The 1,025,837-nt window shown below is 35.7% G+C and overlaps 1 protein-coding gene across 4 annotated transcripts; it reads left to right on the plus strand.

Moving 5' to 3' along the window:
* The first annotated feature begins 357,646 nt into the window (after nucleotides 1-357,646).
* Nucleotides 357,647-966,662, plus strand: CNTN5 (contactin 5). 4 transcript variants are annotated; one of them, XM_088159402.1, is made up of 25 exons: nucleotides 357,647-357,910; nucleotides 542,239-542,378; nucleotides 648,527-648,657; nucleotides 727,032-727,250; nucleotides 735,172-735,295; nucleotides 740,347-740,522; nucleotides 778,741-778,836; nucleotides 799,912-800,115; nucleotides 814,907-815,009; nucleotides 829,993-830,174; nucleotides 836,952-837,088; nucleotides 838,604-838,733; nucleotides 840,859-841,009; nucleotides 893,577-893,704; nucleotides 894,649-894,824; nucleotides 918,217-918,337; nucleotides 932,206-932,364; nucleotides 932,788-932,937; nucleotides 941,721-941,791; nucleotides 942,287-942,521; nucleotides 953,232-953,341; nucleotides 959,863-960,049; nucleotides 960,489-960,601; nucleotides 961,998-962,166; nucleotides 963,771-966,662. In XM_088159402.1, the coding sequence occupies exons 3-25, from the start codon at nucleotides 648,603-648,605 to the stop codon at nucleotides 963,872-963,874; spliced, it is 3,300 nt and encodes a 1,099-aa protein (XP_088015528.1). In that variant the 5' UTR covers nucleotides 357,647-357,910; nucleotides 542,239-542,378; nucleotides 648,527-648,602; the 3' UTR covers nucleotides 963,875-966,662. The 4 variants fall into 4 exon arrangements, with proteins under 4 accessions (XP_088015528.1, XP_088015530.1, XP_088015531.1 ...); XM_088159403.1 differs by lacking the exon at nucleotides 357,647-357,910 and adding an exon at nucleotides 357,930-358,039; XM_088159404.1 differs by lacking the exon at nucleotides 542,239-542,378.
* Nucleotides 966,663-1,025,837: the final 59,175 nt, after the last annotated feature.

Genomic DNA, 1,025,837 nt, shown 5'->3' on the forward strand with positions numbered 1-1,025,837 from the left:
ATAACTTTACAAAAGGGTGAACTAATAACTCTGCCATACATTTAGATATCAAAGAAAACCTACTGCATCTATACCACTTCTCACTGTGAAGAAAAGAATATGAGTTTCATTGAAGAAAAGAAGATAAAATGATGCAATGTGAACTTGTACCAGTTTAATCACCCAGCAAGGAAGAGAGTGTTTACTTCCTAGAGTTTGTATGTTATGTTTAATAGGTCTCTTGACCATTTTGATACCACAATCATTCTGAGACACAAATCAAGGAGAGCTCAGGCTTTCTGGATAGATAACATGTGTTTTTTGATTATACCAGAGAAAAAACTGGATGTCTGTTCTACCTCTTCAATTAAAATAAACATTACTTTTCTTCAAACTGGTATTATTTATTTCATTTAACTTTAGGCAGCAAAAAAGGGGAGACTATCACAAATTGTATTCATAACATTATAGTAAAATCAAACATGATAAGATATTGTGGAAAGACAGTGAAATTGCCAGGAGCTCTGGTCATATAAAGAATGCTGAGCAGGAGCTGCATGCAGAGCATTTCCTTAGAGTACTTGTCAAGGATGAGGTAACTGTGCTCTTTCCCAGAAATCAAGAAATCCCAAAATATTTCCACTGAATACCACTTTTATTTTTTTTTTATTCCTGGATTGCCAAGATCAAGTGTCTTCCAACATGAGAAAAAAAGGCTTAACAAAGAGGAAATATTTCAACTCATTTCCTTATCCTTCCCCTGAAATTGATACTTATTTCCTTCAAAGCACACAGATGCAATGCTCAGATTTCTGGGACAGAATTTTCCTTTTTTGTGTGTGTTTGTTGACCATCTTGCATAGTAGGGAGTTAGTCAGTATTTTGGATCCTACAGCCTTAGTTCTTTACAAATTTTTCCACATAATTGGATGTCTATCCTTATTTCTTCCCCATATGACAACAACATTAAAAACATAATTTTTCTGGACCCTATAGATAAAGAAAACCAGAAATGACTGACAATTTGTCATAAAATACATCATACTGGAGGATGAAGATGTAAAAAAACATAGACCTTACCAAAGAGAAGTAATAATACAAAGCTTGAAAAAGCTTCATTTGGATTTTGTAATTGTATTTCTTTCCAGGAAATCTTCTGAAGGATGGCATAGAAGAGAAGAATGAAGTGAACAATAGAATCATTGACCATAATCTACAGCTGACTTTTCCAAGCATAATTTCCATAGCATTGTGTTGATATGAGGGAAAGCAAACACAGTTACCATCATTTTCTGTGTGTTTATTTGAAAGATGCAGAATTCTAAAGTAGTTACATGGCTCTCTCTTCAATGTGTAAATTTATCCCTTATGTCTTGGAAAGGCTAATGTTACTAAAGAATGATGAAACATAAAACCAATGTGTTCAAAACATTTGGTCTTTTACTAATTAGCAAGTACATATATTAAAAACCCTCCTTACCTAAATTAACAGCTTGTTTCATTAGCTGAAATTTTCATGTCTAACTTTTCCTGAGATCAAGAATATTATATGATAAAATCAGTTTTTTAAGTGATGCTCCCCTGTTGAGGGCAGTCTCTACATACATAAGTCGATTAAAAGCTTTAGTTAGTTACAGTGACATAGATATTATTTATGTATCTGGTCGAATTGACTGGGACATGACTGAATCTCCATTTTACTAGAAGACAAGTATGAAGACTCAAGATGTATAAGCTGGTTATTAAATTACCCACGACTATGCAACATTTAATTCAACAAGAAAAAAAGTCAAGATTCTTTTTTCTCTTTAAATACTACTTATATTTCTGATAATTCCATACTCAAGTTATAGACAAAAGAGAAATAATCTATGAAAACAAATTAGATAGACATCAGCAGGACAGAATTTTTTTTTTTACACAACAATATTTATGACTTGTTTAGTGTTTGGAAGCAAGTAATGATAAAGTATGTGTTGCCTGTGCATATATTAGGTGATGTTATACTGAAGCAGTCACACTGCTCCTATTTAGCTTGTCACATAAGTTAGGCAAAAGATATTCAATGGCAACTGACAAACAGGGAAATTTCTAACTAGCCTGTGGAATTCATTGCTGCCTCATTTTAGTCTTCCCAGTGAATTAGAAGGTTACACAGAAGAAAGTATAATGAGTCAGAGGTGCAATATCCTCATATTTCTGCGTATACAGAGTTTGCCTGAGCTTAAAAAAAATCATTTATTTTGAAATTATTATAGAAGTAATTCTTATATGAAAATCATAGGGGAACTTCCTGAAATTTCCAACACCTGACTACTGTCGCAAAATAGACTGTCTGAATCCTTAACTCTTCCATCACTGAAAAAGGATGTGGTGAAACCAGACTGAAGTGCTCAAGACAACTGCATGTCCATGGGCTGAAAGGACTTCACTGTAAAACATGAGCCAGATCAAACTCTAAAAACTGACCTTGCACAACATGAAGAAACTTTTCTTGACTCTGTCAACCAGAATAAACTACTACCATGATACAGATTTTTCTCAAAATTTATGGAATGTACAAAATTACCATTTTGTAACTTCATATCTTCATCCATCTGACATGGTTAAAAGGAAATTTCTTCCTCCCCTACATTATCAGCTGTTTTTTATTATATTTAGTCCCAATAGACTTCTTTTACACTAAAATATTATTCATCAAATATGACAATGTCTACCTGAAAGTGACTATCTGACTATTTCCCTCCCCTTGAAAAAGCTTTTGCAGGCCAGTGTTGAAGTATATATGTCAATGAATAAAGTAACTTCATCTTCAGTATCATCAATCTGATATCTTTCAGGAGTAATAAATCCACTCAGAATAATAATTTTAAAAAAAGTTATATTTTTGGTGACATCATAAAGATATCAAGGCTAATTCCTAAAATTGACATATTTCAGCAAAATGTTTATAATGTTTATATTGTTGAACATATTTTGCTTTCCTTCTCTGTACTTCTCTGGAAGGCAAGAATTTTAATGCAGTTGTACAGAAAACACAAATAAAATTACAAAGTCAGTAAGAAATAATTCAAAATTTATTTTTCTTGATAATTATAAGCACAGAAACAAAACAGAGGTACAGACACAATATTTAACTGGTCTTTATTTTTCAACAACAAATTATAGTTGATTTGCATTCATATATTTATTTTAAAAATTCTTTCTTATTTAATAAAAATTCTGTAACACAAGCTCAGTCACAATAAGTATACACACATATAAGAAGAGATTTTTAAAATAATTTTTGTACTTAATTGCCAATATTTTATATCTTCTCATGATTTCCATATCTGAAACATGAAATGATCTACTTAAAGTCGCAAGTTCTTAAACTAAAGTAAGTACTTAAAAATATCTAAAAATGACAGTTTATGGAAGTTTAGAAATAATTTTAAAGTTTGAGGATTAATGAACTCTATTTGTTTGAGCTTGCAGGTGTAGAAAATTGATTTTTAACCTAGTTAAATTGTGATCAGTGCCTCAAAGTTGTTACCATTTGAAGGCTCCTTGTTAGTTCGATTTAGGCCATCTGTTAAACACAGATTTCTACAGAAAAAAATTTCACATAAAGAAAATCAGGCCAGTGAAAAGAAACCTTATTTCTTCAACTGAAGCCATGGAATAAAATAGCATGAAGATCATTAAGGGATTGTTTACCTTGCTGAGATTAAATCTATCAAAGGAAAGGAAAAGTAAGATGGAGGAAAAGAGGGGGAAATATTCCACGAAACATAGTTTACAGCATCAGAAAGAAACCTTACCCAGAATAATTTTATCAATATAAGATTTGTAACCAAAACATATAGAAGAAAAGCTACAAATAAAGTATATTGAGATATCCTGATTTACTTAGCCCACTTAGATGTTTACTGGAATGTCTCCAGCACGCACAGTAGGTGAATTGCAGAGATGTCCTGGTTTTTGTTACTGATATTACAATGAAAAAGAAAGCTTATTCTCTTCTGGGATTTGAAAGCATTTCCACATGGACTTATCCTGAAAGACACCTGTGAGAAATATTCCATCCCTAGAACATTATCTCATAACAGAGTGAAAAAAGCAATGCCTTGCTACTTACCACACTATGAAGTGTTAATGAAAAGCCTGCAGAGCTCTCATGCTTAAGGCCAGTTCCAAATTACTCAGTGGTTTCCAACCAGCTTCCTGGTACTACTGTGATTAGATTTAGGATTATTGAATTAATGTTAGTGGAAAAAAATGTGTCTCTCTTGCTGATGTGTGCTTCATGCAGAACAGAGAGATCCTAGGGGCCACTAATGTCACAAGAGAGAAAGAGAGAAAGGAAGAAAAAAAGAGAGAAAGGAAGGAAGGAAGAAAGGAAGAAAGAGAGAGAAAAGAAGAAAGAAAGGAGGGAAGGAAGGAAGGAAGGAAGGAAGGAAGGAAGGAAGGAAGGAAGGAAGGAAGGAAGAAAGAAAGAAAGAAAGAAAGAAAGAAAGAAAGAAAGAAAGAAAGAAAGAAAGAAAGAAAGAAAGAAAGAAAGAAAGAAAGAAAGAAAGAAAGAAAGAAAGAAAGAAAGAAAGAAAGAAAGAAAGAAAGAAAGAAAGAAAGAAAGAAAGAAAGAAAGAGGAGCAAACTTTTTAAAACTTTTTTTCTTAGTGGAATGAAGGTAGGAGGATTTTCTATTCTATTCTGTACAAACTCTTAACAGAATTTGCAGTAATTCAAAGCTATTCACCAGCAAAACTTTCATCCTTCTAATTTCCTTCCTGTGAGTCCTGTTCCTTACCACAATTATTTCATCAAAATATAGGTTTGGCTTAACCCTCTTTTCTGTCCATTCTTGGTTTGTAAAAGAAGGGATGATGTATTTAATTATTATGCTCATTCAATCACACTTTTCTTCAGGTAGATATTATCCAGTGTTTGAATCAGAAACCGTTGCTGTCCTTATTCTAAAAATCCCCACTTTCTGTTATGGGCTCTCAAAGTCTTCATTTGATTATTTAAAATCTCTTCATAGAGCTGAAAAGAGGCAAAAATCTGAGAAATAAGTCTGGAGCATTTCCACATTGCAGTAAAATATTAGATACTGGAGAAGAAAAAGAAGAACCTCAACTTTGAGTCAGAAATTAAAATTACTGGCAACCTGTCTCCTTACAGATCTTTGGAAATAACAGAAGAAAAGAGTTAACAAATAAGATCCTGTATTCTTACTCACTTTCTGTGGTAGCTATTCTAAATTTGTGGTATCCATACTACATTTGTTGGTTTTATGGGATATAGCACAAAAGTTAACAAATTTCTGCAACAAAGATTAATTTCTAAAACTCATAAAATGTTCCTCTGCTGTTTTCTTTTTAATTTAGCATATTGGATCTAGGTGCTTTCAAAGTTACAGTTTACTTTTCTGAGTACAGAGGAATCTGATGAACAAATGGCTTAGGATTTCCTCTATGGAGTGACAGTGCATCCTTACTGAGAATCACAGTTCCACATAGATCAGTTTTGTTTAATTCATGATATTTTTCCAGCAGAGGCTCCAACAACACAGCCTCATTCTCAGCCAATTTATGTCTGGGTATTCTTTACATTCAGGTAACATTCACCTCTAATCAAGATCAGAATCCCTCTTCTCTGGAATCAAACTTTTGATTGAGCAACAATCAAAATTGCAGAGCTCTGCAATTGTTGACCTTGAATTACTGACACCAGCTAACAACATAATAAATCTACTTTTTCCATTTTCTTCATTTCAGTGGATCTACTGTTATCCCCATCTGAATCTTCATAGAAAAAAAAAAACAAAACCAAAAATGCCACACGATGCTTCTTCTCTCCTATCAAAATACAATGATTTCACTAGATTTTAATGATGTAATGTCAGGTAGCTATCAGTCCTGCTGTATACCCAAGAGACAGGTCCTTACACAACTGTTGCTAACATGTTATTGGCTAATGACTAGTTAATTTGGGGTTTTGTTGTTAAATGAATCCATTCAATAACTGTGCTTAACAACTGTTTTGAAAAAGGGCATGCTGCAAGAAAGAGGAATAAGTTCATTTCAGATTGGAGTCTTTACAGCACTTAACCTAAAATTTAGGTTTATTCAGACTCAGTAAAGAGCAGAGCACATGTTTGTTCTTGTTATCTAATCCAGGTGTGATCTTAATGTATGCTGCAGGTTTGAAGCCTGAAGCCCACAGCACTTTTTCTTGGACCTGTGTTGCAGGAAATAGAGTAAAGACAAAGTGATTTAGGAAGGCAGTCTTAATTGTGCTCTTGGTTTATATTTAAAGTCAATACAAATGAAACTAAGTAAATATCATTCCACTTATGCTAAACTTTCTGAGTTTCCAGTTTTGAACTATGGACATTCTGAATGAACCTTCCAGAACACAGACCAGATTCCAAAGCAGTTTGATAGCTATGGCTCATTTCTGGGAAAACCATGTTTACATTTATAGTAAGAATCCAACAGAAGAGAAAATTGAGCTTCAATCTCCTGCAAAGCCAGCAAATATCCTTAGCACCATGCTGTTACTCTCTGTGAGTGTAATAGATAATAGTGCCCCTAAAATGTGCACAGACAGCTATGTGAGCAAAAATCTGCTATTAAACTCTGACACCACCCCCAGAAATTCAGAAGTTCATTAAAATATTTCTAATAGACATTAGTTATCCCTCTCTAAGGGATACTAGCTTTCTTGCAGTGTAGAGATATTAAAGATAGAACTTCCACACCAGACAAGCAATTAGAGGTGTGCAGACAGATCGCCTACTGCTCATTTATTCTTTAATTGATTTGAGTTAAATAGATATTTTTAAAAGGACCCAGTAACTGAGAGAAGTAGTCTGAGCCTATAGAAGGACCTGCAATTTTATCTTGCTTCCTATGCTCTCATCCCACATGAGTAGAAACAGTAATGCACATAGTTTCCATCTTGTGCTTTAAGTCCATGCAGGCTTGTAGCTTTGCATCTAGAGATTAGTCCCATATACGTTATAAATTGGCAAACCACATGGTATAGAATGACCACAGGGAATAAAGTAAGAGTGTCCTATGTTGTCTACTTATCCAGCACATTTGGGGAATAAAAACAATAAGAAGTTGAAGAACACACTCTAATAAGGAATGAGTTTGACCTCATGATGATACTAAAAGGTAGCAATAGCTATTCTGAATCCATGCTAGTTATTTTGCATTTACATTTTCTTATATGCAGGTTCTCTTTTTTCATATCACTAGGGATTACTTTTTTCCAAATGCTGACCTGTCTTATCAAAGCAAGGATAATGCCATACAACATTATTTTAAAACAGAATACAGCCTTCTAATGTAGATTTTACAAAATGTTTAAAGTCAGCAGCCTTTGAAAATTTCATTGGCTTAAAGTTTCCCTTCCATATGGAGACAGCCATCTAACTGTGCCATCAAAAATTTATTGACAGCTAGATTTATGAAACTTTTAACCTTGATGAAAATTCCTTAAGTTTCACTGTAATATGAATTAACATAAATTCTGTAACTCATAAATTCAGTTTACCCAGACTGGTTTTCATATGGTACATGCATGGTGAAATTTGAGTTCAGAAAAAAAACTGTGGTAGTACTGTCATCCCTTTTCCTATCCATCAAAGAAATCTGAACATTTTCTTTCCTTTCAGCAAAGTTTTTCAAATTGAAGATATATGCCATAGTGAAAAGTTATGTCCACAAGAATTTATTACTATTTTCCAAGTAGTGATATTGTTCAGTCTTTTTCACAGATTTCCTTTAACAGATGGAATTCAAAATGGTTCCTATTACTCATCAGTGTGGATGGGCTCTTTCATCCACACATGGGTGCATTGAATATCTAAGTTGGACTCTGGCTCCTTAATTTACAGTACTGGTATATTTACCAACTAGAAGATGCATACGGAAGCGGAAACGTGTATGACATAAAAAGTAAAGCAAGTAATATTTTTTTTGTTTGTGCATGAAATTGGGTCTCATAGTCAGAAAAAAAACGGAAGGAAGGAAATTGTTTGGTAACATCCTTGCTTTCTGTGGTACTTTAACTAGGAATTCGTGGAGTAATGCCAGTGATTATTTAACATCGAATATTTGGGCAATACCTGAGGATGACTTGTCTGCAGTTGGCAATATAACACAGCACAACTGGACACTTATCTAAAGGGTGCAGTAAAACAAGCAAAATAAAAAAGGGCATTTTTAAGCTTCAGCACAAGGTATGTTTTATATACCCTTGCTCTGCTATGCAAGGATTGGTTTTGGAAGATATTTGGGGAATCTTTTTTTACTATAATTTCTGGGGTTTTTTTAATACCTTCAATCATAGTCATATAAAAAGAAAATGCTTCCTTACCGTTTGTGTTGGAATTCCAATGAGCTTCATGTCAGATATCCAAAAACTTGTAATTACTCACCATAAATTTACGTTCCTAAGTTGTTAAGCTTGTGACTAAAATAATCAAATACTGAATCACTTTAATAAGTTTTTTTCTAATTGCTCAGTGAAAAAACACACCATCTTAAATATGTGTCTCTTGAAAACAGTGTTATTTCTCATGAACTGGAGCAGTGCTATGTTCATAGACAGAATTAATTTACAAAATACCGTGAGTAAAGTGGGCTTAAGGTGAAATCAAGTTATCTCACAGGTAAAGAGATGTGTCCTCTGTTTTTTTGATAGTGTAATTATCCATATTGAGGACCTGTTCATCCTTGCTTAATTACCAGATTTCCTCGTATTGCTGCCATTTTGGTCTGGATTTACCAGGGAATGACTAGGGAAGCTATCATGGCTTAGATATAATGTGAGTGGCTACCCCAGCATCACATGCTGGGCTAGCTGATTAACAGAATCCAGCTATCCTGAATCCATAATACACTACATCCCTTATGGCCACAGTAGCCTTGATTGTCGACTCATAAGGATAATCTCTCTGAGAAGAATGTCTATAAACCTAGAGTATTCTCAAACAAAATATCTGAGCATACCTAAGGCCAGATTTTAGAAAAAGTGGCGGTATCTATACTAGTGAACTGAATAATTTTCTAAGTGGTACAAACCTGACATAAACCAGACAAGTCAGATTCTCCTAGAGAGCTGAACTATTGGTACAGTCACTTGTGTTGTTTAGGCCCACTCTTATTTGAAGAGGCCAGACACAACCTGGAGTCTGCAACGGGAAGTGTGAAGGCAAACATCTATTTTAGCTCTATGGGCACAGACTATATTGTACCAGGTAGCCTCAAGGTCAAGTAACAATTCTGGTTTTGTGTGCAGTAATAACCCCATCAGAGTGGCTATTTCTCATTTCCTTAATTCATATTTATACATCAATTTAATAGATATAAATTTTCACAAGAAATTATGTTTCTGTAGATTCTAGCTAAAGTTTGAATTATTTTCACTGATTTTCAGAAATAGATAAATAAGTTTAGGATGAACTGATCTGATACACAGTTACTAAACTGCTGAACTAAAGTGACCACCCACGTATAAACTCTTTGCCTTAAATAAATGTATCATAATTTGGATCAATTTTAGCCTCTGTTTTTGTGAGTTATGTTTTAAATTAATTTCTTTGTGTTTTTATTAAGCTAAGATTACAAATCCATATGGTGAAAAGGGATCTGCTGAGGAATCATTACTTTTCTTCATTGGAGGTCTCTTGAAAATATTTCTTAGTGATCTTTCTTTCAGTGTTATTCCAAAAGATTTTGCATTTGCTCTAACCGAGTCATCAGTTATTGGTGGTACTGTATGAGTCCAGTACAGGAATTTTTAGATTCATAAATAGGTTCCATTAGAAAATTCTGGTTGATTACATCTGTCTCTATTTGTTTTTATGGTAAAGAAGGGCAGAGAATGAGATAAAGTAGTAAAATTACTAATAACATAGCTTCTGTAGGGTGGAAATTATGTAGATTTTGCAGGAAAACCAAAAGTTTTACTGAGTCATATTCAGTCACGCTAAATTCAAGCATATTGAACATGATGAGAAATCAAAATTTCAATCAACAGAAGTCACCATTAATTACTTTTCTGATGTTTGAATTTTAAAAGGATATGTATGAACTGCTTTTCATAAGCCTGTGGTTTTTTTATAATCAGATAATAATAATTCTATAATAATTTCTTCTTATAAGGAAAGCTAACATAACTCTTAGTTTTGCACCTAACACTTTAAATTATCCTGGCTTTTCTTTCATTTTCTTTGCCCATGTGTGCTGCTTCCCATTCACTCAACAATCTCATTTTTAATATTTAATATTTATCTCCCATTTTCCACTTGTCTTGTTTCCATTCTTTATTATAATTGTTTTTCAAACTGGCCAGTACAATTAGAGAACAATTCTTTGTCCTCTAATAGTCCAGACTAAATACTGTGAGTCTACTGGTGTTCATGAGCATGAAAAACCAGCCACGAGTGAATGGAACTAGTAGATATGAAGACATATGCCACTATTTCCACTCAGAGTTCAACGAAATTTTTACAGCAGAACTACTGAGCATTGTAGTAAGGAATTTTTTTTATATATGCATGTTTCATATATATATACACACACACACATACACATGTGTGCACACATACTATAAATTTTAGCCTTTTCCAAAACAAATAAGAAAGCTGAAGATCAAGACAAGTGTACTAGTTTTCTTAGTGTAGGACTTCTGCTTCAAATTTGTTCACTTGTTTAAGCAATTTAATTTATGCTGATGTTCTCTCATGGGGTAGATATGCAGAGGCACATATTTTACTTCACTCACTGTTGTAGCTGGTTATGTCAATATTTTCCTTTGCTGCCCAACTTGTTCTGTGCTTCTGGTTTTACCAAGAAAAGATGTTAATTTTAGAACATGCTGACAGTTATTTGTAGTCTTGTAGTCACTGTTTAGAGCAACCCTTGACATACCCTTTTCTGGAAGCAGAGTATTGCAAGGAGGATAGTGTTTAAATGTAATGGGCTGGTTTTGGAATATGGACGTAATCAGTGGAATTAACAGCATATATAAATTGTCAGTACTTTTTTTCTATTTTATGATGCTGTGGAGTTCTGCTCACTTAGACCATTTAGAGAGAATTTTCAGCTCAGAAAGCTTCATGTCAGGTTCCCAGTTAAGGATGGTATAATAAATGGAAAATAAATCACTGGATGGAAAAATTTTATGTCAAAAATATATGTCTATACTAAAGTAACCATTATCCTTAGGGTAATATGAAGGGAAAATACAATGCTAGTTTTGCTTTTCCTTTTTCTTTCTTGAACTCCCTGTGTTCATAACATCCCATTTTGTTGTGACATGCATCAATCCTCCAACATTTCTATGCAGGCTACTTACATGATGACTATTTACCTATCTGAAAAAGGCACCATGCATTTAGTCTTATGGCATACCTCTGAATCAAAAGATGATAATATCCCTGTCTAAAAGAAATGTGTGTGGTGGTGGGGTAGGGGAAGTAAAGACAAGGAGATAACAGGTCTGTAAATAAATAGGATATAAACTCACAGTTACCTGATAAACCAAGGGGTCTTTCTTTTGTTACTCACAAATTAAAGTGATGCTTTATAACAATTTTGAATTGCATATCCCACAAAGAAACCACAGGGTGAAAAGGTGCAGTTAACTTAGTGGTTAAAAAAAAAAATGTAACTGCTGTGGTTATGACAGTGATATTACATTTATAGAACTCTATTATGCAATCAGTAGCTTGTAACACAGTCCTGTCCCCATGTATTTGTGCTCCAGTGTCTTAGGTGTGGGTGGCAAGGTTTTGGTAGCAGAGGGGATACAGGAGGGGCTTCTGTGAGGTGATCTGGAAGGTTCTCCTAAGTCTGACAGAGCCAATACCAGCCGGCTGCAAGGCAGACTCACCAGTGTCCAACACTGAACCCATCAGTGATGGTGGTAAGGGAGGGGTGGGTGGGAAGGTTTTTTCAGAATTGGTTTTATTTCTCATTATCCTATTTTGATTTGATTGGTTATATATCTGGCCAATTTCTCCAAGCTAAGACTGTTTTGCCCATGAGAGTAACTGGTGATCTCTTCCTTTCCGTGTCTCATCCTTGTGTGGGGGGCTGAAGCACGTGTCCCGTTAGGAGAGGCTGTGGGAGCTGGGCTTATTCAGCATGGAGCAGAGACGACTTCATGAGATCCTAACTGCTGCTCCCTGTGACCATAGGGAGGTTGAAGTTGCCCAGGTTGGAAGTGTTCAAGACTCGACTGCATAAAGCTCTGAGAAACCTGGTCTGACCCTATTGGTGACCCTGCTGTGAGCAAAATATTTTTTGGACTGGAGACATCCTGATGCCCCAAGTTACTCATTCTGATATAGTGGTTCCATTTTCTGAAAAACTTGAATGTACTAGAAATTTGATTGACTAGTGTTTGATGAATGTAAAATGAATTGACTTTTTCAGTTTAGAATGCAGATGCTTGGCATCACAAAGTGTTATATAACATACAATTGTATTTTATTTATTCAGCCTGAAAATGCCCTCAGTAAGTATAACAAAACCAAAGATTCATAGAACTTAAATAATGAATAATGAATAAGTGAAACAGACAGATCACAGTAATACACATAAATAAACTCCCATGAATGTTGTGGAAACTATCTAATAACAACTAAGTTTACAGAAATATGAATAAATTTGAAAATAATTTCCAACAAGCCTGATTAATTAGATGATTTATTAATGAGAATATTTGATTAGTCTTTCTATATACAAGTTGTGTATGGTAAACAGTTCAAGTTCACGTGTGCAAGTGAAATGTCATATTTCTGCTGTGGATGATTTGTATTCACCTGAAACTGCTTTAGAGCAGGAGCTGCTATGAAAAGAGATTGCTATGCCTTGTCGACTCTTATTGCATTTTTAATTGCTGCCTAAAGTTACAGAGTAACACTCATTTCTATTTTTCTACTAAATCTACATCATGTGACAGGACAAACTTGTCTAGCAATAGTTTAGATATTCCAGGAACACAAAAATCTTCCTTTTTGTCTTCCAAACTACTGATTGCTTGCTAATAGAAAAAAAGTTATCCAACACAATTTGTTTACTTTTCTTATAAGGCAGAATCATGTTGGATGCTCACACATTTTATTGTTCCAGCTTTTCTTATTGTAAAATAATGTCTATCAGTTCTTTTAACTGTTCCACATCAGAAAAGTAACCATCAGAATGTAACTCTTGGAGAAGTAATAACGAAAATAATTGTCTTTTTAATGATGAAAACCATGAGTCCAAAACCATAAGAACTAACAGAGAGAGATGATCCTCCAGTTCTTCATTCTCTAGCTATTTCTACTTAGACAAATGTTTTCTCTATTTGACATTACTCTAAAGCATTTAGAGTACACTGTCCTCTGCTTTTTCAGATAATGTTCTAAAATAATATCTAAAATATATCGAGTCACAACCTGAGCCTGTGAGTATCTTAATCAGCTTCTAATTCAGAAAATCTTTTCCTCTTTCCTAGTATCTGAAGTTTACATAGTTATTTATTTTTCTTTTCCTTTATTATTTGTTATTTGTTTGATTTTTAAAATTGATTTGACCTTTTTTCACTAGTGACATTCTGTAGGGCTCCATCTTAGACCCTGTGCTCTTCAATATCTTTGTAAATGACATTGATACAGTTTTGCAGCCCATATTTATCCTATTTTATTCAGTTTATTGTTATAATAGTTTGTTCCTATGTTCCCCTATATTTTCCCTAGTTGGTCTGTCCCCAAGTTATATCCACCCCGAGTTTACCTAATTTGGCATTCCCCGCCCCTTGTCCATCATTGTAACCCTGCCCCTTGTTCCAGCACTTTCCTTGTCCATCACTGTAACCCTGACCCTTGTTCCAGCACTTTCCTTGTCCATCACTGTAACCCTGCCCCTTGTTCCATCCTTTCCATGTCCATCATTGTAACCCTGCGCCTTTTTCCAGCACCTTCTGTGTCAGTTTTACCCTGGGCCAATCCCTAGTTGTTCCACCCCTTTGGAAATTCGACATCCCATTGGCCCATGTGACCTTTTCTCCTTCCCGGCTTCCCTCATTGCTGCAACCCTGCCAGGCCCTGCCCTCCACTCCTCCTCCAAGGACTCTTCACTGGTCCATTGTTTGTACCCACCCCCTGATCTGCCCCCAAATTTAATCCCGAGCATGCAAGTGTGCTGGGGGTTCTTTGTCTCTGAGTCCTCAGAGTGCAATAAATTGTCTGGGACCTGAGAAGCAGAGAACTTCCCTTGCCTCCTTTACCCAATCTTTGACATGGGCCACACCGAATAGCTGCTAGCTCTCCAGGTTCTGCTTCCAGGAAAACTCACCCTGGGGCAGTTCACCACACCTGGCAGGGCACAGGTGTGCCTCCGAAGAGCTAGCCTGGGCTCTGGCAACCTGTGTCAATACAAGACTTAAAAGGAACACTAAGTTTGCTGGTGATGCTAAATTATGAGGTGTTGTTGACTCCCTCAGAGGCTGAGAGGTCCTGCAGAGAGACCTTGAGAAGTTAGGGGGCTGAGCAGCCACCAACCATATGGAGTTCAACGAGAGAAAGTGCTGGATTCTGCACCTTGGATGGTTCAATCCTAGATGTAAGGACAGGCTGGGGAATGAGATGCTGGAGAGCAGTGCTGCACAAAGGGACCTGGGGGTCCTGGTCAATGGCAAGCTGGACATGAGCCAGCAGTGCCCTGGCAGCCCGGAGGGCCAACCCTGTGCTGGGGGCATCAGGCACAGCATGGCCAGCTGGGCAAGGGAGGGGATTGTCCTGCTCTGCTCTGAGCTGGGGCAGCCTCACCTCCAGTGCTGGGGGCAGTGCTGGGTGCCACAATATGAGAGGGATATGAAACTATTAGAGAGTGTCCAAAGGAGGGACATGAGGATGATGAGGGCCTTGAGGGGAAGCTGCATGAGGAGTGGCTGAGGTCACTTGCTCTGTTCAGCCTGGAGGAGACTGAGGGGAGACCCCACTGCAGTCTGCAGCTTCCTTGTGAGGGGAAGAGGAGGGGGATAGGCACTGACCTCTGTGGTGACAGTGACAGGACCTGAGGCAACAGCATGAAGCTGAGACAGAGGAGGTTTAGGTTAGACGTTAGGAAAAGGTTCTTCACGCAGAGGGTGTTTGGGCACTGGAACAGGCTCCCCAGGGCAGTGGTCACTGCACCAAAGCTGACAAGAGTTCCAGAAGCATTTGGACAATCCTCTGTTTGGAAAATGTCTTGTGCAGGGCTGAAAATTGAACTCAGCAATCATTGTGGGTTGCTTCCAAACCAGGATATTTTGTGATTCTGATGTAAAAATAATGAGATAATGACTCAGAAATCAACACAGCATTAGAAAGACCATTAATGAAAACTCTACTCGAGTCTATAAAATCCATAGTTTAAGCAAAACCCAAACAACCAGTAAATGCAGGCTATTTGAATTGACTCTTAACAGTCAAAACTGCCTGGAGAATGAAATGCTATTCACTATGGAAAAGTAAATGGAAACAGTAAAAGTGAGAATGCTAGAATAGTTCTTAACTGTTCTTGGGGATGGTTGATTGGTTTGGGGGTTTTGAGGACTTAGGGGAGGGTAGGGGATCTTTGTAGGTTTGTGGGGGTTTGGTAATTTTGTGGTTTAATTTTGTTTGTGAGCTTATTTTTCCATTCAGAATGAGATATGGCCAACAACATCAGACTTGTTCAAAACTTGAGGAATCCCTGTGTGTGATAAAGCTGTTTTAATACAAAAACTGAGTCAGCATAAAGTAAGGCAAATGCCAGTGGTCTGCTATCCAAGGAGATCTAAATCTCTTTTCAGGACACTGAGTCAATGGATGGGGAATATGAACTGAACAGGAACTCTGATTATTTCTGTTTGCACATCATGTAGCTCAAAGTTCTCATGACAAAAGCCTCTATCTTGAAGATATTCAGCATATCAGAAAATCTGAGATGTTTAGTTTTAAAAAAGCTGATATATTCAAGAGCAACTGAATGTAGGCACTTCTCAGAGACATAAAAGGATTAACTTTGCTTCTTTCAAAGATCTAGGGAGTTTTTTTAAAGACCAGACAGCTCTCTCAACATGTCTATGTCCTCTTCTGGCTTTTTGAAAGAAATTGGTATGTGAAAAAACATTTCGTGAAGATTGCAAACCTATAACGTCATTAAGATGTGGACAACACCTGGAAGATCAAAACCCTAAAGGAGGTAAAGGGTCAGATTGTGGAACCCCCATTAGTTCAGTTAGAGCTGAGATTACGTTTTGCCTGAGCTGTGACATTATTATGTTTTTGCTGGTTCCAGAGAACTCTAGAAATGTACGGAGGTTTATGTTATAAATGTTTATGGGGTGTGAAGTTTGTTATGATTTGACAGCACTTGCATAGCAGCTTTCACAGTCAGAAATTCACAGAGATTCTAAATAATTTGTACACTTTCCATCTTATTTTGTCAGAGAAACTTTTTTTTTGTTTGTTGTTTTTTTTTTTTTTTTTTTTTTTTTTTTTTTTTTTTAAACAAACACAATGCCCTAAATATGCAGAAAAGCCCAAAAATGTGCTGTGAGAACATGTCACCAATAGAGGCAAAAGAAGAGAACAGACAATATTCCAAGAAATATATCCAATAGGAAAGGTCAATCAAGGCCAATTTAACAATATACTAAAACCAGACCCTATTACTCTACAGTTTTTCAGTAACAAATGATCTGAAGATACACAAATGTTTAGTTTCACTGTAGTAGCACTTGATCCCAGGGCATCCCAGGACATTTAATAATAAGTTTATAGAAATATACGTTAAATCAATGCCCTATGATAATTCAATTATCCAGACACAGTCTACCAGAAAAAGAGTAAAATTTTCTATTATCAACCAGTAGGAAATGGAAACCATTTTTAAATAGGCTTTGGCTTACTTACTTTTTCCCCTCTATTTTTGCTCTGGGAAATAATGACAGGCTAAAGGCTACCAGGGTTCTGTCTTAGTAGGAAAATAAAATTGACTGCCAGCTTTCAAAAGAAGATTGTGAATATGTGTGAGGCGGTATTAATATTGGTAAATATGTTTCATAACTAATCAAACAGAAAATATTTTCTAGTGTCCATTGCGTTCATTAACAGAAAAGTCAAATTCTGCATATGTGCCTTCTCTTTCATTTCCAGAGCACCACAACTTTATGATCTCAGTGACTCTGGTCACCAAGCTGAGTGAATTTGATTTCCATTTAAGTTCACATACAACTGCATATTTGTTTAATTTGCTCCTAAATAGAACACGGGCACATTATGTTATTGTGCACCACTCACTGCTGTGAAAGTCATCTTCAAACTTATAACTGTTAAAACCACAGTATTAAGTGTAAGCACAATTTTACAAGCAGTTATCAAAGGAGAAATGTGCAAATTCATACCGTTTAGGAGGGGTTCATAATACATTAATGAATATTCTGCAATGAGAATCTTGTTTTGAAATTCTAGATTAGGGATGGCTTTCTACAAGCAGGAGCAACTTGTTCCACTTTTATGTGCAGAAAGAGGGATCATGGCAGCCTTTGGCATCTTCCCATTACAAATGATGCTCACTGTTCTGGTCAGTTTATGGTATGCCTATAAAATGTACTATAATAATCCCTGCTTGTCATAGGGGAAAATGAAGTAAAGGAGAGGGCAACAGTGCTTTCAGTTCTTGGAGGTCTGGAACTAAAGCTAAGGAAGGACAGAGGCCCTTCACCGTGTCTCATCAGGGGCTCTTAAGTCTTTCTCATTTGAAATCTATGACCCTGAGATAAATGTGCAGTCTCTCTCTGATACATTGCAAAATATTCACAGATCACAGCAAGCAGAGATTTTACAGGAGACAGCACACTGGCAGTTCATGAACATTACTAAACAACCCATCCAAACAAATGCTCAGATAGTTGGAATCATTTGTCTTCTCCACAGGCCTGCATTTCAATGGGGAAAGTAGTCCAATTTTATACTAGTAAAAATGGAATTACAGGAGTATTTTTTGGTATAAATCTAAAATTGTTTTTTAGCAGCTTTTAAAAAATCTGTTCCTCAACATCATCTTCCTTGAGAATAATATAATTCGCAGAACAAAATATCTGTACAGGAATAAACACACTTTTCATCAGTATACTACATGGTTTCTAATCTAAGATAAATTGCTCAGTGCAAAAGAACATTAAAACAGCATTTTCCTCTTTCCTATAACCTTGATAAGGAGAAATACTCATCAATGAATAAGTCAACAGCCCAAAGAAGGCCTATCCTAACACCAACCTATGGAGACAGTTTCATTGTGAATAGGCAATTGCCTCCAGGCTGTCTGCTAAAACTGTTCTGAAATTACCAGAGGGGAAAAAAACAAAACCAAAAACACTTGCAAAATCTCTCTCTTCTATTACTGCAGGAAATGTTTCTAGTATTATGCAATATTCATTCAAAAACATGGAAATCATATTTAGTCACTGAATCTTCACTAGAGTATGCAAGCTTCTTTTCACCATCTGTTACATTGTACCCACAACTATAATCTAAACCTATATTCATCATCATCATCATCAAAAATTAAAAATAAATGCATTTTGGATGGAAAGTAAATATTTTTAAAAGTGTCCAGAGTCCTCTTTTCCCAATTTAATGAGCATATTTCCACTTCGAGTTTTCCCAACCTGTCACAATACCTCAGCATCTCCTCTACCACTGTAATTTGTTCTACAGATTAACCATAAAAAATTTCCTCTGCTTGTTCCTTGCTCTTGAGTAATCTGATTGCTTTTTTTTGTTGTTGTTGTTTCTTATAGGAACATATCAAAGTGATAATTTTTCATGTATTTGTGTGATTTAATCTGACATGAAATGAATTTTTAAAAATTTTATTAAAGATTTAAATTCGAAGAGGACTCTTTTTGCCAGCTGTATATTGTGGTTTAAATGACAGATCCTCTGTCACTAATCTGATGTAATAAATGGCTGCTATGCCCACAAAGATCCTGTTACTTCTCAGGTTAAGAACAAGCAGTGGCCATGCTGAGATCTGAAACTCTAAAGGAGAAGAGATGTAATCTTTACCAGGAAGCAGGGGGGAAATCATGCCTAAAAAACAGGCAGGAAAAGATATTTTATACTACACCAAGTGGCATACGGGAAACAAGGCATGTTTTCTGACTCCTGACTTCTTTGGCTCTCTACTCTCTTCTTAATTATCATCATCCCATTGAATCAACATCATTGACTCAAGAATGAATCACATTCTTAAGCACAGTGTTTATGATTTTCTCCTGCATACCATATTTTATCACATTATAAGGATTTTCCAAACTCTTTCTGATTTTATTCTTCTGTGCAGAGATAACTGCCTCAAATAGCAATTCCCTTTCGGATTTACTGGAGTATTACTTGCAGTCATGAATGTTACAGAAGAAATCCAAATGCAGTCTTTGAAATGTAACAGAAACTACAGTCAGGATCCATTCCAGTTAAGCTCTTTCATTAATTTTATTGTATTTGTAGCCACTGTTACCTTTACTATTTTGCTTCAGCTTTTAGTCCTTGGAGGTTGATTTTTCTGTCTTTAAACTCTAATACTCTGAATTGTGAATTCACTTAGCTTTGAAATTGCAAATGTTTTTCACAGAAAATAATAAAGAATATCCAATTGTATAATTTTAATACTTACATTTCTAGATTTTCATCTGAGTTTCCTATATTTCCTATACTTTCCGGCACTGCAACAGTGAACTTTACCATCATGTGCTGATCACTGTAATATTTAAGACACTTGCATTCTCCTAGGAGCTTTTCTCTGCATTTGCTATGATGTGCTTCAAAGTTTGAAAGTTTTTACACTTAAATGAGCGTTTTCAATTCTCGTCCTGCCTTAGAAATAAATGCATTTATTATTGTCATTATTTTACCTTCATAAGTAAGTTAATTGCAATCATAGTTTGAAACCCCTAGCTTACTGTGTTTTTGTCATGAAGTTAATGCAAAAAAACCCTTCTGCTCACAAATCATTTGGAGGTGCTCATCCACCATAGATTTTTATAGTAGTAAACAATTTAAACAGAAATGTCAAAAAACCAGATAATTGGACTGATATCTGCACCTATGTGAAAAGTCATTTCCAGATGACACAAAATTAGGAAGAGTGTCTGTCACCAGATGCTCGTGTTGCCATTCAGTGGCACCACTACGGGATGGAAGATTTCACAGGGAGGGTTCTTGTGAAGTTCAAAAAAAGGGAAGTGTCAAGTACTGCACCTGGGGAGGAATAATCTCCATGCACCAGGAAGGACTGTGGGAGGCAGCTCTGCAGAAAAGGACCTGGGTGAACTGGTGTACAATCAAGCTGACTATAAGCCAGCAAAGTGTTCTTATGACAAAGCAGCCTCCTGGATTCCATTAAGAAAAGTTGACAGATGCCCAAGGGATGTGATCTCTGCCCTCTGCTCAGCCCTGGTGAGAAACATTTGGATTGCTGTGTCCAGTGCTGAAGCATAAAACCATTGAAAGGCTTGAAGCACTATTGCTATGAGCGAGGCTGAGAAAGAACAGATTGTTCAGTCTTGAGAGGAGAAGGCTTTCATTACTGAGAGGGTGCATCTCACTGGTGTGTGTAAATAGCTGATGGATATGGTAAAGAATATTATGCCAGAGGTGCCCAGTTCACGGGACAAGAGACAAGGGACACAAACTGAAATACAGAAAAACCCTGGAAAACACAATCATCAGAGACATGTGCCCAAGAGTCAGATCATGTGCCTGAGAGTATTATTCACCAAGATTTGAATGAACTTAGCCCCCTTAGGACCTGAATGGTGACTAAAATCAGGAATTGAGACACATTCTCAAAGAGTGAAGAATAGAGAAAAAGTCTTGTTAACATATAAAAGAAGCTTTTTGATCCAGACCCATTCCAATGAATACCCTGATAATTTTACAGTTGTTTTAAAAATACACAGATATTACACTTTATCAGGGACTGCAGTGACAGGACAAGAAGCAATGGCTTTAACCTGAAAGAGGGTAGATTTACATCAGATGTTAGGCAGAAAATTACTCAAAGGATAGCAAGACGCTGGAGCAAGCTGCCCACTGGGACAAGATGCCTCATCACTGAAAGTGTTCAAGGCTGGATGGGGCCCTGAAAAAACAGGTCTAGTGGCATCCCTGCCCATGTCAGGGGCTTTGGAACCAGATGATCTTTAAGTACCTTTTGAACCCAAACTCTTCCACGATTCTATGATTATATTATATTCAAAATACTATCTTCAGGATTATATTCAAACAAAATTGCAACCTTGAGTATGAGAGTGACGTTTGAAAGGAGAGCCTAGTAAAACAATTTATAAGTTGTTGAGAGAGAAATAGGTTGTTTAGGACCTGATCCATCTCATTTATTTCCAATGTTTACTTTAGCTAAAATACATATTTCTCACCACTGTAAAGTGAGACTCAATGACAAGCTTAGATACAGGTGTCAACATTGTAAATACCAGAAAAAATAACCATTAAAAAAAAATGTTCCCTCTTTTTGATATATTCATAATGTATACAGCACAGAATTAGGATCCTTAGTGAAACTTACAGAGAGAGAAGAACACTGCATACAGCAATCATTGCTTAAATGTTTCACTTAGGAGAAAAAAAATAATCTGGAAAACTTCCAAAATTATACATCTGTTCCTTTTAATATACTGCTCAGAGGAATGAGCACACCAAAACAAAAAAACAGGAGAAAATGAATGCATTTATTATTAATTGATGTTCTCTCTATCTAAAACATTTAAATGATCCTTTCTGATAGAGGAAACCTCTGGCTACACTTTTAGTGCTAGGAAATATGGTCAAAACACTGCATGCTTGAGCCAGAAAAACACTGACATAAATGGAAATTCTCCTAGTGCTTCTGAAGCATTAATTTGGAATTCTAGTGTGGATCCAATGTGGAAAAACAGGATTTGATTACACAGCAGACAAAATTAAATATGATTTATTCCAATTACTTCATTTTTGGCTGGTTTGGAATATTGTTTAGTAGTGAAATATATGAGAAAATAGGTGTGATCATTTCTTTTGGATCTGAAAAGGTAGAAAGGGAAAAAATACATCAACATAACTTTGTAAATAATGTTTTGACATAAGTATGATCTCAGGAAGCAAAAAGGCCATATGCTGCACCTATCATTTATTAGTGCACAGTGCAATAATAATAATGATAATAATAATCATAAATGAAGAAGAAAGAGAAGAAGAAGAATGAAGAGAAGAATAAGGAGAAGAATGTGAACAGTGCATTTACTGTAGGACTGACGATGATGCTAAACATGCCCAAAGATTTCATTGAAGCAACCTGCAGTGGTAAAGTTGATGAGGTTGATAAGGCTGCCACCAAAGAAATAAGACTGCTTTTCCTTGGGTGCAGTTTGTATTGCTATTGCTACTCTATCAAACAATGTAAGATTGTTTTGCTTCCTGAGCTGACTGTATTCTGGTGGTATTTCCTTATAAAATCTTGAGGTCCTTTGGAAATATGATGCCATTCATCATACAATCTGCATTGGTTAGAAGCTGTGTTTTTTTTCTTTTTGACTTTGGGGAATTAATTTAAAATTATGCCGTCACCACTCTGTATAAAAATTATCAGGCAAGACTTTTTTATTTTTTACACTGTTACAAGAAGACACTTCAGAATAATGCCCAATTTATTTTCAACATTTCAAGTCTGGTGTAGAATAAGGAGTTTGCTCAGTGTTCAGCTCCTAGCCCTTGAAGTATCCTTCCAATATCCAATAAGAGTCAAATTTCTTACAGTTCATTTCTTAAGATTGTTCTCTTCATTTGCTAGAATCAGTGTTTTTAACTTCTGTGTTGATAATCATCATTATTTAATTATTACCTTCCGTTGCTATATGTTCTTGTGCTTAATTCATCTGGGGCATTTCACAGATTGTAAATACTCATTCTTTTCATCAGATTATTTCTACTTAATGTAATTTATATGTAACTGTCATAAATAAATACTTAGGAATAGAAAGTTAATCAGGATGACAGGAGTGGGATATGCAGCCTCTTAAATGTATCTGATGTGGTTTTCTACCACAGCTCCCGTTTTGTAGAAAATGAATCATGTGTGGTCTTTTCAAAGAGCTGGTGTTATAACAGACACCAAGTCAGTCTCAGCTTGTTTAGTATTCAGTATAAGGTAATGAGGTTCCAGCTGGGATAAGGGAATTATTTGAACAGCCTGTGTTTGACTAAGGTAGCTGACTGTCAGTCTGAGTAGGAGTCACCCAAATATAACAACCTGTAAGTGCCCAATGCCTTCAGCCGAAGGGAAGACCAGCAAGGATAACTGCATCTAAAAATCAGGTCTGAAAGACAGAGGAAGTGGAGGGAAAGAAAAGAGCAAGAGCAAAGCTATGCCTCTTTCAAAAACAGAAGTTAAACACCAGAAAAACAAAAAAATCATTGAAAAGATAGATTGTTCCCAGAGGATAAGGTATTTAATTAAGTAAAATAAATCCCATTAGGCATAAATCTGGGGAAACTGCTAAAGGAGAGCTCCTAGCAAAGTGCTGGGGGTCTCAAGGCTGTGTAGGTTTTATGCTGCAGGGCCAACTGCAGAACTATGCTGCTGGTTACACAAATCAAGAGGCTTGTTTCCAGACTGTTTAACTAAAGGGGTACCAAGTTTTTGCCTGAGGACAGGACAGTATTGATTTGCAGGTTAGCCAGTCTTTACAGCTGTCTGATTGGAGCCCTGAGTTTAGGTGATGCTTAATAAATGTATTCTTCATCTTGAAGTCTGCCCCATCTTGAGAGGAGGAGGTGAACAGAGGATGCAACTCAGATACCAAAATAGCTTTCCCAGTAAAGTGTAAATGTTACAGGGGTGCACACACCTTTGAGGGAATAAATACCCCAAACATCTTTAAGGAGCCTGGGAAGTGAAGATTGCTTTCTGCCAAACCTCCAGGAGTGAGTGCTGTGCAATGCCAAGTTCAGATAAAGGATTCTCTGGCATCTACAGACCAATATTTTTTCTGCATTTTAAGAGAGTCAGTAGGCTTCTTATTGTTCTGAATAAACCTACAGCATCACACTATTTTCTTTTTCTCTCAGACTGAAGATCTTTAGCTGCAGTTAGGAAGTCATGGAAATATTTCCCATTTGTATCATAAAGAGAGCTATACTGTCATATTATGCAACTTGTTAAATAGAAAAAAAGATTTCACATTGTGTTATGAAGAGAAGGAAGAAATCTTTCCAGCAGTAAACTGTGCTATCATCAATGCGTTGTAGTACCCAGTGGGTATGGCAGATGTGAGAATGCATCTATTGACTCCCTGAACTTTTAACATGATGAAAGTTTGACCTTAGGATACCAAGTTTGAGAAACAAGTAAAGTTAGCACAGTAGAGCCTTTTGGAAATCTTCTATTCATATAAAATGCAGAAAATATTCATAATTGTTTAGATATTTTCCTGTTTATTTGCATTTTGTCTTTTTTAATGACATTCTTAATTTTGAGAAAGTAGATGCGAGTCATTCTTCGGTAGACACATGGTTTTTGTATGACATATGACAATGTTACATAACTGCTAATACAGTCAGTGTGAGAAGAACTTTTAAGATGCATATCACTTCTGATAGGGAGGATGAACTACTACTAATATCAGGAAAATAAAGATACTGGTAAATGACTTAGAAATAGTGCAGGCTTTAAAAGAAAAGAACAGCTAAAAGTCTTTTCCGATCCTTTACTTAGTTCTTATTCATAAAAATACCAAACTCCTAAGTAAAACTCAGCAGCAAATTAAATATTTTTTCTAGGTGAGAGAAGGTGCAGCAATGAAGTTAATTGATTAAATAAAAGTTTGATGTAATTAAAAATGGACATGTTCTATTTAAACAATGTCAGACATCTGATAGCAAATTAGTGAAAAGGAGGAGCATGTTTCGAAATGTTTTTTCCACTTACTGTGAACACCTATCTTTAAATTCTAGGAATACAAACAGTGGCTGAATTACAGTATGAAGTGAAATTAATTTTGTAGCATCAGCTGCATCTCAGAAAATAATGTATGACCCAAACCTTTATGATTTAATTCAACAAAACTGACAGGTCCCATTCACGAAGTCTTAAGCAGGAAACTCCCTTCAGTAAAGGTTATTTATTGGACATCAGAGTCAGAGAAAATTATAAAAATACAATTAGTTCCTTGACCTTTGTTAGCTCAAACACGTTCACCTTTCTATAAAATGATCATGCCTGCTGTGTGACTCAGTAATATCAGTACAACTTTTTGCCATGTAGAACAACTGAAGGTTCCCATTCCTCATGTCAGTGGATGCCAAATCCACTTACTGCTTACTTATTGCTTACTGCTACTGGCACAGAAAGTTAACAATTACATGGGACTCTGGGTCCCCATTGTACTATGACCCACAGAACTACATTCTTTTGTCTTTACACATGAGATTTCCTTGCCTTTGATGTTTTATCCATACATCTCTTGAGTCAAGACAGCTTTTAAACATAAAGTAAAAAGGGAAATCAACTAAACCGAGCTCTAGTTGATATCAATTAACCAGATTTATATTCTGAAATGTAAGAGTAGGTGGGTTTTCAGGTGTGCTCCAGAAGCAGTGCTTTCTGCACACATGAACCACTGAAAATAGCTCCAGATCTTCTTTAATTATGAAAGCTACATGACAATTAACAGAGTACATTAAGTGAGACTAGAACTGTATTGTGTCCCTAAGCCTCACAAATGTGCTATGGCAGATGAGCTCATGATACAGCTGTGGCAGCTCATGCTGGCAGACATGCTTTTATAGATTGCCAATGCATTCCCTTACCTAAAGTGCAGATAGAACAAAGACTTTCAATTTAAAGGAAAAAACACTTTTTTGAAAACTCCTGATCTCTTTAAGAGAAGGAAACTCAGAAGAAACAGTTTATTTCAGAGGCACCAGGAGGATTGTATCCCTAGAGCTTGTTTCTAGAAGCTGTTGACAAGCTCAGGGAAGCAATTACTTCCAACAGATATGTCAGTGTTTGTGAGACAAGAAAGCTTCTGCAGAAGAGAGCACAGGTGTAGTAATCAGAGACTGCAGTAAAGCCTTTTGATAAAGTTTATTCTTCTCGTGGTTCCTGCTCAAGACTTCCGTGTTTGGACATGTATTTAAATAATTGTAGGCAGTCAAACTCATACTACTGCCAAGTGAAGCACAGACTAAGAAACAAGAAGTACTGCACAGTCATTTCATCTCTTGACACTCTAGTTCTAGCTTTATAAAGGTGTATTTGACCACAGAAACCAGAAATTCCATTTTGATAAGACTACCATTAACCTTGAGAAAGTAAATGAAAAATCTGTCTCAATAGTGTTACGTTCAGAGTGGAGAAGATTCAGTAACATCTGAAAAACAAGAAAACACATAAACACTTATGTCAGATATAATTTAAAGATGGTTTAGAAGAGGGGAAGAAGATGCTTAAGATTACTTTCAGAGTCTGGTTTATTTGCTTCAAAAATTAGTTAAGGCCTTTACTCTTCCCATGGGGCATTTTGACACTATAGATGTTCACCTGTGTATCTCCCTCACTGAATAGTTTAAATTGTGCTCTGAATTACACCTTTATATCAGCTTTCCTTTTTTACTTCATTGTTGTTCACTTAAAAGGAGAATTTAATTCAATGTCTACATGAGGAAACAATGTGTCCAGTCCAACTGTTATGTTAAAAAAATTTTCCATGTTCAAATGAAAATAATTCTATCCTGTGAGGTTTTCATCGTTTGTCTGGCAAAGTCAAGGTTGATCTGACTAGTGTTGGTGGCAGCTGTGGCAGGTTGACCTTGACAGGCTGCCAGACCCCTTCTCAATTGTTCTCTCACTACACCTTCTCAACAGGAAAAGGGGAGAAATTAAGGTAGACAAACTCATGATACAAACTCATGATTTGTGGTAAATGTGATTTAATAAAAGAAACAAAAACTGTGAATGAAAAACAGAATATGAAAAATAATTTCTCCACCAATTCCTATGGGCAAGCAGATGTACAGACGCTTCCTAGGGAGCAGGGTCTCAGTATTTGTAATGACTACTTTGGAAGACAAATGTCATAATATGATGTCATATGGTCTGCAGTGTCCCCTTGATCAGTTTGGATCAGTGTCCCCTCCCAGTCTCACACACACTTCCAGCCAACTGGCTTTTGGGTGTGGAGAGGCAGCTGTGCAGCTGAGCAAGCAGCAAAACATGAGGTCTTACCAATACTCTTCTAGCAAATGTGCAAATGTAAAGCATGACACATTATGGGCCACTGTGATGCCAGGTAACTCCACAACAGCCAGACTCAGTGTACGAGTTTGTCTTTGAATTCACAGCTGGGCTAAATTACCTCCAGACGTCATTATTTCCATAATTCTAGCATTCTTTTCTTATATCCCAAACTCTCGTGCTATATGTGATCAAACTGTTTGTAGTGATTGACTTTTACCCTTTTATTACTGCATGAAGGTCATAAAATTACTGCATATTCTCCTCATGACATCAAAAATCTCTTATTCGTTGTTTCATTTACAGACTTGTGCAACTGCAAAGACTATAAGCTGAAATAATGAACATAAACTACACGGTAATAATTGTGAGTCACCTTCAAATATCAAAACCCATTTGACAGTATCCAGGTCAGCAGACAATTTTAACCAAAAGATAATCATACATTGACTGCTATCTTGCTTTGTAACCTGACAATACTTTGGCCTAAATTCCTGTCTCTATTTCTTCAACATGCCTTGGGGGACACTATCTCAGTTTTATCTTTGCAGAGGAAATGAGAAAACTGTCTTTATTTGTCTTATGGCTCATGGAATTAATAAAAAAGAAAAGAAAAAGAAAAGAATTGCTCATCCCCTGACTTGCAAGAAAATCTTTCCTTTTAGTTTAAGACAAATAGGCTTTTAGGAATTGTACACCATAATGCTCATGAAGGAAAAATAAATCTGAAAGACTTCTGAAGCTTTTTAAGTCATTACTGCCACATTGTCATCACCTTTTCGTTTTCTATTCAAGTCACTCCTTAGTTGGTGAAAAGCTAGAAATTGCATGACCCATTTCCAATACAATTGGAAAACCCAGTTAGTGTTTTCTTTCTTCAGATTCATTTCATTGAAGCTGTCTGAATTCTTCTAGACAATGAATGTCCCTGCAGTTAGATTTGCATCTAGGAAACCTAGGACATAAAAGGTCATTTGTGACAGAAATCCAAAGACATGTTTACTGATGGAAAAATAATATTTAAAGGTATTATGTGAAAATCATCACATTAAGTTTTGAAAAATAAAGTGCTTCAGTCATTTCCTGAAAATTGCTTTCCAAAATTACATGAGGTGTTTATTGCAACTCAAAAATTGTCTGTTTTCACCTTTTTTTCTGTCTTCTCAAATAATTCCTAGGTGAGTGGATCAGCAGAAGTTTTCCATTCATATGTCCCTGCAGGAGAACAGATTTCTCAACTCCTTTCAAGAGTGTAAGAGCCTCCTGAGCTATCGTGTGGCTGTATGTATTCATGATGTAGGAAGCCAAGGATGAAGACAGCTGTTTTCAACTTGTTTTCAGCTGTAATCTGATCTGTGAGGCAGAGATGGCCTGCTTGCTTGTTTCAATTCTAAACTTCATTGCGAGAAAAATGTAGGATTTTACCTCCCTTTCTACAGCACTGGAGAGTGAGTGTCGATGTGTGGAAGATACAAAAAGGATATAGATAGTTATTTCTTTTCCCTGCAAAGAAGAGAAGGTCAAGGACCCTTTGAGAGGGTCTTGGAGCAGAAATTGAATTTCACATTATTGTTTAATTTCTTAATGCAATACTTTTTTTTTTTACCAAATAACTAATATCAATTTTAACCAAGTTTAACAGTTGCAGAGCTCACAAGTGTTACTGAAATGAAATTTGGGTAAAGGACAGTGTGTTAACAACCAGAGAAAAGCAGCTTATTCAGTATAAAACATCAACTTCAAACTTAAGGTGTGAATTTACAAATAATGGTTTGGCTGACTTAGCTGCTCGTGCATGTATTTGTTTGTCTGTAAGAGATTCTTTCCTTTTGCATCTAGATTTTTTTCACATGTGGGTGGTTGTTTCTTTTTTTAAGTAACCATTATTACAAAACTCTTCTTAATCAGGGAAAAAACCTTGACTTCGGACTACAAAAAGTACTAAATAAAAAGGAAATATTATTTAATGAACTACAGTAACTTCCCCCAGGAAAAAAAAAAATGGCTGGAATTTAGTTCTGGGCAACAAAATTTGTCTGCAACTGAAGAGCCTAGAAGTATCCTTACTCCCTCTTTGAAGAGCTGGTCATGACAGTCAATTAAAAGTCTTGCTTATTATTGAATTTTTTTTTTTTCTTCCCTAAGTTATCTGAGAAAAAAATGCTCTTAGTGTGACATGATACTTGGTGACTAGATAATTCAATGACTGACACTACAAGTCAAGTTGGTCTCCACAGTAAATTTAAACATATTATATACCCATCAGAATGTAAATTTCCCAGTTACATGTGTAAGTATTTAATTTCTTCAGGATTCACTCCAAATAATCAAGTGCTATAATAGTTATCGCCTGCCAGATTTTTAATTTCATTTCCTAAATTCTGCTTCAGAGAGACAGACAGCTTATTCAGAGTAGATCTTGTATCTAGAGACTTTTTTTAAAAATGGCAAGTCAATCTTCATCTCCAGTAGGTTACATGAAGTTCTTCATCATGCCTGCTATTTGAAATAACAACTCCTTTTAGACTCCTACTTAAGCATGGCTTCAAACAGAGACTTTCCACAGACTGCAAGAATTTAGGAGTATACCATCTGTACCTTCATCTTCCTCATCCACTTCAAATTTACATGCTTTCTGTTGCAAACTGTGTTGGAAAATAGGCATACAGATGACTAAAACCCACTATTATTTTGTTTTTCTTTCCATTGCTCTCATGCTTCTTAAATCTTGGCTACACAATTAAATAATACTGAGGAGTCTAAGATGCTACTGAAAAAACTAGCAATTTCCCTGGTTCTGTGCTCCTGGTTCTGGGATCTTGGTATGGCACTGCACCTGAACTAATTGATGTTGTCTTTCCTCCAGGCTACCTGGTGTGACTCTGCTGCTTCCAGTCTGGCTGAGCTTCACATCAGCACAGGTTTGTGCATTGACAACTTATGCCCTGCACCACCTGTGGTAGACCTTGATGTATAAACCACCACCTTCCTGCTAAGTTTCCCCACTGTTACATTCCCCAGGTGAAAGTAAAGGATCTCCAGACCTTAGCCCATGTAGATGCCCAAGTGGATGTCCCCCACACTGCTCACACATATCCCATAATTAACAACTTGACAAATAATGCCCATAGACACCTACACTCTCAGTTCTCTAGGCACTAATATTGCCCTTCTTTTTGATAGGCAGAAAGGAAAAGAGGTTGGACTCTGCTGGTTTCAGGTGGGGTAGAGTTAATTTTTTTCATAATGGTTAATATCAGGCTGTGTTTTGGATTTGTGCTAAACACAGGGTTAGTATAGAGGTGTTTTTGTTATTGCTGAGCAGGGCTTGCACAGAGCCAAATCCTTTTCTGCTTTTTTTAGTGCCATGCTGGCAAGGAAGATAGAAGTGCATGGGGGGCCAGGAGGAGGTGCAGCCAGGATGGGTGACCCCAGCTGACCAGAGGGATATTCCAGACCACATGGCATCCTGCTCAGTATGTAAAGTGGGGGAAATAAGGAGGAAGGGGGCAATGTTTGGAGTGATGGTGTTTGTCTTCTCCAAGCCACCACTACATGTGAGGGGTTCCTGCTGTCCTGGAGATGGCTGAACACCTGCCTGCCCATGGGAAGATGTGAATGGATTCCTTGTTCTGCTTTGCTTGTGTGTGTGGCTTTTGCTTTCCCTATTAAACTGTATATATCTCAATGCAGAAGTTTTCTGGCTTTTACCCTTCTGATTCTCACCCTGATCCCACTGGTGGGGGAGTGAGTGAGCAACTTGTGGGGCTTGGCTGCTGGCTGGGGTTAAACCATGACATACTCAAGGAACTGAGTGAAATGTTTGGTTTTGGGAATAAAACAATAAGTCCACATTAAAAATATTCCCTGAGTGTATACCTAGTTATTTATGTATTTATGTATTTGTATTTATACCTCTATTTAGGAAACAAGCACTCTTTCCCATATTTCTCCTGTTCTGATTTATTTTTAGTCTCATTGTTCTGGTTCATTTGGTCAATTCTAAAACTGTTCTCAAATTCATTCTTCTTGCTTTTGCAGATATTCTTCCTAATTACTGAAAGCTTCCAGGTTGTTTACATCCTTCCCTCGATAGGTCTGAATGTTCCATTCTCTCTCTCAGTGCTTAAATATATTGTCTTAGCCTTTTTTTTTCTCTTCTCCATTCCCCCTACCACCTTTCTTTACTATCAGTTTTATTCTGTATTTTGAGCCCAGGAAAGATTTCCCCAGAGTAGCAGCAGGAATGGTATTATGAATATTCATAGATTGCTATGGAGTTTAAAAATAGAACTGACTATTGTCATAGCAATTCTTATCCTTCCTGTTATAAAATATTTAGTCTTGCCTATAGTTGATCTTCAATATCTAGGGCACTGGGCTTTTCTATTTTTTTTTCTTTAAAACACTTTTTCAAGTCTAACTTATTAATTACTACATATCATGCCAGGACATTGTAATTTAGCATTTTAATAGCCTTTTTCCTCTTTGAGCTAGATAATATTCTAGGGGAAAAAATATTGAAGTGATTTGGTCTGCTTGTGGGTGAAAATTGGAATGGTCATTTACTGCATAATCTACATTGGATTTTTTTGCCCAAAAAAGTTTTATTAGTCAGAGCCAGCTTCTTTGTAAACCTTTCTGTCTTTTGAAACTTTCATTTCGAAAATTCAATCTGGGGAAAATGCTCTATCTTGTTCCATAAATTCAAGTTCTAAAAGGAGAAAGCAACTTTCGTATGTGAAATAATGTATTAAGTTATAGAGGTCACATGTTGCTCCTTAAACAACCCTGAAAGCCAATTCCTCCTTTTTCTTCCTTCTTCCTCACTCATCACCTGTTATGAGTTATACAATATTAGTACTGGAACACCTTTTGTTAAAGAAAATTAATGTCTCTGTCCCAAAGAGATAACAGGAAGACAGACTGTAAATGAATAAACATATATCAAGTGAGCAAAATAACACTGAAATATTGTGCTTAATGTAACACAAAGCAATATGGCACAACTACTGTCTACAACAACTGCTGCTTTTACAGTTTGGCCTTCCTACAAGTTTTGGAAACTTTTTATTTAGAGTCCTCTCACAATGCTCTGCAAAGGACTCTCTTCCCCATACCTAAATATGAGTTCATTTACCTACTCATGTGCCATGTATTATTTGAAATTTCTTTTCTCTTCTTTAGATCTAGAACTCTAGCAATGTTACATTTACCATAGCAGACAACAAAATTCAGTTCAAGGAGAAACTCTGTCTTATAACACTTTGTTAGATGCAGCATTTATTTTGATTGGTTTCTCTAGAAAGTTTGGATTTGTTTAACAGTGACTTTTTTGCCTAAAATGTTTTTACCTGTATCTGTGACCAGTTTTGCTTCTGGGACTTTGATTTGTCTGTAAGTCATGCAGAGTGTAGTAACTTGCAGTTCAAATATGGCAAGTAAAGACACTTCAAGCACCTAATTTAGCAGATAGAAATATCTTTTCAATTTAAGTTGCACTAGGGGGAGAAGGACTGTCCTAGAAAACAAAGTAATGAGCTCAAGGTAGAAAGGGTTATTGAAGTCATTGGGATTAATAGTGTCTGCAAGAGAAAAGGAAGAATAAACACAGAGATCTATGATGCTAATAAATAAGCAACATGTAGAGTGTTATTTTATAACAGAAAACAATGCTGATATACAAAGATTAAACTTTTTCTGCTGCATTGTGGTCACACTAATCAACATGGACATACAGAATTCTTCTAGGAAGGATAGAGACAAATGCCAATGAAAGTTATAATATTTCTAAGCTGATAAATAGTAATTTGGACTGAAAATAATTTATAGCTACAGTTAGCAGATCTGCATGTTGGTGTTTTCAATCCCTGGTTACCACTTTGACATTGACCCATCAGCTGTAACTCTTTAGATGCAGCCTTGCCAACAAGTTGTTATTCAACTAACAGTCCACTTTTCAAACTTATATCTCTCCAATTCAAGGGCAAGAATGTTGTGGGGGACCATATCAAAAGCCAATCAGAAGTATAGAAATACAAGATATGTGGCTATCTTTATGTCCCGACTTTCATATGTTTTAACATTTCTTCCAGGATGATCTGTTCCATGATCTTACAGAGGTGAGACTGATTGGTCAGTAGTTCCCAGTGTTCATCCTATTTGCCTTTCTAAAAATAGACAGGTGTTTCAATTAGAGATTTCCATTTTCACTAGAGATTACCATGACTTTTGAGGTATGATGGAGAGCAGTTTGGTAACTGAATCAGTCAATTCCCTTAGGACCATGTGATATATCATATCAGGTCTCATGGACATACATATATTCAGGTTTCTTATGTGGTGTCTAACTTGTTCTTTACTTATGATAGAGAGGACTTGACTCCCTATTCCCTGACTTAAGATTTAGGTGCTTAAGAGATGTGAGAAGAGCAATTACCATTGAAAACCGAGGCAAAAGTGCTGTTGAGTATATCAGCCTTTTTCATATATGTTGTCACTGTTTCTCCTAGTGTTGTAAGGTAGTTAGGAAATACATTTTACTATACAAAGAATAAAATTTCAGATGTCATGGAAAATTACAAACATTGAATGTTCTTATTCATTGAATGTATCTGATTTAGAGTTTTTCTATATAACTTTTTATATAGTTGGGAGGAAAGGGTTAAAACATGGAGATTTGGTGGGGAGGAGGGAGTAGTTTCTCTCAAAATGACCTTGCAGCTGGGAATGGTAAAAATGTCTGAGAGAAAACTCCATTTATTATGCCTAGTATTGCTCATCCTTCACCTGTTTCAAGAAGTAGAATTCCTGTGAAGAGATAACACACTCTCAGACACATTTTGTTATAGTGAGGCAGGTGAACCCCTGCCCTTGCTGTCAGCTAGGATGAACTGAGCCAAACAGAGCCTGTGTGCCTGTGTGTTGTTTGTGAGGTAATAACATAAATCTACTCTTTGCATTTTGGCTGTGGTTTGATGGTTGCCCTTGGCTATCTGTATGTGTTGACTCATAACACATATGTACACAAAAAATGTTTTATTTTAACCTACAGACACTTTATTTGATAACCATTTACTCTTTTCATCAAAAAAGCACACTTATTTAAGGTGGTAGGTTACCTTTTTTTTTACTTTGTCTTACATTAATGTATCATAGAATCATAGAATCATAGAATCATAGAATCAATCATAGAATCATGGAATGACAGAATGGTTTGGGTTGGAAAGGACCTTCAAGATAATCTAGTTCCAGACTTCCCCCACCATGCAGGGGCACTTTTCATAGACTCTCTCAGCCTGTCTTCTTTGGAGAGGAGCTCCAGCCCTCTGATCATCTTTGTGGCCCTTCTCTGGACACACTCCAGCAGGTTCACATCTTTCTGGTGATGGGGACCCAAGGGCTGGGTGCAGCACTCCAGCTGGGGTCTCACAAGAGCTGAGTAGAAGGAGAGAATCACCTTTCTCGACCTCCTGGCCACGCTGCTATTCTTGCAGCCTGGATACAGCCAGGTTTCTGGGCTGCAAGCACACATTGCTAGGTCATGTTGAATTTCTTGTCAGCCAACACTCCCCAGTCTTTCTCCTTGGGGTGCTTTCAATCCATTCTCCACCCAGCCTGTATTTGTGCTTGGGATTGCCCTGCCCCAGGTGGAGGACCTTGCATTTGGCCTTGTTGAACATCATGAGGTTCACACAGTCACACGTCTCAAGCTTGTCAAGGTCCCTCTGAATCGCATCTGTTCCCTCCAGCCTGTCAATTGCACCACCCAGCTTGGTGTCATCAGGAAACTTGTACTTAACCCCACAGTCCATGTCTCTGACAAAAATGCTGAACAGCACTGATCTTAGTGCCAATCAGTCCCTGAGGAATTCCACTCATCACTGATCTCTCCTTGAACATCAAATCAGTGATCATAGATTTTTGAGTGTGGCCAAGCAGTCAATTCCTCATCCACCGAGTTGCCCATCTTACAAACCCAGGTCTTTCTAGTTTAGATACAAGGATGTCTTGCAGCACAATGTCAGATGCTTTGCACAAGTCTAGGTAGGTTATATCTGTTGCTCTTCCCTTAGCCAGCAATATCTTAATCCCTTTATATAAGGTCACTAAATTAATCATGCATGATTTGCCCTTGATGAAACTATGTCAGCTGTCACCAACCACCTCCTTATTTTCCATGTGCTTCAGCATAGTTTCCAGAAGGATCTCCTTCATGATCTTCCCAGGCAAAGAGATGAGACTGACTGGCCTGTTCCGGCCCTCAAACCTCTGTAACCCCCCAGATATGATTGCTGCAGGAATCTTTGAGATGTTGAAGATGCCACCCAACCAAGTAGGACGTGTTCCTCTCTCAGCTATTCTTACAGGGAATGTAAGAAGAAAGTTTGTGAGTGCTTCCAATTTGCTTGTAAATATTCCATTTAAACACCTTTATCGTGGTGGGCCCTAGGGCAATGGTGGAGTGCCATGACCTCCTGGAGAAGCATCCTTCAAGGACATCCCCAAGGCACTGGCATGCCCTCCGCCTCGCTCCTGGGCGGAGAGTGATTTAGCTCTTTTGTGAGCGCTCCACTTCAGCCAACCCAGGAGAGAAGAGATGGGAGCCAAGTGTGGGGTTCCAAGGTGAGATTTATTCCTCTTCCTCGAAGGGTTCCAGGGATGAACTGGCTCACAGGGTAGGAGTGAGCAGGGCAGATATAGGATAGCCAGAGGGGTGGGGTAGAGTAACAGCAAATGGTCTGAGGGCTCAGGGGTGGTACAAAAGAGGAAGGGCCAATGGGGTACAACAAATTAACATGTAACAGAAAGGCATGCTGGGAGCAAAATTATAGTTCACATAACAAGAGGGAGTGCCTCAGGGCTTACCCTTCAGGGGAGAGAGATAGGCTCAGTTGTTGTGGGCTTTCTACTTCCACACACCTTCACCCGTAACCAGAAACTTGGATGATTTCACACAGAAATGCATAAAACCCATACATTTATAATGCTGAACAATGACATTAGTAACTGCTAGTGATGGGGTAAATCATAAGAGACCAAGAGGTTTTTTTTTTTCTAAAGCTGTGGCAATCATTTCTGGAGAACTAACTGATTACAGTCTAGGTACCATCACAGCGGGTGCAATTGACTGTACTGTTGTCCTACATCCATTTCTACCACTTTGCATAAAAGGCTTCCATGTAAACAGATGTTAAGAAACATAAAATTAGATTAATTTGAGTGTCATGGTCTTTACTGGTATAAGCTGTCTTTCCTAATAATAATGCTGGTAAATTAATCCCAAAAGATGCTACAAGATTATGTCTCTAAACAACATTTAGGTGAAGAGGATCCTTTGAAAGTAAAACGTACGTTTATACAGAAAATATTCTAGAAGCTGCAGTCACAGCTGGAAGCTGTCTCAAGCATAAATATGAAAGGCTGTGGCTTAGTTTCTAGGTTTCAGTTTTTTATGGTTTGGGCTTTGGGATTTTTTTTGTTTTCATTGCATTTGTAGAGAGAATTATTCAATATTTTAATTGATTAACCAATTCTTATGGTTGTGTACATTTTGACACACCTTAGGCATAAAGAAAATCTCTGCTATGTACTGAAGACCAGTATTCTTGAATTTCTATCAGAAAGAACCTTATCAGTACCTTAGATTACATTCTTTGTTTTGCTAAAATGGAATTTTAATTAGGTAGAGATGAAAGCATGTAATTTGCTATGAGAAAGTCTTATCCATAAAACACCCTTTTTTAAGCTGAAATATTCACTTCCATACTAGCTGCTTAGCTGCTTATGACTCCGAAACATCAACTTCACATATACAGAACATCAAAATCCTTGCTTGCTTCAGGTGGATTTTTCTGTTATCACTGCTCCCAGAGTGGCCTGTTAAGCTGGATAAATATGCTATCTTTTTTCCAGAACATAATAGAGCTGTTAAAGGCGATACATAAAAATTGCTATCTACAAATCATCCATTTTTGCAAAGCACATGAAGAAGAAAAGACATCAACAGCATTTGCAAGTAATTAAAGTGGTTTGTGATTTTTATTTTTTTTTACTAAAATGCACTGTGTTTTCTGGTTGGTAACTATGCATCTGCAATGACAATGTACTGCTTACACATCTGTAACACTGTTTGCAATAATTCTCTTCTTGCTTATTCTTCTGCATCCAGTTAGTCAGGATTGTCAGAAAATGTTTAACATATATTCTTATAAAGTCCATCCCTTTTTATGAAAATGCCAAATTTATTTATTCTGTATACATACATTTCTTTCAATCTTCTTTTTGATCCATTACTTGGTCAAATAGCTGGTATTCACTGAAACAAATTCACCTTGGAATGAGTCTAAATATTTCATAAGCTTGATTTAATTGCTGTCGTTTTCAATAGCTTCTCTACTCGGGGGACATCCTTTTTATAGGAACCCTACTGGATTTTTTACTGTCAATAAATTTTTTTTTAGACATCATTAAGTTATATTTTAAGGGTGAATGAACCTCTAGAGTTTTTCTCCTGATGGCTGTTAATTTTAAATCTGCAATATTTATTTCTCTTTCAAATTTTGGATTCACTTCAGGCTTAATAAAACAAACAATGGTAAAGGAATATGTAAACCTTTAATAGATTTTATTAGTGTGTCAATCACTATTATGTTGATAATCTTCTATAATTATATTTTTCCAGGCATTTTTCAAACATGTGGAACTGAGAAAAAAATAACATTTTAAGAGATTCAGAACCTAATATTAAAAATCATGCCATAGTATCATTTGATTACTTCTTTCTCTCTATTATTTGGCTTAATTGTATTATAAACTATCAAAATGAAGTTTAAAAATACATTCACTTATTGTATATCATATTTGTGACATAAAATCTTGTAAGATTTTTCAGTCACAAAATAGAAAATGATATTAAGAGTTGCAATTAAGTCTGAGATTCTATACCTCCTTTGGAAATTATGAAATAATTTAAATGAAATATTACTTCTAATCTTTCCTTGTTTTCCCTGTGTATGTGCATCTGTGTTTCTGTGTTCAGAAAATACATTGAACCATAAATCCACGTAGTCATAAACTCACCTAGCCGCATGAAATTCTTGTTCACGTCCACAACAATACGGAGAACATACATGATTGCCAAAGAGTAAATATATGTACTAGCACTTTAGGAAGAGCACTAAACTTACTGTAGTTTAGAAAAAGGAAGAATGATGACAGGGGAAAGGAAAGGCAAAGGTAAGGAGCATATTTAAAGATCCCAGTTGCTATTCCTCTGAAACAGTTCTCTTTCAACATTGCAGAGGTAGCTCTAAACAGCATCACGTGTCTTATGAAAAAGCACAGCATTGTAACAAACATCAGGGGATGTGTTCATCAGGAGAATCAAAAGGATGCCTGATGGGTAATATAAGAATCTCATGATCTGAATGACTGAAGTTCCCTGTGGTTATATCCATGTTTTGTTGTGTGTGGCCCTTTCCTGACACAAGAAAAAAAACAAAACAAAACAAAACAAAAAAAAACCAACCCCCCTCCCCCCCCCAAAAAAACCAAAACAGATCAAATGTCTTTTTTTGTTAACATGGGTCTGAAAAATAATGGGCCAAAAACTTCTTAATGGGACAGCTTGCCATCATCTTATTTTGATATTCAATTCTGTGATAAGTTTAAAAAACAAATTGGGTTTGGGACATAAGTTTTCACTATCCTGGCTAGCTGATTCATTAGTATATAATTCCAATGTAATTTTCATTTTATGTGTCCAAAACAGAAGATCTTAAACCTACCCATCTAACTAACAACTCCTGACAATACTTCATCCTAACTCTGTTTGTTACTGGACCCAAAATAACAATTTTTATGACTCCAGGCAGAAAGAAATGAAATATTTCACTTAACAGAAATTTTGCAAAAATGCTGATTCAGGGCTGAAATGTGGTGATAGCCCTGTATTGGGTTTGCATTGCTAAGCTTTGGTAGTGGAGGGCTACAAGGGTGGTTTCTGTGAGAAGCTGCCAGAAGCTTCCTCAGTGTCTAGCAGAGCCAATCTCTGGAGGCTCCAAAGACAAATGTGACTCTGGTCAAGGCTGGCAAATTAGAAATTGTGGTAATACCTCTGTGATAACATGTTTAAGAAGAAGGAAGAAAAAGAAGTTACTGTGCATATATAACTGCAGCCAGAGAAGGGCAGGGTGAGAATATGTGAGAGGAACAGCCCTGCAGACACCAAGGCCAGTGGAGACGGAGTGAGAGGAAATGCTTCAGGTGCTGGAGCTGAGATTTCTCTGCAGCCAGTGATCCAAACGAAGGTGAAGCAGCTGTGCCCCTGCAGCCCATGGAGACCCACAGGGATGGAGAGATCCGCCTGCAGCCCCTGGAGGAAAGGCACCAGAATGGGTGGATGCCTGAGAGGAGGCTGTGAACTCATGGGAGGTCCATGGAGAGAGAAGCCCACACTGGAGCAGCCAGCCCTTGAAGAATTGCACCCCTTGAAGAGTGGCCCACGCTGCAGCAGTTTGGGGAGGACTGTTGCCTGTGGGATGGACTCCTCTTGTAGCAGTTCTGAGAGATCTGGTGCTCGTGAGATGGATTCATGTTGTAGAAGTTCATGGAGAGCTGTCTCCTGTGGGAAGGCCCTCATGGTGCAGAAGGGGAAGGACTCCTCTCCCTGAGCAGCAGGAGAAACAACGAGCAATGAACTGACCATAAACCCCATTCCCTGTCTCCTGGCACCTCTGGGGGAGAAGGCAGAGCTGGGAAGGAGGGAGAGGTGATGGGAAGGAGTTTTTACTTACTTTTCTTCTCATTGTCCAGCTCCGACCTTGTTAGCAATAAATTCAATTAATATTTCTAATTTGAGCCTGTTTTGCTCATCATATTTGGGCAGGGATCTCTCTCTCCTTACCTCAATTCATGAACCCTCAGTTATGTTTGCTCTCCTTTGTCCATCTGCAGAGAGGAGTGGGAGATTGGCTTTGACAGCTGCCTGTCATCCAGTGTCAACCCACTACAATTCCACATTCCCAGAGGTTTTTAAGTTCAACAGCACATCACACTGTGTTTTAGGAATGAGACAAGATTTCTTCCAATCACCCGTTTAGCCAGCATTATTCTGTCTCTAAGCTTCTCTATGGGAACAAACACAAATAATTAACTGTTCCTGTTTTCTGAAATCTGAGTTCTGAAAGCAAATACTACAAAACCAATCAAATCAATACCTTAATTGCTGTGAAAGTCTGTGAAATTATTTGTATAGTAAAGCTTATCTTGTTGTGTCTGTTAGTTTTGTGCGTTCATGTGCCGATTTTCCTATTTTCTCCATCACAAAAGTAATTTGTTGTTGGTTTTTTGGTATTGTTTCTTTGGTTTTTAATCTATTTTTATCATAAATCTGGCCAGGATTTTACTTCACAGCTTGATTATGGTTTTATTCAATCCTCACCCCTAGAATAACTACAGAAGTATTTACATTAAAGAAAAAGATATTTTATAAATTTAAGGGAGGACACATATCAGCAGAAGCATAGCGAAAGGACAGAAGACCCAGACTGAAGCGCTTGGACATTGAGGTTTATTCATACTTCTCTGTTTAAATTTATTGAATAAGACATTTTTGAGGAGGTATGAAATTCCCAAGAAGCTGACTTGTAGTTTCATTAGCAATACAGTCAATGATACGACAAAAAAGACAATTATAATTATGGGCCAAAATCCATACAGACAATAATTACCTTTAAAACATATACCATTCAGAGTCAGTGTTCAATGTGATTCGTATTTATGAGGGTATGAGGAGGCAGGTAAACAGATCCTGTATTAAATCAATTTATAAAATTGGAAAAAAAACCCAGATAACTTCCTAGGTTCCCGTGCTTGTAGTCTGCTTTGAAATAGAAACAGTGACATTTAAACAGACATAAACACTAGGATAGTTGCTCCAAGTGTAATATGCTGCTTTTCTACAGAACATTTGAGTAGAAGGGATGATAGGCAGCTGTAAGGCAGGGGATGACAGTAAAACAGATGACAGACAAGTTTATATACAAGAGGGAAGCAAACATAAACTGGCTCTGCTTGCAGTGCTGCTGGGTTGAGACAATAGACAAGTTCCTATATCCTGAGTCCCCGTGACTGAGGGTACTCAATAGATTTGTGCAGCTGGAAAGGAGCTTTAAGCTGTCCCTTAAGAATATGGATTGTGAGATCTTGGTAAGTAGTTGTCTTGTGAAAAAAATACCCACTTAGGCCTAGTTATTTGGTTTATGCTTTCTCATGGGCCTGTTTGAGCTCACTTTAGTGTATTGTAGTTGGTCAGCTTCACATATATAGGTGTCCCTGAAGAGATTCAATTTTGCTCTGAGGGGCTACCATTTGAAAAACCCTGAAAATGTGTTTCAAGGCATGAATAGCATTTCTTTACTAATTTTAGCCTTTGTTTTAGGTTATGGTGATATGTGATTACTAACAGTTTATTATCAGTGACATGTTTTGCTTTTTGTATTAAGTTCCCATATATTTCTTTTGGAGGTCATTCAAAGATACAATCTGGAAAATAGTTTGGTGGTGCAGTTTTCTTTTACTCAGATAGCTTGGTATATCAAGTAAATCTTTAATGGCCTGGCTGTATATCACAGACTTTTTTATGTGTTTTTCAGGTATGTACTGACTTTTCTGATCTGTGAGATATGTAGCAGTTTGTAGTAGCAACTTGTAGTTTATCATCTCATGCTGCCTCTGGTGTCTGAATTAATAGCAAGGAAGCTGCAGATGGGGTTGATGCAGGAGCATATCAGAACTGGGAGATGGAGAGACGGTAGATATGGAAATTGTGATAAAAATTGGTAAGTCAAGGTTAACACAGATGTTACTCTTGTCATTTATATATGTTAGCTACACTAAAATGTAGTTGTTTAGATTCAGTCCCTTTAAGTAGCTAATGAAACTGTACACATATTATGAAGTACTTATTTGCAGTAATTTGACAGTAGTAGCTGTGCACTCTGTTCAAAGAGTCATTTATTTAAGGTAATTTTTCCTGTGGATAAGAATATAGTAGATGTTGGATAGTGTCTCACTGTTCGAATTGGAATTCCAAGCACTTGTTCTTAGTTGGTGCTGTGTTACTCATGGGATGGACCAAGTTAGTAATCACACTAGTTTTTTCTACTCAAAGAAATGGGATATTTTACCACTCATGTAATAAAATTCTACTTTGACCTTTCATAAATTTCCAGTTCTCCATTTAATAATGTTCTGGCATGGGAACATTTCAAGCTATCAAGAACTGTGAATCCAATGTGGAAATTGTTTGCTTCTCTTTCACAATGCAGATCATTTCACCAAAACCAGAGTCATGAATAGTCTTCCCAAAGTTAAACGTGTACTTTGGCAGTCAGATCTGAGAACAATACAAAGGCTTAAAACATCACTAGCAGTAACAGGACTTTCCTGATTAATTCATAGAATAGAACAGAGTACTTGGGATAGTATTAATAAACTCCTTTACTTAGAGCCAACACTGCTCCTATTAAAGTGGACACCAATGTCTCAGAGTTTAGAAATCTCACATTTGCAGCCATAATAATGACAACTACATCTAAGGCCACTTCATTTCTCTCCTTCTATTAGTGAGTTCTATATCTGCTAGCTTGTACTCTTCACACATTTAGAGAAAAAATGTAATGAAGTAGGGGAATCATGATACAATTGTGAAAAATATTAGGGGAAAAAATAAATGAACTATATTTATTTATTTATGTATATCTCGGTGAGAGCAAAGCAGAATAATGTGTTTGTAGAACACCAACAGAGTGTAGATGACAAAGCATCTGCATGGATGTGCAATCACTATTCAGACTAAGAAAGGATGTCAAAAACACTATTAGTACTAATAGTTTTGTAACTGGCCATCAACAGAAAACTCTTTCACCTCCAGGCTGAAAGGGTCAAAGTAATTCTAGATCCCAGGCTGCAATAAACTGTCTATTTTACATCAACTAATATCTGTTCTGCATTAGGGACTGTTATACCACCGAAGGATTTGTCCTTTGAATAAAACATTAAATCAAAGTCTTTTCTGCTCTGTAGGCATTATGGATAACATGACATGACTAATAGGAGAGTAATAATGATTTGAAATCTCTAAAGACTACTGACTTGATGTTTATCAAATATACATAGTGGATAATGAAAGCAGTTTATAAAGACTTGAGGATCAAAAAGTAATACACAAAAAGACGCTGGGACTTCTTAGGGACAAGTATCCCAACCTGTTTCAAACACAAACCCAAATTATAGTGAAGATATGGGCTAAACCAGGAAATTTCTAAAGCAATTAATTTTTATATTCTCTGTGTTCTATTGACCGAAAAAATTATATTTAAGTATTTTTACCTAGCAGAAGGAGGTGAAAAAAAAATGTTCAAAACAGACAGATTTTAGAAACTCAAAGAGAGATTAAATGAGTCATTTTTCTTGCCAATCTAGCACATAAATAGAAGATGAATGATTTTCCTGTGTTCCCCTGTCATATGGAATGCTCTGTGTATTCATATACATTCAAAAGCTGTAGTTAATTAAACATATTTTCTTTTTTCAAAATTAAATATTAAAATTGCAAATGAAGTTAGGTGTATCTGCTATTAGGATTCTGTAAAATGCTGTGGAAATTTCAGGAGGGTTGTATATGCTTAAAAAAATGGACCCTACAAATAAAGTTGCTACTTACCAATTTTTAATGGGAAACTAATTTCAATCTTAAACCCTAATTTTCAGGCATAACAGAGTTTGTGACACAGCTTGAAGTAATCTACGTCAGTGGATCAGGGGACTACATCAGTTAAGTGGATCAACTAGCTGTTAAAACAGACTTCCTTGAGTTAATTAATAAAGATATTACCTTTCTGAAATAGCCAGACCAGAGGTTCTTGACCATCTAGTCCAGCCCTCTTCTGGGAGGGGAAGGGGAGGGGCAAGTCCGAGTGAATTTTGAATCTCTCCAGGGTTGGAGGCTGCACCACCTCACTGAGTAACCTGTTCTAGTGCTCCATTACCCTTACAGTAAAAAAGTGTTTCCTAATGGTCAGATAGAGCTTTCTGTGCTTCAGTTTGTGCCCATTGCCTCTGGTCCTGTCACTGGGCACCACGGAAAAGAGCCTGTCTCCGAGCATTTTGAAGACTTCTTTCAAGTGTTTATGTACAGTGATAAGATCCTCCATGAGCCTAATTTTCTCTAAGCTAAATAGTCCCAGTTCTTCCAGTCCTTCCTTACAGAAAGAAACCCCTTTCATCATCTTCATGGCCCTTTTAATTCTATCCATGTCTCTGGCACTGAGGAGCCCAGAGCTGGACTCAGTCCTTCAGCTGTGGCCTGCCTGGTGCTGAGCAGAGGGGAAGGATCACTTCCCTCTACATGCTGGCTGAGCTTTGCCTGGTGCTGCCCAGGACATCACTGTCTTTATTTGCAGCAGGGGCTTGTTGTTGGCTCGTGTCCAAATCAGTGTTGACCAGGAAATTCAGGCATTTTCTGCCAAACTTCCCAACTGGGTGGCAGCCAGCATATGTTGGTGCCTGGGGTTGTTCCTCTTCGTGCATTTCTCCTTGTTGAACTTCAAGTGGATCCTGTCATCCCATTTCTCCAGCCTGTTGAGGTCTCTCTGAGGTATCAACCACTCCTCCTGGTCATGTGTCATCTGCAAAGTTGCTGAGGGTACAGTCTGCCCCATCATACAAGTCATTAATGAAGGTATTGCACAGGACTGTACCCAGCACAGACTTCTGGAGCTACACTGCTATCTTCTGGCCTCTAGCTAGACTGTTAACCACCCTCTGGGCCTGGTCATTCAGACAGTTTTCAATATGCTTGTTCAAACTATATATATATACATAAGTATGTGAGAAATATTTTCTAGAAATAATCCTCTCTTCCCTGAAGTCTTTAAATTGGATGATTAAAAAAGACTTTGTAATTAGCAGGTCAGTAGAGAAAGAAATATATGATTGCCTGACAACTTTTGTGTATAGAATAATTAGAAAATTAAATGAGAACTTGTGGGAACAGAGATCTTCTACTGGTGTAATATTAGTATTTATCTAATGTAGTAAGAAGACGTGCTTCCTCCTTTCTGATAGATAAATGCATCTTTCAAAGAAAAAAAAAATAACAGAACAGTGAAAAAATAAAATTCTTTTAAATATACAGTTTTTTGCCAAGCTTGGTTGCATCATCTGCAGACTTTCCCACTGAATTTATTTAGTCATAACTGGTTTCAATACAAATCATTAGCAAGACAGATTTAGAAGCACTTATCTAAATACTAGTGCTAGACAGCATATTCTAGGCTTTTAAAGACAACAGCATGAATTCAAGACTGTGACTTTTCTAGGATGAACAGTGAGGAAGGGATGTCAGGACCAGTAAATGCTACATGACTATGGAGAGGATCTGCCACTGGTTGAAAACAATGAAAATGTACAGTGTAAGTCTCCCACAGAAATCTTGATATATCTGATATAACTGTGAAACAGAAAAGCAAGCAAATGCCTAACGAAAATATATAAAAACAATATAGGAAAACAAATAAAGGTTCAAAGCCCAGACCTTTAGGCTATGTGGTTTAACCCCAGCTTGCAAATAAGTGCCAAGCAGGTGCTCATTCACTCCTGGGAAGATATTTGGAAGGGTAAGAGCAATTAAATTTGTGGAGTGAGATAAAGACCGTTCCATAGATAAAGCAAAAGCTGTATGCACAAGCAAAGGAAAACAAGGAATTCACCATTTCCCATGGACAGACAAGTGTTCAGCCATCCCTAGGAAAGCAAGGCTCTGTCATGCATAATGGTGGCTTGGGAAGACAACCACCACCCCTTGGAACATCCTCCCATTTCTCCTTTCTGCCCCAGATTCATCTGCTGACCATGATGCCATATGGTATGGAATATCAGTTTGGACCAGCAGTCCCAGCTGTGTCCCTCACCAGCCTCTTGTGCCCTTTCAGCCTTCTCTTTGGTGGGGTGGTGTGTGGAGCAGAAAGACTCTGCAAGAACAGCTCAGCAGTAACTAAAACATCCCTGTGCTTTCAACATTGTTTCCAGCACAAATCCAAAACAGAACATCATACCAGCTACTGAGAAGGAAATTAACTCTGCCTTTATTAGAGATGGGAGTGTATTCACTGTACACCAAATTAGGTCTTACATTTTAATTTCCTCAGAAAATAATATAGTATGTACACAGTGAAACTGCTCTTCAGAATAAACCATCAAATGATAAATGACAATAATGTGTCTGCCTGCACCATTACTGTGCTGCAGACCTGAGTTAGTTTTTCACAGATTTTCTATCCAAGACTTATGAAGAACAAAAGCACAGAGTGGCATATGTCCTAAGCAATTACTTTAAAACAAGTGATATCAGATTTATTTTGAATTTTCTTCTTTCCTGTTTTCTATTTTTATCTTTTTTTTTCTCGCATTATAAAAAACCCTGTGAGCAGAATTGAAACTGTTACCCTATAATATATATTGGAACTAATAGTAGAGACTGACTTAAGAACGTATTTGATATCTTTATTTCTAATCATTCTTGCAATATGGCTTCTAGTAATGCAAGTTGTTCTTCTGCTTCTCATTTTCAAACAAATTCCTAGAAGCAAAGACACCTGGGATCTGTCAACATTTTTTGCATAACTAAAAGCAGTGTAATCTGATCTTGCACCAAATCTAAATTTGTACATTTCATCTTGCAAATATTAATGTCAGAAGGGTTTTGCATTCTACCAGCCCATATGTTTTCCTCAGTTTTTTATTAACCTTATTTTTTTCTTGCGGCCCTTATGTTTTGCTTCTGCTGATATTTTTTCTTCCCTCAGTGGCCATTTTCTTCACAGAGATTTTGCCATTTTTTTTCTCCAGATTCAGCAAGACTCATTTGAGACAATGATAATGTTCTCTGGATGAAATATAGTATTTCTTTTATTTTTCCAGGTCAAGTGTAGTTTTTTTCCATGAAGAAGAAAGAAAATTATGTTTTAGTGATTTAACCTGAACATATTTTATATATAATTTAAGAAAGATGGAGGCTTTTTTTAAGAATGGGACATTTTTTTTCAGACCAACAGACTACTGAGGCAGTGAAAACTGTATTTTAACTCCTGAAAAATCAAACTGATGCAGCAGATTATCACAAACACACAGTAACATATGTTATTTTATTTTAGGGATATATGTAGCTATATTTTATTATGATTCCAGTAAAAATTTGAAAGTACATAATCTAACATGAACTTGTCCCATCTTTTCCCGTTGTTCAAGACCTAATTTGATTGAGTCATAATGAATACTAAACAATCACAAGTAATGCAGCAGAAATAAAGGTTTTAAATCACATGTGCATTTTTGAAAATTGAGCACATTAACTAATATGAAAAGCAGAAAGCAAATTACAAGTTTTAAAGCAGGGATCATTATGCAATGTATCAAGTCTAATTATTAATTCTCAAGTTGTAAAGAAGAAAAATGAAAAAAATTATTGTATGTGGCAAATAGATTGTACAGTGTCACTGTTCTTCGTGTTTAAGTCAGAGAAACTCAAATGACAATTAAACCACAATTCAGAGTGACTAAGTATTGAAAGAAGCAGACAAAGATGGATTCAATGCAAAGGTTAGAAGCAAATAAAATACAAAGCTAGCATCAGTTTTATTTACCTGCTTCTATAATCTTATGGACTGTCTTTCATTTTAGATTTACTCTGAGTGATTGTTTCTGACATAATTGTTTATGGATTGTTTGCTAAGTTTGAAGCCAAATTTAAAATGCTAAAATTTTATAAGAATCCCTTATTTCAGCTTTTGAGTGTTCAAACTTAAAGGGGACTGTTAGTGATTGTAAACTGCTACTAATATAATTCAATTCATTTATGACAAGTAAAACTAAACTGTAATATCTCATCATAATGTAATCTATGATGAATGAAATGGAGAGGGATTACTATAGAATCACAGAATAATTTAGGTTGAAAAGGACCTCTAAGGTCATTGAGTCATTTATATTGACATAACAATATGTTACTGAAAATTGCGTACATGTTTAGCTTCATGAAATATTAACACATGGTTCTCTTTCAGGATGTAAAATTATTTAAATCATTGCAGAAATAATACCAATTATTCAGGAAGCAGCAGGACAGTAGAGCTCATCTACTTCTTTTCCAAATTAATCTAAAAATAATTCATCTGTTCTCAGTGAGATCTACTATGCAGAAGATCGTTTTGTTGCTTTGGCTTATTGGATTTTTTAAATTTGCTTGAGTCCTGCCCAGCCATCAGTTGGGGTTATACATTGAACAGTCACATTAGTGCTACATAATGCATATAGATCTTTCTGGTTGCCATTGCATTTCCCATGAGATTAGGTGGCTACAGTCCACTTCCTAGTCACCAGTGACTAATTCACAAAAGACATTTCCTTTTTTTTTTACTGAGAGAGAGAACCTTACTAAGACTTAAGGAAGGATTAAAGAACAACAGTAGAATTATTATTATTTTTTTATAATTACAAAGCACTAGCATCTTATTTTTCAATCCTACTTGGCATTTTCACTTGAGAGACCTTATAGTATCATTAAGCTGATAAACGACATATGAATACATTTCTTAATGTTCACAAAGGACTCCTAGACTGATTCCAACATTAATACTCTACACTGAAATAATTTGAATTTTGTTTTCTACCTACACACAGTTGCATTTTTGTTTTGGGTTCCAAAACTGATATGTGACTGTGGTTTGTGAAGTGTAACTAAGATTTTGTATTTATTTTTTCCCATGTTGCTCACTGCAACTGTTGCTATGTTTGAACTAAACCTTAGTTTTCATTTGTTTCTTTATAAGTGAAACTGAGACCAGTGTCCATTTTATGGATTATATTCATGTTGAAAAACCTACCAGAAGGGCTATACATAAATCAGCAGAAAGTCTATCTTTGTTTCTATGTGCAGCAAACAACTCTGAAAATTGAAGAGCTGCTGAATACTAATCTGAAGAATGAGGAGAAACAGAAGTACAAATCCAAAGGCTTTCTCCTCTTTATGTAACACACTAGAAGAGCAGTAAACATGTTTGCTGCCATAAATATACAATGTTGTTATTATGATCTTAGTACATAATAATTAAAGATAATCAGAAGACTCAGTACAATGCAAACAGGAATGAACACTGGGCTGAATAGAGATTGTCATTTTTGCGACCAAGTTATAAAGTGACATTTTCCAGTAGCAAAAAAGAAGTGTTGTATGCTGATTGTGACAGAATTTGAATAAAAGATGGATAAAATAGTATAGACAAGGTGAGAAGAAGTCTGGTGAGCTGCCTAAACTCTAACAAGATCCAACTGAACTAAAAAATTAACTTTTTCTAAACTAATAGGAAATCTAATATCAAATTATACTATCTGGTCTGTAAGTCCAGCCATCTTTTCCACTTGCCACTGTTAAACAGTATTTCGTCTGCCCAGAATAAGAATTAGTTTACAGAAACATCCAATTTTTCTCTCAGTCAGTGAAGCACTTGGCTAAATTACAATGGAGATAATGAGATGTCCACAACTTATTCAAGTGTCTAATGAATCAGGGCATGATTCACTTCATCTGACTTTAGATACCTACAAAGCATTTATTCATCTGACCTATTTTAGGCAAGTACTTTGAAAAGAGATAAACCCCTCCTTCGACATGTTCTTTTCACCAATTAAACTATAAAAGTTTATTTCCAATCAGACTATAAAGGACATCATTCACTCAGACATAGAAATTCATGTTAAAGACTTTGCATCTGGCCCTGTGATTCCCAGCCAGGTGCCTCATCCTGCTTTAGTTTATGGAATCCTTGAGTCTGCCAAATTACAAGCCAGTATTTGACCCAAGTGATCTGTTGCACAGAACCTAGAGAAAAAATATCTGTACTTTTGGGAAAAGTATTTTTGACTCACCTTGATTTAATGTTTCACCGCACCTATTATTACTGAAGAATTTAATTTTTCTGAATTCTGGTAAGAAGAGTATTGTGCAAGTATTGGCTTGATATGAGACAAATCTCATGGAATAGCAGGTTGTGAGCTGGGTGCCTCAGTGATTTAACATTAAAAAAAAAAAAGACTTATGAGGAAACTTGAGTAAACAATATAAAAATATGTAAATAAAATCTAAAAAATCCTCAACCAAACAAAACCCATTGAAGTGTCATGGATATTGTCTTGCGCTTGACTACAAAATCAGTTTTATTTTAACAGGTATTTCGTGATGATAAATAAATATCTGCTACTAAATATTCTGGACTCACTGAATGTGAGAAAACAAATTGCTGAAGCTACAGGCTCAGATTTAAAGACTCATGGAGAGTTAATTAGCAAAACATGGAAAGTCTGGAAGTGCAAGGCAATAGAGAAGAAATTTTCAGAACACAAATGGCACTGGGTCAGGATAAAACAGCTGAACTTCATTTCATGGGGACAACATGAGAAATGTGTGGGACTGTGTCTAGAGCTAAAGCTAGAGGAGAGCACATCCAGATGGTCTGTTTTGAAGGTGTGGATGTTATTTTGTGGTACCAGCCAGAATGCATGTTCCAGCTTAAGGCACTTTGCAAAGCAGAGTTGGAAAGGAGTATTGGAGCAGCCATAGTACAATTTTCTTTCCCTTCAGCTTGATAACAGGATTAATGTCTCTAATGAGGATTGATCACATTTCCCAGGACTTGTAAAATTGCAATTGCAATTGTCACAAGAGTTGGAGAAAGCTCATTTTCACTTGGCAGACTCCAAGTGAAGAAATGTCACTGCTTCCACTATATTTAAGTAAAGATTTTGTCTTCTCATTTTTCACGTTTCTACTTTTAAGCCACTTAGAGAAGAAATTCTTCATATTTTCTTCATATTTTTGTACATCAAGCATTGAAACTCTTCCTTTAAATGATTTACTGCCAAAATATTCAGTAACTTAGATTAGACTAGGAAGTCAAAAATCCAGGTTTTTTTCAGCATTTGAAAAAATACGTAAGAATGGCTAAAAAGAAACAGTTAAAAGGAAGGATTAAATGAGAAAGTGAATAAAAATTAATTACTTCTACCATAAGAGTGATATTAGTGTCACCAAACTTGATGTAGCATCAGACAGCAACATCATTCTCCACAAATCAATAAAAGAAGTAAAAATTTTATGGGATTAGATGAATTCTGATGATAAGAGACAGTTACTAAAACGACTGTTACAGACAGGACTGGGAGGAAACATAGAAAAATAATAATACTTACCTGTGCTAGGAAAGTTCTTTTTTTAATAGATGAATCCCACAAAAAGCCTGAGTTTTTTACTTTTTCATCAATATACAAAAATATCATACATACAACTTCATAAACCAAAAAGTTCAGGACTCTCTTATTTAGTATCTCTTTGAAAAAAATAAAAACACTTTTCTTCCCTCTTATTCTTCTATGTCCCTTGTGGTTTTCTCTGTTCTGTTCGTCTTTCTTTATCAGCCAGAAAAATCTTAGTTTGAGTAATATGTGACAGGCCACCCAAGGCAGCTTTTGCTCAAAACACAGCCATTGAACAGGTTCAGTGCTCATGAAACATGGACTTAATTCAGTTTTTGAGTGGTGACAGAGCAGGTTCTGAAAGAGGGGAAGAACAGGGAACTTGTTTGGCAGAGGTAAAATATTGGTCTGAAAAGAACAATGGAGTTTGAGGAACTACAAGGGTATAAGAAGCTGAGAGGGGTCTCTGAGGGGTCTGAAAAACTCAGCGGCAGTTTCAAAGGCTGGAAGGGATAGGGGCAGTAGTGAGAGAGCAACTGGGGGCAGTAAGGAAAAATTAGGAGGAGATAGGTGGAAGCTGATGATGATGATGATGTATATTTTTTTTCTGACTGTTAGAAAAAGTGTTAGTGCTTTGTTTTTATTTCTTAACTTTTCAATTGTAAGTATTTTTAGAATAGTTAAACTCTTTGGGTCAGAAACGATCCAGAAACATGCTTAGGGACACAAATTAGCTAGGCTCTTAGGCATATGAAGAACCTCGGCCATGTGTGAATATTCAAAGGCTTATGGTTTTATATTCTTGAGTCCAGTGATAGAACATATTTTAAGTAGTGTAAACAGAACTATTAATATATATTTTTATCCTCGAAAGAAACCTACTTTCTCTAGCTATAGCTCCAGACCAATTTAATTATGTCTCATAGGAAGCATGGTTTATTCTGATTGCTATAACGAGATCTCAAATCTCTCTCACATGTTTCAGTATCAGATGTGGAAGAAATTTGCCTTTCCCATATTTTGTTCTCAGGAAAAAGAATGGCATTTTCTGTGAATGTTAACAGCTAGAGACTACATCTCACTTTATTGACCTGTCCTGCAGAATGTGGAATGCCTCCCTACATATTTCCAGGTCTCTTTACTTAGGGGAGAGAATATTCCACACTGCATAGTACCTGTACGGCATTGTAAACCCACTGGGAAGTATAATCATGTTATTGTTATCACTATCACATTTTAACAGCTTCTGAAGCCTTCATTATTTTTCCATACATCTATATGCAGCCAGTCTCTGGTTCAGCTGCTTACTTGATAGTAAATCAGCTCTGAAAAAGCATGCTTTTGTGTTTCTGCCTTCAAAGGTGTTGCTTAAACATAGCACAGAGGCGGCTGCTGGGCTTAGCAAAGGTAGGAAGAATTAAAAACACCATCTGCACCCCTATCAGTGTGTTCCATAAACATGAAAATACATCATGAATGAAGGTGGGAGAGAGAATGTTCAGATCTTGTAAAAAGAAAAATAAATAGGTCATAGTTTAAATATACTCATCTGAGGGAGGAAATAACTCTAGAAATTTCAGCTAGCAGTAAAAGAATGCAGAGAAACAGGTAACACCTGTTCCATGGAAATTAATAACCATATTAAAAAAAACCCTCAAACAAGAAAAACAAAACAGCCCATACATGAAATAATTGCATATCCATGTAAAAATTTTAGACTCAAATATAAAATCTCTAAGGAGGAAAATAATGAATATGCTGCATAGGAACATGAATTCAAGAATTGAGTGGTTTGGGGTTTTTGAGTTTGGTTGGTTGGTTGATTTCATGGTGTTGTTTTGTTTTTTTTTTTGTTTTGGTGGGGTTTTTTTGCTTGTTTTGTTTTGTTTGTTTTGTGGTTTTGTTTTGTTTTTTTTGGTGGAGGGAGGGGTGTTGTTTTTTTATTTTCTTTTCAAGGAAGCAGGCTTGGTTAAAAATAGAGAAAATACCAAAGCCCCAAACCTATATCTAAATGCTTAAAAATATTGTTCTGTATTTCTAGCTATATTTAAACAGTTTTGAGAACTGAGTAACAATGATTATACCAGTTTAAAAGAAACAACAGGGACGCATTGGTAACATCTAAACCAATAAATTTAATTTTGTTATGTTATGAAAATCTGGAGGACTACTTTTAATGATCAGGAAAATATTTAGAATGGACACATTTTGATTAAGCTCTTCATTTCAGTTCTGAAGAAAATGGTAATCTTCTAATCTTATTTGAAATCTCTGAATTTACCATTGGATTTCCAACAGCGAAATCTGGAAAATGGAAGGGCTGGGAGGAGGCATTAGGTAAAAATTCTTCAAGAGTCAGGAATTTTTTTTTTTTTTTTTTTTTAATGCAGAGGTTCCTGTCTTATGCCAATTTTTCAGCTAATGGCAGCTTGGTTAAAAAATTGAAACTGCCAACTATTTCCTCTGCATAATGAAAGCACGCTTGCCTGAAACATAAGAAGGCAAAACAGTGAGGTTGAATTTGAACTTGTTTATTCAACTTTTCTCCCATAACTTAAATGATAAAAGTCTGTTAATTCTTCAAAGAGCAGAATGAAAGAATCCAGATATATTGAACTGCAAGCTACAAAACACATACTGCTTCATGATTTATCTCATATTCTTTGCAATTTACTTCTAAAATTTGAAGAACAATCCAAAGGGATTATTTATATACTTCAAGAATAAACACATATTTGCTTTACAAGGAGAGGGAGTAAGACGACTTTTAAGATTTATACTCATACTTCATTCAGAGCATTGTAAATTAAGCCTGGAAAGTAGTCAATGATATTGTTCAAATTCCATAAACTGAAAGTATGTTTATAAGTCTTTCCAGGATTATGAAAAGCTCTTACACTTATGTGCAAAGTTCTGAAAACAAACTTAATTGAGATTTTGATCATCTCATATCTGTATACCTTCAGACATCAGAGAATCATGGCACCATGAAGGTTGAAAGGGTCCTCCAGAGGTCATGTAGTCCAGTGACTGCTCAGAGCAGGTCTGCCTGAAGCAGCTTAGATCCTTCTCCTGAATAACTGTGAGGCTGGAGGCTCCTGTGGAACCTCTGTCAGTGACAAACTATACTCAAAACAAAACCATTCTTCCATATATGAAATCAATTTCCTAATTTTCAACTTGGATTCATTGCCATTCCTCCTACCATTGAGCACCACTTAGAAGAATCCTTCTCTACATCCTCTCATCAGGGCTTAAGAAAGGAGTAACCTCTTTCCCTTACTTTTCTCCATAAGGCTGAAGAAAATAATTTCTGTCAACCACTTCTTATATTTCACACTCTCCTAACAATCTTGGCAGCTCTCTGTAGTGGACTTGTTGGTCACTGCCTTGATAAGAGAAGTCAAATTGTTTAGCAAGGCCAGATAGGTGAGATATGGACTGGATAAGTGTATGACAAGGCAGGCAAGGTATTGGCCAGACAGCAGTTTATAGGGTGGCCATCAGCCATGTTGTTCTGCTGACAAACAGTGACTCATGGCATCACAGGAATGTGGTTTTCATGAAAACTGTCCCAGAAATGTGTTCTCATCTCTTTCTAGACATGCCACAGTTCTGCCTATGTAGAAACTTCCCTGGTGTTAGGAAGGAGGACTGCAGAGACAGATGGAGCTCTAGGTGTAAGATAAAGAGCCAGAAGTGTGCCTGGCTCAGGGCTGTGTTTCTCTGTACAGCAGAGATGGCCATTGACTCCTGGTGTTTGTAGAGAGGATGCAGTGGCTTTCTGCAATAAACAATAAGCAATGGATCACTAGTTTTGTGTGCAGAGAACAGTGTCTATGACAAAACAAGGATCACTCAAGGTCTCTGCCAGGTTTCCAGAACAGGGTTATCAGAGAAGCTGTGGAGTCTCTATCTCCTCTGAATCAGCAAGAGCCTCAGCAGCCTCTTCCAGCTGACACTCTTTTGCACAGAGGTGGTGTAATAAACCACCTTGGAGATCCCTTGTAACATCATCCATTCTCTAGTTCTGTAATTCTATGTGGTGACCTTGGATATATCTCCCTAACAGGGATTTGGAGGTTTTTTCATCCATGATGAATAAACTTCTAATACTTCAGTCATTTGTGTCATAGTGAAAGGCACATGTCTTGCACATATTTATTATACTAGAGCTACATAGAAATGGATTTCAGTGCAGGAATAAAGGCTTGAGGGAGCAACTAGAACCAGTGTGTGCTGGTGTCATGGAATTGACTAAGCCAAAAATTAAGCTCTTTCCGTTTAGAGAATAGTATTAAAAAAAATGGCTGTATGAGTGCCCAGCTTTGCCTGAAATAGTGATAATATTGCAGATATTTGATTCTATGTTATGATTATTGCACAGGTGAGAAAATAATAATGCAATCAATTTGATTCAGTTATAGGAAAGAATCAGTAATTATTTTACTGAGCATCACAGAAGTTTATTATAGAAACTTTAAAATGACTCTTTGACAGATTGTTTTCTGCACGCTGTGATACAAGAGGACTTCTGGCTATTTCAAAAATAGGACTAAAGTTCTGATTATGTGAAAAATGTGGACAGTTGTCATGGAGTTGTCAGAACTAAAGGAGGAGTGCTAATCAGACCAGAGTAAAAATATTAATGTGAAAAGATTATGATTGCCTGATACAAAAATAGAACCTTCATATGACCATGAAACTGAAAATGGTGAAAGGTTAATACCTCAAGAATATGCTAATTCCCTTCAGTTCTATAAATGATTACAGAACGGGCAGAACTTTAGTTTTCTATCCCCGTAGACTATGGTAAATCAGTACCATGCAAACATTAGGTCTAATTTATTACAGCTGTGCAACTGAAGACATTAGGTGCTAGCTAATAGTACTAAAAAATCAAGTCCTATTATATATTCAGAAATGCATAGATTTTGCTGAATGCAAGGCACTGCTAATAACTTTAACCTGATTATGTGATTAGGATACACACTGAGGAACTAGCCAATTAAAATAACCAGGCAGAAAAATTCATTATAAAGTATGTGAAAGGCAAATTCAATATATAAAAATAGCACCTTATAATTTTTATAATAGTAGGTTCTCTTTTTGCATTTTGGTTGTTGGATTTTCAGAGAGAAGGGGATACAGTTCACCATTTATAGGAAATACGGAGACATTTGATATTTTCAAAAATTAAAAGAAGCCCACTTGAAAAAGTCAAATATAGTTACCTAATGACAAATTCAATCCTGGAACAAGGCCCATGGCCACACCAGGACTTTCAGAGAATGACTGTTGATCAGTCAATACTATTATAAACTGGGAAACAATGACCCAGAGTTGACAACCCTGTGAAACCCACCAGTGACTGTAGAGAATATCTGCTTGGAGAAGGAAAATATATTATTTTCCTATATTACACCTACTGACAAGTACTGTTTAATCATTATTGAGGTGCCATTTCTAAATATCAAGTTACATTCCATTTATTTATTCTTCTTTGGGTATTTATTGACTTAGTCTATGCCTTAACTATCTATTGTGGATTTTTTTTTTGTTAACTAGGAATTTGGAAAAAATTGGTTTAAACATTTCAGCTATGAAATTATTGCCAGAAGTTGTTTAAACATTAAACATTCTGAAATGACAAAGAGTAGTTCTGTTAGCTGTGACTGTAATCAGAAAACTTCGTAATGAGAGTATTCATTAAAAAAAAAAGACCACCAAACATAATAATGTTAGTTCATAAAGATTCTTCTTGTCTAACAAAGATGTGTATCTAAACTATGTGATATCAAGAACAAGTAGTCAGAGCATTTAAAATTTGTAGAAATATAATGTTGCAATATTTTCCAAATACAACCAGAGTGCATGAATAGTCTCAGAGGATTATTAACATCTTGTTTAGAGGCAATGTACAAACCCAAGTGGTTCATCCTCTTCAATGAAGACCAAAAAAAAGAAAAAAAGGAAACTCTTGAACTCTTGCCTGTGCAGAGAGGCTAAGACCATATAAAGGTGTTTCATCCTGTTGATATGAAGGCAAATTTGAAGTGCTGAAAAACATACATGGATCAAGTTGACTATGTTAGAAATTAATCCCATATTTTCCCGAAGTTCAGATGAATGCCTAATAATTTTCTCTAGGGATCAGAGAAGAGATATTTGTTTATTATCATTGAATAGAAGTCAGTGAATAAGAAGTACAAGAAATAAATGCACAATGATTATCTACAATTTACCTGAAATACTGTATAGAATCAGAAAATCGTGTTATATAGAATATTAATTTCAGAGAGTCACATAACCCCAGAATCACAGAAAAGCTGAAATTGTAAAGGACCTCCAGAAGTCGCCTGGTGCAACTCCCCACTTTTGGCAGGGTCACCTGGAGCTGGTTGTCCAGAACCACATCCAGAAGCTTTTGAATGTCTCCAAAGAGAGAGACTCCACAACTTCTCTGGGACACCTGTGCCAGTGCTCAGTCACCCTCACAGTAAAAAAGGAGTTTTCAGATGATCAGAGAGAATCTCCTGTGTTTCAGGTGATGTCCATTACTTCTGGTCCAGTCACAGGGAACCACTAAAACAGCCTGGCTCCATCCTCCATAACCACGCCCCCCCATTTTCTTGAGAAATGAGCCCACGATTATTTGGGCTTCCTTTTGTCATCTCTATTCTTCTTTTTATATTTGACACCCCTTAACAGGTTCAGCTCAATTTGGACTTTAACATTTCTAACTTTATCTCTGAATTCAACCCTACTAATCCTAGACAGAGCTCCCATGCACTCCAGCTGCCCTCTCATATAAAGGGCAAATATCCTTCCTTGTATTCCTTTTCTGCCCTTATTAATGAGCCTGTATCCCTGCACTGAAGCACTCCAGTCATAGGAACCATCCTGCAAAGTCTCCAAGATCCCAACGTGATCAAAGCCCTGCTTTGTTTATTCTCCATACTGCCTGCATTAGTATACAGGCACTTCAGTGAACCATCCCACACTGAGCTCCTGGAAAGGATTGGGAGATCTCCCCAGAATGGTGCCTTTTAGGAACTTCCTTGCCGATTTGTAAGTGCTTTCTTGTCATGTCACCCCATGTCCTTTACCCATTCACCCTGTCCATAGGTGTCTTGCAGTGCCTCTAGTTGTTCTTGCCTTCTCTCGTCATTCTTAAGTTGTTAACTCTTTGTACCAAGCTGTATAAAGAAATCTCCATGCATAATATAGTTGCAAATAAGGAGGCAGAATATTTGTAGTTAGAATACTTGATAGTTGGATACTTGAAGAGATGAAATATTATTAATCTAATGTGAAAAAAGTGATGGTGTGATTTTTACAAACTTTCCTGTTACATATCATTATAGTTCCTGTAGCATATTTTAATTCAAATGAAGTAATTAAGACATATCTCAACCATTCCATTTGAATAACATAAGTAAATCCTTTCTCTGATATTATTTCAGTGATTATTTTCTGTAGATATGCTTCAGTTCTACAAGTTGTCTTTGAATCACGAAGCTGGGATCAAAACTAGTAAAACAGAACAATAATGAATCTGATGTTTTGTCTCAGTTAATTGTCAAACTTTCCAGGATCTGACAACACACAGACTGAGTGTGAGCTCATATCATTCCAGCCACTTGGCTAGACTTTCACTGGTCTTCAAGATAAAATCCACTTTATAACATACAACAATTTTAGGGATTTTAAGGACAGCTTAAAAAAAGGGGGGAGGGGGGAAAGAAAACAAACAACAAAAAAACCCAAAAACATATCTCTACCTTATTTAGGTCTTTATTTGGCTGCCACTTTCTAGTAAGTCCTAAGTACAAATCTCTATTAAATTCAGAACATATATAAGGCCTTCTGAACTCAACTGTCTGCCTGTCCTTCTTTAAAATATGACAGAATAATAGTTTACAGCAGTCTAGTTTGTTCAGAGGCTGGAGTAATTCCATTTCCAACAACCTTTTCAGGTCCTGAACCTTCCTCTAATTATTACTGAATTAATGACTAAAAGCATCTCCTACTAAATAAATTCAAAGTGTGTTCACCTCTACCTAGCCAAAATATCATGTAACAGCAAAAAAATATTGGAAAGAGAAGCAAAGACTCGCTTTTTACAGAAGAAAAGATTCTTGACGGATAATTAGTGTAGCTATCTTTAAATACTCTATTAATGATCTTTTCCCTTTTGCACACAGCTTGAAGATTATTTTCCAACCATATTGCCTAAAAAGGTGTGTTCTCATATAACTTTGTACACAGCTACTTACACCTTCTTCTTTCAGTGCTTACTTGTGGGACATCTTTGTTCCAAGTTCTCCAAGTCACCTAAATTGAACAGCATTTCAGCCCAAACTGTGTCTCAAACCAAGAGTTTTAACAGCTGGCCACTAATTCTATCCTGTTCAGGGCAGATGTTATAGTAAACATCATGGGAATCAAACAAGCACACAGCAGTAGAGCACTGATCATCCAGGCCATAATAGTTCTGTCATTCAACACCAGTAAAGCTTGAGAAATCCTGCAACACGTGAGCATTTAGACAAAATTAAGCTGTTTCCAAAAGTTCATATGTAATTCTGAAATGGTGCTGAGGGCCATTATCAGGGGTACATAAACACTGAATCTGACTAGCAAAGTCTCTGTAAAGCTCCTGGACCATGAGACCTTGCTATCTTTGAACCACTGTGACAATAGTCTCCCTTTCAATACTTCAACCCCACCTGGGAGTAAAGTACAACTCACACTCTGAGTAATTTAAAAAGTGTCCTAATTTCTCTGTCTCACCCTCAGATACAACCAGACAGAATTACCATACAAGGATAAAGAGTAGATTATCTAAGATAAAGAAACAGGAGAAAATGGTAATCACTTTAGTAGACTATATATTCAGACACACAGGTTTCTTCTTGCATTCTTTCCATTCTAGAATTGACCACACATACTTCTTGTTACAATTAGTGAATCTCAGCTTCTAAATACCCTACACTTTTTTCTCTCCTGTAGTATTGATGCATTCATTAGAGGAGTGTTATTCTGCTATAGAAGTTGCAAACTTTGTCTATCCAATATTTTATATCTTTTATTCTGCTAGAATATCTTTAAATTTAGAATGTCTAAAATCTATTCCTTAAAAGACCGTTCACTTTAAGTCCTTTGCTAGTAGATGAGTGTGTTCATTGCAATAGCTTTAAGAAGAACAGCTGTGGGGTTTTGCTATTGAACATGAGTGACCTTACCTTAAGAATAGGATAATGTATTGCAAGCAGGTTGAAGCATTCATATTTCAATGGCTAAAGGAACCAGATCCAAAATACAAAAGAAATTAAAAATAGCTTAGGATATATGTGTGCTGCTTCACTGCTGGTCACCTTTTGTATAAATATAATCTCCATATGATTAAATCAAATCCACACTGGTCTAAAATCTGCATAAATAGCTGTAAAAGAGAGTTACTGAAAAAGGCTATTTCCTTTAACACAGTTCTTTATTTCAGATTGGTTAAAACCATTGTAAGAAACAGTAATTAGATAATTTTTATTTGTAGGTAATTTATATATTCAACCTGTTAGAAATAAAACTTTTTGATGATGCCCTTTAAAATTGAATTAGTAACAGATAGCACTGCACTAATGTCTGTGATTTAAGGCACCTCCTTAATTGGATACTACTATAACAGCTGACATTCTGAAATCCCTAGAATTCAAATTACTTTAGCACAATTTCGATTCCATGAGCTTGTTATTTAGACTGTACACATAATCTGTATATTAATGTAAACCCAAAAGTCAAAGATCTTCTACTCTTAGAAATGCTTTTAAATAAATATACCTTATAATTTCTGTTTTTATTAAAAAAAAAATATGTTTTTATTAAAGAGATAGCTTTGTCATTTTAGGAATTCATATTGTCAACTTTAATACAATGAAAATGTCATCAAATTTCATTGTATCATGGATATAATTGATCATCACTCATGGATTATATTTCAGACTAAAATTACAGTTAATGCCAAATCATTTACATTTATTTGTATTTCAATTGCTCTCCCTAAATAATCTGTAAACAATTGCATTTGTGAATTTTTGATAGTTTGTGGGTAATTATTCACTCTCATGAGTAGGCAAAAACTAAAAAAAGAAGTTGAAACAAATTTTCTAACATATTTCTCTTGTTAATGCAGTTAATTTCTGCTATTATAGGTTAGGGGCTGAGACATCAATGAGTTTATAAAAATCTTGGTGAGAAATTGTGGACATAAAATTATGTTTGGTAAAATATACTGATGTTCTAATCAGCAACAATCACCAAGGAAGATGAAAATTACAAATGTAAATATTATCTTTTTCTGAAAAGTTGACCAATTCAAATATAAACCTACACAGCCCTGGCATCAAGATGGGTGGGGTCTTGGGTAATGGAATAATTTCTTCCCTATTGTTAACTTCCATGATGCCTCTTATCAAGACTTTGGTAGAGGTAGCAACAGATTACAGCCAAAATAAAAATATGCCAAAGGTTTAGATTTAGGCTCAAATGACACAAAAATGTAGTATGAAAAGTAAATCACAAGTAGAAAAGTTGAGAAACCTGTAAGGAAATCGGAAGCTATTAGTTGTGTTGCAAAAGTTTGGAGGATGAAGAATTGTGGTGGCCATATTAAGATGTAAAGCCTCTGGAAACAGCTCTTTATAAGCAGGGTTTAACTGAATGGAAAAATGAAGTGGATTGTACAATGAATTCTGATCATGAAATCATGGAATAATTTAGTTTGGAAAAGACCCCCAAGATCATTGGGTACATCTGTTAACTCAGCACCACCATGTTCACCCCTAGACCACGTCCTCAACTGCCACATTCACAAGTTATTTTTTTAATTTGCAGGGATGATGACTCCACCTCTTTGTTGGACAGACTGTTCCAGTGCTCAACCACCCTTTTCCAGTGAAAACCTTTTCCAAATATCCAATCTAATCTTCCCTAGCACAATTAAAGACTATTTTGTCTGGTCCTGTCACTTGCTACTGGGGAGAAGACACTGACCCTCAACTGGCTACACCCAAAGGGATCTATTAATAACAGCCTGGGTTACTCTTCCCTTCTAGGGCGGTTTGTAACAAATCCAAGTCCCCTTTTTAGAGGGGATAATAGTCTTCCCTTCAGTGTTTTTTTTTGTTTTTTTTTTTTTGTTACTATTCCTCTCTGACTTTGCAGAGTGTAGTTAATATTATTTTGTACCTCTACATACATCTCATTGTAGTAATTACATGGAACTGACATAGCTACAAACACATATTCTTAGAATTCACATTATCATCTCTTAGACCACTGCTCAGAATTCAGATGCCATTCCCCATGAATGATTAAAACAGATGAAAAGAGGCACGTTTTTAATCACTGTATCAAAAGATGTAGTATTGTTGATTCTTCAACCATATTGTCATGGGAAGTAATTTTAAAAAGAGGGAGGAAAAATCCCTTCTTCATTGTCACATGCTCAGTGGATGTAAATATCAAACTGTACTTCAAGAGGCATAAAGAAAAAAACGAAAATCACAACATGTTTATCATGTTTTTCAAGAATGGATTGAACAAGCATCCCAGGAGAAGTATTTTAGGATCTGTGAAAAATGATGGTCATGCTTTAAATGCCTGTGATGTTTGGGACCGATTTTCATTTATGAAATAGGTTTTTGTGTATGTTGAAATTGAGAGAGATGTGGGGTCCTTATGCCAATCCTAAAAGAGGAAAATAAAAGTGTCCCTTGTTATCCACATGCTGGGACAAAAAAAAAGGCATAACAAAAATAATTAAAGTAGTTCCTTTGGAAAATATTCCACTGTTAAGAAATTAAACCCTCTGTAATACCCAGGAAAGCGTGTAGTGAATAAAAGAGATAATTGCTTAATAAAGTTTTCATTAAAATTAATACAGGTGAAGCCCTATTATGCATGATGCAGACCTGTCGTCTGGCAATCATAGCTTAATAACTTGATATTTACACTATCTATGTTATCTATGTCTGGGCATTTGATCTGTGACAAACACAAGGAAACATAGCCAAAAGAAATATTGTAAGCTTGCCTTTTCTTGCCTTATGTATAGTAGTATACAGAAGTATACAGAAATGTAAAGTTTCTTTACCACGCTGATATGGTGATTTCAGTGTGAAGCTGAGTCTTAAAGCAAGGATTTTGCAAAATGTAGAACCTTCTTTGTGTTTTGAAATTTTGGGGTTTTACCCCATAACCAAAAATATAGACAAAATTACTCCCTCCCAATCCCACCTCCACTTCCATCCTCCCCACCCCATCCGCCCCATGAGTAATGGAAAGAGAGAGTTATCAGAAAGTGAAAGATGAAATATACTTGCAAAAAGGTCAGAAGTTAGTTCTCTTTCCTGACAATTGCAGCCTGAACTGACTTTCCCAGTCAGCTCTGAGAGACTTCATGCCCTGGTGTTGAATACTTTTTTCCTTGAGAGCTATCTGGTCACAGGTAAGTCGCTTGTTTTAGACCAAATAGGATTGGTTCCCCAGAGCTATGCATGCTTTTAAAGGCTCAAAATTCAAGTTTCCTCATTCACTGCATTAATGAGATTCAGGTTATTCCTATTGGGTTTAATTTCTTTCCTAAGGAAGTGATTTCTTCTATCTAAAAAGGAATATCTTTTTGAAGATGTTATCTCTTTGTACTTATATCATGATTGCTGAAATTGGTTCTCGTGTCCCCATAAGTTTCTTGTAGTAAGACCAGGAAACTGCTCAGATACTATGTATTATAGCTACAGAGTTCCAGTATTCCACTTAAACTGCTAGTTTAATTAATTGAAATGAATTTATTCTAATCTAAATTTCATCACAATTTGTGCTGAGAACATGTTTCCTACACCACATCTTGGAAGATCTGGATTCAAAAAAGCTATGTAATACCTTGAGGCTAGATCCACAGTAGGAATTCAGTTTTAAAATTCCAAAGCTTGAGTTTTAGACGTCCTGTTGCTTAAAGGTTTTCTTAACCCCAAATATTAGGCCTGGATCTCATAAGGAATGTAAGAATTTTAACATATCTTCGGGCAAGTGCTCCCCAGGGTATGCGTCAAATGCCTAAACTGAGCAATTAATTTGTTTTTGGTTTTTGTTTTTGTTTTTTTTGTTTGTTTGTTTGTTTTTTGTTTGTTTGTTTTTTGTTTGGTTTTTTTTTGTTTTGTTTGTTTTTTTTTTATTAATATTGTGTATGTTATACAGACAGAATCCAAGGAATGGCATTTACTCAGTATGATGCTTACAAGTTTTATCTAAGCTAACCTAAAAAAACCCCAAAGGTTGAAAATAAATATATCAGAGGAAAGTATGGTAGAAGTGGCATTTATATACAAATAATCACTAGAACGTGATAAGAAGGAGGAATTCACAGCTTTTAATAGAATGTGTTTCTTTGCACAGCTTTGCTTTGTTTATAAAACTTCATCTTGACCCATAAGTTTTCAGTTTTTATTCTTCCAACTCTCTTTACCACCCCACTAATGTGGAAAAAAGCAATCAACTTGATGGGTGCTTAACTTCTGTCCAGGGTGAACACACCACAGTGGTTCACTAAAATAGTACTCAATAAAAAAGAACTAAAGCATGTGTATATTCAATGTTAACTGCATATGAACAAGAAAAAAAACAAAGCAAAATGAAAAAAACTCCAGGTCTGCATAAGAAAACCCTGTCAAAATCACTGATAATGGCACATAAGCTATTACTGAAAATAAGATTATGTTAGGCAGCAGGTAACTTTTCCTGCAGGAAAGAAAAAGCCTTCTAAAGGATAGCATAATATCACATGCAAATTCCATTCGACTTTGAAGAGTTATGAGCAAGGACATGTTCTAAAAACAATGGACAAATCAACTTGTTTAATCATTTGAGAACTTTATTGATTAAGGCACAAAGACAAGTCAGATACCTCTGAAGAAAAGTGACCGATATATTTGTACAGGTCTGTCAGATGCAGGGCTCTTTGTTTGTATTTATCTCTTGCTGTTTCAGACTCATAAATGATTATCACCTGTGTACAGCCAAATCCGCTGGTCACGTACTTGGATTAACTAAACAAATACAATCTGAAAGAGATTTTTTCATTTATCTATTTGATGACATCAATAAATCCAAAGTACATGAGAATACTCTTAAGGTATTTAAATATCATGGTATTTTTCCTTTCTGAAGTTGTCTGTCTCCAGAGGGTAATTAATCTCATCTCAAAACGACCATGTAGAATAAGTGGATTAGAGAGCCCTCTAGAAATGTACATATTCCTCTTGTACATTCTCCTTTACAGAAGAGACTGTCAAAGGAGGAAAGTTGCTCCAGCAGGTAGAAGACTACTGCCTAGAAACCTACCTCTCAGCTTTGATTGTTTGAAAACCTTACAGTTATAACAGAGGTTTCTAAATTAGTTTCTTTGAACAGTCAGTTTGATTAATGCTTTGAATGTGACTCTTCTAACTTGCTCCCATACAGTCATAGAAATGCTTTTCTTACCACTCAGCTCCAATAGGAGCAACAGGAGGAAGAAAGACATTGTGGAGAAGGCCAAGTCTGAAGAAAAAAGGCTGATAAGGATATTCCAGCCAGCTTTCCTGAAGCGCTGCTGAAATGCTTTAGAAAGAATCTTTTAATACTTCCTATCACAGAGCTGCTTTAATCATTTCACCAAAAACACATATTATTTTTCACCTTGTGAATGCAGTTGTTCTGTGGCTCCCTCATTACTGCAAATAGAACAGGGAGATCTCAAAGTCTTCTTTTTCCTGCCTCTGGCCATATGAAGAAAAAGTTTCAGCCACTGGACTGTGAATTTCCTATTTGTTTTCCTACAGATTTAATAATGAACTAACAGATGTGTTTCAGAAAAAAAAAATAAAAAAATAAAAGGACCAATGCAGCCAAGTTATGCAGAGACAAGTTAAATCTTAAATGTGTTGCTGTCCACCTCCTCTCAGGCTTCTCTCTCCCTGTTTTGTCTCTTGTGTGTCTCTAAGATTAGTAGCTTTCTCATGCCGTGTTCACTTCCAATCTATGTCAATAAAACACAGCAAACTAAGGTCTTTTCTTCTGATGTAAATAACTCCTTCAGGAAACATTTGAAGATTTCCTAAAGGACCATCCTTCATCCAAGATTGCTGCTCCATCAGCACCAAAACTTCCTCAGGGAGTTTAGTTTTGCTGAAATATGGATTGAAATTTAAAAGAACATTAATTTTTTCAAAACCAACAAAGTTTCATTTCTTAACGGAAATGGAGCATTTTGACCTCTCGTTTCTTTATGACAAAAACCATGTCTTTTTCTTTCACATTATAAATTAGAGATTCGTAGAGTCACGATATAGTTCATGTTGGAAGAGACCTCAGGAGGTTTCTACAACAACCTTTTGCTCTGACCAGGGTCCCCAAGAGGTCTGACCAGATTTCTCATGGCTTCATATATAGCCAAGACCTTAAAACCTCCAGGGGTGGAGGTTTTAAAAAACATCTCTGGGTTACTGATACCAATGCTCATCTGCCCTCATGGGCAAAACGTTTCTCCAGTCTGTCCCTCTACTGCTTCTATTCCTACACATTGTCTCTTGTCCCTTGGTGCACTGCAGGGGAGAGCTCAGCTGCAGATCCTAGAGAGCTTCCCCTTGGTCATTGGGGGCTGCTGGGTCAGTGGGTCTGCAAAGGGATTTTACTCTTAGAAGTCAGGAATGTAACTTTGCCCAGTGGTGATATGCTCTGCTGATTCCTCATATTCCTCTTGTAATTTCCTCCCTAACAATGTTTACTTCCTTCTGAAGATAAAGGCTTTGGAGAGTTTTCTGAAACTGTGAAATCCTATTCCTTTGTCAGGAGCATTTCTTTTATAATAGATAAACTTTGTTTATCTATTGCTTCAAAACATACTTATTTCAGTTTCACTTGTTTGGGCTATATTTTCTATTTATTAGACCAGACACTTAAATTAATGTAAGTGCTTTTGTAGTTAGATTAATAGTTAATTTCTTCTTCAATTCCTGCCAATTCAACATTGTCTGGACAATCTTTCTTTCACTTTTAAGCTACTGATAAATATGCTGAAGGCTGGCAATGTTACATTTAGTAGAACCGAGTAAAGGAAAAGAAAGACAGGAAAAATTTTTCTTGCTGGAATTGCAAGTCACTAATTTCTCCCTGGGAAGAAAACTTTACAGGGATGATTTTTCTTCTTCTTTTCAGATTAAGCTGAGTGAAACTGTGTTTCTTAAATTTTTAAAAACTTTTGCCACCTGGAAAATAATAAGAAAATATTTACCTCTTAGTTATGCTTCATAGATTTCTGTAGAAAAGAGAAAAAAAATAGAGAAAAAGAAAAGGAAAAATAAAAAGAAAAAAAGGAAGAAAAATATTTCCATAAACTGTATGCAAAGCAATTAATGGTTTAGTTAACATAGGAAAATCTTGACCTCCAGAAAAGCCTGAAATCTTCTCATTAGTGGTCTAATCCTTTGTAAAATGAAATATGTGGATTTGACTCATTTTGAGCCTACAGAGGAGTTGAATTTATTTTTCTAGCTTTCTGTACAAGTGACACATAAAGATATCTTTGTAGATGTGACAGGACTTCACAATCTTTTAAAACTAAACAACGCATTTTTTTTGAGAAGGGGCTTAACCAAATGTCCTGTTTGGGACACCTAGGCTTCTTGGTTTCTTCTGAGTTACATCTGAGTCTAAAGGCTATATACAATTAAATAAAGGTGTGGAGTTTTAGAAACAACTTGTCTTCCATTGTATTCCCTGTGGAAACACATGTTAAATGACTCAGGCTCTACCTGATGGACCCCAGCACCTTAACAGTTGGGAGTAGATAATTACCAGGCTGACAAGAGTGATGGGTTAGAAACTTTTCCACCAGCTTCACAGAAAGGTACATCCACTAGGTAATGCTTTTATGGCTTTTTCTACAACTTCAGAGCTGCTTTATGTCAATGTGTGAGGCTGGAGCCTCAGAGCCCATGCCCATCCTGATGATGACTATTCATCATCATCTTAACATTAAGAAACATTAAGAAAGGTCCTACTCATATTTCATGGTGTTACTGCAAAGTATACTTGCTGAAATAACTGCAGTGATCCAGATATTCACAAAGATAAGCAAGACTGAGAGTGACTGCCATCTATCATTCTTGATGACCCCGTGTTGTTTTTAGATTATTTTGAGGATGTAAGCGCGACTAACACATTTAATGAATGTGAACAAGAGTTTTTTTGTGTTTTTTTCCCCCAGAAGTTAGCAGTTGTGCTTGAATTGCTTCCTGTTTTGGATATTCATTCTACTTTCTTTTTAGTATCTAATTCAGTGGTCCAATTAGGAAACTGCCTTCTCTGAACACCCTTTATTATCTATGGGAAAAAAAAGTAGATGCCTTATCCTGGATTAATTCCATGTAACTAGGGCAGGTTAATTGCTGGGTTTCCTGTCTTTTGAACAGAGAGAGTAGAAGCTAAGCTCTGCCTTCAGCAAGCTCTCTCCCTCTGGAGGTGTCAGCCTCCCTCTACTGAAGGACAAAAGAAGCCAGAGGGGACTGGCCTCTGAAAATAGGCACCTAAATTTGATTTCCCTTAATTTAGTTGATGTGATTAAATTTGATCATATGTGAGTTTTATCTTCATTTGGACTTTTAATACAACATTCCTTTATTCATTCTAAACTAGCTCATATGGAAAACATTTTGTGTTTTTGCTGTTTTGAATGCTATGCTTTCCTAAAGCATGTCTGCCAAGGACTCCACAAATTTACTTATGCCAATAACAGACGTTCAAGGAGAGGGGCCAGAGTGTCTCTGACTACAAAATCCTGGGAATGATATTCTGGACACTAACCCTGGCCACAGTCAAAAATTGAAATACAGCACAGAGCTAAGTGAGGAGGACTATGACTTCTCTGTCACTGCTGGAAATTGCTGGTCTTCACATAAATTGCCTTTGTCACAGAGTATTTTTGAAGTGCAATTGGAATGTACATACAATTGGATGCAATTACCTCAGAAGTCAGGTACTTAACAAATATCTCCCTCGAGAAAATACTCTGAGACTTGTCTGTTTACAATGAGAAGACAGACCCTAATTCTCTCCATCCTTACACACACACACTAAGATTTAGGTTAACACTCCAGTCCCTGTCATATCTATTCAAGGCCATTTTAACACTTTAGGCTGTTGATGCAACACTCTTTATAGTCCTAAAACTCAACACCCAGACTTGGCAGACTGGAGTTCCCCAAAATATATGAATTTTGGGACAAAGTCTTCGTTTTTGTTTGCAGCAAATACAAACCAAACAAATTCATCACTGTCATTATGGTGCATAGAAATGTATTCAGGAAAGAAGTCATGTGGCTATAAATTCCTGCTCTCATCAGATTCCCAGCAGTGGTTTCTGTATTGTGTTATGCTCGTGGGCAGCCTCCTTCCTTCAGCCTGCTGTGGCCACCCACCAAACTTATCCCAGCTCTCTTCCACTTTCAGGGACAAACACAGAATGAATGTTACGTGGATGTTGTAAGCAATGTCAACTTCCTTTATAATTGTGGAAACATTTCTCCTCAACTGTTCAATTCAAATATATTTCCTTCAAGATTAAGAAATGACCTTATGTTTGGGGCACAGAAGCATTTATCACTTCAAGAGCTGCATAGAAAGGGAGATGATTGTTCTGTCTTGAAAAAATATTTAGCATGTAATATTTTCCCTCCAACTCTGTCTTTCTGCCTCTGCCTCTGTTTCTATCTCTGCCTGTCTCTGGGTCTTTATGTCTTCATGTCTTTATTTCTCTCAAGAAACTATATAGAAATATATATGCATATTTACTAACTGGTAATTAAAAGAAGATTCTAGTTCAGCTGTTGTCATGTCACCAAAAATCTTTATTTTTTTTAAATTATGCTATGCATTTTGAAGCTAACATTTCTTTTTTTCATTTTCAAAACCTTTAAACAAGATATTTAAAGTTTTTGCTGTTAAGTTTTGAAGTTTTTGGTTTTCTTTCGCTAGAAATTTATGAAATCTATTCCCTTAAAAAATATTGCACTCAATTAAATTACATTTTTCAACCAGAAAAAATACTTTGCTTCAAAATATGACCAGCTGAATTTATTTCAAGAAAATGTTGCAGTAGGCCGTGTGAGGGTGGTTGTGGTGAATCCTGGAAAGTCTTCTAGAATTTCTGTGCAACTGCAAATGTGACAAGAATAGCAATTCTTACTTCACCAGTATCAGAGGAGCTGAGATTGCAACTCAGCTACTGACATTGAGGATGACACTTTTTGATCTGGGTCTTCTTTCTTGTATAAATAATAAGCTGTATTTTTGGGTTTTGTTGTTTGTTCACCAAGACAAGAGGCTGCTGCATCACTCTGTTGTTGGCAAACGGAAGGAAGCTCTTTTTCATATACATTCTGTAAACACATTAGAGTTATTTTTATAGAAGAAGAATATCATGTGACCACTTTCCCATTGCTGTAATTGCTTTATAAATATGATAATAAAGAATAGTTTTCGATCAAGTGAGGAAATTACCCCTCTTTTCTCTGCTTTCTGGTACAAACTGGAAGCAAGGAAGAAAATTACACTTTATTTGACAACTCTGGTCATAATGAGAACTGGCCTTGTAATACAAACACATCACTGGTATCTTGACTTAAATTTGATTTACAGTTTTCATAATGCTTTCCCTTACTTATGTCTTCCTTCCTTTCCTTCTTACCTCTTTTTCTTTTATTTTTTTTTTTCCTCTGGAGAGTTTCAGTTTTATATTGCAGTCTTGGACTCTGTCAGGGTCTTCCTAAGATTTATTGCAGACCTTCAGTTTTCCTTCCTTTAACTTTTACCTCTCTAAATACTTAGGAAAAGTTTTAGCTTGCTTGGTAATTTATCATACATAACATAAAGAAGCTGATCCAATCAGCACAAAGATCAAGTATCCCATGGGAGAGGACAATCTTTCTAAGAGAGGATCCACAGTCATGCAAACATAGATTGTGAAAGAAATATTTAAGGGGACAGCCAGAGGAAAAGATGTGTGCACCATTTCAAAGCTGCCCTGAGGAGTAGCTCTGCTGTGTGCACTGAACTCATGCTCTATGTCCAAGTTTTGGAAAAGGCAAAAAATGTGATTAAATCTATTGTGATTGGAGGTTTGAACTCCTTATCTGAACAGAAAGGAAAAAAGAAACACACTGAGTTCTTTTTTTATAGGAAGTGAACTGTTTTGCCTAAGCAATCAAGCTGAGAGCTGTGTGGTTCAAAGGCAATTTTAGTGGCTCATATGGAATTCCCTCCGCAGTGACTGAGGGATAGTGAAGAATGAACCTCTTAATATGTGGTCATGAGGAGCGAAATATACACAGGATAAAAATATTAAAGGTATCCAACTGATTAACAAATATATGTTTATTCAAATATAATCTCTTTGCTTGCTAAGTACTGATGTAAAGTGAGAGTAAGAGGAATGTAGAATCCTAAGTAACTTCTGGGCATTCAGACACTTTTTGATGATAAAAATATATTTTCTTCATGATAAAGACAAGGGGAGTAGCTTTTGTCTAATTTCTCCCATTGTATATCTTAGGTCATGGATCTTAGGTAAATGAAGTTGCACTGTTACAAAGATGGTAAAATCAAGAGAAGCTCTCTCCCTTGCATTTTCACCAAACACATTTATTAAAATCTAGATTTTATGATTTAAGTTTCAGAAGCAAGGTGCTTTATGAGTGTTGAATCTGATTTCATGTGCATTTTCACCTGTTTAAGTCCTAAAATGCTTATACTGTGCCTGGCATTTTCATCACCCAATGGATAAAAGGAAGAAAAGGAAAACCATATCTAAATAAGTCTGTATAGAGAGGAATAGGGATCCTGAAATAAGGACTAATTCTTAGCAATTTAAACCCAGAAATTTTGTATGGCTATTGCTTCTGCCAGAATATTCACATCTCTATAGTCTCATTTTAATTGATCAGGGTAGAGAAGAGGTGAATGTACCACATTTATTCATTTTACTGTTTAGATACAGAAAATCCTGAACTGTGTTTTGATTTTAAACTATTCTGATTAGTTTTTAAATTACTTTATACCTTCAACATGGTGCTCAATAACTATGATTCCAATTAAAGATTGAAGAAAATCCTAGAAATCAACCTCTTTTATTAGAAATACAGAATCATGATGTTAGGATGTATTTCAATCAGAAGTGAAGTCACAGCACAATATTTTTAGAAAAATGAAGCATTTTCTGTTACAAATAAATAATAAAATAAACTTTTCTATTTACCAGTGGAGCTTAATCTTGTAGATTGTAGGCATTGTTTTAAAAGGGAACTAGGATGTGGTCTAGTATCATGATATTGAATTGCCCACTTTTTCTTCTAGGCTAAGGAGCCTGAAGTGCCCCAACCATAAACCAGGGGTACTGAAATATGTTCAACTCTGGGGAGTACAACCCATTTTCAAATTACTACAGTTTAGTAATTTTTCATATATCAGGTTACAAGTACCTGTCCCTTTATGCACTATGGCAACTATGGCAAGTGCATAGTAATGCAGTTCACCTTCAGTCTTTTTCATTGATAGCTTGTCTAACTTGAATGACCTTTCTTTGCCATGGGCTGAGAGCGTGAGCAGTGTTAGAGCTGCCCCATAATGTGAAAAGCTGGGACGGATTTAATTATAAATTCAAGCTTCAGAATAGTGAACTGCAAATCTACCCATATTAGCTGGGAAAGGCATACATATCCATTAATATGTGTTCATAAAGAAACTACTATAGACATTCAAGTTGCACTTAGTACAACATTATCCTTTCAGGTTTTTACTAGGACATAAACAGAAGTACCAAAACATCAGAAAAAAAAAAAAAACTTTATACCTGAATTCCAGGTCTGATTTTCACATCTGTTTTAAAATTTTTAAACTCTCTATGCTGCTAAGAGTCCTGCCTTTCCTGTGGGATGATGAACAAAGTTCTGCAACTGCCTATTCCTGACAATAATGGAAGATAATAAGGATGCTATTAGAAGAGTCCCTGAAGTCATAAAAAGCAAAAAGCACAGAAGCCTGAAAAGATGGCAACATAAGCAATTGAAAACAGTATGTGGTGCGAACAGCCCACAAATGTCAGACTGTGCAACTTTGTGCTGAAGACAACAAAATTCAGACTAGGAGAAAGCACTCATTCTGCAGACACTACATTTAAAAAGACTAGTCAACATCAGAAAACAACAAAAAAAATTGCATTAAAGAGAAAAAAAATGCTTCTTTTATCTGCACTCTGAAGCACATCCATTTAGGTAGGTACATTTTATTGCAGTGATACTGACTTCTGTTGCAGGCATTAAGCTACTATGGCCAGGTGTGAATTCAACAAAAAATTAAATGGAGCCTTACTTCTTTTCAAAGTAACAGCACAAGTATTCAGGGAGCAGCAGTCATTGGGGTTGGTAATGCAAAGCCCAAGGGCACAGCCTAGCATAACATAACTCTCTATTTCACCAAAAAAAAGAAAAAAAGAATTAAAAACTTCATCCTGACATAGGAGATCGTTTATGTCTCTATCTATTCACCAGTTAAAGCTGAGACAGCAGTATAAGGAGATCATATACTACAAGAACCACAGAGATATTTTGTGATGAAACAGCATTTCATTAGAAAATACGAATTGGTGAAGTATAAAATATTTCACTGAAAACCTCCTGAGCTTTCAGCAAGCAAACCTATACTGAAAGCTCAGGAAAACTCACTATTACTCTGTCCAGATTCCTGGCATATTATTCCTCATGCAGCAGCTCTGGGACACCCAATGTGCTAAGCACACTTAACATTGTCTGCATTCTCAAAATTGGTGTCTCTGCCTGATACATTTGGGGGAACAAACCTGATTCTGACAATAAACCCAGTTCTTGTCATGGAACCTGTAAATGTCTAATTCACAGTTTTGAGTCAGCCTGCTTGCAGGTTTTCTTTCGAACTGTGGACAAGAAGAGTACCTCTGTACCCTGCATAATGTACAGGAAGCCTGGAAGCACAGGCTGGAGACAATTTTTAGGACAGGCGTCCTCTGCAAAAGACAGAAGCTCTGGGACTTGCAGTTCCACCCAGATCTCATTTCTGGCCCTGTGGCAAGGAAGCCCTGGAAAGACTGATGAAGCAACGTCGACCTGAAATGCAGTCCCCAAGAGCTCAGTATTTTATGACTAAGGTATTAACTTTGGCAGAGTGCGTGCATCCCATGTAACAGCTGTGTGAGAAAGAGGGCAGGCGTCTCTGGAGAGCTGTGCAGCTATTCCCTGGTGCTGATTTTGGCTGGGATAGAGTTAACTTTCCTCTCAGTAGCTTTTATGTGGCTGTGTTTTGGACTTGTACTGCAAACTGTGTTGCTAATGCAGAAATGTTTTCTGGCTGCTGAGCAGCTCCAACACGGCTTCAAGGCCTCTTCTGCTCCTCACCCCACTGTACCAGTGAGGATCCTGCAGAGGCACAAGGAGCTGGAAGGGAACACAGCTAGGACAGCTGACCCCAAGTCAGCTTATTCCAGACCCCAATGTATCATGATCAGCAGTAAAAAACTGGGGGAAGAGGGCAGAGAGAGGGACATTGCAATACAAGTAATTTCCTTCCTGAGTAACATGTGATGGAGCCCTGATTTCTGGATGGCTGAACACAACTGGGAAGTGGTGAATTTTTATTTTTTTTCCCTTTACCTATTAAACTCTATCTCAACCCAGGAGTTTTCTTACTTTTACTCTTTGGATTCTCTCTGCCATTCCATAGTGAGGCAGGGAGTAAGCAGGTGTCTGGGGCTGAGCTGATGGATATGGTTAAACCATGACTACTCCTCACACTCATATTTCTTTAACATCACATCTAGTTTCTCATCACCAACTGTATTCTTCAACAGAATAAGAAAATGTTTGAATTCCCTAGAAAAGAAAAATAAAGCAAGTGGTATTCCTGTCAACTGCACTTGTCACACATTTTCTGTAGGGTAATAAGTATTCTTACATCTCAGACTTCATCTAGCACTCCTTGAAATATTCTTCACAAAGGTATAATTCTTCTGTCAAACACAAGTTACAGGCACAGCTCAGTTTTTGTCTGTCTTTGTCTATTGCATGAGTACTGTGCTGAGGTTGATTAGTATAGAAACACATCAGGTTAAATCAACTCAATCCTACTATACTGAACCAAGCAGAGTTTTATTCTCCAAAACCAATCTATTACCTACTCTTTTTTTTTTTTCATTTTAAGTTTAATATTACCTAGCTTCTGCTATTGAAAATAATGAGGCAGATATAGTATAAACTTATATTCTATCATCTTATCTTATTATCTACAGGTTATATTACAAGCTTAGGCTAGGCAATTATTCTAAAAATCTTAAGCTTATCCTTAAGAACAGTCTTGTTCTCTTTGTTTTAAAATTTAATCTCTCATGGAATATGCATGAGTTCATTGGACAGTCAAGAAGCAAAGCAGTGGGCAGTACTAAGCAGAGGGGAACCATGTGGAGAACCGTGCTCCTGCTAAGCTCAGTCTAAGCCCTGATGTGTGGGCTGCTGGGGAGCTTCCTTGGTGTGTCATCTATGTTATTACTCTATCCAGGGCTGAAAACAGTTCCTGTAGAATTTTCTGCTGAACACACAGCTGGAAAGATGATGTTCATGCTGTATGAGTTTGTTTTTTGAAGGCATTTCATTAATTTTTCTGTTGTTTCCTACACTGTCACCTCCCTGCATCTTGTATCAATTATGGCAGCTCACAAGCAAAGCTCTGTGAAGTTTCAAGCAGTACATGCGCTTTTGCAGGAGATTGAAATGAGGGTTTCTGTGATATGCTGCAGTTCCCTGTTGACATCAATGAGATTCAAAGTTAGATAGAGTTATAGCAAGTGAATTATGAAAATTGAGTAGATTTGTTCAATAGCTTCCCTTTCATATCAAGGTATTAGTAATATTTACTTTTTTACTTGGGGTTCTGTTTCAACATAATTTCCTGTAAAGGAACATATTCTTCAGCAAATTGCATGACCTGGAAATCTGAATATCAGCAAGAATTAAACAATGTATGATAAGGATCCCTTTTGCCTTCATTTTAGGTGTTATGAAAAAGTATTTAAGGCATAATACAACAAGGCTCTTTATTTTCTTTATGGGTTCATTATGGAGGGCTACATTGCATGTCAATAATGGACATTCCAGAGAGCTATGCATGGCACACAATCACGTAATTACACATGATAAAATGAAATATTCTTTCAGGCTATTTATACAACATTTCCTTTATGTAATGGAAAGGGACTTCTAAGCTTTTCAAGAGTGGACAAATTATGTTTTTCTGGGATCAGGCAAAGCATCAGGAAACCTTGCAATCAATAATTCAATTTACCATTTCTCAGAATTAATCCTTTTCTTAATGACTTTTTCCTCCCTTGCATTGATATGGAGTCTAGATAGAACTGCAAGGCTGCAAAGTCAAAAACTATATTGTTTCCATTTTGGAAATGATAATGGTGAAAATAATTCAGACTGACTGAAGACAGAGACAATACCACAAACTAGGGCAGTCCATGGCTATTAACATTATTTTTAAATACTTGGTGTCAGAGGAGCACGGGAGAGTATACCAGCAGTCAAATTTCCATACGGTGATTTAGTGATCGTTTTGCAAGGCAGAAATGATGGATAAAGCAGATTTGTTGACTCTGCAGGAGATTATTCAAAATGCTTAGAGTTGAAGGTAAATCTATGAGCAGAGAAATTTATAATCACAATCTCAATCTTGGTAAGGCAGGGTAGGAACTGGGTGCTCTGCCACACTAGAACACTTCCAAGAAAAACTGTACATTGGGCAGGATTAGTCCTTCCTTCCTTGGAATCAACTTTTGGGATCTTCACAGCAGTGAGCACAGTGATAATGTGCTTTGTAACAAATATCTACAGATGGTGTCAAGCACTGGGTTGCTGTGTAAGCACAGGTTAAAGGGTTGTTGGTCTGTTGGATTCTGTGTAAGGATGTCATTGATCTAGAACACTGCTGCCAAGAGTAAAAAAGGAGTTATATGAAACAAAGAACTAAGCTCTCAGTTTCCTAACAAGGGAGTGCCATCTGGAAAAGCTCAGTGGAACAGAGAGAGACAGGGGAAAAAGAAAGAATTTTGTAGTTAATAGATATTTGTTATACTAGTAAAAAAGAACATAGAGTCCTGCTTCTATGAAGACTCCTTGTGCCATTTCCACCCAGATAGATGTATTTTTCAATTATTGGCAATTTGGTTCCCAAAATTAATTTTTAGTAATAGAAATTATTAGGATATTTATAAGAAAAAAAGGATTTTCAAAATTTTTAAATATACTGATCTTTTTAAAAAAATGTGGATTCAGACATGTAATTTTGGCATCTCTAATGTAATATTTTAAGGATTTTTTGAAATATATTTTTTAAGTTTTCAAATTGAAGGAAAATATTTCTCTATTTTAGAGACAAATTAATCAACTTCAGACTGATACAGCAGCAGTTTATTTTAGTTTATTTTATTTAATAAATATACAAATAAAATACATTCCCCCTCTCAAAATTATATATAAACTGGATATCATTATAAGGACAATCAATTCATTGTTTTTTGATATTTCAAATACTGGAGTTCTTAGGAATGTCTGCCTTGGCCCATGGTCCCATAACTTTTCAAAGTCCCAGACCTGCAAAAAATCGTAGTGAATTCCAGTGAAAAACAACCATCAGCTCAGCAGAACTTAGCTTAACTTAAAGTTCTTCTCAATTAACTATATTTGCCAAGCAAAACTCATTTCTCCACTTTTGGGATTACTCTTTGATACCAGTTGTTACAAGAGAGGGCTGCTTCTAAATTGCTCTTACTGTCAGCAAGGAAAAAAACAAATATAATCCTAGACTTAGGATTTAGAGAGTTGAAGTGTTACCTAAAAACACTCTTGCACCCTTTTTCTCTGTACTTTTTTATAGATACGATGGAGCAACCCATAGAAAGAACATTTCATGAATGAAAAATTATCATCACAGGACTTATTAATTAATTAAGTCTAGTGAACTCAATGATCCTGGCAGAAAATCTGGCTATTTTTCATTAAAAATGAAAAGTGGTCAATGTTCTTTGCATGCTGTAGCATCCAAAAAAGTAATTAAGCCTCAGTGGTACTTTTGTCAAGTTTTTCTCATTTATGGATCTGTTTATAGAAAAAGGAGTTGGTCTCACTTGAATTAGTGGACTTTTTGCCTTTTTATAAACTGTCTTTCCTCAATTATGCACCAATTCTGGTGAAGTAACGTGAATACTCCAGAAATGCAAACATATAATGGTGTAGATATTCATGAACTAAATTTCATTAGGTGCTAGATTTAACATCTGTTGCATTAGCTAGGTCATGCTAATTAGGTAAACATCTGCTGGCTATGAGGCACCTGGGAGTCTTGAACTTAAAGACTGAGACTCAAGAGATCTTGGCTTGGTTTCTATTTGTACCAAAGACTTTTTCTGTATGCCCGGTTTCCCCACTGCAACCTCTCTGACAGGTCTTGATTGACAGCAACAAGTTGATTCATATTTGAGGAGATGATTACAAAAACTCTTGAGAGAGTTATACTGAAATTCCTGGAGTTGTGGGAGATAATTTTTCACACTTATAAATGGGAATAAAGTTGTTTAAAAAACAATTTTATTTAAAGATGTAAAGAAAACTCTTACAACACAGATGAGCATGATCATTCTATGCAGTTAAGAATTATGTTTTAGAGCGTCTTCTCTAAAGAAAATCTTACACTTTATGCTAGACCTAATGCCACTTTTTGTCTTTTTACTCACTTCCAAAACTGTGCCTTGTGCTCACTGGTACTCCATAGACTGATTAAGGTGAGGTTGGCAGCTTTTCTGTAGTGCACCAGAAAAGCCTAAACAGTTTCTTCATAAAGGTTGCATACATTGCCCTCTTTCTTACTCTCTCTCCCAGCCTTTAGCCTTTGTGTTTTGATTGAGGAAGTAAAATACATTTTATCTTTCTCCTTTACTGCACCAGATGTCAACACAATGACCTTCACTTCCTGCAACTCATCCCCTCCCTGTTTTTTGGGTGAAGGCTTGTGGCAGTTTTACTTTCTCTTTCTGCCTCAATGTCAGCAGTGTATATGCTTTACTCAGGTGCCTGGTTTCATTCTGGATACTTTGGTTGCCAAAAAACAGCTCAATTTTGCACAAAGTTGTTTTTTCTTGTTCTTTGTGAGGGAAAACACAGTGCTTGAAGTTTTTTATATACAGGAAGAGGAGGATGAAGAGAACCAATGTGAGATGATATTACTCCTGAAGAGGTTTCATCCTTCCATACTTGGCTGTTTCTGAACTGTGGGATTGCTATGCATATTTCTCCTTGACTACCATGAAGGTACAGTCAGCTTAGAACAAAATCAGGTCTCTGCAGCTCTGAGCATTTTGCAAGACAGAAGCCACGGGGCAATGATCTGAGAGCACACCTCAAGTTGTCCTGTATCTCTCCTCAGGAAGGGCTTGACACCTTTATTCTTCATTTTCCTTCAAAATCAGAAAAATCATTACACCCTCAGGACCTGATTTCTCTGCACCTTTGTTCTTGGGGTTTCTTCCTGTTAGCTATTTGGGTAGTCTGGGTGGAGCATGATCCTCGCTATGACATGTACAGAACCCAGCATAACATTTTCATAATAGCCAAGGCTTCCATTGTTGCATTCCTTTTTATTGCCAACCCAATTTAATGTCAGTTTGACCCGTGCATATGTTATTTTGTTCTACATCCTCTTTCTGAAATTCATCCTATTTTCAGAAACATTCTGACTGCAACCCTTAGACCTTTTATTTTTCTTATTCTTACTGTTTTTTCAGGCTTAAGTGTTAAATATTTATGCTTTTCATATTTATGTATGATTCATAAGGATCTATCAGTATTTCTCCACATCCCAAATGTAAAATAAGTTTACAGAGGTAATATATTACACTGGCTAAGTCTAGAACTGTGACTCGATACCCAGTACAAGGATGGATAAATGAAAAGCTAATTATCTAAACCAGAACACCCCAGAAAAAAACAAAAAGAAACAACCCTCCCCCCCCAAACAAACAAATACAAAAAGAGCTTGCACCTTCATTTGAAGCAGATGATCACTGGCTGTATGAGAGGCCAGGAAAAAAAATGTTCAGCAAAACTTCAGGGAGTTTGTTGTTGTTTACTGTTGTTTATTGAAAGAAAACTTTTTTTGTGGGTTTGGGATATTCTTAAATCAGAAGTAAATTAGAATATTTTGTCTACAACTGGCTAACAGATATAATCAGTAGTTGAAATTTCTATGGACCTTGAAAGGTCCATTTTCAAGTTCTTGCTGCTTGCTAATCATAGGAACGCTCTGAATGTATTCAAACGACAGAAATAGAAAAATATTCTCAAACTTTGTTTTGCTAATAAGGAACCGTCTTTTCACACAGGAGGACTGAGCATCACATAGCAAATAAAACCTCCCAGTTCAAATCCCACAACAAAGTCAAAAGAACAAGAATTTAAATCTTATCCTCTTAATGCTAGGAGAAATCCTCAACTCTTGAAATAGTTCTACTTTTTGAAAATATACCTTTTACTTTTTAGAGAAAAAATGTATCTGGGACTGAAATTATTTATTCAACACAAGTTTTTTCTAAACAAACTGCTTTTGTATTGTCTTAATCCCCCCAAAACATTAATAAATCTCAAAGTACTATAAACAAGGAAAGAATTTCTGGTTTTATCAGCTCTCTGTCAGCTGCAGTGCATTTTGCAAACTAGCTGCAACTTGGCTATGTGGAAATAAAATATCACTGCCATACTGATTCAGGTCCCACTTCTGGGAGAACCGAAACCGTACATAGAAAACTTTTTCAGATAATTTCTTGCATTTCTCTTTACCATGCATGGTTGTACACACCTAAACTGCAGATTCTGAGGGTATGTCATCCTTTAAATATTTCATCTATTTCAGTAGCATCAGGTGAATTACTTTCAAAATAAGCAACTGACTCATATATATTAGCAGCTGCCATTTTTGTAATGTTCAAAACAGAATAAATTATTAGAAGGTAATAGTTTTTCCTTACTTTGAGGAACATTTCTGCCTAAAAAAATATATAAAAATAATATAAATAATAGGTACTAGATTGTCACCTAAAGTAAGTTAATTTATGTTATCCTGGCAATTTCAAAAGTGCATGTGTATGAAGTGGACTGATAGAATTTATTTTATATGGATTTTCATTTGTAGAGAAAGCTCTTGACACACCAAAAGGACAATTAAAGAAAGAAGGAAAATATAGGATTATAATGTACCAATGGCCTTATGATCACCAACAATAAAAAAAATCTCAAAAGCATGCCAGATTATGTCAACTAAAAGTTACTTTGTAGTACCTGAAGAACAAAAGTTATATTCTATGAAGATAAGAATTACATATAATAAGATCTATAACAATTTTCTTTGTTTGAAAATATAAATGGAATTTTGCCTTCCCTGCAGAAAGCAATTTTATTGAGCAGGAGAATTGAAGGAATAAAATCCTTAGAAATAGAGTTGTATAAAAATGAAATGTTTCTTCGGAAAGACATTATTTCATCCAAATCAGAATGGGTCAGAAACTTAATTGTATCAAGACAGAACTCTGAGCATTTTTACTTGGAAAATTAATTTTTTTTATAGAAGACAGAGTTGTACTTGGTTAATGTCTAAAATAATTTGTTCTGAACAAAAAATGTTTTTAAACGTTTTTATAGTAAAACATTACTCCATTGCAATAATATGTTATTTCCTAGTGATTAGGTTTCCAATCTTGACCCTCTCTTGAATTTTAGTAATTTAGTCTTCACAATATGAGTCTTATTTGCTATTTTTAATTGTCCTTCATAAAACAAGTCTTTACTCTCATAAGGCATGCTGCTTGTTATATGCATTTATAGGTATACCCCTTAAATAGGCAAACACAATTTTAATCATTGTAGATTTTATATTGTCTGTCAAGAGAACAAAATGTTATATTTGAGAAGTTCTAGGCCAAGACACAGTTTGATTCAAAAATATTTCTTTCTTAACAGAGGAAATATAAAGGCTTCTTTGTATAAAAGGTTTCTTTGTATGAATAATTCCTGTTACAGATCAGAAAGTGGCAGACATAAGATAAGAACACAATCTCTGTTCCAAAGAATTTAACATCAAAATAGTAGCTTAGTAACTAAATTACATAATAACAGCTTATCAAGTTGCACATCTTTGTCTACATATTCCTTTTTGCTTCCCTGAGTGGTCTAAACCAGGCTTCAATCCTACCATTTACCCACCTACCTGACTTTACCAGCTAATTCAAAGGATCTATTAAAATTCACAGAGTCAAGCAGCAGCTGTGGAAGTATTTGCAGGGTCAAGCCCTTGTAGTTTAAATCTTTACTACATGTGTATGCAGAACCTAGCAATGGGGGGCCTTGAAGGCTCATTTGCATCTCCTTGGCAGAAACCTGAGAGCAATTCCTTTGCAAGACTCCAAACTCCACCCTGGAAACCCTTTGAGGAAAAGGAAAAAAAGAGGAGTACAAGCCTTCCTGGAAAGAGAACATTTTTGCAGTCAAGCTACATGGAAAGGACATCAAAAGAGCTTTTCAAGTAGTAAGACTTTTACACTCTGTCATTCAAAATACATTTAGTTTGGTATTCATGGGAAAATTTTGGATTCTCTGAGTATATATTTTCTTTTAATTTATATGAACTAATTTAAGAATATATATATATTTTTCCTTTTACTTTTCACTGCGTATGTGTAAGCCCAATTAATTTTGCTAGCAGTAGACAGCATATTTGCATTTCATTAGTATTCATTTTCACTGTGTTTTACTAGAAAGTTACCTGCAGGATTGTAGGCTCTGCAGAAGCTCAGTAAACTCATAAAGATCCCTAAGAGTCTGTGTGAAGGTGTGGCTGAGAAAAGGCTGGGGTTAAATACCAGTTGTAGGGACTTGGTTCAGAAGAAAAATATAGTTTGGAAATGACTCAACTGTTATCCTTCAGGAATCTTTTTAGCCGTATTTTTTTAACAGATTTTTTTTAAACTAAGTTTCCTTTCTTATCATAGATAGGTAGATATTTACCTTTTATCCTCTGGCCTTTTAAACCTTAGTTATAGATAGAACTGAGAAATCAGGCATTTTTCTCCTTGTAGGAAACTTCTCGTCTGAACCGCAGATCAGGATTGAAATTTTAAGTCCTGACTGTTTCACTTAAATTTAGAAATTGACTCAGAAGTATACTGACTTTGTGTCTCCATTTCAGAGCTAAATAAATTTTCCCAAAATTTGAAATATTTCTTTAACTCTTCTGAGTCACAGTGAGGGCATCATCATCGTCATCATCATCGTCATCATCACCATTGGAGCAGGAACCTGTGCACCAGGGTGACGACCACAGCCACAGTCCTCAGGCCCCTCCATGGGGACAGGACATCAGCCCCTGGGTTGGCACCAAGAACAGCAGAACCATCATGAGCCCAGGCATGGCTGTGACAGGATGGGGACTTTGAAATGATGTGGTCTCTCCTATGTGCATCTCCACGGCCATGATCTCCCCAAAGCAGATGGAGAACCTCACATGTGGTTACCGTGGACTGCAGCAGATTTGTGCTACATCTCACCTAAGAAATTAATGTGGGGACATCCTTGCAGTTAAAAAAATTACTGTCTGTCCTCGTGGTTTGCTAGGCCATCCTCCAGCACATATTTGGTCCATTCAATCTGTCACTTTTTCTAACAATTTCCAGTCACCTGTGACAGGTAAAACACCTCAGGGATCATCTTTGGTAGGATAGTAGGCATGCAGCCTTCTTGGGGAGTGAAAGAATTTGCTATTACAGCCATGTGGACCTTTCTTTATTGGTCATCCTCAATGCCCAGGAACATTCTTGGTCGTAGTTCATTTTAATGGCATGCATGTGATCCCTGAAACTTATGTCTGCCATAAAAACCCCCACTGGATCAGTAGAACTTGGAAACGTGCATTGCATCAAGGGAAATGCAATCTCTATGAAGCTTTCTAGAATATGATGAAAGCACTGGCTATCCTACCATAAGGTAAGGCAGCAGTGGAGATGCCTAACATAATATTTTACTGAACTAATTCAATATGAATTATTTGTCATTATTAAAAAATAAGATATTGTACTTTGTATTGATTTTTACGCTATGTTGAATCCTGTTGTGGCTTGCAGTATGAACTTCAGAATTTACTAGTTACCTCTTATATCACTGTTCAGGCAATTCCAGTTTAAAACACATAGATCTTCCGTTACAGCTCTTTTATTCTGTTTTATTAACCTCTTTGTTTTAATATAGACTCATAGGCTGCGTTTAAGGTGCTCCAAATTCTCCTTAATAATCACCAAAGCCTAAGAGCCCCAACAGACACCGGTAAATATCATCACTCTTTACATTTTATAAGTCATGGTAGTCATGCCTTTCAGCAAGGCACAGTGTGGTATGCTTACATTTCTCTGCTTCTCATCTATATGTTAATAACTCTCAAATACTTTTATTCAGTATTTTCTAGTGAATTGAGGTAGGGCTACCTTGTCTGAGAATTGTACCTGTTATTTTCTTTTGGCCAATCCTATTAATGGTAATATTGTAATTAAGCACATTGCAAAAAAAAAAAAAAATAGTGATGCAGAACTTGTAGTTGTTGAAGGCACGTTATTGATCCAGAGGGAAATCAAAAGAGTATATTAGAAGAACTGAATTATCAAAATTGTAAAAAACTCTATGGTGTGCTGCAGTGCAGAATGTACGATTATCTACTTGGGATCAAATAATAATAATTTCTTCCATAAAAGATGATAACTGGAAATTAGAAAAGAAAAAAATGACATGTTGGACTTAACCATACATTGTATTCTTGAAAATGGTGCACACAAAACAGAAGATCTCACTTGTGACAGCCAGTAACAGTCAAGATTACTTAATTTGTTTGTTGCATAAAGCACCATCACCAAAATGTCATTTTCAGGATAGGTATAGTTCTGATCCCATTCACCATGCAGAAGATGAATCTAACTAGAGGTTATTAGGAGAAGACAATGGGGTGTCTCCATTATGAGACAGAATTCAAGTAATTTATTTGTTTTGCTAAACTGAATGTTAAATGTGGAGAGTATTGTCATTGCCCACCTAAGAAGGCAACTATGTGCCAAGAGAAGTAAGTAAAACCCCAGTATTTCCAATTTCTGTCTTCTTACAATATTACTGGAGCACTGTCTACTCTTTGACTGGACAAGTCTTCTGTGATGACAGTAAAGGAAATACTTGAGTTGTGTAAATTGCTTTGACACGTTAGGCAACTCTTACAAAAGTATTTAGATGTGGGAGAGGAAGGAGATATTTTGGAAAGGGAAATGAAGGTAAAAGAAGAACCTATTGAGAAATGAGCCAGGGTCACAGAGAGCATAGGACAGGTCTTTTGCTAGGGGTAAGTGTATGTGGTTGCATGTGAAGTGTGACCATATTTCAAATGTGCCTGTAATTAAACTGTGTGGCTTCTGCTGGGGAAATAAGAAAAAAAACCCAAAACAAACAACAACAAAACAAACAAAAAAAACCACACACACACACAAAAGTTAACTTATAAAACCTAGAAGATGCAATATTCAAAATAAAAAAATGGCCCATAAATTTAAGCTAAAAATTGAAAGAAAGTATCTGGCCTTTCTAGAAGTGAGATCCCAAACATCCATTCAGACATGCTTGGGAGACAATGTACTTTCAATAGAGATGTTTCAGTTTATAGGAGGTATTGTGTAACATGTTTATCCTCGAGCACAAATAATGTTACTGAGGCTTGGGTGTCCATTCCATTGTTCTCTTTTATATTTCTACAGGTCTTTATTCATCTTTCTGTCCATGCCAAAACAATAATAGGTGAATCTGAGTTTAAAATTTACTTGCTCTTTTGAAGCCTCAGAGTGCTGTGTTGCTAGGGGCAGACCACATATCACATCATCTAATTAATTCAATAATCTTTATACAAGTTCTACCATTAAAAACAAACAAACAATAATAGAAAAAAAAAAAAAAAAGAAAATACAAAGAAACACAAAATGGCTTGGAGGCACATAATGCAAAATTAAAGAAAAAAGATCAGCATTTCTACCCTAAAAGTTATATTGTTTAAGTTAAAAACATTCCATTATTCAAATAAGATTGCTTAAAGTTAACAAGTTCTGGTGGTTTCTGTGGAAACAGGGTCAGAAAGCTATAGGTAGTCAGTGTGCTGCCGTTAGCTGAGAAGGAGATCTCTCACTTGCAGATTTCAGGAGTTGCCTGCTTGCTGAGAAATGTATAAAAAGGCAGCTTCTAAAAGTAGTCTGCAGGGTTTCAGACTGGTAGAAAGGATGTAAGGTTTAAAAAAGGAGATAATAGTAAAAATAATATGAAAAATTGCATATATCTATGAAAAAAATCTATGTACAAAAATATTAGATAATATTAAAAAGTATAATAATTTTAATTTACAAAATATAAATATTTTTAGTTTGCTGTATTTAAAAAAATGGGGATTTCAGATAGTTTGGTACTTTTGGGAGAAATTTAATTGCAGTCATAGCAGTAGCTGCTAAGGAATCTACAGATAGCTATTCAAGCTGTAAACCAATCAGCTCTGGTGTTGGTAGTCAGAGGCAGGACAAAATAAGAGACAACCCATAGTGGTTATGGATATTGGAATTCATTTAAGAATCAATGAAAAGAGAGCTTTTTTCCTATTTGTCTCCCTCATGTACTCCCTGGCTCACTGTCCTTGGTGCTACGTTCACTAGATCTTAACTTCCCTTCTCAACAAGGTTGTCACTGCTGGTCTGGGAAGTTCAGTCAGAAATCATGTCAGCCCACATTCATAGTTCATTCCCAGGAGTATTTCTCATCATGGGCATCCCCTAGGGTTTGTCTCCCTGCATGTCCCACATCTCCAGGATGTTGCCACTTCTAGGATCTTCCCTCTAGCCAGGGTTTTCACCTTTTTCGTTCCTGGTCTCCTTTCTACTTCTAAGACCACTGCTTTGGGAACCCTTCTTTTCTACCACTCACCCCCAGTTTTTCTTACCTGTACAGTCTGTCTGCAGAAGCATGACATGGGATCAGATGCCTTGGTCTTTTGTCTCTTCATTAATTGGACGATAAATGAAGGAGGATTAATGATGGAGGATAGTGACAGCAATATTATTTTTGATACAATAAGGAAATGGAAAACATAAGGCAGTAGACAGAAGGATAATTTTGTGGAGGGTCAGGACATAGTAATTTGCTCTCAAAAAGAATCTACTCTGTTCCTGCCATGCAGCTTCTGGTTGAAGACTCATTGGAAATTCTCTAGGTATGTGAACCCAGTAATGGGCTCAAGAATATATGCATTGCCCTTTAGGAAAACATAAACCAGTTTCCTCTACTTTTTTTTTTTTTTTTTTTTTATCTCATTCTGAAGGAAAACCTGTTTGACTTTATTACAATACAATATTTTGACTTACCCAGGTTTGAAAAAACAACAATAATGAGCAACATCTTTGTAAAATGCTTTTTTTGCCTTCTTTATATGCTCCTTCCCTATCATTTGCTTTTCAAAGACCACTCTGATGCAGGAACTTGTCTGACTGATTGCTCCATACTGCTCTATTTAAACTCTCTTTCTTTTCCTGTGACCTTAATTCCCATGAGTGTTCTTAATGTTGCTCTCCTCTTAGTCCCAGCCTTCTTGATATTCATCTTGGATGCTACTATCACTGCAGCTTTGCTTTGGCCTTTTACATAGTGAAAGGGTGAATGAATCACAAGAGACCTCAAACAGATAGATGCTAAAAGGTGTGATAAGAGTGCAGAGAGCTGTCTTTTCATTTTTCACCCCTACTTATGTATTTTCTCTGTTCCTTGCAGGTTTTATGCAGGTGTATTTTTCAGGGTAGTCAGGCCTGCTGAGATGTAAAATGAAGCAGTGATAAAAGTAGACAGATGCATAAAAAATGAGATTGTGACATTCTGTTTAAGGTGCTTCTGTAGGAAACAAAAGGAAGGGGGAGAACTCTGTGAAGATTACTCTTTTAGCACTGTGTTTTCCCTACATGATTTGTTTTTCCTTAAATCTCTTAGAATTCTATAATAATTAGGGAATCTGAAGAGTCATTAAAAAGAGATACAGAAGAAGAATAATTTTCTCAACTCTATACTTGCAAAAAAGATAACTAAATATGACCTCCTCTAAAAGCTTAAAAATTGATTGCCTTTTGAAAAATATCTGGATTTCTTAGTCAATCTGTTTTGTAGATAGAATAAATTGATGATCATGAATAATGAAAAGTCTTCTCTTTTATCAGTGGAGAGCAAAGGGCATCTTTTTGTTGCATTGGAATTTCAAATGTCCATCTGGTCCAGGATTGCTGTTTTGTTGTTTTTTTTTTTACAGTACAAAATTTTATCTATCAGAAAAACAGTTTGTCAAGATGAAGTGTTTTTAAACTGATTTTTTTTTATTAAAGTATTCCGGTCCAGATACTATTCTCAACAAAATGGAGTAATAGGCTGTGAAAACGCATTTCTACTTTCAAATTGTTCAGAGAAGAGGTTTGGGTCAAGGGTTTCTTTTCCATGGTCAGAACTTTGCTACTTGTTTATTGATTTGTTCATATGGGGCTAATAAACTCTGAATGTTTGGGATTTCATTCTGATGAATACCACAACCCAGATATACAGTGTTCACAATGTCTTGGGGGATGAAACAGAAAAAGGAATAAGAAACTGTTGCTAAAGTAGTTTCTCCAATATCCAGCACAACATCCATGCTGTCTTCAAGAAGTTTCTTCTGCTCTGAGCTTGCAATGCTGCACCTGTATTAACCACTTCTATATGACAAGTGAAATTGCACAGGGCACAAAACATAGCCTTATTCCACTGTACAGTCTTTCACTTTGATTGCTTTGATTGTGGAAAATGTTATTTCTCACTGTTACAAAGATAGATTTACTGATTTCCTAACGATACTTTCAGAAAATATAATGTGAAATCCCAGTTAAGATCTAAATACCTACTTCAGTCTAAGATAACAATTAAATTTTCTCTTCTAATTTGTGCAATTTCATTGTCTGATCCAAAATTTCCATCACACTGCATTTTGCAGAAATCACATAGTAATCATGATGTCTCCAAAATATGTGTGTTACACTATATTTTGGAAGTGCCAGGTATATTAATGTCTTGATACTTACCTAAGTCAAAGCCTGGGAAATGCAAATTAAGTTTGATCTATGCCTATAGGCACACATATATGCCTATGCACACACAGATACACATATCTACATAGAATTCCATAAAGGCACACAGGTTGTTAGTACACTTAGGATTTCTGTCAACAATAAGGCTTCAGAATTCTAGCTTCAAATATTTTTTTTCAATTAATCGTTCCCAGTTGTTTTTGGTTTTTTGTTTTTTTTTTTTTTTTTTAATCCATGGGCCATTATTAATAATATTAAACCTGTGAGAAATTATTAATTACTTCCACTGAGCAATATCTAAACTACCTAATGTTTGGCCGAAATCAAAACAAGGGAAGCCACTAGCCCTCAATGAGGCCAAATGGAAATGGTAAACTGGCAGCTTAAGAACATAACATTCTTTTGGCTCCAAAACTGCCCTAGAGGTGATGAAAGATGAAAAGATGAGAAGAGCAACATTTGTTTTGTTACCTAAGGTGCTGTCAATTAACATAGATAGTTGGAAAGAGTTCTGACTAAAAAGACAATTTGGAGAATAAATCGACTTGTACACAAGCAGCTCCTTTGCAACTCCTGCTGAAGTTTATTGTTCACAGAGACCAGGGACTCATTCTGGCTCTCTGCAGTTTTCTCCCTCTCTGCACCTCTAAGTTTCCTTTTGATGGACAAACTATGTGTGAAAAGGCCATAAGCAGTTTTCAGACACAGCAGCAAAGAAATGCTCTCAATGTCCCAGCCAGCACACGTCCACATTGCTCAGAGAAACAGCCCTCTGGGGAAAGGGAAATGGGAAAAAAGAGAAAAGGGAAAAACAAAAAAGAGAAAAGCAGCAATAATATACCCTTTAAGATTCTGTAGAAAAAACTGAACAGGTGAGGAGAAGGGCTGTAAGTGACAAAAAAATTTTGTTCCATAGTTGGTACATTTCCTTATTTCTTTTTAGCTAACCCTGAGGCAAAGCTCAGCTAACAAAAGATAGCTACAAACTAATCTTAGCATTCACATATATCAGGACCAATTTCAAGACTAAAGACTATACTCACTACAATAATTTATTTTGTTTCTACTTAATCATTCCTTAAAACATGGAATGAGATCTGCCCATGTAAGATCATGTGTTGGATGAAGTGGAAAAGCTCACAGGGTGTGAAATAAAGCTAAAGTTGCTGGTTTTGTCTGCAGAAGGTCTGCCCTGATATGTTCTTTAAACTCTGAATGAATTTTGAGAAGAAAATGTACTCCATTAGGTATCAGAAAGTTCCTTACATTTCAGCTGAATTGAAACAAAAAGGCTAGTCAATATTTATCAGTTCCTAAATTTCATTACAGGGATTGATACTTGCACTTAAAGGTGATCTTTGATCTCAGATCAAAGACCTTTAGAAATGCTGCAGAGTTCATCTCTGAAATACCTCTGCAAAACAAACAAAACAAAACAAAACAAAACAAAACTAAACAAAAAAATTATCACCTAAAAAAAATCTACCAACCAACCCCACAAAAAACTCCAAAACACAAGCAAACATAAGCTGCAAAAAAAAAACAAACAAAAGAAAACCCCAAACCGAGCAAAATAATCCAAAACAAAACAACCAAAACCATTCACCAAAAAACAAAATGCAAAATACAAAACCCAAACAACCAAACCAAAAGCAAAAAATGCAATGAAGAAAGCCCCAAGCTTTTGCATATGAGACACATATCACAGATTGGGATCAGAACATAATGAGTTTCTTCCCTCGTTAGTTGTAGGCCAAATGTGTGAACTAATTTTTAATTCTTCTGCTCCATACAGAACTTTTCCAGTACTTCCTCAAAACTTGTCTGCTGTTATTCTAGCCACGTGCTTTAGTCAAATGCAACACCCTCCCTGGTTCTTGAACCTCACTGTGATCATATGCCTTTCTGTCCCTGGTTATAGCAACCATGAGATGGTGGAGTCCAGAATCCTAAGAGGGCAGAGAAGGGCAAAAAACAGGATCTCGGTGTTAGATTTCAGAACTGACTTTGTTTCCTTCAGAGATCTACTTGAAAAAATTTTATGACATAAGGCTCTGGAGGGAAAAGGGATACAAGGAAGCTGTTTGACATTCAAGGATCACCTCCTCCAACTAATGAACAATCCATCCCAACTACCAAGAAGTCAGACAAAAAAACCCACAGAAGACTGACAAAGACAAAAAAGGATTTTCTGGCAAAACTGAGACTAGAAGGTGGATGTAGGTAGAGGTAACTCGGAATATAGACATTGTCTGATAGCCCAGAGAGTTGAATGTCTCAGAAGATGTTGAAGGAAGAAAATACTTCTGTAAGGATATAAGTTACAAACTTAGACTAGGGAAAATGTTCCACTGTTGAATGAGCCAGCCAGCTTAAAATGACTGAACATGCTGAGGTGTGTTTTTCAGTTCAGTTTAGCAAGACCCACTTCCAGAATTCTGAGGCAGAGACCAGAGGAAAAGTCTGGAGTAAGGAATGTATACCCCTGGTTCAAAAGGATCACTCAAGTGAACTGTGCATGAATAAACCCAGAGGCCATGATGCAATGCACCTGTGAGTGCTGAGGGGTCTGGCAGCTGTATCATGTAAAAATTGCCTAACCACTATTAACAAACTTTCATTGACCATTGTCACTGGGACAAGTGCCTGAAGACTGGAGGAAAGAAAACACCACTCCTAAACCTCTGTGCCAAATTTTGAATAAATTACTGGCCTAGTAGATGAGCAGGAAGCAAGGATATTACCTACCCAGTCTCCAGGAAGGGAGACAGTGTCTCCTATAAGAGCATCATAAGCAAGCTTGTGATTTTTGGGCTGGATGAGAAGAGAGTGAGGTGAATTTAAAGCTGCCTGAACGGCCAGACCTGGAGAGTGGAGGTCAGCAGTGTGAAGTCTGGTTGGAGGTCAGTAACTGCACTTGTACCCCGGGGGTAAATACTAGCTCCAGTCCTGCTTAGCACCTTCATTAATGATTTGTATCATGACGTGCCTTCAGCAGATTTGCAGGTTGCACAAAATGAGGAGTCACTGATACACCAGAAATTCATGCTGTCATCCATAAAGACCTCAGCAGGAGCACAGAATCACAGAATGCTTGGGGATGAAAAGTACTCTTAAGAATCATTTCTTTCAACACTCTTGCAATGATCACAGAGAACCTTGACTAGATCACATTGCTCAAAACCTGCTCAGTCTGGCCTTTCCAGGGATGGGTCATCTACAGACTCAATGAACAGCTTTTACCAGGGTTTCACCACCTTCCTTGAACAATTTTATTCTTATTTCTAGTTTGAATCAACACTCCTTTATCACTTGTTCAAAATCTTATACCTTGTCCAATCACTACAGACTGTTAAATAGTCTGTCTCCACCTTTCTTATAAGCCCCCTTTAAATACCAAAAAGATTTTGGTATTTAAAGATAAGATAAGATTTTCCTGGAACCTTCTCTTCTCTAGGCAGAGTAATCCCAACTCTGTCAGCCTTTGCTCATAGGAGAGGTTCCATTCCTCTGATCATTTTTGATGTCTCCTCTGGAGCTCCTCCAAAAGTGTCCTGTGTCCTGCTCCTGTGTCTCTCCTGTACTGGGGACTCCAGAGCTGGAGACATGTCTCCTGTGAGGGAAGAGCTAAGGGAAAAGACTGAAAGAGCCTGGAGAAGAGAAGGCTCATCGAGGATCTTATCAATATCTGTAAATATCTTATGGGAGGGTGCAAAGGAGAGATGTAGAGTCTCTGTCCTTGGAGACCTTCAAAAGCTATCTGGACCTAGTCCTGGACAGCCAGCTCTAGGTGGTCTTGCTTGAGCATGGGTGTTAAGGACATGATGACCTCCAAAGTCCTCTTCCAACCTCAACCATTTTGTGATTCTTTGATTCTGTGGTATGGTTTGAGTGCCATGGCAGTAGCACTTCTTCTGCTGAAGCTTTAGATAGGGCAGAGCTGGAAGCCTATGATAACGTCCAGGAATCTGTGAAGAGTTTTTGGAACTTCATGATACATACTCTTCATAATTCTTCCCAATGCATTGAAATGCTCTGAAATGCTAAAATAAAAGGAACCTCATAAGGAAACTGCAGAAAAAAATATGTTAAATCTTCCAAATACATGCCCCTGCCAAGGAAATTCAGCAGCTGCTGAAATTTCAGCTGCTGCTGCAGGGATGCTGAGGGAAATAACAGGATTTAATGGTCCTGGCCATTGAGTACCTTGCTCACGGCATCAGGGCCCACATTTCAGTGTAGCCTTGTCTTGAGCCATGCTCTAGTTATCTCTGGTGCTGTCTACTACTGCACTTAGTGGGCTTCCTGGGTCCATCCTGACTCCACTTCCCTTTGATAGATAATTACAGGACAACTAGCACAACACATTGCCACACAAGCCTTCCTTTGCTGCTGTGTGACTGTGCCCCATCAGTGGGGCCACTGCCCATGCCAGGGTCACTAACAGCTCCTGGCTCTCCCTCACTCGTGGGGAAGTTCTGCTTCTCTGCTCCCAGGTAGCTGGAGAGCCTGTATGACTGCTCTACTTTCCCTGTTACTGCTGACACTCTCACTCTCTCAAGACAGATTTTTCCCCTAAACCTTTCTGTATCTTTGGATTTTTAACTAGTTTCCCCTTTAGGGAGTAGCTCATTTCCAAACTATTGCCATGTCTGATTGACATCCCAGCCAAGCCCTCATGAAATTTAGAGTACTATCTTGCCTTCAGAGTAAATTCTCTCTTAGGTGATACTCTTTAAAGAGCTTTTGATCTCCTACTGCAGAGTTCTAAAACCTTGCTGTTGACTTCTCCTTTCGCCCAGAATTAAAAATATAGCTGAAATGTTTAACATTTTTTTCCATTAGAAATGAGCAGAATAGTAAAAAGGATAAAGATGTGGAATGCATATGACATAAAAAGAAATTATACATGATGCATGTGTGTAACCCATGCATGTAATTACATTTTGACATGAAAAAATCTAAGGGTAAAGCAAGTACTGGTAAGAAAACCTAGATTCTGAGTCTACAGAGAGTGCAGTGTGAGGCATGTGAAGCCTGCCTAGGTTTTTCACGTTTAGTAATCATTGAGAATAATAGTAACAAAATAAAAAATATAGTCACTGCTTACCATGGAATTTTTCTCCCTCTTTATTAAGCTTCTGCCTTTTCGAAGTATGTATTCTAAGTACAAGACTAACTTTCAGAACTAGTGAGTGAGAAACATAAAATTCTGAAAAGCAAATATTTCAAGAAGATTGCATCCCACAACTATTTCTAGACAATACCAATATAGTGAACTATACCTAAACTTGATATATTTTAGAAGATAGTGAGAACATGAGCCATTTATGAATCTGATCACTTCATGCAGAAATATACAAATGAAGAGCCATTGTGACATAAATAATCATGGCCAGTAATACTTATTATTCCCCTTTGAGCAATTTATTTTCTATTTCCCAAGCCAGAACACTAATCATCTGCTATCTTAGCTTGAGGTTTTGAACATGTGCCATAGGACTAGTGGATTCCCCACAAGCTTCATAGAGAACATTTGCTTTCTTCCTAATTTTTGCCTATTTAATCTGGAATGCTTTTATTTTCATAAAGATTAAATGCATACATTTTCATTTAGATGAAAAGACATTTAAAAAAAATAAATTATCAAAAATAAAAGAGACACTTAAAATCAGATTATTAGAGGAGAATGTGACCTTGCCAAATATATAACAGGCTTTGTAATATTTTAACAGTGGAAACTGTTGTTTTGCCAGTTATTGATGATTGTGCTGCTCAGAAGAACAATTGCATTACCTTGTTCTTTAACTGATCAATAGCTTGCTTTTAACAAAATCCTAAAATTTCCATTGACAGCTTCTCATAAAGTGCTTGTGACCTTACAAGATGCCACCTATGAGAGTAACTGTGTGCTTTGCATATGTTAACAAATTATTTCAGTGGTGAAAAGCAGCAGTTTGGTATTACTCATGGCCAGTTGTTGCAGTGTTGCTTCTTTGCTACAGTTGTTAGCAGAATTCAATTCCCTGGTATCATATAGAAAAGCAACTCTTTCCTTTCCTGTGCTTCTAGATTCTAATCCAATAATTACCTCTGCAAGGAACTGCATCCATCAATTACAGCCATTATATTGCACATGCCTTGGCAGTGCTGGGGGCTTATAACTGCTGTGCACCCTTATATTCACCTTGGAACTCTTAGGCTATCCCTGGTCATCCAATAACATCTGTGTGTTGCACCTACTTTTTTTATACACATCTCAAAGCACAGGTTAAGTCTGTCCTGACAGATTGTGTGAAAAAGTCTGTAGAACTGAATAACTATGAAACTAACCCTTACCACAGGGCAGAGTTGTTTTTTTACTTCTTGAAAGAAATCTTTACTTAAACTGAAATGTAGAAACAAAAAATGGTAGGATAACAACCATAGAATTTTGAAAGTCATACTCTTCATGGATATTGCAAGAGTGATTTTTTTTTATAAACAGTGAAACTTCTTGTTATTTTCTACCTCTTTTATCTCTTGTAATATGGTAAGAAACTTTAAATGAATAGAGATATGAATAAATAGATGGTTGTAATGTGATTATAAACCCTCTTAGATCAGGACAGTAGATTAATAGATTTAACACCTGGTAGTATGTGTTTTCATTAAGGATCCTTGTTATCTGGGAATAGAGAAATAAGACTGTATTGCTATCTATACTGACTGCTGTATTGAACTGATTATTAAAGTTGATGTACTGTTATTACTGTTCTTTTAAACAATTGGTGAATGGTTCAATACAGTATTTTTTTTCATGCTCTGGAGACTAGTGAAACTAATTTTAGGTGCTAATACAGCTGGATTATGATTATCATGCTAATAAGCAAACCCCTAAAACAGAGTTTCAGGATGGTCATGGAAAGTAGATACATAATTTGGCTAAATAGTTTTTTCTTTATTGTTAAGATATTTAATGGTTTGAACATCATGTGGCACCAGTTTTAATACTGTAGAATTATTGGTTTAATGTCTGTGAAAAAACCAAATTGCTGTGCCACTTCTGTCAAGATGGCACTGAGAACCTTTCCCATAAATTATGCCTTAATAGGGGTGAAGATCCATGCTCTGAGTGCTGCTCAGCATCTCATCATCTCCTTTAAAATTCCAGTGTCAGAAACTCAACAAAAAGAGATCAATCTAATTCCCTAGCATCAACAGAGGACTGAACTTGCAATGTGCTTTCACTAGAGCTGCACTGAGTGTATCAAAACCATTTAATGTTATCTATCAATGAGCCTTTGTTTTCTTTGTTTGTTTGGGGTATTTTTGGATGTGGGTTTGTTGGGACTTTTTATGTATTTAGCGTACACTTTTCCTAGTAAGTTATTCTGTTTCCTCTGTTTGGTCTTTGCTTGATTTGCTTCCACTTTTGAGATTAAATGACATGTGCTATTATGGAATACAGGTGACACAAGCATACAAACAAACATAAATGTATAAAAACAGTGAACAAAAAATCTTTTAACAGATGCTTTAATTTGCACCACATAAATTAGGTACAGAGATCTAAAAGTTAATTAAAAATGTTGATTGGTGAAACTAAGAGTTATAATTAAGCTGTCTTTCCTGGGTGGCCTAGTTAAGAAATTTTACTGAAATAGTTCCTACTACTTTTTGTATAAGATGTATTGTAGCATGCAAATCACTTGAAACTAAATATTAGTGGACTGCAAAAATAAGGATTATGTAACCCTAATTTTATAACTTTAAAATTTATAAATACTATAGAAAAGCATGACAATTTATGTATTTAATCCACTAATATACAGTTCTAAACTGTTACTATAAAAAAACTGTTGTTATGGTGCTCTCAACATTTTAAGCAAGAGAATATCTGCATTCCATAGAACAAAGAGGCCAAATTCTATAATGTCCTATATCTTATCAAATGGTGATGAAATAAACACATTAATTGATAATATGACATCTGTCTTCAAAGTCTGTACTCTGCATTGCATACTCCAGAGCATAAGTTGCTCTTATTTATAGAAGCTTTTGCAACAAGGTAGACATGTAGACAAATATTTCCACTTTTGTTTTTTTTTTTTTTTTTTGTTTTGTTTTTTGTTTGTTTGTTTGTTTGTTTTTTGTTTTAATTTGGGGTCATCTCTAACGTTATATTTCTCATTAATTGTAGTTGTCAGCTTACTAACAGCTATCATGAACAACTGTGACACAAGTATGTGTGGAGACTGATTTTCCCAAAGATTATTTCTTTTCCTCCTTTTACTTTAAGTCTTTTCAGAATGATGTCTATTATCATCAAATTTTCAGATCAGGTCCATAAAGTGTTAAATAACCTGAGTGTTAGCATGCAACTTCTCTAAAGAAAACCATCTCTGTAAAAAAGTAATAATAAAATTAATCAAGACGAAGCATAGAAATCTTAAGCCAGCCAAATAATTACATAATGCATTAAAAAAGAAGGTTCTTATATAAAATTGTACTCTGTTTCATTGAAATGTTATGAGGTTGCAAGGTTTACTATGCATCTTAATTAATGGACTTTCAACCAAACCCCCTAGTCTTAACATTTTTGGAATTGGAAAAATACAGATTTCAGCCTGGTTGGACCCTAATGGTCCAGCTGTGCAGTTAAAAATTCTACATCATTTATCTGAGCATTTCTCCTTTTTAGAATGAAAAAAATGCAGGGATATATTCTAGTTTCTGCTCAGACAGAGTTAATTTTTTCAGTTTCCTTGATGGAGGTGGAGCCTGCAGCCATCTGGGTGCATTTAGATTGTTATTCTATACCAGGCACATCATCCCTGGGGGGGTATGGCTTCATGTGAAATTATAAAGGAATGTGCTGCAGAAGCATGGCTGGTTCTCCTCCTTTCTACCAGGGAGAAAAGCAATAAGAAGAACGGTGGGGTTGCATGTATGCAACCTTGGGAGGGTTTGTCTGTCATTGTTTTTCATTGGCTCAGACTCAGACAATAAAAATGCCAACCATGGCAGTGCCTGCCATTTTCTCCTTTGTCTTGGGAAGCTGCATATTACTGGCCATGATAACACTGGGTCAGTTGAACCTCTGTAAGATTTTTTTTTAATGTCATCACCCTCTATCACACACTGTTGTCATTAGTCTTGTTGCTGTTACTGTTTGTTTTCCTTATTGTTCTCTTTTTCCAGTGAGTTGTTACCTCAAGCCATAATCTTTGCCCTCTCTCTCTTTTTCACTGGGGAGGGAGAGGGGAAGTAGCTGCTTGGAGCTTAATTTCTACTGGTTTTAAACAAAAACAGAAATTTATTCCTTCTTTAGCCACCTTTTACTGATGTGTGCAATATTTCTCAAAAGCTTGCCTCCCCATTTGCCCTGGAGAAAGGGAACATTATCAAGTGTCATTCTTACAGGATTTGCTATGATGACAAATTACCCATGACCACCCTTGTGGAAAATATAAAGTTCTGTAAGTAAATCAGACTTACAGAAGGTTATATGCTCACCCTGCTAATCCTGTTTTGGCCCAACAGAATTACTTCGCATAATCCACTTCTGATGTAATTGTGCAAGCATGAATGAAATGCAGGTTCGGAAGAGTCTGAAAAAAAATGCAGCTCTGAACTTTTGTATCTTTGCCTCAGAAAGTGACAATGCCTCACTGTTAGGATAATATTATAATTTCACTTTTCTTTGCACTTTCTTTCTCCTTCAAGATCTTAAAAAAATATAACAATCTGCCCAAGAAGATCATTTGTTTAGGAGTAATTTGTAGGGGGAGAATAACATTGATAGGTTGTTATTTCTCCATGGCGTAGGAGTTAATTTGTTATTAGTACTATGCAGTGACAGATCCTGTTTAACTAGAGTATAAATGCAGGAATTTAGAGAACTAAAGCATCACTAAATTCCATCCTTATTCAAAGACATTAATTTGCTTGGGTAATTGTTACAGTATATAAGCAATCATTCATTGAATGAAATGTTTTGGCCTAAGAACAATGTGATTTACAAATGTGCTTATAATACAGTATTTAAATGGGAAAAGAAAAATTAAGCCAATAGGAGGCTAATTAAATCAAGTCTATTAAGAAGAGGTTTCAAAATATGCTCACTAAGTATCTGAAAGAGAACACGAAGAGATTATATTAAAGGGTATTTTTGTCCTTCTGCACAATCATCAAGTATCAGATTGTTAACTGATAGGACAACTCAGCCACTCTATTTCATGGCTTCATACAATACACAGATCAGTTACTTGAATTACAGAATCATAAGAACATAGCATGGCTTGGATTTGAGGGGATTTTTGAGATCCTCTTGTTCCAACACCCTGCCACAGGCAGGGACACCTTCCACTAGACCAGGCTGCTCAGAGCCCCATCCAACCTGGCCTTGAACATGTCCAGGGATTTGGTGCCACAGCTTCTCTGGGCACCCCCTGCCAGTGTCTCACCATCCTCACAGTAAAGAATTTCTCTGCTGGCCAAATCAGAGATAATGTGCCGGCAGACTTTGGTCCCCAAGTTTTGCTCAAGACCATCTGAAAGTAGAACTCTGAACAACCCAATTTTTCTCTCTTAGTCTGCTGTTTAACTTTTTAATATTTACAAAGCAATATCAAAATGATAGTCCACGAACCACAGACTAGTTGGCACAACCTAAAAGCTTTCTGAAGGTAAAAATAGAGAGAGTTAGTTTGTGGTCTTCTCCTACAATTTTATCTTTTTTTTTCCCCCCTTGAAATAATTAATAATAAACCACTACTTTCATAGAAGAACCCATTCAGTGTTTCGAGGCTTGCAAAAGTAAATCAGCTGTGAGCACTGACTGTGAGTTCAGCAGATATAGTTTGTCTCTTTGGTTTAGTCACTGTTAAAAACTTTGAATTGTATATGAATGAAACATGGCAAAGTGGTTGGATGTTCTGCATTCTTTTAATGGTCAAGCACTAGACTCACCTCTAGTACTAGTGATTTTAGATGATAAACACTGAGAATATAGTCCTATAGAAGTTTGAATTTAGTAAATAGTAAGAAAAAGGAACTATTTAGCAAATTATTGCATAGATTAAAAAAATTCTGTCATTGTAAGTGTTGTCTAATCTAAGAGTCCTGGCAACTATAAGGGAATTTTTTCTAAGGTTCACACTGGATGTCATATTTCAGTATGGTTTCCTTCTTGTTAAGAAAGGAAAGAAAGAGTAAGGACTGGAACTTGGAGTTCTCACATAGCTAAGACTAAATAACGCAGAATCAACACCATCTTATATAAAGAATACATAAATAAATAAGACATCTGGTCTTCTTTAAAAAACATACAGAATCAGTAAAGGGCTCAAGCAAAGGAATTTTCCCCCTTTGAAGTTCACATTTAATATATCCACTTTCCAAACTTGTGTATCCCTACTGTATTTAGTTATTTGATCTTGAAGAAAAAAATTCTATTTATCACACAGATATTAGTCATGCCACAGAATGCTTCACTAGAATTTGCTTGGATACTTCATTGAGTAGTGCACTATCCCAAGCTACACAGACTAGAATTAATTTTGATTTCCATAAACTATCAACAAGAGTGCTGTTTTCTCCAGAGTATTCATTGCATAGTGACTTCAATGAAAAAATACTTAGTCACAAAGCCATGTACTGGTTTAGCTGTAGATAACTGTTTTTTAGTTTTGCTGTCTACAGTGCAGTATCTTGCAGTGGACAGTTCAGAATATATGTTAAGACTTCATGGCACAGAGCAACAGTTTGCAGATAACCAAGTTGCAGGCTTGGAAAAAGTAAATTAGACAATTGGGTCAGGCTAACTTTACACATTTCCATACTAATTGACCCAGAGCTCCTGTGATCCTCTCCACATGTACAAAATACCTAGGTAAACCTAACTGTTACAGTGTATGGTAGTATTAATAATGCATTTGGAACTCCAAAGTTCATTCTGCTTTGGTAGTCCATACCACCATTGTGTCAAACTTTAGCTAGTCGTGAAGAACAATTTACTGTCATTTCTGAAATGTTCGTTTTGTTCTTTACATGAATTAATCGTCCTATTTTTCTGTTTTACAGAATTAAAGGCTGTATGATATTAAAGGCTTCTCTTTTAAAATTTGGAAGCTACAGTAAACTTTCACTTCACATAGAAGATATGACTTTTCTGATGATATGTTTTAAGAAGAATTCTTCCTCATGTGTATGCATGTAAACAGGTTTTAGTGTATTTATAACACAGGAGCACACACTATTAAGTGCATGATTACTTTTGCCTGAGGAAACTTCTAGAAACTTCTAGAAAATAAAAATCTGTGATAATAGATAGTGTGTAAATATATTGAAAGTGTGATGGCCAATTTGGTTTACCTAGAATGTGTAAGACAATCTCAGATGGAATAGTTAATAAATGATGCACTATGTAGTGGAGATCCAGTGCAATCAATTTTTAATCAAAACTGTGGCCTATATGCTTGTAATCAAAACCCTATTCATTGTTGAATGATTCTAATAGAGCTAAAACAAATGTAGTCATTAGGGAACATTTCACATTTTCTTAAAATTGCTTCTCTCAAAGGTAGTTAATTGAACTAATTAATAGAGTTATTTTCAGATTTAGTATTTGCTTTAAATCTGCCACTGTGAAATTTTTGTTAGTTTTGTTTTTCTTCATGTCCATTATCAATCCTCTCTAACATATATAACCTTGTAATGACTTTGAAGACTTTGTTATAATCTTCTATATCAAACCAGAATATTTTGGCTGTATAAAACTGTTAAATCCTATTTCTTTTTATATTAAAAATTTGTTTTCTGTTTGGTTTTTGTTTGTTTTTTTGTTTAGGTGTCATTTTTTACAAAAAATATGGCAGTTTTTAAAAAGAAATTCTGAAAAGTGGTACAGTCAGTAAGTGGGCAAAACCTCTGCTTCTTACTGTCCCATAGGAACTGCAATGTTTTCCATAATATTATAGACAGGGCAGTAGATTTTTGGCCTACACAACTGTAGTTAGTAAGAAAATGTATTCAAAACATCAAGCATGGAAATTTTCATTGTCTATTTAATGAACAAGAATGCCTGTTAAAAAAATTAATGTGGACTTTACACCAAACCTGATTTTTCTGATTGTCAGGATTTTCTACACTCTGAAAACGTGAACACAGAAATTTTTTTGTGTAGAAAAGCATCAGCATACTTTGGTCTCTCTGGTGCAGCTGGTCTTGATGCTTTCACCCATGAACTGCTTCAGTTAAGAGGCTGAGAATTCAAAGTGTCCCAAGGAAGTAACCACACATTTCCCCTGTAAAACCCAGAGCAAAATTTAGCCATCTGGGCAGGGCTGTACTAGGAATTTTATACTTTCAATTTTCCTTCTGTGCTTCATTGGTAAGCTAAAAAAGGAGTCTAGTCCCCAGCCAAATGACAGTTTTGATATAATGAAAATATATTTTTTGTGAGTACTGCTAGGTAATGTTTTAAATCCATTTGTCTAATGTAAGCAGTGATAGCTCAGAAAGCAGTTACCTAATTAAAAAATAAAAGGACATCAAATGCTCAGTTTCAGATAAGTGTAGATCATAACTTATTTGTAAACACTGTAATGTTAGCAGGTTTTTTACCGACTCCTCTTTGGTGTGAAGGAACAGCAAAACACTTTCATGCATCTGTTTTATGGCTGTCATGCAAGAGAGTGAAAAATATTTTATTAATACTATGTTGACATAGGATTCATCATAAAACCTTGAAATGCAGTAATTGGTTTAGTAAAAGTGAAATACGTAACTGCATAGATGAATCTTAATAAATCATGTTATATATTATATGCTGTGATGAGCTAAATGATTTCATGTTTTGTGACCTTTTAAAGTAAACTGAATTTCTTTTTTTTGCCGCAGTAGTGATGTTTATAGCATTTTCTTTTACAAAGAAGTGTCATCTTCAAATTTTCTTGTTCATCAAGTTTACTTTGAAGATATTTCCTCATAAAATCACATCAGACCCAGTCTAAAGATATTTTTTCATTTCTTTCCAAAGCATTTCAGTAGATTGCATTATTACTTTACATTTTATACATTTTTCACTAGAAAGTTTTCTTAAAAGAAAGATTTAAGAACTTTTTTGATCATGTTATTGCACTTTTTGGTGATGAATGAAATGTAAGGATTTCAATGTAGGCATAAAGTTTTATCATTGAGGTAAAAAACAATTAATATACTTATAAATATATATATATGTACAAAGTCCTAACACTCTGACTAGTACTAAAAATCTATTATTTACTGAGTTCAGCAGAAAACTTATTTTATACAAATATAAGCCAGGATTATAGCTGTTGGTACAAAAAAAAAAGTGTGAAATTAAAGTCTATAGCTCCTTATGGAAAGATGGCTGGGGGTAAAATTAGAGGCAACTGAGAAGTTATATTCACATCCTAACAGAAGTTATAACAGTATGGAAATTATAGGGTAAAATGCAGCTGCTACTCCCTGGATAGAATATGGCTGACATGCTCAAAACCTATTCCATGATGATTCCCTACATCCACAATCTGCAACCTCTCTGCCTGCTGAGAGGGATGGAGTGGAGGGTGGAGCAGAGTGCAGACACCACAGCCAGGCTCTGCTGGAATCCCTGCAGGGAAGGGAACTCGATGCACTTTTCAGCTGATAAACTGCATAACAGCTGTCAGCCAAGAGAGATAGGGGAAGATGTCCTGCTGCTGAGCCAGAAACCGTGGCAAAATTGCTCTCCTCAGATTGACGTGGTTCATTATAGCCTAATTGTAATATTAATGCACACCTCCATCCCAAAGGTAACCCCACACTGGGCATGCACTCTGTATTTTCTTTGACTGTGTCGGTAAAATGAGGTGAGAGAATTTAACACCAATCAGTAACAAAGGTATCCATGACAAGAATCACTCAAGCTCCACCTAAACTTAAAGAAATACTATAAAAGTAAGTTGAGAGTGGGGAAAAGCTAGGAAAGACTTCACCATAACTGCTGAGATGAGTTGAAGGGCTGAACTTTTCTCCCTGTTGGGTAAGAACCACTTTATTCATGCTGAAAACTTTTACTGGGGATTAGCGCTTGTCTGTGTATTGGTTTTAAATATGTTTTTATTTTTTAAATTCATTTTTATAAATGGAAGAGCATTGATGAGTCAGGCTGGAGGTCTAAGTTGTGCTGTCATCCCTGTTACTTTCTATCAGAGGTCTCAGATGATATCTGTCACTTACTTCTCCCTTCCAGGCTAGTTTGGATTGTCTATTTAAGTCATTTGACTCTTTAGGACAGGCAAAGGGTGAAAACAAATTGCATAACTCCAAGCCAAGCCATCTGAAATAGACAGATTGCTGACAGACACACTGTCATGTTTAAAGTTACGTGAATCTTTGCAGGCTAAGTCGGAAAGGACTGTGAGCTTCACAAATGGATCTAATCGGTCTGAGCATCCTGTTTCTCCATGTGGGATAGATGCCTACACTGTCCTAATATTGCCACATGGAGTTACCTATCTCAGCTCACACCTTAAAGCACTCTTTTGTGCCAACAAAAGAGTTAAAAGTTGGTAAAGCACCATACAACCGGGTAGAGGAATGTATAATATTCTGAGGAGACATTAGCTAAAGAGATGAACATTCTTTATGTTCTAGCTGTGAATAAATATAGCTGGGCTAGGTTAGGCGAAGAAAGAATGGGATTAAGGAGCACAATGGATGGTTGTAAAAATGTCTGAAGGAATAGTTATTTCACATGGGCTCAATAAAGAAGATATTTTTCTTCCCCTCTCTTGTGTATGTTTTATTTTCAGTTTTAGATGAAGTGAAAATACAAGTTCACTCGTTCCTTCATATAATTTGTATATTTATGGCTTCCTCATTCCATACAATATTTATATTCAATTATATAGCATAGCAAATTGTCTTTGTTGTTTGATGTCTGTTAACAGTGAAGTGTTTAATGTTTATGTTCAACTTCTTTTTTCCAGTAAGAAACTATTTGTGCGTTAGGCAGATAGATGGAATAAAATTGATAATTTTTTTCATGCAAGATGACCTGTTGGTTTGTTTCTTTGAATTTATGACCTGCAAAGCATTGAAATCACAGAGCTGTGACCTCTTCCAGAGACTTATTTTAAACATGGATATTATGTTTCCTTATGAACAGCTTGCATTTCTCATTACTGCTAATATCCTGTTCACATAAAAAGGTTTCTTCTTCCTACTGTTATTTATTGAAGCCTTCCACAATGCCTCCACAGATAATTTATAAAATTTAACCTTATGCTATCAGAGTTTGGGAAGAGGTAATTGACACACATATGATATTATGAAGTTTCAACTTATCTACCTCAACATAGCCAGGCTACAAGTATCTGCAAAACAATTTTTAAATACAGAGCTTTCAACTCAGAAGTCTGTAATCCAGGCTAAAATTCTGACTACACTACATCTATCAGTCATCTACCTACCTAAAATAAAACTATTTAAGCCAACCCACCTATTTATTTTCTCTGATATTTTCAGGTTTACATATCCCTCACTTTTATTCTTCTTACTTGGGGTTCCATAAATGAGTTGGTCCTGAAATTAGTAAACTATTTGAAATAACTAGTAGAATAGCCCTGACACTGAAAAGAAACCCAAAAATGTATACAGTGCAGGAGAACTTTGTTTCTGAAAATGAGGGTCATTCGAAAAACTGGTGTTTGAATAAACAGTATGAGACTTGCAATTCCCGTTGAATTCCTTTCAGTGATTGTAACTTTCGTATATATATAAAATATTCATATCATTCATTATTTATCGTGGTAAGGATCACACATGAAACTTGTAGTGACTCAAAGACTTCATGATACACCAGATCATCAGAATGTAACCCTATAAATTGCCCAACAGGCAGTGGCAATATCCAATTGAGGCATTCTGAAAAGTCACCGGCAGAAGTTGCTACTGATATTTGGAAAACTTTTTACTGACTCTGCTTCAGATTTTTTGCACAGCATTTTTGTGCTAAAAAACCCCTCTTCTTGAAAAGATATCTAATTATGATTTGTACACATAGAAGGCTGAAGGCAAAATAACTTAAAACCCATGAATAATGACATGAGCACTATTTTCGGTATGGCTCTGGCCAAGTGCCCTGGACATTACACCTACAACCCCATGGCAAGTGTGACAGGCTTTGTCACAGGATGCTGGCTGTACGTGTGGGTCAGACAACCAGAGCTGCAGCACTCAAGATGGTTTGTGTCAGAGCAAATATTCACTCATTCCTCATCTGGGAGCCTGATCACTTCAGAGAGTCAGAAAATGCCTTATTCTTCTTATTCCCTTATTCATCACCTTCCTTCATTCATGCATTTCCCTATGTCAATACATGTATGTGCAATTACCAAAGTTCAAAAGAATTTATAATGGTAAATAATTGTGCTACAAAAATTAAAACAATAAGGACAGACACCACTTTAATAAATGTTCTCACTAATACAAGTGGAAGTAGCACTGAATAACTAACCTCCACACAGTATTTATATTGTTAAAAATCTGTCATACCCTGCTAGCAATCCTAGACAGAGGGATGAATGATTTTAAGATTATCATTATTTTATTAATGCATGGGAGTGTGACAACCTGCACATCCATTTCTGGAAATCAAGAATGTTGTATAATGTTTCTTAAAGCACAAGTCTTATGAAGAGCAGCTGTGGGAACTGTGGTTGTTTAGCCTGAAGAAAAGGAGGCTGAGGGGAGACATTATTGCTCTCTATGACTGTCTAAAAGAAGGTTGTAGCCAGGTGGGGGTTGATGTTTTCTGCCAGGTAACAAACAATAGAACAAGAGGAATTGACTTCAAGTTGTGCCAGGGGAGGTTTAGTTGGGTATTAGGAAAAATTTGTTCATTGCAAATGTGGTCAAGCATAGGAACAGACTGCCCAGGGAAGTGTTGGAATTACTGTCCCTGCCACTGTTGAAAAGGAGTGTAGATGTGGTGCTTAGACACGGCTTACTGGGGGACCTGGCAGTGCTGGGTTAACAGTCAACTCAATCTTAAAGGTACTTTCCAAAGTAAATGATCCTGTTATTCTATGTCCATTCATTGGGTAAGTACCAAATCCATTGAACATGTTCTGCTACATATATTGAATATCTGTCAAGAATATCTAGCTATCAGACTCTAAATTGTAGTTGGCTGAGCACTTGTCAATAAGTAGCCTTAAGATAAATGTGGGAATGCTACTTTATGAATGGCATATTATGGTTAGGCAAATGCAGAAGCCTTCCCAGCACACTGCATTCAACTGTAGCAAGGCTTATTTCAAATGCTCTGAAAGTTTATGTCTCTGTTAGATAAAATTCCCTTTTCCTCAGCACTGTTGGAATCTTAACTTCCTCCAACCCCCTGGGCCATAAGGAATGAGATGAGGAAGCAGCTGCCTAAAAGAGACTGCCCCTCTTTAACCTGCTGCTTTCTGAATGTTTCAGTGTCTCAAAGCTGTTTCCCTACCCAGCCTTTTATTTGCCTGCATTGAACTTCTGGCCCCTCCGTATGAAAATCAATACTTATATCGGGAAAGTACAGAATAAAAAAATAGTCAGAAACATTCACTTTGCTTTGTTTTTTCTTGTTAGGGAACAATACAAATGTATGGACAGGTTTCAGTATATAAACAGTTTCAGATAAATAGTAGCTGATCTATTTATAAGCTTGTTGAACACTAGCTCTGCTTAACTGCACCTAGAAATACAAGATAAAAATATTGTGCTGCACATGCTAATTAGGACCAATTTACATTTGCATAAAGTATAGCATTATCACTTCTCAAATAGTGAGGCAGATGACTTAGAAAAAAAAAAAGGAATTCTAGTGGGCAGGTGTGAACATAAACAGCCAAGAATAAACAAATAAACAAACACACAAACACCAAAGGGATTTATCTTTTTATTTCTTTTCTTTTTTCTTTTTTTTTTTTTTTTAATAGCTGCCCTTGTTAGCACCTGCTAAGTCATACTGTAGAAAGTAAATGATTTTCTCATCCCTGGAGCTGAACTCTGAATAGAAGCTTGTTGTTTTAGGCACGAGATGACAATTTTCTTATCCCTTCTGGAGTTGCTAAAGATGTAAATTAAATTTTTTAGTAAAAGAAAAATGCCCCAAACTACTACACATGACTTATCTAAAGATTAGACTCCCATAACCTAATGCTGACAGGTTAATGATAAAATTCAAATTTCCTTGGAGCATTCAGATCCCTTGGAGCATTATAGCCCTTTTATCTATCCCATTGTTGTGAATGTCTGGATTTGTGAGCAAAGAGTTAAAATTTTGTCTTTAGCAGAAAAATAGTGTATTTTTTAATGTCTCTACACATCTGTTATTCCTCTGGCAAAGAAGAATATAAATAACTGAATCTATTGCAGTCTGAACATTAAATTGAATAGGGTTTTGTAGTTATGAGAGGAAACAGGCTTTTGTTAAACCTTATTGTGTGGATTTCTTAGGCAAAAAGAAAGTGCATTTTTATGTATTAATTATTAAGAAAAAGAAATCTTATTTTACATTTGAAATTTCCCAATAAACATAACGGGAATTCATTTCAGATTGCACTTTGTGGAGGCATTAGCCATTTGAGTGATGTTTCGAAAGCTCTAAAATTTGTTACATTGCCATGATAATAAAAAAGCTGTAAAAGCTTTTTTAGTATGATGAAATCTTCAGTGAAACACATCTCTTTCTTCCTCATCCTCTCCAAACACTCATTTGCTTTTTTCTGTCTTTATTTTCTTAACTCTGTTTTAACACTGAGTTGTCTGACAGTGCTTTTTAGTGTATACCAGCAAAAAAAAAAAAATGCAATTTTTGTTTCCACTTAAAATGCCCTTTTAAAAATTAATTTATGGACTTTTTAGCTTACCAGATAAAAAGTTGATTGAATAAAACAATACTAAATGAAAACACTGACCTAAAAATAAGCGTTCTCCTATGCCCAACTGAGAGGCAGTCCAATGGACTCCACAGGAGCAGGACAGTGGAAAAATCAGATGATGATTGCTGTAATTTTCTTAGCTTTGTCTACATTATGTTTACAAAAGCACAATAAAACCCTACATTAGAAAGAAAATTCAGTTTAATATGTGGTGTGATTCTCTTTCCAGTAGATTGGGTGGATGTTGATCTTTTCTCTCTAGTTGTCCATCCTTCATCATTTTATGAGGCCTTCTTAAAGATGATGTGAGGAAGATAAGCCTGAAGAGCAATTAGTGAGTTCCAAGCTAGAAGCCATACCAGCTTCTGAACTTTTCTGCTATTTCTATCTGTGTTAAAATAAAAAATATCTTTGGTTCCTGAGATGAAATGAAGAAATTTATATACAAGCTAAGAATTCCATGGGTTTGGACCAATATAATTTACATTAAGGATTCAGTTAAAAATTAAATCATCCTGTTTTAAAAGTCTATTTGTAGTTCATACACATGAGCTGGTTTTCTAAGCTCCCAGTATAGTCATTGATGATTAACCACTACAGGTAATTTGTGAATGAGCTTACCAGGCAGAAAGTGTGGAAATCATAATTGCCTAGCATTGTCCAAAGCATGCAAGCATATCAGGGATAAGTATCTATGATCTTGGAGAGTACCTTGGAGATCTGAATCCCAAATGAAAGCAGTTGGAGGCTGCTGACTATCCCCCATGGCTAGATATTTACATTTTGGAATATTGATCGCTTTCTTAGTCTTTCATTTAAGGTGAACTCTCAAGGTTCCACTGGTAGTACAGGCCAGGAATTAAATTCAGTTTCTTTATGCAAACATTTATTGTAATTTAAGGCAGATTTGTTTGACTTTCAACTACAATTTTAGAAGTGCACTCCTCTTCCCTAGGATCTGTGCTGAATCTTGTTGCTCCATGAGGAAGTCTTGGATATTTAGAGCTTATTTTTTTACCATATTTTAATACCATCCGCATGCTTTTTACACCAGGAAAACCATCTATAAAACTATATTAGCAAAGGTATTTGAGAAAGGCTATTAGCTGCTGAATAAATCTGGAACAGGAGGCTTAGAGAACACTTGTGGGGCATTTGCTACTGAACAGGGAAGGACAGATGTCACCTGATTTCTTTGATTTGTAGGTTTTATTGTAGAGGACTAGTGCAAGTGAGTGAAACATTCCCAATAAGGGAGAGCAAAGCACTTTCTTGTATTGCTACTACAAAACTTAAAATCACAGACTCCTATAGGAAGCACAAGGGGAAACACACTTTTAGTATCATAGAGACCTGTACAACCATTGTTAAGGAAATTTAAAAAATTAAAATACATGGCTGAGAAAGACAGAAACTTGAGCTACTTGCAGGAGAAATCACAATCTTAGAAGCTTCAATTTGCAGTTTTTGCAACATGTTGTGTACACTGAGACAGGGAAAATGTGTATCATGAGTTATAAAACATTCGATTTTTTTAATAGATCTATAAGTCTTATTAGCAGAATTGAAAAACAGAAACGGTACCTAAAACTCATTGACAGCCCTCTCTACTTATTCACTTTTCACCCTCACAAGCCTGGTGTACCCACAACACATGATGTAATTAAAGGATGGAGGGGTGAGACAGACATCAGTACCTGTTCTGTGGGATGAGGCCATCTGGTTCACATAATCATATTTCTGTGGCAAAATAGCAAAACATATGTGCTGTGAATTTGCCAGAGAAACTCCCAGACCAAAGGAATCACAGGAGCACCTGTGTGGAGTAGTAAGAGGCAAATACAGCAGCCAATGGAGTGCCCAGAGGAGTGAGCAGCAGGGTGGTCTAACAGGATTGTACTAAAACTGCAGTAGTTCTGAAAGGTCTCTTTCAGTGTCTGCATAGATAATTGTCTAATTTAAATCATTTCCCCCCTTACCACAGTATAACTTTCTTTGTTATGATAATCTTTCCTCTTTCTTAACAGATAAAATCCATCTGATCTGAAATGAGCTGTCTTTTTCAGAGGAAACAAGATTGGATTTCCTTGGTTGAATTTCAGTGTGGAATCTACCAAGAACATATTATTTTTATGAACAGTATATAATAATCTGTTATCTTGAAGAGTGTGTAGTTTTTTAATATGGAATATTACAATTTTAATTGCTTTTTAGCCTGACTTTCTTATACAGAAACAGGTAATCACTGTAATTCTGCTACTGAATCTTAATGGACTGTATAGTAAAAAGCCTTTTGGAAGACTGATATTGACACATCTGCTGAAAAAAGATTGGGTAGAGGTGGCCAATTTAGGGTCTGTGGGAGTCTAGGGTGCCTCTGAAGGTGGTAAAATGAAAATGTGTAAAATTCACCAGGGAATTTTCAGTGATCACTACAATGAGACAAATTCAAACCTAGCTCGCATGTGTAGTTGCTTTTCCATCTCCTTTCCTTGAAAATAAGATTCAGGATTTAGTGTTTTTGAATTAACTTTCAAGTACACCTTGAAGCCCAAGTGAAATAATATTATGTATACTGGCCATTTGTGTTTTGCCCTTTTCTTCTCTGTCTTTGTGAGGTTTTCTGTTGGGTTTTTTTTTTTTTTTTTGAGGTGTTGTTGTAGGGATTTTGTTGTTTTTTGGTTTTGTTTTGGTTTTTTTTTGTGATTTAGTTGGTTAGTGTTTGGTTTTTTTTACAGGGACTCGTTTTAATAAATGTTTCTCTTTCATAGGTAATTTGGAGACACCAGAAAAGGCCACTCCAAGTGATGGTGAACCTCATGCTAGAGCAGAGACAGAGCTGATAAGCTGGTACCTTACAAGTGGGCTGAGAAAACAGGGCATGAGAGCCAGCTGAAGAGCTTTCCTTAAGAGAACTCTGGGGACAAAAGCTGTCATTTAGACAGGGTTCCCATAGCATCTCATTGCTATCCCAATGAATGATTCAGGTTAATGAAAGACATAGACCAAAGAGCAAACTAAGATCTAGTAGCAAATGCTTACAAAAGATGTGTAATGCTGATGACTTGAAATGAAGGGATGACAGATTTTGAAGTCACATGAGCAAAAAACCCACTCCCTTTATGAAAAGGTTGAAGCTGGGAGGCCTGGAACACACCAACATAGGGACACTGGGATGCTTAATCCACCTATCCATGTGTTCCCTTACTGGAGAGGTAGATAACCTGCCCCACACCCATTCCAAACCCACTGTCTCAGACACAGGGTGAACCAGCTTTAGAGTCAGACTAGAGGGTTTGGTTTTGTGTCATGCTCCAGCTAGAACAGAGCTCGTGGTAGGCTCCCCCATACACCACCTGCACAGTATTTCCACTCCTAAGGGTCCATTTCCCCTTCTTGGAATTCCTTTCCACCATTCTTCTATCTACCCTTCACCTCCCGTTTTCCTTCAGATAAACACTTGAACGCATAATTTTATTCTCAGCTAGTATTAGTTTTGATAACAAACACATTATTTCTCATCCCATTTGCTCGGCAAACTTGGCATTATATGGTATTGCTGATGGTTACCTGAGAGCTGTTTGCCTTACAACACTGTACTCCCACAAACGTTCCCAATACTCCTCTCTAATTATCTGCAAAGTCTGGCACTTTTTCACATCTTCCCACTTAACCACCTGTGAGATTCAGGCACCTGTCACAACTTTAACTTTTGCTCGCTTCCTACACAGGTACTTGTTATGTTCAGCAGCTTCTGGTGTCCTGTCCAGCAGAGTTTCACTTCAAGCTCCATCATTTATTCTGAGCCAGGTCCTCCTCATCATCCTGAGAGCTCATTTGCAGTCTTGACAACATGCCCACAGTGACTGATGTGGGCTGTCCTGGTCCAGTCCATCTCCTATGGCTTGAAGAAGGCACGTAGTTATGATGAGCTGGGATGGTGTCTTGCTGAAATCCTCAGAATTTCCACTTCAGCCCCCACGTTAAGAATATATCCTTTCAAAGGGGTTGGTGGTGGGAAAAACATATCCTTAGTTTAGGGAAGCAAATTGTAGGACAACTCTTAATATCAGTGATCTTCTTAGTACTTGACTTCCCAGATGATTGGTTGTGATGGGTTTGTAACCTTCGTCTCTCTGGATCTCTCTTCATCTTCCCCTCACCTGCCTGTGATTGAGGCTCTGAATTTCTGCTGTTCCCTGCAGTCACACACATCTTAGAGGCAGAAAGGCCACAAACAATATCTTCCACATATTTATGATGAGGCTTTGTATATCACTGGAAACATACTCTCAGGCTGCATGGTGAACAAAACAGCAGATGAGTAAAATACAGTAAGTTTAGTTATATCCCTATTTTACAGCAGTAGGTAAAAAGGCAGAAGGTATGTATTTATGACCAATATCAGTGCAGTTACCAAAACAGGACAGATTTTTCTGAATTTAAGTATCCCCAGACACTGCCCACTCATTGCTTCTGCTTACACAGGCCTCCTGTGAGGCAGAAGTAAACAACACATCACTCAGGCCGATATTCTCAGGTGTGCACCTTTCAATAACTTGTGCACTCTTGAAACAAACTTTTCCTTAATACTATAGAAAACTGAGATAGCTGAGTAAACTATATGTACTCATTAACTATTAGACAAAGGCTATATAGAGAAATTAAGTGAGGTGACAAAAGCTATATTTAAAGGTGAAAGAGATCCTCCCATGGTATGGTCCTGTACTGCAGCAGTACTGGTAAGAAGTTGTGTGACAGGTCAATGATGTGGACATTCATACTGATTTACCTTTACTAACTCAGCTGTCTGATATATTGTCATAGGGTTTTTTTGGTCTCAAGAGTTTAATTTTTAAGGAATGATAGCTAAATGAACATTGCTGTGGAATGATGGCTAAATAAACATTGCTGTATCACTTATTCTGTCTTGTCACTTTTCAGCTTCTTTTAATGCACTCTTCTGTGCTTTAGAGAAATATTACAGCATTTCTTGTATCCTTGATGGATAAAATGTAAGCACTCAGTAAAGATATCTCTGAATCTCCAGAGTGTTCAAACATCTGGCACCAGGATAATTCATTCAAGGAGTGCTATATCCCTAAATCAAATCACGCAATCTGTCATTTTTGACATTAAGCAATTAAAGAGTGTTCAAAGGAGAGCCATGAGGATACTGAAGGCTCTGGAGGGGAAGCTGTGTGCGAAGAGACTGAGATCACTTGGTGTGTTCAGCCTGGAGAAGAGGAGACTGAGGGTTCTTCATTGTGGTTTTCAACATCCTCAGGAGGTGAAGCAGAGAGGCAGGTACAGATCTCTTCACCTTTGTGGTCAGTGACAGGACTCAAAGAAACTGCATGAAGCTGAGTCAGGGGAGGTTTAGGGTGGGTATCAGGAAAAGGTTCTTCACTCAGAGGATGTTTGGGCACTGGAACAGGCTCCCCAGGGCAGTGGTCACAGCTCCAAACCTGACAGAGTTCAAGGAGCATTTGGACAGAGCTCTTGGGCACATGGTGTGACCATTGGGGTGTCCTGTGCAGGGTCAGGAGCTGGACTTCACGACCCTGATGGGGTCCTTCCAACTCAGCATATTCTGTGATGGTATGATTCAATTAAAACGGCTCATGGTAATTGTGTGAGGAAAACTCCACCAGTTATGCCAAAATTGCCTAGCCCACAGATTTTCACAAAAAATAGTCATCTACCTGTCTCATCTGCTTTACAGTGAACTCCACAAAGAACATGAGACATGAAACCTCCCCTTGATCCCTGACAGAATACTCCACAGTCAAACTTTCTGGAAGGCTCACGACCTTATGGCTTGACTTAATCTTATATTTTCTTCTTCCCGGCTTATTATTATGTATTGACACACAGTTCCTTGAGAGCAGTCAGACAAATCTACTGTTTAAAACTCTGTATCCTTCTTAACCCTAAATACATCAGAAGAAGCGACATACAGAAATAAATAAATTGCTCCCTGTGCTCACTGAAGATAGGGCAAAAAAAGCAATAGGCTTATAATGCAGCAAAAGATACTTAGGGCTCTGACAGCTTGTGGCAGAAGATTAAAATCAGGCATCTAGTTTTCATTTAGCTTAATACATAAGACTGAATGCTGTGATAAGTCAGCAGGTGATGACTTGTGGTATCAGGGATCCCTGCATTAATGGACAGCACAAGAGACAAACACTTTAGTGCTTTAACAGCTTCATCTGCCTGATTTTGGCTGCCAAGAAAAATCTACCACAGCCCTTAGTTTAACCATTAAAGTAAGACTTAGCATTAAGTACAGCCAAACCCTGGAATAATTTCTGTAAGATATTTGCAGAAAATGCATATTAACTCTCTGTGAGAAACAGCTTAAGTAAGCACCAATTAGAAGACTTTGATCCTGCATGTGATACAGGTAGAAGAAGACAGGGTTTGACTCAGTGAACCCATGGACACCCTTTCCTTCTTCTCCCTCTGATTTTGTGAGCAAATAATGTAATTCTGACAAATATATTATCTAAGGCACCAGGGATCTGTAGCCCTTTTTGCACTTTGACTTCTTACTTTGAGTCATTCAGACTTGAGGCATACAGAAAACTGAAGTGAAGCATTCAAAATTATTGAATGACTTATTAAAAAATCCCTGTAAGTTTTTTGATGTTTCATTGATATACTCCAACTTGTTCACACTGATTTTTTTCTAGAAATACTGATTTTTTTTCTAGAGATCATCAGTCTCTGAAGTCAAGGTGTCTTTTAAATTTTTGAAACATTTATACAATTACATTTCAATTCCTTTTGTCGTTTTTTGATATCTTTGAGAGAAAAGGGTATTTTGTTTTGAATTTGATAAAAAATTGAGAATTAATGTTAAGAAGTGAAACAAGTGATGCAAAAGTAATTGAAACTTCTCTTTATATTTAAAATTTGAAGAGTTTATTCTTGATTCCAATTCTATATGTAGTTATTTTCTTATCTTATTATTTAATTTGGGGAGGGTAAAAATAATCCAAATTTTGTTCCAATTTCAGTTGTGAACAACTACATCTTCCATTTCTTCTTCTCTTTCCAAGATTCTTTCTATAAAATATGAAAATACTAATTCAAAAGTTTCTACCAAAATAATTGTAACAAAAGATAAGTTTATATTTTTATTGAGCTCCAGAAAAGACAAGATGTTTTTTCTAGTGTATCTAACCTTATCTAATAAAATTTTCAAATCCAGAACTTTGAAGTAGAAGCATTTAAAACTAATTTTAAGTTAAGCTTTTTTTAGGACTGTATTTTCTTTTCTGTATAAATAATTACATGACTTTTTCCATTAAAATTTTTGAATCAGAGAAAAGGAAAAAGACAGAAAAAATTGTTTAATTTTTCAGCCTAGAACTAATATACACGTATATCTTATTAATAACATAATAGTATTTTATTCAGTGTTATTCGAGGAGCCATATAAATAATGCCATTATTTCAATGGTTCCAAAAGCTAATCTAGAAGTAAAACAATTGGTGACCAGTGAGGTACCATAACAAGTGAAAAATGAACTCTCAAATTGAACAATCAATAACTACAGGAGTGAAAACTGCCACTTCAGACTGTTATTGTAGTATTGTTGTGTGTGAAATACATTTTACATAAAGTGAGGTTGGTTCACTATGCAGCATATGAAGCATCCGGCCAGGTTTATAAATGGTTTCGCTATTACCAGTTTAATTATCTGTATATCTAATGATGTAATTATGTTCATAATGACCTCACATCTAGCAGTAAACATGATTTTTTCAAAAGAAATATATTAATGGTTGTTGGCTTTTTTTTTGTTGTTTGTTTGGGCTTTTTTGTTTGATGTTTGTCACACTTTTATGTGTGTGTGTATGTGTGTGTGTGTATGTGCACATATCTATCTATATCTATCTATATCTATCTATATATATATCCATCTATATCTAATCTATCTATATCTATATCATTTATCTCTCTATATCTATATCTATCTATATCTATATCTATATCTATATCTATATCTATATCTATATCTATATCTATATCTATATCTAACTATCTATATCTATATCTATATCTAACTATCTATATCTATTTCTAGGTATACTGCACAAAATATATTTAGCTTCGTTTGTAGTCTTGTTTTGGAAAGTGCCAAGTTTTATTTTCATGGCTGTTTAAATGAATACTGTAGGCAGAAGATAAAGGGCTTGCCAAGCTCATGTGCTTCAAATCAGTGTTATTATTGCCAATGCTATTAGTGCAAATAGTGGAGCAAAAGCTAAAAGCAAAACATTAAAAGTAATCTCCACAGACATACCCAAATTCCGTGAAAATATCCCATAATTAATAATTATCTAAATGTACAATTTGGTTTGTGACTTATACAAAATAGTTCTTCCTGACATTTCAGTTTATTGCTTCAGCCTGGGTTTCTTTGCTGAAATTTGTGGTTGTATATTTCTATGGTAACCCTGGAGGAGGGAAGAGAAGGATGCCCAGGGAGAGGAAAGAAAGGATGCTGCAACATGAAACTGAGAAAGACAGTCAATGGGAAGAAAAAAAGAAAAAAAAAAAAAAAAGAAAAGGACTAATTGCACAACAGCTTTTAGAGGAGACTAGACCTTTACAAAAACCAGCTCCCCAAAAAAACCAAAAAAGCCCAAAACCAACAAAAAACCCCAAACCAAACCATAAACCAAAACAAAACAAATAAAGAAATCATTCTATGGCCAAATATGGAATAATTTTTCAAAAAATCATATTTTGAATGGAAGCTCTGAATGCCATTGTTCTGGCTCAGCCATGCTTTTTACAATCAATGCATATTTAGTCTGGGGACAGTAGAAGAAGAGGTAGTGAAAGATGCTAGGCTTAACAGGTAATTTTAAGTAACCTAAGGCAATATATATGCTCCCTGTGTAGTTTGTGGTGAATTGAAAGTTTTGTGTGAATTTAGACATCAAACTAAAGGGAGATACAATCATCTCCAAAAGGTGATTTCATCCCATCACATGTGTTCATTTCTCAACCCTGATTGTCAGAGGTGAAAAAAGAATAATATTTTTGGAGCCAATAACCAAGTTTTTGATTTTGAACAAGCTGTCCATTTGAGCACTTAAGTACTTAGGATAAATTGTAGACTCTCAGCTTGGTACCAGATATTTAAAACTCACTCGCTGCTTGGAAAGGAAGGAGTATCTCCACAAGAGCATGTTCTCTGTTTTCAATCCCCTTGCTAAATAGTGAATGTCATATAGGGGCTGAGTTTGACACACTGTGGAGTTAAATAAATTGTACACTTTCTTACATATGCCAACACAGCTCATCACCTCCATGTTATTTTACTGCTGTATGTTCATGAGGCATGAGAATAATAGAAGGCAAGTACTTGCGAATATCTTAAAAGAGAGAGTAAATAATTATTTAAAGAATTAATTATCTTGTATATGTTCTATTCTGGTTAATTTTACTCTTTTCTTCCCATGACTACTATAGCAATTTGGGTATTTATATTTTTTTGCTAGCTCTAGGAGATCATCAGGGGATGCTACATGTGGCTCTCAAGGATTGTAAATAGAAACACTCTCAAATGAGAGGAATTCTAACATTAATGTCACTGTCATAAATATCAGACAACTATTTCTCTTCCTCTACCTTTTCAGATTTTTCCCAATGAATAATTTAAATGAAGCTGGTTTTGCACTGCTAATTGGGTTGACTAGTGATGTTTTGCTTTTCGAAAGAATGAACTTCATGTTTTAAAAGCAGTGAAGTCTCTGGCAGAGTCCACTTTTTTCCTGATATCAAAGTCTGCTTATGTGAATAAATACTGTGTGAAAATGTGTGAAGAGGTGGAACCAGGTCTTAAGTCACTGTCATTCATGAACACTAGTGCCTGACTACTTGTCTTTTTACTATTTTGTGTATAAAATCTCAATGACATACAAGGTAGGGTGGGAGGGAGGAAGAGTGTGTTAAAGCATTCTCTATATTACCTATTTCAGGAAAAAAAAATAAGGTGGAAAACAGAGACAAAAGAGTTCTAAAATTATTTGGAAAGTGTTTCTCAATAAATAAATAAATATAATCCTTAATGTATGCATACTTTAAATGCTCATCTTAATTATCTTTTACTTCTTAATCAGACTCAAAAGGACAGATTCATATTTTCTGCTTGAAACACTTATTTTGTACTTCTAAAAATAAAAATAAAACAAGGAACAGAGTAAAACAAGGCTTTCAAGACAAAAAAAAATTTGCATATCTCCTTTAAGACAGATTTAAAAAATGTCTATTGTACATGAATAGAACTCACATCACCCACTACCCTACAAAATCAGTATGCATCATTCTGAACAAAAGTATTCAAATATGTTAAGAACACATGGTCACTAGAGTAAGACAATGTACAAAACCATAGATACTATCCTTTTTAATCAAGTCCTTAAGTAAAAAAAGTAATATGGCTGCTTGTGTTCTTTTCATAAGCTTCTGCAAGACAAAAACATATATAGAAAAGCTGGTTGCTCATCTATTATCAGCTGTAAAAGAAAAGAAAAAAACAAAAGCAGACATAATGAAATCTTCAGGTATCAAATTTCTGAAGTCATGTTTTATTAAAAAAAAAAAGTATCATAATCATGTCAGGAGCACAGCCTAGTTATCTGTCACATCCCCACCTCTGTGGAGCTGAAGTGCCGTGTGCTTTCATGTCCTCTTGCTCCCTTTCACACGTACACTTGACCTGCTGCCGCCCCCGCGTTCCGCAGTAATTGACACTGCAGCAAGAGGCAGGCAGGAGCACGAGCTGGAGTTTCCCAGCTGATGATGTGTCCCTCACTAATGGTTTGGCAGGTCAGGCAGATGGACTTTTGTACCGCTCAGCCCCAGCCTCAAAGGGAGCCGCTGGATGCTCCATTCCTCCTGCTGCTGCCCGGTGCCAGCAGCTCTGCACTTCATTTCTGCAGCGTGGTGCTTGATGCATTAGTGCCCACGACTCATCCAGAGAATGAGATGCAGGATGCACTGATAGAGATGGCAGCAGCTTCGGAGTATGTAGGCTTTTGATTCTCTCTGACTTTGTGGCTTACTAAGATACTGATGTGAAGGCTCAGAAAGGAATCTCTGTATGCAGATCAAAACCTCTTAAACTTTAAAATGGATATTTTTCTTTGTTGTGTTTTTTTTTTTTTCCTTTGTTTGGATTTTGAGGAGATTATTGGTTGGTTGGTTGTTTTTGACGCAGTTATGTGTCCATCATAAAAGATTAAAAAAAAAAGTCTAAGAAGATCAGAATCAACTCTTTATTTAAAATTAAAACATTGTTTTCATATTCACTTTGTAGATTGTCTTTTCATACAAATATCCTGAGTCATATCAGGTGCATCACTTTTCTGTTTTCTGTTGCTAAGAATTGCAACAAAGTACAAAGCACTAAGTACTTTTTTTTTCAAAAGAGAATATTTTTTGAATTCCCAATACCTATAAAGATGAAAAGCCTAGTAACAAAGTCTCTGTAGACTTTGTCTCTACTCAGCTATTTGTGTCATAAGCACTTTCATATGAGTTACTAGAACAGTTTTAATTAAAGTTCAGTGACAAATCCATGCATACTCCTTTTATACCTTCCTGCACTCTTTACACTTATGCTTTTTGAAGTGTACCCAATTCAAATGTTATGTTCCTGTCCCTCTAAAACAATTAGCTACTTTTAGATGCTTTCAGGTTCCAGAACTTCTTGTTTTCACTGATCAAAAACTTACATTTCTGGAGTGAAACAGAAGCACTCTGTTCAATACAGCATAAGCTTTGCTCCATCCTGCACCATACTACACATTACTCACTGGGGCACAACAACAGTGCACAGAAAATACAAGGCAGAAAGTGAAGGATGCAGTTCTGTTGATAACATTTTGATGGAATACCAGCACTCAAAATAAAATACAGACTCAGCTCAACAGTGAGTCATACATTTGAAAGTGAATAGGAAATTTGAGTAGGCAGAAAGTAATGATCAATGTGAGAATTTTACAGGAGGAAGGAATTTTACTTTTAAGTCCCGCTTAAAGTCTGAAAAGGCTTTGAAAAGTTGTGTGAATTATGAAGTAAATTATATTCTCCCACTTTTTCGTTAATAAACAGGAAGGGTAGTTATCATCCTGTTCCTTTTTTCTAGTTGCAGAAATTCACAATTTCACCAAGTAGCAAGATAGAAAATCTTAGCAGGAGAAATAGAAAATAAAATATTTATTCCCAGACTGTGGTCAATTTGTACAATGCTGATGGTCTGTGAAACCACACAAACAGATCACAGAGCACCCAGAATTCCACAATTAAAGAGGAACTTGCGGGTGGACCATTTTCACCATCTTCTTAAGCATAAATTCCTGGTAAATGTCTGTACTACCCCTGTATCCTGCATGAAATTTTGGCAAGGTTGGGTGGGGCTTTGAGCAACCTGGCCTAGGGAAAGGTGTCCTTGCCTGCTGCTGGGTGGTTGGACCTGGATGATCCTTAATGCCCTTTCCAGCCAACCCATTATATGATTCAAAAAACCACCCTCACCCAAACCCAAATCCAAGAAAACAAGAAACAAAAACAACCAAACCAAAAAACCCACAAAACAATGGAATTTCATAACACAGTTTTATAACACTAACATAAACCATTTCATAACACTAAAGATTCTGGATTTAGGATTCATATTTCAAGCTTTGATAAGAAAATGGATGTCTTTTGAAAATAGAATATATGGAAGTATGCTCCAAATGCAAATTAATATACAAGCAAAAAACTATTGCTGTTTGACTGTACTTTTGGTTGTCATTTTCTCTGATTTCAATGCACTGAACCATTTTCTAGCCTAATGGTAAATTAAGAGAAAAGGTGAAAAAAAAAAAAAAAGAAAAAGAAAAAAGGAAAAAAGCTATTTAAATGCACTTAGAGAAATTGAGCCCTTAGCTTTTTTTCCCCATCAGATAGAATCTACTTTAGAGAATAAAATATCCTTGTGTATTTTTCACTTTCACAGTTTTTTACTCACATACAAAAATTCAGAGGTTAGAGAAAGAACATGGTTTATTCAATGCAACTGGGTTTAGATCATGTCAAGCATAAAGGTAGTGTAACATAAAAGTAGAGGACCACTGGAAATATGACCCCTGGAAAAATAATATTCGAATTGGGAAAAGAGACAGTGAGACTGCATCTCTCTTCATTCTTTTATCCTGCCATGAAAATACAAAGGAGAAAGTAAAATAAAAGTGTTTCCAGAACAAATGTCTTCCATAATGTTTCCTGCATGTTTTAGTGGATAATTGTAGCCAGAGAATTCTAACTGGCAGTAGAATATCCACAAAGGCAGCAAGGAAAGGATAGAAGGGTTTGTTTGGTTCTTTATGTCTCATTGTGCAACACATTAAAGGTACAAAGAGAATTTTATTGTGTGTTCAATTGTATAAGTCCCTGAAATAGCAAAAGAATGATTTGTATTAAAAATCAAGATTTCCTTTGAAACAGAACATCTAAGACAAGGCAAAAGCCTATAATGGAGCCTGTTAATATAACTCCTAGAAATCAACCTCCCACTCAGAGTATGGACAACATCCAATCGATATTTCATTTCAAATTTAGATCACAGTGAAGTACAGAATATCTCTGACCTGTCTTCACAATTTGTTGCAGCCTTTGATTACTCTCATTGTCATTTTTTTTTCCTAAAATCTATTAATAATTTGCCTTGTTGTAGCTCATGTTCATAGCCTGTAATATCTTTATGGTTCACCTCTGAGAAGAATTTGGCTCTACCTTTTTTGCATTTTGCTCCTGAATGTTTGAAACCACCTTCCTTTCATTTTCTCTTTTCCATACTGACAAAGTCAGGTGCATTAGTATTTTCTTCCTTTTAGTTGAATGTCTTGTATTCCAGACCCCTAAACAGCTCAGTGGCCCTTCACTGACTAATTCCTTTATTCCAGTATTTCTTGAGTACTGGGGAAATCAAAATGGGAATGATATTTTGGATGCTGCACTCTTAGTGCCAGATGAATGCCAGAATAGACTCTGGCCTATTAGCTCCATAGAGCTTATATTCTTCATGTCTGCCAGGACACACTCTTAAGTAAGATTTCACTTGGCCACTGGGACACCTCAAACCTATTTTTAAAAACTAGTTACTAGCCAGTATGTCCCCAGCATTTGCAGGATGTTGCATTCAGCTTTGTTAAACTTCATAAAATCTCTGCCAGCTTCCCTCAGTTTGATACCTTCTGAATATGGTATTGCACTTCATCCCATTTTATGGCCAGCAATGAAGACATTAAATGACATCAGTCTCAATATCAGCCCTTGAAAATTACTAAGATTCATTTATTTTTCCCAAACTGAATGTTACCATACCCCACATATGAGATCAAGACATAATGCGGCTGTGGTGTTTCTTCAAGATGAAAATAAAGACACAGACTGTAAATATTATTTTATAAGAAATCATTGAATACATGCAGAGGATTTATTCATTTGGTCTCCAATGTGTCCCTCCTATACCAAATATAGATTTTCTCAGTACTGTTCAACATCCTTCTACCATTAAGAAATTACAACCAACTTTTTAATCCCTTGTGTCAGGAGTTTGATGTTTCAGTGTTCCATATGCCTTTTATTGACAAGGTTCGAGGACCTTAGTTAGTTGATATACTCAACCAAATGGAAGAATTATCCCTTCATGAGACTGCTTACTGTATGGGATATGGGAAGATAGTTATTCATATTGTATTCATATCCTAAGCATAAATAAGCATCCTGTAGCTTTCACTGGGGATGAAGAAAAAGTAGCAGAATGATAAGTCTGAGCTAATAAATATCAATTAATGGTGTCACAGGGATTTGGGGTATCTCAGTTTGAGGGCAAAGTACTTTTTTAAATGTTATGTATACATATGATTTATACAGTCAAGACTGATTAAACCAGAGTGTTCAATCACGGTTGATTTCCATTTTCATGTACTATGTTCTAGATAAGCCAAGACTTCAGGCACAGAAGTTCTAATTAGAATTAGCAACGCTTCTTCATGTGGGACATCACTGCAGTGTGTCAGAGAACACTCATGGCAAACTTATATTGCTGTTGGTAAAATAAAATGACTCCGCTGATGCAGCATAAACTACAAGTATGAAAACACACTGTGTTGATATGACTGAAATGTCTCTAGAAAATTCTGTCGAATTAACTGTGCTACTTGTAAGGAGCAGTGTAGGCTTGACCTTAGGGATGGATACGTTTTATCTTTACATACCCCCCTGGATTTTTGTGTGTGTGAGTTTGTGTGTGCATACATACGTATACCTGTGTGTGTATGCTTTATTCGGAGCAATATTGTATTGTTTAGTATAACTTTATTATTTGTAAATTACTACAAGATTTTGAAAACTGCATTGTCAAATTATTAAGTGCCTTCAGCATGATGTAGCGTAGTGATAACAGTTGCAAGTCCAGGTCAAGCATGGAAAACTCCCATGACTCCAGTATCTAACATGTTTATAAAGTGAAGAAATTTTTAAAATTCATTTTAACTGATGCTCAGCTAAGAAAGTATATTATAATTACAAAAGTATTGAGCCTTTTTTTTTTCTCCTTTGGTTCAGAAAACTTAGTTACATTTTGTGGCCTATTTCATTGCTATGTCTGGTTAATTCAGTCATGTTTCATTACTCTATTGACACAGCAGAACATAATCTTACAGGTACAACTGAATGTGTCAAGTCAAAATTATGGTACAACAGCCTGGGAAATTAAATAATTTCTTTTTCTTTCATGTTAAAAAAAGACAGAGATTTAATAAAGGTCTAAAAACATTCAGTTAAAATTATATTTAAAACATTAAATTTGTAATCTGTTATGGTTCATGTGCAAAACATTACATCTCCAGGCAAACCCAGAGTGAAAGTGCAGTTTCTGCTTTGTTGTTAATAAGGGAAATACACAGAAGTCTGGCAGGCTTCCCATGCTTGGGAATATGTGACTTAAATCTGATCCATTCAGCAAGTCCCTGTTCAACATCTACTGAAGTCATGCAGCTCCATGTGATTGCAAAGGGAAGAGAATTGCCACTTCACACAAAAATCTACCTCAGCTGCTCTCACTTCAAGGCAGATGTGCCGAACGAGCTGCATGCAAAATTTAAGAAAAATAAAGAAATTATATCACTGTAGGGATACAGTGATTTAAAGATAATGCCCAAAGTGGTACATTTTTACTGTTACCTATGTTGTGGAAGGCTCTTTGTCTTTTATCTTCAAGAAAAGTTGAAGAGTAGCAGAAACATGGGAGATGGTGAATTACTTTCTTGATGGCAGCACAACAAAGAATAAAACAAAAATTGATTTACAATATTTCAGTTTCATGGAAATTCACTTTTGGGAACTTTTTGCTTTTTCTTTCTGTCTGGCTATTGTTACACTTCTGAGAGACAAGTAAAAATTATGCTGATGGCAGAAACACTTAATGTAAATGTCCAAGAGGAATAATGTACCAAAAGGTGGCAGAGTCACAGTTACAACAATGTTGCATTTTCTTGTGTGACTGTAAAAAAATGACCTTATATATATGGGAGTCCATGTTGACATCAATGCTGAAAACCTTCTCTTTCTATTCTCTTTCTGGATAAATCTCTAAACTTAAATACTTTTGACTTCAAAAATGTGCCTCAGCAATGTTTTTACTGTATTTACTGACAGTAGCCTAATCAATCTTCTTAGCTAGCACTTTGGAATCTAGTGAAACAGTAGAAAATCAGGATTCTTTTCTCATTTAAATGCGACTTATTGTAGAGAGCTGATGTTTTGCTTTTTTCATAAAGACACTTTAGCACTTGCAATTTTCTCTCTGTCTGTTCTTTTTAAGAAAGCAACCAACAAAAGTTGAGTATTTTACCAAACAATGAACAAATTCATTTTTCTAGTGAATACTCTTCAATAAAAGTTGGCTTTCTTTAGCTTTGCTATATTAAAACCAGTGTTGGAGTTACAACCAACAGACTCCCCATGAACAAATCTTCCTGAGTTATTAATTTGCATTTCTCAGCAATCTTTCTGACCTCAAGACACCATCTTGCCTGGGATTCATCCTGTGGAGTTTATATTGTCAAAATTCTGTTTTAATATGGATGTCATAAAAAATTAAAATTTTGAAGAATGTTACTCTTTCATAAATGCCAAGGTAACTAGTTGAAAGTTATGGTCTCTATGATCTAATACCACTCTAGAAGATTTTTGTCTCAATAAGTTAACAGCATGAGCCAAAGGCTGCAAAGATAATGGGACAGTATATTCCAAAACGATAGTGAAAATGGACAGCAAAGGTGGTTATATAAGTTGCCCATACGATATTTTCAATAAAACTGTGAAACATGATCCAAGGTTCATACTAATTTTTTTGTGTCTCATGGACAGAGATACTAACTTCACTTTCCAAAAAGTGTGTTACTTGAGAATACAGCAGCCAAAAATATACAGTCACGCAATAAATGCTGGTGTATTAACTATAATAAGAAGTTCTGTTATAAAAATCACAAGGTTAATTGGATTTCAAGACCATTATTTTAATGTGATTTCTTTGTGCCAGGTTATCTATAATATATCTGTGTTGAGAAGGAGGAAAAAGGTAACTAGAATATAAAAAAAGGTGCTATATTAGCTAAGAAGTCAAATCTGGACTGTTATTTAGTAAGAATCTTCATGCTGTTTAAAATGTGTTATGAAGATACTGCTCAATAGGAAGATTATATGTCTGACTACCTGTATATGTCACTGCTTATGTTAAAAATTGAGATATAATAAACTTAAAAGATCCCAAGTAAACATACTATTCTAGAAAGTCACATAAGGACTGTGGAGCTTAAGTTGGTTTGTGGTAAGCATACAGAGGCAAAAAACCTTTCATGAAGTGACAATGCCCTGTTGTGACCAATGAACAATAAAGAAAAAATAAAGAAATATATCTTCAACTTCCACAAATACTGTGCACTCAACACATCTAGAAGTAGAATATTAAGAAGCAATGTATGGTACCTATGAAACGGGCTGAGCAAAGTGATGCAGGAATTCCAGAAGATAGAATAAGGGTAGGTAGCCTTGTGAAGTAGGTCTAGACCACAAAAACAATAACACCCTCTGACCATCTCTAGGGTCTCCTGCTCTTTTCCATAAAACTTCAATAACTAAACTGCTTTTTGAAGTGAAATTTAAAATATTGCTGGCTGAAGATGACATTTGGAAAGATTAGATCTAAATTAATTGTGGAACAAAATATTCTTTGATTTTGAATCTGACGGTTTTAATTTACATAAAACTTTTTTTAAAGTTCACCTTTTGGCACTCTTTTGATCTAAAAGATGCCTGTGCTCCAGTCCACCTAGAGACTGTGACTGTGACTCCAGCTGTAGTCCAGCTCAACCCACAGTGAATTCAGTTCTTATCTCAGTACTCTCCTTCCCCTCTAACGAATATAAAAAGTCCACATCAAATGTATATGGTGTAAATGTTAGATTAGAACACTTTTATTCCCTGTGATTTATAAGAAAGGATAACCTTCTGATGCTATGACCTGCTTCTGAAGGTGAGGGTAACTGAGGTACTTATTAATAGATCCCTTGGAGTGGATTAGAGTGAAACAACGTTGAATGAATGGTGTTTATTTCTATATAGCAAGTTTATTTCAGAATAAAATTTGCAATGGAAAGGAGGTGTGTAGCCGTTTTTGTTATTATATTGTTATATTGTATGGTTATTATATATTAAAGACATACAGAAATATAAAAGTATAAAAATATTGCTTAAGAAAACACATACGGAAAAGAAAGAGAAAGAAAGGATACGAGCATATAGTGGAGAGGAAAGATATTACCATCCATAGATCCAGGGACAAGACTTGATTGTTGCAATTTCAGTGTCTGTTGGTTGAGGTGATGGCCACAAGCTTGATCCATCAGGGTTGGGGTAAGACAACAAAACCCAAAGTTCAATGGGTTACACACGCTCAGGTACAGGTGGGAATGCCCAGCAACTTCCAACAGTGAGGGAAGTTTTACAGTGTCTGATGTAACACTGCAGATCGTCCACAGTCCTCTGGTGCAAGGCTCTAGAAATGAGTCTGGGGGCAGTTAGGGGTCTTTGATGGGTTATGAATCCTTCTAAGGCACAGCAGCTGCCTCTCATGTCACTGTAGCCAGTCATGCCCCATCAGAAGGGATGAACACCTTCAGGTCTTTGTGTGAATGTGAATGTCCTGATCCTTCCCCGGAGGGGGCACTTTTACACCTGAGGCAGTTGTGTAAGGGAAGACATTGACAAGATAAAAAAGTATTATCCTGCCTCTGCAGGATCCTTTTCTTACATTTTCCCTTACCGAGCTAAAACGCCAGCTTGTTGCTGAGCACAGGCTGGTTTGGCACAGTCATCCTCCGGTGGTGGGTGTGCATCCCCTCCTCACCTGGGCCCTCCCTATCAGATCAGAGCTCTCACCATCACACACAAAAAACTCTTCTACCCCCCTTGAGCTGGGGTGTGCAAACCTGGCCCCATCAAAGCACCCTCTGCTGTTGCAAATGGCCAATTTTTTGAGTCATTACACCTTTAACATTTCAATCTCTTAGACCTGACACACCTCAGAATAAATGATACCCACACCATTTCTGTAAGGTGATTGTAGCTGGATGTTTACTGTGGACAAGATATATCCTAGTCAGCCACCTTCTATTTTTTCACTAAAAAGAAGGAAGTGATACAGGATAAGGATAAACCATGCAATTACAGGAATGCTGTCCAAATCTTAGTAGCTACAAAATGTTATTTATAAACCATTTACCAAGGAACTTTGTCCCTCTACCATCTCTTAGATTAATTTTTCTACAAGTAATTGGCAGTTATTGCTTTATTATTTGAATTAATTTGTTTCATTATTCTTCAGTTAATTAGATGTCAATTTAAAATCAATTTGGCTGGAAACAAAATGCCTTAGAGTACAAAACATTAGATAATTTTTTATCTTGCATTAAAATGTTATAAAAGTTGACCCTTCCCATTACTGGCCAATAAAAATTTGATGGGCTGGGTTGTTTACAAGCTGTTCATACTCTTTCAAAGTTAGTTACAAATTAAAGCTTTGGTCAAGACAGCATTTTAAACAGATGAGAACAACCTTTGAAGATTGTCTATTTTTTTTTGCACCTTGCTCCTCAGCAAGTCTTCTTTCTGTACTCCTTTACTCCCTGTCAAAAAGCTTTTGAGAATTGACTGGTGACTGGAAAGATTATATAGGTAAAATTCTTCTTATATTTCACAATGATAAGGTCAAGTTAGGAGGTGGGAGCAGAATTCCTGTCTCCCATTCCCTCACGGGGTGCTGGAAGGAGTTACAGAAGATGTCCAGCCTCTACAGAACTTCATAGCACCTCCCTCCCTGTGAATGCCTCTGTCAGTTTTGAATAGGTGGCATGAGGCTGTGAATAAACAAAGCTTGACTTTTACATCCACATATTGGCTATTGTAAAGTATTTGTCAGATGCCCTTAGAGAAGAATTTCAGGGCTGTATATTATTTGCATTGTGATTTTGCTGATCAGTTCGATAAATTCTGATTTCCTGTGTGATCTGTTTTTGTCTCTTGACTCTTCTGACATAAACCGTGTATTTTAAGCTATTAAATACAAAAAATAGTAATACTCAAATTCTACTCTTCAGAGAAGTCTGCAAGAACAATCAGCTTTAAGAATGCTTAGGAAGAAGTCCTAAGTGCTGAAATATTCAGAGTTACACATCCTGACATTATTCCAAGATATTGTATATTACAACTCAGATCTTTTACTACCAGTAGTAGTTAGGTCTTATTTGCATAACTAAGGAAATTTAATTTTTTGTGACAAAATAAATTATAATATGAATGATTTCTGTACCATAGGGTTATTTCTTAGAAAAAAAAAAAAAAAAAAAGTAGGATGTTAGAGAAAGGCCAGCAATGGGATGAGAAAAAAAGATGCTGTACTGTCTAGCACTTAAAATGAAAAATTCCAAGTTCTTAATTTCTGAAGTACTAACTTTTTACCTAGGAGTAGATTTTGGCTTCTTAATATTGGAAGAGAAGGAACTTACAGTTGGGAAAAAATTACACAATTTTCAAGTTGTTTCAGATATTGCTTGATACTATTTCAGGAGTTGAAGACCTGCCAATGCAAAATTGTAGTACTAATACACCAGTCAAAATTGTATAAAACTATTGAGATCTTCAACAAAAGAAATACAATACATATTTTTTTCCTTGGGTTAAATGCACTGTGAAATTTATGAGGTATGCAAAATTTTGCATTACAGACATTATAATCCAACAAAGACATTTCATGTACAACTCTATTTGAAGTAGATAATAGCATCTGCCATGATATACACTGCTGAAGAGAAATGCATGCTTTTAAACATCAGGAAGAAAATTAATTTTCCTCTCTACAAGAGCTTTGGAGAAACATAAATGACACTTCATCATGTTTGGTTGTATTTTTTTTTTTTAATGAAATTCAAACATTTTAACAACTAAAAATCAGGTCTAGGGGTTTTTTAATGTACATTTTCTAAGGTGATTTTATTCCCATTAGAGATACCTAGCATTCACAAAAGAATGTTTACAGTTTAAATCCTTGTGAGAACATGCATTTAAATTTCAAAATAAAATCAAGATTCTCATACGATTTTTCTCTAAATATTACAGAGTATGATAACAATATTATAACAATTGAAAGTTTCAGAAGTCCAAAGGCAAATAGAGATCTCCAAAATTATTACTTTAATATCTATTTTCTGTTGATTACATTTCAGTTTACATTCTTTAGATTTCTGTAGCCTAAAACTTATGCTCTCATTATGTCATGGATGGCTGCAAAATAGACATCTAAACAGAATGTGATCTGCTGTTCATACAATCAAAAATAAATTTTAAATATTAACTGGGAGGATTTCCTCCTACTTGAATTTATCAAGCTCATGTACGGAATAAAGCGAGGAAACATCTGTTTTCTGTTTAGGGTCCAATTAATTTTTGATAGATGAAGTCTTCCCCTCAGAAACAGGTATGGAGTTAAATTCAATTAAGAGTATCCTGATGAAGACAAGGCCATTTCTAGTTTTAATATGAGTAACAAATCGTATTAAAAGCACCTGGAGGTTGTCAAACATATTATGTACTCTTGTATCGGATATAGTAACCATTTCTAATATTGAAACATACAGTCTGAGTTAAATCATCTAATGCCTTAGAGATAGATTCCATGTCAGGAACTTATTCCTCTTTCCTTGGACATTTTGACCTGATATCTTCTTGTGCTCTGATTGAGAAGACCGACTTTGCAAATTTTATTGTTTTAAAAAGTCCTTTCACTTTCTCTGTGGTAAAGAGATGAAGTGCACTGTAATGAAGAGAAAGCTGCAATCTTTCAGAGTTTCAGTCTGGCAATTGCAAAACAAAACAAAAAGTGATATTTCACAGGACTGGTTCTTCTATCATCTGTAAATGCATTGATTAACTTCTTTCCATTAACTTCTGACCTCAACATTAAGCATAAATAATGAAGTGACAGATGTTGACCACTGAAATGTGGTTCATTTTTCTTCCTTACCTTCCATTCTCCAAGTTGAAGCTTTCATAAAAGATTTGTAAAGGAAATGTACAGCGTAGTCTATATGCAAGTTTGCATGGAGTATGAATGAGGGTGTGTGTGCTTAAAAATATCAGAAGGAGTGTTACAGCAGGGTCTAGACAAGTGGTGAAGGTGCAACTTTCAGTCAAGAGACTGAAAGCAGCCACCCATGGATAGCAGCAAGGCATGGAGCCGAGTGTTGAAGATAAGCTACACAAGAGCTAAATCTGCAGCAGAGCTGTGGGGTAATCTCAAAGTGATACTGCTCAGCATGGCCCCGTGCCTTTGTCAAAAGCCTTAAAGGCTGCAAAGAGCAATGCCACTCAAGATGAGCCTAGAAGATATCAAAAGGGATCGAGGTGAATAATTTCTTGTCCTCCATTCCATCTTGTCTAATAATGATCAAAATATTAGAACATACATGTCTCATATTTTTGCAGTGAGTATGAAACTGAGTGCCAATTTGGTATTTCCTATGATAAAAATAATCTAATTCTTCTGTGTCATCTACTTTTAATTTTGTACATTATTTAAACATGCACACAGCATCAGGTTGATAAACCTGAAAAGCTGTCATATAAAAGGGATTTTTTTTTTTTTTGTCTTCATTGAGTTCTGTGTCACATCCTCAGAGGAATTTACTTATGCATTAACTGCACTTGCAAAATTAGTTCATTCAGTCCTTGCTTGTCTGGACTGGCAAGAGTGGAGAAAAATTCCATGACAGGAAGAGAATAATGTTTAAAATGCAGATACCCACACCAAGTATGAAGAGTTGTTAGAAGAGTGGAGCTTTTTTGCTTGCAGTTCCACTTCAACACAGAACTCTCATGCCCATGCACAGGGGCTAAATAAACTTTTTATAATTACTCTGAAATTCTTGAGTAATCCAGCATCAAAATATATGGATAAATATTAAATGTTTAAAGCTTTGTGAATTGAATTGTGTAGGAATGAAAATGAGTTAAATTTAAAAGCTGTTCATCACTTAAAGGCAACAGGACTTTTCTTTATAACATAACATTGCTCAATCAGCTGCTCCACAAAGAGTTTTAAGTGCTCTTTTTAAGCACCATCTGTAGATTACTGTCAAATAAAAAATACTTTATTATAAAGTATTAGAAAGATCACTGATCTGTCAGGTAAAATGATTGAGTTTCATCAATTCTTCCTGTCTCAGTGTTTGGTACTGGTTTTCCTCCTAGCAACAGAAAGATCAATGTTTCTCCTTTTAAAGTAAAGTAAAGTAAATTTTACTGTTTCTTACCCAGCAGTGATGCATCTTTCTGCCTATGGAAATAATTCTTTAAAATCATAAACTTACTCAACAATTATTAAACAAATCCAATAACTGATAGAGGACCCACAGGGAAAAATGAAATACCAAGGAACAATAAAACCCTGATGATATAAAGATGATCAAAAGCAGAAACATACATACTTATGAGTGTTCTTATCACTTCAATAGAAACTCATGGAGTGCTATGAATTACAGGATAAAAAAGCAGAGAAATCTCAGCTTACTGCCATGGATAATGCATTAGTAACAAAATCTTCTGAAGAAAGTACATAGTTTTGTTTTGTTTGCATTTCCGAAATTACCTGTGAAATTCTCACTCCTAAAAGAACATTTTTGACAAGTAAAAATGGTCTAGTCTACTTTAATAACACAGCAGCAAAGCCATTGGATCTGCATTCATGTAATAGAAGAAAGAATTTTGTCTAAATAGATACCTAAGATTTTGTACTTCTAAAAGTTGTGGAATCTTTTCTTACAAAAATTTGATAATAGTTATTATTTGATATTATTTGATAATGGTATTTATTTCTTTATATTTATTCTTTTCTATTTATTTCTTTATATTTATGGCAGTCATTTAAAAATGGACAAGAAAATGGTTTCAAGCATTGCTGCAGTGAAGCTTTCAATCACACGCCTGATAAATAGCTTTATAAATCTCTCAGCACACTTAAGGAAATAAAAGTTCTTGAGAGGCCTCTTCTTACATGCATTGCTGCCACATCTAGGAGAACAGCAATAGATGTTTGATGTGACTCAATAATATTTATATGACAGCTTCCAACAGGAAGTGCAAGAAAACAGTTTCTGTGAATGATGAAGGTGAAGGAGTTTAAAATATTGTCAGAGCAGCAAGATCAACATCCTTTTTCACAAAACTGCATAAGATCAAACCTTGCACAGTCAAAGTGGATCAGAACCTCTAGTGTATGATACATCTTGATTCAAAGGAATGATTCCAAGCTGGCAGTTTCATGAAATGAAGCAGGTATGAATAATGCAGACAGCAAATGAGTAATTAACATGCAGTTTATGTTTGTTAATCCCTCCTCTGACACATCATTAGGGACATTCTCGAGCTTTTGCCTTTTGATTTTACAAAGTCTTGTCAGAAAGTATGTTCCTTGGGAAGTTCTGTCTCGTCTAGAGAATCTGATTTGGAGCATCTACACAATCCAAAATACAAAATCAGCATCTCGTCCTCAGCAGCTTTACTCTGTACATTCTTCATAATTGGTGCTTTGGACCTTCTCATGTCATGCACCCTAAATCTTCCACTCAAGATTTCACTTTCTGCAGACTGATGCTTCTTCTTAAATAATCGTTTTATTCCCTGCCATTTCCTGCCTTAGACTACCTTCACTCCTACCTTTTAGCTCCAGCCTTTTATCCCAGCATTGGTTGTTTTTTTTTTAACAAGGTTTTTTGCCAGGCTTCTCATCTGTTCTCCCTTCTGAACTGCTCTCTGCTCACCAGCACACCCACAAAGGCACTGGACAGCCTTTGATCTGCCTGCTTTGCAAAATATAATTTTAACATTATTTGTATTTTAAACCCACAAACTGAGAGATTATGAAGTAACTATATTGATTGTAATGGTATTTCTGCTAGTTTTTTTTAGGACGCACTTCCTTCACAATGTTTAAAGTTCTCACTAAAAATCCTGCTGGAGTTATTAAAATAGTTTTTTTAAGAATTTGACCTCATTTGACTGTTCTTAAAGAAATTAAAAGGAAATACTGATCCTGAAGAAAATATTAAATATGTATCACATTCTTTATTGTTACACTTCTTTTTGTAAAAATATAAGCATATTGCTAGTTCATCTGAAGGTCATCAGCATCAGTAATCAAATACTTCACAGTTTTTATAAATCTCTAAGTTGCCAAGGTGCTGCTTCTGCAATACACAGAAACATTATTAACCCTCACAAGGCAAACACTTTGGCAATCAGTTTCAAGTCACAACCTGTAAATATTGCCAAATATGTATCTCATAATTATCAGAGTTTTAAGACTTAAAAAGTTATGCCCAAAGAATAGAGAAGAGCTGACCAGATAAAGTAGTTTGTGTCAGAACAGTAACGGAGGCCAGAAAAGTAAAGCTAAGAAATACACAAATGTTCATATGCATCATATTCTTTAACAGGCCAGTTCTGACATAACACTTTCAGTTCCTCTGGCCGAGTCACAGGGGTAGAAAGAGTAAAGCACAAAGAGATAGTGACTGGAGAGAAAACTGTGGATGCTAGAAGATGTGCCACAAGATTCACAAAGAGAAAACAATTAAAAGAAAGAGTCCCTCAGCCATAATATTGCACTGGGTTTTATGGTGTGTTCTGTGCCCTTGTCCTGCTCTCTGTCACAGCCCATAATCATCTCACTAAGATATTTGTTGCATTCAACACTAGAGGAGCATCTCTGATTTGGTAGACTCCTTGTTTTTCAAGGAGAGCACAATGTGACTCAAGGTGTCTTCAGCTTTCTATTTCCCCTCACAAGCATTAACTCCACACACCTCATATAAAATGAGTTGGTATTTGATATCCACTGTCACTGGAGCTACCTCTCCCTACATTAATATCAGGGTTTTTTTGCCTATCTTCTCTTTCAGTTATGATTCCTGTATCATTTTCCACCCCTCACACCTTTTATCAGCATCTTTAACAACTATTAGCAACCTGGTCTAGTGGAAGGTACCTTACCCATGGCAGTGGGGTTTGAAAGGGATTATTTTTAAGGTCCTTTCCAACCCAAGCTTTCTACAGTGCTATGATCTTCATTTCTGACAATTCCCCAGAAAACTGTTTTGCTGATTTCAGAAACAAAGAGCTCAGTTTTACCAAAACACGTAACTTTTGTTCAGATTGTTCAGATCATTACTCCAGAGTTCCGTCAGAGACCACTGTGTGCTTGTTCAGATTTCCTGCACTTTGTAAGATAACACTTTTTGATCTGGGCTTCTGAGATTGTCATTAAAATAATAATGCTTTATTGATCCCTTGATTTCGTTATTTATCTTGCTGTTTCCTGTTTTTAATTACAACAATTGAGAAACTGTCTGAAGTGTTTCATTTGTCAGACTAAATAACACCAGCTGTTTGGAATTAAAACATTCAGAACATAGGTGGACTAGACTGCACTTAGATAAAAAATGTAGCCTAGTGTTTTCCCATTAAATATTTTCAGTAGGTAAAGATTTTATATTGAAAATTGCTATTAAAAAAAAAAATCAACAAAACAAAAAAAACCCAAACAAAACCAAAGAAAATAAATACAAACTCCCTCGTCAAAACAAAAACAACAGAAATAACAAAAACAACAAAGCCATAAAACAACCAAAAATCCCAACCAGACCTCTAAATAATGATAATGAGTGTGTAAGTGCAATATAATTTAAAAGGAATCATTTTGGATTGAACCATATTTGCCAGTGCATAAGATACTTAGAAATGTTCCTTTTGTTGTCACCTTTCACTGTGGCCTCTTGACACTGCAGTTTCTCTTGTTACAGACTCATTTCATGCCAGTGCTTCTGGCATGGCCTTCTGCATTATAGGTGGTGGTGAGTACAGCAGCAATGGCACCTGAAAACGAGAAAGTAAACAAGAGGTTCCAGCAGGCACTGAATTAACTTTTTTTTTTTTTTTCCAGGCAAGACTTTTCTTGACAATGATAAATTATACACAAGAAATAATGATAAAACTGTCATCTCTTTTCCTTTCATTTCCCCCTTCTTTACAATGGCAGAAAACAGGGAGCTGCTTGAAACCTCAAGAGGATGCAGCTGGCAGATAGCTGAGCAAGATGTTTCTGAAGAGTTGCTTATTTTCTGAACAATAGCCTCAGGTCAACTGAAATTACTTAAATTAATCTAAAAAAAGAGACTCTTCAAAATTCTAAAATGAATATTTGAAAAATTCCAAATGAATTTGAATAATGAGCAATTTTTGCTATATTGTGTTCTGATAGTTCTCTTTTGAAATGTTCCCGAATTACTTTTGTAAGGGTGGTGAGGCAGGGAAGAAATCTTGATCTACATTAATTTTATTTATTTATTTAAACTGGAAGAATATGCCATTCTATTTGTTTGGGTACACTATAAACAAATAACTGAATGATATTTATTCACTATAATGGTTTGTGCAAACTCACATATGAGAGAGGCAAGAGTTGGCAGCAAGTTGCTCCAGAGCAAAGCCTACAGGCCACCTCATCACCAGGCAAGGAAAGGGCTGTAAGGAGCTTAGAGAGGGTTTAGCTACAGATATTCTGCTCCCTGTGCTTTTAAAACCATTTCATGTGACTTCATACAAATCGTTATGATGATAGTTTTCCAAAATTACTTAAGTGATTGAGTGAAATATTTGTCTCCAAAATATTTCTTAGTTATTGTATAGACAAATTGTTACCTTAGGTTGTGTTCTGTCTTGCTATATTTTCTGTACAATGAAGTCACATTCAAATATCTTGTTGGCCTGGCACTATCACCTTTAGTCATGGAAGAGCAACATGAGCCCCATTTCATGCTGAGTACTTTTGTATTGTCAACAAGTTATACGTTCCTCTTGCCCAATACCTTCCTTTTTCCTTAAAGTTATTCCCTCTTTCTACACTAAATTCCAGGTAGGTGACAGATGGCTTTATAGAAATGACCAAAATATTATTTTAACTCTCTGGAGAGTATCTTACTCACAGCCCTCACCTAACGACTACACTGAGCCCTCCTACAAAAATTGACCCCTGGTCATGGAATTCCTAAAGATGGACTAGGCTAAAGAGAAGTGCCAAAGACCATATGACTGATTCAGTAATCAGCATTTTCACTTAGATGGAAGAATCTGGGATTAGTTGGTTACTAATAGCTGTGTCTGAATATGGGAAACAGTTCTCGTAGTGAATATATCAACATTTCTTAGTGAAAAGAATAGAAATGGAGGTCTTTCTTTTTTTGGTGGGACATAAGAAACACTTGTTAATGTTCTAACTTAATTCCTGTTTACGTGATATTTTTAAAATCTCTCTCTGAGATACCTAACTCTCCCTGCTCACCTCATGAAGAGCATTGATGTGTCACCTGCTGGTTCATCCAGGCAGGTAGGCACCAAGAAACAGCTCTGAGCTGTGCTGGTGATCATGAAAATATTCCTTCTGTTTGTTCAACATGCTCTAGAACTTCACAGTGCTTTTATATATTCACCTCATTTAACTGTAGTTTCCACAAAATGACTAAGATCTACCGAATTACTACTGAAATAGATGCTCAAAAAGTGTTCCTCTCAAACCAGCTTCTTTTCTGAATCTATTATCTATTAAAACAAATGTAAAAGGCTTGAGGTTTGAAAGTCAGTTGGGACAGGGAAGAGAAAGCAGTATGCAAATAGCATATAACAAAACCAGGGTTTTTTCATATGTAATTATCTGAAATAGTTGAAATATAAGAAAACATTTCAATTAAGCTATGACGGATCTCTTCAACGTGATTGTATGGTGTTAATCACAGCACGGATCAGCACCAAAAACTTGAAATTTTTGTGCCTACATTTCATCCTTTATTACTTTTTGTGAAAGGTAGACTGGCACTAGACTCAACCCATTAAAGAAAATTATGCATGGATTTTCTCCATCCTTTTCAATCAACTAAGTGTGTTCACATCAGTGTTGAAAGAGAAAATTAGTTTTATAGTACAAGGGTAATGATATGATAATTGTTTCTTATGAGTAGATAACCTTGAAAGATATAATAGGGGAATCTCTGTGTTCTTGAAACCAATTTTTGTCAAGTTTTTCTTGGCAAACATTACTGTTATCCAATGTAACACAATACTTCTTTTGTTCAAACATGTTTTCACATACCATTAGACATAATTTCCTTATTTCCCATGAAGATTTTTGTTTTATTGCAAGCTTTAAATTTACAATTTCCTCTGAATATTCAACCAGTTTTTCCTGGAATGGTATAAGCAAACTTTATAAAAATATTTTCATGCTTTCTCTTATATCTTTCATGTCCTTTATTTAACTTATCTTTACATTTTAAAAAAGACACTGAATAGAAGTTCTTTAAGAGCAAAGATGAACATTTGAACAACTTATTTTTTTACATATATCCTTTTTTTCCTGACAGATCGGATTTATGTATTTTTATCAAATATTTATTAAGTTACACATCTATACAATTATTCTGAATCTTAGAAGATATATCTTGGATTTCCAGAAATAGGTAAATAAACATCTTTATCTTTTTCAAAGTATCAAGAGAAGAGTACCATTTTCAGAAGGAAGGGTGAAAAAATGCCTGAGAAATGGCACACAAAATTCACATGGGATTTTTTAAATTAAAAGAAAAAAATGTATTTTTTTAAATTTACAAAATTAATAGATTCACAGTGTTTGGTAGAATTACTATTCCTGCCTGTGAACAGAAGTGTAGTTTAAAGAGGTAAGTTCTAGTTGAGTCAGTCAGAATGAGCCAACATTAAAGTGCTATAATTTGCATCTGTTTACTTTAGAAATTAATAATCATAAAGATAAAAGCCAAAATTGTAGTTCAGAAATTGCAGTTGTCTGGTCTTCAAATCTTCACAGAGTCCTAGTTAATTAAATAACTGTGTCCTCTTATCTTTAGTAGGCTAGTAATTTAATACAATAATTTAGCAGAAAGTTAAGTGAGAGTACAAATATTTGGTGGAATTTAAATATCTATTTAACCTAAAATTGGCTGTTACAGGTAATCATACTAGGTGTTTTTCCTAGTCATATTCCTGCTGTGCTTAGGCATAAAAACTAGGGAACTTCTTTGTAAAATGGAGCTTATGAATTTTAACAATGTAGTATGTTGCAAAGAGACATGCCAGATTATTGGCATGAGAGAGATTAGGTTTATTCATATCGCCTCCTTTTTTAAATAGATCAGCCACAGCTGAATGAAATGCAGCTTACTGTCAACCTATGCTGTAATCATTGAAGGTATTGAAATGAGCTGAGACCACAGTCAGTTTCTTTTAAAGCAAGAATAAACTAATCCCTTCTGTCAAAAATAAGGATATTAATTACTTTGACCTCTCAGTATGAAGCAGGTAATGAAAGGAATGGAGGAATAAAAGAGGAGAAAAAAAATGACACATGAACAAAGCATAGAATTGTCACTGAATTTTGATTTAGGACTCAGGAAGCTCTGAGGTTTAATATTGGTGTACCTGCAGAACATAATCTGGTTCCCAAGCCATGCCCACTCTTTCCTGGGGCACTTAACACATTTGCACATGTGCAGCTTCATGTGACATCAAGAGAAAGGCCTGAACTCAGTGCAGCTCCCAAGTAAAGGTGGTCCATGGTCCATACCCTGACGTAAATTATCATCTGCCATTAAATCCTGATTTTCATCGTGTAGGAAGGTGATGTATTTTAACCTTACCAAAGTTATGGCATTCTGGCATTTTTCTAGCAGAACCTCTATTGTCTAAGCTCATCTTGAGGTATAAGATGCTCCTGAGGAAACATTCCATAACTCTCTTTGTATTGTGCTACAATAAATTTATCTTCCTTTGAAAATCACCAGTAACTATTTATTTATTCAAATCACAGTGTAACATCTAACTTTTAAACTTGTCTTCTATTTCATGTGCAACTAATTATTATAGATATTGTCATCTAAACTCTCATATTGTGCCTAAACAAAAAACAAAGGATGTTAAAAAATGTACCACTAAAATGGAGTTCAGAAGAGCTACAATAACGTCTTAGGGTCTTAAAGTCAGATCTCACAATTAACCTCTGCTTTCTGGGGTTATATATTATTATAACTTGCAATAGCTTCCTGCTGGACTACAGAATGAAAGGAAGCCAAATGGTTCTGCACTTTTTTATGTGCCACTAGAAAGACATTGTGTTAGGTTTGGAAACACTGAAAAAATTAAAATAATGATTACCTAACTTTAAAAATAACCCTCTTTGTTAAGATTCTAGAGAACAAACTTACTCTTCAAGGTGTAGGTCCAAAGGCAGCATTGTCAGTTGGGGATGAAAGAGAAGAAAATTAAGTATCAAAATGTATTTTCTCAGAAAGATTTTCAGTTTTACTTTAAATATGATTTACATTTTAAAAAATATATGAGCCCAGAAAGACATTTAGTCCTGAAAATAGAATTTCTTGCTTCTTTCTGTTGAGAAATATTTTATCCATGAAGTATACTGACATAAATTGAATACACAATAACTCTACCAAATACAGATTTTTATCAAATATAAACACAGTTCATCTATCAAATACAAAATATTGATACTAGTGGTTTTTTTTCTTTCACTTCTTTTCTCGGTTATTCTTGAAAATATAATTTATATTCCTGCGATTCAGTTAGCAGTGCCTCAACAGAAAAATATGTGTCAGTACAATTTAGAAGTAAAAGTCAATTAAATACTAAATACCTAGATACTCTGGATGAGTAACAGAAGGTGATTAGAGTGAGCTTGAAGAGAATCCAGGATGTAGATGACACTGGGAACAAATTTTTAATAACCTCATATTTCAACAGGACAACATATGCTTTCACGTGGATTTCAGGAAAATAAAAAGGGGGGTCCTATGCCATTATTGTATAGCAGCCTTGCATGGCAAGGTTTCTTTTTTGTAATCACACTTTATCTGGTAAATGTGTGATGCAGGGTTCACCTCAATTATTCCCTGACTCGGAGAAGGTAGGTGTACAAGGAGTTACTGCTTTAAAGGATTTGTGTGTACTCCATGAATGAATGGCCTGGAATGGCCTGAATCCAGTGAATTTATCCTGCTCTTTCAGCTTTGAGATGGTAGCTGACACATCATTAGAAATGATAGATAAGCAGGAATACTGTCACTAATCTAAACAATTATGCTAGCAGTTATGTATTACCAGTGAAAACCTATGTGTTCTTTTACACATATTTAACAAAATAGCTTCAACTTTAAGTCAAAATTGTTTTTCACATGTATGTTCTTTCCTCATTGAGCACTGCCTCATTATAAACTGTGATCATATTTTAAAATAACCTTTTATTATTCAAGATCTTATTAACATGGGAAATGATCACTGCACATGAAGACCACAGCTAGATATGTTCTAGCTTCAAAATGAAGAAGTGTGTAACTGCAAATGTTAAAGGTAGATGTGTGGACAGGTTTATTGGTTTAACCAGGCTCAAACCAAGAGATATCAGGTGCTTTATGTCAAATAAGTTTATATATAACGTCATTTTTTTTTATGCAGTGGCTAGTATTTCTAGTACTATTATAATAGTATGGTAGTATCTATGTCTCCAGATCAAAGATTTTCCAGAAAAAAAAATTAGTTCTTTCTCAAACACAAAATAAAATGAGATGCTAATAACATAAGCAAGAAGAACAGCTGATGCACATAGTCCCTATTACCAACCACTGACATGGAATATGGAATATTCCATGAATATGGAATATACATAAGTATATGGAATAACTTATTTTAAAAACTTAGAAGATTTAAGGGTAAAGAGAAAAACTGAACCCTTTCAAATATCCTGTCCTTGATGTGATTCTGTGGTCAAGACCTTGTAAATAGTTTACAATGGGACAGTCGAACAGCAGAGTGAACTTTGCATCTGAGCTTCAACAAATCCAGAAGGTGATTTGCTGTGAAGAATGAAATATGTAGTAGCAAAAAAATCCCCAACCAAAACCAAACCAAACCAAACCCCTAAAATACAAAAACTGCCCTGCAGTAGCCTTTTCAGATTAAAATTTCCATGACAGAGAAGTAGAAGTTATTTCAGAAATCAGTGAAGACTCATGAGAAAGTGAGATGTCTGCAGAATAATTAGCTACTCTAAAGTAGTAATTATTTTTTAAAGTCTTTCTTTACCATTCACTGGAGTTTTAAACAACTTGTTTTTCTTTTGTCCTGTTTGACAGAACTTGGATTCATTTTTTTTTGTGTTATGCTTCTTCATTTAATAGAAAAATATTTTTTACTGCTAAGTGTTCAACTGAGAAAAAAAAAGACTCAAATGTCTGGTGTTTTAGATTCTTTTTTCATTTGTAGCAAAGCACACAACATATTCAATATTTCTTACAAGAAGAATATGACTGTTTAGTGCACTGCAGGAATCTTGGTGAGAGTTGAAACACATTTACAGAGAAAATATGAAAATTATATTAATAATGACAACTAACAGTGTCATCTGCAAGTATTGATATTACCTACATAACATTTCAGTTTTGCTCTGCAAAAGTGCAAATACCAATTTAAACAGCCAGAAGGATTCACATGTGCCATCCTGTCTGCCTTTCTGATAGGTGAGGAACATAAAACTTGACCTGTATTCTAAATAGGGAGCAGGTCCATGAATTTAAAGGTATGAAAGAAAATATTATGTATTATATACTTTTTCTTTAAACATTTAATTATGTGTAATTAAATCCACATAAGCACATAAATGCACAAAAAATATGTGTTACTTTTCTTATTAAAATATGTGCAAAAGATTAAAAAACCCACTTTGCTAAGATTACAGTGATTTTGGTGAGTACATAAAACTTGAATACTATTTTAGGAAAAACATATCTTTTAAAGTTATCTATTTCTTGCCAAATTTGTTGTAAAGCAATTTTTAATATCTGCCCTCTCCCCTCTAAAAGGTTTTTAACTAAAACAAGGTATTACCATTAAAATACAGAGCACTGCTCTCTTAGTCTGGTGTTCGTTTCTTGTAAAGTCTCAAATCTGATGTAGCAAAGTGATAGAATATGCTCTTGCATTCCTGAGAATGTTAGTACAGAATTTTTCAGCAACTTATTATGTGTGCTAATATCACAACAATCAAAAAAGCATAATAAGGAATTCTTTGGCGACAATGTTGTATGGCTAATAAGGAGAGAAGACTAAAGGAAGCCAAATTTCCACATCCTCTACAGGCTTAGACGCACTGGATGAGGTTGAAAACTCCATTTATTACATTTCTGCTATACATTTGTGGTCTGATTGGTGGGAATTTTCAAACATCACTGGGGAGTAATTGATTTTGAAATGTAGATATTCCACTGTCCATCTTCCAATATAAAAAAAAAAAAAAGTTGCTGTAATAAATCAGAGTAACAATAACTGAAAAATAATCATTAATATAGTTAATATTACATTGTTAAATTATAGTTCTCTCTTTATTTAAAAATATGCGTTTAAAAAATCAAATAATTGGTAAATAATTTATTTTATTTAGAAAGTTAAAAGTTAATTTTCATAAATATACTGAAAGTAATAAAACACTGTAGATGTATTTATTATACAGAATACTCTAAGAAAATCTATTTATTCTACTGAGGGTACCTTGCTGCACCTTTTATCCTTTAGTTTAATTACTGATGCACTGATGCAAAGAAAATAAATCATGCCATTAAAAACTTGTATGCATCTTGATTATTTGCAGCACTATAAATCACTAACTAGTAATGCAATGTAATTTAAAAAACCTTAGGCCAGACTTTCAAAGGAATTTAAGTACTCAAGGTAGGTAGAATTCTACTGCAATTTTCAGGAATATAAGCATCAATTCCACAGAAGAGTCAGTGACATTTAGGATTCTACATGGTTTTGAAATACCGCTAGGCATTATTTTGCACATTTTGGTACCTAATGGTTTTAAAATATCTGAGGGTTTATCAATCCCTCTTTAAGCAGAGAAGAGTAGCTTGATTTTACAGCCATGGGTCTGCAAAAAAATTATTATAAAATATTGAAGATGGGCATACATGGTGTTGCAGCTATATAATGGAAAATACCAATGCATGACTTTTTGCTCACAGTCAAGAATGAGCTGGCTTGCTACAAGGTACATATGAACCACTCTGCACTCTACAGACATATGAATAGATGCTGAGAACTGCACAGGGTAGTAATTTGTGTTAATGATTTTTTATTGTAATACTGAGTAATGGGGGCATTGATTATGGAGTATGTTAAGAAACGCAGCAGTCAGCTTCATATATATAATAAACAGATTCAGACATTAAATGTAACTTAAATGAATGACAAACCTGTCTCATAAATAGCTTCAAGAACTCAAAAATAGTCCTTTTTACTCTATTGAGACAGAAAAACAGAAAGCCAAAGCACATACCTTCGCCCAAGTGTTCAATTTCTTCTTGTTAAACTTACTCTACCGATTTATCCTTTTTTGTTTCTGTCCTGTCTTTTCATAAATTTTGGCTGCACAGCATTCAAATCAAACTCTGTGTGGTCAGGCAAATGGGATTTTAAAGGTAGCCTCAGTCTCCTGCTCCTTGCCCATAAGAAAAATCTAGTCTTAAACTGCCACTGTTTCACTGCATTACAGATATCTTTTAAAACACAATGCAATTGTCCTTCTTCCATGAAGAGATGGATACTATGTGGAGAGTCAGATTGGAAAATAGACTCTCTGGTTAAAAAATCCTCTAGGCATCTTAAAATTCCTCTTTTCCCATAAGCTCAAAGTAATTTTTCTGCAGTGAAATACTCCTGAAGCTGCAGTGAAAATATTCTCTATGCTAGTGGCATTTTGAAGGGGTGATGGTGATGGTATGGAAATCAAAGCATAAACTGCAAAGGGAAACAACCATATTGTTTATTTCCAGGATAATGTTTGTACTGGGATGCTCTTTAAAAAAACCCCATTAATAAGTAACTCAATTTTCATATACAATGCTCTTATAATATAGACTATTTGCTTTTGTAAACATACCATGATGCTTTGGATGACAGGTAATTCACAGGTTCAATATCCTTCACTAATTGAACCTGGATGAAATAGGGAGAACACTAATCAGAACTGATTTCAAGTGCTGCTCACTTGAGGGAGTGAAAATGGTCTTTTCTCCCAAGAGGAAATGTTGAAACTGCATTAAAAAGACAAGCCCTGTGATATCCTGTGTCTCTCAGGAGAAACAGGAGTCTAATAAACTGCAAAGTATTTCCCTGTTGAGGTAGAACACCAGGAATAAGGAGCAAATTTTAATGAAACCACTTGACTGCAGATGTGCAGGATAATGGCTCTCTTCCCATAGCACTGAGTTCCATTCTCCCAGCCTTATTTCTGTTCTCACCACATGTTCTGGTTGCTCATCTTTACTCAATTTGATAAAGGCTGAATTAGGTGCTTTGAATCCAAGTCTGTGAAAACAAGTCTCCAACTTTATTTCAGAGATAATTTTTGAGATCAGATCTTTATTGTCAGACTGTCCACTTTATTTGTTAGAAAGCCGTGTCAGAGTGTCTAGGAAAACTTTATCAATCCGTAAGTATATAAAGCATAGATATTATTTCTAGGATGACTGGAAAGGTATATTTACCAAGGAAAAGAATGTATTTGAAAGAACAGAGAGTGATAGTCCAAAGAGAGATATAAGTGAAGACAGTAGCAAATTTTTGGAGGCAGATGTAATGCAGTGACAGTAAAGGTGAAGAACAAACCAGAGACTAGTCAAGCTGAGGAGGCAGCTTTGGGACTTCCGTTCGGAAGGCAGAGATGCATTCCACCTCCAAAAAGAGTGAAAACCCTTACAAAACAAAACAAGAAAAGAAATCTATAGTAACAATTGTAAAGCATGCTATTTTTTCATATATGATGATTAGGTAAGAGATGGAATGTGAAACTCTGAAAATTGTTCAGGAAGAAAAACCAAAAATAATGAACGAACAGAATTAAAATAAATATTTTTTTTTTTAGTTTTCTAGCTAAAGCAAAGTAATCTCTTTCAGATAATTAGGAGCAATTGAACATAAAGCAGCAGATAATAAAACAAAATTGGAACGGATACTTTAGAAATTTAAATTGAACTGGCATTCCATTCAAGATTAAGGTACTTAGATTTATTGTTAATTAAAAAAGGTTCAATTGTGACTAACATACATAAACTGCCATCACAGCCAATGGACATCAAAGGCAGATGCAGAGGTTATAATTTATTTTGCTTTCTAGGGTATCCAGAACATTTACATGGGGCTAGCACATAAGTGCAGAATAGGATGCTGGATCTTTGGAAGACTTGTACATTCTAGAATGTTAAATAGAGATCAGCTACCGAGCTCTTCCCTAATGGCACACTGTGATAGAATTTTTAGGGATAACTCAACTAATGGTCACATTTTCCACTTTTTTCGTCTACGTAGCAACAATATAATTCTTTTAAATGGAAAAAAAATTAGTATGAAATTATTTCATTCAAATTGAAATCTTCTTCAGTGGCAAAAAAAAAAAAAAGTGAATTATTATCTTGTAAAACAAAGTTTCAAGAAAATTGAAAAACCTTAAAATAAAATTTCTAATTACTCATACCTGCACTAGTTTAATTGACTTAATTAAAACATCCTGGCCTGTTCTGTACATATGTCTTACATCCCATTCCCCATTTATTTGTAAAGAGTGGGTTTGCTATATCTTGAATGCTTCACAGAATCACTTAGTCCATTATCGGTTTTTTTCAGAAATCTGACAGTTTAAAAAGAGGTCTAGCATTTCACTGTTCTCTGAACATTGTTATCAATAGTGACTCGTTTTCTTTTTACTTATTGTTATTAATAGATAGTGTTAAGGTCAATAACTACTAGTTATAACTTTGTGGTTCTTGGATACTTTTGACTTTAGACTAAACAAGGGACCTATTGTCCTAGGCTAGGTCATTTTCCACATAATTTACCTGAGTGACAAAATCTCAACAGTGACATTTTACAAAATAAATTTGAAGAAATGTCTTGGCTGAAAATGAACCAGAGAATAGATGCTAATTTCCTCAGAAATACAGCTCACCCAAAACTTTCAAGACCCATTTCAATGAAGTTTCTTTAATTTATTTGTGATTTCCTTCACATAATTATTTCAATCTCAAATCTTCTAATAGTTTTGATATAAGAAAACCTTTTTGTGTATTGAAAGGAAGAAACTATTATCTTAGGATGATTTTAAGACAATTTCCATTGCAATTGCTTCATAGATAAACTTTTTTTAAAAGTATTAATGAGAAATGATCCCAAATGCTACATTACGATCAAAGTAATGTACTCAAATAAGAAATCTGTTCTGAGGCAAAAGGGACACTATTCTGCTTTTTTTTTCTTTTTTTCTGAGCTGACCAAAGTAATTGCTTAGTAAAAAGTGAAATGAAAGCTTTCCTTTAGTTGTATAACTTTTAATTTTATTTATTAAAGAGACAGTTTTGTTTTTGACACTGAATTCATAGCATGAAAATAATTCTCTAATTGTTCTCTAATCTCTCAATTGAACGGTCAGTTATCGGAAGGCTTTGAAGTTACTTTAAAATAAAGTGACTTTTTGAGAAAAAAACAATCTTCATTCTTCCGAGAACTTATTTACCAATAGTTTTTTTTGTTTGGAAACAGATAGTGTAGTTTTTCCATTTTTGACAGATTCTGAGGAGGTTTGCAGTTTGAAACTTGCATAAATCTGGGACATCATTGCAGAATATAAACCAACATAATTTGTGATTTGTAATGTCCTTTTAATTCACATGTGTAGTTTAAAAGGTTCTGATCTATATGCTAGGTGTTTGCAGGGTAGCTGCAGTATTTATGCAATTCTTATCAACAACAGCACTAAAAATATACAAATGCCCTAAACCACACTCAAATGCTTCCATAGACATTTGGAAATGTACTTCTTAGAGAAACATAGAGATGAAGTTAGATAAATGTTAAATAAATTAATGGTTGTTCTTCCACGTGTAGAGTAAGTAGTGATGACTCATAATTGCTTCAGTTTCCCTTTCTAAAACCTATTTGTGTTATAAAGGTCTAGATGCTGTCTGGTGAAACAGGGTAGCAAAATGACGGTCCTGCTTAGGCAAGCTCTTGTAAGTAATAGTTTTTCTCAATCAATGGGGAGAATATCAGTGTCTGAGCTATGTCTTGAACATGATCTTTGACCCTTTGCTTGTTCTTATAGCCTGGCTATGTCTGTGTGTAAAATGATAACTGCAGTAAGAAATGAAAATTGCCAGTTTGTTATAGTCTTTGTTTGCTGCACCACACCCTGGTTCTACCAGCTACAGATTTTCTTCTATCCATTAAGTCTGCTTCACAGATAATCTTCCTAGACTTTGTTTGTATCATCCTCTACTGGTTCTCATATCTTTGCTGCATATGCAAGTTGTTTGTTGCATTGGTTGAGCATCACCAGCTGCATGTGGTTTGTAGATTCTGAGGACAGAGATTGACAGTGTTCCATTTCTGTGAAGTTCCTAACATGAGATGCTCTTATAAAACAAAAATTATTATTGCTTTTGATGTAATTTTAAAAGTTACTTTTTAAATGAAACTTCATAGAAGCTGTGTGCCTATCACATTCAGGGAAGACTTAATGATCTCAAAAGGATCTGGTGTGAGTCATCTATCCTCAGGATTGTTGGTTATCTGACGAAACCATCTCATTGACAAAATTGCTTCTCATCCTGTTCTGTTGCATTCTTGTGTGCTTTTTTTCCCCTGCATGTGAATAGCATATCTAACTGAACACCACCCCCTTCATTTTATTTTCCAGGTTTATCTCAGGTTTTATAAATCTGATCTCATTAACACAGAAGGAAATGTAAATAATTTTAAAGCGGCGTAAGTGAAAGTAAGAGTTCATCTTATTTAGATTAATTTCATGCTACTTCGAAGCTGGCATTCAGTATATTATATGATATTTTGGACTTTCTGTTGGGCTCATTGCTATTACTCTAATGATCCGTTTCTAAACCACGTTAATTAAAAAAAAAAAAAAATTGTTCCAAGCAGAGTAGATGAGAAATATTTGCACATCTGTCTTTGAGGCTATCATTAGAGGCTAGATTCAAACTTTATGTTCAACTTGTGCATCAAGTTGTGATGAAACAATGTGATGAAAAATATTCCAGAAGCAGTTCAGAAGTCACTGTAAGACAGAAGGAAAATATCTTCTGCAGCTTTTTGTTGATTTTCAGGTTGCTTGTTGGCAGAATAAATTAATTATGGCCTATTATAGCTTTAATTTTCTTAGGGTAAGACTTACCCTAAGAAAATTAAGTTTTTAAATAAAATTAAAATTAAAATTTAAAATTAATACTTTTTTTGCTCAGAAATGAAAAGCTCTTCACTTTATGAACAGTTTTGATGACACATATAGATCCAAGATATTAAAGGTTGTACAGTGGAGTGAATGTATTTCTTCCTGCTCCAAGAAGTAGAGGTGTATTTCAACTCAGGCTTCTGCCACTTATTTTAATTCTGATATGAATTCAATCTTTTTTTTTCCAGTTCTGGGTTTCATTTGAAAAGAAGTGTGTACTTTGTCATCATGAAGAGATCTGACCTTCATAAAGTGTAAACAATTGTGTGGCTCTCGCTTATATCAGTCAAATTTCTACTCTGGAATTCCTGCACACCAAATTCCTACACACCAAAGCCTAGACACAAGAAAAATGCAAAAGGCAGCATCAACTATATTGCGAGCTGATCATTTCAAGATAATACACTGTGCTGGAAATCACAGATAATACCATGACTTACCTTCCAAAGTGATACTTAAGAATGCTCACATTAATCTGTAATGAAGAAATAATTGAGCTTAAGCAGAAGTGTTTACATCTGAGGGGAATTTTTTCCTTTGTTGCCATCTTCCATCATTTTGCTACTATCTGATTTCACATGAGTCACTTTATCTTAATGGAATGAAATCCAAGAAGGAATATGCCTAATCTCAGTTAAAGTCTGCAAGATCCAGAGAGAGATTTCATATTTATTTTTAAAGCATTCATACAGGAGCAGAAATAACAGTTTGGAAAATTAAACCAAACCTCTCTGTCATTCATCCTCTTCAGTGGAGCAAGGGGAGAAGGGTGAAAAAAAACCACATGGGGCAAGAAAAGAACAGAGAGATCCCTCACCACTTACTACCATGGGTAAAATAGGCTTGACTTTGGAGAAATGTATTTACTATATTGCAAATTAATAACAGAGTAGGACAGTTATACATAAGAACAAAAGTAAAATCATCTTCTTTTCATCCCTTTTATTTTCTCAAGCTGAAATTCACTTATTATCCTTTTTCCCTGCCCCTCATGAAGGCATGCAGTCCTTCATGAACAGGCTGCTCCAGTGTAAGACCCTCTTGCCAGAAAATCTACTTTTGCATGAGCTCCTCTCCACAGGTTGCAAGGTCCTGTCCAGAGCTGACTTCTTTTGGAGCTCTTCATGAACCACAGCTCCCTTTGTGGGATCTCCATCTGCTCTGGTGTGGAGTTGTCCATGGGCTCGTGGGAGTGAGGAATCTCTGCTCTGGAGCCTGGTGCACCTCCTCCCTCCTTTTATTCCTCCAACCTTGGTGTTTGCAGAGTTTTCTCTCTCTCAGAGGTGTTGCTCAGTGATTTTTACATTTTCTTAAATAGGTTATCACGGAGGTGCCACTAAAGTTGTTGATGGGCTCAGCTTTGGGCAGTGGCAGGTCTGACAAGGAGCCTGCTGTGTTGGCTCTGTCAGACATGGGAGTAGCTCCTGGTGTCCTGCCAGAGGCCAACCCTACAACACACCCTGGCTACCTAGAGCTTGCATCATAAAACTGGCATGTGGTCTCACTTCCCTCTTCACTTTACTAATCTATCAATTTAAATAGAGAAGGGCTTTCAAATATGACATATTTTATTACTAGCAACAATTAAACAGATGAAATCAATAATTCTTGTCAACCACAGAACCAAACCTGTTTGGAAGAGTTGCCTAAGTTTCAGCCTCAATTAGATCTGTTACTCTGTCCTATGAATTCTATTCCTGGATTTCTATTCTTAGCTTTCTATTTCTGTATGAACTTGAACAATTCACTTGTCTTCTCTCTGCTTAGTACTTGACAGAAGTTCTTCTGAGGTTAAAATCATTATTTAATACATGCTAAGATCTCTAAGTGGAAGGTCACTGCACAAGAATTACAATAATTATTTTTCACCATGAATTTAAACATGTTTGCATTTTGAAATGAAATGGAATTAATTAATATTAAACAATACCATGCATATAAATATTACGTTATGCATGATTAAGAGAAAATTATCTTAGTGTGCTTAGCTGGTGGAGTAAAATTTGATGATGCATTTCAATTAAATATATAGATACACACACATTCTGGCACCTGTTTCACTGTTAAAGGAGAAGCTGCTGCTTGAGCATCCTCACACTATTCAAGGAGTCACACACACATCACCTGACACTTTAACTGCTAAGACCAGAGTCCCTTCACAGCAGGAGGCTCCAGGGAGCCAACTCCTTGCTCACATGCATACCACTCATGGACATGCTTCCTCCTTCTTTGGGCTTGACCTTAGGTTTCCCATAACAGAGTCTCAGGTAATGGATTTATAAATATAAATAATTCAATAGAGTGCAACAGCAGCAGATCATCTCAAACTGGGTGCCTTCAGAGAGGGACACAGGACAAAGAAATCCCCAGGTAATTATGCCCTTATGAATTCTGCACCCACCCCTCATGCAGTCTTCCCACGCCTTCCATGCTTTTCTTGTTCTAATAGTGATTTGAGACTAACTTCTTGGATTCTTTCAATTTGTCTGTGCAGGCAGTTTGTCCAGTATTACCATCTCATGGAGTTAGAGCTTCTGCTGGCAGTTCTAATGTCTTGGTTGCATCACTGCTGCACCTGCTCTCTGCTAGAACAGGGGAAACTAAAAGAGCCATGGATCTGGGCTAAACACTACTTATCCACATCCTAACCATCAGTGTGTTTCAATGTTTTTCTCATACTAAAGACAAAGTAAATCACTGTACTATATTCCTATATTCTATTATTCCTATAGTCTATTCCAGTCAAAATCATACCTAGGTGTAAGTTCACAGCTTGCAGTCCAAGGCTTCACCAAACCAAGTTACTCATGCTGAGGCAGACAGAATACTAAACATACAGTATTTTAATTGTGTAATTAATTCTATATAACATTTATTTAAGCTAAACAACTAATATCTCTCAATGTTCACTTGCTGATCATTGCACATTCCTCTTATTCACTTCTCAATTAGTACATTGCAGAAAACGGACAGATATCAACTGGCTTCAACAGAAATGGCTTTTTGTTGTTTTTCTACCTCATGTTTGTGGCATGCAGACCTACAGCATGTCATGGAATTTGCAGAGTTAGAAGGCTGGAACTCTCTGTCTACCTTCTCGGGTAGAGCAGGAACAGGAAAGATGTGATATAAAATCTTATATACCTTGATTATACCTTATAGATGTTACACCATTTGCCTTTTCTCAAAACCAAACCAACAACAAATCAAAACAAACAATCCAAAACAACAGAGAAACAAAACAAAACAAAACACATGAACCATAATATTGTCTACTTTGAATAACAAATTTTCTGAACAAACTGTCATTGTGCTGGTGAGAATTGCAAGAAAGCAATTTTTTGCATAAACACACTCAAGCAATGCTTATGAAGCACTTTGCATTTCAAAAGAGGAGTTAAGACCAAAGAGGCACAAGATAGCTCCCATTTTCTGGAATAACTTTGCAAATACTATGTTTGAAAAAGAATATTTCAGATTTACTACTTTTCACAGATCTGAGGGGGTTTTGTTTATTTGTCATTAATCCACTTTTACTCAGCCTTTACTTCTTAGAGATATGCTTCCTATTTTCTTGACTTCCCATTTTTTTTGTTTACATATTTTATCATTCTCCTATTGATAACAGAGCTGTTGCAAACTTAGTCACTGTCTTCAATGGACTTCTAGTCTGAAGATCATTGACCTCAGCGATCACATCAGAGCCTGAAACAGTTGCTCAGTTTTCTCATGCCTTTGAGAGTACAAAGATCTCCTACAAAATGCTGGATTTTGTTAGCAGAATGAAGAGATACACACCAAAGCCACATTCCCTGTGGTATTATACAGTTGATCATCTGGTTGCTGCTCTGCCCCAAATTTAGATTTAGACTGGTGATATTAGAGTTTGAAAAAATATATTATCAGAAAATGTATCCCCAAAGAGAGATATTTATATACAGGAGATTCCTACTATAAATTCTTTCTTGAGCTTGTATTGATTGCTGTTGGAAGTAAAAAATTGGCTGGATTTACCTTCTTACTGTATCATCTGATGGAAAACTATCTTTACCTGCACGGATGCTAAAGGGAATGAACAGGCAGATGACAGGCAGGAAGACAGTCATTGCACTCAAAATGCAGATAGAAGACAAACTCTATTGATGACAATACTGTAAGACAGTTGTTTACAAAAAGGAGAAAAATGAAAGTATGATTTTAAAAGGGTAATTCAAATGTGTGAGGACAGCTTACAATTACTCAAAAAAAACCTGATCAGGCATCATTAAAATTTATCAGCTTTTGAAAAAAATCCTTTGCTAATGAAGCTGTTGTTTAGGAACTTATTTTTTTATTACAAAGACTGTGGTAACTGTGGAGAAAACTGACCAGATTAAATCTTAACTTCACTTAGGATCTGGTCCTCTTCTGGGCCAGGATTTCAGCTGTGGTGCCCTTTACTTGGAAGTCTTTCATTCATGTACTAATCAGCTACTTCACCAGTGAGACCTAGTGTAAGTTGTATCTGTCCACTTCATTAAAGAAAAAAATCTAATGGTTTAATACTACCAGCAAAATTGTACAAGTCATCTTTTCTTTATCTATGGTATTCATGTGTCAATAAAATATTTTACTAACTTAGAATAAAAACAGGCGTTTTATGTACCCTGGATTGACAGGCAAAAAGCCAAAGTAATATATCATCATCCCAACTTTCTTACTGAATAAATAATGCATTGAAAAATAATTTTATATTAATTTAATTTAAAAGTCAATCTTCAATATTTCATTTGCAGTGATCAGTCTTTTCTACTAGTCCATTATGTTGGGGAGGTTCTAAGGCAATACTATCATGTGCAGATTTCAGTACCCTGAAACCAGAACAGAAGCAGCTTGTTCAATACTAAGAAGACTGTAACCCTGTGGAAAGACTAATGAAGGTGACATTTGTTTCCATGTCTAGTGAAGGTGATTTTTTTTTTCAGGTACAGGGAGCAGCTATTGAAAAGAAACAATGACTCCAGGAAATAAATATGTAAAACTTGCAGTCATCCAATCACTTACATGGCTCTAACTTCCAATACAGCAGCAGGATGACAGGTGTATATATTCGAGTTTCCTTCCTGAAGCAGTCCTCTGCCAAAATCTTTCTTTCCCAAATGTTAGTCTACACTTTTTTTTCTACTTTAAAAAAGTATAATTTTGGGAAGGGTTGCTGATTACATTTCGTGTAATTAGCTGTGTCATAAATATATTTATTAGAAAAGGAGAAATAGAAAATATTACATTAGTCTGGAGTCTTCAGTAGTTTGTAATTTGTGCTTATAATGTGTGATGTAAAATGGTTAGGGTTTTTAACCTCTCTTATAAGCATGGTTTTGAATTTTTGCAAGTGGATTAATCTATCTACATGACAAAGTGCTCAAGCATGTAAACACCTGTGACCTGAGCTGAATTAATCTACTGTGATTCAATACCAGAACTCAAGTGCAACTAATAAAGATTGATGGCAAAATGAAAGTTTCTGATCCACCTAATGAGCTTATTGGTGCATTTAGAACTATTCACATGGCAAATCTTTTAACGTTTACATTGGGATATTTCTATTTGCAAACAGCAACTCTGATGTTTACATTTTCAATTAAAAATGTTTTAGATATATCGGTTTTGTTCTGCAACTTCTGTTATTTGTTTGAAATGGTCTGATAGTTTTTCATGATGATTTTATTTTCTTTTTCCTAAAATGTTTGGTTTATTTAAAAAGGAGATGATAAGGGTAAAGCATATGTTTAATGACATAATTATTGGAAAAAAAAATTGTTCCACTAACTTTATGTGAATCATTTTAGTTGGTATTAATTACAGAGAAATTGAGATGCACACTTTTTATGTTTAACTAAAGAACAGAGCAGGAGTTGCATGCCTATTGCTTTCTTAAGTGTGATTGGAACTGAATTTGCTCAATTGCAGCAGAAATATTCCTGCATATTCTGAACCGCCAGATGTGGTAAAAATCTCTATCAAAGTGATGTGTGATAAAATGTCATGTATCTGGCAAAACCCACTTTTTTTTTTTTTTTTTTTTTTTTTTTTTCCTGAGCTGCTAATCACACAAGCATTTGGAGTGAAAAGTTTTTTAGCAAACCATTACTTCCAGGAGGACAGATGGAGGAGGAGGAACCACTTATGGAAATGATTGAAGATGGTAGGACTCTGAGGAAAAAGAAGTTGCATGGGGGAGAAGACATTTCAGGAGCCAGAAGTTAACATAAAGCAGTACAATAGGGATCAAAGCTCTGATTCCTGAAGCAGTAGCTGCCAACGTGCACATGTGCAACCTCCTGTTAAAGTCAATGGAGATAAGACAAGCAGTAGACCTTAATTCAGCTTACCACACGTACAGATTTAATTCCTGTTTTTAAAGGCAGGCAGCAGACAGTATTTCAGGTTTCCATCTGCACAGGGGTGGGTGCTGTGACTTTGGAAACTGGGGACAGCTGGGTCAAGCCTTTCAGGCTGGAAGCTGAAGGCCAGGCAGGTAAGGAAACCTGGGCACCTAAGCTGATCTGTATCTGTCCAATCCAAACCAATTTTTTCGTCCTGTTCCTTCTACACATTTAGGGCACAATGAACATTTAAAAGTTGTCCTTTTATGACAAAAAAGTCTGTGAAGTGGGGGACCTTATATAAGTGTAGTGCCCTTGTGAGTTGAACCTGGCTAGATGCCAGGTGTCCACCAGAGCTGCTCCATCACTTCCCTCCCCAGCTGGGCAGAGGAGAAAATAATATAACAAAACACTAGTCCTTTTCATTGCAGATTCAGCAACAGTATATGCAAAGCTGAGTATATTCTGTAGTTCTCAAAGCTGACAGAATTTAGAATATTATATTTTGTTTTGTTTTGCTTTTTCTGAGAAACTTGATCAGTGTTTCTTCTGTTTTGTTCGTGAATCACAGATCATTTTAGTATATACAGTTGCATATTTTGATCTTATGTGCCCAGATTATGATATAGATGTGAAAATAACTTGTGTGTATTGGTGCATTAGCTCAGTTGGTTAGTGCAGAGTGTTAATAATGCTAAGGTTGAGGGTTTGATCCACATATAAGCCATCCACTGAAGCGTTGGACTTGATCCATGTGAGTCCCTTCCAACTCATAATATTCTGTGATTCTGTGAAATTCCAAAGTCTTAGTCTCATCTCTTTCCTATATTTTTCCTGAGACTTAAACCTTGGAGGTTTCTCTTCCCCTTTATCCCACTGCTTTAAGAAATCTGTTCAGCATTTTACCTTATAGAATGAGAGTGAAGAGCCACGAGCCTGCAGCAATCAGCAGTGTGATTGCAGCCATGGTAAGCTAGATCAAAAATAGCTCAGGCACTAAGTACGGATTATATGGGCTAACCCCAAACCCAACTGCATTGGGGTTTTGCAGCCTGTAGGGACGGTGTGGCTCATGCAGGTGACCACAGCTGCCATGTGGAATGACCAAAGGTGGCTTGAGAGCTTGTACAGACATACAAAGATAACACAGACCAAAAGCTCTGCATGCCCCTTGGTTGGTTCTCTAATGCAGTGATGTGGAAACAGCAACAGGTCCTACATCAAAGACATTGATGCTGCTACTTCTTTCTACTGCTTTAGCTGAGAGGAGAACTTTTAAGAAAATATACTGTAATGTACGTGGTGTAGCTTGTCTGTTTACCTCACTCCTTTGTCTCAATAGATATTTGCATATAAATTGCTTGAAGAATATATTAACAACCAAGGATGGTGGAAAAAGAAATTTGAATGAATTGTAAATCCACCAGAGGTTTTTTTCCCAGACTTAGAAATTTATATATAAAATTAAATCTCTTCACAAAATGCAGTTCCTTAAAGTTGCCACTACTCCTGCATTGGAAAATTATATCGCTGTTGTAGAAATAAAATGCCACTGAAAGCAGTATAATTAATTAAACAGGGAAAAGTTCTTCTCATTCTGACTTGGTAGTTCAGTATTTATAAATGTAGTAGTCATTGAAGGGTAAAGAAGATTGCTGCCATATTGATTCAGTTAAAAAAAAAAAAATGAGTGGAAAAGCTGCGTGCAATAGCAAAATGTTGAGAAAAAAAGAAAAAAAAAACCTGGGTTCAGAGAGAATCTGAGGAGGAATCTAAACTGAGGTAGCATAGTCTGAGTGAAATACAATCCTGTCGAGGCAAAATATACAGAGGAAAAGCAGAGCTGTGCATGATCATGTATAATGACACACTTTTTCAAACAACTACTTCCAAACTTTTTCAGTTTTTTATGTATACCAGCAAAAATCAGATTTGTTAAAAGAGATGTTAGAAGACTTAATTAGAGTGAGATAGAGATAAACAATTCCACATAATTTCCATAGTCAGGCAATCAGTGAAGAAAGCAAAAGAAGAGATACATAGATAAACAGCAAATTAAAAAAAAAAATCATGATTTGCAAAAACAAGGTAGAAATACGAGGACATGTTTTATGAAGTGTTGATTTTTGTTTCATGTGCTACATGAAAGAATTGATAATTTTTTTCAATGACCAGTCTTAAAAATATATATCATATATATAAAATATATTGATAATAGATGCTTGTCATTTATTTGCAATAGATACTGCAATATATGTCCGTCTATATGAAAATAAATAAATTCTAAATTTCTTTGCTGCTTGTCTTTTTGCAGTTTTGGAATGCATCTGAAATTACATAGTTTGGTACTAGTCCATTGAAAGACCTGAACCCTTTTCTTTACATGAAATCCAAGAATCTCCACTAATTATACATGTCCAAGTGCCTAAATTTCGAATAGAAAACACCTCTTGTAATTGTAAAACGCTGAATGAAAAGTGAGAATACTGAGTGTGTTCTAGTTAATTAGAAAAAAACAACGATATGTTCCCTGAATAATTAAGAGTTTTGTTAGCCAGCATTAATCTGAGGTTAATGGCTGACTTGGACTAGACTACTAAAGAAAAAAAAGTTAAAAAAAACCCAAACAAACAAGAAAAAAAAACCCCAAACTACTAAACAAAGCCTCCCCAAAAATATATGAAATGCATTGTGACAAGCTAGATTTATCTACTATTTTCTTTTGCCTATTTTTTGAAAGATACTGAAGATCACCTGGAAAGCGTAAAAGTGTTTACACACTGTAGTGGGAACTGCAGGACACTGTTTGGTAACAAAAAATTTTGGTTATATTTTGTATGTTTAGAGTTGTACTTGTCATACACCAAAATTCATTTTGTAATCTGAAATCCCTAAGCAATAAGATCTCCAATCAGTTTTTTTCAAGGCCTGGTTGTATTTGCCTGACCATTTTTATAAATAAACTGGGAAAATCCCAGTACCTGTAGCAATATAAAGAATCATGCCCTAGTAAGGAATGCTCCCCAATATCTAATGGATAGGAAGAAAACACACGCCTCACTCTACCTCTTCTCTTCCAGAAGGCTGAGGAGGGACTTTTTATGAGGGCAGTAACAGGACAAGAGGAAATGGCTTTAAACTGAAAGAGGCTAATTTTAGATTAGCTATTAGAAAGAAATTCTTTACTATGAGGGTGGTGAGACACTGGCACAGGCTATCCAAAGAAGCTGTGGATGTTCCATCCCTGGAAATGTTCAAGGCCAGGTTGGATGGAAGTCTGAGCAACCTGGTCTAGTGGGAGATGTCCCTGCCCATGGCAGGGGTGCTTGGAAACAGATGTTCTTTAAGGTCCCTTCCAACCCAAACCAATCTATTATTTTGTGATTCGCTCCCTGGTCAGTACATTAGTGTCATCAAGGAAAGTAGGCACAAATTATTTTTGATCGGGGGCTTCTGTTGTAGAATATAATTTTTGATAATCTGATTATTGCAGGTATTAGCAGACTATATAAAAAATATAATCCTATTTTACTACAGAATTAAACAGACAAGATTCAGACATGATTGAGATGGCAAGCATACACACGCATTTATGAAAGTTTGAAAAATTACAGAGTAAGTGTGTATGTGTTGGGTAGATCGGACAAAGAAAATTTTGAGAAGGCAGCATTAAGCATGTTGAGATGTCTGTGAAGAGCAATAAATCAAAATATATCAAAATTCCCTTTAGAGGTTGAGGATTTATGTTATACTTTCTATCATTGTATCAAATAAGAATATGATAGTTCTGCTACTTAGATTCATTGTTCCTATTTGGCATGACAGTCAAAGAGAAAATGAGGGGGAAAAGGAAATACATAAGACATAGAAGGACATAGATGTTTAAGTTTATATCTTCAGACTATCAGGGCCCTGACAACAGGCTGGCAACATATTTTTCTTTTATACTTTGGTTCCTCCTTCATTTTCCTCAGTCTGAGATATTCTGGGCTTGTTTCTTGTTATAGAGAGACAGAATCCATCTATTCCTGTGTTGTTGATTAAACGGTCAGACTTTTTTTTTTTTTTTTGCTAGTGAAGAAGAAGCAGAAGAACAGAAAAGAATTCACAAGTGGAGCAAGGGCAAAGTAGATCCCTCAGGACTCTCAGCAGGACATCAATTAGTTCAAAACTACTCTGTGCTGCCCATTTTTAGTCCTGTTAGAGCATCAAACTGGTGGTCATGGAGATCTTTACATCATAAAGATAGAATCTGCAGAGAAATGCAGAAGCCTAATAATCTCCCTCTTTCAGAAGTATTTCCCAAAATTTTCTCCATGCTCTGACCACATCCAACTGCCCTTTTTTCGACTTGTTTAAGAGATAATGGATGAGACACGAGCCCCAAACTTCTATTATAGTTGTAAGTCTTTTGTGCCAGTTAATGAAGTCAGTTACTTTTCTTTTGCATCTTCTCTACATCACTGTGTTGTTGCATTGTTGTCACAGTGAACATTTTATATGACAAAATTCATAAGCTTTTGTTTAGCTTCTTCCTCTGTCCATGTCAAAATATTTTTTTGGCATAGGCTGTTAGCCTCCCTTAATAAAAGGCATTTATGTATTCTGTACAAGAATAATTCTCTGGCCCTGAGACTTACTCTTCATGTACCTTGCCAGCAGGAAGGAAAAGACTTTTTGTGCTGACATGCTGCATGATCTCTTACATAATGAAAATGCAGCAAACGTGCTCGAATTGAAAGGAAATGAAGAATGACAATAGGGGTCCTGTTATGTAAAATCCTCTTAGCTTTTGAAATGTCACTTTCAGTTGTCACGATGAAAGTCTGAATAAAGGAGGCAAACAAAAGACCTCTAATGAGGGCATACAGAAAGTGTTGCACATTGGGAGTGGGTTTCTGCAGTGTTGATGCCAAGGTCCAATATTAGGAGGGCAGTTGTATTACTGGGAGATGCTGTCCTTCAGATAAGATATTAAAATGATTTCCCATCTACTTATTTTTAAAATCATTTCGAGATGATAAAGATCTCATGATACTGTCTTGAGGGACATGTTGGTAGTGGTGTTAGAGAGGATAGAGAATAGGGAATAACTTTGCTTCCAGCTGGAAAAATCATCCTTTGTTAAATATATCATTACAAATTAATTGGCAGTGTAACAAACATTCATGACTATACAGCATGCAAGACATTATACAGAAGAGACTGGTGACCGTTCTGATCTGGGTAATAGAATGCACTAAAGCTGTTTAATTGTGAAGTTACCCATGAAAGTGAAAACAAACAGACAGAACTAGAAGTAGGATACTTTCCATAAAAAATATTTTTAATTCATTATTAAAAATTAATTTTAATGTATTCTGTTGGAGCTCAAGCAAGAATTGCAATTTAGTAGTAATTCTCTTTCTGATAAAGTTAACATCTTCACTTTTAGCTTACTGCTTCCAAGAAACCATAAAGTTAAAGAAAAGGTGTATTAAGCATGTCCAGAGAAGAGAAAGTTGCTTGTTCAACTGTAATATTTTATAAATTTTGATGATTAAAGCTAGGTTTTTAATCTTTGGTTTTGCATATTTGAGGTGAATCTTAGCAATCCTGCTATTATATATATGTGTGCTGCTTGGATACAGTATGACCATACACTTATACACTGTACAGTGAAAACAGTGAAAATTTAATTTTACAATTGACTAAGTATTTAAAAAAAAAAAGTGTTTTAAATTGTTTTCTATTATAATTTCAGGTTATTAAGTGCACTTACTACATTTTGGTTAGTGTTCACAGTTAAGTTAGTTAAGGTAAACACTTGAAGCAGATCTCCCACTAAACCCTAGCAAAACTGAATCAATATTTGTGAAAATGTATCAAATGAATGAAAGGGTTGATTCTGTCTTTAAATAGATTCTGAAATACTCAAAGTGATAATTACCAGCATATACATACAATTATAATCAAAAAAACAGAAGAAGTACAATTCTTCTGTACATGCACTAGCAGAATCTCTATTCAAAATGTCACTGTGAACCATGAAATATAAATAGCAGCTGAAATGTCAATCTATCCAAATACATGATCATGAAAGATTAGATTTGTAGGATCATGGAATATCCTGAGCTGGAAAGGACACAAGAGTTATCAAGTCCAATTCAAAATTCAACACAGGATATCTAAAAGTTAAATCATGTGTCTAAGGTTGTTGTCCAAATGCTTCTTGAACAGTGAGAGGGGCGATGGCCCCAGGGGCAATGACTACTTACCTGGGAGCTGTTTTTGATTGTTTATGCTTTCAGTGAAGAACTTTTTCTTAACGTCCTAATGAACTCTTCCTGACACAGTTTTCAGCCTTCCCCTTGCAGCCTATCACTAAGCACCACAAAGAACAGCACTTCCCACTGCACTCTATCAGCATCTTGATGTGATAGACAGCACAGAGGTGACCTCTCAGGCCCCTCTCCTCTGAGCTGAACAAACCTGTGTCCTCAGCCACCCCTCATAAGTCATGCCCTTGAGTAATTCCATCATCTTTGTTGCTCTTTTTAGGAGAGAACTATAACATAAAGTTTGTGAACTGAGAATTCAGGGTTTATGTGGGTTTTTTTCCTTAGGAATATTTATTTTCTTACACAATCTATCTCAGAACTCATCTTGAACAACTTAAGATAACACTTACTTAGATATGTACATATCAGCTCCCGAATCATTCACCTGTATTCTTTTTTCCTGATCAGTGAATAGGAGATGGCACTTTGAGGCAAAATTAATCTCACCAGAATTAATCTGAACTTCTGGTTCATGTTTTTTGTTTTTATCACTAGAAATACTTTTTTCTCTCTTCACTGATTAAAAAGAATATTCATTGTTTAGAAAAGGTGTGAATGTCTGTCCTATAGACATATATAGGAAGATAAATACCATCCTAATATTATGCTCCAAGCCTATAATTTAATCTCCATAAGATCATAAATACCAGTACCAAGGCAACTAAATATGAGTCCAAATTAATTGTGAATCTACCAGCTCAGCATTGTTGAGAAAATGAAGAGCATCACTAATAGGACAGAGAAGGACTTTATTCCCTTGCTATCCAGAAACATTTTAGTTCTGTTAATTACACAACTAGACTATTTTTGCAATTGATTGACTTCATAGAAGCTTCATGAGTTGAATGTCTAGCATGAACTTTTACAGTAAATCAAAAGTTAATTTAGCTAAATTAAATTGCAGGAATCACAGAATCTCATCCAGCAACTCCTGCATCTGGTTTGTGATTTATTTGAACCCTACACCTCTTGGAAACCCCATCCATATAATTTGCAAAATAGAGACATTTTCTTTTCACCAAATCACATTTCATTTTCAATTATGGTAGTGAAATATGCACCTAAATTCTCTTTTTAATATGTACAGGAAATTAAAAAAAAAGATTATGGCGCCAGACTCCACTCAATGCTACGCAATCTGTAGATGAGAAGAAAAAGCTATAAGCCGTGGAAATTTTCAGTTGGATATGAGAAGAAAAATTGTGGAGTAAATGGGTAGGGGCTGGAACAGGATGCTTAACAAGCCTGTAAGACCTTCACCCTCAGGGACTTTCAAATTTGAGTGTTTAAGGCCTTGCTCAAAGTGATCTTAATTTAAAGTTAGTACTGCTCTGAGCAGAAGAGCAGTCTGGGTAACCTCTAGAGGTCCCTTCCAATCTAAATGATCACATGTATCTATAATTTTAAGAGGTGATTCTTGTTTGTCTTCTGAATTCGCTGTTTTCCAGTCACTGGTCATTTTAATGTGTCAGATTTTTTTTTCCCCCACATACGAACTTGTAGACAACAACTTCATAATCTTATCTTGGGTGTATTATGCTAGTTTCCCAAATCTTGACCTTCTCCTGTAATTTTTCTCTATAATATTTTTTACATATCTATATCCCTTTAAAAGACAATCACCAAAAAAATGCATACAGGCATGGCAGCAAAAGTCTCTCAAGTGCTGTGCACAAATACAGCCTCTTCTATTTAATATTTTTCTAGTCATGCATTTAAAAACATGTTCGCCTAATTAACTGTAGTGTTGCTCAGGGAGCTCATACTCACTTAATTATTATTTCCTCTAAATCCATCAGTTTTGCTGAACACCAGGATGCCATTTCTCATCCTGCAAGTGTGAGCTACACACTTTGTTCCTTGCTGCATGCCCTTTCATTTGGCTTTGTCAAACATATGCTGTCCAAAGAAAAGTAATTTCCTTTAGCGATATAATTTAGTTGAGTTGGTCTTTGCCATTATTTCTTGCTCAGTAATTATCCATTATCAGCAAATTTTATCAGATAATTGATGAAGAGGTTGAAAAGCAAGAACTTACATTTCAGTCATCCTATTTTGCATCCTGTTGACACTGATTCTTCATTTGTAATTACTTTCTAAAACATCTTTCATAGCTGATATTTAAGCTTCATTGATTTTACATAGGAGTATATTCACCAGAAGGAAGAAAGACAAGGAAAACTTCTTTATAGAAGTATAACTGCATTATGTCAATCCAGTTATCTGCTGCAGTTATCAACCAAATCTATTGTGCAAAACAATCCCACATTTTTTTGACAAATATTTTACATGAGGCCATGTTGATTACCATTTTAATCTTTACAGACAAAATCCTTTGTCAAAGTGCCATCACTGTCAAAAACTCCAGCTTAATCATATTATTTGCACCCCCCCCCAAATATTGTTAAACCAGGCAATAAGCTTAAAAACAAAAAAATTCCCCACCTCAGTATCTCACAGGGACAGTTATCAAAGTAAATATGGAAACATTATTGTCATAAACGTGACCTTTCCTCACACACTTTTGATAATATGGATATTTTCAAATTATGAATGAGATGAACATTTTTGTATCTCCTAAAATGTAGTAGCTTAATAAACATATATCTATAATGATGATGCTACTTGGGGAGGAGTTTATGTTTTTAATGTTTTTGTCTCTTTTCCATTCATTCATTTATTCAATCATTGGGCATGATAACCAACATACAAAGAGCATAACTTTTTCTATTTTTTTAAAACATGCAGCAACATTGCTTTTATTATGGAAAATACAATTAACAGAGATTATTTAAGTGCCTAAAATATTTGCATAGTAAACTCAAAAATGCTTGAGATCATTATTCATTTCTAGATTACTGAGACAGAAATGAATGATTTCTTGATTCATGAGGATAAGAAGGACAGCCTATCCTTCCCTTGACCTATTAGTATAACATTTCCATACCTGCTAACATGTAAAATAAAAAAGAATATTGCTTCTGTGGGTGCAGGGTCTAGTATTTCTGCCTGGGATTATTTGGATCTGAGTTAAAATCATATTAGTCTAGTGGTACATGTTTGAATCCACTGCAGAGACTATGATTAGGTCACAACCCTCTTTTGGTCATGAAATAAAAAATGCATTTGCATGTGTCCAGCAGCCATTTGACTGTGGTGAAAAGCCTAAACAGTACTCTGAAAATTCCAGAAAAAAGGGGCAGACTCACAATAAAAAGGACAGATATGGCATGAATTTTCAGTTATTTAGGTTTACAATTTTTTTGAGTTCTTTCTTGTCTTAGGTACAAACTTGTTTTTGTTATTTAATATCTGGAGTCACAAACTGCAGATTTTACAAGATTGTCTAAACTCCCTTTATTCTATTTTTTGCGAGCACCTCTGCTAATTAATATTTATATATTGGAATAGAATGTTTATCAAAGATAAATAAGATATAAATGTACCAGTCAGCCTAACAACCAAGGTATGAATAAATTAAAAAAAAAAATAGATATATATTATAATGAATATTTTTATTAGGTTTTCAGCATTTTTAAAGACAGGCCTTAAAAGGTTATGGTGTCAAAAACAAATTAGGTACATAAAACGAAGTATTCTAATTAACTACATATAAATATGAACGTTAATTTACGTCTAATTATTCTATGCCTTTAAATTTTGTGTGGCTTTTAAGAAAGAAAAAAAAAAAGCTAAATTAACAGTGTATAATTTTATTGATGCCTTTTCCATAAAGGGATAATTTGAATGAATTGCTGAGCTGGTGTATTAAGACACAACTAAACTAGAAAGCAGCCAGCTGACATTCTGATAAGTTCATGTAATACTATACATTAAGCTAAAGCAGCTACCAGATATATTATCCCAAAGCCTCTTGAAGCTCTTAACACTGGGTCTACTGGGAATATGCAGCAGAAAATCAGACTAGGTATATTCAGGAATCTACTTGGAATTTCAATTGATATCTTGCTGAAATCTCCCTGATTCTTTATTTTTCTTTTAATTATTAGTTGACCACACCAGTAAATTGGTCTAATCTCACTGGATATATAATATTTAAGCATTCCAGCCAGCATAGTAATCAGCAAAAGGCAGTTGTTAACTAGTTAAACGGGTAAACCTGATGGCCAAGGGACAAATCTGAACACATTGTTAATTTGTTTTATGTGTATTCAGTGCTGCATAAAACATGGTTTTACTCCAGTGTTACTCGTAATCGGGACAGAGTAAAATGGTAATGAAATCCAATGCTTTGTTTCAAATTAGGGAATTTATTGGAGTGACTTCTGCGAATATGACTTATTTTAAACCAGCCAATAACTTAGGATCAGTGTCATGGTCTAATTCCAGTAGGCAGCTGTCCAGAATTTGGCTGGGAGTTAGATTTTTTTCCTGGTAGCTGGTACAGAGCCACGTTTTGGATTCAGTATGGGAATAATGATGATGACACACTGCTGTGCTGGTTGCTGCTGAGCAGTGATTGCCATACACCCAGGACTTTTCAGAACTCTGCCAGTGAGAGGGGGCACAGGAAGCTGGGAAGGGGCGTGGGCAGGACAGCTGATCCAAACAGGCCAGAGTAGTGTTGCACACCACAGAATGTCATGCTCACCTTATAAACTGGGGAAAGGGGGCCAGAAAGCATCGATTGCTGCTGGGCATGGATGGGGCATCAGCTGGCAGGTGGTGAGCTGTATTGTGCATCACTCAGTCTTCTTGTGCTTTACTTTCTTCTCTCTCTCCTTTTTGTTGCAAATATTGTTATTAGCAGTCTTGCTATTATACTATTTCACTTTGTTTTAATTATTAAACTGTTCGTTTCTCAACCCATGTTTTTTAATGTTTTTTTCCTAATTCTGATGCACCTCCCACCAGGGAGGGAAGTGAGTGAGCAGTTGCCTGGTACTTAGTTCCTGGCTGGGGTTAAAACATGACAGCAACTAATCCCTGCACAGACACTTACTTGCTCCCCCATAGCAAGATGGGGGTAGATTTGGAAGGGTATAAATGAGAAAATTTCTGGGTTGAGATCATAAAGACATTAATAATTAAAAAAAACCAAAACAAAACAAAACAAAAAAACTTCAATGAAAAAAGAAAGCAGAGAGGGGAAGGGAAGGAAACTATGGAAAATGAGTGATGCAAAAGAAAATAATTGCTCTGCACCAATCAACAGATGCTGAGCTAGTTCCAGAGCAATGCCAGCCCGACAGTCTCTTCTCCCCAGTTTTATTGCTGAGCATGGTGTCGTACATTATGGGGCATCCCTTGAGTCAGCTGGAGTTGCCTTTCCCAGCTGTGTCTCTCCCAATCCCTTGTGCACCCTCAGCCTCCGTGCTGGTGGGGTGGGGTGAGCAGCAGAAAAGGCTTTGACTCCGTGTAAGCCCTGCTCAGCAGTAATGAAAACATCCCTCTATTATCAACACTATGTTCAGCACAAATCATAGCCCCATATCAGCTACTATGAATATATTTGACTCTGTCCCAGTCAAAACCAGTACAGTCACTAAGTGCTTTAAGAGTAAAATATTATTTAAGTATTCAAATAAGGAAGAGCCATCACACTGAAGGTTTCCAGGAAAGGATCCCATTGAAAATGAGATAAGAAAGAAAAGCTGTACTAAAGTAAGATATTTTTCTTTTTCTGCAGAAAATAAACAAACATGGCTTGCCCAAGCAAGAGAAATTTTACCTTTCAATTTCTGATGTGCACACCAGGTTTGTGCTGCTCTAGTATTAAAATCCACTCAGCAATGCCTTTCTGCAGGAACTACACATTTATAATTAAAAGGAGATTAAGGTAATTTACTACCCTCTTGTCGGCTGCCCACCAATTTTCTTTCAAAAGGAATAGCAGCACACTTCAGGGATCCAAGCACACTAACCACTTGTATGAAATAAGGGCCCAGTAAATAGTATAAGTGAATGTTATCACATCTTTTCATACTAATCAAGTAATTGGATTGATCTGTTTCTTTCTAACAGTGACAAGGAAGCTAAAGCTTTCTGAGATTAGAGTTTCTCTGGGTTTTCTTTTCAATCAAGAACGAGATCTAGATTGCCAATGCCTTTATATTTTCAACAGGCACTTTTCATTTGTTTTTTAAAAATTCAGGGATTCATCTGACCATGTGTAAATCTGTATCTGAGCTGAGAACAAAGCTCCTCATACAGAAAAGAATAAGCATTTTAGCAGGCAGTTCACTACACACAGCAAAGTAATACGGATCATGGCCCAGTATTTTTTTGTCTTCTTTCTTCCATGAATAGTAAAACAGGATGACTAGGTCAAGTGCAGATATCTATACTGTGGTCCTCTAGATCAACATTCATAAGCTGATAGCTCTGTAATGTAATGTAAGGTGCCCTAGCACACCTAAGGCATTTACACAAGGCTCAAAAACATGATACAAGGTCTGTGGGAGATTCATGTTATTCTCTAGTGATGGATGAATGCTGTAGTGGGAAGTACCCTTGACTTTGTATAAAATCCTCAACTGTCTAAGTTAGGTAGTCAAGTTCCACCTTTAGACGTAGTGAATCCCATTCAAGTGACTGAATGTGTCATATTTTGAGCAATTATCTTCTCTCTTCAGTGTTTCATAGCTCCTGTTACTTGTTAAACCACACAGCTGAAAAACACTGATTCAATAACAGCACTATGTAAATACTATGGATTGTATGCTATAACATACTAACAGGATTATTGTTTCAATTTTCAAAAAATATAATTTCCCAATTGGAATAAACTGTTGAGCTTTGAAGTTTATTCACTGTGCATTTGTTCAAAACAGTGTGGCATTGCTACTATTTCTTCATTATGAATGGCATTTGTGTTTTGTGTGACACTGACAGAAACTGTGGGATAAATATTTTACTTTTCCATTGGGATTTATCAGCTACTTAACAACTGAAAAAACAGGAAGTAATCTACATTCCACGGTCCATGCTTATTGTTCAGCCTATTGGATAAATGAATGCATCTCTTGAAACCTGTTAAAAAATTAATCACTTTTAGGATGCACAAGACAATACTAGCTCCAGTAATTCACGCATTCCTTTGGCATGGATTACTGTATAATATTTAAAGACAGCTGTTTCTCCAAAAGCCAGAGATGGTAGGACAGATGGATAAGCAGAGGGGTGGCAAATTCCTCAGAGGGCTTTATCAACTGCTTGCCATATTCAAAAGGTAGAAGACATAATTTACGGTGTAGCAGAGCTTACATTATACAGTCAGTGTAAATAGTTTGACTTGTTAAGCTGATCAAGTTTTTTAATACTTGCATTAATACACTTGCTGTCCTCTTCTGTTGAGGGAACTCATTTCAACATACATGCTTTAACTCCTGAAAAATGCTATTTCAAGGACACCATTCTCCATCTCTATAATAAAAACAATCAAATAATCATTTTAAAAAGTCCACATGACAGTACAAGACCCTGTAAACAGCACAAGTTCATGTTATATCCTTTCATATCATTACTATTTTTGCTCACATGGCAAATCTTTTGCAATTTATCAGTTGCTATTTGTGTCATTATATGAATGGACCAGGCTTTTTGTGCCAAGATTTCTGTCACCAAAGACTGAGGTTTCAATATGAAATTATAGTTTATAAGCAAGAAAAGAAGCAAATGTGATACTCTGCAAAATTGCAGAGTATTTATTTGTGACATAAATTTATTATTGTGCAGCTATATACAAAATAGATACTTCTTTATTCAGTGTCTCCTTATCAAAGCAGCTCAGTGTGTTCTCCCTCTTACTTAAACTATGATTCACGAAGTCACCCTAGCTACTGCATAGAGATAAATAAATCTGTGCACAGAGGATATAAGCTACAAAACACACACAAGAATCCAAACAATAGAGTAGATGCACATTATGACACTAACACAGAGTCCCAGCACTCCATGCACTCATAAGTGTTTAAAATGACTGTGGCTTGCTTTAAAAAGAAAGCTATTTGAGGCTAAATATAGAGCATACATACATCTATAAATGGTGCCAATTCAGTTTCAAAAAATTGAAATAATTCAATTTTATTCCAGCTGTCCCTCAACATTTACACCTGAGAACAGATTTTTATTCCTTGAAATGTATATCTACCATATTTTTTAAATAAATCAGTTGCATTATTTCTTTAGAAATTGTGAGAGTTAGGAAATTTTTGCTTGTCAGTTATTGATTCAGTGTTCCAATCTTCCAGCCCATGTTCATAATGGGTGTATTTGTGGCAGGATTTCCACTATATCTCTTCAAAAAAAGGATCTGAAAATATGTTTTAAAATAAAAGAAGAATTCTTTTGCATTAGATTATTTCAGTGACTGAGGACTGAAAAAAATCCAAAATGTGACAAAAACTCCTTCTTTTTCAAGAGCTGTCAATATTGAGATAGGAAAATCTGTCCTCGGGGTAGAAAGAAGAAACCTACATGCATATTGCAGCAGAGGTGCAAGAACCAAGTATAGATGAAGAAACCCACCAGAAGGCTAAAAATAATTTATATTTTAAAGCCATTTCATACTTTTTGGAGGATGTGAAAAGGAATTCGGAGTTCTCCAGCACTGGCACTTGACAGTTGCAGAGTACAGCTGAAAGTTCCTAAATACCCTTTGAGACACAGAGCAGTTAATGTAGCCTGGAATGAGGACACAGGGAAAAAGAAACACTAAGAAAGAGGAAAGAAGAACAACAGATGGCATAGCTGAAGTATAGTCAGAAGCATAAACTGCAAGGGAAACAAACAAATCCCAAAGGCTGCGAGTAATAAATTTGCACAGTGGGGAACACATAGTTCTGGAGAAACTTCAGTCAGAAAATAAACTGTGCATCAATCCAAAGCTTTCTGTTTAGTGCTAGTTGTCCTAGTAGATTTTCAACAAGCTTTAGAAATTTTTCCCCCTACAAATCTGTTTTGAGATTGCAAGGACCTGCAGGAGGAAAAGACTTCTCTGGAGCCTGACTACCCTTGCTGAGCCATGTCAATGCCCTGCAGACTGAAGAAGAAAGACCCATGTGTAGGGATTTAAAACACACTGTTGCCTGTCCCAAACATTGTTTAGCCCACTTTGCCATGAAAAAAGCATAGGATGGAGCAACAGGATGGTGCTAACTCTGGGCTGGGCAGAGACAATATCTGGCCCGTACATTCTGGGTCCAGACAAAAATTCCCACTGTGGCAAAGAGTGTGAAGAAGCAATGGCTCATACACATATCACAGTCAAACAAAGATCACCTCTGGTTACGGGACAGATGGCACCTGTGGCCACTGAAGTTCCTTCAAATATGCCCCCATGGAACTTGCACTGTTCTAAGCCACGGCGACAGGAACTTGAGATAAGATAAAGATGGAACTATTGTCCAAGTGCTTACAAAGCTGGGGGAGAATGCATAACTGATAATGGACACAAAGAATGCAGAATTTATGGGCCACAAGGAAAATCAACTCAGAAACTATGTTGAAATCAACTCCCACTCAATAAAAGGTAATTCTGGCAGGGCAGAGTGCAACCACCAACCACAACCCATGGACTAAAGAAACTCACTGACTCAAAACAAGAGGAAAACTCATCATAGGACCAATTAGCATTTGAAATGAGGGAATCCTTTAACCAATAAAATAAGAGAAATGTGTAGCCAATGAGAATTAATTTCTTTGTTTGTTAAAATGTATAAATAACAACCTTGTGACCCCCACCTACAAGAATCACAGAAGCTCAGGACCACGGAATAAGCTGAGGTGGAAGAGATCCACAAGGACCATGAATTCCAGTTCCTGGCCCTGCATAGCCTCATCCCCAAGGATGACACCATGCCTGGGAGTATTCTTCAAATGCTTCTTGAACTCTGTCAAGCTTGGTGCTGTGGCTACTTCCCTGGGGAGCCTGTTCCAGTGCCCAAACACCCTGTGGGTGAAGATCCTTTTTCCTAATATCCAGCATAAACCTCTCCTGACACAGTATCAGGTCAATTTCCTCACATCCTGTCACTGGTCACCACAGAGAAGGGACCCATGCTTGCCCTTCCTCCTCCACTCATGAGGCCCTGGGTGAAGAAGAATCAGTGACAGACCACTGGATCCATGGGTATATTCTGCTTTATCTGTCTCTCTCTCCCTTTCTCTCTCCCCCCATTGTCTTCTTTCTTTCTTTCTTTCTTTCTTTCTTTCTTTCTTTCTTTCTTTCTTTCTTTCTTTCTTTCTTTCTTTCTTTCTTTCTTTCTTTCTTTCTTTCTTTCTTTCTTTCTTTCTTTCTTTCTTTCTTTCTTTCTTTCTTTCTTTCTTTCTTTCTTTCAGCCTGGAGAAAAGAAGGATATTACAGCATATTCCAGCATCTAACAAGGGACTTTTTACAAGGACATAGACAGGGGCTAATGTCTTTAAACTGAAGGAGACTAGGTAAGGATTACATATTTGGAAGAAATTCTTTGCTGTGAGGGTGGTGAGAAACTGGCAGAGGTTTCCCAGGGAAGCTGTGGAAGCCCTCTTCCTGAACATGTTCACGACTGGGCTGCATGGAGCTCTGAGCAATCTGGCCTAGGGGAAGATAACCCTATCTGTGGTGAGGGGATAGATAGAACTTGATGATTTTTAAGATCTCTTCCAACCTAAATAGTTCTATGATTCCATGATTTTCAAGAAATTTAGTAAGATGGAGACAATGTGTAGGTTCTGGCACAGCTGAGGATAGCTGTGCTTGGCAGCAAATGTCTGTCTTCTGCTAAGCTCTGAGGCAATGAACTGGTACCACATAAGTTCATACATGATCAGCCATGTTTGAAAAAGGAGTTACAGAGTTTAATCTAATTTCATGATGAGGAAATTCTCATGTGAAATTTGTTTTTCAATAGTGTGAGAAAAGACTCAGAGCAGGAATCTTACTATATTGGCATATTTATTTTCATTGTGGTAAGGTCATGTGTCCCCTGTTTGTAGTTTATACTTCAGGGCTAAGTAAAACACTCTAATGATGTAAAACTGCAGGTGACAGGGATATACTCAAAGACAAAATTTAGGCTGTGATTGTGGAGCTATTGAGTGAGGTGACTAAATCTCAGTCACCTCATGCTCATAGCATGATTAGGAAATGTGCCCCAGAAGTACAAGAACATTGTTGCTGTTGCTAGCATTATCTCAAGTTTCAGAGCTCACTTCTGAAGGTAACTAAGAATAAGCCTGGAGCAGGAAATATAGCTCAGGTAAAAAATAAACTGAAACCACTCAAAAATCCTACAGTAACTTGACTGCACTGACCAGATTAATATAAACAAAGACAAAAACGTATTAAAAGGAAGTAAAAATAGAATAATTGGCCAAGCCATTAAGTGACAGATCATAGACTTAGGCATTAGAAACAAAAAATTGAAATCACAACTAATTTTGATTGCACAAATTAGAGTCGGATTGATATGTTTTCTTCCAGAAAGAGAGTTCACAGAAGAATAGCTTCACTACATTCCAGTGAAGACAGAGTGCATTTGCTAGACTATTCAGCACAAGGGTGGCAGTTGGGACACAGGACTTGAATTCTTGGATCAGTTTCCAATGGTCAAACAAGATTCCCTAACGACCCTCAACTTGCACTCAATTAATCTTCTGAAGCAATCGATTTGAGCCCAAATATCTGCTCCAAGTTGAGCTGAGCATCTACCTCCAACCTTTGTCGTGTTAGATAAACTTGACCCCAGCTGATGGCTGCAATTCAGACTACTTCACATGCACACATCTGTGTATAGACATGTAGATCTCTCAACATGGAGCTAAAGCCAGCCCTGTAGGAGAGATCTGAGACAGACGAGAGTAGAACTATAATTCAGCTGTCTAAAACATCCATCTAGGGATCTACAGAGTAGTTGAGCCATTTGTAAGGTGCTGACCTATGACAAAGTAAAAGAGATTTTCACCATTCTGGACTGGCAGCTGGAGACCAGGTGAATACCTTGGAACACCCCAGTTGGTACTAAATACCTATTTAGAAAATTGAGTTGACTCTGAGGGTCTATGACATTGATACCTACATCTCACCTAATCTCGTGGATTGCTCTAGTGAACTGGCCTGACACTTCTCAAGTGAAGTTTATTCTTCTGAAGCAATGTCAAAATTACTCACTGGTCTAAATTGGTCACTGCTCTGGGCTATGAATTCTTATATCTTCCTACTGGCTATGAAGCAAATTAAGATGATTTAAGGTAAAAGTAGATATTGAAAAAGAGATTAGCTGAATTGCAAGTTTTAGCCCAGGCTACAAGGGAAGCACTGTTAAAGCTTAAGAAATTAGGTACTTAGGGTCCAGCTTCTGTGCTGTTGAAAACAGTAAGGTTTTGGAGACTTAATTTAATAGGAACAAAATTGGAGTTTTGTTTAAATCAATATGAAAACCTGATAGTTTTTTGGCAATTTTATTAGCCAAAATGGCAAATAGCAAAACTGTTTTATAAATGTAAGTATACATATATATTTAGAAGATTATAACAAATATGTTGAGGTTATATGCTTTTACTATCTTTGAAAAAACAGGATTGAACAGCAACATAGTGGTCTTTGAACTGGAATGATGACAGTTGTACAAGTTCACTAAGTGGCAGAAAAGACCCTTATGCCTGCAAATAGCTGTACTGCCATTATCTAGAGACAGAAAAGCCATGAGCACAGTGGGAAACTACACACCACTTGATTTAGCTCCAAAAATGTGGTAAACAACTTCAGTGTTCAAGAGGACTTGCAGAAAAACTACACAGAAAAACAAAATAAACAAGCTAATATAGTGACAGGACAAGAAGTGATGGCTTTAAACTGAAAGAGGGTAGGCTTAGATTAGATATTTGGAAGAAATTCTTTACCTTTGTGAGTGGTGAGGCACTGGAACAGATTTCCCAGAGAAGCTCTGAAGCCCCATTCCTGGACATGTTCTAGACTGGGCTAGATGGGGATTGGAGAAGTCTGATCTAATGGAAAATGTACAGGCTCATGGAGCAGGATTTGGAACTAGATTATCTTTAAGGTTATATAATATTCTAGGATTCCATGGGTTTAAAGTTTAAATTCAAGATCAACTAACCAAAATTTAAAAATGTATATAAAATATTTTAGAATAGATTTTATGTGCCATTCAGAGCTAGTCCATAGTTCTCTATCAAATCTTTTTTCACTGAAATTAGAGTATTGACTAAACCAAAACGATTTCTCAAAACTCTCTTTTTTCTTGAAAAACTTAGGAAAATAAAGTTTCCAAAAATGCAAGGTGGGATTCATCTCACTTAGCTTTAGAAGTTTATAGCATAAATGTGTTCATCTAAGCTAATTATCTTAACTTCCCTTTTAACAAATTTTAGACATCTACTGCAAAAGGAGATGAACTGCACCTCGGAAAACATGTTTTTCTCTATTATTCAATTAAAGGCAGCATATGGCAGGCTCAGATGCAGAATTAGACTCCTTATATATGCATCTGATAAAATTAATCCCATTCCAGGCTTCTAAAAGCACCTCAAAAACAGCAACAAAAGGATAGCCCTGAGACATTTTGTAGCTCAGGTGCATGTTCTCCACGCTTCTACGCCTGACACTCCCTTACTAGTTGTCCTGCTCATCTGTGTCTATGCAATCTCCAGATGGGCTGCTTCACCTTTCCAAAAGGGAGAACAGGACTCACAATTGGCAGTGCAAAGTGACTGTCTAATATCTCTACATTTTTTCCCTTGGGAGGAACATATTTTCTGTCTCAGTTTAACTGACCATCTTTCTGTTCAGAATAGTTCACTTTCTGTTTTGTTAGCATGATTGTGTATTTCTGTATAATTCCACTACTCAGTATGAGGAATGAAAAGAAAAAAGAAAAACGACCTGTAATTTCCTTCCTTGCATTCCTACAGTCAGAGGTATACCTATTGGAAACACCAGTTCTTGGAAACATTAATGCTGCTGTTGATTTGTTTGTAAACTCATAGAAGAATTTGACAAGAGAAAATGAGATCTTGAAAGACGAGCTGAAGGTAGAAACTCTCACTTAGTTATGAGAAGCAGAGATAGTTGTCTCTGAGAGACATATATTTAAACTTTTAAGGAAGTGTCAGAAATTACTTTTTCTTCAGTCTCTGTCATGCAGTCAAAAGAGGAAGTCAGTATAAGACTCAAACAAAGGAGAGCCAAACATATAAAGCAAATATACCTAACATTTACACTTCTGCTTTGAAGTCAAAATCTGGAGAAGCCTGCACAGCTTATTTCCATGAAATAGCATCACTGCTAGCTGCTTTCTTACCATTAAATGGAAAGTCTCACAGGAGAGACACAGTATTTCCAGGAATAAAATTTATGATCAGAAGTTACTTCATGAGCATGATTCCACCATGAGACTTCCATATATAAACAGCGGAGGAAAATAGCTCTCTAGCTCATCAAAAACACCTGTGCAGTCATGGTAAAAATAGAAGGAGTTTTTTTAGGCACGTACTGAAGACATTTGGATACTTTTCCAAATGCCCTTCAGGTTTTTGTGGTTTTTGTTGTTGGTTTTTTTTTTTTTTGTTTCGTTTTGGTTTTTGTTTTGTTTTGTTTTGTTTTTACAAATATGTATTTGAATGTGTTTCAAAATTTTGAAAGATACTCTCAATGAGTATTTCTCACAGGTGTTTTTAGTGTCACTCATTTCATGACCTGTAATCTCAAACTGTTCAAATGAAACTGTGTCGATCCACCTTTGGTAGTTGTGGATTGATGTTAAAAAGCAAGGACATCAGTACAGCTTAAGAATAACGATTTTAAGGTGGTATATAGGTGAGGTGTTATAGCAGTCAATAAAATTTTGCCAATGGTTCAAAACGATTAGAGGAAATAAGGTAATGGTCTTGCAACCTATTTACACTTACAACACCTACTAGTAGACTTAGAATAATATCATTTCAGTCTTATCTTTGTCAGCTTTGTGTGTGGCTAATTAGAATTAATTTCTGCCATTAAAGAAAAAAGTCAACACCTCCCCCCTCCCACTCCCCATCAATCAGCTATTGGATTTCATAGGAAGGAAAGCACCAAATAGAAGACATGGTTTGTTTTTACACTTCAGATGGAAGTAGTGATGTTTTACCACACTGTAGATTCTGACCTGACAAAAACATAAAACTGAGTTTGGATTAAAATTTCCTTTTCTTTTAAATTAAGCCTTCTGTGAGAGGTAGTCCCACAGCAAATAATTATTGGATAAATCAACGTGGCTTAGAGTTAACTATTATGAACAAGCTGACATGACTGTAATATATATATGATTTGTGACACTACTACTGTTTTCCATTCAAAACAATATCATTTTAAACATTGAAAGCCAAAATATTCCATCATACTTAAAATGCATCTTCATAGAAAAGGAATCTTTTCATAAGTTATCAAGAAGAAAAAAGCCAATAAATAACCTCTAACAACTGAAACTCCTGCCCGGAAACTGCAGAACTAGACTCAGGTTCTCTTAAAAGAACATACACGAAGATTGTAGTCACTTTATACTTCCTGTGCTGCTAAATCAAATAAATTATAACTTATTCATATATATAAAAGCCTCCAGCAAGATCTTTCTCTTACCATAATAACACCTTACAAGACTACATTTCTAATTTAGGCACCTTGTTTAAATTTTATTGGGATAAAATCAATGCTCAGGCAAGAGATTCTGCAGCAGATACTTTATGCTATGCAGCTTAAAGTTTGCTTTTCACTTCCATTTACCTATCTGGGTACATCACCCTTTTAGAGAACTGTCCATTTTTTACCTTTTATTGCAGTAAATTAGGGAACTAAAATTTATTGCGCAGATCATGCAAGTTGCTTATTTTTTTACATCAACAAATGCATTTTAACAATGCACCCTGCAGATATGACCATAGCTTGCACCACAAAAGTCTGTAATTCACACCATACGTGTCTGCTAATGTCAGTTAGCATATGCTCAGAAAAAAAAACAATTAATTAGTCACGTAATTTATGTGTCCATACCAGAAGAGAACCGGGTGCAAATGAGATTAAAAACTCTCTGAATGACCACATAAAATGGATTTATTTGAGACTGCTTTTCCAGTGCTCTTTTTCTCCCTATGAGAAATTCCAGCAAGTACAGTGGTAAAAAAAGAATAGTGGAATGAAGACCTGGGATTGCGACACTGAATGAACAATGACCTGTGATAGGTAACCAGAAGCTTAATATCTACTGCCTTTTTGTTGGTCTGTTACTTGGCTTTCTTTACTGTCTTCTGCAATGGAAAAAAAAAAAAAAAAAAAAGAAAAATGAATGTCCAAGCTAAGCTCTCTGAAGTTCTCTAAAAATTCAGATGTGGTTCTCCTGATAGGAATGTACCATGTGGCCAGTAGGTGTTCCCAGTAAGGCAGTCTGTCTCTGGGTGTAGGGAGAAGCAAGGCAGCAGTGTTGGGAGGCTGATGTCAATGGGCTATGAGGGAGCACTGCTCTGCAAAGGAGTAACAGGATGTCAGTTGGGTAATATGCAGACATTTCTTCTCAGCCTTTCTCAGTTGATGCCTTGAAACTCTTGCCCATGGGATGATTTTGTGGGGTGTTGTGGTCTTGCCACCCAAGAGCCTGAGATGAATGCAGGTTAGACAGAGTTCAAGCCTGGAGTGTGTCTGGCAGTCCACTTGGCTTGGCTGCACCAAATCACTGGAGTGCTAATTGGAGCATGTCTCTGTTAGTTATGCATGTATATCTGGGTGGGAAAGTATGAAAACCTTTTTCTGACATGGTCTACCCATCATTTGTTCATTTTGATAAACAAAACATTTACTGTCATGTTATTTGGTGCCCAATTCCCTCCATTGGATCATGCAACGTAATGTTAACCTAGAAAGAACTTGGATTTTTTTTCATTGAATGTTTTCCATTACACTCAGTGATCCAATCTGTAGTAAAAAGTGTATTCTAAACAACATCCTGAACATCTTATAAATAACAAATGGTAAATGCCTATGGCCATTTCATTTTCCATACTAAATTAAGAACACTGTTTTAACCCCCTACTTTTAAGAGATCAGTAAGGGCTTATTCACTATAAAAGCTCAAATGTGTAGAATTTCTGATCTTTTTGTCTTAGGTCTCACGAACTTTAAGATATCTGAAGATTGTGCCCATCCTAGACTCAGATGTTCAAATAGGGATGTTCAAATGTGTCAGATGTTCAAAGAAGTGGCTCTGAGTGTGGCTAAAGTCAATGCCTGGACATAAGGGGTTGGCTTTTTACTCTCAACATACCCTCTTAAATATTCCTACATCTAAAGGGATCACTCATGGAAACAGATTGTTTTTCTTTGCTGCTCCAAAGGTAATATGAAAGAGGAGAGTAAGAAGAATGAACCAGGATGACTATTTAAATCTTACATCTTTCCCATGGAGGAACTAGAAAGTTAGGATGAACTTAAGTGCCATAAATTAAAAAAAAAAAAAAAAAAAAAGAAGAGTGGACATTTCAAACTCTGTGATTGGTTGGTGCTCCTTTGAGGCAGAGTGGTGAGTACAGCAGTAGAAGAGGAATGAGGAGCTCTGGCTTCCCTACAAAAAAGGGCTTGTGCCTTCGAACATATAACTTTGGTTATAATAATACTTCAGTATTATTTTGACATAATGAACATAAAAATACTCCTTCACATTTTCCTAGCTGTTGTGTTCAGGCTAAAAAACAGAAGAAAAAGGTTAAATTTTGCCACAATTTGTATGAGTACCTGCAAGTCTTTATACATCTGTAAATGTGCTGTGTATTTTCAGAAAGAGTTTCTATTATAAAGTAGATAGTAACCCCTGTTAATAGATGACATAGTGAGACTAATGCAAAAAGAATGTAGGACAAAGCTTGTCAATTGCATCCCAAAGGTGGTAGCCAAAGTCAGAAATGAGTCCTGAAAGAATTTGGTTATCTGCCTTTCAGTATTTAAAGGCAAAGCACAGCCTCTAGGCTCAGATGTCTTAAAAACAGCATTTAAAATTATGAAAGATACCTAGATATCTTCTGCCACCTTGAATCTGACTTTTTAGTGCAGGAAATTCAATTAATATTTTAGTGTTTTGGTTTGCTATTCTGTGATTCTGCATCTTCTCTTTGTATTGAGATTGTATCACACATTCAAATACAGTTAATTTTCTGAAAAAATTCCTCATATATTTGGCTAGTTACGAATAGATTTGGCCTGTGCAGGTAATGAAGGCAAGAAAGCTTTCAAAGATATTTGCAAAAGTATATCAAGAAGAGCACATTTATTTGAGTTTTTAGATTATAGCTCACCTTCTTTTTCCCTTAAATTCAAATTAATCTTGATAGAAATAATTAATTTTCAGGTTCAAGATTTAATAATATATTGGGGTCAAATTACCATTGGATAATTACATTTCATATTTTGGAAATCTGTAAAGTAAGTTCCATGATTTGTTGTTTCTGACTCTTGAAGCACAGATACTCTGAGGCTATTCTTTACTTCCCGTTTGATGGTTGGCTAATTATTGTTTTACAAGTATATAGTCTGTTCATTCCAATGGAAGACCCATTTGGATAAAACAAAACCATTTCTTTTTCTCCCAGAGGTTTTACAAACTTTTCATTATGCAGTAATAAGGAAATGAGTTTCTGTCTTAAGGGAGGCTTGGGAAGTCTTCACCTGTAGCTATTATCAATATTACTGGAGTATGGCCAGAAAATACTGTAGTATTATTGTGGTAAAAGAGATGAGTAAGAAATTCAGAGTGTGTGATCTGTTAAAATACATTTCCCACCTGAGACACATCACCACGTGGACCCCATTCTGGGCAGAGTCGCACTAGCATTGACATTTCTCTGAGAGCAGTATAAAAATTCTGAGATATCTGATCATATCTGATCCCAGTCTAGATTTGTGGAAATACAAATCTGCATTTACCCCAGCTCCTCAGCTGCTGCAAACACTTCAGCAGCACCACTGTGCTCCCAGCATAGTCTTCCCATGGTGGAATCACAATGTCCTTAAGTAGCTGGGATGAGTAGCAGTGTAACTCTAAAGCAAATGTAGCTCTGTGTTTTGAATTAGGAAACCAGCCTTCATGGTATTGCAAGACAAACTCAGAGTGGCCTCAGCGGGAGTACTGAGTAGCAAAGGTAAACACTGCAGACAAATAATGCTGAAATGCTAGTAAATTCCTCACAGAAAGAAATACAGCAAAGCTGTAAAGTGGCTTTACTGATGCTCAGCGTCTTAGCATCTCTTCAGATTTTTTTTGTCTCATCACGTTCACAGTTCAGAGAAGGTGGAACCTTTTTAAGTGGTGTTTCTAGACAGGAACACATACTGCAGAGGTATACTGGGTAAAGCAGCTAAGCACATGAGTCTGGTAAATGCTGACCTTTATCTTTTATTAAATTTAATGCTATGCTGGTTTAAAATTTTCCTCTTAAAAGTTTAATTGGAGATTAAACGTTCACAGTTGGAAATGTTTCCTTATCCAGCAGAACATCAGTCATTATTTATTTACAATATATCTGACTGAGGCTGAAAAATCTTACCTTGAGTTTGGGGAGAATCAGTTATAGTCTTGCAAAGGCAAGGCTTGCTTCATCAGATTCTCTGGTCCTAAGGATTTTCTTTTCAGCTCTTTTGGTGTGCTGTACTCATGACTACTTAGACATCATTAAAGTTGTGTTTTGTATTAATCATTGAAATTAGGGTTATATCGCAAACACATTAAATGTTCGTTTTAACTTATTCCACATGACACCACGTGAGGAAAATGATACTGACCTAAAAAAACATTAAATATTGCTTACATGTTAAATGGCAATTTCCTGTAATTATTCAAAATTTTCTGGTGCATTGACATTATTTAGTTACTAAGGAGCCTTTAGTGCAGTAAGCCTGAAGCCTGAAGACTGTAGCTTAAACATATATAAAAAAATAACTAAGAGCTGGAGAAAAAAGCAGAAATGTGATAACAATGGTCAGCTTGATAGCACTGAATTTAGGTACTTATTTTAAATATAGATTCTTGCTGTGCTTTATAGATGAAAAGTAAGAGTGAGGCTACTTGCTCAGGACGATTCAAACTTTTAGTGAATGGGCAGCTTTCTGCACATCACTTTTTCTCTCCACTGTCAGTGCAATGAGCTGCAAGGACCAGATTCTGCCAGATGCTAAAGGTTAAGCATGTGGTGAATGGGGTTTAATGTCTGTCATTTGGGAGGGGAAGGGAAGAAGGTGATATGACAACTGAAGAAGTCCTCTTGCGCTTGTGTTTTCTCTTTTGTTTCAGTTGATTGCATAAAACAGTCTCATAAATGGATTTCACTTCATCTTAACAATAGCTAATATTCTGTATGCCTACTTATCTTAGCTGCCAGAAAGCTATTCTGGACCTTATTGCTGGCTGGAAAATCTGTCCTCATTTGGAGTCTAAACTCATTCAAGGATATTTAAACAAGCTTGTTCTTGTGCCAACATTGTCCTTTAGCTAAAACTGTTCTGATTTTTTTCCTTCTTTGGCATTTATCTCCCTCATATATTTATGGCAAGCAATCTTGATCTCTCTTGACCTCTGTTTGGTAGAACAAATAAACCCAATTCTTTTGGGGCTTACCCAGATCACAAACTGCAGTGCAGTGCAGATCCCTACACTTCCATCAAACCAAGTAGTTCTGGGCCAAAAGACACAGAGTATGGAACAATACCCAAGGCAATTATTCTGCTTCTTCCAGATCTGACTCAAAAGAATAAAATGCTACTGGAAACCACATAGGTTGTGTCATTTAGAAATGTCAGCTCGTGCTATTACAGCACTCAAGCACAGTGCTTCAAATTGATTCACTTTAATTTGTCATAAAATAAGGTCCCACTTGCCTTACTCATCTTAGTAGACCATCTCATGCTTGCTCTGCTGTGAACAGATCTGCATTGAACAAATACAATTTAAAGTTTTATATGTGGTTTGGGCATGATTAAAAGTTTGATGTCATGCGCATATGTACTATTGATCTAGAATTATAAGACAACCTAATGCTAAAATATTTTTCTCTTGAGAAAAATAAGAAATACAAAAAAAAAATTTGAAGGGCAATATCAGTTTTTGACTTTCTATTAAGAATTTTAATATCTGTACTAAGAAATGTCTTCCAGCACCCCTGATTCCTTTTATTTATGCAGCATCAGAAGTTTATTAAATTTATGGGGGTTTTTTTTCTGCCTCGGTTGCCCAAAAAGGTTTAGACTGGTTTATCTAGAATGTAAAAATGTCAAGAAGATTGCTCTAACTTTGCTGCATTTAGAAATATATATATATATATACATGTGTGTGTGTGTGTGTGTGTGTGTAGGTGGGTGTGGGTGTGTGTTTGTGCTCTTAAATATGTATATTCTTGCTCGTTATTATAGTATGCCTTCTCTACTCCAATGTATGGAAGCAACTGCTTGTGTGTAATACCAACACATGCAGGCACGCACGCATGCACATAACCCACCCAAACCAGTGATTTTCCCAAAGATATAAAAATGTACCCCAAACACATCAATAAAAAGACCATGGGAATATAAGCCCCTTAAAGTAACAAAGACTTAGAGGCAGGAAAATGACGCATTCTCAGCAGCAAGCACTGGTAACAATCTCAACCATAATGATTAAAATGTTTGATGTGAAAGAAGTGACCTCTTCCACTAGTCTCCAGAGGAAGATGATTCTCTCTAGTTAAATGAATTAAGAAAATTTGAATTTGAGAAAGAGTGCATTGTGCTCTGTGGCGTTCAAAGATAAATGATTTTCAAATTACAGAGACAGTATGTGATCTCTAAGCAGGAGAAGCGAAATTATAAGAAGCATATCTGGGTTACTAAATGAAAATAAGCCACACCGATTACACTGTATTTTCCACTGTCTGTTAAAAAGAATAGGTGGCTATTGAACTGCTTTGTCAAAGCATGGTTCCAGGGTTTTGTTTGTCCACAGACTTATTGATCTCAGCAACACAAGACTGTGCTGCACTGTCAGTGCCAGAACTGCAGCTCCCAGGCATGTTGTGTTCAGAAGTGCAAAGCAACCACTCAACCTTTCCCCAGCCTTTTAACAGTTCTCAAGTGGGACACTCCAGCCTGAAGTTGAAAATGTTATCTCAAATTCTTTGGGTTATGTTTTTAAATACTTTTGCAGTAAAATTGAGGCTGGGCTTGAAATGGTGATACCAGGTGACCCGCTCCTAAAATGTGTGCAAAGGGACACCTTCAGCATTTTTCAAGTATGTGTGTAGGGGCACAACCAAAACAGAGGAAATGCCAAGAATGCAGCTGGTTTTGTCCCTTCTTCTCTGGGACTTTCGCACCAAACTCTTATAGCTTTGTTGTCACAGAATTCAGCTAGGCACACAGTTTAATTCTGCATGGACACAAATAGATACAATGTGGCCTTCACATAAAGTAGATATACGATGATGCTTATGCTCTCAGAAAGAAATAGGCATGAAAAATTTTCTGTTATATATGATCTGTAACTCAAACAAAGCTGAATTGTAACCCTAGACTTGAGAATTTGAATGGCAGCCTAAAAATATTATAGCTAGCAGATGTGTGAGGAGCTTTAAAATACTGGTAAAGAGAAAATTCGGAAGGGCAAAATTTAAAAACAAGTATATAATCCAAATGGTTTCAACTAGATACTGGGAATAACCCCCAAAAATTTAAAAAGAAGAAAGGATGTTCTTGAACAAAAAGCCCTCCACTTGCTGTGTAGCTTCACTGGTTCATTGTGAGGTAACAATTCAGTAATGAGGGGCACAAGTTCAGAGCAGAGAAGCAGAGATGTCTGATACGCTGATACGTCACATGCAGCCATTTGGCACGAGCAAGAGGCCAACAGACAAGCTATTACCAAACCCTGCAGTGCTTCCCAGAGATAAAAGAAATGACACTTTAAATTTCAGACTTCTTGCTTCTTGCCTACTGATTGCCTCCTCATTAATAAAATTAATGTTTAAACACTATATAACTGTTTTAGTCTTTTCCAGTTTTCACCCCAAGAACTTTAAACTTAAATATCAAGGAAACAATTGTTTGTCAATGTGGCAATACTAATTTTTATTATTACATCTTGTTCTTGTATTTGCCTTATCTAAAGTACTTGCAAAAGTAATAGGTGTGCATTCAGCCAGTTAAATTCAATAATATAATTTCTCCTTGAAAACAATTTGACTTTTAAAGAGAACATCTTGTTAATGGCCTTCACCAGCACTATTTTGTGAGTGTCATTAAGTTTATTTGGCTAGTGACAATGTGTATTTTTGGCAATCAGGAGCATCTTTAAAACTATATTATCATTACAACGCATCTATGTTTCCTACTTTAATTTCATTCTGCCATAAGAACAAATTGACAATGCATTAATTTAAGTATCCAATTTAAACCAGCTGAAAATGAATGTATTCAAACTAGTAAAACAAAGACAACATCAGGCTAAAAGATTATGGAAATTGAAATACTATAAAGCAATCTGAATGAATTTGGTGGTACTGCAGCTCTTTCTAAATATTCTGATTGCAACAGTTGACTTATATTGTTATTATTAAAGTAGATAATTCCTGTTTTGTTGATCAGTAAACTTTTAAAGATGTAGTTTAAAAGTGTGTGTTTTCATCTTTTCACTTTTGAATAAATATTGTATGTGATTCCAATAGCACGGGAATACAATAATAAAACTAAAGATGTAAAAAGAATTTGAAAATGTCAAGTTTTAATCCTAATTGTGTACATATTTTTCCTGAAAGTAATTACCTAATAAAAATATTTCACTTAAATTTTAGGAACAATTGAGGCAGAACCACTAGAAAGTGTTTTTCACCAAAATTCTTTTTCCACATAAAAAACTTTAATTTTTTTCTTTTTTTTTTTTTTTTACTTCTTTTTAACTGCTTAACATGGGAAAAAAAGTAATGTAAATATCTCATATTTTTGTTGCTTTAATTAGGAAATAGATTTCTGAGAATTAAAACGGGAATTTAAAAAAAAAAAAATCAAACAAAAAACCCCCCCAAAAAACCCAAACAAACAAAAAAACCAAACCAACCAAAAACCCAATGACAAGTTCTACACAGGTTTTCCTGATCTCTTCAGATTTTCTAATAACAGAAGAAAACAGAACTTCTTTAAAACAAAATAATTACACTTGTTCAAATTTAACTTTTTAACATCAATTTTTATGAAAAAGAATCATAGAATTGATAAGCTTGAAGACCTTTAGGATCATCAAGTCCAACCATCAACGTGGCACCACCACCCTGTTCACCATTAAACCATGTCCTCACATGCCATGTCCACATGTTTTTTGAACACTTCCAGGGACCTTGGATCCACCTATTCCCTGGGGAGCCTGTTTCAATGCTTGAGAACTCTTTCGGTGAAGAATTTTTTTTCTTAATATGCAATGTAATCTCTATGCAATGTGATCTAAACCTCCCCATGTGAAAGTTGAGGCCATTTGTTCTTGTCCTGTCCCCACCCCTGGAGATATTTGGTTAACTGTTGGGCTCAAAGAGCTTTAGGGTCTTTTCTAACCAAGATGATTTTCTGGTTCTATGTGCAAAGCAAAGTTTATTAACCTGTCTTTGCCTCCTTTCATAAGACCTTCTGGAGCAAGGATTGCACAAGTCTTTCTTCAGTTACTGGTAACAGCCTCTCTGCTAACCAGACATTTATCTATCACTGCTTGCTAGTGATAGATAAAACCATCTACAAAAACCCTCCCAGCCACCCAATCTACCTGGCTCGAAATACTGAGCTAAGTGAAACAAGGTGCAGTTTCTGGGCCAAAACCTGTGATTCTCAACTATTGTTTGTTTTCAGGTGGGTTCATCTTGATAAAAGCAAGTATAAGTGGTAATGTTAACAAAAATCTGCCCTAACATTTACTTTCAATGTAATGATAAAAAATGGGTCAATGAGCACGTTCATAAGCAGTACCCTGATCCTCAGGTTGCAGTCCAAGGATTTGAGGAAGCCCATGCTCTAATATTTGCTTTTCATGATATTCTTCTAATTTCTCCAAAAGATTTTTCCTGAAACACACTGTAGCTCATTACTTCATCATCCATGTTCACTGATTTTTTTTTCTTTTAGAAGGCTTAAACAAGTGAAGGAAGGAACTAGAAGTGAAATTTTCTGCATGTTGGTCCCATCCTAACATGTGGCAGGGATTTTGGATCCACAATTTGGAGTTAGGTAGAACCCTAGGGCCACACGTTTTCCATGTATCCAGAGAAACCCTAAAAGAAAGCAACTTTTAAGTGATAGGAAAGTTAGATTTACTTTCCATTAAAATATAAAATCTTTTCATCTGCATTCAAGAATCATTTCTCTAATTCTTATCTCTTAATTGTGACTTTTTAGTTCAGAAGACAAAGTTATAAAAACAAGCTTAGAAAAGAGGAAAAACCTGACGTTTTACCCCCTACAGAGGGACAACCCATCAGCAATAATATCATAACAAGAAAAAAATCTCTGCTTATTTGTCTTGGAAGCATGTGTTGATTTGATAGGGTTATATGGTTTCATCCAGAATATTAATAAAGTTATTTATCAGTCTATAAAATTATTCAAGAAGGGCCAGGAGGAGAATTTCTCACAAATATGGAAATTGAAATGAAACAAGTGCACAGATAGAGAGATGGAGTGGAAGATCAAACTAGAAAAGAGCTGTGGTCACCTGGAGACTTGATGAATATGGATGAATTCAGGAACTTTGATAAGCACTGTGTGGTGCTTCAAGTGACAACCCTTACAGAAAATTCAGAAAATGCCAAAGATGCAGGGGGGATGGGGTGGGAGTTGGGAAGTGGATGAGAAATACCTAGAGTTCTCTGCTGGCACAAAAGAAATAAGCAGATGTGGAGACCAGCACACAATCAAGGGCAGGAAAAAAGCCACAAGCCTGCTGCCCAGCTTGTTTGTGCCAGAGTCCTGAAAATTTGGGGTTTCAGAGACTACAGCTAATGAGGCAAGAGCTGGGGCTCTGCAGCTGTCACTATGGCAGGCAATGGAGAGGCACAATGACATTCCATACTGTTATTTTAGCTTATTATCCTAGTTAATCTCTCTCTCGTGGCTAGGATAAAAATATTCTTTCCCTCTACACTTCTTAGGACATTTAGAGCCACCTATAATAGCCTTACCCTCAAAACATGGTGAAAAATTGATGTTTGCCCTACATTAGTGCATTTATGATAGTAACATTTCAAGGGGAGAAAATCCTAAACAAAACTAACAATTCTAATTTCTATTAAAATGCAACTAAAAAGCATTTGCATAAATTTTTGAGTAACAGTCCCTTTCTTTTGTACTCATCCTTCTTTTCTGTTTTTATAGAAGCTTGTCAAAACACAAAGTCCTTCACTGGGAGTAGTGTGATTTGAAGATGAAGGGTTCTTTCTCTTTGAGTGCTATTGGTGTTTTTCAAATTTTCAAATGATCTATTGTTAATGCTTCTTTTCTTATTATTCCACACAGTAAATTACCAGTAAACACTGCAATAACCTGCATAAGTTTTAGGGTAAAACTTTGCAATCACAAAAAACCACTAAAATAATACTTAAGAAGTCACATATTGATCACATCACAGGTAAAAAGCTTGCTATTTCAGAGTAGATAGCCTAAAATTAACTCAAGACCATACAGATCCAGACACGGATCAGCAGTTTCTGAGACATACTGTTAAATTAATTCAAAACCTCTGGCTTCCTGCTAAAATGATAACAACACGTTTTGCAGCTTTAAATGTTACATAAGATTAATTTATGTTTAGCAACAAAATAGTATTTAGAAATTTATGCAATTCATGAGCATGAAGAAATTTTCTCACTAAACCAAACTCAGAATGAACTAAAATTTCAGTAACATTATAGATAAATCTCTAAAATCAGATTTGTAACCACTGAAGATTTTACAATTATGATCATATTTTATTCAGAGGGAGATGAGTTCTCACAAGAGAATAAAACATTATTTATTCAACTGGATCATACCAGGGTTTGTTGTAAACCTGGGACAAAAATGAGAAAAATATATTCAAACCTACAGTTCCACTAAGTCATATAATTTTTCCATTTTCTTCAATCGATATAATTGTTCACTCACACTCATATGAACCAAGTCTATATTAAAAGGTAATAAATAGAAAAGATTTTCAGAAATGGGAAATTTAACAAGTGAAATAACATAGCCTGCTTAGTGGAAAGTACATTTTTTGAAAGATATGACTAGTTAAAGATAGTAAGAGTGATCTGTGGGAGTACTATGTGTGATTACCAGAAATAAAACTGATATTAAAGAGAGAAAAAATACTATATCTGAAGGAAACTACTTGGCAGTGATAGATTTAAATTTATTTAACAAATCTGCAAGGGAAATATTCAAACTCTGTCACTTGAGACATTCATAATGAGAAGAGGTAGCATGAGATATAGTGTAGGCAACAATCCTGCATTGGTCCCGAGGGTTTGAAGTACTTGAACTGAGATATCTTCTACATTTCATATTCTTTTGATCTATCGTCAGGGGAGAAGTAAAAGGTGAAAGAAACTCAGAAGACTGATATTTCTGATTTGGGTGAAAAATAAAGCTCTAATTACAAAATACTTTTATATGCATACACAAATGCACATATACATATTCATGTTAAATTACATGCATACATACTCCCACACACAAAATTTACGTTCTATCACATAGAAATTATTAGATGAGCCAAGATAGAAGCTCCAGGATTAGTGTATGCATGAAAGGTACAATATTAATCACAATATCCTAGTTAGTTCACATACACCTTGTTACTTAAAAAAGGAAAATAGAGTGACATGCATTAATGTATCTCATCTAAGGCTTGAATTAGATGTTTAATGACTTTTAAAAATGCATCTAAATTTAAGCATTGCCTATAATACTTATTCACATGTCCTGACTGGACACATTTTTAACTTACGACTTATTGACATACAGAATGAAAAAATGTAGCCACAATTGTGAAAAAAATATTGTATTTACATTAATATATAAGTGTATTGATAGCTACTTTAAGAGGAAATTACCAAAGATGTTGGACTTTGCTGAAACTAAGACCTGGAAATTCGATTTCTTAATGTTGTAGGAACATTGTGTATGTAGGACAGTTGTTTCTATGAAATGGAAGTGGTATTAGAAAAAAAAAATAAAAGGGCTATTACTTACATATGATTATCTGAGCATGACATCACTGACAAACCACTTTTGTGTCTTTTTTTAGAAATAAGGAACTAGACAATATTCAGTTTTCTCCTTAAATATAAATATAATTTTATTTTGTTTTTACTTACATATTTTATGGGGCATTTTATTTATTTTTATTGTCCGCTGAGATCAATCTATTATTCCCCTGTACTCAGCCCTGCTGTGGCTGCATCCTGAATCCTGTGTTTTGTATATATCTCCTGGAGAAAGACATGGAGGGGCTGGAGCGTGTCCAGAGAAGGGAACGGAGCTGGGGAGGGGTCTCTAGCACAAGTGCTGTGAGGAGCAGCTGAGACAGCAAAGGTTGTTGAGCCTGGAGAAAAGGAGGCTCAGGTGGGACCTTATTGCTCTCTACAACTGCCTGAAAGGAGGGGGTAGCCAGGTGGGGTCAGTCCTTTCTCCAAAGTCACAAGTGACAAGACAAGTGGAAATGGCCTCAAGTTGTGCTAGAGGAGGTTTAGGCTGGATATTAAGAATAATTTCTTCACTGAAAGGGTTGTCAAGCACCAGAACAGGCTGCCCAGGGAGGAGATGGAGTCACTGCCCCTGAAGGTGCTTAAGAAATGACTTGATGTGGCACCTATTGCTGGGGGTTATTTGATATGGTGATGTTCATTCAAATGTTAGGCTTGATGATCTTGGAGGTCTTTTCCAACACCTTAATGATTCCATGATGAAAGTCACTGTGTGTGACCAAACCCTAGAGCTTTTACTCAGCCATCCAAAAGTAAGTGTTCACAGTGTTCAGGCTGGACATACCCTGCAGGCATTCCTGCCAGGGGTGGATCCACATGGGAATACTGCCTACAATCTCAGGAGACCAGTCTTCCCCATTGGCCCTGTCTTTTGCAGCCTTTAATACCCTTTTGCAGACCAATGTGTACCAAAATCACCATCAATCATCACAGCTCACCATCTCTGGAATGTATTAATTACACATTTTCTTCATAATTAATATTTTTATATTCGGATCATTCTAACCTGGTGTTCTTATATTAGGACAAATCATGTTGCCCAACAGAGACACTTGAAAGGAAGACAGAGTGTGTGAGGGGAAGCACACTTGAACACCTAGGTATCTTTTGCTGAACATGGGTGAGACAGTAAGATTTATATTTGAAAACACAGCTGACACAATAAAGAAAGAAACCTTGCAGGTTTTTTATGATGTCTAGATCCTTTGAGAAATTAGGAAATAAATGGCTCATTGTAAGGTTTGTTTTTCTCACATTAGCCCCTGATTTGTTTCATAAATTTTATATGTATATTGGGTCTCTTGAGTGCACAGATGAATGTTTTTGAAAAAATAATTTCTGGTTTCTGGAAGGAGACAAAAGAATGTTTTTTCACGAAACCTCTGGAACCTGGAAATTCACATGTGGTTGTTGAAAAAGAGAATAAAAGCATGAACGCATATAAGTCTTAATAGACATCCAATATAATTGCAATTTATAACAATATTACAGGAAAGAGATTGCATCTTGATCTGGCAGTAACACATTCTTTAGCTATTAGAGAACATGAATAGCCTTATTGCCCAGGCAAAACCCATATCTATCTGATGGGAGGTCCTAATGTCTCTGCCAAGAAGTGGAGGAAATTGGATTTTGGACACATTCAGTTTGTGGCCCATAAGTTTTACTAGGAAATGTAGAAACCCTTTTACTGTGAAACATTGGTACTACTAGGTTTTATCACTTTGGAATGAGTGAATACTTAAAAGAATTTCAGTTCTTGCTTTAGTTTAATTATCCTCATAATATTTGATGTGACCAAGGAACTTGGTTGGCACTCAGAGGATTTCATGATTAGAGAGATTAATGAAAAGGAAAATCTTCTTGATGAATACTTGATGATTCTTAATTCAACTTGTTAATTAGGTCAGTAGTATTTGATTTCAGGGTACAATTTAATCCATTGCAGTTTTAATTTCCTGTATTTCTGAAATGCACTTCACATGCCAGAACACATTCTGCTGTTAAAAGTAGGCATTGAAAGAATCCCTTTCAATGTCTTCATGGTAGAGTGAACATAAAGAAATTAGAGGGCATGGTAAGTAAGCTTGTATTCTTTTCTTAGTGTATATATTTTTAGATATATTCATTGAGAGATAGATTACATAAAATCAGCAATTGCAATGCTTTCACTTCTCTTTCAATTATTTAAGATTAGTAACCAGGAGAAAAATGCAATCCACTTGTCTATCTATCAAATTTTCTTTCTACCTAGCATATTTTCTTATTCTCATACCTCCACTCTCCTGTGTTTGGTCAAAGATCACATTAATACAAATGTCATTGAAATGTTTACTAATATATATGTATGGGATTTAAGAGAGCTTTGTTGACTTATATCAACTTATGATGCACAAATTTTCTACTATTAAGTCAATCTTCTTCCTCTTCTAAAAACAAAGATTTGTAAATAAAAATCACAAATACAAATGCATGTTACTGCCCAAAACAAAATTACTGTGGCTTTGTGTAATGGCTGCTTATATTATCAAGTCACCTTCCTGATACAGAGAGGGTTCCCTGTAATACATTTTCAAGAACACAGTGTTCACCACTTCTTCTAAGATTTTTTTTTTCACAGTTTAATATTAGAGGAAGTCAGGCTGGACCCAACAGCCTGAGAGAGGTGAAGTGTCCCAGCTCCATGCCTTCAGGTCCAAAAAGCCATGCAGCTGAGCATGGGCATCCAGCTGGAGCAGCAGAGCCCAGCCAGCCTGGAGCAGAGCTGGCTTTAGGGGTGTCACCTCACCCCAGTGCCAACGGGGATGTCACTGAGGAGACAGTGAACCCTACACAGCTGTGCAGGGAGCCAGAGGGACAATGGGCACAAGTTGAATCCAGAGAGGTTCAGGCTGGATAAAAGGCTATGTTTTCTTGCCCCATAAGGATAGTAGGGCAGTGGTGGAAGTGGCCCTGACACTTTGGGCAGTATTCCTCTTTGGAGGTTTCCAAGTGCTGACCAAATGAAATGCTGAGCAATCTGCTATGGTCACTTGTGTGACCCTGCTGTGAGCAGTAGATTGGACTTGCCTCAAGTCCCCTGAGAACTCTTCCAAGAGAAATTATCCCATGATCCTAACATTTTCTGTTTAGTCAGGGCCTTGAATATTTACTCTGTTTCATTTTCTTTCTCATGTCCATGTCCCATGAAATTAATTTGGCTTAATTATAATACTAAATAAAAATAGACTAGGTCTTCCTACTTAAAAAAACAGGAATCTCTTAAAGTTCCAGAAATCTTAGCTGAGTCCACCAAAGAGGCCCATAACATACAATATTCTTTATCCTTCTATAAACTGAAAGACACAGGGCTTTCTGCATTTATCTGTGGTGGGTCAGAACAATCTATTTAACCTATGCCATATATACTGTCAGCAAAAGTGGAAATCCAGTAGTATGAGAATTTGTATGTACTTCCCAAAGCCTACTATCACCCTAATATCTGAAAGTTGTCCTGATTTAATTTTTTTTTTTTATGTATGACTAACAATTTTGACCCTATTACTGGAGGGTCAAAATTCTGATTCAGGTTTCTGATAACTGATGTCTTTGGGATAGCTCACAAGATAGCAGTTATGTAAAGGTGTTATCAAGCGAAATGTCTAAAGACACAGTGCTATCTCAATTAATGAAAATATTTGGATAATATGGGATTACTTTGTCAGAGCAAGAGAAGCATAATCAGGCTCCCTTCCAACACTGGACAAATGTGTTCCCAGTTGATTCAGATGTGCCAATGGAAGTGATTACTTCCAGCTCTTCATGATTTCCAGAACAGTAAGTCTCTTTCATTTGCTTCAGGCAAAAATCAGACAGGCTTCCCTAAACAGGGAATTTTGGTGGTTCCAGCTTGTCTGACTGTTCTTGCCTGAAGCACATTACAGGGTATACTTATGAACCAAGCTCCTGACAGACCAGTGATGGCAATAATTTCCAGCAGGGCATTGGGGGACAGCAGCTAGAATAGTGATTTATTACCATTGCTCGGTCTAGAAGAAACAACCCATGGACTGGTTGGATTTTAAGTTAATTAGTTAACAATTCCCTTTGCTGGAAATACCAAAAGGTGCTTTGTGGGGATTTTTTTCCTCCATAATCTTCTCCGAGTTATAAGGTAGGATTTGCTCGTTCTTCCATAGTTTGCTCTATTATTTCAAATGCTGTAGGAAAAGATTGTCAAATTCATTTTTATTTTAAAACTTCTGGAATTGTCCCACTTGTTTACAATTGCAAAAAGTGAAAAAAGACTAACTTCTAAAAAGCAACAGAAAACCCTCTTATATCTGCCTGGTTCACCTCACTTGACTCCTAAACCTCAAGTGTGTAACTATCAAGAAAAGTATTTTTTAAGCTGTAAATTGTCTTCTGATGTTATCACTTGTCTAAATTCCCATGCTGATATAACTGTATGAAAATCAATTCATCTGTGTCATCTTGGATTCCATTGTAATTTACTTTCTGAGATTAGATATTGCTTCCAAAATGTCTAATCCCAAAATTGTTTTAATGATTCTTTGCTTATCTATTTGTAACATGGGTGAACTTTGTCAAATGTTTTCTATCTCTCAGCTGAAATCTCTACCTCTTTTAGAAAAGGCAAATAGCAAAAGTTCCTGACAGATATACTCAAAACAGCCTCAGAGAAGGACCTCACCCTGTAGATTGGGCTGTTATTTTGTCACATACTCAATACAGGTATATGGCCAAAGGAGCTCTAGTCATTCTTCAAGACAATGTATTATGAAAGGATATGAGATCCTGGACGGTGGAATAAGACACCCAAAAGATTGTTTAAGTAAAGAGAAAAATCCACACTGAGAGAGGGGTGGTAAATGAACAACTGAGCATGGTGCTTATCTCTTCCTGTGACTGCTGAGCTTGCTTGGATCTGCAAAACAAAGTCTATTTTAAGTGCAGGTTAAATCACACTAGTCTGAGATGGTGGAACAATACTCCTGGCTGCACAGCAGTGTTAAGTATCATTACTAGTGGGAAGAGTTTCATGCACAGTCAGATCTTCAGGCAAAACTTTCATGCAGAATAAAATTTACTATGGATCTGGTTTTAGCTGTTTCAGTGAAAAATGTGACTTCTTGAAAATTCCTGTAGCATGCTGCAATAGATAAGTCAGAAAAAAACCTCAAAACAAAAATAGATGAGAAGGAAAAGGTAAAATTCTTCTTTTCAACATAGTGATTTTTTGTTTCCTCAATTAAAAATAAAAAGTGCCGTACCTTTGTTGCAACTGTACAATTGAAGAAAGTTTGCTGCACTAGAAAGAAATGTGTCTTTTTCTTTTTGCTATCATAATAACAAAAACAGTAAGTTTTGCTTATCACAAATATTTCCTTTTCACTAGTACTGTTAGACAAGGAATCAGCCAAATCAGTAACTGCACGGCTGTATGCTGGTTTACTTCAACTCCTGGAATTCCTTCTGCTTCATATAGTAAAGCACAGAGTAGAGCATGAAGTAATGATGCCCTGTGTGTCTCCATCTCCCAGCTATTGGGGACTGAGTTCATCATGAGATGAAAACTTCACAATAACTGTGTCTGGGAAAGGTGACCCAGAGAAAAGTAAACTTGAATCAGGCACCTAATTATTATCCAACATGGAAATGCAAGCTGTTTCTAAAAGGCCTTGTCAGTTGAGATAAAATATATAGCTGTGATTCAAAAGATAAGACAGCAATGCAGGGAGCTACAGGGCCATGGAATGATATGATCTGAGCACTGACAAAGGAAAATTATTTTAGTGACAGTTGCCAGATGAAGGTGAGGGCTGCAATAATAGAAACAAAAGGTTATAAAGTAAGTTGCTGCAGTAGCCAAGGTAACAAAATATGGCATGCCCAGCAATTTACTTATCATACTGAAGCATTGTATTTACCCATAGAAGAGGGGAAAAAAAAAAAAAAGAGAAAAGAAAAGAAAAAGATGTATGGTGGGGAAGAAAATAATAACCTAATCATTCATGGTAACCTTCAACCTGCGTGTGTCTGTTTAATTAGTGATAAAAGCTTTAGAGCTGATACAAACTTGGTCAGTCTTATAAAAAGCTTTTTATTCAGTGCTTGGTGAGCTATTTCTAAAAGTCAGAGTGCTATGAAAATTAATGATTCTTGAAAGAACTGGTTTGAATCTCATGTGATAGACAGAAAATCTATTCTGACTAGCATTTGAGTCCAAATAATCTTCTGTCACAGTTATTAGAGAATTGCCTTAACTCTCTCACATAAATACTTGTGCTATTCCTCAGCACTCTCCAGGCAGCTAACCAGAAGGATAGCCAGAATACCTTTCAAAATTAGTCCTCTTAATACCCTTTCTTAAGAATAATGAAAAAATTCACCCTCCTCCAGAAGAAAACTGTAAACCAAACATGGAAGTTAATTCAGTTAGATGAGACAGTTAATGTATTTTCCAATAACAACCTGCAGTGGGCACCTTCCTGATCAGTAGGATTTGATAAGTGTGGTGTGCAACTTTTAAATATTCACAGAAAAATGAGGTTTGAAGTAAGGCTATTGGTATCTTTTTAAACTGAGGAACAGGGCAAGCCCAGAACATGCTCGATGCACTGTGGCGTAGTTTTACCCTTTATTGTCCTGAGCTCGTTGATTGCCTAAAAAAGACCCTCAAGGGTCTTTAGATTTCAGGAACCCCCAATAAATTTCTGCAGAGTAATTTCAGAGTGATTTTAGCTAAGAAAAGAAGAAAAAAAAAAAAAAAGAAAAAAGTGTATGTTATTGGTATTATAATCATAGTTTCTATGACATTGACCAGCATGAGACACAGGCTGACATGAAAGAGTCTCAAACCTACTTTTAACTTCTAAAAACAGTTTTTAGAGGCTTTTATGTTTAAGAAGTTTGAATTCTTAAGAAAAAAAAATCTTGAATATGCATCAACATTACCTACTGATATTTCATTATTTCATATTTCAATATTCTGCTACCTCAGCTTACAAAAAGCCTCTCCTCTGTTGTTAGGCTTTTTTCAGTGCTGTATTTTCTTTCTACACTCACCACATATAGGTCCAATTCTCAGTACAATTCCCAACCTTCTCCTACATACCTACTGTGATTGTGCCCAAAGAGGATTCTTTGTTCTTACTACATACCTGCTAATGCAGATATATTCTGTATTGCCATATTCCCTATAACATGACTAAGGTGTAATTCCACTAACAAATTTGTGGTTTATTATTATTTTCCTGTTAAAGACATATGCAGAATTATCAGTTTTGCTTTGGTCACCATTCCTTTTCGTTTTTCTTCTTCTATTGTAGCTTTGATGAGTGTAGACAAAATTTGGATTGTAAATAAGATACTAAATCCTTCTGACCAGGAATTATTCATATCTGTACATAGATTTTTGTCTTGCCAACCCACTATCCCCTTATTCTCAGAGTAGATGCTTTGGCCTGCTACTTTTTTATATATTTATGCTTCTTTCTTTCTTTTCCATGTTTTTTTCTGATATCATCATTATTAAACTGTCCTTATGTCATTGTAAAAAAATTATAATTTATTTAAAATAATGAAAAAATACTCAAAAAAATTTGTATTAAGTATGGAAATATTCCCTGAGTAGTGCAATTGTAACTATCAAATTTAATATTCTACAGAAAAATTTGTCATCACAAATTTAATTAAAATATGTTTAGTGAATGCAATGATTGACATCATCAGGCACTTAGAGAAAATGTCTAGCAGCAAACAAATAGAATAAGAAAAAATATGCTGCATTTACATTAATAATTTTATTTTGTAAAATTGTATGGGTTAGAATTCTCTGTGAAAATACAGAAAATTTTCTGCATTAAGAAAGTTTCTGCAATTTTACCACTACTACATTTAAATACCCCATGAACTGAGAGTACTTTTGACTTAAAAATATGCAAGACATTAATATTATTTATAAGACAAAGAGGCATACCATTATCAAGAACACCAGTTTTAATCAACATGTCCAGCAAAACAATTAAAACCAACTTAACACAGAAGGAACAGTCACTAGAAACTTGTCCCCATTCACCATGACATAAGAAGTTCTGAAGCAGAGACCACGAATCTCTGCATGTACTGCACAGAAAATGAAACAAGACTAAACAGGAATCCTGCAGACCTGTTCACAGATGAGGAACCTTTGAAGTGCATCACTCCCCACATCTGAAGTAAAACACAAATTGTCCAGACATGTCACAGATCTTTAAGACTGTGAAAAACTATTCTTGGTGTGCAGTGGATACTACTTTGAAAAATCTTTAAATCACTGTAATAGGTTTCAGAGAGTAAGAATACTCTCTCTATGAATAGATATGTGATTTCTAGATCTGAAGCTTTGTATTTGAATTGCTTAGGAAATCAGTTTCTAGTGATTACATGGACAGCGATAGTTGTTCTTGAGTGATAATGCATTCAGATATAATTTCCACACTGAAATTCCCTACTTCAAGCTAGGTAAAATGTAATTTAGATGGACAAATAACAAGCTATTTAAAGAAATAGAATAGTTAAAAAAAAATCATCAATATATGCATTACCTAAAAGCAGAATTAGAATTAATTATCTGAATTCGGAATTAAAGGAGAATTTTATAACTTTTCCTCAAAATTTAGCACTAATTTATTACTCATCAAGCACTTGTGAAATACCCCAAAGTCAGCTTGCAATGGTGATCTAATTTCCTGAGGTGCTGGGCCAAGTCCATTACGTAGTGTGATCAGCATAGAGATGACATCTGGTATCTAGACTGTAAATGCCTCTGCAACTATCACTGCTGTAAAATGTGTGTGTGTGGAGAGGAGGGACAAAAACAAGAGGCCAAATGACTTACGATTTTTCATTTGCATGGTAAATCAGTTGAAGTTAATTTGATATTGTAAATGAAAATCTACTTCTTAGCAATTCTACCAGTCGCTAAACATCCAGTAATAGTTGATATAGAACATTTGGAGTCCAAAATTACTTTTTGGAAAAGCTGCAAAGATCATTCCTGTATTCATGTAGAACTAATAAGAGATGAATAAAGTCCAAACAACTCTTTTTATAAGTACCTGAGTTTTGATTTTTTTGCTCATTCTCCTGGTTCATGTTTAGCTGGAATAATGCTAGGCTTAAGAACCTATCATTTCAGCCAAGATGACAACCTCTGATATTGGGTTCTGTGAGCCCGTGTAAGTAAAGACTCCTGAGCAGTGAACAGACTAGATGGCATAAATGAAGCCTGGAAGTTTTGGAGAAAGACATTGAGAGATTGAGGGCTGTATAGCAGCTGGCTCTTAAGAATATGCATCTGAAGAGGAAGAAAATAAAATATACCAGATGGCAGTGGAGGCTCCACAGCAAGAGAGACAGAAAATGAATTTTGATGAGACTAGGGTTTATCATTACTCAGTTCTCTCTGTGACTGAAATAGAAACAATGTTTGTTTTCAGACAAATTCAAGATTCATAACTCAGCTTTTATGCAATCCGTAACTCCTTGCAGGAAACATTAGTTACTGCAGACCCATATTATTTCCACAGTAGCTGATACATATTAAGTACAGAGTAAGACCTATGACTCTAAAAGGAACATGCAAGTATATCTGATCTTTATCTCAATGATAGCCCCCCCAAACAGTATCAAGGATCTGAACCCAATTTCCTTAAGTCTCATTTTTGCAGAGCATGGTGTGGTGCTATGTTGGGTCCCAAAGCACACTGCAATCCTCTGCAAGACACACCTCTAATGAAGGCACATGAGGTAGGAAGCAGATTTAAGTTCCAAGTTCAGCAAAAAATCTACAAATATGCATATGATCACAAACATTAAAGAAGTTGAGAGAAAATCAAAGGGTAAAAAAGGAAGCAGACGATAAAAATCCTTAAGATTGTACCTATTTACACAAAATCACAGGACGACTAGGTTGGAAGAGACCTTCAAGATCATCAAGTCAAACACATGCCCTAACACCTCAATTAAACCGTGGCACCAAGTGCCATATCCAGTCTTTTTCTGAACATATCCAGTCTTTTTCTGAACACATCCAGGGATGGTGACTCCACTGCCTCCCTAGGCAGACAATTCAAACACTTTATCACTCTTTCTGTAACAACCCCCACCTGACTACAATCACCTTTCAGGAAGTTGTAGAGAGTGATAAGGTCACCTCTGAGCCTCCTTTTCTCCAGGCTGAACACCCCCAGCTCCCTCAGCTGTTCCTTGGTTTGTGTTCCAAGCCCCTCTCCAGCCTTGTTGCCTCCTCTGGACGCACCCAAGTGTCTCAAGGTCCTTCCTAAACTGAGGGGACAGAGCTGGACACAGCACTCAAGGTGTGGCCTCACCAGTGCTGAGTACAGGGGAAGAATGATCTCCCTGCTCCTGCTGGCCACACTATTCCTGATACAGGCCAGGTGCCATTGGCTTTCTTGGCCACCAGGGCACACTGCTGGCTCATGTTCAGTCGGCTGTGGACCAGCACCCCAGGTCCCTTTCTGCCTGGGCACTGTCCAGCCACACCAGCCCCAGCCTGTAACCTTGCAGGGAGTTATTGTGGCCAAAATTCAGGACTCAGTACTTGGACTTATTAAACCTCATCCTATTGGACTCTGCTCATCCATCCAACCATTCCAGGTCTCTTTGCAGAGCCCTCCTCCCTTCCAACAGATCGACACATGCTCCCAGCTTAGAGTCATCTGCAAATTTACTCATGAAAGACTCAATACCCTCATCCATGTCATCAATAAAATATTGAACAGGGATGCCCCAGCACAGACCCCTGAGGAGCACCACTGGTGCCTGATTCCCAGCTGCATGCAGCACCATTCCCCACCACTCTCTGGGCCCAGCCATCCAGCCAGTTCTTAACCCAGCACAGAGTGCTCCTGTCCAAGCCGAGGGCTGCCAGCTTTTCCAGGGAATGCTGTGGGACACAGTGTCAAAGGCCTTGCTGAAGTCCAGGTACACAACATCCACAGCCCTTCCTGCATCCACCAGGCGAGTCACCTGGTCATAAAAGGAGATCAGGTTGGTCAAACATGACCTACCCCTCCTTAACCCATGCTAGCTGGGTCTGATAACCCTGGCCAAGTGCTGTGTGATGACACTCAACATAAACTGTTCCATTACCTTACCATTTATTAAATAGGTAAGGTCATAAAACAATTTTGCTGCTTATGTTTTAGGCTGTATGTTGTGAAAAAGTAATCTTCAGGTGGTGGATTTCTGCGAAGACATCACAGAAGTACTCAGAGTTCTTGTCTGAATCATTTTGGTGGTAGTTGGACACATGACGATGAAATCTTGCCTCACTCTTACCACTAGCAAAGACCCTATTTCGCTTAAAAGAAACTACATTTCATCTTGAATGCAAGATACTCCCTTAATTATCCATAATTTTACTTGGTAATTCAGCCCCATGTTTCTAAACCAATCTAACATTTTTCAATGCACCTTTTCAGTTACTTAAGAACACTGTCAGCTGAATAATCAGCAGTTTTGTTCTTTACTTTTGCAATGAAAACAGGCCTTCTAAAAGTAAATGTGTTTTTCAGTCAGTAACAGACACAGACCTCATTTTATTGACAGCAACTGAAAAATGACAGTAACATACATGTAATCAAAAATTTTTCTTTCTCTTAATCTCCTAGAAGGTGTGCACTTATCACAGAAATGTCAAAACCACACTTGCAAAATGTAACCAGAACTCTAAGTCAATGGGATCAATTCAGTGCTTTTCTCATTCATAATACATCAGATAAAACCATGTTAAATGCTTTTGGGTCAAAACATTTAAAAACTGACAACATTCCTTGTTGTTATTATTGTTCTAATTCTTTTTTAAAGAGAGCTGGCTCAGTAAAAGATATTGTAAAAAAAGCCAGATCCATATGGTTGTGTTTTTTGAAGGCAGTTTATAAAAAATTATATTCAGCCTGTGCAAGCTGCTTTATGCATTTAGAAATATTTTAATTTTAAGAAATGTTGTATAACTCAGGGATAGTTCCAAATGTGGTAGATAAGCAAAGAAATTAATGTTTGGATCTGCATATTTTGTGTATTTACTCCAACTTTTGAAATATCAAGTGCCAGTACTAATCTTATTAACCATTTCAGAGTGCAAAATACACAGGCTTTGATATTTTTGCTTTTGATTCCTTTTTCCTTTTTATAGTATAAACCCATCTAAATCTTCTAATTATAAAAATGAACCAAATTAAGTTGCAAGGAACCTCCCAAACAGCAGTGAAAAAGACTTAATTTGGTTTATGAGACATTCACAGACCATCCCTGGAGTCAGGTTTCCCAAGTTAAGAAAACACCACTGAGCCTGGACAGCACTCATACAGCTGCAGAACTCACGTTGACAGAAGGGGTCATGGGGTCCTGTTTGCAGGTCAGCTTCTACCTGTGAGGTAGAATCCAACTCTCTATTTTTGCCAATGGCACGTCCAATATCATTAGGAGAGCTTTGTAAGAATACTGGGTGGCAGGGGAACAGTAACCAGCAGTTCTTTGGAAGAGTGACAAACAGGATCATGGAATCATGGAGCAGCTCACGTTGCAAAGGATAAATATATTGAAATATCTTCAATTCCAACCTTTAATGAAAAAGGAAGTCTAGATGAGATTATCTAGAACTCTGTCCCAAATAATGGGGACTGTACCACCCTCCTGTGAAGGCTGTTCCATTGAATTACTGTTCTCACTGTAAAATAAATTCTTTCTTATACTAAGATGAGCAAAGGGTATGGAAGAATATGTTAGGAAGGGATGACAAAATCAACAAAAAGTGTTTGAATTAGGTCACCTCTAGGCACAGTAAGGACAATAAAATAAACAGAAGTAGCCAGAATGGATGAAGTCATGCTTGACCACCTTAACAAACGTCTACACTGAAATGACTGGCTTGGTAGTTGAGGGAAGAGCAGTGGATATTGTGTGCCCAGAATTCGGGAAGGCCTTTGACACTGTCTCCTATGAGATCACCACAGATAAGCTGCTATATATGGCTTGCCTGAGAATACACTGTGGTAGATTGAAAACTGATTGCATGGTCCTACCCAGAGAGTGGTGACCAGCAGTGAAAAGTGTAGTTAGAGGCCACTAATTAGTGATGTAGCCCAGGGGTCTCTACTGAGCCTAGTCCTTTTCAAGATCTTTAATCATCTAGGTAATGGGGAAGTGTGTACTCTCAGCAAGACTTCATAATGCACCAAACTGAGAGGAGTGACTTTTAGGCCAGAGGGTCACGCTGGCATCCAAAGGGATCAATTTTCTATTAATTTGAGTGTAGGATGCTACTTCATTTCAGTTTGTAGTCATAGAAAAGTCTCTCCCTTTATTGCCTTATCCTAAAAATCCAAAGTTTGTGACTCTACACCAGATTAGACTAGCTGAGTATCCTCAGACTGGAAACCATCAGCTTAACATATCTGTGCTCACCAGACTTATTTTCCTAATAAATCTCAGTGCTTCCTTAGTGATTATCAGAGTTTCTTCCCAGTTTTAGGCCCTGTCCTTGTTAGAAATCTATGAAGTTGTCTGCTGGCACAGGGAAGCGTATAGATTCCAGGCATTAGAGGGAACATCTGTTGTTTCAGGACTAAAAATCTGTCTTGAAACAATATAATTTCTCTGAATCATATTTCACAGAACTTACTCCCTTGTTTCTGCTTTTATTTTTCTATATTTTAATTCACATTGGCAAATCAAAAGAGAAAACTTTTTTTCAGGAGTGGACATTCTTATTTCAATGTTCTGATCTTATCTGTGAATGCAACTGAAAAAAAAAAGATAAAATAAATTATTTGAAAGACATTCTATGAGAAGAAATCACTAAAATTCAGATTCTCTAAAGAACTTAAACCTGTTCTTACAACGGGAAGTTTGGAGTTGAATTATTTTTAAGGTTAAATCCTTCTGGGACCAGCATTAAGCCATACCAAGCCAGAAATAATCTATCTTTGTATACTTTAGCATGTTATTCTAAAGCAAAAAGTTTATATGATCACACTGCCTGTATCTGTCAATCCTCCTCTACTAGCACTGAAATCATCAACTAGCTTTCAAGTACATCGAAAATAGCAGATGAGATCTTACAGAGACAAATTTTTTTCAGGTTTCACGAATACCATTAATACTAAATTGTCATTTTTTCCATCAGCATTATCGGACAAAAGGAGAAAATCAGTTATAACTGCTTGTCTCACCTACTCCAAGAGCGAGCAGCCACCTGGCCAGTCTAAGAGAGTGCTCGTTGTGAACCTTTAAACCAGCCAGGGCAGGTGCTCTCCCTGACCCAGGAAAATAAACAGCACGTCGGAGAAAGCAACAGGTGCTTTGAGAATGAAGGCATAGAAGGGGACTGAGAATGGGGATGAACACTGTGGGGAACTGGACTAGTCCCAAGTTCCTAGAAATTGATCTGTAGACAACTAGAGGCTATTAATTCTAATTACTTCAGGATCAGCTTGATTGTGTGGGGTTTTTAACTGTCTGTAATTCTTAATTGTCATTAAATAATTGTGCACTATTTCATTGTTTTTCTCTGTGCTTATTTTAAAACATTTTTATGATTTAGTGACAAGTCAATGAGTTGCAAAGAATTTTCTGTAAATATTACTGTAACTATAATTATAACTATAACTAAACTATAGCTATAACTAACTAAAACTACAGAGTTTGGCAGGAGTAAAAACAGCAATTCATAGGTCTGTTTCTCTGCTCTTGTGTAGAAGATGAAAAGGAAGGAAAATAAAAAAAGATAAAAAGAAAATGCCCGATGTTTTTAAACAGATGTATCTCTAAATCACTTAATCTTATTGAGTGCCTTGTTATCCTCATTTTTTCCCCAAATAAAAATCAGTGTCATGGCACTCCTGGTGCAAACCAGCTCCAAATCAAAGACTAACTGCTGAGTTGTGAATGCTGGGCTTTCATGAACAAAGCAGGGCTCTGTTTTCTTTCCTTCTAAAGGGAAAAGGGATGAATAACATTAATTTTAGCTTCCTTTTACTCTTGGTTACCTCTGAGTTTACACTATGCATGGCACACCCAAGCAAAGGCTTCCAAGAGAGAACTAATAGATCTCAGTTGTGTGGTAGAAAACATTTTTACTGAATCTTGCATCTGAGGGGAGAAAACCTCAGTGTAAATGCGAGGGATCCTCTTGGGAAAAAAAAAAATCTGCATTATTACATAGGCAGAAATCCATGGCTGGAAGTCTGTGCCCTACATAGGATTTATATAATTAAAAGAATTTATTATTTCCTTCAGCAAGATGAGAGTTAAATCAATGCTAAGTCCACCAATTTTATATATTTCTCCATTTGGCTTTTAAGATCTCGTGTAATAGCCGACATTCACAGAAGATCTCTGTGCAGTGACTGCTCTTCCTGTCTGTGCCATAACTTTGTTTTGCTGTTTATCAATGTGTTGTATGCAGTCTTTACTGTAATAATAGCAAAGTCCTTAAAAGGTGACAAGGTCTAGTGGAAGGAAGTGCATCAAACATTGCATTGGCTAGTACAGTTTTATTGCTATTCTGTGCATCAGAGTGGTTTGTGCCCACCAAGCAAAATGGGCTGGTACACCCAACACACAGAGGATTACTTTTGAATCTGAATAGAAGAGTGGGTTGCTATTTCAAGATAATAATTTCAGATTAGTGGGAAAAGGAAATAATAGGGAAATATGTGTTGGAATTAATCTGTTTGCCATTCCAAGCTACAAAATGCTGAAAGATGTAAAAGTGTTCTTCTGCTCCTTTTCTTGAGCTGGAGAACCAAAAGGATCAATTATGAAAAGAAAATTTATCTAGTGGGCAAGTACTCTACCTCCATTTTCATCAAAATCTTGATGTGAACATATACAACTTCATTTTATTTCAAAATGTGGTTTGTCCAGCAACAACAAAATGTAGAACATCATGAGTTACTTTGCTGTTGTCAGGCCAGTCTCTTTCTCAATGGTTTTAGTGGAAGAAAGAATCAGTAGCAGTTTTTTCAACTCTACTTATTTGCCAGGCATTACTGTCTGTTTCTTACAAAAGGGAGACGAGGCAATTCCCACCTCAGAACTTTGTATTATTGCATTTAGTAAGGATCGAATATCAAGGGTTTTCTTCCTTGTGATATAAAGAATATCTGAGATTTTGCAGCATAACATTGTAGTGTGGTCCCAGTTCCAATTCTTTATTAGTTGTGCTTCCAGTAAATATGAAGGTTATAGTTATCAGACTACTTCAGCCTATCACTTGCTGTTTCTTTAATATTTTCAGTAAATTTTTTGTCCATAAGTACAGCAAGAGGAAAAAAATAATTCAGTGCACCCATCAGGCTTTTTCAAATAAACGTTAACTCGTATCTGTACACACTTATGGAGCTTGTGTCCTTACATCTCTTACAAGTGTAATGTTGAGTCAAACATTTTAAATTCTTTCGATTAGTGATAACAGATTGCAACCCAGTTATTATGAATATAGCCAATAATAATAATAACAACAGCAACAGCAGCAATAGCTAGGTTATTTAATTATTATTATTGAAATCCCAAGCTGTAAAGCTGCTTACTTTTGTACTTATGATCTATTCCAGCAACATTGCCACTTCAGTCACCAGTATTATACCAACACAAGGAGAAGGAAGAATAAGATTCAGTAGTGCATACTGAGTATGGCACATATCAGAAATTTACAGGATCATCTTGTGGGCTGGATCAACTACTAAGTGTCCCAGGTTATTAATATCTTAACACCTTTAGAGGCCTTTGATCTTAGCTGTTAGATCCTTGTGAACTCGTATGCATGAGTGGTTTCAGTCCTCTGGGTCCTACGCATGCATTTGGAAACCTTGGCTTCAAAGAACTTATTAAGAATCCATTGTGAGAAGAGCTGCCATGTCTGGCAATATTCCATAGACTGTGGCACGTCTTGCTGCTGGCTTTGGTGTTCTCATGGGGGTACTACTACGGTAGGCACAAGCAGTTCTCACTGTTACCTGTGGTTTGCTTGAAATTTAAATTAGTTTGATTTAGATCAATCTTTCCAAGGAACAAAGTACATATCTACATTGCTAAATGCATTTATGACACCCAGCAGTCTTTGGTCCTCAGTGGACACAAGCAGGGGCACACACAAACACTTCCTAGAGCCAGATGCCCCTGTGGCAGATGAGCCACAGCCATACAACACTTGGCCCCAGATCTGTGCCATGTGCAATGCCCCCACAATTTCTTTTTAGTCTGAGTGTGTCTCTGATAAAATAAGATATCTGTGTTTAGTGCCGGGGGAGAGGCCTTTACAGCATGACAATCATGATGTGCATTGCTTGCCCAAGGCAAGGAACATGAACTTGTGCTAATTGTGAAGAATCAGTACTCACCAGGTAGTGTTGGAGAATGTTGCAAAGTAGAAAAAAACTAATTGACTTCAGCCTTCATCCACTATCTTAATTAAAAACAATTTCTATGGAAAACTCACTCCTTAAGATCAGATGGATTTTGCATCATGGGGAACTGATTGATGGTACTCCAAAAGAGAGTTCAGTAACAAATTAACATTTATGCAGTGTTGAAGACCAAGGGATAGGGGTTTGGGCTTTAACTCAGCAGCTAGATTATTTGACAAGCCTGATAGATCTCAATTTTCCCACGAGCTACAACACTGATTTTCAGCCAGGTTCATTTGTCAGACCAATATGTGCTCTTCCCTGGATTTTGGATATTCACTCCAAAATTCACTAAATTCATACAAAGGGAAATTGAAAAATATTCTACTTTGGTCATTGCAAGTATTCTGTTTGCTCATGGAACATCTCTAGGAGAGTTTTTATGCTTCCTGGGATTTTTTTCTTTTACCACAATTCTTTCTTTATAAATATCTCTATTATCTGTGGATAAGAAGCAATGAAGGTATGTTAGCTATAATAACTCTCCACATGAAAGATGTCTGTAGGATTTATCTCTTCAGAAGAATACACTTTTGATGAGGTTTGTTTTTTTTGTTTATTGTTTTTGTGTATTGTTTTGTTGTTTTTGGTTTGTATTACTTAAGACATGAAATTACCTAGGGTGGAATAGTGGAAGGATGTGAGGGCAAGCCAATGTGAATATATTTTCCAGACAAATATATTTCAGAAAATCTTTAATCAGCTCAACAATGTTATCAATTAATGAAGAACATTGATTAGGTAAATCAATACAATTCTGGTTTAACAGTCCAAATTTTTTCTCTGGTTACCCCTGAGTACTACTGCTTTTACCAGGCTACTGATATTTGGTTTTCTTTCAGAATTTGCATTTTCTAAATTAAATGAAGAGGAACTATATGTTATCATTTTTAGTGACTTACATTCATATTTTTTGTTTCTGACTGATTCAGATAGAGAAAAATGCTAGTCTCAGTGTTTCTCTTAACCATCTTTTGCATAATTTGCTTAATTATAGATTAACATATTTATTAGATGCTTGAATAAGGTTGTCAGGTTTCTAGAGTGTAAGTTTTATTTCTGTTCTGCTGGATTTTAAGGACACAACTACAATCTTTACACCACAAACAACGACAGGTGTTCCTCTATATGTATGTGGAAATTATTTAATAACAACGAAATAAATAATGTTATTATAAGCTTTGTGTTATATAATATTTCAGATGTTCCCCATATAAACTACAAACATATTTTTAAATATTATCTTAGGATCTATCTGCCAGCTTTTTTGCAGGGTCTTCTCTTTTTCTATTCCTTCCTCTCCTCTCACACAGAATATAGGATTTTATTTTTGGGGATTTTTTCCATTCACACACTAATGAGAAAATATATTTTTCAAACTGAAGTTAATTTTATTTTTAGATGTCTGTTTTTATTGTTTGGAACAGGGATTTTTAGTGTATTTTCTGTCTTAAGTATTATTTGAAGCTTAAATATCAGATGAGACTTTCATCAATGTACCATTTTATTACACATCCTAGACTATCAAAGAGAGTAAGTTTTGTCTTTCACTTCAGAGAGGCCAAAGCTCCATGTAAATTTATTAATGAAAATGTTAAAATAGACCTCATCAAACAAGGACCATTCCTCATCAAAACTTGAAATACTGTTATTCCTGTTATTCATCATTACTATGTTTTACAGCCCTCCAGTTAGATCCTGTCAATATGAAAGAATAATTTTCTATTTGATTTTAATTCATGTTGAGAGCAAGATCATTTTCTATCTTTGTAATAACATCAAAAAGCAATCAGACTTGTCTGGCAAGATTTAGTGCTTAAAAACCTACAGAGAATCCTCAGTCCTCCATGTGACAGGGACAGGCACATTCCCCTTATTCACAGTCAGCAAACAAGGCTGATTCACCTGGCGTGTTATGTGCCTTTTCTGAAGGAGTAAAAGGCTTTCTGTGCTGGGTGAGCTCGGGAGGGAAGTGTTGAACACAAGTCTTCAAAGGGCTTTCAGCAGAGTAGCAGGGCCTTTCTTTGTGCCTCCAAAGAGGGGCAAATGAGATGGTAATGAAGCACTTTAAACCTAAACCACAAACTGCATCTCCACGCAGAATCACATCACCCTGCCATGAGATAGATAGAAAATCTCAGAGAACATTTAAAAATTGTTAGCAAGGTTAAAATACAGTAACTAATACAGACTTTTAAAAAGAGACGTGAAGCACACATTTCTAACAGGTGTTTTGAAAAAAAAACAGAAATAAGACATTTCTATAAGAAACTTCATTGGTTTAGTTAAAGGCAACGTGGTTGCAAGTGCTCATGGTTAATTTTTGTTTCCTATGTTCAACAAGATAGAGGCACAGGGCTAATTTTCAATTGCATTTAAAGCAACTAATTCCCATTATTTCAGTCAGAGCTAAGAATCCAAAAGCCTCTGAGGATCTGTGCTATAATACATTAAAAAGATTTATCTCCTAAGCCAAACACAGTCATGAACAAAACACAGTGGGAAGAAAAAAAACCAAGACCAACAAAGCTGATGGAAACCATGAACGATTGGTAAATGTTTAAAAGTTATTTATTAGGTTTTTACAATTATCAATTTTTTCAGTCACCTAAAGGGCTTCTATTAAAAAATCTGGGTCAAGGAAGCCAGTGAAAGTAGTAATTCTCCTCTCACACTCGCAATGGAAATGAATTACTTATTTTAAATAAATATTTTAAAAAAAGGTTATAAAGCACAGGCAACATAAAAGTATAGAAACTATATCCATGTAAAATCTCCAAGTCCTTCAACTGGGGAGGAACAAACCCACCACTAACCTCTGTTGGAGACCACTCAGCTGGAAAGCAGCTTGGCAAGAAAAGACCTGGGTGGACACAAAGTTAACATGACCCAACAACATGTCCTTGCCACAAAAAAACCTTATTGCATTGCACTAAGAAACTATTACCTAAAATTTGATAAAAGTGATCTGTCCCCTCAGCCCTGGTGAGGTCACGAGTGGAATTTTGAGTCCAGTTCTGAGCAACCTGGTTCAAGAAAGACATGGATATTAAGTATTTTTATGTAGAACACATTTGCATTATTTGAGGTAATTTCAATGCTGGAGAAGGAAAAAAAAAAAAAAAAAAAAAAAAAGAAGAAGCACAGTCTATACAAAAAGGTACAATGTATATCCAGGAAATGCAGGAAAATTCACTTAGATGGAAGAGAAACACTTCTATGGTGAAATTGGCCAAAGACTGGAACAGGTTGCATAGAAAGGTTGCAGAGTCTTTTTCCTTGGAGATATACAGAATCTAAGAGGAAATTGTTGCATTTGAACATGCTCTAGTTGGTGCTTCATTTTCTGAAGTTCCTTCCCCACCAGCTGTTCTTTTATTATGTGTTTTTGTGGCATGTTTACATGGTGACATCCATAGATTATGAAAGAAAATTGTGTACTTCTTGAATAGAGCTAAGACATGAATCTCAACTTTCATGTGGAAATTATGGTTTCGTTTTGTCCCTTGCATTGTGCAAATGATGCAAATGTTCATCCACCTCTAGGCTGGGCCTTTGTCTAAGCAATGGCATTAAATACTATTACAGATTGTGAAGAAATCATTAGTGCCATTTGATTAATAATAACTCCTTTGAAATCTTAAAATAGCAGTAACTGAGAGTTCTAAACACTGAGGATGGGATTATTATGAACAAATGAACAAGTCTGCTCTTCGTGAATTTCCTTTACAATTAACAGAAAAAAAAAATTAGGATATGACTCAGGCTATGAGTCCTCTGATGAATGTTACAAGTTTACTTTAGGACAGGATTAATTGCCTCTTATAAGTGCCTCAAGAAACTCCAAGAAGAAAACAATTTACATTTCAAAATCATCTTATTATCAACAGTACCAAGAGTCTTACTTCTCCCTCCACAAATCTGAGAAAACAAAAAATGCAGATGCTGATCTCCCAAAGTGTTTATCTTTCATGATCTAATGAATACACAGAATTAGCCAAATACTCAAATCACTAACCAATATGTAATTAAGATTTTAGATACCAGAACTAAGTCAAGTTCTTCAAATTATTGGAAGAAAGTTTTAAGAACACCTTGTTCTATTTAAGATACTTATATATATATAATATCTGTCAATTGTTTATTAGTGTGCATATTTGAATAAAATACTCCAATGGTAATAATTCAGCCCTCATTTTTGTACACAGACATCACATATAGCATTTTTTCTTTTTGACCTCCCAGAGTACCCTTTCCCTTTTACCTATAGGTAATAAGAGTTGTGTAAAAGGAAACCTAGTTCTCACAGTTTGGGTTTCTATTTTCTCTTTATGGGTGATGGGTTTTGTTTTGTTTCAGTTTTTTTTTTTCCTCTTTTTGTTGTTGTTGTTGTTGTTGTTGTTTGTTTGTTTGGGGTTTTTTTGTTTGGTTGGTTTGGTTTGGTTTGGTTTTTTGGTTTTTTTTGTTCTTTTTTCCTTCCATTACATTCCTTCAGTAAAAGTCATGGTATCCCTCACTATTCCAGTGATTTCTGACCTCCAGTCTTGGGTTTGTACTAGACCACCTCTCCTGAATTGTTTCTGCTACCAGAAGAGTTACCCTTTCTGCTACCAGAAGGAATAGGAATGCACTGAAGGATTCGGGTATTGCAATTCCTTACTCAATGGATCCTGAACTCCTGGGATGGAATTATGAACTAGGTGACTGAGGGCTGTTAAGGTAAAAAAAAAATTCATGAGAGCCGGTGCAATGAGTCGAAGGCATGAATCATCCAAATAATAAAGAATGCTGATGACAAAAATGTGTATTAGAGGCTAGATTTCCCTGAGTCTCAAAATCAAACTTCAGGCTATGGAAAGGCACCCGATATCTTTGATTGGAATTTTCATGTCCAAAAAAAAGCTGTATGATTAGAAATTTTAATATTTCTTTCAGAAATGGAAACAAGGATCATGCTTCTCTTTTAACACACTGGAATGGCCAGAGGAGGAAAACAGCTCTATGTTTTTAACTTAAGAGTATTTCCCTCATTGTAAACGTGAGAGACCTCAGTTCATTTCTCTGTGAGGGCTTTAACTCACCTTTCTTTCCGTATGCCAAGTAGCCAACTGCAATTAAAAGCTGTATGTATGTGTAATAGCAGCTTTAGAATTAAAGAGAGAATGCTTTTCTCTTTCTCCAACTGTAATATTTTGTAGGACATGTTAAAAGATTCCTAGGGCTCAAAAATAAAAAAGAACAAGCTTGACTTGATAAGTGCATGTCAAAAGGAAGGAAGAGGGGAAGAAAGTAGCAGAAAAATAGAACTGGATACCAACATCTCCTTTCAAAACTGCTTACTTATTTCATCAAATAAGTTAGTGAAACATTCAATCAATTCTTACAGGATTGTAAGGGAACCATGTACTGTAGCTAAGGTTAAATCTAACGGAGGTTATATATAATCATGCTTATCTGTAAAGATTATGCTGCTCCAGAAACAAAGAATAGAGAAAAATGAAAAAAAAAAAAAAAAAAAAAAAAAAAAAAAAAAAAAAAAAAAAAAAAAAAAAAAAACCAAAACCTCATCTTACAAAATACTTCCTCTCATTTTCAAAATAATAAATCTGTTTGCATCAAATCATCAAATTCAAGAAGCAGTATTTGACAGGGTGTCTCTTCTTGAACATCACTAAAAACCTGGAAATTTTGTGGAAAATGAGGTCTCTGAAGGCTTTTGCTCTACATGATTGATCCTCACAGTTCTCTCACCAAACTGATTGCATAATAATCCATTCTTAGAGTGACTGGTCTCTTTCTATGCCAGGGCTTCACATGCTGCCTCTCTTGAAATTTCTCTTTCCTTTTTCAAACTTCACAGTCTTTTGCAAACATCAAAATCACCCTCAACAACAAGAGTAAGAGGCCTCTCTCCTGAGCTTTTGGCACTACCTTAGCATGATACCTAGAGTGCAAAAAGCAATGAACAGCAACTAGGAGTTAGGCAGGAAAGACAGCTTAAACTATGGGCAAAAATAAGATGGAAAGAAGGCAAATTGCTCTAGGCAAAAATCTTCACAAAGACATGTGAAAAAAAGGAATTCCTAAAGTGCTACTTATGTTGTCAGCTGCTGGTGTTAATGAATAGCACAGTCATAAACAAAAAAGACTGATGGGCAAGAGGAGGTTGTCTGCTGTAGACTCAGATCAATATAATGCAAGCCAAACACAAGATGTATGTCCAGGAGATATACATCTGAGTCAAATAAAATTCAGTCTGTGAACTGAAAATTTCAACATATTTTCAGCTGGAGAACTGGCACCAGCACCCTGGAAACTTTACATAAATATCTTGGAAGAATTTGGCCTTTTATGAATAGAATCCACATTTGTAAGGAAGCCTGCTTGAAGGAAAGACTTTATCTCCTTTAGAAATGAATGTAATGTTTTATGCCTTGTGACAAGTGCAAAATCACATCCACTGCATACAGGCCACTTATTTAAATCAAAGATGTTAAAGTTAGTGCTGCATCGTTTAATGAAAAGTGTTAAACAAAAAGGTTAACTAATCCTGAGTAGGTCACAGAGTTAATAACCTGAGAATACTCATTGAATTAGCTTTCCAAATTTATCATGTCATCCCCTGAGTAAAATTTCAAAGTAAAGATAATGAGGCTGTGGGGAAGAATAACAGATGTGGAGTATTAGAAGCTAGTAAATTGTATTTCATGCGCTCATAAAGGGAATATACCATCACACTTAGTGACTTCCACATAGCTTCTTATACAGCAACAGCTTGAGCTAGACTAACAATCCTGAAATGTTTAAAAAAAAAAAATCTTACAGGATGCATGTGTTCTTGAAACAACTTAGATTATAAACAAGCTTACAAAGTGGTCAACATCAAGTAGAGACCTAATTTTCATTTTTCTCTCCTTAGAAATCAAGTCTTTCTCATAAAAAGTAGGTTAAAAATTCAGTGTTCCTATCTGCAAAGTTTTGAATTTCTGAGCTAATACCTATATACGGCCAAACTATATACAAAAATCCTGTTTCTGAATTCCATCCTACTCTGTGTTTCTTCTGCATATGTTCCTACAGATACTTATGGCTGAAAAACATCTGGTACTCTAAGCTTGCAACCAAGGGAGGCTCTTCTACAGTTTTGGAAACTGGCAAAGCTTTCATGACAATAAATGAAACTAGAAGATGTAAATGAATGTAGAACAGAATGAAAAATTCTAGCATTTATCATACCATGATTGCAAGATTATACCACATTGTCAAGATTGAAAACTTTAGGGAAAGATCTGGAAGAAGGAAATGTTTGATGAACATGAAACGTCAAGAGTGCAACCCCAAACATGAGCAATATTTTGGATGTCATTGTGGGTTGCCATATAATTCTGAACTCAGCATTAGAGATCTGGTCACAATTGTTGAGCTCATTTTACTCTTTTAATTTTAATGCCACCAAAATGGGGGAAAAATATTCATTCATTTAGGTCCCAGTGATAATCTTTGGCATGGAAGTCAAACACACTCTATCCATTAAGTGTTAAGGGAAATTTAAGAGCCATCAGTGAAAGCACAGTAAGTCACTGCATCCATTTTTAACCCACAGGAGATGCAAGGTCACTCACCACAGATCAACAGTTTCTGCTGTGAGCATAGCTGAGTGAATTACCTGGTATTTGCAAAAGATAAGAGCATACAAAAGGAGAAGCATGGCAGCTCATCAGCCAAGCAGTAAATTGACTGATTTACAGTAACTTGCCTGTCTTCTTTAAATTAGTGTATGCTTTGAATACAGACAGGTACTTTATGGCACTGAATTGCAAAGTGGGAAGGTGTGGAGACTAGAGTAAGAGAAGCACATGCCAAGTATCTCGGGACACAAAGAGATATAGCTAAGACATGCAGGTTCAAGAAGGCGCAGACAAATACTGCAGTTTGGACTTGATATGAAAAACAGGTGTCAGAGACAGAACAAGAGGAGCAGGTAAAAACCCATCCCCAGTGACAAAGGGGAAAGATGGTTACAAGTGGGTTGATGTTTTTAAAAAAAACAAAGTTTTGTTTGTCTCTTTTGTAAACTTTGTATCATGTGTTTTTTTAAATCTCTATTTGAAATCAACTTTAAACCTTTTTGTTTTCTTCTACTGCAGAAATATATTCCCTGAACTGCCATGTCAAAAGTATGATTTCTCTGAGAAAACATTCCAGGAATAAAACTGCAGCATGAAAAATAAAAATATCACATTTATCTTATTTGCAGATTTTTTTTTTTTTTTTTTTTTTTTTGCTGCTAGTAAATATCTTGCAGTTCTAGCAGTGCTTGAATTATGCTCTTTTTTATGTATCTCTGTCAAGGAAATTAAATCTTTACATTGATTTCTCTGAAATCTAAGATTATTTGAATACACTTCAATTCTTTTTTCAATATGAGTAGAACATACCTTGTAATCCTAAAAGCTTTAATTGAAGTTCCTGCTACTATATATATTCTGTCTCTACTCTGCTGTTTCAACATGTATCTGATTTCTGCTTTTTTACTACATACTAAAACCTGAGCCCTCTGTACAGCCCATTTCATTCAGAATGTTAAGAGGTGATTATCTCAGGCAGAATTATGCTTAGCAGTAAAAAAGTAGAATCTCAGGAAAATTTGTGAACTATACTGTTTAGTAATTTTCTCCTGTTCTGACTGGAAGATGGACATAAATTTCTATCTGTTTATTCCAAATTTTGAGCTACTAGGCTGAAAATGTTGATGCTGGAGATATTAAGAGAAGCCTGTCATAACTTCTAATTTACTCTAAAAATCCCATAGCTGGATTTTGCTCTAAGTTTTTCAGTAATTTTATAGTTTCTAAGATTATCCTTGACACTAAGATTCTCAAAAATTAAAAGTGGTGATAAACTGTGAGCAACAAATGGAATGGAAACCGTCATAAGCATAGGAATTAAAGTCATCAGTATTCAGCAGAGTGTCTCTGCCCCTAATATCTAGGCTGTTCTCCTAAAATATTTTCCTAACCTGTTCTGAAGCCTTAAATTCTAGATGTTGCAATCACTTTTCTGGTTGTCCCCTGTTATAACAATTAGAAATTTTTCCCTGGAGTCCAATATTAATTTTTTTAATATGTGATTTCACATTGTATTCACAGTGAAAAGAGTAGAATAAAAAATAACTCCTTTCATGTTTTCTGTGGATTTGAAGACTGCAGCTATATCTTTCTTCACTGCCTTCTGCCTAGATGAAATGCCCTTTATTTTTCAACCTTACTATATCTTCTAAACTGCTTAACATTCTTGCAAAGCTCTGGATTTTTTCTAACTTGTCCATGTCTTTCTTGGCATCCTAAAGAAATAACTAATTTTATGGGGAATTTGCATGGTATTTGGCCAACGTCTGAGAAAATAGTACCTTGCTATTCTTTCATTGAAACCATTGTAGTAGAAGTTACCAGGCATTCTAGGAGAAAGAACAAATGCTAGCTAGTCAAATAGGCTTTACAGACTGGACTACATACTGTCAGTAAGGAAATAGTTATTGGAAAGCTATAAAGCACACCAGAAAATTGACACAGACAACCAAAATCTGTATCACAACACAACACAAAATCCTGTATCAGTGGCACAAAGTCCAGATGAAGTCGGGTCACTAGTAGTGCAGCCCAGAGGTTAATGCTGCAGCTGATGCTGTTTAGCAGCTTCCTTGATGACCTGTAAAATGGGATGGAGTGCACCCTAGGCAAATTCATGGATAGAGCAAAACCGAGAGTCCTTATTTATAGACTAGGTGAGTGGAGCTGGAAAAGTGAGCAGAGAATTATCTCATGAAGTTTAGTGAAGGGAAATGCCAGTTTCAGCCTATGGGGGAAAAAAATAAAATCATAGACTGGTTTGGAAGGTACCTTTAAAGGACCTTTTTAGTGAGATCTCCAAGCAACTGGACAGGCAGGGCTTTACCAGCTGGAAAAGAGGCTGACAGAGAGGGATGAGGTGGAAAACAAGCAAAGCACCTGCCAGCAATGTGTTTTGTGACAAAGAATGCCAACAGCTCTCTGGGCTGCCTGGGCAGAATTGTCATCGGTTCAAGTGAGGGGACCCTCCCTCTCTGCTGAGTCCTGGTGGGACAGGTCAGAAGAGCTGTGTGCAGTGAGGGACTGTCCAGTATAAGCAGATATGGACCTATTGGAGCAAGTCCAGCATGTGATTACTAAGGGCTTGGAACACTTTCATGTGATGACAGATAAGAGACATAAGAGAGTTGAGAATGTTCAGTGTTGAGAAGAGATGGTTTAGGGATCTCATCCATGTGTTGAAGAATCTGATGGAAACAGTGTAAAAGAAAGACAGCAGCATCTACTCACAGGAGAATAGGCAGCAAGAGCACATTAAAAAAAAAAAAAAGAAATCCCGTCTGAACACTTGTTTTTTCGTATGAGGGTGGTTGGACGTTGACACAGGCGGCACAGGGAAACTGTGAAGTCTTTAATAATGAAATATTTAAAACTTGAACGGTCCTGACTAACCTGCTATGCGTGACCCTCATATAAAGAAATCTCAAGAAGCTCCTTGTAACATAATGATTCTGTGAATCTGTGATTCTGTGAGAAGAATAAACATATTCTTCTCCAAGAAGTCTGATAAAGAGAAAGCAGTCTAGTGAAGGAAACAAGAGAAGCATTATAAAAAGTAGCAATGGAGAAGGGTGGAAAGGGTAAATGAGCCCAAGAGCAAGACTGTTGCCCAGCAGAAGCTTCTTGGAGATTTAGATTTGGCTTGAGACAATTTATTTTTAGATCATCTACTCATACAATCTGTAATGGCCCAAAGTAGCAACTATCACCACTGACAATATTGCAAATAACAGTAACATAGAAGATAAATATAAGCTTGATGATTTTTTGCTGCTTACAGCACTTTGTCCTTTTCCCCTCCTCGATTATATCAGTAAGATTAGATTAAATGCCTCTAAATATTTTTTCAGGTCTTATCGATATTTTTAAACCAGAATATTTTTCTTTCCATTCAAGATTCAAAGTGAGACTGGTAAGACACACATATATATTCATATTTTTAAAGGAAATAGGAACAAAATTAGTAAGGTAAGCACATAATAAAATTTGCAATTTGAGAAAGAAGACACAATTGCAGAAGTAAATCATATCAAGCCCCATGTTGCCAGCTGTCCTCACTTTATTCTCTACAGCAAATGTAGTGTGAATGGAGAACAAACCTTTGGACAGTCACTACTGCATAAAAAAACTGATAAGCTTCTATGAAGTAAATGTCCCACAGCAGATTAGAAATGGATAATATGCACCTCAAATCTACGTGGTGAAAGAAAAAAAAAGAAAGAGAGAAGAAAGGAAAAAATACTGGAGAGAGCATTCACACTCATGAAATCTCTTTGAAACTGAACAAAAGGTTTAAGTGAACTGCTTGCATTTCTGATTTAAAAATGCAGGCATACTAACCCTTTACTGACAGTGATGAAAACCACACTTGATGTGGCCTAAAATACAATGAACCATACTTTAATTTTGTTTTGTTCACTCCTTATATTTTTCAGTTCCTTGCCTTTAAGTAATAATCCTGCAGTACCTTCTTTGAAATAGTAAAGTTGAAGAATGCTCCTCTGTTAGACACAGATTCACTTAAGAAATAAAAATTAAAGAATTAGTATTGGTGTTTGGATTTATTCTTCATAACCTGGCACAAATCCCCCCCTTCCCCTAGTTTCTAAATTAAACTCCTTAAATTGCCATTTTTATTATGCACATTGTTTGGCCTCTTGGAACCTAGACAGTCAAAACAATGAAATCCAATGTATAGCTCCAAATAATAAATGTGAATTGCTGCACATGTCATGTACACTGATAGATATATTTGAATAAATCTTGGCAAGGCAGTTTAAAATGTTGCTTTCCTTAGGTGTCCTCCTTTTACCTCTATCAAATACAAACACTGTCCTGAAGTGGAGCCACAACAGAAGGAAGGTGAGTGCTCTAATTAGTGATTAAATGCATTGCCTTCTGCCACCACTAATAAAAGGAACTTTCTTTGCCTGCTGAAAATTTCCTGGAACAAATCTGTTAGACTATCAGCCATTTAGTCAAACTCATGATTTGTATCCACACAGAAATCCAGTTTCACCCTTGTACCTTCATCACTGATCATAAGATTACCAAGCCAGGCTCTGTGTTGCTTAGAGTCTGTCAGAGACCAGGAGAAAAGCTCATGACTACTCAAGAATCATCTACAGAGAACACCAGACACATGAGACTACAAACAATTATCTTGTGGCTCTCTATTAAATATTGGGAGTGAAAGTCTAAGAAAGAAAACATATTACACAAATCCATGAAGAAAATAATTGCAAAGAAATATTCAAGCTTCTATTTGGAAACAAAACAATCTGTTGAACTTCTTGTAGTGGAGGTATACATGTGTATTGATAACAAAAACTGCTTGCACATGTTACTCTAGGAATCCCTGCAGTTACCTTGTTATCCCTCTAGCCATTCTGTCCAGAGATTTCAGGATCGAAAATAATGTGGCATGGTACATGGAGAACAAATGCTTGGAGTCTGTATATAAGCACAGATGGAAAAAAAATATTGCCAAGCCTGGAATTTTGTTTTGTTTTGTTTTTTAGTTAGTGAGGATATTTGCATTATTTATTCAAGATGGTTAATCATTATTTTTCTGTTAGAAATAACTAGATCAATTGAAACTCTAAAAGAAGGGAAGTATACTACAGTTCACATTGTGAACACCAGAAGACATTGGAAAGGAAATTTCCCAGAGTCTACCAGACATTATAGACACAGATGGAAAGAATTGCAAAGAATACAAGCAGGAGCCTGAGCACCATGGAGGGAGACCTAGAGATTACCTGAAAATGAGAGAGCAAGAGCCAGACCACCAGGGGAACAAAGTCCCAGCACTTCCTAAGGACCAGAGGTAACAGAGGAGATATTTCTGATACCTGGTAAATCCTGGGTAAATTGCAAGAAAAGGCCACAAGCAAATATTTGCATTCAGTAATATAGTAAGCAAAGGGAAAATTTCCAGTTACTTATTTTCAAGTATTTTTGGTTTATACTCAAAACCTGCTTCAGTATTGTTTTGAGGCGACTGTATTTAAAACACTTTCTGGTTTTTGGTGAATGAAGAGAAGGTCTAGAAACTTCTGTCTCAAAGCTATCCTACTGACTCAGAGTTCTATGAAAACATTTCCTCTACTCATAGCAATCTGGAAGATATTAATGATGGCATATGGCCCATTGTTCAGCACTATGACAGATTTTTTCCAGATTATGACTTTGCATCAAAGCATGACTTACATGCTGAGTATAGTACTTGTTATTAATTCATTAATTTGTATGGATCTGAAAGTATCTAGTGCTTTTTGTAGCTGTTTAGAAAATCCAGAAATGTAATAGCCTTGCATAAAACCATTTATTTCCCTTTATTCTGATTTCCAAAAGCACAAAAAAACAATTTCAATGTCTGACTCAAAAAAACAAAATCAATTTTGAGAAAAACATTATCCTTTATATCTTTTTTTCTTTTTCTTCCCCCGATTAGGTCTTGCATGAAAGATTTCATGACTCACCCTGGAATAACTCTGTTAAACATCTGAATTAATTGTCATTTCTGCAACACTCATCTGCACATGAGGAGAGACTAGAACTTGCGTCTCTGTCACTTCTATTTTTTCCACAAAATTTCTTATTCCAGCAATTTTGGAATTTTTGGGAAAAAAACACAGTAAGATTGACAGGTGAGAAAGTTTGAAGAAATGTCATAAAAAATATATCCCCAGTGAATGAGAGAAGTTTAAGAGAAATTTTATATCAGTGTTTCTGCAATTGTGAAAACAATCATGCAGAGTAACATATGTTTTTGCTTACAGGAGATACTAACAAGTATTCTAGGATTGGCAAAACATTATTATTTCATTTTACAGATTAAAAAAAATGGTTTTATCTCTTTTTTTTTTGTCTAATATCTGAGAATTTCCCTCTAGAAAGCCACTGAGTATCATACACTTATTTATGTCGGGGTTTCTTCTAGAAGACAGATATCCTAGTTCCATCTGCTTCACAGAAAAGTTGGAGACCAAATACAAAAGCCACCCAACTTCAATATATAATTGTATATGATAATTTTCATCGTTACAATTTTGACAAGTGTTTTTATTTTCATTTAGGCTTTCCACAAGGATAGAAATTAATGATGTGAACATTAAAGTGTTTGAAACAAATATGTCTGGAAACAGATGTATTACTGATGAATACAAATAAAACTATTTTTCATAGGATTTCCCATCTGGAGAAGACAATTATTGCATGTTCTATATTATATCAACATCTACCATAGGCAGAATTTGCAACAAGATAGAGACTTTATTAGCTCTCAACATTTCTTTGAATTTGAGTGCATTGTGATTTAAGAACCAGTTATGTCCCAATCCGGAAAATTGCTGCACTTATATTACAGCTGCAGAGAGTTACATTGAAATCTATGAACACCATAAAAATCACTCTCAAAACTGAGTCTTTAATTTCTATCTCTGGACTTGTGAATTCAAATAACAATTCAGAATATAAAGAAGCTGCATTTTCTAAATACCTGAGTAGTTTATCTTGTTCATGTCACTAAGCCACAACAGACTCAGTAAAAGCATTCTACTCTAACAGACAAAGCTGAGACCAAACTGAGGTACTGCAGAGGGTTGAACAGAGAAGGCTTACTCTTCCTTAGTTTCATGACCACTGGAAAGCAGACCAGTTATAAAGTCCTGTATTGCCAGGATTGGTAAATTGCTCTTCATTAAAATAACCTTTGGTTTGGTTTGAATTTTTTATTAATTTTTTTCTTTAAATTTCCTGGAAAGACACAGAAGAAAGATTTCTTATTATCTGAGCTACCTTCTTATGGAGATGTTGTCACACTGATGTCAAATTATAGGAGATGGACTGTTACACATTGCTGAATTATGTTTTCTAACTCAGATTAGTGGACCGGATACTCAGGTGATTTTAATCCATGTAGTTTTAGTAAAGCTAATGGCCCACGGCCTATTTGAAATAGTTAAGAATACTTCCTGAATTTTGTATCCTCCTTCCCTTGAAACCCACCATAAGCTTCCCCTTAGTCACCTCAGGATGTGGATCCATGTGTTTCCAGGATCTAAGGGACAGCTCTGATATAATGCCATTGCTTTGCCTCAGGTGCTGACAAGGTGTTTAACCCATGAGATAATGTGATGTGATAAATAAAGTCTGTAGAAAGATATATAATGTAAAATTACAGAGAGACAAAGGCATGCTGAGACAAGTATTGTTGGTAGCTCTGGATTTAAGATGGAAAACATCAACATGAAAAGGTTTAAAATCCTAAGAGAAAAAAAAGGATTAATGAGGATTTGTAGGACCATCATAAGAGTTGATGTTTCAGTGTTAATGGAGATGAGAAGATGGCTGAGAAATAAGTATAGAAACCTATGGAAGGGAACTGTTCTTTCCACAAGAAAGGCCAGCCAAAGTCTTTGGGATGGTGATCACATGGAGGTCATTAAATCCCAGTTACCATGCTTTTGTGTTAGGCAATATGTAGCTGCTATATGCATTTAAATGGAATACATCCCGAGAGCAGGTTCTCTTCGCACAAAGCTAGAGGTTTCAAAAAAAAATTCTCTTAGAAGAATAACAGCAAAAGATTTTAACATCTTAGGAAACTATTCAGCTCTGAGTAATTCTGGAACCAAGCTCCTTCCCTTCCCTTCCCTTCCCTTCCCTTCCCTTCCCTTCCCTTCCCTTCCCTTCCCTTCCCTTCCCTTCCCTTCCCTTCCCTTCCCTTCCCTTCCCTTCCCTTCCCTTCCCTTCCCTTCCCTTCCCTTCCCTTTCCTTTCCTTTCCTTTCCTTTCCTTTCCTTTCCTTTCCTTTCCTTTCCTTTCCTTTCCTTTCCTTTCCTTTCCTTTCCTTTCCTTTCCTTTCCTTTCCTTTCCTTTCCTTTCCTTTCCTTTCCTTTCCTTTCCTTTCCTTTCCTTTCCTTTCCTTTCCTTTCCTTTCCTTTCCTTTCCTTTCCTCCTTTACTGTTTCCTTCCTTTTCCTTCCTCCTCTTTCTTCCCTTCCTTTCTTTCTCTTTTTTTGTAGAACACCATATTATCAATGTGGTGTCAACTCTGATGTTATCTCAGTGGGATTACAAAGTAGTTATTGTATTTCAAAATACTTGTTTTGTGATTTTCCCCACATTTTATACATCCTTGATATCTTTTACTTCGTGGTCCCAACCTAAGGCTCTGCATCATTTACTTCATTGTTTGGTGTTTGGGTTAATATTGTGTGATGTCTCAGTCAATAGAAAATTATTTCCTATTTCCTTACCAATTAAGTGTTTTGGATGTGAAGTTTAGACTTTGCACCTTCAAATTCAGAATGCAGTCAGAGGCCAAGGTTACTCTGATTATTATAAAGCACATTGCTGCATTAATGGATTAACTCTCTTTTTTTGCTGTTGCTAAGACTCCAAAACTGAGATAGAATAAATCTTTATTTCTAGCAGAAATAAAGAACTAACCAAAAAAATCCTGATAAAGAAATAGCGGTGCTGTCTTAGAAAATGTCTTCTGGGCAATGTTATAACAATGAGCATATTGAAATGATACACTGAAAGATACAGGGTGAAAGAATGGTGGGCTCACTAATTTCTCTCAATATTTCCCAGTTTATAGTTTAACTCTGCATTTAATGAACCTGAAGAGTCACCATAAAGATTCCAATGAGACATGAGGGACAAATGTTACATGATTAGAAAACCTATCCTAAATTTTATTCACAGATCAGAAAGTGCAGATTTTTTAAAATTACATTTCTTTTTAAAATATAAAGAAGGACCTATTATAAGTAGTATTAATATTTATTAATATTAATATTTATTAATGTATTTATTAATATAAATATTAAATATAATAGAATCCATTATCTGTTCCACAGCCAGCAAAAAGCCATTCAATTAAAATAGGTGAGAAGATCATTAGAGGAGGAACATGATAGCTAACAAATGAGACTAACAAATTAAAAATCTCCTGAAACTGCCTGTTTCCTCACATTAGGAATTTTCTCTTTTATTTTATTTCATTTTATTGTATTTTATTTAATTTTATTTTATGAAGTCACAGCCTTTTCTCTCATGAAAGGAGTGGAATACATGCAGCTGGAGGGAAACTCATTTGGCTTTGGTTTCCTTTGCAGGTTGTATCCTCCTAGGTTACAGTGTCTGAGTTAAGACATAAATCAGAGAAAACACATCAGAAAATTTTACATATAACTTCAGGATGGCTTCTGTACCAACGATTTCTTCCTGAGATCTGTTCAATTTAGAAGGTACTTACTTTTTGGACTCTAGTTAAGGTGTGCTCGGATAACGATCTAACTGGTAAATTTGGAAATGAAGAACATTGAACCTAAATTTTCTAAACCTAAATGTTCTAAATTTTCTGTGGTAGTCTCACAATTTATTCAGACACGTTCCTTTCATTTTTTTGGACGTTTGTTCCTCTTCTCTGCCATTCCTTTGTCGTCTTCTCCAAGGCATGCAATGACCTTCTGATAAAGTCTACAAGCCTCCACTTTTGTCCATCAAGTTGGAATTTCACTATCACTTTTTAGGACTCATCTGCTTCCCTAGTTTTTTTCAACCACTCCCAAAATTTTCATTCCATCTCTTTTCTCTCCCACCGTAGATACTTCAGTAATGTGTTACTATTCCTGAACTCTGATTCTTTGCTGCCCCTCTGCTTAAACAAATAATGTCTCTCCTTCTTTCATGTTGCACGGGTTTGTGCCCAAGGTTGTCCTTAAACCATGTTTTGAACATCTAATGGAGAAATCATATTAACTCACCCATCGTGATTATGCTTGTCTGATACTTGTATCGGATGATCGTGTTTATCCATAAAGGGCAAAGTGTGTATGGCAGAATGTCAATTCGACAAATTGCCTCTATTCACTTCCACTCTGTCTCCTGCTACACCCCTGCTCTCAATTGATTTTCTGCTCACGGGTCAAATTCTTCACATGCTTCTTACATGCCAGTAGTTTTAAGCCACATCTCTCTGCCCAGAGTTCTCACTGCCTCATAGTCCTTCTTTCATATATAAAGACCTTCAAAAAAAAAAATGCAGAGACAAAACAATAGCTAAACAAGGCACAACAAGATCTGTTGGAACAAACTATCATAAGCAGGTAGTGAACTTTTAAATGTCATTCTAGCTGATGACCTAATTTCTTGGTTTTGGCTCATATACAGAATACTCCCATAACTAATACTTCCTCCAGAGTATAGAAAAGAACAGCAAACACTTCTGACTTGAAATAGGATGGATATTTTTCTGGAAGGAAGCAATATTATCAGCTTTTGAAAGAGAAAATGAGCATGTAGATAGCCAAACGAGTGTACTTGGATTTTCAGAAGTTTTAACAAGGCATTCACCCAGATCTTCACCAGAGGCTCCTAAAAAAACCACAAATGACTGAACGTAGATATTTTGTAGGTCAGTGAGTGGCTAAAAATATCAGAAATAAAGAATAGAAGTTTATGTCCAATTTTCACAGCAGGTGAAGGCTTCTGGTAGGATACCCTAGGCTCTGGAACATAAGGCATTTAACAGATATTATAGAATTCTCATCTGGAAATGGAGGCATATAATGATGTGATACATTTTACAGACTACATGCATTTAGGTATTTTTCTACTAACCATAGGGGAAATTTTTAGGAAGCATTTTCCACTATCATAAGTCGTTTTAATTTGGGTAAGCTGCAAAGAAGTTTACTGAGAAAATGAACCTGACAAGAACAGTCACTTCTTTGGATAAACATAAACTTCTTAACTTCTGTGGGTTTGAAGAACAAATTGTACCTGACACTGGTACAGTAAACTCCAAGATTAAGGAAAAATATGTTCTTCCCAGACTCTTTGCAAAAAAAATCACTTGAAAATGTACTGGAATTGCATTTCAAAAATGGTGTAATATCTCTCCCATCCTCCTTCGGTTTCAACTTTCTTTAAGACTCTTGTCATATTTTTTTCTTAAAAAATATTAAATTACTATGGTTTCTTACTATCCATAAATGCTAAAATGTACAACAAAAACCCATAGTTAGGCTTACTTTGTTAAAAAATGTCAAAGGCAGCTTTCTGTAGAGCTGTGCCTTGCCTAAACAGCTCTGCTCAGTTTCAATTGTTGTTCTCTGAATGCCTACACGTGAACTTTGTTACTGTGATTTGAGGAACCACAGAGCAGCGTTGCCATGTCTCACATAGCTGCCCATTTCAGCTGGCTCAAAGGCAAATCAAAAATTTCTCACATGGCACAACACTGTGCTAAATAAAAATGCTTCTAGAGTATTGCAGTCAAACTGAAGAATTAAATAGAAAATGACTGGGTATGACTGAAAACTGAATAATTAAGATCCTTGTGATTAGGTGGCAGTTAAAGTTTATTGTCTATATCATCCTCTGTTTTTTGGTGGTTTTTCATTCAATTAAATGGTACTAATGGAGATGAGGACTTCATTGATGTAAGGACTGAGTGCTGTCCCTCTGCCTGGGAGTGACATGAATGCAGAAAACACCAACTGGAGTGGCCCCCACCCTCCTCACTGGAAAGAAAGCTTTGTTAGGCTGACATTGGACACGGGACCAGATGGCAGGTCCTGAGCAGAAGATTACAGGTCCCTAAAATTGAGTGACAGGTTTTATTCCCAGTGCCACTGCAGCTGTAGAGAGTCTTCAAAGTTCAATAAGCAGAAGTCACATAACTTGTGACCTAATCTTGCCAATTAGGAAAGAAAACCTTTAAGAGTAGTAAATTTGGCCAGAAAAATACAGACTTCCAGGGCTAATGAGGATCGTATTGTATAAATTGACAGTATTGCCTTATTTTACTTCAAAAAGAATAAACATATGGTATGTTTTGTTCCCATTTTTTTATGAGACATTTCAGCAGTATAACATACCAGCTTATGATAACAGATGAAGGGAAAAGCAAAGTTTTAATTGAGCAGATAGTCTTCCTGGTGTCTGTCAATGCTGTAGAGCTGCAAAGTCACCCACAAAACCAATATTTCTATCACACAAAGCATTCTTTATACAATCAGAAAAAAAAATCAGAAGTGGCTACATTCTTTTTTATTAAAGACAACGAAAATCAGGTGTATACTGTTTTACTGACATATCAGTAGCATGTTAAAGGCCTGGAAGGGCAACTTCATACAGAGAAATCTATATAATTACTGATAAAAGAAATAATCAGAGTAACAATTAAAGTTTATATATATATGTTAGCTGTTTATTTTGAAGATTCATAATGTGTATTTAAAATAAGATGCTTGTTAAACATGAATGAATCTTTAACAAAAACTGAATTTCATGTCTGATATGAGAAAATATATATTGTCTTCAGAATTTGTACCATTAACTTTAAAGAAATATCTTTGTAATGTATGGCAAGATGTAATCAAAGTGACCTGAACCCCTGACTATTCTTCATAAATAAGTTGTTACCGTCCTCCAAGTTCAATGCAAATTTCAGAAATTTCCTGATAGCATGTCAGTGTTTATCTTAATTTAAATTATAGTTATCAATGAATAATAACATTGTCCTCAATCTTCTGTCCTCACTTTTAGTGATCCATAACACTTCCGATTTATTGATTTGGAAATAAAGCTATAATTCAAATTGCAGAAAAGGTGATAAAACCCAAATTAATAAGATAAAGACTCACATATGAAAAGTTTATTAAATTGACTCAACAAATGTATGATTTCATCATTTCAATAGATAAACAATATATTTGAAGGCAACAAAAAAATACCCTGGCAATCTCTAGGAGCAAAAAAAAAAAAAGGAAATCAATAAGCAGGCAAGACTAAATATCAAATAAAACATATAAGCGTTAGGAGGAAAACTGACAACTGACAAAGTTTTCTTGCATTATTGTACAATAATTATAAGAATAAATTTATTATACTACAGATAGCAAACCAAAAAAAAAAAAGAAAAGAGAAAGGGAAGTGAAAGGCAAGGCAGTAAAATGGTTCAGAGGCTAAGATTTTTCATACTTCACTTTAATGCAATGAAAAATTACTAAAACAAATGACTTGAATAGTTCAGGCTGTCACAAGATGGAAAAACCAGGCAGCAGCACAGATGCAGAAAACTGAGCACCAAATTGACATTGCAGAGGAATCAGTAAAATGCCAACAAGCCTTTCTTGGAATTTTACAGAAGAAAATGAGAAATGGCAATGCAGTGTGATATAGTCATTTTATCACCACTAGAGAAGTCTATTGTACAACCCAAATTCCAGAGAGCAGAGCATGTAAAACAAGAAGTATGTAAAATTAAGCCCCTGCTTTTGTCTAAAATTAGTGAATACAAGAATAATGGATCTATTATCTAGAACAAATATCCACAAGCAAAAGAACAGTACCTGGAGCAGGTGATTCACTTTTATTGAAGCCTGTAGAAAATTCTTGAGATTCCTTGGATATCAAAATATGTGGATTCTTTGCTCATACTAAATGAGTGAAAAAATAAAGGAATTCGCCCTGTGCAACATCTGCCTCATGAAGTGCTGCAATTATTACTCACATGCATGTTTAAACCCTTAGCTGCACTCACAGTTTTATTCCACCTGTTCTGTCAGGATTATTATTTCTCTTGTTAAATCTCACACTGAGAATTTTTATCGTTTGCTTATTATCCTTCTTTTTTTTCCCTTCTTTTTCCTACAAAAGACAAATAATTAGTCTACCCTTTCCACTATAATGATATATTTTATATATTGATATTGTTGCCATATCACAGTGTTTATTTTATTTGGATGTTTGTAGACTTCTCACAATTCCTTATTAGATTTTGCTTTTCTTTTCCTGGCCCTATAATCTGTCACAGTATTTTATTTTTAGAAGTATTTATCTATCTATCTCACTTTTCAGTAATAAGATCCCAGAGCTCACATCTATATGAAAAATAACAGGTATAATGACCTGAAATGTAGATTTAAAACACATTCTGCTCACTGAGGAATTCCTGCAGAAGAAAAGTCAGTATTTCTCTGTACCGTCAGCTTGGCTTTGTATTAGACAGAAGGAAATGTTATAACTTTTTAATAATAATTTCCCGACTCCTCAAATAAGAAGAAATCTATCTTTCTCTCTATTTTTTTTTGCCATTTTTTCAATTTGCACTAGATGCAATTGTTCACCATTATGATTTCTTTTTCTTCAAACACAGCAAGTTGCTGTCTAAGAGCTGTCTAAGACGTGGCCACTGCCAATACCCTTTATGTCAGCTTCTTCTGTCTCCACCCAAGTCTCCAGTTCCTTCTTGAAGCTGGTGAGAGATTGCTCCCAGGTATTCAAACTGAGTATAAGCATACATTCAAATCTGCTTGAAGACCAAATAGATTTTTCATATTTCTTGTTCTATCGTTATGAATTTTCAGCACAATTTTTCATGTTACTAACTCCATTTCTCTGACCGTCATTATAACTGCTCAGCTCTTTCAGTAATAAGTCAAATCAAGCTATTTCTCCCTCAGTTATATAACTAAACCCTGTAGATTACTATTTTTTTGCTTTAATCCTATATTGACGTCATAGACAGCAGAAATTTTACTCTGTGTTCATATTAGACTTTGTGAATACAAATACTGCATTCAGCCAGCACAAAGATTCAGAGGTACTTATAGCATAGAGATATTATACTGTAATGAACATTCATGTATCCTGTACATGCAAGCTATTTCCTAAAATCTGTAAAAACTTAAAGGTATAAGTGAAGCTTGTTTCACAATAAATGTATTATGTTACTGACCATTTTAACTAAAAAAGGTGATTTTTCTCTCATTATACTCTCATCATAAATGGCAATATTTATGTATTAAATATTGTATTTTATAGGTCGTAATAACATAGGAAATACCACATTGTCCATTATATTGTATTTTCCAAATGGTGTATGTGATTTTTGCATTTTGGTGTGTTGTTTTAATTCTCCATATGATGCAATTTTGTACAGTGTCTAAATTAATTGTTCATTCTTTACTAATTCACCACTACAATATTTCATGCTTTATTGCTTTGAGTTTGCTTCCTGAATCTTTTCAAAATTTGCATCTCCAGACATTTTATGTGGATGAAAATTGCATACTTGGACTATGGTACTTCCTGTCCATTTAATATCATACAATTTGAGAAAGGAAGGGAATGGGACTCTATGGAAAATAGAAGTCTTTAGAAAAGAGCAGCACATACTGAATTGAAGGCTACCTGATGAGTGGGAGAAAAAGAAACACAAATATGGTGGTGAAGAAGAAGGGGAAACACAAGAAACACCTCAGTCTTCACAGCTCCAGGAACTGCAGATGCAATGAGAGGGAGCAGAGTGGAGAGAGTAAGATTTTGCACTGGTTTCACAAACCTTCTGTAACTTTGGCAAAGAGTTTAATCAAACCAGCCTTGATTCCTTTATCCAGCTCAGTGCTACTCTGCTACCCCAGCAGTTTTAAAATTGCTATTTAAAGTTGCTATTTTTGCTTTTTATTCATTATCACATTGTTTTTTATCCTATTATAAAACTCACAGGATAACAATAACACTGCCTGGATACAGGTTTTCTGACAAGTCCAAAAGAAAAATTTCTTTAACAATGTTTTATTAAAGGCTGGGCTATACTTTTGATTTTATCATGCTTTTCACCACAGAATTATTAAAAGTTCTTAGCTTTTAAATGTTCAAATCACTTTACCAAAAATGTGACTATATGACCATTCCTATTTTTCCAAAATTTATTTGCTAGTTTTAAAACAATGTTATTTTTATATTTTTATCACCGAATCATCAGCTTTAAGAAGACACTTGGTTACTGTTCTTCAAATTCTCTAAACTGTGAGATCCAGCAGTCTGATAGCTTAACTTCCAAAGTCATGAAAGCTCACAGTTCATCTCATTACTCTCACATACTGTCCCTGCAGCATTGATTAAAAAATAGTAACAAGAAAGCAAATGAGAAGTGAAGTCATTGTTTGTTAATTCGTTGAACTCTTTGATTGAATAAAAACGTTGATGCAGTTGAAATGCATTAAAATCTTCTTTGGTTCTTGGTGCCAATTGTCCTCATGGTGTCTAAGAGAAAAAAAAAAAACAACTCACTAAAACATTGCCAAATAAAGAGAAATTAACTGACATAATAAGAGAGAAATGATATCTGATGCCAAAATTATAACTTGGCCCATGCTATGGGAAAAAATAAAGAAAGTACCTCCTCACATCTGGCACACCAGCAGGTTGGTGTAGTTTAAAAATCCTAGTAGGGAATAAAGCTGCAGGGAAAAAAAGCAGTGGCAGAGCATACTAGCAGACTCTCAGGTTTCAGTGTCAGTCTGGTGTATGGATGCAGGCACAGCATTGTCAGTGCTTTGGGACATCATGAGCACAACTCATTTCTCTGCTAAAACAGAGCCAGGAGACAAAGAGGAGATCCTATGAGTCTCTGACTGATGCAGGATCAGACAGGGTGTGCTGGCGGGTCACCCAAAAGTTGCAGGCTGACTCTTAGAAAATAAAGCTGTACATGCCATGCTCATATCTATGTGTTCTAAATAATAAAAAGCCTTATGAAACTTCTGTTCGTTTTTGCTGGTGCACTGCCACTGTGTGAAAAGCCTTGGAGACAGATAGAAATTACCCTAGCTGCTTCAACATGCTAGCTTCATCACCTGTCACTTTCAAATTATTAGGAATGGATAAAGATTCATAAATAATAGTGGGAAAGAGAAGACTTATGCATCTTCCTCAGAAAGGATAACAAGAAATTACTTTAGTCATGGTTGCCATTAGAAAAAAAAAAATGCCCATACAGAAAATAAGCATTTGCCATAGTGCTTGCATTTATAAAGTTTTATCAGCATGCCTGAATTCACAGAGCTGCTTTGGAGGACAGTGCCTTTAGAATGATACTGTGTACAATTCCAAAATGCCTTCATTAAATTTGCACTGCTACTGTTTTGATGTGCATACCAAGAAAAGGATGGAGATAAACATACTTGACTTGTCTAAACATAGCATAAAAATGGCAACTGCACAAAAAAGAGATCTTCAACCCAATGGTTGCATAGACCAAAAGACCTTCAGTCAACTCAGTTATATTCAGTTTTCAAAGAAGAGACCACAAAGGGCCAGAGAACAAATTAAGTAAAAATAAATTTCAGCTGCTTATATTCATCATCAGAGGAGAAGCCATACATGTCTCTCAAGAACACAGCAATAGCAACTGGAACTTTAAAAGCACCTAGAATAATGCCAAGAAAATAAAAAACCTTCTAAAAAAGCATTTTGAGGTACTTTATTTTAGCCAGAACATCAGCAGCTGCACGAATGTCATGGTTTAACCATGTTGGGCAGCTCAGGCCCACACAGCTGCTTACTCATTCCCCCACAGCTGGATAGGGGAGAGAATTGGATTAATAATAGTAAAAAGACTCATGGGCTGAGATAAAGGCAGTTTAATAGGTAAAATAAAAGCTGTGTACACAAGCGAAGAAAAACAAGGAATTCACTCTCCACTTCCCACAGGCAGGCACATATTCAGCTATCTACAGGAAAACAGGGCTTCATTAACAGTGAAAATAAAGGACATCACTTCAAATGTCCTAACTTTGCCTTTCTTCCGCCTACTTTTAATGCTGAGCATTATGTCATATGGTGTGGGACATTCCTGGAGTCAGATGGGCTCAGATGTTCTGGCTGTGCTCCCCCCCAAATCCCTGAACACCCCCAGCCTCCTCACTCAGGAGGTAAGAAGCAGAAAAGGCCTTGACTGTGCAAGCCCTGCTTTGCAGTAACTAAAACTTCCTTTTGCTATCAACACTCTTTCCAGCACAAATCTGAAATGCCAGCTACCATGAAGACAATTATCTATCCCAGAAAAAAACAGGTCAGTGGATGGGGATAAATATGAAAAGTCTGGTATGCCAATGTCATATTAAAGACAAAATGGAGACCACACAGCAAAGGATAATGAAGAGTCTGAGCATCATTTACAGATGTTTGTTGTTTGTTGAAACAAAGATTTTGTTTTAGAAAGCGCGGCTTATAGACTGTATTTATATGAACTACAATTCATATATATTCATGCAATCATTACAGAAAGAGAATATTGTGTTCCATCAAATATGATGCTGTTTGCTGGGATAATTACATCACTGATCCTTACTTTATATCTTTAAGAATTTCCATGTGTTTCACCCTGATAGGATAGATAGGAGAGCAATTTCATCATTTCTTATCTTATTACATCCTTCATAGCAACATCTGGATACTAACAGCCTTATTTAAGCTAGAACCCTTAACATCATATTGGAACTCGTGCTGTTTCTCTCTCTTCATTAAATATTTATATTCAGAGCACATTCAATGAGCCAAAAGAAATTAGTACAAAAATACAATTGCCATGTTTTTTTAGAAAATATAATAAGAGCACAAAAATGTTGTGATATGCTTTGATCGGGTGATAAAACAACTTGATAAAAGCAATTACACACTTCAAATAAATCAAAGTTTTTGACATGATGCTATATAATACCATATTCTGAGAAGGCATGCAGTGTATATAATCAGTTGGTCCTGTGTTTTAATTAATATTCAGAGGTAGAAAATGCAGATAAGTGTGAAAAAATCAATGCTAAAGTCCATGAGATTTGGGAGCACTGAGAATTCTGCAGGATCTGATACTACTCAATGCTTTAATCAGTAATGATGCTGTGTGTATCTGGATGACCAAGTAAGATCTTTGCTAGCATGTTGTACAGCTCAATGGAAGCATTAAACAACGAGAAGAGGATGCTTTCACACAGTGTTCCAGATCCCAGGTAAAAGGTCACAACTCAGCAAAATGCATTTCAGAACAGCATTGAGACTGTAAGTTGTTACATGTGGCAAGCACAGCAAGCTTCAGAAGCAGAATGAGAGACTACTTCCTGCAAAGCAGCAACTTAACAAAAAATGTTAGCAGAGAGAGCAGGTTCAGTGTGGGAGCTCAGTATAAAGCTCAGTAAACGTTATCACAGAATTTCTAAAAAAAGTATCAGGAAGGGAACCAGATAACATCTGTATGCAGAATTTGTATGAATTTGAAGATTTTTTTTTCATCCAGTTTGAAGTCTGCATTTCATGGAAGTTATGAATTTGATGAAGAGAATACAGAGGACTCAATAAATGACTCAGTTGTAGCTAAACTAATCCCTGAAGTGGGATGCTTATTTAATCCAATCTACTAGTTTATTGAAGAGAAAAGGAAGTCACTTGATCGTGCTACATATAGATTCAACCATAGAATTTATATTTGATAGGAAAATGTGTCAAAATCTTGCAGAAGAAGGCATAAGAAGAAGCAGTGCATGGGAACAAAAGTTAGACTTATTCAGCCTTGAAATAAGATGCAGTAAAATGCATTGGTGAAGATATTTAACTATTTGAACTTACCAGAAGCAGCCCATGGACTTACTGCTGTTTGGAGTCTTTAAAAACTGATTAGATAGTTCTCTGAGAAACATATTTTAATCCAGTTTCTGAAAGAAATTCTGCAGCTTATAGAGGCAGAGTATAGGGCCAGATGGTCCCTTCAAAAGGGAATGCTGGTCCCTTCTGTTCTCATTGTCCTTGAGCTAGAAAAATGTATCTTTTATTGCTGTCTTTTTCAGAGAAGCACTCCGAGTAAGCATTTCTAGGATTAGTGAGCTGGAGGATACTCCCATGGCAGAGCTGCATCTCCAGTCTCATGCAGTGTGTAACCAGCAGGCAATAAACTTTTCTGGTTGCTCCCAGAAGACCATGCTTTGCCTACAGAACCTACATTTTGGGGGATGATGAAAAAAAAAAAAGAAAAAGAAATACATGATTTTGTTGCTAAGTCAAACCTATGTTGGGAGAAAACCAAACAATTTCTACTTAAAAATATAAACCACAACCTTTTAGATTGGCAAATATTTTATTTAGAACACATCAAGTCTTTGCATTTTTCGAGTATAAATGTATTTTGATGTGTTATGTCTATGTGTTTCAATTTCTAGATAGTTGTACTTACAATTTATAGTATACCAAAGAAGGCTCCACAAATACAGAGGTTACAAAATTCAAGTAAGCAATGCTCCAACAGCCTATCGAGTATTCTTTCAATTATTAATTAATATTAATTGAGATATTTGATTTTCTGCTAAATGCTACATTCAAATTCCTTTTTTCTTTTTTTTTCTTTTCTTTTTTTTTTTTTTTTTAATATTGAATTGCCATGAGCTAAAAGGAACTCCTGCAGTGCTTCTTCCAGGACTGTGTGTGCTTTTTATCAGACTTCGTTCATCAGTACTGGCAGCATGTTAATTAACTCAGCTGTGAATGACCCCCTGCTATTTTACCGGGTTTTCTATTGTAAAATAAAAGAAGGACCCGAAGAACACAGAAAACACCGCTTTTGTAGCGAACAGGGAATGGGAAAGTTCTTCTCTCATGATATTCTTTTCAGTGGTGGCCTCTCTGTGGATAGTCCCCATACTGTAATTGTTTTTAAGTCAAGCAGTGGCATCGATTGAAAGAGGATAATATAAAGCAATATCATTTCATACAGACATAAAACTTCCTTGATATTGGAAAGCAACCCATTAGACTGTGATTACTTTCTTTTCTGTACTGCTCAAGTGAAAATTCCTCTCTGAAGAAGCCTGAGAAACAACTGTTAATGGAAATGTAGTAGAAACTCTGTTGCTATACACTCTAATCTTTCAATTATTATGATACTGCTGATTTTGCCCATGTTGCTACACTGACCCATTGTGCAAAATAGAATCAAAACCTTGTCATTGTGGACTAAGGATACACACAGAAAGACCTCCACCCTGGCAATATCTAGCACAAAACCAGCAACGAAAATCCAAGGAAGTTTTTTAGAAGATTTTAGAAATCACCTTCCACTCTGCAATGCACATCATCCTATGTTGTGAATTCTTTCACATGAAAGTGAATTCTAGTAACTATCATCATAATGTGTTACATTCTGTGATGCTACATTTATCTCATTATTCTACTGAAAACCCTCTTAAGATCGCCTCAGTGATCTTGTTTGTTTTTTGTGGGGTTTTGTTTTTATCTGTTTGTTTTGTTTGACTGATTGTTTGTTTCATTTTGTCTGTGCCTGTTTAGAAACATGGTCTTGGAACTCCCAACTGAAAACCTTGTAAATCCACATGTTTTTCATACTATGGCAAGCTAAAATATATATGATTCAAAGATACCAGTATAAGTTGATATAAAAAGGAACTAGAAACACTTTGTATTAATAGAAGCTGAATTTCTGTTTCTTAATTTTAGTATGAATTGATACTCTTGAAAGACCTTACAGTCCACAGGAAAAATTCCAGCACCATAGAGTTAATAGCCGTCCTCCCCTCCTGGTTTGAATCGCTTAAGAAAGAATTTCACCTGTAAACCTAATTCATCTCTCATTTACTCTACTTTTAAACTGATGCAGAAATGTTATTTGCAATGCTGTAAATTCATCCTAAAGGGACTTAAAGTAATTTTTTTAGGTTTTCCTCCCTCCTCCCTCCACAGTCTTGAGAAGAACCAAAGCAGTTCATCTCACTTGGTTTTCCATTCACAAGTCCTTCACACAGCAAAAAAATAGCAAAAAAAGCTGAATGTGAAAAGTAGCAACTAATTCTCACATAGCTATTCTGAAAACCTGCTAATTGCCTCACAAAGCTCAGTTGTCTCACTAGTTTTCAGTGAAGACGTGACAAAAGATAACAAGTTTCAGTAAAATAATTGTACTATATTAATTGGGATACTAAGGCTAATTAAACTCCGCTTTTGCATTGTTTTCAACAGTAAAATACAAAGCAATTCAGTATCATAGTTCATACATGGCAAACAGAGACAATGGACTATGTTTTTAATGTAATTATTTAGAGTCTATTGTACAATGAGAAGCTGTAAAGATTCAAAGAGCACAAATTCTCTAAACGCTATCAAAGAAGGACCTTCCCATAAGATAAGCCACCACAACAGAAACTTGGCATAAGTGCTGTAAGGCAAACAGGAAGGTGTCAATTCCAGGCCTAATGGAGGTGAAGGTTTGGAATTAACATACCAGACAAAAATTCCACAGCAAAGACTATGGGAAAGGAAACAACTGCTTACATCCATGTCAGCCCAAGTTGTGGGAACATCTGGGACCACCCTGTGGATACCCAAGACTTGGGCTGTATAAAGGTGGTACCTGCAGAAGAATGACTCTGGATCCCTCACCACTAAGAAGATCAGGGTGAAGAAGGACCAGCAGGATACTACAGGATCCACTGGGTGGTGACATCTTTCTACTTTATCTGTCTGTCTGTCTTTCTCTCTCTTTCTGCCCCCTTCTTCCCTGTTTCTTTCCATCTCTTTACCTCACATTTACTGTTAAATAAAAACCATACTAGTGACTTTGGTGTATGGCTTTGTTTGCATCCTAATTTGGGCAGAAGCATCTCTTGACAATCAGATCTAAACAGAAGCTTAAAGAGAACGTGATCCTCTCAAACCATTGCACAAATATGATAATGAATAGCCACATCACATATAGCTTCAGTGTCTTATAGGTAGTACTGTATGGTGACTAACATGAGGACTGGTCTTCTAACCCTAGCAATGTGACTTAGAGCTTGTCTATACAGCAACAAGAGAGACAGTGCCTTTGCTTGAAAAGGATTTAGAAATAAGACATAGCTCTTAACTAATAAACTATAATTGTTAGTCACAATCATGATGACCATTGGGCAGTGGGCTTTTCACAAATTTAAGATTTTTGTATAAACTACTTACATCAGTCACTTTTTTTTTTTCAGTGTCTCCTCACAGATAGCTGTCAAACTAGTGGGAAATTATTTAATGAAATAGGGACTGAAATTGTTTTTTTCCTGAACTATATTTTCAGCAATCAGAAAAAAGTCTAATTCCTTGAAATAAGACCTTCCTCCACTCCCCCCCACCAGGGTTTTGATTTATCTAAGATTTTGATTTGGCACTAAGAGTAGGACATACTTGATGAAGTTTTTTTCTTGTCTGTAATCTCACTTGCTGAGCCTGATGCAGTCAGTGTGCATTCAGACTGCCTCAGCCTATACAGAGCCAGAATGGTGTATGATCAGTTCATTCTCAAAGTATGGAGGGAGAAAAGACTCATCATCTCCCTGAGATTGTTTGAATTTCTTTCTAACAAAGGCTCATTTCTCATTTGCCTGAGACTATTTGAACTTCTTTGTAGTGAACAAACTTAAATTGCAGCTCTCTACGGCATTCTGCCATGGACTGATGAGATACCTCTTGATCCCTCCTGAAGCAGCCGATCAATTTCACATAAAAAGTTTCAGAATGCTTACTTCTGTGAGACTTGGGAAAGCCATCACTTAAGGCCTTCAGTTTCAAGGAATCAGAGAATAAATGTACCTTCCATCACCAGCTCAGAAAAATATAATACTGTCAAATGCAAAACAGAATTTCTTTCATGTTGAAGAGAGACTGAAGACTATCATGAGCTATGAATATCATGATAGTTAGGTTTCTAGTTTTGAAGAAATAAGTTTCAGTGTGCACAAATAAAGGAGAAATTTGAACAAAATTTTATCAGCCATTGAGTAAAATATTTTTTCCTACTACCTTTCCCCATTTTAAAATATTTTTTCTTTTAATCTCATAGAAGAAATATTGTTTTTTCTTTACTTCAGAATACTGAAGTTTATCTTTTGTCATTTATCTTACTGAGAGGGGGAAGCCTAGATCCACACTCTTAAGAAACTTTTTACAATTATCTCAGTGGAACTGAGTTTCCTGTAAACCCAACTCCTAAATTTTAACTGTGAGAAATCACTTTCCTTTTTCAAATTAAACTCTTGGCTTGTTCTAAACAGGAATATTGAACAGAGATAATTTCATAGCTTTTAGAGTAAGTGGGCTGCTGTGCATATATGAAACAATAACACTTCTGCTGATGGTTTCTTAAAAATGTGGAAAAACTAGGAGTTTTAGGGCAGCTAACATTAATTTTGCTAATTTTGCTTTAAGTCGAAGGTAGCTATTACAGGTGAAGTCTAAGCATGTCTTTCTGAGAAGAGTTTTGTGTGAGCTGACAACCAAAGGACATATTTCACATGCTGCAAAAAGAATTCCTGAGCTGAATCACATCCATATTGAACCATAACATTTTCAGAAGAATGTTTGAAGAAAGAACCTGATGTGCAAAATATCAGTGAGTTTGTAAGATGTATGTACATAGAGGAAAAGGCAAGAATCACCGATATATATGTGTGAGTATGTGTGTGTGTGTGTCTTTATTTCCATTTTATTCCTCTTTGACATGAAATAAGTAATTTTTAAAAATATTGATTGGTAGGTTTTTTTTCGCCATGGGAAAAAGGAAATATCAAAGGATAGGCAATCTATGATTCCCACTACTTTACAGTATTGAGAAACAGAGTATGCTGGCTGAGAGTATTACATATATCTAATAGCACTGTTGGTATTTCCATTTGGCATTTCTTTCAGAACCCATGGATGTATTTCATCCAACCCATATACATCCCAGTCCTTGTGTTTATTTGTTCACTCGCATCATATAGATGTGTGGCACAAACTTGCAGTAGAAATACTATAGAAGTTATGAGAACAATGAGAAAAAGCCCTATTTTTAGACCTGCAATAATTTTACTGTGGAACTGTGTGTCATATACTAAACTGGATGCAATTAATAACTGAAATTTATGTGGCACAGGGCTGTCACTAATTAGGTTAGTTGTCATGAAATACAAGGGTTTTAATTTTTTTTTTATATGTGCTTGCTTACTATATATAAATTTTAGGATAGGTTTTTTGTTACAATAAAAGTTTTGCTTCTAGGAAGATAATCTGAATAAAATTAGGCTTTAAAAAGGGATACTTTCTGCAATGAAACATGTAACTGGGAATCAATGATAAATAATCTATAGTAAAGTCCTGAAGAGAACACCGTCTTGATTCCTCCTGGGTTAATATTTTAATCAACAACTCAAAAGATATTAAATAGTCACTGATGAAGTTTTTAGAGGGCATCAAAACAGAAGGAAAAACAAGTAATAGAAAAGTCAGGTCTGAATCAATTCATAACACGTTGGATGCATGTTTTGTTACAGAGAAATACATATATGCACACCTGAGTAAGTAGGGCAAAGACATGAGACTTTGAGAAACAGGTGTCTAGGGAGTGGAGAAGGCACAGGGAGGGTTCTGAAGTATCACAGCTCTTAAATAACTGAACATGATATTCCAAGTGGATATTTTGAACAGCTGAATTAATACATCATTGGAATATGAAAAGAGCTAAACACTGAGTGTCTTTAAACATTACATTCCTTTCCTTATTTGATCATACTGTGACACTTCAGAAATCCATAGCCAGTTCTGATATATATTTTGAGAGGTTACTGAAAAATTGAAGGCTCAGAGGAGAACTAAAATACACGAAGGATTATAAAATACATTCCAATGAAACATTCAGGTAGTTCAGTCTCTTATCAGAGAAATGGTTGTGACTGTTATGGTCTATGAATGCTTACACTTGATAATAGAGAAAAAAAAGGCACTTGCTAATAAAAAGCCCTTAAATTTAGAACCTAATACATTGCAGTCATGGCGAAAAATTGCAGCTAACTTCAAAATGAAAGAAGTTGCTCATTTCTTTTAAAAGTTAACACACTTGACTACTTAAATACCTTATCAAGAATTGTAATGACTCTCTCTTTTCAAATCAGGAAAAGACTTTTTTTTTTTAAGGTAAATTAACCGCAGATTTTGAACTTCTGTCAGGATTTAACTCAGGGAATAGAGTATATTGGAAAACAGACTAGCATTAAAATCCATCCTTCATTACATTTTCCCAACTGGAAAGTTAAGCTTTAGCAATCAATGTATAGTTCTTCTTCATTCTAGAAACAGCTTCAGTCTCATGATCTCCAGATGTAATGCAATAGCCAATGCATTGTCATAGCTGATTCACAGAAATGTGGTTTCCTGATTGATTTGAACATTATAAGTTTGCTTAAGTCTAATAATATTCCACCCTGGTTTTAGAGTGTTGCACTCAAAAGTAAACTACACTACTAAAAAATGGATTGGTAATTTATATATATTATGTATCATGTTGTAGAATAAATATAAATATTTTTTTTAAAACCCTACAACCAGTAAATAGTATTACTTCCCAGAAGATTTCTGTCTTAACCAGGATAATTCAGCATGTGGTGTTAGAGCTAAATAAAAACTTTGAACCTCAGGGGATAAAATCCATCATTGTCCCTACTGGCAACTATTTTGTCTCAAAAAAATTTGGACACACTGTAAAGACATTCTCAGTTGAAAGTTTGCTCTTTTTAACATGCACTGATTCTGAAAACACAGGTTTTTATATGCTAATATTTTCTGTGTATCAGACAATAAGTTTTCTTCACATTTAACAAAAGTTTTTACAGTGTACCCACTCTCATCATATTTGAGGATTTTTCTTTTGGTGCTCATTCCCGTGGTATTGGAGCATTTTTGTTTTGTCATTTTTAGTTTCCTAAATACAAGCAATAAACTGTGATTAGAGGTATCTCTAAAGCTATTAGTGAAGATATTTTATGGGCAAATATAATACACTTTACTCAACTATACAGTCAAACTTTGAAAAGACTGAAAAGATTTTAATCTAATGTGTTTCAAAAAGATCTATTCAACACAAAATCATATTCCAATTTACCTGATTGTCTGTGATTTTGTTTCATTTTGTATCTATACAAAGAATCACATTGGTTTTATGCAAAATCATTCACCCATCTCAAAATTTCCCTTGGAGATATGTAAATGAGAAAAAGAAAATTGTTGTTTCAAGACAGCTGAAGAAAATACTTGATACCCTTCAATTTTTTTTGTTTCACATATTCTTTTCCTTCTCTACATTTTCAATTTATCTGCCTTGTTCTGTTTCAATACCTAAAAAAATCACACCCAACTGGACAATTCAATTCAGGAGCATTTGTTGTAGGTGTTATTTTTATTATAGCACCACCCTTTGCCTATTCTTTCGTGAAATTCAAACATATCCACTCATACTAAGTATCTGCATTCTTTCGCTAGCCATCTGTTAATTCACCATCAAACACCAAAAAACCCATCTCATTTGTTTTTTAAATTTTACATATTTTCATACTGCTTTGACTTTTTCAGAGAGCTGACAATCTTGAAAATAGCCTTGTATACTGGTGAAATTATCAGCGCAAGTTGTGTTTCTTAAAATATTGCAAGATTGTCAAAATTTTATAAGGACATAAAAAGTAGCTTTTTGTAGCAACTTCAAAGAATGATGGAGTTATACAAGGTTAGATTCACAGAAACATATTTAAAGGTCATCTAGTCCAACCACCATGGACAAGAATATTTTTCACTGCAACAGGTTGCTCAGTCTTGTCCAACCTCACTTTTTGAACACTTCCAAAGTTGAGACATCCACAAGCTATCTGGAAAATCTGATCCTGTGTCATCATAAGAGAAAAAAAAAATCTTTCTTATTTCCAACCTAAATATACTTTCTGTCAGTTTAAAACCATTGCTCTTTGCCCCATCATTGTAGGTGCTGATAAAAAAAGTTTCCTTCATATTTCTTATAAGTCCCCTTTAAGTATCATATGGTCACAATAAAGTCTCTTCAGAGCCTTCTCTAATCCAGGCTGAACAGAGCCAGGTCTCTCTCAGCTTGACTTCACAGGAGAGGTGTTTGCCCTTTGATCATTCCTGTAGCCCTCCTCTGGACCTACTCCATTGAGTCCATGTTTTTCTTGTGTTGGAACCTCAGAACAGGGTGCAGCATTTCAGGAGGGGTCTCCAAGGGTGATCTAGAGGGGGAGTATCACATCCCTCATCATGCTGAACACACCTCTCTCATGCAACCCAGGATATGGGTACAAGCACACATTGTCTGCTCGTGTGCAGCTTTTCACCACTGGTACCCTCAAGGCTCTTTGCAGGGCTGCTCCAGTCATCTCATCCCCCAGTCCGTACCAATACTGGAGGCTGCCCTGACCCATGTGCAGAACTTTGCTCTTGGCTTTGTTGAACTTAATGAGGCTCATGCGAGTTCACTCAAGCCTCTCAAGGTTGCTCTGAGTGACTCTCCATCCATCTAGCAAATCAGCCGCACTATTCATCTTGGTGTCATCTGCAAACTTGCTCAGGGTGCACTTGTTGCCACTGTCTGTGCCACCAATGAAGATATTAGTGTTGATTCCTGTACAGACCCTGGGTGGACAGCACTTGTTACTGATTTCCAGCTACATATGAGGTTGTTGTCTGCAACTCTTTGGATGTAGCCATGCAGACAATTCCTAGCCCAGTCAACAGTTCATACATGTTTTGGTTCAGCCAAAGCTGGCATTTAAGCCCCATGCAACCATGCACTGTCTCCTCCACCACTGGGATGAGGGAGACAGCTGGAACCATAAAAGTGAGAAAACTCGTAGGCTGAGGTAGAGACAGTTCAGTAGATAAAGCAAAAGCCATGCACACAAGGAAAGCAAAACAAGAAATTCATTCACCACATCCCATGGGCAGGCAGGTGTTCAGTCATCCCCAGTACATCAGGGCTCCATCACATACAGTGCTGACTTGGAAAGACAAACACTCCCACTCTGAACATCACCTCCTTCCTCCTCCTTCTCCATAGTTTTATGACTGAGCATGATGTCACATGGTTTGAAATATCTCTGTGGTCGTTTGGGATCACCTGTCCCAGCTGTCTCTCCTCCCAACGTTTTGAACATCCCAACCTCCTTGCTGATGGGGCAGTACGAGTAGAAAGGTCTGTGATGCTGCACAAGTGTTACTCAGCACTAACAAAATTATTTCAATATTATCAGCAGTGTTTTCAACCCAAATCCAAAACATTGATCCATACTAGCTGCTATGAAGAATAATCAACCAGCATATTCCATCAAAACCATAAGTCTCTAATTAAAAATAGATACGATGTGATGGACTGCATCAAAGTTCTTACAGAAATATAGATAGATGACATCCATAGCTGTTCCCCTCTCAAGGGAAGGAGTGATTCCATCACAGGCCTCTAGATTAGTCAGGAACAATTTGCCCTTGGTGAAGCCATTATGGCAGTTTCTAATCACCTCCCTGTCTAGTGTATGTTTTGACAGATCTCAGGGGGGATCTGTTCCTTGGTGTTACCAGTCAGTGAAGTATGGCTGACTGGTCACTAATTTTCTGGGTATCCCTTTTTACCCTTTTTAAGAATGGGGTCAATAGTCTGCCTTCTCCAGTCACTGGGGACTTTACTTGAATGCCATAGCTTTTGAAAGATGATGGAAAATGCTTCAGCAACTACATTATTCCATTTCCCTCAGGATCCTGGGATGTATCTCATCTAGACCCATGGACTTATTGATGTTCAGATCCCTTAGGTGATCTCAAACCTGACTTTCATTTATGATGGAAGGACCATTTCTAATGGCACATTAGGCTGGCATATAAAAATATGTTGTTAATATTATTGACTATTTTATTGTTTTCAGCAGAAAAATGTATTAATAATTATGTAAAATAATTTTAATAATTATTTTTATTTTCACCCCAATTGTTTAAGATGGTTGCATAAACAGAAAGAGTAAAAGTAGCCATTTCTGATAAACTCAACATTTAATAGATAATCTATTATCTATTATTTAGATTACCTGAGATAATCTAAAAATTTTAAATATTTTAACACATATGATTAAGAGTTTTGATGAAGTTTCATATTGCTTTAAACAAAAAAAAAAGAAAAACAAAAGAAAGATAAAACAAATACTTTGACTGTAAGTAAATTCTGAATACTACAAGACAAATGCAACTTAATACCAGAGAACATGACCAAGTTATCCTAAGTAAGAGCACACATTGACTAATCTGCAATAAATATCCATAATACATAAATAATAAATAAATATTTGTGCTCCTAGTTCATGACAAACACAGAATAATTCAATTCAGAGTATTCTTTTCCAGCAGTTACGTTAGCTTGAATTACATCATATTTGCTTTAGGCTGAATTGCATCTACCTAATAAGTTACCACAGATCAGCAGATGTATGTCAGCTTTCTACTCACCAACATGTGATTAATATTCAATGTCCTTCATGTGTTACTAGTTCTAGCAATTGAGCAGCTTTTAATTGAAATTGCAATTCTCACTGAAAACCAGTATCTTCAATATATTCATGCTTTTAGTAAGTATTGCTGTGCTTTGTGAGGTACAGTCAATATTTAATTTTATCTTTTTTCTTTTTTACCTTTCTACTACATACTGATTTATGTTTCAAAATTCCATCATGCTAATTTACTAATTATTTTCTGGGTGGTCCTCCACTACATAAATTGCCTGCTATGCTAATCAAACTTCAGGGAATATCTTTCTTTCTAGTCATTGCCAATGTCAAAGTATTCTAGAGGGGAGATGATTAGTGATGTAGCTTCATTGGATTTGAAATGTACTGAGGTCTGATCTCCCATTCAAGCACTAAACCTTTGAAATTTTGCTTCATGTCAGAACAGTGCACCTGCTCCTGCTCAGGGGCATGGATTGAATGAAGGATTTACAAACCCCCAGAGAAGTTCATCTACTTTATCAAGCAATCCTGTCAGTTTTTCTGCAGAGTCCAGTTTCTAGTTATACAATTCCTGCTTCATCCCTCTGGTTCACCAGTGGGTAAACTAATTTCCTACCTAATGGAAGGATTTGTGACAGCTTAAATGTGACATGAGGCTAATGAATTGAACTAGGCTGATTTCAAAACTCATTTCAACAAGAAAGGCTTTATGACCCACGAATTGTTTTCACAGCTACAATTCATTTTTAAAAGCGTATTTAGCTTAGCTCAGAAAAAGTATTTGAATTGCTATATCCAAGTCTGAATTGACTGTTTTTATTTTTTTATTCTCTCCCCATCCCTCCATCCTCACTCCCACTGATATCTGGACTGCCTTTCCCTGGTTTCCTTTCACACTTTGCAAATATTGTCTTCTGCTGTACTCCAGCTGGCAGGAATTCAACAGCTCTCAGTGTTCACATTTGGAATCCATCCTGAGATGATGAGGGATTGAAGGCAAAGAAAGGAGAATTGGACTATTTTCCCTACATGCTTCTGCAGCTGATCCCACACTTCTCAAACTAATTCAGTTACTGGTTTCTGAAAGTGTCATTGTTAGTGTTATGAGTATAGACATGCAAAGACAGACCATGTGAGCATGTTTCACAGTTCCAAGAGATGTCATGGAGGAAATGTTTGCATGGAGAAAAATAGCTGCTAGGAAGAACTTCGTATTTGCTCTTACCAAGGTGAAAGTTACTTTACTGAGCTTGAGGATAGTGCAATAAAACCTGACTGTGAAATTATAATTAGCTAATAAAAATAAAGGACTGTATTAAATATTTCTTGCCAGCTGCTCAGCTAAAGTCATGTTAGTGTATGCTTTTTCTGTAAAATCACATTCTGTTGAGAACAGACTAAAAAATATATAATCACTGCTCCTGATAGAAGTCAAACTAAGGATAGGATGAGAAATTGTCTAGATTCATGCAGCCAGATAGTTGTAGTCAGTGGCTCTATGTTGAAGTGGAGGCCAGTGATCAGTGGTGTCCTTCAGGGCTCTGTCTTGGAATCAGCGCTCTTAAATATTCCTTGATATATCCTTGATTAATGTCAATGTCACAGACAACTGGGTCAAGTATATAGTGATATTGAGTGCAGCCTTGCAAGTTTTCAGATGACACCAAGTTGAGCAGTGCAGCTGACACTCCTGAAGGATGGGATGCCATCCAGAGGAACCTGGATAAACTTGAGAAGTGGGTCCATGGTAGCCTCATGAAGTTCAACAAGGCCAGGTGCCAGGTCCTGCACATGGGCTGGGAAAATGCCAGAGGTAAGTACAGACTGGGTGATGAACTCACTGAGAAGAAGGACTTGAGAGTTCTGGTCAGCAAAAGGTTGGACATGAGCCAAGAGTGTGTACTCAGAGCCCAGAAAGTCAGCCCTATCGTGGGCTACATCAAAATAGGAGTGGCCAGTGAGGTGGAAGAGGTGATTCTCCTCTTTTCTGCCCTTCCACCTGGAACACAGTATCCAAGTCTGGGGTCCTCAGCAGAGGAAAGACAGACCTGTTGGAGTGGGTTCAGAGGAGGACCAAAAAGACAATCAGAGAGCTGAAGCTCACTGTGTGAGCTTCATGTGGAGACATGCTGGGAGTCACATCTCCCATGTGGAGACAGGCTGAGAGAGCTGAGGTTTAGCCTGGAGAAGAGAAGGTTCTGGGCACACCTCATTGCAGCCCTTCAGTACCTAAAGGGGCCATATAAAAAAGGTGGAAAGGAACGTTTTACACAGGCAGATGGGACAAGCAAGGATAGTTTTAAACTAGAGGAGACATTTAGATTGGATATTCAGATGATATTCTGTACTGTGATTGTGATGAGGCACTGGAACAAGTTGTGCAGGGAGGCTGTTGGATGCCCTATCCCTAGTAGTGTTCAGTGCTAAATTGGATGGGGCTCTGAGAAACCTCATCTAGTGTTATCTGTGGGTGTTATCTGTGCCCAAGGCAGGGTGGTTGGAGCTACATGATCTTTAAGGTCTCTTCCAACCCAAACCATTCTATGGCAAGAAGTCTCAAACTCTAGTGAGTTGACCCAGTCAGCAGCCAAGCACCCACACAGACTCTTCTTTGGTTCTCTCTTCTGAAAGACAGTGAGAAAATGGATCAAAGGCAAGAAAACTCATGGACTGAAATAAAGACAATTTAATAGGTGAAGAAAAGTTGTGTTCACAGTAAAGAAAAAAAAAAAAAAGTAATAAATTTAGTGCTTCACATCAACAGGCACATGTACAGCCATTTCCTGGCAAGTAGGACCTTGGCACAAATGGTAATGGTTGGGAAGGCAAACATCATAACCATAAATGTCCCCCATACCTCTTCCACCCCCAAATCACTTATTGCTGAGCTCAGTGTCACACCATATGGGATATTCCTTTGGCCAGCTCAGGTCAACTGTTTTGGCCATGCCTCCTTGAAATATTTTGCTCACTCCCAGCTGACCCATCAGGGAGAAGCAGGAGGAAGGTTGGAGCGAGGAATAAAAAAAGCCTTGATGCTGTGCAAGCAATACAACTTTAGCCAAAACACCGCTGAGTTCTCCACACTGTTTCAGTCATGAATTGAAAGCACAGGACAATTGAGGCTGCTATGCAGAAAGTTAACTTAATTCCAGCCAGATCCTGTACTCAAAATACATTTGTTAAGTACCAGATGGAAAAAAAATAATGCACTCTTCTGTTCTACTTAAATTCCTCTTGTGATATTAGAAAACTAATCCATTTATTACATACATTTCTGACAGGTGTAACTACATAAAACTCTGTCACACATTACAAGCTCAGTTCTACCCTTTTGGCTACAATCTGAAAAAAGCAAATACTTTACAGAAGATTAGCACATTCCCTCTGAAGTGAAATTCTGGCACAGTTCCCACTCAGTTTAGTATCTATGTCTGTATTATTTTTGTGTCAGGACTTGAACACTGTTCACTAAGGCCATGAGTGTGTCTTGGACAACACCTACACTATTAAAACCAAAGGCTACCTCAGATCTTGTGCATTCATATTGTGCACATTTTGACATGGAAGATACCTCATTCCTCACACTGTGAATGTACAACACCACAGGTGTAGGATTCAGGCCTAGGTTCAGAAATGTGAAGTAAAATATGCTTATGTGCTATGTGTCTTAGATCTCAGTACAGGCAGTAGAGATCCAGAGATTAATTAACTTGCCTAGTGTCATATTAGAGAAGTACATGTATCTGAAAGGTCCTAGTGGGACTCGGAACATATAAGACCTGCATCCTTTATGACAGGTAGATGGAAGTCAACATGAAACATCCAGAATGCTACTAGATGCTGTATTTAAGCCACTGAATCAAATCCCTGCCATCAATGGAGACAGGACAGCTATTCTGTGGTCTGGGAACTGAGTTATTTTCTAAACTTTTATAGCTGGAATGTTATTTTTGGTACTCTGGGGTATCTGAAATATCTGAAATAGACTGATACTTTTGACTTACAGATTGACAGATGCAGCAGATAGAATCAAATCTATGAGAAACACAGGTGCTTCTTCAAGTACCAAAGACCAGATAAAACACACAATCTCAGGCCATGGCAGACTGATGTGCCTACACAAGAACTAAATCTAAACCCTGCTGTTTGTTCATTGCATTTCAAAACCTTGTAATGTGAGAAAAGAAACATACATGATTGTTTATTCAATGTCAGGGAATACCTGCATGTGCCCAGGGTCATGGTCAAGGGCCTGGTGGCTCAGGTGTTTTTTAACTCAGTTGTGCTTGTGAGGGTAAAGGGCTTGAGATGGAGTAGATGGATTGTGTGGTCAACAACAGTAGTGAAACACGTATCAAATCCAAATATTTGGTTCTTGCAGTCACAGGACCTCCTTTGAAGACTGAGGGTTGCTAGGTAGCAGTAAGATTCTCTTGATCAGGAGAGACAAAATCTTCTTTACAAAGTGGGGAGATCAAATTGGTAAAAAGAACTTTAAAATTAAGACAGTAGAGGAGGGAGATTATTACATACAGTCAAGCGAGGAAGTGGTGACCCAAGTTGGAAAGCACAGGATATTGGGTGATGTGGACAGGAAAAAACTTGTAATCGTGAAATAAGACCCATTTCAAGCACATGCACAAATATAGAAATGCCAAAAAGCATGGTGATGTTGACTCTCATGGTTTTTGTTCCTAGAAATGTGCACACAACTGAGTATCTTTCTGAAATATGTGTGTGCTAACACACAGAGTGTGAGGACAGTCAGGAGGAATTAGATGTTGTGTACATGGAGTTGTGCTAGGGATGAATGCAGAGACAAAACAGATTTTATGGGTTAAGATTAGTGTAGCATGTCAACACTGTTGGTTTCCACTACAGTGCAATGATCAGGAAGAAGAATCAAATGACATTTTCTTCAGGCAAATGAAATAAATCCTAGGTTCACAGGGTCTGGGTTAAATGATCTCCAGAGGCCCATTCTAATGTCTACATTTCTGCGATTCTGTGATTCTATGAAGGCAAGAATTTATTGTTAATGTAGAAAAAGTCTTTACAACTAATCAAAATTTAAAAATCACTTACCATTATTCTAAATACTAAGAGTCATACTAATAGTCATACTAAGAGTCCTACTCTAGACTACTTAATTTAGGACTCAGAATAGGTGTGATGAAGAGTCACCAACACCCCGTCTTTTGCTAGAGGACTGACAATACTCATGGTAGGGTGTCTCTTCTTAGTTTATTTGGGAATATCTTTGTCATGCCATGAATAAAAAAGAATTATGTAGGAACCTCAACCAATCCTAGAATTCTTGGAATGTTATATATGCATGGGGTCTAAGATTAGTATGTGGACTACTGAGAAAAGAAATAAAATAAAGTGCATTTTTAATCTACATGAAAGAATCACAATTTTCCCAAGATATAGAAACATTCCAAATCATTTTTATTTTAGAATATTTCACCTCCCACATACAGCTACTCTTATCTCATTAGTTAAAAGTTTGCAATATGTTCTATTCCTCACTGTAGCAAAATGCTTCTACACCTAAATGTGCAAGCTCTTTAGCTTCCTTCAACATTAACTTGTAAATTTTTCTGTGAGCTACCTTACAAAGAAGCAGTCACCACACAGTATTTAATGTTGGCCTTAGTTCTATCCCCCAAGAGTCCTGTGATCCTATAAATTCCATAAAAACTTAGGGTATAATTTCTGACAACAATTTTACTGAAAGCTATCATCAGTCCTTTATTACCTCCAGAAATGATGTAACTAAACCTCATATTAGTCAAATACCTCACAGCTCCTGTTTTGGTTTTTGAGATTGTGGGGTTTGGTGTTTTTTCTTGATTTAGTTTGGTTTTTATCAGTTAGATTCTGCTTTGCTCCTATTCTGGCACAAGTCAAAAATACAAGGGCTGTGGTAACTGACTTTTACACAAAGAGGACCATTTCTTGCTCTATCAATATTTCAGTGTCTTGTTTTTCTGTTGTGGTAGAGTTGACATATTCTCCTTCAGAGGGGAAGTTAGGCCTTTGGATTCATGTGATGAAACTCTGGGTAATTGTTAAGGCATGTCACAGTGCAGATTAAACCTTCTGTTTGATAAAAGTCAATCTAAAGGTCTTGACTGCTTAGTTCACTTTGCTCATGATGCTTTACTTCATTTTATACTGCCAGGAGGGATGGATTATGCTTCCTGAACTAAGGTCTTGATCAAGGGACTCTTTATAGGGATCATGCAATCTTATAATTTATATCTTATAAATTCTTTGTGATCCTCTTTATTTACCTGATGTCCTTTAAGAATGAAAGATTTCAAGTTAAAGTATGAGGGAGGAAGGAAAATTCTGAGTGTATTTTGAAAGCTTCATTCCTGCATCAATTCACAGAAAAGACAACTGGAATAATGAAGAAGCAAACATAAATGCAGACACATAGTATTTCTTTAAAAAAACTCAATCCAACTGAAGCCCATTTGCCTTTGACTTTTCCAGTCTGGTTTCTGAAATATATTATTGTTTTATAAAATGAAAGATATGCCAATTTGTTTCTTTTATAAACATCGTTACTGTTGGCTGAACAAAACATAGCAGCTACACAGATTTTGAAGAACCATAGAAGGAGCATGCAGACAAAACAAGAATTGGATGAACAAGCACTAGTTTAATTGTACAGGAGTTTAATTCTCTCCAAGATCTACAAGAAGGTGCCATTTTTGCCCAGGTACCATGAAAGTCAATAATTTTATAAAAAATAATAACTGCAGCTAATGAATAGCCACCATAACTATACAGAACAATCATTCACAGTAATTATTCTCACTGCTGTAGCTAAACTAATAATAATGTGGTAAGCATTGTCAGAAGGCTTTAGGAAAATGAAATCCACAGAAGCAAATGGGAAGATCAAACACTGCTGAAATAAAAAGACAGAACACCATTGAGGGAAATTCTTTTAGGAGTCTTGTTAAATTTCTTTGTCAAACATCAATAAGCTGGTCACTGATCCTACATAACATTATTGTCTTAGAAACAAATTGATTACAATCCAAACTTCAGTATGATGTGGGACACAGTGAGGCCATAGAGACATCTGAAGAATCTCTATCTTGTCATCTCTCCATATCCTGTCCCACAAAAATCACCAAAAATCTGTCCAATGCAGAAATCTGTCCATCTTTTGAGATTGGGTGAAACAGATCACATTGCTTTGAAGACAACATTTGGAAAATTGTCATACTCTCATTATTAGTTAAGTATAAAATTTTGCTAATACACAGGAAGCTTAAAGCTTTTTTTCAAGAGGTTTCTCCAGTCTCCCATTTTGAGCTCATTTCTTATTCAGTTACTGCAGCTAATTACCATGAATTCCTTTGGTATTCATTATAATAGCACTAATTATAACTGAATTGTTTGGTATTCATTTTAATAGCACTGATCATAAAGAATTCATTTGACGTTTATAAGGATGTCACATGTATTCTCTCAGCATACAATCATAATTTAGCATCTGTAAAGTAAAACTTCCGCTACACTTTGGAGGAATTACATATGTTCCAACTACAACTGAAGAGATGGAGGACTCAATCTAGTTGTTTGGGATTTAAGTTTTTTCACAGTCAGCCATATTAAGAAAGAGAAAACAATTTTAATGAGTGTGTTGGTTTCTGGTAGAAGGTTTTAGTACAAAACTAAACAGATTTTCATTATTCCTTAGTGATCAACACTCTGTACTTGCACATAGAGCTGTATCTTTAGATGTATAAGTTTCACATATGAATTTTAATGAAGAGTCAGCTTTATGCTATTCACTAAGAATTCAGATTCAGGCAATGAAATAAGGCTTTCTAAATCTTTCCAGCTGAAAGGTAATTGTGTATACAATGATAAAACATTCACAGCTTTTATTTAACTAATATATAGTAGAAGTATAGTAGTATAGTAGTATAGTATAGTAGTTTCAGTGTAGATCTAATGCTTTCATCAGGTTGAAAATGTCATCACTGAAACTACCAGACTAATATCTCATCGCTTTTCCAGGGTGGTTAATTGGTGTACATCAGCTTAGTTATATTAATATCTATGGCAAAAATGTCAATACAAGGAAAATATCTAGTAATCAATATCATTATATGATATGATGTGATATGATACATTAACAGTGGAAATTGCACTTAAATATAAGAAAACCTTCTTGACTGTGAGAATAGTTAAACATCAGAACAAGTTTCCCAGAAATATGGTGATGTCTCCATCCTTAGTGACACTCAAAATCTCAGTGGACTTGGCCCTGAGCAGGCAGCTTCACTTGAAGAAATTTTGGACAGTCGGGTTGAACTAAGATTACTGGAATCCCTAGCAACCTCAATGATTTTCTCTTTTTTAATATGTAGGGAATTGGCACCTGCTCCTGCACAAAATCAATTTATTTTTGCATGAAAATCAGAAGAAACAGGCCATCTTCTAAACCAATCAGCTAAATGGAACATGCCTCATTTTAAGTAGTCAGTCACTATTTTCCCTTTCATGAAAGTTCCTGTTGCAAATTTAGAATCAAGCTGCTCAACCCCCCCAGTTTATTTACAGAAAGCAATATTTTGAAGAGTACACTTATAAACAGGTTGTAAGGCATGTTTTGGAGTGCTTAATTGATCTTGGAGTGTTTCAGAGGTACTCTACTAAGACTGAAGAGGGAAAGAGAATAACATATTAGCAAAGTGCTCACGTGAACACCCTCTAATCATTTCTTTATTTGATATCATAACCAAATGGAATACCAGTAATCAGTAGCTCTTAAGAGACCTCAATACAATATTTTTACATGTGTAAACAAGGAAATAGCTCAATACTGATGATATGCAGGAAACATACTACAATAACAATTTATAGAAAAACTGATAAGAAGATATTGACCTACTGGATGAACTGAATGTTAATCTAAATTTATTTTGAAAATGTGGGGATATTAATGAGTGCAATCACATGTCTGCTTAAAGAAAAAAGGGGGAAAAAAAGAATATTAAAGGAATCACTTTGTCTATGATATTTATCTACAAGAAAGGATGGAATCTATCTTGTATCCCTATTAACATCCCAAAAGGCCTGCTATACTAAATATCAAATAAAACTCCAAAATAAATTCTTCACCTGTTCTATATGCTGCTTTACCTTCCCCTAGGGTATAGAAACATCTGGATTTCCAAAATCACCTGCATCAAGCCTGACTCATTTAAAGCATTCAACTAGTCAATAGTGACTGTGGTGGGACTGTTATTAAATATCTGTTCTCTCTTAATAGTCAGCATATGATTACACATAGTGTGATATCCATGCTTTTTAATGAAACTATAAACAAGGATTTTCAATTCTGTCGTTTCAACATTCAGGTGCCCTACTGCTGTCCTAGGTGAATAATCAGGCTAAGCACAACTCCTGTTTATGAATTCTGAATGCCATAAACTCAAGCATAACCCATGATTCTCGGAAAAAATAGCATTGTCACACACATACTTGAACATTAGTTATAATTATTCTTTTTGCATGCATAAAGATCCTTGTGTTTCTAGAACATATGAAATCTATTATGTACATAAAGACCAGGTTTAAATATATAGAGGTTTTGTGAAAACACTAGATCATTCTTACATTTTCAGAAACATTTTCAGGTGTGTGTCAATATTGATATTACTGATGTATATGATGTGGCTTATAGTTTCAATAGCTCAACTATTACAATGGTCACAAGACTGGAAGGGAGCCACAGTATGTACAAATTTCAGTTCTTTTTAACTGACTGAGTTTTCTAATACCGAGTTTTCTTTCTTCTATATATTCTGTTCTTTCCATGTTTGTAGGTTGACTTAGTTGGACACTAGCATCCACCAAGCCACTCTATCACTCCTTTCCTTAGCAGGACAGGGAAGGGAGAAAATCAGATGAAAAAAACCCTCATGGGGCAAGATAAAGGCAGAGTAATAAACCAAAGAAAAAGGTCATACGTAAAAGCGAAGGAAAACAAAATATTTTATTTGCTACATCCAAACAGCAGGCAATGTTTGGCCACTTCTCAGCAAGCAGAATTTTAGGACATGTAGAAGTTGCTGTAAAAGACAATGTAATAACAAATACCCTGGCTTTCTCCTTTCTCATAGCTCTTGTTGCTGAGCAGACATCATATAGCATGGAATGTGTCTTTGGTCAGTTTGGGTCAGCTCTCTTGCTTATGTCCTTGCTCAACATCTTACCCACCCCCAGCCCCCAGCCTACTGATGAGGGAATGTTGGAGAGACAGCCCCAGAACTTTGCCAGCACTGCTCAGCAGGACCAAATCAGTGGGGTGTTATCAGCTCCTTTCAATGTAAAGCACTGTGGGGGTTGCTGTGGGGAAAATGAACTCCATCTCAGCCAGACCCAATACAATGCTCTCCGTTATTGATTTCCCCTAGTGTTTGTGAGAAAGTGAAATAATCAAAATATAGGGAAGCATAGTAGTCAGCTACATAATGCTAAAAACAGCACAGGGAAAACAGGGTGTAATTAAAACACAGAATTCCCCTTGCACTGGCAAGTGATTAAGATCTGTGTTGTGGAAAGAACAAAGATAAAGGTATTTCTAAGAAAGAGAGCAAAAGATGTTTCTGCTTATTACACTAGAGAATTTTTTATCCGTAAGTAAAAACTATCCTGCTAGTAATGCCATGCTGACAGGGTTGCCTGGATATTTTTAAGCAGTCTCTAGAAATGGATGTTAGATGTGTGAAAATATAAAAATATTGATCCACCTGTCCAAGTTTTTGTACTATAATTTCAAGGTGGTGTTATTTCCTTTTGGAAGGCTTCTGGATGGTGTCTTTAGTTGCAATGAAAGATGCAACCAGAAGTATGTATTCTATTACCATCTGTTAAAACCAAGTGGGGAAGTGTTCTTTATCTCTTTTATGACCCATCCCTCACAACTTGGGGGGAGTATCCTGTGTTAATAGGCCAGCTGTTAAAACCAGGTGGGGCAGTGTTCTTTATTTCTCCAGGACTCATCCTCCCTCCAGGAAGAGATCATCTGTTAATGGGCCATTGAGCCCCACTGCTTGACTGATAAAATTACATCATCCCATTGAGAGATGCTCCAGGCAGGAGGAGGAGCCAAACATTTCCTACCTAGATAAAAATGGAGATTTGGAACACCACAGTTAGCATTTTTCCACTAGATTCCCAGAAGACCAGACTTACCTACACCACCACTAGACCTTCAGAAGAAAACTGCACCCTTCTACAGAATCACTCTTTCAACAGAACCACATCTGTCACTCCAGGAGGACTGGAGCCACCATTTAATCAGACTGCTACCAACACCCTGACCGATGGGGTGTCAGGTTGTATTCAGTCTCTTTGTACTACTAGATTTTGGATGTTTTCTTTTTTTTATTTTAAATTTTCCTATCAAGTTGTAGGGGTTTTTTTATTTATACACATTAGTAAAGAATTGTTATTCCTCTTCTCATATCTTTGCCTAAGAGTCCCTTATTTTCAAAATTATAATAATTCAGAGGGAGGGTGTTTACATTTTCTATTCCAAGGAAAGCTCTTACCTTCCTTAGCAGACACCTGTCTTTCAAACCAAGACAGATGGCTAGTCAGAAATCAGCACCCTTAATTAAAAAGATATAGTTCTTCATTCAGGGTGTAATCATTGGGATTTGGTCTCAGTGCCTGAAATTCAAGTCAAATCTAAAGTTAGGTATTCAAATGCACTCAAATATTCTGATCTAATAATTGGTCAGCTGGTATAGAGCTCTCTCTTGGATTTTGCTAAGGTAAAATTCTAGCTTCAAGTCTCCCTTTATCCATTACCATACAATGGAGTCTGACTGAAAGAACTGCTAAGGTAATTGAGGTTTCTAATTATATTTGCCCAACATTGCTTTGATATAGAATGTTATCCACCTTCTATGTTTATGATCTTTACTAAATAAAAACCTAAAATTTATACCAGTTAATGAAATATCCTAATTTTTGCCACTAGCTCAACCTAAATTTCCCCACGATGTAGATCATAAGAAATAAACAAATCTCCACAGGAAAATTCAGGGACCCACAGTCAACATATCAGCTAATTCCTTTAAGTACAAAGATAAAACCAAATAAATACTTATATTGGACCATGGAGTATTTAACTTTAAAATCAGCACCTGAATTTGCAGTAGAAAACAAAATGGAAGCCACCATGTAACATGACCATGGGTGAAATCTACACTTCATCCTTAAATTCCACTAAGCCAGCACAAAGATAGCTACTGTGCATTTACTAAATAATGTTATGTGTTAATTGATATTATGTATATTTCAGGAGCACACTCTGAAGTTTCCAAAGGAGGGGATTGCTTTCATAAAGTCCACACTTTGAAGAAGGGTCACTTGGATTAGGTCACTGTTTCATTTGATGGTAGTTTTGAGGGTCTCAGCCTCATTTTTTATAGCTTTTTTAAATTCCTGTTGAACGGTCTGACATACTTTCTAAAACAGCCAACTTCCTAAATATGGAGTTGCAAAATAAAAATAAATCAAAATAATTGTAAAAAGGATAATAGGAAAGAAACAAAATGTTAAGAGAAGGCAATGCTTCTATTCAAAACATTATAAGCCTGTTATCTCTGAAAGAATAACTACTATTTTTCCTCACTGCCTTTTCTCCATCCAAAGCTTTTTCTCCAGTTGCAGTTTGATTACAGTCAGCTTTACTCCAGGGAAATAAAAACACTGCATCACAATTCTGGTGCACCTGCATGGTGCAATTTTAGGGTGTTCCTGCAGTGACTAAAAGCAGATCCTTCCAAGATCCTATTTTAAACTGGATTCACACATGGAAGCACTTGACAGAAGCATAAGACATTTGGCCTGAGTGCTGCAGCAGGCAATCAGAAAACCATACAGTATTGCCACCAGGTCCTTTCTTAGCATAAGAACAGGGTTAATTGCATGTGAGTTTGTGTGTTTAAACCACAAAACCCTCTAAACCATATAAACCTCTGTAATTTCAGTTTGAATTAACCTTGTAAAACCTGTCTCTTTAATCATTTTCCATTCAAAGAAAAAGGCTTCCAATATGGGTTAATTTCAGCTTTCTGGGACCTCTAGAACAGCCTGAACTGATACCCCCATGTCTTGAGATTTCAAAAAAACTACTCTTCCTTTATAATGCTGGTTTGAGACTAAAGATAATATAGTGATAATTATTGAGTTTTGTGAAAAAAAAAAAAAATTCATTGGCCTGTTCATTGTCTACAGATATAATGTGGAAAAAAATCTAATATCCTGTGTCCCTTGTTATGTTAAATATTTTTTCTTTTTGACTCAGTTGCCTAAACCTGAGAAGTTTAGTGCCCTTCACATGTATTTGGACTTAGATCTTTAATTTCTCTGACCAGTTCAAAAGGTTGTAGGTCTCCAGAAGATCTTCTGTGATAACTTCTATCCCCTTACTGATATTTCTGTTTAATCAAATATTTCAAATGCAATATGGGCTTAAATTTAAGTAAGTGAACATTACCCCACTAGCCAGCTCTGAATTCAAACTGAGAGTCTACAGATCTAATGCAAATTCTGTAACCTATTTATGTTCTGTTTTGAGAACCTTCTAAATAAATGTGAAGAATAAAAAAATCTCTTTTTTCAATCTTAGAGGATACATGAAAATTTAAAACTACATTACTGACTGTAAACTTCAGTGGCTAAAACACTGCAAACACCTAGGTAGGAATCTTTTGATGTCACAGACCAGATCCATAAAATAAATACATCATTGTCTTCACTCAAATTTACATCAAGCAGAGTATTTCACTCATATGAGTGTCATCAAAAATGGAATTGAAAACGCAAATCTTGTATTTATAACAGAATATAGAAAAGGTAAACCAGAAGGAATCACATTTCATTTAATACTGCAAGAAAATAAGACTCTTCATTAGTATTTGGAATTTTCAGTGGCTTTCTCTGATAGTTAATGTATAAGATATCATGGTCAGGTATTGTATTTGTGTGCTTTCGTGTCCATGTTTAACATCAGTGGAATATGCAGAGGGACATCAGGAGACTAATTAAGCTCATTCATTCCCAAAAGAGGGAACATACAATTAATAGCACTTGCTAACATTAAAACTACTGGGAAGGGCACTGAGGGAAATTAGGAAGGGAGATGATCATCATATTTACTATTGAAGGAAAAAGTGCAATCTTTGTGGCAAGGAAATACGAGAACTATTCTCAAAGAAAAATGGCACAGTTCCAGGTTCAGTGATATCTTCAGCTTCTGTCTGTGTCTTTTTGAGTATCCTTCCAAGTAACATGTCTGGCACCTGCATGTCTTGGAATGGTATCACATATTCCATTCCATTTGTAGAAAGAGTTTTATATTTGTAAAATGTCTCTAAAAATTAGTTTCTTCAGCCTTTTGGGTTTGAAACTCCTGGAAACTGCAAAGGGCATGAAAAGCAACACTCATGATGATTTAAATTTTTTTTCCCCTAAATAGTCTGCATTTCACTACTAGAAATAAATATTGAAATAATATCCCTAAAATCGGTATAAATCATGCAGGCATATTGTTTGAGCATTACATTTTATATTTCTTTAAAATAAATAAAGTATGTACTTTCTGTATATGATTTATTTTATTTCAATATCTGTAGTAAGATGAGCAGAATCTCACATACTCAACTTTGCACTGCCATAAGGTCCCTGATGGGAGCTCCAGACTGCTGGGACAACAGCTACACTCCACTTCTTTGCAGTTATTAGCTTACATTACCCTTGTCAATCTTTTGTTTTACCTGATTGTATCAGCTATTCTGGCTTTTCAGAAAAGAAAAACAACAGCAACAACAACAAAAAATACCAAAAAATATCATAAAGAGATTAAAAAATACACCATCCACAATACAAAGTCCTAAAATTAGCTGACTCTTTGATCCAAAAGACCTAACAGATTTGTGTGTGCCAAATAAAGAGATGAACACAGTGAAAATAACTTTATCAGGACAAAATAGCCATTAAAAGCAAAGCTGGAAAGCTTTTTATAATTGACTTCACAAGTATTCTTAATGAAGTCAGAGTCTTACAGGGAGCAGAATTAATAAAATGAATGTGCAAGAATGAACAATAAAGTTCCTTTAGCCATGAAGAATTTTTTAAAAAGATCCACTTCCTCATGCAGATTTTGAAAGGAATTATTTAAGGCTTCCGAATGTTAAATATTTCTGACAACCAGGTTATTTATTTAGGACGCTATTTAGAAATTACCTTTTGTACTGATTCAATTTTTAAACAGTTCCTCAAGCATTCATATTTGCTATAATTGTCATAGCATTTATAAATGACTCTGCTTTCTTCAACTCTGTGACTGATGCATTCCTCATAGGTAACAACAGCATCATCAAAATCTCTGATGTCTTCCATTTCTCTTCTCACATAGTAGTACAAGTGTGTGAAAATCCCAATGTATCTGTTTTCTGCTCATATTGTTGGTTAGACTTCCTTAAGGAGGTTAGAATTCAGAAATATATTTTCGTCTAGATGTAAATAAAGTAGTTTTGATTTTTCTTTGGAGGTGGCATTTTTTTCAAATGCTTTCCATAAAAATGAAAAATGTCGAAATATTATTTTTATTTTAAAAGTTAGACTTAGCTACAGAACAACTCCATAAAGGAGCACACCTAGGTTTTGTACTTCCTGTTGTAAATTTAATGTTCTTTCTGAAAGGAAGAGTCGCAGTAATCCAATCACAGGTTCCTTGTCCTCAAAACTTCAAACTTTCAGGTCTGCACTGTCACAAATGTACTTGAATGGAGCCTGGAATTTCACAGAAATCAGAAAGAATTTAAGCATTTCTGACAGCTATTTCCTTGGAGATGTTGTCCTACTGCAATTTCCTGTATATTGAAACTAGTACATACACAGAAAAATACATAAAAGATTTAGCAAATATCTATTTTCCAACTCACGATATTGTGGTTCCGTGATTCTGTGATCCAGACTTTATGCTGATGTTTTTCAATATCATGGGCAATGGCTCTGACCTTGCAATGAAATAATGAAAGCCTTACTAAGGAAAAAAATGCAGATTTTAAAATCTTAATCTGAATATTTGAAACATTTCTAAGATATCCTGGATTCTGAGATTTTCTTGAACACATTTGGCAGAAAAAATATAGTCACTTATACCACTTAAGATTCAAAGATTCAGTCTTAGTTTATATACCGACATCAGGGAAAGGGATGTTTCTAATAATACACTGATCTTAGAAAAAAACATAGAATTAAAATATTTTGGGTCCCATCATAGAATATACTTTTTTCTTACGCCTGAAAAAGTTATGCTTAATGATCTGGAGTCACATTACACTATCTACACAGACTACATTTATACAGCATAAAGAGAGGGTGGAAAAGCAAGACCTCTAAGAGTTGTTTCCCCTAGTATTCATATGCATATAGTATGAACCAGATTTTGAATTTTCTTTTAATTTAACAATCCAGGAAAAGCCATTAAATTTGACCTGATTATGCCAAACTTATACAAATAAAGAATTTACTATGTGGAAGCATTGTCTCTTGCTCTCTGTCTTGTAGAAACTAACAGTCATTTTCAAACTGACAACTAAGAATTATTTTTAATTTCCTTCATCTATAGCATAGGTCCATTATACACTATGGAAGCAAATTAACTAGATATCATTGAGGATAAGCCAAAATACCAGGTTTTTGTATTGTATATGAATATCATCCAGATCTGAATCATTCACTGCTGCAGATTGTTCAGTAGGATATTTTGAAGAATGGTGAACTTGAATTCAGTAAGAATATTTAATGTACCCATTCAACACAGGTTTTTAGCTTTAGATACTGCACTGACAGCCTCACCTTTTCCACAAATTGATCTTGCTAACCATTTTAAATGACATAAAATGTACTATGAAAATTTCTACAACAAGACTAAACAAAATGAACCCTTTCTCTTTTTTCTTTTTAATTCATGAACAGAGTCAATTCCTAGACTAATCATGTTTCCAGACCTGGTCTCTTTTTCTTCTGTTCCTTTTATTTTTTTTCACTTTGGAGTTTCTGTTTTTGAACAAGAACCATGGGAAGTTGTGTATAATAACTGAATTATTGTTTCTGAATTTCTTCAACTGATAACTGAAACAGTTATGCCAAATATTTTCTGAGGACTTCTGGGATAAATGAGTAATGTTACACAAAAGTAGCTACAGTGTGAAATCTTTCTGACTTCTCCTATTAATAAGGGCACTTTGCTATGACATTGTTACATACAAAACATATTTCTAAATAAATTTAATTTCAACTTTTTTTCTTTTTCTTGTAAACCAAGGTGTAAAAATTAATCACAGGACTGTTTATTCAAAGTTCTGAGTTTATTCAAACACTCTGGCTATTGTGAATGGCTGTTTTTGAAGTTTCAGAAGGCATTACAATTTCTGTTTTATGGATGGAACCGCCTCTCAAGGAAATGAAACTGCAGTCCAAAACAGAAAAAAGTTTGTGTTCTTTAAGTCGAAGAGTGTTTGGGGAAAAAAAGATATATGTTAGACCTCCTTAAAAATATGTAATTTATTTTAAAATAAACTATGATTGTTTAAAATTAGATCTCCTAAGTACTGGAATTTACTTTAAAATAAACTGTACATAATTGCTCTAAAAACCACAAATTTAACTTTAATAAAGAGATTTGGACAACTAATTTAAGTTGTTTGCCTTGAAGATGAGATTTCAACATTTTTAATGATGAATTTTACAGCTTTTTTCCTTTTGGGACTGTAAAAATGTCCTCTAATCCTAAATCTATAAGCTATAATAGCAGTAACATTGAATAAAATAACACATTATAAATTTGAACAAAACATATTGTAGATATAGCAAACTTGGTTAAGTGTTCCTATCAATCATTAAAAAGTAACTTTATTTTTTTCAAGGTCTTGTCAATAACAAAGGAATATTCTGAATATTTATGTCCTTACCAGAATAATGCAAGCAACAAAAATATTGGATAAAAGATTCTAATGTGACAGGCAGATAGCAAATTAATTTTGTATTCTTAAAAAATTTTACATCTGAATGTGATTGATAGGTGGTATTTGGTTTGGCGTTGGGTTTTTCTTCTTTTTCAAGTAAATCACAGTAATCATCTTCATGTCCATGGTTGAATGCAAGAAGCATCTAAAATTTCAGCTAGACAACCTCCAGCAACAGGCAGAGAATTTATCCTCTGAATCCTTTTCCATTCAAGCTCAGTTAGGTCTTAAATATCTGGGAATGTGTAGGCTGTACATGAAGCAAAGCTCCAAAGTTCAAATTTATATCAAGTTCTAAATCAATCTCTATTGATATTTGTAGGTTTTTTCCTGAGATCATTTGATGGAGAAAGCAATATATTTTCAGTGCAAGTGTAGAATTCCATACAAACTAGAAAGCTGTGTTTCACCCCTTTGCATAAGATGAAAACACAAGGGTGTAATATTAAGGTAAGAAATTGGCATGTCGTCTTCCTATCTGAAACAAAAAGAGGTACAGAAAAAAATCGTGACTTTCCCAGTACGGAGCCTGCAAATTTAACTCTAGCAAATATCTTTGAAGCAGGAATGTGAAAAAAGGTCACCTCAGACACCAAACTGATACACATGAAGGTTGGTACCATGTAAATTGAAGTTTCCTATGGATGTTCTCAATTGCCCTGTACATCATGAGGATATTTTCAGTTCTCTTCTGAAGACAGATGTTATACAAAATCTTTTCAGTTGGCATCTAATAGAGCTGTTGTTCTAACTGTTTATAAGTGCTACAAGTCACCTATTTTTAGAAGTGGCAGTATTTAACCTTCCTCTGATTGTTTATGGAGCCTGACAGCCACAGTGTTTGTATGTCTGCCCTAAGAAATTATTTTTATGCAAAAATATATACTGCCTGGCAATATTAAATTTTAAGAAACCACTTTGTTCTAATTTTTTTATGTTTCTACTTCAGCACAATTCATGCTTGAAAAAGAAAGAAACTAAACTCCAAAAGAAATAAAAAAAAAAAACCAAAACCACAACCCCCCAAAAGACCAACAACAAAATAACCCACAGCAACCACTAAACAATAACTAGGGGAAGCAGTGCATTAAGGAAGAACTTTTTGTGGATTTCTGTTCTTTATCTATCTGCCATGATATATATCAAAAAGAATATTGCTTTCCTAAAGTTATTTGCTTTCTAGCTTCCATTTCCTATAAAGGCCATTAAAGAAAGATAAATAATTTGTCTAAATAAAGAGTCCCAGTTCTATACTCTACAGGAATAGGAAGTCATAAGCCGTTTCAGGAATTACAAGAAAAGGTCAGAGCATTTTCTTGGAAACTCAGTCATAAAGAAGTGGTCTTAATAAGAGTTGCACATAAATTACTGCAGAATTATGCCAATGCTAAAATGTATTTGTAAAAGTGCATGCAATAAGTACTGCATATCTAATGAAATAAATGTTATTGCATGCAAGCTCTCTGCTTATGACAATATATTTATTACTCTGCTGAAGAAAGCTAAGTGTTCTGGGCATTGATTACTGCAGAACTTCATTGTCTTGAACAGCTTTCATTTAAAAACTATTCTGTTTTTTCAAATGTAAGCATCAATGACAAATGCTAAATGCATAAGTAGTCAATAACTGAGCAAGACAGCATTGAAGACTTGAGAGAGAAATGTTGGTGCAGCTTCTGACTTACCATTGCTAAGCATTAATAAATATCCTTTCAACACTGTTGGTGAAGAGTCTTGTGGAAAAAATTTCTGTGGCAAAACTAAGCTCACCTGGGAAAAGCATGTTCTCACTTGAGGAAAAAATTGTATTGAACATCAGTTGCATGCATATATTTTTACATCATAAATCTCATAAATATTCTTTTCTGTTTAACTTGTTTTATTAAAATCAATGTTGTTTTACACCTATGTCAGTGAATTTGAACAATTCCCAGAACAGGAGGCATGAACAATTTTCAGATGAAAACAGTAAAATCTAGGTTTATGGCCAAAAGGATTTAGTCAATATAATCACTGGTACCTCATTGGCTATTCAACTGACAACGTACCAGGAACAAAATTTAATTTCTTGTGAATAAGTTGAGTAGTGCCATGGTGTCTGGAAGATCTGCTCATGACTAGTAGATGCACTGCAGAAATTATACCTTATATATTAGGCATCTATGGTTAGGTAACTAAATTCTTTCCTGGAAAAAATCTTGATTCAACTGGCTAAAAACAACCTTTAGAGACATTTTAATTTCTGTGGGGCATCCTATCTGGTCTTCAGCTTGTAGTCTGGAATGGCACAGGACATTTCAAATTTCTTGTGTGTATTTAAAATTAAAAATACCTTTGCAAATTCTCCATACAGGCAAGAGACATGTATATTAACAAGTGGATATATTCCTAAGAATTTGCTTTACCACGAGTCAAATAATTTCACATCTCCATTCTAGCTCCAGCTCAGAATTAGCTTCTTCTTCACTGCCTACACAATGGGAACTTACACTCCTATTTAGATATGTTGACACTAATATAATATAATATATATGTATTTCTTAGTCTAGAAATAAGTCCCACTTGAAAAATAAAATATAATTTTAACCTGATCTCCTATTTTTCCTCTATTCTGTGATAATTTACAGTATGATAGGTATGCTAAGTTATTTATGATGCATACTCAAAATTCAATGAACTCCTATAATAGTCCATAAATAAGACTTGCATAAATTTAAATTGTCAGCTTTTTTTTTTTTTTTTTTTTTTTTTTTTTTTTTTTTTTGATGGTCTACATGAAATACAGAGAACCGTGAAGAATTTCACCCTGTCCAAAGGAATTGCTATATTTGGGACTTCAGTATGGCAACACATAATCACAAATGGTAAAATGATTGCCCAAAATCACTCTCTCTCCTTTTGTTGCCAGTTTATTTTGCTCTCAGGGTTGCTAGAACTCCCTCGGTTCAAATTAAGTCTTTTCCGTTAAAGAAAATTTATGAACTTCAGTAATTAGCACAAGCATAGCCCTCCTTTAAGTCCAAAATGATTAACACCTAATTTCAATCTTTCTGCAGTATGTTATGCTAGGTTGAAAAAATTGTTCACAAAGTTTTTTTTGAAAGAAGTGTGACTAATCGGAATGATTTAATGTCACTTGGGATGAAGAATGATCTTAAACATTGTTGGTTTTTGTTTTCACATTATAATGAAAATATAAAATTTGCTCAAAATGCTGCTCTTGCACATAATCAACTCTGTTCTTTCACAACTGGGTTAGTAATCTCTCTAATCAGAATCAATCACAAGGTTCCATGCTTAGAAGTAGTCATAAACATCCTGTTTTTCACATGTGCTGGAATTCCTGAGTTCAGTGGCTGAGTGTGTGACGTCTCTATGAATCAATCCTTGAAACACATACTTAAGTACCTAACGAAAGGTGACCTTACTCTCATAGCAGGCTGAGCACCCATATTGAAGCTAATGAAGCAGCAGTACTTGCTACATCTGAAAATTAGATTAAATTTAGCTGCATAACTTTAAACTTAAAAGCAAGCCAATTTCTGATTAACACAGAGAGAATTTTTATCTTCTTGCCCTGTCATTACTTTCCTAACTGTCATCTGTCAGCTTTTTTCTTTCCTGGGTGTGAATCACAAGGGAGGGCGTGTGTTGTCTGTGTCTGTATCTGTGTCTGTGTCTGTGTCTGTGTCTGTGTCTGTGTCTGTGTCTGTGTCTGTGTCTGTGTGTCTGTGTGGATTTTGCTTGCATGGGGCTTTTTTGTCTTTTAAACTTTTCCAACTGTCATAATTTTGTGATAGCTTGACTTTTAACCATATTTTTTGTTGAGTGATTTACAAAGGCAAGCATATTACTGGTTCCCTCAGATGACCTGGCAGTAGACTCAAAGTGAAAGTCAGATGGTATGTATCCCTCAGGTGAATGTCTTGTCAAACTCTCAGTTCAAAGTGGAATCATTCTAGAGTAGGCTACATGAAGCCCAGGTTTTGAGTGTCTGCAAGGATGGAGGATCCACAACCATTCTGGGCAAAGTCTTTCATTTTTCAATCCCTATCAAAGTATTTTTTTTTCTGCTTAAGTTTAAATTGAATTTCCTGTATTTCAGTTTGTGCCAACTGCCTCTTATTGTGTTACTATATATTTAATGCAAGTGTGCTTAAAGATCTGTAAATCTGTAAACCTCCAAGGGTTCCATGGAGTATGTTACACACTGGGTCAAGCAATAAAAGCAGGTAAAGAAACTCCTGGAAATATTTCTTAAACAAATGCTTCCAGACAGCCCATACAAAGGAAAAAGGTACATTTATTTTGGGTTGCTGCTGTGCCTGAATACATGAAGTTTCACACTGTATGGCAGTGTACAAGTTTAAAAAAAAATCTTTGATCCTTACCTATTAACGCATACTCCTTTTCCTTTTGATCCTTTCCTATGTGATGATCTTAAGAAATTGTATTTAAAACTCCACAGTTGTCAAAAAACAGTGTCTTACCTAAATCTGTAGCTAGATCTCCTTCATGCACTATAGATAGCTCACTGCTCTCTGGATGGAGCTTTCCATAAACATCTAACAGATTTCTGCAGACATTTGCTGTTCTGTTATATCCACAGTTTGTATTTTTAGTGTACTGGGACACTGTCAAGCACCTAGCATGTTGGAATCTAAAGACTCTTTTCACATGAGATAAAAGATAACTCTGACTTCATGCTGATATTCAATCTTAAGAAAATCCATTTCAGGGGAAAAAAATTTTCTTTCCCTGTAGCTGTGAAGTTTCCATTTGAAGCTGAAAAAAAGTGCAAGATTTCATATTTATTGTTCCAGGTTCCCCTTTTGAACATCAAAAGGACCATCAAATACTACTTCACCTTTTATAATTAAGAGTGTAATATAAAATAATGGCTTACTAGCAAAATGGTGCAGAAAATCTCAGTCTATTTATACAGAATCTGGCAATGAAACTCAGTGTTACAATTGATGTCACGATTTAAATGGAAATATATTGCAAAATGATGTCATACAGTGAAGTACTACATAGTGACTATAGAGAAACTAAATTATTTGTATGGTGATCCTGTGCAATTTTCATTTTGAATGGCACTTATCACAGGACTTTGGTCTAAGAACCTCTCTAGACAATCTCTACAAATTATTTGTGTAAGAACACACAAGTTGATTAAGTATGAAAATTGCTGACATTAGGATTTTTTTTCCTCTTCTATAATGCAGAAGAAATAAATTTCTGTTTGTTCTGTTATAAAGTCTTTGAGACAGAGCTCCTAAGGCACTGTTAGAGAGACAGGAAGAAAGGAAACAACCAACAAAAACACAAGTGAAAATAAAACCAAACAAAACCAAAAATAAACAAAAAATCCCAAACCGAAAACAAAAACTACCGAGGCAACAAAACTTCCCAAAACAAATAAACCCCAAACGATTTGTCTTCAAGCTCACGCTACCAAAATATTGCTGTATAACCCAATATATTCAATTTCTCATCTCTGTGAATCACATAATTAAGACTTATCATTATAATCCACACTTATTACACAATCATCACAATTTTCACAAACTTCACTCACATTAAAAAAACCAAACTCCCAGCCCAAAATCAAAACAGCATTATCACATTGATTGAAAGTGGAAAATTTACACACAATCCACTCCTTTCTTCACCACAATGACAACCAAAATTCCCCATCATCATTCCAATGCTCACTCGCTAGCTGTGTCCTGTCCATGTTCTACCCATTGGCTCTCCCAATTATTCTGCTTATCTCCAGCTCCTCATGCCCTGTACTTTGCACCATGAGGAGCTGTGCTGTGCTGACCTTGGCTAGACACCACGTCCCCATCAAGCTGCTCCACCAGCTTCCCCTCCTCAGCAGGAGAGAGGGGCAGAATATAAGGGGAAAAAAACCTTGTGGGTCGAGGTAAAGGCAGCTAAATAATGTAAAAGCAAAGGCTGTGCACAGTCTGGATGTTGACTGTAAAAGTAAAAAAAGCTCTGTTGCAATCCTTTTCTATGGAATATTGGAATTATTGTTTCAATTTAAATGCAGATACAACTTTTTAGCAATCTAAGTGCTTGGTTTCCCTAGGGCAAAGGGACTATACAAGTTTAAGACTACGAGAGCATCTGAACCAAATATGTTTATTTGGTGTATTTTATATCCAAACAAAATACTCATCTCTCGGCCTTGCTCATGTAGGCCTGAGAAAGTTCCCTGCAAATATATTTCTCTGAATGTACAATTATCTATTTTCAACTTCAGAGAATAATGAGTCTCATTTTAAATTATGCAAGTCTAAATTGCCAGGGGTATTAAAAGGTCATATCCTGTCCCTCAAGATAAGATAATTAACAATGTTCTGTACTTGTGGTACAGTCTAAGAAGCATGTTATGCCTCTATATTGTGATTCCACATTGGAGCATTTGCAAGGCAGTTTCCATATTGACCCATATGGCTTTTTCCAGCGTTGAATACATTGAAGACAAGTGTGATTTATATGATATCACAGCAGTTCAAGTTCTCTGAGCATATCTGGTTCAAGAATTGTTGGTTTTTTTTCTGGTGCAAAAGTCTGGCATCACTCACAAGCAAAAGTATTTTCAGCTTTTGCTGTTTTTATCATCCTTGGTGACAGTACTGGAATAGGTTTCCCAGAGATATTGTGGAGTCTAAATATTCAAAAGTTGCCTGGACACAGTTTAGGGCAGCCTACTGTAAGTTACACTGCTCAGTCAGTGGTGTTGGACTAAAGGATCTCCACAGGTCCATTCCAACATCAAACAGCTAATGGTACTGTGGTTCTCCACTACTATTGCATTCCACTTCTATTTGCTCATTCAGTCAAGGGCATTGAGGATATGGAGGGCATGCCCATCTGCTAGGTTTTGGGCTGAAATGTGAATATTTGCTCAGACATGGTCTTCCATGGGCTGAAAGACAACCTCATCACCACAGATTTCCCCACAGGCTACAGAAGAATTGCTGCTCTTGCACCCAGAGCACCTTCTCCTTTCCTTCTTCACAGACCTTGAGATCTACAGGACTGTTTTCCATAATTTTTCTTACTCCTTTCTCAGCTCCTGCACAGTATTTTTTATAATTTCTTAAATATGTTGTCACAGAGGGATCATCAGCATCACTGATGGTCTCAGCTTTGGCCAGCAGTGGGTCTGGTTTGGAGCTATCTGAAAGGTGGGGCACAGAGCAGTCCCAGGTCTTTTCTCACAGAAATCATCCCTGCACCCTCCTGGCTACCAAAACATCGTGACAAAAACCAAATAAGAGGGAATTGTTTTAAACCTACATATATTCTTCACGGTACAATCAGTGAGCTTATTTACCTGGACATCACAAAGACTATCCTGGTTTTTGGCCCCATTCTGGATATATTTAAGAATGTATAATGATGCTTTTCCCATCTGATTTCATCTCATGCTATCAGAAATGCATGTAGAGTGTCCTTGCCTTAGGTTACATAGATTTTATTCTTTTTGCTATTTAACCTTTAGTTTATGTGCTAAGTGAAAACTATTTTCTACTGGATGTCATTTGACCTTCAATTGTCTCTTTTCTTTGTTGTGGATCCTGGGGTAATAGGACTTTCATGCATTGGTGCAAAGCTTATCTGTTTCTTCAGTTTTGCTTTCATTGTGATGTCACTTAATTATTCTGTTTTCAAATCCCGTGTGTTTTTTTTTTTTTTTTTTTTTTTTTTTTACCCTAAGCAATTAGGCTCAATGGTAATTTGTTTCTCTTTTGCTTGATCCAGGTATTTTAAGTGAATACCTTGAAAGAATTTTTTGCACAATACATATATATTTGGAAAACATACAACACAAAAATGTAGAATTTTTTCATATAGAAGAGTTTTACTACATTTAAAATACAGCCATTAAAAGAATCTATATATAAAAATTTACATACTATTACACTAGTAAGAGGATAGAGAAAATAATTTTGGAAATCCTTTCCAAACATACTGAGGTCAAGAAGGTAGTTGGCCTGGATTTATAAAAGAGAAATGCAACCAACCTGACAGTCTTCTATAATAAAATGACCAGCTCAGTGGAGATCAATTACTTTAGTTATACTTCCATAACATTTTCACAGCCAAAATTATGAACTACAAACAAGATAAATGGACAGATAAGACCTGGAAGTGGATTGGGTGTCAAAGGGTAAAAAACTGTTCACTCTAAAGGTTGTGATCAAACACCAAGTCCAGCTGGGGGCCAGTTACTAATGTTTTGTCCCAAGGGTTAATATTGTAGCCAGCAGTGTTTAACACCTTCACTGATCACCTGGATGCTGGGACAGACTGCATTCTCAGCATGTTTGTAGATGATACAGAAGCATGAGGAGCATCTGATTTATCTGACATTCACTGTAACCTCCAGAGGTTACACACAGGAATCTCATTAAATTCAACAAAGGGAAATACATCAGAGGAAGAGCAATTCCAAGCACCAGGACAGGCTGGGGTCAATCAGCTGAAAAGCAGCTTGGCAGGGGAGGACCTGGAAGTCAGGACTGCCAGCAAACCGACCATGAGCCAGCAATGTGTCCTTGGAGCAAAGAGGACTGGAAGCCTCCAGAGCTGCATCAGGCTGAGTGTTGCCAGCAGGTTGAGGGAGACGAACTTCCTCTGCCCTGTTGCTTTGCTCTGCCCTGGTAAGAAACATCTGCAGAGAGAAACATCTGCACTGCTGCATCCAGTGCTGGATGTGGTCTGTGATTCAGTGAGGCACAGAATTCTGTGATTCTGTTCCTTACTGGAGCAAGCCTAGCACAACACCAAAAAGATGACTAAGATCTTGAAACACCTAACACACAAGGAGGGGCTGAGAAAGCTGGGAGTGTTCAGCATGGAGAAGGCTCAGGGGGATCTTAACAGTTTGTTCAAATACTTGAAGGCAGTGGGGAGTACAGAAGATGGAAACAGACATGTTTCATGATGCACAGTGACAAGAACAGAGACAACGAGCATAAACTAAAACACAGGAAATTGCATTTAAGCATGAGGAACAGCTTTTTATTTTTTTTTTATTGAGAGGCTGATTGAGTACTGGAGCAGGTTTTTCAGGGGGCTTGGTGTCTCCATCTTTGCAGACAATGAAAACTTGATTGGAGCTGGCCCCACCAACCTGCTGTAGGTGACCCTGATCGACCAAGGTGGTTGAACTAGATGATCTCCAGAGGTACCTGACAACCTCAACCACCCTGTGATTCTGCACACAAATACTTCTAGTTGCCTAATACTTAGGGTATTGACAACACTGTGATTGGAGGCATTTCCTGTTCACTTTAAAAAGTGGTAGTTTCCAATGTCTCTGATACAGGAGGACTGTTCTCTTTATACTATACTTTATCTATAGTTTATACTATTGCAAAACAAGCTTGCCTTACAGACCAATGATTTACTTGGAAGACTCACTTATGTACTGCTATTATGTTATAACTTCTTCAGGTTTTTTTTGTTAGCAAAAATGCCTAAAGAGTGTTATCTTTTCACTTAAGTCCCATGTAAGAGTTCATACTATGGAGCCAGTTGCTGCAACAGAAGAATCACTCATAAGTAAATAAGATGGAAGACAAAAAGAGAAATAATAATAATCAGACTCAAGGACAGACTTCACTAGGAAAAAAATATTTTTGAAGTTCTCATTTGGGTTGATTCTCTTGTGAAGCTCTTTATTAATCAAACTGAGCAACCAGTCACAGCTGATGTCGCTACTTTTTCTACAAATATCCAGTAATTTTATTATTATTCTTCTCAGCTCCTTGTTATTAATAATTTCACCCAACTACTTCAGGCCTAATATCTTCACCCTAATGCTGCAGATGTTGCCGATTCTCAGTCATCTTTCAAGTTTATCTACTTGTACAACTCATTTGCACAGAAGCAGCAAATTAGTAATGCTCCACTACAGTAGTTTATTGGAGTTTAATGTACTAGTTCCTCTACATTGGCTTAGTGAAACTATTTCAGATAATATTTAGCAATAGCTTTACTTTTGCAAGTATCACTTTGCATCTGTTGCACTGTTCTGTGTGGTGTTTCAATAGACGTTATTTACTGAAGTTTCATAGTGTTCTATTTAAAATGAAGTGACATTAATTTTCTTCTTTTTTTTTTCTTTTTTTAAACTGGGAGAATCAAAGTGCTAAAGTTGAGAGCAGCAGCAGTTGTGTTTTTTTCTTACAGATTGATAGAATTTCTGCTGATTAGTCCTGCACTAGAGCTCACAAGGAATGTTGTGATGCCTAATGGCTAGAGAAGGACTGTGAATCAAAATTAAATATATGGATTTAAACTGCTGAATATTCAGATAGCATTTTGTCTTGTCCTGCTTTTCGTTTACAAATAATTCAAATAATGAGAAACAACTTCATCTTGACTTAGGCTGAGATTAAACCATGACATCTTGATTACAATCATGAACTAATCGGCAATATTCCTTCAAATTCAGTTTTTCATGTCCATTTCTTTGAAAACACAACAAGCTTTTTCAGTCTTGCGTGCTGTCAGTGTTGCTTGTTAGGAAATATATCAAGGTCTGGATTAACCACATGAACATTAGAAATCTATCACAGAAACATCTTTATCTATGGTTTTCCCTCTAGGCTCTCTTTATAATCAATGGGAAAAGAGCAGCATTTTTCAGAGTATGACTCGTTTGACCTATTTTAGCTGTCTATTTTAGGTCAAGATGAATCATGATCTGGAAGTGCTTATTTCTCATCACTGACTAAACTGAAAATGGAGATATGGATGGGATCAAAGGAGTCCTTGCAATGTGCTTGATTTAAATTTACCTGAGATTACTTCACTGCATAAAGGCAGGGCAGTACAGATTAAAATATTTTTTAGGTAAATGGGGAAAATAGTTCAGTCTGGTCATACAACTCCATGCACAAAGTCTGTATAGAAATTTCAGTTGAATACTCAGGATGTACCAAAGTTCCAAATTTCATAGCTTTATTGTGTTAAACAAATGCATCTTGCATTTTAGGATGGTGGATGGTTATAGATCTAAGGAAAGCTATGAGTTTGATTTTCTAACCATGAACACTAGATTAAAAAGGTGAAATCTTTCTACTATATCAGGAAGATGTTATAAGCAGTAGATATTATCAAATTGCCAGATTCAAAACAAGGTAGAAGGAAGGAGAACATGGAGTTTTATTCAATATGAGAAACAGACTGAGAATAACATCAGAAAAATGCTGTGAAGAAATATGATATCTTTAAAAAATATCTTCATTAATTAAAATACTTTCAAGTATTCAATAATTTTTTCACACTTTTTTTCTGTTCTATATCTTTGTAAAACATACAGCTTCTTTTTATTTGAACAAAGTCTCTCCCCTCATAGTGTGTTATTTCTTGTTAATGATGTGTTTGGGTACAAGAGAACACACATTTGCCCTTCTACAAGATACAAAGAATTTTAAAAAGACTCTCCTATCTTTTTAATGTATAATTGAACTAGAATTTATTTTGCTTTCTTTTTCTGTCCTTTTCTTTGACAGTTCAACTGGCTGCCTGAAATAGTTTAGCTACATCCAAGCTAGTAATCCAGTGTTTTATAATTCAAATATCTTTGAATTCCTGGTATTTACAAAAATAGGTGTGCCTGCTTATCTGTCATATTTGTCCACATGCACACACATGGACACACATACAGCTGAACTGTCCCAAACAGGACTCTAGGAGCAATATTTTACTTTATTTGCTTTTCTGTGGAACCTGAACTTCCCACAAAAAATGCAATAAAAAATATTTGTCTGCAAAAAAATTCCACTTTGAAATAAAATAAAAAAGTATGAGATGTGTTAAGAAATAGAAAAAATTCTTCCTATTGAGGACATTTTATCAAGATTAAGATACATATTCAGTCCCTTTCCAGAAGAAAGAGAATTTTTAAAAAGTGTCTTGACTGTTGCAGTAGGGATATAATGACAAAGGTGATCCTTTTCCATTGCTATAGACACTGATCCACCTTAGTCCCAAAAATCTACTTAAATAATGAAATATTGATGAACATGTTGAAATATTGTCAAAAGGAATACAACTGTATAAAATCTTAAAGGGTGGGAATGCAATTTAGATTAAAAAACATTCCTAATGTCTGCAACGTAGAAAGGAGAACATTCTTGTAAAGGGGAAAAAGAAGAAAAGATTATCACAACTAATACAACTTAAGATTATCCCAATTCTTGTGGTTAGAGCAGTCATTGGGAAATTAAATGTTTGTGATCCTTTCTCGTACATCAGACATTTTAACAATGAATTTAAGAAAAGTAGGGTGCTTGGATAGGCATGTCAGAAGATGGCTTTTGAAACCAGAATTTGTGTGCTTTTCCTCACTAAACTTTCTGTTTCAAAACTTGATCTTCAGTTTGGTAACACACGTAGGTGCAGCCTTTCATTTAAGGTAAAAGTAAAATTTATCACAAGGACTTGGATAAGTTAGATAATGAAATTTTACTTTTTTTTTTTCTCAGAGACAATTTCCCTTCTCAGTCTACACTGTACAGTAGAAGATCTTTTTAAACTACATTAAACATTTTCTCTGTAATTAAATCTCATTCCTAATCCACTTGCTATTAGTAATATATTGTGCCTTTTCCTAATTGTTTTATGTAAGATCTTTAGCCTGCATTCATTGCTTTTTGAGAGCTTTTTGGCTTTTTTGTACAGGTCTTCTTTCCTCATACTCCTTTGATTTTTCCCGAGGAACAGATTGCTTCAGCTTTTCAGTATTCAAAAATTCATTTGTCTTTTACATTGGGTTCAATTCTTTTGTCACTTTTAGTTCACTCTGTGTGGCTATATCATTCTAAACAACAAGATTATATCCCAAAGTGTATGAAATTTGGATTATTTCATTTTAGTAGTTTCTACTCTCAGTACTCTTGTGTATTTTGAATTAGATATTACATGTATAATTAAAAAATCTCTTAGTACAAGTTGTAACTTCCTTACCGTGTTCTAAGTAAGTTTCAAGATCGAGGAAAGCAGAGAGTTTGGATCTTTCTGAGAGATATTCAAGTAATGTTTTCCCAGTGTCACAGGTGGAGTTATGCACTTCACTCCTAAGAGAGAAGAAAAAATATTGTCATGACAAAACTCAATATCAAATGCAATGGTGGTATAATGAGATTTGATGGCAAGTTACACAAGTATTTACTGCACAGAGGACAAGGTGAGAAAAAACTGTGAGATCCTCCTGTTGAGCCATGAGGTTCAGAAAGGATCCCTTTGCCTTCTAAACTCCTTCTCAAAGTGCAGCTGGATTCACTCCAAGTCCTGGACTTGCAGTGTTTTTTGTGTAAAGGATGATATATGCACAGTCTGTCCTTTACATCATTTAGCAAAGATTACAAAATTCCAGCTTGCTTATTCCCAATTCACTCACTGAGTATCTGCTGCAATAAGGAATCTATCACACTGGGGGAATAACCTTGAGAGTTGTCCCTGCTCCAGGGGAGATCCTGGCATGCAGCCCACAGCCATGAAGGAGAGTTAAACAGGCCCAGGGCCCCTACTATTTATGGAGTAAGATGATTGTCTAATATTTGCATACAAACTATATTTTAGTTAGCACATGTTCAAATTAGCCCTTGGCTGTTGTATTTCCACTCTCCCCCGAATCCACTTCAAGAAGGATGCATCCATTAGGACTGCTGCTGATAATTATCACTTGAACAGGGTTTTGGGAAATAAAGGTCTGGCTGGGGGACAGGGAGCACATCACCACACTCAACAGGTGCAGACTGCATGGTACAAAGTCTTTCCAGACTCTGGATCTGTGCACCAAACATGAGACCAGGACGTGCAAAGTAAGAATTGTTGAAGCCTATTTAATAATTACTGTAAGACTTTGGTTTACAGAATCTACTGTCACAGCGCAACTACTGAAGAAAAAAAAAAAAAGAAAAATTAATTTCACAAGTAATTTCAAAGAAAGAAGGAAGCATGATAATTTTACTAAGAGTCTGCACTTCTAAATGAAAGAAGATCTTTATATTACAAGGAAGGGAAAAAAATCTCAGCTTCTTCAGATCTAAAAGGCAAGTATTAAAGTAGGGAAAACAATACCATTTTTCCAACTAAAATAAATCTATAGCAGATGTTGAGTTAAATATGAAAACATTTTTTTCTGTAATACTCAACCCCCATAATTTTCTCATGGAGCTTTAATATTTCATGTAATACAGATGTATTTTTTTATATCATTGATGTCTTTATAAATTTTTTCACAAGAACAAAAAAAACCCCAACCAACCAAAGAAACCAAACCAAACAAAACCCTAAACCCCAAGGCAGAAAGAAACAATTTTCCTAAAAGTTTGCATCTTTCACATGGGATAAGGGCTGAAGAGAAACACAGAAATGGGAGAGAGAGGTCTATTGGTTTCTCCTCAGCCTTGAGCCTGGAAGCAAAGAGCATCATATCTTGATGATTCTAGTTTTGAACTACTGTGTTTTTTGTTTTATTTTTATCTTGAAATTCTCAGTCAGTTTTGAAGAAAGGGTTTGCTTTGTCTTCTTTTTAAATAGAAAGGTTTGCTTTCTCTTCTCTCTTTCTGGATCTAGACACACTGTCTCCATCTTCACCCAAAGACTCTATACATTATCTTTTATGCAGATTTAAGAATTCTTAAAAATGAGCTGCATTCTTTTTGTTTTTCTATTTTTATTCCTGGTATTTTGCCCTCCAATCTCCTCCAATACACCCACAGGAGCATAAAAGGGACCTAGAGAGCAATAGATTGGTCTAAAAAATCACTTTTCATAGCCTGTAAGTATCAGTTTTGGAGCCAAGACCAACTCATAAATAATCTTGATTTTAACATGTTGCTAGATTCTAACTGGAAATTATTTTCATGTTCCTGTTGAAATGAAGCTTTCAATTTTCACACTGAAGGGAGTTTAAAATCAGCAAGCCTATTTCTTTTAAGAACTCTGAAACCATGTATCAAGCAACACAGGAATGTAAATGAAAGGCAAATTAAAGACTAATTTCCTGATTTTTAAATTTAACTAGGAAAGCGCTTCAGCAAGAAAAAACTGGAGCTACATTAATAAAATATGAAGGAGGAAAGCAAGGCGGAAATATTAAAACTTTTTTCCTGATACAGGCTTAAAAAATAAGTGGTTTTAATGATCTTACAGTTTTGCAGTCATTCTGGGTGCATATTGCTGCAGAAGAATATACAGCAAAATTTACATGTAAACTCCAATCTTGAGTGTATTGAGTAGCCTCAAATATATGATAAATCTCAGCTCATTGTCATTGTTTCAGGGCTGCATTGGTAAAGCTCACATGAACTAATGACTGCTGTTAATGCAGGTAGAAATCTATTACAGTTTGAGAAAGGGGATTCTACTCAGGTACATGCTGTAAAACTGAAATCCTCAAAAAACTACTATCCTCATAAACCTAAAAATATGAAAAGCAGTGAGGAAGAAAGAAGGGATTTTTTTGCTAAATCTGACCAACCCATTCCTAATTAGTTGCAGTATATTTCTGGACTAATTAACCTATACATAATGTTCCAGGAGGGAATTAAAAAAAAAAAAAAAAAAAAAAAAAGAGATGTTAGTATGACATCTATGCATTTACTGATCTCAGAATAAGACACAGCAGGTTTTACGAGATTCCTGGAAACAGCATTCATCAAAGGCAATTAAGAATAAAGATGTCATTGCTAGTTCAGATAGCCCATAGTAGCATATTTCCTGGTGTTTGGGGAGGGAAGAAAAAGGACCACTTCTGTTTGCTTATCAACATAGTTTTCTCCAGGACATGTGTTAAGTGTTACTGGCAGATATTGGGCCAAGTGAACCTTTAATCTGACCTATTACAGCCATTCTTATGTTCTTATGTCTTCAGAAGCCTATTAGAAGAAGAAGACACCAGAGGCCAGGAAGGTGCTAATTGATATTTATAATTAAAGAGATTGTGAGAAGGGATGTAAAGAAGTGATAAAAACCTCAAAAGTGTCATGGTACAGCCCCAGATGATAATGCAATATTCCATTGCAAAGAAATAACACTTAGTAGGAAGCAATGGAGGGATGTTCTATATAGCAAAAATTAGAGCCTTTACTCAATCCCTTATCCAACATCAGAAGAAGGGGAAAGAAGGAGAAAAAACATCCATTAGAAAATAAAAGAGAAAGAGGGAAAAAAAGGGGAAAAGTGTTAATTTTAAGTTAGGACTGAAATACCTTCAAGGAGAATAAAAATACCTCTTTTGTAACTTTGCCCCAATGCTGAATAAGTTTTTTTAAATTTGTTGTAAGATAACAATATATTTAAATATAATGTAACAGTAAAACTAGCTCCTTGAATGATGATCTAGAGATTCAGCATTTATCTTCTACTGGTGTGATCAGTAAAATCAAACATACTGAGATGCTCTAGTGGGGCTATTTCCTGACTAATTTGACTAATTTCTATCTATGGTTCTGTATCAAAATTAGGGCCATGAGATCCTGAAAGGGACACAAAAAAGAGAGAAATGTTTTATTTGTACAGATAATAACTACATAACTTCCGTAGAATTAACCAAACAAATTTTGAAGGGTAAATCAGAGTGCAACATTCATGATGCTTCATGAAATGCTTCAGATGAGGTGAAAAGGGAAAACAAAACAAAGGGATGTTGATGGCAAAGAATATCACAACTAAGTTGCTTGTTTTTTCCTTTTTTCACTTAGTTCACTTTTGCAAGTTAAACTTCAAAATATAGTTTAAGGGCTTATTTACTTCTTTGTAGTATTGATTACTCTGACTTCATTGTTCCTAATTTTTTCCTTGGTTCATAAATGGAAGTTTAATTAAGTTCTGTGCTTGTTAAACCATTGTTGTTGACCATATTGCCATCTACTTAATTGTAAGGAAATGTGAAGAGACAGGTATACCAGAAGCTTTTATTAAGGTATCAAAAACCAGCAAGCTATCTGCACAAGCCAATTAAATGGCACTGCATGTCCCCAAAGTAGAAAGCACACAGTGTTACACCTAAGTTGATATTTTATTCAGCAAATAAATCAACCCTTACACAACACACTCCATAAAACTAATCAAGCACAATATACTCCGTATGGATTAGCAGTCCCTTCACCCCAGCTATATTAAAAAGCTTGTGGAGAGCTGCTTTAGCACTCTATAAGCTAACACTGAGAGATGTTCCTTGGTATTTCACAATCCAATAAACCGTGTGTGCACTAGTAATCCACCACTCACTGAAACTACAACATGTGTGACACATTTGAGCACTTCCTACTTTCCAGGCCTCCCTTGACCATGGCTTCGTGTGATTTCACAGAACACTTTACATCTGTGTGAATTGGTAAAGAAGTCCATGAATGTGTAAGAAACTCTGGTGGATCAAATACTTCAACTTTATAGAACACTGAAGAACGCACACGTATTCCATTTACATATAGAGCTGACAAAAAATACAGTTTCTGTTACACAGGATATAATTTTTAATTCAGTTTTTGCCGATGAAGTATCATTTTATATCCAGAATCCTGCTTGTGACCATAAACCAAAGCCAAATAGCTGTAGGGTGCCAGATGCACAGGCTCAGGTGAGTCATCAGGAGATCAGGCTGAGTCCTGCCCTGTCGTGGGCTTGGGAAAGCTCTTGAAACACAAAGTCCTTTGAACGATATAGATTGGATATAAAAAGATAGCATTTTCTTTATTGGACTGTGGCATTCAAGTATTTTGTCCTGTCTTATTATAACAAAAGTTATTTTGGATGCAACTCCAACTTCAGCTGTCTAAATAAGCACTCCACCATCACTCTGCAGCTGGAGAGAGGAGAAAACAGTTCTCACTGGGGCTTTTATATATTTATATTCTATATTAGACAAAGAGATGAAGGATTCTTCTGTATAAAGAGAAAAAGCAATGATTGCAATACAGTTTTGAAAAGTAAAAAGGACCAAGCAAAATATGTGCACACTAACTCTCAGAGCATTGTGATGATGTGATGTGTATTGTCAGCACTTTTCACATTATCATAAATAAAAAAAAAAAGGGGGTTCTATTGCCCCTTCAAACGAAGGCAGATGGATAAACAAACTATTTCTTCAGAGGCAGGATGGTGCAGACAGATGATAGTAAACACAAAGGCTTTAGCCCAGCTCGGAAATCTCTCTCCTTGTGGGATAAAACTGTCAGGATTCTGAGAGCACCAAGGACCCTGACTGTCCTACCCTGCCCTCTCACCACGCAGTCCACTTCAGCCCTGTCCCTGTCCCAGTCACAATGAGGAATGTTGGTCCCCAGCTCCTCCCAGCCCTGTTCTGTCTGGCCAGCCACAGGTCCCACCAAGCCCATCATCATGCCCAGGGAGATAGCTGATGCCCAAGGCTGTGGCTCCCTCTGGAACCCTTCTGGGTGCCCTGCTCTTGGATAGGCCAATGGAGCAAATCCTGGCTGCCAGGCCCTGCCATTATGGGGAGACCCTGACCCTTCCAGAGAGCCCCCAGCCCACAGGGAGTCACTGTCTCTCTCTTCTTCCTGTAAAATATACTATTCCTTACAAATGACCACAGTAACAGGTAAAAAATTCTCAGCAGACCATGACAATCCTCCAGTAGTGCCAGGCAGAGTTGATTTTCCAATGTCAGAATTATTATCACATGTTGGTGGCAATGAGAGGTGGCCAGTTTCCACGGAAGGAGTGTAACTTCTTCATTTGGATGTGCTGGCATCCCATGGAGGCATGAGGGTCAAGGAAACCAAGACTGCATGGAAGTATCAGCTCATGCAGAAGTTCTGGAGCACTGCTTGGCATTGCAAATTTGGGAAATAATATGATTGTATATTAATTATTCTGTTTCAGAAACCCTGGAGGTTTTGTCATATAAATTTATTTGATATACATCTTTGCATGCAATATCCTTTGATACTGCAGTGACCAGAGGGCCTTCTTTTGCAAAGGTCCACAGACCTCTTCCTGCTCCCTTAGCAGCAATGCAGTAGTTCAATGCATCTGACTGCTTCCATAAACACAAAAGTGAACCACAGCATGGGCTCGACAAGCCTCCTGCACTGGCAGGAGCTGAATATTGACTCTTTGCTAAGCGCACTTTGTTTTGTGAGACGTTAAGGAAGACAATTTGCCTGCCTATATCCTAGTATTAGGGTTTAAATACCAATAAGGTCAGTGCAGGCACAGGTCAGCCACACTTGGAAGGTCTAACAGGTAATTTTCATGCTGTGATTCGAAGGGCTGAACTCCAGAACTTAAAGCTCCTTAATGGTACAGAAAATTACTGCCCTCACGACATTTCACCAGCCAGATTGCTGCCTTTTACAGAACATCCTGCTGCAAGGCCAAGTACTTGTCAAATGCCCCAGCAGTGGAAACAAAACAGCTTCAGGATACCATTTCAGATACTGCCTTCGTATTTTTCCAGGACTTAGATCTTCCATGTTTTTTTGCACAGAAAACTATTTGAAAGAGAGACAGAATTAGATAAAGTCAATGTAACAGTCAATAAAAAGTTATGCTCTTGCATCTTTTTATTAGCTTCTCCTATGCTTTGTTTTCTCCTATTTTTCTAAGTAATACACTTGTAACCTCACCTGACTGAAGGAGGTGATCCATTAATGGTTGTATTCATTTATTTAAATGCGATGCCAAGAGGACGCAGAGCACACAAGGCAGCAGAAGGCTGGCAGCTTTTGCAAATCATTCTGTCTAGAGTAATAAACGGGCTTTGTTTTTTCCAGCCTTTAAAGATCGCAGCTTTTGACTTCACACAGAAAAAAATTTGGTCCTTCAGTTTGTGAATAACTACCATCCTTCCACAGAGAGCAGTCAGAACCTACTGGAACATGGAGTTTTACAGCAGGGTTTACTTGTGCACTTTGGCAATCACAGGAACACTAGAAAAGAGCTGCTGGGATTAAAGCTATGAATACAGAAGTAGCAGATGTGAAGAAAATAGCATGTAAATGTATGATGGGTCAAGATGTAAGAACATGCTGCCAGCAATGAAAAGATGCTGTAGGAGAAGAGAAATAGTTTACTCTCTGCATATATTACACAGACCGTGGTGAATTAATCATTCTGTGAGAGAAATGATGCTTAAGGAAACTTGCTTGGCTCTGAAATTTGGATTTCACTTTGGCACAGTAGTTTGATATGAATATTTGCAAGGTAATTCATATAGACAAGATTGAGTGACTTTCACTTAAAGAAAAAAAAGTAGCAACTGCTATATACAGGTTGTTACTGTCTGAAAACATGAATAGGAATCAAAAGAATGCAAAACTACATTTTTTTTCAGGTTGTAGCTAGTTAGGGTACCTCATATGTAGCTTGATAAACAAGCAACGGTCATGCTACTTTATTCACTGAAGGATAATTAACTTTGCTGAAGTGTGTGTGCTTCTGGGTTAATGATGTATTCAACATCATAGCTAAAGACAGCTCTTGCCCAGCTGCTTGGTGTTCAAAACACTCCAATGGCTGAACATGCTCAGTGTAATCTATTTCTAGTAGTTTGCAATCTGAGCTGAGCAGTACAAATGCTGAGCTTTCTTAAACTGCTCCTGGAAGAAAAATTGCTGTCCTCTTTACTCTCTGTGCCATCTCTTCCCCATCTTTAAAAAAGGGACAACTGTCCTGTAGCTAGGAATAAAAGTTAATATTTTATTATTAACAGAAATTAGCAGCATCTCTCGAGAAGTGAAATGCTTCTTGAAGCTATAGGGTCTATATTTTATTTTTCTATGGCTTGTCAGCATGGTCTTTCTTATACTGCTATATAAATGCTGCTTTAAAAGTTGTGAATGTAAGTGTTCCTTTAGCTTACCCAATCCAACACCCTTTTCAGGGTGAAATGACAATGCCATTAATGAATGGTTTGCAGCTCAGTGCTAATGCTTAACATGATACCTTTCTAGTTTTTATTAACTCTCTGAAGACTGTTTGAAAAAAAGAGTTGGTTTCACCAATAAAAATGCAAAAAAAACCCCAAAACATAGATATTCCTCTTAGCTGCATATATATATTTTAACTTCTCAAGTTAGAGGTCTGTCAGAACAATTTTTTTTTCCTAGAGCACAAAACAAAGTAATATAAAAATGTATAGGAATTAGATACAATTGCAAATATTTACACCTGAATTATTGAATACAAAGACCAGCAAAATGGCAGCATAGACCAAAGAAAGTTTCCAAAAATATGCCTTTGGAGAAATGAAAATTTGGATAGGGAAACAAGGAAAGTGATTGCGATCAAAAAGTGGACAAATACTAGCCACTTACTCCACCGATCTACCACTTATATTCTCCCCTGACCTGGAAGTTGCACTTTCTAAATCCACTGAGAAAACCATCTTCATCTGAGCTTAATGTCTGACATTTGCATTGTAGTAGAGTATTTGAAAGTCAATTATTAGTGTAACTTCTCCTGTTTGGTCTTGATGAACAAGGCATGTTAGCCTCTAAACAGTAGCACGTGCAAAGTGATATCTGCTGGGTGAAAAACTGAGGTCATTAAACACATTTTCTACTATGCAGACCTTGATCTCAGGTACTGTGAGCACTGTTTCTTCTGCCACCCACAGTTTTCCTGCAATATCACCATCAATTTAATTAGAGATTTCCAAATTTGCAACAGTGTGAGTGTGCAATAGTGTGAAATTCAATTAGAAGTGGAAGTTTATCACTAAATTAATGATATTTATTGAATTCATTAATTACCCTTGAGTTGATGCGCTACAAAGACTTTTTTTTTAAAATTACTTCCAAATCTACAGCTTTTATTGAATTGGCACTTGCACAGTTTTGAAACATCAAGGAGAGACTTCTGTAGTACAGATGGATTGAATGGATTGCAGCATGGTTTTCACATGTCCATCACCCATGACAAGAATAAAAGAAAAGGGCTTGTAGAATCCAGACCAATAATCCAAGGGAAACTGTTGAGGAAACAGATAAAATATCTATATATGATGGATCATACTGAGAAAACATGCTGTTTTCAAGAAAACAAGGCATAATAAGGCTCTCTGGGGGGAATAAAAACCAATAAACCAAACAAAATCAATAAAAACAACAAAAAATACCCACAAACACATGGATAGCTTAATTATGGGAGAGGGAGCAAGATCAAAGGTTTGTTTAAAATATACTGGATGAGACGAGTTGTCATAGAGGAAAAGGAGATCAAGCTTGGAATTTGAAAACAAAAGACAACTAAGAAAGGGAAAAGCACTTATACAATTTTTTTAAAAATAATCTTTTAGTAGCTGCACTATGTTCAACAATCATCACAAGTCCGTGTTTTTTGAGCTAGCTCTTAAAGAGGGGTTAAGCAGAAAGTCTTACTAAGTTTTCTGCCCAGAGCTTTCACATCTTCCTTATTGCAGAAGAGCATAGTGATTGATCAGCTGAAAATATTGTAGCTTACAGAGATCTGTGTTGTAGAGGCTTATGAGTGCAACAGTTCAGGTAAAGTGAAACACTCTTGTACATATGTAAAATTAGTTGCATTCAGATTAAGAGTTTCTACTCACATGACCATTTTGGTAACAGTAAGCTAATTTTATGTTGCCTTTATATGAATCACTTTTATATATTCTATATAAAATATAGAAAATATAATATGATATGTACATTCATATATATTTCTTTTAAACCTATTTATTTTATATTTATATTTGTGGAATAAAGAATGTTTTTTTTCCAGTTCAGGTTAATGTTTCTTTCAACTCGTACAGCATACAAATCCATACACCTATATGTTAACACTAGCAGTTACTCTAGCAGAAGCTATGTAGTGTTCATATCTTCTCAAAAGACTTGCTGTTTACTGTAGTTGCTTATTTATAAAAGAGATTTTATTGATGTATTTTTTTCATTGTCAAACTTAGTTCTGTTTGAAATACAGAACCTAAAGGAAAGGAGGAACAATTAATACCATTTTCTACAACCCCTGTTCTTTTCAAGTAGTGTTAAATAAATTATTATATACTCCAAGATTTAAAGCCCAGCAAGAATCCAAAGCCTTCTACGGTCCTTGTAATGTTGCAGTTTAAAGGCAAACAGCTCTGTCTCCATAGGCAACACTTTTGAAGCTTTTCATCTCAAAGAGAATTTAGCCTTTTAATTGAAAAGGCAAGTTTTATTAAAATATGTTTGATCAAACTGAAGTAAAAGCATGGCTTTACAAACTGGCCTCTTGTAAGTGGACACGTGTTTATGTGTCTGGTTATTCTTGATTAACTGGAAATAAAAAAGAAACAATTTTGTAAAAGTCAACCATTATATTTGAAGCATATAAACAAAAATCCTATGACATATGTTTTGAAGCTGTCCTGCAGGTTTTCTCTAATTGGGTAAATCTCTGACCGCTGCATCCACCATCCGAGTGTATCCACACATAAGTATTCAAAAAATTGTGTGGATGTTGGCACTTGGGGACATGGCTTTGTAGTAACACAGCAGTGCTGGGGTAGCAGTTAGATTTGATCTTGAAAGCCCTTAATGATTCTATGATTTTCTCTCCGTATCTGTCGTTTAAGGGGAAGTTTTCTCTGTTGCAGTTTGTAATATTTAGTTATAGTTATGATTCAGAAATGCCACTGGTTTCAGAGAACAAGCTTATCAAGCAACAAAGATTTAAATACGTCTTAGGTATTTTAAATGAATCATATTCTGAAGGAAATCTAAAGTAACTTTTGCATCAAAGAATAGTGCCTTAACCACAGATCTTTCTTGGCTTGGGTCAACATTAGAGATTACTGTATTTTCCAGAGGAAACTTTCAACTTTTGGCAAAAAAAGTTAACAGGAACTGATTTGATGGCAGTATGTCAGCTTTATTCAGTTTGGTACACAGTTGTAGAATGGCTGAGCTTTGGTAGGCACCACTGGATATTCAAGTCTAACCACCTTGTACAAGCAGAGTTACCCCCAGAAGTTTGTTCAGGGTTGTATCTGATCAGGTTTTACATTTCTTTATGTTTAGAGATTATGCAACCTCTCTGTGAAACCTCTTATAAAACTAAAAAATGTTTTTCTTATATTTAAATAAAATTACCTATTTTTCAGTTTGTGCCCACTACCTTCTGTTTTGTCATTGGGGACAAAACTGAGCGGAGTCTGGCTCCATCTTTTTTCCTTCTTTCATAAAGAATTCAAAAACATTTATAAGATCACTCTGAGCTTTCTCTTCTCCAGCTGAGTAGTCCCAGCTCTGTTGGCCTCTCCACATATAATGCTCCAAGCTCCTAATTGCCTTCATGTCCCTTGAGAGGACTCTTTCTGGTATGTCCATGTTTCTTTTTTACTGAGGACCCCAGATATGAACACAGTGCTTGAAATGTTTCTCACCAAAGCTGAGCAGGGGGTGAGAATAATCTCCTGTGGATCCATAAAATTGTCACCTAGGGTTTTTAAGAATCTTCTAGACCAGGTTGTACCAGCTGTATGATGTTCCCATGATCTTTAAGGTCTCTTCCAGCCAAAACATTCTATAATTCCTTTATAAAGTACAGCAAATGAAACTGCACTTAAAGTATAGAACTATTGCTTGTCCATTTTCTAAACCTGTGCCATGGGGCATTTATATAAATCTATGTGATTTAGGCAGGTTCTCCTTTCCTATTCTGTTTTAATTCACAAAACATCTTGGAAGTACTCATGGAAAGAAATAAATAGAAGAACAAATAGAAATAAATAATAAATAGAAAATAAATTAAGGACATAATCATAGATGATTGAAAGTCTAATAATGTAAAGGGGATTAATCTTTGAAAAGATCATTAATAGGGAGTAATAAGAATAGAAACAAAATCAGAGTTCAGTGCATGATCTTTAATATATACCTAAGTGAAATTCAGAATTTTATCTGAATTTTACATGTAAGAAGGAACATAGGGAATTACTACAGAAAAATCACTCACTTCCAGAGCAGCTGCAGATTTCTTCTTGCATTATTTATTAATCCCCAAAAATGTGTTTTTATGTTTTTTTTTTTGTTTCAGTGATTCTTTTCTCCACATGCTTCAGAAGTCAGTAAAAAAATTTCAATCTCTTCTTCTCCATGGGAGTGGCATCACTAGCTGCGTAAGATTCCCTGAGACTAGAAAAATTGTAAAGAAGGTTTGTCTCAATAATCTCTTTTTAACTCAGGTAGAACAGAGTCGAAATGGTTCCAAGAGAGCAATATGCATTTTTATTATCATACAAAATGGAGGCCTGGAATTGTCAGTGGGGAAAATGCGAGCAATATTGTGCACGGGAGTCAGTTTTTAAGGAGAGACAATTACTTGCAAAGTCGCTAATTCGATCTAAGAGTCTTCCTTCAATCCCAATTTAGGCAACCCTTTGACTCTAATGTATATTGGATGAAAATGCCCTTCCTGCAGTCCAGTGGCTCTGAGTACAATTATTTTGTGAGTACTTTTCTTTATAATTTCCAATATGTCTTTTTCTTCATGTCACTTTTGCGAGGATTTATGGAAAAGGATGTTATCGGAGAAGAATTTCTCCCTTCTCTGGATGCTTTCTTCTGTTTAAGAGTCTGTACCTGAGAAGTTCAGGGTTAATTCTGCTTTCTTGGAGTAGAATATAGAGTCAGATGGACAGATCTTTTGTGTTTCTGATAAGTGTAGAACATTATATGTGTTACGCAGGGCAACAAAGGAATGGAATTTATAATTTCCAAGTGTTCACCCAGGTCTTATGTCCTTACATGACCACAGCTTGATTACTGGCATACAGTTCTTAATTTAGAACTTCTCAAGTGAATCTTTTAATGATTCAAAATGAACTTTCTGAATTTCTCTGGGTGTAGTGTCTCAAGGCCCAATCAGTCTTATTTTGATACAGCTAAAAAAGAGCAGCATCCCAATCTTTTTTAATAATATATGTCTATCTCCATTTTGGTCCTTGATTCAGTTTATGTGGCAGCAGAGACTTACCATGAAATGCTGCAAAGATAACTCACTAACTCTCCAAAGATTCTAAGCATGTAAAAATCCAAACAAACAACATTTTATATGTACCTGTCGCCCTGGCAAGTTCTATTCAGCTCATCGACATTCTGTTTAGGCCACTTGCCTCTGGTGCTTCGTAACTTAATCCACTGCATTCTTATTGACACTTAGAGCAATATCAGATCCTTAACATCCTCTTTTATTCCAAACCTGAGTTTTCAGAACAATGAATTATGCCATAGAAGAGGCAGTTGGACAGTTTTGCCTCTCCCATGTTGATGGTCAAGTCTCTGGAGAGCCTTGCGTTTAACAGTTGGTCACATTCTCCCTTAAAAGGTTCACTCTGATTTAATTTTGAAAATCAATCATTTTAAAATGAAGCAATTTTGAAGTGCTTATAAAGGAAAGAAAATTGGGCAGGGGGAAGCAAAGAAGAGCTAGCTTCAGAAATTATAATATTTCAGCTTGGGGTACTAATGTTATGAGGACCTAGCACAGCTTTCTCTGTGAATGTGCCAGGTTTATGATATGTGAAATCTACTGCTTAACTACTAAACTGATGGATATTAACTCACAAATACCGATTACCTAATAGATATTAGAATTATTTATTTTCTAACTGTAGTATGGTGTTTTCAATGTGTATCTACAGATTCTAGTACAGTGAATAACAACTGTGATTGAAATCACAATTTTAATACTACTAATAATGATGCAGATGCATTTAATGGACTGTCAAATGGAGATGAGCCTCTTATTTCTGTGGGATGTTATTATCACATTAATGCCTACACCTGAAAAATTTTAATGGTATGTTAATCCTGCAGATCTTTTTCACTATTAAACACAGATCTAAAAATCCTAACTACAGTTCTAAATAATGAGCTTCATGAGATATAACTTCACTTTTATAAAGTGAGATCATTCTGGGTTCACTAACAATAGACAACTAACAGAGAGAATACAGAGAGTGTTGGAGTACTCCACTCCAGCACCTCACAAAATAAATCCTTGGCAATTTAATCTCAAGGAAGAGAGGAGGTTGCTGATAAGTTCAAAGGGGATCATTTTGACCTTATGAGAAATGGACCCATAATTTATGAAATAGATGGAAACTCTTTACTGCAAAATGTAGTGTGAATGAATTACTAGATCTAACCCATTTGCAGTCTTGCACCTCTGTACCTCTATGGAATACAATTCTGCCACCACAAATGGCTGTGAAAATGGAGCAGCCACACACTTAGTGCTTTATCACTGCATTTGTAATAATGTCAAGCAGTTTTTTAGTAGTAAAAAAGAAAATATGTGCATTATTAAGAATAATATGCTAAGATGAGAAGGCCTTTAAGTGCATAATTTCAAAATTATTTTTTTTTTTTTGGACATTCCTTTGCTTTTCCAGAAGACTTTCAGGTTTTGTTGCTGTGTTTCTGGAGGTTTTGTTTGTTTCTTTGGGGTTTTTTTTGTTTTATTTTTTTTTGTTTTGTTTTGATTTGGTTTGGTTTGGTTTTTGTTTTTGTTTTGTTCTGTTTTGTTTTTTGCTTTTTATTGTTTTGTTTTAATTTGTATTAAAATGTAGCTCCTTGGTAAAAAAAACCTCCAAGATTTTCTGAAAAAGCCACAATTCAAATTTTCAATAAACATTCTTATATTTGTGATGAGAATTTTAGATTTTTAAAAAAGTTTTCTATTGAAAAGGAAAAGAAAGTACGCAGAAATCATAAAAACATCTGAAAGTGGGAACAGAAAATGTACAGTTATCTTTTGATTATGATGGTAATAATACTCAATATAAATGTTTCCAAAAACAAGTGTAGTTAAAAATCATTGCATAGCTAAAATGACTCACTATGTTCTAACTCTCAGATACTTAATGGAATTCTTGGGAAGGCTAGACTCTGTGAGTTCTTGTCTTCTGCAGCCACTCAGTCCTCATCAGGGACACATTTGCTCCTGAGACAGAAATATATAACACAGGATGGTGTGATGTGCTGTCATATATAGTAACTTTCAGGTAAAAGGTTGTCATAGAGTAACTTGTGGCATAAATTGTTAGAAGCAGGAGACACGCATTCCTAATTTAACTGCATATGACTAGTGTGATAATCAATGATATTTTTATTTTGTGACAACCTAAAAAGAAAGACTTTAAAGGGCATTTTGGGGGTTTGTTGAGGTTTCTTTTTCTGACTGTTAACAAATCTGTCACTATTTCAAAACATGAACTATACAGTCATAAAATCGTTGAGGTTGGAAAAGGCCTCTGAGACCATTGAACCAAACCATTAGCCTAACACTGCCAAGTCATCACCGAACCACATCTCTAAGCACCACATCTACAAATCTTTTAAATACTTCCAGAGGCAGTGACTTCACCATTTCCCTGGGCAGCCTGTTCTAATGTTTGAAAACCCTTTTAGAGAAGAATTTTTTTCTAACGTACAATGTAAAATTCCCCCTGGTATAAATTGAGACCATTTCCTCTTGTCCTGTTGCTTGGTACATGGGAGAAGAGACTGACCCACACCTGACTGCAACCTCCTCTCAAATAGTTGTAGAGAGAGATAAGGCTCTCCCTAAGCCTCCTCTTCTCCAGGATGAACAACCTCAGCTCCCTCGGCTGCTCCTCATAAGACATGTGCTCCAGACCCTCTCCCAGCTTCATTGTTCTTTTCTGGACAGTTATGATCCCACTTCTTAAATAATGTTAGAGTCTGATTGTTGAAATATGCCTCTGTCTGAATTAGGTGCAAAGGAGGTCATGTGCCAAAGACATTAGTTATTTGGGATTTAATTTAAGTAAGGAGAGAGAGAGAAAACTAGGAAGAGATGAGGGGAAGAAAGAGAAGGTTAGAAAGAGAAAGAGATTATGGTCATCATCACATGGATTCCTGCAGCATCCATCTGACCCTTCTTCTTCTGGTCTGCTCAGTCATGAGGGTCTCCAGAGTGTTCTTCTGGAGGTATCACTTTTATACTGTCCAAGTCCTGTGTATCCAGAGACATGCATGCTGTTCCCACAACTTGGGATGGTATGTGTACAAAGACTTGCTTCCTTTCTTACAATTTCCCATGGTGGGAATTTTTTTCAGAATAGGTTACCCAGATCTGCCTCACCAGGCCTGGCATCTTCCTGTTGTTACCACCTGTTCTTTTCCCACCCTCTGCACATTGGTATTATGTCCAGTGTGCTTATTCCAAACCTTTCACCTTACTTAGGCCTGAAATCAGCACCTTCCTTTTTTCCATCTGTGCCTGTTGTGGTGGCTTATTTTACACAAAATTCCCTCTTCAACAGTGTTTCAGGACATTTTGATTGTGTTCTTTAAGTCTTGTCACACGCTCCAGCCCCTCAATGTCTCTCTTGCAGTGAGAGGCCCAGAACTGAACAGAGGATACAAGAGTGTGCCCTCACCTCATGCTGAGGTACAGGGATGTTCACTGCCCTGGTCCTGATGGTCACACTATTGCTGATCCAGTCCAGGATGTCACTGGCCTTCCATTCTGGCTGATATTCAGCCCCCATCAAACAGCAGCTCCAGGTCCTTTTCCACTGGGCAGCTTTCTAGCCACTCTTTTTCCAGCCCATAGCATTGCATGGGGCTCTTGTGACTGAAGAGGTGAACCCAACACTTTGTTCAACAACACACAGGTGGCCTCAGGTTGATCCAGCTTGTTCAGATCTCTCTGCAGAATCTTCCTGCCCTCCAACTGATCAACTCTCCTGCCCAGTTTGGTGCTGTCTGCAAACTGTCTGAAGGAACACTCAATCCCCTTGTGCAAATTATAGATAAAAATATTAGACAGGACTAGCCCAATACTGATCCTGGGGAACACTGCTATATATTCTATAACAAGTGAAGATATGCCCTACCTAGCCTTATGAGTGCATCATGTATCTCTTTTCTTCTGTCTGAGGAAGTAAAAATGTTCCTCTCCTTTCCTTTCAGCAGCAACCATCCAGCAATATTGGACCAGAGAAATCAAACTGGAGATCAACTATTTTTAGTTTTCCTACTGTGACATGCATATTTACTCAAGTCAATAATGCCCAAGTCCTGATCTGTTTCTTCTTTTACAAAGTAGAGTAACAGAACTGACAGAAGAACATGCCTTAAAAAGTTGTCGTATATTAGTCTGAGAGGTTTTTGGTTTGGTTTGGATTGGTTTTGAGATTTTTTGGTTTTATTTTTAAACATGAGTCTTCACATGGCATAGAGGTATTGTGCCAAACATGGACATTAATCTAACTCTGTCAACATAGCCATATTATAATAATGCACAGGAGTGGATATGTAAGTCTACCTTATAATTTAATTCTCAACAAATCATCAAGTAAGAAGAACATAAACTGGTTCAACTATAGCAAAGGAAGTATTGAAAGCTATTAGCAGAGATTTGTTTATTTACCAAGTGAAAAGCACGATGTAATGACTCTGCTTTTAAATGTCATTTTTATGTCTGAAAGGATATAAATAAATAAATATTGTTTGTCTTTTTTATTCTTTATATTAATTAATTTTTTTACCATTGGGTTATTGCAGTAATTTTTTACTCTTAGATTGCACTGAGTCCTTATGCTAGAACTGCTGAGAAAATATCTCCTGTACACTTATAATGAACAGGCTCAAATTGCCCTGCATTGTGACACATCATTGTTTCCCCTTTACCAGCTGAAAGTGGGAACATTAATACATTTAAGATAGGCTGAGGAGACCTACTGGCAACTCAAACGCCTTTAGATCAAACCCTTCCCCCACACTTCCCGACATCAAATATTACTGCAGCTGAGTAAAATAAAGAACTATTCTTGCTCTTATTACAGGGCTATCTAGTGGTATTGAGTTCTAGGCCCACTGTGCTACCCCTGTGAGATTTACAGACTAGGAAAGAAACACATCTCCAGAAACAGCGACTGAAGCTAGATCGATTCAAGCTGGAAATGATACATTTATTTTTAATCAAAAGCTATCAGAGAAGACAGACTTCATGTCTTGTAGTCTTCCAAGAAAGCTCAGGCCTTTTTTTGTAAGAGACTACTATTTATTCAAATGTCAATTATTAAGCTAAATTCAAGCATAATTAATTAATATTTTTGCATACAAAAATATCAGATATGTTGAGCTATTTGAGCCTCTGCACTTCAAATCTTTGGTTGGGAATTTCACTGTGTTGCTAGTGGGTGACAGGGTGAGATTATCATTCCTATTTTACAGATTAGGAAAACAGACTAAGGAGACAATGCACTACAGATTTGTATTTTAGTCCAAACTATTTTTTTTCCTACATAATATAATTTCAGTTCACCCTTTAAAAATACATATACAGAGAGAGTATTTGATGCATCCTCCTACAGATTTTTATCTCTTTGGTATTTGAACATGCAATACACCTGACATGTAATGTATAAGAAAGGATGTTGAATAGACATATCTGTGATTTAACCCTTACTCTTTTTCTTCCTAGATATCTTGATATCTTACTGTCACATCATTACTGTCTAACTTCTCCTTCCTGTAGTGACAGAATCTCATTTGTTTATGGATTTCACCTGCACTGTAGTCAGCAGACTCCTTGTGCTCATTCTTTTTTTAGACGAATTAGTGTCAACATTCTTCCCGAAAAGAGAAGCATAATATTCATGTATAATTGTTCCTGCTGTGTTGAAGATATGTGTGCAACATTTGTTGGAAGGTTCATCTTAGGAATTTAACAACCATATGTGTGAATTCTGGCCTAATCCCCACAGTCCCTGCCAATACAGCAGCTACAAGTCAGCATTTGCAGGCATACAGCTGTCCAGCAGATAAGATTATACCCTCTGGGTAGCTATTGCCACTAGGGATATTGCAAGTTGAAATCAGCATTTCCTCATAGGCCAGGAAGCTGAAGTCTTAGACTCATGCATGCATTTTTCTTCCCCTGTATTTTTAAAATTCATACAAAGACCCAAGGCAGTCCTTGTTTCTGCTACCATTATCTCTGCTGCTTCTCTGAATCATTTAGTATTTGGCTACCCCGACTCCCTGCAGGCATAAAACTGATCTACATTGACCCTAATTGGCTTAGAAAGTCTGCCAGGATCACAGCACAATATCACCTACCTATTTGCTTACACTATATTATTATATTAGATTGTAGCACAGAGCAAAAACTAATCAAGTGTAAGAATTTTGTCTTCAGGTGATGTAAAAAAATAAGGAAAAAAAAAGAGAGCAGCGATGCTAAATCTAATTTAAGAAAAAGTTCCCAGATGGATCCTGATTGACCCAATTAACTGAGGACCTAATTTGGGAGCCTGATTGCTGTAGGCACTGGCTGTTGTCAGAGGACAAAGACAAGCCTCTGTAGTGGGTTGAGACTGTCTTAATTCTGAATTTTTATCTCCACCTCTGTGGAGGTGCCTTTCTCTCTTCTTAGTTGTTAAGTATGCTTATATTTCCAACTAAAGTGCCTCTATTAGGTAGATAAACATAGGTGAGACTAATCAGGGCTTAAACAGAGGTGAAAAATTGAGTGGAAGTAATTGCCTATAGAACATGAACAACATCAATATGACTGGATTCTGTTTCATGTACAGCTGATGATGCCTACCAGAGACAAGAATCCCATCAACCTCTTCACTCTGTCCTCACTGAGCTTGATGTAATTATCCATGCTACTGACTTCCAAGTATTTCAGCAAAACTGAGTCTTCAGTTAAACAGAGATTTTTGAACAATTTGTTTTTTTCTTTTTTTTTTGTCAGAGAGTGTGAGAGAATGAGATGTTAAATGTTAACGACTCAAATAATCAGCCATTTGCAAAAACAACAGGGTACTTTGCTGAGGTCAGGTTTGCACCTCCCATGACTGAAGGGGATGAGGAGAATTTTTGGTTGTGTGATGACAAAACCTCTGATATGCATAAGAACAGCCCAGGTGAGGAGGGATGCTGTCCCACCACTGGAAAATTACCATGATAAACTGACCTTTACTTTGCAACAAGCTGGGTTTTGAGCCAGACAAGGGAAAAGAACAATAAGAAGTGCATCCTGTAAGGGGAGGTAATGCTTTTCATTGTGTTGATATCCTCTCAATAAGGTTCAGGTGCAAAATTCATCCCTGGAGGAAGTATTGGGATATTCACATGCAAGCCTGAAGGTGTTTATCTGTTTTGATGGGGCACAACTGGTTCCAATACACTGGCATAAGAGGCAGCTGCCATGTCTTAGAAGGACTCATAAACTACCAAAGACCACTCAAGTGTCCCCAGACTCACTTTTCTGGAACCTTCCTTTAGAGGGCTGTGGATAATCCACAGTGTTACATCAGACAGTGCAAAACTCCACTGCCATGGAAGGCGCCTGAGCATTCCCACCTGAACCTGAGCATGTGCAACCCATCAAACTTTGTATTTTGTGGTCTTCCTCCATCCCCGAAGGCATCATCTCAACCAACAGACATTGCAATTGCAACAATCAAATCTTGTCAGTGCATCCACAGATGGTGATTTCTTTCCACTATGTGCCCTTATCCTTTCTTTTTCCTTTTTTCTTTTCCTTATATTCTTAATATTTTATACTTTTATATTGTTATATTTCTATAGATAATAATAAAAATGACTGCATATCTCTTTTCAATTGCAACGGAATTGTTCTAAAATAAGCCTGCCATACATATATAGATGATATAGCTATATGTCTTGGTTTCACTGTTGTTTCACTTTAATCTGCCCCAATGGATCTATTAAAAAGAGCCTGAGTTACCCCATTTCTGGGGCAGATCATAACAGAGAATGTGCCTCCATGTACATCTGTTAGAACTGAAAATGCTGGGCTAAAGGTTAGTTTTGTTACATAGGTCTCTGGTTACCCACACTGAGAAAACACAGACTGGAATAGGTCTCAAATGTTCACTTATGTAGGTTTTCAGGCCTCAGAATTTGTGAGTGAGACAGAAGCGTCTGCATAAGTGCTTGCTTTGGTTTAGGAAATCAGACAGGATTTGAACCAGAGGCCACATCACACACTGGAAGCTTAGGTGTTAGCAGTGGTAACCCATGCAGAGACAATCTTCCACAGGGTATTAATCAAGGCACAGATTGATAAAGAAGCCAACCGAAGGTCCTACTTCGTTTGACCCCCCCCCCATTTGGGGTCAAAGAGGAATCCTGTTAAACAGGAAGGCAAGATATTAGATTCAAAGAAAAGAGAGTCAAGTTTCTAGGTGAGTGGGAAGACTGAAGCTATTTGAAGGGCAGATATCTGTCATGTCATATTGATTTTCCACTGGTTGCTTTACTAACCTGGCTTCCATACACTGTGCTCTCACATTAGATTCATAAATGGAGTAATTGTGTTAAGATGGCTTATGAGCCAGAGATGTGTTGCTTATGCTCCTGCCTGTGAAAACTACCTTCACTTAATTACAGACTTATGTTACTTAAACACTTTAATTTTAAGGTTGTTTGAGCACTTTGAGGATTGGTTTCACTTAACTGAAAATGACTTTGCACCTCTAGAAATTCAAATGGAATAAAAGACAGCATCTTAAAATGGCTGGAAATTGTTTCCTTGGAAAGCATATTTTCTTGATCTGTCAACTAACTAGTGAGAAGCTGGAGAAGTAACTTATTGTGAGCTACCATGCAAAGAGCTGTTTTATAGCTAAAAACATACTGGGGGAGAAAAGCCTTATTTTTAACTCAATACTGGGACAAGATCCAAGATACCTTTATCTCACATTCTTTCTCTGTGGAAGAAAACTCAGAGCCGTGGGGTAGACCAGAGGAAGTAGGATGCCTTTGAAAACCGCTACATAGATATTCTGACACTTTTTTCTGCGAGTCTTCCCTAACTATAGGGAGAACCTCATCACTGTGCTAGGTGCAAGATGATTCTGGATCTCTGCTCACTGAATGGACAGTGCTTAGAAGCAGCCACCTCAGAACATGTGATATGAGGAATGTGTCTGCATAGGTGTTGTAATCACCCAAAGTTTCGTAGTAGATGTAGATTCCTTTGACATCTCACATTGCAGTTTTCTTTTTTGAGGTTTCTATTTGCTGGGAAAGGTAGAAACTTTTTTTTTGAGAGCCTTTTGGCTGCTATTACCTATAGACATCATTTTATTTCACCCTGTTACAAGGAAACAAATATTTTTCTACAGTCTGCATGTGGTTTGTCAAGTCTATTTATCTGTCAGTCAAGAGCAGCTTCAAGAACACACTCAAGAGCAGAAGAGTATTATGAGACTGTGATCAGACACACCCAAATGATGCTCGTTTAGCAAATGAGGTTAAAAAGAAAAACAAAAACCAAACAGCTGCAACCAAACCAAACTCACAAAAACCCAAAACCCCTCCAACCCACAGAATTTCAGCACTACATAGTTTCCAGAATTGAAATATTTGACTTCACAACTTGAAAGTTCTTTACTGTGTTCATGTGTGTGTGGTAGGAAGGATGTTACATAAATATAGATTACTCTATAAACACACTGAATACACTAAAACAAATGCAAGTTTATGCAAAACTATCTTTAACAGAATGCTTTTGCAGTTCACACAAAACATAAAACCCTATATTTGGACACAAAGCATCTTCTGCTGCAAGTTACACTGTAATTTAGGAAGAACATAATTTTGTCATTTAGAATTGGGAAATCTATTATAGCCTCAAGTACTGAATCTCAAAAATAAATATTCAGCAATGAAATGCAAGTGATTTAATACCATTGATCATGTGGTACAAAATGCAATCAGTTGGCTTTTAATAGGCAAAAATATAATTAAAGGAAATTATATATAATCTTTCTGTTTAATTCATCTATACATGCACACACACAATAGGCAGTCTGATAACTCTAACTTATAGCTATCTCTAGAAAATTATGGCGCAAATAACTTCTTATTTTTCACATAATGAGAAAAGTTTGTGCTTATACAGTGATTTCAGTGCAAAACCTTTCTAAACTCTGCCAGGCAGTGCCTTTATTTTGTATCCTTTAGATGTCAAGGATTTTATAAGAGACAGAAAGTCTCAAGGTAAGAAGCAAGCAAATGCACACCCCAAAGTAATGTCAGAAGCTGTGACAGAGCCAAGGAGAAACAAAGTAGTGAAGACATCATCAAGGCACAGGGAGCATCAAACATCTGTCTAATCACATCCATCCACTGAACTTAAGAAAACCTATCCCCAGCACACAATAATCTAACTCACTCTTAAATGCCTCTAATGACAAAGACTCAACAAAGTCCCTAGAAAGCCTTCCTTGTGCTACCAATTAATTAATTATTCAATCTATTAATTATACTAGTACTGGTAGTCATTTTCTAATTGGTTTTACATTGTTGTTAATTATATTTGTTAATTTTACTGGAAAATTCTCCCGATCTGATGTTCTCCATCCGGCAGTGACTGAGTTCAGCTTTTCAAACTGTTTTGCACTCTCCATGTGACAATTTCCGCTGGGCTGTGTTTCTCTGGAATTTGTGTATGACAGTGCCAAATGGGACTGTGTGAAAATGCTTACTAACGTCAAGATATATCAAATCTTTAGCTTTTCCCTTGTCCACTAGGCAATTACCCTGCCACAAGAAGAACTTGGATTGATTTGATATGACTTTTCTTTTTTTCCTTGACAAATCCATGTCAGCTATTCCCTATCACCTTGCCCACAGGGTGCATCCAGACTAATTAACAAGTTGTTCCAGAATATTTCTGCTATCAAGGCTAAGCTGATGCACCTAGGTCCTACCACCTACCTGATTTTTAAAAATAGGTACAATGTCTGCCCTTCCTCATTCCTTAGGGAATTCACCTCATTTCATGTGTTTTTAATCACCAATGTCTCCTAGATTTTGTCTGCTTCTTTGCAGACATAATAATAATGAATATGAAATAATATTAATTAATCTAACTTACTTTAATATTGACTGATTTAAATCTATGCTTATAATTAGAATTTCCAAACCTAGATTTTAATAACAATCTGAGATTAGATTTAAAATTCCACTAGTAAATTTTTTGTATAACATTAACAGACAGAGCACATAGTATCTTTCATAAACTATTGAATTTATTGTATTTAAATTATGTTCCATTTTCTGATTGTTAAAGGAAGTTGAATTTGGAGGATTCCTTTCTTGTTTGTTTGCTCCTGCTCTCACACATTTGTGTGCCAGCACAAGGCTAAGTATGTACAGTAAAGATGCAGATACACAAACAATGCACAAAAGCACATTCATCCAGCCACACCAATCAACAGAGAGAGCAGTTCCTTTACTGGAAGCCATAAATGCACCAGCAGCTATCTCAGCACTGTCAACAGCATCTAGGGCTGACCCTGATGTTCAGGTGATATGGGCTGGAGCTTGATTGCAAACATACAGATGCCTTCACTTTCACAATTCATGGACATATTTGAGGGTCCCTTGGGCCCTGGCTCTGTGGGCATGTCCGGGAAAAATGCCTAGACACACATTGGAGAAGTTTCATAGAGGTGTCTTGTGTGAGGGACCATGGAGGAAGAGTGTGAGGAGTCCTTCCTCTGAGGAGGAAGGAGTGGCAGAGACAGCATGTGCTGAACTGACCACAACACTCATTCCATGTCTCCCTGTGCCACTGAAGGAAAGGAGGTAAAGAAATTGGGAATGAAGCTGAGCCTGGGAAGAAGGGAGGAGTGGGAGGAAAGTGTATTTCCCGTTATCTTACTCTGATTTTAGTGGTAGTAAAATAAGTTTATTTCCCCAAGTCGAGTCTGTTATGCCCATGACAGTAACTGCTGAGTGACCTCTCCCTGTCCTTTATCTCAACTCATGAGCCACTTTTGTTTTCTGTCCCCTGACCAGTGAGGAGGGAAACAACAGGGCAGCTTTTGTTGGCACCTGGTGCCAAGCCACGGTCAAACCACCACAACCAAATGGACATATGGGCCAAGATCCTGCTTTAATAAAACTGGCCTCTTATATCCTCTCCTTTCCATTATCCCACACCCTCTTTGGATAGGTTTTCCTATCCACCTTAATCTTTTCATTTCCCTACCTTTATCCCCTCCCCTAATCCTCACAAGGAAAGGTCCATGTTCTCAGTTCCCTCTGAATATTCCACGGTTTTTATCTTGCTTGTGATACCCCTGATGATCTTGTTTCCACAGTGTTTCCAGCCTCTAAGGCTATACTCCAGTGGTCAGTTTACTGATTTGTGAGCTCTGGGATTTGGTATTGTCTCTCTTATCTCCCATTTCTTAAAGTTTCTGCATCTAGGTATTTCACTTAGTATTTTTCTTCTCTCTGCTCAGGGAGTTTCTTTTTTTTATGATGGTTTCATGAATAAATTTCTTTCTACAAGGACATAATTAGCTCTAGCAATTAAAGCTTTTTATAACTTTAATGTGATTATATGAAATATTAAGGATCAGAAATAAATAAAAAACCTGTATTTGGAAGATTTGATATAAGATAACCCGTCTTTTTTATTAAATCTACCTAGCTACTTAATTTTCTTAATTTATTTACAGTTTTTTTTCTGAAGCTGTCAGAGGTAATTGGTTAGCTATTGCCTTTAAGAGTTTCAAAACATCTTGGTGAACTTGATATGGGTTACCATTTTATTTCCTTTCTATTTATTTCACACTGAGAGTAATATTGCTTCAGGAGATACCAGATCTCCATTTTGAGTAACTTTACCATAGAAACGCAAAATTTTCAAGCACATGAAATGAATAGAATAAATAGAGACAGCAACATGTCAGAGCCTATCTGTGAGAAATATGATTTCTCACTAGGATATGGTTTCTCAGACTAAAGGCACACTAATGATCAGCTGTTAAGTGTTTAACTTCAGCCATCACAGTCAACTAAACAGATTTGATGCATTTTTTCAGCACTCTGTCCTCTGACATATGTCAAAATGTGATTACATTATATTAGTTCTATTTGCAGCATATTTTTTTGGTAATAAAAGCATTTCATGAAGAAATTTTAGGGCCATATGAAACCCTGCATAGAAGGGAGGATGTGTATAGGAGAGTTTAGCACAGCTTTCTTCTCATAGATAGATTGGGTCTGCAGTTGAGATGCAGTCCACACTGAACAGACTTAATGAGGTGCCAGAGAAGGTTATAAATCCCTTCTTAGGCATCTTCTTTATTGTCTCAATAGCCATCTTCGACTCACCATCTCTGGAGGTATCCAAGGAAATGGATTAGTTTGGACTTGGCAGAGTTAGGTTAATGGTTGGACTCCATGAACTTACAGGTCTTTTCCAACCAAAATTTTTCTGTGATTCTATTCTTCCACTCAGTAAATCTTTTTGCACCATAACAGTTTTCTTTTAGATTAAAAATATTTTTTCTGTCAAAAACCTATAGGCAACGAGGATTCAGTATGAAGAAAACATTAATAGATTTGTGATTTCTGATGTCTACAATTGTTTTGATTCATTATATACTAAATGCATGAAAGCGCCTGAAATAAGAGTCTTATAAATACAGGAATATTTGGAAATTCTCATGTCATGTTAGCTACTCTTGATAAAATTACTCTAATTATTTTTATATGTCCATAGTGAGTGATTCACTCTTCTGATCCAACAGAACTCTCTGTTTAGAGTCAGTATGAAACCTCCACAGTCCCTTATAGCTCAAGACCCCTTGGGGATCTTAGGGCAGGATACAACTTACCTAACATTAGCCATTCAGACATCAGCTATCACACCTAAGAGATTTGTGCTGGCTTTCTCAATGGCCGAGTATGTCCTAAGGACGTCTTGTCCTGGGTATCTCAGACAGAATCTTAGCAGCTGATAAATTACTTTCTAGGGATGTCTCTCTCCCTGCACGGGCTACAGATGGAGTCTTGTCAACTAGCCCAGACAAGTAGCTTAACTTTCATAAGGTTAAATTTAAGGAAAATCAATCCAGTCTTTGTGACTAGAAATCCAACCTTTTTAATTTACTGAATTACTTAATTCATTGTGAGGTTTGAGGGAGCAGGATGGTTCATTTAAAAAAAAAAACAACCAACCAACCAAAAAAACAAAAAAAACCCCAAACAAACAAACAAAAAACCAACAAAAACAAAACAAAACAAACAAACAAAAAAAACAAGTAGCCAAGCAAATTATTTTGTTAGTCTTTTTATAGGAATATTATCCAGTTCAGATTTTGGAGATCTAATAATTACTTTTCTAATCTGACAGAATATAAATCTTTATTATGCAGAATCTCTTTTACTCCCATTTATGTTGTTTTCCAAGTTTGGGTACATCATGCTGTTAATATTAGTGGTGCTTCTGAAAGTGTAAATGAGAGCATAACTAATCGTAATTTCAGTGTCAGAGACATCCAAAATAATTTTGTTCTTACTCCTTATGCTGTCAGCTTTGACACCTATTTCCTTATCCTCACTCCTTCCCGTTCTTCAGGCTGTCATTCTCATTTGAAGAAACTTACAATTTTTCTATTACATCATGAAAAGAAGAGAAACAGAGAAGATTGATGGAAAAGAAGTTAATTGCTTTCTATTAAGATTTACTTGGTTATAGTAACTATCACCTCATATTCTTCTCTGTGACCTTCCTGATGGCAAACTTGCTTCAACCTGGCACTCTGGTGTTCCCATGTCATCAGCATTGGCATTTACAGAAGAAGCACCTGGCAGTCAAATGTTGCATTCCTCTGTCTGTGTGTGCTTGTTTAAAGTGAAAAAGGCATTGCCAATATTCATTTAATTTTAATCTCTTTTTTCAGCAATCATGAGTTGATTTAAACACACAGAAATGACAGATTGAAACACTTGTTAAAAAGTTTTGTTGTTTCATATCCTTGCAAATATTTGGTATAAGCATAAATTCCATGTGTCTATTATTTTAAGAAAAAATTCAGAATGAAATTGACAAGAATTGTATGAATTTACATGATCAAAAAACCCTAAGATATTACTAGATTATAAATTCATCTAATTTGATAACTCACTTGGGGTTAGATTTGGAAATGCTTCCCAACTATCATCCTTTTAAGAGTATCCTGTCTGCTACCATTGTCATTTTTCCACACAACTTTCCATTCTACATTATCTAAATTTGCAAATAATGATCCAAGTCATTTACACTGTAAATGAGAGCAGCTCCACTGAAGTAGAAACATCATTTATAATATTTAATAAGCATTCTCTTATCTCTCTTTAGAGAGTTTATGGACTTACAAGGCTGAAGTATAATCTTAGAGTTGACAAGGTGACTTTAAAAATCTGCTAGTTTTCTGTTTCAAGATGGTGCGATGCACGATTTTGATGTCATTAAATGATGTTGAAAGGCGATATTATGAATGGACAGTGGACACATCTATTGATGGGTACTGTGACATGACTCAGAACTAAACATTACAAATTTTTGAATATTTATTACGAAATGGTCCTTTGGGAATCTTTGTGGGGCTGTCTCACAGCAGTGGCTGCTCTCATCAAAATGAATTATTAATGATTCACCTGCTAGAAAACCTGCATGACTGATAGCCTTGTGAAGCTTTTCTTTGGAAAGAAGATCAGCCACAAATTACAGCCATAGGAAGAAGTACAGGAGATCCAAATCAAGAGGCGAAAAAAATCAACTCTGTACCTATTGAGTATCTTGCATAATAGCATACAATAAAGTGTTAAACTAGATGGCTATTTATTACTGCAGATGCTCAGAGGATGCTTACTCCTAAAAAACCAGCTCCTCACCTGACTGAATCATGGTAAGCCTGAGAAGTTCCAGATCTAATTCATGTTTTAGTCATGTCCCAGTTCATAATCTAAATTTCTGCCTATGTCACCAGCAGGGCTGTTTGCTTTCTCAGAGAATACTCAGCGTAGTTTGACTCCAGAAAAAAACAAAGCTAGGAACATCTTATCCCTTACTTGGTCAGCTTTTATTTAGAGATACATGGAAAAAGTGTGTGTTATGTGAGTTAGTTGCTCTGGTCCTGGAATACATGTATCCTGTGGAGGTGTGTTCCCTAATGGCCACACAGAGATGAAGTCTAGGGAAAGGAAGTGCTTTTGCCTTTTTACTTTTATTTTTTTTTTAATTTTCCCTTAAGCTCAAATCATTCCACTTTACATGGGATCGATGCACATTCATTTGGCACAGAAGACAGAATGAGTGTGATTATAATGTTTGATGGATTCATCTGGGAGAGAAAAATGACCAGGTGTTCCACTTTGAGAATACTTTTATATTCAGTATTGATTAGATTAATGAAGGGACTCCATCTCTGTTTTCCTTCCTAAGGACTTTAAATATCAGCCTCTAGAGTGAGGTTCAAGCTTCCAGTTTATAAGTGAAAAAAAAGAAAGCATATTAACCACATGGAATAAGATGACATCTGTTTCATCCTTCTAAAATCAAAAGTCTCGTGAATGACACATGCTGGTCCTCCAACTATTTTCAGCTAATTACTCATATACTGAATGAAATGAAGAATCTTTATTTTGTTTGTCTATTCTAAGGAATAAATATGATTTAAGTACATGAGAGAGCCCATAAATAAATGTGAATCCCAATTGAAGACAAAGTCCTGGTTGCAGACGAAGACATAGCACTTGCATTTGTAGGTGGGATTAAGGACGTGCTGCTGTTTCCAGTGCTAGCTGTGATCAAGGTGATGGACCAGTTGGCTTCCCCAGCATTCAGATGACTAACTCACAGTGAAAGCTCTCTCTGAGCTACAGAGGTAGCCAAAACACCTCAAACTATGCTGTCACTAGACACTTAGCTTTAAAATTAAGCACTGCAATAATCAGAATTGGCCTTTGGTAGATCCACTCCAATTTGAACTTTGTGAAAAGGGGAAAGGGTATCTTCTGTACTTGATAGCAAAATATTTTTTTCTCCTTTTTTAAAAATATTACAGAATTTAATTTATAGACAATCCCCTGAAGGCTGCTTTCTGATCATCCATCATGTTTTTAAAGTGTTCTTAGCTGAGACCTCAAGAAAAAGAGTCACAAAGAAAATATATCTGACATGATATGGAAATCCTTTCCTGGACAAGAATGAAGAAGTTATTCCACTAAAATAAATTTCTCAGATATAAATTTTGTCTTTAAAAGCTAGCAGATAGGTAAATGAATGGAAAAGGATAATATTCTTAAGTGTTTTGTTTATGCACAGAGAAACAATAATATTCAGCTTGAGCCCTGAAATAATTGTCTGTAACGATACAAAACAACCACAAGGTGGAGAGAGACAGATCAGAATTGCAAAGATGAGTCCTGATATAGAAGCAAATTTAAAATTATACAGCATTCCCACTGGACTTTTCTTCTGAAGGAGAAGGCATTGGCTTAGTCAACAATTGTTACATGATGGTTATTGATTTGAATGGATGATTTTGTCTTAAGGCCAACCTCTGTCAAAAACAAATGCATGGTCTGCTTAAAGAAACTGCTCCAAGCATGCAATGGCAGCTAGAAATATGCTAACAGGCAGATTTAGCTAAAGAAATGATTAATGGAGACTGCAAAGACCTTGTAAGAAAATAAGTTTTAGTTTTAGAATTACAACAGCTCTTCAAAGAACACATCAAGAGCCTCTCCTTTACTCTTCGCTGTATTTATTTTCTCTTTCTCATATTTTTCAGCACAGAAAATATGTCAAAGGTCTTTTATTATTGGAGAAAGACCAAGAGGTACAAACTGTGTAGCTGAATCTGGACAATCTAGGTCTTCCTTCATTCTGGGAGTCTCAAACTCTGTGTGAAAAATAGTCATCATTAACGTGCAAAGATGTTTTAATGCAAGTACACCAAAGGATTTTCTGTATTCAGTCTTAACAAAGAAACAAAAGTGCTGGGGAAATGTTTCAAATCCTCCAAAGAATATGCTTACATGTCGTATATTTGTATATCATTTTCAAGATTTCTGTTATGACAATTAATTTAATTTAATTTAATTAATTAGTTGGATATGTAGTTATGCGTACTTATTTTGCAGCATTCTGTGTATTCAGATGGTTGCCAAAATCCATGTATTATTTAGTCCATGAACAGCATGAATGCTCCAAGTAAAAGCAAAATCATATAATCTCTATTTTAACAAATTAGTTAGTAGACCCATAACCTACATGCATTTTAATTTCTAATACATATAAGCTTGTATCTTCCAGAGACAGTGGCTATCTCATTAAAAAAAAAAAGTATTTTGTGATTTTGATTCCTATGGGAATAAGGATCATATATGATCATGCTGTTTCAGTATGTGTAGGTGTTAAGTCTGTAAGTTCTCAGCAATTCTCAAGCTCATTGTTAATTTCAGATATGCCAACATTCAAACGTGTTAGTACCTACAAACCTCATGAAAATGGGTACCCAAATACACAAGTTTCCATGGAAAAAAAAAAAATCTGGCATGAGCATTTGCCATGCAAACCATTGGAGAATCAGTATGGGACAGCTCTACTACAAATGACCTAGCTTTAGTGAAAAATTTAGGTTAACCTCACGCTTTATTAAAAGAGAGAATCTATTCCTCCATGCTCTTCTGTCATGTGCAGTCTTCACTGTCAAAAAAACAAAAAAAAAAAAGAAAAAAAAAAAAAAAAGACAAAAAAAAGACTCCTATCTTTCAGCATTCCTGAAATTTTATAAAGCCGTTGCTTCCTTCCCTGTCTCACCATTTCCTGATGCCTAAGAATATGAGTGTTCCAGTGGAATCTTTCATTTCATTCATTTATAAATGGAGCCAGTCAGAAGATACAGTTTCATAGAACACAAGGCTTCCTTAGTTGATGAGAGAACTTTTTGTTAAGTGCATGAGTTTGGTTTTCAGTGCCTATCACTTTGTCAGGCTATTTCAGTAGCAGCTAACACCGAAGAAGAGTTTATCAAAACTATGGTGAAACTGTCATAGATTTTGCTAAAAGCAGTAAAAGCAGATAGAATCAGCAAAATGCAACAAGCAACTCACAGATCAGCTAAGAAGAGGATATTTCAAAGAGTATTTCAACATGGAAAAAAAGGCATATACAGAACATCCTAAACATAATCAAATTTTATCTTTACATGATCTGCAGAAGGACAGCCATACTGTATCTTGCAGTGACTTTGTTATCCTTCCCACTAAGAAACTCTTTCTCAGCCATTGTTAAAATAATAATTGCTTTCAATGTTTTTCATGCATCTAAAACTCAGAGGAATGATCTTTCAGTTAGATCCTTGGAAGGACCTAGATCTTAGATTATCTTTTCCCTAATAAGAAATTCACTTTCAATTACTTGCTTACTTCAAAAATAAGATCTTAAATGTTATTTATATTTGGCAGAAATCTTAAAGAAATTTTTAAAAATTATTCATGAACCCAGTTATTCTGAGACTAGGATATTCTTTGCATTTTTCTGGACAGTATTTATTATTTGGTGAGTGTTTTATAGGCTTCATTGAATTGTATATTTTAGAAATACAAAAAGGTTCTATCGCTTTTTCAGCTGACCCTATGACAAGTGAGTTATCAGTGAATTTCACTCACTCCCCTTCAGATCACTTTATATATTTCATGTTTATATGTTAGACTGTCTTTGATATGTAGTACAGTGTTCATTATTTCTAATTGCCAGTCCATTTAATATTCTTGGAATGTATTTCTCTGTCTAAGCACATGCTGCTTAGTATCTGTTTTTACCCAAAAGATTTATACAATAATTCTTTTAAAAATATAGTAATATTTGAGCAAGGGGGGAATAATGAGAAGCTCCAGCACAGATATTCTCATACGTTTCAGTCCCCCTCTCCTTTCTTTTCTCTGCTGATTTCCAGGACATTCCCATCATTCCTCTGACCTCTTTCCTCCCCTCTCCCATGTGTGCAAAGAACTTCTGGAAATATGTGCAAAGAAATTTCCTGCGACCTAAACTTTTAAGAGCTTGCCTTGTCCCAGAAAGTGAGCCTAGTCTCCCCCAGAGAGAGGAAATGCTGTTGTTATAGATGTTTCCCTACATCTACCTGAATTAGCTCTATACACCTTTTTGCAGGGTGGAACTCAAGGGAGAAGACAAGAAGCAAATTCCTCCCAAACATGAGGAGCAAGCACAAACCAGGTGGATAAACAGGCTTTCATACTGTCAAAAGAATTCTGGTCCTAACATTATTGTCAGAGAAAAAAGACAAAAGGGAGTAGACAGTCAAGAAAGAGAGAAAAATAAAAAGACAACGACTAATAATATTTTTCTGTGCTTTCTTTTCTGTAACAAAGTATCTCCCCTGGGCCCAGCACCAAACTAAATACTAAGATAGAACAAAATTTGCCAAGAAAAAGAGAGAACTAGTAATTCAGGAAAAATCCCAGTATTCTTGATCTATGCAAGTCTAGGCTTAGCCTTTTAGTTGTAGGGATTGACTCTTAAAAATGCTATGGACTTGTGAGATATTTCCTTATAAGCCAGATTTCTGCTTTTCATGTAAACCTTTTTCCTAAACAAATGCAAATAAACTTTAACGTCTACAGATGTGTTTTCATTCACTCTCCTTCCCAAGTCAAGTTTCAGATAAACATTCCTTCTTCCAAGACTTAAAAAAATAAAGAGTTACTACTGAAGTTCAATGTATTTCCAAGGTATATTTACGTTTAACCAGTCACATTTGGAGGTATTTATTGTGCCTTTTTACTTGTGTATTATATGTGTCCATCTCATTATACCCTTGGTGTCTGATCCACAGAAACTATAATCATGTTCTTCTCTACAAACAGAGCAAGAGGTTTTGTACCACAGAGGAGACATGGTGCAGAAAAACAATTGCATAAAATCACTTGCAGGTATATAAATGCATTACTATAGCATTTTTTATATATTCAGCACATTTTTGAAACTAGCTAGCTTGTGTCCTGGCAGCAAGGAGCTGCTTCAGCAAAAGCAGATCAAAGCAGGTTTGAAATTATTTCAAGAGGTAATACAGATTATTTCTCTCTAACCTTTCAATGGCTGCATTTGACTATCTAGTCCTATGATTCTGTAAATCTTCTTTGTGAATTCATTGTCCTTTACCCCATTTTAGATCACATATATTCAGGATTTAATGTGTGAGCCTGCCTAAAATGAAGCCTGTGAAAATTACAACAAAAATGAAATTGATTCGATTTTATTATTATAATTTTAATGGTTTGAGAATGAAAACAATCATGTGGGCTGCTTTTTTGCATTTCTTTCAACCATCATGAAAAAGTAAAATTGCAATAGCATTAAAGATAGGCTGTTGTAGATTCTATCTTTTTTAAAATGATTTTTAGATGTAAAGATAAACAATAGTTGAACTGACATTTCAAGAAGATGTTATTAAGGCATTTATTAATCCGAATAGCAGGAAAATTCAATTTTCAATGGCCTTTCTCTTGTGTAGCCTTTGCAGACGTTGCAGTCCATGAAGAAGAAATTATAGAGCAATTTGGGAATTCAGCAGCAATAGCCCAGCAGAACTGGATGATATTTACCAAAGAGATCAGAAGAAACGCAGTGAAACTGGCACTAAGACAAAACCTTATAGATCAGAAGTACTCCTAGCTGTAGAAAGGTCTTTCTGAGCTCTCTCTTTTCTAGGAAAGACAGTCCACTGAGGATGGAGAAGTCGAACCTGGGCATTTTAGTGTTGTATTTTCTAGTTTTCTTGTCTCTGTAGCTCCTATGGGTTGAGTTGCAGCTTGCATTTGGAAAAACCGTGTTCCAGCAGCTGTTCCAATCCATGTTCTTTAATGTTTTCTCTAAAGTCGAAGCAAAATTCAAAGTTAATCAGACACAATTAGACATTGAAGTGAGAAAGACAACACAGTAGTTCTCTTCCTGGGTCACGTATATGTAATTCTATAAAATTTGATAATTGGCTATGGAAGTGGAGGTCAGTGAATATGATGTATTTACTCCTTTGCTCTGAACAGATCGGGTGGTGTAGATCTATGAAAAACGTGTAACTGGTGTCCCAAGGGTATTTTGCAAAAAGTGGACAAATTTAAGGGTAAGTGCATGGCCACAGTAGCAGAAACAAACAGAAAGGCTATTCCACATTCCTGATTCACGGTTTATGGAGGTTTATCTGACTGTGCCTCTGGAAATGTTGGAGTATCCCAGAGTGGAGCAGGCCTAACCTGCTGTGGGTATATCATATCTGCCCCATGAAAAAGGCAGGATGCTCAGCATCACCAGGGAAAAGAGTTAGTTTGGGATTTGCATTTTTATCGACCTTTTCCAGTTTTCATATAATTTCAGTGGCAAATAGTTGGTAATATTGAATGAAGTTCTTCAAGTTGTACCAAATTTTGAAGGTTTTCAATGCACCTTCCTACAGTTTGTGAAGCAGTTCCACTCCTAACTAACATTATTGTTGGCACAACTCGTCAATGGCAAAGCCAGAGACAGAGAGATGGTTCGTACAGGAGACTGCTGTAACAGAACATTTATATAGATGCTTAATTTTAACCACCATAATTCTAACCCTATATATAAGTCAACACTTATGCAAGCAAAAATTTCCTGAATCAGAGAAAGATAACTAGTAGCCTGAAGAACCTAGAACACATAGAGATTTCAGAGGCTTCTCTCTCAAAAAAAGAACTATATTTACACCCTGATAAGCCATATACACTTGCAGAAAACCTTAAACATCTTGTCTATGATCTTTTTCTTTTAAATATTATTAGCAATTAGGAGGGGTATAGACCTTAACATCTTTGCTTTCTTGACTGTGATTGTCTCTGGCTTATTTTCTTAAAATTGGTATTCACATTCCAAAAAGCATCTGATTCATATTGCCACAAGTTTATGGAACTTGTAGAGCAAAGGGAATTTTTCTCTCCTTGCCATTTAGACCACACAGCATGGTACTGCTGCATTACATTTTATGGTTGCTACTGATCTACTCAGACATGACTGTGTCTGCCGTTGCTGTGTAAACTAAGGGCTGAATTGTATTTTCTGGTTGTTTATAATTTGTTTGCCCTGTCAAAGGTGAGATTTAAAAATGTAAATTTTTTTTGTTCTATTCAGTAAGTTCCTGTGCAAAAACATGTATTTTCTGAATAAAACTTTCAAAAAAAGTTTGATATTCAGAAGTCTAATATTAAAGTTATTCTACGACCTCTAAGCTCATCTAAATCCTATATTGTCTAGGAAGAAATATGTGTACAATTACAGCCACAATTTTAAACCTATTAAATCTAAACTGAAAATCTCATGCCAGGTAATTCTAATTCTTAACACTAAATTCTAGTTTAAATCTAATTCAGACTTTCCTTCTTCATCCATTCTGCCATAACCTCTAGAAAGTAAAGAAACAATAAACATTAGAGGATTAATATTGAAAGCCTATTAAGAGAGCTGGCTCACACTTAAAAAACAATTTAGTGTTTCATAACTGGAATTGGATTTAGTAATATTTGCCATTGGGAATGAGCTTTTGCTTCTACAAATCTAATTCAACATACAAAATATGCATCTCTTTTTATCTCAAATGCAAATAAATTGCACAATTTAAGTTCTGAATTTAATGAAAAAGATGTTTTGAAGTCTTAATCATAATTACATTCCAGAACTCCAAAAAGAGCTTTACGTGTGCAACTTTGTGCAGAACTTGACTCAGAGACTGATTCAGATTTGTTTCTGGTCATCAGCTGTTTTTTTCATGGGGGAGGATTTTTGTTTGATTGCTTGGTTGGCTTTTTGTTTGTTTTGCTGTAGTGTGAAAGTCAACCAAGATGTATTTGACGTTTGGTGTGGGATCAAGTCACTTGAAAACGACACTTCCTCTGGCTCCCTTCAAATCAGTCTCTCTCTTTCTGAGCTTGCTCTTCTTCCAGATGGAACAATTTTGGAAACAAAAGGCAGGTAGTGCTACAAATGCCTAGCTAGATACAGAGATTAGTAACCAGTTCACCACTTTTCAAAAACATTCTTGCTACCGTAACCCCATGACCTCACACATACACTTCATTCTCTGGGGCTTCTCAGCAGAGTCTGTATCAGTAAGGTTAAAGTTTTTTTCAGGCACCAAAGAGAGCCCTAGAAACGCAGTAGGAAAGCAACCAGGTAATAACTTTTCCTGGTAATTCTGTACAGAACTTTGTCTAAAAAAACAAATTCCTGGACATAAAATATTGCTTTTTATGGATCTTTTTGTTGATTTTATTTTATGGTTCTGTCTATTTTTATTTTTCTCTGATTCTATTAATTTGAAGCTAACTCTGCAGAATCATGCATGGGACTACTGATTTCTACCTGCGAACACTGGACACTAGGACTTTAGTGAGAGTTTCACTCATTCTTTATCATTTCTTTCCTACATGCTATGCACTATATTGGGCTCAAGACAAAGGAAAATTAGTCCTTGTGTGATTTATGCTTGTACAGGGACAGATTGTCCTCTGGTGTAGCTCTATGGTTACTGACAGAGAGATGCCAATTTAGCCTGCTGAGGATGCGACTTCCTGCAGTCAGCATGGAGGTAACTGTAAGCAAGATGACTTTCAGGAAGAATTGCAAGCATTCATCATTTAAGAATGTCGTTGTGAGATTAAAACAGGAAGAATGTATCATTTTAATGTTTATGTTTTCTTCAGTCTCTAATATCTGTACTTCTCAAGATTGTCTCTCTGCATATAAACACATATCCATGCATACATATCCAAATGCACTTATAAACAAATATCTTGTCTGTAGTGATCTAAAAATACTGACACGAGTGACAACCCCAGAGGGAAAATAACAAAGAGACTGAAGAAGTCTGTATCCTGAATCACTATATAATCTCATTATAGCAAAATAGAAAACACTGAAGGAGAATTCTCTCTGGAGAATAACGGCAGAGTAGGCAATGGGCAGGTTATACAGTAAGTTTTTCTCTTCTTTAATGTGCTACACTGTCTTAGCATCTACAAACTATTTTTCTTGTGTGTTTCCTCAAGCAAGTGGTTATTTAAAGAATGTATTTAAAAATAACAAATGTTGCAGATGATTATGGAATAGTAACAAAAAGCAACTCATAATTTTATGTTTCCTTTTACATATGTAAGAAAAAAAAAGATGACCTTAGAAACTTGTCTTTTTCCTAATTGTGGTGTTAGTTTTTCTTTTTTTTATGCAAACAATATGTACTATAGGTGGAGAGAAGCCAAAGCAATTAATCAGAGAACTGTCTGATGGCAAAAGAAAGATCAATCACTAGAGAAAGAAAGGTACAAAACCAGAAAGTGTTTGATGAAGAGAGGCCAAGTCTTCATCTTTTTTTTTTTTTTATTATTATTCTCAATATGAAACAGAAAAAGGAATAATTTTTGTTTAAGGTTTCAAGAAATCACTTAGCAACTAAAGGATATAATGATAGAAAGTCTTAAAGTAAATTATATTCATTATAAAGTGTTAAACAGTCACTCTCTTGCCTGGTAAGAAAAAAAAAATAATAATTCTTTGAGGCATATAGGCAAAATCCCATGCTCAAATTAAAACACAGGACCATGTGAAAAAGCACTCAATTGTTTTAAGCAAGTTTAGTAGGTATATATCCCTTTCACAAAAGGCACACTATAGCTGGCATCCCTTGGTGATTCCTGCTCTGCTAAGAACGAGAACAGATTGAATGCAGATGAAGATCAAACCAGCCTCACATCTCTAGAAGTGGTGGGTGAAGGTTAGAAAATGTAGACAGAGCAGTTCAGGAGAGCAACAAAGCTGTTGTACGTGCTGCCAGGCAAAGGTTTTATAAGCTCGGCGTGAGACTTATTGGTATTTACTTCACAAGCAGAGTTGTGAATTGCAAAACAAAGCATGCCCCAGAGAGGCTCTAGAGGAAAACTTTCAAACTTGAGTATGCCTGGAAAAGAAAAAGAAGAATGATTCAATAGGGAAAGCACTAAGTTTGATATATCTGATCACAGTTCTGTGCTCAGTTACAGGCTTTCTGCTTCATCAGGTCAAATATAAGGATTAGATTCTTGAGACAGACATGCAGGTACAAAAATATGGAGTCTGCATATAAAACTTGCAGTATCCATATTTCTCTTATTGGATGTGCATAATGCCACCTAAATCCTTAGAAGAAGTTCTACATGTCTTTGTAGCACCAAATTTCCAAAACTTTTGCCCGGTTGGCCTTCATATATATAAACACTGACAATTATCACAGCCACACTTCTTTACTTCTTCTTCCTCTACCTCCACCCACTCCAAAGCACCACCATAGGATGTGTTGCCTTCATTGTCTCCCTGGAGGTCAGAAATCCAATTTCATGCTTCTTCCCTCCACAAAAGGATGTTCTTCTGACTCTCAGCTGAGTACCTTAGCTAACAACCTTCTTTTTACACCAGTGACAAGCCAAGATTTATTATGCTGATGATTCTAGAAGTTAAAACACTTGTATTAAAAAGGACATGGAGGGAAGATATGCAATTCTGGATGTGAGACAGATAGACTTGGGGTTAGCCTTTCCTTTTGCCTGCTGACTCTTTTCCACATTTCACACACCTCCTTAGAATCAGATAAAACTTAAAATATATTACATTCATACACTGAGCCTAATCATCTCCGGAAGTATCACTTAGATCCCATCACGCTTGCAATTCAGTTTTATTACATTTTCACTCTGAGGGCCTTTAAACCTTATGTCTCCTATATATTTTTCCTTTGCTGTACCTAATAAAAATGTTGGTGTACAATCAAATATTTTTTGTGGGTTTTTTCGTGTTTTCTTTTTGTTTTTTTTTGTTTTTTTGTTTTTTTGTTTTTTTTTTTTTTTTGCCTTTCCTGTAGGTCTACTGCTGAGATCCATGAGAAAATACTTACTGCTATTTATTATATGAATTACTGGATTAACATCAGTTTCTCTCATTCACTTCCTGAAATTTCTGTGTATCCATCACCAAGAATTTTTGTGATCTCAATTGACAGTGATTATCTTGGTGAATTTCTGAAATCTTCAAAAGCAAGGAGCATTTTGAAATGACTGTGATATGGCAATATTATACATTAAATCTACACCTACCTCTGCATGGCTTTTGATTTTTCACAATACAAAAAAGTTTTGATGTTCTATTGTTGTATTTCTGTTTCATTTTTGTGCTGTTTTCCCAACCTCAGGATTTTGTTCAGTGTGTCAATCTATCAGTTCACATATAAAGATGTATTTTTTGAACCTGTAAAATTACAAACTAAACCTCTGAAATTTTTTGAGTAATTACAGGCACTGCCTCTTTTTTCTACTTTCTATTAAATCTGTTTTGGTTTTTATTTGACACTTTTTATTTCAGTATTAGGACCCATAAAGTTCCGACTTACATTCCAGATTTTACTCTGCAGTAATTCTGTGCATCAGTTTCCCTGTCACAAAAGCTTCAAGCATCCAAAGAGATGCAGTAATTTTCCAAAAACAGTATGCTTTACTAAAGGTTTTTATACAATGTGGAACTGCTTGAAATCTAGAGTATAGGATTTTCTATTCCTAAAAAATGTTTCTAAATTTGTTTGTTAGAAAAAGTACCATTTTTGGTAAGATATCTACAACCAGTTTCAGTCTAGGAAATTCTAGATAAAGTCTTCATTTTTAGCACATTTTGGAATTTACATGTGATGAGAAAAGATTCAGTGATAACTCTCAGAATATACTGGAATAACAGGATGATCTAGCCAGGGGAATATAACCATGTAAGCAACTAGCCAGGCTGATTGCAGATAAGCAGTTGCTCTTGACACTAAGTAGATTAAAATAATTATGGGATATGTTTATCTCAGTCAAATAATTTAATTCTGACTGTTTACAAAAATGTCTGTTGTAACTGCTTATATAGCAGTTTCACCTCTCCTTCAGTATCTGGATATACTTTGTGTTGTGTGATTCAAGAATTTTGTCTTGTTGCATTTGATCTGTGTCACAAACAGAAAGAGTGGTGCTTCTCAACTGGGAAAAACCTTCCCAGAAAAAAATACACCAAGAATTACTTGTTCTGGAATAGTTACTTGGGAGGGAACACCACAATGATCTTGCTATGACTGGAATCCAAATTCTCAAATGAAGATTCTTTGCAAAGAAAGGCAGAAAATGTTCTGTGAAGGAAGGACAGAGCACAGCTGGGTCTGCTGTGGTGCTTTTATGGCAGCATCCAACATGGGATGGATAGGACCCAGCTAGAAGTGTGGGATGGGGACATGAGTGCATGGTAACAGCATTATTCCAGCTTGTGAAGAACTGCACAAATAAAAATTTTCATGATAGATATTTCATGTTAAGGTTCATCTTATAAAATTTACTTAAAATTGAGATAAGCAGGACAAAGAAAACCTGCCAGTCTTTTCAGTTCTATGAGATATTTAATAACAGAAAGTTGTTTATTTCTTTTGGTAAATCTCTACTTCTCTTGTGCTGTCTCACAGGAAAATAGTTGATTTTCTCAGTCTTTGACCAGCTCTTGGATTTTTAAAATTTTCTTGTTTTACGGTGCTCAAATAATTCAACTCAGAATCATATTATCTAGAACCACCTGGGATTCTGGGAGGCAATTAATGAAAAATCAAGCAGTCTTGGGAGAGTCTTTAGTGAGTTTGGTGTCCAAAAACATTGGTCTCTTGTCCAAAGCTTTTGGATCCAAGATAACCTAGATTTTCCTATGCCAAAAGAAGAGATATTTTTACAAGGTTGGCAGTTCCAAAAATTTGATCCACTTAAGCTGTCACAAAGGGCTATTGTTCCGTAATAACATTTGCAGTAAATAGTGAAGGAATACTCCTTTATTTCCACTCATTGCTTTGTTTTGGTTTCTTTCATTCTTGTTTTCTTTCAATATTTGAGACATCAAAACATCTACTGTATTTCTGAACATAAATAGCAAGATTTCTATTTGAAAATAATTAATTGGGAAAATTTCTGCATAAGTCCCTATTTTGGAGCAATTATGTCTAGCAGATCACTCAGGAAAACAGGTGTAAACTTGTATTGGTAAGGGATATTTCAGAATTTTCTGTTAATGAAGCAAAAGACATGACACACATTCTAAAGGTTTTCATGATCCAAGAGGAAAACTGAGAGGCCATCTAAATTAGATGCAATTCTTCTCTTTTCGTGATTAATTAACAAAATAGTAACAGAACACAGATTTAATTGAGAGAAGTGTGTTGTTCTTTTTTTTTTATAAACAGAAACAAGCCAGTGAGACCTTAGAATATTTAGTCTTCTTGGAAGCTGTAACAGCATACAGTTACAGCAAGTTCAGGAGTTGTAAGGTTCACCAGCTAAGCTGAAAGCAAAATATGTTTGTTGGGCTCTAAAAATAGTGTCCTAATGACCAGCCCGGGTTTTAAAATACTTAAGATACTTACTTTTTAAGATATTTATCTTTTGGATGTCAAAGGTTTTAAAAGACGCAAAACACAACATTCTTGAAAACAATTTTCAGAAAGCACAAATCACTTTGTAGGCATACAATTGTATTTATGGCCACCTGTTAATAGACAAGCACTTCTTTAAATTTTCAGGTGTTTTAAAGGAGCTAATATTTGCTGTGCATGTTGGTAAATGCTTTGCAATGGTTTTGTGATTATTCTTCATCTGTTGTGCCTAGTGGCACCACTGTACCTTGTACTCTTAAGCAGCTGTCACGATAAGATCAGTTCAAACACTTCCCAGCTGCTCTGTACTCTGCCTGCCTGGACAGGAGCACAGCAGAGCTGAAATGAATTAGTCTGCATTAGTCTTGCATTAGCCTGACTTGACTACATCACAAAGCATGGCTCTCTTTATTTTTCTTTTTATGGGCAAAGGTAAAAAAATGTTGATTTTTGCTGCCACGTGGATATTAAAAAACCTTAAACACCATAGAAAAGTGTTTATTCTAAAATACTGCTTTCGATATAAATTTGTTGGCTGTTTGGATTATATTGGTTGTTGGGGGTTTCCTTTCATAAAGACAAGACTAGCTTTGGCAAGTATTTAAAAACACAGACAAAAGTAGTTGTCTCAAAAAACCAAGTTTGATGGGTTATTGAAGCTGCTAAACAGTAAATACACAATTTTCTTAGTGTTTTATTTCAAAAACGTGGAATTTATACTGTAGACTATTTCATGAACAAAAAAATAGATTAAATATACCGGTTTTGAAGAAGAAAAACATCTGTATACATATTGTCTGTCAAATTATTGTAATTGCCACTTTTTTTCCTTGCTACAAATTACCCATTGCAGAATATAAATAATGCCCTTGCACAGTTATTCTGACCATGGTAGCAATCTCCACACTGAATGCCAGATGAAGAGTAAGTCATTAGATTAATGTTAATGTAAAAATGATGCAACATGAAATTGAACTGTCAGTCCCATTGTTTACATTTCACACATTCATGAGGGTAAAAGAACCTTTCTTTTCTTACTAGGTCTGCCAAGTCTATCTCTTAGTGTGCTAAAAAGAAGTAAAAGAACAGCAATATATTGCTTTTTGAAATATAATATTATACCACAGGTTTGAAAGTCAGCTTTTCTGAGCAATAACAACAAAAATTACAAATACTGAGAATCTCAACACTCAAGTGTTTTCCATGAACTTAAATTTTGTTTACATCATTCCCTTTGATTTGTTTTGTGGGATAGCTTACAGTAAGCATGAAATCAAAAAATGAGGACTATATAACTTCAGAAAACACTAGATTATTAAAACAATATATTTCCTTCATGCATTATTACAGGTAAAACCATATTTTGTGAGACAATAACTGTCTTCAAGTCATAATAACTTCCAGTATACACCTAATTGCGATGCAAGGATCAAATGGAAAGCAAAATTAAGCCCATAGTGTACATATGTATGCTATTTCCACTTAAGAAGACAATATTGTCTTTCTTGAAGTTTCTATTTAATGAACTTTAAAGGGTGCCAACAGATAGCTATCCTTTTTGAAAATTATAATTGATTTTCAAACACACAGACCTTGATATGAAAAAAAATTCCGGAAATAGGTTGGAAAATTTTCAAGATATGACAAGAATTTTAAATCCTTGATTCCGCTGAAAGTAAATAGTATTTTAGGTTCTCTGGAGAGCACTGGCAATAACTTCAATCCTGTGTCTCCACTTTTTTATGTAGAAGAGTTTTTGAAGTGGCTTAGATGAGGACCAAGTGGATTATGGCAGAGATACAAATTAAATATATTAAACTTTGTTTTAAACAAACAAAGGACAAAAACAAAACAACCAAAGCAAGAACAATTTTTTAAAGAAATAAACTTTGGCCACAAGTTTGAGATTTTCCATTAAAGGTTCAGTGTTGGGTACCAGAGCAGGACAAACATTGATGAACTGGAGGGAGTTCAGAGGACACCATGGAGCACTTTTTGAGTGAGGAGAGGGTAAGGAAGCTGGGCTTTGTCATCCAGGAGCAGGGTGGCTTTAGACAACATAACAGCCCCAGTAACTTATTGTGAGTGACCAGGACATCAGACCCATGCCCTCTATAAAAGACAATGCATGTAAGTGTACACATGAGTAGCTCAGAGTGGCTATGCAGAGAAAATTGTTCCCCATGAGAAGTGCCAAGCCGCGGCACAGATTACCAAGGGAGGTAGTGCAGTGTCTCCATCATTTAAGATTTTCAGGATACAACTGAATTCCAGCTGGTCCAAGCCCATAGCAGACCCTGCTGGGAGCAGGACCAGAGACTTCCCGAGAATCCTTCCAGTCTCAGCTATACAGTGAGCATACTGAGCAAACAGGTATCTTTTCAAAGTATAAAGTACCCAGAAGTGCAGTAAAAATACTATAAATTAAATCAGTCAGGGCAATTCTTGCAACAAAATACAAACAAATTATGTAGGTATTTCCTGCCTTTCTTGATCAAGTTCACAGCCTCTGAAAGATTTTAATCTTAACAGATTTCAAAGCAAGGCGTGTTTCCATCTTCAGTAAGAAAGAAGAGGTGGCTCCTTTCAAAGGAGTATGCAATAGCCCTAGGCATGACCCTTACTTTATTCACATTAATAGCTCTCAGGAGCTATTCCTTTGCACAAGCATTTCCTACTCTCATTAACCATTACATCTGTGGAACTAATTGAACAAGAAGACTTATGGCCTTGTTCAAAACTAAATTTATTTTTTTTTCCTCACAATATGGTATGGTATCACATCGAGAATAATGTAATGTCACTTGGTTGATCTTTTCTGCAGAAGAAAGAATTATGTGGGAATCTAAGGAAGAAAAACCTCTCTCCTATTCTTATTCAATAAAGCTTGAAACGGAACCTGAGGATGAACAGATGAATTTATGCTGCTGTTATCTGAAAGAAATGATTTCTATTAAGCTTACCATGAATAACAGGTGTTATTTAGAAGAGGGAACAGGAGGTGAAGTTTGATACAAGAATGCTAATTACTCTCAACAGTGTTCAAATATAAACATTTTTAGCCTCTCTCTTTATTGTGAATAGAAAGGATTTGATAAATGTGTTAAATATGATACTCCAAAAAATTGTCTATTTAGACTCCAATCTCTCCATATTTTTTTCCCAGATGTAGAATCTGATATTTGTCCTTAATTCATGCCACTGAAAGTGCAGATATGCTCATATATAACCTCAAATATCTGTGTAAACACTTTGTAGTGCCATGTGTCAAAGAACTTTTTATCTGTTCCATCAAAAGCTTTTTTTTAAAAAACAGATCTCACCCAGCATCCTTTCCAACAGCTCACCCCACTGATTTTACTTTTCCCCATTTTACAGATCTAGCTTTTGTTCGCAGCTGAAAGACAAACAAAACATATAATAAGAAAGGAATAAGGTTAGGAAATTGTACCAAAAATATTGCATTTTTTAATACAAAAGAATGATACACGAGGATTGCCATTTTCTGTTATACCATTCTACTTCAAACAGAGGAATATGAGAAAAGCATTAGAGTGTCTGCAGGAAGGAGTCTTGGACTATTTTATTCAAGGAAGGTAAAAAATGCAGGAGGATATGATGCACATATGAAAAGCTACAGGTAGGCTAGCAAAAGTGATACAAATATTTCTAATTACTCTTTCAGATGATGAATAAAAAAAGAAACATTGCACTTAGTACAGCCCTCTGGGTTTTCCTTCCTCTCTTAATCTAGCTTATAATTAACAGGAATAATAGTTTCTGCCATGCAGAGATCTTTGTAGCAACAATAAAAAATAAAATCTTAATGTTTATAAATTATTTAAAAATCACAATTTCTAGCAGATACTGGTAGTGACAAGAATCAGGAAAAAATTAAATTTTCCAAATAAGATAACACCAGACATGATAAAATCTGTGGTTTTATGTTGTCCATTCGATTCCTATGCCACTAAACAATTTCAGAAAATCCCTGTTACAGATAATTAGAGGCTAATCAGCACTAGGAAGAGCTTCCTTTCTAACTCTTGTTTCATTTTAACTCCTGAAGAATTATGATTCTCTTCCTTTCAAAAGCATTAATTCCTGATAGCATTCTTCTGATTTACATGTATTCCCCACCTTTGATTTCCATCTATCCTTTGTCCTGTCTAAATCCTGTGGTAATGAGCTCCACAGGCATGTCTTAGTTCATTGAAAATACTTAGTTCTATTTGGATATTTTTTTCTATTTTATTGTCTGCCTCTTCATTTTTGATCTGTAGGATAAGACACCTTCCATTTCTTTGACAATATATTGCTTCACATATCTGCCTCACTTATTTGTGCTTGATCAACTAGCCTCAGAGAGCTAGTTATGAAAAGTCTTTAGATTTCAACTTTCAATCCTTATATTTCAACAGCTTTCATACCTGTGTACAATTTTACATTCTTCACAACCAATGGGGAAGGCAATTTTTATGGGATCATATATGTTTAAAGTTCCCAAACACTCTGAAAATATTAATTACTTGTTGGTATGATTGGTCTCAGATCTTCACACTGTTATATTAAAAATCTTAGAACATAATAAGATATTATAATCTATCACAACTTTGCTGTACTCTAATAGAAGGAATGAATAATTCTATTGTAAAAAAAGTGTGGCATTTTTCTTGTAAAATCTTCAAGAAACAGTAATGAAGAAAAACAAGCAAGGGAAGTATATGGGAAAATGTGATTGATATTGATATTGCTTATTTTTGCACACTGAACTGTAAAAAATGTTCAGGAACTGCTCCTCTTTGAAAAAAATATTACCTCCTGTAATACTGCCACAGTCAGATAGACCTTAGTGAACTTCTGAGCAAATAATCATCATGTGAGTTGAAAGTGCCCAAGGTCAGTTTTACCTGACGTACCAAATTTCTGTAGAATTTCAAGTGGGGTTAGGAGAATAAATTCAGAATACAAATACTGTAACTGACACTTCTCAGCTACTTCTTCTCTTTTGCTCCTTCCCCCCTCCTGCCCTTCTACCTTTCTCTGTATTCTTTTTCTTATTTCGAATATACGTATTTAGGTTGCATAGTGGCAGGCTTCCAGGCAAAGAAGAAACTCAAGGGGGAAAATTTATTCATCAATTAATTGCAGTAGGAATACCATATAGAACTCCTTCTTAAATTCAAAGGCAAGAAAGATGCTATCTTTGAAAAGAAAAAGTAAAAATATGCTGAGCATGCCTCTCCATGTTAATTATCTTGGTTACATCTACAACCTTGCACATTTGTATGCTCACCTTGTCATTCTGTAGAATCTGAACCCCTGATATTGAACAGCAGGTGCAGGGGGAAGGTGTAAAAGAAAGTTAAATCAAAGATAGAACTGAGGGTCTTGTAGTGATGGCACTAGGAAAACAGGAGATCTAAAGTCAGTTCTTGATTTCGCTGTGTGTGCACTGAAAAGCAAGTCTCATTTCCTTCTGCTACTCTATCTCCTTACCCATAAAACACTGATGATACTTTACTTTTTTCAATTTTTTTTTTTTTTAGTTAGTTTGTCATTTAGTCTTTGAACTTTTATGGGGAGAGATGTGTCTTACTGGAAGCTTATGTGGAACTGAGCACAAAGAGACTTGTCAGCTGAGAATTTTCAGCTCTAGCAGAATACTGAAAAGCAATAACAGGCAAAGCAGAATAAAGATGTTCTTACTTCAAGTATCAAGTACAGACAGGTATAATATCACTGAATTTAAATGGGCAACTGAAGGGAGAATAGTAATCAACACAACAGTAACCACTTATCTTTCAGAGAGCTTTAAAACAGAGAAAATTATAGATCTTACAGCTATTACATATTTCTGATTTTATTTCAAAAGTCTGAATGTCAGTGGTTAATGAATTGCATTTTGATTGTAGTTATGGGATATACTTCATATTTCCAAGTTTCTGGTTTTCCCTTTCCTATATGTATCAGTGCGTGTGTATATATATGTATACAAGCATGCAAATTCATATAATATATACATGGTGTATCTACATTCATATTTAACACTGAAGTATGTTTCTGTCTAGAACAAGAGGCATTTCCTTTTAATTTCTTAATGAGGACACATTAGATGTGATGGGATTAAAGTGGTTGATCTGAATAATCTGCCTGCAGTTGCTGAATGTGTTGAAAGGTCAGCAAATTCATAACTGCATTTGAGCTTTACTTTTGACATCTGTTAAATAATTTCAGTGGGACAAAGCTTTAGACTGACTCACTATGAAAAAAAGACAGGGTACATTAGGACTAGCCTGAAAAATTCCAAATGCTGGTTTCTTCTATAGCTAATAAAAGTTAAAAGACAGAAACAAATTATCCAGGCCTTCTAGAAAAGGAGAAAATATGGCAGCACAGTAGTGCTGCATGACAAATTGTTATTCAATAGGCAGCTTGATGAGGATATTTCATAGGCAGCATAGGGTTAATAAAGTTTAAGTTTTATATGGCTACAGCTGCCTTTAAATTTTGTACGGTGCCTTCGAGATAAATTCAACATAAAAATAAATATTATAAAAATTATCTGTTAAAAATTTAATTCCTTGTTAAAGTTACTGAGACAGAAATATGAAACTTTCATATGAAAAGAGCTTTTAAACTTCAATTTTTCTGTAATTCAATATTTGGTAGTAAAGGAATGACCCTATTAATAAGATTAATGCTGATTTGGCAGCTATTTTCTGATTGCCCGATTACTTGGCCTCTTTTTCTGCTTCTTTTTCTGGTTTTAGGAAGGTCAGGTGTATGTCCAAGGTAGACCCAAAACTGAGCACAGAGAAATCCCAATTACTTCTAATCAGTAGTCAGCTCTAGTACTGGGACTGAGCTTGCAGTTTCCAATTGTGAATTTTGATTAATTTTGGTTAGTCCCTTCAACGAGTGCAGCTGATAATACCCTCATGTTGTGAACAGTGGCCTAAGTGCTTAATGTGGTACACGAGAATTCCCATTCATGTCAAGTTCAGCCTCTTCAGATCTGTGTGAATAAACACATGAGTAGCACTTATAGGAGGAAAAAAATACAAATCATAAAGCATTGAAAAGTTAATTAATTTTTGCATTGTTTTGTCTAAAGTAAAAAATATATAGTACTCATTCTGCTAAAGCCTCTATTGGGATTTTAGCAGGGTTCACAGTTTTTGTGCTGTACCTTGTTGTCCTGAAGATTATACCCTGGGTATTTGAATTGCTGACAGAAAATGAACTGCATGACCCCAAAGGTCACCTGCCAATTGTTGTGTTGTTTTTTTAAAAAATCCTTCTCATTTTGGCCTCCATTTTTTGAGAAGATCTTGGGAAATCTCAGTGCAGACCTCTTTTAAGTACAATCCCCACTACTGGGTTGGGTATAATACCCTATCCTCTGCACAGACAGATCCATAAAATCATGCCTTGAGCAAGTAAATCATCTAGGTCAAACCAAAACAAAACATTCTATTTTTACTCTTCTTTTTTTTTTTTTTTGGTAGAAAATGAAGGACGAAATGAATCAATCTCTTTGATCTTTTGCAACTTTTTAATTTTTCAAGTTTTTGGTGGTTTCATCCCCCTAATTACATCAGTCCTGTAAATAGACATATTTGTAATGGAGTTGTTGACAAATCTGATTTTCACTAGAATTTTTCTTCATCTCCAAAACTCTTCTGTTTAGTTTACCAGGATGCAAAACTTTTCCTTAACCAACTTGAAATCATCATTCTCTTGAAATCATCTGCTTCTCTTCCCAGTTGCCTTAGTGAGTTTTTCTACTAAAACTTTATTAAATATACTTTATGATTATTATTTTAATGACAATATAAATATATTTATGCCCATAGTACTTTGATTTAAATACTATTCTCGAAAGCATCCATTTTACTGTTTAAAAACTGAAAGCTAGGCTCTCAGATTAAGTAGATTTTGCAGTCTAATAAAACAAAATTACAGTACCAACCCCAGATCAGGTGGTATTCTGGATTCTCCCATTTCATTTCCAGGTCCCAACCCCCAATAACACTTTCTCCTTTGCCCCCTGTCTCCTGAATTATGGGATTTCAGCTCCTGGAGACCCTGAAAGTACCTAGAAAGAATATTAGCTAACTTCAACAAGTAAATGAGACACATACAAGGATTGAAGAGAACTGATCTATTTAAAAAAAACTATGTAACAAACTTAGAGAATCAACACACTTGCTGGTGCAGAAGTTTTAATAAACTACAGAAACAGTCTCATCCCCTCCTGCAAGCTGGATAACACCTGGCAGAAAAGTTTCACAAGCAGAGAAATACTTGATGTGGGTCTATTCAGGTGTTGCCCAGAGATCTCTGGGACTGCAGAATTTGGCACTGTCAATGAGATTTTCAAATAGTGGACTTTGGCAAGGTTACAATTTGAGATCCTGCTATTACACAAATCAGTTTGCATTGTGCTCTAGAAAGCTTTTTCTTTTTCCAAAATTGTTGATCATCTCTTCCTGTCTCACACAGAGAGCATTGAGTTGAAAAAAGATGATAGAAAACCTAAACCGAGTATGACAGTTTAACAGAAGCTGTGAAAGGAAGTCACAGGATAATTTAATAGTTGTTTTCTTTAACAGGTTTTGTAGAAATATCTGATATTTTATTTATATTTTAAACACTGAGTGATCTTATTTTGCTGTCTTGAAGAGCTGTGTTTGAGAACTGCCAAGATTGGAATATTTTGAGGAGAAAAAGAATGCAGTTTATAATAAACCTCAAGACTCCAGTAGGTATCAGGGTTACTCAGTCTGGAAGATAAAACAAAGGTCCAAAAATTATAATCTGTTGAGCAGTTAAATCTGTTAATCCTAAAATAACCAGAGGAATAGCTTCTATAAAATTTTTGATGAAGAATTCACAGAATGGCTCTGTGAACTTCTTCAATCTTGCCTAACAGAAAAAAAGAAAAAAAAACCTAACAAAACAAGAAAATGGTACATTCTCAAAAATTTTGTCATGCAATCCATTTTAACATGCAGTGGCCACATGAGTAAGGTATAAAAAAATCTAGATGAGAACTAAATATGGTGTGTTTTTCCCTTCATCTGAAGAAGATGAAGAAGATATTTGGCCATTTTGCAATGGGAAACATGCTGGGTGGGGGGAGATAGGGAATTGCAGAAAGGTGAGGAGGGGAAAAGAAGGATGACACTGTCCTATGATCTAAGAATCATCTGTACCATGGGAGACACATGTGGCTTACTTCAGAACAGAGGTATCCACATCCTAACCTCATAGCTCAAGCACTCAAATGCCTGTAACTGTAAGGTCAGCTTGTCTTTTCCAAATGACCTCCAGTCTCTACACATTCTAAGACTTCAAGTGTGGAAATACTGTAAAAGAATGGTGATTGGGTTTTAGAGCGGGGGCGAGTTTCTTTCTTTTTAAATTTTATTTTTCAAAAATAGAGCAAAGCCACTTCTCTACCAAGAAGGAAAATAAGGAAACTCCAGAAAGCCCTAAGTTTAACTGCTTAGGGTAATTACAATGGGTAGAAATCACAGATACAGACAAGTTGTCTCAACTACAGACACACTTTATGCAGTACTGCTCCACTTAGGCACAACTGGTTTGTGCTGGGTTGAAAAGGGAGCTTTTGTCCCAGCTGTGGCACAACTGCAGAGGGGAGGGAACAGCAGAGAGATGCGAGAAGCAGGATTGAACTGAAGAGTGGAATGGTACAGAGCTAAGTGTGAGGTAGCAATTGGTAAACAAAACCCAAATATCTCGCTAAAGAGATATTTGCAATCAATTTAGGTACTTTCTGGAAATGGAAGGGGATGGGGACAGAGATGGAGGGAAGAAGGGAGGAATAAAGGAAAGAAAAAAGAAAGTCTTGATCTGTCTTTTCTGGGACCTTAGTGGAGTCCTTCCTTCAGTGAACACTACAGGGACATGACATTTACATACCAGATCAAGGATCAGTCCAACATCCTATGTAAGAAAAGAACCAATTCTAAATGCTCTGTAGAAAGACAACAGCACATTAGATTGTATCTCCAGAGGTCTCATTTACTCTCCACACATCTCTGTGGCAAAGCTATTTTCATCACTTGAAGCCAACATCTTCCCCCAAAAATAAAGAGGTTAGAAACAAAGAAGGTAAAATAAATTGGATTTTAATACTGAGACTACAACATACAATTGAACCCTTAGAAGACTTTTTTTAAAAGAAAGCTGCTAATTTTAAGAAAGAGTACAATTATGTGAACGGTGTCAAGAAAAATAAATCATTACAAAATTTTTAATATGACTGGTGACAGGACTGAATTTACAGAATATCATTCCAAAAAAAGAGACATATATTTCTTTGTGACACCCAGTCCTGTGAGCAAGTGAAGTGGTCAACAATGTCCATGTAAGATCATTCTTTTCAAACTTGCTTTAATTTTCCATCATCTTGTGGAGAGTTTACAATGATGTCGTGGATGCTGGCTGAGACCCAGTACTCTACTGCTTTCTACAAGCAGCATGTGAAGAATCTCTCCAAAGATCCATTGCTGTTTCTCATTATATGCTTTCGTCTGAATATGGTCTTATGTCTTTTAGAGTAAAAAACATGGGCATTATTATATTTAGAAAGCCAAAATCAGAGATGTAGTTCAAAAACCTGTCAATAAGAGCCCTTATCCATTCTGCAAGGATTCAAAATCTGCTGGGCATTTTGACAGCTAGAGGAATCCTGCTAAACCTCTGTTTAGGCTTTTGACTAATAAGTTTTCCAAGGAAAGGAGGCTCAGAGAAGCTCGTTGACATTAATGCAATACCTTTAGAACAGAGGTGCTACATCAGCATAAAGTATCACTATTAACGTTTAATATTCTTCAGCTTCAGTGATGGAAGTGTTCCTTTCAGAACAGAGGGTCTTTTGTACAATTATCCCCTGGATGATATTAATCACAGATGTCCTTTGGATATAGAGCACATGCTGAGAATAGCCATGCCTTTATCCATGAGCACACACCCTTAAGACCACACGTTGCACATTTTACTCATAGGTGCAGGTGACATCACGGCCTTGAAAACAACTCATAGGGGAAAGGATATTTCCATCTGATAAAAATGTTCCACTGCAGAAAAAAAGTACCATGAAAAAAAGCTGTAGGCCTATTTCCCAATTGTCTCCTAAGGCTAGCTTCTACATAAAGTTGGGAAAGAGAGTGATAATTCAGATTCTGAATATTTTAAATAGCTACTTTTTGATTTTCCTGTTCAGCTTTATCTGAGAACTTCTTAATAGCCATTATCAGTCTGGAAGAGAAACATGGGGAGAAAAGAAGGATATATTGATCATTTTTCCCAGAAATTTCATACTTTAAATAAGTATGTTGTTTCATAAGAAAATGTGAGGATTTTTTCTATTTTTTTTTTTGGGGGGGGTTACAATGCCATTTTCTCAGGTAAATTAAAATGCCCTGACTTTAATTCTCTAGATTCTCTGTTTTGACCATTGCATCAAGTTTGTAGCATCAAATTTCTAGTTTCAAGTATTCTCCAAGTCATAATGCATCTGATTCTACCCTATATCTTTGTATTTCTCCCTCTTTACTATATGTTAGAACCTCAAATTCTGCCCTAATTGGGAACTGGAACAGAGCAAATATTATTCAATATCTAATTTTAAACTCAGTTTGATATATAAATCAAACATTACAGATTACATTTGACTGGTTGAAAAACAAGTAGATTCACTGAGAATAGTCTTAGACTAATATTTTGTGCAACCATGAGGGTTCAGAAGCATTTTTTACCTGACCTTCCTTCAAATGAGAAGACCCACAGACTCCTGGCTTGGGCCTTGGACTGATCCACCTATCTGCAATCTCTTTTTTATTGATACACATTTTGAGATGTTTTGTGTGTATGCAACGTTGTCTTTTTAACAGAATAAATCAAAGTCAATCTTAATTAATGTCTGTCATTACTCACTTAGAGTACACACACATAGAGATGATAAAATGTCACATGTTCTGTTAATGCTGAGGGTGCTAAAGAAACTCTGACACTATCCTATCAAGTTAAACAGGAGTAGGTAAAGGTTTCCCATCCCCTGAAAAATTCTGAAATTTCAAATCCTTGAGTGGCATGAAGTGGAATGACCCACAGACTTCACAAAGTCATGAAAAATTAAAGCTCAGAATAAATCTATAAGTCCAGAATTTGGCTTGGCTGTATGTGCATAAGCATATGTTTTCGAAGGGATTCTACAGAACTGTTGAGGTGAAAGAGAAGAATCCTGGAACAACTGGTTTTTTTCAAATCCAATTTTGTTTGTTTGTCTTTGTGTTGAAAGTTGTCAGATTGAAACTAGCCAAAAATACTAACCAAATAAATAAAACCAAATTCAAATCCAAAATCAAATTAGGGCAAAAAGGGCTGCACTGAAAAGCAAGAAGATTTTCTTTGTTTAAAATCTGAGACACAAAATGTACTTTTAATGCTTTAAGCTTTCCTAACAAAAAAAGCCATGCTGTAAGAGAGTTGATTTAGAGCATAAATCTTTCTGAAAAAGGTTCCTATTGCAGGTGAAACAATTTTCTACCAATCCTTATTTTGAGGGCAAACTCTAGGTGACCTCTGGAGTCTTAGTCAGCACCAGGACACTCAACACAGCAAGGACAAGCCAGCACCTGCACTCCTCTCACTCAGTGCTCCCTTTGGCCACTTCCAAACTGACCTGCAGCTGTAGGCTGGAGACTTTTTTCTTTCCCAAAGCATAGAGGTACAAGATTTGATAAACACCTATCTGACCTATATGCCTGAATCTTCCTTTCTATGAAAATCATGTTATGGGAGGAAGGGAAAAGAGGGCAACTACTGATAGGGCATTCTTGAAGCCCTGATTTATTATGTACTGTTTCTGTACTCCTCAAAAAAACTATTTATATCTAGTGCCATAAATGCAGGCAGTGGGTGCACATACATACACACATAGACAAAAAAAGGATTTTTCTCCTGAATCAAATCTCGTACCTTTGGTTCAAAGGTCATTATTAAATTACTTTATTAAGTCTTTAACTTAGCAGGAATCATATAAGGAAAAAATATCCAAACAAAACAAAAGAGTAAACAGACCCTATATTACTGCAAGGGTATTCATACAACAGGAAAAATATCCAGAGATGCTGTGCGTAGCCTTCATCTTTGGACTTTTTCAAAACCTAGCTGGATACAGCCCTGGGCAGCCTTCACTAGAAGACCTGCTTTGCACAAAGGATTGGTATGCATCCATTACCTGGAGCAGATGCTTCAGGTACTCATTGTCTTGTAGGATTGGGCCTTCTGATCTTTATTTTACAGTTGTGTTTCTTAACATAAATGTAGAAAAAGGATAAACTAATTTTCTTCCTCTACTTTCTTTGCTGATCACAGTAACTTCTTAGAAAGAAGCTCTTCTGAGAAACCTGAATGGAAAATATATATGTTGGGCACAAGAAACTACTATCAGTAAATCAAACATATTTTTTGGCAGAAAGCAGGATAATTTGAGAACCAATAATGGTTTCCCTTGGTCAAGTAGGGGGAAAAAAGCAAAATGTCCTAACAGATGACTGACTAAAGGATTCTGATTCTAAGCCATCTTAGGAACCCATGACAGTCTTTCATAGAAGCAGAAGTCAAATAAGACAATGCAGTTAAATGACAGACTGACCAAAAGTGCATAATAAGGGGACCATTTAAAACTAACTCGACCTACCTGATTAGGATTAATTTAGCAGTCTTTGTGCTTGATTTCTTCCTTGGTTATTTGGGTATTTTTCTGCTCTGTTATTCTTTTACTCATTTAGATAGTGATCAGTCCTCCACCCAGAGATGAATGATCCTGAATGATGTTGCTGATTTTTCACCAAATATTTAATAAAACCAAACCAGAGAAAACAGAATGTGCCAAATGTACATTCTTCCTACAGTTTATTCCAGAGGAAGAGTGGTACTGACATGGGAACATCAAACTCCTCTCTGTAATCTACCTTCCAAGTTTTCCCAAGACATTGGGCACATGTACAAGTACCTACAGACACACTCTGTCTCTGCACTGTTTTCCTCATGTCATTTTAAAGAAGCACTTGCTTTCACTACATTTCAGATAATTCTTCACAAGATTAGTCTCTTCCACAGTTCTCTCTCTAATTTAGAACAGTGAAGGACTTGCTACCCCTTCAGTTTTCCAGATAATTCCTTAAAAACTGTATGAAGTGCCTTAATCTGAGAAGATGCAAAGTGATCCTAGTAATTATTGCATATTTTATCTCCTTGATAGGTATAATGGAGATGCCAGTGACCTTCAACCCTTTTCATATCTTTGATCATTGAGCAAATAGTAAGGTCTGTCTCTCTTTACCCCTGTAATGCTGGACATCTTACTGCTACTTGAATGAAACCTGAATTGAGTCCTAATATTTAAAACCTAATATTGAGTCCTGCAGAATGTTAGAGCTCTTCCCTGGAAGTGCTGTGGAAATTATTTTCTATTGAAATCAAGGGAAAAATAATAAAAACTATTCAAATATAGGTTTCCCAGATCTTTTTACTTGTTAACAAACAAGTGGGACAAATTCCTTGGCAGCAGCCACTGATGCTGAAATCAGCAGTCTTTCAGACAAATCATACAAAGAGTTCTGTAATGATTTAAAGACTTCAGATAAGTAGCAGGATCAGTTCCAGCTGAAACACAGACTTTTAGCTTGCCCACAGACTTGATTTAAAGTGTTTGGATATGTTGAGCCTGGAAAACAGTTTTTCTCAGTGGGGAAATTCTACGCTGAAGGATTTTGTCTTATTGGTGGGAAACAGAAGAGAGAAAGAACAAGACTCATCCCAGAAGTTTCCACTTGCTAGGATGACCTTTTAACTGGAAATAAAAGATGAATAGCTGAATTGTTCCTGCCTTTTCCAACCAAGTAACAGATACTTTCAGTGTTTCAGAGGAGATGAGAAAACCTAGAAAGTACCATTTCACAGGTTTAAAAAGTCTGATATCATACATGTTTTACAGTGTTGACAGATTGTGCATATCAACTTTATAAGAAGCTGCTTTTGTCTCAGAAAACAGTGGTGGATGATGTTCATAATCTCTCTGTACAATTACTGAAGAAAGAAAGAGGTGTCCAGGGCATTTTGCCAAAAGGTGCAATTTCTCATTACCTATCCAATATGTAGAGAGCTTAAGAAGATATAAGATTTAATTAAAACCACAAATTTGGACAACTGATCGAAATAGATACATATTTATATATACTCTGTGAGTAATCAATGACCAGGTGAAATATGGACACCAGTAAAGCTCTAAGGTGTGGGGTCACAGAATCACACATGCACAGAATAAGCTAAGTTGGATCATCCTCAAGGATCATCAAGCCAAATTCCTTGCCCTGCACAGCATCATCTCCAGAAGTCACACCATGTGCCTGAGAGAGTTGTCCAAATGCTTTTTGACCTCCATTGGGCTTCCCTGAGGAGCCTGTTCCAGTGCTCAACCACCCTCCAAGTGAAAAACCTTTTCCTAATATCCAACCTAAACCTCCCCTGACACAGCTCAGGCCATTGCCTCAGGTCCTGTCACTGTCACCACAGAGAAGAGATCAGTGCCTGCCCCTCCTCTTCCTCTCACAAGGAAGCTGCAGACTGCAGTGGGGTCTCCCCTGAGTCTCCTCCAGGCTGAACAGAGCAAGTGACCTCAGGTCTTCTCATCAGCTTCCTCTCAAGCCATTCATCATCTTCATAGCCCTCCTTTGGACACTCTCTAATAATTTAATGTCTTTTTTATATTGTGGCACCCAGCACTGCCCCCAGCACTGGAGGTGAGGCTGCCCCAGCTCAGAGCAGAGCAGGACAATCCCCTCCCTTGCCCAGCTGGCCATGCTGTGCCTGATGCACCCAAAGGGTTGGCCCTCCTGGCTGCCAGGGCACTGCAACTTGCCATCAACCAGGACCCCCAGGTCCCTTTCCATGGTGTTTCTTTCCAGCATCTCATTCCTCAGGCTGTATACCCTGGGTTGTCCCATCCTAGGTGCAGAAGCAGACACTCACGTCACCTTATCTTGCTTCCACTAGGCATACTCCTTCTTTTTTTTTTGCTTTATTTCCTAGAGAAGATTCCTGTTCAGTCAAGCTGGCCTTCTGCCTCACCTGCTTGACTTCCAGTATTTGGGAATTACCTGCTCCTGTGTCCTTAGGAGCTGATTAAGAAGTGACCAGCAGTGATGGATCCTGGTACCTGCAAAAACATTTTCCAAGGGGTCCTTACTCAATAATTCCCCAAGCAGGCTGAAATACATTATCCTCATGTCCAGAGGTGAGATTTTCCTGGCACTTCTGTCAACAGAGATTTTAAACTCCATTGCCTCACTGTCTCTGTGGCCAAGTCGGCCACCAATCTCCACTTTGCCCACAAGGTCCTCTCTGTAGACAAGCACCAGATCAAGGTGGACCTTTTTCTGAGTCAATTCCTTTAAGATCTGTTCCATAACGTTGTCATCCAGGTTTTTTTGGAATCTTCTGCCCCAGGTTGTGCCATCTGGGTGATGATCCTAGGTCATTTCTGGCAAGCGGAAGTCCCCCATAAGGACAAGGGCAATTAACCTGGAAGTGTCCCTTAACTCCTCAAAAAATCGTTTGTTAGAGTCATTGTCCTGGGTAGGAGGTCTGTAGAAGATTCCCATAGTGATATCCACACTATTTGTTTGCCCCTTGGTTCTTATCCAGAGACTCTCAACTGCACCATTACTGTATGTGAGGTCCATACATCCTAAGCCTTCTATTCCATACAGTGCCACCCCTCCACCTCTTCTGCCCTGCCTATCCCTCCTGAAAGTGCATAACTCTCCGACAGGGCACTCCAGTCACAAGGCTCATCCCACCAGGTTTCACTTATGCCAATGATGTCAGATCTCTGGGACTGGGCCACACCCTCGGGCACCTCTTGTTTGTTTGCCATGCTGCAGGCATTAGTGAAACATTTCAGATGTGCTACATTGTAGCCAACACCTCCTGAGACACATTGAGGAATCCCATTAGTGTTCCTTTCCTCAAGTTTGGACATGCTGTTCCCTTGTTCATCACTGGCCAGCCTGGTTTTGTCCCTTTCCCCCTTCCAAGCTGGTTTAAAACTCTGCTAACAAGTCCCACTAGCACACCTGTGCTACAGCTCCCCTCTGTGATAGGTGCAACCCATCAGGTGTCAGTAGCTGAGTAGATCATCCCATGGTCGACAACCCCAACATTTTCTGCTGACAACAGCCTGGCAGCCATGCATTGACCTGATTGATGGAGCTCCCTATTCCTACCAATATTACTTCTTGTTACTGGAAGAATCAAAAAAATCAATTCCTATGCTCTTGATCTCTCTACCAATCGTTCCAGGCCCCTGACGTGCCTTTTGGTTACCCTTGGACTTCTCTTTGTTATTTTGTCACTGCCAGCTTGGACAACCAATAGCGAATAGTAATCAGAGTCCTAAAGGACAGAAGAAAATCTTAAGCAAAACCAGGCCATTTCCAACAGCAAAACAGTGCCACAGCCACACCACCATATTTTTCCTACATGAGAACGAGTGGAACCAAGATGCTATGGGTAATAACAGGAAAACCTATCCATATGTTAGCTACCCAGTCAACTGGGTATTTTCAAGTGTTTCTGTCATTCTGAAGATTGCAATCTTACCAAATATACAGACATACAAAAACAAATTAAAAGCATTCACAGTAATTTCAAAGGGATAAGTAAATCTCTGTGATAGCTTTGTTTGAAAATTGATACCTTGCATGGTTTTGCAGAAATCTCTCAGTACATGTTGCCTCATGTCCATATATCAGATTTATTAGAAGAGTTAATCATCACATCCCCTACTGAAAGCCATAATCCTTCATTTGTGATTGCACAATTATTTAACATCGTAACAAATCATATTATTACAGTGTATTACAAATCTAAGTGAGAAATAAGTGGCAAGAAATGAGATTTCTTAAAGGAAGAAAACAGTCTTTAAAGACCAAAGGCAAGGAAGAAGAGGTATGAAGCAGGGCTGAGAGAATGTAGTTAGAATTGTCACCTTTTTTTCCCAAGTGTCACTGATTCATTTTTCTCTGTAATTTACTTGTTTGTCTTGTTCTTAATCTCACAAAAGGCTGAGAATCCTCCCAGTTTTCCAGTTTTACCTGTTTTCCACTGATCTGCAAGGGAGAGCAGCTAGTTTGATGGAAAAAATAAGCTCCTGCAGAACTGTTTGTTCAATGCTGTTTGTATAGGATTCATTATTTTGTGAATACTTTTTCTTCTGAGAGTACTAATAAACAGGTATCAAACACAAGTTCCACTAAGTAAAAGGTAAAACTCACTCTGACTTCAGTGAAGTCATGCCTTTCTTACTGTGGATTACATTCTTTCATCCATGCAGAAAGATTAGTCTGAGAGATCACCATGTGAGCATCAAACCTTGTCTTTCCCTATGTCAGAATCCAACCTATTGATGTGAGCAGAGGGGTGACCAATATCCTCTCAAACCTTTTTTGGTTGGGTGACTTAAAGAGCCAGAGGCTGTCCATCCATAAGTAGCAATTCTGCTGTGTGCAAATCTGAAGAATTTCTATCTATTTCATATGGGCCAGCACAGAGCTTTAAAATCATAATATCATATACAGAGGCCCTTGTATACATACTAATTTGATTAATTAATCAAATTTCAGGTGTTCCCACATAACATTCTGATGTCATTACTGCCTCATTAATACAAATCTAGAGGGCGAAGTAGATCCTCAATTTATTTGGTATATGACAAATATTTTTACCAGTTGGCATAAAGTCTCAGAGCTGAAAATTTAAAAAATTAACTGTAGAGATAAATGTACCAAAGAGAATGGTCCTATGTTAGGTACTTTACCTCATCTGGCCCTTTTTGTGTGTGTCTTTTCAATTGTGTGGTGGCTCACAGGCTCAATGTGAGGTCTTTGTTAAAGCAATTGCATTCTGCAGATCCATTATTCTCAGGGTTTTGTTTTGGTTTAGTTTTCATTTTATTTTATGAGAGCAAGACACTACCAAAAAGAATGCTTTTGAAAACTGCTAAGTGCAAGTTGTTTTGTGCACTGAATCAATAAACAACATTAAAAAAAAAAAAAAAGAAAGAAAGAAACCCCAAACAAAACAGAAGGACAAAAATCTGACAAGTCAAATCTAGAAGGGAGAAAAAAGGGAATCAACTCAGCACAACATCTGCTTGAGGATAAACCAGTAAAATTTAATTCATTTTCATATAGCTTCTTTCAAACAAACCTCACAAAACATTTTATAGTAAATGATACAATGACAAGACAACTTCTTACAGAAGCGGTTATTGCAACTCTCTCATGGACAGCAAATGAAGGAAACTGAGTGCAGCGATAGACTGGTTCAGGGAAAAAGAAAAGATGCATATTTAAAGGAGGGGAAAAGTATTATCCTTGTACAATATAATAGAAAAAAGAGATGAATAATATAAACGAAGATGACATTGAGCACTATGATGAGGATGGGGATGAAGACAAGGATAAGAAAGTTTCTTCTTGTATAAAAACTTGCGTCTATTATATTTATATAGTAACTAAATTTCATGCCTTGCAGAATAGGTAAATTCATTTTGCAAATGGAAAAACCTAGACTATAAAAATACTTTGATAGGAGTCTTCTAGGAACAGAGGCAGCTTCCTACTCACAGCAGCTGGAGGATGAGAAATGAGATTGCCAGTACATGCCAGGACAAGAATAAAAAAGCCTTCTCTGCTACTTTTGGCATATCCAGTACTTTCTCAATGTTTTGGTGTAACAGTGTATGGTACTTTTCAGCAAGTCCATAAGTGCTAGAACTCCAGTTTGAGTGCTTGAATTATTTATCGGAAGTTCAATAAAAATTGTAAAAGCATTGGTCTGTTATCTCTGATGATCACAAAACAAGTCAGCGTCAGGGACATGGATGTGACTCAGGAGCTGTCCCCAGTGCTGAGCTCCCGGGGCCTGGCAGATGACATCAGTTCAGAGAAGGAAGGGACAAGAAGAGGGTTTGGGAAAGCCAACTCCCATCCAATTTTGATCACACAATAGCATACAAGGACTGTTTAATGATTCGACAGTAGAAGATAGAAGTACTATCATAATCTCTGGGAATGAAAGCAAGGGAAAGGAATGCTGGTTTTAGAAGACTGTAATTTCACAGAGAAGGGAAACAAGAAGGAAATGAATGCAAAATGTTAAAGCATGATTCTTAAAAATTATTTACATGCTAAATAACCTTTGACAGACATACCCAATATCTGTGCAAGCAGACAAGAGATTAACATTGTGCTTATGTATTGTCTGAGTTTGGAAGACTAGGAGAGTACAAATTCTTCATTTTTAGTTAGTGTATATTCCCCGGCATTCAGCTTCCATGGTTTTACTCTATTTTTTTCCTCACACATTCATCTTGCTTTGTACCATAAATAATGCATACATGGCTTGCCATCTACCAATCTGTTGGCATCAGAGACATTCTTGCAGAAGTGTTAACTTCCACACATAGTTGTACATTTTGAAGAATATGGATATTTTCCTGTGATTGAGAAATATGGCAGTGCTGACAGGATATTCCCAGAACAGTGTATACATGGCAGGGTGCTTGGATCACACCTGCCAAGGAAGCAGGCTCAGTGCCAGCACACTGTATGCACTCCCAACTTACTGAACTAATATAAACCAGCATCCCCATCCTGCAGTTGGCAGCCCTGGGACAGTCTGATGCACCCAGTTACAACTCAGCTGCTTGCCCATATGCCACCTGTTGTGTGACAGACCTATGGTGGCAGGAATGAGACTGAAGAGAACAGAGATGCATTGACATCCAAATATTGTCTTCAAATATATTAATATATGAACACAAAAACATTGATTATAAAGAGTTCTTACTTTATATGTTCTCACTCTTTATTAATTGTGTTCTTACTTTTTAGTATATATACTTACTAGTAAACATAGATTATATAATAATTAGATTTATTATTTAATTTGTTTCATAGCTGTATTTAGTGTTCCTTTCATATTTAAAAATTCCCAATGGTAGATATTGTGAAATTTCACATCTTATTACCTCATAATGTTTTCGAATACCAGAACAGATTGCAGCTATGTAGAGCTCAAGGTAACATATTTTAGACTTTGTCATGTGAAGCCACTACTTTGCTTGTTAGAAATGTATCATTAATTATACATTTACATAATTATGCTTTAAAAGTAGTAAAAATATTTTAGTATTCTATTCTTTTTTTCTGTAGTTTCTACTTGTAAAGATACAATTACTTAATTTTAAAAGTTGTATTCATCTTCAGAAGGCATGTTTTAGACAGGCAGTAATAATTTTGGTCCCTTCTTTCCATAAAACAGTGATAGAATAATAAGGCTGTTTTTTTAATTTGCTGTGTTTGTTTTATTTTTCAATTAACTCCGAGGTGACTTTAAATACTCTGTTTAAACTTTCTTGTAGACTACAAGTTAGGGTCCATAATGCCTTATGATTTCCTAGCATTAGTATATTCAGTAGTAATTTAATTGAAATGTCCTCTAGAAATGCCCACTACACCACGTGGTTTGTGCTACTAATCTGAGGGGACAGTAATAAAATAAACTCTCAATGTCACTCTCAGTGCCAATGAGTGACAGTAAGCATCCCTCAACATGGTCTACAGGCCACTGACAGAAAGTATCACATTATCCCAAACCTCGGAATTATAGGCAATATCATGGCTAACACCCTCATTCCTCACAGAAGAATTAGGGAAAGGAAGCCTTGCTCCAAATACATTCATATTCTCTTAAAGAAGGAAAATTTCTGGAACAAAAAAATCTTCCAGACCTAGTTAGTATGTTTACTGGGCCTCATGATGCTCTGTGCAGTTTAATCTTTTTGGGTTGTCTGTAAAGGACAATTTCTGCTGTATTTTCTCATTTTCTCAGACACTCGTGACACACATTGTGCCTCAGTTGAAACTAAATATTCCTGCTTAAATTCCCAAGTTAATTTTCCTTTCCTGGATGTAGAAGTGAGGATTTTTGAACATTTGGGATTGCTTAGTCTGGAGAAAAGGAGGCTGAGGGGAGACCTTATCACTGTCTACAACTGCCTGACAGGGGGTGGCCAGTGTCTTCTCCCAAGTAACAAGAGACAAGGCAAGAGAAAACAACTTCTATTTGCACCAGGGAAGGTTCAGACTGGAAATTACGAGAAATTTCTTTCCTTAAAGAGCTGTTGTAAACTGGAACAATTTGCCCAGGGAAGTGGTGGAGCCACCATTCCTGGAGGAATTTAAAAGACGTGTAGGTATGGCACTTGGGAACACAGTTTAGTAGTGGACTAGGTAGAGCTGAGTTAATGCTTGAACTCAACCATCTTAAATGTCTTTCCCAAACTAAACCATTCTATGATTCTAGCCACTGGCCTCTAGGAAAGGAAATTAGCTCTTAAATGGAAGCCTGTGCCTAAGCCATTCTTCCCCAGCTAAAAGATTTTTGAAATGACATTGACTGGATGTCCATGGCATCCATTGAGAATAAGTCATAATGATGGCATGTGAAGATGTGAAAAAGGGAAATAACTGAAAGTCTGTACATCGCATATAAAACTTAGAGATAATTACCCATCCATTTCCACATTTTTCATCTTCTGTGCATTGTTTGAAGTTCAAATTCTTATTTCAGTTCCCTTCATGTTCTCTGTGTATCATCTTTTCTTCCATTCTCTGCAAGTTTTGTTGCGTGGCTGGAATCTTATGAGAGCTGGATGCCCCTGCAGAACATTTTTATAGCATATTATAGATAATATAGATATATAGCATATCTTCTTCAAGCCCTAGTATTGGCAGATGCTTCTCTAACCATAATCAACCTGTGTAACATTTAACTGTCCTAAGTGCATGCTTGTCAAGTTTCACCTTTTAAAATTAAACGTAAAGACTTGTCAGCATCTTTCATTGTCCTTCCAGAAGTACAACAGTCAGGCATATAAAGGCATACTGATAATATATAAATACCAGTAATTCAATATTAATTCTACTTTTCTCTTTGTGTTAGCACAGACCCTGCCTAACACTGACTTCAATCAGTCAACTTGCTCTATTAGTACAAGGTGACCATTCATGTAATGTAATGCCATGTTTAGCTTCCTTAATCACACACACCTAATTTTCCTGACATTGATTTTCACTACAATTTTATCCATAGAAGGATTCAAATAGCACATATATCTTACATCTTTCTGCCAAAGAGATGATAACAAATATAGTTTAACTTAATTGAAATAATAGCACACTATTTACATTAGTAAAAAAGAAGTATCCAAATTTCAAGGAGTCTCTTGGATTTGAGGTCTGAATTCAGGAATTGGCAGTCAGGCTTGTTAAATTGTAAATTCTCTCACATGGAGTCTAACGCTTCTGGGGAAACCTTTTAGCTCTTCTGTCATGACATTCCCCTCTGTAAATTTATTTACTGTATCTGTGAGACAGAAGTGTCAGGAGAATCAATCCTTGTAAAACTATGGCTGGGATTTACTAAAAGAGAAAGATTTGGAATTCCAAGGGTTTTGGTGTGATTGCACTGTACTCTGGCTGGACAGGACATTGGATTACACAATCTCCCAATGTACACCAGAACACCTTAGGAGCACTCACAACCACTGAAGCCCCTTGTTCCTTCCCCAGTACAGAAGGGGCAGAGTAGGGCTATAAAATTAAATTCATTTATTGTTGGCTTTATTTGATCTTCTGAAAAGCAAAAAGTGTTTTTCCCCTCTTGCCTATGCTCGCCATCATTTATAGCACCCCGACAAGACACTAAAATGATAAATTGTGCACAGTAATTCAAGTGGTGTATATGAAGGCAAAAAGGGATATCCCACACACACCCCCTCTCCTTTGGTGTCTCTGACAGACAATTTAATTTGTCCTAAGATAAGGATGCTGGGTGGGAATTGCAGGTGGAGTTGTCTGGATGCTCACACGATGAATAGATCCCAGAAGGGGGAGCTGTGAGGATTGCGATTGGGTCTCCAAAAGGGTCTTAAATGCTGCTGGGGGCTGGGCCAACGGGGTACACTGTTCTGCCAAGGTTACAGACAGTTCCCAGGTGGACCCATTGGCAGGGATGCTTGCAGAATATATCCAGCCTGAAGCCTGGGAGCACTCACTTCTGCACGGGTAAGTAAAATCGCTAAGGTTTGTTACATATGGAGGCAAAATCCTAAATTAGCAGCTGCACAGGTGCTGTTGCTTTGTCACCTTGCATCCTGCAAGGCCAAAAACTGTTAACTTGGACATTTTTACACTGACCTGCTTATATTATAACAATTTAGATGTGCTTATATTATGTACAACATTGGCAATATTTAGATACTGTATTAGCAATAAATCTAACATAATAATTCACAATATCAAAATAAAATTTCTGAGAAAATAGCTGAGAACATTTAGATGAGCATACACACTTACATAGCTGTCATTTAGTAGGAAAACAAAAGCTTCAAAAGCACCTGAGAAGTAGCAACATGCTGCTGTCAGGTCATGACTGCCACATGAAAATGCCTAATTCTATTGACAGTCATACGTAATTAAAAAGAAAATAAAATAGTGTCATGCCTATCAAGTCCTCAGTCATTAAATCTGTTTAGTGTTTCTAAAGTGGTGTTATATTGATTTAATGATGCTATTAGTAATATTAGCAGAGAATATATGAATATAAGCAATTACTCTTTGGGATATTCCTTCCTGGTAGAGAAAACACCTAATTTCACTAATTGCCTCTATTTCTGTTTCTGTTAACTGTACACTGTATACATGTTAATAATGTTATTATCAGTAGGTGTGAATTTTAATTAACTTTCATGTGTAGAAATTTAATTAAAACCAAACATATTCCAATAAGTTTTTTTTTTATTAAATCAATTGCATAGTTATTTCCAGAGTTAAAGCATTATTCCTGGGTATCAATTAACAAAGAGATCTGCAGCTCACTATGAAAGAAAGTTAAAAAACCTTTACATGAAACACACGTCTAGAGACTCTATCCCTAACTAATACCCAAAATCAGACTGTTACACTAAACGCTACTATGAATGCATAATGGGAATTCTTACTACATAGTCTTCCAGCTCAGAAAATATAGCTCTTCCCTGCCTAAAACCACAGAAATTAGAGGAGGTGTTTCATGGAATTTGGGGAATTCTAGCTATTCTGAGAATCTGCAGTTCTTCTTACTTGTTTTAATCCTCTCACCACCATGTGGATATGACTGATACAAAGATACTGATACAAAGATAAAATATAAAATGAATTATTCCTTTGACCATGCTGCAAGTATAAATGTTTGACAATATACCTGGATTTTACTAACTGATTTTTAGAAGATTAAACTTCTTTTGGGGGGGGGAGGGGGGTGTTTTTTGGTTTTGTTTTTGGTTTTTTTTGTTTGTTTTTGTTTGGTTTTTTTGTGTGTGTGTGTGATTGCTTTTGTTTTTGTTTTTTGTTTTTTGTTTTTTTGTTTTTTGTTTTTTTTTTTTTTTTTTTTTTTTTTTGTTTTTGTTTTTGTTTTTGTTTTTTGTTTTTCCAAAAGCTAATAAAATGAAGGTGAGTCTTTTTCGACTCTGAGGAAATTCTGAAAAGGTCCTTGATAAGTAGATCTGCCATGGCTGTGTACTTGACTAATTTCCATGATACCTTCCACAGTTTCAGAAACTTTTCAGAACTATGAATACTCTTCTTTTCAGGTTCTGGAGCAAATCAACAAAGTACTAGGTACTCTTCAAAGCCCAGTGTAAAAGCCTAAAATGAATTCTCTCCCAATTTTAATAATTAGTGATATTATATATATTTGAGACTACATTTCGTGTGATTCATTTTCACAACATAACCAAACTAGATTCAGCACCACCGTTTAAAAAAAGGACTACAAGTCTCAGGTGTGACTAATTTCTCACTGTCTAGCACGGGCTTGCTTTTATTGGCACCTTAGTAATCCTGATCAGCACCATTGAACTCCTGGCACCCACTCAGCAAACACAATTAACAATCCCGGAGGTTTCACTGCTCCGGCTGCAGATGTGCGGACACGCGTGCACATGTGGAAGCCTCACCCACTCTGGCACTCAGGAAGCTGCCATGAGCGCACATATGGAGACAATACGACTCTTCTTAAGGTACAAGGGATGACAGAAAGTGGCATGCTGCTATTAAACACACTTAACAGCCAAGACACACGCCTTTCAGTCACTGTCAGTGTTCCAAGTGGGCAATGGCAGCTCTCACACATCATCAAGGAAATTGTCAGTAATCCCTGGAGACCATCTTTGTCATAATTGGCACTGGTAGAGGAGAAGGATCTCAGGGAGAAAGATATTAACACACCATCCTGAGATGGCAATAGTGGCAGTTAACACTCCTTCAGACTTTCAAAACTCCTGTGGAAGTCATAGCATAAATATGAAGCACCAAGATGACATTTTTTACAGCTGCTTCTCATAGTATCATGACATTTAAAGTGCATACTAAAATCTATCAAGTATATTTAAAATATAATTATGCCGTAACACGCATTATATACCTAATATGAGCAGGATTAGTCTATCAGTGTTTTGAATTTGTAATGTGAAAAATAGAGTATAATGCTTTCAAAATGCTGTTTTTAAGTTTATTGTTCAATTAACATGTGTACTCTCCCTAAGAAAATAAAACACTTTGAGGGGCACAAAACATTTTTACTGCATGTGCAGAGCATGCAATTTAATCCTTAACAAATTGCTTCTGCCTTTAAATTATGTTATTAGTATGCTAAAAAAATTCTTACATGTTGTCATCGCTTTTTAAATTTCACTACAAGGTACTGGGCTATACATATGCCAAATGGTTCTGCCTTCAGTCTGTTCAATTAAAACCAGAAATATTTTTTCCCAGACCTTAATCCTATGCTAATATTCTATAGAAAAGATTTGAGTTAATTTTATAATACTATTTCCAATTTTTCCCATGTTAAAGGTGCTTCACACTAATTGGTTGATGTTTCAAAACAATAGCTGAAATCCTACTAAATACTTGAAACATTCTTTACCTAATCAGTCAAATGGAGTTCAGTATTGGGTAAGAGTATTTTTTTTTTTTTTAATTTTTGAATAGAACATTAAAGTAAAGCTCTGGGGGGCATCTGTATCCTCAGTTCCTTATGCACACTTTTAAGCTCAGAAGCTTTTTCTTAAAATGGAAATGGAAACTAGAAAACAGTCTTTTTAAAATACTGAAAATTAAGACCAAGATAAAAAAAAAAAAACAACCAAAAAAAAACAAAAACAAAAAAAAACCCCAACAACCCAGCAACCAAAATCTCCCCATTTCCTTTTATGTCCTTACAGAGTGCTGTGTTTTCAATAACAAATCCCAGGCTGGCTATAAAAACTGTTTCCTCTGTGCCTGAGCCCCTTTGTGACTTGCTCTCTACCACTGCAGTTTCCATGCTAGCTGTCTCTCTCTGTCCTTCCTTCTACTTTTGGTTTGGTGAGACAATCTAAACTTTTCACAATCTTCCCTTCTCTGGCATTTGGATAGCCCCTGGAGAGTGGCAGATCTCCCCTTCAGATGACCCCATCTAACTGAGCCTCTGGGGACAAGCAGCAAGGCAGACATCCATCTGGCTGGGTGGCCATTCCTGGTCAAAGGAATGTGTGCATGAAAAAATTAAATAGTTACCCAGCCTGTCACATCTTTTGCAAAGAAGACTAACAAAATACAGATATTTTAAAGCCCTTGCATTGCATCCTTTATATTAACACTTTGAAAGGAAAACAGACAGATGGTTAATATTCTCTTTCATTGCTAATAACATAGCTGATAACTTAATACAAAAAGATTTTATTACAGATGGAGCTCATAGTGCCTTTGGAATTACTCTTCCTTGATATTTCTTATTGGATGTTTCCAAGTGAAGCTATTTTTAACTTTGCCAAAATTGTACATTTGGATTCAAATTTTCTCTACCAGGTGTCTGTCAGGTAGAGGGATTATTTAATTTTTTACAAATATTTCTGCAAAAAAAAATATTCAGGCATTTCTGTACAAAGCTAACAGAAAAATGCTCTTTCATTGATGTTATACTGTAACAAATTCAGTAGTTACTTTATGAACATTTTAAAGCAAAATTTTGACCTTTTAGAAGAATTTGGTTTTAAGCCAGAGGTGTTTCTGATAACATCCCAGCAATAAAACTGCTTTTTCTCCATTCTGGAAACCACTGAAAAATATTCTTTCACAGCAGCTAGGAAAGTTCTAAAGATTTGACAGACACATTCGTCACGGTTTCTCTTCCAACTCACAACTTTGATTTGTCTGAACAAGAGTCACACCTGGAAAGTGACAGAGTATGGTCCAGAGCACAGTTACAAAGGTCCAGGAAGACTCTTCCTGAATTTCAATGCCACTTAATGTAGTCCATGGAATGTGAACTTGTGAACTAATTAATAACTTATTTTCCTAGAGCTATAGGTTATTTCTTCATTGCTTCTCAAGTGACATGGAAGCACAGGAAATATGAAAAAAAAAGCACCACAGCATCTGAGTCAAGGACAAAAAACAGATGGCAAGAGACAACTGTTGGGAGGAGCAGATTGGGACAAGGAACCTGAGGGAGTGTGAGAAGGTTGAGGATGGGGAAGAGAGTGTAATTAATAAACAAGGAAATGAACTCTGGGAAGAGGAACATAGGGAACACAGAAATTAGGGCTGTGAAAGGTACACAACTCATAAATTGTGACCAAAATACAAGAAGAGTATGAAAGAACAAAATGAGGAAACAAGGCCGGGAAGTAATACTGCAAAAGTAGGATTTGTACTGAAAATTATGGAGACTGAGAGGTCTCAAATGTGTAAGGATATAACTTAAACATTTGCAGTGACAGATTGTAATACTAGTAATAATACTGCTAGTCAATATTCAGAGAAGCAGATAGAATGGATTAAGTTCACATCCCCAACCAAGGCCTGGGGGAGAACCAGATGCTGAAAACACACTGCTGTACATGTTTAACGGAATTACACCTTTCTGGGGTACAATTTTATGCCTTCTGTCACCTATTATTGCTTCTATTAGGAGAGTTTGTGAAGCAGATTTAAAAATCTAGTCTGTATGATTCTCTATATTATGGAATTTCTGGGGATATTTGTTTCTTTGTTTGTTTTTTTGTTTGTTTGTTTGTTTGTTTGGGGTTTTTTTGTGCATGTGGGTTTCTTTATTCTTATTAAAGCTGGAAGTTCCACTTTGAAATATAGGTTAAAATGACAGAATTTTTATATCAAAACTTTGAAAAGTAAGTGATAGCAGAGGTGTTTCCTATATTAATTCAGTCCCCCCATTTTTGCTCCAAAGTTGAATTTTTACTTGTTTGGACACAAGAGGACATAAGAATTGGGAAGAAGCCACCAAGAACTTCTTGCTTTGACTTTCTAGCCACCACAATTGTGTTTAGGAAATTGTCTTTCAGCTCAGCTCATAACCCTGGAAAATCCCTTGAAGCAGATCAATTCACTTTAGTAGCATGTGTAAGCATATTGTGATAGCTGTGATCACAAATACTAGTAAGACATCAGCTGCTTTAAAACTCAATAGTTTTGGATGTTGCAGATGGCATCAAGACATTAACAAAGTAGGGTATGTTCCTTGGTATTGGTTATTGGTGCAGCTGTTAAGTTAATGAAGTCAGTATATATTCAGTTTTAATTGTACACACATTTTATTTGAGCTTTCATAGAACAGCTGTGAAATAAGTGCTATAATTAATGTTCTGTGTGTTACACTAAAACCTGTATATATGTATGTTATTAATTATATGTTATAACCTTGGTTCAATTTATTTAGTTTTTTGTTCCTAAGATGAAAGATCATCAGATTATTGCACTTTCTTCAGAAAACATTTAAAGATTTCAAAGTCATCTTCATTTGTGCTTTCACCTGCCAAGTCACCATCAATAAAATTTATTATTAGATTAAATCAATTTATTTTATTAAGATAGTGCCATCTTTAAAAATCTAGATTTATCACCTACTCAGCACATAAATAAGGGAGTCAAGCAGGCTATTTCCAGTAGTAATTGAAAAAATAAGGAAATAATTTGAGCTTTCTTTTGTACTATTTTAGTATAGGGTGCTCCAGATACACTATTCCTAGTAAACTGTCATATAAAAGATAAAATATCAAAAGCAAAGTCAAATGATTAATCCTTTTGGGGTGGTGGTGGGGGGAGTAAAGAGGGTTGCAGGTAGGGTAACTAAGTAAATTAGGGAATGTTGATTTGTGCTATTTTAATCATATCTACTAGAAACTCTCAATTTCAGACATTCCTGGTCAAATCCTTTCTTCTATGAGGAACACAGCAAAGTAGAATTGTCAGCCCTTCTGGGAGACTGACACTAACACTATAATCTGATATTTTCTCAGAGTTAAAGAAGTATATAAAATTTTACCTCTCTCCTGCCCTTTTTCTGTTTTCATTTGTAAAAAGGCTTGTTTGGTATGTTTGTTTTTTTTTTTTTTGTTTTCGGGTGAGTTCACGAATGCAGTTATACATGGTTCACCAAATAAAGACTTGATAATAGTGTCACTCAGGTCTCTTGGGGATGGGGTTATTCAGCTTTACTTATGCATTGCATTATTTATTGCATGGTCTTGTACATTGTGCAACAATCCACATTTCCCCATTTTCCTTTATGTCATTCTGAAATGCTCAAGTGACTATTCCAGGAAGCACTGAAGGTCTAAAAATGACAAGAACTTTTGTTCTTCCTAGTACTTCTTTCATAGAGTCACAGATCCTCTGGAACAAAAGATAATGCCATATACTGTTGGATACATAAGTTGCCTATGTCATAAATTCTAGATTTCCGTTACATTCCTCAACAAAATTCACTAGGACCGAAAGCTCATTTAAAAATAATGAAAACTTAATTCACTACCAATGTAGTTATAGCTGCACTATACTCCAGAGAAGATTTTCAGTGACAAGGATGCTTCCCACATTAAGTCTCTCTTCTAGTGTATTTTTATTGAACTTAGGATGGGAGGGAGAGAAAAAAACCAAATATTTGTTACTGCACACTCAGGGCCATGGGAATTCTGCTCCTCATTTCCTTCATTAATAGGATACCAAGAATAAATATTTTCTTTTTCAGCTCTATCCATCTTTGGAAGGCACAATGGCATCCAATTATTTTACAAAGTAAGCTGCAAACCTCTGGTCTATAAGGGCAGAATTCTGCGTACTATTGTTAGATACTTAAACAAAAAATTCTTTTTCTTTTTCTAAATAGCAACATAAATCAGAGGAATCTGGAACTATTCAACATTGAAAAAAAATCAGGCCATTTATATTTAGGTATTGAAATAGAAGTTAGGAAACTAAATTTAGTATCTACTCTTGTTCTGCATTCAGTGCTTATGGACACTGACTATTCTGTAATTCAGTGAAGGGCAGATTTTTCATCCTTTGTGCTCATGGCTCTTTGGAGATATGGGTTACAGAGATGGGGGTTTTATCTTTGTTGCTACTGAGTTTTCATTGCTACTGGAATATTCAACTATAATTATGGGGGGTTTGTTTTATTTTATTTTGGTTTGGTTTGGTTTTTGCTTGTTTGGTTGGTTTAGGTTTTGTTTGTTTGTTTGTTTGGGGGTATTTTTTTGCTTTTTTTTTGGTTTTTTTTGGGTTTTTTTTGTTTTTGTTTTTTTTTTTTTTGTTTGTTTGTTTTTTGGTTTTTTTGTTTGTTTTTTTTTTTTTTTTTTTTTTACTTCTATGGTGTTCAGAGAACATCTCATTTCACTTTTCTTTTTTCCTCTACTTTGAGTATTATTAATCAGAACATCCCCCAGCTAGTTCTCTATCACAACAGCTCACGTTACTATGGGATGCTACAGTGGTAAACAGATCTGTTCTTTCTCCACTCTTTAGTCCTTTGTGTATTTTGCTCCTATGTGCAGTAGGAACTTTGCTCCATCTTTCTAGAAGGTAAAATCGGTTTCCAGGGGACACTAGATCCTTCCTGTGCATATGTTGAAGATCAAGCTGGAAGGAATGAGGAAAAATATGGTTTTGCTTTTCCCAGCATATTAACCAGTAGCTGTATCACAGCATCAAAAGCAATGCAATGTATTTCATAGCAGCTTATCTAGGCATATCCTTCATAAGGTTAGGAAAGCCAGGAGAAAATAAGAATCTGCAAAACCCTTCTCATCTTTATTCTGACTCTGGAAATACAAAACTGTATTGCACTTGCACAGATCATGCACAGAAAAGAGGATGACCAGTACATCCTTGCTTCTGTCAGTAGCCAGGAGGCTGATTTTTAGAAACCTGTTCCTCTGGTTTAATTTTGAACCAGTTCCTTACAAAACCAGAAACACTCAGTGGAGCATCAGTGTATGTACGAATTTGATATAGGGTTAAGATCTTCACATCTGTTACTTCCCTATGTCTCTCCCACAGTCTGTGGCTTCTTCAGAGACAAGGGAGCGCTCAGTCTGTCCCCTCTTGTCAACAGTTGAATACCACAGCATTGCTATTTAGCTCTTTGATGATCATTATTTCAGTGGCAACATACTTCCCATACCTGGATATATCAAAATATATAGCACCAAGACCATTTTCTCTTCAACCAAGCAGGAGTGGAAATTTACACTGGTGTTTTTCACCAAGAAACAGAATGGCCTCATCATCCTTGAGGTGTTTGACCAACTGCAGTGCAGTTCTGTTATCCTCTCAAGCCATTGCTCAATGAAACAATGCATTCAGTTTACAAGTTTCTCTTACAAAATCAAAACGACCATTGTGGCATGCTATAAAGCTGTGATACAAAACATGCTTCATTCTGCTGCTTCTAAACTTTTTCAAATAGGTTAACCTTTATGTTGAAACAGATGTCATCTGTTTGCACTTCTGAAAATTTAAGATGATCAAATCCCCAGAGCTTGGGGTTTTATTTTTAATTTTATGCAGCAACTTCTTTCGATTGCTAACGTCTCCAGTTTGTTAATTATCTGCTATAACTGAAAGCTTTCATGATAGGCTCTGAATCTTCTGCTGTTTGCCGAAGGCCTGAAGAATTATGCGTCAAATTTACACACAATTCTGCTTATCCCTCTAGAAAATTTTCTTATAACTCTAATTATATAGCCATGAGAAGTCTATCCAGATGTTCTAGGGGAGGACAAAATATAGTGGTTGCCACTAAAATTATACAGCTGTGTACTAAAACAGGGCCAATGTACACCTTTCAAAAACTACTATTTTCAAATACTGTCCTCCAGGTACCTGAGAGAGATTCTCATAAATGGAAGGGGAAGAGCAAGAGAAGGTTTCATTATCTCTAAAGATACACCTCCAGTGCTCTTGCAGACACAGATGAGGGGGAGAAATTTGGGCAGCTAATTCTTTTCTTCAAAATTCACTCCCTATCTTATATTCTATGACTGGTCAAGAAAGAACAGTGAAATATCCCAAGAGTAATGTTACTTACAGATAGCTCTCCATGTGGGAAAGAAAAAATACACATAATGCTCTGCTTAAAAGAAGAGAGACTAAATGAAGTACAAAACAAATAAGAAAAGAGCTCAGAAATTATTCAGACTGAAGATGTGCTGCATCTCTTTGCTTGTCTGCTGCAGATGTTGAGATAGAGAGATTAAGGTGTTAATTGACAGATAGACAACTAGACCAGATATACAAAGTGCAGCTAGGTTGACTTAAAGTGTATAACAACAATAGTGCTGTAACACAATGCTGTTTATGCTGATTATAACTCGTTGGCCATGAACTAAACTCTGCATGTACATGCCATGAAACAGTTCACAATCTTAGAGTGGTGGAGTAGAGCAGGACCCGACCTTGCAAAGGATAACACAATCAAATGAAATTTTAACCTGTTTAAAAGCTGCATGCCACTTTTCTTTCAAAGAATGATAAAACTGGTACTCATACAAATCCACTTAATTCCTGATTATATTAAAGGAAAAGAGAAAAATACCTCCTTGTAGAAATATTGCTGATGTGAAGTTGAAAAGAAGAAAGCAATTATTAAAAGCTGCCATCCATAAGAAAGATGTACTTTGACAAGAACTTTGAGTACAAGTGAGCTAAAAGAAAAATAGTGCATAACCCAATGTATGTGGCATGGGTGCCATAAAACAGTTTTTCAAAGTAACCCTATAAACTTCACAAAGGATGATAAAGATGTAAAGTCTTTAGGACTTAAAAAAAAAAAAAAAAAAAAAAGAAAGGAAAAGAAATATGCATTTATTTTAATTCCATCTCTACCTGTAAAAAAGTAACCAATAAAAATCACCTCCTCACAAGTAATTCCTCACTATTGTCATAAATAGATATAGTATGCAGAAAAAAAAAATCAAAAATTCTTCTGGCTTTAACATTCACTTTGGACATATTGAGAAATGGAACCTCCTAAGTTATTCATAAGATCAGAATTAATGCAGTCAGTATTCCTGGCTTCTGATTAAATACTGTCTTGTAACCTGGTAACACTGGAAATAATGACCAGATGATAATTTTCTGTGAACTGAATCAATGAAGGGAAGCTTTGACATGTCAGGTTGTAACATGACTTGTCCAACAGAAGTATGTCTGAAGACCCATCCACAGCTGTGGAGACAATTGTCTTCTGTGTTTGTACAGGATAGTAAATGGACAAAGTCCATTTCTAATGATGGAGTCATTCTCACTCTTCCACTATGATAGTCAAGACAGCAGGAGATGGTGATGAAGGAACAGAAATTTGCAATCTTACAATAATAAAAAAAAGGGAATTTAAAGTGAGGGTTTTTTTTCAACTCATCCTCACTGGCAGTAGTGGACAGAATTGACTGAACGTGATGTTGAGCTGTAAATCCTCTGATAGACTTCCATATATTATACAGGACCACAAAAGTGTATAAAACTGTGTCACTCATCACTAGTATCTTATCTTGCTAGAGGCTTCAATATAAGAGACAAGCAAAAGACAGGGAGAAAAAACACATATTAGTATACTGCCAATTTAAGACCAGAGTTGTGTGAGAACCCCCAGAAAATTCCAGAATTAATCCAGAATCTTCATTCTCCTGAATCTAAACCACATAAAGATCAGTTTTTAAAAATTAGTAAAGAAAAAATGCTTGCACACACACACACACACATATTTGTACACCACAGAGATTCAAAAAGCATAAACCATTTAAATGGAATCGCTGAAGCAGAGAAAAATCTCAGAGAATAGGAACTGTACAATAATTACTCAATGTGTAAGTTAAAAAAAGAGTCTTAACTAGTTGTGGAAGGCAAAGTGGGGGGGAGGCAATGAAAGCAAAACATAGAAGGCCAGAAAAGTATTAAATTTTATAGCAGAAGTTGTCATTGCCAGAGGGGGGAAAACAAAACAAAACAAAACAAAACAAAAACAAAACAAAAAAAAAAAAGAAAGGAAGTATTAGAATCGGCTTAGCTCTTGAGAACAGCCATTAGGGAGAGGCAAAAGAGTGGGAACGCACTAGATGTATGTATGGATGCGATGGAAACCCGTCAGGACGCTGCTGTGGCGGAGCGGCGCCGGCAGCCTTGCCCCGGGGAGGGCGCGGGGCGCGGCGCGGGGCCGGGGCGGGGCGGGGCGCTGCCGGCTGCTCGGCGGGGATGCGGCTGAACGCGGCTGCCTGGTGGGGAAGGGAACAGGCACGGGAGCGGCTGCAGAGCCGCGGCCGCCTGGCTGCCGGCCGAGTGCTGGCTGCCACGGGTGTGCCTCCGGCCGGAGCAGCCGCGGTGTAAAGAAGGAGCGGGTGCGGGGCGGTGCGGTGCCGGCAGCAGCCGCGGTGTAAAGGAGCGGGTGCGGTGCTGAGCCAGGCAGTGCGGAGCGGTGCGGTGCGGGGCGGTGCAGGGTGGTGCGGTGCGGTGCGGTGCGGGGCGGTGCGGTGCGGGGCGGTGCGGGGCGGTGCGGTGCGGTGCGGTGCGGTGCGGACAGCAGTCGCGGCTCCCGGGTTCCCGGGCTCTCGGCTCCGGCTGCAGAGCGCGGGGGTAGGGAGGGTCATAACCGCTGGAGGGGAATAAAACGCATTAAAAAATAATAATAAAAAAAAATTAACAAAACAAATCCGCCTGGGAGGAGTGTGGGGAAGGGGATGAGGAGAGAGGAGAGGATGGAAGTGGTGGATGGAAGAAGCTGGTGTCTTGGGTTAGAGGAGCAGGAGATCAGAGAACAGCGCTCGCCAACTTGCCCTCTTGCCTTCCCGCTCCAGGGCAGAGGAGTGAAGAGGAGAAAATCGGGGAGGAACGCGGAGAGGAGCAGCAGGAGGAGGAGGAGGAGAGCGGGAGGAGGGGGGTCCTTGCGCTCCTAGGGGTAGGGGCGAGCGGCGGGCGGCGGTGCGAGATGGCACTCACATAAACACACATCCACATCATCTGTACATCCACACGCGTGCAGGCGGGGGCGGGCAGAGGCTCCACCGCCCCCCCGGGAGCAGCCGGGGGAGGCGCCTCGGTCCCCCCGCCGGGAGGGGGCACGGCGGGGCCGGGAGGGGCTCGCGGGAGCTGCCGGCGCGGATGCCTTCACCTGGGGCTTTCCATCACTGAGCGAGCCGAGCGGGAGAGGCGGTCGGCTCTGGAGAACTACCTCTGGATGGTCTAAAAAAAGAGAGAGAGAGAGAGAAAAAAGGGAAAAAACCCAACTCTGCAATCCTCTGCTCCCCCAGGCTCAGCACCATAAGGGACTGCTATATTTGAGGCTGTCAGGAGGATGGGAGAGAGAGACTGAGAGTCAGGGCGAGAGAGACGGTGCCACAGCAGCGGTAAGTGTCTTTGCCGTTCCCCCAGCCAGGCACTGATTTTCCTGGTTAGACTTTGGAGTGTGTGCAGATTATTTCTTGTAATATCCATCGCAGCATCTCTGTGAGCAGCCTACTGTGAAGCCGGCAACGGTGAGAGATCCCATTTTTGGGCTGCAGGTTTATGTGTTTTGCTTTTTTTTTTTGTTTTGAATCTTATGTTGAAATTGTCATAATTGAGTAGAAAAGTTGAAGCAGAAATTACTGTGATCTGTTATATGCTTCCTGTCATTTAACTAGGGAGCAAACTACTGCAGTGAATGAGTTGTGAAGAGAGATGTGAGGCTTTTAGTACAAATACATACTCCAGAGAAGGAATGCCTATTCAAATGTGCTAGTTTTTTATGTTTGGGAGAGCTACCATGCTAATGCTTGAGGGTGAATAAGGAAATAGCCCAGCGTATTGAGTTTATAGTGATGTACTGAAAGTTTTGTTGTTTTGGAGTTTTGAATGATACTTGGCTTTGGGATAAACAGTTATCTCTGGAATTAGAAAAGTACAGTGCCAGGACTCTTCTTATTTGCTGACAGGCAGAGATAGAATTACATAAAAATACACTGATTTTTCCTCTCTGATGTGAGCACAGTTAATAAGACCATGTGGAATGCCTGTGAACTGGCTAGAAGATGAACTGAGAGTTATTGTGACGTGGAGCATTAAATTGTCTTTTTAAGATTTTTAAATAGAATTAAAAAAAATATATCCATGACTGTATCTGTACTTCTTCAGGTGTTTAGCTGCATTTCTCTTAAGCTCAGAAACTTCATGTAACAGAAGTTAGACAAGATAGTGTAATGTGAGTACTTAGGACTTAAGTTTTCTATGTGTTGCAATATTTCAGAAATGTAGCTTCAAGTTTTTTCAAAGCTCTTTTTTTTTGTTTGTTTGTTTGTTTGTTTGTTTAAAAAGTAATGCTTCCTTGGAATGATACAATTTTAGTTGTTTTTGGTTGTTTTTTTTTTTATATGAAGGAACTGGTGCCAGTTTTTGGGGTTTTTTTTGAGGCGTTCCAACATTCCCTTAGACTTCAGTGAGCTGTTGATAAGACCTTGAAGTTTGAAACTAAAAATAAATTGCACACTCACTATTAGCCAAAAGCTAAGGGGGGATTCCTGATAATTAAAATTTGAGTGGCATTTTCCAATTAATAAAAGTGCCTTTAATTCTTGCTGAGTTATAGTTCCACTCCTTCAGAAGTACTTTATGGCAATCAATATTAGCTCAAGATCAGTTCATTCTGATTAATATTATTACAGGAGTTATTGAAAGAATTAGCAATAAGTGGGCCATTACTTAAAAAAGCTATCAAATGCCCTAGTAGAATTTCTAAAAATGTATTTAATAAATTGACTTCAGTTACTATAACACTTACCTACTAAGTTTCAAGTAAAACAAAGAGAAAAAAAAAAAACAAAAAACCCCAAACCCAACCTCTCCCCTGCAGCCCCTTCTCTATCTTGCTGTGCAGGAAAACAGAGGCTTGTTTACTATTTTGGGGTATGCTGAAAGGAACACAGAAAAATGAGATGTGAACTATTGTAACTAAGGAATGTTTTATGTACGGTGGCCTTCAGTAGAGATATACGGTTGATATACTTTGGGAACATTTAGAAGATGTTGCTAAGAAGACAAAGTTTTGGGAGCCAGTAAATATATTAAGGAGAGTGAAGTGTTAAGCACTCTTGAAGGTGAAAACAGCTAAGTAGTTTTATAAGTGGACTATTGAGCATGTGGCACTTCTGTTTCATACACTTACAAAGCAAATGCCCATGAAAAAAAAGTCAGAACTCGCAGAGCATGACATGAAAGTGTGAAGATAGTTATGGAGAGTTGGGAGATAAAAAGTGTAGGTTTTAGTTTTGTTCAATATGAAGCTGAAGGTCATATTTTGAAGTCTAGGTAAAAATATCAGGGGAAGGGATCTTAATTTCATTTTATGACGAGGGCAGATGTACTAAGAATGGAAAAAGAAAATAAAAATATCTCACTGGCTGAGTTCTATTTGAGAATTGAAAGAAAGCAGCTTTGAAAACATGTCTTGAGGAAAAATATAAGACCTAAGATAAAAGGTGCAATTACAAGCTCTGTGTTACAAAGTAATAAAGGGCAACTTTAAGAAATGCATAACTTGGAGGACTGCTAGCACAGATTCAATACAGGAAGATCACGACTGGCAAATTTGCTTGAGTCCCCTGAATAAGTTGCTGACATGGTGAACTATTGGGGAATCAGTGATATGATTTATGAGAGTTTCAGAAAATGTCCAGTTCTGTGCTCCACAAAATATTGATTTGGAGAGTAAATTTTTGAAGGAGTGCTGGAATGAATTCAAACCTGACTTAGACATAGGGACCAGAGGGTGTCAGTAAAGGTAAAGAGCTCTGTATGGAAAGAGGAGGTTAAAAGTATGATGCTTTAAGTGACAGTGTGAGATCCAGTTTTCCATCCTGCTTGTTACAAATTTGGTATGTTCAAAAAGGATAAATCCGATTTGCTAGAAAGACAGAAAAATCTGTTCCACTGAACAGATTCATCACACTGGAAGTTTTCTGGTTAGGTTAGTGATATAAATATTTTTTTAAAATAATAATCCATGTCTTTACAAAAGACATCATAGAAATCTATATGTTAAGAATATGCCTACTAAGGTATTGAGCCATCTGAGCTGATTGGTTCAGTGGCATCGAAAAAAAAAGTAGTTCTTCTGACTGGTATTGTCTTTCTGCTTGTAGGCTGAAACACAGATTTTAGTTCCTATGAATGGTACTGCATAATTTGCCACTGTTGGTCTGCTCCCTCCTTATGCTCCTGCTAAAGCTTCTGCATTGCACTTTCAATTTCAGAACAACCTCAATCTTTTGAACAATTTCTTGTACTCTGAAACGCTAAATAAAATCCACCACAGTTTATGCTGCATTTTTGATTCCCTGAGAATCAATGTGAAATAGACATTTGCTTGCTAATACTATATTGGTAGGTGCTTCACACTATAATTTCTACCTTATGTACATGGCTTCTCTGATGCTTTTTTCAGAATCACCAACTTCTTAGTGCTTTCCAAGGGAAAAATACTCTTTCTGGAAGTGATGGACTCCCTAGAGATTCTTATCTCCTGACCGATTTTGATCAATAACACTCTATTAAGGGATAGGTTTGCAAATTATGAAATTGATAGAACTTTATAAGATAAGTACATTCTTATTTTGCTTAAAGATTTCAAAGCCTCATAATGTGTGCGTATGTATGTATAGATGTGTTTATGCACACACACATATATACAGAAGAGCAATTATTCTGTGTCATTGCAAGCTGGAATAGCAGCAACAAGTAACATTTTCTAGTTAGTGGAAGGAAATGCAATTGGTTTGTTTTTATAATTAATTTCTTGGCTGATTTAGGAAAGTATGTGTGAACCAAAGTTTGTGAACCATAAGAAAATCTGATCTTTTCTTATGTGCTAGTTTCTAAAAGGAAGTTCAGGATGATTTCTCACTGTATTTCATAAAGGCAAATCAATGCTAAGGTATTGCAAGTGGATATGTAATAAGGGAAATAATAGTATGTCAGATTCTGTATGTTGTGCATGTAATAAAACATTAGAATTTCCATCCATGCTACAGCTGATGTTCTTGATCACAACATGCTCATACTTATTCTGTGTAGACTAGCTCCTAAGCTTACAGAGCCATGAGGTTATGTCAGAATGATGCATGCTGTCATGTACTAGTTACATCACCATAGCTCACCTCTTTACATCTCCTTCAGGACCAAACTTACACATCAGTCTTGGGGAAAATTGATAACTCGTCTCCATTCCCATACCTAGAAATAGAAAATACATCAAACTCTTTCCATCCATCAGAAACCTCTTTTGGGAATTTCCTTTTTCAGCATGCTCTTAAAGGTTTTCTTGTAAATGGTGTTAAAACGTGATGCTGTCTTTGGAGAGCCTTCAGCTGCTGAAAGCAGACAAACTTTGCAGGTAGTTCACTGCAGTTCCTGAGAGGGGTAAAGAGTGACAACTTTTCACTCAACATACAGGGCCTTTGGCTTCAGACTCTTTGTGAGTGAAAAATGTTCCGTTTTTAACAGTTAAAGATTTTTTATATATTCATCGGGACTCCTAGCCTTCAAATCATTTTGATCAAGGTTAAATATACAGCTTTGTAGTCGATATAGGCATAGTATCAGGCCAGTTTTTTGGGTGTCTTCCCTTACCAAATAGCATCACTTTGCAAGAATTCACAAATCTCACTTTATTTTTGTTGGGCTTATAGTCTTCATTGAGTACATGATGGATATTTCCCTGTAGCTGTGTCATTCCTGCTATAATTTGTAACCACTCTGCTATATATTTAACCAGGAGTAGTGGCTGCACAGATGGGCAGGTAAATGAAGATTGTTTGGTCATAGTAACAGAAGAAGCTGATCTAAAAGCATAATGCCCTTATAATAAAATTTTGAGAAGATTTTCAAGCTCTAAACTTGAAATGTTATAATTCTTGCTTAGCCATGAAGAGATATATTCAGAAGATAAGTTTGCTGCAATATTCTCTCCACAAATGTGCCCTCAAAACTAAATGGTAAATGGCAAGGATATTAACAGAAATTTACTTTTTGGGAAAAAGTGATTAATTATTAACTGTTTAAGAACACATATATCATATGTTCTGAAAGATGACCCATTGTCACTGTTAGCTTACTCCACAGACTTTCATATGACATTTATTCTTGGTATTCACAATCTCCACATAGACTTGAAGTGTAATGAGCAAAACCACACCAACATGAGTCAACAAAGTCACAGTATATGTTTTACTTCTTTGTCTGGGGTGATTCTCACAGTGAGCGTTCTCCAAAAGTTAAATATTATAGACGCTCCAAGAAATTACTCTGGACAGCTGGAACACTTGGGTAATATTCACCACTGTTGGTCTGATGAAGTCATTCAACTTCGTGATGTTCATATTACTGCGATGTAATCATTGTTATTATTTATCTTTATATTTATTCTTGTGATGGCTTGGATGAGGGGCAAGATATACAGAATGGATGAAATATAATATACTGACAACTTCAGGAACTGTCATGTTCCAATATAGGAATTTTAGTATGCCTAGAACAAAAATGCATTTGAAGTTTTAGACATAGAGATAAATTAAAATTCCATTCGATTTGTTTTTCTTATGCTTACTAATTTATTTCCTATACACATTCAATGGCTGGAGTATTGTACTACAGCCCTTTTTCTGGACCAAATCAATGATATTAAACTTTGTATGTATAGTGGCACTTTAAAAATTGAACTCCCTCCCAGGTATTTTCCTGTACCTACTATATAGGTCACTTTGATGTATAGTTCAACAATTGTATATATAAGTGTTAGATTTTTCTTTTTCACTTTAGCTTGTAGGTACATCTGTTCACATATATTTAAAAGAATGCAGATGCCACTTTAAAATGCAGTTGCCTCAACCATCTAGTTCACATCACAAGTCTGTACTAAATATTATTTAGATCAGAACTCTGATTGCCCTAGATTATTTTTTATTAGCAAGGTCCTTTATTCCATTATAAACCTTATCATCATAGTGGTAACTAGGCATGATAATCATAAATCAAGATTGTGTTGCACTGAGGGCTGTAAACAAAAAATGGTCCCTGAATCAAAGAACGAAAGAACGTATGGCTTAACTCAAAAACTTCCTTTTCTTTTTGCTGTTATTTCTGACCTTTGAAGAGCTTATAGCTAAGGGGAGACATCTGTGTTTCACAACCATGGTGCCATGATCATGTACAGATGTCTTCAAGATCACCTCCCACACCAGAAAAAAAGTCCAAGATACTATCTGCAACACTATGACATGTGTAATGATCACACATATATGCTACAAAATGTCTTGAAAATTAGTCTGAAGAATGTAGCAGCAGTCCACAATTGCTTCTCAAATGTGTACTTTTCAGACCCGTTTTCTAAATTGACTTATTCTTCAGGTTACCATAACTTCATGCAGATCAAACTTGTTAAAAGCAAGCATATGTATTTTCACATGACATTCTTTTAAAAGACAAGTTCTCCTTATTAAAACCTTTTAATTGTTTTGTCATTCCAAAAAGAATGAATTAAAGAAAATAAATAATTCATGATCTCATTCTTTGTTTGGCTTTTGACTTTTGCTCATCTGAGGTGATACAAGGTCCTGATTTCTCTGTCTCATGCTGTACAAGAGGCTCAAAATGTTCTTACTCCCCTGTAACATATGCAGTGTCATGTATTGTTGTTGCTTACATAAAATTCAGCTCGGGGAATCTGGGAATAAAGCCATGACTTCTCTGATATCATAAAGTCTCTCTGATGTGTCTGTGCACAGCTTTTCAACTCAAAACCAGTTGTATAGTATTTCCTCTGTCTGGACTTAGGAAGATATTTCTTGGACATTGAAAGAGCTTCAGACTGAGGAAGACTGACTGTGACAGGTTTGAGAAGAGGCATAATTGAAAATATATTCCAGATCAGATAACCAGGGAGGATTATTTATTAAGAGGGACATTGGAATATAAAGAAAATTTAGAAAACATGATATATAGCTGAAATATCTGCAGTTTTATTTTCCCCCTTGCATATCACAACTGACTGATTGCTAAGATCTAAGTATTTATTTGTCTTATCAATCACTTTGTGCCTGAGTCATTCACTGATGGGCATAATCCTCTGTTTGTGACTTCAAAAGGCATCTCTGGAGGAAATTTGAATGTCATCAGCAACGAATTGAGACATTACTGAAGGCATCAGGTAGGAGGAAGATGTTTGCACAAGGGGCATATTAATCAACAACTGGAAAAAAATAAGCAACACCAAAGCAGAGCAATTCAGCTGAATTTGGATTAAATTCTTGCATATTTTCTACAAAGTAGAAGGAAACAAGACAGACTGATTGATTCAAACCATGCAAAACCCAAAGTTCTTCCCTAGAAAATAAATACAGATTGAGAAAATCGGAGAGCACTGAGTGTATAGGAGCACTAAAGATTCTACTCTTGAAAGGTCATTACCTCATGTCTGGTATATCTGTAAATTTTCATTAAGGATCTATAAATTACTATCAAGATTCCTTCTCTGTCAATCTTTGCAAAATAGTTCCTTTAAATCAGCACGACTTTAATTGTAAAGGAATATAAAGGAATTTGCCAAGGATTTCTTTCAAAGCTTACAAAAATATGTTGAAATTATAGACAATATGTGCATGATTACATAGGATTATAGGATTTGTGAATGAGAATAATGTGTGAGAGAAAAAGGAGTTTATCATAGCTTTTTGTTATTTTGCTTCAACAGAAAATGATTAGTAGTTTTCATATGTCACATTCTTCATCAAGTAAAAGCTGGCATATGAGAAAATACAGTCGGTTGAACACTTTTAATGTTTATTGAAGATAATGCCAACATCAAAAACAGCATGCTAGTTTCAGGTATTATCTAAGATTAAAAAAAACAACAACAACAAAAAAAAAACTAGCAGACTTTTTCTGAGGATTGGTTTAAAGTCAAAGCAGTGTGGGTTATGAGAAACTTCTGAAATCTGTAATGGACACGCTTGCTCTTTGGAACATACAGTAGAGTACCAGAGAAGCTCAGGAGATCCCAAGAGTTTATCTAAAAACTACCTGTAGGTGGTATAATAAGATCTGGAATATTTTGCAGTGTCAAAAAATGGACTGTAAATAGCTATATGCAAGGCAGTGATTTTGGACTTTTTGTTATTATTTCTGGGTTTATTATAGAATTGCAGTAATGTAACAGCAAAGCAAATACAAAGGGTTTTTATTGAGACTAACCTTCTTTGAATTGGCTTCATCCATTAACTTGGAAATAAAAATTAAACAGAACAAAATCTGCTTCTAACATCAAGCACACTAAACATGGAGTTGTAACATAGAGTTGTTTTAATTCTTTACCATATAGGGCAGATGTTAAAGTAACTAAGAGATATAGGAAGAAATCCTTTTTCATTGTTTAAGGAAACAGACACTTTGTCAGATTATGGACAGAAGGTCCTATTGCAGGAGATTTTTATTACTTTATACTAATTTTTATTTTTCATTTATTAGTTACTAGTCTATAAAGATATTATAGGATTTGTGTCTTTATCTATAATTATTACTTCTCAGTGTAGTCTGTTTTATTCTGTTCCTCATCACCTGAGGTTTTCCCACATATTGGCTGGCATGAAATTAGTTTTCTTAATTTGTATGCTTGGTTTGCCTTTTCTGTAATTTGACAGAGAAGGAGATGAGGGAAGTATTGAGAACACAATCCTTCATCAGTTCCCATTGCCACATATAAAGACAGCAAATAAATGTATTCTGTTAATGCATGAAAGTCAGAGTCCTTGTGCCTTGAGATACATTAAAGAGACTCTCTAGCACTCCAAGAACTGCCAAATTAGATGATGCCAAGGGAAAAGAAAGAAAAAAGGAATAAGAAAAAAGGCACTTTCACATAAAATTCACACTGCATTTAACAAGCATAAGAGAAAAACACTTATCCAAAGCTGAAAGTGCAGGTCACTATAGCTTGAGTTTAAGAGCAAGGCTTTCCACTGAGTGGCTGCAAACACAGGCCAGGTAGAGCAGAAATTGTGAGAACCATGCAATGATGAATCCCCTGTTCTCTGCATGGTGCTAAGTGAGGGGAAGAAGGGGAAAGTCCACATAAATTATTCACCTTTTGTGTCACAGATCTGCACCTGCAAATGGATAATCTCTCTATTGGTGTTGTGGAGGGTGACACAACACACACACAAAATGCTGTTTTAGGTTATTGAGATTTATTTATGTACTGGGTAAAAGTTCTCACCTGAGCACCATTGGGAACCAGGTATCGTGCCTATCATGCTGCCAAGTTATATTTCTCTTAAAAATACTTTAGTTACCCATATGAAATGTTCTGGGTATAGAGTAGCTTTCTTAAGTATATTCCTTCTTACTCAAAGCATGCATTTAAAGAGTGTCTTTTTGAACGTAATGAAAGTGAGAAGTTAAAATCTATTGGCCACTAGCAGTTGCTGATTGCTGTTTTCATTAACAGTTTGTGCATCTCTTTAATGTGTCTTCTAGATCTCTTTCCTCATTGCCTCAATAGGGTCAGATTCTCACATTTTGCCTTGTAATTGTCATCAGGCTTTTGTGGCTAGTCTTTACTCAGAAGGACTCAAAACCATCAAGAGACAAATTCTCTGCTGTCTTAAGCAAGTGCAGCAATGTTAAATTTGGTGGAATCCTGGCTGCTCATTTTAGGACCGCTTCCCCACCTTGAATTCTCCTGAAATCCTCAACCACTGCTACTCTATGAAGCACATTTTGCCACTGGCAGTGACTGAGGAATTCTAGGCTGGATTTTAAATCTGTTACCAAATGTATTCTGGCTATGCTAGTGACAAGCAGAGCTGCACAGAAATTACACATTTTTTTTCTGTAAGTGTCCATCTGCAGCAATGATGATTTTCTGCCTAAATATTTTATTCTTCTATGAATGTGCAAAAATATGACTTTTTTTTCCCCCTCCTACTGGTTCTGCTGACGAGCAGAACTTTTTCATACAGCTCTATAATTAGGCTCCAGAGTCCTGTGGAGACACAGCAGAGTGGTAGGCTGTATATTCTGGAACACTCAAAAGTTGCAGTTCACAGACCTGTGTGCTGATATCTATCCCACCTCTTTGCAAGCTATACCTAGACTCTTCCATTCCCTTTGGATCTGTCCCCCTGTATCTAACAAAAATGAGAAATTTGAGTGTTTCTAGCCTAAACTGCAAATCAACACTCAACCACTGTGGGAAACTTTTGACAGAACGGAATGGAGTTTCAGGTCATGATGGAAAATACCAGCTGAGGAATCTAGCATTGCTTCAGGTAGTGCAATGCAACTATCAAAATTTATATAAAAACATATAACTCTAATTGTGTTTGCACACAAATCTTTTCAGCATGAATGTGATTTTTTGTTGTGGTTTCCATCACATTACAGTGTTCCTGATCACAAAACCCAATGATGATGTTCTTATAGCAAAAATATAGTTATAAAGAAATAGATCACTGGTAGAAGTTGCATATGGAATATTATATATTGCTATTGTATGGCCTTTGGGGAAACATTCCATTTTCCTTTAAGAAAACCTTCAAACATTTTAGTGTTGAAACATCCTACTTTAGAGAACATGAATCTTTGCTACTTCAGGACAAAGATAGCCACAAACACCAGTAAATTTGTAACATTACTTTTACCTGCTAAAGATGTTTAACATCTGAGATTTCACGATTACTAATCTTCTCTCCAAACCACTTAGAAATATGAACTGATATGATTTTTTTAACTTTGTATTGCTGCAGTTTGAAGAAAAAGGTTTTTCTGTTACAGCTAATCAGAGTTGCTGCTTAATCTTAGCACTGCGAACAGCAAGAACATTTCCTGTCCTTAGCTCATTTTTACAGGTTTAATTAATAATGTAGACAGTTGAGTCTGCCTGCTTGAACTAAAATAATTAGCAGAGAGTAAACAAACACTTTAGGTTTCACTTTATGAATGGTGTGGTGCCACTTTAAATATTTAACGTTTTGATCTGAGTGACCAGTCAATTCTTGAAAAGTGCCAGGTTAGCCTGATAATTCAAGCAAGAAAGCTGAGCTGTGAGAAAAGGTAGGTTCCTGTAACTACTTCTGACCAGCAAGGGCTGCAAAAAACGATGTGCTAAAATGAATGTTAAAAATGCAGGTATGAAAAGTTAGGAGCTGTCAAAAAAGGAATGGTAAAAAGTAGCCGTGGAAAGGGGTATTAACCCTTTAGGTGCAGCAGAAATAAAACACAAAGCTACATGGTTTTCTTTCATGATAAGAAAGAGAGACAAGTTTATTCAGAAACAAACTTTCTTAAATAGCATGACTTGCAACTCCAAGGGCAGAACAAAGGTGATTGGTTCAGAGAGAAGACACCCCATTCCCAGGGCCTGGTCACACATCACAACAGGTGTTCTATCTTTGTTATTAATTCCTTTTTTTTTTTGACCAAATTATCATCCTGGGAGAAATTCTCCCTAGCCTTGAGCTGGACCAGCTTATCGGCGGGGAACAGAGCTGAAAAGCTCCAGCCTGGAATATTTTTCAGGCTGTAATTTTCTAGCTCTCTCAAGTGTATGTGTCCACAGTAAAAAAATTAGAGAGGAGTGGGAGAGGATAGAAAGGTGTCTTACACAGCTCAATGACTAACTTATTAGTTAGATCTCCATTTGAGGTCCTACAGAACACAAGTGTCTCATGCACATTTAAATCTCAGGTAATGATTCATTCCTCTGTATATTCAGGGCAAGAAAAATGAAAAAAAAAGTCTCTCTTAGTGAAATTTATTGGCTTTTTATTCTAAATATTGATGGTCTGGGGAAGAGGAGACCCAGACCCTGACAGGAAAGCAGTCAGAGTTTATGTGTGGAGTGTGTTGAAACCAGTACTGATTGCAGCTTTTACCCAGGGAAAAGTGCACATGTTCCAAGAAACTTCATACACAATCTTAAACTAAGCCTGCACTTAACAAACCTTGACTGCATTTCAGTGAAGCAATCTTAGGTGTAGTCCTGAACAAGTACCTTGAAGAAAGGAATGCTAATTACTTAATCTTTACTACATGGCATGGAATAGTACTTTTGAATTATAACCATTTTATACTTCTATCAGAAAGATTCAAAAACATGCTCCTTAATCTTAAAAATGTCTTTATTTTTGTAGATTATGTCTTGTAAACCCCAATATCTCTTTTCTATCAGGTTTTATTTTTCTTATTATAAAAATCACAAAAGCATTGACTATCTGATAAATGCATCATAAAAATTTTAAACAATCTCTTTGATTCAGTCTAATGTAGTTAGTTCCCTTTCAATGGCATAAAATATTCAGAAAAACAAGTCTCCATTTGTTTTTTTCAGGAGACTAAATAAAGATTTAACCAGTGCCATGTGAGGCTAATGAATAATATTATCTTTGGCTGGTGTAAACTCAAAAAAATATCAACAAGATTCTTACTGTGCTCACTTTGATAAATTAACTCTATTACTGCAGTCCATGGATGAGGCTTCTGAGCTGTAACTCACAAGAGTTTTCCCTCCAAAGCTTTTTGTTGATCATGATCATACTTAGAAAGAGAGTTTATTGTTTTTCATATTTCACACTGGACTTGCAGGATTGACAGAAAAAACACAAAAATATTTGCTTACCTGTTGTGATTGGTACAAAAACCACTGCACAATGTTTAATATGACTCCTTGGTGTGCCGTTTGTGTATTACTTTCTAGAAAAAGATCAAGCTCTGGATATATTTTTTCAGTAGGGCAAGCTGCCTTCAACATTTTAAAGATGGTGCTGCAAGTCCCTTTCCATTTGAGCAGGAGAAGTTTCATGGAAGTGTTCTCTGGAGTTGGAGGAGGTTTTGATAGGGTTTGGATACAGCCTCTGTGGGAAACTGGCTCTATCTCATCCTTCTGCTGGGGTGGGAGATTTTCATCTCTCAATGACACTGATAAAACAGCACTGAAGCATTAGATGTCTGAATCACTGTCACTGTTTTTCCTCCCTTTGGAAACAATCAACAAATTATCACAGTCATTTAAGAAAAATGGGAGTCTTACAGGAGCTTCCATATGAAGTGATTCAATTTTTTATTTATTAATTTGTAATAATCTTTGATGACTGCATTTGGGTGCTTATTTGTTAATGAAAATCCAAAGATGGATGTGAAAAATGAACACTTTATTTTGTTCAAATATTTTGTCTTTTTCACATTGTTTTTTCTTTTCCAGATTAAAAATGTTCTTTATTGAAAACAAAATGCCATTCCTGACTGGGATTTTGCTGGTGATTGTCATAAAACTGAAAAATCTGTTTTTAATCCAGTTCATCTATTAACTACAACTGGTTTTGAGCAACTGAGGACCTCATTTTCATACTGTATCTATTCTCTCATCTGTAGAAACTGATGATGCAAGCATAAGGGAAGGAGTCAGTTAACTGTTCATCCTCTCTTCATGGCTTTTTCTGTGACACAGAAAACTCTAAAACTGGCAGCAAAAAGCAGTTAGATCACTTTGTTGCCAAGGTAATAAAATCCATGAGCTTTCAGAATAAGCAGATTTATTGTATGATATTTAATGTTCATAGCTGACTAAGAAAAAAAATGTAACAGCTTTTCATGGGAGATAAGGTGTACACCTTTTGGAATAGCAGTTTACAATTTTTGGGTAGTTTGCAGAGCCTGTACTAGATGAGGTGTGAACCAAGGAGAGGGGAAAGAGATCTTTAATTACCCAAGACTGCTAAGCCAAATGCCTCTGCATCCCAAGTCTTTATTTCAAATGCATGTATGCGTGAGTTCACAGGGAAAGGCAGTGTTCGGTTTTTTTCAGAATTGCAAGTAAAATTCAAAAAAAATTTGAATAGTCATTGTCACCTGTGATTTCTGAGACTTGACTGTCCTCAGCAGGGGAGAGTAACCAGCTAGGAAACAGTCAGTTTTCAAGCATTCAGTCTCAGCTGGGGTTGGGTTTGTCTTATTTATAACCTCTGCTACCAGTATCTAAAAATATGACTTGAACTTCTGATTAATATGTTTTTTACTGCACCATTAAGCTTGTCTAGTTTACTAGCAGTATGGGGAAATTCACAAATACTACATTTTTTTTCTACACTCCAAATACAAATAAACTACCTTGTGCAGGCATCCTCAAGGACCTGCGCCCTGAAATACATTTATAGAAGTTAATGTTCAGAGGATATTTATGGGAAAATTGAAGTAAATCATGTCAAGGCTCATATTACCAAGGTGCTGAATAGAAGGAAAGAATTTATTTTAGTGGAAATAAAATATCCCTCCAGCCAGAGAAAGAAGAGACACCAGAGCACTGGACTGAACACAGGTACCTTGTCATTGAAACCTCTGTGGTTTTCAGTCTGTCCACTGTGGCTCTGTGAGTGAGTGTTCCCCTTGGAACTGAAGTTTTAGGAGAGGAATTCACAGCACAGTAAATACTGATGATCTTTCTTAGCACTCATCTACCTCATTTGTCAATATGATGAATCTGTGTATGCTCAAGGTTTCAAAAGATAATGTGGCTTTCTATTGACTCTAATGGGGACTTTTTAAATTTTTTTTTAATAGCATGGGATGTTGCAGTTCAGAGTAATTTTATTTCAATATGCTCATTTTTCGTGTAAACAGTGGTCTGTTGCCATTTGGTCACATACATGCTGTTTTGCTACAGAAGCTGTTCATCAAAGTGTTGACATTTCATTTTAGTGCACATTTGGAAAACAGATATTTTTGTTGGTGGTGATTGTTGTTGTTTTGCTTTGACTTGGGAAATGCCATATAGTGTATGTGAGAGTTCTGTGCATTTCCAGAAGTTTGCTCCAAGACAAAAATTCCCAGACATTTTAGAAGGAAAATTAGCCACTTCACCCCCACCTCCTCTCACACCAAAGTGCAGCCTGCAGTAATACAGGCAGAGTTAAAACACATTAAAGGAAGCACTTCCTCACACAGCATGAAGTCAGCCTGAGGAGTAGAGTCACATAGTTCATAGACTTGATTTTTGAAAGGGCTGGATAATTTTATGACCAATAAAAATGTTTTTAGTTATGCATGCTAAGTGAGGTATAATTGGATTTCCTGCTTCATAGCATCAACTACAGGTCACTACATCACTACAGGGGCCAAGAAGGGATTTATTTACACACATCCACATATGTTCACACCCATGTACACTTATGCATGCAACAATGAATTTCAGTGATGTGTATCAGGGAATTCTCTGAATCTGAATTGTGCATAACCCAGTGACTCTGAATAGTTAAGGCCAGCATCTACATGAAAACAAGAGCCATACAGAGGAACTGCAGTAATTGCCATATATGTGGAGCATGTGAAAACTGTAGACACTTCGTCCATTTTTCAAATGGACAATGGCATGTCTGGACTCGGTCACAGGAGAAAAAGAATTTGTCTAAAGACCAGATTTTAATATTCAAAAGGCTTCTGGCAATATGAAAGCCTCAGTTGATACCAGAGTGCCAGATGTTGGCTGTAGACACAGTCACTAAAATAATTCAGTTTTATGACACATTAGCACATCCTTTGTTCTCCTACCATGGTCACTTCGGAAATCAACAGGAATAAAAAAATAGAGGAGCATATAATGGATGCAACTTCTAAAGTACTGCTTTTTTATTAATTCTCGAGGTAAAAATTAGAAATTGATTTGAAAATTCAGAAGATAGTTGCTGCAGTGAAAGTCCATGCTATGAGTATGACAAAGTAGCACATGAAGCCCCTTTTTATTTTACTATTTTTCCCAACATGGTCTATGTTATCTATACTGGCACATAAACCTATGAAAGAATAGCCTAATTAGTAAGGTTATTAAAGGTATCATATATCATCAGCGCTATTGGCCAGCAGAATAGGACCTTGAGACCTTTTCTACTGAGACTCACTGTAGAATAGGAGAAGGGTTAGACACGAGAAAGAAACCAATTAAAATCTGTATGTTCAGCATGCAGATGCCTAGAACATGACCAGAGGCAAAAGATGACGGCTGGGACAAGACCTATATCCTGCTGAGGTCATCACAGTTTGACCCAGTCATTAACAGTGCATGTCACTGAAGCTCATCTTTAGAGAGTTATGTATTTTAAATAAAAGTACAACATTCATTCTGTTGAAATGCAAGAGGATAAATTTCATTACTGGACCATCTGTAGTCTGAGCCATTTCCCAAGTCTGAGTCATGGGTTCAATTTTGTGAGGAGCCAGGGATGGGGCAAACACACAGGTATGCTGCCATAGCACGGTTAGTGGTCCCTGATTGTGCAGGAAGGAATTTGCTAGTTGCTGCTGAATGGAGACAGAGGAAGCTTCCAGCTCAGTGCTGGAGGAAGCTTCATTGCTCCTAAGAATTGAATCACTGAGAGTCAGTCCTCAGTTCTGCTTCCAGAAATGTATCTGCTAAATAGAAAATAATGAAACAGCCAACAGTAGATCTAAACACTTCAACAGGAACCTTAAGTTTCTATGGTCTCATAAGGTTTTATTCAGTTTATCTCCAATTCCTGTTTCATTCACTTCGGCTCTAACAAGGAAAGATGTGAACTGCAGTTCATACCTCCAACAAATTGGCCTCTTGCAGATCACCTCACCCCTAGCCAACCTGCCTACAGTGTATTGTAAAGAGTGATGGTAGGTAGCATGCTCATAACTGGAAAATTACAGCTAGAAGCAGCCCCTTTTACTTATAGTCTACCCCCCTTACACAAAGGGCAATTTGTTCAGATTTTTGCAATAAACTCTAACTATACCAAGGAAGGTCAAACTAATGAAGAGTATATGATCTTACATACCACAGAATGATAAAGTTGGAAGGGACCACAGTCGATAATCTGGTACAATCTCAAGCAAATATAAATTATGAACTGGATCATGCAGGTGATATTTAAATTATCTGAAGAGTGGTAGACAAGAAAAAGTCAGAACAAGTATAATTGCAAAAGAACCAAAGATAATTTTATGACTTCAATGATAGGCTTGATATCAATAATTATTTGACTATGATGAAAATATTAAAAGTATGTTAAACAGAAAGAAATAGGCCAGCATATTATTATAGCAAGGTGAGTCCAGAGGGCAGAGAGGAAAAAAAAGGAAAAAAAAAAAAAATCTGTTTAATTTTATCTGGGAAAATTTCTGACTAGTCACATTGAAAGTATTGGAGAGTCGAGGGGAAAACGTCTCCAGTTCTGTGAAAGGATAGGACAAAATAGGTCACTATATAGATATTTTTTCTCAAAGAGAACAATTCACCTCAAAGAACATCAAAAGAAGAAATACATCAGTAATAGGTAGAAAATTTAATTTATACAGAGATAGTAATTTTGCTTGCTTTATTGAATCCTTTTGTAGGATTCTGCATCAGGAAGAATATTGAGGAAAGCCATCACCATAGCCAAAAACCTAAACAGATTAGAATACATGTCAGGAGAACTGCTACTAAAAGACAAAAGGATTAGATGGCATTTTTTATGACAGAAGTACAAGGGAATTGTGTATGGTGTTTCAGACTACATGGTCTGAATTATGTTGAATTCTATTCTGTGTAATCCAGGACTCTCATTCTTCTTAAAAAAGTGGGCCTCCAAATTAAATGCTATGTTTTGCCTAATTGTTACTGAAGCCAAAGATAAAGCAGAGCATCTGGAATGGTATTATGCAGATTCAAACAAGCCCATGAGCTTTCAATTCTATTTTAATTCCTGAAAAGGCATCATTTAAAAAGGAAGGATGAGAGTGAAAAAGCAACACCATGGAAAAGGCAACAGAGTAAACTAATTACTTCATGTTCCTTCAATTATAAATATATACTATACTGTACCATCCAACATTTTCATTTAAGAGAGCTATCAACAGGGAAATGGGTTGTATGTGTGTTTCTACTGGGCGTCACTGTAGCAGTGTCATTTTCTCTCTACTGATGGTCCAGAAGATGATGGCAAATGTGTTATGGAAGGGCTCTGCAATTCATCCCAAATTAAAGAGGAACTGTGCTTCCTTTGCAGGCTTTCCTGAATGTTTATTTTCCTTCCTTCCTTGTTTTATTGTTTTAGCACTCTAAACTGAAAGTCATTTCCAGTAAAAAATATAAATTTGTCTTTTGTGTATGGAAAGCATAATCAAATTACTGATACTTTAAAAGATGGAGTTTAGATCCTGTTAAGCAGATTTTTATTTGTATTGATGAACTCATTTGACATCTTCTTACTACCTAAAATATTGCTGCTATCATCTAATGACCAGACATTCTGGCTCCATTCACTGGAAGTGTCATACAATAGCTGCTCTTTAGCACTAAATGTTGCATTACACAGAACAATGGAGTATTATGAATTTAATATATTTTAATTATTTTTCTAATGTCACGATTGAGTATTATGAAGCAGGTGTTCTAGTAAGAGTCAAACACAGTGCATTAGCTACAAAGCAATTTTATTAAAAATAGTTAGAAATGTTTGTATCTGAAGTGTCTGAAAGCTTTAAAATTCATGGAGGGATATTATCCCCTGCCCAGTCATTTCCTTTGAATACAAATGCATGCAAATTTTCATTTCCTTACACACAAGAATTTTTCATGGGAAGATGAGTGTTCCTTAGGTTTTTCCATTTAATTTGCAAACTCTCTACTTTAGCATTCTCTCTGCCATTTCTGAATGCTAAAAAAAATCCTGTAAATCAATGGAAACACTGCCAGGTGTTGGACCGGCATAAAACACCACATCTTGCTGGACACTACATTATTTTTATGAGGTGCTGTGTACATTCACTATGCACTGATTGCACAGTAAATGAATTGGACAGCAAATAAACTAGCAGTTTTGGATTAAGAAGAAAGGTGCTCAACAGGAATAACAGCAATAAATGACCCTTTAAATATGAGGTATACTATTTGAGTTACTCACTAAGTAATACTCTTTAATTTGGGAGATTTAGTCATTCTTTGCAGCAGTGTGAGAACATTTCTGTTGGACTTTTGCTCAGAAAAGACTGACATTATGCTTCAGTGAAGAAGGAGAGAAAATTACAACAGCCCTACCCTTGAATCAGGGTTAAAGGCTTTCTTATTTAATGTGCACAACCATAGTGAAATGTTGGGGTGGGAGGGAAGGAGGAACTTGGACTGGGCGGGAAAGTGGATGGTGATTCTCTGATAATGATGCTGTCAGAGAGCTGTGGGAAAAGGCAAGAGGCCTGAGGAGTGGCAGAAGGCTTGTTTGCATATGCCCTTGTGTTAGGTAGGTGGTATCAAAGATTTAGCTTCAGCATGGACATCACGAAATCTCTAGGCAGACCATGGGACATAGCGCCACACTTTGCACAATTATTGGGATGAAGAAAGGACAGCAAAAAAAGTAATAATATCCATTTGTTGTAAATCATATGGTAACATTAAAGCAAATTATATAAATTGCTGCAGGAAATCTGAAAAATTTAAGGGTCTTTGGTGAGAACACAGAGTTAGGCTCCAAAACCCAAATTCAGATACCAAATACAAGTGGCTTTCAGAAGGGGGAAGCTGCCAGTGGCTGTCTTTGTCCTCCTTCTGTGGCAGATGATGTCTTTCTGCTTTATGTTTTAAGTAGGTTAAGCTGACACAGCATAAAATAATACACTTCTGAAAATCTAACTTAATTTATTACATTTTTACTACAGTATTTTATTTGACCTACAGCATGAGAGGGGATGTTATGTCCCAGCATGAGTCCTTTAAATTTTATTTCTAAAAGTACAGGCGGGAAAGATACTGGAGGGAAGCTAATGGTCAATTACACTGGGGATGATTAGGGAAATATTTACTTACCCAAATGTAGGCAATTACTATGTCAGTTTTGATATTTCAGCACATCACCTATTGTAACTTTCAAAGGAATGCAGTCCATTCTAGATGTGCTGTTTTCACCTCCTTTCTGTTTGTGCATCCCTTTGAAACTTCACATACACCTAGAAACTCCCAGCATTTGTATGTACTTTGCAGCTGCCTCCATCAACCCACTTATTTGATCCTACCTTCAGAAAGATCGCATTCTTTCTGCTAATTATTAATTAATTAGGAGTGGAATTTATATTTGCATAGCAGATGCAGTAACTCCCAGCAGCCCTGGCTAGTATGAGTGAGTGGAGGCTAGCCAGTATGACACTCATCTACAAGAATGGCAGAAGGAGGATTTGAGGAACTACAGCCCTGTCAGTCTGACCTTGGTTCTGGGGAATAACACAGAGCAGATCATCTTAAATGCAATCACATAGAACGTGCAGGACAACCAGGGGATCAGGCTCAGCCAGCACAGGTTTATGAAAGGCAGGTCTTGCATGACCCATGTGATGTCCTTCTGTGACAAAGTGACCTGCTTGGTAGATGGAGGGAAAGCTCTGGTTATCGTCTACCTGAACTTTATAAAGCCTTTGTCACCATTTCCCACAGTGCTCTCCAAAAGAAACGGGCTGTGCATGGCTTGGATAGGAGCACCCTTTGTTGGGTAAAAAACCAGGCTGGACAGCCAGGCTCAGAGTTACTGGAGTTACATCCAGCTGGGGGCTGGTCACAGCTGGTGTTTCCCAGGGCTCAGTATTGGAGACAACCCTGTTTAATGTCTTTATCAACAACTCGAATGAGGAGATCGAGTGTACCCTCAGTTTTCAGATGACACCAAGTTGGGTGGAAGTGTTGATCCTCTGGAGGACAGGGAGCTTCTACTGAGGGATCTGGACAGGCTGCACTGATGGACCAAAGCCAATTGTGTGAGATTCAGGTGCTGGGTCCTGCACCTGGCTCACAACAATCCCAGGCAGTGCGACAGGATGGGGGCAGTGGCTGGAAAACTGCCTGGCAGAAAAGGACCTGGGGGTGCTGGCAAAGAGGAGCTGAACATGATCCAGGGTGTGCCCAGGTGGCCAAGAAGGCCAATGGCATCCTGGCCTGGCTCAGCAATGGTGTGGCCAGCAGGAGCAGGGCAGTGACCGTCCCCCTGTACTGGGCACTGCTGAGGCCACAGCTCCAATCCTGTGTTCAGTTCTGGGCCCCTCCCTGCAAGAAAGACATGGAGGGGCTGGAGCGTGTCCAGAGAAGGGAACGGAGCTGGGGAAGGGTCTGGAGCACAAGTGCTGTGAGGAGCAGCTGAGGCAGCTGGGGGTGTTTAGCCTGGAGAAAAGGAGGCTCAGATGTTCCCTATCTCTGCAACTGCCTGAAGGAACGTGTAGGCAGGTGAGGTTTGTCTCTTCTCCCAGGTAGAAAATGGTAGGACAAAGGTAAAAGGCCTCAAGTGGCACCAGGGCATATTTAGATTGGATATTAAGAAAAAATTTTCCCTAAAAGGATTATCAAACACTGAACCAGGCTGTCCAGGTAAGTGGCGGAATGATCATCCCTGGAGGTATTTAAAAGACTTGTGGATGTGGTTCTTAGGAACATTATTTAGTGATGGCCTTGGCAATGCTGAGATAATGGTTAGACTTAAGGACCTTAGGGTCTTTTCCAACCTAATCAATTTTATGATTCTCTGATCTGTGGAAAGTAATTGCACAGGTCTTTTTCACTATTTATCCTTGTATCCAAGGAAGTTTTGCTAACAAAGAAAAAGACATTAAATGCTTTGCTCTAAGGTCAGGATAAATACTTTCTAGGAATTCTGTGGCCATTCCTTGTATTCTCAAATAGAGAATTTTTAATTTTTTTTTTTTTTTTTTTTAGTTTTTCAAGGTTATAGCAGAAATGCTGTAGCATGGGAAGATGGAACACTACACCGATCAAGGAGAGATAGAGTCTACAAGGCAGTTGCTGTGGGAATTGTAAAGCCTCTGAGCCTTAGCCTCACTGTCTCTAAAACAGATATGATAGTTATCCATCTTTAAAATCTCCAGTGACTACAACTGGAGAGGAATGTTTGTATTTCTGAGCCTGAGCTGGTGATGTTTAAATGCAGGTAGAGTCACATCACCTGCTTTCTCTAACAAGCCTAGTGAGATGTACACTAAGATGGACACCATGGGCTCACTAAACTCAGTAGAAATACTCCCAATGTGTTAATTAGGATTTAATTCAAAATATTAGCATGTGTTGTGTTTTTAAAATTGGCAGTGACACTGCTTTCTATTCATGAATTCATGTGGAGTGTTGCTTTGTTTGTCAAGGCAGTGCAGTGTTTTGTTTACAGATCAATTTTCTCAAAAGCAGTAAAAAGTGTTTGACAAAATAAGAGAATGTTCTGGTTAAAGGTGGCAAACCTTTTTCAATATGTTGTTCACTGTATTTCTTTTGAAATTTTATTACATGAATTTCTGTGTTGACTCTAAAGTGTTGAAATCACTATTTGAAATGAAAATATGACTTTTTTTCTCTCCTGTTGTATTTGATTCTGTATTTTACATTTTTGAGTGATTACTTCAACAGTGTAAAAATTCCTAACAGAAATTTCGTATGTTCTGAGGTATTTGCAGATAATATACCCCTGCAAGCAAACAAAAGGCAAATGAAAGATTTCATGTCTTAATAAAGGAAGTGAAAACTTTTTTTACCTTAAAAATATTTTTAATTTTCATTAACCCAATGATTTATTACTTAAAAGTAAATTAAAATGTTTAGGAAAATGAAATAATCACCTTAAAATACTCAAATAGCAGGTGTTGATTCTCAATTCGCTTGTCATATGGAGCAGAAAGACATCCGCACTGGATTTAAAATTTCAGATTTAGATTTTTAAAAGGTGTATTTAGGAAGAAGTTCTGTACAGGTTTGAATTGTGTGTATATACATGCATAAATGCATAGTGATATAGTTTCCATATACATGTAAAAACCTACTCCTTACTTTTGCTTATTACAGGCTCATGAATGACACAGGAATGAACTGTCCTATCTATAATTCAGTAGCATAATAAAATCATGCATGTTAAGTCATTTCCAGAGTAACCCTTTTCAAGTCATTCATTTTGCCCAAAGCATTTTACAGTCAATGCACCATTACAGCTTGTACTTCCTAAGATGTCATAGTGTTTGTACTGGTTCAGAGACTGAACAGAACATGACCTAAACTACAAGAGGGACCAGATGCTGCAATGAGTTCTACATGTATGATTTCTATTGCAGTCATATGTAATCAGATCTATTAGCTAGATCTGGCTTTCAGAATCATGATTGTGGCTCTGATATTTGGCCAAAATCCTAATTCAGTATCTGAACCATCAGCTGGAGTAAATCTTCAACTAATGTTGAATTTTGCATAGTGCTGACCACCAAACATTTTTTTTTGCAACTTTATAACACCTTTTATTTCTTCAAATACCTCAATAAATCACGATTTCAATTACAATTTCTCAGATTTTGAACTGAGATATGAGTTATTGCATTTTTAAAATATTTTTCATTAAAGAAAAGGCTTTGAGTTTTAATATTTTGCTTCGTTGACTAAAGAAGTAAGCATCATATTTCTCAAACAGCAATACTAAAGCTTTGAAGTCTTTTAGTAGATCAACTTCTTTAATGAGAGAACATAAAGTTGCTCATGCTCAGGAACACCTTTTCCTTTGTTAAATAATAATCAGCTATTTTCAATACTTCCATAATGTACCAGTGCCTTTTTAGTTACTGAGAGTTTTAAGACTGCAGTACAATTTATCTTTTAGACTGTTCCATTTATATAGCACATTCATTATTTGCATTTAAGAAGAGGAGGAGAGATGACCACATAACTTACACCAAAAGATCAAAATAATCATGCTCAAAATATATAACAAAACTTACCTTAATAGATAAATATGTCTGAGGGTTCAGCAATACAGAATTCTAAAAGAGAAACAACATACACTCAGGAATTAATTAATCACTTTTTACTTGTAAAACTCTGTGAAATCTGTAGCTTAATTCAAATTTAGAGTAGCAGCTGAGAGAAGCAATTAAACAAATCTGTATGAAAATACATGTAAAGTATGCAAAAAACCTTCTGACTATATTAAACCCTTCTTCCATTACAAACTGTGCAACAAAATCACACTGACTTCAACTAAGGACCCAAATACTATAAAGGTTAATACTGCCAACAATTTTGAAGAATACTGAGAGTTTTGTCATTCAGAAGTCTGCACCTGTGTGCAGTGTTTTCCACTTGTGCTTCTCTTTCAGCATTGCAGCTATATACATACAAATGTATCAAATGAACACTACCAATCGTTCAATACTAGTAGCTTCCCTTTAAAAGCTCTAATACCTTTTCCTATAGTCTAGCTGTAGTATTTATGCATATTTAATCATGGCAAATGTTGATAAAAACAAACAACAAAGCAAATAACATTTGAAGAAGTCTCTTTTTTGCCTATGTTTAGGTTTTGTTGTTTAAAGTACCCTGTGCATCCTAGGCAATCATAGCCATCTTCAACTGAATTTTTTTTTTCTGTTTCAAATGTTTAGCCCCGTATTTCTGAACAGTCCCCATTATCCCTCTTCCTTTAAATCAGAGAAAATACTGCAAGCCTGAATGGTTCCCTTCCTAGAAGGATTTTCTTTCTCTGGTAGGTTGTTTGTGTTGCCTGTTTTGCTTACAACCAACATGGTAAGACTCCAAAGAACAAAAAGCACATCTTGACTTTTCTGAAGAATAAAGATACTCAATTTTTTCCTGTACTGAGAAGTAGCATTGATTAAATGTATGATAAAGGATATTTATTGATTGCTATGTTACAGAGCAGGCAATATCATTCAGTCTTATTTTCCCTTAAATGCTGAAGGCAGTGCTGAACAAATGGTATAAATTAAATCAGTAGGGAATGAAATCTACATTATATTAAAAATTAGACTGCTGGTGCTTAAAGCTCTTGTCCTCAACTTCTCTCATTTTGCCTTTTTCCTCATCAATTTCAGATAGCAAATACATTCCTTAAAGTCTTTTAAATGGCATGGTGATGAGCCTTTGCAGAAAGTGGCTTAGGTAATCTAAATGCTACCTTATATCTTACAGATATATGCTTATTGTAATTGCTTACTTTGTGTCCTGTACATGGAAAGACTGTGAATCTCAGAAATAAAGTACTGTGTAATGAATTAGCTCCAGTGATAACTACCCTTTTTATTGTGCAGCAGAGTAAACAGCTATTAATTTAAAACACGTAAATTGGAAATCTGAGAACCATATCACTCGCTGTAGTGGGATATATTTCTACAGAACGTGATTACTTCCATAATTCTTGAATATATAAGAATTGCTGTGAAGCAGAACAGTCAGACATTCCCATTAAGAGGCATCAACTGCTACCTCATTAAAGGACGAAAGACTTTCTGGTCATGGGAAGAATCTACAAGTCGTTCCATTTCTAAATTAAAACCTGAAATAGTTTGAGGATAATGAGAATAAAGATAAAGGTTTGAAAGCTTATTATTTCCTATGAAGAAATAGCATATTCAGCATATGTTTGAAAAGGTTGAAATATTATGACATACCCCTGTATAGCTAAAAAACTTTTGCAATTGGTCTCTGAAAAGTGGGCATGCTTTTAATTGAGGGTACTTCTTAGGAAAGGAAAGAAAGAAAGAAAGCACCAAAGAAATTGAAACGTGATTCAGTATGTCATAGAAGGATATATACATTGAAAGCTATTGTGAATTTAAAGAGAAACTAATTTTCCAGTTCTTTCGGGTTACTCCAGAACTTATGCTTTGGTTATCAGTAGCTACGAGTGGGTGTTCATGACATTAGATGCTACTTGGCTGAACACAGATGAATTGCAGGGAGCACGACTCTAACATCTCCTTTATTAAACTGTCCACTGTCGGGGTTGTGAGCTGCCCTCAGGAGACCTCTGGGGTGCTTCTTTCACTCAACTGCCTTATGAATGAATTTTAGGATCCTGATTTAGGAAGTCTAGATTCTGTGATGGGAAAGAAACATGTCCCTTTCATGTACCAGGACATCTAACTTAGGCAGTTTGTGTATGATCCTGAAAATCTTCATATATAGAGTTTTTTTTTTTTTAGAAAGTCAGAATACTTGCAAAGATTTATTAAGAATTTTTCCCTTTGAGAACTACACCTTTACAAAACTCTTTTCCATTTTACTGGTCAATATTTTATTTATTTTTTTCCTTTAAATTTATGAGCATAGATCACGACATAGTGATACTGGTAAGACAAAATAAAGAAAAAGAAGTTATATAGCTCATGTATCGTGCAAAGAAGGTCACCTTTGTTAAATTTTACTGTAGAGTTTTAAATATCCTGCAAAAATGATAATGCCATTTGATGAGACATAATGCACATTAGTCAAGCTCTTTGAGCAGTCAGTTTTGTTAATGTAACTTGATAGCTTGGATTTGCACACTGAAGGAGGCAGCTTCAGTCTTGGGCTATCTGTGATGCCTCTCCTGGTTTTTCTTTTACTCTACTCCTTTGGTATGCAATGCCATGCATTAATTTAAATTCAGTATTTTGTGATGGCCAGAACATAACAGAGGTTCAGTGAAGCTCATTATCAGAGACTCCGGGATGCACATAGTCCCCTGCTAACTCCTTACTTTTCCAGTCCCAAGTCCTGATGGGGGTGCCCTGAAGATCTTTCCATCCCAGCTCATTGTTAAGGCCTGTGCAATTCCTGCCCTAAAGCTCTCTCCTTTCAAATATACTGCAAGGGTCTGAATGGTTTTTGCCCTCGGGCTCTATTCTTTCAGGCTGATCATCAGAGTTTGAAGGAATGTTGCCTCTGGGTTGTCTCTTTTCAGTTGCAATTTCTGAATTGGATCTCTTGCTGCCCTCAGATTTCCACCTTTCAGCTTCAGTATGGGGTTTAAAGACCCAGTGGCTATAAAAGACTTTCCATTTTAATATTGTCTCGTGCCATGCTTCAGTTAGATGTAGTTGCATTGCTCTTATTGATGATCCCTTCCTTTTTCCATTTCCCAATGTTAAGCGAGTTGCTTTGCACAGGATTTTACTATTATCTCCACTTCTACTTTTATTCTGTGTTGTATCGTACTGCAAATCTTCACTGATTATTTATTTAAGATTTTTTTTAAGTCACTTCCAAGTTTTACTTGTATTTGAACATGAAAACTGTCATTAATTCATCTCTGCTATAAGCTAGTGTAAAAATTAATATGGACACATGCAGCCTTTCCAGACCTGTTTGTTTTCCTCCAGAAGCAATTTACATATCTGAATACTTAAAGCTCAAACTGCGAAGATATTTGTCTTTGCTCCACTTATCAAAGACTTGCAATTTAGGTTCTTGAATTCGGTATTTAACATCAGACCCTATTTAACTCAGACCCTGACACCTGTTACAAGAAGCTCACTGAATATGATAAATAAATTTCAGTGGGACAGGAGCTTCTGAGGGACTGATTTATCAAGTCAGTAAAAATGTTAATAGGATTCTAAATTGATTTATAGAAATACTAACTTATTATGTGCATAACTTTGTTTTCTTAAGCTGAGGTTCATTAGCTGTAAGGACTGCACGAGTCAGGATGCAAACAAGGTTCAGAGCATGAGTTTTGATTATTATTATTTAAGATGGATAAATTCATATTGTGTGTGCCAAACAAAAAACTTTTTTTTTTTTTTTTTTTTTTTTTTTAAATCTAATGATAATACCTTCCTACAGGAGGCAACCTCTGGGGTGTACTTAGCCATCTCCAGAACTCATTTCATTCCATTTCCTTCTACATGTTTGACATAGTGAAAAAACAAACTCTTTATATCTAGAACTACATTCGCATCTACCTTACAATAACAGAAGCATTGTTTCTTATGGGTTTAAGATCACTTGCAACAGCCCCTTGGGGTATTAATTGGAGTCTGATTGATTGGAGTCTGTTGCTTTTATTTCCCTTTATTGCAATCACTTTGTCATATTTCATTGAAGTGAGGAAGACCCAGGCTTTTAACTTCTTGATCTATTTTAAAAAAATAAACCTAGACTTGCTAAATTTATTATTTATATTTGTTAAATTTTACTGCAGGTAATTTAAAAGGGTCATGGGTTGTGGGCATTTAAGAATCTAAGACTTTTGACAAAGAAGTAGCTCCCAGACAATAAGTAGTTATTATAGATGATGTGTTTCACAGCAAGTTTCCATGGAAATATGATTTGTATTGCCCATTAAAAGTTCAGTGTCATTGCTCTTTTATCAAGGTAAGCTACATTACATTACCTCGCATATTGTATGGCATACTGTAGAAGAGGAAAGACACCCAGATAATAACATTGAGCAGCTGAAATGCAGTCATTTATTACCTTGAAATAATCTGAAAAAGTATTTTTAATTCTTAAAAATGGAATTTGGACTCTAAGTCGTGTATGTGTAGAAGAAAATCCCAATGTCTTGTTTATCCTTATTTTCAACAGAAGTGAATGTTGCAAGGCTATGGGGGAAAAAGCCAGCAAACTTGAAGTAATCCTAAAATAAATAAATAAATTAGGTGGTTTTTGCTGGTGTATATTAAGCATGATGTGACTTTCCTGATTGAGTACACAGCAAAATGCAAAATTATTTTTTCCAAATATATGCACTGTGAGACATCTTGTACAACGAGGTCGTATGAATCACTTCCTAATTAAAGTAAGACTTCTCTTTTAAACAACTATTAATTCCATTTAGAAGATCAAGTAGTGTGCATTCAGCAATAGTGTCACCAGTATATGAAAAGATAAATGTGAAAATATTTTTTCTATTTATTTTGTATGTAAGCTAATTTTACAAAAAAATGTTTGAAAAAGGAATGTGTCTGAAATGCTAATAGGTCTTTGAAAATTCTATTTGGTCTTGTTCAGGATCTAGGATTTGAGAACTCAATGTATTTAACTTTTATTCATTTTTTTCCCCACACCAGGGTGCTTGTTAGGTTTATGTATGTTGGACTAGGCTGTGTCTTTACAGACCTCTCTTTCTAATATTCTTTAACAATACCTAAATGACTGATACCTCCAGGCTTTGACCTCTCATTAAAACCTCAGAGCATTGTGCTTGTTTGTCATATTTTCTGTTTTGCAGGTTATTTTTTCCTGATGACCTCTATTTCTGTCTTTTTATCCGACCTTTTGAATTCAAACACCTTCTTTTATTTTTATTCAGTCATTGCTAATAAAAAGAAAACTATTTCAGAATGTTCTCTTGGACTCATTGTAAATTTTGAGCATCTGATATGGATTATCATGGAACCTGTGTTTATCTATTTGGCATAGTTAAAGAACGTTGTTCTCCAATTTAATACATCCACTAAAAAAGCTGCTTTACCTTCCTGCCCCCTCCAACTGGAGCCACAAAAGGCAAAGATTACAGGTCGAGATAAGAAAAATTTACTGGAAACAGCAATAAGGTAAGCAAACAAAGAGTAACAGCAACAATATTAATAATAAAATGCATAAGAAAAAAGAAACAATTTACATGGAAAGCTCCTGACAATAAGCAAACACCGGACTCCTCCACGTGCCAGTTTTTATCAGCTGGAAGGAATCCATCTCCTGGGAAGAGAGAGAGCGCCTGCCTCCCACCCCCGGCAATGGCATGAGGTGGTACAGAACAGCATCCAGGCCCTGGACATGCCCCCTCCTGGCTCCTGGGGAAAAATTAACCCTCTCCTGGCTGGAACCCGGACACTGTCACAGAGCAGATACAACTCACCAAGCTACTCTGACATAACATACATTTATTTATAAACAAGATCAGACTTTATTTTACTTGTCCCTGTTATACTAAGGGAATACTATGTTAGGACACCAGATTAAAAATTATTTTAAGTTACTTTCTCAAGATAAGTACTTCCTTGTGTTACAGTGCAACTGTCTCATTTTATGTGTGGGTCTTTTTTGATGAAAAACAACACAGTTCTACTGAAGACAATTAAAATACTTTTTTTAAACAGTTAGACAGCAAAATTTTCTACATCTGCTTTTCTTTAATGAATAAGAAAGAGCAGTTGGACAAAGGCATTAATGACGAAATTTATCATAGATTATACACAAAACCTGAATAATCAAATAAAAATAAAATGAAATTTACTTTGTAAATGTCCCTTACTACTGCTAAATCTATGGCTAAAATTTGTGCATATGAATACAGAGAGCTTGCATTACTTTGTATAGAAGCAATATATACAGCTTTTGACACACCAGATTATAATTAAGGCATACAATTATTATATTTTTTAATAGTCATAGCTACAGTAATTTAATCTTTAATATTTTATTGCTATTTAGATACAGTGTACTTAAGGGTATTCTCTTAGGAAATGGTATGAGATTCAATGAGTGGAGAAAAATGTGATGATATAACTTCAACTATATTCTAATATACATTAATACTTGAATATAGATACTCCTATAAGAATTCATCAAATAATTGTTTTCTTGGTGCATAAACTTACAAAGATGACAATCAAAGCCAGTCAATAGCAACAATGTGCTCTCTTGTAATCTATTATTTACTGTTAATTTGCACTTCTGAAAAATGATCCTTTTGATGCTTTTCATCAGTTAGTTTCATTCTTACAATAAAGTATAACAAATTTGAAAATGCTGCCTTTGTAGAGTTCTTTGAATCACATGGGTATGTTCATCCATCATGATGAATTACAAAGTCTCAAACAGACACATGGCTACACAAACTAGTAAAGATATGGGTGGGTATTTTATAAGTACGTCAGAAAGATGATTTGGTTTTTAAATTTTAAATATTCTTTTTAGGAGCGCCATATGATTTCACTCTACTTCATTCTTCTCAAATAGCTGAGGGTTTTCACTTTTAAATTTAATTTAAACTATAACAGAACACAACGTATTGCAGTTAGAAACAGGATAGTATGTTTACTTGTTTACTTCTGCACTGTGTCTAGGCAGAAACAGCAATTTTATTTTCCACAGAAGTGACCTTTCTTAAGGAATAGGCACTAGAACAAAACATTGACTCTTCTCTAGCAAAGGGATCTGTAGTTAAAAATGTTAGATTTTGGTTATACCAGAAATAATCACTGAGATATGGGAGTGAACTTCTGCATTTTAAGTAAGTGATATAAAAAATAAATACATTCTTTTCTCAATACCTAATAAGGAAGCAGCAGTCTTTCAAAGGTTTAGTGCAACACAACCCATGTTGCCTTATATTTTCAAATGCCACCTATGATGATAAAGTAATACAAAATTGAGGGCAAGACAAGTCCTGAACTAAAAGGCTAATTAATTCTGGCCCTTTATTGCCCGAGATCAAAATATAAAATTCATGTGATAAGCAGATGGACTCAAAACTCATTGGTCTACTTTGAAAGCAGTATTGATTTCTCTCCACAGCACTTCTGTTTTTTCCAACACCTGTAAGAAAGATAAGCTGTTTATTTTTGTCTTTTTGGAAATATCCAACAGCTTCCTTGCTATATGAATATCAAATATTTCTGTTATATAGCTATGCAGGTACAGAAGAAGGAGATCTAACAAAAGAAGATGTTCACTGTGGATGTCTTTGTCTAGAGTAGTTTCCCAAGACTTTTCTTACATATATTTCTAGAGCATAATCCATCTCACTTTAAGGCAGTTATTGAAGCCAAAATTAGACAGATTATGTTCTAAAAGTGACTGGTTTTCTTCTCTTCTTTAGAAAGGGAGCCTAGGGTTACCTGTAAGGATATAAATGAATAGAATTAGATGTGGGCAGTTAGGTCAAATTAATATCTGCCTTACTCGGGTGAAGTTCTTGTTAAAAGATTTTTTTTAGATATAAATACTCATTAATCTAAATTAGAATAACTCTACTGACCAGAATAAAGCAAGATGGTTGGTTATACAAGGAAGAGAAGCTATGATTTTTATCCAAAAAGACAGAAATTTTCACAATCTCAAGATGACCATAAACAATAAGTTTAAAAAATTGGGTAGTATGGCACATTTTATCATATACTCTTTTTAAGCAGAAATTTGAATTATTAGACTAAGAGTAGGAATGAACTGACACTGACCTAAGCTTTTGACCAGAACGTTCCCCTTTTGACCTCAGCAGGAGACTGTGGTAGGGAAGGAAAGGATTTCCATTGCGTCCCCTAGAACTGATCCTCTCATTTCTGTGCAGAGTGAATACTGCCATCCTCAGAGGGCAGACTTACAACACTTTGCATATTAAATACCACAGACAGGTTTCTCTCTTTTTAAAAAAGTGTTTAAAACTTTTTTCCACTGTCATGACTTTATCATCAGCAAAATACTTTTTTTGTCATTTGCCTCCTTCTACCACACTGTTTATGTTGTGATGCCTCTGAGAGAAGAGCTTTGCCTCCTTAATCTTACTGCACTGTAATTTCTCCTTTGAGGTGATGGTTCCTATAAAATTAAAACCTGTATTGAATTAGATTAAAAAAATGCTTATCCTCTGAAAATATTGAAGGTTAAAGAAACTTCTTGAGTGCAAACGCAAGATGATTAATCATAAAAACATAGATGAAGAAAAATAAAGTTACTTTAAGAATTCAGAATTTCAATACATTATATTTTTCATTCAAATTTAATAGGAAATACTATAGCTTAAACTTTTAGAATGTGCTTTAGTAAACATGGAGTTTGAAACCAAAAAAAAAAGCATTCTGAACCAAGAAAACAAAATATTATCAGAAAATTACAGAAATACTCTTCTGGGACAGTTAGGTTTTTTAAAATTAATTTTCCAAGGCCTTTTATTAATGCCTCATCACAAAGGTGGTTTTTTTTTTTTCATATTTTAAAAGTGTTTTTCATGAAACAAATACTTAAATGAAATTTTAAATGGCAAGAGTAATAAAATAGTTGACCATGATAGGATTACCTAGGATATCACTGGATATTGATATTAAAGTTAAACTGGCATAATGACTTTTTGTTACATCATTTTACCTATCTTACTATGAAGTCTCACCCCGTGATTTCCTTTCTATGCCTGTCTTCATGATCTTATATCTGTGAAAGTGACACAAGTACCACTTTCCCCCCTTATTCTAGACAAAGCTTTTCTCCATGAGAAACATTTCCAGATTCAAATATCATAGACAATATCATAGAAATATCATAGACAATTTACCATTCAAAATTATGATCGTTAGTAATGTCATTCTGAAATGTGCACACCCCAAAACTATCTGCTTTCAGTAGATATCCCTTCAGGTACTTGGAGTTAACTTCTGACAGCTCTGGATTATGAACAATTCACATGTTTATCAGCATCTCCAGTAACATATCTATAAACTGAAGAGATTTAACTCTCTCATAAACTTTTTTTTAAAATTCTTCTTTCTTTGTAGCAATTGAGCCATCTCTAAAATATGTGTATAGTTAATTTTTTAACTTACATTTATGCATATATATTTTTAATAAAGAGAAGAAAGTTATGGTCTTTACCAGATGGTGTAGCTTTTGCGAAGATATTTGTACAAAGTTCTTGAAATAATGTGCATATTTTAAAATGTTAATATGCATTCTTTACAGACCAGAAAAAAAAATCCATATTTAACTACCCATCTCCTCTGAAACAAGTTTTCAGTGAGTGATCTGCAAGTTTTCAATACCTGTTGATAAAACTGGATAGAAATACACAAAATTTTCATAGGGACACTTGAAGTCCTAATGAGTCGGGTAGTATAAAAACAACAAAATATTAATATCTGCCATGAGGAAAATAATGCTACCTTTTTTTTAATTTAACTAAACATAAACAAGCTTTTAAATATTTTATATACTTGCTGTAAATAAACCTAAAGCTTTTCCTTATTGCACACCTGTCTTGTTCAGACACCAGAAGAAACTGAGCAAATGCTCTCATCTCAGTGTGGCATAAGACAGATACACCTCACGGCTATTCCTAAAATCCCAGAATTGTTGGAATTCAGTCAGTTCACTGCTCCATCAGTTTCTGGTAGATGTTCTGTCATTGTCATGCCTTATCTCATCATGCTCAATGTTGTTGAGCTCGTAGACACATATTTCAGCAACAAATGATTCACCAAGCAGAGAGAAACATGAAAAGCTTTTATGTGCTCAGAACTGGGCATTAGATATGCAGGAAAGCTTTTTTTTTTTTTTTTTTTTTTTTCCCTGGTAGCATCTGAACTTGACTCCCCCTTTGTATTCAGCTCTCTTCCTGTGTATAAGTTGAGAGATAAAAAAACCTGACCATACCCTTACCTTCATTGCAAATCACTGCTAAGTTTTGTCTGGATTGTATACGTCCCAGAGGTAGAGGATGTGTCTACAGCAGCATTTTAATTCAAAAGAAAGAGTGCATGTTTTAACAGAATCTCCTTGTCATTCCCCTTAACTCTGCTTTGAGTAACACCCCAGGGCAGTCTTGGAGAATAGGAGCTGGGTTCCTGTTGGAGGAACTGCACTTGTGTTTCAGTAGCACCCTTAATGCAGTGTAGCAGTTCGTAGGCATTCATGAATACAAACTTTCTTACATAGATAGAAACCTAATTTGTGAGAAGCTCTTAGAATTTTTCTCAAGCTGTGATTTGTAATGCAGAGGGCCATGCAAGAGCTGCACCAATACTAGTAAGTGACACTGCTGCTGCCTACTCCTCCAGCTTTCTTTCCTTAGCCAATGTATTGGTTTCACTAAAAGCAAAAAAAGCTCTGAGAATTTCAGGTCTTTTCCAGGCTTAACAATTCAATTATTATGTTTCTTAAGATAAGCATCTTCACCAATTATTTTAAAGCCATTGGTATTTTGTTTTCTTTGGGTCCTAATCCTTCCTCATATGCTCATGCTTTCTGCATTGTTTGTAATCTCACTTATCAGTATCTTAAGATCATGCAAGTTCATTCAAGAATATCATGATGTTTTATTTTGTCAAATCATTTTGTCAAATCCTTTGCATTATTTTACATTTAAAATAATCACAGAAACCATGTTGTGAACTCAGTCACATAATAAATTTTATGGAAGCTCTACCAAGATTGGTGGTATTTGGAATTTTTATTTAATGGAAGAATGTGATGTTTTTATATGAGATTAAGTTCTTCACAGACTTTTCTGCAATTTGTTTCCAGTCTAGAACTTTTTTTTTTTTTTCTTTTCAATAAGGTAAATTACTCTGATTTGGTATCAGAACTACATTATAGTAGTGGTATGTAATCTGCATAATATTGTATATATATAGTTACAAACAAAAAGGTCAAACTTTGCTGTAAAGACTGAAATGCAACAAAACAATAAACATTAAATGTAATTGCTAACATACCAAAGTTGGTCTGTATTTGTTAAGGTGCGAATAGTGAGATGCTTTTGCTGGAATTAATGTGCAAATGAGATAATATGCCAAAGTTATTAATACAGATTTTATTTAACAATGAATCTCAGTGAGAGAGAAAGAAATATAAACGACGGCGGAGAGAAAGAGAGAAATCAAGCAGAAGACAGCCACAGTCCATGGATCCATCAGTGTCCTGTTGGTCTTTCTTCATCCTGGGCTTCTCAGTGGTGACAGTCCTGAGGTCATTCAAAATTTTTCCCTATTTATACATTTTAGCAAACAATGCTGATTTCAGCACAGCTGCTGAGTTACCTTTCCTTGTGGCTCTTAAATTCTGCTTTCTTTGTGTCCATAATCAGCAATAATTCTTCTCCCCCCATGTTTGTTACCTTCCCCCTAGCTCTGAGGTAACACCCAGACAATAATGCCAGGTTTATCTTATCTCTGGTGTGGGGACTTACCCACAGAGGCACACATACTGGGGGGACAGGTGGTTCGGTGATGGGTTGGTGGTCACAGGTGCCCTCTGTCCCATAACTTGGGGTGATTTTATTTTTCTGTGATATGTGTGTGAGCCATTGCTTCCCCGCACAGTTTGCCAGGGGGAATTTTTGTATGGATGTGTTACCAGGATGTGCCAGCCAGACCAGGCTTGGAGTTCACACCATCCTGTCACTCCATTCTGTGCTTATTACATGGCAGAGTCCTTCTGTGGTCAAATCAGTGTTTGAGACACAGACAGCTCTGCTCTGTAAGTCCTCACAGTACTTTAACAACAAAATAGAAAAGCTTAGATTATTCCTTTTAACTTTCCTCAGATTAAAATTTTATCCAGTCAAAATTAACCAGTTTCATTTTTAACAGACCTGATTTTTGGAACAAAGCTGTTTTGCCAAGGAATATTTCAACCAATTGTATTTGAGAGCAAAACTAGCAAGACTGAGAAAGTTTTTCTCTGATTGATGACATAGACTTGAATTAATTGATTTACCTGTATAAAATTCCTACATTTTTACCATAACCATGGAAATTCTACAAGATTTGTTACCTTGACTATTTCTTGATTCTAGAGTATATCAGCTATAACTTTATACATTATTATAGAATCACAAGGTACTGGGACAGTAAGCTCACAAAAGACACAAAGGAGCAATGTTTCTTCATCCTAATTTTTAAGAACTAATTTAGTTGTATTATCTTAATTACAGCTATCTGATAATAATACAGATATCTTATAAACTAAAACAAAGATCTGTTCTACATGCACAGTTGCAGTACAGCCAGCTGTGTATTTTAGAAGCTCAGGAAGACATTTATCCTCTGATAGAGTTCCTTACCCTTATAAACATTTATCTTTTGTGTATTTTGTAGTTGTACTTTCTCTGCATTCTCGGGAGAGAGCTATATCTTTTTAAATTATTTTCCTCTAGTTCACAAATTCAGTTATTTTTATTTTTTTACAGGTGTTGCAACTAAGAATTGAGTGATACCTCAACAATTACAGAGCTACTTGTAACTTGCTTTTGTTTCATACTCAGGAGACCTGAACATGAGTGTCAGTAGTTTTTATAATATGAAACTGAGAGCTGGACTTTGAGCTGCTTAGAACAGATGTTGGGTACCTAAAGGTATTTGTTAACGTTTTTAGAGAGACAAAGATAGAGATTTTGCCACAGCCTGCACTATTCTAAATCACATATTTGAAATTAACAAAGGGTATGGAATTTTAACAAAAGTATGAACTAAATCCCACAGAAGCTAGAAGGAGATTTGTAATTGATTTAATTGGAAACTGGAACAGTTCTTATCAGTCATCCGTAAGTAGGAGAATCGTACAAGCTTTTAGATAACAATGCTGATACATTTGATGCTGAGGTGTTCTGCATGTTAATGAAAATTTGCTGATGGTGCCATGTCTGTTGATTTTTTTTTTAGTACCTTTTTATTTACATAGAAGACTATGTTTCTGAAACTTCCAAACCCTCCATTTGTGCTGCCAGTCTGAAAAAATAAGACCCAGTCACCTTGTACAAATTCCTGCATTCATTGGGATTTACACAGTAACCTGTCCTGAGGATCTAGACTCCTACAAGAAGTGCATTTTGATTGCATAGACAGCAATCAAAATGATTGAAAGGAAATAATCCATTTCTGATAACACCTTGGCTCTGGTATCACATGGCACCAGTGCTGAGAGATTCAGTAGTAGTCCAGCATGCTCTTTGTTAAACTAGTTGTATGTGTACATGCAAAGACAAGACATTGGATTTTCCAGGTTCCAGGAAAATTAGAATCATCACTAAATAGAACTGTAGCTGTACAAAGAGCTAGAAGTTGCAACACCTGCACCACAAGCTGTTTAGAGCTTAATCCAGCCACTTGAGGACAAGATAAAGGAACTTCTGTAGCTGGAGCTCAAAGAAATAGCCTTTGAGCTCGATGGAGGAGGTAATACAAAGCTTCACCACATATGGATTTCATTTTTTTCCCCCCTATCACTGCTGCCTTAAGGATATTTGAAAAATTCACAATGAGAACATGATTTGGCTTTTCTTTCCATCACTTCCTCCTGGTGGCTGTGAAAATACAGTGACTATATTGAATATGTTTACTGGAGGGAAAGAGGTAGAATGAGAGAAAAGTATATAGACAGAAAACAGCACCAAATTTTGCCATGCCATTAACGACAAATACCAATGACTGAATCACAAATAGAAAAAGTATGATGTTACCTACTTTTTTTACTGCTTTGGTAATATTAATGAATGGACTTGAAACTTCTGCTATTCCTGTTGAATGGAAGAACACGAAAGCTATCCTGTCAAGAAAGTTAAAGAAAAGAAAACCTTCTTCAGACAACAATTTTATCCATCCCTTTCATGTTTTGTATGAAGGAAAACACTTCAGAATTAACTGTGAAATAGTAAACACACTGGTGTAAACTGATGGGAATCCTAGTTCAACAAAAGGGACTGCTATAACTAAGAGAATTTCTTCTTTCACTGCACAGATCTCAGAATATGTTGCTCTTCTCCTTAATAAATGAGAGAAAAATATCAAGGAAGGTGATGTGTTTTGAAGGAGTTTTATTGGTATTTTTTTGAGATAGCAGGTACAGTCCTATAAGGTACTGGGCATTTTTAGAAGTAAAAAAAAACAAAACAAAACTTTTTTTCGCCTTCAATTCCTATTTGGGAAATAGGAAAACAAATGTTGGCAGTGTGACACAGTATTTCTGCATGTCCTTATATTTAAAAAAAAAATTAAGATCATAAGAAGATGGGAAAGGACCTCAGGAGGTAATCTATTTCAACTTCTATGTATCTATATATATATATATATATATGTATATTTCAAGATTAAATTGCCACTCACACATTATCATCAGATTCTGTATAAGTAATATATAAAGTCTTATCTGTTGAGTCCTTATGTAAATCCTAAGAAGATCAGATATAGCCAGGATCACTTAATATATTTGTGGCTTGGAGTACACTATCACTTTTGGGTTTTGATGCTGCACTGAGAAGAAAAATACTTGAATATTTGTTTCAGATTTGGAATCAGAGAAAAATTAGAACATGACAGTGAATTGAAATAAACTGACCATATTTTCTTCCAGGTTTTCAAAATAAAACCAACCTAAAAAAAATGTATTTAAGAAAAGCCAAACAATTTGATGCAACTGTTCTCTATTAGAATCCTCTATTAGAAAACTCTACTCAAAAGAGAAGGAGGGTAAGGAAATAGAGATGAGGTAAAAATTCCAGATATACTCTAAAAGAACCATAGAATCATAAAAGGGTTTGATTTGGAAGAGATCTTGAAGATCACTTAGTTTCAACCCCACTGCCATGGGCAGAGATCCTTCCACTAAGCCAGGTTACTCAAAGTCCCATCCAGCCTGGCCTTGGACACTTCCAGGGATGGGGATATGGAACTGTTTACAGATTAGCAGTGATTATTATACTTCTCCTGGGTCAGGGATGTCTGTTTCAAAGGAAAGATGTTAGCAATCAAATGCAAGTAATTTGAGAATCCTTGCCATTTAGTGAAAATATATCTAGTTAAACTTAGTCAGTTTTCTCAATTTTCTCTCATTCCCCAGTGAACACAATTCCCTTCACTATTAAAAATTACATTGCTGTCATGGATTATGTCAATGTTAACCTTCATTATACATTTTCAGTCATGGGTTTTCATGAATGGAACCGAAAACAAAAGAGGGAGAAAATCTCTGAGCAAGTGTGATAAAAAACCTTCTTATTAAATTGTTCCTTCTCATTCTGGTGAAGTCCCACTTGATTGTATTTTTCTCTTTCCATTTTACACTCTATATCTGTACACTTTAATAGCATTTTACAGAAGACAGGCTTTTATTTCTAAAATTTTAGCTTGCACTGAAGGAATTTTAAATGCGACCTTCTATTTTTTTCTTCCTTTCTTTCTTTCTTTCCTCATGAGTATGTCTTCATGGTCATGATCTGAAATATTAAAGCTGTGTGACTGTAGGCTGTAGCACTACTGATATTTATCATGAATTTTCAAATAGGAATTGCAGGCGAAAAATGGCATTTTTTACATGCCAGTCCTTTTGACGTATGTCTTACAACCACAGATAAGTGCCTGTAAAATGTTCAGACAGAACTTCATGCATCTGGCACACCTGTGAGCATAAATCTTGCATCCTTAAGTTTTCATGGGCTAAAAAAGCTTTTAGTAATTGTGATGAATTAGAAATACAGGGCTTTTTAAATTTTGTTACAGATAGCTAATCTCTCTCTGATGACTGTTGACAATATACTCACATCTGATTTACTGATATCTTTCTTGGTTTACAAGAAAGATACTCAACTCTTTCTTGAGTTGAATTGTTTATTAAAATAGTTTTATTTATAGAGAAATGCAGTTATTTTTGAAAGGAGACAGAAAGTTCTGTCTATGAACTTTAGCAGTAAAAAGTATGCTGAAAGGAATTCAATATGTGTTTCGTTTTAGTTTTATTTCTCAGGTTACTTAAACTTTGAAATAGATGATCATAAATTAGTTATTTTGTTGTCCTGAAAATATAAAGTGGTTTTTTTTGTGATTATGTAAAAGAATTAGAATGAAAATAAAATATCACAGTGGTTCACTGAATTCATTGAATTTTTAACTCCAGAAAATCTGCTCTCAATTTCTGCCTTTCTCCATATCTGAAAATAATTCCAAGATTCACTCTTGATCTCCAGTATATAAGGAAAGGCCATCCTGTAATATCAGTGAATTAATTCTGCAGCTTAAGACAGCATCAGTCTAATTTTAAAAAATATTTTTAAAATAAGAATGACAGCAGGAAGTGTACTGAGGAATTTAATTACAAATCTGAGTATGCTAAATGTCACAAAATGGTGCTAAAAGAGAAGGACTTGCTACCTACCAAAAAAAACCCAAAAACCCTGAACCAACAAAACCCAGGAAAATAACGGAAACTAATGGCTGGAAACTGAAATTTATCTAAGTAAAATAAAACACATTTTTTTTTTCTGTATATTGTGTTTTCTCAGAGTCTGCCCCACGTTAGTAGTTCAAGACTGGTTTCAGAAGCAAGCAGCACCTTTCACCAGTCGCAGCTATTGCTGCTAGCATAAAACTGACTGTGATAATTACCTAATGTCCTCACTACAGCCATTCTGGAGAATTTTACTTTATAACACATGCAGTGCAGCCTGGGAGCTGCATCAGTACCTACCATTCTAAGCCTCCTCACCTCTAGCAAAAGCATCTGCTTGAAACAAATGTCTTTGGACAAGGAAAGTTCTTCAGCCTGTATAAAGCAAGAGGTCTGAAAACCAGAAATCTCATTCACATGAGCAGCTTGTGTGAATAAAAGTCAGACTACTCGGGGTGAGCTGCTGCCATGCTGAAGTGCTTGCAGGATCAAGACATAGATGATAATTGCCAAGAATAATGTCTTCACTGTAGCCAAAGATGTTTAAAATACTGTTCATCACCACTGTAATTATAATATCTATAAAGGGAAATGTCAGAAAAGCATGGAAAGATATATTTGAATCACCACTTGGTGAATTGGTTAAGAAAATCAGACTAATATGAAAATATTTTAAATATCTGCAGATATTAAGTAATTGTATAATCTCTTCCACTTTGAGATATCACCGTAAGATAAATCTCACTTTAATATCTCTACTAATTTTTAGGAGTGCACTTCAGGAATGTAATTACATTGACAGCCTACTATTGACATATAAATTTAAAATCCAGAGGTACAGGAGAACAATACAAGAACATCTTGGAAAGAGAATCACGACCAGCAGATAACTGATCAGAAATATGAATATATATTTTATTTTCACAGTTTGAAGAAGGTAGTTAAAATAGTGAATAGACTGGAATAGACTAGACTAGACTAGACTAGACTAGACTAGAATAAAATAGAATAGAATAGAATAGAATAGAATAGAATAGAATAGAATAGAATAGAATAGAATAGAATAGAATAGAATAGAAGTAGATAAGGAGCCTACACCAACCAACTACTTCAGCTGTTTACAGGACAAAAATAAGAAAACTATAAATTATAAGGACTAAGGAAAGATAATTTTGAGGATAAAAACATCAAAGACATAGAATGATTGCAATACTTGAATGCAAAATATACATCTATAAAATTTAAAACACAGATTGGAAGTCACACAATGGCATTTCCTTACTTTAGCAATAGTGATACTAGTAATAGTGTTACAAAAGATGTGCAAAGGAGTAGAGATTGATTTTATATTACCTTCCTGGTCTTCAGCTAAACACAACAAAATAAACATGTATTAAAAATTTCACTGGAAAAAATAAAAGCAAATTTTTATATCCACTGTGACAAATATAGCTACAAAAGACGAGTTGCAGAAAACACAGTGTGAGACTGGCTGGAGCAGAATTGTCAAAAATCTGAAGATTAAGAAATATTGTCAGAGTAGATATGGGATTTTCAGCAGGAAGGGAAGACAGCAGGATCCTGTTAGGCCATTGTGCAAAGCAAAAGAGGAGAACACATTGAAGACAACTGAGGAGGAGGTCAGAAAGAGGAAAGAATGGGTGATCATATTAAAGGTGAGGAAAGACAAATATTTCAGCCATGTAAAAACAAATATAGAAATTAAAAAAATATGTTAACAATGAATTATCCTTGTGTGGTCAAATGTAATCTGTGTGTCAATCAGAAAACCTGAGTATATGTGCTGAATGAGTAGTGTTTAAATACAGCTTTTATTTATCTAAATCCTCCAGGTGTTAAATAAAGTACTTTTTTTCCCCCTAAATCTTCCTCATTTCTTGCCCAGAAAGCTCTTGATATAATTTTGACTAGTCTAAACTGTTGCTTATAGAAGCCACATATATTCAGTGTTCCAGCTTTCATCTGAATCTGTGCAATATGGAAAGTGGGTGAGTTTCTTGCAGGCTTAGCTAGGAGACTGAGAGCAGAGAATCAAGCCAAAATTAGAGGTCTGGATCACTTGCCCTGTGAGGAGAGGCTTGGAGGAACCAGAATTTTTCAGCCTGGAGCATTGATAACTCAGGATAGACATAATAGTGCCTAAGCAAACATTGCTGATCATCAAGGAGATGAAGCTGGGCTCTTCTCAGCTGTGCAGACCAGGAGGATAAGAGACAATGGACATAAACAGAAGTGTGAGAGGCACACTGAGCCTGTAAGGAGAACCTTTTCCCCATGAGGAAAGCTGAGCAGCAGCACAGGTTGACCAGACAAGTAGTGGACCCTTTGTTCTTGCAGGTATTTCAAAACAAAGCCCAGTAAAGCCTCATCAGATCTCATGGGAGACCCTGTACTGAGCAAGAAGCCAGACTGGAGATCCTTTGGACCTGATTTATCTTGTATCATTAGTCTGGGATTTAGGAAACAACACACTCAGACTACTGCCAGCAGTAGCCAAGAAGCTGCTTGGAAAACTCCTTCCTCTCCTTCCACGTGAGCTGAACGATGCTTTTTACCTGCTTATTTTAATGGCCAATTTCAAGATATCTAACAATTCTACAATGAAAAGGGAACAAATATTAAATAATCTCTTTTCTTTTTGTTTTGTTTTTTTTTTTTTTTTGTAATTAAATATGTTACTTCTTTCCCATTCCACTCTTCAGTGCATGTTTTTGAGCACTATAAATATGACTGTTTTAACAAGTAAATATGGATTCATTAAAATGTCTTAAAGTCTTCTGAAAATAATATAACTTTAAAACATAAAACATCAGGGGACTTTTTTAACTTAAATATTTTGCTAAAAGGATTTCTTTAGATTTAAATTAACTTTCAGTGATTTTAATGTGAAATTATTTATTTCTGCATATGATATCTACTAGTTTATTTGAATATATCTGACTGAGAAACTAATAAAATGATAAAAATAATCTTGATAAAGATTGGAATGCATTGGTTTTGAAAAATAATTGGGACTGGATAAAAGCTATTGGAATTACCAAAAATATGCTGCTTTAAATAAAAATCTATTAATTTCCTTGCAAATATATTGTTTAAAATACAAATGGTCTTATTTCAGTAGCAGGGATATGTATCTAGTGATAGTATATGAAGTATCCATTTCAGGCAAAAATAATCCCCAAATATTTTGATTTTTAGTAAAAAGTTAACTAAAATGTTTAAACCTTAAAAATTTTACTACTTCAGTTGATTGAAATTCTACAGTTGAATAGTATTCAGTTTTAAAATACAGCTTATGAGAAATAAAAATGTTTTGTGTAAATGCATCACTTTAACAGAAAATCCAAAATTAAAAAAAAAATATTTCACTCATTGCAATTTTCTTGTTCATTTCCATTTGTTGCTCATTTGTATGCAGTTCTCCCTCACCCCCAAAAAAACAAAAAACAAAAAACCAGTATTCATAACATTCTGAATGTATATTTTGGTAGTTGCAAAATATTTACACAATAGCAAATAGATAAATAAAATAAATAGGAATAATAAAGTCAAAATAGAAGCTTTAGTTCCTTAAAGTAGTTGATTGTTTTCACATATATTCTGAATTCTTGTCATAGTAAATGAGGATTAAATTCTCTATAGACTGGATTTGAACAGGTATAAATGAGTATCAAACAAGATGGATTGATACCATTCCCAGAACAGATGATTCATAGACCAACTGACAAACCCTAGATCCTATAAACCAGATGTCTTTATTTTACTTCTCATTTTCTGGTAATACAAAGAAGTTCTCTGGGGATATGTGATGGATAACTTCAGATGGGAAAAGACAAAAGCTACTATACCTCCTATGGAGGAATTCTCAACGAATCTGGGGTATGGCAAAAAACAGAAATTCATTTTTTATTATGGGGACATGGTTACTCTTTAATGTACTCAGATTGTTCTAAAATATTCCAAAATTAGGCTATTCCACAAGTGAAACAAAATCTGAGTTGTTTCCTTCTTATGAGATGTTCTTCATGGAATCTGAGCAAACATCAGTGATTGAGGCCATGATATTTAAGATCTACAGATAATTCCAATAATTCAACTAGTTTTAAAGCACACAATGAAAGAAGATTCAGAGCACTGTTTGCAAAGAACTACTTCTGCTATAAAAAAGAAGCATTTATAATAAAAATTAGAAACAACATTTTTATTGCTCCATTCTCACAGTAGTATAATGACAGAAAAAGTTTATAGTTCTTAAACATAAAATGAGAGCAGGATATAATATAATGGTTGGAGTGGTGAAATGTGTCCTGCAACATCAGAAAATGAGATTGGAATATTTAGCTCTGTGGATGAAGTCAAGTGAAAACTGCTGGAAGAAAAGTGGGTAATACAGTATGAAAACACCAAGTCCAGAGTTTGCAGGAATGTTGACACTGCTGCAGTCAGCCAAATCCAGCTTGTAGGATACATTACCTTCAGATTGTCCTGGATATTGATCTGTGACTGCAGTTTGAAAACTTCAAATATACTGGTGTCATAGAATCATTGATTAGAATCAATAGAACAATTAGAACAATTTATGTTGGAAGACAATTTTTCAAAATATCTGGTTCAAATCCAGGTCGAAACTCAGACATCTCCCCATTGTGCTGTGAAAAAACTTGCTCCTCTTCTTTTTTTCCAGGGCTTTAAATCTACTCTGTCAATGCATAGCTGGAAAGTAGGGAAAGATCTTTTCCTTCTGTCCCAAACTTTCAAGCTTCTTTCTTTCTGCTTCCTGGCATCCTGTATCCTCTGCTGGTTCAGGGGCAGCTTCTACCTGTCGCTCCTTCCATACAATGCGGGGTTCAGGTTCTGCCAAAGGATCCGTCAATTCCATGCCCATCCCTTCTTGACGGTGCACAGTTTGCTCACCTCTTCCCACAGCTCCTTCAGCTGGCTGCTTGGTGTTTCAACCAGTGTCTCTCCCACAGGGAAGGTGGCATATGTCCCAGCCTCTGGGAGTTGCACCAGGCATTGGGGACTGGGAGGATGTGTCAGGACCTCTCCTTCAAACTGGCCCTGCAAATTTGTCCCTGCTGTGTCCCTCTCCTCTCACCAGCCATGGCAGTGCCACACACAGCCTGTGGGAATCAGACCTTCTCTTCTGATCCCATCTTGCCATCCCTGTTCGCTGTATTCTCTGGCTGTTGGCACTCCACATAATAAGGTGAAGAGTCAAAGATGAAAATACTGAAATGCGGTCAGAAAATACTGTTGGTCACAAAAAGATTGTATGCCCAAGGAACCACAGAGATGCAGAATACCAGTTCTGCAAAAGCAGGAGCTGCTGCTATTGATGTTTCAGACAGTGGTAAATCTACATCAGCCACCAAGGATGCTGGCACCTAAACAATTTTAAATAAAAAAGTTTGAAAAGCTGACAAATTACTAGAGATGGTAATTAAGTCTGTATGGAAGTGTCCCACATAAACCCAAGCTAGTGCCAGAAATACCAAATTCACATTCTCATTCATATATATCTATGGATAAATATATATATGTTTATATTTAGAACAGTAGACTGAACCAGAGATCAAATTATTTGACTAGCACACACACTTGTTTGAATAATTTAGCAATCAAAATCTCATATTGTGTATCTTACCCTTTCTGGTAAAAGGTGACCACGGGTTCAAGCCCATCAGTATTTCGGAATATGGAAACACGTTTGATTCAAAATTATTGCCTACAATAAATATGAACTCTGTATAAAACTTTTAAACATCTCATAAAAACAAACAAACAAACAAATAAACGAAAACAAGATTAAGGAGAGAGGGAGGACTTTCCTGTTTTGACAGGTCCTGAAAATTGTGAATATAGTATTCAAGAATAATTAAACTTGTGTGTTAAGATCAGCATTTTTCTCCTTTCTTTGATGTCAGGGTTCTTTTTTTTTCCAGCTACTGCTTAAAAAAAAATAAAAAATCAAGCATAAGGCATTGGTTTGTGTTTGATTTGTAACTCATTTTGGAGTTTCACTCTCTCCTTAGGGTAATGTTTTTGCTTACTAAATTTAATGCTTATTCTCCTTGAGAGAAATGGAAATTCTACTTTTTTTTAAACTCTTACCCTCAATATTAAACTACAGCATACAGAAGTTGACTTTTTTTCCATATTTTTTTAGTATTCGTGTCACTCTTTGCACAGAAACCAAATAACTATTTTGTTAATTAGCTCCCCAGCACTAACAATACATTCATCTACATTTTTCTTTTCTCAGCTCTTACAGGTACTTATTTTTCTATTGGACTTTCCCAAGAAAGTACTTGCAATGTCGTGTTCTGTGCTCTGTTCATATCTGCTAAAGTTGGTGTTCCAGTTTTTCTAGATCTAAGTGAGAGTAGGAGGAAAAGAAATGACAAGGGTTTTTTATGCTTTGTTATTTTCTATAAAGAAAGTTATACACGAGCCCCAAAGGTAAAAATTCTCTGCTAATGACATGCTAATAACATTGTTAAGTGGAGCATAGAATGATCTATAGGAACTTCTTCATGCAAATTTAACAGTGGATTTTATTATCTACTCTTCAAAGGAGATCCTAGCTGATGTCTCAACCACAATTTTAAGAAAGACACAGCAATTTTGACTAAAGGTACAGAAAAGATCCGGGAGTAGCACCCTCAGATCCAGAGCCATTATCTCTTCTAAATGCCTGGGTCTGAAGAAATGGCCTGCAGTGCAAGATAGGAGTAGAAACCCTAGGGAGAAAGCTCTTCTCTTAAAATGCAACACAGAAGACATAAAAGAACTCCAGAATCCCTGCAGTGATGGGGGAAAATGTAAAAGAGGAAATGCCCACTTTGATTTAAATTGAAAGAATGCCACAGATCAGTTTGAGTATTTTTGAAAACAAGCTTGAAACAGAGTAATAACTGCAAATATCTCAACAGAATTTCAGTAAGATATGGGTAGAACAGGCTGGTTTTAGTACCAGAGCACATAAAATGAAACTCCAAGTAATACATTTAATATTAATTGTGTTCCTCTAAAAATCTTTACATTTACTACTCCTTCTCAATCTATGTATCACACTGTATTAATCAAGTAATAGTAAGATCTGGCTTTTCCATGATTTCTTTTCTTTACTAAAATTTTATTTGGGTTTAAATTTTCTTGGCACCAGAAGGCCCCACAGTATAAGAAATGAGGATGGGGGAAAAAAACAACTACATGTCTGAAAGTTCTTTGTGAAGAAGTTTTTCTTCTATTTTCACAGGGGCAAGCAATGTGTAAGCCCCATTGGAGACTCTGAAACTCATATTTCCTCTCCCAGACTCCATCATTTTAGTTTCTGATTTGTCTCCAGTACCTTTTTCTCAAAGGTTGCTGTTTCTTTTACAGGATGAACCAGGGTGAGCTGTTGGCTTTGATTAAAACCTGTTAGGAAGACCACATAACACTGAACAACTCCTTTGAACCTCTGGGTCATGAACATGGAAACACAGAAATCTATTAAATGGTCAATAGAAACCAAACTTACTGAACACTGAGCTTTACCCAGATCTTGGCAGAGAGCAGAAGAGCATCACTTCAGTGGACTCAGTGATGGAACACACCAGCTGAAGTTGCTTACTGTGGCTTTCTGTGCTCATTTCTCAGTGACTGATCATTATGAAGAGACCAAAAAGTAAACCAGTGATGTTTTTAATAGATCAGCTCAAATATAGTCTTCCATCAGAAAGAAAATTACCTTGCTAATACACCAAAGTTGCTGCTTGTTTTTTGTTTTCTTTTCCTGTAAAGAGCCCTCCCACAAAATTTGCCGACAATTAAGTTAAAATCAGAATAAACACAATGATAATTGTTAAATTAGAACTTGAAAATCTTGTAAATCTCAAAACAGATGCTGCTAGCCTCAAATAGAACTTGAGCAAAGCTAATCCAAACTCATTTAAACACTTTTGGTGCTGCAGTCACTTTTTAAAAAGCTTAGATTTGGCTTGGGAAGAGCCTGGTGTTGTCTCATTACAGTCTGAACCTTTATCATGGTACTGTATCCTTCTAAAAGATCATGAAAAGGAAAGGAGAGGAAAATGCTATCCTTTCTGATTCAATTTCTTTCTATAGCTCTAACACAGGGACAGTTTTGGCCAAGTTTGGCTGTCAATGCTTTCTCTGTAAAGTATTCCCACAGTGAACAGAAATAACCCTTTCAGTCCTACATTTTAGGACAAAAAATGACCTTATCTGTGCTGATGCATATCAGCTGATTCTCATGGTCATCCTATATAAGAAAAATGTGATGCAATTCCTAAACTGTAGCTTAAGCATAACAGCAGTCACATTTTTGTCAAAATAAAAATCTTTAACTCACATTACTGTGATCACACTTCAGTCAAACGACATAATGGGCATGATGCAGGTTCATCCATCCCATATCTGTGCTTGACTGCTAATTTGAAATTTCTAATTGCATTCTTATGATCTTGCTTCCTGTCAGACTGACAGCTACATAACATGTAGGAGGAAAGCTAGATGAGAAGGCTAATTATGAACTAAGGCAGTCAGGAGGGTGAGAGAGAGAGGAGGATTATTTTATTTTTTAATCAATATTATATTTTCTCTTGCAACACCCCCAGTAGATTGTGTCTTAATGAGATTCAGTCCTAATCAATGTACATCTAGCCAAATTAAAGGTCAGATACTGCCTGTGTAGGGCATGTAAATCACAGAAAAGTCTTTGAGATGCCTTCCCGTCCTTTATTCCTTTTCTATAGAGTAGCAAAAGCCAGAAAAAGCATATGTTCCTCTACTAGAAAATAGGAAGGTGTATCTTTTTTTCTTATTTCCTGCAATACATGTAACTCAAAGCAGCAGAAAGAAGGCCAGCTGTTTTCCCTGTTCTGATTTTACTATGGTTTGCTGACTACCACTTTTTTCTTTTCTAAGGAACTATTCCATATGTTTCTGCTCTTAGACATGCTCGGTGCATTGATTTTCCAATGCAGTTAAACGCTACTCACACTGCACACATATTTTCACATATTTTTGCATAACCTCCTATCTTGCTCTAGGGCACAAAATACATATTTAGCATCATGCTATAGAAAAAATATTCTTGTGGGTCACAATTCATCCTTTGCTGTTTCTCAGACACTTTGAAAACATACGCATGAAAAAAACCCTGATGGTTAGTAGAACCATATGTGAGAAGCAGAGTTTACCCAGGTCAGGTTCTGTGCTGTGTAGATAGACCATCTGTTCTATAAATTCTATCCTTAAGAGAATAATACACATATTTTCCATGCAAACCGAATTAATCTAAGAAAGGTCCTAACGATATCTTACTTTAAATTCTATATCAACCACTCATAGTAATATTTCATGAGGACTTTATTTTTCCATTTTAAAATTTCAGGAATTTTGAGTTTACAAGCATAAAATAATTTAATTGCTAGTATATAGCATATTTCTGGAATTGAAATCTCTTGCTTTTTTTTTTTTTTTTTTTTTTTTTTTTTTTTTTTTTTTTTTATTGATCTGGTTTCTTCTCCTGATTTAAAATTGTACACCACAACCTGTTTATATCAGGTTCATCATACTAGAAAACTTTATGACTAGTCCTGATGATTATAAGCTAAAAGCAGAGGTGGTGATGTGGATTCACAGTCATGAGACAGAGAAATTTAAGAGATTTTCCAGGCTAAGAATCTGTGTAGAAATGTGATCAGAAGCAAGAGAGGTTTACAGAAGAAATCAAATTAAAACGGGAACAAGAAATCAGAAGCAGTCACAGCTAAGCATGCAAGAGAGAAAACCAAGGAAAAAGCCACAGTGGTACACCAAGAAGCTGATGATGATCTGTGCAAGGAGCTGTCACGAGCTGCTAAGGGACACTAACCATTCTTCCTGATCAATAGTTCAGCATTTCTGTTGGCTCTATCAGCACTTCAGCATGTCAGGTTAGCAGGACTCTGAGTAAGAGCAGGAGGTCCAATGCAGAGCTGCGTTACTGAACCTGCACGTAAAAAAGAACAATTGTTTCATTACTGACAGCAGTTATATACATTCAATGGTCTTTCATACTACACTTTTAAATCAGTAGTGGTACGTATCAATAAAAGTAAGTTCAGATCCCAAAACAACAAGCTAAATCTATAAGAATATAAATAAATTTGCTTAGTTTGGTCACTCAGAAAGTGGCTACATTTTTACATCAGAAAAGACAATCAAAATGAGCTACAGTGCAACTTTCTCTTCACAATATCTAATGGTGGGTAGAAAATGGAAAATAATTCCACTATCAGTAAAAATTAAGGATAGTGTAGATGTGGGTTTTCTTGAACTTTTACTAATGAGACAGCTAATGACTACTTCTAGAAAGTGTGCTGAGCTTGCTTACTGCAATTTTGCCTAAAATTAAGATCAGTTTCAGGTCTTGCTCAGGAAGAAGCATGTTAGCTGTGTAGTTCCCAGCATTGACTTCTATTTTTCTCTCCTGAGTTTAACACGTCCATTTGTTCACACTTTACTTATCTTCATCCACCTTCTCATCTCCTAAGAACATTCAGCATCACAGTTTTGGCGAGAGTACAGGGATCAAACACACCACAGAAATGAAAGAATGCTACTCCCCAGCCTGCTTTCTTGATTCTCAGTTGTCTCTGGTTTCACCTGCCAGATAGCCATCTGCCCAAACAGGAGAAAATGTACTGGGATCTGAAGTGAAAAACAACCATCATTATTTCAGATTTCTGTTTAGGAAATGCAACTACAATGATAAGGGAGTGTTACTCCAAACTGGGCAGTGTTACAGATCTCTTCTGAGCAGATGGGCTGCAAAACAGCAAACTTTGCATGGACCAGCTGCAGGCTTTCATAACAAATACAAGCTGCTGATAGCAGTCTAGACAGGCACAACAGCTAGAAAACACATTTCCATAATATAATAGCTTGTTGTAGAAATGAAGATTGCTCCTTGGCATTCCTACTTAAATTTATGTGCTTATTAATAGAGCTAGATTATTATATACTCACATACACTTCCCTACCAGCTTGTGCTAGTTAACACAAAATGGATGTAAAATGCTACCAAGATTACTAGCTAGGAATTGAATATCACAAACAGATTTTTTTTTTGCCTGTTTGTTTATCCAAAAGAAGCTGCAGTTGTCTCAAATTCAGATTGGTAATGAGGAAGAAAGTCCAAGAAAAATCAAAATGTCATGTGATGGTGAGTTAAGCCCAATAACATTTAATTTTTTAACTTGTGTAAAGTATTTAATTTTGGAAGAACAAACATTTTAAGACTGAATTTTCTTAGCAGTACTCTGCCTTATAAAAACTGTGAATCACTCATAGTTTTGGGGTGCTTTCAAATTTTTCTTTGTTGTTTTATTTTATTCCATATGGCCAGCAGAAATTCTATATCTCTCAGGAGCATGCTGTAGAACTCCTGCTGACAGAAATACGACTTCAATACCATTTCATGAGAAATACAACTCACTATGTATTAGAAAGATGAAAAGTAAGGATATCACAAACATTGGAAGAGAGATTTCTCTTAGCCATGTGGTACTGAAAATATAGCTTAATATTAAACCTGATTTTAAAGGAAACTTAGCTGGGCAGTTTCCTCATTTTTAACTCATAGGACTATGAAATGCTTAAAAGTATCATATTGAAATGTCTTTTGAAGCAAATTTATTCAGAATTACAATTTCAGGAGGGAAAAAAAGCCAAAAAACCAAAATATTAGAATTTTACAGAGTTGAGATGAAAATTAATGTTAAGATCTGGAGTCTCAGAGTTTCACAATCTTGCTACATCAGTCTGATATAGCAGATTTTTTTTACCCCCTGCAAATTTCTTATGATGTATAACTTATAGCTAAAGGGACAACATACAAGGATTTTGTAACTCTCTTACAAGTGACTTTTTATTCTGAGGAAAAGTCAGTGGAGCGAATTCCAGTCCTCAATACTCTCCAGATCTTCCAGCACAGAAAAGATATGTCATAGCTGAAAGAAATAATTCCATGGGTTAATTGCTGTGTAGGAACATGGTTTCTATTTTCTCTGACTCTATATATACTTTCAGGTAGCATGTGATATTTGGTGATATTTCAGTTAACTGAGTTAATTGTTGAAGTAATGTGGAATAAGTGAATCATGAATTCCACAGACTCCATGTTTCTTGCATGTAGAAACTTCTCTCACAGCTGCTTATACCTTTGACTTCGTGCAGTGTGGTGGCTGTGTCTTGTGTCCCCAAGTGCTCCTGATACTTTGCTGTGAGTGCCACCAGGCCAGGCATTTTGGCTGGCCCTCCACACCATCTCACACCATGTGCTCTTGTGTCCTGCCATCCATCAGAGAGCTACTAGAATGGTCCAGACCAAAAAGCATCTGCAGTGTCTAGACTTTCATCACGCTAACTTGCTATCTGTGTGTGCAAGACATGGCATTTTTTAATACAGTTGACCTTTAGTCTGAACACTATGAAGTAAATGAAAAATATAAGCCTTTAAATCAAGCTCTTAGTCCCTGTTTTTAAACTTCAGAGAATTAGCTATTAAGAGTTGAAAAGGTCAGTGAATATATATTTATGATAATATATTGTTGCAGTAATGAAGCAGTTAACTTTGCTGTTTGGAAGAGTTTTCAGTCAGGTTTCAGTGAGTAGTTTTAGCATGTTCAGTATTGAAGAACACATGATGATTTTTTGTCCATTAAATCAAGACAGGGAAATGATAAGAAAAGACATCACTAGAGTCTAGATTTCCTCCAGGTCCTATGATGCTGAGACTTAGGATATTTATAAAGTGATTTATACAAAAATATTCAAACTTTCTCTCCAGATGTCTTCTCAAACTAGAAGAGAGAAAAGACTGCTGAGAAAAATAGTGTGAAACACTGCTTTAATAACGCCAGATGAAAAGAATCATGTTCGGCAATCAAAATGATTTTGCAGTTTTGCAAAAAGAGGATAAAGGAATGTGACCAAACCCTCAAACTGCATTTAAAACAAACAGAAAAAAAACCCTATCATAAAGCAAAACCTCATAAATATATCAGTCCTTCACTCTCCTTTGTTCAGTACATGATAGTTCTAAACAATTCTGCTTTTAAGATTTTCTTTTTGAGTCTTTTTTGATATTGTTTTGCATATAATATTGAACAGATCTGTGACCTATTCTGTGGCTAACAGAGAGAAAATGAAAAAAAAATATTTTATTTAATAAAAACAAGAAGGGAAAAGTTGTATTCTTTGGAAAAAAAATATTGTTGCAAAATCACACAAACAGTTTCACATGTAAATAACACGTTAGTGTCCTAGGAAGGTTACATGAGCTTTCCTTGCTTTTCTGTTTTATTTTGTTTGAAGATATTCTTCTATTCAAACTGATGATTCAGACTAAAAATGATTTGCTGTACGAGCTCTGCAATATTTTTATTGAGTTTTCCTGTAACAAAGCACGCGTATTCTTCTGGTACTTTCTAGTTACTTAACCAGGGATGAAGAGTTAATTAGGATGTAAGTACTTACAATCATTCAGATTTGTATAAGCAAATCTAATAACTCAGTGTTATTAAATATGCTTCTGCGGTGTTCTTGAGCATCAATCACAGAGAAATAAAATGGGGGAATATTACTTATTTAAATTTTTCAGATTAGTATAAATAATGCAGTGAGAAGAGTGCAGATGGAAAGCATTACATGTTCCCTGCCTCTTCCCTCTCCCTCCTGTGTTGTTTTTCAATGCCTCAACAGAGGAAACTGCCACAAAGAGGAAGTTTCTTACTTGTTTGGAAGCTTGCTGAAGCCAAGGGGGAGACTCCACTGTGCCTCAGTGAGTCAGTTGCTCACATGCTATGAGACTGTTACTTGACTTGCAAGAGTTTTCATCAACGTACCTGTGAGAAAGGAAAAAAATATTGTAAAAGAAAGGAGAATGAAAACCTGAGCAGTGAATTTCCTACCACCAACGTGGGAGTTTCAAAGCATGACTTGAACTTTATAATTCTCTCGGTTGGATGTACTGTGATACTGCAGTCCTTTTCCTGTTTTAGATGAAACAACTTAGCAAAAGAGAAGAGGCAGCAGGATTCAGGGGAAATACGACTTTTTCCTATTCTGATCTCAGCTTCTGTGATAAAAACACAGGAATAACCACAGCTGGCTCTCCAGGAAGGACTTAAATGCCTTTGTTTCAAGGCATTCTGTATTTAAGTGCCCCATAGATGCCTTGCTATTATCAAAGCATGGAAAAATGCCTGGGAGTTATGTGACAAACACAGTTAACCTGCCTGAAGTAAATGATTCCTAAAACTCAGAGTAAAACAAAATGCTTTTTCAGTTGCTCTGTTTTCTAACAGATGCTGTTGTTTGAATTGTGTGTTTGACTCCACTCACGTTAATTAGGCATAACTCTGCGTGTGAGTCCCCCAGGTCAGCGTTTTATATCCAACATTTTTTCTGCCATATTGTTGGTTTTCAGCCACTGTTGTACCACAGTCAGTTTATTCACATGCGAGGCTTATTTGCCATAAGCAAGCAATTCAGTTTCATTAACAGACCTTGCCCCTGACAAACTAACAGCTGTGGCACTCCTAGTCCTCAGAGCACCTGTGACTGGGTTTCTACATGCCTGGAAATCACTGTGCACGTTTTTCCCATTTGGCACTATAAATACTGGCTGGCTGGCTATGAGAGTAGCAGCACTGACACATGCATGAATTCACTTGTGTTTAGGACAAATGCATATTCTAGGAATGTATTTCCTGGAAATACAGTTAAGTGACTGTGCATAACTATGTATCTTCCTACTCTGAAATATTGCCTGAGCACTTACAACTGAATATTAATTTATCAGTTTTGGTACCTAACAAGCAAAAAAACCCCTTTGGTATGCACAGTTTCCTGAGTGATTATGTGTGAGATCATTACAGAAATCATAGTATCATAGAATGGTTTGGGTTGGAAGGGACCTTAAAAATCATCTAGTTCCACCCTCTTTGCCACGGGCAGGGGCACCTTCCACTAGACCAGGTTCATGATCCTGGTCTTGAACACTTCCAGAAACGGGGAAGCTTCTCTGGGAAACCTCTGCCAGTGCCTCACTGCTGTCACAGTAAATATTTTTTTCCTAACATCTAATCTAAACTTATCTTTCAGTTTGAAGCCATTCTCCCTTCTCTTATCACTACATACTCTGTCAAAATTCCTTCTCCAGCCCTCTTGTAGTTCCCTTTAGGTACTGCAAGGTGCTATAAGGTCTCTCTGGAGCCTTCTCTTCTCCAGGCTGGACAAATAAGGTCTCACAAGAACAGTCACCTTCTTTGACCTGCTGGTCATGCTGCTTTTGATGCAGCTTCTTTTGATACAAACATTTGTGAGAGAGTGATAGCAGAGTAAATCAGAGGATATGAGTCAAGATGTTATGAGGATAGGAAGAGGTATCTCAGCATCCTGGTCCTTTGGGCCAGACTAGGTGTCTTCTTGAAAAGCTGGTAAGAAGGATAGTATGAGAAAAGGGAAGGAGATATCTGTGATTCAGGGAATGAAAAGTATTAACACTAGAAAGACTCTTGTCTCAGAAAATATGAAAGAGAAGAAGAGTAAGAGAAAAGTTTCTGGAAGTTGCCTAAGAAAAACAGAGATTTTGTGGGTTTTGTCTGATTTCATGTAACTTATATATTCAGATTTTAGATGAGCCAATTCAGGGTACTTAAAATGCAACTTTTGAGGTAGCAAATTATATTAGTGGGTTTGCTATAAGAAAAAGAAAAAGAAAAAGAAAAAGAAAAAGAAAAAGAAAAAGAAAAAGAAAAAGAAAAAGAAAAAGAAAAAGAAAAAGAACCTCAAACAAACAAAACTAACAAACAAACAAAAAGCAAAAAAATAAACAAACAAACAAAAAAAACAAACAAAAAAACCCCCACCAACAAAACCAATCTTGCACCCAGAAAGGATGTGAAGAGCTCAGTAACTATTGAACTGAGGCTATTCTGAGGTCTGTGGATACTAGTTTGTGATATATCTTAGTTAATAGCTTTGTAGTTTCTGATGCTTGTTTGATGTTTAGTTCTGGAAAGAAAAGTCAATATCTTTCACCAGTAATGGTGTGAGTCATACCCTTTATTGGAGGCATCAGTTCTGTGTGGGAGTGAGACCTAAATGAATGTTTATATGTGGAAAAACAATTTTGTTGTTCAAACCTAAAATATATGCTCTTTCAGAAGCCAGTTAGAGATGGCATTTTAAAGTATTTTTCTTTTCTATACAAATCTTTTATGAAACGACATTTATGTGTCAGAGATCATAAAATGGTACCATTTCATTGCAAACTTGTTTTTTTTCTTAACCATAAAATCAAAGATCTTTCAGATCAAAGCTTTTAAGAGACACTATGACAGATAACAGAGAACAATCTTTCTCCATAATGTTCTGTTTAAAGATACTCATTGTATCATTTCCTAGAAAGCTGAGATTTTTGGAGAAAACTAATTAACTTTATCTTGACTAGATTAGCTTCTAAAGTTTTAAAGTTGAGGTTATAAAGCTGTGTCATTTATGTAAACCACATGTATGCTGACAAAGTGGTCACCCTGTGCACTACCTTTCACTAACCAAATCCTACATATCAAGCTGCCTTGATCATGCAGGCACTGTTAGGATAACTATTGTGAACCATAAATTAAGGATCACTTCATGTTATTTAAAACCTTGTTGATTTTACCTTTCTTTTACTAGCAGCAAAGTGGGGTTTTGTACAATAGTTTTAAAAAGTAAAAGAAAACTTCTGAAATATTTATCTACGTAGTATAAGGGTTGTAATTACTATAGTTTGAATTTCAAAGTTATTTCTGTTTAAGAAGCATGAGAGTTCTTTGGTCTATTACTTGAAAAGCTAATTCTTTATGCAGATATACTTCTATACAAAGAATGGATGACTGAATTGAGACCCTTTAAGACAGGGCTGCATAAAGATCCCTTCTAGAGTCTGTCTGTCTATGGAATGAATTGTAGATGGTGCATATTTGACACTAGACTTTATAACACTGAAAAACTTTGAGGCTGGTGCTTGGCTGAGTGGTAGGGTTGGATCAGGAGATATCAGAGATGCCTTTCATATATGAATCTAAATTAAGGTCTAGGGTGTTAGGGACAACTTTCACTAGACATGTTGCCAGTCCTCTCACTTCTAGAGAGGATTTACTGTTACATTATCTGATTCTGCCAGCAAGCCACACCTGATTCCTCACTATTGTGACCAGCTGTGCAGAATTCCAGACTCTTAGCACCCAGGACAACCTCTGCTCAGGGCATCCTTTTCCATCCAAGGAATTTGAGTGTGAACCAGGGACTGGGGGAGCTGCTATCACAATCAGGTGAGCACTTCCAGGCACCTTTGGCCATGGCTCCTGACATCAGCCCTGGGAGTGTTCTGCTGTTTCATCTCCTGGATGGCATGAGCTGGGGTGCTGGGCAGCCACTGGGCAGGAGGCAGACAGAAAGGGCCACAGTTATTTACTGCACCAGCACCAGTCTGTGACTCCAGCTCACTAGTAAACAGTGATTGCCCTGATTCCAGAAGTCGTTGAAGATTATGTGTCCCTCTTTTGCACCGAAAATCTCTCTCCTTTACTTCTTCACTGAAATTATACACAGCCTCTCTCCTCCTCTGATAAGTTTTTCTGGTTATTGTCCAAAAAATATCTGTTTCTGCTTCAGTAATGAGCTGAAGTATATTAACAACCTGGTATCACTAACTTTACCTTACATACTGCATTTGCAATGAAGGACTCTTTATCTAGCAAACACTAGAATAAAATAATTGGTTTCTTTTACTTTTCAGCATGAGTTTCTGTCAGGAGGTCTGATTACTTGGGACTCATAGGAGATGTGAAATGGTAATTTATTTTTTTCTATTTTGAGTGTTGAATTTTCCAAGAAAAAACAAAAAAATCTTGTTGAAAAATAACGTGTGTTGTGTGTGTGTATGTATATATGTGTGTATATAATATATGCAATTTTTAGGCAGAAACCATTCTCTGACTTCCAGAGAGACTGCTTTTATAAAAATGTGAAGGCATCCTGTATCCTGAAAAGCTTCACATCAAACTGAGGTTTGGCTTTAGACAAAGGAATTTGTGTTGCAATATAGCTACAGCTGTATCCATCCATCTTTCTTTGGAATTCTGCTACTGCACAAGTTAAATAATGGACGAGGAGGAGAATTCTGTCTTGGCATTTTAGAGCTCATCAAAGAGTTAGTCTTAATTGTTCATGAGATTTACTCTGTCCTTGCAAAGCTAACCTTCCCTGGCATCTTCAAGGGTTAGCACAGAGAAAAGTGCCTATTTTGACATCCTCTAGAGGAGCTTCTCCTGTTGATTACAGTAAAAGCTTGAGGAGATTATCCAACCTTGGTTAAACACAGCCTTTACAAACGCCTCCATTTACATTCAAAAATTAAATTATTCACAGACATATCTCTAAAGAACAAAAAAGCCAACATGTTTTACAATCTCTTGTGACATTGAATTACATGGACTCTGCTAAGCATAAGGAGTTGGCCCATACATGTTTAGCACAGAATTTGCTTATGCATGAACTTGAGGATCTTGGCAAATGCTGGACATAGACTGGACTGGATTAAAGAAATGTTTATTTAGAAGATGTCCAGCAAGTGGCATCAGGTCCTTGATGGAGTCTGTGATGGTTAAATTCAATTCTCTGTCCCAGGCTTCCTGTGAAGGAATGGTGTGACACACAATATGAAGTTAGTTATCTATCATTCAGCTCTTATAGTACTGAACTACTTAGGCTCCTAAGACTTGCTTTCTTTGATGGCTCAGATACTTAGAACTTTATGTCTCGTTAAATCATTTTTTAATACAGTTTAAAGTGCTCTATAAAGTTTCAGGGCTATCAAAACACTAAAATTATCTGACAAAATCCTGAGAAGATTAGGCTTGCCCACTTAGTCATAGTATGAGGAAATTCCTATTTCTGTGATTAATGATGACTTATACTGTTAAGGACGACAGTCTAAATTAGAACAACTATATTAAGAAAAGAGAAAACTTCTGAGTTTATCAGGAAGAAATATTTGGCTGTTCAGTTCTGTACACAAACATCACAGTATTGAAAACTGCTTATGGTTCCTATGGGGAATGCTGTTTGCAGAATTAGGCTTATCCCTGGCTTATTGAGATGGAACTGACCTTAGCTATGAAGTTAATATAGTGCAATTAATAAAGCAAGAGAGAAAACTAACACAAGGAGAGGTAGGGAGGATCAGAGGCAATAAACAAGAAAAACAAGTTATAGAGTAGAAAGTAATAAGAGAGTTGGAGAGGAAGAAATGCCTGGCTTTGGAAGTGAGGAATCCTCCATTTCCTTGGTCATTGTATTTCCCTATAAAAACATTCAATTAACAGTGCAAACCTAAATCTTTCATTAATTTGTAACTAGCTATTTGTCGTGGTGGGGGGAGGCAACACAACATGGAAGTTCCTGCAGCAGAGAGAGCTTTAATGGCGTGCACAGCTCTTATATGGGTTATTGAAAACATTCCACTTTGATCCTGATTGGCTGTGATTTGGTTACCACCCAACTCAATGGCCAACAGCTACATGCCTATGTTCTCCTCAGGGATTGGCTAGCATCCCTCTCTGTAACCAAATCTCTCTTTGTCATAACTATTTTATGCTGAGAGCGTGCAGGGAGAAATTCAGACAATACATAATGGCAAATTAAAGTATCCACCTTCCAGTGACATTTCTCTTTCCTATTAAAACTGCTGTACACGTGTAACTGCTGGCAATAAAATGTCAAGAATGAGAGAGAAACTTGAAAGATCCTTGATACAATAGGAAAAAAGTTGATTTTTTTAAAAAAAGACAATGTTCTGCACTGTTACAAGTCCTAATTATGAACAAACCAACTTTTGACTGAAAGCTGAGACTTTCATCTCCTGTCTTCAGAAAGCATGAGACTACATTTGTTTTGAGAGATAATGAGTTTGACACAGAAAGCTCAACCTGGTTACCTTTGAGCTCAGCAGCATATGGTCTAAAACTCCACTAATGATATGAAAGCTTAAATTTCCCATGTTGTGAAAGTATGTGTTCCCCACATCGAAGAGGCTTGCTTATCCAGCTGTCCACAAACATCACTCAACACTGTTGCATATTTCATGCTATTAACAGAGTTGTAGAGTAAATAAGTTGAATTTTGAATAAAAGCCAACTGACTGTATATTGCCTGTATAGGAGAGATGTAAGCATTCAGGTATATAGGATTTGGCCTGAAAAACCAGTCTTGGTTTGCTAGTCTTCCACACATTCTAACTTAAATATCCATCCTTACATGTCTGCTTAAAAATCACTGACAAATGCAATGCTTAATGGACTCAAAAATTGTCAAATTCTGAATCTCAACAATTCTAATGGGAAAAAAAAGTTGTAATCAAGTATAAAGTTTGTGGTTATAAAATCACTTTTTTGATATTTTAAGATAGCACTTCATTAATGAGTAACAATAATGTTGTTATTCAATTACAATTATTGAGTAACAATAATTATACTATTCAACATAACAACAGCATTTCATGAAGAGAACCATGGGCTTTATCTATGAAATAGGATAATAAACGATCTTCTAGAGTAACATTATTGATTTAAATGGAAGTATAATGAAAAAAAGGATTAAAACTTGGCATAGTTTTATAGTTAATTTCAGTCCTTTGGAGTCTGCACAGGGACATTCCATGAGCTATACTAACTACAGTCTCATAGATTTCCAACATATGGTAGCAAATCCAAATCAAAAAATTCAAGATTACCTCATTATCCAGATAGAAGAGATTTAACAGTGATTGATTTCTGTCATAGTGGGATAATTAACCTTACCACTTACAATATGTAGTTATTCATTAAGAACATCTCACACCAATTGCCAGAATTTATTAAGCTAAATCTCATGATACTTGCAAAGAAAGAATAATTGTCCCCCCCTTTGCAGGTGGAAAAGCTGATTACATACAGATGCTCACAAATATCTTACACTCATGACATACAGACATCATTACACAAAAAGAGATAAGGATATATTTTCCTAATTGATTATCTAATATTTGGTATTGTATACATGCTGAAATGTATAGCTTAATTTTCTGAGGTGCTGAAAATCTTTTATCTCACAGTCCAGTGAATATGGAGACAAAGCTTAAAAGCAAATCAGGAACAAACTACATCCAAGCAGCTTCAGAAATTCAGGTTTGCTTTGAAAGCATGGAAGATGTATTAAAAAAACACACAAGAAAGTTCAACAGAACTCTGAATCAAATATTAGTCTTCTTTATTTGAATATTGTAGTCATGTGTATTAGTTTCTATATGTCAGAGATGTAGGTTAAGGCACTTTGATTGCACATAGATTGCAATGAGAGTACAACACTGCCTAGCTTTGAATTCTATCGCCTTTATCTTGATTTTTATTAATTTTAATTCATTAAAATATGGCAGTTTAATTCATTAAAGAAAACTCTTTGGTAGCTAATTTAACACCTGTTGATTTGTACAGGGCCAGAGTGATGCTTTACATTACCAGCATAAAGCAGAGAAGACATGGAAGTCATAGCTGTGTTCCAAATAGCAGTACTCTGTGTTCTCCAGATCCTGCTAGGGAGAGGGGAAAAACCATTACCAACCCAGAAAATCCATATCTATCTTAATAATAATGAACAGTTCTCCCTCAGTTTGCTAAATCTTTGTAAAGCCCTTGTGTTTGAAAAACATAATCACTCTTAGATAAGCTAAACTTGGCAGAGTTGTCTCACACGGAGTGCTACTCTTCTGGGTTATATAGATTTAGACAGGGAAAAGGCAGTGAAGCTGACTAAACCCAATCTTCATTGGCTCTACATTTTAATCAGCGTTTAATCCCCCAGTATTTGCAGGGATGCTTTTGTAAACTAAAGTAACAGACAAACAAAGAATAACCAGGGGAAAGTGAGTGAGTTAGGACAAGCATGCATATGAGGTTTCTTTCTAACAAAGAAAAGAAGAGGTTTCAATTAACTTTTCAATATTTTTCAATAATTTTCTTTTCAGCATTTTTTCTTCCATTAATTTTATTTATTCTCTCATCCAATTATTTGACTTAAAAAGGTACAGTGTACAAAGTATAGCTAGAAATGCTTCAATTATTAGGTGGGCTTAAGAGCTGAAGACAAGCAACTTGTGAAGAAAATATGTCTTGAGAAAACACCCATTAGAGAACAGTCTACCTGATTTAATGATTTGTCAAATAGGATAGAAACCTTATTGAGTCCCAGGGTTTAAGTGTTTTTTCAAGTTTTGTTTGACAGTGAGGTATAGTGTAAAAGCAAAATGCTCTGAAGGTGATAGACTATAAAACTGGTGATGTGAAGGAATGAAAATGGTCCAATACAGCCATCCTTGCTTTTGCTGAGTAAATAGGAGCTTACTTGTCCTGCTGGGATTATTTGCAGAGCACAGTTTGTGAGTAAATAGGTGTGAGAATCAGCTGTATTGTGAGTGAAAATTGTCCTGAATGTGTCTATGGAAACCAAAATGTATTTGTCTTGTCCAATCATTCCTTATAATCTACAAAGTTAGGAACTCTTATTTTATTTGGGGGCATCTTTGTAATACCTGATGCACAACAGGCACATCAGAATCACTGATTTCCTTCTCCATAAGGTAATTAACAAAACCATTAATAACCAAGCTGTCTGCTGTACCTGTAAGGCACAGGAAGTCAAAGGTGAGACCACATGGTCTCATGGCAGCTAATTGGTATCACACTCCCTGGCAGGACCCTGCTTCTTTTAGTGACCCCCTCCTGCCCCAGCAAAGGGGTGGCTAGGAGCAAGTGAGGACATTACCCTCTTCCTCTCTCACTGCTGGGTCTGAGTGCACAGAGGGCTGCAGCCAAGGCCAGCCCTGGTTAGCTTTGGACTGTCAGTGTCAGGTTCAGGAGCAGGACTGCAGCTCACCAGAACCTGGAAAGCAGGATGACTTCATGTTTGGATTCAGGCTTGACTCAGTACTTATTTTATCAATACTTGTTTGTTCCCATCCTGAAACATTAGCTCTTTCCCTGTGATTGCGATAAAGTCAGTGTTACCCTGGTGATTTCCGAGAGAAAGAGCAAAGCCATCAGAGCAGAGAAATGGTTTTGCTAATTGAGTCTGCTACCTCCTAGTTCTTGTGTCAATATGAATTCAGTGGTTTGCCAAATTTTTCTACGGAGATTAATGATTTTGGCTGCCTAATTTGGGAAACCTTTAAAGCTTCTTGGACTTTAGGAAGCGAAAGTTATGTTCCACTGAAGTGCTTAAGGCTGGCTATGTAAAAGCCAGATCTCTGAAGATGAGCCCTTCCAAATATATGCATATATATTTGTACATGTTCTTTGCTACAGTTGTGCATTTGGCAGAACATGAGCTTACTGCTTCCTCTTTTTGCTTTGCTAAAACTGACAGCCTGAATTGCTTGTAAAATGTATATTCGCTCACAGATTTTTTGATAGAAATTAACTAACTTCATATTTTCCCTGTGATAGAAAGATCCAAGAAAAGCTGCTCATGGTAAAACACATGAATCAATAATCTACCTCCATGATTTGATTTGGGAAACAAAAAATGCTGCAGTCCATATCAGCCCACATAATTTCACAGCTCTGGAAATTCATACCATTTTTAGAATTTTCCTTCCATGATAGTTTTCCATGCTAAGAAGAATTCAGTTTTGAGTTTTTTTACTTTCTCTGAAAGCTTTATCCTATTAAAAAAAAAAGTTTATCACCATTTTTATTAGGTTTTCCCCCAAAGATTTATAAAAAAGTTAAGGTGTTTTAATTAAAAGCTCATATGAGAAAATATGTATTCATAATTGTTTCCCAAAGCACTAAATACATTTCCTCCTAGATGTTTGTGTGCATAAGTTTCCGCAATGAAGTTTCCACAATGTATTCTTATAAGACTGAAAAATAAGTTCTGCACAATAATATATCATTATAACTAGAATTTTTATTATTGCCATGCTATTGGCAAATGGATGAGAAAGTCTTCAAAGTAATTCAAAATTACAGTTTGAATTTATTGAGTTGTTTGCAGATTACAAAAAAAAAAGAAAAAGACCATTTTTTGGGTCAAGTATTTTTAATTAAACTAATCTTAATTTAGATATTCCGCCTTCTTTTTTCTCCTAAATTAATGCCAAAGTAAAATTATTGTATTTTGATTCTGTGAACACTTCATGTTTAATTCTAGGTTTGTGTTAAGTCCAATTTATTGTGACAGAACTATTTATGTGATGTTATCTAAGCAGTGAAATAAATGCCAGCAAATCAGTTAGATAAATATATTAATTAGTGAGAAGACAGTCCATAAGAGAGAAAAATCAATACTGTGTGGAAGGTAACAAAGTATCAGCTTTCAGCCATATGACTGACTATGCAAGCTGAAATTTTTCACATCCAGAATTCGAACTTTGGACAGGAGCATTGTCTTTCTGTTAATATCTGTCCATAAACAAACATATAAATACCTGAATAGCAGTAGAACACAAATTCTAAATGGTAAAAACCCTGTAAAGTCAAACTACATTTTAAAATACTACATTTTAAACATACTTGCATGATTTTCCATATAGACTCTCAGTTCTAATTATTAGTGTCTGAGCTTGGTGTTGCCATGATGATAATATCCCGCTCACTGGGTTCAAGGAACTGACATAAAACAGAAACATAATTATGTCTGTAAGTCAGCGATTAGGCTTAGTTTTATGCAGAATGGGAATTCTGGGATAGATAAATGCACATTTTTTTCTAATCCTATGGTTCTTCTAATCTTATGTTCAAGTGTTTGTCTAAATGTTATTTGGTACTTTTTGAAGGATAACTTTTGAGACAGCAAGACTTTCAAGTTTTTTAACTCTTTCTCGATTAATTATCTATTATTTTAATACATTTCTTTTTCTCCTTCTCAACCTTATTTACTTCTTAACTGGCAATCACTAAAATTTCATGATTTACACTAATGCCACAATTTCTCCTTTCAAACTATTGGTCATATAATTCGTCTAACATTTCATCTGGCACGTGCTTTTAAGTTTGGACTGGAACTCAGAGTCAGCTCTCATCCATCAAGTTGCATAGTTTTTGACCTTTAATATAGAATAACCTCAAAAAGAATGAGAACATGCTGATGGGAACTTAACAGATCTTCAGGAACTTCAGAGATACAAGTTCTATAAGCAGAGAGGCTGAGATGATGATTGTTAGAATGTCCTACTTTTGAATGCCTACTTTAAGAAAAATTATATTTTTCCTGTGAAGACAAATTTATTCAGAAAATCCCCAAACTTTCTGTTAATACCACCTGTATCTGAGGCAAAAAATTATAAGTATTGGGGGAGGGATCAAAAGAAAACTAAACTTCATTTTTTCTGAAAACAAATGCTTTGTTCTTTGAAAACCATAGATAAAAATAATGAGAGCATCTGCTCTGCCTAGTTTTTCCACCTCTGTCTCCATCTTCGGCCTCCCAAATCTCTTTTTTTAAAAAAAATTCTATAACAAAATGGCTAAAGACAATGCTAATCTGAGTCTTGGTCTGTTTTAAACCTTTTGTCAAGGAAACTGTCCTAGATCCTTCTATTCATATATAGCTTGATTAATTTCTGTAACATGCTATGTTTTCTGCTTGGATGTCTCCATTGAGAGTGGGAATGACTGTCCTCCTGTCCTCCATCTCTGCTAAAGAAGGATTTTGCTTTCATCTTTCAGTGGCTTAGACACTCCTTGGCTTCTGGTACTTATATTTTGTTATGGAGACAGAGGATCGTGGGATGGCCCATATGGACGGGTGTTTGGGCAATGTTTATGTTATATTGTGTTAATGTGATAAAACAGATGTTTATACATATATATGCATATATTTATGTATATAGGTATGTATGCATATTAAGGATTGACAGACTTGATGAGTTCTGCTAAGAAAGGATCGAATATAGGAGCAGTATACAGACATCTGTTTGCAAACAAATGTCTAAATTGTAAAGAAATCTTAGAGTACCAGGATGAATGAATAATTTTAATTAAATAATTTCCTCAGTGATATAACACTGATTTAAAGGGTTTTTGCCCTAAATGTCTTGGAAATCAAGAAAATAGTTGCCCCAGAATTATCAAAAAAATTATAATTACTTTTCATGTTTTCAGTCAGTACTTTGTAGTATAATTCTTATATGGGTCATTTCAGCATTTGTTTAATTCTATGTATGAGCGCAAATCCAGTGGACTGTTCTGCTGAAGATGGCTGGATTTAAAACATGAATATGTGCCTTAGTACTTCATGAATTAATTCTGCTATCTTAGGAGATGCAAACTTCTCACGAATTCAAACAAATGTTAATTAAACTTTGCTGAAAATTCAAACCTGTTTAAGTAACTGGGGATCCAGACATCAGAAGTTGAACAAGACCTACCCAATCTGTTTTCCTTCAGACAGTGTTCAGCATAGATTTGCTGTCAAAACTGAATTCAACTCTTGCTATTTAGATCCTTGTTCAGTGAGAATTTTTTCTTATATCCTGCACACCAAATCTAGAAATTGCTTTTTTAAAAACTATTTTTAACTGTAAGTACCCTCTATACGAAAGCTGAAAGTAGAATTCAGAATGTCCATTAACTAAGTGACAGTTTCAGCATTGGACTTTGCTCATAATATAAACTTGCTTCTCAACAGAGTGGATATGATTACTTGTTACTTTTGTCCCATGTGCAAAATGTCGCTGAAAATGTAGCAGTGTAGAAGAAAGGGCAAATTTAAAATAGTTTGCAACTCAGCTGGAGAGTATCAGCCAAGAGAACCACTTGCTGTAGCCTAAGGGCCAGATTTAAGTATGCAGTTATTAGGCAACTTGGAACAAAAGAAAAAGATTGTATAGAATTCTAGTGGCTACAAAGTTTGCTTCTCATCTTTCTCCGCAATTACTGTAGCTTCAGCCTCTATTCCCACAGCAATTAACACATTAGCTCATTTTGACCATTTTTATTTGATTGCTTTTTTAAAGTCTTTGAAGCAATCTCAGCAGCCAAACTCGATTGACAGGTGGTTATACCTTTATGGGAACAGTACAGTTTGGCTTTCTGTCTCTGCAGGTTTTAACTCCTTAGTCATTCTTAGCTCTGTGTACATTTGGCTTCCTTTGTCTCCCATCTTTCATGTTCTACTGAGTTGGTGGCTCTGTGTAGATAATCCTTTGATCATATACCTCACAGAGCCAGTACACATACATTTCCACTGCTGATTCACTCTGAGCATGTCTGGTTTCATGCATTTTATGGTTATTTTATTCAGAAGACTGCAGAGATTATTGCCATGTTAATGTTCTCATCCAGATAGTAATACAGCAGGTGACTACTGGTAATTAATCATCAAACCCTTTATTCTTTTTATAACAGAGGAGCTTTTTAATACTGTGCAAGTCATAACCTGCACATCCATAAGTGTTGTGAGAATCTGTCAGAAATAGCCAAGCTCTTCTATTAAATAGTGTCAAATGTTGAAAGTCTTATCTTAAGAATTTATGGGGTCTGAGTGTCCCATCACAAGTTTTATAAATGTCATTTCCATTAGAAACACAGAAAATGTCATGTCAAAGCCCCCAGTCTAACAGTGGTGTATGCAACTTTTGATAACTGTTGTTCTCCCTTTCAGATAAATTACAGTCTTGCAGCTGTATAGATAGGTTTGCTGTTTAAAAAATGGTGTACAAGCAGCCTTTTTTTTTAATCTGCATCTGTGAAGGCCATTAATGCCCATTCATATCATATCACTTAATAAGAGTATTAATGACACACAGCTGACAGTAATATAAATCAGCCAATGTTTGGGCATTACTAATATTTGCCATTACACACTGTCCAGTACATTTACTATGACTGCAGCTAGGAGAATGAGCAGAGCATTGTCACGTTTACAATTTTATTTTAAACTTTATGTAGTACAAAAGATTTTTAAAATGGCATTATGTTAAGAGAAATGATGATGGCTGTGTATTAGAATCAATAGAGACATCTAGAGTAGCCCTTTTTGTGTCTTCCAATCATCATGCTAGTTGATTAATATGGGCAAAGGAGTCTCAAAGTCTACAGCATCTAAGGAGCTTCCAGAGAATCCAGCAACAGGAAAAGTGCAGGGTTGATGTTTGACTAAGCTATTCTCTTTTATGCCAGATGTGCTAAGGGAATGAGGTATTCCTCATACTGGAGAAGTAGTAGTGATGGTTATTTTCCTGGTAAGACTACAAGAGATTTCAGTCTTTAAAAACAAAACAAACAAATAAACAAACCAGCCCCCTCAACCAAGGTATTTTAATTGCTATCAAAACATGTTTGGGGCTGATTATATAACATGCATATGCTTCTATTCAAACAAGTACTGATATGGGCTTGCAAGGCAATTTTTTTATCATCTGAAGCACATTGTTTGGAATAAACAAAATAGTTATTTCTCAACTAAAATAGACAATTTTTTGTTTATTTGCATTTCTGTGGTATATCAGCAAATGTAAGTATGTTATCACATGAAATACATAATATTGCCTTTGTCCTACTTCTCACAGAATAGGTTAGTTTTAGGATTGGAAAGTTGCGGGCAAAGAAAAAAATTCTCAGGAAGCACATTTCTTAGTTTGTTTTAGAGAGGATTGTAATCAGAAAGAAATTTGATTTTTGGACAACCCTTTGATGCTAAAAGATGCTGAGCATCTTGTGATATGGCTAAGAATGGAAGTGCAGCTTTGGACTCTTGCATTTTCTTTGTGTGTGGGGTAAGATTTCTTTTTCTTTACTTTAGTTTTAAGGATAAGGAGCTTCATTTGACCTTTTATGAGAATATTTGCATGGGTAATTTCTATGGGAAAACTTGGTAGAAATATTTAAGTACCAAAAACTGCAGATAGACAGCTAGCGAGGTTTTCCAAAGTACCAAGGCTTCTAAATAGCTTGGAAAGTCGTACTATGATCCCTGACTACATTGTAAACTACTTTTATACTTTAAAACTAATTTTTAACATCCGTGTGTGAGATTAATCTCACCTAATTTGAAACATCCTTCCTTAATATGGATGTATTTGTCTGAGCTAGACAGCATGGTGAATTTTATAGTCAGAGAAGAGAAACAGTCACTTGTGGGACATGATTCATCTAATCGTGACTTAGAAATCTAAACCAGTTCAGATGAACTCTAAAAATGCCTATTTGTCTCCATGCTCTGTAGCAGAATCCAGGGGTGACAGTCTGTGATATCCTTGGCTGTATTACTGACATATAATGTCAGACAGCTAAATGTCTTAAGTACCTTGTTTTGGATCAATTTCTAATAGGCAAATAGCTTAAGCAAACTGTGTCCAAACCTACTGTCATGGCAAAAATTGGTATGAACCTCTTCCCTCTGTGCCTGTATTTTTCCCTCTGGAAAATGAGTAGATTAATTCCAGAATGAGAGTTTTATTTTAAAAAAAAAAAAAAAAAAAAAAAAAAAAAAAAAAAAAAAAAAAAAAAAAAAAAAAAAAAACAACACAAACCAAAGATGGCATTAGCAGCTAACTGATAGAAAGATAATAATTTTCAAAGTTTTGTGCAATATATAACAGTTGATTAATTTGAAAAAAACAAATTGTGAGTGGTATTTTTTTTGTTGCTGTTTTCTAGATAGGGCAGTTATTTTTGTATATTTTTATTGAGTTTTGTGAAACATTTTGCTGAAATCTTTGCCAAAAAGACTAGTGGTGAGTTGGTCAGTCCTACAAGACAGCCTGATCTTGGGCCATTTAGTACTAATGCAGTTGTCAGAAATAATCTGTTGCAAACTCTGATGTTTTTCCAAAAAGCTTTCCTGGCTAAAGAAGGAAAAATAGAGATGGTTACCAAAAGAATGACGTGAGGGCTGGAGGTTCAGGGAGTACATGAGGACACTGTATAACCAACAGCATAGAAAATAAGTGAGGTCTTAGAGCTGCAAAAATCTACTCTGTACCAAGACATTACCTTGAGTCAAATTCCATAGGCATTTCACTCTGTTCATTACCTTCCCTGAATATAAGCTGTGTGCTTTGTATTTGAAACTATTAAAGGCAAGGTTTTGTGGAAAAGTGGCTCTGCAATTTAATCTTGATTAATGGCATATAGAAAAAAAAAAAAGCACCAACTTTAATTTTTCAGTCTCTCACCCCTTCTGAACTCTTGATATATTGTTATATATATTTCCAAAGGCTTTTACTTTCAGCTCACTCCTTACCTACAGGCCATGTCACAGTGGTATGTGGCAACTAGAAACTGCTGCTTGTGCTACTTTCCTTGAAGAAACCATCTCCAACTTCCTTCATAATTAGGTCTGTATAAAACACAGATTTTGCTGGGCTACCTATCTTCCAGTAGCTCTGCCTGATGAGGAGTGTGGTGTCAGGTATAGTCAGCAACACCAATTCCTACTCTTTGCTGGGATGTCTTCTGGAATGCAGCAATCCGTTTAGGATATTAAAACCGTTGGAAGACCCCGGTCTGTGATAATGCCTGAACAAATTGCAGTATTGTCTTTGTCCTACATTATTTCAAATATACCTTCTCAACTGTTTCCTCTATTTTGAAGAGTCTTGCTCAATCAAACCTGTAAATTCTGGCCAAATTTCTAATCCTCTGTCTTATTTTTACTTCCTAGTCTTTCTGGGCCCATAAGTACTTTTGCCTCAATGCTCTGCTCTTCCCTGACTTTCATGAGATTGCCCTCCCTGGTTCTCCTTTCTTTCTTCGGGAAAGAACATCTTTATATCTCCTACCTTATTGATATTTCCTCAAAAAACTACTCTGTTATCTCTATTTTCCACATACAGTATTTCCACTCCCTTATTGCTAGGTTCTCAGTTTTATTTTTTTCAATTGTTTCTTTCTCATCTCCTGTTATCCAAACTGTGGTATTATTCTGATATTTTTTTCCTCTGAGTACCTTTCTATTCAGAACCATTTCACTTGTCTCAGCTCAAATCAGGTCAAGATTTGATTTGCGCAATCTGAGTCTTGCGAACTCTAAAATTTGATGACAAGTCTTGTACCATTTAATGTTTTACTCAAAGCTTCAGTTCCTAAAGGCAGCTGAGAACAAGAAACTCTAAGCTTTTATCAAAATTACTAAAACTTTAGCCTTCAGGATTACTCAAAAAGCCTGAATGCACAAAAGAGCATATTAAGGACTCATACAAAAAGGCAAATAAAAACCCAGGATATCTCTCTTTTAAGTTTTGCTACTATTTCCGTTAAAATGCCAACCAGCCTCACTTTTGAGAAAGTAAGAGAAATCCTTTCTCATTAATATTTCAAAATGAAAATTAGAGATATACTCACTAATCAAAATAAACACCAAACCAGAAAATAATAAAGGTTCACACTGATATGAGTAACTCTTTGCAAACACTGTCACTACAAACACAAACTACAATAAAATGAAGCTCTTTTCATATGGATTGGACAGCATAGTGAGCATGCAGTTTAATTCAAATTCAAATTAAGATCATTCTTTATTGAAGATGAGCATCTTTTTCACATGGGGCAATTTTAAAGAAGTGTGTGAAGATGCTCACAAAGCCACCTCTAACTCTACACAACAACCTGGGAAAATAACATGGCCAGTGTGAGGCACCGTGAAGTTAACAGTATTTCTGAAGATTTTTAAGAGCTGTGTAAACTGGAATCAATTTGTGTATTTACCTTTATTGATCCTACAAGCTTGTGAACACTGCTACATATTTTGTTCTGCCAGTAGATGGTGATATTTATATTAACTATTTAAGTAACGGGGAAAATACGAACAATTATTTATTTCAGTATACATTCCTTATATACCAGATATGTTTTAACAACACAAGCTAATTTGAAGTACTTTGGGTGTTTATAGTAAGTGTAAGGTATTGTGCAAATACATAATTGCATGGCTGGCTTTAATGACATTGTGCTAGCTTTGGGCTTTAAGGTCCAGACTTTTATCTTGTTTTGAGCCAGCAGCATTAAACTATATCTTTATATAAACTAGTTTATATCTTTGGATTGGCTGAATATTTCTCAGGACTGTGTGTGAAACTGAAAGGAGAGAGCAGGATTTTGAGAGGCCATTTTCTGTTCCACAGTGAGTTGCAAATGGAAGATAACTCTTCACATAGTCAGGAGAACTAGTCAGGTTTTCTCTCTTGCTACTGCCCCTGCCTGTTTACTGCTAATGAAATTCTAAAAGCATTCTTAAAATTGTTGCAGTTAGAGTTCAAGGATAATTTAGAGTGTATTAATGTATGCTTAAATTAAATTGCCCTTGGTCAGCTCTAGCACTATCCAAAGACAAACTATACATAATTCACTTCAATACTTGTAAGCCTATCACAGAATATTTCAAACTTAGGATGTCAGATTTTTTTCTCAGTTAACTACATCAGGATGGTTATAAGTTGATATAGTTGATAAAATATTAACATTTTTAATACACTAAAACACCCCTACATATAAATTACTTCATTTAATGAGATATTTTAGTACATATCTAAATTGCAGCATTTATTTCTCACTGAATTGAGGGGAAATGTCCACATGATAGCAGTTTAGCATATTCTTGTGTTTCTTGCTTGGCTATGATTTGTGCTCAACATTAAATTCAGTAGGTCTTATTTTTAAGGTTTTGTTCCTTGCTAGTTAGATGACAGTGGTAGACATAAAATTCTCCCAACTAAAATTGCAGTAATTTGAGTTTCCCAAGATGCATCTGTATTGAAGAAACTGAACCCTCCAGGGTTTTGACTAAAATTTAAGCCTGGAACTTTTTTTGAAAGTAAGAATAACAAAATTCAGAGCATGGGAAATAATTATCTTGGGTATCTGTTCCCTAAAAATGTGACAGGACCGAAAACAACAAAAAAACCCAACTTCCATTTCCATCTCAGTAGTCTGTATTTTACTTAAATATAGATAGGGAAATAACTATTCAGTTTCCTTGAACTTCTCTTTATTGTTGATGTGCATTTTGTTGAAATACAAGGTCTTAATGAAAAAATGCAATTAATAAAGCTTAGGTTTTTGCATAGTTACTTAAAGTCTAAATAAAAATACTGTTACTGCATTTATTTCCATGAAAGCAAGAAGTAAACACTATGGATTTACTTCAACATCAGATTTGAGTTTTTAAAAACATTTGTAATAGAACTAAATAAGTCTTCAATGGTTTGGCTTTGGATTTTTTCTGAAATTCTTTTTTTAAGAGGAATCCTTACACTGTCTTCAATCAACCTTATGAAGCTGGAACTGCATTGAAGCAAAAAGACATGTGTCCCTGTAGAAAAAAGAAAAAAAAATATGCAGATATGTTTAATCACACAATGAAGAATAAGTAGCCACAAATTATTAATTTAAATTATATAAATTCTGAAGGATTGAACTATTTTGTTTAGGCTAGTTTTCTTCCATCTAATAACCACCTCTGTTTTGTTTGTGGACTCACCAAGTTAAAAATATAAAACATCATGTTATTACAAAAACATATGATAAAATACAGTAGACAGATGTATCAAATTGCTTCCATATATATTTCTCTTTCCAAATGGGCTTCATTAAAAAATATTACTCATCTAAAAGGTATGTGTCAGATGCACAGCAATCATCTGTTGTAGAAGAGAGAGAGGGACTGCTGCTCTTTGACAACTGTTTTAAGATAGGAGCTCTTTATCTCCCCTCTGGTTACAAGTGCTGGAGTCACTCCCATCATCTCGGGGTGTGCTCAGGACAGCACTTGTAGGAGTGTCCTTACAGACTGAGCTTGGGATCTGCCCAACAGACAGTACTTGCACAGCAACTATAGTTTTGCACATGCAAAAAAATTATTATTATAGTACAGCGCAGAGTTTATTGATGCCAAATTTTTTTGGCTGATTTCACTTTGATGCCCTAAGTTGCCAATGACCCATAACTCCTACTAACTTCATATTGATTTGGGTTGTTACTTAGGGTAGTTCAGTAATTGTGAAAAGAGAGACTAATGCTGACTTGGAGACATAAGAAAAATAATAAGATAAGCTATCAAATAACAAGCCTTAGAAAGCAAATGTGTTGCATTGTCAAGCTTCCTGTTTAAGAGGAATGAGGAAATTGTGGAAAGGATCAGTAAAAAAAGCCAATGTGACCAGTTAGCCAAGAAGGGAACATCGATTCTGATATGGAAAAGCGAGCAGGATGGTCATGGGAAGAGTATTAGAAGAAAAGCAGAGCCTATTTTTTTACATTTGGGCAGCAAAATTTGCTCAGTATTCCCCTCAGATTGTTGCAAATTCTTTCTTAAAGAGCAGTAAGAAGAAATTTTAAGATCTATGAACAATCAGGAACTTTAAGTAACGTGCAGAAGTCAAACTATCTTAGATGCTCCTTCCAGATACAGAAGAAAGTCTTAATTTGGAGAAGGCCATAAATAGGCACTTGTCAAGCAGATCGAAGAAATAAGTGTACTTCAGGATAACCCAGACTGAATTAGTAAAGCTGTAGAGACAGGGGAGAACTCAAGACCCTGGGAAGTACAGGCAGCTTTTTCACTTGCTTTAAATCATAATTTTAAATGCAGACAGAAAAGTTCTGAATAAAAGTGAATGAGTTGATGGTCAGCTAAAGAGGGTTTGTTATACTCAATAAATCATCCAGTGAATTTAAACCCTAAAAACACACTAACCTGGTTTGGAACAAAGTTGGACAAATAAAGCAATCCTAACTCAGCAGGTTAGGGAATTAGGAAAACAAGGTAAAAGATACAGCTGAAGTATAATAAGCAAATATTCTGCATCCTAATACTTGTAGTATGTTATTCAATATTTTTAAGTTTGAGAAAAAATAAAGATATTTTGCAATTTTCTTTTTATAATCAAAGAGTTATAACAATATAGAAGTCTCCAATTGTACTTGAATCTTGTCTGAGACCTGTGAGAGCTCTGATTTTCTTACAGTGGTTGCTAGCTGTTATTGATCAGTGAGGTTTTGCTAAACATACAATAATGGGCACAGTAATGCTGATTTAGGATTTTGTGGCATATTATCTGCACTTAACAATTGTGATTACTCATATTTAGAGATGAGATAGTGATTTTACATTAAGGAATAAATGAAGAAAGCAGGTGATGTAAAATACATTCAATCCCAGTTACTGAGGTGATCATCTATTTGGAGACCAATGGTGAGAGAGGAGGGATACTTTAAGTGGCTGACTGAAACTTGATTTTCTTATGTAGTCCCAGCAAAGGACTGCAGCTTAGATTGACCATCTTATTGACTGGGACAAGGATAAAGTTCCTAGAAGTTACAAAGCTCTTAAAAGGCAGATGAAGACAAAGAATTTCACAAAGAAAATTATTTATTTATTTGTATTCTATAAGAAGCTTAGTATATGTTTTACATCATAAGTAGTATTGGTATTTTTTGCATCAGTAATATCTGTTAAAAGGTCATAAAGAACAACTTTCTCTACGGGGATAAGTGGAGAAATGCGAGGTTGTTTAAAAGAAGTGTAGTCATCAGAAAACACTTGGAAAACTTTTTCTTAATAGACATAAAGTATTCACATGATGTCTCTTTTTTTGCCTACAATATTACGTATACTGACATAGCATTGAGATATACTAGTGGAGGTCAGGATCCTCTTCTATCAGAATACTCACAAAGAATCAAAAATATTCCCTGCCCCTGGAGAATCTAAATTCCTATTAGTTAAGATAAATTCTAATGAGAATGCAAGGTAATAAGGTTATCTCTTTAAAGCACTGAGTAATTTTGGCCATGACTCACTGAATTTCTTTGGAGAACATTTGGTTCTCTTGCCTTCCAGTTGGATTTGCTGCTTAATGTACAGTCATATAACTACACAAAGAGAGGAAGTGAAAATATTGATTTTTTTGCTGAGAGGTCTAGTAAAAAGGGACAGTGCTACAATTTTAGTTTGTATTTCCATGCAAAAAAAAAAAAAAGCCACTTGGGAAGACTCAGTATGCCAAAGCTATTAAATAATAAAACTACTAGACAAGTAAATATTCCTCAGAGATTTTCACTACACAAAACAATTCCAGAAGTTGGATTTGCACATATTTTTCATCAGTGAGGCTCTTCTGTTTCAGAAGTGCAAGCATATTGTCTCTGCTTTGTATATATTAGTGGAAAAAGCAAACAATATTAATGTACTTGATTTTGAGTCTGAAGTTAAGCTAAATCATGTCACATGTTCTGTGTGGACAATGTCATCCACACATGAAAAATTTCTGCATTTGTGGCTTAATCAGAAAAATCTAGCTTAAGGCTGCCTTAATTTACACACAACAACTTTTATCAGCTGGTTTTATTTATAGTTATAATATCATAATGCAGAACCTTTCCCCAACATGTTAAAAGCAGTATCTGGCAGTCACTGTTTAAAAATTAACCTGAGTGAGGTGGAAGATGTATCAATTACATCCATGTTTGAATGCCTTCATCTGTCTTGTCTCTGCTTTATTTCTTCTTAAGTTAGAAATCCCTCTATGGGAAGATGTAAGAATGTCTTCCTGGCTCATCCTTTCCCCATCCCTAATGAGGACTTCAGACCACTGGCATTAGTCACTTATTTTTCATTCAAGATGTAGTGTCCATAAGATTTTGTATTATAGACATAGAAAAAGTGCATCTTAAACACTAAGGCAATGTTAATTTTGTCTGTGTAATTTATACAAAATAAATTGTACATGAAATCATGTCAGTAACATTACAGACATAACTGCCCAAATATTAATGTCAATATAACCAAAATTCTGATTTTAATATTATTAAGTATAATTTACACAAATTGTCTTTCTGTGTGTGCAAATGTTGAAATACTTTGTATAAAAACCCATATTATTTGGAAATCATACCTAAAATAAATAGTGAACAAAATTGTTTGAATTATTTGCAATTTTGTGGTTTACTTTTATGTAGTACAGCACACTGAGCAAGCCTAACTAGCAGTAATTTTTGAGATACAATTCAGTTTTAGTCCTGCCTTCTGTGGGATGCTACTACCATAAATGTCGAATGGCAGTGTGCGTATATAAATTAGCATGGACAAAGAAAAGCAGAAAGAGGATATTACTATCTCATTTCATAGAAAAATGAAGCAAAGTAAATTAGAATTAATCTCTTACCTCTTTATACTTATAATGTAGTTATCCATACCATGGTTAGCACGTATAATATTAGAATTAAAATATAAATTATATAAAAATATAAAAATACACTATTTTAAATATTGATAGAAACAAACAGACTGTAGAGATGTGAAAGTCATGATTCAAACTCATGTATTTTGACATGCTATATTAGAATGAGATTAACTTATTACTAAAAGTGCCTGTTAATGTTTATTAGCTGTAGCACAGGGCTAAAGGAAGGCTTTCTACACCTAGTCAGATGAAATCCATTATGAGAAAACTGGCAGATGTGGCGGATGTGAAAAAACACCCATGTCTTTTAATTTCTAGTCCAATATTCCTGCTGTTGGGACCTGCTTTTCCAAAAAAGAGATTACTAAATTCTGCTCCTCATGAATCAGAACACTTGTGCACTTGGATGCACAAGGCAATCTCAGCTAAACCACTGAGTACACAAGTCTAAGGTTTTGATCTCACAGGCAGGTCCCCTTGGCTTAGGCTGCCTTTCATATCCACTGCTCCTGTGGAAGGTAACAGGTCCTGGAAGAGCCCCACTGCATCCTGTGGCAAGGAATGTCTTGAAGAGAGGTAAAATAAGGTGAATGATTTACATATAAAACATGTCAATTGCCATGACCCCCAGGCAGGGGGGCTTTATAAATGTTTCCTTCAAAACACTTTTTTTTTTCCTTATTTTATCTATCGATTTCTCTGCCATGGTAACCACTATTGATTTTGAGCACGACTATATATTAATGGGTAGCTTTATCATCTCAAACTTTTTATAATCCACATCTATGTCATAGAGATAATAAAAATAAAGCATGCAAAAATATTCTTAGAACACATTGAAACATCTCCAGGCAGCAATTGACAAAACTAGAGGACACAGTCTCAAGCTGCACCAAGGGAGCTATAGATTGGATATTAGAAAGAATAATAAAGTATTGGAATGCTTTGCCTGGGGACTTGGTGGAGTTGCCATCTCTGGATGTGTTTAAAAAAAGGACTGGATGTGGCACTTGGTGCCATGGTCTAGTTGAGGTGTTAGGGCATGGGTTGGACTTGATGATCTTGAAGATGTCTTCCAAATTAGTTATTCTGTGATTCTGTGATTCTGTGATCTTACAGCTATCCAGACTTAACTCATTTTAGCATAATTGAATTTTCCATCACACAATGTAAATACATTCTGACTTTCCTGCTCTGTTTCTGTGATTCAGTGTTTCTCTTTTTGAAAATAAATGTGAGTGTACACATGCATATATGTATATGTGTACTGATATAATTTTACACATGTAGAGATTAAAATACAGTACTAATATAGATATACAGAAATATCTATTTCTGTATATAGGAGATGGACATTATGAAAGCTCTTGGAGATGACCAAAAAGAGGATCAATATGTTAACATAATTTAAATTTATATTTTGATATTAAGAACTTTTGTGACAGTAGTACAAATGTTTTGAATGCTTCTCAATTTCTTTTTTCTTCCTGATTTCATATCTGAAAGGTCACATGAAATAAAAGCTACCATTCTACCAGTATTTCTTGATGAATAAGAAACAGAAAGCATTAGAAGTATTTGCTAAAACCTTACCTACTTTCATTTTATGTTCATTCTTTTAAAATAAATATGTACATGTGAAATATGAGTAAGTTATTTAAATTATTTGCTGTGTTAATCCATTGAAATGTTCAGAATTTCCACTAATATATTCATCAGATAATGCTAGAAATTAGTATGTCAGATTCATTCAGAAAACATATTATCTCCAGTACACTTCCAGGTAGTGATATTATGTAGTGATAGATGTATTTACTTAGCATGTCTTAAAAAGGTACTGTTTTATTCTTTACCATCTATATTTCAAGATTTTTTGAAAGTCCCGACCATGTTACAATGCATATATTAGTACATTTTTCTCCTTTTGATATGCCAAAATTGCTTAACAAATTATTAAAATAGTTCAATGATGATACAAAAAACCAACCCCTGAATCTACATCCTTCAAATCTGACTTAGGTTCTAGTGCTAAAACTGCTAAATTAGTTAAATTAATTTCCTGTGCAATTTTTCATCACATCCCTATTAAAAGTGAAGTGGTTTCATTACATAATGATGGAAAATGTCAGGAAATGTGAGTAGAATTCTGACAGATATAGAAAATGTGAGAAGCATAGAAATGTGATGAAGCGAGCAGCACAAGATAAATATCTTTTCAGACTAAAACTGAACTAGAAAAGTGTTTTCATTATAATAATCATTAAGATGGAATAAGTTTCAATATAGACACTAGATTCTACCACACTACCCCATTTGCTGTAGGAAATTCTTTTCTTAGTATGTTACCCTCCATAAATGTATAGTTTAGAGCACTAATGGTGTAGCCTGCAGAGCATGTGGCACTGAGCAGAAGTACCATGACTCCACTGAACTTGAAGAAAAGATATTGGAGTATTCACAATATCATTTTAGGAGTAGGAGAAGAGAAACTGGAAGATAACATGATGTACTGTGAAATATTCTTAAGGCAACACCTGTAACATTGATTTCCAAGAACTTTAATATCTGTAATTCGTGAAAATATCAGAAGGATTTCAAGAGCATTACTAAATAAAAAGGGCCAGCCCTTGAAAGTGAAGTCTTTAATAGGCCCCAGTACCCTTTGGACACTGGAGGACAATGTTAAATAATCACTAGAAATCACTACAAGCACGCAGAATTTTCCATATCCAACCATTTCTTCTGGAGATAGCTGTGGTAACCTCACAAGTGAGGCATGGATGCACTACTGTAAAAAATGTTACTGCTGTGAATGAGATAGAAGCTTAAAAACGTTTGATTTAGGTCCTATGAGAAAACTGGAATCCACCAGGACTTTTGGGGGGATTCCTGTGTACTGTTTCATTATATACTTTCTCTCTTCATCGCCAGCATTTTATTCAAATTCATTTCCTGATGCAGTTCTTTCCTTTTTAGCAATATGTCTGTCTTTTATTTTTTGTCCTAGGACAAACAGAGAGATCTCCTGATTACATTTCAACTTCTTCCCTACTTTTTTTAACTCTAGCTTCATAGCAGTTTATTATTCTTAATGGAAATCCACATAAATATTTGTTATTATGTATTTAGTTGTTAATTTCAAGTCCTGGGGAAAGATTCATACTTGTTTTGCAAAGTATGCAAAACACACTCATTCATTTTTTCATTCTTAAAGACTTAAGATGAATGAAGTCTAGGACTAGAAAAAATTTCTAGAGAGTCATAGAAGTTTAGGGTAGGGGGTTTTGGTGGGTATATTTTGGGTGAGGTTTGAGATTTTCTTCTGGTAGGAAGCTCTCGTCCAGCAGAAAATGGGATGGCAATTATGAGCTACACATTCCCATTCCAGGTTGGCCTTCAACTGGCATCTACTACATCTGGCATGCTTTTAACCTTTCTGATCTTTGCTCTTTCTACATTTAAGACGTGAATTTCAATCACTTCCTTGTAGAAATACTATTGAAAATTTCAGAGAAAAATATTTAAAACAATATATTATTTTAAAAAGATTCACTTAGCTAAGCTGTTTTCAATTAATCTTGCATATAGTTTTTAATTTTTAGTTAGATATGTGAAAGTAAAGATCAAGACAGATTATTAAGCTTCACAGTTTACACACACACTCCCCTATCTGTATGTGAATTTTATAAACATTATGTTATATTTTTGGTATATTTAATCTTTCACCAAAGGGAAAGATTACTTAGTTATCATAATAATTCCACTGATACTGGTTTCTAGGTGTCATACCTTTTTCTATCCCAATGCCGTGATTCATGATAGTGATATAGTTTAAATTATTTATGCTGATTTGGAGTGTGTGTGAATATTCCTAATACAAAAATAAGGAGTAAGTAAAATGAAAATGAAAGAACCCATTGTTATTAATTTCCTAGAAGGTAAAAATTCATAGCAAATATTCATCCCAATACTCAAAGTATTTTCTGCTGTTTCACAAGTGAAAGCAAGAGTGCGAATCTATGGAAAGTGTAGAAGAAAACATAAAAATCCATAGAACATACCAATAGAAAAAGTAGATGTCAACACCATGTTTCAAATATTTTGACTTCAAGTAATAAGGCAAAAGTGACAGAACAACTTGTATGCTGGGGTTTTAAGCAACGTTTATCCTTCATACTGGAACACATTTCCAAGTAGCTCTGCATTGTAGTGTATCTTTTGAAAATTAAAAGGAACTCACTGGAAAAATGAACTCTAACACGACAGGACATCAGGACTAGAATAAGACAGTCTAGTCTGGTAGAAGAAATCAGTTTTGGGGTGAGTGAGAGGCTATCCTGAAGAGGAATCAAAGTGCCTGAACAGCCTGCATCAGTGGCAACACCGGTGCAAATCCTCAGGCTCACTAGTATTCAAGGGGAAATGTCACTGTAATGCCATTTATTTAAAAGCTGAACCAAACACAGTCATCAATTCATAGAACTATTAAAATAGCTACATAAAAATAAGTAAAAGTACCCCAAATGTGTCTATTATCTTCTCTGATACAACTGTAAAGGAAACAGCAGAATGTTAATTCGCTTGACATATTTTAACCATTCAGGGAAAATAAGCAGGTATAAGGACTGTCAACTCGAATATAAAAGAAGAGCTGAGAAGTGGTTGTTCGTATAAATTAGGGCAGTATTAAGCAAGTTTTTCCGATTAAGCCACAGATGCAGAACCTTGTTATGTGCAGGTAGCACTGTCCACACTGATCATGTGACATGGTTGAGCTAAACTTCAGACTCAAAATCAGGTATATTAATATTGTTTGCTTTCTCTGCTAATATATATAATGCAGAGACTGATGAAAGAAATGTGAAATCCAACTTCTGTTTTGTGTAGTGAAAATCTCTGAGGAATATTTACTTGTCTAGTAGTTTTATTATTTAATAGTCTTGGCATATTTAGTCTCCCCAAGTGGCCCTTTTTTCTGTATGGAAATATAAACTAAAATTGCAATACTCTCCCTTTTTAACAGACCTTTCAGCAAAAATCAATATTTTCACTTCCTCTATCCATTCCTGACAACCAAGAGGGTATTAAAATTTTGATGCTGACTTTTTATTTTAGTCTGAGTTACTCAGCATTTAGCTTTCGCTTCATTTTGGTACCCTCTTCAATGGATGAATGTCTGTAGATTACCTTGGAAACAACCAGGGATTTAGCAAGCAAACCAAGAACTGGAAGATCTGTGCAAAGTCACTCAAGGTTAGACTAATAAAATACAATTTTTAACAATTGTTTTGCATTCAAAAAGCTCTGTTGTGGTCTAATTCTTTATTTTCCAAGACTGGAACTTCTGTGTGTGTATTTCCTCTATTGTGAGGTTCCAAAATTTCTCTGTTTTGGCTGATACCCCCAGTCCCCCAGGCAATCTCCATAAAGCTGGTAGCTTCTCTGTGTTAAATACTAGTCTTTCCCAATTCCTGGCAGTACCTCAATTTGAAAATGTGAGTTTCTAAAGGAAAGTGGAGTCAGGTGTATCTTCCTCATTTCTTTAACCATATGATTATATTCTCACTGGAGTTCACTGAAATTTAAATCCCTACCCTTGTTTGAATCCAATCTCCCATGATAGTCTCTCAGCCACTGTCAAATATTCTGACTGTTTCAAGGCTGCAGAATTTAGTCCATTTCATTGACTGTATCTAGGCAATGGTGGTATTGTCTTCTCAGAAATGGGATTTCAATATATAATCAGTAAATGTCATTTCTTCATTAGCCACTCATGCTGACTAACATAATGACTTTTGTGAATCTCTCTCAGCTCTTAATTCTTAAAAAAATTCTCTAAAAGGACGTTTGGTATATAAGACTCAAATGTGACTTCTTCCAAATGAGCAAGACATGCATTTACCTTCACTTCATCTCTACATTGTCTTAATACTACAGTGGAATTAATGCTGCTCCCTAAGAGATATATTTAAGGTGATGAGGTTCTCAGACACTACAGTGGTGAAGCTATGTGTTTCTTAATTAGATAGTATGTTCTTTAGCCAATTAGAAATATATATGAATCAAGCAACTTCTTAAAATTAAGCCTGAATTGCACCCACAGCTGTTAAACATCACACTGGTTGTACCATTTAGCTCTTGTTTTGGCAGGGTACTTATCATGGACCTAAATTTAAGTCTTAATGAATTAGATTAAATCTCTTTGGTACTTAGGCACATTTTTGACTTCTTTGTTGAATAGAGACTTGAAACTGAACAACGAGGAAGCTAAGTACACCCAATAGAATCATTGGACTCTTGTTCCATAAGACTGGAAAGCTGACTTTGGCATGAAGACCTGTTTACTTAATTAAATCTCTTAATAAGTAGACCTCCTTTATGACTTTTACATAACTAACAAGCTTAAGTACTACAGATGATTTTTTCCCTCAATATTATTGAGTAATTAACATTTAATTCTAATTAAATCCTATCATTTCTTGTTATGGTTAGCACAGAGACCCTGTTCCAGAATGCTCAATGCAAACTGCCTTGCTTCACTAAACAGGTACTGCAGAGAAGTACTGCTGCCCCAGAAGACTTCTCTGTATATTCAATTAGAACACAAAGTTGCTGACTAATTTACACAGGTAGGTGTGTTTCAAATGGAATAAATGGGTTTGGTTTGGATTAGTACCTATTTCAACACTTGTATTAAAATATAGAAAGACTAAATCAAGCCAGGGATGGAATTGCTCTTCCTCCTCTTCCTTCACTGGCAGTTTAAAGTGAATCCAAAATGTAGTATTTAAACACAGCAAAACCTAAATCTGGCATAAAATATTACACACACAAAAATAAGCAGAATGTCAGTTTCGTTTTATGTGCAGACTTTCACATTAAAAATGCGGATAATTTTTGTAACCTAGATTTCTACAACTATTGCTGTGTAAAATATAACATGAACAGATCAGTTTTCACTGAAAGCAACACCTATTCTGCTTCATTTATAAGTGATTAGCTGAACTCTAAGTAACCTGAAATTAATGGATATTTTAAAGAATAAATATCCTAACTCAACAGGCATTGGGCAAGATCTTATTTTTCTTACATATTTGAATTTCTGTGCAAAATGGATGGTACTTTGATGTTTCTGATATGCTGACAAGTTTTTTGTGATCTTGGATAGATATAAAAAAGTCAAGTGTTCAATTAGAAGTTGATAGGATTTGTTAGAAAGATCTGGGTCCAGGATGCCTGTATGCTTTGGGCTTGCACAGTCAGAGAGTCTTCCTACTAAAAATGCTACCAGAATATTTAAATCCTAAACCTGGTCCTTCTTACAAATGTGCCTGAAGTATGAAAATGTGTCTGCAGTATTAATTTCCCAGGGCTGCTGTATAGCAGCTCCAGAGCAGGCAACTCTAGAGCATATTGCACTTCTTGACATGAAGAGATGAGCTTTGATGACATCATTAATAGAGGTTCAAAATAGATCCAAGTTCTTATTTCCACAGCAGGAAATCCAGGTGCTTTAAAGAAACTACAATCTTGGAGCTTCCACATTCATACAAGCAATTTCTGGCAGGAGCCACAGGGGTTTGTGTTTAGAGTCAGTTATCAGTGCAGAGCTGTTGGAAATCTTTGCCCCAGTGATTTTGGAGCTGCAATTAATGGTTGAAGAATTGAAACTAGTGGCAATAGCACAGCACAGCTGTGCTGTCTAGAAGCTGCATTTGATTTCAGAATATTCTCCTCTGTTATTTCGTGACTGGGCACAGGGAAAAGGTATGAGAGACATGGAGGTGCCCATCCACTCTGCTAGCCAAGGGAGCTGCTCATCACAGAATCTCACAGTGCAGCACAGCTCCCAGGTTAGACATGATTGCTTCTGCCTCAGCAAAGCTTTATGCAATAGTACTGGTAATACTCTACCAGAACTCATTAGCAAATATTTCTTTGCCTATCTGTCTTATGGTTTTTCTTTTCTATTTTTTATTTGTCTTTAAGATTACCCCATCAATTTTCTGTACAGTTGTTTTTCATACCTCTTTTAAATCTGTAGCAAATTCTTTGAGGCAGTCATTAGTCACTCTGCATGTTTTGTAAAGTGATGTGTACAGTCACAGTCCTCTCTAAGCAAAAAAGAAAAAACAACATCTTGAAAGATTCATTGAATAAGGCAATTTCTTCAAATGGGACAAAATAGTTAGCAGCAGAATTCTCATTTAATCTTACTAGATCATGGGATAATTCCCATAACTGCGAGATTACTGACACCACTGTGAATATTGCTGTTTTAATTGTTTGCTAATTAGTAGTTCATGGGGAAGACCAAATTGCTGCTTGGCATGCTTCATTGTGGCACAGTTTTGGCCTCCCTGTCTGCTTCACCCCATCTGTTCTTCCCCTTTCCACTTCCACTAACTGTGAGCTGGGGACTATGCTTGCTCATGGACTCAGATGAGAAAGAAAATTTCACCAAGAAGAAATATGATTTGGCTATTCTGGACATTTAAAACATAATTGAAAAAGGCTTTCCTCCCCTCTCTTCCCTAAAATAGTGTTATACTAAAATAATAAAACCCCTCTACTCCCAGCTTTCAAGGCTTTAGACCAGAGATAAAAGCAAAGAAGAAATAGCATGAGGGAAACAAAAATTAAAAAAAGAATAAAAATTCTGAATAATAGGTTTCAAACTAACAGAGTAGTTTTATTTGCTGTCTCTATAGCCACAAAGTGGTATGCACATGAGAAAATGAAAAATGGCAAAATGCAGGCAGCAACAACTTCTTTGAATAAATATGAAATATCACTGACATGAAACAGTTCCCTACTCCCATTTCATGTCATTTACATCATCATTTGAAATGCAAGAATTTTATTTTGAGCTCACAGATCCAACTGTTAGTCTCAAAAATCATCAAAAACCTGGCATAAATGTGTATACATTGTACCTTACACCTGACCTTTAGCCAGTATTTCTTTAAAAGCTGCAAATAACATGGTTTGTCAGAGATGAGTCTGTATAATGAATAAATTATAATGAAACATGTAAAAAGAAAAAAAACTGTCTGTCCCAGTTAAAACCAGGACAGCCTCTAATTCAAGGCAGTGGCCTTCACATTAGTCTGACAAGAATCTCCTGTTTTGTGAAGGATCATAGAGGAAAAGCTGTATAGAGACACTTGGCAGAGGCATTGCTTTTATGAGCCATGAGAACTTCAGGTGAGGCTCAAGACAAGGCAAGAAAATGTCTCAGGAAGGTAACAGAAAATTCTGAGTGTCTCTCTGGTGAACTGTTATATTCATTAGACATGATCTATTCATTAGATAGAATATGATTATTGAATGATTCTGGTGAAATATTATCAAAATTTTTTAAAGTTGCTTAATAGTTGCACTCTTGTCCTCTATTTACTCGTTATTATTCCATCACTTGGTTACAGGCATGAAGCAATGTAGCCAACACATATCAAAAGGATGAGCTTAGCATTTAGTTGTGGTGTTGACTTTGGGGGATTCATGCTTTGCATAAAATAAAATATACTTTAGAAAGTCAAGTGACTGGGACACCATCACTAATAATTTCAGACTGCTAGGTGAAAAATGCACAATTTGGGAAGATATGCTCTTCTTGTTAGGGGGCAGTGGGTTGTTTTGGTTTGAATTACAATTTTTTTGAGAATGCATTCCCTTGGTCAGGAAATTGAAAACAGATAAGCAGATACTGAACTTAAAAGATGTTTTAGTACATTCTAAGTGCTAGCACAGACATTCCACATTTACTGGAGCTGATGATTAGGTATTCTCTCTTTTATTCACTGGTCATACCTATGAGTCTTGACAATAGTTCCTACCTATCTCATGCAGCATTTGCTTTATGCCACTTCCCACATTCAGAAGTCTTATTACAGAGAGAGATTCTTCCTAAGAGATTATCTCTTCCTAGCCAAAGACAGAGCAAAGGCATTCATGCTGTTCCTTCTGTATTTATTCACTGTGTGTGACAATGTCTTCCATGGGGTACTGCAATATTACATCAACTATTAAGAAGGAATTGAAAGAACGGATCACCCAGGATTATACTCCTTTCTTTTAGATAAATCCCAGGTGTGACAATACTGTCAACAGCAGAAGTCAGTTTATCCCCTGGAGGTTCAAAAAGATAGAGGTTTTTTTTCTCTTCCTGGTTCAACATATGTGCTAAACTAGACAGCAGTATTATAAAATGCTACGGGCTTAAATGCTTGACTTATGCTGGCGATGCACAGCTGCACCTATTGTTTTATCAGGAAACAGAAAATTCTGCCATCCAGATTCTCATTGCCTGTAGAAATAAAGCACCAGCCAAATATTAGTGTCATAAACATAAGGAGGAGCTAAAGATAAAATGAATAGGAAGTTTCTGCAGTATCCATAGATGTAATGTCCCTCAAAGTAATGAATATTTTGCATTGGGTAACTATTGGAAAAAAAAAAAAAGGCGTTAGCAGTTGGATGAAAGATGACATTTGAGCACTTCTACCTCACAGGAAACACTAAGTGACACAGATGTGATATATAAAGAAACACTGAGCTTTTATTCTCCGCATTTTAGATCACTTAACTCTTTTGCTGAGGTGGAGAGGAATAGGAAAGCCAGACATATGCAAAATGTCATTATGATCAGAATTTTAATAATCTCCTCTCTAATTTGACCACTAACAGGATGGAATAATAATCAAACACCTCCCTCTGGGGTTTTACTTCAACCAGAGTGCTGATGTTTGGTGTTCAAAGTGATGGCAAAATCAGTAGACTTGGGTTGCTCCAAGTAACAGTAACTTTAAAAAGCGAACAAAATTTTTATATTTTGTATTTTATATCAAAGTTATTAAAATCCTATACAGTTGGAACCAGCAAATGTCCTAAACTCTACTTAGTATAGGTTGGCAGAATTATACAGGTAATTTTCACTAACACCTCGTTTACAGTGCTGAGAACTGGGTATGGATTTATTCAAACAGAAATCCAACAAAGGTCCTGCAGTTTCCTTCAGAGTATACAGACCTTTTATTCACATTAACCTTTTTATGTGAGAAGACAAACATGCTCCATGTAACTCAAATAAGACCTTTAGATAGATCAGAGAATTTAATTCTAACCATTTACCACAGATTAAGAATCGGATTAAGAATGTATTAGTGACAATACCCAGCTGGAAGGATATGCACGCAAAACTAGGTCATATCAACAGCTTTGGCCAGCGATTATGTAGATAAATGCAATAATCTAAACTGAATGCCAGAGTGTAGATCTTCCCCTAAAAGCCATATTTGGAATGATTTTAATATTGTTGCCTATTTAATCAACTATTGTAGCCGCCCTACTAACCCTCTGTCCTAAACACATGCTGGATATCTGGTGCTTGGATTACAGAATCTTTGAAGACTCCAGATTTTACTAGTCTGGAAATAATTTGGGTAGACGAAGGCTTTATTGGCAACTAAAAACTAGAAACTTGAATTTTCCTGGCTTTCTGAAGTTTGCAGTATCAGGCATGTACCCCAAAATAAAATGGTAATTCATTATGGGTTTGACTATATTATTGCTCACAGGAAAAAACAGTCCTGTCAAAAGCAACTGTTTTTTTGTCCCAAATAATCTACTATGTAACCAAAGTCTTTTAAATTCATTTGGAAGTGGTAATTTTTCTCTGTAATATTTTTTCTTTTTAATAACAAGCTTCTGATTGAAGATCAGCTTCTTCTGAATACTAAGAGATATAGATGTTAGTCCTGTCTCAAGACAAATTGGGTGGCTGAGCAGCTATCCAGAATACAGAAATATAGGGTAGTCTTCTCTGCCAGAGGTTTGAGTACAATGTAGGCAAGAGAGGCAAAATAATATCTTGATTTCATAAAATAAGTTCAGCTGCTGAATGCAGAAAGAAAAAGACACAATGAAAATTGCCAAGCAATATGTCAACCTGTATAATCCAGTAATAATGACCTGTTATCTGAAAGGGTTAAAAAATTATAACAGTAGTCATGGTTTTCGTAGAATCAGCCAAATAAAGTAGAAGAAAGAAAAGATTGGTGGTACCATAAGAAATGAAATATTGTTTCATAGGGAAAAATTTCTTCTAACAAATCAGTTTCAAGACATTTACTGTAAGTACTTATAATTCAGTCTTTTACAGAACCATTTAAAATGGTCTTTTCCATGTTTGTCTTATGGAATTCATTGTTAAACACAATCTGAAGAGTTTACCGACTTCACAGTGGAAGATAATGACTCAAAAATAAAATATTGGATTCCAAATGCAGTCAATTGTGAAGATGATTTAGAAAATAAAAAAATAAAAAGAACTATCATAATGGCTTATTCAAGGATTTTAAATACTTCATCAAGAGTTCTAGTTTTATTATCATAAATCAGAAGATAAATTCCAATGCAAATGAAGAAGAATCACTCATTTTCTGAAAGAGGAAAAGTAGAGTGGCAGAATAAAGGATGTCTTTAGTGATGATTAAATAGTCAGTGAATCAAGTTTCCTCATTTTGCTCATCTCTGCAGACTTTTCTTTAAACTTTCCTGAGTCTTTCCTGGTTCTAGTCAGGAAGGTTTCCTCACTTTCTTGCGAAGTGACTGTCTAAGTGTTTGTGTTATAAATTTCTTCACTCTTTGCTTCATAAAAAGACTTAACTGCCTGGCTACATTTTCAGTGCCATATGGAACAGACACACATAGGTTTGCAGCCCTCAGCTTTGCTTCCTGGATGTGGGAACGTAGGAGAACTCTTTCTGAGCTGGCCTTGCTACCATCAGAAGAGGATAAAACTCAGCTTCAGGTGGGCCATGGAGTGTTCCCAAGGACAGAATTTCTTTTTTTTTTTTAATATTATTTTCTTTTTATTGGTATTTCTTCTTTTTATCAGAGTATAAAAACCCAAGATTTCCTTCGTTTGGGGCCCCTCCTCAGAGGCACTAGCTTGAGCTGCTATTTTGTTATTTAGTCATTGCACCAAGATTAAGTTTTTTTAAGGATCAAGACATCTGAGATACTGCTATGGGAAATCTGGGGTGGAGATGGCAAAGAAACTTGGTCTAACTAAGCACAACTTGTTGATGTGGCTCCTGGATGGTCAGACAGGGAACTTTCCTAAACATGGAAATGGGTATGAATGGAATCAAAATCAAATCAGTTTTAGTTCTACCAAAAAGAAAATAAGAAAACCAGGAAGACTGTATAGTAAATCTGCAATTACCTGTCTGTGGGGCTCCTGATAGTTTCCTTTCTTTGGAAATGAGCAACAGAATCTTAATCACTCGGAAGTTATTGTCTTGTCCCTCTTTAAGGGGGACTAAATTAATCTGAAATCCATCCAGCCAACATAAGTACTTGAATTTCTTATCTTTGAGAATCTGGACAGAGTAGGATTATCTTACTCTCTTAGCAGACACAAACATATACATCTAATCTAGTCACAGAAGGTTTAACATCTATACCTGGTTTAAAAATTGATTGTTCCTCTTATAAGAAATAAGTATTTGTAGATCCCAACTCATTTCACAGAATCACAGAATATTCTGAGTTGGAAGGGGCCCACAGGAATCATTTTGTCCAACTCTTAAGTGAATGGTTCATATGGGGATCTCAGTCTGGAATAAGAAAAATTATATCCAAAAGGGATAATTTCCCTCTATTGACTATAAGAGGAACCCAGCTGAGTAACTCTGCTGTACACAACAAACCTGTGTATGTCTAGGATAAGCTGATATAAATTTGTCCTACAGCAATTGAAATAGGCCCAATATCTAATGCTAGTAGGAACTCTATCACCTTTCATAGTTATATTGTGGTGATTTAAAAAGGGAATGGAAACTCTGTGGTGAGAGAGCAACAGCTGAACAGGATGAAAAATGTGGGTATTTAGAAATATTTGGGGGTTAGAATTGACTACTCTGAATAAATCAGGAGAGAAAGTGATAGAGGAAATTAGTTAGAGGCTATGATGGAGAAGTGGTGGCCTTGTAGCCCAGACAACTGGGTAATCATTTATGGTACTCTTTATCATTTCTATTTAATCACAGAACCTGAAGCATAAAAGTAAATGTCAAAGGAAATTTTAAAAGTGTGTTAAATGCAGATGATTATGTGACCTGTCCCATCACACAGCCTGTGCAGCCAGCTAGAACAGTCATAAGTTTAATAGATACATTTACTTAAATGTCTCTGTTTAACATAACTCACTGAAAATAACACAAAAACACTAAAATTCCATATTTTTCATTTTACCTAACAAGGCCCTTGCTATCACTGACTTCTGTGCAATATTAACATGAGATACATTCAAGTTAACAGAATAAATGTATTCTATAAAAGATAGGACAGAGCCTTTCTGTATGCTACTGTTTACTTTTGATGGATAAGGCATTCAAGACAGTAGCCTTAATTTCCCTAATTTTCTGTTCAGGTGTTGAAATTCATAAGGGGGCACTTATTCAAACAGTTCTGTTGTTCATCACTGTTACATTCATTATACTTAAAGTAACTGCAACTGCAAAGATGGAAGTGGGAAGCAGAAGGGATAATTAAGTTCCTAATGTGGAAGCAGCTATACGAGGGATTGGCACAGAGAGAGGAAAACTCGTCTATATGATACAGGGCAGCATGCCAGCATTTTAGGTTGTCTGATAATCAACTCCAGACATTTAACACTCACAAATTCATATTCAAAACTAAATAGAGCTTGGCAATGATATTTTGTTCATTGAAATGTTGTGCCACAATGGAATCAGCTAGTGAAATAACTTGCTAACCAGTATCCCGAAGCAATAAACATGAAATTAAAAAATGTTCAATAGCCTACATCAATCATAGGCTAACATTTTGAAAAGAGCTATCCTGTAAACGAGTTTAATAACCATAGACTAGAACACCGATAGAAAGTGCAAATATGAGCAAAAAGTAACCTTTAAGAGACAAAACATGAAGGAATGAGACAAGAAAACTTGGGACCATACTTATAACACAGGATATCAAGTGAAAATCAGTGGCTTAAGTATTCAGGTCTGTTAAGCATACTAAAAACAGAAAAACATACAATGCCCTTCCAAAGGAATGACTTAAAAAAATATATTTTATATACTGAGACAGGAAAATGAGATATTAAAAGCAGGTCAAATTAGAAATGCTGAATGTGATTACCTACTCCATTATCCTTGGTGAGAAAGTTTCAGCATGCCTGTGCACACACCATGTGCGTGCTCACTCACCTTCTCACCAGCCATCATCTCAGCACAGTTATGTTGCCTACTAGGGATGTTCTGTATGTACTAATCCCGAATGAATCCAAGGTTTATAAGTCTCTTGCCCTCCAGTTCCAGAGAAAAGCTGCACAAGAGAGAGGGAATGAGTGCTAGGACTTTCTTTAGCTGTTTCCAGTTGTAGTGGTTTGACCCTGGCTGGGTCCCACCAAAACCTCTCTATCACTCCCCTCCCCTACTAGACAGGGGATAGAAAATATCCCCTGTCATGGGCTCATGAGTTGAGATAAGAACAGAGAGAGATCACTCACCAAATACCATCACAGGCAAAAAACCAGACTCAGATATAATAATTAAATTTGCTGGTAACAAAATCAAAGCAGAGTAATATGAAGTTTAGACAGACCTTAAAATCACCTTCCTTTCCCTGCTCCAGAGTGGAGTCCCACCTATGGGAGATAATTCTCCATGAACTGCTCCAACTTGAGTCCATCCCAGAGCAACAGTTTTCTATGAACTGCTGCAAAGTGGATCACTATTCCACAGGGAGCAGTCATTTAGTCACAGCCTGTTCCTGTATGGATCTCCCACAGGGTCAAGAGTCCTACCAGAAAACCTGTTCCAGTGAGGGCTCCTCTTTCCAGGGGTTTGCAGGTCCCTGCCAGGACCCTGCTCCAGCAGGGGCTTCCCATGGGTGCACAGCTTCCTCTTCAGTCATCCATCTGCTCTAGCGTGGGGTCCAGCTCCTCCAGGGGCTGCAGGTGGATCTCTGCATTCCTGTGAACCTGTGAAGTGCTGCAGGGGCACAGGTGCCTCACTGTGGTCTGCACAATGGTCTGCAGAGGAATCCCAGCTCCAGTGCCTGGAGCACCTTCTTGTCTCATTTTCCTCAGACCTTGGTGTCTGTAGGGCTGTTTCTCTCACGTATTCTTACTTCACTCTTCTCTGGTCACCATTACATCTGTGCAATAACCTTTTATTTTTCTTCTTCTACTTAAATCTGCTATCATAGAGTGTTACCACCATTTCTGGTTCACCCAACCCTGGTCAGGAGCGCATCCGTCTTGGATCTGGCTGGTTTTGACTCTGCTGGACATGGAAGAAGCTTCCAGCAGCTGCTCATGTTGGCCATACAAACCCAATATACCAATGTCCCAAAATCCATTTTATAATTACACATTCTGAGATTACTGAGTTGGCCCTAGTAAGTCCTTTTGCAATTTTTGTTTTCAATTTGATTTTTGTTATAAACAGATTCCTCACCCATAGTCTCACCTTTTTAATGGCAACATGAGTAAATTAGTATGTGGCTATCAGAAATGTGCTAGATCAGAGGTCAAGGTAGTAATCTCCCAGCTACTGGGAATGATCTCTGCTGGAAAAAATCACACTTCAGACGAAGGAAGTCTATCACATGATTAAAACTGTAGTAACTGTTGTGGTTATAAACCACAATTTATTTAGATTTTCGTTCTAAAACCACTTATGATCATAATATTAATTATGTCTGAAGTTCTTTGATTGTCTCAAGTGAGAACATCCCCTTTAATATCACTTAAACTAAAACAGTCTGTAAGTGACCCAACACAGAATAGGAGGAATACAGTGTAGTCACATATATGTCAAATAAATCTCTACCTAATATTTTTTGATGCCTTGAGTTCATTAACAGGTCTTAAACTATAGTATGAGTCTAACTTTCTTGCATCATTGACTTTAAGGCTTTTACCACTGAACTTGCTCATTAATAAATTATAGAGCTTCTTGGTAACATTCAACCTGTTCATAAAATAGTTGTAATATTAATAATTCATGACAAAAAATCATGTTTTTTATCTTTATTAATTCAGAAACCCATCACAAAGAATTTATTTTTCAATTAGTGAAAAACAAGACTACAAGCTGAATGAATTAATTTATGCCAAATATTGGGTCTCACAGCATAGGTGTATTACTTTTCCTTTTATAATTGAATCATACATTTTTAAAGGAAATAAGATTACTTTTAATTCTAAGATAACAGTGTTGGATTACTTTTTTTTCCAAAGGGCAACCCAACTTAAAGCAGATCTGCCACCTGAGAGATAACCTCTAAGGAGCTGCTATGTCTGTATGGAGAATCTTTTTTAATACAGTCGTGTCTTTTAGTTTATCTCACAGAGGATATTAAAAGGAAGAAAGAAAAATACTTTCTCATAACTATATTACAAAAAAAACTAACAAAAACCCCCAGACAGTAAGTTCTCTTTCTTTGCTTGATTCTCAAGGATTTATTAAAGTTTTATCCCCATCATTTCCAATATTAGTACACATGCTTAACTGTAGACAAGGCTTCCCTGTGGTAGGGTAATCAGGACAATATGAAAACAGCCCTCAGCAGTTTTCTTATTGTTAAGAAAATGTCCTTAGTAAACATATTTTTTTTTCATAGTGCTTTGCATTTAAATATTTTTTATATATATGTCAAAAAGTGATAGCTGGTTCTTCTCACAACTAAAAAGCAAAATAAGGCAAACAAAACTATATTGCTTTCCTTTTAGCTAGTTGCTTTCATCTACCCCAGAATGACAATGACATTCAGAATATGTGGAGACTCTGAAGAAGAATTTTCATTATTTATTTTTTTGAGAACAAAGGCCATAATAAATTTCACATTGCTATTTTTTTCAGAATGTTTTTTTTTGGATGATCATAGCTTTGCCTTCTGGCCTCAAAATATATGATATCTGAGTTTCCTCTTCATCCTCTGTCTCCTGGGGCTAGAGAGAGAACAGATAGCTTATAATGATATTGTGCTCTTTCAACTTTATTTCAATGCAGCCAAACACATCCTTCAAAGCCTCAGAAAAGAGCTTTCTGGTTGTTTATTTACTTTTTTTCTTAACAGAGGCAAAATTTGCTGTGTCTTCTATTCTTTATTTCCTCTTTCTTCAAATATTGGAAGACACTCCTATAGTATAAGGATTCAGAAAAGGATGAATGAGAATTTGATAGCCACAGAAAAGCATGCCTCTTAGATGCATGTTTACCAGAATATAGATATGTATTGCCTGCTCTGTTTAGGTTAAAAGTTTCCTAGGTTAAAAATCATCTAGGTTTATACAATTTAATCATCTCACTGCTTAAAACTTCTAAGTTGTTTTCATTTCTTTAGTCTTCATAAAGATGTATCAGTGTGAAAGATAAACACTGAATAAACTTGAGATCTCATCTCTCTGTTCTTAAAATCTTGGACATCCTTATCAGTTGGTCCTTTTGAAGGATAAGGAACAAAAACAAATGCAGTTTCAAACTTGTAAGATGTTCTAGAAGACTTTATTAAAGGAAATCTGAGTTAATGATACTTGAAAATAAAGACTAATATAAAGGTCTTGCAGAAGGCTTAGCTTTGCAAAGGAAGTGCAAAAGTACTCATTGCTTCTTATTTATTTTATTTTTAATAAATATTCAAATATACTGTGTTTACTATATTTTGTGCTCAGAACCATCAGTTTATTTAGGCACCAGGAAGTTTATGAGTATTGGAATGTCTCCTCCAGATACTCGTGAATTAGAAAAGTCAATGAGTGAGCTTTGTGGGATTAAACATGTAGGATGGGTGCAGACCAGGCCTCTAAAAACCTGGCATGGCACATATCTGGCTCTGAGGGTGTATGGTATATACACTTCCAGATCAAACTACAGTCAGCCATGCATCCATTATGCAGGAACATTTGTGCTTCACAGCACATATTGTCTATTTTAGCCAAAGAAGAAATGATTATATTATCCTTGCCAAAAGTATATTCTGTGTATGCTTTGCAATTGAGATTTCCTGAGCTGCCCAAAATGGAGGCAATGGCTTCAGCTTTAATGAAGATTGGAAAGAAAATGCATTTTAAATAAAAGTAAACAAAAAGAATCTCTTTTAAAAGTCCTTTTTTTTTTTTTTTTAATCACATCTAATGCTCTTGTGCTAGAATGAGTTGATGCCAGAATCTGAAAATACTACTGGTGACTAATAAACCTCAGTAAGAATGTGATCCCCATTATCACAGAGTTTTATAAGATGAATCATATTTATGTATAGTTAAAGTTTGGAAGCATGGAAGTGGTGGAATATTTGTGTAAAAGCATTTTGAGGTCTTTTGACAATAACCTGAGAAAACATATGGTCTAAATATTTCCTGGCTTTATTTCTTCTGCCCACTTCTGGCTGGCTGGCTGTAGGTTAGGGAATAAAGAAATCATTGGATATGTAAGACTGATTCTTCTTTTACGTAGCTGAATATAAGTTTCTTGGGGTTTGGAGTTTCTTTTAGCTATTTTTACTTATTATTCCTTGAATTGAAAGTAAATTTTAAAAAAAGATTACTAAAATGCAATTATGTATATGCAAACAGTCAGCTTTGTAGAATGCAATTTTACTTTTAAAAGTTATTGAAGAAAACATCTGCTTTTAATATTTGCATTAGCACACATGGTATTAATATTTTGTATCAGTTAAGTTACCTATATGATCAATGTCTGTCACAGCACTGTGCTTTACAATATGTATTTTTAAAAAATCATACTCTGGAAAGAAAATGCCCTTGATGCTATGAAATATGAAAAGGGGCAGTTTTGCTTATTGGCTCTTCCATCTACAGACAAACAGTACAGAATTTAGTTAAAGCCAATATTACTGCGCATCTGTTTTAAGCAGATGTATGGTTTTTGTCATCAGCACAAAAAAGCAAACACCAACACAAATGACCAAATCCATATGCTACTGGCACTTATCTTTGTCACTTGTGTAGTATAAATTATACTGAGTTAACAGAGTATTTTAAAAATGAATGGATTTTTGTACATATTTTTTTTCTCAGTGTTATTTTTTGTTTCATCTTCCACTAATGGGAGTTCATTGCTCTCAAGTGGCAACAGAATTGGAAAAGCATAGTAAGCTTTTAAAAATTGTGCACTCTTGCAGAAAGTTGCACTTCTATGTCCCTTTTAGGAGGCTTGGCTTGCAGGGTAGCAGATACCAGCCAATTATGTGCACAGCCTGGCCAGTCTGCCCACTCACTATGAGTCCTGTCTGTTGTAATGAGCTTGATCAGACTCTAAATTAGATTTTTCCATTTTTATGCTGATTAAATTATTCCCTTGTGTGTGATTAATGATATAGGAAAATCAGGACTGAGGTAAAAATGCCAATAATCAGTAACGTTTCTAAAGTACCAATTGCATTAAAAAAAATAGCATCAGAAGTTGCTGATAGCAATATTTCCTCCATTCTATGTCTCTGTTTTGCCTCACTTGGCTTTAGACAGTGTCATAGAGGCTGTTCCTGTAGGCATTGATACATACTCTGGTTTAAAAGCATGAGCACAAGATTAGCTTGCATAAGGAGCTTGAAGGATTCAGATTGGTGGAGGGCTTTAGGAACAGTTTAGATAAACTATTGACAGAAAGTGCACAACTAAAGTTAGTTATGCTGGTGGGAAAAAAAAGACAGCTACCTTCCAGTGCTAGTTTTCTCTGGTCCTGTGATTCTATGTTTTCTGGGTTGTTAGTAGAAACAAAGTTGTGGACGTCCAACAAATTCTTGCAGACCTCATAAACCTGACCATCCAGGGCCTAATTTTTCCTCCCTTTGCTTAATCAAAAATGAGGTTCCATAGCTTCCTTGGGTCACTGCTTTTAGCATTTAACTATCTACATAATTATACATATTTTCCTAATATCAACCCTACTTTTCCCTTTTAAGCACCTTTGTTCTTGTCCTGCCCCCAGTGAACATGGAAAATAATTGCTCACCAATGAAAGACTCCTTATACTCGCATAAGATGAAATAATTAAATACAATGACTAACAAAGTCCACCTGATGCCCTCAGAGGTCCTTCCAGTGGAATTTCCCTTGCAGAAGATTTCATATATCTAGAGAAATACTACTATTATTATCAGAGGCTGAAATTACTGTAGCGATTACCTTGAGTGGAATTAATCATCTTTCCTTGAGTGCAATTAGTCATCTTCTAGGGTTTTGAGGTTTTATTGCAATTTGCTTTTGCTCCCATAGAACTCATGTTAATAAGATGTAGGTATGTATCTTATATAGAGATGTATAAAAAATATATGTAATAATTTCCAGCTTTCTAAAACTTATCTGTTTATTTTTATCACGTCTTTGTGTATATTTCCTCTCTCACTGAAACAGGGAAAGAATGTGTATTTTCAAAACATATTCACATCTCAAAAATCTGTGAGAATTTTTGTAAGATATATATTAGTCCTATTAAAGCACCGAAGTCACTGTAGAATTTTCTCAAATCACATCAATTGCTAATCTTTACTTTTTTTACATAATTTGCTCACTACAGGCAAAATGGAAAATTCTTTTTATTATCCTTTCCTTGACAGTATTTCATAAGTTGGAATACAGTTTTTATAGTGATCCTTTTTGGGACTACCTAAAAACAGAGGCCAGACAAAATTAAGAGAATAAAAAGGGGTTATATTTATTAAAGGGCCTTCAGGTACATTTAAGGCAGATGAAGCCCCCCCCCCAGGAGCTACACCCAAAGTATGGACCAAATAAAGATCATTGTTTTTTATACTTTTATAAATTCGGCTCATTTGCATATTGGTGGTTAATTTTCCAATTACAGCTTCAGGAAATGAAGTAAGTTTACCCCAAGTTTGTTCCCCAACTCACTTTTGTTTACATCTCTCAGGGCCTGAGACTGTTAGATGTCCCTGATTCCCAGGCCTGGAGAGGAATTGTTTTGTCTGACCAAAATGGGAAAACAGTAGCTAGCAGAGAGTTAACATGGAGTTTAGAGTTATACTCTAAAGAATTGCAGAATTACAAATACATGAAAAATATAAAAGCTAAAAGCCCAAGGCATCAGTATCTTCTTGAATCTCTTCTTTAAAAAAAAAAAATCAGTTTCTTCAAGGTTTTCTAGTAGAAACATTGTCTAAGACTTGGCTTAACATATTTGTTTTTCTCTGTTCTTCTCTCCATTTTTTGCATCTATTTAAGCTCAGTGTCCCCAGAATCTAAAATACCCCTAAATTTGAAACCTCACAAGAATCAATGAGAATTGACATTATCTTCCTGTCTTGTTATATAAGATATTTCTGTTAGGCCAAACCAGATTGCATTGCTTTTATTTCTGCAACTGTGGGGCTTTACTGACTCATTCAATTAATGATCCATCACAACTGCCACATCCTTTTGTATCATATAACTGCTTCATTTTTTATCTGTGCATTTTTCATTCTTTCTTTGCATGTTTCCTTATTGAATTTTGTATTTTTGTTTTTGAGCTCTTTCTTCAATTTATCAAAGTGATGTTTAAATCTTCTGCTGTTCTACGGAGTGTTTATAAACTCTTATAGGTCATAAAATTTAAAAATGCTTTTAGTGTACTTCAGTCATTGCAGTCAATATTGTTTTTAACAGATGTGTAGAACAGACAGATAATATGGTTTCTTTATAGAACCTGGATAATAATTCTTTGAAAAAAAACAGCCTTCGAAGACAAGTTAATCTTTACGAATCTCAAAACAGGACTGACTGAATAATAGAATATCTGGTGTTATCAAAGCTGTCTGTATAAGACTTGTGAGGAATTGATGCTGTCATAGTTCCAGATTTCACCTGATTTCTAGTTACACCAGCTCACAATGAGAGCTGTAATGTTACACCATTGCCTACCAAGTCAGGAGATATTTCACTTTCTAAAGCATTTACTCCTCTGTGCTCTTGAAGGAGTCATTATACATGATGACTTCTATCTGATCTAGGACTGCAAAATCTAATACTGCTGCAGGATTATAGAGATCTAGACATAAAAATCCTTCTTTACATCAAACAAGTTTTTAGGGAGTTCTGTTTTTTTGCATTGGGTTTGTTTGTTGTGGGGTTTTTTTTTGTTTGTTTTGTTTTGGGGTTTGTTGGTTTTTTTTTATTTTTATTTTCAGACAGAGTTTATTTTGCTTGTAAATGGAGCAGAGCTGATTTGTATATCATGAAGGGACAAGGGTGGACTACTGAGATGCCTTTTCCTGGAGCTGGTTTTCACAGAAAATCTGGTTTTCAAAGCTTTTAGATATTTTGCTATTGGAGAACATAGATGGTTTTGGAAGGCAAAAGAGTAAAGCATGCCCAAAGTACATTAGCTAATGCACGTGTGTGCTGGAATTGTGTCAAGAGTAGTCATGTTGTGGAGGGAGAGAAAATCCCAAAACCACAGGCAACACAACTGCTCAATTAATTCCTGCAGGACATACATGTAACTCGGAATTCAAGAAGCAGCTCTTTCTCTTCTCAAGTAAATTTTCAATTTTTCAACTGCTAGTGTGCTCCTTTTTGCTTCATTTAAGGTGTTGCATGTAAAAGCTGCCCTCACATACCTGGCCATGTGAAAGTGGAAAGGGCAATCTCTTTTCAAGCCACAGAAATGGTCTGAGAAACTCTAATGAAAAAATTGCTTCTACCACTGAGTTTCATTTGGTTTTTTATGTGGTAAAAACATGAGGGAAGGGTGGAAACTCATTCCTTTTCAGCCCTTTGCCCATTCTAAAGGAACCTTATTGTGAAAATTGGAACAGGTGTCCTCAATTCAATTATACCAGCGATGACAGAAGCAGTTGGACTAGGAAGCACAGACCATGACTCCACTGTAGAGAACACATTGCAGAAAATATATTTTTTAGCTTTTACTTTAGTTTTGGTTAAGATCACACAACTCGTCAAGCTGCTGCACTATTTTCTGTAGACTTAGGAACAAAAAATTACTATCAAAATAGTCATTTAATTAGAAATGTAAATTTAATTTACCAATATATCAAACAAACAAAAGGTTATATAATGTTGCTAGTTAGGTCACCAGATTGTCACCTGTTGTGAATTACTGAGAAGTGTCAGGGTATATTTTCTGGCACCCAGTGTCTCACTAAAGTAATTGATTTTCTGTATGGAGCTGACTCATGGCCAGCACAAGAGACAAGCAGAACGATGGTGCCTTAGTGCAGGTGTAGTGTAATGAGTTTCATTAATAGCATCATTGCAGGTTGGCCACTGAAGCAACCTCCCTTTGTTAAACCCTTCTGATCACTGTGACCATCAATAATTGCAAATCAGCCAGATGAAGTATTCTGCACTATTTTATATTTTCCATAAAATGAGGACTGGTGACCTGGCAGTAATTCAGCCTCTCATGGCAAAATTAACCTGTAAAAGTTATATATAAAGAGATAGACACAAACAGTCTGTATAAAGTGGTCTTTGGAAAAGTGACAAAACTAGTATAACAGAAACTATCTGTACACACACCTCACAGTCATTCATAGCAGTAACTACCTGCACAGTGTATGCTGTCAAGCAAATTTGTCCAAAATGTGTAGACATTGAAGACTGGCTTGTATACATATTTTTTTCTTACCAAGTAAGCATGTATTTTAAAATATTTGTCATTAGCAAATTTCAAATCAGAGTAGGGATCAAAACATGCAAAAATGTATTGTTTTTCCCAAGAGTTCCAATATTTCCTCTACATATTGTGCTTGTATATCTATGATTCTGTTCCCCTCAGGCTTGAAATATGTCGTTAAATGATCAGTAGTTTTTAATTTAAAAGAAATTGCTTAAAACACTTTGAATCTTCAGAAGTGTTTCAGGTTTTGCATATAGAGAAATTATATTGAAATTATTTTAAATGTTTTTCTTATTCTCTGCAATCTCTGTATGGCCTATTCTTTCATGCTTGCCTTTTTTATTCTACTCAGTGTAGTAAGCTCATGCACAGATTTGGACAATCTGTACCTGGCATTCTGACTGGAAGCATGCTTAGACCTCCATCAAACCAGTTAAGAAAAAGCCAGCCCAGTGTAAACAACAACTTATTATGAGACATGCTTTTAGTTCAGATTGTTCTGAAAATCCTTTTAGAAATAGGCATAGGTCCCCACTTCTGGCAAAGTAAATTTTTGTAAATATCAAAATATTCTAGTGCAGCACATTTTTTTTACAATTTCAAAGAAACCAAGTGATTGAAGTGAACACAACAAGACACAATAGCAGTTGACTCATGTATTGTGAAACATTTGCCCCATATGAATCAATATAAGATTGTTAGTGCATTGTAGTAAAGATAATTCATTCTCATTCTCAAAGGATCAGCCATATATTAATTTTTTTCATGGATTTGAATCAACGACACACTTCAAACTTTTAGAGTGTGGTAAACGTAAGAATGCTTTGTTCACTTTGGAAAGATGTGTATTTTCTCCCATGGTGAAGGTGTACTTATTATTATTGGAGTCAGATCAATAAATAGCTATAAAACTCTAAAATTGATGTTGCCAAGAGAAGTAACATTCAGTTTCCCTTTTTTTTCCTTTATTTTTCTTCCCTACAATTCTATTCATGCAAGCATATGTCACAAGATTGATGTATTTCTGAATCTCATTGAAATAAGTGCCTGCCACAGTAGAATGCTTCAAAACTGAAAATATACAAGAACAAACTCTTATAAGGAGGAAGACATGGAAGAAAACCTCATGATCAGAACAAAACCCAACTTTCAGGGACTTGATCAATTCTACTCTGTTTTTATTATCAGTCATCTATTATTCTGACCTAGACCATTGTGGGATACATATTGAGAAAGTAAGAAAATTACAGCCTGAAAAATATTCCAGGCTGGAACTTTTCAGCTCTGTTCCCAGCCGATAAGCTGGTCCAGCTCAAGACTAGGGAGAATTTCTCCCAGGGTGATAATTTGGTCAAAATAAAAAGGAATTAATAACAAGATAGAACACCTGTTGTGGTATGTGACCAGGCCCTGGGAATGGGGTGTCTTCTCTCTGAACCAATCACCTTTTCTCTACTCTTGGAATTGCGAGTCATGCTATGAAACCAAGTGTGTTTCTGAATAAACTTGTCTCTTTCTTCCTGTCATGAAAGATGACCATGCAGCTGTGCATCTTATTTCCGCCGCACTTAAAGGGTTAAAACCCCTTTCCACTGCTACAGACCATAAGCACAAGTTCCTCAAAAGAACTTTGGCTCATTTGCATCGTACCTTCACAATAAAAACTTCAACTGAATTTGGAGAGATGAATTATATGTAAGAAGGACTCCATTCGTGATAAAGCTGTTGTCAAAAGAACATCAAATACATTGTATGCAAAAAAGAGCAAAGTGGAGATTAATGGAAGAATGAATTTGAAATTTAGGAAGGTCAGGCTGTATCACAAAAACATTTGATCTTAGAAGTCAAGAGTGGACATAATGTTCGTGTATTAGTGACTGAAACAAAAAAAGATTAGAAGTTTTGCTTTATTTTATCATCACATAGGAACATGACAATATTTTCAATTAAATTACAGTATTTGGTCATTGATGGTCCCTTGGCTAATTGGTGGTCTTTGAAACATTTGTGAATCATGTAAGTCTCAGAAACACTCTGCTATGGAGTATCATTGAGACCAAAATGAAGATGATTTGAAAGAGAAGCGAGGAATTGTATAAATATAAAAATATCTAGCAGAATAATCAGAATTATCTCAATTTGGGAAGGTATATTTAATTTTGTATTTCAAAGTTAAGGCAATCTCTTACAGAGGACAAGAAGTACCCACTAAGAAACTTTGTCATACTCTAATTGCTTTTGGTTATGGTCCTTCCTGCAGCTAATGTCAGATCCTAGATATTGGAATTTGCCAAATTGTGAATCTGGATATTTGCTTTCCTGTGAAACTAAAAATAATAATTTCACTTCTCTTTTTCTCATCTGAGAATCTCCCAAATCTTCGGAATATATAGCATTCCTGAGTGTTACTGGAAGTTCTATAAGTACATTTACATCTACACATATCTATTAATAAAAGCTATTGTGGAGACTTCAATTTTTGCATGTAAAAAGAGAATATTAGAACCCAAATATTGATTAGACTGAAGAAAAATTTCTAAATTACAGTAATTGCTTTTCGGGATGTATCCCAGATCTTGCCATATCTGGATATGGCATTTTCTATAGATCCATACTTGTGCATCTGGTACAATAATGTTTGAATTTGTTTAATTTTGCTTCAGAATACAAAGCCTGTTTAAATTTGCCATGTAACATAGGAGAGTATTTGAGGAATGTTCAACCTTTTTCTTGTCTAAAGAGTGCATTCTTTTATTTTAAACTGAGTTTTAAAATTACTGACCAGCAGTTAGTTATGTTTGCAGCTAGGTAGATGACTGACATAGCACAGTGTTTTTTAAGTGTGTTTAAGATGGATTTACTTGAATGGAATAATCACATAGTTTTCATTATCACTTTGCTTTTAAATTGTGCATCAAATTTTGCTAACTCCAGCATGCCTTAAGCATTAGAAATTCTGTTTTCAATAGTAGCTTAAAAACATTAAGAACTCCCCTTTTTCTTTTCAAGGACTTGAAGGGCAATTGCAGCAAAACAATGTCACTCAGGCATGAAAATGTTTTTATGAGTACTAAAGCTCTACCTCAATGTCTTGTAAGAGAGAGCTCATGGCTGACCAGGCAACTGTGTATTGTTTTTATCACGTAAGAAATCAGAATTTGAATTTGGTAGTCATTCAGTGAATATTGAGAGGAAATTACTTTTGATGCCCCAGGGCCAAGGTTGCTTTTTAAGCCAGTACTTGCTATGCCAATAATGTGAAATTCAGGGAGGAATACCAAGGCGTTTGAGTATTTCCAGAGGTGCAGGAGGTGTATTGCAGTGATACTCAAACGAAAGAGCTCTGAGGTGAAAGAAAAGCAGAAATCAGGGATTTATCTCACTTCATCTTAGACATGTGCAGTGTAGATATCAATGTCTGAGCCAAGTAGACATCGCTAATCAGATTGCCTTTATAGTCAAGGGAGAGAAACAGCTGCTTTTACAGCTGGATGCATTTGATGGAATTTGGATGTCTTGTTTAGGATGATATAATTCCCACCTAGAAGTGCATTTTTCTTTTCATTGATGACAAAGGAATACAAAAATGACTAGCTTAGATGCAGACATGTAGATAGCTGTGTTTGGCTAAATAAACACCACTTTGGAACACTGTTAATAGTGACAAGAGCAAATTGCTTTGCAGATCTATTTATGACTTTTTTTTTTTTTTAAATAGCAATCCAGTGTGATTGAAAATGTACAATAAGAATGTTAAAGTGTATCTGTAAATTCTATTAAAAACTAAAATTGGAAAAGATTATTTCTCTAATGTTTTGCTTTTAAAGAAGAAAATTTCAAAAAATAAATCACTAGTTGTCTGCTATGCAGTCTTTTACTGTCTGTTTTGAAAAATGCCAACAGATCAAAGGGGCTTCTTACATTCATCAACACAACAATGTTCTGATGTATAAAAGTAAGGAACAGCTCAGATGAGCCATAAAGAACAAATAAGCAGCATATTCAAAAGCTTGTCAGCAGCAGCTAAATCTGAAAGAGATAGTTTGCAGTCTGAAAAGAAAGGAGCACAAATCATTCAAAGAGGTCAGACAAGAAGCTGTGAAATTCCAGCTCTGCTTATATATGTATAAACATGAAGTGACTTGCACAAATTACATTTAATGTTGATAACAGTAATATGCACAGCTGTGTAATTCAAACAATGTAATATTTACATGCTATATTTTTTAATTGCAATGTGAGTTTAATTGCAATAACTCTATATTATCACAGTTCTTATCATATTGGTCCTTCTTCTTCTTCTGCAAGCACTTTATGTCTTCAGCTAGCCTCACTTTCACTCCCATGTTCCTCTCCTTCATCTTTAAGAGGGTCTTACTGCTACTTCTGTTAGCATCACCAAAGGAGTCTGCAGCACTGATTGGTACAGAGGTGTTAATATTTGCTCTGCATTGCTCATCATGATGTGGCTCTTGGTGATGGTCCTGTGCAGAGCCAGGAGCTGGACTTGATGATGCTTGTGGGTCACTTCCAGCTCAGCGTGTTCTGTGATCACCTTATTTATTTCCAGACTTCTTATTTATTTCCAAACATCTTATTTCAGTATCTTTTATTATTACTATTCATAATTTGCCGAGAGATCTTAACTGCCTTTTCTAAATTGATGCTGAGGTCAATATCTTCATTTAAGCATTTAGTCTGAAACATTTAGTTTGCCTCTTTGCCAATTTTGTGGAGATGTGAAATTGTTACCCACTCTCTCAAAAGCTAAATAATGCTGCCTCACTGCAAAAGTTTCCATCTTGGCTCTCATTTAAGTTAGTATAGATACAATCACTTAATGTACTCTTTCTCAGACTTTAAGATGAGTACGTTGACCTATATAGGTGGAAAAAAAAGGTTGTTCAGTCGTAAACTTTGAGATTAACTCAGACAGTCTTTGATCCACGATGATACCACCCATCTCCCAAGCTTAATTAGTTCATTAAGACTTTCTCAGAAAGATCTTGATGAAGACCACCTGAAAATATTTCTTCTCTATTCTTCCCTTTCCCCTTACACACACAGAAATGCAGCATTGAAATAAAACATTATAATACTGAAGAAAATATGTCAAGTTCAAGTTTTACTTCATAGTCACTAGAAATCATTCCTGCCTTGGAGTTTCCATCTTTGGAGACTGAATTAATGTTGATTGTTTTTAAACCTAATTCATAGTATTTTCTAGTTTTCTTGAAACTTCATCTAACTGGGTATCAATTTTTATGAGAAACTTTGACAATAGATAGAAAAATGTGGTGAAATAAGCAGACTCTGTTTACCAAAGTGGGATTTTTTTTCCCCTTTCAATTTTAGTTTCAAAAAATATTATCAGAGCATTCAGATTTGTTGAGGTAGCCTGCTTCAGGATTTTTGTCTAAATGTGTTGAATTTTTTTTTCACAATACATGTTGTTTAAATAGTTCCTACATCTGCAGGCATAAAACCAAAACTGTGTTTGAATTTAGATATAATAGAATATTTTAGAACTTTCTTTCAGGAAGACTTTTTGAAATCATGAAGTCTTCCTAATTGAAATATAATCAGACTTTGAAAGAATGAAATTCTTCTCAAAGGAGGATCACTGTATTTTGCAGTACATGAAAGCAATATAAAGTTCATTCTTGTTAAGTGACTGACTTGAAAATAACCTAAAATCTGTTTACTTGGAAAGAGGAACAGGAAAATTTTACTGGTGATGCCATATGGAATAATTTTAGTGACAACTCTCAAAAGAGTAAAGCACTAGGATCTGTTTTGTACAGTCAGAGCAGTAAATTAATACCCCAAGGATTAACTCACCAAAGTCTGAAGTAATCAGTAGCACAATAATTGTATCATAGACACTGAATTTGACTCAGCTGTGCTGTCACTGTCCTTCTGCCACACTGGATTGCTAATGGAAACGCTGTCTGCTGAGGAGGAGCTGGGCCAGGTCGAACATTTGATTGTGCCCCAAGCGACCACGGTGACACAGGTACCTGGCCATGAGATCAGGACAGCGTTTTGTACATTTATTTATTGCTTCGTATCAGTCTTTTTGTGGACCTGTTGATGAAAAGCCACACAATTCTGTGAATGCTTGGCAATAGGTAATTATAAAATGAGCTTGTTTGTCATGTAATAGTTTGCCATAAAAAACACTGGCATTTTTAACTATGTATTCAGTGTTTCATGGCAATTTCTGACAATATTCCCAGTAAGTCTGTGGAAACTACGACAAATTTGATAACCCTACATATGCTATATATACTTTGCAAGAGAGCATTGTAAATCCTCGTTTTCTCAGGGAGCAAAATGTGTTGAAACACATTTAAACAAGGACAGTGTTTTGCTCTGCTAAACAGAATAAAAATGAGTTTGTTTTAGTGAGTATGGCTAGTTATTTTATTTAATTTATTTGTAAAAAATAGAAATGGTATTTTTAAAGTGAGAATTATTTTAATTAGAGCTGAGAAAATGTTTTTAGCTAGTTAAGGAGATAGCTTTTTGAAATTTAATATGCTGTATAAAAATATATGTTTTATCAGGATATTTGACTTCAATTTTTAAAAGATTGAGTATCACAGACTATTTTAGTATGAAAGTAAACTTTCCATATGCACACAGAAATCTTGAACATCTACAAATAAATAGCAAACCTGGAGAGCCTGTACTCTTCAAATTATGCAGATGATTCACTTTCTTTATCTATTAAAAGTACATTTTCATGCTGTGTATTGAAGTGGTTGCAATAATCACTGTATTTACTTTTGCACCAACTAAGCTGTACTGCTTTCAAAGAAAGATATTTTTGTTTATAGAGACCTTAATTTTGATAATATATTAAATACAGTGAAATGAATACAGACATTCTGTCTGCTTTGTGATAAAGCTAAATTAATACCCAAAGGATTAACCTTCAGTGTGCAGTGTACTGATTACTATTTTAGAAATTACTATTAATTGGTTTTTAAAATGCAGTTCCACCAAAGATGTTGCCCGTGATGGGGGCAGGGGAAGGGGAGGGGGGTTACAGGAGAGGAGGAAAGCACTTCTAGTCCAGCATGAGTAAAATATTCAAACTCAGCATCTTTTTACTGCAGTTGTATCTGCTCTAATAATTTCATTTAAGTGCTTGGGTCTTTTTGATTGCTTATTTGTTGTTTTTATCCTCATTTTCTGAGAGGATTTAATTGCTATTCCGTAACATTTATATTCTTCATCAGTGCTATGTTAACAAAAGCAGAACTCCAGTTCTGGTGCCAACCGTATGCCAACAAAGTAGCCTTCTGCAAAGCATCTCGTTAACCTAAAAAATTACAATGCTTCAAAATAATCTTTAGTTAATTTAAGTTCTTTCTTCCTTGTGAATTTTCATAGGAGATAGTGTCTTCTGCTGTGGTTATGAGCCTCCTGAAGTCAAGGACATGACACTGGGTCGATGCCCTTGGTATATTTAAACAAGAAAGGACTATTGGATTCAAGTAATTTCCCTTGTAAACATATGGCATGCTATCTGAAGATAGGACCTAATTATACATAAAAGGTCTTGAGCAAATCACAGAACAGCCTCATGAACTGTGTTGCAGTTCTAGAAAGTGTTTTTTGATCCAGCATTGGAAAACAGTTGCTTAAAATATATGCAAACAATGGTTTTAGTGACAAATTGCTAACTGAACTCAAAAAACAAATATAAAAAAAAGTCCAATCACCTCTGTATTTACAGAGAAAAAATCATAATCATAAGCCTTCAAATGCACTGTTTATCACATATAGCAAAAATAATTAAATGTTGTATTCTCATTACTTAGAAAAGGGAATATTGCTAGATTTTTCATGCATCAGCAAAAAAGGCAAAGATGGCTATTTCCACCAAGGAATATTTTTAATGAGGTCTTGTATGCAGATTTGAAACACCTGTTTGAAGCCCTGTTATATACAATCTGACTCATATCAAGTACTTGACTTCCAAGTGAATATATAATAAACTCAGGAAAAAATTAAAATATATTTCCACACAGAAGATGAGAGGTTGATAATACTTTGTCTATTAAATTGAATTACACTTCAGAAAACTGAGAAATGCAATCTATAAGTTAGAGATCTTGCTCGTACTGAGGTATATTTGCCTTAGGCTTGTGGTGTCAAAAAAATCTGATGCCATTTCAACCTCTTATTTTGGCCAAATCTTTTTCACATCATGAAAAGACCTACCTATGTTTTAAACCCACCATATACTTTTATAATGATGACCTAAATTTAATGTAGCCTATCTTTTGTTTTGGTCTGTATTTTATTTAAGTATTTGTATGGAATGTTTTATGGAATGTTTTTTTCTTGGCTCCAATACTCAAATCCAGAATAATTTATGAGTTGTAGCTCCCGTTCTTTGAAAAATTTTGAACTTTAGAAAAAGCTTATATCCACTTCTTGATTAAGATCTTCTATAAGGAAAGGGTACTTTTGAAATTCAGGTTTGTTGTCTACATATAGCTCAGTATTTTAAATGATATTATGAACATTTTTCTCTCTTTGCAGAACATTTTAGTTGTACTAAGACATATTGTGGGACCATTGTGGGCAGAAGTATTTAGTTCTAATGTTGTAAATCATCATTAAAAAAATCTGATTATTCTTTTTTTTTTTCTTAATTTAGCAAATCATGCTGACTGTGATACTTCTGGCAGACAATCCAGTGCCTGGCCCCTCTGGGCACAGCCAGCCTGTGCCAGCCATGGAGCTGCTGGTGGCTCTGCTCTTTGCTCCCTTTTGCCTGCACAAAGTGACTATGCTTGCACCGAATAGATACGTTTGCCCTGACTCTCCTTAGAAGTAATTTTAAAATATATCTCAAAGGCAGTATATGCAGAAGATTTTGCATACGTGCAAAGCCAAACATGTGATTGCATTCTTTACTGGCTCAGTGCCAGAGCGCCGTATGAAATGTGGGCAAATTATGGACATAAAACTAGAAAGAAAATTACTTAATAAAGCTCACAATGCTGTGTAAGTATATAGTGATGGGATTGTTTTCCCAAAGTACAGAGATAAAGTAGGAATTATCTTTCTTTTCACTCCTTTCTCCTGAGAACATTTTTTTTTCTAAAGAGACAAAAATCTACATATTGTAGTCAAAGATTTTCAGAATAATGTGGGTTTTTTTAAAATCCCAGGGATAGAATAAATACCATGTAACTGTACCCAAACATTTGAGAAAACCTTTGTGCGAAAATTTTCTATACAAAACATGTAAATTATTTGCAAATTGAACTTGGTACATGGAGAATACAGTTATTTATATAATATGTACCCATCTTTTCCGTGTACACTGTTTGTGACTATTGCTAAGTATTTTCAGAGAATGAACTCATAATATGTTTATAGCCAAATGCCTTCTAATATATTTTAAAAAATATACTTTTTTATGCAGGTGGGAAATGTCAAAATGCAAATAAAGATCTTGAATGACAATAAATCATGAAGCCTTTTGGAAATGGTTTTACGTTAGTCCATTCCATCCTATTCACATACAGATTCTCTAAAATAGTCCCGATTTCTTGCTAATCACTGTTGTGAGTATGTAGAGCTTCTCACAGAAAAATAGAACCCACAAACACAGACTTGCCAGTGGTGATGGAGAGACAGACAGAAAACAGATCTGTCATGAATTTTGGGAATATAATTTGGATTTTCCCTCGTTTTTCAAACTTACTTGACCTGATGCATACTTGTATTTACATTAACTAATTTTTTATTAACTGGCATGCATTAAAACTGTAAAGAAACTTTATGAAAAAATAGTAACTTTCATTGAAAAGAAAACAAGAATGCCAATAAATGTTATCACAGAGGATGGTCACTTTTAAAAGAGGATAAAAAGAAAGATAGGAATGAAACTATGGCAGATGATTCAAACCCATAAGGTGATTATCTTCTATAACCTTTATAGTTGCACTGGATACATAAATAGATAATTAATAAATAATAAATAAATCACTAAAAATCAATAATATTCTAAAAGAAACTAGATGATAATTGCACATGATATTAGATCATCTTACTGTATCATACAAATTTATTTCTGTGTATTACCTCAAAATTATATGAAGGTTGAAAATTGCAGTGTTTGGGCATTAGGAAGTTGAACACAAAGGATCTTATAGGGAAAAACCCAATTTATCATATAATTAATTACTACCATAATGCTTAGCAGACAAGGATCCTATAAATCTCTTGGATAAAAGTAACATTCAAGAAATATTCTTCATACTTTTCTTCTCTCTGTAATTAGTATCTTAAATCTCTTTATACATATGCAGATCTACTGCTGGATGATTGTTACAGTGCACCCAAAACCCCCCAGAACTTTACAGTTTAAATGAACAGAGGCTTTTGTAACCTAAAAAAAAAAATTGAGATAGCTAAAACATTTGAGCTAGGTTTGGTCCTTAAACATTAAATAAGCTGAGTATTTGGAATGATTTGTGAAGAAATTGGATATTGATAAAGGTTTGAACAAGTGAAGTTATGGGTTGAAACTATGAAAATGAAAAAGAAAAAAATAATTTCCTACTTGAAAGATTTTCTGTCACATTGCTTATGAAGTTTAAAGGAGACCACACAATACTGAAATGATTTGTGGGACCTATTGAGGACCTACATAATTCCACCAAGTGTAAATGAATTGTAGCCTGTACATTTGGCTTTCAGACGTAAGCTGTTGGGAGCTTTAAAAAATATTCTAAAAGTTTTCTGGAAGAGTTGTGTCATTTGAAGTATGTAATTAAGGCACTTAACTACAGATGAGTAAATGTTTTTTTTTCCCTGCCAATTATGAGCAAAGCATAAAAATTTGGTGCAATGGATAGAAATCAAAGTGTACTGCCGTCACAGAAATGGTTACAATGTACTATAGATACACTCCGGCTTGCTCTGAGGTGATTATTTCAGGTGTTACAGCCAAGCCCCAAGGCCAGGACTGCAGCTTAGGCTCTAAAATCCACAGGTAAATTTGCCCACCAACAGCTCGGTCACTTCAGGGCTTCCTTACCCCACTGCAGTGCAAAAGGAGAGGCTGATGCTGAATCTGCTTTCTCTTGGGAGTCTCACAGGCATCAACGTGCTGCTCTTGGTGCTCAATCCTCTCTTGGACCTGACATCCATGCAGTGCCCAGTTACTGAGCTGAATTCTTTAGGACACACGCACACACTTTCCCGAGACCTAGAACAAAGGAATTTTTTGTGTCCTGTAGATGCTTCCATACAGGTGTTCCCAAATGATCAAGCAGATATGTCTGTACCCATTTGGTATTCAAAATTTCAGCTAAATGCCTATTTAAGAACCTTAATGTTTCCAGGCAACAAAAGAACTGATCAGGATCTCTACATTAATTTTGTTTTCATGTATTAGAATGTGCAAGTGATGTTCTATGATTTCTAAGTTTTCCATTAAACTTCATTTCCATAAAACCACAGTGGTGTTGGGTGGGATTTTTTATGTTGCATGAGAAATACGAAGATTTTAGTGAGATCATTCTCAGTAAATTTCTAGTTGTCTAAGAGAAAATTTAAAGCTTCTAAAATTAAAAATGCACATGGATGATCTAAAGAGACTGAAAAAACACTCTTTATCATCAAAATAAGTCCCGAGTGTGTGTTATAGTATAGTGATTATCTGGAGAGAAAATGGCCCAGGTGTAAGTGATTCTTGCTTTTGCTATTTTTCTATATGAGTTTGGACAAGAGGGAAATATTCCGATATTGCCTTATCTTCTTGTGAATGTATTTGTATTGAACACCCTGTATCAGTATCTGAGCAGTCAATCTATTATAGTTCCTACAACAAAAGGGAATTTTAAAATTTCTATGCCCAGTAAACAAAAGCAAACAGGATGAGTTGATGAAAACCTCTTTTGATTTTCTTGATAAATGAATTCCCCACTGCAGCAGAATGCTTTGCAATCAAAATTTTCCAGGTTATCTGTATTTTGAAGCTACTTCATCAGAATACTCTACAGTTCATTTGTAATATCTCATATATTCTGTGTAATGTTGTCAGCCTTTACAGTAGACTGTACATGCCTTTAAAACCTAATGTCAGGGGGTATGCTTTAGAATGTCTCTTATTATTTTATTTTGTCACTAAGAGTTATTAACCTGAATAAAAAATGGTTTTTGGAAAATAAACAGTAACCCATTTTTCTCTCAATGGTGCAGCTGCAATGATTCCAACAATTTTTCCTGATTTGCACAAATATTAAGTTAGGCAATAATTAAAACCTGTAGTAAATTAACTCAGTTGGTCAGACCATGGTGCTGACAACACCAAGGTTGTGGGTTCAATCCCTGCACAGGCCATTTATTCACTTTGGAGCTGGACTCGATGATTCTTGTGGGCCCCTTCCAACTCCATTGGGCAGAATAATCTGTGAATCTGTGAAATAAAAGGAAGGTGAAGGACGGCTCTGCTCTCTGGAAGAGCACATTGAGGTTTAAGAATGCAAAGATGTCAAAGAGGCACTGGAAGGACAGCAGCATTTATACCTCTCTAATGAATGTGTAATCTCCATGAAATACGGAGCTGAAACAAATTTGGATGTGGCAGACAGAAAGCTGCAAACAAAATTTACTATCTAGCACTAGTAATAGTAGGGGCTCTACTAAAACTTTATAACCTTCTTTTAAAGCTGAATAAAGACATTTTGCATTCTGCTTATTTATTAGATATTTGCATCAGTACAATGGTGAGTAGTTCAGTAGTTTGAAGGGTGATATGTAGGTGATTCAATAATTCATGGCTCTGAATGATAGAACTAATACAGCAACCTTCTGAAATGTCAGTATGCAGTGTGAAGCCTATTAGTAAAAGGTCCTCTTTTTCACAGAGAAGTTTAATAATTATTACTCAGAACAACTGAGTAAAAATCTAAACATTTAGAGACAGTCAAGAATTCCTGAAAGACTTTTCTCTTTGTACATTTTAGATAAATTCATATTTCCAGTGCTGCAACTGTTTATCTTTACTCCAGACAGTGAGGGGGTGAGATGTGAATCATGTCTTTTGTTTGTGTTGCCATGTGGAAACCAAAGAGAGTTGCTGATCATGGATTCTCCATTTCCACTTGGATTATTATCTGAGGCTTAGCAGACTTGGTTATGATCTCATACTTTCACTTATCCATGGGCAGACATGACAAAGCAAAGGTAATTCTAATGCCCATATGCTAGATACAGTTTTAAAGAACACATTGAATTTTGAAAGGATCACAAGCCAGAATATTCATATGCGCAATGTATACATTTTTGTTACAAAGAGACAAGCTAAACATCATTATTTAGACTTTTTTTGCAGGTGAAAGATGAAAGCAAGCAAGCAGTTGACTATAATTCCTTTAGAAACTAATAATGGCCATGTGTAGTATAATTATAATACTTGCAAAGTGAATAAGAGCAATCATGAAGCAGAGGAAGAAATAAGAAATACCAGAAAGGCATTTAAACCTGGTCTCTTGATTCATAGTCTTTCCGGAGGGCTTCAGTTGTGAAATGAGGGAAAAAAAAAATATTGGAAAAAAAAATGTACTTTATACCAAAAAATAAAATCCCAGGAAATGTTTAAATTTTTTTACAAATAAGTTTAAAAAGCAGAGACTCTAACCAGCAACAGCTTTTTACTCAAAAAGGTCAGATCCCTAGAATGTTCAGGTTAATGAATGCATATGTGTAGTTTATGGCTGCTTTGAGTCACCAAAGTAGTGCTTTGCAGTAAAAACACCTCAGTACTCCTTCCTTGATGCATGGGAAGTGCTTCTTATTCCACTCTTTTGCAACTTACATCAAATCATAGGCATTTTTTTCCCACATAGTCCATGCATCCATTTGGATCACAGCTGCTTTTAGCATACGGAATACCTTCAAATGTGCAATTATTCCAGGCTGGGTTCAACTGAATAATGTTATTCCTAAGCTTCCTGAGCGAATCTATTTTTCTTTTTTTTATCCTGATTTTCATACTTTTTTAACTTAAAATCTGTTGGTTCGGGTTTGATTTTTTTCCCCTACATAAACGACACTGCACTGCCTTTATATAATGGCCTTACCTCGCATCTCAAATTCGATTGTAACCCATATAAAACATCTGGATTTGAAGCAACAGGGTGTAATTCTGCAGATACACAACATAAGACTGTGTCAGGAGCACTTCTTAATAGCTGCTTAAGTGGTAGGAATACAGAAATTATGTAGGCAGAATAAGATACTTGATATTACTTGAAGCACAGTAATAATTCTTTAAATTGCTATCCATTAACTCCCTGCAAAGTCTAAATCATAATTTAATTGATTTCTCATAAAGCAGAAAAAATATTACTGTATGAAAACAATGCCAACTTCTTGAATTGGAAAACTGCAAGTAAATGAAAAATAAACAAGTATCAATGAAAAAAAAGTTACATAATTTTAAATGCAGAGGTTTTGTTAACTTTTTAGCATAATTTTATATTCTTCTCATGCAGTTCTCTGCAAATCCTGGATATGTTTGGAGGATACAAATAGCTGGATGCTCCTGCTCAAAGTACACTATAGGATAATGGATAAAATATTTATAAGTGATGGATTTTCCATTGTTAATATTTTCCAAGTAATTGTCAAAGCTATTGGATTATTTTCCTACCTCGAATTGGTAATTTCAGCCTTATTTTACAATTTCAGGTTTCACACTAATCAAAATTAACATTTTACTTCTACTCCCAAGGAGTTCTGGCTTATCCCTTGCCTAATAAATCTAGTAGCCAAGACTCATTGCCACTAACACCTCTGATGTAAATCTCCATCCCCCAGCACTGGTTAGCCTATCAAAAGTGGACCTTGGAACTGGGTTTTATGGCATAGAACACGAATTCTCACAGGCCAAAATTGTCTCAGGAGGGTGCTCAGAAACAGTACAAATGCAAGTCTGCAAGTGTGTAGCCCCAAGCTTATGTTTCAGTAGTACACACATCTATTCCATGTGGCTACTACAGTCATACTGAAGGGTGATATAAACACAAGTGTGTTATAAACACAACCTGTGTCTAGAAAATTGATAGATAAGTCAACATCACCAGCTGTAAGAGTGTGTTTGATAGGGGTTGAAGGTTATAACGTGGGTATCCATCCCTTCTGGCTCACTCAGTTTGATACTGTGGGCTTGACTAAAGATCTCCAGGACTACTCATGAAAATTAAGTAAAAAAGAAAAAATTATGCAGAAGATATGTAAGATACCATATTTTCCAGGATTTTTGCTGATCTCTGCCCTGAAGATCAGTCAAAGTGCTCTGAAGAGTAAATTCATCCTCTCAAAGGCTTCTAAAATGTTGACATGTGAACTGTCTGTGGAGACACAGACTCACATCCAGGAAGCCTGAAAAACATACTAGTGAGTTTTCCAACTTGGTTTTGAAAGTGATGATGCTGTCATTACCTTAACATTTTGAAGACCTGAAGACATTTTTAAATAGGATTACATAATATATAATATTCTGTCATCTAGGCATGTCTAAACTAGCAGATCTCCTCTAATGCTTGATGTGCATCATTTCTCATCTAATTTTAGACACTGAGAATGTAGAAATCTGCATATAGATTTTTTTTTGGTGTGAATTGAAGAAAATGATTGAGAGTAGCACTTGCAGGAGGCAACTCACCTGATTTCTTTTAGACTTCGAAATTATGATTAAATGTATCACTAGAGGAATAAAAACAAAAGAAATATAAAATTCAGTAAAGATATCAAGAATCTTAATTGATCATTGTACTTTGCCTATTCTGTGCTGATTAAAAAATATTCTCTCCTTGATAGAAATAAAAGGAAGAGGGAAGAGAAGGGAAGGGAAGGGAAGGGAAGGGAAGGGAAGGGAAGGGAAGGGAAGGGAAGGGACTGACATAATTATGAAGGAGATTTTGAATTATTTTTTTCAAGTTGAACTACTTCTCTATTCAGTCAAGAAGTTTTGACTGAATTGACATGTAATAATTGTGAAATCAATTTTCACAGAAAATCTCCATAAGGTAGAAAATGTTATATTTTTCCAAATGCTCTTTTGTGTGCTTAGAATTTTATTTGATACAATAAAAAATATTCTAATTTCTGATCAGAAAATTTTGATATTGCACTTGAGTCACTTTGACATAAAATAAGGCCAAGAGTATAGTTAAATCACGTAGTTTTACTTTGTAATATTATGGATTTGCAGTCTTGCTTTTGATAAAGTTTGATTAAATGGATTGTATATGAAGGAGAATTAGCCAAAGCCCAGTCTGACACTATGCATTCAAGCTGTTAAACAGTTGATGAGAATTCCTCAATTGCAGTGAATTATGATTTTTTTTCTGATTTCTAAACAAAATTTCTTCTAAATCATAAACAGAAATGATAATTAACACTAATGTTGCCATGGGGAAAAAAAAACCCTTAACAATACACTAATGATCTTGTAACATTGGCCTAATACATATACGAATTTTGCTTTTCTGGACTTACAAAATGAAAATTTCACTGCAAGACAATTTACATCTTAATTTATTCATTGCATTGAATTTTCCCAAAATGTCTGTGATGCACAATGTTTTGCAGCATACAGAATTTAGGAATTAATGGGTTTAGGCCAAGAAGTTCCTTAAACAGAGGTATTCTGTGACTCATAAATAAGAATAGTCAATACGGTTCTAATACTTTAGTCTATCTGATATTACTCAGTCTATAGTATGGGCCCAAAAAATCCTTTTCTTACAGTGCAAGCTCAACATTGATTTTAAGTAAGAGGGAGCAATATCTGTTATGTGTTTTTAACCACCAGAGCCACAAATCATTATTAATAACGTAATACCAACAGGAAACCTGAGAAAATTAAAATAGTTACAACTGCAAAGCTTCTGGGTTTCGTGGTTGGCAATTTTGTGGCTTCTTTGCTTGTTTGTTTGTTTTCCTTTACTGCTATTTATTTATTTAAAGCTTATTTTACAGAAAAAAAAACAAATTTTGTTTATCAGTTTATCATGGAGTAAAAAAACAAATTAACAATTTCATAAACTAACATCATAGGCAGTGCCTGATTGTAAGAGCAACTCATATTTCAGATAAAACTAATTGCAACAAAAGACAAGAGTAATTTAGCAGAAAAGACCTTAGGAAGTTTTTGGAAACACAAGAGCATTAAAACAAATGCATATATTTTTAAAGTAAGTTTCATCTCCTGAGTAGCTACATAAAAGGAACTAGTGTCATGGCTCTATATTTTTTCTTTAGAAAAGTAAAAACTTCTTATTTCACAATATTACAGAAAAGATACAATTTCATATGAAAATTACGTTCTTTTTGCCGTTTAGTCTTTTTTTTGCCATAAAGTTTTACTAAAATGAGCCTTTAGATTTTAACCTTGACTGCATGAGATAAAACATCTGAATTCTTCTCAAATATTGACTTGATATGGTTTAACATCTTCTGCCCAAATGATACTGAAAAAAATGCCACCCCATGGCTCCCTGCAGTGAAATCTGCCAGCTTTAATGATTAAGTATAAAAGATAGCTTGCAGTCAATATAACAGGTCTATACTTCAATCTTACTTTATAAAATTAATTATTTGTGACAAAAATGTAGGTATGTAAATGCCTCTGATGCAGGATGGTTATTTGTTATTTAAATCCACACCACTCAGACTGGGGAACTGCTCCTGAGTGGAATCACAGAGAGCAGTTGTTACTTTTGTTTTTATAACTACAGTTTGAGTATGAATCCTGTTTTAACCAGAATGAAGCAACACTGATCTAAGCTAGTAGCAGTCTTTAGAAGTAATGAAATTCATTGAACTCTGATTCCAAATCATATCTCTGTTTGAATTTAATGACATGGCTTTTTTTTTTTCCAGAGGTAGAAGCAGCAATCTGATAGGTGCAAATAAAAAATAAAGATACTGCAGTGTGTAATAGAGTTTGAGAAAGGAAGGGAATCTCCTCTGCTCAGGCTTTGTGTACTTTCCACCTAGGTGTACACAGTGAACAACACTGTTTTGGCATTGCCAGGTTCAAATATTATTAAAGAAGGAACAAGAAACTTCTAAATAATAGAAAAGGTTTAGATCATTCGTGACTTAGCTGATAAGCCAGTGTATAATGATCCTACCTATTCTCAAAAATAGAACATATATGTTTGTTATCTAGCCAATGCATCTCATTTTTGTAGCTATGATTATTTTAGAATTATTATGTCATAATGTTTTAAGCCAGTGTCTCTTCTAGTGCTCATTTTAGACATTCCAAAAGTTGGATGGGAGGGACCTGTGTAAATCCCAATTGTACAACTGCCAAACTTGGTACATAATGTGTGTCAAAGCCTAGTTTGTGACGTTAATGCAATGTTGAGTATTCAGTCAATAAAGTTATTTTTGAACTCACCCCAAGACAGTCTTGTAGAATACTATTTTCGTATTTAGCACGAAAGCAAACAGAGACCTGTTCTAAACTGCATCCATCACTGGTGTCCCCAGGCAAAGGCTGGCAAGGATTCAAGCTTCAGTAAGAAATCCTTGTGACATTATCCACCCAGTTTATTTCAGAAGTGCCACCACCATTAGCAGCAAGGAGTGTGCGTGGTGTCATGGGGTTATGACATGCTCTGTGACATCAGAGAGTGACACAGAAATGATGTTGCTTGTATTTCATGCAGGCACTATGCACTAGTAAGGCGTGGTAAAATGAGTGGTTTGTGTAAAGCACTGGAGCGTCTGTTTTGCAATTAATTGCATCAGAAGGTCACTCTCTCTTTCCTAAACTATTTCAGTGCCATTGAGAAAATCTCAAGTAGAAATACCAGGTAACTGTAAGGTTCTCCTTTCATTTAAAGAAGCTGGCACTTTGTCGAATAGGCACAGTCAACCACACAAACCTGTGGTTTTCCTGTCAATCACCGAGTCATACAAAGATGAAGAAATAAAACCAGGACTTTCTTTTAAATTATATTATTGCCTCTAGTAGGCAAGAGATGTTCATTGTCTTTTTTTCTGGACTACTGGGAAAACTCAGAGTCTATAATGACTAAAAAGCTGTTACAAACAAAAAAACCCACAGACTTTGCTTACTGTTTTTTCCAGACTCAAAATTTTACTACACAACAAATACCAGTGTTGCAAAATAATTGAAATGAAGGGAATTTTTAAGCATGCATTCAACAGAAATCTTTTCTGCACAAAATTTCATTATCTTGTATCCTGGTTATTCTGGACCTCACAAGAGAAGAATGAAAGCCTTTATGGATAGAGGACTAAGAAAAAGAAATAGATTTTTAAAATAATATAGCTTATGTGGCTTTTTGCAATTTTATTTCCCAAATACACATGGCTTCCCAATTGTCACTCATGACTGCATGTAGAATTCTGTGATTTTTAAAGGAATATTTGCTTTACATAGTATCAAAGAAAAAGAGGCTATTTCTGAAAATATAAGGGGCTGACAGACACTATTTACAGAGGTTACACAGGATTCTTCTTACTCAAATCACAACAACTGAGGAATAACTGTCCCCGGAATTGACTGACATTCATAAAGTTAAGAATGTGAAAGAGATAGAGAGAAACCAGCCATATCTAGGCAAAGAACTTTGTTGCATGTAGAATTAGTAAATCTTTTTATATGCTTGTTTAGTGATTCACAGAAATAATTGTAGGTGATGTTTGCTTCGACTGCTGCTATAAATGGTTTCTTTCCTGTTTCCTAGAGGAACTGGAAAACATCTATATGTGCCAAGTGAAAACTGAACATATGTAACACTAAGCAAAATCACAGTGCTTGCTTGCTTCCTGATCTATTTTGAAATTTTAGAAATTTCAAATAATAACTGTGGTGATAAAAGTAACAAAAATACTATTTCAGGGAAAAGTCTTTTTTATTTGAATAAAAAAATAACACATTGATCAAAGATTTTGTACAGACTGGTTTATTCCTGTAACATTCAAAGGAAGATAGGCAGATATCACTGTGCAGAATTTATTACATTAGGACTCAATATTGAATTTTTTTCCTAATAGAGCCAAAAATATTTTCTTTTATATATAAAAATTATTGATACTGCAAAACTGGGAAAAGCAGTGTTAATTGGAAATATTGGCATATATACTTGCTGATAAATTAGGCAGTGGTCACTTTACCTAAAAGAATTCTAATATAACGGTTGTTTCTTTCTTCTCAAAAAAAAATTAGGTGAACAGAAGGAAAATCAAAAGGTATACTAAACATGAATTTCTCCATTTTTCTTACCTTCTGATTTTGTACATGTTGAAGCTGAAACAGCAAGGAAACCAAATTAAAGCTGATGCAGCACTTTGTGGTGTATTGTCTCTGGTTGGATGCCAGGTGCCCACCAAAGCTGCTCTATCCCCCCCCACACCTCAGCTCGGCATAGGGGACAATATATAGTGGAAAGCTTATGGGTCAATTTTAGGAGAGGGAGACATCACTCACCCATTACCTTCATTGGCAAAACAGACTCACCTTGGGGAAATTAGTTTAATTTATTGCCAATGAAATCAGAGGAGAGGAATGAGAAATGAAAACAAATCTTAAATATACTTTCCCTCATCCCTCCCTTCTTCTCAGGCTCAACCACACTTCTGGTTTCTCAACATCCTCTCCCACAGTGGCACAGGGAGATAGGAAATGGGGGCTGCAGTCAGTTCATCACATGCTGTCTCTGCTGCTCCTTCCTCCTCACAGGCAGGCTTTATCACATCCTTCCCCTGTTCTAGTGGGTTCCCCCACGGGAGACAGGCTGCTCCAGTGTAGGACCCAGTGGAGTCACAAGTCCTACCAGCAAACCTGCTCCAGTGTGGGCTTCCTTTCTCCACGGGGCCACAGATCCTGCCAGGAGCTTGCTCTAGTGCAGGTTTCCCGTGGGATCACAGCCTCATTCATGTGTGCACCTGTTCTGGTGTGGGAGCTTCCACAGCCTGCAGGTGGATCTCTGCTCCACCATGGATCTCCATGGGCTGCACTGGGGGCTGCAGGGGAATCTCAGCTCTGGTGCCTGGAGCACCTCCTGCCCCTCCTACTGCACTAAAGTTATTGTCTTCAGATATGATCCTCTCAAATATTCTCACTTCTCTGTCTGGCAGCTTTTGTTCCAAAGAACATTTTTCCCCTCTCTTTAAATTTTTTATCCCAGACATGCCAACACTGTCACTAGAGGGTTTGGTCTTGTCCAGCAGTGGGTCTGTCTTGGAGCCAGCTGTCATTTTCTCCACTGGACATGGGAGAAGCTTTGGCAATTTCATACAGAAACCACCCTTGTAGCCCTGCCACTACCAAACCTCTGCCACAAAAACCCAAAACACACTTGAGCAATCCTTTGTTGTGACATGCTGGTTTTAGCAGATACCTAGATAAATATTTGTAGAATGAAGTAGTACTTTTACTATATAGAATTATTGAATCATAGAATTGTTTGGTATGGAAAACACCTTGAGGATCACCTAGTTCCAACCCCTTGCCATGGGCAGGGATATCTTCCACTATAGAGCTTGCTCAAAGCCCCACCCAACCTGGCATTAAAGACTTTTCCCTAACCTTTCTTTTTTCACTGACATACCTACAGAAGCATCTCTTGTTGCCCTTGACGTGTCTGGACAGATGTAATTCTATCAGGGCTTTAGCTTTCTTAAACTGATCCAAGAAAAGCATTTGGAGATGCACTTGAGACAGCTATCAAAGTTTATTTATGAAATAAAGAGTGAAGGGCCATTACAGACTGAGGTTATAGCTTTGTAGGTTAAATAGCTCTATGAACGTTATGTAGGAGGTCATCTTGCCACAGATGGCAACTGGACTGTGAAATGATGTAACATTAAAAAAAAAAACCTGAAGTGTCTTGAGTGGTATTAATGGAAGTTTAACTATCTAAGCAAAAAGTAGAAAATAAAAATGAAAGGAAATAAGACTGAGGGTATGTTTGCGGATGTGGCACACAATTGATTTTTAACTGAATATGTGCATCAGCTTAAAGGGAAGGAAATAATAATGGCTCTGGCATTAAGTAATTCTGTCAAAGACCTACAGTTAAATAAGCTTGTACTGCAAATGGATAAAGGTACAGAAATCCAAAGGGAAGTATATTTATTCCTAGATTTTGTAACTTGAAAGATAAGAAAATCATCAGAGTTTAATAAAAAACGGCAAAAATTCATTGTTCATATGAGTAAGTGTCAGCTGTTGGTAGAGAGACTCTAGGGACAAAGGGGAGGGAGGGAGGAACATTAGTGATACTTATCCCAAAATGCAATTTTTACAAAAAAAAATTCTTTAGAGTGGAAAACTTAAAAGCCCACAGCCTCTAGTCTGCTTGGGAAGTTATGGATTTGTGGGGGCAAAAGTCCCCTTTTGAGATTAACAGCTCAGCCTTGGTAAGTCTTCAAGTTTGTCATTCTCTTTCTCAGGTAACAAAAAGGTGAGTTCCCTTACTGCCAGCACCTTCTTTACCCTTTGCAAGAACTAGGGAAGGCCAATTACTGCAGTAATTTACATTGAGTGATTTGTATATTGACTGTCTTATATGTGTTAGTGTGCTTTATTTTGTTTTATTCAGAAAGGGGTGTCTGTGGGAAAAAAGGCAGCCTGCTACCAGGATCAAATGAAACCCAAATCCTTCCTGAAAACATATGGAAATTCCTAAGATGCTTGAGGGAAGTCTCAAGTGCAAGATGAGATGTGCAGGAAGAAGAAAATAGTACAATGAAAATTCAGAGTGAGCAGAGAGCTAGCCTAGGCAGTCACAGGTGAACTTAGAGAAGACCAGAGGGCAGATGCATGCTAAGGTCTTAGTGAGGAAGAAATAATCTAGGAATCTAGATTAATCCAATGGGGATATCTGTTTGTCCATCTTTTTATTTTGTCACTCTGTTGATCTCATTTTTTTCCCATTCAGGAACTTTGCACTTCAGTTGTGTCACCATTACTCAATGGTAATATACTGACACACCTCGATATTTTTTCAACTGAAATTCCTCTTGTAGAGCTCCTCATGGCATTTTAGAATGAGATTCTAAAGAGTATGGCACATTAATTGAGTCTCTGAGGTTGCATCAGAGGACTTTACTTGTGTCTACTCATCCAAAGGCTCCAAAATATTATTTGTCTAAAATATGTGATACAAAAGTCTATGGAGAGAACCTAGCCATGAGTTAATCAGAAGCTGAAAGTCCCTTCTTGGTCTGCCTATATTCCTGGTTCTATAAAGGCAACGTAAAACTTTTGTTTCTGTTCTAAAACTCTACTCTAGCTGACTATGGCAGATTGTACGATTTGTTGAAAATGAGCTCCTCAATGCAATGGACTACCCAAAAGTGACTAGCACTATTTTCTGACTTTTGACCTTAAAAATAGGCTGGATTCATACCTCTGCATAAATCATTAATGCCTCTGAGAAGAGTGCAGAGCCATCTTAATAAAAGATCCAAAAATATTTTTCTTTTTCTTCTACAGAAAGACCTTATTCATTCTTTTCTCATCCACTTGGAAGAATTGCACCAAGTATTTTATCTATTAAGTCCTAGATAATCAAATCAGGAATCAAATTAGGAATCAAATTAGGTGTACCTTAGTCCAAATTGATTCATAAAACTTTGAGGACCAATGTCAGCTTAGATGGCCTGTGACATCTGTGACACAGATATATATTTCTCTTTAATGTCTGATAACAACATTGCTGGTGAAAGCAACAAACACAGTCATGTAGCTATAAATTTATTCCAGCAATATACTTTCCCAACCAAAGCTAATCAGATTTCATACAGACTAAGGTTTAGACTTACAGGAAAGAATTGGAAGCAAAATGTGATGTTTATTTATTTAATATTTTTTTCCAATTTAGTCAATGACATGAGATCCACAGAAGGTTTGTGTAACTGAGATTCTATAGATCACCTATTTCTGCTTACTTACTTACTTGCTTACTTAAAGTTCTGCTGCTGTAGATATCCAAGAATCAGTCAACTTAGTTATTCTGCACATATTTCCTGTAAAGCTCATTCACAGATAGCTCAGGTTTTAAGTGCTTGTTTTTTATGCAGTTTTTTATGAGCCCTTTAAATAAAGGTCATTGACAATTTTTATATGCTTATCTCCCGATCATCTCTTATCACTATCTGATGCAGCATCGCCATAAGTTTTACTTAAAAATACGAGAAAAAGAGGAGACAAGGACTTTTAACTTTAAATCCAAAGACAAAAATCTTTAAACTACAAAGTAAGAGATTTGAGACTTCAGGGATTTTTTTAGTCTGAAAGGTAAAATAACTTCTGGAAGTTTACTACTCCTAGGCTTAAGCACCTACTTCATCTTTTCTTCAGTATGAACCTCTGTATGAGAGGAAACAGAAGAGCCTGGAGGACAAAAGGAGGACAAACAGCTGGAAACTTGACTCGCTAGCTAAGTGGCTAAGAGAGCCAGCTAGCAGACAGCAGACCAAAACACTGGTCTCAACATCAGCTTTTTTTACCCAGTAACCTAATAGAAAAACAGTCCAGGGAAGTGATGCCAGCCCTCAGGTTGACTTCTATCAGATGCAAACTCTATTTCATAGAGTCAGGAGCTATAAGCAGGCAGACAGCTCATCTGAGTTTTGGTGTTTCATTTTCATATGCTTCTTTGTCTGTTTAACGAGACACACAAGCAGTAGAGTAAACCACAGTCAGAAGACAGCATTGACAAAAACTCCATACTAACATGAGCTTCTACAGTCTGCAGCAAAATGAATTGTGAATTTCCCCCTTTCCAGTCTTGTATAGTATTAGTAAAATAAGAGCCTGCATGCATCAATACAGGATTTAAAAATCACAAAGAGACAATTCCAAATTGAGAGTGTTCTATGAAGTTCACTGAATGCAAACTAGTGCATATGACACTTATCTGTCAATTCTTACTAGCTTTACCAAAATTTTACAGACAATGTGGAAGTAATAGTTTGCTTTGAGCAATACAAAGCTTGGGTTTTCTGCTGTTCATGCCTACTGCCTAGGTAGTTGATCTGTCCTGCTTAGAGGTAAGACTCATATATCTGAAGCCTAAGGTTGAGGCTCAACGATATAAGTTTAAAAAAGATTACTGTCAAGAGTAAGACAAGAGAATTTTGGCCTTTGTATTGTAGCTATGTTAACTGTATGAAAGCAACACAAGATGTTTATTGGTGGGGTCTTGACAGAGCCCAGCAGAATGTTTATTTTTACTACTCATTTCTTCAATTTGGAGACACCCTATTTACAAGTAATATTAAGTTGTGGCATTTAGGATTTTAGAATTATTGATAAATGTTTTTCTCCAGGGTGAATACTTAGAAGTAAGAAATATTGCCTGTGGTATAATAAGTATGCTCTATTATTCTGAAGGAAGTCTGTGATAGTTTCACTGGCAAAATGGAAGCTTCAGACGAGGTTTATCAGGGAGACACTTCTATTGAGTCACAAAGTTCAGAAAGGACACCCTTGTTTTTGAATGTGCTTCTCAGAGAGGAATCTAGGAGTAGCTGCATCCAATCCCAATACCAGGCTTGGTCAGCAGTTTATGTCTAGAGGATTATATGGGTGTAGATGAGCCACTATATGACTTTGTCCTGCAGGATTATCAAGAGGAAATAAAACATATTCATATGAATCAAATAGAGTATTACTTTAAATTGATAATGACAATGATAATAGACTGAAGTACTTTAACTGGAATTACTTACTACACAGTATAGATAGTTATAACTACTAATACAGTGCACTATTTATTAAATCGATAATTTCAAAGCTAGCTTAGTAATTATTAAGTAGAGATTGATGATACTCACCCATAGCAACAACTGTGGGCAAGTCTCTTTCTCTAAGCCTTGAAGATTAACCCTGAGTGGTGTCTCCCATTCCTGGGAGGACTCTTCCTGCACACTCCTGGAAGGAGTGTGTTAGAAGTTCCTAGCTTTAAAAAGTGTGACTGGGTTTCATAGTACAAAGTGATTGACTGCCAGCTCTGTCAGCTCAGCAGCCTTTAGATCATTTAGCAGTACCATTGCTTCTTACTTCCTTTGTCAGAAACTTTGCCTGCTTCATACTCCCCAGTGCTAGATTCTTTCAGGAAATATTGTTCTTCACATCCTCAGAATATTTAACTTCGGGATTAATGAGTCAACCTGGTCTCAACATTCTTCAACACCAAAAGCAGCATGACCCACCTTCTCCAACCATCACTGCTAACTTTTTCAAATATTGTCAGATTTGAGATGCTTTACCTCTACTTAGGCAGAGCATCCTGCTACAAATAGCTCTATAAATGAAAAAAAGTTCATTATGTGGTATAAGAATATATTCAATCATGTGAGTGTATTGGTGTTATCAAGCATAAGCAAAACAAAAAACCCAAACTAGATCCTTTCAAACCCATGCTCTCTCTATTAGATTGGCTTTGGAAATAAGCATGCATGTTCATCTGGTATGACACACTAGGAGGATCAAACCTGCAAAGCCTGATGTTGGCTATGCTCTTCATAGATAAACTGTAATACAGCCAAAGTGATTGTGGACAACCTGGAGTGAAATGTTATTGAGGGGAGGATGAGGTATGCAACTCCATTCAGTTCTTCTTCCTATAACTGTATTCATTCTTCACATTCTAGTGTTCTTTATTATTTCATCCTACCCCTCCAGTTTTCATTTCACATCCCCTGTTTTCACATTACATTTCCTTTATTTCTTTATGTTCCTGCCTCCACATTCCAGATCCCATACTGCCACGTGCCCCACACTTACTATGTTCCATCTCTTCTCTTGCTTTCTTTTTCTTCTTCCTTGGGAGCAATTTTAACGGAGTAGGAATTCTGACAAATTTCTTCTTCTACTTCTAATCTGCAAGTTTTGCTGTTCTGTTTCAAGGACCTAGGTTAACTCATCCCCTGGGCCAGACCTAGGCTGCTGCTTGCCTAGATCCACTCTGCAGTCAGGTTGCATGAGTAGAACTTGGCTGAACGAGCAAAACAAGATTATTAGGTTTGGCACCCCAGGAATTGTAATTTCTACTTCTGCTTTTCACTGCAGCACTAAAGATTCAGCCCAACTTCTGTGCTATTCAAGCTAACACAAATTGCAGCTATTGTGGAATTCAAGCTAGCATTTTGGGGTGTGTTTGGGAGCCAGCTTAAGGACATTCTTGAGCAAAACTTTTACTTGAAACTGCAGAAAAGATAATTTGAAAGAGAACAAATAGATGGTAGAAAACAAAAGAAGTTACAAGTAAACAAGGAAAACTATTCACAGTTAATGACACCTTATTCATACAAAGATGTTGGGATATTTATTGGACTGTAAATAATCTCCCTGGCTTTAAAGTGAATTCTGTGTCATCATAAAATGAAATACTCCATTTCATAATGATATTTCAAATATGTTGGCTGAGATTTCTAAATCCAGTGTCCATAAGAGATATTGAAATAAATGAAGACTTTATACTGAGATAATTGTTCTTGTCCTTTTTCCTATGGCATGTAAGAATGTTGAGAGTTAATTAAATAAGGACCAGAGCAGTGCCTGACCGGTTTTGGAGTCTTAAACAGAGCCTGAATGGTGTTCAAGGTCATTAGTTGTAATGAGATCATCAACCCAATGCCCTCTGCAGAACTTGTTTTCTGTTTAGCAATCGTGTTTTACATGTAGTCTGTGCTGATCACCAATGTACAAATAATAAGCAATTTCTTTCTTTCATTAAATATGCCCTTCATGATGGCGATAATAGGGTCCAACAAGCCATTTTAATGTGATATTTTTGTCTCTAACTCAGGTGGGTAAAATATTTGTGCCATTTTCCTAATGTTTCTCATTATATAGCCCAGATACAAGGTTATTTTTTAAAAATCTGCTGCTTAATGTTTTGTTGTGCTCTTCTGAGGGCCAAGTAACCATGTTGGAATTAATAGGATTACTATTATTGACTTAAGTTAATTCTGGCTAGAAAGTCTTTATTTTTCTCCTTCTGGAAGGTCTGGAGACAGGAAACAATATGGAAGTAGTAGAGCAGAAGTAACAGATGACATTAATTGCACAGAAAGGTTTCGCTTCCTCAGGAACAGCTGTCTCAAGTTGTTCCTAAAGTTCTTACTACATTAGTATCTATTATTTTAATCCTAACCTGTGAAATAGTCTTCAACACTTATCTGCCTGATGGGAATATTTGTGGCTTTTTTCTGTCCTTGATTGTTCCTACACAATGTAAAGCACATTCTCAGCAGAAATCCCAATGGGGCATGGACTATTGTACATATAATTGCTAAATATTGCAATTACCCTCCAGCTATTGGTACCTTATCTAAATATTCACTACTATTCAGTCAAGCATATTTTCCTCATAGACAGGTTTGTCTATGGGGAAAGAATTATAATCAAATGAAATAAAGAAGAGTATAGGTGAAATGTCTATGCAAGCAGTAATGTACTGGCACAAAAAGTAATTATTCAATCAAATCAAACAAACCTTAATATTTTTAATCCAGTAATTTTTATCCTCACTAGGACTGAGTTACTGCAGTTGTTCTTCCAGCCAAAAGGCCATAGATTCAATTTTGGCTGATAATACTAAAAATTCCTGCTCATGCCAAAGAATGTGTTTACAGGACATGCATGTCACAATTTGAAATGTGGATACAATAACTCTTTTCTCATTGTGGCATATGATTAAGCCTGTTTATGCCAGCTTAATTGTGCACCACAATGCAATTCCAACAGATTTTATTGTAGAATTTCCTTCCTTAAAGGACCAGAGGTTTTAAGGAAAACTAAACAAATAAACAAACTAAACAAAACCAAACAAAACCATAACAAAATCCAAGAAAGAAACAAACAAACAAAAAACCAACCAACCAAACAAACAGGCTTGTCAGTAGACTTACTTTGGAGTATCCTATGTCTTGAGAGCTGACAGGTAAAAACTTTTACTAGAAGTTGTACAGGCACATTCTGGATGTGGAGATCCGTACAATTTATAAACAAATGCCAAATAAATTCAGGAAATTATCTAATTATGAGTTCTGAACACACCACCCTAAACCACTATTTTCTAACTGCATTAACCCAATTTGAACTATCCCCCACAGCCTGGTTATATCTTCAATTAAATTTTCATTTTAAAAACTATAGTGTAGTTTGAAACCTTTGGCCCAAGAAAGTCAAACCAACATCTGCAGCCCTGCAACTTAGCATAGATACTTGACTGCAAAGCTTGCAGATGTCTCCACGAAAGATAATCAGTTGTTACTCAAATCAAAAGGAAAAATGGCATTTCATAAATATTTTAGCTGGCCTTTTTCAAGTTAGAGATCTAGCACTAAGTGTTAAGCATGTACATTAAAACCCATATTGTTTTCCCATGGCTCAAGGCATCCGTTACCACTAATGCAAATACCCAGAAGTTGTGAATATAGGCTGCTTTCACTAAGACATTGCACTTTGAACATTGATTCTAGAAATATTTCAGCCAGAAGTAAAATAAATAAATAAAATCCGAGCAGTTTGCTAAATCATCAGATGTTAACATAGTAACTTGCCCAGGGCATATACGTAATCAACCGATTAAAAGCACATCATCATGTAAGCTAGCAAGCTATCAAACTCAGTGCTAATGATGGGGAAAATCATATGTTCTATGTTATCTGAGAAAAAGGAGAAACTATGTGAAATTATTGCTCGAACAGACAGCAGTGAGGTGAGCAGATAATGCTGCAGCTGATGTTGGAGGGAAAAAATACAGGGTTCAGGATTTTTGTTGGTAGATTGTTATTTTAATCTGAATATGCTATGCTTCAATGGTCTTTTCCTAACTGAAGATCTAGCCTCAGCAATTATACCCCACAAACTGGTTAATAAAGGCTGTATCTAGAGAAATGCAGTAAAGGATTCTTTTCTGGTACCAGTTAGTTATGACAGAAAATTCCACTGCTTGTCAGGAAACACTGAAAAATAAACCAAGTGTTTAGAAACAGAAAACTGAAAACCCCCAGGGTCTTCAAAAAATAGCCTCAAAAATGGTATGAGTGTCTCACTAGCTGAATTTCATGTAACACTCAAAAACTGATTTTTTCCCATGTCTAAAAGACTCAATCCATCAACTGTGATGGAACATCACTGTGGTTTTACTTAACCTCTAATCTAAATGTACTTTGGTTGATTCTACAGCCTCCCGTCTCAGAAAGGAAACTGATGATTTCTTCAGCCTTATTACACATGCTAATTGTTCTAGAAGCTTGATAGACATCAGTCAGTCATTCAATCATGACAAAATGATTGGTAAACTGGGGAACAGAACTCAGAAGACATAAATGAGAGGTGGCCTGCTCTAGACACTGCCACCATCAAGTGAAAATAGGCTTATTTTAAATAAGAATGTGTCTTCACTGCTGTGTCTATATTTGAAAAATACCCGTACAAGGCAAGACTGTGCACCAGTCTTTAGGGGGCTGAGCTGGAGAGAAAATCACACACACACACAGAGTTTGTGCAGAGGCCTGATAATCCTAAGCTGTTTGACAAGTAATACAACCTTCACAATTCCCGAGGTCCTAGAGATCTCTCCTATGAAACTCTTGACCGTGGTGATACCATCCATGCCATGATAGCACCTCTCTGGCTAGCTCTTCCTGATATGTCTGGATATGCATTTAAATGTGAGTTATTGAAATGGAAGCAGCAGTCAAATAAAAGCCTGAAATCTGGATCCTTAGCTACTATAATAAACCATGCTCTAGAATAAATGTAACACGATGCTAATTAAATGCAATGTCACAGAGCATTTATTGGCCAAACAGGTCCTCTTCCTTGTGCTCTAACTCCTGCTAATAAGTAGATGAAAAATGAAAAACAATGGAACTGTTCTTACCTGTATTGGTTCTGACAGGGACTCTTGCCCTTTCAAAAACAGCTGCAACTAGTGCATATGACATTGCTGCTTGCTTATTTCTTACTTTTAAAAGGAAGAGTGAGAGAGAAAAACTACTCAGAAAACCAGAACCCAGAACTGTCTGTACAACTGTGTTGCATAAGGCAGTGACAGGGAGAAACACATGAGCTTAAAGACCATGAACTGGATATTTCAAGTGCATTTCTGGAAAGTGAGGTAGCAATACACAAGGATTCTATTACCAATTTTGTATAACAGGAAACCAAGGGTTCCTTTCCTGGTAACTGTCTTGGTGACATCACTGAGGAAAAATGAGAGTGTTTATGCAACTGTTATGCAAAAACTTAAGAATTCCAAAATATTTTATTTTTCAGCCTAAGTACAAAATGCTATAGGAAGGAAGAAATTTTGTACAATTTTTAAGGAATGAGGAAATGTTGGAACATGGGTGGTTAATAATGTGAAAATAAGTACAGTTATGAAACATTTTGTTCTGAAGCAGCACTCAAATACAATTTTTATCTTTCAGAAAAATTATGATAAACATATTTTGCAAGATTATCAAAGTAGTGAGTGCTTTAAATAAAATTAAAGGATTTATTTGGTTGTTCAGTTTTTAATTTATAAAGAGATACCTATATATTCAAAACAATATTCTTCAAAAAGAAGAAATAAGTCGAAAAATATGGAAAACAGCTTCTTCAGTAATTTTTAGATCCTTTGTTGACATTTAGTTGAAATAGAGTTAGTTTTATGCAACATTTTAAGTTTAAATAATTCAGCATTGCAGTTAAAAATATTATCTTCTGTAGCATGATATGTGTGATACCTGCTCTTCAGCTCCTCTTTTTGTCCATTATGTAGAATATAGGGCAGAACATGGAGAGAGACAGAACACTGAGGGTGCTGCTGGAACAGGCATTCTGTTGTGTTTGTGCACTCCTGGGAAAAGCAATAAGGTACTAAAAACAGTTCAGTCCTGCATAAATCCTAAAATGCCATGTTTTCCAAAACAGCTCATGATCTGTGTACAGCAAATTATTCATAAAATCAGAAAATCTTTCAAAAGGTGCCATAGAACCTGCTTTCTTGCTATCAGCACCAAAGGTGCTGATAGAAAGAGAAATGTTTCATCCTGGCTGTTACACACTGCTTGGCAAAGTAACTGTCAAGTCATTAATTCAAAAGTAGGCTTCAGAGCTGGACCAGAATTTGACTAAATCTTCTTAGGGCATGGCAGGACATTCCTGCTGAAAATATACTACAGACTACTTTATATAATGACTTCTTCTGGGTTAAAACCCATGCCATGGCTATTATGATAAGTAACAAAGTATTTGACTCTCCATAAGAAAGTCAATAGCTCAATAGGTTCTATGCAGGAGTTAGTAAGCGTTTTGTGGATCACAGCCCCTCATAACACTGTGTTTTAGTAGCAGTTTTAACTTGTCCACCAATGGGACAAGTAGGCAACATGAGCTCTATTCTTACATCATATGCAGACACCTCTAGAAAGATTACAAGGTAATTATTTTTATTATTTTTAATATATTATTATTATTTGTAAATATAATTAAAACTTGTTTCAAAGCTTCTGATAAACAACTTTTATTTTCATAGCCTTAGTAAGAATTCAGTGGTGTATGCAAATTTAAAACTGATTTTGACAAGGAATTTCATAAGTTTAGAATTACCATACAGCATGAATACTGGATGAACTCCCATAGTTGTTACATTGCTATAACTTTTTGAACAGAACTGAGGTAAGCATGAAGCTTATTTTCTTGCAGGTTTTGGGAGTTTATTTAGTTGCTTATCTATCCATTTTATTTGCATTTTGCCTTTATATTTTTCCAGAAGTTTTTTTGTTGTTTCGAGTATAGAAGGGTTATGCCTTGTCCATAAATACCAGCATAATTTGAACAATTACCCACAGCTGTTGCAATCACTTAAAAAATTTCAGTAAATGTCATTTCTCTGTTGGAAATTCCAATACTTCAGAATCTGTAGATGGTGTATAGCAGAATAAAAAGCAAAAGCTTCAAGTCAACTATGAAACAAACAAAAATATCTTGTTAATCAAATTTCCCATTCAGTTTAAATAATTTGCCTATATTAAATACTTTATTTAGTAAGATCATAGAAAATGTTAAATGTAATAAAAACTTATATATATATGGTTGTTTTTATCCAAACTATAAATTTACACAATAATTTGGAAAAAAAAGTATTTTTAAGCAGAGAACTGTTTTGCTGGAAAACACTGAGCCAGTTATTGAGGATTGTAATTGCCATTGCATTATAAAGAAAAAAGAAGTCTCCTTAAATCAAAAAGGATCCTATTTTTGTACTAATTTTTCCATTACATTAAGAATAACTCACCAATTTTTGAAAATTATTCATCCATAGAGAAAACTTGCCATCATGCCACAAGTTGTAGACATTCACTGACATAAGAACTTCTGTAGGTGAAACATATGTGGACTGAACCAATGAACAATTAAAAATAATATTTAACCATAGGAACCTTCTGATCACTTAGTATGCTATTTAATTTGCACAAAAATGGCATATTTTAGAACAAGGATGGTGAAAATAATTTTTACTAAATCATTATTTTAGCAGCTGTTTAGCAGGAAGGTGTATAGATTTAGCGATGTTTTAGCCACTAGCAACAAGATGATAATATTGAAAGTTAATTTGGGACTCTGGATCTATTATTTGCTACTCTAATTACTTGCTTTAGTGAGCAAAGTGGCCTGAGGAAAATAAGGTGGAATAGCATCACATCAGAGGACTGAAATGATAGAACCTCCAGGCTAAGTGATCTGAGGTGTTGCCGCTTGCAGAAAGACATGGTATTTTTGGTCTTTTGCTTAAAGTGTATTTTCTCTTCTGAAGATTTTTTTTTTTTTTATACCAAAGTCTGTTTGATTTCATGACATCATTTTCAATAATTTCCTAGGAAGAAAGCTTTTTTCCGTCTCTTTGGCCTCCCTTATCACCTAGTGATTCAGATTTGAAGAGGTAATAAGAAAAAAGGAAAATTCCCTTTGAAAATATCATTTGAAATGCTTTAATAACTTCTTTGCCCCCGAGTGAATACTGAGTTGTGCTGCTGATAGGCAGGGAGAAGGCTTGCACCAATTAAATGGAACCTGTTGTTATTCTGCAGTGTCTCATTTTTGTGTAGTGATCTTCTAAAGAAATGGGCAAAGAGAGACTGTTTAGTACTAATGATGTTTTCTGAGGAAATAGGAGGATGCCCTTGTTCATACTATGTCACTGTAATAAATAAAGGATCATGCAGAGCATTCAGTTTTCTGCTAATTCAAAATAGAAGTATGTGCTGTAATAGATAAGGCCACTATCTGTGGTTTCATTTTGATATGTAGTATGATATAAAGTGTTAATATAGCTGAACTTTAATTTATTATTTGCTCCTAAAACCTTGTTTCCAATATACTCAGTAAATTCAAAGTAGCCTTTGTGTTCTCCTTGTCTTCCAGTGCCTTGCTTAAGCTACAGAATGGAATTTAATTAAAGCCCCTACTTACTTCAATAAGAGAAGCCTTGTCAGTTTAATTGATTTTTGGTCAAAGTAGTATTGATTGGATAAAAGCAAATCCATTTCTTTCCCAACAATTAAAACATTTAAATAGGCTCTGTCTCCCCTTTGATGAAAGGACATGAAACCACTGACATCTGTTCCTGTGGCTGATGTTGATCATTAGCAAATGAGTTAATGTGCATTTATATTACTACTCATCTTGTTTTATTATAATATTCTACTATATTAAGGTTTCTCATATCTATCTATTAAAACCTAGAGAGTCCTATAAAAAGCCTTTACTATATTCTGCTGTAAAAACTGTTTCAAGTAAGTGTTTTTATTCCTGGATCTGAGTCTGTACTGAGTGCTTTTAGTTCTCATAGAGAATATGAAACTGTTAAGGGTGTTGAGCACTTCAAAGTTACTACTTACTTAAACATTTTTTTAAATTATCTAAATACCATCTTCCAGAAATCAGATCTAATTTACTTGCAGATAAATATTTTAGCGGTTCTAAAGTCCAAAAATTTCTCTCCAGGCCTTCCTAACAGTGCATCCCAATGAAATTTGCATGGAAATTTCTACCTTTAACTTATCACTTCTGTTTGAAGCGTACTTTGTCTTGCTAAAACTTCTGAAAACATTGACTCACTGATCTCACTTTCCTTAGCAGAATAAGATAAAAGTGAACACTGTTTTACACCCAAGGTCCATGGAGGTCTTTATTCTGTCTCCAGCTCTAGCCAATGTTCAGAAGTGCAGTGTAAGAAATAGCACATGTAGAGTGATACTTGCCCCTGTGATATTTTCTCAGTGGTGTCTGACGTGGTCCTCCATGGGCTGCAGGGGCACAAGCTGCTTCCCCTTGGTCTTCTCCACAGGCTGCAGGGAATCTCTGTTCTGCTGCCTGGAGAGCCTCCTCCCCACTTTTCCTTGTGGTCTGCAGGGCTGTTTTGCTCACAGTTTCCCACTCATGCTTCACAGGTGCTGCACAGCGCTTTTCACCCTTTCTTAAGTGAGCTATCACAGAGGAACCATCGGTGTCACTGGTGGGATCAGTTCTGACCAGGGATGGGTCCATTGGAACCAGCTGTGTCTGACAGGGGCAACTCCTGGTGCCTTCTCATGGAGGCCACCCCTGCAACTTCTCCACTACCAAAACATTGCCATGTAAAGACAAGAAAAATAAATAACATCTGTAGTTTTGTAAAATCCACACATATTTGCAAAAGCCTTTCAAGGTAGTGGCACTGGAACCAGGATACTTCTGAAAATGCATCTAGTCCTGGGGCTTAATATCTCTGGACATGGAAACAAAAAGTACTTATAGCAAAGAACTAATTTGGGAGAAACAATATGAGAAGCTTCATAAAGTTTGAGTCTTGTTGGCAGCAGCTTCAGACCTGAGACTGGAAGCTCTGTCAGACTGGAGTCCTCTTTTTGCTATCAGCTATATATCCTTTAATTTGCTTCTACATCTGTCTGTAATGAAGTCAGTTTTTAAAACTATTCCAGGCAGACAGTGAAGTGAGAAAATATCCTAATAAGAAACAAAAAGTATTTCAATAAATTCTCTGTCATAGCTGAGAACTTGTGACATATTTTTTCCCTGCTGAAATACACTGCAGTAAGCATATTCAGGACTGCTGGAGAAAATGCATCTTTTTCATGCAGATTCTGTTATGGGGGAAAAAGGCTCCAAACTGAACATCTATATTTCCATGGAATTGTTTGCTTCAATCTGTGTTTATCCTCCTTCAGTCATGTACAATCACAGCAAAGTGACTGGTAATGGGCATAGCTGGGTGTAGTTACGTTTCTAGGCATAAGTTTTACACTGGCAATACTGTAGAAATTAATTCTAACTTTTCTGGTGGTGTTTACTTGTTGTTTTGTTTTGTGTACTATTTTCCATTTAGCATTATCTTAGGATGCTAAAATAGTTTGTCTTATTTCTGGTCATGTACCTGATTGCTGTTATATAATAGCACAATCATAGTTTTTTTGTGTAAAATAATGCTACAAGCTATGTAGGAAAGCATGGGCTTATACTTTTAAGTTTACTGTGTATGGTCTTGCTACAATTGGCAGGAGTAGAAAATATGCATTATGCTTTGATTAAAGGAATCAGGCACTTTTTTCAACGTTAACACTGGTATATTAAGTGTCCAAGCTTTTAAAAATTGAAACCTTTTCAGCTAGCAAATTATTTGCTCTCTCTAAGCATTTATCCCATCCTATTAGCCTGATTATATCTCCATTTAGAATTCTAGGAAAGAAGAAGCCTTGAGAGTAATGATTTTTTTTTTTTTTTACTGTTTCTGATCTGTACATTACTCAAGTTGATTATGGAAAGCAAAAAAAAAAAAATTGTTTTGGTTTTATTTCTCTTAGTGTTCTCGGCCTACAGCTGCTTTTATTTCAAATGCAGATATGTCCAGGTCCAGTAGAGAGCAATAAGAAGCCACTTTTCTCTGATAAGCAAGAAGTAGACACTGTGCTAACAAGCATGGTGGGAGACAGCTTTGTGACTTTTACCTACAAATATATCTGCTAATTCTTCCCCATGTGCATAGCAGCCTCTCTTTCTTTTCCTCGCAGGTATGAGTTGGCAGAGCAGCAGGTTGCAATACTGTATATAGTCATAATTGCCATTAAACTTAGAGTTTAATAAGGTTAGAATTTGTCTAAAGTACTCATTGAGATTTGTGGCATCATTTTTTAAAGCACTTAGCGGGGTGGGGGGGGAACGATCAAAAACATTTATTATCAGTTAATTAGATGTCTCCTTGCTACTTTGCCTGCAAATCATGCTTGCCTTTAAACCCCATCCTACCCCATAAAACCATTCTTCTCCATCCCAGGATTCTTGCTGAGGTAAACAGAATGATGTGACCTCAAGAGAGCTCCTTCAAGCATAACAAACTTTTTCCAGCCTTTAACCATGTGAAGATTTTTTAGGTGAGGGGCTCTCTTTGGTATCTGATAGCTTTATGCTTCCAGAGCATCTACAGTTGCTTTATACCAAATTGCCTACAGGAACAATAATTTTGCCAATGAGAAGTAGCTTCTTTCTCCTCCAGATATTCTTTCCCCTCCCTCATCCCAGCAGTGATATCTCCACAGCAGAAACATAATTGTCTCTGTTGTCACCATAAAGATAAGCCAATTTTTTTCTGATGAGATACAAGCGAGACCAAGATGACAATATTGTCACTGGAGTAGCAGAACTCTACCATTGATCTAAAAGAATCTTTTGAACACAATGAAGGCTTCAACCCAAATACCTGATCATTAACAACACTGATAGTACAAATGGATATTTAAAGCATGGAAAAGCAACATTATTTCTTTTCTATGTCACTGCTCCCCTGAGAGTTTATTTCTTATTTCCCATACAGTGTGAGGGGACTGGTGTGTATGGCTGTCTCCTGAGGCATCTGTGCATGTGTTTGTGACTGATACTGCTTTCTGGGAGCTCCAGGCACACAGCAGCCCGGGGTGATGTGAGAGGAGGTGGCAGGCTGCATTTCCTCAGTTTTTTGTTAGTGTCGGATTAAAGACAAGGATAAAAGGTTACAGCATGTTCTTTCTTTTCTTACCTTTTAAAACAGTATTAACCTTCTTACGGAGGAAATAAAAGCTGAGAAGTACCATTACAGTCTGACCTGCCCTTTTAAAATTAGACCTGACACCTCCTGGAAAATATCTAGAAGAGCTCTGTCTACTCAGTTTGCACTTTATAGTATATATTTGATTGCAGACACCTTCCTCAAAGGAGCTACTAGTTGAAGATTTAAGTTACTCCTTGTCTTTATTCCTTATTTTCTCTTCCTGTTGACATCAGTTGAACTTCAACTTTACTTGGCTTCAGATGTGACTAGAACCAGAACAGGGATTTGGTCAATGATCAAAAACCTAAACTGCTACCTTTAACTCTATTTCATACTTGCCTCGTGTTACAAATTATGCAAATCTAGAGCTTGACTGCCCACACAGATGTGTCTACTGTCATTTGACACACTCAGGCTGGATATCCCAGATATCCAGTGCAGACATCAGTGGGGCTGTCAGATCTGATGTGGAAGTTGCACCCACATGCCTGCTGGGAGAGCTGTCTGGAGGCCTGGTGGGACTCTCTGGAGAGTCTCAGATGAAACCAGGTGCCCAAGGGTGAGCAGCAAAAGCATTCTCCAGGCAACAAACTCAGTGCTTAGATGATGCTCAGGCGCTTGGCTGGCCAGTGCTGGAGCCTGTTTGCAGGGGAGCTAAACCACTTTCATTTTCATGCTTCCTGCTCACAGGCATCTACTAAACATGCATAAACTAAGCATGTATAAACACCTAAAGCTAGACCTGAATTGCACTGCCAGAGATGTAGAAAGCAGTATGTGTCAGCACAGTGGATGCGTTTTAGGCATGGTAGGAAATTCCAAACAGCTGTAGAAACTTTTGAGTATGGAACTGATACTGAAAATATCTAAGGCAAGAGCACTGCATGTGGGTGCTGTCTTACAGTGAGATTCCCTAGGTAGGAGCAGCACAGTGGAAAGGCACCCCTCTCTCTCTGTAAACCTACAAATAAGTGTAACACTGCACCATAAATGAATGGAAAAAGTGTATGCATTCATGCAATTGTGTAGTGGGAATCAACTGAGGAAAATTTCTGATAGATGTGTGTGACAAAATAACAGAGAGAAGACTCGTGATCATGAGAAGTATGACACTGATTATGTGTATGATTATGATTAGATTTATTGCTAATACAGCATCTAAGTATTTCCAATGCATCACATCTTGCCTATGACTGGAACATATTAATTACACAAGCATTCAGACAGTTCTTCCTGCAATGTCCACCTGGCATTCTTATCTTAGGACAAATTGCACTGCCTGTCAGAGGTATGGAGGTGTGGGGGGATGACTGACTTGACCAGACTATGTTTGGTGCTGAAGTCTAACCCCAGCCAGCAACTAAGCCCCACACAAATGCCTACTCATCCCTGTAGTAGAAGTCCAAAATCCAAAAAGATAGCCTCATGTGAGATACTATGAAGAAAGTTAACTCTATCCTGTTCAAAACCACCACAATCAGCAAAATTATATTATGCATATCTTGGTCTAAAATGCACGTTCAGTGTTTTACAGAGTGATTCATGGGTGGCTGTTCATAACAGAGAAATCAAACAGGATTTTGACCTTAAATTCAAAGTGTAATTCAAGCAGACACAGCTGAACTGGCAAAAAAATTTCAAGCATAATCAGACTTGTCTTTATATTAGAGATAAGACCTCAGAAATTATGCAGTCATTGGTGGTGCCTCCTGCTGCAGACCTAATAATTCAGTGAAGAATCGTTTTCTAAATCTTTCTGTCACAGTGGTTCCAATAATCTGGACCTTTTTAAGATAGAGCATTTTTGAAAATTCTCTGTGAATTTCAGTCTTATTTTTGCCTTTCTAAATCTGACAGTTATTCCTAAACACCCTTTTCAATATAGGCTGATTACTCCTGTTTACATTTCCTCATGTTTCTGGCACCCTGTCTCACAGTAATTAGGATGGTTGCAGCTGGCAGTAGGCATTTCTGCTACGAGCATCCCTAATTCCTGCCATCACCTAACATCTGCTCACTGATATCCTGCTCCTCAGCGTCTTAATCTCCAGCTCCATTTATCCTAGGGGTAAACATCTTCAAGAAGGTTTTTTCGTCTGCTCTGTTCATATCAGAAAACGGAATGCTTTTATTAACTATGATTTGATCTGACATATGCAACCAAATTCAACTGTTGTTCTGTGCAGCAGGCAGCACATTTCTTATTCAAGTGTGTTAATTCACTGTGGTGGTCTGTATTATTCCTTTATTGAAGACATTTTGATAATGTCATTATAAATTGTGTGTGTCTAATGAGTTTCATTCAAGGCAATAACTATATTAAAATAATACTTTTTAAAGTATAACACTTGTTTCTTATATGCAAATTTTTCAGGAAAAACAGAGCAGTGATGCTTCAGTTGGACTCTGCTGTGTTTTCTAATTTGGTGATTATCACTGAAATTATGCCAGTCCAGTGAAGCAACTAAAGTTTTACCAGTTGACTCTGAGCATACGCCCCTGACTTTTGATTGCAGTGTGTCATTGGGCCTTGCAGCAAAATTTAAAAGAAATGCATTTTGCCACCAAAAACTAAGGAATAGACAAAAAAAAAAAAAAAAAAAAAGGAGAATACAAAAACCTCCAGCAGATTTGTGTTTCTTCTGCTTTCAGAAGACTGAATGAGGGTTACTGAGATTTGTTAGTGTAAGAAATGCATTTTTTTAAAACAAAACTCCAGTAACGTCATAGCTACACCCTAATGATAATGATTGAGATACCTGAAAGCACTTTTTCCTTTGGGGACCCAGGTCAGATGATTACAGTTTGAACACTGAAACAGACTAAAATAAAAAACTGATCTGTAAAAAAAAAATAAATTTAAATGCCCCAAACAAAGAAAAGCTGAAGAGCAGCTTTTGTAACCTAATGCAAATCCTTACAGAAACCATAAAGACTAATCCAATCCTGAATCCTATACTTGGACAAATGAAAATTGTAGAGACAAAATTGACCTGTGCATCTGGAATAGAATCCTTCACAAGGGTGATTTGTTTTATTCTCACATAAGCTTCAATTACTGACAACAATTTTCTCAAAATTGTGCAAAGGCATTCTCTTGTGAAACTTGGCTATGAGGGATTGGGTCTATAAGCTTGGATGATACTGGATATTAAAAATGAAATTATACACCTATACATACACAGTTTGTAATTATTTTTTTCATTCAAAACCTAACTAAAATTTAATTATGACTTTTTAAATTCTAGTTTCACAGTTCAGCTGTGAAAATCAGTTTTGTCTGAGGAAAGTATGGGACATTTACGTAATCACTGAAATCCTTGCTTGCCATGTAAAATTTGCTCCCTTTCCTTCAAAAATTAGCAGCTCCAAAACAGCATAGATTTGGGCAGCCAAATAACTGTCTTAGCAGGTGTCCCCTCACAGATACAGGCCATCTGATCCTTTTAGCGCTCATGGATTTGCAAGAGAAGTATATCAGGACTATGGGATGATGGAGATGTAGCAGAAGTGATGGTCTACCTTTACAAATCAATATTATCCATGAGGCACAGACTGAAACCATATATTTCTTCTTATAACCTCTCCCTGAAATGTGCTTCACTGCCAAACTGTGTATTATGGCGATATAAAGCAGAAGTATTTTATTGTGGGGTCTGGGATTTTTTTCTTTTTGCTCCCCCATTTTTCTGATAGGTTATACTGTAGACATCTGACTTTGGCAAGCTGCCAGACCCCCACCCAGTCACTCTAACTTCTCCTCCTTAATGGGATAGCAGAAAGAAAGTATGATAAAAAATCTTGTGGAGTGATACAAAGACAGGGAAATCCCCTATCAAATACTATCAGGGGGAAAACAGTCTAGACTTGGAGAAAATTTAATTTACCGTCTGTTAAAATAGATTTATATTGTGAGAATCAAAGACAAATTAATACAACACTTCCCCCTATCTCCTTTCCCTTTCCCAGAGTTGAAGTCACTCCATCTCAGACTCCATCTCAGACTGCTCTGAGCAGTGTGGTGAGGATGATGGTGGAATGCAGTCAGACCATAACAGTTCCTTCTCCTTGCTCTATTCCCCTGCTCTTCCATGGGCTACAGTTTATTCAGTGAATATCCCACTGCTCCGGTGTGGAGTTCTCCACAGGCTGCACTGTGGGTATCTGCTCCACAAAAGCTGCAGGAGAATCTCTGCCCTGGTGCTTGGAGCACTTCCTCCTCCTCTTTCCCTCAACTTAATCTCTGCAGAAGTTTCTGACATGTTTTCTTTTCTCATTTCCCCCTCTCACTCCTCTGTGGGGTTTTGCCTTTTCTAAATCAAATTTTCCCAGAGGAGCTACTTGCTTGACTAAGGGGCTCGTCTGTGTCCAGTCAATTCATTGGAACCAGCTCCAAGCAGAGAAGGTGGCTCTGTTAGAACCTTTCCTCAAAAAGGCAGCCCCTGCATTCTCCCAATACCAGCACCTTGGAAGGGGCACACTTAAATCCAGTGGAAAAAGATAAAATTCAGATTAGTCTAGAGAGGAGAAAGTCTAGAGGAGAAAGGCAGAATAGCAGCCTTCAAATATAGGTTAGACAAACATTTCTCTGTGAGGGTTCACGTTGGATAATTTTGGCCCTGGGTGGAAGAATTGTGAGTGCAGAACTAAGTGTTGGTTTTGAATCACAACCATCACAGACACTCTGAAATTTACTTATGAAAGTATGATGTATATTAACCTAATTTCTATGAAGAGTTGTGATTTCTGTGGCTTTTTAGGTGAGTCATCAAATGCATATTTGGTATTGAGAAGTATACCCTCCAAGTCAGAACAGATCTGGTTTTATAACTTAAGGTTGTTTATATCGTTTTATAACTATGATTATGTGAAGTTGGTGAGGCATTGGAGCAGATTGCCCAGAGAGGTTGTGGATTCCCCATCCCTGGAGGTATTCTAAACCATGGGGCTCTGGGTAAACTGGTCTAATAGAACCATGCTTCTCATGGCAGGGGGAATGGAACTCGATGATCCAAATTTTTTTCCAGGGCAAGATGTCAGAGAACAGACTTCATGTTTTTTATTCAGGAGTCTTATTTTGACAGGATTTGCTGTCAAAATACTGTCTCAAGAGGCTTGTTGTAGAACTGAATGACATTATATCCTCCCTTTTCTGTCTCTATGATTTATCCTTTTCCAAGAATGCTGCCAGCTTCAGTAGGAAATAGTTCGTATACCATGTGATATAGAAAATCAAGACTATGTCAATTTGAAACAGTTATGGAAAATTTTTTAAGTTATAATGTTAAAGCCACCTTTTCCTTTTCATTCAAAATATGATTAACCCTGTCTAGAATCTGAAAGTATTTCAAATTACCTTCCTTTCTACCCATCTTTCCATCCCTATCTGCTTATTTATGAGATGTCATTGAGTTTTCAGTTTTGCTTTTCCCTATTATAGCAAATTATATGGCAAACTCTTCCCAAAGTTACCATCCTATTAGTTATAGCTATCATGTGCATCCATAGCAATAGTGATTACTTTTTCAAATACTGGCTAAGGAGGCCAAACAAAATAGCAAAAAAAGGCTTTTAATTTTTTTTTTTTTTTAATTTTCATCTTTGTAATAAACAGTACTACTTAAAAATGGAGATGCTTATCCAAGATGTCATTCTGCTCTAAAACAAAGCCATAAACTGTCAATTATAAAGCACTGTAGTAAGTCATGAACAGTCAGTAGGTGGCCAGGATCTCATCTACAATCTAAATTTCTCTTTCTTATTTGCATCTCTTCACTAGATACCTGTTCAGGTCTAAAAAGATGTGAACAACCTTAAAATTCGGTGGTAATTTAAATTTTCTGTAGTCTTCTGGGCTATTTCCCCCTAAGGAAGCTAAGACCCACGCTTTACAATATTGTTTATTTAGATTATTGGATACGTTTTTTTAATTTTTAATTTCTCAATATATTTTGACTGATGATAAAAACATTAGGTCTGCGTATGATACTCAAATTCGCATTTAAGAATTTGCAATGAAATAAACTACTTGTAAATATATGAAAAACCCGAATAGATGTGTCAGTGTTCTTATAATGATAGAAGTTTTATTTCTTGAATGAGACTTTTTTTTGTGGATATTAAAATTGCAGATTCATATTTTTTTACTATTTTGTTTCTGTCCATGTTTCTGTCACTTGCAAAAGTGGAAAAAGATCATAAGAAAATAAAACTTTTCAGTGGGAGTGGTTTAGGAATGGTGATCACCAACTCAGTGGCACCAATGAAACTCTCCAAACCACAAAGTGCTCCCTTGATCCACTGCTTTCCCCTCCCTTTTTCCCATGTGGGAGGATGGAGAGAAGAATTCCAGGCACAAAAGGCAAGGATCATAGGTTGAGATAAGAAGAATTTACTGGAAACAGCAGAGAGATAAGAAAACAAACAGAAATGGCAACAATTCTAATGACAGAAGCTACAAGAAATAGAAACAACTCACATGGAAAACTCCAAAAATGGACGATATCCCCTTTCCACATTTGCTGGACTAGAAGGAACCCCTTCTCCCTGGAAGGGAGTCCCTTAACCCCACCCCCAGCAATAATGTAGGTTGATATTCATTAACCTCAGTCTCCTGGCCATACCCTCTCCTGGCCACTGCAAAAAATTAATGCCATCCTGGCTGGAACCAGGACACACTGTAGTACGCCAGTGCACTAAAAAAGTTTGAAACCCACACATCTGCATTCTTGTCTCTACTTAATGTACTGCTTGATTTTTCTGCTTTTACTACCCCTACTGTGCAAGAGGAAGGGAAAGTGCATTCTCTTGTAGTTATTTCCATAAATATCATGCAGTTGCTGGTGTCACAGCAGAGCAGCTATTCTAAACCAGAAATGAATAATTACACAGCATAATTCCCAGAGTTATATGCAAACCTTCATGTGTGCAACAGAGATAATAGTCACCTATTGTGATTTATTTTTTCTTTGACTTTTCTTAAGCTCTTCAGAAATAAGCAATAACAGTGAGAAACACATGGATTTTCAATCCTTACTTTCACACAGAAATATTTTTGGTACTATTTTTTTCCCACTTTTGTTTGCTGTTACAGCCACCAGATCTGTCTTGTCTTGGACACTTTCCCTCTTCTCCTTCCTCAAAGTCCCAGAGGCACAAAGCATTTAGAATCACTGTGTTAATCTTATATAAATGATTAATTCTCGAATAGCCAATATTTTGCAGTGTCTACTTCAGATTCTAACAGCCTCAGGGTTTTGGGAGGGTTTTTTTTTCATACACACTGTATAGTAATTCAGTGATTCATATGATGGTCACCTCTCTAATCATCTCTCCCTTCTAATGATGAGTTTAATCTCTGTTTACCATCTACATTTCAATTGCCTACATCTTCAGAAATCTGATGTTCTCCAGGTTGACACAGGAGCTGCTTCTTTGACTGCTTTCTCTTTTGAGAAATTGAAATCACACAGGGCAGTCCATCACTGTTTCATTTTCATAGTTTCCATATGTTGTTTGTCTCCTCTAGGTCTCTACCTGGTATCTCAGCAGTTCTGCCAGAGATTTGGCTAGCTCTCCTCTTAACTATCTCTATAGTCTTTCTTCTTTCTCTTATATGTCTATTTTTCTTGAAAAAATAAATTATCTGAATTCAAAACTGTAAAAAAAAAAAAAGCCAACTAACATATTTAAAGCAAATTAATTTCTGTTATCAATCAAGAGAGTTGTATCTTGCATACTCTTTGATTCATTGGCACTGATAAGCATGGCCTGTCTGGAGACCAAGCTCTGTCAGCTTCAACATTTGAATTTGTACTGAGGAGTTTTGGGGTATTTTTTTTCTTTTTTTTCCCCTGCCTTCCCCAAATTGACAAGTTCTTTATATATTTTGGACTCTAATGTTCTGTGTTTAAAAAGGAAAATTAGAGAGAGAGATAGAATTCTTTGCCTATGAAGGTCAACTTTACCGTGTTCACTAATTTGTTAATTAGATAATAAAGTATGTGGGCTTAGAATAGCTGATCTTTAAAACTGAATAACTGAATATATATAAGCTGTACAGGTAGATAGTTAGATAGAGACCAATATAGTTCAGGCTAGACAAGAAAATTTGTTTTTTTAATTAAAAATAATGAAAATTTGTCTTTCTGTCTATGGTTCCTTCAGGATGAGGTTATCAAGACATCGTCAATCCTTATTGGCTGGATTCAACAGCCTAAAATTAAATACTTTTGCTTTACAGCCTGTTTCATGGACCAGCTAGAAAACCTTTTAAGTAATCTTTTAATAGGCTTTAAACCTTAAACCTTTTAATAGGCTTTTAAATTAGCTGGGGGTGAGGGGAAAAAATTGTAATTCCCAAAATAATTTTAGAGATGCTCAGGTTAACATTTTATTTTATTCTCTTCTGAAGCTGAGGCAGTTCAGCTGCTATTTACACATGGGGCTGATTTAAAATCTGCAAAAAACAATAAAATGTTGCATAAAGAGATTTATGTATTATTTTTCTATATGTTTACGTTGCAGGATCTTAATATATTAACTTCCTTCACAGAGAGAAAAGTGAGACATAGCCATATATATAACTACTAACACCCACTTGAGGTTTGCAATACATAAATCACAGAAAAGGACACTGTAAAGACTGGGGATATTTTCTCCTGCTTCTAAACACCCTGGTGAAAATAATCTAAAAACATAATCTTGGGTGCACAGAACTATTTTATCCAGCCCTTATTCTTTCCCTTCCATTCTTTATTCCTTATACTCTATAGGAACACAATGTTCTGGAAAGCTTCTATAGGCATAGAAAATTCTTGATAGTTCAGTTTTAATGATATTTTCAGACAGCAAGGAGTCAAACTCACTGTGAGCACAGACTAGTACAAGCTGTAGTGTATATAGCTCTGGCAGCTACCTTATTGAAGAAGAGTTTCTGGTGGTTAAAATTAGTCAAATATTGTCCTTGACAAGAAATTAATAAGCAGAATCCTTCAACTTGAAGTATTCAAGTGGATTTTGTACCAAGCCCTAAATAAAATGGTCCACAAGCTCTCTTTATGAGCAGGATCTAAGTGCAGGTCAAGAAGGAAGAAGTTGATCTCTGAGAAGAGCATTCATTACCATACTTAGGGTGTCTAATAACAGGGAGTGTGCCTGAATAACTAGCTACTATAATTTTTCAAATTCTTTTTATTGAAATAGGCACTTGGAAGCAGCCAGTAATGATCTGTAGCATCTCTTATGCAGAGAGGTTTTCCTTCACTCAAAGAATCAGTGCATGCACTCCTCCTTCAGTCTTGTCCTCAGAAGTAAGAGACTGAAGAGAAGCCTTGAACATCTGCAAGAATTGCTCTTTCAAAATTACTTTTCTGTCCTCTTCGTCTTTGTGCATTTATACTATTCACTATTCTTAATGTTTCCTTTTCATTTAACCAGAGTCTATCTTTTTTCTTGGTAAAAGCAAATGAATGTTTAGCAAATGCACAAGAGTCATTATAAGAAAAAGTGTATTAAAAAAATCCATCAATCCCTTTTTGCTTTATTTTAGAGACACTTAAACTAACAGCATACGTTCCCCAGTCATTTTCTAAGCATTGTATCTTGGATTATAATTTTCTTAAATTACTGGATTGAAAATGATCACATCCTAATATCTTTGTTGCTTTTGTTGCTTTTGTTTATTTACCATAAGCATATTTCAAATATACTATACAGCATACCTTCATCATTTGCCTTTTTCTGAAGGAATTTATTTGGCATGCTCCACAGGTTTGTTTGTTTTCTTTAATTAATAATATTTTTGTTTCTCCTTTAGTCATTTACTTGTTAACATTTGACATTAAGCTCTATTTGAGGAATATAAATTATTCAGTTTTTTTCTAAAGTCAGAAGACCAAAGTAAGAATTTCCACGGGGTTATTCAGAGAAGATCCAAAGAAGGTACACTTTTTGTAGGTGGCTACAAAATATTGATCATGGTATGACTAACCTTCTAAGTTATATCATATATATAACATTCTTCTCTCATAAATATTCTATTAAGATATATAAAAATAAAGAGTAATTTGAAATTCCTTTATAAAAGCATGGTTGGTGAAAATTTTACTTTTATATTTGAAATCCCACATTAGACATGACTTTTTATTTAAAGGTTTAACGCAAAGTTATACGGATGTTTGAAAAGTGCTTGGCTGAAAAGCTGAAGTGTGTTTTTGAGGGCACAGTGTGAAAGCATGGCATAGGATACAGTAAATGTTTACTTTCTTGTCTTCATTTCAACATTTCAAAAGCTGGGAAATAACTGAAAATAGAACAAAAATTATAACAAATAATGGAATGTAATGAGCAAATTTTATGGGCCTGTCCAGTGTTCAGCCTTATGTCTCTGAATCCTTCACAAATATTTTTATTTGAAAACCAACACTGCCATGATACAGTCATTTTAGATAAAGAGTAATCTTTTAAAAACTTCAGTCTGCAGTGAATCAGGCTCCATACCTATCCTTAACATCATGGTAACCATCAGTTTTCTACCACAAGAAATTAAAGAAGGTATAAAGGAACATTTCAAGAGTGTAGATCAATTCAAAGGAAATGTTCAGTGCAACATTATCAGCATGGAAATATTTTAAATTTATGTTGTCAAAGTGGTCCTCAAAGTTATACTCAGTGACAGAGCAGAACTATAAAATCTGTTTTACTCTTCCACATTCTTATGCATCAATTTTTCCAGTGAAGTGAAAATACATATGACTGATTGCTCTTATCTCCAGTTCTTTTTCCTTTCTTTCTTGCATATGTTTTGAATGTATTAATATCTGTGCTGTTGTCATCTTTTATTAGTGTGTACTAATATAAGAGAAAGCAAAGTTGGTGCTATTATTAGGTGTTAATTAGTTGAAAAAGCAAAGTTGAAAAACCATGTCTCTTTTTTAAAAGACATGTTGAAGTAAAGGACTACGAACAATAAGGAAATGCAATATTTTTTATGGACAAAGGACTGAAGAACTTATTTAGAACACTGTATTTTAACAGTTATGTTTAGCTGAACTGACCTGGGCCATGCTAAGATGGGGTACTCCTCCTCCCCAAATCTCTCATGATTTACTTCTATGTACCTTCCCTAAACACGTAACAAGCTTACTAAAAAAATGCCACTATTTTCCATTAAGTAACTGAAACCGGCTCTTCCTAATATCCCCTCCCCATTTAGCAGATAAAAACTTCAAATTGATAAAGTAACTCTGCACATATTGTTCAGTAGGCTATAGCGTGCAAAAGTTATGGGATGTAATAATTACAAAAGATTTATGTGTGAAATATCTACTTATTCATTGAAAAATGGAGCAAATTGCCAAAGCTTTAATTCTGGATATATGAAAGTATGTGTTTGTGCTTCAAAGCCCTGTAGTGATATTTGTGATAACAGAATTGAACATTTCTTTCATTTTTATATTTTCATGCTAAAAGTAAAGCTTTGAAGATATGATTTTGTGAATGTAAGTGTTCCTCCTAATTACAGTTCCAGATGAAGCTGAATAAATTCCTGATTGTTTGTGATAACTGAAATCTTAAGGAGTTGTGCTAAAACAAAGAAATTGAACAAAGTATTTCAATGTACATGCAACATGTCCAAACCCCTTGACCAGGACTTCAGATGGGTTAAATCAGAAAAAAAAAAAAAATTCTTACACTCATTGATGCTCTGCTAAATAATGACCCTTTACTGCTGACCCTTTGCTAAATAATGATCTTTTATGTTTTTTCATTCACTTGAACTTGCTAAAAAATACTTAAAGATAATATAGTCATATAGATTACCTCTGGTCTATTTTGAAACAGATCTGACTCCTCAGTCATTATCAATCACATTATGTAATTCTATTCCTGGTTAGAAGTCAAATCTTCAGTTTCATGAAAAATGATGAGCTTTTGTAAATTTTTTTAATATTTTTTCTGCATGGAACAAATCTTGTTGGTTTTTTAATGTTTTGGTTTGTTTTCTTCCAAAATGGGTTTAAGAATACTTGCTTATTGCTGTCTGGACTTTTAGGCAATGCTATAAATGATGGCAGTTGACATTCACCAAATTAGTCTCAGTATCTTAATCTCACATCTATCGACTCTCCTGAAGCACGAATCTTTATCTCTCATGAAAATACAATGACATGACACTGTAAAGCACACACAAGGCTAGTTAAACTCTTAGTTAATATCAAAACTAACCCCTTAATGAAACCATATTATATGTACAGCTTGGTTTCATCAGGAATCCTTATTTTAAAGAAATTAACTCAGGACATCTGTTTTTGCACTTTATTATTTGTTATCTAGATGGGTTTTTTGTCTGTGGCTGCCTAAGAGTTTTAAACATTTATCAAGAGAAAAAGCAAATAAAAATAAAAAGGGACTTGACACACATAAAAGGTTTCAAAATTGTGTTCCTTCCTATTTCAATTCAGTTTAATTTAACCAAACTGAAGTTAAATTCACTTATGCATGAGTAGGCTGTTTATTTCAGTGCAATTTTTGTGCTGTTAAATATAAAGTTCTCTTGTATTCCCACAAAGTTGAACAAAATCCCTTTTGTTGATGGATGAAAGTCCCCCTAAACACTATATATCCCTATCTGGAAAATTATTATGGTGTGTTTTGTGTGGCAAAATATTGTAGTTAATATTATTCATTGTTCTTGGTAAAAAAAATGTTATTATGTAGAACAAAGTAATATAATAAATTAAGTAATAAAAATAATTGCAAACTAATATCAAATAGCACTCATAAATTAAAGCAAAGCCTAGATTAACATTTTGTATATATTAAATCCATGTTTAAAAAAATACATTATGTGGTAAACTCAGATGAGAAATCCAATTTTTTATTACTGCTACAGTTGTTCTTTTGAGTTGTAAAATCTCTGTCCCTCTTTCAAAAGGATTGGAACATACTCATGAAAAGTCTTTTCAGAGATATTAATAGAGCATTGTTTAACAGTTAATTGATGCTGATATCTTAGTAAAAAAACTAATTTTCTATGTGCATTAGATATAAAACTTCTGATAAATTAAGTCATCCAAGGAAACACACACACACATTTATTTTGCACTTGCAGTGTTTTTTGCATTGGATAATACACCATCAGTATTGCATTTATTTAAGTCTTGGAGCTGTGGGCTGACTAAGAAAAGAGAAGAATTGCCATAGGAAGGATGACAAGGAATAAAAGATAGCAGCTTGGCCAGAAGATCAGAGCAGGCATAAGTTAGATAGAAGGACTTGAGGGAAGCATAAGCAAACTGCAAAGCAAAAGTTGTAATGGAAAAAAAACCTATCAAAAAAAGAAAATCTGTGATTACTAACATTTCCATTTCTTTTTCTTCAGTTGTATGTACTTTAACAAATTACATTTTTAATGAAATCCAAATGAATTTTAATGAAGTCCAATGATAAATTTTAATAGATGCAGAGAAAGTTATAAAAAATATTTTAAAATTTTCAGAGTCTTTGATTTAAAAAAAGCAAGACAAGAAATTATCAAAACCTTGCTTTCTCATCTATAGAAGTGTAAACCATCAAAGAAAAGGTAATCTATACAAGAAGAGACTGACATAAAGGAGAACACTTTTGTTAGTGTTTCTGAAATTTATTTCCATTAGGGCAGGACATTTATTTGTGGGGTGAAGAAGTGAATTGTGTTATACTAATTGAAATCATTACTTATCATTTTTGGATTTTTATCAAAATTTTTGTCAGTTATAAATTTTGTTAATGTGCATGCTAATCTTCCAGTGTTTTGATCTATTTCTTTTTTAATGTATGATGTCAGATACTTTTATTGGTAGTGGGTTCTTTCATGATACCTAGATAACATGCAGACTCTAGATATCCTGCTGATAGGGTAATGACTGAAAAGAGAAAAACCTCTTTTATCCTAGATTTCAAATACAAACGAGAACATGAAACATACAGCGCTGTTTGAAAGGTTTTTCCTCTTAGTTCTTTTCCCTATGCTGTTGCACAAATTTATCCCTAAGAACATAGCAGACATTTGATGGTACAAACAGAAATCTCAGTTTTTCTTTTCAGAAGCAGGTAAAACTCTCTGAAAGAATTCATGACAATAGAACTGCCAAAAAAACCCAAATCAACCCACCAACTGAGCGACCAATCAAAAAAAAAGAAATAACCCTTACAAACTAGAAAAAGTTCATTCCTGTTTTTCTTCTTCCATAAATATGTTATTTTTATATGCAGACCATTGCAAGCGCCAGATTTGTAGATTCCTTTTAGCTTTCTCCTATATCAGGGTTGTTCTTTCCTCATAAACTTTATTTGCGTTTTTTCAAAAATTGATAATTTATAAATTCTTTTTTTGAACCTATTTATCAAACCACGTATTTCATCAAGTGTGAAATTTCCCCTCTGCCTTCACCTCTTTTTAGTGAACTTTCTACATCAGACAGATGATAACAAATAGAGAAATATACTGAAACTTTTTTTCCACCTCCTTCTTAGCTAGCATGTCTTTTAAATAAGTTTCTTGAATCATTGTTTTGAATTGTATCTGTCATGTCCTCATCTTTATTTGGATTCAAAAGCTGAATAAGTTCCATGATTTTACATACAAAATAACCAAACTATTTGAAAAGATTGAGCTCATTGTCATGCTTTTGAATGCATTTTTATTTATGTGATAGAATGAAAAAAATTTTATGCAATGTATTCACATATATGGAAAAATAGTATTAATATAACTATTCAAAATATGAAAATTAAACAGCTTGTAGTACATAACATATATATTATATAATCGTATTCTACACATAACTAAAATGTAAAAGTGAAAAACAGGAAATGGACACATAGGAATGGATATAGAAAGAAGCAATGACAGGATATGGCTCAGAATAATAAACAATCTTTATATTCCATTTTCATTTTGTCTTCCGGATGGGATATTGCACTCCAGTATCTACTTCAGTGAACAGCATGTTCCAATTCAAAAAGTAATGATTTAATAAAAATAAAGTCAGCTGCTTTTGTATTATGGCTCTTGGACTGCTTGAAAAACACAAGTATTGATTGATTGAAAGTGCCAATAAAGACTTACAGTGAAACAAATGATAAAAACATTCTTATCAAAAAGTGTAAAGAACAATAACAAAAGCCTAAAGTAAAAACATGTATGTACTGCTGCCTCAGGTATTTTTTGCCAAATCTTTTCTTGGACCAGAGAGTGAACAGTCAGGAGCTATTTCTGTGACCTTGGTAGTAATTTTATGACTAGTTGGATGAAAGTGTTTGAATCTATTGGCTTTCTTCCTTCAATCAGCTGAACAAATCACTTCTGTTATTCACAGTCAGCTCAGAGTCTCTTAATCAAAATCTACCATCAATATTTCCTCTTTGTATGTAGTGCACAGAACTGCATGGTTGTTGATTTGGGCTAATTCTAAAATGTCTGGTTTGTAAACATGAAACCATTCCAGAGAGTGTTGTTTGGTTATGAATAATTCAGTACACCGTGGTTTAGCCTGCACATTATCTAGACATTTTCATAAAGAGAACTTCATAAATCCTAGTAGTCAGTAGTCATTTGTAGAGATGAGCAGCAGTTATTTTCTGAAAAACTTTATCTAGGATCAAACTCTAAAGCTGTTTAAATAGGATGATCAGTTTCAATATGTGTAGTTAGGTTATAAACCATTAGCAACAAAAAGAAGCATTTAAGCTAACTTTAATAAAAGCATATTTATTCATCTGAGTTCCACAATCAACAATTCTTTACTCTGCTGTACAACAATATAGTATGGCACATTTTTCTCCATCAGTATATTTTTCTCCAAGGTGAGTATGAGAGTTTAATCCAAACTCCTATAAGTGCAGGAAGTATGAGATACAGCCCTTATGCCACATATACCTATGTCAGAGTGAATCAGGAGCCATAATTTGCATCTTTGAGATACAAGTTTGGACTAGAATAGTGTGTTCTACATTGCAACTGCTTGTATGAGAACTAGGGGTGAGAGCACCAAAAGGAGATTCCTTGTGCAACAGCTGTAGTGCTCAGAACCTTCTCATTTCTATCTCAGTTTTTGCTGCCTTGAAAAGCAAAAAAAAAAAAAACAAAACCAAAAACAAATAAACAAACAACAACAACAACAAAAAAAGCCACTTTTGGTCTAGAATGTAGTGGCTAAAGTATAAAGCAGTTCAACTAGCACACCTAATGTTATCATAATTAGTGCTGTCTCCACATAACCAATCCCTAAGAATATAAATTCAGACCAGAAGTGAAAAGAAATCCCAAAGAAAGAGTAACAATCCTTTGAGGAGCAGAAGTCTATTTTTCATGGGTTTGCGTTCTGTACAAACTTAAACATATCTATAAAGGTGTGAACTGATACCAACACTTCTTGATGCTGATACTTTTGGAACACCTTTGCCCATGTTACAGTATTTGAAGGCCAGTCAAGACAATATATGTGACATGTTTCCTCCATGCGTTCTCTTGTTAGGTTCACTGACTAAGCCACTCTCTTCTTTTCACCTGAGGAATATAAATTTTGACAAAATTTATGAGTTCTTAGCAACACTGAGATTTTTACTTATCTGTTTTGGGAGATACTGACCATGGGATGGGTGGAAGAGGAAACAAGCATACAAATATGAACTAAAGAGAAACACACACTCATGAAAAATGATCATATCTCTGCAACTTTTAGTAAGAAAAGCATACTGAGAGTTTCCTCTCTATGATGCTCACTGTTAAAGTTAGGTTATACCTTGGTATAACACATCAGAAAATTAATCTGAAATTAGCTGAAACTTCCAATAAACAGCCTCTCTAGTTCTTCTCTTCTATGTGAATCTGACTATTTGAACTAAAATTCAGAATACTTTACACTTAAATTGTTTCAACTGCAGTATTTAGTTTGTGTGGCCAGGCTTTGGTAGTGGGGGGCCGCAGGGGTGGCTTCCAAGAGAACTTGCTGGAACCACATCCAGCAGAGCCAGTTCCAGGCAGATCCAGGATGGACAAGCCACTGGCAAAGGCTCAGCCTATCCAGAATGATAGGAACTCCTCTATGATAACATGTTTAAGAAGCAAAGAAGTTTATTGCATGGGTTAATTGCAGCCAGAGAAGACCAGGGCAAGAATATGTGAGAGAAACAGAGTGGGAGGGGCAGGAGGTGCTCCAGGCACCAGAGGTGAGATTTATTCCCCTGCAGCCCATGGTGCAGATAGTGGTGAAGCAGCAGCCCATGTAGATCCATGGGGTTGCAGAGATGTGCCTGCAGCACCTGGAGGAGACCCACACTGGAGCAGCTGAATTCCTGACAGGAGGGTGTGAGCCCATGGGAAGCCCCTACTGGAGCAGGATCCTGGCAGAGATCTGCAGACCCATGGAAAGAGGAGTCCACACTGGAGGAGGTTTCCTGGTAGGACCTGTGGGATCCAATGGGGAAGAGGCTGTGTCTCAATGACTGCTCCCTGTGGAAGAGGGACCCACATTGCAACAGTGAGATCTGTTGCTTGTGAGATGGATTCATGTTGCAGAAGCCCATGCAGAACTGTGTTCCATGGGAGAGACCCCACACTGGAGCACAGGGACTCCTCTCCCTGAGCAGCAGGAGAAACCACGGGTGATGAACAGACCTCAATGCCCATTCCCTGCCTCCCTGCACCACTGCGGGAGGAGGTACAGCTGAGAAGGAGGAGTGGAGGGAAGGTGGTTTTAAGGTTTGGGGTTACTTCTCATTATACTTCCCCTGTTTTGTTAGTGATAAATTCCATTAATATCCCCAAGCTGAGTCTGTTTTGAATGTGATGATATTTCGCAAGTGATCTCTGCCACTCCTTATCTCAACTCATGAACTTTTTGTTATATTTTCTCTCTCCTGTCCACTTATGGAGAGATGTGTTGGTTGTGGTAGGTGCCTGGCATTAACTAGAGTCAGCCCACTAGAACTACTAATTTAATCAATTTCTAAATAGAGATACTGACATAAAACTCATGTTCTGATGATGACAGAAATTATGGTTATCAAACACGTGTTGATGTTGATGCATACTCATTACAGTGTTTAAATTTCACTTAGAGCTTTTGAAACCAAATTTTCTTTTATTATTTTTAACCTGATCCCAATTTCTGCTCTGTAAATACTCATTTTTCATGTCCATAGAACTCCATCCCAAAATCTTCCATGCAGATAAAGGAAACTATTTGAATGGTTAGAAGAAGCAGATTTAATCTTTTGTCGTTTGTTATTTTTTCTTAAAACATAAGTATTGTTATATATGCAAATGAGCCAAGTACTTATGGGAAATTAAGTGGTCAGGTATCTGCAAGTAATTGTTCAGTGCTCATAAGCATTTCTTCAAGATTATACTATCATTTAACCACATTTATATTGTATTAAATGTCTTTGTGCAATTTAGCCAAGCACAGTCTTCAACATTTCCCTTAGTCATGCATTCATGGAGAGACAATAATGAATATCAAAAGACTTTTCAATTTAGCTAAGAAAAGTTAAATGTTAAAGTTAAAAAGTTAAAAAGGTAAAAAGTTAAAGTAATCAGAGAGAATATCTGGAATGTAAATTCAGTGTAATTCTAGTCACAAATTTGGCATAACAGTTTAATAACTGATCAGTTATTTGGAGTGATAGATTCTTCACTTCTTGGAAGAAAGTCTTGCTTCATAACAACACAAAGCCATTGCATTCAGTACTAGAGTAACTGGGTTAAATCAGAGTGCCTGCGTTATAGATGCGGCCGCACGTTATAATTTAATGGTCCTTAGTGGATTTGAGATGGAAACTTCTCTAACACACAGATATTTTTAAATGCTTTGAACTACAAAGTAATACAGTGGCATCATGTCTGTAGATAGAATAACTAACAACCACCCATTTAGTGTATTAATAAAAGATTTGTGTATGCTGTTTTGCTTAGATATTTTCCCCATCAATGTTTGCTCTGCATAGGAAATTCTTATCTCCTTTGTATGTTTTTGCCTCCTACAAGTGCATCAATGTCATTTCAGTTAGCAGGATAATAACATTGGCTCTGTGGAAGCACAGCGCCTCAGTCAGTGATTAATGCAACATTCTCATTAGGATTCTTTCTTTTTTTTCAGTTTGGGCTCTAGGACTGTCAAATCTCTCACTTTGATCTTCACTAAATTCACTTCAAAAGCTTTCTAAAAGTTCTATTAAAATACCTTTAACTTATAAGAAGGATTTTTTTTTCAGTAATGTCATTAATCTTAATAAGAATTTATTTACACTATTCACAATTTCAGAAATATGTCACTTGAAGAAAATGAAATAACCCCCATTTCATTATAATCTAGGTTGTGAGATACCAGAATAGCTAACGTTGTGAGAAACCTGAATAGCTAACCCTTAATGGGTGCGCTGGGTTTTAATAGAATATATTAATTAGCAAATCACAAAGCTGAAATGTTTGACCTCTGCACAAATTCACAATATATCAAATCCAAAAAGATCCTGAAAGGAAGCTATCCAAGTTTTTTATTCCTTTCACTTTAGGGCAAGTTAAGATAAGGATTCATGCCCAGACCTTTTTATTCATAGGCTATTCTTATGGTTTCTACATAAAAACTGTCTGTTAGTATTGTAGCAAAGTGTGTGTTGTCAGTATAAAACAAGGTCTGTACTGCTTTCCTAACAGGCTATGATTTCTGGATGATATTCAGCTGGTGATTTAGATGGGGTGTAGGAGAACTTAAATGCAAACAGAAATTTGATTCTAAATAAAAAATACATTCTGCAGGCTAGAGTCTTAATACAATCTGAAAGAAACAGCAATCATAAAAAAAGAATGGAGAGGCTGGAAATTAAAACTGACAGTTCAGGTATATTACAGATAAAGCAAAGAGTAGTATTCAAGTCTTTCCCTTTGTATCTTTGTATTATTAAGTTTTTATATCTACATTTTTATACAGTATGGATGGTTACAATGTGAGTGCTAGTAAGAAAATTTCGTGAAAAACGTTATTATTACTTAGATCAATGGTGAAGCTACACCATTTATATTATGTCTAGAAAGAAAGAATTGCAGAAAATACCTTCGTTCACTCTTGACTTTGTTATGCCAGTGAGAAGTTTTAACAATTGCAAGTCTGACAGCCTGAGCTGCAGCTGAACGTGTCCATAAGCAATCATACATGAGTAAGATCTTTGACTGATAGCCTCACTGCATTTCAGTAATGTTTCCTCTTCAAGATCTGGCTGCTTTACAATGCATCGTGTTCTCTGACCATAGGATATGATATTCTGTCTGTGTGATTTGTGTGTGCATAACCTTCAAAAAAGTGAACATAATCAGAACAAGCCATCTGTAATTAACTAAAGATTGCAATGAAAGGATCTAGTTCTATGGATTGAATAAATAGTTTTCTTTTTGGTTAATTGGTTAAATAATATGATCAGCAATTCTAACAGAATATGTTCCCAAAACATGGAAGTGTCGCTTTTCTTTAGCAAATATATGTGGCTTGAATGTGGTGTGCTTAGGCCACTGAGAATAACAGTGCCTTTTACTGGTAAGGTTTTGCCATCTGTTCTAATGATTTATTCATAATAAGAAAGAAGCAGGTGAAACTGCAGAATGAAACTAAATAGCAATGGATAGGCACTGAATTGGGCTGTGATTGTGCAAATGAGTTCAGTGTTAACACTAATGTTCAGCCAATTTCTATCATTCAAGTGACATCTTCATATGCTATTATGTGGTCTTGAGATGCAAAATATTAAAGATATAATGCAGATCAATTTATAGGAAACTAATTATTTCTATCCTGTATTCAGATATCCATCCCTTATATGAGTAATAATACTGATAAATAAAATAAATATTAAAAAAAAATGAATAAAATATTTATGCATTTTGGTCTTTCAAGCATAGCAAAAATTTAAGGAAATGTTTTGATGAAAGATCTCTGCATCAAAGATTTCTGGAAGATGTGAAGATTTTGCAAGATGTTTGCCCTGTTTCTGTTTTACTGAATAATTTTCCTCCAGCTTATGTGTCAACTCATATAATGCTTCCTTTATGGAGCTAAATATCCAAAACCCAAGAATCTGGGATTTTTACAAAAAAAATGGTGTAACCAACTTCATTAATTTTATTTGATTATGTAGAGGTTTAGGCTGGAATGGAGTTCATATGGGACTGTCTTTTGGATTTGTGCTGGAAACAGTGTTGGTAACACAGGCGTGTTTTCATCACTGCTGAGCAGAGCTCACACAGAGCCAAAGCCTTTTCTGCTCCTCACCCCACCCCACCAGAGAGGAGGCTGGGGGTGCACGAGGAGCTGGGACAGCTGATCCCAGCTGACCACAGGGATATTCCATGCCATAGGGTATCATGCTCAATGTATAAATCTGGGCAGAAGAAAAAAGCAGGGGGGCTGGAAGCATTCAGAGCAATGGCATTTGTCTTCCAAAGTCACTATTATACATGATGGACACTGCCTTTCTGGGAATGGCTAAACATCTGCCTGACCATGGGAAGCTGTGACTGAATCTCCTGTTTTCATGGACATGAGTGTCACCACATACACATAACAGAGGTTTTAACAAAAACAAAGCAAAACAAACAAACAAACAGATATGCAAAACAAATAATCCATCAGTAAATACTCAGGAAATGTAACACTCATTGAGACTTAAAACTTTCCATACTGATTTGATATTTAAAAACTTTCCATATTGATTCTATATCTCCAATTATAACATGTAAAAGGTTATGCTTATTTCTGTGATAAGGAAATCAAACTAGAGATTGATATGTTGCCTATACTTTTTCATAGGTGGCATGCTATTAAGATAGTCAGCTTTCTTGATAAGCTCTAGGAATCAGACTACATTTTAAAATAATATTTTTGTAAGTTCATGGTTTTTGCTTAGCCCTTGTGGGAGCTAGAAATATGTTATTTTAAATTTTGATAGACTTTGGTGGTCTCATGAGCTGTGGATTCAGATTTCTGTATATTGGTTTGACATGATGTAAAAATCAAATCTATGTCTTCACAGGAAATGTTACATTTTAGGAAATATATTGCAATCAAAACTTTAATACAGCTGGGAAGGGAACAATCCTTATACATATTGTTCAGCTATCTAAAATTGTAATGGCTAATAATACAGAAATTATTATTGTTTATTCCTTTGAAGTCATAAACACTTGTATTTAGCAGTATAGTTAAGATGAATTCATAGAAATTTCCTAGCACCTATTCCCTTTCTCTGGTATAACGTTCAACCTTCCTATTTTTCCCGCATTTTGACAGCTTCAGATTTCCTTAAAAAGGAACTTAAAACAGCACACCAGCATTTTGAGGTTCCAAGTAAAGGACTCTGATACTGATAAGAACATCTTCCTACACAGTGTCCAGTCCACCTAGATATTTTCCTTATTTCTTTTTCTTTTCTTGTTTTTGGTTTTTTTGTTTTTTGTTTTTTTTTTTTTTTTAATGTTCTTAAGACATGAATTGCTTGGCTTGATCTGCCTTCATTTATTTCCCTCTTAAGTATGGCTGTCTTCAGCCATTACCTACTGAAGCTATGTAATAGGCTTCCCCAGCACTGATTAACATCAGTGTAATTATATTTCCCTGGACTAAATGTTCATTATTCATTCACAACATGGGTTTGTTTTAGCTTTATGGCATGTAATCTTCACAATTAAAGAAATTGGACAATAATAACCTGACTACTTGAAAGTAGTTGCCATAGCTAATACATGGTAAAATGGGATTAGTCAAAATCAAAGACAGACAGCTCCAGACTGCCAAGTCAGTACAAAATCTGTGGACTTTTATTGGTTGCAGTGAAGTGGTATTTGATGGTATACAGATGATTTTTCTAATAAATAATCAACTATTTTGAAGACTAATTATTACCCACTACAAAAGTAATGGTGATTAAATCTGGTTTAGCTTTCCCAGGAATTTTCTTAAGTTGATCGTCACGTATTAATATCAAGCAGTATTCCCGAATGTGTTTATTACCATGTATTAGCTGATAAATTTGTAAATCTTCTAGTTTTCTTTCTGGCATTTGGAGCATTCAGAATGTCATGTTCAAAGTCACAAGAATAAGTATTTTATTTTTAGAGTTTTTGACTTCTTGAACCATAACTGTGTCATAATTATCCACAGTGCTTTGCACCCCTTCCTAGGCAAATGTAAATGATTCAAAGAAGCAGAATCTGTAACTTTCCAGTAGATGCTGATAATTTAATAATGGAGAATCTTTAATTTTTGGAAAAATGTCTTCTCTAATATTTAAGGTGCATTTTTCTTTTTGTAATTTCGTGTCTTCATCCTAGTTTTAGCTTCTCCCACAACATATCAAAGTATTTACTTCTGAACATTTATTATGAGTGGTTTTTATTAGTAGTATTTATGATCTACACATGAATTATAATTTAGCCACAATATATAAGTTGCATAACTTCTTTTTAATCTGTCACATGTTGTAAGTAATGAATGAGAGACAATAGGTTGTGAAAGAAAAATCAAGATTCAAATATTTCCAAATGTTTTCTCTCTAGTTATGGTCATTTTTTTTTATTTTTTTTTTTTTTTAACATTTGCATTGCATCTTCTTGCTTGATGCTGAAGTGACTTAATAATTTCTGACTGAAAATCAACATTTTACTTGTTCTTCTTTTTCATAACTAACAGAATGATAGAACAGGCAAAGAGGCAAACTTTTTGGGTAAAGAGAGAACTAGGTTGCTGAAAAAAAGTGAGAGCTGATAAAAAAAGTCACAGGCACCTGACTTACAAAGGGAGGTATCCTCTGGAAAACAGACAACTGACTAGCAAAGAAGTGGGCATTAGTGTCAAAGCAATAAAACTTTACCACTAATTTGAAAAATGTGCAAGATGACTGGAATGTAAAAGAGGAAAGTTAACTTTGGGTTTTAAACTTAAGATCGAAATAAGTTCTATCAAATGAAATCTATTTGGAACATAATCTGAATGTTCCTGATCATGTTTTTTTTCATACAGAAGAGAGGAAATAGAAGCTCAGGCTAGAATTTACTTCCCTGTTTCCTTTGCCTTATCTTAAAATTTGTATAGTCAGTAGAAGAAGGGGCAGGACATCATTCCATCCTTGATGCACTGTCTGCAGGTTTTTGAGCCAGGGCTGATCTTCAGTTTGCATAGTACATGCACTGGCAATGTCCAAGTGATCAAAATGGAGCCCTGGATGAGCATCCAAGGCCTGTGGCAGAGGAGGAACAAGGGAATGCAGTGCTGTTTAGGCCAGCACTTCTATTAAATAAATTGTTAATCAAGCACCATCCTTACTGGATTGAATAATGCTCAATATAATGAAGGTCTGATGGCTGTTTCGCCCTCCAGGTGCACCAGGCAAGATTAATATGTCTTAAAGGAGTAATATACATAGAACACAGGGAGAGAGGTAACTGAAGACCTTGAATTGACAGTCTCATGTAGGAAAGCAAGAAGTAAATTTCACTAGAAGATAATTGATTCTTCAGGGACCTTTACCTGTCAGATTCAATAGTAGGCTGGAAAATGCTGCTGCCTTTTTAAGGTGCAGCTGAAAGAAGCAGAGTGAAAGACAGATTCCTATAATTTGTCCTTTTATTATGCAATAGGGTTTTTTTCAGTAAGATTAAGCTGTGTTGAACCATATGTCCCAGTGGTATTTCAATACTCTGTGACTAAACTAAACCCCAAATAGCTGTTCATAACACATAGGACTGAGTTCCAGTATTCCAGAATGTGGCTTAATAAACAAAGCGTGTGCTAGACTAATCTAAAGAGTCAACAGCCATACATCTGTATTCTTGCACCTTGCCAGCATACTAAAAAAGTGGCATGATGAAAAATAGGCAAGCTAAAACTAACTCCAGTATGAAGTTGAAAGTGCAAAGAGGCTGCTTCTAAAGTAAAGGTTCCCTGTGGGGATCTCCTGGTGCCTTAAGTTTTAGCTTTCATATTTTCCAGATTCAATACTGCATTAGTATATAACTCTGAACTTCAGATAAAGCATTAGTAAGTTCTCTTCCCAATTTAGTTGGACAAAACAATCCTTTTCCAGCCCAAGAACCAAGGACACCATTGCAGCTTCAGGCCCAAAAAGTGTAAACAACAGTGAATTGAAGAGAGCAATCTGGGAGGATGGGACTTCATAACCTGAAGCTGTGATTGAACAATTAACCCCAATATGTAAATGGACCAAAACTTTTAAAAGTGTGAAAACTCATGACCAGTCATCCATGTTGGGTGGAGCCATGGCCAGGCTCTTGTACTGCCCAAGGTGTAACCTTTGAAGTCCTTTTAATAAATACCCACTTTAAATAAATACCTACTTTAACCCTTTAACTCTGTCCAGCCTCTGTTCCGGGCAGCCTCTCCTGGCATCACTCCCGGTATTGGTCACAGTCCACACTTGTGATTGGAGCATAACTTGGAAGAATTTTCTTCTACTGATTTCAGTCTGCATGTAGGGACTGACAGGACTATACAACATGTACTCTTCTACCCCTCTGGGCCTTAAATTCTGATGCTCTCTCTGTTTTGGTGTCTGCAGGAAAGGAGGGAAAATGCATCTCTCTTTTTTCTTCTGCTTCCATCTTTATCTCTTTTTTGGTGCAGAATTTTTCCTGTGTCATAGCAGGCCTCCAGAAAATATTATTTTCCATTAGATTATAGCAAAATTTATGCCTATTATTTTCAATTATTACAGTTGCAATAATAAAATATTACCTATATTAATAACTTTAAAATATCAGCAAAGTATTTCCAAGCCTTTAAAAAGTATAATTTATCACAGTATAAAGGAAATTAAACTGGAAGAAAATTGTTTACTGATGATCTTAAGTAATTCCTCTTAAACTATTGTAATGAAACACCTAAAAATACATTCCAAGTGAATGTAGATCTTAAGAGACATTTCTATTTTCTGTAAGGTTCTCTTTGGCCCACGGGGAAATTTTTTCCAAACTCTTTTTGAAGTGCTAAAGGTAAATTAAGAGCTCAGACCTTTCTAGGCTCTGTAAAATCTTTTGTTATTTACAAAAGGTTCAAAAATAGTAGTTTAAATTTCCCAGTGAGTAGGAGTAAATGACAGGGGTTTATTTGTTTAAAACTACAACTTTGGAGTGATACCTAACTTTTTCAATTTGAGGACAAGGCATTGCAAAATTGCTGAGAAAAATAAGAGTCTTCTTAAAAAATATCTTCTTTTTAAAAATTACATTATATTGGAATAAATATGTGGGAGGCAACCACCTTCACAGCAAAAACACCTTCATGTAGTTTAAGAAGAACAAGAGGGTTTTGCCCAGGCTGACAAAATGAGATATACTTTCTTAATGGAATGTAAAAATCCTTCTCCGGGATCAGTTTCAGCCATTTACGTTCTTTCAAACATGATTTTGATTTAGCATTCCTGAAAGTTCTTCCATATGACCACCACAAGTCCCAGATACCCACCTTGGAAGCTCTGTAGCAAGTCCTCCTACAGTGTCTAAGGTAATGGTGTTTTTGTGTTATTAATCTACCCCTACTGAAATCAATGAAAGAAAATTCTGTTTGTAAGCCAACAGCTCTAATGTCATTATTAATTTCTCTGCAGTACCCTATTTGAATCAATAAGGGCCAAGAGGTCGTGACAAGATGTATTTTTTCTAATATTGATTTTGATGACCAAGATAGTGGCCTCAAGGCTAACCATTGATTCTAAGAAACACAACTCTCAAGCTGGTGGCCAATTTTGTGCCATTAAACACATCAGAATTTGTAATTAAAGAAAATGTCGCCCTGTCATATTTTTCATCACTAGCAAAAGGAATCTTTCTACACACATTAATAGTATGAAGTGCAGAGATACACTAGAGATATGTATCCTGAATTTAATTATTGTTTTTTATAGACTATATTCAAATTTGAATCAAATTCACTAACATTCCACTATATAGGGAAGTTGATGTCCTTCTATTTTTCCTTCATTAGAAAGTTTAAGGAAGTATTGAATTGGGTTGTTTTTGCTTTCATTCCCTGATTTGATATAAATTAATTTTTTGGGAGTCTCAATCTGAATACATTTTTGAACAAAAACATTAATTTCAGCTGGCCTGTCTTTTATCAGTCAAGGACCAGTAATTGTTGATATTTCTCTATTCACTTCATTGTAAAGTCATATGAATCAAAACATGCAAAAGATGTTCAGACCTGTTGACTAAACATGAATATCTGAGAGAGCAAAGAGAATCAGTTACCTAAAATTCAAGAAAATGTTTTTTTTACATGTCTTGGAACATTACAGCATTTTTCCCCAACATGCAGAATGAATGTCTGGGTGCAAAGATATCTGCTGGCTTTAAGGAAGATCATAGCTACATGCAGCTTAAGGTATATTTAATATAGCTAACATAATTTTTAGGAAAAAGAAATATGACAGAAAGCTGATTTATAGTTATGTTCCAAAGACAAAAATAGATTTCTAGTTATTTGATAACATTATAGTGATGAAGCCTCCTGTGATTATGTGTGTTATGGAATTAGGCTATAAATTATTGCTGATGTATTATATACTCTAAGAAACCCACTAAAAGAGAGGTCTTGTCTCAGAACTTGTTGCTCAAATTAAGAGAGAAGAAAACACAAGCAGAGAGAAGATCCATAGGGATGTTGAGGAAAGACTCATATTAAACCTTAAGATTAAAGAGAGATCATCTCTGTCAATCTCCTGCTTAGATAAGGACTAACCAGCTTCTCAATGCTGTGCAGCGCCAATCTAAACATGAATAGAAATCATCAAGTGTTGATACAATAGGTCTTGAAGCCTGAAGGTGCTTATCTGCCAGCACCACACCCAAGTGCTGCACTTTGTAATTCAGTAGTGCAGCTGCAGATGACAGGCCCATGGATGTCAGCCCTGTCTTGATTTGCCTGAGGTCACACAGGTTCTCCTTGACAGAACAGGAAATTTAAGTAGTTCTTACCCCATAGGCTTTGTTTTCCAAAACTCATTATTTGCATTTCAAATTTCAACTTTACTTGGCCTAGCTTTCATAGGAGTTACACTGAAGTATCTTTGTGTCATAGATTAGTAGAATGCTTTCGTTTCAAGTATTTTTAAGTGTTATTTTCATTACACTGTTTTACAACACCATTATTCAGTTTATAAGAATATCTTCAAGCTTTTCGTCAGCAGCATTTGTCTGAAAACACATATTCTAGTAGAATTCTATATTTAAAAAATATTAAAAGGGATTCATTCATTAGCTAACTCCACAAAAATTTTACAGTATTTTCATTTTATTATGCAATAAATACTTGAGTCTATATGACAAAGAGAAAGAGGGAAAAAGAATAGGTATATGAATAGATAGATATCTATATAAAAATGTGCAAGAAATATACCTGGTTTGCTGTAAGGATTTACCACTGCTATAGAAATGCACTGGGACTGCTTTTAGGCTTTCACAGTTTCCAGTTTTAAACACTGCTACATTCTGCTTTTACTTGCATTTTCTTTGTCTTTGCAAAACTTTGCCTATGGCAGTTAATGTGCCAGTTTTTAGGTCAAATGAATTTGCAAAGTTTCAAGAAAGTTGAAGAAAATAAGCATTGTAAGTTATTAAGGTTTCACCTAACTGAAAAACTAAGCTTAGTTAAAGTTTCTATACTTTCCTGCAGCTCAGAAGTGGTTTTTTAAATTTTATGTTTTCCATGGACTTAAACCTCAACACTTACATTCCAGATAACTGATGGTATATATACATTGAGCCTGCTCTAATTAATTGCATATCCCTTTAGAGACTAAAAATGATCATACTATCAGTTTTTTTGGTGGTCATAGCCTGTCAGGGCTGTCACCATCTCTAAATGTGAATTAATTTCTTAAACCTCACATAAAAATAATAAATTCTGTTTCTTTGGGATATCTGGAAAATTAATTTTTGAAGGCTTACCTCTTTTTTTTCCTGAAATGTTTTGAGATTTCACTGAAAAAGCATGTTGCACATATTACAAACCATGCAATATAGCTTGGCTAATGACAGAAAAGAGGAATTCAGGGTTAACCATGATTGACTGTGACTGAGAGATCAAAATTTAGGAGATTTTTGTTTATTATTGTCTAGATTTGCCTTTAAAAAGTAAAAATGTATAAAAAGTAGCAACCTGGATGCAATGCTAAAAACTATTGTCTAAATATACAAGACTTTTTATTCAAAATATATGGCCATGTAAAATTTCATCTAATATTTTTAGTATTCTGTCATTAATTATAAAAACTATCTAAAATCAAATAATCTGAATACATTCTGAAAGAGAAAAGAACCACAATATTGGATGCAAGGTGCATATTTCAAATCTAAAGCAAGTGATTTTATGCTACTATAGGTATTTAACATCTCTCCCCACAGTGAATCTAAGGAAGAAGAAATGCTACAAATTCATAGAATCTCAAATGGCAATTGACAGAGTGAAAGGTAGTGAATATATGTCACAAGACAAAACAAGTCTGCTTTCAGATTGGAAACAGCTTTGTCAAAACAAGATCCATACTTCAAATCTCGTTTCAAATCTTCGATTCACTGTTACATATCCAATGCTGAAAATAAATGATATTTTAATTAATTAGTTCTATTTATACAGATACGTATAATGCTACCTCTACAGTAAGTAGAGAAAAAATAAATTCTTCAAACATTAAAAAGGTCACAGTAATCTTAATATAGATATATGGAGGTAATTTTTAGCAAGTCATGTTTTCATCCATTTGGGTTATAATCTACCCAAAGACCATCCTTACACTGCTTCAGCTTCAGTCTAGTTAAAAGGTCTTGATTCAGGCAGGATTAATAGAAGAGAACAGTACAAAATTTCGATTGCTTTTTAAGGAATACCATAACCACTTTTTTGTTTGGAATATATTAGAAATTATCTGTTTCCATTTAATTTCCTGTATGCAAGTGCTGTTATTTGCTAAAATCCTTAACTTACATTTTCTCTTAAGACAAGAAAAAGATCACATCTTTGTGAGCACAAGATCATTCTTTGAGTCCTCTCCCAGCAGTTGTTAGCTACCTTGGAACCCGTGTGGTACTGTGGTTTATGGACCAGTTGTTGCAATACTGAGAATTCTTATAATACCATGGGGGGATTTTGTGATGATAAATAGCATATTTATTTAAACAATAGTGATTTTAGAGTAATACTCATTAATACAAAGAGTCATGACTTCATTTGCCTAGATGAAGAATGTTCACAAAATCAGGTTCATTTTTTCTGGCGATTAAGGGTCATTCAGGAATTATAGAGACCTGCAATTGATTTTTTTTTTCTTTTTTTCTTTTCTATTACTAATTTTTACTTGAAAAACAGATATAAGATTTGTTTTTTAGTTTTGTACCAGCTTGAACATACACCTAAACAAACTTCTATATCTGCTCCCATTGTAACTGATATGTTGTCTACTTAAATTCAAACTATCTTAATTTTTCATGAAAAATTGTTTTCTATTTATAGGGGAGAAAAAGAGATATGAGATCATTCTATGCAACAATGAGACATTAATATATTTTTTAAATTTAGGACAAGTATGCATATATGGAACAGTAATTTTCTAAGGTGGCTTCAAATTACTTTGTCTAAGGACAGATGCATTACTGGTTTTTATGCTGAAATTAATATATGGCAAATATTTATATTACTTGCATAAATGTTTTAATTGTTGCATCTTTGAAAGCACATTCACAAAATTGTTTTTTCTTTCTGTAGTATTTTCTTTAATATTCTTGTGACAAACTTAAGTAAAAAAATTCCCCAACAATAATCAAATACATCAAAAGTTATTTTCCCCACCCTCAAACAAATAAAAAAAAAAATCTGTCTTATTTCTCCATTTACCTTCCTTATCAAAGTCAAAATAAGCATTTTGAAATGTTTGTGTTTCTGTATCTAGAGTAAGAGGATGACATTTTTAAAAGCCAGTTAATCTGTGGTTACTGCGCTGCAAAGAGGGAGAAAGGACAGCAACACACACGGACTTCTTTAGGGAAAAAGGCCAACTTTATTGTACAGATAACCCCTATTTAAAGTGTGTTACGTGCAGCTAGGACAGGACAGTAGCTCATTGGACAATTGGGAAAAACATCCTTGGGACAGTACCTCGGGATGTATCCCACGGGAAAGACACCAGGTGTTAATGTTTATTATGAATTCCACTCTGTTTTTCACCATGTTATCACCCTGGGAGACTGCCTCCCTAACTGAAGCTGTAGTCAGCTTGTCAGCCTGGGAATGGACCTGAGGGTCAGGAGAGATCCAGGCCTGAAAAGGATTTCCAAACTGTAATTCCCTAGCTCTCTAAATGTGTGTGTCCACATCCATCTGTCATTCAAAAGGGGAAACTGGTTAAAGAGACAAGTCCTTTCAAGAGGGATGTAACTTGAATTTTGAGCAGATGACCTGCTGCTGCTGCTTTAATTCTTTTAATGAATACATTCACTTTTCACTCCTGGCTGCTAATGCGACTCAACTTGTTGTATAAGAAAGTGTTGTAAATATTGATGATAATTGTCAAACCTTATACAGTGTTCCATTGATAGCAGCTCAGCTACACGGGAGATAATTCTCTTTTTTGGAAAATGTCAAGCAGTTATGAGACATTTCCTGTTTAGGAGAGGAAAAGGGAAGATTAAAGGGAAAAGTGGGCTCATTATACTGTGTTATTTTGTTGGGATAGAATAAATTTCTTCATTTTAGCCAGTGTTGAGCTGTGTTTTGCACCTGTGGTGAAAATAGTGTTGATAACACAGGTTTTAGTTATTGCTGAGCAGAGCTAACACAGTCAAAGATTTTTCTATTTCTTGTACTGTCTTTGCAGTGAGGGCAGTGGGCATGCACCAAGTCTTGGTAGGGGACACATCCAGGAGAGCCGACAGCAATTGACACAAAGGATATTCCATGTCATATGGCATCCTGCTCAGTATGTAAAGCTGGGGGAAGAAGGAGGGAGGAGGGATTCAGAGTGATGAAGTTTGTCTTCCTGAGTCACTGTTAAGCACAGTGGAACTCTGCCTCTCCTGGAGATGGCTGACCACGGGTTCATGAGATGTTATGGTTTTTGTTTTTTTTTTTTTTTTTTTTTGGTTTTTGGTTTTTGGTTTGTTTTTTTTTTTTTTTTTTTTTTATTATTATTTTTTTTTTTTTTTTTTTAAACCTATTAAACTGTCTTTATCTCAACACATGATTTTTCTCAGTTTTACTCTTTGGACTGTTTATTTAGGGTTTGAGAAAAAAAGCCTGAATACAGTAAAGAATGGTAAACATAACAACAACAATAATAATTATTTTGAACTGGATTTTTGTATCTATATCACACATTTGTTCCATGCATGAAAGTGCAAACACAGTATAATTTTATGTTTCATTTGCTAATGTAGCAATGTAAACCAAGTTAAAAACAGACAGGACACACAACTGACAAGGAATGCTACTACAGCTCATTTATCAAACAGGTTAAGCTTATGGATGCAGTTTTACATTGAATATTCATAGTTTTACCTCTGTTAGATTTTAAATGCCACAAGTGTCTGGTGATTGCAGTATGATTTCACAATCAGTGTTTTCTTTCTCCAAAATAAGATCAGCTTATTTTGATATGTGGGTTTGTGGCCAGTTCTGGCCCTGAAATCCTTTTTCAGGCACAAATGGGCCAAAAAATATGCCTATGTGCTTTGTCTTGTAACTCAGGTAAATTGCTGGTGCATACCACAGTATACTAGCAGCAAAAAGGATCATGAAATGTGCTTTTTTGCACTCACTTCTTGAGTAGGATATACACTGCTACAATTTTTTTCTTCATATTGTTTTCAACTTATCTGGTAATTATTAAAGAGATTTATTATTCCAGGCCTTTTCAAGGGATGCTAGGAGTAACAGTGCAAAAATTCTGTGCAAATTCCAAAAAGAAGTCACAAGCAATTTGAAAGTAGTATTGTTTCTGGTGTATGGTAGTTTTCTTTGTTTAAAAGAAAAAAATATTATTCCTTCAGAATAAAGAAATATTCACTTATTTCTGAAAATAATCTTATATGCATCTTCGTGAAGAGGAGTTTGAGAGGAGACTTCACCACAATCTGCAGCTTCCTCAAGAGGGGAAGTGGAGAAGCAGGCACTGATGTGTTCTCTGGTGTTCAGTGATATGACCCAAAGTAACAGCATGAAATTCTGTCAGGGGAGGTTTAGGTTGGATATTAGAAAAAGTTTATTCACCCAGAGAGTGGTTGGGCACTAGAGATGGTTCCCCAGGGAGGTGGTCATATCACCAAGACTGCCAGAGATCAAAATGTGTTTGGACAATGCTCTCAGGCACATGCTCTGATTCTTGGGGTATACTGTGCAGGGCCCAGAATTGGATTTCAATGGTCTTCGTGGGTCCCTCCCAATTCAGGATATTCTATGACTCTCTGGTATAACAGCCAGTCCTCCTGTGTAATTTGCAAACTTGATGAGAGTATCACCAAACAGTCATTAACTGAAGCATTAAAATGGACTGGACACAGTACTGACCCCTGTAGTACACCACCAGTCTCTGGCCTCCCATTAAATATTGCACCACTGATCACCACCACAGTGGTTCTGGCCATTCTGTCAGTTTTCATTTCATCTCAACATCTTTTCATCCAGCCCATACATCAGCAGCTTATCTATGAGGCTGTGAGTGTGTTACAGAAGTACAGGCAGAAAATAACCACTGCTCTCCTCACTTCTGCAAGGTCAGTCATTTCGTTGTACGAGTTTATCAAGCTGGTCAAGCATGACCTCCCTTTCAGGAAGCTATGCTGACTATTTCTGATGATTTTCTTGTCCTTCATGTGCCTAGAAATAGTATCCAGCATTAGCTGATCCATAACCTTCCCAGAGACTGAGGTAAGGCTAAATGGTCTGTAGTTCCCTGAGTAGGCTGTATGTTATTAGAAGATTAATATTAGAAATATTGTTAGGACTTGAGTCACAAGACAAGCTGGAGAGATCTTAACTTGATAATATTTCTCCATGCACCAATAACATGATGACTTTTTCAATAACATATCAAAGCAACTCTGAATATTTAAGATCTCCAACACTAAGAGGAAGAGCAATATTGATTTGGAAACCAGTGAGAGAAAAAAGAAAAAGGGTAAAGCATGAGAAGCACATAGAGATGTTTGTATGTGATTAGCTAACCCAGGCACCTTCATCTGAATCTATAATTTTTTCCAGATGTAGCCATGTCCTCCTTTCCCCATTTTACTTTAGCCTCTAATATAGATTAACTTCTAAGGTTGATGGAGAGAAGCAAGTGAAAGGGGAAATGGAGGAAGAGAAGAAGGGTAAAAAGAGAGGTGTACAGAACGCGAGGAATGAGGAGAAACAAAGATCTAGTGTGTTCTCTGGGACAGAGTGTTGCACTAGCTGCAAACTAACTGGGATTTGAGGCACAGAGTGATGTGAGACAGAGAAAGAGGACAATTGTGGGCACTTAATAGAGCTGGGGTGATGGAGAGGGCTTCAGTCTTTAGCCCAGTCAGCTGGGATCGTATTATGGAAACAATGAAAGCAATATTGGCATGAGGACATTTATGTGTGTTGGAATAACAGTTTTAGTAAAAATTAGCGCCTTTAGTATTCATCCCTTATAGTTCTAGATCTGGCATCTGCTCCAAATCACACTTTTTCTATCACAATTTCAACATGGTTTTAACTAAACTGATATATTTAGAAAGAAATTTTCCTATGTTTAAAACATTCAAAGTATGTGTCTGCCCCCTGATCATCCACTTAGTAAACAGAGAAATGTACTCTGCTGATCTTCATTAAATTCTTGTATGGCTAAAACTAAAATGTATCTCTGATTTTCATTTCATTTGCTCCATCTATATCTAATTTGCACAAAATTGTGGCATAGTGGCATCTGTGTGTGGTTTCCCAGTGTAACCTACTTTCACCATGGCTTGGGCAGAAAATTCTCTGAATGGCATGGCAAAGCCACTGAGGCCACTGTTCAGCCACTGAGACTTCCTCATTGAGCAGTTATCATGGTGCTGCCTCTCAGTACCTTGTCTTCATCAGAGAATAGTTCAGTCATCTTTTGTCCTTAGTGTTTTTTAGTTACAGGCACTGCACATTGTCTGAACTTTACTCCTGCATTACCTATTCTCTTATACTGATTTATTAAGTAATGCTATTTTCCTTGCTGCTTTAATAGACTACTCTCTTCTAATTGAAGGAGAATGTGAGAATAGGAAGCAGCATGTTTCCAAAGTAAAGTGACAGGCAGGAGACTTAATTTCTTTTACTGTTTAGACAGTGGCTTGCTGTTTGACTTTGTGAAAATCACTTAGAAGGTCCAAATTTGAAAGCAGCTGCACAAAGTTTAGATGTCTTCCTTTTGTTACCTACCACAGAGTTTTGTTCTGAGAAGTGCTCAACAGAGAGAACAGCAGTTAAAGGTGATGAGACATGCAGGTTCTTGACATATTCAACAATTAGGACAGTATTAGAGCATTTCAAAGTCAACATCTTAAAATCCCAGGTGATTTCAAGCTTTTTTTGTTGTTTGGTTTTTTTTTTTTTGTTTTTTTTTTTTTTCATTTTTAAATTCTGACTGGAAAAGTATTGTTCTTGATTTTCCTGTGTGTAAATAGCAAGTAATAGCCTTCACAAGGCCTATTGACTGAAAATGTTTATAAAACTTTTCGGGATTGCTTGTGTTATATAATAAGAGATTTTCTCAACCATGTTAGCATTATTAGGTTACACATACTGGAGGAATTACGAACAAGACCAGAGGGAAACTTAGACTCATTTTGCTAGACTGTGGCTATTCATCAGGTCTTCTGAAAAACAAGACTTGAGTCAGTCTTCGCTGCACACTGATCCACATTATTGTGTGCATTATGAGACAAAAAGAAGAGAAACACAATTAGTCACAATTCTGTTGTCCTCCTAGAGAGTGATATATATCTAACATATATCCAAGAAAAGTCATCTGTGGCTACAAAGTTGAAAGAAACCATCCTGATAGTTAGATTTGAAAATAAGCATTTTTCCACAATTAAAAAGAGACTGAGCAAACAGATGCAACAGAAGTTGAGCTCAGAGGAGTTCACCATGAGACGAGTACTTTCACTGCAACCAGCAAAGAGAGTGAGCTTATTCCCAAAGGGTATTTATTATTTTACTAAAAATAATGCAGCAGTGCAGAAACGTCATGTCTGGTAGAAAGGTGGCCCTATACGTGATCATGAAGATCCCGTTGGAGTGGAGATGGAAAACAGGTTTGGGCAAGGAGGTCTCTCACAGTTTCCTTCTCCTTCATCAATATACTTATGTTTCACTGAGTTGGAACAAGCTTAGTTGCATGACAGAACCCTTGGAAGAGACTGCACTATGACAAGACAATATGCATGAAGAAGAGGTGAGATTACACTCAATAGCAAAGTGTCAAGATCTGTGTCACCCAGGGTTATGCAGTTTGTACATGCACAGAAATTGCTGCAGGGTGGTTGTAGGATTGTGTAATACACGAGGAGATGGATGCTTTTTATTCCTTAAAATTTCTCTTCAATATTACAGGGTATCAAAAAATACTACAAAAATCAACACAATCGAGAATCCTGCAACAGACATCATCACTAGCAAATATAAAGAGGATCAATAAAGTGAATATGTATAGGAATTAAAAATTACTATCAGCAATAAATATTACATTAATTACATTATTACATTAATAGTATGGTAACAGTCAATAACATCAGCAATCAATCATATAGCAACAATCAATATTAAAAAAACAATAATTAGTATAGGTTACTGTGAGTTTTTCGTTAGTGAAGCAACTTCTCATCAATATAACAGAAGACACACTTAAAATACATTACTTATATGGGTGTAAAATACCAGTTTTGAGTTAATTAGATCTCAGAATAGGCCAAGTCATGCTGAAGTGTAGGACAAACCAGCCACCAAGAGAGACCCAGCCATCCCAGAGCTGTTAAGGACATACTCAAACTACTCCAAAAGTGGACCCAAAGCAGGCACCAACAAGGCAACAGTCTGATTTCAAAAATGATTGACATCATGGAGTCTGGATATAGCCAGGTGTCCCCAAGGAGAGTCTAAGATTGTAGAAAGTTTGTGTAGATTTAAACTTGTTTAGAAAAGTAAAAACTTGTGCAGCAGAGGAAGTTATCCAGGAGACAGAAACTCTGTTTCAGATAAAAATTAAGTTCTTTTTATATAGTGGAGATATACAAGGGAATAGGACACACTGTTTTGAGCAGCCAGTAGATGCTGTTAATGTCTATTTTTTCACCCAGACCTTCAAGAAAGTGGTGATGTTTCTGCTGTTTCAGGTCAATTTTATTTTCCAGGACTGCTTCCACTTTTTCAGAGAGTCTGTTGCAGTTTCTTGACTTTTGCATTTACTGATGGTGTCTCAGGAGATCACCACTTTCTAGGCTCCTTGCTGGTACTTTTAAAGAGGCCAGCTGCACTTTTTCAGTATGTTTCTTGTTCCAGGACCCAGTTCCCAGGCTCATGGCTTCCATACCAGAAGGAATTTTCTTATTTAGTGCCTTTCCTCTTTCTAAACTTTTTGGCTGCTTGCATCACAAAGTTATAGTATTAGTTATGACTCAGAGTAAAATACAAAAGTAAACCATGCAGTGCAGTGTTGTTCACCTTCTACATCTCCTGATGTTAGAGAAACAGGAAACAGAAGTCAAATATTTTGCCACTTACAAACATTTGCAAATTATCTTCTTTTGGAGCTGTGTGTCCTCAAAATTTCATCTATTCAGCTAAGAATTGGCTCCTGCCATATAATTTTGTTCTTTCAAAATCTGCATCTAAGCAATTGAATTCTTCCAATACTGAACACCATAGTCTACTGGAAATGATCATTAAAAACCCTCATATTTATTGGCATCAACTGTTGGTGACCTTTGACTTACTAATTTGTGTCTCGGTGCTTTTCTTTCTGAAAAATGGACATTTACATCTATTTTGAAAGAATCATGATGCACTGTAGACAGCACCGGTTCTGGGTGTTACAGATATTACACACACCATTATTATTGTTATTATAATGCAAGTGGGAGAAGAAGGACTGTTCTGGGATCATGTCTTGCTGTTTATGAAGTTTGTAGATGGAAGGTATATGTAAGTAGGCAGTACAAAATTACTTGTGAATATCAATATATCATTTACATGTAAAGATGCTCGTGTCGCTACATATTTAAGAACTTGAATGACAATCTCGACTTCTGTCTAACAGATTGAAAATGTATTCTGAAATTATTGGTTTGAAATTATTGAGCTCCAGACTATGTGCCTATATTTAAAATAAATTCCTAGATTCACAAGCTTTCTGAAAATTTCCTACTGGAAAAGTCTCTGAAAGACAGGGCCGAGGACATGACACTCACTGTGTGGTAGGTCTCATTCTCTTGTAAGAGTAAATAATTTCTCATCACTTCCGGATTTGACTTTTGTTTTCTAAGTGTAATATTTTTTTTTCTAAATTTAAGTTCAGAATTAGACACAGCTTACCTTGGGCTGATCAGTCTGTTGAGCATCACACAAGGACAGAAATACTTTCACACTTCCAAATAAACCAGTAGAAATTCTTTCCTGTGTTATGTTTGATTTCTCTACGGGTAAATTCAAAGAAGACATTAAAGAATAATGTGAGATGAGATAAATAACTAACTCATTGAAGAGTTTTATGTGATTAAGCTCTATTTTAAATTGTATTTTAAAAAGGCTTGGGCTGAAATATGACCAATAATGGCCAGTACACTTGATAAGGAGTCTGAGGAAGAATTTCTTGCCATTGAGATATCTTGATTTATCTACACTCTCTATAATCTTCACCTGTCAAGACTATACAAGACTGTACAGTATCAGAAATAGATTGAAGAAAAAAAGAAGAAGAAAAATACTCTAAATGGAAAACATTGCACTAAGAATTCAAAAGCAGGATTGAAACCCAAATGTGTAGTAGAAATACTTGTGGTTTTTTTTATAGCAAGCTTATTCTTCAGTGTAACCTACAGTACAAGGCCTCCCAGAGGACATTTAGGAACACAGTAGTCTTTGATCTTAATGGAAACTGTGTTTGCTGAGGATGATGCTGTCTGCCTTGCAGTCACCAGGTAGTCTGGTTGCACAGCAGGAACCTCTTGCCTGTAATACAGACACAGATAGTGAAAACTGCTTCTTCTGTCTGAGGGAGCCTGGAGTTTCCTCCAGTTCAATGTGGGAGGTATATTGCGTTTCTTAGAAAAGCTTTTCTTCCACGAGCCCATGTGACACGTTTCCAAAGCAGCTAGGGACTGTGGGCCCATTTGACACCGCAGGAAAGAGGCTAAACAAAGTGGAAGAAAGATCTGATTTGGCCACTTCAAGAAAAAAGGTGGAATTATCGAACAGAAAGGTGAGAAGAAGGTAACTATTTTTCTGGACCATGCTACATCAGAAATAGTAAATTTGTTTAATAAATGCTGAAGGGCAAGTCAATGGACAGGATATTTTAATGAATAATAAAGGATTTACCCTTCAACACAGAATGAAATTTTAAAAGGGCATAACTTTCCTGTGTGAGGTCAAAAGCAGGAGAAAGATCTACATAACTCTTAAGCTTTTTTTTTTTTTTCCAACTACAGCAGGTCTCAATCAAATTTCTTGCCAAATCTATTACCTCTCTATTTGCCTCTCCTACCTTGACCTTCCACAACATTTAATAGCTTTATAACTGCTTCTCCTTTCTAACATAAAAATCCACTGATTCTTAAATGGTCATTAATGAGAATGTAATCTGTCTTGTCTGAAGATCACTGGCAGACAGCATAGTCCTACAGTGAGCTATCCTTCATATCCCTCCTGCACAGCCTTTCTGAGGATTCTGATTTTACACCTGTCTCCACTCTAATTTCCTGTTCATTCTGCAGTATAGCATCTATTAGTCACAGAAAGTTGGAAAGTTAAGGACTCTGAAGCTGGAGTACTCTGAGACTTGCAAATAGAAAGGTTTTAGACCTTTGTGTGTAATGGACTGTAAAAGTAAAAGCTGTGATTTATTGTTTCTTCCAGTTACTGAAACCTATTGGCTAACCCACCTTCTGTAGAATTCAGTGATCTGCAGATGTTTATATCTAATAAAATGTTAGAATAAATTGTGATTCTTTTCCTTTTAATGCATCATGCTTCCATGTTACTGGGCAACATTTCTTTCGCAATTTTATTTTTAACACTCACTTCAAAGCTGAAAGTAATACAAATTTACATTTATTTTCATAACAAAATAAGTTTTAAAAAATGAAATATGTGAGCATTAGTAGTAAAAAATCAGATTAATTATTACTGTTAATTCAAAGTAAATCAGTCTAAAAATTTAAAAAAAATTGGCTTATGGATATGGATGAACACAAAATGATAGCTTATTTTATGCACACACATTCAAACAGGTCATGGGTATATACTTCTGTAACTTATGGGAGAGATAGAAACTCAAGGAAATATAAAAGTTAATTTTGAACTGTACTAAGAGGAGTGATTTGTCATTATTATTGTCAAAAGGCAATTTGTATGCTTGCTTCTAATTTCCATTAAAAAATTTAAAAAATATAAAATGAAACACCATGGAATGACATGATTCTTAAGAGCAATGTCCTTCTTTTCCCAGGTATAACCATAAGCTCTGCAGGCAAATGATTGATCATCTTAATAATATCTAGGAATTAGTTTCAAAATGTGCTGTGATAAAGCAGAATTTTTATGGCCAAAAAAGAAACACATCTTTTATGTAGATTCAATAGTTTATTGCTAGTGTAATTTAAATCCTAACTGTCTCTTGAAGATTTCTTTTTAGTTCAGTACCTATTATAACAGGAAACTTAAAAAGAAAAAAAAAAAGAAATTGAAAATAGCAAAAATTATATCATCACAGAAGAACCTGAAATTTCCATACACACAATCTTGATAGCACTTTTCTCCTGTTAAGTTTGGTTTCCCAACACGTGGATCTAAATATCCGCTTCAGCATGGAGAGAGGCTGCAGCTGTTTAATGTATCCTTAGTCCTTCATGGGTGGTCATGTGGGTTTTTTCTTCCTCACCTTAGACTCACATAAGGACTTTTTCTATGTTTGCCCACTTTCTCACAATTTGCTATTGGTCACTATTTTTCAATGCTTCTTCTGTAATTACTAATTATGACATACTTTAAATATGTTAGATACCTGTTCTTTGTTCTCTTTGCTGCCTTTTAAATGTGTTCTTGCCCTGTCTGTACTGCCTTAGCTGGTCATTAGTAGGGTGCTTATAGCCATTGGGTCTGGAACATCAGCTTGTATCCTATTTCTTATGATAATGTGTTTTCCCCTCTCATCACTGCATCCTGTGTCCCATCATTCAAGGTCTGTCTTGTCATACCACAACCATATTCCTCTATGCTATGTTGCTATGTTAGTCATAAATATTAGATTCTATACAGAAAAACTACTTGTTACTACCGCATAAGTGAAAATTTTATCATAAAAAGATAAGCAAAAGCAAAATGAAATAGACCCAGTTTCTTGGTAATTTGAAAGTTTGTACAAAGTTCATGACATGTTGGTAGCTGTAGCAATATCTTATTCACTGGGCTACAGGATCCATTCCATTCAGAGAAGTATCTAAGGCTTTTTCTAACCTTTAGGTAAATGCTTCAGGGCTGAGGTCTTCAATATTCAGGTACTGATTGGTGTAGCAAAACAAAAAAACAAGCGTGATTGTGTGAAAGTGCTTCTGTCAGAGATGAGAATTGAGCCTGCACCTTCCAAGGATGAGTAAAGTTTCATTCATTTTAGCACGTCTCTAAATAGTTGCTAACAAATAGGTGTTTAAAAGACAGGAGGGAGGGATGAGATTAGTTACTAAAAGTGCCAAAGTTGTGCTATGAAATGTAGCTTTGAAGGTTTATTAGAACATGTGCTTTTACTGCTTGGTAAACAAATAGACCAGAGAAAAGTGTATTTGTACTGTACTTGGTAGTCACATGGGTGTTTGCTTACACTAAGTATTATTACAATTAGCAATTAAAAACCATACAAATATTGTAAAGGAAGGGAAAGATCTATTTCTCTCTCTTCCTGTATGGTGGCTTCATTACTAGATCTCTTTGATCTTCATAATCTCTATAAAATTTCACTGTTTTCTGCAAAGTGAACCAACTCTAATAGAAGGATGAGCAGATTGCCTTCCTCTGCTTCACAGATCTAAATGGTTGCTGGACTGCAAATGCAGCTTTGAATCATTCAAGCAGTACAGGGCAGAGCAGTAATATCACTTAGGTAAATTCTTATCCTATAGTTTGGGCTTCAAAATATTGATAAGAGAAGCAGCAGATTTTCTCCCTTACACTGTTTGTTTGTTTGAAAATATGCACTATAAGTCAAAGGTACTCTCCAGTCCCTGAATTCTGAGCCTTTCCAAAGCCAAAGTCTATGTAAAATTTTTAATTTGAACCCCAAGGCTAATAGAGTGAGGGAAGATTTTTCATCATTCTCAAGTGAGTTAGCTATGAAACTGGTAATAATTTCTACCACAGTGCTTTGGTAGAAGAAATTTGGACATCTAATACATTTCCTGCCAGTCACATAAACAGGTATGACTAGGACAGTTAGTTGGCTTTTATTTATTTGTTTGGTTTGGTTTAAGTAGGGCCAAAATTATTTAATAGATGTACTTCCAGCTGCTGCTGGTTTCCCAGGACAACAGGTGAAGTAGATAGTAAATTAGAACATGCAGACATTCCCCATGAGTCCTTTAGTCAGGATGAACTAATGAAAAAGTTAAGAGAGGAAGGATTTAAAAACTTAAAAAAAACTTACTCAGGTTGAGTACAAGAAAATGAAAAAAGGGAAAACTTTAAAATTATATGACTTTGTTAATTCTTTAGTTAATAAACACTTTTTCACAAAATAGACTGGTTTTTAGCCCTTATGTGAAAATTAATCTAAATGCCCATATAACATCACAGCACTGTTTGCTTGTTTGTTTTTGTTTGGGTTTTGGGGTTTTGGTTTTTTTTTTGGTTTTTTGGGGTTTTTTTGTTTTGGTTTTTTTGGGGTTTTTTTGTTTTTGTTTTTGAGGTTTTTTGTGTAGTTGCTTTTTGGTGGGGAAAGGTTAAGGGTTTTTTGTGCTTTCCTAATTGAGATTGCTAACAAAAAATTTTCAAATTTATTAAAAGTGTTGTGATTTCTCTGCTATCAATTTAACTTAGTGATTGAATAGTTCAAACAATAATTATTTTAAGGAAGTCATGCTCTATTTTTTTAGGATAATAAGCTAATGGAGACACATGCCTCTAGCGTAATTTCAAATGAGTACTTTGAAAATTAAATAATCATCAAAGTTGTAATTGCATGTTGTCTGGAAAAGGTCACTCTAAAAAAATTCCTGAGAGAAAGCATCTTTACAAAAATGCTCATGAGCTGGTTTAAATTCAAACAACAGAAATTATTTTATATGCCTTCCAATATAGATGAGTATACATGAACATGAGGCTAATAATGTATACCTGTACATTTTCCATTCTTCCCAACACTATCCTTTTTTAAAGGGTAGCAGATAAAAAAGGAACTCTTAATTGCTCTAAATTATCTTAATTTCTTGTTCTTGCTGTAAAAAAAAAGATTTTTTTTTTCCCAGCAAACAGCATAAAACAAACATTTTTGAATACTGTATCCCCTGAAGCAAGACAGGTATCTCAGACTAAATTCATACAGCCAACCAACACTGTCATGTAACATGCAAGGAATGAAACATAAGGAGCCAAATGACCATATGTCCACATAGAAGAAGGTTTGAGACATCTACCACTTCAAATAAAGCTCTTCACAAACATGTAACTTTCTTTCCCCACAGATTACAAAAAGGGAGTCCTAATACAATTGGATCCAGTGTAGCTCCTGAGCATCATTGGCTTTCACTCATACAAGACCTAATCTGTGGAGATCCTTTCTGCTTTGAAGAACAACTTCTTTACAGCCAATTGGAAAGTTGAGGTACTGGATATTTAGAAAAAAACTGCTTTTGGGATATGTTTATTGTCTTTATTTTTTGCCTTTATTAGTTTATAAAGTTCGAATCAAACACAGTTTCTCTCATGAGCAATTTAAACTGAATAAGGTTACAAATGGAACAGAGTTTAAAAAAAAAAAAAGTTTTATGGAAGATATTGCTATATTTATCACAATGGGTTTGTAGAAGGTTCTGTTTTGAAAGTGTTTATCACTCATTGTAAGCGTTTTAAAACAGTCACTGTAGTACTCTTAACCTGAATGCACTGAATAGGTTTTTGAAATCTATTCTTTGTGTCATGTTTAGTAGCATATAATTGATTCTGGAAATCTTTGTAGACAAGTCACAAAGTCTATACTGCATGTGTAACCTCTCAGGTATTTCAGTGTGGCCTGGTCTAGGTCTAGAATATGGTTGGTTTGCTGCAGGACTCTGAAATGACAAGTGAGTTCCACGAAGGTCAACCTCATGAAGGTTAAGGATTATGCTCCTTTTAGGAGTTACATTTTTTTCCAACTCATGTTAAGTGGTATGTGCAACTTAGGGCCTATCTTGCTAGAGTATGGAATAAATACAGATCTGTATTAATGAAGCAGGTGAATATGGAAAGTGCTTTGTTCAAGAGCCTGTTGTGATACAAACCGTTGTGATACAGCAGCTGTAGATTTGAGTCATTTGAATCTGATATTCACTATACAGATGAACGATGGTTATTCACTTTCAATTTATCATGAGTACAGCCACAGATTGAAATGAGATGGAGTAAATGTCTGCGGTTATCTGTTAACTGGTGTGCTTTGTCATTTCACAGCTGAATGACTCATGATCATGTAGTTCAGAACACCTCTAATTAATTTTTGAGTTGAGTCTTTATTCTTAACCTCAGACTATGGTTTATTAATGGGTTAAGGTAAAGAGCTTGCTAAAGTGTGATGTGTGGCTGTGCAAACATATTTGGAAGCACATAGTTCACTGATGTTTTACCTGCCTACCCAACTAATTGAGAATCATATCAGAGAACCAGAAAGCCATTGTAATGAATGAGAGAGACAGTGACCTCCAAAAGACATGACTGAATTAGAACTTATGAACTTAATTTGAGTAGATTCACACTGTCATTTTAAATATAACACAGTTTAACTAATTTTCTTGCCCTTGGAAATGTATTGCACTAAAAGCATAGGAAAGATTGGCAGGTGAATTTTAACTTGTTGGCTTTTTGGGTTTTCTTCTACAAGTGTTATAAGAGTAGAGGATTTATTGAAGGATATTTGTTTTATAAAAATATTTTGGTTTTGAATGCATGCAAATCAGACGTTCTGGAATCTAAGACGTGTCGTTAATAGTTTTGAGCAGCAAAAAGTGACAGTGGAAAAGAAGAGGGAAGAGTTTTTTCCCCAAGAGATCAATGAAAAAAATAATTCTTTTATCTTTCTTGCTAAAGAACAGAAAAGTTTAAGACATAATTGTTTAGGATATGTTTAAGACAACTTCCTACAGATTTTTGTTTCTTAAAATAATAACTTCTTATAGGCTAAATAATTGTGTATACTATTCCAGAATTCTGTTAGTCTTTAGACTGGAGGTTTATGGTAGTCAAATTTTGACAAATATGTCAGGATAATTTATGTAGATATTCTTTCTACATTTATCTATAATATCAGGTGACAGAACCAACTTCTGGTCTGCCAGCCTTTGTGTGAGATATTAAATTCATCCTCTGTTGCAACAGAGCAGAACTGAGTCTTGTGTCTGTTTCTTAAATCCATGAGGTTCATTTGTCATAAATGATGAAGTGCTCAAATATAGAAATTCCTATTGAAAAAAACCACATAAATTTCCAGTGAAACACAAATTGTGCTGTATTTTGTTACACTTCCATAAAGAAGAAAGATTTGTCATAATTTTATGCCTAAGCAGGAGCTGAATATTTACTGGTGAAGAATATGCTGTCAAAACCATGTATTTGGTAGTCCATGTCCTCACCCTCTCAGTAGGTACACAGTGTGAAATAAAACAGATTTAGAGAAAACACTGAGCTTCCCTGCTTACAGTCCCTTGAATATTTTTCTCAACTTTGAGGTCAAGGCATACGTTCATCACTCCTTTCCCAAAATGCAAAAGATTTTTTTGTTTTGCTTTGTTTTGTTTTGTTTTGTTTGCTTTTGGTTTTGGGGTTTTTTTTGCCTAAGATTCGCTGATTCCCGTTTATTTTCTTTCATTGCTGTGGATTTATCTTTAGCTGGATTTCTCAGGAATAAGGTTTGCATACAAAACTGTTACATCAGAATAGCTGATGCATGTCAAGTTGTATTCTTCATTTTACATTAACCACTCAAATAAATGGAGAACAACAACAAAGTTTATATAAAAAATAGAAATATCTGTGATGCATGCTTTGGAATAGGCTATGTGATTCTCTTTGTGGTATCTATCTTGAACATGTGGATCTTGACACAGTGATTAGCTTTAATAGATCTGTTAAGAATTGCTCTTTCAAGTTCTGCTGGAAAAAAATTATAATGGTTAGGAAAAACAGTTGCTAAAATGGGCTATATAGGGGGGTTGTGTATTGTTATTTTGGATTAGTGAAATTCTGACAGTTCTAACAATGATGGTCAGGAACAAAAGTAGTAGTGATTTTTAAAACACAAGTCTGCAATGTCTTCCCAATGTGAAGATTTCAATAGACTCACACACCAAGAGAGAGGAAGGACCTGACAGAAAATAAAAATTTTCTGTATGTGTAGAGTTTAACAGTCCTTAAATGGCTCGTGCTGGGTGAAAGAGAAACAGAAAAATGACCTTTATCTTTGTCATCACTGCAAATCTTGCTGTTCTACTGTTCCAGTGATGCATAGAGGTGGAAATAAAGGAGATGAGTACAATAGACTTTTCCATAGACTGAGTTTTCCAGGTCATTTAATTCTCTCTAGTGTGTTCGGAACCTTTCCAACAGAGCTAATGATAACAGATTGCCACATTATCCTACTTGTGGTGACCTGTTTGGGTACCTGCCAGAAATTCGACTCACTCAAAACTATGGGTGAAAAAAAAAGTGTTTACTGAATTCACTTCTAATGATTATTATAATTTATTCAGGGAAAAAAAATATATTGTATTATTGAGTATTTCGTGTGTTAAATAATGACTCAATTATTTTGAAAATTAATACTTTAGGTTGTTGCTCTGCTGCAACTGATTTTGAATTTTACTTATTGACTCTGGACTTCTGCCAGCATATGTTCCATGGGGACAGTTCTCCCTAATAAACAAGGCTGTTTTTTCAACTTATAGCCAGCTAAAGCTACCCACAAGAACTCTCTCCTTGTTAAAAAAGAAACAGCTGTGACTCTGAAAGGGATAAACTTAGCATTTTTCTGGGATTTTTTTTCTTTTTTTGTGATTATTTTTAGGCTGCACAAACTTAAGGAGTGCTAAGGAGAAAGTCTTATTACCAGTGAATATTATGGTGTTCAGGAGCTTGATAATTTCATGATTTTATTATTATTTTTTTGAGCATAAAATTGACCATTCTAAATTTTATCCTTATTGTTTTAATTTCTATCTCTAACATATTTTTTTGAGAACCAAAAAGCTTTAAATCACCTACACTATGTGATTTTTACCATGAAAAAAAGAGCCTGCATTTAAATATTAATTAAATAAATTTTGACTACTTGAGCATGTATTGTTTCACCAATCCAATTGGAGAAAAAAAACTTTTAAAAAGAGATTTTGCCTGGGAGTCTTGCTTTTGAGATAACTTGCTCTTGCACCTTACCTATTTAACTTTGAAGGGCTAAAGGGATCTAAGATTTAAAATTTGACTATTCACGCTGATTCCTAACCTAGTGCATGAAAAGGATTTTTGAGCTTATATCTAATACTTTGAGTTTTTTAAATTACATTTAAGTTCCTATAGAAATCATACTTTTTCCATATCAATGCAGAGATCATGTTAAGAGTAATACTAAACTTTACTTACTGTGCACCAGTGACTTAATTAGGCTTTCCATGTGTGGCTATTGGTTCTCTGCCTTAGGGCCATTCAAGCCTGCATAGGGCGTGTAAGTCACCTGAGGAGCTCTCCCTTGATAATAGAATTAAAAATACCAGGGGTAGAAAATGCCATCAAATCTATTTTAGATGTCATTATTCTCATGAGAAAAGGTTTCCTTTGGAGTCTATTTCATACATTAAGTGTTCTAATTTCAGTCTTACAGAAAATGTTTTGCCTGTTGGATGCAAAGTATTACAGTTTGGCACCTACTTTGTTAGCAGCTGAAATCATCTCACATGAGTAACAACTTTCTTTTCAAGGTGGGCAGAGCAATATAGACTTGAGAATCACAGGTAGAAGTGTTAATAGAAACACACGAGTTTAAAAATAGGGTTTAGAGGTTTGGGGCTCATATGACTGATATCTTGTTGACAACAAGCATGCCTGTGTTCTGAGAAAATTCTTGTTTTTATGGCCAGAAATGAGTATGATTCTCCCCTTTCCTACTTACGTGTCTTCAATAAAAATAACTAGAATATTCAAGGCTTTTGATCTTGAACCCATTTACTTTGAATTCGATTTTATGTTCTTCCAGATTGCTTTATTTTAATTTCGTAATGAAATCTTATATATTGCTGCTCTGTAAATTTGCAAAGGTTAAAGCACTTCAAAATTAAGACTTTATGTTAGTATAATTTTTAAAAAGTCTTCTGAGTAGTGTCTGAAGTCCTATTAGACTATAGTTCTGAATTATTCAGATATTAGCATAGTTTTCAATAACACTTAGTACATAATTTGATGGATTAAATTGTGATATATATGTTTACAGCTTACTCCAGGCTAATGAGAATCTAAAATGTAACATATTAATAGTGGTTCATTGCCTTCTGTTGACGCACAATAGAGAAAATAGAAGTACTATTCTAACAAATTGCATATATACAGGTTTCAGGTCTCCTATAAATCTGTCTCCATACAAGAAACCTTTTATACATTCCAATGTGATCTAAAGAAGAAAAAATTTTTTCCTGAGATAGTTACTTACGCTCAGTCTGGAATTACAGTGAAGCCTTACCAATGACAAATCACTGCAAAAAATGTGGTTCAGTTCTCTCCTTGCAGCCCTCTCTTCCCTGTAGCATATCTACAGATCGTATATTCAATGCTTAATTGGTTGATACAGTGGGAAAGATTCTGTTTTGGTTTGTTTCGTTCCATTCTGTTTTGGGGCTAAACCAATACACTCGAGGTAAGGGGAAATTCAAGGCAGTAAGGCTTCTACTTTCCAAGGCAGTTTGCTATCAGACTGGCTTTGCAATCACAGTAAACCACAAAGCATGTTTAAATTTTCGAAACAAGTGAATTCTTGAGCTGACACAGCATCAGAAATCCCAGTGAGGACAGGAGTGAACTACACACAGAGCCACTCCACTGAGGGTGCCACCTCCTGCTGCTGAAGGATTAACTAATATGAAACTAAGTGTGGTAGGGCTCATCCCCACTTCTGGTTTAATCTGGGGAGGCACCATGCTTTTCATGAAAGCAGCAATGAGTAAAGCCTGTCAAGCCATTAAGGTCCAAGCAGTGTTCATTGTTGGTTATAAACAGCTCTAAAATTTCTATCAAGACCAAAATATGTTTACTTTCCACATAGTGAGGATGGAAGTCCAGTCACAAACTTGGCTGTTTGAAAGTGTGCCCATTGCACTGCTGTCTCCCAGCAGCCTGAGATTAGCTATAAGGCAGCCATTCATTCACAATGGAGATGGAATTTGGGGCAGATACTACACAGAGACCCATCCTTTCCAAAGAAATGACCAGGAGAAAGTCTTATATTTTTAGCCACACATACTTTGTGAGTAGTGAATACAAATGTCCAAAGTGACAAGCACTGAATCTTGAAGATTGACAGCTCATTGACCATGCCTTTCCAGATATAATGTAGCTATCACCATCTCATGTGGAATTCCTGTATTTGGGTTGTAGCCAGATGCAGCAATCCCTGACCTGAAGGTAATTTTGGAAGACACACATATTTTTTGTGGTGGTTTTTTTTGTGTTTTTTTTTTTGTTTGTTTGTTTGTTTGTTCGATTGGTTGGTTGGGTTTTTTTGGTTGTTTATTTTTTTGTTTTTGTTTTGTTTTGTTTTGTTTGTTTTGGGGTTTTTTTTGGGTACAGAAAACTCAGAAAACTGATGATTTAAAATTGATAATGAAAAACCATTTAGAGAGCTTAAGTCTTGAAAGTCTTGTGTAAAAATTTCATTATACAGTTTATAAAGGCACAACGTTTCATATACCATCCATTTTTCTCATTTTGTATTACATTCACTTACATTTCAAGTTTTCAGAAGTATTTGCAAAACATATGTTTATAAATGTTTTATCTTCCTAGACTTGCAAACACCCTTAGTAAAGTGCCATAAAGATGCTTATATCATGCTGCCTTACATGACTAGAAGAAAAGAGGTTGTCAACAGATCTTGATCTTGTCTCGTGTGTTCAAACCTGAATCTAAATTCGTATCTCTAGTGTTGCAGAGACATGTAGAGAAGAGGTCTTAGCAAATGAGGTAAATTCTGATTTGCAATACTTCTAAAAATAGTAGAAAATCCACAGTCTCAATCACAGACACAAAAATTGAAGCTCTACATACTGTTACAGAGACACTGATAATAAGCATTAGCATCCCTAATATGAAGCACAATTCCTTTATTAGCAGTTTTGTAATGAAAAATAATTACTTCTGCTTTGACAGGATGAGAAGAACCAAAGCTCAGTATTATATATTGTCATTATAAAAATTATTGTTATTTGTTTATTAAAGCAGGAGTATTTTTCCTATTTAAAGTCCTCAAAATGAAAGCTATTTTTATCCTTTTTTTCACATATGCAATGGGTTTTCTAAAGAAGATTTCTAATTAATTCTTTCAAATTCATATGAACATTATTATTGTCCTAATCTGATATTTCATACTGATAGAAATGAACTGCCATCTATTTAATGACATTCTGCAAGTACTGTCTTATCAAGTTTGTCATTGCCACCTGACACAAGTAATTTTAGAAGTGAACAGTCTCATTAGTCAATGTTAATGAATTTGGCAGACACACATAATTGGCTTTTGCCTTGGTTTCCATGTATTTTTATGGGATTCCACGGGGGTTTTTGAGAGTATAGACTTCATATTTATTGGTTGTACAACTTTAAAATAATTTATTGTAACTGATGTCTGCCTGGATTTTCTATCACATGAAATTAACTAGATAACTACCAAATCTGGTAAGATGAAATAGCTCTGTGCAAACTGAAAATTTCATACAATCATATTGTTCAGATAGAGAATGGGCCTTGGACAGTCTCCAGTCCAATCTTCTGCTCATGACAGATGAGCTCCAAGGAGGTCAGGCCAGGCTGCTTAGGTCTTCATTTAGCTGGGTCATGGAATAATCCAAGGATGGAAAGTGAACAACCTCTCTCAACTTCTGCCTTCTGTCTTTATGGTGGAAAAATTCTCCTTATATTCAGATGAGCCTCTCTTATTTCAATTTATACTTCTTGTGTCTCATCTTTCCAGCTTGCATTGCTTAGCAGAGCCTGGCTATGTCTCCTCAGTGATTTCCCCATAGCACTAGGGTATGCTGGTAGATCTCTCCAGTGCCAGCTTTATTCCAAACTGAACAAACTGAGTTACCAACTCCCTCAGGCTCTTGTTAAGGAGCAAGTGCTTCAGCCCCATCATCTCAGTGACCTGCCTGTATTCTCTTCAGTTGGTCACTGTCTTTTTTTTATGGAGTGGCCCAAAATTGGATGCAGTATTCTAGATATGAAGGTTCTTGGAAAAGTGGGAAATTAGACAGTCTTTATCTTCATAAGACAATATTTAGAAACATGTTTGAATTGGTACTTTTTTTTTTTGAGACCAACTTTAATTTACAGGAACATGAATCAGACTCTTGCTGATATACCAAAAGCAGAATTTGATCTTCAGACATATGCATCCAAAGGGATGCAAATTTTTTCTTGAAAGAGGATATTATGCAACTACTCTTAAAATTCCTAATGTCAGAAACAGCAGAGCAAGATAAAAGTTAAGGTAAGAATAATATTGTTATAATTTATTTCCATAGTAGAATTCTCTGGTTGCTTTTTTTGCTGATGTTTCCATAGTTACAGTTTTGTGTAGATATTGCATTCTCTATTAGAGTGAAAGAGGAAAAAGAAACAAATTTTAACTGATGCAAAAGACATCCATGCTTACTTGCTTTAAAATTAGTCTGAACTGTCCCAGCTCATGCTCCAAAATGAAATAGTGGAATGGGATTGTTCCACATATGCTGGTTGACACCAGGTTCTCAGTACACCTGTGCTTTCTCAGGAAACCAAACTGAGAACATGACGGTCATCAAACCAGCAGCTTTCAAGGCAGGGAACATACTGAAGAACTCCTTAAGAATTTGATAGAAATTAACCTATCAGTGATTTGGCAAAAGGAAGACATAACTTTACACATCACTTCCAAGTTTATTATCCTTTATTTTCATTTTATACCTTCTGGTTTCATCCCTCTTGTCTCTTATGAGACAATTATTAGTGCATAATCAATTTTTGTTGTTGTTGCACAATGTGTCCTGTTAGTTCGTGGTGGGGATGGTCTCTCCTGGTTTGAAATTCCAAAACTGATAGAAGTGTGAGCTGCTCACTGTGCTCCTTCTAGAGACAAGAATGAAAAGGTTGTCTATTCAGAAGAAAAAATGTATATCATCCTAATGCAAATATCTGAGAAGGGAAAATATTTATAGGGTGATTTCTCTCAGGTTTATTTCTAGCCAGAAAGGGAGAAGAGTGTTACTATATGAGACACAAGAGTTGCAGTCAATAGATCTCGTGAATAAGTGGCTGCACTATATTTTTTTTTAATTTAAGGAGCTTTAAAAGCTTGAACTGTCTCTTTTATGTTAAAAACATATTGTGCAGTCTTTGTGATTTACAGTTGAAAGTTGCATTACAATATTTTAAATGAAAATTGTATGTCACCATTTATTGTACAACAAAAGAGGAAAAATACAGCTTCTTTAGTGCTTCTTTTCTTTTACTCCAAGTTATTTTCAATTAAATCTTAATGCAAAATGAAAGAGGGCCACAGCTTTCTTAAAATACCACTAAATATTCTGGAGTTTAAGTTCTTGTTACACAAAAATTAAAATTTAATTTTAATCCTACTATGTCAATTGTATTGTAATTGAATATTCATTTAAATATCATCCTAGTTCAGATGCTGCATTTAGAGATTTATTTATTTGTAAATGGCAAGTGAAATTTTAAGTCTACATTTATTTAAGAAAAAAACAAGTTAATTAGTTATTACTCAAAATAATCTGCAACAATTATGTAATAAAGAACTCACACCTATGTGGATGAAAAAAATTCCTTTGACCACAATATCGCAATATTACTGGTGAAAAAAATAACTAATTTAATTGCAAAATAGTAAAATTTGGAAGGAAACACATCTATTGATAAATAGCCTAGGTGGAAATGTTACCTGATAGGTTAAACATGTTCTGGATTTCAAGGAAGAGTTTCTGCAATTGCATGCAATAACGAAAGTGGTATTTTTTAATACTGTTAAACAAGGCTTTTGATATTCTATTCCCATTTTTGACAGACTTTGAAAGCCTCTCTTTCAAGAAAAATCCTTCATGAATGGAAAATTAAAATAAACATCAGCATAACTTTTTCATACAGTAAGTGAATAAAAGTGATATGTTAACTTATTTAAAGTGCAAGGAATCTTTTACAGAATTGATGCTTGAATTGTTTATGAGGACTAGGCAGTATAAAAACGAATTTAGGTAAGCAACTATTTCTAGCAAGCAAAATGCAACATCTACATTTTGTAACAATAATCCTAGTTAGTGTTTCAGATGTTTTATGCGGCAAAATTCCACTTCCAAAATTTGATACTGAAAATCCTTCAAACCAGATTAGTTTAAACTGAAGTCTTTGGTTTGCAGAAACACATAGGGTTTCAAGGAATCCTAAGAACAGGTAGAAGGGAAACAGAAAGACACTGGCAAGTGTCAGCCATTCCATAGCAAAACTCATTTCAAACAGAGAAAACTTTGTTTAGCTTGCCACAGTGAATATGAGGTGAATACTTGTTTCATTTTTTCAAAGACAAATAATTGTTTTAAAAAAATTTTCAAATTTAGGATAAGAAAGACAGTGGGATATCACAGTTCCTGTATACAAGCTGGATGTGTTTTTAATAACATGATTGGCTGGACTCTGCAGCATAGGAAAATAAATTATTTTCATCCAAACTCCCTTACCTACTTCCCCATAGAGATAATATCCTTTAGTGAAGGAGTTGCTAAGGATATAAATGTGATAGATAGAGCTCTTTCTTCTTTAGGTAAAGCTTCCATTTTTGCTGGTAGTTATTCTGGAGTTTCAGCAAAGGTGACATTGGCTATGCAAACTTGTGCAAGTGGTGTCTGAGCTCACATTCAAGGCTACCCTCTGAACACGGTGTATCTGCACTACTCTGATGTGTCCATACTGGTCCCACCCATCAAGAATTCATATATTTCTATACAAAGTCATTTACAAAATCAATTACTGCTCTCTTTTTCTTTTAATATATCACATGTTTTTTATAACTAACTTGTGCTTAAAGAGATGTGTACAATTTCCAAAGTATACTAATCCAGATCTTACTTAAATATTTTTGTTATTTTCAGGCAGTGCTTTCTCCTATTATCCAAAGATTAGCAAAAAAAATAATTGCTTTCTTGAGTTCAAAATTGAAAAATAAGTTGATATATGGTGTAGAGAAACTTCATTGCTGTTTATTTGATTCAGTTTGCCCCCCCCGAACATTGCCATTTTTACTATAGCAGGAATTGTTTATTTCACAGACTTAATGAAAACTAATTAATAGTATTTATTAAGATAAATGCAAGAAATGATAAAATAAAAATGAAACTGGTTTTAGTTCATTAAAAATCTCTTTTACTCTGTAAATCTTACACTAATGAAAATTAGATAACTTTGAGGAGAGGTGGGAAAGGAACTCTCTTGGATGAGGACAATAAGCTGTGTATAGAAACTATGGAAGTACAAAAGCTATTCTCTGTAATGTAGGGACTCAGAAACATTTCCAGCTGGGTTCAAGTCCCAGGCAGCACATGCAGTTGTATGAAAATCTGTTTGCTATATCCCATGAGTAATACTGTTTGCAGGAAATACATAGCTACTGCTGAGAAGGAACTCAAGAGATTGCAAGTAATATAGTAATGTAGCAGTGTGCTTTTCTCATTATAGTGTAGCTACAAACCACAGTCTTCTAATTTCTTTGTTTCTCTTTCTGTTGATAAATCAACTGATCTAACTCTCCCATTTCAATGACCCATCTAATAAAAATACTTATGAAGAATATGAAATATTTTACAGGCTAATCATATAATTATTTGTAGAAGCAGAATCTTTGATCCAAATTGTTAGAATAAGAGGAAAGGTGGAACAACAGGCAATTTAGCTGAAAATCTGAATTACTAGTTTTCATGTTATAAAAGACCTTGAAAGTACAAAGTCAATAAAACCACCAACTGAAAACCTAGTTCAAATTCCACTGTAGTTAATAGCAAAGCTTTCAGTAGTGCCAAGGGTTGCATATGTCCATAACATGTATAGAAATTTGAAGAACAGCATACAGTCTGTCTGAGAAGTAGAATCTTATAAAAATTCTATATGTGTATTCTTTTCAAAGACAAAATGTCTATTACTACCACAGGGAATTTGGAGTGAGCACACTAACTTTCAGTAAAAAATGCAAAAATTACTTCAAAGTTAATTTGAACTGAGTAGAGATATGGATTAAAGAAAAGCCAAAAAATGTGAGATAGCATGGAAATAGAAGGTACAGAGTATCCCTTCTTGCGTTTCTGTAAAAAATATACTACAAAAAAAAACCCCAATCCAACCAAACCCAATCCCAAACCCAAACCCAAACCCAAACCCAAACCCAAACCCAATCCCAAACCCAAACCCAAACCCAAATAAACCAAAAAACAAGCACAACAAATGAGTGAGTTAAACTCTTTACAGCTCTAGAGTCACTAATCAGTTTGCTAGCGCTTGGGGAATTTTCATGGCATGCCTTGAGGTAAATTAAACACATTTATGGTCAAATAAATATATAGTAAAAAAAAATAAACAATGCAGTGTGCTGAGTCCTGCTACAATATGCAACTCTACATGGAGTCTGCAAACATACATCACAAGCAGAATCCTTTGCACCAGCAGCAGTTCCAAGAACAGTGGTGCAAGGCACTCCAGGCCATCCTTGGGTCCATCCTCCAGTCCACATCTGCTGTGAAACATGGCTTCTAAGTGCTCTCATCCCAGGATGGCTACAGGATAATGCTGAGGCTGTTCCTTATCTCAGCCCACAGAAATGCTTCACTCCCTTGCAAAGTAGCTTTCTGTCTCTGGCATTCCTACTTTCAGACAGCTTAACCCCTTTTTGTAGTTGAGCCTTCTTGCCCTCCATGAGAACTCATTCATCAGTCAAAAATTACCACTGCAATTGGTATTTTCCCTTGATAGCTAAAATCCATTTTAGGATCTGGGAGTAGAGTAGGAAAGGAAGGGTGGTAGAAAACCCTCAGAAAATGATGTAATTAAAGCAGTATTTATGTTGATAAATGAACATTCATTATCTGTACAGAAATGCAAGAGAGCTCAGAGAATGACTGAGAACATCCTGTTAACAGGGAAACAAGTGACTCACTATAAATTGTGAAAATAAACTGAAAAAATATGCACAGTGGTACCAGTCAAATAATCTCCCAAACCATTGAGCAAATAGAAGTCATGCCACACATTGCAACCTTTTAACTCACTAGAATGATGTGGGGACCAGAGCACAAAAGATAAACAGAAATAGGACAAACAAATATGCTAATTTCTCAAAATTTCCTTTACGTATATATATATGTATTAAACAACCCACAAAACCACAACAAAATAGTACACATAGCTGAACATCTCCAAACAACATTGTCCACTTTTATTTTAAGAGTTAAGTAAAATCCATAGCATAGAGATGATTGTAGTGTAACTGCTGACCAAATAACCATCTATGTGATACATAGATAGGAAATCTAAGGGATTGTGTGAGAAGTATATTGTATTGTTAGGAACTAGACTTGAACTGCCACTTCTGCCTTTGTTCTTCCTATGAAATATATATTTTAAATAGTAGAAGAATAAGAGATTTCTGAACATAGGTTTTATTTCTGATTTTTACTTTTTCCTTTTGTAAAAATAAAAATGAGCATGTACTATTATCCTACTGAGTTTATGCCAAGTCATCAGCATTATTAAAACTCCCATATGTAGATCATAATTTGTACAAGAAGCTTGTTTGTGAACACAGCAAAAGAGTAATAATTCAACTGAGGATGAAGAATTGCTTCATTTTAAACCCAAATGTTTGTCTTTAATATTTTTGTACTTGTATGAAATCTATCAGTATATATTCTTTTTGTCTGTATAGATTTTCATGATAAAAACAAATTAAATATTAATAATTCTTAAGACCTCAGTATATGTAACTATAAAATTACCCTATTTTAAAACATGGTAATTGTCATACATAAGTAATCAGTCATGTTGCTAAATTTAAAAATAATTTGGCATATATAGAAGAAATGTGTGTTTTTCTTGCATAGTGCATTCATTATCCATAACAAATTAGTGCCCAGATAAATTCAGTCTTCTAGACAAATGGCTGTTCAGCTACATGAGAATCTGGAATTTGTACTTTAGAATAAATGCAACTGTACTGATCTTAGAAATGGAATTAACAGATTCATATGCAGTAGTGTCTATTTACCTGATAACATATACATTTTACATGGTATAAAAATACACTTTTCATAAAAAATGAGTTTACATTTTTCAAATCCAGTTGTACAAGGTTAGACATTCATGCATGAATTAGAGAGCATGATTTATTTATTTTTAACTTTGCTTATAAAACTTATCATTTGTGAAACAACCAGTCCAAGATACTAATTTTTTAAAAGAAAATCTCAAAAAAGAAGTCCTTCTTCCATACACTTCACTGCATGCCTAAGGCATTTGGCTTTGAGCCTCATCACAGAGTCTCTGTTTATAATGAATAAAAAGAAATAGCAGAAGTTAATTCAGTTCAACCAACATCTAAATCATCCTCAGGGTATCTGTCAATAAAAGGAACCTGGAATTCCTAGTTGGGGTGAATTAGCCAAGTATTACACATTAAACTTCATTTGACAACACTACAGTGTCATGTTGTAGAAGTCATGCTAAGGTTTTGCAAAACAGGGTATTGCAGAGAATGTATAACAGTATTTCATGTTATAACTCTGTCAAACTTAATAAATATAGCCTGCGTTTAGTGTGAAATAGTTATATTTAGAGTATGTGATGTTTATATTATGCATTTAACCCTTATCATGTAAATCTTTTAATATGATGTACTGAAGAAATTGCACCCTTATACTTAGCAAAACAGAGCTTCACAGTTCTCATTATAAGCACATTTTGTCATCACTTGGATTTTTTCCAAAGAGCAATTACTCCAAACTGACATACCTCAATTAACTGGTGAAATTTGAGTCCTGTTTAACTGTTCGAGCTTTCACCACCTACCATACCTATATAGTCAAGGCTGTAGTCACCTTCTGACCAAGCCACATTATATATCTATCAATACATTGTTATATTTGTCATTTCTATTGCATTATTCTGATTTCATCAACCTTAACTCTCTTGCCACAGTTCAGTCCACTATTGAAAGCTTCTGTTTAACATTGGGTTATAAAATGTTCCCCCTCTTCTGACTCCTGAAGGTTCCTTCTCTGCTATAGGTTTAGAGCTTGTTCAAAGAAACATTTTTTGAGCATGAAGTCAATAACAATGTTGGACATAAAAACTGCTCAGCTCAGAGTGCTTTATATCAAATTTGATTCCAAGCGGTTTATTGAATTATTAATGACTTGTAATTAACCAACAATCAATGGACCATATATTCGGGATCAATATCCACAATATGGAAGTTAAACCACAATGCTGGATATATATAAAATTGTAAGAAACTCCTTCAAATTTCTGAACAGCCTTTTATAACTAATTCCCTGAATTGGGAATTTAGCACATTGAGATGGTTGCCTGCATGCTCTGGCTTTGCCCACACCCATATCAGCCCATCCACTGGTGACACAGCTGCCACGGATGCACACGAGGTGTGGGTCCTGTGTAGCAGTCTGTATCACCAGTGCCCTGACTGCATCCTGTGGCCCCAATGTTGAGGATGCTCAGCCAGCCCTAGACAGAGATTATAGTGGTGGCAGGGTGATTCTGGAATTATAAAACTGCCATGGTCTTTTTATCCTTCTTTTCAAGCTCGCCTCCTTGGTAATTCCCTTGTTTACAATCTAATATAACAGTTGCTGGCATCTTCCCCTCTAGGGCTGTCAGAGTTTGGACAAACAGGCTCTCAGACTGTGCTGGGTAATCCTCATGACATTCAGTCCCATTGCCACTTTCCCAGCTACTGCTTTGTCTGCTAAGTGAGCACCCGACCGGGAGCAATCCCACTTGCCTGTTGTTCCCTTCTGCTGCTCTCTACTGAATTTTAGTGTCTAACCTGCAAGGGACAGAAGAGCCTAGAAAGTCAGTGAGCTGGAGAGTGTAGGTAGTTTTTTTGGAGGACTCGGAACCTGCTGGAAGCGAGTGTGGGGGCAACTGCATCATTGTAGACAAGAAAGAAGAAGCAGTGCATAATGATTTGGGTGTTACAGACTCTCTCAGGGTCTCGCAGTAGAAGTTTGAAAGTCTGTTCTGTAAATGTTTTGACTTAAAGTCAGTCTTAAGCATCTATGTGATCTATTCACTGGTTTAAGATCAGAGTAGAGTGATGGGGATAATGTTGCTTACACAGGATAGAGAATTCATTAGAGTCTATTTACCTTGTGATAACCAATTTGCATCTGTTTATCTTTCTTCTAATTTCTGTGTTCTTTATGCAATTCAGCTAGAGTGATTACCAATATGTGAATAAATGGCAGACTTACTGCATCTTGCAAAACAAATAATTCCTTTAAGTCATTGGGCTAATGAGATATATTTACTCTGGAATGGAATTGATATTTAATGTCATTTGTGTTTTGAGATGTGAGAAAGCATTTATTTATTTATTGTTTCTTTGTTAGCAATTTTTTTTCCTGCCAAATACTGAAACATGCCATACATCGTAAATGTAATTGGATTTGTCTCGAGAATAGAATAATAAATATTTATCCAATGTTTTCTGTAATAATAATAATAATAATAATAATAATAATAATAATAGTTTCTGACTTCAGTTTAGTGCATTCTTTCTTTAATAAAAGTGAATAGCTTGTTTGACAAGAATTTTGTAGATTTGAACCCAACAAGAAATGAAATAGAGCTACTGACATACGATTTAAAACTTTATGTTTTCAAAGGAAGACTTTAATTTCTTTAAAAAAAACAACACCAAAGAAAAGAAGCAAAACAACAGACAACAGATAGTCAACCCAAACGACTGCACTAAATTGATGTACATTTACACAATTTTCAGGTTCTGAAACGTATTGTTGTTTTTTTTTTTTTAATTTAGCAGTCACAGGCTTACAGCACCTTTAAAACACTGAAGACTACTTTAATTAGTTACTGCATGTAAGTAATATCAGACTCCTTATGTCTAAAAGGGCCTTTTAAAAATGAATTAAATATTAATTATGTTAATCTAATCTAATTCTGTTTTGAAATGCAAATTAAAATTGTAATAGTTTAATGTCACTAAGAGCACTGAAGAGCAAGTCATGTGTCCAGATTTTTCTATATTAGTAGAGTTATGTAAGAGCTTTTAATTTGACAGCTTTTGAAAAAGCAAATGCTTATAAACTTTACTAGTATTAACAGTCTTTTCCTTTTAAGAAATTTTGAGTCTTCTTGGACTTGTGAAAAGCATCTTCATTTCATCTCACTCTAGTGATATACTCCCTTAGATATATCAGAATAAAACAATAGCAATGCAAATGAAATAATGGCAAGTCACATTTATAAAACAACATTAGATTAGGTTGAACAAGCCTGGTTCCCTCAGCCTGCCTTCACAGGAGAGGTGCCTCAGCCCTCCTCTGGACTCACTATAACAGGTGCACATCTTGTCTATGCTCAGGGTCCCAGAGAGGACACAGTACATCAGGTGGGCCTCACTAGAGCAGAGCAGAATGTCAGAACCATCTCCCCTGATCTGCTGGCCACTCTGCTTTGGATGCAGCCCAAGATGTGGTTTCTCATCCACCACCCTCAAGTATTTCTTCATAGGGCTGTTCTCTCTTCAGTTCTCTTTTCCATTTCCACTTAATCATGGAGCTAATTTCACTTGGTTTATTTATCTAACTTTTTTTTGAGTGTGTCTTTTTTTTCTTTGCCTAGCATTCTAATTTTAGACAAACACACCACTGTTGCTTCACTCCTCTACAGCTCAAAACCCATGCAGAATTTGGAAGTTGTCCAACAGGGAAGATAAATTTAGAACAGTGATAACAAGAGTTATGCTCTGATGTAATGCAGTTGTACCTCTTTTAAGACTCTAATATTAGGGGCAAAATTTGGCATTTATATAGGCTATTTGAATGCCTTATCTATTAAAAAAGAGCTAATTCTTTTTACCATGATTGCATTAGTTAAAGCAATCCTTAAAGAGCCTTGGTTTTGGCCAGAAACTGCTATAGATGTGGCTGTTTTCTTCTTATGTAATACACAAAAGTTCCTGACTTCAGAGCTTTAACACTATGAAAAGTCTGGATAAGTTTCACACATTTAAGTTACACTGATTGCTTCTTTAGTGCAAAAACCAAAATATATTCCTGAGTTCATGAGAGGTTGCTCTTGGGAATTGTTCCTGAAGTCCCTTTCTCTTCCTAAAGTAATCTATGGCCTTATTTCACCTCCAAATAATATGCACCTTGATTTATAATTCATCTTAGAAGAGTTTAAAAGGGAGAACTTACCAGGTGTCAATTTGTGGAGGGGGAAAATGGAATTCACTGTCTTACATTAGTTCTGGTTGATAGGTTTCCTTTTACTATATTACTATCTGTGCTGAACAGCTTCGTAACCCCTGCAACAAGAGATTGTCTACCCTGGAATTCGTGATCACTATCGATTATACTGGGTGAGAAATAAAATTTTTCTGTATGTCTTGGCATTTGTCACTGCAGTTGAGTGAGAGATGCAATAGGCATTTCTTCTAGAAGCCTTCTTTTTAATAAAACTAATTAAAAATCATGAATAATGATACTTTTATTTAAGACATTCTAGTACCTTTGAGGCATTTGTTAGAAGTTTAAATTGAAAGAAGCCTATATGATACAGCTTTCCAATTGATTAGCATTGGGAAAATAGCTTAAGATTTTAATAATGTAATGACTGTTTGTTTGGGTTTTTTAATGAAATATCTTGTGACTCAGTTGAGTTGCTTGTTTTCAAAGATTAGAAAAATCAATGCAATGCTTTTACACTCAAAAACCAGAAATAGTGTTGTGAGATAATAAAATTGTAAGCAGTTATTTTCACTGCTGTTTGCACCATTCATGGTGCTGTTTGTTCATAACTACTACAGTTTGTGTGAATGTTGGCAAAGGTTTTCTTTCATATATGCCTCAGATATATGTCGTATAGTAATCAGTGTTTGTGAAATCTTTCTAGTACTAGGAGACTCCCTGGACTGATTTCGTTCTATGATTATTACCAAATTCTGATCATCCAGGTCAGCAATGAAAAGGTTGAGAAGCCCTAGGGCAATCAAAATAATTTTATGGCACTGGTTGAAGAGACAGGAGCACAGGTGGTGTTTTCTTCAATCACTTCATTTGGAAGAATACCAAGGAGGAGAACCTACCTGATCAACACATGTCTTAAAGACAGGTCTTTCGGTGGAACTTTGGCTTTTTGAATTATGAGGATGTTCACATGGCACCAGGCTGGCTGGAGACAGACAGGATTCACCTATTTAAAAGGTAGAAAAGAACTCTAGCCCATGAGTTTGCAGGGATGATTGAGAGGGCTGTAAATTAGGTTTGAAGGGGAAAGGGATTAAGGTCAGGTTGGCTAGACATGAGCCATGAGCAACAGGCCAGTGTTGGGAGAGAAATCAATAGCCAAGCAGAAGCTCATCTACACACAGCGTGGGTAATAAAGAAGAGGAGCTGGAAGACATTGTGCAGCAGGAAAACTATGAAATAGTCACCATCACACAAACATGGTGGAATGACTCCTGTGCCTGGAGTGCTGCTATGGATGGCTACAAGCTCTTCACACAGGACAGATGAGGAAGGAGAGGCAGTGGGGTGGCTCTGTGCACTAGGCTGTGGATGGTGTCTACCTGGACCTCATTGAAGCCTTTGACACTGTCTCCCACAGCATTCTCCTGGAAAAGCTGGCAGGCCATGGCTTGGACAAGTCTACTCTTCACTGGGTTCAAAACTGGCTGGGTGGCTGGGCATGGAGAATGGTGATGAATGGTGCTACATCCTGTCAGTAGCAGGTCAACAGTGGGGTTCCCCACTGTATTGCTGCCAGTTGTGTTTAATATCTTTATTGATGACCTGGACAAAAGGATTGAGTGCCCCCTCAAGCAGTCCCAGCTGACAATAAACTGAGTGGGAGTGCTGATCTGCTCAACCACTCTAGAGGTGACTGTTCAGCAAGGACACACACCCACAATGCAGAATGTCAAATCTTGCTTTGCCTAAGGAATGGTCAGTGGAAGGAATGTAATAAAACTGCAGAATACCAATTAAAAAAACCCAAACAAAACACAATCCTTGGATTACATGCAGTTGTCCCCAATATACAAGTTAGCAGCAGTAACCAAACTGCTTTTCCATGGCACTTAAATATATAATGTTCCATTATACAGTGAGTCTTATATCCATCTGAAAAATGAGGTTTATATGATGTCAGACATTTCAGAGTATTTATGTATATATATATTTATTTAAAAAAAAAAAAAAACAAACACAAAAAACCAGGTATTTCTGCATCATGAAATGGGCTTTTTTGAGTGCCATTTCCAAAGACATCATCAACTGTGAAAGCTTCAATTTTTTTTGTGTATTTAGTTTGATTTTCTTTTTGGAGCAAGAATATTTAGATAGAGATTGGAATCACAGGGATAAAAAATGTGATTCTTCAATAGACATTTGATTTTCCCCCACTTTTTCTTTCAAGGTTATGCCTCCATAGCCTTTGGAATAGGTTTTCCCAAGGATCATTAAGACTATGTTCAAGTCCTTCAGGGATTCTGTTACTGCCATAGATTTTTCAGCAAAAGTATATCTTAATTTTTGTGATGTACAGGAAATTGTACTGTTCAGTGAAAAAAAAAAAAAAAAATAGAAAAAAACACAAGAAAACAACAAAACAAGAACACAAAACTCTACAATCTATTAAAAATTATTATTAGCTTGGAGTTTAGATACAGTTGGAAAAAAAAACCCAAAACCCAAACAAATGTATGCTAGAATCAGTATAGAAACTTTAATATTATTACTTTGGTGAAAAACTCATTTTGGCCCTTTTTTATGAAAAAAAAAGCTTAAAAAATTTCAAAAAACACTGATGCTTTTGAGTTTTGAAAGCAAAGTATTCTGTACACATGTGCATACTCTAGAATAAAGTGTTAATATCTCATGCCTTCCTTGAGAAAAGTCTCTAAAGATGACCATCTCCTAGGGAGTTTCCAATTGGACACAAGAAAAATGTTTTTTAAAAATAAGAACAGAAGAACAGTAAGCTGTTCCTAGGAAAGTGATGGATTCCCCAGTACTGGAAAATGTTAAGATTCAGCTGGACAGAGTGCCAGGACATCTTATCTAGACCATGATTTTTCCAAGAAAGGTTGGACTAGATGAGCCTTGAGGTCTATTCCAACAGGTATTCTATGATTCTTGCATTCTATGAAAATATTGTAAACCATAAGTCACTTAAATATATTTCATATCTGTGCTGAGTTCATCAATAACTTAGAGATCCTACAATAATTTCATCTCTGGATTTCTTAATTACAAAGTCTTGAAATTACCAAGAATGCTTATTGAACAATTATGTCAAGAGCAAAAAAGTTCTTGTTGCTGTAGCTATCTTGATAGCTGTAAATAATTCCTAATAAGATGTAAAATAAACCTCTAGCTTAGACTCATACAAGTATTTTCTATTACTTTCAGAAAATTAATGAGACTTTATGTAAAGTAAAACTAATCAGGGGGATTTTATTTATCTCTTTTTCTGATTTATGCTAATATGGGCTTCATCGTTAGTCTGAATTAGACTCTCTAATGCTGTTTTGGCCAAGATTAGAATTTCTCTGAGGCTTTACATTCTCACATGGTTGCCACTTCCATTCTGGTATTTCCCCACTGGTAGTTTTAGCCTGGATGTTAACACTAATTGCAGAACACTAAATCGTTCATTTTAATCTTTAATAAGTTTACATCTATTCAAATTAATTCTTGGAGTGTGAAATCTCTGTTGTCATTGCAGTTTAATGTCTTAGCATCTCAGAATAGGAATATGCAATGAAGTTTTCTCCATTGTTTTAGATGATTCAGCAGCTATTAATATCAGAAAGCATAATGCAATTTCCTTGACTTTAAACACAATTAACGTTCATAATTTTAAATTCCCTTTATCAGTGTATATCAGTGCTGACACTGACTGATTTTGGCAAAGACCGAGAGGAGACAAAGTCCAATGTAGTTTTGTAAATGTCGATGTATGACATCACCACGGGGAGTTGGTGTCTTTCTGCACCGACAGAACAGAGGCTGTAATTAGAAATGAATGACAAGGTGCTTTTCATCTTCGATGAGAAAAGATTTTTGTGTCAAAATATCTCAGTGCAGGAAGAATTTTTCTCCAAGCATTTCTTGTCCTGCACATATTTTGCATAATAATGAAGGGGGGAGCAGAGAGGGCAAAATTATTGCATAATGTTGTTGCTAAGTGACAAAATAACAGATGTTCTGTATTTGCAGATAACAAAATGTTTGAAAGCTATCATATTGTGATATTTACAGATACCATTCCTTAGGAGATAATATATTCAATACTTGAAAAAAAAATGTTCAAAATCAAAGGTATTAAAGTTATATGCAGAGAGCATTTTAAAATTTACTTGACAAAACTAAAACATTAAGTTCAGAAATGTGTTTTAAGGATTTAATCCCAGGATATAGAACAATTTAGGAAGACAAGTGACTTATCCTGTTCTTTTAAATATCCTGACCTGCCTAGTCTGTCAGGGGAAGTGGTATTAGATGTGATTTGAATTAATAATGTTTAATATTTCTGCCTGTAAATGGATTTATAGTGTTTACGTTAAAATTCGTATCTAAAGAAATGTCTTTATTTTTTTTGCATTATTCTGAGTTAAATATGATCTTCGAAGCACTATAGAAACACTTCAAATGGTGTATGATGCTTTCAGAAAAGTATATAACTTCCAGTGTGGCATGATCTGAAATTATGACATGTCGGAAAGTAAGCTTAACTTTGATAGATTATGAATTCCTTAAATCTATATTAAGTCCTGCAGATTTGCAAGACAACTTGATTGGTTTCCCAAAGCTTAGAAAACACTTTCGCTCTTCTTAGCAAATACATGTGTTGAAAATTGTATAACATACAGGATAAAACTTGAGCTTTCAGGGTTGTAGTTGTTTGTCCTGATATTTACATAAAATTTGCAATTAGATGAATGCACAGACAATAGATACTTTTACTAGTCTTGTCCTCTCTATTTCAATTCTTCACAAATCCTAAAAATATGAAAACAAACTCCAGTTCCAGGTATAACCTCTGCAATTAAAATAATTTCTCTTCATATTTAGAAGTATCCAAATTTAACACTCAAATTGACTTAAAAATTAAAAACAACAACAACAACAACAACAACAAAAAAAAAACTACGGGCAAATTAAGTCAATGGCTACCTGCAAATATTTTGGATTGTTTAGAGGGTAAGACTGACTTGAATATGTGTGCAAATAAGTGTATAATTTGGTAGAAGAAGAAATAATTGGTTCCTCCCCATGCCTTGAAAGTTTAGTGTGCTGCCACCACGATGTTTGATGCTGTCTTGAATGAAAAAAGTGTGAATTTGCAACGTGAAAAAAAATTTCCAGATGATTGTCACCTAACTTCTCTTTTTGTATAAAGCGAACATTTTTTTGCCTTTTCTCTGAAATGGCTAAAATTTCAGAAAAATGTGTGGCAGCTAATGGAACTGCATCAAAATATAGCTGATGTAAATGCAGTTTGAAATTAGGGTATCTCCTGCATAGATGCTTTCTGAAGAGATAATTCTTTCACTGTTGAAATTTAAATAGATAGCCTTTAATTTGTCCTTATAAAGAGTAAGTAGGTTAATGCAATGAGTTTAGAATTCTTAGACACTTTTCAAAGTTTTTATTACCTTGGTACAAAGATGGAGTACATCGTTATGCTCTATAAAAATTTAAAATCTGAACTATCATTTAAGAATCCTGCAAATGACTTTAAAATCTGTGATAAGCTTTCAGCTGAAATGAATAAATGAAATTTATTGGCATTGTTTGAGCAAATATTTGAACTGGTTTTGACTGCATAAGCAATATCTGCCTGGAAGCTGCAGGGAGGTTGTTGATCAGCTGTTATTACCATTCTGCCCACTTTAACAGATGGTAGGAATGACCAAGCTACAGATAGAGAAGAGTGAGAAAAGGAGAGACAGAAAATCAAAGGGAGGTCACTCCATAGCATGGAGTCTTTCTGTCTCTGTTGCCAGATGAAGAAATATACCTGCTCTGTAAATTCACTTTACTTCTCCATTATAAAGCTTGCCAAAATCTTTACAGAATTTGTTCTAACTCATTCTCCCTCCCTCTACTACATTTGTAGGTGCTTTTGGAAGTGCCAAAAGTCAGATAGGTTTCTTTAGGATCATGAAATTATTTTATCTTCCTTGTTGGGCCCAAACTGCCAGACGACTGGAGGAACTTTTTGCCATTTTTTAATCTATCTTAGACCATTAAATAGTTAAAATTAATTTGAGAAGAAGTTGAACGATGGATGTTAATGTTCAGGAGTGTAAGGAAATTTTTAGCTTATTTGAAGTTAGTGTTGCCCTTCCTATGCATAGACAAAGATAAATAAATGTATGTTATGGTTTATAGAATAGACACCCTGCAGACCTTGCATTAGATCTACCAGGAAAAAAAAAAATTATACTGTGGTTTATCTTTTCAAATCTGTCTGATGGCTGTTCTACTGCCTATTCTAAACAAAACTAGAGAAGATTTCTCTTTGTATGTATTTGCATAGAACTCCTTTGCAGAAATTGCACTGAAAAAAGGTCTTTAACACCTCTAGAATTCTTGCTGGCTTTGTTGTAAAATTGGATGATTTATTTTGTATTTAGAGCTCAGATAAGTTGAAAACAATTCTCATTTCCCCAGAAACAAAACACAGACATTTGAATTTCATATTAGTGTCAACGAATGACTGTGCTTGTGCAAGATGAGAAATACAAGGATTGTACTGGAACGATTTTATCTCTGTATCTGAGCTATTTATTGGTACTGACAGAAAAATTTGGTACATTGATTTTTTAATTTCCAAGTTAAAACTTACTGATGTAGTCCCAAAGGCAAAAAGTAATGTCTATTATAGATAGTGCCACATTGGCAAACAACACTCCAGAAGACTGACTTGGCTCAGACTACAAGGATGATAAGGCAGTAGATCAGCATGGCAGAGAAAGAACCTCTGGGTCCAATTGATAATACAGGATGGAAATGTTTGTGGTGTGGAAGCAGGGATATGCATACTAAGAAGAAAATAGCAAAACTGCCTGAAAGTGTAGGGATGGGATTGGGAAAGCTATGGCAGAGCTGGAAATAAATTGAGAGAAGTGAGGAATAGTAAGAAGACAATCTGCAGCTACATACGTCAGAAAATGAAAAGAAAAATTGTACCTCCTCAACAAATGGGACAACGTATCAGATGACAAGTGATATGGAGAAGACTGAGGTGCTTCACTTTTTTTTTCCACAGCAATTGTTCTTCCCCACTCTCCTGAGTTCCTGAATCTAAAGGCAGGGAATGGAGAATCTCCTCCCTTGACCTGCTTGCCATGCTTCATTTGAATGAATGGGCTTTCTGGGCTGCAAGCACACATTGTTGGCTCCTGTCCAGTTTTATACCCACCAGTATCCCCAAGTTCTTCTCCAAAGACTTAGCATCAATTTGTTCATTACTCAATCTGTATTGATCCTGTGGACTGCTCCAGTCAAGGTGCAGGACCTTACGCATAGCCTTGTGGAGCTCCATGGAGCTCACATGGATCCACTTCTCAAGCCTGCCAAGGCCTCTCTGGATGCCACCCCTTCCCTGGAGGGTGTCAGCTGCACCATTCACTTTTGTGTCACTTGGAAACCTGCTGAGGGTGCACCCAGTCCAAGGTCTAGGTTGTTAATACAGATGGGGAAAAATACCTGTCCCAGTATGGGAAGTGGAAGGTGTCCCTGTCCACAACAAGGGTATTGGACTAGAGGATCTTTAAAGATCTTTAAAGATGATCATATCTTCCAGCACACACAATTCTACAATTCTATATTTCTATTAAATTTTTGTCAAGTACTTCAACAGTCAATATTATATCTATGGAGAAAAATTCCTGCTGTGAGGGGCATATGCTTAGCACTAAAAGCATGGTAACTATGTATCATAAACAGAAAGCAGAAAATTAAATTGCTTTTATCTCTGTCCAGAATGATTGCCTGCAGTATTTTCTACATGATGCTGAAATAGAGCCATTAAACATTTTGTGGCTTGTTCGTTTATTTAAATTATTATTATTTACTTTCATTATTTATGGCGTCTTATCTTAACCTACCTGTTCTATACCTGTCCTATCTAGTCCTGCCTGTTCTATAGCAAGAAAACCTTTAGCAAATAAAGAATTGTTTTCATAAGAGTTTGACTCTGGAGCCTTCATTCTGTTGTATTTTCCCTCTTCTAGGCTGTCAGCAAATCACTACAATGGTTTTCTGAGATTATGTTGTATCTCCACTTTACTGGGGAAATTGGTCACGTATGTTAGGCAAAAGTGCTGACCAGTTTTTATGTCTGATGTAAGAAGCTAAGATGACCTTTTTTTCCCAGTTTTCTTAAGACTTTCCCAGAATTCAAAGCAAAGCTCCCACTGATTTCAGTTTTGACTATCTAAACTTTGGAGCGCTGCAAATTGAACTTTAGCCATCTGAAATGTATAATCCTGTCTTTTTACAGTATACAGTACCTAAATGAGGTAGGGATCTTGTGGGAAATACTATGTGATTATGTAGTAAAAACTGTCTCTGAACAACTACATATGCCAGGGTGATTTAAGGTTGCATATTGTCTATATTGTCTTGTCTGGTACATTGCATCTTTTCTCTTTTCTTTTTTTTTTTCCCCACCCTTTACACCCTATTATACTTGTGATGTATTTTTGTTTGATTAAGTGTGGGCAGAGTCTGAAGTAACATGGAGGGTGCTGTTATTGTTTGGAGATTTTTCTTTGATTTTTTTTACAGTAATTGCCTGTTATCTGTTAATTTTGTGGTCATCTTTTGAGTGGGATTTTCAAAAATACTTAAGCAAGAAATGCAGGTAAGTGATAGACACTGTAAAGCAGTCATTTGTTTGCTGCCTCCTCCTAGGAAAGCCTTCTAATTCACTCTGCTTTCCAGGAGAGTGCAACGGGCTTAAAGACACATTTTATTTTTCTTCTTTTTGCTGTTCATATTTGCTACTTTGCTTTATCCTCAGGAGTGAGGGTTTCTTCTGTCTTTTTCTTGTCCTTTCCATATTTCAGAAAATTGTTTGTTTTTTCCTTTCCTTTCCATTTTCATTTCCTTTCCTTTCCTTTCCATATTTGTTTCATGCAAAGTTCCTTGATCATACTTTGCCCTGGAAGAAGCATTTGGAGAAAAAATATCTTGCTTTCTCCACAAAGACAATATTCAATAAGAGTCGTGGATATAGGCTGTGCTAAGTGAAAATGCTGAATCCCCAGAGTATTGCCTGATGATAGCTAACATATCTGACTATGTGTGAACTTAAAAAGAATTTTATAAAAGGCAGAGTTTATAGATGCTTTCAGAAGAATGAGCATGAAGTACATATGCTATCTGGACATCACACTTGGCAAAAATGAAGTCTAAAACATATGAGATAGATGTGTTAATACTTCTTATTTTTATGACTGCAACAGTTTGAGCTTCAGCACAAGCAGAACAAGCCTTTCTTTAATTTCAACAACAATGCCTCCTAAGTTACTTGAGGTAAAATTAAAAAAAAAACCAAAAACATAACAACACCACAAATATAAAACTGTAGAGAGAATGGTCACTATGAGCAACTGCAACAAAGGAGTGTTTATTCAAAGTAATCTAACATTTTAATAGGAAGTGGCACATGAGATATCTATACTGTAATTCCAATTCTCATAAGAGAAAATAGTTTCTTCTGAATAGAATTGTATTCATTAGAAAATTTTTTTCCATACAAAAATAACATTTTGGAAATCAGTAGGATTTGCTTTTTGTCTTTCAATGACTCAGTCAATAGAGATGTCAAGTTTAATTTATCTCATAATTCATGTGCCACCTGGGGTTAGCAGAATTCAATCAACAAAAGTGGAAGAGTTGGTGAAGGTGAAGGTTGTTCTACGATATCAAATAAACAAAAACTGTTATACTTCAGAGACATGATGTGAAATCATTAATTTATTTTTTTTCTTTTTATGAAACCATAGAGACACAGAGAGGGTCTGCACAGATGTTTCATTAGGATTGGTCTGAAGTAGTCTAGAAATTGATCATCACCTCAGTGGTAAAGGATTGTTCTGGAAGAGATATTCTGTGCATTTTGGAGGACTAAATCACTGAGGTTTATTTCCTGCAGAGTCAAAGAGCCTTGTATTGATCGTCTTGGACTACCATTGCTGCTATAAGAAAATAAAAATAAAGTCTTTTGTATAAATCAAATTGGCATTGATATTGAATTACACTTACATTTTTAATGTGTTACAGAATAACCAACACTGGTGCTAAGATAATGCTGGCTTGACCATTTGGAAATTACATAGCTTTGAAGAGACCTGGATATATTGTGAAGGAAATATTGGGAAGGAGTATTTTCTCTATTCTCTGATCATTAATAGAGGAAGTGAGTGTATTTAAGCAAATACTGATTCACCTGTGCTTGTATAAATTCAAAACCCGTTATTTTCTTCTGATTAAAAAATACCAGGCAAAACATTTGCAAATTGGCTAAATTAAGAACCAGGAGAAATCATTAGTCTTTAGATTTCAGATAGGATTCATTTTGATGCTCTTAGATGGAAGCTAGAGTCTAGTTAGGGCAAAATATTTTCTCCATGTGTAAGTTCCAGAGACAGAACAAAATAAAGCTACATTATCCAACCATCATGCTACTCCTTAGTACTTGGAACATTTAATTTAAACGAAAAAATTTAATTTGAAGTTAATATATTATTTTTTCCCAAGTGAAATAATAAAAAAAATAACAACACTTTTTTGCCTGATTTTTGTCCAAAATGACTCTTGTTTTAGGAGAAAAAAAGTCAGAATTATTTTTTTGGGAATTAGAACTTCAGAGTTTAGTCCAAAAAACATACAAACATATAAACAGCATTCAGATTTTAAACAGATTTGTAGTTAATAATAATTAGATTGAGTACAAGAAATACTAAAAGGCTTATAATTCATAACTTCAATATACCTCAGAATTTTCCAAGGTGATAGGAAAGAGCATTTTTTCTTCCCAGTCTAAAATACCTATATCTGTAATTCCAAAACACTATTATTGGCCTCAAATTATCTCATCTCATCTTATCTCATCTCATCTGACATGAGGCCTTGAAAAGTTATATTCCACCACATTTCATTAGCATGTTGTTTCTTTTTTCATCCCACAGAATTATGTGCACTCATGTCACCAAGCCAATGATCTCAATTAACTAAGTGAAAATATGATATAAATATGGTTCAATGTAAAGTAATTACTTTACAGCATTATGAATAAGTGTACCTATTTTGTGAAATTGAAAATACAGATTTCCAGAGATGATCCTGCAGTGCAGGTAAGAATGGATAGAAAGAAATTTGATGATCAGGGGCAAGATATGCTGGTCCTTAAAATATTATGAAAGTAGAAATCAGGTCAAGAAGTTGCAGCCTGCTGTGAAAGTTCCTGTAGCTTTCTCTTAAGACATATTAAAAAATGATCTTGAACTGCTCCATACAATTTTAACCATAATTTCTTAGTGTAACTGACAATTTAACGTTTCCTTTAAGAAACTCTGGCAATTCAAACACTCCAAATAGGAGCCTGCAGCGTTTTATTTCCATGTTAGTGATTTTGGAGATGACAAACATATATCATTGATCAGATCCTAAAATATATGTCTGATTGAAGTGACTATGTTCCTGGAACAGCAGAACAAAGCTTAGTGCTGCCTGTACATTGAATGACTGGAATGCATTGGCCATATACAATGTGTTGCTAAACATAATAATTTCTTGGATCTTTGTATTCTCTCAATAATTATGTTCTCAAGCATCCATACTATTGAAAAAAATGCAGATTACATTCCAACATGTGTATAGTGCACACTTTTTTTGAACTTGGATTTTTTAAAAAGGGAAAAAGTGATAAAGGGCTCTTAAGAGATTGCAATTTCTTAAACTTGCACTTCTTCCTGATACTTAAGGATCAGCAGCTGTAACAAAACCTAAAGGCAGTCAGTTGTGGACTTTCCTTAACATATTTTATTACAGGTAGACAGAATTGATAAGGCTTTTTCATTGTCTTAGTGCAACAAATGATAAGAACAGATGAAATTTTGATAAGAAGGTAAACTGAAAACAGAATTAATGTTACTTGCAGATAAGTGGTTCTGTTTAGCCCCCAAAAATACTAGTATTCCATATTATAGAATATGTCTTTTATGTGCATCTTTCACCATTTCAGAGAAATTATCAATAACAATGGTATTTAAATAATAGAGTGATCTCGTACTCTTAATTAACACCAAAGAAACTATTGTAATTACGTGGTTTGATCTCTCTAAACTGGGGAGTAGATATTATGAAATCTCTGTAAATGCAGCAAATATTAAAGGACAAAAAAAATCAAGTTTTAAAACATGTTTGTTGACATAGATACTGCAAAAGATTGCCATAAGGTTGATCCTGTGCCTAATCTCTTAGTTTATTAAATGTGTACATATTTCGGCCGAAAAATTCATTAGTTATGTGTTTGGGACATCATGCTCTTAATAGACAAGACGGTCCCATTGCTACTTTGTATTCTACATGTAGTTTACTCCTATCCAAACCAACTTTAATGCTTCCATTAGTATAAAGACTTGAATTTTTCACTGGAAGCTGTCATTTCCACACTTTTAAATCAATAAGAATGTTTCTCTGAACTGCCTCCAGCACCTTGACAACCTCTATGAATCATAAACACAATATTTGAGTAGGAGTTCTGTAAAAGAACTGATATGTACACGCAATATTTATTATTCAAAAGACAGAGTTTTTTATTATTACTTGTGACATTGGCTTGTAGCTTGTAGTAGATTTTGAAGTTATTCAGATAATTTCATTCAAAAATATGGTCCATAGTTTTGATACTTAGAAACACTATTTTGACTTTAGTGACTTTGAAAAGCAAACTGTGGGGGTCAGGTGGTGTGGCATTTTCTTCTGATTCCTCAGGTAATCCAGGATTAGTGGTCTGATAATTGTGTCATTTAAATAGCCTGTTTCCTACGACTAGAATTTTTTTAGGGTCTCTTTTAGATAATGTGAAATAGGTATTTGGCATGACTAAAGATCGGGGACCCAAATAGATAACCATCAGAGTAATACACAATCCTTATTCTTAATCAATTAACCACTCTTCCATTGATTTCAGTGTTCACAATGCATTTTGAAAAAGAAATGAAAGCTATTTAATTTTAATAGTGTTGCCTTTTTAAAACTTTACTATACTGTGTCAGTATTATTGTTTTCATCAACCAATCTTATGAATGCATTAAAAGATATATCCTTTTAAGATATCTAAGTTAAGATCTGCTTTCCATAATTCCATGCTGATTTGGATTCATTTCCTTCCTTTAATTATTAAGTACACTATCAGCACTTTTGTATAATTCATGCCAGTTAACATGGCCTCATCTTTTAGTACTTGAGTCCTACCTGATATTTTTCAAAAGATAGACATGTGGTTGATCGATTCGTAGTTACTTGCTTGAAACTTTTAGTTTTCATTGACACATCACCAACTTTGTTCCACGGCCCTTGAATTCCTAGTACTTCAAGGCTTGAAGCAGGACATCAGCAGACCCGACTTTGACATGGATAATTTTTTGAAACCGGCTGATTTAAAATTGTGCATCATGATTACTTTTGCTTATCGGTCTCAGTTTATATCTTCTATGGAAAATATTTCTTCATAATCTAAGAAAAGTGAAATTTGCATCTATCTTCTGGGACTTAAGTTAAATTGATTTATATCTTTCAAGTTTCTGACATCACAATTATTTTAATGACATTTGTATTCCTGAGCAATCTGTACAAAATCTCTCCATAGATAACTTTTGCTGTCTGGAATGCCTTCCATGACTCCCTCCTAGGATTTTCTTTTAGTATTATGTAGTTGTAACTGGAAATGTACTTCCGTTTTTTTCTCTAGACATTATTCTCTGATATCTTGGTAACCAACATGAAAATTAAGCTTGATCCAGGTAAAAATTTTGGAAAACTTACTTCAAAATGTACAGTTAAAAGCTCCCTGTTCATTAGGCTGAAATATTTTATTTCCTGATTCCTGTCTGTTGGTTTTTATGGGTTTTCTTTTGCCAGCCTGGGTTTGTCTGCATATTGCCCTTGCAACTTAATGTTATTCATACAAATAGTATGAATAACATTATATGTACTCACGTTCTCAATTCAAAAATAATAATCCACTTATAAGATTATGAAAGAACAGAACTCAGCATAGTGTCATTGTGCATGACTTCTTAGATGTAGAGGACTGTGAAGAGTCACGGGAGAGCCTACAGAAATCAAATTAACAATCTGCAAGGTAATGACAATGTTCCTACTCTGCACACTGCTGACTACAATGTAAGGCAACACAAAGATCCTGCTCAAAAAATTGTAACATACTTATGTCATCTTCCTCTGAAATAGAATCTGAAAAGTAAAAAGCTTACATGCAGCTTTCTGGCTGGGTGTATCCTTATTCTGTCACCACTGGTGTGGCACTTAATGGAATTTTTTTTCACAGAAAACCTTCCTTTAAAGATTTCAGCCTCTGCTGCCAAGGGGGGTGAATTTTATTTTCTGAATTTGCTCTTGAACAGGACTGTCAGGCAGTTTGGAAGGTGATCTGACCTCTCCCTCTACTTCTTCCATGACTTCCTCTCAAATAGAAACATCTTCAGCAGCATCTCTTGACAGATCATTTCCAGAGCCTTAAGAGAGTATTCAGTGGAACATTTTCCAAAAGCTAAGCTGTTCCTATGGAAGCCTGCTTAAATTACTGTGCTCATGAATTGCAAGTTCAGTCCAATAAGTTAGAAATGCTCTGACCATTTCTTTTTTTTTTTTTTTTTTAGGTATTTCTTAAATATTAATGGAATTGTGAGGCTACAAAACCAAGAAAAAGTGTTCATTCTTGAAATGATGATGTTTCTTAACGATATAAATTAATTGGATCATATAGTCCATTTCTAAACCTGGCTCATGTCAAAGTGACTGTCAATGCATCAATGGCAATGAAATAATTATAGAGAAGTACAGTTACCCCAGCCAGGAAATCACTGAACATAAGTCTTTCTTAAAGAAAAAAAGTCTTTAAGAGCACTGTGTTTAATGCTGCACACTTGTGAAACAGTATTTTCTTCAAACATTATTTTAATTCTCTTTAAATGTTCAAATGTTTAAGTCAGGTGGTTTAAAAGCACTAATTTTATTCAGGCAGGGTTTTTGAAGAATTTCTTGGCTTCAAGGCTGTATCTCCAGGGGTGATATATATGATTCTGGAGACACTGGAGACTGGCCTAAGTAACATACTTCCCAAATGCTGGTGCTGACCTTTTATCATATATGTTAATTCCTTACATTAAAAAGTGAAATACTTAAATTAAATCTTCAGGGAACTATTTTAAAAGAACAAGGGAGAACTCGGATTTTTTTTTTTTTTTTTTTTTTTTAGCAAATTAATAAGATATTGCTGGATCAATGTTCCAGTCATTCTTTCAGTTCCCATGGCTGAAAAAAAAATATATATATAGAGAGAGATTAAATTGATACAATCTGTCCTCCTACTCCTTCTTGGAACAATTTTGTTTTCTTTCTTTTTTATTTTGACATTGTTAGACAAAATTAAGGTGGAGATAATTCATGCTGAGGCTGAAACAATTCAGAGCACAGTGTTGTAACCTACACTGTTAAATTCTGGCTGAATTTAGAACCGGGATGTAGAGAAACGTGTTCTGCCTCCCAATAGCAACTTCAGTTTGAAGCATTTCAGGAAGAGTTAAAGAGAGAGTAGCCAAGTGTTATAGATCTGATTGGCATGCAGCTTTCTTAAGAGGCAAGTATTTTTTGTGTGTTCACCTATTTTGGAACTGTTGAAAATCAAAAAAAAAAAGAGCTTTGAGTGGGAGTAAGGAAGGCTGCATTACTAGAGAATGACACTTCAAATCATACCATTGTTGGTATCACCTTGACCTAGACATTCACAGAAATTGCAGAAAATGGAAGATGAGTTTAGCTCCTTGAACATAGCCAGGACTTCAATCAAACATCAAAGCATCCCTGAAGTTAGGGGTGGGCTATTTAGGGATAAATCTGAAAAGGTGTTTAAACACTCATTTATGCACAGATGAAAGTCTTAAGAAGAACTTGAGAGTCATAACCTTGAATTTAAGTGGTAAAGAGAAAAATATCCCATAATAATGTCTTTAATGTGTTGGGGGGTTTTTTGTTTGTTTGTTTTTGTTTTTTTCCTTTTTTTGTGTGTTTTTTGGTTTTTTGTTTTGGGGTTTCTTGTGGATGTTTCTTGCTGTTGTTGTTTGTTTTGGGGTTTTTTGTGTGTATGTGGTGGTGGCTTTGAGGTTTGTTTTTTTTTGTGGTTTTATTTTGTCTGTTTGTCTGTTTGTTTGTTTTTTGGTTTTTTGCTTGTTTGATTTGGGTTTTTTATTATTATTTTTGTGTTTCAGTTTGTTTTGTTTCTTTTTCCTGTGGAATATTGGTTTGCTTTATCATTTGGACATAAATTGAATGACATTAGGTGAAGAGCTGGCCATGCTTGTATGGCATGGTGATAGGTGTTTGTCCACTCCCAGTGTTTGTAGAATAGCTAGTAGAAACTAAAGGCTGTTTTGCTGACACTATGTCTTCAAACTTGTGATAAGTTTGGAATGAGAAAAATGAAAATCCATAACTAAGTACTGGCATTTTAATGTTTTTTCATTGCATTAACATTCTCTTTACACTCCAGGATTATCTATCTTTGCTCCTCATTTTTATGCTGATGAGTTTAGGCTAGCCGGTACCAGTTCACCTCTAAGTATGAGAATAGTATTTTTTTTTTAAACCAGGAAGACTTAAGAATCATAGAAATGCAAGACTGAAAAAGATTAACACAAGGTCACCACAACAAACTGAAAGCTTAGTTTGGCAGATCTACGGAAAAATTAATGATTCATTCATTCATAAATAGTAATGGAGTAAATATAAAGTTGTATCAAGACCATGTTTTATGTACTAGCAGAAAAATTGTATAGAGTTATATGTTGCATCCCTGTGAAGGCAATGAAAGTGGTCTCAAAAAATCCAACATATAATGCTCACAGAAATATTTCAATTTAATTTTTGGGTTTCTGCCTGAGTAGTGGAGCCAACATAACCAGGAATTTATCAGCCATACATGGGTCAGAATACATAAGGAAGTAAGCTGAGAAAAGCAATGTTTTGAGATCTTGCCAGCCTTAAACTGAAATTAGTAGGTTTTATCCTTGCCAGTCTTTCCTAATTTGAAATTCACAGCTATATCCTTTGCTTACTGCCTTTTTTGATAGTATTGCTCAGTGAAAACAAATAAAAATTGTGCACATCCATGACTACTTCTTTGTGTAAATTCTATCTTCTTTTTCCTTTTGTAAGAACCATAACTGTTTTTATGGAACACTTGAAAATATCTGCAGGAAAAAATTATCTCTGTGTCAATCATATAAGGATAGGGTATATAATCACCTGCTTATGAAAAAGAACAATATGTTTTCAAATCACTTGTAATTCATTATGTATTTAATGAAAAAAATTCAGCTAAAAGAGATTCTCAAAACAAAAAGATAAAAGTTATTTGTTTAAACTTTTTGTTAAGTATAGTAGCATTTTTGGTAACTCTATTGTTGATATAGATTAAATAATATTTCTAAAGAACTGCACATCCTCATATAATTTTCAATAGTCACATACATGTGTACAATAATCCTATAAGAACCTAGGTAAGTTTGGTAGACCTATATGGGAATTTCCCTAACCTTCATTGCTTATTTTCTGCCTACAATCATAAAAATTTGTTGAATTATGTATCCAATTTAATGTCAACTTTGGCTAATCCCTTAAAAAAGCTCAAATACTTCAGAAAGATACATTTAGCAATATTAATTATTAAACAGGACCATCCTTCATTAATTGAAATTAAATTAATATTCTCCAGGAAAGATCTGAAAAATAAGAAACAACATATTTTAAAAGAAGCTTGCAGAAATGGAATGTTCTCCAACGATGTTAAAATGCAAGAAAATATAAATCGCAAACTGCATTTTGCCCCTAGGAATTTTAAAAGATTATAATTAGAAACTGCAATGACTTTTCCCACTCAGGGTTCCATTTGGCAACTCTTTCATGATTGCTTAATTAATAAAATCACATTTATAAGAATAGTGCAACTCCTTAATCCAGTCCAAATGTCTGATTACTTTTGAAATCAAATTGCAGTTTAATTTCAGAAATGGTTGGTATAAGGCTGCTTAACCCCTACTGAGTCAAGTTCAATTGATTATTTTTAATTTCAAAAGGCCTCTGAGCAAAGCTCTCTCTCAATAATTTAGCAAGTCCTGCAGCCAGTAATGGCAAGGATATATGAAAATCATGAGAAAAGGCAAGTAGCAATTTCGACACGTTCTGACAATTTTTTTTACAAAATAAGAATCTTTATAATTATAAATTTTCATTATACTTGCAAAAGCTTGAATCTACTCTCAAGGCTTGACCTGAGCTAACACCCATTAATAAAAATTTCAGTACAATGCTTTATTTAACTTTTGTCAGGGTACATTTTGAGCACTGTATAAATCTCAAAAAGTGGTGGCTGTTTTTAGGCTCGTGATTGCATTTGGCTAGGTGTTGAATAGTCCACCAAACTGCTTAAAACTAGACTTTCCCAGCAAATCTTTCAAAACTAGCACATTATGAGAGTTGTTTTTTTCCAGTACTGGAGAGTTCACATGAAGAGACGGTGATAAATTGATTTTTCACAGGATCTCAACATTCTTTGAATTTGCAGGAATAAAACAAAATCCATAGAATTCTCAAAAAGCTAAGCTAGTTATTTTCCTGCAGGTCTTTTTGAGTTGTAATTTGTGCTTTACAATGTGTAATAAAGACAGAAGATTTGTACCTAGTAAAAAATGGCTGAAATTTTTCACAACTGTATGGTCACTGGGTGTAAACTCTCAGTGCACTATAAAATAAAGAAATGGGAAAAGCAATTCTGTGACCAGTTTTTCTTAGTTATGGTTACCTTTCAGTAAGGTAGCCAGAAATTATTTCCTTTCACACACATTTTACCACATACCTAAAATCTATCATTGATGTGTTTGTTTTTCTTTCATTTTTGTTGGTCTACTGCATAATCTTTTCCTAAAGATGCTTCTTAAGCTGGGAATGTCACATTTCAAAGTAAGAAGCAGATCACTGAGTGATTCTATAGGTTTAAGTTTTGAACACATTCTGATGACAGTTAGATGATATAAGAAGTTGTTTGCATTAGTTCTGTCTGAGCCAGCTTTTACACTGAAAGAAAGGATTTTAGATCATTCCTTATAGATTAATAATTTCAATTGAGAAGTTATTTCTGTAGCATGGGGTCTAAATGGAACATTTTTTTTTTTTTTTTTTTTTACTTCACTGGAAAGGACTGGTGTCAATAAAGAGCTAGCAAAAAGAGCTGAAAATGTTTAAAATTATCTAAAATGACATTTTCAATATCTTAAGAAATATTTTTTTTAAATTTTCCAATTTCTAACATCTCATTAATTCTTATAATATTTTATTAATTTTTAATTACTTGTTTTAGTTATAATTTTTAGTTCTGAAGAAAATAAGTAGATGGAGAATAAGTACTACCTTGGGGTGATTTTGGTTTGGTTGTGAATTTGCATTTTATTTAATTTGGATTCCTTTAATTGCACATATTCAACTGGCCCTGGAAATAGAGGGATTTAATTTCTTTTTTTATTTGGTTATTTTCTTCATAAGTTCTTATAGAAAAATATTTTTAAGAGCGTTGAGTTGTTAGGCATCTTATTTCCCAGAATGAGCATTACCCACCTATGAACACACAAAGATCTAGAATATGTAAAGAAACCTAAATTATAATAGAAAGATTTTTTAAAAAATTGTAATACAAAAAATGAGAAACTGATTATACAATAATTGATGATATTTTTTGGAAATTTGGATATTTTTTGCCATGGAATGTATAAAAACCCAAAACCATCTTTCAAGATGTACATCCTGAAGATTAGAGCACCTTTCAAATAGTTTTTCTTTTCAGAATAATGTCTTGTAACAGCATCGGTTAGGCTTCTTTGTCTATTATTCTTCCCCTTTTTCCTCTTGATTTTAATTGCCTTTCCTCTCTTCCATCTCTACAATTTGTTAAAAAACTTAAAAACTTCTCTTTATTTTTATTTATTCAGCTTAAGAATACAGGCAATTTCCCCCTCATTTCACTTAGGGGTGACAGTTCCTATAAAATTCAAAATCATGAAAGTGTAGACTGGTGATGCCTTGTAGTCAAACAGTTCAGACATCATATTTATTCAGCCATCTTAATTTCTGAAATATTCAAAGATTATAATGGACAGAAACCTGCCCCAAGTGCTCTGTGCCTTTGGGCTAGAATGTTGCAATGAGTTCTCTGTCTTTAGCATTGTCCTTGAAAACCCTCAAAGATTTTGCCTGGTGAGGAGTGATGAGGCACAACTCCTCGAGGGCACATCACTAAAGGAGCTGGAGACATCCATAATCCTCAGGCTTTGTTTGTTGTTCAGAATGACTAAACTTCAATGAAAGTAAGAGAAGTAAGCAGTTTGTCTTATGGAACTTGGAATTAAGTATTCTGGTTCTGATTCGGCTTTGGTTTTTAATTTTGTAAAAAATTATACTATGAACTTTTTTTAATGATAGTGAAAGATTTTCTTTGCATCAATGATCAGAATTCTGCACTGTGTTGAAAATTCAGGCTTTTATTTATTTATTTTCTCCATATTGGTGTGAGGGATAACATTGTTTTCATTCTGACAGAAAATGTTGTAAGATCATTAATTTCTGAATCTAGCTACTGCACAATACAAACAACTATAGCAACACAGCGCCCTGTGAAAATCTTCACATTTTTCTAAGATGTTATATGTGGTTCTGCCCAAAAAAGGGAAAGTTATATTTTCATAATTACTAAAGTCTATTATTTGTTTTGCAGTGATTTGATAGCAGTTAAATCCTTCTATACCAGAGAGAATAAGAGAAGGTCTCTACCCTGAGGGGCCTTAATATAGAAAACTGAAGTGATGAAATGAAGTAGGGCAGCAGATTAGTAGAGCAGTATCAGGGAGGCCAAAGGCCAAGGTTGCAGAGAGAAGTTCAGCTATCCTCTGTCTCCATATTCTTTAACGCTGGGGTTTCATTTTGGTTTAGTTTGATTTCTCTTGGTGAGGCAGTAGCAGGTCATGTACCAGGACTCCACTATACCAGCTACTTCACAAGTGAAGGAAAACACTGGTTTTGTAGTTGTTCTTTACAATTCTCAAGTCATTCTTACAAAAGGTTGAAAAGAAGGAAAGATTGTTCCTATTCTCTGGTGTAATGAGCAATATCAGTAAGAAAATATTGTAATTGTCATGAAGACTCTAAAAGAGTGTTTCATTTCTCCCATGTTTAAATATATAGGATGATATTGAAGGGATATATAGGATGACTTTTGCAATCCTGCACAATAAGACTGTGGTTGTTTTGAGACTGCTAAAGGTAATTGTCATAAATGCTTAATTAAGGTGCTTCTATGTTTAGGATAAAAAATTATTATAAGGATATATGGATGGTATAAAGGTATGTGGAGACCTAAAATGAAAGGACATCTGAGTTGTGATGATATCTGTTAGTGACAATTCAGCTTAAATGCAATGCTATGAATCATGAGAAGTAAAGAGTTAAACATTTACATACAAAAACCTAAGTGATGTGGAAGTTACAGAAACACTACCATAGAACAAGAGCTCACAGAACACAGAAAGGATCACCAGAGCATAGCCTTGGAGAGATTTACCCAGAGCTTTATAATAAAAAAAAAAATGGAGGAAACATGATCAGCATGGGTCTCAAGGGTAAGAGCAAATTTATGATGGGATATTTAAGAGGTTTGTCAGATAGGTAACTCTAGAATGTTTTAAGGAGGTTGTAAAGAGGGGGATGAACAGGTTTGGCAAACTCAAGAGGAGTGGAGTAAAACTGGCCAGTCCAGTGTAAACCTACTGCTGGACCTTACTCTGACTATGCCAGGAGAAGTCCTTTTGGGTTGAAGTCCTCCACATATTCTCTGGATATATATATCACTTAAATGTTTCACTTAACAGGGATCTCCCTTTTCTCTCTCATCCTAATGCATTCCTATTTATGATAAACAGCCTTAGTGCAGATAGAGGGTATTTGCTTTCTTCTCTTTGTTTTCTCTCTAATAGGAAGAGAAACAGTCTCATATTTTTCATCCCAAAATTAATTGAAGAGTGGGAACTACATATATAGCTCATTATAGGGTGAAAAGGTATGATAGTAATATAGAATACGTAGGACAATATGTAGAAAGACAAAATGAATGTTGAGTTTTGACAGTATTATTTAGAGAATTTCAACAGGACATAAGGATTATGCAATTTAGGCATTTGTCTGTGAGGAAATTATTTCTCTCCCACACCAGTAATAGTAGAACTCATTAGCCAACTGAAGAGAACACTGAAGGAATACTCAGTGTTGCTGCTCAACAAAATTTAGTGAAAAATCTAAGCAGAGAAAAAAGATATCTCCAAATGCTTTACTGGGATAAATTTAGGTAGAACGTGGATGTTCTACATTCTGTTCAGTACATCTGGTGAGCAAACTACTATGCAGAGTGATAAATTGAGCACAGAATACACTTTCTCTTAACCCACACCAATATGGTTGGGATACTGCAAGAAGCTGATGGTACTATATCTGTGGACACATAATTCTGAAGATAAAGGGCTGTAGATATTTAGGCTTTATTCAATTTCCTTCATACAGAACAAAATTATTTTTTAGAGATAGTTTTCCTGGTTGCTTTTTTTACAGAATATATATTTTCTGTTCATAAGTACTCTTTTGGGTAATGCTACCTAATTGATTTTATAGTTGAATTCAAGCGAGAAAATATTTGTTTATTTTTCTGTGCTGTTATGACTACAGCTGACACTCTAAATCATTTATTATACAAGAAATGAGTGTGAAATACATATTTTTGAGTTTGCACACAAATCTGCAGTTACACCATTCTTTCATTTAATGTTGCCTGATGAAATATTTAATTCATTTACCATATCAAATTAGCAGATATTTGGAGAGAGTGGACATGATGTTTATTCTCAATGCAGTTTCCATGAATGTAGATAAAAATATGACATGGAAATTTTGCTAATTTTTACAAGGTTGTTTCATCACTATATTAACCCTAAATAATAGTATCTCTCCAAAGAAATCACATAATGATCAAGGAGAAATTGTACCTCAAGGTTTTTAAATGTACACAGTAATGGATCAGAATTTTAGGTATGGCAGTTGTGTACTCATTGTTGACTTCTACTGACTTCTCCGTGAAGAAATTCAAATTAAAATATGTGACTAAAACCTTTGTGATGGGAGATGACATCTAGGAATTTGTCTTAGGGGCAATACATATATTTTCTCCATCTTATTGTAAAATGTGAGATCTATCATGCCCTGATGCTGCATTTTCTGAGGCTGAATGTCCCTCAGTGTGGGTCACCCTGTGCTCCAGGCATGCTGAGTTTTCTAATATAATAACCCAGCTGCCTCTGCTGCTGACATCTAGCATACCCTGTATCCATACTTTTGGTGACTGCTGTTGCTACGCTAAGGTTATGTGGCAGGAAGTAGTTTTGGGATCACTGCATATTTATCACTTCTTGTTGCCAGAGACAAGACCCAACAGAAAGCACAATTGGGTGTTATAAGGGAGAGAAGAAATCCTAGACAATAATAGCAAGCATGAGACTCAACAGTTTATTAGTCATTCAGGTCTCTTTAGCCACCTCAGTCTTGAGTTCATCTTCAGCACAGCTGAAAAAATAAAAGTAAAATCCATTATGTCCTACCTATGCATTGTGTCCTCTCCTCTGCAGAAATGCAGCAATGGAGCATGGGGCTCCCGTGCAGCCTAAACTCAGCTTCAAGCTTCCTGTGATCCCTCCTCCTCCCCTGCTTGTGTGCAGTCCTACCACCTCCCTTTCAACTCCTCAGCCCTTATCCCAAGGAATTGTAGCTCACTAACCAGGCAGAAAACTGTGCAGTTCAGGTATCTTCTTTCCAAGGATAGCACAAGGAATAAGATAGGAAGAATCACATCAATACCAGAATTAATGCAGCTGGAGAGGGCTCAAACTCTGTTAAGTCATTCTGACTACATAGAGTGTGCAGGAATAAGCCTTTTATTCTTAATCATCACATACATTTGAGGTTACATCTTTTTTTTTTTTAATAGTTTTCAGCAAAATATTTGCTTTGCATATTGGATCAAAAAGTAAGTGTTTGGAGGCAGGTAGAGGACCATACAGATGATGAAGATCAGGAGAGAGAGGAGCTTGCCAAGTCATGGTCAGGGGGGCTGCAGGCTGCAGGCTGCTCTGCAGCTAAAGCCAGGCTTCACTAGCTTTCTTAGCTGGCTTCAGAGCAAATGAAAACAGATTAGTGCAAACCATGATTGCTATAAACCCAGTGAATTATGTCTGGTAGTCAAACTCTAACTCGCTCCTTCCATTTAGCACTCACTGCCCGTATTAGCCTCTTCAGATTTAAGCTGAGACTGAATTTGAAGATTAATCTCCTGCTACAGATGGTCTGCCTAGCAAGGAATTAGTGTATTGCTAAGAAGCACGGTTTTGTACTGTGCTCCTCAGTAATTTTGAAAAAGCTATCAGTTTCTAATGTAGGAAATAAAGCTCAAAAAAATGTTGGTTGCTCTTCTGTTTTTTCAAAAAGGACTGCTTGAAATCTCCTCTCTGGATAACAATCAGGAAAGTTCCTATGACTGGGAACTTAAAAATGTCTGTTGATATGAAAAACAGAGCATGAGTAATGTAGGCATTACTTATATAATTGGTTTTGTGCATACTTACAATCAAATACTGGTTTTAAAATATATTCCCTTGGTGTGTTTCATTATATCTGTCTCTCATCCACTTCTGCAACAGATATTTGCAGTCATTCATTATTGTTTATTATTAGAAAAGCAATAAAAAGGGAGCAGCATCATGACTCACATTACAATACCAAAAGAACATAGATGTAAATATATAGTGTATGGTAAAAAGTTCACATTTGCCCCATAATCATATTGACTTCTACAAACTCAATACATGCAAAGTAGAATGTTTTCCCTCTGATTGTTTGTTTTCTTTCCATTGCTCTCACTTTAGTTACTAAGGATCAAGAAAAAACAAAACTCTTAAGATGCTAATTTGGGTTTTGCCTACTGTTAATGTGATTTATTACTAATTTTGATTGTTCTCATTTTAAACTACTTATAAGCTTTGATGATTACAAAGTGTATGTCTTTTTAAATAGTCTACATTTAGTATAGGTCTTTAAAGGAATATTTAAATATATAAACCTTCAAAGATTCAGATAAATATCTTGTAAGACAAATTCAATGTGAGTTGCAACCCTATAATTTAAAGCTGTATATCAGAGTATGCCATAAAATTTTCTTACCAGCAGTTCTTGGCAATATAAAATTTCTAAGTTTGGTGCAACAAGGCTATGTAGCCTTTCCTGGAAGTCATCTTTTTTTGATTTACCCTTAAACTAGTCTCTGCATGGAGGATGTTGTGTTCCGGGCTTATTAATAAACTTATTGGTAAATCAAAAGCAGTTCCTCCATAAACCTGAGTAGTTGAGGATGACCATTGCTAATTTAGTTGTTTGGGTTGCTCAAGACATCTTGATTACTGTTTGGCAGAGGCCCAGGCACAATTTGTCTGTTTGCTCCAAACTGATAACTTCTTACTGTGCTGTTTCTCAAAGACGTCATCTGCTACAGCAGCTGTTCTATTACTTTTCTGATTGTACACTGGCTGCCTCAGTATGCTAAGAGTAATAAGGAAAGAGGAGATACTCACTGGCAAACTGTAAGAGCTCAGTAGGGATTTGAATAAAAAGGATATGTGTCATAATATCATCCTAGGATGGATGTTTGGACTGGTGTTTGATATTCCCAGTCCCATTGTCATGTCAGAAAGGTTAATTTCATTCATGTCTGCCTCTTTACTAAGAACCAGTTATAAACCATATATCCCGTTTAGGTACTTGTTTTCACTGTATTTATCAATGTAGATGTGCAAGATTCCATGGAGAATCAGGTATGTTCCCTGTCACTTAGATATGATGTCAGGAAAGCAGAGGGAAGAAATGACTGTACTGCTGCCATCAGTCGTGGGCCTGAGCTCTGCTACAATTTCTGTAATGTAAAAAGCCACCCCGAGTCACCCAAAGAGAAAGAGACAGGGAAGTTTATACCTCCCTGAGTCAAGGAATGGGTAATTTGCCTGTCAGATATAAGAACTGATCTGGTCTAAGAAGAAATGTGTGTTTCTAAGGAAGTAAAAGAAAGCTTATTTGGATTCAGATGGATGGTCTGACTATCACTAGAATAAAAGAGAAGTAAACTGATTTGACAAAAACAAATGAAATCTCTCTAGATACACTGGAGGGCTCCAAAATGGAAATTAACTCTAACCCCAAGTCTGTCTTGCCACGGCAAGATTTTCTTTCAGGGGTAACCCTAGGGGTAAAAGGCAGGAGGAAAAATAAAATCCACAGATGCCACAGTTCACAATTGCTAGATAAAGGGTTTTTTTATTTAATCATAGGGCAAGCAGATTAAATGCTGATTATCTCTTCCTTTTTCTGGTAACTACGTCAGCTCTTTTGGATGTTCTGAACTTATTTTTTTTTCATTTTTCTTTAAGTTAACCTGAGAAAAGGACGATTTTAAGATAATCCATCAACAGCGAGTTCCTAACTAATGACTAAGGCTAATCCAGAAATCTTGCCACTTGACCTCCTTAAGTGTACAATTCCTCTATGTTTCCTGAATATCCAAAATGGGATTGGAGAGGTTTTGTGTACAAATACTGCATGGCCCTGACAAGGAGCTTGCATCACATGGATCAAGACCAAATCGAAAAGCATCTCTGATATCAAGTTAAGATAAGGAAACAGTCCTCAATCACTGGGATCACTATATAGTATATTACAATGTCTGGAACCAGTTTGTCCATCGATAAATCAGAAATTGACAATAATTTAAAAATGTACGGAGTGACAGTTATCTAGCAACCTGCAAAATATAATTACAGCAATTATGAATCTAAAGACAATTTGAATAGCAGTTATACTCACAAAAATTACCCACGAAGCAAAGTAGTTTTGTGTTTCCTTTTATCCCTATCTGTTGCATGCAAACTTTTAATAAAGCACTCTACAATACATTTCAGCTATTCTCTTCATAGAAAAAGAAAAGTTATTTTATGTGTGAATGGACATTGATCACCGAGAATTTCAAGACAGAAACCACCACACAGCTCTAAGTAGTGCTGAAAAAAAAAAACCTGAAGCCTAACCAGGACTTGTATGTTTAGTCAGCAGGTGAAAAAGGTTTTAGGAATCGAACTCTGACTTCACTTTAAACTTTTTGTAACACACAAAGAACCAAAAAAGAAAGCAGAAAAACGTGTGGCAAGAGCAAAGCCAGTTGAACTGAACAGCTATCATTTGCAGGCTGGAAACTCAGCTGTGCCTTTTACTTTGAAAAGCGAAAAGAATTTTGCAACAGGCAGGGCAAATACTTGTCCCCTTCTGTTCTCACAGGTTTTTTTATCACACTGTACTCCCTCCTCCTCTCCCTTCTTTTCTCATATTTTAGTGAACTATAGAAAGATGACGGAGATGATGGAGAAAAGTTGAAAATGCTTAAAAAATATTTAATGCTTTCAGACTACAAGTTAAAAGAGACTGTTGTGTGATACACTTTCAAAATAACAACAACAGAAATTATTTTAGCAACTTTGGTGTCTCAAAAGAAGACTATAGAAAGAATAATAAATTTAAGACTAGTAAGTCAATGGGACTTGATACTTTACTTTCAGAAATGAAGGAGTGTAAGATTACAATAGAAAATTCCTTATTCTAAATTAATGTACGTACCTAATTAGCACAACATTGTGTGACCTTACTGCTGAGGTTTATGACAATCTATTAGCATTAGAACGGCAACTTTTATATATTCTGCTGGCATTAAAATGCAAAGTTTACAATTGTAGCCTATGGAGAAAAAAAATAACCTTGAATTAGATGCAACAACAGGTTTTTTGGCTGATTTTCTATCAAGACGCCTTATAATTCAGCAGTGAGAGTAAAATGCATTCTGATTCAGCCTTCTGTGCTTTTTACCTTTAAGGAGGCAAGCACTGGTAAGGGAAATGGCCTTTTTTAATCCTATTAAATCTAATGAATTTTTATATTAGAAAAAAAAATTATCAATCTTATAATTCTTCCTAAGGAAGGCAGTATTTTAGCATGTGTAGTGATTACAGTGACTAGAACCCTTACCCAAAATTTCTAGACAAAGCTCAGCACTTAAGATATACCTTATAAATCTGAGGACTTACAAGTCCTCAAGAGTCTGAGAGCAGGTAGCTTGCCAACTTCTCTTAAAATTATGATACTGTAAATATTGATATATAAATCTTTCATAATGACTTACAGATTTTCCATAGTTTCTCTCATAGAATTAAACGTTTTCCCATCTAGGATTGAAGATAAATAGAGTGACTAAACTTATTTTCCTACTGAGACTTTCTGTTTTTCTTTTATTCTTTTATGAAGATATATATTTATATTTTTATATATATATGTGTAAAATATATATTGTCCCTATACTGTTGTCCCTACATCCCTACAGCAGGATCTTGGCAAGCTTGGGCAGAAGTATTCATGCTTTTGGCTCTGTCTGGAATTATATAATGTATGTCTATTTGGAGCTTCAATTCCCTTTGCTGATTTTATGTCATTCACTTCTGAGCAGATGGTTGCATGCTGACAGTTGTCACTTATATATTAAAGTAATGTACAATTGACTGTTGCTCTTGCCTTAAAATGAGTCTTGGATGAAATGGGAAAAGTAGTTGTCTTGCAAACAAATCAAGTTTTTATCATAAATTTGACACGCATCACAAATTAATGGAGGCAGTTTCTATAGTAATAATGTAATCCCTGGAAGAACTGCAGCTGTCTATTCAGGTGCATTCAATCTCTCCTTGATGGGAATAATTACCTTCCATCCTTGCTGGATAATTGCCTTTTGATTGAGGTCATCAGAGCAATCAAGACTGTGAGAGGCAGAAATCATTGCTACAGCAAAGAAAGAAGGGGGAGGAAGATAGAGACCAGAAAAGATATTTTAGAAGAGAGAATTGATAAAGAAGTTACGTGTATTTTACTGCTTCTTTCTTTGAAGTGAAATCTCAAATGATGTGATTATATGAAATTAGATGGCTGTTAAATATGCTAAAGCCCATATCTGCTTACTATATTTTCCTCCAAATGAAGGATTTTATTCTGACAGTCCTTGAAACAGAATTTTCAAATTTCAAGTTTTGAAAAAAGTTTCCCTTTGTGGATATCTGCAACTCTTTTTTCTTATTTATTTGTTTATTTTTTTCCCCCCTATGTCTGATATTTTTAAGCCAATTAACTTAGTAACTTGAATTTTGCCCTGAGTCTTTAGCATCAAATACAAACATCATAAAATCACCCCAAGACAATCCTATTGTCAGTATTGGAAATTACTTTCACTTGGTTAATGTTTGGATGGCAAAATAGCTGAGAATGCCATTTATTCTCCTATTTCACAACTTTCCTGTTGTCATATCAATCTGACACTGTCTGCAGTTAAGGCAACAATTGTCTAGCTTATTAGCTGACAGTTTTAGTGTTCTAGCCCTTATTTCTACTGAAAAGAGATGTTTTGCTCTGATTTTACAAATTATGAGGAAAGATCATAAGGTACTTATACACATTATTTTTTCTTTCTTTTATAACAATATAGCAGATAGGGATGCACTCTGCTGCTTTAAAATTATTTTTTTCTTTTCATCATAGGTAAAAATATTGATTATTTTCATTTAAAAAAAAAAGGTTAATTTTATCCAGGTGTACATGAATAAGCTTAGCAACAGAGAAAAATCAGCAGGGTGACCCATATTATTTGAATATGGAGAGGACACTATTGCATTATGCAGTATATAAAATGTATGTATTTTAAATTAAACTCTTTCATACAGTTTTTAATTAAATTATGAAACAGAAAAAATGAATCCTTTGTCCTGAAGGAATATTTAACAGTTTAATTGCATCTATTGCAATTCCCCTGCAATAAGCAAGGACATGTTCAACTAGAGCAGGTTACTTAGAGCCCTGTCCAACCTTGCCTTGAAGTGTCCAGGGATGTGACTTCTAATAAATCTCTGGACATCTCATTCCAGTGTTTTACCACCCCCATTGTTAAAGATTTATTCCTTATATTTAGTCTAAGAGACTTATTTATTTATGTTGAGGTGGTGACAAAGCTCATCTTCCCTTACAGTGGGAAGGACTTTGCTTACCCAGTCCCTGTCTTGCTGTCCATCCACTCAAGAGGTGTGGGAAGAGTGATTGCCATTGAAGACTGAAGAAAAAACTTGTTTAGTACCTCAGCCTTCTCCTTCACCATAATTATCAGTTTGGCAGCCTTGTTTATCACTTGCTCTGACCTTTCTTTTCTGGTGGACATATCTGCATGAATTCTTCTTTTTCTTTGCATTGTTTACCAAGTTCAACTCCAGCTGTGCCATGGCTCACCTGACCCCATCCCTACACAACTATGTCATGTCCCTAGACTCTCACCAGGATACCTGTCTCTACTTCCTTTCTCTGTGTATTTCATTATTGCCCTTTAGTTTAGCCAGTAGATCTTGTCTCATCCATGTTGGTCTCTTGTCTTCTTGGCCTGATTTTTTGCACCTGATGATTAAAAGCTCTTGCACTGTATGGAAAGCATTCTTAAAGATCTGTCAGCTCTGTTCAGCTCCCTTGCCTCTGAGGGCAGATTGTCAGGGGATCCTATTGACTAACTCCTTGAATGGCTTTCCTAAAATTCAGAGACCTGACTTCAGTCTTCACAAATACACATGAGGGATTTACATCCCGTGTAATTGATGCCTTTATTTCTTACAGCTGTAAAGGGAAACAAAAATTCTGACTGTGTTGTTATTTCCCTCATGTATTTAACATGAGTTTATCCCACAAACTGTAAATGACATCCAGTCTTTGGAAACTTAGTCTCTGGATATCTCAACTGTCATGTAGAACCAACTCAGATAATTCATGCTCACACTGGTAAATTTTCTGTTCAGTGAAAGTTCAGGGATTTAAGGGTTTTTTGTGCATAAGTGTATTATGTTACATTTAAAATTGCAAATAAAACTAAGTAATATGTAATGAGGATGAACTTATAGTAAATATGGAAACAGTTTATGGAAGTCTTTCTTATCTTGTTTTTTGGTGTAAGACTACATGATAAATTTTCATGAGCCAATGTCATGGTTTAACCCAAGTCAGAAACCAAGCCCCATACAGCTGCTTGCTCACTTTCTCACAGTAGGTTTGGGGAGAAAATAAGGGTAAAAGATAGAAAGCACTTGGATTGAAATAAAGAAAGTTTTACAGGGAAAGCAAAAGCCACACACAGAGGCAAAATAAAACAAGGAATTAATTCACTGCTTCCCATGGGCAGGCAGGTGTTCAGCCATCTCCAGAACAGCAGGGACCCCCCACATGTAACAATAACCTGGGGAGATAAACACCATTACGTTAAAAGTTTCCCCTTCCTGCTCCTTCCTCTCACTTTGTGTACTGACCACGATGCCACATGGTCTGGAATATCTCTTTGGTTGGTTTGGGTCACCTTTCTGCTCTGTCTCCTCTCAGCCTCACATGGAACCCCAACTTCCTCACTGGTGTGGCAGCATGAAAGCAGAAGCAGCCTTGGCTGTGTGTAAGCCCTGCTCAACAACAAGAACACCTCTGTATTATCAGCTCTGTGTTCATGACAAATCCAATACACAGCTCCATACTAGCCAGAGTGAGAAAAAATAACTTTGCCCCAGCCAAAACCTGCACAGCCTATTTCAGAGACATACCATGAAGCTTCAGATGACAAATTCAGTGTCCCTCAACCAGCAATGAATTAATTGTGAGCAGATGATTTACCATTTTCAGGAACTTATAAAAAATTGTTAGTTATCAAAACCTGCTTTTCAGAGGGTCATAAAGAACATCTTGTTCAACAGCATTTCCTTTTATATTTAAACATGTTTGTATAAAATGGATATCTTAAAACTGATAGGACACAGTATTTGAAATGGTGTTATGAGTGACCATATATTTTCCACATTAAGTTGCTCTGTTATTTGTAGTGACTCTACAACACAACATTTTCATTCTCTAATAGGAAAATTTATGACTCAGAGATTTCTTTTATTCTTACTAAAGAGATGATCTAAAATTGAGAGTCTATACCTGCAATCTAACATGTAGAACGTTTGAATATGTGCATTTTTTCACAGAAGAGATTAACAAAAGCTGTATTAGTGCTCATCAAAAAATAGAGCTAAAGGAACATCATAGAAATGTACTGGTTTGCTGATAATCCTGCTCTATTCTAGCTAGAATACATATTTTCATTTGCTAATCCTATTTACAGAAGATAAAGTCCCATGCTTCAGAGCACTGCCAACCATGGACTGCTTGGTGTTTAGCTCAGTAATACTGCTGCCTGGGCAAGCAAAGCATTGTGTCTTTCTCTTTTAAGTAACCCAGTTAAATTGTCTCTGCCTGCAACCCCTGGGATTATGGGACACTTCATAATTTTTGGATAAACATAGAATAATGATGATAAGCAATTTTCAAGGTATTGCCCCAACTACTCAGAAAAACAGATGCAAATGAGAGAAAAGCTCTTTAGAAGAAACAAGGTCTGGATTTGCTCTGAGATAGAGTGAGACTGCTGGAGGAGCTATTGGATTTGACAGAAAAACACAGAAGAGATCATGGTGAGTGACAGTGGGAAGAAAAAAAAATGTTTGGAAGTTAATGGTGTGGAAATAAGGTAGGTTCACCAAAGCTCTGCATGTAACTGAAAGGAAATTGTTGCTGGTATACACTAGCTGTGGCTGAGTGCACAGGATGCACAGTTGGCTTTTATAAGAGGTTTCTTGCTGCTCCTTCTGGGCAGTTAGTGTTAGTCTGTTTCCATTCAAGTGGATGAGCAGCTATTATAAGACCGTCACAGTGTGCACATGGCTCTGTCATTTACAAGTGGGAAAAATAAAGGTTTTAGAAAAGAAAAATGTGTATTGATAGCTGCTTCCACAGGACAGAAGCAAATTTGCTTTATTAGCTTCCTAAGGAAGTTATTACTCCATGCCTCACTCCTACTTTTTGCCTTGTCTTCAAGAGCTGCTTGAGCTTAATTTATTGCTCTCCATCAATCTTTTTGCTGTTCAATTTCCTTGTTTGCAATTAAACTCTTTGGAACAGGAATGTGTGTGTCTGAACAGTGCCTAGTACCACTGGTGTGAGGTTTCTCTGTAAGTTCTGCTGGAATATTATTCAGAGGCTGTACAGTTTTTGAGAAAACTTTGACAGAAGGGCTTTAGTATATTGCCAAGATGACTGTAAACTGTATTTCTTTTTTCTTCTTGATTATTGAGGAATTAATCTTGAAATTATGTGGGTAAAGATGCATTTATCTTAACTTGTAGAAATGCAGCTTTGATTATGAGATGAAAATATGTATGTGAAAACTCTATTGTCAGCTCTTTATCACAGAAAGAGATTGAATATTTAAGACATGAAACTCCTTGCCTCTTAATTCCTCACAGGCTGAGGTGAATTACTCAAAAATCAGAGGGGTATAAAATGTTGTTATCCTTTCTCTTGAGTTCAGATAGAATGTAATTAGGTAAGAAGGTTAACACTGGACATCTTACTCTTCAAGATGGTTAGTCTTAACTGACAGGAATAAAATCTTATAAATGTGAAAGAAAAATGAAAATGAAAGAGAATTCTTATTTTTAAGGCGCTGAGCTTTATGATCTTATATATTTAATGTATAAGTTATATATATTTAAATATATTAATATACTTTATTATACATTTAATATTTAATAACTACAAGTCAAATAAAAACTATCTTTAAACTCCATGTTTAAAGGAGTTTAAAGGGTCAGTCGTCTGAAAAAAATAGAATGAGAGTGGCGGTTGCAAAATTACTGTGGGTTTAAGGAAAATTTTGCATGCAGGTTACTATTCCAAAGTATTTTTTGTTGTGTATTTCCTGGTTTTGTTAGAAACACTGTGTATTTATGACACTGTTATCTCAATCGAATCATTGAACTTTTAGCTACTTTCCACCTTATTTTGTGCAAATATTTAGCTTTAGTAAAACCCTGAGAAATGTTCTTTTATTTTTTTTTTTCTTATTTGGAATATGTGGTAAAATTGGATATGAACAGCAGAGAACATAGGCATGCTGAAAATAACTCTGTTAATGAGAAACGTAAAAGGATTCCTTATGAGTTTGCAGCAAACAGGATATGTAACAGAGTGCCTAATGGAAAAAACTTTTTTTTTTTCTTAATTAAACATTAAAATAATCAGGGAATTATATTTTTAAATGCCATTCTAGTTCTATTAAACAGAATAAATTATCTCATTGACGTTTTCTGGTAAGAACTATATTAGGACAAAACTTGCTAACATTTCTCATCAGTAACTTTTCTTATCCCAAGGATAGGATACTCAAAGCCCAGGTTTTGTGTGATTTCCCTCTGAGACTGGGAGGAAGGAGGTAGGATGGGAAGAGTACTTGAAGCAAATGCTATTCTGGATGAGGGATTCTACTTCCACCTCAAATTTTAACATGGCGAGAGATGTTCTTCTATGCACTTTGCACGTTATTGAACTGAGCCACTGATTAACTACATCTTTAGATATAGTGCAGTTCACTAAGCTAAATTCTGCAATATAGGCCAAAACGTGGGGACTCTACTGTTCTTTGTATGTAATTGTTTTTGGAAACTTAATACACATCAGCATCGAATTCCACAATTCAGGATTGCTTTTTACACCAGAAACAGTTGTGAGGGGAAAAAAAAGAAAAAAAAAAAAAAAAAAAAAAAAAAAAAAAAAAAAAGAGTTGAACTTTAATTCTTTCTTTGAGTACTTTTCTGTCTCTTACCAGACGTATAACAATAGAACCAGAGAGGGTACCACTGGAGTGGTAAGAGTGCAAAACAAAGAAATCTACTATTCTTTCTAGAATGATATTTGGGAAAACATACTTGAACTAGTTCTCATGAATCAGAGTTGGATATCTAAACCTTTGAACTCCAGAGGTGTCATTTTTCAGTTCTGTGAAAGAATCTATTTAATCTAGCTTGATTTGGGAAATATTTTTAGAAACTATACACGCTTCAGGATTCTCAATCAGCTTCCTGTTGAGATGCAGATCTCCAAGTGGGTGATTGTTAACCTCACACACAGCTGGCACACAGCTGCCCCAGAGTCTACTGAGAGGAAGGGCCATTTGAATTTGAAACTAGCTACTGAGATAAAGTTCAACTTCCACACAAAGTTTTTAAGGATTACAAAATGATCAAGAGTCTGTTCTATTTTAATGCTTCCTGCAGAAATGTAATTTTTGGATACTCCTCACTAAACCAGAGCGAGGATTTTTGTCTAGGATGGTAGACTATAATCCAGTCATCTGTATCAGTTGAAAAATGCTCCTTTCCATGGCAGAGTCTGAAAGGTCAGTAACAGTATCTGATCCACTTAGGACCTCCAGTAGTGAACCATTTTGCTAAGAAGCTAACAAACTCCCTTAATTGAGGCAGCTCTTGCAGATTTATCCAAAACCTCAGACAATTCCCTCTGCCAATCTCTATTACCTCCCACTTTGTCTAGCTTGCACACATGCCAACTGCCTTTCAGGCACGTCTGAAGCCTTGCTAGACATTTAGAAATCAGGGAAAAAACATTGTATAACTGTGCTGAAAAGCATGTCTACAGAAAAAAAAAAAATCATACTTGTTTGTTTGTTATTTCGGAAGGCTCTTTCCTCCAGCAGTATGTCAAGAACACAGGGTATATTGAAATTTAGGATTTCCATGGTGCAATAGTCTCATGATTTCTTACTAACACCGACTTTAATCATGGAGAGTTTTTCAATTGTTGTGACAATATTATGGGACATTATGTTAATATGAATAGTACCAAAGGCTATTGAGGAAAAAAAGCTCATTGTTAGAATCAAGTAAGTTGGCTGATTTTGGTTTTTTTCACAGATTTTCATTTGCATGTAATAGAAGTATTTTTCTCCTTTGAGTCAATAACTGTAAAGAACTGTTCTTATTTGGTGAGTTTAAAAAAATTCCTAAATCCAGTATTTGACAAAATCTAATAATCCACTAAATGATTTCACATTTCTTCAAAAGCATGTATGTCCTTATCTTCACTTCTCGCAGTGGTACACAATTTTATTGGAGTGAGAAAAGACCAAGCATACTGGGTGATGAAAAATATTCCTCTACACATTGTCCCTAAGACTGACCAAATACCAGGCCTAGCAAAGGACTCAGACATTTTTCCCAAAGCTCTTTCAGCCAGAATTCACTTTTGGCGCAGAAATCACACTTATCTCCAGATTATTTTTTTTTTTTTTTTTTTATTTAGCAACTCTCTGCTCTTAATTCTCTGCACTACTGCCTCTTATGAACTCAGACCCACAAAACCTGTGGAAAGTACACTGCCTGGAGAAAACATTATCCTTTATTTTCTTTTTTACCTAGCTCCTCCTGGTTCTGGCTAGTATTTTTGTATGGTTTTTGTGGCCTTAAAATTTTACGTAACCTTCTCTCAGCCTTCCCTTTCTCAGACTAAATAGTCCTAGCTTACTTAGTCACTGCTCATGCAAAAGATTTTTTCATAACATCATTGCTTATTTCCTTTGGACCATTATCCAAATATAGCATATTCTTTTTGAATAAAGAATCCATTCACAGAATGCATCTTAGGTGTAGGAAAACCATGGGTTTCTGTGATAGCTTTGTGATGTTCTTGGTTCTGTTCTTCACACAGTTTCTATTACCCAATGTTTCTTTTCCCTTTAGACTTCTGAGTATCAAGCAAATATCTTCAATGATCAATCTTGGCCTCAAGACCTTGCTCCTGAGTGATAATGAAACCATCACCTTATGTTACTAAAATTTATTTTGTTGCTGTGGATTTTTTTTTTTTTAATTATGCATGGAAAAATTCTATCCTAAAAATATGGAAATTATTTGCTGATTCAGATCCTGTCTCTATTGTTGGTAACAGAAAATGCTGTCTGGGAAAAGCACAGGAGTCTGTCCATTTTGTGGAGTACTTTGTATTCACATGTAGTAGGTAGTTTCTGTAATCCTTTTTGTTTCTGCTTCAGCATCTCTAGTCATTTCTTTAGAGGTATTAAAATATACATGTCTAAATATACATTTTAGTGTCTATTGCTGGAGATATTGTCCATTATTTTTTCTAATTGCTATTTGAACCTGCTAGGCATTTTCAGCTCTGGGGGATGCCATTGCTAACTCTTTTCCCCACTGAGAATTGAACACTAATCTTTACTTTCATATCTTTTAATGAGATTTCAGTATGAAAAAAAAGAACCTTCTGCCTAGTTCTGTCACAATTTAGATTCTTGAATAGCCTTGATTTTCAAATGGCCCAATAGACTGAGAATTAAGTAATACTTTATTTGTCAATATATTTAAAGAACCCCCTAGACTTCTTTTACCCAGGCTGTAAAATCTTTGGAATAAAGGCAACGTTGTATGAAGAATGAAATTAGAGCAAGTGAATCTTCATGACAAGAAAATACTGTGGAATAAATAATCACATTATTTTAAGCCCCTGAAAGGTAAGAAGATGATGAATGGCTACCAGTGGGATCAGTAAGAATAAGTTTTGTCATACAAATCTAACTGGATTTTATACTCTTTATGCAGCATGGTTAAGTGGATAGAGAGGGAGTATATAGTACTGCTTTTGATTTCCTGTTTAGGTCTGAACTTTCTAAAGGAATCTGAAAAAGATCTAGATAGGACTAGGTGGTAGATTTAAAAATAGCTAGAAAAATACATTCTAAGAATACCTGCCAGCAGTTAGGTAGGAAGAGTGCAATGACCCTATGTTGTTAAACTCTAAAATGTTCATTTTAGGCCTATTTCTAGTTGCTACTTTCAGTAAGAATCTAATGATATATACTGGGTTGACCCTGGCTGGATGTCAGGCGCCCACCAAAGCTGCTCTCCCACTCCCCTCAGCATATGGACAGGAGGGAGGAAACCTAATGAAGGGTTCATGAGTTAAGGACTGGGAGAGATCACTCATCAAATGCCATCGTGGGAAAAACAGGCTCAAATTAGAGATATTGATTGAATTTATTACTACAATATCAGAGCAGGATAATAAGTAAAATAAGACCTTAAAAATGACTTCCCTCCACCCTTCCCTCCTTCCCAGCTCTACCTTCTCTCCCAGTGGTGCAAGGAGACAGGGAATGGGGGTTACGGTCAGTTCATCACACGAGGCTTTCTGCCACTGCTCCTGGAGAGGATTCCTCCTGCTCCAGCATGGGGTACCTCCCACAGGAGAGTTCTCCAATGTGAGTCCATACCCCAGTGTGGGTCACCCTTCCATGGGGTGCAGTCCTTCAAGGAAAGGCTGCTCCAGAGTGGTCTTCTGTCTCCATCTCATTTCGGGTGCCTAGATCACCTCCTCCCTCTCCACTGACCTTGGTGTCTGCAGAGCTAATCCTCTCACGTGGTCTCACACCAGTCTCCTCTGGCCAAAATTACATCTGTGCAACAACATTTCCTCCTTAAATCTGTTATCATAAAGGTTTTACTTCTGTTTCTAATTGGCCCAGCCCTGACCAGCAGTACATCCAGGGGCTGGCTCTGCTGGACATGGAGGAAGCTTCTGGCAGCTTCTCACAGAAACTCTTCACTATAGCTGCCCACTACCAAAGCTTGGCCATGCAAACACAGTGCATGATGGAACAGAGAGCTTCATATTAAATTGCAGATCACAGATACCTCACTGAGAATGAAGCATCTTGGAAGGTTTGGATTTTGAAATTATCATGACAAACTGGAGCAATCATGTAGGAAAAAGATAGAAACCAACATGTATAGCCTGAAAATACTATCTTACATAAGAACAAACTGTGCTGGTCAGAGATGTCAAGAAAGAGCTCATGAGATCACAAGGTAAAAATGAAATGTGAAAGCCATGTTGCTACCCAAATAGGAATATCCTTAGGTGTACAAACAAACCGTTTTGGACAGGGCAAACATACGGAAAACAAAATATTTTAAAGTAAGCTGTACAATAACAGCTCTCAGTTGAAAAAAATGCCTAACCCTTCATGTGTGAGTGATTTAGAAATATGTGCAGCTACTGGCAAGTCCAGAAATAAGCAATGAGAACAATCAGAGGTTAGTGAATTTATTTGTGAAAACATATTGACCTACTTAAGACTGTCTACCTTGAAGAATATAGATTTCATATGGAATATAGAAACCTTCTAAACCGTAAAAAGCTATAGCAGACTTATAACTACAATTTTTTTTCAATATTGAAACCTTCTAAAACATAAAAAGCAGATAACTTGCCACCATTTTTTCAACATACAAAGTGGATGAGCCTAGAACTTGCAGCTCAGGTTCCAGAGATAAAGATGCAGATAGTTCAATAGGGAACAACATCCAATTGCAGATTGAGTAAAATGAATAATGCAATTGCAAAGTTTCTATCACCAATGACAATGATAACAAACGATTGGACAAATTCTGGTCAAAAATGGTGTAGGTGAAATTGATGCTTTATAGGGGCAGGGTAACCTGCTCTAGGGAGTCGCTCAGGATTTTTGATATTTTGATCAGAATATTTAGCTCTTAACACAAGGTAAATATATATTGTTAGTAAGTAGATAATAATAAACAGATAAAAGAAATGAAAAAATAAATACTAAATAGGTTTCCTGAGGAAAAATTAGATATTAAAATTTAGACTATGTGAGGAATTTTGCAATTTTCTGTCTCAGTCCTAATTTAGACAACTTAAAGCCATTTTTTCTCTAAGATGGAAGGCAAAGGAGTAGAAAAATGTACGCAATACTCCTGATAATCTTGCTGCCTCACTGCAACAGCTACAAATCAGCTTAAATGTTGGGTAATTACTTCTTATGATTATTTATCTTATTAAACAGCAATTCAGATTGAGGTTGAAACAGTACTTAATGTACCAGGAATGAAAATGAACCTACTTAAGGATGAGAAATGATCTATGACAATCGATACCAAATGGTTACAACAGGAACAGTCGTGGAACAGCACAAAAAAATTCAGACTGCCCTAGGAGTAATAAGAGGTCTAAGGTGTTTGCTCTGTACAGAGACTTTTTGCAATATGGACCTGAATTATCTAAAGAGTGCCTCAGTTGAATTAACATGCTGTCTCCTTTCAACAATTTTAAGTACCCATGATGAGTTTTCTGATGATCTGGAGAGCTTTGACTAGAAAATACAATATTTTCTTCTTCAGGATGACAAGAACTTGTGGGTTCAGCAGAGAAATACATATTTTCAAAAAAATAGCATTATTTATTAACCTGCTTATCTTTGGTCATGGTCTCTGTTTGGTTTTAATCACGAAACACCATAGCTTTCAAGTTAATATGCATTCTAGAGATGTAAGAATTAGTGGAGTGTAATTTTATATAAAAACATGTATTTATCCATTTAATTAATTGAAGTTGGTTTCTTTTGCTTCTTAGGGCTTAATCCCCTATTTCACTGGGGTAAATCTTGCATTCAATCACTCAGACACTGCTGACCTTCGAGTTTTTTTCTGCCTGTTCATAAGTTTTAATCTTTATCCTGAATTTATGACTAATAGTGTAATTTATACAGATTTCAACAAAAGTTGAAAACAATTTTGTTTGAAGTAATTTTATTTGCATTCTCTTTGTTAAAAATGACATTTTTACCTATAATGCAAATTATGCTAAATCTTTGGAGATTTTTTGCTCTTTCAGATTTTTAACATTTTCAGTTTTTATTCTTTTTAAAAAAACAGATTGATACAAAACTGACAGACTCCTACAAGCATTACTGAATGCATAATTGTTAATGTTTCAGAAGCATTTTGTTTGATGACTATTTTTACTTTAAAGCTACATAAAGTAAACAAATGGGGGTGGAAAAGTTCAAAAATTAAGTATTTAATCTGGTTTAAAGTACAGTGTTCAATTACCACTCAGAACTCTTATGTTTGTAGTTGCTAACTATGAAGTATGTTATCAAGGTTCTGATATGAACCAGCCTTTTGCTCAGTTTGCTTTTATCTTCGTTTTAGTCATTGCAGCACTTCGAGACAAATAACCTGTCCAAAATAATATTGCTATGATTTAAACTAAGGAATACTTTCACAACCTTTTAAGAAACTATACTGGTCTTGCTTTCTGCTGTCTTATCCCATTTTTGGAAAAGTTTGACTTGCAACAGACGAGGAGGTGTGTCAATTTGCATCCATATGTCAGTCTTATTTTAAAGTTAGAAGTGAGCATTCTGTACTTATCTGTTCATTGCAAATTGAAAAAAATTACTGAAAATCTTCTGAACTAGCCAATTCCTTGAGCACAGAAAATCTGCAAAGCACACAACATAGTAAATCTATAACTTAATGAGGGCTTGTACTTGCCTTATAATTTCAGATCCCAAAGATTCTGTAAAGAATGAATCTCAATAATAAGATTCATTTCTCTAATATCTTGCTGATGAGGTGAGAATGGAATTGATCACTTTTGTCATGTTCTGATTTTTTAAAGTCTTTCATACCAATATCCTTTATATTTGTTAATATCTGTTTCAAAGCTCTAGTCCTCTGAAGCAAGTATTTGGCAATTTGGGTTGTGTAATGCAAAATCTGAATATTGGATATTCACAGACTGAGGTGACTCAGAGATGACTCATGGTTGTTTTATTGGTTGAGGGTTTGGGTTGTTTTTTATTATTTGCTTTTCTTAATTTGTCCATGAGGTGCAGAAGTTGCACTTGTTCCAATGCTCTAATATTTGAAATAGGATCTCTGCTGGTTTAAAACCTACAAAGTGCTTTAAACTGAACTGAAAAAGATCTTTATAGGAGGCGCCAGTAAAATCAGAAGGATCTGAAATATATTTTAAGGCAGTGAAAGTTCTTACGAACTGTTTGTGCTGTAGCATTTTTGAACGGTGGTCCAAAGTCCCGTTGTGCTTTGAACACGAGGGAAAATTTTGTTTGAGTAAATCATGTTGACTTTCAAGTTCCTAATATGATCTTATTTCAGGAAAGAGAAAACACTCAAGGAAAATACTAAAAATAAGAGAATCATAGAAAAACTTGCGTTGGAAGGGACCTCAAAGTTCATCTAGTTCCAACCCTGCCATGGGCAAGACACCTTCCACTGGGCCATGCTTCTCTAAGCCCCATCCAGCCTGGCACACTTCTGGGAATGGGGCAACCACAACTTTTCTGGGCAGCCTGTGCCAGTGTCTCACCCTCCTCACAGTAAACTACTTTATAATAGCTCATATAAACCTACTCTCAGTTTAAAACCATTTACCCTTGTCCTGTCACTACATGCTCTGGTAAAAAGTGTTCTTGGAGCTTTCTTCAGGTACTGGAAGGCAACAATTATGTCACTCCAAAGCTGTCTCTTTTCCAGGTTGAAAATAGCCAGCTCTTTCAGCCTTTCCTAATTAGAGGGGTGCTCTATCCCTCTAATCATCCTGGTGGTTCCTCTCTGGACTCACTCCAACAGATATCCTTCCTGTGCTCTTCTAAATTTGGATCTCAGCTCTTGGGAGCTAAAGAGGAAATTATCTGTGCCCACTGACTGAATATGATTTGCATGATTTTATGTATTAAACAAAATATTTTCAGTAATAATGATGAAATGATGAAATGTTAATGCCATATTATCAGATACTGTTAAAACCTTGTGTGGAATTCTGTGTATGAGTGGATGCTTCTGCTCAAATAAAATGAATGTCTCAAAAAAAAAATTGTAAAGCAACAAATGAAATACAATTGTCCTTAACTATTAAGGAGTGGAAAGTCTTCCCAATAAGAAAAGTGTGAATAAAAGATCATATTTGAGAATTGGGTCTGTAAATCCAGGAAAATGATAACTACATACGATTCCCCATAATATTGGGATATTTAAATAGAATTCCTTTTCACTCTCACACATCACGCTTTCTACACAGCAGATATAATTAATTCACTGAAAATGGAAATTAAATTGAACTTGCTTTCTTAAGAACTATTTAAAGAACAGATGGGTAATAATGCAGTTCTAACAAGAAGAAAAATCTTCTAAAAAAGGTACCTGCTAAAGCCTTTAAATAATCTGATGCAGACAAAATGAATTTAGAAAGCATGAATACCCCTAAACTTATGATATTTGAAGTGCTGCATTTGGTGCAGCAGATATATGTTTAAAATATTAAATATTTGTATTTAATCTTAACTGTCAATATTAAAAATTCATTTCACATATTACAGTTGTTTTTTAGTGGTTAAAAGAGAAAAGAAGATTATTATATCAACAGATTACTTATTTACAGAGTTGTAATTTATACTATCTGAAACATTTTCTGTAATCATTCTAAGCATGGTTTTCAAGAGACTTAGAATGACACATTTCATTTAACATTTTGACAAAGATCCTCTCTCAGAAATGCAGCCAGTTGCTATCCTTAAAACTGACCAAATTTACTCTGCCCTTTTATGAATTTCCATGGAGGAATACAGAGGAAATTGGAGGACCAAACTATCATTTAAATATTCTGATGTAAGAAATAAGATATACTTGTTTTCATATTAGCTCTTCTCTACAGTCAGAGTTTGGTAAGGATGTCTAGTTTTAGAGACAGTTGAGATTACTGAAGCAATCTATCAGGATAGCTGTACATGGTGTGCCCTGAATCAAATTTCTTGGTCAAAAGGGTGACAATGCAATATCTTTAGTTTCTGTTTCTTTATTCCCCTGAATACTCTAATAGTGATATTATTTACTATTCTTGATAGTGAACTATCATTTTTCCTTAAATTTTCCTAAATGTCACTTCATAAATTACTTTCTTAAATCTTCTGTGTCCTGACTTGAAAAATATTTAGTCTAGCATCAAGGAAGTAAAAAAAAATGAGAATGCTTATGCTGACCCAGGCCTCTGAATGCCTGAGAGATGAGGCACCAGGCAGGATTTCAGTTTTAGTGCTAAATACAACATTTCTAGAGAAAAAAAGAGACAATTTTTCCGATTTCATTATTCCCCAGACAACATCATCAATCCATTTACATTTAGTCAATACTTTCTGGGTTAAAATTATTCCAAAAGTTATTTAATTTCAGTCACTGGACCTTAAAAAAGCGACCAGTTTTAAAGATTTTTGAAACAAATGTGTGGCTTTCATAAAACCTATGAAATGCATGTAAAAATCAGATGGTATTCCAAAGCTAAAGAATTAAAGTCTCTATTAGACCAAAAAGTATGTTTATCTCGAGGGGTTTTAGAGAACAACTACCATAAAGGCCACTCAATGCAAAACCAGGGTTTTTTCATTAGTTGTACTGAAAATGTTGCTATTTTTTTTCCCATAAGTTTCAATTTTGATGTCTAAAATCATGCATTTTTCTTAATGCACTAAATTAATTACTTCTGTTTTGAATCTTCCTTTATTCTTCATGTCATCTCTGTGTGTATTGGACCATGTACTTTAATCATTCTAGTGTATTTCTATGTTGTTTATACCAGAATCTTTCACATTAATGACAATAATATCCTCTCAATCTTCTGTAAAAGGGTAGTTTCAAGATAATATCATATAATTACGATATTCTAGTACTACCAATGAGTATTCTTCTGGTTTCAATGATTTTTACAAAATGTGCTAGTCCTGTTTCTTATCAAAGCACAGAACATTCAGAAAAAGCTTACTGTTTCAAGAGAGAGATCTATAAAGTGTTTGATTATCTGCTAGATTCAGATGACAAACACACGCGGAAGTTAAGAACCACATTTAGTTTGCACATTGGACTTCAATACAGCCAGGATTTATTCTGAAGCTTCTTTTGTAAGGTTCTTTGGCAAAACATTCTACATATTTCTCTGCAAGGATAATAAAAGAGTAAATTAATTATGTTCTTTTTTTATGTGGAAAATAATTAATCTAGAAATTATAGCTAACTTGCAGCAGGACTGACTTAATAGAAAAGAAACAAGTGTTTATGAAATACACAGATATTTTTATAGTTCAGTAGCCTCGGAATTACATAAATATTAGGGAAAATTACATGATAAATGCCTAAATTAACAAATCATTAAAATTGTTTTCAACATTAAATTATTAAAAATTTAGTACATAAATATATATGCAGGGATGTGATGTGGTGCCAGAGCAGACACTACCTATAAGGACAAAATATTTTCTATGGGAAATTTCTTTCATGAAAGTGAAATGAAATCATTTCTCAGACTCCAGAGACTTTTGGTTTGGGCTTTTTTTCAGATGTACTAGCACATTGGTCTGTATCTTCGTTATCCAGAAAACAGTGTACGTTTTTTGCCATCTTTGCTAAGCAGATTAAAAAATTACTTCCTTTCTTTTTCCTTATCGGTGCTGGCCACCCTTGTAATACCAAATCCTTTGATGCACGTCCTCTAGTGAATCTTGCTAGGCTGATGTGACACTTCTATCTCCAACCCTCCCTGCCTTTTTTGAAGCAAAGTTTACTGCCCCTGTGGAGGAGGTGATGAAAAGGAAATATGTTCTAGCATTTTTAGTTTGCATTTTGAAGCAATAATTTAAACTCCTAATGAAAAGATGGGGTTTGTGTGGTTTTGCTAGACCAGAATATGCACTTCTCTCTTAAAAAATGAAAAGCTTCCAGCATTAGGCAGGACATTTGCTTTGGAGCAGTAATGTGCTAAAACGTCCCTACAAGAGGACACTGATCAGAGCTCTTTGATTTTCCCTGCATCCTTTCTTATACATTTGCATAGGTTCTGCATCCTGGCTAAGCTTGACGAAGCGTGACAGTTCTTCTACCATGGAAATAGAACTTCATTACCCAAGTAATATGCCAGACATAATCCTCAGTCCTCCTAAGCCATGTTCCCCTCCTACCAAGCTATTTTAAGGTCTAGCCTATTTACTTAGTTTTTCAATTTCAGCAGTGCCAAAAATGGTATCATAATGAAAAAACCATTGCATGAAATCAGGAGAAATTAAACATTTTTTGTGCCCATTTCCAAGTATGAGGAATCTGAACACTTATTTTATTGGATTCCACAGTTCATTTGAAGTGATGATGCATGTCATTGATAGACCTCTAATTTCCCACAAGCCTCTAAAAAAATGCTATCTCAGCAGCAGTTTTGCTTAGAATATGCCTTTCCAATTCCAGCTATAAGGCTAAAGTATTCTGAGCAGCAGATGCCATTTATATTTACCTTGTAGAAATTATTTTGCTACAGGTGCTGGTCATTTGCAGGTTTTTATAACAGTGTGGAAGCATGGTGAGACTATCTTCATGTTGATCAAAGTGCTGAGACTAGGAAGTGCTAACATTTCTCAGCGCTCTATCATCATATATTTAGCTATAAGAGAAAAGCTTCTGTTGGCAGATGCAACAGCTTTTTGCTATGTCATCAGTGTGAGGATAGATAGTAATTCAATTTTTCTTCCATAGTCTGGGTTGATTCCATAAGAAATATATTCAAAAGTAAGGAAAAAAAATATTATTAGCATAATATTTGAGAGCCATCCTCATTTTTGAGGAACTCAGCATGACAGAAAGATAAATAGGTCGCATCCAAATAAGACTTTTACTTTTTGTTGGCAATATTATTTGATTAATCAATCCACCTATTTGAAAAGTTTTAAATAAAGCCATATGTGAAATGTTATGCTCCCAGTGTGTTGATCTGTTTTGTGTAAGAAGTGTAAGCTTAGAATAGCTGAATGCATGCTGTTGCCTGCTTGCCATGACTCTTAGTTGGTACTTCTGCATGTCATCATAATAAAGAAGGGCTTTCTCTTTTTCTCTTTCTCACACACACTTGTGCATGTCCAAATACACACACACACACACACACACACACACGCACATTTATTGTCTCTGGTTCATACACTGTGTTTGACAAGGAAATCTTGTGTCTCTCCTTCACGCATTTAGCTGTGGTATTGGCTACAGTTTTTTAGACTTTACAAATAAAATGTAGAGAAGTGGGCTTCTAATTATAACAAGACTATAAACTATTCAAATCTTATCTCAATATCTAATCTTAAATGTCAATTGCAAAAAAAAAAAATTTTAATTTATTTGAATGAATTTAAGAACAGATTTTATTATCAAATCATACTTTTAATTATATACGAGCTCTGGTACAGAAAAAATAATATTAAAAATGTGTGCTTTAATATGAGATTTCACTTGCTGTTTACAGCTAAGATTACTGTACAAGAGTGAAGAGATTTCAGCTGCATTCTTAGTTCCAATAGACATCTGATTCTTTGATATTGTTTTTCTTTTCTGGAAATTAATGCAATGTGGCAGCAGAGATTTTTTTAGCAGAAAAATTCAGCATTCAATATTCTTGTATATGGTTGCAGGAGAAGGTTGGGGTTTTATTTATTTATTTATTTATTTGTATGTTTGTTTGTTTTTAAATTAAATGTCAATTTTTCAAACAGATTTCAAAAGTTCATTTGATACTATTAAAATTTTTCTTGGTCTACCAATAGCATAAGGTTCATCCTGGTAAAATTGCTATATGGAAATGGCATCCAAATTAGACAAATGCATGTCATAAAATATCACTATCAGTTATGGTTAGTAAATCACGACCATGGGCAGAACAGATGACTTGACAGTTCATTAGGAAAGATAGGAGTCAGGAAGCAAGACGTTTTAATAGCCAAAATGTCTAATGTTCTAGACAACTAGACTTAATATACCAAGGAGGAGAGAAGAAAATCGGAGTTTGTTGAAATTAATTTCTATCTAACACTCTTGTAAAAGTTCCTACTCCAGAAGATGAATTTGGTACAAAGATAGCTATTGGAAAATTTGAATTTATCAGATTTTTTTTTCTGGAGGGGAATAACTGTTTATATTCATACTGCTAGCATTTAGCAGTACTAAAGATAATAAGTGTAAGAAGTAAGAATAATAAGATAATTTTATTCTGAGATAGAAAATTAATATACACTGGAGGAATGGATAATAGGGATGAGTCCTTTCAGCCCCACAAAAACCTAACTGTTGTCATGTTTTCAGTAACAAAGATTACGGGGTAGTTGTCCATCTGCCAGGCCTTTGTCTGAAGAATGGGAAACAACATGAGATAAGGATACAAGCATTATTATCTGCTTGCTAAAATTGTAAGACGGAGATTTGCTCTTGTTCTGTTTTGGGCCCGTCTCTACCTCTAAGACATGGAGGGGCTGGAGCGTGTCCAGAGAAGGGAACGGAGCTGGGGAAGGGTCTGGAGCACAAGTGCTGTGAGGAGCAGCTGAGGGAGCTGGGGGTGTTTGGTCTGGAGAAAAGGAGGCTCAGGGGAGACCTCATCACTCTAGAGCTGCCTGAAAGGAGGGGGTAGCCTGGTGGGGTCAGCCTCTTCTGCCAGGTAACAAGGGACAGGGCAGGAGGAAAGAGGCTCAAGCTGCTCCAGGGAAGGTTTACATTGGAGATTAGGAAGAAATTCTTCACTTGTAAGGGTGGTCAGGAACTAGAACAGGTTTCCCAGAGCAGTGGTGAAGTCAACATCCCTGAAACTGTTCCAAAAATATGTGGATGTGGCACTTGGGGATACAGTTTAACAGTGAATAGAGTGGTCCTTCATTAAGAGTTCAACCTTATGATCTTAGGGAGCTTTTCCAAGCTAAAATAGTCAATGATTCTATGATTGTACTGTGGATCAGGAATAGATGTTTTCATTATTAAGACACAATGCATGGAATAACAGCTGCTTGATTCCTGTATTAAATTGCAACTTCAAGCTTGAAAAGGAAACAAATTGCAGTAATATTACCTAATCCTTAAAAAACAAACAAACAACAAAACAAACAAACAACAAAAAAACCCACACAAAACAGAGAAACCAAAGAAACAAACAAAAAAAAAAAACAGAAAACCAAAACAAGAAAAAAAAATAATAAAAAAAAATAAACAGGTAATATAGGGATAGCAATACTTAGTCATTTTCAGAAAATCAACTTCATGTCCTTTTTGAGACCCTCTACACAGAGCAGTTTTTCTTGATTCTGACAAATTATCTTCGGGTGTTTCTTTAATTGTTTATGCAGGAACTGACATTCCATGTGAGTGGCTGAAGTAGTTCTTCTAAAGTAGGCATTATCTTGCAGTTGGAATCAGTATATCTCATCTGCTTTTGTCAGCTGAAAATTAGATTATGAAAATGGGTTTTGTCTAATATTTAATTTTAAATCAATACACAAATAGCAGGTGACATAAGTATAGATATAGACATTTTGCTTGCCATTAAGCCTTCCAGTCGGTTGGTAACACTGAACAGTGAAAAATAAATGGACAACTTGTGATTTTCTACAGAACTTTAAGATGTATATTGCAAAGTCTGTTGTTATTTGGTTTAGACTTCTCAGTATATTACACCAAGTCTTTTACATTTTTGTGCTGGAGACTATAAAGCTTTAATCTAGGCTGTAAAAATCCAAATCAGATTTGAATGGTGATCTTGAGGGAAATCATGACATTTAGTGCAATTTCTGATTTTTTTTTTTTAATAAATAATTAGTTCCAATTTGAACAGATATTCTCTTGTTGACAGCTTGGGTTAACAGAAAATAGATAATTTTGCATTCAGTGCATACTGTAAATTAACATATTCATAAAACTCTATGGATTAAGGAAAAAAATATCACAGGATACTATAGTTATGCAGTTTTAGTAGCAAGACTCTTCCTTTCATGTAAGCTGAAGCCTCCACCATCCTTTGAAAGAAAGGACTAGCCCCTGCTGTGTGGTGTCCTTAGACTGACCACAGGGCACATCTTCACTTTAGTGGAAAATTTCCCTTTTTATTAATACTTGTAATTATACCATAATTGTATCAAAGAAAATATATCTGATTTTTAAAGAAAGTAATGAGATATCTTCTTTCAAGGATATATGTGAATAATATCTTAATATCTTTTACTAGCCTTCACATTGCTCAGCCAGATTTTTTTAATCTGAGTGCCTATGTCACTAATATTTTCCACAGCAAAATAAATACTCTGAGGCTCCATCTTTGTGGCTTCACTTTGATGGAGGCTCTCCCTATTTGTCTGTCCTGACAGCCCGAGTCAAATACATGAAACACCAAGAGCAACCTAGCAGTCATTTCCTTCAGCCTTTCAGAATTAGCATTCCTGGTATGTGTCAGACTAGTCTGAGTGAAATGTAATGGGAAAGTAAACCCCACTTTATTCTAAGAAGACAAAAACTGGAAACTCATTACTAATACTGAGAAGAGATGCAAGGAATTTGAAATTATTCAGGAAGTGTCTGTTTCAGCATTACTAGCAGTGTTTGTTATCAACAGACTTGATAACAAGCATTGTCTCCTGAGCAATCTCCTCCTCTCATTGCCAGTCACTGTTATTCCCGTGGACTGCTACTGCTCACCAGGGGGTTCCTAAAATTCTCAGCCTTCATAATTAATCAAATCAAATTATCATCTTGGAAGAACTTGCTAATGAAATACTGTCAGTGACAATACTGACTTTGGATATGCAAAAGTACATTATAAACCTTCTCATAAGGCATCCACAAACAGTTTTGGCAACTTGTTGATGAGTTAACAATGCCAGTGAATGCCTGTATAAGTGGAAGTATGTTTTCCATAAAGTATAGCTGCAATGTTTCTAAGAAAACGAACTTTTTTGTAAAGGAAAGGAATATGGTATATTAATTTGCACCCGAAAAATATTAAGAGAAATATTTATAGCCTAGATATGTCTGGATATGTCTGGATACCAGCCGACTATAAGCACAGCAAAGCTGAAGAAGCCTCTTTTGTATAAGGTAATAGATAATCTTTTAGGAGAATAGAAGATACCCCGAGATAAGGATTAGAGAAAAAGAAGTGAGAAAGACTGAAGGGTAGAGGAAAAATTGTAGAACTGAAGGAGAACTGAAAGTAATTAGAAAAGTTAATGGAAAATTAGGCAGAGACTGGAAAAAACAAAATGTTAGTGCATGGGAGAGATTTCCCTGAACTACAGTGACAGATTTTCTCATCTCATTGGGTTATGACTCCATGTAGTTGTCCAGCATCTGCTCTTCTAAGACTGAGCCTAGTCTATTATTTCACCAGGCTTTTTCACACACTTCCAGATGGAGAGAGTGTGATGAAGCTTTTAACTGGATTTGGCCCCCTGTGCAGAGAACTCCTTGGCTGTTGCTGCATCCTCCACTGTACGAATTTATTCTTGTCTACAGGGATTAACTTTACCATGAAAATGTACTCTTTGTAAAGCAGCATTCCAGAATGGCAGACAGGGAAGACACAGTTTTTGAGCAATGATGGTTGAGGGACAGATTTTCAGAGAAAAGTGGTTTATCATCTTGTGAGCTTGCAAAAGTACAGTAAAGCTCTGAGGATAGGAAGAAGCATGTTACTACAGAATCCCACAGCAGGAGTAATAATCCCTTTTACACACTGGGCTCACTTTCTCTTCTGCTAAACTCTAAGTGTGGGTCATGCAACCTTCTGTCTCTACAAAGGGAGAACATAATGATCCAATTCATGGAAGTCAGGGCAAAAGGGAAAACTAAGATCAGTGGGTCACAGGATAGAATCTTTGAGAAAGACTGAGCCTTGTATGAGTCTGAAACAGATAGGAAAAAACAAGATTTAAAGCCAGAAATCAAAACAGTAAATGAGACTGGGTAACAAGTCAGTGCCAAGTCTGTTAAAATAAAAATATTTCTGCTTTTATAAGAAAATTAATGAGCTAAAAATATTATTGCCTTTAAAACTGAGTCTATAAGGATAATGTGAAACTTTTTCTATCTCCAAGCCTTTTACTATTATTTATAGCGTAGAGTAAAAGTAATTGCATTTCTTCACAAAAAAAAAAAAAAAAAAAAAAAAAAAAAGAAACTCTACTCCCAAAACACACACACACACACACACACAAAACAAATAAAAAAACCAAGGGAAAATAAAAAAAATAAAAAAAACAAAACCAACCAAACAAACAAAACCCCAGTTCTTTCTATGCAAAGATATTCTAATATCCAGTTATTCATTGTACAAAAAACTTTGTCAGTTTGACTAAATTTCTATACAAAGGGACATGGTTTCGTTTTTGCTAAAGGTAATAGAACAAAATTCACTGAATTTCCACAAAAAGTAGTAGCTTTTAAGTTTACAAAAGAGAAGTGCTAAAAAGTGCAGCACTGAAACAGGTTTCAGTTTTTGGTAGTACAATGTGAAATACATGTTCTACCACATCAGATGGTTGATAGAATGCATAAAAAATAACTGGGTTTTTTTGGTAAGGAATTCTAGAAAAAAAACTCAATTTGAACCATTCCTTTTTGTGAAAAGGTAAATATGCTATAAAGGAAGTATAGAAATATCTGGATTGGTATTGGAAATTCATGAAAACAAGTTCACCCTTAGGGAGATTTATTTTAGCTATATATATTCCGAGAGAGGAGAGAAAAAGCAGAATCATCTGTATTGTAAGAACAGACTGCCTGCTGTAGTTCCTATGTGGGGCTTATAGGATTTGAACAACAATTTAGGTGCTTACATTCAAGAGCAGGTCAGAAAGCTTAAAAGAAATGAAAAGGTATCACATGCTGCACTTTGATGTTTCTTTAGCATTTATCTTTCAACTTCTATAGCAAATTCTTTAAGAAAGGATTTTTGTGTCCTAAAAAGTCACCAAAGACGTGGTTGCTATGTATGCATCAAATGCTCCAAAGCTCGTGGCCACAACCCTTTTCAAAACAGCCTTCAAGACCGTAGTGACATCTTTTAAATGTATGGATGTTTTTTGTTTGCTTTTAAACTGCAGTTTTCCTCCTTTCTCCTCAGACAGCTGTCATTCATGGCAGCTCAGGATTGGTTATTACCCTGTTAGCATCTTGGTATACTCCCCTTCTGACATTATGTGCAGAGCTGAACAGGATAGCTTTTGTTGTATCTTTTGGCAGTGAGAAGACTTGATTCCCCATTCACTGCAGATTACTACAATATTTTTGTACTAACCCATTTTTGTTGAACTCATTGAGTTCAACCCTGAAGCAATTCATAGAAAAGGAATAGACTGGAATGCAGGTTTGTCAATCATGGAAGAGATTAACTCCTCCAATCAATTTTCTTTCTGTCTAATCTGATAATTTTGTGTTTGAAAACTGACTTCAACATGAGGAACAGAATCCTGTGTGCTTTTTTGCTTGTCAACACTTTAGGAATTGCAACGTGAGAAACACGGCCCTGAGTTTTTGTAACTGAAGTGAGATAAAAAAGAATAAAAAATTTCTCCTGCTGGTGTTTTAACAAGAAATGTAAACTCCAGACATTCACACCTCAATGTTCCTAAACACAGAGGTTTTACAGGGTGCCACTTAGGATTCTTTCATTGGGAAAGTAGTCAGTATCTTAAATTTACACCGGTAGGCATAATCTTGAGTGTTATGAATAAATATCAAACAAAATGAGAATTTAAAGATACCTCTGTGGTTGATACACCCTTTTGGTTTGCTGTGGGTGACTGCTTTGAGCAATCTTGAGATGGTGTCTCCTGCAAGACACTAACTTTCTATGAAACTCTGACACATAGGAGTGCCCTATCTCAACAGGGTATCTGAAGAAGGCATTTTGAATAGGAGCTGCTATTTGCTGAATGATAGCTAATCCAGAGGGTCAAAAGAATAATTCTGCTCCTTAAATATTAATTTCTATATTGATAGTGATGAAAAAATGACATGCCTTCTTCAAATTGGACTGAAATATTTCTTTGCTGGTTGGTTGCTCTTTAAATATGTTTAAGGGCAACCTCTCAGGCTTCCTTAGTACCTTCCTAAAAGAATTATTTGATTCAGAACACCTAAAATATATGATGAAATCCATTTTTACTCACATCTTTCCTAAATTGATTTGCTTAGGATAGTAATGAATATAAACATAAGAAGAGAAATGGAATTAGTGCTTTATAGCTAAATGCAGAAAGTTGTAATTTCCAAATATCTTTTAAAAAGCAGTGGAGTCGGATGACATTCTGAAATCCTGTTTTCATGATATTTATCTTGCGTATTATACTCTGTCAACAACAATAATTAACCGTTCCTTAACTCAAGGCTTTTCTTTAGAGCTTTAAAATTATTTATTAGTTGCTGTATTCTTCTTTAGTTGTCATTTACCTATTCCACTGTTGTCTATTTTCTTTCTTTTTGCCTCATTTTTTTTCCAGAGGCTGATACTGCCTTGGAAGAGAATGACAATCAGGCTGTATCACTTTGTTGTTCTCTAAAGCTGGGCTGCATGGAAATCATAAATGAAGCAGTGACAGCAGCACTACAGTAAGAAACAATAAGAATACCAACAAATAAGAATAAGAATACTATGGTTAAAGTAGAGACTGAGTTTGGCAATATTATGGTACTGACAGTAGGCAAACTGTCCAAAAAAAGGTAAAGATAGAAATAAAAATTAATTACGCTAAGATTCCTTGTTTTGGAAGAAAATAAATGTGGGTGAGGAAACCAAGTGGTAAGAGGAGAAAGAAAAAATGCCAGTCTTTTTTTTCTGAAGGGAGATATATTTATCATGTCTCAGTTAAAATAACTTATTTTCCCCATGGAAACAGAGCCACACTTTCTGAAGAAAAGAGATGCAATTTCTAGTGATGCATTTAGATATTGATACAGGCGCTAGCAGTGGGTGAACTGTTCATTGACAGATGTAGTGTAAATGAATTGGAAGATACTTTTAAAAGATGAGATGTATAAAGCTTGCAACAGGTTCATTTCAAGTATAGTTTTCCTTCTGTTTAAGGGCAGATGGAGAGATGTCATTATTCTGCTGATAGTTATGCAGTTCCAGGGCCTTCAGTTTGGAAGCTAAGATTGCAAATGTACATGGGACAGAAGCTGACCATATTAAGCCTGGAAAAAACTCTCGTGACATCTGATGAAGTTATGTAGATTTTGAGCCTCTGAGATATGAGTGGAGCTCTGAAGACTAAAAAAGATGGTAAAACAAACTGCTGAATGTGAATGAGTCTCGACCTTTTTTCATACCCAATCAGGATAGAATTTAATTTAAAAATCACCTTAGATATGATTTCCAAACTGACTGCACAATCCATTTGGGACATGCACACATGCGTGCACACAGTATATTGATTTAATAACTACACATCAAGTAAATGTAAAAACACTCAAGAGAACTCAACCCGTACTTCTGTCTGAAAATCAAGCCATGGTAAATTAGTGCTAGACAGGCTAAAAACTTTTCAGGTAGTAAGCAGACCAAGCTGACAGTAGGAGAAGTTCATACCCATATATTTCTTTGGCTTTTGGGACTGATTTATGGTAGTGAAGTAAATACTCCTCATTCTCACAGGGGTAAACTTGTGGCCTCAAAGCACATCTCTTGAAGTGGGGAACAGGTCACTGTAGTGTGACATCTAACAAGTTTATTTTCTCCTCCGTGTAGCCAGTACACTGTAACACTTTTCAAGCTTCATACACGCATTGCTACTTTAAAGTGCATGCCTCCTACATGTAAAGACTATTTCAAGTACATTAACCAAATGTTTGCAAGCTAAATCTGACCGTGAAAAGTAAGCTAAAACTCTGTATCATTTTTGGGAGGGATTAGACTGAAAATATGAGTTGAGCTGAGCTGTCTCTAGATGCTTATTTTTTTACACAGACTTGAGATGTGGGGGATTTGAGTGATGTTGGTTTGGGGTTTTTTTGATAGAATTAATTTTAGCCTGCAATACCATGCCAGAAATTTTGATGACTCCTTTTTTTTCTCTCATGTTTGGTACATCAGGAGAAAAGCACACATTTATTTTGTTCTAGACAGTTAGACTTAATGCACATTAAAATAAGTGGATTTTCTGGTAGTCAAGACTTATATATATTAAAAAAAAAAAAAAAAAAAAAAAAGGGAGTCACTGTTGATACTAGGGATGTCCACACCACGGAATAAGTACCTGGAAAGGTACATATAGAAAGGATCAATTAATGGTACACGTATAAACTTGTAAGAGCATTTACTTCAGAGATCAGTAGAGATAAATTTTTTATTTTGCATTTGAGCATCCTCCTACTTCTTATACATTTTGTCATCAATTCTGGTATTCACCTGTGCCGTGTTCAAATTAAATGTATTTTAGAGATTCTCCTTAGTCAACTAGCCTAGTGCTTGGAAACCTTAGCACTATTTGTTGCTTGCAGAATTCCAACATTACCTTAATTGTTCATTCCAGGTTAAAGACCAGCCTTTCCATGCCCTGCTCTTATGCCTTCCTTAAGTTTCTACTGTTGATAATTCATTGAAAAAAGAAACAAGAAAACTTTTGGGTGATACAATAGTACCTAATTTTTAGTTTCTTCTCTGCCATGAATTTCTGCCCTGGCTTTGTCATCATTTTACATGTGTGCTTGGATTTGCATTTTACTTACTCAATTTGCAGCCTGACCATGGGCTGCACTGTGGGCTGCAGGGAAATCTCTGCAGAGGCACCAGTTTTGGGCGGCAGTGGGTCCTTCTTGGAGTTTTCTGAAACTTTCTGTGTTCAATGTGCAGCTAGCATCAGAAATCTTCTCTCAGAAGCCACTCCTGCAGCTTCTCTCCTCCTTGAAAAAAAGAGATCGGAATGTCCCCCTTTTGTCATACCCTTTGGTAAATCCTTGGCAGGATAAACGTTTTTGGAGAGTTATAGATTATTAATTACTTTCAGATTATGGGCTGTAACTATTTAATATTTATTTACTTTTTTTTTTTTCCATAAACGAAGAAGCAAGACTTGTGTATCCATGTACAGTTAGATCTGAGTTCTGGAACTCATCATGTAATACACTGGAGGAATTGAAAAATCCTAATTTACATTAAAAAAAAAAAAAAAACAAACCAAGGTCTTGGTAAGTAAAATAAAAACAGGGATAGGAAGAACAATACTGCAGATCTAATTTGTTTTATTGATTTTGTTGTGGTATTGATTTTGTCTTATGTTTCTTTCTCTTCCAAAGCTCTATCTCTGAAAATAAACTTCTTTGTGACACATGTTTGTATTGATAACATAATGTGGTGTGCAGTATAAAACATAGGTTTGTGAGGCAAGTGGCAAGTTTAATGTCTGGATATGGAGACACTTATGTGACACTTACTGTCTGAGGAGGGATTTTAGTATCAGTTCATGTTATATAGCATGTCTGTCAGATACACTAGATTACAGTTTTCGTGTTTATATTTCTGTATTTAGTGACTCAGAGAACTAAGATTACGATTTCCTTAACTACTTTTGCTACATGTGATGCTTTTCATAAAGATATTGTACAGTTTTATACATCTCTCCAACATCTGTAGCTAGAGAACAACTTATGAAATTTAAACTTTCAAACCAGACCAATACAATAAAATAAATATAATACCAATTGAATAACCCGCAGAGCCATGAGCTCATTCATAGATTTCCTACATATTAATATAAGCTTCACAGAGCTATCCACACAGTTTTTACATGGCTAGCTATGCTACCAGTAAAACATAAATACCCACTCAGATATTAACGTTTAGTTGCCACTTGTAATCACACATAAAATATATCTGTGAGTACATTTAGATAAGTGCAAACTCATGAATTAGCCTAGAAGCCATAACTTCACACTGCTTTTCTCCTCGGTATAGATTGATTTCCTGTCTCTCATCACCTGTCTGTGTAGTCATGTTTCATGTAGAAAAAGTGACACTGTGTTTCTAGGCTGTTGTTTGACAGGTCTCTACCAGGATACATTTCTTTAGTTTATCCTTCTACCACATATCTATAGGAAATTATTGGACAATGGACACTTTCAGTTTAGCAGAGTAATAATGTCTTAGGTTTAACAATAATAATAATAATAATAATCATCATCATCATCATCACATTTTTAACTACACTGAGAAAAAGTAATTTCATTGCAAAGCATGTCTTTGCTAACAAGCACAATATTATTTTATTTTAATAGTATTTGTATTGGTATTTATTTGAAAGGAAGACAAGGTTTTTTCCCCATTCCTTTAGTGATTCAATATCTGAGAGATACTTTAGAATTAGGTTTTAAAGAAAAACTTGTCCTACTCAAAGATGACTATTTACCAAATGTTAGTAGCCAGTTTTTTAATCCTAGCATTAAAGGAAGACACATTTTTAACTTTTAGTTACAACTGTATTTTAAAACATTTATTACAAAATTTTGTCCTGGTTTTGGCTGGGATACAATTAATTGTCTTCCTAGTAGCTAGTTCAATACTCTGGTTTTTTAGTATGTGAATAATGTGATAACACTGATGTTTTAGTTATTGCTGAGCATGCTTATCCTGAGTCAAGGAGTTTTCAGTGTCTCATGTTCTGCCAGTGAGGAGGGGCACAAGGAGCTGTGAAAGAGGATAGCAGAGACAGCTGACCTGAAGTGGCCAAAGGGATATTCCATACCTCAGTATGTCATACCCAGTATAAAAACTGGGTCAAGTTGGTCAGTAGGAGCCCATCACTGCTGGGGGACCAGCTGGGCATGGGTCAGCAGATGGTGAGCAATTGCATCGTGCATCACTCATGGGATTTGGGTTTTTTTCCCCCTCTCTCTTTTTGCTATCTCCGATGTAATTGTATTATTATTAATATTAATATTTTATTTCCATCGTTAACTGTTCTTGTCTTAACCTATGTAGTTTACCTCTTTTACCATCCATCTCACCTTGGTGAATGGGGAAGTGAGAAAGCAGCTGCATGATACTTTGCTTCTGGTTGGGGTTAAACTATGATAAGTTCTCATATTTAATCCTGTAATATATATCTTTTTGAGGTATTCATGATCTAATTAACAGAAACAACTCACCTTAAATATTCCTTCTTTTGTAATTCACAACAATGCCTTGTTTTATTCTTGTTAGGAGAATGTCTGCTAGATAATTTGAAGATTTTATTCATATACAGAGTGTAAAATTTCTGTTTTGCATGAATCAAACTTTATCTTAGTATTCAAACTTTATTTTAGTTCTTCAACACTGAAAATTCTGTAGCAATAGAACCAAAATACTTAGTTACCAGTTTTGTGGTTCCTTGTTTTAACATTGGTTTTCAGGTATGTAATTGAAAAGAGCATGTTCTACAAGAGCATGCACATTTCCTCGTGTTCCTCTTATAGCACTGATCTAGGTTTGTGGCTCAAAGAAATCCTGAACCTTCTTTGAATAGAATATATAACTTATTTCCTAAGTTGTCATATTTAAGAAAAAAATTTATTCTCTGAAGCACTGTTCTGCAAGAGTAAGGAGAGGAAACTAATGTTAAGTATTTAAATAACAAGCTGTCAGATATGCAGGGAGATCTTTTTGACAGGTACTTGATTCCAAAAACTGTCAAGGTTTATGTTGATGTCATCTTTGTAGCCCTAATAGTAATTTTCCTTTCCCACAAAGCAAGAATGTAAATCCTAAAGCACTGCATATAACATGAAGTTTGTATTATATTTTATTTCTTTCATATATGAAAGACATAAAATGTAATTCTTCTTTCAGGTAACTGAAAATGTTAATTTTGATTTTCTTTCACATGCTTATTATAAAAATTGCTGTGAGTGACTGCTCTGTATGAGTAATCAAATGTTTTGGTGAAGTTGTCTATCAGCCTATATTTTATGAAAGGAAATCAGTTCAATTTTCAGGATGATGCTTAGGAAAAAAAACCAAACAAAACAAAACACAAAACTAGAAAGTTTTTTCATTTCCCACTTGAATTGTGTTCATTCATCATGAGAAAATACATTAAGCTCCTTTCAAAAATAAGTTTTGATTAGTAGGAAAATTTTCAAAACATTGTCAACTTCTTAAAAAACGTAAAGATATTTAAGGACCAAAGTCACACTTAGAAAAGCAATAATATGCATACATTAGTGTACTTGTAAATTTAGCACTGTCAACTTTCATTTTAGCTTGTAAAAATAAAACTGAAGTCTGCAGGAGACAGATGTGTAAGAGTAGCAGTTCTTTTATCTTTAGAGATGAAAGAAGTAGTTGTGTAGTATTAACTTTTCTGAGGTTTGATTAATTATTTTTGTTCTTGAAAATGTTTCAGTGATTTACTTTTTAGCTTTACTATTACAAGGACTTGATATATAGAGCATTAACCCATTTTCCAAGGCTGTTAATTTCAATTGGTCAGTGCCTAAAACTGACTTAGCCAAAGAGGCAGTAAACTTATAGATTAACTAAGCAAGTGAAATAATTTCCTTCCCTTTTTACATATCTGTTGTCCAGATTGTAAAGTGCAGCTGAAGGGTAAGTATTTGTAATTCCTAATTATATCAATTTGCATAAATCATCTAATTGTCATGGAATATACTCTGAACTGTTTCCCCTCTTGGTTAACTGAAAGAAGAAATTGCTTCAATATAAACCCTGAGTCCTAGTTTCTAAAACTGCAAAGTCACTTAAAGAAACACTAGGTTGAGAAGAGACTGGTAGTTTAGTACTTGAAACAGAAGTTTTTGGATGTACAGAAGTCTCAGTGAGCTATATTGCTGAAAAATACTGATGCTTTTATTTGATTATGACTAAAATAACCTTGAAAAAAGGCTTCTCCATGCTATATTCAAGGATTTGGAGAACTGCAAGTCATAGAAAATTCAGGTACTCCAGACTAAAATATTGAGAATATAGATTTTCATAAGTTTCTGATGTGGAAGTCTAATATTTTAAATTACTCCTTCAGGCAATTTTACTGTTATCAATATATAGTAGCTTTTTAAAAGGATAATCTCATTCTTCTACCCACAGTTTTGCATCTAATAGGCAAGTTACCCAAGTACATGTACCCAAGTACATGATTGACAGAGCAATCTCAAGTGTTGGCCACTCATCCCTATGAAGTGCTGATGCTGGACACGTACAAGACTCCTTAAGGCCATTGCAAAAAGTCCCACCTAATGTGGAAAAAAAAAAAAACGGAGAAGTTAAGCAAAGAGCAATGGAAAATGGCTCAGTAAAACTACTTTATTAACTATATAGAATCATATTAAAAGGTGAAAAGTTTGAGAGATTTATGATCTCTAGCTCAGTTTAATGTGTATGTGTCTCTATGTGTGCCTGCAAAAACGACATTCTTAGTTTTGACGGTACAATGCTGGGTTTAGTGATTTCCTGTGACAGCAAGTTTCACTTGATGTTTGATAGATTGTTCAATAGTAGCTTAGAAAGAAATAGCAAGCATCATAAGTGATTATGCTCTCAATTCATTTGAAGAAAGGGTAGTGTTAAATTGGCAGTGTAGTTTAATTATATAAGTTTTTCTTTTCTATGTGAATGATAAAGCTTCAAGATTTGGGGACTGAATATCAATAAATACTGTGTACATGCTTAAAAAGAGATTCCCAACACTAGAAACAGGATGGAGTGAGCATGAGCTTCTTTATCTTTTTCATTAATTTTTATCCCAATACCCCTCTCACTCCCAGAATCTGAGAGCAAGAAGGGTTTTACATATTGAACCTATCACAAGCATGAAGTGATTTTCTGGAAGTGAAAAGTGAGAAGGAACACTGTTTTCCATGCCCTCTCATGTAGAAGAAAGGCATTTGTGCTCCCACATTGTAAGGCCCGTTGCTAATCATGTGCAGCTCCATAAAACCTCTGGAATACAGCAGTGCCAGTTTAATTTAGGCATAGTTCTTATCAATGCTTTTGCAGATGCTGTAGGCAACAAGCCATGTAAGTCACTTACAGAACTTTTCAAAATTCTTTCCATGTCTCAGTGATGGGAGTGAAAGCATTGTTCATGGCCATGGTCTCTCCAAAGCCCTTTGCTAAGTACAGATTTATTTAAAGCAGACCTACAATACTAATATATATAAACCCCCCAAAAGGTGGTGGAGGACTCAAAGCAATTTGCTTCCCACTGCAGTCTGATGGGTGCATAATAAAGATCAGATCTTTATTGCAAGACTAAGATACAGAAATTTCACATCTGCTCCAATGCACAGATTCAGGAAAAAGCAATGCGTGAAACTGGATCACTCTCTGTATTGCAGGTTGGATTTTGATGGGTAAGAGCCTGAAGAAAAGCATGAGTGAATGCTACTGTCTAGTCACTGGGCTATTCTTGAATTATCTACTGCCACACCACTTTGTTACAACTGCTTTCAGTGTCAGTGCCCCTAGTGTTCCTTTACAAGAGGAGGATGTTTCTTCACAACCTCACATTAGTGTTCACCTCCATTCTTTTCCCCAGCTCACCTCCAGCCTTCCCTGAGCCGCTGCAGAAAGGCAATTGAGAATTGATAACCCTAAATTGTAGAGAGATCTGAAAAATACAGGAAGAAATCTCTCACATCCATTTTTTACTTTGGTCTGGTCTAAGCAATTTCATTGGGAGGTCTCACTTTGGACAGCAAATTACAAGTAAAGAATACAATTTCATGCGGTTTGAGGAAAGTCAGTACAATACTGGGTCTCATTTAAGAACTGGATCAATTGTATCTCTGAAACTTTTACAGTCTAGACAGAAGGGGAGTATTTTTAACACAACACAAAGGTCTTCATACTTCTTTGGTACTTGCAGAAAAATAGAAAGGTAGAAAAAGTGAATCCTTACAGCTAAAAAATTACTAGTGTAACCCTCAAAGAAGGTTATTGTTTGAAGTGTTAGAAATTATTATAGAAACTTAAAGGTGTGTTTACAGCCAGGCATTCAAACAAACCATTAAATAGTAGCAAGACAAAAGAGAGTTGCCAACACCACTACAGAGTACAGAATGGGTGGCTGCTTTCATCTAGGGTCATTTATCCAAGAACAAATCTAGTTGTGAAGTTCTTGCTGTAATATTAGGGAGCCATCACGGTTTCAGTTTGCTAGTCTGTATCACTAGACCACACTGCAAATGTAAAATTATGGGAAGGCTATAAAACCATCCATAAGAGAAACAATTAAAAGTTTTAAATATCAAGACAAATGTAGTAATTTCTGTAATTTTTAAAAAACAATCAGTTTCTTCATTAATTCCTCGTGATGTTTTACTACATCCTTTAAAAATCACCATAGAAATCTTTCTTTATAGCAAGATTGTGTTTTAATATGAAAGCACAATTGTTTTAGGATTTACAGTTACATTAGACTAAAGACCTGCAAATCCGACTATAATATTTAGGTCACTTATATTCTAACTTTTGACTTTTCAGCTTCTTTATTTTTTCATCATACCATTGCCTGAATTTTCTGCATATATAGGAAATATCAAGAACACCTGCTTTTCCTGGATTCTTTATGATTTGAAATCTTCTCTTTTTTGAAACCTGAAATGTAAAATATATACACACCTAGTAATGTTCATGGTGTTCACTCCCTTAAAGTAGAACCCATGGTTTTAGAAATGAGCACATGCCTTACTCTCTTTAAAATGTATACACATCTTTCTTTTCCCCAATAGTTTAGCAGAGGAGAGGACCTGATGACAGTACATGGAAAGACAAGACCCATCTCATTTTCAAGTTCATCTTTTTTGAGTTTTAGAAAACAGATTGAAAATTAAAGAAGAATCAGCTAGGGAGTTTTTTAGACAACATTACTAGCTATATATTAAACTGAGAACACATGAGATTATAGTGGAATCCTAAAACCATCTATAAGAAAAACTAAAGGGAAAAATGCCATTAATTTGCAACCTGTCTGGTTATTCATAAGAACTAGGTGTCAAGGTACCTCATCAAATTAATTCAGTACTCTAAAAGCATTGCTATACATTCAGTGAAATCTTATATTTTCCACCTTTATTCCTCTCAGAGTAAAAACATTTTATAACCTAATCTGAATCTCCCTACCCACAGGGAGAAGAAAAAAGAAAAGTGTTGAAAAGCAGTAGTACTTTTTATTTACTTTACAGAGCTGTTTTTACTGCTATTCACAATCATTTTGTAGATGTCTTCTGAAAAATACAAATATGTATGTATCAGAATGCACCTTTCACTTGAAAACCTGATGCATCATTCTTGGCAAGAAAAGAGAAAATTAAAGGGGGAAGACTTTAATTATATTTTATTTCAGCCTTTTCCTAATGCATAAAAAATGTTTCAGAAGGCTTTTTAGGTCTGCATGGAGCAGAATACAGGAAAAATATCAGCCAATGTCACACAGCTTCTCCAAATACATGTTAAAAAAATTTAAAAATATATATAAATCAATATAAGGTGATAGTCAAGGTCTTACAAGTTCCAGATTCATTAGCTGATGAGTCTTTTATTATAGAGACACTAAAGTCAGTTATATAGAGAGTACTTATGGCTTCAAATAATCATAGAATGGCTTGAGTTGGAAGGTATCTCAAAGATCCACTAATTCCAACCCCTGACAATTCTGGTGGCAATTCCATGGAAGGACAAGCATGCAGTTAAACCACAGCTGCGACTACAACCTTGAATTCCCAGCATTTAGAAAAACAACTTCTCAGCACCTGGTGCCGAGAATTCACCCAGAGCCTTTCCAGTTCCACTTCTTTCACAGCCTGACTTCACCTGGATTCAGAGGTTGTCTCCACAGTTCTTGTTATTCAAAGTGATACAACGCAGCAGCAGCAAATTAAATTATCTACTCAGGTGATAGGTAAAACACAATGGGATCTCACCTTGTAGCAGTTGGAGTCCATGGGCACAAATTATGATTTGTGTTTGCACTCTTTGTATCCTTTAATAGTTATACATCCTCTATGCTCCTTAGAAAAAGGCATATCTTATCATGCATTACAAATTAGATAATCATGTTAGGGAAGCCCTAATCATGGACTGCAATCTACTGTGCAATCTTACACATCTTGATGCACCATGTCTGAAAAATTCCTGCATCTATGATATCTACAGGGATATAAAACAGGACTTAGGAGCCATTGGTCAGTCCTGTGCTGGACACCAGGCATCCTGCTCATTGCTGTAACATAAAGTGCTTGTCAGTGGCACTCTGCAGCTTTCTGTGGTTCCAAGTCCTTCATAGCTTCAGTACTTAGATTTGATGTTCCCTCCTCTGCAAAGCATCATAATTGCCTATATCTGAAATAATCTCGAATGACATAAAACTTATGAATCAGACAATTCATTTTATTGCTTGAAATGTCTTTGATATCAGTCTACTTGAAATTCTAAATCCACTCCTTTCTCAGGGAACAATATGACTTCTTTGCCACATAAAAAAGTGTGAAAGAACATAAATTAAACGTCTTTGTAAAATTATTTTATATTAAAAAGTTAAAATAATTTCGTAACCATTAAAAATAATAATGATAATTGGTTTAGAATGCAGTAGCAAAATATTTAATTTTACTCCAAACAGGTTTTTGTTTTTAATTATTATTGGTTTACAAATTAATTTAAAGTATCAAATTTAATTTTCTGTTCAACTGATCTTTTTAACTGGCAGTCATTCCAAAACTAAATTCTCCACTGTCAAAATCTCTTTAGACAACTCACAGTCTTAACATTTGCTGCTGACAATTATTGGCAAGGAATATTTTTATTAGTAATATGAAAAAAGCATTTCTTTTCCATAACATTTAACTCTCAGCAACAAAATAGCTATTTAGCACTCTCTCTAGGGATTTCAACATTTCAAATAATACTGAAAAGCACATGAACCTGTTGGGAAGAGCTCCACAAGGGGATTACAACGATCAGGATTACAGATAAAGAGGCTACAGCACCTCTTCTATGAAGACAGGCTGAGAGAGATGGCTTGTTGACCCTGGAGAAGGCTCCAGGGAGACCTTAAAACACCTTCCAATGCCTAAAGAGGGCTAAAACTGGAGAAGGACTTTTTACAAGGGCATGTAGTGATAGAACATGAAGTAAGGGCTTTAAACTGAAAGAGGCTAGATTTAGAGTAGATATTAGGAAGAAATTAATTCCTGTGAGAGTGATGAAGCACCGGGACAGGTTGCCCAGACAGGATGCCCCATCCCTGGAAGTGTTTAAGGCCAGGTGGGATGGGGCTCTGACAACCTGGCATAGTGGAAGGTGTCCATGTCCACGGCAGGAGGGTTGGAATGAGATGATCTAAACAGCCCTTTACCAACCAAAGCTATGCTCCTATTTATGATTAATTAGGAGAAGATATGTGTAATTACAATATCCTTATTACAATCATTTCAACAGTGACATTCTGAAGTGTTTTAAATGTCTAAAGTTTTGATTTTATTTCAAACGGTCAGTAACTGTGAACTAATTTTCTTTAAGGAAACGTAATGTGAAAACACCATTGACTTAAAGGTAAATGTAAATTAAAAATAATTGTAAATTAAAATAAAAATAATTCCTTCTTTTGGTGATTCTTAACTGTAGCAGGCTATTTTATATGCCTTAATTTTATCTCCAGTGGGTTATCACTGTTTGTACTGTAGAAGATCTCTTAAAAATCTTTCAGCTTGTAGATTTTGTTGTTGTTGTTGCTGTTTTTAGTTGAAGTTTTTTTCGATTAGCTCTACAAACCTTGAGTACCATTTTGCTGTTTTGCCACTTGTCAGTAATATATCCGTGTTAGTTGTATTCATAAAGAAAGTTGTTTCACGAATGCCTTTATAAATATCTCATTCTCTATTGTGAAAAGGCAGGGCTATCAGTACGTTTTCTGAGATTGGACAGAACTGCAGTGCTCTGAGTATTGCACCAATTCTTCTTCCAGCATCTCAATCTGTGTTTCTTATGGCTGATAGAAATTTCATTGGTGTATTGCTTGACTCCTTACTGGCTCAAAACCAACTACAAGACAAATTCTATTTGCACTGTCATTCATATAAACTATTCATCTCTTAGTAATGAAAATAGTGCTCTTCAAGACAATCTATAATTTTGGTTTAGAAACTCTATAATTCACATATTTTAAAAGTCACATATTCTATTTCTTCTTATTTTTATACATATTGATCATATTCAAAGAATCTATTGATATTTTTAAATGAAAATATTTATTCTTTATGAAAACTGACTATTGCATGATTTGACTTTTCTTTCTGAATCCCGAATAACAATTTATCTTGTTCTCTAATGATATAATCCATTCCTTTGGAAAAGTCCAGATTAAAATATATTCTCTCTTCACGTTATTTTGTTTTAATGGTGCATGGATAGTTCTGCGTGCAGTCTTGTCCTGCACGTTCATTTTTCCTATAGCTTTAATATTTGAACTTGTTTGTTTAAAAATAATTTTAACTATTTTAGCACATTTATACTTTGAAAAACTGGAGTATCTTACTTTTAAGACAGCAGAAGATTCATGTATGTGAATTCTGCCACACAAATCTGTTTACAATGCTGACAATGTTAAGCGATTGAGCCTTCTTTGATTGATAAAAAAAGTTCATGAAAATGCACTATGAACTTTTTACACTTTTTTTATCCCCCAAATTGCACTTTCATGTCTTTACCTCAGTCTGTGTACAAGTATTCATATTGATTATCAAAAGGAAAATATTCCCTCCCATAAAGTGCTGATATATTCTTAACAACTAGTGCAGGAGAAAAAAATTGTCTCACTCTTCTAGCATCTCTGCAGAAAAATGCTGGTACATGAAAAGTTAATCCATCTGTTCCTACTTCTTTGAAGAGCAACTAATTTCTGTAATGTATAAAGATGGCTGTTCAATTCTCCCTCCTCATGATCAGAATGAAGGCAATTAAATTCCTCCAGAATGCCCTAATAACAGCTTTTTTTTTTTTTTTTTCCTCAGACTGAGCTGTTGACTGGTCTGGCTTCCCACCTTCTCTGTTGTTCATTAATAGATCAAATATAAACTAACTGCAGGGGCCCGTTTCAAACTGAAGGCAGTAATTTTTCATATATCCTTTATATTTAATAAGCCTTTCAAATAGATCTTCAATTAAATAGTACCATAATATCTGTATTTATCTATTTAATCTTGTATTTTAAAAAAAATCAACGAAACTTAGTGTCACATGTATTAACACAGTCATTTTTGCAAAAATAAAGGAATTAGCTTTTTTAGTTTGTAAAGTTCTCCACTTAAGACAGCTTTCTAAGTTATGCTTTCCAATATGTTATCAGTATCAAGTTATGATTACAGTTAATATTTAGTCCTGGTTACAGCTGGCATTTTATGTTGCAGCAGACAATTTGGCATTGGGAAATTACACTCATCTGGTAATCTTCATTTAGAGCAAAATTTAATTTCTATGGATGGATACATCAATTAAAGTAGCATGTTTAGTCTCTGGATCTGTTCTCCTATTATAACAAATATGCCATTTTCTCTAAGTTTTCTATTGTTCCCTCTCCAAAGCTGCTGAGTAATATTTTTTGTTGCATGTCATATTTTTCAGTAGATTTTAATTTCCCCTTAAACTGATGTTGGACTGCAGCTTCTCAATCTTACTATCAGAGAAATATATGTGTAGCTCAGTGAAAATCCATGTTTTGACTCTTCAAAGAGAAAAGGAGGTGACTAGTGAGTGAAGATGTGTTAGAGATGTCCAGTTAAAGTATAACCCTGTAAGATGTTCCTGAGTACACTTCTGAAATGCTAATTATGCTAGTCAGGTCCATTTAGAGAGGTGTTTACTCAGTGTTCGTTCCCAGAAATGATTCGTAAAATCCAGAATATTGATGCTGTCATGCAGTAAATAAATTGGTTTTCTTTACCCTCTAATGTATAATATGTCCCTTTGAGGCAAAGCCCTACATACATTGAAGATTTTCTCAAGTTAAATATCAGCCCTCCCCTGGGGTTGTGTGAGCCAAGGACAAAATTATCTGCAGTTTTGGCAAGAAGTAGCTAATGTGGCAGGATCAGGAGGTTTCCCAGAGTACATGTCCAGCTCCTGCTGGCTGCTGTTGTGGGTGTCTGAAGCTGTGCAGTGGAAGGTGTGTTCAAGTGTCTGTTCACGGGTGGTGCTGTGTGTGCAGCACTGATGTCAAGGCTTGCTGCCTGTGACTAAACAGTGATGCACAAAATAGCCCGAGATTCCTCATGTTAGGGGCTGTTTCACCACAGAGGTTTGCAGTTGGTCTCCTCATGATTTTTAGTGGCACAAGCCCGTGTTAAACTGTAGTCCAAAATAGCATTTAAAGGTGAGTTATTTCCTCTTAATACAGTGTTTCAGTTTCTCTTCAGTTTGCCATGCTTTTATCATCTAATACGATTTTCAATGTAATAATGTTTTGCTAAAGGATTAGCAGAGGGAAAAATCCAAGACAGCAGTGCCATGGACTACATGTCTTAAGAACTCCATGACTGCTCTCAATTATGTAAAGAAAAAAAAGTGCCAATAAAAACAGAAGATAGGACATTGTGATTTCATTTTGATGGTTCATTTGTTTCTCTTTAGCTGATCATGTTGATGCACTTGGCTTATGAAATGCTTTTCAATGTAGGAGTTTGTATACCAGTATCAATTTTCTAAGAGTTAAGAAAGACTTTATTATAGATAACAAAGGGGAGGTGCCCAAATTAGACCTGTTTCTGGTTAAGCATGAGAAGATCTGGCCAGAGTAGCCATAAAAACAGTTAGCTTTTTTGCTTCTCCCTACTAAGAGCAAAAGTAAAGCTTGAATATTTGATAAAATGGAGATAATCTTAGAATTTGTAGGCAGGAAGTGGAAAAGTTAGCAACGTGCCTAAGGAAAAATATATCCTGAAAAATAAAAATATGATTTTTAAAGTCTGGGTCATTTTTAGGCAAGAGTTTGTTTTGACCCAATTAAAAGAAAGTCCCTGATATTCTTAATAGAAAAGACATTCAGACATGGTGATGTGAGTGGGTGGCTAAGATTGTTTAAAAAGTTAGTTCCTGTATCTCACTCTCACACACTTTTAAACATGTTTTAATGGCAGTTTGTCATCACTGGGGGCTAGTGAAGATAATGCAATATGTTCTTCAAGATTATTATGACAGTTAATTCCTGACTAAATAAATTATCTAGCATGTAAGAAAGAAAGAGCAGTTTTGGAGCTGACACCCAATAAAATATTTCATCTATGCAGTCATCTGTTTTTTTGATTGCTTTTTTCTTTTCTTTTTCTCTACTAAACTAAACTAAACTAAAAAACTCTTGTGTGATTTTTACAAGAACTTGGATTGATTAGTGAAGTTATTTAGGTCATAATTAATTTTATTTAAAATACCTTATTTTAACCCTGGTTTATAACATTCCAGTAATTTTATAGTAACTCTTCAGGAGGAATCAATAAAGCCTGAAATCTAACAAAGAAATAAATAATTAGAAATACATTAAGTAGTTACAGTCTCTTAATGTTTTATTATAGGAAGAGCAAACAGTTCAGACTCTGGAAAGGCTTATCACCTTGAAATTTTAAATGTCAAGAGTGTGAGTTGGAATAACAACATTCAAAATTCTGATGAATATCACACTGATCAAGAAACCTGACCATGAAGTGGACAAATGCCCCCAATTAAATTTAGACTATATATGTCCTTGATTTCACTAATTATTAAAGCTGAGTTGTACATTTTACTGAGTCAATTAAGTTGATTTTTAAACAAGTCAGTTTAAATTACTTTATATTGCTCTGAGGAGGCTTCTAAATGGGCACCTTTACTTGAATTATGTTGGATTCATTTCTCAGCAAGTGACCAAGCTAAGCCAATATCTTATTTTAAAAGGAAGAAATTTATATTTACATACACAAGTTCTGTACTAGCTGAAGAATGACCCTAAGACTTTCTGTGGGGGTTTTGTGCAAGTTTAATTTCTCTATCTGCAGATCACTTAATTTATTATAAAACAGATATTTTTATAGCCAGTCCATGCTCCCAGTAACTCCAACAGAAAAACATGGGCTCAGAGAAAATCTGTGTTTGAACAGCTGTCTTTATTTTTAAAGTGGAAAATAAGACCAGTAATATTGCTGGATTTCATAGAAACATCTCTACATTGCAATGAATGTGGAAAATAAAAATATTGTTTGAATGTTAGTGATAACAGGCTTACAGCTGTCAAAGGATGTACTTACAGAATGATAAATATGTCCAGGGACTTTTTACAGACTGTCTTTTGTAATCAAAATTGTTCCTGAAAAAGCAAGATGAATGATATAATCTCTTCAACTCATTCTGTCTCATTAATTTTCAAAAAGGCTAAAACAGGTAGACAGAATTTTCTTAGCAGCAGGTCGTGACTGCCCAGTTGAACCTCTGTCAAAGACATGACAGTCTAAGTCAAGTAATTGCATTTTAAGTGCTTTCTTTATATCCACATATTTCTTGTTTTCTTGCTTCTTATGGTTGTGTTTCCATACTTTCTGCTGTTTACTTTACAATTCCACGTGCCAAAACACTGATTTAAAGCTAAATGCTCAAATATATCATTTACTTCCAAGCTTATCTTAATCTTTCCAATACTTTAAGTTTACATATCCATGTGATAAGTTTGTCTTTGTTTGTCTGTGTAAAAAATAAAATGTTTGAGTAACTGAATACAGGGGAAAACAAACATTTTTATTTGCACATCTGTTCTTTAATAAACAAACAATTTTTGCTGTTCTGGATTGTATGTAAAATGTGTTGTCTTAAATATCAGCAATTCTTTTTACTACAATATTTCCAGAAAATCTTTTTGTCATAGAATTTTGAGAAATTAAATGTAATTTTTTTAACATTAAAATTAGATTTAAGTCTCAAAACTATTCTTGATATACCATACAAAAAATAATATCAGCAATTTTATTATCCATAAAAACCTTATAATTTTGTATAATACAAAAACAAGCAAACTAAAACAAATTAGTTTTGCTATTTTTATTGTTTAGGTAAAACTAGAAAACAAACAAAAACCCCTTGTTTTTTTAATACTATGGAAAAAACTAATTTCATATAAACTATATTAGATGGATGGACATCTGGGCATTAAACTGAAATATTTGGGTTTAATAAAAGTTTTGCCAAGTAAATTTGTCATCGTGTATGACAAAGTAAGGTTTAAACTAATGTGTATATATATTTATACACATTACACAGCTACACTCATGTACATCTGCATGTACACGTTCTAATTCTTCTAACTTGCTCAGAGCAAACCAGCTGAGACTGTTGTGACCCTATAAAATGATACATGCCTCAGCAACAGAACTGGACCTAAAACCTATTAAATTCGGAAAGCCAAATGGCTATGTAATGGTGGAAGGTGAAAAAGCCATGGATTTTATCTCCATGAGAAGGGGCAGGCAGAGGAATGGGATGGACATTGCAATGCCTGTAGGAGAGAGAGCCTGGTGCCAAAAATCCATTGTGGTCTATGGATTTTCTTATTTTATTCTCAATGATTTTGAATTACTCTATAAATACCAAGCTGTAAAAAATGGCACATTAGGTACATTTATTGTGACACTGCACTATAAATCTGATTGATTTCTCCAAATTTTATGCTTTCTTTGTGGAAGGGAAAAATGCAGATCTAGTAAATAGTGAGGCAACAAATAATGCATTAACTTTCTATTATATTACATGCAAATAGTCAAGGGCACAGACTGGCCTATAGAGGCCAACAAACAAGGACAGCTGGGGGTAAAACAGGCTACAGAAGTGGTTTCTAGAATAGGAGACACAGCAGATTTATTTTTGGATTTGTAGCTGTCTTGTAATATTTAATTTGCTTGTTCTGTGAAAACTGAAAATACTTGGGGGCAGAATGTCATGATCTGACTTTAATCATTCATCTCAGTCACTGATGGCCACATAAAATTTACAGTGTAAGAAAACAGCTGAGGAGATTGGTACATTAAAATAAAAAAGAAAGAAATTGAGCCAGCTGGTTCAAACCTGAACCTTATGAGGAAGAAAAGGTACATTGCCTCTTCTCCTGTCCTTAGATTGCTTTTCCTTCATAATGTCCCCTCTTCACCAAATTGAAATCATAGATTTGTTTGATTTTCCTTATTCCTCACTTCCTCTGCAACTCTGAAAATGATCTTCCTTAAAACTGTGGCACAGCTGATATGTTCAGCAAATTCTCAAATCCCTAAGAGAAAGGTGAGATTCCTTCCCTCTGTCTCCCTTATAACATAATAATCAGACTAAATTTTAGACATAAAGTGGATGGATGTGAAAGAACATCCATCTTCTGCCTTCTCAAGGAGAAATCACTGCCTAAGTTTCTCATCAGCTTCTGCCACCTCTTGCTTATCCAACACCCCCCTTCATCCCAATTTGTTTGGGAACAAGGAATTCAGTGAGGAAATAAGTAATTTTATTAAATTGATTAATTTTATAATAATTTATTTCCTCACCATATCAGTATCCTTTTCTGAAGGTCGTGAGTTTTCTATGGTTCAGGAAATATTTTCCCGCCTATATCCTTTATAGGATAAGATCAAAACAGATGATAATATCCACTTGCAGCTATAATATTTGTACTAACTAATTTTCTCTTTTTATCTCTCCATAAACACTATAAGCACTTTGAATGACTGCAGCATAGTCTGATTTCTTAATGTCTTTCTCCATAGTGAATGAGTTGTCAGAAGAGATCCACTCACATAATAACAAAGTTGAAACTGAAATTGGTTTTAGTTGCTCTTCTGCAAGTTATTTTTCTGAACTACTAACAAGGTGTAAATATAGGTGTGGTAAAACTAGTGGCAATATTTTCAAATTAGAAGTTTTTCCACTGGACGTGTTATGAGTCTTCTTTACTAGAAATTTAAAATAACTATATAAGTAAGATGTTTCCAATGCGTTTGTTAGTATTCAATCATGTGTTTTCAGTTTTGGAATTTCCTTAGGTGGGAGATTATAGAGATTATAATTCATTATATACTTTCAGTGCCGAAGTGAAGGATCTATAATTGGAGACTTTGTCTTTTAGTTTGCTGGAATTAGGCCAAGCTAACACATGACTGCTTTTCTGTATAATTATCTACAAAGGATTATCAAATTTCTGAAGTCTCTTTGTCCTTGATCAAGACTGGTTAAATTTTTAAAATTAGTTTAACTTAAAATCTGATTAATTCATTTAATCATTATATTTAATGAATTAATTTATTATAATTTTATCCTATAGTAGGTTACAGTATGGGGCCAAGGAGTCATATAAATATAAATACAAAGACTTCAAATAATGCACTATTTACACTTAAAAAAATATACAAAACACAGACAATACCTACCTCTCTATTTTCAGTAGTAATCTACATAATCATATTTAATGGCATCCTCATTCTTTTATTTTGAATAATTTTAAAATATTCTGGCATTATGTGGATAGTGGAAAGAAAAGAAGTGAATATGTTGGGGGTTATTTTCTCTTTCCAATCGCTCAGATATTTTTTGATGGGGTCTGTCACAGTACTAAGTTACATAGATAAATCATTTTAATTTTATGGATAAAATATTATAATTAGAGTCTAAGGGAGCACTCAAGAAGAATAGAAAGTGTAACATCACATTTAACAAAAGAAATTATCAGACTAATTTTGAGAGCTTACTTTACTAAGCCTGTGTCCTTTTGGCATCTTCTCTTTCTTTGCTGCTGTGCAGGAAGCCTGCAGGGAAGAGCAGGAATGTGACATGGCATCCTGAGACAGCATTCATTTTCAGATATAAGTGACACTCTATCTATTAGCCATCCTGCTATTCTTTTTTTGGCAGCAGAGGTTAGAAACTGAATTGTAAAACACTTACGATTCCAACTAATTATCAGGGAGGGAAGAGAAGCATATATACAATTTCTATCTCAATTCCACCTTGGCTCCCTTATAACCACTAATCAGGGCTGTGCCAAGGGGTTCCTGTCTCTTGGCAGGGAATGGCTGAACTTTTAATAAAGGCAGGCATCATTCCACATATCTTCCAGAATCACAAAAAACCCCCAATCTTCAGTAGGGGCAGTGATAGGCCTGACACTTTACTCCCTGTCAAACAAGTGAGTGAAAACCCTGTCCTGACAGAGCTTTCTCTGGGTAATTATTAGGATTTTCCAGCACTTGTCCAGCATGCACCACTAGCCTCAGGCTTGTATTTTTGCATGTTGCACCAGCAGAATTTCAGCACACTAACAGTACAAGGTACATCGTTTCTTCACTATATTTCACTGCATTCTGCTGAATTGAAGTTCTTAGATTGTGTTTCATAGACAATATGAATTTACCAAAGTGAAGCATCTTCTACAGCAAGGAAAATATCACATTGTAAACTTTAATCTGTGCATAGTTTGTGTTCTTGCTTGTAAATTCTCTTCCTTCATAAATAGGGATAAAGAAAAAAATTTAAAAAGAAATTTTCATCTGCCAGTGAACACAGTCTACAACCTACAATTGCTGTTCCAACAACTGGAACTCACTAGCTAAAGAAAAAGGACAAGTTCTTTGCAAGACATGTTCCAATAGAATAAAAAAGACCCTCAAGATCAATGGAAATAAGTGCTGTCAACACAATCAATGAAAATGCTCTCTGGAAATCAGTAAGAGCCTCATGATTGCTTATAATTAAGGAGGTTGCTGTCTCCCCAGAAAAAAAAAAAAAAACAAAAAACAAACAAAACAAACAAAATAAACTTTTAGAAAATAATGTCATCAATAAAACCCAAAAAATGAAAATAAAACCTCCGGACATATACTTCATCTCCTGGCAGAACTCTTACCTTGAAATAATTAAGGAAATATTGGTACTCTGTAGAGACTCCTAAAGCAGTTCATAACAGTAAATTCCACTTTAACATATCAACAATACAAAACTATACTAAAACACTTCATCCAATTGACACAGAATGTAGAAATGGTAGAAAATGATAGGGAAAAAAGTGGGAAATACCTGGATCATTGCTGACTTTCATGCAGATCAGATAATGACAGTTTATGCAAAATTAACCTTATGTTGAATGTGTTTTGTGGGCATGATAATTAACCAGAAATATGCTCCTATGTGGGCTGGATTGTATTTGTGTACAAATATTGAATAGTGCAGAGATCTGATATTTGTTACTTAGTGCTCTCTGGCTGGAGCCTCTGGGCCTGATTCTGAGCTGGTATATATTTCACAGCTTCATTCATGGCTGTTGCAACATGAAAGCTGAGAGGGAAAAGGAACTATGCTAAGGGGTTTTGTTCTGGTTTGGTTTTTGGGCTTTTTGTTTGTTTTTGAAGGGGAGAGTGTTTGGTTTCGTTATGTTTGGGTTTTGTTTGTTTGTTTGTTTGTTTGGTCTGGGGGTTGTTTTATACGTAATTGTAACCTCCAAGGTGATGGTTAACCCAGAAATCCTGACTACATTCCATTTGCATGTGCACCAAACCAGCCCTTGGACTTTCAGATTATGGCATTCTTAACTTTTGATCCTAAAACTGTCTGTTGTGACAGGAAGGAAAAATTCTGCCTGCTTCTTGAAAAATATTACATTTCAATACTCTAAAATATATTAAAGAGAGGGCAGTTTACACACAAATCTCTGCAAGAAAGTATTCTTCCACCAGTAAAGGGCTTGAAAACACTATTAGCACATTTTCTTCCAATGTTAAATTAAATTATCATCTGAAGAATAAACAAATTAGGAAGTTTTGGCACCACCACCACCTACTAGGAGCTATCCTAAGGTTTCCTCTAATTGTTTCTAAACTCAGAAATGAAAAGGTGTCTGAACAGTATGTACTTATTGAATCTATGAGGAAACCTAAAATGCTCTAGTTGTGAGCTACTGTGATCCTAAATATTTACTGGGATTTTCCTTTATATATCAGAAAAATAATCTCCACAGAATATAATGAAGGCAATAGTTACATGGAGAGGACTATTTGAAACAGCCAGACAAAATGTATGCCCTCATGCTTTATCACTAATACTGCAGAAGGTTTTACATTATGGTATCCTGGGCTTCAAATTAAATGTCAAATTCAATTTGCCACTGAAAACATGAAGTGTGTGACTGCCCTTAGAGGGGTAACCTGACAGCACAATTTCATAATTGATGTCTACCCTAATGCTGAGTTAAAACACAAGAAGAAATGTTATTTGACTGCAATCATATCTTACTATTTAAAAATAGACAGTCCACCTCTAGATAGGCTAAAATATATTTGGGTTAAATTTGAGCCCTTAGTAAATTTTGCTGGGTTTACTTATCATCTGTGGAAAAATAATGTTGAATACCATATGATAACAGATAGAAACCTCCCTGATGGGATCATGCCAGCAGTTATGTCTTTATGTCTCTGACATTTAGCTCATAATAAAATGAGATTTGTGAAAGAAAATGAAGAGGTGCTTATTCCACTTAGAGTACTTTATTTTTTTTTCTTTCTATTCAGACAAGCTTGTGTTCTAATAATGAGATTTCTAATCCACTTAAATATCCTATCATTATATCTTAGTGAACTATCTGCCATATAAGTAATAATAATGAAGTATGTTGAAATATAAAAATGCATCCTTAAGCATCTAGACACTTTTAGTACTGGTTGTAATTAGAAACTTAAGAAACATGTGCAATTAAATATGCTCGTAAAAAAACCAAATACATCTCTGACATCTCTGTAGTACCAATCAATTTGTTGCATCATTAATATTCTTCAGTATGCCAGTTAAAAAAATACATTGCAATGTTCCAAATAGAAAACAGCTAACAACAAAATTATTAACATTTAAGCCACCACAATATTTATAGAACAACAACTGAGTGTTCTAGGTGTCTTCTCCTAATTTATTTTGTTTTTACAGATGCATTTTCAAATTCTGCATCTTTATCTGCTCCTCTAGCATCTATGTTCCAAAGCTAATGTCTTTCTATTGTATATTAAGCTCTTTGTTGTCATGAGACATGGCAACTATTAACTGCCATGAGAGTCTATTGCAACAATTTAATTGAAACAAATAATATTTTTGTTTAATTTTATTTATCTGAATATATTGAATTGAATTGGATGCCTAATTTTAAAAATATACTCAGTGTTTTTAAAATATACTTAGTTTTAAGACTTGTTTCCAAAGGTGTCTAAAGTGACTTCTGTCTCCTAAGCTTAGGAAATGTCTAGCCTGCCTTGAATTGAAGATGTAGTGACAGTGTTAGGTTTATGGTTGGATTCAATGGACTTGAAGGTGTTTTCATGGAATCATAGAGTCATAGAAAGGTTTGGGTTGGAAGGGACCTTAAAGATTTCCAACCCTCCTGCCATGAACCTGTCACTTGACCAGGTCACTCACAGGCCCATCCAACCTGGCCCTGAACATTTCCAGGGATGTAGCATCCACAACTTCTCTGGGAGTCATAATTATTTCCTAGAAGATTCTGTGATTCTATGATTCTGTGATTAAATTACACTTTTAAGCTATTTCATTATATATCACAATCAAATAAAACCGTTGCCTAAAAATTATCTTCTTACCTAAACCTGGGGGTTGAATTAATGTGAAATCTGCAACAGTGACCTCACAGGCAATAACTCAGAGCTCAAAAATAATATGTCAAAATAAGGGGTTTTTTAATAGAACTGTCATTTTTCTAATCTGTGGATTGGCATTGAGGCAGACTTGTACCACGTATGCACTGACAGATTGTTCACACACGCTCGTTTTGCACACAAACCTCTCTGTGTCTCCCATGCTCTCTGAAACAGCCTCTTGCACTCAGCACATGTAGCCTACATCCTTTTCAGACCAGTGTCCTGCTGACTGCCTGGCAGCATCACATAAAGCCCAAAGGAAAGAGGCAAGCAGAGTGTTGAAGGATCTTATTTTCCATAACACATTTTTGGGATCCAGCCTTGCACCTTCCTTAAAAACTGTATAGGATCTCACATCTTAGGCACAGAAAATGTACTGATCCTTTACAGGCACATATTAAGTGCCCTTGTGCACAGTATACTGTTATGCCACAGCTGATTTATCCAGAAGAGAGCACAGAGATGAGTTGAATTTGCAGGTCCATGGAGAGTTTGTGGCCACTACTTCAGAGCAGTACACACAATCTTCAGGGGTTTATCCTTGTAGAGAAATGAGTAAGGATCCTGGTACGTGTTATTAAAATGCATAATATCATTAGTTTGGCAGTTGCCTTAAGTGGAAGATTGAAACTAGGCCTATTTATGCTGGCTGATGTACTAGATGCAGTGGCAATTAAGGATATTTGTTTAACTGCAGTCATCTTCCCTCTTGGCAGTAGCTGGCTGCTGCAGAAGAAAGGCCAAGATCAGCTGTTCTTTATATCGTAGACGTGGTTCTACCAAGTGCAGCTGAGAGACAAAACAACAGCAGTGTCTTGCTGATCCTCTCATTGTCCTTAATCCCTTGCTTGACAGAGAAAATACTATTTCCAGATGTAATTATACTGGCACATATTATGATATCTCAGAGGAATCCCAGAGGAATTTGGAAATAAACAAATGGGTCTGAAAAAAATAGCATAAGAATGCACCTTTTTCCTTGGAACTTTTTGTTGCAAATAAATCAAGTCTAATACAAAGAGTGCAGATTAAGAGCAGGTTACTAACATGACCTACAATTCTATAGTTTCTCCCTGAACTTCTCAATTTCTCTGAGGCATCTGTTATACTTAACAGTAAGTGTTTAAATATATTCCCTAAATACTTAAAGCAAAATACCAAGAAAGAACTATCATCGATGAAGGGTGATTTTATTGTAGTTCAGCTGAGATTGAGAGTTAAATGACCAGTTGAGTTTTTCACATGCAGTTGAAACCTCCATACTGCAAAAAACAAGTGAACACTGCTATAGCTCAGCTTTAGACATCTGAAAGTTAATTGAATAATTTAGGATAGCTGTCTAGGTTTCTGCTGCAATCAGGTTTCCATCACAGTTAGCAAAAAGAATGAGGTTGTTCATCTCACTTCAAAATAACTGTCAAAAATCTTTGAATTCATTTTCCTTCGGGTTTTATATTCCTCTTCATTTAACAAGAGAGCTTATATACTTAATTTCCAAAGTGTCAAATTATACATAGTTTTCTTCTTTATTCTTTTTTTCCTATTAGATATGAATAATATTGGCAGAACTAAAAAGAAAATAAATTGAAGAGTGTGTAACCACAGCTTATGAGACTGAGAAATGACTTCATATAGTTCATACAAGAAACCAAACAGCTTAACTGTGACAGTTGTGATAAAATCTTTGTTACTTCCAGCCCAGGATTTAAGAAATTTTAAAGAATCCATGTTGCATTCACAAGCCTAAGTGAAAGGCTTTTTAAACTGCTTCATCCTCAGCAGCTGCTTGTTCTCTGAAATGTGAGCTGAATTTTAGAAACTGTCAGGCTGATTGGTAAATAGATGGAAAAATCCCCAACAGAACTAATTCCACTCCTTTCTCAGAAGGCCTCTTCCAACTGGTATTTTATTCACCAAAGGCCATACCTTGTGGTGGGAGCAGCATGTTGAAGCTGCCTCAATACCTGCAAGTAGACAGGAGTTCATGGTTTTAACACTCCTCAGCACCCAGTACCTCAAGGTATATCCTGGGTCACTTGAGTGCCTGAGCAGTACTTTAGTTTTTTCAAGCTTTATTCAAATGAGTGCTGTCAAATAAAGCACCTTAGTATTGCAGGTTTAGAGAAGCTGAGAACTCTTTTGCTATCTTCACCTGAGCACACAAAGACATTTTATGTCTGATTTGAAGTAAGAATGTCAAAGAGAATATGGTTCCTATAGCAAATAACATTGAAAAATCCCTCTAATAATTCAGCATAAAACAGCCTTCTTGGTCAAGTGATTTTGTAAATCTCCTCTAGACATATTAATGGTTGGTTTTGTTAAAGAAAAGTAATTAACATAGTGCACATGCAGTCAACTGGCTGAAATGTTAGAAAGGGACACATTCTGAGTCTTACATACAAACCCTCTTTTTTAAATATGTATATACAAATATATTGAAATACTACAAAATAATCAATATGTAATACAATATTAATACAATATTAACTTTTTATTTTATATGTGTTGTGCACAGCTTTCCAAACAGGTTTGATTCATCTGAATAATTCAGAATCTCTTGGACTAATAGACATTTTGAAATACTTATTCAACACTAACAACCAAATTTTTTGGTTTGTTTTTTTAGAGCAGTAGTTCAGATATTCATTCACCAGTATAGAAATTGTGATTGATCATTATTTCAGAAATAATTAATTTGATTCTTTTGTAGAGTAGCATTCTCTCTCTCTTTTTCTAGCTCTAGACTGGTGTCTTTGAAAACATTATTAGTATCATGAATAAAACAGCAACAACAACAAACCACCCCAAAAAAAATCTTATACAAAATTCATTTAGATGTTGGAAGTCCTGGTTGCTCACAAAGAGGAACCTGACAGTTTCCCCTGCAGACTAAACTTTTAATATTATTCGCAGTAAATTGAGTGTTCATAAACAATTCTAAAATTGTTTTATTTAATTGTTAAATTTTGATCTTTATTAAATTTCCTTTACAATAGTTTGAAAAATTACTAAAACTTGAAAATAAATGATCTTCCATTGGGGTAATAATCAATCCTGCAAGATGCCTCGTTGTTTACATTAGCTTAATATGACTTTTCTTTCATTTGTCCTGTTAGAAATGTCACTGACATTTCGTTGTATAAGTTTCTACGGTATGACTTTTATCAATTAACAGCATATGGTTTAGGAAATTTAAATTGGTTTAAAAATAGTATTGTCAAAAAGATTTTAGACTGAACAAACAAAAACTGTATGGAAAGCAAGCAGGGCCATGAACCCAATCGAGGTTATTTATATTGTGTGTAACCACTGTCTGTAATAATTGTGGCCTAATAGTTAACTTTATATGTAAGCATTCATTAGGGAGATCTTTACAGACAAGCACTTTTTAAAAATTTCCAGCCAAGCTACTTCCTCTGTTTATTATGGGCTTTGTAATATTTGAGTCTTTGGTTTTCTAAAGCCTCTAATTCTCCCTGGACTGAGCATTAGAGGTCTGATACTCATGGGAGCAAGGAAGATAGGCTGAATTGATGTCTGCAACAATTCCAATGATATCTTCCAAGCCCTGGTTGCAGTAGAGTTTGTGCAGGGAAGCAGAGAGAATTTGTAGTTCAGAAAGCTTTAAAGTGTAGAAATACTTTAAACAGTATCTTCAGGTAGACCTCTGTCTTCTTTCAGGACTGTAACAAGCCTTGTATAGAAAGTCCAGTCAGTGATACTTAGCTAATTGCATTTATTGATTTCATAAGTTTGCCACCTTAAGTAAGTAATATTATTACCAGTTTCATTGAACCTTATACCAACATCCTCCACTTACTAAATGTGATGAAAAGTATCTCCTAATAATACTACCTAAAACAATCCAAGAATATTTGTTCTTCACAGGATATGCTATTCTTTTTCTTTTTGGGTGTATGGGTGGGAATGGCTCAATTTCTAATTCTTTTCAGTTCCTGCTCTTCCAAGTCTATCTAGAACATCAGAATTGCTTATCACTGGTGTTATTTCTTCATTACCTGTGAGCATGTTCCTTTTTTGAGAGGAAAGGGAAAATGAAATATTTGATCTTTTCTCTCATATATATTGATATAGGAAAAAATATTACAGAGAAAATTTTATTTTTTGTGACAGGTCACAACCTTTCATCTGAGCAGTACAGTCACTGTAGTCACAAACATTTGCTCCACTGCTTTGAGAGCACATGTGGATTTAAGCAATCATCTCTTTCATGTTGCTACACATAAATGGATAAATATGCATATGATGGAAAAGGGAAATTAGTGATAACGGAAGAAAGCACTTTGATATCAGTGTCACAGTATCTATGCTAAAGGCTTTGTTTTATAAGTATTTTAATTAAAAACCAAGAACAGATCCTTGCTGTTGCATTTAAATTTATCTTAAGTGCCAGAAAACAAACATTAATGATAGTAAATGCTATTATTACCGTTAGAAAGAGCATGATTTTGCTGGATCTGGTTCAAACCTCTTGCACATTAGGGCTGACAACAATGAACTAGTACTCATGCTTTCAGTATTCACAAATTCTACTCGGAGTCAGAACCATGAGAACCACCTTGCACTACCTGCCAAAGCAATTCATTGAAACATGCTGAATAGTGAAAGCATTAATAACTTTTCTACAATTAGCACACAGAATCAAAAGAAATTGCAAAAGTAGTTTGGCAGAAATCCTGGAGAAAACAAAAGACTAGGGGTAGTACCGTGTGGAAATTAAAAACTACATTTTCAAATTTTTGTGTTGGAAAAAAAGTTAGATAAATTACTTGCTGCACATGATATACACCTGTAATTTAGATCACCGTTTTATACAAATTCGCTTCAGGGAAAATTAATGTCCTTTTTATTATGAAAAAAATAACTCACTGAAACTGTGTTTATTGTAAAGAAACCAGAATAAGAACAGGACAGAAAAAAATAATCAAGAAATGGTAGACAGTCCATCTTTAAAGTAAAAATCTAACCATACAGCTTTGTCAACCCATGCTATTATGCAAAAGACAACTGTAAAAATAGTATATTCTGGACAACTTAATTTTCTTTTGTTGAAGAACAAAGCCAAGAAAGTATTCCAAACAAGCTAGTTAGATTTTTGCGAGGTCCTACTTTATAACTAAGGAAAAAAACAAAATTATTTTAAGCAGCATCTTCAGATGTGTTCTTTTGCATAACTTGCTGTATGTTCTGGTTTACAGTAATACGATTAAAATGTAAATGTAAAAGTTTTTTGTTTTTGTTTTTTTTTTTAAGTATTCCTCATTCTGGGGTCGTCAGGGATGGGAAAAAACCAAAACAAAATAGAAAATTACCAAAATTTTCAAACCAAGAACAACTGAATACTGCTGGAATATATGCCCTTATATTGCTCTTAAAATAAGCGAGTTTTAAGTGGAAGATTTTTCTTACAAGATTTAAGAGAATATTCATTAGGTTTTTTCGGCACTAACACCCTTTCTTTTTTTCCTTTTTTTTTTTTTTTAGTAAAAAAAAAAAAGAAGATGCTCCTCTTAATGGATCTAGTGCAGCTTTGATCTTTTTTGCTCTAAGCATAAAGGAATTCTGCAACCACTCGTGCTTAAAAGTGAGAGGTTAGTCATTGGAAAGATTGGTGACAACCACTGATAGTAAAGCCAGGAGTAAATCCCTTCATTAAATCTTGAACAGAAATTAGACTATCTGCCTATATTTATTAAACACAGCATTTTCATCCTCTTGCCCATATTATTTCCTACAAAGCACCTTTGTCATTATCCCACATGCCACATGGCAGCCTTCTACATGCAGTATCAATGACTTGGTCAGACTGCATGAATGGTATTCCCCAATCCTTAGATGTTCCATAACCCCACTATGTTGCATGCATTTCATTCATCCATATGCTCAGTAAATTTTTAGCCAATTATCCTTGAAGAAATAAGAAATATAGACAAAATAGAGATGCAAAATCCTTACATTATGACAATAAGTAAGATTTCTAAGTAGATTTTTTTTTGCCCTTGCTTGTTTTGCTGGCAATTCTTCTACTGAGATCAGCCAACGTATTTATATAACAAATATCCAAGTAGGAAGGCCAGTGACCAAGACCCATGACTTCAATTAGATAATCTCCCTGTCATAGTGCTCTGGTTTAACATTTTCATATTCCTGTGTAACAGGTCTGAAGTATGTATTACATTGATAGGTACAGGTTACATAGTGTTGTCACATCAAGGTTATTATAGCTCTTCATCTATGGGCTCCTTATGCAACACAACTTGTGATAACTCTGTTGTCTTCAATGACACATTCATAAAAAAAAAAATTCTTTTTCATAGAAAGTTTTAAATCACCATGTTTCAAGATTTCTGAGCAAGTTTAAAATCATAGTATTTCAAAAATACAAAGAGAATTGTGTATAAGTCCATATTTTATTTTGATGTTCCCACTATTTGGCTCCAGTTATTCTTCATCCTGTTTCTGTTCTACCAATCACAACCTTTATTATCATTACTATTATTACTATAATTATAATATTATATTATTAGTATTAGTATTAGTATTAGTATTAGTATTAGTATTTTAACAGCTTAATCCAATAGGCACAGTAATACCTAGTAATAAATACAGTAACAATCTCCCACTGTTACGCTGGAAAATTTGGTATATTTTTCCCTGTTCATACTAGAGAAAAATCACCAAGCTAAAATAATTTCTCTGTTGCACTATTATAAAAGTAGCTGAAAAGAACTGAAGAAAAGAGGAAGAATAAAATGTAATAAAGTTTGGGGCAGGGGGAGAAATCTCTGCTTTACTCTCTTTAACAGATATGGCCATAAGGGAAAGATTTAAATTTTAATGAAAATACTTATTTCCCAAAGGCCTGGCCGGCAAAGAATGCTGAATGAGATAATTCACTAACCAAAGGAACACAATGACTGAAAAGCAGATTATCACTGAAGTGAAAAACAAAGGCAGAAGACGTTAATAATTAATTGAGGAGGTTTCCTGTGGAGGTTTAGATGAGTTACAAGCTCTATGTGGAAAGCCACTTGTCTACCAGATTGTTGTGTTCCCTTTCAGGTTGCTTACACCTATGTGTGCAACCAATTTTAAGTTTCCCTGGTCTGAGTTACCTGAAAGGAAATACAAATCCTAAATGGGATTTTTTATCTGTCCTGAAAAGCACATCTGCTGTGCTGTTTAAATGAAAGCTGACAAGCTACACCTTTATATTGTTGCAGGAATAACCACCAGCAACATAAAGAGATGTCAACTTATGCTCACAGTGTGTCTCTCTAGATATGATGGAAAGACTGTCAAAACTGGTTACAACTAGAGATGCTCAGAGCAGTTGAAATTGAATAATCCAACAGGAGCCTACTCTTACATTATGATTTATATTTTTATATTTGGCAAGTGTGTAGAGCTTTCCCTCTGTTCTCTTACTGTGAGGGTTCTAACAGAGAATAGGACCCCCAAGGCAGCAAATATGGCATGTAACCAAGCTGAAGGACACTGAAGGAGTCATGTTATCCCCAAAAAAGATTTGGTAGGGGAACAAAGGAAATTCTCCTTTGTCTCATAATTATGTCACGTCATTGCTCTTGTAGTTATAAATCACAGCCTCTACTGATGGAAGATTCCTTGGGCTCCAATAAGATGATCTCAAAATCCTTCTGAAAAAATATGACTATTTAAATATAGGAAATTTATTTTATGTTTGCAACTTTATGCTTTTCAAGTCAAAGACCAGATGTATATATATATATTTCCATAGAAAATCAGCTCAATCTCATATTTTGGATTGACTTTTCAGATATTTGAATGCAAAGTCTCTTGAGTTCCAATGTGGTAAAGTTGCTGACATTGTGAAAGTGATAGTTAAGAAGACAGTGATCAAAGATAAAGTGTACCAAAATTTCTGTTCGTGTCATGAGACAGATAGGAAACACAAATCTGGGGAATAGTAGGAGATGAGTATGAATAATATATTCTGTAAAAGTGTTGATTGTTTCAAATATATTGGTAGATTCTTCACACACTGAGTAAAACTGGAGAAACTGGAATCTATTTCAATCCAGTTTGCAAGTAGTAAAAACACCTGGATTTTCCTAAAACATTTAAAAAATTATTTATACTAAATAAACCAACACATTACTTTCAGGAAAAGAATCACATAATGGTTAGAGTTGAGAGGGAAGTGTGCAGATATCTATTTCAAAGCTTCTTCCAAAGCAGATTCACCTGGAACAGGTTGCACAGGATTATGTCCAGGAGGGTCTTGAATATCTCTGGAGAAGGAGACTCTACCACCTATCTCTGTGAGCAGCCTGTTCCAGTGGTCTGCCACCTCTCTCAGCCTTCCCTCACAAGAGAGATGCTTCAATTCCCTCATCATCTTCACTGCCTTCAGCTGAACCCTCTTCTTGAACTGAGGAGCCCAGACCTGGACACAGCAGTCCAGATGTGCCTCACCAGGGCTGGGCAGAGGGGCAGGATCACCTCCCTTGACCTGCTGGCACTGCTCTTCCTAATGCACCCCAGGACACCACTGGCCTTCTTGGCCACCAGGACACTGCTGACTCATGGACAGCCTGTTGTCCAGCAGTCACCAGGTGGCTCTTCTCTGCAGAGCTGCTTTCCATCAGTCAGATCCCAGCCTGTGCTGGGGTTATTTCTCCCCAGGCGCAGGGCTCTGCATTTGCCCCTGTTGAATTTCAGATGGTTCCTCTCTGCCCATCTTTCCAGCCTGTTGAGGCTCTTCTGAAGGGCTGTGCAGATCTGTGGGGTATCAGCCACCTCTCCCAGTTCTGTATCATCAGCAAACTTTCTGAGAATTACATTCAGCCAGGGTCACTGATTAATAAGTTGAACACAACTGGACCCAGTACTGATCCCTAGAGAACACTGCTAGCTACAGGCTCTAGACTGCACCACTGGTCACAACACTCTGATCTCTGCCCTCCAGCAGTCTCAAACCACCTCACTGTCCACTCATCTAACCCACACTTCCACATGAGTTTTTTGAAACACTTTATACCAAAAATCAACATATTTCTTTCAGGAAAAAAGAACACATATCAGACTATGTGCTTTGAATATGTTTGCTGTGAAAAATATGTACTATCTTCTAATCTTGGCTTTTTGGAAATTTAAGGCTTCAAGACACATGCAGTTTTAAGGTGATATCCATATAAATATATATACATATATGCAGAGAATTGCCACATTTGAGCTATTAACACTGTTAACTACTGGAGCAAGATCCTTCTGAGTATGTGTCAGGATGCCTGTTCCTGTGTATACAGAGACCTTTGGAACTAGACTTTTAATTGCATTAGGAACAGCTTTGTCTCTTGAATTGTTTGTCATATTATTGAGAGATATTTTTAATTTTCCTAACAGATCTGTCTTTGTCCCACTAGGCTAAGCTTTAATTAAGAAACGTCAACGTTGCTAACAACTGCACAAAGAGGGACAGAAGGACCTTTGTGACCAAGGATGTTGTTGTCATGGAAACTCTTGCTGTTTCTGTCACTCACTGGCTGTCTTTCAGGTAAATCAAAACAAAAAACAAGAAAACTTTGCTTATCATTTTAAGGCTCTTAACTGCAAACAGATATAGGAAGATGTAAAAGCATGCTGGAGAAGATCAACATCATTATGAAAACTAAGGGAAGGAAGCACTTAAGATTCAAAAATGCTCCTTGGTCAAAAAAAAAAAAAAAAAAAAGTGACAGAAGTCAGAGAGTCTGCAAAGAAGCATAGAGCATTATTAGTAGATTATGCATTTGGCATGAAAATTGGTATGTTAGTCCCTGACCTGATATGTAGGAACATGACAGTGGGGTTCAGATAAAAGTGTAGGGTAAAGGGAGATTAAGCACATGGCAGTGGGTATTGGATCAAGGGGCAGGATGGAAGGGAAAAGATAAATTAAAGAGGTTCATTAAAAAGGGAGAGATTAAAGAAAGGAAAAGAGAAAAAGGGAGGACAAGAAAGAGGAAAAACAAAAGGAAGAAAGGGTACACCACTCCTCACCTCAGTATCAATCCAGATGATGGGGGTGCCCATCCTGATTTCAGTGCCAACCCAGGTGCTAAGCTGCAATCCAGCTGTGTCAGTTTGGGTCCAAGGGGTTGGGTACATTTTTGTGGAGAGTCTACTCTGAAGACAAGTTTCTTACTTTCTTTGCTGGTTATTTATCATGCACAGTCCGTTCTTTTAGGCCTTTCTAGAAATGGCTTGGAGGACTTCCAAAGTTTTAGCGGTCCCAATCTTATTGTATAGTCCATGTCCACTTTCTGTCATTTATTCCTGTGCTCAGCTGTACTGCATTGTGGTTCTTTCTCACAGAAAAGTGCTACCCTGTCTCCACCTGGCCCCTCTTCTCCAGTCAAAACTTGTTCTTTCTCAGAGCCTGCTAGTACCAATAGTGCTCGGTTGTTACCAAAATGTCATGTCTGTTACTACTAAAACTTCTTGGTTGGCTTCACAGCCATATCAGTGTTTGAGACACACTGGTCACCTGTTCTGGAAATCGAAAACTTAAAAAAATCTCACTTTGGACCACTGTTTACAAGGTCATTAGGTAGTGGGCTTTAGTACCTATCAGCCTGTCATAACTGAGAACTTAAAAGGGTCTCACTTTAGATCAATGTTTATAAGATCACAAGAGAGTGGGTTTTAGTCATAGCAATATTTTATCCTGGATGCAGTTCAAGTTGGTAACTTTCATTGAAGGTTCAGCAACAGAAATATTATTTAATTTGGGGTTTTCCAGGAAGAAAAATAATTTTCAAAGGCTGCTCTTATAAAAAATGGTGCTCTTCTACTTCCTAAGAATAGACAGTGTTTCTGACAAGCTGGATAGAGGCTTAGTCCAGGTGCAGTTCTTAAAGGCCAAAGCCTAATGAGCATTTCTCAGACCATAGTGGGGCTTAAGTGTGGGCAGAAATGTGACTAAAGTCACCTTCTCTGGGCCTCAGCACTGAGTGGTGAAACTGTAAAAATTTAGATTAAGATATTAACATATGCTGTCCTTTTATTAAGACATGATTATTGCATCTCAACAGTTACTAAGCTATTATTTTCCCAAATTCTTCCAAAATTTATTTGGTTTGTGTCATCACAGGAAGAAATTCAAAAGTTAGTGAAATAAAGCATCTTGATTAGTAAAAATGAAATTATATTTGACACAGGAATTTAGTAATGGAAAGTGTCCATGGATGTCAACATACATGCTTAATTATCTTTTGTTATCTAAGTCCATTGATTTTGGAATGGGAAATTTGTGTTTTCTTTATGCTGGATTGTCAGCCACATTGTAAATTTTATTTTGTATTGTAAATGTTTATATTTTGCTGATTCTAGTAGTAGTAGTAGTACCTTACAACCGCCACCTATTATTGTAATTTAATCTTTTAGATTAAAATTTGTATTTTTATTGCTATGAATTGCAAGAAATTTGATGCAAAATTCAGAAGGATGTCAGAAATCTAAATATAGGATTTCTTCTTAAGAATTATTTCTTTTACCTTGAAATCTTTGAGTTAAATGTCAACATCTGGCAGAAGGTATTTTCACATAGCTAATATATCCTTACTCTCAACTGCTATTAGAGAAAATACCTGTAGAGTTCGCTCCAAATAGATTTGCCTAACTCTGTACAGCACATTAATATGTTTCAAAATTAGAGACACATTTCATATGCTGACAATTCTGTGTCCTACTATGGGATATACAGGAACAAGCTTCAGCTCTTTGCCACAGGCATTGTTTAGGCACGAACATTCAAAAAACGTCTTGCAAAGACTTAAAAGCATTAGCGGTGACTAATTCTAATATAGCATTAAAGTGTGTAACTACGTGGGAGGTTAAACTGAAAGTCAATATTTACAGAAGAATTTTATTTAAATAATATTATATCCTGAAAACTCTTGCCAGTCATTCCGCACCATATTTAAAATGGATTATACCTCTCATCTGTTAATTTGTTATTCATATCTGATGGGTTCTAAAGCATTCCTTTTTAAAATTTCATTCTGATTTGTGATTCTTTAGAGTTTTTAAAAGTTTATTCCATATTAATGCGAGAGATTTAACTTCTGTAAGAAATAATTTTTAACTGCAGTGCTTGTTTTCATATGTTGTTGAATATAAAGTGATAACATACATTTTTCACACACACAAAGATAAATTTTTAAATTACTTCGTGTGCAGTAATAATTATTCATTGTTAAATTTAATGCTAAGAGTGAATTTAATGTAAGAGTTGAAATTAACTAAATATAACAAAATTGGATTTGAAGTTATTTTAATAAGATCATCAGTATAACTAGCAATTTACTGCCTCCATAACTGTAATATTTGATTACATCATACTGCATTTGGAGATGGTTTTACATTACAGCACTCATTAAAACATGTTTACAACTGCAAATAGTTCATTCCTACAGCTGATACAATTCAAGGTAGCTTAGTAAGTTTGCTGCCTGAATGCACTGTTAACAGCAGAGCAATAGATATTGATGGTGCTACATCAAGATAGTTCATTCAATTTCTCTTCTAGTCTGTGTTAAAATTCAGTACTTATCCATTAAACTATCATATCATGGGATCACTCCTAGCAGACAGCACTGTTTGGAAGAGAGTACTACACGGTTGTATTGATTTTGCAGTGGTGAGGGAAAGAATCCAAGAGAAGGGATGACCTCTAATTTATGTTGATCCCATATTTATATCATTTTTATCTTAAAACTGACCCTGTCATTTTGAGTTGTGTTTATAATCAAATGTATGAAGTGAATGTCTGGAACTGTGCTTAAGCTTTATGGAAAATAATATTTGAATGGAGAAAAAAATATTATTTTCTGAATGAGAACTAACTTATGTCTCTTACTTTGGTTTAAGGCACAGGTAGTCAGGGACTACAATTCACAGCTATACACTTAAATTGTCAAAAACTTCAAATTTATTAAATATTGATAATTAACAGATGAAAATAAGATCTCAAGACTGACGTTCCTTATTATGTGTAGTACTTCCCTTCAAGCCAAACTGTAGCTGAAGAAGAATTAAGCTGTTGTTTCTGACCTAGGGATTGGCTCACTACTGAACTGACGGTTGGAAAAAAATGTCTATTTTTGGAGGGTTTGGGGGGCAATTTCTTTTTCTGCTTCTTCTTCCTATGAAGGTTTCCTATAGAGAAGGACAGCACACTGCAAGGGAACAGAATGCCATAGGGAAAACTGTAAATATGAAATTCAGAGTAGCTTTTTGAATCTGATTTGGTTTCAGTAATACACAATACAGAGATGGTCAGTTTAAATTTAAACCATATTCCTCAGAATTAGTCTGGGTTTATATTCCCAGGGTCTTATTGTCCTGTTTCCCCATAATCACTTTACAGCGTGCTTTTATGTGTAGTAAAGGCTATTTATTTTTGGTTCACACTAGGAATAGCTAAGAAGAGAACCTTGTCTTTGTCTAGACTTGTTAAAGTTTTCAGAGAAGTTGGAATTGTACATTACTGAAAAGCTTTTCTTTAAAACAGCACCCCCTGACCCTGTCATGAGACAAATAGGTATGTTCTCTCCATGATTCAGAAAGTGAACTATTTTTATAATGGATAAAAATTACATCAAATTATAATCTCATGATTTATAGAAAAATTAAGATAGTCAGTTCTATTTGCAGATGCAAGACACTTGAAAAAGCTAGCTTGAGATTAGGACTCCTGTCATTCCTTTTAATAATTATTGCTGCCTGTTACAAGATGTTTCAAGTTTAAATATATGCTAAAGGCTGCATAATAGAGTGAATAGTATTTATAGAGCTCTAATTCTATTTTAATCTAACACATATTCTGTATGCCTTTTTGTCCCCAGCCCATTTATCTACTTCTGTAGTATTACCTTCTGCATGTTAATCGGGTCAAAGTCAGACTCATTTTCTCTGTAAGACTGTATAATTCATAGCATCAATAAAATTATGGGTATAATGAAAGTAGCAAGACTTCACAAGATAGAGGCAGTACCTCTGAGACCCAGCAGTCACAGTTCACAGCACCGAGTGGGTAAACATTTGTCTTTAAAACTCATCTCTATGTGCTGTTCATTCCTTTTCACATAAAACATTCTTACTACCAAGTAATGGCTGCCTAAATAGTGGGGTTTTTCTCTGTATCCTTCAATATGGTGTTCAAAGTTAGAACCAGCACGACTTTTTCTGAACAGCTGTTTGCTAGAATATAATATGAATGAAGCCTTACAAAAATGTTCCTAGTAAGAGAGCACAAACAAACACAAGCGTCCTGTATAGTTTTGACCTACAGCTGACATGGATCTGAGGTGCTTCCCATCTTTTATTGTGCCCATCTCTCTCCATCTGGCTACTTGGAGGCTTTTAGGAATTGTCTATATCATTTGCATTTATCAGCTTCCAAAACACATCTCAAACCTGCTCAATATGTAACTTTTAGAATTACAGCAGCCATCGCCAGGATGAAAATTCATAGCCTAAGGTTCACAAATTCATTAACCAAACCTTATTAATATGCATACCACCCTGAGTGCCAGGACTATTTCTCGTTTTTATTCTTCAATTTTTTAGACAATGTCCTTCTCAATTCAGTGGACAGCATGTGAAACGTTGCTTCTCTGCCAAATAAATGATGAGCACACGAATGACCAGTGTTTATCACTGATAAATCTATAGTTATCCATGGTACCCTGCCCCCAACTCCTGGCCCTGCACTGATGACAGCAAAGGAAATACCATGCAACTTTGTCACCTCTGATAGCTGAGCATGAAAGCCCGAAGACAGAGCTCTAGATAAGTACTAGTGCCTGGGGAGTTTCCTATTCACAGACTTCTGAATAAAAATGGAAAATTAGATAACACACTTAAACCTTCTACTGCTCATACTGAAGTACTGCATTTGCAAAGGGTGCAAGCCACAGCACAGAAAACCAAGGCAGATTGATATTCTCATACTGTCTCCTGGATCCAGTGCTTAGCTGAATCAGGGAGTAAAGAATTCATTTGCTAAATATTACAATTTCTATAAACTTAATTCAAAAGAAAGGTAAAAAATATTTACTGCTCCCAGAATCCTGATGTTGTAAAATGTTAAGTAATCAGGAGTGTTTGGGATGGGAAAAGTTGTAGGCATGAAAAAAGGCCCTGAGTATGTATTTAAGAAAATATTTTTAGTATAAATCCTTCTGCTTATATGCATGTCTGGGTTAGTTTTTATTTTTATATTTCTCTGTGTTTAATTTATGAAGCCAGTTTCCTACTGCTGGCCAACAAGGTGTTGAAAATAGAGTTCTTATGACTTTTCCCAGATATTCCATGTCATACTTTTCCAAACACTGCAGTGTGTGACAAATTATCAGAAGTCCTCATCCACAGGAATCTGTTACTTTCGCTCATACTACAGGGAATTCAGCTGTTATACTACACATTGCAATAGTGATAAGGATTTTGTAAGAATATTTGTAATTTTTTTCTGCTGGCAAAAGTGATTTATTCTATGAAGTGATTATCATTTTCATTAAATGTGCTTCTAGATGACCACTTCTTATGATCAGAAGTAATTAAAAAATACTTTGTCTTAACAGGCAACTGAGTCTGTTTTCCCTTACTTCCAGTGCCAGACATACATAAGGAGTAGTTAGCTCATAATAGAGAATAATTTAGTTTCCAAGCAGCAGTAAAAATATCACAAATACATAATAAGTTATTAACTTCATTTCAAAAAGTCATTAGCAGTTAGCATAATGTTTCTTAAGCATTGACCTGGCCTTTTCTAATAGGAATGCAATAAAAAGGCAGTGAAACCTTGGAAAATATGTCAAACTCAGCTTTGAAACAAGATATTAGTTTTCCAGTAATGAGGTTAGACCAATATTGGAAGAGGTCTACTAGGAGAGCTGGCAGATATGACAATGCTTCAAGTTGGAAAGCAAAATTAAATAACTTTTAAAATTAAATGTTTTATGAAGTTTTTAATAGAAATTTTGTGGTGGGTATAAGTGAATATATGAGTCTCTCTGTGTGTGTGTGTGCGTGTGTGTGTGTGTGTGTGCATGTACCAGTGCTGAAAGAGAGTAAGACTGGATTGCCTTCCAAATAATTTTGAGTTACATTAATCCCTGTTTCCCCCCACCCCCCATACACCTTCTACATTCCCCCTGGTTGTGCATTGAGAGCATAGTAAGTTCTCTATTGCTCACTTTCATAGAGCTGCTCAGAAGTTTCTCAATGTGTTATCAAATGATCAGGCTAGATGCATTCAGGAATTTTTCTTGTTTTACTGCCCTAAAATCACATTAGCAAGATTGAATAAAAACCGAATTATCCATTCCTCTCCAGCCTTATTCCAAGAAATAGCCCCTAGTGCTTTCAAACCTAAGGAATACCAAGATCAGACCTTCGGAAAGAATCTAACTTGCAGGTTGCTTCCTATCTATAGAAATATAATATAGCAGTAAGAAAAATCTTAAATTGCTGATAATCTTCTCAGTCAATAACTGAGAAAAATACTACACTGTATGTCAAGATGTTAGTGGAAAAAAACCCAACAACAAACACAAATACCTGCAAAGGGGTTTTCTGTATTTGTTTCTCACTGCTCGATTCCAGCATTTGGTAGCAAACATATCACTGCAGAAATTCTCTATGTCCTTGAGACTTCCAGAGTTAACTTTTCTTTGGTTAAAAGTTCAGTCAGGCCTCTTCAATGGTATGTTGCCAAGTGGTAGTCTCTTCTGGTTTTACCTCAAATATACTTAATGACAACATAAGATTGAACTGACAAACCATAGACTCCACTTCTGGGGTAAATGAAACCTCCTTGCTCTTTCAAATGCAAAAGATTTTTATTGCAAATAACATCAGAGAAACTAATTGCTACCATGGATTGAATAAATTTAGATAATAAAAGATGGAATGTGTATAAAACAGCTTCAGAAATGATCCAGGGAGATAAACTCATTGTTGCATTTGAATGAAAAGTCATGTACTTATTAAGGTTATAAACTTTCAGCAATGATATGATTTTCTTCGCATAGCTAAATTCCGTAGCTACTCTAAATATGTTAATTATCTGTATTAGAAGGCAACACATAGGATAACCTGCCTCCTTTCAAATATTTTCCTTTGCTCCCTAGGAGTAGGTCCCTTTTTCTTTCAGACTTTCCCCTTGGAGTAATGGCTGTAGGTAAACTCAGAGCCATTTTAGCCAAAGTGAAGTTAATACTTGTTGTCTGTATCATACCTGAAACCTTCATATGCAAAAAAATATTTATGTGTTTTCATTTCTATTTTTTTTTATCAGTTGATTATGTAAAAAGTTTTCTTACCACTTGAAAACACAGTTACCAGCATTGAGAACCTCATTGTTATTTGGAAAAATCACTAAATTATGTAAGAGTGACATTTTTCAGTTTCTCTATATGGGAGGCAAGCTGGCTGATGTGGAGAGGTCATATATCTAACAAGGAATAAACACTCTTCATATCTATGTGAGCTGATGAACGTAGGTGGCTATGGGGAACTTCTGGCTGTTCCAGACTTAAAGATGCACTTGTCAACTTTATACTGCCTTTGTTTAAAGGTAGCTAGCAGTTCAGTGACAGCAACTTCTTAGCTGTACTGTGACTAAATCTCTTCCCTAAACTGAATGAAAATAAAGTGTGAAAAATAGATCTCTCTCCTGTCAGAACGTAGGATATATGCATACGCTGCTCCGTGATAAGGCAGTGGGAGGCAGTTTATCGAGTTCCCTACAGCACTGAGACTGGTAACTGCTTTGCTCAGTGGACTGCTTTGACAAAGAGGTTTTTCCCTATTAAGTGCAGTAGTGTGAAAATGTTATAATAGTGAAGAACATATCCTGCAATTTTGGCTTTTATTCAACATGGCTAGGTGTGCTATGTACTGAGACCAATTCAGCAGTGGTTTTAGTTAACTTCTTTGGATTTATCCACTTTAATGTTGGGTATTCAAGTAGAAAGGCTTTTTCTCGTATTCTGTTAAATACTCCGTGAGAGCTGGTTTTGATTGGAATTTTTCTGTGGTTGTGTGTTGGGGGAGTGAGGAGGTTGTGTAGTGTTTTTATGTTTTGATCCCTACAGCTAATACAGTGAGCTTAGTGGTTAAACTGTTCCTGTACCATTGATGTCCACTGGGGTGTGACCCTGTGGTGAGTGCACCATGGCCTGTGTTTGCCCTTAATGTGGTGTGCAACTGTGAAAAGGGAGTGTTGCAGCCATGGCACTACATGTAGTGTCAATTTAGTTCAGTGTAAAGCTGTAGGTGGTTTGCTATGGCTCACCACACAGCCATTAAGAGTATCATCTCTGCTCAGCACAGAATTGCAAGTGATGGTACTTAAACTCCCTGTAACACTGTGAATGATAGTGCTCTCATTTTGTCCAGGAAGAAATCTGAAGACAGGCATTCTGACTAAGCCTGTGATTTAAGCGAGTTAGGTAAAAAAAGAACATAATTCCATCATCTGCAAGAGGATGTGGATCATTGAAATTTACTATTGATTTTAAAGTGATTAAAAAAAGAACAATGGATCACAGAGTCAGCCATTTTAGAAGAAGAAGATGAGCATGTTCATAAATTTTTCCTGACATTAGTACAGTGTAACTTAGCAGTTCTGAATCCCTCTCTAGAGATCCTACTTTTCTCTAAGGCTGGACACTACTCTTAAATTAGTCTCGATTATTCTCCAACTGTTTTTCACTTGTCATTGAAGGTCTACCCTTTTCAAAAAGTTAAAAATTAAAAACCTCTCAAAAATTATTTTAGCATGTAAAACGCACAACAAAAAGATGTTGAATGAAAATATGTTGAAATGGTAGAATTCAGAAATGAATGCTTTTCCCCTCATATGTAATTTTTTGCTAAGCTATTGTAAAGTCAGGTTTGTGATGATCTGTTCTAAATCTACATATGTCAGAGATGGGCAGAAGGTGAGGAATGAAATTATTACATCTGCAGGAAAATAAATGCATTCTGACTTGGTGACCTTACCTGCCAAGAGTTACATGAAACATTACATTTCTCTAGAGTTTATACTTTTACCTATCATTTATTTGTAACTCAAAGTAGCTTATTTTTCTGGTTTTAATATACTTTTCTTTGCCTAATTCATATTGTTTGATGATCATTTTAGATAGAATTTTTTTAAGAATAGAATTTTTATTTTCCATTTGTTGGGCAATTACTTTGTAACAGTGTTTGATGTATCATTTTAATGAATTTAACATTCATAACTATGGAAAAAGATCATAAATAATGTACAAATTGGGCAACTCAGACAAGAATGGACATAGTGAAATGAACAAGAAAGCATTGTAAATCTCTCTTTACATTGCTTTCACCATTGATTTGACTCATTGGGTGAAATAGGGCCGAGTCACCTTAACACATTTAGTTTGTACATGATTTAGTTTGTATAATTCCTGATATAGATTATTTACAACTGGATTACCTTATCTAATAGAAGACAGCACAAGACAAACAAAAATCTAAAAGTTGACCAGTTTGTTTTTCTAGACTTCTAAGGTGCTCTTTAGTTTGATGTTTGCATCATAATTGTTTAAGAATATGCAGTTTCAAATTGCATCTTTAAAGATGTCAAAATAAATGTCAAATACTGGGTTAACCAAGCTATCCTATATGTGGTCCTTTGTATTTCAGAATTTCCCATTAGATTAGATTTAGGATTGAAAAATATAAAGTTTGTTAAAAACTGAAAGAAAAGAAAGGAAACTTCCTCTAAAACTGTCAGTCTTCTCTGTTCTATTAGTATGGTCTTAAACAGTGACTGTAGTTTATACTTTATTCTATATACTTCAGGCTATACTTTTGCATGTCTCCCAACTTGCACAGATAAACGAGTACTGTAGTGCAGTCTGACAGCACAGTAGACATGCCAAACTACTATAAGAAAAATTAAGTAGATCTAAAGTAAAAAGTTAGCCTTTTGATTGTGTGATATATGAAAAAGAAAATAAATATTCAATTCAATACCATTTCCAAGGAACTCACAAGGTATTTTTTACTTTTATGTTTCTTTTGATTAGTTGCCCTTATATTTGTTAGTAAGGTTTTAAAATACCTGTGATAATAATCTTTTTTACAAGAAAATACTATATAAATTATTCCATTGATTACCTTTTTATGTAAGACTTGAAAAAATTATGATTTAAAATGTTTCTAATCCTTACCAATGGCTTAAAAAGTAGAAATTATTGAGTTTCCACTTTGATAAGGTACATTTTGTCATAAATTATAGAGTTCTGTAATGAACTTTTCTTAATTAGCCTCATTTTTACATTACTCATGTCAGTGAAAAAGTTCATTTAAAAATACTAATTAATCTTCCAAATAGAGTGAAAGCACATTCCTTTCTAGAAAGGCTTCTGATTTACAACCTGAGTCTTCCTGGAACATTTCTATCAAATCTGTTCTTGTGAAAACTTAAATAAATTTCTTATTTCACTCTTATATTCACACATTTCCATCAGTTTTCCTAAAGCTCATATGGGGAAGTGTTATATTATTTCATTCCACTGTGTAAACAGTGCTGAATAATATTCTGAGAAGCTCAAATTCCTAAAATGTTTGGAGGTATCAAATAGACATCTTATTTCTCTGTATAAAGAACGTAAATATTTCAGTGATTTATCAGACTGGCTCAAGGGAGAAGAGTCTTACTAAAGATAGAATTAATCACAGTGCTTTTGGTATTTTCTTGATGTTTAAGAAATGAGAAATTGTAAAATAAAAAACCTAGCTCTAGTCCCAGCATGCTTTAATGAAGATTTTTTGGCATGAAATAAACGTAAAGGATTAAAAATAGATCTATGTCCTGTTTCTAAATCCACAAAGAATATTAATGTATCTGCAGAAAAATTCATCAAAACTGGTTCCAAGGCTCTGATCACAATATTCTCTTAATTAATTTCAAAGTAAATTTGTCTAGCATTTGCTTAATTTGTCAAGGAGTAACCAGTACAAAAAAATTAGCAATTGATGAATTCACTTCTGTTTGGGAGCCTTGAAACTTGCCTTTGCTCTGGTTTCAAAGGCATATCTGCAGCACATTATGTTGTCTGCCCAAGTTACTACCACACTGTAAAAGCATTGGCAAGTATTTAAGAGCCTGTGTTCTGGGAACTTCTTTGACATAATTTTAGAAGTTCTTTCAGTTGAATGCAGAAATTGTGTTTTATTCCTTGCAGAGATATTTTTGTTAGTGTGGAAGATGTTTTGTTCTTGTGTTCAGTGAGACACGATCATAGCTGGCAGTGATACTGGTAATTTTCCTCTTTCCTAAATTTAAATTGCAAATAGATAAATACTTAAATTTGCTTTTAAGCTTTTGTTATTAATTCCAAGAATCACACACTGAGACATGATTAATCCTAAAGGCCATATGCTAGCTAAGTAAACAAGCCCCTACGTTCTTGATGTAATAATACAGCAAAATAATGTCAGATTTTGCATTACATGATATTATTATACCAGAAGGAAAAGAATGCTATTAATTAGTTCAAAATTGCTCACTCTTATTTATAATCTCATGGTATTAAATATTGATGGAATTAATAGATTACCAGCTTCATCTTAATGGTGTCAAACAAGCCAAAATGCAAATAGGAATTGCTTTAATGGGATTTATTGATTTATGTATATATGCATTTTAATCATTTTTGTGCTTTACCTACACAATTCCTTTATATTTTATTTCATAAAGAAAATGCAGGGACCCCCTGGGCATATCAAGTATTAGTTGCTTAAAAAAAAACACCTCCACCATGCAATTTTTAGGATTTGCAAGTAGAGCTGTTTCTGTATGCCCCTCACATTCTACACCACATTCTCCTAACAGCAAGTCAATATTCCTTTAATTCTTGCTCCAAACTGAAAAAGTAAATTTCAGGGACTATGTTGAAGTATTAAGTACTAAGACTCAGAAAATGAGACATTGTGCTGCTTAGGCTACTTAGAGATGTTGGTATAGCCTATTTCAAGATATCTCCAAGTGCTTCTTAGGAAACATTAAAATGTCACAGATTAATAAATGTCAGAAAGGGTTTTATTTGACTTCTAAAACAACTTAGAGAATTTTGACCTGTAGCTCCTGCAATTGACATGCTAATCAAATAATCTGAGATAAGGCAATATCTGTCCTGGTCTCTGTATTCCCTCAACAAGGCCCAAAGAGCATGTCTGTAATTAAGAAGTAGAGCCAGCCAGGGATGGCTGAGATGAGGCTGAATCCTCTGAGGTGATGTAGAGACAAGAGAATTCTTGTAGCAGCATGTATGGTAACATGGCTTTGATCTTCGACTTGCAGGAACATGAATTTCAGGTAATAGTCTTGCCTTAAAAACAAACAAACAAACCAAACCAAACCAAACCAAACCAAACCAAACCAAACCAAACCAAACCAACAAGAACAAGAACAACAAGAACAACAAGAACAACAACAAAAAAAAAAAAAAAAAAACGAAAAGGGAAAAAAGGAAAAGAAAAATATCTGTTAAATAGATGCTGGTCCTTCAAGAGTATCTTGGATGAGCTGATTAACTTCATAAAAATGACTCTATTTCTATTGGTGATAAAGTGAGTTTAGTCTCCTAGAGTGTGTGTAATTTAGTGTTCTTTTTTTGGCAAGATTAAATCAAATCCATCCATCTTATACAAATGCACTAGTGTGTGTTTCTATTAGATAGATTTGTGCCAAATCACTGCTCAAATCTAATTTCTACTGCCTTTTCCTGAGGTTCCTGAAAACCTCAAATTTACTGACTAAATTTATTCTCCTGCTGCCCCATCCTGCCACCCCCTCCACTGCCCCAGCTGGTAAGGGAGATTCACCAAGTAAACCTTAAAACTCCATGAATGAAAAATATTTTCCTGTTAATTTTGTTGGATTACACATTCCAAATGGTTAAAATAAAATTTACAACACCCTGCTGTCTTAACAGTAAACTAGTTTTCCTTAATGAAACTAAATCCATACAGTATGACTGGAGAGTAAGTCCTTTGGTACTTGCCTGAATTCATAATGGATAGAAGTGTAAAAAGTTAAATAGATCATGTGCAAATGTAGGTTTTTCAGAATGATAAGGAAAGATTTAGAATAGAATATTCTCAGTTAATCAGCCAACTACAGAATTCTAATTATCTCATCTGTGCATATAAAGATGAGATATATATATAGACATAGAGATTTCATTTCTAAAAGAAGCTCTGCAGATATATTGCAAAACTGTACCTCTGTTATGTTTAACTGTAGACAACCAAACAAATCAATCAATCTCCCAAACAGAAGCCCTGAGCAGAAATTATTTTGGCATCTATGGAACAGGTTTATGCTTGCTTTTGAATTAAGATGAAGATCTGCTAAAATATGTGTTGCTTTGTAAACCTGGTATATGTATATATTTGCTTTACATATCATCCTTCTATTTAAGAGTTTTGGAAATAACTGGACATAATTTTACTTCCTATACTAGGTATTTAATTCAGGCACATAAAATTAGGAGCCTGTCCTCCAGGTATCATAAACAAAGACAAGAATAACACTCCTGAGAGATTATTTTAGGATACAGGCTGAAAGCCTTATTAATCATTCTTACTAGGATCCTTACAATGCAGGGTAGTTCTCACAGTGCATGCTTTTTTTATGTATCTCTCTTTTTCATGGGTCCCACAGTCTTTTTCTACTTAAAATCAGACATACAGAAACAATTAATCAAAATCATCTAATTTTTAGTTATGAAATACAAACTTTCTCATGTAATGAAGGTATTAAAGCCCTGAGAGCAGTTTTCTCAGTTTTCTCACCTATTTCAAGATGAGAGTGAGATAATACTTAAATTAGTAGCAGTTTTGATATCTGGAAATACATAGCAATGAATATTTAGTGCACTGATACTTTTATTTTATTTCACTGTCAAGATTAGATGAATAGTGTTCTCCTTGGCTGTCACTTCTTTTCTAGATTAAACAATGGAAGTATTTCTTGTGCTTAATTTGAAATTAATAAGAAAAAAAGAATCAGAATAGAATTAGTTCAGTGTCTTTCTGTCAGACAGAATTTAGATAATGGTTACCAAACTAGAATTACTCTTAACATGTTGAAAAGACATATGCTAAAGAATATTTCTTTATATTTCCTCTTGGTACCTTTTTATCAGATACTGTATTCACCTTCCCTTATTCAAGAATAATGATGGTATTTACAATGCTTTATGAGATAAGACAATCACATCATCTCAGAATTCTGTGGTCAGTTTCACAATACTGTTTGGATAGATCAAGGATGGAAGTGACTAATGTTTGACAAAGCAAGAAATCTAATTATCTTACCAATGTGTTGCAACAGACACTGCCACTCCCACTGTTATTTCACAGTTATTGGGAGTATTTAGGCAAAACTGAATATGAGATGTTGGTAGATGTATAGTTTCCAAGTGGTGTTTCACCTAATTTTCCAGGTTTATTACTTGTCATTCAGCAAATTTTTGAATTCCTTTTCACATTCTATCTGTAAGTGAATTCTCAAAGCGAGCAGCACAACTGTGTGACAACAGAATAAGCAAAAGATTTTAAATGGTTTTATTTATAGGAATTGAGTCCTTCAAACAGGTTTTAGGAACTAACTGAAGAGCTTAAAAGCAAAAGCGTACTCTTCCTTAACCTGCACATTATGATAAAATCATAGGATCATAGAATGGTTTGGGTTGAAATGGACCTTAAAGGTCACTTCACACCGACTCCCCTGCTAGGCAGAGCCACCCCCCACTAGACCAGGTTGCTCAGGGCCCCATCCAGCCTGGCCTTGGGCACTTCCAAGGACTGGGCATCCACAACTTCTCTGCCAGCCCTGGTGAGGTTACACTTGGAGTGCTGTGTCCAGTTTGGACTCCACAGCACAAGAGAGTCATGGGCACAGTGAAGGCAGTCCAGTGAAGGGCCATGAAGTTAACTATGTCTCCAATGCAAAAGGCTAAGGGACTGTTCAGCCTGCAGAAGAGAATGCCCAGGCCAACACGATCAACATCACAAGAACCTGAAAGGAGGGTGCAAAGAGCATGGAGCCAGGCTCTTTTATTTACTGGTGCCCACTGACAGAAGAGACAATTAGTACAAATTGAAACGTCAGGAAACACTTTTTGACTTTGAAGGTGACTGAGCACAGGTTGTGCAGAGAGGTTGTGGAGTCTCTTCTTTGATCTATTCAACAACTTCCTGCACGTGATCCTGTTAAACCAGCTGTATGTGTCTTTTCTCTAGTATTGAACTAGATGATGTCTGGAAGCGCCCTCCAACCTTAGTTGATCTGTGAGTTAGTTAATCAGTACTGAAACAGGTTAAGACAGTCAAGGCTTCAAGCAATCAGTGTAGGTACTAGGGAGTTTGCCAAGAAGCAGGAATTGTTTGTCAGGATTGTTTTCCTTAACAGCAGTGTGCATGCCATAGACCTGTTGTCCTGAGGTTCATTCTTCCTTATGCATCAGGTCTTCTGCTCTTAGAGAAGTCAGCAGATCTTGGGTGTTAAGTTTGCTAGTTAGAGGCAACAAGCAAAAAGCAAAAACATTTCTTCATTTTGTGGGTTGATCTTTACAGGTGTGGTAGATTAAGTTAGTGACATTTTACCATTTCCTTCTCTCCCTCTCACTTCTCTTCTGTCTTCTTTTTCATACATTTTCTTACCATCTCATTACTACACAAAACATGCTCTTGAAACTGCTGTATTAACATTACATCAGTCTACTCATTTGACTTGTTGGCTGTAATGCTTGTAAAATACCTTGTACTGACAGTCAAGTAGAATAGTAAAATGCTTAGTAATTCTACAGACTAGGGCTTTGTAGTTATGAATTTTCTAATATATGCAGTGGTTATTTTTCCCTGGCTTGCTTTGGGGTCTCTAGGTGCTTAGCTTGAGAAAGCAAAAAGGAACCATGTATTAATTTAGAAGCACTATTATGCAGAGTGCATTAACTGAGGTTTGCAACAGTTTGGTGTTTTGAAAAAAAAAAATTCTATGGAGATTTGTTGGCACTAAACATAACAGCAGAAATATCACCAGCAACATGTTCTTTACATTCCCAGTGGAACCCTAAGGAACTCTGGCTGCTTTCCTTCCTCATTTACATTTATTTTCTACTTGTTCAGCAGAGCTCAAAAAGAAGAAAAAAATTCAATATATACATGGATCCACATTGTTCCTGGCTATTCCTGGCAAAAATCTGTATTGATGGTTTGAAGCTTTTTTTTTATCAAAATGAAAAAGAAAGGAAATAAATTCTGTACCAATAGATGGGAAATATTAACCACTGAATACAAATGTTTAAAAATCAACCTTTTTTCTGCAATCTTTTTTACAAGAAAATAATTAAATATCATCCATTAATTGTTTTTTGCTAGAATTTGAATATATATCTGTGTGTGTATTTGTATCATTATTTAGCTTGGGTTCTTTAAGGGTATTGTGGTATATATTTTGTGCATGTTTTCTGATTTTGGTAAGTTTCAAATAAAATGCATATTTTTTTCCTCTATGTTTTACATACAGGCAAAAATTTCCAATTGTGCATTAAAATAAGAATTGAGCTGTCTCAATTGTAGTGGACCAATTGTACCCTCAGCAAGACAGTTCTTGCAAAACAAATAGTGTCACGAATCTATCATGAGTTACATAGATTTAAGTGGATGATTTATGGCGATGTTGTGTTTCACATCCTTTGTAATGACATGATCACCCATCAAAAAGAGGTGAAAGTATGAGTATGATGACTTTACAATGTCACTATTCTGGTAGGTCTTATACAGTGTCATAATCCATGACATAGAAATTTCTTGCTGACAAAGAAATACAGATGGTTTGGCTTCTAATTAATCCATTCTTCCTAGTCAAAAGAACAGCTTGAATTTTTAATTCGACTCCTCTCTACTTAATGATTCCTGGTTGTCCTTTAAAAACCCATAATAGGAGGTTTAAAAGCTTTGTTTGACAATGCTTGTACAAAAAGGAAGACTTTAGTCTGTACTGCCCTCAGTAGTCTATAGGGTACTTTTAAAATTAATGTGCATCATAGTGCAAATAACATTTTTTGGGGACCTAGATAAATAAGCAATAAGTTTGCTTTGCATTCCACTTCTGATATGTGTCCTGTCCTCTTAGAGTACATGAAAAACCATAAATATAACTGTTGCATCAATGCTGTACTGATTCATAATAGATATTCAAAATTTTCCCATGTTTTGACACAGTAGCAGAAGAACATGTGAAGTTTCATCTTGCAGACCCTGGCATTTTATAGATCTACTGTCAAAGAAATTTTACCAGGTTGAGCAGACACATTGGTTTAAATCTCTGTATAAATCCTCAGAATATAATCAGCTAATGCACAGAAGCTTATGTTACTAAATGCCACTCAATTTTAAATGGCAATGACTTTTAAAAGTCTTTATTATCTCCCTGACCTTGTACAATTTCTTAGAAAAAGAGAAAGAGAGGGATTTGGGGTCAAAATTCAGATCTCTTCTAACCAGGTTTTTTCTTTGGTATTTCATCCTTGCCAAATAACAGTTTTGCAGAAACAAGTTCCCTTCACTATGTGATTACCATAGGTCACTGCTAAACACATTCCATAGAGCTATGACTTCTGAAAGAATGAAGAAGGGTAGTTTCCAGAATACAAACCCAATGTGCTGAGCACTTTTCTGTGGTTTGATTATTGGAGTATTGACATTGTTAGACCAACTAATAGTACCAAGAGTACCAAAGATGTTTGGCTATTTTGCCATTAAGTATTTTTTTTTCTCATTACAGCATATGTTCTTTTCCGGTTGGTTGGTTTCTTTTACCTTTTTTAAAAAGCTTGACAATGAAAATGCAGACAGAAGAAAATAGTGGATTCATAGAAAAATTAAGATTGAAAGGGACCTCTGGAAAGCAATTAGTCCAGCTCAAAGCAGGGGTAATTATATCAAGACACCCAGCCCAGACTACGTCCATCAGAGTCCTGAAGAATTCCAATAATAGACATCCCACAGTCTCCCTGGGAAACATGTTGCAGTATTTAACCAGTCTTATGTTTGTTTCTTCCTTGGTATCCAACACAGATTTCTTATGTTTCAGCTTGTTTATTACCCCTAGTCCTATCAAGTTATGAGGCTAATGTAATGTCTGTTAATTATTGGCTTTATATATAATTTATATTAAGCTTCTTGTGGGTGTAAAGAGTTGTAATATGAGTGTAATGGTTAATGAAAAAAAGAAAAAAATTGAAAACAAACATTGTCTGGAATTGTCTGAACCTCATAGATCCAATTCTACTCTGTTTATTTGATTTTTGGAGAAACTCAAAATCTTATTTTGCATTTACAATGTAGGGTAAGCGACATTTTGAAAATCTGTTGCTGTTTTTCCCTAATACATATTACCTTATTTTTAATGGCATGATTTTCTTTGATTTGAGGGGTGTTATTCCCTTAAAATCTTGCTTACCCTCAGTAAAAATAAGAGGAGTTTGGGGAACAATACTAGCATTTTATATGAAGGACTTGGCTCTTGACTTTGCTTTTGCAGTTGGGAGAGAGACTTTGACTAAGCTGGAGCAGCACAGGTCTTGAGTAATAAAAAATAGAGGTGGTTCTAATAAAAATCATCATAGTGCTTCTTGCTCAGGAGTTGTAGTTCAGTAGAACAAAAATATTTCTATATGAGCCTACTGTCTTAAAATTTAATCAAATAAAGGGTAAATGTTCAGTATTTGTTAGAGAATGGCTTATAGAATACTTAATTATTATATGTAATTTTATCTTTTATGATTTAATTGGTCAATTTAAGAGGTTATTTCCATATACATGACCCATTATTGTACTATCTTTTTTAGATTATTACACTGTTGGTTTTACTATTGAATTTATCCCTTGAACCATTAAGACGTATAAGTCCTCATGATATAGAGCCAAATTAGATGATGATGATGATGATGATGATGATGAGGTAAAGTTCCTTTTTTTTGATGCTTGCTGTTACTTAATACTTAATATTTAATGCTATTGTGTTGGACCTGGCACTTGAGTCATGTCCTGTGTTACTCTACATTTCCTTTCCTGCAGGAGTACCCTTGAGGTCTTGTAATTTGCAGGCAATGGGGAGTTAATATCAAGATTTTGACCAGTCTTTAATTATTTACCATGTCAAAGATTCTCTAATGTTTTTATTGCCCCCTCATGAGCCATTTACTAAAAAGCAATTTGCTGTTTTGGAGATAAATTAACTTTATTTTTCCTTGTTGTAATACACAGCAAAAGAGCTATAAATGGGCTTTTTTTTCAGGTCATCAGAGATCCCATTAAATTCTACTGCCCTCATTTTTCATATTCTTAAAAGATCTATTTTTGGCCCTGTTAATAACAACAACATCTTGACATTTTAATACTGCAGTTGCCTTTTCCTAAAGCCAATAGACAAAAGAGGAGGTGAACTATTGTAATTTGTTATTTTTTTTAGCAGTCCTACACAGAGCTCAGGTGGCAGCTGGACAGCACTGACTGTGCTTTGTGCCCCTGGCTTGGTCTTCCTCATGGGAATTGCATTGTGCCACAAAGGAGAAGGTCTTTTGTCTAGGCTAAATCCAGGTGTGGGAGGAAAACAGCTCAGAAAGCTTTGTACCCATGTCATGGGTCTTGTCTTGATCTGCCCAATGCAGCTCCTTGCTAAAACGAGGTGGTGAGCTGTGTCTTCACACAACTGGCCATCAAATGGGGTATAACTCCCAATTTTCATCTCTCCTTGAAATCTATAATACAAATCCTGTGACCCTTATGAAGATTTTGATATGAAGGATCAGGTTTTCTTGCCACGGATTAAGCCTCAGTAAGAAATGCTGCTCTCTCTAAATGCTGCTTCATTTCTTTCCCCTGATTTGATGTAGTTAGCATGTTTCTAAAGTCCATCAAGTGGCTGAAATAAGGTGGGGTGGATCTGGAGGGCAGGAACAGACTTGAGAGCAAAGGAAAGTTGTTTCCAGAAGGTTTGTTTAAATATTTTTCCCTGCATTCACAAATAAAAAAAAAAAAATTCTGTTGGCTTGGCTTCCTTTTACATACACTAGAATTAACCGCTTGAAAATCAGCTGGAGCCTTAAAAAACAAGGCTAGGCTATTCCACATTATTGTGCCTCTTCACCTCATTTTAAATCCATAAGGCATTTCATATATAAATGAATGGGGTTGGTAGATATCTTACTTCTTAAGTAATTTCCAGTATACAAGTATATTTCCAGTAGACATGTGTAAATATGTGTCTGTATTTATGTATACAAACCATCTCTTCCTGCAATGGCACATATTATGTAAAATATACTGCTTGTATGCACGGAGCTTAGTCTGTGATACACAGTGATTAATTTCTAACTCTACATTGCATGCCACTATGCAGTTTATGGAATAACTTTGATACTGTCTAGATATTAGTGCAAATTTACATTTATGGAGGGCATTTCATGATGGAGTACTCTTGTGTAGTGACTCGGAATGCATGTACGAAAAGTACTTAGAGGAAACACTTTGCTGCTGGAATTTAGCAGCACTTCATGTATACTTGGAATTTCAATATCTTAGTATTTCTCATGCTCCTATCTTTGGATTATGGCTTCCTCTACAAACATTATGAAACTGTGTAATAAGAAGGGTGGAATTTTACCTACTTATTCTAGTTTTAGCTCATTTAAGAAGATAGTTAAATATTACTGTTCAAAATCTCTCTCTGACCAAAAGAAATGTTGGGAAAAGAGAAGAGATTTGAATCCAGCCCTGCCTGAAAAATTTTCTCTTGTCATCCAGACATCAGTTTCCATGGACTTCAATTGATAACCACCCCAATAATAAAAGGTTGGCCAAAATCTCAGTTCCTGATTACCTCCTTCAAAATATGTGTTAATGGAGAGAACTAATTTTCTCCAATTGGTTCTTCACACTGTCAATAATCAAACCAGCCTCCAATTGGTCCCATCAGACTCAGAGGAGGTTTTTCTCATAGAGAAAAACCTCTAAGTCTGTCCTTCCTCAAGTGAAACTATCACATTCCTTAAACCCAGTCCTGAAAATGATGTAGTGAGTAGAATTACACTTCATTAAAACTATTGGTAACATAAATTTATATTTGCAATAAAACACTTAAAAGAAAGTCTCAATGTTTATCTTTGTCTCCTTAAAAACATAGAATTTTCTGGAGTTTCACTGATTTTCATGGTGACATATGCAAAAGCCTGTAAAATATAACCCTGCAACTAGTCGTAGTCACTCTAGATGCCCAATTTCCCTTTTAAAATCTATTTATATAATCAATATTTTAATTCTCATCCATGTCATGATTATTGTGGTTTTTCATGTCAAAAATTAAGAATTATTGTCTAATACAAAGAGACCTGAGGAATACATGGTTTTCAACTGAATTTTTCACCATTATTTTTTCCACTTAATTGCAACAGATGTACATCCTTCTTATTGGTTATATGTCTAGATCTGTAAGTCCTTTCTTTTAACTGTAAAACCCTAATTTCTCTTGCATTCATTTCCAAACACTAGACTGTTATAAAAATGCTGTTTGAAAGACATTGGCAGATGATCAGTCTTATTCCATGGTTATAGAGATAACATAAATATGTATTTTCTAGATTTTTTTTTTCCCTGTGATTTTGGGTATTCACAGAAGCACAGAGTATTCTGAGTTGGAAGGGACCCACAAGGATCATCCAGCTCCAGGCTCCTGACCTTGCACAGGACAGCTCCAAGAATTATACCATTAGCTTCTTAAAAATTTCTGGTAGAGATTTGTACCTATGGAAAATGCAGTTTCAAACTAAGGTTCTGAGTAGTGATAAACAAAAAAAAAAAAAAAAGATACCAGACTTTGGAGAGCTTAAAATTAGTGTAAGCAAGTAGACAATAAAGTATTAATTGTAAGGAAAATATACGTTTTTCCCTCAATTGGGATTTTGAATACATAACAACCATGATAAGGGCATGATTATGCCTGATGCAGGTGTTGTTTAGAGGGTGTTTATAATTAGAGATACTTCCAGTGTTTTGTCCTATCCAATTTGTTCATTTTGATGGAAGAATCAATAGTGCTAGCCAAAATAATTGGGAAAATTAGTAGCAACTAATGTAACACAATATGCGTGTCCTCCTTGTTATAACTGGCATTTAGGCACGGCCTTGGCAGAGTGGCAGTGCATATGCAGAGGCTGGAGAATCTGTAAACTGACAGCTGCTTAGATTTTGATCATTCTTCAATTTCAAATACATTCTTTGTGACGGTGAAAACAGATGAGGAGGCAGGGAAGCTTTACAAAAGACAGTGTCCCTGATAAGGATAAGTATCTCAATGCTAATTGAAGGAATATGTGCATTATTTCTGTGAATGCCAGTTTTATTGTTCCTCCCAAGCTGTTACTTACAGCCTAGAAGATTTCACTTAACTGCATTCACTTGTACTGAGGCTTTAGAAGCAAAAAACTACAGATAAAAATGTGTCACAAATGAAAACCATAAAACCCAAAACAATCTCTTTGTGTGTGTGTGTATTTTGTTTTATTTTAGAGAAAGAAGTTTTATTTTACTAGAGAATATATAAAGGGAGAAATAACCTTAAAAGTATAAAGAATTTTAATTAAAAATTATTTTTCCTCTTTCTACTTGCTTCTAATTTCAGAAAATGAATAAACATTGTGGTGATGCGAAGCAGGGAGGCATTTTTCTATGTTGGGAATCCAGACATGGGAGAACATAAACACAAAAACCTACCTAATCCATTAATCATCTGACTGCACAAAATGAGAGGAAGATCTGTGAAGATCTTGCCATGTTATTCTTGTAATATAAATTAGTTTTTCTGGAGTCATACACTTCAGTATCTATTAATTCATGTGACCATTGCTTTGTTCCCAGCCCATCTAATCAGTAAATGACTTTGTATTATCCAGTGGGCAGTGTAAAAGGACCAATTGGCTTATCTTAAATACAACTTTAACTATATTTCCAAAAGTTCTCTTTTTTGTTTGTTTTGGGGGGGGAATTTTTTTGTTTTCTTTTGTTTTGTTTTGGATTTGTTTGTTTGTTTTCTTGGGATTTTTTGGGGGTTTAAATTTTTTTGTTATAAAACTGTATGAAAGAACAGACAATTTATAATTTTACAATTAGAGTTATCCTGCCATTTGGGGAAATGGTATGAGACAGTAAACAAGAGAGAGAGGACAAGGATTAAACATATATGATTGTAATTCTTGGCCTGTTCTCTCAAAGAAAAAGAAGAAAAGAAGACACCAACACAATAAATGGAATTAGATGGCATATTTTCATAGTGTATTTCTCTGTAAAAATTCATGTCAGATATAGCTACAAAGGCTATAAATCAACAGCACGAATTAGAAAATCCTGGAAGCTGCAATCTAGTTTGGTTTAGAAAAGTCTTCAGAATCAAAAGCAAATTCTTAGTAGGTAACATCACTTTAAGCTGCATTTCTAGACATTACTTGGGAATTAAATGGTGTATGGAATCTTTCTAGAATTGATTGGTTGAATTCCATCATAGAAGTAATAACAGGTACATAGAATCATAAAATCACACAATGGTTTGGGTTGAAAGTTATCTTAAAGATCATCTAGGTCCAGACAGCCCCCTTGCCATAGGCAGGGACAGTTTCCACTACACCAGGTTGCTCAAAGCCCCATCCAATCTGGCCTTGAACATTTCCAGTAATGGGGCATCCACAGTTTCTCTGGGCAACTTGTTCCAATGCCACATTGCCTTCACAGTAAAGGATTTCTTCCTAATATATTATCTAAATCTACAGTCTTTCTGTTTAAAGCCATTACTCTTTGTTCTATCACTAAATGCTCTTGTCAAAAATCCTACTCCAGATTTCCTGTTGCCTCCTTTAGGTACTGAATGGTATTATAAGTTGTCTGTAGAACTTTGTCTACTCCAGGCTGAACAAGCCCAATTCTCTCAGCCTGTCTTCATAGAAGAGATGCTCCAGCCCTCTGATCATATTTTTATCAAGGCCCTCCCTTGGATGCACTCCAACAGTGCCATGTCTTTTTTATGTCGTGGGTTCCAGAGCTGATGCAGCACTGCAGGTGGGGTCTCTGCTCACAGAGCAGAGGGGCAGAATCCCCTCCCTCCCCTGCTGCCCACACGGCTTTGGATGCAGCCCAGGACACCTTTGGCTTTCTGGGCTGGGAGTGCACATGGCTGGGTCATACTGAACTTGTGCACTAACAACCCCAAGTCCTCCTTGGCAGGGCTGCTCCCAATCCAGTCTCCACCCAGCCTGCACTTTTGCTGTGATTTTCCCATCCCGTGTTCCAGGCCTGTTGAGCTTTATTAGGTTTGCATGGGCCCACCTCTTGAGCCTATCAAGATCCCTTCCATCCAGCACATCAATGAATCATGTGATGTGGCTCTGCAGAGAAGATTTTGGAAAGGAAATGTATTGTATTTTTGTATTTATATGTAATAGAGGGCACTAAATGAAACCTAGTTAATGGTATTATCTATTTATCTTAAGTTTTAAATGTTAAAACTAGTACTTTTTTTTTATCCTCAGTTTTCACTACTTCTGTAACCATTTTGGTGATGCATTCTGCTGTTTATTTTTTACAAAGGATAAAATTCTCCCATCCATAATGAATGAAGGAAGGAAAAATGTCTTTGAAAGTAAAGGGAATTTTCAGCTCCTTCTATCCCACAACACTATTTAGACTTGCAAATCATGTGAATAAAAATTACATCTATACTTGTAGCCAGGCAGGCCAGCATATGTGTAAAAATTTTGAAGGAAAATAAGTCAGCTGAGGTGTCATTCAGAAGTTATTTAAGATGTAATGATAAAAGAGGGCGAAGGAGTATGTTCTAATTTTAATTAATGCTAAGGGGATAGAAATAAAAATTTACGTTAACATTCTGAGTAATCTTGAACATTCATTGTTTTTTGGCAGTCTTAGTCAGAAGTCTATTTGAATCAATCAGTCTTAGAAAATTGCATTGTGATATATTGATTTGATCACTTTCCTAAATATGTTTGGCATGTAGCCATCATTTAGTAAATTGCAGAAAAAAAGCATCAAAAGTACTTCATAGGAAAAAAAAAGAGAGAGAGAGGGGGAAGAAAAAGTAGATAAAATATAACAAGACTTTAAATTTCATATTTATATACTAGGAATGTAGTCATGCCTGAGTGATCAACTTTATTAACATTTGAAAAAAGTGCTAAATGTACCATATATTCTTTAATCTACCTTTGAACAGAAAACATCTTTCATCATAACAATCAGAATGCGCTTGGAAAATTTCCTGTTGAGATTCACCTTGAAAGCTGTACTATCAAATTGTGTTGAAACATCTAAGCAAACAAACCATGACTGCACCTCCTCCTTTATGTAGCAGTAATCTGATATTTAAAGGGTTAAAAACAGCAGAAGGAAAGTCTGTAGAGCAAGTCCAAGTCACTTGCTGAGTTAATTTGTTTTGCTGAGTCCATTTCTCAGTATTGATTTTTGATCTGTGCAATACATTGCAAGGAGCTGGATTTTTTGAATCTAAAAGCAGTTGCTTTCTTTATTCCAGCATGCCCAGTGCATATCACCTTACAATTATAATTTTCAAAAAGAGGAAGGAATGTGAAGTACTTCAGCATTTATTTCATAGTAGTTTGTGGGCAAGAAATTAAAACTCATAATCCCAGGTCAGTCTTTGGCCAGAGTTAGACTCTGGGTGAATGTACTTTCTATTACATATTATTTTAACACCCGAGTTTGAGGCAGTAGATATAAACACAGCAACCCCCATTGTGAACCAGAGCAGTGAAATTATCCACTGACATCACAGACCCCCACGGATGCCCCAGAGAGGCATTCCCTCTCTGTGGAGCCTGAGCTGAAAGACATCAAACTTGCCTCAGGTAGGTATAGTCAGACATAATGCAGGAAAATAAAGATATTATAATCAAAATTGTAATAAAATAGACCTGAACTGAATTTTTCCGTGTACTCCTCCCTTTCCACACAGACTCTGTGACCGTGGAACTCCTCTCTGCTGACTAAACAAGAAATTATTTCACTATTCTTCCTGCAATAGGGGAATATCACATGGCAGTTGGAGTATCTTTAGCAGCACAAATTGAGATAGCTTCATTCTGAATTTTTCAGCTATTCTGTTTAGGGCACCTCTGTCAGACGTGATAAATAGAAGTCCTCGTGCTCCCAAAGTGGAAAAAAAAAAAAAAGAAAAAAAAAAGAGAAAAAAAAAAGTTTAAATCTTTCCCAATGAATAAAAGCCTGGAATGTATTTCTTGCTTATTGTCTCATTTCACAAGAGAGAGCTGATTCAGCACTGCTCAGCAGATGACAGTTTATGGCTCCATCCTTAGCCAGAGTCAGATACCTATATCCTGATATCTGTATTGAGGTGCACCAGTGAATCTCTCACACTGAAAATAAGGGCCCATTCCTCTGTCTGAAATTTCTTACATATGTTAAAAGTCTTTGTGCTCTGTCAGCTGGCTTTTATAGCTTCTTGTTTTAAGCATGTTTCCAGCCTGCTTATTAAAAGTTCAGTTAAAAGCTAGTTTCTTTGCAGTCAGCAAAGAAATGTATGGATAACTTTTCGTCCCATTTCATCTAAGTACATTATTAGAACTACATTTTATTATTCTATTTTGCTTGACAGAATGGAAGTCTCAAATTTCAAAGAAATTAAAGCTTCCCACTAAGAAACCCCCTTATTGGACAGGAAACTGAAGATTTCAGATAGCATACAATTACAAAGTTATGCAATTAGAAGTATAGAACAGAATAAAAATTAAATTTGAAATTTAAAAGGAGACAGACAATAATAAAATATTAGATGAAACACTGTTAACATCTGAATGATCTCTGGGAGAAAAATTAGTATATTTGATATGAAACTTCATAAAATTTGAAAACTAATCTACACAATAGTATTATTTCTGGAATATGTCCCTCATGCTGCAGTGTAATCAGACTTATCTTTGGCAGGATAAACTGTTGGATATTGACAATATTTATCCTATAATCTAACAGGTGTGATGCTTCCTTGAAGATGAGGTACTTGTATTCATAATCCTTCTCTGAATAAATTAGATCAGAGAGCACCAGGTCTGCCTTACCTACCTATCATGTGCAACAAAGGCCATGACTGTCTCATCTTAAAGTAAGACCAAATAGCTTTAAGCTGAAAGAAGGTAGATTTACATTAGATATTCTGAAGATAGTATTTACTATGAGGTTGGTGAGACACTGAAACAGGTTGCCCAGAGAATTTGTGGATGCCCTATCCCTGGAAATGTTCACAGTCAGATTACATGGGGCAATATGGCTTAGTGGAAGGTTCCCTGCCCACAGCCAGGGGTTGGAACTGGATGATCTTTAAGGTCCCTTCAAACCCAAACCATTCTCTAATTCTAATTCATTAAATCTATTTATTAATTTGTTAGTTTTTAAGCAGGAAACCAATATCCAGCAATATTTTTAAAAGCCATGCTGAAATTATAAAGCATTACTTAAACTGTCCAGCAGTGATTCAAACAGCATCTACTGCTGATATTTAACATCATGAAGTTAAAAGAAATATCATGATGAAGAAGAATATAGTAAAATTTTCCCACCTCTTAAACTTACTGCCTTATTGCTTTGGAGTACTGTTTACTACAAATGTTTTGCTGAAAAAAAAAGATTTGGGGATAAACAACTAAAAAACCTTAAACTGTATAGAATTAACTGTTGTCTTGCTATACTGAAAGGTAAACTGGACTTGTCAGGAGCTGATGACAATTATAAAGCAATTGAGGGGAGAAAGGATGTGGCATATTGATTTCCTTTTAAAAAATTATTACATAAAGAGCTGGCTAGTTCAGCCTTATCAAAATGCCACTCTTTAGGATGCCAGTAACATATCTATCAGCACAAAATGTGCAAACAACTGTGCTACCACTTTTTGACTGAAACATTTCCTTACACAGGTGAGCACCATGTTATATCTATAGCTTGTCTGTGGATCCTTGTTTGGGCAGAATTGAATACTGTTTGTGTGCAGACAACAAGGCAAAGAAGATTATGCAGGAGATGGATGAGCATATTTCAAATTGCTTCCCTCTTGTTTTCTCTCACCAGGACGAGAGGCACGAATGAATATTTAGTAGAAACAAAAACCAAAATTATAGGGACACACATATTTTGCATATGTCCACAGTATTTCTCTCTATAATAGTCCCTTTGTTCTGTGCAGTGAGTTGAGACCATTCTTCCTGTGGTTATGTGAGTAAAACAGCTAGAATCACTATTCAACTCTTGAAAATATAAACTCTTTATAAATTAGGTTCCATAGTTGATTATTTTTCTTCTATCGTCAAGATTTGTGATGTTTGTATTTGATAAGCTCTTTGCTAGAATAAGGTAAAAGATTTTTAAATATCCAGTATCCTAAGACCATGTTATTGGAAGAAAAAATCAACCTTTTAATGTAATGTATAGCTATGACACTGAGATTTCTTTCTAGGAATGATCTAGCAAGATTGCGTGAATGAAGCACAAAACACGTTTTACTTTGGTTACCACTAACTGACTTGAATACTGTTTTCTCCCATTGCATTAATTATTATTATATAAACATAAAGCATATTATCAGAGATAACTTGTTGCATAACTCTGCAGCGAATGGTCTCTACAAGTCAAAATTAATTTCTACAACCTATCTCTTTGTTACTGGTAGAATGAGTGTATATAATGAGTAGAAGTGTTCCCTTTTTATATAGCTTCACTTTAGAGGAGATGTCCTGAATATTTGGTTTATGACTGGAGATAAATGTTGAATAAAATACAGAGAGGACTGCTCTGCTGGCCCCTTGTAGTATCTAGATCTTCCATGCAGAACACTCTATAAATGTTTCTAGAGAAGCAAACTCTTTTCAGTACATAAGAACTGCTTCATGCTAATAAGAGAAGTTTGGCTTGTTTTGGTTTTTACCATACTAACATCGTTTAGATGATTTTGTACTCTCCTGTCTTTTTTTAATAAACTCTTAAGAATGAGAAATATTTAGAAACATTTCAAGATATGTTTCTTTATTATAGTTTGAACTACTAGAAGGAAGGTAAGAGGAATTTCTAGATGTAATAACGTCCTTTGTCAGGATACAATTTTGGAAGTCCATGGAACACTTTTCCAAATTAATAAGTACTTAGATAAAAACTCCTTATCTCACAGCTAGACTCTTTAGATGTCCTGATCTTTGATAACCAACAGTGATTTCCAGAGGTGCCAGGTGTTCTGGCTGCAAGTCTATAAGGCACAGCAGATATAGGTGGGACCAAATAAAAGCTGCTACTAAAAGTGTACTGTAGCTTTTCTTTCACACAGGCTCCATGAGTCTCACGTACAGAGATACTACAGATGTCTCCAGAGCTGGATCCTCAAGGCACAGATAGCATTATGGTCACTTTTCCCAGCTGAGGGTCAAGGCTAAGAAGAAACAGGGATATCCTGGAGATTAAGACATAGCTGTGGTGATGGTTTTTCCAAAGTAGCTTCCTACACCACAAAGTGAAGTTCCACAAGCTTCCCGAGTTATAGCTGACTGATGAAGAATAAAAACAAACATATGATTCCACACTGACTTGACAACTGAGAACTTATAGTGTGGTGATAGGATTATTATTACCCTTTTAGGTAACCTGGCAGAAGGTATGTGAACCAAAGATGAGAAGATTACTCATATCACAAAGAAAGGGAAAACAAATTGCGTAGTAAATCAAATTGATTCACGTCTTATATAAATATGTATTAATGCAAGAAATTTAAAAAGCAGCATCCTATGATTATGATAATGATTAAATATACAACTTAGTTATCATAGCAGAAATTGGTGAAGTCACATAGTTGGAACAGAATCATAAATTGAACACCTTGCTAGGATGGATGTGCTGCCTAGAGAAAAAGTGACAAAGTGAAAAAGACATGACATAGTCATGAGGAATATATGACCTTTCTTTGAGTTACCAGAGAAACTGTACCTGCTGAAAGTCTGCATGATAACAAAATGGGAGATGAACATGGGTACAGTGACTGAGGTTGTCAGTGAGAACATTCACGTGCACGAGGATTCTGCACAAGTGATTGATGGAGATCGCCAAAGCACAGGTTTCAGACGAAGTGAAAGGTTGAAACAACCTGCCCAATCACTCGAAAACAAACAGAAGAATCCAGATTGACAAGCAAGTTTGGTAGTATGTTAAACGTACACTTTTTCTAAGAATAGTTAAAAGGTCAAAATGGCATCCATAACCTGATGATTTTCTCTAAGTGGAATGAAAAGGGAAATTATCATGAGATTTAGACAAACATTAAGAAAGAAAATTCATTAAGTTTAAAAAAGGAGATAGAGACATGAGAAGAACGGAAACATAAACGAGGTATATATGTACTTTCATACTTCGATGTTAAAAATTTGGCTCATAAAATAAACTTTTTTAACTGCCTCAGTGCCTTTATTAATGCCACAGAAGCAGACAGCCTACCATAATTCCACTAAACAAGCCTGATTCTCAGAGCTCTTTCTCCAAATGATGAAGAAAGGTGACACTGGGTGCTCAAGAAAAAAAAAAAAACAGCACATTTGTAAATGACCAGCTGAGAGGCAGCTTGAAATGGGCCTAAAGCCATCAGTCACAGCCTGTACAACAGAACTTATAGCCAAATATTTTATTTCAATTATAAGATTTCTTAGTAAAAATAGTTATTGAATATTCAAGTATTTTGAGAAGGATAATTATAGTTTCTATGCAATCGTGGACAATTGTCAGGAACAGGGGAAATAATTTCCCAAACATTCAGTACGTGTCATTTTCCAGAAATGGTGTGAAATTTTACCACCATATTTTTTTAAGAAAGGGAAATAGAAAAAATCCTAACATCTTAAAAGTTTTTAAATTAGGGGGGACTGGAAAAGGCCAAGTCAGAAACTCAGAAATCACATCTGTTTTGTCCAAACTTGTGAGAAGAGGTATTGTTCATATTATGAAACAGATTACTTTAATGGTGTATTTAGCTGCAACACAGCCTGCAGAATGCGATTAATTATCTCACATAACTTCAAGAAACTCATTTCCCAAAGGAATGGTGACTATAAAACTTTGTCTTTACAGCACTTTGCATTTGTGAGTCTAGAAAAGATTTTAAAAATTTACTAATTAAGTCTCACAAACCTCAGGAGAGCAAGTAAAGCAACAGTTTACTAATTTTTATGGATGCTGCACATCCTACTAATGTGACTTGTGAAAGGTCACACAAAGTCAGACAGAGCTAGAAAGAGATCAAAAGAGATTCTCCTTTGCTAAAGGCCAATGGCACAGGAGTGCCCAGCAAACAACACTGTTCTGTTGCAGTTCAGAATGCTGTGTGCCTTTATCCATTAAAGTGTCATTGAGAAGTCTCTTGCTGCAGTTTTCATCCTCTTTTTTGCTCTAGTTTTTTTATATTAAAACATAAATAGTAACTTTCTGTGTATTAGGTATAATAAATTAGTCTTTTTGCAGGGCAGTTAGAACAAGTGAGAAATTCTTTAAATATTTGTCCAGTAGTTATTCTATGGTTGTGAGAGAATATGCGGCTTATTAGACATAAGGATAAAATAAAGGAAGACTCTGTAAAGGGGAATTTGTGAACTTAAAACGTATGCTATAGTAAGACAGACTCTTTTAAATAACAAGCATGTATGATACTCTACTAAATGTTTACATCCCATGTCTACAATCAGGGAAATTTGTATTTTTATATAGCTGCTGTAACAATTTGGGGCATCTGTCTGTGTATCACTGAAGAATTGTCATTAACTCCTAAAATTGCTATGTTACTGAATGCCTCAAGCAGTATTAAGTCCATTACAAACTGACAAATTCTCTAACAGAAATCAATCTTCTTGTCTGGTTGAAGCTGCAAAACAAACAGTATCAGCCATTATATTAATCTAGCAGACTGGCTTGTGGCCAGAAAAACAAGCTAAGAAGACCACAGGAACTGGGAGAAACTTTCTAGGTTAAAAGGGAGAGAGAGATCTGGAATGGAATATCCCTCAGACAAAGCGTGGTTTTCAAGTTTCTGGTTCTTAGTTATGCCTATAATAAATACAGATGGGGGAAAAAAGAAGGGTTCTGTTTGCTAAAGAGAGGGTCATCTCAACAGGAGGAGAGGAGAGGAGAGGAGAGGAGAGGAGAGGAGAGGAGAGGAGAGGAGAGGAGAGGAGAGGAGAGGAGAGGAGAGGAGAGGAGAGGAGAGGAGAGGAGAGGAGAGGAGAGGAGAGGAGAGGAGAGGAGAGGAGAGGAACTGTGCATTTTTCAACTACTGCTTTTAAGCATGGGCCAAATTCCTCAGCTTTTTCTCACATTAAAAATGCATCACAGGGCCATCTTTCCTGAAGTCAAGAGTTACTCATCTCAAGGACTATAGAAACAGGATTCTAGACTAGGTATTGTCCTTTTAGCCTGATACTGAGAAGACAGGTTATTTAATGATAGCAGGAAATTGAAAGCAATTTCCCAGTCTCAATCCCTCATTCCCCTCTGTATGTGAATACATTCTCATACAGAGAAAAGCAAATCTAAATGCTGTCAAGTGGCTGCAAAATAATTAATCTTAAGAGTGAATGGATGAAAATATGTACTATTTGCTTTGCTCTAAGTAGGTTAGACAGTTCCAAATCTGAAATGCTAACTCAGAGGAAGAGAAGGCAGGTAGTCAGCCATTGTCTGTCAACATCAGACTGTGGCTTTGTTGTCTGCTATTGCATTTCTCTGCTCCAGAAAATTATCTTAACATTTGTCCATAAACCAGTCACAATTATGAATAGCTGGGATAATTTATAAATTTGAGCATAGAGTTTTTTTGTTTGTGGTTAAACTTAAATCTTTGATAAGATATTAACTATAAGCACTGAACTATTGTGTTTTATTCAGCAAGCCTCTTGATTTCTAGAGACAAAGGGTTTTATAATAATTTATCTAGCCTACTGTTCTAAAGCCTTGATTTGCCTTCTAAATCACAGGTGCACATTGCCATTATCTTGTAACATCAGCTTGTTCTTCACATGTGTTAGTGATTTGCATGTCCTCTAGATGATAGAACAGATACACCTGCATGCTGAAGGGCTCAGTTAAATCATTAGTCAAGGCTTATGTCAGCCTGCTTTGGGCCTCGATGCAGCATTTGATTGTAAGCACCTTTTTCTTATCTTGCCTGAGTTATTCTGCCTCTTTCAGCAGAGCACCTTCCCTGGAGGGAAGCAGTCATGTGCACTTTGCTAGGTCACCATCAAATCAGACAGGAGTTATAAATACCTTTAGAGAAATGAGTATTTGTTCAATAACAGAGGCTTCTTCAGGAAATGAACTTGTCTTGAGGACTTAAGTTCATTTACAGTCTGGTATTCTCTTCCATGCAATCGTAGCCTGATTCTTCATTGGTGTAGAATAATAAGATGTATTTAGTATACAATGACTAGGTATTATAATATGTATGCATATATTACATATCTATATTTTATAAATATATCTTATATGTTCATATAATAATATATAATTACATTCTTATTAATATATACATTTTATTAATAAACATTATTGAATATAATATATATTTTATAGATATAATATGCTAGTTTTAGTATACAGTGCATTCTGGTGAATCTTTGCAGTTAATACATTTGCATTCCAAAAGGAAGGTTCAGAAGAAATATTGCACAAAAGTAGGATGCCAATAAAAGGATGCCTACCTGTCTATTGTTTACAAAGGAAACTAAGAGTGATGAGAGAAGAAATGTTAAATGTAGAATTATGTCTGTGATAGTATTATGAGTAGCACCTGGGAATTCAACCAGGTATTTTGAGTTTAAGTGAGCCACTGATCCATAAAATCATCCTTAATAGCTCTGCTATCCTAATATCATTCTTCATAGAACAGAAAGTGTTTCTGTGTATGCCTAAATTTCCTATTAGGAAAACATTAATCCACTATAACCTTTGTTACTCATGCTGATCATCCATATGGAAAAAAAGAGTCATTTATTATAAAACAGCTTACCTTCAACATTTGTTGAACTTTTAAAACAAAGTTGATGAACTGACAGGAAAAGAATAATCTCCAACTTCCTTCATTGGTTTTTGTGTGGGTTTTTTTGGTGTTGTCTTTGTGTTTTATTGCTTATTTGTTTGGTTTGGAGTTTTTTTAATCTGTTCCAGAAATTGGACGTTTTGTAGTGTAAAAGTATTCTATTCACCTGGATTAGCTTCTGTTCCAAGATCTGAATTCTACAAATGCTCAAGGTCATTCCTATGGGTTCAGCAGTGACTCCACACTGGTTGTGCTAATGATCCTTCAGATCCAGGGCACATGTATCTCTAGCTGAAGTTACATACTGATGTATAAACTAACACCAAAATTAGGAGAGATGAAATTTTAAAGCTGGAGTGAACTTTAATATTGACTCAGTTAGAGGGTATGAATTCTGGACTGATGATTACTCAGATGGACACAACAGTACTGATACACACAGAAAAATCCATTGTATGGAAAAACAGTGATCCAGCAAAGTGTCACACAACTCTAGAAATTCCAATTTAGAAGAAAGCTTACAACTTATTTAAAGATAAATTCCTTGCAGAAGATGTTCAAAACCAATCAATCGTTTTGTTGTTAGTTGATCCAGGAGATATTTTTTGAGATGTAAACACAAATAACTTGATTTAATGTTTATTATTTATGCGTAGTGAACTAAATCGAAAAATTACCCTATTATGTTTCCAAATCCAATAGAATTAAGCAAATAAACAGAGGTTTCTCTGATATTTTCTTAGTTTCCAGAAAGATGTTGATTAGACAGCATAATTACTAAGGTTTTACAAAGCATGCATGTGTATTTGAGAACACACATATATATCTATAAGCACAGAGAAAGCTAAATAAATTGAACAAAAGGCAAGTGTTGGTCAACAAATGATAAAGAACCTTTGTAAACTGAATGCAATGATTTCTGTAGGATTTCTGATCTTTGAGACAGCAGGTATGAAATGTCCTTGTGTCTCTCCTTGTGATTTCTAGAGAAATACGGGTAGTATTGAACTGTTAGTTTATGGTCCCATGGGGGTGAGGAAATACTGATCAGAAAAGCTTTGTGCAAGCTAACAGGAAGGAAGTTAAACTTTGCTTATGAAGGATACTTTTCGGAGCAGGCTGCAACAGTATATTATTTATCCAATGACAAAATATAATAGTGAAGTAAATCTGAGACTCCTCATTGTTGCATGCTTGTTCTATCAATCACAGTTTATTGCAAGAATGGGTAATGTGAAGGAAATGTCTGTTTGATGGTGGGCAGGCTGTCTGCTCTGTCACCTGTAACAGGTGTCTCCTTCAGGCTGAAGAATCCCAGGATGTTCAGAGAAGTTTGCATATTTCAGTCCTGCACCGGCAGTTTTGAAAGAAACGGACACAAATGAACATTTTCAGGTTGATTTTAAATAAATGAAACAAAATCCTTAAGTAACTGAGATTGTTTCAGACACCACAAGGTTTTTTATACACATAAAATAGCATGGTTCAAGAACTATACCTAAGGCAAGCATTCCAGATTACAAATATTATATGGATACATTATTACATGGAATTTCAAGGAATATTTCTGACTGGCCACATAGAGAAAATAGAAGCACTGAAAAATATGAAAACTTGAGGACTTTAGACTTGACTCTATCTTGTAATGTATTTCAAACAGCTCAATGAAAGAATGAAAATATTAAAGATTAAAGAAGATTTTTATTTTACTGACAAAATTCAGTGTTCTTGTGGGAAATGTTTCTTTTTTTCTCTACTCTGTACGGTTGTCTTACCTCTTCAGCAGGTCAGTATGTAACTACAGAAATCTTGCTTAGCTCTAATAGAGCTTCAGATAGCTATTTTTGTTTTAATTCATATCTAAAAATGATACAACCTTTTTTATTTTTAAACTTATATCTGTACTTTTGAATATAGCACAAGTTATAAAGCCATAAATAATCATCCAATGCTCATCATACATTTTGCTCAGGAAGTAATGGTTTTTCTTGGGAAACTCTATTCCTTTCGACTTATTTTGATGCCTGTAGAACTAATCTGGATCTTGCAGCTGGGTTAGTATTTAATAGTTTAAAATCAGATCATAGCAAGCTGATTTGTTTGTCTTACTAACACTCACTCTATACGTAGGATTTCCATGAATTACCCAAGTGCATATTACAGCTGCTTAAACTGTACTCCAGGGATTCAAGCATTGCTTTCAAGTGTGGGAGGGATTCAGAAAACATTTTACACATCAAATTTTCCCTGCAATGCACTTAACCATCTCTGTTTCACAGCTTTATCTGTATAGATGTGAATGACACAAATACAATTTCATTTGCTTACGTGAGCTCTTAACAAGACCTCAAAGTCCAGTTCATTTTTATTAAGTGTTGTTCCAAATAATATCTCCTCCCCAAGGAAAGATCTCCTATTATGGACAGAATATACATTAATAGTTTAAATTCTGAGACATGAGCAGCTCCTTAGCATTTGATGTATATCCTCTGGATTCTTGTCTTCTTGCCTTACCTCAAGGAATGCTATGAGGCCAAGTTTTATATCTTTTCTTCTGCTTAAATCCTGGTAACTTGTGGGACATATGATAGGACTCAGACATTATGCTTTTACTGAACCTGTAGCCCTGTTGAATGCCAAGTCGGTAGTAGAATAAAAAATGGTTTTCTAATATTTTTGTCTTATGACCATCATAAAAGAGCACATAGCTTGGTGGTAATTTATTACACTGCATCTGCTGAGCTACAGGAGCTTGGAAAAACTATCCTGCTAATGGTGTCCTAAACTAAAATTGTTATGCATTCATCAAGATGCAATAAATAGAAGAAGAGCTAATGCATTAAAGTTAATAGGGCTGCTGGAGATATTTACAGTGAATAACAGTATGGATAGCACTCAAATAGCTATTAATCTCACTGGGAAATCCATTTTAGTGTAAAGTTTGTAAAAAGGGAAGAGTGTGAAAGCAATAGATTTTTACTTATGGCAGGCTAATGTAAAAATGTGTCACTTAACAATGAACTCAGTTCAGGGTGCATTCATTACATCTTAAAGCTATTTCTAGATATATAATTATAATATATAATTATGGTATCTCTTCCTCTTATTCCTTAGATTTTGCTATTTTTATCACATTTGAAAAATCAAGCTAAATCCAGTATGTCTACTACCAGAAAGAATATTTTGGTGACATAGAAAAAAATAGACTTGAAATGAAAGTAGTTAAGATAGTCTGTAATTTCGTAACAAAGCTGTACAGTGTAATTGCAGTAAGTTATTAAGATGGTAACAAGAAGCCCAAATAATGTATTATCAGGCTACTAAATGCTTTTTAGATTCTCTTTCATATGTAGTATTGAATAAGCCTTTAACACTTAAATATCTCATCAGTCTAAACTAGAATTTATTGACAGCACTAAGGTTTTGGTTGTTCCACAGGAAGTGTTCACTAAGGACATCTAGTCCCTTAATTAATGTTTGCACATATATCTTATTGGCTTAGCCAGACCCTTGCATCAACAAATAGCTGCTTGTATGTATATCTCAGTTTTGAATTTCTGTGAATTATTGTCTCTTGTTCTCTAAGCATTATTAAGAAAGGCATTATATTTTCAGTACAAAACAATGCTCAATAAATGAAGAATGCACCTTTGCCCCATTCTTAAGTTTGATGTCCCTATGATTTACAGTGCTATGTTTGCCTAAACTCAACATTTGGGATTTAAGACAAGGTTTCTCATAATTTTCAAGGTCAAAGTAGGACATCTAATGCATGTAAATGTTAATGCAATGGTCCAAAAGACTGACCTAGCAGATTGCAGTAGTGACTGTAGGGAGAAAATTGATATGCAAGGGGAATAAAACTGGAAAGAAGAATCGTATTTGCCAACAGCATCGACAGTGGGATTGAGTGCACACTCATTAGTTTGATGATGACTCCAAGCTCCGTGGTGCAGTTGATGTGCTGGAGGGAAGGAATGCCATCCAGAGGGACATGGACAGGTTTGAGAGGGGAGTGTGTATGAATCTCATCAAGCTCAATAGGGTCAAGATCAAAGTCCTGCACCTGGGTAAACACAAATACAGATTGGGTGGAGAATGCACTGAGGGCAGGGCTGGGGAGAAGCACTTGAGGTGAATGGTGGACAAGAAGATTGACATGACCCAACAATGTCCACTCACAGCCCAGAAAGCCAACTGTGTCTGGGGCTGCATCAGAAGGAGTGTGACCAGCAGGTCAAGGGAGGTGACTTTGTCCCTCTACTCCTCTCTTGTGGGACCCCCAGCTGGAGTGCTGCATTCAGCTCTGGGGCTCCCAAGATGAAAAAGATGTATGTCTGTTGGAGTGAGTCCAAAGGAAGGCCATGAAGAGGATCAGAGGCTGGAGCACCTCTTCTGTGAAGACAGGCTGAGAGAGTTGGGGTTGTTCAACCTGGGAAGGCTCACAGCACACCATCCACCAGTCTTCTAGCACCTAAAGGGGACCACAAGAAAGATGGAGAAGGGCATTTACAATAGCATGCAGTCATAGGACAAGGGGTAATGGCTTTAAACTGAAAGATAAATGTAGATTATACATATATATATATATATATATATATATAGGTATGGAACTTTCCACTAGACTACATTGCTCAGGGCCTGGCCTTGAACACTTCCAGTGCCTTACACACTCATCATAAAAAATGTCTTCGTTTTATCTACACTTCTGCCATTTAAAACCATTGCCCCTTTTACTACCTGACCTTGGCACTGTCAAATTGCTGATGATTTGTTGCTCAGGACTTTCAGGAACTTATACCAGTTTTCTTTGACCAAATTTCCTTTTCTTTTTTCCTCTTTAAGTTATATGTCTCTCTCATGACTTCTACCTGTGTGGTTTCTCATTACACCACCTACATTTATATCAGACTTTTTGCAGCATGTGAATTTCCAACAAGCTGATAAAATACATGTGTCACTCAAACTTTAAATGAAAAAATGGTTGTATTACAGACCATATCAGCATGTAATTCATGAAGCTCAAAACATCAACAGAAGATATTTCTTTGCTTTGATCAATATCTAAAGCAAAGTCCAGGAGCACTTTTTGAAAACTCATTTATTTAGTGAATAATGAAAATTATTTTCTGGTTAAACATTGTTCTTTCCCTTCTTGTTTTCTCCTTACCAAAAAAACCCAAAACCTTCATAAAGTGAAAATTAAAAAAGAAACAGACATATTTAGTTAAAGTGCATCATCATTAAACCATTTCAACACATTGCTGTCAAGCAGCCCAGGCAAATAATTACCTCCCAAATGATCTCATTTATAATAAGTAAGATACTTCTCAACTGTGCATTAGTCTTCTTTTAAACTGAGTTCATGCAACCTGTTTAAAAGTTACTATAAAGTAGAAAATATTGTAATTTAGATCATTCCTTTTAACACTTTATTTCTCTGAAGCTACTGTCTCTGAGGAAGTAGAAGCATCCATAGAAATCCCCAAATCTGTCTCCTCAATATTTCCTCATTTGTTTCTCCTCTATGACTCCTCAAAGTCCATAATTTGTGGAGTCCCAAAAATGTGTTGCTCTTGGGGTAAAGTCAGTTGTATTTTTTTTTCCTTTGGTCCCAGCCAGATCCATCAATTTCTTTGTGAGGATGAACTGACATTTGCTGCATGAAAAGGAGCTCATGACTCCCTGCATGTCCCTGGGAGCTTCCTTAGGCGAGAAAGGGAAAAGTCCTTCTGTCCTTCCTGTTGCATGACACTCCATCGTGTCATTAACTTTTGATTTCGATGACCAGCACCCAGCAGAAATGAGCTCACTGCAGCAGTTTGTGCCTCTCCTTCCAGCTGAAGTCTGCACCAGGTGGGCACTGCTTTGCTGCTGTGCTGCAGACACAGCTGATCAAAGTGAGGGCTCCAGGACTGTGCACACCTAGGACGTCTAAACCATCAGTTCCTCCTGCCTTTTTCATTCTCTATGTTCCACTACTAATAATATATAAATCTATGAATCTATGTATAAATATATAAGCATATCAATATATCAATATATAGCTATATAAATATATTAATATATGCATTTTCATTAAATGGTTCTGACAGAATACAGTAACAGGTTCTTTGATTACTGAAATTATAACCTGCATCAGTAACCATCAGGAAATCAAATTCCAGTGAAGTGACCTGTATAATTTTATTTCTCTTTCTAGTTTAATTTTGTTTTCTTATAAAACTTGTATTAGCCAAGGACCAAGTGCAGTAGGTGCAGTAACTTTGACTTTTGCCTTCTGCAGATTTGTTTCACAAACCTAACAGGCACAAGTTAAAACTATTTCATTTCTAAGCCTTCTATGTTCAAGTTGCATGCAGAGCATCCTCATTAATCTATTGCTCTTCCTGTGTTTCATCCACACCTGCACTGATTCTATTAAGAGGTTTTTTATTCATCTTTAAATTTTCACTGATATGTTAGACCACACTTCCTTTACAGCCGTATTATTTTGTGCTATAAGAAGGACCTGAAACAAGTATTATATATTCATTGAACCCCCAGGAGCAAGGCGTATTTCAAAGGAAATACCTGCACTGTCATAATTTTCTATAGCTTGTTACTTTAATTCAACTATTTTCCCCTCTTTTAACCTAATCCAAAAAGCTCAAAAATTCCTATACTTTCAAGGAAATTTCAGCCAGTACACACACAGAGTCTGGAAGAAGCTGTGTGCATCTGAGCCTGCACATGCATCTGCTGTAAATATAGAGAATAAACCAGAAGCTGATAGTCTTAATATAGTAATGTAACAAGCTTAATTGTGACTTAATTGGCACGACAGAGACTTAGGATAATTCTCATGCCAGTATTATTGACACAGTTCTATTTTTTTTTTTCAGTAGAAACACATAGAGAAAATGGAGATGAAGTGTAGCCTTACACATCAAAACTGCATGTCGATGTTCTTAGGTCTATAAAGTGTGCAGGGAAACATATACGTTGAATGAAGCTATCAAAATTAAAATAAATATAAGCAAGTATTTAATTTAGATGGAGTTTTATTAGAGAGATCTACAAGGAAGCTTAATGAGGGTTTTTTTGTGACTAGTTGTAGGGCTGTTAGAAGTAAGAAACAATTATTATTATGGAAAAAAGGGGAACAACAAAGTAATGACACTGAACATCATTGTTCCTTCAATAAATCCAGAGCCCAGTTCTTAAGAGAAGAAAGTCTGAAGGACTTAAGCAGTGAAGCAAAACCACAAAGACAAAATTACTCTTATGCAGAAAACTCATAGGATGTGCAGTAAAACCAGCTTGCTGGCCCATGAGCTTTTCTTTATTGATCTCAAACACAAAGACTGCAGAATGTGGAAATAGGCATACTACTTTAGAATAATTATAAAACTGTATACATCAGGAGAATCAATAAGAATATCACATAAAATCATGAAAAACTAGCAAGGAATGGCAAGTGCAAAACGTAATTCCATATGTATATAAGTATTAAGAGAAGGAACAAATAAAATGGTTTGTTTCAGTTCAGCAGACAGGAAAAGCAATAAATTGCTACGTAAAATCTTAAATATTTAATATATTTATTCACTCAAATGAGAAAGGAGAGATTTCTGGATACAGCAATGAAAAAAATCTGAAAATAATGAGGTTGGGAGTAAAAATAGTATGAAAGGGAAGTAGCATGCATGTTTGTCTCAATTTTATTCATCCCTAAGTATCCATTTAGGGCTGCTAGTGAATTGCCCTATCTCAGTGTGGCCAGTCCTCTAGCAAAGTAGATGGGTGTGGAGGTGCAGCAGTCCTTCACAAATTCCTTCAGAATGACCAAAAGCCAATCATGATAGTGTGAGTCACTGTGGCAGACAGCCCCTAAACTACCATGTATGAGTACTAGCACTGTTTTCTAGGTGGGCACTAAACCTTTGCTTCCAGAATAATGGTTCAGCCTGAAAAAATTACTGTGAAACATTGTGGAACATATGCTGGTGCTAAACACTCTCAAGGGCTGGCAGGAATGGCTACAAGCAGATGAACTGGCTGCAGGGGTGGAGGGTTAGCCTAGGTGGATCATAAAGGTTCCCTATAGACTTTTTTTCTGGTGTTCTGAACATTGTCTTTTGATGTACATCTGAATGTTTTTTGCAATCTAAAAGGAGTTCCTTCTACAGTTCCTTGTATGTAATTCTCTGACAAGAAAAATGCAAGCCACAAACTACTGAGATCAAATGAAAGTATGATCCAAACAATTATTGATTTTATACATGTCGCCACTCATGGCATTCTAGCCCTGACCAGCTGTGCATCAGTTCTTTCCACAGTTGTCTAAATAACATCTGGAGTGTCATAACTGTATCAAGGTTTCAGTGTACTTACTGCTAATATAAGGTGCAAGTCATGGGGTTGTTCTGAATAATCTTTAAGACTGGTTCCACTCCACATACATTGTATTTTAATAATATTTTGTATGAATTTATTCTTTTACTAGAGAATGTACATGAACAGAAAAAGCTCATTAAAAAGTGCTTAGCAATCTTATTTTTCTGCTGTTAACAATGCAGTAAGAGTTCTAACTTTTGTCTTCTCAGGGAAAAACCTTCTTTAGTGTTATTTTAAAGCATACTGAAAAAATCAAATGGTCCAGCAGAAACAGAAGTTTTATGCATGCAAGAGGAAGTCAAAATGAACCCATTCTAGGAATAAAACAGCCCAAAGTTAACAAAGAGCAAGTGTGTCTTATTCCATACCTATAATATTAAATACGTGTTTTAATTAATCTCATCAAATAATTAAATATTTGGTGTAATTAATTGAATTGTAATTACATGTAAGAGAAAGTATAACTTAGATATAATTGCTTTATAAACTCTCTGCTTTGTTCAGAGTTACTGTCAAGGTACTATAAAGAACACTAATATATCAAATAAATATATCTCAAAGGATATAATAGATTGTTTTTTCAAAGCATATTAAGCCTGGAATGTCACCTCCACTTAAAACAATTACATTATTTTCAGTATGCTCTCTCTAAAATTTAAAACTCATGTGTGTTTATATATGTGCTTGTGACAATGTACTTTTGTATATTATGTTGTTGAAAGGATTTTTTTTTCTGTCATTAAATTTTACTTTTATCCTAAAGAAAAGAGAAACTAGAAGTTTTATATAATTTAAAATAGGTGGGAGAAAAGGTTCGATTTATATATAAAAGGAAAATGAACCAGACATTTTTCTTTGTCACCATTTAATCATTATTTGATGCAAAATTTTTATGGTAACAGTATCAAAAGCCATCATTGGGAAGGCATCCCTAACATGCTTTCAGGAATGTTACTTCACGGGCAACATCACCTTCATTATTCAAATCGCAAAGTGGTTGTATTTGCATAGGATTATTTTTACTTTGTAAACTGGTTTTACATTCAGATAGTTCAAAAGATAGCGGTTTTGTCATAGGCATCCCTAAGAGCACAAGATTTAGATTTGATATACATGGAAAAATACAAATAATCAAAAGACTCATGGGAGAGCTGTCATACATCAGAATGTTTCTGAATTTCCTTTTTGAAAATTTATGCAGATATCTTCATACATTTTATCTGCATGAAAAGAAGAAATATAATTTTTAAAAAGCATTATTAAGTAGGAAAATATTTAATTATTTAATTTTTAAGTAGTTTATCTCTTATTATGGGAGTTGCCTGGCATAATTTTTCACATACTAAGCACTGAAGGACTAGCTGGGTACAATTGAGGAGTTTATAATGTTTCTTTAGATCAGTGTCTGCGTTAATGAAAAATAAAATTCCTAACTAGGCTGTCCAGAACGCATACTTTATTTCATTAATTGCATGTTCCTTTATAAGTAAATTATTTTCTAGCATAGCATCCATTCTACTGTGGCAAATTACTTCAAAAAACAGACACAATACAAATTCAATTTCACTCAAGATAGAGAACACTGGGTATTATCTTCTGCTGCAGCAGGGCCATCTGGAGCTGGTTGCCCAGGACCATGTACTGGAGGCTTTGAATATCTCCAAGCTGGGAGACTCTATCATCTCCCTGGGTTACCTGTGCAAGTGTTCAGCCACTCTCATAGTGAAAAAAAAATAAGTGTTTCGTGATACTCAAAAGGAAACTTCTGTATCACAGTTTGTGCACATTGCCTCTGTCACTGGGCACCATAGAGTGGCTCTCTTTAAAGGCTCCATCCTCTTTGCACCGCCTTTCCAGGAATTAACACAGATCTCTCAGCCTTTTATTAATGGGAGAGATGTCCCAGAAACTTCTTTATTTTTCACAGTAACTTGTAGAACTCTCTCCAGTGTGTCCATGTCTCTGGCACTGAGGAGCCCAGAGCTGGACTCAGTCCTTCAGCTGTAGCCTGCCTAGTGCTCAGCAGAGGAGAAGGATCACTTCCTTCTACATGCTGGCTGAGCTTTGCCTGGTGAAGTTCAGGATACCACTGACCCTCTTCATGGTAAATGCCACTGCTGGCTCATGCTCAGCCTGGTGCCCAGCTTTCCTTCCAAGTTGCTTTCCAGCTGGCTACCCACCAGCATATGGGACTATGGTGTCATCATTGAAAGCCTACAGTTCCCAGACCTTCTGCAAATTCAGTAAGAATATGCAGATAGATATTAAAATTTAATCACAGAGTATGCACATGTATACAGGATACTTTGCTTTCAAAGATCAGAAACATCAGTGTTTTGTGTAATGGGATTTAATACAGGGCTGAAAGGAGTGGTTTAAAATATTAAAGTTTCTACCCCGATTCTACTGCACATCTATACTTTTTTCTCAATTGCATTAAAACCCACAGTCAATATATATTTCTAATATATTGTAGAGCACTTTTTCTCCCCCTTGAACAATGCAAATTCCTGAATATCACAAAAACTAACAAATACTTTTGCTGAAAATTCACTTCAGTTACAGAATCCTGAAGGATTCTGGAGTGGTATTTGATAATTCTTATGGGTCCCTTCCAACCTGAGAGATTCTATGATTCTATGAAATAATATATTGTGAATACTAAAACCTTACCAAGACTGGTATAGTCTTGTCCTATTTGACTGGGATGTCCACCTGCATTATATGTTAGTGTACAACCCTTTCTGGGTGTTCCAGGTTTCTATTTTTCACTCCTAGTGGCTATTCAGCAACTGAAAGTGAAGTGAGAAGGGCTGAAATTGGATCATTCTCCTTCATCCTTTCCCCAGCATTATCAGCAGCTATTGCTTCTCCTATTTTGCTTATATCAGCTTCCTTAGTGACTTTTAGTGAGGAGAAAGTATCCTGGAGAGCTTCATTAGACATAGCTCAAGCAAGGCAAGACCAATGCAGTGGCACTGGGACCAGTGCTGTAGCACAGAATGTCAGATTGTGACACATGAGAGGATTGCTAAATCTACAGTCACCATGATATGGTTGATGAGCCAGATTAAAAGTGAATTCAGTGTTTGTTTACTCTGCATTATACTGCTCTAGTGCTTCCCTGGGACATGTAGATACACACACACAAGTTTTTCATTCCAGAAAATCCTCTAATAGCAAAATTATTGACTGATCTTCACCATACTAAAAGCTGAGTACTTTTATATTTAAGATACAACATTTACTAGTAAGTGCAAAGTATTCCTATTCATAATTTAAGCTAAACCATACCTGTCAAAATGAATGAATGAAGTACAATTCACACTGACTTAGTCGGGTATTATTGTGTATGTTTACTTCATTTCAGTTTAAGAAGAATGACTAATCTCTCTGTGGTTTAAGGGAATGAGCAAAAATGTCTGTTATATGATTCCAGAAGTTACTAGGTTTGAAGCTAGCAGCTCATGTACCAATTGCAAAAATAAAAAAATCATTAAGAGAAAATCTACATTTTTGCATATATTATTGTGAATGTTTGGTTCAAGACTTTGGTAATCTAAAATACCAGATGTAAGAATGTGTTTTCTCCGAAGGCACTCTCTGCATTTGGTACTCATATGGGTTTAAAAGTAAAACGATAGATCTGAATACCCTTCAGTATCTCTGTTGGCTAATAATATGTTCAGAGACATGAAAAATGAGGCAAGGAATGAGTAATGAGTAAATTATCTAAATAATTTTCTGCAGCCTGTAGAAAAAGGCATGGAGCCCAGGCTGCACTGATTCCTGCAGGTACCTCCCTTTCTGCTTCTCTATTAAAAACTGTGCACAGCAATGCAGTGAGTTGGAAGATACATTCATTATGGAACTCAATTAAATGGTACTGTCTTATCTACTTAAAATTTTCGTGACAGTGTCATTCTGAAGTTATGTAATCATTCAAACTGGCATCTGATGTGCTGGCGACCTTGATACAATTTTGGACTCAATTGTAAACTAAAAAGAAAATTACCATTTACAAACATTCCCGAATGTTGAAAGAAAAAAGTAAATTTCAAACCATCAATTTAAAATGATGATGATGGCAGACATTTAAAATCTCATTCCTTATAAGTGTTTTTGCTCTGTTTCAACTACATGGGATTTTTTTTGTTCCTGGAGTTACTTTTTTCTGCTTTAAAAATATCCTAATATTTTACTTTGATGATCAGTTCATTGTGCTCACTGACTTAAACAGTCTCCATTCTGACTCTTGTCATAGTAGAGTCTGTGATTTATCTGTTTTCATATCCCTAAAGATACAGCCTTAACTGAGTGGTCCCTTGCATAATCAGACTGGCTTGGAGTTCACTAAATGTAATCTTATGCTGTGTATCTCAATTAATCTTGCCGACTGTGGCTAATCACACCCCCACCGGGCAGGCTCACATATCTCACCAAGCTGGATTATTAAAATCCATATTTCACGTTAACAGCCATGTGTGTGAGATTAGTTTCTAAGTAGTAATGCACCTGCCATAAATACCTCATATCTGGTATCTTCTGAAATACTGCTGCTGTCAAAGATGAAAAAGCATGATGTGCATTCAAAACCAGTTTACGTTTCTTTTTTATGGGCAAGTGATTTTTTTCTTGATTCCTTTGCTTTGTTCTGATATATCTGAAAGTCTATACAGCACAGACTATAATGAAGACAGAACCTGGGAAAAGATATATTCTGGAAGGACTGATAGAAGAATATGATTATATTAACTTTATTCGTTTTTTATCTTTTCATGTAAAAGCTTTCAAGTAAAACCTGCATTAATTTATGTTCATACCATTAGACATACATTAAGAGCTAAATTCCATTTTACAGCAAAACTTTTTAAATCTGGACTAACTCCAGTAAGCTCAGTTGGTCTAGAAATTGTCTTAGCATTGTCATTTTGCTAATTACATCCTGGGATAAAACACTTTCCATCCGATCAGTATTAGTATTAACAGATGATCCAAGCACTGAATCCTGGAGTTTCAAGTCTCTTGGGTCTGTAAAGGCAACTGATGCTGTACTTCAAGCTCAATACTTTAAAAAGGAAGAATTTCTGTTTAACTCCGTGTATTCCTCAATACAATTGCTGCAGTAATGCCTGGGATTTGCAATAAAGACCAAGCAGACTTTTTTTGTCTGAGCATTGTTTAGAAGATATCTTTGTTTTAACAGGACATAAGAAGAGTTAAAAGTGTACAGCTACAAGCAAATAGGCTTTGTACATAGTTGTTGGATGTGATGATGTTTACTTAAAGGAAATAAAATAAATTAGCATGTTTATTATTTTCCTAATGCACTGCTCCTTAATTTAACTTTTCATTCCTGTGGGAGTTTGTCAAGGTCTCTCTGCATTCAGGCAAGTAGTGTTTGTCTCACAGCTGTCTGGCAAAGACATCTCAGGCTGACTCTTGGGATTGATGGGCACCGTCCCTGCCCTTTCACAACTTCCAGGCTTCCTGTCAGGTGAATGCTTGAAAAGCCCCTGCTTGGAGCTCAGAGACAGACAAAATTGCTGTTCTGGTGATTTACAGCCTGATTGCTCCATCTTTTCTAATGAGCAAAAGCTGGTTTAGAGCAGCTACATTTCACTGGTGTAGTCATTGATCAGTGTTGGTCCTTGGAATTTTGATGCCTGGAGGAGGTAGGGAGACAGTGGAGAAAGAGAGGGGCTAGATAATCCAATCATAATCCAGAATCTTATTCAGGACCATGTAATAAAATTATAAGTTTATCAAAATATGGCAGTCTGTATCAGTAGACTCTTCAAATTTATGCAGAATTTTCCCATAAGAATCTCTAATTCAAATGTAGATGTACACTGACAAAAAACATAGTCAAAAGGTTTCTGTTTACAGTGCTTTCAAATGTTCTTAAGATCTATCTGTTTCTAAATAACCATGATAAAATAATTTTGGTTTAAGATTTCAAAATTATTATAAGAATGAGATTATTGTAACACAGCAGAAAAATAAATATTTTTTTAGAAATTCAGTACCAGTTGATGATCATGCATAATAATATGCATTCAGCAGCATAATTTCAAATGTGTAGTTCAAATATGGTGGACGTAAGAAAAATGATGGATGTAAAGGAAAAGTAATTGGAAAATGACAGTTGCTTATGCATTACACATGCCTAATTCAGAAAAAGCAGCTGATTGTGCCATATATTACATATGTCACAGTTACAATTTTGAAGTTGAATTCCATAGCGTTTGTTCCCTGTTACATTGAATTCTATGTAATAGCAGTGGTCCATTTTTTAACTTTCCTAAACACTGTTTTATTTTTAAATTACCAGTCCATCACAAGCTGAAAGTTATTTGGATTTATTGTTGCTTATCTTTTGCAAACCTTCATATGAAGTCATATCAGTCACAAATTGCTGTGAATGTTTTGATGCACATCGCAGAAAGTGGCAAAATGCAGCAAGACAAATCAGACACCATGCTTCTGGGTAACTGCTGAACACCCTCCAGAGACACACAAACAAGAATAAGAAATATGCTTCAAGTCCCGAGGTCAAATGCTTTACCTAAGAAGTACATTAATCCCCTAGAGAAGTGCTGGTTTGAGAGTTTAATTTCTTGTAGGCAATAAAAGTGAGGAAAACAAAAACCAGCAAAAGCCATCCAACCTTATACATCCACTGACATAAAATACCAGGAAGGCATAATATTGTCAATAATACTGCAGTTCCTAGGAGCCTGTTGTGTTGGATATTTTACAAATTCAGAACAAATAACTCCTGTGAGGAATTTATCACCCTAAAATCTGTGGTCAGCAGGACAGCAGACCAAACTGCCTAATGCAATTGAGAATGATAACTGCATTATCATGCAGGGTTTTCAGATCTTGACATAAGGAAGTGAAACCACATCTTTATAATTTTTATACAAATTATTCTGAAATATAGATTTTATGTGCCTCTTAGCCAGCTAGTCAGCTTTTTCCATTTCTCTATACTATACCTGTGAAGTTATTATTTGATTCCTTTTTGTATTTAAAACCTGAAATGCACTGTGGTGATGTTGCAAGCTGTTAGGTCTCTGATCAGTGCTGGATTTCAGATGGAACAGGTCACAGCAAAACAATTGACCACCCCTGATCAAATAGGTGCCTGTGGTGATATGTGCATAGAGGGCTAGACTGATACTGGGACTAAACACATTTTTAATCTTTACTGTCATTAATTACTATGTTTAATTGCACTTAAAGGTGATCTGGTTTCCTTCTGTAACAGTTTTTGGATGTTTGGCTGCAGAGAGCTGACCACAAAAATCCTGTGGGTTTGATACCATTCTACCTGCAGAGTATGATAAATTATGTTATTAGTATCAAATCAGTGTTAACCACTGTTTGAAGCAGGGAAAAAGATAGTACTTTAAAGTTTTAAATTTTAAAAATTTTAATTTTTGAAAGTCTTTTCATATACTGACTGCCTTAATTTGCATTAAATATGTGAAGACTTCTAGCACTTGCTTCAATGTATTGCATTCTTTTGCTTCAAATTACATATAAGGCAACTTAACCGAACTAAACAATCTGCAGAACAATTATATTTCTAAATATGTACTATTTAATCATCAAGAAAATAGCATTCAGCATAAGAGGGAAGAAAGGGAAAAATTCAAAGACTGTTTATTCACCAGCAAAATGTTTTTACCCACAATACTTTCTGAATGCCTTATAAGTCACTTTCAAGTAACAGTTTTATCTTGGACTTTCAAAATATAGATCGCCTGGCTTTAGCTGGAGACAGAGGAAAGAGGATTAGATGTGCTAAATGTTTGCAACAAGGAAGCAGAAAGAAAAGCTATGGTAAACCCCAAAACCACCTACAACTTTGTCAAAAACTGCCATTTAAATCTGTACAGAAAAATAGACTTCCCATCATCAAGGAGCTTGCAGAAAGAATTTAGGAGTGCTACTGTTTTGTGCTCTTAAACTGTTAATTTCTATGAAGAAAATTAAGTTAATGTGCAAAAACACAAATAAATTCGGAGTTCCTTGAATAAGTGAATAAGCTAGTTTTGAAAATAATCTAGACACCGAAGTTTCCACATTAATGCCATTACCAAAAATCTTTCTTATTTTCTCTTCTCTGCCTGAAGAATTCTCAATTAATTAGCTAGAGAAGATTTGATCAGAAAACCTGAGGGAACTAGTCATGAGAACAATCTGTTCCTCATGTATAGGCTGTCTTGTCAAATAGAAGGATCGATTTCCACACTCAAATCTGAATCAGAAATTCAGGAAATTTGAAACTATTCATCTTATTCAGCTTCGTCTTTTCTTCAAATCCAGAATACTTCCTGCCTGCCTGCCTAAAATTCTTTTGTCAAAGCATACTAGCAGCTCTATCCTTTTCTTTATATCATCACTTCATAAAAGAGAATGCAGAATTTTCTGTAAATAGGTTATCTGTTGCCTTTGCCGTGTCAGACTACTAACCACTAGTTCTGTTCAAAAAGCTGAGTCTACAGAACACACACCTGCATGATTTCTGATCTTGATTTGCTGTGCCAGTTGTTCTCTTGTCCTGGGATTAAAATATCCAATGCTATGTTATTTTAATAAAAGCTGAGGTGACAAAGTGAGCACCTGTGTTTTTGTTCACTCCACCTGCTGGCTCTGGTACTCTGCTGTCTTATCTCACTGCAGCAGCAAAACGCATGTGGCCACCATTAGTGAAAGTACTGTCTACTCCTTACAGGTTTAAATATTATTCTTTACTTGAGGAGAAAAAAAAATCAAAAACATTGAATCCAGGCAGCTGCTTTTGCAAATTATTTTTGTATTCTAAACAATTTTTACTTGATCTTCTTCCAGGTCATGAAAGGATAACCTACTGATGTAAATGAGGATAAATCTTGGTAATACCTGAAGAAATACCAGACTGTATTTAAGAAAAAAAATAATTCCTCTCCCTCCAGTCTCTATAGAAAATAAAATAATTATTTTCTCCAACACCCTTAAGAACTTGATTATTTGAAATAAAGGTTAGAACAACTGCTTAAGAAATGCCCATGTGTCATTTTCTCAATGGCTGTAAATGAATGTGAGCAGAAAGCAGAGTTGGTTTAAAAGTATGACTGGTGCTGCAAACAGTACAGTTAAATATCATCAAAGAATCACAGGATCATGGCATCATTAAGACATCCTGAAAGAGATGTCAGGAATTGTCCCATCCAGCCACCTGCTTAGAGCAGGGTCAGCTCTAGGGACAAACCAGGTTACTCAGGACATTTTACCTAGGCAGGTCTTCACAACCTTCAGTGAGAGTGACTCCACAGGATTTTTGTCCCAGCTGTGTCACAGCTGACCTTTTCTCACTGGGAAGAAATTACTCCCTATATCCAGTCTGAACTTCTGTTTTATCAATCTGTGTCCACTCTATTTCACCTTCCCACCCAACCCTCTGTGAAAAGTGCAGTCTCTATCTCCCCTAGAACCTCTCACAGGCACTTCAGCTCCTGTTGGGTCACCCCAAAGCCATCTCTCCTCCAGGCTGTACAAGCCCAGTTGTCCCAGCCTCTCCTCGTAGGGCACACACTCCATCTCCTGTCCTGATATCCATTTAGTTGGTTAATGTCTTTCTCATACTGGAGGATACAAAACCAGACACAGTTTCTAGATGGATTCTTACAAGTGTCAAGCAGAGAGAGAAAAATCACTTTCCTGGGTCTCCTGGCTGTGCCTCTTTTGCTACAGCCCATTCTGCTTCAGCCTTTTTTGCTGCCAAGGCTCGGTGAGGTCTTATGGTTACCTGAGGGCTGCTCACCAGCCTGAAGTGCTTCTGTAACCAAGATACATCAGTGAAGAATTAAAGAAAAAATCACCAAACCTGACTATTTTTAATCTTCTCTTTGAATAAGTAAAGGCAAGCAAGTTCAAATAGTAGATTACTAGGACAGTCTTAATTGGAAAAAAAAAAAAAAAAAAGAAAAAAAGTAAAAAGCAATCTATTTCTGTAAGAATTGTAATTAAAAAAATATATTGTCTTGCTATTTGTGAAGCAGTTGTAACCCCTGACTCTTCTCCAACACCATTAAACTGAAATGTTAGTCTTGCAATTATGCACACAGCCTAAGAGAGCCTGTAGACACAGAATTATGTGACTCAATTTAATACATGATTGCTGAGGTGTATTACAGTCTGTGTGTATTTAGCCTGATACAACCTAAATGTCTTGGACACATGTGAAGGAATAAAAAATTAAACTCAGCAAGATTTAATATAACTAAACATACAGAGGTGTCATCCATTTCCACGCCAACCTACATCATCCTTCCTGCACTCCAGCTTCACAGACTTCTGTCATTTCTGCTGACAGAAGTGAAACTGAGTTGACATCTTTTCTCTACATGTTATCATTGCCACTCAGAACAGTATTAATCCCTAAATTGATCTTTGAATTTTGTATATTTGAAATATAAGGTTTTCCAGAAAAATTACACCAATAGGATGCAAGTGACCTGTGATTCAGTGGAACCTCTAAGGACACCTTGTCTGTGGCCAAGTATACAACAGCTGGTTTGCAAAATCTCTACTTAGGGGGAAATGCAGTTTCAGTTAACTAAAGGAGAGCTCTTACCTTCACTGACAGCATTATAGCATTATATACATTAAAAATAGTTTCACTTCTTTATTCTGGCTTGGTATCATCTCAATCATCCTGTTTCTATCAAGTTTGTGTCCCCTACTGCTCTTGTTCATTGCTTATGCCTTCACAAATTATCCACTTCTGCCATGCAAAGATGGATTGGATGACCTTAATGGTGATCTCAACTCCCTCATAACCTGAGACTCTGCATTTTGCTATGAATATTAAAGTTATTTGGGGTTATGTATGATAAGTATACATTAAACAGAGTTCTATGTGGTAACATAGCTTATATATTTGGTACAGAGGAAAAAAATGAGATCTGCTGTGTTCTTCAAGGAATTACATTTTCAGTGTAATGCTACAGACGCTTCTGAATCCCCACAGACCATCTTTAAATATTTTTCTGTTTAGATTTTTCTTGGTCTTACAGGACCTGTCAAAATGATGTAGTATGTATTAGTCTTGCTGTTCCATAGACTTTAATAAAATTCACATTACACACTATGTTCTGCTTTTGCTTTTAAAAAGAAGACAAAGTTCACCAGAAGTATTTTAACGTTATCCCAATATTATTTTTTCTGTTATTATAGACATTAAATCACATCTTAATGATTTATATTAACCTCCTAATGCTATATTCTCTGGAAATATATAAAAAAAAGTGAGAATATATTTTTCTCTAAAATGGTCTGGTCTGATGTATACTACTAAAGCATTTTTGAATTTAATGGAGAGGAAACTTCTGAACTGGCTTCCTTTTATTATCATGACTAAAAGCATAAAATTAGAACCCCATAACGATTACTGGCATAAATCCTTTATTAAATTAGAGATAATCATTCTATTTTATAAGGAATTAAACATGAATTTTTTTTTAAATCATATTATAAACACAGAGTTGAAGACACAATAAATGCAAAAACCAAAACCAACCAAACAAACAAAAAAACCCAAACCAACCCAAACTAAACATACACAAGAAAACCTCTCATGTTTTGCATCTGATTTTACAACTAGATATATTATGTGGAATTTATTTTGCCCATCTTTAGGTTTTCACTTCTGAAGTAGTCATACTCATAATTTGGGAAAGGAAAGAACTTTAAGAATATAATTCACTCACTTCAGTGGGAGATTAATTATGCACTTCTCCTCAGATGTATTTATTTTCTTTCACTCTATAAAATGTCTCTGAGTGATTTGTTTGATGTAGACACCTGCACTTGACTGTCTGGATCCCATCCCATTGCCTTTGTACTATAGGAGTGATGTGTTGTCAGTTCCAATGTTTTTAATATTTTAATGTTACATGGTATTCACTGTTTATCCTGAAATGTAGTTTTAAAAATTCAGCACTTATCTATAATTCCCACATTGCAAGAAGGATTTACAGTCCCCTAAAAAAGTAAACAGATATCTGAAGATGCTTTTAAGGGTATAATTTTGATCAAAGAATATCATAATTGAGAAAAGTTAGCCACTTCTCCTTTTAGAGTTTTTTAATAGTTTTATAATAAAAATAGAGAATTAACGATTATATTTTTTCAGTTTATAATTTAGTTTTAACCATGTATTTTCTAACCATCTACTTTCTAACCCTGACTGTAAGAAATCGTTACGTCATAGCTATTCTTCACTGAGTTTTTTCTTATTTCCTCCCTAAAAATTTTTAAGGTGAAATATGAGAATTTTGTACATTTCTCTGGTATTCATATAAGTGAGACAAAATTTGCCTGTACCAGATCTGCCATTATCCATAAGAAATCCACTGTGCATTGTATGATAACACATTTCTGATTTGGAAACATCATATTTCTGTCTAAACTGTTGTGTGCCAACCAGCTGGACTGTCACATTAACAGAACCTGCAACAAAAGACCAACTAAGTGTATAGTTTGAGATCTGAATATTATTGCTAGTGTTTCATTTATACATTTGAACCCAAAATTATTAATGGACTTCAGAAATAAAAGTATTTGAATCGAATATTTCAGTTACCCCTTCAGTCCATAGTTACTAGCAAAAGTATATGAATTAAGCAGTAGGATACTGGGATTTTTTCCTCTATTTGGTGTTTTTTTAATGTTTTATTAACTGATAATTTACTACAGTTTCTTGTAATTTGAAGGTGAAATCTGGGACATACATAAGTGGGGGGGAAGACTGAAGTGAAGAGTATTTTCAGTCTACAGTTGGAAGAAAAAATTACTTTTAGAAAAGTGGCAATATGCCAGCTTCACTGATAATGGTTGGTAATTAACTTCAACAGCAGGCTGCACACCTGCTTCAGAAAGTCTAAGGGTGTAAATCATTATCCTCTGAAGTCTGAAGATTTTAATTTCAATTTTCTTATTTGGGGCCCCAAACTCAGCACCACAGAGACAGATGTCTGAGCAGTACTGTACTTTAATGGACCAGAGTTCCACCATTTCTGAGAGAGGAAAACATTCCACTGTGGGTCAAGGGCAGACTTTTCCTGTAGGCCACAAGTTATTAGAGCACTTATAATAATTTTGCTGATCAAGTTTTTAAACTGATGAAGTGAAAGCAAGTGCTCTTCTACAAAACCCACTGCAATTCTTTGATATCTAGGGAATATACACAGTGGGTCAAAAGCAACATTGAAAAGCTGTGATGTTAATGGCAGCCTTAACCACCTCATTTAGTGCTGTCTGTCAGTTTAATGTAAAGATTTGTGAACCTAAAAATGGAAAAATCGGTATTTAAAAACTGCTGGGTTTATGGTTGAAATGATAAGACACAGTAATTAAACTGGTCTCATCAGAGACCAAAACAGACTACACTGGCCTTTTTGTGATATTTGTCATGAAGTTTAAGCATACATTTATTCTCAGTATGGGAGATATATTTATTTGCTTTTCCTTGGAGACTAATGGGGTTTAACACATTTTCTTGTAAAAAATGTCAAGATTATCCCAATATTACAAATGATGAAGCTGAAGAAGAGAGAGACTAATGGATTTTCCTGTTACTAGAATTATCCATAAAAGCAAGTCATTATTTCAGTATTCGGTGCTGATCTTAAAGTGTATTTAAACATTTTTTTACAAAAACCATTGGTACTGAAAATTAAAAAAAAAAAACAAAAAGAAAATTTCTAGAAGGCAAAGCTAGGAAAATGTTTGTAGTAATAGTGGGTAATTTATAAGAAAATTTCAATACTACTCAGAAGCTTATTGCATTTTCCTTTTTTAATTCCTCCAATAAATGAGTTTGTAGTCTTTTATGCTGTTTCATATACATAGAAAAATAATTTAGTAATACTGAGCTGGCATCTTTCCCCCCCAAAAAATGGAAAACTAAAGCAGAAAGACTTCAATGTGGTGTGACTAATATTAGAAACTTTGAAACAATTCTCGTTTCTTACTGGTAGAGCTGAATTATTTCTTCCTTGGTTGCTGTATTGATTCTGTTCCTTTCTCAAGCTGTTAAATCAAAAGTCACTAAAAGTATAGATATTTGTCACTAACACTGACCTCAGGTCTCCTTAATGTCCTTGGATTTTCAAACAATTGAATATCAAGAAGTTCATTAATATTTTGAAGACCATTTATACTTCTTCATCTCTAAAGTGAGTCAAGATTTATCCATCTTGTCAAGTGTGTAGAGTTTGAGGAAAAAGAGGTGCATACTTAGGTAAGAAAGCAGTATATTTGGAGTTAAACATAGTTTCTTTTTTATTAAGCAGTCCAGGTTACTGTGTCTTTGTAAACCAGGAACGTTATTTCACTCATAACATTAAGAAAGTGCAACACATAGTGATGCTAATTTAATATGACTTACATACTTGAATTATCCAATAAAATACTTCATTATTCAATAAAAACTTATATTGAAAAATTGAAGGCCAGATATAAGGGTAATTTCAAAAACATCAGCACCTAGTATACACATATTTAAAATTAATTAAATATAGAAGAATATTTGTTGACTGAATAAAATTTTAGACAGTATTGTATTGATGCCCTGTAATAGGCATCTCAATAAATATTTAATCACAGTTGTAGTCAGTGTAACATTTTTAATAATTAGGATTATGTTAGCCTGATAAGAAAGCCTTTCTCATGGCAATTCTACTTTTGAAAAAGGAAATGGATTTTAAACAAAATTTATGTGATTTAAAGATGTAGTTGCTTCCTCTAGAGTACAAAAATGCCGGTTTTGTTTTGCAATTGGTAGTGACAAAAAAAATGCATGAAATAATAGAGTTGGGTATTGTTTATCGTTTATTGTTGGGTATTGTATGAGCTCAATTTTGATGACATTTTCACCTATTTTCTCCAATTTTTTATTAGAATTTTAAATCCAGATTGGTTGGTTGCAGAGAGATCTTTTAAAGATCATGTATGTCTCTGGAAATGCACTTTCTGAACTGCATTCCTCCTCAACTTTCTGCAGCATTCATCACTGAATCACACAAAAAATATATTTATTCTACACAGTTAGAAATTTAATGAAATGCTCTAGACTTTAAGAGACCAATTTTTCACTAGATTTTGCATAATTCACAAATAAAAGTAATCAATAAGCTTCTTAGAAAGCACTGAATTCCCGAGAATGGTCATGGATCTTTAGGTTTCAATCATAATAAAGTAATAGGAAAAAACAACTATTTTATAAGTGCTTCTACACAGCCTCAGATGCATTATTTGAGTAATTCATAAAATAAAATCTACTCAGACTTTTCAATGCAAAAATAAGGGTAATGACTTTTGTGGTTTCTTAAAAAAAACTTTGTTTTTTATAACATGACATGATTCAAAATGTAATACTTGAACTAATCCAAACCTATTCTTATTATCTAAATGAATACTGAAGTGTCATCCTGGATTCCTTGAACTATCTGCTCTAAGTAGTCTTGAAAAAACAATTTTTCTTTCACTCTTTATTTGACCTGTGCCCCACACAGGAAAGAATGCATAATTAACTTGAAGTTATTACTTCTGTGCTGCATAAAATGTGCAACCTAAAGAGTCACGAAGTCCTGAGGTCTGCTTTTGAGCTTGTGAATATCAGTAGGGACATTTTCATGTTTTGTCAGGTGTCATGTTTTGTCATCTGTGCTGCTGATGTCTTCTTTCTCTTCTGTTTGATGTTCTTTTGACTTCTGCAAGATGCCTTCATTGAGATGTGCCACACAAGGAACACTTACTTATTTTTAATGGGAGGTGTATTTCTTCTGCACTTATTTCCATAGGATATCATGGGTTATATTAGAAATTATCTTTACTCCTACTGCTGTATCAGTAAGCCTTATTTTCTGAAGTTCAAGCTGTGTAACATTAAAAAAGTCCTTTCTGTATTCCTTCCCACAAATCATCCCACCTTGAGATATGAACCTTTAATTGTGCAGCAAGTTCCTTCCAAGACAAGAATCATGTTTTAATAAATATAATTGGAATCAGCTTTCCCAAGGGGAGAAAAAAAGGAGAAAAAAGAATGCATGTCACTTTCTTAAACACATGGGTCACTAGTTCAAGTGAACTATTAGTGACCTTAAGTCAGAACATTTACACTGAAAATTTGCTGTGCTTCTGACATAATTTTACAGGGAGTGGAAAGGTGGGTTATGGATGCTATGCTTGTATTATGCTTGTATTATTATTTTATTTAAATAGCTATAAGATTAAAACTTTTATTCCAAATTTCCCATTTTACCTAAAACCAATATTGTACTGTAGTTCATGCATTATCTAAGTGTTGGGTAATACAAATACACCAGGCATACAATTAGATGAAAAGGTTTCTAGAGGCATCTTTTTTATCTTTATTTTTTCTTATTTCAATAATTTGTAGTAAGCAGTTTAACAAAGATGCCTAAAATACTGTGGTAAGCATATGACCTTCACAAGAATATAGTGTCTCATTTTATCTGTTTCCTCTCAATTTTGAGAACATTTTAAGAGGATGGAGAGATGAAGAGAAGTCTCAGAAACCGCTGAGCTCCTCCAAGCTCTGTGACAGTAGATGTCTAGGCAGAAGTCCAATGAAGCCTGCAAACACGTACTGACAGAAAAACAAAAAAGGGATCTGAAGCCAAGCACTGCTTGTTTTCTCCTCTGTGCTTTAGTCATAAGCTTTGTCAGATAATTCCTCCTGGCTACATGGGAAGGTGCACCAAGCAGAGCCACGCAGAGTCCCCAGGCAGGAGTAAAGGAGAGCTGCTTTATTCCAAAACCCAGGACTTTTTAAGCAGTTCAGCCCATTACCAGCTACATAGTTTTAAAACATAACAGACTTAGTCCAGCCAATCCCTGTGAACCACGATGTGAACGTGTAATGGTTATATGACTTATTATTCTACCTCCCATTCAGCTGAGTCGCTTTCCTATAGTCCTTTTCTGCTTAGCCAAAGTAGCAGACCTGAGCCATGGTTTTACAAGGGTAACAAGGCCCTTATTTTATAAGCCTTTACCTAAATGCAACAGGAAGGAACCACATTGATTCATGTTTTTTCATTGGCTTATTATTGATTATGTTCTTAATGAAAAAAATGAATTTTGTGTAACAAAAATAGTGTGATTTCCAAACGCTTGTGGATATTCACAAGCTGCAGTAACACCATCTTTGGCTCTGCCTCTCTGGTTATGTGTCTGGCTGCTACTAGCCTGAAAACTTGGTCCTGGGAACATTCAAAATGCTACAGTGCTGAATAGTCCAAAAAGCAGAATTCAAGCTCTACAGAGCACTGTCACACTTCTGAAATCACCGATTTCTCAGTCTAGCCAAGGAAAAGAAATATGTATGCATGTGATCAGGCCCAGATGAATGAACTCACTTAACTTTCCCAGTCCCAAAATCATACATGAAAAATTGTCTTCTCTTAATCATTTTTGAAGAATAAAAACCCTGAAAAACAGACAAAGGGAAAACAATATTTGTTTGCAGAGGTATTCCAAGAGAAAAAGAGAAGCTGCATTGCTCGAAGAAACATTTTGTTGAGCACTAACTACTGATAATGTACAGTATACCACTCCTTAACCACTGAATTTCTGACAGTGAAATTTTCCAGTGAAATCTGATCATAAAATACTTACTCATAATTATTTCAGAGCAGATTTTTGCAAAAAGAAATTTAAAGTTTTTTTAAACTGCTTTGAACACAATGTACTAAAATAAGCTATCATTTTTGAAAATTGTACTTTGAAGAATGAAAACATAATCTCTTTCTAATCATGTTAATTAGCCTGCATACAGTATGAACTGATTGTTTAAAGCATACCAGAGCTCAGACAAAAATATCTCAAACCTTTTTTCTTTGACCCTTGTGCTTTAGGACTGACCTGAACAGCTCAAGTTTTGTTTCTTTTGCTGGTCATGTCCTATATCTGCTATCTGATCTTCAACTGGAATTTCTCTGCTTTCAGTAAATTAAGTTTAGAATAGATTTGGGTAAATTTCTATACCTGCTTATAATATTAGATATTGGATATGACATCAAGTGCAGTCAGGTTTCATGAAGACCAATCCAACTTTCTCTATTTTACCTGCTGGACAATCCTTATAAGTCTAGTGCAGGAACATTGAGCCATGAAGAAACTACAAATTGATGAAGTATTTCACATTTATATAAGATTCATTTTAGAGATTCTTAGTCGAAATGTACAGTTAAGGTTTTGAACACAGGCTAGTAACAGTAAAAAGACTAGTCTAGAGGAGTTATTAGAGAATAACATATTTTCTTTGAAATAAATTATATTTTGGAAATTTTCCTGCATAAAAAATCAGAATTTAACTTGAAAGAGAAATATAGCTCTGCAGTGTTGAATATCCAGTCTGCTTGCATGCAATTTCATATAATTATAGAACAGTTTGGGTTGCAAGGGACCTTAAAGATCAATTAATTCCAGCCCTTCTGCCTGGACACCTTCTGATAGGCTGGTTTGATCAGAGCTCCATCCTACACAGCCTTGAACATTTCCGGGGATGAGGCATCCACAACTTCTTTGGGCAACCTGTTCCAGGGCCTCACTGCCCTCACAATGAAGAATTTTTTCCTATTAACTCATTTTCAGTTTAAATCTCTTCCCCCTTTTTCATTTTTATTCATCGCAAAATTTATAAAAATATTATTACAGAATTGCAAATTAAATACAGATGCTCAAAACATTTTCTTGATAGATTACTAGCAGATTAATTTTTCTTGCTAAAATAACCACTGATCAGTTTTGAATTGTCAGTGAGGAAACTATCACCTGATGAACAACCGTAATTATATTTAAATCATCATATTTTAAACTTCCATATCCCTTTACTTGCCTGCCTAGCCAAAATATGCTTTTTGACATAATCAGCCCTCTAAAAACGTTTATGAAATATTTTATTTTATGGAAAGTTTCTACTCTGAAGTGCCAGTCTTTTGTCAAATTTACATGAAGAATATCCTTTCAGGGCCTCTCTGCGAGGCTGCCCATCTCTGTGTGATGTTTCCAATAGAGAAGGCCATACTTAGACAAAGAACCAATACATCTTTTTCTTCCTGCCCTAACATTTTGACATTAGTCCTGGCTTATGCTGCTCAGCTGTCATCACATTTCAACCTCAGAGACAATCTCCATCCAGCACCTTCAAAACATGATTTTTCATTGCGTTCTTCAGAAATGTTACAGAATATTCTTACATGAAGGAAATTATTATAAAAGATTAAAAAAATTTCTAACATGGAGACAGGCCACCTGAATCATGACCTGAAAATCATGCATGACATAAACTCGCCAATGGACAACTGCTTTGTATTATGAGCTGGCATACAGAGCCAGGGGTTTATATTGCCTCTTTCCCTTCTTCTTTTAGTAAGAATTACAATACAGAAATTCATATTTCAGTGTGACCAGAAGAGCTGGTTGAGATAAACAAGTGTTCAGACTGCTCACTGCATTTGGCTTCTCCTCAGTTTGTGTTGTGATAGTGCATGAACATGAGAGCTGTTACTCTTGGGAGCATTATTCTGCTTTCTCAGAGAGGTTAGACTGTCCCCCACAGCACTGGCCAACTTCAACTCACCAAATTGAGCTTTGGCCACACAAATTTCCCCCCTTACAGGAGCAAACAGCTGCACGTCTGTAGTCCTCCATTGTCAGTAATACTCCTAAAACAGAGGAAAAAAGTTACAAAATTAAATGATTGAAAGTCACAAAAGTTACAAGAAATACATTTTCCTTAAGAATAAATAAATTTTATTGAGTGCAATGGATTATTCTCTCTATAGATCTTTAAAAGATTCACCCCATCATACATTTTTCTATTTAATGTAGTGCCTTATTTATATCTATAAAATAATAAGCCATATGCCTAGGAAATTCTTTTCTATTAAAGCTAATTTTAAATATGACTGTGTCTTTAAAATGAAGCATGTTACAAAACTTTAACCTGAAACAACTGTGGCATTCCTAGTGTAAGATCAGAGGCAGTGGGAGAAACTAGTTATAATGCTAATTCAGCTGACATTAGAAGGACCATTTCAGTGTGTAGGATTTCTACAGAGGACAGAAAATGACCGTGTGGCTGGATCTGTGCAACAGATACAAGGACACTGAGATATAAAGCAGAAAGCTGACTGAGGACTGGTGTCCTTCTGAATAACAGAGGGCAGAGTCACCTAAAGAGCTGTATCAAAGATCATTCACGGACAACCAGGCTTTGTTTCACTAACTTAAAAAAGGATTTGCATTTGCATCAGCAAACACTATTACTTGGCCTTCTAATTACAAAGCCTATTTTCAGTTTACACAATGGGATTACTGCTTGCTAGTGAAAGGTCAATTTCTGTCCTTTGGATGAGAAATTGGAACCTATTTGAAAAAGTTGGATGTATTTTGTTGTTTCAATAGTATCATGATATCTAATATTTTATCAAGCAAATGATATATTAAAACTACAAAACTATTACGCATCCAGCAAAAGGAATGTAATTTTTTTTTTAAATTCTGTGTGTGACATCAAGCTCTCATAATTGTACTAGGGAAACAGGACTGCTATGCAACAGATTTCTCAGAAAGTTTTCTGAGTAGTTTGTCTGCTTATGGCAGTTAAAATAGCCTGCAATGACTTCAGTACTATTTGTTTGACTTTATACTGCAGAGGTGAATGAGTCATAAGCTGCCTCTGGCTCTGATTTTGGAAGATAAGAGAAGTAAATTGCTTCCTTTATTTTTTCCTAGAACTGTAAAAAAAAATTGTGCTCAAAAATACACATAGCAAATCTTTATTTTTGTGGGTTTTTTTTCTGTTTGTCTGTTTTGAAGTTAGTTGATTAAAAAAACATTAGAGGTTAGTGCAACTACAATGTGAAAATTACATTGTACGGGCATTGGAATAATAAGTTGTGTTTAATTGGAGAAAACATTATCTGAGACATTGAGCAAAATATTATTTTATAGTGTGGGCTGAAGAAGAAAAAGTGCAAAAAACTCTTCATAAACTGTAGACTTTCACAGTTACTAGAAGGTATTTTAGTGGCTTTATGTGGTTAGTAGTTAAGTGCTGTAATGTACATGTTCTTACATTGTTGTTATCTCACAAAACCATATATTTATGTTACTTAAATACGTGTATAGGATGGAAATTTAGAAAGATATAGTCAGTAGCGTTCTTTATGTCAGATAAATATTTGCTTACTTACATTATATTTTCATTTATTTATGTTGCTAAAATGAAACACCATTAGTACCTAAATAGTATTTTCAAAATATTCCTTAAAGACAGCATGTTTCAAATTTCTTCAGTTTATGTTTATGGATATGAAAACATTCTAGTCCTTGGTGGCTGGAGATTCCTTTTTGCCATGCAGAGAATCTTATGAGCTCATGAGAGTCAGAAACACACTGGCATGAATCAGACTCTTGCAGAGCAGTGCCATAACCCAGCAGCCTCTTACATGACCTACAGGCAGAAAAAAATTATATATTTGGAAAGCTCTGAAGAGGTTTTGAAATCCTCAGCACATACACATCACTCTCATGAGGTGGAAGCCCTTTTTCCAAAAAAAAGATTAAGTTTGGGTAAACACCCAATTGATACTCAGTGGATGTGGATTTAAAATACTCTCCCACCCTCTATAAAGTCCTGTACTATGGATTTTTGTATTAACATGTACAGTAGTTGTTTGGGATATGATTCTTTTGATTTTTTCATCAAGTATGTATCTGAGTGTAGTAAATGTTTTTATAGGTCCTCATATGGGAAAGAATAGATTTAAGCATTTCTTGAATATTTTAATATTAACATGAGGTACCTGACTCTGTCTGTGAAAAGCAGTCTAAGATGAAAACCAAGCTGTAAGTCCACCATGGTAATACTCAGAAAGTATACTCAGAAAATGCATATTGAGTATTTGTTGATTGGATTCAGTTTATGCTTTCCCAGAGTTTGAACCTCAATCTTCCCAACGACAGAAGAGCTTCCTAAACACCAGAATAGATTATTCTGAAGTGGACTCTCGGAGTCTGGATGTTCCCATTGCCTCTTGAACCTCTGTAAATAACAAAATACTAATTGGAACAGGGCCTTTACCTGTAATTTTTACAGCACAAGGGAATGCTCTCCATGTTGAATTCTAGAATCAGTCTTTTATGCTTAGTAAAGATTGATCTGAAAATTAAAAAGAACAGGGACATGAGCATATATTATGTGAATGCCAGATATAGCTAAACTTCCGGGTATTCTAGAATGCTTTTCACTCTGATTATATCAGTATTTAAGAAGTTATTTCAGAAAAAAAGCCTTCCCAATAGATGTCATTGCATTTCTTTTTTCAATTTTATAAAAAGATCTTTTCTAATACAGTAATACATTAAAGAAAATTATTTTAAAACTCCAGAATACACAGATGAACTGTGGCTGGAGAGCTGAGCAGTATGACACAAAAGGACACTTTTTCATCCAGATTGAAACTGTTATATCCTTAGGAACAATTTCTACAGAAAAACTGACCTCAAGTTTTTATGAACAGCTCCTTACATGATGACAGCCCTACCTTCTACAATTCATATCCTGAAAGAAAGACTTTTAAGATTTATTTACTTCAAACTATTTTTTTTTATTTTATCTTTTCAAACTTGGACCTTTATTGCCACAGCAAGTTCATAAAGCAAGTTCATAGGCATCAAAAACCTGACTTTCAGGAACAGCCCAGAGGAAATGAAAAAACATGTCCTGTGATCTATTGGGTTGTCACTTATCATGAGCATTGGTATTATTGGCAAACACAATTTACTAAATCATGAGAAATCTGGATTGCTACAGATAGAATTGAAGACCTACAGCATAACTGTAGAAGATATTGCATCTGAACAGTGGGAAAAAAAATTTCTACCTCCCTCTTAGCAGCAAATTTTTCCTTTAGCCCATGCACACTTGAAAAGATATCAACACCTTGTTTCAGAGCAATTAATGATGCCTTCATATGCCCTATAAAAATTAGACAGCTTTCCATAAATTCCCTCCATATCATCCTGGCCTTCAATTTTTGTCTGAGATCAGTGTATTCTCTAGAAACCACCAATACATATAACAAAATCTCAACAAAATTAGCACTGATGCTTAGTTTTCCTGGAAGTCTGAGTTAGTCAATAGTGTAATGCATGATTCTTCTTTGGGATCTGCCTATCTAATCAGAAATCTTTGAATCTTTGACCATCTTCTCTTTGTACAATCACAGAGAGATTTTTGTTTAGAAGTACTTTTAAAGATCCTCTAGTTCCAATGCTCCTGCCTCTGGATTTTGTTAATAGTGATTTGGTCTGGAGAAAGGAGATAGCAAAGAAGTAAGCAGAACAGAGAGAGGTTTTGTAAGCTCTACAGAAGTAAGCTCCCAGTAAAGGTGATTGTTGGGCATTTGTGCTCTCAAGTAATTCAGCAGCCATGTGATGGATGTAAGCTCAGCTATCTCAGTGTAACTAACAATAACCTGGTGCAGAAATCTTTGCAAAAAGATTTTTCAAAGAAAAGGTGGTGGAAAATCTTGCTACGAATATAGCAGTGTATAAAAGCAAGAGACCTTTCTTTTCTTCTGCAATCTCTTTATGGAAAAATTGGTGTTGTCTTCCAAACAGACAGAGATTTCTGTTTTGGGACCTTTGAACATTTACACAGCCCATAGGTAAATTTCAGAATTGTCACCATCTCCCTGTGTATTCGGATTTCAAAATTTTGCAAACTCCCTTAGAAAAAGGTCTTCACTCAAAGGTCAAGCAGCGTTTTAAATTACTAAGCACAAGAGAGCTGATGTTATTTTTTTAGTCTGAACCATGTATTTTTAGAGGTTAAAGTAATGGCAGCAGCTGATATTTATTTTTTGCAGTGTTAGTGAGTGCTCATCAATAACCTAATGGCCTCGTCTGATTCCACAAAAAAACCAGGTGTTTTGGCCAAGTGTGATACAGTATATCTGCTGGTGTAGAGTTTTGATACTTTTTAGAATTATTTAAATCATCTATATTGATGGTCTGGGTGCAATCTTGTTCATATAATTCTTTATTAACTGTAGGGATACTATGCTGGTGACCATGTATTTTGTTCCTGTTTCTGTTGTTGCAAGTCATAGGAAGGTTACAAATGTAACCAGACAGATTTTAATCTTTATTGCAACTATCATCAGTATACTGTGATTCTCTTAACTTCTTTGCTTTCACTATATCAGATTTTCTGATTCTGTTCATGCCTTCAAAATTCCCTTCTGCTCTATTCTGTTGGCAGGAATAAAGTGATTGTGAATTGCAGAGAAGACACAACTGAGCCACTTTCATTTTTTTCTTAAGTCTATGTATCTTCCATAACCTAAAATTTGACAGCTTCTCTCCTGTACTTATTTATTCTCTTTCTTTTCTTGGTTCCAATACTGTTTGGTGTCAGTCATCTATGGGAAATGTGAGAGGATAAAAAAAAATGAAAGCAATATCAGAGTTTAAAATCCTGCAGAGACTTGCCTTCATATATGGTTCCACTGGCTAATAATGAGCATAAACATAAGAAAATCTCCCATTTTATAAAGTTGTATTTTCAAGTCTCTGAGCTTAGACAGAGTGAAGGAGAGTTTTCAGTTTCAAAGGGTCTTCTTGCTTTTTTCTTTGAAGAAATAATGGAGATTGAAACAGTTGGATAAATGCAAATCTTATTAAGCACTGCAAGAAATTAATGAACCTCCTCGATTCTGCTGCCTACAGGATCAGACCACAAAGTTTATTCTCACTAACTTTCCGCATCCCACAAGTTTCCTGACAGAAGACAAAGAATGCAGAATGAAGAAATTCAGCATCAGTTGCTCTCAAAAGACGTTTGGAAGAAACAGCTCTTCCCTTCTGCCATCTACCAAAGCTTTCAGAAATTCAATTTGCATTCTGTGTTGAGAGCTCAAAAATGCAAGTGTAGAAATATCTGACCCACACAGATCCCATACAGCAGCAAGAATAAGAGCTTTTGCTCCCTTTGAGAGAGCCTCTCAAAAGTGTTAAATCAAAAGACAGGAAGCAAAAAGGTTCAGGCTTGGGAAAAATGAAAGAGCCAGTTGCCAGTTGCATGCTCTAAAATTTCTCTGCATAAATTCCCTCCCTCTAGAGGACATTACAAATATATAAACAAATGAATAATAAAATATCAATTTTTTTTGTTCATCCTCATGGAAGGCCTTATGAGATAATCCTTAGGACCTAGTTCTAGACATTTATACACAAGGGAAGTAAAATTAAAAAGACATGAGGAAAAAAATATATTTTAATCCTTCCAGATGTGCCTTTATGGTATTTTCCTGTAGGACAGGAGTGCCAGCAGCTCAAATAGAGTTTAATAACCAAATATTAAAACACTAGCTGTCCAAAATGTAAACAAGAATAAAATAAACAAGAATAAAATTTTAAAAGTATGTCTAGGAACTGTCTGATGCAAGCCAACTTAGTAATTTAAAACATTGCATGACCTTTGAGTAAAGACCTTTTTCTAAGGGAGTTTGCAGAATTTTGAAATCTGAATATATAAGCTGATGGTGACAATTCTGAAATTTACCTATGGGCTGTGTAAATGTTCAAAGGTCCCAAAACAGAAATCTGTCTGCTTAGCAGACAACACAAATTCTAAATCATCCACACGTAAGAAGCACGTACTAGAAACATAGTTTTTTCTTGCTAAAATTAGGAGACCAAAATGTTGGAATTATACCTTAGGTGACCCATGTGTACACTGTGGTGGAGGTTCTGTCGTCACAGATCTGTGGACTCCAGTCTGAAAAGAAATAAAAGAGAGTTACATGAAGCTGACTTTCTTGAGTAATTAGGTCCAGAAATTCAACCTGCTTTGGAGATAAATAGAGATTGGCACAAACCTAAGATTTTATTATGTCATTGAACAGTTGAATTTCCCCTATGCTTCCTTGGAATTTATTGTAACCTTCTCCCCTCCAGCTACTTTGCATCAAAACTAGGTAGAAATATGTTGGCTCTAGAAATCATGTGTCTGGAAATGTGTCCCAAAATATCCCCTCCCTGCATGTGACTGATAGGTCTTGTCTGACTCTGCGTTACACTAGCTGAAACCTCCCAGAATAACAGTTCTCTAGACTTTATTATTTCAAAGTAAGAGAAATTTCAGGTGTGTAGAGATTTTTTTCTCTATGATGACTGACATTCATTGTCATTTAGGTACAAAAAAACCATAGATGGGAACATAAAACCCTCAGAATGCAAATTCCCTTGAAATGACGAGGCTTACTGATTCACTATCTTTTCTTTATGGGGAGGATTTTGAAAAGAAAGCTATAACCTCAGGCTTCAAAACAGACACACTATCTGTTTACAGTAAAGTTCCATATACCAAACAGAAGATTAAGAATAAATCTTTCTGTTCAGTGTTATTCATACTTAAAAATTTACTTATATGACAGCAGTAAATTAAGTTGTAATGAAAAAAATTATTATAAATTCTCTTGGAAAGATATCTACATTTTTGTAAACATTTATTGATTCCACAATCTTCTTTATTTAAAAATTCCAGCGGTATTCCATGTCTATATATATAAAATTACTTCTGAAATGGAAATCATCTATAAATCTCAAACAATTCAAGACATTATAAGTCTTTCCTTATTGTTGCCTATGTGTACTCCTGTAAGTCCTTCACAAAATAATGCTACTTTGAAATGTAATTCTGATTGCTTTAGAAAAGTCCTCTGTGGTGACTTCTGAAATCAACTGTGCTGATTTTTTTTCTGCTGTATTTTGCATTTTCATTGCTTATTCATTTGATGTATGTCTACAGATATAGGGGCCAAGTGTGTCTGTCATGCTGTTTCAGTGCTGGCCCAGCTGCAGTGCAATTTCTGCTACAGTACCAATGCTTACAGATGATTTGTTTTTCACATCGCTTTTTCTAATGCATTTATATGTTTTATTAGAATTCTGCATGAAAATTTACGATACGGTTGCTTGCTGGGTTAATTTTATTTTTAGACCTTTTGTTGCTGTCAGCAATGAAAAAACATGCTTTTGTTCCAATTTCATAAATATCTTATGTATTTCTTCTTTTTAATTCCTAATTGTAACGCTTCAGGATGACTTTATTGAAGCACAAGGCAAAAAACCCATGAAAATTTCTTTGGAGCTGTAATAAGTCATTGACTAGTCTACACAGGAGTGTGTGGCTGCCCACTGCTGGATGGAATGATGTTACAGGGCATTCCTTTGGGCTGCATTATGATATTGTCATATCATTTTGAATGTGGCCCTTCATTTGAGAATGCAGAACCTCCATTCTCCTTCAAACACCCTGTAGAATCAAGTGTTGAGGTTTCTCTGTAATACTGAGATCTTTTACTTGTATGTATAATATGTTAAGCAGTTATAATCTACCAACTTTTTACATGTAGCACATAATATTTTCCCTCTTGTATGTTAACCATTATTCTTAGTCACTGGAAATTTATATAATACCTTGTCCAGTTTGCTCAAATAGATTAAGTTTTTTATAATATGCATATATAAAAACAATAATTACAAATTACCATAAATATATATTGCACCTATATGTTATTGACATTTTTGACACCTATAAAATGGATCCTTCAATTTTCTAAAAGTTACTGAAAAGACAACATTATTATAAATAGCCCCTCATCCATAAAACCTGTTGCTAAACTTGAAAATTGAAGTCTTCATTTCTAAAGTTTAGGAAACTACTAGCTAGCTAATTATTAAACTGCACTTATCACTTTTTCTGTGCAATAAAACAATTGCATCAGGAAATTTTATTAGTACTCCTATTACTACCTTGAAATAATTCACTCTTTTTTGGAGATCATCTGTACACCCTCTCTTTGTTGTAAAGAGCAGCTCAAGTCTGTGTCCTTCAAGGAGCTGCTAGTCTATCTCAGTGGCTGCATCCTTCTGATGGCTTTCTTTTGAATTTGCAAACACTTCACTGGGGATGCCAGGGTCACCACCAGAACAGGCTTGCTGCTGGAAATGCACACAAGCAGGCACCAGATCCTGTGGTTAAAGCCAACCACAGAAGAATGTAAAGAATGAAGAATCGCATGAAGAGACTGTGGGATGTTCATAGCACGCAGATGTGCCTGTGTTACAGATTTACCCTGTGAGAATACAAATCCCTGCACAGTGCACTCTGTTTTGTTGCAAATCCTAGAACAGGTTTTTGATGTTTTGAAGCGTTTATGTCTTTAAACTCTATTGATACATCTCAGACAAGAAGACAAGACACATTTTGGCATGTACCTTTGCATGGCAGCAGTGTTTCCATGCAGGAGGATGGTAGAACAAAGTCCCTCATAACAGAGTGGGCATTTAAAAAATGTAATTTTCTTTATTATTTTTAAAATCAGTTCAGAAGTGACATGAAATACTGCTTCCTTAACAATCTGTAGATCTAAATGCCACTTTAAATATTAAAAAGTACTTAAGAAATGTTTTGCAAGACTATCTGTAAAGAACAGGAGAATGAATTTCATTGAATGTGTGTAAGAGTTGTTTAATTGCTAACAATAGTTGTTTACACTGACAGTACATCTAGTGATTAATTCACAGGATTCCTAAGGGAAGACTGAGCCACAAAAAGATGCAAGCCAGGGTAGAGAGTGCACTGTAAAATATTTAGGAAACATTAAAGCAAACCACAAAGAACTACAGAACAAGCCAAGGGTAGGGAAGATTATACTATCTGTCTCAAAAAAAAAAAAGCTTTTAACCTAGAGATAGATGGTTTAAAGGGGATGAAAGACTGTGTTTCCAATGGCACATAAACACACCAAATTGGGATAATATGTGTATCACAAGGAACAGAAAAACTTACATTGCATTGTTTCCTTTGCTTATTGATTAATTGATTGCTTAATTGATTATTAGGATTTTGACTGCTTGATTATGGTATTGATAAATTAGTCGCTATTTTATATTTACATTTTATATTAATACAGTCAGTTACAAATTTCTTCTTTGCTGTGGATTGATCTATTATTTTTCCCCTAACATTGATATGCACATCATTATAAGAAGGAAGAGATATAAATAAGGATTTCTCTCCATCTAATGACTTTAATTGATTTGTGCTGAAATAGTTGACCTTTAGTACTAGGTTCTCCCTTCACATTTAGAATTGATAGCTTACTCTGATGATCATCAGCCACTGGGAAAATAAGTTAAGATTTCAATTAAAACCACACAGTGTAGGCTAATCTGTGGATCTCACATTAGTAATGCTCTGTGCTTCCCTGCTAGAGAATATGTATCATGTTTGGGCTGAAAAATATTATATGGAAAGCACTTGAAGAAGTACAACAGTGAAGTTTATCTAAAAATTGACAAACTAAACTGACATAGTAATCTTAGAGCACATGTTCATACATGTTAACAAATTACACCTAGTCAATAGCACCCCTCTTTCTGGTCAAAGATCACAAGGTATTTAAAATAAGCTAATTCTTGCACTGTATTTCTTGGGTGGCATGAGAGTAATGATGCCCTCAGCTATGTACATTGTTTGCTTTAAGTCTTATTTTCAGGAAAATCTGTCCTAAAACTCTTTTTTATTAGACAAACAGGCAGAAACAATCCACACTTGGGTAAAGTGTCAGACACACCTGTGGTCATTAAGAGTGTAAAAAACCAGAATGTTGAACTAGATGGAATATGCTAATTAATAAGGGTCTGTTGCTGTTCTCTGGAGTTAAATTTTTCTTCAATAAGATCATTAGAAAAGTCTTCAAAATGTTTTATATTTTTTATGTCTAAAGAGCCTTTTTCATTACATGACTTCACTGAATTTCAAAAAAAGGTGCAAAGCACTCACTGAACATAACAACTGTGAAGCCTATGCTATTGTAGAAACACACTAGCTCATTTTATTCTGTGTACTACATTAGCATGCTTTAAAAAGAGACAACATTAAGTGTTTCAATAGAAAAAATATGACAATAAACTCAAAGCACTTTTCTCAGTTCAAAACCGCTTTACTTTGGACAAATGTTGTTCCATAATTGGAATATATTATTACTTTTATTATTTGTATTACTGAAGTCGGAAGCATTCTCTAGCAGAAGATGTTCTATATTAAAGTACATTTTGGTTGCTCTGGTGTATGTCATGTTGGATGCAAAGTGAGAATAATTGGGCAAATATTGAGTAATCTATTTGCTGAATTATGAGTATGAAGTGAAAGTAAGATGAAAAATAGATTGTTTTTTGAGTAGGAAAGGAAGCAATGAATATCTCTACAAAAGCATCTTTATATTATTCAAAATAATTCCTCATAAAAATTCATGACATTTAAATTAGCTCTAACAGTATAATATTCCAAAGATGTTGATTCAATTGCTAATAGCCGCTGGAAATATTCTTTACTATCTCTCAGTCAATGTTTTAACTCTTCAAATCACTTCGTCTTTGGTATTTTAAAGGAAAATAAAATATATCCCTAATTATTTTTTCCCATGTCTGTCTATAACATTCAATGTTCTTAAGTTTGGTGCCTTGTATGACCAGATTTCTAAGAAAAAGACAAATTCTATAAAGTAAGAGTCTATTACAGATTTTCAAGTTAAATTATCATGTATCTTCCTTGAACAGCGGACTACTGCAAAGCTCAACAAAACAATTTTTGGATTGAAAGTTCAGAAAGACTTGGCAAGAATATTTCTTTCCCCAAAGAAAGACCACCTTGCAGATACAACTTTTCTCCATTTCTCATGATATCATATCCATGATGAAAAGGGCTGATGAAGCTCATCAACATATTTGCCTTGAGAACTTCCAGCTTCTAAGTCATCCTCCACTGCTTCTTTGGAAAGCAATTAAAATTCCTTGATTTTTCACTCCTTTGCAGAAGAACCAAATATTTTAACCAGGAAAGACACAAATTAAGTTTGACTGATTTATGATGAAAGAACAGGAGAAAAGGAGGTTCTAGGTGGACCTTATGACTCTCTACAGCTACTTGAAAGGAAGGAGGTGGTAGCAAAATCAGGGTTGGCCACTTCTCCCAGGCAACTAATCAGGACAAGAGGACATAACCACAAGCTGCACCAGAGAATGTTCAGATTGGACTTCATGAAGAATTGCTCTACTGGAAGGGTGGTTAAGCATTGGCATGGGACTCCCAGGGAGGTGCTGGAATCACTGTCTCTGGAGGTGTTCAAGAAATGACGAGACACAGGACTTAGTGCAATGGTCTAGTTCTTCTGACAGGTCAAGTGTTGGACTCTATGATCTTGGAGGTCTTTTCCAACATTTATCAGTCTATAATTCTATGACTAAGACAACTGAGATCTGAAAAATTGAAATATTGACATCTTGCTTTCCATTCTGTGGCAAGAAGAAGCTGTTTATTGAGGCTGCCTATCATACCACATGCCATTTTTCTCTTCCTTTCTATTGCCTGTAAAGTGAGCCCAGCCTCACTACCTTACATGCAGACATCCAGAATCTAAATATTTAAAACAAGGTCCCCAGTGATCTCCAATGGAATGATATTGCATTGTCTAGTGCTTTGAGTGATAAGTGGGATACAATAACAACTTTAGAATAAAATCTCTCTCAGATAAACTAAACTACCACAGTGGGAAATGCACAGAGGAGGACCAGATGAACTAACCAGTTCTTGAGAAATCTACTGGCTTCCTCTTTGTTCTGGGTTTTTTTTTTTGTGTGTGTGTTTGCTTTGTTGGCTTTTAGTTGGAGTTTTTGATGTATTTCTTTTTGTTTGTTTTGGTGTTTTTCTGGGTCTAGTTTGGGTTCTTTTTTATTACAATTAATATAATTTCATCAGAAAAACATAATTTATTCACTTTTGCTGTGTTCTGCTAGTGATCCAATTCTCATAGTAGATGACCTGGATGGACACCTTATCAATACAGTTTTCTGCTACTTTTGTATTTCTCTCCCAGATTATTGCCAAGCTACGTCATTGAGCATTCTAAGAGGAAACCAATGTGCATGCACAGAACAGGGCAGAAAGTATATTTCTGTTTAAAAACTCGAGGAGCAGCACTGATGCAATCCAGTTTACAGAATGAATGCACATATTTCCGTAAGCTTGGAAGACTGAAAACTTCGACTGAAACAATGTAATTAAAAGTTACAGTGAAAAAAATGGGTTATAATTCTTAGTGACATTTGATTAAACATGCTAGCTTGCAAAAATACACAAATGAAGGTCACATTTGCAAGTATTATAAGACAGTCTACATTTTAATTAGATAGTTGAGAAATGTCAATGAGTTAGTAACTGACCAGGAGTCACTTACAGAAAAAAATAATAAAGGAAAACAAAACATCACACCAAAAGTCAAAATCCTTTACTCTCTATAAAGTTCAAACATTACAAAGACAGTTTTCAAATAAATTTTGGTGTTGATTCTATGAATTTGCTTTGTCACTTTTCCCTGTTTAAAGAAAGAACGCATTTTGGTCAAATTACTATGTACCATTGTTTGAGCTTTATTTGATTATTATTATTATATTTATTTATTTGAGCTATGCTGTGCCTTTTAAAACAAACTATAAAATATAAAGGGATAGTATTTGTGGTTTATATTTGTACCCATGGACTGTACCCAAGGAACTTGAGTAAACATTTGCTGTCTTGTGATCTGCTTTCCCTCAGAGTCAGCTTTGCTCTCCCACAACAGCACACATGAAATACTATTGAATTTAACCTGACATAGACATTACAAATTACAGGAATACAATTATTTCACATTATCTTGGAATTCATATTTCTGTTTTTCTCTAAAAGCAAAAAAAAACCCTCAGTAATCAGTGGCAGACAAGTTCTCTATTACCTATGGCACTGTTGTTTTCCTTGTTGTCTTGAGTCTGACCAATCTGACTGAAGAGCAGCGTGTGCTGGAAATAATAAGAGATGCATGAATAATTTATTGAGTTAATACAGATTCATTAAAACATTGCCAAAACTATTTCATATCAGTTTGCTGTTGGAAGTCCATTACGAAAATGTGCACTGGAAATTAAAAAGAAATAGTCTATCTTAAAAGTGTCATGCCACTGTTGAAATTGGTATAAATCTGTTGGTTCTAATTCAAATAAATATGATGGCTAACCCAAATCATTGGTTTTATTGAGGCTGGTTTCTAGTTGCTTGATATCTTTACCATTTGGGCCTATATCTTCTTTATCTGTGTCTTCTTGTAGCTGAAAGAACTTTTGGATGTTTCATCCCAAATACTTAACTTATTTCTCAGAATGAGGCTAGGGAAAAAAAATGGATTGTGAAGCTCAAGTACAGCAGCATTTTGAGAACTACCCATAGTAGTTTTGATGAAATTTCTCAAGGATTTTTAGGGTAGACTGGTAAAGGAAAAAAGCACATTAGAGAGTAATATCTATTCTCCAGCACCTTAACTATGTACTTAAATAATGGAATATATACATTTATTCTCCCAAATCTCAGAAGTCTAATCAAAACTAAATTAAAGGAATAATTTTACTGTAAATAGTACTGCAGTAAAAATATATTCTAATTAAGTCACTGAAACTAGGCAGTTCAGAAATCTAAATCTCTGAAGGTGAATGCTTGAATTAGGAAGTATGTTTTGTTTTCAGGTAAGTGTGTTTTCTGCTGTAGTTGTCAGATAGGATCACAGGCTACAGAGTTTCAGTAAACAAAACAAGAAATATTTTCTTATGTATAATTTATTAACCATTTCCAGTTATGTTTTACAAGAGAAACTTTACTCAGATACAACATCCCAGGGAGCATGACAGAGCAACTGGAGTCAGGGTGAAATTTCACATTGATTGCTAATCCCAGCCAAAAAAAGCAATTATACCATAGAAGGTCAGAAAACAGATTACATAACACTATCATTACTGCAGGAACTTTTCACCATGTCAAGTGACTTTTGCATCCTTTCCTTCTCTTTCTTCCCATGGTATTTTGCATTCATGCCATCTGAGGTCTTGTTAGCTCTTTCGTTCTTTCAAACCCTGAAACTACCACTGCAGTAGTGCTCCTCGCTCCACGACATAACAAACAATAATAGTTTGTTTTTTTTCTTTTTAAGTGGGAGAACAATTGAAGTCTTCTTAACTTGATGAGGCAGCACAGAACAACTTCATTTCACAAAATTGCCTACACAAAACATTTCAGCAAAAATAAGTTATCAGAACTATTTCATTGTTGTTGAATCCTATTTACTAGAGTGGCTCACTGTGTTACATACACAAACAGGAGAGTCATAGCCTAAAAATGGCAAACATTACATGCTATGCCAATGTGAAGAGGATGTCTGGTTTCTAAATATTTATCACCAGAAGAGCTGACAGAACAGTGATCTTTTTCTTTCCAGACACTTCCAATTGTCCTCCAAAGGACCTGTTCTTCATAGGCAGTCTGGATCCCTTTGCTCTTCTTTATGAACATATTTTTTGAATGTTCTTCTCACCTCCTTAACACTATTGCATTTTCAGGACAATTGATTTCAATACTTCTGATTGGTTTGTTCCTGCAGGTTCTGAGTTATAGTTTTAATCTATTATAATGTAATTTATTTCCTTTATATTTGAAATTATACAGGGACCAAAATCTTGGCCATTATTCTTTATTTGTACACACTGAAATTTTAAATAGAGTCAGAAAAAGCAAAAAAGGGAACTTGAAGAGACAGCAGAGGAGGTTACTCTAGCATATGTGTTTCTGGGAAAGGCATTTGTGCATACAGATACTCTTGGACCATTTACCTAGACTGCTCGATGTGCAGAGTACTGCTGAATTGAGAGGCATACTTAGCTTCAGTCAGTGTTTCTGCTTTGCACATACAAAGTGAAGGAAAGCTGAGAAGCAAAGGCAGTGACCTGGAAGACACTTTTCCACTATGAGATAGAAATACAGGTTCATAGAAATAGAATTAAAAACACTGAAAACTCCTGTTTCAATAGGTAAGAAATTTAATGACCATTTGATTCTTTCATTATGGTGAAGCTACAGGAAAATTTTCTTTGAGCTCTATGCTGCTACCCAATTCTTTTCAGAAGCTGAGTCTCTCATCAAGCCTGGGATGTTTCTGTCACTCCTTTTATAGATAAAACTTTTCTGCTTTTCTACTGCTTAACTAAACATTCTCTTGCAAAGTGATAGATTTTGTCTCTATTCAGTGTTCACTTCTTGTTGTTTTTTTTATTTTTTCCAGAATATTCAGAAGCTGTTCCTGGTCTCCCCACATCATACGCTGCTATCCTAAGAATCAAATCTGGTAGTTCATCTTTAGCCTCATTTAACTCAAAGAACAGACCACGATTAAGCAGTCCTTCATTAGGAAGTGTATCTTCACCAGGCTGGAGAGGAGCTGCACAACATTATCACTCCCCAACAAACCTCTACCACTTTTCTGAGACCTTCAAACATGATGGTAAGTGTAGCTTCCCCCCTCCAAAACTTGGAAACATTTTTCAAAATCAATGCATTTTTATAAGCTTACTTCAGTATTTCTAAGTCATAATTTTGAGTTTTATTAAATGTCACAAAGTTGAAATGAGATACTTTCTTTTAGGTTCTTCAGAACAGACTTAAAGTCATCAGTTAAAAATACCCTTTCTTAAAGATTCCTATGCAGAATTGTTTTATGCAGGTGTTGGTACACGAAAATAACAAACCAGTGATTTGAAATTCCATTACAGCGTAATTTCGTCTAGTAGTAAAATCTAAGCCACTTTTTATGCTTTTTTTTTTTCTCCTTGGAATTTTTTATTTAATCATGAATGCCAGTAATATAAATTAAACATGAAGAGTAAATCTTATAAGACTACTTTTTGTCTAAATTGTCTATTCTATGTAGTCAACTCTGTCATGCTTGTACTTATGTGTATGCTTGGATAGAGTTTCTGGTGTGGTACGGTGTCATCACTATAAATGCAATAAGTCATAGTAACAATACATATTTTTCCATGTTTAGTTACATTTTTAAAAGCCACATTTCTAATGCCATTTCTTTAGTGACAATAATTACCTGAGTTGCATTCAAAAAAGATAGAAAGCCAGAAAGAAAGAAAGGAAGGAAGGAGAGGGTAAGGAGGGAGAGGGAGATTAGAGGATGCATAAGCATATTAGTCTAAGGATGTAAAAGAGGAAAGAATTGTGATTAATAACTTGCATTTCAATGAAATTCACACAATATCATGAGTGTGATAACAGGTTATTTCTTCTCTCAGAAAAGTTGTCTTTTTTTTGTCTTGCATGTATTAAAAATTAATTGTGTATACATGTGGTTTTTGCAGAAAAATGGTTTGTATACAAGCATAAATATGTTCCCTGAATAAAGTTTGATCTAGAAAAGAAACAGTTTGATCCTGTCAGCAGATAAATTCTATTTGATACCATATCTGGAAGCGGGGCATGTTTCTAGATTTGTCCTTCCACTGTAATACTCTTTCAAGCAGTGATTAGAGTGAAGTCTGTTTTTCCCCATTCACCAGACACTGATAACTCCTCTCTGGCAACCTTTTAAGAGCAGGATAACATTAATGTCCATTATTAGAACTATAGTCTATTATCCTGATCTTCTACAGCATGAATGTCTAAAGACTGAAGGAGAAAGCAAAAAATACAGATTATTTGAATAATATAGTACAAGCTAGAACTAGAATTCCTGGACATCTCCAGAAAGCACAGTGAGATCATACCTCAGGGATGATCATCATACCATAGATATGATCTATGATTTAGGCCAGCAATCATGACTCTTCTCAAAATACTGGGGCCACATTGCAGCTCAGCAGTTGAGATTCATCAGTTTTTCAGGGTCAAGTGAAAAACCACTGACTGGAGACAAAGTTGTAAAAAGGCCATACCTCACAAGGCTTAATGAATAGAATATTTGACCAAGAAGAGAGGAACATCATTCTTCCAAAGACTACATAAAATAGTCTTAGGAGACTTATTTCACTTACAGGTCTTGGTATATCCAGCTGTGTAGACACTTGCAGAAATAGGTAAATCCGAGTCACCTGATAATATTTTAAAAGCCCTTGATTAACTGAAGTGTGTGCATAGCACAAGCATAGGTATGAGACAGTATGTAGAAAAGATCAGCATGTGACCAAGTAAGATAATCTGCATTGTCTAAGAGGACCTGGACACATCTGTTATGGCAGCTGAATGTAACTTATTTTCAAAACCCTTCTCCGTTTTTTGGGGTTTTTTTTCCATTTTTGCAGGTCTTGAAGTAAAGATATTCTAATTTTCATCCTATACCTGCTATATAATGATAGGGTTAAATAGTCATGTTTACCAGCCAAGACTTCCTAAATGAGGAAATGCTACAGCATCCTGTGGTAATGAGACACCACTTCTTCAAGTGAGAGGATATTTTTAGGAGGAAAGGAAACATGTTTTATATTATTATAATGGAGAATTTGCATAATTCAAACATCTAATATATGGCAAAAATTCAGGAGAGAAATTTGCCATCAAAAACACCCCAAAATACTTTTATTAGATGCTGAATTATACCAGTTATCAAGTGACTTCTCAAATGATTTCCCAGCAGACATGCTCAAACACCTGACATGGCTTGTAAGAAAGGTCCTTTTATACTGACTTGATGCCATTTCATTTGTAGTTTCAATTCAACATGTGTTTCCTGATACCTTAAATTAAGAGAACTGTGCTCTAGCTCACTGCTGACTTAAAACTATCTGGAATTACTTAGCGTAAACATGCAGCTAAGGCAATACAGTCCTTCTCTTCAAACTATTTTTAAATGTGTAAAGTCAGGACTAAAAAATGTGAATAGAAAGTATGAATTATTCATTAATACTTTTGAAGAATCATAAAACTGCAAACTCTTATATTTTCTTACTGTTCCAAAAACTTTTGGAATTGCTGCAGCAAAGATAATTGAACTTAACCTTGAATGAGGACTCTCTTTGTCCTTTTATCTTTGGTTTGACACATTTTACAAGAAAATGAAGAAGAGTCTGTGTCACAACTTAAAGTGTTTGAATCAATGAACCCCAAGATATGCAAGATCCAAATAATCTAATTTTTGCAAAATGAGAATTCCTGTTTCCCCACCATCTGCTAGATTCAGCACTTACCAGCCTGAATTATAGACACAAACTACTGGGTTTTTTTCCATTGCTAAAAAATATTTGACAATGTTGATTCATATGGCATGCACTTTAGATATTATAAGCTAAATTTAGAACAGATTTATTTGGTTTAGACCACAGAACAGAGAAGGCATTTTCAAGCAACAGTAAAATCTTGTATCATCTTGCTTAATAAGCAAATAAACATGTTTAAGAAAAGATAAATCTGAAAATATGAGAAAATAATTTAATCTTCTTTGCAGTATAAACTTAATGATGCACCTACTGTACAATGTTCCACCATGCATCACACTGGAATCAATGGATGTACCTTTAGGCACATGTATCAGCCTCAGCTTACCTCAAAAGGAGTCTCAAAGTTCCTCAACTTTTAAGTTGACTGAAACACATTAAAAATTGAAATGTTTTTTTAGAAATGCATATGTTGTAAATATATATGTCTCTGCTTATATATATGCAAAACAATTATTGTAAATTTCAGCCACCTTTGTTAATTTTAAAATATGTTACACAGAGATTTAATCATTGGAATATATTTTGCCTTGATGAATCTGTGGGCTTCTTTTTTATTATATTAAGGGAAATTTTGAAAATATGTAATATTTTCACATATGGTGATATTAAAATGGATAGTAATTTTTTTCTTAGGTGTAAAATTAAAAAACAATATCATAGGACCTGCTTGTAAAATAAATATTAGCACTGAAGTTAATACATTTTTCATGTTTAAAGTGAAAAATTTTGGTTTTTTAAAAAAAACAAAATAACTTCTAGCTTTTATCTGGGGAAAGCAATAGGTTTCCATTTCAATCAGTGTAAATATACGTCTAAAATATTTCTGAATATACTGAACAGGTTAAACAGTCTATTTCCATAATAAAACAGGTAATCAGATGAACCTTTAAAGTCATCACCTGAAGTTCATACAACAAGCATAAGCTGCAAACCAAGAAAGGAAAGAACGAAATTCAAAAACAAAGTTGATAGTGAGTAGCACCATAGTGTAATCCACCTTTACCAATAAGTATCTTTCACTTTGTAGGACCGATCTGAAATTAAATATCTTTGATTAATTTTAATTACTTCTTCTTATATATAGATTTCAGCAACATATATGGCCTTATCAACAACAATTTCTTCAGCCTTTCTAAGGTGTCCTGAACACATTAATACCTAGATTATTGGGATGTAGTTTGGTCTGTGTTGTGTCAAGCTTTTCTGGATAGGGCCTGTATGCAGAGTACAATCATCTGTATTTTAAGATGAAAGGTCTGTTAGTGACCCCTCATTTTAGGCTGCTTTAGAAGTTCTATAATTTCACATTCCTTGTGCAGCTTTTCTTTAGAAAATTCCTCCATCTCTACATGGGTTCAAGAAGTCTTTGAAACATGGGCATGTAAAACAGAGCAACAGGAAATCATTCTTTCCTGTAAAAAGTGCTCCTAACGGGACATGAGCAGAGGAAAGAGAGAAGACCTGAAGGAATTCTTCCTTCTCCCATACATAAAAGCTGCCTGAGCTTATCCCCTCTCATAATGTGTCTGCTGTTTCTTCCCACCAGTGGCTCAGACTGAGAAGATGGCTCCACGACTGATTAGCCCAGTCATTTATCTTGGAGGGTACTTCTTTAGGAAAACATTTATAATAACCTCATTTCTTTTCTTCTTTAGAAGTACACCACTTAGAATTATCAGACACTAAAAGTAAGAGTGTCAGTGCAGCTCCAGTGCAGGAGTTTGAACAGGGTCATATTTCTTTCCTGCCCACCTCTGTGTTCCAGGAATTAATTCATTTTCTCAGTGTATTAATTGACCTGGAATTTTATCAACAATGGTGGCAAGAAAGCAACTGTTGAGGAATTACATTATTTCAGTTGGTATAGGATTTAAAGTACAGGTAACTTTATTCTCATCTGCAGTTTGTTGTTATGATATCTACATTGCTCAGCAAGAAGAACAAAAGAACATCTGATTTTTTTTTCTTCATCAGTAACTGAGGGACAGAATGAAAGTTTGAAAGAATGTCTGTAGATAAGAGAGAGAGAAACCATACTTTGGCTCATGTCTGAGTTGCAGGATACCAATTCCAGTTTATGGTTCCATGAGGATTTAAATACTTGGTACTAAGACGTCACATGTTCCACAATTTTTTTAATGCAGAAGTGCTGTAAGGAGAACACTGGGACTCAAAGAATATCGAAGCACTGCTCTGAAGAATATTTAAGAATTTTAAAGATTGATTTTTCTTATATTTTGAATATTTTCCATATCCTTGCCTTTCTGGACAACATCAGTTTAAATAGTAAATCCTAATGAGAGTACTTAGTGCTTTTAACTGCCTAGGTTGAAAATGGCAACTTAAACCTGTAAGGGGACCACAAACTGGCTGTTGCACTGCTGATTGCAGTGCATACCTGTATTCTCAAGACTCTTCAGTAAATCACTTTTCTTAAATAAGATAGTGCTTAAAGTAACCAGCATTCTGTATCTTATTTAGTAAAAGCCTCCACGGGGAACAGAAATATTTCCCTTGAGAAATTATAATAGTAAATTGAAATATATACATGCTAACATGTGTTGAATATTCATTTAATTTTATGTTCTTGGTAAGTTAGAAAGAAAAAAATAAGGTGGGGAGCTCAAATCCTGCCATAGGCACTCACAAAGGAGTGTCCTTTGTGATTAATGATTAATGTGTTAATCCTGCTTAACAGCATGGGTCTCAGTTACCTAAAACATGGTTCCAAAGAAACCTGATGCCTTTGGATCCCTGAAGACCTCAGAAAACATACATGAGTATAAAAGAGAGTGTGTGTGTGTGTAAATATATAGCTTCTATATCCATATGTACAAAGACACATACATAAATATAGTTAGAAAATGAGGGCAATAGGGATAATTCCAGGGATATTCCCCAAAAAGACCACACAAAGCAGAAGAGCCAGCCAATGGTTCATGAATCAGAGAATTTTATTTCAAAGTCACACAGAGGGGCTGGGTTGCTCCCCTCTCTGTGGCTTGAGGGGAGTCTCCAGCTTTCTGTGGGACCATGGTGTGCTGCAGACTGGGGCTGGAGGTGCTTCCTTGTCCTTAGGTCAATGCCTGAGTTAAAAGCTGCAGAAATTTCTGTTTGAGTGGCTTAGGGAGATGATGAGTGTGCCATGGTCTGGTCCTGAACATAGTTTTGCTTCTTTTTCTTTTCTTTCCAGGAGTCCTAGACTGTGATATTATATTTTATCTACTGAGTCCCTCCTAGGGAGAAGATAAAATCGTTAATCTTCATTAATATACACCCTATCCATATGCCTACTAATCTGCATGAAATAGCATTTAAATCTAAAGCCATGATTTAGATTTGTTATCCTTAATTAATTCTTGGTTTTGTTAAACTTTAGCTCAATGTCAGTCCTGTTTATTTACACCTACATGCATTACTATTTTATTTTGTGCAATGCAAGAAGCAGGTGATGAAATTATAAGAAACAATCCACACACTATATTTGTACCAATATTTCCTTGTCTTAAAATAAGTTTTACCAGATTAATCCATTTCCCCCATGGCATTTTAAGATGCAATTCTCAAAATTTATTGCTGGAGTTATTTTAACTTCAATAGTATCAGTACATATCAGAAATCACCTATTGTGATTGTTTTGTTTGTGGTTTGTTTGTTTTTAATAATGTGGGTATTTGTTTCAGAACACACATTTCTGGCAATAAACCCAAGCAAAGCAATGCACCTCTACAGTAATATAAATATGCAAGACAGCAATCCACACTCCTTTACACAGTCCTACAAGTAGGGTTAATAAACTGGAAAATTATAGGAAAGAGAAACTACTAATTGCTGCTGCTATTTGCTGACTTTACAAATTGACAGGCTAATTATTTGAATCTATTCTAGCAGCAGCATAAACACCTGAAAATATAGGTATTTTCAAAATCTACATTTGAATAGTGTAAAAAGACAAAACTGAAGTGTGTAATAAGTATGTAGTCACTAAAAAGAAAGATTGAATAGCATAATGGGGTCTTATGTCATCTTTTTACTGTACAATATGAGAGTTGAGAAACCCCAAATGTAAGAATTTAAGGACATGGAAATTTTTATCTCAAAACTAGCATGCTATGACCTATGTCTTCCCACATTTCAGACTCCATGTCTTTTTTTCTGCACCAAGACTTGTAGCACCATGTACCTTTTCCTGTCTACCCAGATTTTCTGAGGCTATTAGCCTCAGATAATATGACAAAGGTTATTATTAACATGATAAAGTATAAAATTGGTATGACAAAATTTGCAGTTCCCAAAACCGTGAAGCCATATGTGGTTGAAGTTGTGAGGAGTTGGTAAAACAATGTAGTCAATAATGTTCAAGGCAGTGACCAAACCCATTCTTCAGGTGTATCTTTTTTACTTCAAGCTGCTGTTGGTAGGACATTATCTAAGAGTCTGGAGTAAGTCTAAAATTATTAAAATTTCACAGCCTTCTGGTGCACAGTGAGATTTTATTTGTTCAGACCAACATGATCAGGAATATTCTGCTTGCGACCTTTTACTTTTTTGAAGGCTTACACTTCTCACTTCAGAATATGAATGAACTGAAACTATGGACATGTTCTATGGGTCTATCTGGCTTTTCTAGTCCAGAAATGTAAATTCTTATCAAGATACAAGTACATGCCAGAATTAGACAAGACAGTGCCCAGGAAATGAAATGTCAGATTTAGCTATATATTATTTAATAACAGCTAGCATTTGCTGCCATTAATTTTCCAAGTGGTTTTTTTCAACAACCCTTTGACAAAAAGGGGAAAATTGTGTATTACTTTTCTGTGACATAAGCTGCTGCAAGCAGTAGGAAATTTTTTGTTTACCTTGCTCTCTATAAACAGAGTTAATTCCTCTTAAATCTCTTGAGCTTCTCTCTCACTAGACTTCAGGCCAAAATATGGCTGATGAGAAAGCCATTCTTAGGCATAATAAACACTTAAATCATACTATGTGTTTTATTCTTCACTTAGTAATATTTCTTATATTTCTTCATCTTTTTTTTTTTCCTTTTAATAATTATTTTTTAGTTCAACATCTAAAGTAATGCAACATGAAACTTTGGAAAACAAATATATTTATGTATACTTTAATCTCACATTATAAAATCTATAACACATATGCATTTTTTCAGCGTTCCTGAACTCTAGCACTTCTTTTTTTTCACAGAAAGTGTTGATTATGGGCCGGTTTTTGTACAAGAGCCAGATGATATGATTTTTCCAACTGATTCTGAGGAAAAGAAAGTGTCTCTGAATTGTCAAGCACGGGGAAATCCTACTCCCACATACAGGTACCTGTTTTGCAATTTTTTTAGCTTTCAGAATATTAGCCACTGCAATCTTGCTGAGAGAATCAATGTATTTTGGTGAAAAACAACAGAAACAGCTCTCTGACACTAATGGTTTTCCTGACTGAATGTGTTTTGTGAGTCTGAATAAGTGAGAAGCAGAATTGGCACTGATTAAAGGCAAAACAACATTTTAAATTTCAAATTATGTACTCTCTGCATCATTTCTATCCATGTGGAGAGACATCTTTTGTCCAGTTTATTGAATTGTGTCTGTAACAAATGACAAAACCAAATTGTTTAATTGTTTGGGGTTTTTTTATTTCTAAATATCTTTAAAGCTACAAAATACTATCCCAGTATATGGGGAAGGCTACAAAGTATATGTGTACATTAGATATTGTGACTTGGCACTACAAAATACCATGGCTGATTCAAATCTGGTGTTTTTACACTCAGAAGCCTACCATTTTATTCCTCTGCAGCCATCACCTGTTGCTTATTTTTCCAAGCAGACTTGTATGCCACAGTTATCCATTATTCAGGCCTGTGATGACACACCCGTGAGCCTCAGAGTGCAGTTTATTGATGGTGCACACATGCAGGTGGCAGCAGTATGCTGCAGTCACCTTACTCATTTGCTATCTCTGTCTCTGCTCATATTTTATGCAAATTACAAGCGATGTAAGAGGGCTGGGGGAACATATGGTTGGTTATTTTTTCCATATCCCTTTCATCTTTTCTCATAGAGCCATTCTTCAATTACAAAGGGAACATAAGGACTCCTACTGTGTTTTGTCATAGGTGGCAATCACCAATTCTGCATTTTGTCTTTTGTCTTTTACCCATATTTGACTTGTGGATTCTTCAGAATTCCGGTTGAATTTTCCTTAGAGTTATTTGAATCACAACTCTTGCATTTCAATAAGTTAAAGAAATCCAGAAACAGTCCATCCTTAAGACATCCCTAACACAACAGAACTCAATCTGCCTCTTTGTAACATATGGACTTGTTAAATGGACTCGATGCAGGACACAAGGCCCCCTCCAAACAGCACAAGCATGACTAAAACATGCAACATGGGATTAGGAATCAATATCCAGAAATTCTCCAAACTAGAATAGTATGAATTCCTCACTATGTGGTATGAAAGATATGTTGCATTCTTCATTATTGACATTCCTTGTGTAATTTCTGTTACCTACTGGTGATCTGTTGATTTAAAAAAAAAGAAGAAAAAAAAGTATTTGTTCCAACACTGTAAAAGTACTCAGTCCATTAAACATAACCTGTGACTATGGGGAAAACACACAAATTCACCCCCAAAGGAAGAGAGTCCTTTATTCAGGTATTCAAGTATTCCTATATTCCCAGACCTCATTATTCTTGTAGATATTTTGTTTGTGGAGAACCTATGCCATCTCCTTTCTTTCTTCATCTAATCAGTTTTTTGCATTTTCCGGGTGGAATGCAATCAACAAATACAGACTTTTGGCATATTTTGACTACAAAGAGCATAGGAACTCTTTCTTCACAAGGAGCCACATGGAGTAAGCAAGAGGAAAGAAGGTTTCATACTCCTCAGTAGACACTGAAGGTTTTCAAGATCCAAATGAACAAAACGCTTGATTATCTCATCTAGGTTCCATTTTCCACATAAGACTGGAGCAACATCCTTTCCAACCTGGGCTGCTTTATAATTTTTTGATATACATTTCTTTAGTTCTCCAGAGATTAATTAGTGTCAGTAGCCTCATAAACAAACTTTCCTGACTGTTTTTCATGGAAGGAGAGATTTAGCCTAAAAGGCCTAATTCAAACAGCACAGTTTAACTTCTTCTCTTGCTGCCACTTGTCTGCACAGCATTTGCAATTACCATTGCAAATTATCACAAAATTACCACAGCATTGCACATTACCATTCAAGGGAGGGACAAGAGGTAAAAATTACTCTGTGAGGAAGATACTATTCTCCAGGACAAATGTAGAGGGAATTTAGACTCACAAGATCTACAGATATACAAAGTTTTGAGTATGCCACTGCCCAACCACATTATCAAAGACTCTGGCCAGTTGCACTGGACTTTTATTCACGTGTGCTCTGAGGCTTGTGCTGCTAAGATTTTCACCCAAAACCAAAACACAGTATGTATTAATTAAAAGTTATATTAAAAGAACATTTAAAGCACTCAAAATTTCAATGTTATGTCTGCCTTTTTAAAATTAATTTCTTTAGTCTGGGTAATTTGTGACACAGTGCTCATAACTTGTTTGTAAATTCTTTTTTTTTTCTTGGATATGACTTTATTTTAATAGAATGGAGAATGCTCACATCATTTCAGATGTTCTTTCTTTCAAAGAGCTTTGTTTCCCTTTGTCCAAACACTACCCTGAAATAACAATTTTAATTTATTGACTTTCAGTCGTTAAAGTATTTTGATGCATAATTTTAGGGAAATAGCTCCCTGAGATAAACGGATTCTGTGTGTTTAGCATTTCTGCAAATCATACTTTAGCATCAATAGTCAGAACCAGCACAATGAAGAAGATAACTGCAGTCCCTTTGATGAGGAATACAGACATTAACAAACTTCCTGTGTGATCTCACAGGTCAGCAGTGTTACTGAGCTACAGGCAGGTGTTGAATTCCCTGAGATGCCACTTAACTACAGAGCTTTCACTGATTGTGAAACACTGCATGTACTCTTTCACTTAGCACATACGTAAACTGGATAGTAATTTTTTTGTCAGTATCATTTCCTGTTAGAATAGGCAACTGAAAAAGTTTTCTGAAATTTTTTTTTGTCTGCTTAAATCAGATGATAGCATTTTGAAATGTTATCTGTCACTTTTCTACAAGAAAAATTGCATCTGAGTTTTCCTGACAATCTGTGACCTTGGAAATTTTATATTTTGGGTTTCTGTCCTTCCAGATCAGTCAGGGTATCTAGAAAAAAAGTCACCCAATTCAGAGTTTCTTTTCCTATAACATGCATAGATTACGTGAGGGAAATATAATCCCTCGGGATGGACCCCAAGATATAAAGGCAGGTAGCTATCAAGATCCAAAGTTTTGAGGCAGAATTCAAAGAACGTGTTTTTTAATTGAACTTAACTGAAAATGAAACAAAATGAAAAAAGCTAATTTAACTGAATTTTGTGGCAGTTCCCATTTGGAAATGCCAAAACATGCTTTTTTTTTTGCTTTTTCCCTGTCAAAATTTCCATTCAAGATCAATTTCTTTTCCATTTTTTATTTCGCATATATAGAAAAGGAGATATTGATTAATTATAATAATATTAATTAATCAATTGTTCTAATTAAAAATTCCTTTTCTTTTTACTTCTTATATGTATGAATCTATTTAAAAACTTAGTTAATCCTATGAAACTTCCTCTGCTGTCCTTTAAAATATAAATAAATTGTCAATGCTGTTTAATTTCTTACATTCAATGAGGCAGAGGTATTTTGCAATCAAAGTCCAATTGTGAAAAGAAGGGACAAATAATAGATTCAGAGTTCATCCAAATTCTGACAATTCTGACCTTTGGATTAAGAAATAGTCACGGCTACTACAGCTGAATTCTGCTCTCTGTACCCCATTCACCATGAATGTTAACAAGACAGGGTGAATTGATAATTATTTTGCTTTGTTAATGTTGCCTCTGGAGTCTAAATATTGCCAAGTTCTTCCAGTCTTTGCTGATCTCTGGCAAGCCTTGCAAGTTCCTGGAAATTTCCCAAGCCAACTTTGAAGTTGCAGAATGACAGAGAAAGAGTAATGAAAGAAATATCTGGCCATTATAATAATTGTACACTATCTGTTTACACTGCTTATCTCTTCTTTGCATTCTTCTTACAATTTAATGTAATTACACTTTGACAAGAAGTCATATGTGGATGTTATGCTTTAATTCAGAAACTGTAAACACAAACACACATATTAGAAGTTATTACAGACTGGTGAAGTCTATTAATCTAACACACAAAATATTTTCTCTTGCAGCCAGTGGACTACTACAGGGTTTGTTGCTTTGGAGATGAGGTGGAGGCTTTTTGGGACAGGAAGGAAACCTCTTGCACAACTGAAAAATTATGAGGCTCTTGGATTACTTCTGAAACCTCATAAAATAAGTTTTTATTCAGTAATTATTAAAACTTTGTCTCAATTGAACTAATTTATGTGTTTCCTATAGACCGGGATTTTTTCCATCTTATCTTTACTCCCACCCTTGATTTTACTACTCAGGCTTTTTATTTCACTCCCAAACACCCCCAAAACTTATCATTCCCTATTCAGACTGCTTATTTGATCTTAGTTTCCACGTACCTAGTGGCTCCAGGAACTACCCTTGGCCACCCAGCACTTAATTCCAGTCTTCTGTTCCAGTCTTTGAATTAAATGTACACTGATTCAGCTGATATTATTTTGCCTTGTCTGTCGCCAAAATCCTAAATTGCTTAAGGGCTTATGTACATCAATCTACCTCTCTGCTCCTCACAGGTCTTGCTCTTTCTTCTTTTTAAATGAGGTGTCTCTGTTTCTTGGGCTGAGAAGATCAAATGCTGAAAGAATGGGAAAAAAAGTTTCTTGTTTGCATGCAGTGCAGATTCAGCTCTGCTACCTGTAAGCTCAGCTGGGCATAAGGCTTTAATGATAGAATATGAATTAAAACTTTGATTATCATGAGCACAGTAAAATTCCTATTTTTGACATAAAGGATGCATCTGCTATGCAGTTTTCAAGTCTTAAGCCTTTGTGAACATTAGTTTTTCGGAGGTAAAAATTAGAAAAAAAGAAGAGATTGTTATTTTCATTCAGGATAGGCAAAACAAAGAATATCCTTTTTCTTCAGAGGTTGAAGATTGGGCTTTGCTTGTGTTTTTTGTTTTCAAGTTTTCCCAGAGTAACGGGTTCCTGCACAGGATATATTTGAATAGTTGTCCTTGTTGCTACCACTGGAGTTGTCAGATTCTGTGTCCTAAGCTTTATCCCTTCACATGGCTTTTAAATGCTCTAGCAGTTTTTGTTTGCTTTTTCTTTTCCCTAAGATGGCTTCGAAATGGAACTGAAATCGACATTGAAAGCGATTATCGCTTCAGTTTAATAGAAGGAAGTTTGATCATCAACAACCCCAGTGAAATGAAAGATTCTGGACAGTATCAATGTTTAACTACCAACATGTTTGGCAGTATTTTAAGCAGAGAGGCTGTTCTTCAGTTTGCATGTGAGTAACATTTATTTTTAATCTTGATAAATCAGACATTTACTTGCTTGATAAGGCACTAAATTGTAATTTGTATATGTTACACAAGTGACACTGACATTGTTGGGCTAGAATTTCAAAATTAGAAATAAAATACTTAGTAGAAGAGAGTGTTTTTCTGTAGACCTGCTACTTTTAAAATTGAATCATCAGGGAAAATAACTCTCGTACATGATCTCAAATGCTGTAATTTAATGGCATACTTGAATATTCTGTAGTATTATATTTCACTCATTACTAGTTTCCTGAAACTTTTCCTGAAACATCATTTTGTCACACTCTCTGAGTAGGAAAGAACTGTAAACTTAGGAAAATAATGAGACGAAGTGCCTATATATCTCTTGGATAGTCTGCACCTCTATTTTTTTAATGTATATATGTATGTAAATATATATGGTTTACGTCCTTGTTTTTGCATAGGTATTCAATGTACATTTCATACATTATAAAACTGAAGGGGTTTTTATAGTTGTTAATGGAAACCAAAAATGCCTTAGCTTTTGAAATCATTCACTGCAATATACTTTTCAGAAGCTATCAATAGTTCATGATCTCAAGTAAAAGCTATGGTCTATCAATAGCATTCTCTGTTTCAAAAATCCTAGCAGGAAAAACAGGGCCAGGATTTTTCTTCAACCCTAATTTCCCTTCAACACTTTACAGGAGGGCATCCAACATGATTTTATTAGTTTATCTAGATAAATCCTACCATGGGTGGTTTTTAAGAGGAGTGACAAAAGCATTCCATCCCAGTTTCTCAGATCCCCCTGAAAATAAGACATTACCATGAATCACGAGGCAGATCCTCATTTAGCCACAGCTGGAACAATGGGTTTAAGGAGAAGTTGCCATCTGCATGTCTACTAACACAACTGGTGTTGTCAAGAACTCAACAAATCTAGTTTGAGGTCTGATCCTCCCTTAATCTACCCTGGTCGAATCAGACCTCCTAAATACATTGTTTATCTGCTGCAAATTCCATCAAGGTGTTTGTTAGGAGATCATGGCACTATTTGAGCTGAGAAGAATGATGATATTTGTCAAAGTTTGCTCATGCCAGAGCAGCATGTTTAAAACTCTAAGCACCACAGAGTATCATGGTATTATTACTGGACTTCAGTCTTAAATGTAGTTTCTGAGAAAATTCGGTTACATTTTATTTTTTAGACAAGAAAACTATCCTACAACAAATATCTTGGTTAGACAACCCAACCACTGGTAAAAACACATAGTTCCAGACATCTGAACCTCAGATTTCTGTTTCCATCTCAAGAGTAAAGCTAAGAGGTGGCTATTTAACCTCCTAAAAAAAAAAAAAAAGTGCAGGGAAAGTGAGAGCAGGAGCTCAAACAGCAGAAGACCTATGAATTTCAATAGCTGCATCCACAGTTCATTCAGTCATCCATGTACTTATAATATTACCTCTTCCAATAAAACAAATTTAGATAAAGTAAGAAAAAAAAAAGAGATTTGGTTTAGTGGGTTTATTATCATTGGATTTTTAAGTTTGTGTTACCTTACACACCTACTTTTGCAGGTGTCAAAATTATTACAGTTTAATATCTGGAATGCGATTTTGTTCATTAAAGTATTTGGAAACTGTAATGAAAGTTTCTTAGGAAAGTTTAATGGCAGGATGCAATTTGGAAGTGCTGAGGTGTAGTAAATAATGCTGCAGGAGTTGCAAGAGAAAAAAGGCTGTTTTAAGGATATAAAAATATTTTCAAAAAGTTAGAGTAATAAATAATTAAAATTATTTTAGAAGGTTGTGAGAAACTTGTTCACAAGACCAATTTCAAGTTCAATGTGTATTTGTAGCTCAATTTCTATGTAGCATGATACTCTCTCTTACACTCCTGTTATAATGCTTCTTCAATTGCCTAATCTTAAATGGTTGGTGTTAATGTTGAAATAATATTTGCATTATGCAGCATCTCAGATTTTAATATTGTTTAAATTAATTGAAGTTTAATGATGTCATCACACTGTAAACTCATATTAGCATATCAGAAGCTTGTATCAGTGAAAAGTTGTTGTAAGTCAGATCCAAGGGTCACCTCTTCTAGTACCTCACCACTTTTATAGTGAAATATTTCTTGTTAACAACTGCCCTGCATGTGTCTAGATGGTTTCAGTAAGACAGAAAATAAAGCACTGGAATAGATTTTTTAAGGAAATGTCCTAACCTTAAAGTAATTAAAGTAATAGGTTCTCTACAGTTTTACTGGGCTCTAATAGCTTGAAGGGTAACCTGTAATTCCAAGGATAAACCCAGTAATTTCTGACTAAGAATTACAGAGCTACACATAACAGCCTTTATTTTCCCTTTAGTTGCTGAAAACCATGGATATGGATTCCAAAAGCTTAGAAACTTATGACTTTAGCAGAAAAAAAAAAAAAAAAAATTAGGTTCATTGATTTGTTTGAATGTGTGGATTGTACCTCTGTGGAAAATTCTTTGCAATTTGAAAGTTGTTCTTCTAATTAAAAACAGAAATGTCATGCAGCTCAAAAGGGAACAGGGACTGTCAACCAAGGCCTTTGACACATTCTTACAGAAAAAATGTGTACTCTAAGGTGCCTATGCAAAAAAATAATGAAACCCGAAAAAGGAGAGCATGTTTATCACTCTGTCTCTTAGTTCTCTCCCAATTCCACGGCCAAAAGTCCAGTTGCTATGGTTATTATCATGTAATTCAGTATTGGTGATACAATTGCAAATATAAATGCTTATGTACTGTATCATTTGCATATATGTGCACAGGTAAAATAGGAAATACTTTGAGATACATATATCATGTCTTTGGATTTGAAAGAGGATATAAAGAGGTATAAAGTGAACTTTACCCTGCTTATGTTTAGAGATACAATACTTGAAATAGCCCACTTTATTATTGGCTATTTTTACAGAACAAAGTTGGAAAACCATGTATGTGCAGTTAAAGGTCTGCTTGAAATTTTAAACTACCACAGAAAATACTTATGAAGATTTAAACTCAATAAAAATTCTCTTTTTTTTTCTTCTTGCATTTCCTATGATGTCTCATGCCCAAGGATATGTTGCTTTATGCTATTTTAAGAAAACAAGCCAACAACAAAACAAAGAAAACTATTGCATGCTGTAAATGAAATTAGAAGTATATTTTTTCAATAAAAACAAAACCTGATGCAAAATTGAAAAAAAATATATATTTCAATTTGACTAAGTCTACCTGCCTTAGTGCAAAATAACTGCATATTTTTGTATGTGGTTCCACAGTTTCTCTTTGGAACAGTATCCTAATAACTTTGGCTACAACAGCAGATGTATTTTGTGTTTACCTTTGCCTCATGTACAATCTCTATATTCCATTAAGTCACCAAAAAAAATTGCTTTTCCTTATCTGTGGATTATTCAAGTTTTCACAAGCCTACCATCTCAGTGATATTTACAGCCTGGGCTAAAAACCTGAAGAAGTGGTAGGGGAAAGCAACTTCTCACCTGTCATTTATAGAACACCTCACTGCAATTTTATTAATCCAATTGTCACTGACTTCTTTGTACCATTTCCTTTTTCTTTTAATAAGTCTGGCTTTTTTCCTTTAATCTACAGAGAAGGGTATTGATTAGATACAATTTAAATGTCCTTTTCCAAAGGATGATCTACAACGACTGACCAGTGATGTACAGAGTAAGAAGTCACCCGTGATGCAGACATTTAAATCAATAATTTCCTGAGGAGACAGCCTGCACACTGCCCATTCTATCACAGCACACTTTTGTCAGCCTTTTAATTGATTTCACCTAGTAAGAAATTAGTTTAATCATCTATGTTTCTTTCTTGCCATCATGATCCCTGGATACCTTGTTGGGTATATTTCATAATTTTCTAGCATTAATTTGTTAAGAGTTGATTTATTTAAACCCTCTAAATTTGAGAAAAGCCTTTGTTTCTCATGTTCATTTCAGAAAACACAGAATCTAAAGATTGCATTACAATAGTAACATTTTCTTCTAAATAATATCAATCCAAACAGTTTTAGGTACTATAAATGAAAGGTGATAACTGAAGTAAGAAAAGAAATCAAAATGCAAGTAGTTATTCTTTCAAAAATGCCCCTGATCATCCTGTAACAGACTTTTAAATTTGTGTCTGCTTTGCTCTGTAAGCATCACAGCTCTGTGAACAATGTTACTTTGTCAGGTAAGAATAGCTACATCTACAGCAGTGACTTGCTCTACAAAATTTTTTTTTATTGTTTTCTTATCTCGATGTGCTCTCTTTAGAAAATATACGATTAAAAGACACCTGAAGACTATGTGTAAATGCCAGATAAAGTAAATATTACATAGAAATGTTCACATTTTATTCGTATATAATTTATTAATTGAGGAGTATCATTCAGTGAATCTGAAATGAATGTGAATTTTTCAAACTCTACCAACAGTTTCAGGTGTCGTTTTCAGCCAGTTTTCCACATAAATTTTCAAACTACTTGCACATATCTACTTTAAAATTCTGCAAATCTAGCCCTTTATTTTATTAAGAGGATCAGAAAAAAAGTTAATTGAAAGATATATATTCTTCATATAAAATGCCGAAAAAATTAAGTTTTCAGTCATATTAGAAGTCTGGAAAATGAAATTATTTTCATTTTAGCTGTGGTGATTCTTACTTCGTTGTTTATAGAAATATTCCCGCCTATATAACTAAGTTCAGTGGTACAAAATGCTAAGACCTTTGTCTCTAGTCTAAAAAAGCATTTCATCTTAAAGTATCTGCATAATCCTTTTGAAGTTGATGGGGTGATGTTCTTAAAATTCAGCACATGCTTAAACTCCTTGTTGTTAAACATGAAGCTTCCTGAAGCAAGTTTTGAAACAATCTGTATGGATTTGTTGCCAGTGTCATTACGACAGACACATAATAGGTTTAATTAAGTCTTCTGTCATTCATTTCCTGATTCTTTCTTCTTAAAGTGAATAAATACCTTAGAATAATAAACTTTGGGAATTAAAAATAGCAGAGCTCATTGCAACTCATTTTAAGCAGCATTTCTCAAAGCTCTCCTGTTGGAAAAGATAGATTTTAGTTCTCTGTCGTGGCTATGGTGAACCTGCAGTGAAAATTTGCCTTCAACCTTGCTTTACATAGGTAAATCCAAGTCTGAAAGCAAGCATGGAGAAATCAATAAAATAAGCAGGTCACCTAAATCTATAAAGACGGCACCCACTCTTTCTGAGAGAATGGCAAAATTAATCAGTTTTATCTGTTGTTCAAATTTCCAAACAAATCATTGAGTATTGCCAAACAGTAAACCCTCTGGGAGTTCAGCTGTATTCAGGAGTGGCATCCAGTGAAAGCTTTAGAAAAAAATAAACAACTTGTTTCCTGGAACTCCCCTTTCACAGTATGCCTTTAGAAATAGTCTCCTGACCCTATCAATAGTGGCTTGTCTGTAATAGCAAAAGATCAGCTCTGGTAGACTTGCTCTGTGTTTCTGTCCCTTCAGTTCTGCTTTTGAAGGTGTCTGAAAATTGCATTCAATTTCCATTTTTCCATAGCTACATCAGCATTTAAAGACCAACTACCTTGCCTCTCCATTAGGTAACTTTAAAGAGCAAAGGAAACCCAGTCCTTTCCTATCTAAAAAAGTAGGTGCTTTCTTTAATGAAGACAAGAGGAGAGTGGGGAAATTCTTTCATCTTCTGTCTGTTGTCTCAAAACAGTGTTCTCTCAGTTCCAAAAGGGGCTCTTTGTGATAGTAAAGCATTCCCTAGCACTGAGAGCAATCATATATGAAGGTCCACATCCATAATTCTAAACTGTTCTACCTTCCAAGACACAGAGTACTTCCAAACTCTTTTAAGAATGGCCCTTAGCCAATTCTGATAACACCCAATATGTGACAGGAATTGTCTTGGAGAAGGCCAATTCTTTGTCCCACCAAAGAATACCGTGGACTCTTCCAGCACAGTGACACTATCCATGATGAAAATTTAATGCAGGAGATTATTTCTTGATACTTTTCACTATACTAGTATAGACAAAATTTCTGTCTGAAAGGCAAAGATATAAGACTTTCCTTGTTCTCCCAAAAGAATTTGGTTCCTCTTTGTCGTTAGAAAGCACTTACTCCTTCCTTAACTTCATCCACTTGAATTTTCTGTGGTGAAATCATACATTACCTCAGCCTGAGAGGGACATTTTGGAAACATTGAGAAACATAACTCAGGAATCTCTAATGCAACAAAGCTCTTATTCTTAATTGAAATTAACTATTTATTCTTTTGCGTGATAGTATTAGAATGAAGGTGGTATGAAAAGTTGAGGTCAGATCCCTGATTAGAGATTAAATATCAATACAGTACAGATTTGATACTCACTAGGATAAGTTACTAGCTTCAGAAAGGGGTATCAGCTCTGGATGTACTTCATCGAGCAACATTTATTATCTCATTCCATTTGAATTGTACATAGACATAACTTCAATCTCATTGATCCTCATATCCATCCAACACCAAAAAAAGTTATGATTATTTCCAAGTATTCAAATGGAAATGAGATTTATTAATCTTGTCAAGTTCATTTATTGCTACATAAGTTTTGATGCCAAAAATTATTCTGAGGTTTAAGTTCTGCTTAGTCTTTTACTCTGAAAATGTTCTTTAAACAATACATTTTATATTTCCTGTTCTTTGGAAGAATTAATAGAAGTCAGTCATGTAGAGAGACACAGTGTGAAATGTAATTACAGCAATCATTTAAAGAGGCATAGTACATCTACTGGCTTCTCATTTTAGCATTGTGCATTTCTCTGCAGGACAGGAAGGATGGTGTTTAACCTGCCTGTAACCTAACTCACCTATCTTTCACAATCTAATCTATCATGCTAATGAATCATTAGACTTGGCATTTAAGTATAGATGACAGTAATTAACAGTAGCATTACTAAACAGGAGAAATTTTAAAAGGTTGAAGGAGGATTTTGTGCCAAGACCAGACAGCACTTTCTAAATTTCCCTCACAAGTTCTAGCTCAGACTGACTTTTGGAAATTACTGTGTCATCTCTCTACTTACACCCTTCCAGGTGCAATATATTGTGGTGAGCACTACTGCAACTTCTTCCAAATGAAAATCTTTACTTGAAGTTTCTTGCATGGTATCTGTAGTGCTGCCGCTACATTCCTGCCCTCGTTTTTCTCCCCCCTTTATCCTGACACAGATATATTATGGCTTTCCTGAGAAACAGATCGGGCTCCTGGTCTCATTGAAAAAGAAAGTGGTTTAAAATGGTTATTCTTCTATTCGTAAGCGCAGGGGCACAGGTATTTGTGATAGCACAAAGGAAAGAGCAGCACAAGCCTGGGAGGGAAGGAGAGAGAAGTGGACAGGGCATTTAAGCTGATTTAGGAACTGCATTCTTAATAAAAGCAGTAGAGTCACTTTTGATGATACTTTGTAACTCAGGGAGGAAAATTCCTAGGAAAGAGTTTAGTTCTGAGTTAACAACACTGGAAAGGTTTTATTAGTGTTATTATGAATAGAAGCCTACAATGAATAAATGAGATTGATCATTAAAGAAAACATCTGGAAGGTTGTGAAACATGGATAAAATGAGAATTAGGAGAAGTCAAGCTGAGTTTGCCTAGCAAAGGAAATGAAAAGAATACAAATAAGTTTTTTATTTGGGTTACTAAAAATTAAAAAGAAAAGATAATGGGATAGAATTAATCTATATACAATCCCAGCTTCAATGGTGATCTTTGTTTGACTTTCTATAAGGACAAAGATGCTTATACATCTGTTTCCATAAGAAACATAAGATACCAGTAGCAGAAAATCAGGCATTTACTTTGGGAATGGGAGAAGACAAGAATGTAAGAGTAAATGCAGACTTAAAGCAAATTAGTTCTAACGTCCATGAGTTCTGTTCATGAAATTTAGTACTTCAGTGACTAAGCTTCTCAAAAGTGTGCAATTCCAAGGCCAATTTTTCTTTTGTCTTTCTTGATATTTTCACTTGTGTTCATAGCACAGCTCTTAATTAAATCACCTAAAGCTGCCAAGATGGGAAGTTTTGTCAACATGGAAGTTGCATTCTCAACTGAATAATTATATATTTTATTTATAATGTTTTTCTTTCAAAATCATGAACATAGTAATATAATTGTTGATTTGCTTATAATTTCTTGTAATTATTTTGAGAATAAAATAAAAATAAATTCCAAAAATAAATACTCACCAGTGACAATGATAACATCAAAAGCTTTTTCAGATAACCATCATGAGATGATAATGTCAGGTTCTGTAACATGATAGTCCTAAATTCTGTGAGATTGGGTAGTTTTTTTAGGTCTACCATCAGCATCTAGCAGTTTATCATTTCTTCTCACTGGTTTTAAATGTCAGATCTTAGAGGTTGTTTTCAGAGGACATGGTGCATACATATAAAAAGAAGCAAATCTTTTTCTATAAAATGTACTGCAACGTGTCTCCATATGCAAACACACACCCGTACAGACAGAAATAAGCAAAAAAAACCCCAAACAAACCTTTTAATTAGGTTTCATCCCTATATCTCATCAAGCATGGAAATATGTAAAAATTTCTTCAGGATCCTATAAATATGTAAATTCTGAGCCCACCCACATACCTAACACGCTAATTAAAACAAAATGTATTAAGTCAGGAATTTATATACTGTCAAACTACACATTAAATCTTAAAGTGAATTTTATTAGAGTTGCAAGCTGAACATCCAAGCTACAGGATGAGGGATTTATCATTGTCTATGCAGTCTGAATTTTGTCTAGGATGATGGAGTCCTGAAATATAGAATTGTCACACACTTTTCTTTTTTTTCCGTTTCTTTATTTTTCTTTTTTTTTATTTCCTTTTTTTTTTCCTATTAGACCCACTAGATTTTCAAGTCACAGAAGAATTACTGCACACTTACTGAACAGTGTTCTATTTTCTATTGTTCAGTGCACAGCCCCCTGCCTTCATTAATTCAAACTATTCAAAACCTACTCTGAGGATGAAATTAATTTCCTCAGAAGCTTTTTATGGTGCTCATCATTACAGCATCTAAGTGCTCATGAACATTAATACATTTATTTTTACAGTGTTCCTGTGAACTGAGTAATTATTACCATCTCCTTTTTATAAATGGAAAACTACAACATGAGGGATTAATGTAAAATATCCAGTAATGTGGGGAACTGTACATGAGCTCATTGGGAGCTGCTTTTCCCAAGTGCTTAGTGGAGCCAGCACTGATCACTCTGCTCTTCATCGCACTGACCAATCTTTTTCTCAGCCTTTGTATCAGTCATATCTCAACCCTGCATCTGCTTCCTGATCTCTCTCCTGCTATCGATAAGGCTACTGATCCCATTTCCAGCCTCCTTACTTACTGAAAGCGTCTGTTTGATCAAAAACGATAGTAGCATCTTTCCACCTCTGCTTTAGTCTCCATGTGCTCATTTTGTTTAATTGCCTGCAGTTCCTCTGTCTCGCATTTCCCACTTCCAGGCTCCTTAGCTTTCTTTCCTTCCTTGTCCTTATTCAAAATCTTCTATCACTTATTAATTCCATCCTTAAGACACCGAATAGACACTTAGTTGTTTTTTAACTAGAACTGAGAGTAACAAAAGCAGAATTTTCTAATGGAAAAATTTTGCCATCTTAATCACAGTAGTTGCTATCTTTGATGTTTATAATAACGGATGTATTTCCTAACAGTATGAATATCCATTGGCAGAATGGATTTTTTGAATTAGAATTTTTTTATATCTTCAGGCTAAATAACTTAAATTGACATTCCATTATCTTTCATAAACAAAGTGGGCCAAATCATTGAATGGCAAAATTACAGTACATTGAATACAAACTTCTACCGATAATTCAAGTCTCTTTTAAATTATTTAAATTGTTAAATTAATAGTACAGATGACATTATAATGAAACAGGTGCCCCTTGGATAAATTTCTGCCTGGAATGAAATTTCTACTTAAACACTTTGCATTCATAGACACTTTTCTTTACTCTGAGATTTAGACCATCTTTAGTCTTTAAACACAGACATTAACTCTGTGTTTTGGTTAGTGACTGCAAGACTGACTTTTTAGTCAAAGTCAGCCTTTATTCAGTCATATCTTCTGAATTCCACTGTCTTTTTTCTCTGTCCTTGCCTACTATATTCTTTTATGGCTCACAAATGAAAGAATATTGCTCTGTTGAAATTAAAGTGTGAGAAACAGAGAAAATCCTAGCATATGATAGTCAGTAGCCATGATAGGCTACAAATGGGAGAAAGAACTCTTTTAAAATTTTCTTTGTTTCAGAGCTGGTCATATAAGTTCTGGTAACATGTAATACTCTGATATCGGGAAGTGGAGCCTCCATTAATTTTTAATTTACTCTTATAGCTGTCGTTACCTCATTAAAAAAAGATCTGCTAAAAAAGTGACATTATCATGGATAAAATATGTGAGTGAATGTAATAGTTGAACAGAAATATTGGTAAGAAAATCATAGCTAGCAGAATGAAAGAAAGTCTTTTCAATTCAAGATTGCCTTGTGGCAATCTCAATAGAAAAGCCAATCCTTTAAGTACTTTATCCTGTCAAACACAGTTGCCAGCAGTTCACTCTAAGTCACTGGGATAGCATTCAGGATAAAGATCTTTGAGATCTTTGCTCTATATTTTGGTCAAAGTTCTCTAAAGTATACAGAATTTTATACTACGTGAATGAAGGATGTTCAAATACTGGGATACTATTTCCACAGGAGATTTAAGCACTTCTTTTTTCCTTAGTATAAAATTTACTGTTTAAAAACTTCTTTCATGGTAAAATTCCAAAGCAATATATTTTGGAGTCAATTATTATTTTTTTATTTTTTTTTAATAAAATCAAATTGGTTAGGAATATCCTATTATAGTGAAATAAAGTAGTTTTACAGCAGTTTGAGTACTTCAAATCTGACTTTGTACCATGTTGTACTACAAATATAAGAAATTCATGTCTATATGTAATGTGTATATAGACATGGCAAAATTTGACCCAGTACTGTCAAAACTAAAAGCCTAAATAACTATTTTTAAATATAAGAATGGTAAGAAAAAATGAGACAGAAATGCCATTATAATGACCTCTAATATTTTTTTTCTGAAAACTGTGATATTAAGTCTCTAAAATTCCGTTCTAGTTATTAAATTTTTGGAGTGGAGTTATAAGAAAGTAATCTAATCAGGAAGGAAAGCCTGCATATGAAATCATAGTAAAACTGACACTGTTCATCTAAACTCCTTCCCTCTCTTCCACCCAGCTCTTCCATACAGCTTGTCCTTAAATAGATCCACAGCCTACTAACCAACTTTGTTCACTTTATCTACCTGATGACAAAGGTGTCCACATTCTGCCTATTCACACAGACCTACAGTGAAACTTGCAGCCCAGAAGCTCACCTTTATTTCCTGTTATTTTGCAGATACTCCTAAATATGTGACCATAATACATATCCATGCATTTCCCTGGGGTAAAGAGTTTTATAAAAAAGTGTAGAGTAAAAGATACTAGAAACAGAATTGACAAAGAGAAACTATCCAAATGCAAAACCTGTGGATTCTCTGACTGTTTTAAGTTAACTTTTTATCAGACCAAAAACACGAAGAGAAACATGCTTTACAAAGATCATTTAAGAAAGACAGTAAACTACCATATAAAGTTGTTCCCACATTATTTGAAACCAAATTAAATAGAGTATTTTTAGGAGACGTAGATCTAAAATATGTATAACATTTGTTGAAACATGAAGGAAAATGAATGAAATTCAAATGTTTACTTTCACAGCATCACAGGTACCTTATTAATTTAAATAAAATATTTTCTGAGATAAATTTAAATAAATCATGGGAGTTGGACTCTGTGATCCTTATGGTTATGCTCTGATTTGAAATACTCTATGATTAATTGAATAGAGGTAAAAACACTGAATTGAGTTAATGAGCATTTTGAAAAGAGAGTATTTTAAGGACTTGTTACAGTCATGCCACAGAAACATAGAATGGTTGGGTTTGAAGGGACCTTAGACATCACGTGGTTGCAAACTGCTGCCATTGTCAGGGACACCTTAAACTGGACAAGTTTTCTCAAATCTCCATCTGACCTGACCTTGAATAATTCCAGGGGCATCCACAGCTTCTCTGGGAAATCTGTTACAGTGCCTTAACAACCTCACAGTAAAGAATGTTTTCCTATATTAATCTAACTCTGCTGCCTCTCACAGTTTAAAGCCATTCCCCCTTGTGCTGTCATTAGCCTTCCTGATAATGAATCTCTTCCCATCTTTCCTCTAGGCCTCTTGTCATTCATTTTCAAAACAGCCATATATTATCTTCTAAAGTAACTTATTACAGAATTGCAGAATCACAGAATCACAGAATCACAGCTGGAAGGGACTTTCAAGGATCATCAAGTCCAGGTCTTGGGCTCTGCACAGCATCATCTCCAAGAGTCACACTAGGTGCCTGAAAGCATTGTCCAAACACTTCTTGAGCTCTGTCAGGCTGGTGCTGTGTCCTCTTCCCTGGGGAGCTGTTCCAGTGCCCAAACACCCTCTGGGCGAAGAACCTTTTCCTACCGTCTAACCTAAACCTCCCCTGACACAGCTCAGACCATTCCCTCAGGCCCTGTCACTGTCACCACAGAGCAGAAATCAGTGCCTGCCCCTCCTCTTCCCCTCACAAGGAAGCTGCAGACTGCAGTGGGGTCTCCCCTCAGTCTCCTCCAGGCTGAACACACCAAGTGACCTCTGCATGCAGAATAAAATGGAGATAACCTCATCAGACAGAAATATTTTTGAGTACATCTGTTTCTCTAAGCATTACATTTAGACACTTATTAGTACATAAAATTATGCATTTCATCTTTCTAGGAGTAATACTATTTGAAAATAATCAATCCTGACATCAGTTGTTTTGTACATCCAATTGTTTGTAACCCCATCTAATAAGCTTGTTTTGAAGTTCTTTCACTTCCTACAAAAACATTTGAAGATCTGTTAAATATATCATGGTTCTGTTTTTGTTTTTTTTAAATAGCCAAGCTTTCCAGATCAGTTACAATGATTTCTTATCTTCAAACTTTATCAATTCAGAGCCTAGCACTCTGCAGCAGTGCATTGCAATGAAGACAGCATTCATCTGTCTACTTCAGTTAATAAGGGCTGCCAAGTTTTATTCCTTCTTTTTATTTTAATGTTATTGAGTATCCCGAAGTATGATGAGTTTTCTAGGATATTGCCTATGTTTTCTTGTTTATTTTGATCTCAGTTAATGAAAAACAGTCAAGGCAAGTGAATTAGTTATTGATGCATAAAACCCAAACCAAATGTTTTCTAAAAGCAAGAAATACTTTTCGTGGCTTAGCAGTTGAAAAATCTGTAAATTATGTTTGTCATAGAATTCCATGCTCTCACTATTGATGGTCTTAAAACACTTTCATACCCTTTAACTGATCCCTTTTCCTGTTAGAAATTATGACTGATGTCTTTTAAGCAAAGACTGCAGATATGTCTGTTGCTGCTATGAAAATGCATGTGAACTAGGTCACTGCTACAATATGCTGGAATGTGAGTCTTCATTTTGTAAATGTTTTAGATTCCAGAGGATTTACTTCTGGGTTTGCTCAAATCTACCTTAATACTGAAATGAAATATTTATACTGGAATTAGTTTGGTCAGGCCATCATTTTGTTTGACAAATTGGGTCACCTTTAAGGGAATTAACAGTTTGTGAGCTCCAAACTCGTTTGGGGTTGTGATACACTGCTCATTGTGAGCACCACGATATTGGCACTCATGGGCCAATACTGTAACAATGACACAAAGTAGCTGGAAAGCACATTCTCCTGAGCTAGTGAGAGTGAAATATCTGACTTGGGTCCTGAATGGGGGAAAAAAAAAAAAAGTTTCAGTAGAATTCAAGAAGGGGAAAACAAACATCATGAAACCCATTTTTCATCAGTAATGTGGTATTTTGAAAAAGCTTTTCCAAATGTCTTCTCACTATGGTTCACTGTAGGTTAACTGTACATCCATATTATCTGAATTTATTTTCTTTTCATTTAAGTAATTTGTTCACACAAGTTCCTGGGAATGCCCTGGTAAAAATAAATATGTGGACAGAGATTTAAATGCATATAATTTATATGTTAAAGAAGTTTCACTCTTTTCAGTGTTAATCATTATTTTCTCTGTGCAAAGGAGACAGCTGACATTGGTGACATTGATTTTCAAGATGGAAGCTAACAGGGAACATCTTGAAACCTGGTTCCCAAACTAAACCATTAGTGAGCATCTCACGTCTCTGTGTTTTCTGTGCTATCACATCAATGGAACATACAATCTGGAATTTGTATCCACGGCTTGTTTCGCCATTAGAAGGGTCTTACTTGCTGATTTCATGCAAGTTATCTAAGGTGCAAATGCCATGGCTGTGAAAGATTTATGTGATATGACATCTAAAATTAAGTTGGAAGTAATTACAAAAATGGTGGTTTTTAATATATCTTACTGACATAGCCTATAAGTACCTACAGGAGCAACTTTACATTCATGGTTTGTACCTGTCTGATAGAAAAAGCTGCAATAAGTATAAAAACGCATTGTACATTAAGCATAGGCATTTTTGAAAAAGGACTATAATAAAAAGTTTACAAGTTTCAGTGTTTGAATTATAATGCCTGCAAAGATGATGTTTCCACTTCAGCTCTTTAAAATACTGCTTGAAATGGGAATGCATTTAGGCACTCAGGGTTTGATTTATAAAACTTCTATTTACTTTTATGCAGGTTCTTTGCATAATTTACTTGGTAAAAGTAGAACAGTTTTAGTTTACATAAATCATATTATTCTTTTCCTTTTTCATGGAAACTCTTGTGGATGCTATCTCATCATTCTTATTTCAAGAATGTGCATTAAGATAAAAAGGGGTTGAAGGTGTGAAAGAACTGTGGTAATCTCAGACTCCATAAGCAGATTGCACTGCAATATATTTTATTTAAAGAAAAATAGTGGAAATATTTTACAGTAGCACGCAGAAACTAGAGTGGCCTGGAGAAAGGTAAAACAGCAAAAAAAATAATTCCACTTTGAAACAGCGTGTTTGGTCTGATTTGGCACTTCCAGGATATTCACCCTGAACTTCTTTGGTAGGTGATTTTTCTATTTTCTGGACATACATTGTTAAACAAAACAGTGCTAAAGATCTACTCAGGACAGCTTAGCTGTCGTCTAGTTTTCCAGTCATTGTTACCCACGAGAGCTGTGAGTAAATGACTGGAGTACAAGCAGAAAACTAATTACCATTTCTGTAAGTGCTCCCAAATTCTATCACATTCTAAATTTGGGTCAGAGGGGAGGATATTATTTTCCATTACTATATTTTCCGCAAGAAGAGGCCAAACACAACAAACTGAGAACAAATTGTTTGAAATAACATATAAACATGGTAAATGAGACAGTGGATCTGATGACCATTGGCATGTAGAAAAATGATGTATCCAAAAGCTCTACTTTGCCTTGGCTTTACACTGGAAATTTCTTTTCTCACATTTTTTGAGTCCCAGAATTTCAAGGCAGGGACTGTTGAAATTAAGTCCCATCCATTACAGGAGAAGAGAATAAAATAAATGAATAGAATAGAATAGAATAGAATAGAATAGAATAGAATAGAATAGAATAGAATAGAATAGAATTTTTCATATATCACATATCTCATATGAAAGATATAATGGACTTTTTACCAAGGCCCATAGTGGTAGGACAAGAGTAAACAGGAAGAAGGTAGATTTAGATTAGCTATTAGAAAGAAATTCTTTACTATGAGGGTTGTGAGGCACTGGAACAGGGTAAATTGTGTTTGTCTGGGTTACCCTGGTTTACCATCTTATATTTGCAAAGTCCAGGTTGATCTGCCTGGAAATGGTACCTGTGATTTCTTGATATTCCCTCAATTAGTGTAACTGCTGAGGTTTGTTTCCTCTTATTTTCTCCACATTTATTTGTTCAGGTGTGTGTCTCATTAGATGCTTTTTTTTACCTGATTTCTCTCTTTTCCTTCCCAGTTGACAAGGTCTGCTGAGAGATAAACTTGCTGGAATAAATGTTCTTACAATCTCACAAATGTTCTCAATGTTCATTTATCTCAATAAATGTTCTTACAATCTGTTGCCTTCAACAATTAGTGTGGTCAACTGAGTTTTGTTCTTATGACTGCTCCCTACATTTTGTTTAGGACTTACTCCTCGTGTTTTTTTGCATTGAGAAAGGACCTTAACCACATATCCTTAAAGAAGCAGTCCCTCTTCTTCCACATGCTATTACAAATATGACTAGAGAGGAAAAGTTGCATCATTTCTTCACCAAGTTATGATTCTTTCACACCTCTTCTGTTCCCCTTTCTGCTCATATGCAGAAGCACTCAAAATCTTAAAGGAAGCTTCAGGCAAAAATGTTTCAAATAACCCCAATAACAACAAAAGCACTGTGCTTTTATACTTTCTCAGCTGTTTATTCTTTCAAGCAACATCAGTTCAAACTGTGCTTTCCCCCAAGTATTAAATAAATGTAGAAGCATTGGGAGCATTAAAGTAACACTAGGCAGGCTCTTAATGTACTTTACAGCAATTTTCCTTTCATCCTTAACTGCTATGCATTGTTGTCATAACTATCATGAGAAAGAAATCTCTGCTAGTCATAAGGACTGTGAACCCACATTCCATTTGCATGAATTTGCACGACATAATGTTTCCTAGGTTTATATCAGAGGATTTTTTTTACTGATCTTGAGCTTCATATCTCACAAATTCTTTCTCAAAAGAAACCAAGTAGATAGTAACCCACCTCTTTGTAGTAACCATAGCACATAAATTTTCATTTTTTAAATTCTCTTCCCTGCGGTATCTCAATATCTGAACTCAGATTTTTCAGTCTACCTGTAGCGGATATTATACAATGGCAGAACATTACTTTTTCAGCTCTGTTATAATTTATCAACTCACCTAAAACTGGCAGTTTGCAGCTTTTCTACATCTCACTGTAAGCACATGGGTCTGGATTTTAAAGTGTGAGCTAAGATTAGTGTGAACAGCCTCCTGTTGAAATTGGTGCTAATCAACCAGTGAAATGTCACAGAAGCAAGGTGTAGGCATATGTGTGTTTTTTAAATGCAATTATATGATTTATATTTATCTAGCTGATAGATATGATAAATGTGTGTATATGTATCGATATATATATGTATACATGCACATATACATATATGTATAAATTTTAATTTCTGAGCCAGTTATTATTCTCAGACTTCTATACTTAATGTCACTCTATATAGGACTGGTTTATTTGACATCTTTTTTATGCTCTTGACTGTCTCTCTATTGGGCCATGTTTCTTTCATAAGGCAGCAGCTGAGCCAGATAATAGGGGCGGATTCCAAGCCTGAGTAGTACATCCAGATTTTATGATAAAGGAACATGTAATGTGAAGGAGATGTGAACTACAGAATTTGCAAAATGTTGTAATGGTCATTGCCTGCTGTTAGCCTCAAGATTTCCCTCTGTTAAATTAAATCTTAAATTACTTTTCCTTCTCTAGAGATTGAGATAGCATCTTGAGGTCACTCTGAACTTTCAAAGGACTAGCTCCTCCTGCACAAATTTGATCATGAATATCTTTATCATCATAAGATGAATCCTTGATTATTTCAGATTCTTGACTGAAGAGATGTAAAATTCTGTATTTAGTATTTAGTAGACTGTCTCCCAACAGGTTCAGCTAGATGGGTTAAAAAGCTCCAATTGTTATGAAGACTTTCATGAAAACAATACAAAAAATGTTCCAAGAATTAATGATTGTAAGGTCTCTTTTCCACTCCTGTGAGAGGAATATCAAGAAATATCCACCTATTCTTCCTACACAGCAATCTACTTGCTATATGCCTGTCATCACAACTGCTTTAAGTCTGATGGAAAACTACAGAAACTGGACTGACATGTTTTGCCACCCTGCATGAATTCTTAAGGACACAGATCTTTCCATGAAGTTCAATTGTGCACAGAGAGCTTTTTTGAATTTAAAAAAACCCAAAAAGTTCATGAGAAAAAAAATAGTTTTAAGTTTTCAGGAGAAGTTTATTTCTTTTCAGTATCTATCTGTAGAATTTCCTATCTATGACTTAGAAGGGTCAGGATCTTTGAGCTCTTTTGTCTGAAAGGATTAAAGGGGACTTGCATTATAACACCTATAAGCTTTAGGATGTGTTATAATATTTCCTAGGGTGCTGCTCTTTGTTGCTCCTTCGTGAGTTGCATTACTATATGGATCAGTCCTTGGTGATAATCTGTGTCTCCATGGCACTTCTATTCTAGGGGAATGATTATTTTGGATTATTCTGGCTTCCATTTTATTGGAACTCCTAATCAAAAATCAAAAAGGTTATTTTTCCATACTGACAGTATGAAGACTCCTGATCTTCCTTTCCATCCTGGAGAGCATACCCTGGTGTGTGCAAGTTAAAAAGCATCTTGATGGATGGGGAAAGATTTGGAGGAGTAGAAAAACAGACTTTGTTTTAAAAAATGAAATATTTTGTTAGTTCTACACTGGAAAGATACTGACACACTGATATATAAACACTGCATAAATGCATAAACACTGATACATAAAGACTTCAATTTAGCAGGTGAAGGAGCAAAAAAATCTAGCATTTGAAACTTAAAAGTACTAGTTTTTATTTGGTATAAGCTGCAAACTCACAGATAGATAAAAAAAACATTGGAGGAACTTTTCTAGAGAATGAGTGCAATTTTTTCTTCTTTTTATTTAATATTTTTTATTTTTTAAGAGGTATCTACTTTAAAACATTGATTTTGAGAATTTGTGTGGCTCATGTTACACTGGAGTTATAGTAGATGATTGAGATGGTAATTCCTTATTTATCACTTCTTATTATACCTGAAGATGTTTAAAAATATCTTCTATATTTTTGACTCTTGCATTATCTATTGGGAAAAATATGACAGTTATTCATTTGCTGAACGCTGGCTCAAGACAGTAAAGGTAAAACTTTCACAAATGATCCTTCATTAGGAGCACTTATGACAGCTTGATTTATTGATATACCTTAGGGTATGTAGTCTGATTAGTTGCTTGACTTTGACATACCATCTTTTTACTCACAGGATCTCTGAAATTTGCTTTCTCACGTTTTCTCTTCTCCAGTCAACGACATACAAGGTACCTGATTTATTCTCTGTGACAATCCTAGTACTAACCTTGCCATGTCTAACCATATAAAAGAGATTCTGACATTTACATATAAATTGGCCACTAATGCTACCAAAAATATTAGCAATTCATTTTTATTTTCCCTATATTTTAGTCCTAAATTCTCCAGCACCAAGAAGCAATTTGCTAACTTTAGTTTTCTGGCACAGAGTTTCCTTGGAGAGATTCTAAACTTGATCTAACAGGGCAACTTGGTCAAGGCCGGCCCTGCTTTTAGCAGACGGTTGTACATGATCTCCAGGGGTCCCTTCCAATCTGAATTATGACAATTTTATGGAAGAGAAAAGCTTCTTAGCCAAAGTCAGACTCCAGTTCCAAGTCTAATTTAAAGTTAACTTGTCATAGGCTGCATACCAGTGACTCACATTTGGCCATCTACACATATTGTCCTCCAAACAGGAAAAATAACGCAAGATATCTTCTTGCTGTATAAGATGTCAGCATGAAACAACATCACATAGAATTGGCTGGAACTGCTGATAGTTGTGTCCAGACATACAGTGGTATGGAAGGTGGTGACACGTGCAGAGGGAAGGTGGAGCCATGTCTCTGCACCAAGCTCTGCTGCATTTCCAGTTTCAAAGGTGGACGAAACCCAGCATTGCTGTGTCCTGCAGTTGCACACTGTAAACAGCAGCAGCTCCTCAGCTGTTTTCCTCTGCAGTGCTAATGCTGATTGCATAACTTTACATGCCCACGTGTTTTAAGCACTGTTCTTGATACTATTTCAGTGGAAACAACTGAATTCCCAGAAATAATTTAGATGCAAATGTAATAAAATAAGTGTGTGACTCACAGATTGATTTCTGAGGAGATAAAATTCTTGCTTATGTAAATGAGAGAAAAATTTAAGCTTAAAAAGATAGTGTCTTCCTGCCTCTAACACAGTGATTAGATTACATAATTTGTCTGATAGAAGTGAAAATTTTTGCCAGGGTGTATTGAATGTCACAACTGTCCCCTGACATCCCTGTATTTGTCAGCATCAGTGGGTGCCCATTTACCCAAGATGGAGACACTCATGCTTTTAGCATTAAGAGATTCTGACTGACTGCATCACAGTATCTAAATTCCAAGTTTTGGGGTTTTTTTAACATTGAAGCAAGGAATTACTTCTTTTTCATTATTTCAATAATAATTTTAAATTATTTTAAAGGCTCTTTAAACACTTAATATGCTAACATGGCAGTGTTTAAGAGATGAAAATTAAGGACTTGGACACTTAGCAGATAACAGTGTCTGCTGATGAGATCCATTTATTCCATGAAAGGACAAATTGATACTTTTTCCAGTTTCAGGCCTGCCCATAAAGACATTAGGAAGCTCAGAAGAATTCAGGGGAATCCACCAAGATGGTGAGCACTGGAGCACTTCTCTTGTGAAAAGAACCTGGAGGAGTTGGGTTTGTTCATCCTGGAGCAGAGGTGGCTTCATGGGACCTAGCAGTATTTCCCCAATGCTTACCAGAAGGTTCACAGAATTTTTCAAAGGGGTGATTATCAGGAAGAAAAGAGAAAACAGGCACAAACTGGAGTGAAAATCATGAGATGAAATATTTTGTCTATGAAGACATCTAGGTAGTAGCACAGGTTTCCCGGAGAGGTTATACATTATTTGTCCTTAGAGATTTTCAAAACCTGACTAGATGAAGTTCCAAGCAACCTGGTCTTACATTTTGATGACCTTACTTAAACTGGGAATGTGACCAGGGATCTCCAGAGCCCATTCCACTCTGAATTATTCCCTGATCCTTAGATTTTTCTAACTTCCATCTCTGTGTGTCCCTCCTTCTGTTAAAAGAAAAAAAAAATTTACTGTGGTATTGCAAGAAATATTACTCTGTATTGTTAAATTTAAGTGAAATATACTTCGGGGTAGGGTTGTGAAGTGCAATATTTTCAGTTTATTCAGAAGGCAAACAAAGACATATATTTTCATTTTCTGTGAGACAGGCAGAAAGCACTTTGACACCAATTTGGACTACACAGAGAAGTTAGAATAAAAAAAAAACAAAAACGAACCACTTCTGTGCATTGAATTAAATATAGAAAATTCATTTAAGGGTGGCTTGAGTCTGTCACTGTAGGAATAACATGAAATAGAACGTTAATCACCTAGCTTCAGATTTTTGTTAGGAGGAGAGTTACTGTTACATTAGGAGTTTCAGCAACTGATGTTTGTTTAGGGGAGAAAGTCAAAATAAAGAGTGAGAACAGTAAGAGATTTTTCCCCCAGTCCTGTAAGCTTGCTGATATGACAGAATATCTAAATGACAATCTGTCTCTTCAGGTTCTCAAAATTTGGCTGAATGTATAGTTAAGGGGTAGAAGACATAAAATATCCTCAAGAAATATCAGCTTTAGTTTTAAAATATTGAATTTACATGTGCCCTGAAAAGAAATGAAAGACAGATTTGTAAACTTATAAGATGAAAGAAATATCTACACAGTGGGACTTGCACCATCTGCAGTTCTGTGGCACTGTGGCAATTGAAGGTCAAATTGCAATGAAAGTTCTGGCTCCATTGGTCACAATTCCTTACAGGGGGACAAAAGAGGAAAACAGCTGTGTTGCTCCATCTATGGTCTGCTACAAACATACTGCTTACTCGTGGAGATGTTGAAGGACATACAGTCTCAAGCAAAAAAGCATTCACATTTTCCCTCATTTCCCCCTTCTACCTCGATGCAGACAAACCTTGATGAGTGGGACAACGTGTTCTTCCCTGCTTAGCACCTGACAATCATTTCTACACATCAGCTGAATCACCAGACAAGATTGCAAGATCTATGCCCTGCATGTGCCATCCTTCCCACATGAAATAGCAGATTAATGTCCCAAGATTTGTGGAATTAAAGAACATACGGGAGAGCATAAAAAAAAAAAAAAAGAGTATTTGTCTACTGCATTTGTTCTTTCAGAAGTTAATCACATTAAAAATTGCAAAGGAATTGCAAATGTCCCCCTTTTAATAATGTTTTTGTACTGTGACCAGTAAGAGTAGGCATAACTTTGGGAAACATTGCATATTGTAATGTAAGTGTAAGCAAATTTCTTTGCTGTGAGATAGAGTATGGAGAAAATGGTAATTATTTTGGTCCACTGTAGTGAAATGGTTCTTCAAATTTGCATTTGTATGATAAATGTGAGATTATTAGTTCCACCTACAGCAGACGTCCTGCTCTTCCTTCTTGAGAGAAATGTTCCACATGATTTTTTCTGAGCTACACATGAAACTTTTCTCCCAGATCAGAAGACATACTAAGCTTGACCTTCCATGCCCAGCTAAGCAATTTGATTCCATATGCAGGCAAGAATTCATCTGTAGAGCACTTACATTTGGAAGAGTCTTGTGAAAGCCTTTGGAACCAGATGCCATGTAAAAATATTCATGTTGCATGAGCAAATGGCAACGAACCTAGTTTCAGTATCAGTCTGAATGGCAAATCCTGAAAGGTTGTTTGGCTCTATGCTTTCTGAATGACAAGTCATCATTCCACAGTAAATATGTATGCCTACCACTTATGCACTGGAAGGGTACCAGAAATCTTCTCAGAATCCTTGAAAAAATTGTATGCATTTTTTTGTCATTGAAATAATTGACAAGTGTAGACCCTCAGTGTGAAACAACCTTGGAATATATTCTCAAATGCATGAGTATGTATATCCTTGAACAAATCATTTTTCCTTCTCTTATTTGCACAAGAACATAAAAAACAAGGACACAGTAAAGTCTGTGAACCTTCCCTGAGACTTTTTAACCTGAGATGCATTAAGGTGGATGCTTAGGATGAGGCTGACTAAGCAATGGACACTTGTCTTTAACCAAAATCTATTCCAACATTTAAACTTTTTTTTTTTTTCTTAATTACATTTCATGAAAGGTTACATAAGTCAATGATTCTGGAAGTTACTCTTTCCATTATGTAAGAAAAAGGCCCACAGGAGCTATTTTATCAAAAAGCTATAGAGCAATCTGCTGGAGGTAAACAGAATTTTTACTGCCTTCATGGCCAAGGTATTGGACATTCCTTCTCTACAGCATGAGCATCTATGCCAGCTTTACTGCAAGGCAATGTCTATAAAATCTAACAAGACCAACCAGTCATTGTTTTTATCTGCAAAACGCTTCAGGAAATCACAAGTCTTCTGGAGAGATTGATGCAGTAATATAAAAAGACAAAATGACGCTTCAGAAAAACTGTAAAGAAAAGAAAAGTGGAATTTCATTTATTTTTCCAGTAATCCCAGTGACCAGAAACAGAACCATTTCATTAACTAGAAAATATTGGACCCCAATAAAGGGGAGGATAAACAAAAGTTATATCAAACTAATGAAAAAAAAAAGGCATAAATGGGTGTAGTTTGTGGAAGGACTTAACCCTATTTATGTTGTATTAAAATTAATATTTTTCAAGATAAACTTTTTGAGAGAAATTATTTCTGTTCTCCTATGAGAGGTTACTGTATTACTTTAATTTCCATTATCATATTTTTTTACTTTGTATCTATTTCTTTTGGCTTTGGCCTCTTGAATCTGCTATTTGGGCAGTCGTGTGTGTGTGTGTATTGTTTTTACAAGAGTTATTTCCAAACTTCAGAACATTCATTTGTGCTGTCTCTCAGATGTTGTTATGGCCCACATTGCATCTCCAGCTTCAAGCGTTTAATTCAAAGCCTCATAAAAGCATTCGGCTTCTATTGACCAGCAACACACTTTTGCAACACCTCTTCATGACCCACTGAGGATTCCAGGATTGTTGGAGAGAAATCACTGTTTGCAGCTTTGCTTGACAAATGTGTTAGGTATTTGTTAAAGTTTGGGTATTCCTTATCATAATGATTCTATCATAGTCCCATTCACCTGTTATTTCAAAAGGATAGAAATGCAGACTGGAGAATTGAAAACATTTTTTTATAACAGAGCAGCATTGAGGATATTTTTATAGGAGGAGAGATTTAAAACTGCCTAACAAGATATTTGAAACTTAAACAATAATGCAGTGCAACCTTGTGTAGTAAATAATAAGATAGTTGAGTGATGAAACACAAATTATATCCTTTCACATACCATAGTTTTAACATTATTAATGCCAGTCATGTATACCAAGCTGCTATTTGTGTAATTTGGTCATAGACACTAAAATGTATGAGTGCATTTCAATTTTCTATTGTATGCCAAAAAAACTACTGATTGGATTGTAATTTAATAGAGTATGGAAAAATAGTTTGAAGATTTAGGGCTAGCTCGTTTCTTCCATCAGTTTCACTTACATTAGAAATCAATGTTAGGATAAAAAAATTTTCCATGTCTAATTAGAAGAAAATTTTAGCCTTTGTACATACATCCCATCGTATGTATCTAATAAGTTCCTATTCAATTCTAACTTAAGAGAACTAAGCACTCAAATAACTCAGAAATATTTTTATAATGCTGGCATTTAAGAGGAAGGATTTAACAGGTAGAAATACTCAAGCTGCATTTGTGAGGATAAGGAGTAGGTTTATATGATAAGCAACCATCTTTTCTGCTGTCTGCTTAAAATCAATACCTACCCAAGGGCATCACTTCTGTGACATTACAGGACTTTCTAGAGAGGGAGATAGTTTCCTACACTCTTTATAAAGTCAATGCCATAAAGTAGGTATATAACAATGCCTCTTCCTTATTTGGAAAGCCTTTTGTTTCCAGTGGAACTAAAAACAACAAGTAGAAAATGATGGTTGATATTCTGCATGCTGGATGAAATCTCTGAGTCATCTTAAGATGGACATTTATTAGAGAATTAAGATGGTGCTAATTCTGTTATCTGCTTTCCTCCAGTAAGTGTCTTCCCAAGGTGCAGTAGGTTAGGCTTTCTCAGTATCAACCAGGCCCAGCAAACTGAGCTGGAAGTTTTCTTCTATATGTACTCTAATCACCAAACAGATAGCCAGAAGATGGAGTCCCACACATTATAAAGTTATTTTAAACTTTAAGGTAAAATCCTTTAATAAGGATAATATTTAGACTTTCTATACTTCAGAACAATATGAAACACATTAGGTATATATACAAGTTGTTTTAAATTTAGAGCTATTATCTCTGTCCTTCAGGAATAGTGTTTTAGCATAAAATTAGTGCCACAATAAGAAAGACTATGAGGTTAAGGGCTGAATTTACATTTATTTGGACATTATTTCAAAACTACTATGCTCGTATCTTATTCTCCTATGTAGCTTTGAAAATATTGGTTAGGTCACTACTGTTAAGAGTAAGAAACTGTTTACTTACAAAGGTCCAACACAGTTAAAAAATTATATTTGCCTTTTGTTACTTGTCTTACATATATGTGAGAGGAATCTTTTACCATCTTCTACTTAGTTTTATCAGGGCACCGTAGGCAAAATATTGAGAAAACAATCTGCGGATCAAGGAAATAGTAAATTGCCTCTAAACACGCTTTATTTATTCTCCTTTAATGTCAGACTGTCAACACCATAGGCAGCTGCAACTGATCTAATTGTTTTGATTTCCTACTTAATCTGTTGCACTACTGGGATGCAATTCATTCATTTCAAGTTGACATCTAAAATAGGTCAAATGAATCAGGCCTTTGAAGTGTCTATTTCTTTGCATTGCCTTGAAAGGAAGACTAGGATAACTGGCTCAGATATAGCTATAAGGCAACTATGCTTTCGTGGTAAAATGTTAGAAGGAAATCACTCATTCCAAGAAAAAGAAAAATTAAACTCAAATAATAGGGATAACAATTTAAGATTTTGTTTCATTACATTCAAAATTATGTAAAAATCAATCTTTAAAAAGTCTTTTTTAGTATTAACACCAAATTATTACCTATAAGTACAATCACACATGAACCTCCTCAATTACTAGTCACCATTATTTAGTCACTATAGTGTTCATTATAAGTTTGCTTACATTTTATTCAAATTTGGAAGACCACAGATACTTATGATATGACTATCTAAACCAGTAAGTCTAAATACTCTAACATATTTTGCTTGTAGTGAGCTTAATTACAGTTAATTTTAATCTAAAATCTATGCTTGTATTTTTAATTGGAAATTTATAATATCTAGTAGTAATTGACTTGGATACAATTAATGAATATTACCACTGAGGTTATTCTTGTCAAGAATTTACAATTGCACTGATAAAAATCCCATTCATGTCCTCAGAGTGTGAAACATGTAGAGTGGGTTACAATGAATTAAACAAAATAATTTGTATTAAACTACACTGACAGTATGGATGCAATTCTCCCCAGGTATTTAGATACCACTCCCTCAAATATCACTTCTTCAAAAGAGATTTCATCAATCATTATTAAAGTGATAATATTGCAATAATGTGGTACCATTTTCCTGTTCTGTCCCACACATCACTGGAAAGCCTTCACATTTCTATTATTCTTTATTATTTTAAGAGTATATCTTAGTTAGCTCTTACTTTTCATGTAAACAGTTCATGCATTAAATTTATGCTAGAAATTATATTCCACTCCATGGAAAAATTATGCACATACTTAAATCAGTTAAGTATACCAACTGAGTCAAAGGGAACCATTTCCAGAATGGAATTCCAAGAATCACGTGAAGCTTAATTGTAGGATCAGTTAAACTCATTAAGAGATTGATTCTGAAGCTGAGATGCTTTCTTTTAAGAAAAAGAAATTATGGAAAAGTATTTTTCTTCTTCTTACCTTTAACTTCATCAGAATTTTTTTTTTATGCTTAAGCATTTATCACTGTAAGATGTTTTCTGTAATGCAAATTAATCTCATAACTTTTCTCTAAAACCTTTCAGATTTATCAACCTCTTTTTGCAAGTATGGCATGAGATAAACATATCATACTTATGTGACAGAGAAGTTTTCAAAGGACCTGATTTTCAGGCAGCAAAATCCCAAGACTTTTTGCTAAAAACAGCTACCTTTCTCACTGGAGCTGGGGAAAACAAACTACTTTTATTACAGATAATGCTAACTTATTTAGAAGGTGACAGGTATGAGTAAGATATACTCCTGAAATATTTCAGACACATATACACAAAATTTCACCTATTATTTTTTTGTTAGTTGCATTAGATCCTTTGTAAATTAATACCACATTCAGTAACAATTTTTTCAGCACATCTGAGGTTACAGATCTATTTGTTCTGAGTTATTCAATGATCATCTGCCAACACTGCTGCAAAAACTGTTTATTTGTAACTACTTAATCCCTGGATTTTGTTTCCCTGATTTTCCTTTTGATATTCACTACTATCCAATTATTTCTTTATGTAAATTCATGTTATTAAAATCTGGATATTCACCTTCATAGTCTTCATTTGACAGTCTCTAATTATTTGGTCTACTTCAGTATAAAATCCAGGCAGTATTTTTTCAGCACATTGTCTCTTTTGTTTTCCTGAATTGAATTTTTGCTTCCTATATACTGTCTATTCAAGACAGAACCTTGGATTCTTTTCTTGATGGCAAAAACATATATTTACTCTGTTTTACCAAAAGCACATCATATATTTAAAATGGCTAGACCCTGCCAACAATTTCCCCATATCCTCTTTTATGTCTGATTCTCTCTAAATACCTGTTATAACTCCTTTAAGGTCCCTTCCTATTAGGCCAGTACTACAGGTCTGATTAATGACAGAAGTTTTTCAATTTCATGGAGAATTAATGTATTCAGGACTCAAAACTCCTCCAGTCTGAAATTTAAGCTTTTTTTTTTTTTAACCTCTCAGTGGTTGATTTTAACCACACTACTCAGTGCCTGTATTGCACATGGAGACCAGTGCTTCTGTGTGGCAAAACTTTGTCTAAATATAGGACTGCAACTATGGTCAATGATAGCTTTAAGCCTTGCAAATGCTGTGTAATTAATTTTTATTAATTCGGAGGAAGTATGGCTCCTTGGTAGGATGCCCAGACCTGTCCTGTTAGCAAGGTCAGTTGGCTTGTCAGGAAATATCTGTCCAGGATTTTTTTGGTTTTGTTTTTTGAAGGAATGTATGCTTCTATGGTTAGGAATAGCTGCAGGATTAGACATCGTGGTCTAGTATTTGACAATCTCTTGAATATTGGATTGCCAGCAGTCCCTAAGGGAAGAGAAGCTGTCCTGCTGTTCTTCCCCACTGGATTAGAAATACTACCAAATTACCCATAACTTCAAAACCAACAGCCTTTACAGCTTTGCTTGCATTTAGTTTCAGTACCAAAAGTCATTAAAAAAAGTTACAGCTGGGACATACTTGGCAGCAATTTGCTTTGCCCTAGGAAGGTCAGTTAAAAAGAGAAGCAATTATTAGATTGCTTAAAGAAATCAATCAGTATTGTGGTGCACCTAACCGACATAGTTCAGGAAACATATTTTAGTTTTATTTCTATTGATTGGTGGAGGTAATATATAATTGTGACAAATGGCAAAGGAGTTAAAAGATCAGATGAACTGCTGAGGGATTGCTGCCTGATACACATTCCTAAAGCAAAGACTGTGATTACATCTTTGTGCAACCCTGGGCAACATGGGAGAGGAGAGGAGAGGAGAGGAGAGGAGAGGAGAGGAGAGGAGAGGAGAGGAGAGGAGAGGAGAGGAGAGGAGAGGAGAGGAGAGGAGAGGAGAGGAGAGGAGAGGAGAGGAGAGGAGAGGAGAGGAGAGGAGAGGAGAGGAGAGGAGAGGAGAGGAGAGGAGAGGAGAGGAGAGGAGAGGAGAGGAGAGGAGAGGAGAGGAGAGGAGAGGAGAGGAGAGGAGAGGAGAGGAGAGGAGAGGAGAGGAGAGGAGAGGAGAGGAGAGGAGAGGAGAGGAGAGGAGAGGAGAGGAGAGGAGAGGAGAGGAGAGGAGAGGAGAGGAGAGGAGAGGAGAGGAGAGGAGAGGAGAGGAGAGGAGAGGAGAGGAGAGGAATGCTTCATAATATGCAAGCCCTCTGACATTAATATGTGCAGAATTAAAAAATATGTGAAATAAGGAAATAACATTAGAATGCAAAGAGAGAGATGGGAGAAATAAATGCCTTTTAGAAAGCGTAGGAAACTGCTTTAGCCAAGACTTTATGAAATTGTGAAACCTTCTAAAAAGGTTTAACTTTTCTGATCAGAAAAATAAATAAATATTGTGCCATTCATTTGCAACACATTAAATCATTAAAGGACTGTTCAGACCACCTTCACAGGACTATTAATTGATGTGGTACAGATTGCAGATTGAAAAGATCAAAGTACATAGATGGTAATTTATAGTTGCTCAGCTGGCTAGTGACAGTTTATTTATCTTTGATGACTCTTACTTGTACAATTACAGGCTCATATCCCAAACTGTGATTTGCAGTGACTGATATCACTTTGATATTAAGTAGAATAACATTCCAATACAAACTTTTTTATCAAAAACATTACCTAGCACCATACATAACAACAAGCTGCTACCCAAGCAACACTCTGTGTTTGTAAGGCCTTCATTTCCAGTTAAGCTATTCAGCTAAGACCAAGGTCTTCCAGATTTACTCCTTGGATGCATCCAAACACTTTGTTATCTTGTCACAATTGACTTGTAGGTCATGCTGGGCACTACAACTCTTAGAGAAGATCAAATAAATAATTTCTGAGAGATTATGACCTTCTTCTTTTCTTTATGACAAAGCAGAAGTGAAGTATGAAGGCATTTATCCACATTAGTCTAGTGAAAAGTCAGTGCAGCAAAATGACCTGTCTAGAGTGGACTCAGAATTTGATATGTCATGTCCCATGGAAATGGTGTCTACAAGTCTCCAGCTGTTACTGAAACCTGAACAATCATGCCATTACCCAAACCTTAGATCTGAACAGTTGAACAGCGATTCTCAGATATTTGTTGCAGTTTATGCATTCTGAAACAAAATATGTAGAAGGCAGGGGAAAAAAAAAAGAATAGCAACTGAAACATTATCAAACATCTTACATATTATCTTCATAACAGGGACCCTGGGTGATCAGGCTTTTCTTTTATTTCCTGCAGATTCTTTGTCTGTGTAATGCCACCAAGATAGTCGCAAATACAGGCACTGTGGAAGTTGTAAAGTTTTTAATTTAGATGAGCTCAGTGCTATCACTTCTGAACTTGGGAAACCTTACTTCTTTTGCAACCTTTCCCTCATGAGAAGAATTTAATTTCTTAACTCTTTTATACCCTTGCTTCTGATAAATTCCAGTTTAGGCAGGGAGAGCTTTGGAACTTTACAGATATAGGAAAAAGAATCATTGAGACTAAAGGTTTTCAATATATTTCTGAATATGTGGAAGTTAAGACATTATATTATTTTAGAACTAGAATCCATGAAATAAAAGTATTAAATACGTATAAGAAATGGTTTAGTAAACTTTCTATTATGAATTTGCTCAATGAAATACAGAACAAGTTAGCATTATTGACTTGTTCATCCAGAGGGTAAAAAAAGTTTTTTCTGTGTACTACTGTTACAGCCTCCTGTAAATCATAACACATACACAGGAATTTTCCAATAAACTACATAGAGATTAGTCACTGTCCTTTTCATAAGGACATAATAATAAGAAACTGTATATGGATAAGAAACTGTACTATGATAGTCATTCTGAGTTTAATCTTCCAAAATCCTAACTGGCTCTGATCTTTAATTAGTAATTAAAAGAAGGAGAGATCACATCCAGTTGAAGAAACTCACAATAAAATGAAAGGTTGTTTGCAATGTAACCTTGAATGTTTGTAATTAATTTAATTGAAAAAACCAACTAAAAAAGAAATCAACAAAAAGGGAAGGAGGACTCATAAGAAGAAGGAAAAAAGATAAGAAAGCAGAATTATGTGTACAGTATTTATACTAGTTAGTATAACAGTGTCAGGAACTTCTGTGGAAAGTACTGGAAATACAAATGTGTATTTCTCAAGATGCAGATAACATTTTGTAAAACAATGTGTTTAAAAAAATTACATTGCATATATTACTCAAGTGAAAGAATCTATTTGCTCAGAGGCTCTGGAAGCAGTACTATTTATTTATCATTTTATTTTGGTGGTTAAATGTTGGCATCTGTTTTGAAAATCTCTCATTTGTTGCTTAAGATTTGTTGCTTGTTTGTTTGGTGTTGTTACTTCTAAATGACAGCATGAAAGGATGAAAAACGTGTAACTGTAATATTTCCACTTGATTTTGTGTTTTGTCTGGACATTGATTGTGCAGACGTGAAAGACAGCTGAGAAGTGTGCTGAAATAATTACTGTGAGAAGAGATGAAACCTGACAGACACAGGATGATTATGACTAATTAATCATAACCATCAACAACTGTAACCATGAACATCCTAATTATTGTGAACTTAACATGCCAAGTTGAATCATATAGTAGCTCTGTAGTTTTCAACATAATCTTGTTATTTTATTCTGTATGTAAATATTTCTTCTAATTCACTTTGATCCAGTACTTCAGGTTTTACGAATGCAGAAATCCTACTGAAGTTCAGGGAGATTTTGATACCCTTTTTTCTCAAGGCTCTGGGGAGAAATAAGCTTTATTGATGATACTGATGGTATTAATTGATGTTGTTGAAACTAGGTGTAACAAAAGGAAAAATTCTTTAAAGCTCTGAATTTCCTCAACCTTCCTGGAGTATTCCTCCATGAAAGATTAGATTGTAGAAAAAATGAGTAGTTAGACAAGACAAAACATTGGAAGAAGCATATCAATTCATAATTTACATAAAGCTGTGTAGGATCACAAGTAATGAATGCTTTAGTTGAAATGTAGTATTCCTTTTTTAAAAGTACAGCATGGTAAATAGTGAAATAGTATTTTTTTTGTCTTATATAAAAAGTTCAAGTTTTCAAATTAATAATAATTAATAAATATGTATAATCCAATTTGGGAAGGAAATTAAAAAGAAAAAATAATTTTAATTCATTTTAAAGCAATCCAGGATTCTATAAATCAGTTTAGGAAATAGCTATATATATGAACAACTGAAATACAGTACAATCTAATAATAACAAAAATAATAACGTTGACAACAACAATCCTAATTGTAATTAAAAAGGAGAAAACAGGAAGGGAGAAAGAAACATAACCCAGAAGAAGCCAGTGATGCACAGTGCAGTTGTTCACCACTCGCTGACTGATGCCCAGCCCGTGCCCCAGCAGCGACCGGTGCCTCCCGACCAACTCCCTGCGGTTCATACACTGAGCAGGATGCTCTGTGGTATGGAATATCCCTCCGGCCACTTCGGGGCAGCTGTCCTGGCCGTGCTGTCTCCCAGCTCCCTGTGCCCTCCTCACTGCCAGAGCATGAAACACTCAAAAGTCCTTGAGTAAAAGTAATCACTGCTCAGCAACGACCAGCACATCAATGTTTTGCCAACATTATTCACATAAATCCAAAACACAGCACTGCACCAGCTACTAAGAAGAAAATTAACTCTATTGCAGACAAAACCACGACACTAGGATAGTTAATTATCATTGTATATAATAGAATGTATTGGCCACATTTATGGATTCATGACTTCACTGTGATAGGAAATGTAGAAAGTATAAAAAATGTTTCTACTTACAAGGTAAAACAGACATAGTTATGACATACAATTACAATGAAGAACAATAAACAGTAAACCAGGTATTTTTAAATTGTTGACATTGATAAAAATTATAAAAAGAGAGATATGTTATTAAGGACAGAAAAATGTTCATTGATTTGACTATTTATCTGCCTTTCATAGTGAAAATTTAGTTCAGGACTAATTAATTAATAGCGTATACATAAAATTTCATGCTGACACCATGGTAGATAAAAAATTATTTTGTTTTTGCAAGAATACATCCATGGAGCACCATTAGTCAAAGATTCTTTTTTTTTTTCCTGAGAAAAAAATAACTTGTAGTACCTGACAAAGATTCTGAAGATGTTAGTCTAAACATAAGTACAGTATCTTGTGTCTCCTTTCTCTGTTTTTTACGTTTTCAGAGAGGAGTCTTTAAACATTCTCCTGATCTTCTTGTCACCTTTTTACAGCACTCCTTGAAAAAATCTGAATATCCATCCCCTTTTCTTAAAACCCTTTAATGGCTCTGCAGATGTACACAGAGAGAGATTGCTGTCATGCAAACTTGAAGTACATCACTGTTTCTCTATGCTCTCTCTATTTCTGCTTTTGCATAGTAATTTCTCCGAGAAAAAAAAAAAAAAAAAAGACGTTTTTCACATCATGTCAGTCTGATGATCCATGAAGGATTAAAACCTTTCTGGTAATAAATAATAACAGCAGCAATGATACAATAAGCATGATACATCCTAAAATGTTTGAATCTTGCCCTTATTTTCTCACCTAAAAGTCATATGGTAATGTGATTTTTGAAAGTTCAAGATGTATGCTTTTCCCATTATCAATGGTGAGGTGATGTTTCTGTCATGGTGGAAATCTTTTTTCCTGAATTTCCTTTCACGCTTTTTCTAGTGAATAATATCAGTATTAAAAGTTACTCTTAGTTCAAATGAGTGACTCTGCTAGTATAGCTCTATCTACCTAATCTGGTATTCCTAGAAAATAGGTGCATGTCAGTATAAAATAATCTATGAATTCCCTTGGACTTTTGGATATTCTGAGTATTGTGTTTAATTCATCCAATGTAAAAGTTCCTATATACAATAAGACACCATGCTATCTTTTCAATACTCACCTTTTATTCTTCTATAGCTTGTGTTTGTGAGTTATTAAACAGAACATTTATATTTTCCACTGTTCAGAGTGCACAGTCAAACCATGTTTTTGATTTAGGTTATAATGGAATTTTGAAAAACATGTTTTAATGGAATTCTTTTCCCTGTAAATCTTACCTTTTTTAAAGAGCTACATTTCCAGCTCAAGGTCTATTTCCTAGTCCTGTCTTTCAAATCCAAGGAGAGGAAGGCTACCCTCTCTTAGTGACAATGCAATAAATAAGTTTGTCCTTGGCCTGACAGAAGAATCTTACCTTGTGTAGAGCTATTTTTACCTTATTGGAAAGAATATTGCCTGCTTTATACTTGTCTTTAGGTATCTTCAGGATATGCCTTTAAACATTTTAGCACATATCATATTATGTCCATTTTAAACTTCATAATAAATTTGCATATAAAATAGTTTAAACTTACAGAACCGAGCTGGCAGAGGACATTGTTCTGCACCAATCTAATTTCTACTTTAAAGCTAAATTGACTGGTTTAAGTCACTGATAATGAGGTACAGAGCCTTTTACAGCTTCCATGCTAGGTTACCAAGCAATAATTGCCTACAATAAAAACAAGATCTGTTTTTCATCTTTAATTTGATCCTAATTTCATAGCAGTTATCCGTCGACTGTTGACTGGGTCACAAAAACCTGTTGCCCCCATTAGCTGCAGCAAACTGATGAGCACAGTGAATGAATGATCCCTCCTGCGCATACCTAAAATGCAAACTGCAGTGAAGGTGACTTGGAAGGCCATTAAGTGATAAAAACTGCTCCAACTTTTGTAAAAGTCCTTCTGTCAATGGCAGAATATTTCTCCTTTTCTTTAAATGTTTATTTTGTTGTTAGACCTGCAAAATTTTTTAGTTGCTTCAACTGCCTTGAGGTTTTTCTCATTTATTTCCCTTTACTCCTTTCACTTTCTGCAGAAGTGTTTCATTTTCTGCTGAGTCTTATTAAAACCGATAGTTTTGTGTTGCTGTCATTCTTCCACAATGCATATCAATACAAGGTGTATGTCCTGAGAGAAACCCATTCTTTAGCTTAAATTTCCAAGGAATGGGAATAGCCACTGTGGAGAGAGCTGCACTACCTGGCAGCTCCTTTGGATCAGATATATGAATGGTTTTTCCAGGTTTATAACTTCTCTCAAAGATCAAATACTACACTGAGCTAATGTAAATACGCTTGCAGTGTAAATTTGACATTCAGAAAGCACTGCACCAAACCCATTGGATTTAATATCTGGCGTCATCAGTAACCCTGGAATTTCTCTACTATTTCCCTTTAACGGTGGAGACCACTTCTGTCTCACAGGTTGTACACTAGTGACACTATATAAAATTTTTTAATTTAATCATTTCTTAGCAGTAGAGGAAATTCCGTCACTCCTGCCACATGCACTCCAACTGAATTTGTTTTGTGTGTTTTGCATGTTTTGCATACATATTGTTAATAATAAGTTACAGTAGACATGGTGTCTGGCACTTTATATTTTTGCAAAGTGGACAATGCTGTTTCTTATGTTAAAGAGTATGGGAGTTGTGTAGCTGAACCCCAGGAACTGCTTTAAAAATAAAACAGTATGTGTTATCATTTCTGCCACTAGCACTGAGATAAGAGCAAATTAATCTTTCAGGGCAAAAGATGAACACCTATGGAGCACAAGAAGGCATTTTCTTATCAATCAACTATACCCATCATAATAAGATGAAGGACAGACTCATTCTGTGTGGGGCATTCTGACATGTCACATGTGTTACAGGTTTATACTGCAGCAAGAATACTGCACCAAAGGCTGGTGTGGCTGTGTGAGAGGTTACTGTTCTCACCTCTAAAGCTGGATTCTGTCAACCCTTTCTTTTGTTATCTACCACTTCAGAGTTTTAAAGTGAAATGAAACGAGTTTGTATAAATTTTTGGTAGCAGCCTTATTTTTTCACTCTGAATAGATATAAAATGGCTAAGATTTGCAAGAAAGTAATTAAATTATTCATTAATTTGATTTTTCCTTATTGTGCTTATTAGTTTAATGTGGGGGAACTACAAGCATGATGCTTAACCTTTCCTTCCTTTTAAGCTTTTCTACATTTATTTGTTTTGAAGATAAATTCCTTCTTTTGTACCTGCTAATCCTTTTTCTGCTGTATGCTAAGAAGAAATCCAGTTCAGAACCAGCAGATAGTCATAAAGAGCTGAAATTCAAAGCTCTTTGATACTTTCCTCATTTAGTTTGAAAATAATTGTTTTGAACAAATAGAAGCTTGAGTCATACATAGTACTTTTATTTTAAAATAGGAAAGAATATTTTTGTTTTTCATTTGATTTTAAAAATATATATATATTTTCCATCACAGTGAGCATTCAAAGCAGGAAATGGGAAAAAAAGATATCCTAAGGTTGCTTTAACTAATAGAAAATAGCATTTAATCACCTGAGGACTTAACTAAGAAGAGTTTCCATTACAAGATGTTCTCCCATCCAAACTTTTCATGCAGGAATGTACCAGCCCACTATTTTCTGAACACAAAATAATAATTACTTTCCTGCAGAATATGCTGTCAGGTAACATGCATTAGGAGACACTTTCAAGAGAAATTACACCAGAATGTATTATAATCCATGGCATGCTTATTTTAAAATGCAATACAATATTTAAATTCTTAATTATGTATTGACTAGCAAAATTTTTCAAAGCTGTGTAATGTAATTCTAAATAAAAAAGAAAATTCTACTGGACCTTACATACCTTTTCTCTATTCAAACATGATACCTACTTCTGAAATCAAATCACTAATTTTGGCCAAAGACAGCACAAATTTAAATGTATTTAAATTTTCGCATTCCACCTGTGTCCAAAACATAATTTAGGAATGAGAAAAAAAAAAATCAACTCAAATTACTTTTGAAAATCATTGAACTTCAGTTTTATACTCTACTAGGTCTGGAGGAAGATGTGGAATTTCAGTATCTGACAGAGAAATGCCCACTGAGCACAGTTAAGATAGGAATAATTCTGCTCCACCTGTTCAAACTGTTTGGTGGTGTCTGACTCATCCCAGCACTTTGGTCTGCATGCAGAAATTAGGGGATATGGCTACAGGTCATTCAATGCCAGTTAGAGAAGCTCCCACTGGCCCAATCTACTCATATTTCTGATCCTCATTTAATGCTTGCTGAAGCTCCTGTATCCTTTTCAAAGATATCTTGTTGCTGCTCTCTTCACCTTGATCCACATCAGACAGAAATGTCTCTAGAAATGTTCTCCCTGAGAGAACAGAGGTTTTAAACACCATCACTGGCTCTGAGGAATGGGTGAAGACACCAATCTGATGGCAGACTTGAACTTTCATATCTCTTCACTACAGATATAAATGTTAACTATCCACCATAAACATAAATCCATATTCGGTGTTCTGTGTGGTAAATGGAATAATAGGATCTTCTGGTTGAGAGGCTTTAAATAATCACAGTGAATGTTCATACCAGTTCTCTACAGCTTTATTCAAAAATTTTTGTTCCAATAGTGAAATATTTCTTACTGCCCTGATGGAGGGTAACTTTTGGAGGGAAAATATGTTTACCCACAACTGGTTTGGGCTTATAGTACCAAAGAAATCACAAGTATTTGAAAGAGTAAATGTGCTATAGAGTAGATTTGGCTTTAGAACTAATGTGTTGATTTTCCTTTCTGCCATCACCATGTGCTGTGTGCATTGTCCAAGTGGTGTCTGCAACATCATCAGTCTGGATGTTAGCCAAGGTGTTCTCTCCAGTTTTATTTCTTCCTTTTCACTGTGTATGAATCCCTTCTACCGAGGGAGAATATCAAGCAGAATATAGTAAAAGGAAATAAAAGCACTATTAAATGTATTTGCGAATGGCATATATATATTGTCTGCCACTATTTTTTAATACTGTATGCAAGTGCACTAAAAAAGGAATAAAGTGCTGATGCAACATGGAATTTTTTGTAATGGAAATAGAGTTATTTTCCAGGCCCTCCTACTATAGATCAAGATATGAAAAAAGGAGCAGTCAGCTTTAAAAGAGGAAATAAAATATAAGCCACAGTAGCCACAAAATTTAAAATCTTTGGTATGTAACAAAAATGCTCTGTTCTTTTGATAGATCTGGGGAATTTTAGCGGTCGGACAAGAAGTGCTGTATCTGTACGTGAAGGTCAAGGAGTTGTTCTGATGTGCTCCCCTCCACTTCATTCTCCAGGTACAGTAGGCTGCAGCCTGTATTCATGCTCCTCCTTTACAGTTTCCTCATTATTGGATGCCCAGGATTTTAGCTACAATATGTATTTGATTTTGGAACGTCAAAGATGAGATATCCACCATTCTTCTGACAGTTTTTGGAGTACCAAAGGACTAATTTAAGCTCATGTATTGCAAATGCCAATGAATGAGCAGCAGAGTTTCTGGCATAGAACTTGAATGTAACAATGGCCTGTGGTGAATATGCTGCCTTGAGGTCACAGAAAATTGCTTTTAGTGTTTAGAAGCCTTCAGAAATTGCTCCAAATTCCAATGTCGTCATACTTCTATTGCATACAAATTTTATTTTCTTTTGATTAGTAGAGACATTATTTGGTTGCTTCCTTTCACTTTATAACTTAGTTTCATAAAACTGCATCATTGCTAAAAGTCGGAATTACCATAAATTCTATGAAATGCCTGTGGATTCCCAAATAAAAACATACGTATTCCAGAGAGGTTACTTTTTTGCTTTTCAAACTGACACTCCTGCAAAATCTGTAGACATCTAGGTATATCCTTATATTTGCATGTCATATAACACCTGGAGACACGATGCTAGCCAGAGCATCTTGTTTTTCAGTAGATGCAGTATAGCCTATCTTTTTCTTCTCTGGGAAATTATGTCTGTACTGAGGGGATTTTTCTACTCCAAATTTTTGGCCTGAAGAAAAGTAACATTGCAGATGGAAGATCTGCAGAAAATAAAATCTCCTCTGAGTTTCTATTAGAGAAATGTGTTCAGTATCTATTTATTCTGTCAGGATTGTTATTACTGTATTACAGTTATCAATGCCATCTCTCTGCTTTTCTCTCTTCTGAGCAGATTCTCTTGTGGTTGCCTCTACAATCTCTTTCTCAGTTTGACACTGCAGTCTATATGATGCAATTGAGTACATGATGTTAAGGATAGATAGTGATAAGTAAACTGAGAGGGAAAAGATGTAGGCAGAAAAAGTGAGCTATGGTTTCAGCATCATAGCTGAATTTCATTTCCCCAAAACAAACTGAGAGTGAAAGAATAGATTGATATCAATCAAGAGTGAAATTTTCATACACCTTTTAACAGCTGCCATTCCACAAAATACATTTTTATATATCATCACACTATTTAGAATTATTTTCCTGAAATTATGCTTCTGAGTTTTATTTAGTCAGATTTTAACCATGTTCTACTGCAACATAGATGTTGCCTTTGATGGTGAAAACAAGTACTTTCCTTTTTCGTCACTGGGACAGAAAAACCCCGGCTGTGGAAACTACATTGCTCAAAAACAACATTCAATTGTTTTAATTTATATTGTTCGAGTACCAGTAGGCTATGCCAGCAGGAAAATTACTTCCAAAAAATATTTTTATCCTCTGTTGACATAATTTTTTCACCGTAACTAAGCCAGAAAAGGTCCTACAGAGTGGTGGAGTAATCTACAAAAGCTGAAAAATTGCACTGATATGCAGATGCAAACACAAGCTCCTATCAATGGGAAAGGGATTTGGCCTCCCTTCCTTTTGTTCATTACATAATGCAAGCAATGCAGTTCTTCATCCAAAGAGCTGTCAAGCACTGGAACAGGCTGCTCAGGGAAGTGGTGGAGTCAATTCCTGGAGGCATTTAAAAACTGTGTAGATGTGGCTCTTAAGGACATGGTTTATTGATGGAACTAGTGCTGGTTTAATGTGTGGACTTAATGATTGTAGAGGTCTTTTCCAACCTAAGTGACTGTGATTCTATCACAGGCAATTTACTTCCAGCTCCCTACTTGCAAAGTACTGGGGGCCAGTAAATTCTTGTGATACTGCAGTGGGACTGCAAGTGGCATTAATACAATGGCTGGACTCTCCCTGGAAAGTGGAGAGCTACCTCCACAGGCCTAGTGGTGTTTCGAAAATAAATCCAAGTAAAAAGGTCTTTTGCCAAGCAGAGGTAATTCCAGGATTTGTGTGCAGGAATATCTAAATTTTTTTTTAAGCATTCAATTTCTCAGTACTCCCATTTTAGTTTCTGTGTCTGATTTGCAAAGATCGTATTATCTTCTAAATAGCCCTATGAAATTTTGAACATTAAAATCACCCAGGAAACAAACATTCAAGTGGGTCCTAAGATGTTATAGTGGATATGTCTAAGCTAAAGTGTATTTGGAGCATGTTTGCAATGTGTGAACATCTCAAATTACCAAGACCATGAGTTATGGAAGTGTTTTTGATGATAGAGAATTTTTTGTGGATGAACATTGCAAGCTTTGCGATATTGATTTATTCACATTGATCAGCACCTTTAGAAATAATTTTCACTTACTTATCATGGGAGATAAATCCATGATACAATATCAAGCCCAATAATTCTCCACAACCTCGTAAGCAATTTTTCCTTCAACAGAATCCCATTCCTCAATCTCTCCAGTCAATAACTGCATATGAATTTGCCCAAGAACTTCAACTTGAGCCCTTTTAGACAATGGCATTATCAGTGTGGGAAAAGAAAGATGACTTAGTGGAAGAACACCGTATTAAGAGAGATATAGTTTTATTAACATGTTTTCTAATGGAAAATATAGTATATACTTTTGATTAAATAGTACCTACATTCTATTCTTACAGAAAACAATTTCAGAAAAAATCTGAAAGCCTTTACAAAGCACTACGGACTGAAAAAAATACTCAACTAATATCTTTTGACGAGATTTTAATCAGAAAGGCAATTTCATATGCATATAGACTTGATTTATGTTTATTTATGCTGTGATATATTATCAAGAGGTAATGCATTAAACATACAAACATACATAAACTTGTGATGTATTTATATTGTCCATATATATGTGAACAGGCTTTCATTAGATTGTTGTCCAAATATTTCACAGAGAAAATAAGGGGGAATGTGGGGTGGTAAGCACACCTGAAATACATTCTGAATATTGCCATGCAAATTCAGATGAGAGGGAATTATCTCTTTAGTTTAATAAATGAGATTTTTAAGTTATTGCCATCTTTGCTGAGAAATAACAAGGCAACAAACTGAGGGAAATTTTTTGGAGACACATTATCCACTGCTTCAAAATGGTGAAGAAAATATATATTCAATGAAAAGATTTTTCTGCCAATTCCTTATGTCAAACAACCACCAAGAGATTGTCACCTCCTGCTTTTCCTGGACCATTGCTCATAAAAATTGCTGCCTCTAACTTCCTTGGGAGTCCTGTATCATTTTGATGTGCCTACTCCAGAAGCTTTCCCACTAGCGCTGTTTTTGTTGCTAATCCTTAACTTGTCCCCTGTGAAATATATTAAATGTGGATAACTTGATCATTCATAAACATAACACTTTATCTTTTTTTCCTTCCACAAACACTATATCTGATTCTTTCCAACTAGTTTTCTCCAAGAGTGGTTTCCTAGGCAGTTAACTCTTAGTTGTCCTTGCAAAGCAAGAATTACATTAATTACTGACTGCTTAAATAACAAGCTTTGTTTGATGTTTCCAATTTAAACTGCTGCTACTGTTTTCTTTCCATAAACAGGATTATGGTTTTTCATTGTGGTATTCTAAAGGATGTAAATATAGGGTTTTATTCAGTCATTTAATCATCTTAATTACAAGGTTTACCATACCAAGATTAAAAATGAATGGAAGTTTTCATCCAGATTTACATGTTTCCATCAGAATAAATACTTTCAGCTGAGCTTTTTAAGGCTTTTATTCAGGGCTTTCAGTATGAGCTTAATGGAGAACGACTATTCCCATTGTTAGAATGAGCAGAGCTCTGATGCACACAGAGGAAGGCAGATGTGTGCTCCATCCTGCCTCAGAGGGATGCTGCTGTCTGGAGGGAGCCCTGCTACATAATCTATCTGCAGCATGTAACATCTGTAGAGATGTTAAACTAACTTTTTTTATCTCTTTCTAAAGGACAAAACTGATCTTAAAAAGTTTGGAAACTGTGCTGTAAGCTGCATCTTTTATACATTCCCTTGATTGTTATAAAACTGTACTTTTCATGAGAAATGTTTCATCAAAGATGATTAATGCCAGTGTCATGGAGATCACAGTCTTTCCATCCATGTCTGGATGTATGTGGGCTAGAAATTTTTGTCCTGTTCTTCTATTACCTACACAGTTGTCTTGGTTTTCATATTAATTGGAGAAACTCACATAAAATAAAGTTCATTGAAATCATTCTAAGCTCCTACTTGTGTGTACTTCAGGCATACTCAGAAATCCACTTTGGAAGTAAACAAAAACCTATCACTTCTTACTGTTCAGGGTCTGCTAAAGGGATCTGAAAGCTACATTTGCATTAAATCCACAGCTTTGGACTGCAGTTTTACTACCAGTTGGAAACCAAGTCCAACTGAAGTGCAATATAGCTTTAGAACTCCCCTGATTTGAGCACTGAGCAAATTATACATAGAAATAATAAGAGAGGCTCGAAATCACCTCATTCAGGTAGAGAATGGTAAGTAGACATCTTCAGGCAAATTAGTTATGATAACAAGATGGTTATATTCGGGCTGGACTGTTCTCAGTGTGCTTATTAACTTGTTTACAGGCAATTGGCTCAGGTATCTGCATGCAGTACACAGCAAATTCTGTTCTGAAGGGGTCCATGCACCCTCTGGATCTCAATTTACTCAGCTGATTTTGGGACTACAATTCTCAGATATCTGTCTATATGTAGCTGAAGGTCACAAGGTTATTTTAAGGCTGTGGATTAAGTCCCAGGATCCAGACACCAAATTGTGACATTTCAGTCCACAATATCAAAGAACTTCTGTTCTATATGTAGATCTAGCCTTTACCAGTTTCTTCAAAATCACAGGAAGCCTTCAATATCTTAGATTTCCAATGTTCCAGCCCTCTCTAGGCATGAGTGGATGTACTTCATCATGCTAACTTGTCAGTACAGGTGAGATTTCTTCCTGACCAGGGCTTATACTGTATTAAAAAATATTATGCATTAAACAGTAAAGCAACATCCAGATTTTTTTCTATTACATGTTTGGTTTTTTGTTGTTTTTTTCAAGTTTGAATCTTCAAGTCAACTTTAGCATAGAAAGCTAAATAATTTGCTTCTAGAGGAGTCCGATATGTTGGTGAAAGTGATATCTCTTCTTTTTCCTTGAGATCAAGGTAGAATTGTTTTGCTGGTACCTATCAAAGCACTGGTCACTCGCAGTTTACCAAAACAGCTGGACAGGTCATGCCTCTAACCATGACTCTCCCATAAGCTAAACAGAACTAATTAACCACTCAGTACCTTCTCTCAGTTTGTAGAGGTCAATATGTATGAAGCTGGTGATGGCAAGTAGAACATTTCACATTCAGTGTAAACAATTATCTCTTCCCAGCTGCTAGACCTGCTGAGAAGGCAGAGCTGTCCAATACTCCAGTATACTTCCTCTTCTGCTAACAAAAGTGAGCTTGAGAGAAACATTGATGTTTGGGGGTCGGGAGACTTTTGTAGTTGTTGTTTTTATTGGTTTTTCCCCTTAAAACTTATATTCCTGGTATCCTAAACTTCACCAGCTGTTGACCTGTACTAAGGGGCTCTCTATGGACACTATAGAATACTCAGCTCTGTTTTGTTTTACTCATAATAGCATGCCATAGTTTGCTCTTCATTCATTTTAATTCCTAATAGTAGCATGTTGCTGGGTATCAGAAATAGGCCACTTAAGTAACAGTAGCAGAAAATAATTGCTTACTGCACAGGACAGAAAGGTTTATTTAACAAAAACTTATGTCACATATAAAACGCAAGATGACAACTTTTTTATCTCTACTTTGCATGTTGATAACTTATAAATTATCTATCCAGAGTGCTTTAAAACCTCCGTTTGAGAGCCACATGTCTCAAAGAAATGAGTTAGATATCATGAGCTGAAGGGTTCCTGAATTTCCCTATTAGACAGTGTTATAGCCTTGTGATGATTAGTCTTCCATGGGTAACTTGAATAAACCTTAAATTTTGCTTTTCAATAATGGGTGAATAAAAAGCATTAGAAGACAGATTCTGAGATCCTTAAACTTTATATTCCTGTCCTAATTCTGCATTAATTTCATAGGGTCATTTTATCTCTTCACACATAACATTTTTGCTTGGAAGAATCACAATGATGCTTCACTCTTGCATCGTCTGTTTTGTCACTTTTACTGGACTGCTTTTGCAACTTTCATGTCTAGTAATGCTAATTTGCATGGGTATTATCATTAAAGAGAATGTCCATGGCCCCTGACATTGCTCAACATAGGAATGTGTGTTCTTTATTTGTGCAACTGATTGATGACTATGCTTGTAGTTTTCATTATGGAATGAAAAAATGCAATTAACTTTTTTCTTCTGTGGTCTTTTCATTACTCAATACACGACCAGTAATTTTGCTGCTGAGTTCCCTGAAGCACATTTTAAGGTTTCCTTCCTCAATCTTGTTGAAGGCATTCATCTGAGGATATGAAATTTAAGAGTTTGAAAATTATACAATTTTCTGTAGGGTAGCATTTTAAAAAGTTGTATTTGCCAGAGTGGAGTTACTCCGAGTTTGTTGGCAATGTGTAGTTATTATATTTTAATTGCATTTTAATGACTGCATGTACCCCAAATTCTAGGCAATGTCTGTATAGTACCTGTATAGATAAGTGTAGATTTTCTCTCATTTTTTTGTTTGGTTTGATTGGATTTCTTGTGTTGTTCTTGGAGTTTTCCTGGGTTTTGTATTTTTATTTTTTTTTGCTTGGTTGATTTGTTGGAATTTTTTTTGTAATTTGAAATGTAATAAATGAACAAAAATGCACTACTGGTCCAACTGTAGTAAATTCTTCCAAGCAACTTGAAAAAATTAACAGGAAGGAAGAAAAAAAAAGCCCACAAAATTTTCCAAATACTAACACTGTTGAAAATCTTCCCCACCCTCCCAAAAATGCTAGTAATTCTTTCATACAATACACTAACTTATACTAGAAACTGCAAGTTGCATGTCCCTACACCCACTGGATCACTCACTGGAGCTGTTTGTCCCCTCAGGGACTATGAAAATGTATGAAGATGGTTGACCTTGCCCAATTAAGGCAGCACACAACAATGGATGATGAGGGCAGCCCTGACAGGGCTCTGCTTACAGGATGTGTGCTGTAGTTTCACAGTCACAGTATTGTCTACAAATATTACCCCAGCTGACAGCTCAGGAGAAACAAAGTGAAAGGAGATATCAAGAAAAGAGGGAAGAAGCATGAGAGATTAATTAATTTTAAAAATATGTGGAGTGAGCTGGCCCTCAGGCTCATGCACTATTTACTCTCAGGCACTGGCTGTACGTGGCTATTTGTCTACAGCTTGACAGATAGGACAATGATGAAAAGTTTCTGTAGTGGGCAAGCTCCTCTTCCCTCAAGACAAGTTACTAGTCTGTTACTGATATGACCCAAACAATTAGACATTACTAACAGGAACCTCTTAGTCTAGGGGTTAAACCAGACAGCATTGTCCTATCAGGTTTTACAGAAATGGATGTTCATGCTATCACATCCACTTTTTCACAGCTAGTGTTGAAAAAAGAAAACAACTAGAGTGTTGCACAAATGCTTTCTGTGGCAATGGTTACACAGTTTGTAAAACAGCAGCAGCCCAAGGTCCATAGATTTAAGACTAATGTAACAAACAGCAGGTACCATCTCAGAGGTGCAGGGCTCTCCCAGTACTGACCCACTCATAATAACCTTCCTGTTAGAATCCATTCACTGTTTAGATCCCAAGTTTTACTAAGCTGATGCCTGGAAAATACTATTTCACAAATATGTCAGTTAGTTAAATGTCAGAAAACTCCTGTTGTTCAAGGTAGAAAATTCCTAATTAATCCTAATTACCTCTCCATATCACAGAAAAAAATAGAGTGAAAATGCACACGTTAATCTGTGTAACTAAGTAGAAGAAGCCAGAAATAAAATGCTGATCAGACAGTTGAAAAGAGAGGAAACAGAAGGAAAAAGAGATGAAAAATTATCTATTTCTAAGGCTCTAGATTCTAGTTTTTTATCTCCATGACCATTGTGATGAAATCTTAAAGGATGTAAAAAGAAAGGATGAAAACAAGGCAGTTTTCAGAGAATGCAATTCCTCCCACAGTAGGCATGATTAGCTGAATTCAATGGTGATTCCGGTAGAGATAACTACTGTTAATGTTAGGAGTCCAGTTTTGATTCAGAAGCAGAAGGATTTGGACAGAACTGATCTAAATTCTCTCAGACTCCATTAAAAAGTTTCCCAATATAATAAAGTCAGTTATTCCTTATTTCGTAAGTATGAAAGTGAACTTACAACCATTTGAATGATACAAAGCTTAATGAGACATAGATTTTCATAAAGCTTGATTTAATCAGGTCAGGAAGATTGTTCCAAATAAATTAAGTTGTATAAAAACAATTGTGGTGGGGATATCTAGTTTGCATTTCTCTTTTTCAAAGGGGAAACTGGAAATTGTTTAGAAAAAATAAAATAAAATATATATATATGGATATATTATGGGGGTTTTTCCTATCCTGCACAGTTATAGCTGGCATGAAGGTAGCTATAATTTAACATTAAATATGTCAAAGGCAATTGCTTGTATTTTTCAGGGAGAAAATGACTGGATAGGTATAAGCATAATATCATAAGAGTTCAGGCAGCAATCTGGTTATAGCCAGATCTGAATCACTGTGTAGCAGCCCATGTACATTCTATATCTTCTGGCAACAAAATATATTTTCCAGAGTAATAATAGTGGAAAAGTAACTTTATATGACCAAAATGCCTTTTTAACTATGTAATAATTAATACCACACCTAATTCTGATTATTTGATTGCCCCCTTCTATCTCCCATGTTATTATGGACTGTTTTAGTATCATTAAAATCATTGTGATGACTTCTTTAGCCAGTTGATAGAATTCTTGTTGTTTTGATGCTGCTGCCCCAGAGTGGAGAATCTGCAACCAGAAAATTTCACTTAATTTATTGGTTTATTGAAGCATTAATTTGCATGCTATTTTCCTCTTTCAATAACTGAGAAAATGTCCTATATGAGACTGCAGGGATAAAAATTCAGGAGTAGGAAAGGAGAATGGAAAGAAGGATTTAGGTAATACTGATAAAGGATTTGTTAGCTTGGCTTTTCCTGCAGAACCACAAAGTCTTTTAGGAGTTTAGCAAGTTAATTTCAATTCTGAAGAGCCTATTTTCAGCTCTACCAAATTCAGGAAGAAAGAAGCACTACCTATTTTACAGAGGATAACAGTGGATAATCTATAAAGAAAACATCAAACAAAGACTAAAACTGCACCAATCTGCAATCTAGATCCTGTGATTTTACAAGATCCAGATCTTTTGTTGCCTAGAATTGGAAGGAAAACTTTCCAAATGATATTAAAATTGATACCATTAGGGGCAGTCTTTTGACAAAAGCTTTCAGGTGCACAAAGTATACTTATGTGCACACACAGGATTGAATTTTCATATTTTTTGTAAGTTTAACTAATTTATACATCTAGCAAGTACATCCAATGGGAGAAGGATTGTCATGGTAACCAACCCTTGGACCTGCTTCATTGGGGTTCTTAGCCCTACATCTTGTTATACCTCCCAAGTGCTGGTGCAAAACAGGATGTTCTTGTTAGAAATTGTTTTCCTTGAAAATGAAACCAAACAATTGCAAGAGTGTGACATAATGTGTTAGAAAGTGTAACTACCATTATAAAGTGTAAGAAAGTGCTACAAACTATAGAGCTATATATAAAAATCTACAAAGCTACAAATATATGAAAAAACTAAAAATCTTCAGGCATCATATCATAATTCTTTCCCATTCCTAAATGAAAATGGATTTCAATAAACAGAATTAGACTTCTGAAAACTATGCACAGTCAGCAGAAGAGAATGAAGGACAGTCCACTGCTTGCATTATTTTATTAACGGTATTTCCTTTATAATAAACAAAAAGAACAGGAGAGTTGGACCAACTTCTTCTTCCATGTGATATGTATGTGTAATGGGACACATCATATGCGTACATAATGTTTCATTTTGACTGCTATTGCTAAGCGTTTGAGGAGGGGCTACATAATCCTGGGATACTGGTCTAGGCTAAAAATGAGACAACAGAAGGCTACATATTATGTCTCAATAACAATAATGTGACAAGTAGAAGATGGGTGGAAGCAGTTCACTGGGTTTCCAGCAGTGCAGAACAGTGTGCCCAGGGATGCATCAGGGTAATGTCTGTGTGTAAGAACAGGTAGGAGTTACATTCTCAACATTGTTACACCTTAAATGATTTATTGTTGCTGACTTTAGTTGGGGTGATTTATTTGTACAACACGGGTGAACAGCAATATCAGCATTCTCGGGTAATTTGCTAATGTGACATGTTTCTTCCTCTTCGTCTGCACTTTATTTTTTAATTAAGGTAGAAAAAGTCATCTGTCACCATCATTCTTAGTATGTAAAAATTTTATTTCATAGACTATAAAATTGGTTTTATGCTATTCTCTGAGGCATATGTTCACCAATTCCATTATGTTCAGAAAAACGTAATGGCCAATCCATTCCTTGGTACATTTAAGCCTGGAAATTAGACCAAGAAGGAGCTGAGCACTAGACCTTTAACATCTGGGAGATTGTGAGATTTATACTGGTATTCTGTTGTTTGTTTTTTTACATATTTGCGAATCATATTCAGAGGGAGGATGAGAGAGCAGCTCCCTGTCTCCAGTGTTCATCCACAAAGGTCCTAAGGATTCATTGGCTATAATGTTTTTGTGTGTGTTTTGGCATTTCTTGTGGATGTAAAAAGAGCTAGTGAGGAGAGGAACAAATATTAGAAATTAAAAGAACTATGTATTACTGAAGATATCCATTTGACTATGGCTTGATTCAGGACTGCTGGAAAGTGACTTACTTCCACCTTCAGTTTTCTCAAATAAAAGTGATGATAATAGTACTGCTGTTCATTGGAGACCTTAGGATAATAAATACTATAGGACCAAAGAAGCAGGCCCAAGAAATATTCATCAATCATATTGTGTCATGCCCATGGTGGAATTCACCAAACACTGACCTGCAGATAGACCCAGAGAAAACCTTTATATTTATATTAAAACACTAAATATCAAGAGAATATAAAGCAGAGAGGCAAAGGCAGTGGGCTGTGTCTTAAGTTCAGTGTGTACAGTCATACAAGGGTAACCCTACAGACCCCAAGTACCCAGGTTTCGAGAGTGCAATTCCTATGACAACAACTGCATGCAAAGACTGGTGAATTGTGCAAAAAAATAGTGTTTTGAAGTATGAACTAGAACTCTAGTTGTCTTTTATTTTCACTTCTATACCCAGAAGCTTGAATTTAAATCTTGTTATAGAAATCTTTCTGCTGCTGTTAATCCTTCCTGGCATTAGGAATCAAGGTGACTGAGGTGTAAAAGGACAAATTTAAATTGCTTTCTTTCTTGTAAGTAAAAGAAACTTAACTGAAACATATATATAAACTCCTCAAGAGACTGATACTATTAAAATTGAAGTACTGGTGAGTATTTGTAGCCAAATTACAGAATTTGCTTGACAGAGTTTCTTCTGCTGAATAAGGAAAGTTACGCATTTTGCACTTAGCTGAAAAAGAGTTAAGATAGAACAATATTCTATAAATTTGCATGATCATCATCCAAACATTACTTCAGTTTTTTTGTTTTGAAAACTGTCCTATTTATACCATCAAAATGCATTATCTATTGATATTGTTGTAGTAGTCATAAAATGAAATTTCCATGTAAAGCAGTCGCACCCTTGGGTGCAGGACTCTGGGTTCCCTACAAGTAACAAAGCTCTGGAGTAGGATTTTTTATCAAACTTAAACAAGCAGAGTGTGCTGAAGTAACTATCACCAGTGCTATTAAATTGTAGAGAAATCAAGTGTCATAGCATGAGCAGAGAACAAGAGAAACATAAAGTGTAAATGGAAAAAAAGGGACAAAACCATTTGAAGGTTATTGAATGTTTTCCAGAGAAAATAATTTCCACATATATTCTACACAGTGATGTTTTCCTAGCATTAAACAATGTACTCATTGTTTTCCAGTGCCACACTTTTCATATGAATGTAATAGTTAGGTAAGCATTACCACAGAACTCTTGTTGATTCAAATTATTAAGGAAAAATCAACTTGTGTTGTAGATTCAACACATTTCCATCACACCATCATTTACCCTTGCCAAATCTTATACTTCCTGTAGATCTGTGATTACAACTGCATAGGTTTCTTTTAATTCTTAAAATGGTCAGCAGTAGAGTACAAAGGGTCCTCTTGATCATGCTTTGTAGTCAGCTTTTATTCCCTTCAATGCACAGTAAGTTAATTTTGAGGTTATTCTAAATATTTTAGTCAACATGATTTCTTTATAAAATATGAATTTGAATTCTAGACACATTACAGAAACTTTGCTCTCTTGCTCAATACCAAGAATTATAAAAACGAGTTAGTTTGACTAGACATACTTTTTTCCAATATTGTTAATTATATCTCACTTTTTAAACTGGATATTAATCAAGTCTCCTATCACCCACTGAACTACTTAATTGAAGATTGAAACAGATGAATTTGTAATGATGTGCATCTTCTTGATTACCCTTTCTAATGATAGACCAAATTTAACTCTAATTCTTGTCTTTGGAAATTACTAATCACAGACTAATTTAGAATGGAAAAGACCCTTAAGATCATCGAATCCAGAAACCATAAACGTCATGGCTGTATGTCTTCAAAACACCTGCAGGGCTTGTGATTTCACCACTTCCTTGAAAAGTTTGTTCCAATGTTCAACAACATTTTTGGTGAAGATTTTCTAATATCCAGTTCAAACTTCCCCTGGCACAACCTGAGGCCTTTTCTTCTTATCCTTTCAGTTATTGCTTTAGGGAAGAGACTGACCCCCCACCTGGCTACAATCTCCTTCCACGTAGTTTTAGAGACTGAGATCTCCCTGAGCATCCCTTTCTCCAGGCTGAACACCCCAGGTTCCTCATAAAATTTCTGTTCAAGACCCTTCCCCAGCTCCATTCCCTTCTCTGGACACGCTCCAGCCCCTCCATGTCTTTCTTGCAGGGGGCAAGAACTGAACACAGGATTGGAGCTGTGGCCTCAGCAGGGACTCACTAGAGTACAGGTGATCACTGCCCTGGTCCTGCTGGCTGTGGATGTTTCAGTAGTTTCAATAGTAATTCGCTAGTATTAATTATTTACATTATTTAACTTTATTGTTCTTTATCAGCTATTTTTTTTTCCACTTTGTGTAGCAAATAAAAATATACAGTGGCATTTGCATTATCCGATGTGTTTTAAATCATAGAACATCAACTTATATGGAGCATTCAGGAATTTTCTACATAAGTATTGATTTCCATTCCTATGTAAATATAGATGAATATCAATTACAGAGTGTTGTTTAAAATCCCTTAATTGCTTTAAAAAGTAAATTTTAAACATTCTATGTAGTTTTTTCTGCCATGTTGTCAGAATTTTCTGTTTCCAGTGTTTGTGTTCTTAAAAAAATATTCTTTCAAATATTATCACAAATTTGTTTCTATTTGTTTCTCCTATCCACTTTTTTCCCCCATAAATTTCTGTCATTTAAACATCTTTATTTACATAAAAGAACAATATATATTGATAAAACTACCTCAAAGTATATCTAAACATTTCTTTACATGGAAAGGTTACTGAGAACATACATCAAATAAATTTTATTTTTTGATGTGTGAGTGACCTAGTGGAAAGAAAGGCATATTTACCATATTTACTATTTACCAACCTGCAAGACGTTGCAATTACTGCAGAGTATAGAATGAAAATCAAAACTAATCAGTGCATTGGAGAAATTACTTGCAAGGAATAACACTAAATTCAGCAAAATTTAGATTACTGTACTTCTCAAAGATCAAATATACGAATAAAATAAAAGGAATAAGTGATTAAACTGCATTTTTCTTGGAAATATGTAATTACAAAAAATATCAGGACACTTAGTAGAATGGATAATTCAGCAGTAGAATTCTAGGACATCCTAAGAGAACTGCTACCTGTGGAGTATGAGTGACTATTGTTCCACTGCTCAACAGTGCTGATCTCCAGCTTTGGGTCCTACATTATAAGATGTAGGAAAACAGTAAAGATGAAAATAATAAAATTAAGCAAAGGATTAAAAATCAGGACTTCTGAAGAAAAGTTGAAGATATTTGGCTGATCCAGCCTTGCAAACAGAAGTTTGATATTCACAAGATAATAGTATTCCACTGTAGCTGTGAAAACTTAATATAACTTTCCAGTAATGTGTTTTCAGTACTTCCAATATGGTATTTGATGTAGATAATGAACAGCATTAAAAAAATTATAGGCAAATATTAAGGAAAACTGTCTAACTATCCAAGTAAATAAATAGGTTCTTGTGAAGATCTAAATTTAGGAATATAAATCACTGGACATTTTTTAAGAATGGGCTGATAATATTTGGTCTTGCCTGAGGGCAAAAGAAAGGCCTGAATAACATGTGGTTTTGATAACAGTATTTTGACCCATTCTGGAACAGGTTTCTTTTTTATTAAGAAAATCATACTAATGACAATCAAATACACATGATAATCCAACATATTTTCAAAGCTGTATTTTTTGTTGTATGCTATATGGTCTCTTTATAGAGTGCATGTATGAGAAATACATTTCATCAGTCTTTATATGTTTCAATGGCTAGTTACATTTCCTGCATATTAAAGTATAAATGAGACTACATTGACTGTCTACACTGGCAACAGCAATATAATATTTACAGCCTCCAGAACAAGATGAATCCTGATAGTACATTTACCAGTTCTAGAATATTTTTAGTTATTAGCTATGTGAGTGGTTATAAGAAAGAAAATATTTCGAGATTTATTACTGTAATTAAATCTGAAGAAAGACAAATATGTGATTGGTAGAACTGTGTTTCAGACAAGTGAGCAGTAGATAGAGTCCCCAGAGAAGGAAATAAGCAATTTCATTGCTAACTGATTAATAGACAATATCTGTTTGCTCTATGTGGGTGTGTTACAATGCAACAAATAAATTATGTTCATTAAATATTTTCTTGGAGGATTAAAGAGCACTGATAATAAATCATAGCAGCACAAAGAAATGCACCACAATTATTTATCTGGTTGTGGTGGGAGACTGGAGGAACAACACATTGTTATCATTCATTTTAGCTAAGAAGAGACCTCTTTCCCTCTTAATGGGAAGTATTCCCCATCATTAGAGGGTACTGCATATTGCATCCCTTATTCTGGGGATAGCATACAGAACATCCAAACTGCAATTGTGAGGAAAAGGTTCAAAGCTGGGCTTAATATAAAATTAGGCTTTATATTTTCAGAAGGGGAGATGTAGGCCTATATTTTTCCTTACAGTTTATTTCATTCAAATAGAATAGTTCTAAATGCTAAAGCAAAGCCATTTTGCAAATTTCATGGTTTGTAGCTATGTTTAGTAAATTCAGCCTGTAATCTCAAGTGTACTTTTATCTGGTTAACTTATCGATTAAAAAATAGCAATAAAAACTTCTTCAGATTTGCAAAAACTTCCAGATTATCTCAGATTTTCCCTGTCATCAGGTGTCAGTAACATTTATTCATCAAGTACTGCCATCTTGTGGAATAAGAGTAATCAAAACAAATCCTAAATGAAGGAAGAGAAATATATTTTTCCAACAGAATCTCCCACTGCATCACAAAAAGGAGACTAAAACTGGAGTTATTTCTTGTACAAACATCATAACTCCACAGAGGTGCAATTATGGGATGGGTGTTTTGCATGCTTTACCCTTGAATAGGCAAAATTTAGCTTAAGTTTTCAGTGACCTTAGAAGAGTTCATATGACAACCTGCTTGTTAACCTCCTTCACTTGCACCCAAAATACCACTTAGCTAACAGGTCTGGTGAAAAGGCTGTCCAGAAACCTCATGTTAAAAGAATGAATGGAGCAATTCCTTAAGAGAAAAACCCTGAAGCTAATCTGGGAAACATTCAGGCAGTAACAAACACGGGAGTGAATATTTGGTGTTATCTGAATGCTTCAGCACAGCTCTCTTTACAGTACTTCAGGCATTATTTCATACTGACCCACAATGACAGAAAGACTTTTGCATTACCATAGTACTGACATTTTCTGCATCAGAATATCTCCAAAAATCACTAAGAAAAATGCTGATATGTCAGTATTCCAGCTTCATCCATTATGGGAAGTACATCACATTGTGACAGTTTAGGAATTAGTGCTGTTTAACAGAGAAAATAGAACTACAACAATCATTTAAGAAATTATAGTGAGCAGGATTTCACACTATAAATTCATTCAGTCAGGAAATAGATGAACTCTTCTTACTAGTTCATCACCAAATGACCCAGATTTTCAGCTATATAGCCTAGTAAAAAGTGCTTAATCAAATACAGAAACAAATTGGACATTAGGAAGGCTTTCTAAATCATCTTCAGAACAAAAGATAAATATTTCCTTAGAGACATCCTTCTGTAAACAAGGTTGGTCATTCATAGAAGGAACTATCAATTTTGTAGTTACCAAAATGACTTATATAATTTTTACACTGAGACTATATATAAGAGATCTCAGCAGCAGAGTTTTTCAGCACATGACACAAATTTCAATTTACAACTGTTCTATAATGCATAATTTCTCCATCCTTTTATTCTCTGTTTCTGTTTGTATTGATGCATAGGATCTGTGGAACACTCTTTTGTGTTGGCAGACAACTGTAATTTCCAGGAAGGGCTCTGCATCTTCTTTGTCATTTTGCCATTGATATCACATTAAAAATAAATAGATAAGCATAAAAATAAAAAAATAAACTCAGCACACATTCTTTAAAACCTCCAAACTTCTGTATACTGCAGTGTTTAGTTTTCTCTTTCGTCTTAAACTTATTGTTTCCTTATTGAAAGAAAATTGGGTACAGCATGGAAAAATCATTAACTAAGTTTTTCTCTCAAAAACAGATTACTTCATAAGGAACATATCTAAAGTAATTACTTTCTGATTTTAAAGTTCTAATTTAGTTGATTTTGATAGCACTGACTTTTAGCATAAAAGTTTCTTGAAGGTCTTTGTTATTTTTCTGTCTGGCTTGAGATGCATCTCTGAAGTTCAATATCCTATTAAAAATATTGTTGTATTTGTGCTTAGCCAAATGACACTGATTCCAAAATCTTTTAACATAAACCATTATAGGAAAATTCAGGCTTGAAGTTCAATTAAAACTGCAGTGAATTGTGTACAAATAGATGTCGTGTCATCTGTTTGGTCTCAGGCTTCTTGTTCTGAAATCCTAAAAGTGTAGTCAGCAGTTTACCATTTTGTAAGAGTAGGATTTCAGATAATATTTAAATGCCTTTCTTCTTGCAGTTTTACATGTGCTCTTGTGCTGAACTCCTGTGGGAGTTGTGACATGACTACATCCACTGTTGTTTCAGAATATTTTACTGTGCGTGTGCTATGGACTACACCCTTACAGAGAGACAGCTATGTTTTAAATGGTGATTCTCCATTATTGTCTTTAAAGGTTTTTTTTTGGTTTTTTAATATGTCTTTGCAATCATTGGGGTATTGGCTTATGCTTAATCCTGCCAGTAGAAAAACAAACCCCCAGGTTTTGTACTTGGCCCGCCTTTGCTAGTAATTGTGTTTCTTACAAACTCTAACTTGTAATTTTGCTGGCATACAAAGTAGAAACAGTCAGAGTCCAAGAATGTGAACAGCGATGCATGTTTCATCCTCTTCTAGGGCTGCAAATTTAGAAGTGTGAGATATTTGCACAATGGATCAATGTCAAGGTACACCCATTTTCCCTTAATTGCAGTCATTCTGTGAACATCCTTTTGTAAAATCACTTCTGCAAGATCATCCATCTATTTCTGTCAGCTAAAAACTGTGGGGTCCCCAGATCCCAAGCCAGCTGTGGTTGTTTCTGACTGGTCTGCAACATTCTCTTGAGATATTTCAACTGAAGCCTATGCATGGTGTATGGACATGACCCTCAAAATTTTATTTAAAATCTGCTGAACTCATTAACGAGGTCTGAAAGGAGAAAAAAAATCATGACGTCTAAGGGGCTTTTCACCTGCAAAGGAGACCAAAAATTTCAGATTAATTCCAGATCTGAGCATTCAGATGCATTCTTCTGGTACTTTAAAGTGCATTCCTGGGGTTTTACATTTTAGAAATGAAAAATAGTAGCAATTTTTTCAATGTCAATGGGCTGACAAGAATCAAAAAGTAAACCACTAACACTTTTTAAACATTTATTTCAGAGTTTAGGCTCCTGGCTGGAATATAGATGCTGTAGGTGTGCACAAAAACAAAAACAAAAAACAAAAACAAACAAACAAAAACAAAACAAACAAAAACCCAAACAAACAAAACAAAACAAAAACCCCAAACAAACAAAAAAAACCAAAACAAATATGAAAGCATTAGCACAGCTTTATAGCATAAATGCTTTGAATTTTGGATTTGGCAGGAGTTCTGTTACTTTTTTTTCTCAGTATCCTATACCAGTACACTTTCATCCATCACACCATTTTTAACAGCAAAAATCATTAAGAAAGTGACAAAATGACAGTATCCCCCTGGATTCAGCACCGGCAAAGACTAAGCATTTTATTTCCTTAGAAGTACAAAAATTTATTGCCTGAAATCTGTTCCTTAGTATTAATTCTAATTAATAAATGAATAATTAATTGTAAGTGGTTTTAGGCTACAAATGGAGAAAATTCTCTTCTGTGTGAACTGCCAATGAACCCTTACTGATGACTGTTTTGCATTAGGTTTGAACTACTTTTAAACCAGAGCAATTAGTGAGACTGATTGCTTTCCATTTGAACTGGTAACAGGTCTTCAGTGAAAGCCAATGTCTTTTCCTTGAACTTGTGTATTCATCATCACTTTGTAGAATTTTATGCTGCCATGAATCATTTTTTGCCAGATAAAGCATTGTGGCAAAATGTGGTAATAAAATTTTCAGAGACATATTTGGGACGTAATTAGTATTTTGCCTGAAACATAACAGAAGAGAAAGGAGAATCTGAGTACACAGAGAACTTTCTGAGAGTCCTTAATTCCTTGGACTTCTGTGTAGCCACCAAAATTACTAATAAATCTAATAAAGATTTTAGCAAAAGGTCTATGTGTGCAGTTTAATTCCCCATTTTGAGATTTTGAGGCAGTCTTCCCCTCCTGTTAGCTAAGTATGTTCAAGTCCTTTAACATAGCATTTTTATATTGATACCATCAGTCTTTTAGGAGAGAGTTCATCTGATTTCAAAACTAAACTTCTTAAAAACTGATTCAGAAGGTACTGCATCTTTACAGCACTATATGCACGTATATTGGTTTAAAAAGCAGTCATTGTGCTTCTCTGTTCCTTCCTCACCACGGTGTCAGCAGACAGTACAACATAAGGATGGAAAGGACAAATCAGTTGGAATTTCTAATGCTCTCTATACTGTTATAGTCAAAGTGCACACCTGGCTAGCATGTAATGTGTTTCACATTTCTTATAACAAGAACTGCTGTACCAGGTCCTCTCCTATCATTAGAAGAAAATCACATAGCAAAATTTAAATTTTGAGGTGTTTCCTCTCACCCCTTTGACCCTTCCATCTTTGAACTAACTTTATATCAAGAAAACATTTTGACTGTTGTGGGGAAGAAAGTATGAGAGAACGAGACTGACGTACTTGAAATTAGTCTTCCTGTTGCTGCTGAAGCTGAGTAGTCACACAAGAAATTTCAGTCTAAAAGGTTGGAATTTGTTACATCAGTGGAGGAGTTTGCATCTTGGAGCTGTAGTGGGGACTTTACATTCCTGGACTAGCTTTGGCTTTTCTCATTTTGAAGCCAGGTTTTTGAAGGCTATACAGGGGGGAGATTACAGAACAAATATCCTTACAGCAAATGTGCCAGTTTAAGTAGCCAACAGCATTTTTTTAAAGTGTGAAGAAAGAATGAAACAATGGAAGATGAGTTCTAAAGGAGAAGAATGTGCAAAGAAGTATACATAGGGTTAAGGCTTTAAAGTCAGAGTTGGTGAAACTCCACATGAATAATTCTCTGCAAGGAATATCCTGCTAAATGAGAATCTCATTAACGTTACTGAGATTTCTAATGTTGAGACATAAATGAATCTAGTTTTTTATTAAGTCATGATATAATCTCATACAGAATAATAAGAAATAAGTTGGTTTTTTTTCTCAGCTAATTATTATGAGTATAAAGGGAAAAGTAATGTTCAGGTAAATAGATGATTCATAGGATAAAAAATAAAAACCAAGGGACTTGATTTAACTGCTATTTTTAAAAGTCACTGATTAGTTGGTAGAGTTGGTTTAAGGAATTATTCATTGATCATAGGGATTTAAGCTGTATAAATGAAGGTTTAAGAAATTCTTCAATGAAGCAGATGATAGAACTAAGATAGAACTATAGAAGCAAAGATAGAACTATAAGGCAGTAATTTACCTACAAGGTAGGTTGAACAGTTACTACAGTCTAGTGATTATAAAAACATTTAGAATGAAATCTGTTTATATGCATACACTTGCAGAAGTCATCCATAGCTCTGTAAGAATAATCTTGATATATTTCCCTGCAAATCTGAACAAGTAAAGAAAAGAATTATTTGGATATTATTATTGGTTTGACCCAAAAGACTAGAAAAGGGAATTATTTAATATCTTATTGCTGTTTTCTGAGTCTGCTGAAAAATTCAATTATTTTACCTGAACTAAATCTGCCTTCACAAGGAACTTGTGGATTCAACATTTATGCTATTTTCAAAATCCCAAGGGGAGAAAAAAATATTCATTTCAATTCTAAACCAAACAAATAAAATGTTTAGTTAAATTTTTTTCCCCGTAGATGAACATTAATTTATTGCTTCTGCAATAACTCTATCTTATTTCTGTATTCTTTTAGAGATCATCTATAGCTGGGTATTTAATGAATTCCCGTCTTTTGTGGCAGAAGACAGCAGGCGCTTCATCTCTCAGGAGACAGGCAATCTCTACATATCCAAGGTGCAAACATCCGATGTTGGCAGCTACATATGCCTGGTAAAAAACACAGTGACAAATGCCAGAGTTTTGAGCCCTCCTACTCCTCTGACACTGAGAAACGATGGTAAGAAAAGCATTATCTCTGGGTACTACATGAAAGAAAAATAGCAAAGTAAAAATAATTAGTATAAGAACCATGATTTTATTGTTTTTCTGTACCTGCATGCATTTTCTGTGACAACTGGCAAAGTTGTTAATGGAGGCAGTTTCTTTTAAAATATCCAGAGAGTGTGAAAATATTTAGATATGCAAAGGTTGAGGCGCAGATTGACACCTCTTGGTGTATTTTGCTTAGAACAGTTACTCCACCTTGCTATTCTGATGTTGTGTCACTGACAGAGAGAAGCACATCTCCTTTACAGGCAATGGTTCACTTGCCTCAAGCCAAGTGGCTACTGCCACACTGATACTCTCAGGCCCCTGAGACGTCCACAGGGGACTGGCCAATGCCACATGGGGTTTACAGACCAGCTGCAGGATGCCAGGAGATCATTCATGTGTTTGGACATCGTGATTAAAGACAACAAAAAAAGTTTCTCTAATTACACGGTCAGCAAAAGGAGGGCTGAGGAGAATTTCCATCCTTTTCTGGGTGCAGAATGTCTCATAGTGTCAGAGGATGACAAATGTCTAAGATATTTGGTGTCTTCTTTGCCTCAATCTTTAATATCAAAACCAGTTTTACTCAGGATACCCAACTCCCAGAGCTGGAAGTCAGGGATGGGGACTCGAGTGATACCCCGATAATCCAGGAGGGAATGCTTAATGCCAATTAGATACCCACAAGTCTATGGGCCTGGATGGGATACACACAACAGTAATGAGGGAGCTGGTGAAAGAGCCCACCATGCCACTCTCAGTTATTTACCAACAGTCCTGGTTATCTAGAAAAGTCCCAGTGACTGGAAAATAGCAAATATGAGGCCCACCATCTACAAGAAGGATCAGAATGATGATCCAAGTGCTAGGTTCCACATTTGGGTCACAGCAGCCCCAGGCAGTGCTATAGGCTTGGAGCAGAGTACCTGGAAAGCTGCCTGGCAGAAAAGGACCTGGGGGTGCTGGCAAACAGCAGCTGAACATGATCCAGGGTGTGCCCAGGTGGCCAGGAAGGCCAGTGGCAACCTGGCCTGGATCAGCAATGGTGTGGCCAGCAGGAGCAGGGCAGGGATTGATTGTCCTGCTGTACTGGGCACTGCTGAGGCCACATCTCGAGTATGTGCCCTGTTCTGGGCATTGAGGTCTGGAGTGAGGCCAGAGAAGGGCAGTCAAGCTGCTAGAGGTCCAGAAAACACATCTGATGAGCAGGGGCTGAGGGAGCTGGCCTGGAGAAAAGGAGGTTCAGGGACAGCTTATCACTGTACACCTGCCTGACAGGAGCTTGCAGGGAGGTGGGTGTCAATCTCTGCTGCCATGTTCAAAGGAAGAGAGAAAATGACCAATATTTTCCTTCTTTCCAAAATGTTCCACATTCAGTTATGCTTTCTACTTCCTCACAGCAATTCAGCACATGTGAATTCATGCCTACATAAATCAAAGAGAGAGAGAAACTTGTCTTGCCTATAGATTTTTCTTGAACAAATAGTAGTCTTATGGTACAGACACGATACAAACTCTGGATTTGAACACAGATAACTTCGTTTAATAGAGTAAATTAAAAATATGTTCACCGATTAAAATGAAATTAAGTTAATGTTTATTCATTGTAGCAAATTTAAATTTCCTTCTGCATAGCATGTAGCCTCTGCAGCAAAAAGCTGCTCTTTTAATTTATCACTTCCTATTTTCTTTTGCTGGTTTAGTATATACCTATGTTAATTTTTGAGTTTCAGGTGTTTAATTTTACTGACTTAACATAGTGAACTTAATCTTTTTGATAAAAGTATTTTTTTTCCAAATTAAAACTCCAAACATTGACTGCCTTCTTAACCTCTTTGTACTCTGAAAAAAATGGAATTTTATTGTCTTATTTATTATTCATAGCTTACTCTCTTTATTCTTTATGATATTTCTTCATCCTTTTATGTGGCTCCATCTTGTGCAGAAATTCAGCAGATTAATTATCCATCTTGTACTGACAGCACATAGGTACACAATACACTGTAGGAAATTTAGAAAGTAAATAAGGATAAAGGAAGTAGTCTACATCACTGAGCTAAGAAAAAAAATATATGAAGGAAAACTGTAGATTTTTTTAAATGTCAAGTGAGTAGTAAATACCAGCCTCCAGCAAATTTTTGTTTCATGGCTGGCTGTCATACCACTGTGATAACCCAACCTTCTGAACTGTGCTGGAGTACTGGGGAAGTTTTACACATAGATGAACATCTCCTCAACAATTTCCCAGTTTCCTGACTTGTTTTTTCACACACATGAATTTCTACTAGGCTTCCATGCCTTAATTTTAATCTGTTGGTATTTCTGAAAAGGTCTTTTCTTATCATGTAATTCTTTAGCAAATTGCTTGCTTTCCTGTATGACTGAGCAAGTTTCTCGGTGAAGAAACCTCAACTCTTTACCTAACTTTGCAGCCTCCATAAACCTACCTTGAAAAAAATTGTAAAGGAAAATACTGGTTGCTAAATCATATTATTTGGGGACATCTATCTGGTTCTACTCCCTCTACATAATGCAATAATATGGGCCTTTTAAAAACTATCTGGGATTATAATAAAAAAATTCCATAAATCATACTGTACTTTTATATTTTCATACAAGTGGCCTTAGGTCCATTATCCATTGAGAAATATTAAAGTGTGATGGGATAATTTTTAAAGTATGCATTCATCATGTGCCAAAATACAGAATAACTGCTGAAAAGTAGTGCTACCTAGTTAAAGAAAATTAAAATAATTTATGAAGAAAGAAACAGCTGGGAATAGACTCCAAGAGGGAACTGAGACTTTAAAAATGGCATTAAAACAAACATCAAATTACCTGAAAATACAATCGACTCTATGTTTGCTGAGTTGTGTTATATGTTTCTAAATATGGCTTTTTAAGCTTTTTTGTCATAAAATTACTTGAATTACTTTGAACTTTTCAAATACTCAGTTAGATTTAAAAATAATACATCTTTCTTAGTTCCAGTGGTTGGCATCACAACTGACATTTCCCTAAGCAGTCAGCACATTTGTTAGAAACCACAGGAAGAGCTTGTGGTTTTAAACAGCTTTACAAATAGCTCTATATAAATAAAACAATTTATATAGCCACTATTCTCCAAACATATATATCATTAACTCTAAAGTACTCTAATTGATTTATTTATCATCATTCTTAGATTTTGATGTATATACAGTACCTTTGCCCAGGGGACTAGACAGCTTGTGACAAAAGGCTCTTCAATGACAACACGGGTCTCTATTTATCTATGAGAAAGAATTGGGATAATATTAAGGCATTCTGTCAAACTCTGAAAGATTGTAAGAACTTACTGTGATTTTATTAATCTTTTATTTCTTCTGTGATGTGTCTCAAAGGGGAGCTTAGCTGCTTGATATGAAGCAAATTAAATAAAAACATCAAGAAATCCTTCGATGGATTCTGAATAAAATGAATACCTCATTTGTTCAGATGTCCTTGACAATCAGCCATTTCATATAATTCAATTTCACTTCAAGCTGGGTTATAAAAACACCCTAAAATTGTGAGGAGATAAAAAGTTTTAGCAGGAAATAAAAAAATATGCATAATTTCATTAACTGCCTTTTAATGCATTACAAACTTTGAGGATATTATTTCATAACTGTTTACAAATAATAAACAGCTTTGTTAAATTGTACCTTCACAGGCTTGGATGCTGATTTGGAGCAGTAAATTATCTTGACTCAAAAAAACCCAGAAAGTCTGTTAAAATTTAGGAAATAGAAACCTAGGGAGCATAAATATTTGATGTTTGAGAGCATAAGATCTTTTATTCCAGTTTTTCTTACTTTTTTATTCTTCTTATCTTTTTTATTTCTCTGGAAAATATGTTAACTTTAATATTATTACTGTACAGTAGTGAATTATGTAATTCTTCATTTTAGCTCTGTGCAGATACTGCACATTAGCTTTGCTATGGTAAAATTTCCAAAGGGGAAAAAAACCCAAAAAAACCTGAAAACACCAGCAAACCTGGACAATTTCAGACATCAGAGGATACTTTCTACTAAGTTTCATTAGAGCAAATTATTTTAACCTCCAGAGGCTGGTATGTCTGACCAGACATATTTGCACATATCTGACCTTCAGATTTTTTCCATGTCTTCATAGTCTGTGAACCAGTGAACTGAATTTTGTTTGTCCTCATTCCATTGATTAATTCAGTGTGATTAATAGTCTCACATAATGATAGAACATATAGTTTCAAGGTATTAAGGATGTTAATTTCTAATTTTCCATGATTAAATATGATCTGCATATCATTTTTGAGGTTAAATTCTGCGATATGTTGCTTGAACATCACTCGGTTATCTAAAGATGGCTTTACCAGCATGAAGGAAAATTTGGAAGAAATCATAGCAAATTCCCAAATAATAGAAATCAAGCAATAAAAATGCCCAGTGTAGCATAATAAGGTAATAAATAAAATAAGATTTGTAATTTCACAGACTTAGCTGTACCCATCTCTGAAGAATGTTGATGGTTGTTAATTAATTAATATCTACAATTTTTTTAAATTTACTTAAAGATGAACTCTAATGGTTTTAACCTGTCATTCTTTCCCTTCTCTGTTTTTTGTTTTGTTTTGTTTTTTTATTTTTTTCCAACTTTTATTAGTGTTTTTTTGCATCTAATGGGGTTATTCATATGGAACTGAATTCCAGAAGACAACAAAGTACTCCTGAATTTTAAGAGGGGTTCAAAATACATATTCATGCATATTCAGCTGTGACTTAATTCTGCTAGGTTTTCTGGAATTTCCAGCCTTATAGGCTTCTTGTTTCATGTGGGTTATATTGCAAGGTTTTGCAGTAGCATTTTATATATGAATTGTGCAAGTCCATAAAAACTGTTTAGAAATTGTAAGAATTCTTCTTACTCAGTACTCCAGGGCAGGAATCAAGCCTGAAGAAATCCTACTTTGATTATTTTTATTTTTTTTTTCCAAGCAGAGACAAACTGTCTGGGCAAAATCAAGTTTGTCCTTTAGTGGTATGCAAAGATTGATAACACTGACAGAGACATAAGTGAATGCATTCAAGGTTTGCTCCAGGGGAAGGTTGATAAAATGGCAATGTCCCTGGACAGCTGCTACCTGGTAGTAAATATGTTTCTCCTGTAAAACTGTAGTGAGGTATTTTAATGATGGGTCACTCTGAAAACTGAAAATAAAAGTCCTCCTACAATCTCTGCTTTACTCTACTGAAAGTGTATCCTATGTGGGCTCCAGGTTTTTTGAACTTTTTGTCTCTTTTGGTGCACTCTTGTGTCAAAGTCTTCGTGCAATGTTGTCAAAATAACGGGATAAAAATCAGGATTAAGAAATGTCAGTGTAGCTTCATTTTGATTTAAAAAAAAAAAGAAAAATGAAATATAGACATACATATAATAGGACAGGGGAGGTCTATTGGTTTTGTTAAAGGTTTTTTTTTTAATTCCTAAAATCGTTTTTGTTTTTTTTTTTTTTTTTTTGGTTTTTTTTTTTTTTTTTTAATTTATAAAGTCTGTTCCAGTTAGCAGCAATAGTTTTACCTACAGGCAAGAAAATCTATAGTTAGGCAGAGAATTTTATAGAGGTTTCCTATACAATAAACAATTTACAGAGTGTTTTCTAGGGATTAGTTGAAGAACACTCTCAAACAGCACACAACAGTTCAAAAACACTATTTGTAAAATATTTAATCTTAAAAATAGAGAGAGAAAATAACTTGGGATGGTTTTTAGACAATGTAAAAGGTCTGAACCTGGGGGGCTATGGGGGCTACTACAGCCTCCATAGGAAAATAGGGAAAAGGAAAATAGGGAAAAGTTGGGAAAAGATTATGTCCCAGGATTCATTGTAGAGCAAGAGCTCTTCCACTACAAAAATTTGTGTTTAGTCTGCCTTTGAGCTCTGTTAAGGTAACCTATTTAGAGGGTTTTTAATTGCTAAGTGTTCCCATTAGTCTATAGAAATACTATATGCTGGAAATGCAGTTGCTTTTTTAAATTAGCTAGAATAGCTCCAGATTCTAGCCACGTAGTGTCTTGCACATCTTCTGCACTTATGTTTTCTTGTTTCCCTCCTTCTCCCCATGATTTATGAAACTTGCACAAAGAGTTAACTGATCCATTACAGAATATACAAAGCTCAAAATAACTGAACTTGAAAAAAATGTTCCTCTAAATTCAAGTCAGGATTAAGAATGGTGTTGCATTGAACCATAACTATTAAGATTTCAGACAGAAGTGTGTTGGAAATATTTTAATTCTTAGTGACTGAATTCAAATTTGTGCAAATTATACTAAAAGTAACCTTTACAGCTGTAAATGGTTTCAGATTATGAAGCATGGTCCTGAATGTTATGTATTTTAGTGTCTCAGGATGTTAGATACAAATTCACCAATGCCTGCTGCTTTGCAGTAATAGGGTGTGGCATAATATTCAAATAAAAATTACTTGTCAGTTTGGAATTTTTGTCAGAGTAGAGAAATACTTTGATTGTGAACGGCAGGAGTTCTGCTTGAAGTTAAAACTGCAGTAAGTAGGTAACAGGATGATTTGTTGCTATTGGGTCTAAAACAAGGGATATTTCAATAGTTGTTGCTGATGACAAAGAAATTTTAGTGTTATTTTGGTTTTTCATATTGAGAAAACAAGAAGTTCCTTTTTGCATGGTTATATGAGCAGTCTCAATTCAAAAAATATTTCTTATTTAGGAAGCTTTTTCCAGTTAATGAGATACAATGAATATTAGAGCAACACTGTTTTGTAGAGTAACAGTAGAGTTCTAATTAATCAGAAGCAAAGGAAATACTCTCTCTGGACATCACAATAGTTTTGACACTTCTGGCACCCAGTTGGAAAGGGAATATTCTGTTTCCATCCTGTAAACAACTTTGCAGATTGCAAGGAAAAAATTTAAGCTTAAGGTCATATTTGAAGTACAAACAATTATGCCATTTCCTATAGGAAAAATAAGATTCTTAGAATATTTCATTAGGAAGATAATTAAAAACCCCATAAAAATTAGATCATCCTCCTAATCACTTAGATTAAATAATATTTCCCAGGTTTCTGAATATATTTTGTGAGCCCATCCTGGATGAATATCAGGCAATTGGAAAGGAGAAACAATAAACATTGGCCAGTAATGCCGAAAAGAAATCTGCCACATATTTCTCGTGCCAAGTTCAGTGCAACCTCATTCCCTATAAAAACAAAATGGAACAAAACCCCCCATGATTTGGTTTTCGTTGATCTAGGCCTCCCAAGCAAGATGGTATGTTGACTAGTGTAGTGAGTCTTTTTATTCTTGATGTGCATGGCTGCTCAGAAAAATTATCTATATACTAGTCAGTGAAAATGTTCAGGTTTTCATGTTTAGATACAGCTGTATATGCATAAATCTCCATATTGGAATGTTGTATACAAGCCACTCACATGTCTTCACTCATCTCTAAATATCCAAAGGGTGAAGTTAGGTTTCATCCAAAACCAGATGTGCTGGATTTAAAAGGAGAGCTTAAATGCCATTTTACAAATTGTTGGGAAATTGATGAAGTCTCGGTTATTACTTTGTAAAGACTTCTACATGGAAAAAGACTGCAGACTTGGTCATAGTTACTGCTCAACATCTTCAAACACAGTAAAACAGAAATCTCTGCAGCCCAATCTGTGCATTAGAAATTTTGGCCTCTAATTTGAAGAACTAAATAATATACAAATATTTCCCTCATTGCTTAGTCTGAGACTGTCTCATTGCTTTTGTGTCTTTAGGGTTTGGACTCAGTTCCTTTTATTTAGTCATTAAACACCTGTTTTCAATTGAAAATTAAGTTTTAGTTGTTTTTGATGTTTAAGAGAGGCAGAAAGAACATTTGTATGTATGACATACATTACATTTAAGAGTTATAAATAATAATATGCTTCAAGACAGTAAGACTATTTCTAGAAAGGGCTTTCCAGACAGAGTTCATAGTTCAGTGTAACTGATGAACTAGTGAAATCAAGTATGAGTAAAATACGGATTTTAAAGTTGTGAGAGGAAAGTTATATTTAAACTTTAAACACTTCTTTTCTGCTAAATATGACTTTCTTCCACATTTATTCCGCTGTAACTAGGAATATATGAACATCTTATCCCATAGTTGTAAACTAGAGTTTATTCCCTTCTTGTGCTGTATTCATTATGATATTTTTTCCAGACACTAAATTGCCAATTTTTCTTTTATATTAGGATATATTCCAGTAAAGACCTCTTTCCATCCTGTGATATGCAATAGGATTTGCTCTCTAGCATACAAAAACAATGTTGGCATTTTAGTATTAGTTCAGTTTAGTGCTTAGTTCAATGCATTGCAGAATGCAATTTCACATGAGCATTTTCAGGGCTTCTTAAATGATAAATTTGCAGCTCAAAACCTGGCTGAGAGACATCTAAGTGGAAGGAATGCTGTGAACTGTTATCTTAAAACAAACATTCCCACAGTAAATTTTTAGGGACTTACAGCAGGCTCAGGTCTTTCCATTTAGAATAAGATTAATAGCAGGTAAGTCAATAAATTCTTTCCAGTGAATTTAAAATCTCTGCTGCAGACCAGATACAATGGTGGGTATCATCATTATACCTGAATTAATTCAGTTTGTGCTGTCAATTTACTGTCATTGTAAATGTGCGTATTCAAGGCTCTCCCAAACAAATGCCTGGAGACATTTAATGGTCCAGGTCTTCAGGGAAAATGCTAAATATTCATTTGCCACAAAGGGACACACTTTAGACAACCTTAATTTTCATCACGGATTATAAATAGGAGAAGAAATTATGCATCAACATTCTGTAAGGAATTTCTCAGGCAAAATTTTCTTGGGTTTAGATACATATTCACACAACACATCATCATTACAATGTGGTAGGATACTCAGCTTTTGATCTCTAAAATTATTAAAAAATTCTTATGCAGCAGGATGAGTTTATCACTCCTCAAGAGGTTTCCCAGAAACTGAGAGGAAGATCCAAACTAGTAAGAATCTCAATTAAATTTGTCTTTAGAGCTTTATCCAGGATGTAAGAAAACCATTTTAGCATTCCTACAATGTCTGATTAAGATCAGGGACTTCTTTGTGCAAACCTCTCAGATGAACCCTCTCAGTCACTGAGCTGGGAGGGTTTTATCATTTGTTAACAAAATAATGGCAAGTATCAATCCATTCCTAATCTTTCTCCTGGGTACAGGAAGTATTTGGCTTTCCTTTTTTCCTGAACATTCTGATGATGTTTAGCCAGGAGTCTTAAAATCTTTTCTATCTACTGTCTTAAATGTTTATCAGCCACTTATTCAGGAACTCCCTGTCACCTGTTCCATTCAAAATTAGGCATCAGAGGAAGTTACAGAGCTGTTACTGAAAGAGTATGTAACACACACAAATCATTTTAGTTGAAAGGATTTAAGGAGACTTAATGTTTTGGGAGATGCAAGAAAGCAGTTAATATCTGGAAGATTAGTAAAAGAAGCATTAGCCTCTACATACCTGAATAAGAGATATGACTTCTCAGCATTCAGGTTTTATTTGACCCCATGACGGAAGAAATTCTTATTGTATGGATATTGTCATACTGTCTCGGTTTATCCACACTCTTTATCTGAGGTTGTATAAATCATGGATTGGCAGGCTAAATGAAGAGGTAGAGCAGTCCTTTGCAAAGCAATGATGTCTGATATCCTGTCTGTAGCTCTTTCCCTCGTTTTTAGCTGCAAGGACTGAAAATCATAAACTGATCTTGCTTCTTTATTCCATTCTCCATTTCCACTAAGTGGCCCATAGTGGATAATGTAAAGAATTTTAGCTGCAGTAGGATCTGTAAATGTTTGAAATTTTACTACATCTATTTCTGTGATATGTAAGTGCCTCAAAATCAATATTTATCACATTGTTATGTCATCTGGTTTTTTTTCCATAGAAAACTGAAATGCAGACATCATAACTTAGGGTTCATAAGACACTGAGTAGCAGAGTGTTGAACTCAAGCCACAGATTTGCAGTAAAGTTGCAGGAAAATCTTGTTAAATTAAACCCCTTATTATAAGCAAACCAGATGTTCTGAATACTTTTTTTTAGTACGTGGGTTGGACAATAATTACTTTTTGATTTACTACATCATTTTAAAAAAATATCTGAAGGAGAGATCTCTTCTACATATATTGAGGTCCCTTTCCAGTTTGGTGATTAACAAGCGCTTGATTCTAAAATGGTCAACTGTGCTTTGTCCTAGGATATCATTTAAATCAACCTCTTCTTTGGTGATCAGAGACAGAACAAAGGATTATTATCTTATAAGTCTCACTCAGACAAGAAGACCCTTCCTGAAAGGGCAGACCCACACACTGGAAAATTTAAGGTGCAATGATGTATTTCAGAATGAAGGCCAGGGACAAAATTTACTTAAACAAACAATAAAGTTTGGCTTTTAAACCCATTTCTAATCCCAGACCAAATTTCAAGATATGGTAAACTAAATTTATTTTGAATAGATATGTTTCATATCAATCACAAATTTAGTACTTTTATACTCAGATCTGAACTCAGGTGAAAGACAAAGCTTGTGAAGTAGGGAGTATAGTAAACTAAGTAATTAGCCAAAAAAAATAATGAATGATGGGCGTCAGGCCTTGAAAGGTAAAGGATTTTCAGAAAGGATGCATTTTCATGGGACGTCAGAGCACAGCAGCATTGAGAACAGCATCCCATTGCTCTGTAGTGCTGAAAACACGTGAGCTCTGTGATTTGTTAGCCACCTGAAAATAGTATATTATGTCTTTATTCTCTGCTGATCAATTTTATTTATTGTTGTATTTCATGTTTGATAACTGGATATAAAAATGACTGAGAGGATTTTTATGGCCCTAGACAAACCTTTGTAAGAGAGTCATGTACATAAACCTGAGAGAGATTGATTCTAGTGCACGTAGCTCAAAACCTCAGTACTTCTTAAAAGTTCAGGCTCCTTTTAGCATCTAGCACAAATGAACAAAAATCTTAATGAAAATGCAGATGATGGTCGTTTTGCCATCACTGACTCATAGTGACCAGAGCAGAAGCTGGAAAGCTGAAGAGCCTAGAGGCACCACAGCCATAGCAGAGCAATTATAGTGTAATGTGGAAAGGCAAGGCCTTAACAATTCCCTTAATATCTATGCAACTATAATGGCCTTCATGGTCTCAAAGATCATAAATAATAAGAATGAAAAATATCCCTCTGCAATAATAGACTTTTGTTTCCTAATTTTCATAGTGACACAAAGCAATTACTCAGTAATTTCTATACATTTCCTGCCAGTTGCTGCAGGCATGTCGCTTGCTAGGGTAGCAATAACCCAGAAGAACAGGACATAGTACAAAGCATCAGTACAAAGCATTTCATTATGAATATTAAATGATGGCATGACATGCAAAAAGCATCATTGTGTGTACAGATTGCACTTATCAAAGGGACTTAATATAAGTTAAAAATATAAGATCTGAAAGATAATATTGTCTCAGATGGGTAAAGATATACTGTATTATTTTAAAAGCAAGAATAATTTAATCTTAAGTTGTGTTTTTATTCAGGGCTAAAAAAGCAAGTGTTAAATACTTTATAACAACTCAACACAATTATTTTCCAGAGCAAAGCCCTACCCAAAAGCAAAAACACCCAAGTTTTAATTTCATTGAAGTACAAAACCTCAGTGAGTGTGGACAGTCAGCAGATGTCAAAGATTTAAAAGGAATTACTTAGGAATAGAAGTCTCCATCATAAAATCCAAGTGAACTATTTTTAGCATTGGTCATTACAAGGAAACATAGGAGATTCCTCCATCAGAGCTGAAGTTCTTGTAATTGAAGTTTAAATAGAAGAAATCTTAGGAGAAATATTGACATTACAAATAATAACAAAGCACCAAGGCCCCTCTTGTGTATGGAAGGAAGCTGGATGTACTATTTTCCTTCACTGAGCCCTAGGGCTAGAGGGAAGGTAGGTAGAAAAGGTGGGATTTTTTTAAAAAAGAGACTCCTAGGAACATCTGAGAAATGACAGACTACTAGGTCTGACTTCTGTGTCAAGTGTGTTGATAGAAAAGACATAAAAAATATGATCATTAGGATTGTATTTATCACATTATCATACAGCAGTCTTACCACACAGTCATAGACCAACAACACAGCTTTTAACCAGGGAAGCCATGCCTCAGTCTGTATACAGCTTTCCTAAAGAGACTGAGAGAATACAAGCAGAATTAGCCAAGCTGCTTTCATTTCACATAATTCTTTACAGGGTCCCTCATCAAAGGCTGTCAAAGAAACTAAATTCTTAGAGGGGCTGAAATACAGCCTCATTTTCAATTAAAAATAGATTAGAAAAAATCCACCTATTGTATGCGTATCTAAACAGTTTGGAGAACTGGTAGATTGTCAGTGAAGACTTTCCTGGGATTTCACTATTCAACACATAAACTGTCTGGAAATAAAATGAACAGGGAAGTAGAGAAGATTGTTGATACAGAATTACTCAGAATTTTGAGAGTTAAAACTGACCCTGAAGAACTGCAAAAGGATATTGTGATAATAGAAATAGAGTAGATAGGCAATAAATAACATCACCACCAAAAAATTTATATAATACCTAGACCTAAAATTATAATACCTTTATTAGATATAATCAGTAAAGAGATTAGGGTGTCATGGTGTACAAACATGAGGTCAAGTACAAAACAGCAAATAGAACTGAATTTTGTTGAACAAACAAAAAAATTCCAAGGAAAAGATAGTGTGAAGGAAAGATCTACATCTTCATTATTGCTGTGCAGTTCTCATCTTCACATCTCAAAGTGATAGAGTGGAATTTGAAGAGGTGCCTCATGGGCACTAAGAATGTTTATTAAAGACTCTTTTTAATGAAGGATTAATGGTTTGGAGGTTTTCAGTCTGTTAAAGATATTTTTAAAAGGATAGATATCCTGTAAGACTATGTAATCGGTTGACTAGGATAAATCAGAAACTAGTATTCAAAATCTAAAAAAATTCAGAAAACAGTAAACAAAGTCACAAGGAATGTAAGTAAATTACAAATTTATTGACATGTTACAGGCCAGTGGGAATACATTTTTTATGAAATATTATATTAGCAATCACTTCAGTCTAGGCGAAGGAAAATTTTAATTGACTACCATTTTTTGATGACCTGGCTTTATTTTAATACCCAAGACACACATGTTAATTGTTTTTCATATTTAAAAAAAGGGTTCATAAAGCAATGTAAAGCACTGATTTAGGTGTGTCTTAGCTGAAATGGGTCAGTATTGCTAGCACACGTAATACTTGCAGCATTACGTTTTTAAAAAGAAATCTGCTACCTAGAAAGCCACATTATTTATAGAATTGCATTATTTCAAATAAAAGCATTTTATGCTTTCTGTTTCTGTCATTTGATTCAAATATGGGACACATTTAGATTTTCTAATTAGACTTAAGCCCCTGATTAAACATTCAAATATGTTCAGACTTCCTCCCAGAACCAAGCTTCAGGAGCCTGAATGACAGTGAGAAAAGGAGAGCACAGCTCCACTGGAAACTCCTGAGCCCCATAAGCAACATTTGAAGGCTAGGACAGTTGATGTCTAAAAGAAATAAGAGATCTCTTTTTGCCTCCTTCCTTTTTATCTCTTGCTCCTATTTGCTTGCTTTAGAGTGTTTTGGAGAATCTTGACTGATTTTTATAGATTTAGACTTGTCTTGTTTCTACTTTTTCAACAAGTCATATTTTATTCAGTTTTCCTCATCTAAAAATCTGAAAAATTCTTATTGTTTTTAAATACAGCCTTTTGTTCCTGAGTATTTCCTACCTCCACAGCCCAAATTCCATCTAACAAACATAGCTGTTAGAGTCATATTCTTCTCCTTCCATGCTGATTATGATATTTCCTCCAAATGGCATCAAGTACAAATGTCTCACCTCACCTTATAAAACATACCTTCATTTCCCTACTGATTTCTCATTTCCTAAGGTCTTGTGATTCTTCAAAGCTGTGACTCATTCTACAGTAAATCTGGGATAACACAGATATTGATTTACATTTTTCTATTTTCCCATTCCTGAATGTTTCTCCATTTCCTAAATAACATTTCCTAGAATTCTATCTTACAGTGTTGTCCTGAAATCTTCTCCCAAATTAAAAATCTCACTGAAAAGGACATAACTAAATTTTGCATGTCTTCGTTTCTGTGTCTATATCCATGTACACAAATGCTCCACATAATTTGAGGACTTTTTGCTGAGCTTAGAAGATTCTCAGTCAAACACAGCATGATATGTTGATTTATTTGTCAAAATTGTCAATGTGCTGGTAAACAACGACTTGGCCTATGAAAATTCTCACTCCCCTATTGATTGCCCACTTGCATCTTTGAAAATTTAAATATTAACCCAAGTTCAAAAAAAAAAAATCCTTTTTTTAAGCTCAATGTTGTGCTGCTGAAGAGCATTTTAGTGTGTATATATATAAATATATATATATATATATATATACATGTATATACTGGACCTGAGCACAGCATATCAGATCAATCAAGGCTATCTCCATCAATTACCAATGTTACTGCTGGGCAGATTCAAAAAGCAAGCCAGGCTCTTTTTGTGAAAATGGAAAATTGATGATCTTTCATATTTTAAACATTCATTATTTTCCAGGTGTGATGGGGGAATATGAACCAAAAATTGAAGTCCATTTTCCTTACACAGTTACAGCTGCAAGGGGAACTACTGTTAAGATGGAGTGTTTTGCACTTGGAAAGTAAGTACAGATTCTTTCATAATTAGACATAATTGTTTATTAAGATGAGACCTGCCTGATTTGTGGTTTCATTATTTTGCTGGATTTTATTTTTACAGACAATCCTTACTGTACTATCAAAATAACCAATTAACTAAATAGCTAATTATGAACTCCCTGCCCAGCCATTTCTGTGGTCAGGAATTCAGTCAAGTTAACTATCTCTGTCAAATGAAAAGTATCAATCTCATAAACAAAAAGAGGAAATGTTTTTTTAATTGAAAATTTTACCAGACTCACATCCATTTTTTTTCTCTAGGATACTATCTACCAGTAAATTAGAATTTGTTCTGTCAAAATGTCATATTTGGAGAATAAATAAACAGTAGCTTTTTCTTCCCTCCCCCATATTCATAATTTATACATGAAGCTAAGAGCACAATGTCTTGATCATGTCCTAACACACTTTTTGGCAATGCCTACTCTACAATTTCTACCTGACTTAATAGCACTAGTACAGAATGGGTGTTTGCTATTCATGTCAAGTTTGTTGATAAAAGAGTTTAGGGAGAGATAGGTATGAAAAACTGAAACTAAAATTACTTCTATACAGCATTCAGATTACAGAATATAGGATGAAATTGATAACATTTCGGTTTTGTGGTGGTAGTTACTACTAGTTACTCAAGTTACTATTATGATTGTTTCCAAGAATTAGGCTGGCAATGTTCGTATACAAGCAGACAGAAATAAGAGTCAATTCTAGTGATTCAAAGAGATTCTTTCTTCTTCTCATGTATGCTGTTAAAAACGATGTTCCTGCAATGATGTTTCTCCAGAGAAACATAAAAAATTATAACAGTTTGGGTTCTTTCCAAAATACCTCATCAAATTCTGTGTGGTGCATTGAAAAAAATCTCACTGTATTGAATTCTTTTCAGTACCTTTTCATAATGATGTTCCTTTTGGACATCTTGCCCCTAGTCTCCAAAGTTATGCTGCTAAATATATAATATATCCTGCTTGCTTTAATAGTTCATGGCTTATCAAAAAAAATACAAGTTTCTTACAGCATGGCCTTGATTAAAAAATAAGGGAAGAATTTGTCTTTCTAACTCTTTTGGAGGAATTTGACAAAAGTGTTAGCCTGAGAAATACTATGTCTTCCATACCAATTCTTTTTATTTAACTAAGGAGGAACGAAACATAAGAGGTTAGAAGTTTCAAGACAACAGTCTGTTTTCCTGAATATCATTCCTCCAGCTTGTTCAGCAGGTCTGGTTTTCCAGAGTGACTTTTCAGAGCCTGTCTCTACTACCTGAGAGGGCTTTTAAAATGTTTTAATAGTTCTTTTAATCTTCATGTCACTGGTCACTGTATTTTTTCTGTTCAGATTTTTCTCTTAACAGTTCCTAATTACTGAATGGATGATATATGTCTGAAACTTACTCCCTTCTTGATGGTTTTTCGTGTTTTACCAATTCTGAGATGCTCTCAGTGTGCAGGTCAACAGAAATTATACACAAATAATTAAAGAGAAATTCTGACAAAGTTTTTCAGTTGTATCTATTTAGATTCAGTGAAGTTGATGAAGGAACCAAATTTGAGACATGAACTTTTGTAGGGTAGAACACAAGTCTTATGTTTTATATAGTAAAGATGAGGAAAGAGGTGCATGGCAGAGGACAGAAAAGCAATAAATGGCGAGATTCCCCGAGATGCTGAAATAAATGAGGAAAAGGATTGTTGTGCAGAGGCTGATGGCTCCAGGCTCTCTCCTGTCAGAAACATTTCCAAGTCAACAGAGGCCCTTTTAGACTCTTGGCTATGGTTGAAGCAGTAACCAACATATTACTTCTTATTTTCCTCATTTTGCTGGAATTAAATTGCAGTTGCTGACAGATTACAAGTCAACTTTCCAGTGAAAAGGAGGTATGACACACGTTGTGCTCTGCAACCATCACTGGAAGGCAGGAAGGAGACCTAGTGATACCTCCCATCTTCAGCACCCTGAGATTTAGTTCCCTCTCTCAAAAAGATTCAATTGCTATTCATAAAGGAAGGTGAAGTTGATAGGAAAGGCTTCGATTAGGTTATTTCCTTTTTTTTATTTGATGTTAATCTTTAATAAACAAAATAGACAAAAGCACCTGAATGATCAAGGAATTTAAGGTTATCTAATAAGACCCCATTTGCTGCTATTATAATGGGCAGCTATTTTTACCATGCACATTCCTTATCTTCTTTTCTCAGCCATTAATGCACAATCAAATCAGATGAGCTGAAATTTCTTTCAACTTGATGTGGTAATAATTACATGAATGACATTTCAGGCACCATTTGAGACCTGGAGGCTGAGGTGGGAAGTAGAAATGCATCACATTTTCTATTCATTTTCATAATTTTCATTTTTTGTCCCCATTTCTTATTCCTGATGTCCCATATGGGTTGTTGCTTGTTACATTGCCATGGGTCTCATTTGCTAAACTGAATCAACAACTAATTTTTTCCTTTTTTATTTAGTATTTTTAAACTTGATATTTTTGTTGTAAATAACACTGGGGTTATTACAACCTCAAAACCAATAGGCTGCTGGTTTTCTCATGCTTTAATTTAGCTGTCTGAAGCACTCTGCTCTTTCCACTGTAATTGTGAGAATGACAGACGTTCCAGTGAGATTTCCTGAAGTAGGCATTTGGCAAATATTCCAGGAAGAGCCTAGTCTTTAGTTACTGATTAATGATTTATTAATAGTGTTTATTTAGCACTGTCAATCACTTTGACTGAAAGAATCAAATAAATTGAAGCTCTGTAGCTTTTGTTTTCAAGCTAAAGTCAAATATCTTAATTGCTCGACAGAGAAAAATTTTCTGAGAAGGATTTTATTCTGACCCAAGTAGTGTGGGGCTGGTTCAGTTATAAGTGGAAATATGTTACTGACGCCACTTACAAACAGACTTTGTAGTTGCTGAAGAATTCAAAGTAATGCAGGAGTGAAATATCTCAAGATTATCTTATTTGTACTAGATAATGTTTCTTATCATGAGCATCAATCACTGGCTAGGAAATAACGGTATAAATCAATTATTTACTGCTGAGGTTTAACAAGACATGAAAAACAGAGGAGCCAAATAAAATTTACTGCATATATATATCAGAGTGTGCATTTTGCAGTTAGTGACCTTTTGGCTGGGTATATATGCTGGCCCAAGGTTTCTTTTATAGACATATTCACTGTCACATCTACACAATAACTATCAGTTACATCCATCTTTCATACCTGTACTTCTATATAGCATACAGATATGTTTTCTGCTGCATATTTAATGATGTAATTTCTATTAGAAATGCTTGAATTTTTATTTTTTTTGTTCTCTAACAAAACAAGGGATGGTATTTTTTTATTAAACATACTAAAAAGCCCACTGGCAATTACAAGATATTAACATCTTCTATTTAACTTTCCACAGTAAAAGAAATGTTTCTTTTTAATTGGCAGAATTGCTACATCCTGATTAGTATTTACATAAAACGCTGTTAAAATAATCAAATAATTGAAAAGAAAAAGAAAAAAAATCTGATTGGAAGCATTCAAAGCATCTAAATTAATGAAAATAATTTTAAACAGCAGTATGTTAATGTTTGCTTTTGAGTAACACAGTTTTCACTCCTTGTGTCTTCTCTTATTTAAAAGGACAAGTCAATTTTTTTTTTAATCTAATAAATGAGCTAATGGATAATGAGGTTTCTGTTTGTAGTCCAGATAATCCTGATTTAGTGTGTACATTTCAGTGTCAGACCTTAGATTTCTTATGTAAATCAGGAAGACAGATCATGACCTTGTTCTTTGGAAAAGTTCTGGCGTAGAAGATATCATTTTCCTGATAAAAAAAGCTCATGCTTTTGCACGAATTATAGCGATCCTGGCTTTTCCTGCTCCAGAAATGCAACTTTTCAGATGCTGCCTTCTGTGATAGCATTTTGTCATTTTTATTTTCTCGCAAATGTTACTGACTTTGCTTCCAAGAACATCTAGAGGCAACTGATCCATTCTTTAATTTCTTTTATCATGTATTTTATTCAAAGAAATAATTCTGGTGCCTTCATTTATCTGCCAATTAGAAAGAGATGAAATTAATGCGGTTGATATGCAAAAGGACTCTAAATTCCTTCCCCACTATATGACACATTCATTAATGAAGCACTTTGGTGACAGCCATCCAAGCATCCTTTAGCACTTCCTGACTTTGGAGCATACTTATGTCTTAAGAAATTTTAACACTATTATTTTAAATACGGGACTTAAAAGCAGGCAGAGATGGAAATATACTTTTTTTTTTTTCCTTAAACCTCAAAATGAACAAGTTTTCATAGTTTTTGTCCAAGTTAGCATGAAAAGCTGTAAGTTCCTGCCCTCTTCAATGAGCCCAGGCCCTTGGCCTTAGAGGAAATCAAGAAAAGTGAAAGTGTCAGAAACAGCTTTTTTTTTTTTTTGCCTTTATTACCCTTGCTAGCATATAACTCTAAGTTGTCTTCTTTCTTGCATTTAAAATCATTCTACTCTCACTCATTAACCCAGTTTTTAAAATTTTAAACTGTGTATAATGCACGCATCCTATCTGACCCTCACACTTCAGTCATTTCCTTAGTGCATTTTTGTTTGTGCATTACACCAGACTTATATTTTATTTTCCATATAAAAGTCACATTTCACTGGTTTTCTGGCTCTATTCAGGGAAAGAAAAAAAAAAAAAAAAGAGTTTGTATTATGATAGTGCCAGCAGACAATTTTGAATAAGTAATCATATTTTATTTCTCATTAAAACAAATTATAAGATGTGGGCTATTGCAGTACTTGTAGATTACCAGAGTTTTCAATCTTTGCTTTTAAAATAAGAGCTGTATAGATTACCAAAAGGATTGTTTTGCTAAAAACAAAAATAAGTTTTATGCATCCCTTTATTTATACTACAGGACTTTTTGAACCACATGGATCAACACATAGATATTTGAATCAAAAGAATCAATAGACAACAGTGCTGACAGATGATTTTTCTTATGACCCACTTGCTTGTTCTTCTGTATTTTTGACAAACTATTTTATGCCTATGCTATTTCCATACACTAGTAACATCCTCTTATTGTACCAATATTCTTTTTAAATGATAAGTTATTTCAATTTGACAATGTCAAAACTGTGGTTTTGTTTTGAAATATACCTAGATAACAATAAGAATAAATTAAAAATATTTATTTTATTAGTGAATTACAGCGAGGTTATTTTGATAGACGTGTTGTTCATTTTGTCATATTTAATGTTGCCTTAATAATTCTATTGTTAACTTTGTTTGGAAGAGATTTATAGCTCAGTTGTAAACATTCATCCCATCAGTACTATGGCTTGCAAGAACCCAAATGAAAGTCTATTTAAAATCTTGTTTTCTAAATGAAATGAAATAAGGAGAAGGTGAAGCTAAATATATTTAAATCACACAAATTAATGAAATGCAGTGACTTTTAATCTAAGAAATGTTAAAAAATGTTCTCTTGAAACAATGAGCTCTGAATCAATTCAAATTAATAAATATGTCAAAGTTTTAAATCCATTAAATATAGTATTTTTTTGTTATCGTCTTTGTCTGGTTTTCTTTTACCAGACTTTCTTAATTGATTTTGAAGCTTTTATTAAAAATGCTATTATCTGTTTTATGTCACTATCAATATTTTATTCGCAGACCATATATTTGTTGTGGATGCACCATCCTGGAAGTGTTTAAGGCGAGGTTGGATGGGGCTCTGAGCAGCCTGGTCTAGAGGAAAGTGTCCCTGCCCGTGGCAATGGGGCTGGAACTCAATAACCTTTGTTTCCTTCAGACTCAAACCATTCTATTTATCTGTGTAGATAGAGCTTGCTAAATATTTTTTCAATGTGCAGAAATAAAGGCAAAGTGTTTGGATAAGTGAGTATAATACCTAAGCAAAGATCAGAGAGGCCGAATAAAAAATCCTCATGGTCTGGTGAAGAGCATTTGAGTGTAACTGTGGAGAATTGTGTGAAGTTTCTGACAAAGCTTTTTTTGCTAGTGCTATTCATTAAGCCAATGACACAGGGTAATGGCTATGAAGCATGTTTCTAGATATTTTCTAAATTTCTAAATATCTAAGATCTAAATCTTTCTGCAGGGATAAAAAGATAGGCTTTGCAAGTCAACATTTTAAACAGCTGTTTCAGTGAGGTCTGGTCAATGTCTGGCAAATAATGCAATGATGAAGAGAATAATTTCTGAAAAGAGAGTTAAAGGCAGACAGGAATGAATATTTGTCAGAGGTTTCACAGTAGCTGATTCTTTTCTTTTCTTCATCTGCCACATAATTATATGTGATTTTTGGAGGAGCAAGAAGTTCACAAACAATAATTTTAAAAAGTGTCACAGATCCAGGTTGCACACTTCTCTATCTAGCATTTCCATCTGGTATCTACACACGGGGGAATAGAAGATTCCAGCATTGCACCATTGTTTCCTAATTTCAAAGGACTGACTTTTAACCCTCTCTTCAAATCTGTAAAATATATTTCATTCTACTTGATTTCTGTCCTCTAGTTGGCTTATCCTGGCAAATCCAGTATTACCTACTAGCCTTGAATGTTTCCAAACAGGTTTTCCAAAATTCTTCCTCCAGACCTGGCAGGAAGCATCTCCTGTAACAAACTGTCAAGAGAACCAGACAAGATGTTCCTATTACCAGACCATTTCCCAGTAATCTAGGGTCAAAAACGGTCTCATGAGGATTTCTATTCAGACTCTTTTCTAACCTAAGTCTCCTTGCTATCAGCATGAATCCCCATCTTGCTTCAGCCCTGGTGTTGTGCTGAAGAGTAGCAGAGCTAATGCATGGTGATACTCAAAGTTAACTTCTGTTAACTGCACTACACTGAAACCCAGGGGCATTGGCATGAGTAAGCAGTCAAGGCAGCCAGCAGCAGATGAGTATTAGTGGGCATAAACATGGGAATAGAGCATGTTTCACTGGGTTATATATATATGCATGTAAATATATATATATATATATATATATATATACACACGCATCCATACAAAATAAAAAAGGACAATAACATCTGGGATATAAATCAGGATTCATTGTTTTTAGGGCCAAGTATGACAATTCTGTTGTCAATATATTTTGGATATGTCAGCAGATCTTTACTTTTCTCCCTGAGGATAAGCTGTCTTTTCCTTGGACAACTGTATGAAACTTCCCAGGGAGTGAGTGCCTCTTTGCTAAGGATTCTGATAGCTCATGGAATAGTCATTCATCCCTGTAAGTCACTTAATTAGTATCTTTTCGAAAATATTAAGCTACTACAGTCTTTTCCTCTTCCCACAATAACGGTGGCACAAAGAAACACCTTTGATATTAAAGGTCACCTGGCACTAAATAAAGCAGATTATTCTAGATGCTATGCATCCAATTAATTGTTGGAACTTAGATTGAAATATTTAGTCGTTTTCCTACATATAGCAGAAATACTGTGGAAACGAGGCATGCTAGTAAATTAACATTTTCAAGCCTCAAGCTAATTCACAGTGTAGAAGTCTACAAGTAGTAATTTGCCTCTACCATCAAAACTGAGGCTTAGCATGTTGTTCTATTTTTCATTTACTGGTCACAGAGACATGAATTGTCTGTTTTCTCTTCTTAAAACAGAGAAACCATGCCATAGAGTATTAATCTTGTTTAATTATTTGCCCAAAATGAAGCTGCACAATAGATACAAAAACTGATATAGAAATACTTGTTTCTAAGTTCCATAGGAGAAAAAATCAAGTTACTCCATGTCCCTTCACGCCAATTCTCTCTACTGGAAAAACATTTTGTTAATCCTATCAGATGCTAGACATAGAAGCTGTGGAAGTCATTTTTAAATTTTATTGATAACAAAATAATTGCAAGAGGGAAATAAACACTCTGCAGAACATTTGTCAATGTTACAAGTAAGGATGCCTTTTCCTCTCAAGATAAGATTGTGATGAGAGGAAGGAACCTTTTTAAACACAGGCATGACATCTTCAATTTGAGTTTGTTTATATGACAAAAATTGATCCAATATTATTTTTCCCTTTTTTTTTTCCTTTGATATTGTTTGATATTTGATATTGTTTATGTCAAATAAATATTTCTAAGACTTTCATCAATTTCAACTTCATTTTTAGCTCTTGCTGAATAAGTATTTATGTTATAAGGTGCTAGAGCCAGACTGGATTTTGTTGCTGGTTTTCAGGCTGGATTTATTTCTGTCTTCTTTTAAGTGGACTTGTTCCTGAACAGACTTCATAATACTGTTGCAAATATTGCAATCATTCATAGCAATGTAATAAAGATTCTTTGTAAAATCTCAAGTAGCACTCCCAGACCTCCTTCTGCCTCACTCTAAATCTAAAAAATTAGATTTCATTGCTTTTACCGTATGGCATAATGAAAGTGGGAAAAAACGTTATCAAACTGTAAGACCCCATCAGTAGAACATCATTCTTGAAGAAGCAATATTACCAATCCTTCCCTTTCTCTCTCAGAACCATCAAAGCAAATTTATAAATGTTACTATAACCTATGTTCAGTAACTTGTGCAGCTTTGCTGTAGGTTTAAAGATCGAGAAATTTTTTTTTTTTTGCATTCCAAACTTACTATCAAGAAGCATAAGTGTAGACTTTCCCCTCTGTGTCAGAGTCTGAGAGGATCAGAAGGAAAAAATTCTAGAATTTTTCAAGAGTAGGTCACCAGAGTTACCACTGTTATGTTTCTCCTCAGGATTTCCCACAAAGAAATAAATATATATGGTACTATGGCACAAGAGCCTTAAATGCAGCACTTCTGGAAATCATCACACTCATTGTCTTCAAAGTGTGTGTCTGATCAGAAAGTTCAAAGCCCTCTTTCACTCCAGACATGCTAGATTTGTATTTACATTTGCACCAACATTGATGGTTTTTAATGATTTCTGGGATTTTCGGACTCATTGTAACTAGTTTTCCTGATCTTCTGGATCTGTACACATATGCTGGCCACATCTGTACAGCAGAGTCAGGACATCCTAGATCAATGTGCTAGCTACAGAAAATCTGCCTGGATAAAGTTTGGGACAGAGTAAAATGACACAAAAATTCAGTTATAAAATAACTTTAACACTATAAATAAGCATATATATATATATATATATATATCTGTAGTTTTGTAGCGTTTATTATATATAATAAACACCATAAAACTATAAAAAGGCAAATAAACACAGTACTGTGTACTGCAGTACTGTGACCCTGAAGATCTGTATGAACACCTGCCAAATATGTGTCATCTTTTCAAAGAAATTTTCTGTTTCAAAGCATTGTCTCTTACTTAAAATCATGAATTCTTCTGATATTATCCCCTATAGTGAAACAGCAGATATCATACATGTCTTTTGTTTTTCAAGTTGTTTCAGAGTCTCTTCTCAACAGCCTTGATCACGTCTCAGGCTGGTGATAATTTGCCTGTTATGTCTTTAATATTTTTAGAAAAATGTCTGCTTCAGAATGCCCCCGGCCACACACTGAGGTAGGGTGTGATAGAGAGACAAGAAAAAATGGTTACTGGATAGCTGAGGAAAAACAGAGCTTATTTCCATCATTTTTTAACAGACATGATGGCTCAATACCTCCTCAGTCCCACCATATAAATAGCATCTACAATACTAAGGTGGCAGAAATATAATACAGAGTTTTATAATGAATACAATAGGAGGAGATCTTCAGCTCTTTTGTATTAAATTTGTACCTGTGCTATTGCAATTTCATCAAGAGTATACACCAAGAGTAAACATCAAGAGTACCTAACTTTTAAGTGCACACCCAAAAGGTTGTGGAATAGCCTTTCCAGTTTCCTCACTAATTTTCGAACAAATACCTTTGCCTATTATGGTTCTTCTGTTCTCATTTGATTACACTTTAATCAGGTGGCTCATTTTTTCATGATTACTCAAATTTAAGGACTTGGAAAAAATATAAATCACCAAAACTATTGGTTGTATCATCTAACTTTGGGTATTGGACAGCTATGTTATCTAAATTTAGCTGTTGAATAGTTAAGTGTCAAGATTGAGACATCAGTTTAGTCTCTGATCAACCAGTAAAAAGGAGCTCTGGAGTACAAATCACTGCAAATAATGAACCATTATAGAAAATGAATCATCTTTGTACATGGCACTATTTTAGATGTTAGAGATGCTCTAACATGTCATAATTTAAAGTGTGAATAAAATGCTGTGGAGCTGGATATGCAGCCAAGCAGGCACTGTCCTTGCTCTGTGCCATAAAGAACAAGCTAATAGTGGTGGTAAAGCACATGCACATTAATACATGACATTCATATATGCAATAGAGGTTTTTAACACAATCATGGGCATCTGTTGAAGTGACCTGAAGGCCTGGATTTGTTCTTGCACACTGGCTCAAGCTCATCACCATTTGCTGCTATTCTCTCTTGATTTTTAAATCACCATACTCATGGCTGCTGAATTTCATGAGTGCTAATTATTTTTAAAAAACAAATGAAAGAAAAGGTGGTTACTGTGTCTCATAAAACTCTGAACAGATTTATATGGGACATTCTAAAGGTAGATGTCAATGGTTGATAGGAATTCCTGGAAAGCATCTGACAGAGAATTTCATTATAGTCCTCAACATTTTAACCCTCATAATTATCTTATAATAATTAAAGATATTTAACACCGTTGCAAGACAGGGACGCATAAGAAAATACAGGTTTTTTTCTAGACCCCATAGGCACGAAGCTGTTTTCAAGATATATTTCATCACATATGATGTGAACTCGTGGGTTTGAAGGTGCAGCTCAGAACACTGATGTTTGGTAAAGAGAAATCATGTGGAGAGGAATTGAAATTACAGTAGTAGATAAAGTATTTCAAAATTTCACATCAATCTGTACCAACCGAGTATAGAAAAAGTAATCTATGCATTCCTATTTAAAATATTCTTGAAATACTAGGAGCTCGGATCCATGAAAAGATCCATTACTCTTATTTCTACCTCTCCCCTTTCCCAAAATAAGTATGTACTTTAGGGATGTAATGAAATTCTTTCACATATGAAATTGACAGGAAGAAGAATTGCTTCCAATAATTTTTTAAATGATCCAATTAATTTTTATTTCTATATTCTGTTGAAACTTGTGAAGAATTCCAGCTATTTCAACAGCACTCATCCCAAATAATATACTGCTGAAAACTGACACTTATAATTTCTTCTTAATGCAAAGGTAAAATTACAACTCATATTTTCTTCAAATTCAAACTCAGTAATGTCTATCGCAGTCACCAGGGACCACTTAGGTTTTTCATTTCAGTTTAGATTAATGTCAAGTTTGATGATGTTATTTCTGAAATCAAGTGGGGATTTTCTTGGTAGTACTAAGATTTACTAGTAGCATTCAGAGGATTTTTTTTTCTAAAAGTTAGGAGAAGTCTTGTCTTTGAACTCAACTGAAGCTCAAATCAATTTATTCACAGGAGTTGAATGTAGTGTTATGATAAACAAGGAAACTGTATTCCCATAAACATCTTCTGAGACCAAAATAGAAATGGATTATATGGGTTATAAGATTCAATAATTACGCATATTGCATTAAACTCATATTAATGCCAGAAATACTTCTGCAGTTGCTCTATTTTCAAAAAGCTATGGATTATTTGAAAAGATGAAAAATGTGTGTATGTTAGTTAGCTTTTATGGTAGATTTTAGAAGTTTTCTAGAACAGTCACACAATTTTATTCTTTCACATCCTCACTCATATGTTTCATTTCATTCTCACAGAAGCCACAGAGGAGAAAGAGGTATAGATATCTTTTTATTTCAGATGTAAAATTCATGTGTCACTTGTGAATTATGCAAGGAAAATAAATTTCATTAAACAGAACTACAAGTTGTCTGCAAACACTGATTTGTAATATGGGAGTACTTTACTTCAAAATCATTAAATCTGCACAGATAAAGTAACTTTATCTCCTTGAAAAGTTCCACTTCCTACCTCGTACTGATAAAGAAATAACTGAGTTGTTTTAAAACTGCAACCAGTTTTCTCTGTGTTTGCCATGTTATACACATTTACTTGCTGCAGGAAACAAAAAAGCAAATTTCAAAAGATTAGTTAAATGCAATTTAAAGGAAACTTTCTAAATACATGAATTTCAGAATTATCTCATAGCGGCTAAATGAGACAATTTTTATGGTTTATAAGCTCTCGACTTTTACTCAGAAATACACATCATCAAAAGAAATTCCTTTTACTAATGTAATTCAGCAGAACTCATTTTCCTCCATGACAACAGAGAAGAAGCATTTTTGTCACAGAAATTACTGGAAGCAGGGATAAAGGCCAAATAACTATCAAGAGGCTGCAAGTATGACACCCTTAAGATCCCAAATAAAGTGTACCTGCACACCCATTTCAGTCAAAAAGCAGCAGTTGCTGAGTCCTATTGCCCTGTACCAACATAAAGAATTTGTAATCCCACTGTGGACTTGTGTTGTGATAAATAATGATCAATGAAATCCTTATCTGGCCATGGTGGATGTTTTGCAGCCAGCAATCATGACAAAATTATATTCCATATAAAAACAAGACAGCAAGCATACAAAGAGTTAACTCTTAAAGCTGAATGCAAAATACAAGACTTGCAAAATCTCCACAAGTCACTCAAGAAAGAATCTAAATTTGAATATCAGAATGAAGTGTGCCATTAGAAATTAAATATGAGAGCTAAAGAAGGGGGAGAAAAGAAACGAAGATTGTTATTTGTACTACATCTGATACGTACATATAGCTACAGTATAGACAACGTATAGCTAAAGTATAGACTATCGAAATATGTAGTTAAAGATGTGAAAGGAATAACTGGTGGGGCTAAGACAGAAAGTTTTATTAGTGCATCAGAAAGAAATATCCTATTTATCCTTCATATTTATAATTCAACATGTTGAAGTACTTGAATCAGATAGGAATGAGTTCTTTCAGTCTTCTAACTGAAGATCATGTAAAATAACTTCTAATAGGAAACTAATTTTATAAATTAGAACCATACAGGCTGCAGAAGAGTCCTCAAACCAAGCCCACAGGACACCAAAATTTGAAATAAATAATCAGGAAAGTAATTTAAGGTTAAAAATGAGAAAGATAAAAAGATTATATGGTGATAGAGGGAAAAAAAAAAGGGGGTCTTATGAGCCACACCCATCACATGATCCACAAATGTCTATTAAAAGAAAAACATATACATAATTGGAGTGCTGGAAAGAGACCAGCCTGTTTTGTTTAGCAAGGAGAAACAAAAAAAAAATGTTCCATACACGTATTTCTTCTGTGGGTGGCAGTGATGAAAGATCATTTTGCAAGAATAGCAAGATATTATAGGGACCATGTCTCAAAGATGAATACATACACAGTCACAATGAAGTTCATTTTGTCAGGTTAATTAATCAGTGCAGCAAACTGATAAGGGAAATAATTCTTTTCTCTTTCTGGTATATTAAAATGAATTCCATGTGGGACTATATATTGTTTTTGTAAGGTAGTGGTGTTAATAGGCTCAATGAAATTCAGTGATATGCGGCACTCAGGAGTTAAAATTAGACAAATCTTCTGATAATCCATTGCATGTTTGGGAATTTTCCTAATCTCTATAAAGTACTAGAATTTGGCGCATTTTTTCTGCCAGTTTAAGTACAACTGCAGTAACTCACAGCCTGATTCTAAGTGGTTGAAGAATAACCAGAACTTGCTTGTCACATACTTATTTTTTGTGTCTCAAACTGGATATCCTGAAATATTGAAAGATGATATTCTTAATGAAACTTCATACATTTATAGTGAGTGAAAGTCAGGAAATCATGACAACAATTCATAGCAGTTTTGAATTTAAACTAAATGAATTTGAATTTGAACTATTATGAAGTGCTTTTCCTCATCTAAACTGCCACAAGGCCCTGTATTTATATTTAAGCTTAGACTAGAAATAAATACAAAATATGTTTTTTCAAAAAGTTACATATTCTTTTATGGTGTCCTTCAAGCTTCTTGTGGAATACCTGAAGCATTCCAGTTTTCAGCTCACAATCAATTTTTTTTTTATCAACAGTTCTCTTTTTTTTATTTATTTTCCCTCTTAAATACCTGCCATATTTAGAAAACTGTATGTCTGTGCCATAAGGTCCACTGGGTGCACAATGGCTGATGAGTTTTTGAGCTAAAAAGAGAATTTTATGAGTGCAAACACTATTTATTGCATTTCTTCCCTGAGCATGAATGTAAATGGCCCAGGGTCCTCACAGAGCTCTGTGGAACAGCAAGCTGCAGTGAAAAACCCTTCTGCTGCCACAAGCAAGAGTGCAATGCTGTGAGACAGGAGCAGCAGTGCCATTAATATATCTTCTCACACAACCCATTTTGCAACTTGAAGAAAACTGTAAGAAAATGTCTCCATACCTTTGGTCACTTAAATTTACCCAAGGAAGAGTGGTATTGACATTTCCCACCTAAACAGATGCTTTCACTAATTGACCTGAGCTGAACTTTCATTGCAGGAAAAGTGGGATGTTTTGGAATTTGCTAAATTCATCCAAGTTTTGAAAGTTGTTCTTTTTGTTGATCTATCAAGAGGCAGCATTCAAGAGTAAAGCACAGAGTGCCAATCTAGAGAGAGAGAATTCAAGTAGTTTACTTGATCTCAATAAAAACAGCCTCCCTTGTGGATGAAACAGACACATTCCGTGTAGCAATCCATTTATTAAGGATTCCCTATAGAAAGTTAAGTATATCAACCATTATATGAACCTTAATTGTGATTATGTTTTATTGCTACTTAGATTATTAAGTGTTTAAACTACCAGATAACAGAATCTATATTCTCAATAGCAGAAGAGTGTTAACATTAATTTTACTAAATATTTCAGCCCTGTTCCAACAATCTCTTGGAGGAAAGTTAATGGTCATAATCCAAGTAAAGCTCGCCTGAGAAAATCCCAAGCTGTGCTTGAAATACCTAATGTGCAGCTGGAGGACTCAGGAATGTATGAATGTAAGGCTGAGAACTCTCGTGGAAGAAATGTCTTCAGAGGACAGCTACAAGTATACAGTAAGTGTAACTGCACGCAGCATTGTCCTGAAATGCTTTGTCCACACTTCAGTCTTTGGCTACACGTGAAGCACTCCAAGGTCCAGTAGAAACAAGATACCTTGATATATATATTGTTATATAGAATATACACCATATAACAAAAATAGTTTTGAATCAAGGTATATATATTTATTCCTTAGTATTGCATTAAAGTCCTAAATAGAAATAATGTTGACTCCTTCGATGAATTGACTTAAATACAATTTCACGTGGGATTTTTTTTTAATTGGAGTATAGCTATAATTTTAAAAGTCTATTTCTTTTAGTTCAGATATAACAATAACATGCAACCTAAACATGAATAATCAGTCCGAAAACAATGTTGGAGCTGTTTTAGGATTATTATCACACTTTATTAACATTATACCTGTGCCATGCTTGGATGCTGAGCTTTGTCAAGTTCATTGTACTAGAATGTGAGCTGAAGAAGGATTTGTTTTACCCAAAAAATTCTCAATCTAGGCATGAACAATTTCCAAAAGTTCTGATTTTCACACAGCCCTCAACATTTTCTAAGGCTCAAAAAAAATTTTGAGTGACCATAAAAGTAAGATTGAGTCATGCATCAGATTGAAAATGAAAAAGGAACCCTGAAAATAAAATTATTTAACAAACTCCATTAATTCTATATTATACTGTTGCTGCATTCTAGAGTCAAGAAACAAAAGTCTGTGTAATCCATACCACGAATAATTACAAGTCAAATTTTGGCATATATCACATTTTAGCTTTTGTCCCACTACTTTCAATCATTTTAAGCCACGCTGCTTTCTATCATTTCATGAACTCTACAGCCTTAAATACGTAACAGAAAAAGTTACTGTGGGAGGTTATGTAGCACATCTTCCAAACTGAATTGTTTTCTCTCTTCAAATATCCCAGCCAGTGGAATTCCAAAGGCTGTAGTTTAGATGGATCCTAGGGTTAATGGATATGTCTAAGAAGAAGTTTTTTCTCTTAATTAACTTTCTTTTTCTTTTCCTGATTTCAGCCCATGGCTCCTTATCTCTTCTCCTCATCACTAATTATATAGACCTCTCTGTCTTTGTTACACACTTGCATCAAATAACTATAGACTGGCATAATATATTTAGTTTATTTTCCACATATGTCAATATTGTCAGGTCCATAATCAATTTTTCTGTTTTCTCTGTCTTTCCAATGTCTTCATCTTAACTCAGCTGGTTTTAGTGAGTATCACTATCTCTGGATCATGCTTCTTTCCTTGCTTTTCATTCTCATCCACCTAGAGCCCAGGGCAGGTTTTTGTCTTCAATTTTTCCTGTATATGATGGAAAAATTAGATGATGGTTCTGATGACAGTCTGTGCATTTAATTTCAGATTTGCCATTTTGCACTTGAAGCAAAGACACTTGCTGAAAACAGCAGTCAAAGCCCAGCACCTACTCTATGCCTCCTACTATGACAATACCCCACTGATATTTCTCAAATTCTTACTATAAATTACTTCCATGAAAGTATAGGCACCTGAGGGCCACGGGAATTTAGCAGCTGGTCTTTTTCAATGTTTTCTTAAAGTGTTAGAAATTCAGAAAATTTAATTTGAGTTATAAGATGTATCCCAGGTCATACCCTTCCTACCTGTTTTCTAGAGTTGTGAAACTACTAGATGACAAAGTAACGTATAAAGGTGTTATAATTGTGTCTGATTCCCTCTTTCAGACTTTAAAGAATATAAAATGTGCTCTTCAAGGGAGAAGCAAAGAGGCTGATTGAAATTAAATTATTTCTTCATGAGCACCGTGCAGATCTGTGGCGTAAAATGACAGCAAACATGATATAGTGTTCTACACAACTCTTCATCTCTCATTAGCCTTTTGCTTTGAGCAGGCATAAAAGTGGTTCTCAAATCCATGGAAGATATTTACAATGTTGGGTTTGTCTCATTCTGTTTAGATAGAACTATGAATTTTTCATTCTTCACCATTTTCTAGATTATATTTTTTAAGTCTCTGCCTTTACAGGATGAAGGAAAAATTTAGCTCATTGGTGTTTTTTGCAATGATATCAGGACAACTTTTTTGAACACTTTAGGAAGAGAGTTCATATTGTCTCATTCCTCTGTTAACAGATATGTGAGACTAGTACATTAAGTTTCACCTATCTGCATCAGCAGGCAGCAAGGTCAGAACAAGTTACAGAGGGCTTTCAGATGGACAATACCAGCAGGACAAGAAGCACAGACTTTACTAACCCCCCACAAGTACCTTTCCTCGGCCTCAAGATAAAATACTCTCCATGGAGCTACTCTCAGCCTTCAATGCTCATGGGGAGAGCATTAGTGTCTCACTGGCCTACAAACCTTGGCTACTCTTTCCAGATGTGTAAGAGAGTTTGAGTGAGAAGATTTCTACACAAAATTTAGCCAAACGTTTCTTCACAAAACTCTCAGCCTCCCTTGCTGATAGCTGATGTTGCAGGATTTGGGGGCATTATCTGGAACGGCCTTTTCTGCTGTACCTTTTGTTCATAACAACAGCCAGCATGAATTATTTACCTGTAAGTTCACTGTCTTTTCACTGACATCTTATTCCTCCAGGTAACGACGATTACTTTAGCTCAGAAATTCAGATGTAGGCAGTCATTCCTTACCAGGCGTTTCCTGTAAAATTTCAGAGCAGTCTGTGGGACCAGCTGTGTCATACTGCAGTCTCACAATTTGCATATCTCTGTAGGAACTCACTCGCTGTCTGTTTGAATCTTCTTCATCCTCATCAGTTGCATCTGATCTGGGTCACCACAGAGTATTTTGGAGAAAGCCCAGGACACCCAGTCTGCCTGTCTAGTCACATTTAATCACAAACTAGTGATTTTTCACTTCTTACCTGCTGCTGCAATCCAGATGCACCATGACTGGCTGATGCAGCTGACAATTCGGATGTTGCTCAGAAAGCAGTGTTTTGGATGCTGACAACTTCAGATTATTGTAGTCTCAACACATAGTGGAAATTCAGCTGCAGTCATTAGAAACAAAATTTTTAAAATGCCTGGAATCCTCTTATGCATTGCAACCTATTTTGAGAGGTGTGATTTTCCCCCAAGTGATCTGTTCATTCTGTAAGTTTCTGTGAAATTTTATTCGAGCTCAAATTGATTAATAGAAGAGACCACAAAAATTAAAATGTGAGTGGATAAATTTGCCATTAACCTTTTTGTTTCTCCTCAAATTCTGGCTAGCAGCATTTTCTCAATGGTAAGCACTGGTATGTGCAATCCTGTTCCTCTCTCACTCTTAATTTTTTGTTTTTTTTTCCTCTGTTACCTACTCACTGTTGCCAAGATCAGCGGGGGTTGGTGATGTGATTATAAAAGCACATTTTTGGCTGTTTTTCTTTTGGCTGTGTCAGTTCCCTCATCCTGCACACAACAGTGCTTTCCTGGCAGCTGGAGGGAAGGCTTGCCATAAAAAAAAGAGTGGAACAAGCATCTGACAGCAGGAATATTCTGTAATGCAGTGTAACTGACCATACTGATTTTAACATCTATTTTAATTATTCCTCATAAAAACTGCATGAGAAAAAAGTCCACTCCTGCCACTACAGTCTAGTCCCACACAGTAAAACGGGAAGGGAAGAGATTTTGTAATCACAATTGGTTTTAAATTTTCTGTCCTGACTTTCTCACTTATCTTTCTGAATATGCTTCTCCTACTTTATTCTTTCCCATTAATCTCATATAGAGGAAAAGAATTTTTTTCACACCAAACACTGCATTCATTCACATTTTTGGACATTATTTTAAGTCATTTGCCGATGTAAAATTTTGTCTTTATTTTCTCTCAGACAAAAACCTGCTCAGATTTTTGAGAAATAATCTAAATTTTCTGCACCTTAATTTCATTTTGCATAGAGGATTAAAAAACTGGCCAGTAACCTTGCAGATTTTTTGCCAATTTATGTTTGTAAAACATTTTGACATCCTTGAATAAACAGGTGCAGAAATGCAGCATAAAATAAATCATGGATTGGATGGTGATTTAAAAATCTCAGAAACACTGTATAGAGCTCTGCACAACACTCATAAAGACTACTGAACACTAAAACGAATTCTTCTCTTCTCAAATTCACCCCAAAATTCTCCATTAGACAGATTAAAAAACAGACAGATACCTGTTTTTCCCAAGAAGAATGTTGCATTTATAAGAAAAAAAAGGACTTGTTACTTTTGAAATCTGGATAAATTTTCTAATTAGAATAAAGTGTGATTATGGAATGAAGTTCTCTTTACATACACATATATCAGGGTTATGTTAAGATACTTTTGTTAAAAAAAAAAAAAAACAAACCCAAAAATGGTACATTGAGTCAGAGGTTGTACATTCAGTTAAATGCTTCAACTTTAAAAGTACTGATAGGATTTTAGAACAAGGGTCATGATTTTATGGAGAGTGACCCTTGTTAATGAGCAGAGAGGGAATTCTCTCTGATAAAGGAGTACATAGAGAGAGAAATAGAAGCCAAAGCCAAAAAATGAAGAAGAGTATTTCTCTCAATCATGCTTTTAGCTCTATTCCAGCTACATCTGCCTATTGCTTTGCTACTTTATTCTCAAAGGGGTGGGAATCTTGCCTTCACTGATGGCAAGTTCAACAGCTTGAAAAATGTGACTCCAAAGGCCATTTAGGCTATGAATAGAAATACCCCAGCTAATGGAAAAAGGTTGCTCTGACCAATTGGTCATGCCAATGTGATTGGCAAGTTTGTAGTTTCAGAAGAAAACCTGGGCCACAATTGTTTTAGCAAGACAACCAGAGACAAAGGGTAGGGAACAGCAGTTATGAAGACAACAAGCCTGCAGCCAGGCTTGGGGCAGCTTTGTTTCAGTGTGAAAATGTGCATACTCTTTTCTGGACACTCTGGTTCATGATGAGCTCAAATTCAACATAAAAATTTCAGACTATATATGTTTTGGGTCAAATAGTAAAATTTACAGAAAAGCAAAGCAATGGAAATAAGTAAGTATAAACAGGAACTGTTTAGTTCCTCTTTGAAACTGCATGATTTTATGGTACCACTGGCTGTCTTTTATGACTTTTTTGTTACACATTTAGCTGTCTCATCTTCCGGAATCATATTAATGTAGTTATTTTCAAAGGAAACAATTTCTTCTCAGCATGCTTCCTTTGTGTATATTGAAGCACTCAAAATGAGAACAGCAACTATAAAATGCAATTAAATTACATTTTTAGGAGAGCAGAGAACAAATAAGCAGGGACTCTCAAAACCGGTTTCTTTCTGCAGATATTTGTGGGATCTTTTGTTATAACTTCAGAAAGAAGAATTCAGCACATGTAGAGAATTTCATGCATTGTCTTGACTGTAATAAGAAGAATAAGGAAGCATAGGTTTTTTATCTTGGGTTTGGGAGCAGGGCTGGGTCAATCTCTCACTATTCCTCTACTAAAAAGGAAATGAGTGATTCTTCTTCTAATATGTTTCCAGCTTCTGACAAATGCCTGGTCCAGGACTCTGAAGCCAACTATTCCCTGCTTAGGAATGATAGACACCTCTTTCACTTTCTTTATCATCCATGCACGAGATGTAAGCTAGAAGCAGTTAGTCACCTGTCATGCCTTTTCATATCTTCTCACGTCTTTGATTGATGACCTGTCAAATGCCAGCTAGATTCAAAGATTTATTTTTAAACTCAATTCCCCATGTTTAAGTACATTATCAATTATCTGTCATTTGAAGCAGAGACTTTGTTATGACAGATCTGGACTTCTATTCACATCATGCAGAATTTTACATCCCTTTAGCAATGCCTTTTAGCTATTTATTCCCTATGATTTGCATAAACAACAAACAAACAAAATCCCAAACCAGCATTTGATATCCTTAAGTTAATTACTGTCATCTATCACCCTCTGTGATACCCTCTGTGTTATACAAAGTGGTATGGCTACGGCATGAAAACCCAAAAGTTGGCTTTTAAGCATACATTTTTATTTCTGCATATCAATGCTCAGTTTCTCACTGAGTCATACATTTTCCAAATTATAAGATCCTACAAATAGCTGTCTGATAGACTGCCACATTAAAGTTCTACTTCTCTGAAAAAAATATGCTTTATTTTTGATGGATTATTTAATGAAAGTTAGGTATTAGTGATCACATGTACAGTTATCAACTGTCTGCCTTTTTTAAAAAAGACTGTTTAAATATTGATTTATTGTGTAATTTATGTTACTAATGGATGCTGGAAATCTCATGGGTTCTGTGCTTAAAAATGTTAAAAGCATTTTGTCCCTTAACTTAAAATATGAATTAAACTTAGGACACTTTAACAAAAATATGTGCAAATACCTTACCAAATCCCCAGTCATTCCTAGCTAAATAATGATTTCCTTGTAAGCTGAGAAAACTACATGAAACAGAGGCTATGACAATTAACCTCTTCATCACAATTCAAATATCTTAGGACTTGTAAATGATTATTGAAATGTTCTATTGTGACTACCAAACATTTGTCTTAGGTCATGTTACTGCTCACTACCTGGTCCCATTACAGCACTTCCTTTAAAGTTTGGAGTTTGCTAATTATTACTGTCTCTTTTGATTTGGACCTTTTTTTTAATGTGCTTTGTTCTGAGAGTAAGGTAAGTCTTGCAAGGTCCATTAATTTAAGCTTTTTAATTGATTAGGTCTCTGCATATCAGCTAGAGAATCACCACTTTATAATCTTTGACTCTAAGGGGGCAATTTTTCCTTGCAGCCTACCCACACTGGGTGGAGAAGCTGAATGATACACAACTGGACAGTGGAGATCAGCTCCGATGGGAGTGCAAAGCCACCGGGAAGCCACGGCCCACATATCGCTGGCTGAAAAACGGAGCTCCCCTCTGGCCACAGGTACACTGGACAAGGAGTCACCTGTGGGGGGGAGGCTTCTCCTTCATTCGGATAATGCTAGTAAAGAAAGTACTAAAAGCTTCTTCAGATATTACTGTTTGGTTAATGCAGAAAGTATGATGACCGTCACATTTTCAATTCAGTTTGTTCTCTGCGAGTAACAGGACTCATCATGAAGACCATTAAAATGGTTCATGTAAGACTCAGAATGTAAAGTGTGTTACTACAATCTCCTGATATATTTTAGAATTAAACAGCAACAAAATTCTCTTTTTCTTTTAAAAGACCACTGATGTCATGGTCTGTCTTTTATTTCACTTTTTTCTGTTTCTCTCACTGAATCATCATAGCATCATTGCACAACACGTGGGTTTTTTGCCTAATACCTTTCCATTTTATAGTCTCAGGTTATGGAGTAAAGAAAAGTTTTATAAATTTACTTATCTTTTTTATAAAGTTGTTTGATTCTGGAAAAAAATATCTATATTTGCAAATGAACTCACGGAATGGATTTATGAATATAAAAGATGTAATGTCTTCCTTTTCAGCAAATGCCCCTTCTATCTATCTGTGAACATCAACCAATTATGGAAACAATCAGAAAGGAAACATAAAAACAGTTTAGTTTTGAAGCTGTGAGGCATTGAAAATAAGGTTGCTCTATTCATTTCTGCCTTTTTAGATGGAGCTATTAGTGCTGAAATTGAAGCAATTTAAATATCTCTACTTTTTGGTTCTCTGATTTTCCAAACCATTAGTTTCTCCAGGCTCTGAAATTTTAAATTAAATTTTACTTTGAGCTGGGTGAGGGTTCACAACAAAGTGAATTTTTTATCACAGTTTCCTCTGCATTCCCAAACAATTTATGCCTTATCAATTTTAACTTACAACAACTGTTATAGTGAAACTTAAAGTTATTTTATAGAACTTCAAATTATTCATATTATAGCTTCATGAAATACTCACTTCCATAAGCAGCTATTGATGTCATTTCTCTTCCAGTTGTGATAATTGTTTTCTACTAGTGGACCTTTCAAATAAGGAATTTGTACTAATGATGAGAGCAATTGGATCCTTTCATTCTTACTTATGCAATCAATCTTTCATGTCTGCTTTTATGAAAATAGCACCATGATTGAGACCAAATATTTGCTCTATATTTGAAGATTGTCAGATATATTATATCCACACATGATTTCTTGCCTCCTTAAAGTTCCCAGGATGAACTGCTTTTAAAAATCATGTAAGGGTAAAGGCAAACAAACAAGCAAACAGAAAAAAAGAAGATTTGAATATGGTGAATTTACTCTGAAAATATTTACTGTCAAATATTTTTTGGCTTTTTATTCTTGTGATTTTTTGTATAACAAGAAAAAGGTAAGCCCAAGGAAATTTGTTGCTCAGTTTTATTTTAGGTGATTTTTTTGTCGCTTCCTCTTAAGCTAATAGCACAGCAATTTCCCAGTGCCTATTTGCTTTTATAGAAGTTTTTTTTTTTTTCTAATTCTATTACAGAGCAGAATTGAGATGATTAATGGTGTTCTGATGATCCAAAGTGTGAATGTCTCAGATGCTGGAATGTACCAGTGCTTAGCAGAAAATAAGTATGGTACAATTTATGCCAGTGCCGAGCTGAAGATTTTAGGTAAGTATTGGAAAAGAATAAGATATTCCTTTCTCCCTTTTTGAGAATTAATTTTTTTCTTAGACTGTTGTGACAAGGAACAGCTTCTGCCAGTCCAAACAGTAGAGCAGATAAAAGTGGTTTATTTGTATTCTTGTTATTTATGTGTGGGTGAGTCCTTTGCTGCCCCAGAGAGCATAGGGCCTTCTGTTAACCAAAAATTGTCATTCATACATAACTGACTCAGCAACATTGTGTGAGTATTTCTCATATAAGTCTATTCAGTTCAAATCAATAGAAAAAAATTTTTACTGCCTCAAACATATACGTGGGAGATGAAATTTAGAGGAAGTAAAAGTATTTTAATCTCTGTTAAAATTAACTTATAATTTCTACTCGGCCATTATTCAAAGGTAATTATGCATGACCTTAGTTTAAAAAAAAAAATCTTATGAAATCACCAAAACTGATAGAATAATATAAGTTACATACTTGGGTGAATACCCTCCACAGAAAAGCAAATACACTACATAGCATTACCCAGAAATACGATCAAAATGTCATTACCCAAAAGCTGAAGCAGGCAGTTAATGAAGAAAAACTTGAAGAACTTTTCAACACTCTAATTTTCCTTAAAGCAAACTGTAGCAACATGCAGTGGAGCAATAGTGATAAGTGCCCTTCCAGAGGATTAAGTGAGACAGACTTGTAAGCCTTGTATCATCTTTATTAGGATGTGGTGGAGCAGGAAGAAAGGTGTCCACTAAAGTCATTTAATGGCCATATCAGAGATTAGACCTGCACATGTGAATCATTCCTATAAACTCCCAGTCAAATGAGTAACAAAGCTAAAATTGCAGAAATATACTGTATTTTAGCTAACATTTGGCTCTTTTGGCAAATAACCTTTCTCATACATTTCAGCAATTTCCTAGCTGGCCAACATTAGAATTTCACTGATAAGTCTTAAAATAATTTCTTTATAGCCATAAAGTTAAAAGCCAAGACCAGTGATTGTTCTCTTTTCATCACTTTTTTTTTTGGTCATTTGTGATTCAGTCTGCAAACCTATTGGCTACAGCATTCTTTTTCTCCATTTTTGTATCTGTTACAAAATAGGTATACCTAGCATGTCAGGTAATTGCACACTTTCTTTGATGTTCTTTAACATCAGAAATAGACCTTGTATATTGCTGCAGTAAAATTAGCTTTTCATTTTCTCACTCCCAAGATTGTACCCCTGTTAAATTTTAACCATAATATTGTACTAAAGAAGCAATTGTGTTTAATTTGCTGCCTTACCAAAGGGAAAAGAACAGAATAAATTGTCCATATAAATATCTCTGGTATGAGGATTAACCAAAATAATGGTAGGAAATTCCTACATATTTGAGGCAATGAATGTAGTGTCTCAGTAAGTGTAGCTGAGATAGGAGCCTTTGACTTTGCAAAAGTAGTTAAAGAAAACCACAATCAAATGAGATTACTTGAGAACTAATGTCCTTTCTTGATGTGAAATTACAGTAATTTTGTCATTTTGTAAAGCATTTATTATCTTAGCTTTTGTTTGTAAACAATGGGACTTCTTAAAAAGTGAAATACTAAGAACAAGATATAATATCACCTATTAAGAAGTTCTCATATTGATATTCCCAGTATTCGGACAACTGTAAGAAGTGAAAGCAATAAAATTTCTCTAACAGCAATATTTTCTGTGAGCATTAATTCTAGAGAGTGCATTTTGAATTGCTGTGGAATTAAAACTTCGTTTTGTTTTTAATTATTTGCCTCTAACAAGTTTTTGACTAAAAAAAAGAGAAAAAAAAAGAGAGAAAATAGTAACTAAAACATTTGCATTATTTAATTTCTAAATTTTTTTGATTTCACAAGTAGTTTTACTCTAATCTGCTGATGTGAAAGATTTCTCATTAATCTGTGGCTGGATTAAGTTATAAACCTACCATATAATCTTGGGTGCTGATTTCAAATGTTTTGTAAAATTTTGATTTTGACATAATAATTTCAAAGAGAAAAATAGAGATTCTATTCCCAAAACCAAATCTATTTTTCTATTCTTCTATTAGAACATAATGAAGCAGAATGCTTTGCTTGTTCTCTGTAGAGTTAATCTACTTCTTTTTAACAGCTTCAGCTCCCACTTTCCCACTCAATCAAATGAAGAAAACAATAATTGTTACTAAGGGCCAAGAAGTTGTCATTGAGTGCAAGCCACAAGCCTCTCCAAAGCCAACTATCACTTGGAAGAAAGGCGACAAAGTGCTAAGGGAGAATAAGAGGTCAGAAGTCTGTTCGGTAAACTAAATATTGTGTTTGCATGTTGGATTCTGTGGTATGGTATGAAAATGCAGCAAGTGACAAGAACATGCTGAATGTTAGCCTGGGTATGGCATAATTATTTTTGTCAAGCTGATTTTTTTGACAGTAGCGACTTTACAGTTTCCACAATATTGAAAAATCTTAACATTGCTCAGAGATGCAGAGAGATGAAAAGGTGGTGTTATTTTCTGCAGTTTTTTCCCTATTTTCTGTTATTAATTTCAAAAGCCTTTCAATTATTCTCTAGAGGTAATACAAATTTAGTATGTGAGAGTATAAAAGCGTAGAGGCTGAAGTATTCAGGAACACATAAAATATAAAATGTGCTTATTCATTTGAAATAATTTTAATAAGGCAGATTTACAGTTTGATCACAATGGAAGTCTATGTAAGAATAGCTTTAAAATTATTCAGGGAAGAAAAATATAATTCCATTATAGGATTTAATTATATTGGTAATTTCTGTACTCAGCAGCACATCTGTTTAACAGATTATGCTTGATTAAATAAGTTCTGTCCAGCTTTGTATCGTAAATGTAGTTTAAGCACTGCAGGTTAAATGCCAGATGTAATTGCACTTTACAAGATTGCTTATCTGTACATGAGAATAGTTTTGCCACTCTGCACATGGTCTTTAAGTACAAAAAGCAATCTTTTCCTCTTTCTGGAAACGTGCTGTGTGAATGAACCATTTAAAATGGCATGTGTAGTATTAATCAGAAAGATAAAAACAATCCCCCTTTTATTGACTTTTTGCAACACTGAGGGAAGCAGTAGAGTGCATCTGTCCTCAGCTGCAAAAGCTATTCTGTTCAAGTGTGCTGTATTTTAATCTCATGACATTTGTTTTGTTCTGAAAAGGAAAAATAGGTAACTTCTTGTACCATATTGAATATTTTTTGTTGAGCAGGAGAGAACAAAACAGCATTATATACAACATTTTACTAACAGGTGTGGGTTGTATCATTTGTATTGACAATATGACAGATTCATGTTACAAAGGACCTGAAAAATATCAAATATTGTGACACTGATGTCTCTATGCTCTACCTACACAGTTGATACTTTTCACTACATGACCTTTTCCTCTCATCTCCACAAAACTCACTATGTTTCCTCTGATCACGATGTGTAAATCACATTTTAATCCAAGACCAGTAAAGCCTTTTGATAATTACTTTATGTCTGTCCAAACATAGCCTAACTCTGAAGTTAAAATCCTATGAAAATAGAGCTGGAGTTTCATTTTTTGTTATTTGTAGCTTTCAATACTAGCTTGTTTTGACAGAAGCTGGAACAGGAAATGATGAAACATGGAAAATGAAAAACTGGTTGAACTATTTCAGATATTTGAAAGCAGAGGGTTACATTCAACTTAATTTTTTAGTCAGCTGTTCAAGGATTATCTCGTGTCATTCACAGCAGTTTCCCTGCATCTGCTGTTTATAGAGGGGTGGGCATAAGAGGAGTATCAGTTTCAAGCAAATTCAGTTCTGCCTGTATAGAGTACACTTTAAACAAATATAATAGAGTCTCTTTGAAGAGAAAGTGAGGAAGCCTACAGTGATTTGTGAAAGGAAGTGTAAATCAATGAAGATAATATGTGTGTTTCCATGCTTTGGGCATTCTGAGAAGGAAGGAACTCTGTTAAACATTTTTAAAAGGAATAAACTGAAATGGTAAATATATCAATATACTTTAAAATTGGGCTTTCTTCATAGTCTGTTGATAAAAATTCCAGAAAAAAAGAAATAAAAAATAAAAATTAGGATCGGTCATCTGATGAGTTTGCATCGACAATTAAGTCCTCAGATATTAAAAAATAATAATTAATTTTTAAAATAGCAAAAAACTAGCAACATTCCAGTTAAGTATTAAGGAAGGGCAAGGATAGAACAGTATAATATATTTTTTCCTCTTCTAAAGTGCATGTAACAAGTGCATATTGTGTGTAAGTTATGTGAAGTCTACGAGCCCAGGAAAAGAATTTGATCCTTTTAGCAACATCAATAAAAGAGACACCTTCCCCTCTACAGCAAAGAAAAAAATTCACTTAACCAGTGGGTCTGCTATTACCTATTCCATGTCTTCCAAACTCTGTTGCCCTTTAGGTGTTTTTTATACAACAAAAACTGGTTGACAGAAATAGCTTTAGCAGTATTTCCATAGGTAACTGAAGAGAAGGCTGATTGTTGATTGTGGGACTCGTGGCTGGGTACAGTTGTCACTGCTGTCAGACCTTGACTCAAGCTCCTGGAATTTTGTGCAGTCTGAAAGCCTCAGATGTTTCAGATTCATTGGAAAGACATATACTTGGGAAAATAACTGTGAAAAGCCTTCATTAGCTTCATTTCTAAGTCTCTTTTACCTTCAAATAAATTATCTTATTCAAGGCCTTCATATTCATAGTAGAGCTATGATAGGCTTCGTCCCCAAAAATCATTTGAGCAGCCAGGTAATTTGATTCTTCTTGGAAAGTATCTGCATATTATTAACAGGTTTTTTCAATTGAGTTCCAAATGAGTGTCAAATCTATGAGATAGGTTCAAAAAAATTAGGGTATTCAGTTATGTCAGTTATTATATATCACTTATTTGCTGACAAAAAACATGGCTCCAAGTTTTACGTTCTCAAAATACATTAAATCTGATGAAATTACTTCTAGAGAAAGATAGTTATTTAATAAAGTTTCCAAAGTGTTTACAATTCATTCTAGTAACCATAGATAAAGATCAAGAACTGAAGATGATTGCACTGAAGCAAAGGAAATTAAATAAAATATGTGGTATTGGAGATCTTCTATGCAGAGACTAGAACTTCCAAAGATCAAGGCATAGTCTGTGAAGCTTACTGATATAAGACATTTTATCATCAGCATTTGAACGAATCTAAGTGTCTTTTATACATCATTATCTCAGTGAGTCATTAATATATTCAATCAAAGATAATTTTATCAACAATTTCACCTAGAAAGGAATTGTTCTACTTCTATTTTGGAATTAGAATACAGCTGAGCACAACACCAATGTCAGTGGTGTAGGTAGAAAACATATTTAAGATACATATTTTCATTAGTAACCTCACAACAATTAAAATTCATAACTATCTTTGCTAACCACTTGTTTCTGTACTCCATTGTCAGGCTGGTAAATGATTGTGTCTCATTTATGGCAGGCTGTGATAATGTATGCTCTGGTTATTGATTTGAACAATATTTTCATCCATAAGAATTTATAAAGAACTTTGGAATCTTTTAGTTCATAAGTAGTTTTGGTTTTATAGGAAAGGGGATTATATTGGAATCAAAGTCTGAAAAAAAAGTTCTTGCATTGATTTTTAGTAAACAGTTTGGTTGGTACTTTGCTTTAGAACCTAAAAAGGAAGAATTAGGCCCTTGGGCAAGAGTTCAGTGACCAAAAAATATTTTTGTGAAGTTTCTGAAATATTTCAGTCAGACACTTCCTAAAGTATAATCAAACTATCACTTACTACTTTAGCATCAGCTTCTAAACAAGACAAAGACCCAACCCATTCAGATTACAAAGCCATCCAAAAGCCTGTTTATAAATTAAACATTTTTAACTTATATATCAAACTAAAAAAAAAGTAACAAAAGTAATATTTTGTAGACTGTAAATGTTATAATACACACTAGAATGGACCAGAATGTGGCACCAGTTGCATCAGTATAAATCATGAGTTCTACCAACAAAGTCAATGATTAAATTCAAGATAAAGTTTTTGTTTGTTTGTTTTTGTTGGGGTTTTTTTTGTTTTGTTTTGTTTTGTTTTGTTTTTTTTTAGTTCCTGTGTTCAAGCATTACAAGCATCAGGTATTTTATAATTATTTACAACTGCATAAATTTTTATGAGCCACTACTCCAAGAGATATAATCCCTTTATCTTCACTTTCTGAAAGACATCTTTTCTTGTCTTCACTGGCTTGTAGTGGTGACTACAGATACATCTGAGGCGTCAAAAATGTTGAAAAGTCTTATAAGTCATTGTTAATCTGTTTTTGTGGTTTTATGTCCAACTAAAATAGTCTCCTCTTTAAACTTAAATTTTTACCCTTGCTCATTATTTTCATTACATATCCATTAATTATAGTTAAAAGAACATAATTTGAAAGTACTCTAACAGTGAAATTGTTCTCTTTAGTCCCTATTTTTTCTTTTTTATTAAGACTACCAAGTAATTAATAATAATAATAAAAATAAAAATAATAATAATAATAACTTTAAAAGCACAGTTTAACCAAAAAATGTGTCACTGAGGAGGAAAGCACACCTTAACCAACAAATGGGTAACAGAGGGAGCAGGACTTTTCTAGTCCCAATTCTATGCTGCTTTATTTTGCTTTTGTTCTTTTCCTTTTGAAGCTTCTCAAATTATAATGCTTTTTTAAAATCATTTTTGGTTTACCCTGTAATTTGTGCACAGATTAATATTTAATTTAAAAAAAAATCAAAATATGGTGATGACCTCATACTTATTCATTGGTAATGTAGTTGTTTGTTTATGGATTTTTTACTTTCCATATGGCGCAGTGGCACAGTCTAAGCTTTCTCCTTCACCTCACAGAACAAGCTGTGCAGAAAAACATTCACAGTCTCTGAAGGTCAGATTCAAAGTAGATCACCTAGAGCAGAAGAGTGCCAGTCTCTCTGTGGCCACTGTGTAATTGCTCATATTGATCCACCCATGTCCCAGATTAACTTTTGCTGAAGACCTAAATACACTGAGCATTTCTGTGGGGAAAATAAATGGTAGCAAAACTCCACCTGCCACTTCAAATCAGTCACTTTTCCTATGGTGCAATTGGTTTTCTTTGTTCCACTTCTGTTTGAAGGAGTTCTGGATATAAGAGAAAACTTGGTATGTTAAGCAGCAGAGGGAATTTTAGGTATTTTGAAAGAAATAGGCTGGGTTTGGCCAGGACAAAAACTTCAGCATCCTTATTCTTGCAATACACAATCACAGTGGTAATTTTATTGATTGCAAGTGGGTAAAAACTTTTTCCTTTTTTTCTGAATGATATAAAAGAATTACAGAACAGCAGTGCCGTGGCACAGAGCTCTGGATAGTACCTGGTCCACTCCCAGGATCAGAGCAGTGTCAGATAGAATGGATTGCTTAAGGTCATGTCTAGTCAGCTTTTGAGTAACTCCAAAGAGGGACACTGCAGCCTATCTGGGAAATTTATTCCTACTAGAGTTAAGCACCCCTACACTAAAAAAAAAACCAAAACAACATGCCAAACAAATCCAAACAAACAAAAAACTCTTTTAATATTTAAATGGTATTGATGTTTACATGAAATTGCATGTGTTTCAGTTTGTGTCCATTGTCTCTGTCCTGTCTCAGGGCATCATTGAGAAGTATCTGACTACACTTCATCCCTTCAGAGTGAACACATCAGCTGATCAGTGCCCTTAACAGCTGGGAGGCTCTGATCTGTAATAAATGTGGCCATATAAGGGATTTATATCAATGCTTTTTCCATGACACATGAAATTCGACATTCAGATCTGTGCCAAACCTGCCTGGCCACCAAAACTAATAAAATGGAGATGTCACTTTCCCATACAAAACCTGCCCAGTGTGTATTGCCATGTTGCAAAGTTACTTTCTGCCTGTCATATTCTTCAGTTACTGTGTGCCTCCGATCACAAATCACAAATTGGGATGGATTTACAGACAGGGAGAGGCCTGTAGAGGCTGTACATTGAACAACAAAGAAAGTGCTCTGACAGTTATTCCCTTAATATTGCAAATAAAATTACTGGATACTGAAAATAGAGACATACGGATATTTTTGAAGTCACTGAATATCAAAAATATGGAGAATTATTTATGAGGGAAGTCTGTCTTCATAAATACTTGGGTACAAAATTGCAAGCCATACATTGACCTGTGAAGAACACGAGAACACTAAACAGTGCTCATTAGGTGAGAAGCATCCTCTATAGGTACTAAATTTAGAATAAAGACACCGGAGAGGACAAACTGTTCAAGCTCCATGTAACAATACACGAGGGAATGAATTGAGGCTGCTAAAATTTTGCCTTGAACTAGGCTTGCTTTATTTTGCTTTCTTTCAGTTATGTTTCCTTAACATTCAGCGGCTGTAAAAGAAGTCAGAAAAAAGAAAGAGAAGAAAGAGACCTTTTATAGGAACATTAAATTCCAAATATGAATATTATACAAAGACACAGGGAAATCTGATGCTATTGCTTTTTACTTACCTTCAAGTCAATACTGAAATCTGTGAGCTACAGAAGTAGCTGTCCTGTATGCCTAGATATTTCATCTGTCCCACTTTGCTATGTAATTAGAGGAAACACGTAGAGTACTTAAATCTAAAAATATTATCATTCAAAACCTTAGAAACAGACATGTTTTTTCAGTCTTCTGGTCTCTCAAACTCCTTCATTTTCAGTTTTGACAGGTTCTTATTACAGTTTTTCTTTTCACTCTACTTTATTTAAGGATCTGTCAACGTTTCCATTCTAAGTTCCTATTTTAATAGCTTTTAAGCTTAATTACCATGGAAAAAATCAAAGAAGGAAAAGAAGGGTGTTTCAGAGCAGCAGCAAGAAAAACATTGTGTTTGTAGGCAAAATTTGTATTCCGTTTTATAAAGTGCTTTGTTTTGTACATGTTGTGTTATGCTTTTGAATATGAACATGTAGCATAGATATATATTAGATGTTTTCTTCATAATTATGGTAGTAGCTTTTCAAAATAATTTCAGTTCCAGCCAACTGTGGTTTGTATCATTTGTTTGAACTGAAAACTATGGACTGTGAAGGCAAAAGAAAATATATATGGACAGAAAATTATTCTGAATCATATTTTTCTCTTTGTCTATTTGTCCCTGAATTGCACTAGGCTCAACTTGTTCTGGGCACGAGCTTTTTTGTATTTGTGCTATCAGCCACACAAACAGCAGAGTAGCTCAGCCTACTACCATTCCAGTTTTTATAAGAAAAGAACACCCTTTATTTACTCAGAGTAATGAAAGATCTTTAGAGTTATTCCTACTACAGGAGAAATCTTTTAAGCAGTTTGAAGATTTTACTCTGTGTCCCCAGTTAAAGAGCTAAAGAAAATTTTAATTAGTTTAATAAATAACACTTTCCACAGAATACCAAATAATTTATCTTTTTGTATCGAAGTGAATTATTATCTACAAGATCCACATGACTTCTCGGAATTGTTTTTCTTTTCAAGAATGGTATTCAGGACAATATGTTTTACCATTTGTCCTTAATACAGCACTTCATTTACAGCTGTGTAGGTACTCGCTGACTTTTTAGGGAAATAAGTCTTCAAATCAGAAGTATATGTTTAGGTAACAATGCATTGAAGTCTGCATTTTAGAAATACATTCTCTTCTTCCTACATTGGCTTAATGCTTGAAGAAGAGTTCCACCACATCTTACCAATTTTCAATTCAAGCAGGATTTATTTGTGTGAAAATAGATACACAGTTCCCTACAATAACCCACGCTGCCATCCAGATGCTTTGGCAAGTCTTACATAATTACTCTTTAATATCTATCAGGCACATGTGGGTGTCTTGGACGTCTTCAGATACCTACAGACTAGACACCAATAATTGAGGAGGTGACTCCCACCCTGTAGGATCTTGCTTTTTTGTATTTCCATGAGACTGCATTTCCCTTTTTTTTCAGTTATTGAACTGTAAATATCCCATATATTTTCCGTAGTCCTAATTAAAAGAAAAAGCTGAAAAGTTCAACCATTTTAAGTTGCTGACAGCACAAGATACTTGATCTGCTGTCTATGCCTTGAATATCTGCGGACAACTAAGTATCATTTGAGAAAAAAGATCATGAATTTTTATTTTAACCATTATTAATTTCCCTGTTGTTATTATAAATGGCTGCCTGTTTGTTCACGACAGAGGTAGAATATGACAAGTCATCAGTGGCCTAAAGGTTTTCCTTTGCTTAAGGCTCTTCAGATTCTGGCTTTCAGCATCATTTGCCCTTAAAAGAAACTTCATCTAAAAATCTTGGGAATTTAAACATTTAAATTCATGCAAACCATCCACATGACTCCCAACTCATCCACAGACTCCCAAGGGGAATTTAATGATCGAAAAATAGTGAAGAAAATACCCAGGACATTAAGAAAAAGAAGCTTCATGACAGAAACTCTAATCTTCCTGAGAGAGTTCTGCAAGTCACTTCTTTTCAATTTTTGTATAAATCATGGTCTAATTTAGCTATGGCAAGCTCATAATGGGAATTAGAGTGCGGGTTATAAAGTAGAAAAGGGAAACAATTATTACCTTGACTAAGCAGTAAAAACAAATAAGATCATCTCTAGACAAAAGGAGGCTGTTCCAAAACAGCATTGTTTTGCTAATTGAGCATATTACATGAGTTTTTAGAACATAATGGTTTAGCCACACACCTAAACAAATCTCAGTCTTCACTCATGTTTTCTTACAGAAAACATGATTAAGGAAACAGTCCAGTACCCAGAAATACTAAATGTTATGTGTTTTGTGTACTTTAGGCAAGATACTTGCTTTTCTGTATCTATGTGTGCGGTTAGGCGTGGTTTCAGTGACAAACTGCCAAAATTTCCATCGCTGATCTCAGGCCTCTTGCTTTACAGTGAAAAGATTCAAGGATCCAATCCCACACAAGGAAGTGAAAAGCTGCCTTGTAGTCCCAGGTGGGATTTCAGTGGGATGCAATAAACTGAGCTATTCAGCAGTTAGTCCCTGGCTGGATTTTAGCCTCTCTCAAGTAGCTGCCCTAAGTAGTCCCTAATCCTGGGAGGATCAGCGTGCCAAAATCCAGTCCTGCTACCCTGTCTGCATGCTGCCACCATGTTTTAAAGGCTAACATCATTTAATGGAGGAAAGCATTTCTGTGATAGCTGACTTCACTATATGGGGGGAATATGCCTATTTATTTTCCTGATGGAGAAATAATCGCTGTTTAAGTGGTACAGTACATGGGAGTGTTACCTCAGCCAGAATCTCTGGACATTATCACTGGGTTAGTCACGAGATTAGTAATAATTTCTATGGCTCAGTGACATGTAACCACAGAGCAATAAAGTGTTTCAAGGCTCTAGGAACAAAATCAATTTTTAAATTAGAAAGAATTAGAATGTGATAGAAGTTCCCAAGGCATTGTGGGGAAAGTACACCGTGAACTCAGATCTTTTGGATTGAAAAATTTGTCAGACTCTAGAATATGAGCATATACTTAAATCATAATTTTTAATTTATAACACATATTGCATTTTAACTGATGCTTAGTATTTTTTAAATCTACCAGTCAGCAGCCATGATCTGTGTGGAGGCTACAAAGATCTTCTTCCCATGTGCTGTCAGAATTCATTTTGCACTGGAAAATTGCCTTTACAGGGAATATTCTTCCTTATCTGTCATAAATCTAAAATAATTAGGGCAGCTTTTCAACAAATTATCATCTATTGCATCTAAATATAGTGATCTTTGTAGCTATATTGTGAAATTTATTGTTAAATTTCAAAATTTATGAGGAATTTTTGATGCCTTTGATATCTTCTCTCACATTATGTTCTGACATTTTCTAGTCTGTCAGTCCAGAAACCAACAGATTCAGTATTTACATGCTAATTGGTCACAGAGAAGGAGAATAAGTCCATACATATTTTTAAAAAGATAGATATATTTTGCAGAAAATTAGATTTTGTGCAAAAACTTTAACCAATTATTCATTATTTAGAAAAAAACCTATGGCAGAAATTGGCTTTCTAATGGCATTAGTAAAGAAAAAAACTTACAGTAGTCTAAAAAACAATGTTACAATTAATCCACATAGTCATGATAGAAGATAGTGAAGTGACTCTCTCAGGATCAATGATCTTCAGGTGTCTGTCTACCTAACTTCATGAACACACTTCAATCTAGAAATGACCTTAAATTTACTATCCAATCAGCAGTCTCAGTGGTGTATTTCTAAGCAATATTTGGCAATGAAACTATATGTCATAGAGCAAAAAGACACTCTGGGTCAAAATAAGGGGTATCTGTCCTGTTTGCATTTTGCACGCTTCCAATTACTGTAGAACCTGAGTCACTGCTGTTGTAAAGGTTCAGATTTGCTTCAGTGTGAAAAATAGACACCACACTTCCTCATGAACATTTCATGCCATTTTATCTATAAAGAAAGCCAAAGTATTCCTTTCTTTAAGTAATATGAAAATTAGTGTCACAAATCAGTATCACACTATTAGTGATGACGGGTTACATTCCTTGTCTTTTAAAAGTATCAGTCTCACGCTCTCATTTGGACAAGAGGTTAATTTAAAAGTATTTTAAATGTAATGTTTCTCCCTAGAAAATCATAGTGAGAAGGCAAGAATTTGACAACATTTATGAAAAACAACATGAGTGATCTATCAGTGCTTTTAAATTGTAAATTCACTTACCACTGGGAAAGTCACTATCTCTAATAAGATCTAGATGTGTATAATACGAATTTTACGATGGCATATTACCAGTATCAGTGACAATCACATTACTCTGATATTAGTGACTTCCATGTAAGTAGATTTTCCACATATATATCTGAGATTCCCGTATTTCTCATTTTTGTTTTCAATGGCTGTATACAGCTACTGTCCGTACAACAAATAATTGAAAGTCAGAGGGAAAAGAATCATAAATGTAATGGGCACAGGAAGCTTACAAATATAGCAAGGGTTCCTTTTAGTAGACTAGCCTTGAAAAAGAAAAAATGTTCTAGTAAAGCAAGCAGTTGAGGCATTTGATATTTGTAAAGGCTTTTAATGAGCATTCCTTAACCTTATCCTTCCCCTCCACTTTCCTCTTGCTTAATCCTTTAAAAAAATATTTTTCCAGTCTCTGGTTTTCAAATTTAACAACTAAGAGCTTCTAAATTAATATGCTGATTAAATCAAATTATTAAAAATTATTTAGTAAAATTAGCAACAACATTAATATCTGTAGCACTTCACTGGACCTAATAGGCTAGTAGGCTTTTTTTCCCCTGCCACAGTGGCCTGTCGTCTCTGTACAGTCACTAACATGATTTTACATGTGTGCTCATTGACTATTATCTCTTTGTCCATATTCACAGCAGACATAATAAACCTAGAGGTGGGAAATGTATCGATTAAATTTTACCAAGGTGTCATTAAATTAACTGAAATAATTGAAACATGTTTAAAACATTTTAAATTTGGAGATATATATAAAAACTCAGGAAGATATATGAGAAAAGTTTGTTATTTTCATATGTGTGTGTGACTTAAGGTCACATTGCACAAATTCCCCTCATTGCATACTCAGAAAAGTGATGATATGGTATTGTACCAATGTAAAAAGGTGATATGGTATAATAGAAGCATGGTTATATTGGAATCAGAACAGGCACATTCTAAACCTGTTAAGTGCTTGATGTAGCTTCCATAAAGTTTCCAGTGTTACAAAGTTCTCAAACCATTGAGCAGAATGATCTTTCATGACCCTTTTTTAAATTATTTTTGTAGGAGTGACCTCTTTCAATGTTCTCAGATCTATGTATTACTTATTCTTTGACAAGAACAACAATCACTACTCAAAGGAATCTCTCAGACTTTTGTCTGTGGCTGTTTATTAATCTCATGTTTTTACCCTGGTATTTTTGCAATTTCATACACTTTTGGTTAAATCCTCAACAATTTTCTCGACTCTTCAATATGTACAGCAGCTCTATAACCCCAAGAACATCCACTGGTGTAGTTCATTTGTCACTACTAAGGCAAGTGACATGTACTAAGTGGTAATTTTTTTTTCTTTTTCTAAGAAACCCTTCTTCCCATGGAACATTAAATCTTCATGGTATTTGGTTTAGAACTGAAAAGAGTTTCTGCAGCTTGACTGCAAAGTTACCATTATCCAAAAATTAATCAGTATTTCTTTCTGTCTAGCAAAAATCGAGACAGCTCTCCTCATACTAAAAATTGCAAATAAAAGGTTCCACATAAGAAAGAGCCCAAATAAGCCTATAAATAGTCTCAGCCTATTTTTATCATTGTTTATCCCTCCTATCTACAGAAATGAACATTGTCCTGGCTTAGCCCCAGTCAGCAGCCAAGCCCCACACAGCCACTTGCTCACTCCCCCACCAGCAGGATGAGGGAGAGAATCAGAAGAGTAAAAGCCAGAAAACTGATAGATTGAGGTAAAGACAGTTTAACAGGGAAAACAAATCCAAAACATAGCCCCATACTACCCATTAGAAAGAAAATTATCTCTATTCCAGTCCAAACCAGCACAATATCCACAAATTTCTTGGACTCATTGACAACGTCCATTTTTCTTATATATTACTACACAACTTTGAAACACTTTTACTTTTTACTCTTTTATTGTCAGCAATTTTTTAAAGCTTCTTTTCTCTGACTCCAGTACATCTTTGCTCTGAATGGATCCAAATATCCTTTAGTAACAATCCAAAATCCAAATTATTTACAGTCATCAGTTCAAAGCAAAATGTTTTAGAGCTAGTTAGTAAAAACATTATTAAAAACCAACCAAACAAAAAAACCGTAAGAACACTTTTCTTTTTTTTTTTTCCAAATTATCTTTATTTTCTTTTTTTTTGTCTTTTATTTCTGTTTATTTCTTTTATAACTGTTCTGTTACATTTCACTGCTCCTGGGAAGCATGACTGTTCAAGAATAATTGAGATTGGAATCAGTTTCTAGAAGCCATCTAATCCCATACTCCATCCAAAGCAGGACTAACTGCATCATGTTTCTCAGGAGTTTTTCTTGAAGTCCAGTCTTGAACATCTCCATGAATGGACCTGTCTTGTCAACTTATTACAGTATTTGGACACTTTCACAGTATGTTTGCTTCTTTATATGTTGCCACATATTCTAATTTGTATCTGTTATCTCTTATTTGTTGTATCTTCAATTCCAGCTCTGTCTTCCCATTGCTCTCCAAAAGATGAATATAAGCAGAAAAAATTACAAAAAAAAACCCCAACCCTATCCTTAACCTTATTTTCTCCAGGATGAAGAAAATAACTTCAAATTTTCCCCAGCCTCTACTCATTTGTCATGTACTTTCACCCCATAAACATCTTTGTGTATTTCTTCTGGACTGACTCTAAGCATGTTAATGTAATCAGTGTGTCAGATACAATCCCAAGAGAAAAAGTGTCAAAGAGAGGGAAACAATTGCCTCTCTGAACCTGCCAGCTGCCTTTTACTAATGCTGAAAGGGGTTGGGCTTTTCACTGAGAGGGCTCATTGCTGACTCATGTCCAGCTTGGTGTCACCCAGGACCCTAGGTCTTTCTCTGCAGACCTGCTTTTAGCTAGTCATGCACAGAGCTCTTCTTTATAGACGTAGAACTTTATAAAAATGCCAAGGTCTATCTCAGTCCATTTCTCCATCTGAATAACAATCATGCTCTGCAACATATCTATCACCCTCTCCATTTGGTCTGTGAACTTACTGCATGCAGTCCTTGCCATTGTACATGTCACTTAAAGGACCAGCAAACAGCAGCAGCCCCTCCATAGGGCTGTAAGCAATGACAGCCAGTAACCAGCCACCAGATGGATTTTGTATCACTGAGTACAAACTTTTGAAATAGAGTAACCTATTCATTCCACACAAACGCTTGGCCCAGGATCAGCTGGCCTTGATGCCTTCTCTGATGAGTACTCCTCCTCCTCCTCAGCTACTCCCAGGGCACTCTGCCTGTCCTGAAGTTACAGACCTGCAGGAGTAAATGACCTACAGGCCAAGATTTAAGAAGACTGCTGCTGCCTGAAATCACACGTTTTGAGTCTTCCCCATCTTGAGAGTTTCCATCTATGGCTCCTTTGAGTGCAGTTTCTAGCTGACCCTCATTTCTTGTTTCACATAGCCTGGGCTTTGGTCTCTTCAGGGTCTCTGAGAACAGCCTGTCAGTCACCTGTCAGTCACCTGTCAGTCACCTGTCTGTCTTCTCTGATGTCCCACAGCCCACATGCCCTGCTGCACTAGCAGCTCCTGGCTCTGTGGCAGCAGCTCTCCAGCCTGACAGGTACTCGGGTGCCTCTCAAGCACCAGCCAAAGAGGGCTTCAGGTCAGTTCTTGACAGCAGACAGCTGAAGACAGAAAGCACAGGCTGTCCCTAAGCAGAAAGCAACCAAGAGAAGCCTCCTGTTAGCTGAAGGAAGCAAAAGTCTGGGAGACAACCTCATCAACAGCAAACCACCAGTAAATACCAGAAGAAGGTCTCAAAAGATGGGAACTGCAGCAGCAACAGCTAGCTCCCATTTGCTGTGGTTTATGTTTTCTCTACAGGTAGATGATTTTTTGATTACCCATTTGCATTTTCTCATCTGGGATGGGAACATTTTCTCAATTTATCTTTTTCTCAGCACTTTCCTGGTCACCACTTCATTTTATGTCTACCTTGTATTTATAAAGAAAAGATAAGTTAAAAAAAATAACATCAACTTTTCTAATTACCCCATACTATAAGTCCAAGCTAAACGAAGACTTTGCAATTATTTAATCAGAGGAGAAAAGAAAGAATTCATTTTACTGTAAGTGAGTGACAGTTCAGTGCTAGGGAGGGTTAGTAGAAGGGTAGATGGTTCACCTGAAGCTTGAATCTGCATCAGGCAGGTTTGTGTGCAAGGCAGTGGTTACTCCACAGCAGGCTGATGGAAGAGCCAAACGTGATTCTAGGACATGAAGAGACCATGTATTGCAGCACAAGTGACATGCATCAACTTGGATTTCTCTCTTCATAAACGACATAATACTCAGTGACTCCTCGTTCAGATATGGATCCACTTCAACTCAGAAACTGAAATTGCTTCTATTGTAAGCAAATTTTCAAATAAATAAAGCTTTAAAAGTATCAACATTAATGTACCTTTAGTTTACCTTAGACCTTAAGTGGATTCAGGACAAATTATGCTAAACTGTTCAGACTTCATGACTGATATCTCTATAGCTTCAGACTAATCTTTGACAACCTATCTCCTTGTTTTAGGATTTCTCCTTATTCTGATTTCATGCATTGCTAAGCTCTGAAAAATTCCTGTCTCAGAGCACAATATGCACTAATTTTGCTCTGACAACCTTGTAATGGGAATTCTAATATTTATTACATTTTTTCTAAGTAAAAAAGAAGGGAAGTAAAAGACCCCCTGTGATAACATTGCTTGAGTTAATATGACAAGAGGTGCTGTTTTTCACTGCTATGTGTTTAATGCCGATTACGAATAAACTGTACCACGTACTTATCTCTGTACTGAATACCTTTCAAAAGAAAAGCAGTATTTCTGGGGACTTAAAATTCCTAGTGCTTCAGGACCTAAGTTCAGCATTCAGAAAGATACATCAACTGAAGTTTTTATCACCAGATGGCTCATAGCAGTGAATTTATCTTGAAACAGTTTTTGTGCACTTCCTCACTTTTGCATGCAAGGCACAGTGTACTGTTGTTGTGTTGTAGTGTTTTGTTTGGCATTTTCATTCCGTGCCCCTTTTCGGCATCTAGGCCCACACAATGGTTCTTTGTTGTCCTACTGATTACCCACTCAGGGATATCTTACATCCTCTTTGATATTCCATTAATACTCTGTGGTTGCTAAACTCTAATGTCAGCTTAAAAGACTCATGCAATTCAGACTATGGAATTTAAGCACATGTGCTTTTTCTTTAAGACATTATTCCTTCTTGGTGCTTGACTTCTGCATTATGGCTCGACTGCACTTTCATGTGGCACTGAGATAAAAGCATACATAGAAAGTATAATCCAGAGTATAATTCTCTCCATACTGAAGAGAATCCCTTGTGTCTAATACAAAATCCTATAAAAGGAAATACTTGCAACCACAGCAGTAAATGGATCCTTATTTATTAAAATTCATTTATTCCTTAGCAAGGGACTTCCTGTGTGGCTGAATATAATTTGCCCTAATATTAATGAAAAAAATTGTCACTGTAAAAACATAATATTGAAATGAACTAATTCAGACACTTCCAACAGGACCCCAGAGTGTAGGGAACTGACTATACACTGGTCAGATAATAAAACCAGGAGCACCATTCATTTGCAGATCATATCCTCAATTTTTTAACATTTAATTCTGCAGTTAATAAATTTTAATTTGACCCCTGTCTACTACTTTTTCCTTATGTGGATGTTCATTTCTGTATGCATGTGTGCTTTTTTGTTGAGGTTATATTTTTTTTTAATGTAGATAATTTTCTTGCACAGATGAGGTATCATTTTAGGAAATAAGATATAAAATAATTTTTTTTAAATATTTCTACCAAATCATTGGAGTTAAACTCACACATGAGAATTTTTTTTATGACGGTTACATAGCATTTCCTTTACTGCCGTTCACACAGGTTTGTGAACAGATAAAAAGCATATTGCCTGTATTCATAAGTGTTGAACTTGTGGCACCATATTTTTTGCTTTGTCATCCATTTGGCCTAAAAACTGTTTGCACAAATGGCCTATAAATAGGTAGCTCTACCTTGCTGGTAGCTTCTCTCCAGATTACTGCAGAGAAGAAGTCCTACTACCCTTTTCAGCTCATTAGTTATGTAAATAAACAAAAATTATGTTTCTCTTTACCTTGACATGTCACTTGAATTCATTTTCAGGTGACCAGTCTTTAGTTGCATTTCTTTCCAGGGACAACTTCTCCTCAGAGCCCAGACATGTTCATTAGTATTACATGTGGTAAATATCTCAGTGATATGAGCTCAACTGAGTAAAGCCAAAGGATAACTTTGAATATTATCTTCAGGTGATTATTCACAAACACATGCTTTTTTATACTTTTATTTATTTTGTTCATCATTACTTTAAGAACATTAAGTGAGAAAGTATTGTAGTTTAGCGACTTCATCTTATTTCCTTTCAAATGATCCAAACAACTGTTCTTTCTCCCCACTTTAGGTCCCTATGTAATGCATTTATTTTTTTCAGTGTGTAAAAAAGTGTAGTTTACCTTTCTGTATATTACCTTCCCTACATCATAGCCCCTTTTTCCAATTTCTGTAATGATTTTCAAGCTTTTTATTTACCTAGTTTAGTTCTAGAACCCTTTCCCAGAAATCATATTTTTCCATTACTTGAGAAAAAAAATCTTTACAATTTTTATACCTTTAACTTAATAAAAATAATTTTACTCTACATTCTGGTCCTTTGTCCAGTGAGTTGCTTCCCAAGGTTTCATCTGTAATCAAGTAACTGAGCTTCTACCTTTTTTCTCAGGTCCAGCATCCAGGAACAATGTTGGAAAAAAAAAAGCCAATTTTCTATCATGTTCAGACATACCTGCATTAGCCATGCTTAATATTTATTATTCAATCCATGGCATAGTTTCCAACTGTGACATGATTTTAGGAGGCATTTTCTTTTTTGCTAATATTTCAATGATACCTTCTCAAACCCAGATCTGAGACTTCCTGCAATCCTTTCAGAGTTACAGACTTCCTTAACTGATCAAACGGAAAGAAATCAGCTCCAAGGAGTTGAATAATTTTAAATATCATGTCAAATATTTTCAGAACTGAAGCATTATCAGAACATAGCATTCACAGTTAAATTTCTCTCTATTTTGGGCTTCTCAGCAGTTCTTCAAGTATCAACCTGAACCATGATGTGAGCAGAGTAACAAAGGTTCCAGTGAGGAGGCTGCAGGCAGGCACTGCCCCATCAGCCCCATCTGGGAAGTGCTTAGTTAAGAGAAGGACTGGAGAAGGATTTGAGGGGAAGAGTACTCTCAACACAGACAATTATGTTAAAATTCTGAAAAAATAAGCAGAAGGTAAAAAACTGTAGAGATTGAACAAGAACAGCTTCGTCAATAAAAGAAGTGGTTCTTAAGTGAACACAAAGTGCAGGAAAATGCACTCAGCTTTAAAACTCTTGATTCTGGACTTCAAAAACATTTTCCTTTCTCCTTAAACATTAAGGACAGGAACTTCTTCTTGTAGATTGTGGCTTAATGCTCTTTAGTATGATGTTGAAACCTTGCTAGAAAAAAGGAAACACCTGCCATGCTTTTAATGGATATTCTGGAAGCTTAGAAATTTCTCTGCAGCTGCTTTCATTCTCATAGCAGGGTGATCGAAAAAATGAGCATGGATGCCCCAGGTTCTTAACAGCACTCCATGGATCTCTGCGGTAGATTTCTCTGCAGCACTATTATCCATGTACTGTTAACTTAGATTTTGCACTTAGCAAGTGGAGAATTTTGATCAATAGGAGGGATTCTACTCAAGGGACTCTGGATAGGCATTAAAATTACTGAAGCAACTAAATGAAGTCTCGAGGAGTCTTGACAAATTACCAGCTGCTGTTCTTGTCACATTCTTAGCAGTAAACTGGCTGTGAGCAGAGAACTGCATCAGAAATGGATGAAACATGAAACAGTTAAAGCACTGAAAGGTGACACCTTTCTCATTTTGTAAGATATATTTATTTCCCATTACAAGATTCATAAGCTGAGCCCAAAACCTTAAATGTCTCACTGAATAGTATGCAAGCTTATTATTTTTAGCATTTAGAACTATCACAGATGATTTCTATCCCAGGTCTACATAGAGAAAAAATATTATATTTAAATGAATGTAAATTATTCATAGTTATGAGACAAAGAACAAATAAGGTGAAAATTGAATTCAGGTAAAATCAAAGGATTGCAAATGTTAAAGAGCCACCTTGCTTGTCATTGCATGAGTTTATTAGTTTTTAACCAAAAAATATTGAGCACAGCCTGATTGAACTATTTATAACCCTTTCACTTCATCCTCTAGCAACTGAATTAGGATCAACAATTTTGTAATTCAAACAGAAGCAGAAAATTGAATGGAAAGAAACAAATAAAATTGCATTTTTTTCCTTCCCAATAAATTATTTTTAGATATAAAAATTCAGCTTTCAAAAATGTACAAATAATGCACTTGCTATCAATGTTGTCTTTGCATCCATTGTGCTGGGCCCTGCTGAAGCACAGGCAGTTCCCCACGTGAGGATGCAGATTGGTACAAGGAATGATGTTTATGTGAGCAGGTATCTTTCTTTGTGGAAGAAATGCCATTTATTATTTAAAATCCAGAAGTCAAGATGTAAAGATTATGCTTTCTGTGTAGAAAAGCTGGCACTGTCAGTTTGTCCCAGGACACGTTGCTAGTCATGAGACACAAATACTGCATAGAGTAGTATTAGTGAGACTGATAGTCAATATGACATATGAAAACAGTAGAAATATTATCTCTGATGTATGCCAAAGCTCTCACAGATCTTCTTTAAATGATAAACACTGTTCATAGAATAGGGCAGGAGCTGATATGCCAGTTTTTGAGTAAGAGGATATAAATACATTTCTTAGTTAAATGTAAAATTCAGAAAAAGTATATCTAAATCATTGTAAGCTATACTCTAATTTTCTGGTACAGGAAAAAATAAACTCCTCTTGTTTATAAATAGAAGCTTAGAAAACTACATTTAATGAAATTTCCACCAAATGATGAGATCACCATGGAATATCTTCATAGTTTGTGATTTATAGACAGGCAAAGGGTCATGGGAACCATTTACCACATTAATGGTGATATATGAGAAACTTTGATTTGGTGGACAAGATCTGAGGCCAAATTATTCCCTGAGAAAGAGATGGGATGTGAATGGGAGCTGTGTGAAACAACTAGCAGAAAAATGAGGCTGTAACCTGGACTGTGCAGTACCCAGGATTGAGTCATATAATGTTTCCTCTTTCAAACTAGAAACCTAGAAACAAATTAGACCCATAGATGTTTTACAATATACAAGCCACTATATTGGCCCATCATGTCCCTGGTCACAAGGCTTTTAGTATTTTCCGTCTCCAATAAATCACTTCAGTGAGACTGCCTGCTAACTGGCTTTTTTTAAATGTTGACTTGTTATTCTTCCCTTCCTCATCCCATTTACAGATTTCTCACATTTTCAGCTGTCATCCCCTTGTTTTACAAGTGTATGCGCTTTTACTTAAGTTGCTTGAAAAGGTGGACTGTGATGTGCAGTGCAGGCAACTAAAGAAGTTCATTGCTAATAGCTTCCTGAGTAATTGCTTTCAGTAGATGTTTTACAAAGCTTTATTTTTTCACCCCTTTTGCTATTCAGGAAAACACAGGTAATTAAATTTGACACTTCTGTCATGAAACTGCATGTCTAATGTATTATGCAGGAAAAGCCAGAGGGAGTCTGCAGACCTGTGTCGTTCCTACATGCAATTCAGAAACACATCAAGTTTCCACACTCTTTTGAGGTGCTTTTGTGAGCGTTGTGCAGGTGGCAGATAAAGCCATCTCATTTTCGTTCCCTGCAGTGTCCTTTTCTCTCTTCCTCTCCTTCTGCAAACACCAGGAATTTCCCTCTTCTCCTCTTCATCAAATTCTTTTGGAAATGGACATATTTCACAATTTTTTGTTGGGGAAGCCTCCCATTACAGCAAAAAAAAATATTTCTGGGACTTCTGTCATGTACACTGCAATTTCATTGTCCTTGGAACTCTGTGGATGTAGAAGTTGATTTTACCCAATCCTTTCTCTAACATTTAGGAAAACGCACCTTATTGTTTTCATTATCTGACTTCTATAGTTTTGTAGGGATTTTTATCAGACAGTAATTTTTCTGACCCTTTAACTATTTTATATGATTTTGCATATTAACATTTTTTTAATGACAAGCAAAAGTAACATTGAAAAATGTTTATACATATTTACATAGTACCACTTTTATATAAGCAGTTTCTAACATTAAGGAGCCTTAAATATTTGTTCATAGAATATCTCTTTCTAGGTACTTGCAAGTGTAAGTCAATATTTATTTACCTGCACTGAAACTTCTGTCTGTGCAATACAGAACTCAGTTTATTTTAATGTCTGCAAGCTGTATTATCTCCAGTCTTAAACACAGAAAATATAAACATCAGATTCAATAAAATCATTTGGTATAAATCCCTTTCTAGAAAGAAGCACACTTTATTTTGAGAAGAGGCCATCATAGACTTTTGATTTTAGAGTAAAAACTCTGCCAACCAATATAAACAATTATTCCTAACATTTTTGTTTTGATCCTTTTCAACATTTCTATAGAAGAAATATATTTAATTTTACTTCCTTTTCTGCTTTTCTTCACTCGTGATAGCTAATGCCTGATTTATAGCAATTTATTTTAATTAATTCTCAACACCTGCAACCTGTAATTGATTTGGCACTGATACAAATTTCCTGACTCCAATCCATCTATTGCACTGCCTTCAATCGTATTCAACTTCTCCTTTAGATATGGTGGCTTGCCTTAGTAGGGAATGAATTGATTATATTTTTGCTGTATAAATTCTTTTCATTTATACTTCCTTCCTTCCATTGGTTCAAAAGACTGAGAATACCCACAAGATAAAATTATGCTACAATTTGCACAACCATCACCCTAGTTAAGTGAGGATTAAATATTTGTAGACTGAAATTAGTATAAGTAAATTTATTTAAAGGTTCTGACTACTTCTAGGTGCTGAGTCAACTTCATCACCAAAGAATTACAGGCTGCTGGGCATTAAAGAAAAATAAATCTTTCAGCTTATAATATATTTGATTTTAATTGATATTTTTTATAAGGAGAATATTTTGATATTTTGATATACTGATACCCCCTTCCAATTTTCTTTAAATATCTTCCTATGTCTTGACAGTTTCAGGCTCAATATGTTTAATTTCTTCAATTTTCTAATTGGAATAGAATAGAAGTATTTCTAAGATGTTGAGCTGTACAGTTCGGATCTTTAGTGTAGAAAACAAGTGATGTGATCCCCGTTTGGAGTAATGAGGATAAGGTTTCTCTAAGATCCCTGACCTCAACAATTACTGAGAATACCTCTGTCAACCACATTCAGGAGAACGACCAAAAATATAGAGCCAATTAAAAGTGTCACAAAACTGCCTTCTAGGGAGACTAATTTTCAACTACACAGAAAAGCCTCTTCAGGAATATAGGTGGAAAAAGAATAATTTACATTAAAAGCTTCAGGAGATAAGTAACCCTCATCCACCTGTACTACAGCATTAAATAGCCACAGTAAATGTGTATTAATCACTAAGAATATTTTCTGTAAGCTCTGGGGCAAATGTAGGGTTATTTCTTATGGGGAACATATTAAATATATATAGTAAGTCTACATTGTAAAGTATATTTATAAATTATAAAATATTTATATTAAATGTTTGTATTAAAATGTGAAAATTACATTATTTATTATATATATGTGTGTGTCATGCTATGCATCTGATCATAGGCTTTTATTTGTTGCTACTATAATAGAGGAGATGTGTGTACTGTTTTAAGAAAATGCCATCAAGTTCTTCCTATTATTTTTTCCCTGTGTAATTCAATGAACAATACACTGAGAATATAGAATAACTACCTGTTTCAGGCAATTCCATGCTCCTTTGCTTGTCTTTATGGTTTATTTTACACTGATCATAACAGCTCTTAACCTGAAACAAAAAACCAACTTTAATAAAAAGTGTATACGCTAGATTAGATATTGATGAAATGCTCTATGCCAGTAAGAAAGAAGTTTGCATGGCAAGAATCACTGAGATTGCTTGACAATCTCATAAGGGATGGGGGGAGAGATGTACCTTTCTACTATTTCCAGGGATACTGCCACAGAAACTAAGCCTAAATTTGAGAACAGATTTCCAGCAAATGAATGATATAAAATTACTTTTCCCATGTCTCAGTATTTTCAGGTTGGATGCTTTTATTTACTTTTTTATTTAAACTTGGAAGAGTCTTTTAACATTGCTTCTTGTAAAATACAAATGCGTTCCAAAGTTCAGTTCAGTGGAGATAAAGACTTCTGGATAATCATCTGAAAGTCTTTATTTCTTAGAGTTTTCTGTAAAACATTCCTAAACTGCCAGTGTGCACCATTGTCTTTCTGAATGCACAGAGATGAACTTTAGGGACTAAAGCATGGCTTTGATAAGGACTGCCATCACCCTAAGTCTTTGGATTCCTCATCTTGACCAGAGGGACAGGAGTAATGTTTCTAATTTGTTCTGCAGAGGCTTGCAGGGTTAATGAGTCATATTGTCAGAGCACCAGTCAGGTTAGATGGGATCTAGCAAGATCATTAGTCCTAGTCCTGATCAAAGTGGAATAAACAGTGAATCAGACTTGGCTGTCATAGTACTCTGATATACTTATGACAATTATTTTTAAATAAACAACAAAATTAATAGCAATCGTTTTGGCGAAAAAGAAAATAATGTGTGGCCTCATATTTTGACAATGGAATAAACTGAGTTTGGCAGGAAGCATCATCACAAGAAAACTTAGTCTTGTGTTTATATTTTCAAAATTTGACTAGTTTCTACACATAGTTCAAGCAAGAACTTGAAGCTACATAGTAGAGAACAGATTAGTTTTAATTACTATTGGACAAAATATGCTGAAAAAGAACACGTCGTTATGGTATTTTGGGCTTAACTAAAACTATTCGGACTTCATATTTTTTCCTTAATTTAAATGAAGAAAAAAGTTTTAGAATTATTTTTTTTCAAATAAAAGGTATTTTCTTACAAGAGATTCAAGTATTTCTAGTGCAACCTTATATCAGAATACATGGCAGAAAATCCCTATTTTCCTGAACTATAAGTGCTGTTTAAATTTTTTTTTTAACTCGTGTAGAAAAAAAAAAATATTTGAGAATCCTTAAAAATTATCTGTCTTGAAATTATTTGGAATACTAAGAAAAAGGAGACCCTTGTTCTGAGAGCTCACTGATTTTATCATTTGCCTTAATTTGTGCGTTAATATGCTGGTATTGTTCCTGACTGATTTTATCTTTGTTCAAAGCTACAATAAGAACAGTAAATGCACTAAATAAATTTACAATCTGGTAACTTTTTAGACCAAAATCTGATCATTCATTTATCTTATAAAAAAGACATAATAACTTTCTGTAGCTTGAGGGCCCTGAACTCTTATGAATTAATATATGTGTTATTAAAAATGAGCTTATTAAAAAACAAAATTGGGCACTCTAACTAGCAGCATTCCTGAGGCAATAATCCTTACATTTTCTGTTTTGTGTGTTGCTGGCAAACCACTGGCATTGCCTTGCAAGTGATTTTTTTTTTTTTTTTTTTTTTTTTTTTTAATGAATAAAAGCTGATTTTTTTTCCTGACTAACTTTTCCTGTATTTCCTACGCTGGAAATAGCATGACCAAAGCTCCTTGTTTGTCCTCTGACCAGTTTCTAAAAAGGCCACCACACAATGTTTCAGAGTGACACACTTGTGCCCCATTAGCACATTTCTCAGGGTAAATGGGCAAGTTATGCCTTAATTTTTGTCCAGATGGATTTTTTGCATGGTTCATTATCTCTCCTGGTGCCTTTGACTGACAGTGGACTTTTCGTATGTGGTGAGCCTGTGAGCAGCTCTTACTTTCACAAACACAGAAAACTGCACTAATGTTCACACATTTGATGCTTCACTTCAGCTTATACTGATAAAAGCCAAATAAGACTGTGAACCTTGACCCTTCCTTTCTTACAGTGTACAGATATCTTAATAATCTCTGCTAAAAAAGGCTTTCATGGTGTCAAGAAAATTGCTTTCTTCCTTCTTGCACAGCTCTGCGGCAGAGGAAATGTAATGCTCAATGTCATCTGAGCCCATCATGACCTGTCATGTATGATCAAGAGAAAATTTTGGATTTGTGAAGAAGTATTGTCAGAAATGGCATGGATGGCAAATACACATAAAGGCAGCAGTCTTCAATAGCTCTCAGTGCTTGCAAAGTCGTGACAGTATGCAGTGACTGCTGTAAAGAGTCACTGATCTCAATTACCTTTAAAGCAAGATGTGTCAGAGAATCATAGAATACCCAGTTAGAAGGGACATGAAGGATCATCTGGTTCAATCTTTCTTGGCAAAAGCACAATCTAAACAAGATAGTCCAGAAACCTGTTCATCTGGATCTTAAATGTGTCCAACATTAAGAGAAGCCACCAGTTCCATTCAGAGGTTATTCCAATGACTGATTGTTCTTACTGTGAAATATTTTCCTCTTCTGATCAACTGGAATCTCCCCAGGAGTAACTTGCACCCATTATCCCTTTTCTCTTTCATGTATCTCCTCGTAAAATTGAAGTTTCTCCTCTTCTTTAAACACTGGAGCATGCTGATAAGGTGTCCACTGAATCTTCTTTTCTCAGGGCTGAATAAATCCAGTTCTCTGAGCTATTCCTCACGTGTCAGGCTTTCCAGCCCTTTGACCATCCTTGTGGCCCTTCTCTGGACTCTCTCCAGCCTTTCCACATTTTATGGTATAACAGGGACCAAAACTGAATGCAGCACACCAGACGTGGCCTGAAAAGCACTGACTAGTAGGATAATGGCTTCTTTAACTCTGCTACTGGTGCCCTTCTTGATGCACGCCAGCATCCTGCTGGCTCTCCTTGCTGCAGCAGCACACTGCTCATATTGAGCTTGTCCACCAGGACCCCCAAGCCCCCTTCCACAGAGCTTCTCCCCAACCAGGCATATCCCAACCTGCATTATGCAACCTGGATTATGTTTTCCCAGTTGCAAGACCTTACATTTGTGCTTGTTGAATTTCATAAAGTTCTTGTTATTCCGCTCTTCCAGCCTATCCAGATCTTCCTGCAGAGGGTTCTCCTTTCTGAAGTGTCTACTTTCCCACTCAGTTTGGCATCATTGGAAAACAAGTCTGAGCACAGTTATAGACAAAATATGATTCAAATGGATGCTGTGATGCTAAATGGAAATTAAACCATGAATATTGGACACATCCTATCATGCCAATACTGATCATACTGCAGTTGCCAACAGAACTCAGCTCTCAAGAGATAATGCCACAGTGGTATACTAACTTTATCCTATCTGCTCTACAATTAAATTAAAATAGTATCATAAGACAAGAGTTAATTTTATTTCATTTAAATACTCTGTTTATCTAAAGTTCTGTGTATAAACAGGGTTTCACTTTGATAATGTTTATTACCTCAAAAGAATAATACTTAGTGTCTTCGTAGCATTGCTAATATTTTCCTTGTCTTCTAAAGATATACCCAAGTCAACAACAAAGAACACTGTGTCCTGTACATTTTAATATTCCCTTCCTGCTTTTCACTTTCTTCCTTTCCTCTTTTATCAGTGACGACTTGTGCTTACAATAGCAGTGATATATATATAATATATATATATTCTTAGAAAGGTATATATAGCACACGATGGATACTACCAGACAATAGATATATTGCAACTACATATAATAAATTCAGATAACTGGAAAAGAAAACATGTACATCCTGAAAACTACAAACTTTTTAATAGCCTAAGGTTCCTTATTGAACAAAATCAGAAATGCTATCTATTGTTTTTATCAATGGAATCTTTCTTGTCAAATAAATATATTACTTTTTAAAGGGATTTTTGGGTGGTTGGAGTTTTTTGTTACTTTTTTAATGTCAGTAACTTGCAATAGTATGTATTAGCTTCTTTTTGGCTTGGATTGTGAAAAAGCTTAGGGTCTCTTAAATCTATTTTACTCATAAACCATTAAAGTTCCTTTGAAAGACAGAGAAAACATTCAGTTAAATAGATTTCTAGTAATGTGTCTTCTGCCTATATAGTTTTATATTTCAGTTAGAAAATAACAATTTATTCCACTGAGATAAGAATAAAATAAATATCATGAATACCTGAAGGTATCTTGTCCTTCTTGCAATTGTAGTGTATGTTACTACCTGAAGGTAAAACTGTCCACAATGTCTATACGAAACAAGAGTAGGCACAGCTTTATTATCCTTCTATCAATCAGAAAACCTGCAAATGATTATTCATGTAGTATCAGACATTAGTGTCCATGTTCAGGACTGGTATATTTATAGCAATATAAATAAACTGAAGACAGCTCCAATGTCTTCAGTTACTTCACTCCATACTAGGGAAAGGCTGAATTTAGACTTCAGCTTTGTTGGTGGTGTTGTACTGAAATGGTTTCGTTAGTTGTCAAATGTGATTTTCAGTTTGTATTTTTTTCTAGACAATCAATTTTTACAAAGCCCAAATTAGCATGTTCATCAAATTTTGACATAATGTAGGTTTATGAAAGAAGGCAAAACATGCTGACATCAAATAGAGTTGCTATGTTGAGTACTGCATTGTGATTTATGGAAAAGATAAATAGAACAAAGAACTTTTTTCAGCTCACTCCAAGACTGCTTTGTTGGCAATTCAAAACATTGAACAAGTCTTGCTGTACTCTACTTTGTAATATATCAAAGGAGCTATTTACTATATAGATAGATAGCAACTATCAAATCCAAGGAATTATAATTTCTGCTGCCTCAGGACAAGTTGTACAATAGCTCAATACATTCTGTATCCTAAATCCAGTGGCAATAGACAAGAGTGATCTTCTGCCTTCATGGAAACCTGGAAGAGGCAACTTGTCTTTTCCAATGCTTTGCATTACTTCCAGGCCATCATCCATTGTGAACAAGAAGCTGCACATTTGGAATGATGTCCCTTTACCACAAAATATTCTTAATTTTCTTCTGTCGTGAAGAGCATTGCTGGATGCCAAGCATATACTCCTTTTCAATGCTAATGAGATAAAAAAGAACATAGTAACAGGTTATTCTTAGTGTTATATAGGCTGCTATATAGTGCTTCTATAGTGTTAATAGGCTTCTGGATGGTCTAGTCTGGACTGCTTCACACCTCAGATCCACCTTATTCCCTGTCAAGTAGCATATTTGAGTATAGCAAGTCTTCTTTTGAAAAGGAACTTAGATTTAATATAAATACATAAAAAGATAGGCATCTGGCTCTTCCTATGCTAGTTTTGGGAATTTCTTTCTCCCAGCTAATTTTTTATTCGTTTTTCTGTACCTTCCTGCTATTTCTACTTCTAGTCTATTTCTCTTCCAGATTATGACTTCCACCTTGCTACAATCTCCTTTCATGTTGTCCATCCAAAAATATTCAATGGTTAAGTTTTATTTTTCTTGAGTAATTATGTCCTATTAGAAAAAATCAAGAACAAAACCAAACCAAACTAGTGAAACAAAAACAACCAACCAAACAAACAAAAAACCCCAAACAGAACACCAACAAAAAACCCCAAAACTGAACAAAAACTTCTAAAAACCACTGAGCTTATTTTCAAGCTGGATATCATGTTTATAAATCGCTGCTTGTCTTAACCCTTGTCAGCTAAGGGGGAATAAGATACCAGTAAAATGCATTAGCCATGCTCATCCTCTATACTGAGTGATGGATCCCCACTATCAATCAGAGGTAGCAGGAAAATATCTCCACTCAGGCTCTAAAACACAACAGATGCTGCTCTGACAGTTTTCATTATGCTAAAGTAGTGTAGCAACAAGATTGTTTCTGGTTTTTTGAATCTGATGTTATCAGTTTTCTTAAGAATAATACCCATTTCTGATTTCTCTTTTGACATTGAAACACAGCACTTCTTAACAGTCCATACCTTTGCTATTTTTACATTTAACAGCAAAGCAAACTAAGGAAAACGGTCTAAATTAAAATTTTAGGCGATTTAAGGACATTAGGATCTATCCTGCAAGTTGATAGCAAATAATTATTTACAAAAGACTCAGTAGCAGGGGCTTGAATGAAATGTGAGCAGTTCCTCAGACTTTTATCTAGTGTCCTCAGCTGTGCTGTGTTAATGAATGTTTTTAATTATCATGAATTTTAACTACTACTCAGCTTTATTTTTAATTGATTTGTTTACAAAACGCATGCATTAATCACATTAATGTCATATTTTATCATTTTCAAAATTACCTGATGGCAGTCGAGGAACTCTAGATAAAACAACTTGTTTCTGTCTTTTTTAAATGCATTATGAGAGGTGATATAATGAAAAATTGAAGGTATTACTGATTTATTCTTCTGAAGAGAGTTCATAACAGATTTTAACATATTTTCTCAGACCCATTTAATTTCAGTATCTTACGACTATGATTGAAGTTATAACCCTGTAAACCCTTTTCATAAATGTTCCTGATAAGAAGTTTTAGGCAATAAGCAATTAAGTGTGTCATAAAAAGTTAAATCTTGGCTCTAGGTTTATTAAGAGTAATTAAACCACTAATTTCCATGACTAGAGAGGGTAAATCTTGAGTACTGTATAGCAAAATGTATACTAATTACACCAATATATACTAAAAATTCTGTTACATTTATAGATATTGAGATTATTATAGGGCTACTTCTAACTGCTACTCTTTTGCATAATTATTTTTTGCATAATTTTTTCATTGATAGCCCTCTGACACAGTGCAGGTACGGATATATTGGTGTGGTACCCTACAAAGTTGCAATACTCTAGCAATGTGGAAAGGAGAGCAAGATCAGGCAGGCCCTTCCAATTTTCATCTCTTTTGATCCCATCCATGCAAAGCCAAAGATGTACGCTTACTTTCAAGAGCGTTTGCAGTAATGGCATTTATTTTCAGAATTTCAGTGGCTGACACAGAGCCCAGCAAAAGTGCATGACAATATGAGATGCAGATTTTGCCCCACAGCACAGCAACTTGGTGTCACAGGGGCAGGCGGAGCTCAGGCTGCCTTCATGGGCACAATGGGCATCAGGCTGGCACTGACACTAGGTAAAGGATTAGTCTAAGAACAATCAGAGATTCAGAGCATCTTCAAAACTTATGGTTCTCTAGTGCCTGTTAGGCTGATGCAGCCAGCAAGGATAACCAACACCAATAGGGACAGAAGTGGAGGATACTACCTAGTTCTGCTACCTCCAGTCGTAATTGTTCCTTTTTGTTTTCATTGAACTCACTCGGTTTCAAACGCCAAAGTCTATAATTGAGTTCTATTTGAATACAATTACATTAATCCTTTTACAGGTTTTCCCTTTTGTACCTCTGTGAGAAGTTGAATTAATTCTGATAAAGCAAAAATGGAGCTGCTAGGCTCACAGCATGGACTACAAAGGAACCAGAGCTCCTTTTCCCATAACCTGCCTTACTTTTAACCAGGAGGTACTTAAGCAAAAACACTATTCAATTTTCTCCTTTTTAGTCTGGAAGGGAGAAAATAGTCAAATGTTGCATGATCTTTTGTCAGTTACTGAGAGTGTGGATGAGCTGCAGTGGAGTGGCAGTTTCAGACAGCAAGACAGCACTGAACCATGCTGCTTTTGTCCTCTCAATTCTTTGCTTTGGATCAAAGCCAAATTCTGCTAGAATCATCTGTGGCTTGGGAGTAGCTGATAGCCTTGCTAAATGAAGTACATATCCCTTTCCAAAGGTCTAACTCCATGCCTGCCATTCTTCTGATTTTATTCATCAGACAATCACTGTATTCCTGGAGCATGATAAACAGCAGCAAAACCCATCCGTGACCTTGATAATGAAAGTGGGAAAGCAGAGAATCCTTGAAAAATGCTAGGTTTAGACATCAGTCTGTTTTAGCAATTTAATAATATGATGACTAAATAAAACTAACTAAATATGTTTCTTTTTCAAATTCTTGAAAAATGTTAGGAAAAATTTTCAACTCTCAAGCAAAAAGTGTGTTTTGCCACTGTTTTCATTTTCTTTTGTTTTACTCTTGTATATGTCTTGGATGAAAATGGATTCTTTCCCTCTGTGACTTATAGAACCATTCTTAATATTTTATGTTGAAGGAGGAATCAAATTCATAAATAATAAATCTAAACCTTGTAGGTGGAATACACAGGAATATAATGAGTTTCTGTGAGAAATCACAGATTTAATGCAATAATGCAGTATTTTAATGTCAGTTATACTCATTTGCTACTGCATGAGAATAAATTATCAGTCATCAGTGTATGCATTCAAATGAAGGTAATTACTATAGTCTTCAGTGATTTTTGCTACATCACTTAACAGGAATGCGAATCTTAGAGATTAAAAAATGAAACCATGTACTGTAGACAGTGGGGTCAAAATTAACAATGTATGAGAAACAATTTTATATTATTTCATAGAATCCATTAGATTATATTTGAAAGCCTAAGCCATAACCACAGCTGAATAAAACAAGGGGAGCAATTTGATAAACAACTAAAGAAATGGTCTCAGAACAAAATTTTGTTGAGAAATGAAAAAAAACCCAAGCAAACAAACCAAACCAAACCAAACCAAACCAAACAAACCAAAACCAACCCATTCATAAAAGAACTAAGCTCATTAGAAGGGTCTCAAAAGGTGATGTATATATAGAACTAAAAATAGATACTAGCCAGCATATTCAGCCTGAGAGTGCTGGAGGACCTGAAACACTCATGTACTGTGTTAAAGAGGGATAAATGGAACAAAAGCATGGATTTATCTACATAACAGACAGATAACACGGTGTTCTGCCTGTCTTCCAAACCTTTCAAATACGATGGACTCGAGTTACCTTAGCTCTGAAGTTCCTAGTGATATTATAGGTTCTGTGCCTCACTGATATGAATGTAATAAACTATAAGAATTTCAGTAAGGAAGCAATCTCAAAAGCCTAGACAAATATTTGCAGCTGCTAAATTGGAGCCACCTCCTTTGACACTTTGGCTGTCATTTTCTTTCCTTGAGGTGCTGATTTATGTACTCACTTTCCTCACATGGAAAGAACTGTATCCTGGCAAAGTTTAAACAACAAGAAGATGTATTCAATAGTTTTGACTTTAAAGGTGCTGGGCAAAGATTACTTGACTGAATAAAATAAGTCAGTACTCAAGAATTCAGTAAACATTTAGCTCAACTTGATCATTTTACACTTCAGCTGCCCAGTCGGCTTACTAGTGTTGGGATGTTGATTTTCCCTGCATGAAATGTCTTCCCAACAATGAATATGCATTAACTGCCATTCAAGAAAGATTTAAGATTAAGTGATCATCTGGCTAAAGCTTTTGTCTTTGATTTGCTATCAAAACCACAATGATTTAATTTGTCTTTTCTTCAAGAGGTAGTTTTATAATATATATACACACTCATGCACACAAATGTGTCTAGATAAACATATATGAATTAATTTGCTGGTTATGCAATTTTTGTGATTTCTACAGATCAACATTTTTATTTGTAATCGTACTTAGAAAAATTGAGTCAAAATGTTCTGGTTCAATATGTTCAGCTGTGTTCAGAATGCAACCTGTTTTAGTTAACTTTTGTGATGAAAAATCAGTTTCCATGTCTATTGTCATGTGTGATATTACAGATAGCCTCATTGTAGAGCTTATCACAATAGACTATCACAGTAAATAATGGTTTTGAAAGATTCAGTGAAGGATTAGACATTTAATTGTATTATAATATCCAAATTCCAAAAACATACTAATTTATTAACTTTTAATAGAACTTCAGAGATAAATCTCTCTTGCAAATTGAAGTATTGCTCTAGACAGGCTTGTTGTGTCATTTTCCCTTCTCTACCTTCTTAAAGCTAAGTCTTTAGCATTGTCCCATATGTGTCAAGGCCCTCTCCTTAAACTCCTCTCACTAGAATAACAAGGAACTATTATTTATTGACAAAGAGCATTGAGTTTCTTGTGATATTATCCATTGCTCATCAATGATTTAGACATGATAGAAGTAATTTTTCCTTTTTTAATTGGATTGAGCAGTATGAGAATAAAGATTATCATGATTCTGTAGTTATTACTGATAGTGCAAAATTTTCTGGATTACCCAGATTTTCCTGTAAGGAGTGTTTAATTGTTCAAAAAGATCATTTAAAAAAAACAACTTACTTTAAATGCATATTGTCTATATCTAATTCTAGCCCAAAAATAGATGGTGTTTTTTAAAGTTATAGTAAATAAAGTAAGCTGAAACTACTTTTTTTTCTCCCTTTTTTGACAATATTCTATATAGAAAGCTGAAATTCAGCTTCAAAATTTTACAGGCTGAGGTGCTGATCTATTCCTCTGGAGCCTGAGGCTATGCACTTTTTCATGTTTTGTTGATTTGTCATTGGAAAAAGGCTCCATAAACTCACTGAAACTCATCAAAAGAAGGTACATCCCCCAAGTCTCAGGTCAAGAAATTAAGTTATTCTTAGCTTTTGTTTGCACAACATGTGCTGTTTCTAGCACCGTTGTATAATGATAGCTTTGGCAAAGTTGCAGACTTTTGTACTCTGTAAGCACATTGTGAAATGAAAAAGATCTGCATTGCTTTATGCAATCTTTACTCTTCTGGATGTGGTGAGGAGCAGAAAGTCCAAGACAGGGTTTTAGAACAGCATAAAGGTTTGATTTTTCTTTCTTTTTTCCTTTTTTTTTTTTTTTATTTTTAATGGAGAGAATTCCCACCTTGATAGTACAACATTCATATAAACATTGTTGGCTGGGGAGGCAGGTAATAACACAGTGTTTTCTCTTTGCAATTTTTAGTGTCAGAGAAAGTGTCAAGACATGCCAGGACTGAGACAGTCAAATTAGCTGCATGAATGGGTACCGAGTTTGAACATCTGTTCTCAAACTTCTCACAGAGGGACTCAATCTTTTTTTCCTTCTTCATATTTACAGATACATATAGCAAAGTATAAATGCCAGCCTGCCCATCTGTCTGCCTAGATAACTGTGAGCAGTCTTTGGCATGCTCCAAAAATTCTTCATTTTAGACACTCACTCCTTCCTGAACATCAAACTGTCCATTTCTTTCCCTTCTTAACTGCTCTTCCACCTATCCCTTATGTTTTGGAAACCAATACCCATGAATTCAGAGGAGGAGTTGCAGCCCTCTAACGGCAGCCAAAGATGAAATGTTCCAAAAGAGAAAGAAGGAGGCGAACAAGGAAGCAGTCCTAAAAACACATATTTAACTGAGGCTTAAATACATGTCTAGATGTAAAAATTGCAGAAAGAGAGGAAGAGAAATTGCACATATCCTAAGGAATGTTTTGTAAAGATCTAATCTATAAGAAATTGGTACATATTCCAGATGTTTCTGTACCTTTTGTTTTCACAGCATGGTGTAATTTAGCTTCAAACTTTTGAATTCATGGTCATTTGTCTGGGTTTAGTTCAAATATGTCTAACATAATGGCATCTCATTCACTTTGTTGGATGGGTTCCTTAATGTGCTATAAGATTTAGTTTATTGTTCATTACTGCTCAAGATTTATTTGATTTCAGTATGTGACTTATTTGTCACCATTATCTATGCAGTTACAAATATACTGTTCTGTGCCAACAGATTTCTCTTTTATTGAGTTAACTTCAGAAACAATTTATTTAGTTTACTCAGCTGGGTCTGGCAAAATCGTGTATATACCACAGCTGGGAATTCGAATTAAGTTGCTCAGTTTTTGAATATTACTTTTTTTTTTAGTTGAAAATAATAAATGAAGATGACACTTCTATTTCCATGTTTGAGAATACAGTTTATCAATTTATCAGAGTGACTTTTTTATTTCTTGTTCAAAGGTACAGATCTTTTTTATGTGACTACAGACATTGAAATTCTGGATTCTTTTCTTTTGAACTAGACAGCTGCTTTGGTACAGAAATGTTTCTGTGCTTTATTAAAAAATGTACGTTTAATAAATATATAAAATTCTATTTTTATAATCACACTCCATATATCTGCATTAATGACAAATATTTAAATCTAGGAATGAAAGGAATTCCCCTCTGTATTGTCCATCTCCTTTTTATAATAATGCACAGAAGACTTTTTTATTGTTGTTTAAAGGAGAAAACAGATTACTTTGTTTGTTACCCTAAATATATTAATTGAAATTAAACTAAGAAGAAAAACTAACAAATTTTTAGAAAATAGTTATGAAAGGATTGTGGGACATCCTTAGTACTTGCATGACTGAATTTTAATCCAGAATTACTGCACAATGAAGGTCTAAGGATAGAAATAATGCAAGGGAAAGGAAAAGGACTATCTTTGTTAGCCAAATAATATAGTCGAAAATCAAATAAAGTTTTGGGATTACTTTCTGCAGATATTCTAAATCTATAGGGATCTACTGCAAGAGTCTTGGTTTTTTTCCCTCTTCTAGATTGATGGGTCTCTGCAAATGGATCAGTTGTATTGTTTCAGATTAATAGTTATTGCAAGAAGCCATGGTTAAATAGAAGCAGGTGCTGCCATGGTTACCACAAGATGGATTACACAAAATATATGAGATTCATTCACAAGATTCTCTGTTTGGTAGAGAGACAGTAATGAACATGAAGGGGAATATGTTTTTCCATCAGTAGCTTATTCCAGGCATATGTGCTGAATTCAGGCTCTGATATTAAGACTGTTCAATGCCATGCATGTGGTCTGCCTATTACAAGATTTAATTGTACTGGTTTTGAGGGAATGGACAGGCTGGCAGGGGAAATTTCCTCCCAAAAGTATCAAAAATGAAGTTTCTTCTATACAAATTTAAAAATAAATACTATGGAGGCTGGAAGCTAGGCTTTCTGGAACACCAAAAGTATTCAAGTGTGTATGAGAACCTAGAACCAGATTTTTATATTCATTAGCAGGGTGATTGTCCAGTTCCAAATAGAACCACAGAACATTCAGGTAAATTTGTTACCACTCTGCTTCTTCTGATTGCATCTTAGCTGTGCATATTACAGGTGTTTTGGATCTCAAACACATTTAAATTAGAACTGTAATGTTGAACTTGTGGTAATAATGATGAGAAAGTGATCACATGCCAGTGGTTTGTTAGTCATTTCCACTTTGAAACAGTTTGGTTTCTCTGTCAAAGGCAGGTAGGTGAAAGAAAAATTGGAAGCATTTATTACATTCCTTAAATAAGATATTTTAGCTATTACTGAGAAGATGTTTATATCAAATGTGAAAAGCATCCATTAGGAGAAAATTCCATTAGTATCTTAAAATGATTTTTTTTTTATGTTACCGTATTGATTTTAAATAATACATGTGTACACCCGAATTCCTATTCTGTGGTACAAGCCAAATTTCACTCCCTACATGCACTGAGTTCAAACCTATTTATTAAAATTAGGAAGTCTGTCAAATAGAGAGAGCAGTAGAAGCACTGTGCTCCACACTGGTGAAATTTTGTTGCATTGCAGAAGCTCCTCCTATGGCTGTGACTCACAAGGCAGTAAATCCACTTTCAGTTTGCTTGTTCTGAAACCAAGTATACTGAAGCTATGTTAGAAAACACTGAAGCACAAAAGAAATCTTCTGATTCAGAATTGTTGGAGTTTTTAAACAAAAATCAAGTCTCAGGGATATTTTCTTGAATTAAGTAGTCTGTGCTCCCGCGCCATTGGAAAGCAAAATAAAACCATAAAAATATCATAAACTCCTAATAATGAGTTTTGGCTAATTGCATGGAAACACCTCTTGTTCTTCTGTCTCAAGTTTATGGTGGAAAGTGATCCAGAGGATTTGTGAAATGAGAAAGATCCAGAGACACTCAGAATTAGGAATATTTGTTTCATCTGTGAAAAATATACATGGTTCTTCCATAGTTTTCAGAGCTGAATATAGCAAATGCTAATTAAATATGCCTCTGCTTTGCAAGATATTTTTAAAAATCCTCCCTGTTTCCATTTTAAGCAGATATTTTCCAGTGCATTTTTCTGTCTTTGTTTCTTTGATTAGGCATATGAACCTTTAAATTGAATTTCTGCATTTGTGTGTTTCATTTTAACAGTTTCCTATTAATTAGATCAAATGAAACGAAATCTTATGGCTAGTGTTCCAACATGAAGATCAAGAACGAGTGTAACTCCATACAATGAAATGCAAGTCATTATTTAATTGCCAAGATTAGTTGTTTAGACATAATTATCAATTCATTTGGCATTTACAAAGATGAAAATGGTAATTCTGTAATTAATTAGAGAGAGGCATATTGCCTTAAATGAATCAAGCTTCAATCGTAAATCTCAGTGAACACAGGCTTAATTTAAATGGAAGCATTTTAAATTCTTTTTATTTAATATTTTCTGATAAAGATGATCATTTTTGCCCAACAGGCAACCTTTTGCATATGAAAATATTACTCCAATAACAATTCAGGATTTCTGTTCAAACACCAATGATTTGTTTAAACAAATTTCCATACACAAGAATATTGATGTAACTAAGAATATTGGTGTAAAATAAATTATAAAGAGAAGGAAGTAAGGCTTGGCACTGTTTATTTGGAATTCAGTTTTTTTACTTGTTATAAAGCCAAGTTAACAAAACCTATGAAATTAATTTTTGAAGTCCCTGTCTTTGATCACAAATTTTATTCTTTTCTTTCATCCTTCAATTTCATAGAAAGTACTTCAACTTATTGGCCAAACTGTAAATATTTTACACTTTTTATATGACTAGTGATGTAGAATGTTGAATGCTAAAAATATTTTTGAAAATATTTTTATCAAAATATGTTATTTTTTGTTCAAAACCCAAGGAATTCTGGAAACCTGGGGGAACGAAAAATAATATCCTGTAGCAAATTTGTACCATCCACAACCATGGCTAATTCTATGGAGTTAGATATCAGAATATTATCCTTAGAATACTTGAATATCCTTCAAACATTAATTATCTGGTACTAAAATTTTATCCTAAAATATTATCCTTTTTTCCATCACGCATATTTTCACACACATGGATAGGAAACCAATATAATTTGTATTTGAAACACGCATTTGTATCATCACAGCTAAGAATATGGTTCAACACCTGTGATGTATCCAAGAATTTCTTGATGGTCTACATTTTTCTCTTGATTATAAGCAAGTGACTAGTGGGCCACTGAATTCTGATCAAGTTTGAAATTCAGGCAGAACATCAGCCAAAAATTTCTTTAGAAGGTACCTATTCCCAAAAGGTGAACTGGGACACAAATGTCCCCAAGGGTTTGTTAGGTTTACCTGCTGCCTACAACCTGGTTAAATTTCTATAGCAGAGCAAAGCAGAAGGAAAGATTTTGTCATTATTGTGTTACAGGAAAGACTACTTACCTTCTGCAAGTATTCTTAAAACTACAAGATTTCATCTTTACATAGAAAATTAGAATTGGATCAAAGACAACCTAGGGGGAAAAAAAGGGAAAATAAAAAAAACCAAACTTGAGTGATCATGCAGCTGCAAGAATTAAAGTATAGCTGAGCTTAAGCAAGACCTCAAACCCTGTATCTTCAAACATTCAGATGTGAAAGTAGATCAGAAAAGTGTCTAATGGGATAAAACCTATATCTTGTCTCACAGCCCCTTGCTTTGTGGTGAACTTAGGCCTTTGAGGTTATAATGATGTATAATATCAACAACATAAACATTTTCAGTTTGAAATAAAAATAGCTGTAGAAGACGTGATATTAGCTTGCAGCTATAAGGTTCCTTTATAGTCACAGTGAACACGAATCTTTCATCTCACCCTTTGGTTTTTATTTTATTTTTTATGGCAGTATTGCCTAAGGGTTTTAGTATGTAGTGTTTTATTCTTTGATTATTTTACCCTACCTTGCCTTCTTTATTAATTGTGACTTTTGAATCACAGTGCCCGTATTCTAGAGGAGTTCAGCAAAGAGCTAGAATTCATTCTAAGGGTGCACAGGCTGCAGAAGAACGTCTGACATTCTGTCCTTCCTAGGCAAAACTCATGAAAGTGCCTGGCACTTGTAGGAAATTGGTTAGAAAGTAACAATAAAGTTTTCTTCTACCTTCACTGTAATTTGTATATCTTTGCAGAGATAGGAATAATAACCCTCTTAATAATTTCCTTTGCTTAACCATCAAGCCTGAGGTAAGACATTCTTAGTAATGTAGATGGTCATTACTTTGTTCATTAAATAAATACCAAATGTGGAAAAACAAATTGACAATGCAACTAATTCCAGACTGACCAAGAAAAGCTTTTAGATAAAAATCGCAATTAGGTAGAAGAGTAGTCTGTGAAACAGCAGTCAATGGACCATGGTTCATAAATGACTCAATGGTCTCAAACTCTTCACACAGGTATAGTGACCATTAACGACCTCTTTGCAATGATAATTACTGCAAATCCATACTTATTTCATGTTTGGCAGTAGGACCAACTGATTAATCAACTGATTTATCTAGTGCTCGTCACTGCTGATCAGCTGAAGAAGTAGGCTGTTCGTTTGTTCCACTACAGACTACAGGTGTAGAATGTGTCTTCCCTTCTTGGATTTCAGAGGTAGCTAAACTCAAATTGCTAAGCATTGGTTCTGCATTCATTGCATCTCATTTCATATGAGGCAAAACCCTTTACATTGTCATTTATTTTAAGACTATTATCTTCTTTTCCACCAACTGTTCCTATTTTCATGGAATCATAGAAGTGATCGGGTCAAAATTGACCCCCTAGTGTCCTTTGCAATGAGCAGGGACACCTTCAGCTAGATCAGGTTGCCCAGAGCTCCATCAAAATTTACCTTGAATGTTTCCAGGGACTGGTAATCCACCACCTCTCTGGGCAACCTATTCCAATCTTTCATCACCCTCATAATGAAAAATTTCTTCCTTATATACAGTTCTAACCTCCCCTCTTTTGGTTTAAAATCATTGCATTGTCGTATCACTATGGAGCCCATTTTAAAAAGTGTCCTCATCTTTCTTCTAAAATTGCTTTAAGTATTTGAAGGATTTTTTTCTGAGCGTGAGGGACAACAGTGGAACATTGGTGATACAGGATTCATAAAGGTAATGCTGCTGCATGATAAAAATATGCTAATTGAGCTAATTTGATATCTCACAATTCACACTATCAGCTTGTATTTGAGTATGAATCCCCATAGATTCTATATTTGAAGATATAAATCAAAGTATCTCCACAATAATGATAAGCCCATAAATTGGAGTGCTTTATAAATGTCCATAAATAAAAGTCCATCTATGAGCTTGGAACCTGTCAAGCAGTGCCTTGAATATACATGTATTTCTGGATAACACTAAGCCTTATCAAGGTCAGTCCTCACCCTTCTTTTTAGTGTTTTAAAACTATGCCACACTCTCAAAGGGATGTTTTTGTCCATCCTTGTAGCAAAGACTCCACCTCACTGTGTTCCCTTCCACAGCTCTACTGCTAAATGGCAGCTTAGGTTTCCACTCTCAATAAAAACAATAAATAAAATTATCTTATAAGGAAGTTCTTTGTTTTTGCTGATTATGTATGGAAGAGGCTGTGAAATCTTGATTTAAAAGGTCAATTGCTCTTTACATACTACTTTTGCAAAGTCATAAACAATCCTATAATCATATCCAAGCAACTATGTGAAGAGCATTGCAAAGGGTCTGAGTTCCAACACTCAAAAATAAGGGAAAAGATAAATTAGGTTATAAGTGTAATCTCAGTTCAGCAGGAATTCAAGTGTGATAAGAACATGAGTCAAACAGAGTTCTGAGGATTTTTCTGCAATTTTCATCAAAGTGAGCATGCCTAAAGCACCAAAAATATTCGAAACACAGGAGCTATGTTTTCTTAGAAATGAAGTTAAATCAAGGAGTATTTTTTAAATAGAGAAAACTTGGCAACAGAAAGGTGAAACTATAAAGAGGTTATCCTCATTTGCTGTGTCCTTGGAAGGCTCATCCTTCCCTTCGGGTTGGCTCTTAGTTCAGCAATCTTTCATCAGGTTTCAATAAACCTGTATGTAGTCCTCTCTGTATCCCTAGGAAAAATATCTTTCTTTTCATTACCTGTGATCCCTGACTGTGTCTTTTCCCAGACCTCTGAAGAGAGGGAAAGAGAGATGCCAACACAGTGACCTACAAAATGATAGAAAAAACTTGTGCCATCTGTCACTACCTGCTCTAGAAGGACACATTCACACTACTGCCTTTAGTTACTTAGCTTAGCCTTGCCAGGTCCCTGGGAAGTAGTTATATGGTCTAATAGATGCAGAGTACACAAGTAAAGTTATTAAAAATAGATTAAAATTCTTTTAAATGTCTGGAAAATAATTCTGTGTGCAAAAGTGAGATGTGATTATACAGTAAGCAGTGGGATCTCTGTTGATTCAGTACTCCTCCCTGTCCTCCTCAGAAGTGAGCTTGCTATACTACAACTATAAAAAATTATAAAATTGGGAGAGTTTTCTGATTAGTCTGGCTGTATAATTATAGGACACAACTGCATATCTGGCAGCAGGTTAATCCCCATTGAGTCAGTAACTTTTTCATCCTATTTTCTGTGTTCCCAGCTCCATGCCAATGTCATTGATAATGCGTTTCATAGGTAAGGTTAGGGAAGAAGAGACATGTAGCAACATCTTAACTTCAGTTAAAAATACCATTACACACTGTTTTGTGCAGAAAGGAAGGTTTGGAGAAGAAAGCATTAGAAACATGTAAGTTTGAAGAAAGCAAGTAGAACTTAAGTAAACAAGGAAATTATGTCACTGAAGAAGCATCATGTTCTTGTTTCTATGCTGATGAGAGAAGATGCTTATTTATTGAGCCTCCTGGTATGAAGACAGACAGTAAGCTTGGACGTGTGTGCCATGTGAATGTTCTAATGCTGCTTTGACCTTCTCAAATAGAAAACAAGAGCCAGATTTTAGCATCAGAGTTTCCCATTATAATTACAGCAGCAGACATCTTTGAATGATTGCACGGCTACCATATCACCCATCTGTAGGTGTGACATAGCTAATGCCACACAAAAATTTACTTCTGCCTCTAGACCAATATGGACCAATATGAGATACTCTCCAATGTGGTGTGGCACTGCAGCCATGGCATTTTATACCTTGAAATTAGCAACTCACAACTGGTCACATATATCATGTGGCAGTATGTGGTCTCACCCATGGGATGTAATGATCTGTGCCCAGACTTACCATGATAAATAAGTATGGGGGGCATTATGCCTCATCCATCAGAGAACCTGTCACTGGTAAAAGCAAGAGCAACCCAAGAGCCATCCAAATCCTTCAAATGATGTGGATAACCAACAGCACAAAATTAGCAGTTGCATCTTCTCTCCAAGCGCTTTCATGGGTTCTTGCTGGCTCCCTAGTCCTCTCCTGAGCCTGTGACCACCACAGATTTCCATCCATGCATAAGCAATAAATGCACTGAGAGACAGGATGTAGAGGTTGTGTGTGGATAGTTTGTGCATAAAGCAAAATAGGCTTGGCCTGAGGACACTTTTTTTTTTCCACATATAGTATTTCTCCTAAAGTGGTCTTATGACCTTCTCATTGTGCATGTGAGACACCTGATTCTAAAACAAGAGCCATCTTTGGGAGCAGCACAGATAGAATCACTGCTTTTTTTTTTTTTTTTTTTCTTCTTGTTCCATTATTTTTGTGACATGCTTTATTGCACATAACTTATGTTACTGTGGGTATTCCATCTGTTCTCTTCCATGCACAGTGATACAGCTGTAGATAGGTGGTATGTCAGCTTTAAACAGAAGCACATCCCACTGAACTGTTATTCCAACCTGTAATCAAAATTTTTGAGTAGTGGCTGAAGTGCAAGATATTCCAAAGTAAACTAAAGCTTCTAAGGTTCAAACAACCCTAATCAATAAATTGTTTGTCAGTAAGAACTTTGTACCCTTTTCACCCTTAGTGGCAATGTGGTTCTCTGGGGGGAACATGTGTCTTTTTAACTGCCTCTTCCAGTTAATAGACTCTATTTCACCTTGTGACATGAAAATAAAATAAATCTTGTTTTACCTAGTTTTCCAGTCATGATTTCTCCCCCAGAATGCAAAATGAACTCATCTGACCTGAAAAGTGGAGTTAATAAGATCCCAGTTCATTTTAGTCAAAATCCCATTTACCACTCCCACAGTCTGGAAGTATTTTTGTGCTGAGTCAGTGCTTTTAAATTGTCTCTCCACTGAACTGATTGTCTCTCCTTCCTGCAAAATGCCTACAAAGATGTCTACATCCATAGGTCAGATTGGTTCTTTCAAAAAATGTAAGAAAAATAATGTAGCTCTGTCAGATTTACAGCTTAGTTAGATATATTTTTTAACCTCTCATAAAGGTTTAAACACTGCAAGAACCTCTATGTAGGATCATTAACCTGTGGGTTTACTATTGAAAAAAAATCTAATTAGAGAGAGTTGTCCATTATTAGAGGAAAGGTGTCTTCCAGAACAAATGTTCCTGTGATAATTTTGGATGTGTTGCAGAAACAGCACAGCCTTTACTCTGCACTTCTATTTATAATCGAGGTTTCTGAATCCTCATCTTGCACCAATATCTTAATAAACAAGGTGTTCTTAAGAGATACAGACTTTTGAGCCCACCCCTTGTCAAAGATGCAGTCAGGAAGTGTGTTGAATGTAAACGATGTAGAAATTTAGAGCTGTATCACAGAAATAGGTTAGAGATGCATCATGGATCTACAGACGGCAGGTTGTTTATCAGGTGTGCTTGCACTACTCACATTTTTGGGGGGTGGGGGGACAACGATGACTATCTGTTGTTCTTTATTTTTATTGAGAGCAAGGGTTTAATGCAAAAGAACAATCATTTATAATCTTCTACCCAGCTCTTCTATTCACGTGTAGGCAGTAACAGTATATCTAACAAAATGATTTTTCAGAGATGTGGGAAATATTCCATTTCATTGCTGTATTACATGAAAGTACCACTTGCAGTTAATATTCTAGTAGTGCTGCTGTACAACATGAACCAAACCTGGAAAGCAGGTTCCATCTGACTGGACATCATTACACAGCTTACAACAATAAAGCTTTAGCTGGATGACTGCTGCCCCGAGCATATGAAAACTTCCCATGTAAACATCTAATTAACAGTCTTCAATTTACAAGAATATAATTTGAATGAAATCTAAGTTTCTGCTCTTCATATTATATTGCTGAAATTAATGTTAACTCTTCAAGCATAGGATAGTTTGGCTGTTTTGAGATGTGTGTTTATGTAGTATGAGCCATAATAGAACCACACAGTTGAACGAAATGATGTTATTTTACACTGGCTAAAGATCTCTCTCCTTGAGCACCTGGACTATTTGAATTTTACCTCTTGCATATAAGGTCTACCTTTGAGTATTAATGTTGCTTTTCTAACTGACAAGTGAAACACAGAAATATCTTAGAGTAACTAAAGTTTCCTGCGTATTTTTCTTTTCCTGAGGGGATCATGCAGTCTTTGCAGATGTTATTATTTCTAAAGCTTCTGAGTAAAATAGAGTAAGTTAATAATTCATTGTTGTCACTAAGAAACATGGAGAAAATTATTGTGATAAGACTTTTCCTTGAAAAGAAGGAACCTTTTCACAGTAGGAGAATATTTCTGACATTGAAATAATGTAAAAAAAAAAAAAAAAGAAAGAATAAATTTAATTATTAAAAATATTTAAATATTAAAATGGATATTAAATTTAAATGGGTCAAGTGTATGATAAGGATTTTAAAAAATATGAAAGAACATTTTAATAATTTTAGAGTATTTTCAGCATGTTTAGAGATAAATTGCTCTAAACCAATTGTATTTTATAAGAGCTTTTAAAAGACATCTTGAACTTCAATGCAGGGCAGAAAAGACCTTAAATGGCTTTTCCTAACAATTTCTTTAACAAGTGTTTCTGGAACACTTATCCTGATATGTCTCCTAAGTAATACTCCCAGTTCTTTCTTTGCACAAGATGAGACCCATTTGAGGGAAAAATATTTGAGCAGCATGACCAATTAGTTAAGTGATATTAAATATTTAATATGTACCAACACATCTTTGAGCATACCAGTAAAAATACAGAATCATTTAAATATCTGCTTGTTGTCTAATTTCTCTAGCTAATAGATTACTGATCAGAACTTCTGTTACATTTACAGTTTGGCTTTGTTTCAGTTTATTACCTTAGTTATCTTCAGTTTATTACCATAGAAATTTAATTTTTTACCACCTTTCTATCATTCTTGACATTGGTGCTCTTAATAGAGTCTTTAAAGCAAAATATGTGCTTAAGTTTTGGTTTTAATAAAGTTATTAATGCAAAGCATCATTTAAATAATAACCTAATAATAATAATGACCAAGAATGACCAATACAAAGAAAAAAAACCCACAAAGACCCTTCCAATTCTGACATATCAGTATTTCCAGTGCAGAGAAACACTGCAGACATCATATTTATTCCCTGTGTTTAGAACAGAAGCTACATTTGTTAGGAAAAAATAACTTCTAGTGTCATCCACATGAAATTATACTTACATACATGGACAACATTTGCACCAGTGAGAGCTGTGTGTTTTCATAAATGTTCCTGTGCAGCAAACAGCAAGGACAAAATAAGGACAAAATAAGAGGCCTGGCTGTGGCTCCTTTGAAAGAAACTGCCCTAAGATAGTTTGCATAGATTAGCTTAAATAGAGCTGGAAGTAGTTTGTGGTACATTAAGGTTTAGTGTATTCCAATGACCTAAGATATCACACACACGAATCACCCAATTATAAATGTTTGAAAACATGAAGTGAAGAAAATCCAGCTAATTTCATGCTTTGCCAAGGGACTGTGCCAAACATAGGGGGTTTTTTTTAATTAAGTCAACAATATTAAAATAAAAATTACTCTACCTAGGGTGATATTATTTGAAAATGTATATAAAGTAGATTGTCTTTTGCTTATCTAAGTGGCTTTACTATAGCAATAACTCACATCCATTTTTTGTAAACTTTAGAGGTTTGTGCATCTATCTTGAAGGAGCAAGAGCAAGCAAAGGGGAATGAGATAGCCCAAAGCCATTCATGGAGAAATAAGGGTTTCAACTATTTACAAATACTTGTTCTGATTCCTTGTAGTCTAAATTAAAGGGAACTGACAGATCCCAAACCCAAACTAATGTCAAATGACAGATTGCTCAGATCAGAACACTGTGAGGGGCCACAGGCTAAATGAGTCAGTGCAGCTTCTCTCCATTTGCATTTTAAAATTCTTATTTCCAAATGCGGACAAACTAATTTCTTATTCCTGATTTTAGATCCAAATAAAAAATGCAGGGGATTCTTTTCCAACCACAAATAACTTTATTTTTAATTTCAGTTACTAGGTGTTAAAATTTGCAAAGGTTTAAACTAAATGTTATGCTTCCCTGCTTGCTATGGTTATATCTCTAATGTGCTATAAAAATTTACTTTTGTTTGAAAGTCAAAAGATAATACCAAAAGAATTAATTGAAAACAAAGATACTCGTATCTCTAGCCTAACCAAACTACCCGTTGCTAATTCTTCCTCCCCACCAAAAATGGCCACACATCTGACTTTTTTTTCTTTCTCTGTAATTGTTATTTAAAGAGTATAAAGCTCCAAGTTTAAGCTGCCTTACATTAATTTCTATTAAGATTCAGACACTATGTCCCTGTCTGTGCAACAAGTCCTCAGTAAAATCCTGAATTGTTGTGTAGCAATTCTAACATTTGCTGCCTCAACTGCTCAGCTGCTTCAGCATCCAGAAACAATTTCTACCACAGCATCAAGCATCTGCTTGTGAGAATCTGCTATGAAAGATGCAACAGAATGAAAATTAGAGTTTCCATTTCTCATTATCTTAATCTTGATGGAACTCTCTGCTCGCTGATTTAACATGTGATATGGAGAAGAAATGCAAATCCTAGCCCCTGTGGGTCAAGGTAAAACTGTCCCTGGTGATAAAGAAGGCTGAAAATTTCCAACATCAATTTCCAACATACAATAGTATGTCCTCTACCAGCTGTAAATAATATCTGAGAATTTCTATGGTGGCTGATTCTAGATAATAATTAATATTTTTTCAGCAAGACAGAACAGTAAAAGTATCTGCACGACTAATGCATTTCATTTATACTTACAAATTAATCAAAGGAAAAAATATATGGCAGGAAGAATGTATCTCCTTTTTTTATACCAAAACAATGATGTCTGTATTTCCCATTTCTTACTCCTTCTCCTCAACATAAGACCAAAGTTTATGGTCAGTCTCAAAATTTTTCTGTAAACAGAGCAGCAGGAAGGGAAAAAAAGCTAAATGTTAATGAAAACACTGTAAAAAAAAAAAAGTACATGCAAAACTTCCCATACAAGCAACTCTCACATATCATATCCTAATTACTCCCATTCTCCAAATCACATGAAATCTAAAGGAAGCTGAATTTTGTCAGCCATATTTGTGGGGATCTTACACTCTGTTCACCTCCATCAGCATTTTCCTTACCTTTCAGTCAGCAGCGATTAAGAGAAGGCATTTCACACTGCCAAACAAAGGACATCCAAACACCATCTATAAGAAAAGATCCAGCATTTCTTAAGGCCCTAATTTCCATCCATCAGCTTCTTAGCAGACACTTTGTCTCAGAGAATACCTTTCTATCCACATCAACATCCCATATGCAAACAGCATGGAATTTCATTCTTCCAAATAAAGCAGCACATTCTTTATCTAGGACTTAATCTCTCTGGTGCATACTTCATTGCTGAAAGAAGAACAAAATTGACAAAATTACTGATCTGAGTCAGCTAATGCATTTTTGTTTAAGCAAATGTACTAAGCATGTTTTCCAATCTGAAGTGTTACTGGTGAATATAAACTTTGAATAGACTGCAATATTTTAACAGCAAAAATAATACTTTGGAAATATTATCTGAAAACTATAGTTGCTGAGTATTTTGCAGCCTTCCAGTATCAATCTAAGTCCAATCCTGAAGCCTTAGAGTGGAAAATTTTCACTCCCATTCATGCTTCTATGGCTTTTTAGCAGCTCTCAAACTAGTTTAATAGATAATGGATTATGCTGTCATTTGCAAAACTGACATTATAGAAATGCTTTTAATATGTATGCCCAAACTTGCTGATGTTCTGGACAAGAAAACTACAAGCTGCAAGCTGGGCATCCAACAACTGCACTATTTCTGATACAGAGAGGAAAATTATAATATGCAGAGATATAAGATACACTTTGAAATCATATTCAATTTCAATTTAGCTCTTTTAACTATTAATTTGTTGGGGAGGTTCAGCTTCATGGACAGTGAGACTTGTGGCTAACTGATTTCTATGTCTGTACTTTAAGCACTTACAGCCTCTCATAGGTCTTCTGTCACATTTGTCAGCCCAGGTGTCTAATGGCTATTTCTGCATGAGGAGGTAGCATGGATCAATAGGAGAAGCAAAAAGTTGATACTATTCACACTGTCCACTGTCCAAAGTTTCTCTTTGGAATAGCTCTAGTTCCATTCCACAGATGAATTCGTGTTTTTAGCTGAAAAACAATTCACTCCTCAAGCAGCCCTTCTAGTTTAGTATGAACTGAATTTCAGGTGCTCAGGCTGCATCATTTCACAAACCAAGCCCACAGCAAGTGGGGACAATGAGACAATTGATTTCTATGTCTTGCAGCAGCTGGGATTTTGTCCCAAAAGTTATATAAGATCATGAAATATATCTGGGGAACTAAATTAAGACTTGAGGGTGAGATTCAGTTCCGTTGAGATACCAACATGTAGAGATCTATAATATGAATTAGACATCTGCACGTTTTACCTTTAATAGAGGTTCGATTGACTGCTAATAAGATCCATGAATTAACACGTAAAATAGAAACTCATCTCATGTGCAGTTTTAATTTTACAAATAGCCTCTAGAACAAAAGGTTTTCTTTCCTCCCTGGTCATCATGTAGCTTCTTCTAAATGTCAGCTTGATTGGAATTAATCTTTCTGAATACTGATGATCAAATTTTTCCTTATTATATTTCCTCAGAACTTCGTGTATTAATACTTCCATAAAGCGATTCATATCTGGTATATTTTAGGGTTGCATTGTCCGTTACTGCATGGTCCTCTTAATTCAGAGTCACAGCTATGGCTTTTCTAGGAATCTGATGTTTAGTTGTTGTGTCAAAGAATCATTTATTTAATCAAATTTTTAGCAGCTTTTTTGTATCCTGGTAATTTTGAAAAACAATATCATAGTATAAAAACCAATTTCTCTGAAAAAAAAAGTCATTTCTTCAACCAGTTTCCCAACAATCCTTAATTTTTGTATCATATGTATTTAACCAGTCATGTGAATTTCAACATGAAAATCGTGCTTGAAACCCATGGAAGATTAAATCTGCACTTATTTTTTCTAGAAAATATTTGTTCTTATTAAATATTATAATAATTTAATCTCATTCAGTGTACTTAAGTTATGCTATGTTCAATTTTATCTCAAGTCCATTTGCTATTATATCTTGATTCCTCTTTCCTAATAATTACTGCTAAAATCTTTGTTGCATTTCATCTCAAGACAACAGGCTTTTTGATATCAAGACCATAACACTCATCTCTTTCTTCTTGTTATTAAATAGATGAAAAGTCTTTTCTACAGAGACACTGATTTTGTGCCACTTGTTTTCAGAAACCTTTTATGGACAACATCCATCTCCTTTATCTGATTACAATATTTCTTGTAGTTAAATATAAATAAATAAATAAATAAATAAATCTCCAAACTCTTCCCTTGATCTTTAAATCATCCTTTCTCTATTTGTCCATCTATCATTATCTTTCTCTCAGTTTCTAGTTAGTTAATAATTTAGGGTTGTTTATTTTCCTGAATTATCTTTAATTCTACCCCAGCCCTATTTTCCTCTCTGCTTCCCTTCTATTTATGAAGTAAAAAACTTTTTGCTATGATACATTTTTTGTTAAAATATGTAGACATGCTACACAGGTGGTCTCTCTGTGACTGAGAGATATTGGCAGGGAAGGAAGAGAAGTCTATGTTCCTGCTGTGTGCAGCAAGTATTATATGAATAAATAAAGCATTTCAGTTTCCATCATAACCAGGCCTCTGGCTTTTTTCCCAAACACACACAAAAAAAGGGAGGACAGATGAGTGCTAGGCACCTCGAGGAAAATATTAATTTCTGAGCCAAGTAATGCACCAGCAAATGTGTTTGCAATTCCTTTGATTGAGTGATTACTCTTTCCTTCATGAATAACAGGTACTTTAACTACATAGAAATGTAATTGATAATATCCATAAGATTCATTAGGTAGCTGTCCATATGCATCTAGCTTTCTTTTCCTCCAAGGTCGGAATGTCCAAACTGTTTTATATCAGGACTCAAACTGTGTATGAGCTTCTATAATTTGCAAACATTAAAGGAATGTCCTTTCATTTTTCTGATCCTGTCAGTATATTGATGACAACTATCACTGCTCTGCAAAGGCTATTGCCATACAAATGATGTCACCAGAGCATTGAAAATTGAGCATGTTGTTTGAAATTTTTTTTTTAAATGACACCAAGAGAAAATGAAGGAAGCTTGCATCCCTGTCAGTTTCTAAAGCAGAGATTTTGTTCAAAGGTTTGACATATCATAAAAAAGTTTCAAGCCTTCTTATTTGCTGGAAAAAAAAATCCAAACCTTCAAAACTCTAATATAGAGTCATTTGCTTAATACAATGTTTTGTATAAAATTACTTTTAGACAAATAACGTGACTCAAATACTAGTGTATATTTTTTTAGAGCAGGATAGGAGATGCATCCTCAGGTTGTACTGGGGAAGCCTAGAGTTGACATGTCCTTCCTCTGCCCCATTCACTTTTGAAGCTATTATTTTCTTCTGCTGTCTGCTGAGAGCAGTGAGTGATTTCACATCTGAAATCAACAGAAGCACATTTTTCACTGGAATGAAATTCTGTTTTCTCTACCATAATGTTTATAAACTTCGGAGAATAAACCACCATTTCTCACAGATTCAGAAAACTGGGGATATTATCCTTTTTCTTGAAGAAAAAGGAAGAAGGAAGGAAGGAAGGAAGGAAGGAAGGAAGGAAGGAAGGAAGGAAGGAAGGAAGGAAGGAAGGAAGGAAGGAAGGAAGGAAGGAAGGAAGGAAGGAAGGAAGGAAGGAAGGAAGGAAGGAAGGAAGGAAGGAAGGAAGGAAGGAAGGAAGGAAGGAAGGAAGGAAGGAAGGAAGGAAGGAAGGAAGGAAGGAAGGAAGGAAGGAAGGAAGGAAGGAAGGAAGGAAGGAAGGAAAAGGAAGGGAAAGAAAATACATGCAGTCTTATATTAATGGTTTAATTTGAGCACATTATTTAATTTTAAGCCTATGTAAATCACTCCTAGTATAAATCAAAGGTAACAGCTTTGAAATTTAACACATACAGCCTATAAATGCAATTCCTTCCCTCTTTTGCTGCTGCTAAGCCCAACCCACCCCTGTCAAAGGTGCCATACTCCTAATTAAATACTTCTCAAGAGTAAAACACAACATTGTACCCTCCATGATTTCTGATCATAGACTCCACAGAGGATTCCCAACAGAAAAGAGTGTCAGTCTATATATATTGTATCAGTCAGAAAATCCTCTCTGGACAGGTATATTTCAAATCTAACCATCCATGAAGAAGACCCCCACACCTACTTATTTAGATTCTCTAACACAGAGGTCTTACCTTAGTTTTCAAACCCAGGAGAAGGAAGCACCCCACGTCCTCCCCCACTTCAATGGGATGCCTGAAACCACTGGCTGAGGATTATTTCCTTCCAGTGTCCATGCCTCCCAGCCTACATCTCCCAAGACCTTCGAGAGAGTTGTAGCCATTACCTAACCTGGGAAAGGATACACAACACCTGCAAGCAGGGCTTGGATTAAATGCCCTCTAAGAGTTGTCATATTCCTTTTATTCCTAGTTCTCTGTCAGGAAAAGAGCCATGATTATTTATTGCTCTTCCAGGGCTGCAACTCTAAGATAGAATAAATTCAGGGTCTTGGTCATTTTAGAAGAAAAAAAAAAGTGTTAATTAAGAGCTGTTTCGTGGACTTTATGATTAATATTGTGTAAGCACAACCAAAATTTAAAACTTCTGAATGTGAGCAGCTGAACATCCCTCATGAATATGCTATAGTGGGGTTACTTACCAAGAGGTATAGTGGAGCTGCAATTATAGACTCAGAGAAAAAAATAAAAGCCCATCTACAAAAAGCAAAGATTATTTAAGACCCTTTGCTGCACTGTGCTGTGATGCTATAAATCATGTTTTGAGCTGATACAAGAAATTTTACAGGGTTCTTTCCTTGTTTTTTTTTTTTAAATTTTGCTTCCCATTCTTCTCAGATCTGATTTCTAAGGTCATTTTTTCCTAGATGGAATAGCCTGTGCTTGATATTGAAATGTGATTTGACAATAATATAGTGGTAAAACTCTGAAGACAAATTATGAAGGATTACCTTTTTTACTGTTCTACAAAAGTTTCATTACAATTCACCCCTAATAAGTGTCAAAGGACACTAATCCACTGATGATTCCGTGAAAATTTTGAATGAAGGAAGGAGTAGCAAAATGGATTTATTAAAACCTTTTTGAAACAGAAGATAATTCAGTTATCATCTTTATCATCCCTTGCTCCAGAAACAGCGTTCCTTAATCCTATTTATTATGTCTGAAAGATATCATCATGGAATTTGGCTGGTAGGATGGGAGAGATATTTATATATTAATGGATTTATCCTTTCCAGGATAACTATTCTTCCACATGGGAGTCTGCGAATCCTGAATGCTTCCAAGTCTGATGAAGGACGGTATTTATGCCAAGGTGTAAATATATTTGGATCTGCAGAAATCAGTGCATCGGTGTCTGTTAAAGGTATGAAAAAATGCTTTGATGGTAATGATGATTTATTTTGACTAATAGTTAAATATTACTTAGAATCCCCATCCAAACATAAAACAACATTCTCCAGGCAGAATAAAAGAGTATTTCCAACCAGCTAAGGGGACTAAACGCCATCTGGTCAAACATCAAATCAGATTGCATACTCCAGCTGTTAAATTTTAGATGTGTCATAAGAATTAGTATATACATTAAACCACTCAAACTACAAATAATTCTATAAGTAAAGGAATCAATATCCATTTTAAAATATTTTATCTTTAGGAACTCACCCCAATTTTTTTCTGCATGAGAACAAACCTTTAAATTAAAGTAATAATTTAATTATTACTTTAATAAGAAAGGTAGTACTTTTCTCTTTCATGAGAAAGGTAGTACCATAGAAGATTAATAATAACAATAAAGCCACTGAGTAGAAATCAATTTCTGAACCATTTTTTTTCATTTTTCAGCTGAATTCATGAATTTCCTTTGCAGGTGTTCAAGCATTTTGACTTAATTTCTCAAGCTTCTTCTTATATTCAGTAATCCAGGAAACATCCTTTATTATTTCATGTGGCAAAACTGAAATTTTTATGCAATCACAAGATTCCAGGTGCTGCAGAAAAAAAAAAAAACGCTTTTCCTGAAACTAATAAAATTAATTAATTAATCCATCTCAGAGTATCTCAGATATCTTAGAGATTGCTGTTTAGGATTCTGCCTTACTGACTTCATGAAACTGCCTGTACCTTCTGATGGCCAGTGTCATACTTCAGTGTGAATTATTAATATATTTCAGTTTTTGACAATCTGCAATTCATACCAAGAGCAAATGTAAGCTCTGAGTAGACTCAGCAGTACTCAATCCTATTATTTTAGTCTGGCACTATAAGTAGACTTCCGTCTCAGTGTTCCTAACACTTCTCTGTTTCAAGAACCTACAAGAATAGAGCTGACTCCCAAGAAGATTGAGTTAACAGTTGGAGAGAGCATCGTCCTCAGTTGCAAAGCCCTTCATGACAGCACAATGGATGTCACCTTCTACTGGACGCTCAATGGGCAGCCTATTGACTTTGAGAAAGAAGGTGGACACTTTGAAAGCATCAAGGCAGTAAGTGACCATGCATTTGTGACAAAAAATTGCATGCTTTTATTTATTATTTATTTATTTATTTATTTATTTATTATTGCTCTCATTTACCAAATTTTGGCCAAAATGAGAGATAACTGGTTGCAGTAATATTGGAAAGAAATGTTAGATAGAGGAGGTGCAAACTGCAGATCACTAGAATTACTCCAAGTAGTTTTCTTCAAGAAAATATTAAATTTGAACTTGTACGTCCTATTATTAGTGATGTGTCTAATAATATTTGTGAGGGAACAGAAAGGAGTTTTCATCAAATCCTACTTACATTCTTCTTCTGATTTTAATCTGGAAAGGATGCTGCTGTAAGTACTGATGTTTCTCTCACAGATAACATGTCTGTTGAAATGCCCTCACCTCCCAATGTTATACTTGCCTAGAATATATTTTAATATCTGAATAACAAGGGCTATATTTACTAACTCCTCTGCATGAGGTACTTCCCAGCTATGTAATCATCATTTAAGTCAAGAATCATATGGACAAAAGTATGCATACCAGTTTCAAATATTGCCACTTGAATCAAAAGGAGTTTAATATGATCAAATGGTATTGATGCCTTGAGGAGCTGGAACAGAGGCTACACACAGAGTTAAGGAGAATAAAATGGGTAATTATTGTGACGCCTACAAAGGCCTAAAAAGGCACACCCCAGCAATACAAGTGCCACAGTCGTGGTCCCTGCCTGGATGGTTCCAAGAAGGAAGGAAAAGAGAGGTTGGTCACAAAATCTTACACTTTATAGGTTCTGGTTAATTTGCATGAACCCACCCTCCACCTTTCCACGTGGTTTGTGCTTAGGGCCTGAATTTTGGAGAAACTGTCCTTGAGTTCTTAACTAGAATAGGACTGTTTTGTCTCCATCACCCTAGCACATCAGAAAAGCACATCCAAGAAGAATAGGAAAACTTAAAACTAAAGACCTCAGTATGATCAAATAATTCAAACCTGTCTCATGTAAAGTGATTTGAACATTTCTTAGTAGAAAGAAATCTTTTAATGTGAACAAGTTTGGAAATTGAATCTACAGTCATTTAACAAACTCTTCCAAGTAATGAAATGTAAATCAAATGTCCATGCTATGTTAACAGAGAAAAATGAAGTTCATAAAGGTCAGAAAATTCTAAAACTTAATGTATCTCATTTGAGTACAATGTAGCAAAGTTAACTTGGCATTAAAAAACTTGTCAGCTGCAATCAATTTATTCTTCTGCTTGTCTGAATGGAAGTCATACTCTTTATGGAAGTCATATCCACTTGTTCAGGGGTTCATGTTTTTAAAATTTGAGTTTACTTAAATAAACCTTTTAATTGAACAACATTACTAAGGTATATCTAAGTGGGAAGGTTCTTAGCATAGTTACCTTCATCTGAGGAATACAACACTCAAAACAACACTATTTAAATAAGAAGGAAAACTTTCACTATGTTTTAACTTCAAGGTCATTCTTTGATTCAAGAAAGCACCCTGTACAATTTAACTTCAAGTCATTCCCAAACAATTGAAATCTATGTTATATGGTTCTTTCCATGTATTTCAGCATCTCTCTTCAAAGGAAATTTTTAATCATTGGGAAAAATTCACAGGTTAGGAAATTTTAAAAGTAATTTCATATCTCATACCAAAATAAAGCTAATTTAATATAATTTATTATATTAAAAAAATAGGACTTTTTAATCTCTCTTAATAATTCTTCATTAATTTCATTTCTGCAAGAGAAAGCCCTCGCTCAAATTAATAGAAATAAGGTTAGTTCAAAGCGATCAAATTTGACATTCTATTTTCAGACAAATATTTATGCAAATCTCACTAAAATTACTGATTGCTTTATCTGTCCTGACATGATTAAAATTTGGCCAAAACTTGGTAGATTTAACCAGCTATTTGAGTTTATTACCTCCTCTTCACTGTGATGCTAGAATGTCACTGCTACTTCACTAAGTAAAAATAGTATTACTTACAGAATCAGAGAATAAGCTGAGTTAGAAGGGACCCACAAAATTGTTCAAATCCCGCTCCTGACCCTGCACAGGACAGCCCAAGAGTCTCGCCAGGTGCCTCAGAACATTGTCCAAGCACTTCTTGAACTCTGTCAGGCTGGTGCTGTCACCACTGCCCTGGGGAGTTGTTCCAGTGCCCAAACACCCTCTGGGTGAAGAACCTTTCTCTAATGTCCAATCTAAACCTCCCCTGACACAGCTTCAGGCCATTCCCTCGGGTCTTGTCACTGGTCACAAGTGTGAAAAGGTCCGTACCTACCTTTTGCTTCCCCTAATAAGGATGGCAACAAGGTCTCACCTCAGTCTCCTCCAGGCTGAACAAGTCTCTCACAATGGAGTCAATACTCAGTTTCTAAATGACTGACTAAGAGGATTTTGGAAAGTTATTAACTAAAAACCTGAAAGTTTTCTTTTCAGAGGCACATAAGCAATTTTTTTCCCCTAAAACATAGTTTTCAACAAACAGCAAACTTCAGCTGATCAGAAAAATATAATCAGTCTGGAAATACAGGTATTATATATTTTGTGAAATATTACAGAATTAGATCCTACCTTATCACTGTTAAAACTGTGTCGAAATCATGAAATAATATAAAACTCTAAAGAAGGCCATGCTTTCTTTATTTGCATTCCTAACTCATTTAAATGTCAAGACATTTCTGGTTTTCATCCTAAGGAGAGAGTGGAAGTGTAGCCTTGGATCCACTGGAAGGGGACTGAAAATAGCTGTTAGCACGTTACAGGTGGGATGAGGACTGGGGAGTTACACTCCTCTTCAGAACAGAAGTAACAAGAAAAGGCCCTCTTTGGACAATCCTCATGGAAATTTTCTGAATTATATTGGAAACAAAATGTGACACAACCTTTGACACTCTTAAAGTAGTGGTTAAAATATCTTGATTTTTGCGTCGTCCTTAAACGAATTTGGATCGAGAGATGAAAATCTTGGAAGTGGTAATAGTGACTGTGGTAATACTGCAATTTTTTTGGTCTTTTGACACAATTCCCATGCCTACACATTTGCAGAGTGTTTTCAATTGTATGTCATTATCATTTCTGTTAACTAAATAAGAATGAAAGGTTAAAAACCTATTTCTTCACTAAAATCTAAAGCATGACCAGCTACTGGGGGCAAAGGAAGATAAAACTCCTTTCTTGCTGTCATGTAATCTTCTTTAACCTCTCCAGTTTCAAAGTTGAGATACACAATGTGTTAAAGCCATAGGTTTATTAATGGAGAAAACAGGAACTTGAAGTCTGATAGAGCTCTATCTATATCCCTTATTTTTCTCTTCTGAATGAAACTCTTCAAAATTGCATGAGTGGATCCTGAACAAAATGCTTTTAAAGGTAGTACATTTAAGAAAAGTAATATCATTTGTGTGAATGAAGTGACAGAATTATATGTCCATTTTTTTTGCATACACTGAGACTTCATCAGATAAAAATATTTTCAGGCTTGCCTGCAGATTGCTTATTCATTTTAAAGCCTGACAAATCAAACATTATTTAAATGGGTTTTGCTAATAATAAAACCACTGTAAACCTCTCATCACTGCTTGCAGTGCTCATACTTTCACTGTAGCAGACCCAAGTGTTAAGTATGATGAGCATCTTGATGCTTAATGCAGTGTTATAAAAGCTATCACCGAAGTAACATTTATTTGGGCTGTAGATAAACTTTCACTTACTAAAATTGCATGATCCCCAGCAATTACAATTAAAAAGAAAATCCTCTCTTACTAAAATATATTACTTTGCTTGTTTTGAAATTATATCAGTAGCTTTTGTACCAAAAAAGGTATTGTATTTTTCATATTGAGAAGTAATTTTTTATACAAACCAAAGGTATTTTTGCTGTTCTTTACTGAGCTATCAATGATTTAGTTCCTATAATAATTTAGGTACTTCAAGGACTTGCCTGGCAAAAAGTGTGATAAGGATGTCAACTTGTGCTTGAAGGGAATATTAAGGAAAATGGACCAGCTGAATTTCACTGGAATGACTGCCCAATGCAGTCTAGGAAAAGAAAGCATCCCAAATGTTGTGTATACGTAACTTCATTGTACATTTGGTGGAAGAACAATAATGCCAATGCCGAGGGTTATATAAAACCAGAATCCTTTGGCATTGGTAAAGTCTTATTTTGCCTAACAAAAGACTTGATAACATCTTTGGTTCTGTGAGGGATAATCTGTGTAATTGATAGAAAACATTCTGCATGGAAGTTTGAATTTCCAAAGTTTTCTTGTAGCACACAATATGCAATGAACTCAGAAAGTATAGACCTGCTTGTTTTCATTAGAATAGCTTTGATTTTCTGTCCCTTGTGTCAAATTCAGAAGTGTTCGTCAAAATTCTATTCAAAATATTCTCTCCTAAAATTTCTACTGACCTTAATTTTCTCATAGACATATCCCTTTTTCATCCAAAAATATCTTATTTTTAGATTTTCATCTAACTATCATTATTCCAACTCTGTGCTTGAAGGCTGATGCTTTTACAGCAGCCAAACAAAATTATTTACTGTGGTTATCCACAGACTGGTAAGCAACAGCATTGCTCCTGATGTCCCTCACCTTGACTTTTCAGACTGAGGAAAGTGATTTGGTCTGAATATGTTCTTGGTCTTTGATCTTAGCTGAAACTACCACCAAGGGAAGCAATAAGTACACCTTATGATATATTTTGCAATGGTTATTTGTTCACACGGAAGTGAAAGGAAATCTACTGTTTTACTTCAAAAAGGACAATGCATTTAATTCTTGCCTAGTACTGGAGACTTCAATTTGATAACCCAGAACTTTGGCAAGTACATAAATTTGCACCTTTCCTTGCATTTTCAAGTCACTCCTTAATTTCTTGCAGTACTTTTATCATATTTGAGAAATTAAGATTCAAATTTCCTAAGCATTTCTAAATAGGAAGAGCTAAGTTCCACACTACATGAAGTCAATTAAAACAGCAGGCTATTAATAATAATGTCTTTCCTCTTTATTGGATATAAACCCAAACAAGGTTAATTAAATAGGGGTTTTATGTAACACTCCTACTGCCTCCCCACACGAGGAAAGCAGCAATAGCTGTCCTGCAGAAGATGACAAGAAGATGACACTCTATGCACAGTGAATTTCTGTTCAGGGTAAAGCTGCCATATCAGCATCATTGCTACCAATTTGTTTCACTGTCTGCTGCAATTCGTTCCTGCTGATGGAAGAGGCTGAGCACAGCCATTGCTGTCAACTCTAATCTCTAAGTGTTTCAGACCTATGCTCATTACCAGGTTTTGCCCACTTGTCTTGCTACAGCAGTTACTTATTTGATCAAACAGGAGCAGTTAAAATTTTTTTTTAAATCCCGTCTTCTGGTAATAAATAGTTATTGTAAGTTAGGTAGAGTACTAAATGGAACAAGGAATTCTGGACTTTGAGTTTTATGACTGGTAAGTACAAACCAAAATCCAAACATAATGACGACCACAATGAAATACCATGTGTTTCTTCCAAGATATAAGCAGTTCTAACGAACTGGTTGAATTTATTTCATGCTGTGTTAGAAAGAGACACTCCAAACATTTCCTAGAATCAAAAGAAGTATGAAAATTGTTGCATGCAAGTGGTTGTGGTTTTGGCTATTAATAGAGAGTACAGGACAGAGATGATAAGCAACATCTTATCTTGTTTAGCCTGGAGAAAAGGAGGCTAAGGAGGACCTTATTGCCCTCTACAGCTACTTAAAAGGAGGATGCAGTGACGTAGGGATCAGTTCTCCTCTCCCAGATAACAACTGACAGGCTGAGAAGTAGTGACCAGGTTGCACCAGGGGAGATTTAGATTAGATGTAAGAAAATATTTCTTCACTGAAACGGTGGTCAGGCATTGGAATAGGCTGCCCAAGAAAGTGGTGAAATCAGGAATCCTGGAAATGTTCAAAAGGAGTGTGGATGTGGCACTTGGGAATATGGTTTAAGGGTGAACATGGCAGAGCTGAGTTAATGGTGGGACTCAATGATTTTCGAGGTCTTTTCCGACATTAAAAATACTCTGAACTCCTCTATTTAATTTTATTTTAGACAAGGGAGATAACTAATAATTTTGGAAAATGTGAGCCTCTTTACATTCCTGACCAATTTCTATTAAAAAATTATTGTAATAAGTCATGAAATACAGTCAGAAAATTTTTACTGATTTGTTCCATTAAGGTATTTCTATCTTTCCTTGTTTACAAGAAGCATTCTAATGCAAAAAATATTGGGATAAATGACAGACATTTCATGACAGTCCATTCTTCCCTCTGTTTACTTTGAGCTGATGGATCATTTAACATCTTGGCACAGTGTAAATCTGGGCTATAAAAGCAGAGTCAATTGTTTGAACAACTGATCAATATCAGTTCCTAAAGAAGCTTCCATTTAGAGCTCTGCTGCCTATTTTACACTTGCAGCTCTTCAGCCTTTCTCCCCAACTGCATGGCAGTTTTTTCCAAAGCCTTCCTAGCAGTACTTCTCTATTTCAGTCCTTACACTCCCAATCTTCTGGTTTTATTCTTGAGGCCTTGCACCTGCAAACCTCAATTTTGTTGTTACAGAGAAGTGTCACGGGAGGAAGCTTTCACTGTCCTGAAACCCACCTCTATCTCTTGGCCCCTTTCTTTGTCTCTTGTTTGGTAAACCAAGACACAGCATGCAACACAGTATGTTCACATAAATACTTCATAAATGTTATCCAACAATATACATACTAAGAATTTTAATTGATCATTGTGTAACAACTGCTCTTAACATATTCTAATTAACATTAACAAATAGGAAGTTTAAGTAGGTCCCAAAGAAAATGATATAACACTATGCGGGAAGAAAACCAGCAAAACATAATCATCATTTTCATTGTCACCTACTGCACTGGAGGGAGCCTCTAGAGGTCTTTTCTTCCTTTTTTCTCATGGCAATAAAATCTCAAATACAGAACATGACTTTAGCAACAGAAGTATAGTGGGCCTCTCTGTCCTGAAGCTTGCCATTTCATTTCCCATCTCTTTTTTCATTCGTTCTTATTCTTACTGGTTTTCCCATGTTTTCATTAATCCCTTGATTTCACTAAATTGCCCCAGTACATGACATACCACCTGACAGCTGATATTCTTTTAACTTTATCTATTTTTCTGCATTCCTTCAATAAAATTAACCAAACTCATTACAGCAATTCAAGATGCACTTGAGATGCATTTGAAGTGTTTCAAGCTAATTCAAGTTCTTCCTATCCACTCTCAACACTCCATCTCTCTGGCATCCACTCAAAGCCACCAGTGCTCACCAAAACAACTCTTTCCATAATTCTTGCCTTGTCTATGCAAACTGCTCATAAATACTGAACTCAAAGGGTCTGCACTCCCCCTGGATGGTTCTTAAGGATTCACAAAAATCTAAAGCCATCTTTTTAACTTCTTATAGACAAGGGAAATGAAAGCTGTGTTTTATCAGGTATGCCTGAGTCAATCTGCATCAGCCTGGATACTGATGTATTACCATTATTATCCTACCACATACCATTAATCACAACAAAACTGATAACAATGATTTCATCTTCTTTGTTACAAATGTGCTTATATGATTAAAACACCGAGTTCAGAATATAATTTTCCATTATCAATATATCAACCAAGAAATCTGCTGCTTCTTAACAGATTAAATATTTTCAATTTCTAATCATCACAAGCAGTAGACAGAGGTAGTTGATATGTTCAAACCTAAGAATTTGCATGAAATGGTAAATTGCCCTAAACACAACATGGACAGAATTTGTCTTGAAGCCAACAATCCATTTAAAAGTACATATAAATTTTCAACATAATTCAAAAGACCTTTATTGTATTGCTGGTTCTCACTTACTGTTTATGGTACAAAGATAACACTGTCATAAGGTTATCCTATATAATCATTAGTTTGCTTCGGATAAACTCACCAAAAAAAAAAAACCAAAAAACTCCATTGCCATTCAAATGCAGCAAAAATCAACTGTGAAATAATTTTTTCAATCTAATCTAACTGAATTTCATTAATAAAGGCTATTTTGCCAAGTGAAGTAATACGAGTCAGGAATTCACCTAACCTGTGAGTTATATGCAAAAGCACCCATATATTTTAAAATATCATCTATATTGAAAAAGCTATTATTAACAACTCAGGTCATTCTCATTCAGGATCAAATCTCAGTCCTTTTTACTCAACACAGCATTGTTTTATTGTTCTCAGATTAAACAGAATAGAATCTTTTTAGGCTTTTAGTATCTCCCAAGCACTCTCTTCTGTATAAAAACCACTTTGTAGGAAAGCATTCTCACCTCTCACTGTCAACAGATTTAGATGACAGGTAGCAAACCTTAATAAACCCCTGTTGTCATAGTAAAGAAGTAGACCAAACTACGCTTTGGCTTTCATCATAAAAGTTTTCCTGCAATGGCAGTCAGTGTTTGCCTACTCTTTTCTTCCCTTTGATTTAAGCTTTTGTTCAATCATGCTCATTTGTAATATTCTCATTTTAGACACATTCTTCCCAGGCAAAGAGACAGTTTTCACAGCATGCTGTCCAGGATGAGTTCCCAGCCTGAATCCTCTGCACAGTAATAGGCAGTCCCCAAGCCCTTGCAGTGCAGAAGTTGAGAGCTGTGGGTCAACACGTCATCTCTACTGACTACCCAGTATTATGAACTTCTTTGGCTTTTTGTCTCTCTTTCCAAGATAAATCGGAGCTACATTCAAAGAACTGTAGTTGGAGTGCAGAAGGGAATGAATATAGAAAATCAGCAGCATTAGAAGCAGATTAAATGAAAGCTGGGTTTGATACAATGAAAAAAAATTCTATTTTATATATGGTTTCCACATATGATTCTGTAGTTTGAGCATATGTGATAAATTATGTAATAATCAACCCAAGCATAATTCTTTTATGGAAGAGGTAGGAAGAAGGGAACAAAAGACTGACTAGATGTAAAGAAAGTGCTCTAGGGTGTAACTGTAGGCTCCATTTCAAATGCAGTCAGATTAGAAATTGTTCTTGTGCAAAGTCTTCAGAAGAAAAGTTGGATACACTGAATGGACCACCATGGTTTAGAGATAAAAACTCAGCAAATGAATGGACATATTAAGTGAGAGGTTTCCTAGCAACTGGCTCAGGACAATGAATTCACTCTCACCAGAAGAATAAGTTCCATTCTCTTTATCTGAGGGAAAAAACATATGTAAAAGTTGTTTATTGCAAAGCAATTCACAACTGTTGAGATCTGGTTATTGAAGCTAGAGAGATGTCTTTGCCCAAATTAAGGTGTAAACAAGGCCATGTATCAAAGCCATTAGTATGGATTTTTATTTAACAGTAAATGTGAGGGAGAGAGGGGGAGAGAGAGAAAGAAATAGGAAAAGAGGGTGGGGGCAGGGAGAGAAAGAGAATAACAGAGAGACAGAAAATATGTCACCACTGCATGGTCGTCTTCTGGTCTTCTCAGTGGTGAGGGTCCCAGTCTAGTCAAAGTGATTGTCACTGCCTTGAGCCATGAGGGGTGGGAGAAATATTAAATCCACTGGGTTTATATTTACTCAGATTTGGTTGGGCATCCCAAGTACCTCCCCTGGGACAGGGAATTTTACACTGGATGATGTAATACTTTGGATCATGGGACACTTCAGGAGTCTGATGGATTAGGACACATTCTAAGACATTGACATCACAGCTACCTCTTATATCAGTGAAACTGAGTCAGTTATGGCCCACCAGGAGAGATGAATTCGGACTGTGTGTGAATACCCAGCTACTTCCCTGGAAGGGAATTTCCACAGCTAGTCACTGCTGTAAGGACTTTGGCATGATAAAAAGTAGGACCCCAACTTGCAGGATCTGCTTCTTATCAGCCTCTTCTCCAATCTTATCCAACACTCAGCAGTAGCCTCTGGTGATGGTGTTCATGCCTTCTGTACCTGGGCAGTTAACTGATTGATTGATTGATTGATTGACTGATGGATTGACAGATTGAGTAATTAACTAGTATCCAGTCCAGGCTCCCACAACAACCCCTTAAGATTTATGAGATGGAAAGAGAAAAAAAATCGACATGCAATTTCCTCTCTGTGGGTATTTGAGATGGCTGAAGAAGTATTAATTCCCCAACAGTAAATTCTCTGAAAATTATCTCTTTTTTTTTTTTTTTTGCTTCTTTTTGTTTTTGTTTCTGCAAACCCCCCAACATTAGGACAATAAGCACAAAAGGGCAATGTAATGATGGCAATACTACTGAGCAAAGTAGGCATATTATATGCTCCTTGGAGCCTCTTTGAATTTGGGGAAGGATTTCCACATGAAGAGCAAATGCTAATGCATAGGTGATGCCAATTTAAAAGAAAAATAGTTTCAAGCAATACCGTACATGTAAATCTAATTAGATAGGTTGCAGACATGACTGTGACTTCAGAAAACATGCCAGACTGAAGCAGAGAGAGCCATAGCTAGACACACCACTCAGCATTAGAGCTGCCCATAACTAAATGAATGGGATGCTCAGGAGCATAATATGAACAGTCCAGGACTACAGTAATTTGTTGTCCTGGAGAGAAGCACTAGTCATGATAGCAAGCATTCTGAGCTCTATTATTATTTATTTACTGCTTAATGAAGATCAAGAGTGTACAGCAGTTTTGTAGCTGATGCTGACCTTGAAGGTTACTTGTAGCTTTTCCAAAAATCAGTAGAAGTTGGTTTTTGAACCTATCACTTTTGTTTTGTTTTATTTTAAGTTTTAGCTTCACTAAAATACAATCTATATTTCACACAGTAGAAGTTCATAGTGAGATTAAGGTACTGATACTCGGTAAAATGGATAATACATGATGCTCAATACACCAAGGAATATGGATTTTTCAATAAAATGCTACTTTGAAATAACAGCTTCTTGTAAAATATTCCCTGTCAAGAAAGAGCAAAAAATCAGTGAAATAGAAGACAGCTTTTAAAAACGTTCAATTAAGAGCATCAAAATTTAGACCTCGACAAAGAAATTTAAATGCCACTAACTTCAGCTTTGAATAAAATTGAGACCACAAAGTTGCTGATACAACAGGCTTTCCTAAATCGTGTTAGCCCGGGTGAGAGAAACTTTCCTACACTGTTTGCATCCATATTGCCCAGTTTCTGTCTTTCCCCAAGGGGAAGTGAATGTGTCCTGGTTTAGGACAAATTTGGGAGGAAACCTCTGAATGAGGTCCCTCTGGAAAAAAAGGAAAAAACAATTGGAGAGAAGTGGAAAAAACCCTGTTTATTCAACAGACAACACACCTCCCAGCACAACAATGAACAATATCAAACAGCAAAACCTCTCGCCGTTGTGAAGAGATGACAGATTTAGAAGAGTTCTCTCCGTGGCTGCCCAGCTCACTCAGGCTGCTCTCAGTCCCTCCTCTGCTGGGGAACGCTGCGGCCCAGGCCAGGCCCGGTGGGCCACAGGTGTGAGCTCCCGGTGCTCTTCTGGGTTTTCAGTCCAGAGCAGGTTCAAACAGTTCCAGGAACACAGAAAAAGGAAAAAAAAAAATAATCCAGGGGGCTTCTCTGCCTCAGCCAGTCAAAAAACTAACCAAGAGCAAAGGAGAGCTCTCTCTCGCTGTCCACCACAGACAACACACAGTCTGAATGCAGGAATGTGGGGGAGCCAGTGCAGTCTCTGATAACAAATTCTGCATTTCTTCTTCCCCCCCGCCCCCTTCACTCCTGGAACCAGTCTTAAAGTTGCAGAATTTAATATTCAACACCAACAGAACAGACGATTTGGGGATATAGGCATTAAACAGCCACCCCAAGACACTCTGCTTTGCTGAAGCATCATGTCTTTTTTCACTGACAGAAATCTAAAAGCACAGGATGGATTTTGACCTTAGATACTTTTTAAGTTTGTTTTTTATTTTAACTGGACTGTAATTGTTCAAGTTGAAGTAGAAATAACAAGACACGGGCCCCTTTGGGACACAGGCCCTTTGTGTCAGGGCCTTTTGTGATGTGGGACATGGTGGTGGCCAGAGACCACTGTGACATCAGGGAGCCCTGTCCTGGCTCACAGAATTTAAGAACCACAGAGTCCTGGAGTGCCCAGTCCCAGGTGAGCCACGGTGTGAGAAGGAAGCAGCTCCCGGGATCTGTCTGCGCTAGACGCCAAGAGCGACAGACAATCGTGACGAGGAGAAAACCACTTCTAACTCCCGGTCCCACAGCCGCTTGCCCAGCTGTCTGGAGTCCCCCAGCAGGCCGTGGTCAGGGACAGTGGGCAGGTCAGCCCTGCCACTGTCTGAGAGTGAGGAGGAGGAGGAGAGGCCTTTTGCCAAAATGAACCCAGAGCCTTCCCACTGGGAAGCCCACGGTGGCGAGGAGCTTTCCCACTGGGAAGACATCACAGTGACAGAAGCCTACAAACAGCAAGTACTGACTGTCCAAAAAATTTCCCGGTGGGAAGCAAGGAGCAACCAGGAGCTATACCAGCGCCAAGTGTGCGTACAAGTTCAAGAGATTTCCCAATACAACAGTGAGACGCACGAAGAACAACATGAAAGGAAAGAAACTACGAGAGTCCAGGAGCTGTACCAGTGGGAAGAGGATGGGGAAATACTGCAAGAGGTGCGCGAATGGGAAGACCATGACTCGCAAGAGACAGACAGATGGGTAAGGGATGAGAGCGAAGTCTTGGAGGAGGACTCTGAAGACGAGAGTGACCCTGGCATCTGGACTGAGCCCATGGCCTCACCCTGGTCCCCGGAGGAGGATGAGTGGGACGACGTGAGTGTCCTGGAGCTGCCCCCTGAAGAAGACAATGCAGCGTGGAGAGCTTTTGCAGAAGATGGGCTCCCAGTGCCAAGACCTCGTGAGGCCTGGGTTGAGGACCGGGAGCCACAGCCATGCAGCCCAGGGCCACTCCGTGCCTCATCTGCCTCTCTGGAAAGCCAAGCCCCCGTGGGACACACGGCTTCTCCCACCCAGTCCCTCCAGGAGCAGCCGTGTGCCTCAAGGAAACGCCCCTCCCGCTTCAGGCGACTGCTGCGGGGGCTGCGGGAGCTGCGGGGGCTGTTCCACTGTCCTTGCCTGAGGCCACGGCCAGAGGAGTAAAAGAGATGAGGAAGAAGATGAAGACAATCAAGATAAAGACGACAATGAAAACAAAGCAGATGAAGACGAAGACCAAGATGATGAAGACTAAGAATATGGAGAAGACAAAGAAGAATAATTTCAAAATACATATAAGAAGAATAGTCATATGAATTTAAAAATAGAAGAATAGTCAAAAGAATTTAAGAATTCATAGAAGAGAGGAATAGGAATAGGAATAAGAATAGGAATAGGAATAGGAATAGGAATAGGAATAGGAATAGGAATAGGAATAAGAATTTTCAAACACATAGGAGAAGACAAGAAGAGTAGCTAGAATAGGAAAGAAGAAGTAGTTAGAACAGCAAAGAAGAGTAGTTAGAAACCAAGAGAATAAGAGAAATAGGAATAATTTAAGAATACAGAAATGAAAATTAAATTGAATGAATTATATGACTTGAATGAATAAAATAGAATGAAAAAAATAATCAATTTCTTTTTATTACATATTGTGTATTTATATTACAGTATATGATATAAAAACATGAATATACAATATGTTGTAATTACAATACACAATAATTTCCCAGGAAATAATGACAAGATGGAAGTGTTCCATTGCTGAAGAACATGAGTATTTTCTAATACAGTTTGCAAAGCACAAGGAAAAAGAGTCTCCGTATTTCATATCCTGTCACACTCACTGCCACGAAGTCCCCTGTGAGCAGTGACTGCACAGCCCCAGCGCCAGCGGGAGAGTTCCCGGCTGGGCCGGCAGGCAGGGCTGTCCCTGCTCTCTGCAGGCGCCTGCTGAGCCCGGCTGAGAGAGAACTGTGCTGGGAACCCCTTTGCCGCGGGGCTGTGCAGCCGGGACAGCGAAGGCACCACAGCCCCGCTCTGATGCTGCCCATGGCCAGGGAGCCAGGCTGCCTTAGAAAGGCAGCGCCGCTTTGGCGAGGGCCAGGAGCGACGGCTGCTCCTTCCCAGGCTTGCTGTGGCTGCAAAGGTGCTGCAAAGGCTCTTCTCACCATTCCCGCTTCTGTTCTGCACACAAAACATCCACCAGAAGGAACTTGCAGCTGACCCTGTGACTAAAGCCTTGCCCAGGGCCTCCTCAGCAGAAAGCAGCTGTGGAGTCGCTTCTGCACTCTGTAAAACTTCTTCAGCGACAGAATGGTTGGGGTTTGCAGGGACCTCACAGCTCATGGAGTTCCAGCTGATTATCTCCTCATCTGTGTCTCCCTCTCTCTGACAGGAGTTCCTCTTTCTTTCTCTTTTGCTTCCTCACACTTCTCAGGAAATCAAATCTGTGTGGTTGAATAAATTTCTCCTGTTGCCATCCCATGGTTTCATTTGCCCTTTAATCAGGGCACAGGCATCTCTCCCTCATCGGCTTGTGACACGTGGGCAGGGACATCTTCCACTCTTCCAGGTTGTTCAGAGCCCCAGTGTCCAACCTACCCTGGGACAGTTCCAGGGATGGAGTGGCCATAGCGTCTCTTGGAAACCTGTGCCAGAGCCTGCCCTGCCTCACAGGGAAGAAATACTTCTGAGAAACCTCTCAGAATTCATTCCCTGGAGCTGGGCTGGGTGTGTTCCTCACCAGTCCTGCCTGCCTTGAGCAGCCTTGTGCAGGGTGGGACGGGTTGCCCCGGTGCAGCCCCAGCTGAGGCAGCAGCTGGTCTGTGCTGTTCCTGACACATCCCTGTGGGAGCAGCTGCAAGGAGCTGTGCAGCCAAGGTCCCCAAATCAGTGCACACACAGCACTGGACCAGCACTGCGGCTCTGGGGCTGTACTGGTGCTGCTGGGCAGCCCCACAGGGCTCCATCCTGAGCAGCTGTGACTGCGGCCTGGTGTCGGCACCGCCAGCCTCGGAGATGCGCCAGGCCAGGGCCTTTCTCTGGAATTAATTTTTCCTTCTTCTGGGATAAATTTCACGGAATTACAGAATCCCTGAGGTTGGAAAATACCTCCCAGACAAGGGAGTCCAAGCTCTGCCCATTGCCCACCTTGTCCCCAGCCCAGAGCTCTGGCTGCCTGTGAAGGTTGAAAGGACAGTACAGAAGGCAATCTCTCAGATGCAGAAATTTTCTTAGGACTTAGAAAGCCAGCACATCAGTTTAACCTCCCCAGACCTTTTTGTGGCCTACAGCCTCTCATAATAGGATAAACTAATCAACAAATAATTTGTCTTCCAAGACTTGGAAGAGTCTCTAAAATTCATGAAGACCACTTTCTAACTGCCATTGAACAGCAGTAATGAGTATTTTTTTCATAGTCTTTTGTCAAACATATCTTCTACTTATCTGAATGGAAGCTAAAATATGTCCTTATTTTCTTGATTATGATCAAGAATCCAGTGTCTGAGCATATATCTATCTGTATTAAACACAGTGAGTTTAATCCACTCACACATCCTCAGCAATGCTGGCTGCTCATTCTGTTATGTTGTAATAAAAGTGTTTCATAGAGATCTGTTGTACTGCATTGCTCTCCATTTACAGCAATGTTTTCTTCTTTTCTTTCAATTGCAGCTTGTCTGCCCAATTACACAGGTGTGCAGATGAAATGCATATAGTTTTCCTGATAAGAATATTAGGATTTACACATTCCTGAACCCTCTGAAAGCAGAGTGACTGCCAAGATTTTTAACAACACCTGAGCAATGAAATCAGACAGTTGCTATCCATTACGCCATTCCTCACACTTAACAACAAAACACGCATTAGATGTAAATTACCCTCACAAGAGGGCAAATCTGAACTGATTCTCATCTCATCCTTTTAATAACTAAAGCTTGGTACCAAGATGATCTTGAGCAACCTGCTTCAATAGCTAGTAAATGTTATTGTTACACAACTTTAAAAATATCTAACCTGAATTTGACTCCTGGAAGGACTGTGTGCTCTTCTTTCGCATTTCGAGCTATGGAGTACTGAGATATTCTTTTCCATTGCTGTGATATCTCATATGCTAGAGCCCGAATATAAGAATTATATGCATTATGGCATGACTGGTTTGAGTATCTTCCCTTCAGGAACATCATTATCTAGGCCACTTCAGAACGCAAAATACTCCCACAATAATCACACTCTTAGATCTACAGGGTTATTAAGCTATAGATCATGCCCATATTCACTTTGGCCTCAGAGGCAGCCTTGATGTCGCCACCTCTCTTTTCCTTCTTTGCATTTGAATATCCTTTGGTAAAGATTTTGCCTTGATGCTACATGGAATATTGGGACAAGTCAGTTCAAAAAATGTAAATTAAGAGAAGACTGGCTGAAGAAGTGTGCCAAGATATGCTGCAAAGGAACTCTTCTGCCTAAACCCGCCCCTAAATTATAGAAGATTGGAACTGGAAATGAAGTTCATTGTGAGATTAAGATACTGATACTTGGTTAAATGGATAATACATGATGCTCAATACACCAAGGAATATGGATTTTTCAGTAAAATGTACTTTGAAATAACAGCTTCTTGCAAAATATTCCTTGTCAAGAAAGAGCAAAAATCAGTGAAATAGAAGACAGCTTTTAAAAACGTTCAATTAAGAGCATCAAAATTTAGACCTCGACAAAGAAATTTAAATGCCACTAACTTCAGCTTTGAATAAAACTGAGACCACAAAGTTGCTGATACAACAGGCTTTCCTTAATCGTGTTAGTCCAGGTGAGAGAAACTTTCCTACACTGTTTGCATCCATATTGCCCAGTTTTTGTCTTTCCCCAAGGGGAAGTGAATGTGTCCTGGTTTAGGACAAATTTGGGAGGAAACCTCTGAATGAGGTCCCTCTGGAAAAAAAGGAAAAAAAACAATTGGAGAGAAGTGGAAAAAACCCTGTTTATTCAACAGACAACACACCTCCCAGCACAACAATGAACAATATCAAACAGCAAAACCTCTCGCCGTTGTGAAGAGATGACAGATTTAGAAGAGTTCTCTCCGTGGCTGCCCAGCTCACTCAGGCTGCTCTCAGTCCCTCCTCTGCTGGGGAACGCTGCGGCCCAGGCCAGGCCCGGTGGGCCACAGGTGTGAGCTCCCGGTGCTCTTCTGGGTTTTCAGTCCAGAGCAGGTTCAAACAGTTCCAGGAACACAGAAAAAGGAAAAAAAAAAACAATCCAGGGGGCTTCTCTGCCTCAGCCAGTCAAAAAACTAACCAAGAGCAAAGGAGAGCTCTCTCTCTAGCTGTCCACCGCATACAACACACAGTCCGAGTGCAGGAATGTGGGGGAGCCAGTGCAGTCTCTGATAACAAATTCTGCATTTCTTCTTCCCCCCCCTTCACTCCTAGAACCAGTCTTAAAGTTGTGGAATTTAATATTCAACACCAACAGAACTGACGATTTGGGGATATAGGCATTAAACAGTCACCCCAAGACACTCTGCTTTGTTGAAGCATCATGTCTTTTGTCACTGACAGAAATCTAAAAGAATAGGAAGGAATTCGACCTTAGATACTTTTTAAGTTTGTTTTTTATTTTAACTGGTCTGTAATTGTTCAAGTCGAAGTAGAAATAACAAGACACGGGCCCCTTTGGGACACAGGCCCTTTGTGTCAGGGCCTTTTGTGATGTGGGACATGGTGGTGGCCAGAGACCACTGTGACATCAGGGAGCCCTGTCCTGGCTCACAGAATTTAAGAATCGCAGAGTCCTGGAGTGCCCAGTCCCAGGTGAGCCACGGTGTGAGAAGGAAGCAGCTCCCGGGATCTGTCTGTGCTAGACGTCAAGAGCGACAGACAATCGTGACGAGGAGAAAACCACTTCTAACTCCCGGTCCCACAGCCGCTTGCCCAGCTGTCTGGAGTCCCCCAGCAGGCCGTGGTCAGGGACAGTGGGCAGGTCAGCCCTGCCACTGTCTGAGAGTGAGGAGGAGGAGGAGAGGCCTTTTGCCAAAATGAACCCAGAGCCTTCCCACTGGGAAGCCCACGGTGGCGAGGAGCTTTCCCACTGGGAAGACATCACAGTGACAGAAGCCTACAAACAGCAAGTACTGACTGTCCAAAAAATTTCCCGGTGGGAAGCAAGGAGCAACCAGGAGCTATACCAGCGCCAAGTGTGCGTACAAGTTCAAGAGATTTCCCAATACAACAGTGAGACGCACGAAGAACAACATGAAAGGAAAGAAACTACGAGAGTCCAGGAGCTGTACCAGTGGGAAGAGGATGGGGAAATACTGCAAGAGGTGCGCGAATGGGAAGACCATGACTCGCAAGAGACAGACAGATGGGTAAGGGATGAGAGCGAAGTCTTGGAGGAGGACTCTGAAGACGAGAGTGACCCTGGCATCTGGACTGAGCCCATGGCCTCACCCTGGTCCCCGGAGGAGGATGAGTGGGACGACGTGAGTGTCCTGGAGCTGCCCCCTGAAGAAGACAATGCAGCGTGGAGAGCTTTTGCAGAAGATGGGCTCCCAGTGCCAAGACCTCGTGAGGCCTGGGTTGAGGACCGGGAGCCACAGCCATGCAGCCCAGGGCCACTCCGTGCCTCATCTGCCTCTCTGGAAAGCCAAGCCCCCGTGGGACACACAGCTTGTCCCACCCAGTCCCTCCAGGAGCTGCCGTGTGCCTCAAGGAAACGCCCCTCCCGCTTCAGGCGACTGCTGCGGGGGCTGCGGGAGCTGCGGGGGCTGTTCCACTGTCCTTGCCTGAGGCCACGGCCAGAGGAGTAAAAGAGATGAGGAAGAAGATGAAGACAATCAAGATAAAGACAACAATGACAACAAAGCAGATGAAGACGAAGACCAAGACGATGAAGACTAAGAATATGGAGAAGACAAAGAAGAATAATTTCAAAAGACTTATAAGAAGAATAGTCATATGAATTTAAAAATAGAAGAATAGTCAAAAGAATTTAAGAATTCATAGAAGAGAGGAATAGGAATAGGAATAAGAATAGGAATAGGAATAGGAATAGGAATAGGAATAGGAATAGGAATAGGAATAGGAATAGGAATAGGAATAAGAATAGGAATAAGATTTACAAACACATAGGAGAAGCAGAGAAGAGTAGTTAGAATAGGAAAGAAGAAGTAGTTAGAACAGCAAAGAAGAGTAGTTAGAAACAAGGAGAATAAGAGAAATAGGAATAATTTAAGAATACAGAAATGAAAATAAAATTGAATGAATTATAAGACTTGAATGAATAAAATAGAATGAAAAAAATAGTCAATTTCTTTTTATTACATATTGTGTATTTATATTACAGTATATGATATAAAAACATGAATATACAATATGTTGTAATTACAATACACAATAATTTCCCAGGAAATAATGACAAGATGGAAGTGTTCCATTGCTGAAGAACATGAGTATTTTCTAATAGAGTTTGCAAAGCACAAGAAAAAAGTGTCTCCGTATTTCATATCCTGTCACACTCACTGCCACGGAGTCCCGTGTGAGCAGTGACTGCACAGCCCCAGCGCCAGCGGGAGAGTTCCCGGCTGGGCCGGCAGGCAGGGCTGCCCCTGCTCTCTGCAGGCGCCTGCTGAGCCCGGCTGAGAGAGAACTGTGCTGGGAACCCCTTTGCCGCGGGGCTGTGCAGCCGGGACAGCGAAGGCACCACAGCCCCGCTCTGATGCTGCCCACGGCCAGGGAGCCAGGCTGCCTTAGAAAGGCAGCGCCGCTTTGGCGAGGGCCAGGAGCGACGGCTGCTCCTTCCCAGGCTTGCTGTGGCTGCAAAGGTGCTGCAAAGGCTCTTCTCACCATTCCCGCTTCTGTTCTGCACACAAAACATCCACCAGAAGGAACTTGCAGCTGACCCTGTGGCTAAAGCCTTGCCTCCTCTACTCCCCTGTCCTCGCCCAGGGCCTGCTCAGCAGAAAGCAGCTGTGGAGTCGCTTCTGCACTCTGTAAAACTTCTACAGTGACAGAATGGTTGGGGTTCGCAGGGACCTCACAGCTCATGGAGTTCCAGCTGATTATCTCCTGATCTGTGTCTCCCTCTCTCTGACAGGAGTTCCTCTTTCTTTCTCTCTTGCTTCCTCACACTTCTCAGGAAATCAAATCTGTGTGGTTGAATAAATTTCTCCTGTTGCCATCCCATGGTTTCATTTGCCCTTTAATCAGGGCACAGGCATCTCTCCCTCATCGGCTTGTGACACGTGGGCAGGGACATCTTCCACTCTTCCAGGTTGTTCAGAGCCCCAGTGTCCAACCTACCCTGGGACATTTCCAGGGATGGAGTGGCCACAGCGTCTCTTGGAAACCTGTGCCAGAGCCTGCCCTGCCTCACAGGGAAGAAATACTTCTGAGAAACCTCTCAGAATTCATTCCCTGGAGCTGGGCTGGGTGTGTTCCTCACCAGTCCTGCCTGCCTTGAGCAGCCTTGTGCAGGGTGGGACGGGTTGCCCCGCTGCAGCCCCAGCTGAGGCAGCAGCTGGTCTGTGCTGTTCCTGACATATCCCTGTGGGAGCAGCTGCAAGGAGCTGTGCAGCCAAGGTCCCCAAATCAGTGCACACACAGCACTGGACCAGCACTGCGGCTCTGGGGCTGTACTGGTGCTGCTGGGCAGCCCCACAGGGCTCCATCCTGAGCAGCTGTGACTGCGGCCTGGTGTCGGCACCGCCAGCCTCGGAGATGCGCCAGGCCAGGGCCTTTCTCTGGAATTAATTTTTCCTTCTTCTGGGATAAATTTCACGGAATTACAGAATCCCTGAGGTTGGAAAATGCCTCCCAGACAAGGAAGTCCAAGCTCTTCCCATTGCCCACCTTGTCCCCAGCCCAGAGCTCTGGCTGCCTGTGAAGGTTGAAAGGACAGTACAGAAGGCAATCTCTCAGATGCAGAAATTTTCTTAGGACTTAGAAAACCAGCACATCAGGTTAACCTCCCCAGACCTTTTTGTGGCCTACAGCCTCTCATAATAGGATAAACTAATCAACAAATAATTTGTCTTCCAAGACTTGGAAGAGTCTCTAAAATTAATGAAGACCACTTTCTAACTGCCATTGAACAGCAGTAATGAGTATTTTTTTCATAGTCTTTTGTCAAACATATCTTCTACTTATCTGAATGGAAGCTAAAATATGTCCTTATTTTCTTGATTATGATCAAGAATCCAGTGTCTGAGCATATATCTATCTGTATTAAACACAGTGAGTTTAATCCACTCACACATCCTCAGCAATGCTGGCTGCTCATTCTGTTATGTTGTAATAAAAGTGTTTCATAGAGATCTGTTGTACTGCATTGCTCTCCATTTACAGTAATGTTTTCTTCTTTTCTTTCAATTGCAGCTTGTCTGCCCAATTACACAGGTGTGTAGATGAAATACATATAGTTTTCCTGATAAGAATATTAGGATTTACACATTCCTGAACCCTCTGAAAGCAGAGTGACAGCCAAGATTTTTAACAACTCCTGAGCAATGAAATCAGACAGTTGGTATCCATTACGCCATTCCTCACACTTAACAAAACACGCATTAGATGTAAATTACCCTCACAAGAGGGCAAATCTGAACTGATTCTCATCTCATCCTTTTAATAACTAAAGCTTGGTACCAAGATGATCTTGAGCAACCTGCTTCAATAGCTAGTAAATGTTATTGTTACACAACTTTAAAAATATATAACCTGAATTTGACTCCTGGAAGGACTGTATGCTCTTCTTTTGCATTTCGAGATATGGAGTACTGAGATATTCTTTTCCACTGCTGTGATATCTCATATGCTAGAGCCAGAATATAAGAATTATATGCATTATGGCGTGACTGGTTTGAGTATCTTCCCTTCAGGAACATCATTTTCTAGGCCACTTCAGAAGGCAAAATACTCCCACAATAATCACACTCTTAGATCTACAGGGTTATCAAGCTATAGATCATGCCCATATTCACTTTGTCCTCAGAGGCAGCCTTGATGTCTCCACCTCTCTTTTCATTCTTTGCATTTGAATATCCTTTGGTAAAGATTTTGCCTTGATGCTACATGCATGGAATATTGTGCCATGTTAGTTCAAAAAATGTAAATTAAGAGAAGACTGGCTGAAGAAGTGTGCCAAGATATGCTGCAAAGGAACTCTTCTGCCTAAACCCCCCCCTAAATTATAGAAGATTGGAACTGGAAATGAATCCTATTTTATCTTGTCATTAATCACCTTGGTATAAAAGAAATATGCAAATGAAGATTGTACGGTACAAAATTGGACATCTTACCAATACAACTGATGTTGAAAATAACAGATGGGAACAAACAAGAATGCAATCCTATGAAGAGCAAGATCATGCACATATGAATGACATATAAATTGGGAGCTCATAACTTGCTAATGAATAAGGATAAAGATCTGAGTGTGTCTCCATGAGCATAGAATAAGTATGCACCAAAAAAAAAAGCAAATATGAATCTTGGTGCATTCAGTGACAGATTTCCAACACAGCTAGAGGAGTATCAACACTTACACTCCCAGTAAGGTTTTATTTTGAATGCAGGGTACAATTCTGTACACTCAGAATCAAAATTACTCAAATTAGAACCACTGCATTGGATAGAAATATATACTTCAAGGAAAGACTGTCAGTGTTTGCTTGGTTAGCAAAGTAGACCAAATCTGAGAAGGGAAAATGCCTATATTCAATTAATGTTTCTTAAAGTGAACTTTGAGGAATTGTAATGACTATTGGCTAGAATACTAAAAAATAAAAATCTGAACTGGTTCCCTCTTTATACTCTCTATCTATATTTTGCACTTTTCAAATTTAAATATATACAGATTTCGTCAGGAAGGATGAGAATCTGATCCTGTTTTCTCAATCATATTTAACATTAGCTTCCTCTATATTAATAAAAATCAATCAATATTATCTTTGAAGTTATCTTAATTTTAGCACAGTAGCAAGACATATTCCAAACGTCACTGCATTGCAGTAGAGAGGGAGAGGAAGAAAGTTCTTAATTTCTAAGAGGGCTTTTCTTAATACCATGGATAGCATCCAAAATATTTCTGTTCATCTCCTTAATGAATTTCTTTGTGCTAGTTGGAATAAATCTCTTTGAACGTGCAAATATGCGCAATGTGCTTTAAGCAAAGTCAAAGTTATTAAAAACCTGAAATGCTCTTCTTTAATCCCTATTAATAATTGTATAAATGCGCTGTTCTGATAATCCTCACAAGAGGGTATTAGGACACATACATTTTATAAGATGAAAGCTGCATTCAAGAGTCGCTCAAACTGTACCCTTGTGAACTACCTTGAACACAGATTTACTGGGTTTTAAACTGGCACTTCATCCTTATTTCAGCAAGCATCCTCTGCAGATTTAATGATCAGGAACATCCTCCTGATGCACGCTGGGAGATACGGGTGCAGGGTCCAGACCGCAGCGGACACCGTGTCAGACGAGACAGAGCTGCTTGTTAGGGGTGAGTATGTTTGTGCTTCCCCCCTGAAAACACAACCTCCACATAGAGTTGTACCAGGGACTTTTAAATAAGTGAGCTTCAGGGACGTCTCTGCCATGCAGAGGTAAATCCTCAGATTTTATGTTATTGAAGTCATTTGTGATTAACCTGCTCTTTGAAAGCAGTTTCACCATAAGCTGACCTGCAGACACTGCAAAGAGAAACACAAAGCAGTGGGTTAATAGACAGTTTTAAGAGAGGTAACAGCTTGAAAGGTATACTAGATTAGCTAAAATGCAGACAATTATCCTTCACAGACCTGTGTAAGGTAGATTTAATGAGCTTTTTGATATTTTACGTGATGCTTTGCATTTCATCTTATGTTCAAGCCATTCTTTCAGCTTTAGCAGTTTAGGAACATGCATTCATTTCCTAAGAAGAGTGCCCATGCAACTTTTTGTAAGATTATAAATATGAACAATGGAACAGGAGTCCTATAATATTACAAAAATTTGAGTTTTTTAATACATGGAATTATTACCACCAATTATTTACTGCATCCTTATGCCCAGTCATATAATCTGTTAAATTGCTTCGCCTGACATTGAACATTCCTGATTACACAAAGGAACAGAGAGAGTCCTTTTCCTGAAGGATCCCAGATCATACCGAGGATACAAACTCGTCTACAGCAGAGCAGGGCACCAGCACCACCTGTGCCTTCCATTAAGCAGAGTTTTTCTGCACTCTGCACTACTTGTGTGTGTGTGTGTGTGTGTGTGTGTGTGCATACACACACCCGTGTGTGTGCTCAGTGCCTGAGGGGATCTGAGGATTTGAAGTTCACTTACTGGCAGAATGACTGGTGGGTCCTGCAACGCCAAGAGAGATGGATACCAGCTAGGTAGCACAGCTGAGTAGCCTTACTGTGGATGAGACATTTTAAAAATAAATAATAGATATTTTAAAAACATTTTAAAAAGTCAAGATAAAAAAAAAAATCAAAATTATTTGGGTATTATAATATTGCAAAAATATTTATTTTACCACATTCCACAGTGTCTTTAGACTTGATGTGTTCCTATCCACCACTTTTAAGGTAAATATATGCTTTAAATGATAAAGAATGTTTCTGGCTGACTGCAGGGCTCTTCACATTTTCATGAAAGTGATAGTTAAATATTTCCATAAAGACACTTCAAGGACTGTCAGATTTCTATGAGCTATGGCACAATTGGGATGGTTGTATTCAGTTGACTCGCCATGTAATACCATTTTAGCTACCTTATGAAATCTGATTCATCCTTCTGGGTTATGCAAGGCCTTTTGTGTTACCTTTGTCTGTCTCAGACAGGAGCTTGAGGCTCTATGGATAGGCAAGGCAATCTCAACTTTAAATTGGACTTTTGTGACAAAAAGCTCCTAGTTATTATCTAGGATAGACTGATTACAAAATTATTTTTTAAGAATACTGGTTATATAAATTATAAATTATAAATTATATAAATTATATGAGTTTATTGAATTTCCTATAGAAATTAAATTCTTCTCTGAGGAAGAGGTCTGAGGTTAAATTTTCAAAAAGGCATTGTAAGAAGTACCAGGATGAATTTATGTATTTCATCACCATGTCACCATGCTGCTGAAGTAAAAGCTTTAGCCACTTTGTAGTGGAATTTGAATTCAAATATACTTCGCTTACAATTTTCTCCTTTTCTTGTTTCTAGAACTGGATAATTTAAAGATAGAGCAAGGAATTTTGTTTTGTATTGCTGAAAATGTTTAAAACACCTTCAGTGTAGAATTGCAAATTACTTCCTTACAGATGTCAACAGTGCAAAAATCAAAATATTTATGAGAATCTAATTTATCTCTCCTTATACTTTACAGGAACTTCATTTTCATTTCAGTATCCCTAATTATTTTTCTCCCCTATCTCAGCCTGTAGAGTGCACTTAGTGGTGTGCAGTTTGACACTGATGATCCCAAATTGCAGCACTTTTCAAACTTCTTTATGTTTAGCTTCTGATGACACTGGACATTGCTTAGGAGAAGATTCCAGCAGAAACAGATGTTTCAGTAAATATTTCAGCTAAGTCTGAAGAATTCCACCTGACAAAGGAAATAATCTTCTATGAAGAAAACTCATGCAGTAAAGTTTGTAATCCAAATTCATATTATTATTCTTTATTTCCAGTTTATAGTTAAAATAATTACATTTTATACATATTACAAAACATCCTTTTCTTTTAAATTTTACAGCCCATAGACAAACTGAGATAGCAGAAGCTTTGTTATGAACTCTTACATTTATTGATATAAACAAACCTACGGCACAGCCTTCCTCTGACGTTACTTTCTCTCCTTTTTCCTCTGCAGAAAATGCCAGTGATAATACTGATATCATACCAGCATATAACTCTATTTTAATCATTACTTTTATTGTGGGTTCATATGGTATTTTAATAAATCACTATAAGTTTTTCTTGAAAAATTGTTCTTCTTACAGTGTTTCTACATGAAATAAATTGGAAATAGAGAATAAATTAAATTAAAATAATCTCATTCCACCTCCTTTAGATATTCATGAATATCAGAATTACTGCCACTAGCAAATTGATTAAATTTAAACTGAAGTATGTATTCAACTGGTTTACTATTTTTAAGTCAAAGGACTTTTTGTCAGAACTTAATAACAAGTGACTTGGAAGAGTGCTATACTTCACTGCAGCCTCCTCAGAGGATGCAGAAACAAACTTTTCAGATTTCTGTTGCTCAAAATTAACCTCCTGATCTTTAACAGACATTCACCACTGTGTTTTCAAGGAAGTGTCAATATCATTTATTGTGGATAAAACATAGAGTATCCTTAAACAATATTTATCTATTTTGAAACCGTTTATACTACTTGCTTTACTGGAAGTTCCCTTGGATATTTGCCAGAGAATGTTACTATTTTTACCCTTGTTTTTCTTTGCTCTGCATTATACAATGAAAGTTAAATTCCAAAAACATAACCAATGAAAGACAACACAAAGAACAGAAAATGTACAATGCCAAGTAAAGCTTGATTTCTTTGAGTCTAATTACTAATAAAAAGGTAATTAATGGTGCAAGATTCCTGAATTTGATGCATATATACGTGTGTGTGTGTGTCTGTGTGTGTGTGAAAAACAAAGGAAATAATGACAGCAGCAAGTTTCTATTCTGTAACTTTCTATAATGTGTTATACGTTTTTTAAACTCAAAATTTAAATTTTCAAATTAGCTACCTCACAGGTCTTGAATTTAGATAATTTGCAGTGAAAAACATATCCAGTATTTTTTTTCAATAATGATTGTGACCTAGAGAATCTCTTTCAGGAACATTTCAAAAGTATATATAAAAAGATATTCTATGTCAGGTTTCAACAAAATCAGGATTCAAGTCCCATCAGCACTAACTACTCAAAAAAACCCTTCCAAATACTTTGAAAATGTGATTAAACTATGCATATTAAAATAAGAAAAGCTTTTTAGTGGTCCCTGGCATTTTTTTCTAATGCTGCCAGTAATGTGGGTTTCGTTAGGAAGAGATATTCTGCCAGTGGCTAGACCTGTCAGGCAGTACATTAGTTTTCCAAATTAAATGTCTTGCATTTTATTCTTGGAGTGAGTTGTGAGTGAGAAATATTTTGGTAGTCTCAACAGTGACCTTCAAGGCTGGGCTGTCTTGACATACCTGCATCATCTGTTTATATTCAGGTAAAACACTGTCTAACTTGCAAAAGTATTCCCTCTCTCTATGAAATTCTCTGTAATTCATCATCACAGGTTGTTTTTATTATTAGATGCCTAAAAAAAAAGTCACGATCTTTTATTCATCCGAGATCCACCATCCCCTCTAGATACACACATTGATTCTGTAGAGGTCTCCAGAGAGTCCTTTACTCTCTGAATATGGGGGAGATGAGAGAAGATTCAGATCAAAGGCCAGAACTGATTTAAGGCAGAAGAGGCAATGTCAATCACTTTCAACTTAGCTCAGCAGCTACAGTGCTCATTTATGAGGTAGGATAACTCTTTTTAACTATCAAAGACCACGACTCAAAATCCCACTTTCTCCTTAAAAGCCACCTGCAGATGGCTGTTGGGTGGGATCAAGACATGTTCAAGACTCTTGCTAAGGCAGAGGAGCCAGGAGCACAGAAATCAGGTGACAAGCAAATGAGCACCTTGATGTTTAAAGCACAATTTAGGGCATCTCCATCTTTCTTCTTGCATTGAAATGACTCCTGCTCTAGAAATGAACTTATGTTCCCTCAGGTGAACCACTGCACTGTTTACTGGAAAGGGAAAAGCTAAATAGCTTTATAAAAAGATAAATAACAGGCATGCCACCCTCTGAACCAGGTTGCCCTCCGTTGGGGCAATGATGGAGATGGTGGTGAATTCCCTGCAATATTTTCTGGAAGACGGTCATCAGAACCCATAACAGCAGAAGATATATAGTCTGATACATCTCAAAGACATCTAGAAAAGAAAACAGCTTTTCACAGAAGCTGGTGACTATTCTGGCACCAGGCCTGCAAAAATGTGATACCTCAAGTGCAATCCCATTACAGAAATTATGTATGTCTGATGACCAAAGAAATAGTTTTAGTGGAGTGAATGAATACTACAAAAAACACCATTATGGACTTACATTCCTGACACCCAGCTCATTACCTGATTTCATTTCATTTATGTCTTCTGTTGTTTGCTCACCCAAGGAAATGCAGAATACCTGTTTGCCATGTAAACAAGAATGTTTACAGGAGAATATAGACACTCACTGCACAGTCAACAAATTTTTTCCTCAGCACATGAAGTCAAGAGCCATTTAAGAAGTAGAAGTGATTTATGACTTTTATGAATGTCAATCCTGTCCTTGACATCAGTCCAATAATAGTTTTCCCATGTTGTGTGCATTTTCTGCCTACCAGCCTTTATTTATTCACTCAGATCTCCAACTTGCAGTAAATATTAAGTAGCAGAGGAGCAGAAGAGCAGAATGCTACAGCTTGGCTCATTTTCCACCTAACTGGCACACCAGTAGTTGAGTTGTCTCTGTACTGTTTTTTCACAAAGAAGTGATTACCTAAGCAGAAGGCCCTAATACAGGATAAATATGCATGTCATGTTTTGACACTAATGATATGATCACAAACATGGGTACCAAACAACCAAGTATCAGCCAGGTGACCTGCCTCTCACAGATGTCTCAGGTGATCTTGTAGCCAGCAATGTGTCAGCTTTTCTTGAGACAATGCCTGCTTGGTGAATTAATTTGTATTTTAAAGCATGACTTTCAAAAAGGGCTTCTTATATTCTTATTTTCCATTATGCTCTATCTGTGCTTTCATGTTTTCACTACAAAGGATATCTAAATGATCCCATGCTCCAACTATGTTTTGCTCTAAAGAAGTTCAGAGCAAGAAATACTTTTATCATAAAGAGGTTGACAATGTGAAAGGGCTGACCATTACTACTGTGCATTGGTCCAGTTGGCTACAGTATTTTGTTTACAGTTTGTGTTTATTTAACTCATTACTACAAATGTGAGTACCAATTAGTCTCTATTGTACAGTGACTGGGAGGTTTTGAAGAACACCAGCAGAAGTCATAGATAAGAGCAAAAGGCTACTTCCTACATTTACTTTAGCAAAAAGTATCTCTTTTTTCTTAAAACACACAGTTTCTAATGAACTCATTTGAAGAGCTGCTTTGCCATAGACTGCAAGAAAAAAAAGCTTGAGTAGGAAAATGTCCTACCAAAGGATATTTATTGTATATTCCTTGCTCCTTCTTCTGCAAGTTTGGAGGGTTGACTGGAGAAAAGCATCTGTAGTTCAACAAAGAAAAATAGTGGAAGTTGGGAGTCTAACTTGCTTTCACAGAAGTCATCATGAGGCTTCCTAGAGTCAATTACAGGTAGACATCCCTTTTACCTACACTGAGATAAGTAGAAGTCCTGGTTCAGCAGCAGTCTCCAAGAATAACAGAGTTTCTTGAACATTAGAGGATCAGTGCAAAACCTGCTGTAATACTTATCTCATATGGATGGTGACAGTGCTTCAAACATTTAGAACAGAGTGATTTTGGTTATATTGGTAGAGATAGTGACACCACAGACACCAAATTAGTTATTTTTCACAGTCATCCATTTCATGCATGACATTCCTCTTTAGAAGTATCATGATTGAGTTAGTTGTGAATGTTGTGAAGCAAAAAGATTGTTCTACCTCTGTGAAATCTTCAGTCCCTAATCAATGCTACCAAATTTCCAGGATTTTAATGCTAATTTAATAAATGAAAACTTTTTATCATAAAAAATTACTGATTTCAGTAACATTAAGTTTTCTAGTTAATTCCATCAACTCTTACTTGTAAACTAGTTTTGCAAAGCTGTTTACAACTCATTATAACCAAAAGAGTAAGTTTGTATTGGTTTCGAGCTACTCAGACAGATGCTGGATGCTGCATTGTGCACTGCCAGTCTGTGGAGCAGCGAGGTCATCTCCAGAGTTTCTTTCTTTAAAATTTCTGCACTTACTTGTAAAGGAGCAAAGACTACCAGTCTTTTACTTACTTGTTTGAATTCCTGCAGCGTAAACAGTGTAAACAAAGGTAGTGAGGGTTGACAGTACAAGGTAACTAAGCCTGGGAGAGTGTAGCTAAGAAGACCATTGGGTCTCTGCCAGGAAACTGCAATGCAGCAGCCAGGAAAGTTTGCTCAAGTTTTAAATTTGAGGTGCTAACTAACGATATGTGCCATTTTCCAAAGCAGAAAATATTTCAAATAAATAAAATGCACAGAAATTATTTATTCATGTTTCCTTCCATTTATTAACGATCATATAAAAGACTGTTTCAGCACATCTAGACCCCATAATAATTTATATATTTTTAGATACATAGATAGATAGATAGATGCAGAGATAGATAGAGCTAGAGCTAGCTGATAGAGCTAGAGCTAGAGCTAGATAGAGCTAGAGCTAGAGCTAGAGCTAGAGATAGAGATAGAGATAGAGATAGAGATAAATAGAGATAGAGATAGAGATAAATAGAGATAGAGAGAGAGATAGAGAGAGAGATAGAGATAGAGATAGAGAGAGAGATAGACAGAGATAGGTAGATAGATAGATAGACAGATAGATAGATAGATATCACTCTCTACAACTGCCTGAAATTAGGCTGTAGTGAGGCAGGGGTCCATCCCTTCTCCCATGTAACCAGCATCAGGATGACAGCTTGGACTCAAGCAGCACTTGGAGAGCTTTAGATTAGATATTAGGAAACAATTTCTTCCCTGGAAGATTAGTATTGGAATACGCTGCCAGGGAATTGGTAGAATCACCAATTGTGGAAGAGTTCAAAAGGTGCATGGTTGAGGAATTGGTGATGATCACAATGAGGCTAAGTTAATGATTGGACTCAATAATTTTAGAGGTCTTTTCCAATCTTAATGGTTCTATGATTTAATAATTTTATAAAAGCACTTTATAAAAGATTTTTATATTACATATCTACTATAAAATATACTTTAGGAGAAATTATGCATTGGTGTCAGTTATATTACAAATAGACCTGTGCTCTCTCAGCATAAATACAGTTAAATTTGTTTACAGTACTATCTCATTCATCTACCCTTAAGGATTTCAGTAGGTTTAGATGCTGGCTATTTTCTGGCTATTTTAGTAATAGTTTACTCACTGTTGTTTGCTTTTATTATCCTTTTCACTCCTACTGCTCAAATTGTGCTTTCTATTGTTACGGATATCAACAGACACTGTGATTTCCTAAAAGTAAAAAAAATAAGGCCCAGTCCTTTTAATTCTCTGCATCAAAATCCTTTGACCAATACAAATATTAGTGCAAAAAAAACCAACCAACCAACCAAAAAGAAAAAACAAAAAAAACAAAAAAACCCCACCCCCCCCTCCCAAAAAAAAAACAACAAAAAAAACCCCAAACAAACAAACAAAAAAACATGGCAGGAAGCTTCTTTGAAGTTGGGAGGAAAATCAGCTTCCTCCTACAATATAAAACACATCTTTTAAGACTGTGCCCTGAGAGCTAACCAAATGCACTGTGCATGCCTACTGTAAGTTATATGAGCATTGAGATCAAACATCTACCTGCAAGCTGTGAGATGTTGAAATGAAACAAAGCACAATCCGGTAGTGTGAAAGGATGAAAGTCTTTGTGACTACAACCTGTGGTTTGAGTACACATTTTGTGGTCTAAAAATAAAATAAAAAGGTTAAAACTATTCATCTTACAGACTGGCAAAACTAGCAATCTAAGCAACAAATCCACTCTTATCCTTTATTTTTTGAGAAGTAATGTTTCCTCTGAACTCCTGTGACCCAGAGCTAATATAACACAGGAACTGCTGGTTAGGATGACCACCCTGCTCCCTTCTGTTGTGATATTGCCAATAAAACTTAAAGACAAGTACTTGGGCTTAAAGGCCTTCAAACACATTATTAAATGGAACGTAAACAAGGTCAGCAGATTCTTGCCGGTCCTTGAAATTACATTTGAGCTGTAGCAAAGACCAGGAAGATGCCCTGAGCACAGACTCCATTATTTGGAGTCACAGAATATGTCCATAATACAGAACTGTTCCCTGAGGCCAGTGGGTACAGCAGAGTTCCAACACACACACTTACATTCCCAGTCCCCCTCCTTCAGGATGGGAATGGCAAACTGCCCATAAAGATTTGCCCACAGTAATCCATTAATTGTGTCAAAGCAGTAGCCGGAAGTCATAATTTCACAGGGCTTGTGGAATTGTGATAGGGTCTGTCTGCCAGCATAAGAACAGGTAGGAGCAGGGCTGGAGTTCAGATCTGTACTTTGGCTCTCTTCTCTGTGTCATCTGACATATTTATAACATTGGAAGATAGTATATTACTGTAGATGGAGAATCAACCATTTAGCCCACAGACTTCATTGAAACATTTCCAGCAATATTATCTGGTAATAGGACCTTTATTTATTTATTTTAAATATTTTTTATGATATGAAAAGGAGATTTTTAAAATGCTTTTTTTTTCAAGAGCTTAAAAATGACCCTTGGTTCTAAGCTTTTTTACAAGCATCGACTAATAGGTAAGAACTTACTTCAGTCAAAATGTGTCTAGAAACAAATACTAAATTAGAGATCTGATGTGATGATGTTCATTAATTCAGTGCCTGAAAGAGGCAAATGTAGCCCTGGGAGTGCTGGTGCCCACAGTAGGACTGCAGAGAGTGAAGGAAACAGCATGGACCAAAGTTGGGACAGCTGGCAAGGGATGCCCTGCAGCACTAAAGGTAGTCAGCAGGCCATGCCAAAGGAAGAGACACTTCTAAAATTCAATCTCTTACTCTATTTAGGACCTGCTAGCAATGTGATGACCATGATCAATTCCTACGGTACTAGAGCTTTTACACCTTAGATGAAATTCAAGTTTCCTGTGCTGTCTATACATTTGTGTCAACAACTACTGCTTCACAAAAATCAAGCTCAGAGGTTCTGGACTGCTGCAGTCTGGAATCTGAGCTCACAAAAATCAGCAACTCTCAATGTTTCCTCATCCAAATTCACTATTTTTAGGTTTGCACAAGGCAGACAAGTCATCAGGGCAAGGGGCACCACACGACATAGGTACCACTAAAGGACTTCTCAGGCAGGACACCAGGGATTTATCTTGATCCTTATCCCTGAAATGAGTTGAAACTATTCAGGCTGAAATAATCAATCAATGTCTTCTCTTTCTTACATTCCAATCCTAAACCTAACCTTCCTGTCTATCCTGACACTGGCTGGCTTATAACCTCTCCATCTGCCCACAGCCCTTATTTACCTTACAGAAACCCCACATGGAGGGACTGTCGTTATGGATGTATCCACTAAAACCAGTGTCTCTAGCAGCTACTCTACATCCCAATTTCTCTCCATCATCTCCCCCACCATGTGCGAAGACAAAGTCTGCTATAGCTGGGTACAGCAAAAGGGATTTATGCTGCAACAGTCAAGCTCCTATTTTATTCAGCAGTTTTATGTGCCTTTCCCACTATTCTGTAGTTACTGCCTCTTTCTTATCCTCTTTTTATCAGCCTGTCACCTTCTTGATGACAAGCCGGTACACCTCGTCATTCAAAAAACAAAAATCTTCAGGTCAAAAAATCTGTGTTTGTGAACTATATATCAGACTTCTTAGCTGTTTGGTAAGAGTTTGAATGCTCCTGGTCCGGCAGCAGTGAAGTAAATAAGTGCATATTCTGGGATTCACAGGAAAGGGCACTGCCTCATTGAATGACTGCAACTACTATTGGTAATTGTTTTTCAAGAACTCTCACATTAACATTATATCGTGGCAAGCAATTTAACGACCTCTCAGGATGATCATTCCAACAATAAAAAGATACATAAAACAAATTTGCCAAAATGCAGTCATGCATGTCCTGAAATGAAGTATCAATCTATGGAATTGCTCTGAAAGAAGATAACTGACTAATATCCTTGACAGTGGGTTCCCAGTGCTCCTAGAGTTGTGTAAGAGCCTATCACAGCCCCAAATGTCTTCTTCATGAAGGTCGACTGCACTATAGTGCATTTATGACCAGTCATTTTCTCTCTAGTTTCCAGATAAGCATTTGAACAGACCATGCATTTTTTCCTCAATTGGCTATTCTCAGCTAAAAAATTGTTTTAGAGATCCTGAGCAATAACACAGCCCTTGGGAGAAAAGCCTTCCTGCATTAGCCATCTGACTGACACCATGAATGATTGCATCCAAGCATTAAATTTAATGAGATTTCTACAAAAATGAGTGACATCTGCATAGCACTCATGTCCTGGCTAACTGTCATACATTTGTCATCACTGAGGCCTTTGTCCTTTATTAATCCACTTTCAAGAATGCCTGCTGTTGGAAATTGAAAAGCTTTTTAGCAGTCACCCTGCAGACTGTGTAAGAGCACACATCTCCGAAAGCATAATGACACATTGTCATGCCTAGGAATGCATTTAAAATATTTAAAAAACATGAGAGAACTCTGAAAACAAAATATATTGAGAATTTACCAGGGTATGTCTGCATAAATATTATTTTACATCCTTTAATATAAGCAAGGTGCATATTCTTTTGTTATAATATAGTGGCTAGAAACTCTTTAACAATATTCAGAGTGCATGGGAGAAATATTGTTATAAAGGAAATGTACTAAAATAGTTCCCTTTAATTTTGTTTGTGCTTGGGACCATTATGCAATTCTGGGCCTAGGGCTCCAACCCAGTAAAAGCATATGATTGTATCAAAATCCCAGCTTTCCTCTAAACTTTCCCTCATGGCTACAAATAAAAATTTCACTAATATTTTCCTACATCAACAGATAGCCCGAAACAGTAGAGGATGGAGATTGAAGAATCATCCTATTTTTATTAAATTAGCCCCAGGACTTTCTCTTCCTAGACAAAGATCTGACCTGGTGCTTCCCAGCAAAGAATAACAAATATTTGGCAGGAGTGCAGAGAACACGTCTTTCCGCCATGCTGTCTCCAAGGAAGAAAAGCAAGGCATTTCCACTGCAAATGAAATGGGACTCTGGAAGACCAAGAGTGGCAAGGTGTCCAATGGGTGGCACCATCTTATTCCAGTCATTGTTTGTAGCTTGATCAAAGGCACTGACAGCAGCAAAGTCACACCTGGTGAGTGAGCAGAGGAAGGAAGAGGAGAGATTCCCAGCAGTGAAGATGTTAATTGCCCATGGAAGCAGAAAACCTTGTTCCTTTTTCTTCCTACGGCCCAGAGCCATACCCTGAGCTCCTGTGAAGACTGCAGTGTTTTGTGAAGACAATATTTTTCCATCATGCATCCATAGTACTAAAATTCACTGAATTGAATCTCCTGAATTTCATTTATTTCTCTTTCCTGTTGCTATTATTTCTAAATGCCACATATTTCCAACATTTTATTGTCAATTAGTTGCTTGTAGATCATTGCCAAGCCAATAAGGCAAGTGAATAGCACAATTTGCTCTCTCATTTATAGGATTCAATGTTTCTGTCACTCTGAAGATATTGAATCCAACAATTCCAAAATTCTGATCCTATTGCTGTCACAGTTCATGTAACCATGTTTTAGTTGAAGGCATATCAGAGAAAACATAAAGCTGTTTGCAGCTGCTAATGATAAAAAATCGCAGTATATGCAAATACTTCAATTAATAGGGTTTTTTAGCCTTTGATGTTCAGATAAATTTGTTTCTACTCTTGGACTAAGAAACCCAGCCAGTACAAGATTTGATTGCATGAAATAGCACTAAAATATAAAAATGCTAAACTCTGTACTGCAGAAATACTGACTGCAACTTCCTCTTTAATGGGAGGTACCAGATTCCTGTTTGCCACCTTGATTTGCAGGTACTGAGCTCTGACATTTCAGCAAGTGGGACCACACCCCTCACCAGACCTCAGAGGAATGGAGGTTTTCAAAGATCCTACTGATATGTTCAAGAAGCACTGGGCTCCCTCAAAAGAATACCAGCAATGGCTTTCTATCAATGAAGTTTCGTTCCCTTCCTACAGTTCTATTTTGGAAGAAAGAGTCCATTAGTGCATTTCTGAATTCACTGTCCTCCATCTGTGCAGGAGCAGAAGCAAAACATCAGCCTTCAATAGCAAGAAGATGGAAAACAATTAGAAGGGCCTTGGATGCCAAAAAATATATATTTTTCATAAACAATTATAGCTATTTATAATAGGAATATTTTATGGAAGTATGAAGTTCAGTCCTCCAGGACTTATATAATCTTTTAACTATGAGAAACCAAAATAAAAAAGTCCATTTTGCATTTACAGATGACAGAGACACACATTTTCCCCAAAACATCTGGTTAAAAACAACCATGAAGAAGAATCCTGAAACTTCAAACAAGATAAACTTCCTTCCAATTTAGTTCAGCAAGTGTAAATGGACAATGTTTTCAAACACCAGCCATATCAATCATCAAGAAGAATAAAATCAGAAAATTATGGATGGGAGTGGGATGTTACAGCCACATTTTTCTTTGCAAAGTCATGTTTGTTACCAGGGACCTCACTTATTGCAGCAGTCACATGGCCTATACAAACAGTGATTGGCATATTCTCATTTAGAGCAGCTAAACGGAAAAAAAATCCTTTACTTCTCATATTATTAAGTTTTCATATGATTTTTGTTGGGTTTTAATGGCCTCTAAATAATTTTCAACTTTTAAAATATTTGGGTTCGGGTTTTTATTTTAGTTTTAGTGGCTTCCAATCAAACAGTTAATGGACTTCCAGCAGGAATCCAGGTGCCTTTCCTGAGTGAGTGAATTTGAGATAATGGATGAGTGATGTATTCTTGATTCACAAATTGATAGGTATTAGTAATATTATTGTCCTTCATGAAGAACATCCTCCTTCATTTTTCTTCCTATTTGTCTTTCCCTCTGATAAGTCACACAAGGAGAAGAGATGATTGTGACTGTGCAGTGAAGCCTGGATGCTTCCTAAAGTTCCTCTTTTTTTCCCTCTAATTTTAGGTTCAGAACAATTATAATGGAGTTTTGGGGGCGTTTTTTAATCTGTTTCTATTTTTAGTTCTTCTGCTGCCCATCTGACAAGTTAATTGATGTTCACTCATGCAGCATCTAAAGAATAGCAACAATCACAATTTTCCATCAGCAGCCATGGAAACGAGGTATCTCCATGATGTAGTACTGTGTATCTTGGCTCTTGTATTTCATGGATATTGAACTCCACTGGGTCCCTACAGAATGCACCTCCTGTATTAATGCTGCACATCCACGATGATGGTGCAGTCTGTTTGATTATTCCACTTTATTTCTAGGTCCTCCTGGTCCCCCAGGGGTTGTAATAGTGGAGGAAATTACAGACACAACAGCAACACTCTCCTGGAGTCCTGGGGCAGACAATCACAGCCCTATCTCCCTCTACAACCTGCAAGCACGCAGTCCATTTTCTCTTGGCTGGCAGACCGTAAAAACAGGTGAGAAAAATTTTCAAACAGCACAAGTAGACTGTTCAAAACTCCTGATCATAACAGTAATAATCACTGGCAACCACAGGAACAGATACTCATAAGAAAACAATGACAAATTAAAATCACTGATTTTTTTTTCTTTTTTTATTCCTTTTGTGTTACTTAGCAACAGCTCTGAAAGGACAGCACAAAGACACCTGCCACGATGCATCTGTGAATAAGCAGAAAGCTCTCCCCTAAATCCTTCAATCTGTGTCTTTTCAGGAATACTGCAGTGCCAAAACTCTAGCTGCGATTTCTGACATATTAGATCCCTGATGTCAATCATTTCTAATGACCTCATTGCACCACAAATTCTGCTTTCTATTGAGATACTGCATGTCAGCTTCAGCTTTCTGAGTGACCTATACGTTTCTTTACTGTCTGCAGTTCCAGATCTGATAAGTGGTGACATGGAGTCTGCTATGGCTGTGGAGCTGAACCCTTGGGTGGAGTATGAGTTCAGAGTAGTAGCAACCAATAAAATTGGGACTGGAGACCCAAGTGCACCATCACGAGTGATCAGAACCAATGAAGCAGGTAAGGAAAGGATTAAAAGGTTATTTTTACACCAATACCAGAAACAAGAACTGCTTAATATAATAATAGATCTAATATCTTTTCACTGGTACACATCTTTGTGTCCAGTAATCACTGTTCTAAGGCAATATTCTTTGTAGTTAGGGGACCCAGAGTTTGTTTTAATTACAGAAATATTGTTTAACTTATAGAAATATCAAAAAAAGCTGTTCTCTGGTCTGAACTCCCTTACTTTTTATCTTACACTTAAGCCATTGCTGTCGTCCCTCTGATAAACTACTCCTGCTCTTAAATTAGGCTGTTTTGCAGTCTCTTCAAACACTGCTCCTAAGCATCCTCTTCTCCCAATTTTTTCACAACTACTCTCACTGACAGTTCATGGAATTTTTTCAGCAAGATAGGGAAGTCATAAAAAGCTGCTTAATTTAAAATATCTTGTATTCTAAGTGTCTCTTTGTCTTGCACACTCTACTGTGAACAGTTACTACATTTTACATTGTATTTCTAATTAGGATGATACTGTGGGAGACCAGAAAAACAAAATGCCCTATTTGGGTCTCTTGAAAGTTACAAAGGACTCATAAGGTTTGGAATCATTGACAATAACTTGGGTGGAATGAAGGAAGATAAAGAAGATAAAAAGACTGGGAATCTGAGAAAAATACCTAGGGACTCAGAAAGACATGTTTTAAGAAGCAGAAAGATATAGGATTTGGACAAAGCCTCAGATGAGAACTATATGTCTGATCACTTTCAGATTACTTTGTATTCTTCCTTGTTATTTAGGATGCCTAGAGAGATCATTTTGTGTTTTGATGTTTCATCAGTTGAATAATTTTTAAGCAACTCGTTGCACCACTGTGGAGACCTCATGCCTGCCTCCCCAGTGACCTCCCCTCAGGCACTGGGAGCTGCTTTAGGTGCCCCCAAGAGCACCTCTGCTCTGGGCTGAACAAGCCCAGCCTCCCCAGCCTTTCCTCACAAGGCAACTGCTCCAGCCGCCCCTCCACCCCAGTGGCCTCCCCTGAGCTTGTACGAGTTGATCAATGTCTTTCACACTGAGGCACCCAAAATTGGATGCCCTACTTCAGATGAAGGCTAACAAACCTATCTGCAGTTGTAATAAGACATATTTATATTTTCATACTTTAAAAAACAGTACAGTTCCTTAGCTGACATTAAATATCACTGTACAATCACAGAACAACACTGAAGTGATTTGATTCCCGTTCACCTGTTGAAAGATGCTTCCTTTCAATCTCTACCCCTCACCTTCTGCAAGCTCCCCACAATGTGAAACTCAGCTTGGTAGCAGAAGCTTCAGATGCTCTCTACTTTGTTCCATTAAGAAAAGGAGGAAATGAAAATGAAATAAAAAGCACAAGGTAGTTTCATCTCAAATTATTCTTTAAAAAACTTCCCTTTTTTCTTTCCTTAATTTTATACCATATTTTGCTGGCAGTAAAAATTCTTCTAGACCCTAATATTTGAACACCTTTTCTATTTATTCAGATTATACATATCAGAGAGGACAAAAACATTCCAGAAAAAGTTTATCCTGAAATAGGTTGCACTTTTGGTATTATTCTCTTTCAGACTGAGGAATATTTTCCCTGTTTTTACACGGATGGTTCAGTATTTTAATCTACCCTCTGTAGTTAAACTGTGGACTTAAGTTTTTCTGACAAACTGAAGTTTGAAAATGCTAGATTTGATCCAGCTGTCATGTTTTTAGGCTCCTTCTTCTTCTTCTTGCCCAATGTTTAACAAACTAGGTGCTATTTGCTAAAATATATTCTCATAACTCAAGTGAAACTCTTCTTAATGCATATTCATTTTCAATATTCTTTGCAACTTCACCTCTGTAAAAATGAATTGATAAATCATAATATTGATCAGAAAAATCAAAATTGTGGGAAAAACAAAGCATGCAGTGTGTGATGAATTTTCACCTAGTGCTTGGTATTGGTTTCTGGGTAACATTCCACCGCTATTACAGTCAGAAAGAAGAGTCTTTAACTCAATAAACAATCTAGAATCTGCACAGAGATGTTAAATTGGAACAATAAAACAATGGATTCTGCTTAAAATAAAGAACAAAAAAAAATAAAAGAAAACCCCAAACCCAATATAGTTCTTTGAAAAATGGCATACTGCACATAATACGTATGGCTCTCTTGAAATGTCAGAGCCTTCATGATCACCTTCATTCAGGCAGACAGTTTTTCCTTAAATTCACTCTGTTGCCTCTGTATTCTGAAATGCCTTTCACTGATTTGGGGAATTTTCACACTTGGTATAGCTTTCAGATACCAAAGAGACAAGAAACCAGTAATAGTTTTGATTGGCTTACAATAGTTTTTATGTGGATTTTCAAATTAGCACATCATTGCCTATCTTAGTGAACCCATTGATCCATTATTTTTCACAATCTCTCTATTACTAATTTTTTATCTGAAAGCTTCAAGGGAAATTGCCTATTAGCATGATGCCCAGTTCTAATATCATAGTTCTCAATTCTGAAAGAACATTTATGTGACAGGCCATATTTCAGAAAGAACATGGCATGAACCTTTCTACTCATGACCCAGGCAGAATATCCTGGCTATCTGCACTGATGGTAGATGAGGCCCACGAGTGCAAACAGGCAGGTGGTGCCTGCACTGGGTGGAAATCCAGAAATATTTGTCTCCTAGATGAGAAAGTAATTGTGACTCATGTTCAGATAAGAGTTGAGACCCAAGAGTTAAGTAGCTGTGTAGACAATCCACAGAGGCAGCAAATATGTGATTCCAGTTCCATTATTTTACACTTAAATGGAAATCTGCATCTGTAGTTTAATGGCACATGAAAATTTGACTGGAGACTAAAGTCTTTTTTTTATCCCCACATTTCACTTATTTTATCACTCCTTATGCAAGATAATAACAACACCTTATATTAGTCCATTATCTAAAAATACCTATTAAAATAATAATTCAAATGGTATAAGGAAACCAACAGAATAATAAACAAGTTTTCACTCACTTTAATTTTTTAATTAAACTGTAATCTTGTTACTTAGCTCATATTTAGTTAACATGATTGCTTTTCTTTGCTACTTCCATTGGAACAGATAATACTGCAAATTTCTGGCAAATCTAACTTACAGCCAGCTGCTGCATCTCTGTCAGTTCTAGCCTTGATACATATTTTACAGGTCCACAAGTTGCAAAGAGCCAATAACATGAATTTAAACATGTCTGGCATTCCACTAAGACAGTCGGGGCATTTGAAGCCTGGGGGAAAAGCATCAATTACATTATCTATTCATGGGGAAACATGCAGAGAGAGAAATTGAGTAGAATCAAAGTTTAACCTGTTAATCATGCATGCAAACTTGAATTTATGAGGTAACAATGTAATGCACTCTATTAGTAGCAGACTACACTGGCTTTATTTTTAATAAGTCCTTATGTTCCATTAAGCTGTCTTTATTCTCAGCTAGAATTCCTTCACAGCATAACAAGAAATGTCTCTGTCCCAGGAAAAAGGTTGACCATTTTAGACCAGCTTTATATTTGGAGGGCTTTGTTATTGGAGTTACTGTTTTATTTGTGATTTGTATGAAAGAAGTTTCAGCTTTTCCCATTATCAAAACTAATTTTGCACTAGAAAAAAAACAAACGGATAACCTGCTGGATCTGGGACATTTGCAGATGATGGCATGGCCTACTAAAGCCTTTGTAGAAAATGTGCTTTTTTCCATGAAGAAAAACAAAAGGAGAAAGTAGGCTTATAATCACTGACTGGAGGCTTCTTAGACTTTGGATTGCACGCTCAAACAAATATTGACAAGGAATCCAAATGTGTGTGTGACAGAAGATGGAGCAGAAAAATACCTGCATTTGTCCTATAGCATCTGTGTATGCCACAGCATTCAGGATTCCAGCCCTCTAGGTGGTGATTTGGAGATTATTCAGGCAGACCCTCATATCCATGAGTAGAACTCATCATGAATTCAACCTCATAATTAATTACAAATATTAGTAACACAGAGGAAATTAGAACAACATTTCAGATGCTGAGATCAGTAGGGACATCCTTATTTTCCAGTAGTTGAATATGTATGTCCACTTCTGAGATGCTGGCATGTTGTGCATTTCATTCCTGAGCAGGTGAAATGTGTCTTGTTATTCTGGGAGGGTGACAACTTGAGGGCTGGTCTTTCACAGAGTGAAAGCATTTTCACTTAACACCCTCCTGTTTCCTACATGTGTACTGCAGGAGATATATAGAGATACACACACTCACATACATGCATATAGAGGGAGAATGGAAAGCAGCTGAGAAAAAAAAACTGAATGTGTTATAGCTTTGATCTCACATGAAGAAGTCCTGCCAAGCTGGTGACAAGTCCTCCTTCCCCTGCCCATACCTTTTCTACAGCTAAAACGTATTTCTTTTCAAACTCCCTCTGTATCTTAAGTTATAAAAAGCTTTAAAATAAATAAGGAACAGCAACTGTACCTTGAGCAAAGGTACAAGTCATTTCTTAAGGACTAAAGCCAAGTTTATTAATTTATCTCCAAAAAAAGTTTAGCAATATCCATATTTTCCATCATTTTTCTTTACTTGACAAAAGTTTCAGGATCTACATAAAAAGTGTCCAAGTGGAAAATATTTTTAAAAAATAGAGGATTCAAGCAGAGTGAGAAAGATCTTGTGAACTAAGTATGGAATTGGGATTTGGGAAATCTGGACTCATTTAGTTATGACAAAACTATAAATTTGAGTTTCTCAGCTCAGCATCTCTTAGTCTAAAAACGGGACTTTAGGAAGAATCTTACTTCTCTTTGTCTTCTTTTTAGCTCATCTATTTCCTTTTAAAGGATAGGGACCAAAGCTAGATACAGGTTTCTACTGCAAAAATGCAATCAATTATATACTCAATTGTAATTAATTATAATTTTGACTGCTAAATACTTTTGTTCTACCCAAAAATTAAGATGGTCTGTAAAATTAAGAATCTGTATTTTTTTTCTTGGTAATAAACAAAACACATTTAAATAAGCCACTAGACATTTCCTTGGGAAAAAAAAAAGAAAGCAAACAAACCAAAACACAAAACAGAAACACTTTTAAATTATTAATTATTCATTCAATAACATTTATAAAAAATCTATTTACAAGATCGGAATGTTAAAAAGAGTATGAACTGGCTTACAAGAACTTTCAGCTTTTCCAGATTGTGTGATATTTTCCTTTCTATTAGGAAAGGAATCTAGAGCTAGTTCAGAATTTTTTTTTAGTTCATTCACTGATGTAAAAGAACAGAATGTAAAACTGCCTTTAAACAAAATGCTTATTTATTTTCTTTAGCAAATTAGAACAAAAATAATAATTTTGGATTAAAATTAAAAATCTGTAAACTCAAGCTGAAATACACTCCTCTGTCTTTCTAGTTTTAATTTTTGCATTTTTAAAAACTGAAGCAAAAGTCAAATTTTAATTTTTTTCAAAGTCAAATTGCTCTGTTTCATTTGTTATAATGTGAAAATTAAATATTTAATAAGTATTAATATTTTTCCCAAAACTGAGTACCAAAAATCTTTGAATCAGTTCATCTTTGCAGTCCAACATTTTCTTTTTAAAAAAAAGCAAAAACATCTAAACCAACAAAAACTCCACAGTTAATCCATCAGCCATGCAGACTGAAGAGAAAGGAATTTTTAAAATCTAATTAAATCACTATAAAGCACAGCACTTTTCAAAACTTTGGACATTGTGGAAGTCTAGAAGGAAAGTGAACATCTACCCCATAAGTTTGTGGTTTCATAGCTACAGTATTACCCACCATTTCAAAAGCTTCCCCATTTAAATGTTTTACATTTGAATATAGGTTTAAAATATACAGATGACACCATCAACATTTTTCAGCACTTTATAACTGCTGTTCCCAAACACAAAACCCTCAGCAATAGCAATTCTGTGTATGTATTTTATCCTAAATTAAAACTCTCTGCTTTTCTTCCACATTTAGCTTCTAATGATAAGATACACATGAATTATTAAACAGTTGTCATGGCTTCATGTATAAGCTTTATCCTTCCATATCACCTTTTCTTCATTTATATCTGAAGTATCTTGTCAAATGCTTTGTAGGACTGCTGAGGGCTACATTCTCTGTGCCTGATCTTAGAGAAAAAAATGGGGTTTTTGTTTGGTTGAGAGGAGATAAGTTTTAATAGAGTTTAATTTAACTTTTATTTCCAGCATATCACAGTAATTCCACAAAAACAGAAAACAGTAAGAAAAAAATCCTGCTGTTTGCATTCAATTGGAACTCCTGGCACATTCATTTCAAGATTTCTGGGTTTTTTTGTGCTAAGTGCAGGGCTGTATTTATTCACGAGGGAAACTACCAAACTTCTCAGCTTCAATAAACCCTAAACAAAATAGGTCCCAGTGTCTTTGTTCCCAGGCACATGTATCCTATTTCCAGGAGCCATGTTTAGACATCATATTCGTGTATTTGATGCAAGTGCCTCTCCATGAATGCCACTGCTGAGAATTAACTGCATAAAAATTGGGAAGTCATTAATTGCATGGCAACAAACTTAGGCCATGAGTGAGTAAATTCAGATATAACATTGATATAAAGGAGAAGGCGCAGAAAGCATGGCTAATGTACAGCCTTGGTGCCTGGCAAAAATGTTTTCTTTTAATAGTTTTCTTCACTTAATAGTTATTCATTTCAAACTGTCTCCCTCTAACTGTGTATACTCTGCTTTGCTGCAGTGCAGAGGAAATTTATTCTTTTGACACATTTATTCTTTTAATGGTTATTCATTTGAAAGAGTTTCACTGTGAGAGTGTACATTTTAGTTTTGTGCAAAAGAAATTCATCCTTTTGACAGTTTTATTCTTTTAACGTTTATTCATTTAAATAGGGCCACAGTCTGCAATGCTGTTAACAAGAAAACTCTAGAAAGAGGGTGCTGCAGGTTAAGTAAGTCCATCATGTTGGATGCTTCAAAGGAATACAGCATACTCTCTCATTTCTAATGTGGCAGGCACCTACATAAAAACTCCATTTGTCTCTATAATTTACTCAAAAATACCTTAGAGAGGCAAGAGAAAAATGGGTGCTAAACAAGGTTTAAATATGCTCCATTAGAGATGGCATCATAATTTTTGGATGTTAATTAACTGTCAGATGAGGCTTCATCTGCATCTTTTCATGCTAGAACATTCATCACACTGTTGCACATTGATTGCATTCTTTCTACTCCTTCTTTAAAGCCAGAGGAAAATTCTGTTTCTGAAAGGAAAAGTTCATTACCTTTCTGCCATGTCAGAGGCAGGCAGGCAGGCAGGCAGGCAGGAAGGAAGAAGGAAGGAAGGAAGGAAGGAAGGAAGGAAGGAAGGAAGGAAGGAAGGAAGGAAGGAAGGAAGGAAGGAAGGAAGGAAGGAAGGAAGGAAGGAAGGAAGGAAGGAAAGCACCATATTTACCCGGTGAACACAAGTTTATTGGAGAGAAAACACACTAGAAATCTCCCTAATCAGTCTGCTAAGAGCCACAGATGAAATAACACCTGCCTCATGTCCAACAGCATGAATCAGAATCAACCCGTACACTTTGTAGGATTGCATCATTTACGAGGAAAAGCAGAATTGGGCTTCTGTTCTCTATAGGAGAGTTCAGGGTTCAAAAATGAACCCAGATGAATTCTGAAGCCTTAGGTGGATAGACAGAGTCTGATAAAAATTGTGTTTCATTGAACTCAAGCTAGCAATTGCACAGGAAACATAGAGGACTGTGTACATTTATTTAAATGTATTTTATTTTGTATAGTTCAAAGGCACAGTGCTACTCACTAAATAAGCTAAACAACATGCAATAAGGCCTAAACACTTAGCAGCTCACAGTACATTTCTACCAATGACCTATGTACTGCTGAAAAGAAGAAAATAAAAAGGTTGTATCTTAGGACATATTTAATCAAATGAAGAATGCAGGTATTGCCTCCTCACAGTAAATAAATGCAAGACTTTGGCCGTTTGAGGAGTTTTGTTAGAGGCACTAAACAGGATTAAAAAAATCATACAATTCCTATGGAATAACTGACATTTCTTTTTCTGCAAAATATGATAATCCAAATAAAAATGATGATGACAGTTATAATTTACTTTAAAGAATTTCATCCATTGTTCAGGTGCTTTAAAGCTGCAATGATGAGCTCAATTTTTCAAGAACTGTGGGTAGTACTGCTTCCAGCATTTTGCAAGAAACCATGAGGGATGTTTGAGGCTGTTTGCTTTAAAATTTCTGAAAGTTGGCTCCCTGATAGAGCAATGAAAAATAGATTTACAATAATTAAAACATTCTAAATCACTAACTACCTGAAAAAATACTTGAAAAGTAATAGAGACATTATTAATTATGTCCCAAGATTTCACCTGAAATCTGAAATATGTCAGGTTTCCTGGCATATCAATTTGTTTTTTAAAGAAAGATTTACAAATTTGCAAAAGACCTAGTGCTTAAACACTTTTTATTCCAATATTATTTTCATTCTCATCTTATGCTTTGTTTCATTTTTCTAGCTTCTGTTTGCAACTCTCTGAAATGAAGCTTGAGCAAATTTTCTTTACCACAGAGTGCTATGTTTTTATTTCTGTTCTGATTTAACAGTCTCATGTCTTCTGCAGCAACTTATTACTATGGGGAAAACTTCAATAACTTGGATATTCTGTTTTGTTTTGTTTTGTTTTGCTTTATTTTTCCTGTCTGCCCACAGTGCCAAAGACACCTCCAGCTAACGTAAGTGGCAGAAGTGGAAGGCGACATGAATTAGTAATAGCATGGGAGGTAAGGGATTTTTCTGTTTAAAGGTTTTGTTTCATGTTAACTTCTTTGAGGCCAAAGTAAAGAGTACTCTACTGGGGTTTCCTTACAACAAATCTTGTCAACACACGAACACAAAATACTACTCTTAAATATGTTCTAAAATTTCAAATGACTGTGGATTTTCATGAGGTTTGAGTAGAAGACATTATGGCATCAGCTCCAAAGTTCTACTAATTCATCAAGCTTTTCTTCCTGATCTACTGCTTGGGTTAATTTGATTTTTCTGGATCTTATGTAAACACCAGATGAAATTATGGCTGAGAGAAGAGAAAGAAAGACTTGTAAAATTTTTGAAAGATTAGGTGAGGAAACTCTCTTAGAAGGTTCCTCTTAGGAAGCACTTGTCCTTATGAGGACAGGTATGCTAAGTAAAATCCTATAATGGAACTGTGACTTTTCTCTAAATTAGTAAAACTATTTCCGATCATAATTAAGTTTCTGAACTTAATTTTTCAGCCAGTGTCAGAAGAGTTTCAGAGTGGAGAAGGATTTGGATATATTGTAGCCTTCAGACCCAATGGAACACGTGGCTGGAAGGAAAAAATGGTGACATCTTCAGATGCCTCAAAATTCATCTACAGAGATGAAAGTGTGCCACCTCTGACTCCTTTTGAGGTGAAAGTTGGTGTTTACAACAACAAAGGAGATGGTCCCTTCAGCCCTATTGTGGTCATCTGCTCAGCTGAAGGAGGTCAGTTCAACATGAAGTTAAATTGCATATTGTGAACTATATTAAGCCTTTTATATATAAAGCATCATCTTTTAGCACACATTTAAACCTTAAGTTACAAATTTCTTTGCAGAAGTGCTAAATAACATTAAACAGGTTTTACAGAGAAGGAAGTGAACTAACTTACAAAGATGACCTGGAAAGCAAATTACAAAATTTAGGAATAGACTTTAAGCCACATTAAAAAAAAAAAAAAATTCATCCTTCATATGAAATCATTAGCCTTAATTTTAGACAGGTTTTCTTCAACACTAAAAAAAAGAAAGGATGCTATTTTCTAATATTTCTGAGATTCATGATCCTTTTTTTGATGGGTTAATGAGACAACAGCTCAAAGAATAAATAAATTCACTTACAAATGTTCATTTCCTAGCTAATGCATTCTAAAAGTGCACAGAAATAAATTCTGTTTCAATTTTTATTTCATTAGTAGAAAGTTCTGACTTTGCATTAATATCCTAGTCTTCAATGTGAATTATAGGAATAGCTCCCAAGAACAAATGAAAAATATTTCTTGAAAATTTCTATTGAGAATTGCTATAAATTCAAAACAGTATTTTTGAGGGGCAGAAAAGAACCAAAAAGAAACAACCAGCAAGCACTAATTGGTACTAGTGAAAAAAGTTGTTCTGTTTTGACAGGACCAAACATATGGAAATTCCTATGGACAAAAAAGGCAAATAAATGTTATCCACAAGAATATTTTCAGAAGCTCCATTACTGAAACTCGTAAACATCAGTTTTTCTTTACTATACTATTTGAGTCATTCTACTGTCTCCTATTAAGGGAATAAAATTAGCAGATTCCTAGTGCAGATGAGAGGAATTTCATACTCTCACCATGAAAAAGTAACGTGAAGATAATAATATTTCATATGAAGCTGGAAAACATTAAATGTTGTTTCATACTAACCCACAGTAATATAAATTTAAAACCATGATGTAGCAGACACTGCTATTCTCTCACAGTAATTACAGAGGTTGGAGCTTCTAGTTTTGCTAAAAGCAGTCCCAATAATTTGGTTTTTTCCACTTTTTGAATCAGGATTACCAAGTAGACATATTTTTATAAAAACAATTACATTTTAAAATGTAAAAATTGCACAGTACAACTTAAAAATTGTACAGTTGACTTCCGTGTTTCTCAATGAATATTGATACTGTGAGGCCAATGGTGATGTTTTTATTTTTTAATAGTTTCATACTCTAAGCAGAAAATTCTTAGCAAATAAAGTTTTGCAAAGGAAGGGAGACAAACACCTTATTTTTTTTTTAGTAGCACAACCTGTTTTAAAAAAAGCTGAATGTTGAATTGTAATAATGCATCCTTATACCTTTGCTTGTTATTTGGACAAGACTGGAAATAGAATAATTAGTAATATATAAATAATGTTTTCTATCAGTTCTTTTAAAATATGAGCTTTACAAATGGCCTTAATAGAATATTAAAATTAACTTTCTCTGGAAACCAACTTTTCTTATTTTAATTCAGTAACTTGAAAGTGCCTATCCATTATAGCTTTGCTCATTCAGTCTTTGTATATGTCTGTACATGAGGAATTCTGTGGTCCTAAATATTTTACAAGACTTATATTTCAGGAAAAATATGGGATGCTGTGACATTACAGTACAAAATTAATTTATAGAAAGCTTTCCTCCAGAAAAGACCAAGGTAATATACTGAGAGTTTAAAGGAGTAATGAAACAGTTTATTACAGCTAAATTCTGGGCAATATGAGGATTGAGGATAAGAGACATTGCAGTGGGCTATGAAAATGGGGAACTGCTTTTGAAAGAGGTATGGACTGTCATGCCTAAGGAGCTAAACAACAGAAAGCACAATTTTTCAAGGATTTCTATTGAAGAGTAGATATTAAATAACAATTGACAGTACAATATATTATGGTCCCAGGGCTGATCCAGCAAACCCTTAGCTTGCTTTCTTTTCATCACACATCCAATTCATTCAGCAAACATCTAGAGAAAGCAATAGGATAAAATTATTAAAAATTAAGGCTTTATGTTACATATTACAAGTTTTTTCACATCTGCAAATGGGTCTACAATTGTTTAATGGCATTGTCTAAGGAAGTCTAAAATATGTTGCCTCTGCTAAGCACACTGGAAGAAACAGTTTTCACAGGACAGATTCTGAACCATGAAGAAATCTCATATTTATTGAGAATGAATGAATCTCCTTCTTCTTTATGACTGTGACAGCATATATTGTGTGCCTTCTGATTCACATTCAGAGCCCTTTTGTAGTGGCTCTGAGTTGTTCTTAAGCAAGCAACTTGGCAGGTGGTGTTGAGTAAAGTGTTCCCTCAGTGAACACAATAGACTGCCCTCTGGTCCCATAAAGTGGTTCTGTCTGGGGCAAAGGGCTTAAAACATTGCCTTCTAAGGAAAAGAACTCAGAAATTTGACCAAAACACTGAACGCTTTTCCAGAAGCAGAGTGGCTGATATTTTTCTGTCTATTAAGTCGGATCAGATAATAGAATCGTGGAATGATTTGGGTTGGAAGGGACCTTAAGTATGATCAAGTTTTAATACACTCTGCTATGGGCAGAGAGCCTTCCTCTAAACAAGCTGCTCAAAGTCCCATCCAGCCTGACCTTGAGCACGTTCAGGGATAGGGCATTCACATCTTCTCTGGGCAACCTGTTTCAGGGTCTCACTAACCTGACAGTAATCAATTTCTTTCTAATCTAAATCTCTCCTCTTTTAGTTTAAATCCACTCCCCCTTGTCCTGTTACTATGTGCCTGTATAAAGTATCTCTGCCTTTTTTATAAGCCTCCTTTAAGTACTGGAAGACTACCAGACAGTCTCACTGGGGCTTTCTCTTCTCCAGACTGAACAACCCCAACTCTCTCAGCCTGTCTTCACAGGAGAGGTGCTCCAGCCCTCTGATCAACTTCATGTCCCTCCTCTTGACCTGCTTTAACAGGTTCAGATCTTTCCTGTGCTGGCCCCCCAGAGCTGATGCAGCACTGCAGGTGGGGTCTCAGCAGAGCAGAGCAGAGGGGCAGAATCCCCTCCCTGGCCCTGCTGCCCACGCTGCTTTGGATGCAGCCCAGGGTGAGGTTTTTCTGGGCTGTGAGTGCACATTGACAGCTCACTCTGCTCATTCTCCCACTCTGTATTTGTGTTTGATACTGCCCCAACTGAGGTGCAAAACCTCGTACTTGGCCTTGTTAAACCTCATGAGGTTCCCACAGGCCCACTTCCTGAGCTTGTCCAGGTCCCTCTGGATGGCATCCTCTCCTTCAGGTGTGACAGCTGCAGCACTCAGCTTGGTGTCGTCTGCGACCTTGCTGAGGGTGCCCTCGATCTCACTGTCCATGTCATTGATAAAGATACTGAAGAGCCCTGGTCCCAAGGCAGAGATGTCCCTGATGGACACCACTTGTCACCAGCCTGCACCTGTACAAAGACCCAAGAGGTATTTAGACAACAGAATTACAATGGTTGCTAAAACATCAATGATAGTGGTGACCCAAAGTTGAAGAGGTAATAAAGTCTACCTGGTCATAGATACTTTAAGAACTTTTTCCTCCTTCACCGGTCTTTTGACTTCATAAAAATCATCACCAGAATAAAGTTCATGGGAAAGACTGTCCAGTAGCTAAAAGTGCAGATGAATGTAATGGAAGAATAGAGAATCGAATGGAGAATCAGTTAAAAAGGTTGTACAAAACTAGACACATAACATACAGAGAAATAAAGCAAATATATATGTGGCTCTCTGGAAAAGAGAAAATCTCTTAATTCAGTAGGAAAGTTTGAAAACTTAGGAAAGGAAAAAAAGCAAGTAATCAGAGAGAAAAGAATAAAAATAGAGGTCACATGTAGTGATGATAAAAGGGATCGTGAGAGCCAGGAAGCGGTTCTGAAGAGGGAATCAGGATGATTCTCAGAAGATGCAGGACAGAAAAAAAGATGCACAATTACCTCAATAAGAAGGCAGAGCAGAAGGAGACAGTAGACATTTCCAGCAGCAGGGAAGGACAAGCCTGAACCTTACACGAAAAAAAAATTTAATTAAAGAGACACGAGAGCACAGAAAATGAGGCTACCTGCCAGGAGAAAGGTTGCAGTGTGCAGGCCTGAGAATGAAAAGGATCATGAACAGAACAGAGACTAATCTTCTGACCATACTTTCTGTCAGGAAAATAAGGTATCAGATTCTTACTAGAAAATACTGAAACATCACTGAAATTCAGTGCAGGTGAATTCAGTGAAGATGATTTTTATCCACAGAAGAAAAAAAAATTGTAAAGACACTAGAGACTAAAAATAAAGCAAAGAACAAAAGCAATATTAGCAATGTTTGTTGCAACATGAGCATTTATACCTTCTCTTTTTACTGATGTCTACATTCCATCTAAATACCGAGGTGCTAAGACTTCCAAGATTACTAATACAAGCTTTCAGTATCATGGAATGCCATATGCAATCTCTATGTGTGGCTTTAATTCACTGGAAAGTGAAAACTAGAGACATCACAAATATAGGAGAAGGAAATATGAGAGTGAAGGTAGGATGGCAAGAAGATGGAAAAGGCTGTGCTGATTACAGTGATGGCCAGGCTGGCTTTCTTTAGCAGGCATGGCTATACAAGTAAGCTACACAGGAAAGACAAAATAAAAGTAAGAATTTGGGTATCATAACGTGCTGATAATGTACCAGCAAATACAAAGTCAGTGTTTAGATAAAACAGAATAACCTTGGGTTCTGTGTAATTTTGGAAAAGGACAATTTAAAAAGTTGGAAGTGAAGCTAGAGGTCAATTGCTGATTACCCTGATCGATTTGGATGCTGAGAAAGACCTTTCTAATTGTTGAAAAAATATTAAAGAATGTTGTTATTTATGAGAGAATTTAGCTGTTCAGAGTGGTTTGGATAGTAAAAACTAATTAGTAAGGACTAATGACCTTGTGTTCTGGCTGTGCTAATTAGCAGATTCTTTATCCAGTATAAAGTGAGCAGAAATAACAATACAATAGCCTTGTTCTGATGAATAATTAAGACACTATAGAAAAGCTGATCATAACAAATAAGAGTGGAACACATCATCATTAAAAAGCAGGACATTATTTTATTAACTGGAATTAATGGTTGAAATTAGAAATAGAAGTTTGTTACGCCAAACATATAACAGACATTTGAAGTTTATACTGCAAGAAATGGTACATTTCTGAAACAGAACATTACATCTAAGGATCTATAGATGTACCCTCTAAAAGACATTCAGAATAAATAAAAAGCATACATAATACAATCCAAGTAATGAAAAGGATAAAAATAAGTCAAGTATAGACAAAAAATTAAGAAGGTGTTTTTTGGTGTCTTTTTTCAAGTTAGGAAAGTATATAAGGCATGAAAAATTGAAGTAAATAAGGAATTGATGTTAAATATAATCAAGGAATGGACACCAATAATGAAAAACTATCATTTGTTTTAAATAGATAAAATTATATAGACAGGATAGGCAATAAGAAATGAAAGTGAAAATTTTTACATCTGTAGTGGAAACTTCTGGTATTATTGTGAGAAATTCAACCCATTCCAAACTAAACAATTCAGAATTCGCTATTCAAATATACCATAAATAAAATTTAATCTGTTTTTCTACTCATGGAGATGGGGTAGAAATTACATATAAGAAAGAGTCAAATGTTTTAGTTTGCATCAGGGCATTACTCTGATAAAACTGTCACATCCTGGAGCAGCACAAATTGCCCAGAGTCAACACAGATGATGGCAATGGTGTAATGCTACAGATAGCTGTATGTCCATGCTCAGGCAGGTGCCTCGTCTCTCTGTCCCTATTTAGTTTACAAGTACACATCCAGCCTAAAAGCACAAGGATAAATATGATTTAGAGTACTCTACAGTATGGAAATATATGAGAATATAAAAGGAAATAGAAAGAAGATTCTGGGAACCCAACTGGTTTCAAGATGAGTTAGGTCTTTTATAAAGGGGTTTTTTTGTTAATGATTGTCATAATGGGTGATATAGGATCAGTTCTGTTCTTTTCAGTATCTAATTTCTCCTTCAGGCATTGACAGAATTATCTTCACAACAATTGAAAGATCTATAATTTTGATAAATGGAGTAGTGAATACTACTAAAAACTTCTATATAGGAAATAGAAAGCTCTGAGTAATACAGGTTAAAGCCTGAAGACTCTCACACTTAATGTTTAAAACCTCCTGAGGGACCCCAGATGCACTTCTGTAATACATACAAGATGCAAGGATACTGCACAGAGCTTTTGGTCTCGCTTTGTATGGATTTGTAGTAATTCATTGAGCCAATGGAGATACAAAGCAATCAGTTATCTGAAAGGCAAAGGACCATACAAAAGCCATTGCTATTTTATTTCTCCATATTTAGACAAATAAATTACTATTTTCTTTTCATTGAGAGGAAATAATATGCAATTTCAAACCTTTGAAAATAGCATCAATGTCTTCAATTAAAATTTTAAATTCATTAAGTCCTATGATTCATTTCATAGCTAAAGCTGAGCTACTTGGGGTTTAGGTGAACCTGAAACTCATAGGCAGATTAGTTGTAAACTACAGAGTTATTTCCTGATTCTGCCAGATGATCTGTCTGTAGAGATCCTGTGAAAGCTCAGCTAGAGCTGTCTCCAACGAGTTTTTAAGGAATGGAATCACAATCCTGACATGCAGGAGTTTATTAAGCACTCCTCTGATCAATGGCACTAGCCCCACGGGAAGCAGATGTGCAATCAATATAATGGGCACATCCCTCCTCACGTGCTGAGGGTAAGTGACTGCCATGTCACCTGATGGAAATGAACCATTTATATTCATGAAGATGGCAACACTCCTCTAGTAAATTCTTTGTGGAATAAGGCAGCTCCTTATTCCCAGGTGACACTGTGCTGTGTAATAAATCTGGGTTATTCCATTGGGAAGGGAGAGCCACAGCAGCATATACACGGTGAGAAAGTGTGCAGGAGAGCATCATTACAGGAGAAGGCTTCCGAAGTTCTATCCAACAAGTAAGAGTATTTCAGCACTAAATAAAAAATATTAAGGACAGAGCTCTTCACTTACAGCTCATTCCAATACTCTTCAAATTCTTCTCTGTTTTAAAGTCTTCTGCGAAGGCACTGATCAGAGAGAAGGTGAAAATAAAAAGGGCTTATGGAAAAGTGAGAATTCTGAAGGCCTGTCCTGGAAATCTTGTTTCTACTATTGTGGAAATTGGATACTTTTTCCCTTTTGAGCACAAGATTCTGGAGAAAGTTCCATATCCTGCAGACAGACATTTCACTGCAGATCTGGTAGAGTCCCTCATTTCTCAGGAAAAGAAAAAGTTCCCTGATTTGGAAGATAGTCCATGTGGCTATTTCTAGCAAGGAAGCAAATGCTACCACTTTCTTTCCCTACAGGTTGACACAAGAAGGATGAATTTTCCTGATTTTCCGTCTGATACATCTCTTGTGGATTTTTCCACAGAGAGGCATTATCACAGAAATAGATCCTGGCTGAAATCCCAAAATCTCAGCTATAAAGAACTGCCTGCAGTCATAATGCAATTGCTCAGACTGAGGTTCTTAGCTTCAAATAAGAGCTTGAATTTTGAATAAGACTACTTTGTAAAAATCCTTTTTGGAATCAAAATAAGAACTGAACAGATACGAAGTAATTGGTTAAGGAGTCCTGACTGAGGCTCTGTTCCATAGATGAATTAGAACAATATAAAATTTACTAGGCTCTTGGACTTGCTTTTTAAGGTAGATCGCATGGAAATCCTTAAAGATGAATATTCCAAAAAAACAGATCAGCTTACACTCATAAACAACACACTGAGGGCTAGTAACTGATTCTTTTCATTACTTTCCAGTGTCAAAATTCAGGATTCCCTCTCTGCACGCTAGCAATGACATTAGTGTAAATGCATGTCCTGCCTTTTTACAGCCATCCCAAAGACTGACATATTAATCATGTTTCTTTAAAGTGTGATTGCAGCACAGGGGAAGACAGTGTTTCATGGACATTGCACACAGCCTTATGAGCATTTGTTGTACTGCATCTTTAATTCAAACAGGGAATGTTAAAGAAACCATTAAAGATGGCCTTTTTTCTTTTTTCAGGAAGAATGACCTTATATAGACACCTATATATAGGTTTAGCATAATGACATGATCTGAAGAGAATAATATGATTATAACATTAGTGACCATAATAGAAAAAGCTAATGAACCTATCAAACTTATCATTAGACAGAGAATAAAGCATGACATTGGAGTGAACCACAGACTGTATTATATCACCAGAAATTATATGGTCCTCATCATATCTGAATCAATAAAAAATGCGATTTAGTCTCCAAAAACTTTCAGACAGACATAATATATTATTCCCAAACATATAATTTCTGTTGTTTTGCTGAACATTATTCTCAGTGCCTAATATCAGTGAAACTGCAGTGAATTATTTCTGAATACGTGAGAAATACATTTTCTCCACATAAAAAAAATCCAAACTATTTCTGCTCCATTTGTTGAAAACTATTTTTAAAAATACCAGAAAATATTCTATGTTTCTATTTGAGCAGTGTATAAACCACTCCTAGTGAATGCTATGAAGAGGAAATGATACCTGCATTTATAGAAAATGTAAAGTCTGCCAACCAACATTTTGTGTACATCTCAAATTATTTATCCCACTGCAATCTTTTCTGACAACAAGGTAATTGCTTCAATAATACAAAAACTAGAAAATAGCTTTTGCTACACAAATCTTAGTAGTACATAAAATAGAAAGCAGGATGTAACTGTTGAACAGAAAATCATATTATGAGCAATATATTTCCTTATAATGCAATTCTTTCAGTATTGAATTCGAAAGATCATTTCTCTTATTCCTGAACATTTCTTTTTTATTCTTTATTACCTAAAAAGTTCCAAACGTATTTTATACTTCTTAGTAATACTTATTTTTGGCAAACACCACTTTGTATCACATCAGAATTACTTCTTTTCTTCAAATGTAAATTTAAAAAAGATCAAAAAAGAGTAACAAACATTTAAAGTCTGACATCAAAAGGAATGAAAAATTTGTATGAGCCGTGTCAAAAGTATTTGGAGGGCAACAGTGCCAGAACAACATCTGCAGAGAAAGGAGGGTAGCTAATGAGTCAATACTGATATTGAGTATCTTACATATTAGGTGGTTTGATCACTGAGAAATATATATCATTTTATCTCAGGCTGTTCTGGAAGGAGACTCCTTTTCTGTAACCCTGTTAAACACATCCCCAAAACCCCATTTTTCAGAAAGGTCTTTGATGTGTCTCCCTATGACATAAAACCAAGACCTCTGCCTGCCCTCCAGGAACAGATCAACGCATTAGAAATGTAATGAGGAACATTAGGTCAAGGAAGAAATCACAGGTTCTGTAACTAGAGGGGAATGTGAATCTACATTTTTTTCTGAGTAAGTGAACTACACCAGAAAGATGGAGAAATACTCCATTGTGTGCTGTAAGTATATGTAGAAACCTTACCTCCAGAGCTTGTCTTTAAAAAAATTTTCAGCCATATTTAGGTAATAAAGCAAAAGACCCACAAAATTTCCTTGACTCATATCCCGATTTCATATGAGATGATTTTGGACACTCGTCTCTCCCAGCATACTGTAACAGGTGATAGAACTGTGTGGTGCTCAATAGCCTGTCCTGGCAAATATCTGGGGACATTTACTCAACTTCCCAAACACTGAAAGAAGCTGGACCTCTAAGAAGCATTCATTGATGTGAAAGTACAAGGGCAAACATGCCTGTGACAACACTGTTGGGCAAGTGTGGTATGTGAAGCATCCTACAGCCTGTGCATCCTGGCCATGCCCCAGCATCACCAAAGGATGCCCAACCAGGCTGGAGGACAGGAAGGATCCTCTGTTCCAGATAATCAGGAGGTTAGGACTGCAGAATGTGTTATTAATAGCATGGAGATAGAAACAAGGACAGTGGGCCAATGGTAATCAAAGGGACAAACCTTTGGTCTTGGTGCCTTTATAAAAATGTGCACCACAGGCCTAGAACAGTAAATGCTTCACAGCAGAGAAGGCTGCACAAACCAAACACTGCTACCTATGATTTCGAGGATATAATATATTCCTAAAAAAAAATCTTTCACACAGCATTTCACTACAGCGCTGAGTATCACTTCCTACTCACTATTGCCCCAGGGCAGGACTAACTAAGCATCCCAGCAAGGTATTGCTCATCCTGAACTGACAGAATAGCACTAAGAAGCCACAAATAGAATGAATGCTCCATTTACTGCTGCAGTTAGGGCTATGAAAGGGGTATGTGGAGGCAGGGGACAGATATATACAAATATTAAAGCTTTTTTAAAAAATCACAGACAAGAGATTCTTTCACAGTTTGCTGCACCCATCATCAGTGATGAGATATTGATGTAGCATGACACAAATAAAGAAATACAACAATAATAATCTCTTCATCTTGTTCAGTTTTTCATGTTCCCCCTAAGTGTCATACCTTCTTGCGAGTATTAAGGTGGAATAAAGGAAGTAAATGACAGTTTCAGACGGAGTGTTTTTGATGAATACAAGCTGTTACAGTGGAGGTTTATTGTTTCATTTTTCTTAATACAGAACCCACTGCTGCTCCCATTGATGTCAAAGCTACGAGTTTGTCTGTATCAGAGATTCTTGTTGCGTGGAAACATATTAAAGAAAGTCTAGGAAGACCACAGGGATTCGAGGTATGAACACAGAATACCATAATGAGAAGTCTTGTTGCTTTTGTGAGTGTTGTGTTCTGTTAACATGTGCAGCAGTGAAACTTCAATAGGAATTATGCTCATTTTAGTGTACATACCACTAGCTGTGGAACAACAGTCACAGCTGTAGCACCGGAACATTTTTTTATTTATTTGTGCTTGAAAACAGTTCAGAACCAGTTCTTATAACATCTCTTTGTCACTTCAAAAAGACCTGAAAGACTTGCAAGTGACCCAGCATGCATCATTCACAGGCTGGGGAAAATTAGGTATTGACTGTTTCCAGCTCTAAGCGGCCAGTTCAAACTTGTTATTTACTGACAGCAATCAGCACAGAGAAAGGAGAAAGCCTCTGCATCCATGTGCTCCCATCCCACAGTGGCCGAGGGACATCTGCTGGGCAGACTGTAACAGGATGTCAGGAGGGAAGCAGCAGCTGCACAGTCCATAAATAAAACTCTACTTAGAGACAGCCCTTCCTGATTTGGGAGAGGGAACCGGACCTGGCAAGAGACCTCCTTGTACTTTTTGATACAGTTTGCAATCCAAACCTCCAGAACAGATCAAATCTAGCAGTACACCTGTCTATTGTTTTGGGCCACCACCACAACTCACACTGACCATGTGGATCAGGCTGTGCTGATCCTCACTAAATAGTCCAGCTAAAACAAATTAATTGGTTTTGGGATGCAGGTTATTTGTCTGCTTTAGACCTTTAGGCAGTGCTGACTCATTCCTGATTTTCTACAGTAACACTGAAAAGAGGGAAAACATTTAGGTCTGAGACAGATACCAATCATGTGGGTGTCAAAAGGTATCTTGTGATCTACTAGCATAGAGTCTCCCTGGCAGCATGTCTGGGCAGCCCCAGGGGCTGGTGACTGTCACTAGTAGCCTTAGGAAGGAAATGTAGGGGTCTGGGCAGCACCAGAGCCAACACCTTCTCCAGCTCAGCCTCAGGCTGGCCAGCCATGGCCGGGACAGTGCATTTGCCTCATAGCTCAGACACAGACAGCTGATATTTTTGTACCTGTTTCTGTAGCCTGATGATGTATTGGATAGCTGTGTGTCTATTAATATCTAGCACAGTCCAAATGGGCTGTGACTTTGGCATATCCCCTAGGTCTAGCCTTTGTTCAGGTCTTTTTCCCATCTACGTCTGCATGCTGAACTCTGCTAACCCTCTGTCAGTTTTCTTTCATTGTTCTTTTCTCCCACTTCTTCCTTACATTAAATATGTTTCTATTCCTTTGCCCATAACTTGCTTCATGCAGGAAAAGTCATATTTGACCATTTTACCTTTAAACCTGCTATTTCTAAAGAGAACAAAACTGTATCCAATAGAGATGATATTCATCTTGAAAATATTATTCCTCTCCATGTTGAAGTGTTCCACTTGTTACTAACCTGACTTCCATCTTGAGACCAGTCTTTTATCATCTGAAATAATTTACTTGCTGCACCTTGTCTTTTTTCTTTTCAGAAAGGTGGCTGGTTTGTTATTTTTTCTCAGATATCTTAACATCTTTTAAAATACACCTACTATTTTCACTCTTTTCCTCACTCCATCGATCAAAATGCATTACATATTTTAAAGCAGAAAATAGATTTTCTTTCTAAAATTGAAATTTATTTCCATAGAAACTCATCCCTTCATAATGTGAATGGATTTTGCATATACTTGGTTGCCACATAACACTTCCCTTAGCACTACAGGTGTGTCCTAGCAATAGATGGCTGCTACAGGTAGGACAGTGAGCTTGCTTTGTGTCAGAGGTTGTTTTCTGCACTTGGAAAGTGCTCTGACCTTTGGAGTTTGGCATACTCTGACCCAAACAGTAATACTTGTCAACTCTATGTCTCTCACAGATTTCTCAGGTACAAATCTGAAAATGCCCATTGATACAGAAGTTATTAACAGTGAACCTAATTAATAATTTGGCTCCTCACTCTGCTGTACACCAATTTTAGGATTATAGCATGAAGATTACAGAGTAAATATTTCAAGCCAAGGACCTGCAGTTGACATAACAAAAAAATGAAATATAAAAAAATATTCACTGCCCCCGTGTACCTCCTCCCATAAAGGAATTAGTGGAGTCTTCTAAGTACTAATACCTTTTAAAGTACTACTTTTATCTGGGGAGATGAGGGTGTTTTTTCCTCCCCACCCTACCTGCCCCCATCCTGCCTTTTCTGTCTTTATTCATTTAGCCATAATTCCTCTGCCCACTTTCTGATAGACAAATCTTTCATGGAATAGTTTGCTCTTCTCCACCTTCCCAGGTATGATTACAATCTGAGCAGCACTTACTCAGTAAACATAAAAGTAAATGTTGCTGTTCTGCAAAATTCAGCAGGAGAGAATAACTTCTAAGGATGGTATTGCTAAATCTTTCCAATTCCATTTTTGGGAAGGATTTCATCAAAAAGGAGATAATGATTTATAGGATCAGGGCAGTGAGTCCATCCATTATAATATTCCTTTAAGTACACTAAGTCCACACTATCAGCCCAATTTTCCTAAAATACTGACAGTTTGCCTTTAAAGCATCTCCACAGTGCAAAAGAAGTCCAGTCATTTTGATAAAAGGATTAATTATTTATATTTTTTCAGGTTTTTTAATTATTTCCTAATGCAGAATTATTGTGGGCCACAAGTAAAGAGTTGCCTTCAGTTCAATCTGAATGCAAACCATCTGACTAGCCACTCTGTTTTCATGTCTCAATTCATATTCTGGCTGTGATCACCATAGCAGTGACAACCTCCTACATAGTCTTCACATTTCTGGCCTTTTGCTGACAGCATTATAAAAGGGGCAGCTATTTCCTTAACACTTGAATATTTGGGCTTTAATCAACAAAAATGACAGAATATTACTAAATGTGGACAAGTTCACCATGACCCACTTTCACTCTGGCTCTGCTTGCACTTTGTACTAAGGAGTAATGAAAGGCAAAGGAACTTGTCCAATTTCACATTGTCATCCTTCAAAGGCAGTGTTAACTGTTATGTCACATGAATTTTATGCAAGGTTTGCTGCCCTCATTTGCATCTTCCAAAGCACATATTATTCCTGCCTTCAGTACAGGTTTGTCAGCTGTCCTCTCGACCTTACTAAACATATGCCAGCTACAGTCTGATAAAGTAGAAGTACCTCAAAAACTTTGTCAGAATTGTGGAAAAATATAGTGTGTTGTTCATACTTATTGTTTGCAATCTATAAGCTGAAGGTTATAAAATCTATTTGAGCCCAAGGCAATATTTTCTTTGCCATTCACTACTGGTAAGGAAGGAAAACAGAAAGAATTACTGACTGGAAGGAGATATTTTGAGCTTCTTTTTTCTTTTCCAGAAAGACAAGGCTAATATTTAAGTAGAAATGAAAAAGCTCATGTCTTTTCCTCTGGAATCCCTCTAAGGGATAGGAGTTTGGCTAGTATAATCAAAAGATCAACTTGAAGCAAACAAATACACAAAATCCAAAAATAACACTAAAATGAAAGAGGAAAAAAAATTTTTGGGTGCCATTTTCAGAGAGGATTACTTGACATAATAACTTAGTTTATTATATTATTTTTTAAATAAAACCATATTATGGCTTTTGAAGATAATTACTCAATATTTTGCATTTTTTTCGCCTCACTTTATTTATTTTTACAATGGAACAGATAATTATATCTGCATGGTACTGGATTTTTTTTCTTTGTATTTAGTGAAGTACACCTTGAGGTAATTTAGAAAGAGCATATGGATGTTTTAACCACAACCTGGAAAAGCAAGACAGAAATTCTACTTAATTTAGGCTCTTACTTGATATGCTTGGTTTGTAGCTTTAATTTTCTGTGGTCAACAGAAACTCTGAATTTACTGCATTTAGTGAAGATGATCTGCAAGTATATAAGATTTAGTTATGGCAAAGACTGCATAAACTAGAAACCAACTTAGGCAAAAGAGTAGTGTCATTTAAGATACTTTTTAACTTAAAACTTCAAGGAAGTTGTCTGTAACTATTAGGGGAACAAGAATTTTAGACAGATTTTTTTTTTAACCAAGATTTGATTTTAGCTATGGCTTAACCCATGATCAGAGCAAAGCAGGTTGCTCCTCTCCAGCTCAAAGGAATGGGCCTCTGGAAATCAGGTATCAAAGTTTACTATTATTTGGCTAAAAACAACTGAAAGTCCAGAAAAAAACATAAAACCTCGAAAACAAGAATGCATTAAATAGACAAAATGCTTTCTTCCCCCCTTTTTCTTTCAGTTTTCAAATATCGGCTACTTTTTTGTGATTTATGCTTCACGCTATTATCAATATTCAATGTTATCATTAGTGAAAACCTGTTCTGTGTTATAGATCTCTTCTGAGAAGTTTAAATTAAGATTACAAAAAGTAAGATTTTTAAAAGAACCAGCAAATGCAGAGAAGTGTAAATAAAAAAAACCCTCTATTTTAATATATCTGTCTTTCACTTTTAAACATCAGAAGTATCTTCATTTCAGTTCAAATCAATGTAAACCCCCACACCATCTACCTCAGTCAACATGTTTTATAACCACTTATTTTATTTCCTTTAGTCATCAAAGATGCATCTGGATGCATCTGTTACCATAAAAAAAATATTAAAAAAAGAGATCAAAGTTAATGCAGGAACATTTGATTAATATGGGACATGGTGTGCCCTGTGAATAAACAAAACTACTTGTAATTTTGTTTCTGGCTTTTTTAGAAAAAGGAGAAAAACTTCAGTTGCATTTCCACCCCTGCTTCTGTTCAACTGTGTAAGCTCAGACAACTCACTTTTCCTTTCTGACCCTTTCCTTGTTGGATCCTCAGCAAACTGCACTGTCTGGATAATAGGGTCTCCAGGACACATTCCCTCTCACTGCCTGTTCATGCAGTGCTCAATATTGTGCACTTCTCGCCACTGTAGCATCAAACTTGTAAAGATGCATCACAAGTAAATTGAAAGGAATCTGACTGCCCAAGAGATCATAAGCATTGGATATTCAATAGTAAGATGTGAATAAATGGTTATTGATTCCTTTTTCTTTTCAAGAAAAGAAAACTGACTCTGAATAGGTGTTATTTCAGGTATCAGTAGCTTTGGTCAAGTATTCATCCAGCAAAATACCTCAGTGAATCACACTTATTTCAGAACAAGTGGTGACTGCATCTAGATTTGTGAACTGAGCTGTAACTCATCTAAGAATTAAAGCAACAGCATTTTAACATGAGATAATGCAAGCACACACACAAAAGACAAATACTTTTACAGTTGAAAGAGTGGACTGTGAGCTGACACAAACTAATATACCCTCAATCAAAGTTTACAGTGACACTTTTCTCAAATGGAGTGATAGGGCCTCAAATGTATATTTTTGCAACCAGACTGTTTCAGATCTTTTTTTATGGCAGTCCTAGTGCAATTATAAAAGGTCAGCACTGTGCTCGTTGGTCTTATTTTCCTGTGAACCCCTTGGGGTTTTCTTGGTTCACCATTTCCTGGGAGACATTCTCAAGAGTTCTGTCTTGTCTGTGACCTTTTTTCTCAGAGGAAAAGTTATCCTGATACAATGTAAATAACTTATTAGGAAATAACCAGCTTCACACAAAGGTCAAAATGTAGAAGAAATGCAAGTAGGTCTCGGCATGAATAACAGTAAGCAAAGTATAGGTCTTTGAATGGCGTCTTAGTGACATCTCCTGTTAGGCAAAATAAGGCCCCATGAGAATTGCCCTAGCTCACCTAGATACATTTTCTCCAATTATGCCCTGCAAATGCTGGGTTTCTGAGGACAGACTGGCCAAATTCTCAGCTCAGCTTTATAACGTCTTTGAGATTATAATAAATTTCAAGATACCAGAGAACAAGAATTAAGAACTACCAAAGATAATTTAGGGGTTCATTTTATATCCAAAAAGGAAGAGCATAAACATACTATCAAAACTTCATTTACCAGAAACCTATTTATATCCAAGAATTAAATCCTTTTTCTTCTGTTAAGATTTTTCAGATGATTGAAATATTTCTGCCATTGTCCTGTCATTGCCTATTCATTGGACTGATAAAAAATCTCCTGGATCCAAGTTGCACCAGGCCAGGAAGAGAATATGGCTCACAATACTTCTTAACTGATACAGGCTTTTCCAGGGTTAATCTACCAGAGGATGAGTTCTCCTTGAATGGTGTCCTTCAATGATGAGCTCTCCCTGGCAAACTTCAGCCTCTGCTCTTCTGTCTTATAGTAACCTCCTCTTGTGCCAGCACACAGCTATTCCATGTGCTTTGGGTCACACCATGATATTCCAAGTCTTGCCATTTCGGAGAAGAGAGCACTGCATGACTTGAGGTCAAACTGCAAATCCCATATGTTTAAAGGGGTGTGATGATTGGAAAAAAGGCATAAATGGCAAAAACATCCTCCACAAGATGACAAGCACAAGCATCTGGCAGCATGAGCTGCCTATATTAATCCTTCATTTGGTTGCTTGTTGGCAGGTTGGTTACTGGAAGGACATGCAGCAGGAAGAAGCAGCAGAAAAGGTCAAAACAGAGGGAAATGAGTCATCCATCCTCCTGACAGGGTTAGAAGGAAACACATTATATCACCTAACAGTGAGGGCATACAATGCTGCAGGGTATGGACCACCTAGCACTGCTGTGCATGCAGCAACCAAGAAATCCCGTAAGTAATCTCAGTACCATTGCCAAAAGGAAGAAATCGGGGACCGACCTCTGCCCCCTTGGGTTTTTATTAATTAAGAGTGTATAATAATCAGGAATCATGTATAGCTTTGATTCATGGCTTTGCTTTGATGTTTAGATATAAATTCGTATGGCTTTTCATTCATAAAAAAGGTTAATTTCCTGGAAAACAAAAAAAGGAGAGAAAAGAGTTCAAGTTCATAAGCTCTGTGGAATTTATGGGGTGGGCGGAATAAATACACTATAATCTACTAAATTGCACTACTGATGAAAAAAAATTATAAATGTTCCGTCTAGAATTGGAAGCGTGGTAACATTACCAGTTTTAAATATAACAACAGATTCAAATATTTTCTTTTATTTTTAAAGAAACTACCTATAAAAACATATACATGTACATGTTATTTTTTTCCTCTCAGCTCCCAGTCAAGCACCAGGCAATATTATGTGGATACAGGATGGCTCACATGTGTCTCTTGGGTGGGAGCCAGTCAGACCTCTAGCTAATGAATCTGATGTAATGGGATACAAGGTTAGTGCTTCCCCTTCCTTGCTCACCTTCTTTCTCTCTTCCAGGCAATTGCTCCTCTTCTTTGTTGGCTTTTTTCCTTTTCTTGTTCCTCTGTGCAAGTGAAGCATTCTATACAGACTGTGTCTAATCAGCTTTCACTGTGAGAAGCAATAAATAAAATTAAAATGGGAGAAATGTCCCAACATATTTTTGTGTTGTGATTTTCAAATACTGAACTCTGTCTGACTCCCCTCTATCTGAGGGAGTCAGTCCATCATCTCTGAGTCAGCAGTGGCTGTTAATAATATCAGACTGCAATGAAATTCCTAAAAAGTCTTCAATTCAACTATGTTTGCAGTAGGATTTCAAGAAATGCATAATAATCAAATATCTTTAATTTACATTAAAATTAATATTTTTTGAAGCAGAAACACAAGTCCTTTGTCTGTTTTGTGATCATGTTAGTGATGTTCAACAGTAGTGATGGTAACATCTGGAATTTAAAGTTTGATGTTTTAAAGATTAAAATCCAGATTAACACTTAAATAACAAGTCATAAAAATCAGAATTCATTGCAATGCTTTAAATCAAAGTAGAATGATTTCAATTATTTTAGAGAAGTCTGGGTCTGGGGTTTTTTGAAGCCCATAGCAAATCACTTCTATAGACTACAATCTTATATCTCCTCTGATATATCAGGAAATATGACCAAGAAAGTATAAAATGGTTCAAATAAACCAGAAACTGTTCTAACCTTTATCAGAATAGTTGATATTCTGAAATAATTGAGTCGACTTTTTTGGTTTTTCACACCTCTCTGACCTTTTCAATTTTCTCTGGGAACAGAAACTCTTATGCAGAAATACCAAAAAGACAGCTACGTGCTGACTTGCTTTCCTCCCACATGCCATAAATTCGTATTAAGTTTCACAGGAAATGCAGGGACAGATCTGAGCTGCTGTCAGTTGATTTAGTCAGCTAAGGTAAACACAGCAAATACATAATTTGGGCTATTTCCCTTACATTTGAAGTTGGGTTCTTGAGCCAAAAATATGAATATCAACATGAACTTTGGGATAAGAATTTGAACCAAAGGGAACTTGAAATACATTCTGAGATTTTGGAGATAAAGTTGTGCAACACCTAATGCTGGACAGGGCAAGGTCTCTGTCTTTTCTCTAGGTGATAATCTATGTCCTTTCACATTCATGAATCTCTAAAATGTTTTGCTATTACTGTTTTGAAACCACTGGCGGAAGGGAAGAGTAAAAGCAGATATCTGTTCAAACGCAATGTGAAGAAATCCCTAATGAAAGTATGAAAGAGTTAACATTGCAGTGACTGTGTTATCTAAATAAAATGTCTGGTACAGAGCTTGAATGACCACTGTGCCCACTATCTACTTTATCCACCACAGGTGTTATTTCGGCAAGAGGGCCAGAGCAATAGCCAAGTTATAGAAACACAGAAAACCTCTGCAGTGGTACTTCTTCCTGATGTTGGGGTCTACATCATTGAGGTCTGTGCAGTCAGTGAAGGAGGAGATGGGACTGCAAGTCCCCAGATCAGAGTTCCATCTTTTTCAGGTAAGGTTACATTTATATTTGAAAGCATGGTGATAATAGCAATGCTCATTAACTCTGTTATTCTCTACCAGAAAAACAATGTTGTCACAATTCTTTAGCTATTAAATAAAACCATTGATCTGAGTCTTTAGTTCTATGCTGAAACAAAGGTATCTAGTGACACATGAAATGTTTAAGATCATCTGAGGCAATCATGTGAGGTTGATGAACAAAGAAGATGATTTATAGGAAACCTCTCCCTTTTGAGGATATCTAAAAATATACCTGAGCTATAGATGTTTATATGTGTGCTAGTGTCTCAAATAGCAATATAGTCACCTGGAATGCAATCCATACAGACCAGCTGTGGAGCCTTGACAGCAACTCAGCTAATCTTCTGAATTTTAGTATTAAGACATGAGCACCTAAGGATATCTGCAATGTCCTAAGGCATCCCAAACAGAGCTGGCAGATGTGATGTGGGACTTAGGGGATACACACATCATTCTGTACCACCAGCCAGAGGTGCACTACGTAACACAGCTAAAGTGTTTAAGTAGCTGACCCCTGTGTATGTGCCTGCTTGAGAATAAGCTGAATTTCTCTGTAAGTTCCAGTGACTCTCTTGCATAATTATTACTATTAAATTATTAACTTATCGCAGTATTAAGGTGTTATCATTAGGTAAATTATGATGTCTAGCTGCTCTTTCCTCAGTTACTATGATTTTAAGTATCAAGAATTTAAAGTATCAATATTACAAAGGTAAGTAAGGGATGGGAGGATTAGTGGCAAGAACAAAGGAATAACAATCTTTGCCTAAACATAACAAGGCATTTTAATTATAACATCTGATAACACTTTAAAGTTTTATTAAATATTGCTTTTTGGTCCTTAAGGAGCATTAACCAAAAGGTATGAGCCTGAAACTTCTATCTAGAACTGCAGCTTCAGCCCTAGTCTGGCCACAAACTGCAGTGCATCAGAATGCAGAAAACAGCAAATCCCTACTCCATGGAATATTTCTTTCATGTATCTTTCAAACCATAATTCTAGGCCACAAAGTCCTCCATCTGGTTAGACTATGCATATCGCATTAGTTCACTTAGGATGATTGTTGCCCAAAGAAACAGAGTCTGGTTCCCTTCTCATGTTGTTGCCACTACCACCCTAGAGCACAGTTCCCCTTAGCATGGCCTTTTAAGACATTGCTGTGATCAAAAATCAACACTGGACTAATGGGCCAAAGACCACGTTTTCCTCTGGACAAACATAAGGATCAAGGGCTGGCTTTCCTTCCTTGTTCTGGGACAAAGGTTTGTGACTCAGGGAAGCTTCTGCACCCTAACGTTATTTTGAAGATTAAGACATAAAACCATCTATCCTTTCGAAATTTCCAATTGTTTTGCAGACTGAATATGAGGATCCAGACTGTGAGTTGCTGTAGGTATCATAAAATCTCGTCTGTGTAGGGACCCCAGATCGTGACTGCAATTCTCACATTGCCTAAAAATTAGTCCTTTGCTGAGGGTAATAGAATATAAATTTGTGCAAAAGCTAACGTCTAAATGTACTGAGAACCATTTGCATCATTTGTTTCTAAATTATTTTGCTTTTCATTTCAGGAGGGAAAGTAACAAGTGCTCAGTCCACCTTACATGTGTTGTCTACTTCCTCATCCTCTGTAACACTGCTTTTGGCACTGATGGTACCTTCGACCTCATGGTGAAGGCTGCAGACTTTGTTGTTGTTGTTATTTGTTTGCTTTAACTTGATGACACCAAGGGATGGAGTTTTATGTCCGTGGAGAAACTGAAAACCCAAGCTAATGCTTAAAGACCCATCGAAATGCCTGTGGTGCACTTAGAGGAGTGTTGGAGACACGGTCAATAATGCATCAGGTTTTTATCTCTTCCTTATTTGTAAAAGTCTTCTGGGGAGGAGACCCTTCTTGGCCCAAAAGTATGCAGATTGTATGTAATAAACTTTTGTAAGCAAAGGTAATTTCTGTCCAATGTATTTTCCTTTTTTAATATGTTCAAATTTGGTGAACCCAGTCATGTATCATCAGGTGTTTAAAGGGTGGTGTCTAGTACAGTACACCTGTAGGGTTTGGAAAAAAAATCCTTTTTTAAATATAGAACAAAGTTTGATACAGCTTTACTTTTGAATACTTTGCTTGCATCCCTTATAAACGGTTGCTCCTACTGACAAGGAAGAAAAACAGTTTATATAAAAATACCACTGCAAAAGTAAAGAATTTGTTCTGAAAATATATAATATGTATTCAATTGGGGAAAAGAATTGTCAATGAAATACTAGACAGATTATCCCAGAAAGCAGAAAAGTGGAGCAGAAAATCCATTTATTTTCTTTCCAAGTAAATGGAAGATTACTAAACACAAGCTTAGGAGGAAACCAGTTGGTTTTCATCAAATACCACAAGATTTCATGTCCAATGGAATTTTCAGTAGAAAATAAGAAATCAATTCCTACTGCATATGACAATGAAAATTCCACAGGGCATTCAAACATGATATGCATTAAACAACTAACTGGACTAATAAGGCAATGCAAGGAGATAAACCTACTTTTCCAACCACTTCTCAGTTGTGACTTCCTTTTTCCTCTGATCCAATTTTTGGTAACATTCTATGCTTTGTATAGGTGGTACTCAAGTTGAAGTATATATGAAGAGTACTATGGAGAGAATATTAACATTTTTCAGAATGGCATTATCCACATATCTACAGACTGAAGTAGGATATATTTTGGAGAATTTTGTTTCAGAGGAAAAAAAAAATAGTTGGAAAAGTGCTACCAAGCATCATTCCAATAATTTATCTAATTGGCTCTATTTCTATAGCTCACTGGAGATTATTCCTGTAGGTACTATGTGCTATCAGTTTTAATCCCCATTTTTTGCTGTAGCAGACAATTTTTTACTCAACAGACAATTTGGACAATTTTTCTACATTGGAAGGCCTTCCCAAGCACTGGAACCTGAGGAAAAAGGACTCCCAGGGAAGATGGTGTGCATGTTTGTACAATCATGGTGTGCACAGTGTTATGAAGGGCAGCATTTTGCTAACACATCTGGAAAAACATTGCACTGCCTGGGAAGAATCAAGTCAAAAATGGTTAACATGAAAGTCCTAAGAGCATGGTTCTTCTAGTTGTCTACCCCTCTAAAAGTTTTGATGAAAACCTATTTTAGCTGATGGGTCCCCAATTCAAAATGCTATTATTTTGCCAGTTCACTAGCAAAATAAGTTTTGGCATTTAGATAATACACTGCAACTATGCTCTTTCTCAGCTGCTTCAAAACAGTAGCCAAGAAAGCACAACAAAGATAAAAGGTGAAAAACGATGACAAAATATTTGTGATTTTGAATATTTTATCGGTAAAATTTTTCAGAGAAGGCTCAACTCAAACTTTATTACCCAGTAATATTTTAAATAATTTTCTGAAAAATGGTGTTTACTTAAGTCACCATGTTGCTCAGAAAACAAAGGCAGGATAGCTAGCTAAGAATTGACTGTAGATGTACAGAAAGAGGCCTTCTATATTTCTGCTTCTGGAAAAGCCTTTGAGATCAAAGACAGGAAGGTGTAATGTACCTTGCTGATAGAGCAAACTCATAGAAAATAATGACCTGCTGTCCCTTGTAAAACAGCAGCATTGCTACTGTGCAGAGAGCCTGCATCAGCAATCCATCATCTGCCAAAATGTTAAAATAAATAAGAAAAAAGTGATGAACCAAAAAGTCAAATGGCTATTTTATAAATTAGTTATGCATAATTTCCTCTATTTTTTATACAGTTGCTTGCCAATGCAGTTTATTTCAGAGTATTCAAAAAGGCTACATTCACTGCTGGTGGCATTTGGTTAAACTTTCTGATAACAATAAATGGATATGCTTTATAGGAAGAATAAAAGTCTGATAAGGAGACAGAGATCCATCTAGACACATCTCCCTCTCTAGTATGAAGATACAAATAGAAATACTGAACATACCATCAGGTAATGTAGTTGTATTGCAGGGACAAAAGGAGGTATGTTTTATACTCAACATGAACAGAATATGTATTTTGCATCTTAAATATATTAATAAACATGTTTTAAATGTTTAAGTACTTCTGTATTACCTATTTGTTACTTTGTAGAAGATGTTTCCTTATCATGACATTTTTAGTTGCAAAGGAAAGCTTTTTCCTTTTTCATGTAAAAGATTGTAATAGTGCAGTCTGGCGTCACTGAGGAGGCTGTATTTTTGTATAATGTTACAGGATCTGTTCAGAAAAACTTAATTAGAAAGAAACTTTGTTTCACAGACCAAAAGAAAGTTACTGTCATGGCCCATATCAAAATGTTAGATATATTGTATACAATCTGTATATATGCTATATATAATGGTATATACAATGTGGAAGACACAGTAATATAATAGTTTCTGTGTACTGTTCTTGTAACATTAGATCTTTTTAATAAATTATTCTCTTTTTATTGACTTTTATCTTATCTCCTGTCATCTCCTCAGTTGCATTCATAGAGTTCAAGGTGACACAATTATTTGGTTTTCAGCAGCAAGAACATTTAGATTACATGATTTTCAAGAAGAAAGTGATGAATCTGTAATGGTGAACGTGGAAAATGCAGCCATTAAAATCAAGTAATTTTTGGCATCATTTTAATTTCACCTAAATTTTGGTTTTCCTAAGTAAATATATTTTTACAGCTAAATAAATAAAAGGTAAAAGAAGATCTGAATTCTAAAATGAAACTATACCTAATGAAAATTGCAACATAAATCTGCAATTTAGCAGAAAAAAAAATCACAGAGGAGAGATTTATATTAGATTTTAGGGAAATCTAATCATTCCTGGGAAAGTGGTGAGATTCTGGCACAGGTTTCCCACAGAAGCTTGGATGTGTCACCCCTGGAAGTGTTCAAGACCAGGTTGATGGGGCCTTAAGAAACCTGGGATAGTGGAAGATGTCCCTGCCCATGGCAGGGGGCTGGCTGGAACTCTAAGGTCCCTTCCAACTCAAACCATTCCATGATTTCCATGAAAAGAAGAGCTTCATGAGGAGGTCACCAAGGTCAATCCTCTATGCACTGAATTACTACACAGCTTCTGGGACCTCTCTGTACCATTCTGTCAAGTGTCATTCATACCCCATGTCTGTGGAGGCACAAAAGCACAGTGGGGTCATGTCATGTTCAATTTAAAAGCTTAGTTGCTTTGTCTTATACTTGAAATACTTTGTGTGACTAACCACAACAGAATAACTTTCAAAAATACATATACTTTTTTGAGAAAAAAGTGGAACAATAGATAACCTAATTATAGCAAATATTATTCTTTTTGTTAGTTTTATCTGAGCTCTAATAATCCCCAATCAGTCCTTTATGAAATACATATTTATAGTAAATGACTTTGCAACACAGTACGAAGTCAAAAGGCCCATACTGAAAAAAAAAATACATTGCCACAGTCATTTGAACTGAGATTTCAATTACAAAATGGGTATGGCTTAAATAGCATATTATATCAGGACTTCCATTAAATTAGTTATGAATGTCACAGAAAACTGTAATGTCCTGATTTTGCTGACATGGAGAATTATGCATATTAAAAATCCATATCCTATCAGAACTTCTACCAAACTGCAACCCATTCTTGCCCTGTTGGGGCCATCATCCCAGTTCCTCTGAAGATGAAAGACATTTTACTTCTTAATTACTTCCTATACTTTAAAAAAAAACAGTGTCAAGGATAAGAGAAAATGAGCAGCATTTTATTACGACAGGCTAGTTGGCTTTAGGCTATTACAAACAGCCTCACTAAGCATGCTGACAGACAGGCTGCTTCCAAAAAAAAAGGTCTTGAGTTTGTTCTAAGACTTTTCTCTCAATTCCAGTAAAGAGAGACCTGACTTTGTCCTTATTGTGGTTCATATTTTTAGTACTTTAAACAAGATAATGATAGTGTATATAAATTAAAGCCTCAAAAGCTTAAAAGAGAAATCTATGGATAATTGTACAATTTCAATATTTACATTACTCCTTACAGCTGTCAGGTCAACTCTAAGGTTCACACAGATCAGCTGTTTGAGCAAACTGACAAAAATATTTAGATATGCAACTATTTGGGCTTCCTGTGCAACTTTTCTGCTGCCAGACTATTAACTAAGCACCCCAGTGTGTATAAGAAACCTCTGTCATCAGAGGAAACTGATAAAGAAGGGTGGGATGCTTTGGTGCATCTTTTATTAAGATGAAACATATGTGTCAGGCTAGAGGAAAATACCCTTCCTTTTGGTGTGGTTGGTGTTGGGGATTTTTTCACTTTTATGCTCAAACTTATGAATTCTAAAAAACTATAGAATAAAAGCATGAGAGTGCTCCTGAAAAATGCAGTTATCAAGATGAATAGCAAAGGCAGGCACCATATGTGTTAATCACAAATAAACTTATTCAGCATATTTTGCTTTTTATATAGAAAATATGATGGGAAAATATATTAATTTCCTTTCCATAACAGAAAACAAGTGAATAAAAAGATACTCAAAGCAATTAAGGCATATCTGTATCAAAGCCTTAGCAAGTACAATTTTACTTTAAGCTGCTTTGCTCTGCTCCCTGGCTGAACAAGCATTTCCATTTCATAATGACACCATCTCTTATCTTCTACAAAAGGGACTTTTTAAGACAGGGTAGTAAAACAGGATAGTTCTCCTGATATTTATTTTAAAATGTGTCATGTGGAGTGACTGAATGACTTGGAAAAGAAACCCCAGGCCAATTGCTTACTTTTGTATAACTCATTCCCTTATTCTTGAGTAATATATACATCCAAATCTATCATTTTGGAGAGAGTCGTTCTAGGTTATGATGTTTTATCTGTAGGTTTGTTCTAATTAACAAGTTTCACATGTACTTTAGGCAAAATAACTCAATATTTCTCCTGCTCTGACCAGCAGACTGCAGTGCATGAGCTGCCAGATGATCAGTAGAGGTAAGGCTCAAGCCTGGTATTAGTACTTGGACAAGACTCAAAAGCAATTTGTTGATTTTTTTCTGGATATACTATCTTTATTTCAAGTCATACTGGTAAAAATCAAATTATCCACCGTGCACTATGTCCCTTTTGCTCCAGTTACAGAAATGGAAAAGCAGTACTTCGCTCTGTCCTACAAATTTCTGAGCAGCGTCTCCTTCCTTTCCCTGCTCTGTTCTGTGACAAAATGAAAAAGGGAATGTGTGTGTATGGAGAGGGATGGCAGAGAGGAGAAAAAAAAAAAGAGGAGGAGGAAGTTCTCAGGCACTGTCTCCCACAAGGATAACATGAAATTAAACCTGCTTCTTGACCTAGCAGTGTTTGCCTCCCAACAAGCAATCTGAAATGGTCTTTTACCTTCCAAACAAGAGAGGAAGCATTTTTACCCATCTGAGAATGGCTGCAGTAGATTACCCCAAACACTAAGTTAGATTTCCAATGAGTTGTGTCAGCACTTTCTGACTTTCCAATGGGAATAGAAGCAAATCTCACAGCTTTTGAATGGGAAGTGAAAGGAATTTCATCACTACACATTTTTCATATAAAAAAATCCTCTTGGGTACCCAGGAATACAATACAAAAGGAAATATCAGTCTTTAATGCTCCTAACAAACCGTTGTCCATTTAATGCAAGAGATAACTTTGACAGGTTGCAGACTGAATGTATTATTGCATCATGAGAAACAGGCTTGCAGTGGCAAAAATTTTGCCAGATTTCTACTTTCTACACTTGAATGTTCCTGGATCTCTGCAAGTTTGCTTTCTAGAATGGTAGTCCTTCCTTTTGGGCCATTTTTTATTACACCTAAACATTTCTTGAAAGCTTCTGATGTACTGAGGTCTACAACACTGAAAGTCCTCTGGCACAAGAGATCTTCAGCGCCTTAAACTTTGGTGTGACAGCATATTGGCAAACTTACTCTTTGCTCGAGGCATAGCTACTTTTACAGTTCTTCTCTCCACTAAGAAAATATTTACCTTCATAAACTACAGTGAGGTATTTCTGTTCTTATATGGCTGCTGAACTCTTTCTTACTTCTCATCAAAGAGTACATTCTGTTAAGATTCTGTGAGTATCTAAAAAAGGTATTAAAAACATACACAAATCCAGTAGGTCTATTTTTATAAATATAAAACTATATTCCATCCAAATTAATGGTGGGAGAGGGAGTGGAGGCCTATCACCCTGCAAACCCAACTTCATTTGTTGAATTTCAGCACAGAAATATCTGTAGTGCCATTACAACTTTTCACAAGGTTCCTGGTAGGATGCTGTAGAGGTGAAATGGCTGCCAGGAAAAAAGGAAAAACAAGATTTCTGTCCATTTTGTGGTTGACACTGCCATTTTTACTGAGCTCAGCAGCAAGGTGAGAGATGTCTGGCCATCTTATATCTCCTTTGAAAACCTAAATCTCAGTGTTATGGTGGTACAAAGCCCTTTCAGAGAATTAAATTGTAGATAATGTTGAAGCACTCATGGACTGCTCAAAACTGATTGAGGGAGAAAAAGGCAGCAGGAACATTTCAATGCCAATAAACATGAGATGAAGAAAACCTAAACTGTGCAAGCCTCCTGCGAGTGTGGAACTGACAAGGGAAACTCAGGAAAGGCCACCTGAAATAACCTCAGAGGGAGTTAGAAACTCATGGCTCACCATACAGTTGCTTGTAGAATGTATCAGTTGAATGCCATCAGGAAGGTTATTGAGACAAAGATTTAAAACCCACTTTTCTGCAAGACAAAATTTTGGTTTTATCACAGTACTGGTACTGTGTGCACTCAAGTTTTTGACAGCTCAGAAAGGATCATAATAGAAATAGCAACAAGAAGGACAAGTCAAGTGACCAAGGGTATCATCTAGAACATCTGCCACGTGGGAAAAGGCTAAGAGGACTAGGGTTCCTCAATTTGGAGAGAGCAGGGCAGTGAATAATAAGCTATCATACCCCAGAGTACTAAAAAGACCTGTGGAAGACTGACTGCCAAACCTCCTCTGCTTCCTGTTCGGAAAACGTGCTTTAAATTCAAAGATCTTGCTTTATCTGTCCAGCGAATACTGAACTATTCACAGAGAAAACTCCCACACTGAAAAGTTGCTGTTTCAGAATGCTCCCTATTCCCAAGACCAGAATAATCAAATCTACTCCAGTTGTGATACAAGTTAGAAAGAAAAGGCTTTTGAGATCTGTGAAATCCTCAGCTGAATCTTTAAATAATTTGCAGCAGACGGAAGGCAGAAATGTGTCTTCCTCTGCTTTACCAAGAGACACTCACAAGTATACACGGAAGCTTATGAACATACCCAGGCTGATTAAACCGTCCCTCCTACATGGACATAAAATGTAGGAGTTGAAACTGGGTCTCCAGAATCACAGTCTAGCATTTCCACCAGTGATTGGCTTTAAGGCTTTATTGTTATTGCTCCAATTATTGCTGTTTAGGTTATATCCTCATGGTAGCTCTTGCAGACCATCTGTGTTACCTGCTAATAGCTAATCAACTCAAGACTGTAAAAAAAACTAGGATCTTCCTATCCTTGCATCTTGTTTTAAGCTATACACAGAGCCTGGGAGAGTTTTAGACAAGACAGCAGAGGAAAAGCCAATATCTGCTCCTACTCTTTTATGACTAACAACATCACATTCACTGCCAGACCATCAGAGACTGGAGGAAATGAAAATGCAGCATTTTTACTCCCTGTTTTACACCGAATACACTAAGTGGAATGATTTTGATATAATGTAGTAAAGAGGCCTGATTGATGTAGGCTTTTATTTTAAAACTTAGTTTTCTGCTTCTGAGTACACACATACTCACTAATTAACTTGAACAGCAGTTTATAAGACCAGTTTTGACTCTGCCCATTTAATGAACAAAATCCAATCAACCACCCTGTTAGCGTAAATGGAAAATACATGTCTGCAAGAATGATAAATAACTGATTGCCATAGTGATTAGCATAACAGGCCTTGTGGAAAGCTGTTTGGCATTCAGCTCTCACTAGCACATTTTAAGGATTGATACAAGCCTTGGTGTACTTTGCATTGGACGTGCAGCTGATTTAAATAGGAAGACATCTTTCTAGTTCTGATGACTGACATTTTCATTTTAAACTTTTACATTTCTGTTTATAAGAAAATGAATCATATTTTTCAAACTGCTGTGGGTGTTTTCACATAAAACATATGTCTGATTCATTCCACTGAAAAAAATCTCAACCACTCTCGGTGGTCCCAGATGCTCCAAGCATTATTGCTGAGCTGAACTAACCTCAGGAAAGCTGTGCTGACTCATACTTAAGCAACCTGTTAACTTTGGATGCTGTATGCACTACTCTGGAAGTTTTTAGATCCTCTGTGTACTTCAACTATCTGGGCTGTAGAAACATCCAGAAATTAAATACATCAGATGATCCCTTTGATTAAAAAAATAAAATAAAAAAATGACATTTTGAATACACTTGAGGTAATTTGAAATGTTGCTGATAGACAATAGGATATCTATATTTGAAAAATGGGCAATTCAGCTACTTTCTTTAGTTATTTATCTTTCATTGCAATTAGGATGTGCTTTAATATATTGGTTTATATTTTTAACATATTTGATTGCTAAAAATCCCCTTCAGATACAACACAAATTTGGGAAGCTTTGCAGGGGCTGCCATGCCTGTCACAGAATTGGGTTAATTTTGGGCCAAAGCTGTTCCTGGACTGCAGGGTCCTGAATCACTATCTCAGACTGGGTCAACAGAGCTGCATTGAGTGTTTCTTCTATCTCGCAAATGGATGGGTTCACTTATGTCAAAAAGAGCTGAGTTGCAAATAAATTATATTTCAATTCTTCAAGTTAATATGAAGAGATTGAAGTAACTGATTACTCCAAGCAACTCATATTTTCAAATTCCCCTGTAAATTTAAAGGAGGCACACCTTCAAGAGGGACACAGTGAAATTCAGGAGGGAGAGAAATAACCTCTCAAGCTACCAGAGAGACAAAAGGGATAAAAGAAAAAGATTTGAACTGTTCCTTGAGCTCCCCTTAGGAGTTCCTATCCTACAGGAACTGAGCTATTATTCCCAGGAAACACAAAATTTAAATAAAAATATTGCACTCAATGTTTTCAAAGTCTTGGTTATCTCCATAGCAGCACCTAAATACACATGCAAATTGTCAATTCAAGGAATACAGATATGAAACTGAGATCTCACTGATCATACATCTGGTGCAAAAAAGAGTGAAAAATGAATGCAGGGACGTATAATAAAATAAACTTAAAAATCTCCGCTCTTCCAAAGTACATCATTTTAAATCTTAGAAATTGCATTTTACTAGCTGGAAGAAAAAAAAATCCAGCAAAACAGGAATTAAACTATATACCTTTCTGGCAAATTTGAAATGCCTCTTGGATATCCTTCCCATATTAAATATTCATGGAAGACACTCGAGATAACAACAGGATCCTTCGTGCAAACTCTCTTGCCCTTCTTGCCTGTGCATCTCACTCTAAATTGTCAGTCATAGGAAAGAAAGGTCAATAAAAGGTTCCCTCTGTTCATGGCCTCTTTCATACCTGAAGGGTGAAGACAACTTCACCCACCAGTAATTCTGAACTGACTGAAGACAAAACCCTGCCTTCCTTCTGTCCCTCAATACTGGCACCAACCTGAGCAGCTGCTGAGAAGCAATGCTTCCATTTGCTCTATTGCTCCTTCAAAGCCTGGCATGATCTGTTTCGGGAAGGAAAATGACCCACCTCACCCTAAAGCACACTGTGGAAGTGGGCTTCAAAGGCTTGTGAATATTGAACTTGTTTTGAAGGGTTCAATTTTCATGATTCTAATGCCTTGGAAGGTTTTGCTTTCATCACAACCCTGGTAAACAGCTCCAGATGTGTTGCTGGAACAGCAGCTTCCCTGACTCTCCACTCAAAATATCTCAGAATAGCCCATGTGCAACATAAATATATTCTTGTTTATATCATGCATGCATGGAAAATAGAGATATGTTACACTACTAATATATAAATATTTAGCCAATATTTATAAAAGTGTCCAAAACAGTGTAAAGCAGACATCAAAATTAAAAAACAAAACCTCTGTATATGTACAAAGGCATCCATTACAACTGAAATGATAGTATATTATAAACATCCAATTTTTAAAAAAGAATAAAAGAATCCTCCAAAGTACAAAGCACTGTATTTTCCACTGAAAAAAAAAGACCACCTCTCTTCAGACTTTCCAAAATTATTCTGTGCAGTTTTCTGAATAATTTGGCATGTTCCATTTCCAAAGCAAGAATTGGAAGCATGGAGACTAAATGCTTGTGACTTCTATTGTTCTTAGTTTGTTTGAACCTGCTGCTTGGGTGACGCTCATTGGTTGAAATGTAAAGTGAAATAATTTCTTTGCTGTGAAACACACTAATAAGATCTGCGTGTCTCACACCTTCAGACTGGTGCTTCTCTCTGGCACACAAGCTCAAACTGGGCATATTTGCTATTGTATCTGGCACTTAAGATGGGTATACTGTAGCTAAAAGCAGTTTTCCATCCAGTTTTCTAATGTCTGTGTTTCAGCCCAAGGTTTCCCTATACTCCAGGAGCAAAGCAGGAGTCTAAAACTTCTTTGTCTGTGATAAATGGGTTGTATCTACAATTCACATTGGTTGTCAAGTGCACATGCAGACTTGTGCACATCTCATGCACCTAAATAAATATCAGTTGGCACTGTCATGATGGTTTCTTATCTTTCCTTGAATTCATTTAAAATAGCATTGCTTAATGTGTGATATTATAGTGCCTAATTAAGCAAGAAATGACTAGGATAGATGGTGACCTTTTCCAAGTGATTTTCCATACATAACACTCTGCATGAAATGTGAAACTCTGGTTACCTGAATGAAAGCCATCAAAAAGGAAAACTGTTCTCTTTTGTACTACCATTCTAGAGCACTGTGCAAATTAATAGAATCTTTAAGGCAAGAGGAAAATCCTAGCATGTGACATTTCATTTTCATAACCTTTTCAATCCATGAAAGTATGTTTTTAATGGTACAATCCTCATAAATTATTAATTATTTTGCTGAATGTGACAAAATTTATAAGGCAATATTCTCAGCATCATTTATAAGTATACCTATTATGTGTGCTGCAGGTATAGGGAGACAATCATAGCAGAAAAGTGAAACAGTCAAAAAGATATGTAAAATAAGCTGTGATTTGTGTATCACTGCATTGTGTTATTAACTTGAAAAATAGTTCTACTTCAAAGGAAATGTCAGTGAGCTTTGTACAGTTTTTAAGTACGGTTCCATTTGGAGTAATAATGAATCTATCCTAGACAGAAATGATTCTTCACACAGAAGAAATTTTTAAATCATCTCTCTTATACTTTGAGTGCACCTTGTAAAGATCCTAAATACATATCCTTTAATTGGATGAAAAGGCTTCTGATGCATAGTTAATAACAAACAGGTTTCTAACATATAAAGTCAGTTCAAGAGGACATTCTCTGGTTTTACATAAAATAGTAAAGTTCTTTTCCGTTTTTTAAAAAATCTCTTTTTTTGCTAATTATTTGAGCTCTACTGCTTTTTGTTGTTATTGTTGTTGCTGGGAGGTTTAAGAGAGTGAAGGGCGTTATCAGTGATGATTAGCAAAAAATTATCCTTCTTCAGGCAGAAGCCTGGAAATTCCCCATATAGGGATTTATTTTCTCTTTTTGAACCTCTTCTCTGAGTTCTGGAGGTACATGGAGAAAGTACAGAGTATAGAAATTATATTAGTCTACAATTTCCACATGAGACTGCAAATTTGTGAAAAATTACAAGAAATCCCTACTGGAATGTCCTTCATTGGTATAGGTCTATTTCTGAGTGGGTATCATAGGAAGAAGAACTTAATTCTTCTCCTTGAGTGAATGACCATCTCAGTGTTGGCCAAGTCAGATAAATTGTTTCTTATAAAGAGATAAACTGTTATATTCTCCACAAGAATAGACATAAGAGTAGAGGAACAGGGAAGGAAATACTTTCAGATGGTAACAGCAGGATGTAAAAATGCTCTTCAAGAGCCCTGTCATGAAAATGGGGATAAAAACCCAACTTAAATGTGAATTAGTCAAATAGTACTATAATATAATCTGTGTAAAAGGTAGCATTTTGCTTTCTAAGACTCTAGGGCATTGAAATCACAATCTATTCCAAGGAATCTCAGACACAGTATTGACTGAATTAATAATGGTCTACTTAAAAATAGACACTGTTTTCTGTGTATCACTTTTACAAAAAGGAAATATTTATTTGTAATGCAAATCAAGAATTTTCAATTGCAAGTCTAATGTACATTGATTCATTTCCACAGATATTGCTGACTTGTTAATATTCATGTCAGAACCCGATGCTCATTAGCTCTTGGATGCCTTGAAATTAGCCTTTCCAGTTTCATGCTCTTTAATTTAGATGTATAGACATTTCTTTAATCTTTAATTCCATACCTTTATGCTTATTCAACTCTTTTATTTAATTTTTGCTGCAATGATTTTAGAAGTTTAAAAAAAAAAATCAACTTAGTCCAAAGACAAGATTTTTTTCAAAAACATGGGTCTTTAAAACTTACAGATGTATTACAGTCCTTAAGAAAATGGTTAGGAAAAACATTTTTAGACCAAGGCAAGGTGAGAATAGTGACTGAACATTGGCTTGGGTTAGCAGTAGGAACTCTGAAAGACAACAACTCCATTAAAATAATTGTTTACTCAGGGTGTGGAAAGAGAACAGGGGACAAAAATTAAGACTGAAATAAGACTAATGGATGAAATTTTCACTCAACTTAAAATCTTTATAAATTGTGAGTGAATATCAAGATTGTTGTATTCTTTTGCATCACCACCATCACTAAAGTGGAAAAGAAGTTTATTCTGTTTCAGTTATAACACCAGCAGCAGGTTGCTAAAACCTTTGTGGTCAGAGATCCTTTTCCAAGATGTGACTCTCATTATGAGGTAAATTCCTTCCTATGTAATTAAACTCTGCTTGAGTAGATGGCTCCTACTCTCCTCTCTGGTTTGGAGCTGTGGTACCATGATATTATAGAATATAGACTTATCATGAGATTCTTCCTCAGAAAGTTGGATGCTGCCATTTGCCTTGATATGGATGGACACCTTGTTGAAATTTATTTTATTGATTTTCACTCCCTTCAAGGACACACTCTGATTCTTCTGTTTCTATCTTTTACTTGTGAATTTCCTCATCTTTATAAAGTTAACAAATTCAAATAATGAGATTTATTTTTTGCACAGGCTTTTTTCCCTTCTGATCATCTAGCCAGAATAGGCTGGTATTTGCTTAAAAAGATCCTCTGCATAAAGTGTACTATCTCTAAGCTATTTTTACAAGGGAATTAAGCTACTGGTGCATGACTCTCAATTCTGATAGCTCAGATAGAAAGAATTAAGCCCCAATGTTAGGCTAATAGTTAACAATCTATTAAATCAAGTATTTCCAATAGCAGGAACTGAAACTGATACCCCAGATAATCTAAGCATTTCAGCTCACAGTCAATCCTGCTCCCTGGAAATTAGGTCATTTCTCTTTGACCTAATCAAATTTTGGTACAACCACGAGAACAGAAGAGCATATCCTCAATAGTAAGTTATGTCTTAAGAACAATGAGGTACAAATTGGTAGTCTCCTCATTGGTGCTGTAGCAAGTAAAGTACAAGGGGGGATGAGAGGAAATAAAATTTATAATATTAGATAAAACAGACAAGAACATAGAAATACTCAGTGTTTGGAAAGTGGAGTTAAACAAAATCAGTTTAGGAGTAAGGTGTGCATTTCTAACTGCAAAAATAAACACCAGATCTATTGCTGTCTCATGGACTCTCTACTAGACAGAAGCAGCTTGTTAGAATCCACACATTAGGTACTCAGGTACAGCCAGACATTAAAGTTTCAATGCAGAAAATTCCTTTCTTCACGGAAAATGAAGGTTGAGTGGCCAGAGTATTCCCATCTGTTATGAAAACCCACAATCTGTGTTAACCAAGAAGAGCTGCAACACTCTATTTCCGTGGGCAGAGCTCTGGGGTGAAAGAGAAGCTCAGCAAATCTCACCACAGACCTGCTGGAACAGCAGAGTTGTACTGCACTAGGCAGAGCTTTTGAAAATAACAGCTTCAACTTTTTCAGCATTTAAGACTGACTTTATATTTTTTCCCATAAAATTTTTCCTCATAAACAGTAGAAGTGTTTCAGTTTTTAGAAGCACTATGTGCTAATTATGTGAAGGCGTTTCCCAAAATACTAAAGCATGCATTATGTCCAAGATGCACTATTTAAGGGATGAAAAAGAGAATTCTCACTAATTAAAACAGCAAGAGAATAACAAAAACTTTATCACAGAACAGAGAGTAGGAGAAAAATATCCAGGCATTTTACCCTCCAGAAAGATTTGCCTAAGTATTTCAAGCCATTTCAGTGCTAACAGGTCTCATTTCTCTGATGTAATTAGCAAAGGAAACAACAATTACCTGCAGGTTCATTAAATAAATCAGCACTGTTGCTCATTGTGCAGTTAATGATCAGTAGTGCAGATGATTGTTATGGACACAGCTAGTACAGTTGATATTCAGCAGTCTCTTTACTAAAGAGTTTATTACTATGCTCCTAAATTTTGGCATTCAAATATGTTTCCTGATTCTTCTTTTGATAACTGAAAATTATTCTAACTGGGACTGAGCTTTTCAGCCTAATTAAGAAAAAGATTTTTCAGAGTTAAATAAATTAACTGTCTTATACCTGTTTCTATGAAACAGTTTTGCTTACATTCATGTCATGTAAGTCAGACCCACCAGCACCATAATGCTGGTACTTATTGTTGTGAAATTCTCAATTTAATATCACTTAAGGACCCATCAGAAAGTTAGCTTTCTCTGCCAGGAGGTATCCTCTCATGCAGTAGTTTCCATTCTAAGCTGGCAGGGATTCTGTCTCATCCTGGTTTTCAGCTTTGTGTTGTTCCACCTGAACTTCCACAAAGCAATATACACAGGCATGAAATCCTCAACCCTTTGAGGAGCACATCTGAACTGTTCTTACACTTCTACATAAGGTTTCCCCAGAACCTCAGGTTTATTTTAATGCTTTTGGTCTTTCTCTTCAAGATGATTGATCGCTCAGGTCCACTGTGTGCATAAATATATTTTTATATTAAAATAGTAATCCAACACTTCTGAGGAAAAATAGTGGTGAACAGCTCTGTTTCTCATAATGAAAAAAAAAAACAAAATCAAACCTTTCTACCATAAAAACAGAGCTTGTTGCTCATAACAGATATCCTCTGTGAATTTCTTGAGACATTCTACATGAAATAGAGAAAATCTAGCTTCATCATCCCTGTTTTGAATTCACATTTCTTACCTGTTTCCACAAGAATAAGCTCAAGGCAGCTTGGTATATACTAACTTTTATCACATATACCACCTTCAATAGCTTTAAGGTATCAGCATGCCATATTTTTCTTAATATTCTATTCCAAGGGAATGTGACATATCGATGTATAATAACTAGTGGCCTGAGTTTTATAGAATAGTAGTCCTGCCCTTTCAGCAGTCTTTCAGCTAGCCAAGTAAGATTCCCCAAGTTCCATCTATAAGGGTTTTTTAAAGCATTTTGCAGCTCCCTGAAAATGTTATAAAAATTATTTAATATTAAAAATTAATTAGTAGCAGTTACTGCACTGAATCATGAATTTTTGATCATTTTTTTCCCTCCAGCCAGAATCTACCAGAGATTCGCAACAGAGGAATAAATGTGCTCCCCATTGCCTTGGCCACTTTAAATAGGATGCAGCAGCTGGACTAAGTCTTGCCCTTCTGGGAGACAGAAAGCACATCCAGCTGAGCAGCAGTCTGGGAGTCAGAGGAAACCTCTCCCCTAAACTGACCCATTTCCTATTCATCTATCTTTGTGCACAAGTGTCAAGGAGCAAGCAAACACCAGGTTTTATTTATTTTACAAGACCTTAGTGTCAACAATACAGTAAGATTTACCATACCTCCAAAGCACTTGGAAGTCAAATAAGAGCTCTCTGTCCCAATTACCATGCTTCAAAAGATGGGAGTATTTTATTTTAGACCTGGCCTACAGGTAATTTAAATACTATTTTAATGTAAATTAATAGAAACTGAGGAAAGAGAATAAAGGTAGTGTATCTGTGTGATATCAGTAACTACCTCTGAAGTGAATAGTTTCACATACAAAGATCTGTTTAAAAATCAAACATAAATCACAAGTAAGAGAAAACATTAAATTTGCTTTCAGAATTTCTCACAGTATATTCAGCTACAAAGTGGCAGGACACCTTAATCCAAGTAAAAAAATTACAATGTACATCAGAATAATAACATATAATTTTAAAGCCCACTTTTTATTCACAGAACCCCACTTGCTAGATGAATGTATAGGAATATTTCACAAAGCCCAGACGTTCAGCAAATATTAGTTACTCTATTTATTCTCATTGCAGTTTAAGGTTATTCAGCTGGAAGTTTCTAAGGGAACAGCCTTCAATTATATAAAGTGTTATCAGAACTAGAATACCCCTCTGAGAGAGATAGGATTGCAAAAAAGTAACATTAGATCTAAATAAATGAGCAAAATATGTATGTATTTATGTATGTATGTGCTTACACAAACTGAGAGGTAAGGGGTAGATGGCATTAGATCAAAATGAGATTAAACTGCTTAACTTTTGTTTAATTACCAAATTTTCTTATCTGTTCCTTACGAAAAAATATGAGACTAATCTCAGAGTTCTCAAACTTTTCTATAAATGTTACTAACTGCAACCAGTTATGTGCTAGGCCACTGCTGGAATACAGGTTCTTTTTTGTGAAAGTACTTCAAGTTTTGCAGATCAGGAGGTGTTAATGATGCGACACACACTCCAAAGGCAGCTCAGGCTAACAGCAAAGCTAAGCTTTTGAAGGATGAACTTGCCAACATCAGCAAGACAGACTCAAACTTCCTACGTGTCTCACTGTTGTTAGGCAGAAAAAATGTTATGCCTCAAGTCAGAAAGGAAAACAACTTTAAAACATGCTCAGACAATGTCCTTTCCTTTTCCTCCCTAGCAGCTTGGAAGTCTTGGAATAAATTAAAGTACTTGAAATGTCTCTTCTGGATCTCCTGCATTGTTTTCTGGGACCTGGCATCCCAACAGGCAGTGAGGATTACCCCTCGAAGTAGCTCCTACAAGTATTTGTTCTGATGATAAACTAAGTATGATTCCTAAGGACTAAATCATTGTAGAGGAAAATTTCCCTTTTGGAAAACTGGCTGCCCATATCTGCCAGGAAGAACAAGAGCCCAGAGAAACCATGTGGATAAACTAAACACAGCAGGATAAGCGTTAGGACTGGGCTATTCTGCTGTGCACTGGTGACTTCTAGTCATTTTATTTCAGTGAAAACTTGTCAAAAGCAAATATGACAGCCATTACTCTCCTGCAACAGTGTACAGCATATAAAAATTCTGAAGCTGATCAAAGAAGCCTATACTATCCATTTGTCCTCTAAATCCCTCTGTCCTTTCCTAAGCTCCAGAAAGAGAAATTTTGCAGCAAGCCCAAGACAACTTAGCAGGTAAATGTTGCCAATACACCCAAAGGTAAGCTGTGTTCTTAGAAACATTTCCCTCAGCTGAATTGAACAGAGCTGCAAGGTTTCTTTTAGACTGTGGGCCAAATCCCAAGATCTTTACTCACAGGTTCTGTTTCTGCTAAAATTATATTGGAGTTCTGTACAGGTTTCCTGGGGCAAGAATTTGTGTAACAATGAGAAGATACAAAGAATATGCAAAAATACTCCATTATTATTTGTCTTTCTGGAAAAATGTGAGGATGGAAGTTTTGTGATCCAACATGCACTTGTAAGAAGTACTCTCCATCAACAATCTCCTGTCAGAACCAATCTTATTCTACTCATTTGAAACTTTAAGTTTTTTTTTAATTATTTTTTATTTTTCTTTTTCATTTTTTAATGAAAATAAATTGCTGTATTTAAGATTTTTTCCACACACTGCAGTGCAATTAGTAATTGTTCCTCTTCACTTTCAAAGGACATAAAAGACTAAAGAAAACAACCCCTGCACATGTGTCAGAGCAGAGTTCTGTGGAATTGACAGAAGGAAAAATAATTGCAGCATCCTGGCACCATGCTTTTCTTGCACTGTGCAGAAAACGCCATCAATTTTAGAAAATTCTTTCAATTTCACTGAAAGATAGGAATGCCATAGTTAGTCCCCAGTTGATATATGGGAAATGGGCTTCCTTTAGTTTTATAAATCCTGCCAGAAATTTTAAGACCTCTGCCTCCATACATAAGACATCAGGAGGAGGACTGTGCAGCTACCTTCACATTTATAGTTTATTTTGAGATATTTCCATGCAGTAGGTTGGAGTCAGGAAAGCAACACCAAAAAAAACTCTCTCTAAAAGTCACAAAAAACAAGATATAGAAAATAATCTATGTGTGCCTAAATATATCAAGTTTAAGGAAGGGAGAAAAAATAATTTCATGAAGTCTGGTATGTATAAACCATATCAGCCTGAAGCAATTTGCTCGACCCTGCAGCACAATTTACACTGTTTTGTACAATACCACTACATTACTCATTAAACAGCAGCATTAAATTAACAACTTGAAGCATCATGGGGCCTTTGTATGCACATGGAATTACTGAATTAGTGGCAGCAGAATAAAAGACTTTAATTCTCTACTTTTAAATCGAGCCACCTCCTTGCCTTTTACGAGTGTGATTTATTAAAGGTGCATCAGTGCACAGAAGCTTTGCTTGTATTGCCTTCCATGCTTCATTAGGAAATCCTCTATAGGCAAGACAGGTTTTATTATCACTGACAAAGAACGTGATAGCACAAAGATTGCCAGATAAATTCTAGAGGCACAGAAGAAGCCGTATATCTGAAATGCACCATCAAGAGAGTTGGGAGGGGTTGCCCACCAGGCACCTGCCCCACCCCATCACAGATGCTGTCTATAAGTTAAGGCTGTCCATGGCCTTTTCTCATGGAGCAATGGAAAAGAGCAGCACTTTATTGTCCTCTATCAGTCACTCCTGCTGCTGAGACTTCCAGCACACAGAGAGAGGGCCACAGCTCCAATGACAGGATCTGCTTTCAGGTGCTTGGCATGCCCTGCACAAGACCAGGACGAGAGAAAGGCATGAGCACAAGGTCGGTCACAAAGACCTGGGTGCCATGAAAAATGGCTGTTGTGCCGATGGAATTGCTTTGTGATGGGATTGTTGATTTTCTGCATTGTACCTGGTATGAGGCTGCATTTTAGATTTGTGCCAAATGCAGTGTTGATCACACAGGAATGATTTTGTCACTTCTGAGCAGGGCCTACACAGAGTGAAGGCTTTTTATGTTCCTTGTGCCACTCCCCAGTGAGGGGGCTGAGGGGACACAGCTGGGCTGGCTGACCCCAGCTGTGGCACCGTGCTCAGCATATGGTGCTGGGGGAAGGAGAAGGGAGCAAGCAGGGGACACTGGAGGGGATGGCATTTCTCCTCTAAAGTCACAGCCATGCATGATGGGGCCCTGCTCTCCTGGAGACGGCTGAACACCTGCCTGCCATGGGGAAGTGGTGAATGAATTCCTTATTTTCCTCTGCTTGCATGTACAGCTTCTTATTCACCTGTTAAACTGCCTTTATCTCAACCTTCTTTTGTTCTTCCAATTCTCTCTACCTTCCCCTGGGGGACAGCGAGCAAGAGGATGGATGGGGCTGAGCTGCAAACTGGGATTAAACCACAACACCTATAAAAACTTCACAGATTGAGCAAAACAGACATTCACAATAGAGAATTAATTCATTTATTTTCAGCCCTTTTAAAATATACATTTTTAATTGCAAGATTTTGAAATCACTTTTAAAATTAATATTTATGGACTTAGGAAAAAATGAAATTAAGTTAATTTTCACCAAAAGCAAAACACTTCAATCTCATCAGGAAGCTAAAAAAATTAATTCTGCCAAAATAATTTTTATTCAGTTAAAAAATATTAAAAAATCCGTTATTTGCATAGCATTGTCTTTTCTTTACAATCTTAGACATTTTTATCCTACTGAATATTGTTAAACAGCTTCAGAATGTCATGCCAGAGGCTTTAATTTTAGCACAGTTGAAATCACATACCAAGAGTCAAGTCACTGTTGGGGAATGACATTTTTAGTGAATTCTATAAATCCCGTTAGTGACACTGCATACTCTAAATTGCCCCTTGTTGACACAGTTATTTATACCTACAAAAATGCAATTCTTCTTTTGGTATCGTTTCCTTAGAGATTAGACATATTGTTTCAACACACAGATTACAGATATACCTAAATAACAATTGGAAAATGTGAAAGTATAAAATACAAATAAATACTAACAGAGATATTAAATGTTTCATTATTGTAATTTAAAATGTTAAAAACACTTTGAAATGTTCCTATTATGGCAACACTATTACACTCATCTTTACATATGAAAAATCCTAGGAGAGAGTTTATTCAAGAGCTAGAGGCAAAATCTGTCCTTGTATTTGAAGTTTTTGCAGCACCAGCCTTCCCCATAGAATATATGCTTTCTTACAAAATGGTTGCAGCAAAATAGTCCTAGAGTTGAAGTTAGAAGGGCCACCAATAATATTGACCAGGCAGTAGTCTCATGCCTAGAAAATTAATTTAAATTTTATATAAAGTTAAATTGAGGAGATTCCATCCAGAAGAGAGTCATATATACTTAAATAATGGTAAATAATTTTGCTTCCTGTTTCTTTACCTGTGGCTAACTGTAATTAAATACTTGCCTGTGTGTCACTATGAATCAAGTAAAACTGCAGTAGTATTGTAACTGGGAGTTTTACACTGCTTTGTCTGATTCCACTTTTCAATTACATTGTCATTCCTATAAGTTCTATTACTCAAGCTAAAAAGTCTGCCAACTTACCTTTTGATCAGTGAACACCCCAGCTATGTGTCCCTGTGGGGAGTTCACCAAAGCTGAGGGTTTAGAATAAAAATTAAAAGGAAGAATTAAAGAATGCCATTATGACTCTCTTTCACAGCATTAAGACCTGGCTTGGGAAATAAATTGTTCTTGTCCCCAGTAATAAGCTACAGTCTAGTTGTGTTCAACTCTTTAAATACACTGTAAATTGTTTTGGTGTCAGATATTGGCTAGGTCTACTGTCCAAGCAGAAAATCATCTTAAATCACTCACACAAGACAAAAATGTCCCCTGCAGTAGTGAAGAGGGAACAAACGAGGAAAAAACCCCATCATTACAAATATAGACAAAACCTTTCTCACAAGAGCTAGAACTATACTGATTATGTCAAATATGGGCATAATAGTACACAATGCACTCGCATTTTACACTGCTGATGTTTCTCGTGTCAATGTGATGCAGTTCCCAGAAAGAAATTCTATAAAAAGACAATTTTGCAGCATTCACATGCTTTGTTGCAGTAGGTGTTGTACTTGTATACACATATGTATTGTAAAACTTAATTCATTGGTTCTCCAGATCCATTTAAATTTCTCAGATTAATATGCTTTTGTCAATCCAGAGTGTTCAGGGCAGAACTGCGTAAAAATATAAAAGAATGAAAAAATATGAAAATATGATTACGTGAATTCATGATATGGAAAAAGCCTTTGAGAGCCAGTTTTGTGGGTATATGTGGGCTCCTGAGATTTCCTCATCTTATGCATACAAATAAAAAATGGTGAATCCAAAAATTCTTTAAGCTAATTCTTTGCCACTTAAAAGTTATGAACCGAGCAAATGAGTGGCATCAAAGTAGAACTAAAATTGAAATTTTGTATGATTTCAAAAGCCAAAATATAAAGTGAACATTTCCTTTCTATTGAAATCAACTTCTATTAAGCTCTCTGATATGACTGACATATTGCCCCATTTTTACTGCTGTTCTTTGATGGCAGACCTTTATTCACTGTTAAAAAGACTGAAAATAGCAATTTGAATTCTTCAGGAAGATGAATAAGCAGCTCAGGCATAATGACACAGAAATATGGTGAGATGTAGCATGCTTAGTTTGCAAGGCTGCAGGGGCGATAGCTGATCCACACTTTATAAGTACTTGCTGCTGCGTTGAAGAGGAATTTAAGTCTGTATGTAAGGGAAAAACAAGGGAAAAATATATGTCACAAGACTGCTACTGAGCTTATAATTAAAGAGAGAGGATTTAATTCATACATCTCTCATACAGCATACACAATATACCTAGAGTCATCTTTCAGTTATTCTTTCCAAAACTGCAAATACAGATATAAAATTCAGCTGATTTTATGTTTTTTTCTGATAATCCTCCACTGTAGTTTCCTGTTTTCTATCTTAATGTTTTCATAGAAAACAACATGAAGCCAGATACTGTCAGTGTAAAGAACATTAAACATTCAGCTTCATTACTGTGCTTTGTGAGGATATGCTTCCAAATCCCATACAACAGCTCCATGGAAATAATGCCTTATCAGATGTAGCAAATGCCACGGGGACTAGATCTGATGATTATAAAAATATTGAGAAAGAGAAAAGAAACTAAGGCTCTCTGGAGAGTGGAAAAAAGATGAAACAAGAACTAAAACAGTAAATCCTGAAATAAAGTCAAGAGGGCATGCAGAAGCATCCAGGGGGAAGAGCTAGCACACAGGAGTGTAAAATGAAAGACACTGACTTAGCATGTTTTGGAAGAAAGTATCAAAAAAAAAACAGGTACAGCCTCATGCATCTGAAACACCAAAGAGTTGTCACAGATCAGCTAGACAATGATAAATATGTGACAGTGAAAAGAAATTCATACTAACAGACACACACGGACACAGAGACACAAAAGAGCAAAAAGGTATTGCTTCATATTTAAAACCAGGATGTCCTTATAATGCATTGATGTTTGCAGAGTCCTGATGTGAATCCTTTGAAAGTGTGATCCCCATGGGATACCACTACCTCACAGATAAGGTGGCTTTTATTCTAATATTTAAACCTGTCATTTTGAACTGAAGGTCTAGGTTAAGTCCTAATAAATAACTATCGCATGAATGGTTCGGCTACTTAAGGGTAAAATAATTGAATATTTAACCTTAGTTCTACATCACTGATGTGCATTGATCACAGTTGTTGTTCAGATATCAAAGGGCATAATAAATAGCAACATCTTTTCATAAGATTTTTTAGCACAGCATTTACACAATCATTATCCATTCTCCAACAGAAAGCAACACATAGGGTAAAAAAGTTAAAAGTAAAGGGCAAGGATAGGAGAGGCAGAAATCAGAACAAACATGTCATCCTTTTAACAGAGTACCAAATATAACTCTGCTTAAAGCAGAAAATAAGAATTGCCATTCAACCATGCTGTACCCAAAAATTCATGTAAATCTCAAGCCCAGAATAAGCAAACATGACAAAACATTTAAGAAACATTTAGATTTATATAGCATATTGTACTGCACAGAATTGTAAGTACATGATCTCCTTCCTGTCTTTATCTCCAGGAGGGATAAATATATAGACTTGAGCAGAGATTAAATGATTTTGCACTCATGATGTTATGTATAATTGTAGCATATTTTCATAGCTCCTGATGGAGTCTGTAAAGAGATATAGCATAGAGAAACTTTAGATCCATTACATTTATGCTCAACTTCCCAGCTGTGGAGCATAGGACTCCAATCTGTTCTTTGCTCAAGAAAACTTTAGTAGTTGTTGCAGATAAGGCAATCTCACATCCAATTTTTTTTTTCTAATTTTTTTCAGACACATGGATAATATAAGTAAACTTTTATGGGGTTGTCTGTTAAAGGTAATCCTAGCATGTGCTGTCTGCCCTCATACTCAAATTGTCAGAAAAGTCTACCCGGGATTTCATCCTTCCTCTGTCTCTCTCTTGCAATTTGGATCAAACAACTTCTTGTTTAGTTTTGACATCACACAAAGACCTGATTTTTGGTAATGTCATCAGGGCAAAAATAAAAGCAGCAACCACAAAGCTACACTGCAATTGAGATGCTAAGCAACACAGTTCCCAAGAAAATCTTTCAAAAAATCATCTTAATGAGGACTCAGCTGGACAATTCCTCTGGTGAATGGATAATGCATCCTGAGTGAGTGTTACAGGCGAGGTGGAGCTCACTGCAGAATAACCCAAATCCAGCTATTTTTTTTTTTTACACTGTGTTACTGTTTCTTTCAGATTTGGGTTTCTAACTGTATTAATCTGCATTGTCTTCTGAAAAGTAGTGTATGCTCAACATCTTAGAACACTATAAACAATTACCAGACACAATTAATGATGTAATAATAAAAACAAAATCATAAAGAGAGAGGGGGAGCATGTGCATGTGTGGACACAAGTGGAAGACAGAAATATGGGGGGAAAAAATGTGAAGACAAAAAGAGATAATTGAGCTTAAAGGAGACTGGAGGAGAAACACTGATTCTGTTATACAAAGAAATTACAGTGGCCATATGAGGACATTACCATGGCATCAGATAAGCTGGAAACAAGAGACATTAACCACTGAGCAAGAATTACTCTCAAGAGATCTGTTGCCTAGTATTATGCACAAGCCCTGGCAGAGAGTTTGTGCATAAATGAAAGGGCCTTCTGTAACCATAGGTCATATGGTTCTCTGTGGCAAAACCTCGCACAAAAGGAGTCAATGTCTAATAGCTCTATCTACTCAACAGCTTAACTTTCAGCAGCTTGTCACCATAACCAGAATTTCAGACATTGCACTCTATTTTATTTATTTGTTTCAGAATAAAATGCATGCACCTGGCAGGTGAGAAATCCCACAATAACCTGACATTGAGAGTTATGTCAAATAGACATTCCCAGATTGATTTGAATCACTAGTGATGGCAAATACAGTACCTCTACTTCATTCACCTGAAAACCACTCCTTCTCCTGTTTTTCCTCATGCATAAACGTATAGGCACTGCAACATCTGAGAAATAAATCACTCAATAAGTAAATCTGCTACCAAGTATAGTGATATCACCCCAGCATAATTTTATTCCTTTCATTTAAATGTATACAAGTCCCTCAGTTCCTCCAACTCTTAATAGTGGGGGGATTCATCCCCCATTTAACATTTGTGCTCTTACAAAATGAGTCAAGGTGTTTCCTGCTCATTCATTATTATCATTAGAAAATTAAATGAAACTGTTTCTTTCTGCAACTTGTAAATGGTCATTTGACAACACTTTACATCAGGAGAGCAATTTCCTACTTATCACTCGTAACCAGGCCAATCACTTTCACAAACTGAACAGTAAATCCATAAAATGCACTTCTATGCTTCACAGTGCTTGCACTAAGTAACTAGCAGTTAAAATAATTGACAGAGAAATAAATTTGCACAAGTCAGACTGCAGAAAATGGCAAATAGCCATTAAAGACATTAACAATCATAAAATAATTCCACAAAATAAAATGTCAAGGGTTTAATGGGGGTTAAAAATTGGGAGCTTTACCATAAAAATATTTATGACTTGACTTTCATCTTCTTTTTCTTAATTTCTCATCTGATTAAATTTTACAGAAGTTCTGTGTACTGAGTTTGTGTGTATGAGCAGTGGGGGTCTGCAGGGATGGCCTCTGTGAGAAGATATTGGGATCTGCCTCCATGTCAGGACCAGGCTGCCCACAGGAGCATTCCCCATCCCTGGAAGTGTTCAGTCTGATCTAGAGGGGAGCATCCCTGCCCATTGCAAAGGGGTGGCAACTACATGATCTCCAGGGCCCCTTCCAACCCAAGCCTTTCCATGACTCTGTGATGCTGTGTCTGACAGAGCCAGTTCCAGACAGCTCCAGGACAGATCTGCCTCTGCACAAAGCTGAGCCCATCAGCAACAGTGGCAGTTCCTCCGTGACAACACTTTTAAGAACAGGAAAAACTGCTGAGCAGCAGCTGGGAGACAAGAGGGAGAATATGTGTGAGCCCTGTAGACACCAAAGTCAGGGAAGAATGGGGGGCAGGAGGTGCTCCAGCTGCTGGAGCAGAGATTCCCTGCAGCAGAAAAGGACTATAACATGGAGGTCCACACTGCAGCAGATATCCATGCTGCAGTCCATGGAGGATCCCATCCTGGAGCAGGTGGACATACCATGAAGCATTTTCAGCCTATGTAGATCCCAGGCAGGAATGGGTTTTCTGTCAGGAAATGTGGTCCATGGAGAGGAGCCCTCACAGGAACAATCCACTACTGAAGGACTGCACCCCATGGAAAGAACCCACTGCTGGATCATTTTTTGAAGAACTGCAGCCCATGAGAAGGACCTGTGTTTATGAAGTTGATGAAAGACTTTTTACTGTGGGAGACACCCCATGCTGGTGAAGAGTAGGAGGAGGAAGGAGCAGAAAATTGACCACAAACCCCATTCCCCATCCCCCTGCAGCACTCAGGGAGGAGGTAGGAGAGTTGGAAGTGAAGTTGAGCCTGCAAAGTAGAGGGATGGTGGTAAGGTGTTCTTAGTTTAGTTGCATTTCTCAATATCCCACTCTGTTAATGGCAATAAATGAAATTAATTCCAAATAATCCTCTGTTCTGCCCCTAACTCTAACTGGTAAATGGTTTCCTTGTTCTTTCTCCAACTCTCAAGCTTTTATATCACATTTTCTTTCCTTGTGCTGTTGAGGACAGGGAATAATAGACAAGCTTGGTGGGCATCTAGCAGGCAGACAAGTGCTGCTATACCAGTACAAAAACGGGGTAAGTAAAAAAACTTGTATTTTTCATTGAAAATAAAACATTTGAAGATAGATATATATCTCATCTTTTTATAGAGACAATCTATGATTTGAACACCAGCACTTTACAAACTCTAAAACTCTACTAACAAGGCATACACTCCAAAACACTTCAGTATTTCAGAGGCTGAATGTTTTTCCTCATTTTTCCTGCATGCGCTTGATCAGGACACAGAAAAAAACCAACCAACCAAACAAAAAAATTTAATCAGAACATTCTTTAGAGGAACCTGTACTGATGATGTTCCAAATTTAAAAATATACTGCTAAACATGAAAAGTAGATGCCATCTGCATTATTGGAGTGACTCAGCTCTATGGAAGGGGCAGACTTGTTACATCTCAGTCAGAACCAGGCAGAACAGATTTCTGTGGCTTCAGGGCCAGAATATTGCCAGGGTAGGAAGGATTTTATATTTTTTCCACTAAATATAGCAAATTCACTGATGAATATCAGAATTTTCATAATTTTCCTCCAGAGAAAATAATGCTCTGGCTTTAATTTTTTGCTCCTGAAAGGAAAGAACTTGCATCACAATTTTGCTATGCTGTGAGTGACCGCAACAGCCACTGAGCACTGAGTCCTACAGAGGATGGGAGTGACTGATGACAGCACTGCAGTAGGTGCTTAAAAACAGAATACAGAAGTAGTTGTCACACCCTTGCCCGCAGCTTTCCTTTTATTGTTTGGTTAGATTAAGCTCCATCCCACCTATTACAATGATTTAAAGCAGTTCTCTTAATCTTCTCCACACCTGACTTTATACTTGTTTTCTATAGAAAGTCCATTTAAACATTATGAATAAGTGTTATCTGCTTACAGTTACATAAACAGAGAACTGAAAATCTGAAGTCCTTTCAAATTTAAATCCAAGGAAGGACTGTCAGTAAGGCTGATGCCCTATTTACAATTACATTTTGTAGCATTGTAGTTTTACTATTATTCCTTCCTCTATTTGTGAGGTTCCACTTATGTCTGGTCAATTTAAAATACTTTACTGATTAACCCTTCCTCTCTCTTTATCCTCATGCTGATACAGGTGTGAATTCCCCATCATTTTAAAGTAGTTCTAATAAGAGTTACACTTTATGGCCCAAAACAGCTGGTGGGCATTCAAAAAATAGAATTAGAGATGCCAATTTCACAATATACCACACTCAGATTATATGAAGGTTTCTCAGGGCTACTTTCAGACAAGACAGCAGGTTTTTCTGAGTAAACCCAGAAATCCAGTGAGATAACCACTTCACACCTGCTGTATGCCTCTGAACATGTTTTGAGAATTTTCCACAAATCTAAATTCAGCCTTGATGAAAACGCCTAAAGCTCTGCCTCCCTTAGTCTGTTAACACTAAGGTGAATTTGTTCAGTGTTTTGAAAACTAAACAAACAAAAATCAGCTTCTTCATCCTTAAAATAATACTGTGTTTTTTTAGACAGTAACTGGCATGAAGGTGCAGTAAACCTCTAGCGCCTCAGGGGCTGAAAGAGATTGCATTGCAGGGAAGCATGCTTTTTCTTCAAACCTGTCTGCAAAAGAGGAAAAAGTGATCTCTGGTATTCTCTACAGGCACTGGTGCCTCCAAGCTCTTCTGCCTCCTGAGGAACAGGCTCATAGACATAAAAGGAACGGCCTCTCCACCCCGCTGAACAAAGTGTGAAGATTGTAACAGGTTTTCCCATGAGACCCTGCTCTATATTCTGCACTTCTCAAAAATATGTGAGTGCAAATAAAACCTTTCATGTGTCACGTCCAGATATATATCCAGGCAGGCATCTCAGTCTCAGTGAGATACATTGATATGTATTTGCATCAACTCTAAAACAACTTCTGCAGAAGAAAAATTACTGCCAGAAAAGCACCATCTTCCAGACTTTCTAAAAGTCACAAACATAGGGGAAGGCAGCCCACGGATTTCCAAATAAAATGCAATACTCAGCTCTCATGGATCCAACATCCTCCCAGATACACAGAGCGCTGTCTCAAAGAACAACATGACCTTTTGGGCATTACCAAACTGCCTCATTTTCAAAAAGCCACAACTCAAGAGGAAAATTTTGCTTCTTTTCCAGCTGGGTCAGTATATAATGAAATGATGAGGCAAGATTGCTGTTTTCTGCAGAGAGGTAGTTGTTTTGTGTTAAGGTCTAGGGAGTGTGACATTTTTCTGTGGTGCTATGAAAGGCACAGATGCTCACAAAGGAGTGTGCACACTGTCAAGCCCTGCATTTTTTATTGTGGTAGATGGAAAAATGTGAGTATAGAACGAATTATGAAATATGCCTTACAGCTATTCACACTGTCTCTCTTGTAAGAAATTCTTCTGCTGTTGAAATTAAATGTGAGAAAGTAATATTTTCTCTTTCTGGCCCTGATAAAATCTTTGTATTCCAGAGAACAACCTTTAGCCTGAACACATCACTCACAGGCTTTTTCAGATTAAAAGAAAGTACATGATACAAAAAAGTGATCAGGATTCACATAAGTTTAACCCTTGCAAACAAGATAGGTTTACTAGGATTCTGGTTACTAGGTCAGTTCACTGCATTCCTGAAAAGTCTAAGAATTTGGGTATAAACTGAATTGAGTCATCTACCACATGCTAGAAATATTCCAAAATACCTACCTGTATTAAAAAAAAAATTAAAATAGAAATTCCACAGCATAAGTTTACTGCGATTAAAATTGAAATATTTTATTTAACTAACAAATTCCTTAGCAATAATTCTATTTTAAGTTAACCTTGTGACTTTCAATGTTGAATATTTCAATATTGAATCAAAGCCTTAATACATATTGAATGCACCATTAAATTAATTTATACCATGCATGCCCTGAAGTAAAATATATATTTCCATGAGAAAAATAAATGTAGACCTCAAACTTCAACAATCCAACAATGTCAACAAACATTTTTCCACTGTAAAAAAATGTGAAGTTTTTCAGGGAAGTCCTATAAAGAATGAATGGCAAAATATTGTTTTTAAACTTTCTCTTTACCTATTTGAATTTTTAAAAAAAGTTTAAGTCACTTAAGTGCAAGAATGTGACATAACAGTTCATATTCTTGAATCTTTAAATATAAATGTCTCCAAAGTACCAATAATTAAGCAACACACTAGGAGATGTTCAAGTTATAAATTCTTAGTTAAACAGACACTTAATAAATGTGCATATGGTACTGAGCTTCCTCTCTTATTTCTTAATTGAAAGGTAACCACAGAAAATGAGAATTAGAGACCTGGAAAATCACAGGCATGGAGACTATGAATAAGAATACTCCAGAATTAACTTTGTCTTAAAATGTCTTGGCATACAAAGACTCATGTTGCTGCTCAATGACAAGTCTTTTATTATTAACTTGCAGGCCATATACATGTGAAATATTTGATAACACTTCCTTTACATTAAAAAATGATGGCATGGTGTGAGAAATGATGTTGTGAAAAAGAAATGAAAAATAGATAGCTTTCAGGCAGCAGGATGACATCACGTCTGCCACAGTGTACTACTACAGATGACATGTTTAAGTGGATCTGTGGCTCTCAAAGTCTGCTCTCTTTGTGTTTTAAACAGAAGTTCATTTTTCTAATCCAGAGCCTTGTCAAAGAAACTGAGGACCACCCAACAGGTTTGATGCTATGAGATAGCAAATACATCAATTTTCATAGATTTTTGAAATATATGAGAGAAAATCAGTAAAATATGTCAATCAGCAGGTCTTGCCAACACTTGCTGTGCCACCAAAGCCAGCAAATTTCACAATTTGAACACATATGATAACTTAGAGGTACTTCTCTGTATAACAAGAGGGCTTTTGGAACTAATCCTGTCAATGTAGTTGATCATCTTTCAGAATAATCTCCTTATATTAAGTCAATCAGCCTGATTAATTAAGCATGACACTGTTTGTCTCCCTGTGGCTGTAGCTTCAAGCAAGGACCACAAAGCAAGCATAATATCACTGCTTGATGCAGACCTGCCTATGAGCCTGCATCTGCCAGCCCATTCATTTTAGATTTTATTACCTGAAAGTTATGGATCAATCATACTGTAAGAAAAGTTAGAGTATCCACAGTGTACTTGGAGAGGTATTGAAAGATAATTTGTCTGTGTTTGATTTTGGAGGCACTGGCCAAAGAAAATTAAATCATTTGTCTTAATTTCATTGCCCAGAAATAAAACGATTTTATTTGTTGTGGTGTTTTTAAAGTCCACTGTAAGCACAGTCATATTACTGCACAAAATTGATTACTGCACGAAATCAAAAATATCTCTTTTTTTCACTGTAATTGTTTTACAGTGAATGACTAATTGTCAGATTAGAGTGGTTCAACTCTAGTGCTTAATTTATCTTAGATACTCCTAAAGATAATGGTCCTTAATGGTGTGTGATCACTGATCACATGACTTTCACTCTTTCACAAAGCCAAACTGATGTTGATTTTTCTCCTGGCACTTGAGGCAAAATTCTCATGCTCTGCATAAAATCTAGCACACTTCAGTAGGTGAAGCTAGCTAGTGTCCAGATACTAAAAACATGAATCGAAAAAACTGAATCCATTCAGTTTTATGCCCTGCTCTGTAGGTAGTGTCCTCTGGCAGAAAAGCAAGGTGGACAACTGTAGTGACAACATCTTAAATCACCACATGTTCAAAATCAGTTATCAGAGATCACATTACTGCCTTGAAAAAATTGTTCATACCAGCAAAATTTGTGAGTTCATAGAGAAATAAAGTTATGCCTTAAAAGTATTATAATTCAATTTTTACATGAAGGCAGTCTCTCTTTTTTTCTAGCTCTGTTTTCGTATCCACTAGATGTTCAAGAAAACATTGTTTTCTCTTTTATACAGGTGTATCACAGCATCCAAAAGTTAGAGCTTAATTTGGGAACTGTAGACTTTTTGGCAGACCTCCTTTCCTCTGGAGAGCAGAGAATGGCATGGGTTGGGGTGAAAGGATTAGACCCAACACACCCTTTGGACCTGTGATGAGGTCTGGCCAACGTCTTTGCCTGTTGCAGAATGCTAAAAAATCTCTGAATCACACTGAAAACAGGAGAGCCAAAGGAAATTCTGATGGGCAATTCCTACCTACAGAAAGGGCTGCAAAGCAGAGATGGGATATTGTTGACCAAAGAGGAAAAGACAAGAGGCTGTTTTAAACTGTGTGAGTAGAAGCACCTTAATTGCCTTGGCTTAATGGTGATGGTGTGGGAGTGCATGGGAACACACAGAGCTGTAAACATGACAGTGGGAAACCTTGATGATCTCAGGGACAGACCTTTCATCTTGTATTCAGAGTCAACTCTAGCCATGCTTTCTTCTTTGTTGGAGTGCAAAATATTCAAGATACAAGCTCAAACACTGAGGAGAAAGAGGAAGCCTGTTGAGTTACCACAGTACAAAAGGAATCATACAGAAGAGTAAAATACTTAATTGTTCCTGTAAAATCAGCTATATGTAAGAAAAAAAGAATAAGAATTTCACTAAGAACTAAGTGGTGATGAGGCTCTGAACTCAATATGTGATGCATGTTATGGTCCCACTTAAATTATTAGAATAATTATATGCATAATCAGAACTATCTTTTGAATCTATTGCACACTTTGGGTCACTTCATTGTGCACAGTCCTTTAATGAGTTTCAATGGATGTAAACTGATAGATTGCCTAAATCTAAAAATCCAAAGTTCCTTTTAGAATGACGGACAGCTGAGCAGTAAAGTTGTTCAGACCTATTCTAGTGTTACTCCATTATTTTGCTCAAGAGGCTGTTCTAGAAAAGGCAACCATGACCTATCTCAGTAGGTGAGATAACCAGGACCAGATCACTGGGACAGGCCAGTAAACAGCACTGGGGCAATGGGATAGGAATGATTTGTAGGATATGGCTCTCTGTTTACTTCTTTTTATATATCTGTTCTATATGATTCAAAAGAGTTTAGAAATATTACTGAAAATAAATTTCATGTTTATGTTGTGTTATAAGTATTACTATTACTGCTATTATCTCTATCATTACTGTGTCATTTTTCAGCTAATGAAAGTGAAGCACAAAGACGTAAAGCTAATGATTTAAAAGTGACACACATAAATATTCAGGAATCATTTAAGTAGTCTTTTCATTTGTATTACAAATCAGCCACCGAGGCTGGGAGCAACAAACACATCTCAAGGTCAGCCTTTTATGTAGCTACCTACACCCAAGGATTTGGAGCAAAAACTAGTTAACTAAGGTCACCAGGAAAACTCACATTAGGGCAAAAAGTAAACACATGTTTTCAAGTGCTGCTAGGTACAGAATCTAGTCTGCTGCAGCCCACCAGGTAAATATCTAGGTCCAACAAATCAAGTCACTGCATAGCCAGCTTTCCATCCACACAAGAAATATATGCAGATGCATTGTCAGTGTAGACACTTCACTTTTCCTGCTTCTTTGTATTTAACACAGAAGCAGTGGACACAATAGATTGTTTCCTTTATTTATAACCGTAAAGAACAGCCAAAGTCCAAAACTCTCATGGTCATGCCCTACCAATCTTGTTGAGAGGTACAGAGTGCATGCATGATATAAGAAAGCAATGTTGCAATGTATTGACTAATTTGAGATTGTGTGTCTCTAAGAGACTTATACCAGTCTTTTAGAAACTAAAGATGGAAGAATAATAGGAATGAGAAGACAAGTTGAACAATCTCCTGCCAGTTCACTGATTAGAAAGAGATAATTAAAATGCTTTTTGCCGCAGATTTCACCTTGTAGGAATGAGCAGACCAATTGTTAAATTGATCTCAAATCAATGGAGGAAAACAACATTGTGAAGGATGAGGAAACTTGAAATTAACTTCCTGTGATACACTGACAGAAATTAGGCAGTATCCATAGTTTAGAGGACAGACAGAACTGGTCAGAATTGCTGCTCATATTCAACAAGTTTGTGATATAAAAAGTTGTTTCAGCTGATTTAAGCAAACAATCACATTTACAGCATGGTATTGTTTTCATCAGAGACTGTTCTTTTCTGTTAAATTCAGTTCAGGTTTACACTTGGGGATTTTTTCCTGGCTGTATCTTTTCTTCCTTTTTTTGCTAGCAGCATCTTCCTATCCAGTGTCTCATCTTTGACATAAAAATAGGAGTAATCTTCTGTTCTGTCACAATCAATATTTTTCTTTACTCTTACAGAATTTGGAACACACTCAAAGCCTAACACAGTTTCTGTGTCTCCTACACCCAGAATACAACATAAACCTTGCACCAAATGAGTTGTTTCCTTTGACTTACCCACAAAATCTCACTTGTTAATTGCTATATAATTTTCAAAGCTACAGTCGTATCTTCTCTATGGAGAGATATTTCCTATGCTTCAGGTTACAATCCTTAATCAATATAGGGGTGTTTAGCTATTAGTTAACTCACTGTCACTGGCTTCTTAACCTCCCACTGAGAAATTGTGCCCTCTTCTTTCTGTATTCTTAAAAGTAACATTACATATCTTCCTACATTGCTCTCCAAAGTGCTCAATTCTCATTACTCAGAAAAATTAGCAAGGGCCTATCTAAGAGCTAGAACAATAAAAGATGCCGTTTAAACCAGAATAACACAAAATATGATGAGGATTAGCTCATTTGTTAGACCATGATGCTAATAACACCAAGGCTGTAGGTTCAATCCCTGTACAGGCCATTCACTTAGGAGTTGGACACAATGGCCCCTGTGGATTCCCTCTAACTCAGAATATTCTGTGATTATTCTGTAATGCTTAATAACACAGAAAGCAACTGAAGAACATCCATAATTTTCTTTGATACAGAGCACTATCATACAATATTATTGCTATAAAGATCTCGTTTTAAGCTGCTTTCTGTAAGAAAATAATGAATATGAAAGTAGCATTTCTTAGATGCAATGATCAAAATTCATGTCACCAAACTCTGCACTTCCATATTGTTTACATTTAAAGCTCTGAGAATTTTATAGACCTCACTTTGTGTCAATGGAGGAAAAATGGAGACTACAATAATAAAATCTTTTGTGTTGAAAGGGATCTTAATGATCATCTAGTTCCAACCCCTGTGCCATGGGCAGGGACACCTTCCACTAGAACAGGTTGTTACAGACTGGCTTTGAATACTTTTGGAGTGGGACATCCCATGCCCCTTCTCTGGGCAACCTGTTCCAGTGCCCCATCACTACTACAGCAAAGAATTTCTTCAAAATATCCAACCTAAACCCACCATATTTCAGTGTAGGAGAACAGATACTGGGACATAGGGAATGGAGCTGTGGCCCAGCCTCATCCCTAATGGGGTGCAGCTGCCTAAGACAGGTGAACATTGAAGGAAAAGAAGCACAAATGGTGATGTCTATTGAACAATCATTAAAGAGTAAAAGGGCACACAAGTGTCATGCAGGTGAGAAGGATATAAAAGCTTGTACTGGGAACTAATAAAGCACTGATGCTTGCAACCATGCTTGGTGTGAGTTGTGTGTCCATCGTTATTTCAGTTTAAGGCCAATCCCCCTTGTCCTGCCATTACATCCTCTTCCAAAATGTCCCTCTCCAGCTTTCTTGTAGCCCCCTTTCAAGTCCTGGAAGGCTGTTATCTCCTGCTGCAGTGGACAAGTAAAATTATCCAGATGCTTTATCTCTTTCGAGATGTTTATAACTTTATTTTCAATATAGTATATTGACAACTAATTCAGATGCATATCTTTAGCCTTTAGATGACTAAATATTTGTGCTGAGCTTACTGGTAGGAACTTCCCTGATTCTTCCTCCACAAAATGATACCTTAGTTTCAGACTTCACTAACCATTTGTTAAAATTACAATTTGTTAAAATTACAATTCAAGGGAAAGCTAATACATTTTGTTCTGCAAGGAACCGAACAAACCATTTGTGATTAAATAACAAAAGAATAAGTTAAAGGTGAAAAGGACGTGAAGATCTGATGTTTGACATTAGGATAAAATCAGAGTGCCAGCAATGTATAGTGTAGCTTCCTAATGGAAGCTAATTCGTGTTAGTAGATCTTTGCCCTTAGTTAGAGAGTTACTGCAGCTGAAATAAATGGGCCATGCTAGTTCTCACTTCCTTAAAATTAGGCTGGTTCTTTGCAGGTATGAGTGATAAATTCCTAACACAGAACTCGAATATTCCCAGTTTCAAGAAAAGATTTTTCTCTGTTCATAGGTTAATGAAGAATAACACGTTTTCGGAGTCTCAAATAATTTTAAGTAACTTGGGAACATTTATCATTAATCTTTCACTGTATTTATTAGAGAAAATATATAATGTTACAAAAAAGTCTCTGAATGTGACTAGGGCTGTACAAACAACATGCCTTTCATCAAAGGGAATTCACTTTATACATCAAAGGAATGTCATTCTGTTGTATCTCTTGTATTATGAAGCTCAGGCTAGCAACATGCATATACCCTTAGAATGGAACTTGTTTGTATAAGTTAAGGTAAAACTATTTTCTCATCAGTCTCAGCAGCAGAAAAGTAGGATAGGTGATGGCAAACATTAAATCATCACTATGATCAAAGTATTGCCTTTTATTTTCTACCCAAAGAACTTTATTTCAAGTAGAGCTACAACAATTCGCACTCTAAACAAAATTATTTTGTGTAAATTTGTCCTTTGTATCATCTTTTATAATTATACATCCGTTACAATTATAATTTCATACTATTTAGCAATAAAAGTATGACTTGCTAGAACTGTAATTTTATGAATATCAGAAACAAAAGGCCATACTTCATTCGGTTGTTTAGAAGCTTATATAAAATTAAATCATTAATGAATTACTGGTTAAATTTTGCAATGAATTGAAATTAAAATAATAGAAAAGTCACTGTGTTTTAAAATGCCCAAATTAACATTTCATATATTTTTAGTAACTTTCATTGTAAAAAAGGAAAAAGCTTTGCAATGGCTGACAATCTACAGAGATCATCCAGAGCAGCTTGTTTCTTCCTTGGAGTATTTCAGTGCCTGAATTCTGTCATTGAACTGTCACTGTGATGGTTCAGAGCTGATGTCCAAAGGCAGCTGTGCACCCAGGCACATCCCATTAAAGTCACTAACACACTGTGCATCCTCTGACTCTATGAGTGCACATGCCCATACAATCAGAGCCTACCCATTTATCTGACACACATTATTGCTACATCTGAGCAGGTACCTGACTTTCATGTACCAATGTTCAATTTATAAGCTTGGACAATACTGTTACTTTGTTTTACAGACGAGGAACACGCAGACATACAAAGTAGAGTTCAATTCAAAGTATCTAACTTAGTCAACCATACCAATTTCTGAAATATCAAAAGACATCTTTCAAATTTTTCTTTTGCCTTTGTCTTCATGTTGACATAAAGATGGAGATGCTGTGAGAAGAATTACTACAGGATGATTGCAAACAAGGCATCTTCCTTCTATGAACACTGTTACAAAATTTTTGTAAACATCATGCAGCTTACGAAACAGCAAAAATTACTCCTATATTTAGGCAATATTGTACAAATATTTTCCGTGAAAGATGGTAGCATAATTCTATGTTTAAAATTATATTGAAGAAGATATTAGGTTAGGTGTTCAGAATAATACATATGGAATAAAGTGATATATTGATAGGTATTTCCCATTTCCAGGTGTCTCATTTACTATCCAATTTTACTGTCAGTGTCTCATTTCTTTTCTTTTTTTTTTTTCCCCAGATTCCTCTCTCTTTTCTATTACAATTTCTTAGTAACTTCAGTTACATCTTTCCTCACCCACCATTCAATTTGATCAAAAAACCATTGTAGGTGAATTTCCCTCCTAAAAATCTGGATTCTAAGAGAAATTTCTGTGCTTGTAAGAAGTGAAAAGGAAGTATTGCTGACTTTGAAAACGGTGTCACTAGCACAAAAGATAAGAACAGCTAAACTTTGCAGACCCTGTTATCTTGCAAGTGTTCAGGGCCAGGTGATATTGGGTCCTGAGCAAACTGATCTAGTCAGTGACATCCCTGCCTATGGCAGGAGGGTAGGAACTTGAAGAATCTTTTTCAACCCAAACAATTCTATGATTCCATGACAAAGGCAAGAACCGCATTCAAATGGCAAAATTTCTTTATTTGAATGCTTGTTTGAACACAAGATCACAGGATATTCTGAGTTGGAAGGGACCCACAAGGGTCATTGAGTCCAACTCTTCAGTGAACAGCCATATGGGAATCAAGCCTATGACCTTGGTGTAATTAGCACTATTTTCTATCCAGTTGAGATAATCTCCCTTAAATTCATGTAATTTAATAATCTATTTCAACCTATGAAATATTAGAGATATGCCAGTTACTGGGAACACTAAAATAAGCAAGGACAAAGACATGGTGAGTTCCTGGGAACACTTGATGTAAGGAAAGAGTATATTTCTTTCCTCTGCTCTTACCCATGCTGCTGCCCTTTGTCTAACTTTGTGACCTCCTGGAGACATCCTAAGTGTTGGATGCACAAAAGAACTTCACACAGTCTGTCCTACAATTCTCAGAAACCCAATGTATTTTTTCTTTCATATGTCCCAGCCCTTAATAACACAACCCATTTTATTGTTTGCACCACATGCCCAAACATTATTAAGACCCAGTGGCTAAGAAGATTGTTTTGTGGCTGTTAACCTGAGCTAAGGCTATGGTAGCTTGCAAGATTATACAGCAGTCATGTAGAACAGCAATTCAACAGCCCATCTGTGTAGATAGTTAATTGCCCCTACAGAGAATGTGTGAGAGCGTAGGTACATTACCATTATTATCCTGCTATACTGCCTATTATCAGAAATCTGAGTGTGCAATCAAGAACACAGCATGCAAAACATATACTTATTCTAACTGTGAGTCACAATGAAGAAAAAAGCAAATATCAGCAACAACAAAAAGCAATTCACAAGATGCATGTAAACTCAGGAGCCTGTCTTTCCAAAAGGAAGTTATCTCTTATTTCTGCTTTAATAGGAAGATATGTTACTCTACTATAAGCTAACAGTTACTTAAAATATTTGATTTGATTAGAAAAAAGATCATTTGTATGGCTTTCATTCTAACTTAAGTACTTTTCCAAATTAAAATTTTAATAGCTTTGCCCCACTGGGGCAATTCCGTCAACTGAGAACGGCTTCAGTGATAATGCACAGAATTTAAAGGTTTTTTCTGAAAACCAGTAGGAGGTAATCCAGTCTGCCTTAGGTGTTTCTCTCTATTTGCCATCTACTTCTAGACCAAGTTCAACATCTGCTTCCATCTGTGAAAAGCCTAAAGCCCAGGTGCAGGCACTGACAGTAGCATTCCTAGGAAATGCTACGAAAGCAGCACAGCTGAAGCAATTGTGCAGTGGAAACAATGATATGCCTGAGAAATTTGATCAGCAGACAAAATCAGCCACCAGGCAGAACTTCCTTTACCATCAAAGGACTAATGAAGGTCCACACAGGAAACCTGTAGCATTGTAGACATGGAAATATCCAGTTTTGAGTTCATCAGAATTTATGACAATTAAAATCAAAGGTGATTTTGAAATGTGAAGGTCGTAAGTATACAGGTAAAGTAAGCATTTCCCAAAGGCAAGCAGTAAAGATGCAACACAAGATAATAATGAAGAGAAAAATTGTGAGGAGATTATAAAAGTCTTGGATTTGGAGTGTTTTTGTCTGGGCTACTAAGTATGTAACCCCCCAACATGACAGCACTAGTACAGCAGTTTTACATAAACTACTTACCATTTACAACATATAAAGGAACCCATTACGAAGCTGATTTTGAATTCTATGGTTAAAGTTCAGTGAGCCATTTTACCTTCAGAGCATTCAACATATTGAATAGTAGATAAACTATTCTAGGGCCAACCCCCTCTGGAATAAATAACTCAAAGTGCAATATCCAAATATTTCTGACTTCTTTCAGTGCACCAGTTCAAAGCATCTGTGTTTGGAGGATTGTCTGAACATAAGGACATCAGCTCACCAGAGGTGATGAAACACCAGAAATTTCACACAGATGATGACAGTAAAGAAACTATGTCCGATGAATTAGCCAGAAGTTCAGTGTTTATCAGACACCAAGCCTTTCCCCCCACTCCCACAGCACTCAACATATAGCCAGACCAGTCACTAAATTGTTATATGGAACAGGAAAGCTGGCAGCTTCTTTCCTACACAGAGACCAAGGTGTGGTCATTTTTTACCTAGTTGCTCTAGAAACTTCCTTAGACTAAATTTGTCTGTACCAGAGTCTGTGAACTGCTGTGCATTCAAAGAAAGGGTTAATCCCATAGAAGGTACCACATGATTGTGTCCAAACACTTTTAGCTTAGGCTATTTTTAGGTAATAGACTGCAAAACATTCTCTTAAATTTTACTCCTAGAAAGATAATCTGTATACTGATTGTTTTCATTATCAGCTTTTCCTTGAGCACTCCTTATGAAAAACAATTTTTGAACTATGTAACAGAAGAGAATCAAAGTCTGCCTCAATGTTAAATAATTTCTAAGAAAACTCTTTTATTATGATTTACGTATATTTTTAGAGATTTAAGACTTAATGATGTCATCTCATGCTTGAATACATGGCATACCCTGGATGTTTAGTTATAAAACTCTGATATGGAATGCATAATCAAGGCCTTCCAAGTGAATAATGCAACAAAGGTTCATGAATATAATTAACCTGCTTTAAAAAGGCAGAGAAATTAGGATTAGATATATATATAAACAATCACTTCAGTCATTTAGTTACAGATTTACAGGGAAGATGAATATTTTTAAATAAAACTTTAATCTTAATGTTGACAGTAGATAAAATTAAACAGGTGATTCATTTTTACCTCATACATGTTTCTAACATCTATAAAATGTATGCACTCTTGAACTGCTCTATAAATCCAATCCCATTCTTACAGCTCACACACAGTAATACTTGTTTCAGATTTTTACAACTACCTTCAGATAAGAGAACTATTGTCACAGCACCTACATTTCACAGTCTGTTCATGGCACTTCATAGTCAACAATATCTGAGTAGATTCTATTCTTTTGCATATAAAAGTCATCATCAGTACTGATTACTCCAGCCTTTATTTCCAGTAGTATAGGACCATCATTCTTTTAAAGTACAGTCTAATAAGTTTCATGAGTTGAGGTATGCACACTCAATGCAATTTATATGATGTTTCCTCTACACTGAGCCTGAGCAATAAAAAAAAAAAAAAAAATACTATGGGGAAATACTTGTGTTGCTCTCCAACAAAAGTAGAAGGCACTTATTTTTCATGCTCTCAAAACTACATTTCTAAATGTTATAGTGGTTAAAAATCTGTATTTTAAAATTTGGGTATAACATCATTAACATTGTTTTTAGCAGTCCTAATTCAGGCCATTTATGTACATGCATTATTTTGGCACAGACTTCCATACAGAACTTTTTTTACTCCCAACATTGTGATTATTTAATGAATTGTTCTTTAATAATTTGTGTATTTATACCACATTGACATATTACTATAGGTAATTAAAGCCTTGTGGGAAAAAATTATTCTTTTCAGATGCTTCTACAATTCTTATTAATAGAGGTTTTTATTAATAAATCTACATTTTCATCATGTCTTTTGAAGAAGGTAAAAGGTTTTATAGTAGAGATATTGGGTACAGGCAATGGAGAAGGCTCTGCTTTCAGAACTTTGTCACATTACTTATCTATTAAATACATTAAATAATATATTAGACTGAGTTTAAGATGCTCAAGGAACAGCTGTCTATTTGTAGCAATGCGTTTTTAGTCCAAAAGTACAACAGCTGGGCACCCAGAAAACAAGTAACTCAAGTAGCACAAGGAGTGAATTAAATACCTTGTAATATCATGTAGAAAAGCCTGGGGAAATAGCCAAAATCAGATGTAAAAGCCTGCCAGTGGCACAGTCCTGCTCTACCACATTTGCAGTTCCTGTGACCAGAAGATATTTTTATTGTGGATGACTGGGTGGGAGCGTGTCAATTCAGAACGTCTGGAATTATGTGAAGGTTGAGTGCCAAGAGACCAAATTAATGTTTTTATAAGGTGCAAGTGAGGCTCTGTACTGATTAAAATGGAGTATGGCAGGAGGGCAGCCAAGTCTGGGAGCACAGAGCCCATTGGGATCGAGGATTACACGGAGTAGAAGGGGCTACACCTGGGTCAGACATGCTCATGATGCCTCCCAGGAGTGTGCCCTAGCACAAACACAGTGTCAATGACTGAGCACTGTATCAGTTTTTTCATCTGCTCTGCTCAGGTTAAGAGTCCAGTCTCCATGACCAGGTGACATCACTGAGCTCAGGCTCCTGATGTTCCACTGTCCCATCAACCTCCGTGAGACTGTTTTCTTCACTAAAGTTATGATAAACTTCACAAACCAGAATTCATACGTGGTTTCGTTTGTAATGTCATCTGGCATTACCAAGTAAAGTTTGTCAGCATTGTAGCCATAGTCCCAATAGTTGTAGGCAGCTATTAGATTATTTTTGAGCCTCCTTTTCCACCCCTGTAGAGAGGCACAGATCCTGCAACCTCTTTTCACAGTTGATGCCCTAGGCCCATGTTATCTTGATAGCTGTCAGCTGAACCTCTCCAGTTTCTCCACGTCCCTTCTGAAACACAAGACAAGAGGTGGACTTAGAATTGGGGATAACTGTATGTGGGATAACATTTTTCAGTTGGCTGAACTTGTCTTTTCCTAAGGCAGCCCAGTAAATTTGCATTATTTGCAAGGAGTGCACCATGCAATTGTGCATGGATCTATTGCAGGGTGTGTCTACAGTTTGGACTGGCCCCATGTCAAGAGGAATTGTCTCAGAGAGTGATAGTCTGAGTAGATTAATATAATTATCTTACAATTTATGTCACTTGGGAGATAACGCCAGAGAAAAGGTGTCTATAAAACTGAACATCTCCCCACTGACAAGAAAAAAGAAATACTCTAAGACCTTTGTTCTTATATATATGACTTAAGAACAGAGTTATTTTTAGTAATATCTAGCAGCTTCTCTTATTTTCAAAGGGGGAGGTTGAGTAGACATATAGTTACTTCTAGCCATAGTTTATTTCCTTCTAGTCCCAGCTGTATTTGTTCTGAGCATTTCTGAATTTCTGAGTTATTCACAAGCCTGTTATTCTATTTGTCAACCCCTTGAAAATTGTAGGCTTAAGTTATAAGATTAAATCACATATTTCTGACTTTTAAATTCTATTACTCAATATTTTTTAGAATATGACATCAGATGCTGATTAAAAAATTCCTATTGATTACTCCTTCTTCAGTATTCTTCTCTGGTGTTTGTCTGTGTGTTTATTACTAGTATATAAATGCAACAGGTTGTTGTTTTGAAAGTTTAAAGTATTATAGAAAAGACTTAACTTTTACTCTCCATTTTTTTCACTATGTTAAAAAAAAGGGTTTTTGCCTTTGTGCCATCATAAAAAAAGTATCTTTTTAGATTAAAACTTACTCTCACACTGTACTTAATAGAACAATATATCTATTTATTTATAGTACCATGAATACATTTTTATGTGTTATGCTGTTATGCATGAAAAATGCTATAACTTCAGACCAGAAAATAGTACTTATCCCACTGTGTTTTATGTTATATAATTGATCCAAACATATAAGCACTGTGCTTTTTGTTGGTTTTGTTTTTCCACAGAAGCAGACAAATGATTTAACTTTTTAATTAAACTTTAAAGCTTTTAATTAAATGCCTAAATTGCAAAGAACTATTTCAGAGTAAACTGTCTTTAGATTGTAGGATATGTGTTTTCCGATTGCATCTGCTCTGACCTGGAAAGTAACAAAGAGCAATAACTCACATTCTCACTTCTTAATTGGTGCAATTAACACTACTTTTATTATCCAGGCAGACTAGCAGCGATTGTGCAAGTGCTGCAGGTAAAACAGAAACTGATTCTTTTAAACCAAATTCTGTCGCTAATGAATTTCAAGTGCTTTTAAACTAGAATTTTAGCAGAACAACTTAATTTTCCTGTTTATCACACTATTGTACTATTTTTCCAATGCATTTCCAAGGAAAAAAAAAAACATGGCCCAGCAGATAAAGCACAACTTTTACAAATCCTTTGGTCTTTCCATCTGACTTTAATTTGAGGCGATATCAAGCAAGGAGCTTTCAGCCTTTATATTTTGAACACTTCTGTGCCTATTATATAAGGATAGAAGAAATCAATTCTGTAGAAATCAAATATTCAATAATCAAATATCAAAGATGACGACCCCATTTCTGCTCTGTTTTGAATCTCAGTTATGAAGGACACTATCTTTTCATGGAATATAAATCGTTTATTTGCTCCTTATGATGTTGCTCTATGCTGTAGACTACCAGAGCTCTGTTGTAAGTGCTGATTGGGATAAGCACTATGCCATGGTGCCAGATGTCAGTGCCACAGATTGGGTGGATGGAGGTGGCTAGGGGAAGCAATAGCAGGGCTGCTCCCTGAAGGAGAGCCAAGGGGCAGAGCTGTGCTCTCAGTGAGCAGCACACAGTCCCACAAAACCTGAGCCATGTAGTGGCAATAAGATAATAATAATTGGTTTCTTCACCAATGCAGTGTCAAGAATAAATGTGGTCTGGGGTTCGTCCAAAAAGTCCAATGATACAAACCAGCAAACAGGGCTGCTGGCAGGAAGACAAGGCTGTGACATCTGACCAAGCTCCCCAGAGCAAGCAGGGCTGCGGACACTGCCTGTGCCACAGGACTGGGGGCTGTGCAGGACACTGGGCTGCTCCCAGCACCAGGCTAAGGCCCCTTCCAAAGAGCAGCCACACTCTCTGAGGACACACTGCCTCTTCACTTCATAGTTTGTAAAAAACAATCCCATTCTTTACAAAAGATTTCTGTTATAAATATCTTCTGCAGTGACACCCAAGGAAAAGCAGGATGTCAGGAAAACTGAGGAATGTATCTAAATTCTCTTCTAACTCAGTAAAGGCTAGACAATGTTGCCTGGGCATACTCCTCAGCTACCAGAGATAGATTTAAGCCAACACTATAAAATCTTGTATCTCGCAGAAGCCTGTTCAGCACTGAATGTCTGAATCAGTCATTGAGGTTCCCTTTCTATTTTATGCAATAATCTCATCCTTTTATTGAAGTGATAAATATGGCAATCCATTAGGTACATAAAATACAGTAGGAATAGAGACATGCTAATTATGCAATTAAAATTGGTTTGTTTCCTTTACATGCAACAAAGTGTAGCTATAAAGCTAAAAGGGATTTGGTCAATTATTTTTTATGTGCAGCACCTGATATAACATAAACTTTCCTTGCTTCAAGTACATCCTTGAGGAAGCTGTCATGAGATGTTACTTGCCAGATTAAGAGCAAAGCAAAAGAAATTATTAGTTTTTTATTCTCTTTCTCTGCCATGTATCTATGGAGACTCCATCTTCATCCCCAAACACAAAATGTCAGCTAAGTATAGAAGATGTCAGCTGGGTACAGGTCTTACTTCATATTTATTAAATCAATGAAGCTATTTAATCCAAACTTGCTGTTAAATCATGGTATCACCTAAAAACCTTGAAAAATAATGAATCTTAAAATTCAAGCTTCTGCTACTGTAGCAAAATAATTACCATGGATTTCTCATCACACTTTCAAGTTTGCATTTTTATTGTGATAACATCCACTTTATGCTATTCTACTGTTTATTTGAAAAATAAGAGCAGAATTAATCTCATTATAAAGTAAAATAAAACTATTCAGATGAGGTAAAAGTAAATTCAAGATAAAACATAGCTTTTCATTCTAGTATTTTAGGGGTAGTTTGTATTTCCCTAACAATTTGACATTACATTTAGTCTGCTGAATAATGCCATCACATAACACTGGCACAACTCAATCTAAAAGGAGAAGAGGACATGGCATGTTTTCAAGCTACTTAAACCAGATAATGAACATTTACAATTGACCAGTATTTACTTCCTGATGAAGAGTACCATTCATTCACACTGGAATTTATAGATTCAAAAATCACATTTTTACTTTAGCCTCGAAAGTGACAGGGCCTTATATAATAACAGAATTGTAATCAGCTTGAGTGATTGATCAGAAAAAAAAATCAAGGTTTCATGTAACTTTAATTTTATACTTTGGACTTGATTTGCATAAAGTCTGATAAGGAAAAAATGTTGGCCATTGTAAATCCCTGAAATGAATGAAACTCAAGAAGTTAAAAAAACCCTTTATTGAACAGGTTCAAAATAACAGTTCATAATGCTTTGAGATAAATATTTAGATAACTATTGTTTTTCTGAAGATGCTTCTCAAAATCCGGCCAGTTATGAAAGCATGAATTGCAGCAAATTAAAACGTATTAAGAAAAAGAAAATAAAGATATTGTTTGTGAGAGAAAATTTATTTTTTTTTTAAAGGGAAATTTTAATTATAGAATATTTCCATTATTACATTTAACTGCACTCTCAGCAAGATTGTGTGATGTGGTCAACACACTGGAGGGAATTGACAGACTTGAGATGTGGGCTTGTGTGAAACCTGTGAAGTGCAGCAAGGCTGCAAGGTCCTGTCCATGGGTGGGGCAATCCCCAATATCAACACAGGCTGCAGAATGAACAGATTGAGAGCAGCCCTGCAGACAAGGCTTTTGGTGAATGAAAAATTGAACAGAAGCCAGCAATCTGCTCCTACAGTGCAGAAATTCAACCAAACACATCCTGGGCTGCATAAGACCCCATGTGAGTGCTGCTCTTGGCCCCCCAATATCAGAAGGGCATGGACCCACTGGAGAGTGTACAGAGAAGGGACAAGAAGATGACCAGAGAGCTGGAGCACCTCTCCTATGAAGACATGCTCAGAGAATTATTTTTGTCAGCCTGGAGAAGAGAAGGCTCCAGGGAGACATTCCTGTGACTTTTCAGTACCTAAAGGGACTACAAGAGAGCTGGAAGGAAATTTTTTCCCAAGGCCAGAAGATACAAGATAATGTCACTGAAGGCAATGGTTTTAACTGGAAGAAGATAGTTTTAATTGGACCTAAAGATTCATTAGGCACTGTGAGGCACTGGAACAGGTTGCCCAGAGAATTTTTGGCTGCCCCATCCCTGGAAGTGTTCAAGGCCAGGTTGGATGGGCTCTGAACATTCTCATTTAGCGAAAAATGTCCCTGTCCATGGTGGGAGAGAGTTGGAACTAGATGATCTTTAAATGTCCATTTCAACCCAAACCACTGTATGAGTCTTTATGGAGATAATAAAATAGCAAAAATAACACCAAGAAAACATTCAGATTCAACCCAAGAATATTGTTAAACACATGCATTAGGAATAAACACTTTTTAATCAGATGCTTTCTGTTATTTGTCTTAATATTCATCATAGTTGTTCAAGTAGATGTCTGGAAAGTAATGAAAAATATTTTTCATTAAACCAATGAATTCTTGGCATGTTTAAAAATAAAAATCTCTGATGCTAGTAAAGAAACTGCTAATTGAAGAAGGTGAACAGAATAACCTAAATAGCAAAAGATCTTCTTCCAAGCCTAGCAATGTGATGGAAGTCAGGTTTAGAAGCCACTGAAGATCAAAGATATCTCTAATGCAAATCAGAAAGATTTCCTGGAAGAAAGAACTCACATAGCAAAACTGATTTCATTTACAGGTGTAATTACAAGGGTGATTCATAAATGTGGTTTGTAGAACATAACAGATATTTAGAAAGTATTTGACTTAGTGTACACTATCCTGATTAAAAACAAACAAACAAAAAAATCAGAATAGTTACAGCATCGATAAATACAATGTTCTTAAAACACAGATTTTATATATAGATATATATATATTGAAAAGTTCTATGCTTCAAAAACTATTTGAAATGCTAGTTGCAAGGGGATGAAGAATGTTTTGGTAGAGCACAAGATGGATTTTGTTTATCCAAATTCCATAAAATACTTTCAGCAATCATTTTGAAATAAATCCCTCTCACACACACAACTAGGTAGCACACAGTTCACTGAAATCATAATGATGAGGCCATGCACTCACACATCTATGTGCAATCAATTTTTACTCACAAGAGATCTCAGTTCTCAAGCCCAAACAAAATCATGAGTGCTATTGATCCATAGTATAAATTCAACTCCATTCCCGAATGTGGAAAAATACTTCCAAAACAGTGAAGAAAGATTTAGGGGCATAAGAGCTGTGCTACATCTCAACAGGTAGCACAGGCATGATCTTGAGGCAGCTCTTTACACCTACCTCTTTTTTCCCTGAATTATCTCTCTAGGCCCTGCATCTGTTTTCCAGAAATTTCTCTGAATCATGTAAAGTCTTTCTTTTTTTGGGACAAAAAAAATCCAAAATCAACCACTTATAAACACAACCCATTTGCTAATCAAAGTACTGATTTTTTTTTTTTTTAGTAAGAATACCAGTTTTGATCCAATTTAAGTCTTAAAAAGGGGAGAGATGTAAAGCAGGTGGAAACAGTCTGCAACTCTTCTGGGAATATCGTCTCTAACTATTACTACTCTCCTTTTCTAATAGAGGAAAGAGAGGCTCAAAAGATCAATCCTATCCAGAAGGCAGTCAGTCTGACTTTTATAGTTTCTTCTTGGATTTTTATTAATCATTCTATACATGCAAGAAGCAAGAAGTAGGACTTAGAATAATGAATATATTCAGATTTTTGAAAACAATTCTTTATAAACCAGTAGTCAAAAAGCACATTTACTTCAAATACAAGGAAACGAATGCTTGCAAACAGGTCTGGCACACACTGGTCTGGAATTCTTCCTGGAACACGTAAATCTAAAGTATATGGCAAAGATATTTGGCTAATCTGATGTTTATGCCATTAGAACTGACCCTGAACGAATACCTAAATCACAGTTTAAAGGATGTTTGAAAACTAATATTTGGAATAAAGGTGATTGTTATCTAATTAAACACAGGAAAAAAATGATAACCAAGCTTGACTTGGGGTAAACTACTCATTCTAATTAGTATTGGAAAGGCAGGAAAGAAATATTTTCTGTAAAGGATGAATTAATTTTTTGAGTTCAGAAGCTGGCAGGCTGCTAGGGAAAAGGGTAGAGAGAGCTTAAAAGGGAAAAAGGAAAGTAATTAATTCTAGAAAGACTATCTTCGTGTTGTAGGGAATTGGACCATAATATTTGAATTCCCCTAAAACAAAATCATGATCCTTTAGGTTCCTGCTGTGAATGTTTTGAAACGTTACCCTTGACATTGCTAATAAAAAGGTCAGTTCTATTGCTGCTTTGTTGTGCCTCTGTGCACTGCAGGTATTTTCATTGTGAGAGTAAATATCTTAGTAGTAATCTTTGCACGGGTTCTGATTCCCTTAACCTTTAACGGAACATGACTGCAGATTGAGAACAATGATTTGCTCTTTACAGATTTTGCTAACTTAATCAAAGTAACAGACTGAATCTGGACTACTGTATGAATAACACTAGGTCCAAGCAAGGCATTCCATTCACTAGGACACAAACCACGAAATAATTTGGCTGTAGCAAAACAGCAAAATTTAAAGGAGGAAGATCAAGTATTGAACAATTAATTTTCTGATTTATTCCATCTCAAGATATTTACATTAATCAGGGCCAATCAGACCTCAGTAATACTGATGATCCTCAGTCTTGCCTCTGAATATTATAATATTAAATGTGATAAAACTTTTTCTTCAACCATACAGCAGGCAGTATATGCATAGCAAGACAAGTTTTAGGAACCCATTCTGTCTGTAGGTTCAGAGATATCTAAGGCTTATCTGCCTTTGAAGAAGAAGACATTTTTGAAAGGAAAAAGATTTTGAAGGCTTATTTTCTGCAGATCAAATAGGCTTGTTGTTCAGTTGTCAGTAATTAGAGTTCCTTAATTACAAGTACTAGTTAGCTGGGGGTTTTGCATTACTCCCATTTCACCTACAATTAATATTTTTCTCTTTAAAAACCTATCAGGTAAACTAAATCTATATTAATAATCTAATATTTTTGTTAGTGGTAATTAAAATTCCATCCAAGAAACCTGACTATTGGAGACTACTCTCCTATGTCTTGGTAATTTAGTTGTTAAAATTTGTTTCTTCAATGGTATGAGAGTCTGCTAAACAGAAAAAAGGATTCAGGTCAGTTCAGCGCTTAAGCAAAGCTTCAAACACTGTAAATAAAACTTTCAAGCCGTGTCCTTGATGAGGACCTTGTATCTCTTCGAGGATCTCTGATGAGAGCTGTCCTTCTAATTTGTCTTGTCATGAGGACTGGTACTGTAACCTCAGACTTGACTCCCAGTATGAATCAACTAGAAACACAAAACACAGTACACAGAATCTTTTCAGCACTCTTCCAGCACGGGTAGATTTGAGAAGCCTGCCTAGAAGCAGCACATTTGCAACACATCAAGTTAAGGCTCCTCACTCCACACTGCACCATTTCATAAGCAAGAACATTTGTTTGGAAAGCACACATATTATTATTCTTTCCAAATTTAAATACAATCCACTTTTACATCTCTAGATAATTCTCTAGACAATTAAGTCTTCAAGACAGTTACACACATTAGACACTGCAAATGCTAGATTCCTTAAAGTTCAGCTAGCTACTTCAGCAAGTAATTAGAGTACTTAATATTATGCAAAATAGAATTAGGAAAACAAATGGATTAAAACTGTAAATATCGTAAGTCAACACCACTCAGAATGCATATACTTATTCACGGTGTCTTTTCTAGCACTGCTAGCACACACTCAAATTAATCATGTCAGTAGAGGCCCCTAGATCAGAAGTGATTAACCCATCTAATTGCTGCAGATAGCAAAGTTTTTCAGAAAGGATATAATTTATTATAAAATAGATGGAGTGCTCTCTTCCCCACAAGCTCCTCTACTTTTATCTCTTTTTGTTCATGTTCAATGCAAATGCTACATGCTTAGTCTTCTTAAATCATATTTCTTCTTAAAAAATTGTTAAGTAGGTAATGCTTATTTCCATTCTCCACACAATCAGATCATTAACCTAAAATAACAAACAGGAAGATGAGAACAATGGGTATTTTTCAAAATAAGTTAAACTAACAGAGACCATTAGAAGTTTATAATGAAATAAATAAAATGTCAAAACTAGCTATCCACCATTTTATGATCTTACTTACTTTGAAGGGCTTTTATAAGTGCTCTCCTTATTGATTCATTTGTCTGCAAGCACAGAGCAATAAAACTACCTAGCTAGTATGAACGTTTTAGCACCACAAAATATAAACCTATGTATCTCATAAGAATTCAGTCTTGTAAAATGTTGACATTTTCATTTCTGTTTCACCATTGGGGTTGTCTAATCTGAAACAGGAACAAGTAAAATGAAAAATACTTGCGAAATGGGGTTTCTAAAATGCTGATGGCCAAGAGGAAAAAGCAATGGAAAAATGCAAAAAAGGAAAAGTTTATCAAACTCATATTTTACATTATTCTCAAACTGTCAGAGTATGATTTTGCTCCCATTCAGATATTATAACAAACTGGTAAATCAAATAAAATGAATGTATTTAAGTTCCATTCCACAGTTCCATTCCAGGCCCCTTTTCCCTTCAGCTCAAATCAGGACCTGATTATTTGAGGTTCCCAATGTGATGTGAGGAATTAAAGAAGCAGGATTTTTATTGGAAGGAGTGTGAGCTTCGTGTTGGATCAGGTGACAGATGCATGAGCTTGCAGGCACATGCATCTCGTTCTATAAATCCAAATAGCTCCTATGTTAAAGAGAGGTCTGTTTCAGGTTACTGTGCTTAGCATACAGATCCAGCAGGAAAAGTGGGATATTAATATTGCACAAAATGTGATCTTTCATTTTTAGCATACATAACAAAGTGTTATGTATTATATACGTTGGTGATACATGAAATTGAAGGGAAAATGTGAGCCCTGGTTACCAGGGACATGGAGAAGGCTGGGATACTCCATGACTTTTCTGCCCTAGTCTCCACCAGCAAGTGCTCCAGCCACACTGCCCAGGTTGCAGAAGGCAAAGGCAGGAGCTGGGAGAGTCAAGAATCACCTGCTGTAGGAGAAGATCAGGCCTGAGCACGTCTAAGGAATGTGAAGGTGATCAAGTTCATGGCACCTGATGAGATGCATCTGCAGGACTTAAGGTAGCTGGCAGAGGAAGTGGCCAAGCCACTTTCAATCACATTTTAGAAGTCAGGACATTTTAGTGAAGCTCCCACTCACTGGAAAAGGGTGAACATAACCCCCATTTTTGAAAAGGGATAAAAAAAAGACCCAGGGAATTACAGGCCAGTCAATCTCACCATGGTTCCAAGCAAGGTCATGGAGCAGATCTTCCTGGAAACTTTTCAAAGGCAGCTGGAAAATAAGGTGGATTGGTAACAGCCAACACGACTTCTCTACAATGGGGTTACAGCTTTTGTGGATGAGGGAAGAGCAAGTGATATCCTCCAGCTGGACTCAAGCTCACAGCCCACAAAACCAACCATATCCTGGGCATCAAAAGTAGCATGGCCAGCTGATCAAGGGCACAGATTCTCCAAAGCACAGTTGCACTACAGCCCATATGAAAAAAATATATTTTTATTTATACATATATATATACACATAAAAAGGGAAGCCACAGAAATCAAACAAGGCACTCCTTAAAAATAATTCATAGCAAGTAATGTACTCTTCTTGGCAAACATTGCTGATTGGAATGCCAGGGCTCTAAAAAGCTCTTTATTAAGGTGTAACAAACTGTGAAAGTCAATTTTTGCAACAGCAACTGTAACTGCAACAATACAATGGTTCTGCTAAAAGAGTTGGATGAATGTAAATGCTGTAATAAACAGATGTCAGAGGCCAGGAGCAGACAAAATGCAATTTAAGAATAAAAACAGTCATAAAATATGCAAGGAGGCCAGAGGATTAGCACTGAAAGCAAGTAGCATTAATTATGACTTCTAAAGCAGAAAAAAATTGCTGATAGACCAAACATCAATTAATAGTAATTGCTCTGAGCCAGACTTTAAACACATTACATGAAAATGGTAGTTGTATAAGGTTTATAGAGAAGACACAAAATTGAGATCAAAGGTTAATTTCACTATTGCCTACAAACTTAGACCGAAAAAAATCCAAGAATATTAAGGTCAGCAATGGGTGACTTTTGTCAAGATAGATAAAGATAAAGGGACAAACATTTTCAGAAATAAAAACAATAGATTTTCATTAAATTGTGGCTACCATCAGGCTGACAGATAGAACAGCATTCTTCTGACAGAGCCACACCAAAATATTCAGGAGTCTCAAGAAAAGCCGTATTTTTCTAGTCACTTGAAATAAATTTAAATCTGTCCCTTAGAATATCTGAAGATGTTAATTTATGTGCAATATGATCAAATATCTAAGTCAAGAAAAACTTTTTTTGCTATGATAAAAATATATAGAAAGCAAGAGCAGTTTGCAACGAAACTAAAGCATCATTCAGAGAGCTATAGCATATGGATTTGAAGAACTCACCATTAATATATTTTCTGATATTATTATATATCAAAACAGTTGGAAATAGTGCTTTGACCAAGAAGATCTAAAACTTACATTAGAGAAGACAACCAAACATCTTTTACTTTTTTTTCTTTTTAACTTAATATTTTAATATAATGATAAGTGGTGTCAATAATATATCTTTTCTGACTGATATTACCATTAATTTTGAGAAAAAAAACTACTTAGATACAACCACAGCATCGTTTGATGCACAGGAAGTGTGCAGAAGATGTAATTGTGGGTAATAAAATAGATCTTGGAAGTAAAAGCTGAACTAACATGCAAGCAAGGAATAAAAATAGTAGACCATCCCAAAACTAAATTAAATGAGAATTTCTTCAAATCAAAACACAACATACCCTTAGAAGACAAGGATCATGAAAATTAAGTGAATTTACCTATTTTGGCTGTAACATGCAATCATGTAGGGAAATAATATTAAAACTATAAAATCGAATATTAATAATTGCTATTAGTTTTGCTTAAAAAAATCTCAAAGACCAGGCTCTGCATCTCAATTCAAGTTTTATTTCTGGTACTGGAATGTAGATTTGAAAGCTGAAAATCTTCCAGAAGAACAAACAGTTGCTTAAAAGCCTCTGAAACAAAATACTTGAGAAAATTTGTGCATATAAATCTAAAAATTAAAGAACTTTCCTTGAAAACTAAACTTAATTCTAAAATTGAAAGAAACCAAAAACATGAGAAAGTTGAAAACAGGTAAAACAAAATTATCTTCTGTGACACGTGTTGGATAATACTGAAGTGTTGGAAATTTCAGGCAGAGTGACTTGAACAGTTTTAATAACCACAAAGGCCATTCAAGGACATTATGGTTTTCCTTCTTCCTGTGTTACTCCTGGTATTCTGGGGAAAAAAATTGTATGTTGTTCTGCATTAGTTTATACGGCACACAGATTTTTCTCCTTGCAGTTCATTATGTTCACCATGACTTTAAATTTTTCAGCATTGCTAATCCAGAATTTAATATAAAGCAATTTATTTTTTCAGTTAGCACGAGTTTGTTAAACTAAGGGGACTCATTATCTCCTTCCCCTTCTGTATCTGTTAAAAAGTCAAGCTCAGTTTCTAAACAGAGCATGAACTGCACAGAAAGCATCAACATCATGCTCAAGTAGTGACAGGTAACGTGGAAAGAGATCCATTCATTTTGACATCGAGGTTTAAATCTCAACCAGTCTTGGCAGGTTCCTTCTGTAGGCCACTGAAAGAAGCACTCACTTCCCGAGGGTGATTGACACCACAGTGTAAGTCACTTCTCTCTGGTCTCCATAGGCCACATGTGACATTCTCTGAAAGCATCTATAAGTTTTCACTGACTTCAAAGAAACTAGAGTGACAAGTACAGACTTAAACATAATCTTTCACATATTTAAGGCTGGCGGAGGTAGATCTCTGCACTGCTAACACAGAAAACCCTCTAAATATTATGATTGGAATTTGCTGGATTAATGGGTATTTGAAGCTGTCTCAACACAAATATAGAAATTCAGATCAAGTCTAATTGAATGAAACCTTCAGACTTCAGATTTGAAGTCTAAATATATTTTCAGCTTATGCCTTTTTCATTCCTTTACTTTACATTTGATCTTGAACGTTATCAGTTCCTTTTTCGCATAAAGCCAAGCATAAGCATAGAACACTACCTCATTTTAACATCATCTGCTCTTTGTAGTGCCACTCTATTTTCAACTACATTTTTATAGTACTCATGCCCGCTAGAATGTATGCAAAATAATTAGTATTAGTTATGAAAGGTTTATTACTCCTGTTTCTACTCCAAAAAATCTCTATAAGACACGCACAATTGTTTCATTTGGGTGTTTTCTCATACTGTAATGTAGCATCACCACAATACAGCAATTTCCCATTGGAAAAAAAAAAAAAAAGAACTATTCAGTCCTATTTTCAGTATAAAGAGCTTTTAGAAAAATTCTTTTTTATTGATCAGTACTCAAATACACTAAGAGTACTTCAGAAATGAAAAGGAAAAAGAATTATTTGTTTATATACTATATAAAGGATAAAGGGGAGAAAAAAGAAAACATTCATTCTTTCCACATCAAATGCAGAGAAATGTTTGGACTACTTGCCAGTGGCCTTGGTTTTGTCTTTGGGTTTATGCAGCACAATGCAGAACTCTATGCAGTATATACCACAAGTTGATGAAATTTACTTGCAGTGAGCAGTATGGAAAATAACAAAGCATTAATGCCCTGCACTGACCTCTTGCTTCTGCATGAGTGAAATAATGGAGACAGAGAACATGATAAGAGTTATTTCTATACAATAACAAACAATATCTTGTGCCCACGCAAATTTCAATGAGAATTCAGAGAATTCAGTTTAGAGGGAACTTCATAGTATTAGAAGGCCTGGTGAAAGGTTCTCATCATAGTGGAAACTGTGATTTTAGATAGATAGATAGATTAGATAGATAGATAGATAGATAGATAGATAGATAGATAGATAGACAGATAAACTGTATGCGTTTTTCTGTTGGAGAAGAAACAGTTAATAGAATTTATTTCACAAATTGAAGTGCATCTTCACAGTGTTCAGCCACACTCTGAAATAGGAAATGTCCATGGAGCTGTTACTTTTGCATTCTACTGCTTGTTTACTACAGATCTCATTAACTCTCCATTATATGTTCTTACACATTGTTTTTCATAAATTATCACAATGACGCTTTGCTATTGGAGGGAAAACAAGGGGCTCCCATTGCTGCATTGTTAAAAGCCAGGAAAAAAAGAAAATGCAATAAGCAGCTCTAAGTACACTTTTCCCCCTGCATTTTAGCCATTCCCTCTGACTTGTTCTCTTTTGCTTTTGAAATGTAAAATAATGTAATTACATTCATGTCACAGGAGCTATACCAGAATTGGTGATATATGATGTGTTTTACCAGCTTTGCAATACCAATTTATTAGCAGTCTTTAACTTTACAAATCACCCTGTATTTGAATAGATGATTTAAGAACACTTACTTAGGTTTATTTACCCAACAAATTGCTTGTGTACTTAATAAGGAATTTAAGCACTTTCCCTGGGGTATCCTGTTGCAAACTTTTCTCCTGCTGTCCCTGAAACAGAGAAAAAGAAAAGTCTCTTGAAGTTCAGAGGTATCAACACATACATACTCAATTCCACAATGCCATTTACCTAATAAAATATCATTAGGGAGTGCTGCAGTGGCCCTGATTGTTCCAGCACTGCACATGGAAGGAACGATCAGGTACATGCAGGACCAGCACAGCCTTCAGGCCAGTGCTGCACAGAATTTGGCTGCAGGACAAACAGAACCAGCTGGTTTGAACAGAGGAGCCTGTGGCAGCTCCTACTCCATACCAGCAGTTCCACTCCCTGCCTGGCCCTGCTTTCATCCAACTATGCAGCTGCAAGCCCCACACAAACATCTCTCCTGTTTGAGAGCAGAAATTATGAATAGAGCTCTTTCCAGGTAGGAAAACAAGGAGTAGCTCAAGGGATCCAAGGAGGAGGGTGTGTTCTATGGATGGGGTGTGCAGGGTGTGCTGTACAGGGGCTGAAGAGCCATTCAGTGCTGCACCACCTAAAGGGACGTAAGGATTACCTACATTTCTCTTCTTGTAGTGCTGACTCTCATAAATATCTTTTTATTGATACCTTACAGAGCATCAGGGGCTTTCTTATTGGGGTTATGATGAGCTGGCAAGAATCTCCAGGTACAAACCATTTATCTTGACTAGAAGATATACTTCCTCATCTCCATATGAGAAAATTACTTTGCTAATGCAAAGGTTAAAATCAATACAGACACCTCATTTGCTAATTAAATGTTCATTGTAAAATTTCACCTTGAAATAAATGAAAATCGCATTAAATTGAGGGGATCAAGACCAGAATTGAACACAATTTTCTCTTGTCTGTATTTTAAGAATTAAATAACTAAACATGTAAGAGTAAGACCCAGAACCAAGAGAAATAAAGATGGCATACCTAGTCCACCTAGAACTTCAAGTTTAACCCGAAGTTAATTTAAATCAGTGGACTCAAATACAAATCTTCAAAGTTTAACTTTGAATGAAAATAACACAGAAAAAGCATTCAAGTGAAGGACAATATATAACCTTCCTGATTATTGTCATGTGAAAATCCTTGAGAAGGGAAGGCCTCTAAACTCACATCCATAAATTTGAAAGCTACATCTGTAATGTAAAATTAAAGAATGGTATTTTTCATCTTTAAATGGCCTAATTAGCATAATCACTCATAATTAGCATAATTAGTGAATGCAATAATTTATAAGTGGAAAAAACACTTGTCATCCTCCCCCAGTTTGACAGAGAGCAAGGGAGGAACAGTAAGACCGCACAAAAAGTTTCTATTGGCAGCTTTATTTTGTAAATGTTCAGTGCAATTTTGCTTGTTGAGATCTTTAAAGAGCACTGTGAAAGTGGTCCACAGAAATGTTTCTAAATTTATTTCTGGTAAAGGCAGTGTGTCCTTTTAGTAGCCTGTGGTAGAGGAATGCACGATCTAGAGATCTGCTTTGTTTTTTCTTTTGCTTGTTTGCATGGTGCGCAGAGTATCCCTTAGCAGAACAAAGATTTGCCATTAGCTTTACAATTGAAGCAAGGAATATATTCCTGATGAAAGAAAACCATTACAAAGCAAAGACCATGAAGGGGAGGATGGAACAACTGAAGTAAGCCTCCTGCTGTCTCCCTTTTCTAACCTGCTAAGGGATACTTCTAGCTGGATGTAGTTTAAGTGCAAAGAATCATGCAGGGGAAAAAGGAAAGTTCATCTTTTCTGTTAAAAGGAGTAATACAATTGTAACTAGCTGCTTATACTGGCTCAGTGCCCAGCATGATTAATGATGCTTTCAAAATAGTTTTAGAGGACCACTTAAACTTGCTCTTATGAATTTCAATTCTGTCACTTTTCCAGTGCTTGTTCTGTTTATTTGACTGCCCTGTTGCTCAGAGCAAACCATCAGCCTAAGACAGAGGAATTTCCAATTCATTAGCTTATATGCTGTTAGATGGAAAAAAAAATGCAAATATTCCTAGAGAAAGGGAAAATATGAAGCTTTAACTGGGAAATTAGTGTCAGTAGTGATAAAAGAGGTTTTATTTGGTGTCTGATTATTAGCTATGTTGGTCAACATGTTCTTGGTGTACACAAATTCTGCTAGCAAAACTTCCTTCCTCGCTTTCCTTGTGTACAGGAAGAACTGGAAATTATGGAAAGGTGTGTCAACCAGGAATTAAGTCAGGGCATGTGCTTATGTTTCAGGGTGAATTGATCCGTGCTTTTAAAAAAACAGACTGTGGTACTTAATTTAATTCAGGTTCCTCCACAACTGATGCTACGGTGAACAGTATTGACAGCCCCTACAATGATTGCCATTTAAAATGGGGCAGAATTGTTTAAAATTATTAATTCTGCACACAAAGAGGAGGCAGATAAAAACATACTATACGTTATAATTTACATCTTTTAAAAGACAATTTGCCCTGTGCCTAAGAGGACAGCACCAGAGGAACTTTCCACTTCCACATCTATCCAGTTTTGCCCAATATGAAGAATACTGATTAGAAAACTCTTAGAAACCCCACAGAGAAATCTTCATTTTTTTGTATTCCACGTATTGCAAATGTTCCCAAATATGTCTGAGATACACAAATTTTTTTTAAAATTGAGAAGCAATCTTGTTCATGGTCTATATTTTCACAATTCTTGATCATTATAATAGTAATTTTCCTACCAGTTCTTTTGGTTATGTAGGAGAGAGGCCTAATATATTCTTAATTATTTCACACTGGGATGCAAAGATAATGCTATGCAGTAAGTATATTTCAAAGAGAAAAAGAGGGAAAAAAATAATAATTGCAATTATAGTTCTCCATAAAATTTCCAGACTTTAATTTGGTAAAATAATTTTCTAGCAGGAAATTTTACATTTTATTATCAATACTTTGTACATATAATGCAAGAAATAAAACATTTTCAAATGGAAAAACCAAAATATTATTTTGCCATAACATTCTTAATGGACAACTCCACTTTTTCTTTTTTCTTTTTTCAAAATTTTCGCTTCTAACAAAAAATTCTAATCTTCATAAGACCTATGTACATTGTTACAGGGAAATAATTACCTGGAAATATTCAACAAGCTTAGCTACATTAAAAATATTATTCAGCAGTGACAAAGTTTAGTTTGAACCACTTGTTCCAGTGAGCTCCCTAAACTATCAAAACAGAGGATATATATGTTGGCAGAGAACATTTATCACTCATTAACAGCTAATTAGCAAATTCCTTAATTTGCTCCAGTTCTACTGGGATTTATCTAGAGAATTTTTATTGAAAGAAAATCTTGTTTGGCTGATTTGGGTTCTGAAGTTCTGCAAACAATAACTTGCTGTTTCTGGAGGGAAAAACGAAAAGAGAAGAAAAAATAGGTATGAGAGAAAATCTTCTTTAACTGACAGTGAAATATGCACTAATCTACTGACATATTTATGTCAGATATTCCAGCACCTGAGAGAGGAAAACATCAATTCTAGTGTCCCCATACACCAAAGAAAGGATTGCAAATGAACAGCATTAAGCCCGGCATTTTATTAGCGAATTGGTATATAAAAAAGAGGTCATAAATCAGGAAAGCATACAAAATCTTGGCTTCATGACAGAAAAAAAAATAATTAAAAACTAATTTTAAGGGAGAAAAAGTCCTAATAATAGATCTGTGGAAAAAACAAGTCAGAGATCTTTCATATGTAAGGTCTTTCCTCAGGCATAAGAATTGAGAGGAAAAGTGCAGAAACATAAAAAGTAAAACAACGTATCAAAGTATTGATCCCTTCTACTTTCACTTTTCAGAGCACAAGATGAATTTCTCCCTAAAGATCTTGCTTTGGGAAGGAAGTGTTAACTTTCTTTGCAACATGAAGGATTTGGGAAAAAAGTCCACTATTTCAGAAAATGTGACCTTTGCAAGATGAATCCAAGAATACATTGTCTAAAAGCAGTAATGCCCATAAATTCACTACCAGCTGCACAGCTTATAAATCAAGTTGAAAATTAGATGTCTAGGTCTCCAAACTGGCAAAAGACAGATGCAATGGAAGAACTATGCATTGCTTTTAGGCTTCCACTGGAGAATGTATATCCAAGGGAATAGAACCAATTCTGAAAGAAAAAAAAATAAGCAGTGACAAAAGCATTTTATTAGATGTGTCACATAAGGATGAGGCAGGATTCCAATATATAAAGCAAAAATATATGTTATATTAAAAAAAAATATATAGAAAATAAATCAGCTGCCAGTAATAGATGAAATCCATTAAAGGGAAAAAAGTGGGTTGCCCTTTCCACAGAAAAACACTAGCAAAATAATGAGGAGGATTTCCTACCTTTACAGTTCCTGTTGTTTAAAGTTCAAACATACAAAGAAATTTCTTAAAAATATTAACAGATCTTTTTTATAAGCAAAGGACAGGGACTTGCTAAACAAGTCCATGTGGCAGACAGTAATATGAGAATTTTCAGTTAAAAATAAAGAGAACAGAAGATCATGACCGCTATGGGTTGGAGCTTGTCCTGTGCAGCACAAGAGGCTGTGGCCATCACATTGATTTTATGCATCACCCTAAGGCATGTCTGCCCTGTAAAATATCTCCTGATGACATATTGACAGGGCAGTATTTTTGCAAAATCTGTTATTGTGATACAGAAAAGATTCTAAAGTCATTTGGACAGGGGGAATGGGTGTGCAAGCACAGAGTAGATCCTCTGTTTGCCTGGACTGGAGTCCTACTTAAGGAAGGTTCCAGAACATTCACCATTTCAACTGAAAACTTGAAATTTGAGCTCTAACTAAAATTTTGAAGATAAATAAATAAATATGAGAAGAGATATGAAAAAAAGTAATTTTAATGTGGGACATAAAGTGGTAAAATCAATCCTTTTCAGCTACACAAAAAAAAATCGTTCTTAATCTTATTATTTATGTGATGCATATGCTTCTTCAGTGAAAACAGGCAATAGTATCTTCATTTGAAAGATATTTCTGAGGATAAAATAGTAGCACCATCATAAAACAATACACACCGAAGAATAAGTATGACATGGCTCTGTGCAATCATT

Source organism: Sturnus vulgaris, chromosome 2 (assembly GCF_052056855.1).
Source record: "Sturnus vulgaris isolate bStuVul1 chromosome 2, bStuVul1.hap1, whole genome shotgun sequence".
Lineage (NCBI taxonomy): Eukaryota > Metazoa > Chordata > Aves > Passeriformes > Sturnidae > Sturnus > Sturnus vulgaris.

Bases quoted from the DNA above. Each gene is read 5' to 3' on its own strand.
- CNTN5 (XM_088159402.1), top strand. From the start codon at position 648,603: ATGTTGTTGTCATGGAAACTCTTGCTGTTTCTGTCACTCACTGGCTGT. The intron at 800,116-814,906 runs GTAAGAAAAGCA...ATTATTTTCCAG, and splicing joins TCTGACACTGAGAAACGATG to GTGTGATGGGGGAATATGAA. The intron at 894,825-918,216 runs GTAAGTGACCAT...TCCTTATTTCAG, and splicing joins ACTTTGAAAGCATCAAGGCA to CAAGCATCCTCTGCAGATTT.